This window comes from Dipodomys spectabilis, unplaced genomic scaffold (assembly GCF_019054845.1).
Source record: "Dipodomys spectabilis isolate Male_0828 unplaced genomic scaffold, ASM1905484v1 ptg000017l, whole genome shotgun sequence".
In the NCBI taxonomy this organism is placed as follows: Eukaryota; Metazoa; Chordata; class Mammalia; order Rodentia; family Heteromyidae; genus Dipodomys; species Dipodomys spectabilis.
Genome location: NW_024870694.1, coordinates 1,115,786 through 2,269,218, shown reverse-complemented (window position 1 = coordinate 2,269,218; position 1,153,433 = coordinate 1,115,786). Strand labels below are relative to the sequence as shown.

Sequence of the window (1,153,433 nt, the reverse complement as noted above, 5' to 3'; positions counted from 1 at the left end):
ATGTCAAAAAACGAACTTTACAACTTTGATGGGGGGGGGTAGGAGGTAGAGGGGGAGGGAGTGTAGTCATGGAGATGGGAGGGCAGGGATGGTAGGGGAAAAACAAAGGAGGAGGCAACAATGCTTGATTTAAAAAAATGTACTTGTTACCTTGCTCATGTAATTGTAGCCCCTCTGTATGGTATTTTCACAATAAAAGTATTAAAAATTTTTTAAAACGATTGCAACACATGGTCACAAACGTGTTCATGGGAAATGATTTGGATTTTCCTTCTGTCACTAACTCAAAGTATGTTCACATGGAGACAAGAGAGTAAGGGAGGAGGAAGGATAAACTTAGCTTCTTAAAATTACATTAGCTTCTAGCTTCTCGTGAATGAGAGTACACTCCATGTCACAAACACAAACTACAGCTTTGTTTTATTTCTCTTCCTTTTCCTAACAGCTGTGAGGCTCTCAAGTCCACTGGCTTCTGTCTGCTTTGAGAGGCTTGAATGTAGCAGGCAGGGCATCCATTGCTGGATGTTTATCCCCCTTTCCTTCATGCTTGCCATGCATACTCTGTTTTTCTCAAATGCTGATGAGGACAAAACTCAGGGGAACTTTCTGTAAGTCTGATGTGGAAATAGGTTGAGTTAGTCTTTGGCCACTGTACTTACTCATTCAGGGAGAATCCTTACCTTCCCTCTGTATTTTTTTTTAACCTATAAAAGTCAGTGTGTGCTAGACAATATTTACAGGTGTGTCTCTTGCAATTACTGTGATAGCAATAGTCCCAACTGGCCTGTGAGTTATAAATTCTTAAGATAATAAGGTGAATTTTGCCTTCAAGACAGGAAGCTGTCAAAGTGTTATTTCTTCTCTTATCAGAAAATTCCCCAGAGTTCCCTCTTTATCAATATTTAGTTTAGATTCTAAGATTTAATTACACAAGGGACATGTGAAATCATAATGTGGCAGTCTATGACCAACTTAATCACAACAGCAAAACCCTACTCCTCGTTGTTTATTTTTATGTCACCAGTTAGATACGGGAAATATTGAGCCACTGTGCCTGGATAAACATAGGTTAGCTGTGGCACGTGTCTGATCACATTTTTGAAGCTGATTGTATATAATTATTTTATACATGTTTCTGTTTCAAGCTAATTTATTCAAAATCAATTATTGATTCATAAACACTAAAATTCCAACATAAGTACAGCTGTGAGGCATGAACAAAATCTTTCCTTCCTCCCTCCTTCCCTCCCTCTTCCTTCCCTCTCTCCTTCCTGCCTTCCTGCCTTCCTGCCTGCCTGCCTGCCTGCCTGCCTACCTGCCTGCCTTCCTTCTTTCTGCCTGCCTTCTTTTCTCCCTTCTTTCCTCACTCCTTCCCTTCATCCATCTCTCCTTTTCTTTCTTCTCTTTTTTTATCTAGTATGGGGATTGGAACTTAGGCCTTTAATCTTGCTAGCTGGTACTCTTGTCATTTGAACCATACCGCAAGTACTCAAATGAAGCTTTCTAGCACTCATACATTTTCTAGAAGGCACAACATAGCATTTTTGTGATCAGAAATGTGAGATAGCACTTCAGTACTATGCTCCTGAGCCATTTTAAAAAGTGAAATCACTGATGCAAACCACAAGCAGTTGAAAAAATGTGACACTAAATAGACTACAGTCAGGAGTGTGCTTTGCAATAGTAGAGCTGAATCTAGAATTATTCTCAGCTGAGCTTGGGCATGTGCACAAAATGTCCATGAGTGTGCAGTGGGTCTAATTTGGTAATTACAAATAAATTCTAGCATGTAGCATTTGGAAGTGTATATGCCAGGAATGATACTAAAGTTTAATTTGTAATTTAAACTGAAGGACTAAACAATACAGACTCCAAAACAAAGAAATAAAGAAACAACAGACAATTCCTACACCATTGGCCTCAATGAACTAGTAAACGGCTTTCCTTCTGGAAAACCCTAAGTGGCAGAAGCTTCTTCAACTAGCTCTGGGCTAATAAAGTTTACTTAGCATTACAGACAGCAGTGTCCATCCTTGTCTCATTGCCTTTGCTTTAGACAGGTTCTTGTAATGGTCAGTTTTAGATTAATCAGCCAAACATTTGGAAGAAGCTCTCTGATTCAGTTGTGTGCACACTTTATTAATTTTTCTGCATTGTGGTTTGAACCTAGGGCATTGAATATGCTAGGTAAGTACTCTACTACTGAGAGCCAGCTCCTCTCTCAGCCCAAATGTGTTTATTTTTTTAATATGTGTCCATTTTATGACTCAGCATGTCCATGGGCTTTCAGCCAGAGGTGAAAATAATTAAGAGGTGGCATCGTTCTTCATAAATGCCAGGTTTCCAGTAACTATGGTCATTTTTATCACCACCTCTGCACCAGAGTACAGGAGGGAGTTGAATCTGAGAATGAAAGAAGTCTTGAATGAACTGGATGACTACTGACATCCTGCACAGAGTCTGAGATTCTCCTGTAAGAAAGAAGTCTGGCAAATAAATATTTCAAATGTTTTACATTACAAAGTTATGTGGTGAGATCTAGAAGCTGCTGCTTTGAATTATATATAGTCAAGGTGAACATTGCAAATGGGAAATTAGGTGAACTCTAATAGGATTTTTTTCTTTCATAGTGTTGTTATGGCTAAAGTTCTGAATGCCATAGTCTCTGATAGTATGTCATTAGTCTGAGAAACTCAAAGTCAGCCTTTTTTTTTTTTTTTTTTTTGGTTGGTCATGGGGCTTGAAATCTGGGCCTGGGCACTGTCCCTCAGCTCTTCAGCTGAAGGCAAGTGCTCTACCATTTGAGCCACTGAGCCACTTCCTCTTTTTCTGGTGGTTTATTGGACATAAGAGTCTCATGGACTTTCCTGCCTGGGCTGGCTTTGAACCACGATCCTTAGATCTCAGCTTCCTGAGATCTGAGCTAGGATTACAGGCATGAGCTACCTGTACCTAGCAAAGTTAGCCTTTTTTAACCATAAGGATTTAGGGAAGTTTGCTAGATATTAAAAATAATGTTTATGAAACCCACCCCTACATATTAACAAAATCAGAAAGTCATCCATTTCTTCTATAAACTAATATATTCCACCATATGACAGTTCTAGACAGTTATGCATGAAATGTCATTTTCTTTGCCCCTTTCACAGAACTCTTTGTTCTGCATTGCATCTTTTAGATTTTCCTGTCCATTCACCCTGTTTTTGTTTTTTTCTCTATGTTTTTTTTTTTTTTGTTTTTCCTTAACTGCCTGCCTCCTCTCTGCTGATAGCAGGGTAGTCTCTGATTTTCAAAGGCTTTAGTGGGCTAAAATGTGCAGAAAGCAGAGCAAGTTCTCCCTCTGCTGACCAAAGAAGTGATTGCATGCATGAGTCCTTGAGTTTGAGCCCAGAAAACAAGAGACTGACCCAGTCTCGTCCCAGATGAAAAGCTATGCTTGCTTGTGAAAGCTAAAGTTTAGCCTTTTCCCGAGGTACCCTCATTATTGTAGACATTATTACAACTTCCATGGTGTCTCTGGTATTATCAAGTACCAGAGACAAATACATGCTGAGCTCCTCATGGAATACTACTCACCATTGGCCTTTTCCAAATTGCTTGCTAAATGGAGTCAACAAAAGGATTCCCTAATAGGCACAATGCAGGTCTGTGATTAAAAAAAAAAATCTCTGTGAAGGACAAATGAATGACTCATAACTATGTTTCATTTGACTCTCTAAATCACCTGTTTGCATTATTTTTTTAGGAGAAAAATCAGCATTAAACTGAGCACTTTCTAAATCCAGAGAGGGCTCCTTGAGCAGAAAGGAAATAATTTCTCACAAGGTAGGGGAGATACTAAGCACACTGACAGTGGAGACTGAGGAAACAGAACTATAGTTCCATATAGTTCCTCCTACAGCTGAAGGGATACCATCCAGCCATGTCAGTTTCCTCATTGAAGACAGACACTGCTTTTACTAAGAAGGACTCAGCAGCCAAAGCCACAGTGCCAGAGAACAGATCTGCCTGTAGATTTAAGCTTTGGGAATGGAATGGTGGGCATTTTCTTTATTGGCTTAACTGGGTATAACAGGGGCAATCATTAAGAGCATGCAGGAGTGGTGGTTATGCAAATCAAGTAAATCTATCACTTGCTTAAAAAAAATGAAAGCTTTTCACAATGTTACTTTTCAAATGGTTACCCTGAATACTTTAATTCAGACTGCGGAAGTAGCACATGCAGAGTTGGACTTTTAATGCTTTCAGTAACTTAAGCAAAAAAATTTAAGGGCCAGGGGAGGAAAATGAGGTGGCAGATATGAGGGAATGGGACATTCGATCCTCAATTAGATGTTCCTCCGGCAAGACATATACTTCATTCCTGGTGCATGGTGCAGCTGGTGCAGCTGGTCCTGGGGTTGTGATACCAGTGAACTATCAGAAATCTCAAACAATGAATTCAAGCAGCCTTTTTCCATTCCTGAATTGTAGACTCAGAACTAGCTTCCAAATAAGCATATTTTTGCTTGATCACATGTCATCTGAAACTCAGCATCCCCCCACAAATAGCGAACAAAAATCTAACAATTTTAACATTCTTTGTAATGAATCCAGTTCCCCTCTTGATTTGACTCTCTCTCTCTCTCTCTCTCTCTCTCTCTCTCTCTCTCTCTCTCTCTCTCAGCAACAGAATCATTTTCTTAGAAATTTGGCTTCAGCTGTCACTATTCTCTCATGCTTTTCAAAATAGATTTACCAACGGCATCGTCACTTCTCCAAATTGTCCTCACCACCTTTCCTTCTCATCATCCTTCCTTTCACATGACCACCAAACACCCTGATTCCATCCTGACTGATAACAGAGTAACAGCCCCACAGCCTCCTGACTCAACTTCCTGTTTCGTCAGTGGATGCTCACTGGGTACTGAATGGAAGTCACAATCCTTCTTCTCTCTCTTCGTGTAGTCTAAGGTCTTGAGCGTGGTCTCTGTTGTTGAAGCTCCCGTGGCTGTGATTCCAGCCAACATGCGTAGCTTATTCCTTACGCCTGTTCTGTGAGAGCAAAATACTAAATAGTCGTGGTGTAATTCTTGTTAAGTCCATCTTTCTAGGACAAGCTTGCATCTACTTCATTTGTTGTTAACTTCTCTAGTGGTCAGGTCAAGGAAAGAAAATCTCATGTCCCCTTCATCCAGCTTTCTACACGCAAAGCCATAATATTTTTGCATACTATATAAAAGACACATTTTTTAGCCCAGTGCCTGTGGCTCATACCTAGTTACTTAGGAAACAGATATGAGGATCATGTTTTGAAGACAGCCAGATAGAACAGTCTGCAAGATTATTTTCTCTAATTAACCAGCAAAAATCTGGAAGTAGAACAGTGGCTCAAATGATAGAACACTATCGTGCAGTGAAAAAGCTAAGGAACAGCACCCAGGCCCTATGTTCAAGCCCCAGTACCAGTAAAACAAAAAGATACATTTTTACCCTTGAGCATATTTGTTATTAATTTTACTAGATTGTATGGCGTTCTATGCAGTAGACAGTAAGTAATTCATTCATCATTATGCTTTATCATGCACCTCAACAATTAGCTCTTTATATTTCTATAAAAGCTGTTTCTATTCGTCCTTTGAGCAGACATTTGTTAAAGAAAAATGCATTTGTAAAGAAAAGTAGTCATATTTTATCCTTGGTAAAACTCAAGTTTCTTCTAAACATCTTGCTTAAAGAAAAATACACTCGGATCTTAAATGGAAACAGATTTTAAAGAGTACGAAGGCAATTGTCCAGGTGATTGCTTTCAGGAACAGGTTAAAAATCAAATGTAATTAATGTATTGATTGCTTATAAGTAATTAGGTACTTTAAAAACAACAGCTGAAGGTTTTATTCCTTGATTGTTTTTAAATTTGCATTCTGAAACTTACTAAGAGCAGCAAAACAAGCTTCAAGGTTTGTTCTTTATATACCATCTAGCCCAAATCCAATCAAATCCACGTGTTTTTCAAAATTAGAGATCAGATTAATCAAATTCTTGTATCTTAGTGATCTTAATGTAACTGTGGTCTGTGGTTTCCCTGATAATTTTGAAAAGAATATCAATTGAATGAATATTCACTGATTATGTGAATACAACACAGGGGAAAGAAAAGTTAGGAAAATACAAAAGATCTTTTCCTCATTCTTGAGTTTGATGGTAGGGATTTGCTTTTGTTCCTATACATTTTCAGTTAAAAAAAATAATAACACCATTCCAGTATCCTGAGTACTTATTTTACACAAGAACTGAGGAACATAAACTGTCAGGCAACAATTCCTTCACTGATTACTTCCTTCTAAACTTACACAATGACAGAAAACCTGTTTTTATTTTGCCTCACAGATGGCAAACATAGCTGAAAAAATAAAAGAAGCTCATCATTAATGATACCAACAGATGTGCAAAGTACATTCTGGTTGAGTTCATGTATCTTTTTTTTTTTTTTTTTTTTTTTTTTTTTTTTTTTTTTAATTTAATTTTATTTTATTTGAGAACATACTGTACAGAGGGGTTACAATTACATGGGCAGGATAATGCATACATTTCTTACCAAGCATTGCAGCCTCCTCCTTTGTTTACCCTTCACCTCCCTTCCCAGCCTCCCCCCTCCCTCCCACCCAATCATACCCCCCCTCCCCCCCCCCCCGACATTGTAAAGCTGGTTTTGACATGACATTTTGTACTTCTCATTGTTGCAACAGGTCCACCTGAATCCTTAAACGACTTGTTTGTCCCCATCTCCTCCACATGTTATACTGACTTCAAATATAGTGAAAGCGGGGGTTACACTGTGGGGGAGGGACATACAAAGCAACAAAGAGATAATATTATAAATGCGTTAGAAACACATGCATGAAAGAAACAAAAACATTAAAATACATATTTGAGGTTTCGTTTTCCTAACATCACATTATTTGACTTTTTCCGCTTGACTCATACCTATACTAGATATTGCAAATAAGGGAAACCATGGGACCTATGTTTCTTTGGGCCTGGCTTACTTCACTTAATATAATTTTTTCCAAGCCTTTCCATTTCCTAACAAATGGGGAAATGTCATTCTTTCTGATGGAGGCATAGAATTCCATTGTGTATATATACCACATCTTCTTGATCCATTCATCTACTGAGGGGCATCTGGGTTGGTTCCATGTCTTAGCTATGGTAAATAATGCTGCAATAAACATAGTTGTGCTGGTAGCTTTAGTGTGGCCTTGTTTGTGATCATTTGGGTAAATGCCCAAAAGTGGGATTGCTGGGTCATTGGGGAGCTCTATGTGGAGTCTTTTGAGGAACCTCCATACTGCTTTCCAAAGTGGTTGAACAAGTTTACATTCCCACCAACAATGAAGTAAGGTTCCTTTCTGTCCACATCCCCTCCAGCATCTGTTGTTGTTAGAGTTCTTGATTTTTGCTGTTCTAACTGGAGTGAGGTGATATCTCAATGTTGTTTTGATTTGCATTTCTTTTATGGCTAGGGATGTTGAACATTTCTTCATGTGTCTATTGGCCATCCTTCTTTCTTCTTCAGAGAAGCTTCTCTTTAAGTCTTTCGCCCACTTACTTATTGGGCAGTTGTTTCTTTGAGGATTTGTTGTTGGGTGGTTTAATTTTTTGAGTTCCAAGTATATTTTAGATATGAGACCCTTGTCCGTTGTATGGCTAGTAAAGATCTTCTCCCAGTCCGTGGGCTTTCTATTGATCTTGCTAGCTATGTCATTTGCCCTGCAGAAGCTCTGCAACCTTATACAATCCCATTTGTCCAGCCTTTCTTTGATTTGTTGTGTTTCCGGGTCTTTATTCAGAAAATTTCGGCCTGTGCCAAGGAGACCCAGGGTTTCTCCTATTCCATCCTGTAGTGTTTTCAGAGTGTCTGCTTTGAGTTCAAGGTCTTTGATCCATTTGGAGTTGATTCTGGTGCAGGGTGATATATAAGGATCTAGCTTTAGTTTTCTACATGTAGTTAACCAGTTTTGCCAGCACCATTTACTGAAGAGGCTGTCTGTCTTCCATTCTATTGTTTTAGCTCCCTTATCGAAGATTAGATGGCTATAGGTCTGTAGGTTCATTTCTGGGTTTTCAATTCTATTCCATTGGTCCTGAGGTCTGTTCTTATGCCAATACCAAGCTGTTTTGATTACTATGGCTTTATAGTAGAGTTTGAAATTTGGTACTGATATTCCTCCAGCAGTGTTCTTTCCGTTGAGGAGCGTTTTTGCTATTCGGGGTCTTTTATTGTTCCATATGAATTTTTGGATTGCCTCTTCTATTTCCTTGAAGAATGAGGGTGGAATTTTGATAGGTATTGCGTTGAATTTGTAGATAGCCTTGGGGAGTATTGCCATTTTCACAATGTTAATCTTTCCAATCCAGGAGCATGGGAGGTTTTGCCATTTTTTAAGTTCTGTGTTGATTTCCTTTTTCAAGATTTTAAAGTTTTCATCATAGAGGTCCTTCACTTCTTTAGTTAAGTTAATTCCTAGGTATTTTATTTTTTGTGGGGCTATTACAAATGGAGTTGCTTTCCTAATTTCAGCCACACTTTTCTCATTGTTGGCATACAGAAAAGCCATTGATTTTTGGGGGTTAATTTTATAACCTGCTACTTTGCCAAAGTTTTGAATCAGCTTGAGTAATTTGGGAGTGGAGTCTATGGGATTCTTTAAATACAAGATCATGTCATCTGCAAAGAGGGAGAGTTTTATTTCTTCTTTCCCTATTTGGATCCCCTTTATGTCTGCATCTTGTCTTATTGCTGTAGCTAGGCATTCTAATACTAGATTGAAGAGAAGTGGAGAGAGTGGGCATCCTTGTCTTGTTCCTGAGTTAAGAGGAAATGGCTTTAGTTTTTCACCATTGAGTATAATGCTGGCTGTAGGTTTGTCATATACAGCCTTTATTGTATTGAGGAATGTTCCATGGATTCCTAGTTTTTTCAAAACCTTCATCATAAAGGGGTGTTGGATCTTGTCGAATGCTTTTTCTGCGTCTATTGAGATAACCATGTGGTTCTTATTCTTGCTCCTGTTGATGTGATGAATAATATTAATTGATTTGCGTATATTGAACCAGCTTTGCATCCCTGAAATGAATCCTGTTTGATCGTGGTGTATGATTTTTTGGATGAATTGTTGAAGTCGGTTGGCCAAAATTTTGTTGAGAAGTTTTGCATCAATGTTCATCAAAGAAATGGGTCTATAGTTCTCTTTCTTTGATGAGTCCCTGCCTGGTTTTGGGATGAGGGTTATGATGGCTTCATAGAATGTGTTCGGTAGTGAGCTTTCTCTTTCAATTTCATTGAAGAGTTGGAGGAGAATTGGTGTGAGCTCTGCTTTGAAGGCCTTGTAAAATTCCGCTGTAAAACCATCTGGTCCTGGACTTTTCTTAGCTGGGAGGTCTCTTATTGCTGTTTCTATTTCAATGCTTGATATGGGCCTGTTAAGATAGTTTACCTCATCTTGGTTTAGTTTTGGCATGTCAATATTTGCTAGGAAGAGGTCCATTTCTGTCAAGTTCTCAAACTTATTAGCATAAAGTTTTGAGAAGTATTCCCTTATAATGTTCTGAATCTTGGTTGTTTCCGTGGTGATGTTTCCATTCTCATCTCTGAGTTTATTAATTTGGGTGTGTTCTCTTCTTTTTCTGATAAGATTTGCTAAGGGTCTGTCAATTTTGTTGAGTTTTTCGAAGAACCAACTCTTTGTTTTGTTGATTCTTTCTATAGTTTTTTTGGATTCTAATTCATTTAATTCTGATTTAATTTTGATTATTTCTTTCCGTCTACTGGATTGGGGTTTATCTTGCTGCTCTTTTTCAAGGAGGTTTAGATGTGTCATTAAATTGTTAGTTTCAGATCTTTCCAATTTGTTGATGTAGGAGCTCAGAGCTATAAACTTGCCTCTGAGTACTGCCTTTGCTGTGTCCCAGAGGAGCTGGTATTTTGTGTGTTCATTTTTGTTGAATAGCATGAACATTTGAATTTCCTTTCTAATCTCTTCCATGACCCACTCATGATTCAGCAGTGTGTTGTTCAGCCTCCATGTGATACCGGACTTTCTTTGGTGGCTTTTGGTGTTGAGTTCTAACTTTATTCCCTTGTGGTCAGAGAGAATGCAAGGTATAACTTCAATGTTTCTGAATTTAGACAAGTTTGCTTTGTGGCCTAAAATGTGGTCTATTTTAGAAAACGTTCCATGTGCTGCTGAGAAAAACGTGTATTCTGATGCTGCTGGGTGAAATGTTCGGTAAATGTCTGTTAAGTCTAGTTGATCTATGCAGCTGTTTACATCTGCGGTTTCTCTGTTGAGTTTTTGCCGAGTTGATCTATCTAGTGGGGAGAGTGGTGTGTTAAAATCCCCAACGATTAATGTCTTTGGATCTATATGGGATTTGAGGGAAAGTAGTGTTTCTTTGATAAATTTGGGTGCTCCATTGTTTGGCGAATAGATATTTAGAATTGTAATATCCTCCTGAAGGAGAGATCCTTTAATTAGTATGTAGCGACCTTCTTTATCTCTTTTCACGAATTTTAATTTGAAGTCTATTTTATCTGATATTAGGATTGCAACTCCCGCCTGTTTATGCGGTCCGTTTGCTTGGTAGATTTTGTTCCAGCCTTTAACATTGAAAATGTGTTTGTTTTTACGGGCAAGATGTGACTCCTGCAGGCAGCAGATAGAAGGGTCTTGTTTTTTAATCCAACTAGACAGTCTATGTCGCTTAATTGGAGAGTTCAGTCCGTTAACATTAAGAGATAGGACTGAGAGGTATTTGGGAGTTCCTGCCATGTTATCTACCTTCTTGGGGGCTCCGAAAACTGGGTTCTTCCTATGGTTCTTGGATTCTCAGTTTGGGTGCAGTTTCTTGGCCTTTATTGCGGTCTTGTTGGTTTTCTATGTGTAGGACATCTTTAAGAATCTTTTGTAGGGCTGGTTTGGTGGAGATGTATTGTTTCAATTTTTCTTTGCTATGGAAGGTTTTTATTTGGCCTTCAGTTATGAAGGAGAGTTTAGCTGGGTACAGTATTCTTGGTTGATAGTTGTTTGTTTTTAGGGCATGGCATACATCATTCCAGGCTCTTCTTGCTTTGATTGTCTCTGCTGAGAAATCTGAGGTGATTCTAATTGGTTTCCCTTTATAAGTGATTACCCTTTTCTCTCTGACAGCTTTAAGGATCTTTTCCTTGTTCTGAGTTGATCCTGTGTGGATTATAATGTGACGGTGGGATGTCCTATTCTGGTCTGGTCTATTTGGGGTTCTAAAGGCTTCTTGTATCTGGACAGGCCTATCTTTTTGCATGTTTGGGAAGTTCTCTGCTAGGATCCTGTTAAACAGATTTCCTAGACCATTAACTTCTGTTTCTAGGTGCTCCTCTACACCCATTATCCTTAGATTAGGCCTTCTGATGGTGTCTTCCAGGTGTTGGATAGATCTATCATATTTCTTGGACTTGTCTTGGATGGTTGTATGTTCTTTCTCTATAATATCTAGGCTGTCTTCAATCCCTGAGATTCGATCTTCTGCATGTTCTAACCTGCTGTCAAGACTCTCTACTTTGTTTTTTATCTCTTTTCCTTCTAGTTGGTCAGCTTTGATGGCTTCAAGTTCTTTGTTGAAGCTCTGTTTTAGGTCTTGTATGAATTTCTTTACTTCCTTAATTTGGTGTTCAGTGTTTGTCCTCAAATCACTTAGTTGATTGGTTATGGTTTCTTTGGGCTCCCATTCCTTCTGTTGGGTTCCATTCAGCATTCCCTTTGTGGTCTCCCTGACTTCCTTCATCTCTTTGTTAATGGATTCCATGAATGCCTTTAGTGATCTTTGTGTGTTCTCTACCTGGTCTCTCAATTCCTGTATTACTCTTTGATTAGCTTCCTCCCGTTCGCGGGATTCCTGCAGATCTCTTTGAGTGTTCTCAGCCTGCTCATGCCATTCCTCCCTTTCTCTTTGAGTATTCTCAAGTTGTTCACGCAAATCCTGTATCAGTTTTTGAGTAGCTTCCTCACGCTTATGATATTCCTGTATAAACTTCTGGGATGCCTCCTCTCTCTCCCTATCACGCTCATACAGAGTCCTTTGTACGTTGTCAAACTTTTCATTTATCATGTTTGCCAGCAGTGTTTGTAGAGCTGTTTGGGAACTCTCCTCTGGATTATTCATTATCTGTTCTAACCCCTGATTATCAGGATTGGGAATTGAGATACCCGAATTTGCCATTTTTCTTGTGTTTTTCCGGCTTACTCTGCCCATTTGAGATGAAGATAGCACCAGTTTTGTGCTAGAACACTATCTTAAGGCAACCATCAACCAAAGTTTGCATTTGTACAGTCAATAGTCTACAGATACAATCTAGTTCAACAGATACATCTATTCGACATCAAACAACTATATGTTAAAGGACTTTGAACCGCAGAGAAGAATTTGGAAAACCAGAAATTATTAGGGTTAGGGAGAGATGTGGGTAAAAAAATAGGAATAGATTGGTGTGGGAAGGCACAGGGAGAGTTAACTATGTCCTAATCACAATGCAGGAAATAGGTTGGGTAGGACGTAAGTAGAGAGAGAGAGAAAAGGGAAGAAAGGGAAAGGGGAATGAAAAGAGACCAAAAAAAAATAGAGACGTAAAAATTAATGTTATTTTAGAGATTAAAAGACCATCTATTTATAGAGGGATATGAATATGTTGAGAGAAAGGGAGGGACATAGAGGAGATGAGAAAAACTTTTAAAAAATGCTTAAAATATTATATAGGTATAAAGAGGTAGTACTGTTATTAATGAATTTAAGTCTCAGAGGTTTTGAATTGAGTAATAAGTTTGTGGATTAAGTGTGTACACAATGGGGGATAGGGTCTACTGGTTAACTACGGGTTTATCTGAGGATGTGCAGGACAAGAGTTAAGTCACATAAAGGTGAACAAAGAGGAAAAGTTGGAAAGGATAGGAAAGTGAGAAGAAAAGATCAGAAGTTCAGTAGAGCTAGAAAAAAAAACAAAAACAAAAAGATAATTAAGAATGAATGAAAAAGAGAAAGAAGACAAGAAAAGAAAAGAAAACACACATTCACGTATTCCTAAAATAAAAATTATAAGAGGAGAAAAAAAAATTAATGGAAAACAATTATTTTTTCAGAAGAGGCAAAAATTAAAGATTAATAAAAGTTTTAGAAAAGCAAAAAAAAAAATTTTATATATATATATAAGTTAACAAAAAACGAAAAAAAAACAAAACAAGAAAAAGAAAAAAAGAAAAGAAGAAGAAGAAAAAAAAAAAGTTCTTTGATTTTTTTTTTTTTTTTGGGGGGAGGGGTGGGAAGAGTCCTGTATCTCCCTTTTGTCTGTAACCAGAGTCTGGTTGGAGTCTCTGGTCAGCTTGAGGTCCTGTGGCTTGATTGGTTTCTTAAGTCAGTTTGTTGGAACAGGCAGAAAAATGCTCTGCTTTACCCAAGATTTTGAGATCCCCCTCCCAGGTTAGTTTACTGGGAGGGTGATCTGCTTTGAGAATCACAAAAGAGGGGGATGCAGTGATGAGGCTAGGTTCTGGGTAGAGTTGAGGTCTTTCAAGGAACAGTAGCTTTTCCCTGGGGCTATTTTGTGAAAAAAAAACTCACAGCACCCAGCCTGGAGCCATTCTCAGGGTTTCTGTTTTTCAATTGATTGTGGTGGCTGCTAGAGGGAGGGGCAGCCTCTGGCTCTGGCCACCCAGCGAGGAGAGCCACTCCAATGGCTGGTGCCTGAGCTGGGCGACCCCTCCCTGGATGGAACTGAGTCTGTGAGGTCACCTCGCCGCCAAGTTCCCGTGAACTGCCAAATGACTAGCTCTATTCCAAGGCCTGAGCTGGAGCTAGCCGCTCCTCCGAGCTTTGTCGGTATCCAAGATGGAGATCACCGGTGCTGGGGGGGGGAGGGGTGGCCTTCCCTCCTCTGCTCCCAGAGAAGGAGTGAGGAAGCGGGGCTTCTACTCACGGGGAGTCTTGGATCCCGGGTCGTCTCTGGTCTGCAAAGTGCAGGATGAAGTTGTCCGCTCCTTGTCGGTTCTTGCTGGTGTTGAGTAGAATCCGCTCGTCTGCTGCGTCTGGCTCCTTTGTCCCGGACTGCGTCTCAGGTATGCCTCCGCGGCGGTGGTCGCCGCTGCGACCCTGCCGCCGCAGCGGCAGCTGCTCAGATGTGTCTGCTTGGCTTCCCCTCTCTTGACTAACTCTCTGTCCTGTGATGGCACACTTGGTGTGATTCTCTGGCTTGGGACTGTTCACTGGAACTCTGAAACTGTTTTCTATGCAAGAGCTTGTTCAGATTCCAGCTTCTCCTCCGCCATCTTCCCGGAACTCCGGAATGTATTAGTTCGAGTTCATGTATCTTTAACCTTTGTGTTCCTCTCTCTCCTCATTCTGAAGTACCAATAATGAATATGATAGACAAGTAAAGAAACTAAGCAGCAAGCTGGATGAAAATGGAACTTGAGAGTTGAGAGGAATTTTTTAGAACAATCTGGTACAACCACCTCTCATGTCTTCTACAAAAAAGAAAAGAAAACTTAGAAACTGAAAATGACCCTCACAAGACTTTTCAGAGAATAAATAATAGATTCTAGATGAGAAAAAATGTCTCTGACAACATTTCTGTTCTTTATTTCTTTAAACGAGAATGTTCCTAACAGCTGAATTTTCATCCATTTGTTCATTCATCTCTGTTTTCTACAGTAGGGGCCTGGAAAAATCTTCTAGAAAGAGATGAAACCCTGTCTGAGATTTCTACAACAGACAGATAATAATGACTCACGTGAGAATCAAGCCAAAACATTCTCTTCCGGGGAGAAGAGAAAAGGTCCAAATCTTGGAGCGTGAGACTGGGTGGCCCTGGTATGATACACAGAATCTTCTGGGCACAGTGAAAGACAAGGCTGTGAATGGGGGAGAAGACAGATCTTCAAGCGTCTTGGATGCTATGCAAAAGAGTTTGGGTTTTTTCCTATCCATGATGAAGACTCATGGGTGGATATATGTATTAAGTGATCGAATCTCAGTTTGAGAATCTTAGTTTGAGAGACATCATTACGCTAAGAGTATAGATGTCCAGGGTTGATGGAACCAGATAGTAGATAGCCGTAGTGATTTTAAGAGGTGGTGATGAATATTCCATCTAAACCTCCCCCCTATTGACTCATGCTGAATCCCAGAAGGAAAACAACTTCTCTGGGTATGTGTATCTCTAGGGAGGTAGTTGCGTCAAAATCGCACTGAAAATTTCTAACAGCTATTGAGGCAAAGGTATGAAAGAGTGGGGCACTGTTTGCAGAGTCTAGCTCTCGAGCTAGGAAACTCTCTTTGGCTGGATAATTGCCTTCGTGTTTCATATGGAAGAGGAATGGCTTTTTTCAGACGTGTATCTTTTGGCTGAAATCGATGTCGTAGATTTGTAACTCCGCAGAAGCAGTGGTAATTATCACGATTCTTCCCAGAAGAATTTGAGTAGCAATTTATAAAATTTTAGAGAAATAATCTCTCGGTGGTAGAGGTGAGGAAGTGTTAAAAATGAATATTTCCTTCCCCCCACCTTGGTCCAATCAGAAATTGCAGGAGTTTCTGAGCCACAATCAAGTAATAGAGTTCACTGTATCTGAACTTCCAAGTTATTGGGATATATAGTCTTCTGTTTCACTAACTTGTTAATTGGGAGAGCACAGGGTGACACATGTTTATAAAATAGCCTCAAAACTATGACTGTTAGATAGTATGTCTGCACCCAGTGGCTTACAATATAAACGAGAGGAATATTCAACATCTAGATTGTCTGATCTTTGATTAGAAAACCAATGTCATGTTGATTTCTTTGACACAGGCGTGTGGCACTGAGTGTTAAATATGATACATGAAGACATGTAAAAAGAGATGTAAATTTCCTGATACTAAATGCAAAGTGGGGCATAAATGCTCCCTTACAGATGTTATGTGCTTATTGTTTGCTTCCTATGCAATAAATCCTCCATTACTGAGAATTATGACTATAGTCCTTTAAACACAAATGTTGAGAAGCCAATGCTTATGAATTTTGTGGTTTTACTTAATTTCATTCATTTTTTGCTTAAATAATTTATATGTACATAGATATTTATGTAACACACATATAAAATGTCATATAAGTTACAAAAGGAAGTCTGTAGTGAATATACAACCCAAGGACTAGATAGGGTAGTGCCCCAAATTCACCTTATTCCCATTTCTCTGAAGAGGAAGGATATTTCTCTAAATTTTCTTCTCGTTGTTTGCTTGCTTCTAAATAAAACATTTTTGTCACAGGTTGAAATAATATAATACTTTTCTTTTATTGTTTTTAAGCTTTGTAAAATCATATTAACTATATATATATATATATATATATATATATATATATATATATATATAAAATTACCTGATGCTTTCTCTTCACTGACCATTATGTGTACTTACTTATTATTGATTAGTGTGTAGCATTCCACTTGGTGCACATTCCACCTTGTCACCATTCATTCTTTTGTAGGTGGATAATCAAATTATTTTATTATTATATATTTTTCATTGTAAAGATACTCTACAAAGGGGTTACAATTACGTGAGTAAGGTAATGAGTACATTTCCTATCAAGCATTGTTACTTCCTCCTTTGTTTTTCCATTACCATCCCTTCCCCACCCCAAGTTGTAAAGTTCATTTTTGACATAGTATCTTGTACATCTTGTTGTTTAATGGCTCAATATGTATCCTTGTTTCAGTATTTTGTTATTTCCCTTCCCCTCCCCAAATTAGAAAAATGTATATACAGGATGCAGGATAATCAAATTCTTGTTCCCAGGACAGATTTTTTTTAAATCCCTTAAAATTTAGCATTTGCAAACAATTTATTTATTTATTTTATTTTGTCGGTCGTGGGGCTTGAACTCTGGGCTTGGGCACTGTCCCTCAGCTCTTCAGCTCAAGGCGAGCACTCTACCACTTGAGCCACTGCACCACTTCCAGTTTTCTAGTGGTTTATTGGAGATAAGAGTTTCATGGACTTTCCAGCCCGGGCTGGCTTTGAATTGTGATCATCAGATCTCAGACTCCTGAGTAGGATTACAGGTGTGAGCCACCGGCACTGGGCCAAACAATTTATTTTTATTTTCATCATGTAAAAATTATAATCTAGACTGAAATGGGTACTGCTTGTCTAAGAACTGGTCGAAAATGGTGTACTGTTTTCTTTCCTGAAAATATTCAACCTGTCAGCTAACTTTTGAATCAGCTACATTTTGCTGGGTAAAGATACCCTTCTAGTGCATGTATTAAATCACATGACAAAACAGCTTTCTTTCAAGAGATACTCTTATGATCTAGAAAGATATCATCTTTATTGGGCCAGCAATGGTCATCTGTCACCAATATGAAAATATTTATATTTTCTGTAAGTCTCCAATACTTTTTCTCTATTACTTCCTTGGAGATTTTAGATTACATATGAAGCAAAAGCAAACACATTTGTTTGGTTTACTTGTGTGTTTGTTCATGCTTGTATGGAGGCTTGAACGTAGGCCTCATGTTCTCATTTGGCTTTTTCACTTGAGGTTAGAACTGTACTACTTGATCCACATCTCAACATCCAGTTTTTTGCTGGTAAATTGGAGATGAGTCTCTTGGATTTGTCAGCCTGGATTGGCTTCAAATCAGGATCTCCTCAGACCTCAGTTTCGTGAGTAGCTAGAATTAAACATGAGCAATTGGTGCCTGGCTTGTGTTGTATCTTTTGATAGCACTGGAAAGCATCAAAATTCTAATTACATGCATCAGGCAGTGAAAACTCCCAATAAGTTTATTTTGTTTATCCTTGGGTTATTTTAACATACACCAGAGGTATCCACAAATGCTTCCAAGGGAAAATACTTCAAGCAGCTTTCTCCATAAGAAACATACAGCCTAGGACAGCTGTCTTGTCTGCCTTCCCATCATCTAATAAATCTACCTTCATTGAGGACTGTGGTGATTCTTTTCCCCAGTCACTCTAGAGGAGGTATCCTTCCTTCCAAAGATACATCCCTCCTAAACATCTGTTTCTTAACCCCTCATCTACAGAGCCATGGTCCCCTCTGTTACTGGACATGTATACAGTCTACATCTTCTGTTGTTCTCCTTTCACAGCAAGCACACAGCCCTGATTCTGCAATGTCCTTAATGCTAGACCCTAACTTATATTTTCCTCTACAAAACAACCAGAGCTGCCACAAACTCTCTTCAGTTCCCATTAGTGTTGTTCATGTTCCTTTTCGTTATTTGAAATTTGAATTATAAAAGACTTCCTCCCTTCCATTTTTTGTTCAACTTGGCTGATACCCATGACCACTAGCCTGGTGATTTGCTAAATTCACCAGTGATGAGCATCTTGTCCAACTCAAGAAATTCATTCCAATCCTCATTTTATTGCCACTAAAAATTTCAGTGCAGTTGTTTTTTGCTATCTTCTTACTACACTCTCCTTACTCCCTTCCATGCATGACTCCACCCTTAGGACTTTATTCACCTTTATTCCTCAGCTTCGTTTGCCCATTTCTCCATCTCCTGCTCACTCTTTTTTGTTTGATTTTGTCCTGGTTCTAGGACTTGAACTCGGAGTCTGGGCACTAGCCATTAACTTTTTCACTTAAAGCTGGTACTCTACCACTTGATCTACGACTCTACTTCCAGCTTTTTGGTGGTTGATGGAAATGAGAATTACATGGATTTTCCTGCTCAAGCTGGCTTTGAATTGCAATCTAAGATCTCAGCAACCAGAGTAACTAAGATTGCAGGCATGAGCCACTAATGCCCAGCTCCTGCTAACTTTTATGTTAAGCTCTTTGGGCTTAACATTAATTTAGGGTGTGTGTGTGTGTGTGTGTGTGTGTGTGTGTGTGTGTGTGTGTGCACTTACAAATCCTGAGACCTGAACTCAGGGTATGGGCACTGTCCCTTTGCTTTTTGCTCAAGGCTGGCACTCTACCATTTGAACCACAGGTTCACTTCTGGCTTTTTGGTGGTAAATGAGAGATTAGAGTGTTAGGGACTTTTCCTGTCCAGGATGTCATCAAACTATGTGCCTCTAATCTCAGCTTTGGGTTGGCTAGGATTTTTTCCTATTATTGTAAATAAACTTTATTATTGTGGGTATAATGAATATATTTATGAATGCCTCCATTAATATATGAAAAAATGTACCTGTTTAGCAATAGTGATTTGATTTGAAGCATAATACAACTGGGCATAGAATTCAAATTTGGGAACTGGATTAAAACCATATTATGAAATTAGAAGTGGCATTACGAAGAAAAATATTTGGAGCAGACAAGAATCATAGAGAAACACTACAACGTGAAGAGGGAGTAATTACTGACAATACTAAAAATCTCGTAACTTTTTTTCAGAAGATGGATATTGAACTGACCATTTCACTTTTTTGGAGGCATTATTGGAACATGATTGCATCTCCAGTTCCAGCTTGGGATGTCCTTCTGGGAATAAGGACAGGACGTTTTCACTTAACCTTTTCTGTTCATTTTAACTGGAAAAGGAAAACCATTCCTTGCCAGATTTTTTTAACCCCATCTAAGTAATAAACTTGGTTTCTAGCTAGGATTTTCATGGACCAATGGTAATTCTCATGTGTCTTCATTTCTTATGCAAAATAGAAAATATATTGGAAAGATTGAAAATAAATGCCTCCTTCACAAAACAATAAAGAGACAAAGACAAAGACGGGGGCCGGGGGGAGTGTGATAGAGAGGAGGAAGAGGAAGAAGAAAAAGAAGAAGGAGGAGGAGGGAGGAGGAGGAGGGAGGAAGAAGGAGGAAGAAGAAGGAGGAGGAGGAGGGAGGAGGGAGGAGGGAGGAGGAGGGAAGAGGGAGGAGGAAGAGGAAGAGGAGGAGGAGGAGGGAGGAGAAGGAGGTGGGGCGGGAGTATTTTAAAAAATGAGGTGTGGAAGTAGAAACCAGAGAATTAAATGTACAATATCAGTGGAAAAACAAATAGAATAACTATTAATAGGAATCAGAAATGACTGTAAGACTCTATTTTATAATTCCAACCCCACCCTTTTTTTTTTCCTGGACCTAAGCCCAGGTCTTTTCAGATTTCCTGCTGTGTGGTGGCCAACATGTAATGATTTATTAGTACTAATCTTGGTTCTTGGTAGGGAGGTCAATCTGACTGTGGGCTTCTGTATGTCAACATTCCTTTATCCTCAACTCTGCATGTCTTTGCTGTGTCTCAGCGCCCACAGAGGCTCCTATCTTCCCTCATTGTTCTGGTTCCACGTTTTATCCTCCTTCTGGGAGGGGAGTAGGAAAGACTGTGACTTGTGTGCACTGCTGAGACGTGAGGAAATATAATGGTTTCCAGGCAGGCAAGGTTACAAGGCAGATACATCAGAAGAGACACATAGTCAATCTGCAGCAGTATAACTCATTGAAGACCTGGATGGAAATGAAGGGTGACGGTGGGACCAACTTGTCTCATTGTTTATTGGGATCCATATACAAAGCACGTCTGCACTGAAGTTCTGACAGCAACAGAGGATGTCCGCCTCAATTACTCACTTTCAGGTATTATAGGTGACTAAGAGAAACAAGTATAAAAACAGAAAGAGCTAGAAAGAGAGAGAAACGTTAGGAAGAAAGTGACAGAAAATCATTGCTATAGTGAGTTCCTCTCTACCCCGTCTGGCCACTGCCATTTTAAAACCAAACTTAAGGAACTTTTCATACATTCAAAGGACATTAAAGCTCTTTAGAGGCGTTGGCCTAGTTTTGGCTTTGGTTTTAACATGAAGGTTGTCATCTCATAATGAAAAGATAGGTTAAAGGAAGAGAGAGAGGAGAGAGAGAGAGAGAGAAAGAGAGAGAGAGAGAGAGAGAGAGAGGAAAAAAGAAAAAAGAAAACCTCTTTGGTAAGGGCTTCTGTGAACCAGGAATTTTTTTCCCCCTGACAATCACATGTTATTTATTTCTGGTTTTGCAACTCATTGGTACAGTATGTAATTTCAGGGTTTGGGCTGTGATTTCAAGAAAGATACCAGGAAATACAATGTGCGTCAGACTCCCGTACGGTACTGTGGATCACCCCAGATCCTGCACACTCCTGAGTTCAAGTGGAAACTCACTAAGCCAGTCACTTCCTCCAGGACTTAGCTGTGTCTTCTGGCTATTTTTTTTCAAGACAAGTTAAGAGAAGGTACGTTGTCCTCTAGGTTCAAATGAGTTGAGCTCATGTTTCTATCTCTGTGTTTATATGTGGTTGTCATTGTTGTGGAAAGAAGAGAAATCATAAAGATTATTGACGAGAATGTATGAATTACACAAAGCAAGATATTTGCATTATCTCACACATGAAGCTCCCAGCATGAAAGGTAGCAAGTTAGAAAAGTAGACCATCACAGTCTATCCCCAGATTTGAGAGAAGACAATAGGAGAGAGAGAGAGATGGTACAGAAAAGCAAAGAGGAGTTAACTGACAGGCTGCCCAGGATGCACTGGAAAACAAGAGAAATGGCAAAAGGTTATTTCAATAAGAATATATCAAGCAATTATGAGCAGTGCTGGGGATATCAAAAACAAGAGCTTGAGAAAACATGGGACATACCTTATCTGTTCTCAGTGTTCCCAGAGAGAGAGAAATGTCATCAATGCTCTCCTGGTCACTTTTACAGCCTATTCTCTTGGCATATCGCCTAGTCAGAGAATATACTAGAAACAAATTTCTTTATTAAGGAGATGAGTTTATTTAATTAAAATAATTTCATCTCTCCCTGTTTTGGTTATTTTTCTAAGTTTCATATTTTTAGTTAATTTCATTAATCTAGCCACAGGAAAGGTGAGGAATGAGACAAAAATGGTAATTTATTGACCAGTTAGAAAATCATATTCAATATTTTCTATTTAGGTTCTCACAATATTATTTCCTTCACTTCTCCAAATCAAAAGTCCAATATTCTGAGCAATTAATTAACTCACCCAAGGTAATATAAATTATGCTTTCAGTAGGTGACTGCAAAAGAAACTAACTCAAATTTGAGTATGATATAAAGGTTTATTTCTTAGATTTTACTCTGTGGAAATAAGGAATTAAAAAAAAAAACAATCCTACACATCTCCAGTGATTAAGCACAACAATAAACAAATAAACACTAACATTTATAATAGTCTAGTGCACTATAGGTGTTGGAAGAGTGGTGTGTGTGTGTGTGTGTGTATTTTAATTAGGTATTATCCTTGGATCTTACCTCATTAGCCCTATTCATACATTAGTCACACACACAAAAATATTGAAACTAAAAGCAGTTTAAATTCATATACTGCAATAAATGAAGTGGCCAGCAGAGGGAGGCTTCACCTCGCAATTGAGGCCACTACCAAAGAATGCAAAATCACAGTTTCCAAGACTGCCCTGAGGCCCAGGGAAACAATCACCAAGTATAGCATGAGGAAGAAGTGTTCATCTCTGAAAGCATTTCCCTGCCTATGTGCAATGAGGAATTCTTGAAGTTAGTTGCCCATTATCTAATTAAAATTACAGAAATCCCAAAGAGCTTTAAATGTCCCCCTCCCCCCCCCCCCCCCCCCCCGCCCCAATACATGGTCTTTTTCAAAGGCAAGAAATGGCCAGTATTGTCCTGGCCACTATTGGAGCATTTTGTTCCCCTGGGCAGTGCTGTGGTATTCCCTGGCCTCATTAATATCATGACAAATGTTACACAGTGACCTTCAGTGGGTGTCCTTCTCTGCTGCTCTCATTTCATCAGATTTCTGAAGCAGAGGGGGAATAGATCATGGATCTGGATAAGAAGAAATAGCAGATATGCATAGTTATGTAGTTATACCTCTAGTCTGGAAATCTGGAAATAAAGTAGTATCTCAAGGTCAGGTAGAAAGTATAAACCTTAACTTATTGTTTAGATGCATTTTTATCTAAGAAAGTTTCTGATGAGTAAAAATAAGGAACGAGAGGTCATTCTTTCTAGCCTACGTGGAAAGGAATTCATTACTATGCTCATAAAATCTATATCCTTTCTTCAAGATCCTGTTTTTTTTTTTAATTTCCCTCCGAATATTATGGTTTCCCCTCATTCCTATATCCCACATTTTTTTTTCTTCTTCCATATTCTTCGAAGGCAATCATTATATTTTAGTCTCTACTTTTGCTTCCTAGGTTGATGCTCTACCACTTGAGCCATATACCCCAATCATGTTTTTGCTAATTATTTTTTAAAATAATTTTTTATTGTGAAAATACCATACAGAGGGGTTACAGTTACATGAGTACATTTCTTATCAAACATTGTTGCCTCCTCTGTTTCCCCTTCCCATCCCTTCCCATCCCGCCCCCCCCCACACACACCCCTTAAGATAAGGTCTTATAATGTTTTCCTGCTTGGGCTGGTCAGGAATCACAATCCCTTTGCTCTCAATCTCTGGAGGAGTGCAGTTACCTGTGTTTCTTTTCTTTTAACTGCAGTATATTGTCCAGGACATCTTGCTTTTTGTGTAGGCAAAGTCAGAGTCAGCTCTTTCAGGCTAGTTGCTCATCTTGTTTCCTGAAGGCATCTTCCCTGCGTTGCATAGCACTTGACACGGTGCCAGGAAGGGTGTGGCTCAGGTGCTGCTCCTTGATGTCTCTAAGAAAAATAAAGGAGCCCAGAGACCTCTGGCTAATGGGCTTGGGGAACACATTATGACTGTGTTGTTCCTCTTGCTTCTGATGGTACAAAATTGGAAAAAAAAAAAAAACCCCACATTGTGGCTGGGATTTCAGTGCATGAACTAGGGCAGAAAGGAAGCCAAAACAACTAAAGAGAAAAAGGAAATATAAATGTAGTTCTGGAATGTATTGGGAAAAAATAGTGCTGAGAGTAGTGTCAAAGTGATTAAAAGAATACTATTGACTATACTTGCGGTGTTAGGTAGTTTAGATCTCATATTCTCTAAGGCCAATTCTTTATCTATACAATGCGGGAAAGATCCTCACCCCCATGAGAATTAAATGAACACTGCATCTAGAAATGATTATTAGAACACTTGGCTGGATGTAGTAGCCCAGGCCTCTAGTCCTAAACCCTGTAGCGGATGGAGGTATAGAGGAATGGGATCATAATTCATAACTGGAACAGGCACAAGTATGGGTCCTCATCTGAAAAAAAAAAGAAACAAGAAAAAACCTGAAAGCAAAAACAGGCTTACGGGTATGACTCATAACGTGCTTGCCTACCCTTCCTGAGGCCCTGTGTTCAGACTCCAGTACAGTAAAACCTAATAAAATGAAGAAGAACTTCTGTACAGATATTCTGTTTAAAATGTGCTTTCTATGCTCGGGTGGAAAGCGCAGAGGGCACAGGATCTTTAATGAGAGGTTCTGGTTCCTATTTTACGAGCACTTACCAGACTCTTGATCTCTAACAGAACGCAGAGGGCGCTGCCAGGCTTTCAAACCCATCTGCATGATCTGGAGGAAGATATGTAAGCTTCTGCATTTCTGTTTCTGCATTGGGAAAACGTACATGAAGTCAGCAAGGCGCAATGTGATGATGTAGGTGGAAAAGTGCTGCTGTGGACAGAGCAGACACGTTGTCTCCCCTGCCTTCTCCCACCACCCTAACGTCTTCCCCAGCCCCCTGGAGGACAGCAGTGGCTGTATCTTGTCTTACTTCTGCTGATCACCTGTCCTGCCATTGTCATCTTAGGACCTCTCCAGAATCTAGTTCTTGTCTTGGCCTCCGCTTCATGTACTTTCATTGAACTTCTGCTGTATACAATATTCTGGTGCCTGTCAGGTACCCGTGGTCTGGTTCCTGGTGGGAAAATAAGCAGAGACAGTAACACTCTCAGCTCACCTCAGAATCACTCCAGTTCTCTTGTCAAAGGACCTGTCTTATTTTATCTCAAATAGATGCTCGAAAACTTTGTCTGCAAAGACCACGGTGGAACAATTTTCTCCATGTCTCAAACACATTCCACTTTTAACTAATGTTGCCTTTCGCGTTATTGAAACAATACAAGCCTTCTCACACTTTTTAAAACCTCCCCTTTCATTGCCGAAAATATACTCTTTTCTCTTCTTGTCCTGATAGCTGACATTTCTTCTTTGTCATCTTTGTCATAGGGCTGTTCTTTAAGACTTAGTCACAGAAACATCTAGTTCTCTTGCTCCGCAGTCTCTGTTTTTAATAGGTGTCCTATCCTCTGAGTGACAAACACTTTTGTCCAGCTAATTAGGGTCAGTACCTTTGCTTTGTTGGTTTTTTAAAAAATGTTTTTATTGATATTGTAAAGGTGATGCACAGTGGGGTTACAGTCACTAAAGTCTGGTAGTGAATTCATTTTAAACAGTGTAGCCTCTTCCCTTCTTTCCTCCCAGTTTTTCCCTCCTGACCCAGAAGTTGTATAGTTCATTTTCAACATAGTGTCTAGTGACTATCACTGCTGCATTTGTTCTGTTTTTCTTTGTTTATTTGGGAGGGAAGGTGGTCTTTTTTTAACTCAGGATCTGGGTGTTGTCCCTTATCTTTATTGTTCAAAGATACCACACTACCACTTCTGGCTTTCAGGTAGTGCATTGGATTTCCCTGCATAAGCTGGCTTCAAATAGTGATCCTCAGATCTTCCTCACCAGAGTAGCTAGTATTATAATGCACAGTATTTCACCTGTGCTCTGCTTTACTATGTCCAGCTGTTCTCTAGGTATTTCTAGATTACTCTGGTATGGTACAGAAAGCAAGAAATGTATTGCTTGGTTCTTACAGAGTAGATTATTTTTCCAGTGCTGCTATAACAAACTTAGAAGCTTACAACAACACAAATGTATTATGTCACAGTTCTGTAGGTAAGAAATTCAGCACAGCATGCCTGAATTCTCCGCTGAGATTTTTCCTAGTGTCTAATCAAGCTTTTGTTTGGCTGTAGTTCTCATCCAGAGCCCTGAGATCACTCTCTCTGTGAGAATTCATTTCCTCTCCTATCTTCCACGTCTCCCTCTCCATGTGAAAGTCAGCAATGGCACACAGCTCGCCTCCTCTTCCAGTCTGAGTTATGTTTTGCTTATAAAGATTCACGTGGTTAGGTGGGTCCTGGACAGATAATTCAGGAAAATATGTTTTATTGTAGTAAGGTCATTTTTCGTGCAATGCTAATTACCTTTTCCAAGTTCTTTTGGCCATGTAAAGTGATTCAACAACATTGCTGGAGATTAGAATGTGGAGTCTTATTGAAGGCTATTATTTTCCTACAAGTAATGCACAGGTGCTAAAAAGGATATTAGGGATTGTGTAGCCCAATAGAGTTATTTTCCAGACAAAGGAAATTAAGGTCCGATTAAATAGACTTGCCACCATCACATGCTGCTTAGTGATCACTGTTAACTTTTTCCAGGACTTACCACATGCAAACTCGCATAGATCTTCATTCATTTCATCTCTTGAAAACCTTGCCATTCTTTCATCCTGCTAAAACCACATTCTATCATGAGTCTGTCATCTAAGTTACAAACTACCTTTCCCATCATTGACGTTTTATTGAATGGAAATTTAAAATGTTAACATTTGTGAAAGATTAAAAGAAATGAACACCTGGATAGATAATGCACCAAAAGAAACATTACAATGTAACATGGAGGCAGAGGAATGGGGAGGGGGGAAGCGGGTTCTGTGTATATACAATTACCCATAAATACAGGGATGGGGATTGTGGAACCAATATCTAGTTGGGTCAGCAAAATGTCTGTGGACATGCGTTTTGACAAAAGATAAAATTACATTGGCTTTAGTATGGTCTTGTTTGTGATCATTTGGGCAAATGACCAAAAGTGGGATTGCTGGGTCATAGGGGAGCTCTATGTGGAGTCTTTTGAGGAACCTCCATACTGCTTTCCAAAGTGGCTGGACAAGTTTACACTCGCACCAACAATGCAGTAAGGTTCTCTTCTGTCCACATCCCCTTCAGCATCTGTTGTTGTTAGAGTTCTTGATTATAGCCATTCTAACTGGAGTGAGGTGGTATCTCAATGTTGTTTTGATTTGCATTTTTTTTATGGCTAGGGATGTTGAACATTTTAAAAAAAAAAGTGAAAGGGGCTGAGAAAGTGGCTAAGTGTAGAGCACTTGACTTGCATGCATGAGGCCCTGGGTTCGATTCCTCAGCACCACATAAGCAAAAAGAAAAAAGCCGGAAGTGGCGCTGTGGCTCAAGTGGTAGAGCGCTAGCCTTGAGCTGACGAGCTGAGGGACAGCGCCCAGGCCCAGAGTTCAGGCCCCACTACTGGACCCTCCCCCCAAAAAAATGAAAAAAAAAATTAAGAGAAGTGAGGGATGAGGTGGGAGGGGAGGGGTAGGATGGGGGAGAATGTTGAAAGAGGCAACACTGATCCAGGTCCATTGTATTCATAAGCTATGTCGCCAAAGAACACCTCCTTTGTACAACTACTTAATGATAATAAAATATTTTTAAAAAGAAAAAAATTTACATTGGCTAAAAGTCAAGAAGGTGCTGTCCAGAAATGGGAAAGTACGAATGTGTGAGCTGACAACTCAGCATCACCAAGAAGACAGAAATGTGACGATCCGGATAGGAAGGAGCCTTTTGAGAAGTGAGCCAGGGTGCTGTTGTACACACACTGAAGAATCATTTGTGAAAAGGTCTTGGATCTGAGTCCAAGGAAAGGCACAGAGTTTGGTATATGGAAAAACGGGCTAACTGGTGCAGAGCATATTCTGCTTCTCCATTTGTTTCTTTGAGGGTCAGATGGAAAGAGACCCGAGGGAACACAAACCGGAAAAAAGTTGCAAAAAGCCAGATGGGAATTCTGAAATGAAGGAAGGTTATGGTAATCAGAAATAATGGGGAAACGGGAGGAAAAACCTGGAGGGATTTGTAAGCTGATCGAAGGAGGTGTGTGTAAGAAAGGAAAGATTTCAAATATGTGCAGGATTCTATACCCAGAAGGATGGATATGTCCATCAGAGATGAAGGAGTTTGAACAACTGTTATTTTCCTTTTGTGTGGGTGGGAATTCATTCCAAGGCTGTCAGATATAAATGTGAAAGGCATTAATAAGTGTGGGTAATTATAAAGTTACTAAATTTTCTTATTTTATTCATTTTGTTTTTCATATTAAGACTTTTAACTTTTTTTTTAAATTTGGAAGCTATTAGGCTGAAGTTGTTCTACATCTTGAACTTTACATAATCAAACTAACTTGGGACCTCTCTCATTTAACCACTGAAATACATTTTTCTGGTTTGCTTCCACAAACACCCTGACTACCTTTCTCCCTTGTGTAGCTCTCAGAGACTTTCCAGTTGGTTGGTTGGTACTCAATTTATGAGGCCATGAATGTTCAAGTAAACTGATTAATATTTCAAAGTGCCTTTTAAGAAGAGCAGCTGTTTGTATTTTTTTAATTAAAGGAGAAAATGAGTACTTGGGTTTTGTATTAGTTTAAATGATTTATATATGTGTGTGTATATATATATATATATATAAATGCTTGAAATTTTAAAGCAAAAATAGAAATTTTATTTAAAGGCAGAGAACAAAATTTGCTATTTCTGCATTCTATCTGTAGAAATGTTGGCTACTTTTCTTTTTCATCACTTGCTTGCCACTCTGTTGTTCCAAACAATGCCTACCTGGTCCTCTTTATATCACCATGGCTGCATTTCTATAGAGGTAAATAGTGGTTTAGATTCACTGACTTTGTCTTACTCTTCTTAATCAGGCCAAAGCTATAACATTGTGAGTGGTTAAAGACACAACTTCCTACACAGTAGGACAGGGATTAGCAAATGTGAACTTAGTTTTCCATCTATCCATTAATTGTAATATATTAGAGTCTTAAAACTCCAGTTTCTACTTCTTCCAATCCTTTAAGCCAATTTTCGTAAACCTCCACTTCAATAATACAACTTAAACTATCAAGTAAGCATCAGAAGTTGTTGGTCATGAAGTCCATAATTCCAATTCTTCATGGGGCCAGTTTTGTGTGGTATTATTATTTTTCCACAATATTTACTCCATATCATCTTTGAAGCAAGTGACCAGATTTGTCTCAAGAGAGATCTGTAGTAGAGAAGCAATTAGAAGTCATCCTCAAAATACAATTTTCCCTGATTTCTGTTTTCTAAATATCAGAGAAATTTTGGATAAATGTCTTTAAAAAAAAAAAGGAAGTAGAGGTATAGTTCAAGTGGTCAAGCACTAGCCTTGAGCAGACAGAGTTCAGGGGCAGCACCCAAGCCCTGAGTTCAAACCCTACAATGGACACAGAAAAGAAAAGGAGGAAAGGAAAAGAAAAGAAAGTGAAGGAAACAAAGAAGGAAGGAAGGATCGGGAGGAGGAGGAAAAGGAAAGAACCTCAATATCACTGTTAACATATGATGTTGAGAAAATTGCTTTTTCCAAAGTAACTGATATCCAGCTTAATTCTCTTATAAATTATAACTTTTGATTTCCAAGCTGCCTGTGGATGGCAATAATTTTAACTTAAACTTCTCTTCTTCCTCTTCTGCTTCATTTTTTTCCCTCTTACTTCCTTTGTAGATCCCTTTGACCTGCTTTATAAAGGAAGTTCCTTTCTAACTTGCAATTTTTTCAATGAGTACTTAATTTCTACCATAAAACTATTACCAGATTTAATTTCAAATTTATTTGCATGAAGTTGTACATATACTTTTGTTGTTATGTTAATCCTGGACTTCTGTTGTATGTATGGTTCTTGAATATTTCTGGCAGTTTTGTCCATTTTAAGATCTTTCACAAGAATGTATTTTTGCCTTTATCATTAATGTCCCTTTTTTTTCTTCTGTGATTTTAATAATTTATTTTAACTATCTTTGGGATTATTCTGACTTTTTTTTTCTCTAATCTTTAAAGGTGAACTTTCAGAGTCTGGTCTTTCATATTACCCAAATTAAAGTAGTACAAATAATATTTCTTAGGAAAAAAGATAAAAGGATAGCTCTATTTCAATGACTCTAACCACGCATGAAGTATTACTTGCAGTTCCGTTTATGTCATTTAAAAATGACTAACAAATGTAAGACATACACAGCTAAAAAGTAATATGATGACAAGTTGTTAGAAATTAATGATCTATAAGAAAATACTGAAAAAACTGTTGATTCCTTATCATAAAAATTAGAATTAGAGATGAGACATGGGTTAAAAACTTTAAAGATTTGGAATGATGTGAAATAAGAGTTTGAATTTACATTTAAAAAAATTCTAAGTTGGCAAAAAATTAGATGATGTGATAAAATTTAGAAATGACATTTTTATTTCAGAAATAAATACTGATCATCTACCAACTTGTAGAAAACTCATTCTCATAGGAATTGTCCAAGACTGCTCTACCCCATAACTGAATATTGTGATGGACTGCATGTGATATCTCTACCTCTATGTTATTTTTTTCGATTTTGTGATTTTTTTTTAAGTTCAAAGGTTCTTTAAAAGAGACTTGCTAAAAGAGACTACTTGCTTTTGTTTTTGTTTTGTGTTGATCACCATTATCTGCCCAACTGGGTTCTATGGACAGTGAAAATCAATGTATAAATGAATGAATGTTTAAATAAATTAGTGATAAAAGCAGCAACTATGCTCTCAAAGGTGTCTTGCCTGATGCACTGTCTCTATAATTAATGCAGTGGTGTATTTGTAAAGGGGTGTGTGCTTATGCATATGTGTTGTAGAAAGGTGGGAGAAGATCATTTGTCAGACTTCAAGCCCTGGAAGTGATTTCTTATTCAGAGTATGTAAAATCCTCCATCACCTCCATTCAGTGACACCCTGGGAATGTTTTATGGATCCAGTCTCATCACCTGTTAGCTGTGGGACTGGAAGGCTGAGCTACTTTTGATGGATGAGTTTCCAGAGTCGATCTTAAAACAGCACCCTTGCCTCACTCCTTAACCATTCCTTTTGTGCAGCCTTCTGATTATCTTCCTTCTGCTGGTTCCCAAATCAGTTTAAAACATCTGCTTCCTTTAGTAAATCTTCCCCACTTGACTATAAATTGTCTACCCAACCTATAATTCTGTCCACTTCTTAATCTGTGAATGTTTGTCAAATAAGTTTTGTCACATGCACTATAATTCCAGTCATCAACTTTCCATCTCTGGATTACTCCAGTCACCTCCTAAATAGCTTTGGTTACTTAATGATAGGCTATGTTTACCAGTGTCTTATAGTGCAAGGCCTAGCTTTGATTATAAGCTCAAGGCTGGATCAGAGCAGAAGTGATGTGAAAGTCAAGACAGTTCCCAAGTATAGAGACCCTACTCTTCAATCTAGTCCTTGTTTACCTCTCCACACCATTACCTTCCTGAAACTTCACACTATAGTCATACTTAGTATTTTTACTGTATTGTGTTTATGATTGTATTCTTAATGATGGTTCATTTTTCTTCACATGATATTAATTAGCCTTTGTGATTTTCTTCATCTTCAATTTTTCAAACTTCATCTCTCCTAACAAGTCTGCCTTGTCTTCCTCTACATTTGTTTTGTAGTCTGTATTAGATGCTACCCCTGTGCGTTTCCATCATAAAAAGTATATTGACATATAATATAATATAATACAATATAAAGTTTTTCTTCAGTTAGGCTGAATGGTCACCAGGAAAGTAACCGCATTGTGTCTATACATGTAACATTAATGCTTAGAAAGTTGCTTTTCATTTACTCCATGCTAACAGAACTGCCTCTTTCATTGATTTGTGTAGTGTGAAGACTCAGTTTTAGAGGGCAGGAATATTGTGATTGGTTCAATGCACATGATAGGAAGCTGGACAGTGAACTGGCCAAAAAGGCTTCAGTTATATAGGTAACTAGGAGACCTAAGAATAAATTCTATTCCATGGTAAGGGAAACTAGCCTTTGAATATGTATTTCTATTTGCCTCTATATTTGACTTCCCTAGTTGCCTTTGTCAACAATTCCTTATTTCTCTTTTTGTCTCCATTCCCTTACTCCATTCTATCTTTTCTTCTGCTGTCCTTCTCCAAACCTAGATAATTAAATTATGGCTTTTCATAATGATTTCACCAAGCCAGAGAAGGCAACATAATTTTAATTTCTTATTGCTACAGGTAGAGCAGAATGATGGGACTTGTTAGTACAAGAGTAATTGGAGACAAAGAAGAAGAAATATTTTGTGAAAATGCTACCAAATCATAATATCATCTGTCATATTTGTCAGATGACAGTTGCCACTTGCTTTTACATCTTATGCTTAATAAATCAGTGTCATGAGTGATTCATTGGTGATAGATCCATCCTCCTGCTTATTGAATTAAGATTACAGTTCAAAGGTTCTCCTCCAATTTTCCCCTCAGAGACAAAGGAGTTTTGTTGTTGCTGTTGTTGTTTGCTTGTTTGTTTTAATGCTGGTACTGGAGCTGGAACTCAGGACCTCTTGCTCTCCTTTTGATTTTTTGCTCAAGGCTGGTATTCACCCTACCATTTGAGCCACACCTTTGCTTCTGAAGGCTTTTTACTGGATTAATTTGAGACTCACAGTTCTCTATCTGGACTGGCCTTGAAGGACAATCTTCAGATCTGAGCTTCTGAGCAGAGTAGCTAGAATTACAAGTGTGAGCCACCAATGCCCAGCAACAAGGAAGTGTTAATCCTAATTTGTCATCTTCATAGATACAACTGGTGGTTTCATAGTTGTGATGCTAAATTCAGTAGAGTTTTGATCTGAAGCATATCTACTTTATCTTCAAACACTAGAGTATAAAAATTTCATTTTCCAATGTAAACATTTTGGTGAGAAAGATATTCACCCAACATATGAAATGAATATGTCATACATTTGTGCCATGAGTTATATCTTAGGTTATTATTTATTTCTTCTTCCTGATTTTCTTTTCAAATCATTCTTATTTGAGACTCTACCCCTTCCTCGGAGTCCCTACTAAACTCCCTCCATGCCTTTTTCCTCATACTTACAAGGGAAGGGTTGTTTGTTGTGATTTGCTGGTACTAGAGTTTGAACTCAGGACTTCCTTTGCTTAGCTGGTACTCTATCACTTGACCCATAAATACAGCATGGCTTTTTTGCTGATTATTATGAAGATGGAATCTCATGGATTTTTCTGCTTAAGCTGATTTCAAATCATGATCCTCCAGAGTTCAATATCCTGAGTAAACAGGGTTAGTCATCAGACTCTGCGGCCAGATTATGGGGTCTTCACTTTTGACTTGACCACCTTCAGCTCTGTTTTGCTGTACTTGCATTGCACTCCTAAGACTTCAGGGCATCTCCCCCACCCCCACCGCATCCCGTCCTGGGGGAAAACACAGAGGTCTATTCCTGCTCTTCACACTTTGATTTAACTTATAGGTTTGGATATTTGCCTTTCAAAGGCAAACATGGCCTTGAAGTCATAACAGGGCCTATAGTGCCTATCTGGCTCTTAGCCTACACAGAGCATTTCCCTCCTTCCTGCATGCCTTGAGATAAAACTCCCTCTGTCCTTTTATTTCATTGCCTTCCCCCTTGTGAGGATCTGAAATGATTGCTGGAGTGCTGGAAATTCATGCTAATAATGAATTCTCAAGAGCAACTTTCCTTTTCTCTCTCTCTCTCTCTCTTTCTCTCTCTCCTCTCCCTCTCTCCTCTTTCTCTTCTGAGTGGTGAGCCCTGAAAAGAATAATTTATCAAATCATTTTTATTCAACTTTACAGGAAGAAGAAAGAGGAATGGGAGGAGAGAAGCCCTTTTGCAGTTTTAATTGCTTTGCAGCACACGCGTGGCACTCTGGCTGAGCTTATCAAAGCTCGTACAGCTGAGGCCCTATGCTCGCAGCTCTGAGCTGCTGCTTCACGGCAGCTGGGCTCTACTGATGGTCCAGATAGAGCCTCAGCTATCTGATGGCTTCAGTACTTAGGAGGTTAATTCAAGTGATGAATTAAAAAAAAAATTGGAAGGTAGAAAAAAAATGGAAGGTAGAAGGAGGAAGGGGATGGGGCTACATTGTAGAATATGTTTAAAATCATGGAGATTTTTAAACATTAAGTTTTATTCCATCCTCCCCCTTTGGAGGGCTCTAACCCATATGCACTCATAGATTTTGTATAGTTAAGGAGGGGGGCAGAAATAGTCTTTGTCAGTTCTAAAATAATAATGTGAATTAGAACGTATCAGTTGATTTATTTACTCTTCTTTTCTAGTTCCTGAAGTGGTCTGCAGAACAGATAACAGAAGTTAGATTTAATGTTCCAAGTAAAGTATTTTATAGGGTGTATCAAGGAGAAGAGACAACATGGTCTCATGGTAGAAGAAGGGATAGTCAAGTTCACTGTGGGAGATGTAGGCAAGTAGTCAGACACAAGATGGAAATAAGTGGTTAAAATGGTATAGGAGCAGCTTGTGGGATCACCAACAATGGAAGCACTTAGACACAGAAGTTTAAAATATTGAATCTTATAGGTGAGTACAAGTCAAATTTAGCCTGTCTCTTCTCTCTCTTCTCTCTCTGTCCTCTTTCTTCTGTCTTCTCTCCTCTCTCCCATATTTCTTATCCCCTGCCAGTATTGCAGCTTGAACTCAGGGCCTGAATGCTGTCCCTTAGCTATTTCACTCAAGGAGGTATTCTACCACTTGAGCCGCAGCTCCACACTGAGCATTTTTTGGTGGTTAATTGGAGATAGGAGTCCCATGGTCTTTCCTGCATGGGCTAACTTAGTATCACAATCCTCGAATCGCAGCCTCCTGAGTAGCTAGAATTATGGTCATGAGCTACAAGAGCCTGGCTATTTTTCTTTTTCTTTCTTTCTTTCCTTCTTTCCTTCCTTCCTTCTTTCTTTCTTTCTTTTTCTTTCTTCCTTTCTCACTTTTTTGGTTCATTTTAATGAACTTGGGTTATCTTGATTAGGCTTAAGATTTGTTTTCAAGCAAAGATATGTACAAATTAGCAAAGCCAGAGGAAAGATGAATACTAGTCTATGGGCGATCATCTCTTTATGCTCTACACTTACTTTTTTCCACAGTGAGTAAGAGCATCCATCTGGATGTTAAACAGCCCAGATCAATCCCACTTTCACCACATAATAGCAAAGGTGACTTAGGCATGTTACAAAATTTCTCTGTGCTTCAGAGTTCTAGTCTTTAAGTCATAAAAATTATAATAACTGTATCACCATGTTGCAATGCAAATCAAATGCAGTGATATTTAAAAATCAAAATCAAAACCACTTTATAGCAACAAGGAATCAACTGAGATGCCTGTGAGTTAGGTGGGCTATTGTAAGCCATTGTCATCGTACCAAGTAGTCTAGCCTTTCCTCAGTACAAATAAACTTCAGTTCAGAGTTTCAACCACCTTCAGATGTGCTAAAGCTGAGTAGGATACAGTATGATACAGAGGAGGATCATAGTTACTATGATCTTTGCTGGATGGTTGTAGATAACTGAGTCAGGCCACATGTAGCAGGGCAAGCCAGGAGCCATAGGATATAACAGAAAATAGTAGTGCTTTGGGGGTCCTACAGAGCTGGCTGGCTTCTTTCCCAGCTATTGTTCGCTGTAAGCAGTGTACTTAAGTTTTGTGCAACTATTTCCTCAACTTAGAACCCCTAGGTTGAGGGACAAGAAGAAAATGGTGGTGATTAGAAATGCAGTCAATATTCACAGCAGATTGTGATCTAATTCTTGAATTCGGAGAATCAGGCAATGCCTGCTTATTGCTGCAGAGGCTGGTATAATGGGTAGCCATCCGGGAAAAGGGTTTTGAATGAAAATACTTAAAAAAATAAAATATGCTTTAAAATACCTTATGAATAAGATAATTTATAGGTGTTACATCTGTCAACCCACTTAATATATATTCCACATTTAAAAAATTAAGATACCTTTAACTACTGTTTCCATTAAATTGTTTAATTGGAGGCAGAATGTGGGCTTATTGCTTGTCACTTATATCTGATAAAGAACCTGTGTTTTCTGGTTAATTCAATTTAAATTAAATCCCATCACTTTCAATATATTACAGGAAGGGGGGAGGCGTTCTCTCTCAAAAGCAACAATGGAACAATCTATTATTAAATGTGGAAAATGACGCTAATGCAACCTGATGGCTGAGATTTTACAACAACAAAAAAAAATCAGAAAATTCAGAGTTCTGTATCCCACAGCAACCGAAACACTTCTCCCCATGAGCATGTGTAGCGTTTCACATTACCAAATATGCACTTAACTCTAGATTATTACATATGCACAATGGGGCCGAATTATAGTCACCATGGGCACCAGAAATTTGAAATTCCTGACATCTGTGCACATTGAGTTTAAATTTCAGTAATGCTTCTTTTCTCTTCTCTTCTCTTATTTTATTTTATATTATCATTTAGCATTCACTTTAGAAATGTGGGAAAATGTTGATAATGCTTTCATCCTCCAGTTTCTATATACGTTGTAATCAGTATTTTCAAAAGGCCACAAGGATGATTTCCATCTATATACATACAAGACCCAACTCTATGCTCTGCATTGGAAATGTATGCCCAGAACTTACATCCTTCAGTTTTAAGTTTTATTTTTGACCCTAGGAGCTGTCAAGTATGACTGACAAAGTTCAGCATCCTACTAGATAATTTTTGTGTTTGATAGTAGCATCTAGAAGAATTCACCCTGAAATTACCTATCATTAATATTCCAAGTTTGTTCTCTATCACAATGTATTTATTTTATTAAGTGAGAAAGACACAGCTAAACTTTCACTATTGAGTTTTATGAGAAAACTCTTCATTCTGGTATTAAATGTGCTAAAATTAATAGTATTAGTCAGTAAGAATATCTTCTTTAAGATACTATTCTAGATAAGGACTAGAGAACAGTTTAGAGGGATGCTAGAAAGGGACCTAGGAGGAAAATGAGCTTATTGAAAGCAGGCAGTTAACAGTCTAAAAATTGTATGGATCAGTGGATTACAAGTTTTGCTTCATGGAATTTGTCTAAAGCATCCCATCAGAAGAGACATCAAGATATATTTGTGGAAACAAACATCATAATGTATATAGTGTGAGCATATGTGTGTGTGTGTGTGTGTGTGAGAGAGAGAGAGAGAGAGAGAGACAGTGGGAGAGAGAGAAAGAGGGAGAGAGAGAGACCAACAAAATATTAAGTTATTGGGCACTGGAAGAATAAATATTGACATAATACCATGCTAAACAGCAGAACTATGTGAAATACAAAGAGCTCAATTATACATTATTAAATAAAAATATAAATTTTGAAGCCTTTGGGATATGAAGATATATATGAATATTACATATACACTAGTATATATTACATATATGCGAATATGTGAAATTTATAGTAGTTCATATGTTACATGTGATGTCATATATTATGTCAATATTTCATATATAAAAGCATTTGACATACAGTGCATATAACCTATATTTATATACAATTTTATAATACATGATTGAAATATACAAAATACAATGTATGTAATATATAAAATATACACAACTATATAATCACATTATGTAGAACTTGAGCAAAAATCTGGTTAGATGCATATACAATGTTGACAATAATTCTATCTCAGTGATATCATTCTAGCTTTTAAAAAAAATTTTACTTCATCTGCCAAGTTTGATTTTTCCTAGTAATTATCAGTTTCAGTATTATAAAAATACATAGCTATTTAAAAATAATTATATGTGTTCATGTATATTCTTAAATATAGAGATATTTATGAATATCCATGAAAGGTCATAAATATGTAAATATTAAATATATTTAATTATATGTATAAATCTACATACTTAAATATAGATATCTCATTTGATGCCTTTTCCTACACTAGAGAAAATATTCAACAATAAAAAATTCTGTCATGGACAAAGCCCAAAAAATTCAACACTGGAGCCTTTGCTTCCTAACCAAGTCATTAGCCTTGGTTCTCAAATGAAAATAGAAGTCTATGTGTTCATGGTAAGCTGTGTTATTAGAGGAAGATGAGTAAAAGAAGATTGTCAGAATTAATTCACAGTCTGAGGGAAAGGACCCTGTTCAGGATGTGTGCTGATATTAAAGAGTATTGGCTTGAGTTAGAGATGAGCAGGAGGAAGTATTTTAGAGGAACATGGATATGGAGGGAGTGAAGTTTTGATTTTAAGGATATAATTTTGGATTGATTAGCAGGCAGAGTGGCTGTCAAAGCCTAGCTTTAGAATATCATTCAGTCAGAATTTATGAATGCTTATTTACCAAAAAGCCAGCCAAGCACTGAAAAAGAGATTTAGTAATCAATAGCAAGGAAAAGGAAGACAGCTTAATAAAATGAAGAGATAGCATGCAATGAATGAGTACTGAGACCTGACCTAGAGCATGCTGAAATTTTACACTGACTTTAAGTTTAATACCATTACCATAATCTGAACAGAGTGTTTTGTTTGTTGTCATTGTTGTTGTCTATCTGTTTGCTTTACTCATTCATGCAAAGGTTGGGTGTGTCTGCCATGGTTCAACACTGTGACAATCATTTGCATAGTCTATAGCCCTTTCTTTGAAGATTATAGTTTGATGGGGAAGTTGGGAAAGTAGATGGAAGGTCTCCCAGCATTTTAAATCCAGTGTAACAGAGGCATGAAATGGGTGAGATGCAATGGGAACAACAAATTCAGAAAGGTTGACTGGAATGGTTGATGGTTTCTATTTCTATTGTACTTTTCATTTTTTTCCATATGCTTCTTAATTGCTAGACCACCCTCCTGTCCTTTTATAGCATCATTATACTGATATTTGATATAAGTAAGACAGAAAAGCTTCTTCTGTTCTCCATTCTCACTGTTTTACATTTCTGCCCAATCTCATAGTTAATCATTAATTCATTTAGGTGTTTATGTTTCTTACTATGAAGTACCCTGAGGTGGTTTGCTGGATGCCAGTGGCTCAGGCCTGTAATCTGAGCTACTCAGGAGGCTGAAATCTGAGGATCAACAAAAGCTACACAGACAGGAAAGTCCTGCAGAAGCTTATTTCCACTAACCATTGGAAAACTGGAAGTTGGCACTGTGGCTCAAGTGGTAGAGGGCTAGCCTTGAGCACAACGAGGCTCATTCAGAGCATCCAGGTTCTGAGTTCAAGCCCCACAACTGACAAAAAAGGAGAGGGATTTATGAATATGGGTACCATGAATATATAGTGTTATTGTGGCATGGATAAAAGACATAGGATAAATAAAAGCTATAACATCATCTGCACCAAGTAGTATAACTATGAAAACAGAGGTTGAGCTAAGTCTTGAGAAACAAGTAGATACTTGGAAGTTGAAAAACAGCTTTCTTTGCTATTGAGCTCAAAATGCCTGGCAAGATTAGGGGATACAGACCTATAGAGGCTGAATCATAACAGGCTCTCTTTCGTAACATAACTAGTTTGCAGACATGGATTCCACTGGCTATCTCTCTAGGACAGGAAAAAGAAGAAGGGGGTTCAAGTTCAGTGAAGAATGATTTTAAACTTGGGAAAGAGATCTATGCTAGGGAAACAAATTTGCAAATCATATCAAAATTGCAATTGTAATTACTGGAGTGAAACCATTTGTCCAACAAATACTTAGTGGAAGCTACCTATTTGTCATAGTCTCCTACATGCTGAAGATTAAGAAGTGAGTAACAACAAAAATGACTTCCAGAACTTGCATTTCTATGAAAGAGTCTGAATATAAATAATTAAATAGATAGCTAAGTATAACACAAACAACTAGAGCATAAGCAACTAATGACAAATACTGTACAGAAGAGGACTACAAGTGGAAAAATTACAATAGGGAAAGGGTTGGCATGGGTTTCAATAGCTTCTACAGTCCTAGATGGAAAGGGTAAGGTTGACAATATTAGAGAAAATGTGGATAAGAGTTCTAAGTCTCCTTTGAGCTAAAAATTCAAAAAAGAACTTTGACAGTTTTAATGTAGTTATAACATATTTTGGTGGTATTTTAATCTTAGAACATCATCTGAGCCAAACACTGGGGTAATTTGTACCTGTAACCTGTGGATTGGCAGATCATGGTTTAAGCCAGTCCAGGTAGAAAAGTTCACTAGAGTCTAAGTCCAAAATAACCAGCCAATAAGGGAAACCATGAGACCTATGTTTCCTCACTTAATATAATTTTTTCCAAGCCTTTCCATTTCCTAACAAATGGGCAATGTCATTCTTTCTGATGGAGACATAGAATTCCATTGTGTATATATACCACATTTTCTTGATCCATTCATCTACTGAGGGGCATCTGGGTTGGTTCCATATCTTAGCTATGGTAAATAATGCTGCAATAAACATAGTCGTGCTGGTAGCTTTAGGTTTCATGGTTTCCCTTATTTGCAATATCTAGTATATGTCTGAGTCAAGCAGAAAAGGTCAGATAAGGTGATGTTAGGGAAATGAACCCTAAGATACCCTAAGATCAAATGTTTTTTTTTTCTTCTTTCATGCGATTGTTTCTAACACATTTATAAGATTATTTCTTTGTTGCTTTGTATGTCCCTCCCCCACAGCATAACCCCTGCTTTTTTTATATTGGTATAATTTGTGGAGGGGAAGGGGAAAAACAAATCGTTTAAATAGGGATACAGGTGGACTCGTTGCAACAATGAGATGTACAAGTCGTTATGTCGGAAACAAACTTTACAACTTTGGTGCAGGGGAGCGGGGAGGATTGGGTAGGGTGGCCGGGGGAGGATGAGAAGGGATGGGAAGGGGAAACAAAGGAGGAGGCTACAATGCTTGATAAGAAATGTACTCATTATCTTGCCCATGTAATTGTAACCCCTTTTTACAGTATTTTCACAATTAAAGAAAATTAAAAAAAAATAACCAGCAAATTACTAGGGCTGGAGGTGTGGTTCAAATAATAGAGTGCTAGCTAAATGAGTAAGTGAAAAGCTTAGCAAGTATAAAGCCATTGGTTTAGATCTCAGTATCACTTAAAAATAAAGAATGGAAAAAATTGTCATCTGAATAGTATGTTTATGTCTTTAGATGAAATATAGATTGATTTGTGGAATAATAGGCGGAAATATGGCTTACGCAACATGGAGAAAACAGATTTTAAATTTAGCTTATTTGTTGCTTTTCATATGTTCAAATATATAACTGTCACTCTGGTACATCTTCAAGTAATTTTGAACAATGTCTGACTGTTGACTGCTTTATTATGGGGTACTGGTAATTAAACTCATAGCCCCAGTTGGGTGCCAGTTTTGTAGCTGAGAGGAATAAGGTTCAAAGCAATGTAGGAAATGCCAGACAAGAGACAAAGCTCAAATGGGAGAGAGCTTCTTGTGATAAAGTCAGTGAGCACATGAGGCGTGAGTGTAAGCCACACTACCAGAAAAACAAATGAACAACAATTTAAAAACACCAAGCAAACAAACAAACACCACACCCTCAGGGTCTCATGCATAGTAGGCAATTATTGATCTATCACTGAACGTTACCCACGTCTCTGAATAATATCTTCAAGTTGAATCTCAGAACAAATCTACAATAACACTTTATTAATAATTAAGCGTGGTAGTATGTATCTGTTATTTCAGATATGGAGTAAATAGGAGGCTCACAGTCCAGACCGCAAGAGCAAGATGTGAAAAACTGTCTTACACATAAGCAGTGCATGGCTCAAGCTGTCAGGCACTAGCCTAACCAGCTTTAAAACCATGAGGTCAAGCCCTAGTACCTTCAAAACCCTAAAAATCTCTTTCTCATCTCTATACTGAACTAGATACACAATAAGGACTGTGCTAGAAATATTATTAGAGAATTAGGATGTGTACAATATATCATCTCCCACAATTTAATTACTTGTATGTGCCATTTTTATAGTGAGCCTCACCTGTTACAGATTTTGTTATTTACTAAAAATTATTCAGACATAGTTTTATTTTCCTTGTGTTGACAAAGTAAAATAAAAATTTTGATTATTGGTGATTCATTGTCATATTTCTTTATTTTGGCCCTCCTGACAAAATGTAATTTCTACAACAGAAGACTTTGTATTTTGCTCATTTTCAAGTCTTCAGCATGTACAAGATGATAAGAAATAATCCTTATTTGTTAGACAAAGGGCTACACTACAGTAATTTTAATTGCCATTATTATATGGTTTATAACCTTGTTTCCCTAGTCTAAATCTCTTTCCTTGATTTAAAATCCATATATTCAACTGACCTGGAATCACTCCAAACCACCTCTAAACTCAGACACACAAGAATGAACTCTTTATCTTGTTCCCTAACATCTCTGCTTCACCCCCTATAGCTTCTGTGACCTCATCTAATCTCTGTGGTAAATAATAAGGATCTATCCAGACAGCAAGTGAAAAGGCTTGGATTTATGTCATAAATTTTGGTCTCTGGATCTTTATCTTCCCTTGCAACACTTTCTTCCTTCCTGTAACTTCCCTGGAAGCAAGTGTCAGTAGTTTTACTTCTCTTTCTTATTTTTTTATTAACATATTTCTAACTAATCAAAATGATTGAATGCCCCAATGGTATTATTTTAATATGTCTAGATATGTCCTGTCATAAATTCACTCTCTCAATGAAAGAGAAATCTGTCTAGATATCTTTTCTTTGTTATAAAATATTTATTATATATTATTTATTACTATTAACTTCATTCTTACCTACTAACATTTAGAATATTGTTTGGGCACCCAATTCACTCATTAATAGTACTCAATAAAATTAGCATAAACTATAGATATATGCATTATCTTGAATGGCTTATCTAGTTTTAAACATATTACAAAAGTTAATATTTCTTTCATGTTCATTATTTTCTAGGTTTCAGAGAGTAACATACAGAACCAGATTCTTTCATGTCTACTCTGCTATGTAAGGTCCAACACATTTTTACTCCATTTATGCTTGTTAGGGAACTGTCATTATTATGGACGTTTAAAGATCTCAATTTTTTTTTACATCAGATACAAATTTCATACTGAGCTGTACGTTTCTTTCCATTAAGTAAGTTAGTTGGGTATGGATCTCAGTTATTATTGCTCATTAATTTCAACTAAACCAAGCTTAAATCCTCACTTGACGCTGTTTATACATTTAATCTAAATTATTGTGTTCACTGTCTCAACATACACACTTGCATTTTATGGTGCTCTCTGTGTTGTTGAAATAGACACTTGTAGAGAGTTGTGTAGCCATCAGTTTAAAGGTGTGACTAAATCCATTAATATGTTCATGCCATATAGAGAAAAGCTTTAAAAAATTTTATTTTCCCTTTCAGTTTTTTCTGTACATTGTATTATTGTCTACATTATATTTATATATGCATATTAATGTAAATATAAATGTTCATCATGGGGAAAGTATCTTGTCGATAGTCCACATAATGAGTCTAATGTGAGCTATGATTTGAGTTATACCAAACACAGTTTTGAATGACTATTATTAGCTAGACTAAGGCAGCCCTTCATTGTTGTAGGAAAATATCAAGTGTTAGTATATTTGCTTTTGAATATTGTTGTCATAAATCTCTCCATATTCTTGACCTTTCTAAATATTGTAGAATGAATCATCTGCCAAGGTAATTGTGGCTTTCCCCTTTATTAAAGACTTCTTGAGTTTGGATGCGAAGGAAACAATGATAGTAACATGTAGGCTTAGGATAGACTACATCATATACGCAGAGTAAATATCTCACAAAGATACAGTAATTACACAACAAAAACCTCTTTGCTAAGCAATGAATTATAGAGCCCAATATCCTGTAATTACAAACCATTTATATATCTGTTTAAATTACTGTGGATGCCACTTAGTGTAATCACTTTGATGATTAATCAAACATTATGTGTGGTATGGAATGCTTCAGAGTTCACAGGTGTGCTTGCTTTTTCAAATGCTTCCCATAATGTGTCGAACTGCAGAGTTGCTAGCATTCTATTTGCCTCATATTTTACAGAACAAACAAACAAACAAAAAAACAATACCACCAAGAACACTTCGAGAAATGACACATTTTTCCTTCCACTGCCGTTGCTTTATGCTTGCTTTGGAAATTCCATCCTGGTTTCAATGCTTTAAAAGCCAGATTTCAATAGCTCCAATTTTAACATTCATGCTCCCTGGGGTTACAGCAGAAATAAACTCATCTTGCCAAATATTTGTTTGTAGTGAAGCTTTAGTGCCATGTTCAACTCCTGTCTTCCTAAAGCAAGACCTTTAACAGTACTGCCAGGGAGCATGCAATGAATTAGGCCCAATGCCCACCAAGGTGTTCCTTGGGCACAATACAGATCTGTCCTAAGACTGTGAATGACAAGGATTAGTGCAGGACTACTGATCTGAGCGCTTGCATTTTTGGCTGCCAAAGACATTAATCTTCCTGGCAACAGTAAATAAGGGTCAAATCGGATTATTCTAAACCAATATGATAAAAATGTGAGAACAATAGCTGGCTAGGGAGCAAATATCACGCAACTGAATTACAGTAAATTATAGAGTCTTATCTTGGAAGAAATAATTTGATCACAAGATCTTCATGAAAAAATTATTACTGATTGCAGGAAGCATCCCTCAATGGCTCATATGGAAACCACCTCAGGCAATGAACTACCTGCTCCAGTTCCTCTGTACATTAAGTAATGTGGATGTGCAGATGTTCAGATTACAGAATATTTGCTGAACACTTCTAAGTGTTTTGATTGTATTAACTGTCTATCTTTACTATAATCCCCTCACTACTACATTTCAGAGCTAAGAATACTGAACACAAAATGTTTAAGTAACTGGATCATGACTACTAAATGTCAAAGCTGAATTTAAACCAAGGAAACATGGCTTCTAAGATTTTATTTCTAAATACTGTACTGCCAAAACCTTTCTATAGCATTTAAAAGTGAACCCTGGTTGAAGTTATAGTGGAGCTTTTTTATAAAACCATGTGTTGCACCTAAACTTCATTTAATTTCAGATATCATATTCTTTCTCCGAAAGTAGCCTGGGAAACTTTATTTTTGCAACAGAGCAGAAGTGCCTTCAAGCTCCCAAATTTTATTTCATAGTAACTTGAATCTAACTTACCTGTTGTGTACTATGGCAGAGCAGACCCAGATGGCTAGCTAGAATACAGGCTGTCAGAAAGCTTACTGGAAATGTGGATCTCTAAATTAGGCTCTGTCAATTGTCACTCTTTTCTTTTTTTTTCTGTTTTTTTTTTAAATAAGTTTTTTATTGTGAAAATACTGTACAGAGGGGTTACAGTTACATGAGCAAGGTAATGAGTACATTTTTTATCAAGCATTGTAGTCTCCTCCTTTGTTTGTCCCCTACCATCTCTTCCCTCCCACTTCACAACTACACTCCCCACACCTTGCTTAAATTGTAAAGTTCACCATTCAACAGTGTCTTGTACATCTCAGTGTTACAATGGGTCAACCTGTATCCCTATTTAAACATTTTTTTCCTTCCCCTCCCCAAATTATACAGATATCAAATACATTGAAAACAGGGGTTATACTGTGGGGGAGCAACATACAAAGCAACAAAATAATCACATGGTACCTTATAAATACGTTAGAAACAATAGCAAGAAAGACAAAACCACTTGTGTCCCTTGGTCCTTCTCAGTTCTTTTCCTTTTATATTTTCCCTTTAAAAAATAAAGTAAGTCAGGCACTGGTGGCTCATGCCTATAATCCTACTCAGGCTGAGAGCTGAAATCATGGTTCAAAGCCACCCCAAGCAACAAAGTCTGTGAGAGTCTTATCACCAATAAACTACCAGAAGTGGCTCAAGTGGTAGAACACTAGCCTTGAGGTGAAGAGCTCAGGAACAGTGCCTAGGCCCAGAGTTCAAGCCCTATGACTGACCAAAAAAAAAAAAAAACTTGAACTCCAAACTTCAGATATTTTCTTCCACAGCCATGCCAGGCAGCAATCCTGAGCTGAAAAAGTTACCAACTGTTTTTTTTTTTAATGCTTGAGAATAAACTTCATATAGAAGTGTTTCAGAAATCCCATAATATGATTGTAAAGTTTAGATTGCAAACATTTGTAAATACTTAAAAGAAAAATTTAAACTTATTATGGTCTACTAAGAAACTTCTGACATCATTTGCACATGGCTGTGTGTGTTGTGTGTGTGTATGTGTGTGTGTGTGTGTGTTACTGGGGATTTAACTCAAGGCCTTTTGTCTGCTAAGCATCTCTCTTCTTGGAACCACACTGCTCCAGTGTTAATTTTTCCATTTTATTGTTCAAATGCAGTCTTGTGCCATTTTCTACACTGACTCTAAAATTCTTTAAATTACAATCCTCCTACCTTCCTCAAGAATCTTGGGCCACCACACCCAGTTCATTTTGAAGTTTGTAGAACAAAGGTACAGCCATTTAAATGGTCCATTAATTCACTCAAAACATTACTGGTAATTGATATGAGGCAAAATACAATGCTAAACTTTACTCCTACTTTCAAAGATCAGAGTTGACAGATTACAAGAGACATGTCTTTGTCTAGGAGTAACTGAAATGGCCATATGGTTTTAAAGGATTCCATGTATTGTTGTGACAGATACTGGAACTAATAAGCAAATAATTACACTAACAGATAAGCTTGATAAACGTAGCCTGAAAAGATCATTTGGGAAGGGCAACCACTACTTACAGGTAACATTTAAACAAGGCGTATGCTGTTGAGAGGAAGTTTGGCAAGTGAAGGAAGATACTCCAGGGTGAGAGAATATCATGAAGGAACCTAATACCATTTTGCAAACCACGTCAACAACTTCCATTGTTGGTATTTTTCCCTATGGTTTGGTTCCTAAAGTTGAATGTCTGTGAGAAGAAATTATGTTCATTGCTCCTGTCTTTGTTGAATCTTTTTGCCTCCGTTGGAAAATAGTATATCAGCAATAAGTCTCTGATTGCAATCTGCATCATATAGTCTAATTGTATTACCTTACATCTCAATAAACTCTAATTTTTTATTATTTAAGACAATAGTTCATATATCTTATGTTACACGCCCCATCAATTTAGGTGAATATTGAACTTTGCTTTTTAGTCTGTTCTTTGAGCTGTGAGAATGCATCACAATTAGAGGTGGAGAAACAGAGATGGTATAATTGTATTATGTACTGGTACGCTTTACAACATTTTACTATGGAAAAATTTAAGCATACATAAAACCTGATAGAATAGTTCGTTGAAAACCCTTCATCAATAAATCGAATCATCAATCAAGATTTATTTTATTTCATGTAAAAACCTTATGTCTCTTTCAATCACGTTGAAATACATTTAAGCTTCAATTATATCATCTAAAGAATTTTTATAAAAATATCCTTAAAAGATACAACTATCTTAAAACACAGCCAGAATGCTATTGTTATTTTAAGACAGAGTAAGTTTTAATATCAAATACTCAGCAACAAATTTCTGTAATTCTTAGACTGATAAATAAGCAAGAGTATCTGTTCGATTCAAATTCTGTATTATTTCAATTCCACAGTGAATGGTACATACTATCTTTTCAGTATCATTTAGTCAGGAGCAGGGGTCAGCAGATCATAACCCATGGACCAAATATATATCATAGCCTGATTTTGCTCTTCCATTTATAAGGCCTTCATGACTGCAGCTGGTGGTTATAATGAAGATTATATGAGTTAAAAACTGAAAATATTTACTAACTTGTCAGGTATAGAAAAAGTATGCTGACTTCTAATCTGTAAATTCCATCACACACACACACACACACACACACACACACACACACACACACACACACACACACACACACACACACTCACACACCTGATTCAAAGGGGCAAAATCCTTCCTGCATAGTTGACACAAATCCTGACCATAAAAGAATTTCACCTTTTCCCTAACACATCCAATTTGGTTAACAAAATGATATCCTCCATCTTCCAAAGTTGTTTGGAGAGAGACAGATACAAACAGATGAGGGAGACTACAGACCACCGGTTTGGACTTCATAAAGTGGAAGTAACTTACAAAAGTTTGTACTTTGGGTCCCTCAATTTCTATTTGCCTCTCTCTCAGGCACAGTCAAGCTGTAAAATGAATACCTATCTCTCTAACTTAGATTTTGTTTTCCCCAGTACAATAATTTGCAACAACTGTGATGAGATTTAACAAATGATTGAAACTGGAGTGTATTTCTTCTCTCAAAACTTCATGTGTATTAATTTATTCAATTCACACACACAAACACACACACACACACACACACACACACACACACACACACACACACACACACACACACACACACACTGTTATTAGCTCCTTTTTGTCAATATGGAAACTAAGTCACACAGATGTTCACAGAAGTCCCAGGCTGAATCCTTGTAAGCTTGCTAATCTAGTTTCTATTCTGGTAAAAAAAAAAATCTTCCATGAGGATCCAGTTAGCCTTGACCAAGAGCAATACAGTATATGTCCACCTCCATGGTGGTGAAGTATATTGAGATACAGAGATATAATCTACACTTATTCCTGTCAGTGGACATAAATATGCGAGGAACCCTCTACATTGTAGTATGCTGACATTACAGTGACAATTTCTTTACCTCCTTGGCTTCCTTTATGAGCCAATGTAAACTCTTCTGCTTCTTCAGTTTGGTTAAAATAAGATGAGTGATGGATTTTAAGCTTTCCTTTTCTAAGTTCTGTAATTTTTTTTCTAAGTCATCTTACTTAAACTTGGATATTTCCAAATCTGCTTAGCTTCATGTTTTATGAAATCCCCTTGGAACCTCTGTAGATGACTAATCTTCTCAAGTCTGTGTTGCTTCTTGCTAATTTCACTCTCAGTGGGTAAACTAATTTCCATATTCTAAGAGGCATTTTACATTATCTCTCCCTATTCGCCAAGCTCTTGTGAAGATCAGCTCTGTCAGAAGGACTTCTAAAGATAATTTATTCAATTTTTGAATCCAAAATAGTACACATCAGTATAGACAGAATTGGTCTTCTATTGTCTGCTCCAGAATAAGAAGACAGGAGTTGCCTTAAAAATTCATAGATACAGGCTGGGAAGGTGGCTCAGTGGTAGAGTGCTTGTCTTGCATGCATGAGGCACTGGGTTGGATTCCTCAGTACCACATAAGCAGAAAAAGCCAGAAATGGCATTGTAGCTCAAGGTGTAGAGCACTAGTCTTGAGCAAAGCAGCCCAAGGATAGTGCCCAGGCCTTGAGTTCAAGCTGCAGGACTGGGCAAAAAAAAAAAAAAAAATCATAGATACTCTTAATTCTTAGCATTTCCAAAACCAGGCGTATCAAAGGTGCAGAAAGATACCTGATCCTGACAGAATTGTTATGCAACCACACAGAAAAGATGGCTGCCTTCACATCTATCTGTTCACCCAATCTTCAGTGGGTATAATTGCCAGGAAAAAAAACACAGGAATTTAGTGGTACATGTGGTCCACTCAGACAAGCTGTGTAATCCTTTCTACTTTTCTAAAGTGAATCAAGAAGGAAAGGTCAAGGACAAAAACTGAGGAGAAAAGCTGACCAGTGAGAAATGAAATATGGTGACTGTCATCAAGAAGCACATTGCAAAGAGAGAAGGTACACAGAAAATGGACATTTCCCAAGATAATTTGTTTCCCATGGATCTAGAAACTTACCATTTCAGGAGAGTCCTGTGCAGGCTATCTTTGAAAAACTTTGATTTTCCATATTTAATTTTATGTGGAAAAGGAAAGAAAGAATAAGTAAAAAGGCATGATGAATCTGAGCCTAAGAAAGCAGGACATAAAATGGGCAAGATCTGATTTTGAGAATACAAATCCCATGGTTTTACACAGGTTTTAGAGAATATCAATGGAACTGTGAATTCAACACAGGATTATCTGAAAAAATCATGAAAAATAAACTACAATTTTGATTATATATTTTCCTAATCCCTGTCCTTGGTTTATTTTCCCCTCTTCTATGTTCATTTTGTGTTTGTGTGTGTGTGTGTGTAGTAATTTTTTTTAGTCTGGCTTATTTTTCTTAACATAATGATCTCTAGTTCTATCTGTCTTGTTGCAAATTATGTGATTTTTGTTTGTATTCATGGCTGAGTAGCCCTTCTGTGTGTGTGTGTGTGTGTGTGTGTGTGTGTGTGTGTGTGTGGTGCATGCACATGTGCACTCGACCTTTTTCTTTATCCATTTATTTGTTGATGGATACCAAGTTTGCTTCTGTAACTGGGCTATTGTGCATACTGTGCCACAAATAATGATATCCGTATGATATTCTGATTTAGATTGTTTGGGATATACACCTAGGAATGCTATAGCTAGATCATGTAATAACTATTTTAGCTTTCCCTAGATTTTGAAAAACATTTCTTCTCTAATGTAATTGAAATCAAGTGATCTTGTAGACCTGAATTCAGAGCTCTCAGTTTTACCTGGCAAAAAAAAAAAAAAAAAAATCACACTCATAAGGAGACAGGGCAGTCCACAGGTTCAGGCTTGGAGATCTGAGTTTCTTCAGTAATCTTCACTCAGATGATGGCCCTCATCCTCATCACCTAGGGCAGGATTATCCACCCTTCTACCCCTTCTACCTCCATATCCAGACCATCCTGCATCTTAAGCATCTCAGTAAGTCTGTGTCTGATCTTTCTTTCTGTAACTGCCTTTCATAACATTCTTCCACTTAGATACTGTGGTAGGTTGTTCCCATTCTCCCTGACTTGTGACTGTAATTCTGTGCCTTTAGTCTACATTTCCATTCCCTCTTCTATGAAGATTTGTAAGTTCTTTGGTCTCTAAATCATGTTCTAAAGATTTTAGATGTTGTAGTCATAATTGCTATTTTTTATTGCTATCCAGATATAATGATTCTCTAAGTTTGTCTTTAGTCCCTGACCTTTTGTTTTGTGCTGCTTGGTTTAATCTTCTGTTAATTCTTTCCACTGAGATGTTTCATGTATTGAACTTTTACTTTTGAAGATTTTCTTTAGGCTTCATTTAAAAATCTCTATATTTCTTTTCTTAATTTCTTATCCAAATTGTTAATTGTTTTGTACAGATTGTTGACTTAGTCCTCCTATTTTGAGTTGACTTCATTCAAAATGAGAAGTTTGAATTCTTTTTTAATTTCAGTCATTTTAATATCTTTGGATTCAATTATTACAGAGTTGGAAGAGTCATCTCACTTTGATTTTTGTGTATCTACTGTCTTTGAGTTGAGATTTGTGCCTCTGTTGGGATAGATATATTTTTCAGATATATTCAGGGGTGTTCTAAGTGACCAGCCATCTACTGTAATTAACAGTAACAATATCAAAACAAACCAGTTATGACGTGCAATGAAACTAAATTAAAAACCAATCACTATACTACAAATAGCCAGAGAAAAGAAATATGTAGAAAATAAGCTATGCAATTAAAATGAATGAAGGTAAAAGTAATAGTAAATGAATAAAATTGAGGGGTAGGGAAAAAATGAAAGAAACAATGTTAAGTGAAAGAAAAGGAGAATGTGGATGGAAAAGAGGAGGAGAAAAAAAAGGAAAATATAACCAAGAAAAGAGATTTGAAACTCTGATCACAAAATAAATACGATAAAATTAGATCAAGGGGAAGCATAAAATGAAAACAATTGAGGGAAAGCAATACTAAGATATACTAAAATTTAAAAAGAAATAAAACACAAAAGTAAATTATAATTGACAAAGATTTAAAGATGCTTCTTTCTGGGTCCTCAGACGTACAGGTTTGCCAAGTGAATGGTGAGTGGCAAGTTGACACTTTTGTAGTTCCTGCTCGAGATTTATATTGTGTGTGGTCTGGAGCAGATCAGCCAAGGGTCAGTTGTCAGGCTCAGGGCTGCATTCACTTTAGGAAATTCTGCTCTGGGTATTCATGGTGTGGTAGCCCCAATGAACTCTGTAGTCTCTGGACAGAGCTGTTCCTATTGACTCCGGGTTGTGCCTTCCAGGGGTGACAAATATCCAAAGCTGCATGTATCCCACAAGTGCATGAGAGAGTAGGGTATACAGACAGAGTTCTGAGATCCGTACTTGAATGGGAGACCTCAGGGAGTCCCACCACTTCCTCATCCCACTCAGCAATAAATGCCCTGATTTTGGGGAAATCAAGTGTTCTGCTGGACTTGGATTCAGAGCTCTCTCAAAAATCGCACTCACAAGGAGGCTGGCCACAGGTTTAGTCTCTTTCTTCAGTTATCCTCACTCAGGTGATGTGTCACCATGCTACCTTCCATACCCAGAGCATCCTGCATCTTAAGCATCTCAGTAGGTCTATGTCTGATCACCCTCTCCGTAACTGAGACACTGTGGCAGGGTAACCCCAGTCTCCCTGACCTGTGACTGTGGCTTTTTTTCAGATCCCCAGGTGTTCAAGTCTCAAACAGTAGATGCTCTCTCAAGTTGGCACCTGGTTTCAATTCTCTGAAATTCCAGGGACTGACAAAATGGACTCATTCTCCAGTGCTGACCTGTGGTACAAGAGAAGCCACAGTCACAACAAATTTCCCACCTGGATTTACATATTATGAGAACTGTGGGTCTATCCTGTGGCTAGTACTGCCAGCATATTGTTACTAGGGCTTCAGCGCCCCCTCTTCCTTAGGGGGCCACCGTTGGAACTGTGGACTTCCATTTTTCTCTGTTCAGTAATTTGATTCATCCACAATATACCTATGAAAAAAGGTGTCATATGAAAAATTCCTCTCTTTTCAATGTAGTCTGAGTAAAATACTCTGACTCTTCTAATTTATGAATTTGCAAGGAAGAAGCTTGTAATCAGCCATTTTATCTCAGAAGCCTTGTTTACTTTCCTCTAAAGATTCCTAGCAACCTTTATTCTGACTTTCCATCTGTGTTTGTATCTTGGTGAAACACTCATTCTCCCCAAAAGCAAAAACAAACAAGCAACATGAAGAAGCCATTCATTTCTTAACTGGAGCGCAAAGTGAACACTGTACCTTCCACTCTACCCTCTCACCTCCCCACACCAAGGAAAATGGATGTTAAGGATGTTTCCTGTGTTAAATCTGTGTTATTCTCCCATTGAAGGTAAGTGATTTATAATTTCATGCTCAATTTTGAGTTTTTATCTTCATGATGGCCTACTGGGTAATCAGGGGCTTTGAGAACTGTTTTGTATGGGGGCAAAAAATGATCACAACTTTTAGTTGTGTCTAAAATATTCTTATCCTTTTTCTGAGTAGCTGTCAGATGCCATAATAAAACTTCTACTTTTCACAGTTGCCACAGAAATGACCACTTCCTTCTGGAAGACTTTTTAAAACCAGTGTGGGTATCTAGGTATCTGTTTATGGGTTTTTGTGAAGGCATAGTTGTTTAAACAACCTACTAAAGTATGTGTGTGTGCGTGTGTATATGTGTGTGTGTATGTGTATGTGTGTGTGTGTCTATATCTTTGTTGTGCGTGTGTGAGGGTAAGGATGGTAGAGCTAGTCTATAAAGATAGGTAGAGATGAGTCTCCATGGAAGTTTCTCCATGGTGTTTCTTATAGTTGAGAGCTAATACGAAAAGAAATGGTTGCCTGTTTCCTTAACAACCAGCGTTGCTTGTGACCTTCACTAAATTCCTCTGCATTTTTTAGCAACAGTGCTGAGTAGGAGGAAGGCATGGATTAAGGAAGCATATTCTTGGTGACTATTGTGAATAGCCTAAATAACCATCATAATGCATAAATGTGGGGAAAAAAACACAAAGCTGCCTAATTGTAAGACTTGAATTGAAAGAGAAATCTGGTGGCATCCACTGGGGCCTTTGGCTGTAGGGTTGTTGAAAAGGTTTTGTGTAAGAAGCACTGATTGGTGTGATTATGGGTCCAGAAAGCAAGCTGCCAGCTGTGGCTTTGGATATGTAGTGCTTCAGCCATGTTACCTGGACCCTCAGAGAAGGGACTGAGAAATGCAATTAGCTTTATAGCCAATAAAGCAGAACAGGAAGATATATAAGCCAAAAAGTTCTTGGCTGAAATGCCGTCCTTGTGTCTGTCTGGAATCCTGCTGCTTCCCCTCTCTGTGTCCCTTGCCAGTTAGGTGGCTGATGAAAAAGCATGGTATCCCTGTCACTAAACAGTCTGACCTGGGACTGTTGCATCTAGCAAGCCAGTTCCTTTATTCTTTTTCTTTCACTTGGCAATGCTTCGACCTCTTCATAGATGGCATCTCAAAATGATTTCTAAGCTAAACCAGATAATCCTGTCAATGGAAGAAAAAGAAGCAAACACATTAGCTTGCTTTCTCCTTTTGTTTCCCTCACTCATTTCATGAAAAATGATGGCAAAGTTATTATAAAAGATGACCCCACATATATTACTTACCTGAAGCATATCTGTTTGTTTGTTTTAAGAATGTCAATGTGTACAAAAATTGTTAACTTATTTTCTGCCGTGGAGAACATCTACTTGTGAAATATTGGAGCTCATACAAAAATATTTCTATTTTCATGATAGTTCCCTAGGTAAATAGATATTTCAGTTGAAATGAAACTGAAATGCATAAAAGCATGTGTGCAGTAAGAAGAAAACACAGGGACTGATCTTTGCATATACAGCAATACACAGAGCCACAAATTTCCTTTTGGGCTGATTGAACGAGGCTTTTCCCTCACTATTCTATGTATTAACACTCTTGGTTTGCTATGGGTTTTAGACAGCAAAAATAAATTTGTGATGCTATTCTATATGTTCTATACAATATTGTTTTTAAGTAATTAAATATTTTATAACTATCATAAATACTCTTCATATGACACTTCTCTGTTTTGATTTGTTTCAATATCCTCCAACATTGTGGGACACAACTCCTGATGAATAAATGAGTAGTAAAAGTCATTCATTGTAATGTTGTTTGTGAGTTCATTTATTCAACAAATAAACATTTTGATTATAAAGAGCATTCCAAAATGGTTAGCAAAAGAGAAATAAAATCTGCCCTCTTGGAAGGGATAAGTATTGAACAAAGCAATACATAAAATGAACATATTGTTATTAGTTGTATCAACTAAGCATACAAACCATTTGCATTAGTTGAAAAATAATGTTATTTTTAAGGTGCTATAGTAAAATTATAGGATTATGTTTCAGAGTCAATGAATATATATACTACTAGCTGCTAGGTCTCAAGGTCTATTTTCTTCCTCTTTGTTCAATATAATTCAGCATGTGCTTCCCAGATTTAAAATACATACACAAAAATATACACACACATTTCCAACCTTATGTAGAACAAAGGATTGACTCATTGACAAGTGTAAGCAGAAACATTATATTAAGTTTATGGATTAAAAAAACCCAAAAGGATATGTCCTTCCCTTTCTCATCTTTCATCCTTCCTTCTGGATGAAAGTGTTAATAAATATACTGGTTCCATATCTTAGCTATGGTAAATAATGCTGCAATAAACATAGTTGTGCTGGTAGCTTTAGTATGGTCTTGTTTGTGATTATTTGGGTAATGCCCAAAAGTGGGATTGTTCATAGGGGAGCTCTATGTGGAGTCTTTTGAGGAACCTCCATTCTACTGTCCAAAGTGGTTGAACAAGTTTACATTCCCACCAACAATGCAGTAGGGTTCCCTTCTGTCCGCATCCCCTCCAGCATCTGTTGTTATTAGAGTTCTTGCTTATAGCCATTCTAACTGGGGTGAGGTGGTATCTCAATGTTGTTTTGATTTGCATTTCTTTTATGGCTAGAGAGGTTGAGCATTTCTTCATGTGCCATTGGCCATCCTTGGAACCAACCCAGATGCCCCTCCGTAGATGAATGGATCAAGAAAATGTGGTATATATACACAATGGAATTCTATGCCTCCATCAGAAAGAATGACATTGCCCCATTTGTTAGGCAAAGACTTGGAAAAAATTATATTAAGTGAAGTAAGCCATGCCCATAGAAACATAGGTCCCATGGTTTCCCTTCTTTGCAATAGCTAGCATATGTCTGAGACAAGCAGAAAAGGTCAGATAAGTTGATGTTAGGGAAATGAACCCCAAGATAAGTATTCAAATGTTTTTTCTTTCTTGTGATTGTTTCTAACATATTTATGAGATGATTTCTTTGTTGCTTTGTATGTCCCTCCCCACAATATAACCCCTGCTTTCACTGTATTTGATTTTGGTATAATTTGTGGAGGGGAAGGGAAAAAACAAACCGTTAAATAGGGATACAGGTTGACCCATAGCAACAATGAGATGTACAAGTTGTTATGTCGAAAAACGAACTTTACAACTTTGGCAAGGGGAGAAGGGGAGTGGGTAGGGGATGGGTGGAGATGGGAAGGTGGGAAGGAATAGGAAGGGAAGGGGAAACAAAGGAGGAGGCTACAATGCTTGATAAGAAATTTACTCATTACCTTGCCCATGTAATTGTAACCCCTCTGTACAGTATTTTCACAATAAAAAATATGTAAAAAAAAAGAAATCTATTGGGCCATCACAGAAATCATGACAACATACTAATAAGACCTAAACCATCAACTAGGACCTTTATATAAGGGAAAAATGTACCTCTCTGTTGTTCATATCTTTATAAGTTTGTACTTCTTTTCTAGAGCAATCTTACCTGTGTCCTGACAATATGATATGTGTCTTCTCCTAGTATTAATTAAGCTAGATTTTAGTTAAAAAATTTTCTATTGCAACAAAACAAAGTGCCATTATTTTGTATTATTTTTTCCAAATGAGATTTGGCTGGAATACTTTCATAAATTCTAATTGATATTCTTCAGCACAGTAATAATGTTCTGCTAAATAATATGCATAAACATATGTGATTTATTTGGTACAATGTTTAAAAAAGGCAAAATAAACCTAATGCTAGGGATAATAACAAGAAAATAATTGTCAAAGCATTAAAGTAATTAAATTAGTAATACTGAAGTAATTATCCAAATGATGATGATCATAGAGAGCAGGACTCACTTTTTTTTTACTTGAAAAGAGCTGAGAAATTAAGGAGATAAGGGAATGGATGGAAGAAATATGAATTTATAACTCTTTAAATCTGACTCTTTAGGGCTTTTAGTAGGAGATAGAATGAACCTTAAGTAAATCTTGATAACCAAGAATTAAAAATCTCAGAGAATGTGTCATCACTTTTATCTCCTTCTAGAGTTAGCTTTACTAGATGAATTTAGAAGCATTAAGTCAAGTTAAACCTTGTAGAAGCTGCATTCTAGAATAAATACTAAAAGAACAAATAACTTTCTAATTGAAGCGATACTTTTAATGCTTGAAATCCACTACAATAAAAAATGCAGTTATATAACCTTTGGAAAGGTCTCTACTTATATCATGAATGATAATTACTTTAAAGTTCCATTTGTCAATGTTATATACATTTAATGCTCTTGGTCTCATAGTCTTGTTATCTTTAATCACTGATGGTCTAATCTTCAGGTCAAGTTTCTTCTCTATTGATTTCAATCTTATCCTGATGAGCAAATTTCTCTCACTTACCTATTTTACTGTAATTCTCAGCTTTTTCTTCTGTGTATTCTGGAAAGTCTGACCAATGGCAATATAGCTCTTGCAAATTCTTCACATTTTCTCTCTGCCACTTACCTTAATTGAATCCTGATTCATCCCCAAGCATAATACTTATTAGAAACCTCTTCAAGAAGCAGAAAATGATAATTTTATAAATGTATTCATATTTTTTCCGATCACCATTTCTTATTCCAGAATACTTTTCTTGTGAACTCAAAAAAGCAAACAAAACATCATTTTCCATGGCTCATACCATCTATTTATTTATTTATTTTTGCCATTCTTTGTTTTTTATTTTTTATTAGTTTCTTTTACAATGTTGAACCCCAATTCTTATTACAATTCCACTAGACTTCAGGCTCCATGTGGATGATCATCAGAATGTTTTGATTTTGTAATATTTGTCTTCTTTGACATTTGCAAGTTTCAACTCAATATTAGTTTCAGTGCCCATATTAACAATGGATTCAATTTGACTGTCTCTTAAAATGTTCCTTTCTTACATATGTTTATATTAAGCACCAAAATAACATTCTATAAACAAAATAGCAATTAAAATCCTTTAACTTTCCATCTCGTTACTCCTACCTCATTATCCTGGATCTTATTTCACTTGCTCGATTATTAATTTCTTTGTTTTTCTTTTTATTTCTCTTCTACTTTTGGAGAAACAGGAAAGGAAGGAGGAAATCACCAGTCTCAATGTGAATGAACAATACTGAGACATTTCTGGTGGAAATACACATATACATACTCATAGTACTGAATAGAAATGTAGGCTGGAAACACAATTTGGGAAGAGTTAGCAGAGATATGCTATCTAAAGGCATAAGAATGGATGACATCAACAGACAGAAGTTAATGATAGGGTAGACCTGGAAAGTATTAATTACTTTTCTATCACTTTGACCCAATGCTGTAAGAACACAACTTAATAGGAGGAAATATGTATTTAGGCTCACAATTGCAGAGGGTATAATCTGTGGTTGTTTGTCCCCAATCCCTTGGACAGAACTTCATGGCAGAGGAAGCATGTAGAAGAAGAGGATGCTCACCCATGATGGACAAGAAGTAGAGAATAAAGAAGTTATTGGTATTTGGGCTCACCATCCTGTCAATGACCTGATTCCGCCGCAAAAGCTCTACCTCTATAAATTTTTAGAACTTCTAAAAATAATCCCACCAAGTAGGAATTAAGCATTTAACACATGAATTTCTGTAGATACATTTCAGATTCAAATCATAGAAGAAAAAGTACTAAAATACTTTTCATACATGTAAGTATAGAGGAGAATTAACTAACATGAGACTCTGAGAGAGTAAATCATGGGTTAGAGAGAAAAACTGAAGGTGAAGGGTATCATGGAAGTCAGTAGAAGATAGTATTTGAGGATACAGAATGCAGTGTACTTGGCAGAGTGGTATTCATCGTAGACTAGGAAGAGGTAGCAGGACATTCTTTTAGGGATACAACTTTGGTAGAATGTCAAGCTGAAACAAATATAAAGTGACCCAAAGAAGTGATTAAAGACTGATGAAATTAAGTCATAAAGGAGAACAGAAAAACAGTGAAAGAACCCAAAGAGATAGTAGATTAGATGAGGGTCTTATTTTGCCTTCCTTCTTTCCTTTTATCCTTTTTTCCTTCCTTCCCTCCTTCCTCATTTGTATCTTCTCTCTTTCCATCCCTTCTTCAACTCTCTTCCTCTTACCCTCCTTTTTCCTTTCCTTCCTTCTTCCCTCCTTCCCTCTCTTTTTTCCCTTCTTACCCCCACTGCTATCTTTTCTTCCTTTCCTTCCTTTCATATTTACTCACTTCCTCTTTCCTTCCTCTCTCCTTTCATCCCTCCTCATTTTCTGTTTCCTTTCCTTTCTCTCTCTCCCTTATTTCCTCTTTCTTTCCTCTCCTTTTATCTTTTTTAAGGATTGGAGTTATACAATAGGCTCAATTGATTTTATGGGATTGTTGCCAATGTCTACTGGTGAATGTTTTATCATAAATTAGAGAGAAGGGAAACTTGAAGGACCAAATTCCCTAAATAAGGGTGAACCTTATTACACAGATACAGGGATATTTTTACCAGGAATAAAGTTTTTATACTTAATTTGGCAGGCTAGAGACACAAGTTGCTTTCCCTAAAAGTATAACCAAGAGTATAAAAGAATCCTCTCTATAGTTCATTCTATTAACATAGAATAAAGCAGATATCAACTTACAATAAGGAAAGGAATAGGAATGGGAGAGTGCAGGATAGATAAATGTTATGAAATATTCTATCCAGATTTGGAAAAGGCAAATTTACTGAAGAAAATTATTAACAAAATTTTGACAGTGGCCATGGTCCAAATGACTTTATGATCACAAATGAAAGTGAAAACAATCAGGGTGGTTATCTTTTGCACACTCTCCCTTGCTGTAGGGTGCTATTATTTCTCTTCTCCATAGCCAGGCAAGACAGGAGGGAAGGATGTAGGATAAGTATGATTAAAAAAATAAAAAGAAAGAGAGTTTAAGGCTTTGTGGATCATCATAATGATGACCCATGGGATTCAAGACAGATAGCTAAGAGAGCCACACATAATACCCAGCTCATCTTCCCAAAGTAAAAGTTTTAATTGGCAATTTTAGGCCAGTACTATAATTTACTGTTTGGGTACTCTTTTATAACTTTAAGACTTATTTCTTTGAACAGTTCTCCTCCTTAAGATATCACATTAGTTCCAATTCATTATGAGAGCAGGCATACTGTTGATGCTTGATAAGAGCACTGAATCAATAAAAATGGGGAGGGTTATTAAAGATGATCTTCTTCAAAAGTTTTAGGTGAAAAGTATTATCCTACTGCCAGAAACTTATCCCAAGGAATATTTGTATAGTGTGAGTATTTACAGATATAGTGCAGTAATTTTAGTAGGATTTTAATTTAGGCTTCATGTAGTATTCCCAATCCATCTGTTAATTGCACTGATTACATCCTCTGGCTGATTACACTGAAAATTGCTATCCATGCCTCAGGTCAGGCAATGAGAAAGTTGTAGGCTGAGTTGTGAGGGACGATAAATCTGTGTAAATTGAGTAACAAGCAATGAAAATAAAGACCGGGGATGTTTGGAGAATGTGCTGATTAGTTTCCATGCTGAGCATTTTGCCTTTAACAATGTTAAACTCTGTGGACAGAATGAAAGACTGAACTGCTTACTTATTATGATGCTATATTTTCCCATAAAGTTACCAACTCTCTAAGTTTGATTTGATTTGATTTTCATTTAGCTCAAGAAAACTACCTGAAAGTCCATCCATGAGAATATATTTTTTCCCTGAGATAGCTGGTCCTAAGACTCACAGCGTGAGTCTTGAGCTTTTTTTATTTGACCTTGCCTATCCAGTGGAATTCTCCATAGCTAAGACAGCCAAGAGTATAGTCCTTGAAGCCAGGCATTTAGAGCCTAAGTCCCACTTAGGCTCAATTCTAAGGTTATTTGAGAATTATTTTGAGCCTTGAGTATGCTTACTTATAGGAAGAAGAGAACTGAAAGGAAATGTGATAAACAAATAGTCAGATAAGAAAGTTCCTTTAGGTCTGGTGTATTCTCCCAGACATAGCCTGGCTTTATAAGCCCCATAAATTGAAGAGGAGAGGAGAGGAGAGGAGAAATGATTCGGCATTTAAGCAAATCTGTACTTAGCTGATTAAATCCACTGAAAGCCTCTTTTTAAGCAGTATTGATATTTGCTCTGGGCCATACTCTATTTGCTATTTTTAGCATTGACATGGATAATAAAATAGAGGTTCCTAGTTATCAAATTTTCAAGTCTATCTTGTAGGGAATATCTAATATTCTGAATAGCAAAATGAAAACTCAAGAGTGTCAGCTTAAACAGTGAGCTGACGTTAACAAACCAAAAATCAATGTGGATAAATGTGAAGTTTCACACTTAGATTAAAACATCCATTGCACTGGACAGGTTGGAGGAAGTGTAACTTAATTGCCATTTATGTAAGAACAAACATCGATTGTTGGTATGATTTATGAAAAAACATGGAGTGATCTTATTCAGGTTTAATAGAAATATAGCCTCCAGATTGTAGAAGGTAAAAATCTAAACATTCTCTCAAGTGATTAGATTACACCTGGAGTCTTATGTTTAGCAATAGCCAATATATTTTAATAGAAACATTGAAAACTAGAGACTAATGGGATGGTGCCAACATCTGTACACTAACAGGGAATATGATTCAACTGGGAAAAGAGGGAATGTTTCACAGGAATATAATAGCTTCTTTTTGTTTAACGGTTTGCTATGCAGGAGTAAAACTTGATTTATTCTCCAAAGGTCAAAACTTCTTTCATAAATTTGACCTAAAGTTAGAGTTAAAGGAAATATTTTCTAACACTTAAAGCTTTCCAAGAACTAAGGTTGCTTCATGTAACAAGGAGTGTCTTGCTCTAAGCAGGTCTTGGAGGCTGGAGGACCAGCTGATATGATGGATACTAGAGGCACAGTGGCCTTCAACAGAGCAGGTCCAATATTTATTCTTGATTTCTACTCTTCTCTAACCCTGGGACTCCACATGAGGAATGGATTTGGAATGCTAAATCTGTAGAGTAGCAATGCATTACTCACTATTAGCTCCCCCAGGCAGCTCAGTTATGCACATATGCACTGGTTTTTCTTTGATTAGCTCATTCTTGTCTGATAGACAGGTGTTGTTCCAAAGCTGGCTCAGCTTTCTTTGTTTTGGTTACTTTGAAGCAAAGGGATTAATCCCCTCTGGAGATATTTGCTTGTTTTTGCTGTCAGAGCAGTCACACTTTTCCCTTTGTATCTCTTAGCTTGTTTTTTTTTGAAGTTGAGCTTCACAGAGAAACAGGCCTCATATTTCCTTGGTGATTCACTGCATCTGGAGAGTCCCTTCTCCATCTTAAAAACAGCCACTGAGGGTTTCTGCTTCCTGGTTTGCAATTTTCAAAAAAAAAGACTTTTTTTGGTCCCCCAACTTAAATATTTCTTGCAGAAAATACGCCTCTGGTTTAAACAGGCCTGAGGCAGCCAGGCCCCAGTGGCTTTCACTTGTAATCCTAGCTACTCAGGAGGATCAGATTCAAGGCCAGTCCAGGCAGAAAAGACAGTGATCCTATCTGCAATTAACTAGCAAAAGTCAGGCTGAAGGCATGGCTTAAGTTGTAGTGCCAGCCCATGAACCAGTAAGCCATGTGAGCCAGTGAGACAAGGAGTTCAAATCCTAGTGCCAGCACAACAGCAACAGCAACAACAGAACAGGGAAGAAGTGATTTTCCTTTTGTATGTTATCTATGCAAATGAATATTAAGTTTATAGCTTAGAAATCATTGCATTTGTTACAAATATGCTCTCCAAGAACCTTTGAAACCACAATGACAGAAAATAAGAAAATAAGAAATTGTCTCATCTAGGCAAAATTTACTTCTGCACAAAAGGGAGCACCATCAGCCAACAACAAGCAAGCACACAGAGCAGGCAGGCTTACTCCCTTATTTATCCCTAACACAGCAGACCCTGCCCCTCTGATCAGATTGGTTGAGTTCAGGTTCACAATCTGAACAGGGTAAAATTAAATGAGGTAAAATTGAATAGAGGACAATGTATTTAAATTTAGGTGACTTTGAAATAAGGTAAACAGTATAAAATAGTCTCATATTATACCCACACACTACAATTTCTTTTTTTTCCAGGATATGAAAACAATGATTTTATTATTAATAAGTTTTTTATTGTGAAAATACTGTACAGAAGGGTTACAATTACATGAGAAAGGTAATGAGTACATTTCTTATCAAACATTGTTGCCTCTTCCTTTGTTTCCCCTTACCATCCCTGCCCTCCCATCTTCCCCCCCCCAACCAAAGTTGTAAAGTTCATTTGTCAACATAGCATCTTGTACATTTCATTGTTGCAATGGGTCCACCTGTATCTCTATTTAAACAATCTTTTCATCTGGAAAAAAAGCCAGTTTAAGATAAAATCTTACATTTCAAAAATCCTTCCTTATCCTAAAGCAGTTCCTCTTTTACTTAACAAGAGCCAATCCAGCAGGTCAAAGCAGGAACTTCTAAGCAACAGACTTTAAGAGAAAAGACAGTTTTCCTCATATTCTGATGGGTAATAAATGCTGAAACTTTACATCGACTTAGCTTGCTAATATCATTAATAACTACATTTGTGAACATTGCTATTTTAGAGTCATGGCATATTATCACTTTGGGTTACACCTCCAAGAGGCTCTTTTTTAAAACAGGATTATTGTAAAACAGGGCGTAGAATGAGAAACACATTGATAAGAGTTGAACTTCAGTTAAATGAAGGAAAATGTCACAAAATCTCAATGTAAATAAAACTACAAATATGTGTCTGCTTTATTACTTAAGTTTATTCTCCTGAGGCCATATAAAATGGAGAATTTTAAACAAATTCCAACATTTTCTGAAACGTATCTGTCTAATAAGAATGAGAACATCAGGTACAGACTGAGAGAAAATATTTGCAGATAATACATATGATAGAAGATTGTTATTCAAAGTAAACAAAGAGTAGTTGAAACTCAGTGTTAAGAAGCAATATCTCACTGAAGAAAATACACAGATGGCAAATAATATACTATGAGGCAAATGCATACTAAAATAGCAATCTGATGCTATCACATGTATTTGAGTGATGGATATCCAAAACACTGACACCACCAAATGCTAGAGATATTGCAGAGCAATGGGGAAAACTGGTAATTGCTGGTTATCTTGCACATTTGTATAGCTACTTTCAAAGACATTTTGGCTTTTTCTAATAGAACTAAGTTTGTTATTCCATTCTGTTCATTCGTCCCATTTATTGGTATCTACTGAAAGGGATGGAAATTGTGTGCTCAGACAAAAACCTGCACAAAGATGTTCATAGTAGCCTTACTAATTATTGCCAGTAAGTATCCTTCAAACAGTTGATAGATGAATAAATTACTTCCTGCTTAGGTAAAGGATTATTTATTACTAAAGTAAATGAATGAGCTTTGAGGACAAAAACAAGTATGGAAAAATCTCAAACACATGCTACTATGTAAACACAGACCACTTGAAAGAACCTGCATACTAAATCAATTCTATGAATTTAGGCCTAAACCTAATTAGAAAAAAAAAAGTGTTTATTCCTCCTTCTTTTCTCAATGTTATTATACATTGGAAACATAACATGGAGTTAGTTCCTCAGTAAATTCAGAAGTCAAAAACCTGGCAACAATACACAAATGAAACCTCTTAGCACATTTGAGACCTGTCTCTTATGATTTAGGTTGTAGAGTAAATATCCTTGTAAAAGACAAGGTACCATAGTAAGTGGATGTCAATGGTTTCAGTGGTAAGAGATGTGATATGAAGGCTTCTGTTAGAAATTAGAAGTAGAGACAGGATGGAACTCATCATTCCAAAGAGTGTAGTAACAGAGATCTGAAGAAGGAATCTTTCTCACCTTGAGTCACTTTCAGAATTTTACCCTGAAAGCATTTTTTGTCTAAGGTGCTCCAGGAGAAACAATTGGGAATGAAAAGGAAGAATAAAAACACTACTGTTTAAATCATAACCCTAAATTCCTTATTCATCTAGTGAGTAAATACTATCAAAGTTGAATGCAAATTCTGGAGTATCAATTACTGCAAGAACAAAGGATTTATAAACTCAGGGTACAAGAAGTTTTCCTGATGTTCTTCCTATTTGCATCAATTCTTTTGTTTCAGCTTCTTTTTCACTGTTTATCATCAACTGACAATGGCATAAGATCTTTATATAATTTGATTATGTAATGTATGCAAAAGTGCTGAGAAAGAGCTCCAATATTGTATTGCGCAAATATGACTAATTCCTTCACTTGATGTTTTCTCGCTGCAGGTCAATTCTGACTGTAATGTAAAAGCATGAGATGCAACTTGTCTTTGTACCTCATTCTGTTATTTACCAGAATTTACAGCAGAAAAGCAAACATCCTCTCTCCTCCCCCATCTTCCATCTCATCCTCTGCTCTACTTATTTCCTAGACCTTTCTGAACAGTTCTCTCTCTCCTCTCAGTGTTTACATTCTTCAAACGTTTGTAGACAGTTATCATACGCTGTCTCGGTTGCTGCTTTGCCAAGCTCTACAGATTTGGTCCTTTTCATCTTTTTTCATAAGCGACTGCCTCCATCTCTTTAATCATTTTTTTCTTGCTGTTCTCCAAATTCTATCCAATTTGTAGATATCTTCCTGGATGGAGGTGCCAAGAACAGAATGTACAGTGTGATTAAGAAGCCGTGTCCATCACTTCTCAGCCAGATGGGACAGTTGTTATTGCAGAGGGCACTTCTATAGACTGAGCGCAGAGATAAAGGGAAAGGAAGTAGTAAATCTTGAGAAAGGGATTCTACAATTCATTGTCCCTAGGGAAAATAAAATAAGCATTTAATTAACAGATCTGTTTCTAGCTTTGTGGTTGGCAAGCAGATGCTACTGGGGTGGGGAAGGTAGGAATGCACTATTTTATAAGATAAGGAAACAGAAGCATCAGAAGCATAATAGCACAAGTCAGACCCTTTCTTGTGTTTTGAGAAAACAGTGGTAAACTATGAATACAATTATGCTTAAAATGCTTTCAGCAACTTTACTCCATAGGAAAGCAGAAGGGAAATTTAGATTGACTAATTTAAATCCTTTAACATATTCCTTATACCATTTTAATATATGTAATATACAGTTCATAAAATATGTCCCCCAAAAGAGGTGAAATCTATACATTCATATTAATGTATAGTTTCCATTAAATTTTTTTAGGTTATGTTTTAAGATTTAGGCATAGGCTTACATGCAGAATGAATGACAGATGAAACTATGAATATTTGTTATTTAGGGTGTCCGTAATTAATACACAGAAGCCAGTGTTTTCTAGTGTGTTAGACTGAAGCTGAATATAGATGTTTCAGCCAGATGCTTTATTAAAACTGAGTTTCATTGCAGCCCTAATTTATCTCTAGTGTTTTTCTTTATGCTTATGCTTAAAGTTTTACTGTACTCATTGAACTGTGTTTGATCATTAATAATGGCAGCTATCTTTAATGAGATGCTTGTCACCCTCTAGCAGGTGGTATGGTCTAGTAGTCTGAGCATTGAATTATGAGTCAGAAAGAACATATTTCTTACTACATTCTTGAACAAGAAAACTACAAATATCTTTAAAATGAAGTATCATTTGAAAGGAGAGAATGAAGAAAAACAAAAATCAGGGTGTTGCTTTTGTCTTTTGTTTTCGGAATAATAATCATATCCTGTTCATCCCTGAAAGGAGAACTCATAATTCACATGTTGCTATTATGGAATCGAGCAGAAGCTGGGTCAATAAATGCTGACATTTTTAGTTGAGATAGCCCATCTGTTACTTTGTGTTCTAAAGAGGGAAGAGGGGAGAAGTAAGAAAGGAAGGGGGAAAGGGAGACGGGAGAGGGAGAGGAAGAAAGCAGAAGGGAGAGGGAGAGAGAAATATCAGAGAAGAGAGAGAAAGAGTGTAATACATAGAATGCATGTGGGTTTTCTAATCTTAAATAAAATGAGAAAATAAGTACACATGTCCTTCCCTCCTAAAACCCCATGCACATCTCTAAGGTTGTGTTGGTCTACATATTACCCATATTTACCCAGATGGGAATTCTTGGATAACGGCTCAATAAGAGTGCTGTGTTTAATTACAAATTTGTATCTTCCCTTTGATGCCTTTATCCTAATACATAGTTTGAAAATGAGGAAGCAAGGTTCATATTTATATGCAAAAATTCTAAAGCTACATAATTAGATTCATGGGAATGAAGTTTGGGGTTACAACTGATGCAGTAATGATGCCTTAGGAACTTACCTTTGAGTCTGTAAGTGGAGTAACTACTAGCCATCTTCTACTGCTCAGGGGAGTTGGGACTATGCCAGAGGATAATAATAGGAGATGTTAGGGGAGGTACTGTAGAGAAGAGAACAATAGTTTCTTACTGTTTTTCATTATATAGTAAAAATAATCATAGTGAGATACCAGTGTACCTGTAATCCTAGCTACTCAGGAGGCTGAGATCTGAGGATGGACTTTTCAACCCAGCCCAGGCAGGAAAGTCCTTAAGAGTCTCATCTCCAATAAACTACTAAGAAAAAACGGGAAGTGGCGCTGTGGTTCAAGTGGTAAAGCATTTAGCCTTGAGCACAAAGATTTTCAGGATGGCAGCTAGGCCTTGAGTTCCAGTCCCAGAACCAAAAAAAAAAAAAGTGTCTCTTTGTATTCCTTTCCTCTGTGTTAACAGGTTCACTTTTAAAAGAATATTAGGTTAGAAAAGATTTAACCCTACAAAGAGTTTTGTAGTAAGTTTTGCTAGTAAGACTACAGAATATGAAAATAACTTGCATTGCACGAAAAGCAATGCTTCTATTTGGAATTTTTTTTTCGTGTTAAATGTCATATTTAGGGTTTAAAAAAAATCTTTAGTGGAGGAATGAGAAACAGGAAATTATTCCAGTTTCAGCTAAGACTGCTATTTTCTTATATGGTAAAACCCATGGGTATGGGTGGTCATCACTTTTCTTGGTACTTTCCTTAAAGTATTTTGGATATGAAGAAATTTGTCCCACATCCACTTTCAAATCCTCATTTTAACTGTCTCTTCTGCTCAGGCAAATTCTTCTCTGTCATTCTTGGCTTTACAGTGTGCTATTGCACGCTAGTTGCTGGTGTGTCCATGTGGTTTGTGGTAGAGCTAAGACCCTCCAAAAGCCTCCTACAGGAGGAGAATTCAAGATGTTTCTTCATTCAGTTTGCCCTTGTGGGAAGAGTACTCCAAAAAGTTACATGACCGTCTATACCATACTTCTATGAAAACTTAAAATTAGGAATCTGTAGAAAATTATAGTCCTCAGAGGGAAGTTTACTGCTTAAGGAAAATTTGCGTGAGAATTTAGAGTCTGCTTAGGCATGATCTGCTCCTTCAGACTTGCTTATAACATTGATCTTCCCATTAGCAGAAGATTTTGTGGTTGTTGTTGTTGCTGTGGTTTAAAGCATTGTCAAACATAGCTTATCTACTTTTCTGGAACACATCATTTCCTACTTGCAGGAATTTCCACCTACTCAGTTTATGACTGCTACTAGTCCAAGTGTTTAATTTGGAGCAATCTGGAGTCTATTTCTAAAAGATCAACTCACAGGGGACTTTTTGGTACCTTTGTCTAATAGAATAATCCAAAGTGTCATGGAGTATCTAGAATGTTGTCTTTTTATTTTACCCCAAGAAATCATAGTTTATTCATCAACATGTTTCTAGTGTTTTGTTTTGTTTTTACCAGATTGTATTTAATTACTATATCTCATATACAGGAAAATATATACAACATAAATACACAGTCTGCTTGCTGGAAAAAGAAACATTAATTCTCAAAGACAGATCTTTCTAAGAGAGCTGTCTAATGCATAATACCCTAGCCAAATTCAGCCTACAGACACATTCTATTTGGCCCATACAGTTTTGTTTATTCTTAATATAACATTAAAAACTGGCATCTGGGCTGAGAATGTGGGTTAATGGTAGAATGCTTGCCTAGCATACACAAAGCCTGGGTTTGATTCCTCATAAACACATAAACCAAATAAAAAGAAAAAGCTAGAAGTGTGCTGTGGCTCAAGTAGTAGAGTGCTATCCTTGAGCAAAAGAAGCTCAAGAAAAGTGTCCAGTCCTTGAGGTCAAGCCCCACGGCTGGCAAAAAAAAGGCCCCATTAATATAAAAAATATATACTTGTTGTATTTCTTTAAAACATAGTAAGATACAGATAAAAATGGCCAAAAGACACATAAAGAAATGCTCAACTTCTCTGGCCATAAAAGAAATGCAAATCAAAACAACACTGAGATTCCACCTCACCCCAGTTGGCTATAATCAAGAAATCTAATAACAACAGATGTTGGAAGGGATGTGGCCAAAAGGGAACCCTACTGCACTGTTGGTGGCATTGTAAACTTGTTCATCCGCTCTGGAAAGCAGTGAATGAAAGTAGTCTTTTGAGGTTTCTCAAAAGACTATACGCATGAAGCTCCCCTATGACCCAGCAATGCTGCTTCTGGGTATTTACCCAAATTATCACAAAGAAGATCATACTAAAGCTATCAGCACAACTATGTTGATCGCAGCATTATTCACCATAGCTAAGATGGAGCCAACCCTCAGTAGATGAATGGATCAAGAATATATGGTATATAAATACAATGGAATTCTATACTTCCATCAGAAAAAACGATACTGCTCCATTTGTTAGGAAATGGGAAGATGTAAAAAAAATCATATTATGTGAAATAAGCCAGACCCAAAGAAATATAGGTTCCATGGTTTCCCTTATTTGCAATAATTAGTAGATATCTAGGATAATCTTATCAGAGGAGCAGAAAAGCTCAAAAGCTATGTACACATGACCATGTAAGGTAATGTTTAGTGAAATGAATACCAAGATATGGATGGAAGAGGTTTTTCTTCGTTGATGTTTTTAATGTACTATATGATTTTTTGTTTCTTTTGTTGTATGTTCTACTATGGTATATCCCTGTTGTCAGTGTATTTTTTCTTTTTTTTTTGTTGGTCGTGGGGCTTGAACTCTGGGCCTGGGCACTGTCCCTCAGCTCTTCAGCTCAAGGCTAGTGCTCTACCACTTGAGCCACAGTGCCACTTCCGATTTTCTGGTGGTTAATTGGAGATAAGAGTCTCACAGACTTTTGTGTCCCAGCTGGCTTTGAACGGAGATCCTCAGATCTCAGCCTCCTGAGTAGCTAGGATTAAGACGTGAACCACCAGCACGTATTTTGGTACCTTGCATCTTCTATATACATTTATCTAATTTGGGGAAGGGAAAGGGAATAAAAATGGTGAAAGAAAGACACATGATGACCCATTGCAACAATGATATTCATAAGACACTGTTGGAAATGAACTTTACAACTTGTTTTGGGGGGGGAGTGAGGAAAGTGGGGGAGGAAAGGGATAGTAGGAGAAAAAAGGAGGCGGTAACAATGCAAGACAAGAAATGTACTTATTACCTTAGTGATGTAACTGTAACCCTTCTGTATACTATCTTTACAAGAAAATAAAATTTAATAAAAAAAATTGGCACCCTTAATATAATATATATATATATATATATATATACTTATTATTTTTCTTTAAAACATAGTAAGATACAGGCACACTGCAACTATAATGCTGCATGGCAAAATTAGGCAGGCTAAATTGTGTAGACACTGCTCCTTTTAGACAGTGGCTATGGTTTTCCTTGGACCATAGTCTCTATAGGCCCTTTTATTTTCTTACCATGGAGGTCAGGCAGTCATAAGTCATCACAACACATTTTTTAAAATTCTTAACCTATTTGTTTATTAACTCTGTCTCTCTTTTCCTTTCACACTTGCAACAAAACTCCTAATGCTGTATATAAAAGAGCCAAAGAAATGTTTTGATTTCTTGCTAAACCTATCCAACAGCAGTAGATAATCATGACCAACACAAAGTAGATGCACAGAACAGTTTCACTTTAGCAAAGCACTGTATGAATATAGTGCATATTGATCACTGTCACCCTTTTTAACATTCCCAACCCACCCCTACCCTCACTTTTCTTAATTCTGTGGTATACACAATGAATTACTGACTACACTCTTCCCCCTTTTCCCTTTTTCTCCTTTTCCCCCTTTATCTGTCCACCCCTCTTCCCTTAACTCCACTTCCATCTCTTGCACGTACCCATTTCCTGGTTTTGATGTTATTGGTCTTAGACCTAGTCTTTCTAAAAGGTTATACTATTTGAGCTCTTCATAGAGTCTACTAAACTTCCATTAGTTCATGTATAACCACTTTCATACTGCCCAGCCTATTTATTTATATACATCTAGGTACATTCTATCCAACAAAAATGAAGGAAATCATGCAACCTTTGTTTCTCTGGGTCTGGATTATTTAACTTGTTATAATGTTTTCCAAGCCTTTCCATTTCCTTATGAATGGCACAATATCACTTTTGATAGAAACACAGAATTCCATTGTATATATATATATATATATATATATATATATGTATATATACATATATATGTGTATATATACATTTATATGTGTATATATACATACATATGTGTGTGTGTATATATATATATATATATATATATATATACCACATTTTTCTGATCCATTCATCAATTGAGGAGCATCTGGACTGATTCTATATCTTGGCTATGGTGAATGGTGCTACAATGGACATGATTGTGCTGGTGGCTTTACTGTAATCTTGTTTGTGTTCTAGTGGATAGATGTCCAGGAGTGGGATTGCTGAGTCAGAGGGTAGTTCTATGTATAGTTTTTTTGAGGAACCTCCATACTTTCCAGAGTAGTTAACAAGATTTCATTTCCACCAACAGTGTTCTATTGCACTGTTGGCACCATCTTTGTGAGCATTTGTTATTTGTTTTCTTGAAAGTGGTCATTTTAACTGGGGTGAGGTGGAATCTCAATGTTGTTTTGATTTTCATTTTATGTCCAGAGATGTTGAGAATTTCTTCGTGTGTCTATTAGCCATTTTTTTTTACTTCTTTTGAGAAGTCTCTCTTTAAATCATTAGCATATTTATTGAATGGATCATTGTTTCTTCCAGAGTTTAATCTCTGATGATTTAATTTTTTGAGCTCTAACTATATTCTGGATATTCTGTCTTGGTCTGATGTATAGCTGGTAAAAATCTTCTCCCATTCTGTGGGCTATTTCAGAAAAAAATTTAACAATTCATATGCCAAAATAAGGGGAAAATAAAATCATATTTGCTTCCCAGTTCCTAATATGTCCATTAGGAAATATATGTAGCCAAATATAAGTTTTAAGTTATAAAAATGGAGGTGGAGTCTTTGAGAAGATAGACTACAAAGCAAAATCCATGTTTCCTAATTCTTAAAATGTCAGAGCTTGAAAGGAGTAAACACAGAATATGAGACATAATGTGACAAATGCTTGACTTCCCAGCCAATACTTACATGAGATATATGTGAGGAGCTATTATCTGTGTCACTGGTCCATCACCATCATATTAATCTATTGCAAAGACTGAAACCCAGTATCATCAGCCAAACGATAGTGCTGCCCTTGATACCTAGAAATTATCTCAGGATATAGAATTGGCATTGATCTTTTATGTTCTCAGGCTTCAAGCTGTACCTTCATTATCTTTCAATAAGTCTTAAGTTGGTCAGTGGGAGGAAAAATCATGCCTTGGGCTAGGGAGAATTAAGAGTCTGTCGTTTTCATTTCTGTAGAATGGTTCAACTCTGTGCCTGAAGGTAAGAGACTTCATGAACAGACTGTAATTCAGTGCTCTTCAACCAATCAAAATACTAGAGAGAACAGAGCCCTGAAAGTGAAAGTTGACTGATTTGCAGTTTGGTGCTAAATACTACAACCAGGAAATTTAATCTTTCTGACCCTCATCTTGGTGAGCAAAACAATGGCAATAATGCTATCCAGGTTGAGAGGTGTTCATTTGCTTCCTGAATATGTTCTTATGAAATCCCTACAATCTGTGATATATTGTTGAGGGTTCTAACAAAGAGTCAGAAGATAACCATTCTACATTGTTGTCAGGATTACATGAATTTGGTCCCTGACACAGAGGGCATGCTCAAAAATATCCACTTTCATTTTCTATCCTATTCTTTTCCAAAATTAAGTCTTATTGCAATGAGAATCATAGCTATGAAATTTTAGTATAGGCCATGAGATGACATAAATTGTAAAACAGGACCTTGAGAAGTTTCAAATAATGACTCTAAATATTTTTTTATAATATGAGATTCAGTGATATACCAAAAAAGGTGAATACACAGCATCTTACACACTTTCCTTGAATATCAGATACAAACTACTTTTGGTAAAGAAAAAAAATAACAGCAACCTTGGATTATTATATCAGAATTTGGATTATTATATCAGATACTCCTGAAGCAGTATCATAAACACTTGCTTTATCTTTATGTCTTTACATAAGGCAGAATAATAATCTCACTCTTCTCAATTCCTGCAAACTAGGAGTGGGGGGTGGAAGTGGGTGATTAATTAAGAGAAAAATTCTTACATCTTCTTTTGATCATCATCCCTGAAAGAGAGGAGAAAGTTGAAGCAGAAGCAGGCTGCTGTGAGATCTTGAAGGCATTCAGAAAGACTAAAAAGAGAATTGCTTATATCACCCTTCACCCCTCCCTATCCCCACCAAAGACAAAGATCTGTTCACAACTGAAGGGAGGAATCAGAAGGTACCCTCTGCTGTGCCTCTTGCATATGTTATTTATTTCCAACAACAGCCAATCCAACAATACAAAATATAAATAATATGAATTTTAAAAATCATATAAACTAAAGTTTATGCATATGCATATGTTTCATTATTTTACTTTATGTCCTAGTCTGAGTTTCTTCCACTATTAAGAAAAAATCATTCTATCACAATAGCTATTGTTATATGGCTTTGAAAATGTTGCCTGACCTTTTTGTTATTTCAGCCTAAAGTCTAATCTGTGTGGTATTATGCAGAACGATTTGATGTGGTGACACTTCCCATGTAGCATTTATTTTTATTTTTATTATGACTAGTAAGTAGTAGTAAACAGGGTTTACAACTGCATGAGTCAGGTTAGGAGCAGAATGCTTTTGGTCAATGTCATCTCTTAGTTCTCCACCATTTTGTACTCCCATTCCTAACCTCAAGTTACATAGTTCATTTTTCATATAATATACATTGAATATAATGACTACATTTCTCCCTCCATTCCTGGGCACTCCTCCACAAAGCATTTTAGAGAAATCAAGAGGATATTAGGGAATATCATCAAGTATTTCTTTCAGATCTACCACTTACTGGCTACTGGACATGAGTTGAGTGAGACACATGATCTCTTAGATCTTGCTTTCCTTGTCTATAAAATGGGCTGACATTGAACTATACAACTAGTGATGCCCTTGTAGCTCAAGAAGCCACATCTTCTAGATATATGGAAGTGTGTTAAGTACTTTTACTGTATGATATCTGGTTGTCCTCCACTTTCATAACACTGAAAACTTTTGATTCATCAAAAAAGTAAAGTTTTATTCTGGCTCCTGCACTGATCCTACCCCTTCTCAGAACAGACTCCAGAACAGAATTCAGAATAGACTCAATTAGGTCATATTATACTTATCATTTTTGTATCAAAATAGTAGAAAGTGACTTTCAATTGAGATCAACTTTTGATTGCAGATTTTAGGAGAAAATTTTGTGAGAAAGACAGGAGATAATTTCAGGAATTGAAACTTTCTGAGAAGCCTATATCTTACTGGTGATAGTAGTAAATAAACATAGATAGAGTTGGCAATTGCAAATCTCCAGATAATGTCTAGCAAGAATAGAAATTTAATACATTGTACAACTTAGCATTGTTATTTTGCAATTCAGACTTGCATGTTAGATAATCTATTCTTTTTTTAAATTTTATTCTCTTATAAAAAATCCCTTTGAAGTCTTTGAAACCTGGGAGACTGTTTAGGAGTTTAACTTAATGTATCAGTTCTACAAATAAAACATTTCCCTTGCCCTTTCCTCTATCTTCCTTTGGTTGGCATTTATTTTATTCTTCATTTCTTTATATTCTCGCATTCTTTCCTTTAACTGTACTTTTTACATCTTCAGAATCACCATCCCCTAATATCCAGTGTTACCAGCCCACCTTGCTTGTAGTCAAGTTTATTCCCTGATTTAAGAGAAAGCTTGATGATGTGCAGAAACCACCATACCTGACGCAAGGTGAGGATTTCATACATTTTCTAATTTCTTTTTCGCCATTACCCCTCCTCTGCTTTTGCCTACATCAGAAAACTAACTCAGGCAACCTTTTTTCACTCCACGGTTGTCTTTTCCTCCTAATTTGTTTCCTTTGTTTGATTTCTTTCAGCTTGTGGAAGGCTAAGAACCAGGGGTGTAAGATGAGGAGGAATGTTAGTATGAAAGTGGGGAAAGGAAGGAGGCTTAAGCAAGGGTGAAGGAGACTTGTCAGCCATTTACACACTTCAGCAAGTCAAACGTTACTGTATTCATTTTTCCTTGAAATAAAGACATCTACCTGTGTTTAATTGCTCTCCTCTCTAGATCATTTTCTTCCTGACATCAAATGCTCATTCCCCACCTCTACTATTTTTCTCACATGGTTTCTCTTTCCTAGATAATTACCTTTCTTTTTTTTCTACTTTGTACTTCTTTCAAAAGCTGTGACTATTTCTCTTGCTTCATATATATCACTAATCAACAACACTAATAAAACAGGAATTGTGTATAGCTTTTCAGGGTAAAAAATGTTTTATCCAATTCTTTGGGTTTGCATATGTGGGAGAGGGGATACTGGGGCTTGAACTCAGGGTGTCAGCTATCACTTGGCTTTTTTGCTTAAGACTGGCACATGAGGCACACCTCACTTCTGACTTTTTGTTGACTGATTGGAGGTAAGGTCTCATAGACTGTTTTACAGCCTCCTGACTAGCTAGAATTATAGGTACCCAACTACTGAGTTTGTGAAATAAGCTTATAAGATAACATTTATTGTCCATTCCATTTCATGGACAGAACACCAAGCCAGAGCCCTCCATTGCATGAAACAAGTCTTTGTTCTGAGTCCTGAGACTATGCCTTCTCTGAATGACTGAGCAGTCTTTCCATTTCAATCCTCATCATTCTGATTTACTTCAGCCCTTACTGTCTCTATGTGATATTTAATTATATACTATTCAGGGCTATTCTATTATTCTAAAATTACTTCCTAAGTGTCTCTCTCTCCATATATATATATATATATATATATATATATATATACACACACACATATGTATATATATTAATTTTCTATACTCTAACAAGATTGGTGACCACATAGAAATGGGGGTTTTGTTTTTACCCTTACCTTGTTTCTGGTTGAGTTTCTGATACTTCAAATTATACATACTAAACACGTATTTTGTTTAACTGAATTGAGAAGAAGAACATCCTTTTCAATAAATTGTGCACCTTTATATAACTATAAAATGAACTGATGCTATTTGCAATGATATCAGTAAAAACACTGTAGTTGTCCATAAACTGTTGTCTAAATTCTGAATTCTATATGGGGATTATGGATTGTTTCCTATTGGAATTCCCATTTCACAGATGTGGACTCATGGACAGACAGTGACAAAAATACTCCTTGTCTCATTGAAGACAATGACAGCGGATTTCCTTTACAGTGTATTTCTCTCTGTATTTTGTGAGTGTGGATTAGTCCTGTGTATATAAGAGGAATAAAACCTTTCAATTGAAGTCAAATATGCAGGTTATTGCTGGATGAAGGTGGCTCACTCTTGTAATGCTCATTACTCAAGAGGTTAAGATCTGAGGATCACAATTCAAAGCCAGCCTGGGCAGGCTGTGAGACTCTTATCTCTAATTAAGCATTCCTCGAAAACTATAAATGGTGCTGAAGCTCAAATTGTAGAATACTTGCCTTTAGCAGAAAAGCTAAGAGACAGTACTCAGGCCCTGAGTTCAAGCTCCAGTATTATTAGTGTGCACATGTGTACATGCCTGTACACACACACACACACACACACACATACACACACACACACACACACACACACACACACACAATGGGCAGGTGGTTTATGCCATTGTGTTAACACTACTCTTACTATTAGTCAATACATTTTTATAATTCAATTGTGTGTGTGTGTGTGTGTGTGTGTGTGTGTGTGTGTCTGATGTGATATAGGTGTATGTGTGTGTTAAAATGTCTATGTTTTTCTGACAGAGGTGCTTTAAAGGGAAAGAGCTTCCTTGGATGTTTTCTTCCAGTAGGAAGAATACCTCTTAAAGAAGAAAACTGGTGTTAAGGTGCCTCTTCTCTATCTTATCCCTTACCCTCTTCCTTATATTTTTCCTCCTGTCTTTCTAGTTGGCAAGAGAGTCTTGCTTTTATACACAAGATTTACAGGAAATGTTTCCTCCTCGGCTGAAGAAATATTTAGACAGCAGCAGAGACAGACTTGAATCCCCACCCACACCAGACCTTCTGCTCTCATCCAGGCTTTCATATGAGAACTGAAGCATGAAGAGAGTTTTTTCAAAAGTTTAAAAATTATATTTTTTTAATAATCATAGTATTCTCTTCCTTGGAGACTGGCAGCCTGGAGATTTATCTTACTTTCCTTTTCTCTCTTTCCTCACCAGTTTGAATTTTCCAGATTTCTGCCTTTTTTTCCTCTTCCCTTCCTCTCTGAGGTGAAATAGAAAATCCTACTGTAGATGGCCATGCAAGGTGTCTTTTAGAAAAAAAAAAGCAGTAAAGAGATGAAATACCTGTTCCTCAGTGTTCAAAAAAGAGAAGCTTTCTTGGCGAGAGTTCAGTCTTTGTCCCAAACTGAGATCTCTATGTAATACAACAGACATAAAACGGGGACTGTAAACAGAGCAAACGAATTAACAATAGGGAGAAACAAGACAATAGCCTATAAAAGTTAACACAAAGGAAATCTCAGGTGTACATGCCACTTAGGGATCATGTTGGCAGCTAGAGTTTTCTTCAATGAAGTGCTAACTGGGTGCCTTTCTTAATCTTTGGTACTCCGGTTTTCCGTGATGAAAAGCATACCCTAAATACTTGACACAAATGCAAGATGCAGAATGTTCCCTCCTGCCCTCTGGCCCCCTTGTCCCACAGTTCTACTGAATCATAAAATCTGCATTTGACAAGATGCCAGGTGACACAGGGCACTGCCAAAGGCAATTGGTACTTCCTCTGCTTCCTGTTTCTGCTTTTTCTTCCTCTGCCCTTTGCCTCTGTCTGTCTTTTTATTTCAGCAGGTCTTTTACTGAGGACTCTGATCTGACTTCTCAGCAGCCGGAGCAACGCAGCCTGCTTGTAATAAATTGTATAGCGGAGATTTGTATTTAGCAAAACACAATCCTGATATTGTGGTAACTATCCCTAGGGGCACAGGGGTTGGGTGGTGAGGCAGAGCAGGCTGCACATGCTGCTGGGTGCTCCATAGTTAATAAAGAATTGTATTTTTGTGAGGTGAAATTAGATCAATGTTTCTTTATTTCCTCAAGTATAAGAGTAACACATGTCAGGATTAAAACCTCTCGCTCTGTCTCTCTGTCTCTCTGTCTCTCTCTCTGTCTCTCTCTCTGTCTCTCTCTCTGTCTGTCTCTGTCTGTCTGACTCTCTCTCTCTCTCTTAAAATGCTAAACTCTGTTCTATGTTGTCGGAACAAAAAATAAGTTTACTCTGAGTTCTTTATGGTCAAGTGAAACAATTACTGACTTTGGTCACAAGATTAAATCCTGGAAATTGTATTTTACTGGGAATATAATAATTTTCTTTGCCAGCTACCATGGGTTAATAATGAACCCCCTACAATCTGACCTATTGTTTGTTCTTGATTTTTGCCAAGAAAACACCATGAAATCATCCAGAAAATGCTCACCAGCTGTTTTGCTCAAGTGCCACAGTACTGGTTTGTTCTACATGTGACCATATAATTAAGGCTCAAACCTGTTTGGGCCCCTTATAGAGTTGCAATACTGCAAGGTCTTGCTAGTGAAATTCTTGCTATATTCCTTCATCGGGGCTTGTTTGTTGAGGGCCTGACCTCCATTTTATATTGAAACAGTACTACATGCTGTACTTTTTCTCCCTGTGGCTGACTATAGAAAAGAAATAATATATATTAACTGAATTAGAACAGTATATTATTCAGATCAAAATGAAAATCCATTTTGGCTGAGTTGAGACAACTTTGGAAGCAGTAACATTTCTCTCATCTTGTTATGTCTATCACTGTGACTAAATTAGCTGTGATTTCCCTAATTCAGTATTTTTAACTTTTCGTCATTAATTCTCCAGCAATTCGATCAACTTTGTAGAAATTTCAATCTTTTTTTGTAAATTTTTTTTCTTTTTGTTTTTCTTTCTTTCTTTCTTTCTTTCTTTCTTTCTTTCTTTCTTTCTTTCTTTCTTTCTTTCTTTCTCTCTTTCTTTCTTTCTTTCTTTCTTTCTTTCTTTCTTTCTTTCTTTCTTTCTTTCTTTCTTTCTTTCCTTTCTTTTTTCAATGCTGGGGATGTAACTTAGGGCCTTGTGCATGCTGCAAGCATTCTATCATTCCCATCCTTAAATCTGTTTTTAATGGGGCCTGGAGATAGAGGAAACCTTAGAACCCTATTTTTTGTGACAGGCAAACTCCATGAATACAGTAGGCATTCAAAAACCCTTGTCTAGTTATTAGATTATCAATAAAGATCATGAATTACCACCCTGTTAGCTGTTATGCCTAAAATCAAAGAAACACAATGCAAAGGAATTTGTATCTTCTCTCTATTATTGCAGGTAATATATCATGCTAGAAGAAAAATTCTAACATCAATTGTTCTTTAATCCATTTCTAAGAGATATGCCTTTGCCCAGAGCTATGTTGATTGACCTGCAGGGTAAGTTTAAACCCCAAGCTCCATATCTGAATTAGAATTGAATTACACATCTTTCTTGTTGAGCACAATATTCTTTTCAATTCAACAGGAATTTATCATGTATATAGCATTGTTATAGGACAGCATAGTGGTAAAGATATGGAGGATACAGTCCTTTCTCTCTAGAAAACATATATATTTTATTTTAGGGATCTGTAGCTTGAGTCTTAGTATTCAACAACCTGTATCTCCTCCTCTAGAAAACAGCATATTTGCCACCCAACCCTCAACTCAAATTCATACAGACTCTTCAGTTCTTCTCCACATGGTAGGAAGTCAAGCTGATTCTACTTTTCTCATATGTCCTGACATCCATCGCTCTACCTCTGTGCTGTTTCTTTAAATTGATCTTCATTACCCTTGGCTTGGCAATATCCTTCCCCACTCTGGCATTCTACATAGCCAGCTCCTTGAAATGCAGTTATATTTTTATCACTCACAAGATAAAGTCCAGACCCCATCTTTCTGACCTATATCTTCAGTTTTGTGTCTGACTGTTGTCCTATGCTTAGAAAAGAAGAGATCCAGATGTTTCAGCATCTGGAGTTTTTCTTACACAACTGCCCACTTTTATCTACTTGACAACCAGAAAAACTCTTACCAATGTTCCCTTTAAAGAAATTTATTATGATCATCCTAAGTAAGACTTACTTTGATGTACCTTGGCTCACATCCTGCAAAGTAGCCACTTGACTATTCTAATAATCACAATATTTTAGCTACTCTCATTCAATCATCAGCTCTTCAAAGACAGGAGTCCATATAAGTATTCTCTTTGTCTCCTCAAAGTGTAAGCATAATATGGTGTGTGTCCCAAGATGAATGAGAGATTGTATGAACAAATGAGTATGAAGGAAATTATGGTCAAATGTGGTACTTCTATAAAGGCTCACCTAATGTATTAGTTTTCCTTTGTTGCTGTAATAACTAACCATGAACCTTAGGACTTCAGATATTACAAATTTATTATCTTACACTCCAGGTCAGAAATGTAAAATTGATCAAGAACCTCGTGAAAGTTCTCTACTAGTGATTCTATAGTTGCCTTTCCAACTTTTGGTGGCTTCCTGCTTTCATTGGCCAATAGCTCATCACTTTCACCTCTAGTTCCCTTACCTGTCTTTTGATGTCTACTTTTCACTTTATGATTATATTGGGTACACAGATGTAGTTCTAGATAAACTAGAATAATATGTTTGTCCTTACCCTTAACTAATTACACTTGTGAACTCTTTGTTGTTAGTAAAGTTACACAGCCACAGTTTCCAAGGATTGGTCTGAGATATCTCTTTAAGGTAATATTTTAGGCCATTTCTTACATACATCAACCAGTTCTATGGCACTGAAAGGAAGATGAAAAGTAACATAGCACTGAGGTGATGCGAAACATTGAACAGTTTTGCTGTTGATGATGATAATGATGATGATACTGGGGTTTGATACTGGGCATTGTTCATATTTGTTTTACTCAAGGCTAGTGCTCTACCACTTGAGCCACAGCTCCACTTCCAGCTTTTTGATGGTTAATTGGAGATAAGAGTCACTTGGACATACCCAAGGTGATCCCCAGATCTCAGCCTCTTGAATGGCTAGGAGCCACCAGCACCCATTATTGAACAGTTTTTAAGGTGCACATAAACATTTACTCAAATGGTTTTTACATAGAGCAAGAATCAAGTTAACAATAGACAGAGTAGAAAAGAGAGGGGAGAATAGAGAAAGAAAAAGGGTGAATACCAATAACATATTTCACATGTATATGGGGGGATCACAGAGAAGCTCAACAAAAGCTGAAGATCACTAGGCGGATGGGAGAGAAAGAAATAGACTATGTAGGTGGGCAGGGACTAGTGGGAGTAGGCTGTGCTGGTAATAGAGGATAAAGAAGATTAAATATTGTCAAAAGAGACTATAGACAACTAACAAAGTGTAACAAGAAAATGCACTGGGACTTTTATTTTCGGGGAGGAAAGGGTCAGGAATATGATAGTGGAGGTAAGGTTAATTGTAATGCAGTGTAAGCCTGTAACAATGAAACCTCCTCATATAATTAACATAAGCCAATCAAAGGAGAATAAACAAAATCAAAATTAAAAACCTTTCCTAAGTGTTTAGTCTATTTCCTAGGCTGATATATAGGTCCCACAGACTATGTCTACATGATTGCATTCACACATAGCGTCTTTACTGATCCATCTCAAGGTGAAGGATTTTTTTTTCATCCTTCTTTGACTCTACATGTCTTTGTAATAACTTTATTCTTTTACCGTTCTAGGATTTGAACTCAGATCTTCATGCTTTCTAGATTGCCACTATAATGCTAAGCCATACTTCCAGCCCTTTGATGTACTGGTCACTTTTGAGATAGGATCTGCTTCCTTCCTGAGCATGTGCCTGGACTGTAATCTCCCTATTTTGGCCTTCCCATTTTAGCTAAGATGACAAGCCCACACCATCATACCTATCTTCTTCCATAAAGATGGTCCCTTGTCTGATGTGCTTTTCTGCTAAGACTGTTCTAAAACCACGATCCTATTGATCTCTACCTTCCATGTAGCTAGTGTGACAGGTGTGCACCATTGCAACCAAATTGTGAGTTTAGAAGGGGTCTCCCAAATGTTTATACCTGTTTATATCTGTTTGAATCATGACCCTCTCATTCTCAGTCTTGCAAGTAACAAGGGTTATAAGTATGAGCCACTAGATTTTGGCTCCCCTTGCACTTTTTTTCCGGCAAATAAACTGGCATCATTTCAGGTGTGAAGGTGCCCATGTGACGCAGAGTGGTTTGATTCTTAGCCAAAAACAAAAAAAAGACCTGAGAGGGTAAAAGGCTTTGTTTCTGCATGTTCACATCAGTCTTCAAGGCATGACAAGTGACATCAGATTTCTACTATGGAAAATCCCCTTCAGATACTGGTTGCAGCACTTGAGGAAGGGATATGACAATCCTTAGTGGTTTTAGGTGGTTGTGATTTTCCACAGAATTGCTTGATTTGTTATTCCTTTGAAAAGCCTCAGGGGAAAAGAAAATCTGTCAGATTGATTCCAAGCAACAACTAAGCCTGAAATTCAATTATTTCAATGATATTGACTATTTTTTTAAGATTCCCCATCTCTGCTCTAAAGTCATATGGTGTTTGGAATCATTCTAAATACAGTATTGTTTGTATGGGACTAAAAGGTCCTTCAAATCTGTAGCAGAACTTCCTCATCTTGAATTATTGATACTTGTGAATCAGTCCAATCACAATTTAGTTATTCTGATTCTATTTTCTTCAGATATAAGGACCTACTTAACAATTATTCATCAGTTCCACTCTATGTCCTCACTGTAAATTCTATAAGGATGTACATGCATTGTGTGTGTGTGTGTGTATGCGTATGTGTGTCTGTATGTGTGTTCATGTGTTGGTATAATAAGGACTAAATATCTTCTGTCACTATACACTCAGATTCAGGATGTGCTGATTTTTGAAATATCATTATGAATTCTCTTGCCCTGGAGTGAATGATGTTACGAATCTTGAAATTCCTTCAGCAGACTAAACTCTCTTTCTCTCTAACTATAGTCCTCCTTATATCATAAATAGTTGTCATGCAAATGTCTTCAAGTGACAAGATAATACCCTATCAATCATAAATTTTCCAAGTTATGCAGATGTGTCCTTCTACTCCATTTGTAGTGTCATTTATGAATGGTAAAAGAAGAAAAAGGTCTAATACATCAAAGGGGAATATTATTGTTTATCACCTCTCCACACTTGAATATCAAAGGCATTTTCTCAGTGTTTTTAGCAATTGGATGTTTCTCCTGCAAAAATCTGTTAATAATAATTATTCTCTGGGACCATTGGATGAGAAGAAGAAAATAGCATGAGGTAACTTCTGGCAAACTCCTCTTCTGAACTGTTGACTGAATGTGATTTTTGTAGAATGGCTAACAACTCAAGGGCATTCTCCAGAACTGACAGTTATAGATCAGGGAGTTCTCTGCATTTGGCTAAGCTTATTAGGGACAGGATTACCATTTATAAGAAAATTCTGAAGGTTTTTTTTAAAGTACACAAAGTCCTCAAACACACACACACACATGCATATACACACACACACAGTATGAGAGGGGCAGTCTCAATCCCTGGAGAATGACAGGTTGTCTTGACCCAGGCTGGTTTTGTAACAGAGGCTTGAGATATTGAAGAGCTAAGTTTTAGATCACAATGTAATCCCCTCTGGCTCATCTACTCTACTTAGTCGGTGTCAATTTTTTTAAGGTAGCTGAATTTCATTTTTATGTTGTTCTATAAATAAAGCAAATGTGACATTTTTAATACACTTACAGTTCCTGTAAGTCATTGCTCCTTTCACTTAATTGAAAGGAGGGGGCATGCTTTGAATCTGGTAACACAGTAAAAAAATGAATTTCAAATCTAATTCAGAAATAAGCAAGCATCTTAAAATTTCGGTACAAATAAAGAATCAGTTATGGTCAATATTCAAATTACATCTCAAAATCATCTTAATTCAAGAAACTTACACATTTTACATAAGTGATGATATGTAAATTGATGAATATACCGTGTTCTGATAGAAGACAGAAAGTAATCACCTCATTTCCTTTTCCTTTTACTCTATATCATTTTTCTTTTCTTTCTTATTTTCTCTCTTCTCTCTCTCTCTCTCTCTCTCTCTCTCTCTCTCTCTCTCTCTCTCTCTCTCTCTCTGTCAGTCATGGGACCTGAACTCTAGATCTGGGAGCTGTTCCTCAGCTCTTCAGCTCAAGGCTAGTGCTCTACCACTTGAGCCACAGTGCCACTTCTGGCTTTTTCTGTTTCTGTGATGCTGAGGAACCGAACCTAGGGCCTCATGCATGCAAGGTAAGCACTCTACCACTGAGCCACCTTCCCAGCCCCTATATCATTTTTTATTATCCAGTTGTCTCACAAGCATTTATATATTTTTATAACAAACATCAATATATGGCCACTATGCTCCAGAACTATTCTAGTGGCAGAAAGTTCTATGAACAACATAAGACAGTGACTACTCTAATGAATGACAAAGAGTCTTCTAGAAAAATTCTTAAATTTTGAAGGTTAGGGAGGTCCTAACTTTAGGGGATAGCTATTATAAATGAGAAAGCTTAACAATAATGGGTTGTTTGTTATATGGAACGGAACTGGTAAAAGTTGATTTTTAAGGTACAAAGTTAGAACAATCCAGAAAAGTTTGAGAGCCGGGCGCGGGTGGCTCACGCCTGTAATCCTAGCTACTCAGGAGGCTGAGATCTGAGGATCGTGGTTCAAAGCCCGTCCGGGCAGGAAAGTCCATGAGAAGTGTCACTGTGGCTCAAGCAGTAGAGCACTCACCTTGAGCTGAAGAGCGCAGGGACAGCGCCCAAGCCCAGAGTTCAAGCTCCACAACCGACCAAAAAAAAAAAAAAAAAAAGAAAGAAAAAAGAAAGAAAGAAAAGTTTGATATATCACACCAGAAGTCAAGAATGCTTAATACCAAATTCATAGCCATAGGAAGAGTTTGAAGGACAAGTAGAATATCATCTCACTGGGATTTAAAAAGATGAATCAGAAATAATAGAAAATAAATTGGTGGGGGTGGGGAGGACTGGGAATGTGGCTTAATGGTAGAGTGCTTGCCTAGCATGCATGAAGCCCTGGGTTCAATTCATCATTACCATAAAAGCAGGAAGTGGCACTGTGGCTCAAGTGATAGAGTGATAGTCTGAAGCAAAAGAAGCTCAAAGACAGTGCCCAGGCCCTGAGTTCAAGTGCCAGGAATGGCAAAAAAAAAAGAAAAAGAAGAAGAAAAAAGAAAAAAAGAAGAAAACAAAGAAAAGGGATAGTGGTGTATGATTTTTTAGATGAAGTTGATTGGTCAAAATTTTGTTGAGAAGGTTTGCATCAATGTTCATCAAAGAAATGGGTCTATTGTTCTATTTCTTTGATGAGTCCCTGCCTGGTTTTGGGATGAGGGTTATGATAGCTTCATAGAATGTGTTTGGTAGTGAACTTTCTCTTTCAATTTCATTGAAGATTTGGAGGAGTATTGGTGTGAGCTCTGCTTTGAAGGCCTTGTAGAATTCTGCTGTAAAACCATCTGGTCCTGGACTTTTCTTAGATGAGAGGTCTCTTATTGATGTTTCTATTTCAATGCTTGATATGGGCCTGTAAAGCTAGATCCTTATATATCACCCTGCACCAGAATCAACTCCAAATGGATCAAAGACCTCGGAGTCAAAGCAGACACACTGAAAACATTACAGGATGGAATAGGAGAAACCCTAGGTCTCCTTGGCGCAGGCCAAAATTTTCTTAATAGAGACCCAGAAACACAACAAATCAAAGAAAGTTTGGACAAATGGGATTGCATGAAGTTTAGAGCTTCTGCATGGCAAAGGACATAGCTAGCAAGATCAATAGAAAGCCTACGGATTGGGAGAAGATCTTCACTAGCCATACAATGGACAAGGGTCTCATATCTAAAATATACCTGGAACTCCAAAAATTAAATTCCCCAACAATAAATCCTCAAAGAAACAACTGCCCAATAAATAAGTGGGCTAAAGACTTAAGGAGAATCTGAACAGGAAAGAAGGATGGCCAATAGACACATGAAGAAATGCTCAACCTCCCTAGCCATAAAAGAAATGGAAATCAAAACAACATTGAGATATCACCTCACCCCAGTTAGAATGGCAAAAATCAAGAACTCTAATAACAATAGATGCTGGAGGGGATGTGGACAGAAGGGAACCTTACTGCATTGTTGATGGGAGTGTAAACTTGTTCAACCACTTTGGAAAGCAGTATGGAGGTTCCTCAAAAGACTCCACATAGAGCTCCCTATGACCCAGCAATCCCACTTTTGGGCATTTACCCAAATATTTACAAACAAGACAACACTAATGCTACCAGCACAACTATGTTTATTGCAGCATTTTTTACTATAGCTAAGATATGGAACCAACCCAGATGCCCCTCAGTAGATGAATGGATCAAGAAAATGTGGTATATATACTCAATGGAATTCTATGCCTCTATCAGAAAGAATGACATTGCCCCATTTGTTAGGAAATGAGAAGGCTTGGAAAAAATTATATTAAGTGAAGTAAGCCAAGCCCAAAGAAATATTGTTCTCATGGTTTCCCTTATTTGCAATATCTAGTATATGTCTGAGTCAAGCAGAAAAGGTCAGATAAGGTGATGTCAGGGAAATGAACCCTAAGATATATATTCAAATGTTTTTTTTTCTTGCATGCGATTGTTTCTAATGCATTTATAAGATTATATCTTTGTTGCTTTGTATGTCCCTCCCCCACAGTATAACCCCTGCTTTCACTGTATTTGATGTCGGTATAATTTGTGGAGGGGAAGGGGAAGAACAAGTCGTTTAAATAAGGATACAGGTGGACCTGTTACAACAATGAGATGTACAAGTCATTATGTTGAAAACGAACTTTACAACTTTGGTGGGGAGGGTGGGGAGGTTTGGGTGGTGGGTGGGGGGATGAGAAGGGGGAACAAAGCAGGAGGCTACAATGCTTGATAAGAAATGTACTCATTATCTTGCTCATGTAATTGTAACCCCTCTGTACAGTATTTTCACAATAAAAATAAATATTTTTTTTAAAAAAGAAAAAGAAAAAATAAGGATACATGAATTAGGGAAAAAAAGAAAATGAAAAAAAAAGAAAAAAAAATAGATTAGCCCTGGGAAATGTTCAGAACTAGAAGGAAAAGTATTAAACCTATTTCAAAATCCCACAGATGGGTGCCTAATCTAGAGGGGGATTTTTGAAAATGTAGGATGCCAGGAAAAAGGAAATGAAACAGTTTTAACTTGTGGCTTGGACAGTTGGGTAGATACAATGTGTTTGGTAGGAGGAAATAGAACAGGAATAAGGCTTGGAGAAGAGAAGAAGTTGAGAGAAAAAGAATGTCATTGAGATCAGGATTATGGTGCATAGTAATAACTTCATAAAGAGAACATTCTTGAACAGTAAGTTGCCTTTTCCTTTCAGCAAAATACTTGTTTGAGTTATTTCTCTCTTACTAAAATCTATTTTAAAGCCAGGCACCAGTGGCTCATTCCTGTAATCCTAGTTCCTGAGGAGGCTGAAATCTGAGGATCAAGGTTGAAAGCCAGCCTGGACAGGAAAGTCCGTGAGACTCTTCTCTCCAATTAACCACCAGAAAACTGGAAGTGGCGCTGTAACTCAAGTTGTAGAGGGCTTGCTTTGAACTGAAGAGCTCAAGGACAGCACCCAAGCCAAGAGTTCAAGACTCTTGAGAAAAATAAATAAATAAATAGATTAATTAATATATAATTGAGATCTACTTTATTTGAACTACTCTAATGTCATCAATTACTATGGCTTTCATTTTTTTGCAGTTCATTTCATTGAAACATTTACGACATTCCATCTTTTTGTTATGCCCACAGTTTGACTTTACTTTCTAGTTTAATTTTCACATTTTACTTAATTCTCATTTCTTATTGTCCCTATTATGTATCAGGATTATATCTTAGTATTAGTGATGCCTTACAATAGAAATGGTCAGTCCTTCTGTGAATCTTAGAGAGGCCAAGCAACTTCCCTACATCTTCTTTTTACTAATGATTTGCTATGCCTTGGCTAGTATCAAGTTGGTTTTTGGAAGGGTTTCACTTGGGGCCCTTTAAGCTTGATCAAATTGCCCAAAGTTAGCCCTGAATTTGAGCTCCATATTTTCTGTACAGTTGCAAACTGAGTAGACTTAAGGAAATAAAGAGCGACTGAGGTTCAGACTTACCACTTGATTCAGGATCCTGAGAAATTTGATCATTTTCAGTTGCGATGAAATCCATACTTTTTAACATAATTATACAACATATGCCCTGGTCATTGCACTGGGGAAAGAATTTTATGATAGATATATCCAAAAGTTTTAACTCTTCCATTAGATTAAAATATATAGTAATGGAAATTAAGAAAATGATAATGAGTTTGAAAGGCCAAGGTGAACTTGAATAGAACAATTTATGATCTTAAGGTGGATATTTGAATTCCTCCATCAAAAACAATTCTGCAAAGATCACTTTGGCCTAAGAGTTCCAGATCAGACTGGACCACACTGTGAGACCCTATGTCTGTAAAAGAAAATAAATGGACCCTTATACAAATTATACAGCTTGTATAGACATACTTTTATAAGTGCTCTAATGGAGTCAGAGATGGGCTAAAGAACCTGAGTCTGAGGCTGGGAAGGTGGCTCAGTGGTAGAGTGCTTGCCTTGCATGCCTGAGGCCCTGGGTTTGATTCCTCAGCACCACATAAGCCAAAAAGAAAAAAAAGCCGGAAGTGGCGCTGTGGCTCAAGTGGTAGAGCGCTAGCCTTGAGCTGAAGAGCTGAGGGACAGCGCCCAGGCCCAGAGTTCAGGCCCCACGACCGGACACCCCCCCACCAAAAAAAGAACCTGAGTCTGTCTTCCACATATCTACTTGACTTACTCTCACACCTCTTTGCAATTTTTTAAATTCTTTTTACATAATATGTTTGTAGTAATGTTTTCCTGGTCACTTTATTCAGAACTTGTTTTAGCTCCCATTCATTACACTCTATCTTGTTTCCATGCTTTATTTAACTCTCTGGCACTTAAATTCATTTAACCCACCATATGTTTAACTTTCTTTTTTTTTTTTTTTGGTTGTGTGTCTTGAACTCTTGGCCTGGGCGCTGTCCCTCAGCTCTTCAGCTCAAGACTAGCACTCCACCATTATGAGTCACAGGGCCACTTCTGGTTTTCTGGTGGTTAATTGTAGATAAGAGTCTCACAGACTTTCCTGTCAGGGCTGGCTTTGAACTGTGATTCTCAGATCACAGCCTTCTGAGTAGCTAGGATTACAAGTGTGAGCCACCAGTGCCTGGCATGTTTAACTTTGAAAAAATCAATTTTCTATTCAAGCTCCATTGCTGAACCTATACTGTTTATGTAATGGCATGTTGGAGTTGTATACTTGTGGACAGAACAAGGCATGTATATATTTCTTTCCCACTGCTATCTGCAGCCCCTAAAATAGTGCTGAACAGTCAATAAATATTGATGTACATGAAAACAGTGGTCAATTGTTTTAGGTCTACTTGAAAGTTAAAAAATAATAAATCTCCCGAGAAATTTAATCTTCATCAAATTTTATTCACTTTCAAAATGTACTGGGCAGATGTCATGGCTCATGCCTATAATTTCAGCTGCTTGGGAGGCAGAGGCAGGATGATTATGAGGGTGACTTTCAAAAACAAAGCAAAAATGAAAAGGACTAGTGTTGTGGCTCAAGTGGTAGAATACTTGTTAGGACCTTGGGTTGGACTCGTAATACTTCCTTACCAAACAATTGAACAGAAATCAAAGCACCCTAAAAATGGTGTCTCTCCCTAAAGTGGTGAGCAGGATGATTATCACTGTAACTAGAATGAGAAATAAGCAGTTGCTGCTGGAAGATCTCCTGGGGTACTTCAAATAAAAGAGGAGAAGTCTGTTGTCAATTGCACAGATTTAAGATAACTCATGATTTTTGGCTTAAGAAATTATTTTACAGGATTTTCATCAAGTGTCTTATTTTGCTTGCTTGTGAATTACTCTGTGGATACACACACACACACACACACACACACACACACACATTGGTAGAAGACAGGGAGAGAATATGGGTGAATATTTTACTCATGTTTTTGGAAGCTTTTTGTTCTCATTTTAATGGTTCAGATAACAGTCTCACTGTTATTCCTAATTATCTGATAGATTCAGAGATTTTGGAGGAACTCCAGAAAAAATGAGTTAGTAGACAGAGTGATAATTGATTTTGCAAACAAGTAGAATAACATCAATTTATTATTTTCTGGCACATGGCAGTAATTTTAAGGAGTGGCAATAAAGGAATGCTCTAACCAGGATGAGCTCGTTTAAAAAGAAGTCAACAAAAACATTCATTAAAAACAAACAAACATACCCCCGTACTCTGTGCTTTCCCAGTTCATGCCTACTTCATCTTATTCAACATGGATACTCATATGATTTTCTTTTATCATTGACTATACACCTGTACATCTGAATGAGGAAAAGAGAGAAAGAGCAGAGATTTAGAGATCCAAAGGAAAGCTTCGACTTCCTCACCAAGCTGAAATCTTTTAAACATGTTTTCAATTTTATTATGTTTTACATTCATTCTCTTACACAAACAAACAATTTTTATTTGCTTGTATCCTGCCAGCCACTGTGATCTACCCAGGCGATAGAGGGATTTGCTAGTTATTATTTACTGAATATACATACATATATACACATATAGGCATATACATGTATATATATATTCATATATATATAGACATATATTACACCCTTCCCTAAGTGTCCCAGGGTTTTGTTCTAAGAACTAATGATGGAGAAATGAAGACATCAAGGTCTCTGATTGCCATGAACTCTCAGTACTTGTAAAGAAGAATGACAAAAGCAAGGAAATCACAACCAAAACAAACATGCAAAGAAATATTACCAGGTACAGGCATGCACTATGATGGAAAATATAGCCAAATGAGTGGAAGCAAAATAGGCATGAAGTCCCAGAGATGAATCTGAGGATAAAACAAATATTAATATGAGTCTGAGTGGTTTTGAACTAGGGAATAATTCTTAAAGACTCAGTGTGGGTAGCAGGAAGACTGGGGCCTGACGTTACACATGGCAGTAATGGCGATAACTAGGCTAAGGCAATAGAAGCGGGTAGAGAAGAATATAAGTATATATGCATAAATACATATAAGCATGCATAATTAGGTTTTCTGTAGCTAGATCATATACATAGGATTTTGTACATCATATAAATATATGACAGAAAAAGAATGAGAGAGAATGAGGAGGGAAAGAGAGATGGGATAGAAAAGGAAGAAGGAAGGAGACAGGAAGAAAGGCTGGAAGAATAGAAAGAAGAACGTAAAGGAAAAGTAAAGGGAAAGAAGAAAAAAATATAATTATAAACTACATTTTAAAAAAGCAGAATAGACATAAATACTAAAATGTGGAGCAAGAAGGCACTCAGTCATTCTTCAAATATTTTTTGAGCAGATGTTCAATTCAGGCAATAGATGGATGCTCAGGCCTACAGTATATGTATGTAGGTGCACAGCAGTTCACACAGGAAGGTCTGTTTGCTCTGAAACAGCATGGACTTGCTGTGCTGCAGAGAATACTTAGCAAATTCATGAATTGCGCCTTCCACATTTTATGCATCTTCTCAAAAAAAAAAGATAATTACTTTTTAGAGTGTGTTAGCAAAGGAAAATGTGTTTTTATTTTAGAGTCATGTTTGTATTACATAAGTTAGTTTTCTATTCCCTATAGGCCACCAAGTCTGGTCTGCCTTACTTGTTCTGAAGGCGGTAATAAAGCCATCAGCCTTCCAGTAAAGAAACAATTGCCTTGAGGATGAAAGTGTGAGCTTATATATAATTCAAAAATTTACTGATTGCATTCCACCTACACTACTCCTCCAAGAATGTAGCCACCGATTGAATATACATGTGCACACACATGCACATACCCATAAGCACTAATTTTTACCAACTATTCTTGGGTACTGATGAGAGTCGTTTCCAAATGCTTTCTCTTCTCATTAGATTGAATTACAGAGCCATAGAGTGAATGGTTTGTCCCTTTCTGACCAGGACACTGATGAGCCTCATGAATTAAAATTTATGTCTTTCCTTGTTCCTGATGCACCACCTGGCTCTTTTGAATTATTGCAGGCACCAAATGAATTTTATAGTCCATTGGGGGCTGTCCATGCTTGTTAAGGTGATATTTCCATCTTTGGCATAGCATGGAATCTCATCTCCTACTTAGTGAATAATCACAGAAGCTGAATCCCCCATCTTTTGTTTCTTAATATAATCTTTAAGTTTTGTATCCTCTATGTCTTAGAAAGCCAGTCAAAAATTGGCAGAACGGCCCAACCTTTTGTTGACTTGGTTGTCTCTTCTGAGTAACATCTTCCTATAATAGAAACTCTGTTTTTGTTTTTTGTTGTTTTGTTATTGTTGTTGTTGTTGGTGGTGGTGTTTTTTTATTACATTATTCTCTCAATGGGTTTATTCTATTACCAACAAACTTTCCAATTATTCCTAACTCCTTTCTTCTCTTACTAGTTTCTATGATTTTCCACCTCTTTCTTCTCCTATTAAAGTCACTTGGGTACACTCTACTAGGAGAATTATTTATGTCATCCCACATATATTTTTTTGCCAGTCTTGGGGCTTGAACTCAGGGCCTCGGCACTGTCCCTGAGCTTCTTTGGCTCAAGGCTAGTGCTCTATGACTTGAACCACAGTGCCACTTTCAGCCTTTTCTGACTAGTTTATTGGAGATAAGAGTCTCATGGAATTTTCTGCTTCAACTAGCTTGATCTCAGCTTCCTGAGTAGCTAGGATTATAGGCATGAGCCATTGAGACCCTGCCCATATAATTTTTAACTCTATAGTTCTACACTTACAAATGTAAGAAGATTCCCCAAAGTCATGTACAAAGAGCCAGAATTCAATTTCAGATTATAGTATCCCAAAGACCATATTTAGTTATACCAATACTGTTCCTTAAAAAGCCATACAAATTTCTGTATATATTCTTCTGAATCTTAACCTGCTATTTTCACTATCTCCTAGAAATCTATCTTGGGAAAAGAGAGCAGTACTACAATATTCACTTTACTGGCTTGCTAGAAGTTTTCTTCTAAGTCATGAGAAAATATAAAATGTAAAATCTGGACTACAGAGTTTTGGGAGGCTTTTTGTTGTTGTTGTTATGATGATGATGATGATTATGTTTTCTGTTGCTTTGTTCAGTACTCATGGCTGAACCCAGGGCCTTACATATGCTAGTGCTTTACCATCTGAGCTAGTCTACTGGCCATTACAAAATATCTATCTATCATCTATCTATCATCTATCTATCTATCTATCTATCTATCTATCTATCTGTCTGTCTGTCTGTCTGTCTGTCTGTCTGTCTGTCTGTCTGTCTGTCTGTCTGTCTGTCTGTCTATCTATCTATCTATCTATCTATCTATCTATCTATCTATCTATCAATCTATCTATCTATCTAAAATCTATCTATCTATAATCTATCATCTATTGGTTTAGATGTTAATTAAGAAAGGGTCTTCCTAAGCAGGTCTCCTAGGCAGGCCTTGAACTCAAGATCCTACTGCCTTCTAGTTTAGATTACAGGGATGTTGGGGTTGATTTCTGTTATTGTTTTGTTTGCTTTTTGTGCTGGTATTGGAGCTTGAACTGAGGGCCTTGCTTACTGCTTACCTTTCTTGATCAAGGATGAGCCACAGCTCCACTTTTGCCCTTTGCTGGCTAATTGGAGATAGGAATATTGTGACTTTCTCTGCTTGGGTGATTTGGAACCATGACAGGTATGAGCACGGTGGTTATTTGTTTGTTTGTTTGTTTGTTTTTTCTTTAGTTCTGACACCATCTAGTCAAGTGATTTTAGTAAATCTCATTCAAGTTCAAAGTAGAAAAAATACATAGTATATTTGGGCTGTGTGGACATTAAAGTAAGACTGCTCATAGGTATAGTTTTCTGATGTCACAGGGAATTTGATTGATGCAGCAGCAAACAACGACTAAAGGTCAATGGTCTTAATGACAAAGTCCTGATGACATTGACTGAAAGTGCCTTAAGACCAAATCCCAAGAATGTCTATGTTTTTGGCTTCTCTGAATAACTTTTGCTATTTCTCCTTACAGTACACCCAAAGAAGCTGCTTATTGTAATCTGACTACTATAATAATCAATTCCCAACCCCTCAGGATTCTAATTCCTACGGGACCTTAGTGAAAAAAATATTTAATATATCTGCTCTATGGGGCTGAAATGGCAAATTTGGATACAGGTAGGCAAAGGCTCACTCCTAAGGCCATAGGCAGTGTGTATACAGGGAGAGGCGGGGGAGGGGTAACTCCTGAAGCTAGAATAATTGCATCTGCTCTCCTTTAGAAGCCTACTATTCAAACATGAAGATGACAGATTAACAGGAACCCCTGAGTCACATGTCATTAGACCTATTTTATATGATTACCATTCTTCCTGAATTTTCTTTCTCTTTTCTCTTTTCTCCTTTCTTCTTTCTTCCTTCTTCTTCTTCTTTTTTTTTTTTTTTGGTCATGGAGCTTGAACTCAGGGCCTGGGAGCTGCCCCTGAGCTTTTTTACTCAAGGCAACTGTTCTACCACATTGAGCCACAGCTCCGTTACTCGTTTTGGTGTAGCTAATTGGAGATAAGAGTTTAAGGGATTTTTTGGCATCAGATAGCTTCCAACCATGATCCTTAGATCTCAGCCTCCTAAGTAGACAGGATTATAAGCATGAGCCATGAGTGCCCAGCTCTCTCTGAGTTTTCTAACCCTACTAGGTGCCAATATCTCAGTAACGTGAGAAGACAGTGAGTTTTGAGATAAATTGTTAACTGAATGTTGCCTGCTAGCCTGGGTTGGCTCTTTATGCTTTAAAGAGGAAACAAAAAGGTAGCAGATAATGCCATGGTAAAGGAAGTTATGTGTACCTCCCTTTTAATACACAGATTATGTGGTTCTGTAAGTAAAACTTTAACTCTTTATCCTTGAAAAGAATTACCTACCTTTCTTCCTTGCTTGCTTGCTTTTGTTTGCAATTTACCTCATTAAGATTTGAGTGTAGCATGTGATACAGCATTCCTGAGGGAATCTATTCTTACTTTACATACATTAGGTTACTTGGCTTTATACTTTGAATGAATGAAATTATGCACTAAATATTCTGTGTATCTACAAGTAAAATTGTTGAATCATAATATGTGTTTATACAGGCACTGAAAAGAGTTTTCCAAATGTTATACTAATTTATATTGTTACCAGCTGTTTGGGAGCTCTGATTTCTCCAGTTCCTTATCAAACCTGGTAATTTTACCTTTCTTTTAACTTTTCAATGTTGTATTGAGTGTATAGTGCTATACGGTGAGGCTTCAATTTACAATTTTGGCATAACTAATGAAATTGAACATGTTTTAATTCATATATTGGTCATTTGAATAGCATTTTTTGTGAAGCTCAATTAAAACATTATGTTCCCATTAGATTTTCTTTTCCAAGTTTTGGTTATGATTTCTGAGCATTTGTTATACATTCATTTCAATTATATTCTCCTGGTCGATGGATTGTCATTTTATCTTGGTTTTGGTGGCACCACGTATCAGCTTTTCCTTTTAGCTATTGCTTTTATGCTAATTTAGATTTGCATTGCATCTAAGGTTTGCAAACATTAATGTCGATTTAGGCAAAAACATCTCTTATTATGCCTCTCATACAATTTTAGTGATAATAGAGCCATGTTTTCATTTTGAATTTTGAGTTTTATATTTTCTCTTATTTTACTGGCTATGTTTAGTAACATTTTAATGATTCTTCCTCCCTCTCCACACCGCCCCCAACAAAAAAACAAGCGTTTGGATTTGCTTTGCAATTTTTAGTATATTAATCTTGGCTTTTATTTTTATAAATTCATTCCTTTTGTTTCCTTTAGGTGTATTTTGTTGCTGTAATTTCTTCAGTTGAATTATTAATACATGCATTTTATTAATTCTTTTGGAAAGATGGAAATGTTAATTATATAAGTTTCTCTCTCTCTTTTTTTTTTTTTTTGCTTGGTCTTGGGGCTTGAACTCTGGGCTTGGGTGCTGTCCCTGTGCTCTTCAGCTCAAGGCGAGTGCTCTACCACTTAAGCCACAGCACCACTTCCAATTATATAAATTTCAAGCACAGCTTTCTTTATATGCTTTAGATATAACACATGATATTTTTATAATTATTATCTTATAAAGTAGATACCTGTATAAACATTAGAATGGGAAGAGTGACTTAGCAAAACAAAGTCTTCCTCCCAGATAGATTATCTAGTGAGATCTTTCTCATTAAATTTATGAAATCTTCAGTCACTAGAGCATGTCTTCTTTCATTTAGTTTTGCCTCTTTTGATCAGCAAGAAATAAATGTAGCTTTCAATTAAGCTTGGCAAATGCACAGTCATTCTGTGTAGTGATTAGGTATTTACCCACCTGTCTTTTGTTGCCTCACATCCATTTTTTTGTTGTTTGCTCACTTTTAACCCAGATGCTTTCTGCATCTGCCTCTCGAAAAGTCGGGATATTCCAGTCACCAGAGTGGTGCCTATCTTCCTGTTACTTTCCTCACCCCCAGGAAAAGGAGTCCTGAGTCAGTTTCCCAAATGTCAGTCTCCAAGTCAGAGATTTCTGTTTCATATTCAGCATGATGGCATTCACTTTTGATGTATGGTGTATACCATGGGGAATCTGTCAAGGACAGCTGTGGCCAACCTTTCTTGGCTTTCCACATCTGTTTGTATTGTATCCTGTAACCGACTCTCATATGCTGCACAATTTATAAATTAAAAAAAAGTGTTCCTACAAGCTCAGACTTAAATCTAAGGTCAAGACAGGAAAAGTTTCAATTTTCTAGAGTGTAATGCTTTCTCCTAACAAGTCGGTGCTTTGGGTTTTGTGTTCTCCCAAACAAAGCTAGAAGGCAGGCTGGAGGAAGCAAGCAGTAGAGGGGCTACTTTTGTGTACTGTAGAGTATAAAGTGGGTTGAAGAAGAGCAAGACCAGTAATCAGGAGACTAAGTTAGAGGGAATTGTACTGCCCTTGGAGAAAATCAAGGTTGCCTCCAAGGACAGCAATGATACTGGAGAAAAGGTTTGGTTTAAGGAACTAGACTTCACAGGAGTCAGTTATGGTTTGGAGTGATGGAGTTTCAGAGTAAGTTGAAGCAAGAGTAACAAGTCAGTTGTTGGGTTGGTGATACATAATTGTACATTGTTAAGGGAAACAATGTTAGTTTTGCTTTTGTTCTTTTTCAGAATTTCCCATATGCTTTTAATTAGGCAGTTGGACGATTATGACTGAAGCTGGGGAAATGTGTGTGTTCATGTGCATGTATGTGATAGATAGATAGATAGATAGATAGATAGATAGATAGATAGATAGATAGATAGATGCAGTTGATGCCATAGGATTAAAAGTAACTGTCCTGTGGAGTTTATAAGAGTGAACAAACAACAGAAGAAGCAAGAGAAACACCTATATTTAAAGGATAAACACAAGAAACTGAGGACATATTATTACAGGAAAGCAGAATAACAGGCAGTGTTAGGGATGCATAAGTCAGATTTGGTATTAGTTGTGAAGCCAGGAAAGAATATAGAATACTGTAAGATCAGTAGAAAGCTCCAAGGATATTGAAGACCTTTCCTTCTGCTTCTTTTTCTATGTTTCCATGAGCATCTATAACACTTCTTGGATATCCTTTCCTTTTCTTTCTTTCTTTTAATTTTCCTTCCTTCCTTCCTTCCTTCCTTCCTTCCTTCCTTCCTTCCTTCCTTCCTTCCTTCCTTTCCTTCTTTCTTTCTTTCTTTCTTTTTTTCTTTCTTTCTTCTTCATCCATGGGGCTTGAACTCTGGGTTTGGACGCTGTCCCTGAGTCTATGAACTCAAGGCTAACAACCCTGGGCCACAGCGTCATTGGATCTCCTTTTCTACTTCAACACCATTCCATCTTTTCCTTACATATTTTGTTCCTATCATATGTTCTGCCAGTAGGTATGGGCTCCATCCAACAAAGTACAGCCCAATGTTTTTTAAATGATGAGATCTTTGTAGAGATTGGGAGTCTTCATTGTACATCTTTGAGCGATGGTCTGCAAGATGTAATCTTCAGAACAGTGCATCTATAGGAATAAACATTACTTTTTTCTTGTTAATTTCTTATTAATATTAGTGAATTCTTATGGCATAGCTTTGATGTGTTATGTTTTGCCAAAAAATATGTAAGTTTTTGCTTTACCAAATATATTTTCTGTCCCAGGAAGGAAATAGGAAGATTAAAAGGAAATTTATAAAATAAAATAGTCATAATCTGAATATTTATGGGGAGACTATACAAACAAATGGACATTGTGAATAGATGTGACTATTTTAGAACACAATGCACACACACACACACACACACACACACACACACACACACACACACACACACACACACCAGTTCACAAATGCTATCACATTCTTAACTAATCTCATTTAATTTCCAGCTGCTTGTTTCAAATTCTGCCTTCAAATAACCATTAAATTTATGTTACATTTTTAAATTAAAGGAAATATTATAATATTTGCATTAGGAAATTTTGCTCCCCAAAGGCAGATTTTGTAACTTTCAGCTCAACTTTATATGCACTCAAGTTTATAAATCTTTTACACGGTGATGATTTTAACTACAGCAATGGGACTGTTGATATTTTATCTTTCCAGATCTATGCTCTCTGATTTTTTTCCTATTTTTATTTCATCTAACTTCAAGCTCCTAATTCATTCTGATAATTTGAGTAGATGCAGAAGGAAGTGGAGGTGGCTGGTATTATTACTTTTCTTTTCTATGGAATCTAATTAATTCTTATTTTATTTTTCCATTTCATTTCCATGTTTTCCCTCCTCCTACTCAATGCCAAAAAAAAGAAGATATAGAGCATTTTAATGTTAAAAAGTCCTTAGAAATGATACCTTCTTTGTCACTTTACTCTCACTTTTTAAATTATAAACTAAAATAAAATTTGGCATATTGATAAAAGCTTCCAAGGCTGCTGCCTGCTGCTTCCTGGTGATTAGGTGTGAGAAGGTGGCCATTCTCAGGTTCAGATAAAAAATATGCAAATGATGATATTTAAATCAAAATGACAGTGCAGTGGAGGAGGGAGGGGCACATTTCCTTTCTTCACCACCTATGACTATCTAAGGAGCAGTTTATAATTCCTTGGATGAGAAGCTGAAGATAAAGGAAGCATTCACACACACCTACAAATTACTTCTCCACCTTGAAGAGAGAAAACAGTCCTGACCTTGGTTCAAGTTCTCTAGACTGTTTCCTCTTTGTTCAGACAATACATTAAGGTTGTGATTTTTCTACATGGAGAGAAACTACAGAGCGTTTGAGAACTTGGTATGGGAAAAACTTTGTGCCAGGCTTTCAAATTTGGTCTTGTTTACATCTATCAATTAATTCTCCAAAGCCAGAATAATCCTTATTCTCATTTTCATATACATGAAATAATCCAATAGGTGTGGATAGATTTCCGAAGCTACATCCCAGACCACTTACTGGAAAGTGAGGATGGCAGAAATGGATCCATTTGATTCTAAATTTTGTAAAATTGTCACCAAGAAAGAAGACAGATGTACCAGTAGAGTGGCCATTGTCCTTTGCACACAGAGTCTGTTTCTTACTATACATCAATTTTTCAAGTCTATTTTAGTGATTCCCAGTAACCAACAAGAATGTTGCCTAGAAGGTGAACAAATAATTTACAGATACTAAAGGGAATGTGAAGAAAACTTCTCCCTGGCCTACAGACAAATGCCATGGAATTTCAGTATGAACTTGTAGTCTCTCCCTTGTGTATCTCATGTACTCTAACATATTAAGAGTTGCAGTCAATTTAATTTGTCACCCAATAACTTGATGCAGTCATAACCTTTAATATGAATATATACCACAAATTGCAGTTTTCCAGTGTAAATAAGATCTAGGAAGTGTGACTTCACATATGCAGTGAAACTTAATAGGTAAAGGAGTAGAGTATGACTGTAGTTTACTGCAGACCCTGGCTGGATGCGATGTGTGAACCTGCATGTCTCTAGAAGTATGTTTCTCTACATTAAAATAAATAAACAAATAAACAGATAAATGGTGAAGAAAGAACTAGAGACTTGAAAAGGTTAATGTCTTTTTCCAAATAATAGCTATATTTGTGGAGTGAACGTCAGCCTGACTACTCAAATGCTAAATTCCCATTTCAGGAAGCAAGTAACACTCCCAATAATGCTAACTGGGATTTCAGGAACAGTTCAGTTCCAGCATACAAGCACATGTCCCTGTGAAGCCCCACAGCCATGTGGAAAATCATCCCTATGTTATATCTCGTGTGATGGATCACAGACAATACACGGCTGCACCAAAAATTCTGTAGGAAATTAATTTATGCATACAGTTAAGATGAAGCATAAACAAATTTCACACTTAAGACTTAGGTTTCATCATCAATATATGTCACAAGACATAGGCAAATATTCCAGAAACAATCCGATATTGAAAATATTTTTGTGTCCCAAGCATTTCAGCTTAAGTGCTTTGTCTATATAAACTGACCTAAGCTTCTGATACTGTCACGTGATGGGAGTTGATGTTTGTGAAGTTTCCCTTGAAATAAGGATCTCTTCAAGTAGGGTCCTTGATGTCGATCTCAGAATAGGAATTTCTGGACAAGTTCTAATGGTAAGAAAACTTGGCAGAGCTTTATTGAGTAAGTAAACAAGGAGGCAAACAAACAGGCAAAAAGCAGACAGGCAAGCAGAAGGTCATGGCCACACTCTAACAGTCTGTGGGTGATCTCACAAGGAGAGAGAGACACACACAGACACAGATACAGACAGATACAAGAAGAGAGAAACCAAGAGACAGGCATGCAGCTCTTGGGCTGTTGTAGGTTTTTATATGGTAAAAGCAGGGGTTCTGGCTTCAAAGTTAGGTAAAGATTGGTGCTTTGTCTTTTCTCTAATCTCATCTGGTGTTACTTTCCAGGTCAGAATGCATCCTGGCATAAACAGATCCTCATCCTTGAGATAAGGGGGTACCCTGATATCAGGGGACAGGAGATGGCTTAAGTTTGGGGAATCATTTTTCTCAGGAAGGCATACATCCTGTCAGACAAGTGTTAATGATTGGGTAAGGAATGCATTTCCCAGGAAGGAATGCATCCTGTTGTCTCTCTTTGAAGAAAAATGACACATCTATATTTCTAAATACCATATTTCTGAATTGCCTTCACCTGGCCTCAGTTTCCTTAAGTTATCCTGTTTCATTTTCCCCTAAATGACTTTGTTCCTTTTGTTCTTACGGGAAAAACATGTAGGAATATCTCCCGTATTTGCTGTAAGTTTACCACACCCCATCCACCCACCCACCCCAGTCTATCTGGCTTTAATACCACCTAAAGACTAAATAAAATGAATGAACATAGTATAGCTGAAGAATCTGGGATTTGCCCTTTTCAGCAATGATTCTGATAATAATATTTAAAGGGTTGTACTTCACTCTCATAGCTTCATTATGCAGCTTCTGATGAAACTTTTGTCTATCTCTTTTTCTCACACATGTTCAGTCCTTCAAGTAGGGAGACAAAGTAGTCGATCTCTCTAGTTTAAAGAAACTATTGGACATCTGTGTCTTTCATTTGAGTCACATGGAAGGGAAGAAGCAAGGAGGAGACAGGAGATATGGAGTGCTGGCACTTTGCCTGTTGTGAAGACCATGGGAACCCCAGCAGCTTCCTCTAGAGACAACACATCTCTTTATTCTTTTATCAAAGAGAATTCATCATGTTGAAAGTCTAAATTCCTTTAGTAAGAGACAGACCTGATGGCATTTTTTTTTGTCTCTCATCATTCACTACTGTTTGATCTGTGAGGCTTTTGAGAGGTAGGAAGCATGAGACCAGGAACCTAATACTACCCCCCTCCTCCGTATTTCTCCACCCCCTCCCCGTTCTTTCCCTTCCTCCCCCTAAATACTCTGAGAAGAATGAGAATGAGGCCTTGTGAAGTTGGAATGTTTTTAGCAGGTTTCACATTAGGGAGTTGATCACAGTAGACATCAATCAGATAATAAGCACTATTTCAAGTCTCTGTGAGACACAAATGAAATAGTATATTGAGCATGCTCTGACTCAGAATCTACTCAGTACATTTCTAATGTTCATCCTAAAGACAGGTGATTGTCTGAAGGACTGTGAAAGTAAAAGGTTTCAAGGCTTCTGTAATATTCCTTGTCCATAAACTTCAGTTGAGATCAGCAAAATCACTACATTTACAGGTAGATAGACTTTTAACCCTAACTTGATAGCAATTGGCAGGTTTGTTTCAACCGTAGCTCCCTTTCAAGACTATGTGTTAAAAGTGAAATGCAAGAATGGTCTCGTCTTTCCTGGCTCCTTCTTGGCTTTAATTATTTCTCATTTTGCAATGAAAATTGTATTTATTATGACAACAACTATTATACCACAATTTGATACTGTCACTAAACTGAGTTATCAGTAGACTCCGATGTAAGGATGTGCTCACTTAATAGCTTTTCTTTATTTTAGATATAGATGACCATTCAGAGGCTATGGGCCACTCACATCTCTGATTAGAAATGTTGGACTTCCTAGCACCCATTAAATTTCAACAATTCACTATAACAACGAAAGTCAGGAAAATGCTATACTTAGACGTTTATTGTAAAGTACACATATCAAGATCAGACAAATAAAGAGGCACATAGGGCAATGATTAGAAGGGTATCAAATTCAGAGCTTTTGTTTCCTTACTTTGTAGACATCTACATTTGTAAAACCATATTGTAGATCCATATTGAGGATTGATATTTTATTATGAGGGCATGATTAATCCATCTCAATCTCCAGTTCCTTTCCCTACCCAGAGATAAAGTTGGCTCCAAAATTCTAACTCCAATTAAATAGTTTGTCTTCATGTTCACCAGGTCCTATCCTGAATCTTTGTAGGGGCTTACCTGCCAGGAAATTTCTTACTCTGGTGGGAGCCAAAGGCTTTGAAAATAAGTCAGATTCTTTGATCACACAAGTAATTGAAAGGTGGTGTAAGTTCTATGCTAAGAACCCATAATACCATCTTTATTACACTAGAATGTTAGAGGTAGGGGAATAGGAAGTGTTGTACTGTTACAAAAGTGTTATTGTTTTAAGCGAGATGCTCCTTAGCTTACCTTTGGTGAAAATCTCACACAGCAGAATATAAGTCACACGGTGGCCTGCCTGTGTCCTGTTCTTTTGTCTCTGGCCACTTTTGCTTACAGTGCAATGCCCTTCTGGAGCATTGTGAGATGACACATTTGAAATTAAACACAAAATAATTCAACATGAGGCAAGTCCTTCTCTTTTCTCCCTCTTTCTTTGCAGTGACACATAGCTTTTACCTCACCAGAATGGAGACATAGCTTCTACAGGATAAACATTTTCAGTGCAGTAGAGTGTTTGAAGCAATATGTAATACATGATATTTTGAAAAACAATATCCAACTTCTTGCAGAGAAAAGTTAAAAATTTTAATGAACCTTGACAGTTGTTGCCATTCTCATTCTATACTGTGTGTATTCAAACCAGTAATTCTTATGAACAATCCTGCATAATGGTTTGATTTTCAAGTGGATATATGGAAAATGGCTTTTCCTTGATGATGTACTATTCAGAGCCATTTCTTCTTCTGTTCATTCTTCTAGATAGAAAGACCAATATTGTTCCATTTTCTGAGAATTCATCAATCTACAATCCAAATGCCTAAATAGAAATGTTACTTAGCTTGCCCTTTAGGGACTTATCTCTCTTGTTCTAAATCAGAAAATTTTTCTTTTTCTCTCTGGTGACTCAATTCCAAGGGAAATTTATGAGCCTGTATGCTTTCACAAACACATATGGCCATATCCCCACATTAGCGAGATTATAAAGTTCCTCTTGATCATTTGTGCTTACAGATAATTGTGGCTTATATTCCAAGTCTATTTTGGTTTGATTTCAATTGTTTCTATTTGCCTAGACTCATTTAGACAGCAACTCTCTTGTTTCTCTTCTATCATCTCAGATACTTAGTATAGTGAGAGAATTTAGTTTTTTAACATTATTTAGACATCAAAATATTCATTCTTATTCTACATAATGGCGTTAACTTAATTTTCATAAGCACAATAAATCATGTCATCTCGTTCAAATATTTTATGATCTGTCATTGCCCTCTATTAGCTTGAAATGCAAATTTGGTTTGGCTTTTAAAGTCCTTCATAAAATTTTCTTCCTAATATCATTGTATATTATTCTTTTCACATGTATTTGATCTGCTTTCAGGCATATAGTGTTTCCCCTAAATCCTGAGAATGTTTTGCCAATTGATTTTTATTCTTTTTACTGTTGAAAATAATTGAAAATATTTGGCCGTCTTTAACATGTAGCTCATATACCACCCCCACCAGAAAAGGATTCATTCTGTTTGTATGACCTTGCTTTCCAGGGGTAGTAGATTTCTACTGATAAATCACTACATTCTAGGCACAGCTAGAATACAATGGTGAATTCTATAGCAAGAAGAGCTTGTTACCTTTTACTACTATCATGGAGGATACTACCATGGAGGAGGTCTGAGTTTCTATGGGGACTCACAAAAAGGGGACTTAGCAATGAAATAGGGATATCTAAGGAAGGATATCTAAGGATATCTAAGATTTCAAAGCTGGAATAAGAATTTCTTCAGTATGAAGAATTAAGAAGAGGGTTCCATGCTTTGCTGGTCAAAGCAAGAGGGGGAGTTGGCATAAGAATTTTCCTAAAAACATTTTCTTTAAAACCGTGGTCAGACTAGCCTTAAAATGTGCTATCCCCTACAAAATAATCATATACATGTGGTTTATCTAATTTTAACTGATTTTAACATCACTCTGTACATATTCTCCTTATATTTTATATGGTCTTGAAGCATAGACATATCTGTTTCATATAAAATCTATAATATATAATATAAAATAGATAATATCCCTTTAATATAAAAATATCCCCACTATATATGGTTTTCTTTGTCATATCCTGCCACTGGATTCCCAGCCTAATTCCTGAGTCATTAAGATTCAGGCCTGGTGGTATATTAGAAACTAATTCTCCACCAGCAGGAATAAGAAAATTAGTTTGTAGCCCTATGCAGGTGTCACTATCTTCCAACAACTGCTTCAGCATCCAACTGAGATTTCTTTTTCTAACCACTCTCTTCCCTCTTTCCTCTGAATTTTCACTCATTCTGCTGAGCTTGCTGCCCTCCTGAGCCCTTTGCAACAAACCTTAACACCAAAATTCATCTGTGTAAGGCTATAAACCTCCTTCTCACTCCTACAGGTCCCTTCCTATATCTTATTCTCTGAGATATTAGTACTGCCTTCTCCATGCCCAAAGCACAGTAGATAGCAGTGACTCCATTGCTCACTTTTCTTACCCAATGTCAGATGACAAACCAACAACTCTGAGCCTGCCCCATTTCTCTTAGAAACCTGACCCAAATCCGGAGGAGCTATTATCTCCGAGACTTGGACTTTAGATCCTTTTCTCATGGTATTATCACATCTATCCTAGGATGAATGATTTTTCTCATCCTTGAATTCTTTGTCTCTAGACAGCTTCCACTCTCCACTCCTCTTCCTCAGAGAAAAGTGAACTCAAGTTAAAGTTATACAGAGTACCAGACTCTGGCTGAAGTTATTCAGATTATTAGAATCTTGCCATTGTTCAGAAACAGAATAAGAAATGCTTGTACTCTAATATACCATCCCATTTCAATGGACCCTGGAAGTCTTTCTGCAAAGTTATTAGGATTTTAGTATCTTTGATGTATGCCTCAAAATAAATTTAATCATCTGCACCTAATTTTAAATATCTAGCTACTTTTTGAAACATTGGCTATGTTAAACTCTCACAAAAACGAGAAAAAATATTTTAATGTTGTTGAATCTTATGAATGTAGAAAAGATTTTTCTCTATTGTCAGGTGCTCAGAATTGAACCCAAGGTTCTCAAATTGCTAGACAAGCATTCTGAGCCAGACTTCTAACTCTGTTTTCTTTTTTGCTCCTTTTCTTCTTCTTTCCCTTCTCTTCTCCTCCTTCTCCTCTTGTACCTTCTCTTCATCCTTCTTCCTTTTTGGCACTTTTCATGGCAAAAAAATCTATATAAACTCCAAACAGATTTTGTAGCTATAGAAATCTCTATTATAAGGACCCAACACATTAGAATACATCCTGGCTCCATCTATTAGCCTGCAGAGATTTCATCATATATTAAGCTGAAGCTGAAAATAAAATGTGTTTATATAGCTATTTGAAAATTGTCAGACAATATATCATTTGAAGGCTGTCATATAAAGTAAAACATTAAGAAGAATATTTATGGCTTTTTTTGCACTATCATAACATTGCGATTTTAATAAATCATTTTTGCAGCATGTACCCCCTCTTTCTTTGGCTTTCTGTCAAAGTTGTGAAGCGACATAGATGTCTAGAACTTAGACAGTTGCAAGCCTGGGAAAATCCTAAGTTGGTAGGTAGTGAGTGAAACTGTTATTTGGTGGAATAAACCTCACTAACCCAGTTGCACAAAACCAAAAATATCCCCTGTGCATATGTTGTATACGCTTTGCATGCAATTATAATGAGTTTGTCGTGGGAAAGTGGCTAAATAATTTTAACAGGCACTCCAAATTCCCACATTGCACCAGAAATCTGTAAATTAAAATTAATATCAAGCAAGAGAAGTAATTTTCATATGACCATATAAGATGATGCTAAATAAAATAGACCCCAAAATAGGGGCACAAGAGGTTTTATCTTTCTTGCTATTGTTTTTTAACGTACTTATAATAGACTTTGCAATTTTTTTTGTTTCTCTTGCATGTTCTTCCCCCATGTTATAACACCTATTTTCACTGTATTTGATTCTGATGCCCTGCATCTTGTATATACATTTTTCTAATTTGGGGAGGGGAAGGGAAATAACAAAATGCTGAAATAAGGATACAGGATGACCCATTGTAACAAGGAAATGTACAAGATACTATGCTGAAAACAAACTTTACAACTTTGGGGACATGGAGGAGTTGGAGAGGTGGGGAGGAAAGGGATGGTAGGGGAAACCAAAGGAGGGAGAAACAATGCTTGATAGGAAATGACTCATTACCTTGCTCCTATAACTGTAACCCCTCGGTACAGTATCTTTACAATAAAAATATATTTTAAAAAAGAGCAGTAATTTTGACAGTTTGATCCACTACACTAGCAGTTTGAGTTTAAGAAGTGCTGTTCATGAGTAGAGTTTTCCTACTGTTGCTAGTACAACGGTACTGTCTACATCTGTATTTGTCCAGGTGCAGACTCCATGCAGTTCTTGTTGAGAAATAAAACATCAAAATAAAACACAGCAGCTGAATTGGTTACATGCCTGCCATCCTTGCTAATCAGAAGGCCTAAATCTGGAAGATAGTAATTCAAGATCAGCTTTGGCAGAAAAGGTTCTAGAGATTCCATCTCCAAAATAATCAGCAAAAAGTGAGGCTGGAGGTATAGCACAAGGGGTAGAGCACTAGCCAAATAAAATTCAGACCAAGCATGAGGCCTTGAAGTGTCTTTCCTTCTGGTAGATGTTACAGTTTAAGAAGTATGAAATGGTAAAATGTATTTCTAGGTGTGATTTCTAATGGTTAAAAAAATGCCACAATGTTGGCATATCTTTCAATGTGTGTGTGTGTGTGTGTGTGTGTGTTGTGTGTGTGTGTGTATGTGTGTTTTAACCTTTACATTAGGTCCGTGATAAAAGGGCTGCTAGGTACAAGTCAAATGAAGGCACTAATGTATTCACAATTGAAAAAAGGAAAAGCAAAGGAAATACACTTAGGTTTTGAATGCCATTAATATTCAATCCAGAGTTGTCATGGTGGGACCCCTGGTCAACATGACAGACAGATGTGGGGGGCATCTTTGAATTCAGGAGAAGTGAGTGGCACCCAGGCCCCTGCCTTCATTTATATTTCATCTTTGTCCATTAGCTCTTGTGAAAGAGAAACTGGGAAGAAATCCACACTGCTAATAGCTGAGTCTTTTTCATTGTTCAGTTGTACATTTATACAGAAGTAGAAATGGATGTCCTTCCCTTGTCAGAAAGTTTCACATCTCCTCAAAGTTGTTAAGATAGAAGACACAAAATGCAACAAGGAACATAATAATAGCAATGAATTAAAGCAACCAAAAGAAATAAATTAACACCAAATGTGAAAGGCAGCTACATGTGATCCAAATATTAATTTTTTCAGCTTTACTGTTTTGTGAAGCCACCCTGATTGGTTTGTTTTGTCCTGTTAGGAATATTGTAAAATCCAGGCAACAAGTTTTCCATTAGGGCATATTCTTTGTGTGTGTGTGTGTGTGTGTGTGTGTGTGCGTGTGTATGCGTGTGTGTGTGTGTGTGTGTGTGTGTGTGTGTGTGTGTGTGTCAAGCTCCAGTCTTGGAGCTTGAACTCAGGGCCTGGTCTCTGCTCCTAAGATTCTTTTGGTCAAGGCTAGCACTCTCCTACTTGAGCCACAATTGCACTTTGGTGCTCCTGCTGCTGCTGCTGCTGCTCTCCCTCCTCCCCCCTCCTCCTCCTCCTCCTCCTTCCTCCTCCTCCTCTTGCTCCTCCTCCTCTTCCTCCCTCCTTCTCCTCCTCCCTCCTTCTCCTCCCCCTCCTCTTCCTCCTTCCTTCTCCTCCTCCTCCTCCCCCTCCTTCACCTCCTCCTCCTCCTCCTCCTCCTTCACCTCCTCCTCCTCTTCCTCCCTCCTCCTCCTCTTCCTCCTTCTCCTCCTCCTTCTCCTCCTCCATCCTTCTCCTCCTCCTCCTCCATCCTTCTCCTCCTCCTCCTTCTTCTCCTCCTCCTCCTTCTCCTCCCTCCTTCTCCTCCTCCTCCTCCTCCTCCTTCACCTCCTCCTCCTCCTCCTTCACCTCCTCCTCCTCCTCCTCCTCCTCCTTCACCTCCTCCTCCTCTTCCTCCCTCCTCCTCCTCTTCCTCCTTCTCCTCCTCCTTCTCCTCCTCCATCCTTCTCCTCCTCCTCCTCCATCCTTCTCCTCCTCCTCCTTCTTCTCCTCCTCCTCCTTCTCCTCCCTCCTTCTCCTCTTCCTCTTCTTCTTCCTTCTCCTCCTCCTCTTCCTTCCCCTCCTCTTCCTCCTCCCTCCTCCTCCTTCGCCTCCTCCCTCCTCCTCCTCCTCCTCCTCCTCCTCCTCCTCCTCCTCCTCCTCCTCCTTCTCCTCCTCCTCCTCCTTCTGCTCCCTCCTTCTCCTTCCCCTCCTCTTTCTCCTCCCTCCTCCTTCTCCCTCCTCTTTCTCCTCCTCCTTCCTCTTCCTCCTCCTCCTCCTCCTCCTCCTCCTTTTTCTTCTCCTTCTGTTACTTTTTAAGTAGTTTTATAGTAGTAGAAAATAAGGCTTTTATGAACTATGTTTCCCTGACTGGCTTTGAACTGTGATCCTCAGATTTCAACCTCCTGAGTAGCTGGGTTTACAAGTGTGATCCACTGCCTTCTAGCAAGGATGTATTCTTACTAGTTCATGATAGTGAGCAGAACTCATTTTGCTGTGACCCTACAAGAAAATCATGTATATTTCAACTGCACATTAATATGTTTACTTCCTCAGTTAAAATGTGTTTCTTGGATCTCTAGATTTTTCCTAAGATCTTTTTTTGAACCAATCCTAAATCTTCTGAATTTAGAGAAGTGTAGTTTAATATAAAATAGGTCAACATTTGCCTTAAAGCTCTAAATTGGTGTAACATAATTTTCATATGCAATATAGAAGTGTTCAAATATTCTGGGCATTGGTACATTTGCTAATTTGTATATTACTCACAAATGGCACTGAAATGGAATGTTACCAAAGAATAGTGCTAAAGATGAAAGGTAGCAAAACAGGATTTTCCATCCCAGAGCCAGATACGTAAATTCTGTAAGATCTCTGGTCTTACAGAGTTCTCTAATTTTCTCAGCACAAATATTTGTAAATTAAATATCTGATAACAACACAAATGCTATTACAGGTGGATGATAGAAAATTGACCAAAGAAGCTGGTGAAATTATTGCCCTGGATATTGCCCTGTGAATCTTTTGAAAATAAATAACATAGCAATGTGATCTTTGACCTAGCATAGTGATTGGGAAACAGTAAACATTTGATAAGGATTATTAAATTAATGAATGAAAAAGCTTTTAGCTTTGTAGTCTTAGAGCTCTCCAAACAGAAAATGCTTGGATCACATAGAATTCAGTGCTCCCTTGGTGGACATTGGTTTCAGAGAGAGAGAGAGACAGACAGACAGACAGACAGACTGACTGACTGACCTACAGACAGACAAACAGACACACACAGAAAAAGAAGAAAGGCATAAAAAGGAAAACTATGTCTTAGGGAAATTGTGAGTTTTTAATAAAAAAAGGTGTACATCAAAAATATTGGTATATTGTAGATTCTTTCCTTATTGCCTATACTCTGTATTATTGGAATACAAATTGGAATTCAAATTCTAAGAGATACTTGCTAATATATGTCTTTGCAATTTTTCCAAATAGTCTGTCTTTTCTTTGATATAAAACTATAAGGAGAATTTGCCTGGGAGCAGGTACAGTGAGTAGCCAGAGAAAGACAATTATGAAATGAGGGGAAATGTTAATTTGGCATTTGGAAATTCCATTAAAGTGGGAGGTCCATGCATTAATGCCAAAGATAAGCTCTGTGTGTGGATCAGACAACACTCAATTCCCTGATATCTGTCTCTTTTTTTGTTACTCTGCTCTTTCTGGCACTTCCAGTTTTTCCATCTTTATTCTTCTAGCCCTCGACTGGTCAATGAAACCGCAAGCTGTTTCTAGAACACTCTCATGAAGCTCCCTGCCTAGCTCTTCTTTTTTCCCTCGAAATCCCTTTTATAAGCTATTCACTACTTCAGGTCTTTACTCTTTCTTTGCTAATCTGATGAATAACTCTGGGAAGACTTCCTAAGGAGAAAATGGTTTAATCAAATTGTTCTTCTTTTAATATTAGTGTTTCTAGAAAATATAACAAACTTAAAAAAATTCTTATTATGGCTGCAGGCTGTTGGTTCACACCTATAATCTTAGCTACCCAGGAGTTTGAGATCTGAGGATTGAGTTCAAAGCCAACCTGGGTAGGAAAGTCCATGAGATACTTGTCTCCAATAAACTCAGAAAAAGGCAGAAGTGGCCCTGTGGCTTCAGTGGTAGAATGCAAGCCTTGAGCAAAAGAAGCTCAGGGACAATACTGGGCCCTGAGTTCAAGGCCCTGGCCAGCAAACACACACACACACACACACACACACACACACACACACACACACAAACACACACACATATTATGATGCTATTTGGATTTGAACTCTAGGTCTTATGCCTGCTAGCTAAGTACTTTACTACTTGAGCTACTTTACCCCAATTATACCAAATCTTTTCATGAAGAGTTTTGGCTAGTGTTTCTCAGTTCTTATAAAACTTCCATTTGGGACTTATTTGTGCTGACATTGTTAAGTGTTAATGAGGTTGGTGGGAGCTGTTGGGGCACTTGAGAGAAAAGTTCTACTGAGGACATTCTTTTCTCATTTAAAATGAAGATAGTCCTATTCATACTTATTAAATCAATCTATAAATTGTATGCCAGCATGGATAAGGTACAGAAAGGAATTATTTATAAGAACCCATCCTCTCTAACATTGCAGAATGTGTATTTTCTCAGTATGTTTCCTTTGTAACTAAAGCAAAGAGATCATATGATTTTGTTCTCTCTTTTTTCAATAAACAATATAATATGTAGAGGTTTCTATGTCAATAAAGTTAGGCTTAAGTAATCATTTTTAATGGCTGCATAGAATTCTATTGAACACGGTCTTATTCTTTTTGACAGCTACAGAAACAAATTCTATCAACTGCCTGGCTTCTAAACCACAGAAAATTATGACCCACAATTTGACAGACTCAGTGCAGTCTCTGGTTCACAGAGAGCACTTTCTTGTTGTGTTCTCGGTTGAGTTTCTCAGCAACCTCTTTCAGAGCAGCATTATTCTTATTTATGAATACTCCATCTTCATTAATATGTCCCTTCCTAACACCATTACTTTCAGACAAAAGTTTCAATAAATGATTTTGAGGGGACCATAGCATATGTTAACATAAAAAATGTTTAACCTTTTCTTATTAACAAGCACTATGGTTTGTTTGGGTTTTTCACATGAACTCCCTGAAAATATGACTTTGATATTGGTCTGATTATGCACAATTCTTTGCTGATTTGTAGAGTCTAGAGGACTTCTCATAGGTAACTATTATCCATTTTTCAAGATTGTTCTTTCATGTCTTGGAGTCAATTTTTTCTTTCCAGTAGAAGAACAGATTCACTCATTATCATGACCTCATATATTACCCAGTGTATGTATGTGTGTATGTTACAGTTTGGAGGATCTGGAATGACTCTCAAGGCTTATATGTTGAAGCCTTGGTCCCTAGCTGGAAGCACTGTAGAAAGACAATGGATGGTTTAGAGGTAGAACCTGGTTGGAGGAAGTAGGTAATTGGAGGAATACCCTTGAAAAGTATATTGAGACTTCAGTCCCTTGTTCCTATTCTCTTGTTTTCCACTGCCATATGATGAACAACTTTGCCTTTCCACATGCTCCTCCAGCCCAAACATTGTGTTTTGATTCACTGCAGGCCCAGAAAGAATGTAACCAGGTGACCATAGAGTGAAACCAAAAACCACACACCAAAATAAAACTTTTTTCCCTAAGTTGGCTTCCTCAGGTGTCTGGTCACAGTTATTAAATTAAAAAAAAAAAAAGAGCTGTAGAATAACCAAGCATGGTTTGGTATTTATGAAATGCTTCCTCTTTTATTGAACTATTTGGTGCTTATAACCATTCTGGGAAGTAGGTAGGGAATGAAAAATAACCAGTATTTACACTAGAGTAAACCAAAGCATATGCTCTTTGCAGTGATCTTACATTATCATCTCTTCATAAAGTGGTTAAGGCTCAGTCTGTGTTATGCTGCTGTATCAGACCACAGAGACAGCAATGGATAAAGAATTGAAATTTCTTAGTTATAGTTCTAGAGGCTGAGAAGCCCAAGACTGGGGTTCTGGTATTCAGTGATATTTTTCTTGCTGTGGAGTTCTGGTATCCAGTGATCTTTTTCTTGCAGTCATGACAGGAGAGAATGAGAGTGAGGCACCTGGAGAAAGGGGAGAGAAGAGGGTCAATTTCCCTTTTTAATGACAAACTCACTCTTGCAATAATGACTAATTCCCAAGAAAGTAGCGTTAATTAATTCACACCCCTTCTATATTCTAATCATCTTTCATTAAACCCTACCTCACAATACACTTTTGCATTGTGATTAAGTTTCCCATGAATCATTTTTATTTGGTACTTTCAACTATAGCATGGAGGTGTAGCAATATTATAATTACAGTGTAGATATATTATTTTAAAAATCTGTGTTCTCTGCTAAAGGAAAATAGTAAGTGCTAGTTGACCTTCATTTGCATATCATTTGCATCTAAGTCCTTGGGTGTTGTTTTGTATAGAAATTCTCTTAGCCACTTATTTATAAAAGCCACCTTTTTTTTTTTTTAAAGTAACATTCAAATTACTAAGACTGGCTCTGTTAAAATGAACTAGAACACAAAATCTGAACTATACAATAATATCCTTGTGCCTTGAATGGCCACCTTCCAGTAGATTTTCTAACTCAGAATTCTGCCATTTCAATAATATGTATGATATTTGATTTCTTCCTTAATAACTTAGCCATCACCTCGATAAAGAACCCTTCATTAAATACCTATAGTATAGCTGCGACAAGTCTGGAATATTTAAGCATGACTCTATTAAAAGAAATCAACGGGAGACACATGCCATGTGGTCCTTTTCCTGTTACAGACACTTGAGAAACTAATGTAAACGGTAGATTCTCTTAATGATTAAATTACATAAAAACATTCACGCAGAAATCTTTCCATATTGACAAAATTCATGAACTCCCTAGAGTTCACATATGGATTACAAATATCAATCTTAGAATCTCTGCTGGAGATAAACCTGATTTGGAAAACTAATGGACTCTTTTGGGTTACTGTTGACTTCTTAAAAATGTGAAAAATATAAAATATTTCTTCTTCTTAATAGCTAGTATCTCACCCTATACCAGCGTTTACCTCAGTTCTGTAAAGTACAGATCAAGAAAGTCCCATGGTTGGGCTGAGAAGGTGGCTCAGTGGTAGAGCACTTGCCTTGCATGCATGAGGCCCTGGGTTCAATTCCTCAGCACCACATAAGCAGAAAAAGCCAGAAGTGGCAGTGTGGTTCAAGTGGTAGAGCGCTAGCCTTCAGCTGAAGAGCTGAGGGACAGTGCCCAGGCCCAGAGTTCAGGCCTCATGACCAACAACAACAACAAAAGAAGAAGAAGAAAGTCCCATGGTTATTTAATTAATGCCCCTGTTCAAGCATTTACAGTTTCTTCCCTGCCTCACCTATCAACTAGTTACCTGGTTTTCCACAAACATCAAGAAAATAGCTAGGTTTCTATGTCACTCAGCCATTAATAATGCATACAACAAAAAGAGACACTTGGAGAGATTAGGTGAGGAAGACCTTCCATCTCTACTCTTTCTGTTTCCTTCAGCCCTTTCATTTTATTTTTACACTTGGACTCCAGGCCTCATGTTCTTGTTTGGATTTTTTTTTTTTTTACTCAAGGCTGGCTCTTTACCACTTTAACCCTATCTCCATTTCTTGCTTTTTGCTGTTTAATTGGAGATAAGAGAATCAAGAATTTTTTCTGCCTGGGCCCATTTCAAGCAGTGATCATCAGATCTCAGCTTCCTGAGTATCTAGGATTACAGGCATGAGCCACAACCAAACTGGCTCCTTCAGCTCTTTCCTAATATATATGGTCTTTTCTTTTCCTTTCCTGAAAGAATGTGGAGTTCTATGTTATTTGTGTTTTGAGATACTATAACTTGGAAACCCTTTTTCATTGTATCTTATAGCAGTTGCTAGGAGACACTGGCTAACCAACTATAAGTCAATAAACCTATGGTTTCCTGTTCCCTGGATGTGGAGGGATAGTGTGTCCTTCTGCAGCAGTGAATAGACCTGAGAGAACTGAGCAAACTACTCACAGGCAAGATCTTTGAGTTCTTACTAGACGATGAGAGATAGAATAACAACAGAAAAATTATCTTAAGAGATAATATTGGAAGCTATGATTTGATATTGAACTTGAAAGTTGATATTAACAGGTAAAAAATGATTCTGTATAAAACCAAGAAAAACCTTTCACCAGAAGATAAATGAGGTTTTTTTATGTTTTGTTTTGTTTTTTGTTTTTTGCTGTCGTGGGGCCTGAACTCTGGGCCTGGGCGCTATAGCGCTATAGCTCAGCTCTTCAGCTCAAGGCTAGCACTCTACCACTTGAGCCACAGTGCCACTTCCAGCTTTTTCTGCTTATGTGGTGCTGAGGAATCAAACCCAGGGCCTCATTGCATGCAAGGCAAGCACTCTACCACTGAGCCACCTTCCCAGCCCGATAAATGAGGTTTTTGATTTAGACATTTTCCACCATGCTTTCTACTTCACACTTTGCTGCCATAAGGAATCCAATGCAGGCCAGGTGCTGATGGCTCAGTCCTGTAATCCTAGCTACTCAGGAAGTTGAGAACTGAGTATCCCAGTTCAAAGCCAGCCTGGGCAGGAAAGTAATCTCCAATTAACCACCAAAAAGTTGTGGAACTATAGCTCAAAGTGGAAGAGCACTAGCTTTGAGCAGAAAAATTCATGGACAGCACCCAGGCCCTGAGTTCAAGCACCAGGACCAAAAATATAATAAAGTGCTTCTTTTAGTAGACTATTTTCCCAATTTCTTCTTTTTAAGGATTTTTAATGACCCTTTGTTCATCCATATCTTCCCACCAAGTCATTAGATTATAAATTTCCCTTTCAGTAAACCATACTTTTACTGTAGTTTGTTTGTCTTAAGTTTTACAGTACTGGAGTTTGAATTCAAAGCCTTTCAATTGCTAGGTAAGTACTATACTATTGAGGCACACCTGCAGCCTTTTCTCTTTTAGGTTATTTATCACATATGTTTTTTTAATTTTAATTTTTGTTTTTGATTTTGCTTAGGGCTGGCTTTAAACCCTGATCATTTTATTAATGCCTTCCAAGTAGCTGGGATTATGGGTCTGAGTCACCGTACCTGGCCTAAATTTAGGTTTTTGAATAATGTCTTTCCCAAATATATGGATAGGAAACCCCACCAGTATTGTATTCAAATATGATGAGTAAAGTCCTTATTTCAGATCATCCAGATATAGAAGGCAAAAGCTTTGTTTTTGATGTACCTTCATGGTAAGTTTGTAAAAACCTGCCTGGATTTGCGGATGCCCAGGGATCTCAGACTCAAGGCTTTGCTAATCCCCAAGATCTCTACATTGCTCTCAGGATCACGCAGAAGAATAGTTCCCCATACATTATCTTTGAGAGAAAGCTGAATTCCAACACTGCTGATCTAACATTTTAACTTTGGTAGGTCATTCCTCTTGTGTAGGACTCAATTCCCCATTCATAGAGGGAGTATTTATTTAGTCCGATCAAGCAATAGCTCCCAGCAGTTTTTCTCCTGTGTACAGGGCACACTGTTAATGTGGATAGATAATTCTCAATTCTTACTAATTTGTAATCTTCTGGCTTTATTAGTACTACCCCAGGGTATGGTTCTATGAATCCAATTGGCTGCTTATTCTCATTCTATGTTCTCTGTGTCCAGACAAACCATTCCTTATTTCCCAGAGATTATTAGAGGTTCTATCTTCAACCTTCTCAAGAGACCATATTTCCTCTTTATGATTGCCATTATCCCTATGATTGACATTATTTTAGCCCTACTTTCCAGCTGCTGTTGGAAATTCTTGCTTGATATTGTTTTCCTGTCTAATAAGATTTGTTTCACCTGCATTCTAGTTTTGGGTTTTCAGGGTCTAATCCTGCTTTCTTTTGTCTGATGAAGGTCTTCATCTCTGAATAACTATCCTTTCCCTGATCAACTAATTTTTCTCTTCAGGATACAGATAGGCTCGATTGGGCATAATAATGTTTTGCCACATTTTACTCCCAGGTCTGACAAAATGCTGATTAAATACAAAATCCAAAATAACAATATGGGCTGGGGAGGTGTCTCATTGGTAGAGTGCTTGCCTTGCATGCATGAGGCCCTGGGTTTGATTCCTCAGCACCACATAAGCAGAAAAGGCTGGAAGTGGTGCTGAGGCTCTAGTGGTAGAGTGCTAGCCTTGAGCTGAAGAGCTGAGGGACAGCACCCAGGCCCAGAGTTCAGGCCCCACAACCAACCAAAAATAAATAACTAACTAAATAAAAATAACAGACTATGTCTGTGGCAAATTTTAAGGCAAAATACAGCACACTAGATTTGGTTTATTGCTGCCTACCTAAGGTAGAAATGCCACAGTACAAGATTTCTTCTTCTATTTGGTAATGAACCAAAAGGGGAACTCAGAGCCTCATGTCTGCTGTCTCATCATCCCCTTTTCTCTGTTTTCCTTTGCTTCTTTTGATTCTGTGTCAAATACCTGCCTGAGCAGTGCCTTTCTGCCTCCCAAGCATAGGCTGTCTTTAGAGCTTTGGTTTCAGAAACATGCACACAGATATATGCAATTAAATGCAGGCTTTGACTTTTCGCCTGGGAAGCTGGAAGGATAAGGTGAACTAAGCTTTTAATTACAAGTACCCATTCTGGGAGGCAGGGAGTTTGAGCTTCTGACAGCTACTGCTGCTCAGCCTAATCCTATCTTTCAGGGAAGAAAACACAAAGCTGACATGTATCTATCTACAAAATGTTGACTCAATAGATTTGGCTTTTTTAACGTATATGTACATCTACTAAAGCAAACTCTGTTTTTAAAAACCAGAAAAAAATATCGTTGTTGTTAAGGTAGAAAGGCTTGTATTCTTCTGATTTTTTTTTTAACTCATTTTACATTATTCTCTCTGTCTTTTGTTTAAGGTTGCTATGTGATATAAGAAAGTGCAAGTATTCTGCACTTTACTCTCATCCAGGGCCCCAAATCTCTTTACAAACATTAATTACTGTGGTCTAATGTCACTGAAAATCATTAAATATGGCCCAAAGAGGTCTAACACATTAAATCCCAATTTAAAAATTAAAAGCAAGGATGTGGAGAAGCAAAGCTTCACGTGGGCATTTAAATAAGATTTTTGGTTGAAACAATTAGAAATGACAGCTGTCAACACTGTCTGCTAGTCCTTGAACTCCATGTGATATCCTGTACTTCTTTAGTTATCATACATGCAGAAAGACAGGTTGGCACTGAGAATTCAGACACTGAAGATCTCTTCTCCTCCAAATAATATATAGCATCTAAAAATACCACTGTAAGATAGTGATATCTTTTCAGTCAAACTTAATTTTTTTTTTAAATTGAAGTGATTCTTTTGAACCAGGAATTGCAATCAGTGAATCATATTACCTTTCTTTGGCACTTTCTAGATAGCCACTAGGTTTAGTTTAATGAGTTAAAAAAGAGAGATTCACATATCTATTTTATCTTCTCAAATTCACATGCATGGACACACATGTGTGTAACTCAATATGATGACATATGCAAATGTGGGAACACAACATGAAACAAGATAAACAGAAATCATTACCTTGAAGACCTTGATATTAAGGACCAAGGAGATGAGAGTTTCCTGTGTGCTATGCAAACGCATGTCAGTATATTCCCAGAATTGCTTTTCAGTCTCCAAAGTCTTGTCTTTATCTATAACTTGTCTAAAGGGCAGAACTCTCTCTCCCTCTCTCATTCTCTTTCTCTCTCTCTCTCATTTTCTCTCTCTCTCTCTCTCTCTCTCTCACACACACACACACACACACACACACACACACACACACACACACACACAAACTATTTTTGGCATATTTGAAAAAGTTGATTAAAGACAAAGTATACAATACAAAGTAGCAAGCCTTCAGTTGTCACAAAACTGGGCCCTTCTGGAAAAAGACACCAATAGAATCTATATTCACAAAAATGGAAGGTAGTCACCTAGATACAAAAAATGTTAGGCCAGTGCTATACTGTACTATGGAGCTACACTCCAGCCACAGAGCATAGAAGAATAGATTAACCTAAGGACAGTAGAGCAATGCTATAGGAACATCATGTTGGGTAGAAAAACACTTTTCTGAGTAAGAAATGAGGTGGTTAGCACTTCTATTTTGTAGACTCATCACTCCTCATTAGCACCCCCCCCACCCAAGCAAAACTATCTGTGTCTACTGTACTTATTTAATGGTGAATAAAAACAATGATGAAAATATAAATGTCTGCTTTCCAAATACTAATCATTACTCACCAAAAGTTTTTTTTTACTTTTAAAGACACACAAAAAAATGAAAGGATGCAATTCTTTGTGCTCAAACACATAATTTCTAAGAGTATTGCAAAAGGTAGCATGGTTATGTTAGACTTAGAGAAGAGATTAGCGGGACTCCATTCTGGGAAAAATCGTTATAGTGATAACTTGTCATTTGTCAATACACTTAAGTACTGTTGGTCTTGCTTCTGTTTCAGCTTTGACTTAACCGATATTTAAGAAGTCACCCTTTATCTTCTTCTCTTATTCCAGAATTTGTTGTAAATTGACTTACTGTCAATTTACCTTGACTATTCTATTACTCACCTATAGGGTCCTTTTTTGTTCTGTTTCCTAAAACCAAAAGAAATAATAGCCTAATATTTGTAAGAACCAGTAGTGTCTATGCAGTTTTTTTGGAACAGGATGCCGCAAATGATGCAATATTTGAACAAGGTACACTAGACAGCACCGAACGAATAAAATATTATTGACGAATACCTAAAATATTTGTGTCGGTAGATTATTTAAATGCACCATAAGCAGTTAAATCCATCATTTCTGAATATTATAGTTGGATTTTCTTTTCTTAGGAAATGAATATTACTCTATATTAGTCATTGTTCTCCAGAGAAATAAAACCATATAGCAGACACATAGGTAGTTAAATCGACAGATAGATCATAGATAGACAAATGATAGATAGGTAGATGATAGATATGATAATCAGATAGACAGGTAATAAAGGGTTACTTATGTGATTACAGAGTCTGAGAATTACCAAGATTTGTCATCTGCAACCTGGAGGCCTTAGACTGCTGGTGGCATAGATTCAGTCTATGCCTGAAGGCCAGAGAAAAAAGAAAGCCATAGTCTAAGTCCTAGTATAGAGAAAAGCAGGATCTCAGTAGAGAAAACCCTCATTTCTCTACCTTTTATCTTATAAGGAGGCTGGATAGGTTGAATAATGGACACCCACATTATTGAGGGTGATCTACTCTAGTTAGTCTAAAAGTTTAAATGCTGACTTTTTTGGGAAATACTATCAAAGGCACAGGAAGAAGCAGTTTCTACCCGATATGAGTATCCTTTATTTCATCAAATTGACAGGCAAAAGTAACATTTCAACCCAGAAATTGTTATAAAATTTCACTACAATATAGGTATGAAAATGACAGGTATTTAGTTAGTCTCTAGTTTGTTAGGCAATTCTTCATTAGCTACACTCCTATGTGACTATACATGTATGTGACTGTACATGTATTCAGCCCTTAATGGATCTATGGTTTTAAACTTAGCTCCAGTTTAAACAAATCTCTATTGTTGACCAACCTTGCAGTGTTAGACATATAATGAAATCTCAGTGTCCATTGAACAAGTAGGTGAACAAATGGAAATGCATAGTTATATATATCAGATGTAAGAAAAAGAAAAAAAATAACTTCTCTACTCCTACTTTACACTTTGTACACACTATAAAGCAATAACTTAAATGTCTTAAATGAAATGTAAAAAATTATGTTGTTTAATAGGTTAGTAAATTAGCTGCTATAAGGCATTGGAAGAAACTCCTTATTTCAATTCCAATATGGTTAAACCACTAATAACTACTGAATTTATTTTAAAATTAATTAACATATTTTCTCATACCAACATAATACTGTAACTTTCTCTACTCTGTAAAAATACTCCATGCCCAATTATTTTAAACTGGATTATTTTTCCTTTTTTGTTGTACTTAAGTAGCCCCCTTTCAAGAAAGTATCCATTTCTAAAGTTCTGCAACAAAATTTATTCACACTAATCTGACACAGATAGCTATAAATCTACCTTTTAGTCTTGCCTGGATCTATTCATTGCAATCTAGGATTTTCTTTATGTTAGTGGAGAAAGGAGGTATAAATTGCAGTGAGTTGACATGAAAACATAAGTTAAAAGTTATGTATCTAATGAAACAGGTAGGTGTATTAGATATGGTGGCAAGCCATAAGCAAAATCAGAGCTGACTCGAATGAGATGCAGGAATTGGTGAACTAAGGGTAAAGAAGGCACCAGAAGGCTGGTTCAAACATAAAGGTAGTGATGAGCACACACATTTTGTCAGGCACAGGACATAAACAATTTAGTAAGGTGAATTACAAGGTACTGTGCGTATTAATAAGATAAATATGTTCTCACCTGCAATTGATAGCTTGCTGGAAATGAATAATACCTTCTTCTTGGCAGTAATTTCTACTGATTTACTATTAAGACAGCAATTCTGAGTAATCATGATTTGTATCAAACATGACAGATAATCTTTTCTTTCTGTCTCTAAGACTATACATAGAACTCTATAATAATACAGTCAAATACAGCCGGACTGACTTCTGAGATCTTTGAGCTCTATGTTTCCCAAATTGAAATTCACTTTGCACTATTTTCAACTCATGTGTTTTTTCCCTTAACACTTTCCACCAACCCTCAAACAAGAAACCTTATAATATATGTAGGAAGAATAATTTTATTCTCTTATGAAACTTTTGTCATAACCTGAATTTGAAATGACACATCTATCTGTTCAGCGTCTAGTATGTGTCTCAGCACTGATTAAACCACAAGACTTTATAACTTACCTGCTTTTGGTTGGTAAAAAGGAAATACCAGAGACTAACCTATTTATCTTACAGTATTCAGTATAAGAAGCATTTCCTTTCCTCTGTGTTGTCTCTTTCACTTGTTCATTTATTTAATTTGGTTTCTTTGTGGTGAACAGGTGTGGCTCTATGAGATACACTCCCAGCCTCAGTAATTCCGCTTTAAAGTATAAATGACCACCTTTTATAATGCTGTGATCCTGGCTTGACCATTTGGAGAGTAGCAGAGATTTACTTTAATTCAGGGCAGTTGTATGGAAGTAGCTTATACTTTGTGGTTCAGCAATCACATTCTACTTGTGTCCTAAGAGTTTTCAGTACAGTGAAGTACACACTGGGCTCTGCATAGCCCGATTGTTATCATTCTGACTTTCCCCAACTTTTCCTCTCTCCTTCACCAGCCCTGCAACTTGAATTCAGTATCATTTTGTTTTCCTCATAACCAGACATGTGGCTTTTCCTCAAACCTATTTACATCTTCTCTGGCTAATTTTCTCAAGTCTCTCTCTTCCCACCACTGGTGGGACTCAGATGCCTGCAAAGTCAGTCCAACCCCTTTTATTCAGATTGAAAGGTGCTTTTCTCAATTATTTTAAATAAAATTTCTTTTCAGACATAGATTCCTCTACTTCCTATAGCTATAATCTACACCTTCTCTGAGATCCATAATCGTAGAATAAGTTATTTGTTTAGTGGTTCTGGCAGAAAGGCCAGGAAAGTCCAAAGCTACTCACCAGAGTATGTACCTGTGCTACGCTTTCATTGATGAAGAAGAATGAATCCTAGCTAAGATATTGGCATTATAGTTGTCTGGTACCTAAATAGTACTGTTCGTAAGAATAAAGGTTTATATAAAGAATGTGTTTTTCTTAGATGAAAATACCACACTAAATGATTTTTAAAAATTTTAAGTGTATGGATTTTTAATTTTTCCTTTTTATTATTATACATGTGATGTCCAAATGTAAGTTAGGTAAAGAATGATTTTTCTTGGATAATGTCACCCTTTCCCTTGCTCTCTCCCAGTTTTTCCCCTCCTGTTATCCCCTAGATACTTTTTTGAGTGTGTTTTTGTGTTGTCTAAATGCATGTACTAGAACCTTTTTCTATCACAGTATTCAACACAAATAATTTACATTAAATAATTAAATGCCTTGCACTAAAGAAATCTATGACTCAAGCTACAGTAGACTATATATATATATATATATATATATATATATATATATGAAGAATAACTCAAGAGAAGATTATTTCCTTGGTAAGGATCTCAGAGAGCCTTAGGTTAATCCTAGGAGATACTGCAACTATAGAACAGTGCCAATGACATAAAAGACACTCAGTAGTCAGAAGATGGTGGCTTAAGCCTGTAATACTAACTACATAGAATTCAGAGAACAGGAAGTGTTGTTGTTTAGCTCAGCCTGAGAAAAGTTTTCAAAATCCCCATCTCAACAGAAACAGCTAGTCGGTAGTCGTAGTGGTGTGTGCCTGTCATCCAAGGAAATATAAATAGGAAGATTAAGTCCATGCAAACCTGGAGACCTTATCTCAAAAATAACCAGAACAAGAAGGGCTGGAGTCATGGCTCAAGCGGTAGAGTGCTTGCCTAGCAAATGTGAGTCCTAAGCTCAAACCCTGGTATTGAGGGGAAAAAAATCTCATTTCATGTTAGTCATGATTGTTTTATAATTTCTTCTCATTACCTCTGTAGATACTTTAACAAACTGAATATTTGTGCTAAGATAGCATAAATATTTCTCTTTAAAATCTGAGAAGATTTAATGACTTACATATGGAAATTAGACCTGGCTTTCTGAATTTCAAGTTCAGAAATGATCCAAATCACAAGATGAAATTAGGTAATGGGAAGCAGGAGATTTCCTGCATTCAGGTCCAATGATGCACAATAATTTCTAATAATTCTACCTTCAGCAATAGTAGATGAAGGCCATTGCTCTATCTGTGTTTTGGCTTTAGAATTAAAGAGAACCACAACAGAGTTTAGTTACCTCTTGGCAGCACACACATCCTTCTTTTCTGGTAAACATCCTTCTAATTTTAAACATCTCAAAATAGTGTTTCCGTGACTACCTCTTGCCTCCTACTCTTTCTGCAAGGTTTCTAATTCAATCTCCCAATTTTAATTTTGGTGGTTGAATTACGAGGGTATGAAAAAATGATTTTATTGAGGTGATTTAGTAGAATTTGCATAAAATACTTTTACAACATCCTTCACCTTCTTTGTAAAGTCCTAGTTTCATATCTTTGATACCTATGATCTTATTTTGTCTTAATATTTGTGTTGTTTGGGCCCATTGTTTTACCCATTATGAAATATCACTACACAAAAGAAGCACACTTCCTGCTGAATTATGAAAGCAAAAAAACAAAGACTGCTATCTTCTAGCAGTTGTAATTTGGATTGTTAAAACAATGCACAATTATGTATGAAATAAAGGTCTAAACAGATTTACAGGTAGTCTCTATCAAAATCCAAAATGCTTGATTTCACTAAAACGAGCATAATGATATTATCATTTTATGACCTTGAGTAAAACTTTATGAATTAAAAAAAAAACCTCCTCTCCATAGTCTCTGCTTTACCTATCCACTCAAAAGGACAGAACTCCAGGGTCTTTTCAGTACTTCTGACGTAATCACATACATGGTCTCAATAGAGAAATATATTCTTCCTAATAAACCATTGCAAAAATGTATGAGATCCACTTACTTCAACTTTTGAATTTTGATCACTACCAGAGTCTCAAAATTTTACTTTTCCTATCACTGTCAATTATATTTTTAGTTCTGTTCAGTCTTGTTCCTGACTTCTGTTTTTTTTTTTTTTTTCTAGGCATTGTGACTCAGTTAAGACTTATAGGAGTTATGTATATTGAAATGAAATTCACTCCACAAGTACATGTCAAGAGCTTTTTACATACATGTCTTTTCAGTTCACACTGGTAACAACAAAGTACCATGAAATGAATGGCTTCTAAATAATGTACTTCAATTCGTTTCTCACTGTTTGGAGGCTAAGAGGCCTAAAATCATGATGCCAGTAAATCCAGTGTCCAGTTAGGGCCCACATTAGTTTGTAGAGAACTAACTTCTCTTTGATTCTCTTTATTTCTTTTTTTTAAAATTGAAAACATAGTACAAAACCTTTTCTCCCTCACCAGAAATGCATTTCTAAAATAAAGCCAAATGAACAAGGCTTGGCAAATATGAGAGTGGACAAAATTCTCTTTGAGTCTCTTTCTAGGGGCATCAGTTCCATTCCTTGGGCTTTTATGATCTAGTTATCTCACAAAAGCACCATCTAATGTCATCTGGTTGGGGGTTAGAAGAATTGTAGAGGGACACAAACATTCCTTAACATTAGGGTATTGATTTAGACTCGGAAACAAGTAATACAAAGACTTCAGCTCAATAAACACTCATTCTCCCTTAGGTTGGTTTTTTTTTTTGGGGGGGGGGGGTATGAATACAGGAACAAAAACAAGAAAGGAAACAGGTAAATTTTACAGTAAATGAAATGGCATTAAGCATCATAAAAACAAAGTATGTAAGGAGGAATAAAGTGTGTAAGCAAGTATGTAGTTACCTGTGTTCCCAGGCACATCTGTGTGGATGGGTAGGGTTAAACAGGAGTTGTAGTCGGGTAAACAGGAAAGGAGTTATGACAGATGACATCAGAGTAGATGTCAAACTGAAATAAGGGGGTTATGTATCGCTGGTGCCATATTGGCAACATGGTAGATGGTAGGGACTGACATCTTGTCTTCATGCTGGGGAAGGAAACTCCGCCTCCCAGGTGATGGGCATGCCAAGATTCCTGGAGGCAGGGGCAGGCACTTGACTGATAGGTTACTGAATCTGTCAGTCCTGTGCCTGTGCCTGGGAATTTCCTGTTGATGTGCCACTGCACTGACCTATTTAGGCCCAGACCAGCACAGGCGCCATTACACCATGACACCTGTGTCTCCATGATTGTTACCATTGTGTTCTGTCTCCTGGTTCGTCTCCAGTCATCATGGCCTCCCAATTCAGTTCTCCATCAGAGCTGAATTGGTTTGTCGGTATTTCCTTTCTTTCCTCTCTGGCCTGTTCCTAGCTGGGTTATGTGTATTTGCATGCTGTAGGCCTTTGTAACAACTGCAGCCTGCAGCCTGCTAACTGTATAATAAAGACTCCAATATTCCATCTTTCAAAATGTGGCTTCTGGGATAATTCACCTTACAACAAAAGGACTTAGTAAAGTGTATTGTTAGGCTCTCAAGAAGAGCTTTCCAGGGGAAGATGACAGCAAGTATGAAGAGCAAAAGGAGGGACTGACATCAAGGGACACAAAGAAGGCTTCCTTAGCTGAAATAGAATGAAGGACCTGTGTGTGAAAGGAAATGAGACCCTTAAGCAGAACTATGCACTAGGTGAAGGAGTAAAGATCACAATCATAGTTTGAAAGTCTTTTGTAAAGTTGTTGCTTTACTGATAAAGAGGAAACCGAGACTGGATGGATTTTTTTCCTTTTTTATTTTGACGTATAACATAAATAACAAAACAAACTTGTCTTAAGTTTCTAGCTCTAGGTCTCTTGACAATTATGTATTTAGATCTAAAACCCATGCGACCATCAGCCAGAACATATAACACATTTCCCTCATGCCAGAAAATTCTTCTTTCTCATGGTACTCTACTATATTTCTCTTAAAATTTATTATCTTTAAGTAGTTGTACAAAGGAGATGCCATTTAACAAAGCAGTTTCTGAATACAATCCATCTGATCAATCTTACCCCTTTCAACATTCTCACCCATCCTCCCTTCCTTCACTGTTCCTAATTTTGTAGTACATGTATCATACTCTTGACTGCATTCTTTCTTCTCTTTTTTCATTGACTACCTTTTCCTCCCTTGATTCCACTCAATCCCTTTCAAGTATCCACTTCCTGATGTTTATTTTGCTGAACTTTGCTTTTCTAAGGACCTACATCATTTGAGTTTTCCCTTGTCCCTACCATACTTTAGTCAATACATTTACAGACACTTGCATATCACCCAGAATATTCACTTGTAAGTTTATAAGCTAATCTAGTTTCCACATATAAGAGAAAACATCTATCTTTTGTGAATCAGGGCCTGATTTTACTTCTCTAGGTCTTTCTACTTCTTTACAAACGGGACAATATTATTCTCTCCAATTGAAAAGTGAAATTCCATTCCACATTTTCTTACTCCATTTTTTCCATTGAGGGGCATCTGTATACCTTGGATACCTTGCATATTTTGTGTATCTTGGCAAAGGTGGTCGAACCATGTAGTATGGGCATACTCTTTTGTATTTGGCATCTACCTTAATGTTTGTCTCAGAGATTCATCCTTATTACATGTATTAATAATTAATACTTTTTATTGCATTTATAGCATTCTAGCATTTCTGTAAATTGTTTATGAGTTGGTTTCCTTATGAATACTTGGATTGTCTCCAATTTGTGGTATTACAAATAAGATTGCCACAAATTCTTTTTGAGGATAAATGCTTTTAATTACAATTAGTACTCACCTAACTGTTAAGCCATGTCATAAGTCCATGATTTATTGAACTTTACAGTATGTGTGAAACACTTTAAATTGGTTGGACCATTTTGGTCATCCCTCAGGATTGTATCAGAGTTGTGACTATTACAGTATCTTCTTTGGTATATGCCTATTCATATTTTTTGTCTAATTGTATTAGTAAGTTAGCAGATAGTCATAGTATTATTGATTTATGAAATTTTACAGATGTTTGCACGGCACATATATTTCCCAGTGTTTAGTTTGCCTGTTGTATTTTCTTAATAGAGTCTTGATAAACAGGACTGTTGGCTTTGAATGAAATCTACTGTATGATGTTTGCTCTTTTCAGGTCAGTACTCACATGTTCTGTTTAATAAACATTCACAAGTGTTCAAACCTTTCCTTTCTATTTCTTACCAGAAGTATTATAGTATTGGTTTGCATCTAGTTTTTTTTATCTTGGATAATTCTTGTGTCCAATAAGGTAGTAGTGAGAAATTCTACTCTCTTTATAGATTCATGTGTTAAAAAGACCTTGTCTTCTCCGTTGTATTGGTTTAGTATGTGGTTGACATCAACTGTCCATATATGCATTACATATTAAAGATATATCTTTGTCTGCTCTGTTGTCAGTAAATAATCATAAGCACACCAAAGGATAAAACCAGATGTCACTGTTAAACGACTATTGAAATGTTTTTCTAAGCCAAGTGATAAAACTTAGAAAACAATGCAGAAACTCTAGTTTTGGACACCTCAAGGTAAATAAAAAAGATGTCCTAATAGATTACATGGGGTTTTTGAAAGGAAAAGCAACAACTAGGTTGTAGATAACAGATGGCAGAAAAGAGTAGGGATGAATTGTTTTCTATTGTGCACTCAATTGTATATATTTTTGAGACAAGAAGAAAAAGTTTTGAAGTCTATGTAGCTTGAAATCAATCATTAGTGAAAGAACAAGGGAAGCTACATAATTGTCCTCTTTGTTCTCAATTAAGTCAGGACACAGACCAAAGGAAAGCAAGCCACACATACTGTAAGCACTTTTAAAACTTACATATTTTTATTCTGATGCTTCGGTTAAATGTTTTCTACTTTTTGAGTTTTTGTTTGTTTGCTTGTTTGTTTTATGTCAGTCCTGGGGCTTGAACTCAGGGCTTTGGGCGCTATCCCTGAACTCTTTTGCTCAAGGCTAACGCTGTACCACTTGAGCCACAGCTCCACTTCTGGTGGTTAATTGGAGACAAGAGTTTCACAGACATTTCTCCCTGGGCTGGCTTTCATCTACCATCCTCATATCTTAGCCTCTTGAGTAGCTAGGATTACAGGGGTGAGCCACTGTTGCTTAACCTAAAGTTTTCTATTTTTGGATTCTTGTGGAGTAGGATTTTAAGGGCAAGAGACATAATACCTGGAGGTGTTAACTATATGTAAGCATTTACTTTTTGCTCCAAAAACCTCAAACTTCTCCTCCAATTGGAATATAACATCCCTCCCATACTGGAAACAGATGCTCTGGTAGAGCCCTACTTCTGAAACAGGAAAGAAAGGCATCATCCTCACCCAAGAATGCCAATCGTAAGACTGATTCACTTTCCAAATTGAGTTGTTTTGCCTTCCTTAGATTTCCGTTGAATCTGTTTCTAAGCTATAATCTGTAGACAAGGGTTCGCCCACGTACCTGTGGTTAGGGCATGGTGAGACAGCTTTGCTTTTATTTCATATTAAATGCAAAAATTACTTTAATGTAGCACTGAAGTAAAAATGCTGTAGGCACTCTAGAAAAAATAAAAGCTAGAGATTTCTAGCATAATGGTCCTGCAAAAGAAAAACCTCAGCTTCATTGTGTATCCTATGCATATCACAATGTGCATTTGACAGAAAGCTGAAAGATAAATAAGATAAGCCACTTTCACCCTACTACTTATTATGAAGGATTAGAAAAACATATCCAGGGCAAGTTGGATCTTTATTGTTTCTCCTGTTTTCTCGTACATATTTCTCTGCGTGGGGGAGTTCTTAAGTCAGATATCTGATAGGAACACAGAAGCAGGGCAGAAAGAGAATAGGCTCAAATACACCACATGGCTGAATATGTATCTTTTTGGTAATAGAAAATATCAACTTATGTTGATAGTTTAGAAGATTTTTCATTGAATCAAGAGTGTTTCTTCAAAATTTCCTTTGGTAATAGAATACTGAGATATCAGATTCTCAGGTAATAGATATGATTCATTATCTATTTGAAGAAAATAGACTCAGAAGACATTGGCAAGACTGCATAAAATTAAGTACTGGATAAGTCATAATCAGTTGTTTACACAAATGAGTACTGATGGCATTTTGTATTATTCAATAGAATCTTCTAGAACTACTGGTTCTTGTACCTCAATCATAATCTAAATCCTGTGCAAGGCAGTGCAAATATGCACCATAGTAATCATACACATATACACAAAGCAGTGCCAAGTGTGCAAAGAATATTACAATGAATTATATGAAAATGCTTTGGCTCTGAGGAATTTGAGGATTAGGATGAATAAGTAGAAGACAATAAAAAGATAGCTTTAATGTCTCAATCTTTGACAAGGGAAAACAATAATAGATAAACAGAAGGAAGGAGAAAGGTTTTGTTTGGGGACATTAACTTTTAATACAATACATTAATCACTTTCAGTTGGACACTGGAAGAGTCATTGTAAGGCTTGGTTAATGGCCAATGATATATGAATAAGTATATTATTATCCATATCAACACAGAAGTGATGGTAAAATAATTGGATGAATTATCCTTGACAGAGGATGGACAGATAAGCACAGGGTGGAGTTTTGATCATTAAAGTATGATCATTGGAAGAATAAAACATGGGAAAGGAACAGCGAAAGATAAAGAAAGAGCGAAAGACAGAATGGTCCAGTAGCTGGATGATGGTGGAGAAGGCAGTGTTATATGTCATAAAGGGAGAAGTAGGAAAGTATCTACAAGCAATTTCCTGGGATTTTTTTTTTAATCAAGAGCAACTGAAAAGAGAAATTAAAAGTAATGTTTGATTGGAACAACAATAATAAACAAAAGAGGCTGGCAGGACAGTCATGTTGAAGAGGAGTCTGGAAAGATTAGGGAAATAACAGGAATCATAGCAACTGGATCTAATTGCTCCAAACCATCACTTGCAAGGTCTTTTCATTGGATCAATGGGAAAAAAATATCTAAGCAAGAAGTTTTTCATGATTTGGATCCTCAACCAAGCTTACCTTCCTCACACGCCCACCACTCTATTGGAAAGAAAGTAACTGCATATGTGAAGACAGAAGATAAATAAAAAAAAATCTGACTTTGGCATTGTCACAAGCAGAGTCAACATTTCCTTTATTAATTTTGTCCTCACTTTCTGCTTTTGAAAATGACCAAAAAAGTTTTATTTCCTAGTGTCGGATATGTATCCAATGTTTTTTCAAATGAACATTCATTACCTATTAGTCACAAAGTTGATAAAAGGGATGGAACTACAAGGGATTCAGGGGTCTACAATGGACTACAAGAAACTACAATGACTCATGATACATCCTAAACAGAGTCCCCCTATTTTGTGCAGCACAAATATATCTTAAGTGCATCAGTGTGCAGCAATTCAGAGTGTTAAGGAATCAATGTTTGAATTAGATATTTTCAAGTGAGGAGGAATTATAGGTAGAACCCAAACCTACAAACATCATCAAAAGCACAAATATTATTTTACAGAAAGATGGGGCAGGAATATCAGTGAGTAGAGATTTATGGGGAGATTATGAAAAGTTAGGTTTTATGTTTTTAAAAGTAAGTACAATGGCCTGACATCATTGGCTCATACATATAATCCTAGATACTAAGGAGGCTGAGATTTGAGGATCATAGTTCAAAGCCGGCCTGAGCAGGACAGTCCTAATAACCCTTTTCTCAAAATAACTACATAACAAAAAGTCAGAAGTGGAGCTGTGGCTCAAATAATAGGTGAAAAAGGTCAGAGTCCAGGCCATGAGTTCAAGCCTGTGGTGGGGTAGGGGTAGGGGGAGTAAGAAAGTAGCAGAGAGCCTTTTCTCAAGAAGAATTTATGTTTTATGTTAGTGAGAAGGAGATGAAAAGCTGAGATAAACAAATATATGGGTCTCCAAATGCCAGATAAAATAGTTGCAATTTCATTCATGGGCTGTGTAGAAACTGAGAAGTAGTGACATGTTTAGGAGAATTTAGAAGAGTAGACAAAGGCACTGAGATGCTTTCAGGAAGAATAATTACCTCTATTTTCTTTTAATTTTAAGAGTTATATAGATGTAAAATAGCCTAAATTCCTATAATCTGCTTAGCCAATGTAAATAATTTTATTGCAAACTTGAAATGAAGTAAATCTGTGTGATGCGTCCTTCAGATTTATTTGATAATTTATTTCTGGATTCCTAGGGACATTTTGTAAATTGGATACTTTTCACATGAATCCCTGCTTTTTCATCCTTGTAATGTAAGAAAACTCAAGTACACACACTGCATAAAAGTCAACAGTTATTAAAATGAATTTATAGTGATCATTGCTAAGTATATTGTCCTAGTATGTTCCTACTCCACTACTTGAAATTAAGTGATGTTAAGACTGTCATAATCATATAGGCTTGTTTAATTTGAGAAGCTGGGTTGTCACTGAATGATATGAACAAATCAGTGGCTAATCAGTTTAAATAGCAAATCACTACTGAATATATTTATGGGAGCTTAATTACTGTACAGTTGTGCCATATCAAGTGTGAAAATGCATTAAAATATACTGGGATGTGTCAACAGGCAATGTCAGAAAGTGCATTGGACTACGAACACATTAAAGTTGTATGTTTTTAAGCTCTTCAGTTGGGCAAATCATCTAATCTCAGTGATAACCTGCAAAATATGCAAATTAGTAATATTTCACTTCCTGGCAAGCTACAACACATTCTAAGCCTATTCTGTATACACTCACAATAGTCAACATAAGTTACCATTTGAGCTGTTTTTTTAGTATAAATTATAAGATTGTTGAAATTCTGATGATGATATGGGTAGGTTGTAGAAAAATTACATTTAAGCAAGTCTGTCTAGAGCTGAATAATTCCCTTACGATGTTGGGTAGTTTATAATCCAGCTTAGTTTATTGGCTAGATTTGCCTTAAAAATAGAAGGACATCATGTAGGAAACAGTGGAGAGGCAAATTATACGGAGAAGGTTCCATGACAGATTTTCACATGGCCAGGAAAGACTGCCTCTGAATCAGAGCCTCTAGGATAATGAAGAGCAGAAGAAAGTGCTTATAGAGGTATAAGAATAATGCAAGGAGGGGCTGGGGGTTTAGCCCAGCGGAAGGGGGCCCGCCCGGTGTGCGCAAGGCCCTGGGTTCAGTCCTCAGTCCTGGGGGGGGAAAAAAAAGAATAATGCAAGGAGGAATACACCTACTTCAAAATCCTGGAATCCTTTTGCAATCAGAGACCACAGATGCATTCTTAGTAGGACGGCCACATGAATTGAGAATGGTTTTTATAGCTATTAGTTCTGTGCATCCCTCTTTCTGTGTCTCATAAATAAGCACACAAATGTCATATGCATGTGCACATACACAGACACTGGATATACACAGGCCTGTTTCCTTTTATGGCTAGATAGTCTTAGTTCCCTTCTCCTTACCCTACTCCTTTTCCCATATTATTCAGCTGAGGTTTTATTATAATGTCTATTCCAAAAGATATCTTATCAATTGAGGGGAGAAATTTTGCTATTAAATAGAACTCCTTTTCTCCTATTTTAAGTCACAGAAGAAGGAAGTAATAAATGCAACATTTTTCTTTCAGTTATTTTTTTCTTGACAGTTTCTGGAACTTATTAACAAGAATACTCATATCTTGAGGGCTTTTCATTTTTCATCTGTTTCTTAAAATGTTTCTATAACTGGTACACAATCTCTCTATATTTTAATCTTAATTAAAATAGTGGTTGGAAAATGAGAAGAGGAGTAAGGAAAAAGTAAGAAGAATTTATTTTATCCAGAAATAGATTAAAAGAGAGAGAGAAACAAATGATTGATAGGAGAGGCAAAAGTTAGAACGGAAGGTGACTGGGAAAGCCAAAGGAAATATAGTACAAAGTTTCATAAGCTTTGCCTGATAGTTATAAGACACATTTGATACAAGTTTTCTATTTCCAAGTCTAGCCTGCTCCTGCCTTCACACAGTTTTTACACCCTTCTTACTCCACTAAAGGAAAAGAATAACCTCTTGATGGACTGTTATTGTAATATTTGGACTCCAAATAAAGCTCTTCTTTCTCAAGTTGAGGCTCAAGTCATGATCATTAAGGTATTTTGAAGATTGCTGGTTCCTGGTCAATGTTAAACACCTCTCACTCCATCCTGACAAATGGAAGATTATGCCATCTCTTACATGTGTAATCACTTTTCAGTTATATGATGATGTGGTTGCATGATAACTCATGGTTTTCACTTAACACAGATTATCTTCCTGAACATTTTTGAGAGTCAAGCCTTAGAGTAACACTGTTGGAGACCACAACATAGTAGTCAATTCTACCAAATTGCAAATTAACACTTAAAAGTAAATAAAAAATAAAGCCAAGAAAAGACAGGGGAGAGAGTGAAATCAAACCAGTGTATTACTGAAAAAAAGAAAAAAAACTTGACTTCTAGAATTTGCAGTTTGAACACAAAAAAGTAATGACACCTACAAAATTTTGTTCATCATCTAAATATATTTATATTTATATCATACTAATATTATGATTGAAATATATGATTAGACAGATGAAAAGAGAAAATGGAAAGCATTCTCTTAAGCTCAAAGTAAGTTCTGGAAACTGCAGAATGATTGCAAGTCATATTACTTCCAATATTTTAAACAGGCAATGGAGAAGAGCTGAACCAGCTAGATACTGAAAGCTGTTGATTAAAAAAAAAACATCAAACTTTGACTTATACAAGCTAACGTTCTAATAAATCAGGCTCCTTGAAATTTTTTTTCCTTCTCTCGCCTTTACGCTAAAGACCTGAATTCTTGTGATTTGCCCATTTAGTAAGAGTCCCATGCAAAGAGAAACACTCTGAAATTAAATTTTCAGTCTCGTTGAAATCAATCTCTCCTGAAAGGAGCTACTGCTGTCTCTCAGACCAAAAGTAAAACATGAAATCCATACTTGCTCATTAAAATACTAGTCTTCTCTAGGCCATCTGTAATCATGACAAGGAGTAATCAATGTGATTGCAATGTGTAGTTAATTCTTTCATATATCAGCGCATGCATGCATGTAGCATGGTTTGGAGATATTGGAAATATTTCAGGGTTGTTTTTGAGTTCGAGGATTTCAGACTGTTTCCTGGTTTCTATTATTAACTATAATTGAAATAGGTGATGATCTAGGTCCAAGAAGAGAAGCTAGTAATATAATGTTTCCCTGTTGTGGGCTTTTTTTAGGTTCTGGCAGCCCAACACTCTCAAGCCCCAAGGTGAAACCCAAAGATACACAACATAAGCCACCTGCTAGCTAGTGATAGCGCTCATAGATGATATACTAGTAAATGCTTCTTTTCCAGAAGCCTCTGAGGATCCCAATTACTCTGAATCAAGAGAGAAGTCAGTCAGGCTTGAAGTTAGGGGCTTGCATTTCAAATCAACAATGATGGAAAAGTGTGATGAACAGATGAAGTTCTGTAGCTTGTCAGAGCTGCTGAAAACGATTACTGTCAAATTTACCACCTCCCTCTCTGCTGCTTCTCCTTTATGGTATCGATAGGAAATGCAATCAAATACATTCATCTTCATCTTCCTGCAAGAGCATGAGGTTACTTATTGACATTCTCTAAATTTCAGTCTAAGAAATTATTTTTTTCAGGACAGGATCCTGGAGAAGGCCTCTAAATCTCTTCTCTTTAGAAAGAAAACTGAGGAGGTTCTTCTCAGGAGCAAGAAAAGAAATGTCTATAACTGTATTTGATGCCAAATTGCTAAATGAAAGATTGCAGGTGCCACATCCTCTCTAATTGAGTCTCATCTTGTTTCACACAGGGAAGTCCAGTTGTCACATGGGAATTATAAACAGACACTTTGCCCTTCATAGTGGTGCTCTTCATGGCTATGAAGACCACCAGAGTTAAGAGGAAAAAAGCATTAATCAGGGAGATTTTCTATGACACCTTCAAAGGAGACAGATGACAGGAGGCCTTGAAGGTGACCTTGGAAATCTGCTTGTAGGACGCAGTTGACCCCAGTCTAACCAGCCAAGGGCTACTCATGTTTTAGATGCTGCATTATTGAAGTATCATTATTCAAGTAAATTACATTCTGTTCTTTTTTAATTTTTACATGTTTATTTTAAATGAGAGATAGCTGTAAATCATTATATGTGATATTTCCAGTCCACAGTGATTATATCAGTGTAATTAGGTTTTTCATCTTAAACATCCATCATTTTTTTAATGTGTGTGTGTGTGTGTGTGTGTGTGTGTGTGTACAGGGTTTGAACTCAGGGCCCTCTGCTCGGGCTTGGTGTTTTCCCTTACAACTGGTGATCTCCCATGTGAGCCACATCTCCAGTCCTGCTAGGTAATTGGAGGCCATTTGTTGGAAGCTAATCATAGACTTTTCTGCCCAGGACTGACTTTGTACCAAGATCCTCAGATCTCTCTCTCCTGCATAGCTAGGATTATAGGCATGAGGCCACTGGCACCTGGTTTATTATTTCTTTAGGCGAGTGCTTGGATATGATGTTATGTCAGGCATTTTGTGCATCTTGGGCTAGAGATTTAAAACAACAAGTAAACTATAACTTAAGCAATGTTTCCAAACCTCAGTTGAAAAACAAAAGAAGTTTCTTTATTTTAAATGCACTAAATTGTACAATTGAGAATCTTCCATCCAGTCATTAATTGGAAGTAATTATACTACAGTATAATAATAGCATGTTAAAAGGTAATTCTAAGCTGAATGCCAGTGGTTTCTACCTGTAATCCTAGCTAGGAGACTGAGATCAAATCCAAGAGCATCTTACTCTCAATTAACTAATTAAAAGAAAGCCTGAAACTGGAGCTGTGGTTCAAGTGGTAGACTCCAGCCTCTGCACCCAAACCAAGCAAGAGTGTGAAGACTGGAGTTAAAGTCCCAACATTGGCACAAATGTGTGTGTGTGTGTGTGTATAATTTCCAATGTGATATTTGCAAGTCACTTGGTAATTTGGTTTGGTGGGGGAGCGGGGAGGAATGGGTTGGGGAAGACTCCCAGTGACAAGCCTGTTCACTTGTAGAATGCCTTTCTATATTGTATATAAGTGCAAATGAAGGAAACATGTCTACCAAGCTAACCACCATGTGTCCAGTTTTCCTAAAATATTGCCTGCAACATGATATATGTTCAATAAATATAAAATGAGTGAAAGGAAAAGTGAATGATTGAACTTCAGGAACGTAGCGATTGTCTGCCGGCTGGTGATTTGTCTTCTCCATTTCTCATTCCTTGAAGACATCATTAGACTGCAAAGGGTTAGTAATTAGGATTAATTTGCATGCTTCTTGCCATAATTATTGCCTTGTAAAGGAAAAAAATGGTTTTGAGGCACCTTTCTGTAAAATTCAGTCTTTGCCTATATTTTGCATTTCCATGATGTGGCCTGTTTTCTGCATTCTGAGATGGGCTGACATATACCTCACCTGGTGATGCACACCTGGACATATCCCCACAAAGGTTCATCTAGACCCAGGGCTGCTGTTAGCAAACGGTAGTTTTCTTGTAGAGCTGCCACCCATAATCCAATGTATAATTTCACTCTCTGCTTGGGTGATGGAGTGGTACAGAAGAGATATATAATTGTGAATTAAACATATACTGGATTATTTTTTATTTAGTAATTACTTCAGGGTAGCAAACAGAACTGGATATCTGTGAATGTTGACATCTAATTTTCAGGTTTTGAATTGCTTGGAAAAGAAGCAAATCTCTTTGTTTGCATCTACTAGCTTTTCATTGCCAGGTAATTATGCAGAGCATGGTGTGGTCTTAGGTCATGTTTAATACAGGCAGGTTATAACTAGACAGTGAATAGACCCTTGCTTTAAGTATGGGAATAATTAAAGGCCTATTATCTTGGAAGAGCAGAGGTGATGTCATTTAATAGACACACTTACAGGGAACTGCCTGCTGGAAAGGCATATTTTTTTGCTATTCTGGTTTATTCGTAAATTGACAACACAATTTGGGAGCCAAATCCCTTTTGCCTAACTCTTTATCTCATTGCTGGTGTATGTTTGTATCTTTATGAGCAAATTTATGCTTTATGGCATTCATATGTCTTTGTTTACTTGCAAATGTATGTATGTATTCATTCCAATATGTTGTTTCCCTTGGCTTATGAATGAATCAAGAAATCAAGAGAATGGGAATATAAATAGAAAGTGGCATAGAATGACACAGTTATGAGATTTCCCTACTATAAAGAGCTTTAGTGGTCATATTTTTAATTCATTTTTATGCATTACAAAAGGGAAGACTGTCCAGACTCTACTGCCATCTCTTATGACATCAGTTACAAATTTATGTGGTTTTTGTGTCACTCTTCTTTCAGATTAGCTAATGATTAGTTTCATCACTTAAAAATCATTGCATCATCATAGGATATCTTTTATCTTATTCACAAGTAGCTGACTACAAATGTATATGAATATTATTTGCTAAATAACTTATCACAATAAAGAATAAATAAGAAAATATTGTTGATTTTTTAACCAATGAAATATAGTAGCTATAATGAAATAAATGAAGGAACTATGTATATATATATATATATATATATATATATATATATATATATAAGCAAATGACAGAAGGAACAAAATTTAGGAGATAAGGAAGAAGGTAATAATTCTCTTAGCTTAGATTGGAAATCTTTTGCAACCATTATAGAACAAGTATTTTTATACAAGAATCATCAATGGATACTACATCTAAAAGGTTGATAGGAAACAGGCTATTTGCATAATCTCAAACTGTTTTCTCACAGACTGCTTATTAGCGGCAAGGGGGAAAAATAGTTACTATAGAGTGTAAAAATTAGACAAGACTTTAAATTGACAATCCAAATTAATGTCATCACTGAGAGACCGATGTTAGGTAGGACGTCCTAAGAAGGACACATCACTCATGTCAATTCTGACCAGGAATACATTATCTGAGTGGAATTTAGGAAACAACTTAATGTAATTATGGTCAGATACCACTGAATTTGTGGTGAGACTGATAGAGGAGTTAAGAATGATTGGGATAGAGTGTATACAAGTGCGTAAATGTCACAATGAAATCCCTTTGTACAACTACTATGTAACTAATATATCCTAATTTCAAAAATACCTACTGAATATTATAATGGAGGAAATATATTTTATAAAATGACATAGCTGTGTTATTGGACAAAATTGGAATATGGGCAATAGATTAACCATCACTGTATCAATATTGAATTTCCTTAATAACACAGGCAGCTTATTAACTATCATTGTATCATTGTTGAATTTCCTGAATTTGAAATATATATGTATCTATAAGAATATGCATATATCTATGATTATATATATATGTGTATATATATATATATATACGATGCTAGGAAAATATTGAATTATGTATTTTACTGAGAAAGAGAAGAGAAGTAGCAAAGTAGTATGTTAGTAGAACCAGTAACAACATTCAGTACTTGCTAATTTAGCACTCTTAAAAGTTTGAAATTATTTCCAAATTGGAATTGAAAAGGAATACATTTTTAAGAGAGGTATCTCTATATTCCGACAAGGCGATAGATTTTTATTTTTATTTGAATACATTAAAAATCCCTGTTTGATAGTTTAACAAAGTAAACATCAGGAAACCAAATCATGCCTTACCTCAGAAGATAAATGGGAATGGAAGGAAACTAACAGGAGGAGAACAGACAAATGGAAATTGTAAACATGGGTAATTGTAGTCATTTTACTCAATGTACCTACATGAGACTAGAACCAAAAATCAACAAGACTGATAGAAGGAAGCAGCAGGAAGGAGGAGGGAAAAATCATGGAAGGGGTGACCCCAACCAAGATGCATTGTACACATGAATAGGTAAGTTAAATTGAACACCTTTTGTACAATTATTTGAAAGGAGTAAGAATACTGGAAGCATTAAAAAGACTGAAAGTATAAAATTCCCTTTAAAACCTTTCATTTTCTTATCGAAAGCTACCTTTTGTACATCTTGTCTCAATTCTTTCTTTCTTCATACTGTATTGATCCCATGGGTAATGTGGGATTCTTCATTTGCTTCCTCTTGCATTGTTGCATTCCAGAGGATGCTCTCAGAGGAGTACAACCTACAGATGCCTCACAGGCTTGGGCAGATTCCCAGGTCATTCCCTCCTCTGGGGACCCTTTTCCCTTTCAGCTCCACATCCAATTTTTCCTGAAGGTAAGCAACCAGATGGCTCTCTGAGCCTCCAAGGGACCTCCAGTGTAATGAGAACTCATTTTACATCTTGTAGAGCTGATGAGAATTAACCATCCTAACAGGCCAACTCACATTTTTTCCTCCTCACATCTGCGATGTTTCCAGATAACTAGAGAGAACTTTAGGGACTTCATTTGCTCTCTCATGGTCTTTGAGAAGTAGATAAGGAACAAGTATCACAAACCTCATCTTTCAAAACAACTGAAGCCTGGATGTATGACAGATACTATTCACAGATCAAGCTAAGCTTTCTTTTTAGAAAAGGAATATCCTGACAATAATATATTACTTTAAAATAGCCTTTGAAGTTTTAAAACAAACCCACAAAGATTATTAGTGTGTCTGCATCTTAGGACATCAACTAAAGTATGTTCTGGAGTCTTCATCTATACAGATGATTTCCAGAGTATGATTCCATGTGTGAGGATAGTTGCATACAGATTTCTAGTTTAACTGGCCCACTAGTAATTTTAGTGTGACTCCATTTTGAGAGAGATGATCAAACAGCAACAAATAAAAAATATCATATATAACTCTGGGTTATCGATTATATTATTTGGCATCAGATTAAATCTGTCATCTTTTAGTGGCAGTATAAAACTAACCAAATTGTTTAACCTCCCTATATCTCATTTTCCTTTTCTGGATAAATAGGATAATAATAGTACTCATCTAAAAGGATTGTTGTTCGAATTACATTAAACAAGTTAATATATGCAAAGTACTCGGCACGTTGCTTGTTACCTAATGACCACTCCATACAGTTACAGAAGTCAGCAACAATAATAACCACTCACATTTGCATAATGATTCCATTTTACAAAGCACCTCACGTACATGATGCCATTTAAAGCTTAAAGTAATTGGAGAGGCTGCATTAGTTGCATAATTTCATGTGGCTCAAAGAAGTCAAGACTGATTTAAAAAATATTTCTACACCTAAAAAGCAGGATATATTAGAAGGAAGAAGATAAGGAAGTCAAGATCAATGGTTTAGGGACCAACTAAGAAGTAGGAGGATTCCATCTAGAGTTATTGTTTTTAAATAACCTATCTAAAATGTTTCATTTATGGTGAATAGATTGAGCAATCAATTTTGTATATTAATTAAAATTATGATTAATGCACTAACTTTCATTTGATTAAAGAGAACTCATGCTGAAGATTCATAGGCAAGCTGAATTTCAACCTAGATCCCTTCACCTTCACAGATCTATTCTAGAATATATTAGAAGTTTATATTTCTATTTATTTCTTCAGCCTATAGCTACTGAGAGGCAACATGACCTCTTCATCAGATACGTAACTACATAAATGCTTCCCATAGAAATGGAAGAAGAGTGTCCTATTTATTTAAAATGACAGGGACATTCGGGATGATATCACTAACAGAAATGTATGATGTGCTTCTTTGCACGACATTCAATATTGTGAATAAACTCGATAAGTAGTAAAGTATTCCAACTAGGCTTTGAGTAATGAATGCTCTAGAAAGCTTCTTCTCTTCCTGCAAGCACATTCTTTAAGTGGGACTAGAGGCAAGGGTAATTGAAGTGTAACTAACTAGGTTGATAGAGTATCTCCTGCCATCAAAATATTTTCCCCAAATATTTCCCCTGTATTGGAACTGTATTCTCTTCATTCTCATCACCTTACCTTCAGACATTCTCCATATTTTTTGCTCTAAGAATATGACTGCAAGAAACGTGCCTTCCTCGACAGCTTTGTTATGCCTTCAGGTCACTGCTAGACACACAGAGGTCATTGGCATACAAAGGGAAAACTATATCTTGCTCTGCCTCGGGCAAAATACAGGACTGAACAGCTCAGTGAACTGCCTTTATGTGTTTTCTTTTTCTTTCTCTTTTTTTCTTAGCTTGAGTTCACCTTAGGCAAAACTGTAAAAGAGTTGAAGTCCATAGTCGATATTTGGTTTCTACCTCTCTAGATTTCAGTTTTCTTCTTTGGACTTCTTGCTATTGCTTAAGATCTCCATTTTACAAGACACTGTGGGGAAGGTGATATCATAATACAGAGAGTTATAAGAGGGCAGCGTCTGTCTTCACAGAAAGAAGGTGACACATGAGAAGCCAAGTACCTAATGTTAATATTTTGGGCACAATAGCACCTGCTTGGGGGGGGCTGATTTGGGATAGAAGGGTTTCCTCCAATTTATATTCAGCAGAGAGCCACTAAACCTGCCTCCAAGTGAGAGAAGCAAAGGGAAATTAAGAAATTGCTATAAATGACATGGCCTCTAATGATTTGTTTAGAGAAGAGCCATTGGGTTGACATACATATTGCTACTTAAACCATCTCCTGTCTCTGGGGAGAGTACAGATATTTTAAATCAGATATCATGATTTAAACACCTTCAAGGCATGACAGTAGTTTTAGTTTATAACACTGGACTGCTGCTCACATGGTAAGTACTGTCTAATATTTGCTGATTATTTTGAACACAACTACTAGAAAATGCCATCTGTTTCTTAAAAGCCAATAATATACTTAACAGATAGTACCCAAAAAGAAAAGAACGAGAATCTGACATAAATAGTATAAAAATATAAAACCTATTTTCAACTAAAGTTATAAATGAGATAGTCAAGAGGTTTTATTCGTAGATCTAGTCTGTTATCTTGAAATAGTTACACAGAGGGGTTTCCATTCAGCATACCAATTTACGCATACAGTGGGTCTGGATCAGTGCCACTCTTCCCATCATTGTCCTCTCTCATTTGCCCCAAACCCACCCAGCCTCACAAGTTTTCTTATTCCAACTTTACGTCTCTACATTGAATGTTATCACTATATTTTCACACCATTCCTCTCTCCACTGGTCTGCCTCTTTTCCCTTAAGCCTTACCCTTTTCTTTTTTTTTTCTTTTTTTTTTTTAAATTTAATTTAATTTTATTTGTGAACATACTGTACAGAGGAGTTACAGTTACATGGGCAGGATAATGCGTACATTTCTTACCAAGCATTGCAGCCTCCTCCTTTGTTTATCCTTCACATCCCTTCCCAGCCTCCCCCCTACCCCCCTAATCCCAATCCTTTCCCCCCCCCCCCCCCGCACCAACGTTGTAAAGCTCGTTTTGGACATGACAACTTGTACTTCTCATTGTTGCAACAGGTCCACCTGTATCCTTAAACAACTGGTTTTTCCCCATCTCTTCCACAAGTTATACTGACATCAAATATAGTGAAAGCAGGGGTTATACTGTGGAGGAGGGACATACAAAGCAACAAAGAGATAATCTTATAAATGTGTTAGAAACAAATGCAGGAAAGAAAAAAACATTAAAATACACATCTAAGGGTTCATTTTCGTGACATCACATTATCTGACCTTTTCCGCTTGACTCATACATATACTAGATATTACAAATAAGGGAAACCATGGGACCTATGTTTCTTTGGGCCTGGCTTACTTCACTTAATATAATTTTTTCCAAGTTTTTCCATTTCCTAACAAATGGGGCAATGTCATTCTTTCTGATGGAGGCATAGAATTCCATTGTGTATATATACCACATTTTCTTGATCCATTCATCTACTGAGGGGCATCTGGGTTGGTTCCATATCTTAGCTATGGTAAATAATGCTGCAATAAACATAGTTGTGCTGGTAGCTTTAGTGTGGTCTTGTTTGTGAACATTAGGGTAAATGCCCAAAAGTGGGATTGCTGGGTCATAGGGGAGCTCTATGTGAAGTCTTTTGAGGAACCTCCATACTGCTTTCCAAAGTGGTTGAACAAGTTTACATTCCCACCAACAATGAAGTAAGGTTCCTTTCTGTCCACATCCCCTCCAGCATCTGTTGTTGTTAGAGTTCTTGATTTTTGCCGTTCTAACTGGAGTGAGGTGATATCTCAATGTTGTTTTGATTTGCATTTCTTTTATGGCTAGGGATGTTGAACATTTCTTCATGTGTCTATTGGCCATCCTTCTTTCTTCTTCAGAGAAGCTTCTCTTTAAGTCTTTCGCCCACTTACTTATTGGGCAGTTGTTTCTTTGAGGATTTGTTGTTGGGTGGTTTAATTTTTTGAGTTCCAATTATATTTTAGATATGAGACCCTTGTCCGTTGTATGGCTAGTAAAGATCTTCTCCCAGTCCGTGGGCTTTCTATTGATCTTGCTAGCTATGTCATTTGCCCTGCAGAAGCTCTGCAACCTTATACAATCCCATTTGTCCAACCTTTCTTTGATTTGTTGTGTTTCCGGGTCTCTATTCAGAAAATTTCGGCCTGAGCCAAGGAGACCCAGGGTTTCTCCTATTCCATCCTGTAATGTTTTCAGAGTGTCTGCTTTGAGTTCAAGGTCTTTGATCCATTTGGAGTTGATTCTGGTGCAGGGTGATATATAAGGATCTAGCTTTAGTTTTCTACATGTAGTTAACCAGTTTTGCCAGCACCATTTACTGAAGAGGCTGTCTGTCTTCCATTCTATTGTTTTAGCTCCCTTATCGAAGATTAGATGGCTATAGGTCTGTAGGTTCATTTCTGGGTTTTCAATTCTATTCCATTGGTCCTGAGGTCTGTTCTTATGCCAATACCAAGCTGTTTTGATTACTATGGCTTTATAGTAGAGTTTGAAATTTGGTATTGATATTCCTCCAGCAGTGTTCTTTCCGTTGAGGAGCGTTTTTGCTATTCGGGGTCTTTTATTGTTCCATATGAATTTTTGGATTGCCTCTTCTATTTCCTTGAAGAATGAGGGTGGAATTTTGATAGGTATTGCGTTGAATTTGTAGATAGCCTTGGGAAGTATTGCCATTTTCACGATGTTAATCTTTCCAATCCAGGAGCATGGGAGGTTTTGCCATTTTTTAAGTTCTGTGTGGATTTCCTTTTTCAAGGTTTTAAAGTTTTCATCATAGAGGTCCTTCACTTCTTTAGTTAAGTTAATTCCGAGGTATTTTATTTTTTGTGGGGCTCTTACAAATGGAGTTGCTTTCCTAATTTCAGCCACACTTTTCTCATTGTTGGCATACAGAAAAGCCATTGATTTTTGGGGGTTAATTTTATAACCTGCTACTTTGCCAAAGTTTTGAATCAGCTTGAGTAATTTGGGAGTGGAGTCTATGGGATTCTTTAAATACAAGATCATGTCATCTGCAAAGAGGGAGAGTTTTATTTCTTCTTTCCCTATTTGGATCCCCTTTATGTCTGCATCTTGTCTTATTGCTGTAGATAGGCATTCTAATACTAGATTGAAGAGAAGTGGAGAGAGTGGGCATCCTTGTCTTGTTCCTGAGTTAAGAGGAAATGGCTTTAGTTTTTCACCATTGAGTATAATGCTGGCTGTAGGTTTGTCATATACAGCCTTTATTGTATTGAGGAATGTTCCATGGATTCCTAATTTTTCCAAAACCTTCAGCAGGAAGGGGTGTTGGATCTTGTCGAATGCTTTTTCTGCGTCTATTGAGATAACCATGTGGTTCTTATTCTTGCTCCTGTTGATGTGATGAATAATATTAATTGATTTGCGTATATTGAACCAGCTTTGCATCCCTGAAATGAATCCTGTTTGATCGTGGTGTATGATTTTTTGGATGAATTGTTGAAGTCGATTGGCCAAAATTTTGTTGAGAAGTTTTGCATCACTGTTCATCAAAGAAATGGGTCTATAATTCTCTTTCTTTGATGAGTCCCTGCCTGGTTTTGGGATGAGGGTTATGATGGCTTCATAGAATGTGTTCGGTAGTGAGCTTTCTCTTTCAATTTCATTGAAGAGTTGGAGGAGTATTGGTGTGAGCTCTGCTTTGAAGGCCTTGTAAAATTCCGCTGTAAAACCATCTGGTCCTGGACTTTTCTTAGCTGGGAGGTCTCTTATTGCTGTTTCTATTTCAATGCTTGATATGGGCCTTTTAAGCTGGTTTAACTCATCTTGGTTTAGTTTTGGCATGTCAATATTTGCTAGGAAAAGGTTCATTTCTGTCAAGTTCTCAAACTTATTAGCATAAAGTTTTGAGAAGTATTAAGCCTTACCCTTTTCAAACAAGAAAATTTTCAGCTTCCTTATATTCATTTTGATAAACTGTCTGTTCATTGTTGAAAGGAATTACACCATAGGAGAGCACTCCATTGTCTACCATACCTATGCCAGTCATATACATATAACTCTGAAAATGTTTTCATATTGATAATATTTGGGTCTAACTTATAGGAGAGAAAATGAGCTCTGTTTCTCACTGAACTTGACTTACGACACTTAAAAATAATGCTTTCTGGTTCCCTCCCTGAAAAATGACATTATGGTCTTATTATTATTAATGGATGAATAAAATTTCATCGTATCTATGCATATATACACACATGGATATATAAACATTTTTTATCCATCCATTGGTTAAAACCCATCTTGAACTGTTTTAATCACTTAGCTATGTTGAACAATACAACAATGTACATGCAAGTGTAGTTGTCTTTATTATATTCTAATTTGTAATCTTTTAGATAAATACCCAAGAATGACATGGGTCATAGGGTAGTTACAGCAGATTTCTTCTAGAAGATTTCTCAGAATAACCTATAAAAAACTAGAACTTTGCATGATGAATTTCAATTTCATCAATTCAATTATGTATTACTTAAACAATCGCCAATCCAGAATACTCTACCCAGTGAAGTTTTCATTCATATTAATAGTTAAATAAAAACTTTCTTATGTTAATGGTAAAACAATTTATCAACACTAAACAAGCACTAAAAAAGATACTCAAGGACATCTTGCATGCAGAAGATCATCATGAACATGAAAATAATAGAGAATGCAGATCCTACCAGTTGACCAGGTAAACATAAGAGGAACAAGAAGAGATTAAAAAAAACTAAATTTTTCAGGGAAAAATACAGAAATGACCACATATTTCTCAATTCATTAATGCTTTTAGTAGTATTCTAATGATCATGAAGTTTACACATAGAGGAGGACAGACTTTTGAAAAGTTAGAGCATAAAATAACCAAGATTTGCAGGACACCAGTGGCTCATGACTGTAATACCAGCTTCTCAGGAGGCTGAGATCTGAGGATCATGGTTCAAAGCCAGCCTAGGCAAAAAGTCCCTGTGAGACTCTTATCTCTAATTAACTACTCAAAAATAAAAAATAAAAAAACAGAAGTGGAACTGTGTCTCAAAGTGGAGCATTTATCTTGAGCAAAAGAGCTCAGAGATAGCACCCAGCCCTGAGTTCAAACCCCACTACCAACAAAACAAAACAAAACAAAATAAAAATACAACCATATTTACAGTAAGTTTCCAGGGCTCTATTTTAAGCCATTTTTGCAGTGGCCAAATTTTTCTACTTTCATTCCTGAAGTCTGTGAATATACTTGCTATTACTCTTGAAAGGCCCCAGGAGCAGTATATTTATATTTCTGGCTTCAGAAAATTTGAGCTTGCATTTTGATTAGACATTTATTAGCTTTGTCCTTTAAATAATTTGCTGTCCTCTCTGACAGTCTGTTTCACGTAGAAAGAGAGGTTAATTGTAGCTTAACATTATTAAATAAACAATCTAAAATTATGCCATGTATGCAATAAGCCTCACTCCAAAATTAGAAGTTGGATGTTTTGTGATTGTATTGGGTCTAAGTTGAGTGGAATTCAGAGGCTATTATTGTGGTTATCCTGACTGTTTTTGACACCTTTCACCTGGTGATTAGAGACATTAGAACACTATGGATGAATGTCAAATTCATGTGTCAGTTCACTAAGTTCATTTGCAAATAATGGAACACTTATTTTGTGATGACTTATAAAATGAGGTTTGATTTCTCTCATAAATAGGGAGGGATGGTTGTGGGATGTAGGAGCTGCTATTCTTGCTTGAGTATCTCCTTGCAGCAGGTCCAATACATCTGCAATATTTTGGAGGTTTCCTGTGTGATTGAGCATGCTGGCCTGAGCATGAAATACTGTTTCAGTGAGGAAGAAAAGAGGGTGGATAATGACAGCTACAAGATCTTCTTTCACCATATGCAATACAAAGTGGTGCTCTGACAAACTTTACATAAAGAGGACTGAACATAATCAAATGTTTACCTAACCAAAATACCATTTCAAACATAATGTGAACCTTTTCACACAGAAGAGGCAGGAAAAGAAAACTGGGCCGTGGATTCAGTTTCTGCCATAAACTAAAGCCTCAATGAATTAATTTAAAAGTGAGTTTATTTGCCCTAAACAAGGAACCAATATTTTATTACCGTGAGACTAATGTAGGGGCATAAATATAGATGTATACAACAATTCTATTTATTCTATACTGGTTCTAAAGATAGCTGCTTTTGTTGCTCAACTGGTTTTTACATTATTTAATCTACTTGAGGAACATTTGTCTTCTTGGAAGATTTAAGCTGTGTGTGTGTGTGTGTGTGTGTGTGTGTGTGTGTGTGTTTTCTGATATATCTGTAATTGTGGAAGTGATCAAATTAAAAGAACCAAACCAGCAAGGAACTGCCTTGTACACGTATATGAGTTTATTAACACTTCCTAATATTACTTGTAGCTAGATGAATAGAAATGGTGAAAACAATACAAATTAGCAACTCTGAGTCATACATAGTCAGCTGAACTTGTTGCATTTATGAATGTGACAAGAACAAGTATATTACTTCTCATGGGACAAGAACAAGTATATTACTTCTTATGGGTTTATAAGGAAGCATTCATGGTTTCTGCTTTGCATATCTTACTCTATTGCTTCATTAGTGAAGAAATTTCTATCTGTATCCATAGAAGTAAATGCTACAGTATTCTGTGTGATCAGTAGATAATGTTTCAGAATAAGAAGTTCACTGTTTCAAAGATGAGCTTGAAGAAGAGCTCGTGTGCAAAGGAGAATATATCCTAGAGGAAAGTGGTGTGTATCGCGAGAGATGCTTGTGACAAGAACAAGAAATATATGACCCTGGCCTAGAACATATTTTTTCTTAAAAAAATTCTTTGAGTAGTTACCAAGGGGTTTAAACTTTTGATGACAATTTATGATAAATACAACTCATCTTGATTAATATTATCCCTTCCAATCACCTTCCCCCACCATCCCAACCCCACCAAATATATTTCTTTCATTTCCTAGCTTATCATTTTTCTTGGGCACAAGTGTAGACAAAGAGTAACATGAATGCAGCTTCAGTTTGTGGGTGAACAAGAAGTTTAACTATAGCGTGGACACTTTTGGAGTTCTTGAAAAAGCAAAAATATGCATAGCCCTAATTACGTTAAAAATGTTTAGTTTTTTTGAAAGTTAAACTGTTTTTGAGCAATTTGATTCACAAAGAGGAAAAATTAGAGGTTGAAGTTTTTAATATTAGAACAACTTTATATTTCATTTAAATTACTAGCACTCAATCATCATCTGATTATCTTCATTTCATATATTGATTTGATTGAAATCATGCCTGCATAAAATAGAATAGTGGAGAAACTTTGGTTAGTATCCTGGTAGAAATTTTCTGAACATCATCAATAATAAGCCCATGATCAATAAGACATCCTTGGGAATAAAAGAATAGTTGACTATAATTTATTATGTGATTTTTGTCATAAGTTCAAATTACATAAAAATGAAAGACTAATTCACTCTGCTAACTTTTAAAAGAGGAGAACTTTATAGACCTAGATGTAGGTTTGTTTCCCAAAACTCACCAAAGCCATTTTATGGATTTTCCTAGCTCAGCGTGCCCTCATAATTAGTGAAGTGGCCCTGTTAGTATGCCAGGACCCATTGCACATTGCTTGTCTGGTCAGAAACTTTTTAGTCCAAAAAATGGGAAGAATATTATACACACTAGAGATATTTTACCAGGTGTATCCATTGCCAAAGGGTGTCCTTGGTAATATTCATACCGCATAGCATGAAAAAAACTTCTTCAGTGTATAACAGAAGAACATGGAAGTTAGACATTAACCTGTATAAGAGAAAATCTACACACAGTGTAGCTTCCTTTCAGGATGTGAAATCAGGCTGAGACTCAAACAATGACAAACTGATTGACTATGGCCTATAAAGTCAAATATAATTGTTTTGATGGTCAACCTTTCCTTTCTTTGGGTAGTCATTCTCTTACAATCCAACCCTTGCTTATGCATATCTGTCTCAAACTGAGTGTTTATCTCAAAAGAATCCAATTAGAACCTGTCACTCAGATGTCAATTGTAAAGTAATCCTTGCTATGCTATTTATGAAAACTGTAGGGAAAAATGCTTCCTGAAACTGCCGGTGACAATTTTTCCCTCTCTATGGAAAGAAAGTATGTTACAATATGAAGCCAGAGGAGAAAAACAAGTTTGAGAGATGAAGGAAGAAAAAAGAGAAGGAGAGAGGGAAAGGTCATTGAGAGATAGATACAAAGACAACAAGAAGAAAAACTAATTGCCAATAGGTACTCAGCCATATCTGATACTGATTAGCATGTTAAGGTATTTTGACTTGAGTTTCCCTTCACTTAGTATTTTGAGTACACTGTTAAACAAAATTGGCCGTACAATGAATTCTAGAAATGGACATTTTTTTTTTTGGTCGGTCATGGGGCTTGAACTCTGGGCCTTGGCACTGTTCTTCAGCTCTTCAGCTCAAGGCTAGCGTTCTACCACTTGAGCCACAATTCCACTTCCGACTTTTTCTGCTTATATGATGCTGAGGAATCGAACCCAGGGCCTCATGCATGTAAGGTAAGGACTCTACCACTGAGCTACCTTCCCAGCCCCGGGCATATCTTCTATAAGGTTTTGAGCCGAATCAAATAATAAGTGAACCAGAAACTGACTTCATTATTGCTAAAGAAATGAACATGCCTGATTCCTTAATCTCTTCATTGTTATGCCATACCTCCAATAGTGTCCAATCCGTTCACACTATGTTCTAAGAAAACAGAACAACATTTTGCTTAATGATTTCAATGCAGATCCCCCCCCCCCATAGGAATGAACAGGACAATGTTTATAACTTCAGACTGGAATTATTGTTGCTAGAAATACTGAAAACTGAAGTTACTCTTGTAGAAACACTTTAGTAAACTTGGTTTAGTGCTCACAATCTCTGTGGTGTGATGAAATTGTGCAATGCCATCTGTGCCAAGGCAGAAAATGATTATATCCATCCAGAGCACTGTACGGTTTCAAGAATTGGACCCTCTGCCCACCAATGCTTTATGGGGGTCCTAAAATTGAACCTTACATAATTGTTTCTGTAAGCAGCATAGAGTACAAAGATGCATGTAAATATAGCAAGCAAAAGATGGTAATTCTGAAGCATGACTATAAAACAAAGCCTACGGAAAAACACAACCATCTACTTAGTAGAGAAAAGGATAGGTAACAGTGCTTATGTGTCAAAACTTTTAATAAGAGAGCCACAGGACAAAAGGGAAAGACACACTTTAGATCACAGGTTAAAACCTTTTCTAAATCTACTTTCCTTTGCATCTATCCACTCGAGGACATTAGTCTATTGATTTTTTTAAACTAAATAAGCATGTTGTGTGGCTCATCAAGAAACAAGAGTCTTGCACACATTGGCTTTTTAACAGCTCCATGAGGGAATTGATTAGAGATACTCTCTAGTTTTAACCTCAGAGCATGGGGTGAGCCTAGTTAAATGTACTCTGTCAATATTTTTTCTCCATACATAATGCAGGCCAACCACTCCAAGGCCTAACTGGGCAATTCAGAGTGATTTCTTAAGATAGGGGAAGAAGGAAACACTCATGTTATGCTTTTTAAACACTGTCATTTAACACTTAGATTGAAAGCTTTACCATGATCACACCTTGGGTGCATTCTACTTACACGGAAGTGACTAGAGGTGATTTATTTCCATTCTGTCCCATTCTCCATGGAAAAGACAGTAGATGTGACTGGCCAACGCATTAACACATTTCATCCTCTGCATAGTTGTCACAAGGCTTGTGACGAGGCAAAGACAGGGTGTTAGTCTATGCCATGCTAAGTCACCTCTGGCTATAGGACTATACATTCTAGTTTGGATAAACAGATAATACCTCCACTTTTTCTTTTTCATCACAGATGTGTATGTATGTGTAAAGAGCTATATGAGCTGGAGCTTTAGGAATATATTGCTAGGAATACATTGCTCTTACTTCATACCTGGAAGTCCTGCTCTTCCTCCATTCTCACAGGTCTCCTGTTGTTCCTTGACTATTCTAAACAACTATTGTACCAGGTCTCCTCCCAGATGTTACTGCCTCTTCTATGGATCTCTTCTGTTCGAATCCTTCTTAGTTCTGTACTTATTTGAAGCTTAGCAAAAGGTTTTGCATGTTTAGTATGTAAAGAGTGATTGGAATTCCCCATGTATTTCTTTTTTGGGTTAACATATTCACATTTTAAGAGAGATTGACTGTCACTTATGTCTTTATATCAGATACAGTGATAAACCTAAAGAGGGAAGGAGATAAAGGGAAATCCTGAAGTTAGCTGGTTCTATAAATTTCACATGGAGAAGTCAGCTCTCTGATCAGGGCCTCTCTGGGTCTGGTTTATGTATCACTCATCTTACTAGATCCCTCAAACATGGAAGAACAAATTCAAACGCCTAGGTCCCAGTTAATCTAAAATAATTTGTGGTTGAAATTTAAGGCCAACATTTTGATGCTCATTGCTCTAGAGTTAATTCTAAGTCTCTTTATAATCTCTCGCAGACAAGTTAATGTAATAATGTGTTAACATTTCTCATGAAGAATGTCAGGACCATCTTGCTCAGATGTATGTGGACCCTCAACTTCCAAAAACTTGTATGTCTCTTGCATAAAGTAGTAGATAAGTTTCAAGTGTATAGAGATGGCTTATTCTGCAAAATTTTCCATCCTAGTTGAGGTTTTAATGACATTTTTTCTCTTGGTCTTTGTAGAGCCTATTGTGGAATGAATCCATAAGGCTATCCCATTGCTGTTCTAACCTGTACTTTTAGAAGATGGCTAGTTGATTAATTTCTACTTTGTTTTAAATGTTGTTATTTTTTACTTTTGATGAAAAAAGCAAAGCTTAATAGAAACCTGGAGATAAGTTATTCATAAAGTAGGGATTTCCAGCGTCCTTTCTGTAAACCCTATGACAAGCAAAGAATGAAAGAAAGCTTCCTTTATATCTGACAAGTTTCCCAAGCAGTCAGTGAGCAGGTGGAAAGGGTTTATTGGTGCAGTGTTTTTCTGACATGGTACTGAACCTTCACATAGGAGCTTTTCCTGTGGCTGAGAGCACAGAAAACAACCAACCATCCTAGAAGCATTGAGGACTGCTGAACCATGCCCTCTAAGCAGCCAGAAAAATTGCAAGTATCTTACTTCAAAGGTGTTGGAAAACTTTCAAGTGTGAATGCCAGAATCCTAGGACCCTGAGTTGAAAGCACTGGTTTTGTTTGTATTTTTTTCCTTCGCAAAGGAGAATTGTATTTTCTGGAGTGACCATGAACACATTATTTAGAGTCAGGGTGACTTCCATTTTACTAGTTTCCAAAGCCAGGATAGAATATATAAAAATGATTGTGACACTAAAAAGCTATTCCATTCCCCAGGATCTATTACATTCCAAACCAATTAATTGTCTTCTGGCCCTAGGGTACAGGATTTGACACAAAACCCTTCAGTCCCAGAACATTTCTTTCAACTCAATTTCCCTTAAAGTTTGTCTTGGCTATTAAATTGGAGATAGAGTCTAAAACCTTACTGAAGGAGATCCATTCATAAGGACATCTGCCACTCCAAACAACTGTGCTTGTATTATTAAGTCTCTGGTCTATAAAGCACTAGAATGCCTATATTCACAGGAGAACACTTAAGCTTTAAACTTTGGACACTGCTCACAGGTGGATTCATATTTTCCAGAGAGCCCGTTGTTTTGAAGAAATTGGGAGCTGTTCCCTGAAGCCCCTTACTCATATAATTTTAAAGTTTCGGAGTTGCAAAAACAAAGTGAATGATGTCGTGGGTCAGTGGCTACACTGGTGAATCACTTATTTAAAGAGGCTTACTACAATAAAAACTCTTAGAGAGCTATGAAATATGAATAGAGGAAAGTGGTTCACACCTTTTAGAAGTTGGGGCATCGACGATTCTCTGCTAATGGATGTTCTCCGGTAGCTTCAGGTTTTAGCAACTCTCTTCCTTCCTCTGGCTGGAGGCACACACTAGGAAAAAACCCTTCTGTATTGTGGCTAGTGTCCTGGGTCATCTGGGAAAAGTTTCAGGAACACACTGAGAACAGATACATCACAAATTTGAGTGGATGGTTCATTTTCCAAATGAAAAACCTTAGAAAGAATTATTTAATCATGACTTGTTATGATCTGACAGAACCCCATGTCTGGTCGAGGTTCACCAACTAACAGTGTTATTGAGATTTTTCTGGTTTAATTACTTTCATTTGGGCTGTAGCAATATTTTGAGATTTTTTTTATCGACTTACAATATATTCCTGTGAGATTTCACTAGAAGATTAGTAGTTCCTTTCTCTGTTTTAGGTAGATAGATTTAGGGGAGTTCATATTCCCCAAGCTATGGTCTATGGGGCAGGGTCTGGTGCTTATTCATACCTTCAACGCGAAGAATGGTAGTGCTCATTTCCTACTGATATGTTAGAGAAGAATCTTTCATTTATTCATTCAACAAGTGTTTCATGATGTGTCTAATATATGCCACCAGTAATCCTCAACATTGTTGTATAATCACAGTCCTAAAATTTAAAAGTCCTTCCTCAAAGACACACATTCTAAGGTGCATCCTTTAGATACCCCTTAGAAGAGAAGCAATAGAAATTAATAGGTACATACTTAACTGTAGGGGAGTAAAACATTTTTCCCTTTATCTGCCTTAGTTATCTAGCTGGATCCGTAAAAATGAATTCAACTGAAAACACATTAGCAAAGAATATCAGGTTGGTACACGGGGTTACACTTGTAATCGCAGTATTTATTCAAAGAGAAATGATCCAAGGCCAGTCCAGGCAAAATGTTAGTGAGATTCTGTCATGACACATAAGCCAAGAGTGGTTGCAAATACCTGAGAGGTGTAGGTAGCAGCATCATGATCTGAAACTAGACAAGGCAGAAAGCAATGGACCTTATCAGGAAAAACAAAATGAAGCAACAACAACAAAAACTAAAAAAGGGATGGGGCTTAAGTTTAAACTTCACTACAAACTAAAACAAGAAAAGGAAGAAAGAGAAATGAAAAAAAGGAAAAGAAAGGAAAAACAAAAATGTATTAACTTGAATCTGTACACTTACAAATAGAAACCTCCAGATATGACTCCAAGAGATACTTACGACTTACAAGTTCAGATCCTCTTTGGCTAAAACAAAAACAAAAAACAGAGATGTTGAGACTTACGGTCTTGGAGTCAAGTTACAGGAAGGTGAAAAGGAAAGAGAATACAAGGATGTCTGATAAGATTTGTGACATGGATTTTTCTCCAGTGGAAACTAAGAGTCCTATTTTTGCTGGTATAGAGGAAGAAGACGTCTCTATAAACGGAAATTTTATTTGTAAATGCAGATTTCCTTTACAATGGGAAAAATCTCTGTTTCAGAGAATTCCCCCAGTCTCCTAGTTCTTGATGGCTTTAAGTTCAAAATCATTCGTATGCACAAGGGTGGCATACTGTGAGTCCTCCTAAACCATAGAGTGACATAAAAAATGGAAGGTGGATGGTGATAATGTAGAAAGCAGTCACTAGGGCTATACACATGCAACTATATTTATCATCTGAAAGGGAAGAAGGCTTACAATCATAATTAGAAGGTACAAGCCATTGTCAGATACATGCAACTCTTCAAGATGCTAAAAATGTACAAAAATAAGTTATATTAAAGTAGAAAATTAAATAATTATACCATGTAGTTGGTTGTCAGGAATATTTTAGTGATACAATGATATTTAAGTAGAACTCAAGAAGGACTGGAATAGGAGACGTGAATGGCTATTGGAGAAAAGTCTTTCAAACATAGAGGCCAGCAGGTGCATCATACTGGAAGTGGAAGTATAATTGTATAATTTGAATATTCATGTTAAAGAAATGGCAAACAAGTTCATGTGACTGGAAGAGAGTGGACAAGAAGACCCAGTTGAGCCTTCTAGGTCTTGGTAAAAAAAAAAAAATTAAGTTTTACTCCCTGGGGGTTGTAGGCCCAGTGGAGGCTTGGATTGGAAGAGAAACACAATCTGATTTAGTATGTCAAATCCTCCATGTAGCATAGACAGTACAAAAAAAAAGGTCAAATTAGAGGAAGAGTAAGCAGGATGTTATGGAAATAATCTGCATAAGACAGCATTATGCCTTTGAGTAATAGACTGGGTGCTACCAGGGAAATTAATAGATGATGGTTGGATTCTTGATGTATTTCAAAATGATCATCTTTGAGAAAGTACATACAATGGAGTATTTAAAAATACCTGTTCTGTACCTTGCCCAAGGCTTGGCAATAACTGAAAAGAAGAGATGATTACCTCTTCTTTTTTCCATTTACAGCTCTCAAAACCAAGAATTTCTGATCACCCATCTGCTTCTCCCAATAGTGTGCGAACTCCTTCAGAACAGGTTGTATCACATCAATTTTTGAAAACCCAGCAGGAAGCCTGGACACGTAATTAAAATGAATAAACAAAATGAATGAAATTGCTAAAAAGTCATAAGATCAAATAAAATAATAAAAAAGACTGTCTTAGCTTCCAGCGATACCAATCACATTTATTACACAATGAACAGTACTGGCATTCTTTAGAAAGGAAAGACAAAATTGGTTGTCAAAATTCTGAAGGAAGAGAACTTGAAAACAAGGAAATGTCAGTGTTCAGGACTTTGGGTGGAAGGCTCTGATGGATTCCCCATCTGGCATAGATACAGCTTGAAACTATGGATTGAGAAGCAACATTTTCTTAGAGAGAGGGAGAGAACAGATTGTATGCCTAAGTAGTTGACAGTACTGCAGAGAAATAAAATGAATTGAAACTGGGTGAGGAAAAGCCCTGAAAATCTGTGAACACAGCATCTTCATCTAGATCCTAGTTTACACTCTATTTTGATCAACTGTCTATCTGGTAAATTGACCAAATTATTTATTTTTGTAATTTCTGTAAAGACGATATTGCCTTGCTATCTCCCAATATTATTACAGAACAGTAGAGTGTGATACAAATTTCAGTGTAAGGATTTGCCTACTTGAAGGTGTTGGGCTACAACTTCTTGTTTACCTAGGCTTTGGAAATTGAGTGAACTACTCTGAACTCATCACCAACTATAATGAACTAATAGTAAATGAGCTAATAGTAGTATCTTCCTCTTGGGACCATTGCCAAATGAAAAGAGAAGCCAGAGGTGTTGGTATCTTTTGCAATAGGTGGTTTGTGGAAATTATAAACTACACATACATGATGACACACATAATACCCAGGGTGCCAAGATGATGGTAATACCCATATTCCAGTCTAAGAACTAAAGAAATCTACTGGTCTACCAACAGAAAGAGGTAAAAGAAGTTCACATCTTCAAAACACAGCTCTTTTCCCACCTGGGTTTCCTTCCCTCCACAACTCTGTATATGTTCTTAACATGAATGTCAATAGGATCTCCATCTAGTGTCTTTCTTGACCTTAATTTTTCATTAGAATTTCAGAGTTAGCCAATGAGATTCTGCTGAGTTAATTATGCAATCAGGTGAACAATCAGGTCTAATAATTAAGTGCTTTCTGTTGTGGGGTCCTGAGGAGATCACTTCATTTCTCACTTGTGGATCATTCTTTGTTATAATTGTGCAAGCTTGGTGGACATCGAGAGACCTTGCTGAATTGAACTGTATCATATTTATTGAGCTAAACTCTGAATTCAGCTTGGTGACTTGCCTATTCTGTCTTCAATGCTTGTTTCCTCCTTCTGTTTCCTGCATGAATCATTATCATAGTTTCCTTTCATGCCTTTCTCTCTTTCATTTTCCATCTGCTTGTCTCTCACTTTTCCACATACAATATTGCTTTGTGTCTACACATTCCTAAGGCAACTTCAGCAGAGATTCTGGGAGCTTAGTGCTTAGTATTCAGGGGGCTTCGAAAACACTCATCAGGGGTATTATTATCAAAGGACCAGTTATCTCCTAGCGACACTTCCCCAACCTGTGACACAGCTAACTCCATGCTGGTCCTGGTTAGTTGAAGGTAGCAGGGAGCAACTTGGAAAAGGTGAATTGGTCAACTCTTTATAGGATGGTCACAGGTTCATACCTTGCTGTTAAAAGAACCTATTTTTACTTACTTCATGGCTGATTACCACCCTGCCTGTAATCTACTCTTATGGCAAGAAAGATGCTGTCAAAGCAGCTCCAGGCAAAGTAAGATAATACAGTGTTTTGTGACACCTTTCAATGTAAGTTCTGGCTTCCTTAAGTAATGTAGACAGCCTGAATCATTATTTTTAAGGAGAAAGATGTCACTGTATGGCTTAGTTTGTGCTCACTAATGCACACATTTGGGAAGCCATCATTTTCTATTTTTCTCAGATGTGTTGTCAAGAGCTGGATAGAGAAGAGTGGGCCCTAATTTACATCTAATTGCTATAGACCATTGAAAATACAGGCATTCTCACAGAGGATATGATTTACACACAGTGTATTCACACTCACCTTTGCACTTGTTAGGCTATAAACACTAGCATTCACTGTGATATATATTAGACATATTCATAAAAATGCTAAGAATAGGCAACATAGATAGATATATACATACATGCATACATACATAGGTAGATACATATACATATATATTTAAACTCAAACTCAAGGCCTTGAGCATGCTAGGCAAGTGCTCAACCTCTGAGCTACATCCCTTACACCTTACATTCCTGATATCAGATACATTATTTTCTTTTTGGTTGGCCTGGGGACTTGAACTCAGGACCTGGGTTCTGTCCCCGAGCTCTCTTTGAGCCACAGCATCATTTCCATCATTCCTGATATTAGTAAGGAAAATATGCAGAGTAGCAATGTTATCTTATTCCAAAGAATCAAATTATTAACATTTGCAGGTTCTTCCTTTACAACACATATTATAAGATGCTATCAGCAAAGAGAATGACAGTTTTCTTTAACAAAATATACACTGTAGGTATAAAACAAATAATAAACAACTCTAACTGTAGTCATTGTAAGATAAGAGGAGATTTTGTAGAAATGATTAACTGATTTTAGTTATCAGGGACATGACGATTCCTTCTATCAAAACACAGATCGGTATTTCATGCATCCATGCACACATGCACACACACACACGTACAGGCACACATACATGTACACACACCTATACACACTTCTCTTCTTCCCCTAGCTCCTCCCAAATGTTCCTATATCTCCATCTCTGATAGCTGTCATTTTCTCTAACCTTTAGGAATAATTCAAAAGGTAACAAAAGTCTTTCCAACTTCTCATTAATCCTTCATTTCAACTAATTCTTTACAACTTTTAAACACGATTTCTAACTTTCACATCCTCCACCTGAGGTGGGCATTCATTCTGAGTTTTGGCCTGATCATAAACCTCCTTCTCATCTGGATAATCGTTATTTTTATCTCCAGCTCAACAGCAAGGTTCCTAAATGCCATAGGTCCAAGCCCAGACTTCAAGACGTTCCGTTAGCTACCTACCTCATCTTTCTCTGTGGTATCACTTGTTACCCTCAGTACCCATCTCTTCTGGCTACATCTGATAGCCTTCCACCCCCTCATCCTCTGACCCAAGTTTCCTTCCTGATGTAGCAGAACACGTTGCACAAAGCCTTGTGTCTGTTCTCAGATAATATATAAGCTTCATATTTAGATGAGTTGTTCAAGCCCCTCTACTTCCTGGAAGGGTGAGCACAAGGTTATCCGTGTGAAAAGTCATTATAAAATGATTATTCATCATTTTACCTTAGGAATAGATATCACCAGCAGCCAGCTTTCTTTTGTTTCTCTGTAACTCCATGATCTTTCTTAAGTACTTTTCTATGCCTAGCTTCTATTCAAATTATAACCAATGCTTATCATAGACCTCATTTACAATTTTTTTTTAGTTTTACTTTTCCTGGTATAGAATTGTACACATGAACTAATCATCAATAAATTCAACTTAACTGATACTTCTTTGACTTTGTGTCACTGTTCCTTCTCAGAGAGCTGGGAGAAATTCTCTTTAACCAGATGTCAAAAATGCTGAAACTATAAACTTTTTTAAATTTTTTTATTGTGAAAATACTGTACAGATGGGTTACAATTACTGAAACCATAAACTTTGTATAAAACTTTGTATCCAATGAGTAACCAAGTTTACCTTAATATACTGCAATAGGATAGTCAAATTAAATAATTTTCATTTTAATTTTTATTATTAGTAGAAATACATATATTTGTGGTACTGCTCCTACAGACAACCTTGATATACTTTCTAGTTGTTTGGCATACTAATAAAAACTGCTAGCTCCATTAGTGAAGGAATAGTACACGATTTCTGTATAGAACACAATACTGAAAAGATAATGAGCTGAAAAAGCAATACACTAAGTTGTATTTTTCTAGATACCTTTAAAGAATCAACACTGTCTTTTGTCCAGCAAACAACCTAATGCAGTTAGCAGAGATGAATACTGTTTTAGTCTATAGCACAACTGTATTCGCATTAACCTGGTCAAGTTATTGAACATTTTTGCCTTGAGTTATGCATTTATAATCACAATAATATGCACTTCCCAGAGATGACATGAAGATGAAATGGAGAAACCATGTGTCAAACACTTTTTAGAGAAAAATAAACATAGTGAGCAATAATTGCCAAGGTGTACTCACTGTCACATCTGTCCATACACACTATTGACAATGGGGTTACTAGTTTTCAATCTTATTTTACTCTTTGATAGCTAAAATAATCAGCTTCTGCTTTAAAAAAAATACCTGTTAAAACATGTGTTATGGCAAAGCAACCCTATGTTTTCCTTTAAAATGATGTTCAGGATTGATTATCTTAACATAAGCAGATCCAGAAATACTTGCTTACAGAATAACAATAAACAGAAAGTACAGTTAAATAATATCTCCAGAAAGCATTTAGAACATAGATCTTGAAAGTCCAATAATAACTAGTGTCCAAATTGCCACCAGAGTATTTTGAGATCTTGACAAGAAGGATGTATAAAAAGAGACAGTGGCATTTCAGGATGATGATCTTTAGAGAGGTGCTGGCTTTGAAGGGAATTATAATTTGGACCTACGCCCTATGTAGTTGTATCATGCATGATGTATTTGCCTGCAACCTTAGAATACCCTCCTTTTCCTATACTCTTCTTAAGCTTTTATTCCACCCACTAGTCAATTATTTTTCCATATTTCAAAACTTAACTTGGTGTCATTTTCTAATTCTTTGTTCCTCTACCTATAACTCCACCCTCTGAAAATAAATCAGTTCTCAAAGATACTTCTAGCACTTATTTATGTTCCTACCATTTTATTTACTACCTGTGCTCTAATTTATTTCTTTACTTGCCTGTCTCCTTTTGACTTAGTTATTTTATGGGTAAGTTCTCTTCCCTAAGTTCCCAGACTCATTTTGAGTATAGTTTAACTATCCAAAGTCTTTGTTTCATATTTTGTTTGTGTATTGAGTTTTTTTTTCAGAATTTCAATTCACTGGCAGAATAGTGGCAGCATTGTTAAATGAACAAGGAAATGAAGTATGAAGAGTATTAATATGGTATTTGCAACCAAAACTCACAATAAATAAGAAAAAATGAGAATTTACAAAGAAAAGATTCTTAAAATGAAGCTTCAAGAAGGGAATTCTTTGTGATATCTAGTACCTATGCATAGAGAATGGAGTAAGCCAGGAAAAACCATCTACAATTTTTTACAAATGGAAAAATAAGTGATTAAAACCAGAAATTGTAGGAAGGCATAGTAAAAATGGAAGGAATGTCAGATGTTGATTTTCAGTCATTTGTCATGCTACTTTCATTATATAACTCATCAATTTATTTTAATTAAATTTTCACTATCTTGAGATAGTTGCACAAAGGAATTGCCATTTGGGCTGGGAAGGTGGCTCAGTGGTAGAGTGCTGGCCTTGTATGCATGAGGCCCTGGGATCGATTCCTCAGCAACACATAAGAAGAAAACGCTGGAAGTGGCGCTGTGGCTCAAGTGCTAGGGCACTAGACTTGAGCTGAAGAGCTGAAGGACAGCACCCAGGCCCAGAGCTCAGGCCCCTTGATAGACCAAAATTAAAAAGGAGATGCCACTTAACATAGCAATTTTATAAATAAGTTTTTTTATTGTACGGAGAGGTTACAGTTACATGAGCAAGGTAATGACTACATTTCGTATTAAGCATTGTTGCCTCCCCCTTTGCTTTTCCCCTACCATCCCTTTCCTCCCACCTCCATGACTACACCCCCCCAAATTCTAAAGTTTGTTTTTCAACATAGCGTCCTGTATATCTCATTGTTACAATGGATCAACCTGTAACCCTATTTAAACATTTTGTTTTTCCCTCCCCTTCCCCAAATTAAACCAACGGGGGAGGAACATACAACAAAACAAAACAAAACAAAAATCACATGGTACATTATAAATACATTAGAAACAATAGCAAAAAAAATTGTATCCCTATCTTGGGGTTCATTTTGCTTAACATCATCTTATATGGTAAGACATACATAGCTTTTGAACTTTTCTACTTGTCCTATACATGCAATAGTTGTTGCAAATAAGGGAAACAATGGGACCTATGTTTCTTTGGGCCTGGCTTACTTCACTTAATATAATTTTTTCCAAGTCTTTCCATTTCCTAATAAATGGGGCAATGCCATTCTTTCTGATGGAGGCATAAAATTCCATTGTGTATATATATACCACATTTTCTTGATCCATTCATCTACTGAGGGGCATCTGGGTTGCTTCCATATCTTAGCTATAGTAAATAATGCTGCAATAAACATAGTTGTGCTGGTAGCTTTAGTATCGTGATCCTTAACAGAAAGAACAGTCCTGGAGGAATATCAATACCAAATTTCAAACTCTACTACAAAGCCATAGTAATCAAAACAGTTTGGTACTGTCTCAAAAACAGACCATGGGACCAATGGAATAGAATTGAAAACCCAGAAATGAACCTACAGACCAATAGCCATCTAATCTTCAATAAGGGAAATAAAAAAAATAGAATGGAAGAAAGACAGCCTCTTCAGAAAATGGTGCTGGCAAAATTGGTTAACTACTTGTAGAAAATTAAAACTTGATCCTTATATACATCACCCTGCACCAGAATCAACTCCAAATGGATCAAAGACCTCAGAGTCAAAGCAGACACTCTGAAAACATTACAGGATGGAATAGGAGAAACCCTAGGTCTTCTTGACACAGGTTGAAATTTGCTTAATAGAGACTCAGAAACACAAGAAATCAAAGAAAGGTTGGACAAATGGGATTGCATGAAACTGAAGAGTTTCTACATGGCAAAGGACATAGCTAGTAAGTTGGATAGAAAGCCCACGGATTGGGAGAAGATCTTCACTAACCATGCAACAGACAAGAGTCTTATAGTTAAAATACACCTGGAACTCAAAATATTAAATCCCCCAGCAACAAATCCCTAAAGAAACAACTGCTCCATAAATAAGTGGGCTAAAGACTTAAAGAGAAACTTCTCTGAAGAGGAAAGCAGGATGGCCAATAGACACATGAAGAAATGCTCAACCTCTCTAGCCATAAAAGAAATGCAAATCAAAACAACATTGAGATACCACCTCACCCCTGTTAGAATGGCTATAATCAAGAACTCTAATTAAACAACAGATGCTGGAGGGGATGTGAACAGAAGGGAACCTTACTGCATTGTTGGTGGGAGTGTAAACGTGTTCAGTCACTTTTGGAAAGTAGTATAGAGGTTCCTCAAAAGACTCCACATAGAGCTCCCCTATGACCCAGCAATCCCACTTTTGGGTATTTACCCCAATGATCACAAACAAGACCATACTAAAGCTACCAGGAAAAATATGTTTATTGCAGCATTATTTACCATAGCCAAGATATGGAAGCAACCCAGATGCCCCTCAGCAGATGAATGGATCAAGAAAATGTGCTATATGTATATGCCTCCATCAGAAAGAATGACATTGCCCCATTTGTTAGGAAATGTAAAGCCTTGGAAAAAATTATATTACTTGAAGTAAGCCAGGCCCAAAGAAACATAGGTCCCATGGTTTCCCTTATTTGCAATAACTAGTATATGTCTGAGACAAGCAGAAAAGGTCAGATAAGTTGATGTTAGGTGAAATGAACCCCAAGATAAGTATTCAAATGCTTTTTCTTTCATGTGATTATTTCTAACATATTTATAAGACGATTTCATTGTTGCTTTGTATGTTCCTCCCCCACGGTATCACCCCTGCTCTCACTGTATTTGATATTTTTATAATTTGTGGAGGGGAAGGTAAAAAACAAATCGTTTAAATAGGCATTCAGGTAGACCCATTGCTACAATGAGATATACAATTGAAAAACAAACTTTACAACTTTGGGGGGGGTGGGAAGGGATGGGAAGGAGAAACAAAGGAGGAAACAACAATGCTTGATAAGAAATGTACTCATTATCTTGCCCATGTAATTGTAACCCCTCTGTACGGTATTTTCACAATTAAAAAAAAGAAAGTAGCTTCTTGATTACAGGAAAAAATGGGGCTTAAACTCAGGACCTATGTGCTGTCCCTGAGCTCTTTTGCTAAAGACGAACACTCTAGCACTTCGAACTACAGCTCCATATTTGGGTTTTTAATGGCTATTTGGAGATATGAGTCTCATGTGGACCTTTGTGCTTGGTCTGGCTTTGAACTGTGATCCTCAGATCTCTTTTCTCTCTCTCTGGCTGCTCTTTGCTAGCTCTCTCTGCTCTCTCTCTGCTCTCTCTGTTCTTTTCTAGCTCTTTCCTCTCTCTTTCCTTTCTTTCCCAGCTCTCTCTCATTCCCAGGCCTTTCCCAGCCACGTGGAGTGCCAACCTTGCTGGTCCCAGCAGGTCTACTGAATAAAACTACCCCTTAAAATAAAATAAAAATTAAAAAAATAAGAAAATAAAAAATAAAACAAATTTGGTAACATTTCTAAGGTCCCAGGTGAACTATAGCAGAAATTTCCATAGGCAATGACACTATGTCAGAAAGAACACTGAACCATTCTGATTTCCTCATGATTCAGAGATCTAGGGAATTTATTCCTACATAGAGCAAGATCAGAATGTATTTCAGAAAGCTAAAAATTCTTGTCATAGTCAAGTTTTCTAACCATTTTCCATTTTTACTTTATCAGATAACTCCCTTCCCTATCTCCCATACAGTTTTCCTCATGAAAGAGGTGACCCATGCTTATCATACTCTTCACACGCTCATACCCAACCTTTTAGAGTTGGACAACTATAAATCAATTAATCATTACCTGGTACTGATCCTGGTGGCATTTCACTTGGAAGAAGGCATAAAATAATAATATGTAAGAAATGGAAAATATAAAACCTATTTTACTGATCAAGCCCTTACTTGTATCTACCATCTCCTTTCTTGCTTCTGAATAAGGATTTCTAACTAAAATGTCGAACTGACTTTGAGGTTCCAAAACTTCCATAGTATGACAGTAATAGAATAATAACATTTATTTTTATCTAATAAAATGCTCAAGTTGAAAAATCCGAATGAGTTTAACACTAAAACAGAATTAAACCCTAGTATTCCTCACCCCTCTTTTTCAACAGGATCTTAGTGTATATGATGACCTCTTAGAATTCTTAATTAGAACTTGTCCTTATTTTCCCTATTTTGGCACTCTGAAGGCTGATGCTATATCGCTTTAGAGCTTACCAGAGACAAGTTTCAATTCCTGGAAGTAGTAAAATAAATTCTCACTTGGGAATCTACTAAGGTGGAGCTTCCAACTTTCTTAAATATCTGGGACAGGTTCCTGAAAGCCTTCAAATGGTTAATGTACTTGCATTGTTGAACTGAAATTAACCTGTTAATAATGCTATTTGCTAAAGGCCACCATAAAGACAATCTTCATGATAGATGCGGTTATGTATGTACCTGGGTAGACCACTGGATTCAACATGAACTATACTCTCAAATCTAGTTAAAAATAAATATGACCTTTCACAGTTCTTCCTACATTTACAACTCTTCCACATTTTTACATTCTTGGTGGTCCAAAGTATATCAGAGTTCTTATAATGTCCTTGTTTATATAAACTACTTGTGAGGGAACAGAGATCTTAGAGATTACAGTTGTCAGAACACACGCTTGTCTTATTTTGGCATATACCAAATCCTTCCTTGAGTACAAGTATGTCTGATTCTCATTGTGGGTGCCCCGGGAACCTAAGACATGCACTTTATATCTCTGTCCATGGTTCTGAAGCAAACCATTTTAGATGCTAAGCAATTTAAGGTTCCATGATTGGGTAAGATACTTGACAACAATGACAACAACAGCAATTTCAAAACTGCATCTTTAGTAATAGGGTGCGAATTTCTCAGGTTAGCTTAAAGGTGTCTGAGAGAGAATGAGGAGGAAAGGTAAAGAGTAGGAGAAGTAAATTCAGCAGGCTAGTTTGACATGCAGTTGGAGCAGATGCTCAGTTGGATGCACTGCTAAGTGTCAGTGTCTAAAATTAAGAAGTATTTTTAAAGTGAAAAAATACAGAAGGTTGTATAAATATTGCCTAAATCCTTAAAAATTCAAAGTAGAATTAGAAAATTAAGACAAATTTACTCAGTGACATTTGTAGATTTTACCCTGTTTTTGTTTTTGTTTTTAAATTTTGAGCAGCAAAATAGAAAAAAAGAAACTGATATTTTTGTATTTGTGAAAATGTAATATTTGAATTATAGAACTTAATTCAAGATATTCCAGTGACCACAGCAAGTATGCCTGAAGTAAGGATTCATTGATTCTACAGTAGGCATGGATAATGTGTTGTCCGTTTTAATCGCTTCTGTCCTTTATGGGAAAAGCAAATAAAACTTTCTCCTAGGGTTCTACTAAAATAAAAAGTGCAACTTTCCACCCTCTGTCAGGTACTGCAATGATTGTACCAGCCTCCTCTTTAAGGGGCCACTGACCAAAATTGCAGTCCCCACGGTTGTAGCTTTGCAAGGCACTTCTTAAATTAAGTTTGTGCTCTCCTTTTGATATCTGCCTACTGTCCTTCCCCTTGCCACATCAAAGAAAACAGTGTGTACCAATACATCGGATGCATCTATGTAAAAAGAGAAAAAGGAGGTGAATGTCCCTCATGATATTTGTTTCTTTTTCCTCTTTCTCTTTTTATTTTCATTTAGTTTTTGTTTGTAGTTTTTGTGATGACTCCCTCTTAGTCATAGCTCTCTTCCATGGCTTCAGAGGTGGCATGTATTTGAACTGAGGCTTAAACATACATCTTAGTTCCTTGTTCATGGATGAAAGAAAAATGTTTCCAAAATGTTTCCAGACACTCTTTTCATATTGTGATTTTTTTTTTCAACTTTGGCATTTGAACTCAAAGTTTCATGCTTGGTATGGAGGTACTGTACCCTTTGGGTCACAAGATCATTCCTTTTTTGTGTTGGTTATTTTTTTTGTCAATCATGGGGCTTGGACGCTATCCCTCAGCTCTTCAACTCAAGATGGGCACTCAATCACTTGAGCCACAGTGCCACTTCTGATTTTCTAATGGTTTATTGGAGATAAGAGTCTCACAGACTTTCCTGCCAGGGCTGACTTTGAACCATGTTCCTCAGATCTCAACATCCTGAGTAGCTAGGAGTACAGGTGTGATCCACCAGTGCCTGGATTGTGTTGGTTATTTTCAAGATAGGATCTTACTTTATGTCTGGCCCAGCTTGGACCATGATTCTCCAATTTGTACATCCCTTTGTCATTGGGGTGACAGGTGCACATCATGGCACCCAGCTATTGTGCTTTCCTCTTACTTTGGATAACATGTGCTTAACATCACACCCAGCCATTGATATATATGAAATCTTGCTAAATTTTTATGCCTGGGTTGGCCTAGAACCATGATTTCTCAATTTCTGGCATCCAAAGTAGCTATAATGATGATAGGCTTGAGTGATCACATCGATCTCAAAATTATAGAAACATTTTCTAACTTTGAGGAGTATTTTCTATTACTTTCTGAATAATTTTAAAAGTAATTTGAATTTCTTTGTAGCTTTGTATGTCCCTCCCCCACGGTATAACCCCTGCTTTCACTGTATTTGATGCTGTTATAATTTGTGGAGGAGAAGGGAAAACACAAATAGTTTAAATAGGGATACAGGTGGACCCATTGGAACGTACAAGTCATATGTACAAGTCATTATGTTGAAAACGAACTTTACAACTTTGGTGTGGGGGGGAGGAGGGTTGGTTGGGGGATGGGGGAAGGATGGGATGGGAAGGGGAAACAAAGGAAGAGGCTACAGTGCTTGATAAGAAATGTACTCATTATCTTGCCCATGTAATTGTAACCCCACTGTACAGTATTTTCACAATAAAAATTAAATAAATAAAAGTAATTTGAAAAGGGGAAAAATCACAACCCTGACCACCAAAGGATTGTTAGGGAAGGTTGACATTATTCTAAGCACAGCCGTTAAGAACTATTATGTGACTTGTTCAAAGATTTCAGGACATTGAATCCATTATTTGCCAACATTTTAGAAAAATATAAAATATATTTTATGCATTCACAGTTTAAGAGGCAATTTGGCTTTTTTGCATGAAATTTTAATCTGGGTTATGTTTTATCCTATTTTTACTTTCTTGCCCTTTTGAGTTTATACATTCCAATCATAAATAGCAGAGAGATGTGTTTTAAAACTAATTTCCTATACTATTAGTTCACGAAACACTTTTATACTCATTTTATGTCTTTGGTGGCTTGTGATCAATTTTTTACCCATCTATAATACTTTCAAAATAACCAAAATACTGCTCATATTAATCATTATTGAAATTTGACTTATTTTTACTTCTCCTTATTTGGATCTACTCTGTCTAATCTTCCTAGTAACTATGCCTTTTTCTCTGTCTCCATAAAGCTTTTCATTCTATTCCTATAAAATAGATGCTTACTACCAGAGTCCTACATTATTGCAATGCACCCCTAAACTCTTGCCTGACTTTTTAAATGTGGATTTTCAATCAACCTTATTCCCCATTCTTAAATGACATTTACTAAAAACATTTTCCTAATAATTCTCAATCTCTTGAAACATTTTAAGAGATCTGCTCTTTTGGTAGAATGTTTTAACCTGACATTTAAGGTCCTAATTTATCTGATCTCGCTGTTTTCCCCAATATTCAATTGGGATAATTTTCCTCATGGATCCTTTTTCTCTGGAGAGAGTCCTCTACAGACTCTTTGCTGGCATTCCATTCTTACCCCCTAAATGTTTGGATTCAGTATGCCTTGTCTGCTTTCTCTGTTCACTTAGGAACATTAAGTACAAACCTATCTTCCTTTCCATTGTTTATTCAAAAACCAAAGTATGACTGAGTGTGGCTCAAGCCTTCTATCTCAGCTGCCTGAGAGTAGGAGATTAGAGGATAGAATTTAAAGGCCATCCCCCAAAGTTCTCAAGGCTCCATCTCAACAAATGTCTGGGTACAGTGGCACATGGCTGTCATCCTAGGTGTCACAGAAAACTCAAATAAGGAGATTCATATCTTAGGATGGCATACATAGCATAAAGCCAGAACCAACCTTGAAAATAACTAATGCAAAAGCAAGCCGGAAGTGTTGCTCAAGTGGTGGAGTACCTTCTTGGCAACCATGAAGTCCTGAGTTGAGTCTCCAGTACCAATAAAACAGAGAGAGAGAGACAGAGACAAAGAGACAAAGACAGAGACAGAGAGAATAAAAAACAAGAAAATATAAAGATGAATAAAGAACTTCACAGTTCAATCACATTGCTCATAACTTTATCATTCAGTGTGTATATTATTTTATCCTGTAGTGTTTCTTGTGACTAACATCAAAACTAACAATTCCTCAGCATTTCTTTCACATTCCTAAAATACCTAGAAAAATGCTGAGAAAGGCAATTTGTGCAGTTATATACATGGATGGAAAACTGATAATAAGATACTCTAATGTTTATTAATTCACAAAGTCCCAAGAAACTGCTTGACACAATGCATTAGCACTAGAGGTAGACATTTTTACCATTTGCAATTGTAAGATAGTAAAAACTTATATTATTTTTTTAGGGTGCTTTGCAATGGTCTTTATTCATGTGATCTAGGTCCAAGTCAGGAGATGCTTATATTATTTCCTTTTTTGGTATTCATTTCATAGAATATCATTTTATACGATCATCTGTCCATAGCTATTGAAGTCTTTGCCCACAACTCCTATACTTAGCCTCCTTTGGCATCTGTATGTTAATGACTAAGGTCCTATATAATCATATCTCAGTTTTATTTATTTGTTTTGATCGTTCAGTGTGTTTACTTGTAGATTTATAAGCACATTCTAGTACCGCAAGTGACAGAAACCATGCAGCCTATGGTTCAGGCTTACTTTGCTTAATATACTTTCCAAATCTAACCATTGCCTTACAAATTGTCAATATAAGGAGGGTACATAAAAGGCAGAACAAGGATGAACAAATACAACAGTGAAACTCACCAGACACTATGTAGAAAATGAACTATATATCTTATGGGTAGGGATGGAAGAGAACCATGTGATGGGAAAAATGGTTAAAAAAGAATTACACTGGTTGCACCTGATTCATCTAACTGTACCCCTCTGTATATCAACTACACAAAAACAATTTTAAAAAAGAACTAATAATGGCTACATAAAAATACCTGATATTGAGTCTTACATGGGTTTTTATTTGCTCTAAATTAAGAGCATTTAATAAATTCAACACTATTTATTCTCCCCATCGATGTATCTTCATAACAAACGTTTCCTTTTGTTTTCTTCATTCTATTTCTAGATCTTTTCAAGGTATGATAAATACTTTGTTGTGATCAGTTCATACTCCATTCAGAGCTAATTATTATGTATCCATTGCATTTTGACCTGTAAGATTTAAAAGCTCACCTGCTTCCAAAACCCATGATTTTAACTTTAAGGTAAAGACACCACGTTCCATGAATACCGCCCCTCCCTGCTTTTTAAACCAATGCCTAGATAAGAAAAAGGAAAGGCTGTTATTTTAATGTTACAGTCATTGATGTAAAGGCTAACTTTCTAGTTTCAAAATGGAGTTTATGCTGGGAATGTATAATGGCTATTAAAGACTGTTCAATGGTTCATCAAAATGTTGAACATAGAATTATATATAGCATTATGATTCCATTCCTAGGTGCCTTTTCAAAAGAATTGCAAATACTGAAACAGAAACTTGTTTATTCATGTTCAAGGAAGCATTATTCACTATATCCAAAATATAGAAACTGCTCAAATGTTCATTAATGGAGGAATAAACAAGATATGGTATTTCTATAAAATGTTGTATTATTTGTCCACTAAAAGGAAAAAATACTGATTCATATATGATATAATATGAATGGAAATTGAAATGTATTAAGCTCAGAGAAATAAGTCAATTACAAGATGCCCATATATTTTTTAATTTCTTTAAATGAAGTATTTTGAATAGGTATATATATCAAGCCAGGAAATAGATTAGTGTTTCATTAGAGGAAGATTAAAGTATTAGGAGACAGAGATGATATAGCTAAATAGTATAAGATTTTTTGTGGTGCCGGGCACCAGTTGCTCACACCTATAATCCTAGCTACTCAGGAGGCTGAGATCTGAGGATCACGGTTCAAAGCCAGCCCAGGCAGGAAAGTCCATGAGACACTCCTCTCCAATAAACCAATAGAAAACTGGAATTGGTGCTGTGGTTTAAATGGTAGAGTGCTCGCCTTGATCTGAAGAGCTGAGGGACAGTGTCCAGGCCCAGAGTTCAAGCCCCACAACCGACAAAAAAAAAAAAAAGATTTTTTTGTGTATAAAAAAGAAATTTTCAGGGCTTGGGAAGGTGGCTTAGTGGTAGAGTGCTTGTCTTGCATGTATGAGGCCCTGGGTTCGATTCCTCAGCAACACATGAGCAGAAAAAGCCAGAAGTGGCTTTTCCATAATAAAGAAGCAAAACAGCACAAACGTGTTTCTATGCTGCCTATCAACTTCTTATTTTATATTGTAAAGAAAAAAGAGAGTTGTTTGTAAAAGAGGGCAATCTATGAAATTTTATGAAAATTTTTTTGCAGTTGAGGGAATACATATTGATATTACCAAAAAAAATCCTCAAAAATAAACTTCCAGGAAGAATGTCATATACTAGCACCACAAAGGGCTCAAACCAATAATCCTAGCTACAATAGTGAAGAGTATGGTTTGAGGCTAGCCCAGGCAAAACATGTATGGGATTCTATCTCAACAAAAACAATTGATTATATGGTGACTTATACATATCTTCTCAGCTACATGGGGAGTAAAACTCAACAGGGATGGTCTGGGTTCATCAGGGTCAAAATAACAAATTCTACAAGGGCTGGAGAGGTTGTTCAGTTGGTACAGTGCTGAGCAATCCCAAAACACAGTACTGAAAAAAAAAGGAAGGAAGGAAGGAAAGAAGGGTGGGGCGAAGAAATGAAGGGAAAGAAGGAAGGAAGGAAGGAAGGAGATAAAGTAAGGAAGGAAAGGAAGGAAGGAAGGAAGAAAGAATGAATGTCATCTTAGTTTGGACTAGTTTCAATGAGTACTGAATAATACTGTGTTATTGCTCACATGTGTCTAGTTTCTGTCCCTGAAATACCTTGCTTTCCTGGTTTAGCACGATTGTTCTTCATACATATCTCATATTTTCAGCAAAGAGGCAATAAATGATATCCGGGGCTGCAACTGTTGCTCTATCCTTCTCCTTCTGAATCTATTCCCAAATAGAGAAAAAAAATCAGGAAATTTAAATGTAAACACCACCTGTCACCAGTTACAAATCATCCCCTCCCACTACCAGAGGCTTTCTCTGACAAAAATGAAAATCAAAAAAACACAAATTCTCCACATGACATTTTTTTTAAATTAAAAGAATCAGTGAAGGGAGATCTTTAACAGCTCCCAATTTTGATTAATTTTGCTCATTTCCACTATTGTTGAATAAATTGGATTATTAATGCAAAGGTTAATGAAATTTTCTGAGGATGACAGTAGAATATAGTCCACAAGTGACATAAGCCATCATTTCACCTACAAAATTTAAAATGAAAATATTAGGACACCACAGGAGAAACTTAAAAACCCATGCTTCATTTTCAGTTTAAAAACACATTGCTGGGTTTTTTTTTCAAAATAGTACAAGATTGGTCATGTACATCACTCAGAAAAGCAGTTTTCAATTGAAACTTTTAAATTCCATATACAGATACACAAACACACAGCATAAAGTGTTCAGATCTGTCTGTCCCTTTTTCTTGCCTGTTTCTACCACCCTTATTATTCTTGATCTATTAATATGTTGAAATGCTGTGTGTGTGTGTGTGTGTACAGGTACTAAGGCTTGAATACTCTCTATGTGTGTGTGTTTATGTGTGAGAGTGTGTGTATTACACATTGTAATTATCCATGGTTAGCTCACCAAGAAACATCCCAACAAGCTTAAAATTATTCAGCTTTTTTCATATTAAACTTTTCCACTTCTTTAGTTCTTTTTCCTGTTTTGAAAATTTATATATTTGAATATACTAGTCATTTTTATTGATATACAATAAAATTACACAGTTATGAGATATGATATGTCACATTCTATGTAAACATTGTATAATTATCAAATGAAGGTAACTAGCATTTGGTATTCCTTTAAGTTGAGAAACTCCAAACCCTGCTTGTACTCTGTAGTACTTTATAAAATTGTTAATACATTGTTGTAGCATTACTCTAGTGGGCTTCAGATCGTAAGAATTATTTATCCTATGTCCCTGCCTTTTTACACTGTTCCCAATAATTTTCTAACCATCCTGCCCTTAACCCTTCCAATCCTCTAATGACTATTACTCAAATCTGTACTTCTATGAAATCAGTGATTTTTTTAGCTCCGACATCAGAATGTGAACATATGGTATTTATCTTTCTGTGCTAGGTTTATTTTACTTAGCATAGTGTCTTCCAATTTCCTTCATATTCCCACAAATGACAGGGTTTTATTCTTTTATTATAACTGAATAATATTCCACTCTGTATGTATACTACACATTTAAAATCCATTCATCCATCAATGCACTAACCTTAGTGGATACCATATTGTGGCTATTGTTAGTAATGTTGCAATAAATGTGAATACATGTACCTAATTCATATACTGATATTATTTCCTTTGGGTATTTTCAAAATTCACAACATTTTTATGCTCAAATAACACATTTACTGCAAAAGGAAAAAAAAAAAAAAGAAAGCCATCACACCAGATGCTATGTCAAAAAACTTTACAATTTAGGCCAGTGGGCTTGGGGGACGGGGTGGGGGGTGTAGCTGAGGAGGTGGGAGGAAAGGGATGGTAGGGGAAAAACAAAGGAAGAGGCAACAATGCTGGATAAGAAATGTACTCATTACTTGCTCATGTAACTGTAACCCCTTTATACAGTATTTTCCAATAAAAAACTTAATTTTTTTAAAAAAGGAAACAAAACAACAACAGCAAAAAATCTAGGAATACTTTAGCCAAGGAAATAAATGATCTCTATGATTAAGTTTTTGTTTCAAGAAGTAATTAATTAATGGTGTGAAGGAAGAAATAAAAAAAAAAAACATGAAAACATCCCATTTTCATGTTTTGAAAGAACACTGTTAAAATGTTCATACCACAAAGTGATTTACAGATTAGTTTCTCATCAAAGAAGCCATGACATTCTAATAGAAATTTTGAAAAAAAAATTCTGTAATTCATATGGAGCCACAAATGATGGAAAATAGCCAAAGCAACACTGAGCAAAAACTACAAAGATAAATATATCACTACCTGACTTCAAAACACACTACAAAATTGTAATAATCAAACTACATTGTACTGGCATCAAAGTAGACATCAAGCCCAATGAAAAAAGTAGGGAAGCCAGAAATAAACCTGAACGCCTATTAAGAACTAGTCAACAAAAACATTGCAAAAGAATAGTCTCTTCAATTGAAACATATAGAAGAAACTGGGTGTACATATGCATAAAAACTGAAGTAGAATACCATCTCTTAACCTAGGCCACAGTAAATTCAAAATGAATCCAAGATATTAATATAGTATCTGAAACTATGAAGCCACTGATGATTCTTTTTCAGGAGTAAGAAACTCTCACAACTCCCTTATAATAACAGAAATTTATTATTCCTTGAATTTTAGTTCCTCATGTTCCTCATCCCATAACAATCTCAAAAGTTGAATGAATTCCCCACTCCTATTCATTGTAAACAAAGGCAGCACTCTACTCAGCTGTGTTTAACAAGAGAACAAGCTCTTTGGACAAAACCCTTCTCTATAGTGGTGGCCAACATGGCACTCTGAACCATACAGTTCTATTAAAAGGGGCATCCTAGGATGTGAACAGCATTAGCAGACCAGTCAGACAAATTAGGTGTTTATCATAAATGAGACCATATGGTGCCTTCCTGAGAAGATTATGTAAGTACTTAAAAAATGTATTTGATTCCATTTCTTGTTGCAGGAGAAATACTGAATCAACTTGATACTTCCACATACCCTATGACTGTACCTGTAAGCATCTTGTCCAGTGCCCTCAGTCACTCTAACATCCCCATTGAGAACATCGAAGCTCTGGAGAATGCTCAGGTCTAAGTGTCATTTTCTAGATTCCAGCCATCTATATATAGAGAGAGAATCATCCACTGTGAGTTGCAATCAAGTAACTTCCTGAGTAGAACAGATAAGGCCAGACACTTCCATTAGGTACCCAATGTTTGGCAATCTGGGAGCCATTTTTGTTTTCTCAGCATGCAGAATAGAAACATGTTCCTTGACTTTTAAAGTGATTTACTGAAATTGAAGGAAACTTAAGACATCTCTGTAATTACTTTCCTTTTCTTCCAGGTCAGGGTGAAATTCTATTGACATTCTGTGATGACAGTATGATTGGATGTTATGTAAACCTTATTGTTTCTCTTACCTGAAAAGTCTAGGTTAGTGCCATATACAAACATGATAGCTCACAATAAAGAATACAGAAAACAGGGCTGGGAAGGTGGCTCAGTGGTAGAGCGCTTGCCTTGCATGCATGAGGCCCTGGGTTCGATTCCTCAGCACCACATAAGCAAAAAGAAAAAAGCCAGAAGTGGTGCTGTGACTCAAGTGGTAGAGCGCTAGCCTTGAGCTGAAGAGCTGAGGGACAGCGCCCAGGCCCAGAGTTCAGACCCCATGACCGGACCAAAAAAAAAAAAAAAAAAAAAAATACAGAAAACAGAAACAATGATCAATGGTTCTTGCAGGAGGTTAAGGCAGGAAGCAGAGAAAAGTTTTGGTGAAAGTCTTGAGTGCTAGTGAATTCAAATCCTGGGGAGAAGAAAACAAGAAAACTAATGTGACAAATGTGGTATACTTATTAAGTCTATTAAGGTGGATGTAATTGGGATTTAGTTTTATAATTGTAAGAGTTTTCTCTGAGTCACTTTGTTTCCAAAATTTACTGTGAAAAACTTTATAACAAAAGATACAGGTTTCCAAATTTGTCCATACATTATATGACAAAGACACATTTAAATGATGTAAGTGGTTCAAAATATTTTTCTTTGAATAGGTGGAAATTTGGCTGTGAATGAATGATAATACAAAAAGAAACAATTCTTGATTAGAAAAGGATTTTCTATATATAAGCAAAATAACTCACAATCAGCAATCAAGTTCGGTCGTTTCAAGCCAGAAAATACATAAACATAGTTAAATAAACAAATCAATCAAGCCAAGAACTGTCTTTCATGATTGGAATTTGGAGAAAAAAGGTGATTCTTCAATAGCCCTTGAGATTTTCACATGCAAAGTTGTGTGTGTGTGTGAGAGAGAGACAGACAGACAGAGACAGGGAGACAGAGATAGAGAGACAGAGAGAGAGAGAAAGAAAAGAGAGAGATTGTATTTACTTGTTATCAGTTACAAAGACTTAGGCCTATTTGCACGTTGTTCATAGGATTATATATAGACTACATCTGTTCCACAAATATTTATTGAGTACCTACTTTGTGCAGAGCTGGCTGCTACACTCAATGAATTACAGAGTACTACTATGAGCCATGAGAACATCAATAATATTATACTATTTCACAGAGAAAAAAATTCATGTCCAAGTATTTGTCCACTATCACAATGATTTAGAGGTAGAAAGTGGCACTATGGCTCAAGTGCTAGAGCACTGGCCTTGTGCTGAAAAGCTCAGGGAGAGAGCCTAGGCCCAGAGTTCAAGCCCCAAGATCCACAACAAAAGAGGTAGATTCAAGATTTGCAGTTAAGCTCCTGCATTAATGATTTTAACCAAAATGTTATAAAGGAAAAACAAGGGCACAAAGAAGAAAAGTTGTAGGAGGAAAAAGATAGAATGAGATAAAACACAGCTTCTATTAAATGTAGAAATGAAGGTGAGAAAGTGAGAGAATGATCAGGGATGTATTTTCCTAGCTATCATTGTTGTTAATGAGGCTTCCATAAAATTGATTTGGCTAGTTCTGTTCAATCAACCATAATTCAATTAAGTAGAGATAAGCAAAGAGTATTCTTCATATATTATGCTAACATAAGTGGGTAAGTGTGATACAGTGAAGAAGGTAGTTACTTTGGTTGATCAATTTCTTGGGAGGGTGTCATTAATTTGATGCAATATAGTAAGTGATAAGAAAACATCTACATGATGTAAAATATTTCTGTCTGTAGCCTATTTAGGTTGTAATGTTACAGCATTGAAGGCAGTAGATATTATCTGCAAAGGATAAGCCCTCTGATGCTCATTATCATATTAGCTTGTATTATTTTATTGGGTCTCTAACAGACAACAAAGTAACTGAAAGCTAAGCTAATGAATCTTTGGGCACACTGGTTATTAAGGCTGCAATTCACAAAAAGAAAACTGTGAACACGGACCATGCCTTCAGGACAACCCCAGGCCTAATTAGGCTGGTCAGAGAGTGGGCAGGGCAATTTGTTGATCTCAGTTGCAGAGCCAAAGGTTGTACTTAAATACCCAGAGTGATGATGCTGTAAATATAGCACCAGGAGAAATGGAATATTTCTTGGGTGGTTTTCCCATGATGGAAGAACCAGCATATTCCTGTTTTCTGAAGAGGCAGGATGAAGAAGAAGCAGATTTTAATGTACAGATTCCTTATTTGATTGATTGTGTATATAGGAGGGAGAAGTTCAGGAAACATTAGGGAACTCCAATATCTGCTTGATTTAAGATCGGGATTACTTCTTCCAGTTCAGTTGTCCCTCCAATATATGGTTTAACTTCCATCTTTTTTTTTGTCCTTGGTGGAGCCAATTACCCCATCAGCTGCTAGATATTAAACCATTGTATAAGTACAGAAAATCCTGATCCTCCCCAAAGCACTATCCATTCTTCAGGAATGTGCCTACCGTGGGTGGGATAGAAGCCTCACTCAACTTTTTCTATTTTCCCTTTTATAGTTTTGCTCCTTCTCAGAAATAGACAGCTGGATCCAGAGAATATACATGGCAAAGGCTCCCAGATTTATCAAATCAAAAGAGAAGATGATCAGTTAGGTTTAAATCGCAGTAAAGAATAACACTTTGGTACTATAAGTATATCCCATGCAATATCTGGAACACAACTGATGTTAAATTATTTATAATTTACTTGCAATTCAAATTTAACTTGACGGCCTATATTTTATCTGACAGTCCTCTATAGGAAAAAGCATAGTGAACATAGACCTTGGTTGGTTTGTAGAACATGGATTCAAATCCCAGTTCAACTACCTAGAAGATGTGTGCCTTAAAGATATTGATCTCTCTTTTTAATAGTGTCTGACATGAGAGTGTGATGTGCAATAAGTAAGTCAACACTTGAACTGAGCAGTAGAACACCCACACATTGAAATATTTTATTAACTCATGGCGCTACCTGGAACATAGACATGAGCCTGATAAAAACAGATAACAATTATCATTGATGATACTTCCTCTAATCCATGAAAACTTTTCATAGTCTAGATTATGATTCATATTTAATATTCATGTAAAATTCAATATATTTTTTAACTCAGAACAAGATGGGGGTGTTTTCCTATGTGAAACATTTACTATTCTAATGGAACTCCCTCAGCATTGGCATTTCTCTGTGAATATAGCCTCAAAAATTTCTAGTTTGGGTCTGGGATGTAGCTCCATGGCAAAGAGCTTGCCTAGCAAGTACAATGTCCTGGGTTTCACCCCCAGCACCAAAAAAGAAAAGATAGAATAATACAGTTTTTTAAATGCTACTTTTGCTCAAGTTTGATTCCCAGTGCTGGGCACTGACTTTACCAATAGCCACACTCCTTTTACATACAGTGGCGCAACGAATTCTTCAATAATGCAAGTCCTCTCCCAGTGAGTTTTCTGTTTCTGTCTGTTTGCTTATCCCTCTTTACCTCAAACATCCATGTATAGATGCATACACACACATACTCAGTCACTCATCTGCCCTTGCCTAGGAAAAAAAAAAGAACTCATATGTCTGTCTCAAAGAGAGTTCGAGAGGCATTTAGCAATTTTTAAAATGTATTTTCTCTTTAGAGAGGAGAAGGCAAGAGAAAGAAGGAGGAGGAGAGATAACCCCCAAGAAAGTCAAACTATCTATTTATTTAGTTATGTGTTTTGGGTTGCATTTTGCATTAATCGCCGCCACACACAGAAGCCCTGCAATTTATTATTAGTGATAAGTGTGGACAGTAGCTATTATTTTCTCTCCCTGTTCTAAAATGTGGCATAGTGGGACACTTAGATTTATGGAACATGCATTATTCAAAACTCTAGTTCTGGGATGGCTCAGCAGGAAGATTCCCAGCTATTTCTTTAAGCTTTTTTTTTCCTTCAAGATTTTTTCTCCCTGGCTTTCTTCATTTCCATCTCATGGTGTTAGAAATCACTCCAAACTCAGAACTGGAGAATTGGTCATGGGAATATATCAGTACATCCAGTTTTTTTCACCAAGGATAATCAGTAAGAACCCTCTATTCTATAAAATCTAAAGAAAAGACCCAGCGAAAGCACATAGGAATTTCACTGAGAGCAGTACAAACCAATGAACACCTTAGTCTTTAGCAACTTCTTTAGGTGTTAAATATCCAATTATATATTTTCCCTTAAACTTGAGAAGGATAGTACTAGGAATTATTTATACCCAATCATTTTAAGATTTTTTAAAAAAATATTTTACTCAGCATCCCAGTTGTCATACATGTGCAAGTTATTTGAAGGGGAGAACCAATTGCGAATCAGCGAAGGATAGACATTAAAAAAATAAATCAAAGAACACAGACCACATCACTCTGTATATATAAACAAAGGTATAAGTCCAGTGAATGAATTGGCAAATATGAACCATTTGTAATTGCTGCTACAAGGAATCATCACTGTATGTGGATAATTTTTTTTGAGAGACTAAGTGTGAATTGAGCATAATTAAAGACTATTTGGCTTGTTTAGCTTCAGAAATCCATCTGACATGACTCTGAACTAATGAGAGAAGTACAAGCTGTAACAAGGGTGAGTTCAGATTCCTGGCAATGAGAAGAGATTGAAAATGACATTTCAATGTCGTGGTAACCTAAGAAGAATCAACAGGATAATGTAGTCCTTGGCAATAAACAACACAGAAGAGACAGATGATCTGAAGGTGTGGTTAATAGCCTGAGCTCAAGATAGTTGCTCAGTAATTTAAATACTATTTGATTATTATTTCTTTAGCTTTGAAAAGATTAGTTCTTCCTGGCTTTCTTCAGATTTGTGAGGCTATGAAATTCTTTTTGTAGTTGTTATTGTTTTAGTTGGCCGTGGGGCTTGAACTCAGGGCCTGGGCATTATCTCTAACATTTTTGCTCAAGGCTAGAGCTTCTACAACTTTGCGCCACAATGGCACTTTCAGCTTTTTCTGTGATTAATTGGAAAAAAGATTCTCCTGCACTTTTCTGCCAAGGCTGGCTTGGAACTGAGATCCTCAGATCTCAGCCTGCTTAGGAGCTAGGATTATAGGCCTGAGCCATCAGAACCTGGATTTAACTATGATTTTCTTAAGATCACAAGTTGTATCTCAACAGCACAGCTTTGAAGAGTCTGACTGTTCCCTTGACTACCTCCAGTTGTGTTTTTGTGTGATGATCATCAGCACATACGAATCACAGGCTAGCCTCATGCTGTGTGGGCACCTCAGTATTAAGATCTTTGTGAAGTTTTGTAACACCAAATAAGTTTTTATTAAAATCTTCACTGTAAATATGGAGAAAGATGGGAAGACATTTGACTGTCAAAATTTTAATATTCTCAATATTTTCTATCCCCCATGTTGAAATCTGTTTCTCATTATTGGTAAGAAGGTGTAAGATTTTGGTTTACAGAAAACAGAAATTGAGAATTAATGCTCCAATTTACTGTAATTCCCTGAGGTGGATTGGAGAATAAAAAAATAAGGAAAGCACTATTCACAGAGTTTAGGTTGGATCTTAATTCTGATATATAATTTGGAGACTTCTCCAGGTCCACGTCAGTACAATTAGTCAGGGCTGCAGGATTGTAAACAGACTGCTTTGAGTTGAATCCCAGTAATGACAATGCTTACACACACTACCCAGCTGGGAAGAAGCAGAGAAGCCATATGATTGGTTTGTTGTGTAGGTTCAATGACTGAACAGCTATCTATCACTTAAAATAGTGTTTGGAACCTAGTAAGTTCCTATGTAAATGTTAGTTATTTTTAATTACTTGGGCTGTTATGGTAGCCTGGGAAAATGGAGACTTCAAGAGGATTTTATTTATTGGGCTTAAGTATGGGACTTCACTCAAGAGCAGCAAAGGCTACCAAATTGACATAGAGGTTAACCTTGGACTGTCACACTTTTCTGCTTAGTCAATTCACAGTTTCATGGGAGAATTAGGAATGACAATTCAGACTATTTGAATACCTTATGATTCTAATTGGAGAAAAAGAGAACATGTGACCAATCAAATGTACAAAAAAATCAAATGTGACCCCTTTCATGGCATTTCTTCTGGAAGAATCTCTCCCCAAATTAGAAACTTTGTCCTTTCAAGAGTCTGTTCCACAGAGCAATAACCATCCTTAACACAGAAAAACTTTATATTACTGTTCAGTTGGGTGTGTGTTTCAGGGAAAACTGCATTTGTAGGAAATGAGAAGAAACAAAACAAATTAAAAGTATTTAGAAAATTCACCTCAGTTTTTGCATGGTCATGTTAGAAATCCAAGGGAAAGAAAAAATCTCAATATTGAGCTGAAGAAAAAAGGACTTTACTAATTTAGTGGGATGAGGAAACTGTTTTCATCAAACACAAGAGAAATTATCTTCATTTTTATATTTTTATTATAAAAATACTGTACAGAGGGGTGACAGTTACATGAGTAGAGTAATGAGTACATTTCCTATTGAGTATTGTTACCTCTCCTTTGTTTTTCCCCTACCATCCCATCCCTCCCCACCTCCTGAACTCCCCCCACCCCCCGCCGAACTTGTAAAGTTCGTTTTTAACGTAGTGTCTTGTACATCTCATTGTTACAATGGGTCAACCTGTATCTGTGTTTCAGCATTTTGTTATTTCCCTCCCCCTTCAATTTTAAAAATGTATATACAAGATGTAGGGCATCAGAATCAAATACAGTGAAAACAGGGATTATACTGTGGGGGGAAATCATAAAAATAAACAAAATAATCACATAGTATTATAAATATGTAAAAAAAAATAACAAGAAAAACAACACTTGTATCCCTATCTTGGGGTTCATTTTGCTTCACATCTTATATGGTCATATGTATGTAGCTTTTGACCTTTCCTGCTTGTCCTAGACATATAGTAGTTTTTGCAAATAAGGGAAACCATGGGACCTATGTTTCTTTGGAACTTACTTTGGGCTTACTTCACTTCATATATTTTTTTCCAAGTCTTTCCATTTCCTAACAAATTGGAAGGTGTCATTATTTCTGATGGAGGCATAGAATTCCTCTATCTATCTATCTATATCACATTTTCTTGATCTATTCATCTACTGAGGGGTATCTGGGTTGATTCCATATCTTAGCTATAGTAAATAATGTTGGAATAAACATAGTTGTGCTGGTAGCTTTAGTATAGCCTTGTTTGTGATCCCTTAGGTAAATGCCCAAGAGTGGGATTGCTGGGTCATAGGGGAGCATTATGTGGAGTCTTTTGAGGAACCTCCATACTGCTTTCCAAAGTGGTTGACCAAGTTTACACTCCCACCAACAATGCAGTAGGGTTCCCTTTGGCCACATCCCCTCCAGCATCTGTTGTTATTAGATTTCTTGATTTTAGCTTTCTAACTGGGGTGAGGTGGAATCTCAATGTTGTTTTGATTGGCATTTCTTTTATGGGAAGAGAAGTTGAACATTTCTTTATGTGTCTATTGTCCATTCTTATTTCCTCTTCAGAGAAGTTTCTTTTTAAGTCTTTAGCCCACTTATTTATTGGGCAGATGTTTCTTTAAGGATTTGTTGGGGGATTTAATTTTTTGAGTTCTAAGTACAACTTAGATATGAGACTCTTGTCTGTTGCATGGCTAGTGAAGATCTTCTCCCAATCCGTGGGCTTTCGATTGATCTTGCTATCTATGTCCTTTGCCATGTAGAAGCTCTGCAGTTTCATGCAATCCCATTTGTCAACCTTTCTTTGATTTGTTGTGTTTCTGGGTTTTTATTAAGAAAATTTCAGCTGGTGCAAAGGAGCCTTAGACCTTCCATGCTCCTGGATTGGGAGGATTAACATCATGATAACGGCAATTCTGCCGAAGTCTATCTACAAATTCAATACAATATCCATCAATATTCCAACCTCATTCTTCTATGAAAGAGAAGAAGCAACCCAAAACTTCATATGGAACAACAAATAGCAAAAACAATCCATAGCAAAAAACCAGTGCTGGAGGAATATTAAGACCAAATGTCAAACTCTACTTCAAAGCCATAGTAATCAAAACAGCTTGGTAATGGTATAAGAACAGACTTGAGGACCAATGGAATAGAACTGAAGACCCAGAAATGAACCTACAAACCTATAGCCACCCAATCTTCAATGAGGGAGCTAAAAAAATAGAATTTAAGAAAGACAACCTCTTCAGTAAATGGTGCTGGCAAAATTGGTTTAACACCTATAGAAAACTAAAGCTAGATCCTTATATATCACCCTGCACCAGAATCAACTCCAAATAGATGAAAGACCTCAAAATCAAAGCAGACACGCTGAAAACATTACAGGAAGGAATAGGAGAAATTATCTTCTATCTGATGAGCCACTTTAAAAATGTTTAAACAAATATTAGAAAACAAGTCTGAGTTTTAACTTACCAGTCAGACTGAAGCTATATTTTTAAAGAGGACCTGGTTTATTTTTTTTCACACTAATGGACACATGTTCATTGATGTGAGTATATAATATGTATCTATTTTACAATATGTGTCTATTTTACAATCTTAATATTTTTGCTAATGGGTTTTCATCTTGGGTCAACACATGTATGCAGTGGTACTATTCATATGATAGCAATTAATATAGCAATCACATTAATATATAAATCAGTATGCAAATCCAAAGTGTTTTAATGCCATCTCATTTTCCAAATATATTTATCCACACATTACAAATCTGTTTATTAAGCAATATGATTTCTAAATTGAGTTATTATTAGAGATAACTCAGGTCCACTGCTATCCTACTTGTGGGCTTTGATTTGATACCACAATAACAAGATAATGATGCTCCAATGTTTGTCATAATTTGCAATGGCAAACCCTGTCAAACATGCTGGTGATATTTCCATTAAAGTAATAGTACATCAGATGATCATGGCCCCAATTAGAGGATCTCTTAACATCAATTGCAATGTCAATTCACATAATCATATTTCAGTTACTTCTCAACTAATAGAAGTCATAATAAAAGTACTCCATTTTCAACATGTTGCTGATATATAAAATGTAGTATAAATATCTTTAGTATTGGTTCAATCCAAAATTCAATTCAATGGATAGGCATATGTCAATAGATGGAATCTGTCTTGATAATCTCAACAATCTGCTTTGAAAATCTCAAAGAGCAGTCTCAACTGAGACTCACTGTGTCTTGAAACACAATTATTTCTGTGCTATTTAAGTTTAAATAATCATATGTTCCTTGGATTCCTCATCTATGAATTGAGGTATATTGCTTATCACATGATCACTATATTTATGAGAGATTATATACATATATATGTGTATGGGTTATATGGATATTTCCACATGACACTTTCACTGGTTCTCAGTGGGAAAGACTGCCAAGTGTCTCATTTCTCCCTCTCAGCTTTTTCCCTAATATTCCCATGTTGTCCATTTTATCACAGTCTGAAATACCAAGTCAGTGTCTCCTATTATTCCTCTATTATTTACTTCCTTCCTTAGTTTCCCCAAGTCTTTTAAAAATTGAACAGGTAAGGCTGAGAAGGTGGCTCAGTGCCTTGCATGCTTGAAGCCCTGGGTTCAATTCCTCAGCACCACATAAGCAAAAAGAAAAAAGCCGGAAGTGGTGCTGTGGCTGAAGTGGTAGAGCGCTAGCCTTGAGCTGAAGAGCTGAGGGACAGCACCCAGGCCCAGAGTAAGGCCCCACGACCGGACCAAAAAAAAATAAAAAAAATGACCAGATAAGCATTAAACACTTGACTACTAGGGATGTTCTTTCTCCCACTAATAGCTGGCTGGCTGGTCGTCAGGAAGGAGTAGCAAGCAACAATATGGCTCTAGAAGTACACACTAGTGCTCCTGGACCTGGCTCTAGTGGTCTTTAAGGGATCAAAACAATGGTTATTTACTAAAATATAAGGGACTTCCACAATATAGTAACAACTGCTTGCACTGACAGCCCTGAAAATGTGTAAATTTAGGCTCCCATGATTCTATACGAGTTAACATTATATGATAAACTACATAACCCATTTTATATTAAGACTCCCATGATTCTATAAGAGTTAACATTATATGATAAACTATATAAACCATTTTATATTAAATAAGAAAGTAGCTTGGGTAAAATTGAGGTTTTCTCTGTCTTATTCTTCTTAGAGTGATGGGTTACATGAATTTGTATCTTCCATCTAAGTATAAAGGCTCTTTTATAAAAATATCAAGCACATATTTGAAACATGAACTTTATTAGAAGCTTCAATTATAAGTGCTATTAGAATTAACTAATTACTCTACTTGGAGGGACAGTTGAATATCTGACCATACAGCAAATACCACTATAAAGAAAAGACAATGGCAAAAATGCTGAAAATAGCTGGATACTAGGGCTCATACTTGTAATCCTAGCTGCTCTGTGTTCTGAGATATAAGGATCAGGAGTATGGCTCTCCAGCACAGGCAGAAAAGTTTATGAGACTCTTATCTCTAATAAACTACCAGAAAGCCAAAAGTAGAGCTATGACTCAAGTGTTAGAGTGTTAGCCTTGAGCAAAAAATAGATAGATAGATAGATAGATAGATAGATAGATAGATAGATAGATAGATAGATAGATAGATAGATAGATAGATAGATAGATAGATAGATAGATAGATAGATAAAACTCAGGGACAGTGCCCCGGCTCTCAGTTCAAGCTCCAAGAATGGCATGAAACAAAACAAACAAACAAAAAACCTGAAAATAAAATTCTGTGATCTCTCATTTAAAGATTTGACTTTTCATAGTTTCCTGGACTTGTATTTGTTTTTTAACTAGGGAGATATTGTTGTAGCCAGGACTTATGGTATGCAAATGTTGTTCTATATCATTTATTTGCTTCTACTTTTCTGGTCATGAATATGGATGCCACTTACTCCTGCAATTAAAATATAGTCTAGTAATTTACACCTGAATTCAATTATAGACTTAAAATAGGTTCTCCACCGAGACTTTAGAAATTGCTCTGAGTTATTTTATTTCTGTTCTCATGCTGAGTAATAATCCTGGCAAGTCTGGTCCACCATGAACCCCTTCTTTTTGTGATTGTGCTTACAGCCCCAGAAGCTCTTTATACAGTTCCGTCTCATCACTGTAATGGGTGGACATTCCATCTACTCGCAAACTCATAACACAAGTAAAAGACCATTCGTTTTCTATTTTGCCATTACATTTTCCAAATTTCTATGTTGAAACTTAGTGTTTGTATGTGTATTTTGTTCTCTCTGTGCTTGTTGTTTTTCTATTTTTAACCTTTCCTAAATTGTGTGGTTGTGGAGAATGGCTATCTATTCAGTTCACGTTGGCACCTCTGTGTTTGGCATGGTGGCTTATGTACAGACAGGATTTAAGGTGGCTTTGTGTCTGAGTAAACAAGCAAGGATTGCAATACAAGAAATACTACCCTGGATAAGCTATTGTTCTTTCAGTGCTTAATTTGAATTGTAGGTTTTAAAAGCAGGAATGGTGCTCTTAGGCAGAAGAATGTTATGATTGTGTCAGGCATATATATATATATATATATATATATGTATATATATACATATATATACATATATATATATATATATATATAATATCTGCAACTTCCTCCCCAAAAATACTATGAATACTATTCTTTCACAATTTTTCCTAAAGACTTCATATTATCTCTGCCTAGGTAGAACACTTGTAAAATAGCCCACTAGAAAAAATAGGTCAGGCTGATAATTCACAAATGATACAATTTAATTTTTTGAAAGTTATATAAGCTGCAAGGTCCCTGCATTTGGTACTGTTCCTAAAAACTAAATTTGCCTAGTGTTAACCTTATGTATTGCTTTTCATTTGTATAGGTTTTATCGATCAGAAGCCCTTTGCTGAGAAAGTGAATCCATGGACCACTCATTTTATAATGTTTGTATTTGTTTTATGATTAAGAATAAAAAGTGCTGGAATACCTACCTGTTTTCCTTGGTCTTAGTTTTCTTCATGAAGGATCTGTTTCCATTCAAGCCCAGGCTATCTATGTGGACATCACAATTCTGCCATGCTCCTCTGAGATTGAAAGGCTGTCATCATCATACTAACACTTGCATAATTACACATAATGTGTGTCCAATCTGCCAGTCTAAATGCAGAGAGCTGACATTCTGGCATGCTTGTACGTATATTCCAGCCAGTTCTCTCGACCCTGCAGCTCTTCTCAGAACAGCAATTGAGTAATCCATAGATCTAGGAATCAGAAGTGGGAAGGTAACAGAATAAAGAAATGGAAAAACAAAACAAAATTACTTAGCGACTTAGATCTGATGTTTAGGATACAAGTTTCAAGCAACTACAAAATATAGCCAGGTAAAGATTACATTTTTTCTAGTTCCATAAATTACACAGATATTTGGGTTGAAAAATTATAAAAATGGTTTGCTATCAGTATAAACATGATATTACTTGTCACAAAGCAAAATAAGAGAATGAAAAGTAATCATTTGTTCTACCATCATAATCCAAACAACTAACAAGGTATTATTGTAATATATAAAATTATAATATATATATTATGTAATAATAGATAATGTAAATAAAAATATAATTACATATTATATTATAACATATAATATAAGTAACAAGTACATTATAATATTTGACTCTCAAGATAATTTTTGTAGGCACACATAATTTGATCTAGCTTGGAAATGAAGAGTTCTACCTTAGAGATGTTAAGTGGATAGGCCAAATCTATATACTTGAAATTTGAAAAATAATACTTCTGTCCCTAAAGTCTTTGAGTGGTTTTTTTTAATTATAATGTTTGCTTGTTCTGGGGCTTGAATTCAGGGCCTGGGCACTGTCCACTGTCCCTAAGCTTATTTTTCTCAAGGCCAGTACTCTACCACTTAAGCCACAGTGCCACTTCTGGATTTTTCTGTTTATGTGGTACTGAGAAATCAAACTCAGGGCTTCATGCATGCTAGGCAAGCCTTCTACTACTCTCAGCCCTATGGGTGTTCCAAACATACAGTTCAGTCTCCCCAAGAATTTTGTAGATAAGGATGTATTCGTTTTAGGGATATAATCGAAGTGGCAGGGAATACACAAGTGAGAAAGTGGAAGGCTGGGAAGGTGGCTCAGTGGTAGAGTGCTTGCCTCGCATGCATGAGGCCCTGGGTTCAATTCCTCAGCACCACATAAGAAGAGAAAGCCAGACGTGGTGGTGTGGCTCAAGTGATAGCACGCTAACCTTGAGATGAAGAGCTGAGGGACAGCACCCAGGACCAGAGTTCAGTCCTCATGACTAAAAAAAAAAAAAAAAAGTAAGAAAGCAGAAATTTCTTTAGATAATTTCTAGCAGAATGATGTTACCATTGCGTTCCTCCCATAGTAGTCCTTGAGGAAGAAGGCTGTTCCATGAGTAATATTGAAAGGAAAAGGAAATGGTTGAGCAGTGGATAGGAAAGAAATTTGGTCCACTTGACCTTGTACTGAAAGTTCTCACCTTGAAGTTGTCCCAAGTCTGCCTGAATAATGAGGGCTGTCATGTAGGAGACTGATAAAGACTGAATGTCTGACACTGACAACAATAACATTTCATCATTGGTAAAAATGTTCCACAAGGGGCTGATAATATACCTAGGTATCATGCATGACTTATTCCCATAATGGCAGTGGCTCCCATTCAGAGCAGCTTCTAAAGACAGTGGAATATGGGCTGGCCAAGTGTTTCCGCTCCATCAGCAAAGACATCTTTGTCCAGCAGAAAAGCTGATGATATAACACTACTTGAATCCTTGAATCCTTTTGTGTGTGTGTGTGTGTGTGTGTGTGTGTGTGTGTGTGTGTGTGTGTGTGACAGAGAGAGAGAGAGAGAGAGAAGCTGGAAGATTAAAATTTTAAGGCAAGGTTTAATAGTCTCATGCATTTTTATGCAAAATTTGGAATCTGCTGGTTCTTCTTTATGTGGGAATCTGGAATATACTTTTTTAAATAAAGAAGTGAGAAGTAGATAAGGTAATTTGGTGTTCTAGAATTGTACCAAGATCCGCTTACATCTCAGGACAGTACAGTGTACTTTGAACATTAGCAACATAGCTACACATAGAGAGTGGAGTGTAAGTAGGTAGATAAAATGTCTTTTACCTAAAGAGTTTGCTTAGACTTTGAGGTAAAAGCAGACCAAAGACAGTAGTTTAGCTGTACTCAATCTATCTATCTGTCTATCTATCTATCTATCTATCTATCTATCTATCTATCTATATCTATCTATACCTACTGTTGTGGACAAATGGAAAGTTTCTTTTTCTGTGGGTAAAAATATAACTGGTTTAGTAGTTTTAAATCAATTAAGAAATAAAATGTGTTTTAATATAGGAATAATTTTTATAATAGTTATACAACTGAATGAAAATATGCATGTGTACGTATGTATAATTTCCTGTTTGTATAAGATAATATACATTTATATATATTTCTATGTATTTACATAAAGTATGTACATATGTACCCATGATTGCTATATATCTATATTGATATGTATCTGTACCTATATAGATATTTGCTACAACATTCATCACAATGTCTGAAAGATATTGTAAATATCCCCAATTAATAAGAATTAACTAGGTACAATTTGGAGGATTTATACAATAAACTACTAATTTACTCTTATAAAACATAAGGTAAAACTAGGCACCCATGTCTCACACTTTTAATATCCTTTTTAGAAAGCTCAGATCTGAAAGATAACTATTGGAGGCCACCCCAGGCAGAAAAGTTGCTAGATATCAGGTCCAAAATAAACAGCAGATATCAGGGCTGGAGGTGTGGCTCAAGTGGTAGTGTACCAACCTAACTCAAGGTGATCAAAGATGAGGACCTGAGTTCAAACCCCAATACCACCAAAAAAATAGATAATTTCCATATAACCAGATGCAAATGAACCTTCAAAATATATGAGTGAAAAAATGCTATGAAGAAATGTTAATAAGAAAAAAATCATAAGATAAATTATGTACATGCATATATACTATTTAACAAAAAAAAGGAAATTGAATTTGAAAAAATAAAGAGGTTATGCCAGATTATTTTATAAAATAATATATGATAGATTTTTAAATTTACTCTTAATATATTTTTATATTATATATCTTCAGAATCATAAAATATATAGACATCTGTAGATATATAAATTTTAGATTTTATATATAGCTAGATAGGCAGATATAGATTTATATATATCATATGTAAGATTTTAATATATGTACTTATATTACATGTATTAGATTTATATATATCTAAGGATATTGATATCTAGGTATAGATGTATTTATAGAATATTGATTATATTTATAGAAACAGTAAACCAAGAAGAAAAGAGTAGGAACTTTAACCTGTAAAAGCTTTTAAAGCGACTGTGTGTGTGTAGTGTTTGGTGATACTGTTCAGGTCTCTAGTGTGTATTAAAGAAAACACCATAAAACCCCAAAAGCACAGGTCAAAATTCCTAAGATTTAGAGTTGCTTGACATTTCTCAGCTCTCCCCAAATAACTTTTTGAGTGTCTTCATATTTTTCTATACTCTTTCTGTGTTTCTTGCTGACTGGCATTCTTACCAGGCTTTTGATGGATCAGAGGATAAGCAGAAAAAAAATCCCCCATAAGAACAAAGTAAAACTCAACAGTGGCAGAAAAGCCACTAAAGGTTTTAAGATATGTAGCCTAGAAGGTGTTGCGGCTGATGCTACTTCATATTTCTAGGTCATTTATAAAAGATACAACTCCACAATGTTGACCTCTATGAAAAAAAATGAATGGTCAAAATTGTCCCCCAAAATGTAAGAATTAGTGAAAAGTGGCCTGGGATCTCATTCAGTGTCAGATCTTTCCTAGCATGTGCAAACTTTGCATTTGGTTTGCAATATTGTAACTAAAAAGAAAATAATGAGAAGATGTACAGATCATTATTAATGTTTTTCTTTTTATTTTAATACTTTTTATTTTAAAATACTGTACAGAGGGGTTACAGTTACATGAGCAAGGTAATGAGTACATTTCCTATCAAGCATTGGCAGCTAATTATTCAGAATTATCTGGAAACCTGAATTTGGCCATCATTGTGTGTGTGTGTGTGTGTGTGTGTGTGTGTGTGTGTGTGTGTGTGTGTGTGTGTGTGTGTGTGCATGTGTGTGTACACACACACATGTGGGCTGGTCCTGGAACTAGAACTTGGCCTGGGTGCTGTCCCTGAGCTCTTTTGCAGAAGACTAGCACTGTACCACTTGAGCCGCAGCTTTACCTCTGCCTTTTGGATGGTTAATTGGAGATATGAGTCTTATAGATGTTTCTTCCCAGCTGGCTTCAAATAGCAAATTACAATCTTAAAATTCTGATATTGGTATCACCCACAAAAGCCAGTCCCCATAATTCTCCCTCTATCTGGGCCTTTCAGGATTTACTCATCTGCCTATTGTTACAGTAGATTAGCTTTTAGTTTTATAATTATTTCTCAAACATATGTTCTTTTTTGAGACTCTGGGGTTCAGTTTATTTTATTTTTTAAAATAAAAATAAAAATTGTACAGGTGATGAACACAGGGGTTACAGTCACATAAGTAAGGAAATGAGTACATTTCTTGTAGAACAGTGATACCATTTTTCTGTTTTTATACATTTGTTTTGTCTGATGTTCTCTACACACTATAAAGATTTTGAGATTCTCTGTATTTTGTGTATATCCCCTTACAATTGTGGAGCAATATAGTTACGTGGATATATTATAATCTGTTTACTCAATGGAAGTGTGGACTATTTCAAGTTTTAAGCTTTTACAAATAAAGCTGCTATTAACATATGAACATGTATTTTCATTTGTCTTGGGTAAATGCATAAATGTAGTTTCATTTCAAACTTCTACAGGTAAATGAAAATTTCAGTCCTCCAAATCTTGACCATTCTAATGAGTGTAGAATGGAATTCATACTGGTTATAATTTGCATTGCTCTTATGAATAATAATACTTAACAAATTCTTATGCGCCTAACGTCCATATGCATATCTTTTTTGTAAATTTTCTTGTTCAAATCTCTGACTTTTTTCCAAGCATGACTGTTCTTCATTTTCTTATTTTTAATAACATTTTTTCCAAGCATGATTGTTCTTAATTTTCTTATTTTCAAATGTGTGAATTATTTCTACATTTTGCATATGAGTTCTTTGATATGTGTGTTTCAATATTTCTTCTACTCTAGAAGTTGCTTTTCTTCTCATAATGGAATCTTCTGAAGAATAAAATTTTCTAACTTAGGGGAAGTCTAGGTTAGCAGAATTCACTTCATACTTTCATATTCCCTAAGATTATGAAATGTATCATCTATAATTTTCTGTGAAATATTAATGGTTTGGGATTTTTAATAAAACTCACTGTAATATGTAATAGGTCTCCTGTACTTAATCATCTTGTAAGCAAGGATTTAGATTCTTGATGAATATCTTCCCATTTCCCATATCACTAGTTCAAAACTCTGGTAATCATTTACTCTAACTTCTTGTTTTTGGATTCCACATATAAGTGACATCATAAAATATTAGTGTTTATGTATCTAACTCATTTCATTTAGTATAATCTGAAGGTTTATCCATGTTGCAAATTATACTTCTTTCTTCTTGAGGCAGAGTATGCATATACTGTTATCTATCTACCTAATCTCTTTATCTACACATTCTATATATAAATACTTGTATGTATATATTTTTGTTATCTATTCACTGACAGATAATCTAGATTTTCATATCATGGCAATTGTGAATAATTGTGAAATAAATGTGGAAGAATATATATCTCTTCAGAATAATGACTTTGAGATTGCTTGTGTTACATGAAATCTTCAGAACCTGTACTTTATCACTCAGGGAGTGACTTTATGACTTAGCCCAAACTCACAAACTGAAGAGTCTATACAATGTTTAGTCTTTACTTAGTACTGTATTTTATTCCTTTTAAACCTACTATTTATATACTCATTTTGAAGAAACATTTTCACTTCAGGAATGTAAAACTGTAAACTGCATCTTACTTAATTTTATCTGTGGATTCCAGAATTAAATCAATAGGATAAACAATCCCGTGTTGTACCTATGGTCAAATTCAAATTTTGCCACATAATCCCTGACAATAATGCCATAAAGGGAATTCATTTATTTATCTTAGAAGTATTCTAGTAAGAAGATACGTTTCATTTCTTGAAACATGGGAGGAATCCCTTTTGAAGGTAATGGAGGTTTGAATTCAGGGCCTTATGCTTGCTAGGCAGAAGCTCTACCACTTGAACCACACCTGTAGCCCCTTTTGGCATCGCTTATGTTATTCAAAATAGGGTCTTGCTTTATGCCTAGGATGACCTGGGCTATCCTGGCATAGCTTGGATTATATGATCCTCCTTTTTGTGCTTTCTTATATGTCCAAGAATGACAAGTGCCACTGTACCAAATTATTGTGCTTCCTCTGTAGTGGAGATAAAAGACATAGGCCACCGTGCCCAGCCATTGAGTGAGATGTTGAGTCCTGGCCAACTAGTATGCCTGGGCTGGCATCAAACTGCAGTCTCCCCCACAACTTCTTCCAACCCCCCCCCACTCTCTTCCACCCCCACTTTCTCCCACCCCCAAAATCCCCACCACCACCTCACATTCACATTTCCACCTTAGCTTCCAAGGTAGCTAATATTACAGGCTTAAACCACTATTCTCTATTTTGTGAGAAGGTCATAATGTCTTCCTAGATAACTCTCCTTGATGGAAAATTCCTTTGCATTAAAATGCTATACCAACATCAAATACAGTGAAAACAGAGGTTATACCATGGTAGAGGGACATGCAAAGCAACAAAGAAATATTTTATAAATATGTTAGAATCAATAGCAAGAAAGAAAAAAAAAACATTTGAGTATTTGATGTTGGTATAATTTGTGGTGGGGAAGGGGAAAAAACAAGCTGTTTAAATAGGGATGCAGGGGACCCATTGCAATAATGACTTGTACAAGATGTTATGTCGAAAAATGAACTTTAACAACTTTGGGGGGTGAGGGTTATGAGAAGGGATGGTAAGGAGAAACAAAGGAGGAGGTAACAATGCTTGATAAGAAATATACTCATTACCTTGCCCATGTAATTGTAACCCCTCTGTATGGTATTTTCACAATAAAAAAAAAATTGGAAAAAATGCTATGCTGTGATTTTTAATCTCTCTGATGATCTAAGACCAGATCTTAAAAATCTAATAATGATAGTAAATTGTTTTGACTGAATGCTAGCTAGCAGCTTTCATAACCCTTCTATTACTTCATGCCATTATCAAAATATTTAGGGGAAATGATACCTGCCTGTCTCTGCTTTTCATTCCTCTGGCTAGTTTGTAAACCTCTTGAGGGTCAGAACTATATATTGTTTATCTTTGACAATGTATAACTTTAAAGTTTTGTCAGATATACCCTCATATCTTTTGGGGGGGGGGGGGGGATCTGGTCGTGCGGCCTGAACTCTGGGCCTGCGCGCTGTCCTTCAGCTCTTCAGCTCAAGGCTAGCACTCTACCACTTGAGCCACAGCGCCACTTCTGGCTTTTTTTCTTTTTGCTTATGTTGTGCTGGGAAATCGAACCCAGGGCCTCATGCATGCAAGGCAAGCGCTTTACCACTGAGCCACCTTCCCAGCCATACCCTCATATTTTTAATTGTAATAGAAATCAATAGTAAATGGCTATACCAAAAATACAATTACCAGTTCATTTCAAATTCTGAATAAATTATGTATATCCTATCTATTCTTTAGATTTTTAAATCTCAATGTAATTCTATGTATCAAAGTAGCAAGAGCCATCAAGGAGAGAATAAAGAATTCTCATTTTGGGGAAATCTTGGAAATCTCATATAACTTTTTTGTAGAGTTTATATAATAGAGCAATGTCATTTCCTTGTAAACTTTGAGGAGTTCTTAACTGGACTGCTATCTAAGTAAATGTCAGTGTCATTTGACAGTCGTATTATCTTCAGTGCTAACAATGGTGTCTAATATATAATTGTGAATTATTTATTGAGCCTTTCTGCTGACTGTCATCCGTTCTCATTCTAATGATGATATGAAGAAACTTACATGATTAGATAAAATACAAAATAAATGTATTTTAAAATGAGGGAAGGGAAAAGTGGATACCAAATTGAAGCAAGAGGTACATAGTTTATAACATAGCATATATTTTATATGTATATTGAAATGGCATATTAGCACCTAAGTATTCAATAATCCAGCTACTGAGACAATCTTTATCTCATTGTTAGATAAGAGCTTGTTTTATTCTGTATTTTAAAGAGACGAAAACAAAATGGAAAAAAAAAGTCACACTAGCAGTGGCCATTAGTGTCCCTCCCTGATGTATAAAACTTTTGTTGTGTTCCAGGCTTCTGCTGACCTTACCTTCATCTGTGTCTTGGATTCTTTTCTTGGGAATTTATAACTACAGTGAAACCTCAATCTGATTGTATATATGCATATATCTGTGATATACATATTTACACAAACATGCATCTTTTATATATATATGTATTATTTGTATATGCTCACATATGTATCTTTGTGTTTGCATATATACAACATAAAGAATATATGAAGGATATATATACATATGTACATATACATATGCGTATATATATTCATATGTACATGTATATATCCTTCTACTATTTGTATCACTTATCCCTCCTAGACTAGTGTAACCTGTCCTTCCCAAATAAACTATCCTTATTGTGATTATTTTCTGTGAGCATCCTGTTGGGGGAACACTGAATTCAGATAATCATATAAGTAAAAAATGAAATTTCCAGATATGATAAATCAAACCACACTGACAAGAAGAAACTTTCTTGTCATAAGTACATGCTGGATGGTATACACAACATCTTTTATAGCATCGATAAAAAACTTTCTCTGTCTCATTTGGCTGTCTTCTGTGGCTGTGACTCTGAGAACAAGAGGAAAGAAAAGGTGACAGATCAGATATGGAAAGTTGAAAGGGACAAGCTTCCGTCTCTTAATCCTGGAGTCTTCCTAAGATAGAAATGAGGTTGTTCTGGATTGGTCGATGGGCTGCCATTCCATTTTCAGACTTATCGTGGTCTGACCTCATCACCTGAGATTCCCTCATTAGAAAGCTGCTGTTCATTACCACTTGGTTACAGCTTGGGTTGACAGGAGACTCGCTTGCCAAGTCCCTCCACATATTTGGTGTCATATATTTTCCCTGTAAATATACCTTTTCAAAGAAAATTTGTCAGGCATGATCTCTGAGATAAGCAGCCATTTCTTTGTTTTCTCCTAGAGAAGGAAAAGAAGTAATACAAGAAAGAACAGTATGCTGACACATCAAATCCTTAAGCCCGACAGTCCACTAATGAAATGGGAAGACTTTAATCATGGGTCTGATGGATGGGGCTAGCTGGTGCTTGTTTGTTTCTCTTGGGCACAATGAGTTGTCATGCCTCTTGAGCTCATCACATACCATGTTCGCCAGGAGTGGTGCTTATCTTTAAACAAAAAAAAAATTCTTTTTCTTTCACTATTGTCTAATTAACAAAAAAAAAAAAAAAAAATAGGAAAGCAAAGTTCCAGGAAAGGGAGAGTTAACAAAGAATTGAATGAAGTGAGAGATTCAGGCCATGCTTTGACACTGAAAATCAGCAGATTGTGCCATAGTTGGTCTACTTATTTTAGTTACTTTGACAGCTTGTTCCAAGCACTGTAGTCTGGCTGTGATTAATTGTTTGGCTATCACTTGCTAATATGGCAGGGTTTAAAAAAAAAAAACAGAAAGAATCAACTATGTTGCAGTAGATTAGGTATGTCATCTAGGCAGCAAAACTTGGATTTATAGGCTCAAAATGAAATATTTCCCTGAATAATTAAGGGGTGACTAATCATCGCAAAGCACCGGTGTGTAGAAAAATTGAACTGTCCTCACACCCCCTCTGCTCTGCCCTCCTCAGCAAGCCTTTTCACAGGCCAGAATTTGTGCTACCTTGGGTACATACTAAAGCTGTTGTCTTGTTTATAAATGGAAGATGATATATCTAAATGTTAATGGAGAAACAGCCATTGCCAATGCCATCTTGTTTATCAGAAAACAGTAGATTGAAGGAATACAAGTTTCAAGATGTATAGATCAGTAGTGGGTGGATAGTAAGAGACTGTTAGAGAATTTATTAATAAACATGGAAGACTCATGGGGTACTAACGTCACCATCAAGCCCACTTCATTCTTATTTAGTTATCACAATAATCCTAAAATAAGCACTATTATTGTCCTTCTTTAACAAATTAAAGAATTGAGCCAGAATGATCAGTTGCTCTGATAATAAAATTACAGACAGTAAATAGTAGAGTCGAGATATTCATCAGGTAGATTGATTCTAGAACAACATCTCTAAAGATCCCCAACATGCAGGTATCCAGGTAACTTTTCAAGTAAATATTTCATTAGAAAATAAGAGAAGAGTCTTTTGAGGAACCTCCATACTACTTTCCAAAGTGGTTGAACAAGTTTACACTCCCACCAACAATGCAGTAAGGTTCCCTTCTGTCCACATCCCCTCCAGCATCTGTTGTATGACCCAGCAATCCCACTTTTGGGCATTTACCCAAATGTTTACAAACAAGACCACACTAAAGCTACCAGCATGACTATGTTTGTTGCAGCATTATTTACTATAGGTAAGATATGGAACCAACCCAGATGCCCCTCAGTAGATGAATGGATCAAGAAAATGTGGTATATATACACAATGGAATTCTATGCCTCCATCAGAAAGAATGACATTGCCCCATTTGTTAGGAAATGGAAAGGCTTGGAAAAAATTATATTAAGTGAAGTAAGCCAGGCCCAAACAAACATAGGTCTCATGGTTTCCCTTATTTGCAATATCTAGGATATGTCTGAGTCAAGCAGAAAAGATCAGATAAGGTGATGTTAGGGAAATGAACCCTAAGATATGTATTCAAATATTTTTTTCTTTCATGCGATTGTTTCTAACACATTTTTAAGATTATTTCTTTGTTGCTTTGTATGTCCCTTCCCCACAGTATAACCCCTGCTTTCATTGTATTTGATGTCGGTATAATTTGTGGAGGGGAAGGGAAAAAACAAATTGTTTAAATAGGGATACAGGTGGACCCATTGCAACAATGAGATGTACAAGTCGTTATGTCAAAAACGAACTTTACAACTTTCGTGCGGGGGGGGGGGGGTCGGGGAGGATTGGGGGGACAGGGGGAAGATGAGAAGGGATGGGAAAGGGAAACAAAGGAGGAGACTACAATGCTTGATAAGAAATGTACCCATTATCTTGCCCATGTAATTGTAACTCTTCTGTACAGTTTTTTTCACAATAATAATAAAAAAAGATAGAAAAGAAAATAAGAGAAGAAAAATAAAAGAATATTTAATTCCATAGTGTTATAGTCTGAGGAATGATAAATACTACTTTATGTATCTAAGCAAGATTTCTTAGAAATTCGAGGTGGATATTAAAATATTGATGGTATGGGTCTGGACATCAATGTCAGATACTCAAGAAAATCTTATATATTAACTAAGTAAAAAAAATCTGTATGCATTTGTTTAGTTGGTTATGAATAGATTTCTGAGATGGCATTAACAATTTAAAATTAGCTCCTCCATTGAAGTTAGGTCTGTGGTTTTCTCTAGTCTGGCTTTTTTTCTGAGTTAGAGACTAAGTTTTAGGAAACCTATCCATCCTGACCATGTTTACGGACTATGGTACAGTGACTCCATTGCTTTTCATGAGATTTTCTATTAGACTCACTTTAATAAATGCTGTAGATCTCAACTTTCATCTATTCAAGTTTGTAGAAGCAGTCCAAGTTTTCTTTTGCTATGTACTCCCTGTATCTATAAAAATGAGAAGTATACATTGGTCTCATATAAATTGCTATGAGTACTTAAAGACAATAAAATGACTTAACATGTTTTTAAAAGTTGAGGAAGTATTTTTAAATATAGTAAGCTGTGTAGGGTGGTTCACACCTGTAATCCCACCCACTCAAGAGGCAAAAAGATTATGAATCAAATGCCAGCCTATGGAATGTTATTTATCTTAAAAATAAAATGCAAATGAAAGCACCAGGGACATGGCTCAAGTGGTAAAGCAATTGCCCAGCATGCTCTACACTCAATCCTTAATTCTGAACACATGCACAAATAGAGTGAGATTGAATAATTAGCAGAGTGGAAGTATAAGTTATTTTTGAAATGAATCATTGGATGAGAAAGAAGTTAATTTATGTATCATCATTTCTGCAGATTTATAGACAACAAAATTTGAAATATGTTACCTGTGTTTATATTCCTTTGGTTATGTATCATACACATTTATATATGGAATGCCTACTAATTTTAATTTATTTTTTCTAAACAAATTCAACTGTAGAACCTTCCCCCCCCCCCGAGAGAATTCTATTAATATCTGTCTCATGTTAGTCAGATTCCATTTTCAAGAAAACTTCTATGATTAAGTCACTATCTCAGAAAGAAGAAAGAAGTAATTCTGCCAAAGGTACTGCCTCTTAGTAATTCTAATGACTCGGGAAACAGAGACAGGGAAGGTGTGGTTCGAAGGCACCTCTGGCACAAAACTTAATAAGATGCCAATTCAGACCAAAAAAAGCTGGGTACAGCGGTACATATCTGTAAGCCCGGTTATATGGGGAGCATAATAGGAAGATTACTGTCCAGGCCAGCCTTGGCATAAATGCAGGACTCTATTTGAAAAGTAATAAAAGAAGAAAGGGCCAGGAAGAAAAAAAAAAAGAAATGGAAGAAAATAATAATAATAAGAGTACCCTGTATAGAAGAGCCAGGCCCTGAGTTCAAACTCAGTGCTACAAACAAAGAAGGAATTCACTGTAAGTATAAATGTGTACATAATGACATATACATCAAACCTTTAATTTGCCAGGATATATACACTTCTAGGACCTTGGTAATGACCAAGACCCTTTAGAGAGACTGAAGATCTCTGTGTTAAGTTGGCTTATTTTAGCCATTGTTGGCTGAAGTAAAGAACCTCATTGATAACCAAACGACTTCAGTCTGTGACTTTGATAGTCTTCCCAGAAATCAAACTGACATTTCAAAGAGATTAAAAAAACTGGAGGGAACATATGATATCCCTTCAAAGCCGTGACTTCAGATTTAATGAATCAGAATGAGATATGATTCAGATATCAAATTACATTTGTTTAGCCCAGCACAGCTTAATAAATCACAGCCACATTTAATAAATATTTATCTTGTTGTAATCACCATTTAGTGTGTTTCAATAGTCTCATCTTGCTAAATGGTTCACTTCAATATTTATTAAATACCATTTCCATTTCAAATATGATCTATACATCTTTATTTTATGTTCATGATTCAAATTCACTTCGCCCATTTCTGAGAGATTTAATTAAGATTAGGTTTTGATCTCTCATTTTTAAACATAAATTCCTCCATTTTCACAATTAAAACATTTCTTAAAATTTTTGGTATTGATATTCCATAGGGCAGTAATGAATAGAAGACATATCATTAATTATTGATGGTTTGGAAGTTCTTATTAAAGATGAGCTAACTTTGTCATCATTGTATTTCCAGATTTAAATATGCAAATATGTGGATAGATAGTAATGATTAAAGAAGTAATAAAATGATCAACAGTAATATTTTCTTTTATAGTTTTACTGAATTCCCATTTAATTAATAAATGTCAAAAGAAAATACTAAACCATTTCATGGGATGCTATCATACCAGGGGTCATTTGTTAAGCATTTTTTAAGATTTTATCTTTCATGTACTCTTAAAACCTAGTCTGGCTAAAGATTTCATTGTTTATTTATTTTTTTATTGTGAAAATACTGTACAGAGGGGTTACTATTACATTGGCAAAATAATGAGTACATTTCTTTTCAAGCATTGTAGCCTCCTCCTTTGTTTCATTGTTTATTATTTACCTTAAATTGAGATATATTGCTTTCACTATCTGTGGGTTCATGGAAATTTTATTAGTAATACCCAGAAGCTTAGAAGTTGTTACGATGTAAAACTAGATGATTGTAAAATGGTTGGAATGGTTTAGGGAGGGAACCAGTAGGAGTGGAGGGGGGCAGGAAGAGAGGGTAATGGAGGTGAATGTGGCTTTTGTGAGTTATAGATGTCTGTATGAATCATGAAACCCACTGAAAACTTTCTAATAGAGGGAGAAGGGAAGAGTGGCAAAGAAAGTAATAGAGGGGTGAATTTGATTCAGTACATTATATGTATGCATGGAAAAACATGAGAAAACCTTTTTATATAATTAATTTATACTAATTCAATGAGGAAAATTGTCTACACAGTAGCTAAATAAGATTACTGAGGGCATATCCTGAGTCATCATTATGTTCTTCCAGAGAATTTTGTTTGAAGAGATTTAATGAATGTTTGTGGACGCAATGAATGAATGGTCACAGACTACAACACAGAATCCTAACCACTTCCATAACTTCTCTCCCAACTTTCCTATATTCAGAATTGTAGGTGTACAATGTAAGGTAACTTGTTTATACCCCAAAAAGTAGATTTGATTTTGGAAATGCTTGCACATTATTTATCTGAAAATATTTCATTTTCATCTAGGTGCTCTAGCTAAAATATCTGGTAAACTACCATTTCATTCATTTGAGCATTGTTTTAGATCCTATGAATACGGTAGTAAATAATAATAATATGCTTGCTGTTAGTGAGGTTGTGGGAGTTGACATAACAACCAGCTAATAAAAATTGTTACATAAAACTGAAGTGGAATAAAGAACATAAAGAGTGAGCAAGCAGTATATCTAAAATAAGATCTTCAGGAAAGGTCTTTTGATAGGATTTGAATAGAATCCTCAAGACAGTCAAGAGCAGGCCATTCAAGAATCCTGGGGAAAGAGTATCCAAGGATAGAAGTGAATAAAAATGAAGTTGGCAAAGGCAGAAATTAGCAAAAAGGCCAAAGTGTCTAGGAAAGAGTAAGTGAAAAGAAGTTAATGGAAGATGAAGTCAGAGAAGTAGCCAGAAGCGGATAGATAAGGTGAGACTTTGACTGAAATTGGAAGCCAGTGAAAAGTTTAACTCAGGGTAGCAACTCTTAATGTAGTTTTTCATGAGTATTCTCATTGTTCGATAGAGACTAGAAAATATGGCAGGGGATTTAGTGGACAAGGATATATCCTATCTAGGATTGTTAAAATCATTCAGATGACTAAGAAACAGATAACATGTTGGGAACATGTTGGTAGTTATAGTGATTATAAGAAATGGTCAAGCCAGGTACCAGTGATTCACATCTGTAATTCTAGCTACACATGGGACAAAGATCCAAGGACCACAGTTAAAAGCCAGCCCAGGCACACACACACACACACACACACACACACACACACACACACACAAATCTGTGACTCCTTACTCCTTTATTTACAATTAACAACCAAAAGGCCATTGGTAGAGCTATGGCTCAATTGGTAGAGTGCCAGCCTTGAGCACCAAAGCTCAGGGACAGCACTAAGGCCCTGAGTTCAAGCCCTAGGACCAACAAATAGAAAAAGATGTTTATTTTACTTGGCACAACTGGGGTTTGAACTCTGGACCTCATGCTTTCCCAGCAGGCACTCTACTTGAATGTATAACCAGAGCACCTTTAGCTTTATTTCTTTTCATATGGAGATTTGTGAGTTTTGCCCAGTATTAGACTTGGACCATGTTCTTCCTGCCAAAAGCCTTTCAAGAAGCTGGGATTGAAGACATGAACCACCATGGCTAGCATGTTTGTGGAAATCGAGGTTTGCTAAATTTCTGACTGGGCTGGCTTGGTACTGTGATTCTCCTAATCTCCACCTGAGTTGGTAAGAATGCAGGCAAAAGATAACTGCTCCCAACCAGAAAATAATTATATCTAGATTAACTTGGGCTGAATAAATGAAAGTTTTCTTGATCATGGATTAAAAAACATTTTTTATTCATTTATGCGTCCTAGTCAACAATTAGCCGGAATTTTAGTCACATCTATAGACTACTTGTTTTCTGGGAAATAATGAGAAGCATCCTCCCTAGCTCACAAACTATACTTTGCACAGTCATGCCTAATCTGTCCATGGTTCTTTTTGGGCCACATTCATGTAGTATCCAGCAAATGCCTACATCCAGGCTCTTGGAGAACTGAGAGGTACTTGTGGTATAAGTAGAGCTATCTCCACTTTACATGAAAGTACATAGACTATTTGGACAGGGTCTTAGTTTCCTGTACTGAGCATACTTGTACTCTGCAGGCCTATACTCAGTAATTCATGAAAAAGACAAGCATGCCTCCTTACCAATATTTTTTTTTTTTTGGCCAGTTGTGGAGCTTGAACTCAGGGCCTGGGCACCGTCTCTGAGCCTCTTTGTGATCTAGCATTCTACTTCAGACATAGCACCACTTCTGGGTTTTGAGTGGTTAATTGCTGGTAAAAGTCTCATGGAGATTTTTCTGCCTTGGCTGGCTTCGAACTTCAATCTTTAGATCTCAGGCTCCTGAGTTACTAGGATTATAAGCTTATAGGCATGAGCCTCTGGCACCAGCTCCAAGAAAATTTAACTTTTCCTGATGGTTTCTCACAAATTCCTTCACAAAATATTCTGTTATTAATTAGAAATTCATAATATTTGGCCTCATGAAACCGTTAGTATTTTATGTATTTGTAGATATATATTATATACATATGTAATGTCAGGAATGCATAATTTGGGGTAGATTTGTTGAATTTTATGTTCATCATTAATTCTTGGAGAAGTAAGAAACAGTCAAAAGTTCCAATATCTTCAGGGCCTAGTGTTTAGGACTGTTCCTTGCAAAGGTTTTTTTCAGTTAACCAGTCATTACATGAGTATTAGTCATTTCAAGTGAATTCTTGAAAATGAGCTGTAAAACCCACACCATAATGCATTTCCTTTTGTAAGATGAACATATCTGAACTAGATTGGTTGTTCATTTATTATAAGGAAAGATATGTTTCACTGCTCCTGGAGTTTGTTAATACTGAAAATTAAATTACGTGTGATGCTGTTGCTAAAATTTCGTTCATTATGAATTCCTTGCTCATGACAAGGGGAAACAGACACTACAGCCCACAGGCTTGTCTACCTATGCCACTGGCTTTATAAATAGATACATTTTTGGAAGACAGCCCTATTTGTTCATTTATGTATGGTGCATGGCTGCCTGGATGCCTGAAAGCTAAATATTTAGCTTTCTGTCACAAAGTTTAAAATGTTTATCAAGTGAAACTTTACAAAAAAAATGTATCTTGTCACCTGACCTAGTAATGATTTAAAGGGAAGATAGATTCTGTATATCTTCCCAGTTTATTCTGGATTCATATCTTGGTCAAAAAATAACATTTTTAGTATTTAATGAACAGTGGAATTCTGAATCAAACTTTTGAACATTATGATGTAGAGAAATATGTCTTGATTCAAATGTTATTATTCTGCCAGCTTTTATATTTTTAAATGATATATTAATTCATCATTAATCTTTATTTCCATGAGGATATATAATTTACCTGTAACTCTTTTTTTCCATTCTCCTTTTCCTTCCTGTCATATCCTTTCAACAAATAATTTTTGCTTAGGAATGCACATGAGCTGTATTTTAACATGAGGAAAAAAAATCCCCACATTCTCTTTTATTAGTTTTTAATATAGTGCTCTCTTTGCCTTATCCTGAAAATTATCCCTATTTTTAATCCTTAGCAGGACACTTTAATTCAATATTTCACTGCTTTTATTATGTGTTATCACCCTCTATTTTACTAGTCTCTTCAATTCACAGCCCCTTTACTTTTCCATGTCATACTTGGTCTTCTCCAGTCCTGGGATGTACGTCCTTTGAATATATAATTCCATTTGAGTAGGAAAGATAAAGCACAGCAATCCAGGTCGGTGAGCAAAGTGTCCTTCAGTTCTCCTGGCCTTTAGAGACAGGTTTCTCTTAATTGGTCTCTGGAGCTTTGCATTTTATTAACTATTTTAAACAAACTTTCTCTTTTGGAAAGAGATCTAGAAGTCCAGTATTGGCTAAGTCTCTCATATTAATGACCCGCTCTAATGTCAAACCACTTCCAGTTGGACTTATCACTGAGTAACCTGCTGCTATTAGTAATGGACATAACAATGTGGGCAGTAGAGCATCATCACCTACCTTGAAAAAGTTCTGTTGGATGGTACATGAGCTGGAAAATCCACTAACAATAATTCAAGAAGCACACTTAGAAAAGTCGCAAACAGGGAACTGTAAGTTTCTTGAGGGCGTGGAGCTTGTATATAAATTTCCCAATTCACTAAATTAGAATGAAACAAACTTAAACTCAGGGCTTGCGTACTGTCCCTGAGCTCTTTTTCTCAAGGCTTAGTGATCTAACACTTTGAGCCAAAGTGGCATTTCTGTCTTTTGAGTGGTTAATTGAAAATAAGAGCCACAGGGACTTTTCTGCCTGGACTGGCTTTGAACCGTGATCCTCAGTCTCCTGAATAGCTAGGATTAAAGTTATGAGCCACTCTTGCCTGGCCGAAACAAGCATTTATGAGTTGATTCATGTGGCATGGAAATACCAAATTTAAATTAAATTAAATTTGGTATATTTAAATCAAAATTTAAATCTTTTCTTAGTTGTTTGTTTAACTACATTGAATCCTTTCTAAGGGTAACTAGCAAAGCAGCTGGCAGTGGAGCTGTGGCTCAAGAGCTCCAGCACTGAGCACAAGAGTTCCAGGACTGAGCACAAAGCTAAGGGACAGAGCCCAGTCTTTGAGGCCAAACCCCAGTATCAGTGCATACACACCCCCCCCACATACACACACACACACACACACACACACACACACACACACACACACACCCCACATACACACACACCCCCCCACACACACACCCACACACACACACCCACATACACACACACCCCACACACACACACAAAATTTGGATGAAAATTATTTTCTTATAAGACGTTAAAAAAGGTATATATGTCTATCTCACCCCAATAAGAATGACTGTTACTAGAAATACATTAGGGATCGTGAGAATGGAGAAGGAACCTAGGACATGTTTTGAGGGAATGTAAATCAGATCAACCACTGCCACATGGGAAACAGCCTGGTAGTTCCTAAAATCCTCATGTCCATATGTGTGTGTGTGTGTGTGTGTGTGTGTGTGTGTGTGTGTGTGTGTGGTGCCACATGATTCAGCAACCTTCACTACTGAATAAATTCCCCAAAGAAATGAAATTAATCTGTCAAAGTGACAACTGCTTTCCCATGACTATTGTAGCACCATTCACAGTATCCAAGAGACATAAATAAGGTAAGTCTCCATCAACCAATGAATGGACATAGAAAACATGGTTCATATCTACAATGAAATACTGTTCAGCCATACCAAAAAAAAAAAAAGTCCCATGACAACATGGATGAACTAGAAATCATTAAGCCAAATGAAATGAGCCGGGCACTGAAAGACAAGAATCACGTGATGATCTCACAGCTGTGTGGTTTTAATACCAAACAAGTTTATCTCATGGAAGCTGGGACCAGCATGGTGGCTGCTAAGGGCTGGGAACAATAGAAGGGAGAGGAAAAGTTGGTCAAAGCAGCTTAAGTTATAATTACCCAAGAGTAAGTGTTTTTTATTTTTTGTTTTTGTTTTGTTGTTTTGGTGCTATTTTTCAGTAGGGCCAGTGCAGATAGCAAAATATTTGAAAAAGCTAGCTAGATTTTAAATATTTTGACCTTAAACATATAATAAATGTTGGAGTAGAGAGATATGATTTACCTAGCTTAATTCCAACACTGAATACCTGGATCAAAACCTCACATAGAACCACATTAAAAATGTGTGTGTGTGTGTGTGTGTGTGTGTGTGTGTGGTGTATAATTGTATGTTTTATGTCTCAGTAAAACAGAAAAATAATTTAAAAGTAATCAAAACAAATATGATCACTTGTGCTTTGAATTAATAGAATTTTCTGGGTTTTTTTGACATTATTTTAAAATGACTAAATTCTGTTTACAAACTAATAGTGGTATACTTCCCAAATTAACTACAAGAGGTTAGTCCCCTCCACACTCTGTAATTGTTTTGCCATTTCATTGTAAGAAAATGTAAATAACAACAAAACATTCTGATTTTTAATAGTCCAAATATTTGCCTTCTTTAAAAAAAAAAAGTCACGCTGTCTTTATTAACTCTCTCCCCCTTTGATAATACAGTATTATTTTTAACTTTCAAAAATCATCTTTGAGTAGTTGTACAAATGTGGTACCATTTAACAAAGTGGTTTATGAATACAGGGCATCTTGAACATTGTCACTCTTTTCAACATTCTCACGCCCCCTCCCTTTCAACCCATCCTTTCCCTTACTTTTCTTAATATATCATAAACTCTTTTTTTTGTTTTTTGTTTTTTTTTGTCAGTCGTGGGGCTTGAACTCTGGGCCCGAGCACTGTCCCTTAGCTCTTCAGCTCAAGGCTAGCGCCCTACCACTTGAGCTACAGCACCACTTCCGGTTTTCTGGTGATTTATTGGAGATAAGAGTTTCACAGACTTTCCTGCCTGGGCTGGCTTTGAACTGTGATCCTCAGATCTCAGCCTCCTGAATAGCTAGGATTACAGGCATGAGCCACCGGCATCCGGCTATCATAAATTCTTGACTGTACTCTCCTCCTCTTCGCCCCCCTTCATTCTACATTAAGGTGTTAGAGTGTGTCATAATTGTTACATTTCCATACATGTTTATAAGTATTATAATTAATCTCACCTTCCCTCTTTCCTCTTTCCTCCATCAACACCAAAGTTTCTTTCTTCTATTTTCATAGTTGGAAACAACCAATTTCCACCATACTTAATCTCCTCCATTCTTTTTGTTAGACTAACACCCTTCCATTAGTATCCACCCTAAAATAGTCAATTTCTCTTTCCCCATGACCCCATCTCTATTGACCATCAATTTTTATTGAGATAACTTATGCTGTTTTCATAATATTCTTGAAATGTTTTCCAAAATTATTTCCCCCCTTTCCCTCTTCCCTTTCTCCTCTTAAGTAGCTATTCTAATGCAGAGTACAAAGTGAAAGTACAAATCCAGTCTCCAGGTTTTAATTTCAGACAAATAGAAATGGCTGCTCTTTCTTTGGGCTGCTACTCTCTGTACTATTTACCCTCTGTATTTGTGTGCCCTATCCAGTTAACTCAACCTTTCTTTTGAGTGACTCCTTGTTACCTACAGGAGGATTTTTTTTAAATAATACTTTATTCTATTTTATTGTAAAGATGATGAACAAAAGGGTTCCAGTTACATAAGTAAGGCAATGAGTATATTTCTTGTTGAACAGTGTTACCCCAGCCATTGTTTTCTCTCATTTTCCTGCCCCTCCTTAACTCCCCACCCCAGCCCCCCAGTTGTTAAGTTCACTTCCAACATAGTGTCTTAAGAGTATCACTGTTGCATTGGTTCACCCTTTGTTTTTCTTCTCACCATTTCATTATTCCCTTTCCCTTCCCCAAATCAGATAAACATATATACAACACACAGGCTATCAAATCAAAAAGAGGACAAAAAAGTGACAAAAGAGGATAAACCACAGGGGGAAAACAAAAGGAAAAAAAACTTTACACAATACATTTTAAAAAGTAAACAAAAACCTTTTTTGTTTCTGTATCTTAGAGTTACTTTCAATTAGCATCATTTTATATGATCATATTTACATAGTTGTTGAGCTATTGTGATCCTCTTTTAAGACTATTCTAGATATATACAAAGTATTACAAATGAAGGAAACTTTGGAGCCTATGTTTCTTTGGGTCTGACTTACTTCACTTAATATGATTTTTCCCAAGGCTTTCTATTTCCTTACAAATGGGATGATGTCAGTCTTTCTGATGGAAGCATAGAATTCCACTATGTATGTATAACACAGTTTCTTGATAAATTCATCTACTGAAGTGCATCTTGTTTGGTTCCCTATCTTAGTTATGGTAAATAATGCTGCAATGGACAGGAGGTTTGGAAAATATTCAAGCATCACTTTCCTTGATTCTCTAGATAAATCCTTTCCTTCCTTTGGACATGACCACATTACTCTTTGAGGGGCTCATTGTTCTTCCTATATGCCTAAAAAGTATGTGGGAAAAAAATAAAATTTTCTTAGCACTTAACTGAAATTAGATTAAACTATAGTTGAGTAGAAAATAAGTTTAAATACTCGCAAAAGTATAAAAGCAGTGAACATATTTAAAGAACAGAGCTTTCTGGTCTGAATGATTCGCTGCAAATGCATTAACTTGATTGCTTTATTATATGGTGATTTTTTTCCCCTCAAAGTGAATAAAATAGAATTTCATGTGAAGAAATACAAATTTTGCTGAGCCACTCAAGAAGCTATTTAAAAAAAAGACTCATTTAGTTTCACAGCAAGGATATGGGTCTGCAGACCCTCTCAAAAACTATTTTTATTTACAGTCAGGAATTCCAGGGATATTCCTTTCAGCTCATTGCCTGGCCTTGATCTGACTGTTCTTTATTTAGCACCAAAGATATATCTTCTCCCCTATGGTTCTTTATATTTAGAAACATTATCCAATTTCCTAACTCACTGCACTTTTTCCATTTGATGTACCTTCTAAAAAACATGTGTCCAAACAATTGCTACGACTGATCTTATTCTATGGGGTATTTACTTCAGGCTTATCTATAAAAGTCCTATGGCCTTCATGATGGAATAACTCCCTTTCTAGAGAGTGAGAAAATATGACATCACCTTCCTATAATTGTCTCCCTTTGCTCTCAGTTATCAGCTTCCCACTTAAAATTATAAAATTCCTAGTAAAAACCTTTTGTATGTAAGTTTATGTGATTTAGAGAGGAAAGGGAAGTACTTTACAACTTGTGGGGGGCGGTTGTGGGGGGGAAACTGGCAGAGTCTTGTACTTCTTTGTTTTAGAACAAAAATGATTTTCTATTTTAATAGCAATATTTTATTTCTGTTTAGTATTTGTACTGAAGAGACTTGAGACATCATCAACCTTTTTTGCAAATAAAAGGGAATGTACCAAGCATTAATTTGTTCTCACTCTTCCAAAGTTAACTCCTTGACTGGCTCCTGCAGGCTGTATCTCTTCTTTGGGAAAAAGAGCAGTTCTAATCTTTCTTTGCTCAAGAATGTATTTACCAATCTGAACCGTTTTCCAGAACACAGTATTGCACTTACAGTTTGGCATTTGCATTTTTGAAGACTTAGTGAGCCTCTGGTTACAATAGAGATTCAATGCTAGCATGTTCTGTAGATCCTTTGGTCAACCTACTGAATTTTACAGAAGTCCTCAGTGTATAGTTATTTTAACATCAAGCAGTATATTTACTATTTTTGTTCATTTTTAGATTTAATGTTTTTATGACAAATTCCCTATTTCCTTTTTGCACTCCTAACCAATGTTTTCTTCTATGTAAAGCACTTTATGGCCTATTTTTCTTACCAGTATGTAGATTTTTTGTTTTCTTGGCAATACTAAGATTTGAACTTAGTAATTTGAACACTTACTAGGCAGACACTGTACTACTTAAGCTTGAGCTTCACCTCTAGCACTCTTGCTTTGGTTGTTTTAAGAGACAGAGTCTTGTGTTATGCCTAGCCAGATTAGACTGTGATCCTGCTATTAATGATTTCTGCTGTAGCTGGGAATGGCAGGAGTTTATCACTATAAGTAGCTAGACTGCTTGAGACAATGTCTCCTGAAATTTTTTCTCAGACTGTCTAGAAACTGTGTCTTCCACTTTCTACCTCAAGTACCTAGAATTAAAAGTGCCAGTTACCAGTGATTGGCCAGAAAAATAAATCCTCTAGCTTATCAATATGTAATACTGCCCGGTAGTTAAGAACATAATTTTTGGAAACACTTAAATTGAACTCCGAGTCCCTCACTGCTTTTTATAATATATGTGACTATGGACAAGTTACTTAATCTCCAGCTTTTTGTTTAGTAGCATAAACTCGTAGGATTGTTGTTTATATTAAAGGAGAGTATACTTGTAAAATACTGCAGTGCATTGTCATCTTAGATACATCATCACTTGATTATATATTATAACTATTATCACTTCCCAGGCAGTTGTATATTTCATAAGCATGCTTCCAAAGCCCTTCTACATGAAATATCTCTGGTTTAAGGCACTGCCTCCAGAAAGTCATTGAATAGTTAGTACAACATCCCCCAATTACCATGATGGAACTTGTTATAGTAGCTGATTTACTTAGTTTCAAACAAGACTACTTAAAAAATAAAAACATGAGATTGAAGGGTATATAGAAATTCCAGCCCCTGGAATAAGAGTATAAGAGAATAATTTAGGGTAGAATAGCATTGTATTCTGGAATCCAGCAAGGCTAAGATATCTGAAGCCCAGAATTCTTATCCCTCACTGACCCTACCTCTTCTGTTAGCTAATGAGCATTGCTTGATGTAAACACTCTTATGTAAAACACAGAAGATCAGATGTTTCTAAATTACAGTGAAATTTACTCAATTCATGAACAAAAATAATCAGTTTAAATTTAACAAGTAAAAACATCTATTACTATGTTAACTTGAATAGCTATTGTCACTGTGTACAGAATAAAAGTTCAGAGTATTTATTCTTTATGGTTTAGCCAATAAACTCACTATATTTCCCTGAGATGTTGAAACGGAGATTCAGTAGCCTGAATATGAAAAGGTGATAGAGAATATTTTCCCTTGCAATAGTTTTTTTTTATATAGTTGTATCTATGAAAATCCAAGTTTCATTTATTCTTGCAAAGTCAGGAAAGTTCTGGCTTGCTTGCTGGTTTCATCTCTATATTGAATTATTCCCCTCCTTTTCTCTATTCTCCATCTGCCCATTCACTCATTTATTCACTAACTTGTAATTTACTGAATTCCCTTGCAATTTTCTCTTTTCAGTTTATTATCTCACTTTTTTGGGGTCAACATTAGACATTTCAATAAACATTTTGATAAATAGTTGACATTCTAATAAAACTAGTGATGAGCATGAAAAGATTCAGATTTTCCAAATCTTGAGACTTCCAATCCTGGCCACCATATTTGGCTGTTCTTGCTATCTGAAATATGGCTATTACAGATAGTCATTCTTGAAAATCTCTGAAAAAGGAGAAAATCAGCCAAAGAAGTATTTTCTATTTTTCTACAATTATGAACACAATACAATCAAAGAAGGGGATATATATATTTGAGAAGACACAATCAACTCTACTAGTCCACACTCAGTTTTCAATAGTTTAGCATAATAGCTATTTATCTCATGGATAATATTAAGGTCATCAGAAAAAAAAAAAAAGGTCTGCTCTAAGTTGTCATTAGGGACTCCAGTTCTTTCATCTACTTGATTAGATTAGACCATAGGGTCATGCCATCACAATAAGCAGCCAGAGGAAGAATAAAAAGCAATAATCGAGGAGATACAAATAGCCTTAACCCAGAAATGATCCATCTCACATGTGCTCACATTCATCAGAAAAACAAAGGGAAAACACAATCATATATGTATATATGTGTGTGTGTATACATACATATAAGTATATATATATATAGTTATAGTTATAGTTACATGTCTATACCTGACTATAGGCAAGTGGACCTGTTATGGCCTGTTATAGAAGGAGAAAGCATGACTGGGTTTAATATGTAATGACATAGCTCTGCCATAGAGTATGAAGGGAGAAGCTACATTTCAGTGGTCTTTTTGTTTACTCTCAAACAGTAACTTGCTGGTCTAGTGATACTTATTCCATTTTGCTGAAGAATCCTTCCCAAGGAACGGTAATTTAAATTCTGCCTCTTCCCAAATGGATAAGGTATTATGGTAGTATGATGACATTCATTCTAAAAGGTGGACGATCATTCTTAATGTAATTTTAAAATAACAGACCCGATTTAATGCAGCACCAGTAAAGTATTCAATTTAAATCACATTATTAAACTAAAATTAATGTTTTGTTGCTGAATTGCTTGGCTGAATGCACCAATTATAAGTTTTCTTATCTTCCTGACCTCTTCTCAATTCACTTCGTGAAAGACAAGACCCAAGTACACAAATGCACACAGAAGTATACAACTTCTTACTACATAAACTGAGTCTGACAATAAACTTAGTCCCAGACACATTGTAATTATACAAGTACCATTTTATAAGACATGTAGTGTGACAAGAAACATGAAAAGCACATGATGCAAGTACTTTATTAAAACATGTATGACACTGGGCTCCGGTGGCTTATGCTTGCAGTCTATTTTCTCAAGAGGCTGACATCTAAGGCTGACATTGCAGTTTGAAGCCACCCCAGGCAGGAAAGTCCATGAGATTCATCTCGAGAAGTGAAACTGTGGCTCAAGTTGTAAAGGGCTAGCCTTGAGCAAAAATGCTCAGGGATAGAGCCCAGGTCCTGATAGTGCCTAGGACTGAACCAAAAAATAAAAAGCAATGCGTGACTTCTGCATTCTTATACATCAACGTTGTTTTTTTTTTTTCTTTTAACTTATCTGTATATGCTACTTTTATTTCCCCTCTGGTTGTGGGGCTTGAAATCTGGGCCTGGGTGCTGTCCTGAGCTCTTCAGCTCAAGGCCACCACTTTACCATGTGAACCACAGCTCCACTTCTGGTTTTCTGAATGGTTTATTGGAGAGATGAGTCTCACAGACTTTCCTACCTGGGCTGGCTTTGAACCATGATCCTCAGATCTCAGCCTCCTAGCGCCCAGTTTAAATCCTACCTTTTAAAGCAGAATGTGATTTGGGCAATATATCTCCACATACAAGCTTTGCAGAGTGAATTTAATGGCTTTACAACACACCTAGGGAATGTTACTGTTATTCTTCTAAATATTGCTTTTCTCAGGAAAATAAGCCCTTTGGAATTCCAAAGTTATTTTTCAAAATATGTTTATCCTAATGTCTTCCTTCCTTTACCTGTCTTCACAAAATAACTTGGGTAGTCACTAACAAATAGATTGAAATCATTGACAATAAGAAACATATTTACACTGGGGTCGCTGATGATCAATTCAGCATTTATTCTCCTTTAAGTAGATGAGGAAAGACACCAAAGGACAGGAAAGACATTATCCTGTAACCATTCTATAAGCAAGTCTTAAGTCCTATATGTGCTGGATCAATCTTCCCTTCCCATTTGCCACATTCTTTGCAGCACATAGTATCCTCCAGATTTTATCTTATTATCCACTCTGCAAAATGTTTCTTGCCTTGAGTTCTTTGACATGATTCAAATGTAAATGTGCCGCTCCACCCCCCTCACCTCTGAGAGCCCTGTCACTGTGGGTCTCAATTAGCCTGCCTTTACCACCAGCAATTGCCTTCTCTTCCAGATCTCTTTGTGGATATAAGCAACACAGAATCTTCTTAAACTTTGTCTATTCCTGTTAGATCCAGCAGCCATTTTTCCTCTTTCTCTAGTCATTTGATCTTTCTGTAAGTTAGCTTTTTCTATTCTATTGGAAAAATCTGCAAGCTTCTATGTGAAGTTTCAGATGCAATTAAATATTGATTATACTCTCATTATTTTTCTAACACTCTTCCGGGCACTGAGGATACACAGATGACCACAGAAACTGCTGCCATGTCATGAATGGATTTCCACATACTCATTGATATGTGTTTTGTCATTTATATTGAAGTCAAATCTCTCTTCTTTTAGAAAAAAAAACACTCTCTCAATATATATATATATATATATATATATGTATATATATATATACATAAATACAAATGGCCAGAATATCAATCATTTGAAGTGTTTATAAAAGAAGCAAGTAGAGTTGCTACTAATCTCAATGTTTAAGTAAATCACTTTTGGTATGCCTGTTTAACTGCTGGATATTAAAAATGGAAAATAAAATTGCAGATGCAAACAGCTATCTGGAATGGTATTTGTCATATCAGAATCTAGAAACCAAAGCAGAAACTTCTGTCTGAAATGAGCACCAGTGATATTACCTCTGAACAAGAATGTATAACACATGCACAACACTGACTAGGACAAATCACATACCCATGCACTCCTATTAAAATGTTATTTGGGAATAAATAAGTTAAATAGAGGAAGAAGATTTATGGGTACTACTGAGGCCATATTCTAAAGACATCTATTAATAGTATCTTCTGGAAAATGGCTTTAAACAAGGCCACATCACAGAAAACATAGTCTATCACTGAAGGAAATGTGTACATTTGCTGAAGAAGTATGGTAATACTGAGAGGGAGAGAGAGACTTGATTGGATTATGACTTTTAAAATACCTGTAAGAAGCTGGGTGTCGGTGGCTCATGCCTGTAATCCTAGCTTCTCAGGTTGCTGAGATCTGAGGAGCACGGTTCAAATCTGGCCAGGCAGGAAAGTCCCTGAGACTCTTATCTCCAATAAACCACTCAGGAAACCAGAAGTAGCACTGTGGCTCAAGTGGTAGAGCACTGGCCTTGAGCTGAAGAGCTGAGGAACAGCACACAGGTCCAGAGTTCAAGCCCCATGACCTACAAAAAAGAAAAAACAAACAGGGCTGGGAAGGTGGCTCAGTGGTAGAGCGCTTGCCTTGCATGCCTGAGGCCCTGGGTTCGATTCCTCAGCACCACATAAGCAAAAAGAAAAAAGCCGGAAGTGGCACTGTGGCTCAAGTGGTAGAGCGCTAGCCTTGAGCTGAAGAGCTGAGGGACAGCGCCCAGGCCCAGAGTTCAGGCCCCACGACCTGACCCAAAAAAAAAAGAAAAAACAAACAAACAAACTGTAAGACAAAGTAATGTGGACAAAGTGTCCTGTCTTGAAAACTCAATAGATAGTCATTTCACCTGAAGACACACTTCCTGTCCAGTCCCTGGAAGGAATATGAATTTGTTTTTAGTGAATCTTAGCTCATATTCTTGTATGTTTATTGATGTGCTTATATGAATAAATTAGCTCAGATATAAAGGTGATTTATGGTGAAGTTCTTGTTCAGTCACTGTAGACAGGCACAGTTTCTGTTAAGAGAACCTATAAAGCTACTAGAGGCCTTGGAGAGACCACCTGGAGACACATCTCAATTCTTTTTTATTTTTTTTTTGCCAGTCATGGGGCCTGAACTCTGGGCCTGGGCACTGTCCCTCAGCTCTTCAGCTTAAGGCTAGTGCTCTACCGCTAGAGGCACAGTGCCACTTTTGGCTTTTGTTTTCTGATTAGAGGATACTGAGGAATACAACCCCGGCCTCATGCTTGCAAGGCAAGCACTCTACCACTGAGCCACCTTCTGAGCCCCACATCTCAATTCTTAAATATTTTCACTCAACCTCAGCAATTTTCATTCAACAGCATCTACTTTCTTCATTTGGCCGTGTGCAAATGATTAGGAACATAATGCCTTTCTCAGGCAGTGACTCAATTATTTTACTTAAAATTACTAAAATTACCTTAAATTAATGCAACTTACTTTTTCTACTTGAGGAAATTTAAAAAGAAACAAAAGACCTATAGGGCTTGATTTTAACATGCAGTTTTCAATGAGACTGTGAGTGGATAAATAATTGTTTAAGAAAAAAAATATTATGAACAGATTGGCCTCTCAGTAGGGATGAAATCCGAATATCAGGGAGAGAGATGACCTAGAATTTTGAAAAGCTAAAATGTTCCCAGGAGGAGGCTGCCTCTTAGGCATTTCTCTTCCATCCTTGTATAGCTTCTCCTCCCTGAGAAGTGCACAGTACATATGGAAATAGGTCAGCATGGAGAGACATTAAAGCGGTATTATCTGCCCTCCAAATCATGTCATTCCATGCTCTCCTTTACACCTAGAAATTGAAGGAAAAGGAAGACCTCATTAGAGCAAATCAGATTCAAATTTACAAGCATGCTTTGACTCTCTGGTGATGCATTCAGCCTCGAAAACTCAAATTCAGGTGAAAAGGGTGACAGAGGTGGACACTGAGGACAGCAAACGGAAATCAGAATGCACCTGCGCTCCTCTGTCATGTTTGTAGTTCCCCTAGGCCTCAGATATCTGTGTTTTCAATGCACATAATACTTGGTTAAATGTTGTCTGGGATAAAATAAATCATGAGTTACAAAAAATGCTTCTCATAAGTTTATAGTCAGAAAGGGCAAAGAGAATGCTAATGTCCACATTTAATTTGAAGGAAGAGGCCAATTGTACTTGTGTACATATCCAAACCAGCCTTTGACCTCAGGCCGTGGTGAATTATCTCATTTAATTTTCATAAAACTTAAGGTGATAATTATGTGCCTGGTGCTACTTTAAAGAGAACAAGCTGGCTGGGAAGTTGGCTCAGTGGTAGAGCGCTTGCCTTGCATGCATGAGGCCCTGGGTTCGATTCCTCAGCACCACATAAGCAGAAAAAGCCAGAAATGATGCTGTGGCTCAAGTGGAAGAGCGCTAGCCTTGCAGGCCCCACGACCAAAAACAAAACAAAACAAAGAGAACAAGTTAAACAAGGATCTCAATTTCTATCCCTAATATTTAAAAATTTCTCTGTTCTTTGTATACACTGCCTGAGATACATCCTTAAATATTTTGGTCATTATTTTATTTCTTACTGACTTATTTTTAATAGTCTCTACTGCCCCATCATCCTCATCCTCCTCATCCTCATCCTCATCCTCCAGTGATCAGTTTGAATTTCAGACCTTAAGAGTCACTGCCCTGTAATCACTTCAACTTTCCAAGCTATTCTCTCTAATTATGAACTGTCTAATTCCTCCACCATAGGATCTGATTTTCTCTGAATAAATAAAGAGAAACCAATCATATTGACCAGTTCAATGTCATGGCACCTGGACACTTTGCTTGCCTATACCCATATTACCTCCTCTTCTGGTAATCGTACATACCCCAATTATCTACAATCATCAACTTCAGCTTTCTTCCCATGTTGGCCTCCCAAATTGTAGTTACTTAAGTCGGCTATTTGTAAAATACCACAGATCGAATGCTTTCAAGAACAGAAATATATTGTCTTGGATTTCTGGAGTCTAAGGCCAAGGTGTTGGCAGGGTTGGTTTCTATTGACAGTTGTGAAGATGAATCTGTTCCATGCCTCTCCTTTCATAGTTTGCTGGTAATCTGTCATTCATCTTTCTAGTGAAATAGTGCCTTCATCATTGTCTTTGCCTTGAACTGGAATTTGTGAACATACCCCCCTTCATTTACAGATACCAGTCATTTTGGACCAGTGCTCAATCTCACCTTATCTTAATGTCTGCAATCACTCTATCACAAATAAAGTCCATCTAATGTGCTAGAGGGGAATGCTTCCTATGTGAATTTTAGAGGAGCACATTTCAACCCACAGCATTTTTCCATTGTTTATTGAGTGCTCCATTTGATTTATTTTTATTTCTAGTACTGGTAACTGAACTCAGGGAATCATATGCTTGCTTGTCAGGTGATCTACTATTTGAGCCACACTACCAATCCTTTTTTGTTGTTGTTATATTTCAGATAGATTTTCAAGTTTTCTCCTGGGACTAGTCATGTCATGTACAGCATACAGTGCTGTGATGATCTTCTCTGATTTCCTTAGCAACCAAATCTTATGCGTTTGTATAGGCAATATCTGGTAACCTCTGAATCTCAGCAAGATTTTGGAAAAAGGAAAGAAGTGAGAACAGATAGATCTGATAATAAAGCCTGATCATCTCCATCCAAGTGACTACTTCTCAGATTAAGAATCATCAGTAAGCAGAAGGGGTGTGTGTTCCCAATTATTGGGAAAGGGATACTTCACAAATTTCAGCTTTTTTTTTTAGTTTTAATCATGAATGTGATACATTAAGCACCATGACCTTGTTTGCAAAAGCACAGCCTAATCATATAGGATGAAGAACAGCTAAATAGGAAGAAATCAAAGGTCATCAAATCATTCTAAATACCATTTAAATGCACACCTTAGATCAAGTCAGTTTGATTTAAATGTTCTCTTTCTGCATAGGAAGAAAGTACAGAAATGTAGCTTATCAGTGTCTTTTCAGTTAATTTTCAAAATATTTTTATTGTAAAAATAGTGTACAGAGGGGTTACAGTACATGAGTAACGTAGTGAGTACATTTCCTATTGAGCATTGTTGTCTCCTCCTTTGTTTTTCCCCTACCATCCCTTACTTCCCACCTCCCCAACTCCCCTTCTAACCTCTCCCCCCAGTTTTAAAGTTCATTTTCAACATAGTGTCTTGCACATCTCATTGTTACAATGAGTCAACCTGCATCCTTGTTTCAGCATTTTTGTTACCTATACAACCCACCAATGGTTACTCACAATGACAGAATGGTGGCTACAAATCCAGCCCAATAAACCAATGAGATATTTTTAGCCTTTGGCAGTTGTCACTGTGACTGAGTTTAAGAATCACTTTGTCCTTTAACATTCAAACAATTTTTAAAGGTTAAGAACAAAGGTTCAAAAAGAATTTTAAAAGACTCTCTTGTGCTTTATAATGAAGATGTACAAATGTGCTATAATTCCAAAATGAATTCACTATTTACTAGTAATTAAAAGGAGAGTGAGAATACTCTAAAATGCCAAAGGAGCAAAGAAAAACAGAGAAGCATATGAGAATATTATCTCTGAACAGAGTACATCAATATTAGAGTAAAAGAAAGAAGTCTAAAGGTAACTTGTAGGGAATGAAGTAGATTTTTAATGATTTTTTAAACTCTAACCTTTTCTAATTTCTGACCCAGCTAGATAACTTGCCGTATCACTATGAAAAACACTTAACTTTCAGAAACTCCAGTCCACACCTATCTGCACCTTGTCATCCAAATTATTGATCAACTATAAAGATGAAAGTAACTTGTGAACATGATAGGTGAAAGTCAGGTCAATACTTTGAGATAACTAGTACCTTGGAGTCAAATCCCACCAATGCCTTCTACCCTACTAACACCAATTGTCTTATTCGAAGGTTTTCAGTGCTTTATTAAATACAGTCCACAATGCATTTTGGGAGATTCTGACATTTGCTGTCAGAGATTTAAGGTGTCACCATGACAGGGACATGAAAAGTTGGCGACACAGACAGAAATAGGTAGTGGCTTTTAAGCCTTTCTGTCAAAAGAAACCAGACTAATAATATTGAAAAAGAATGGGTGTATGAAGAGGATTAAGAGAAAGGAGTGCAGAGCCTAAGTAGATAAGGACACCGGGGGGATGACAAAAGGGCAGAGGAGCTCCACAGAGTCACACAGGACTAAAGTCTCAGAGAAGGGATACACAGCGAGACAAGGAGGGGTTTTATGGGGCATTAAATAAAACTGGAACCCTAGTGCTTTTAAAACTTCTTTATACATACTGTTAATAAAAATGTTAGCTATTACTTATAATCACAAAAATGCAAATGAGGGGTCTCTTCTTTTTTTTCTTCCCCCCAAAATACACTGTATATTATACAGAGGCAAAGGGATGGGTAAAAAAAGTGGTGTTTGCACTTTGGAAAGCAGTATGGAGGTTCCTCAAAAGGCTCTACATAGAGCTCCCCTATGACCCAGCAATCCCACTTTTGGACATTTACCCAAATGATCACAAACAAGACCACACTAAAGCTACCAGCACGACTATGTTTATTGCAGCACTATTTACTACAGCTAAGATATGGAACCAACCCAGATGCCCCTCAGTAGATGAATGCATGAAAAAAATGTGGTATATATACACAATGGAATTCTATGCCTTCATCAGAAAGAATGGCATTGCTCCATTTGATAGGAAATGGAAAGGCTTGGAAAAAATTATATTAAGTGAAGTAAGCCAGGCCCAAAGAAACATAGGTCCCATGGTTTCCCTTATTTGCAATATCTAGTATATGTCTGAGTCAAGCAGAAAAGGTCAGATAAGGTGATGTTAGGGAAATGAACCCCAAGTTAAGTATTCAAATGCTTTTTTTTTCTTTCATGCAATTGTTTCTAACATATTTATAAGATTATTTCTTTGTTGTTTTGTATGTCCCTCCACCATGGTATAACCCCTGCTTTCACTGTATTTGATGTTGGTATAATTTGTGGAGGAGAGGGGAAAAAACAAATAGTTTAAATAGGGGTACAAGTGGACCCATTGCAACAATGCGATGTACAAGTCATTATGTCAAAAAAGGAACTTTACAAGTTTGGTGGGGTGGGGAGAGGATTGGGTAGGGGAGGGTGGGGGAGGATGGAATGGGATGGAAAGGGGAAACATAGGAGGAGGCTACAATGCTTGATAAGAAATGTACTCATTATCTTGCCCATGTAATTGTAACCCCTCTGTAAAAATAAAAAAAAAAAATAAATTAAAAAACTGCTCTGTTAGTATACTCTTCTTACAACTATCATTTAAACCTTTTCATTCTCAAAGAGAAAAATGTAAAATGGAAGAAATTCAAAATTGGTATTTTCTTAATTTTAGAGGAAGATGTAGACAAGGACATAAATATTTCCCAAAAGCATGTTCAGACAGGAAAGTGCCATGCCCTTTAAACAGTTTTCCATAATTTTCTCTCCTCTATCAAATATTTTAAAAGATATCATAAATTATTAGGGCTCTTGGCAACTTTTTTTGCCTTTTCTATATGTTTTTTACTTATTATCTTGTGTAATATCTTGCACACATGACACAGTAAATAAAAAATGTTAACTTTTTTTCATCACGTTTCTTATCTCTACAATGTAGATAATAAAAATAACTAGTTCTCAGAATGTTAACCAAATAAGTTGTTACCTTAAAGGAACTTCAGACCTAGTGAGTAATTCTTAGGGATGGCTGTAATGATTTGTTGTAATAAAATAATAATATGAACTAATATATGAACTACTTTAAGAAAATACATCACCTTCTGATTCCAGGAAGCATGTGTGTACACAGACATATCATTTACATTTCTTTAGAGAATGTGCTGAAGATACTTTAAATCTGTTTGAAATATTTGACATGGTATCTTCCTAAATAATTTTACAATTATCATTTTTGATTTTTTGAGTTAAGCTAATATCAAAAGGAGTTTTCAAGGGGTCCTGTAAGAATATGATACTGCCAGAGTAAGAAGTATATATACATGTATGTACACATATTCACATTCTTATACTCATGTACACACTGAATACTATGTGGTAGGAGACCTTGCCATGAAAAAAATGTATTCTTTTATTTTTTAAGGCTGTATTTTTTTCTTTTTTTTATTGTGAAAATACTGTACAGAGGGGTTACAATTACATGGGCAACATAATGAATACATTTCTTATCAAGCATTGTAGCCTCCACCTTTGTTTGCCCTTCCCATCCCTTCCCATCCTCCCAGCCCAACCCTCCCTGCTCCTCCCTTCCCCACCCTCTCCCCTGCTGTGCACCAAAGTTGTAAAGTTCACTTTCAACATAACGACTTGTACATCTCATTGTTGCAATGGGTCTACCTGTATCCCTATTTAAACTATTTGTTTTTCCCCTTCCCCTCCACAAATTATACTGACATCAAATACAGTGAAAGCAGGGGTTATACCATGGGGAAGGACATACAAAGCAACAAAGAAATAATCTTATAAATATGATAGAAACAATTGCATGAAAGAAAAAAAAAACATTTGAATACATATCTTAGGGTTCATTTCCCTAACATCACCTTATCTGACCTTTTCTGCTTGACTCAGACATATACTAGATATTGCAAATAAGGGAAACCATGGGACCTATGTTTCTTTGGGCCTGGCTTACTTCACTTAATATAATTTTTTCCAAGCCTTTCCATTTCCTAACAAATGGGGCAATGTCATTCTTTCTGATGGAGGCATAGAATTCCATTGTGTATATATACCACATTTTTTTCATGCATTCATCTACTGAGGGGCATCTGGGTTGGTTCCATATCTTAGCTGTAGTAAATAGTGCTGCAATAAACATAGTCGTGCTGGTAGCTTTAGTGTGGTCTTGTTTGTGATTATTTGGGTAAATGCCCAAAAGTGGGATTGCTGGGTCATAGGGGAGCTCTATGTGGAGTCTTTTGAGGAACCTCCATACTACTTTCCAAAGTGGTTGAACAAGTTTACAATCCCACCAACAATGCAGTAGGGTTCCCTTCTGTCCACATCCCCTCCAGCATCTGTTGTTATTAGAGTTCTTGATTATAGCCATTCTAACTGGAGTGAGGTGATATCTCAATGTTGTTTTGATTTGCATTTCTTTTATGGCTAAGGAGGTTGAGCATTTCTTCATGTGCCTATTGGCGGTCCTTCTGTCCTCTTCAGAGAAGTTTCTCTTTAAGTCTTTAGTTGTTTCTTTGAGGATTTGTTATTGGGGGGAAAAATGTATTCTTTAAGCCTTTAAAGGTTTTCTTCTGTTTCCCCAAATCTAAATGGAGCGGGAAAAAAATCACTTTATGAATATAAGATAGCTCTTTATTCTAGGAAGAAAATGTTAATACAGCATTCTGATGCTGAGCTCCTCCAGGAGTTGGACCAGATGTTATTTACCCAGAAACTAGCTCAATACAAGCACTACATATCTATAAATAAATGAGTAAAACATTCAATCAGTCCATTAACCACATGAGTGGTAGAATGACAGGCACAAAGGTAGAAGTGGAGAACCACAGATGAACAAAGCATCGACTACTAGGCCTTTTCTTCTGGCCAGTGTTACTCCTTTTTCTGGGTTGCTAAGTTGATTCTGGGATAGAGAGAAACTTTGATAAGTAACCAAAATATATTGTATGTAGGTATTAATGTTTCATAGTGTTTTTTTTTAATTTCAAGAAAGATGCAAAGAGGGAAAGTATAGGAAAGAGTAATAGGGGGAGTGAACATGCATGAGCAAACATATCACAATGAAACGTATTGAACTGATAGTAAACATGTGCTAATAAGAATGTGGAGGAAGAAAACAACAAAAAACAAAATTTGGCTAGGTAATGTTGCCTCAGTCCTATAATCCTAGCTATTAAGGAAGCTGAGATCTGGGGATGATATTTGGAAGCCAAAGCAGGCAGGAAAATCCAAGAAATTCTTATGTCCAATTAAAGTAGCAGCAAGTCTCAAGTGGTAGGGTGCCAGCCATGAACCAAAAAGGTGATCGATACCTCAAGGCTCATAGTTCAAGCCCTGCTATCACCACAAAAAATACAGAGTGCAGAGAACATGTTTATCAAGGAAGACGTTTAATGTCAATCTGTTGGTTCTAGTGGTTCTTTACAATCTTTGGAGAGGCTCTGACTACATTAGTAAAATAAGCCCTCCTCATTTGGGAATCTAGGCATATAGTTTTGAATGATCCTAGTCAACAAAATAATAATGTACTTAAGGAATCAAAAAGTATTTTTACACAACAATTAAATTAAAAATATTTTAAGGGCAAAAACTTTAAATTCTCATACAGTCATGGCATAGCTCAGTACCTTGCTGAGAAGCTTTCACTGATTGGATTGTTGTGAGTTGTGTTAAAAATCACTGGGTGAGGGCTGGGAAAGTGGCTCAGTGGTAGAGCGCTTGCCTTGCATGCATGAGGCCCTTGGTTTGATTCCTCAGCACCACATAAGCAGAAAGAAAAAAGCCAGAAGTGGCGCTGTGGCTCAAATGGTAGAGCGCTAGCCTTGAGCTGAAGAGCTGAAGGACAGCACCCAGGCCCAGAGTTCAGGCCCCATGACCGGAACCGCCCCCCCCCCCAAAAAAATCACTGGGTCATCTGCTGGGGGTTTCCTTCCCTTAATTTGGTGAAAATACTCCTTCCAAAGCACCAAAGTGATGCTCCAAAAGCAAGGTGAAAGTTAATGTGCTTAATTTATGTCATAAAGTAGAATTTTTAAAAGGTAGCATGTCTTCAGCAGTAAGGTAGTATTTGAACAAGGCATATACAGTATTTGTGACAATGAGAATGAAATAGGACCTAGTACTTGCTGAGCAGTATAAATGTATACAACAACTAATCTTTTAATCTATTTATTGTTATCATACAAGCTGAAGGGTTACAGTTATATAAGTCAGGTAAAGTGTGCATTTCTTTTTGAACAATGTCAACCCTTCCATCGTTCTCTCCCAGAGTAACACTAATTTTTGTAAAAATAATGTAGCCTATTCTGTGAAGTTTCAACAAATGGGTGCTCAGACACTCTATGGATGGTATAGGCAGTTTGATTAATTTTTCTGGAACGCTGAACTCTGTGCATCTGAGCATTTGTGGTTTTGTTTTCCTCCAATAATGATCTAGGAACTATATGCCAGTGGAAGAAAAGGGGTCTCCTGTACCTTGAATGTGAAGGCCATAGAAAAACCAGACAAAGCACATACTCTAGATGTCAAAGTAGCAAAGGGTCTTAATGAAGATGTACAATCGCAGCTGTAATGCTCTCTTTTTAATGTCTCCAAAACTATTAGCTCCAGGTGGCAGGAAAATTCTTCACTGTATCCTTGGCCCCTAGCCAACACATTCCATATATGATTTGTAGTTCAGTTTTCAGTGATGAGTCTATGAATGAATTAATAATATTAGAAGGAGGAGCTGAGAATGAAGCAAAGGAGTCAGAGTCTATGCTGACAGGGGAAAAGGTTGATGAAAGTAAATTAAAGATTGTGTAGAAAGAAAAGAATGACATTGGATAGCTATGAAGGCAAGGTAAAAAGAACAGATTATACATTCCCAGGAAAAGTAAACAGCCTACGTTCAGGAAGTAGTCTTTTACAGCAAGCTTTCATATATTGAGTTAGTTTACAATTCTCTAACCAAATGGTGTTTAAGTAATTTGAGAAAGGCAAAATTCAAAAATCACAATAAAAGCAACTTAGGTATTATGTTTCTCTGCAGACCTCATAAAAGAACAATTTACTCCTGCATGTTCTCTAAATGTTTACAAGAGAGAATGTTTTATGGGCATACTGATTTTAAATTCCCTTCTCATCTTTGACTCCTACTTAACTAATTTATTTTAAAACAAATCTAGCCATCTTTGGAAAACTGAAAAAAAAATGGTCTTTTGGCAGCTAGAGTTTTGGATTCGAAGTTTTAGGATCTGAGTTGGTCATTCTGTGTTGAAATTAACATAGTAATAGCAAAAGTCATTAAAAAGCAATTAGATTTCCAATAAAAGCAACAGTAGTCAGACCCAGTATTTTCAAAATCTAATAACCATGTCAAACTCTTGGCTTATCCCACAGGAAGCACACAAGGAGAACCTTCCAGGATTTAGCGATAGTTGGTTATGTGAGACCCAATAATCAGGGTTATTTCCTTCCACAAACAGAGATCCATACTCCCCCACCCATCACATTCCTGGCTTCACAGTAAACATATGTTATTATCAGTATCTAAAAGAGTAAAAGCTTTCTAAGCATATAAATCTTGAAAGGTTATTGCACTAATGCTTTTGCTTTTCTAATAAGATATCATTTGCTACCTTGGTTCACAAAATTATTTCTAGACAGAAACATGACTCAAAGTCAGGATCCATATTTTCACTATATCATGTACTTAGAAAGAACACAATTGATGAAAGAACACAGTTGATGGTAAACAGAGAATAAAGTGCTTGCAGAGACTAACAATTACATTTGCTGCATATCCTAATTTTATGTGAAGCCACTCTTTCTTGTATTTCTATGTCTAGTTGGCATTTGGTAGTTGCTCAATACTTATGCATATATGTATATATATGTAAATTGAGGTATAATTTATATACAATACTATGTGAGAAATTTCAGAATTCAGTTGGATGAATTCTAGAGATTTTTTTTCTATTCATGTAGCCATGAACAGAATAGCAAACTCCTCTGTAAGATATATGATATGTTTGGGGTTTTTTGTTGGTCGTGGGGCCTGAACTCTGGGCCTGGGCACTGTCCCTCAGCAATTCTGCTCAAGGCTAGCGCTCTACCATTTGAGTTACAGTACCACTTCCGGCTTTTTCAGCTTATATGGTGTTGAGGAATCAAACCCAGGGCCTCATGCATGCAAGGCAAGCACTTTACCATTGAAACACCTTCCCAGACCATTTGTCAGATCTAAGTTTAATGAAAAGAATTCTCCTAGTCTGCTTATTACTGTATTTGCATCTCTCTGGAAAATCCCCCCATGGCCCTGTATGAGCGATACACCCTACCTAGAGAGGCAAATGCTTTCTGATTTCTATCATCATAGTTTGTCTAGTATTAGGATTAATCAATAAATATATTTTTGTGACTTATTTGGCTCATTCCTAAAATTTTGGAAACATTCATAAGAGTTTTGAAATTTATTCCTGTATCAGAAGTTCCTCTCTATTACACAGCGCCTCCTATTGCATGTATATAAGACATTTCTAAAATTTATTTTCCTACTGTACTATTACTCTTTGGGTTGATTGTCAATATTATTTTATATGTCTTTTATTATTTCAATGTCTTTTAGATTATTTTAAGTACATTTAACTACACACCTGTCATTTATACTTCTTCAGATGTGCCTAAGATTTTGGCTGATTGGGTAATTTGCCTTTTTATTTGTAAGAATTCTTCTCACTAGTCTGAGTATGACTTCTTTTCCAATATCTGTTCTTTGCTCAATTCATTCTTGCCTATTACTTTTCCTGATGAGGATGATTCTAGTGGACAGTAAAATTGAACAAATTTCCATTTATCATTATTTTCTTTAGATTTACTAACTCTGTCCTGGAGCTTTAAGGGCTTGGCCCCTGACCTTTTATTTTTTCCTCAAGGATAGCATTCTATCACTTCAGCACTGCTCTACTTTGGGATGTTGTTAGTTTGCTGGCGATAAGAATCCCACTCCAACTGGATTCAAACCATGATCTTTGCTTTCAGCCTCCTGAGTAACTAGAATTACAGATGTAAAAAACCAGTGCCCAGCAGATTTACTGACTTATTGAAATCAATTGCCATCTTCTAAGATTACAAGGATACTAATTTTAGCTGTTATATCATGCTTTTGAGTTTTAAATTCAGGACTAGGATTTATCTCAAATTATTTTCTGTTGTGTTTGGATAATACATTTCAAGTTATTGTCAACATTTAAGACTCTTTTCCCCATTAAATCAACTCTGTTCTTTTTCTGAAGATTGATGGCCGTCTTCATGAGTCGATTTCTATACTCTCTTGTGTTCCATTGGCTTATATCTTTAAGCCAGTTATTGTCTTGATGACTATACTGTCTTGAAGTTAGATGGTATCAAGTCTTCTAACTTTTCAAACTTATTATTTCCATGAGTTTTAGAAGAAGCTTGCTAATCTCTCAAAATGCCCTGCTAGCAAATGGATATTGAATTGAATCATTAGGGAAATGTGTGAATAACATATATGTTGAAAATATTAGATTGTTCTCAGTGAGCATAAATACAGCTTTCTCTTATTTAAGCCTTTTCAGTTTCTTGGCAATACTTTATAATTCTTCACATGGAAACCTTGCTTATTTAGTAAATTTTCAAGATTCAAAATCAGCTCTCAAAACTCAACCAAATTGTTATCTCTTTCCATTCAATAGGACAGTTTTGTTGGGGACAGTTTTGTTGGGTATAGTATTCTCACTTTGTGAGAATTTTGCTAGGTGAATTAAAATACCTTATGTGCTTTTTATTTCTTTCCTTGAGAATTTTTACCTTTTGAGAACTTTTCTCATTCTTTCTAACTCTGTTTCTTCTCCAAATGTGGACTTTTTTTCTCCTTCTCTTTCTCCTTCTCCTTCTTCCCCTTCTTCTTACACTACCTCTTTTTCTTCCTCCTCATCCTCATCCTCACTCTCTTCCTCCTCCTTTTTCTTTAATTTTTATTTTGAGGGAAGTACTTGGGTTTGAACTCAGGGCTTTATAGTTGCTTAGCATTCTTGCTCAGCTTGAGCTTCATTATTTAGCCACATCATCAACCTTGTTTTCTGCTGGTTATTTTAGATATGGGCTGGCCTCAAACTGTCATTCCTGTCACCCTGCATGCCACAACTTCCTGAGTAACTAAAATTTTAAGTGTGAGGAACTAAAACCCAGCAGTTACCTATATATTTTGAGTCATCTCGCAGGTCCTAACTTCTCTCTTCTGTTTAATATATTTTGATATCTATGTCTTATATTGGGTGAGGTTTTTTTTTTTTTTTTTTTTTTTTTTTTTTAGTATTTATCAATTTAAGGATTTCTGGGTTTTTAGTGCTTCCATTTCTCTGTTAGTTTGAACTATTAAAATATTTGATCATTTCTGTGTTATCAAGAATGTTTATTCTCCTTAAGTGCTTAAATGCTTAGAGCGTTAAGACACGACAGTTACTAACAATATGGTCAGTTCCTGGCAAATTATTCTAATGTCTAATTTCCTTTCAGTTCTTAGGATTTTTTGGTGTGCATCATCATCTTCACATTTAAGAGTTAGTTAGGTGTTCTAGTTTTGCAATCTGGCTTTGTTTTTGCCTATCTTCTAGAAATTAAAGCAGACTGCTTTCTTTTCTTGTGTGTGAGCCTGTCATCACTTCTACTATTTTGTATGACATGGTGTTACAAGCCTAGGTCTGCTACAGTCTGCTATTGCTATGTTGTCACTGCACCATAGCCATAGGGCAACCCTAGCCCAGGTTTGAACCAACTTTACAATCGGTATGCTCTTCAACATGAATTTGTCTCTGCCAGCCTATTTCTAGACGGTGGCTGTGGAAAGAACTGTGGAATTCTACTTAGCTCTGGATAAAGTCACAGTGAAAGAAATAACATCCATATCAACATATACAGGAACATATGCCAATGGAAAAGAATGAAAATCCAAGAAGTAAGCTCATACATCTATTGCCAACTGATTTTTTTTTTTGGGGGTCCGGTCATGGGGCCTGAACTCTGGGCCTGGGCGCTGTCCCTCAGCTCTTCAGCTCAAGGCTAGCGATCTACCACTTGAGCCACAGCACCACTTCCGGCTTTTTTCTTTTTGCTTATGTGGTGCTGAGGAATCGAACCCAGGGCCTCGAGCATGCAAGGCAAGCACTCTACCACTGAGCCACCTTCCCAGCCCCTGCCAACTGATTTTTTATGATGATGTTAAGAATATTCAGTGAAGAATGGACAGTCCTTCCAATAAATGGTGCATAGACAGAAGAAGGAAGGGACCCCTATATAACACCAGTTACTCAGATCAACTCAAAATGGATTGAAGATTAATAAGGGACAGGAAACAATGGAACATTAGAAAATAAATAGTGGAAGTGCTTAAAGGCAGTGGAATGGGCAAGTATTTTTCTTTGAGAAGATCCCAAAAGACACACAAATACACACAGAAACACAAATTAAATAATTGACACATTTCTCTGCAGAAACCTTATATAGGATTGCAGGTGTAAGCCACCAATTCATGTATACTTATTTATTTATTTATTGGTCATGAGGCTTGAACTCTGGGCCTGGACACTGCACTCTGGGACTGTCCCTGCACTCTTCAGCTCAAGGTGAGTGCTCTACCACTTGAGCCATAGCACCACTTCAGGTTTTCTAGTGGTTTATTGGAGTTAAGAATCTCATGAACTTTCCTGCCCAGGCTGTGTTTGAACCACGATCCTCAGATCTCTGCCTCCTGAGTAGCTAGAATTATAGGTGTGAGCCACTGGCACCCAGCCAATTCATGTGTTTTTAAGTTCATATCTATGGGCACATATAGACATATTGAATTCTTAAGACTATATGATGAATAAGTCTCTATTACTATAAAGAATTTTAGTTCAGAAACAGTCATTGTTTATAAATCATTTTATCCTAATATTAAAATAGCCACATCAAAGGGACTGGGAAGGTGGCTAAGTGGTAGAGTGCTTGCCTTGCAGGCATGAGGTCCTGGGGTCAATTCCTCAGCACCACATAAGCAGAAAAAAGCCGGAAGTGGTGTTGTGGTAGAGTGCTATCCGTGAGTTGAAGAGCTGAGGGACAGTGCCCAGGCCCAGAGTTCAGGCCCCACAACCAGAAAAAAAAAAGCCACATCCAAATTTTAATCTTGCCATTTAAATTATATATTTAGTATAGCAAATTTTAATTTGAACATTATGACTTATTCATCCTAGTGCTTTAGTAGTATATTGTTATATATTTACTTCTCATCTTTGTCTTTCAACATAAAATCTATCCTTTAAAATGGTATAGCATTGTATATCATATATATATGTTACATATGATATATCATATGTATATATCATATCACATAATATCATATCATTATGATATACATCATATCATATATGATACATATATGTATATATATGATATGAGCTATCATATGTATATATATGTATATATATGATATGAGCTATCATATGTATCATGTATATCATATGATATATTATATATGGTACACAAATATATACCCATCTGTTATTTGTTTTTCTGGATCTCTTTCTTGTTTTCTTTGAGAAAAATCATAGTCTTGCTTACAAGTCTAACTCCTATTTCTGATATTATATACATGCCTTTATTTAGTATTTTAGAAGGAAATCTAGGCAAGTGCTCTCCAAATGGAAATTTTTCAGTGATGAAAACTTTGTATCTGTTCAGTTCAATCTAGTCATTTTTAGCACTTACAAATATTTCTAGTACAACTGAGGAGCTCAATTTTTTTTATTGTGAACATACTGTACAGAGGGGTTACAATTACATGGGCAAGAAAATGAGTACATTTCCTATCAAGCATTGTAGCCTCCTCCTTTGTTTACCCTTCACATCCCTTCCCAGCATCCCCCTGCGGCCCCACCCAATTCTCCCCATCCAATCCTCCCCCCCCAACCAAAGTTGTAAAGTTTGTATTCAATATGACAACTTGTACTTCTCATTGCTGCAACGGGTCCACCTGTATCCTTATTTAAACGACTTGTTTTTCCCCTTCCCCTCCACAAATTATACCGACATCAAATACACTGAAAGCAGGAGTTATACTGTGGGGGAGGGACATACAAAACAACAAAGAAATAATCTTATAAATGTGTTAGAAACAAATGCATAAAAGAAAAAAACATTTAAATACATATCTTAGGGTTCATTTTCCTAACATCACCTTATCTGACCTTTTCTGCTTGATTCATACATATACTAGATATTGCAAATAAGGGAAACCATGGGACTTATGTTTCTTTGGGCTTGGCTTACTTCACTTAATATAATTTTTTCCAAGCCTTTCCATTTCCTAACAAATGGGGAAATGTCATTCTTTCTGATGGAGGCATAGAATTCCATTGTGTATATATATCACATTTTCTTGATCCATTCAGCTACTGAGGGGTATCTAGGTTGGTTCCATATCTTAGCTATGGTAAATAATGCTACAATAAACATAGTTGTGCTGGTAGCTTTAGTGTGGTCTTGTTTGTAAACATTTGGGTAAATGCCCAAAAGTGGGAATGCTGGGTCATAGGGGAGCTCTATGTGGAGTCTTTTGAGGAACCTCCATACCACTTTCCAAAGTGGTTGAACAAGTTTACACTCCCACCAACAATTCAGTAAGGTTCCCTTCTGTCCACATCTCCTCCAGCATCTGTTGTTATTAGAGTTCTTGATTTTTGCCATTCTAACTGGGGTGAGGTGGTATCTCAATGTTAAGCCAAAGTAATCAAAACAGCTTGGTACCGACACAAGAACAGACCTCAGGACCAATGGAATAGAATTGAAAACCCAGAAATCAACCTACAGACCTATAGCCATCTAATCTTCAATAAGGGAGCTAAAAAAATAGCATGGAAGAAAGACAGCCTCTTCAGTAAATGGTGCTGGCAAAATTGGTTAACTACTCGTAGAAAACTAAAGCTAGATCCTTATATATCACCCTGCACCAGAATCAACTCCAAATGGATCAAAGACCTCGAAGTCAAAGCAGACACTCTGAAAATATTACAGGATGGAATAAGAGAAACCCTAGGTCTCCTTGGAGCAGGCCGATATTTTCTTAATAGAGATCTGGAAACACAACAAATCAAAGAAAGTTTGGACAAATGGGATTGCATGAAGTTGCAGAGCTTCTGCATGGCAAAGGACATAGCTAGCAACATCAATAGAAAGCCTACAGATTGGGAGAAGATCTTCACTAGCCATACAACGGACAAGGGTCTCATATCTAAAATATACTTGGAACTCAAAAAATTAAATCCCCCAACAACAATTTTATTGCTATTTAATTTCAATTTTGCTTAAAGTTGAGTTGCAACAGATAGCTAGCAATGATTGGGATTTTTGTTTTGTTTTGTTTTGTTTTAGATTTTTCACTTCCTGGAGCCTGAACTTAGGGCCTGGGCATTGACCCTGAAATTTTTGGTGCAAGGCTAGTGTTCTACAACTTGAGCCACACTTTCAGATTCTTTTTATATTTGTTTGTTTTGATTTTGTGAGAGAGGAGTCTCCCAGATTTTTTTTTTTTTTTTTTGCCCTTACTGGCTTTAAACCTTAATCCTCCTATCTCTGCTTCCTGAGTAGCAAAGACCACAGGTGTAAGTCATGGGAGCCCAGTGCTAGCAATGATCTTAATAGCATGGTACACACTGAGAAATCACAATATGAGTCTTGCATTCATTTTAATCACCTTCAAATAAACTATGCTACTTTAACAACAAAATATATATGTATGTTTTTATATGTGTGGCATATTTTAATGGCATGTGTATATAATATGTTTATATATGATGTATATGATATATTGTATATGATATATGTGTGATATATCATGTATGTGACACAGATAGACAGATACAGATATTTAGTTGATTTTTTAAATGTGTGTGTGTGTGTGTGTGTGTGTGTGTGTGTGTGTGTGTGTGTGCATGTGTGTCAATACTGGGGCTTGAACTTGGGGCCTAAACTCTATCACTTACCTTTTTTGTGTTCAGTGCTAGCACTCCACCCCTTGAGGCCAGCATTCTACCCCTTGAGTATCAGATCCTCTTTAGGCTTTTGGCTGGTTAATTGGAGTCTCTCAGAGTTGTTTTTGTTGTTGTTGTTCTTGTTTGTTTGTTTTTTGAGGGGGAAGGGAAGCAGTATTTGAACTACAATACTCTTTCTTTTTCTGCTATCAGCAAGGAAGGAGAGGAACTTTGTGCATCTTTTCACTCTGGAAGTATCTTAAACTGGAGTTTTAGTTTATTCAAGTTTCTTTTGCATTTTGACTTTCTTATGAGTTCAGGAAAGCTGACTTTGTATCTCACTAGAGACCAAAGGGCATTTTTCACTGTCATATCTTAACATCATGGTTTGTCCTCAGCCCCTTGTTACAACTAGGAGCAGGCTTTTGTTTCCTTAAGTATATTTATGTTTCCTTAACTACAACATAGTGGTGATAATTGATTTACAAACTTTAAAATTAAATGAGTTATCATGTAATTTTCATAAAATGATAGTCTAACCCCAGTGAAAACAGTGTGCTCACTCTTTTTATTTTGCTTTCAAAAAGTTTTTCTTAAGAAAATACCGAATGTATTTTAAAAACAACCTTAGCAATTCAGCCTAAGATGAAGATAATTATCTTTGTGACACTGTAGAGGCTGAATCTGAAACCACTACCAATTATTAAAATAAAAGGTATTCCTTTAAATAGTACTGAATCAACATGTACACTTTCAAATTGCTATTGAGAACGGTGTTTCATCAGTAGAATTAGAGAAGGAAAATAAGGTGTTACATAAAATAAAGAAGCAAACAGCACCTCTGCCTGGGACATACATCACCACTGCTTATGTGTGTTACTCCTAGAACTTACAGGATGCCTATAAGTTGTCTCAGTTCTACTCATCTTTCTTTTGTGCCATCTCTTAAGAAGCTTTGGCTGACTATGACTGGTCACACACTCCTGAGACTCTCCACAAATGAAAGTAATGAACATCATTTATTTATTTATTTATTTATCTATATATTTATTTATTATTGGTGCTGGTCCTGAGTCCTAGGCATTGTCCTTGAGCTTTCTTGATCAAAGTTCAGTGGCTACCACTTGAGCCATAGTTCCACTTTTTTAAAACTTTGGAACATCTTTTTAACTTTATTTCTCCTTTTTTATTGACCTTTAAAAAAGTCTTTCTTCCAAAATCTCTCTCCTTACTTTTCACTGCTATTACAGTGTCTTCAAATTACCTTCTCATTGTTTCTCTTTCTCTTGTGTAGTAAGGCAATGATAATAATAATGATATAATAATAATAAAAATAGTATATTAACTATAGATTAATTAGATAAATTAATGGCATTCTTCACTGATTATATTCTATTTTTCTCTCCCTCTTCTTCTTCCTTTCCCTCTCCTCCCTCTTCCTCTTCTTCCTCTCTCTCTCTCTCTGTCTCTCTCTCTTTCTCTCTGTACCAGTCCTGAGACTTAAACTCAGGGCATGAACTCACTGCCATTTACTTCTTTTTATCAAGGCTAGCATTCTACCACTTGAGCCAATGCTCCACTTCTTGCTCATTGATGGTTAATTGAAGTCTGATGGACTTTCTTGCTTGAGGTGTCTTCAAACTACAATACTCAGATTTCAGCACCTAGAATTGATATTAATGCAGGCATGAACCACTTACACCTGGACTGATTACAATTTCTTAGCAACACAAAACTACCAAAACTATAGAAAGATATTACAATTGAAGAAGTTAACAAAAGTTATCAAAATAATGAAGAAGAAGAATTGTTGAATTAACAAGTTTGGTCTGTCACTCAAAATTATAAACTCAATAAATTGCTCCTGTAATACACATGCTCTTGGAACCTAGTCCAAAAACATTTTTTTTTTAATTTTAGTGAAAGCATAGATCAACAGTATGGTCATTGTGTCGTGTCTACACTATTGGGAGTATTGAACCAAACTATTTCTCTCTCAGCTTCATTCTTTCTCAGCATTTCTAACATCCTACTCAGATCTGCTTTTCTGTCTCTCTTTCTTTATTTCTTTCTCTATCTTCCTTACTATATATCTCTGTCTACTCTCTTTCTTTCTCTGCCTCCTACCCCTTTCACCAGGATAGGTAAATTGCATTATTTTCAGCTCATTTGTGCATCCTCTTTTCTGCTTCTGTGTGTGTGTGTGTGTGTGTGTGTGTGTGTGTGTGTGTGTGTGTGTGTGTGTGTGTGTGTGGTAAGAGAACACCTAAGCCAGCATTTGTTCTGATATTTTTGCAGGTTCTCTGGTTACTGGTTTGGGAGGTATTTTTTTATTCATGTTCTTTTTATTGTGAAAATACTGTACAAAGGGGTTACAATTACATGAGCAAAGTAATGAGTACATTTCTTATCAAGCATTGTTGCCTCCTCCTTAGTTTCCCTTTAACATCCCTTCCATCCCAGCTCCCCCCACCCACTCACCCACCACCACAAGCGGTTCTTCCAGCTTAAACCACCACTTAGGTGTAAGTTTGGCTCCTATCCTACTGAATTTGCCAAGAAACAAGGGTTTAGGAGATAGAGTGTATGCAGTTTTCTGAAAGGAAGATTGAAAGAATGAAACCTATACTCCCTCCCATCTGTTCTAGTAGCACTTTGCTAGGTGAAGGACCACTATGGGTCACACGCTCTGCTCCACCCAGCCCACTAATGGATTGTTTCCTGTTTGCCTTGTTTTCAAGGTTGATGCTCTCTGAGCCAGGCAGGCAGGCAGACAGGCAGCTGCAGAGGAGTGCAGCACAATTCTTGAATCCTGCAGATAATTGCCAAAGGCAACTGAGTTCAGAAGCCCCACCTGTTAATGAGCTGCCAATTATTTATATGCTTATAAATCACCTTTTAAACAGTAACAAGCACTAATAAGCCCTGGCTGCTAGTTACTATGGCAACTGTCAGTGGCCCTTAAAGGAGGAAGACTACTGACATATGGACTCTAGGTCAACGGTCCAGTATTTCTGGGCACTGTCATTTTTTTACTCCTACACATGAGATGATTCTGTCTAAGTATAACCTAAAATCACATGAAAAAGGAGATATGAGACATGATGAAATGTCTGTGTCCCCCCTCCCCCTGAATCCCATGGTGTCTGAAGGGAATAGAATTGTGTCCAACTCCCCATGAGCTACAGGAACAGGCTGCCCTAACTTGTTAAGTGGCCGTTCCTATGTACAACCACACAGCTGGTCTAGCCAGGCCACCTGCTGTCAGATATTTTATTCCCTAAAGCTTCCTGGGCCGCTAGGCTCCAGTGGTCTGAAGAGGTTTTCCTAATGTATTCAGTTTTCTATTGCAAATAGATATGATGATAAGCTACTTGTGGGATGCTCAGTAATATTTAGGGAGATACAAGTAATGGTTTCAGATGAAAAAGAACATATTTTTGCTCTTAGCAAACTGAAGGCATTTTCTCTCTTCTTTTAAAAGCTCAGTAAGAAAGCAACCACCCGTGACCCAAAAGCTCTTTTTATAGTAGATGAAGAAAACGACCCTTTGCCTTCAACTGGTTTTCCAAACTAGATATAAAGAAACTCACGGCAAGTGGTATCAGATAGGAAATGACAACTCAAAGAGGCTCCTGGGCACTGAACATGAGTGAACACTGACCTAATCTAGCAACAGAGGGATACGGTTGTGTCATTTTGCCATGACTGATCCAGAAATAGCTTCTGCCAGGCCTTCTGAAAGATCCTGGTTTTCAAAAGAAAATTGCTGATACCACAAAAAAAAGCTTCTACCACATTCCCACATATTCAAATGGATGCCTTTAATCTTCAACCTACCTTCAATGGGGAGAGACTGTAGCTATATACCAAAGGCAATTGATATAAGACATTAATGTTACCATTGTGTACATGTCTTCTTAAATGGCAAATAGAGGCAATGAATAAAACTTGTCATGTATTTTTGTGAAAATTATGCTAATGGTTGGGATCATAAGCTCCCTTTACCTTGACATCAATATATATTAATATATTACTTTCTCTGTGACTTTCTTTCCATCTATTTCCATCTATTCAAGTAGATACCTGTATATCTGAATACATACACACACACACACACACACACAAACACACACTGTTCTCTTAGAGTTATATTCTAGTGTTAGAGAATGAGTCCTCACACTGCCATTACTACTTTCTATGATGAGTAGCATTTTTTTTGTCTACTACCATTTCATTCATACCGTTACTTGCACTTATAGGTCTAAATATTCAAGTAAGTATTAAAAGTATCCAAATGGAGATCAGAATTTTAAGTGATACAATACTCAGTACTGACCCCCAAATGAGATAGCTGAGCATGTACAAATCCAGTGGCAGGGGGTGGCAGGCTTGTTTCTGGTGATAGAGTGTCAACCAATAAGCGAACATGCCAGATACTGTATTTGAGTCATGGTCTTGGAAAAAACAATCAGTGACAGTGAAGATGTAAGAATTGAATAGAAGGCAAAAGAAGATTGGTTGTATTCATAATCCATGAAAATGTAAATGCTACAAAAACATTGAAGCATAAACAATGGCAATGAAAGAGTCACCAAACTTGGATGGTTGAGGAAGGTTTACTCAGAGATCTTTGGTCTCACTCCAGCAGGTTGGTGTTAAGGATGGCAAGATGAATTAGTAATTCACTACTATATGTGTAACTAATTTAATAAGGAACCAAGTCATTTTGAAATGATAAAGAAAAGCAGATTCATCTCCTATGCCAATGGGAATATTATTTTGACTCTGATTACCTTCCTATCTACTCTAATTTTTCTTTTTGCTTTAAATGGTTAAGTGGATGCTGAGAAATAGGACCATAGCTTTCCATATGTTACAAATTTGTTGTACACTATTGTGAATGTTATTTCATGTTTCAGGGCATAGCTTTTTGTGCTGCCCTATGAACTTCATAAGATGTACAATGTAATAATTATTAGGTAAATTATATGAAAGATGAATATTCCTAAATATTGTTAATATGGAAGATGATACTATTAATATGATAATAATGAATCCTTCTCTCTTAGGAGAGTGGACTAATAGTTGTAAAACTTATTTGAAAAATACACTGAATAAAACAAGAAGCCTTATATGCAAATGTAAAGTAATGATGTAAGAGAGGCAAGTGCCCATGCTTTAAAAGGACAATAAGTATTTGCTAGAATGATGAAGAGGTATTACAAAGAATGGGGTAGAAAAAAATTCTTAGTTGATAAAGACCCAGGAGACCTAGTTACAGTCCCAAGTCTGTCACTAGGCACTTGAAACAAGTTACTCAATGTCTCTTGAGCTAGAATTTTTTGGCCACTGAAATTCAAACACTCCTAAACAAAACTTGAATTCTTCTGAAAAGAGAATTAATATGGAGGTTAAGAAGGACTCAGATTAAAAAATAGCTTATTATTGAACTAATTGATCCAAAAGAATTCATCTTGAAAGAATAATCACCAAAAAAGAAAGAAGAGTTCAATAAATCAATATTGTTATAAGAATATTTATACAAGCAGAATATAAAGAGAAGTCATGAAAATACAACAAAAATAACATGAACTGAAGCCATCAACTCTACAGTTGTTGCTATCAGTGTAGGCTGAAGAGTTTTGTAACCCAAATATAAGCACCCCATAAACACCCCCAATATACCCCAAGAAAGGGGCTCATGGGGATATAATTGCAGGTATTTCCCTTTTCCCTTCTCTTACAGGATACTATTAGCAGATGGACAGATTCTGGCTATATTCATCCAATACACTGTTTACCCCTCAAAGGATAGGACATCTTCGGGAATAGGACTTACTAACCTCAGCTTTCATTGTATGTCATCAGTCTACACAAAATGGCTTTATTCATTTATTTATTGTGCTAGCACTGGGTCTTGAACTTGGGATCTTGAGCTTTCCCTTGGCTTTTCTGCTCCAGCCTTGGTCTCTACCAGTTGAGCTACAGCTTCACTTCCAGCTATTTTATGGTTAACTGGAGATAAGAGTTTATTCCAATCTGTGTGCCTGGCCTGGCTTAAAACCAAGATCCTCATACTTCAGCCTCCCAAATCATTAGTATTACAGTATTATTGTTAATATCACTAACTATTCTGCTCAGCAATATCAAAGTTTTGCAAAATACTCCTCCACAATTGTTTTGATGAAGAGTTCCCTCAAGTCTTTCCTGAGCTTCAAAACACAGTAACTATTGTGTGGAGCTTCAAAGCTTTTGGGAAATCCTGAATCTTGTCACCTTTTCTTAAAGCTTGATATTTCAATTTCCAAGTTAGCATTCTCCCCATGGTCTGTACGTGCCCTACCACATGGGCAATGGTATCACCAGAGGAAATGGAGATGGGTGGGAAAACACATTTAACTAGGCCTCCTGACAGGACTCATCTGTATATAGTTGATGCAGAAAAAGCCACTGAAACTTTATATGAAAATATTGCTTTTAAATCTTAAAAGGAAATTTAAAATTTCTGAGAAAATTTTTGTTGTTGTTGTTATTATGGGGCTTGAACTCTGGGCCTGGGCGCTGTCCTTGAGCAATTCAGCTACAGGCTAGTGCTCTATCATTTTTAGCCACCCTGCAACTTTCCTTCCTCTGGTGATTAATTGGAGATAAGAGTGTCATGGATTTTCCTGCCTGGGCTGGCTTTGAACTGTGATCCTCAGATCTCAGCTTCCTGAATACTTAGGATTACAGGCATGAACTACCAGCACCCAGCTCATATGTAAATATATTAAGATTCTATAACATCCAGTTTTGTTCATTGTCAAGGCAACATACTAGGATTGTAACTCAGATATTTCATTGAAATCTCATTTTTCTGCAACTGGAAGTGCCTAGAAAGTAAACTTTCTATGGCTACTATCAGAAGGAATACAGGACGAATAAAAGAAGGTGGCATTTTGTTATAATTAGCTCCTTCTTTCCCAAGCAATTGAAAATCTCACATCTAGTCTCACTTCTCATTTTTCTTCAATTCCTCCATCTATTAATTTTTTATTTCTTTACAGGTTTCCATTGTCTTTCATATATCTTGTAAAGCATGAAATATGTGTGGGTATCTGTGGGTATGTGAGCTAGTTCAGAGAGATGGAAAATAGGTTCGAATCTCAGAATTTTCAAGAGAAAAGAGAAGGAAGGAAGCTTTAAAAACTATTTTCCAGGGGCTGGGAAAGTGGCTCAATGGTAGCGTGCTTGCCTCACATGCATGAGGCCCTGGGTTCAATTCTTCAGCACCACATAAGCAGAAAAAGCCAAAAGTGGCACTGGGCTCAAGTGGTAGAGCGCTAGCCTTGAGCTGAAGAGCTGAGGGACAGCACCCAGGCCCAGAGTTCAAGCCCCACAACTGGCCAAAAAGAAATATTTTCCATTATTTCAGGTCCTTTCTATGCTCAGATATGAGCCAGATTCTAAATATGGTATGTGTGTATGTGTGTGTGAGAGAAAAGTCTTTGTATGGCCACAAAGAAAGCATAACTCATATAATCCATATAACCCACACTCTTCTGGACTAGTTGTTAGAAAAGTAAGAGCAAACCCTGTGCAATTTGACTCCTGAGTATCACTACTTGCCCAACTTTAGACATCCTAAGGAGTATTGCTACGAACTGAGCCAGAACAATGTGACTTCCTATTTACTATTTCCTTTATCCATTTTTTTTGTTTGTTTGTCAGTCATGGGAGCTGAACTCTGGGCCTGGGCGCTGTCCCTCAGCTCTTCAGCTCAAGGCTCGTGCTCTACCACTAGAACCACAGCACCACTTCCGGTTTTTTTCTGCTTTTTCCAGGGTCTCATGTATGAGAGGCAAGCACTCTACCACTCTACCAACTTCCCAGCCCTCCTTTATCTATTTTTTGAAAAGATTTTTATTTAGTGTTCCATTTGCGATAAACCTTTCCTTTAAAAGTATCATTATTATTAATATTTTACTTGTGCTAGTACTGGGGAGACATGAACTGATGGCACAGTTTCCTGATCTCATGAGATCTTTCTGCTCATGGCTGAGGCTCTAGTACTTGAATACCTTCAGTTCTAGGCTTTGAATGGTTAATTGGAAATTAATGTCTCAAGGATTTGTCTACCTGGGATGGCTTGGAACCATGATTCTTTTTGTTGTTATTTTTGGTTGATCGTGGGGCCTGAACTCCTGGCCTGAGAGCTGTCAGCTCTTCTGCTCGAGGCTAGCACTCTAACACTTGAGCCACAGCACCACTTCTAGCTTTTTCTGCTTATGCGGTGCCGAGGAATAGAACCCAGAGCCTCATGCATGCAAGGTAAGGACTCTACCACTGAGCCATGGGTTCCCAGCCCCAGAACCATGGAATTGCAGGCATATGTATTGCTTCTTATAATTATTTACTCCTTTCTTCATCTTTGAAAACACGTCATCTAGCTTTTCTTGGTGGCTTTGCTCTTTCTAGTACAAATGCTTGTCCCAATATCTCAAAATTCTTTTTAGAAAAATATTCTCCCACAAAGAACCAGAAAAACTCTTAGTTAAAAAAAATATGTGACGTACAATAAAAATTACAAAATTAAACTACACAATTTACTAAGACTCAATATATACCCTGAATTCATCACCACAGTCAAGATAACAAAACACCTCGCATGCTAAATTGTTGGTTTACATATATTTCTTGTTTGACTGGATTATGGACATAGGAGTGTGTATCTATAATAAATATATTATACTACATTGATTTTGTAGTATTAAATATATATTATAGTAAGAAAGTCCAGTCTTGCAAAGGACTCAAAGCATCTGGTTACTTGCTAATTATTTGAGGTTTGCCACTGATTGGGGATTTTTATCTTTAGGATTAGATGCTGGGAAGATAGGTCAAAGCTAGGAGGGGATCCTGTAGTAAAGACCACTGGCCACACCCTAGTTCTGCTCAGAGGGAGTTAAAGATGAGGCCAGTGTGGACTTGTAGGAAGAGGGCTGGACATCAGTGATTCATGTCTGTAATCCTAGCTACTGAGGAGGCTAAGGATATCCAGCCCAGGCAGGAAAGTCTGTGAGACTCTTCTCTGCAATTAATCACCCCCCCCAAGAGCCAGTAGTGAAGCTGTGGGTCAAGTGTCTGAGTACTATCCTTGAACAGAAAAAGTCAGGCTCTGAGTTCAGGTCCTAGGCCTGGGGAGGAAGGGATGGGAAGGGATTGGGATTTATTGGACCAGTTAAAGGTTTGCCAAGAAAATGATGCTGTGCTTATCACATCAACTTTATACAATAATGTTCCTAAAATCTCTGGGCAGATTCTAACTTAATCCAGCAACAATATCTACTGGGCTCCAAACTGATGAGCATCTGTTAGTTTTTCTAACTGCTTTAATCATTTTGGGGGATGATGCTTTAGAACCTGTCCAACTCTCCCCCTTCTCACTAAAGTCTCAAGTCTTCAAAGCCTATGCCAATTTTAATGAAGGACTATGAAGATTACCTTATGCTCCTGGATTTAGTTTTCCTATTTAATATTCCATTCTTTGTCTGGCTTTAAATATTACAAGATGAAAAAGAGAGATCCTTGAATTTCCAGAAGCCAAAGACTTACAAAATAAAAATTTTGAATTCAATTTAGGTGACATATAAGCAGGAAGCAATTTGTGTGTGTGTGTGTGTCCTATGCAGTATAGGATGATATTGTTGAAGACAAGAGCTTAGACCCCTTTAGATTTTTTTTTCCCCAAGCTGTTACCACAATTTTCTCTTTTGATTTATTTTTTAGTTCCTTTTGTCAAAAGTTAATATTCAGGGTTATATTTTTATTTTCATATTGAAGCATTACTAATCAAGGGTGATTGGTACCTCAAAACAGAATTGGAAATTAAGAACAAAAAGCAGAAAATGTATTGATTATGCAATTAGATATTTAAACTTTTGGACTCTTTTTTTAATTGTCTAGATACAATATGGAGTCTTGAGGATGGGGAAAGGGAAGAAAATAATTTGATTTTTTTTCCAAAAAGATAAATGGGTGCAGAGAAGGAAAATTTTAGCTGTGGAAACAAGAATAAATAGGAGGTATAAGTGGAAAGAAAGATGGAGAAACACAGTGGCCACATAAATGTAGAGCAAAGACAGGGATGTGCACACTGAAACAGAGATCCTGTGTGAATGACCTCCTAAATCACTCCATTCATCAAAATCGATCAGATTTCTACATAGGGAGGTTTTGACATGCAGCTTGGTTTCAATGATTTTCCACTTAGCTGTCATTGGAGAAACAGTTGAACTAGATGGTTGGCCCTGCTTTGTCTTGCCCTCTAATGTCCATTCTGAAATGGTAGTTTTTCCTCTAACATATTTTTAGTCATATAGAAATAGATGAGATAGTTTAGAAATTCCCCAATAGCACATCTTCAGGCTAGCAAACAGATTGTTAACTAAAGCATTACCAGCTTAAAACGAGTGCCAAAATTCCAGGTTGTCTCCCAAGACATTAACAAAATAGCTATAAATGGATTGCAAAATATCATGCTCATGCAAGAATGAGGCAGAAGATTTCAATAGGTCATAGGAAGTTACAGGTGCTTCAGAATAAGATTTAAGGACAAATATAAGCATCAGTATTGCTTTACAAAAACAAACTTAACCCACCCTTAACATCCTACCAGAATTATCAATCTTGTATGCTTTCCAAACAGTCCACAAGAATGAAAACAATGTAAATTGCCATGTTTACAGAAAAAGGTATACTAATTACTACAAAGAATAACATTTTTTCCAGTTTGTCTTCATTAAATCAAATTATTTCTTCAATCTCCTGTGGAACATTCAGTATCTTTTGCCAACAGTGTGCAAGGCCCCATGATTTCAATGGCAGACAGACCACAGAACTTATTTTGTTATAGGGACAATAGAACACAATGTACTCGTAGTTAGGCATGTGTTGAAAGAATTCTCATGTATTTGACAGCCTTGTTTTCTAGGAGGGTGCAGCAAGAATTCTTGCTTTAGAAGAAGCAAGAAATCAAGAAGGGATAGTATTTGGCTATGAATAAGGAGCATGAATTTGCTACATAAAAGTTGGAGGCAAAGTATAGAGAGGAAGGTGAGGAGTTTCTACACAAGAAATGGAGTAAGCAAATCAGCACATAAGAAACACAGATAGGTGTGCACAGATAGTCATAGATAACTCCTTTCTGACTTCTGGCTTATTTCAATCATAATCTGGCACAAACAATAACAAGAAATGTGTTCTCATAGTGGCTTTTGGGATCTGTTTGTGCTATTAAGCTGGGCATCTGTTGCTCATGCTTATAATCCTAGCTATTCAGGAGGCTGAGATCTGAGGATTGCGGCTCAAAGCCAAGCCAGGTAAGAAGATCCTTGAGACCCTTATCTCCAATTAACCACTAGAAAACTGGAAGCAACACTATGGCTCAAGTGGTAGAACACTAGCCTTGAGCTGAAGAGCTCAGGAACAGTGGCCAGGCCCAGAATTCAAGCCCCACAACCAACAACAACAAAAGAAGACCTTTAAACTCTTTGGTTTGGTTGTAAAATGAAAAGAAATGGGTTTGATGATGTCTTCACCCTTATCCAAATAAATATTTGGGAGATACACGTTTCAGTTAAAATTAATGTTTAAGGCTTAAAATAATAGTTCATTCCATGTGCCAATGACTTGGAATAATCCTAGTTATTCAGGAGTCTGAAATCTGAAGAATCACAGGTTGATTTTAGCCTAGATAGTAAAGTCTGCAGGACTCTATCTCTAATTTAACTCTCCCCTCCAAACTGGAGTGGAGGCATGGCTCAAGTGGTAGAATACCAGTTGAGCAAGGAAAGCCAAATGAGTGTCAGACTGCATTCAAACACCAGCATAGGCAATACATAATTTATAAGAAGTTTCCTCAAATATCGTATTGGATTTTTCATATCAGGGAAACACTGTAAATTCTCATGAAGAGGGAAAAGGAGTCATAAATTAAATATCCCTTTAAATTCTTTTAGTTTGTGAATACAGACATCTATGGATATATATTTAATACTTTCCTATAAAAATTAAGGACACTTTTTCCTCTAAATTTCAGATAAGGAAAAGCAATGCTGAGAGTCAGGACATTGACATATAGTGCATTATAATACTCTATCTCGATCTGCCTAGGCAAGTAGAAATGATAAAGAATCAGTGTGGTAACATTGCACCAAGTTCCAGGTGACAGAGAGAATTGAATGGCTAGAAATGCAGTGAGGGTATACTAAATCTTCTGCTCATATCTGAATATCTGTAGGATTTTCATTTGTCAAATAGGAAAACTGGAGCTCAGAAGCTATACGTAATACTAAAGATAGCAGCAGACACATTTTCTCTTCTCAAACATCTCTCCAAGACTTAAGAGTACAAAGTTTCAGTCTTCAGAAGCTATGTGAGTACAACTAAGAAGTTAGTCTTGAAATTTACTCTCTTCCAGTGATGTAGTTGGGCTTTAGTTTAATTGACTATGAATCAACAGACAAATAACTAAGTGGCCAATTGGTTATCAAATACCCAATCATTGGAGTACATTTGGTGGGTATATATGGCATGTGTATCATTATATGTAGTTGATGATGTCTTGTTTCTTTTCAAATAGACTATAAAACATTTATATGATATTAGTGCTGATTACTAGAGGCTTTTTATTTTCCTTTGTAAAATACCTGGGTAACATCAATATCTCATATTGTATTGTAAGGAATACACTTTTTCAACCGGCTTTCAGAAAACAGTCAACCATATACTTAAAACTACTCCACTGATCTGCCATTTAACAGTAATGATGACTAAAGATGTCTCTTGGGAACAGGAAATTATACTGCAAATGTAGCAATCATCCCTAGGTTTATGATGGGCCCAATGGAACTTTGAATTAGAACACATTTGTATAAGGACCACTCTTCCTCTGAGGATACTTCACACCAGATTGCATACATAGGAATATCCTTGGCCTTCCCCACTTTCAGTTCTGATCATCTTTTGATATTGATCCAACCCACTGAGTGATGAATATGTGAGCTTCTTCTTTCTGTTTAACGATCTTGAGCATCTATTGTTGTTTTCATGTTTATTATCTTAATCCCTGATATTTATGACATCTTCCTTCCAAAGAGCTCTCTGGAGTGCTATAAGATGTCAACTGGAGATAAATGAACATGAAAACACTTTATGCTCTCTGGAGGACAGGAGACAGAGTCTGGCCTGCTGCTTTTCAGGAACAAAGTTCCCTGGTTCTTTCTTTCAACATGGCAATCCCCTATTCAAGACATAGTTCTTGAATGTAGTTCTAGAATCTATTCTTCTTGTTCTTTTCTGTGTAACATATTTACACAGCCACACATACACACACACACACATACACACACATACACACACACACATCAAGACACAAACCCCATCTCTAAATGCATTTACACATTCACCTGATGACTTCAAAACTTTCATGCTACTGAATGTCTTTTCTTAAATCTCAGATCCATATTCCTAAGTATCTTTTGTAAATTTCTTGTTTAATATTTAAAACAAATCTAATCTTAACATATAGCTCATTATTTATTTATCTTTAGAAAAACTATTTCATAACTTTAACATTCAAAATGCATTTTGAAGTGTACAGTTTTGGTTTTTATTTTAAGATCTGTCCCTCGTTCCCTCGTTTGAAATAGATTAGAATAAAGAAAGGTGTAAGACTCTCAAAAGCAGGGGATAATGATGTACAGTCAAATTCAGTGAACATAGCCTGGAATATTTTGGGCTACATAAGAGTTTGAGCACAAGATCTACTGAGACCTGGTAAATAAAATCAAGAATTATATAAAAATAATCAATGACGTCAAATGTGAGTAGCTAAGCCTAGGTACTATGTGTATTTCCAGTGTGTTCAAAAGTGTATATCACAGTTTTAGATGCTACAGAATAATGATAGTTTATTTATAAATTCTAACAAACATAAGCATCAGCAGCAAAAAGGATAATATGATTCCTTTTGTTCAGTTTTCCCTTTTGTAGTTATGCACAGCTGGGAAAGTCACACTGAATGACTAATGCAGCAAACCCACCATCCGCCACATCTCCATCTCACAGCAGAAGCTGGCCAAGGGCTGCCTGATGCAAATGAGGGAGGAGCCCTTCACCCCACCTGCATTCCATCCAGAATGTTCTCCTCTCCCTGATGGCTACCTGTGACAGTCCACTTTTCCAGAAACCTCAGAGCAGGGAAACAGGAGGATCCTTGAGACTCATCTTCCATACTGAACCTTTTTTCATTTGTTTACATTTAGTTACTCTTTAATCCCTGTTGATTCTTCCTTCATAATCTTGAATTTGTGTTGATCTTTCTCCACCCTCTCTGGTAGATACTTGAGTTATATATATTCTTACCTGAATCTTCATTTCATATGGTACTATTCCGAATGCTACTGTCAAGAACATGCCCAAGATAACAAATATTTGCCTCCTAAGGGCTTTAAACCTCTCCATTCTCCTTACCGAAATGCATTTCCTAGTACTTCCCTGTCAGGTTCTCCACTCTGGTTGGAGCACTTTCTTCTCTGCCCTATTGCCCAGAGTAACAACAGGCTGGTGAAGGACTCTGCTCCAGGTCCACTCACACAGCCTGAGGCTCTCTAACATCCCTGATACCATTTCAATCTTTGCCTAAAGCCAGAGAGCTCCAAGGTAGACAGACTGGTGGTCTATTCCATAGAGATTAACGATTGTCTTTGTTTAACTGGGATGCGTTCCTTTTGTATTCCTTTTGTTCTACCTTAGGTTTCTTAACTTGCTCACAAGTTTAACACAGCTGTGGGAGTCTGATGCAAAGTACATCTAGCTTCAGTGAAACAGGCATTTCCAATCTACAACTTAGACTACCCATAGATGTTTCAACTACATTGAAAAAGGATTAATATCCTAGAAAAAACATTAAGCAGTCTACATGGTACAATAGAAAGAACACTGCTTTTAGAGGTGAGGTCTATGAATATCAATTTCAACGTTCCCAAATAGCTGCAAAAACTCTAAGTTTCAGTATAGCAGCTCTAAAGGGAGACACTAAAAAAGATGACTTTTTTAATTTTTTTTTTTTTTGTCGGTCATGGGGCTTGAACTCTGGGCCTGAGTGCTGTCCCTCAGCTCTTCAGCTCAAGGCTACAGCCCCACTTCCAGTTTTCTGGTGGTTTATTGGAGATAAAGTTTTATGGACTTTCCTGCTGGGGCTGGCTTTGAACCACGATCCTCAGATCTCAGCCTCCTGAGTAGCTAGGATTATAGGCATGAGCCACCGGCACCTGGCAATTTTCTAGATCTCTTCCAGTTTTAGCACTGTATAATTTTTTTTCTCATTACATGTGCTTCCTGATTTTTCTTCTAAATTTTGTATGAGAATTTAGTAGTTTGGAGTTTCACAGTAATTTTCTAACAAATGGGGTGGTAATGTTGTACTGTTTATCTCAGAAAGTTGCAGTAGAGATAACATTTGAAATTATGGGTGGCAATATGCATTGTGAACTGCAAAGCCCTATCACTGTACCAAAAAGAAAAAGAAGAACCAATAAATCATTAGTGGGTATTTCTTCTATTCTTTTCCCCTATTTTTTCCACTATTACTCTGATTGAGCAAGCACAATGGTACCTCCATGTATAACCAGCAGAGGGAGACAAGTTCAGATTTTATTTTTCTCTGGAAACACAAAAATCAATCACTTGCTTTGTGGGCATATGCTTTTTTAAAAAAATCAAACTAAAATCCATTATTGGCAAATTAGATCAGTGCTCATATACTATATAAACATATTGTAGTTACACAAACATGTGAGAGATAAAAAAGAAAGCCAAGGGAAAATACAGAAGAAAAAAAAATCTGGCCTTCTGGGCTTAGTTTATCACAGAAGTCAGAGACAGCCCTTCTGTGAAAAAAAAAAAAATGTCATTTTCCTATGACAACTTCCTGAGCATGTCCATCTGGAAGTGCAGGCTATTTGGGTATGAATTTAGGAAGGAATCCAAAATTCTAAAAGTAGAGTTTCCAAATTCCCTCTGAAACTAGGTTTTATTCTACTTCCCATTTTTATCAGCCTGAACTTAAAGAAGACAAGGGAAAGAAAGACAAAATTTGCCCTTCCTATTTCTGTCACTTCCATATCCAACGGGTTGACAAGCCTCATCCATCTTTCTGTGAAAGTCTTCCAAAAGTTTTCACCGTTTTCTTCATGCCATCCATTGTTCTGGAGACTTTACAACTGGTGTTTCTTGACATTCCCTTGTCCTAATGTTTCTCTCTATTACCAGTTAGTTATTTTCTTAAAACACAAATGGTCCCTGCTTCATGTAGAATAAAAACCATAACTCATTAACATACCTGTCAAGCCCCACATGGACCCCAGATTAAAAACAGTCATTTCCTAAATGTTTTCCATCTCTACTCCTATACACTCCTTCCCACAATGCCCTCTTCTCTACATGAAAGGCTTTCTTCCTCCTTTATATTTCTTTGGAAGAGAAAAGGATACTACTGATAGTATTTATCTCATTCCTATTGTTTCTTCAACAACTTTATTAGGCTAGTTTATTAACTTTGTCCACATTACACCTGATTTTACATTGTCAATTTATTATCCTTAGATATCAACATCTCGCTTCACTTGTTCATATTCAAACTAGCCTTCCATTTGCTGAGGATAAAGTATGATTGTTTATTCAAGGCATTTGGGACTCTTCATTACAAAGACCCTTCTACCTGCAGTGAGACGAATCCTTGTGTCATTCCAATGGTTGTGTAGGGCTCTCCATTTCACAATTCTTTTTGAAGTTATAACTATCCCTCATTTTCAAACATCTTCCAAGAATTACTTAAAATGTGATCTTCCCCCTTCTGGACGATCTTTCCTGAACTCCTATTGTGTTTTGATTCCATCCACTTACAATAGTCCTTGCTTGCTCACTGGTAATTCTTCTTTGGTTCTTGAGAATTCCCCTTACTTCTATCTTGCTTGTGAGACCCTAGGTACCTGAGGATTTCTGAATTTTATTATTTTATAGCACTGAGAAGCACCAAAGAGCAGATGGGACATATGTTTTAGCCTTTGTGTTGGAGATCATGTTTGAAGGCCTCATTTATGATTGTATAAAAACAGCATTCAAACCCTCTCTGGAATGTCTCCCTCTTGTTAGGCTTGTACATCATTGTTTGTTCAGAGCTAAGCATAATGCCTGTTATATGGTAACTTTCAAAAGCTATGGATTACTTTAATGAATGTTCTCATATATGGCAATACGACTGATGAGACAAGCCTTGTGAATCTTCATTCTCTCATCTAGACAATGATCCTACATTCATTATTGAAAGCAGAGAAGGCTGAGAATGCAAATTACAATCTAAGCTAGACAGCAAAGGAAGAGTCTTTCAAGCAGGCAAACTTCTGGGACCCTTTGCATAATATAATGACCTAACACTAGACTTTCCCTGCAGCTCAATATTGTCAGTAAACTCTGGAGAAAACATATTAGTGCTATTTACATGACTTACAGCCTCAAGATATTTAGCTAGGCATTCTATTTAGATTTAGCTGGGTACCAATTGCCTGAAAAATAAATATAGATGTGTACAAAAACATTTAGTAAAGTTTAGCTACTAAATAACATCTGCTTATCCTGTTATGCATCTCTTAATCTTTAACAAAACACTTTTGATTATGCTGATATTTAATTACCATACTACCATATTAAAAAGTAAGTAGCATTTATACTGGAAGAAAAACAACAACTGGAACAATGTTTTTTTTTTTTTTCTGATCTCAATAATGAAAGCCTACATGGCTTCTGTTTCTTCTTCCTTGGTGAGTAGAGACCTTCAATAAGGGTATATAACAGTGTTGGATGAGTTCAATGAGATAAAATGCTAGCATTTGAAAAATAAACATCACTTTTAACAGAACATTGGTAATTGGAGGGGTCTTCCCAACATGAGTCTGTCTACTCATTTAATCTTCTTTTAATCTCTGCTGTTACCACTCCATATGACCCCATTATGATTGTATGAATAAGATCTCCTTCTAGTAGTTTCTTGTTTTGTTTTTGTTTTTGTCCGTCATGGGGCCTGAACTCTGGGCCTGGGCGCTGTCCCTCAGCACTTCAGCTCAAGGCTAGTGCTCTACCACTTGAGCCACAGCACCACTTCTGGCTTTTTCAGCTTATGTGGTGCTGAGGAATCAAACCCAGGGCCTCATGCATGCAAGGCAAGCACTCTACCACTGAGCCAACTTCCCAGCCCATTCTAGGAGTTTCTTTGCTTCCACTATTGTGTTCTGACAGTTCATAGACTCTATTGTATTCACCAAAATCTTAATAAAATATAAATCAGATAATGTAAGTTTCTTGGAAAACTTTCACCAAAATAATATTAGGCTAGTAGAATAAAATTTAACTTCTATAGCATGGAATCTTTTCAATTTGATTCCTTCTAAACGTGTAGTTCATCTACTTGTTTTCCAACTACCTACCACAGCAGACACACAAACTATATTTCATGTTTATAATTGTTGTTTTAATCCCCAGTGCATAACTTAAGCATTTTCTAACTAAGGGCCTTTGAAATGACATTTCTTCTATTTGGAAAGATCTTGATGATATTTTCATTACTTCTTTTCATATTTTAGGTTTTTGGCTTTAACATTACCTTTTCAAAGACATTTATGTTGACCCCTATTTTTTTTAATTCAGTAGTATACATTAATTGCACAGATGTGTTTCATTGAGATATTTCCATACATGCATATGTTGTATATTTATCAAGTATACTGTTTTTATTACTCTTTCTTATCTTCATTCTTCCTTCCTGCTTTTAAAATGTTTTTTGTGGATTTCATTCATCTATATTCATATAAAGACATAAAAACTTCTATATTATTCACCTCTGGGAGCTTCCCCTTTCCCCATCCCTCTCCCATCCTTTTCATACTTCTCCAAACAGTTCAACATTTGTATGAATATATATATATATATATATATATATATATATATATGTGTGTGTGTGTGTGTGTGTGTGTGTGTGTGTGTGTGTGTGTGTGTGTATATAACATACTAACATAGAATATTCCTTATATATTATATATTATGTAATATACAATACATATAATATGTAATATATTATAAATATAGATAATATACATGATGTAGAATCTACATATAATTAAAACCATGAAATAGATTTTTTTTTGTCAGTCATGGGCTTGAACTCGGGGCCTGGGTGCTATCCCTGTGCTCTTCAGCTCAAGGTAAGCGCTCTACCACTTGAGCCACAGCGTCACTTCTGGTTTTCTAGGGATTTATTGGCTATAAGAGTCTCATGTACTTTCTTGCCCAGGCTGGCTTTGACCCATGATCCTCAGATCTCAGCCTCCTGATTAGCTAGGATTAGAGTTGTGAGCCACTGGCGCCCAGTTGAAATAGTTTTATTAAGTCATTTTACTTTGTGTTTTTCTCAACCTATCTCCTTACATCTAGGCTATTTATTCTCTATCACATATTCTTTTTTCCATAGCATTTACTCTATAAAATAATAATCTTTTGTGTTCATTTACTTATATCTATTTTTATATCTAGGCTATGAATTCTACAACCACCTTAGTCTGCATTTACCCACTATTATATCAGTAGAAGAATATTCAGTAAATGAATGAATCATGAATATTTCACATTTCAAAGTGTTAGAACTATATTCCTGCCTCTACTCTTCTACCTTTCTTAGCCTATTTTGTGATTGTAGGCATCTAAATCACAAAAACCACCTCAAAGCTAGTGTAGATTGGTAGATTGCCTGCCTGATCTAACATCTTGCTATTCTAAAAATGCTGTTTCTGCCACCTTGCCAGGTGTGACAATGTTTTTCCTATATGTAGGGAGATCAAAAAGAGCAGTAGTGATGGTGATGAGGTATTATTTGGCCATTACGTTGTACATAGTGGCCATGGTTGCATTAGAAAACTTAGAAAATAGCTGGTTCCAAAGACCATTGTACACATTTCTGTGAAATAATATGGTATGCAAGAATAAGTATATTGTTATACCAGTATATCAGAAAATGTAAATACATGTAATCAGGAGCAAAAACAAGATGAGAGAATGCAAGTAACAGCTCAGGAATCTCTGTGTAAAAATTGGGACATATCAGAGCATTAATGCTAATAAAAATAAAATAAGTGAGCAAAATGTACTTAGAAGCAGAGGATTGATGTGATAACAATGAACTACAATGGCATGCACCAGAAGCAAACCAGATAGTGATTTTCATTGTGCAGAATTTGGGTCAAGTGTTTTGCATCACTGGAGGATCCATGAGAAGTATTTGAATGATATTTAACTGAATTGAAGGTTGAAGATTTTATTACACAGTGACATGTGTGAAAATGAAATTATGTGTGAGATATCCAAGTGATACTCACATGAGATTGAGCCACGCTTATAAGCATAAGCTAAAATATTCAAACATTGCTAAATTATGATGAAATCATTAGAATGTCTTAGTAGAAATCCTAAGGAGAAGTATTCACAACTCTGTATTTATAGTTCATATGGAAACACTAATTCTACTTATGAAAGTCCACTACAGGCATGACATTATTGTGATTAAGACTTTTCTATTATAGAAATGTAGAGTGGTGTATTAATAATGAGACAGTCATGTTTAGCATAAAATGCAAGCAATGTGGCTAAATTAGTTGTGCATTCCAGTCTACATCTGGATTTTATGTGAACCTATTACCGTAAAAAGCTAAGGGGAGGAATAAACCTTTCATGTTTCTCAGGCTACTCAAATGTTAGTCAGTTTTTGTTTTCTCTTGCAGTATTTGTCCCTGGAGAACACCAGAATCTCCTACAGCCTCTTTTAGAAAGGCAGTATGTTATTTTAAAGTAGTAGTTAACATCATCTTACTTGGGTGATGATGGCTGTTTCACATGGCTAACAGCCATACTTGCCTCACAAATAACCCAAAAGTATGTTCATTTTTGTCAACCTTTTGGGAAGAATGTATATAGTGGATTCTAGAAAAATAGCATTGTACATTTCAAAAACATATCTATTTATTTTCCTCTCTACAGTTCTAAGGAATGGAAGTAGAAAAGTTAATATCAGCATAGTTTGGGAAGAATGACTGTGAGGATTTGATACATTATCCAATTTTATGGACTATTGAATTTATTTAAAAAGGGAGACCATAAAAAAGGAGAAAAAACAGGATTATGAAAAAGTATAAAGAGAAAACTCTGAGAAGCCATACTGTTGAAAATGATGATAGTATACCCACTAATTGACTTAATGCTTTGTAAATGATGAGGTAATCACATAAGTTGACTTGGACATTCAATCATCTTTCCTCCATCCTCATATTGATCAATCAGAATCTTTTCCTTTTGGGCCAAGTTTTAGGTTAATGAGTGGTACCTGAAATGCTAGTTAGGTATAAACACTACTACATTAATAACATATGATAGACATCAAGAGCTTGAAATTGTGCAGGCATCTATTCTAATTTGATTAGACTGATTGACTAAGCAGCTTGAATTATTGCCCTTTTTAACGTTTGTTTATATGCTCATAGTAAGTCAAAAGTTGTCTAGAACTGGACTTGGTTTAATGAAGATATTGAAAATACCTTTAACTGATCTTTTTGATTATTTCTATACAAATACATACTTGTGATTTTCTCTTCTTAAGTAGGTTAAGCATTTCCATTACAATTCTGATTACAGTCTTGATTAACGAGATACTATGCTTTTTCTCATAGTGATTGTACAGACAAACTCTGGATGTGATTGATTTACTACAAATTCTTCATTCCAATGCCTCTGTTGTGAATTATTCTACTAGTAGCCTGAGAATATAGGTACAGGTATTAGTAAACAGTCATGTGTACATTTTCTGCAAATAATATACTATTACTCCATCCATACTTGTTTTTGCCTTGGATAAAACCTCCTTCTTTGTCCATCCAAGCCCTCTGGTATAAATGGGTGCTCACATTCTAGGTATGTCTAATCTTCTTTTCCCAATACCTAGGTTAACACTTAAGATCAAACTATCCATCTACTAGCATTAATGGAAAAACATCATCTAGTAGAACCCTAACTCTTCTATTATTTTTTCTGTCTCTTAGCACAATATAGGCTATAACTATGGCTTTGAATATGCAAAGCCTTCATATTTAAGACTTCAGAAGCCTAATAAGAATGGTAGCAGTTAATATAATATAGTGCTCACATATAATATAGCATGATAACATAATCATTGCAACCCTCTCCACCCTATACTATACCCCCCTTCCCCCCCACTGACATTAACATTCATTTACCCATCAAGATTGAGACTGTGTTGCAAATACCCACTTAATCTAATCATCTTTTCCTATGGCAAAATGGGCCACACATTTTAACTGCTTAGTTTAAGTTATGGTTTTGTAGTGGAACATCAGTGTCTTCTTAGCTGGCACTGCTGATTAGCCCTGACAGAGTACATCTTGATTTATATGAAATGAATTCACCATTCAAATAAAATTAATTGACTTTATAAACCTCACATTTGTGACAACTCAGATTCCAGTCCTTCAAAGTCTTTTCTTCAATGACAAAAGGTCTCCTTCTTCTCATCACATAATCTTTAAGATATCATCTACTTTTAAGCTGATAACAATTCTACAAAGAAATACTTTGAAGACTCTGGGGGACAAGGCAGGTGTCAGCACACTAAGTATTCCTTAGAGCTTGTGCTCTGCTCAGGTTTGACAAGGATTCCCAAGCACATTACTTTTATTCATTTTGAAAATACTTGGGCTAGTGACTTGTGTAACTAAGAAGAGTAACCATATTAGCTTTGTGTTAAATTTTGTGTACATCTATGTGTGTGGGTGTGGATGGGTGTGGGTGTAGTTTTTGAAAGTGCAATATTTTTAGTCAGAAAATTGCCCAGGAGAGAGGCAGAAAATAGATGCTTTACCTCTGGACTTCCCTCCATTCGTATTTGTAGAAGGGGATTCCAGGAGTCACTTAAAGTCTGGTTGAGTTTAAAGCTGTCTCTGCAAATTTTGGGGGCTTTCTTTGCTACCACTGAGGAAGCACTTTATTATTTTGTTTTATTTAAATTTTATTATCTTTAAGTAGTTGTACAAAGGAGTTGTCATTCCACAAAACATTTTATATGTCTCGATTTGTATTACCTGCTTTAACATTTTTATCCATCCCTCACTTTTCTAAATTTTGTAAGATATACATTATTTTTATTTATTTATTTTTGTCACTCATGGAGTCTGAACTCTGGGCCTGGGTGTTGTCCCTCAGCTCTTTTGTTCAAGGCTAGCTCTCTACCACTTGAGCCAGAGAGCCACTTCCTGTTTTCTGGTGGTTAATTGGAGATAAGAGTCTCACAGATTGTCCTGCCTGGGCTGGCTTTGAATCAGGATCCTCAGATCTCAGTCTCCTGAGTAGCTAGGTTTACAGGCATGAGCCACCAGCACCCGGCATATATTGAATTTTTTACTCTTTTCCACCATTTCTTATTTTCAACTCTACCCCACTCCTTGTAGGTACCCATTCCATTTTTTTATTTTTTTAAACTTTGATTTTTGCCTTTGTAAGGGATTGCAATGTTTGTGTCCTCTGAGTCTACCATATGTCAGTTAATACATTTGTTTACTTATGTGTTTATAAACTAATTCTAGCTTTCAGAAAACACTTTAAACCTTAATATTTGCTGGTGTCAAACCCAAAAGGAAAGCATGTGTGATTCTGTCTTAGGGTCTGAAGGCAGATTCTCTTGTTCAGAGCCTAAAGGAACTTCAGTTTCCCATTCCTTATGCTTCTTCCTTTGCCTTCTTATATGTATGAGAAATTAGCCATATTTGTTGTCTCCAGATTAGGAAAATGATTACCTAAAGATAGAAATAAGTAGATGACTGCAATTCATCCTACGGCATTCTGCACCATTTGCATCATGTATTATGTGAATATTTTCTCATATGAAGTCTTCAAGGAAAGGAAATTTAAAAGAAGGAAAGAGATGTTTTGGTCCAACTCTATCTCTTGTCCCCATTTCTGGTCATTTGGGTCTCTGACTGAAGAGGTTCATAACAGTACTAGCTCTTTTGGACCTCTTCGCTGACTTGGCTTATTGGAGCAATAGTGACAAATGATGGTAACTGTCTGGTATTCACTAGAGCACTGTAGAAAGCCTTGGGTCTCCCTAGAAATAACAAGCCTTCTGATCTACCAATCTACTTCCTTGCATAGGAACATTGTGAGAAGCAAATGCCAGTAGAAACTTGTGTAGAAGCAGCAATGTGTCAATTAAACAATCGTCCTTAATACCATTACTAATGTATGGGACTGAGGGTTTCCTGGAGAGTGAGGTTGATTTAGGGATTGGGGATCAGCTGCTGAGGCTGGCACTTGGAAAAGACAAGCCAAGCATTCACACCCAGACCACTCAATACCAGCATTGTATCCCATCCATCTTTCATAAGGGGGCTTCAAGAGGGGGAGGGGATGAAAGAGGGAGAGAAAATAAACCTTTTTTTTTTTTTAATTGTATAACAGAAAGTGCAAGAGGGAGAAAAAAAATAAACATGATGTGAGTTCTGGAAAGGAAGATTTCATTGGAATTCAACGTTGGCTTTTAATCACTACTCCACAGTCAAGTTTCTTGTGTTTCACACTCCTTCATCTTTCTGGGTCTGATTCCCGCCCTCCCTCCCCCCCCCTTGCCTTCCTCTCCTTTCTGTTTCACTCCCTCCATTTGTCAGTTTGCATTTCTCTTTCTCATTCCTTTTCCCTTCTTTTTCTCATCGATTCCTGGACTCTTTCTCCTGTCCTTTTATAACCAAAGTCCTTTTTCCCTTCGCCCTGGTCTTGAACAGTACCTCTGAGTTCCATTCCCTCTTCTTAAGGAAATCAGCCAGGCCTCAGATGGAGCTGTTGTCCTGACAACCCAAAGGCGCATCAGGCTTTCATTGAGCTGGCTGCTGTTGAAGGGGGCAGTTGTGCGAAGCAAGGGGCCACGCCAAGGGGAGGGAAGAGGGGGATGACGTGGTGGGGCTGTTGAAACCCAGCAGGGTAAGAGGGAGGGGGGGAGGTGCTGAGTGGAGAGAGAGTCAGAGACTGGAAGGAGAAGCAGAGAAGGGAGGAGGGGGAAAGAGCCGCTGGGTTGCTGCTGCTGCTGCTGCTGCTAGGCTGTTTCTTTACACTCACTGGCAGGCTCGGTGCTGGCTCGCTCGCTCACCAGCCTGGGAAGGAAAGTGGGTTACAGTGAGGCGCTCAGCTCACACACTGGCAGGGGAGCCTCAAGCTAGAGCGTCCAGGGGAATAACCTCTCTGCCTTGGACAGCCTTGTCTTCTTCACCTTTTCTAGAGGGGTTTTCTATTTTGTAACTCTCCCTTTTTATTTTTGTTTGGTTTTGTTTGTTTGTTGTTGTTCCTGCGACTTTTCCTCCTCGACCCCTGTGTGGGTTTTCTGAGGGCTTTTGTTAAGTCTTAGAAGGGAAAGAGACTGAGCGAAGGAAAGAAGAGTTCCACCAACGGGGCAGATCCGAGTTCCCTGGGCTGTGCATGCCAGCCCGGGGTTGGTAAAGCCTTCTCTCCAGCCAGCCGCGTGTGCACACACGCCCTCCGGAGTGCACCTCGGACCTGCAACTCGGCTTGGCCACGATGGTTGGGAGAGTTCAGCCTGATCGGAAACAGTTGCCGCTGGTCCTACTGAGATTGCTCTGCCTTCTTCCCACAGGACTGCCCGTTCGCAGCGTGGATTTTAACCGAGGCACCGACAACATCACCGTGAGACAGGGGGACACGGCCATCCTCAGGTAGGGGCTTTTCGGACAACTTTTCTGGTGTGTGCGTGTCTGTGTGTCTGTGGTCTGTGTGTGTGTGTGTGTGTAAGCTGAGATCCTTGAACTTCTGCTCCTTTGATATTGCTGCAGGGTGTGTGTGTGTGTGTGTGTGTGTGTGTGTGTGTGTGTGTGTGTGTGTGTTTGTGTTGCTTTTACTGAGTAGAACGCACAGCGTCCGACCAAATTGAAGGGAATTCTGGTCCTTTTCAATATCCTGGGATGCTAATGGAATGTTGTGTAGTTCTTTGCACACTGTTTTTCTTATCATGGATGCTGGACTTCACCCTTCCTCCCCCACTTCCCTTACCCCCCCTCCCCCCGCCACACACACACATTAGTAGCATTGGAGCAGTATTCTTGATTTTGTAATTGGTGATGCTTGACACTTCAGAGTTTTGTGGAGGCTTCTTAATCTAAGAAAAGAGTTGTTAAATGATGGCTCTCAAAGAGTGGTACACACTGATGTGTTCTTCCTGCCTCCGTGTGTGTGTATGTGTGTGTGTGTGTGTGTGTGTATATGTGTGTGTGTGTGTGTGATGTATGTACTAGGGCACTCTAGTACATCAAGGCTCTCAGTCAGCCCTAGTAATAGTTCTGATAGAGGACTGTCTGTAAAGATCTTCTAATTGACATCTAGGGCAATAAATCAATGTTAGAACTTTGGTTGGTGACTGAGCTTCTTCTGGACTGTGGATAGAAATCAACACAAGAATGAAGAGAGGAAGAGAAAAAGGATCTTTCTTGCCCACGAGCATTGAAGAATAGGACTATTAAGCACAGAGACTGGGAAAGAATTAACCTGACATAACATGGATATTTGAAATTGATTATTGACTTAAAAGTCGTATCTCTGTGTAGCTCTGCCAACCTCTGAAATATAATTTGGGGATAGAAATTTAGAAAAGGAGAGTCATAGTCCTTGGGAGTTTGACCCCTAGAAGGGACCCAAATGGCACCTAAGTATTATTTTATCTCTAAAAAGCTTCAAGCTTCTTTTCTTGTGTTTTCCTTCTCTCTTCCTCTTTTCTACCTTTGCCTTTTAGGATTTACTTGAAATTCTGCTAGTGATAAAAAAATAAATAAAAGAAAGAAAACACTGTCCCTAGAGATCTTTTAAAATCTCATTTCCTCCAAATAAAATAACCCAGTGTTGGGTCTGTCTATCTAGCTAATATTTCTGGTTATAGCAATAAAAAGAATAGTATGCAATAGAAAATAAACCTCTAATCTGTGTGGAAGGAGCTGATATTGCATAAACCCTGGGGCATCAGGGAGCTGTTCTGTAGCAGAGCTGCCGACAACAGCAAAGTTTTCTTTTCTGTTCTCAGAAATAAATTTGGTTGGCTGTCACAGAGTGTCCTGCTTTGGGATCTCTAGTCTTGTTAGGGAGGAGCATGTGTGTGTGGTGTCTTATGTGAATGTGGTGTGTGTGTGTGTGCTGAGTGTGTATTGCATGTATATATTTTTCCAGATAGTAAAAAGTAAGAGAATGTGAATGTCTAAGTAATTCTTTCTTCATTTCCTGAACACTGGGTGATTATGAATCCCAAAGACCCTACAATCCAAAGTAAATTTTCCCTTGTAGCTTTCCAATCTTGTAAACCTGTGTGGGTGATTTATCCACATGGAGCAATAAGATTTATAGAGTAATTTATCTGTTTGCAAGGGATTTAGATGTAATGCAGAAAATGTTTTTGCAAACACACAAGCATGCCACCTCATCTGCTAACATCCAGAACGCCTAAGATCATTAACCCTTTAATGAAGCAATCTATAGAAATTTATGTTATCCCTAGAAATACAATTTTCACCATAAGGCTGAATATGAAAGATGTGCACCGACTCTGTATCAGTTTCTATGTAAATGTTTATGAACTTTGTAAGATCTAAGTCAATATTGCCACTATCCTAATCTATAGGTATGAAAGAGTTAGATAAACTTATATGTTAATTCAGCACAATAATAGTATGCTTCTGCTTTCATGTATTCTGCGGGTATACTATACTTTCATGTAGCATACATGAAGACCTCTCTATGTAGGATATGTAGTCTGATTATATAAACGTCAATTTACAGTATACTTGTGTTTCTCTATGTTTGTGGCTTAAAAGAAATGGAGTAATTTTAATCCATTATACTTTATTATGGAAATGGGTTTATAAGCAAAAAGTCCAGTTCTTTCCTGGAAAAGAGACGATACACAAAGAAAGCATACAAATAGATCATCAACAGGAATCTATAGCCTCCCAGTCCTCACCTAACATGACCTCTTTTTAATTGTCTGCCTTGGACAAAACTTCATTTTTGAGTTGGTAGAGCTCTATCAGAAGTACTATGGTGAGAGTTGCTTTTGTTTCCTTAGCTGACCTTCTCTTAAATCTCTTTAACTGAATCCAGTAAGCTTTGTTGGTCAGTTTCCTGGTGAAGAATGGTCTTCTGACTTTCTGTTTGGAAGTCTAGCCTGGGAAAGGCATGCTTCCACTTTGTTTGTGACATTTTGCTGGGAGTGTGAGCTTCTAGGGGGAAGAGAGGAAGGAGAACTTGATTCATTGGAAGCCACAGTAGATGTTTGGCACTGAGAAAGTGAAATGGCAAGAAAAGAAAAAAAAAAGTCCTCTATTAGTCTGAAGCCCTGAATAATTTGAAATGGCAATAGGAGACAAGGGAGGCTTGTAATTCTGGTGGTCCAGTGACAGGAGTTTTGCCAACTTGTTCCCAAAACATTTACCTTCACTGCCTTACTTCCATGGAACAAGAGTGTCTTTAGACAATTGATGCTTATCTTTATCTAGTTATGAGTCTTGGTATACTAGTGGATCATGATAGGAGAGTACACATTAGTCTTGCCGACTTGCGCTGGAATCTCTATCTTTTTGGAAACAAAAAGAAAACTACAGATTTATAGTGGCAAAACTTGAGAGAAAGAGAAATGACCCACCTGAGGTATACATAGCTGACCATGTTGCTTTTTGGAAGCTCCAGAATCAAAGTGTGACACACAGATCACTAGCACCAGCAGCACCTAACAGTATTTATATTTGCATGTATAGAAAAGTGTGTGACACATTTATCCATAGACGTTCTTTCAGGATGCAACCTCAGATGGTTTTCTGAATAGAGTCTGCCTACCACAGTTCCACCCCAGTAAGAACAGGTTGTCCATCAACTACAGGGTGAGTTTCCAATATGACTTCTAGAAAGCTGCTAAACTTTCACACAGACACACCCAAAGGTACACTTCCTGCTGGATCTTCATGCATTGAAGCCATGTAGCTGTGATAAATCAAGATAAAATGAAAATACATAGTGTTCTAAACCAGAATTCAAAAATTTCTCTTTAATGGTACCATGGACCATATGTGTAATGTAAATAGTATGTGCAAGGAAAGATGAGTATGAAACACTTGATTCCATATAACTGTACAAGTTGTATGATGTATTATGTTATCATTTATCTGCTCATAAAGTTCCTTTGTGGATAGCATATGTACATGCATGTATGACCACACAGGCTAGATATAATAAAATGCAGAAGCTCCCCCAAATGTCACTCTAAATATTTTGAGTTGAACTTGTATTATTTCAAGATCCTAAACCTCCCTGGTGGTGGCAGGATATTATAATAGGTCATATGTTAATAACATTTTCCCATTTAAATGTAAAATATATGGAGTAAGTATCAAGAATTTCCAGAGACTAAGTATTTAAGTAAAGAATCTTTGATTCCAGATTCTAGATCTTCACTTCTCTGTTTCTACACCAAAGAGAAGAAGAAGAAGAAGAAAAAACCTATGACAGAGGATGTGATTACTTACTGATAATGTAAAGATTTTGTGCAAGTTTCAAGGAAAATGGTTTCTCTTACATGAGGCATCTGGAACGCCTACATTCAGGAAGAAAGCATCAACACTCAAACAAATTCCTTACACAACATGTGATTTTTCTCCTACTTATAATTCATTATTTGGAAACAAACTTTAGTGGTATATGGGGCGAGTTAGTAACAATTATGAGGCTTTCTTTCTTTGTAGCTATATCAACAGAGGTCTTCAAAATCTACTAATTACTACTAATACATTAAGGGTCATCCATTTCCAATGACATCGTTTATTATAGTATAACATACATATCATCTAGGAATATGACATTGTATATACACTTTGTCAAAGAATGCATGTGTTGTCATTTATGAACCAAGAAACATAGTCTACCAATCTGAGACAAATGAAAATTGTCCTTTGTGTTCATACATGTGTGTGTGTGTGTGTGTGTATGTGTGTGTGGTGCAGTAAGTATGGAATATATAAGTTCATATATACATATGTACATACAAATATGTACCATATATAGTGTACACACACACACACACACACACACACACACACACACACACACACACACACACACACACACATATATATGTACTGTGTGTTGCATATGTGCATATGTGTGTGTTTTCTGCTTTATATAATTGGACTTCAAATAAATAACTTGTAAAATGGAGAAGAGACTACCAAAAGGGATGATTCATCCCCTATGTCAGTTGGTGAAGGTTAAAATATGTGTTTCCTGAAGCTGATTCTTCATAACAGCAAACTCAGGCCAAAACAGATTAGTGCATTTTGCTGTGGTCTCTGAGAGTTCCAAGTACAAACAGCTGTGACTCACCTGATAGGAAGTGTGTGGATGCGTTGGTCCTCCTCCCTGTCATCACCTGAACTGTAAAGATACCTTTCCTTCAGGCCATTACTTATGGGTAATAGCCATTGGCCCTGTTCTTCGCAGAATGCCTAACATGTTAATTTGTGAAATTCAAAAGAGCTAAGTGCTAAAATTGGATCTATCCCTGTTCGCTATGACTTTGAGCAAATCCTCACATTATTTTGGGCTACAGTTTCATTTGCAAAATGCTGAAACTATTTTAGCTACTCTACAGTGTTATTTTAAGAAGCATGCTTGAGGTAAAGTTTGTTGAATTGTAAAGGGCTCGACAAACATTAAATATCAGTGGTTTTCCAACTACATGCAACCAGTTGTTTAGACTTTAAGAAACTTTTTGAAGGATGATTTTTCTTAAACTTAAGTGTGTGCCTAAATTACCTGGAAAAGCCAAGCACCAATGGCTCATATCTCTAATCCAAGTTACTGCAGAGAGTAAGAGCTGAGGATCACAGCAAAAGGAAAAATAATGTTATGAATTAAGCAGAAAAAAAAGCCCAGAAGGGGACATAGAACCCGAGTGGTACAATGCCAGCCTTGAGCAAAATAGCTAAGGGAGAGTACCCATGTCCTGAGTATTGAAAGAGAGAGAGAGAGAAAGAGAGAGAGAGAGAGAGAGAGAGAGAGAGAGAGAGAGAACATGGAAGACTTGTTAAAAGGTCCACTGGTGGGCCCCACTTTCAGAGTTTCTGAGAAGTCTCAATGCTAAACAATGTCTAACAAGTTCTCAGTTGATAATTCTACTTCAAGTGGGGCCCATGCTTTAATAACACTGACTCATGGTGGGGAGGGAAGGGGAGGCTTGAACTCTGGGCCTGGGCACTGTCCCTCAGCTCTTCAGTTCAAGGCTAGTGCTCTATTATTTGAGCCACAGTGCCACTTCTGGTTTTCTGGTAGTTTATTGGAGATAAGAGTCTCACAGCCTGGGCTGGCTTTGAACAGTGATCCTCAGGTCTCAGTCTCCTGAATTGCTAGGATTACAGGCATGAGCCACCAGTGCCCAGCTAAACACTGACTTTTACTATCATAAGCACTGGCTGTAGATGGGAACCTTAGGTAGCTTACAGTCATTTGTTTAAAAGTAAAATATCTGGCCAGGTGCCAGTGGCTAACACCTGTAATCCTAGCTGCTCAAGAGGCTGAGCTCTGAGGATCACAATTCAAAGCTAGCTTGGACAGAAAAAAAAGTGAGACTCTGATCTCCAATTAACTACAATAAAGCCAGAAGTGGGGCTGTGGCTCAATTAGTAAAACACTAGCCTAGACAAAGAAAAAGAAAAAGTGGGAAAAAAAACTAAGAAAAAATAAGAGAAAAATAAATAACCCTATCCCTCACAAAACAAGCACAGGGACAGTTCCTGGCACTAAGTTAAAGCCTCCAGACTGGTACACAAGAAGAGTGAAAAAGTCTCTGAGACTATCCCAGAGTGACTATATTGGATCTACACAAGAACTCTCATCAATTTCTAAGCAGATTCAAGTGAAAGTGGTGCTGCTTTGGATAGTTGCCACCAGGGCTATATATTATGAGTGGCCAGAGAGCTTTAGAAAAATACTAAAGCTGTATATTTCTTGTCCTCAGAAAATTTCATCTGATTAGTTGGGAGAAGAGCCTGGCCTAAAATTACTGCTTTTTATATTTTAGTGATCTTTGCTATGTACACAGAAGAGAAGACTAATATCTTACTGAATAAGTCTGTTTTACAGGCCATTTTCAGGATAATACTTAGTAGACTGGCAGTAAAAATGTATAATTTTATTGTATGTTTTGAGAAGCAAGGTTGTAGGCAAAGAAGTTCAAGTTCAGTGTGGATGGAAGAAAGAGATTGTCATGGATCCACTTCTTCTCTAAGTGATTCTGTCCTGGCAATATAATAGAAAATAGAACAACCTAATTTTAATGTGGATACAATTTTCACAGTAGATGTTGAAATAGGATTAAAATTTGACTTTTTATAAAGCTCATGCTTTCTCATTCTCCTTTCTCCTCTCTCTCCTTCTCCTCTTCCTTTTTCCATCTCTTCCTATCATGAGAATTATTAAAGATTGAACTCAGATCCTCACTGTTGTTCTTTACCATATAAACCAATCCCCAGTATTTTTTTTACTTTTAGTCTGTTCTTTTGATAATGCCTTCTATGTTTGCCTGGATAGATCTCAAACCATGACCCTCCTGCCTCCAACTTTCAAGAGCCTGAGACTATATAAGTATGTATCATCAAGTCCAGTTTTCATTAGTTTAGGTAAGACTCAAAGCAATTCTAAATTTGTCAGCTTTATTAAAATTTATGTTGTTTATAGTGCTTTAAGGAAAGCAAAGGGCAGGCCAATAATTAGACCAAGAGAATGTCCAGTGCTAACATATTCATACAGACTTTATTCTTTGCACTTATGTTGCCATATACATAAATAAATGGTTGCCAGAACAATGTATAATTCATCTCACTTTAATATCTCACTTTAACATGGTGATCAAGCTTTAGTTGAAACTTATGAACAAAAATGCTCAAGAAGAAGTCAAATGACTAAGATCTAATAGCATAAAATATTCTAACCTATTAGTGAGGATAACTGACAAGCTATTTTTAAGATCAAATAAGATAATTTATATCAAAGTGTTTTCAAATTATAAAATGGAATAAAGTATTAGCACTTAAAAAGAGTGTTGACATTATATTCATTATAGTTTCAATAGGAAATAACTTTTAGAAAATTAAGAAATTTAATGAAAGGATTTTATTCATAGTTCCATGGTCCATGTGGGTCATTTTCTCTAAAGTATTTCCATTATTTTGTTTCAAGTCATTTGAAGTCACAAGCATTTTAGAATATAGTTGCATTATTCCTTACACTGGTAGCATGAGTGAATGCATTTTTATAGTCACCTGTAATCAAAACATAATCTTAAGTTAATGTATGATTAACCTTTACAAAATAAAACCCTTCACTTCAGACTTTGTTAATTACTGCCTGAAAAACACATAGAAATTTTGAGTAAGAAAGACCTTGGAGATTAGACAGTCTACAGTCTCATTTTTAAAATAATGTAACTGAGAAGAGATAAATTTAGTTGGTTGCTTAAAAGCTTAAGTTATTATTTGAACCCTATAACTGCTGTCTCTTGATTCTAATTCCAAAGTACTATGGAGATAATCTTGATTTTTATTTTATGTCATGATATGCCACTTTTTATGCCCAAAATTTTGCTGAAAATATCCCTCCCTTTCTTTGTTTCCTTCAGCTGCCCATCTGTGCCCTCTCTTACTCTTTTTCTGACTTCTCCTTATTTCCTACCATCTGTCTCATCCTTGCAAATCAAATCTACATTTACTTCTGGAGGATCTTCCACCCAGGTCTGGTCAAGGAGGAATTCTTCACAAAATGCCCCTCTTTAACATTTCCACACTTTATCTCAACTGAGGGATTTTTCTATCCCTCAGGCAAACACACAGCCAAACCCAGAAACTTGATCAGCATGTAAAAGATAGAGACCCATTCACTAGAAGGAAGGCTTTAATAACTTTGGGGAGGGGTGGTTTGAAGGTGATTTTCATAGCTCTAAAGTCTATCTCTTAAAAACTCTTACTGTGTAATTTCAAAATTGTAAGACCTGGTTTAGCTCTATGGGGCAAAGATGACAACAGGATGTGAATGAAATAACAACTTCTACTATTTGCTTCTTCCTCCCCTAGCCAGATTTACCAATTACATCGTGTGTGTGTGTGTGTGTGTGTGTGTGTGTGTGTGTGTGTGTGTGTGTGTGTGTGTGTGTGTGTGTGTGTGTGTATCTGTCCTGGGACTTGAACTGAGGGGCCTGAGCGCTGACTCTGAGCTTTTGTGCCCATGACTAGCACTCTACTTCTTGAGCTACAGCTCCACTTCTACTTTTTGTTTTTAATTGGAGACAAGAGTCTTCTGACTTTCCTGCCTTTGAATCTTGATCCTTAGGTCTCAGCCTCCTAAGTAACAAGGATTACAGGCATGAGCTACCACTGCCTGACTTTGTATGTTTTGTCTACTTAGAATTCCTAGACTCCAAGTAGAGCCCTGATCTCAGCCATGTTTTTCAATTAGCTAAAAATGTCACTAGTCCCATTAAAGTTTACTCAGCATTGACGGCATCTTGGCTTGAATAACTCTGTAACCTGCATCTACCTCTGGACCACGCCTGTTCATAAGCAAGTGAGTGTGTCCCTGCACAGTATTGGTTCCTAGCTTTGTTCATGATACCTCTAGTTGGAGCCCCACCCCCTCCTGCTATCTCTGCTCCATCATACTTCTTCACCAGCTTGCTCCCTTATATCTTCTCTCAAGGCTAAATTCTGGTGTTGAACAGAATTTGGAAAATCTTTTCTAATTCCTCTAGGCTGAAGATGAATGCCCTTGTGTATTCTCACTGATAGATTCTCTTTATATCTTGTGTTTAGCATTTATTACACTTAAAAAAATAAAAATAAACATTCCGTTCATTTGTGCCTCTCTTCAAAGGAAGGCATCTCATCTGCTTTACCATCTCATCCCAGAATTTTGCTTTGTAACTACAAATGCTCAAATAAATATTTGCCTGCTAAATTGAACAAAGAGGGATGGTGGCACTATAAATCAAGCAGACAAGTTTGATTTACAAAAGAGGAAACAAATTAGAAAGAGACAAAGCTGAAGGAAGATATTTTGGTAGTGAAATCAACCACCACTAGATTAATTACGGTCATACTATTGAAAAAGGCGTAGTAGCAATATCATATATAAAATGTTCTCTTATTATTGGTGGGGTAGATTAAAAGTTTGGTAAAAACTAATACCTTCAATGTTTCTTATCACAACTATTCTGTCCAATAACAATTTTATGGAAAAAAATCAGAAGGGCAAATGGGGATTGTGATGGTTCAGTTAGAGATACAGGGTCCTAGACAGAGGCTCCTTTCTCTGCTAGAATACCAGCTTCTGCTGGAAAGAAGAATCACTTAAGGGCCATGAAGTGAAGAATATCCAGTCTTTGAAAAGCTCAGAATCCTAGGCTGTTCTAGGAGAGGCAGCATATCTTCCCAGAAACTCTAAGACTTTCTCCCTCTAGTGGTGGCTATGAACTTTCAGGAAGTTAAGGTAGCAAGATTGAGAGCAACACAGATTATATTTATGGCCAAACTTTCTACTTTCTTGTGAAATGAGGTAGGGTACGTATCACTCAAATTCATTTTCCTAAAAATAATTAATCATACTGAGTAATGGTAGCTACCAGTGTTTTTTTTTTTCATATTAGAGCTCATTTCTTATTCCTGGAGAAACCAAAACCTGAATGTACACTGGACTTTGTGATTGTCCTAAATTCTCTTCTGTGCATCTTACTATGACACAGAGAGATATTGTTTATATGAGGTCAGAAGGAAAGTCTGTGCCTTCAAGAAAAATGCAATAAGTATCTCATGCAATAATCGACTACCATTTATTTTATTGTGATATAGGATGACACATTTGTATATTAATTCTCTCACTAGTCTAAATGTAATTATATCATTTCTAAAGTTTTCCTTTAGTGAGGATGCTATTTCCCACACCTATTAGAATCAGAAGTTAAGAATGGAAAGAATATAGTCCAGTGGTAAATCATTTATAGCAAGTATCTACATGTAACAAGGTTGATGAGAGAAAAAAATAATTGGAATTCTGACTTGTGATCTTTGTGTTTTAGTGACACTTCAGTCTAGCATTAATATATATATATATATATATAAATATCCTTGACTGATTTTTGTCCTAAGATCAATAATCTGAAGATTGTTGTCATCTTTTGCATTTTGATAATATAATTATATGAGCATATGTTAATATCACCAGTTTATGTAACTGAGTCAGTAACCTAGCACCTAAATAAATTTTCTGCATTGACTTCTATTCTGACCTCTTTCTTTTTTAAATAAGTTTTTTATTGTGAAAATATTGTACAGAGGGGTTACAGTTACTTGAGCAAGGCAATGAATACATTTCTTATCGAGCATGGTTGCCTCCTCCTTTGTTTTTACCCTACCATCCCTTCCCTCCCACCTCCACAACTTGAGTGACTCTAGATGAAGAACTGATCAGTCCCACAATAAACTGCCCAAAGTGTATAGATACATTTAGGTTAAATAAAACCCTAGTTTAGCATCAAAGGACTTAAGGCTATTTTCTGCACAATGTAAACTTTGTGATTAATTTCTATTATTACACCTTCAAAGTAACTATAGCAGTTGGTCTAGTAAAATAGAATGTAGTTGAGCTAATTGGAAAAGCAAATGTACAATGTTGCAAGAGGGGCGATGGCTTATTCAAAATAAAATTTCCTTAATTGTGTGTGTGTGTGTGTGTGTGTGTGTGTATTGAGGAACAACAGAATGGTGAAATATAGAACAAAGGGCAAACCAATGCAACAGTGATACTCACAATATGTTGGAAGTGAACTGTACAACTTGGGGAGGGTTGGGGGAAAGTGGGAGAAAAATGAGGGAAAGGGTAACAAGTTCCACAAGATATATATTCACTACCTTACTTATATAACTGTAACCACGCTATATATCATCTTGACAATAAAATTAAATTAAAAAAAGAAATATAGGAACATTTTGCATGAATGCCTAATCCTTACATAAAAATAAAACAGAACTCAAAATGTAGGTCTTCTAAAATAAGACTATTATTTGTACAGAATTTATCATGAGGTATAATCAGTTTATGTCATGAATATGCATGCTTTATATTGTATAGATATATTTAAACAAGGTTTCATATTTGTCATATTTATAATTATGTATAAAAAGTACAAGCATATATGTGGTTTTATATGTACATAAAGTTTACATACACAAGATTGGAATGTGAATATTACCATGAATTGGGTTGCAGCACAATTTAATAGGAAAGTAATTAACTCGATGCACCAATGGTTGGAATTTTCTAGCCGAAAACCAAAATTTTCAGGTTATCAAGGATGTGAGCAATATATATAAAGCACTACAACAGCTGTCTGAATCTGTTTTGACTAATGTCTTATTTTTAGTTATTGTGCAAGATACTAAATTTATTTTGTCAATGAAGTGAAACTTCATGTTTTGTATTGTATAGTTTCTAGTGAGTAAAATAAAATCTTATATAGCTTTTTTCCTATTTTTATAGGACAGAAACTGTTTTAGCTAAAGGAAAAAATGACTATATTTTGTTCAATGTAATTTTAATGCTTTGCATCTCAAGTTCAGAGTAACTTTCTGTTTGCTTTCATTCTAAGTCATCTATTGATCTAGCAAACTTTTAACAAGCATATATAGTGAAGATGAGCCTGTCCACTGAAAGAATAAGAATTTATTGTTTATTTTAAATAGTTTTTTATTTTCTTTAAGTTGTTGTCAAAGGGCTTACTATTTAACAAATCAGTTTATAAGTGTAATGCATGTTGATCAATGTTACCATGTTCATCATTTTCTTCCATCCCTCCCAACATGACTCTTCCTTTAAACGTTCCTAGCTTCATAGGATATGCATTCAAAATTATGCCTAAACCCCCTCTTTATACAAAATTATCAAAATTATTATTATACAGTTTTAACATTCAAGACCTGTGTGAAAAAAAACTATTAGGATTATATAACAAATTCAGCTATAAGACCTACATATACTATGGTTAGAACGGTAAAGTAATTTAGAAACATAGTTGTGAAAACATTACTACTCACATTTGTAAACCAACAGAAAATAGAAATAGTTCTGTAATATTTGTGGCATACAATATTGGCCTAGCTATGAATGAAAAGTAAAATAATAAATAGACCAAAATAAAATCCCACATCATATGTTATAATGGAGGTTTTTAATTATGTAGTTGAATAAAGAAATTGCCATTTGAATGTAGTTTTAAACAGATTTTGAAAAAGAAGAAGTAATTTCTTGAAGCCAGCATGTGTTCTCTAGAAAAAAAATGAATATATAGTAAATTAGTAAATTGATTTCCTTAAAATGAACAAATAAAGTTGAAAACTGATTGATTGGGGAAATCCCATTTACTTTGAGGCTTTGCGTTTCAGAAAGTTCCTTCTATAGATGTGTAAACACATAATGGGTCCAAACTATGGTATTATTTTTGTCAGCTGCACCATCATGCCAAACAAATACTGATGGCTTGTGATAGAGAACTCTCTCATCCTGTCCTTGGTCATGTTCCATAGTTGTGTAAAAAGAGATCAGGCAGCCTTTCAAACATGTGAATGACATCTAGATTTGGGGATTCTTTTTTAAAATATTTTTTTAAATTTAAGTTTTTATTTTTTGTGAACATACTGTACAGAGGGGTTACAATTACATGGGCAAGATAATGAGTACATTTCTTATCAAGCATTGCAGCCTTCTCCTTTGTTTACCCTTCACATCCCTTCCCAACCTCCCCCCCGCCCCCCCACCCAATCCCCCCTCCCCTCCCGCACCAAAGTTGTAAAGTTCGTTTTTGACATGACAACTTGTACTTCTCATAGTTGCATCGGGTCCACCTGTATCCTTAAACGACTTGTTTTTCCCCATCTCCTCCACAAATTATACCGACATCAAATATAGTGAAAGCAGGGGTTATACTGTGGGGGAGGGACATACAAAGCTACAAAGAAATAATCTTATAAATGAGTTAGAAACAAATGCATGAAAGAAAAAAATATTTAAATACATATCTAAGGGTTCATTTTCCTAACATCACATTATCTGACCTTTCCTGTTTGACTCATTAATTTTTTGTCAGTAGTGGGGCTTGAACTTTGGGCCTGAGCCTTAGTCCCTGAGCTCTTCAGCTCAAAGCTAGAGCACTTCCACTTGAGCCACAGGGCCACTTCCGATTTTCTGGTGGTTTATTGTAGATAAGACTCTCACAGACTTCCCAGGCTGGCTTTGAACAACAATGCTATCTCAGCCTCCTGAGATAGACATGAGCCACCAGCACCTGACTAGATTTGAAGATTCTTAAGGTGTTTGTTCACAGAATCTTAGGTAGATATGGATGGAAATAAATTGTAAGAAAGTTGTAGCTTTTTAAAAAACAAAACAACTCACATACAACACACACACACACACACACAATGTATACATCTCAGAAAAAGAAGACACCGTTAGAAGAAAATACTGTTTGGTACTTTACAATTTAGGTAGAACATGATTTACTTCTTTCTGTAAGCATCTCGGGTGAATACATGTAGATGCCATAAGGAAGATTGGAGAGTTCTGTATCAAAAAGATGGAGCTGAGGTTTACCTATTAGCTCCTGGCTTTGTCAATATGCTGCAGTAGCTAGTGATCTTCTGATTCCTCTCTTTATAAGATGTAAATGACAATAATGATATTTTCCCTGTTGCCTTAAAAGGTGATTGATTATAAATAATGTGAAAAGTAAATCCACAATTACATTTATACACATGTTTGGGTATAATTATTACAAGTAAGTTTCCCTCTGCCAAAGGAAATGAGTAGGCAAATACATTTTCCATCATTTCAGTATTCAAGCAGAAGCTATACAACCATTATTAGGAAATATTACTACTTTTAAAAATAATCTTTTATGTAGGAGAAGTTGAAATGGGTGATTTCCCTGATACCCACTAGCACCAATATCCTACAAAAACATTCTGAAACTCTGCTCTGGTTTATTTTGTATGTGGTTCATTTCTTATTCTTGTTAGCATTTCATTATAGATTTGATTGTTTTTTGAAGAATTTCATTCAGAAATAGTTTAACTAATATTTTTTTTTGGTTTTAGTATTCAGGTTCTACTATTCTCTTTCTTTTTTTATTGTGAAAATACTGTACGGAGGCGTTACAATTACATGGGCAAGATAATGAGTACATTTCATATCAAACATTGTAGCTTCCTTCTTTGTTTCCCCTTCCCATCCCTTCCCAAACTTTCCCCGCCCCCCACCCAATCTTCATCCCCCCCTCCCCTCCACCCACTTGTACATCTCATTGTTGCAATGGGTCCACCTGTATCCCTATTTAAACGATTTGTTTTACTATTTTCGTCCCATTGGAAAATTTACAAACATTTCAAAACATAGTGACTGTATATCATTAAAATTAAAGATCTATTTAAGCCTATTATTTTTTTTACCTAGAATAATATTAAGACAAATATGATCTCATGAAGTTACTTTTTGTACTCTAGAAATAGATTAGTCAAATTGTGATTTCATCTCTTGAATGTTCTAACGGCCTCAATTACTTTGGCACACTTATTAATATAATTTTGCCTGAAGTCTACCCTGGAGTTCTGCATCCCACTATCTATCACATCTCTAACTGAATGTTTTTCAACCATCTGCATACATAAATTGTGAGAACAAGAATTCTTACATTAATCCTCAAATCTTCACTCTATATCAGCCTGTTGGTTAGTACGGCTTGGATTGTTTACTATTCCAAAGAGTAAAATATAGTACCTGGACCAAATTCATTATTCATCCTAGCTCATCTTTCTACTCAGAGACCTTAGGTATCCCAACCCTTGAACCTTGTCCTCGTTCCCCCAAGATTCCTGACGATATAGTCACCTTTAATTGTTTGATATAATCCTTTCCTCTGCTGGTTCCCAAAAGTATTAGAGCTGATCCTGACCTACTTCTGATAAGTAAATCTCCTTTACCTGAATTGCTCTTTTTTGTAACATCCCTTTTATTTTTTAATATTTATTTTTAAATTTTTTTTGTGTGCCAGTTCTGGGCTGGAACTCATGGCCCCTGAGCGTCTGTGCTCAAGGCTAGTGTTCTACCTCTTAAGCCACAGCTCTGCTTCTGGCTTTGTGGTGCTTGGTTAATTGGAGCTAAGAATCTCATGGACTTTATTGCCCAAGCTCCACTAATCATGATGCTCAGATTTCAGTCTCCTGAGTAGGTAAAATTTACAGGTATGAGCCACCAGTGCCCTGACACCCAGCTCTCATCCCCTTTTCTTTTTCTGTTAACTGTCCTCTTTCAAAATAATAAAGCAAACAAATCAAATATCAGATCAATTTAACAGATGATAACCATCCGTGTATCTAGACGAATCATATCTACCTCTTTAAGACCTGAATTCTTTGACAGAATCAGCCAGCATCTTTGCTTTCTAATTTTATATGTGTATGCTTCCTGATTTGATCTCTTTCTGTAAAGTAACTTTAGTTCACCTAAAAACCACAACTGTTAAAACCCGTAAACAGCAATCACCAGTGAATAAAATCAGTCTCTCCCTGTTGTGCTGACAGGTACTCAGCTAATTACTTCATCATTGTCTTAGTATTTAACAGTGAAAGAAACCTTGATACAGGACTTAATCAGGAGACTTGAAAGTTTATAATATGGAACTTGGGAAATAGTTCTGGAAGCAACTCAGAAAGTTCAAACAAAGAAAAGAATTAAAAAGAAGAATGAGAAGATAGAGACGGGTAAGAGTGAAATCAATTTAGGAAGGGTACAGTATGAGGATTTCACACACACACACACCAACCCATTCCAAAATGGGACATCTGTGTGTCAAGCAGAAAACGTTTCCAAGACATCACACTCTCTTAATGGAAAAAATATGTGGATATTAAAATTTTAAATGGGACTTGTTATAAGGGAGACAAAGAACTATCTGAAGAAGTCATAAAGCCAAGTCCTGAAGAATAAAATCTTAGTTTCTTTCAGTTTTAGTCCAAAGAATAAAGGCTTAAGTAGTCAGTTCCAAAAATATGGCCTCCTAGGGTAAAAAAGCCAAACTTCCTGACATACACTAAGCATTGTGTGTTTGTATCACATATCTCGTAATATATAAATTACGTTAAATATGTTTTTAGTGCCTAAATTGATTTCTGTTTTCCCAATCTGTGTGCTAGTCTCTGTTGTATTGAAATACACTATATTTTTTTCAGAATAAAGGTATTTCTTAAGGTTCTCATTTCTTTCCTTATAAAGAAGAAAGAATATGAGTTTGATGAGTGAAGATCTTCTTAGTCAAAATGTTTTCATACTGTTCTAATCCAGTAAATGTAGGTTCAGTGAAAACATAAGCAGAAAAAGAAAAGATTGACAGGACAGAGAGAATGGCTGAAGTGAGTAAGATATGGCATGAATGTAAATAGAGACCTAGGAAAGTTAGAGGAAACAAGATGCATAAAATGAAATAGTAGATTTTCAAAGCAAGACTATTTCATTAGCTGAATTGAGTTTGAAAGACTATCAAGTGTTCACGTAGAGTTGCTCATGTGTTAACTCAAGACCTGGCATTCAATGGAAGTTCTGAGTTACCTGGAACACAACCTGGATTGCTGTCAAAGGACAGTTTCAAGGTGTGGATTTACGTAAAATTACCAGGGAAAGAAGGATTACAGGAAATAAGAGTTTCAAGGACTTTCCTGCTTGTGCTGGCTTTGAACTGTGATCCTCAGGTCTCAGCCTCCTGAGTAGCAAAGATTAAAGGCCGGAGCCACTGGTGCGTGGCTTCCATCTTCCTCTTAAACAAAGGTTCTACACTGTATGAATTTCTGGCCCCACCAAAATGTGGATCCATCCTTGTGTAATCCCCCAATGAACTTGTCCAAATGAAAAATTAGTTAACAGTGAACACAGTATGTTCCTAATTGCGATTCAGATGGCTTTGTGAAAACTGTTGTGGGTTGATGTGTCACGATGGACATTTTCAGTGAAAGAACTGATCCTAAGGGGTACAGTAAAACCTGAATAGGGACAGAGAGAATGAATTGGGAGACAGACATTTCAATGTACAAGTGGGCTCAATAAACAGTAAACCAATCTCAAGTTGTCTGCTCACAGACAAACCCCAGGAGAGCTTTCTTTTCATATTCCTTGGCACACTTCTTTATCTGGTGGCACATTCGTAATAATCATTAACCCTTTCATACTGTAGAAGGCTGTGGTTTATAATTCTTTACAATGAAATACAGCCTGCTGACAGTACTGTTCTGTTTCAATGCTAGGAAATGTGGAAAGATGATGACCCCAGGGTTTGGGACCAAGAGAAGATACAGAAGATGTACTCACCTTTCAGATTTGTTTTTCCCAATTGTGCTGCAGTGCTGTTAGGCTTTTATTATTACTATTATTTTGCTTTTATTTTTCTTTATACTTGGTAAATTTAATGAGCTGTCTCTAAGTAATGGGACTTCTTTATTCCCACGGCTATCATTCTATTCCAAATCTTTATCAGTGCATGACAGTATTACTGACTTCGGTCTTTCCACATATTGAATTCTGACTTTTTATTAGGCTCTGAGTGGAGAGCTGGAAATGAACAGTGAATAAGATGAAGCTTATACTCTAGCCCTTTAGAGAGTCACCACTTTTTGAAGCCTTCTTCAACCAGCTTTTCAGCAGATATTATTTCTTTGCCCAAAAGATGAAAATTCGCCTCCAGTCTTATGTCATATGAGTCTCAATTCTAAAGCACCAACAGATTTTAGAGTATGTTTCTCTAATACTCAACCTCTCTATTTTATCTAGCATGGGATGTTCCTGTCAACCATTGTTTTTAAGTCAGCCTTCTACCTTAGCCTCCCAAGTAGTTAAGACTACAGGCATGTGCCATAACACCGAGCTTTATCCTCTATTTATGTCCATTTACTCATGGTATGTGTTTATCTTTCTGTGTATAGGAAGGTTTTAGTTTCTACCAGGCCTTGTGCTTGTATTTCCCCCTTCTATTTACCTAAATTTTACTTACTCTAAATCCAGCTTCTTCTAAGAAAGTATTATTTATAATTTAGTACATTACTTTTTGCTCTAAGTATATGTTTATTTATGCACTTAAGGATATAATTTAACACATATATGTTTGCTAATATTTTTCTGCAATTTCATTCTATGTACTCAGTAAAATAGCAAACTCTTTGCACCATAGGGTCAAGGAAAGCTAGAGATAATTGTGTTAAATATACACATCCAGGAAGGTCATCTTCCCTATAGTTTACAGTATAAGAAACAAAACTGTAGGAGAAATAAGCAATGTTCCACAATAGCCATTTGTTGCTGGAATCTGATTTAGATCAGTACTGTTTCCACTAAGCCTTATTTCCTATTGTCCTGCATGTTTCTTGAATTAGGGCCCAACTTCTAGCAGGTGCTCAATAATTTCCTTTAATGGGATATACAGAATGAAGTATAGTTGTAGTTATAGTTCATCCTATGGATCAGATATGGCCAAAGGTGAGTAATACAGCATTGATTTTTTTCCCTTATTGTAAGTAAATATGGAGTGGGAAACATTGTAAGGCCAATGAAAATATCAGAAGCAAATAGCTCTTTCGAAATTACTTTCATGTTGATTGTGGGTGATAATTGCATTCCCAGAGTTGATGGTGTGGCTAAATCTTTGTGATTCAGAAATTTAGAATCAACACCAGTTCTAAAGTCTCAGCCCTCCAACCACTCCAGAGAAGATTTATTTGGTTTGGCAAACTACTCTTTCCTTTATTAGAGAAGTTGGCCTCTTGCAGATGACATTTTCATGACTAATGGTGATCCTCTTTTCCTATCAATAAAGATGTGATTTACAATTTTTAATCCAGCTGAAAGGAATAGAAAATAGAAGTCTGTATAGAAGAGAAATGAAATTATAATAAAATGGCACACTCCCCAAGGTTTTTGTAATATGATGAGTATTAAGCTAGCACTCACCCTTATTTATGGCATACAAAGCTCCATCAATCAAAAGAATGGCAAACCAGGCTTTCTGAGACTCCTACTAGGGCATTTGACTTAGTAGGTTCTGAAGATGTCATTGAGTAGGAATCATGATATTTAATCTATACTAACTCTTCCATTGCCCGTATATGACCATTTATGTTAAACCTTAAAATACTGTTTATGATTTCTGCTCTACAATTACTTAAATTCCACTTTTAACTCATGTACTACTATACTTTATCTTGTCATATAAAGTTCTCATCTGGTTACACAACATTCAGCTTTCATTAATGAGAGTGTTCTCTGATGCTTTCTTTATAGATAACACTTTTTGAAGAAGGTAGACCTTCAGGAAATTAAGAATGTTTTCTCACTAGCTCAGGAATGCTGACATGAGATTTAAATCCTTTCCTGATGAACTAGAAACTCTTCCCCTTTGCTCAGCCTTAAAACTTGAGTAGGAGTTAATGTGCACTTAGCACTAACAATGTACATCCACTTTAGAAAAACGTTGTGTTTACATAGCGCTCTAAAAAGCTAAAGACATGTCATTGCCTAATTAGCCCTCATCAGAAGAAGGAATAGTGAAGAAGGAATGGAGGAGTTACCCATTATTCTCACTACAAACATTGGAGCCATAGCTTATGCTTCTCAACATGAAAAGTGGAACATAAATGAAACCTACCGTGATTCATTCTGAGCTAACACATCAAGGTCTTTACTTATCTCTATTCCTTCTCCTATCACCTATTTCATATACTTTTAAAATTAATTTTTTTGCTTACTGTTTATTTTGGAGACAGTATTTTACTCTCTACTAGAACATAACCAACCTTTCCATGCTCCTACCTCAACTTCCCAAGTACTAAGATTACAGGCCTGCATCTGATTTTTAACCTTATTTCATTCTTTTCTTGCATTTTTCAAAAAATCAAGCTTTTGCTTATGATTATGCTACCTTCTTCTTTTATCATGTAGAATATTGTTCAGTGATTCATACTCCTTCCGTGTGTGTGTGTGTGTGTGTGTGTGTGTGTGTGTGTGTGTGTTGGTTCTGGGACTTGAACTCAGGGCCTGGGCGCTGTCCCTGAGCTTTGTTTGCACAAGGTTAGCACTCTACCACTTGAGCCACAGCTCCATTTCCAGCTTTTATTTTTATGAGTAACAAGAGATAAGTATCTCACAGGTGTTTCAGCTGGGGCTGGTTCAAACTCTGATCCTCAAATCTCAGCCTCGTCAGTATGTTTCCAGGCATGAGCCATTGATGCTCAGCTTCCCTCTTTCCTTTTTCTTCTTACATTTACTATTATGTTAAGAGAAAGGTTATGAAGACATGACATTAAGATCCTCTCTCTCTCTCTCTGCCCTCTTTATTTTTGGTACTGTGTTCAGTGTACGCTCTCTCTTCTCACTGAGGCTGTAGTTTGTCTGCTGAATTACTGCTTTGTATTCAGCCTGGGACCATGGAGTATTTCCAGTGTATTTATTTTCTGTTCCTGAGCTGAATGCTGGGTGCTTCTTTGTCCTGATGTTTCAGCAAAGGATTTTAGAGTTAGGGGGAGGAGGGGGAGGGGAGGAATGCCAATAAAGCTTTCTGTATCCCCCAGAGGATGTGCATGAACGTCTTTACCACTGCTTCATTCTGGGTTCTCCTCTCTGCTGCCCTTGCTCTTAATTGGATCTTACCCTAGAGAAAACAACTTTGTTAATGGGATGGTTAAAGAAAATGAGAGGTGGAAGTTGGCTATGTTCAGTTCTGGCAACTTATCCTCCTTGGGAATAAAACGGTCTCAGATGCCTGATCTGGGAAGGGATTCCACTTTCTTAATCATGAGGAAATACCAATTCCTTTTTCACTACTTCCCCTCCTCCCACTGTCAAAAAATGGAAGGTTATACTTCATTTTTTTTCTTTCACAGGTATATGAACCTAGTTTTCTCAGTAACTATGAGTCATTAGTTTCTCAGCAATTTATTTATTCATTTATTTATTTTGACTTATATTTGGCAAATGTCTATTACACACAAATTTGTTCCCAGTGCTGTACACTTATTTCCATTTACTGATTTATTTTTGTTATTTTGTTATTTTTTGTTTTTTGTTATTTTTATTATGATTTTTTGTTTATTTTATTTTTGTTTATTTTTGTTATTTTATTTATGAGACTGTTAAATAGGACAAATAATATCTCTATTGAGGTCTGCACTCCCATTAAGGAAGTAAGACCATAATTGAGTATGTCAGCACACATAATAATAACAGTTTATGCTAAATGATAACATTTGAAAGACATGTCATAGAGTAATAAAAATTATAGAGGGAATACTTTGGATAAAGAATGCAGGTAAGCATGTTAAATTGGTAATATTTCATCTGAGACTTAAAACCTGCTTATAATAGCTTGTTAGTACTATTTGTCTTTGCAGTTTTAATGAAGTTAAGTATGTATAATTAAATTTCCATGTAAAATACTCATTACTGTGATTATTAGTAAAATGTATTGTATAATTGTTATAACAGTCCAGATTTAGAACATTCTCATTATCCCCTAAAAATCCTTTACGCCCATTTTTAGTCAGTTTGAAATTTTACCCAATCCTTGAACAACTATCAGCTAATCTACTTTCTGTGTTTTTATACATTTGCTATTTTCAAGTTTATTACAAGTTGAATTATAGAATACATGGGTATTTTATATTTGGCGTCTTCCATTTAACATAGTATTTTTCAGGTTCATCCATACTGTGGAATCATCGATCTTCAGTTTGCTGCCTTTTACCACTGAACAACTTTTCCATTTCTGGATATGTCCTGTAGTGTTTAATTACTTTCTAGTTACTCAACATGTCAGGTACCTCCAAAGTGTGGATGTTATAAACCAAGTTTGAATGGATATTTAGAGTCAGTTCTATATGTATATGCATATTTTATTCTCTTCTGTAGGTAAATAGAATTGGAATTTCTGAGTGATATTGTACATCTATTTGTACTTTAAAAGAAACTACCATACTGCTTTCCAAAGTAGTTGTACCATTTGACTTCCTTATCAGCAATATATAACAGTTATGGGTTGTCAATATCTTGGCCAAAATTTATTGACTGTTTTTTTTTGGTATAGCCAGCAATATTGTGTATATATTACCATGATACTGATTTTCATTTATATAATTTTGAGGGTTGAACATCCTCCCAATAGTCTTACTAGCCACTTCTATATAATTCTGAAAGTGGGTAATTCAGACATTTTTACTATTTTGAGTGGGATCTGGTCCTCTCTTGAAGTGGTAAGGTTAATTTTGAATCTCATGAAATCCAACTTATCAGGTTTCTGTAAAACAAATTATTTTTTTGGTACCTAAATCATTTTGTCTATCCATGAGTTAGCAAGATTTACCCATAAGATTTTTTTTCTCTCTCTCTGAAAGTTGTATAGCTTTAGCTTCTTATATTTAGGTCTATGATCTATTTTTCATCAGTTTCTATGCATGGTATGTAATAGGTATTAAATAACATTTTTTCAGTGTGGATTTCTAAATAGTCATATATCATTTGTTGAAAAGACTCTACATATAGAATATCTCAAGCACCATTCACAGGTTATTTATTTTTAATTAGTTTCTTAGATTTTGTTATAATATTTAAACAAAAGACACTCAAACAAATAACTTATTTGCCTTTATACCCACTTTGCTTTTCTTTTTATTTAGGTTTACTTTACCATTCTATGGACCTAAAACCTACAGCACTATAAAAGTTTCTTTTTTGTGGGCTGGGAAGTTGACTCAGTGGTAGAAAGCTTGACTTGCATGCATGAGGCCTTTGGTTTGATTCCTCAGCACCACATAAGCAGAAAAAGCCAGAAGTGGTGCTGTGGCTCAAGTGTTAGAGCACTATCCTTGAGCTGAAGAGCTGAGGGACAGTGCCCAGGCCCAGAGTTCAGGCCCATGACCAACCAAAGGAAAAAAAAAAGTTTCTTTTTTTGGGAGTGTAAATTTGTTCAACCACTTTGGAAAGTAGAATAGAGGTTCCTCAAAAGACTCCAGATAGAGTTCCCACTTTTGGGCATTTACCCAACTGATCACAAACAAGACCATACAAAGTTATCAGCACAACTATGTTTATTGCAGCATTATTCACCATAGCTAAGATATTAAACCAACCCAGATGCCCCTTAGTGGATGAATGGATCAAGAAAACATGGTATATATATATTTATATTTATATATTTATAAATATTTTATATTTATATATATTTATAAGTATATAAATATATATACACAATGGAATTCTATGCCTCCATCAGAAAGAATGGCATCACCCCATTTGTTGGGAAATGGAAAGACTTGGAAAAAATTATATTAAGTGAAGTAAAGCCAGCCCCAAAGAAACATAGGTCCCATGGTTTCCCTTATTTGCAATAACTAGTATATATTTAGGATAAGTAGAAAAGATCAAAAGCTATTTGCTTAACTTCATCTGGTCATATATATATATATATACTATATATATATATGTTTATATATATATTATACATATAATATATATATAACCAGATAAGATGAAGTTAAGCAAAATGTACCCCAAGATAGGGACACTTTGTTGTTGTTGTTGTTTTCTCCTTGCCATTGTTTCTAATGTATTTATAAGGTACCATGTGATTTTTTTGTTGCTCTGTATGTCCCTCCCCCATGGTATAACCCCTGTTTTCAACTGTATTTTGATGTTGGTATAATTTGGTGAGGGGAAGGGAAACAAATGTTTAAATAGGGATACAGGTTGACCCACTGCAACAATGAGATGTACAAGACACTATGTTGAAAAATGAACTGTACAATTTAGTCGGGGGAGGAGGGGAAGTGTAGTTGTGGAGGTGGGAGGGAAAGGATGGTAGAGGAAAAACAAAGGAGGAAGCAACAATGCTTGATAAGAAATGTATTCATTACTTTGCTCATGTAACTGTAAACCCTCTGTAAAGAATTTTTCACAATAAAAAATTTATTAAGAAAAGAAACATAAATATTTCTAAAAAGCAATATTCCTTAAAATTTCAGTACCTTTTCTCATAGTTTCCAGAAAGATGAGAAATGATTTAACTACTACAACTTCCAAATACAAACAGAAAATATGTTATTAAATAAACATGGAACTCATAGAGAAATCATTTTAGCTAGAATAATCAGAAGAGGATCCAGAGATATGGGGGTAGGCAAAAATTTTTAAAGGCATGTGAGATTAATCTTGCATAAATATGGCAACAATAGAAAAGAAGGAAACTTCAAGTAACAATTCATTTGCCCATTTGTTCACCTTCAGATACAATGATCTAGTAGGAAAAGAGTAGAGAATGCTTTGTGCCTCTCTTCTCTGAAGAGAGACTAAAGGATGTACTTCTAGAAAAAGAGATCAATACTGAGTATTCAACAGTCTAGCAAAGTTGGTTACAAGAAGAACGTATGTTTTTGGGAAGAAGAAATAAAATGCACAAAGGTAGAGAGAAATGTGGGTAAGTGGAAAGTTCAGGAAATTGAAGTTGAAATTTAAATTGGATTGCTATGATGAAAGTACCATGCATACTGTGCTTCCATCAGAAAGAATGACATTGCTTCATATAAGGAAATGAAAAGATTTGGAAAAAAATCATATTAAGTGAAGTAAGCCAGCCCCAAAGAAACATAGGTTCCATGTTTTCCCTCATTTGTAATAATTAGCATATGTCTAGAATAGTCCTAGCAGAGGATCACAATAGCTCAGTAGCTATGTACATAAGACCACATAAAATGATGCTAATTAAAATGAACTCCAAGATATGGAAACAAGATGGGTTTGTTTTGTTTTAAATGTACTCTGTGAAGTTCTTTCTTTTTTTCTTTCATATTTCCCCCTTTGGCTTATCCCCTGTTGTCACTGATTTTTTATTTTGGTATCCTGTGTCTTGTATATATGTTGGGGAAGGAAACTGGGATAACAAAATGGTGAGACAAAGGATAAAAGGTGAACCAATGCAACAGTGATACTCACAAGACACTATGCTAGAAATGAACTTTACAACTTGGTTGGGTGGGGCAGAGTCACGGGAAGGCAGAGTGGGAGAAAAATGAGGGAGGGAGTAACAATGTTTGACAAGGAACATACTCATCATATAAAAAATTACCATGCATGAATGTGAGCACAGGGGCTGTGTACTCCTGGAAAATGTCAGAGTCTTTTTAAGGAAAGGATAACACTTCACCTGTTACATATGATGATTGTAGAGAGAATCATGGTGCACAGATCTGGAAATGTCCTCACGGATTAGTTGTAAGATCTGGAAATATCCTCATGGATTAGTTGTAAGTCATTCAAACTGAAGTGATTGAATTAGACTTGATTAGGCGATATGATCTTATAACTCAAGAAGGTATGGTTCTACTCAATAGGACAGTTTTCAGGGGAGGAAAAAACTGAATTCAGAAGCATCATCTGAAAGCCTTTACCATTGTGTGTTAATTGACATGAAGCCAGAATAGTGAGTATACAACTGAAAAATTCTAAAGCAATGATCCACAAGGATTTGTGTCTGGTTGGCTTACTGTGGCAAGGATGAATAAGGAGTCAAAGATGCCACTGAAGTTTCAAGTTTGCAAATAACCAAGAATAAAGTGAAAATAAGAGATTTTTGTTGGTGAGGAAAAGATAATAAATTAGGTATATAGACATTTAAGGCTAAGTTGATATGAAATATCTAGCAAACATTTTCTGCTAGCAGGAATGTTAGATTCATCTCATGGGTAAGATCAGAACTAAACATTAGACTGTGAGCTTTTCTCAACAGTAGAAGAAAGAGCGGTACCTTACAATAGTCTAGGAGTGTCCAAAAAGTATAAAAATAGGTTGGTTTCACGGTGGTTGCATAGAGAAATGACCAAGTAGAAATCAGATCATGTGAGAGGCAAAGAGAGAATAGATTTATGAAACAAATGTACTGAGGATGTTATGACTTTTCAAGTTGCAGCAATGGTAACTCAAGGAAGCTTAGATTATTTAAGTAATTTGTGTTGAATCTGTAGCCTTATGTCTCTAGAGTAGTGAAGGTGGGACAGGCCCTTTCTTTAACCCTTCTAGTGAGACATTCACAGGATCTACAGGAATTGGGCTGCTGGTTCTTAGAGACAGAAAGTGAAACTTCCTTTGGCTAGTAGAGTTTTGAAATACAAAAGAGTTTTGTGCTACCCTCTTTTCATTTACTTATCATAATCAGTACTGACAAGTGAAACAAAGAGACTTATGTCCCTAAAGGGACAGAAAACAATGCCAGTTGATTTAAAGAGTGAAAAATTTAGTCAGGAATGATAGTCAAACTCTCTTCCCTTTCTTTCTCATCAACTTGTTCTATTTTTTGAGTTTTTTGTTTTTGTTTTTTTGTCAGCATTGCTCTCCATGAATTGATTCCTATTTATTAAGTTCTAGTGATTTTTTTTTTTTTTTTTTGCCATCCTGGGGTTTGAACTCAGCCCCTGGGCACTGTCCATGAGCTTCTTTTGCTCAAGGCTAGCTCTCTATCACTTGAGCCACAGAGCCACTTCTGGCTTTTTCTGTTTATGTGGTACTGAGGAATCAAACCCAGGGCTTCATGCATACTAGGTAGGTACTCTACCACTAAGCCACATTCTCAGCTTATTACCATTGATTTTTAAGCAGGTGAAAGACGATCACATTGAATATTACACAGCACCTGAAGTAAAAGCAGCTGATAGCAAGGCCCAGACTCAATATCCTGACAGATGTTGTCTTGGATTGATTGATCTGTCCACACACTCTGGTTATCCATCCTCTATTATGGACAGTGTGGTTCCTTGGCCCCATCCCAAATGGGGTTTCTGTGTGTCTGAGATCGGCCCGGAGAAACAACCCAGTTACATCTAAAACACAATTTATTTATGGAGGAGGAAATTAAAACCCAACTTTCCTACATTTCCTTTCATATTTACTACAGTAGACAAGATTCCAAGATTAGTTTATGATGTTCATCATAAAGATGTCTTTCCTCTGATCTCTTTTGGTTTTGCCAACAGGCACAGACAAAAATATCATGATATACACATGCACACTCACAATCATGTTTGTCTCTTGAACTTCAAGAATTAGAGATTACATATTTTTGTAATGGAGGAGGAAAACAAATCAAACTGTGAAAAGTGAAGAGAAAAATCAATACATTGTAAGACTGCATCCAAATGTGAAGAAAGAAAAACCATTACTTTTTCACTTATATACCTTGCCTTCTCTTCCTTCTTCCCTGGCTCTTCCTACACCTCCCTCTTCCAAATTCTTTCTTTCCCACTTTTATTCAGTTTACCAATATATGCATTATTGTTATTAAGATCTTTGTTATGGGAAGTGTGGGGGGAAAGAGGAAGAAAAATGAGGGAGGGGGTAACAAGTTAGACAAGAAATGTAATCACTACCTTACTTATATAACTATAACCCTCTGTATATCACCTTGACAAAATTAAATTAAAATTTTTTAAAAAAACTTTGCTACATGCTGAGGCTACACAAAGGACAAAGCAAAATGAAGTCTTTGACCTCTTATACATACCTTCTACTTAACAGAGCTCCCAGAAGGTGGAGAAATTACAAAATACAATGGAATAGGATATCCTCCACAACAGAGTGTTGTGTGCTTTTGGAACAGGAAGACCTAAAGGAAAGTTTGATTTGAGATATCAGGTTGGCCATAACCTTTCAAAGATAGTAGATATTCATCCAAAGGGCAAGGAGAAAGAATATAACATAGGGAACAGTGTCCTAGGTAGGATGCTAGCTCTATTCCAACATAAAACTACAGTGGGCTCTCCATGACTCACCTGGATACATTCAATCACTTACCAAGGCTAGCATATAGAGGTTACTAAGACCTACATAGTATCTTCTTCCTTTTACAATCATGGGACAACACACATGTAGGTATCCACTAAGGTGGGGTGAAGCATGGCTTGTAGAGTGAGGAGTTAAGTCTGGCTTAACTGGCACACAAAACTGCTCAATTGATATTGGTAAAATCATTTATTTCAATAATGCTGATTGAAGGCTAATGGCCTGGAACCATTTCCCACAGTACCTCAGTTTTGCAGAATCACATTTCAGAGCTACTGAAATAAAACCAATGTGAACTAAAACTCAGCTTCTTTGCATTTCTGTGGGATTTCGGTGTTAGAAACTGTAAGAATGTACAAGGAAGCCTTTGTGAGTGTCATTACTTTACGGTAGATGTTTGAAATGGAATAGACATTTTATTGTAAAATGTAGAGAACTTTGAAAATATGTTTGTGCAAACCTTGCTCCTTTTCTCTCACTCCCTAAATGCATCACATAGCTTCCCTCCTGGCATCTTCTCACTGAATCCTTTGTCCAAAGCCGTGTTGTCATATTCCAGTTCTTTCATTTGCATTCTCTGCAAGGGCCTAGGTTAATTCAATATCAGCAACATTACAATGCAGCATGAAGGGAAAAGCACTATTATTATTTATTATGATGTTTTGAGTTTACACATTATATGTGAGAGGTTCCAAATGCCAGCACCATTCCCGTGTGCAGTAATCATCCAGATACCTAACATAAGGGTATTTCAGGTCTCCAAGACAGAAAGAGAAAACCAAAACAGTCTGCCACAGCTCCAAAGAGAATAACCCCAATACTCCTGATCATTTTCTCATGAATATTTAAAAGCACCAAGGAATCTATTCTTGGTCTCATCCTTGTTCATTGAATGTGTATTAGAAAAGATGTATCACCATACTCTGATCTTTGTCATTTTGTGTTAGCATGTCTCTCGCCCGCTCACAACAATAATGTAATGCAGGTTAATTAATTAATTAATTTTTTACCAGTCTATCTACAAATTCCTTACTCTACCCATATAATCTCATCATTTCAGTCTTCCCCGTAGAAGAGTTTGATCTATAAAATGATCATAATAACAATGGTTTAAAAAACTTCCATTGGAGGGTGGGGTAGGGGGAAGAGGCTTTAGTCAGAAAGAAAGTCTATTACAATAAGAAGAATTTGCTGCTCTCACAATCTATAATTATCTCCAAATCAAAATGGTAAAGAAGTTTTGTGGTATAATGAAAGCACAACTAGAGATAGAATCTTTCCCTGGGAAGCTGGCCTAGCAAGGGGAAGTGACCAGAGGGATTTTAACATTGACATTAACAACTACAACAGCAGCTGGTTTTGCTCAGTGAGTTTTCTGAGAGAAGCTAATGGGGGATATTTTCCACATTTCAATGGTTGACCATTCTTAGGAACAAAAAGAGATAAAATATTTGTCTAAAAGTACGGTGGTACACACCTATAATTCCAGCTATGTTGGAGGCATAAGTGGGAAAAAAATCAGTATCCTAACCTAAAAATATCTAAAACAAAACAGGGTCAGGATATGGCTTGCCTGAGAGAGTACCTTTCCAAGCAAGGCTGAGAACCTGAGTTCAACCACCCTGTACCAAGAAAGAAAGAATCCTGAGTAAAGATGGTTAGGATAAATCAGAGATAAGAAATGGGTAGCTAGGACCATTTGATCTCTAGTGTTTATCATTCCTCTGAGAGTTAAATAACAATGCATTTGCAAAAAGCTCAGGCTGGTGAATGAAGAATGGAACTTACTGTGCTTGATAGAAAAAGAATTCAATGACACAAATTTAATTCCTCCTAGAGTCCAATTCCTTCTAACACTTCAAGGCACATGAAAGAACCTTGCCAGTCTTTCTTGTGAGTTAGATGAGTTTTAGCTGAAATATGATTCCCACAGAGATGAGAGAAACCTAAGGTTGGATAATTACTGTCTGCTTCAAGTTGGTGAGATATAAGATCAGTGAGGTCAGATCTATGTCTTTCTGTACATGTCTCATGAGGAATGAATTAACCAATGGAGGGATAGGAAAGAACAAACAGGAAGATATGGTCTGGGCAGGATAGTGTTGTGCTTTTCTGTTTTGTGTTTTGTTTTTTGTTTTTCCTGAAGTAAAGATTTCTAAAATGTCTTCTCTTATTGTGCTTAGGTCTCATGGTGATATTTGACCACCAGGTAAGGTGTAAAATTCACTCTCCAAAAGATATACATCCCCCAAATTACAGCTATATCAGGGATGGTATAACAAGTAAATTTAAGCAAAAGAAGTACTCTTAAACCTAATTACATTGTCACTGTTATCAGTTCCTTTCCCTGATACCTTTTTTCCTACATTTTAAAAATTATCAACCAGAAACGATTCCTAGAAAGCAGTTTTCTGTTTTGCTTGTGTGTGTGTGTGTGTATGTATGTGAGTGTATGTGAGTGTGTGTGTGTGTGTGTGTGTGTGTGTGTGTGTGTGTTTAAGTGCGTGTGTGCCAGTCCTGGAGCTTGAACTCAGTACCTGGGTATTTTCCCTGAGCTTTATGCTCAAACCTGACATACTACCATTTGACTCACACCTCTACTTCTACTCTTTGGTGGCTAATTTGACTTTCTTGCTGGGGTTGACTTTGAACTGTGACCCTCAGATCTTGGCCTCCTGAATAATTTAGCTAGAATTATAGGCATGAACCACCAGCTCTCAGCTAGATTTTTTTTTGTCGGTCATGGGCTTGAACTCTGGGCCTGGGCACTGTCCTTGAGCTCTTCAGCTCAAGACTAGCACTCTACCACCTGAGCCACAACACCACTTCAAGTTTTCTGGTGGTTAAGGAGATAAGAGTCTGATGAATTTTCCTGCTTGGGCTGACTTTGAACCCATGATCCTCAGATCTCAGCCTCCTGAGTAGCTAGGATTACAGGCATGAGCCACCAGCGCCCAGCATCTTTACAATTTTTATTTGGAGATTAATGGTAACCATCCCCAGTTTCACTGTCCCTTTAACAGGCCCACTGGAATACAGTTGACTAGGGATGGGTTTATCTCAATTATTGGACATTATTTCACATTATTTCATTTTAATTTTATTCTGAATTGACTGTACTCAGGATGCCTTGATATTTGAATCTTTTGTGGAATCTTTGTCCCAACACCCTTTGGTAAAATAAGGGCCTCCGTTTGTTACATGAGTTTTGGAATCAAAAGACAAGAAAGTGCAGGCACGGGCCATGTGATACTTCGAGAGTAACCAAATGGTGTTTCAAAAAGTTAAAGGATAATATTAAACATGCTTCATAAGCCCAAATTGCCATGTAATTAGTGATTTCTGAAGATGCTTCGAAGTAGGAACTGGTTGTCAGCACTTGTTTATTTCTTGCCGGTAGGAGGTTTATCTTCTCATTAAAAACTTGTTTCTCATTGATCTAGGTGTCTTAGTTTCTTAGAAAAAAATGTACCTGTAAGTGGAGGAAGAGAGTTCTAGTGAGTTTACACAGATGTGGAAACAGTCATCAGTAAAACAAGTATTGACAATCCTTGATGAGGGAATCTGCAATATTGGGACTGCACCTTCACAGAGTTCCAGGCTGGCAAAACCAAGAGCATAGTGTGTGTGTGTGTGTGTGTGTGTGTGTGTGTGTGTGTGTGTGTGTGTGTGTGTGTGTGTGTGTGTGTGTGTGTGTGTTTATTCCGCCTTGAACTGTCCCTTAGTTTTTTCACTAGGTCTAGTACTTTTATCGTTTGAGCTACAGCTCCACTTCTAGCTTTTTGGAGGTTAATTAGGAATGAGTCATCAGTCAAAATGTTTCCTGCCCAGACTGGCTTCAAATTATGATCTTTGAATCTCAGTGTCCCGAGTAGCTAATATGCAGATATGAGTGACAAGCTCCTGGCTTAACTAGAAGATCTTTGTAACTTAGTCTACAATCTCCTCACTTCCTTTCTCAATTATTTAATATATTACCATCTCCATTCTGGCTGTAGGGTAATACAATTATGTTTGAGCAATTAGGATTTCTAGTTGTGCCAAATCCCTTTGAGGGAATAGCTCTAAGGAGCAAACTTTGCAGTAATAATGGTTTCTGTAAAAATATAACCTTACAGAGAGCCGCCCATGGCTTGGGGAAGGAAGTAAAGCAGCTATAAAGAAGATGTGAACAAGAAAGAAAGCTTTGTGATAAAAGAAGTAATTATGAAATATTTGCTGCGAACGCTTTGAAAGCACAAGTTTGGCCAGTGAAGGCAAGGTTAGATGAAACATATTTCCACTAGAAAGGTTGATTGCAGATGGGGATGGAAACTTCCATATTCATATTCCAACTTCATATTCAATATGCTATGTGTTAAGAGTGCTGATTTTTATATTATATTATATATATTTATATCATATTATATTATGCTTTAGATGACATACAGAGATTTAGTAAGTGCAGCACCACTTCTGGTTTTCTGGTGGTTAATTGGAGATAAGAGTTTCAGAGACTTTCCTGCCTGAGCTGGTTTTGAACAGCATTCCTCAGATCTCAGACACCCAAGTAGCTAGTATAACATGTATAAGCCACTGGTGCTTGAGCCAGAGATTGTCTTAATGTGATGAAAATTGTATCCTAATAATGAAAAGTTAAGAAGATGATAGGAAGCAAGTTTCTCATGAGGTCCGCTAAGGGACTATTCTGAAAAATTCCACTTAAGGATTCTTGGAGTTCCCCTCACCTCACACCAGCCTTTGTGAGAAATACCCTGGCAGAGAAGACAAGGAGGGGTAGGAAACTGAGCAGAGACCTATTGGGGGAACTAACTTTAAACTTACCAGTGAGTCTCACTTTCCTTCTATAGCTCCATAAATAAGTGTCTTTCTCCTTCCATTCAGCACCTCTAAAGCATTTATAGCTCCTTAATTAGACATATGTCTGATATTTATTGCCATTTAAAAGGGCAAGTGGTTAATGTCCCACTGTTGAAAATGCCTAGTAATTAATTATTAACTAAATAAGCACAGCTCCTTCTCTACTTACCTCATCTTCTGTTGTGTCTCCGCATATTTGTACATTAAAATGGAGTAATTAAATGATAGCGGGAGAGCCAGGCGTAGCCACCAGCATCATAATAGATCTGTTGCTCATATTAGTGCTATTTCTAAAGGAAGAATGGAAGGGTCTGACTCTGCCAGTTTGTCCTAACTTCCTTAGGTCACCAGGGCAGGTTCCCACAGGTATAAATTGGAACCGATGATTTCAACTTTCATCTTTAAAAGGGAGGTGTGATGAGGGAAAACGACAGATCCCACCTTGCAAAACAGCCTCATATTGCTGATCAGAAAAAAAAAAAGGCTTTACATAAAGAGGTGTTTCATCTCCCCATGATGTCCCTCAGCTGTGAAGAGGAAGACAGCTGATATTATCCTAAAGTGCCTCTGTACCAAATTTGGCCCAAAAAGTATGCTTTGTCCATACCTGACTTAACATTGTGCCTGAGGGATCCAGAGGGAAAATGCTTAAATAAACAGCTGGTGGCTCAGCTTTTACTGTGTTTCCTAACAATGTCACCGAAACGCTTTGTACTTAAAAGCTATCACTCTTCCAAGAAACTTAAAGAGTCCTACATGTGATACTCATTAGAACTCTAAACATCCCTCCCAGGTAACCAAGAGACACATGTGGTCTCTGGTGTACAGATGAGATAATGAATGTTGACAAAGGGCAACTCTGTTTCTCCATTTCTGCACAATGACTCTGCAAAGGCCCTGGGAACAGAATATGTATCTCCTGACTGCAGTCCACCTGGCTAGGCCTCAGACCACATAGTTAATGAGAGATTCTCCATGACAAAGGCTCTAGGAACAACAAAGTAAAGAACTTGCGCTTTGTAGCTGTCTATCTGAGAATCCATAAGCTAATTCATTTCAAATTGCCAGTTGTTATGCTTTTATATCGTCTTTTATGCCTTGGTGACAGACATAGTTGGCCACTTAATTAGCTGTGAAATATTGCACATCTCTTCTTGAGCCCACAAACTTAGAGAAATAGTAACCATAGTGTATGATGGATAAGAAGATTACACAAGTACCTTTTTTTTTCACTTTGGTCATAATCAAGATTGGATATATCTTAATGTGTTAAACATAAATGGAAAGTTTGTGTCCACTATTCAGGTATAATTAAATTCTTGGACAGGAAAACTCAATGTAATACCCAGAGAGTCTTTCCAAAATAAAGTGCCTAAAGTGAAAGAGTTAAATATCTTCCTTCATTCAGGTTTTACGTTCAGAAAATTACACACTGCAATTTTTCCAACTTCAAATAAACCCTATTTTGGCAAAATTCTCTCAAGGAAAGAAAACACTTGTGCTATACTTGTAGACTAAACACATAGTATTGACAAATGACTCATTTATTAATTAATTTACTTACAGTAGCATTCACCACTTTATCCTCTAAATTTAAATCATATTTTATAACTGTAAGCAATATATGCTCCATATATAAAGTTTAAGTGACATAGATAGTTGTAAATAAAGAAAATAGTACCAGCTATAAACATATTTTTTTAGGTTATTTTAAGGTTATTGCTAAGAACATAATGCTCAGAGTCTCTCTTTTCTCTCTAACAAGAACCAGTGTAACAAGTTTGTGTGATGATCACCTCAAAGACTACTTGATAAATTTGCATCTGGTTCTGAAGTCCCTTTTTAATCCGTCATGGTTCATATACAGATTTTTTAATACTATATGAAATAGTGAAACTGGGGTCTAGTGTGCTCTTAGACGCTTTTATCTTAGCAGATTGTCAGTGGAATGGGCTACCATGCCCGTCTAGGCCCATAGTTGGGGGCGAGATATAAGAGTAAATACCATAAGTGGCCACCTGGGAATCTGAGTATGGTAAGCGTTGACCTATAGATTGTTCTAATTGTGCTCAATTTGCAAGCCCCAGCATGCTAATCTATCATTTTATGAGACAAGGAAAACTAGTCATGGAAATCATGCACCACAGTCACAGAATGTGCTATATAAACAATAAACAGCAAGATCTTAGGATCAGACAGCCAGAGCTTGCCTCCATAAGTTGTCATTTGCATTTGTGTAAATTCCTAGGTTATTTATTCTTGGACCTTTCTCTTAATATAAGCATCTGTTGAAAAGGCATGCAAATATGAAATACATTCTTGCATATGCTTACTGGAATGAGAGGGTGAGATAGAGGCTCTTCAAAGTCTTGCTGCTATTGAGAATCCAATATGTTCTAAGATACGTAATTATTGATATTGACAGTTAACTAAAGGTCATCAGTTGCTGCTCACTGATTTGACTTTTAATTTGACTTTTAATTATGCTGTATTTCTTCACCTCTTAGACATTCTATTTTGCTTTCTCCAAGAGTCATTTTTCCCTTTTCTGGGTATCTGCTTTACATGAGTGTTTGATGGATGTCGGATTGGAAAGACAAATACATAAATAATATGCAGGTTTGGACAAGTAGATGGAAGATAAATAGAGAAAGAAGGCTCCATGAATAGATGATGATCTGAGGAGAACGAATAGTATGTTCCCCTTCACAAACAGATACACTTGACTAGCTTTAAAAAAAATCGTTTAAATAGGGATACAGGTGGACCCATTGCAACAAGGAGATGTACAAATCGTTATGTCGAAAAATGAACTTAACAACTTTGTGGGGGGGAGGGTCAAATGGGGGGAGGTGGGGGGAGTATGAGAAGGGATGGAAAGGGGAAACAAAGAGGAGGCAACAATGCTTGATAAGAAATGTACTCATCTTGTCCATGTAATTGTAACCCCTCTGTACGGTATTTTCACAATAATAAATAAATAAATCAGTCTTAAATAATCTAAAATTTAAATAGAAAAATAAATTCAATTAGTGAAGGCAGAAAGTTACATTTTCTTCATACTCTCCTAGCAGATGCTTTGAGAATCAAAGACAGGTGGCTGAAGAATTACTGAAAAAAGTCATCATTTCTCATTTTCACTTTCTATATCCATTCCTAGCCATGATCTCTTTCTACATACTTCCCTTTTTGCCTCTTTCTTGAATTTATCTTCCTTTACTATACCCTTATACATTCTGTTGCTGTATTTATCATCTTTATTTATGATTTCCCTAATTTTCTATTGTGTCCAATTAAGTAATGCCAAAAATGACCAAATGTTTATTGCAGTTTTACCTGATCATTATTAGAGTATAAATGGACAAGGAAAACAGGAGAAAAGTTTCCCAAAAGAAATATGAGTGTCATTCTAGATTCTTCTAGTTGCATAAGTATCATTTCTCACCTAGGTATCTAATCAAGAAATGAGAGGAAGGTGCAAAGAAAATTGGAGGATATAGTGAAATTATATAATTTAAATATCATTTAAAAATAAGAAAGGCAAGAAGTAAATTTGTAGCCTTCAGGTAAAAATAAAGGTGTCACAAAGAGACATAATTCAGAAGTCACCAAAAAAAAAGGATTTCTAACATCAATATTCCTCCTGACAAAGAGCCATCTCCAAAATTTTTAATTCCAATAGTGATATTGGAATACCAGTTATTGATTGCTGGTTACATTTTATTTTAGAAACTTTAATCTTTATCTAGAGTATGTGGTTTCCAAAGGATAGAAGATTCAGTGTTTAAATAAATCTCTTTCTATGTTAATTTATTCAGTATTGGTATTTGTGGCTTGTACTGCTTCATGCAATATATCATCACAGTCCCCCAAGCCTCAAGAAAGTGATTATTCAAAGTAGAAAGGATTTGGGGGTACATGGTTGTTTGTTGACCTTTCCTTTTTTTCTTTTTTTTTTTGGGTGGGAGGGCAGATATAAACTTCCAGATTTTAGCCAGAGGTAAAAGAAAGTATAATAAAATATAGACATCTCGCTTCCATCAATTACATCATTTATATTTGAACACAAGATAAATGCAGAAATTTCTTGCCTAAGAGTTCAGATAATTTTCTAGGCTCAACAACAATGACAAAGTTGGCTCACCGTTTTCCAGTTTTTGTTTTTTGTTCTAGTTTCATGTAGTTCTTTCTTGTTCTTGCTGAAGTTCACTTATACATTCTTCCCAGCAGATCAGATGAGTAATTTCTATTCCCTATTTTAATTTAATTTTGAAAAAAATGTGGATTAATCTATACTAACTCTAATAAGACTTAGAGACCTAAATTTGTGAAAACTCATTAATATTTTTTTCTTTTTCTTATTTAGTAACTGGTTCTCCTGGTAATCACGTGCATGGAGTGTTGCATATTGTTTACTTCTTCATTTGAAGGCAGGATGTAACATCTCCTCTCTATTTATATATTAGAAATATTCATACTGCAAATACTATCAGTGTGTCAGACAGAGCCTCTTGAAGAATGGCATTTTTGAAACCCAGACAGAGAAGTCCCCACCCCTGTCTGTCTTCCAGACACTGCCCACCTGTCTTCTGTCCTTATCAGGAAGATAAAAGTAAGTAGCTCATGTTCTCCATACAAATAATTTAGTAGTTTGTCTGTCTAGATAGTAATGGCATAGTATCTGCAATTTCTGCAATTTTGATAGTGTAATTTAATAGGATATGAGGCATCCTCCAAGTGTAACTCAGACAGTCCTGTTGCTAAAGGTAAATTATTCTAGCTTACTGGTCACAGAAATGTTATGGTTGCTAACTCATCGATGGTTTTATTTGAGTCTTTCCAAGCCAAGCTTTTTTCCTCTAGGTAGCAAATATATTGTGTTTGCACTTATCTGCTATGTATTTGAATTTGAATGAAGACTCTAAAGTTCAATGATTTGGTGCTCTTTTTAAACCAACTCCGATGAACTCACATCCTTGTAATAAATACTATTGTTTTATACAATGTTAACATAAAATCTTAAATTATTACACCCAACCCAGGCACTAGAAAATGCAATATTTAGAAAAGAGAATTGCTGTACATTCAAGTACCAATATGGAAGACAAGAAAAAGAAAATTTCTTGAGAAATTGGCCGATATTTCTACAATATAATTTATGCATGACTTTTGATATGTACTCTAACAAACACAATTTGTTCCTTTGTTCCTTTATTTCACATGATATGTGTGAGGTCAGCTGACAAGAAACAAAAAAGCATCTAATTTATTTAATTGCAGTACTTTTGTGATCTGCAGAAATATTGAGTAGTTTCCATCATCGTAAACATCATCAAGGCGATTCTAATGAAAGCCTGACTCTATTGACTCAAACCCTTTTTTACATTCACCCAAGCATTTATGATTCCTCCTCCATTTGTCTGTGCATCCACCACATCCATTCATACACTCATGGATTTATTCATCCATTCATTCACATATTAATTTCACATATGCTTTCTGGTCATACAGTCCCTAAGGCCTTATACGGTGAATTAGCAAAGAACTAGAAACTGCCTTTAAGGAGTTTCCAGTTTCTATTTATTTAAGGCATATTTTTACTATGTTAGAAATTCCCTGAAGCAGACAGGAAGTAGCATTTTTGAAGCATTAAAAATAGAGAGAATTCCATCTTTCACCATTAGGGATCATAAGAACAAGACACTGAAAACTTGATTTTATATTTACAGCTGAATCTGAAACTTGCAATCAATGTAATCATGGAACAAATAGAATATTCATACCCACTCTTGCTATTAAAAATTCACTGTAATATTTCAAATAGTGTGGCCTTTCACCATGAATGTCTTTATCTTTTCTCTCATTAGCTACAAATTAAAACTTTGTGAGGGGGACTCTTTTTCTTAAATTTTTAATATGTAAAAGATTTTAAACTAAACTTAAATTTTATAACTTTACTATTCATCAGCCCATCTTTTCTGAGAGTCATTTGCAACATCAACAAATATGTAAAATAATAAACCCATATGGAATTCAAACTATAAGTTTTGAGAACACACAAAATCAATTCAATTAGACTTTTAGCTAACTTATATGAATGTGGACTAGGTTAATGCATGCTCTTTATCTGTCGATTGATTAGATTTGTATCAAGGGATCTTCTTTTGAATGGCCTTTAAAAGTAAACAAATATATCCCAGATTAATCTACCATCAGCTGTGGATATTTAAGTGATCAATAAACAGAAAATGTAATCGCAAACTATGTGATGCTTATCCAGGTATTTAAATGCGGTGATAGTCATTTAATTGAACTAGAAATCCATTGTTAATTGTTTCCTACTCTTTGACATCTTCTCCACTCACCCTAATTCCCCAAACTACTGTCCACTTACTAAGTGCTGGCCAATTTTTTTTGTTTAGACTTTTCTTTTTTAATATGTTTTTGTTGTAAAAATACTACACAGAGGGGTTACAGTTACATGAGTAAGAGGATGAATACATTTCCTATCCAGAATTGGTGCCTCCTCCTTTATTTTTCCCCTACCATCCCTTCCTTCCTCACCTCCCCAACTACTAACCCTCCCCCCTCGCCGAAGTTGTAGAGCTGATTTTCAACATAGCGTCTTGTACATCTCATTGTTACAATGCGTCAATCTCTCTCCCTATTTAAACATTTTGTTTAAATTAGACTTTTCAAATTTTACTTTATTTTTCATTTTCAGTCACCTGATTAACTTTCTTGGTATTCCTTGTTATCATTTGTATAAGGAGAGCTCTTCAGTTGCAGTTGGAATTTCAACCTTGCCTGAGAGCAGTAATAGGGATGGAATGGTGGCCCATCCTCTTGCAAATTTTAACCCATTGGCTATTTTAAATCACTAAAGCTTATGTGAGATTGCTATACTTTAGATAAAGATTATTTTTATTTATCAAATTGGTATCTTTACTTCTATGGAGACTGGTTATTCTTGTGATAGCTTCATAATCATTCGCCCATGCATATATTTAATAATTATAAAAGCAATGGTACTTAAATATATTAAATATTTTAAAATGGAAATATGCCCACTGATGTACAGTCATAGACATTGATGATTTTTTTCTGTCCACTTTTGTCCTTGTAAAGGAAATTTAGAGGCCGAAATTAGAGGCCAATCACAGATACTGAGTTCTACTTATCTGTTGTTAATTCTAGAAATAATTGTTACATTTTCATTTTGGCAAAGGACATGGTACTTAAATATAACAGCTCTATACATCACCTTGACAATAAAATTAACTTAAAAAAATGTTTTCCTTAGAAGGATGAACGTATTCATGATAGAAAGAACGGATCATGATTTAGAATAATACAAAAAACATTATGGCAGAGATAAATGGAAGGACAAAAACGTTTTGAGTTATTTGCCTATGTTGTCCATGTAATTGTAACCCCTCTGTATGGATGGGAAGGGGTGGGAAGGGAAACAAAGGAGGAGGCTACAATGCTTGATAAGAAATGTACTCACTATCTTGCCCATGTAATTATAAACCCTCTGTACAGTATTTTCACAATAAAAAAATAAAAAAGACAAAAAAATTTAAAAAAAGAAATATTTTTGAAATATTAGACAAGTCTTTTAACCTCTATATGCCTCAGTCTCCTTATTTTAAAATGAATGATTTGAACTACAGTGTCTACAATACATATTTTCTTCATAAGTTCTGCAGATTCTAAATCAGTTGTCTCTAAGGTTATGAATAAAAAATGGACTGGGTACAATGCAACCTGAAATTGTCTAGCTTATGTGCACCCTGTAAAAGACTATTCATCTCTGTTTTTTAACCAACACAATGTCTACAAGTCTCTTATCTGTAACTGTGCCCTTCATGCTCAACAATTGTACTTTGTAGAATGGATGATTTTGTCATGGTATCTTGAAAGAAAGTGATTCTTTGGGCTGAGATATGATGCCCTCGCTGGCCTAATTACTCTGATACAGTGATTGGTCATATTTTGATCATGTGCTAATATTTGAGGTCAAAGACTTGAGGGTCTCTGAAACACAGAAAGATGACAATGAAGATTTCCCAAAGAATTTTACAGACAAAAGTGTATCAATTTGCACTTACAGAACAGGTGAAGGCCACATTTGTCTGCTTATGAAATAATAGAGTACAAGATACATACAAGAAATATTCAGCAGCAAAACCATTGCATGACATCTTATACCATCTAGCCTACCACAGTAGCTTATCTTAAAATGGAAGACAGTAATAGTACATGCTGTGAATAAGCCAACTCAGTGTATTATGTATATGTGTATTTACACAAGTGAATGTTTCATAGTATATATCAGTATATAATATATGTAATATATAAATAAAATGTTTATATTAAATATATATAAGTATACATTTATGTATATATAAATATACATAATAAATGTTAATAAACATACAAATATTAAATTATAAATATAAAAACATATTATGTAAATTGTATTTAACATAATACAAATAAATGATATAGATAATATAGATATTCTATAATATATATGAATTGATTTGAGTTAATACAAATAAATAATGAAGAGGTCATTAGTAAACTAATATAGAGTTATGATTCTGTTTGCATTTGCTACTAAAATGACTTTATTTTGCTTAATGAAAGTGCCTAGGGCTTTTTTGTTTGTTTGTTTATTTTGCTTTTTTTCTGGTATTAGGGCTTGAACTTAGGGTCTGGGCCCTCTCCCTGGCCTCTTTTTTTTAATATGTTTTTTATTGTAAAATTACTGTACAGAGGGGTTAAAGTTACATGAGCAAGGTAACGAGTACATTTCCTATTAAGCATTGTTGCCTCCTCCTTTGTTTTTCCCGTACCATCCCTTCCCTCCCACTTCCACAACTAAACTGTTCAAGGCTAGTGTTCTACCACTCGAGCCACAGTGCCACTTCAGCTTTTTCTGTGCTTAATTGGACATAAGAGTCTCATGGACTTTCCTGCTTGGGCTGGCTTAGAACCAGATCCTCAGATCTCATGAGTACCTAGGGCTAGGATTACAGGTGTGAGCCTCAGGTACCCATATTTTTTCTTCACTTCTTGCAACTAGCCACATAGATATTTAGATAAATTATACATTACAGTGAAATAAGCAACATGTACACCACACATTTTGCTTTCCTAGTCAGCTCTGCAATAAGATAGTTTTCAGAAGAATCAACATTGTTCTTCAATGAAATGTGATCGTCATCATAAAAGATTTTCAAATAGCATCTCATTGAGTGGGGTTTCCTAATGTCAGTTTGATGTTTAGATAAAATTAGTCTGAATTCGGTCTTCAGCCCTACCATGTGATATCACAAATCTAATATAGCTTTATCACGTTAAGGTAGCATCGCATTAGCTGTCCACACTGTATTTAAGATGTGAGGCACCACATGTTTTCTACAATGGTATAGTGAAGAATGGCATTAAGAAATATCAGTGGTAAAATAACATAACAACTGTGGAGCAATGGAATCCCTAAATGTGATTCTTCATGAAATAGTAAGTGCTTTAATACTTGTCATTGAAAAATTATTTCATGGACAACCAGCTATTTATCAGTATGCTACAAGATAATAAAGAGGCCATCCTATTAAGGCCAAGACTTTGATTTCAAGAAGATCACCATTTCCAGAGTGAGCAAACCATTTAATAAATGTGCATATATTGCTATGTGTGCATAGTTGATGACACTATATAACATAACATGTTCTGCCTTCACTCCATCTCCAGTTACGGATAGTGAAATAATTATCAGAATGAGCTGCGGTGGGATGTGGAAAAAGGAAATAAATTCTGTACAGAGAAAATAGCCATGGCTGCTTGAGTATGAGGAGAGAGAAATTACATGCTAGTCTTGAAGGATTAGAAGGGGAGGGAAAGTCAACAAATCAGAGGAAGCAAGGTGAAAGAAACAAGTCACTCTTGACATGTAGTTGAGTCAGGCAACAGGCTTTTAGGTACCTATCTCTGCTAGATTTTGTATGGAAACTCTGAGATGTCAGTCATATGCTAGTGTGTAACTATATTATATAATGGATAATTTATTGTAAATCCTATTTCTAGCCTACTGTGGAGGTACCATGACCCCAGATCTCTTTTCTTTAGTTATTTTCCAGATAGAGTCTCACATTTTTGCCCCAGCTTGGCCTCCATTTGTGATACTCTTCCATCTGTTTCTAGCGTAGTGGGAATGTAAATGTGCTCACTACTTTCAGCTTATTTTGGGGGGTATGATCTTGCTATGTCCAGCTTATTTAAAAAATGTGTAGCTGTAGGTTGTTCTTGTAAAGATGATGTGCAGAAGGGATACAGTTAGGTAAGTCAGGTACTGAGTACATTTCTTTTTGAATAATGTCACCTCTTCTTCCCGCCTTCTCTCCCAGTTTTTCCTCCTACCCCCATTTACAAGTTATATAGTTCATCTTCAACTCAGCTTACTTTTTTGGGGGAAAGGTCTGGTTGTGGGGCCTGAACTCTGGGCCTGGGCGCTGTCTCTCAGCTCTTCAGCTCAAGGCTAGCTTGAGCCACAGCACCACTTCCGGCATTTTTCTTTTTGCTTATGTGGTGCTGAGGAATCGAACCCAGGGCCTCAGGCATGCAAGGCAAGCGCTCTACACTGAGCCACCTTCCCAGCCCCCTCAGCTTGTTTTTTGATATATAATTTTGCCAGATTACAGACAAAATGTTAGCAAGATAATATTCTCTCATCTCGTCCTCTTGCATAGCTGCCATTACATGGATGCATCATCTAACCCAACCCCTTTGCTCATGTCCTAGGTACCTTAGAGATCAAAGGTTTCCAAGGAATACACAAGGCTAAAGCAGCACAACGCCACCCCATGGGTGGGTCTCACCTTGTGGAAATCTGTACTAACACAAGTATTTTCCAAAGGCCAGAATAAAGAAATTGGACACTGTTTGCCATTGGGTTCATCTCACTGCACATGCGCAGGTGACTATATGACCAAACCATTGTAGAAAGGTAAAGAAAAGCATATGCTAAAGAAGAAATCAGAAGAAAAATAGAAGACAATGTGTTATAATAAAAGAGTTATGCCAAGAAGTAACAAGAGGAGAAATGGCTGCAAGCGATGATGATATGAGCAAGCCAGCCATGGAAGGCAGCTGACTTCCTTGATCTAAAGACACAGTGACAAATTAGGTGTATTAAAACTGCTTGAGAAAAGAAAATCTCATTGGAAATGCATACTAACAACAAAAGGAATTAGCCAACTAGTTAGTCACTCCAGAAATACAGGAGGAATGCAAAGAAATACAGGAAGTCTCTTGAAATCTGTTGGAAGTATCAGTTTACCTCGACACGTTGTAGATGTCCCTAAATAGTTTGGTCGGAATGAAGGGTAGAATGATAATTCAAGCCAGAATGTAGCTCCTTTATTTCAGTTTTACAAATTTTCTCTGCCATTTCCTTTCTTCACTTCTAACCATCACGCTGAGGACACACGTTCAATGATAACTCTTAGAGTTCAATCCATTTCCAGACCTGTGGATGGGAGTGTGCCAAGGATGGAGTTGGACATGTGAGTGCTTGTAGATATGCCATGGCATGTCATAGGTGGTGATTTGCATAGGCTGCGTACAGCTCAGCAGTAGCTTTTACACAATGAGGCAGAAACTTGTGGAGCAAAAGGATTTCTCTCTCTCTCCCTCTCTCCCTCTCTCCCTCTTTCCCTCTCTCCCTCTCTCTCTCTCTCTCTCTCTCTCTCCCTCCCTCTCTCTCTCTCTCTCTCTCTCTGCAGAGCATTTGAATTTAACCTGCACAGTCAAAAAAAGGAAAACTCAATATACCATTGGTTTCTTTTCTTTATTGCCTTTATTTTCATGTGTGTGGTGGTAGTGAGGATTTAATTCCAGCTAGAACGCTCACATGTTTCCTGTTCTTTCTCTCTTCTTGTTTTTCACATAGGGTCTCAACCTAAGTTTGCCTGGATTGGACAGTAGCCAACATTCTCCTAGCTCTCCTTCCCAAGTTAGTGGGACTACGGGCGTAAACAGTCACAATCAGCTTGTTTTTTGAGATCCTAACTTTTGTTTTTGAGATACTAACTTTTGAGCTGGCCTCAAATCACAGACCTCCCCCTACTTCTGCCTCCTGAGTTGCCACAGTACTTTCCCTCTTAGCTAGGCACCCATCAGGCTGCAATTGGAGGTTTCAGGACCACCCACTCCTGGCACTGGTACTCAGTTCAGTCCAGTCACCTGGAAATGTTACCTCCTTGTTTCCAGTTTTCTGTTATTTTTCTTGCAATTTCACTTAACTATTACTAAGTCTGTTCCCTTCTTCCCCTCTCCTGCCTACCTTAACTTAGGCCTACATTATTTCTCAAGTGGAGTTTTGACTGTGACTCCAGGTAGCTTCAGTGTTCTGTTTTGTCCTTCCAATCATAAGTTTAGGCAGAGACTTCCCAATGCTGGCTCTACCCTGGTTATTGTATAATAGCTTTTCTTGTGATTTTTTTTCCATTATTCTTACAAAATAATTAAAATTTCCTCCAAATTCAAACAAGTCCTTTGTAATGTCACACTTATCTACTTCCCCAATCTCCTTTAAAACCAGGCCTACCATCTTTTCCTACCTTCACAGTCCTCTTTCCATTTTTCTTGTAATGTCACCATATGAGACTTGTTCCATGCATCCTTCTATGAGAAGTCTCTTGAACACTTCTTCCTACCCTTCCTCTACTTGATCTAACATCTAAAAATAACTCAAACCTTTTGTATAGTTCTTCTGTTAACATTCTATTAGCCAAAGTAAGTCACCTGGTCAGGATGAAAATCAAGACTGTAAAACTATGTTCTACTCATCAGATAACATGACCAACTTGAATGCAGGAGGGTAGTGTATGAATCACAGATAAAATGTGTGTGTGTGTGTGTGTGTGTGTGTGTGTGTGTGTGTGTGTGTGTGTGAAAAAGAGAGAGAGAGAGAGAGAAAGAGAAAGATGGTACTGGGACTTCAACTCAGCCTTTGTACTCAAGGTTAGTATTCTACCACTTGAGCTACAGTTCCACTTAGGGTATTTTCCTTGTTAATTTGAAATAAGAGTCTAATGGTTTTTCCTGCCCAGTCTGTCTTTGAACCATAATCCTCATATCTCAGCTTCCTGAGTAGTTAGGATTACAGATGAGCCACTGACATCCAGCTAAAGTAAAATTTCTTAAAAGACTCATGTAACTTTTATCAGGCAATGAGTCAAGCTTGTTGAAATTACCCATTGACTCCCAAGTATTTGGATAGCAACTGAGAAAGAAGGGGGAATTAACAATAGAAGAGACAAAGTCTTTGTTCACAAGAAATTATCTGGTAGAATCTTTCTTCTCTTCATTTCTTTCTTGTTCAAAGATAAATCTCAATAGTAAGCTGTATATGTATTTTCCTATCTTTAATTCAAAATAATGTGAATGAATCATTATTACATATTTAGGATTGTGAAATTCATGATTATAATATTATATTACTATAAAGCCTAATTGAGTCTTTAATCTGTTTTAAATTTTTGGTTCAGAGTTCTTTATTTGATTTATAATCTTCTATTATATATCTATCACTGGATTCAAAACATTGAGTAAAAGTTACTTAATTCTATCTTGGAAGTTACATATTTACGTAGAAGACACCATGAAGAAAGTTATACAACACCATGTAAAGTACTCAAGTAGAAGACAAGTATCATAACAAATTTACAAATGAATGCCCAAGGCAAGAAGATTCATAACAGGTTCACAGGCCTATGCCCAAGGCAAGAAGAGTTTCAAGCGTTATCTGGAGCTTTGTATAAGTAACCAGTGGCTGAAATTGACATGGATCCTATTACCTCAGACTTGTGGGGACTCATACAACTATCTACGCAACAAAGAAAAATATGCTTTTTCCCATTTATTTTTCAACTACATTTACTTGTCTGCTTGTTTATGCGTTCACTCATACATTCATTCATTTGAAGAAAACAATGTTTTAACATGTACTGCTATGTTCATGTGCAAAACACACAGAAATTATTAGCTTCAAGGTTTACTTTTTAATGTAGATAAATTGGCAATAACAGAAAAGTAAAAGTAAATATTTTATGTGCTAGAGAGTAGAAGTAGCAGTAGTAGACATTTTGGTAGTTAGGTATTAGTATGGTGGACAAAAATTATGTGCGAATGCAGATAATTGCTAAGTGTGAGAGGCATACAGAAATTTTTAACATTAACAATTGAAAAGATGGACCTTATCAAACTGAAATAGAAAAAAAACAAATTTGAAAGAAAAAGATTAAGTGTTAGATTTTGGATACAGGAAGTTTGATGTGTCTATTAGCTTCAGAAAGATGATGTTTGGCAGATCAAAGGAAAAACAGGTCTAGAAACCAAAAGAAACATCAAGTGTAGACATATGATGGATTTTATGTCAAACCTTACAGGATATAGAAAACATTTCATCTCTTCTATTTTCTAGAAATATGTAATTATATTGCAATAATTATCAAGCAATGCAAAGAACTTAATGCAATAATTTTTACAAATGTGTACATACCAAAATGAACGTTGAGAAAGACAGATACCACGACAGCTCATAAAAACAAAAAATTCATTCAAGATGGGTCCGTACAAAAGACAGAATTTAATGTAGTCTAGTACTAATGATATGTTAAATTTCAGTAGGTATAAAAGAGAAATATCTAGCCCAGAAGATGGCATGAACAATAGATTAAACCTCTTTTGAAGTACAGTTTAGATCCTTCTACTTGTCTAAAAATAGATATATGGAACTCTTACAGTAGATTATTGAAAGTAGAATTCTATTAGAAGTGATAAAAGGTAATATTAGCAATTTCTGAGTTAGTGACTAACCCACTTATTACATTGTTTTCAATAAATGAATCTTGTGACCACATTGTATAAATTTAGTTTTGTAAATCCAGCTTTAGTACTTCCTACAAAACGTTGTCCTTTAGAGCCATGACCCCAATTAATTTTTTCAATGCTGATTTTATAGCATTTAAATACTTTCAGTTTGAAACATACAGGCAAACCTAACATGACATATAACTACTATTGATATTCAGTCCCTGTTGGGTTCCTATGCGGCCATGCTTGGGGTCCTTATGAAGCAGTTGTAGGAAATCGATGGATTTTGGTAATCTAGGGCAGTGCATATCTTTCTGTTCTGAACAGGCTGTCTGTTAACCCTCTAAGAAAACAATTTTCTTCTGACCAAGAAATGCCATCTTACAGAAGGAGAAATAACAATAAGAACTAAAGAGCTTGAAAATACTTTAAAAATCAAAACATGTTCCCCTTCCATAAAGTGGCTACACTTGCCCTGTTTCTAGGCATACCTTAGTTTTCCAAGCAGACTGTATAATCTGAGTCTTTCTCTAGAGATAATACAGGGTGCAAGCCTCTTCAAAGAAGGGATTTGTGCTTGCTGGCAGCTCCCACAGCTCTGTTCTGTCTAGCAGTTAAGATCTCTAGAGTGGCTTATGGGCTTTGTGTAATTTCTATCTGCACCCAGACAGCCGGACTTCATTTCATTTTATTTGCATTTAATAATAAGCTGCCTTTCCTTGGCTGTTAAATTGTGAATTATCAAACACTATCAAATCCTTCCTTCCCATATTCCAGCTACATTTCCTTTGAAATGGACCCATTGGTAACATGCTGGTTGTGCAGGAGAGCTGGGCTGTGTGCCATACATTGCAGGGTGGGAACTCTTCTGATACATATCTTTGGGGGCTACAAATGCCATTTTTGATCTAATGTGAACACTGGGAATGGCAGAGTGAGCTTTGTGGTGGATTCATCTTTAATTATTAAAACAAGAGAGATCATTCATGCCTCTTTGAAGTTCCTATTTTATTTTCAGTACAGGAAATGAATGTACAAGTAACTACATGTGGAGAAAGGTAGGTACTGAGGCTAAAAAGGAAAATAAAAAGAATGAGAGAGGGAATAGGAAATGAAGGTGAATAGTGATTGCAAGGTGGAAAGGTACTGTAAAAATAAGGATAAATGCTGGAGATTACCTACCTGGTAGGAAGCTGGTACAAAGGCACAACAATATTTATAAATAAGTGCATTTGAGATCACTTCACGAAGTAATTGTGAAGGGCTACAAATGCAACTGTATACAAGTAGCCACTGGGCTTAGAAGAGCTAATAGTCTAAGGAAAAGTGTGGGTGAGGAAGGAAGATTACATATTAAACCTTGTTGAGAGCATGCATCCTCATGTAATGGCTTCGGGAAGAAGAGCATGCATAATTCAGTATTTTGGAGAAGATGGGATGGGGAAGGGGAGCAGAAAAATCCACAACCAGAATTTTTCAAAAATCACTTGAAATTGAGCATCAAAGATCTCAATGTGTGTGTGTGTGTGTGTGTGTGTGTGTGTGTGTGTGTGTGTGTGTGTTTTCTTTCTGGCTAAATTTGTCCAATCCTAGTAATTAGAAAGTAAGCATAATGAAGGACCTGTTCTGAGTCATGCTTAAATGAGTCAAAAATTATAGCTGGCAGGCATCTGTTAAAAGGAAGAACTAGTATATATGAGTTAGGTTAAGGTGTCATTTTTCAGGAGAAAATATTATTGAAGGTTCTTTGGGGATCAAGGTGTATTGATAGAATTCTTTATGGATCTAGACTAGGAGTGGCAGAGAAGCCATTAGGGCACCATTTAGAACCCTTAAGTGCCTAATGAATTTAGTTTTTCTCAGTGTTATTATTAGAATCTGGATAGATAGATAGACAGATAGATAGATAGATAAATGATCAAAAGCTAATTACTTAGTTTCTTCCATTCCTGAAGAATCTGAGATTTCTGACTTAGAGTGAAATGCCCAAAAGCTAGAATTTTGGTTGGGTCTAGCAAGATGCTGCTGCTAGTTAGGTGCTAGTTCCTCATTTCTGTAATCCTAACTAATCTGGAAGCTGAGAGCTGAAGATTGTGGTTTGAAACCAGCCTGGCCAGGGAAGTTCGTGAGATTCTTACCTACTTCTTCCAATTATCCACCAAAAACCTGGAACTAGAGCTGTAGCTCAAGTGGTAGAGTGCTAGCCTTGAGCAATATATTCAGCATGAGTATCTAGGCCCTAGGTTCAAGAACCACACACACACACACACACACACACACACACACACACACTCACACACACACACACACACACACACACACATGCAGATGCTGCTGCTGGAGATAGAATTGTGATGTTTGCCAAGGAAATAAGGTTTCCATTATTTGATTTTCTTCTATCATGATATATAATAGTTTAAACTTTTCCCAATAAAAAGAGAAATAGGGAAAATAAAATGTATTTGTGTAATAGACAGCACCACATATGATAGATTAAATCAACTTTTCCCAGTTAAGAAAGAAGTAGGAGAAACAAAACACATTTTTGTAACAGCTACCTTAGTTATGTGGCTCAAGTCTGAAACACTAAAGGTAGAACACCGGATTCACTGGTCCTCTAGCTACAATCTAATCAGATCAGCCTAGGACAAGTTCATGTAACAGTGCAAACAATAAGCAAAAGCCACACTTTCTTACTGTTCTGCACAAATGTATAAATGTATAATCTCATCTATTCTTAATGTCACCACCCTTGCAGTATACCAGAACTAATTAAAAACATATTCCATTCTATCTTGGCTTTATATTTAGTTCATAAATAAAATATTAACTCTACAGTCTCACTTTGATAAGCCACCGGTATAAGTTCAAAAGATATCTTATTTAGACTGGGACCGCCCCCCCCCCAAAAAAAAAAGACTCTCAAGTGAGGGTTTATATTCCTAAAAAGCTACCAGTAGAACAATAGGAAAATAGTATTAAAGGGAAATATATCCACATGAGCTTACAATATCATGCAACATTTTATTACACATAACTTTGACTCAATCTCATGAGAAATCTGAAGGAAATATAAATCCTGGGCACTTCAAAAAGCTCCATATGTTAGCCACAACAAGCCACCATCCTAAGTACAGCCCACTGACAAAGATTTCAGGTGCTGCTGTTCTGAGTGAAGCTCCCTGGGAGACAATCAGTGATAACAGTTGAGGATTGGAGACAATCAGAAAAGACCTTGGACTATACCTAGTTTGGAAGGCAGGGTACTTTTGATACTACCTATTACTTATACAATATGAATAATGTTACTTTTTAGCAGTCTTTATTACCATTGTCCTCCCTCATCAATTCCAATTTTACAGAATTGCTTTCCTTATTTCAGCTGCACTGTACTGATACTTGTTTCTTTACCTTCCTATAAAACTTCCTCTCTGGAAAATGGCATGAAAGTGAGCCCTTTTCCTCTGACTGGTAAATTCTTGTTCCATCCATAAAACCCAATCAAAGCTTTGTTTTCTAGGTGACTTTTAATTGAAGTCTTTTCTAACTGTGGCAGGCCAAACATATTGACACTCATTTCATAATACAACTAGGGAACCTTCATTCTCCAATGTAAATCACGGCTCATAGCATTGTGATGATTTATTTGTATGTGTATTTACTTGGTTGTAGGGTCAGGTTTTTGTTTTTGAAAACCTTCAAACTATGTCTGACATATGGTTTGTATCAGTGAATATTCCTGAATGTAAATGTTTGAGTCTTTTAAAAAGTGAACGTAGTAGGCAAATTAAGTTTTACTTGGGTGGCGGCCTCCTTTTGAGGTAATTAAAATCTAGCTCTTTTCCAATGTAGAAATCTCTGTCCTTAACATCCACATGGAGTGAATATGACCCATTTCAACAATGAGATATACAAGTCGTTATGTCGAAAAATGAACTTTACAACTTTAGTGGGGGGAGGGGGATTTGAGGGGGGGAATTGGGGGTGGGAATGGGAAGGGATGGTAAGGGGAAACAAAGGAGGAGGCAACAATGCTTGATAAGAAGTGTACTCATTATCTTGCCCATGTAATTGTAACCCCTCTGTATGGTATTTTCACAATAAAAAAAAGAAATTTCCCAGGAAAACCTTTCATTTAACTAGACAGAATATAACAAAAAAATCCATTATGGGAGAACTTGCTCCTTGGATCAAAATATTTATATCATTCTCTTAATAATTAGATCCTAGTTATACTGATACTCTAAGTTTCCTATATTATAAAATTATGAAGAGAATTACAGCACAGATGTTTGAATTTCATGTTCAAAACTGGACAAATCAACACTGGACAATTCATGGGCATTCACTCACAAACCTGTGCTTTCCCTTCAATTTATACTCCAGAAAGTGTTTCTTCTTGTTGTCTTTTTCCATGATCCTGCTATGCATTAATAAACTACATGGTCAGATTGAGAACATACTTTTAAATAGTTCAATGTAAGGGGAAAAAAAGTTACATAATTGTTAAGTCATTTTGTCATCATCCAAGGAATAAAGTGTGTATAATCTGAATAAGATACAGGTCTGTTTCCAAGGATGAAATCATAAATAATCCAGGGGATTTAAAAAATAAAACTTTGCAGGGTACTGGTAGCACATGGCTGTAATCCTACTCAGATGGCTGAGATCTGAGGATCATGGTTCAAAACTAGCCCAGGCATATAAATTGGAGAGTCTCTACTTTCCAATTAACCAGTAAAAATCCAGAAATAGAGGTGTGGCTCAGGTAGTAGAGTGCCAACTTTAAGTGAAAAAAGCCAAGCAAGAGTGTAAGTCCCTGAGTTCAAGCCCTATTACCAGGACACACACAACAAAGATAAACCATACAAAAGTGATGGCAACGTAAACTTATCCATCAACACTTTAGCTAAATCTGTCCTCCTCTGCTTATTAGCTTATCTACCTACTAGAAAGTCTTGTTTCTGCTTTTATACATTTCCTCACACTGACTAGAACAAATTATTCCTTGCCCTTTTCTACCACAGTTGGAAGCTGGCTAACTTTTGGGAGATGCACTAGAGAGTCTGTGTTTGCATTTTTCCTTTGTGCCATCTGTTCACCTAATGGCTTACAGTTGCTCTCAGTTATAAAGCCAATTGTCTTGGCCCAAGGTCAGTGGAGAAGCTTCTATATTTTCTTCAAATGCTATGAACTATTGTATCCCTCCAAGACAGAAAAGTAACATCTGCAATTAGGATCTGGATCCCTTGGCCAGTTCCTTTTGGCTTTTGCTTAACAACTCTGTACTGGAAATTTTCAAAGGCCCCTCCTTTTTTGTCTGAGTTGGCCTCCAATTTCTTTATGTCAATGTATGTTCTCCTAAAAAAAAAAGTAAACAAAAAAAACAAAAGTAAAACAAATAAAAGTTGAAGCCAGCTGTCAACCTTGATTGCCTTGATTTACTTTGAAATTGTATTGTGCTCAGAACTAGGGTTTGAGTATATGTAGGGTTGGTGAAAAGAGTCTAATTGTCTTTTGTATTGGCATCATCTTCAAAGGATAATTTTGGATTTTCCAGTCTCTCTAGTTTGCCATTTGGGATGAGGTGAAAAGAATGATAGAAGACTGTGCAGTTAAAATTACAATCCTTTCCAAATTGTTGGGTGACCACTTTGGAAGACAGTTAAAGAAATATTGCTTGTAATCTATATGCCTTCTCTTCTCTAGAGCTTTCTAATGGCACTTAGTAAATGATATTTTTCTCTTTGTGTCTCTAAGAACCCTTACTTTTATTAAAACAAACTTTATAAAAGAAGAAAAGTCCTGGGACTGGGAAGGTGGCTTAGTGGTAGAATGCTTGCCTTACATGTATGAGGTCCTGGTTCGATTCCTCAGCACCACATAAGCAGAAAAGGCCAGAAGTAGTGCTGTGGCTCAAGTAGTAGGGCGCTAGCCTTGAGCTGAAGAGCTGAGTGACAGCACTCAGTCCCAGAGTTCAGGCCTGATGACCAACAAGAAGGAGGAGGAGGAAGGGGAGGAGGAGGGGGGGGAAGAAGGGGGGAAGTAGGGGGGGTAGGAGGGGGAGGGGGAGGGGGAGGAGGATCCTTTACTTGGCTTGAGCCAGTTGTAAAATTTTGAGTGAAACAGCTGTTGAGATAAATTGGCAGCAGCAATTGAGCATCAAAGGTTACGTGAAAAAAACAAAACAAAAACAAAAACAACATCTAAGTTTTCACCTTTATCTTCAGGTGAATTGACTAAAATTTTGAAAGATAAAGAGTCATTGCCTATGTCATCATATATTCCTCCTGAGGAGCTCCCAATTTCTTAGTCATGTGACTTTACACCAGCCTTCCCCTCCTCTATGCTTCTGCAGCGTTTGCTTCCATGCTTTGCTCTCCTTGACATGCCTCTTTCTCCTGTGCCTAAAAGTTCCTTTATCCCCTAGCCATTCATACCAACCCAAATATAGATATGTCATTGTGTTTTTCTATCTTTAGTTATATTTATTCGTTTGTTTCTTAATGTTTCTGGTTCTGGGCTTGAATTCAGGGCTTTGATGCCTTCCCTTAGCTTATTTTGCACAAGACTAGTGCTCTACCACTTGAGCCACCAGTTTTTTTGGGTGAGATAAGCATCTCACAAACTTTGCTGTGCTGTCTTTGAACTGCAATCCTCAGATATCAGCCTTAGAAGTAGCTAAAATTACAGGCATGAGCCACCAGTGACTGACTTATCTTTACCTTTTATTTTTACATCAAGTTACGAAGCACATCTAGCTTGCATCCCTATCTGTTTCTAGTCTATCTAAGTAAAATGTGACATTCAGTCTCAGTTTGGGTGTTACTTTTTTTTATTTCCATTCAGATTTCCATTGTTTGCATTCTCACTTAGATGCTCAAGTCACCAATTTACCAGCTTTTCTATGAAGAATTACAAATTGCTGCTTTTTCTGCCCTAATTTGTATATTTCATGTATGCAACTTTTGAACTATGGTTCTTGAATACCTGTTTACCTAGTTGACTCATTTACTCAGCCCACCAACTAAGTACTTCTGTGTAAGAATCATACTGTGGGACTCTGCTACCTAATTGTAGCAATTTCTATATTGGTAATGCCACTTGCCTCAAAAATCATTTCCTGTCCCTGTACCTATTCTTCTAAAACTTTCTCTGTGTACATTAAACAGTTGCTATGTCTTCAATATTTTGCCTTTGCATTCTTCTTGTTATTTCTCGATTAGGTGTTTTATGCTTGTTTGTCTTTTGAGGTTTTTTGGGGAGAGTAACCTAAATGTTACTGGATATTAATAATTCAGAATTGGAAATCTTCACTAATTATGTAATGTTGCAACAGACACCTAATGTACCTTAGCCTTGAATTCTCCATCATGTAATTCCATGTCCTTTTTAATTCTTTTTGTTACTAGTTTTTCATTCTGTTTTATATATCAGATAAATATGGTGTCCTGCTTGCTCTCTCTCTTAGCCTAAGGTTTATTTGACATGACAAATCTTCTTAGATGTTAACCTCTCTCCCAAAGTTTCAACCTCTGTTGAAACTGTCAACTTTATAGTCATCCTTCAAGATCCCATTTAAATATCACTTCTTCTATTAAGACTTCCCTGTCCATATTAGCCAGAGACTCCACGATGGAATGTAGCATAAAATTGAAAAGAATAAGTACAATATGGCAATGTACCACAGGGCCGTGTATTAGTGGATGGTGAACCAGTGGGTGGTAGCTAGAAACACCAGAACTTATTAATGTGCAGCAAGTTTGGTAATACAGATTATGAACAGATAATAGGTACCATCAATGTTTACATGGGAGAGTTGAACATAAAACGGAAAAGATATAAATGTACGGAAATTTTAAAGTTCAGATTGACAGTGCAAAACTAGCTTTGTGGCTAAGAATAAAAGATGAGTAATGACTGTAAACTTGGCCTTAACATGGAGGCTGGGCAGACTAAGTGTTCCCTATACAGCAACTTCTTCAGACTTGAGATTCAACTGGGACCTGGTGAAGTTACCACTTACTATCTGGTGAAACTTACTACTGACGGTATTCCTTCCATCATTATGAACGGCCAGAGGTACAGGTAATGTTGAAAATCATGACAATAATCTCTGTTATGATGCTGAATTCAACTTATATGTGTCTTACTCTTGTGTTCAATGAACTTGTCTCATTTAAACTGCAGAAAACCGAAAAGATTTTAACTTTTTCATGTGACAGATGTTGAAACTGAATCTAAAAGATGAGAAGAAATATCTTGGCTATGTTTGTGTAGCTAATTTTAATTCTTTCTGACTTCAAGCTTCGTTTTATAGACACATAGGAAAGAGTCATCAAAACATGGTTATGGTATTTCCCACTTAACTTCTTTCTCTTTGGTTTTGCCTTTTATCGTTCTTTCCCTTTTAGCTGTCTGTGGAAATAAAAGGAGCTAGATTTTGATCCTGTGACTAAGTGAAAATCAATCATTTACATGCTTGTCCTAAAATCCATTCTGCCTTGGTGACTATTTAGTGCTCTGAACCTCAGTGATTAAATTGCCATATTCTTTTTTTTTTATTATTATTTTAATTGAGAACATACTGTACAGAGGGGTTACAATTACATGGGCAGGAAAATGCATACATTTCTTACCAAGCATTGCAGCCTCCTCCTTTGTTTACCCTTCACCTCCCTTCCCAGCCTCCCCCCTCCCCCCCACCCAATCATACCCCCCCTCCTCCCCCCCAAACGACATTGTAAAGCTGGTTTTGACATGACATTTGTACTTCTCATTGTTGCAACAGGTCCACCTGAATCCTTAAACGACTTGTTTGTCCCCGTCTCCTCCACATGTTATACTGACATCAAATATAGTGAAAGCGGGGGTTACACTGTGGGGGAGGGACATACAAAGCAACAAAGAAATAATATTATAAATGCGTTAGAAACACATGCATGAAAGAAACAAAAACATTAAAATACATATTTGAGGGTTCGTTTTCCTAACATCACATTCTCTGACTTTTTCCGCTTGACTCATACCTATACTAGATATTGCAAATAAGGGAAACCATGGGACCTATGTTTCTTTGGGCCTGGCTTACTTCACTTAATATAATTTTTTCCAAGCCTTTCCATTTCCTAACAAATGGGGCAATGTCATTCTTTCTGATGGAGGCATAGAATTCCATTGTGTATATATACCACATCTTCTTGATCCATTCATCTACTGAGGGGCATCTGGGTTGGTTCCATATCTTAGCTATGGTAAATAATGCTGCAATAAACATAGTTGTGCTGGTAGCTTTAGTGTGGCCTTGTTTGTGGTCCTTTGGGTAAATAAATTGCCATATTCTAATTGGTGTTGTACAATGAATTTGAGAAAAAGAAAGTTAGAGCTTTTGCCCTGGCTCTTCAAGCTGGACTTCATTGGATTGGGATACATAATCACTCCTAAAACAGTCTGAGAGAATTGTATCTTCTAAATCATATGACTCAAAATTAGATGTGTTTTTGATGTGGGTGGACAGGTGGTGATATGTGAGAAAAGTGGAAAAAAATTACAAACCACCTCCTCTTTTACTCCACCATTTCTCTGCTTAAGAATTTTAGATTGTTCACGTGTACAGAGAACAATGTACCATCTGTCATCAATATCAGGAATAAACCAACTGATTTGTTAACTTTTACCACTGTCTGTATGTTACCTCGTTCTATTTCATAGGTTAATGCACTCCTCCTATTTCCAATGTGTTTCAGTTTCACCTTGGGAGCTAAAGACAAATAAACCAACACAGATGTCCAGATCCTACTATCAGACATTGTAATTCGATTGGATGGGATATGGACCATGTGTCATATAATTTTGGTGATCTTATTGTGCAGATTATTAAGAACAATTGTCTTCGTGATTTCCTAAGAGTGTATGAATACTCCCTAGAATAAAGGCATAAAGTGAGAGATAACCTTATTCTAAGTTGAGAGGTGTGATAGTAGTAGTCTAGGCATTAACTGACAAAAAAAAATCTAATGGATACTGCTGTGGTATATTCTTTTTGCTACTATTCTCTTTGCTCCATTGCTTACCGTATCATTCTAATCAATCTAATGCTGAATAGAGATGAGGCAAATACTTATCTGGTCTGAATAATGATTGTTTACTTAAACAAATGAGACAGATTTGAGCATAGATGGGTTAGCAAAATTCCTCTTCACGGCTTAGTCTGAGGTTAGCAGGTTCAGAACTGAGCCAAAAGAGCAAAGTGTTAGTTAGTGTGCAGCTATGAGACACCAATACACTAATGAGCCAGCTATGGCATCTAATCAATGTGTGAAAAATGGGTAATTCTCACTAATGCCCTGCTAATGTTCTCATAATGATCCATCAAAGTACTAGAGATAATTATTGTCATGGCAATTTGGCTCTGGTTCCCTGGGATAATCCAGCACTGGTGAAGAAGGAACTGCTTTGGCATTTTGTCACCCATTGCATATTCTTCCCAGGTTTTCCTCTCTTAGGGAACTTACCCGATATTTCCCATATACTTTTAAAGATCGGATCACCTCATTTTCTCATTTTCCAAGCATTTGCTGTATTTTTTTTCTATTTCGGGTTTATTTTTATTATTTCAAAAAAGGCAAGAATGAGACAGTGGATGGGACAGCTGGAGCCAGGGATACTGAGTCTAGGTTTTAGTATAAGGTCAAGTCATTTTCTCCCTCGGTGTCTATTTTCTTACAGGAATAAAGGAACTAGAGAAGAAATAATGCAATTTTTTCTTTAAAATAGCATAATCCTGCATTTCCCTTACATATCTGCTCTATTTGTGTACCCATTTATTCTCAAGTTTGTTTATCACTACAGCAAATTATTTTGGTCTTTGGGACATACAGCAAGTAAAAATAAGAAGCAAACTAAATGCCATGCTTATTATTTATCAATAGGACAGGCAATGTAGCTCAACTGCAACAGATTAGAAAGGGGAAAAGAAAATAGAGCCTTTACATTTGAGCAATTATGTTGAAGCTCGCACCAAGGTAACACAACCAACTCCAAACTCCCTTCTAAAGCAATTACTCCTACAGGAGATGTCTTCTTTTTAATCTCCTAATAAACTACCATAACATTGTTTTGGAACACTGTAACTTATAGCTAAAAGATCACAACCCTTCTTATCTCATCTAACATTCTTGTGAAAACTCAGGGGAAAACAATAATTATTCCCTTGCTTCTGATGGAAAGTAGGCAGAGAGACTAATATTTATAGACTGAGTGGATTTATATTGTGTATTTCTTTTTTGTAAGCAATCCTGTTAATATTATTCTTTTTGAATTTTTTTTATTGTGAAAATACCGTACAGAGGGGTTACAATTACATGGGCAAGGTAATGAGTACATTTCTTATCAAGCATTGTTGCCTCCTCCTTTGTTTCTCCTTTCCATCCCTTCCCATCTCCCATCCCCCTCCCCCCCCACCCCCGCACCCCCAACCAAAGTAATATTATTCGTTTGACTGTATCTAGTGTGTTCAATAAATGTAATCTAACATAGTTTTGGACTTAAAGCTTCATCTTGGTACCAAATGGAGAAAAAGAAAAGTCCCCTTTCCTGTCAAAATAAAATCTATACCAAATAACATAACTAAAGAATTAAAAACAATATTCAATCATGTCCTTAGCAAAACACTTATCACATTTTTTCTATGAGTGATTAAGTAGTATTTTTTTAAAGATAGGTCTTCTAGCATACATTCTTTTTTAAAAAGAAACTCCTTTTACAGATTTACAAATTTTAAAGCTAATTTTATTTCAAACTATACAAAATTGATCCCTTAGAATCAAGCCTATTCTTCATGTGCCTAGTATCCTGTACTAGTTAGTTTTGTATAGCTTTTGCCCAAATACCTGAGGGAATAACTTAAAGAAAAAAGTTACTGTATTTGGCTCACAGTTTCAGAAGTTGTCCTTCATGGTCATTTGGCTCCATATACTTAGGTAGAACAACACAGCTATAAGAATTTGTGGCAGAGGACTGCTGTTTACATCTGGCAGACAGGAAGAAAGCAGAAGTAATAGAAAGGAACCAGTGTAATATACAATCCCAAGGACACACCCCCATGACCTCCTTCTTCCAACCATGCAGGAAGTTCCACTATTTCCCAAGAATCTACCAAAATTTTGAATCCATCAGAGGAGTAGATACGTTTTCTGGGAGAAAACAAAAGCAAACCACTCTACTAAGTTGTAACATAGAATCTAGCCGGGTGCCAGTGTCTCACACTTGTAATTTAACTATGTAGAAGGCTGAGATCTGAGGATTGTTGTTTGAAGCTAGCCTCTAAGGTCAATAATTTGTACTTTATTGTCCATGTTACAGATTTACTTTTCTAGAATTGTCTATGCCTTGATTTCTTGTTGTTCTCATTTTTCTCAGGAAACCCAGTTACATAATTTTTCCCTCAGCAGCCTGTTTACTCAACCTGACACTTAGAACATATGAGGATACATTCTTTTTTTTTTTTTTTTGCTTAGCGTTTAAATAGATCAATTGTTTGCTTATTTGTACTTAACATAACAATAAAATTAATCATCAATAATATAATTAAATTGTTCACTGATAGTAACTTATATTTTTTAAATTGACCATAGTGGTCAGGAACATTCAAGAATGAGCTTTGTTTTAATTAAAATAGCTTTTTGTTCTTTAGAGCAATTACTAGTGGAACAAAATGAAGAGATTAAACATAAAGTATGAGAGTAACATGGTTCTTATACCATTTATCCTACACGTTTCACTTTTCAATAAGGTCCATTAACTTAATAAAGTTTAATTAGATTAGCTATACAATGAAATTGATACTGTTTAACTTATAAATATGTCTACAATATAAATTAGATAAATGGGTCTCTAAAAAGTAGGACTACACTATTGGCCAATATTACTGGATGAGCACAATGATAACCCATTAACCTGGCTATCCACCTGGAACTGAGTTTGAACAGCAGATTTCCATTTTTTCATAGCCATGAATGTTGAAGCTTTGGTAGACATCTGGTCAACCCCAAGCCAGCTCAAGTTCAGAGAGTATTGTGAAAGACAGAAAAATTGTGGCTGGTTTTAAACTCAAGGAGGAGATAGAAACTTTGAGAGTCTGTATTTGGAGTCTTTAGTAGACTGGCAGAAGAGATCCTGGGGGCAGGGTGGTGTTAGAAGGCTGTTTCAAATCATTTCCTAGTTCTAATTGCAGGTAATTAATTCTTAATTTTGAGGCCAACTGACTTCTCTGTCTGTTGATTGGCTAAAGGAGATTTTTCTAATTTAACTCAGTATTTTATGTATTTTTTGATAAAAATTCATTTATAATTATGCAAAATAACACATTCTATAGAATTTCAATGTCAGAAGTCCTAAAGAGCATAAAAATGGAAGAAATAGATAAATCATATTTCAAAAACAGTGTGCTGCTTTATAAAATGGCAACTCCTTTATATATCTACTTAATGATAATACATAAAAATACACCAAATGTAAATATTGGCAAATAAGTTTAATTGTGAGGACTTTTTTGTAGATTGAGAAATAATATTTGAATTGGAATAATTAAGAAGGAGAGCCGGGTACAGGTGGCACAAGCCTATAATCCTAGCTAGGAGGCTGAGATCTGAGGATCATGGTTCAAAGCCAGCCCGGGGACGGAAAGTCCATGAGACGCTTATCTCCAATTAAGCATGAAAACTGGAAGTGGTGGTGTGGCTCAAGTGGTAGAGTGTTTGCCTTGAGCTGAAGAGATCAGGGACAGCGCTCAGACCCAGAGCTCAAGCCCCATGACTGACCAAAAAAGAGGAATAAAAAGTAACATGCTTGAAATTTTTGTCTCAGTAGTTATATAAATAATATGACAAAATCTGCTGCTGCTGGTTTTAAAATAGATAGCTATAAAGAGTTGTGTTTTAGTTAATATCTAAAGAGAAGTTATTGACAATATCAAAAGGATCTTAGAAAAATTATTTTGGCAGTAAGTGACAGCTTATATAAATATTTATAGGTGTTAATTGACCCCACAGGGGTGTCTTAGTGAAATACATTTTTCTTCTTTAGCTTCTTTTAAGTTTTATTTTGGCATCAGTAAAATAGTTAACCTGGAGAAAGCCAGACATATATATCAAAATATTATTCTTGTTCGATGTAAAAATTACTCTAAGAAAAATCCTTAAGGATAGATAGGTTAATGCTGCAGAATTGTTTTTCTTTGGATGAACCCCAAATACAATCAACAGCAACTGTGGCTTTATTGACATGCTGGTGTGGTTTCAAGGATAAACCACAGTCCTACTATAAATCCTGTGATATAAGATGTACTATTTATTTGTGTTTCCTGTTTTTGAAACAATATGTCAAACAATGATCTGGCTTGTAAAAATACAATACATTATTATTGTAATAAGGAGACTCTTATCTTACACATTTCATCCAAGATAACAAGTAGAAAGTTTTGCATTTGAGATGTTGGTAATTAGATACAAAAATACCTGATCATCATTGTTTAACACCCAGTGGGTGTTGAACTTATTATGGTTGTACTTATCAGAATTCAAAGAATATTCCTTATAAGGAATTGATAAGATACACAACATTTAATTGTAGCACATCTCCAGCTTGGAAATAGATTGTATTCTAAAAGTTTGTTGGCAGGTATTATTCTAACTAATTATTCTAAAGTTCTGAAGAGTCAATCATTCTATATTATTAGCAAATCTCCCTGAATATTAATCAACTTATTCCATTGTTGAAGTCAAATAAAAATTATGAAAAAGGTAATTATATACATAGCAAAAATATGCACAATAGTTATTATTCTAGAAAGAAAGTTGTCATAAATGATAAGCTATTCATGTAAAAGTCTACATTGTGAAGTGCTTTTGTACAAAATGAGATTTTGCTGCATAAACGAGTGTGTTAGGATTTTAATCTTGAAAATGTAAAGATAATCAAAGTAATAATCCAAAATTATTCAAAGTAAATGTATTGATTATGATATACCTTTTCATCATATGTTAAATGATTTTATGACCCTCAACTGTAAATGTTAAGACGTTTTATGTATTACAAAAGATATCATACTTAAATGTTATTTTATGAGCAATAGCAGAAATACTTGTTTAAAAATTAAGATAAAATTAGTAAGAATTGAAGTTTTATGAATATTATGATACATATAGAATAGAAACTAAGAGATTTATGAATTGGAAAATAAACCTTCATAGAAATCAATGCTTTTTGTAGGTTTTTACTACTTTTGTATTTTAACTTCTATAAATTTCTTGCATTTAATACAGTAGCATTTAACACATTTTAAAACTGCTTATTTTTAATTTTTTTCCAATTACTGTCCCAATACCAAAGAATAGGCCAAATGTTGAGCATGCATCCAAAGTAGAGTACTTTTCCCTCAAAAGTGATGAAATAGCTGTCTTTCTTCTCTGGATAATAATACCATTATGATCATAATAATGATGATAGACCAAGAAAACAAAGTAGCAGGAGTTTGAAGAGCATCCCATGCATTTTAAAGCAATTTTCACACATGTTTACTCATTTGTACCTAATAATATCAATGTGATGAAGCTGATGTCATATTTACAAAATGGAATCAGCTCTTTTCTTTGTGGCTGTTTCTAAGAAGGATTAAAGGAGATGTGCAGCTGGCAGGCAAGACATTTGGAATCTTGACTAAACTCTTCTTTACTTACTTTGGGATATTCCATACCTCTGCCTTGTCCTAGTGGAGAGTTCAGCTCTAGATCTTTGAATCTTTCAGTTGAGTGTCCTTCATGATAATCTGATGCTTGGTTGTAGAGTTTAAGTGGCACCAAAAGTACACTTCTTGTCCACTTGGAAGAGAAATGAATGCTTACAAATGTGGAGTTTGGGGCCACTTTCCTTATGTTTTAATTTTTGATTGAAATTCTGTATAATTAAAAAATATAGAAATTACAACTAGACATCGAGTAGCTCAGGTACCAGTTAATGAGACCTTGGTTTTCATCATAGTAGTTGACTTGAGGTCAAACATAACCTTTTAGTTCTTCACTCAATCTCTAGGAAAATGTGCTCACGGCCTGAATAATACTTGTCAGGCTTATTAAACTCATAGAAGAGGTTTACAACTATTAGGTGCCATCATCCTCATGCAAGGATAAATACTACTATTTTCATAAAGCCTTTCATGAAAATTGAATGTGTCCAAGCAAAAAAATCAAGTCTTTCCTTGAATTCAGTGTGTGGCTAGCTTCTTGGATGAAATAATGCAGAAAAATGGATAGAATTACAGTTCATCGTGTTAAGAAAACTCAGCCAGATTCAGGGGGTGAGTGTCACAGTTTCTTTTATACATAAAATCTAGAATTTATAAAATAGATATGAATATAGAATGAGGACTTTAGAAGAAGAGGAAGGGAATTAGAGAAGAGAGGATAATAGGCAGTCATCTGGCCAAAATTGGTTGCTATAAAAACTATTATTTTATACAAGTAATGCACACATACAAAAATCACATTCTTTGTGTAGTGCAATCTACTATGTCTTTGTTAAAATGAATATTGTAGTTGTTGAAACACTGCAATCCCCAAGAAAATAGAGAAATTAATACCTACAAGGTATTATGCATGTTTATTTTTTTCCTATAAAGTAACAGCAAATGTATTCAACAATCCAATGTCTTTACTGCTAACCCTTCTCACCACATAATGTTAGCATTATATACAGGACTTTTTTTTTCATACAGAAAAATAACAATGAAGCACTCCTGGTCTGAAATGCCGGGTCCTCTAGAGGTGATAAACACTTTGGGATCATTAAGAGATTGGCAAATATTATTTTTTTGTTATCATGTTGGCCTGTTTCACCTAGAATGTTCTTCAATGTATTGATGTATAAGAAATCAACTTTAAACATGCTGTGTAATCCCTTAGAAATGCTAACTCCCACTCCAATAAAATAGAACAGTAGGAAACATGCACTGGAAAGATGGGTGTGAGATCACAGGGAGACATATGAAAAGAGAAGTAAGGATACTGCAGTCATAAAATTCAATGCATATGGGGCTGGGAATGTGGCTTACTGGTAGCATGCATGAAGCCCTGAGTTTGGTTCCTCAGAAGCACAGAAACAGAATAAGCCGGACGTGGTGCTGCAGCTCAAATGGTAGAGTGCTAGCCTTAAGCAAAAACAGTGCAGGGACAGCATCCAGGCCCTGAGTTTAAGCTATAGGACTGGAAAAAACATTCAATGCATATTCTACAAAGTTAAAAAATTGAGGAGAAGGCTTAGGCCTGGAAGAGATGGGGGAGAAAAAATGAAAAGAATGACATGATTGAGATGCATTGTACTCATAAACTACTGAGGTGAATTGTAATACCTTCATACAACTGTTTGAAGATAACAAAAATATATTTAAATTAAAAAAACTTCAGCTTGGTTTTACAACAATAGTTAACTCTCTCAGGAAAACTCAGCTTTGATTATAAAATCTTATTGTAGAATCCAAAGGCTACCAATTTACCTTGATTGTTGATTATTTTTCTTTATTTCTTCAAAATAAAAAGAAATTATCTCAGTCTGAACTCTATAGAATGGAAGGCATTCAGAATTTCTAACATTTCTGAAAATATCTAGACATGATATTTCTTGTAGGTATGGGTAGAACTGGAAGATAATTTTATCCCATCTTACATTAATGGTAGTACTAGCATGTAATACAATATTTATTATTTTAGCAATTTTGAATGTATCATTATGTAGTGTTAGATTAATTTTGCACAATCACCTCCATCACATCCATAAGTCTTTTTTATGTTCCAAGATTAAAAATTATATATATTAAACAATACTTCCTCATTCTTCTCTTCGGGTCCTAGGAACCACTAATTTGCTTTAGGCTTCTCTGATTTTGATTACATATTTCAGATTGAGTTATACATATTTGCTTTTTATAATTGTTTTATCTCCTTCAGCATAATGCCTTCTAGGTTCTCTACATTGTACTGTCAGAATTTTGATTTTATTTTATTTTTTGCTGGTCCCGTAGCTTGAACTCAAGGCCTGGGCACTGTCCTTGAGCCTGTCTGTGCTCAAGACTAGTGCTCTACCACTTGAGCCACAGAGTCACTTCCAGCTTTTTCTGTTTATGTGGTACAGAGGAATTGAACCCAGGGCTTCATGCATGCTAGGCAAGCACTCTACCACGAACCCATATTCCCAGCCCCAGAACTTCCTTTTTAAGGCTGAGTACTATTACTTAGAACATATATGCCACATTTTGTTTAGCCAATTATCTTTCCAAGCACACTTGGGTTGCTTCTTCGTTTTAGCAATTGTGAACAATACAATTGTGAATGTGGGTGTACACAAACCTCTGAGATGATGCTTTCAATTATTGTGCATATATATCTAAAGGGAGAACTGGTAGGTCAGATAGGAATTCTATTTTGGATGTTTGAGAATCGCCATGCTGATTGCATTTTCACCAATAGCACATAGGTTTCAATGTGTCTCCATCCTTACTAATGAATGTATCTTTTTTTCTATAGTCACTAGTCACTATAATATATATCATCATTATATCCTAGTGTGATTTTTATTTGCTTTTGCCTAGTTATTTTTCAACTATATTACAGTTTTAATAAAGGAGGAAAGTAACTTTTCTAGTATTCTTAAAGACAAATGTATTCAAATAGAATCTACAGCTTTAGTCATTCTGTACATAGATTCCCAAAACTCATTCATCCTATGACTTGAAGTTTACTTTGAGAAATACCTCACCATCCCCTTAACCATGATACCACAATTATCTCTGTTATTGGGAGAACAAATTTGTTAGCTACCAAACATTGTAATATCACGGAATTTCTCTCATTTTGTCTGAATAATATTCCAGTGATATTTTTGCCTAGTTATTTGTGGTGTTCAGTATGTAATGTTTTAGTAAATGCTTATTGGCCGTTTGAGTATCTTTTCTTATTTATTTATTTTATTTTTTATTTTTTTATTATTGTGAAAATACTGTACAGAGGGGTTACAATTACATGGGCAAGATGGTGAGTACATCTTATCAAGCATTGTAGCCTCCTCCTTTGGGGGGGGGGGTGGAGAGGGGAAGGATTGAGTATCTTTTCTTAAATTTCAGCTAGTCATTTGCTCATTTTTAATCGAGTTCTTTTTTTAATTTTCAATTTTTCTAAACTTTCTATAAGATATGATTTGAAAATGTTTTTACTAGTCTATGTGCTATAAGTTTACTCTGTTAATAATGTGTGTCCATGTGTATGTGTATGTCTGTGTGTGTGTCGGTGTTAATGTGTCTGTGTGTCTGTGTTTCTGGGTATTGAGTTCAGATTCTTTTTTCAGGGCTTGGGCACTCTCCCTGAGCATTTTTGCTCAAGACTAGTGTCTTACCACTTGAGTCACAGCTCTATTTCCAGTTTTTTGATGGCTAATTGGCTATAAGAAAAAACAAATCATTTAAATAGGGATACAGGTGGACCCATTGCAACAATGAGATGCACAAGTAGTTATGTTGAAAACTAACTTTACAACTTTGGGTGGGGGGTAGGAGGATTGGGTGGGGGGGAAGGGGGAGATGGGAAGGGATGGGAAGGGGAAGCAAAGGAGGGGGCTACAATGCTTGATAAGAAATGTACTAATTATCTTCCCCATGTAATTGTAACCCCTCTGTACAGTCTTTTCACAATAATAATAATAATAAAGAATCTCATAGACTTTCTTGCTGGGGCTGACTTTGAACTGCAATTCTCATAACTCAGCCTCCTGAGTAATCCTAGGATTACAGGATGTGCCCCTAGCGCCTGGCTGTTCAGATTCTTTTATATGCTATGTTAAATTAAGATGTCTATTACCAATTGTAGAGGTGGGAGGGAAGGCATGGTAGAGGAAAAACAAAGGAGGAGGCAACAATGCTTGATAGGAAATGTACTCATTACCTTGCTCATGTAACTGTAACTCCTCTGTACAGTATTTTTACAATAAAAAACTTATTTAAAAAGATATCTATTACTTGAACCATGTCCCTAGCCCTTTTGTTTCCTATTCTGTTTTTTAGATAGGGCTTCAATAATTTGAAACCCTATAATTTGCCTGGGATTGTGACACCAACCTTACAATCTTCATTTTTCATTTGACTGGTACTGGGAGGCACCATCCTTAACTATTAGTGATGTCTTGTGATGCACTATTTACGAATTTTTCACAAAATTCAAATTGTCTGTTTTGTCAGTTTATGTTACCTATGTTTTCAGTATTATATCCAAAACTTTTTGAAATTCAGTGTTGTGAAGATTTTTTTCCTGGTTTCTTTTAATGTTTAAGACATTTATATATTTAATTAAGACTGTACCCTTTTAAAGCCAGTTTGTGTCTATAATGCTAAGAGTCCAATTTTGCATTTTAGAATGTGGATATCCAGTTTTCTCAGCAACACTTTTGTTGAAGAAATTGTCTTTTCTACAATAAATTGTCCTGGCAGCCTTGTCAAAACAATTTGACCACATTTGTGATATTCCCTATCAGTTTTTCCCCCATTTCATTTGTCTTGATTTTTGCCTTTTTAAACCAGTAATGCACAAATTACTTCAGTTTTGTTGTAAGTTTTGAAATCAAGTAATGTGATTTCTTCAATTTTCAAGATTGATTTGTCTATTCAGGGTTCTTTGACATTCCATATGAATCCATAGTATAGACTATTGATTTATGCAGAAATTATCATTGGGAATTGAGTAAGGATTTTATTGATTCTAAATGTCACTTTTCATTACACTGACATATTAATCATATTAAGCCTTCTCATTCTTGTACATAGCATGTATTTCCATATATTCATGTCTAATTTCTGTCATCAATTTGCTAGTTTTAATCACACAATTCACACAATTAAGTTCTTAATTGTTTTATTCTTTGACACCATTGTAAATTGGATTATTTTCGTAATTTGTTTTTCGTATTCTCATTGTGAGCAAATCTTAGATTTTGATTTTGTATTCTGTGATTTGTATACATGTGAGTGGTTTATGTGTGTTTGTGTGTAACAGAAAAAGAGAAAGAACTTATTACCTCATATTTGTTCTAGAATTTATGAAACTGATTGACACATCAAAAACAAGTGCTTTGAGGCTGTAGATATATCATAGTGATAGAGTGCTTGTGCTTAGTATATATGTACCTTCTAGTTGATCCCCAGTTGATAGTATGATAAGACTCAGTGTTGTAGGTTTCTTATAATTATTAAATAAGCATATATGAAAAATAAAAAAGCAAACATCTCTGTAAAATATAAATAAATAAATAAAACCTTTTTCTTTTACTGAGGTACAATTCTATTTTCTTGGACATGAATTTATTTTCCATCTTTTAAAATGCTGCACATAACTGCAAACAGTACAATAAAAGACCTCTTGTTTCAATTTCTTGGAGTTCTATTCAATAAGCATCAAATCACAGAAATGATGAGACACAGGTTGAACCAATTCAGCAATGATTCTCACTAGACACCATGTTGAAAATTAACTTTATATCCTTCAGGGTTAGAGAGGTCAGAAGGGGAGATTGTAGGAGAAAATGAGGGAGAGGGTGGCACTGTTTAAAAATAAATGTTCTCATTACCTGACTTATGTAACTATAATCCCTCTGTATATCACCTTTATAATAAAATTTAAATGAACAAAATGCTGCTCATTTCATAAAATAGGAATAAACATTTACCAAAAAGAAAAAAAAAATCCCTGTTTGATATTTGTTGCTATTAAATCCTATCAGCTACAGAAGAGTGTGTATTAATACAGCATTCAGTCACTAATCATCCAACCATCTCAGCGTCAAAGAGAGTAAATCCCATGTAAAGTTCTAACATGGCAATAGGCATTGTATTGTTTTTTTTTTTTTTTTGAGTTTGAAGGCTCAGAAGCCTATGTGACAAGCATAACCTGTTATGCCTGACAATCTTTTTCAGGAAGCTTATAAAGTAGATTCAAAACCAGGCTTCATCCACAAAAATTCTTCATAAAATATTCATAAACTATTCATGTAGCTTCTGAATATTTTAGTAATTAAATGAATATGTTTAAATGATTTTTCTTTAGTTGATGCTTTTACTTTTTTTAGATGTTTTTCTAGTATTTAGACAATCATCATTGGTGGAGCAGATTTATTTGCTAGTGATTTTCCTCTTCTATATGTAATATGTGTGTGTGTATGTGTGTGTGTGTGTGTGTGTGTGTATTCATACATACAGATATATGTAGGTTATATAGATAATGGAAAGATTATTTGGCAGGCTTTTGATAATCGCCTGTAATGGAATGATCAGCTCAAGGCTACCATGAATCCCAAGTCACTGAATTATGGCTTAGTTTTTCTTTGTCTTTTTTTAAAGCAGTCTTGGAGTGTGTTCCTCCCCTGTAACCCACTGGAGAGCCCTTCCATAGGCTGCCCTCTGAGCCTTTCGCAGTGCTCTTCTCATGCTATTAATTAAATGAGAAATATTATTACAGCATTAAAAAATCTATCAAGCAGCTAACATTTTTCCGCCCACCTACACTTAACAGAAGCAATTTTTCTCCCACTCACCCACCTGCCACTCACATCTTTAGATTAAAGAATGCTCATTTGGCCTGCAGATCAGCACATTTAGAGATGGTACCAAGTCACATTCATTAAGCCTAGAAGGAATGTGTAGGGAAATGAAGATCACTGAAACTCTGAATAATTACTTTTACTTGTAAACTGTGGATTTTATGTCAAATAGGAAAAAGGAAGAAAAATGATAAATACAGGAATGAAAAGGAGGAAGACCTTAATAACAAGTGAAGAAATTAAGGTGAGGAAAGAAGTACAAGTGATAAGAAATGAGGAAATAGAATGGATATTTGGATATAAAATTTATGTAAGATTTACCCAATTATTGCTCTGTTTGTAATGGATGGTTTTTTTTCTTTTTATGCTTTATTAAGTATTCATCATACATATGCTCCATGGTGCAGCTTAGGAAATAGAACATTAAGATTATTTTGAAAATGATTTGTTGTGATTTCTTTAACTTAAGTTCTCATTCATATATTCAAGAAATGCAGGATCATATTGGGCTACATCTACAACTTGGACTCTTCCAGTGAAATGAATTATCTTAACATTAATCAATTGATATTGAAGAAGTTGTTAATCTGCTTATTATAATGTAATCTGCCAATTAGAAGTTTCTCAGTGATACATAGAAGTAGTTGTTTTAGGGATTATATATATTAGCTGTCTTATTCCTGAAGTCTTCAAATCCAATAAAATTTCCCCAGCCAAAACCCTTTCACCACAAATCATATTTAGGCAAGGTCTAGACAATGCAGATGGCTAAAAAAGTAGTTAAGGAAGACAAGGTGTGTATATATCATTAGAAGGACTTAGAAGGACTCCAAGTAGTTGTGACAGGGCAAAACAAATAGTCCTTTGGATTTTTGTGCTTAGAATCCTTCTCTGATCCTGGCCACCATTACAAAAGCAAAGCATCCAGGATGACCCTCAAGAGCATAGACACTGTGCTGTCCCAAGAGAAGCATAGAGAGCCACTTCACAACTGGTACTCCAAGTCCTCACTTCCCAGACTCTTCTTTCCATATCTTCTTAAAAACTATATGCCAGGGCTTTTTCAAAGTCCCCCCCCCCCCCCAGGCTTCTTGAGAACTTTTATTCTTTGTGTGATCCAATTTAATAACATAAAAATCAATGTGGAAATAATCCTGAATGACAGTTTTAGACAAATCAAGACAAATACACATGGCCATTGAAAGGACTAAACAGTGATAAATAAAGTGAGTAATCAATGTCAAAAGACTACATCTGCAGGTGGAAAAATACAGTGACTCTTAATGACTCTCATTCTTGATCTTCATCTTTATGAAATGCTGATGCATCTTAGAAAGAGACGCTGTTGATGAGAGTAAGTCAGACATTGACCCCAGGCAGTCTAATTGTTCCATGCATCTTCTACTAGGAAACCAAATAGAAAAGTTTACTTTGATTAAATATGAGTGAATTGTCGAGGATAACAAGTATTGATTTCCTAAGAATTTACTTATTAACCAAATAAGCACCATGGAACTAGAATTCTGACCCCCAGTCTCTTACCAAGATGATGTTAATTATTCTGAATGAGAGAAATTGAACAACACTGAGGGCAACTCTGGACACTTATTCTCATCTCCGTATGAAAAGTAGTATCTTGATCCCATTTGGAATTATTTTTGATTTGTGTCACACACAAAATTATTTTTTCAGTACCTGTATATTTTTGGGAAAATGATATTTTTACCTTGATTACTGGATAGCCTAATTAACCACAAATATGTTACTTGCATAAAGCTGCAGAGATAGCTCAATGTTAGACCATTTGCTGAGTATGCTGGGTATCTACCTATCCTACCTGTCTGTCTGCTTATCTAACTAATCATAAAGTACATAATATAAGAGTATGCCATTTTCAAAGGCAGATCAACCTAAAGTAATATATACATATATATATATATATATATATATATTATGCTTTCTATTCTCAGTAAATTTAACACATAGTTTGTAATATAATCATAGTAACGCTTTTTTTTTTCTGTTGGTTATGGGGCCTGGGAGCTGTCCCTGAGCAATTTTGCTCAAGGTTAATGGTCTACTATTTTGAGCCACAGAGCTGCTTCTGGTTTTCTGGTGGTTAATTGGCGATAATGAGATGTTCAAGACGTTATTTCGAAAAACAAACTTTACAACTTTGGTGGCGGGGGTGGGGGGCCATGGGAAGGAATGGGAAGGGGAAACAAAGGAGGAGGCAACAATTCTTGATAAGAAATGTACTCATTAGCTTGCCCATGTAATTGTAACCCCTCTGTATGGTATTTTCACAATAAAAAATACATAAATAAAAACATGCAAAAGAAAAAAAAAGAGTATCACGGACTTTCCTACTTGGACTACCTTTGAACCAGGATCCTCAGATCCCAACCTCATGAGTACTAGGATTGAAAGTGTAACCCTCCAGTACCCAGCCAGTAACAAATTTTAGATAATGAAAATGATCATTTTTTAATGGAAAGAAAATTTTTGTTGTTTTAGCTTAGTATGACCAAAAAAACTCACAGAATCTGAATGACTTTATATGTGCTGAAGAAATCAAATTCAGATAGTAGATATATAAATGTAAGCCTGTTTATTATTTATTTATAACCTTTATCATCCCCAAGTGTTTTTTGTTGGTGAAGAAAACATATCATGTACAATCATTTGCTTGTCCCTGAAAGTAACAGAAAGCTTGAATATTTTCAAATCCACATTTGCTTTATTAATAATTCTTATTTGCGGCTGGGTAGGTGGCTCAGTGGTAGAGCGCTTGCCTTGCATGCCTGAGGCCCTGGGTTCAATTCCTCAGCACCACATAAGCAAAAAGAAAAAAAGCCAAAAGTGGCGCTGTGGCTCAAGTGGTAGAGCGCTAGCCTTGAGCTGAAGAGCTGAGGGACAGCGCCCAGGCCCAGAGTTCAGGCCCCACGATTGGACCCCCCCCAAAAAAATAATAATTCTTATTTGCTTATAGTACTAATTCAAAATTTTCACAGAAATAATTTTCACTCTCATTAAGTTATATATGAGTGTGGAAGACATAATCCAGACACATATGCAATAGGATGGAAATTTTCCATCTAAAGTATCCCTCATCCAAGTTTGAAGGCATTTCAATTGGTAATAATTTATCCAATGAACTTCAGCGATTTTTATTTCTCCTCTCATATGTAACTTGTTATGACAAAGCTTTGTTTCTTCTTGTAAGGAAGGTTAGGCTTCCATGTATAGTGTAATCTCAGTTAAGTTAGTGGTATCATCCAGTAACTCTCTTATCTTCTTGTACCCACACACAGCTCAACTCCAACATCCAGCACATTGATGGAGAAGGATCAGAAATCCTTCCACTGAACTTCTGAGTTTCTTTTTTCTTTTTTTAAATAAGTTTTTTATTGTAAAAAATAGCATACAAATGGGGTTACAATTACACGAGCAAGGTAATGAATACATTTCTTGCCAGGCGTTGTTGCCTCCTCCTTTGCTTCCCCTTACCATCCCTGCCTTCCCATCTCCCCCACCCCCACCCCCCCTCGCCAAAGTTCGTGTTTCGACATAGCATCTAGTACATTTCATTGTTGCAATGGGCCCACCTGTATCCCTATTTAAACAATTTGTTTTTTCCCTTCCCATCCCCAAATTATACCAACATCAAATACAGTGAAAACGGGTTATACTGTGGGGGAGGGACTTACAAAGCAACAAAAAAAAAAAAATCACCTTATAAATATGTTAGAAAAAATAACAAGAAAGTAAAACCATTTGAGTCCTTATCATGGGGTCATTTCACAACATCAAATTATCTGACCGTTTCTGCTTGTCTCAAACATATACTAGTTATTGCAAATAAGGGAAACCATGGGACCTATGTTTTTTGGGCCTGCCTTACTTCACTTCTGAGTTTGTGAAAGGGCTTTAGATTGGTTCATTTGGTGAACGATCCTCTCATTTCTGTAAAATCAATTAGGTTTTCCTTTAGGGCGCTGCCACTCCCACCCATGTCATTAAGGCCGTCCACCACTACACATTCTCCACCCAATTAGGGTAGGGAGACTAAACACCTTTTTCCCAGCAGTCTGAGTATGGCATTCCCTCATGCAAGAATAGAAAGCAATTGGAACTCCTGTATCCTAATGAGGAAAACCACAGAAGCCCTCCAGGAGTTCTACCTGCAGATTCCTAGCAGCTTAGCTTCCTGAGGCCTAAATGGGCAACTCTTTAATTCATGTACAATTTATATATTCATTTTTCATTCTGCCTTACCTTGTGAAATCAGTCAGTGTGCTGTCATTGGCTCTTACACGAGCCTCAGTGGAAAATTTCTTTTGCTTTCGGTGAAGAGCAAACTGTTGTATTGTTGAGACTGTTTTATTTGGAGATGGGGAGGTTATTTCATTATTTATTTGTATCCATTTTGAACAAGATAATTGAACCCAGCAGTTATAAAGCTTAAAACCCATGTGACATATTTACAGAATTTAAGACACACCTTCCAGTCTCATACAAGACCATCACTTGGAGGAGTGTACTCCACATGTGAACATCTGGCAGTTGCCTGAAATATAACCGATCTGGGGACAATTTGGTTTGGATTTTAATTCAGGACTGCCCTGGAATGAATCAGGTCTGTATGTCTGGGGCAAAAAAGGGGCAGGACAGTATTGTAACTTTAGGATTTGGGTATGAAAGGAGAGCAAAGCCAGTTACTCTTTCAGCCCTCGATGCTCTCTGAACATCTGACTAAGATTAAAGGTAAATGTTGGCATTAAGTAGCTCCCAGCTTCAAGGGTGAAAAAGCCAGTATTGGGTAGATACTGGAAAACCTTGTCAATACTCTCTCAGTCAAATTCTACTTATTAGTGTACTCTGGCTGTCACGTTGAGACTAAAATTTTTTTAAGCATAGAATGAATATGCAATTGCGAAATTTTAGAACCCCTCCTATAATGATTTTCATGAATTTTCTCATCATTAAATCACTCACTTAATAGATTCAAATAATTATTTCCTGAAGCAGGCTCAATAATGTATAATTCAATGTTTATGTGAATATACTCACCTATGTAAACTTTTTAGTGGAAATTCATATAATCAATGAGCATTTTACTATGTTAATATGTGGGATGGAAAATTGATTATATGACTTTGCTTCTATAATATCCGTATGTACACATATTGCCTCTCCCCTCCATTCTTTTTTATTATTACTATAGAGATAGATAGTAGTGGAAAGAGATTTATATTATTTTCAGTTAAACTTTTTTGGGGGGGCCAGTCGTGGAGCTTGGGCCCTGTCCCTGTGCTGTTCAGTAAAGGCTAGCACTCTACCACTTGAGCCACAGCACCACTCCTGGTTTTCTAGTGGTTTATTGGAGATAAGAGTCTCACGGACTTTCCTGCCCATGCTGGCTTTGAACCCCGATCCTCAGATCTCAGCCTCCTGAGTAGGTAGGATTAGGCATGAGCCACTGGCTACTGGCTTATTTTTTCAGTTTAACTTTGAAGACCCCTGTGTAATGATTCCATTGGAATGGCCTCTGCATGCTGTAGGATTGTGTAGGGCTCTGTGGAGGGACTTACATCAAGTGAGCAAACATGAACTCTGAGTTCAAGGGGTCGCCAATCTTGCTAAGAATATAATGTATGCACATGAAGCAATTGAATTATTAAAATTAAATAACAAGACCAAGACAGTTTCTAATAAAGTGCTAAGCTAAATATTATCCATTACCATCATTATATATTTCAAATAGGTACTGCGAACAGAGCTTGTGAGTTAATTGATCATTTTTAATGAGTCACTAAAAGAGAAAAGGAATATAATGTATATCTCTGTCTATATTTGTTTCAGTTAGCTCACTAAACTTTTATAACTAAGTCACATTCCTCTTTGGGCAGGATTATTAACCCTCATTTCCTCTTGGCTTGTCTGCAGATGCAGCTAACTTAGGGTGTCTTTGCTTTTGTTTGGGTTTAACACTGTGCTTCACCTGAGGTCAGATGATCTCTAATCACCTCCATCTATACTATGTCTTACAACACAAGAACAAGTAAAGAAAACTGAGGGTGAAGAGTCTAGCAGCCTAGCTAAATGAGTAGTAGAAAAAGGCAACCTGAAAATGGGATCTTGAGAAGCTACCAAATCCTATAAAAACAAACCAGTTGTGTATGGGAGGGGAGGTAAGGGGAGAGATGTACATCTGCATGCCAGTACTGGGACTTGAACTGAGAGGGACTTTCCTGCCCTGGCTAGCTTTGAACCAAGGTCCTCATGTCTCAGCCTACTAAGTAACTAAGATTGCAGGCATGAGCCACGGGTGTCCAGCTTGGAGCTAGCTTTGCCTATACAGCCCCCTAATGAAAAGGAAAGATACCAAAAGGTTAAGAGATTTAAGGCAGCCTTTGCACTTTTCTCAATAACTCTAGGTATATACAATGAGAGACCCTAAGAAAATTCTTATCTAGAATTCAGTAAAACAGTGGTATTTGTAAGAATGGGATAGATAGTAATTAAAGTCAGTGACTGATATATTTCATAATTAGTTACAAGAAGAACTTAAGAGAGAAGCATGCGTTAGAGATCACCTCCTACTATTTGAATGTTTGATTTGGAGGCTCATTCATTCTCTGAAGCCATGGCAGAATACCTAAAAGAACATTTCCATAGAGCCTTGAACTTCAAAGGAGATTTATTTAATGACCCATCATCAGTCTCAAAACTTGCCCTGACTGACCCTTCCCTATAAACAAGGTGAGTTTGCCTCCCCAGTGCTTCCATGCCCATGATTGCTTTTGCTCCCCTCAGCTTCTCTGCCCTGCTCTCCCCTTGCTCCCCGTGGAGCACTATTCTCCAGGCCTGGTGAGCCCCACAGAGGATCTGTCCAGCCAGCTCCTTCACTGTACATGTACCAGAATACTGATCTCTGCAAACCATCACAATAAATTAATACCATGGTGATATTTAACAGATATTTACAGAAAGGCGCATGGATTTTAAAGGACCCCCTAAGGCTGGAAAGTGAGAGAAGTCAGTATTTTTAAGAAAGTGAAATTTTCTGTTTCCATATCTAGGCTAGGTTTCTTCTTCTTCTACTACTTATATTAGTAGTGAAGATTGGTTATTATATTTTTACCAGATTACAGAACTGATAAAGGATCATGCCACAGTTGTCTGAAGTAATCACTAGGGGGGGGGACTGGAGGGGTGGGCATGTGCACACACATACACACACACACACACACAAACACACACACACACACACCAGTACTGGAACTTGAACTGAGGACCTTGAGCTCTTGATTGGCGTTTTAACTCAAGGCTGGTGTTCTTAATACTTGAGCCACACTTTGGCTTCCTCCATCTGACATCCTTGTTAATGTCTTCCTCGCTCCGATACCTGAGAATGATAATCTCAGGGTGTAAAAGAAGGAAGTTGATGGTATTTGTCTCTGAGAGGAACTAGATATGACCTAGCTGGGCTTCTGATTGAAAATTTCCTTGAACTTTCTGGAACATTTGATGATCTCTGTATATATTTACTTATGTCAACCAGAGCAGCCAGCTTGAAATAAATGACACTGGAGAACAGAAAAATCTTTATGATTTTAGCAGCTACCCAGACATCAACACCTGGGGCTAGGACATCTAGTTAGTTGGAAAGTTAGTTAGTTTGTTATTGTCATTGGTTCTGAAGTTTCCAGTAGAATCTTCTTAGAATTATTGGTAACAGTATGCTTAGTCTAGGCAGATGAACTCTGATGGCCTTGAGAAGGAGGAGACTTAAGAATGGTAACATTTTGTGTGTGGGGTGTGTGTGTGTGTGTGTGTGTGTGTGTGTGTGTGTGTGTGTGTGTGTGTGTGTATGAATATTCTGCTAACTCCAGAAAGTTCTTCAGAATTCCTTGCCACCACAGTCCTAGCCAACGCTCTCATCATTTCCTTGTCAGGTGGGCAGCCACCTCTCCATTATTCAAGGACTAAGGTGTCCTCATTCTGTTTCATCTCCCTCCAGAAGACTAGCTTTTGATCATTTCCTGTTTAAAAGTGCCTCCACCAGAACATAGAAAGGAAACAAAGGCAAAATTGAAACAAATCATTTGCATTGTGTGTAGGCTATAGCAGGTGCTCTGCCTTCACTTTCACTAATGCAATTCAGCACTTCCTCTCCACTTTCTGTTCCCAAACTCGAACTTCAGAATTCCTCCCTCATTTATGCAAATGATTTCACCCAGCTCGAAGGCTGTGCAGAGCAGCAAAATGAAACTCCTTCACCCAAACTACTAAGGATATTTTATAGTAAATCCCAGGATATAAATTAATATGGTGAACTGGCTGTCCGCAATTAATATGTTGGTCCTCAAGCACCATTTTTACCTCCTTAGTCCTTGCTTGCCAAGAAATTTTGAATGATAAAAGGACACGTTGCAAATTTAGTATGAAGCCAGGAACCAGTGGCTCACACTGTAACCCTAGCCACTCAAAAGGCTAAGATCTACTTATGGGACAGTTAAGGCCTCTATAGAAATAAGGTAATGGTTAGTTGGTGACAAACATCGAAACCCATTATATTTCTTAGAGATAAGCCGGAAACAAGTGCCTATCAGGCGACCAGCTGGTGACCGCCCAAGAATGAAGCCCTGCAGCAAGATTATGTAACCTTTTGCCCTTTCTTATGGAGATTTTTGCTATAAAAGTTGGTTATCCTCTGCATTAAATCGCACTCAGCATCCAAAAAAAAAAAAAAAGGCTAAGATCTAAGGATCACTGCTTGAAGCCAGCCTCTTACAAATCAGTGTTTCTACCTCCAATAAATCAGCAAGAATGCTGAATTGGAGGTCTGACTCAAGTGGTAGAACATTTGCAGTGAGCAAAAAGGCTAAACAAGTATAAAGGGCTCAAGGTTCAAGTTCCAGTAGGGACACACACACACACACACACACACACACACACAAGTTACTTGAACCGGGACTTATTATCTACTATATGGTGTGAAAGGAAAATAATTATCCTAGTTTGTGGTTTAGTTCCCATCTTTCATTTTTGTTTTACTTTTTTGCACTAGTTTTATTGATCTTTCAAATATCATTAGGAATATTTAACTTTTAAAATGTATAAAGAAAACATTTAATAACCTCCTTTAGACTGACTCCCAGAGCTCCGCAATCTTCTTTGTTTTTGTTTTTGTTTTTTTTTGTCGGTCATGGGGCTTGAACTCTGGGCCTGGGCGCTGTCCCTCAGTTCTTCAGCTCAAGGCGAGCGCTCTACCACTTGAGTTACAGGGCCACTTCCGGTTTTCTGGTGGTTTATTGGAGATAGGAGTCTCACGGTCTCTCCTGCCCGGGCTGGCTTTGAACCGCGATCCTCAGATCTCAGCCTCCTGAGTAGCTAGGATTACAGGCGTGAGCCACCAGCGCCCGGCCTCTGCAATCTTCTTAAAGTAATGAAATGTAATATTTTTAATTGTTTGGTATATTCTTTTTATGTTTCCCTTTTTGTTCATTCAAGATATGCCCAAGGTCAGGGAACATAGCTCTTCAACTACTTAGGATTCTGTTTAAAGGGTTTTTTTTTGCTTTGTATTTTGTAGTGCTGGGGATTGAACTTCATGTCTCATGAATGCTAACTAGATGCAAAGCTACCCATTAGCCCTGCTTATCCATTCTTTCTACTCCATGAGACCTCTCTTTCCCCATTTAAAGTTAGGTTCACTAAACCAGTAATGTTTTAGTGGGAATTCTAGTTTATTTTTTTCTAGAAAGTAGTATGACAATGAGTAAGTAAGTCTATATGCTAAACAATCATCCAAAGAACAGAGTTGCATATCTAACTCCACTTTTAAAAATCAAAACATGTAGCTAGACATCCATGGCTCCAGCTGAAATCTGGAAGTTGCAGTTCAAAGTCCGTCAAGAAAGGAAATTCCATGAGGCTCTTATCTCCATTTAGTCAGCAAAATTCTTGAGTAGACCTGTGGTTCAAGTGATTGAGTACCATCCTTGAGTGAAAAAGCTAGGCGACAGTGCCCAGCCTCTAAGTTCTAGTCCCAGTATTAGCTCACCCACATACACAGAAAAAAATGTATATATGTTAACTATGAGTGTAGCCTAGTTGTACACCATCATATTTAATATGTACAAGGTCTTGGCTCACCAAAGAAGGAAAGAAAGAAAGGAAAGCAAGCAAGCAAGCAAGCAAGCAGGAAAGAAAGAAAGAAAGAAAGAGGGAAAGAGAGAGAGAAAGAAAGAAGAAAGAGAGAAAGAAAGGAAGGAAGAAAGGAAGAAAAGACAGAAAAAAATTAGTAAAATAAAGTAAAAAGGAAGGAAGGGAGGAAAGAAGGAAAAAGAGAGGGAGAGAGAAAGAAAGAAATACATTTTAGTAAAATAAAGTAAAAAGGAAGGAAGGAAAGAAAGAAGCATTCCACAGCTTAGATTTCATAGTAAATTTATACTTTCTGACATTTAATTGATATAATATTCCCTTTGACAAACAATATAAGGCATTAAAAATATCATCCTTATGTATGGGAGTTTTTGTTTTTGCAATGGAGTTATTATATCTTTGTTACTGATTGCAGTCAGCCCAGAAAGTTTCTAAGTATTTAATATCTATTAATTCATATTTCCTTTTGTCACTCATCTGCAGTATACATAATTCTTATCCTCCTCATTCAATGGTGGATTACAGCAAAAGCATGCTATGAAAGAACAGAAATTTTCCCTAAGTTACCGGTCTGCAAAGTGGTTAAGTCAAGATTCAAATTTTACCCAGTACATTCAAATGTATATACATGGCTCCAATCTATCTCCTTAAAGCTAGAGTAACCCCAATTACAACCAGGGTCATTTTGGCAGGGTTATCTGAGCACAGGTGCTTTTCAGATGTGACAATTGGAGGAGTGGACAAATGTAAAAGTAGGGGATATTTTTAGTTCAAAAAAGGGGGGAAGGAGTTGAATGTGGCAAAGTATTTCTTGTGGAAGGATTTCAGTAATATCTTTTCAAGTCTAGATATACTTCAGTTAGAATGTTCCCACCATTGCATACCTTCTCATTTTTGCCTGATAATCAGTTATTATGCTTTTAAATTTTTTCCCACCAGCCATGAATTATCAGGGCAACTGTAAGTTATTTGCATTTACAATTTCTTTCAGTTAGATATTTAAACATGTCTCTTGCATATATCTGTAAACTTAGAATCGAATCGGACTTTTGAAGCAAAAGCTAAGCACACTTGTGAGCTGTATAGCCAACTCATATAGCAGAGCCAGCCTGGCATTAGATGAGAGCTGTAGTGACACTGTTTATTGTGCTGTCAGAGGAACTGGTTGATTGCTTGTGGTAACCACATGATGAGCCTATCACTTAAAAGTAGGTGACCATTACCTCAAAATAGAAGCAAAGAGATTTTCACATACTATCTAGTCTTCATTCAGGAATAAGAATTTTATGGCCCTACTGTCTATAGAGTAAGGCCATGATTTGGTTTGTTCAAAGAAATTCAAGTGGCTGAAGAATCTCTCCTTGTCCATAACTGAAAGGAAACCATGATGTGCAGGCTGGATCATTTCACATATCTATGCAGTTCTGTAAGGTATGCATTCTGCCTTCAGCTTACGTTATGTTGACCCACACTGTGCCTTGAAGCTGAAGAAATTTTTTTATGAGATGTGGGTAAAATTGTTCCTATGCTTGGCCACTAATAATCAACACAGAGAGCCATACTATCAGTAAACCCCCAGTGACCTGAATCTATCATAAAGACTGCTTATAACCAAGAGTACAGGCTATTTTATACACAGTATGATGCATTTTAGTGACCATGTTTTGCTAAACTGCCTGCCTCAGGTAACTATCTTATTTCCATTAAAGCACTTGTATTAGGAAATTACCTGAAACCTAAGAAGCCATTTTCTTTACTATTAGAATATAAATAAGAAATGGACATTGGCAATAGTTATGTTGTTTTTACTTTCCCCACCAACCCCTGCAGGCCAGTCTGTGGTAGATCTAGTGGAAGCCTCTTCTTCTGTTTGCAAGGCTTATTTTCAGGGTCACAAACCTGTCCTGTCTGTAACTTAGGGGCTCTTCAGTGAACTATGTTTCACTGTGTTTGCTGTACAGCAGATGCCTGACTCTTTAAAGTTCCCCCTGAGCAAGATATCCTGTCTTTCCAAATACATCACCAGTAGGTGCAGGAATTTCATATTTTTCTCCTTCCACTCCAGGGATCAGTGATGAATGGTCAGTGTGGTGCTTTCTGTTTGGTGATTTTTTGTTTTTTGTTTTTTTTAAGATTTCTGCCTTTTATTCACTAATCCTTCATGCTCCATCATTCACATTGTTTCCAAATTGTATCTCCCTGGGATTGAAAAGACCTAATACATAATAACACAACTTTGCATCTCTTTTACTTTCTTGCTCACAGTGGCAAGGATTCATCAATAAAGGCTCCTGAATCATGAAAACGATTCAACAGGCACTGAGTTATAGAGTCATAGAATAGGAGAGCTAGAGAGGAGAGAAGTTATATTTCTCCTGCATTCTTGCTGCCACTAGAGCATGTCCTGGCTCATTGTCAATGTATGAGAATTTTCCCCATGCAGCTTCCTATGTTGTAAAGCATGTCACATGCTTTTGATATTTGGGATTTTAATGCAAAACTGAGCTCTTTTCATCTCTGAGAAAACACTGTATCTATTTTGGCATCTCTCAATGTTGCAAGAGGAATTTCTAAATATAGGTATTTTTCCTAAGTGAAAACTTAGGAATTGTGATGTGCAGACTATTTGGATGACCCTTAGCAATAAAAGTAACCAACCAAACAACAACAATAACAACCTTTCATCTATTAAGGTGAGCATCTCTCTCTCTCTCTCTCTCTCTCTCTCTCTCTCTCTCTTGGTCGGTCATGGGGTTTGAACTTAGCAATAAAAGTAACCAACCAAACAACAACAACAACAACCTTTCATCTATTAAGGTGAGCATCTCTCTCTCTCTCTCTCTCTCTCTCTCTCTCTCTCTCTTGGTCGGTCATGGGGTTTGAACTCTGGGCCTGGGCACTGTCCCTCAGCTCTTCAGCTCAAGGCTAGCACTTTACCACTTGAGCCACAGCACCACTTCCAGTTTTCTGAGTGGTTTATTGGAGATGAGTCTCACAGCCTTTCCTGCCAGCACTGGCTTTGAACCATAATCTTCAGATCTCAGCCTCCTGAGTAGTTAGGATTACAGGCATGAGACACCACACACTGCAGCATAAGCTGAGTTCTCTTGGTTGGTAGAAAAAGAGAAACTTCCCTTAAGCATATATTTGAGCAACTTATTAAAAGCGATCTTATATATTAACATCTCAGCATAAAGCATTTCAGATCCTCCATATTTTTACCTGCATTGTTTCCCTAAGAAGTATAAAACATGCCTACAGATTGATAATAAAAAAGATTTTATTCTGTACACAGAATGAGGAAATTAAATTTCAACTGGAGAGTAGAATAATAAAGTGAATTATTAAGAAAACATTGAAATGGGCCTTGGTTGGCTTATGCCTATAATCTTAACTACTCAGGGAGCCAAATTCTGATGATCACAGGGTTTGAAACCACCATGGCAGAAATGTCCCTGTGAGTTTTATCTCCACTACACCAGCAAAAGCCAGAAGACAAGATATATAGGGCTCAATTGATGGAGCACCAGTCTTGAACAAAACTTGAGTCAATTGAAAATTGGAAGCCATGAGTTCTAACCCAAGTATCACCACACAAAGAAAAGGAAAGGAAAAGAACAGAAGAAAATATTGAAACTACACTGTACTCAGTAGCTACTACCAATTGCTCAAGTTCCTTTACCTTGAGATTTAGTCTTAGACTTGTTTGATTCTATCCAATGACAATATAGTAAGTAAAATTGACTGCCAGGAGGGAGTTATGTAGGACTCTAACTATATTTGGTCCACTCCGTGCCCTCTCAGACACTTTCTTGTGCACTTTTAATACCGTTGTTACTGTTTGACATTCAGATAGCCCTTTCCTCTGGGGAAAATTATGCCTTCCAAATGTTGACTTAGTGTTCCCCTAGCCCTGTTTGTCATTGCTGGGCCATCCAACTCATATTTAGTGCTTTAATCTTCCCTCATAAATACATCATTCTATTTCTTTCATCATTTCAGAGCTGTTCTCTCTGTACTCAGTCCAATTTTACAACACATTTTGAGTGTCGAGGGACCAGCTGCTGTCCTCTACTCTAACCAGGAGTCAAGGAAAAGGAGTCATTTCTCTATATTATTCCTCTATTCCAACATAATGGATCATTGTATTTAGTTCAAAATAACGTCAGCCCTTTGGCAGCTGTATCACATTGCAAACTGCTATCTAATTTCTCCGCCATTATCCATCCCAGGTCTCCGTCCAGCATTACCACTCTCTAGGTTTCTTATGTCCATTGAATTAGTTTGCTCAAGATGTATTGGTTTTCATTTTTCTAAGCCAAAGCTCATTTCTCAGCTTATATCACTACTCTCTCAGTCCATTTATATGATGGCTTTGGAGCTTCAATGGTGTCTGCCATACATTTTTAAGTGAAGTTCATTAACAAGTTATTTCTACTTTTTTACTCCTGAAAGAAAAGCAAGACCAATAGAATCATGCAAGTAACAAGCAAGCACTTAACCCTTACCTATGTTCCCATCTCTTTTTTTGCATTCAAAGACCTCAACTCATAATCTTTCTGCTTCTACCTTCCAGAGTTGCTAGGATTATGGGAGTGTACCACCACACCTAGCTAATAATAATAATAATAATAATATTTTGTGTTTGCATTCAGGGACTTACATATATTAAGCAAATGCTATGTCACTTGAAGCATTCCTGAGTCCAGTTTGCTTTATTTAATTTTCAGGATAGAGTCTTAAATTTTTCCTAGGACCAACCTTGGATAATAATCTTTCAACAGCTATGTGTCCCATAGCTCTGACTGCAGGCCATCACTCTACTGTAAACAAGCTGAAATAGTTTTGCACTGTGGCCTGGGCTAGCCTTAAACTTCAGTCCTTCTGGTTTCTGCCTCCTGAGAAACTATTCCCTGGGATCACCATGTCTCTGTAAGACAGTATACCAGGCCCTTTAATTACTTTCTTAATGGTGGTTTTGAAAGCTTACAAATATTTACATATTTTTATAGAAACTCCATTTTACCTACACATGGCTTGGAGCTGTGAAAACAACATAGTTGAAAGTACTTAAATGTCATTATCTTAGTTACTCAGAGGCCATCTGGATCTCTAAAAGGATCATTTAGCTCCTCTTTCCTCCATATGCCACAGAAGTAATCACATCAACTCCGCTTACAGGACTGATAATATTGCATGCAGTGCTTATCGGAAACATTTTCCTTCTCCTAGGCGGAAGAACCAGACAAAAATCACAACGAATGTGTCTAATTGGGTTCACCTGTGTCACATCACTTTAAGACAGTCTAGACCTGAGGAACATTCACATTAACTTGGAAAGGGACATTAACTTGTCCTAGACGTTATGGACTCTGAGCAGTAATAGTGTCCAATCCATAAGAGCTTGTGATTTGAATATTTTCTGCAGCCTACATAACAGATTCTCCTTGCTATTTGTGTGTGTGTGTGTGTGTGTGTGTGTGTGTGTGTGTATAAGCTATTGTTAATAAGATGTTGTTTTCTAGCTTGAGACAATATGCTATCATATGAGTGTCCAGAAATGGATTTGAATGTTAAAAATAATAATAAAAGAAGTTTCTTATGAGCAATGTTGGGTTCCCTGTTCTGGAATAAATATTTCAATAAAGTATCTGCTCTGTATAAGGTAAAAAAGACAGGCTCTGGAATCCTCTTTTCCATCATAAAACGTATTTGACATGGTCAAGATGCATTCTGACTGATATCTTCAGTCATCGTGGTAATAATAACCGTTACCACAGAGATGTTTTAGGGACACTTGGCCTCGTTAGATTAGTGCCGGCAATAACATAGTCCATAGCAATGACACTTAGCTTTGTATTTGTTTCAGGCACTGTGCTGGGCATATGCTTAAATGTGGCCTCTTTTCATCTTTACCACAGTCTTTATCACATAAAAAGTTTTCTCTTTGTTTTATAGGTTAGAAAACGATTTTCTGAGATTTGAGGACTAAGGTATTAAAAGTGACGCAGGTTTTAATTCAGTGACAGGGAAAATTAAGTGACAAAACCACTGTCAGAATTTGGCTCAGATACTAAGCCTGGCAGGCTTGCTGGCTATTTTGCTACCTGTCCTATCCCACACCTTGGAGCCATAAAATAACCATGTTATTGTGCTCTACTCTCTGTGGGCTGGGAGTTTGGGCAGAGTCCTGTAAGCACAGCTTACGAGGCTCACTCTTCCACAGGATATAGGAATTCGGCTGGGAACATGCCTGAGTGGGAGCAACTTGAGGGCTTGAAGAAATTCAGCCTGCAGAGTCTAGTAATATCTGGAGGTGTCTTTACTGAGATGTATGTCAGGCAGTTGATTGCTGTTGGCAGAATCTCAACTTGGCATTTATATACCACATCCTAATATTAGACTTTTCTCTGGTGGCTCAAAATTCTGAAGACACCTTTCTTAAGGGAACTGTAGCTTTGGAAATAATGTAGGGTCATTTCCTTTGAATGCTATTGGCTATTCTCTATGTTTAGGATTCAGAGGAGTGGAGAGAAACCATAATTTTTTGTTTGTTTGTTTGTTTTGTTTGGGTTTGGGTGCTTGAACTCAGGGCCTGGACTTACTGAGTCCCTGAGCTTTTGTGTTCAAGGCAAGCACACTACCGTGAGCCACAGCCCCACCTCTGGCTTTTTGTGGTTAATTGGGGATAAAGGTCTCATGGACAGTTTTGTCTGGGCTGGCTTTGAACCTTGATCCTCAGATCTCAGCTTCCTGAGTAACTAGGATTACAGGTGTAAGCCACTAGCACCTAGCCAAACCACACTTCTTCATGAGAAGGTGTTAAACAGTTTTTGTATATGCTTAATACTACTATAATTCTGTATCATAGAACAAGTTAGTGTTGGACAATCAATACTGCTGATTGTTTTTAAATTTTGGTGTGTCTTTGCAGAACTTTGGTATAGTTTTGGATTATTTACTATGGTTCTTAATCATGGCTGTAAGTATGCATCACTCAATGGTTCTTAACCATGGCTGTAAGTATGCATCACTCAATGGTTCTTAACCATGGCTGTAAGTATTCATCACTCAAGAGGATGACAGACTGATCAAATCTATTCCTCTCTTTATTTACTGAAACAAAATCTATAGGAAGAAAACATGAGTTTCTATGGTTTTACCAAGCTCCTGGTGATTCTTAGCCTGCCATCAGTACTGGGTTCTACATAAACTTTTGCCAGGAGCCTGCCCTGGCCTCTACTCTTCAGGCTTTTGTGTCAGGAAGTGAACCTGATACTCTACAAAATTATCACCTCTATCCTGGCATGAGCAATCCTGAAAGGTCCTTTCCCATCTGATTAGGAATGGTTGAAAGGATTTTATGTATTTGCCACAACTAGTATATGTCTGAGACAAGCAGAAAAGGTCAGATAACATGATGTTAAGCCAAATGAACCCCAAGATAAGGAGACAAGTGTTTTTTTTTTCTTTCTTGTTATTGCCTCCAACGTATTTATAAGATACCACGTGATTTTTGTTGCTTTGTATGTCCCTCCCCCACTGTATAACCCCTGTTTTCACTGTATTTGATGTTGGTATAATTAGGGGGGGAAAAGGAAAAAACTAATTGTTTAAACAGGGATACAGGTGGACCCATTGCAACAATGAAATGTACAAGACGCTATGTAGAAAAACGAACTTTACAATTTAGGCGGGGGTGAGGGGTGAGGGGGAGTGTAGTTGTGGAGATGGAAGGGAAGAGATGGTAGAGGAAAAACAAAGGAGGAGACAACAATCCTGGATAAGAAATGTACTCATTACCTTGCTCTTGTAACTGCAACCCCTCCTCTGTACAGTATTTTCACAATAAAAAATAAATAAATAAATAAATATATATATATATATATATATATATATATATATATATATATAAAGCTAAGACTATGCTCAAACTATCATAGCAGGGAGCATACCACTCAAAGCTGTTGCTTGATAATCATTCTACTGTAAACAGTTGGGCTTGAAGCACCCGGTGTTTTCATTTCCATATTTATAATTTGATATGTGCACAGAATTGCCTTTGAGGGGTACTAGGCAGCGGCTCCAGTGAACACATCTTCAAAGGGGCCTTGTCAGCCTTCTTCTCAGGTTCAGGTCCAGAAGAGGGTGGCAGTCCATACCTCGGGAGGCACCGTGGTATAATAAATTAACTCCTTCTCCTCTTGACTCATTCTTGCTTTAGACTTTCCTGCCTTCGCTCAGGAACTGCCACAGCCAGTCTGTTCAGTGAAAATATGAGAGTAGTGCTTAAGTTGAAGAATACTTCTGCTGCTTCCTATTTGATTCCAGTCTTCAGATTACCATGAATTTCTCACAAATTGTATGTGGAGGTGTAAAGTGTTCACACATAGAGTGACAGAGGGGAGATGATCGGAGAGTTCCAACTGGGGAAGACAAAGAAATTCAAGGAGAGAGAAGCTTCAGGAGAGGCTGAAAGAGCACTTCATAGTTATTTCAAGTGAGGAGATTATAATACAATGCAATAGAGTGACTGTGAGGTGAACCCTACCTCATTTTTCCCTTAAAGGCAGATGTAGCTTGCAGAGATCACTGGCCCACAGTCCTCCGAAGCTTCAGCCAGATTCTCATACTACACTGGAAAAAGTCCAGAAGGTGAAGATTAGTAAGACATATGTCCCAAAAAATTGGGTCTTTGGAAAAGGTAGGATAAATGAAAAACTTAAAATAAAACTAATTCCAACATTTATAGACCTAAAATAAGGGTGTATGTGTGTTTGTCCATGCGTGTAGGGAGGGGAAGCCAATGAGTAGCATTTTCTCCTCCATTTTTTCTTCTTTCGTGATTTTGGACCAGGTCCAACTATCTAGCAGCTATACCCGAGCAATGGGGAAAATATAAAGGAAATCTAAAATGGAGGTTGAGTTCACAAGGTCGCTATCAGAACATTGTAATTAAGCTTCTTAACCAGCTTAGGTGGCTCAGTTAGGTCATGAGTACCTAAAGATTAATGATAGGCTACATTCCAGTCTAAGATGGGTCAATAAATAGTTCCTGAAACAACATATCTTTAACTTACCTTCTCAGGCCAAGAAACTGGGCCTAGATATCTAATGTAATTCAGTAAACTTTCCTTAGCCTTAGAATAGTGATTTTTACCCTGTGTGCTGGCCCTGAGAAGGACTTAATGATTCAAACACCTTACAGTTCAAGAAAAACTTGTGCTAGGATTTCTCTCTCACTCTACAAACACCTGCTTTCAATCTATCAATAGTATATTCCTTCCCTAATAAACATCTGATTTCACTCTATTCCTATGTTGCCTGAATTCTTCTTATGCTGAGACTGAGGCTGATTCCCTGTGCTAACTTTCCAGTAACTGTCATTATCATTGTTGGAATAGTTCCATGGAAATGAAGATGTGTAGAACGTACCTCTGGTGTGTAGGGTCCTGGTGGTAGAGGCCTGAACTGAGAATTGGTGGTAAGAAGCAGCTCAATGACTCACACATACTGGAAATGAAGACGCATTATCCTAGATCCTGTTATTGCTTGTGTTCAGGGAGAAGGGCTGGGGCTTACTAAAGGTTTCGATTAACATACATACTCCTTTTCACTGTCCTTGCCCCCAAGAGGACCCAGGAGCACTAAAAGGGTCATTTAAAGTTGCATGGTGTTAAGTGGTTGACCTTTATGAGGTAGAGTTTTCTTCGATATTAATTAGTCATTAGGTCAGCAAATATTCTAAAGGACAGAGCTACCTAAAGTGCAGGATATAGTAAAAATAAATACCTCTTTGCTCTATGCATAAATGTTAGAGAATTTATGCTTTATTTTAGTACAGGAAAATTGCTTATCCAAATAATGATTACATTTCTCTAGCATCAGAATAAGCAATGTCTCAAGACTGCAAGAACATTCTACTCTGGGTAGATTCCCAAAAGATACCACTTAACTCTATATCTTTTGTTTTTGTTTTGTTTTTCTTTGTGTTAAAATACACATAGCAAAAGTTACGATCTACTTTGTCTCTTTTTTTTCCCCTGGTCAGTCATGGGGCTTGAAGAGCTTTTCAGCTGAAGGCAAGCACTCTACCACTTGAGCCACAGCACCATTTCTGGTTTTCTGGTGGTTAATTGGAGATAAGAGTCTCACAGACTTTCCTTCTTGGCTGACTTTGAACTGCAGTCTTCAGATCTCAGCCTCCTGAGTAGCTAGGATCACAGGCATGAGCCACCTGTGCTCAGCCCAACTTAATCATTTTTAAAAGTCTAATGTGTTATATTAAGCAATACTAATATTGTGAAATTATCACAGCCAATCCTTTTGACATTTTCTAAAACTGAAATCTAGACTCACTGAACAGTAAGTCTCCATTTCTTTCTCCCCCCAAAACTTCTACCAGGCTGCTGTGTGTTTCTAGGATTTCAACTACCCCAAAGTATATTCATGGAATCCTATAGAATGTCTTATTTGGTACTGGCTTATTTCACCTACCATAAAAGCATCAAGGTTGAGCCTTGTCAAAGCTTGTCAGAATTTCCTTTTAAACCTAAATGATATTCCCTTGGATAGACAATATATTGCTTCTCCATTTGTCCATCAATGGGCATTGGGCTGTTTCCATATTTAATTGTGAATGATGAAAAAGTTATTTTTTTAATTTGAAGGATTAGCATACTGCGTTGGACAGTACTATCCTATTTTATGTTTTTTACCAACAGTGTACAGGGCTTCTAATGTTTATATTCTTACTGATCCTTACTGTCTTCTGGGGTTTTTATTTTTTAAATATGTATTTTGATTGTAAAGATACTGTACAGAGGGGTTACAGTTACATGAGCAAGGTAATGAGTCCTTTTCCTATCAAGCATTGTTATCCCCTCTCTTGTTTTTCCCCTACCATCCCTTTCTTCCCCACCTCCCCAACTTGTCTTCTGGTTTTTGATAGCAGTCATCATAGTGGGTATAAGGAACTATTTCTTGATAATTTTGGTTTGCTTTTGTTAATGATTAGTGATCACTTAGCATGTTTTGATATACATACTTATCATTTTTGTGTATCTTTCTCGTTTTGGTTATTGTTTGGCTGTGCTTGGGTCTTTAACTTTGAATTTTTGTTACTGTACTTTTCACCTCTAAACTTTTACATTTAAAAGGGTTTCTGCTTATTTATATTTAACTTACCATCAGACATCTTTTTCTTGATTTTCTTCATCTTCCTTTGGCTCTGTCAGCACCTGTAACATATTTTAAATATTTTTTTTCAATCCTTGTCTTGTAGATCTGTAGTTGAGTCATTTTCACAGATATTTTTGCTGGACTTTTTTTTTACCCTTTGAATTGCTATACTTTACTATTTTTCTATGTCTTGTGATTTTTCTTTTGTTTCATTTTTATCCAATCATCTGGTTACCCTGGAATATATAGTCTCCCTGCAACAAAATGACCACTTACCTCTATCTATATGTCTGTGCTCATCAAAAGCTTCACACTGGGATCAAGCTTCTAACGTCCCATATTTTTAGGACAGGATCTCTTTTGCCCACCCTGGCTCTCACAGCTGTGAGCAATCGGCTCAGGACTGCCTGCCTGCACAGCTGACTGCCATAGGCATAGGGGAGGATGGGTAGCTCTTACTATGCTAAGGACTAAAATTGGCTTAAATTAACCACCCTTTATAATCAAAGCTTTCCTCTGTACATACGAGCCTTCAATAAACTCTCGGGTTCCAAAATGTTTATATCGCGCAGATTCTGCCAGTGCAATCACTGCGGAGGTGGAGAAACGTTCCTATTTCACCATTCCCCTGATGTGTGTGATGGTTGATGTCCTGTCCTTTGTAGTTTGTCTTCATAACTGAGCACTGAGCAAAGGTCGTGTGAATCAACTGCTTTCTAAATTTCTTGGAAGGGTTCTTCAGAAACAAAATGGAAAGTAATGACGATTCAGAACTAGTATGTGCCAACCACTGTGTTAGGTTGTGGAAATATAAAACTTTTAGTATGATGCAAGTATGCTTAATTTTGTAAATCAAAATTTTCAGTTGACTACATTCATTTTGCTTATTCTGCATATCAGTAATTGGCTCACTTTTTCATATTTGAAAACGAAATGGGAGTAATTGGGAAATCATAGCTTACATACACTGTCATCTACCACTTGAAGTGTACTTAGGTGGTATGTTTGCTCTAATTCACTTACATTATATTGTGAAGTCATTGTACATACTATTTTGACCATGCATGAACACCTGGTATTGGCAGAATTACTCTTGAATATTGAAAATTTGGGCCCCACTCCATTTATGATATTTTTGGTAGCCTTATTTTTAACTAAGGAACTCTACTTTATTTTCAAAGCCTTTTTTAAGACCAAAAGCTAACAATTATTTGTACTCTGATGATTTATTTTGTGGAAAAAAAATGATTTTTCTAATGCATGTAGACTTCTCCACTTGGAGTTAAAATTGTTATGTAATTCTTGCTTTAGTTTTTTTTATGACAAAATGAGGTAAATGATGGATCAAGTTCACTAGGCTTTGGTAAGAACTAAATTAGAAAATGGATATTTAGTGTTTGGCACAGTGCTTATTAAATATCAACACATGTTTATAATTATTATTTAAACACGTTTTTATATAAAGTATATTAAATTCTACCTGTAGGCAGTTGACTATTTTTACTTAAAACCACACTATAATTTATATATTTGATTAAACAAAAGGTACTTAACCTTACATTATTCTGAACTATGTGATATTTTATGCTATTAACATTATGAACATATCTTGGTGACAATGAAATTATTCACTGTAAGGATTTAGAAATACAACTCCATTCATTTTTATTTTCTCATACATTAATCCATAGTCCTAAACTGTGGAATCACTGAGGATTTATTCCATATTATATAGTTAAGAATAATTTTCTCATGATCTATAATCAATCTATAGAAAGTAAATATGGAACCTCCAAAGAAAAGTTATAGTAGGAACTTCCCATGTTTGATGCATGATAATCATTTTTTTAGAACATTGGTCATGTAAAATAGTGCCAGCTTTTTCCACTTCAAGATGGCCTGGAAATCTTCAGAAGGGCATCTTTGTAGACAAAGATTCTAAGACTCAGCTCTTCTCATTAATTCTCAGCCCTTTCATTTATGACAACTGAGTATCCTTCATCATCAATATGTTAAATGTAAATAAATAGTTCTTCTTCCACATGACATTTATAATAATTAATGATTATAAAAGCAGATTATGTATATAATGAGAAACTATATTACATGTGATGATAAGTGGCAATTTCTTTGTTTCTTTATAATGAAATACAATATAATTCACAGTAAGAACACACTTGATTTCTCTACCTCTTCTATTCTGCTTATTACTTTAAGGAAGTGAAGAATCTTGAATCTTGATTTCCATTTTCACAGTCAGTCTTGCAGTAAAGATATCTGTGTCCCAGGAAAAAAGAAGTAGAGTTGAAATTCTTAAAAGAAAGAAAAGAAAAGCGATGAAGGGAGATATTTTTGATTCAGTGTCTCTTCAGTATATAAGTGACTAGGGGAAAAAATCATTTCTTTCTGTAATAGATTACAACATTTTTCTCTCTAGCTTTGGTAAAGGGGGGTGAAAGTAAGAGAATAAGCTTAAACACTAAAATACTCAGCCATCAAAAGTGTCAACGATAAAGTACTTGGAAGAAAAATGCAGGTAGAAAGAAGTTAAGGGACTTAGTGCCTCAGATATAAGAGGAAATATTGGAGGGAGTGATGAAGGTAGACCAGAAACTGTCCATCCTGTCCCAGTGCAATGTCCCTGCACAAGGAGGATGGATAAGACAAAGAATCACCAATGGCATAGAGCATATCACTTAGACTCGGCCTAATCTACTTTGCCTGCTATTTTTTAAAGATTAATTTTCTGTTTTTTTCTCTTTCTTTAATACCTTTCATAGTCACATCTCATTATTGAGTGGCATTTCTTAGTTATACATGTTATATGCCATTAGAGACTGACCTTCTGCCTGATTAATCAACTTTTCAGCTAGGGTTGGATGTAAAACTGAGTGTGCTCTTTTTATGTATTATTTACTTGTACAAACAACTGAAAGGTATTTTAATACACTCCTAAAGACCACCAGGAAACAAGGACATAGAAAAGCACTTAAGCCAGGTGCCGGTGACTCACGCCTGTAATCCTAGCTACTCAGGAGGCTGAGATCTGAGGATCATGGTTCAAAGTCAGTCTGGGCAGGAAAGTCCGTGAGACTCTTATCTCCAATAAACCACTGGAAAACCAGAAGTGGCACTGTGGCTCAAGCTGTAGAGCGCTTTCCATGAGCTGAAGAGTTCAGGGACAGCACCCAAGCCCAGAATTCAAGTCCCATGACCAACAAGAAAAAAAAGAAAGAAAGAAAAGAAAAGCACTTAAACCTTGACACTGAAATATACTATAGAAAAACGTTCATGGCACTACTCAAATTATTGAAGACAAAATTCCAATGATGCAAGATTTTGGTCTAGAAGGTAGGAAAAGTGTTACATACTTGGAGAATATTATGAGGCTAAATACACTAGACTCTTCTTGACAGCTGTGATTATATTGGTCTCCTCAGAAGATAAGAATCAGAAACATGAGTAGGACAGGTTCTAGGAATAATGGGTCACAGGTCCTGAGAAGGCTTACAGGTTCATGCTACTCAAAATATTAATCTGACTTGCTTGCACTGGCTTCTGCTTCATGTATTTGTTCATTTTCATTGCTACAGTGAAACACTTAAACCTGAGTTAACTTGATTAAAAATGAGATCTATTTAGCACAGAGTTCTAGAAATTCATAAGCAACATGCTGACATTGGGTTGGCCATGGAGAGAATCTCACCAGAGGTGGTGTCAGGGTTGGGGGGTGCATGTGTAAGATCACATCTCAAAGCAAACAAAACAAACAAAGATCAGTGTTCTCTTCAGAAGTCAGCACTGCCAATTAACTAAGGACTGACACTGGGCTCCACCTAATAAAATTCCATCAGCTCCCAGATTACTACACTGGGGACAAAGCTGCCAACACACAAACCTTTGAGATCCACTTCAACTATTTCCAAACCATACCTATCACTGAGCTTACTGAAAATGTACCTCTTCAGGTGAGGACTCATATAGCAAAAGCTATTTTTAACATGATACCCAAGTAATTCACTTTCACAGTAAACTCTGGAAAACACTGGTATGCTGGAATTGGTAAGTTCTAAGGAAACAGTTACTGCAAGCTTGGAAGCCCAAAAGCTTTCTCAGCCCCAATCTCCATCATTCTTCTTTCATTTCTGATCAAGATTGAGCTCCTGAAAATACTTTCAGACTTAACTAGGACCTCAAATTCCTGCATTCTGTCTGCTGTTTGCTTTCAGAACACCTAGCCACTAGAACACAAATAGTTTGGTGTAAGAACCTTAGATGTATGAGGTAGCAGATGGCATCAGGCATTGGCCTTAAAGGTTAACATTAACAATATTCTCCTGGTTCATGTTGATTGCCAATATCTTTCACATACTTGTTTTTCACATTAGCCTTGTGAAATCATTCTGCAGAGGAAGAAATTGAGAGAGATGTCAATTTTTTGGGAGAAACATGGCTATGGAAAAAACAAAATGAGAGAGATGTCAATTTTAGAAAGATACATGGCTATGGAAGAAGCAAAACAGAGTTGAAAAACAGCCTTTCTCATGTGAAGTAAACACTGTTTCCTTTCCCCTTAAGTAATCCTCCTAGCTCTCAAGTCTATCTATCTGTGGCTCAGCTGTTCCTCACTACTGTAATATGCTCCAGTGTTTACTGGAACTGAGGGTCCAAGGACATTGAAAATTGACAGTGACCCAGAGGAAAGGCCAATTAGAGTTAGAGGATGGTTGTGTTGAACCTTCTCAAAGGAATCAGGATTCAGTGAAGTGAGAAATTTCTTTGTCTTCCTTCCTTCCTTCCTTCCTTCCTTCCTTCCTTCCTTCCTTCCTTCCTTCCTTCCTTCCTTCCTTCCTTCCTTCCTTCTTTCCTTCCTTCCTTCCTTCCTTCCTTCCTTCCTTCCTTCCTTCCTTCCTCCCTTCCTTCCTCCCTCCCTCCCTCTCTTCCTTCCTTCCTTCCTTCCTTCCTTTCTCCCTCTCTCTCTTTCTTTCTTTGTCTCTTTCTTTCTCTTTCTCTTTCTTTCTTTCTCTCTCAATTTCTTTTTCTTCTTCTTCTAAAGGGAGAACAAACAGAGATGAGAAAAAAAAGGAAGAATTATTTTTGCTTAATTGTAATTGACAATAGGCATCAGATCCTTATGAAAGTTGCCTTGTGTTTCCTTTTCACCTCTCAGCAGTACAAAAGGCCATGCCTTCATAGACAAAAAGTACGCTACTAAAACACTGTCACAATAACTGGAACATTCAAGTTAATGATTGAATGGAAATATCTACATTGATGATTTGATTGACTACATTGGGAACAGTCATTACATAAGTAATTGATCTTCAGATGAGAATTTTACCAAGAAATGTGTGTATATATAAATGTGCATAGAATAAAAGTGCTTGTGCTGTAATCAATCAGGTTTTGGTCATCAGTTGAAGATGAACAAAAAAGAACTATGGAAAAATTAATGAATATATTTGGGTTTTCAGATACTCTCTTCATCCTATTTCTTCTGAGGGTTTTAGATCTTAAATATCTCTGTATGATAGAGAGAAAACAGATTTTTAATAATCAAAATAAGATGCTACTTTGAGTGGTGGTCCTGGAATAATACTTTGATTACTGAGGGTTTAATAAAGGTCTATGTATACTCAATTATATAGCAAACCTTCTCCTTAGAGATAAGTGGTATTAATTACACTTTAAAATTTTCCATGTGGTAGGCACAGGTAGCTCACTATTGTAGTCCTAATTACACAGGAGGTTAAGATTTGAAGATTGTGGTTTGAAGGCAGCTTGGGCAGGAAAGTCCCTGAAACTCATCTCTTCCAATTATCCACCAAAAAGCTAAGAGTAGAGCTGCAGTTCAAGTGGTAGAACTCTAGCTTTGAGCACAAAAGCTCAGGGCCCTGATTTAAAGCCCCAGAACCAGCACCTAAACAAAAAAAAAACCTCTATTTTAAATATGAATGAAGCCAAATATCTGCTGAAAATTCATAGAGCAGAAAGTGCAGAAGGAGAAGGAAAGGATCTGAGGGATGAGAGGAAATATGATGAGATCTGTTAGATATAATGTATCTTATAGCTTTAGAAATTCTAATTTCTAAGAGAAGTAAAATTTTCATTATCCCAAGACTTGAGAGATCTTTATGTCCTCACTGAAAAAAAAAAAAGAAATTAAGGATAGAAAATTGTTTTCTTTATATTTTTCAAAGAGAAAACCTTCTGGTTTTACAGGGAAATGCATATCTTTCCCTGTTTACTTTGTCATTCACTTTGTCATCACAGAAATATTACTAAGACAAGTGTAAGACTATAATAGATGAGATTGGATTAGGGCAGAGGAGGAATGCAGCAAGAGAAAAGCAGTACCCTAACAGTAAAGTCATCTGCAACCAAATCTTCTATAGATGACCAAGAAGCATAGAATTTTAAAAAATGTCAATCTGAGACAAAATCAGCAAGTATAGTTTTCAATGCTAGGCAAGCCTGAAAGTCTCTGGAGAAATGCAATTCCCACAAGGTGGAAGCTGAGTGACCCAATCTAACATAGAAATGGCTAAATGTAATGTGATACCTCATAGGCCATGCACACAAATAGAGTTGGGCGGGAAAACTGTTATCCACACTGAGGCCTGGACACCTAGAACACTTCAGCCAGAGAGAGAGAGAGAGAGAGAGAGAGAGAGAAGAGAGAGAGAGAGAGACAGACAGACATACAGACACAGAGAGACAGAGACAGAGAGAGACAGAGAGATAGAGAACAGACAGAGCAGAGACACAGAGACACAATGACACAGAGACACAGAGAGAGAGACCCAGAGAGAGACACAGAGACAGAGAGACAGAAAGAGAGATTCAAGGAAATCAAGAAATGAGCATCTAGGGGAAACTACAGTCTAAGAGCTTGGAACAAACAGTGTAATTTTAGTTTTAATGCAAAAGTTAACTGATCCCACAGTACTTGCGTGTGTCTACAAAATTTAGGAATGAGAATGGTATTCTTCCACTTCTTTGTTAACCATCACATGCACAATTCCTTCTTCTCTGATTTAGGCATTCAATAAGTGGATAACCTAAATATGTATAATTATACAAGATGGATTGGAAGATAAGAAATAGTATTACATATTCTATAATCAATGATACTGTAGAATATAAGGATTGCATTAGTTGTCATGACCTCTTCAAAATTGTTATTACTTCTAAGGCACTCTTATACTATCTCTTAAAGAAAATTATATTTTAAAAAACCTTCTGAAAAAGCCAAGCGTGGTGGCATATATTTATAATCCCAGAACCCAGAAGGCTGAATCATAAGTACCATGAGTTTTAGGCTAGCAAGACCTTGAAATATGAGTTCATTATTCAGTTTTGATACATAATAAGAGCCTGTTTCAGCACAAAGAATTTTGGAAGTTGCCAGTGTTAAACATTTACACTTTCCTATAGCAATTTCCAAGAGAAATACACAAAATAATGAATTTAAAAGTCTTCCCCAGTGTTATTTGTAGCAGTTAAGATCCCTTGGTTTTGGACTGGGAAGGTGTCTCAGTGGTAGAGTGCTTGCCTTGCATGCACGAGGCCTTGGGTTTAATTCCTCAGCATCACATAAGCAGAAAAAAGCCAGAAGTGTCACTGTGGCTCAAGTAGTGGAGCACTAGCCTTGAGCTGAAGAGCTGAGGAACTGTGCCCAAGCCCATAGTTCAGGCCCCATGACTGAGGGGTCGGGGGCAGGGGCAGGCGTCGGGAATCCTTGGTCTTATAAGGCTCAAGTCACCTCAAAGAGGAAAAAGACATATTTTTTATTGAACTGTGTTAGTGTTCTGAGAAAAGCAAAAGGTCTCAAACCAAATGCCCCTCAATGATTATCAGAACTACTGCAATTTAAGCCTGAGATGAAGGGTTGAACATCATTTTAGGTCTTCTCACATCTTCATCAGAAACAAGTACAGAGGCCTGGGGATGGTAATATCATGCTATTAACAAGGCACTAGAGTGGTTTATACCAGAAAGCAAGAAAGTAGCTGTTATAAACATTTCTGCAGACTGTGACCAGTCTGTATTTGAGAATGTATGCCTGTTAGATAATCAGCATCAGCATAAAGGAGAAGATAAAATTAGGTCATAGGTGGAAAAAAAAAGTCCTGTTTTTCTAGAGCCCTGTAAGTCTGAAATTTAAAAATAAAGCAAAATCTTTTCCTGAGGGTAGAAATAAGAAAGGTACTAAAGAAGAAGAGAATTCATCAAGATACAGAAATACTCAAATCAGATCATCTGAGGAATAAGAAGGTGGAAGAAAGCATTTTCTGTCCTTAGTTGTTTTGTAATGTTTCAGTTAGACATTTCAATCACAGTAACTACATTGGACACTACTCCAAAGAGAATTGTTCCAACTGGGAATTATCTAAACTACCAAGATTTACACTCAGTCTCCTCCTGTTTAACTATTCTCACCTCAGTTATACCACATTCTAGCATCTATTAATAGAGATGCTAATGTGTAAACATCTTCCAACTAATCAATAACCTAACTTAGGGTATAACCAATACAAAAAGATAAAAAAGAGATAAAGGAAATTTGCTCTGAACACTCATGGGAAGTATTAGCACAAAATGGCTTCATTAACAGAGGAAGCTCATTGTGGACATATGCAGAGTTGGAAATAAAACATATATAAAATAAGAAAGAATTATACTCATGATCTTCCCATGTAATTGTAATCCCTCTGTACAGTATTTTCAGAATAAAAAATAAAAAAAGAAAGAATGCAGGGCCTTTCAAAGCAAGAAGAAAAATGGACATTCAGAAATGAAGATGCATGGAGAACCAGATACCAAATTATTTCTGTTCATTCTGAATCCCTGATCTGGTATAAGTTTTCCCAAATGTAGAGTAAGAAATCACTTCTAAGCAGGTTTTGGTGGCACATACTTATAATTTTAGCACTTAAGAGGCTGGAGCAGAAAAATTGTAAGTTTTAGTCTGGTCTAGTTTACACAGAAAGTTCCAGGCTATCTGAGCAAAGGCTGGAGGCATTGGTACATTGTAGGGTTTGTGTAGGAAAAATATGATCAGTTAAGTAGTCAATAAACTCCTAAGTTTTGAGTTCAAGATTTGTTTACTTATAAAAAGCCTTTCAAAGTTCTTATCTGGCAAATATTTTGTGGGTATAAATGTGCAATATCTAAATCTAGGTAACCAACTTACCTTTGAGTATAACATACAATAAACATATTCAAGTTATTAATTTTTTAAATTTTCTGTCTTGAATACCATACAGAAGAGTTACAATTCATGGGCAAGATAACGAGTACATTTCTTATCAAACGTTGCCTCCTTTTTGTTTCCCCTTCCCATCCCTTCCCATACTTCCCCCCCGCACCCGAACCTTCCCCCCTCACCAAAGTTGTAAAGTTCGTTTTTCGACATAACGACTTGTACATCTCATTGTTGCAATGGGTCCACCTGTATCCCTAGTTAAACTATTTGTTTTTTTCTCCTCCCTTAACAAATTATACCAACATCAAACACAGTGAAAGCATGGGTTATACCATGGGGGAGAGATATATGAAGCAACATAGAAATCATCTTATAAATAGGTTAGGAACAATTGCATGAAAGGAAAAAAAAACATTTGAATACTTATCTTGGGGTTCATTCCCCTAACATCACCTTATCTGACCTTTTCTGCTGGACTCAGAGATATACTAGTTATTGCAAATAAGGGAAACCATGGGACTTATGTTTCTTTGGGCCTGGCTTACTTTACTTGATATAATTTTTTCCAAGTCTTTCCATTTCCTAACAAATGGGGCAATGCCAAATTATATAAAGAAGGGTAATATTTGTGAGTGGTATGTGTTTTAAGAATTTAACTATTGTTGATATTTTCTTTAGAAAAAGAAAGTTATAAAATTTACTTATAGAACTTTAAAATGCGTTAAAAAAAATGTCTTCATACTTCTGGTCAACCACATGTGAAAAAAAATGGCAGGCTTATTTCCATATAACAACTCAACGGAATAGTTACCGCTACTTCAATAATATAATGTAATAAACTTTATTTTATTATTCAAGTCATTAAATTACTATACCAGAAGTCCCCAACCATTTTTAGTTGTCTGAATGGTTAGTGTATGATGCTACTGAGAGAGATGTAAAATCCCTGGAATGTGTCTGATTATCCTAAGCTGAATTCATAAGGAACTAATTTTTGTGACCCTTTCTGTTGGCTAGTTTATGTCATAAACTAAACACAGTTCTGCTTCAGTGTGTAATGTGACCATAGATCAGTTTTATTGTTCTATAAATAGGATGCTTTTCCTTGGAGTAAAATTAAATGTATCATGTGTCATGATAATTATTTTCTAGTATTATTTCACATATCAGTTGAAAATCATTACATCATGTATGAAATGAGTGAATTATGGAGAAAAAAACTATTAAAAATAACACAATCTCCAAGGCAAGAGAGTCTCTTCACTGTAAGTAGGATCAAACTCAAAAATCCAAATTTTGCTCACCACACTAGCTCCAGACCTCATCGAGTTGTTTGAGATTGGAAAAGAAGGAAAAACCTACAAATTATTTTTTTCTTTGATTTTTTGCCCTTACAATAAGTGCATATGTATATGTATAAGACATACACCTGTCTGTATGTATGTATATGTATGTGTTTATGAGTGTATGAGCACGTGTATGCATGTGGTCACAGTGGATCTCTGAAATTTAGCATTGACAAAACAAAGTATTTAACACTGAACTTAGGTTTTATCACCTACTAACTAAATGATCTTTGGCAATTAATTCCTTTCAACTCAGTTTCACATGCAGTGAAACATTACTAGTACTTTGTAGATGTTGAGACCATTAAAGTAGCAACAGCCCTAGAAACCCTCAAGATCATACTTTGTACAAAGTAAACACCAGTGAATGTGAATCTCTTAAAAAAAAATCCTACCCCTCTTTGTATAGCCAAAGTGATCAAACCTGTTTATACAATAGTAAAAAAATTGACTTCATTTAAAAAAATATCTATTGTGTTAAGATACTGCCCACAAAGAAGTTATTGACATTGGGTCTGCAAGCTCTTGTATGGAAATAAGATGGAGAGAAAAAGCATCGTCTAAAAGCCATCATGATAATGATAGAAGACAAGATGAAGAAACTGAAGGCACATAGAGGAAAAAATGTCCCGAGTAAAGTTCTCAAGTATAGTATTCTTTTTGCTACTTTCTTTCAATGTGCCAGGTTTGATGCTGGTACTTCCCTAGAAGGAGGGTGGTAGAATTGTCATGTATATATACTCTTTATTGCACTGGAAGGTTTAACCATGTTACAGATTAATGCCTCACCAATGCTATTAATCATTGTCATTATTTCTCAGGATTGTGACATAGACATGTCATAGCACTGTTACCTGAAAGGCTATTCTCTGACATAATTTGAAGTGGGCCAGGAGTGAGTGCAGGAGGGGTTAGCCACCTATTATTTTTCTGATGTATGCAAACCTTCCAAATTTAAAGCAGAAAAAAAAGATCAGAGATTGTACTCAAAGAAAAAAAAACCTGTTGTTTAGTTTTTTCATCTCCCCTGGAGAACAGTTGCTGATTTCACTCTAATTTTAGCTGCTATTGCTTTGAGCTAAACATTCCATTTTTATTAAAACACACACACACACAGACATACTACGCACACAACTTTGAGTCTAGAGGATTACAAGGGCCTGTGCTTTTGATTTTTAATAAAAAGCAAGCATTTACCTCTGAACAGTAGCAGCAAGAAAGGGAATTAAACCTGAGGCTATGATCTGACCTTTAGAAGGGTGCCGATCCAAGAGGGAGATGAGGAATGTAACACATGTCCTTTCTTTCCTGATGTACACACTCCTGCTAATATGATTTTAATATACTTATTTAAATGGAAAAATTGTTTGATTTTTGAAAGGTTTTTGATTTATTAATGTTCATGTTCATGGATTGGCTACGTGTATTCAAACTCCTGAAGCTATTCCACAGCCTGAGATGCCTGGAATTGCATATGGTCTATGAGCAATGACGGTGGACTTAAGGTAAAAGCGATATCACATAGCCATCTCTATACCAGTTGATACTACATGCAGCATTAGAAGTGATGCCCAGTGATATTAATTACTCCAACATGGCTGATAAAATGCAAACTGCAACTAGAATTTGTATGCACTAATTGCAAGAATCATCTCATTCTTAATCTGCTTACTTATGTGTGTGTACAAACATGCGCGTTTGTACTGGGGCTTGAACTCAGGACCTGAGTAACTGTACAATACCTTTTCTCTCCAGGATAGCACTCTCTCATTTTATCCCCACCTCTGTCTCTGACTTTTTGGTGGCTAATTGGAGATAAGAGTTTCAGGCAGATGCCTTCTTGGGCCGGCTTCCAACCACCATTCTCAAATCTCATCCTCCCGAGTAGCTAGAATTACAGACATGAGCCACTGGCCTCTGATTTGTTTACATTTTCAGAGGGGAAAGAAAGCATAGTAAAGTTAGATTCATTTGCATATGACTTTTCTATAAAACTAGTGTGCTCTTGTGGTATTAAACGAACATCACTTTTTGAAGAAAAATGGTCTATGACCCATTAATTCTGTTTACTAATTATTGTTTGTACTAATCTCCTTTCCTACACACCACCCTAATTCTCTGTAGCATTATTTTGTCTCAGGAAAGGAACCTGACATAACTAGTTTAGAATATGAAATGTTGAGCTTCTCAAACTCGGCCCTGTACTCCTTTTATTTTCCCCATTCTTTACTCCTGCTTATCATGAACAGAGCATCAGGCTGATAGAATGAAGGAAGTTCATCCTTCTCTTAGAAATCATTCATAGTCTTAATTCCCACTGTCAAATGGATCACTACTCTTAGAACATTTAATTATCTTTATCATCTAAAAACGCTGTGCCTTCAGAGAAAATATTTAAAGAGGCTTTGGTAAGGGTATCCAAACATAATATGTTGTATTGAGTTTTTGTTTTCATGAATTTTGCTTTCTTGTGGGTATTGGCATTAATTAGATATGTACATGGAATGCTGACTGCCTTGTGTTTAATTACTTTTGTTATTTAACTTTTGTTGAAAATTTAAGCTAGTTAAAATTATAAGCAAGAGATAATAGAAACCTCTGTTGGAGCTAATTAAATGACTAAGGATATTTGGTAAAGATCAAACCCACAGTTGGCTTTGGGAGAACCAGGGGGTGTCCAAGTGAAGAATAGCAGATTGTATAGACCTGGAGAATGTCAGATATCCAGAACTTCAGAATTAAGCTAACCCCTTTCTCCTCTCATTGTAGACTCATGAAAGACTAGCTCCTGACACTATCAGTAATTTAGTACGAAACATTTCCATGAATAATTAAATGTCTCAATATCTAATCATATGTATAATCTACTACTAGAACTCCAACTGTGTATTAATACAATGGAAGCTGTCCAAAGGATTCAGGCCTAAGATCTTTTGCCACCACCAAAAATAAGAGTGAATATTTTATTACTGATCTTATAGAAGAGACATTGACAGGTTAAATAAAGATGTATTTGGCCTCTTAAAACAAATAGATTCATGATTCAATCACTTACATATAAGCCTCTTTTTGTGTTACTAATTAAAAACAAAATCACAGACTATATCTACTGCCTTCAGTTTCCTGCTTCACATCCATCAGGGTACACTGGCTTCTACATAAGGCTAGAATAGTACTCTAAGTATCTCCCACATGTCCCTGTGAACAAAGCAAATGACCCTTTCTTGGCCTTCATCCTGCTTATTTCATTTTGGCCTCGAGTCCTATACTTACCACTGCATTTTATAACCACACATACTTTCTTGCCTTTTTCACTGCCCTATTCTACTTTTTCCCAACCTTCTTTTCCTATGTACATTCATTCAACTACCATTTATGATCACCTTTACTATTTGCCAGTCACTTTGTAAGGCATGGAGAAGAACTTGATAAATAATAAATGACTCTTAAAACAACCTAAATAGCATACAAAGGACAGAACCCTGTGGCGATATAGGGTTCTATGAAATAATGTGAAATCCCACTCAGCAGTAATTCTAAATGATGAGTAGTTTCAATTCAACACCCAGCTGCCTCACTAGAGATTATAATGCTTCCTGGTCATTTGAGTTACTTCAGCGCACAGCTAAGGCCCTGTATCAAATGTCCTTTTTATTACCTATTAGTAATTTCTTACTAGGTCCTTCCACATAAATGGTCACTGTTCTCAACTCTGATCTTGTTGAATTTTCTTCCTCTGTTCCAAAATATCACACTGGATTTGTTTTAGCTCATTGAGCTGTATTTTTTTGGTTTTAATCGTCAGCACCTGAGTTTTTATTTGAATTAAGTGCATGACATTGGTTTCTGAGTATGTACTCGGAACCACAAAAAATTGATGTTTATTATGTAGCAAAGACAGTGCATTCAGAACATGAATTCTGCAGCCAACATCCACTGCTTCTCGGTTAAATGATTACATTAAGCTTCCCTGTTCTTCTGGGTAAAAAGGAGGTAACAATAGTACTCACCTCCTGGTGAGCAAGTTAACTGAGAGGGTAAAATGAAGTAGATAGATGAATGATGGATGGGCATGCTGCTTTATTACTTAGAATAATCACCAAAGCATAACAAACACTCAACAAAATATTTTACATTATTATTTTCATTTTTGTCAATTGTGGGGCTTGAACTCAGGGCCTGGGTACTGTTCCAGAGCCTCTTTATGCTCAAGGCTAGCACTCTACTACTTGAGCCACAGTACTACTTCAAGTTTTTGAGTGGTTAATTGGAGATAAGAGTCTCACAGGGACTGTTCTGCCCAGGCTGACTTCAAACTGCAATCCTGAGATCTCAGCCTCCTGAGTAGCTAGGATTACAGGCCTGAGCCACTGGCACCTGCCTGAAGCATAATTCTTTAAAGACATAGCTACTACCTTTGATCTTTACATATGGTTGTTGTAACATAAAGGATATTAATCTGACTGGTTAAAATGCTGTTTTTCTTCCATCAGACACTATGCCCACCATCACCAACATAGATGTGTGGTTTTCCCTGACCCACATTAAAACATTGTTGCACATTTAGCAACTGAGATAGTCTCAATTTAAGAAAATATCTATAACTGATCCAAGAGCAAAGGCGTTTGGGCAATAATCATGTAGATGAGAATGGTCTCCCATCATATCTGGGGAAATTTGCAGCCTCTTAAAGATACTTCAGGAAGGAGTAGGCCTCTGAGTGAATCTTGGAGGTTTAACAGGTAGATTTGAAAGATAAAGACTGGACTATGCATAGGGTTGATAAGAAAACATGAAGGAGGGAGTTACAGTTTGGAGGTTAGAAACCCTGAAAGAAAGCTTTGGGAAATGAAAAGTCATACAGTTTAATAAGAAGGTAATGATTACCATAGCAGAATGTTGAAGAGAAACCTGGAACATTAGGATGATAAACCAAATTGAGGAATATTCTATTTTTAAATGGAAAGTCATTCTATGTAAGGGCAAATTGTATTTGTATCCATTTGTGTTATTTAAATATCATCATGGCCTATTAGATCAAACAGTAGTAATAAAAAAGCAAAAATTGATATTGCTTACTGAGTTCTTTTGGAATTGTGGGTATCTTCCTTCCTCCCTTCCTTCTTTCCTCCCTTCCTTCCTTCCTTCCTTCCTTCCTCCCTTCCTTCCTTTATTTTCTCTCTTTCTTTCTTTTGTTTTTCTTTCTTTCCTCCTTTCTCTTTTCTCTTTCTCTCTTCCTCTCTTTTCTCTTTCTCTCTTTCTCTCTTCCTCTCTTTTTCTCTTTCTCTCTTTCTTTCTCTCTTTCTTTCCTTTCTTTCTTTCTTTCTTTCTCTCCCCTTAAAGGAGAGGCTCTATATATGGTATCATTGGATAAGTTCAGCTTTATATAAATGTTGACAGTTCTAAAAACAAGAGTACTAATGGTCAAGCATAGCCCTTGGAACATCACCCCAGAGAGCTTCCAAAACCAGGCAGAAGAGCTTGTAGTAAAAAATGGTTCCAGGAATTACCTTATCTGTCTTTACCAGTTAGACCCATAGCTGTCTACTGCCATAGTCAGTGAGTTTGGTTGTCCTTTCATTAATGAAGATCCTTATCCTATTTCACAGGGAGGTACTATTCAATAATCCCCCTCTGAGATCCCATACTATTTTCTTAGTATTGGCATGCTGTATTTTAATTTATCTGCTTAAGCATCTACTTTTCTCTAACCCATAAGCTCTACCAAAAGATAGTTTTAATTATTTTTAAAAATTGCTGTTTCTGGACTTTCCAGTGCTAAATTTGGTACTATTATTTAAACATTGTACAAATAATGAAATAAGGTATAGAGAAACAGAAACTATCCACATTAGATAACTAGGAAATATTAAAGTTATGATTTGAACTCAATCCAATTACATTGGATCAGAATATAAGAAATGAACATTGCCCCTTAGGATAGTTACAAATGTCAAGCCATTATATTCACTACTTACTTTTTCATTTCTTCAAGTGTAAAGGAGCAACTGTGAAACTTCTTTTACTATGTCTCAGTGAGACTTAAGCCATCCCATATGTGTACAAATGGTCAATGTAGGGATGGTAGGAGGAAAACAAAGGAGGGGGTAACAATGTTCAATAGGAAATGTACTCATTAACTCACTCATGTAACTGAAACCCCTCTGTACAGTATCTGCACTATTTATATATATGTGTCTATATATATATATATATATATATATATATATATATATGGTCAATTTAAAACCCTGGTGCTGTCTTGTTTTTAATTCATGTGAACTTTGTTTCTTTCTTATCCTTCTTTGTCCTAAAAGGCCTGTGAACCGACCTTCACTTTTCTAAAGCAAATGACATCCTGTTCCAATCTGTGCCCATCCTCCATAGGCCAGAAGGTGCTTGCTCTCACTTGAAGGAAGGAACATACAGGCTGTGCCCGATTATTACTAAGAGGCAGAGCTGGATGAGAGCTATTTCAGTTGCCACTTTGATGACCCATGGTGACAAGGGGCTGTCACATCAGTGCAGGGTCCCATGCGGCCATGCTGGGTGGTAGCAGCCTCAAGCTCTCTTTCTGTAGCTAATGTGAGTTACACATGTAATTATCCAGGCAGCAAGCTATACTATCTCCACAGACAGCAAAGTTTCATCAGCAGAAGGGCACATTTTGTTTCATGTGACTCCTGCAGAGTCCAGTCCAGTGTTACAAAGCTGTGGTGATTAATTGAAGGACAAGTTAGCAGGTCATGAAAGCTGTGCTGTCCCCACAGCGAGGCCTCCATGGGTAAAGCAAAGCAAGAGGTTGAAGAGTAAATATGAGACTGTCAGGAAAAAAAATACCCACCCAGGTGTCTCTAGCTGTGGGGTTCTCAGTACAATATGCTGTTCTTCAATAGGGTTGAAGGGCTGCATTTTTGTCACTGAGTCCTTAATATTGACTAAGACTGTCACTGTAAAATAAAGTGGGAACTCATCTTTCAGCCACCCATTTGTTGAACATACATAGATACATAGTTGTCATACATACATAATGTATCTTCTATGAGTTAGGTGTGTGTCTACAGATCAAGTTCACATTTGCACATGTGCAAAGACACAGTTGGATTTGTGTGGCTGCCTCCACCTCTGGTATTAGTCAGATTCATGTTCCTATAGTGAAATGTTTGAGGCAACTAACTTATAAGGAGAAAGATTTTATTTAGCATTCAGTATTGGAGGCTCAAAGCCATGGTGACTGCATGCACTCAGTTCTGGTGATGGTGGTGGATAGAGGCGCATTTTGGCAGCAGTGCATGTTGGGGTAATAGTATCTCTGGGTAGGAAGCAGAGAAAATAAAGGACAGGCAGTGTCCTGCACCCTAAAGACCTAATGATCCCCTAGTCAGCTCCTCTAGAGTTTCCATTACTTTCTAATAGTGTTACCCTCCCTGGTAGACAAGCCTTAACATAGGGACATTTAGGGTATATTCAACTGTGAATCATAGTACATTTCCAATTGACATTAGTTAACTGAGAGATTTCCTATGACATGTGTTCCAGGCCAGCAACCTATTCTTTTCTTTTCTATTTTTTTTAATTGTAAAAATACCATACAGAGAGGTTACAATTACATGGGCAAGCATTGTTGCCTCCTCCTTTGTTTCCCCTTCCCAACCCTTCCCATCTCCCACCCACACCCACAGTCACCCCCACCCCCTCAGCCAAAGTTGTAAAGTTCATTTTTCAACATAACGACTTGTACATCTCATTGTTGCAATGGGTCCACCTGTATCCTATTTAAACAATTTTTTTTTGCCCTTCCCCTCCACAAATTATACCAACATCAAGAAGAGCTATATAGGAGTCTTCTAAGTCCTATGTACTTTGATGTAACTAAGAAATGCTTCTGAGAATTATGAAGACATTAAAATTATAGCAAATCAAAGAAGAACATGAAAGACGGAAGAATGGGAGAGGAAGTAGTAGAAAGACAGGAAGAAGAAACGGGGTATGAGCTTGCCACTAGCAGCCATCTTCAACACTACACAGTGCTGAACCTGTGAATGTCTCACGAATGGACCTTGGACTACTGAAGCTCAGATGGTGTGTCATAGTCTCTAGTCAAGATTTCTAAGAGAAGCTCAGAGGTTGTCAGGGTTTCTGAACCAATATTTTTGAGGATCCTTTTTTCTTCTGTGTGATTTATCTCCTTCACAGGTATGTGTTCCCAGTCTCCACATAAAAAGGTCCACCTCGAGCAACTTCAGTGGCTCTTTCTTTTTCTTTTTAACCCTGCTTTCAAAAGGGGGAGAGTGAGAAAAGGGAAATATATATTTAGATGAGGGGCTAGGGACATGAAGGCAAAGGGTGTTGGTGTTGCACATCTACGCTTCTTTATTTATTGACAAAAATGACAAATGGAACTATGTTAGTTGATAAATTGGATGTGATTCTTTCCTCTTTTCTGAATGGCTTGAGACTCTGAGGTAAAGTTAAATTAATTTGGCATTGATCTTTTCCTTCTACAAGCATTTGTTTATTCAGGATCTCAATCCTACTAGATGATTGCAACAGATTCTCTTACTGATTATTTGAGTTTCTTCCTCAGTTAGATTGCTGTGAATGCTAACTGTCTCTATTACTGTAACTACTTGTTAAGATTTGTCAAATTTTATGAGGTTTTCTGTCTTCTTGGCACATCATTGTTTGATATTATGCAGCAAGCCTTTGAAGTATACACAATTATGTGAGCCGCTAGACTCAGAAGTTTTATAATTTCCTCCAGAGCTATATAGGAGTCCAGGTCATGTAGTTAGTAATGGTTGCAATGCAAACTGAGAGGCATCTGCCTGTCTGAATCTAAGCCTTCATACAAATTATTGCACAAAGAATAAGATGAATACTGAACCAAAATAAATTTTTAAAGAAATAAAATTAAACCTTGATGCAGTCATTCAAATCTCATAGATGAAAAGTTGAATGAATAAGTAACTATTAATTGTGTATAGATGGTATTGAACCATACCAACAGTGATTCTCGAAGGATGCAAGTGTGTTCATTTGGTGAGGAGTATTTAGACTATAATCAAGGAACTCTAGAATAAAATCTATATATCCATAATTCAAAAATAAGAATGTAAATTCTCCATTGAATCCATAGGCCAGCCACTTTCGATAACTGATATTAATCTTAATTGCCACAGTAATACATGAAGGGTTTGGGTTAGCGGTTTCAACCCCAGAGAATGATAAGTTTTAGACAATTGTATGTAATAACAATGCCTGTTTAGTCTATAAATAATTATCCTTAGTTTTTGGCGACTAGAATAGATTTTAGATTCAAAGCATCCTTACAATGATATCATACAAGGATCATCCCATTTTTCAGGTATATCATCTTACTATCCATGAAAGGAAAACCAATATGTCTTCATCATTGTTTCAAATTATAACCATCAATATTTTATTTAGACACTATTTTAATGTTGGTGGAAAAGTCACCTACAAGTCTGGATCCAAAATTTCCCATGTATATAATGAAAAGTTCTTGTTTTTTAATGTGCATCTTGCTTTTAATTTTTTTATATTTTCATTGAACATTGTTCAAATGTGTCACATATTCCAGAAACATTTCCCCCAGTGGATTCCTAAGGATATATTGCCATACATGTTAGCTAGAAGTAAAGTTTCTCAGAGATCAAAGTCTATTACAGAGCTAAAGTCTTTCAGATTTTGCCATTACTGATATTTTAAATATGAAAAACCTAGTCAGTGTTATGTTTATTTTTAAAACCTTTTTCTATTTTATACTGACAGTGAATGAAAATATTCAAATGGAGTGAGAAGGAAAAACAAAATAGTACAATATGAAAATAGGTTAGACCAAAAAAGACAATAGAGTCAGGAAAAATCCTTTTTTTTTTTGCTATCAATTTTCTGCAGGGAACTCTGAAGTTGAGCTGAAGATAATGAAAAGTTTTGACTAAATGACTTCAGTGTTATTAAATATCATGAGCTCACAAATTTAAGATCATCAGCCATGAAAGGTACTGGTGGCTCACACCTGTAATCCTAGCTACTCAGGAGGCTGAGATCTAAGGATTGCAGTTCAAGCCAGCCCAGGCAGGAAAGTCCATGAAACTCTTATATCCAATTAACCACCAGAAAACTGGAAGTGGTACTGTGGCTCAAATGGTAGAGTGCTCGCCCTGAGCTGAAGAGCTGAGGGACAGTTCACAGGCCAAGAGTTCAAGCCCCATGACCGACAAAAAAAAAAAAAAAAAAAAAAAAAGATCATTAGACATCATCCGTTAACATCATCCATTAGTGTCTCAATTGTCTTGAGACTTTTTAAAAATTGGGAAACTTCCTCATATTTAAGTATCTACACAATCACAACATGAAAGTCCAGTTCTGGAATAAATGGAATCTTGCTTGGCATATTGGAGGCTTGCACTGGAAAAGCTATATATACAGAATGCCTAGAGGATTGAAATAGTCCACAGCTTTTCAGAACTGGACAGCTGATGAGTGGGTAAAGGTTGTCTGTGCCTCACTCTGTCAGCTTGTCATTTTTAGGAAAATCAAAACCATCTTTATACCAAATTGGGACACTGAGGACCTCATCTTGACAGAGAATGAGCCCCTCCCTGAGGGTGGATGAAGTTTTATGAGTGCAGTCACAGTAGCTACTTTTAGTAACTAAAAGACTCATTCCCACCGGCTCACAAGGGCATAGAGTACCAGGATTCTGTGACTCCTTTTGTCCTTGATTAAAATATAGGTTAAAATGTCTTGAAAAGATAAAGGTATTTTACATGATTAAAGTCTGACCTTAAGATACTCTTGATAGAATGTCTGAAAGAAAAGAAGGGATGACTGTTCTAGACAGGCTGAATTCTTCCCTTATCAGAAGGGTTAAAATAAATATACCATTAGTTGTCTTTCCTAGCATTTTTCAAGATGATTAAAGGGGAGATATGTGTGTTGGGCTGAGAGTTAAGGGCAAGCAGACTCAAGGAGATGAAACCCAGTTTTCTTTGTGCCAATGTACATCAACTGTGAGTCTGAGGGGTCAGAAAAGGAGAGATGTGTTAGAAAAGGGGTTGGCCAGGCAAAAGGGGCCACCAAAGCAAGGGCAGCAGAGCCTGCTAAAGCAATGTCCAAGAAATCATGTGCTAATCATAGTACCAGTTCCTCACTTTGACCACCTTATTGTAACCCAATACTGTTAAACGTATGACTCATCCAATTATCTCCTCTGTTCTGTGTCTCTATAAGCATCTTCATAGGCAGGCCACAGTGTTCTTCTTATAGTACAGAGATATTGGTCTTACTCTCAGTATCTGTGGGGATTTTCGTGTACATTATGAAATAATAAAACTCACTCTTTTAAGCATAAATTTTGCTAAGAAGCAAATATAAAGTTTATATTTATATTGCATGTGTAGGGAAATCCTCATGCTAAATCTACTCACTGGTTACAAATATAGCTATTTAAATACATTAAATTTAAACTAAGTTAAACATTGATGTCTTCAGTCTGACAAACTTCAAGTACTAAAAATTCATACAAGGCTTACAGTTACTACATTGAACAGTGACAATTCTATAATCCCAGAAAGTTCTCAATTCCTTTTTACCAGATCATACTTGGTAATCTATAATCACAAACTGAGACCTAGCTGTGGCTCGGTATATCTGTAAAGTGAAAGAAACTGTCAGGAAAACTAGAATCATGTGGGCCTTTTAATATAACTACTAATTGATGCTTTATAAATAGAACAAAGAAGAGGGTTTGTATGTTTAAATATTAATGTGAATCGCATTCTTCATTTTTAGGGTGTTCTATAGTCACTTTACTTAATTTCAAACATCTCCTTCTTCCCCACAACCTCCCCGTAAAATGAGGCAAATGGCAATGGGGAAAGGATGACCGTAATCTTGTCAAAGAGTTATAGGTGCCTGTAAATTTGTCAGGTGTCTGTTATTAAATATGAACTTCCAAAGGAGGAAAAGCTTTTCAGCAAAGGAACAAATGGTGATATCTTACATCTGTGTGCTGTGTTTCTGAAATGCTCTCGCAGGCATTCTCTAATTTGATGCTTAAAATAACCCTGAGAAACAGGCAGAGGTGGAACGTGTGTTATCATCTCCATTTAGCATGTTCAAAGAAGTGAAGTACTTCTTCAAGGTCATAGTAGTAGTGTCAGCAATAGAGTGTGAGTTTGGGATCATGTGAAGAACCAGCATAACTATCATGCTTTAGGAAAGACCACAACAGAAAGAAAACTGGAATTTAAGTATGGAATGTAGATGCTAGGCCAAAGAAATACACCAGGGTATTTGTAAGTTGCAGAGAAAGGAAAGGCTACTTTCCTTTATACGTGCTTTACTCCTAGAGCTTAGTTTGCATTACATATTACTTATTCACCCAACATGGTCTATCAGAATGCTAGAGCAGCAACGACATATCTCCTGATCTTGAGAGCTTTACTTTCTTACAAGGAGACAAACCTTGATTAGCCTTCTATGCTAGTTCTATAAAACCCTGGGTCAGGTTAATTATGAAATGCTTTGACAACAAAAAGAAAGGGATGATTCTTTTTATCTAAAGGAGTATAGTCATGAGAAAAAGCTTCATAAACTGTGTTTCAGATATTAGAGTAAAATTAGTAGATTATGAGTATGTTCTTACAAGGGGGGATGATTTCTAGGGGGCAGAAACAGCAGTAGCAAAGTTACATTGATCTGAAACAAAAACAAATCATTTCTAGAGCATCTTATGTATACAATAAACATATCCTCATTCTCATAACAACAATTTGCGACAGATGTGGTTTTGATGTGTGTTTGCTAAGCAGAGAAACTGAGACTCTGAAAGGTATAGTAGATTACTCTAGATCAACTAATAAACAATCCCTATCCAAAGTTACACAGCCAAACTCCAACTATACTCTAAAACACATAGTAACATATACTCAGTTTTATAACCAGATTTGTTTCTTTTTTATGGTATATCATAAGCTGTTTCCCAAGTCATTAAAATTCTCTATAAATGCTATTTTAATAGTGCAAGAACCCATCATATTGATGTATTATAATTTAACTACCCTTTATTGTTAGATATTAAGTTGTCTCCAATTTTTACTAGTTTGAATAACACTACATGGCTACTTTCATGAGTCAAAACTTTCGTCATAAGTCCAATGTAAATCTCTGTGAGATTTCTCTGTTACTGTCACCAAGTTTAAGAGCAGGTCTAGTGGGATAAAACACATACTAAATACATTCTATTTTGGATGAATCATTTTGGGAATCATTTCAGCATATTGAGCAACCTGAACTGGCTCCTTACTAAAGGCCTAGATATTTCTAGTCTCTGCTACCTAGATACTATGTTCTGAAGGATTGCAATTTAGTTTTTAATATTAACCTAAGAAAAACTATAATTAAGAAAGTAAATCAGCTGAAAATGTTATTACAAATCCAAATAGGGATGATCTTTGGATTATCTGCTCTTCTGAATTACTTATTACATTGCTCTGTCCATTTAAAAGAATCCTAGCAGCTTTTGATTGCTTTGTTCTGAGTCAAATTTGGCAGAAGGAAATGCGGTTAAGATGTGAGATATTTAGTTCTATTTTTTCTAAATAAATGCAATTGAAATTATTAAGCTTCACTTGACCCATACTAATTGTACATCCCTTTGGATGATGGATCCATTTTAAAGGAGAAACCTAGCAATGCTGAGAGTGAAGAACACACACTCCTCATTTCAGAAAGGTTCATTTCCCACTGTTGCTTTGGATTGACAGTGAGTTGTAGTTCAAGGCTGCCCTGCAGGGAAGCTCATATACCCTACAATTTTAAAGGTCCTCAGATACCTCTTGGGAAACTTGGTAAAAACATTCTATTTAGAGACACACCTGCTGATATGAAATATATTTTTATAGTTCTACCTCTACTGCTTGGACATAAAACCTGTTTTTGCTCAAATTGTGCCTGCTTTCAGAAAATAGAACAAGAGGTACACAGAAAACAGTGATCATATTATTGTTGATTATTGGCTTTTATTGGTCTCTTTTTCAATGCATTTCTTTACCTTGTAGCTATTTATTTTGGACAGCAAAATGTTCCAGATGTTTCTTCTTCTAGGCCCAGGGATGACTCCCAGCTTACAGATCTAACCCTTCTGAATCTCTCATTAACTTTTTACTAGCATTGAGCCTAACATGGAAGAGCAAAGAATCCTTCATTCATCCTTTCATGCCTTGCTTCTCATTAAACATCACCTATGGAATAAAAAACCATCTCAGAAACAATAGATATAGAATTATACTAGATGCTGCAATAACATAGTCATGAAGGATAAATTCTGACCTTGTCCATTCCAATTTTCAACAAATGACCAATCTTTGTAGAGTCTTAAAGAATGGAGCACTCTTCATTCCCTGATTTTAAATATTCTAATCTGACTACAAACTTCACCATCCTTTTGTCTCTTTGCTTCTGGTAGAGTGCAAGGAGGGATGGTGGTCTACCTTATGCTGAAAGATAATCCTTTGTTGTATCCTTCCCCATGCATTTGAGGACAAGTCTTACACCTGCTTTCACACATCTTTCTTTTTGACGTCCAGTACAGTAACTGGTACATGTTCGCATTTCAATAAATACCTTCTGAGTATTTATTGAGTATTAATTTATTGAGTATTAATCAATAAAATAATACATTTTATTTGAAAGCACTATAGCCTTATACAAATGCTTAGAAATACACCTAATGAAGTAAAATTCCAAATATTACCTGAAGAAAAAAAATAAATCTAGGCACTGAAAGAAGTTAAGTTCTACTTAAAAGACACAGGAGAGATAATGTTCAGGGAAAAAGATTAAAATTCCTACTTATTTCACAGGAAAATAAGTTTTGTATTTGCATTATGCTCTAATCTACTCAAATTGTAATTTCCCTTAGGGAAGCATTTTCTCTTGTTATTGTGGCTAGGATAGAAATTTTCACTCTTCAATATACTCTTACAAAGTGAGTTTTATGAAGACATTTTGGAAATACATATTTTTATCAATACTCAGTAGTATAAGTTTTGTAAAATTATGCACTTGTTTATATCACATTTTGATACTTGTATTTTCTTATTAGTTTTCATTAGTTTTAAAGGGGGATATTTCATTGTTACATTTTCATACATGATGATTGAATGTTCATATTAATGTTGTCACCATTTCTCTTGGTCTCTGTCTTCCTGCCTTTCTCTCTCTGGCATCTTCATTGTTTACCTTGCAAACTGACCCATACTTCAGTTTAACCTAAGTTGAAAGATTGCCTTGGAGATAGGAAGTAAGACTAGAGGTGGACATTTCTGCTTGAGTCAGATTCTTTTTAATTCATCTCTTGCGTCAAGTTATAAGAGTTTCCAGGAATTCTTTATCTCAGAATGAAATGAGGCAGGGTAGAATAAACCACACAATGTTCTGGTCCAAGGTTTTAGATCAACAAGTTTCTGATTTTGCTCTCATTTTTCTACTCCCTCTTATTGACCCACTTGCAAAAATGTGCCAGTCCTCAAATAAATTCTGGTTGTTTTCCCAATGAGTACTATGACCTCTGAACAGGATGCAAGGATGCATTATGAGGAAAATATAGCACAATAATGTGCAAGACTGTATTACTATCTGTAATTCCTTGGTTCTGCCATAGGACCTGGGGAGGACATTGAAATTATGTACTTAAAAAAAGAAAAGGAGGCTGTCTTGTCCTTGATCTTTTTTTAAAAGACAAAGTTGTTATATCAAATTAATATTAGATATACGGCTTCATCCGTAAGTCCTAAAACCACCCTAAGTGGTATATTTAACTTCTTTCCCCTCTTATCCTGAAATCTATAATTCAGCTTGTCAATTTTCTTCTCTTCTGTGGAAAAAAAAATCATTCAGAATCAGAAAAGTGACACTTTGTTCTTTCCTTTAGATCCTACATCTTCCCAATCAATAGCATCCTCTCATAAATTACTGTGCATTCTACCTCAACATGTGTACCTATTTTAGACACCATTAACCCCACTGCCTTTGTGTAAGTCCTCAGAAGTCGTTAGGACTATCACTAATCTGGTTTATGATGTTCTGTATGCCTGAGGCTTACACCAAAATTCACTTTCCCTAACTTTTCCTTAAGAAATCTTGCTACTATATACCTCTGACCTTCTCATTGACCTGCTTAAAAATCTCCTGCTTTACCCTTAATTTTGATGGAGAATTGCGTGTAGCTCTGGCCCATATCTTTCTGCTGAGAATGCTTTCCCATTGCTCCTCATCATCTCCCTCACACTCATTTATCATACTTTCAACTCCAAGAAATCTACTCATTAGCTTTCTCATAAATGTCTTTTTGTTTCCCAACATAGTCCCTGTAGTTTCCATTGTGGGAAAAACAAAGGAAGTGTATCTATTTGGGTCTCCTCTGCTAAGCGAAACCTCCTTGACTGTGGGCTTCCAGTGCAGCCTCAAGTGCCACATCACTATGTAGTCTTTGTTCACCTCCGTATCCTTCCCATTTGTAATAGTTATAAGTGCGCTGGATTTATTTTTAACGGTGTGCTTTAACCTCAATTAAATCTTGGCTGTATTAGTGTGGTGCTAATCCTGAGAATGTAACACATAAACAGTAGCTCAAGTACTTTCCTTGAACTGCATAAGAACATTCTGTAGACAGGCCCAAGTTGATGTAGCATAGCTGATGAGAAAAATGTCTTATTATTAATTACATGACATTTGCCAAGAGAAAAATTCATTTATGACCTCTTCTTGTTTGGAGGAGGCTTTCTACTCGCTGAGACCTTTTCCTCATCATGCTCCTCTATTGGTGTTACTGAAGCGAGGTCATATAAGTGATGCCTTCCTTCAAATTCTTTTGGGTGTTTTTAACACTTCTCCCAGTTCACACTTGTTTCTCACAATGAGAGAAGGGATAACAGCCCAAATATCACACACCGTGTAAAAGATTGTTCTGTGCATCCAGTTGTTAAATCTGTTGTGCTCTGGCTATGCCCGTGCCAATCTGCACGTACAGATTATTCGCTCGCAGGGTTAGTGACTGAAACGTTTTTGATTAACCTTTCTGTAGACTTCACAAGCACTTACTTTAGGCCATGTCCAGATCACAAAGATGCCACGAATCACTGAGATGTTGCTGAATATCTGTTGACATAGTTTTTACCAATATGGAATAATTCAGTACTCTTCAAATTCAAGGGGAATCAAATAACATTTCTTTCCAGTTTCCTTTGTTTTTATATCAGACACAATGGTCACAGAATGACAAGCCAAAGAGTAATTGAGATTGCTTCTGTTATACCATCATGCCACAGCAAGTATATTAATAGCCACGTCTTCTGTTCTTTGGTACCAGGATAGCTACTCCTTTTTATATATTATTATCTTTAAGTAGTACAGAATGATTTCTTATTTTTAATTGTGAAAATACCATACAGAGGGGTTACAATTACATGGATAAGGTATTGAGTACATTTCTTATCAAACATTATTGCCTACTCCTTTGTTTCCCCTTCTACAGAAGGATTTCTAACCCTTTAAAGTATATTTTATAACTGTTTATAATATGAAATAATCAAAATGGCATTTGTTTTTAATGATAGATGGAAATTTTTATTTCTTCCAAATCTCTTCTACCAGAGGCATAAGTTTTGCAGTTTACTTACTTTAAGTCAGAGACAATTTGACATGTCAGTTTCTATTTACCCTTTGCCAAGTTGAAACTAGGCATCAATATGAGCTTCAGAAGAAACTATTTCTGATGGCTTCATTGTTCCATGATCATCAACACACCTTAACTCCAGAGTTCATGAAAAATAGAACTATATTCCAAACATACATAAGTTAAAACTTGCTCAAATTTCTAGAATATTAGGAAAGAGAATTCACTCACTTCAAAGGCTGGCAAAACCTATCTGACTAGCTTCTATCCTGATTCTTCCTATCTTGTATTTCCTAGTAGAAATGCTTCTAGATTTGCATTACTAAAATATTAGCTTTTACCCTAGAATGATATCAGCAATCCATCTAACTATGTATTTTTTACCCTACAACTATTTACTGACTCACACTGCATTCCATGCACAAAAGGAATTATAAAGGGGAAACCTTAAAAAGAAAAGAGGTTGTAAGATTGAATGGTTATTATGTTTTACCAAAGGAAATGAATGTTAAAACATCAGACATTCAGAATAAATCAATTACTATTCATTTGTTTGGTGAAAAGTACTTATTGAACAATCTACAAAAAAAAAAAAAAAAAACCCCAACAACAACAACTATAAAGTACCTCTTGTATGTCAGGCTCTACCTTAAGCATGTGTTATTCTTCCTGGTTGAAAATGTTAGCCAAAAAAAATAAAATAAAATACAAAGAGGCAATCATTGCCCAGATTATATTGTAGGGGAGGCATTAAGAAAGATGATTGTAATTATAAATAACAATTGGAAACATTATTCTAGGGGCTTAGAATGCTGGCAAGTGACAACAGAAGGACAACTAGGGAATAAAAAGAGAGATGGGTAAAAAAATAAAGTAGCATATTTACAGAAGAAGTGTGAGTCATATGGAGCAAAATATTACTTATAATTTTGCCTAAGGCACCCAGAAATACTTTATTTGGAAAGGAAACTTTTGTGAAAACGTTCTGCAATACACAAACAATACAATTTTAGAATGTCACTGGTGATTACCAAAAGAAGTGGGTCTTTTTTTTCTATTATTATTGGGTCACAATTATCAGTACTTTCATTTTAAAACACCTGCTTCCTTCTTGACAGATTGCCATGGCCTGTACCGTAAATGAGTATTGATTTAATATCTGTAGCCCTTAAGCAGTTTCTGTTACAAAAAAGGGGACCTTCGCTAAAGCATCTCCCTAGCCTTTGCCAACAGAGCTGCTCTGGGCAATGGAAACATGGGTGAAATTACACCATGGCCTTATAGCTCCAATCAACCATTTTTCTTTGGGTAGCTAGAAAGGAGAAAAGAACTACCAACTAAAATCAGATCCTAGGGCTGTCATGGTAGATTTGTATTAAGGAAATATCTTGTTTGCTATCTATCTTTAAATTTTCTAAGATCATTCTCTATATATTCTCCTATTTTTTTTCCTACTCACCTTCTAAACCACTAATTTTGTGAATTGCCCGGAGTAAATTTTTTCTGAAGAATATGTATGAAGAATCAGGCCCAGATATACCTCCACCTACTCATGTAATAAAATTCATAAATCTCAGATCTTTTTAATTTATATTTCTTCTTTGTATGTTGGGTATAAATGACCTGAAGACATTATGTCTCGATAGTAAGCACATTGTTTCCAGAAGTTAGAGTAGTCTTTTATCTGTGGCTATCATAGACATACATATGAAGAGATGAAGCATTATTATAGACATTTATTAATTCACAATTGAGGTTTCAAACTCAGGGCCTCATGATTGCAATGTGGGTGTTCTATTATTTGTGCTATGATATCACCCTTTCCTTGCAATAGTTATTTCTCAAGTACTATTGCATTAACTTTTTCCCTTTCTTAGTTTAGCAAAGTGGTTTTTCAATCTTTCCCTCCCTAGCACCTAGGATTACAGATATGTGCCACAATACCAAGCCCTTATTATCTTCACGAGAGATCATTATTACAAGTTCTGTGTAGATTCTATATATGTTACAAATTATGTCAATAGAAAGCAGAGAATAAATTCTAAGGCCTTTGAACAGTTGTCCAGTGCTTGTTCCATGCATTAACATGGTTTACATGTCCTATGGACTCTAGCTTCAAATTCTTAGGAAATAATAGCCAAGTTCTTCCTTTTTTTTTTCTTTTCATGGGCCTGAATTCTGGGCCTGTGTGCTCTTCAGCTCAAGGCTAGCGTTCTATAGCACCACTTCTGGCTTTTTCTGCTTATGTGGTGCTGAGGAATCGAACTCAGGGCCTCATGTATACAAGGCAAGCGCTCTACCACTGAGCCACCTTCCCTTTCCTTTTGCTCTGTTTCTGATATCTTTTTCTGCGTGAGGAGATGGAGGACTGAGTGCTGCGGCACAGCCAGCCTGGTTTCTTTCTTCACCTCTTTGCTAAATGGATGTGATCAAAATGTGCCTTGGACACAGGAACCTAAATAATGGGGCTGCATTTCCTCGTGGAGCTCAGTAATATTTACTGAGCCCAACAGCTTCATTTTCTTCCATCCCTGCTGCCTTAATGGCTGGCTTCGGGGTGGGAGGTGGGAAGGAAGGGAAAGAGGAATTGCTGAGAGGGTCTCAGGCGACACAGTTAACGGATGGCCTTATTAGAGACACTTTCCTTAGGCCTAAGTGAAGCCTTTTCATCTGAGTCGGCAAGAAGTGGGTCATTTTCCTCAGCTCTCATGCTCAGTGCTGTCTTGACTTGTGACTGTAGTTGCAGAAAGCTATTGGTTTCCCCAGGGGCTCTTGGGTCTCTGGGATATGCTAAGGGCCTTGTTTTTAAGGGCTTCTTCACAGACCATTTGTTTCTCTTCTGAGCTGTAGGCTACTCCTCGCACTACATGTCTCATGCACAACCAGCCACAGCTGGGAATCTCCAAATCTCTGCTTTTAAGCCGGATCCAATTCTGATCTGGTCCAGCAGTCCAGTCATTTTAAAATCTGGAGAGCCAGCAAAATACTTCAGAGTCTCCAAAACCTCATGCACATGCAGAAATAGCTATTCAGGATAAACAGCAGACCTAAATAATAGATGCATTGCAAAAATTAACCCATAATATGATAAGTAATATTCACATGCACTTAAAAATTATGAATTTACCTAGCTACTGATGGCTCACTCCTGTAATAATTATAGCTACTCAGGATTCTGAGAACTAAAGATGGTGGTTCAAAGACAGCCCGGTCAGGACAATCTATGAGATTCAGTTCTAATTAACCCCCAAAAATCTAGAAGAGGAGCTGTGACTAGCTCAAATGGTAAAGTATTGGTTTTGAATCAAAAAAGCTAAAAGACAGTGCCTAGGTTCTGAATTTAATCCCAGTATCAGTCCTGTCATGTGCATAAGCATGCACTTGTACACACACACACACACACACACACACACACACATCTGAATTTACAGGAACTTTCCACTATGTACTTTCTCAATCAGTACATTTAAAAATAATAGTCATGGCCCTGGGTGGTTCTGTGAGGTCCTTTCCCCATGTATTCATATTTTTTAGGGATTTGATCTCCATCTATCTCATTTCCAGTAGGTCAATGATACCTTCTACAGGCTGTAACCTAGATTATATATCAGTGACTTTTGCATACCAATTGTAATCTTCCCCTCAGCTGATATGTGAGAAGTTACTGTTTCTACTTCTCCCAATGACTTAGCTCAAGAATTTATGGGTGGTCATTTCCTAAGGATATGAAATGGACAGGAGCTTCAAATGGTGAAGATAAAGAGCAAGCCGCAGTCTCTTAGCAAGCATATGATCAGAGTCATTTCCATAAGGGCTGTCATGTGTCCTGTGTAATGTTAAGAAATAACACATAAAGGTTTGTTTTCCTTTTCTCCATTCCCATATCCTTACCTTCCAAGATCCTGAAGCAATTGATACATGTCCACATGTAAGAGTAACCACTGCTCATTGGGTTGCAAACCTCTCCAAAGATAGTCCGGGTCTGTTTTTCCCCCTTGCTGTTAGGGAAATCAAGTATTTCTGCTTACTACTCAAAACCCAGTACCCAGAAGATCAAAATAAATAATCAGGTTTATGTAGGAGTCACCACTCAGAAGAGATTGTCATAGCTATTGTCCTGAAAAAAAGACCACTTTGGTGAACTCCTGTATACTAAGGGATTTTAACGGGAGAGAAAGATGTACAAGAAGCAATAAGCAGAAAGACTTCATGTTAGATGTCTCTGGCTGGACCATCACTACTGACCTTGACCTCCTAGGAATAGTTCTTTAGTTTTGTTCTTGTTTTTGTTATTTACTGGCTTTTAACTCAACATCATGCTTGTTGGGGAGGTGCTCTACCACTCGAGTCATGCCATTAACATAATTTTTGTCTTACTAACATTTTAGGTAAGGATCTTGTGTTTCCACCAGGGACTGGTGTTAGGCTGTGATCCTTCTACCTGTGCTTTTCCCATAGCTGGGATGAGAAGTGTGTACCATCATACCCAGCTTATTTATTAAGATGAGTTCTTTTAAATTTTGTCTCCTGACTGGCTTGAATTGCAGTCCTACTGACCTTCATCTCTGAACTAATTGTGATGAGAGATACAGATCATGATATCAGGTTAGGCATTATAGTTCATTCTTTTTTTTAAATGATACTGAAGTTTGCAATTCTCATGTTTGCTGAGCTCCTCTTGATTACATGAACCCTACCTATAACCCTGCTTTCTGTTGGTATTTTGGAGAGGTAGTCGAGCAAGATTTTTTGCTCAAGCTGGCCCCAAACCAAGATTCTCCAGATCTCAACCTCCTGAGTAGTTGATCATGAGCCATTGATACCCAGCTCTTGTAATTTTTTGAAAGATTACTATTCTTAAAGTTAGAACTTGAAACAATTTTAATGCTTTATTGATTGATGTACAGGGCTAGAATAAGGAGAGGTAGAACATTCTGATGTTATTAGAGGGTCATCAAGATCCTGGAATGTATACATCTAAAGAAAGTTTATTATCAGCTCACATCTTAATCATTTTGTTGCAGCACTCATTTAAATTTAGAATGGCAGGAAAAAGAACTAGAAGTCAACCGAGTTTGGAGAGGGACTGTTACATTGCCACACAAACTGGCACAGGAGGGCCAACTAAATATACCACAAAGTGAAGTACTATCTTTGGATAGGCTTTTGTGGATTTAAAAATTCTAAGTGCTTAGGTATAAGTCTGATCTGAAAATTACTTCTTTCATCAACATGAAGAAGAATACAAAATAAACTGGAACTCTGACTGGAAAATACTTCTCAAAACATATATGCCATACTTTGATAGATGAGAAAATAATTTTGTGGAGTTGCTTTTTTTTCTCCCAGTACCACAGATTAATGGTTTTATTTTTGAAGACTGGGTGCACATGAATACTTTCCTATGGAACGACATTGCCCAAGATCCTTTGTGCTTCTCAGTTCTGCCCTCCCCCTCTCCAGCAAACTCTAGAAATCAGAGAAAAGCTCCTAAATCCCAATTCTTTCACTTCTGAACACACATCTCTCAAATATATTCAGACATGTTGGAACTAGCAGATGTAAAGCTGTTGGTTTTAAGTCCATGATTTATTTGCTAAAACGGCATGATTTTGGGCAGACAATCAGAGAGGGGAACAGAAGGAGGGTCTCTCCCTTCTGTCCCGTGGCTCTGCTGGGATTTCTGTTGGAACCAGAAAAGAAGAATGAGACAGAAGGCAGCTATAGCTTCCAAGAAATAGAAAGTCAATTGTTGAATTTTATTTTAGGTATCTCTGTCTGCAATAAGAGCACAATGGATAGCTAGATGGATTTATGGATAGATACCTAGGTAGATGATAAAGAGAAAGAGAACATTCCAAGAGGCAAGAAACATGTCTGTTGGAAGATTATTTGCTGCCAGCCATGTCACACATAAGGAAGATAAAGGAGAGTGAGCCAAGAAGAGAGAAATCTATTTTGACGGTGGAATAGTAGATTTTGGAAGAGGAGAAAGGGTGGTGGTTGGCCATGCATCATTGAAAAGAAATAATGCATTTAAAATTATAAAACACAAGCAGAACTGAAATATTGTACTGTTCAGCCCTCCTATATTCTCAAATGACCTGTAACTCTGAAAAAGTTATGTTCAATTATATTATTCTTATTGCACACAAAAAATATGTACAGAGAAGTTAGTTGAATTGTACCAATTTACATAAGTTTATTAAAATAGCCCATATTTTTTCACTCGGTTGAAAAATGTAGTTCTAGGAAAAGACTGAAAATAACAAGGCAAATAATTAAATAGCATGACAGTTGATCAAATCCTAAATTAGTATTTTGATTTTAAGTAAATTATCAAAACAAAATATATTGTGTCATGTGAGAAAAATTCTCACTTTTTCTTTTTCATGTTATTACAGAAAGCCTATATATACCAAACGTATGTATATATATTAAATACACATATATTTAAATTATCATACAATATGTTCTTTGGTTAACAGAAAATTTATATTTTATCTAATGACCTATAATTTGTTACCTAGGGAAAATATATTTTGACTATCCTAATAATATTGAATCATGGAGGAGATCATATTATCATCAATAGTTTAGTCAGCCTTGATAGAAGAAAATTAATTATATCTATGGACTTAGAATTTAAGATTTTTTTGTCTATAAATAGCTTTCTTTATTTATGTAACAGATCCATTTATTTCATTTTTCTTTAACCTATTTTTCATTTAGATAAAGGAATTTTCAATAAATTCATAAGAAATCCAGTCAAGGTATCTGAGATTTTTTTGGGGGGATAGACTTTGCAGAAAATGTTGAGATAGCATACTTCATACTATTCAGAATACTGCCATTTTTCTTGTCATGCTTTTCAAAAATTATCTTCAATTAGTGTATGAGGGGTTGCCATTTCACCCAGCAGTTTTTTAACTTTAATTTAAATTAATTGTGATGTACAGAGGGGTTAAAGTTACATAAGTAAGGTAATAAGTACATTTCTTGTTGAATATTTAACAAAACAGTTTATGAGTACTATACATGTTGATCAATGTCCCTCTTTTCAAAGTTCTTACCCATCCTTCCCAACCTATATCCCAACCTACCCACTCTTTGCTTTTCTTAATTTTGTAGGATATACTTTGAATCTTGACTGTATTCTCCCTCTCCCCCCCAACTTCTCCTCTTTACTTGCATATCTCCTAATGTATTTCTCATATTTTATAATCTAATTCTATCTGCTATGAAGGAAAACATGTAACCTTTGTTTCTCTGGGCCTGACTTACTTTACTTACAAAAAGAGACAACAGCTAGCTTTAAGAGAGTATCTCATGAAGTCTCAGGATCGCTGGCTTTCAGTAAGATGAAATTGTCATCTGGGCTTATCATTTAAGTTCTCAAGGACAGTTTTCTTAATTGATGAGAAGCTTTGATCACTTATTATGGTTTTCCTTAATTATAGAGTCTCCTAGAGTAAGAGCAACATCTCCAGATACTTTGAGTCATTCACAATGATTAATATGCTACCCCACCTACAGGGAAAGAACCTCAGTAGAAACATAAGTTTCTTTAAAAAAAAGTCTTTATTTTGGTATAGGCCTGACACCTGAAGAACCCTCAGGATATCACTTTTCTTGAACAAAGCAACCTCTACTTGGCTGCATTTCTCAAATACCTTTAGTATGGACTGATTTTGGATATTTTTTATGGTAGAGTATTCAGGGTTAAGATGATCCAGAAAATATAGCAGTGTTGTCTTATCTGATATGCCTAAGACAAAAATTCTCTATATTCCCATTTCAAAAGCCTAGCAGAGAATTAACTAAAGGAGTAGAGAGCGGCTATTACACTTGTTTGTTTGGGTCCCTTTGCAAATGTGTTTGGTTCATTCATACATGGTTTTATCTCTTATTCATAGCATTGCAATATTTGTCCTGGATTGTTTGGTTCCTCCTGCATACACAGCCATGGGTATTGTGAATTTAGTAGAAATGGGTACTTTATTCTAAAGTATACATGCCAGTATGTTGGTTTCCTAATGTGTTATTATCAAGATAACAAACATTGGTCTAGTCTTCTTGGAAATGATCTAGAACGTTGGCAGTATGTTTCTTCACACGGTGTCTCATTTCATTTATAAGCTATTTACATAGCAAAATATTTATTTTTAGGGGCTTGGAATGTTTCCTCTTGAATACAGATACAATTAAGAAATAAGATGTAGTGGAGGATACGTTCTGTGATATGATAAGGTAGTAATTTCAGTGTTACTAATGGAAAATAGAGCTCTGAACTGTGAGTGAAGGGCACTTTAAGTTTCTCTGTCCCTTCAAAAGCTTCCATTTCCAGACCTTGAGTTAGACCACATAAGAATAAGTTTAACTCTGTAGACAAGTTTCACTTGCCAAGAATTTTAGATCTATGCTATTTTTTGTGTTTTGTTCTTGAAGAAAAAAATAAACACTACTAGCTTGGAATTTTAAACTGTATTTGCTCTCTCCAGTCAGGATCCATGGATCCAGGCATGTCACCTGACACAGAAAGAACTCAGCTCAGATAGTCAGATTGCTAGGATGTTGTACAGGAAATTTTTCTAGGTGGGACATAGAAAACAGGGTAAGGAGGCTTCCTTAGCATTCTATCTGTTTGAAATTATAACTTCCCCTCATGTTAGCCAGGACTCTAGGAGGAGGCCAAAAGAACTGCATCAATCTGGTCACCTTTACCTTTCTCATCAGCCATCAAGATGTGACTTCTATAATGTCCTATTTTATCATTGTCTTTCTTCTAGCTTTCCCTTCTTTTAAATTCCATAAAGAAGATCTTATACTTCCTAAGGCTGAGAGACAAAAACTAGTTATATTAGCTCATTATTTCCTACCCTCTTTCCAATGAGTTTTTAGTGTTAAGAATGAAGACGAGAGAAAGAAGTATGCAGCTATAATAACTCCTCCACTGTGGTCTGTAATTGGTATACACACTATAAATCTACTGGCGACAAATTGAACTTTTATACCCTCGGTCACCCCCTTTCAGCGCCCCCCCATGCCCAGTCACGGCAGGCTTGAAAATTAAGTGTAGGTTACCTATATTACCTGATGTTAATAGTGAAATGGTTTCCCCTATAATACCTCACATCAGATATTACCCACAGAACATTTAAATTAACCTTTGATTCATTGCATTCCTTAATATTTAAATGTAAATGCCAGCCAAAGCTTGAACATTGTGTGTTACTTTTAATATCTTGAAACACAATTGGAAACACTGATTACTGTAATGCTGAAATCTCTATGAATGGTATTTAAAACTCATTCCCTCTATGGTAACCACAAAAATTCTCATTCTTTATTATCAGAGTCTGTTAAAGCATTTCTCTTTATCTTAGATCAGTTCTTCATGCGATTTTATTCATTTCTAATAAAATGTCTTTCAAAAATAGGTGTATTTATTATGCTTCTAGTTCTTGAGTCTGTGACTATTCAGATGCTTTAGTAAACTGTAGTGAGTCTTAGCAATCAACATGTGATATAATTATAATAAAATCAGTTTTCAAAATTTCATAGACATACTACCTGAACATTGTCATTTCCGCTGATTTTCTGAATAATTCACCATATTGATTGATTATAATCAGTTTTCGATGCCAAATGGTTTCACCTCAAATACCTACGTTTGTCATAGGTTTCTATCCCATGTTAATTAGGTATGTATGTAAGAAGTATAGATTCACAATCTTGATCACAAGCATGACCATTAGTTTTCATTTGATTGTGCATTTAATCCTTCCTCTGGGCAAACATTCAAAGAAATATTCAGCCAACATGTACATCAAATGCTGAGTATGGCTAACCTTATAGTATAGATTACCTGGGAAGAGGAAAATGAAGGTATATTTCCTCCTTTTTCCTCCTCCATTTCCTCCTCCTCCTCCTCCTCCTGCTCTTCCACTTCCTCCTTCTCCTCCTCCTCCTTCTTCTTCTTCTGTGTGTGTATTTAAAATAATTCATCAACACATCAACATATCCAAAATCACTGAAGTTTAGAACAATTGATAGATGTCTAACCTTCACTTTCAGGATCCTCTACATTTGTGTTTAATTTGTTGATTTGCTCAATATGTTTCCTATAATGTTTATATAATTGTTAATGTATTTATCAGCTTTAGAACCAACTGTTGATTTTCTATTGTAAGAGATAACAAGTTTGTTCTTCAAACTATCTCCTAATTTTCCAAACCAATTGGACAATAAATCTATTCTCTTACTATATGAGTAGCTCACAGCCACACTTCAGCTTTTATTATTCCATGAACCATAAGTGATATTTTAAAGTGTATATTTAAAGTAAGAACATTTGAATTTCTGCCTGTCCTTCTAACTTGTTTCCCACCTAATTTTTTTCTCCCCCACTGTATAACCCATGTTTTCACTGTATTTGATGTTGGTATAATTTGTGGAGGGAAAAAACAAATTGTTTAAATAGGGATGCAGGTGGACCCATTGCAACAGTGAAATGTAAAAGAGGCTATGTCAAAAAGTGAACTTTACTAGTAATTGCAAGTAAGGGAAACCATGGGACCTATGTTTCTTTGGGCCTGGCTTACTTCACTTAATATAATTTGTCAGAGACAAGCAGAAACGGTCAGATAAGTTCACGTTAGGCGAAATGAGCCCCAAGATAAGGATTCAAATGTTTTTTTCTTTCTTGTGATTGTTTCTAACATATTTATAAGATTATTTCTTTGTTGTTTTGTCTGTCCCTCCCCCACGATATAACCCCTGTTTTCACTGTATTTGATGTTGGTATAATTTGTGGAGGGGAAGGGAAAAAATTGTTTAAATAGGGATACAGGTGGACCCATTGCAACAATGAGATGCACAAGACATTATGTCAAAAAAACGAACTTTACAACTTTGGCCTGGGATGGGGAGGAGGGGAAAGGGGGGAAGGGAGGGGAGGGAGATGGGAAGGAATGGGAAGGGGAAACAAAGGAGGAGACAACAATGCTTGATAAGAAATGTACTCTACCTTGCTCATGCAATTGTAACCCCTCTGTTGGGTATTTTCACAATAAAAAAACTTATTAATAAAAAAAGAAAAGAAAGAAAAAACAAAAGAAGGAAGAAAGGAGGGAGGAAAGAAAGGAGAGAAAGACCAGAACCTTAGTATTCTAGATTAACCCTTAATAGTTGTAAAAAAATTAGTTGGAGATTAATTTTTAGCACTTCTAATGCTACCATTTGAATTTAAATCAAGGGAAGATTATTCACAGCTATCAGCTACATCGTTCATAAAGTTCCTTGAGATGAAGCATGGTCTAACAACAGTGCTCAGTATTAAGTCCATTTAAAAAATTGTCTGGGCAGCAGAGCTAGTAATAGTAGATGGCCAAAAGAGGTGTTCTTCCCACACAGAGATAAAGCAGAAATGTATAAATGAGCACACTAAAAAGAACGTGGTGGTGTCTTTATAGAGGTGTGAAGCTCTGACAAATCATGACCTCTAGACTGGTATTCATTCATGACAAAGAAAGAAATGGAGACAGAAGAACTGGTTGCTTCATTTTGTTAAGGGTGACATAAGAGAGTTCAAGAGGTAACCCCCCTATAAGGACATGAACTTAAAAAGGTTACTATGATAGCTTTCAGTTATTGCATATTTGTGTTATTCTGAGCTTTACCCTCACTTGCCTTTAGGTTCATTATATTTTGAATGAACACTTTGAAGGCAATAGATAACCTATGTGAGCAAAACATTTAACTTTGTGAGCTTCCATTATCTTCCCTGGAAAATGAAGGGTACACACACACACACACACACATACACACACACACACACACACACATATTCCAGTGTTAAATTTTTATACTGTGGATCAAAAGTCAGGAGGCAAAACCAAAAATACTCAAGTTGAATAAAATATCTATGAATGAAATCTTAAAACTCAAATGTCTCCTTTGCCCTATTGTTTTCTCAGAACAAGTCTGGAAAACATAATGGGAGCATGCCCAAAATTTGGTGCTTAGATAATAGATGGACTGTGTTAGAAACTTAATTTTCTCTTTCCTGGTAGGCATTTTTTTTCTCTTGCCATCTGAAGTTAGCCACACCCATGAACACAATGTCTTTTATTCCTATTAATGATTTATTTACATCTCATACACATTTGTGTCTTATAATCACCACTTGAGGTGTTATGGTTGGCATCATCTTATTTTCATTTTTATGTACTGCTATTGCATAGAGAGACCCAGGATTAAAGATGAAATGACTTGATGTACTGACTATTAATATCTTGGGGAGATTAGGAGCTTTTGTCAGTGTGATATTACTTCCTACTTGTATTTAATTATAAAGTGTACATTCCATCTAAACTGCAGAACTGAAATAAATAAAAGAAGCGGGGGAGATTATGAAAGATAAAATTTTAAATTAACTCTCTGCACTGCAGGTCAGGAGACAAAAGTACCTTCTCTCTGACATCTTTTGTGAATGATGTTATTTTATAAGGACAGTGCTCCCTGAAATGGTAATTTTTTCAAGTGACAAAGTATTTCTTTCCCAGAATTTATTTATCCATTTCTTTTAAAGAAAAGCAACAACAACAACAATAAAAAACTAGATTCCCTGTTACTCCTTTTCAAAGGGATGATGAACTTAAAGCCTTTAAATTTGTAGGGATAGGGAAGAGAATAGGAAAAACAATAAACAGCAATAGTCCAAAGAGTTATTGCTGCTACACTGTTGTATTCTGATGGGAACTCTGTCAGGTACTTTCATGTATGAGTTAAAGATTATTTCCCCCAATGGTGCTAGTGGTTTTCACCTATCATCCTAGCTACTCAGGAGGCTGAAATCTAAGGAAACTCCATGAGACTCATCTCCTATTAATCACCAAAAAACTAGAAGTTGCTTAACTGGTAAAATGCTACCCTTTAGCAAAAAAGTTCAGGGACAATGCTTAAGTCCTGAGTTCAAGCCCCAGTACTGGCAAACACATACAAAGAAGAATATTCCAATTAATTCAACTTCTGATGTGTACTCTGTAAAGAGATGTATATAGTTAAACCATGGAAGGTTTATTGCAGTTTTTCAGTTCCTGAGAATCTGTCTAAAGCCATAATGGGTGAGACATCAGAAGTACCCAAGCCATAATGGGTGAGACATCAGAAGTACCCAGCCCTGAAAGAGGATCCATCAGAGCTTGTTCATATACTTGAAAGGAACCTTTGCCTAGCTCGCCATATACAGCACAGGTCATTTCATAACCTAATGTTGGTTGTAGCAAACTCACAATGAGGACAAACATCTACTCCACTTATCTTCTAGGCAAAAGCATTTATTCTGCAAATGAAGGTCCAAACCCAGGAGGTTAAATGTCTTGCACAAGGTTAAATGGTTTGTTAGTAGCCACTCTGGGACTAGAGCCCAGCTTGTGTGACCACCAGGCCAATGCTTGGTCAAATTCAATACCGTGTGTGTCCATATGGCCCAAACATATGGCAGTATTCTCAAACATCTAGTCTTGCCCCGAGGGGAAAAAATCATTGTTGACTTTCAAATTATATTTCAGTCTACGTTTCCACACATACATATGTACATGGAAATTGATGATTTGGGACATTTTTGTAGAGAAAAGTGAGTAGGTTAGATTAGGGTACAAAGTGGACCATGCTTAGCAGAGGGACTTAAGTTGGAAAGGACATGAGAGTTTGGCAGGTATCCATAGCAACCAGGTAAAAAGAGTAACAGTTTCTTATTGGTCAGAATGGGCACATAAATATAGAGACACAAGCTGGGCACCAGTGGCTCACACCTGTAATCTTAGCTACTCAGGAGGCTGAGATCTGAGGATCATGGTTCAAAGCCAGCCCGGGCAGGAAAGTCCGTAAAACTCTTATCTCCAACAGACCACCAGAAAACTGGAAGAGGCACTGTAGCTCAAGTGGTAGAGGGCTAGCCTTGAGCTGAAGAGATGAGGGACAGCACTCAGGCCCAGAGTTCAACCCCCGTGACTGACAAAAAGAAATATTAGAGACACAGTTCAGAGTCAGGACAAGTCTTCAGTGGAATTTCAGAGTTTGGATGTACCCCTTGTTTGCAAGGGGAGACTTAAAGAGAGATGTGGCTTGTCCTAATCACAGTTAATTAGGTTAATGTAATAGCAGAAAATAGAATTGATTATATCACTGAGAATTTAGAGCTGTAAAAGCCAAGCAGAAAATTATTTTGCCTACATTATTTCACATATATCTTGGGGAAGATGGAAGGAATTCTTCACTTCAGTTTTCATTTGTGTATGTGTTTGCTGGTCCTGGGGCTTGGATTCCGGCCTTTGGGCACAAACGAGGACTCCATCACTTGAGCCTTGTCTGGAGAAAATAGGCCATTGGATTTGTTTGCTTGCTCTAATTTCTGATTTCAACTTCCTGAGAAAATAGGATTATAGGAGTGAGTTATTGTGTCTGGCTACACATTCCAATTTTAAGGTTCATGTATTCTTTTTTTATTCATTAATTTATTCACTTGGTGGTACTTGGGTTTGAACACTATGGCCAAGCACTTACTAGACAGTTATTTGGCCACTTGAACCAGGTGTCCAGCCTCTTTTTGCATTTGGTAGTCTTGCGGACATGTGCCATGTTAAGTTCTCAGCCTTGGCTAGTATTCTCCCACATGGGCTTTTGTATTTTCACTTGTGGATGGCAGGGGAATGGAATCTCTCTAACTTCTCTTTGCTGGTCTGATATCATGATCTGTCTCTCTCCCCCTCCCAAATAGCGTTTCAGGTGTTACTATACCCAGCTATTTCATCATGTTCTTGATTATGGTAAAACACAGGCAATAAAAATTAATATCTCTCCCATATTATTGCAACAAGACACGTACACAAGGACATGCCATTTTTAAAAACCTGGCACATAAACTATTTCTTACCACCTAGAATGCCTTTTCCTAATTATCTTCCTATGAATTCACCACAGTAGTAGTTTGAATAAAGGTCATTTTTGACTAAAATAGAAATATCCAACCTAAAGGGGGCATGCTGGAGTCCATGAGATTATTTGATACAAAAAACACTGCAGGATAGTATAATTAATGATTCAGTAATCAATGACTGCCTCTGGTATTGATCCTAAAGAACGTAAAAGGACAAGCCAGCAGATAATGATCATAGTAGATACAAGAAAAAGAGAGAGTATGTGTGTGAGAGAGAGGTAGAGAGAGAGAAAGAAAGGGACAAGTCATTTTTTGTATGGCTATCTTGTCATAGCTTTGGGGGCCAGAGTTAACTTCTGTGAAACTTATTTATGTTGGGAGAAATAGTTAACTGTATTGTTATTTTTAATATTGCTAATTGGATAACTTAAAATGATAAGTGAAGTTTGAGTCAGAGGGAGTTAGTTAAGATTTCTGTGCAAATGTGCCCCACGTGACTATGAGCTGGTGTATTTCACTTGTAGGATCTGATCATTGGGCCATTTTGACTTCAATAATTTTAAAGAGAAGACATTTCTGGACTTGCAATTAGAAAGTGAATGGATAAAAGCAATTGAGTAGGGAAAAATGATCATGAAGTGAGTGGGTCTATAGCGGTCTTTGCCTCATCATTTGCCTATTGACTGAAATGAACATGTTCTTAATTGTGTCATAACAAACTAGGGAATCCTTTATTTGCTATCAGGCATTCTTGTTTTCTGAAATGTAATACAATATAAATATGCTATAGTAAATATAAATAGAATATATATTTCAAGTTGAATACAAGTAGAAATTGTTTGGATTAGAAAGTACCTTTCATGCTTTGCTATGTTGTGAATATCTACAAAAATAGTAACATAGTCAGTGTTTTTCAAATGTTATACCAGGAAAAAAAATCAGACCCTCCAGTTTTGAGAAATGTTTATTCCAATCACAGAGAAGTACCAGACTTTTCTCTGTGCTCAAAAATTGGTATGTTTTCTTTTGTGCTGAGTCTCTCTGATTACTGAAGTAGCTGCTGATTTTTCTTCCCTCACTGAATCTTATAAAACAGATCAACAAATAAAAATCATGGTTCTGTGTGTTCAGATTCCACCTGTAAGTGCACACTGGATTTTAAAGTAAGTTGTTTCAACTCAACCTAATAAAACCATGGGGCTTACAACTGGGAAAGCAAGACTGGGTTTTACTGTGTGTGAAATGGTTTAAATGTTCATACAAAATTGAATTTCACTTCATTTATTCTCAAACGAATTGGCATACTGCTTATTTGTTTTCTGTTCCTGGTCTTGACAAGTTTAAGCACTAGGACATTTAATGGAAGAATGCAGCTATAGTTCAAGGTCTTCTTATAAAAATATTCTACCAGGTGGTTTGGGAGTAAAATAAATTTCTCACTATTTTATGCCAAGAAAATGAATCCTGCTTTACTGAAGACCCAAGAGATCAGAGCAGGTTGGAAAAAAATTTAGCTAATGCATGTTGTGGGAAGTTGGCAAATTGAAATTCTCAGTATCTTTAAGGCTTTGTTACAGAAAACCCTCTGACTTGGTAAGGGTGATCAGACTAGAGTGAAGTTCAGTCTCCTTTTTAAGTTTAAAGATTTGGAAGTTTTATAATCCTTCAGGTCCTCAGATAAGAATCAAGAGTCAGCATATGGGAAATGAGGAACATAGGTGTTTTGTTTTTGTTGGTTTTTTTTATTTTTAGGGGGGGGGGGTGTTACTGGTGCTTAAAATTAGGGCCTAGGTGCTGTCCTTCAGCTTTTGTTGCTCAAGGCTGGTGCTGGTGTTTTGGGTGGCTAGTTGGAGATAAGAGTCTCACAGACTTTGCTGCTCATAATAGGTTTGAAAGATGATCCTCAGATCTCAGCTTCCTGAATAGTTATGATTACTGATGTAGGATTACCAGCACTTGACTACAAATAGGTCTTAATCCACAGCAGTGGACCTTGGTGGGCACCATTGCAGTTTTGCAGTTTTTCTACCTATCGTTCATTCTGTGTTATCTGCAATTAAAAATACCTGCTGTTAGCCTGGTGCTGGTGACTCATGCCTGAAATCCTAGCTACTCAGGAGGCTGATTGAGGTTCGAAGCCAGCCCAAGCAAGAAAGTCTGTGAGAATCTTATCTCCAATAACTACCCGAAAACCAGAAGTGGTGCTGTGGCTCAAATAGTAGAGTGCTAGCCTTGAGCTGAAGAGCTCAGGGACAGAGCTAGGCCCAGAGTTCAAGCCCCACAAACAACAACAACAACAAAAGGCTCCTTTTGTTTCTCACTTCTCTGAGAAATCCATGCAGAGAGAAAAACTGAAGCAACAGATATGAAAAGATAGGCAGATTAAGATGGCTCATTTACTCCCAAGTGAACTTGTAGGACCTCTTCAGCATGGGTTTCTTTGCTTTTGTTCATACTGCTTTACCTATTACCTCTCAGTTACATAAACAAAAATCCTGGAACTACCAAGATCTTAGGGTCTACCTCTATCACATGGAAACAAAGGAAAGAAACATACCTGTTCCCTTTGCCTGATCAGAGTATTCTACTTGATTTTCTTGTCTCCTAGGGAGGCAATACTGCTTTCTCTTTCAAGTTCAAAGTTATTAGAAATGAGCAGGAAATATCATGCTTCTTATGTGTTGTCCACCAGGTTTGGAATTGCATGAAGTCTGAGGCTTATGTAGTTTTCTTAGCCAAGAGAGATGTCCATTAATATGGTCGAGGGCAAAGTAAGGGCAGGGTGAGAAATCTGCATAGAAAGGACAGTGACTGAACCATAAAACAAACCTGCCTGGAGGTAGAAGTCTGGGATGTACTAGTGATGAGAACTGGACAGTTAGATAAATGACCATTGTTTTGTTTTGTTTTTTTATTTCAACCCTTTTCATCTGATAAAGAAGGAATCTCAGAATGTCACCTGTTTACTATATTCATGTGGTTTTTTTTAAGTTTCTTTTTCTAGTGGATTTGCCTTTCAAAGTCCTTCATATTTTAGTTTTCGCCTTATTTTGTCTTTGGAAAATGTTAAATCCATCAAGTTGTAAGAATTGATAGAGCCCGCTATACTATACACAAAAAGTAGTAAACAGTTTTACAGGTGAGTAGCTGCACTTCACCAGTGCACCAGCCTGCTTACATGCAGGGATTGGCGTGAATTGCAAATGAAGGCTTCTTGCTTGGGAGTGCATCCTCTCTTATTACAGGGTCACTTGGTGAGAGCTAGAGGTGAGAAAATCACAGAGGAGTGCTAAGCATTTCTGACCTCACCTCCTGATGCAAACCATTCCTAACAACATGTTATCTGCAAACATGAATTTGTGTGTGTGTGTATGTGAGAGAGAGAGAGAGAGAGAGAAAGAGAGAGAGACGATCCTCCCTTTCTCTTTATATACCCAAACACTCACTACTCACAGAGCTTGACACTCATCATCCACAGCTGCCTTTCAAAAATCCTATGATACATAAATAAAATAATGTTTTTTCACTGAATTATTGTTCAATCTGTGAGTGACTATTATAAAGCAAGTATTGAGAAATTGGAATACTCTGGATATACATGAGATACACTAGAATGAGGGAATCACAGCTAATGATGGAAAATTTAAAAAGAAAAAAAAGAACATTTTAGGTTTTAATTACTTTGTATTTTCAGTTCAGAGATAATAGACAGGGTACTGTTTATGTAGGAGATAAAAAAAAAACTGGAGAAAAAATCTGGTATTAATATATAACTTGACTCTTATCTAGGTAGAAAGTGAAATGTGGAGGTATGTTCCTTTAATCCCAACTACTTAGGAGGTAGATGTAGGAGGATCATTATCTGAGGCCAGTCCTGAGCAAAAGCAGGAGACTCTACCAGATACACAAACTACAAAGCAGAAAGGCTGGGGGTATGGCTTACATTCTATTTATCTAGTAAGAGGTTTTTAGTTCACTACCTAGTGTTGCCAGAAAGAAAAAAAATAGCTAGATGCTAAACTTGTTAAAATAGTTGTAATTCTGATTCCTTGTTTTTTCATGGTACAGATGACTTATGTAACTTTTGATCTAGTTATTTTAAAAAACTCACTCATCTTTTTGAACACTGTGATATAAATTCATCTGTTAACCATTGTCATGGCTCATGGAAATACCACAAAATGAAAGAAAAAGAAAAACTGGGCTGGGGTGGGTTTAGAGGAACAGAAGTGATTACAACTGTAGAAACCTCATCTGAGGACATGAGCCTGGAAGCGAACAGCAGCACTAGCATCCTGAATTACTGTGAGGCTGTGCCTTTCCATCATTTTTAATGGGATGTTATTAAAGACAAGTCTCGAGTAGACAACCCTTCTGTGCTTCCTCTTAATTTATTTATTTTTGCAGAAGGAAACCCCGTTAACCCCCAGAAGATAATATATTCAACAGCTTGTATCCATGGCAAGGTTGTTTCCTAAAAATTTTATGGGATAAATTTAGTTCAACATTTGCACATATTTACACATGAGGTCTCCATTTCAAGGTCTTTGGCTTAAGTTAAGAAAGTCATTCCCAAGGCAGGATATCTGCCAGGGCCGCAGAGTGGATTCCATATGCATTGCAAAATTTCCCAGTCTCCCAGGACAAGATAAGGACATTGCCTCAAATGCCCCTCTTCCCCTCCTAGAATTTAAAGTTAGGTTAGGACTGCTGTGAGCCACAGGAAGCTTTCTATATAGCTAAGCCCTCTGGGTCAAGCCTCAGACCTAGACTGGCTCCCCCATGGTCTTTGCCCTCCTTTTTTAAGCCCTGGAGATGAAGCCTACTTTCCTTTCCTTTTTAAAACAAAACAAAACAAAACAAAACACTACCCTTCTAAGTCCTTTTCCCCAGTGGAACCACTCTTGGATAGCATGTAACCACTTTATCTACCAATTCCTACCATAGATGTCTCCCCCCACCCCAATTTGCATGGTTATTTCCTTGAGGCTTTTACAGCTAACACCTGTGTGCAGTTCAGGTAGGTATGAGAGGAAAGGAAGAAACTGAGGAGACATAGTTCCTTTCCGTTGATATCTAATAGAGAATTACTATGCACTTGGCCTGATTCTAAATACAGATCATGTCATGATATGGAAGTAAAATCCCTATTTTTGTGATTCATATATGCTAGAGAGACAACATTATGCATACTACCACCTGCCTTTTATATAAATGTTAGGAAGACAATTGAAGCCATGAAAGGGATTGAAAGATGGGAAATATTTCAGAAAGTGTATGTTATTCATTTCTCAGGAAGTTATATTAAAGCAGGCCTCTGAAAGAAGAGGGAATAGACCATGTAAAACATGGGAGAAAACATTTGAGGGGGAAGAAATGACAGTCATAGTCCAGAGGCACCAGTCAGCCTGAGCTGCCTATGGACTAGCAGACCCATTCCCAAGAAAGCTTGTGGCAGAGGCAGGTGGGTGATGAATTTTCCATGACAGTCTACCTTGGGTAGAGTCAGCCCTGTTGGAACTAGGATTTCATTCCATATGTGATGGAAACAGTTGCAGAGAGTGTGATGATTTGCATTTAGTAGGTCATTGTGGGCTAGTGGAGATGAGGACCATTTGACATCTGGTAATCAAGCTTCCAAACAACCCTACTAAGAATCCACAGTTTCAGTCTTGAGTCCTAGGGGATTGATGCCCTCTGGGAAAATGTGTGCATTTGCTCCACCCATTAAAGAACTAAAAGGTAGGAACGTTTTTAAAGTAAACAGAGTTAAGTTTATTTGAAAAAGAAAAGAAAACCATGAAAGGAAATTAGACAGGGTCTCCATTCTGAGAGAGGCTCCAAAGAGGAGACCAATCCATTATTCTTTTTCAGTGTGGTTATTATAGTTATTATCCTACAGGACTTTTCCATTTTTTCCCCATATCTCCTACTGAGCTTTGCACTGATCGTTTGATGGTGTGTGCATCAGCCATTCTTGTTCTTTTCATTGGTGGAGTAGGAACCCATGGCATTATGGGAAGAAGAAGCATTTGAAGAGGAGTTTGAGTCACTATGGGAACAAGAAGTTCCATGATGAGACACATGTGATCTAAAACCTCTGTTCACCATTTTCCATCCCTATCTACTTACCAGTTCCTCCTTCTCTCTCTGTCTCTCAAGATTAAGATTGCTACTTTCTTTATATCTTCTGGAATTATATTTGTAAAGTAGCTAAGTTACAATACCATTTAGTAGGCAATGTTATTTTACCCCAATATAAAGAATATTGGATATATATATATATATGCCCTAAATTAATGCATTATATGATTATATTATGCTTTATATTTCTTCAAATAATACTGATGAGCAGCACAACAATTAGGTATTCTGAATTGACCAGATTATTTTTTGAATCAAGTATTTGCATTTCAGATGGAACTGATTGTTTTAGAGGGATGGTGAAGCTTAGAAATGGTAGTTTGGGTTCTTTGAATAGAGATTCTGGGGAAAACAGGTGATGTCAATGGGCTCTTATATACAGAAAGGTGTTAGCCTCCCTAGATTCTTCCTTCCCTCAGTGCCAAGGTATGAATTCTCTCTGTAGTAGGGAATGCAGTGTAAAAATGTTACCTAGTGGAAAGAAGAAGAGAGGATGAATAGCTCAGGAAAGGCCCATGGCTTCTGAAATATGATGTTCTTGGAGAAGATAACATTTAATTTAAAACTAGACCTGATCCTATAAGTGTATCAATTACTAACAAATTGCCAAAATTTTGAAGTCTTCCTAAAGCCTACAGAATGTATATAGTTCTACTAGAGAAATGTGCTTAAAAAACTAAGAATCCCAAATAGATTTTCAAGACCGTGCTGATAGATGTTTGAGTTCAACATATTTTTTTAAATGGGTATCATTTTTTGGCACAGAACGCTGAATTAAATGACCCTGTAATAAATGAGTGTACAAGAAGAAACACAAGAGAAGCAATTTGGGGCCTGAAACTATTGACCTTTAGAATAGTGGGGCTGAACAATCAGCTTTCCAATCATCTTTTCTGTCTTCATGTTTGGAAAGTACAAATGTGATGAAAGATTTTTCTACACATTTGATCCATTCTTCTAATCTCTCTCTCTCTCTCTCAACACATATAATACAATCCTTTTCCCCCATACAGAAACACATCTTGAGTAACTGAGATTGTTGTGATGAGAAGAAAAACTAAATAAATAAAACCAAGGAAGGACTGACAAAGTTCTAGTTCTCACTGGGCACATATTTATCATCTAGCCCTTGAAAAAAAATAGGTTTATGTAAGTATCATTATAAGTCAATATAAGCTACTATAACTTTTTGAATCTCCAAATCTGTATGAAATATATTTACTGGGGTAATTTTTGTCTATCTCACCATTCAAAGTTTTCTTCTGTAGCTCAAGTAAAAGTCTACATCAGTCAGGGAAAAGATGGATACCCATGTCTTGTCTTTTCCATCTCCCATCCTTCCTACTCAATAAGTAAGCTACTTAAAAATATATATATAACAAGCTGGGCACCCGTGGCTCACGCCTATAATCCTACCTACTCAGGAGGCTAAGATCTGAAGATCTCGGTTCAAAGCCAGCCCGGGCAGGGAAGTCATATCTATCAATATTCTAACCTCATTTTCAAGGAAATAGAAGAGGCAATCCAAAAATTCATATGGAACAATAAAAGACCCCGAATAGCAAAAACGATCCTTAACAGAATGAACAGTGCTGAAGGAATATCAATACCAAATTTCAAACTCTACTACAAACCCATAGTAATCAAAACAGCTTGGTACTGGCACAAGAAGAAACCTATAGCCATCTAATCTTTGATATGGGAGCTAAAAAATAGAATGGAAGAAAGACAGCCTCTTCAGTAAATGGTGCTGGCAAAATTAGTTAATCACTTGTAGAAAACTAAAGGTACATCCTTACATATCACCCTGCACCAGAATCAACTACAAGTGGATCAAAGACCTTGAAGTCAAAGCAGACACTATTACAAGATGGAATAGGAGAAACCCTGTGTCTCCTTGGCACAGGCCGAAATTTTCTTAAAAGAGAACCAGAAACAATACAAATCAAAGAAAGGTTGGAGAAATGGGATTGCATGAAATTGCAGAGTTTCTGCATGGCAAAGGACATAGCTAGCAAGATCAATAGAAAGCCCACAGATTGGGAGAAGATCTTCACTAGCCATACAAGGACAAGTGTCTCATATCGAAAATATACCTGGAACGCAAAAAGTTAAATCCCCCAACAACGAATCCTCAAAGGAACAACTGCCCAATAAATAAGTGGACTAAAGACTTAAAGAGAAACTTCTCTGAAGAAGAAAGAAGGATGGCCAATAGACACATGAAGAAATGCACAACCTCTCTAGCTATAAAAGAAAGGCAAATCAAAACAACATTGAGATACCACCTCACCCCAGTTAGAATGGCAAAAATCAAAAACTCTAATAACAACAGATACTGGAGGGGATGTGAACAGAAGGGAACCTTACTGCATTGTTGGTGGGAGTGTAAACTTGTTCAACCACTTTGCAAGTAGTATGGAGGTTCCTCAAAAGACTCCACATAGAGCTCCCCTATAACCCCGCAATCCCACTTTGGGGCATTTACCCAAATGATCACAAACAAGACCATACTAAAGCTACCAGCACAACTATGTTTATTGCAGATTATTTACCATAGCTAGATATGGAACCAAACCAGATGCCCCTCAGTAAATGAATGGATCAAGAAAATGTGGTATATATACACAATGGAATTCTATGCCTCCATCAGAAAGAATGACACAGACCCATTTGTTAGGAAATGGAAAAACTTGGAAAAAATTATATTAAGTGAAGTAAGCCAAGCCCAAAGAAACATAGGTCCCATGGTTTCCCTTATTTGCAATATCTAGTGTATGTCTGAGTCAAGCAGAAAAGGTCAGATAAGTTGATGTTAGGGAAATGAACCCCAAGATAAGTATTCAAATGTTTTTTTCTTTCATGTTGTTGTTTCTAACATCTTAATAAGATGATTTCTTTGTTGCTTTGTATCTCCCTACCACACGGCATAACCCCTGTTTTCACTGTATTTGATGTTAGTATAATTTGTGGAGGGGAAGGGAAAAATCAAATTGTTTTTTTTTCTCTTTTTTTTTATTGTGAAGATGCCACACAGAGGAATTACAATTACATGGGCAAGGTAATGAGTACATTTCTTATCAAGCATTGTTGCCTCCTCGTTGTTTCACAAATCATTTAACTAGGGATACAGACGGACCCATTGCAACAATGAGATGTACAAGTCGTTATGTCAAAAAACGAACTTTACAACTTTGGGGGGAGAGAGCCGGGGGAAGAGGGAGATGAGGGGGGGAGGGAAAAGATGGGAAGGGATGGGAAGGGGAAACAAAGGAGGCAACAATGCTTGACAAGAAATGTACTCATTACCTTGTCTATGCAATTGTAACTCCTTCTGTTGGGTATTTTCACAATTCAACAACAACCAAAAAAAAACAAACAAAAAAAACTCGAAAACCGGTAGAGCGTTGGCCTTGAGCTAAAGAGCACAGGGACAGCACCCAAGCCCAGAGTTCAAGCCCCACCACCGGCCAAAAATAAAATCTATATCTATATCTATCTATCTTGCGGGGTGCAGGTGGCATACACTTGTAATCCTAGCTACTCAAGAGGCTAAGATCTGAAATGTCGGAAACTAGCCTGGTCAGAAAATCTGTGAGACTCTCCATACAATTAAGCACAAAAAACAAAACAAAAGAACAACAACAAAAAAAAAAAACAACTGTAAAGAGGGAAGTGGGACTGTGGCTCAAGAGGTAGAGTAAAACCTTGAGTAAAAGGAACTCAGAGACACCTACCAGCTCCCAGGCCCTGCAGTTGAGTTCTAAGACTCTGTGTGTGTGTGTGTGTGTGTGTGTGTGTGTGTGTGTGTGTGTGTGTGTGTGTGTGTGTGTATACAATTATTTTTTATCATTTGCTTTTCTATTTTAAATTTTGGCTGGGGAGAAAGGAATGAGGAGAAAACTGTGAAGTGAATCAAAAAGACCTGGGAAGTGAGGAACATATAACCAATTGCCTAGCTCCATCATGTCTTCTCTTTCTGAATATTCAGATAGGACACATGTACATGTCCTATGTGTCTCCTAATTGATTACTCTGAGATTCTTTTTTTTTTTTAAATTTTATTTTATTTTATTTGAGAACATACTGTACAGAGGGGTTACAATTACATGGGCAGGATAATGCATACATTTCTTACCAAGCATTGCAGCCTCCTCCTTTGTTTACCCTTCACCTCCCTTCCCAGCCTCCCCCCTCCCCCCACCCAATCATACCCTCCCCCCGCCCCACACCGACATTGTAAAGCTGGTTTTGACATGACATTTTGTACTTCTCATTGTTGCAACAGGTCCACCTGAATCCTTAAACGACTTGTTTGTCCCCATCTCCTCCACAAGTTATACTGACATCAGATATAGTGAAAGCGGGGGTTACACTGTGGGGGAGGGACTTACAAAGCAACAAAGAAATAATCTTATAAATGTGTTAGAAACACATGCATGAAAGAAAAAAACCATTAAAGTACATATTTAAGGGTTCCTTTTCCTAATATCACATTATCTGACCTTTTCCGCTTGACTCATACATATACTAGATATTGCAAATAAGGGAAACCATGGGACCTATGTTTCTTTGGGCCTGGCTTACTTCACTTAATATAATTTTTTCCAAGCCTTTCCATTTCCTAACAAATGGGGAAATGTCATTCTTTCTGATGGAGGCATAGAATTCCATTGTGTATATATACCACATTTTCTTGATCCATTCATCTACTGAGGGGCATCTGGGTTGGTTCCATATCTTAGCTATGGTACATAATGCTGCAGTAAACATAGTTGTGCTGGTAGCTTTAGTGTGGTCTTGTTTGTAAACATTTGGGTAAATGCCCAAAAGTGGGATTGCTGGGTCATAGGGGAGTTCTATGTGAAGTCTTTTGAGGAACCTCCATATTGCTTTCCAAAGTGGTTGAACAAGTTTACATTCCCACCAACAATGAAGTAAGGTTCCTTTCTGTCCACATCCCCTCCAGCATCTGTTGTTGTTAGAGCTCTTGATTTTTGCTGTTCTAACTGGAGTGAGGTGATATCTCAATGTTGTTTTGATTTGCATTTCTTTTATGGCTAGGGATGTTGAACATTTCTTCATGTGTCTATTGGCCATCCTTCTTTCTTCTTCAGAGAAGTTTCTCTTTAGGTCTTTCGCCCACTTACTTATTGGGCAGTTGTTTCTTTGAGGATTTGTTGTTGGGTGGTTTAATTTTTTGAGTTCCAAGTATATTTTTGATATGAGACCCTTGTCCATTGTATGGCTAGTAAAGATCTTCTCCCAATCCGTGGGCTTTCTATTGATCTTGCTAGCTATGTCATTTGCCCTGCAGAAGCTCTGCAACTTTATGCAATCCCATTTGTCCAACCTTTCTTTGATTTGTTGTGTTTCCGGGTCTCTATTCAAAAAATTTCGGCCTGAGCCAAGGAGACCTAGGGTTTCTCCTATTCCATCCTGTAATGTTTTCAGAGTGTCTGCTTTGACTTCAAGGTCTTTGATCCATTTAGAGTTGATTCTGGTGCAGGGTGATATATAAGGATCTAGCTTTAGTTTTCTACATGTAGTTAACCAATTTTGCCAGCACCATTTACTGAAGAGGCTGTCTGTCTTCCATTCCATTGTTTTAGCTCCCTCATCGAAGATTAGATGGCTATAGGTCTATAGGTTCATTTCTGGGTTTTCAATTCTATTCCATTGGTCCTGAGGTCTGTTCTTATGCCAATACCAAGCTGTTTTGATTACTATGTCTTTATAGTAGAGTTTGAAATTTGGTATTGATATTCCTCCAGCAGTGTTCTTTCCGTTGAGGAGCGTTTTTGCTATTCGGGGTCTTTTATTGTCCCATATGAATTTTTGTATTGCCTCTTCTATTTCCTTGAAGAATGAGGGTTGAATTTTGATAGGTATTGCGTTGAATTTGTAGATAGCCTTTGGAAGTATTGCCATTTTCACGATGTTAATCTTTCCAATCCAGGAGCATGGGAGGTTTTGCCATTTTTTAAGTTCTGTGTTGATTTCCTTTTTCAAGATTTTAAAGTTTTCATCATGGAGGTCCTTCACTTCTTTAGTTAAGTTAATTCCTAGGTATTTTATTTTTTGTGGGGCTATTACAAATGGAGTTGCTTTCCTACTCTGAGATTCTTAAAACCTGTCCTGGAAAGCAAACTTCATCTCCACTTGGAGCAGGAATTAAGGTACCCTAATTATCAGTTTTTGAAGCTTTTCATTTTTATTTTTTCATTAAGTTTTAAAAATGTTTAACTCATTTTAATTAGCATAAATCTTGGTATCATTTTTAATGTTTTTGAAATCTAATTGATTTATTTGGGAGGGGGACAGTAACTAGAGTTTGGACTTGGGTCACCATGCTTGCTAGATGGATGGTCTTACTGCTAAGCCACACCTCCAGTCCTGATTTTGCTGGTTATTTTTCCAGTGGATTCTTATTTTCTGACTGGACACGCAAATGGGCCTGCTTATGTTAGGAGCTGCTTATTTTAGGCTTCTCATTGTAGCTATTAGAAAGGCATATGCTACTGGATCAAAAATGAACCACATGAACTTTGGCCCACGGTGGCCTTGACCTGTGGGTAAGCAATACCAGTCACCTAGCAAAGGCTGTCACTTGTCCTCTGCAAATAAAACACACTATCAAAGATGTTTATTTGCAAGTCCATTCAAGTTGTTTAGCTGTCCTAAGTCCTAAGCATGATCCAGTGGCATATCATTAAAAAAACATAAATAAAACTTCCTGGTCAGCATCAGGGTAATTGGAGCCTATACTGGGTTTTTGTTTAGTTGATTGAATCCTGACCCACAGCCAAGTTACTCCAAGAAAGAACAACATGATGCTTCCTAATGGAAACATTTAGTCACTAGGTCATGAACTATCCCTCCTTCTTACTTGAACACAAGTAGAAGTAGAAGACCAGGGCTAATTACCTGGGTCCACTTCCCATCATGTTCAACCCTGGACAGTGTGGTCATCTGATACATTACTTTTCTACATCTTTAGCCCTAAATAAAGATGCCTGCTGTACTTTCCATGTGTGTTGTCATGTAAGAAACTGTAAGATTTAAGTGATAGATGATAGTAAGTACAGGTATGTATTATTATTATCACTGTCCTATTAACTCCCTGGTATGAATGTTTCTAATTTGATGATGTTTTCTCTTCAGTTACACTAAGGCAAAAGCGTACAAGGATGATCATTAATTGACACCACCAGTGTTTCTTCTTTAAATATGAAGAATCCTATATGAATGAATGGCTATATTCATGGTCTCACCCTGAGCTCCAACTCAAATTCCTGGGCTATCATTTTCTAACTAGGATAGGCCTTAAATAGTAGTAAATGTTCAGAACACATTCCTGATATTAGTGAAATGACATTAGAAAGTGGGTAAGTGCAGCTAATCTGTCATAGTACCATCAGAAATCATTTGTAGTGCCATCCAATAATCATTACTTTTGGAATGAATTTGGAGAAAAATGCTTACCATTTTAGATGAAATGTTCATGTGCCATATAAAAACAGATTTCCAAAATTCAATACAGATAATATGCACTCACAGTCAGCAATCTACACGTAAAAGAATTATTGAACATAATTTTATTTCTACAGTAATTACAAGCGATAAAATACAATAACCAAGATTCTTGTTACTTTAGGAGAGCACATAATTCTTTTGTAAAACATGGAAAATTTATGACACTTTCTAAGATTTGAGACTAGAAGAAGTAAAAAAAAATCACTCCTGGGAATCTTTTATAGGAGACATGTGTGATTACTAATAGACATCCTGTTTCTTTCTACCTGGTTTTAGTCAGAGTATAGTGAAAGTAAGGTGTGGAGTTTGTATGAAGAAAGAAGCAGACCGTCTGGGCAGCCAAGGAAGATAGTAGCTGGACATCTTATCTTCTAAGAAAGAATTAGATGTAAATCAGTTCGCTTAATGGAAAGTAGATCATTCTGCACTGTTTTGTTGTGATTTTATTTCTACATAGCAAGAGAGATGTCTGTGAACAGCAATTGATTAGCGATGAATATTTTTGGTGGACAATGTTAAGGCTCTCACTCAGTGATTCTTCTCAATCTCTTATTTCGAGGATCACAAAGAACTCAATATAATTTAAAATCCAGATGAAAATATGGGTGAATGTATCCATTTAAATGATTTGTGTCCCAGTTCTATTCAACTGGCAAGCACAAGCAAAAAAAGAATCTAAATGAAAATTCTTCTGTGATAAAAATAAAACTCCCAGTATCAAAATTTGCTGAGAGTTTTGTCAGATGAAGTTTCAACATACATTCTCCCAAAACACTGGCAGAGTCATGAGCTTCCAACACGGTCCCTGGAGTAGATTAACTTCAGGCTGAAACAGACAGCTATATTCTTTGAGAGTTAATACAAAAGTATAAACTGAACATTCAAGGTGACTCTGGTCTATCTTAATGTAATAAGTTGTATTGATCATTAGTTATTCAACAACAATGAAAATTCAATTATATAATAGTCATGAGCTAACCTTGCTGGCAGGTTCTGAGTTTTTCATCAGAAAACCTCACTTGTGAGTTCTTATGGCAGGAAGAACTCTTAACACAATTTAGATTTCATCCAGTTTATTTTTTATTCTTCGGACATCATCTCATTTCTGGCAAATATCCTGTTAAACTCTCCTAAAATTCATTTATTTATTCATTCACTCATACACAATCATACAGTGTAACCCATGACACCTTCTAGCTCTTAATCCTTTTGGCTTAGTCTGAGAGTTGGAATGAGGAGTTCAGGACCATAACTAGCTGCAAGTGTTGTTTAACTTGTTCCAAATCTAATGTTAATAAAATTATCTTTAAGGGAGCTAATTTTGGGAGATATTTGTGCAATAGAAAATTAGTTACTTTCTTTATCTATGGCCACAATTATAAAACAGTGGAAGTAACTGTTAGTCATCAAACCCAGATAAAGTAAAAATCTGCATCTTAAAGGGGAAAACAGCTTGGAGTGTGTCCATGCCTCCCCAGGGAATTCTCTGTTACTGGCTCTTTCTGTTTTACAAATCTTTTGGTTCCTCATGTTTAGTTCCTCCATCTGAGTCTATGTTCCTGTCCGGCTGTTTTGCAGATAAGTATGAGATTATGAATTGAGGATAATGACTTCAGGTAGAGAAAAATTGTTAAAAGAAATCAGCTAATAGTTTCATTTAAATGTCCTTAGTAGTAAAGAGCTGGGAGAAAAAAACCTAGACAATATATAACCCAAGAGTTGAATCACTTTCAAATGGAATAATTTTCAGAGTTCCACAGAGTGACAATAGCTCTCAAATCACACAAAAGGAAAAGCTTATTTGAGCTTCAGGGTGTGTTTGTGACATTTATTTTTCTCTCTCTCATGCTAGAATTGCTCTGATAATCAGCACACAGAAGGGCCGTCCTACTGGGACTAAATTATAAATAAGAGAAACATTCAGAACTCTCCAAGGACTTTCTTTTTTAACCTGTGGTAATAGTGCTTTCCATCTTTAATACACTTCACTTTTATTATAGGATTATTGCATTTTAGGCCTTCTCTCTAAATATGCAGTTTTGTCAGCACAGTATCTCATGCAGATAAGTAACATTAACGAGGATTACAGTGATTGTTAGACATTGCAATGACATCTTGTACATCATAGAACCAATATTGTGCAGATGGCCAAAAAGTAGGACAATGTCTTATGTTATCAAGCAGTAAACATAATTTTCTTCTTCCATCCCACGAAAATAAGAATAATCTGAGGCCATCATATTTACCTACAATTAACTAAATCCTTGATACCAGGTGACTTACATCTCTGACATAAGATGATTAGGAATCTGTGGTTAACTTTTGTATACCTTTTAGCATGTGTACAAAAACAAGAAGAGAGCATGAATTGTTTTGTCAAAAACAAGTAACAGCACACAGAATCCACATAAATTCTTATGTAAAGTAATGCATATACTTGTAAAGTGCATTGTCTTATTTGAATTAAGATACATTTGCCTACGTTTTTAGCACTTGGGAGGCTAACCAGGAAGAACATGAGAATGAGTCCATTCTGGTGATTTCCATTAGACTTTGTCTCAATAATAATAATAATAAAAGATATACTGATGGTAATTGTGAGCATCAGCCCATATTAGCAATATAAACTCCCTATTGAAGCATTATAATTCATTTCTGTTTACAGATCTAATATCGTCTGACCTCTATTAGCAGGAGCCATTTTGTTGATCTTTACAGTGTTCATCAATGCATAAATTAAGTGACTCAAACTCCAAACCCTATTGCTACCACTGCCTGAACTAAAGATTTTTCTAATTCAGTATCTTAGATAGGAACTATCATAACTATGACTATCAACAAACATGAAAAACGTAAGTGTATTGGAATTCAATTATTTCCAGAGCCCCTCTTTGGCCACCATTGAAGAGCAAGCTATTCAGTAGTACACATTCTACCTGGCTTCCTCTCTTTTTAGGCTAATAATCCCAACAAGAATTGTCCTACTAAGTCAGCTCCAATTGATCAATTTTATCCTCTGTTTCTTGTAGATCTCCTGTACTGATTTCAGCCTTTATATTTAAACATCTACCACAAAGCCCTGTTGTTTAGTAACAGCATTCTCTGTTATTTGTGAAATTTCTAGCTTTTTAATATATATCTACTTTCAACATAAGCTATCCAAAAAGTAATATTTTAGTTCTATGTGTAAAAATTTTAGTATCTACATGTGCATGTTCTACCATGCAGAAAAGCAGTTGTTTATTATGTTTTATTTTTATGGTTTTTAGAGGTATAGCCAATTGTAACATAAATAAAACAAGGTCAGGCATTTTCCTTCTTTCTAATTCAGATACTTACTAATTATAGGTCATTTGTTCTTTGTATAAAATACATCAAAATCAAAAGTCTTAGAACTATAAAATATTTTGCATATAAAGATACCAGTTAGGCCTGGGAAGGTGGCTCAGTGGTAGAGTGCTTGCCTCCCATGCATGAGGCCCTGGTTTCGATTCCTCAGCACCACATAAGCAAAAAAAAGCAAGAAGTGGCACTGTGGCTCAAGTGGTAGAATGCTAGCCTTGAGCTAAAGAGCTGACGGACAGCGCCCAGGCCCAGAGTTCAGACCCCACAACCAGACCCCCCCCCAAAAATAAAGATACCAGTTGTTTAATGGTAATCAAAGGAAAAAGCCTCTTGAATCCATGAAATTGATGAGTTCTAATATGAAGATTTCCCATTCTAAGACTGGTTATCCATCATATATGCAGATCTTCAAGGATGTTTTTATCACACCATTGTGTGGTTCAAGAACTGAAATTCATATAACCTTACCCACTGTATCCATTCTCTGATTTAGTTTCATTCAGTCAAGTAGAGGATGATCCTGCCAATTACTATAGCTTTCGCCAGTTATACATTATAGAAACAGTATTAAATCCTAATTTGGAAGAAAGGAGGCAAGAATGGCAGATAGGATGGACTATGTTATCAGCCTCATTATTGTCAAGGACTGTATATGACTTAAAGTTAAAATGTAGATGTTGGAACTATTACTCACAATCCCATTTCTCAAATGGAAGATTATTATTCTGCCTTGATGTGTATCACTTTTTCTAGGAAACTATTGCTTTGCCTGGTTATTTATACATTGGTCTATAAAAAAAAAACCTAAAAAATGATTTTAAATAAAAGGAAGAACTGACATGCTTATGATTTTTCTTTAATACTCATGCTTAATAATTATCTAAGTAATATTTCTCATAAATTGTATTTTTGTCCACCCACACTAGCACACACTGATTTATTTACTAAAATGACTGGTATGGTTAAATGCATATTTATTTCCAATATTACATTAAAGAGAATAGAAACAAAACTTTTTTGTGTCCAAGTTCTGATGACAGTGAAGAAATATTTTAAGTAGTTAAGAAAGAAAAGTCTGTGTTATGAGAAACAGTTTCTTGGCTGTTTCTACTTGATAAAATTTCTATAAATTATCAAATACATTGCACAGACTGTGCTTGATGAAATTAACTAACTTTTGCACATTTAATTTGTTAATAATGAGAAAAAATTACAACATACAGAGACTGCATCTTTGTATCTTTGTATCTTTTCTGAATCTTACTTTTTTATTGTCAAGGTAATGTACAGAAAGGTTACAGTTACATAAGTAAGATAATAAATACATTTCTTGTCAAACTTGTTACCCCTTCTCTCATTTTTTTCCTACTTTCCCTCTCCCTCCAAAGATATTTTTACTGCATGTAAACAAAAAGAAAATTGGCTGGAAAATTATATTAAAGAATTACAAACATAAAAAATAATCACTTTTATCTACCCTAACCCTTTGTTACCAAGTCTTGAGCTGAGAGCCTCTTCTTCAGTACTTCATCATTTATATATCTTGTATATCATGGCTTCCAGTGGCCTGTGAGTTTAGGAAAATCTATTCAGCTTCCAATATGGTTTCAGTATGTGTGTTTCAAATGATTTGCTGAAATTATCATAGATATGTAGGATGTTTATTTTTGTGCACCTAGAGTTTAGACGAAAAAGAAATAATAAAAATAAGTAAAATGTAAACAAACAATATAGTGGTTTGGTGTAATCAAGTAGTATTCGATATATAAAAGAGCAATAGTTTCATCATTGTCATTCACTTGTTAATCTCAGTTATAGAAAGTTTCTGTCATTTATCAATTGTCCAGTATGAGCATTTTAGTAACAAGTCACCACATAATAATAATAATAATAATCACATAAGTACAAACTACACAATATAATGCCAATTATTTTCAACATATTAAAATGAAAACAAAGTATTTCAAATTCTGCCATGTAAATGAAGTGTGGAGATTTGGAGAGATGCTCAAAGGCAGTCAGGAGGTGGAAATGAAAATTTTGAAAATGACACCCCAGATATGAGACAGAACAGGAGAAAATTATCTTCTGAAGTGATTTATAATGAAGAGGTGATGTTTATTAAATAACACAGAGAAAGTAGAGAGAAAATAACATCTATGACCTATAGGAGAATATTAAACTTGGAATCTGCCTGACTCTTCTTGCCCTTCTTCAAAGAACTTATATAAATCCACAATAAGCAATCATCAAGACTCGTTTGGAAAGAAGGGAAGAAAGAATGAGAAAGATGCATATTTATGAATATTCAAAATAAGATAAAAATTCTACATTCTAAAATAGATTGTCCCAAGAAAGTAGCAACATCCTTTTTTCTTCTTGAACTGTATTTGTATAGTTAGTATTTCCTGTCTTATAAATGAGCATCCACCATCTCTGCTTAAGTGCATCTTGCAACAGTATTTAACTTTTCTCAGCCTTCTTTTCTGTTAACATGGAGGTGGGCTTTCTCCACTCCACAGGAGAAAGGAAAGCTGAATAGTGCCTAAGACTGGCCATAAGTTGCTTAGCAAATCAATTGAGAAGCCAGGATGAGAATGGGAAATCATGGCTCTCCTTATCCAAGCTGCTTTAGTCAAGGGTAAAGGCAGGTAGAGATAAGATTGATAGGGAGAGTGACTTGGCTTCTAGAGAAACTTTACATAGGAACTCACATTTGATATACAGATATGGTTTTCTGTCCTGCTTATCTCTTTCTTAAATTATTAAATATCTAATGACCTTTAGGATGAGAGTGAAACTTTCTAAGTAGTTCTCAAGCAATAAATGACAATGTTTAATAGCACCAGAAAACCTCTAGAACTCCAAAAGAACACATCAGCACGACATAAAAGCCTAAAAATAATTTACCAAACACTGTAAGATTCTGTGTTTTATTTGGGATAGATTGCTCACACACATAGGTTGACATTATTTGTGTGCACTGAATCAATTGGGCTCCAAATAATGGAGAAAACAAAGAATTATCTAAGAGATGTATGGTTATTTCTGTTGTCTTAAAAAAACTAACAAAACATTAGAAGACATTATGACCCACAACACCATAAAATGCCAATTTAGTTCAAGAATTTTGTTTAATTTTTTCACCATTTCCTTAAATTATCAACAAATTATACAATAATGTTTTGTTTTGACATGTCTATATATACATACAATGTACCTTGATCAGATTCAATCCCTGCCTTCTTTCCCTCATTCTTTGTGCCCTTATTTAAACCAATTGCAATGAGCTTCGTTAGTACACTTTTACAAGTGAATATAAAATATTTCTACCTTATTCATTTCCTTCCCCTTTTCTGTTTACCTTTCCCCTCCCACTACTAACCAAACCAGAACTTGACTTATTTTACATTCCTGTGATTCATTCATTACATGAATGTCAATGATTCAAAAAGCATTCATCTTTGCTCAAAAACTATAGAGTCAAAGCAAATTAAGTCATTTTTAAGTAAGATTTTATTTTATAGTAACTCTTAAAGTAAGAACAAATAAAGAGAAACAGTCCTGCTGGTAATATAGGCAGTGAGAGTTAAAGACTCAAAATAGTGTTTCTTATTATTTACATATTTCATACTTTTTGAGCTACTTTAACACAAGTGATCTTGTCAGTCTAATGGCTCCTAATCTTTAAATATTTTGGGGCAGGTAAAATGGATGAGGCAAGGCCTACTCAAAATCCAGGTAGCCTTTAGAATTTCAAATTAACTCAATTTTTTAAATCAAGAAATTGTATTTCCCCATTAGATAATAGGTATTATATAAGAAACATAAATATTTGTAATAAAGTCTCATCTATATAGACATTGTTAAGGAACCATTTAATGAGAATAATATGATTCCAGATTGTGTCCTATCAAACAATGAGGCATGGGTTACTCAGTGATAGAACACCAACTCAAAATCTTGATGTTATAGGGCTATTGTTAATATTAATAATATTATTATTATTACTTTGTTTATAGTGTTGATTTTTCCTTTCTCAAAATACTGAACTATTGATCTCAGCTACATGAGATCAATAATAAATTTTGTCTACACATATATTACTAGGCAGAAGGGTTATTCACACATGTGATTCCTATATTTGTTTATATACACACAGTAGGAGACACTGTGACTTATTGAGACATATGTAAAACTAAGTAATTAACATTTCCATAGACAAAGAGAGAAAAAGGGCATTTGTAACTCCTTTCTTATTACATCCATCCCTTCTTTCATTCCTCTTGCTTTGCTAAAATCCAATCTCGGTTTCATCATTTTTTTTTCACTTTACAATTGCATACCAGCCTGTACTTTTTTTTTTTTTCTGTATTCAATTCAGACAGAATACATAAATACTCCATTTTACTTTCTTAACTTCTGTCCTTATTTTCTAGCTGTCCTTCTCTAAAAGACCAAGAATAAAAGCAGAAAGAAGCTCAAGAATAAATTTGCATATCATTGGAATAGTCTTGTAACAGAACAGCAATGAAACTTCAGCTCTTTTTAGACTAAGTACAACTTGCCACATTCTCCCCTCACAAGCTATATTCTGTCTTTCTCTACAGAATAGATTACAAGGATAAAGGTAGGTTTCAACCTGAGTGTAAAGTAGAATGTTTTTCTTCACTATTCTTAAGCATCAACTATTATCAACTACCATCAACCACTTGTGTTGTTAATTTCTAGCTAAACAAAACTAAAACTTGAAACAAGCTAGTAAGGGCATCTGAATCATTTCAATCCTAGCAATCTTAAAGAAAACATTTAGCCTCTCTAAGTCTGTTTCTTCTGAAAGATGAGAAAGGAGCATAATTAATTCATATATTAAAATATAATTTTGAGCCAAAAATAATCATGGAAGTATGAACATGATACCTTGTATTACTACAACTAATCTATGTGACGTATCAGAATAGCTGAATTCCATGGTTTTATTCTCCTAAATATTAGCATAATTTCTTTCTTTGTTATGCATTGTCTCCAGTGTAGGTTTCTTGCCATTCTTTTCTTTTGGGGGCATATGTAAACTATGTTTCTGTCTTGAAAGAATGCAAAATGAGAGGAAAATAAGATGGCAACAAAGCAATAGAGGATCACCCTAGCTCTCTCTGATTAGAGATTTAGTGTCTTAATATATACTTCACCCTAAGAGATCAACAACGAGGAAAATATAAATATAAATGGCAGCCCAAAGTGGCCTAGGACAAAACTGGGAGAAAATATCTTAAATACATAAATAAATAAATAATACCAAAAAAGGGTAGCACATGGCTCAAATGTTAATGTCCCCAGTTAGCAAGTGGAAGGTCTTAAGTTCAAATTCTCGGATGTTAGTTATAAAATACATGTGTAGTATATTTAGTCAAGCCATCTTAGTTTCAGTTTGAAGAAATTAAAGTGTAGAAAAGTAAGCAGGCTTTATCATGCTCTCAGAACTTGTGACTAACATTGCTTGAATGGTTATTTTAAATCTTCCTGAAATTATTAGCTATTTACTGCTTGCAATGTACAGTGATTAAAGAAGGATATTTGGCTGCATGTGGAAGAGCTGGTTTACCTTTAACATCAGGTATGTAGTGACTTTGTGCATGCTCATCTTGAACAAGATAATCAGGGGGCCATCATAAAGTCACAGTTCAAAGATCCCCTAAGCACCCCAAAACACGTTAAAGATTATACCCCTTTAACCCTTCAATCACAGGTTTAACAGGTATGCAGGATTAACAATTGCACAGTGCCCTGGTGTTTCCAGGAATTCATTAATCTTGGACTTCATTGAGATCAACTTAACCTATGTTGATTCCAATTATTCAGAAAACAAGCCATTGCAGGATGTGAAGTATACTTGTAAAATATTTGGGCAGTTCCTTTGGCTTAAAAATTGAGGGAATTGAACCTGAGCATCTATACTAGTTGTTCTGTAATAATTAATGTTAGTTAATTAATAACGCTGCTCCATATTCTCAAAAGAGTTCTGGCTTAAATGATAAATTACATGATCACCTTATTGATACGGTTACTGCACAATGCAATAAGCTCTGTGTTAGCTTGAGTGTCGAGTGGAATTACACAAATTAAATTCAGGCAGCACTGACAACAGAACCATTAGGGTTAGTGTCGTGCAGTCATTAGATCATTACGCAGCATTCAAACTTCAGCACATATTGATTGCATATAGTGTGCAAGGCATTATGTAGGGTGATAAAGCTCAAACTAAGGGTTGACTATTAAGTGCTTTCTCGTGAATGGTATTTTGTCAATGTGAACCTTGGGGTAAGTATGCTGAAAATTGGACTTGAGGTCTAATAAGAGAGACTGTCATTAGCATTATATCAATGAGAGAAGGGGCTTGCAGATGTTTCATACCTTGCTTGTGATCACGTAGCCCAAAGAAAGAATCAGTGAAACCCAAGCCACTTGTTATTAAAGTTGTATACATATGCCTCCAGTATTTTATTTCAAAGTCATTACAGAGAAGCAGTAAAACACCTTGTGCATTCTATGATGTAAAAGGAAAAGGGGCCTACAGCCTACTTACCAAAGTTTTTCAGCTATTAGGACCGCACAACAGGAGGGTGGTCCTGAGAATTACTCCTGCAGGTATTTGAGCAGAAGTGTGCCATGATGACTGGGCCTACAAAGTGATCTTTTGTTACATTCTCCATGTTCTTGGATTTCCTTTTCCCTTCTTATTTAAGCCCCAAGGAAGATCCTTCCTATTTCTATTCTCCATGGGAATTCCTGTCTTCCTACTAACTATGTTCCTCCTTCAAGAGGATACTATTTCCTTAAAAACAATTTCTAGTAACTAGAGGAAGAAAAATGAAAAGCAAAAATGAAGCAAAGTACACAGAAGGAAAAAAATTAAAGAACTTTAGAAATTCTGAAGTATATACAAGATACTGAGATCAAACCAAAACGGAGAGATTCTATATTTGCACTTTTCCAAAATACAATGAGTATTTCTGATGTCTTTGAAAGTTTCGGATGTCTTTGAAAAGCTCTCAGGTTGTTAAGAAGTTACATGAGAGCTAGATGTGTTAGTGTTTGCCTGTAAATCCAGACAATTGAGTGATGGAAAAAGGGATTATTGTGATTCAAAGACAGCTAGTCACAATGCTAGTAAAACCTGAATCCCCCCAAATTAGTATTTCATGCCTGTGATGGGAAGCATGGGAAGAGGGAGGATCATGGTCCCAGAATTTGCCTCTGCCAAAAACATGAGACCCTATCTGAATAATAACTGATCAGAAAAGGCTGAGTGAGTGACTCAGGAGGTACAGCATGCCTAGTCAGCATAGACATACACTGTGAATTCAAACTTCAGTACTACAAAGAGAGTAGAGGAGAAGAACAAGGAGTGGGAGAGGAAGGAAGGAAGGGAGGGGAGAGAAAGAGAAGAAGAGGGAGAATGGGACAGTGAGGTAGGGGAAAGGAGAAGAGAGGACAGGTGTAGAGGATGAGAAGAAGGAGGAGGAGGAAGGAGGAGGAGGAAGAGGAGGAGGGGGAGGAGAAGGAGGAGGAGGAATACTAAGTATAGTATAGTAAAGAGGTATAGTAAAGCTCCAAACTTTCCCCACCTTCCACTTCATTCTATTTATAACTAAGAAAGAATAAAACACAATGACAGCAATTAAGACATGCCTCATGTGAAGGAGAGGGTATGGATTATACCCATTCTGGAAATCAAATCATGGAAACGGACTTTAGCTTGGCCAGGCTCAGGAAGATATTTGTAAAGCTCATCACCTTTAAGCTGGTCAAAAGTGGACAGGTTCTTAGTTTTGACTCCCTGGTTGGAAATAATGGTTAGACACACTTGTTAGAAGCTTACATTTATCTTTTTATAGTGCCCGCTAGGATAGAATGTTATAAAGAGTCAGTGGATAACACAGGTAAGTAAAGTATTTCTGGAGAGTTGGTGCGTGAGAAACAGAAAAAAAGAGCCTTTGTGAAGTGCTGGCTATCACTTTGGTTGGCATCTATGTTGGCTATTATTGTCATAAGCGTTAGTGTTGCCATCCTCTGGTCTCCTCCTAATATTCCTGTTTACTGCCATCTTTTTTCTCACAATCAAATGAATGCAACTATATATATATATATATATATATATATATAACTACTTTTCCCTTTTTTCCTCTCTATATACTTATTTGCATGACCCTGACCCCACTTCTGCATGAAATGTCAAATTTTGAAAGTCTGTATTTAAGGACTTCTAAACAAATAACTGCAAATCTAGGCAGTGGCATGATTATAAGTAGCTGATCAATAGTTCACTTCCAGTATCCTAATCTTCCATCACTGTGCCCAACAGAAAGATTAACAAAAGTCCTCTACTTATTGCCCACTCTGATATATACTCTTACTCTCCGTAAGTTTTACTCCTGTAAATCATATACTCAGATAATATTTTGGCTTCAGCTTGACTGTTGCTATCTCTGTGTGAATGCCTTGTTTGGCCTTTCTGCCCTCTTTCAAAGTCTGTGGCTCTCTAGCAGCATACGAAATTCTCCATCGTATCATCATTAACTGTCAACTGGCAATGCAGAGCCAAGAAAAGGGTAGGATAGGTAACCATGCCTTTGTCACTAAAGCATGCTGGATCTCTAAGAGCTCATTAGCATACCATACACAAGCATCCTGCTTTTAATTAGTTACGTGGTGTGATGATTAAGTAGTGTTTCTCTGCAGTTTCCCCTTGTGTGGGGAAAAGGGGGAGGGAAAGGGTTGACTGGAGAGGTCAACGGGTGTTAAAGCTAAGTATGAAGTTTTAGTAATTGTGTCCCTGGGGATAACACTTTTTTTCAAAGGGAGAAGATAAAATAGTTTGGAATGTTTAAAAGAAATCATGGAGACAAGATGCTACCTCTCTCTATATTCTGATTGATAGTTATTTGAATTGAAATAAGTTTTTTTTGGTGCCAATTCTTGGGCTTGAACTCAGGGCCAGAGAAGTCCCTGAGCTTTTTTGCTCAAGGCTAGAGCTGTACCACTTAATTAAAAAAAATATACTCTGGACCTTTGTTTAGTAGTTTCTTAGAGATAAGAGTTTCATAGACTTTCCTGCCTAAGCTGGCTTAGAACTGCCATCCTTAACTCTCAGCCTCCTGAGTAGTTAGGATTACAGGCATTTGAGCCACTGGTGCCTGGCTCAAATTTTAAAATTTAAATCAATAAAGAGAATGTACAAATAAGAAAAAAAAGTGCTTTCTTTCAAGCCAAGACTTTTGTCTTGGTAGAAGAGCAGAAATTAGGCCATGGGGCTAGTCCATCTCAAGAGAATCAGGAGACAAGAACTTCCAACCCTGTAAGTTGACTAAGGAACCTGAATGGGTGTTGAGGTCCGACAGATAATTTTTTTAGGAATCACGTCAGCCCCTAGGTCTACCAGCATGGCTAAATCACAGTTAAATCACATGTTTTCTTCTCACCTTTGAGAATAACATATCTGGATGGATGTCATCATCAGTATAAGACAAGCCTCTAGAGGAGAAATTGCCCTACTTGTGAAGTTCATATCCCTGGCCAAACATGTTCCTAGCAATAGAACATATAAAGAAAAGCCATGCTCATGTTGATCAGATTTCTTCTGATAAGGAAGCAGATGGCAGGTTATGAGCCTTCTATGGGCAGCTTTGAAAGTTGCCACATCATCAAAAGGACAGGTGTAAATCTATTATGAAATAAAACACCAAATGTAGTCACATATTGAGTCTTAATAGTGAATTATCTTCTGCTCTCTCAGAAAACTGTCTTTACTTCAAACAAGGGCAAAGTTTTCAGTTTAAAAAAAAATCCAACATGCACCTTGGCCTTTCCCTAAGTAACTCTTCCTCAGAAGAGCAGTGGACCTCTCCTGTGCTGTTGAGTGTATGTTCTTTCATGATAGTATAAGGTAAAATACATTTTGTCTCAGTCTTCCTTGATCCGTCCAAGCCTCTGGAGCTTCCTGAGTGACAGGAGTGTCTTTTTTTGATTCATAACTATCCCCCTTTGATCCCCGTAGAAATCTCAGGATGGGCCTGCTCATCAGAAAGGCCAAATGATTAAACAATTTTGACCTTCTAGATTTGCATGCCAACTTTAGGGAAAATGGTGGTGCTGAAAACTAAGCTTTATAAACATCTTGAACTTCAGATTTGATGAGATTCTCAGTCAGCAAACATTCTGAGTTACTGGGAGTGTGGTCCATGTAGAGAGGAGGACATACAAGCTCCATGCACTTGCTCCTTGTACATTGTCCTGTGAGTCATCTCTGTCTGCTTGTTTCTGAGATGTATCCTATGATGTAATTGCCTGTAAATGAGAGTAAAGCATTTACCTGATTTAGATGAGCCATTGTAGTAAATGATCAAACCTGAAGAGGGTACATGATTTTTTAAATGATGAATTTGAAGTATAGGAGGAAGTCCATTCTTACAAATTTGTATCTGAGATGGGGGAAATCTTGTGAGACTGAGCCTTTCACTTGTTAAGGATCTAATGCTAACTCCAGATAGACAATGGCAGAATAGATTGAATGGATCCCTAGCTTGTGTATAGAGAGTTGGAGAATAGCTTGGTGAGGAAAATAATTCCATGTATCTGGTGCCAGAGGCATTATAGGAGGACAAAAGCAGAAGAATATGTTTTATCAAACATATCCGAACTGTTTTTTTAGTAAAATAGGTACAACATAATGAATCTGTATACAATGACTATACTTATGCCAACCATTAGCTGAAATCAATATAAAAGTAGCCTATGAACAATATAAAATAACTGTCAAATCACTAGGCATATTGCCAAAGAAACAGGTGATTCTAACCTACAGACTTGGAAAATGAATGAGTTGATAATGGAGTAGGGCTAAGGGAGTCTTTTTCCTAACCCATCACTGCACCATCTTCTAAGCAGAAACTCTAAACAATCCCTCTTAGTTCCTGGGAGCCTCCCAGAGGCCCTAAATGAGCTCAGCAACAATCAATGGGGCTACACCAGAGACGTGACTAGGCGGCTTGGATGCTGCTCCTAGCATATGAAAAAATGGCACCAGGCCATTTCTTAGCTCAAGTTTGGCTAGCAATCAAATCCAGACAATTCTCTCTAAGTTGGAACAAGATTATGTCCAGGTTAAAAATATAATGCAAAAGGAGAGCTTTCTTATTTCCTTGTTCTAGGAAATGGAGTTTGTTGGATTCTACCAGAGATGAAGCAACCAGAGAGAAAGCCACTATACTATGATTCTTGCACATCAATTTGAGGAGCTAGTACACCTCATTAGTATTCTGCTAAACTAGCAGACAGCATCATATTAAAAGGTTATAATTGTCTTATACTTTTTTAAGGGGCAGACAGTTGGTAACTGCCAACTAGAAGCTGATATGAATACCTGTTGCACTGCCAGCAATCCTGGTACTAGCATACCATTTTTTTGACTGAGTCACCTGGAGAATGCTAGGTACTTTATTCTGTTCTTCATCATCCTTCCTGGAAGAAGCCAAGTGTGTATCATTATTCTCTGAGTAAAGAAGCTAGAGAATATTACCTAAGATTATTTATTACAAACTTTTAGCCTTAAAACCATGGTACCAAATTTCCTTAGAACACAAAGAGAGCAACAAACAATGCATATCAGTAATACTAGTGGGAACAACCGCAGTTTGAACTTTAGCCTTATAAGTACAAGGTCATATTTCTAGACCTCTGCTTTATCAAATAAAATGGGTATTCTAATGAGAATCAAAATAAAAGCAGAGTAATCTTGGTCCATACTTGTAGTAAAGCTGAAAACACTATGGATGTGTATCTCTCAACATGTAGTCTCTTACCAAACAGATGCTATTATAATAATGTCCATTTTTTCCATGTAGGTTAATCCATTTCTACAATTGGTAGTGGCAAATGTGGTTCATGAGAATCATTAAAATCAGCTTCCTTTTGCTGTACTGATGACAACCTTTGTTACCTTTGTTATTTGTAATTTAAACAAATGACCTTACACAAATATTTTTTCCTACTCTCCTATATAGTATCATCTCTCTTTGGTCATTACAGAGCAGACAGACTTTCCAGTGAGCATCAGTAGAGTGATCTAGATGGAATTATAGGATTTTGTCCTAATGCCTGTAATAACATACATTCACACCTACATTATTGTCATCCCCTCTCCCCAACAGTTTTGTTTTCTTGATGATAGCCATACTGGGAAGAGATGAAATCTCAAAGTAGTTTTGATTTGCATCTTCCTTGGTGGCTAAAGATGTCAGACATTTTTTTAAATTAACTCAGAGATTAGATTGTTGCTCTCTGAGTGATTAAGCATTTGGATTCTTTATATATTGGAGATATTAATCCTTTATTGTATGAGTAGTTGTTAAAGATTTTTTATCACATCTTTATTCTGCTAATTGTCTCCTTTGCTGTGCAGAACCTTTCTAATTTAATTCAATTTCGTTTGTGGATTTTTATTGTTGCTTCCTGAGCAAATGAAGCCCTATTTAGAAAGTTGTTGCCTATATCTAAATATTTCTCTTATCTTTTACTGTAATAGTTTCAAAGGTTTGTGCCTTGAAGCCTTTGATTCATTTTGTATTTTTATTTTTGTATAGCATGAAAGATAGAGATCTAGTTTCAGACTTCTACATGTGGATGTCCACATTAGACATGGGTGAGGGGAAAATAAAAGGGCAACCTAAAAGGTAATTAAATTTCCAGCTCAGAGATAACTTCAGCTATCCAGATTGGACCTAATGATGGGAAAAAAGGAAGAGAAGAGAACATAGAAAAATAGAAGGAGAAGGAGGAAGCAGGGAGGAGGAGAGATCTTTTGCAATGGAATTATTAAATAAAATAAGTTATTAAAAACTAATTTATTAAGCAAAATAAATAGTAACTTACTAAGTAAAATAAGTCATGCCCGGAAAGACAAGAATTGCATCTTTTCTCTCATATGTAGAATCTAGAAATGAAGGCATAAAAGGGAGACCATTAGGGATGAGCCAGGGGGAGGGAAAACAAATGGGTGGAGCATATAGGAGAGCAAAGTACAAATCAAAGTACGTTATATTCAATTATGAAAACAAGTCTTTAAGACACTAGGAAAGAAGATCATCTTATAAATACGTTAGAAACAATAGCAAGAAAGAATAAAACATTTGAGTCCTTATCTTGGGGTTCATTTCACCTAACATCAACTTATCTGACCATTATTTATAAGATGATTTTTTTGTTGCTTTGTATGTCCCTCCACCATGGTACAACCCCTGTTTTCACTGTGTTTGATGTTGGTATACTTTGTGGAGGGGAAGGGAAAAAACAAGTTGTTTAAATAGGGATACAGGTGGCCCCATTGCAACAAGGAGTTGTACAAGACGTTATGTCAAAAAACAAACTTTACAACTTTGGTGCGAGATGGGGGGGGGGGCGGATGGAAAGGGATGGTAAGGGGAAACAAAGGAGGAGGCAACAATGCTTGATAAGAAATGTACTCATTATCTTGCTCATGTAATTGTAACCCCGCTGCACAGTATTTTCGCAATTAAAAAGAAAAGATCATTGGGCCTTCTTTTTCACTGGGCACTCATGAAAGCGGTTTCCATGAATGTATCTGAAGCCCTCCATCCCTGCACCTGCCCAGTGAGGGTAGTATTCCAGACACAGGAATCTCCAAGTATTGTGACTTGATTCAGTTTGAAGGATTTTCTATTTCCCTATTTCCTATTTCCTATTTCCTATTTCCTATTCTCTCTGTCCTCTGAAGCACTTTATAACCCCCTGAACTCTGTCCTTGTACCCCTCCCAAGAGTTACTGAATGATTGATTACTTGATGTGTTCTGCATTGTTAGCTGTGGAATGGTAGCTTTCCTTTCAAAGAATCTAAAAGAGTTTACTAGCTTCATTTTGCACACATACCAAAAGATCTTCCATCGATCTGGTGTTCACTAACAACATCAGAATGAAGTGAGAGTCATATGCTACCATCCCAAAACCCCACAGTCCCTGACAAATGCTTAAAAATCTTGTACAGAAAACAAAAGTCAATATAGACATATGTATTCATAGAAGGATCCAAGACTATGATACATATTCAAGGAAGAATGCATCGCAATTTGTATCACTTACTCTCTGAAATCTAAAATCCCTGCTAGCCCCAATATAATCTAGGATCTATGATTTTTATTTCTCCTACATCCCTGATATTTAAAATTAGTGTCAATATCACCAAGTCACTGATAGCTACAGCACAACAGTTGTTAATCATTTATTCTGTTTATATAGGAGATAGAAGAAATGCTAAAATGTCTTTCTATTTAGTGCAATAGCAAAGCCTAGAAAAGCAACTATTTCAGATTTTTTTGCCTGAATTTGGATTAAAAAACTGATAAAGATAATTGTGAATATGGTGATCCATTAGATCATGAAGTAAGTGCTTCAATATTTATTGCATTCTGAAGTTATTCTTTTATATATCAACCACATAGAGTATTAAAATATTTTTGTCTCTTTCATTTAGAAAAAAAAATATTTATCTCTATAATCATATAAAATCTGTGTGTGTCCAGATGGAAAAAAGGATTAGCCACATTTTGTGAATGTCTTCACCATTGTCTTAAGGATTTTCTGAAGAACATAGTTTTCAGAAAGGTTGTATCTAATTTCCTAGATAAATAATTGTTTCCTAAATAGAAAATGGTGCAAATCACAGATAACTGAGCAAAGCCAAGTTGAACAGCATGAGGATGCAAAGCTCTGAGAAAAGACTGAGATAAGGGAGAAGGATGCCAGGAACAAGAGAGCATCAGGTGACAGTTTTCTAAGTAGTAAAGTGGCATGCTGATAATTCAGTGTGATGCAAAGATAATAAAAATGCAGAAGAGTGCCGGCCTCATAAACAGACACCTGCTATCACCAGACAGCGAAGCTGTAGCCCATAGCTCCTATTTATACAGTAATGCGAGACATTATCTGGCAGTCCCCCTTCTAGGTGTGAGTGCCCCAGGATCAGGAAGATGCTGATAACTGGAAATGGAAAGAAAAAAAAAAAAAACACCCACCAACAAAAAATGATTAAAGAACTTTAGGACACAGACAGCAAGATTAGAAGAACAAAATAGCTGGAGTTTCCCTGTGATAACTAGGAAGGGATATGCGCCATCACTATCGGCAGGTGCTGCCTCAGAAAGTTGTAAACACTAAGGAGGCAAAGGAATAATTTACAGTGCTGTGATACAAGATATATAAGCTAAGGGTAATAGGATAGAATTACACTGCACAGAATATCATATGAAATCTTTGGAATATATTGTTGCAAAATTAATTGTATACAAACTGTTTTACATACCCAGAATGATCAAAAGCAGCATCTTCCTCCAGGTGAGGCATTATCTTTGCTCCTTCCTCTACCCCCATCAACACACATTTCACTATTGCCTCTCAGGAAGCCAGGGAAGGGATGCTTAGTTCTGGAGTCTTGAGACCCAGGGTGTCCTTCTCCCTCTCCATGGCACAGATTATTAGGAATTATCATCACCTCTGAAAGCAACACAATGATCACAGTTAGGAGCCTAAGATTTACATTGCGATAGCAATGAAAATACCCTACTCCACCCATGTTTTCAGTTCATATATCCTGTCAAGTGTTTGTAGTTCCCAGTAGGTTGTAAATACGCTGGGCTAATGGCCTGGTAGATAATAGAGTGATTTTAAAGATGATCCTAGGACTATGTCCTGAGACCTTAAAGAAATTACCAGAAAGCCCAGCACTGGTAGCTTGCACCAATAATCTTAGATACATGGAAGACTAAATTTATTTTTATTTTATTTTTTTATTTTGAGAATACTGTACAGAGGAGTTACAATTACATGGGCAAGATAACGAGTACATTTCTTATCAAGCATTGTTGCCTCTTCATTGTTTCCCCTTCCCATACTCTTCCCCCCCCCCCCCGCCCCCCGCACCTGATCTTCCCTCCACCCCTCACCAAAGTTGTTAAGTTCCTTTTTGCAATGGATCCACCTGTATCCCTAATTAAACGATTTGTTTTGGAAGACTAAAATTTGAGGATCATAGCTCAGAGTCAGCCTTGTCAGGAAAGTCTGTGAGACTCATTTCCAATTATTTACTAGAAAGTACGAAGCAGAGCTGTGGCTCAATTGGTAGACTGCTAGCTTTGAGTTTAAAAGCTAAAGGACTGCTTTGAGGCACTGAGTTCAAGCTCTAGTATATGTATCTTCTCTCCATTTTAATTCTATCCTATGAATTTCATATTTATTGAGTACTAGCCTACAGTACTATGTATTAAGGTGACAATAAATCATCATTTGATGTTAAACTAGAAGGCCTATATGAGGAGACCCTGTGCTCAAAACATTATTTTTATTTTTTTCTCTTACTATAAAGGAGGAAAGACTCATAAAAACCCAGGAGTTCTTGCTGTCACCAAATGGTCTTTGGTCAATACCAAAAGACATATAGTGTGTGTGCATAAACGCTTTGAAAGTGACCTGTTCTAGATGAGATAAGGAAGGATCCTTATTAAAAATACTAAAAGGAAGGAATGTTAAGTTCTTTTCACAGAGCAAGAATCACCTAAGACCATCTGCCTTGAGTCCAAATGGTAGGTTTGACCTTGTATTTGAGAAAACAAACAAACAAAAAAAAACAAAACAAATCAAAACAAAATTTAGTACTGAATCCTGGAAATGAAACTTTTTACATAATAATTCTGAACTGGGAGATTGCAGGTGGAAATCTGAAAAGGAAGAATATACATAGAAAAGAGAGAAAAAATGCTGAAAATGCTTGCATGGGATGCAAGGCATTTTTAAATGAAGTAAACATAGATGCCAGATAAGAGAGCTAGTGGTAATGATGATGAAGAGGGTAAAGTTTGTTATTATAAGCAGACAGCTTCCAGAATGGGTAAGAGACTCAAGCATTCATTTTCCTCTTTTTTTTTTCTTCATGGTGGCAGTACTGGGATTTGAATTCAGGGTATTGTGTTTGTTATGTGAGCATTGTACTACTTTAGCTATCCATGCCTCCAGCCATGTCTTTGCTTTCATTATTTTTCGTAGGGGTCTTGCTTTTCTTGCACAAGACAGAAATCTTCCTATTGAAGTTTCCTGGAAATGTGGGATGGTAGATGTGTACTACTGTTCTCAGCTTTTTATTGCTTGAGATAATGAAGTCTTTGGAATTTTTGCCTGGGCTGGACTTAACTGTGATTCTCTGATCTCAGCCTACTGAGTAGCTCAGATTTCAGGTGCTGGCCACCATACCTTGATGAAATACTATTTTTATCAAGAATATTTGTTACCAAAGACACTCTCCTGCAATCTACATACTTTACAAATGGAAGATAAAAATATTCTTGCAAGCAACTGTGGCACATCACTGCAAACCAATACCACTGAAACACCAACTCCATATATTCACATAGTATTTTCTAAGTTAACCAAATTTATGCAAATTGCTGTTATACTGACTGGATAGAAGTAATCTGTTCAAGTATTATAAACTTTTAAGTAAGAAATCACACATAAAATCATAGTAACAATGAACATAAGAAAAAGCCTTAGTGAAATTTTCTGGTTTTAATTTTGTCTTAAAATCTGTTGAAACAGAAAATGATTCACTCTAAAAACTATTATGAACAAAATATTGTAATTGAACTGTTTTATATTTTAGAGCACTATTACAATACAGTAAACATGCCATGAGTGTTATTTTTAGCTGCTAACACTGACCCACTGTCTCTAAAACAAGCAAAAAATGAATTCAGTTGAGACATGTGCTTGGCTGCTAAGGTGGGGCTAGTATTTTCTATATAACATACTTTAAATACGTAAATATCTGGTGTTGTTAAAATCTTCATTGTACTGCAGAGTGAACATTTTTGCAGGATTTGTTGTAATTTCTGAATATATTGAATAGCATCCAACCCCAGTGAATGGATATATGTTAGTGAAAACAAAATTACAACCAAATTCTAGTATCTACGCATTTCAGAAATAAGGAGAGAAGACCTACATTGTTATTTGGAGAATATCTTTAAAAACTAACCAAAAGAATCAGAATTTTTATTAATGGGAAACAGTAAAGAGCACATAAATCTTTGGCTTAGAAAAGACAAGCTTTATGCAAAGATATTTCCTTCCTTCCTTCCTTCCTTCCTTCCTTCCTTCCTTCCCTCCTTCCCTCCCTTCCTCCTTCCCTCCTTCCTTCCTTCCATCCTTCCTTCCTTCCTTCCTTCCTTTCTTTTTTACTTTCTTTCTTCTTTTCCTTTCTCTGACCTCTCTTGAGTGGTATCTTTGATTATTACCCATGCAACCCACCAAGACAAGATCATTCAGATGCATATAGTCAACTCAAAACCCTGAAAAAAAGCGATTTTATTTTTATCATTGGGCAATTGTTTTCCTTCAGGAAATAGAGTTGATATGATATTTTGTATAATTTTCCTATATGTCATTATTACTTCATTGATTCAAACAATGAATCTAGCTCTTACTTAGAAAATGATAAATATATGTATATGTATATATTATATATTTGTATTGACCAATCATAGTCCATAATTATAAAATATAATTGTAAATGCTTTCTTCTATAATTCTATTAAAGACACTTAATAATTAAGCTATATGGAAAATTAAGCTAACATTCTATTTAGTGTCTTCAAGATTATTATATATACTAGTTTTGTATCAATTTTTTAACTGCAGAAAATTTTTATCCATTTACTAAATGAGAGTAGAATGAAGCTTTCATATTTAAATAAATTGTTTGTAAAAATCAGATCATAAAAGATATTTTGAAAGCTACTGGAAATTCAAAACAGACTGATACAAATGGCAAAAAGAAAGATTATAATGAGGGTTGGAAAACAATTTTAGAGAAGATGAATTCATTCCTAGACTCACTCATTAATTTTGTAGAAAGGCAGCTATGTTAAATTTAGTTCAGAAGGCCACAGAATGGAACATTTTTCATTCTTTTTCTAGAATAAGATAAAGGGCAAGAAAACAGGCTGGAACCAAAGAATCAGAAAGCAGCAAGTACAGTGTAAAGATAGAGACAATGAAGGTTAACTTTAGCTCCTCCCATTTTTACCTGAGAATTAGCAAGTTATTAATTTTATAATTGAGATTAGTTATACTTAAGAAGGCACTATGAAGCCAAGAGCCAGTGGCTCACACCTGTAATCCTAGCTACTCAGGAGGCTGAGATCTGAAGATCGTGGTTCAAAGACATCCCAGAAAGGAAAATTCAGTGAGACTCTTAACCCTAATAAATCACTAGAAAACCGGAAGTGGCTCTGTGGCTCAAGCAGTAGATCACTCACCTGAGCTGAAGAGTACAGGGACAGTGCACAGACCAAGTTCAAGCCCCACAACCAATAAAAAAAAAAAAATAGAAAGAAGAAAAAAGGCACAATGAGATTGTGAATCATTAAAGAGGAAGTATATTCATTCCTATGTTTACTGAGGAGGCAGAAAATTCTTTATGAAAATTTCCATAGTAAAAGCATTGGCTGAGCCTTTCACTAATTAAACTAATATGCCTGGAATGCATATTACTGCCTATCAGAAATTCTGTGAGTAATGATATTATGGGGATATAAAAAGACAAAATATTTTCTCTGGAGTTTGTGAAGCTTAAATTCAACCAGCCAAAAAAAAAAATCTGTTGCTTATTACAATTCTCAACCAGATATCTAAGATAGCATTGTTACTTGTGTTTGTTTTATCATTGCCAGCTAATATTGCAAACACATCTGTGATTTTATAAAGGAAAATAGAGATAACACTATTGTTTCCTGTAATTGAAATATCTCATATAATAACATTGTCATAAAGAACCACTCTGTGAATGTTTCTTCTTGAGCTCTGTATGATTACTTAAGAAAATGATCCCAAGAAATATGGAAAACAGAAAAGTCAGAGAGAAGGGTAGCAATTCAAAGGAAAATAGAAGACTAAGAGTCCATAATAGAAAGCAATGTTACATTGCATATTTGAGACCTCTCGTTCACTCCCTTACTTCCCACTGTTTGGAGGCAAACACTGAATCAACTCCATCAGGTAATTTCCTTGAACTCCACTGCTACGCTCTGCTGAATAGATTAGAAAGAGGGTTAAAGACTTTAATTGGAGGGTGAACTGTACTTGTGAGTTCCTATCCTAACTTTAGATCTTGGGGCTTACACAGAATGTAGATTCTTTGTAGAATGTAATCTTCCTATGAAGACCACACCCTTGGCCTTGTCCAGAAATGCCTCTAACATAGGGTTTCCAGGACAACCATCCGTAGCACAGGATGCCCTGATGTAACCAACATGGAAAAATGGTTTGCTGTTGCTCCAACAGAAGCTGAAAAACAACAACAAAAAAAAACCAATCAATCATGTTAGGGGAATAAACCCCAAGATAAGTATTCAAATGTTTTTTTTCTTTCATGTAATTGTTTCTAACATATTTATTTTTTTTCTTTTTTTCTTGTGAAAATACTGTACAGAAGGGTTACAATTACATGGGCAAGATAATGAGTACATTTCTTATCAAGCATTGTAGCCTCCTCCTTTGTTTCCCCTTCCCATCCCTTCCCATCCTCCCCCCGCCCCCCACCCGGTCCTCCCCGCTCCCCCCCCTAACATATTTATAAGATGATTTCTATGTTGCTTTGTATGTCCTCCCCCCTACGGTATAACCTCTTTCATTGTATTTGAGGTTGGTATAATTTGTGGAAGAGAAGGCCAAAAACAAACAGTTTAACAAGGGATACAGGTGGACCCATTGTAACAATGAGATGTACAAGTCCTTATGTCGAAAAATGAACTTCACAATTTTGGTGGGGGGGAGGGGAGGACTGGGTGGGGGGAGGGTGGGGAGAGCATAGGAAGGGATGGGAAGGGGAAACAAAGGAGGAGGCTGCAATGCTTGATAAGAAATGTACTCATTATCTTGTCCATGTAATTGTAACTCCTCTGTACAGTATTCTCACAATAAAAAAATAAAAATAAATAAATAAATATACCAACAACAACAAAAATCAATCATATAACTGTGTCCTGCTTCTGGTAAAAGTAGCTTGTGCCACTCATGAACATGACTCAGTGGATGTGAGAACCAGAGCTTTTGGCTTTTCTTTTCTCTCCTTTCCCCATTGGACTGGAAAAAGTAATGGGATGAAATTGACTGAATTAATTATTGTAGTATAGAGAAAAGCAAGGTGACACACAAAAGGGAGACAGGAGACTATCAGACAAGGGAGAAATGGGCAAGAGTGGTCTTTAGATTCTTAACTTTCTTTTCTCTCTCTCCCTCTCTCCTCTCTCTCCTTCCTTCCTTCTTTCCTTCTGTCTTTCTTTTCTTGTTCCTGTATTGTTACTGAGGCATGAACTCAGGGCCTCTCACCTGGCTTTGTTTTGTTCAAGGCTGGCACTGTACCACTTGAGCCACAAATCCACTTCTTGCTTTTTGTTAGTTAATTAGAGATAAGACATTCTCAGATTTGTCTACCTAGGATGGCTTCAAATTTTGATTCTCAGATCTCAGCCTTTTAGCTAAGATTACAGGCATGAGTCACCTCTGCCTGATTCAATTCTGAACAGTCTACCTTTTCCATACCCTCTATGGTTATCAATTGCAGACTTATTATATTATATATTAATAATAATCTAAGGACATGTTCATTTACTACCCCCATCTAATCCTTTAATTTTACTCTATCTGCAAGTCATACTATCAAAACTTAAAGATGGGAAGTACAGTTGTAGCTCAAGTGGCATTGTGCCAGCCCTGAGCAAAATAGCTTAGAGATAGTGCTCAGGCCATGAGCTTAAGCCACATGACTAACAGAGAGAGAGAGAAGCAGGGAGGGGAATCTCTGTGGTTCAGAGTGGAGATGCCAGTGTTTTGCTGAGTATTTTGTTAAAGCCATGTTCTATCTGTCCATGCTGGTGTGCACAAAGTTCCGTCCCTCTATGATTGCCTTGCTGGTGGATTTTTCACAGACAGGTTTTAAATGCACTAGGGGAAAGCAGCTTTTGCTAAATGTTTTATAACGTGTCAAGAAACCTTTATCGAACATTTAATCCAAAACCTGGCTTTGAACCAGGGAGGCATACAATTCCGTAATTAATTTTTTTTACCTTCTTTTGCTAATCGCTGATAAAAAGCTTAATTCTATTAACAACTCGACTTGACAAATTGCACCGCTCAACGGAAGCGTTTAGAAATTAATTACGCATTTTATTGCATTAGATCGGATAAACAGAGAAAGACCCGCAAGAAGAAAAAAATGAAAAGACAAGGTGGAAAGAAGGAAATGGTCAACTATAAACAAACCATTTGATATTTGACTATTTCCATGATGATTTGAGGTGTCATCTAAATAAATAAATAAACATATAAACTTCAAACCTCATGGGTCTTGGCACCTTCTATTCAAATGCAGGATTGCCTGTAGGCTTTATGAAAAATACCCAGCCCCCACTCCTATCCCTGGAAGCATATAGTTTTTCTTAAGCTCAAATTGATTTGGATTCCTAGAAAAATTTCTTGTCTAATTGTCATAGAAGCTGAAACGATTCCCTTCTCACATCCTCCAGCATCTAGTCTTTGGAATTTCAGTGTGTGGCCTTCGGGGATTTAACGAAGAGTAGAAAATTGCTATAGTAGATATAATATTGTGTCACCCAAGTATAAAAAGATAGGAGGAAAAGACAGATTAAATTGGCTTCCACTTCACTTCTCTAGTTAAAGTTAAGTGCTCAAGGGTCAGAGACCATATGCAAATTTTATGACATTCTTTGTCTCTAAATGTACATATTTCTCAAAATTGCTGTAGAAAGAGATCCCTGGCACATAATCAAACCATTCTACCTTGCAGACTCCTAAACTTAGAGTCGGCTCTAAGTGAAAACTTTTATGCTGTAAAAAACTCAACAATAAACTCATGCTTATTTTCTTTCTTATACACTTTGCACTCTTCTGTCCTATAGTATTTAACTAAAATACAAATTTTCTTCTATGGGTACTAGTGTACTCACTGCTGCACAGATCTTTTTCACTTTGAAAATTGCCATGTCAGGGCTGGGATAGTGGCTCAGTGGTAGAGCGCTTGCCTTGCATGCCTGAGGCCCTGGGTTCGATTCTTCAGCACCACATAAGCAAAAAGAAAAAAGCCAGAAGTGGCGCTGGGGCTCAAGTGGTAGATTGCTAGCCTTGAGCTGAAGAGCTGAGGGACAGCGCCCAGGCCCAGAGTTCAGGCCCCACAACTGGACCCCCCCCAAAAAAAATTGCCATGTCCATTGATATGCATGTTATAGAAACAAACATCAGCATTGCACAGTTGGGTTATGAGGGAATAGATTAAAGAGAAAAGGATCTGGCTTTCAAAAATCCAGAATAAAATGATTCTGTGAAATGACAGAAGGAAGAAATGCAGTCTTATAGCTTAGATATAGAAAGAATGCAGAACAAAACAAAAAGACCATTTCCTGATATCCTTGCCACAGTCATGGGTGAGCAGTGTTTTTTCTATCTCTAGAAGCAAATGGATAGGTTTCCTAGCAGAAGTCCATTTAAAAAAACTCACAAAGTAGAGCTCTGAGAGCCTTGAAAACAGTTACTGTAAAAATCAATATTTTTGGCAAAATTATAAGTCATTTTAAAGGGAATATTTTGGAAAAGTATATCATAGGATCATTTGGGATTCTGAGAAGTTTCTTAGGAAATAATTCCAATTTTTAGAGTTTTCTCTAAAAAAAAACCAAAACAAACAAAAACAACAGAAATAAAACCCCAAACACAAAAACTAAGAAATAAATCATCTAATCAAACATAGTAGGATTTGGATCAAGCCACGGGTAGAAATATTTGGATGAAGTTGAAGGTACTGACTGAAAACTCTATCAGAATAATGCCATGATATAAGGAAGGAAATGGAGTTGGTTTGTTTTTAACCTAGGAGAAGCAGAAATGGAGTACAACCTCCTTAAAGTCCATCTTTACCATAGTGAGTTTAGCTACTTTTTCCTGCTCTATTTTCTGTTCTCTGGTTTTCTTTGGTACCTCCTATTTCTGCAGTTTCTCCTCTGATCCTCTTCCTCCCCTCTTTGTTCTTCTGTTCTCTCTAATATATTTTCCCTATCCTGTTCTTATTCTCATTTCACCATGCTGAAACATCTTGAAAAACAAATCGGCAATGATGAGATAATTCTATAGAATGTACATGTTGCACAAATGAGTATATAAAGTTTAATACACCTCCTACCTACAGTCAGATATTAGGTATTATTATTAATAGATCACTTTTTACCCCTTCTGTGTTGGACACTATGGGAAATTAAGTTGTCATATCATATCATATCATCATAGGGATTATTAGGGACTATTCAATGAACCTTCAGAGTATGTTAAAATATAAATTACCTGGAAGTTTATCATAATTCAGCTCCCATGAGAGATGTGCCGGACTTTATAACGTGGAGCACCTTTTGAAAAGCTACATGATATTTAAGTCAAGAAAATTTTCTGATCTGAAAATTCAGGTGAATTTCATAGAATGTATTAAGGATTATGAATGACCTTTCTGGACCCTTTTGAGAAACTCTTGTAGCAGACTGAATCGTACTTTTTACTCTGTGGTCCTATCTGTCTGTCTGTCTGTCTATCCATCTATCTATCTATCTATCTATCTATCTATCTATCTATCTATCTATCTATCTATCTATCTATCTATCTACCTATCTATTTTTTTTTTTTTTTGGCCAGTACTGAGATTTGTACTCAGAACCTAGTTTCTGTCCTTTAGCTTCTTCACTCAATGTTAGTGCTCTAGCATTTGAGCCACAACCTCACTTCTGACTTTTGCTGGTTAATTAGAGATAACAGTTTCTTTAACTTTTCAGACAGGCTGTCCTCGATGATTTGATCCCCAGATCTCATCCTCCTGACTAGGATGACTAGGGATCAGCCTCTAGCACCCAGCTTTGTTTATCCTACTTACACCTTCTAAGGTAACTGAAAAAGGGCAACTACTGATTTCCAAAATAAAAGAACAAATCAGAAGTTCTCACACCTGTAAAAGAACACAAATGGACTCTCTTGCAAACCAGATTCTGCCATGTGAACAAGTGAGAGAGAGTTATGAAGGTGTGCTACACTTAAAATTATCAAAGGCTCTTTCCTTTGCCTCTGCATTCTTATTTTGGGTTGCTCAGAATTGTCATCTGCAAGGGTATGTGAGCAATAAAAGACAAATCACAGTAATAAAACCATGCTGTATGTATCACATATATGCAATGTTCTAGAAAAATGTGTTTCTCCTGGGAGTTTAGCTGCTATTTGCAAGCACCACAGAACTCTTTGTTGAAGGATTGGATGTTGCTAATGGAAAATACCACCTCCCAATTTATGTATTTATTTGGGTGACAACTGATTACTGCAAATCACGTTATATGGCTGGTTGGTATGTACAGATGGTGAAGAGTGTTTTATTTCTGTATTTATTCAATTTGCAAGACATATTCATTTCTTAGACACCTTTTCAATAGTAGTATATCTCTAGCTGTCCTTTAGCAAGAAGGAGGGAGGAAGGTTGCAGGGTATGCAGTACTCTGGTAACTCTACAAGGTAGAAACAGCTTTAGGACTGCTAGTTAGCTCAAGGTCATATTGGTCGAAGTACTCTAGAAGGGAATAAAGAGATTCAGTATTTAAGGTATCTTTCTTCAGATGGTCAAGGCATGTAGACAAAACAGACCTTTTCCTTTGTTGACCAGGGCCTAAGCCTCCAACATCCTCTAGTGTCTTCCCCTAATCTTTAACAACATATTCCCTAAAATTGGATTTTGTGGTGTTGAAAAGTAGGATAAAAATTCCTTAATGTTAAGTTCTTTGTGAGGACTGCTGAATCTACACTATTTATAGAAGTGTAGAATTGAATGCCTGATAAATAGACGCCTTTACTGTAGTTTTCCTTGAGTTATTCCTTTTCATAATGATAAAAATGTTTCCTTCTCTGAAAGCATCCAAGTTATTTATTTAAAATGTCTAGTCACTTACAATCATAGGAATGCACAAGATTGCAAGAACATTTAGAGATATTTCAAAATGAAAAAAACCTAAAATAACATTTTCCATAGAATTGGAGTTTGAACTAAGGACGCTGTGCTTGCTACAAGATACTCTACTCTTTGAGCCTCCATAGTAGCCATTTTTGGTTTGGTTATTTTGAGACAGGTCTCATTTTCCCCCAGTCCAGCCTGTACCACAATCCTCTGATTTATGCTTCTTCCATAGTTCACTTACAAGTGTACACCAACACACCAAGATTTTTCTATTGGACTGGGTCCTGTGAGATTTTGTTGCTTTTGTTTTTGCCCTAACTGGCCTTGAACATCATTCTAGCTGTGATGAAAGGCATATGCCACTCACTGCCATCTGCAATTTGTTTTTCCCTCATAAAAATTGAATAACACTGCACAAGAAAAAAAATGATGATGAAATTTCTCTACTTCAAAGGCTAGATCAGCTTCTGTCTTTCAGGTCACCAGCTATCTAAAGCCAATTCTCTAGGGTCAGGATTTAAATGGGTGGCTTGAAAGGCCTGTCTTTTCTACACAATTGATTTCCTAACATTTCCTTCTTGGTGTGAGATTACTGGGTTCCTTCTGTGGTGCATCTGAGTGGTACCCAGCAGTGGCATAACCACCCTGCTCTCCTAAGCAGGTACCATGGGTATAGCCCTCACATTAGCTTCTTTGTGCTTCCAGACTGGGTGTACATTTGTAGGCATATGGCACAGTGCTAGCTGTATCTACAGGACCCCCTCCCCCTTAGCCCCCATGTGTTTAAGAACAATGAATGTTAATGTCATTCCTAGCTAGCAGCAAGAGGAACAGAGAAGCTCCTAACAAGAGCTGACACAGGGAGAAATACTGGCTTTTTGTCTTTCTTATATGTTAAACAATTCATGAGGTTTGGGGTTGAGTGAGACGTTCAATAAACATTGGCCGCTTGGGCCGCCTAGAGCTGGTGATTTGTCACTATTGGTCAAATATATGAGAATCAGAATGAGTTTTTTAGCTTTGAGGACTTAAGGCTTAACAAATAACACTATTTATCATTCATTTAAATTTAAAGGAACTGCATGTGTCAACTGAGAAGTACTGTATTTGGGGATGTACAAAAAAAGCAAGACACCCCTAAGATGAAATTAAAATCTTTGTAAAAGTTGAAATCTTTCATAGAGGCCCTGAAATTCTTCCTAGATGTCAGTCAGCTAATTGCCACTCCTTGTAAGAATTCCTCCTGCAAAGAGTATCATTTTCTATTGTTGCTTGAGCATTTTTTCCTAACTACCTTAGTTCCTTTTATAAAAGCCCCTCTACCATATTGAATACAATGAATGGCCAAACTACTCATTCAAATATGGTTTGAGTAGGTATTTTATGCCTAGAGTTGATGTATTGAAATATCATCACCAATGTGAAATATGAAGCATAAGGAAGCTTAATCCCACTACGGTGTTTAGAGAGGAGGACTTTGGGAAGTAATTTGGAATAGCTAAATTGTCAGGCTAGACCCTACCACCCTCCCATGATGGAAGTAGTTGTGGCTTTATGAAAAGAGGTAAAGACTAGAAGATAGATACATATGCAAGTTGACATCTGCTCCCTTGCCTTGTGATGTTTGAGCCATCTTGGGACTATGACAGGGAGAAAGCCATTACCAAATTTGGCCCCTAGTTCTTGGACCTCAGGGACTGGGAGCCAAAATAAACCTTGCCTCTCAATCTGTCTGTCTGTCCTGTCTGTCTGTCTGTCTGTCTGTCTGTCTCTCTGTGTGTTTGTCTCTTTCTGTCTGTCTGTCTGTCCTCTTTCTCTCTCTCTCTCTCTCTCTCTCTCTCTCTCTCTCTCTCTCTCTCTCTCTCTCTCTCTCTCTCTCTCTCTCTCTCATAGCCAGCCTCACATATTTCCAAGGAAGAATGAAAAATGGAGTAATACAGCACCCAATCTCCACTGTCTTTTCTTATCTGCCTATACCTCTGTTCATGGTCTTTTTCTTGTTGTTATTGTTAATAAATTCACCTGCTTTCAGTGTGATTCTCTTCATGGGTAAAGTTTTCCCTGAGTAGCTTCTTCTTAATCAACTTTTGTTTAAGTCTACTTAGTACTAACATGTATTCTCTATGTCTTTGTACTAACCAAGGCCTCCTTAAAAAATTGACACAAAACTTGATAGATGAATTAGCAATTCTGATTTCAGAGTTTATGAAAATTGAATGGGAATCTCATCAGAGAAATCATAAGTTAAATTGATGTTCAAGTCATATTTTTCTACCTTAAATCAACAATAATTTATTCCAACCATTTATTGTTCGGCTTATCTCAGAAAATAGCAAAGATATGCTTTGTGAAAAGTAAAAGATATTGCTTCAAACTGCACATGTTAATAAGGAAGAATCTTAACTAACTGAACTCAGGGCAACCTATGTGGACACATAGCTAACTTTCTATGCCTTCAATGAGTCTCAGCCAAAGAATGAACCAATCCAGCCATTCCCTGAACATTTTATCCTACAGGCTTAGTGTTTTCCTTTCCTTTTTCTTACCACTTTTTTTATATAAAAATATTTTTTAAGGTATGTTCTTTTAAGTCACAAGTGTAAGCATCAGAAAGAGATGGTAGTAAAAGAGGATTAAAGAATAACTTTTGTATTACTGGTAATAATTTATGCTTAATTTCTACACCGAAATCCTTCTTTCTTAGAGTATTGTGGCATGAAATGAAAATGAGTGGAAATTAGTGCTTTGGTGACAACCCTCTAGTAAGGTGCACATAACCAAACATATAGTCAATATTATACTACTTTGTAAGTGCAGATAGAAAGCCCCAGAAACTCCTAATATCATCATATATCAAGCAACCAACATTCCCAGAGAATATAACTATATTATAATGATCTCTATTTCTACTAAGACTAGTGAGAAAATATGTTAGATTAGCACACACTCTGTTATTAGTTTTATTGGATCTGATTCTCTATGATATAATTCGGGACAATAAAAGTCCCATACATTAAAAGAAGATCTGGGTTTTTCTGTGTACTACTATTAAACAGGTGAGTGAACGTCTGCAAGTTAGTTATCTCCCTGGAACTTGGGTCCCTTATTTATAGCATGAGTTCATTGTAATGGCCATCTAAGGGCTAATGGGAGAATTAAATATAATAATGCACTTTGTAAGTTAAAAATGAGAATTCTGATGGCAAAAGCCATTAATTGGCTGATACTATCATCGTAATACCTATGACATTACCAATAAATTTGTACTACAGGGATGTACTTGTTCAAAGTGCGATTCAAGGGGTCATGTTGTTGATTTTACTGAAAACATTGAGTTTCTGGGAATCATGTGGGTATGCTCGGAAAGCTAAGTATTAAAGAATCTACTAGTTTTTAGGAGCTTCTGAGAACTCTCAAGAGTAGGTAGAAAATTTGCCTTGCCTTGTTGCAACCAAGGTAAAAAGTTGATTAGTTAAAGAGACACAAGTAAAATATCAGTCCTGAAATAATGGCAGGTTATTTTGGATACGCCATACATAGCCTGACCCTTTCAGAATCAAGTGAGTCATTAAACATTTAGTCCATTTTTAAGATCTGATGGATACTGCATCTGGCCATATGCTGAATAAGTCAACACAGACAGGTGGGTATGTTGATGCCTGTGTTCATGTGCATGGTTTGTTGCTCAAAGAGCTGAGAGTAAGCACTGGTAGGACAGGAGAGGACAAGAGGCTAACAGGGTCTAAAGCAACAGGCCTGGGAAAAGTCCAGATGGGCCACCACACAGAAAGTAACCATGTTATCATTTGCCTGACCTTTTGTCAACTCAAGCTGATGTTTTGCAAGCTAGCGGACACAGTCTGAGGAATTGAATCTCACCCATCGAACTGCATATCATATTCTGTGTCGCTTTCTAGCTGTGCCTTCATCCTGAAAACAGACATGGTATTTCATTTCTAAAGCCATTTCTAATTTTCCCCAGACAAATCGCTCTCATTTTATTTTAGCTACACATACTTAAGTTACATGTGGTCTAGTTTATGGTGGTACCTATCTATAGGTTCATCATAGCATCTGCAGTATGTAATGTACAACCGACCAAGAATTTGACATCTGCCACCAATAATATCACCTGAAACCAAGCTGATGAAGTCACCACGCTCTCTTATTGTCCAGTGACTTCTCTGTTGTCCTAATTGGACTCATCCACCTTAGACAGTTGCCTTCTACACATACCATATTCCATTACATTACAGAACCAAATAGGTCACATTAAATCTCTCAGTGGTGTCAACATGTCCCAACAATGATCTCTACTGGCACTGGTCACAGACAAACAGCAGCCAACCCAGCGACAAGAATGGGGCATAAAAGGCTCCCAAACTTACAACCCTCCCAATTTTCATATTACTTTGTCAATATTAGAGTTTCATGATTTCCTCTTTATGTCAAACTGAAAATGATATGAAAGCCCCGAGTGAACTGGTAGTACTGTTCTGTCCTACATGATTCCACTCAATTATGGTCTATACACAGGTTCAGTTTTTGAGCACTGCTTTATTTGCTGGAAGATGATCACAATCACAAAATGTGGGAATATAAAAGCTGTTAGGAATCTTAAAAATGCCCTGAAATGAACATCTTCTTCTTGTTCTTTGTTACATCTGTTTCCTGTTCTGTTGTGAGCACTACCAGGATATTTGAAAATTTAAAGGAAATCTTTCTGTCCTGTGGATGTTTCGGACTTTTAGAACTGCTCTCCCGTTAATCATTGGTTCAAGTATTCACTTAATTTCTCCCTCATCCCTACCCTTCCATATGTATCACTTTGGGGGTGATTAGCATGGGGTGCACCTTCCTTCCTCTCTTGCCCTGTGGTGTTTGTAGAACTCAGAGAATTATGTGCCTTGTAGTTGTTTATCACGAGCCGGAGAAATGGAAGGATGGCATGACTACAAGAGCAGATGGCACTGCATGCTTGGCATAATTTTCTCAGACAAACTAGGACTAAGGCTGTGAATACTGGCATTTGCCTGCTATAGTCATTCACAGCAAAACATAACAATGAAAATAGGATGTTTCTGCAGAAGAGGTATGGTGGTTTTAAATTACATGCATTTAAGACTTGTAGCCTCTTGTTTTGTGCATAGAATGTGGTTTTGTTCCTGAAATTGTTTGTGTGTGTGTGTGTATGTAAATGTTTTTCTAAATATAGAAATTTATGTTCTATGCATTCCCATAATTGCATAATGGCATATCAGAAAATTGCATTTGGGCCCATATAGATTGTGTAAAACAACAACAACAACAACCAGAAAATTGAGCCAAATGCCAGTGGCTTAACCATGTAAGTCTTGATATTCAGGGGGCTGAGATTTGATGATCACAGTTCTAAGCCAAACCCTCCAATTATCCACTATAAAACCAGATATGAATCTGTAAATCACTTAGCAGAGTGCCAGTTGTGAATGGAGAAAGCTAAGGGACAATGAGCAGGTCCACGGTTCAAGCCCCAGTACTGTTATATACATGTGTCCTTGCTCACGCACATGTGTGAGTGCATACACAGACAAAATAGTAAAAAAAAATAAGGATGTTTTAAATTCTAAAATCCAAAACCATGGTGGGATGAAGCAGCACTGCCTGGCTTTGTTTAGAAAACTTTTAAGTTTCTACTATATATTACCTAGGTGATTTAAGGAAAGTAGACATTTGACTTAGAAGTTTGCTCATGAGGAAGAGAAGAATTTGAATTGAATGACTGCTGACTTTTCTCTAATACTAATTCTCTTTCCATGAGAACTATTAAAGCAACAGTGCAGGGCTCCTACATTTGGCTTACATTCTTTTTTTTTTTCAATGTGAATAATCATAGAGGAAATGAAAACGAACACATGGAAAAGGTCCAGAGAACTCAGTATGTATCATTTCTGGATACATTCCATTTTTGTTCCCTTTTTTGGTAGACTCTTCCCTCAGAATCAATACTTATATTCCTCACTTTTGATTTCCTTTGAGAAAATGGGACACCTTCCAGGAGAATGATTATGATCTTTCAAGTGTTTGGATTAACTAATTCATTTTTTTTCATTCATTCAACAAGTTTTGTTCTAGGGAGGTAGTGGGCTGTAGGGATATAATGATGGATAGGGCATGTTTTCCTGTCCTAGAAAATTGATAGTCCAGCAGGAAACATACAGGCTGCTTATATGACACATTTGATGCAGTAGTGTTATAATAAAGTACAGGAGATGGATCAGTTTTGTTAAGAAGATATGGGAAAGCTGTTACAGAAGAAGTTATACTGGCTTTTGTTTTAGAGGAATCACTAAAGTTTCTGTAATGAAGAAAGGACAAACACTTTTCTTTCCAGAAAGACTAACATACTAAGACTGGAGATCATAGAATGGGTCATATTTAGGAAAACATATGAAAGTTTATAGGACTTGAATATAGGGTAGAGATGAAAAAGGAAGGAATTATTGACTAACAGGAAAATAAAGTCCAGATTGTAAAGGCTATGTAGTTGGTCATTTGGATTTTTCTTTTTTTTATTTTGAAAATACCGTACAGAGGGGTTACAATTACATGGGCAAGGAAATGAGTACATTTCTTACCAAGCATTGTTGCCTCCTCCTTTGTTTCCCCTTCCCATCCAGTTGTTTTGTTCTTAAGCATGATAATTCTTCAGCCTTTACTGTCAGAGTAGCTAGTCAGAGTGGCTAGTTCAAAGATAAAATATTCAATGATTAAGATTTTTAGAGCTCAGAAATGTCCAAACATTTAAGATTTTTGTATCTCACATAGATATTGGAGTTCTACCTCAACACAGGCATTGAAAATTTGTTAAAATATGGGATGTGGCAGATGACGAACAATAGTCAAGTTTTGCTTCTCCCAATGCTATAAATGCTAGACCTAGGATAGTGGGTCTCAGTTTTGGTCCTCGTTATATTGCTGCTCTCCTTGGGGTAGGTGCTTGACCTTATCAGGCTTTGATTCCCAGGCTTCTCTGTTAAGCTGGTCCCTTGCTGGGTTCATCCAGTGGAAGTCATGATGGAAGGGAACTGCTGGAGAATGTCTCTTCCTTTTCTTTGTCTAATGGGGTATCTTGGACAATAGCTACAGATCCCTAGGACAGGCCTGTAAGGTCCCAGCTTTGCCTTTGGTTTCAGGCAATGCCATCTCCTCTGTGCCTCCAACTAGGGAGTGGGAGACTTCTAGCTGTAGCTATTCATTTCGTTTCCTCTTCTTCTTCCATCATCTATTTGTCAAGTTCTGACATTAGTTTCTTTTTGTTTTCGAAATGCAAAAGACATTATGCTTTCTTCACTCTACTTTGATGAACTCAATTAAATCCAGAGCTTCCTTCAATGTAAAGGACCTTGATATATTTTAAGCCACGTTGGAATGGAATTCAATAACCATTTAGAAGATTTTTTTTTCCTACCTATGATTCAGGGAAGAATGAAAGTGCTCAAAATATTCCCTAGAAGCCAATCTTAAGAGATTTTCTTTCTTCAGGTTAAAATTCAAGTTAGGTATGTTGAACATGTTTGGACTGTAGAAAGCTGTGAGACAAGGAAAACAGAATGGAGGAAATTGTACTTGGGAAGAACATATGAAATATGATTAAGAGATGGTAGAGAAAAAAATAACATGAAAGGAAGGAGGAATCGTTGTAAAGCAAAGAACCTGGCAAAGAGAAGGTGAGTCTTTTGTAGCAGAAACATTGCTACCCAGCATGCCAATATGGCTGCTGTTCTACTTGATCAGGACCACTGGACCTGCCTAGAGCATTCGAAAAGCTTTTTAATTTCAGTTCATGACCAGCCTTTTTCTTCCCCCACCATCAACCTGCTAATGCTTTTCTAATAATTACCATTTTTGAAACCATTTTGGCTGTTAAAAATGTTTCTTTTAATAAGCTGATTAAAAGAGGCTGCTTATTAGCATAAGCTCTTTGCTGTTCAACCCTCTTCCTAATTAAAAGCACTCATCTGTGGAGACCTCGATTTTTCCCTTCTTTCGATGATAGGTTTTTTGGATATTTTTCCTTGGAAAATTTGTTTTTCTTCTTGCTTTACTCTTCTTTCTTTGGGTTAGTGTTTTGCTTCTGGGTTGTTCAGAGATAGGGGTAACAGCAAAATGACACCTCTGAAGGAATCTACAGTCTGAATAGCATGAAATGGAAGTGCTACACATATTGTTTAGTTGAGTATAAAGAGAAAAACCTATTTTTATGATAATCAAAAATTATCCAAAATGATACACAACAGTGGCAGATAATAGACACAAATCTTATATTTTCTTTTTTTTGGGGGGGGGGGGGATCCGATCATGGGGCCTGAACTCTGGGCCTGGGCGTTGTCCCTCAGCTCTTCAGCTCAAGGCTAGCACTCTACCACTTAAGCCACAGCGCCACTTCTGGCTTTTTCTTCTGCTTATGTGGTGCTGAGGAATCGAACCCAGGGCCTCAGGCATGCAAGGCAAGTGCTCTACCACTGAGCCACCTTCCCAGCCCAGATCTTGTATTTTCTGCATGGGATTTTTATCCTTGGTTAGTGGATATGCCTTGGGAAATGCCACTTCCCTAACAGAGAAAGTGCTGACGACACATCTATGAATGCCTCTTATGATGCCCCTAGAGCCACGGATGTGTAGCAGATGATACTGGCTCAATTTAGATGGACGTAATCTTCAGAAATTGTCCTTATGTATAGACAAATTAATTCTATTATTTTTCCTTTTTTGTTAATAAATTTCATATGTTCTGGATAGTAAACCCTAGGATATTTAAACTCAAGTTTTAATTCTAAAGTCTTTATTATTATTATGATTAGCAGCATCCATCATCATCATCATCATCATCATCATCTTTAAGTAGTCATACAAAGGGACTTTAATTCAACATGTCAGTTTATAAGTACAGTACCTCTTGGTCAATGTCACCCCTTTTCTCCCTTACTTCTCCCAACCCCACAATTTTCCTAGTTTTATTTTATACAAACACACACACACACACACACACACACACACACACACACACACGCACGCACCCTGAATATAAGCATTCTCCCACCCCACCCTTCTTCTCTTCACTTATCTACGGTCTTATTAACCATAAAGTCATCATGGTTTTTTTTTAATAGTTTAATGTGAAACTTCTGACTACAGAGGCAAGTGGCTGTCTGTGTGTACGTGTATTTGTGCATGGGTGCATCGCTTAGCAACATATACCGAAAGGGCTTCAATTTCTCCACTTTTACTGTCCCCATGGAGGAGTCTATGTATTTCACAATCCTATGGTGAGATCAGCAACCCATGGAGGAAAAGCTGGAATTGATTTTCTTTATGCAAGACTTAGGCTATCCAGGTGACATGCATTGGTAGCATGTCATAAAATCTGAAAGCATCGCTATGCCTAGCTACTTAGGGTCAAGTAAGCTGAATTCAGTCTCACCATGTGAATCATCTAAACATTGTCAATTGGGTTGTGTTAAGAGGAAAAATAGAGGCCAGAAGCTAGTTTGTTTTTTACATTGCATATGGGGTGAATGCAATTTTAAGAAAAAAGACTGTTCTATTCTTTTATATTAAGCACATGTCCTCCTGAAGTCAGAAAATACTAATATTGCAGTGCTTTTTTTTACAGGATCTTCTTAATTAATTTTAGAAAAAGATTAGGTGAAATTGAATTCCGTGAATTGCTTTCATAGGCAAAGAGTTAATAAACTTACATGACCATATAGGTGAGAATAACGAAGTTGGCTTCTTCCTCTTCTTCATGGGTTCTCTTCATGAATATAATGCAGCTAAATTGTGTGCAACAGATCAAGTTCTCCAGACATGTGACTCAGTAAATGATGTCTCCTAGGCTAAGGATGGTAATCCTGTAATCTCAGCTATATAGAAGAGTTAGAACAACCACTGTTAGAGTCCAGTCCAGGCAAACACAATACGCTCCCAAAACAACTAAGGAATAAAGGGCTCACAGCGTGACTGATATAGAAGAGCACCTACAAACCCTAGTTCAAACCCTAGTACCACCAAAATAAACAGAGAAAGAAAAAGGAAAATGATATCTCCCTAGCCCTGGTCCCATTTCAGTAGCACTCTGAAGCAATCAAGATGAGTATTTAAGTGAATTGCAATTTATGCAGGAATATTAAAAAGGTCAGAAAAAATTTTCCAAAATTACAGCTGTTTTATGTTCTTGTTCTAGAATCTCAACCGTTTATCAAAAATGTCAGGCAGGGTCAAAATGAGGATGAAATGAATGGAAAAGATTGATTAGCCCTGTTGAAAGCCAAAATGTTTTGTGAATCTTTGAAGGGCCCGTGATTTAGTGGGAGTAAACCAGGGAAGTGAGTACTCAGGAAGGCCTGGAGATAAAATTTAGGGATCCTAGCCATATTGATCACTTAGGTGGCCATAGTCAATACATCATTTCACTAGGTCCTTACGCTGGGGTGACTTTAGCCTGAAGAAATATTTGGAAATGTTGAGATACATTTGTGGTTATCACACCTTATTGGGGGAAGTAGTACATGCTACCCTCATCCAGGGAGCAAAAGCCAAAGACATTGCTTAATATCCTGCCTCATATGAGACTACTGCTCCCAAAAGAGTTATTCATCCAGAAATAGCCATAGCCTCGAGACTAAGAAGCTCTGCTTGAGAGATTTATTTTGAATGGCCTTTGGATATCTGCCTCTCCTAACACTCCATCCCTTGATCACACAAAATGCATTGATTGGGTCTATTGTTGAATGATGGAAAGTTAGAACATGAGTTTCATAGTTGAATAGCTTGGGTTTGGTTTGCATCCAGTCAAAAAGAGGTGTGACCTCTGGTCACTTACTATAGACTCCAAATCTTAGCTTTTCAATATATGAAAGTGTGAACCGTATATCTAAATTTTGTATTGAAGATTCAGCCAGGAGACTATTTAATCATGTGGTGGGAAATGAAGAAATGGAAGTCACTAACATAATAATAGTACCCCTGTGTTATTGGACCAACAGACATGATAAAATCATGTGTTGGATAGTGCTGGCTATTCTACTCCATATTTCATTCTATTAAAATAGCTTCATGAACATCTTAAAAAGGGAGAAAGAGTAACTAAAGCAAACATTTACTAAATCACTACTGACTTAAATGTTGTACTTAGGTTTTATCACATAGAACAAAGCATTGTGTATCTTTGATTTAAAAAAAGAACACTCTACTTGTAGGAACTATATGTGTTATTGTTCATACCAATATGAGGATCACACTTATACTGCTTGAGTCTGCAAGGAGGAATGAGAGTGAAGAGTGGATTATATTAACATGTAAAGATGGGGTAGGCTTTGTCTTCCAACTAAACTATGCTATTATGAGCAAGGTTTCAATGTTGCCATCAGTAAATTATCTGTGTGTATGTATTCAGTGTCATTTTCCAGACTTTGATATAGCTCATTTCAAACATTATCTCTGGAAAAAGTATCTATTGTTTAAGTAATAAAGGCATAGCCCTTTTGGAGTAAGAAATGATCATATAACTCATTTAGTGTAGCTCTTTTGTTTTATACAAGTTAAGACTCATAAAGAGAAAGTCATATGTTCACACTCTTGCTCAAAGGAAAATATATCTATACATTGCTTGACATCATCTATTGCATTTAATTCCAATTATCTCAAGATAAAGAACTTTAAACAGTAGACCTTTTCCAAAGGTCATAATGTTAAAAGCAATACATAGCTACAAAGCTGTTTACTAAACATTACATTGTGTAAATAACTATTCAATTATAATCTCCTATTTACTATCCTCTATAATCCCAGATGATACATTTTGTCATACTCAGTGTGAAGCCTGGGTTTGGGAAGAAGTCATGACTGTGCTATGGTTGAGCCTTTCAGGATAGAAATGAAGGTAGACAGCAGCCATGAGTAAGAGTAAAAGCGAAGGTCAGCCTGAGCCCAGAAAATCATCTCTGTCTTCTCTCCCCCATCGCTTATTATTTCATATTTATTTTTCTTTTAGATACAATAAGAATCTCAAAACAGAAGTTTAAAATAAGATATTTCACCCTTTACATGATACATTGTTGGGTGGAAATAAATCTTTTGCCCAAATTTATGACAAGTATAATTTGGGTCACTTATTTTTATGGTTTAAAGAAAAGATCCAGCATTTTAAAATTTCAAAAAAGTATCTGCTTTGACTCTGAGGTCTTTAATCCATTGAAGAAAATATCTTGCTAAACAAGTGCAAGGAGAAAAATGCAGCCCATAGTCTGTCTAAGGCTGGGAAATCATTTGGTACATGATGATACAAACACGGCTGTTTCCCAGTGGCTGCCCAGGCCAGTCTGCCTGTATTGATAATTTTGTATGTCTTGCAAATGACATTATAAATATCCAACTGGCCCTTGGTAGAAAAATATTCTGCCAAGTTTAGACAGAAGGATAATGATTTTTTTAAATGTTTCATTACAAAGAAAGATTTTCATTTTTTTCTAGTTGCCATTGAATCATACTTCTTTATGTTTTACCTTTGGCTTTGTGACAAAAATCAATACATCATGAAGCATAGGAGTGTACCGTACATTATCAATCTTAATAAAATAAAGTATAAACAAAACCATTTACTAAGTACTTCAATGTCTATGAAGGTGTTTCCTATGTGTTAACAAAAGTGCAAAAGTGTAGACAGACCTTATAAGTGACAGTGAAAGTCCGGAAAGTAAGACTCTTCTCTCCTAATTCCAGTAGAGTTATATGGAGTAACATATGTAGGCAAGATTTATGCTTCAGTGTTTATTTAAACCAAATGTATAGCTAGAGTATGAAAGTCACAGGAATTCCCTATATATACTATTTCCTCTGAATGGTAAGGTCTTTTCTGGATCTTCTCTTCTAGAAAAACATGCATTGTTTTGATAACTTTGCTAACTTCATGAAATCACATATAATGCACCTAAAATTGATTGACACAGAACACGTATTTAAGTGATATTTTCAATTTTTCATTAATGCTTTTTGGTATTTTTTTATACTAAGAAACATAACCTGAAGGTTATTTAACATTGAGAGAATAGGAACAGTGTTTCCTTCTTTCCTTCCTTCTAGTCTTCTTTTTCTTCCTTCCTTCTTCTCTTTATTCTTCCAACTCTCCCTTTTGTGTACACTCATGCTATATAATCATGTATGATTCTTAACAAGGATACACTTTAGCAAGAAAACAAGAATTGGAATGTCGATCTCAGTGTCATTCTGGTGTTTGTTTGTTGTAAAGGTATTTACCGAATTATATCTCTTAACATGTTTGTTCAGTAGAAATACATTTTGATATATTAAAACTTTTATCTCCATTGTAAAAAAGTTTTGGCAGATACTACTATTTTTTACATGGTTTCTTAGAGACTTTAGTTATCTATCTGGGCTATAAATTCCCTCACAGTGTGTAGTTTAAAACCATCTTAAACTTATTTCCTAAAGAATCTACATATGCCATGAAGGAAAATTTTGCTTCAATCGTAGAATTTAAACTAATTTTAAAAGCAAAACAAAACACTAAAAATCTTTGTACCTGGGGACCAATGGCTTACACCTATAATCCTAGCTACTTAGGAGGCTGATATCTAAGGATCCCAGTTCATCTTCAGCCCAAGCAAGAAAGTCTATAAAACTCTTGCTCCAGTAATCTACTCAGAAAAAGCTGTAAGTGGCACTATGGTTCAAATGGTAGGGCATTATTCTTAAGCAAACAAGCTCAGGGACATACAGTATCCAGGCCCAGAGTTCAAGCCTCAGGACCAGCAAAAAATAAAAAAATAATAATAACACCAACAATAAAACTCACAATATCAAGAAATCCGGTAACATATGGAACAGTAAGCTAAATTTGATTTTTCTGGGGAGTCTTTGGTCAGTTAAAATTTTTAAAACAAAGTTTCTTTCTTTTTGAATGGACCTACTTTATCCGGTTCTGATTAGCTTTGATGCTAATTTTATGGCTGAATTTTAAAGAATACTTTTTCTTTAGTAACAACAGCACTTCCTATTTCAATAACTAAAGATTTGAACCAATAAAGGAATAGAGTCTCCAGGCTGTCTCCCCCATCCTTCACTGCTTTTGCCAAGTTCCACGTCTTATCTCTTAGGCAGCATTTGGTCACTTCATGAATTATTCTCTGTGTATGTCCCTTCATTCTTTTTTCCTTTTTCTGACATTCATATCCCAAGAGAAATAAAAATGAAAAATGAATGAGCTTGTGTTCTCCAATCCATGGGATCTGTGATCAGATATATAATAACTTAAGAAAAAAACCTATTTAACACACAGGCACACACACACACACACACACACACACACACACACACACACCAGAAAAGGTCTGAACTATCACAGGGGAGAATGCACAACAAGATGAGCTGTCTCCTTTGCAAGCAACTCCACATCTAAGATCCCTGATACCACTGCATTTCTTTCTAAGAGCCAAGCTATGCTGTGTGTGAGCCAGAAGCAGTGCAGGTGCCAGCTGCTAGTCAGCAGTTCTTTGCCTGAACCAGATTGTAAGTCCAGCACTTCAGTGGAGACTCTATGATCCAGTCAGCAGGAGAATTTTCTGCTGCTCACAGAGCATGTTGTGATGCCTTCTGGAAGGATAGAGGAAAATCAAGTAAACCTGTGACCATTAAACATTGAATGGCAATGGGAATTCACAGAGGTCACAGAATATCAGTTATTCATTTTAAACTGGTAATTTACTATTATTTTTATTGTGGCTCATTACGTTCCCTACATCGTCTCATTATTTCAAGGCCATCTTTTCTTACAGGATAAGTATAATCTGGTCCATCATTTCTTAATTAAAATGTGTCTGCACATATTTTTCCCTACCAACACTCAGATGTTTTTAATGATAGCTTGCTTTCTTTTCTATAAAGTCTTAAGGAATGATTAAAAGTGACTAGAAAAACAATCAACTGTATGCTCTTCTGCCACAAAATACGGCAGTACATTGATAAAGGCAGGTGGAGGGATTAAATAATTTTCCCTTGCTTGTTAATTTCTCACTAAAGTAGCAAAAGATTGCTTGCAATCGGTAGGGGCCACTGTCTAGTTTAAGCATTTAACAGCTGCTCACAACAGCTAGCTGACATCCATCAAAACCCAGCTAGGTCCATTTAACCTAATAGCTCTACTTTCTCCGTGTTTAAGGCCTGTGTTCATCTGAGACTAGGTAGTTCCTTGCCTCTGGCAGCAAATCTACCCCTGTTGCTTATTGAGAGAGAGAGAGAGAGAGAGAGAGAGAGAGAGAGAGAGAGAGAGAGAGAGAGAGAGAGAGAGAGAGAGAGAAAACAAAAAGCTCTTCAAACTGTCCCCTTTCTCAGTTTGAACTAGCTGGAGCAAAGATTGATTTTCTTCATTTGGAAAATGCAGAAGCTATAAGCCTAACAAGACCTTGCCAAAACTTCTGGGCAAACTCTATAGACCTGAATTGACCATCCAGAGGCTTTCCATCTAAATTTTACATGGATCAAATACTTTGTTGTCTTAGGTTGAAGAGATTTCTACAAATTCCTCTCATACAATACCAACATTCTCTTTCCATTCACAGGAAATACGTTCTAAAACACCCATAGATGCCTGAAATTTTGGATAGTACAAAACTCTAATTGTATATTGCTTTTCTTAGATACACCTAGGATATACTCTACAAATTAGGTACAGGAAGAGATTAACAAGACCTGAAAGAGAAAATAGAAGAACTCAACAATCTCTTGGCACTGGTTATGTGAGGGTGATCTTCATCTCTCAACATGTCTTTTTTATTTTTTCTGTGACTATGTGAACTTTGGTGAGACCTCTAGGTGTTGGTGCAGGTGAATGATGTGGGAACTGTGACATGAAGTTAGATTACTGGTAAGGGTGACTCAAACACAAGCACTACATTGCTGTAGCAGTTGATCTCCTAGTGGAGAAGACTCCTAGGACACTTAAGAGTGAGAGGTATTTGTAATATGGATCAATCAGGGCTGACCACAGGAACTGAAACCACAAGAAGAGGAACTGCAGATGGGGGTAGAAGGTCCATTTTGTGGTTAAATCTAAGGAAGCTAATTTTATGATCTGTGCGGTTGATAGGAAAGGACAAGATACAGCCATATGGTGAACTGACGACCAGTTTCCTAGGAAAGCTGATACCTAGGAAGGCCGGGGAAATGATCCCCAAATATGGTATGGGTATGAAATTTGGGGAACACTTTTTAGCATTTTCAGAGATCATTCGAAGGCTTTCCAGCAGTCTCTCTTCAGTATTATCCTCAAAATCTGTGCAGAGAATTGTTTTCATATGTTTGTCTCCAAATTTGCTTACTTGATGAACCAAGACCAGAGAGAAAGGAGATATTATTTTGAAAGAAGAAACATACAATGATTCTTTTTTTTATCAACCATGGAAATATTTTCTTTCTGGTCAAGAATGTACTGAAGGCCTTTATGAGACAGTGAAAAATCTATAGAGTAATAAAGGATGTTGCTAGAATTCAAAAGTACTACAAGAATTGCCACAATTACTTACATGCTCACAGTATTTTCTACCCCCTTGAATGGTAACTGAAGAATATTTTCTTCTGCCCCTTTCCTCTGGTTCATTCTCTCCATGTAATCATTCCTAATTTCTCTGGTCTATAATGTCCTTTCTCTTTAACAAACCTCATTTCACTAAGAATACACCTGATACTGTTGGTCCTGAGTTGCTGTGGTTTATACAAGTAAAATGTAACAATTCTTTGAAGACTAAGGTTATGTTTTCTGCTGTTTTCTGTGCCCTCTTTGAAGCACATCAGAGTTCTAAGGTGCCTAGCAGGATTAACCACCTTATTGATTGTTACTATTCCTTGATGAGCACAGTTCTAAGATGGATACAAGGATTAATCACATGTTTATTGATTGTTACTATTCCTTTGTGAGCATTAGGACACTGGCATAGTACGTGGTTTAAAAAAAAAAAAAAAGCTGTGACTGTCAGAGAGTAGAAGCTAAATTCAGGAAAATCAGATTGCAGTATGATGATCTAGTCTTCATTAGGCCTTTGCATGGGGATAGGAAGGAACAAGGAGTATGACTGGCTCACTCAAGCTATGTTATAAGTAATGATTGAATTTTTCAGAACTGTGTCCTGTATAATGATGGTCTTGTTGCATGCAATGTACAAAAAAATCAGACATTAGATCTAATTAATAATAATAGAAAAACCAATTTCATAGCCCATTAATCCAAGCAATCTAAAACATGAAAATTAGAGGGGGAGGGGTTAAACAAACATGGGAGTTCACATTTGTGGTCTTCATAGTGACCCATCGTGAAACTGAGGGAAAGTCCCTTCACTGTTACTTCACCAGCTGATCATTTGTGGCTCCATTAACCCAGACTCTCACACCACACCACGCTGAGTCAAAAGAACTTTGAATCCTTCCACCCTCCCTTGTTTACTTCATTAATAAGGCTGCAAACTCCTCGGGTTACTCTTCCCTCTACCCCTCCCTCTCTTTCCCGTTTCGTTTAACTGGAGGCAATTCATCTCATTTTAATTAATTTTTACTTGCAGCATTATCACCCTGAGTATAAAGGCAAAAAGTTTTTTTTTTAATTACAAAGCTAACAGCATTAATTACTAGTACAGTAAATGCATCAGCTCAAGAAAGCCACGTATGTGTTCCAAGAAGCTGAAGCAGCAATTGGTGAACATCTCAACAGCTGGAGAAAGGCTTAGTGGCAAAGGAGAAACCTTTCTATGGTAACAATATGAAGGCTGTCTTCACACTGATTGAGCCACTGTTTAATTGAAGGCGACATAGCCTACAGCCTAGGGACAGCATGACTGCATTACAAGGAAAAGGTTATTCTGAGAGAGTCTCTCTGGACTTCCTGCTGGATCTGTTGTCATATTGGAACCAAGAAATCTCTCAAGCTTTCAAACATGAAAACAGCAGCAATAGCACAGCACCGAAGTATGTCAGAATATAATGTCAAATTCTTTTATACCATCCATTAGTGTGTTTTCCCACCTCTGTGTATTAGGAAACAGTTTCATGATATATTAAAATCAAAGCTAAAATCCAATGCCAAATGTATGGCTAGAGAGACCTGGCCAATGTGGAGAGCTTCTGACATGGGAAAGTTCACATCAGACAAAGGCAAATAGAAACCATTCTATCTATGAGCAAGACAGGCTTAGTAATAATACCCCAATAGAAACTCCTGTCCAACCACATTTTTACAACTTGGATTAGGCAACCAAAATGCCAAGAGGAAACATTCCTGCTACTTTATAGTCAGCTAATGAAATAAGTGGATCTCTGTTTCTACCCCAACAATATACATATGCATATATATATATATATATATATATATACACAATATATATAGTATATATATATAGGGTATATACTCATATTAGGCTTTTGTTTTAAGATTGATTTATATATTGTTGTTGAATGTATATTAATTTCCAAAAGTTGTAATATCTTCATAAATCCAAAAAGTTTCTTTGTTCAACTCTCACCTGTAAGCCTCTGTAAAATTAAGAGCAAGTTACATATTTCTCAGATCCAATGGCTCAGAGTAAACATTCTCACTGCAAGAAAAAAAAAAAAAGGTTAGAAAAATAGCAAGAAGGGACTGTGTTACCAGGTTGTGGTGTCTGGGAATGTGGGTCATCTCTCTCATGAGCAATGTCCAGGTTCTTTCATGCCCCCAAAGAATCGAGCAACACACAAAGGAATCTTAACAAAAGAGCAGGGAAGGTTATGTAAGTGGAAGTCAGATATACTGCAAGAGAGCAGCAGGCTCCAGCAAGTCCATTTGAGGGCCCTGATGCTTTGGTTGGCTGAGGCTTTATTTAGGTCAAGGTTAAGTATAGGCAGACTTCTGAGGGATGTCTGTGCTGGTTCTATCTCTTGTGTATGGCACAAATGACTAATTCTTCGATTTTCAATCCTATGCCTGAGAAGAAGCCCATGTGTATGAAGTCCTTAGTATGGGTTGTAACCCTTCAAAGGTCATTTTAATAGGACAGTTCTCCTTTCCTTCTGGGTTTGGTTGCCTCTGTTTTAGAAGAAGCTATCGCTCTCCATAGAGCAAAGCAAAGCTTGAGTCATGAGCAGTTTCTCCGGTAGCTCCTTTTCTATTATTCCTGAGTCCCTTGAACCGAAATCCAGCAGAGCAAATATCAAATCCTGTATCTCCATATCCAGCAGTCCGTGCACACAGTAGCTGGCTTTGAGTTCTGAGGTCTTGGGTAGCCCTATCCATGAAACCTTCCTAGTTGTGTCACAAGGCCTCTTTCTCATGCTGGCTCTGCTCTCTGCCTGCACTTTTCATCAGCAGATATTCACAGTTTCTGCTATCTCAAATTTCCCGAGGACTCCACTGAAGCTTAGACTTCACCCTGGCCATTTCACATTCCACACTCCCAAAGAATGTCTGCAGTCCTGTGTACCCAGCATGCCACACATCACTTCAGGTCTTCCTCTGAAATCTCAGTGGAAGCTTCTACAACATTTTGACTTTTGCATTCTCTTTACCTGTGAAACCAACATCATGTGGATGACACTGGGGATTGCTGGCCAACTCAATCACTGTGCTGTGGCTGGCACAGATGGCTATTCTAGCTTCTGAATGCCTGGCAACAGAGCACGCTGAGAAGAATTCTGTTTTCTTTTTTTTTTTTGGGTCCGGTCGTGGGGCCTGAACTCTGGCCTGGGCGCTGTCCCTCAGCTCTTCAGCTCAAGGCTAGCACTCTACCACTTGAGCCACAGCGCCACTTCTGGCTTTTCTCTTTTTGCTTATGTGGTGCTGAGGAATCGAACCCAGGGCCTCGAGCATGCAAGGCAAGTGCTCTACCACTGAGCCACCTTCCCAGCCCCAACTGAGAGGAATTCTGATGGAAAGAAAGTTCCTAGGCAACCCCAGGTAATCAGGATGCCCCAAAGCTCCCTTCTGGAAGCAAATTCTTTGAAATGAGTTGACAATCTTTTGCTTTTGAGTCTTCTCCAAGTAAAGAGTGATCGATTCTTGAGATGCTCTCAAGCCATTTTTCCTATTGATTAGTTGTAAAATATAAGGATCCATTTTGTAGCACTAAACTTTTGCAGCAGCCACACCTTCTTTAGATACAACTTTAAATTCTTTTTCTCTTTTTCTAGCCAAACTGAAACTTTATTTTCAATCCTTCCCCTCTGCTTTTAAGTCTGTGTAAAATAAAGCAAGCCAGTAATACCCACGCCTTGGCTCGAATGTCGTATTGCCTTCAAACTTCCTCTGCCAGATTAATTACTCTGTCACTATTAAATTCAGCCACACACAAAGTCTCACTGCAGGGACAAAACGTAGATAAACCCTTTGCCAGAACTTATATGAATGGGCTCTTTTCAAATTCCCAGAATTTCCTCATTTCCATTAGAATCCACATGAGAGCTGACCCTGCTTTATACATCCCACCAGCTCACATATGACAGTCTAAGCTTTTTCTAATCAACTTCTCCAAATTTTTCTGTACTTTTTCAAAGCCAGTTCTAAAAGTTTTTGACCCACATGATGAGGTAGCCACGGTTATGGCTCCATTCCTGTTACCAGCTGTCTGTATAAGTTTTTGTTTGTTTTGTTTGGCCATGTGATAAAATATCTGAGAAGACAATGTAAGGAAGGAATCATCTATCAGTTTCAGTCCATGTTCACTGGCTTCATTGCTGGCAGGCCTATCCATTGCAAAGCACAACATCATGGCTGGCGGTTGAGAAAAAAAGAAAAAGTTCACCCACAGAGAACAGAAGATAGAAAGAGACAGGGAATACCTCTATAAATACATACCCCCCCCCCCCAAGGATATACTCCCAGTGACCTATTTCTTCTAACTAGGCCCTACTTCTGAAAGTTTCCACCCAGGTAAAGCCATACATTTATGAATCTATCAGTGAATTAATCAATCATTTCTCCAAAGCTAGAACAAAGCTAGACTTGGGACAAAGTCTTCAACACATAATCCTTTGAGGATATTTTATATACAAAGCCATATTATTTCAATGGATATAAAATATGTCATATGAGGGTTTTTTTGTAGAATAAGCATTTGTGGTCTGTCAAATGAACTCAACTATGAAAAATAAAAGAAATAGGAAATAATAAGAAAAAAATCTATGGCCGGTTCTAAATTAGATTATACATTTTAAAATTTTACAGTTAGAATTTTATTTTGCATAATTACCTATACATATATAATCTTCAGAAATGCAAATAATGATGTCCAGTAGTAAATTTTTCTCTAGCCTATCAAAATGTTATCGTAAGCAGGGAGGTTCTACTAACTTTTGCTCCATGATTTTTTATATTTTTCTGAATTTGAGATTTTTTTCATATGTACTTTATGAGCATATTATGATTTCTACATTGCTCTTTGTTTTTCTTAAATAAGGAAATGAATCTTCCATTCTTCTTGAGGGATTTGAGAGAAAGACAAGAAGTTCTGTTCATTTTTCTCTGAATATCTTAATTTGGTGGAATAAGAGTGTAATTCTCCCCGAAGAAACACTTTGAAGAGAAGTTGTGCTGTCTTTTGTTTGGTAAAATTCCCATGAAAAGGCTTATAAACTGTGATGAAAAACAATCAGAGAAAATTAATTGCTGAATTAATCTCATTTTATGAAAGATGACAATTACTTGAACTAGAATTTGGCAAATGTCATTGCATTTCTTAAATCCAAGTGGGATCAGTGATCTCAGTGATCCCTGGGGCAATGTGACAGAGTGGAGATTTCCCAAAAGCTACCTCAAGGTATTATTTGAAAGTGCTGCAGAAAATGCTGGATAAGATATTGAATACACCATCTACTTTCTCTAATGCCTTTAGGTTCCTTCATGAGTCTAGAGGGGATTAATGCTAATCTCCCTTTGAAAGTTCAAGGTAGTTTTTTGTGGTACCCATATTCGATTTACCCACATGATGGTATTTAGAATCAGCCTTTATTATCTGACCATTGTTTTGTGTATTTAGTAAGAACAACTTGACTACCACTAGACCCACAGTGACGATGTAAAAATAATGATGTATCCCATGGTATCATAGCAATGATAACAAAAGCTATCATTTACTGAGAGATTTCTCTAAATACTTAATATTGTATTACACCAATCAGGTAGACCCACTTAACAGGTAGACGTTATTATTATACTCATTTCACACATAAGATGACTGAGGTACACATAATTAGTGCTTTGTTCAAGGTGACAAGATCAGTAAAGGAGAAACCTGAATACAAACCTAGTCTTTCTCAGATTCTAAACTATGTATTACAATGATTATAAGGATGTTAATAATGACATTGTGTATTGGGGGCTCTCTACCTCACGTGTGTCATGAGAAAATGAATAATGAAATGCTTAGTCTTGGTACTACTGGATAATCATTAACTACTCTTGCAGGAGGCCTTATGAGGGATACATTTTCTAATAGTTATAAACAAAGAATAGTTTTTATGAGTTTAGTTAAAAACTCTGAATTACATACAACAAGAAGAACTTATTAAGTTTAGGATATTATCTTCTCAAAAGATAATATACCAGCTTGTACTCACTACATACAAACATATATTAACATTAAGTATATTTGAATATAGGTGTACATATTATAGGAATATTTTGTTACATTTAAATGCACTTTTAAACTGGTATGGATCAGTCAAATGGATAATGTTTCCTTGTGGTATCCACCATAAAATTCAGCAAGACAGTGACAGAGTAGAGACAAAAGTAGAGGAAAGAAGAGGTAAGACAATATTAAAAGGAAAGAAAGAAGACAAAAAAAAAAAAAACAGAAAAAAGACAGGAAGAAAATTCCATTCTTAGCAGAAAAATAAGTTATTCAGAGAAGTATTTATCAGTGCTCAATGAAGCAAGGTAAGCCTGTAGTAGTTCAGATGTTGTCTATCCTCCTTCATTTAACTAGTATATTGGAACCAAATGACATGTGTCTGGTGCCCTGCTAGGAATATAGTAATGGAAGCAAGGCGCATATAACTTGGAGCCAATTGAGGAAAACAAATTTCAGGCCATGAATATTGTGTCAAATATATTTTGATAAGAATGGTGGTAAGAATATAACCAGGAGATATGCCTAAGATTATTTGGCTCAGTAAATACTACTCTAAGGAATCAGCACATTGATACCAAAAGATGGAAAGACTCTCACTCAGGGCAGGACAAGGGAAGCCAATAGGTAACTCTTACAAGCTTATGCCTAGTTATACTTGGCAATGTTCATCATGTGCCAGTATTATTGTGAAGGGTGATTACTTTGGGAGAAATTTGAGGCATAGTAAAACCATGGCATGAAGGTTCAAAAACCCTTTTGATTCCTTGTATGGTTGTGAGAGAACCGGGACAAATCACTAGTTGCATATTTCTCGAAAAAGTCCCCTAACTTTCAGCTCATCACAGAGTGTTAGGAAAAGGAAAGGAAACAATGCAGAAGGTAATTCAGTGACTGTGAGTGTGGAAATGTCACGGCACAGGGAATTTCTCGAGCTTAGTTCTTTTGACTCCATTGCAGGAGACATTGGAACATATGAGCTTTCTAATTATAACAATGATAGACACAAATATTATGAAGACTATCTGTAACATGTCAATCTTTCCATATACGATAAAAGAGAGAAAAGTAACCCTTTAAGGGATTAAATAGATATATAATTTGTGTGTGTGTGTGTGAGAGTGAGTGTGTGTGTGTGAGTGTGAGTGTGTGTGTGAGTGTGAGTGTGTGTGTGTGCTGGTATCAAGGTTTATGCTCAGCGCCTTGCACTCTCACTTGGCTTTTTAGCTCATGCCTGAAACTCTACCAGCCAGACCTCCACCCCAGTGACAGCTTCTCAGATTTCTCTGCCCAGGTTAACTTCAAACTTCAGTCCTCAGACTTCAACCTCTTGAGTAGCTGGGGTGATAGGCATGAGCTACCAATAACCCAGCCAAAACACACACACACACACACACACACACACACACACACACACACACACACATATATATATATATATATAATTAAAATTTGAATAAAAACAAATTTAAAATATCAGTGACATTGGTATCCATAAACCTGGGGTCTTGAGTGATACTTTATGCTTAACAGGTATGTTCTGCACCAAGGAGATGGTGTTGTAACAATTATGAGTAAAGCTTCTGGTAATAGAGTAAATAAACTGCTTTTTCCCTCTTGCAAAGATCAGTAAGGGGATGCAAAGGAAATAAGAATTATCAGAAAATAACTTTATTTCTTGGTATCACCTTCCACTAGAAGAGAAACAAATGGCCATTTCTCAAAACTTTGATCTTGCCCTGGTAAGAGACTATGTGTTATGTTCAGAAGCCAAGCAGGCAGACTGTCTTGTAAGGACATGACTATGAAGCATGAGAATGACCAAGAATGACACAACTAGAAGCTATAGTCCAGAGCACAGAGACGGGTACGGGATAGAAGATGTCATTCTGTTTACACTAACTGGGGGAGAATTTGAGCTAGCATTTTAGGGAAACCTAGTGATTTTTCACTGACTAAATCAAATAACTTTAACCTGACATAAAGGAAATTATGAAGCGATATGATGAATAGTTTTCAAGTATAAGAACCACCCAGAGAGATGCTTGGATGATAATCATAGGGCTGGATGTAGCATGGCCACATGACTTTCCAGTTATGCTCTGAGCTGAAGGAGCTCAAAGACTGTGGTTCTGGTGTAAAGATAAAAGATTGTAGTCATTGTCTCTGTTGACTTGTTTGAGGTTAAGAAGTCTGAAAATTTTTGGCTACATGATTATTCATTGGTGACACATTTATAAACACTTTGTAGACCTCAGTGATGACTAATATATTATAAAGTAAAGAAACTGTGAAGATACTCAGAGGAAAGAGAAAACATTTTACAGCATGAAAAATATATCCCTTTATCTGTTTGCCTTTATTATTTTTTAACAAAGTATTGTATTGCTTAGTTTGGGACTCTTCTATCCCCTGTCTCTGGTATCTGCCAGTGAATTGAAAGCAGGAAAAGAAGCTGAAGACAACATGTAATTTTTATTTAAAACTGACAAGTCCTCAGAAATATGTATTTTAGTATTGCTCAATTGTTTTTCCAACGTGCTATGCATATGACTGAGTGAAGAAATGCTTGTGGACTTTGGGTGAAAGGTCTAATTAAGTGAACATTACAATTTTTTATTATTTTATGGATACCGTGTAAAATAATTATGGCCAGATAACATGAATAGTTGTTCCTTGAAATAACTAACTGGGCAGCCTACTAGAAAGGTTATGATCTTGGACTTGTAAGCCTAGTTGAGTCATTAAGTAACAGAGAGCACAATCTAATTAAATTTGACATACCTGCACAGGGAATCATACCCACAGGTCTTCCTACACTGGCCTGGAACTGAGGGAGGATTTTTTTTTAAGAAAGTTCATTAGAAAGAAACTGAAGGGAAAAGTTTGAAAATGAAAATTTATGAAATCAACGAAGAAGCCAATTTAAAATATTCCCCTAGAGGAAGAATTAGAGCCGTGAAAGTATCCAGAATTTCCAAAAGGTTATACAATCTTCTGTAGAGTTTGTATTCACAAAGGTTCAACCCTTAGGCAGTAACAGTGGGAGACTACAACTATCATGAAACTAAAGAAAACTCTCCATGTTTAAATGTTGTCACACTCAAACAATTGTCAGGAAGGAACTTAGCTCTTTCTAGTATCAAATAAATTTAGCCCAGTGTTAGCAGTAAATACCATCTTGAAAAGAAGCCCCCAAAATGCCAGCACTGTTTAGTTCACTCATATCTATTTCACATTTATGTGTATATTTATATATATTTTACATGTTTGAATACTAACATGAAAATGATTTGGTAGTCTAATTTTCTACTTAAAATGATATTCTAAATATTTTAAATACTTTCTCATATCCTCAGCTATTTTAAAAGTGGTTTTTGTACTGTTTGAATTAATGGATGTCATATTGGATCAATGATAACAGTTAGATTGGCTCCAATTTACTGTAGACAAATTTGAAATTGATTTTAAATTTCAGGTGTTAATATAATGGAAAGGGCCCCAAAAATATACGATAAAAGAATTGATAGAGTTACTTTTATTTTCCTTGGATAATGTTACCAGAAATACCATTCTGATTTCAGAATTTCTATTACTTATTCAAAAGATCTACACTGTTAAAATGTTAACACATTTTATGAATATAATTTAGTCACAACCAAATTCAGTATTCATTCATCACAAGCTAAACATTTTTAACTGAATCTAGACTAATAGTGTCTTTAGTTTGCTCTGTTTGCATTGTATCTATGATAGTAGAGAAGAATGTTTTGCACTTTATGAAATTAGCATATTTTGAAGATAGGATTTTTAAGGAAAAACTACAGATAGTTGAGTGGTGTTTAAAAGGATGAGAATATGAAGAGTTGGATAAAAGAACATTCCATGCAAGAAGATGCTAAATTCTTCCAACGAGCCTACTCCTGGTTTCTATGAAGAACTATATCTTTCTTTTATTTTATTCTCGTGCCCTGCTTTCCACTCCAAATTCACAGCATAGAACTCTCAGCCACAGCTCTTATTTAACAGACTTCACACCCAGACCAAATGTGCAACCAGCAAATTTAGAATGGAAAGTTATATTTGAGCTTTTCCCTACTTATATTTAAATAGTTAGCTATAGGAATGCATTTATGCCCTGGAGGGGAATCTTAAGAAATTCTAAATGAGTATCCAATAAGTAGTTATTAAAAGGCCATTTTATCCAGAGTGGGTCACTTTGATATTTAAACCAAAAGCAGAATACCAAAATCGAATGTCAAAGCAGGAAGAAGGCTTAGGGATCACCCTCAATTACCATGCCAGAGAATGAACAGGATTCCAAGATCATATTGTGCTGTCTGTTAGTATTGGAGTCAAGACTGGAACCCAGAGCCAAGGGTGAGTGTTGTAAAACCCTATATTGAGGTGGCTTTTTTTTTTATTTTTGGCCAGTGCTGGGGCTTGAACACAGGGCCTGGTCACTGTCCCTGAGCTTCTTTTGCTCAAGGCTAGCACTGTACCACTAGAGCTACAGCTCCATTTCTGGCTTTTTTTGTTTATGTGGTACTGAGGAATCCACCCAGAGCTTCATACATGCTAGGCAAGCACTCTATCACTAAGTCACATTCCCAGCCCTTTTGGGGGGTGGGGGAGGGTGTGGCTCTTTACATCTGGAAAGAGAAGCAATACCCAGTAACAAGTGTTGATGCTGAGCTCCATGCGGTTAGGCTATTAGGTCAGACTCAAGGCATAGCTAATACTTAACAGTTGTCTCTACACAGTGAAGATGCCATGAGGAAGTCCCCGGAAGATCACTAGAGACCTTGTCAATGTGTTTCTCTTACCCACGAAACTCTCCAGGGTCAATGTGGGCATGGAAAAAGTGACAACCAGGGTTTCAGGTATCTTGGTCACCAGCTGCACTATGTATCTCTCTATCAAAAATCTGTTAGGTTTGTTTCCATGATGTTTCTGCCTTTCTTACAAGCACTCTCTCTCTCTGCCTCTCTGTCTCTCTTTCTCTCTGTCTCTCTTTCTCTCTGTCTCTGTCTCTGTCTCTCTCTCTCTCTCCCTCCTCCTTCCCTCCCTCCCTTTTCCTCTCCCCCACCTCTCTCTCACACACACACACATATACAGGAATGAACCTTTATATACATGTTTGTAAATTACTGATGAATCAGCTATTGCATTTTCCAGAAAAGCATATGGAAATTCAAAGCATCATCTAGCTAGACAGGAGGTAAGATAGGAGGGAATGAGGAGGGCTCTAATTTTGAATTCTCAACTTTCTTGTCCAAAACCTGCCACCATTCATTTATCAGATGTGTTGACTTGGGGATAATTTTACTGGCAGAATCGCCATTGTCTTGCTTGTAAAGTGGAGTTGATTACATTTTGATATAGGCCAGTATTATGATAAAATGATGTGGCGTCTGTAAACAAGGAGCTTGTGTATTTGAAATAACTGTTTGGATTATTGTCATTGGGTCCCTTTTCCTTAGGTCCCAGCCTTCCTGAATCCCATTTAATGCTCTTTGGACTGCAGAATGGCTGCTTATTCTGACTATGTCAGAATTGTTTTCCCATCCATCGTGCTTGATTACAGCAGTAGATAAGTGGCCCCTAAATCCCTTATCTCATTCCCCGGTTCCAGTTTGATAAATACAAATCCTGAAGCTCCTAAAGGTATGATGCTCGAGAATCCATAATAGCTGCTCCCATAATAGAACAAATTCTGACACGTGATCGGATAAGAAATTGGTGTCTCCAACTGCCTACCTTCTCTATTGCTTGGCAACACAACATGTCCCCAGGTCCCAATACTCAGTTTTACAATGATGGATACATTATCCTCTTATTTATCTTCCCACCCTTAGCTTCTGTTTCAATCTGTTTCAGTCACTTTTCACTCGTCCTTTTTTCTGTCCTTTTCAGAAGTACCTTTTCACTATGTGTGTTTGTCTATGTGTGTGTGATGTCTGAATTGTTTACATATAGTGCACATATATTGAGTATAACCACACACCTATATAGTATATAAAGATATATGTCTATATACATATGCAAAACATGCATATACATGCAAATGTAAGGGCAAAATGGCAAGACTCTTAATTAAGTGTACGTTACTCTAATTTCTCCTTCAATACTCTTGTCTTTGCCTTATAATAATAGTGAGTGAAAAGTAAACCACAGTTTAGTTTGATTTGCATTTCTCTAATGATTAGTGGTATTGAGCATTTTTCATAGATCTATTGGCCATTTATATATCTTCTTTGGAGAAACACCTATCCAAACATTTTGACCATTTAAAAAGCCATACTTAGCATATATATATATATATATATATATATAAATTTTTTAAATGTATGCCTTACACACACACACACACACACACACACACACACACACACACATATATACATCTTCCTTTAGAGATTAGCCCCTTCTTAGATGCACCATTTTCAGATATTTTCTCCCACTCCATATGCTGCCTTTTAGTTTTGTTGATTGTTCTCCTTGCTGTGCAGAGATTTTTAGCTTGATATAGGTGCTCTCTCTCTCTCTCTCTCTCTCTCTCTCTCTCTCTCTGTTTTGTTGCTTGGAATCCTTTACATTTTGGGAGTACAAAATGGTATGGCTTTTATGGGAGACAGTATTGAAATTCTTTAAAAACATGAAAAATAAGAAGGGACCAGTGGCTCATACCTGTAATCCTAACTACTCAAGAGAGTGAGATCTAAGGATCATAGTTCAAAGCAAGGCAGGAAAATCCATAAGATTCTTGTCCCCAATAAACTACCAAAAAGCTGGAAGTGCTAGAACTCTAGCGTTCAGCAAACTCGGAGAGAATACTCAGGTCCTGAGACTAAGCCCCAGGACAGGCATGCGTGCGCATGCGCATGCACGCACACGAGCGCGCGCGCTGCGCGCGCGCGCGCGCTCACACACACACACACACATACTATGCAATGTAGTAATTGCACTTCTGTGTACCACTCTAAAAGAACTTAAATAATGAAATTTCTCTGATATTAGCATTTCCTAATTCTTAATGGTATTATCAGTATTTTTTAATGAGTCATGGGGCTTGAACTCTGGGCTTGGACACTGTGCCTGCACTCTTCAGCTCAAGGCAAGCGTTCTACCGCTTAAGCCACAGCACCACTTCCAGGTTTAATTGGTTTATTGGAGATAAGAGTCTTATGGCTTTTCCTGCCTGGGCTGGCTTTGAACGGTGATCCTTAGATCTCAGCCTCCTGACTAGCTAGGATTACAGGCATGAGCCACTGGCACCCCACATGCATATCCAGAACAGAATACTACCCAACCTTTAAAACAATGGAAATTCTGCAATTCACCATGGTACTCATAGACCTTAAGAATTTTCTGTGAAGTGAAATAAGCCCATTACAGAAAGGCAAATGGTCTAATGTTGCATGAGTCCATGAGGTATCTAAAATATTCACATTCATAAAGCATGCAACGTGTTTTCCAAGGGCTGGGGTATTGGTAAAAATGGGGTTACTAATTAGTGAGAATAAAATTTCAGTGAAGCAGGATGAGTGAGCATGAGAACTCAATGCACCACTTTTTACTTACAGTCAACCGCAATGCAATGCATACTTAAAACATGTTAAAAGACAGAACCCACGTTCAGGGTTCCTAGCATGATTGAAGTTTGGGAAAATGTCATTTTGTGGGATTTTTGTCTGTTATTTATTTATTTATGTATTTATTTATTGTACTTATTTTGGAACTCAAAGGACAGCATACACTTTCACTGGTAGAAAAAATTTAGCCTACTCAAGAGAAGGAGAAAAGCTGAGGGCAGACTACCCAGCATGAACCTGAAAGCATGGTGCACCCTCCAGAGTTCATCACCAGAGTCAGACTCAGTCACTGCTGTATGCCAGGAGTTGGCTTTCCCAAATCTCTATCAAAACTGTTGATAAGCAGAGAGAAAGGATGAGAGATGGATGTGGCAAAGAGTGTTTAAAGTTATACAGATTAAGTATCATTAACATGTACCCACATTTATCACCCTGAACCATGTGATTTGCAACCCGTTCTCCGTAACATACACTGCTTAGTAGTAACACTTCCCATGCTGAAAGGGTTTCAAGTTAGTCATGCTCTGCACCCAGATGGAATAGGCACTGTCCCTTCACCTGAACTTCACTTGAAACCAAAGCCTCCTGGAAGCCATGTGTTTAGGCCTGAGGTAGGATCCCTTGAGGAGTCCCTGTGGCCCATCCCTTAGCACCCTTATCCCTACAATTATGCAGATATAAACAATGTGGTATAGAGGTTAGGAACAAAAGCATCAGGATTGTAAACATTAACTTGGGCAAGTTCATCTGAGAACTCCTCAGGTTTCTCATTTATAATCGATTCATAATACCTTCACAGAATTTTGTATTGAAGAAATCATCAAATACTGTGGAAAGTGTTCAGTACTGTGTTTGGCACATTGCAATACTTCGTAATAAGTAAAGGGAAAAAATGCAATCCAGTGTACTAATCCCATGGATATAAACTCTTTGAGATAGGAGCTATGGCTTTCTACCTTCCTGAAGCATAGTAGACATTTACTTAACTTGCAAGAAATAAATATCTTTCATGCCTTTGTGAGCACGGTAAATCAAACAGGGGCTCTGTCAATTAAATAATGTGTCCTAAGTCAATCATTGTGAGAAAAGCTAGAAATGGAGACCTGAAGAAATATTTTTCAGCCTTTACCCATCACTCATTTATAACATGAATGTTTTCTTTAGTTTCTTTTGTTTGTGAATGGTTAGTTTTTGCTTTGTCAAGCATGATTTCTTGAGCTCTACAGGTTTGATGATGAAAGCAGCCATCAGTCCTTAGGACTTGATATTAAAATGTTTTGGCACAATTACCTGCATGAATTTATCTGTTTGGTGAAGGTGTGGGCTCTTACCATAACAGCTGCCAGCCGTGAGAATTAATCTCCTGAGTCTTAATTAAAACAGTCTTTGGAGACTACAACTGCCTCAGGAAGTGCCAGAAAATTCATTTGAAAGCTTCCTGATTGTGCTATTTCCAATGTCATATTGCAGATTCAAGAAACTTGGGTGTTTGGAATGAGCTGAGGATGAGAACAGCCTCACTTCAAGTGCTTATCTTAACCACCAAACCATCTGTTCTCCTTGATCATGGTTCTGAACAGTACATAAGAACAGGCATTCCTCTTCCTGTCCCATTTTGCATCTGAAAATGATCTATTTCCACAGTAGTTTATTTCTCTCCCTTTTCCATCAAGTAAAGCAGAAAGTAGCTGTGAATATTTCAAGAGAATTGAAATAATTTCCACTCTTTCTAATATCGCCTCTCACACACGTCTTAAATTTCCTGTTTTAAACCCATAGTTATTTCAGTGAAGTGTTTTCTTTTTCCTACTATTCACATCTAACACATTACTACTCCTGTTAGATTTTTTTTTTCCTAAACAGTATTATAGCTTTTCCTTTCTCTTCACTCTATGGATTATATTATTACAGAATTGTTTTTATCATTGCTTCTAGATTCTTCTATTCCCATATCACTTCATAAAAGAAATAAAATTATTCTCAATTATTCTTCTTTGCCCTCATCTGAACCTACCTGAGTAGTAGGTCCAATTCTGAGCAAAAAAAAAAAAAACCCAAGCTGAAGAATTTCCAGTATAGACTAATCCAAATAGAGATGGACCTGGAAAATGTAGGCGATCAGGAAGGGGATTAGTTAGATAGATATATAGACAGACAGATAGACAGACAGAAGACTTGAAAACATTTAGTTGAAAATTAAAAAGCTAAAGGAAAACATGACTAGAATAAATTTATTTTTTGTCAATTCCATGAATAAAACTTGACTCACTGTGTGAAAGAGCAATGGAAAGGTGATTTTAGATTTATCTCAGGAAGAATTTACCCATGTTTAGTGTTATGCAACACTTTGTGAACTAGTAACTTTCCTGTATAAGCTGCTGCTATATTGTTATTCCAAATTTCATAGGCTGAGAGAAGGGAAATAAACCACAACACCTTTGGGGTGCTTTGCAATTCTGAATAACTGATTCTACAACTATTTTAATAATCCCAATTTATTTATAGATACATACATACAGATAGATAGATAGATAGATAGATAGATAGATAGATAGATAGATAGATAGATATGGGCTGGTACTGGAGCTTGAACTGACTTACTTTTGCACTCAACGCTGGCACTCTACCAACTGAGCCACACCTCCACTTCTAATTTTTTGGTAGTTAACTGAAGACAACAATCTCAGGTGATTGTTTTGATATGATCCTCAGATCTTTATCCTCAGATTAGTTAGGATATCTTCTGATTAGTTAGGATTACAAACATGAGCTTTCAGTAGCCAGCAACTCACCACTTCCTTAGTAAAGTTTCTTATATTTTGGAAAGGAATTGGTCCTCTAAAAGCCATATGCTGAAGTCATGATGGATTTAATAAGATGATTGATTTATAAAGCCTCTGACCTGATCAGTAGTTGGAATCAAAATTTAATGGGATTACTGGGAGGAAGTAGAAACTAAGAGGTAGGGCTTGGTTGGGCAAAAGTAGATCATTGGTTGGTGTGTGTGGTGTGTATGGTGTGGTGTGTGTATGTGTAGCATGGTATGTGTGTATTTGTATGTGCGGTATGGTGCATGTAGTGTGGTATGTGTGGCGTGTGTTTGTATTCGGGTGTGGTGTGACTTTAAAGAGTGTACCTTGTGTATGGCCCTTTCCTAGAGCAATTGTTCATGAACTGAAACCTCTGAAACTGTTAGTCAAAGTAAATTTTTCCTCAGGTATATTGTCACAGCAATGAAAAGCTGAGTTTTTACATTAATCAACTCAGTTATCTCCACTTGCCATCCTTCATCACAATTACTGTGCTATTCTATGTTGTCTTCCTCAAGGTCAGTTCAAGGAATCCTTTCCAATTCACTCACATCTGTGAATCCTTGGCAATCAAATCTACCACATCAATAAACAACAGAACAAACAAAAACAATGGATGAAATACAATATATGTGTTTTTCTCTAAACCCATGGTGGAGAATGAAGCTGTCTTGACTAAAGTATATTTGAATCTTCACTAAATGGCCTCCATCTCTCCTCCCTCATAGCAATAGGCTATAGAAATATAGCAAGGAAGTGAATCTTTGAAATGCACAAATCACTTCTGCTTGCATTGAATTTATCAGAAGTGGCCTCAGTTTATGGTCAGCTACAAGGTAGACAGAAGATAAGGGAGAATAGATGTTAGAGACTATCTCAACAGTTGACCAGAGTCATTTCCATTGTTCACATCTCCAGCATTTATTTATTTATGCTATTTTTTTGTAAATTAAATCTTGGCTTCTTAAGGCCACATTGTTCTCTCTTCTTGATCCATCCACCCCAGTGTATGCAGCATAGTAGTTTGTACATGCTGAGTTGTTAGTGTTGACCAAATGAACAGATGAGCAAATGAGATGACCCACAGTATCATTATGAAGTCCCATTAGTATTTCTTGGAGAGTCTGGTTATTTTTATTACCTCCTAGTTCTTCCAAGACTTTAAGAAATAGTTAGTCACAGTCTGTTGAGATGTAATATTTCTCTTCTTTTCATTACTCTTCCTTCCTCATGGAGATAACACCGCCATGCTTCTTTCCCGCTAACTCCTTCATATATTTTTTAAGGCACATGCTCAAACAAAGGCACTGATTCTGGATGGAAAACATAGGGAGGGGGACTGGTTCCCCTTAATATAACTTGACTCCTAGCTTTTCAGCAGAAGTACATTTTCTCATAGAGATCAGCAAGGCACTTTGCTCTGAGTTGAAATTGAGTTATAGGGCATTTTGTCATAAGACCTGACCTACAGACTGAGCATAATTTATACGTTAGCTAAGATAGGATAAGCTTTTTAGAGAGAAAACAGCTTTATTTTGAATCATAATTTGCCATCCATTAAAAGATTAGGGATGAATTTACATGTTTCAAAATTTTGGTTCTTGATCTATCAATAATATTAGCATTCTCTTATTTTTCAATACATAGCCTCTATGCTTTTAAATATCCCATCATCTTATTTAAAAAATGTTTTATATCGTTATGTCAAAAAACGAACTTTACAACTTTGGAGGGGGAGGGAGGGGGGAGGAGGATTCGGTGGTGGACCTGGAAGGAGGATGGGAAGGGATGGGAAGGGTAAACAAAGGAGGAGGCTACAATGCTTGATATGAAATGTACTTATTATCTTGCCCATGTAATTGTAACCCCTCTGTACAGTTTTTTCACAATAAAAAAAAAGCAGGGAAGAACCTGTGATCTTTATATATATATATATAATATATATATATATATATATATATTATATATATAATAGTAGTAGGAACCCTTAATTTTAAATGTGCCTCTAAAATTTTAAATGTGCCATTCATCATTGCTAGCAGTACCATGATAAACAGAAGCTAACTAGATAGTCTTCATCCTTCTTAAATGATACTTTACACCTTTTGATGAGAAACTTCCTGTCTTTCTATACGATGAATGCGTGAGACCACCATTTAACTCTTTGATTCCACAAGTTTGATTAATTTAGATGTTTCTTCTAGGTCGTACAGTACTTGTCTTTCATGACTAGCTTATTTCACACACTAATATGCCCTTCATGTTTATCCATGGTGTCCTATATGACAGATTCTTCTTTATATAGGCTGGCTAATACCCAAGTGTATACACATACCATATTTTCTTGATTGATCATCCGTCAGTGGGCACTCAGTTTATTCCTGTGTATTGGCTATGATGAATAGTGCTGTAGTACACATGGTAGTTGTACTATCTCTTTGAGATCTTGATTTCAATTCAAAATGATGCAACTCCAACAGAAAACAATATGAGGTTTTTACAAACACAAAACAATTAATAGTACAACCATATGATTCAGCAATCTCACTTTTGGGTATTTATCCATAAGTCTTCTAAAAGGAGACTTAAGAATAAAAAGTAACTGATAAAACTCAATGCATAGTGTATGAAGTTAAGACAATTGAGGGAAGGGGTGGGGTGAGAAGGGATGAGGAAAATGATTAAAGGGGAGACATTGATCAAAGTTCATTGTATTAATATATTATGTCGAATAGCAACTCCTTTATACAAATACTTAAGGATAAAAATGAAATGTTAAGAAAAGAGTAAATGAAACATCAGGATCATTAAAATAGTTTATAAAAGTACCAATCACAGAGTAATCCATTGCAATTTCTCAGCTGACAGGAACTTCTTGCTTAGTGACAAGACTAACAGTCTCCACATTCTTTACCTTGACTGCAGTAAAGTGCAATAAACTTGCTCCTGAAAGAGGGAAATAAATCCCCAATACATGGCACAGAAGATTGTACTCAATGAGATAGACTGGGGAGGATACCAGGAAGCACAAGCACTTACATAAACTTACTACTAAAAACATGGGTTGATGATTTTTATCAGCCTTCAACATTAGTTAGATGGTCATTAAATGCTTAAGTAAACACTTGTAGTATCTAATCAACCCAAAATGGCGTCTTTGAAGCTCATTTTACATCTGTAGTTTCTTTGAAGTTTTATTGTGCCTCTAAACTAGTCTTTAAATGAAATCTTTGCCTTAATAAATAGTGAAAGTGAAATTGCAAAGTAAATATGATCAGAAGAATGTCATGCTATACAGATAAATTTCTCAATTAATTCCTTCCCTATTCCTTTTAGAATTGCCTTTCCCCTTTTATTCTGATCTTTATCAGCAACTATTATAGGATTGGCATAAATAAAAGAAAAAAAAAGCACCTGTCCAATTTATCATTTTTAAAATGTGTTTGGAGTAACTCTCATCATTCCTTGAATCGTTTCACACCTAAGACTGAACTTTGTACTTTTTTCCAATTGGGTGATCATAAGCATTCTCTCAATTCCAACTCCATTTATTTGATATCACAGCACACATGGTTCATTATTTTCCAGAAGTACTAGACTGTGAATTGCCTCATGGTTGCTCAACAAACTGTGTCAAGCAATAAAATCCTGTGTCACTGGATTGGGTAAACACTTTCTTCTTTAGCATTCTTTTCATAGTCTTTATCACAATAAGAAGCTGATTGTAACCTGACTTCTCTCTTCTATTACACGTAAGGTAGCACAACCAGAATACTGACACAAACTTTAACCCTGTGGAACCAGTGCCACCTCCTCATTTCTTGGTGCTGCCTGTCTATCCTATTTTGTGTATTTCTGAAAATAAATATGGGAACATGGGGGAGGAGGGGAGTGATATCTATCAGGATACATCATAATGACAAACTGATTTGTTGAATGGTAGCCCGTGTGTACAACTACTTAAGGATAATAAAAATATAATCTTAAAAAGATGGAAAAAATGGCAAAGCTCTCATTAGACAAGAAGTAAGAATAGATTCTTCCTCTGAGATGAATTTTGACACCATATGACTTAACTTATACATAGTAATATGTGTATTTAGGGGGAATTGTGTGCCAATCCCATAAGCATAAACGATGTGGAACACTCAAATCAGAGCAATCTGCAGTTCCTTGGCCTTAAAAATTCATAAATTTTGGGTTGAGAAGTTCCTTTGTAAAATATATAAATAAGTTACTGTATTCATCCTATTTGGCTATATAATATTTGAGTATATTACTCTGATATAACTATAATTTGGTAGCTATTATCCAATCTCTTCTATCCCTCTTTCCCCTTCACTCCCTAACCTCTGGTGATGACTATTCTAGTCTCTATTCCTGAGATTCCTTTCTTTCAAAGTTTTTGATATATGTCTGATATTATGTGGTATTTCTTTTTCTGTGAGAAAAGCATGTACCACTTTAAATACATATACATACAAATACACACATAACTTTTAAAATTTCAGCCTGTTGAATGACACAACTTGGGCTGATTTTGTATTTTCATAACATATGTCTGTTATAAATAATTCTATGATGAATGCAAGAATGTGGGTAGCTCTGATAAATAATTTTCTAGTGCCTGTTGTTTTTATTTTTTATTGTGTTTTTTTGTGTTTCATTCAGCCAGTCATTACTAGCAATTGGACCTTTGGACTATAATACTGTTTGTGTCCCAAATCATGAGATTCTGAAGCTAAGTGCATAATATTTATTTTAAAATAATTTCCTATTAGGTCAATATGTGTTTTTTCAAATCCCAGAAAGTACTTTTTTAGTTTGGAACTTGACAGTAAGGACAAAATTCCAATCAAATTTTTGAGCATTTACTGTTATTCTTGGAGCTCTGCTTTAATACTTCTTCTTTCTTCTTGTACATATAAATATGGGACTCACAAACTGAATGCTCAATGTAAATAAAATCCATACTTTTTTGAGCCTTATTGGCTTAAGTAATCAGACATATTCAGTCTGATTGAAAACCTATTTGCATAAGAAGAAAAATTTAGAAATAATACATACTGTAAGAATGAAGTTGAAATGTGTGTATTTACATAAAATAATTAAGGAAATTCATTTGTTAAACTGTTATTATTGATTCATGATACAAGCATTTCATAAATTGGAATTGAAGATTATTTCCTGATTCCATAGAGAAGGTCTATGATAAACAACAGCAGAATACTTAAGTATGTATTCACTCAGGAATGAAACTAAGATTTTCTAAACCACAGCATCTCAATGATGCTTTATAGCCAATACAGGAAGACAAGAGAAAGAAATAAAATTTAGAAAGCAAAAAGTAAAGCTAATTCTTATTTTTAGAAAGCTGTTCTTATTTTTTTTCATAAAATTAGGGGATTTGTGTGTCATTAGAACCCATAAAATAGTTTAGAAGAGTAGAAGTGATTGGATATGGAAATCAAATAAACAAAATCAAGATTACAGGCCAGTGTGTCTAATCTTTCAGAAACTTGAGTGGCAGCTAGCTATAATTGCTGGAAATTTAACTATTCCCCATACAGAGAAATGAGATCATCCAGGCCAGAGAAAAAAAATGCCACAGGATCCTGAAGAAACTTACTAGCTAGTAGGAGAAACTTTCCAGGGTAGGAATTATTGGCATTCCTTTCGAATATGTGTAGGGATGAGTCAAATACAGCATGTGGCTGAGGAAGGGACAAGGTTAGTCTTGACCACACACAATAGAATCAAGAGATGGGAACAAGGGCAAGTATGGAGTTTTAATTGTTAAGGAATAAATAAGACCTCTAAAAAGGAGAGGAGTTCATGGCTTGCAAATCCATACCACTGAGTAGAACTGTTAACATTTTCTAAGTACGGAATGGAAAGCATTAGAGGCATTTATGCTAAAGGTGAAAAAGCCAGCAGCTAGGACAGAGCAGAATGAATCCAATGGCTTCTCCACAATTGATTAAAGCAAGTTCCCCTTTTCCCTGGTGAGGAAAGTCTTCAGTTAAGTCTAACCAAGACTGGGTTTTTGAGGGATTATAGAAGCCACTCCAGACACAGAACTTTTAACAGCTTGGGCTGCTGAGCTGAAAAGCACTGACACAGAGCAATCAGTTGCTCTATCTCCTGGGTGAGTGCCTTAGTAAAGGAAACACTTTCCTTTTCCAGTAATAAGGCAGAGAGACTGGATGTAGATCAGAGACCCTTGACCTGTAGTGTGAAGTACTCCAGGAAAGAAAGTCACAGACATGAGGGGCACTCTGTCAGGCAAGCACAGGACCTATCTGATGAGCATCACAGAGATTATGGAACAATCCATGAGTCTTCCGGAAAAGAAGCTGTTTTTGTTGTTGTTGTTGTTTTTTTAATGAAAAGACACTGAAGATGAGTAAGACACCATCCCCTGCCTTCCCCAGAAGTGTTAACATTTAGACTGTGTTTGGATGCACTCTGTAGAAAGAAGCAAAGGCTGTTTTTAAATCTGTACTGGCTGGGGCTGCCGGAGCATTCCCAGGGCCTTGAGGGAGGCTCTGTTAGGAATGACAATTAACAGTCTGGGCACAAGCTAGGAGCTAATGCATGCAAATGAAAAACAAACAAAGCTGAAGGTAGGCTGGAGAGGGGGAGGAACAGGGGGGAGGGACTGAGAGCAGAGGAAACAGCAAGCCCACCCATCCGGCGAATTCTTCCCTGCTCTCATTTTCAAACTGCACAAGGTTGGCTAAGCAGTGCACCTCACTTGTTAATCTCCTTTTTGCATCCCTGTTTTTGTGGCTGTCAAAGCTCTATATTATGCAAATTGGGCTTTAGCAATTAAGGCAATAATGTTTCCCTTGAAGAGTTTGACAAGGTGGTGGGAGCTTGGGCTGAATTTCACAGACAGGAGCTTGGATGCTTATTTACCTACAAATACAAGAGTAAAAGAAAAGGGAAAACACAGCAGCAGCAGGCTTACCTGAGTTGGGCTGATGCTTTCCCTTGCTTTTCCTCCAGTTGTTTCAGAATAGGACAAAAGGTCACTCCATGGCATTAGTGGGTGGTAAGTGTAGCACAAATGAACACTTTTCACAAGCTGTAGCTTTAACCTGTTGAATTCACAGTCACAGAGGCCACTGAATCAATTCTCTGACCGGATTTTAGAAAGGGGACTGGCTGATTTTATGGCAAATAACATTTGAAGCCACTGGGGCTGTGTGTCCCTTGTTTGGGGTCATGAGCTGACTGTCTGGAAGCTAGAGAGAAGCAAGTCTAAGATGAAACCAGACTCTGTCTGCAATAAACAGGACCTAGTGCACAATAGATGAGAGTATCATGAGCACCTGCTTCCAAATCCTCCACTGCCATTAGGAAACCAGATAAAGGCTCTTATTTGTGTCTGTCATATTTTGTGTTTCTGTGCTAACATCCAGATAATGTTTTCCTCAATTTTGGCATGTGATTGAAAAAAAGAAAATTCTTTTTCACTTGACAGACTTCAATCTCCTTCTCCAATCATGTGGGTGAAACTTTCAGAAATGTCAGAATTTTAGAAAATGGTGCCTTCCCTCCTGTCCAGCATTTTATACTAATTGTTTAACCTCTCATTAGCTGATCGATAAGCAGATATGAATTTTTGTGAATGCAAAATGTGCCTGTGTGTGTGTGTGTGTCTGTCTGTCTGTCTGAAAGGGGACTGGGGAGAAGCAAGACTGTGAAGAGCAGTAAATGTAAGGTGTCTCTCTCCTATTCACAGTCATTTAGTACAGAACCTTCATTACTGGTCTCTTATACATTGTTTTTCAGTTTCCTTAGATGCACCTCATATTTTTCAAGTATATTCAAATTCCTCCCTTCCAAATCTCACCCAATATCAATGACTTTGCATCCACTTTCCCTTAATCTTCTGCATTTATCTAAATATAAGCAATGGTTACTAAAATGTCTTTCTCCATAGATTCATGGAAACAAATTTTGATCCATGTCCCCTAAAATGAGTTTTAATATAAACAATGCCCAATTCAATGTGAGGTCTAATGTGAAATCATAACAGTTCTTAGGTTCTAAGTCTACTTGACTAATATTGTTAAGGTTGAAACTTTTCCTCCATTTTACCTCTGGAATGCCTTTGTGATAATGTTATCTCATTGCTCTCATTCTGTTAACCCATCTACTTTGTTTCATCATTTTTTTTCCTTAGGAGATAGGCATTAAACTTCTGTGCTAAGAACAGTAATGTGTATGGAGATCACAAAATTAAATAGGACAGAATGCCACGTTCAGGGAGAATTAACTTCAGGAGAGCTAAAATAAATTGACATAATACAGGCTAATAAAAATGGGATATTGTTAAAGGTAGGGGGTGAACGGCCCATAATTGGTGAAATGCCCATCAAGGAAGGCTACCTCAAGGTAACCACTGACCCAGGTTTTAAAATTTAAAGAATAAATGTAGCCAAGCACTGGTGGCTCACACCTGTAATCCTAGCTATTCAGGAGGCTGAGAGCTGAGGATCACAGTTAAAGCCAGCCCAGGTAGGAAAGTCCATGAGACTCTTATCTCCAATTAACCACCAGAAAACCAGTGCTGTGGCTCAAGTGGTAGAGCTCTAGCCTTGAGCTGAAGAGCTGAGAGACAGTGCCTAGGCCCAGAGTTCAAGCCCCAGGACCAACCAAATAAATAAATAAATAAATGTGTCATTTATCACTTAAAAGTAGGCAATGCCCGAGTTTTCCTGCAAGTTTTTTCTCTTAGCTTTACCCTTCCTTTGGTTTTTACTCTAAAATAATTTTTGTAGATTTTTGATTCAATTTTTATTAGCACGAACTAAGTGCACAAGGGTGTTTCATTACACTATTACAAGTTACATACTATGTTCTTTGATCAAATTTAACTTGTCTATATTATTCTTTCTTAGCCCTCCTCTCTTCTCACTCCTTTTAAGTTTTATCATTCAATTCACTTCCTGCCAATAACATAATTCTATTCTTTTTATAACATTATTTACAGTAGCCAAGTTCTAGAACCAGGCTAGACGACAAACAGCCAACGACTGGATAAAACTAATATGGTACATTTTATTCCTAGTCTAATGTGTTCAACCTCAACTTTGCTTATTCTTCGTTTCTTTCTTATACTTCATCTACACTGAAAGGCTAGCTCCTCCTTACCCGAAGAAGGCACTTCTGTTTGTTTCTCCACAATGATTCTCATTATTCCAACCCCCCCTTGTGGTATAATGTTCCCTCCTTTTTCTGATTGGTGAAAGTTAAATTATCCTTCTATTCTAGTGATTTCCATATGTACCTACATATGCCTATCTAAGTCTATAAACACAGTTCTGTGCTATTATCTTAAAACTGGTGATTCATGTGCTTTCCCACTAAGCTGACTATTATTGCTAATGACAACTAGGTCTTCTATAAGTGTTTAGTTAATGCCCAGAAAACACATCTGTAGAGTATTAATTTGTGTGGGTATGCTATTTCTCTGCTTCTTGCTATTCTTCTGAAAAAAAAATCAGAAGTTTATAGTATGATAAATAAACCAAGAGATAGAAATTGAAATATAGGAATTAAGATTATGATAACAGAAAAAGATAATCTAAAAGATAGGGTTGCAAAGTCTGCTGCCCTACACATAAATTATGTAACAGGGAAACTGAGAAAAGTTGGCAAAGTGCTTTCAGGAATTTTTAACTTAATATGCTGAGTCTGTAGAGTTGTTGTAACTTATCTGATCCAGCTGAGTAAGGTGAGTTTATATTCTTCAAACAAGTTTGTAAACTAGGATTGCTCGGCACAATAGCCTTTAAAAATGATGCTGTCTGCATCTTGAAGCATCTGGCTCCATGTGAGTTTTGGAAGTAGGACATTTGGGAGGAGTGACAAGGACAGAGTTATAAATTCCTTGTCAAATTGAATTCATACAGTCTGCTCCTTACCCCATTTTTTGTGCCAGACCTGGAGCTTGAACTCAGGGCCTGGGCATTTTCCCTGAGGTCTTTTCAGTGCTAGTGCTCTACCTACAACTTGTGCCAAAAGCTGTGTTTCCAGACATACGGGGGTTAATTGAAGGTAAGAGTCTCATGGACTTTCTTGTCCTGGGTGGCTTCAAATAGATCTCAGCCTCCTGAGTAGTCATACAGCCTTTTTACTTCCTTCCCAAACCTATCCTGGAAAGATGGAGAATAGAGAGAACTGTACCAAAAACAGGAATTAATGCATAAAACCAAATTGGAATATGCTAGTATATGTGTCTGTGTGTCTGTGTCTGTGTCTGTGTATGTCATTCATTTTGGAGCTAGGAAGGGGAAATCATTGTATGTGACTATAAATACTGTTTATTACTTAGAAGAGAAACCCGTATTGGTCTGTGTTCTCCCTTTTAGTCTATTGGACAACTTAGGATGCACACAGATTCTTCCTAGAGAGAAGGAGAAAAATAGGATGCAAGATAATGTCTGGGAAGCCCTCATGATGGGATGCTTTCAGGAGTTTATCAATAAAGCAGAGGTCTGTCCAGGGAGGACGTGAGATGAACGAGAGAGATTCTGCGAAGTGGGTGATCCAAAGGAGAAAGCTTCTAAGAACACGAAATGGGATGAGGAGCAAGGTGACACCGCAAATGAAAGAGATCCTTTACCTCTTCGAACTTTTACCCAGGGCAAGCACTAGCTTTATATTTTGATGGATGATGTACAATAAGACAGATTTTTAGAAGAGAAAAATTCTTATTGTGTTTTGTTTTCTGAAAATTTTTCTCTTCCAACCTCATCACTACCATTTCCATAGAAAATTGAATATATTTTAAGCACCAAATACTTAAAAAGAAAAAAAAAACAGAGCCCATGGAAATGAGTGATATACCTTAGATAGTAAATTGGGAGGAAATAAAATTAATATATTCTTTATCATGAGGTACTTGGAGTAAGATCCTTGAATGTTTGCATCAGACCACTGGTAAATTTGAATGCAATGACTAGATCTACTGTAATTTCCATCACTTCAATTGTTATTGACAAATTATGTATCAATAGCTGGGCACTGTATAGAGTTCTGTTTATAAAGTGTTGAATAAGGCAATTGATAGTATTTGCAAAGGATATACTAGATCTATGAATTATTATATGAAGCCTAACTCCAACATTACTAAACAAAGTCTGTTCCCTTGGGTAGTTCCTATTAGTCTCAGTCAAAATCATGCATAACTTTAGCTAACGATCTCTGGATACAAACGTTAGCTGACAATTTTCTGGCAGTCCTTGGAAGGTCAGGGAAAGGATCTAATCCATAAAACTGTGCATCATGAAAAAAATTTACAATTTTACAATTGCAAAATGATGACTTTGTTCCAACTACCAAGCTGTACTTATTTTCATTATTTCTATGCCAAATAGTATTGTTTTCATTTTTAAGACAACAATTCTTCAAAGTTAATGTATATAAAATAGGTAAGTATATTTGTAAATAAGACAGATATTCCAACTATCAAACTCTCTTTGGTTCCATCATTTCTAAAGGCCAATAGTATTATATTTTCCTTTTTAGGGCAAAGACTCTTCAAACTTAATATATATAAAAAATAACTAAATATTTTGGTAAATAGCATATTCCTGGAATTAGATACCAAAGATTCTAACTCCATAGCTAGAATAGGAACAAAGGAACAAGCAACCTGAATGTTTTTGATATAACTGGTCTATGAATAATACCTAGAAAAGCACTGTTTATGGAGAAATTTTCCTTTGAATGTGTTCATTTTTCTTAAAGACTTCTCTCCTAGAACATTTTTTAATCCATTCATTTATTTTGGAGCATTCATTTTTAGTATAAAGGAATAAGCATCATTTAAATGTGGTACATTTCAACTTTCTTCTATTAATTTAGTTCCTTTTATAAGTTCTATATATATTAATTAAGGTAGATTACATAGATATGTTGGCTTATTGACATACCAATTTAGATAAAATTAAACCAAATTATTTAGAGATATGATTGGAAATTATACATATATATACACATATGTATTGGAAAATACATAGTTGTGAATATATAATATACTCATATGTTGTGTATATATGTATGCAGATAAGTGGCAAAAATATTTAAACAACAATGTTTAAAAAGAAATGATAAAATTCCTGAAGAAAAGGATTATAGATTAGTGAAATTAATTGCAAAGATTTTGCTATATGGGAGATGGAGTTTGAGAGGACAAGCAGAGATTACTCAAGCAACCAAGGAAGTAGCATCATCTGCAAAGACCATGACAAAGGTTAGGATTAATGGGGCCAAGTCACTGTTCTGAAGAGGAGATACACCTACTGCCAAAGACAGTGGCCAGCTGAGAAAAAGGAAAAGAAATTCACTGTCTCTAATTTTCTGTCACTGCTTCTCATTGAATGAATTCAGTTGACAGGGACCTTGAGAGTAACAGCCACTACTTGTCAGCTTTACAATAGTTCAGAAGAAGAGATTCAGGAGAATTGACTTTTAAAACAATAGGCCAAGAACCAAATGCAGGTACATACTTCTCAAATCTACTTTAATGATTTCCCTAAAATGATTTCCCTACTTTAATACTAGAACATTAATTGCACTTAATAATCTTACAAACCCTCGCTCCATGTTTAATTCTATCAAGCATGTATCTTGAACAAATATTTAATTGAAGCCTAAATCAGAGAGTAGAGAGGCTAAGAAAGGGACAGTATGAGGTCATCTCTTAGAAAGACCCACAATCATACACCAGTTTGACACTGAAGAGTATAATAGGCTTGACTCCACAGAGGAAATGAAAAAAATATAGATTTCTTTAAATTAGTTCCTCTGTTTATATCATCTCAAGTTTTCTTTGGATTTCTTTCTAGGTCAAATATGGTAGCCATATACATATGATTATCTGTGCAACTTACCATATCTTAAATGATACAAGATCTTGTATCCATTTTCTAGTGACTATCAAACTTCTCCCCTCCTACCTCTCTTATGCTTACCATCCCACGCTAATGAGATGGTTTTATCCTAACCTACTTGTGTCCTGTCCTGTAGGAGGAGGATTGACTTAACAAAGGTGTTTTAGAATGGCCAGCTCCAATTGCACTGTGACTGGAGATACAAGAGTTTCAGCCTTCTATTGAAACTCGGCATGACTTCACTGACACACTGCAGGACTATCAAAGTGGATGTGTGATTGGATTAAAGTCAACAGAGAGAAAATAACTGTAGAGCTGGAGGGAATGTGAATCCAATTCTAAGTCTTGCAGTTGTTATTTAGTTGTTTTAGCTACAGATTTAATGTTTGCTTTCACGGTTTTATACCTGTCATATCACCTCAATATATTAATTAGATTTTTGTGGGGAAAAGGATATGAAGGTTTAGTTATTATAGTTTGCATTTTCGGAACAGGTTCTCAGGTCTTCTCTCTAGTTTATTTTTATTATGAATGTGTACTTGTTCTAAGTCTAAAATGAGGCCAATCTTTAGAATAGTATCCTCCATTGTCTAGTAATGCATATTAAATTTTTATATAAGTATGCTTCTTTTTAGAAGTCTCTCTGAATATTCAGAAGCATTTTATTTAAATAAACCTGAGATCACTAGATTTCACAAATCCAAGAAAAGCAAATGTGACCCTACTTTTTGTTTAAAAAAAAAAAAAAAAAAGCAGTGCTCTTGATGAACTTCCCTACCAGGAATTAATGATTCCATGGCTTAAGTTTCAAGTTGTTTGAAAACTTTGAAAAGTTTGAAAACTTTGCAAAAGAATTTTCCTGGATCAAGTTCTCCAGTTGAAAACTAAACAAAACAAAGAAGCAGGAGCAGTTGAGATAATCAGTAGTAGATCTATATTCATTTTGGGGAAACAGAGCCTCCCTTACTGTCCCTGTTTAACCTTCAGCCAATCAGATAATTGCAAGTTCAGCACTCTCATTTGCACAATGTACAAAAAGTGCATATTAGTTCATGATTTCAGTGAGCACCTAATGAGTTCATTTATGAGAAAGTTAAACAATGAAACACTTCTATAAATAAAGAATGTGAACATTCTCCTCATCCTCATTTTTAATTGCAGAAGAAACTCTTTATCTACCATGGGATCATTCTATCACAGTGCAGTGGTTGGCATCTCCTTGCTAACATTATCTAATTAAGTGGTAGTTGAAACACCTCTTGGTACCAGTAATCCAATTACATTTACCAAGTTAAGGAAATTAGCATAGAAATCTAGTCTTTGCCATGGACAGCTCCCTGCTCATCAGCCAGGATTTCAGAGCTGAAAAGGTCCTTAGAGATCATTGATTCCAATATCTTAATTGCTTCACAAGAAAAAAGCCTTAGAAACCAAGAGAGAATAGCATTACCCAACAATTAACAAGGTTGCAGCAGAAGTGAGTTGCAGAAACTATCCATTTGCTGAGTTCTCTACCTAATTCTTTCTTATATTTCTATCTCTTTTTTTAATTTTTTTGCCAGTCATGGGGCCTGAACTCTAGGCTTGGGCGCTGTCCCTCAGCTCTTCAGCTCAAGGCTGGCACTCTACCACTTGAGCCACAGCACTACTTCCAGCTTTTTCTGCTTATGTGGTACTGAGGAATTGAACCCAGGGCCTCATGCAAGCAAGGCAAGCATTCTACCACTGAGCCACCTTCCTAACCCTTATATTTCTATCTTTTCAGGTGTCACTTATTAATAATATTTTCATAAGCCCTCACCTTTTCCAACTCATTCTCTCAGATCTTATTTCCTTAGCATATGGGTAAAAAGATAAAATAGATATAAATGAAAAAGAAAAATGTCTTGGCAGAAAAAGATTAACAGGAAGGAAAGAAAGGATCACTTGAAACAGGTGGAGAAGTTTAGGCAGGAATGGGATACAAAAGTTGTTGAACATAGTGAGGGGCCAATGATTAAGATAAAAGACGGTCAGGAACTTCGCTAATATCCTTCTTGCAACTCTGCTTTTGTTCTACTCTCTTCCAAGTCTCATGTTTTCCCCTATGCCACCTGCACAGCAAGAGGCAATTCCCGAGCTACCTTTCACAGACAGGAGCAATTAGAATGCCAGTGTGAGTCTCTGCCTCCTGAATTACTGCATTAATATCCAATGGCATGTATTCTCAAATTTAACAATAATCAAGCCACACTCATGTTTAATGACAAAAATAATACATTGTAAGTAGCAGAATATTTTCAACTGTTTTCAAAGCTCAGTTTATGTTCTTATAATTCATATTTTACTGTCTATAATTCTATTATTAAAACATATCTTGGTATCTCTCACTGATGGAGAAGCTGTGGCGACTATGTAATTGACTGGCAATTTTACTTCAAGTTAATAATGCTTATCTAACTGATGCAGGAGTTTGATGTAACCCTTCATACTAACAATCAGAATATGGTTGAACAGGACACATGAATGTCATTTGTACATTTTAATATTTTTTCTAGTGTTTGTGTGTGTGTGTGTGTGTGTGTGTGTGTGTGTGCCACTCCTAGGGCTTGAATTTAGGGCCTAGGCACTGACAGCTGAGCTTTTCTCCTTAAATCTAGCACTCTACCCCCTGAGCCAAAGATCTACTTCAGATTGGTGGTTATCTGGAGATAAGTGTCTCATGGCCTTTAGGGCCTAGTCTGGCTTTGAACCACGGTTCTCAGATCTCAGTCTCGCTGAATAGCTAGGATTCCAGATGTGAGCCACTGTGCTCAGCCATTATCAACATTTTTACACAGTAATCATAAAGTTTTCACAGTTCAGAATACATTAGGTCTTAAAGGACCATTTACATTTTGTTTTTGATAGACTTTTATTCATTAAATGTATTAACAAGATTTCACATGACTTTTCTACACATGTAGATAGTTTGCACTGATCAAACCTAGCATTTCCAGCCAGGCACCAGTGGCTCGGGCCTGTAATCATAGCTACTCAGGATGCTAAGATTTGAAGATTGCAGTTTAAGGCCAGCTGGAGAAGGAAAAGTGCCTGTGGACTTTTATCTCCAATTAACCACTCCCCAAAACTGGAAGTTTGACACTGTGGCTCAAAGTTGTAGAGGGCAAGCCTTGAGCAAAATTGCTCAGGACAGCATTCAGATCCTGAGTTCAAGCCCCCAGACTGACAAAAAAAGAAAGAGAGAAAGAAAGAAAGAAGAAGGAAGGAAGGAAGGAAGGAAGGAAGGAAGGAAGGAAGGAAGGAAGGAAGGAAGGAAGGAAGGAGAGAGAGAGAGAGAAAGAAAGAAAGAAAGAAAGAAAGAAAGAAAGAAAGAAAGAAAGAAAGAAAGAAAGAAAGAAAGAAAGAAAGAAAGAAAGAAAGGAAAGAAAGAAGGAAGGAAGGAAGGAAGGAGAGAGAGAGAGAGAAAGAAAGAAAGAAAGAAAGAAAGAAAGAAAGAAAGAAAGAAAGAAAGAAAGAAAGAAAGAAAGAAAGAAAGAAAGAAAGAAAGAAAGAAAAGAAAGAAGGGGCTAGGAAGGTGGCTCAGTGGTAGAGCGCTTGCCTTGCATGTCTGAGGCCCTGGGTTCGATTCCTCAGCACCACATAAGAAAAAAGAAAAAAAGCCAGAAGTGGCGCTGTGGCTCAAGTGGTAGAGCGCTAGCCTTGAGCTGAAGAGCTGAGGGACAGCGCCCAGGCCCAGAGTTCAGGCCCCAAGACCAGACCCCCCAAAAAAAAAGAAGGAAGGAGAGAGAGAGAGAGAGAGAGAGAGAAGAAAGAAAGAAAGAAAAAGAAACATATTCCTGCCACTCCCATCACTAGTAATCAATATTTTTTACATATAAGTCGACTTCTTTTCTTTTATACCTCAAAATAGAAGAGAAAACATAATGTGCTTGTCTTTCTGTGCCTGTTTATATAATTTAACTCAAGACCCATCCATTAATGTCTAAGCAATATTCCCTTGTAAAAACATGGAATATCTGCATTCACACATCTAGATTAATATTCACACACCTAGATTAATATTGTAACTTATCTACTGTCAATTGTGTGCAAGAACTATGTGTGTCCAGTTACCTTTTTGCTATACTGATTTCCCTTTTGACATATTTTTAGATTTTGTGTGACAACAGCCCATTCTGCGCTGGAGTTGCCTCAATATTCTGACATAAGAAGATTTCCTTTAAGATTTTGACATGAAGTTGTAGAAATCCCACACAGAAGTGTAGAGAAAATGGGATGGCACAGGAAATTAGATTCAAGCTAGAGGAGCTAAACCAGGAAACCAAAAAGACCATACAAATGACTGATGTTTTCCTCAGCCAAAATGTCGAGCTGCCCTAGAAGTCAAAAAGCCACAGGCTTGATTGAGTTCCATTCAAGCCAAAACTTGAATGGAATTCTCAAATGCCCCCAAATTTTCTTCTCCCTTTGCAATGTTGTAAACATTCCTTAGATGGCAAGACCCATTTAACATTTTCAAGAAATCTAGCAGTCACAACTAAAACAATGAATATTCCATTCAAAAGCAGGAAATCATACACTTCTTTTGAATTCATACTGATGTTGGGACCCCCTAATTGTACAGATCATTTCCAACATATTGTCTTGTGAGTATCACTGTTGCATTGGTTCACCCTTGTCTTTTGTCTCACCTTCTCTTCCCTAATTCAGACAAACATAGATACAATACCAGCTTGTGGGGTTTTACCCAATCTAGCTGCCCAAGAAAGGAGAGCCTCTGATTTAACATAAAACACCAAAAGGTAGCTCTTCATTTCCTAGCATAATCCTAAAGCAATATGTTAGCCTTCTACAGAAGTCTCGTTAATGGAAGTTATAATCCTGTTTATTACAAAGTTCTGTCCATAAAATTAACTCCCAGATAGCTATCTGCAGTTCATGACACATGGAGTTTTCACTCTCTCCTGCTGACTTGGAAATAGGAAGCAAATGTGGTAAAAAAGTAAGGTCCGTTTACCCCCATTAAAATGCAGGTACACTGTTTGTTTATCTCCCTCTGGGAAGAAGCTGAGAAACTGTTACTGTGGAGAAAATAATACTAAAAAAGTCTTAAGTGTTGATGCTACATTTCAGGACTGGATAAGTCCTTTGGAGTGTAGCACTCCAACACTTTTCTCAGTGGGGAATAATTACTCATAACTTGAAGGTTTTATCTCTAGGCTGCTTCTAATAAAATGTAAGGGGAAGGTGAATGTATCACTCACTGGAAGTATAGATTATTAATTAAGTGCTATATATAATAGTTTAGACCCTTGTGTGCCAATTGCACAGGCCAGGAATTTGGAGTTGATATGGGGAAGGGGGATCATCAGCAAATTTATAAAGGATTAAGGATTTATACGTGTAGGGATATTTTAGTGCATCTCTGACTCTCTCTCCCTCTCTCTTTCTCTCTCTTTCAGTGCTCAGTATGTAGACTTACTGCTACTATTCCTCAAGGTCATCTTAGTTCCTATTGCTTTATGTTTTTATGTCTGTTTTATATTGATAAATCTTATCTATTTTACATTAATAAATAAAATATATATTCATGTACAATGTTAGATATTGTAATAACTAAATCTAAATTCCTTCTTTTTGAATATCACATTGCTTACGAAAGACAGGAAACTTCCTAAGCATTCTTAAGCTACATAAGTCTCTTAAGCATCACCTGTTTCTCCCCTCCCCTCCCTTACACTCGCCTCCCCTCCCATCCCCTCCCCTTTTCTCCCCTCCCTTGTCTTCTCCTCTCCTCTCCTTTCCTCTTTCTTACCAATCCTCCTCTCCCCTCCCCTTCTCTTCCCTTCCACTCCCTTCCCTTCCCTTTTCTCCCTTTCTTTCCCTTCCCTTCCCTTATTTTTATTATTTTTCTTTATTGTTTACCTTTCCCCCCATTTCCATTCTCTTTCCTTCTTTTCTTTCTTTTTACTGTTTTTTTTTTTCAAAACAAGTTCTTACTATGTAGCTCAGGCTGACCTTGAACTGAACCTCCTACCATGTTTCTTGAGTACTTTTCACGTATCACCAGTAGTGGTTTTTATTTGTCCATTTTAATAGTTTTTTCCTAGAAATAACTTGAAATACTTCCTCAAGTTAAAATGGAAGGAATTGAGGAGTGTGTGCGAAGGCCAGTGAGAACTTGAAAGCAGGTAGGGACTATATTTTACCCCACAAACAGGCCAGAGGGAGATAAAAAGCTAGGAAACAGAATTTCAACAGTTGCAAAGAGAAGCAGTTGAAATCCCTGAAGTTTTAGGACAATGAGGAGGAAGTCCTGAAGCTGAATCGATTAGTTCCCACTGGACATTCCCAAGATGCATGGTCTTACCAGGTATTCCTTTGTTGTTGTTGTTGTTTTGGATTGGTTTTGGTTTTGGTTTTGGTCAGCCCTGGGGCTTGAATTCTGGGCCTGGGTACAGTCCTTCAGCTCTTCAGCTCCAGGCTAGCATTCTACCACGAGAGCCACAGCACCACTTGCGGTGATTTAATTGGAGATTAGAGTCTCACAGACTTTCCTGCCTGGGCTGGCATTGTACTGCAAGTCTCAGATCTCAGCTTCCTGAATAGCTAGGATTGCAGGCATGAGCCACTGGCACTCAGTATATCTGTCATTCCTAAAAACACTGTAAGGTGTCATGTTAGACCTCTAAACCAAGTGAGCTTTCGGCTAGAGTCTTACAGGCAGCTTCTTGTAAAAAGCCTGATGAGAAACTTTCTAAGGCAACAGATCTTCTGTGTATGCTTTTGCTTGTAGATGGCAAGACCAGAAAAAGAGGCAAAGAACTCCCACTAATTGTTCATGATAGGAAAGGGTATCTGAAGTCATGGAGATATGCTGTGGGACATCACCAAGGAATGCTTAAAAATCTTTAAAAAAAACAAAGTTTTATAATATTTTGTGTGTTAAGTTCATTTTCATGGAAAAGTGTGTAACAAGGTAAGAGTGTGCCTTCAGAATTATGTAACAAATTCTGGGTGCCGTGTAACTTTGATGTGGGAAAAGTGTGAGGGAAGGATTCTCTAAAGGAGGCAAAGGGAAGCAACTCACTAACTTGTGTGACATCTATGAAGGAAGAGATTTCTCTCCCAAGAGGGAAAAGAACAGGAAGAATGTAAACCTTTCATGTTTTCTTGAGGCCTTGATACTTCGAAAACACAGCATGGTTGACATTTAAAGGCAATAGAAAGATCACTAATGGAGAAAGAGAGGCACAAAGTGGAAATCAGGAAATAAAGGAAGAAAATGCAATATATATATTCATATATATATATCACATTTATATATAAGTGTATATATATGTGTATATATATGTATGTTAACCTTTTTATTTTTTTTCTTGTTCTTGAAGAAAGTTGGTATTGTAAACCTCTTCAAAACTATGAAATCTAGTACCTTAACTTTATTTTGTTGGGCCAAGTTTCTGTTAATGATTTACTAAGTTTGCCTAAATGGATACTGAAAGATTGGGGTTCAATCCATGATGTCTTTGATTTCCCCTGAAGCCAGACTATTCTGTATTGCCCTCCACTAAGATATTCAGACTAATTAGTGTGGTCCTAGCTACATATATGCCATTGGGGCAAAAAGTGATCTAGAACTTTGAAATAAGATAGATGAACATATTTAACAGCTATGAACATAAGAGATGTCATAGTAAGGCACAATATACTCTTTGTCTGTGGCTTTTATTGTCCTAGAAGATATTATTGTTATTATTTACAGTTCTCCATATTCCTTACATTCCCCTTTCATGCCTAGCATGCATAGCAGTCTTTCTTCTAGGCTAACCCAGCTATATACAAAATCACAGGTTTGAAGACATTAAAGGTATTTCCAGCTGGTATAAACTCTTCTGGTCATAATTTCTCCAGACAGAGTGATGGAATCAATAAAGGAAAGCAGAGATGGTAATTTAAGTGTTCTGTAAATATATAGAGAGATTATATTCTGAAAGAAATAAGGCAGTCTTTTATTTTCATTGAAGTAATTGTGAGTCCTTCAAGCTTGTTTTCCTGTTACAGAATGAGGGGATTTGTCCTGATGTCCTAATGGTGCCAATGTGATGTAATTAAGTCTATTCAAGAAATAATCCTTATCTTGATTAGGTAAATAGGACTTGATTAATTCCACTCTGATTAACCACTGCCTCTCAAAATGTCCTAGAGGTTTCTACCAGCAATTCACCATTTTCTTCCAGCAGACAGTAAAAAAAATAGGCACCAATATCTCTCAAGACAGAGATCAAGCCAAGATCCAAATGCTGTAAAATATAAAACACTTTTACAGATGGTTGTGGTTTGTCTTGTGAGTGAGGTGGCATTGGTTAGGACAAGATGATGGAGGGAAAAGGAAGGGGCTCTAAAGGAGAAATTGCTTTGAAACATCAAAAAGACTTCATATATCTTTTCTGCCCTTTTATAAAGACTTCATCTGGCAGCCAGATTGCCTTAATGGCCTGCCTAAAAAGGCCCACCCTGGCCTGACATAGCCAGATACATTCTCCCAGCTTTCCTCTTCCTCTTTGATGCTGTCACATGTCCTTCATTTTCCACATCTCATTCATTCTTTGCCTTTAAGCTACAAGGATAAAAGTGCTTGGCATTAAAAAAAATCAGCTTACATTTTTTAAAGGGGCAGACATTTCATGCAGTCTTTGATTTCCTTCCAGGAGAAAATCATTACTTTTCTTTAAAGGAGAAACTAACGAGATTTTTTTTTCTTCTTCTTCCTTTTCTTCCTTCTTACCCTTCACCCCAGCTCCCTCATTTTCAACAGTAATAACACCAAGTGTGGAGCAGGAAAGAGCTAGAAAAATAATTGTCTCTTAGAACACTCTTCTGCCACTAGTGAATAAAAAAGCCTGAACATTCATTTACTGCTAAACAATGACAATAGATAATTAGAATGCTTTAAAGCACTGCACTACATTCAACATCTGTTAAGCATTGTTTGGGATAGCTGTTTTTAAAAACGAGGTGATTTTAAGGAGGAAAGGCAATGAAATAATGTATAATGTGGATAGCCAGCAGAATCTACAAGGATACACAAGAGAGAGATTTGTAGCAGTGTATGTGAAGGATACAAATAAAAAGAGCAAACATCTTATATAATATGGAACACCTTTCATGATAGAAATAATCTGTATGGGAATATATGGTATGATGTGGCCATTAGATGCACTGCTTTCCAAAAGGAACTTGGTCTTAAATGCCAAGGACCATGGAGGATCTACATAAAAGAAAGTTAAGAAGCAATAAATAGAGAAACAAAAAGAAATAATGTTGTTACCAGGTGAGATTAGTAGCTACATCCTACAACAAGTGTTTAGAACTCAAGGGAAAAAGAAATATTTGAACTGAACCAGAGATAATGCTGGGGATTGTGTAAATACACTAGGAAAAAAAAATTACAAACATCTTGAGAGATGGAGGAAACAATAAAGAAATCTATCACCCAGCAATTGAAATATGACTCCAAAATATTACACCAGATTGTAGAAATTTGAAGGAAGAATCAGCAAAATTAAATAAACCTCAAAAATCTGGAAACATTTAGAATACCCGATTGGAACTTTAGGATACATATATTCTGAGGTTCAAATAGACACTGGGATGGTAAAAACAAAACAAAAATGTCTGAATCACCTGGAAAATCAAAGAACCTCTTGTTGAAATGAGAACAACAACAACAACAACAGAAACAGACCAGAAATCTAGAACATTCTTACACGCAGTAATAGCCCATAAGAAACATTCAAGTTATAGTGCTAAAATTGTTGTTAATCCTCTACTTGAATCTATGAGGAATCAGTTGTATCTGAAGATCTAGAAGACCCATACTTCAAAGAACAAAATTATTTGGGAAGATTAAAGAACCATTCCATGGCCAGTAAGTTCAGAAATAAAGGGAAAAATCAGTGAAGGTAATTGGAGAATTGTCTTCCTGTATTAAATAAGCCAATAATTTTCTGAGCAGCACCATTGGAATGTTTTCTGAATGATTAGATAAATAGTGACAAAGTCCCTGACTGTCCCATTATGTCACATATACTGAAGAGAACTCAATAAGACAAAGCAACACAGCTTCTGCACATGGAAATGATTTCCATTTCAAATGATCATTTTAAATAAATCCTTAAAAACTGATACTAGAATATGTTGATGTTTTATTATGGAACTGAATCTTAAAAATAGGAAAGACAACCCATTGGTGGTGCATACCTGTAATCCTAGCTACTCAGGAGGCTGAGATAAGAGTATCACAGTTGGAAGCCAGCCCAGGCTAGAAACTCCAAGAGATTCATCTCCACTCCATCTAATAAATTATTAAGAAAAAGCCAGACATGGCACTGTGGCTCCAATGGTAGAGCACTAGCCTTGAGCAAAAGGAAAGTCTCAGACAGCACCCAGGCCTTTAGTTCAAGCACGATGACCCACAGAGACAGAAAGAGAGACAGAGAGAGAGAGACAGAGAGACAAAGAGAGAGAGAGAGAGAGAGAGAGAGAGAGAGAGAGAGAGAGAGAGGACTGAGTTAGTACAAATATGTATACATTAGCCTATCTGTGAAAAAATCTACAAAATAAAAGAGTAGTAACAACTAGTAATGTTGTTCCCCCAATGGTACTATTCTTTCCTGAGTTATAAATGTTATCTTGATGGGAATAAAAGAAACAATGTTCTCAAGTACAAGCCATGACTGGTCAGGGAAAGGACATGTGAGACCCAAGTAGGGGCAAATATGAGGAATACACCAAAGTATTTTAGGGGAAATTCAAGCTACTCTACCGATAGCATCTAAGTTTAATTATCCAAAGTTAGACTTCATCAGATGGGAATTCAAAATTAAATACTACGTAGAAATGCTTTTGCTCTTCTGAAATGTTTGTAACAAAATTGAGCTATGGAAAACAGTAGATAATTTAAAGAAAAAGAGAGATGGGAGCCTGTAAAGCATGGAGCTTGTGTTTGAGCAGGAGAAGCTGACTGGGGAGAAATCTATAAAGAACATGTTTCTTGGGAATACAATTTCTTAATTGAGATTGATATAAAAACAACATGATGAAGTATTTATGCAAATAAGGAAGAGATTTTTAGGACAAATAAAAAGAAGCTCCATTTTGTATAATAGATTTAAAATTTGTAGAACATTTTAATATGGAGGTGGTAGATACTAAAATATGAATAAAATAACAAAATGTTGTAGTATGTGTTTAAATATGCAAGAAGCAAAATCGGGTTTTAGAGGTAAGCAAGAAAAATGTGATTGTACAAACTTCAGCATGAGGTTAAAAATTATGCTCTTTCACATTTAATTCTTTAGTACTTCTGTCAAATGATTATTGTTTGTTCGCTTTGGATCTTTACCTTTATTTCTGGTGAGGACTTGAATCCTCAAAGGAATAGAGAACACATCAAGAGATCAGATCACCAACACTACGAAGCCTCAGAAATACTATTTATGAAAATAATTGGTGTCTCCATTAGCAAATGAAAATACTTGATATATAAATCTTTACTAGTCACAGACTTTAAATTATACCATGCAGTACAAAGTTAGTAATTTTGGTAATCCGCTAGGTAGTCTCTTAGTAATCTCTGAATGACTGGATAGCCTATCAAAACATTAAAAGCTAATATGGGGGTTTTCATACAATAAATACAATATGTATAGTACAACTATATATCACAGTATATTTGGTAGTAGAAAATAGATGATTGGACAATAAAACTTGATAGGCAGGTAAGTAGATAATTAATAAATAAATAATAGATAATTGATAGATGATAGTTAATAGATACATTGATGCATATACATATACATACATACATACACATATACATAAAGTTACATGATTAAAAATTGTTTTCCAGGTAATATAGATGACAAATAGAGAAACCATAATAGAATAGAGTAATATGAACATTAAATATGATCAAGATTCATTTCATACATTTTTGGTAATAGCATGATGAAAGCCCCTACTATGTATAATTAATATAGTTTATTCAATTTAGATCACAAATATTTTAAAAGCATTTGGAGCCAGGGGTGTATTGGTTCAACTTTACAAGTTTAGTTTGTAATTTCTAGTATCTGTCTCCTCTTTATCTTGTATCTTTGTTTCTCTCTCTCGCTCTTCCTTTGTTTATCTCTCTTTCCCAACTTGCCTGTCCTTCCTCCCTTCCTCTGTTTCCAAATGTTCCACTTTTACAACTACAAAGATGCTCCTATAGATATCTCAAAATAATCCCCAAATATTTATGCTAATAAATAAACATTATTTTCTCACAGACTTTTTTAAAAAATATGAAGCAATTTTTTAAAAATACAGTCCCTTTTGATCAAAATGTTAGATTCTTCAGGTCATTTCCCACTTTCTATTCTTCCAAGTTTAATTTTTGTGCTTCTACTAAAATTGACATGGTACAACATATCTACTACTACTTTCCCTCCTCAAAAATAGGTTTACTGCTTACAGAATGGCTCCCAGGACCATGAAGATGGTATTTAAGAGCCTGCATTAATGGGATTTCCATCAAACCTGCCTTCTGCTTATATGCCCATTTACTTCTCCATCTCCATGGATTCTGATAGTTCTCTCCAATTGTTTCCTAGATTCTGCTATTTCTTTACTTTTATCCTGGCTATTCTTATTGCTATCAATGCCTTTCCATTTGGTTTTTGTCTATGATAATCCTTTGTTAGGTTGCCTGGATAGAAACATGATCTATTCACTAAAAGATAAAGGAAGTCCCAATATTTATATCAAAATTATCAGCTGACATTAATTTGAATAATAAGTTTTTCATAAATTCTATTCTATGAGGAGAACATGGTCAATATCTCCAGCTGAATGATCAAGAAAGTTATACTGTAAAATCACTCAATCAGAAAGTTAGGACTTACATCCAGATCCAATTCTGTCTCTTTCCAGAGCCTCTGTTTTCTCATTCAATAACCCTTGTCAGTTCCCATCACCTTGGTATATGTTGATTTCTCTTCCAATAGTCTTCTCCATTCCCACAAACTAAAACTCTTCAAGGCCAATGTTGTTTCTGCATTCATCTTTTAAAACTCACTACTGTACCTTCCATTGCAGGAAGCATGCAACAGTTGGATTGAGCTCTGCCAAAAATAAAAATAAAAAAAGAAAGACTACTCTAGCTTGTTTTATTTCTTTGATCTTAAATTTAGGAGGCTCCTTAAGGAGGGAATCATCACCAAGTTGAATTTACTTAATTTCTCCCCCTAGGGATTATGCACACATCATCTCCTATATGAGTATGTATTAAGGAGGGAATCATCACCAAGTTGAATTTACTTAATTTCTCCCCCTAGGGATTATGCACACATAATCTCCTATATGAGTATGTATGTATATATATATGTATATATATATACATATATATATATATATATATATATATATAAACTGAACCCCATATCTATCTCCATTTAAAATCCATTACTACAGCCAAAGTTGGATATCCAAGTGATATCACAACATGTTATGTTTTGTTCAGGTATAAATTTGCAGAAGTCAGTCATTAGATCTGTGCTCTGACTCTAGTCATTTCTGTGTTTATAACTCAGTATATCAACAACAGTCATTATAAGATAAGATATGGACTTTTCTTCTCTGTACATCAATGTATTGCATTGTGCCTAACATTTTAAAATACAACTCAGGGAAAGTACATAATTATTATTTAGTATTTTTAATATAGTTTATTTATATATTACAATATATAAAATTATGTGTTACTGGGCCCAATCATTCTCCCAAAATTCAGATTCAATCAACCAAGATTGAAACTCTACTGAAAAACAAATAGCTCACAAAATGCCAGATAAACCTTGAGCATATTCATCCCCATTTTGTTTAAAAGTATTATTAGAGCTAGGCACATTGATGCGTGCTCTACTGCTAGCATCTCAGGAGGCTGAGACAAGAGGATCTTGAGCCCAAGAGTGTAGAGTCCAGTGTGGGCAACAGTGAGACTTGACTTTAAAGGAATAAAGGAAATTTTAGGAAAAGTTTGTTTTTTCCCCCCCCTAGACACCCTTCTTATCTTCTTAACCTCCCACTCCCTCATGATCCACAAATACTGACAAGTTCTGGTGTCTTCCAAAGGCTTTTGCATAGCATCACTGCATAGCAATTTTCCTTTTATTGTTTATTCTGATACCCATATTCTTTTATTAGATGGAGAGTTTTAGGATAGACTAGTCTTGTCTTGCTTGCTACTGTAGTCCTTGTGCCTGCCTAAATGTATGTAGTCCAATATATGGCCAATAAAGAAAGGAATCTTTTAATGAACAAATAAAGGAGGTCGTTAATTACCATTATGTGGTTTTATTTACCCACAAGGAAATACTTTATGCAAAGAATTTAGGAAGAACTGAAGTATTGTCTCATGAAGGAGCATTTGTGGCATCGGTTGCTTCATGAGTTTCATGTATTTTGGACTCAGCCACTATCTACCATTCCATGAGAGAATGATTTCTACTTCCTTTAATTTAAAATAACTTTTCAAACATAGCACTTTGGGGCCTACTTGTACAGATCAGGGCAACAATTCCAAGTGAAGCTGAACATAACATGTTCTATTCATTTATAATAAAAGATGTTTCTTTTCACCCTTACATGTTCTTCTGCAATTGCTCAACAACAACCATGTCTCAGTGCAGTCATTGGTAGATGGAAGTGCAGTCACTTGGGGAAACTTATAAAAAAAACTACAGAATCCTGGAAGGGTTCCCCCCACCTTCCAGGGATATTTTCATTCCAAATGTCTGTGTTAGGATCTGTAAATCTAAAGTTTAGGCCCTTCTCTAAGGAAATGTGATGCATAATAAGTTAAGAAATCAGTCTTAGGCCAAGGGCTATGAGGATATACATGCCAGGGTTTTGGCGGGTGCTAAGTATACAGGTGTCACCATTAAGGAACATTTGCAGGGATTTCTAATCCTGTGAAGGATGGGCATATTGAGGGAGCTGAGGTTCATTTTTGACACCCTAAGTCATTTCATACATAAACTGTACTTAGCTTTAGATTCAAATATTTTTAAAATAATTGCTCTAGTCCAAAACTGATCATTAGTGTGAAATTTGGAGTAAGAACTGAAGAATTACAGATTCAATAGCATCTTGCCCTTTCCTGTGCTTTGTTAGTGTATTAGCACAACTCTAGTAAAGAGAGGAGCAAAGATGCTTAAATATAGTGACTCCAGTAAGATGTTTGAAATATTATAGGGCATTATTCTCATTTTTACTGATAAGTTGTAGCTGGATGGAGTGGGATAACTAGCAAAATCCTACAGCAATAGCAAACTAATGTTTAAGAGAATTACTAAAATACACAACAGTAGGAAAATTATTATGAAATGTTCTTGGCTGATAGTTAAAATTTCATTTTTTATTTGAATGGATACTACTAAATCTATGGATCATAGCCACAAATCACTTCATCCATCTTAAAGATACAACTCTCTTTGTAGTAAAACATAATAACTGTGCAACATAGCAGCTGCCTATAAAAATCACATTAAAACAATCATCTTCTTTTCAAATGTTTAGGTGAATTCTATAATAATAATCATCATAACAGCTATGTATTTTATTATACAAGTTACATTATGTTAGTTATAGACTATAGGTAAGATTCAATAAAGAAAACATGACTTTTATAATGAAGAAAAATAATTAGCCCATAAAACCATCAGTCATCAAAGGCAGTTGCTTCATATTTTCTGCTTCTCCTTCCTCATGAAGATTAGCAAAATACTGCATTATAAAATGTTTCACATGACCCTCTTCTTCCTTTTTTATTTTTAAAAGAATCCAACTTTTCCTTTAAATAAAAAGTAAACAGGAAAAATATGATGCATTAATCATGTACACTATTATCTGTTCAAGTACGTATATATATAATGATATGGTTACATATGTTACTTACATGATTTGTTGTTGATGATGTTGTGGGTCCTGCCATTTGAACTCTGGGCCTAGGCAATGCCCTGAGCTTCTTTTGCTCAAAGCTAGTGCTCTACTACTTGAGCCACAGCATCACTTCTGGCTTTTACTGAGTAGTGTATTGGAGATCAGCATTTCATAGACTTTCTTTCCCTGGATTCAAACCATGATCCTCAGATCTTAGCCTCCTGAGTAGCTAGGATTCCAGGTATGAGCCATCAGCACCTAGCTCTACATGTCTTATTCTACTCTGTTTCACCTTAGCATAGTCTTCTTTCTAGTCTCTCTTTTCTACTCTCTACCTCTCTCCAAGTTAGATAACAAGACCTAAATTCATCATTGGCTTCTAAATGATCTCACTGCTTTAAATCTCTTTTCATGTATAGGTAGGCATATATGTTCATACACACTGACATACACAAACACAGCAGGCTATCACAATGATTGTCCCTATAGAGAGAGAGATATCGCCATATACTTATTTACTCACCCTGCAGTATATTCTCCTATACAATTTAAATTCTTTTTAACGTTCAATACTGGCCATTGATTTGACTCTATTTCCTCTGGTAATTGAACACTATTTGCTGTACATCCCAGAAGCTAGTTATAGAAGCATGATCATCTCCATCTGGATTTTAAACTTCACAAATCAGAAACAAGTTTTCATTCATTGGGGCAACCTCATAATAACTGTGAGGCTAGATTCACGTAATAGATACTCAACAGATACCTGCTAAAAGAAAAGGTAACTATGTAATTTTAAACAGTCTATTTTTTTTAACTCTTCTTCGTCTTTTTTCCCTTGTGAGATGAAATTGTTCATAAACTTTCCATGTGATTTAATACTCCTCATCCTCCTGGATAGTTCAGAAGGAATTATAAGAAGTTACTTTTTTTTTTCATTTTCATTTTTCCATGATTTTATCTACACCCTAATCTTTTACTTTGTTAAATGCTAACAACATCCTTCTGCCCACACTCTTCTTATTTTATGTTTATCAAGTCTCAAGAGAGGCTCCTATCATGCTTTCCTTTGGAGGACTGTGTTTTTATTCCCTATTTTTTTCTTTTTCTTTTTCTTTTGTTGGTCGTAGGGCTTGAACTCGGGGCCTTGGCGCTGCCCCTTAGATCTATTTTGCTGAAGGCTAGCGCTCTACCACTTTGAGTTCATAGCCCTATTTCCAGGTTTTTAGTGGTTGATTGGAGATAAGAGACCCACAGGGACTTTTCCGTCCTGACTGGCTTTGAACCATGATCAGATCTCAGCCTCCTGTGTAGCTAAGATTATAATAGGCATGTGCTACTGGCCCCCAGCTTGTGGGAAACTTTTTATATAGAGAATTCATTTCCCTTATAGACAGATTCTTAATAACTAGCATAACGGTAACATCTCTCTCTTATGGCATCTTTCTCCTATGATTTTAGTCTTGTTCCTCTTGCTACTTATGAAGTATGAAATCTAAATATAATTAAATCTTTAGGACATATTCATATTTATTTTAAATCATTGGCATATTCAGAAGTATCAGCCTTATTTTTCTGTCTATAGTCAGGGTTACACACTAACCCACACACAGGAGCAAAAATAGTGAACTTTGGAACTATGTCACACTATTTACTTCATCAGCACAATGATTTTTCAACTGTCATGAGAATTTTTAAGATGTTTCTTATGAAAAACACTAAAACTTTTTTCAACTTTCATGTTTTCTATTTTATATAACTTGGGCTCCATGTAGGATTTTGCTTGCTAAAATATCATTTATGGTGACCAGATTCCCAAATAATAGGGGGACTGTTTGACTATGGTATAAAACACAAGGTCTGGATATATGACACTAACATTTGTGTGTGTTTGTGTGTTGATCCTGGGGCAGGGCCTAGGCACTGTCCCTAAGCTTTAAAAAAATTTTTATTTAGTTATTATTTTGGCTAGCACTCTAGAACTTGTGCTATAGCTCTAATTGAGTCAAGAGTCTCACAGACTTTCCTGCCTAGGCTGGCTTCAAACTAAGATCTTCCTAATCTTAGCCTCATGAGTAACTAGGATTACAGGCATGAGCCACCATACCCAGTGACACTTAACTTTTAACTGTTAATGGAATATTGGAAGATTTTTAACTTATTTCTCATTTATCTAAGTGTCCATACTATCTGTATGTGACTTTTGGAAAAAAATGATGCTAATTTTGGTTTGATTGGTATAATCATCACACATATTTCCCTGTAATAAGGACTCAAAGTCTATTGTTCCTCTTTGTATCCACCAATTTTCTCAATATACTTATGATTAAATATAGCCACATAGTAGTTGTTATAAAAGCTACTTAAAATAAACATTTAGATATGCTTACTAATATCTACTAGATATCTTAATATGTAGTACTTATTATTTATTGATAACCATCACTGGTGATGGTTAAAACTTTTTGGTGGCTTAATTGATTGGTTAGTAATTTGCTTTTCTAAGGTCAGATAAGTTGATGTTAGGGAAATGAGCCCTATGTATTTAGATGTTTTTTTTCTTTCAGGTGATTGTTTCTAACACATTTATAAGATTATTTCTTTGTTGCTTTGTATGTCCCTCCCCCATGGTATAAACCCTGCTTTCACTGTATTTGAGGTTGGTATAATTTGTGGAAGGGAAGGGAAAAAACAAATCATTTAAATAGGGATACAGGTGGATCCATTGCAACAATGAGATGTACAAGTCATTATGTGGAAAAACGAACTTTACAACTTTGGTTGGGGAGGGGAGGATTGGGTGGAAGAGTGGAAGAGGATGGGAAGGGATGGGAAGGGGAAACAAAGGAGAAGGCTACAATGCTTGATAAGAAATGGACTCATTATCGTGCCCATGTAAACAGTATTTCCACAATAAAAAAAATTAAAATAGAAAAAAAAATAATTTGCTTTTCTAGTTGTTTGGCTCAACCTTTTATTATTTTGACAAAGGAAATCATTACAGTAGTTGAACCTGCATACGATAATGAAATGAATTTAATTGTTTATTGATATGCAATGAAGAATTGAATAATAAATAATAACAATTATTTAATATTAGTTTTCAATTATGCATTATTCTCCAATTTTAACCAAGGAATGGCCACTTCTATATTATATTGTTGTAAACTTTTACCTTTCATTTTTCTTCTTATATTTTTTCTGAAGACTAATAACTTTTTCCATCTTTTGAGGGCTGAGTTTATATCTTATCCAACTGTGCACTGTTCTGTGATCTCCTGCTTCTAATGCAATTCTTTGTACATACAATATACTCAAGATAATGCCTTTAAAGATCAGTTATTATATTTCTATATTTTTGGATCAACTGTTTTTTGGAGTCATTCAAGTTCAGATGCTTAAGATGAGTCCATATATGTGTGTATGTGGTTCTATATGAATTTGCACAGTTCTGTTTCCTTTTCTTTTTCTTTGGCTAGTCCAACTAATACACTCATCTGTTCAATATTTATTGATCACTTCCTGGCCTCTCAGCTCTAAATGCTTCCATAGAGTCAAAAGATGACTGAATACGTACTTGATCTTACAGAAAACAGCCTAAATGAGGAAATACTAATAGGAACAATAATCTCAGCTGTCTTGGGACTAGTGTGATATATTAAGAGAAGGTTAAATGACACTTGCAGTGGAGAACACATTATTAAGAAGAATTTTGGTGTTTAGTCTTGTCTTTATGTTTGTGGAAAGGGCATTTGAGAATGGAAATAGTAAAGAAGATAGCATAAGTCAAGTCAAAAAGGAGATTCCTACAAGCTAAGGCCAGGTGGTGAGAAATTGTTTGAGACAATGAGTAACATGCCCATAATTAATTGTAAAATCAAGGATGGAAATGAGAGTGGTGGATGGACAAGGAGAGCTGATTTCAGAAGGATATCAGAGGAACTTATAAGTGACTTGATAAACCGTGCAGTCACTATACATGATACAGATCGAGTGGATAATGTTTTGAGTAGACTTAGCTATATTTGAGGAGAGCCCAGAACTAAGAAAATTATCTGAAATAAGATTGCTGAGATCCCTTTATAGTGTGATGGCTTACTCATTATTATGTTTGTGTATCATATGACTGAACTTGATGACCAATAGTTTTCTATGGTAGTTCCTTGGATGCTATTTCAGTGAAGTTTTTGTGTTTTCTTTACTGTATGGTGCATTTGGCCCATGAATAGGGCAAAAGAGTGAGCACAGTAAAAGACAAAATATTGTGATTGCTTTTATTATAATATCCCTTTTGAGATTTAGAGAGCAATAATCTTAATGCAATGTTTGTCAACCAGTGCTGGGTCAAGTCATTATTACTTTTTACCCTTAGGTTGCTACATTCCAAAGATGGGTGCAGTGATACCCAAGAATATGGCTTGTAAAATATTTTGTTTCAATTCAAATAAAAGACACCGTATAAATACGAGGAGAAATTATCAGTAGTCATAACAGTATTGATTATTATTATTGTCTTAGGATATTTACAAGAACTAATTGCAGTTGTAACTCATACTGAAACCATAAGCTGTAGGAAGAAATGTTTTGAGTCATAACATTAAAAATGCCCCAAGGCAGCTAAGCAGCCTTTGGAAATAAACGAGACTGCTTTCATTTTTTTAAACCTGTGACAATGCACAAATCTGGCATTTTCTGATTTGGTAAAGTTCTGAGTCTGGAAATTAAACTGTCAGAGTTGAAAAGTATGGGAATGTGAGGACCAAAAACTGTTTAATCAAAGTGCTGGATATTCTTTCAAAAGGGGTAGGAAATAGATTGTCCAATAACAATGTAACTGTGTGAAATGCATCTTCGGAACAAGGCAAAATAGAAGAGGAGGTAGGCAACTGAAACTGGTGATTGCTTCTCCTATCGTAAACCAAAAGAAAATACTTTTTTGTCTCCTTCATTTTTTAATACCAGAAAAACATCAACTATTAGTCCTTGCCTTTACTTTCAATTAAAACATTTGTTTTTCATATTCTTCTGATTCAAATTTCTCGTGTTTCTAAACATTTGGTTTCAAAATGTACACATCCCAGAAATTGTACCAACATACATACACGTGCACACGTTTGGGTTTAAATATTTCCATCCTGGATGAAAAGACATGTTAACAGAGAATGACATCAAACCATGTACACAACTTTTAACTACTGAATTATTAGTGGATATTTGCATTGCATTAGTACTTATATTTTTCTAATGAATCTTAATTATCTACAAATTCTTCAGTGTTCAGCCATTTAACTGACCAACTCAAAAGGCCATGACATTATGGCATTATATATATGGCATTATACTCCATTGTGCTAGGGTTTGGGAGAAACTTTTAAGAGGATGTAGTAAAATTTACTAGATAGAGCTTTGCTGTGTCTTCAGATTTCTATACTTTTCCCCAGAACAGCTAAACTGTCCCTACACTCCTTTTCATTTGTTTATCTAATGTTTATTGAATGTCAGTTCTGTATCCAGCTCTATTTTTCTTCTAGAACTATGGTGCTGATGCTGGTAACCTTAAAGAACTTTCATCATAGAAAGAAAACTCATCTTTTAGATAATAGGAACTTAATTAATATTGAAAGACATAGATCTCAAGACTTGGGACAAGTTAGTGGATGGCATTCTTTACGATTTATTTGATTGTTCCTGTGTTATGTCAGAAGGGAAAGCCCTTTCCCTTCTTTCCACCATTATTTTCCCTGTCTTTCAGTCATCATTGTAGCTGTGGAGCCTTTACTTTGTTTCCTGTCATGAAGAGGGAGAAGAAACACTTCACTCAGCAATGTCAATTTAAGTAAACCAATCCTCACTCTCAGGTTATTGAGCAAAACTTGAATCATGACACAGAACATCGATAACACTGATGATTCTGAAAGCAAAGCCTTCTTGAGAGAATCATTGAGAGCAGCTAGGTGCTTACATTTCTATCCCAGATCCTCTCAACCATACTGTTCCCATCTTCCTTGGGAGGTTTTAAATGTGCTTAAACCTAGGTTTGAAGTTGACTTTATCCTTACTATTTTTTTTCATATCATCAGGCTGAAGCAAAACATATCAGTTGTTTGGAAAGCCTCAGTAACAAATTCCAGATATTTGCATTCATTTTTTATGGATATACTTATCACTAGCTGAAGTCAAAGACATGGTAATTAGGTTCAAAGAAACTTAAGAACTTTCAACTAGAAAACAAAACTTGAAAGGAGAGCTTTAAAATGCTAAAATTACTAAGCATCAATTTTACTTCTGATCAAGTTTCCCTGATATATTTTAACCCTTCATGTGTAAAATTATTAAACACACTTTTCCAATCCTTGACATGATACAACACATCAAAAATATTCATTGAATATGCTCCACAAAAAGGTATAATAAAAATAGGCTATCTTTAATGGATTGGTGTTTTTGTAACTGACTATATACATTACTCAAAACTAACAGGAATGTGTGCTAAAAATCCTGTTTATAAAGAAAAACATTTCATTCATTTGTATTCATCCTGCCCTTTATCCATCAATCATTTCTGAGAAAACACAATGAACTAGGTACTGTGTTGAAGTTCAGAGACACATTGCTCAATCTCTTCTATAAGATGGTTTTCTTTAACCCTGTCCTAGATTCTCATCTTCTAACGAAAAGGAATTACGGGAGATAATGCTGCAATAAACAAAGTTGTGCTGGTAGCTTTAGTATGGTCTTGTTTGATCATTTGGAATAAATAAGTGGGCTAAAGACTTAAAGAGAAACTTCTCTGAAGAGGAAAGAAGGATGGCCAATAGACACATGAAGAAATGCTCAAAGTCTCTAGCCATAAAAGAAATGAAAATTAAAACAACATTGAGATACCACTTCACCCCAGTTAGAATAGCTATAATCAAGAACTCTAATAACAACAGATGCTGAAGGGGATGTGGACAGTAGGGAACCCTACTGCATTGTTGGTGGGAATATAAACTTGTTCAACCATTTTGGAAAGTAGTATGGAGGTTCCTCAAAAGACTCCACATAGAGCTCCCCTATAACCCAGCAATCCCACTTTTGGGCTTTTACTCAAATGATCACAAACAAGACCATACTAAAGCTACCAGCACAACTTGTTTATTGCAGCATTATTTCCCATAATTCCTTTTTATTAGAACTGTTTTATGAATCATGGTTCTTCAGAGGACAGAAAGTTCCAGAGGTTCTAACACCTTTGTGTTCAGAGTGGACATAAAAAAAAAAATTCCATTTCATTGATAGCATAGGTGTCAAGAAGTTTTGCAAATATGCATAGGTAAACTTACTGTTAGTAATGTCTTCCCAGTTCAAATGAAAAAAAATTATAAGTAAATAGAACCATCAGGTACAGTTCATCTATTATTTAATCATTTCATTTACATTTGGGAAGAAAAGTAATATGCTGTTATTATTAAAATAATAGGACCAATAGTAAAAGTAATAATATCTTGAGTGTAATGATCAGACTTGTTCCCTTACTTAATATAACTGAGTTTCATTACAAGGTTTCTATCCTCCCATATGAGACAATGAAAATGTGATCCTATCTCCAGTTAATATAGTCTGATTAATAAAAGCCAAAGCATTTTCTGTTACATTTTTCTTGCTTTTTATGCATATTTTAAAAGTTTCAAACGAGTTTTGTATTTGGATACGTCCTTGTTTTTTTTTTTCTTTTTGCAGTACTGAGATTTGATTTTAGGATCTTGCACTTGCTAGGAAGGTACTCTACCACTGAGCCACAGCTCAAGCTCTAGTTATATCTGATTTTAATTGTATACATACTTTCATTACACTGCTAAATCTGGTTTCTTCAAAACCTAAACCCTATAGCTAAGCACAGACACAAATACATACACATACACACACAAACACACACACACACACACACACATAAATGGATGAAAGATTATACAGAGAGCTAGTGCTCTATGATTTGCCATAGATGGGGTTTAATCCTATTAATTATGGATGGCTGCGGGCTTGGCTAGAAAATAGTGTCTGCCATTGGTGTTCACAGCCTGTGACAAGAGGCACAAGCTTTACTCACACTCAGGCCCATTTATTTTAAAAGTGCCTCGAATGGTAGACATTAAAAATGGATGAGTGTAGTTTCACAAGACTCACTGTCAATAATCAATAGCCTGAGTGGGGAGAAAAATAAATTAGATTTTTAAAGTCTTTTCAGCTGAGAACTTCAGAGACTTTTCTGATTCCAAACAAAAAGTTTAAGATTAAGGAAATAGAACTGCCTTCACAGGATGTTTTTAAAATTAAGAAGAAGGTTGTAAAAATAAGTGTAGGAAATGGTGCTGTAGAGCACTAGCCTTGAGCTGAAGAGCTAAAGGATAGTGTTCAAGCCCAGAGTTCAAGCCCCATGACCAAAGAAAAAAAAAATGAGTGTAAATTTTGAAAACTCTTCCTCATAAACAGAGTTGTACATGAAGAAGAGGGGTTGGTCTGTTGGCATTTTTGGCTCCAGGGCTTCCTGATCATAGTTATAGGCCTGCATGCTCTTCACAGATATACATACCTCTCCCTATGGGAATAAGAGAGGGAGAATGAAAGAAAGCATGCTTGAGAAACTTAACCCATGATGAACACCTTAGGCCTCTTGCTCACTGTCGTCTATGCTTGTCTTTTTCATGTTGTTTTCTGGTCAGAAATACATTGGAACATGAATCATGTTTTTAGAAATATTTTCCACTGCTAGGTACACTAGAGGCAGTTAGGGAGAAAAGAAATTTTATGTTTTGATGTTTTCTGCTTTTCCCTCTTTTCTTGCTTTCCTTATCTCATATCAAAGAACAGGGAATAAATTTATTTGACTAAAAAAGACTTACATCTCTCTGATTTCCCAAATATTTTCCATTTTTATAAAAGGTTGACAAGGAGACAGCAGAAGTAAAATTAGTGTTGAGAAAAATATATAGAATACATTGTAGTATGCTTTGGGGTAAATAAATTCAGAAATTGCATCCACCAATACCAACTTCATACTAGCACTTCCATTTCTTCAAAGTGTCAATTACTAATGGGTGAATTTTATGATTTATTTTATTGTGAAAATACTGTACAGAGGCGTTACAATTACATGGGCAAGATAATGAGTACATTTCTTATCAAGCATTGTTGCCTCCTCCTTTGTTTCCCCTTCCATCTCCTCCCCCCCTCGTTCCCCATCGCCTTCTCCCCCGCCCCCGCGAAAGTTGTAAAGTTAGTTTTTCAACATAACAACTTGTACACCTCGTTGTTGTAATGGGTCCTCCTGTATCCCTATTTAAATGATTTGTTTTTTCCCTTCCCCTTCACAAATTATACCAACATCAAATACAGTGAAAGCAGGGGTTATATCATGGGGGAGGGACATACAAGGCAACAAAGAAATCATCTTATAAATATGTTAGAAACTATCACATGAAAGAAAAAACATTTGAATCCTTATCTTGGGGTTAATTTTGCCTAACATCAACTTATCTGACCTTTTCTGCTTGTCTCAGACATATGCTAGTTATTGCAAATAAGGGAAACCATGGAGCCAAATTGGTGAATTTTATACATCAGATGGAGAGATGTACAAATCACTAAAGCTGTTCTGCAGAATCCCAATATATTCCACAGGACAAAGCCAGGGATATTCCTCTCAATCTATGTTAGTACACAGTATGTTAAAATGCTCAGAGGTCAGATATGTGAAAAAAAAAAAATACAACAAACAGCAGAAGCAAATGCCTTTTTCCATAAGACTTCTGGGGGACATGCCTAGAGGTTGCAAACATCAAAATAATCTCATTAAAATTTTATATCTAATCTCTGGGATGAATGTCTATCAAAGGATGACTTGGCAGTCCTGGTGAGGGGGTGGATTGGTTGGAACATAACTGACATGAAATGATGGTGTTTTATTTTCCCCTCTCATTTCAAATGTAAATGAAGACTCTTGATTCTCAGGAAATGCAGCAAATAGTTCTGCTTCCCACAATGTCACAGGGAGCTACCACTACGTTTTGTACCAATGGTTCTCTCAGGTAGAAGTGATGGGCTTGTGGAGATGACTGTATTCATTTCAATAGGTACAATCACATCCTGAAGTACTTCTTAACTTGAGCATGAACAGTCTTACCTGTACTAGGAACATAGATATCCTGCTGGGACTACAGGGGCAAAGTTTCACTCTTTCTTTGCTTCTACCCCTCCATAGGCCTCTTGCTTTCATCTCCAAATTTGTATTTGCTCTTTCCCTCTCTCTTCTTCTCCCATGACCTTGTACATCTTGTCTTGATGACTTTACCTCAGTTCTCACTCTTTCTTTTGTCTTCATATTTGCACAGCGATTTCTCTCTGCACAGTTTAGGAATTGGGTCTACATAGTAAGTATATCAGTGATATGGCCTGGGGAATGCTGAGAACAAAAGATGCCAATAGTACTTCAAAGGGTGTCTGTCTTAGTCACTGATTACATTCTCTTCTATCATTTACACAATTATTGGCTCTTCGCAGCCATTCAGTGGATTTGTGGATACACAAGGGTATAGACAGATGGATAAAATGTAGAGATACATGGGTAGGATATGAAAGGCATGCATTCTTCATTAGATAGTAGATCTACTTGCGCTGATTTTCTTATTTCTATTTGTGTGATTGGATATGCATGTCAAATCACTGCATGTCTCTGTGCTTTCGTTTTCTCTCTCTCTCTTTTTTTTTTTTTTTGGTGGGTCATGGGGCTTGAATTCTGGGCTTGGGCGTTGTCCCTGTGCTCTTCAGCTCAAAGCTAGCACTCTACCACTTGAGCCACAGCGCCACTTCTGGTTTTCTAGTGTTTTATTGGAGATAAGAGTCTCACGGACTTTCCTGCCATGGCTGGCTTTGAACTGTGATCCTCAAATCTCAGCCTCCTGAGTAGCTAGGATTATAGGCGTGAGCCGCCGGTGCCCGGCTGGTTTTCTCATTTAAAATATAGGAATAATGAAAATAATTTCTTTCTATATTTTTGTAAGTGTTAAAGAATATTAGTTTGCAAAAACTGGGAACAGTCCCTGGCACATATACAGAGAGAAGTTGGGACAACACACACACACACACACACACATACACAAAACAAAAACTGGATTATTGTTCTAATAGTAGAAGAATATAGGAAGTATTTTTGGTTTGTTTGCTAGGTGTTAGCTTTTTTTGCTTGTTTTTGCATGAGTTAGTTTATGGCTACTCCAATAGCTCATTCACAATGACATGTGTTAGGAGCGGTGAGAGTCACTGTACCTGAATAGACAGCAGAACTGATGCTCTGCCCTCATCAAACTTACCATCTGTTGGTATATACATATGCTCAGAGCAGGCTCTGAGTTGGCAGTAAGGGCTCCCAAGATTATACAATGGTGTTATCGGGATCCAGAAAACTGGAGGGGGAGTGTGAGTACTCAATGACGAAGAGAACCCATTCATGTTCACAATCTGGGGAAGATATTCCAAAATTAGTTGTATAGAAACCTTGAATGCTTGTACTATACAAGCCAAGGGCCAATGCCAGAAGATGAAATCCAGGGGGTAGAGCAGAAACAGTCGACTGCAACCAGCCTTCTCAGGCCACATTTCCCTCATAAGTAAATACAGCCTGTCTGTACTACTCTCAATATGCTTTGCAATAGATGGAGTCTAAGTTTTCTTTATTATCTCCTCTTTAGTGGATTTCTGAACACACACACACACACACACACACACATACACACACACACACACATGACTTTGTCCTATCTTTAGCTGAGCTTCTGATTAATCCAGTTTAATCCATCTACCTAATTGTGTTAGGCCATTTTCCCTTTCTTTGTCCTCCGATTGCTCTACTGGGTGGGGGTTCTAGAGGGCAAACACATTCATTATGTTGCTAGCAAACAAGATAGGAATTGCACTGCAGGGGACAAAATTAAATTTACAGCTTTCCCTTGTACATGTCATAAACTATTGATTTAACACAAGAGGAGAAAGCTGAAATGATGGGACACCACTGAAGTGGAGAACTGAGTTACTGCAGACAACCCCCACCCCAAGCATCGAAGACCAGCCCCTGCTCCAGAGACTGAGGGAGTAAAGACTTGATTAATAAATGTAATGTGCGAAATTTCAAGGACCATCTTCTGCTAAGACATGCTGAGTTTTTGCGGGGGTAAAAGATTTGAGTGGTCAATAAGGGGAAGGTAGATTCAGTGATTGTCTACCTCTAATATCCTTGGGCTCTTAGAGCTGCATGGGTTTTTACAGAGTCATAAATGAGGAGTCAGGCTTAGAATGGCAGATAGGCCAAGTGATTTGTACATAATAGGATTCTTTCCCTTTGGTATAGGGATCGCTTCCTGATACCTCATTACCAGTTATGGAGAGGCCCTGCTAGCTTTCCTAACACCATGTTCTGGAATGCTGTTCTCTGGTATTACCTTCACAGGGCTAGATACGCTTTGCAACCAGAGAATTCATCACATTTATACTTGTATCTGCAATGACATAGAGAAGATCTGACACATGAAAGTACTCCGTGTATATATAGATGGATATTTGTTAAAGTAGTAATTCCATGTCCATTTCATAGGACAAAGTTATTGACAAATGTGTCTTCTCCACACCCAGATCTCACCTCCAAACCTCTTCTTTGCCTTTATTTATGCTAATTTAGTATTCTGCACCACTCTGATGTGACAGAGTCAAGAAGGAAAGGGAAAGAAAATGAAACAGAACTACAAAGGCTTGAAGCAGATTCTTGATCTACCCATCCTCTGAGTGCATTACTAAGTCTTAAATAATCTGACTATGGAAAACAGGTGCTACTTGTTAACTGCATTTTGAGTCAGTAAATTGGACAGGGATTTTAGAAGCACAATGCATATTTGCGTTTAAAAAAACACTATTATTCCAACTTTCTCGTAAATATTTGACATACAATTCAAAGGATCCAAGTCAAGCTGAGAATTTCACAAGCATAATGATAAAATAGAAAGAAAATACTTAGGAAGCTTTTCTAACAAACTTTATCCTTAGCTAAAAGTCTGTCTAGATAATACAGTGACTCCCGGTGATGGATATGAGATTATAATTTTCAAAAGTGAAAGCAGGCTAAAGACTGTAGAGCATATATACTTAGTTTTCTTCTTGGCTTTCCATTGTACTTTGTTCTTGTGCCGCCTCCCCAAGCTCTATCTTTTCTTTTCCTTTTATTCAATTTTCTTTTTTCACAGACTCAAACTTCGAGTCGTCTGGTATACCCAAGGATAGCGAAACCATGTAGACTGGCAGATAATCTATAGCAGGCACAACTAATCCTGTCTAGGGATCTCCTCAAGTGGGAAAACAAAGCCTAGAATTCCTGCCAGAACTGGAGGACACAGATTTACCAAGATCACAACCCTTACCAAAATCATAGCCACCTTATACAGTAGATGCACATGTATGTATATGTGTGTCATATTTATGTATATGTGTGCATACAAGAAGATACACAATATTACATATGTAAAAGTTACAAACAGAAAAAAATGACAATTTTTCTGGAACAAAAGCAGATCAGCCTCTCTTGAAAATTCTTTTGGTTGTTGGTGGTGGTGGTGGTTGTGGAGCTTAAACTCTGGGCTTAAGCACTGTCCCTGATAATTTTTTGCTAAATGGTAGAGCTCTACCACTTTGATCCTCAGTGCTGCTTCTAGTTTTCTGAGGATTAATTGGAAATGAGAGCTACCCTGCTGGGGTAGTCGATCCTGAGACATCAGTCTCCCGAATAGTTAGGATTACAGATGTGAGCTGCTAAAATCTTTCTTTCTCTTTTATTTCTCCAGAGTGAAGGACCAGACACAGGGGCTTGCACTTGCTAGGCAAGTGCTCTTCCATTGAACTAAATCCCCAAACTTTTTTTGCCCATTCTAGTGCTTGAACTCAAGACCTGGGTGCTAACTCCTGGAGCTTCTGTGCTCAAGGCTAGATCTCTACCACTTGAGCCAAGCACCACTTCCCTCTCTTGAAAATTCTTTAGAAATATGGTGCTAAGTTATGAGTTACAGTGATAATCCAAAAATGTTCCTGGGATTATTCATTAGAAAAGACACAGTTTTAATCCCAAATCTACCATTTATTTCTTATAGGACCCCAGCAGTAGGAGCTCTGATCTTTATACCAATAAAATGATGGAAATCTAAAAGTTTGAGGTTATACAAGATTGTAAATTGAAGCAGGTTGTAGAGATGACAGCTCTATGAAACAAGATAATAAGGAATATTTTCCAAACTCTATTGAAAATGAGGAAGATCCAACTCAGCCCTTATGATAGTCTAACATCATTAGGGAAAGATTTTGAGTTGTTGATGCAGAATCCCCACATCCCTTTGTGTTCTAGTCAGGACTCATTTTCTAGGAGAGGTTCTCCCTTAATCCAGGGAATTTCAATGTGCACCCATCAAGAAGTATTGCCACTACCAACCTATGTACAAGATTTGTATAGAGCTAGTCACAAAATTTCTGAAACAATTCTCTAAGACCACTTATTACCAGCCACAGGAGGTTGTCTAAGATTTTAGTTAGCAGAGCTGTAATTTATTACAGACTAGCACTCAAATTCATTTTCATATGCCAAAATGCTAATGTGAATCTGCAGAAAGAACTTTTGTCTCTGGGGGCAAAGGAGGCAGCAGATCCATTAATGTTCTCTCCTTTCTGCCCTACTTCCCCTCCATTTCTTTTCTGCTTGGGGGTGAGTTATTTTGACATGATTATGCATACTCAGTCTTCCATTCAAATCCACTATTCCCAACTCTGGCCTGTCAATCTCCATCTATTTAGTCTCTGCATGTGGTGTGTGTGTGTGTGTGTGTGTGTGTAATTGTGTATGCGTGTGCATGTGTGTGTGCATGTACGTACACACATTTGTTTATTGGTGTGTATATTTCTTGGTTTGGGGGGTAGGTATTCACACTGTAATTTTTCTATCTAAATGTTTCTTGGAACAGTAAAGACAGGCTGAGGAAGGAATCCAACTAATTTTTGAAAAGGAACTCCCATATTATCTCTTTTTGGTGATACTGTCCACTCTTTTCCTAAGAATACTTTTGTTATTAATACTCTCCATGAGACAAGTTGGAATGCCAAGTTATTCTAGTGTAAACTTGGTCGTTGGCATTCATGGATTAGATGGGAATAGTCGGATAAAAATGCTACTCATAAAAATGCTACTCTTAATGAGATATGTTTAGTATTTATTATCTTGTCCTGTTAGAGACACAGTGCCAAGGAAAACCTTGCATATTCCCTGTCTCAAAACAAAATATTCTAAAGTGAACTCTAATATGGCTGCCTTGAGACCCATGGGACTAAACTTAAAATAATTAGAACGGAATAAAACGCAAATTCAATTGCTTATCCATCAAGTACTCAGTAATCAAACATGCCTGCTGACTTCCTCCCTGAACATCACTCATAACACTATATCCGTCAGCTCAGCTAACTCCTAGTGTAGAGGGCTGGGAAGGAGGATTTCTCTAAATGTGGCTTGTAGAGCTGCTCCTTCTGCTTATTAAATATGCAAGTTTCTGGCCTCATGTGAGACCTACTAAATCAGAATCTCTGGGCTGTGGCCTTGAAATATGCATGTTAGCAAACCTCTCAAATGTCCTTTATGTGCAGTGAGGTTTCAGAGTGTTTCCTGAAGTGTATCTTCACATGCATTACACATGCCAGTCACCAAGTATGTTTAACATCAAGTAGTTCTTCCCTTGCTGTATTTCTATTTTGCAATTTTTTATTCCTACATTTTTTTTCTATTTGAGATAGGTTTTCCTTATTTTGGAAGTGGGGAGGAATCATGAAGTAATATCTATAAGGAGAATAATTACTAAACAGTTTGGTTAAAGGAACTAGCAATAATTTTTAATCCCTCCCTAAGGCCAATGACTTTGGCATTTGCAACCATAACCAGATAATAAAGTACAGAACATCTGAAGAAAAAAGTTTCACTCTTAGTAAGATTGATAGATAGACAGACAGACAGATAGATAGATATTTCAATTTCCACTGAAAACTTCATGAAACCCTTCTGATCTTCATTACTCTTCTTCCTATCTTCATTTCTCTGTTATTGTCAGTTGAAGTTCTAAGAAAGGTAGAATCACAATCATGGCTGAAAGAACTCTGAGAAATCACCTCAGCCATCCTGTGAGAATTTTGTCTTTACTATCACAGAATGATCATCTGAACCTGGACTAACACAGGGTATATAGTCATAAGAATCACCTTGGAACACAAGAAAAACTCCCTAGATAATTCTGATAAAGGTAAAGATAAATGGAAGCTATGATTTGAAGCTAAATATAATAGAAGCTATGGGCTATGGTTAATTACTTCCAGTAGTCCACAGTTAGCGTTTTGTCTGAGACTACCTGCCCAATCACCATAGTGTGTGAAGAATACCCTCCTTCCTTACATGCACTTGAGCTTGTCTTTGAAGCATCCATTCCCAGGTCCTAGTGCTACCCTATAAGACTCCACAGGAGTCCTATTTCTCCACCTGATAATAGTCTTTCACTCAACACATTTTCTACCTGAAACTATTGCATGAATTTCTTGGGAGCCTCTTCCTTGCTACACACTGATAATCAGGAGTGGTATAACAATTTTATTTTAGAAGTGGAATTATATTATCCTATTATACTCATTTCTCTTTTCTCCAAAATTTCTGTCTTGCTGTGTCATTTTATTTTTTATTTATTTATTTATTGTTAATTTTTGCCAGTCCTGGGCTTGAACTCTGGGCATGAACACTGTCCCTCAGCTCTTCAGCTCAAGGCTAGCACTCTACCACTTGAGCCACAGCACCACTTCTGGCTTTTTTCTGCTTATGTGGTGCTGAGGAAGTGAACCCAGGGCCTCAGGCATGCAAGGCAAGCACTCTACCACTGAGCCACCTTCCCAGCCCCTTTTTTGTTTGTCATTTTAAAATATAACATGTTGTGTCACTTGTGTTTCTATCAGTAAAGCCTGACTTAATTTATAAAATATTGGGCAGCAATATCCACATGACACCATATTTCCTGTTGTTTCCCAATGTACCCCCCAACTCCAAGGCTGTTTTACCATGTCATTCTCTTCTAAGACCAAAAATGTCTTTTGCTAATTTCACTGTTGGTTATTTGTTTCCATAAAATGTTCAAATTAGAATAACCAGCGTTCTTTCCTCCCATTCTACCCCAAACTAGAAGAGTTTCATGTGACTTTTTGCATTCTTTTACTCAACTTTCAGGATGACAGCAGTGGTGGCTGTTCCTTTCTGTGTGACAAGTAGTACAGACTGGTCTGATCAGCACAACTCTAAGTCAGTCCTGCAGGTTTCTTTTCCCTTCTTTCATTTTCTTTCCTGCAGTGTGGGATTATAGGTTTCCCATCCCCTGCCTGGGTATTCTGAATGAGACCTAACGAGAACTGGAATTTTCAACAGTGTCCTAAATCACCATGATTAAGTCCAAAGAGCACATCCTGTACAGGGGAATTGCAGCAGCATATGGGCAGCCCTCTGCACTTCATATGTTATCCATCACATTACGGAGCCCTGCCACATGTTCCTGACGCAACCAGGGAAGAACTTGGCACAGTGCTTGCTGAGTAGGCCCTCTTAATCTGTTTTACAGCAAACAGTTTTGCAATTACTGTGGGCATCATGAGCTCAGCTGATATTTGAGGTTTGTCCTGACAAGTCTGCAGCAAATAAACATATGACACAGAGATAGTTGACTTAAAAAAAAAATCAGTGCAAAAGGAGCTGTTTAAATGACAGTTCACTGGCTGCAAATATAGAAGGGAAAAATATCATAGCTTCCCATTTGTGTGGCTTATTTGTATATGTATGTGTTTGTATCTTTGTTTCAAATATATAGATATAAAGGTCTGTGTTTATATATGTATATGTATAGTCATTAAATATTTATCAAGTGCTACTGTATGTAGGTATACCATGTTTACCATTATTATTGTAATAAAAAAATCAGTTCTGACCCCTTTTTGGAGTCTATTGACAGTGAGAATAGATAGTAATCAAGTAGCTTCAGAAATAAGTGTAAAATCTGGGATGTTGTACTTGTTAGATTGGTGCAGTACCACTGAGCAATGGCCCTAGTACTGTTTTTACATTGGTTATTATTAGAGTAATATCTTGTTTCCCTCCTGTATTTGTGTCTGAGCCTTGATCCACCTTCTTTCAGTCGTTCTATTGTCTCTGGAATCACAGGCACATTTCACCTCGATCAGCTTCACTCCATGAAGAGAAACAATCAAATCCTTGTACTAAACCCCTCACCAAAAAAAAAGGCAAATAAAGTATCTTGTCACTTTTGGACTCTTGGAGAGCCCTCCATTGAGTTCAGATTGTGTTGCAGTGACTTTGCAGATGGTACAACTGGCTTTCTGTCAATAAATTCAGCTTCAAGAGAAAAAGGAAAGAAAGAAAGAAAGAGAGGAAGGGAGGGAGGGAAGAAGGGAAGAAGGAAGAACAGAAGGAAGGAAGGAAGGAAGGAAGGAGAAGAAAGAAAGAAAGAGAGAAAGAGGGAGGGAGGGAGGGAAGAAGGAAGAACAGAAGGAAGGAAGGAAGGAAGGAAGGAAGGAAGGAAGGAAGGAAGGAAGGAAGGAAGGAAGGAAGGAAGGAAGGAAGGAAAAATGATAACTACCATAATGCTTCCAGAAGTATTTGGTGCTATGAGGATCAACAGAGTTATTTATGCTTTCTTATGATTGATAAAGAAAAGATAAAGAAGCCATGGTTCTGAAATCTGAGAGTACAGACAGCAACTATTTCTATGCGACAGACTCAAATATTCTTATGTTTGTATATAATTTGCCTATACTCCTTCTTAGGGATACTTCAATATTTTAAAGTATAATTTACTTTGAAGTTTAAGCAAAGAAAGTAAAAATCAAAGCTCTGATTTTTTTCCTTCCTCAGGCCCCAAAAGACTGCCTTCATACTTCTAAACAGGCTCCTTTGAAGGCTATGTTAATGATGTGATTGCTGACTAAATAAAATTAGTAGAGACAGGGAAGGTCATGGCCAAGAGCTTGAAGAAGGAGAGAACAAGGTATGTTAGAGGAGGTGACATAAGCCACTGAGGCTGAGTGTTGATGAGGATTCCCACTGGATGAGCTTGAACACCTTAAGCTCCAGAGCAGTTAGGGCATCTTGAAATCTACTGTACCCATTAACGTGGAAACAGTGTAAAGCCAAGAAAATTGTAATCAGTGAATGAGAGGAGTGTCTCTGAGTTTTAACGGATCCTTATTTTAAAAAAAAAGATCATCTCAGTTAACTGCATAGAATGTAGTCTTAACTGTGTGTATTAAGCCTTGGATAACTGATTGTGGCAGTGAATGGGTTGCTTAGGATAAATTTTAAATTATGAGAATTACTTTCTATGTTCCTAACTTTCTATTAAAAATGTCTTTCAAACATAGTTTATAATGTACCAAAGAGTATAATTGAATCTCTGAACTTGTAGTTCCTTGACTTGGGTCAGTGTGTGTGTGTGTGTGTGTGTGTGTGTGTGTGTGTGTGTGTATTTATGATTGATAATTATCCTGACAGTGTGCACTCTTGTCGTCATTCTCCATCACACTGCTATTGGCACATCACCTTATTGTCTAATATCCAATAAACCAATAAATAAATACTTTACTTACAATAATTCTATTAATCCTCAAGAAAATCTCTTGTCTGCTTATGTAATAGGCCATTATTATAGGTTATTCCACATGACCTATTTGTGGAAAATTGTCAATTTATTTGAATACATGAATACAGATTTAAAATGTATCGTTGACAAGAGCTCTAGTTATCTGGATGGGTTTAAGGTGCTAAAGTAAATTTTACAAGAATTATTTTTAAAACATTTTACATAAAATGTATCTCATTTGTTTTTCATCATGCTTATATGCAAATAGATATGTTAACTGTGGTAGAATTTTCATAGTTGCTAACTGTTTTAGATTTAATACTTTAAACAATGATTTATTAAAACCAGATTACAAGCAATCTGGGAAAATTGTTTGAAAGAGTATAATAAGAAGTTTTTAGATAGAGAGCTCCTGAAACTAGTTTTCAGCCCACAAAGCAAGTTAAAACAGAGACTATTTGACTCAATGTTTATTTTCCATTAAATAACATAATAGTGCAGTTTTCTATGATTTGTAAACACACTAGTTGTCATACTACAAAAGATTTTCTTCTTCTAGATTCAAGCCATTATTTAGTTTTATATATATATATATATATATATATATATATATATATTATTCTACACAAAGATGACAAGATAATAATACATGCTACTGCACTGGAAATGCAGTGCGATGTTAAAGAAAATTAGACTTTGGGGGTCTTCTGGTTAGTCCAATTCATTCTTTTCTATCACTGGAATCATACTTGGGAGTTGTGTGTGGACTTCTCAGTACCAAGGCTATTTCCATCTTTGTTGAGTTCTTCTGCCCAGTCAATTTAATAAGATAGCACAGTTTGATATGTTATCTTTTCTTAGGAAACAAGCTCTCCATAGCATGTGGCATAATTTAGAGCCATTATCCAAGAGAAACCCTGCAGAGCCACACTCCTAAATACGGAATTTCTCTCATCTTCGTTCAGTTGGGTTGGATCATTAGCTGAACCATGCACTTATAGTCTGAGGAATCCCTTTGCAGTTCTCAAATGGCCTGAGTGGACTGAATGAGAACAGGGGCTTCCACTTTGGAGAAACTTAAGACCAGCATGAACTCCAACATGAAAGAATTTCTCATAGCATTTAGAAGGGCTCTAAATCAGTTAATTAATTTGTTATGGTAGAAGTGAAATACCATTCCTGCAAATGCTCTTATTGCTGAGCAATATTCACACCTTTTGTTAAATTGTCTTGGATGGAACAATTCTTTTTCATTTTAAGTATTTTTGGGTGATGAATATATCATTGAAGTAGATTATATGTAAAACAGAAAAGATAGCTTTTGTTGTTGTTTTTGTTTGTTTGTTTGTTTTGGTCAGTCATGGGGCCTGAACTCAGGGCCTAGATGATACCTCTGAGCTCTTTGCTCAAGGCTAGTGCTCTAGTACTTGAGGTTCACACTACTTCTGGTTTTCTGTTGGTTAATTGGAGATAAGAGTCTCATGGACTATCTTGATTGTACTGGCTACTCATGCTATTCAGATATTAGCCTCCTGAGTAGCTAGAATTATAGGCATGAATCGGTAGAACCTGCCCAGAAAAGACAGTTTTATAAAGAGTCCACAATATCAAAGGAAATGAAATGTGGAGCTGGGATTTCTGGATTTCAGTGTTTTCTTTTGACTGGTACATTTAGAACTTTAGATAGGTGATGTGTATACCAATTTATAATAAATTTTATTTTGAGTCTTCTTATCCTGCTTTGTTAAATGCGTCCATTGGACTTGATGATCTTTGTACATCAGATTACATGATCTTGATTACATGAGGACTCAGATTACATGATCTTGCTTCCCTTCATAGAAATTATCCCCATAGGCTTATAGACCCTTGTATATACAAATGTGTAAAATAATAGTCCTGACACATAGAAGTTGTTCATTAACTGCCTGTTGATCAATTATTTATTACAATAAGTAACAATTTAGCTAAGTAGCACACCAGTCAATAAATTTTCTAAATGATATCATCTCCATTTATTGCAACTAAAACTACAGAAATGTGTCTGAGGTGATTTAGTATCATACTGAGAAGTAAATTCATATTGCTTTGTTCCATATATAATTGTTGGTCTTTGGCTAGTCTTATGTCACTTTGGGGTATCTTAATTAAGAGAGAATCTTTATTAAATAAATATTCATTGAATAAATAAACGATATTAATCTCTGATCTTAGATAAAAGAATTCAGATACAGACATTTGCACAAAATAACATACCTTTAAATACACAGAACCTTTAAATATACAAGAACATCATAAAAGCTGTCAAATGAACATAATAAAAAAACAGCCCTATTGCAAACTAAAAATAAATAAAAGAAGCAGCAGTACAGTCCCAAGTATAGTGTCTTTCTTACCTCCAAAAAGAAGAAGAGAAAAATAAAGCCAGAAGTGGAACTATGGCTCAAGTGGTAGAGTGTTAGCCTTGAGCTATAAAACTCAGGGACAATGTCCTGGCTGGATTTCAAGGCCCAGGAGCAGCACAATGAAAGAGAGAGAGAGACAGACAGACAGACAGACAGACAGACACTGACAGACAGACAGAGAGAAAGAGACAGAGAGAGACAGAGAGAGAGAGAGAAGTGTTTTGCTTAACTTCCTTCTTCTGTCTATTCAGAAAGACATGGCACATTGATCTTATGGTTAGCAGGAGTCAGAATGCAACAACCAATAATGATACCTCAAGTTATGGAACAGGGACCCGGTCATATACTCATATCATACTTGTTGCTGAGGCACTGAATACAACATAAGATTAAAAATCAGGAAAGATAATTGAGAGAACCGTTTCTTCAAAGGAGGACTTGATTTGCCTTCCTGGGCAGGTTCTTGGAAATTCTATTAGGGATGGAAAACACCTAGACCCATGAGCCCATTCTCAACTAAAAGTCTCATCCTCTCCACAGAACAACTAAAAGTCTCATCCTCTCCAGAAGAACTCTAGTGTTGCTAGTAAAGACAGATTGGTACAAATGTGAACATAGTAAAATTACATATCTCTAAGTGTATTTTACAATTTAGATTTTACCTATTCATTAGATTTTCCCCCAAATTTGTAGGTTTTATTTGGATTTTTTTCTATGTTACTGGGTTTTAGATTTAGGGCCCCAAACTTTCTAGGCAGGCAATTCACCACTTGGGCAATATATCTGGCCCTTTGTGCTTTAATTATTCTTTAAATAATGCATTGTATTTATGATCATGTTGGTCTGGACTACAGTCTTCCTATTTATTCTTTTCACAGAGCTGGAATGATAGCTGTGCACTGTCATGCTTCTACTTTTTATTGGTTCAGATGGTGTCTTATAAACGTTTTGTTCAAGCTTGTCTTGAAGACTCTCCTCTGGTCTCGTTCTTGAGTAGCCAAGATTTCAGCTATGAACCACCACACTCAGCTAATAGATTTTATTATCATACCATTGTTTCCTCATTTATTTCCTTTTGTATTTTTAAACTTGACTCTACTACTCGTGAGTCAAATTAAAACTTCTTGATCTTATCCTAAAGACAATCCCTATCTTGTAAGTAGACAGATAACTGTCTTTTTTGTTGCAATGCATTTTTAATAATTCTTATGCCTGTTAATATTTATTATTATTGAACCTCATGAAGTCTTTGATTCTTTTTTTTCCATTTCTGGATATTCTTTGGGCAATGTTTTTATTGCTAATAGAAATGCCACTTTTATGTTTCATTCTGCTATTACATAATTGCTTGTGAAGTATTTCCTCTAAAACATTCATAGTAGAAATTCTATAATAGTAATACTCAAAAGTAACTTCCTATTCTGAAGCTTTAAAATAGTTCCTTAAATCTGAGAGATGCCAGTGGTTCAGGCCTATAATCCTAGCTAGTCAGAAGATTAAGATCTGAGAATCAGCTCATAGTCAGCCTGGGCAAGAAAGTTCATGACACTCTTATCTCCAATTTTCCTGTAGAAAGCCAAACACGGACCTGTGACTCAAGTGGTAGAATGCTAGCCTTGAGTGAGAAAATTCAGGGACATCACCCAGGTCCTGAGTTCAAGTCTAGTACTTGCACAAAAAAAGTTAAATCAAATGCCTATGGTGTTGAAGACAACAAGTACAGGGGTTTGAATCAAGAATGTAATAATAGCTCAGAACAATTATAGAGGAATTGTTGGCTGTTTTATGAATAGAGATCTATTTATACTTGTGGATTTGAAGCAAACATAATTTGTTTACTTAAGTAAACTCTAGGTCTTGGTTTCTTGTTCATTTAATCATAACTGATGACTAAACTCATGTCCCTGCTGTGAAAAGCAAGTATGTGAAATTCTAACACACTCATGAGGTCAGAAGAGTGTGATTTACTAATTAAAACAGACTAAATGTCTTTAATGAAGTCTAATTACTTTCAAATCAGCTTTGTACATGTAGTTCATTCTAAGTCATCTAATGACTGACCATGTTAATTGAGATCAGATTAATGAGTGTAGCTACTACTTTTTACTTACACAAACTAAGTAATGCTGAACCAAGGTAGATATGTGATGTTTTAACAATCTATGCATTTTGGTTGGTATGTGAACATGCAAGGGATTTTCACATATTTCTCAGCTACTGAAGTTTGTATGTGTCCATGAAATGTTTCTAGTTACTCAGAGATCCTTTATTTTTTTTCTTAAAAGGGATGTTTATTCAAGAGCCCCATCAAAAAAGAAGTACATCACCATTACGACAAAGTCTCCTTCCTAAACCTTGCTAAGTAACAGTACCTATTCAGATAAATGAACCACTGAATACTGTCTGTAATAGCAACAGCTGGTACCAGTCAGATAACGCTGAGCTGCCCACCGCCCCCCACCCCAAGATCAGAAAATAGGCAACAACTAAGTAGAATTTTTATAGATCTGAAATCTGCTGAATACCCATTGAAAGAGAGCAAAATGTGCATTAGGCCTCACTGACAAATACCCAAGGTTCAATCTCTCAAATGGTTTTGCAGACCAACAAAAAGAGGAGTGAAAAGGATTATCTCCATCCTCAAATTTTCAGCACAGTCAAAGGGACTGTAAAATCCTTCTGGTGAGCAAGCTAGGTTTAATGGTCAGGAACAAATGCTGCTTTAGTCACAGGGCAAGCCTTTTGGATTTGTTGTAATTTCCTGTTAGGGGACAGCAAAGGCAGAATGCACCCATCACTTCTAACCTACTCTGCTTCCCAAACTCTTTTCCCCAAACTGTTTTCCCTTCTTTTCTTTCCCTTTTCTTCCAACGGAGAAATTTCACTTTACTGCAGGGTGTCCTGGAGTCTGCACATGGAGGGCAGGAGGGTCATGCTGTGATCAGTTTGCTACAATTCTGCACAGGAGCTCAGTTCTCCAGAGAAGTAAATATGTACTTAACTGTGAGCTGTACATCTAATTGGTGCCTAGCGGAAGGTTGGACTGAGGGAGCACTAAGGACAGCTCATTAAGGGCTGAATAGATGATCTTATGCAATCAGTTGCCCTGTGGCTGAGCCCCAGCATAGCAGTAGGTCTCCCATTATAGCTAGTCTTTTCATAGCCTGTGCCATTTTCTCTATTGACTTCTGTGATTGCAGATACTAGAGTAGGTGCTGTTGTCTAAAATCAGTAGTTTGCTGTACATTCTTTGGAAACATAGTGGGGACTATTGTCCAATACCATTACTCGTTTATTTTGAGTCCGGAATAGACCTCTCTCTGTTTACAGAGCAATCACATGTTACATTACTTTGACAGAAGCATTTTTTTAAAGTCAAGTAAATTTAGTCTTTGGGATTACATGGAACAAAGATGTTGGATGGTTTATCATTAGCTTCTGTTTCATTAACTCTCTGGGGTTTTGATACCACAGATCTCCTACAAGGCTAGAAACTGCCTAGGATTTATTAAAGGCTCAATATCTACTTTTTGCTCTACCCCAAACAACTTCTTTTGTCTGGAATTAGATATGGCTATAAAAGCAATATGACCAATAACCTTTATTGGACAACATGGAGGGTAGCAACATGTAGGGATTTTGCTTATCAAATGAGGAAAATAAAGGTATTTTACCAGCCACACAGTCTACTAACTAGAGCTTTTTGCTAGTCATAATCCAGAGAAAGTAAATAGGAATTGCTCATATGAAGTTATCTAATAAGCATAATTCGAGGTCTGAAAACAGATGGCTTGTTCTATTCTAAGGGACATGGAATTGAATTGTGTGAATGATCAATGGATCGAACAAATTTTCCTGTACCTTTTAAGCTATCCTTAGATGTAGCATATATTTTTATTGAAAAGTATATCAAGAGTTAAAAATGATAAAGGGCAAATTGTTGGAGCATGAAAGAAATATCCTGAATAATATTTGAAAATCTTAAAATCAGAGCAAAATAAATTCTGGGGAAAAATTGTAAGAAAAAAGTGGTTTTTTTCCAAACACACTACTTTTTATTAAAATTAAGTATAAGAAAAAAAGAATATATATGTTTTGACAACAAGGCACAAGAAAGAATACTGTTTTCCCTATTTGAAATTGTCATCTGAGTAAAGATGAAACACTAAATTTGGAAAAGATTAAGTTCAAAACATAGAGAAGTGGTGGAAATATCTCATTACCTTATATGACTTCAATTACACTTGTCTAGGATAAATATGCTCTCATGTCTACCCCAAAAAAAAACTCATACAGACTTATTTGGAAATTCAGAAAAATCAAGGTACATTGACTAGGAAATTAAAGGAGACAAAAACTGGTCATTGATGTTTTTAAAGGAGATGGATTCCTGGTCATATAACATAGAATTTCTCATTAATTTTTTATTTCTGTGTGTGTGTGTGTGTGTGTGTGTGTGTGTATTCCTAGGAATTAACAGAGCATTCTGTGTGCTAAGAAGTCACTCTATCACTTGATTCGTATCCCCAAACCTTTTTTGGGGGGGAGGGGCGGGTGGTCCGGTCGTGGGGCCTGAACTCTGGGCCTGGGCACTGTCCCTCAGCTCTTCAACTCAAGGCTAGCGCTCTACCACTTGAGCCACAGCGCAATTTCTGGCTTTTTTTTCTGCTTATGTGGTGCTGAGGAATCGAACCCAGAGCCTCATGCATGCAGGCAAGCGCTCTACCACTGAGCCACCTTCCCAGCCCACCTTTTTTTTAAGATGAAATATTACTAACATTTTCTAGGATGACCTTAGTCTTACATTCCTCCTGCCTCTGCTTCCCAAATAAAGTAGCTGGACTGACAGGCCTGTGTCACAATATCTAACTCTAATTTGATTATGAGAATAGGCAATGGCTATCAATAAATCTTAGAATAGAGTCACATTCATTAAGTTCAGTAGATTGAACCCTTGCGCCTCTTACTGTCTTATAACCTATTGATTGGAAGAACAGAGTATATGCAGCTGAGGTAAATAGCAAAGAAACATTGAAGAGTAACTCATGGCACTAGTAGTGACAAAATAAGGGAAATTACTATTGTAATAAACCTCAATTCACCTGGAGAAAATTTCTCCCAGCCTGTTATAGTAGTTAATGTTTCTGTCAATGGATTCTGTAAAACTATGAAACACACAGATGGAGTATATACCAGGAGTATGCACGAGCAAATATGTAGAAAATACCAGACCTGGAATTTCAGGCATCTAGTATAATGACAGAAATCTAAGAAACATAGCACAGTAAGAAATATGTCAAATTTGTTATGTAAATATGTGTAACATGTTGTATGTTCAGTGGGTACAATTTCAATTCAAATCAATAAACTGAAACAGATATAAAAAAACAAACAAAGCAAAAATGGGACCTTAAATTTTGTTAGAAGTGAGGGAGATAATGATTCAAGCTGGCACTTCTTTATCTTGAAATCCTGGCATCCTTAGTTTGAAAGTGCCCTTGTTGAAATATTTCATGAATTTATACATGTAGCAATACTTCAGATATGTACTGTTTCAGCCTGTAGAATACCTGAAAACCAAATCATTCCATTTTCATGTTATAAAAATTCTGCAAAATAACTTCCTTTAGGACAAAGTTAGTTTTCCTGTAACCTTTGCTAATTGGATATATGATTTCTCCCACTTCAATACATAGGAAAGCCCTACAATATGTAGAAAAATCCATGTTCCATTTGACCACTCTCTGGGTAGATAGTAGCTATTTTGATGACTTTTGTTAGATTATTTCCCTAAGAAATATGTACTTTAAATCAATATCTTCTCCTTAGCTAGTATTACCAAACACTTATACCACACAAAGATCCAATTAATATGTCAGTGTTGACTAGTGAGAAAAATCAGGTCTTTTCCAAAAGAGCCAATTTGTCCCAAAGGGAACAACAAAGTTTATTAACTTATACTGAGCTTTTTGTTAACTGAAATGTCTCAGGCCCTTTTCACTTGGCAAAGCATACTAGATTTTCCCCCATTTCATTTCCATTTTACCCATGCACGTAGGTCAGTTCTAAGCCAAAATTTAAGAGTAACAAAGAGCTAAAGGAAAAACTGAGAAGCATCAGGTGACAGAAATAGAGAGACTCTGTCAAGCCTGAGGACACTGTCAGCTAAGACCATGAAATGACAAGGGATATCTGACAGATATATTGTTTGCAGGGTTCTTGCACACAGTCTTGCTTTATGGTGGGATGTAAATTGACCAGCAGGAAGAATCACTACTAAATAGAAATGGGACATTAAGAAGTCTGCTCTCTGTGAAAAGGGCTATAAAACCTCAGCTACCTACATACCAAAGCAACACAAAAGCTTACCACCTAGTCAGGTCTCTGAAAAATTCTGCTATGAGAATATTGAACCCAACAGTGAGTCAAATAAAATAATTCATAGTAAAGGTTGTAAAGGATATAAAGATCAAAAGAGTACAAATATTTTAAATGATTTTGATGATGTAAAAAACAATAGACATCAAAGTAAGCTATTTATATGAAAAAGTTACAGTTGTAATTTTTAAAATAAAAGCTATACTCAAAACTGTTGAAAAAATCAATGTAGACATAAAAGATTAGATGAACAGTTACAGATAGAATTAATGAAATAGAACTTATATCTGACAAAATAGGATAAAAATCACTTACATCTAGAAAGTCAAGCAAATATCTTACATACTTAAGATTTCTATACATTTTTATACATGATGTAAAGAGTGGGCCATGTGATTATTTTATGGTATCAACTTGTCTAGGCTACCATGGCTTATTGAAAGTTTAAACCATTCTAAATATTGTTGTGAATTTTTTAGATATGATTAACATCAAAATCAATATATTTGTAATAAAACATATGACTGTTCATGATACGCTTGTGTTTCATTCAACTAATGGAGACCTTAGAGAATATACTGAGATTGCTCACAATGGAAGGAATTCTGCTTTCAGAATGCCTTTGGAATTATTATTGTGACATTGATGCCTGCTGGGATGTCTAGATCATGATCCAGCCTGTAACCTGCAAATCTCAAAGTTGCCAATCTTCCCCTTCAGAACATGAGCCCCCCTTCTCTCTTCTCTTTCTTTCTCTCTCTCTCTCCCTCTCTCTTTCTCTCTCTCTTCTCTCTCTCACTCGCTCTCTCTCTCTCCTCTCCCTCTCTGGCTCTTTCTCTCTCTCTCTTTTCTCTCTCTCTTCCCCTCTCTCTCCTCTTTCTCTCTCTCCCTCTCTCTTTCTCTCTCTTTTCTCTCTCTCTCTCTCTCGTTCCTTCTATCCTTCCCTCCCTACTCTTCTCCTTCCATCCTTTACTCCCTTCCTCCCTCTCTTTCTGGAGAATGTAAGCACATGGATAATTCTAAAATTAGGCTAATAGGTGCCTCAAAAAAAGTAAATAAAATGGAAATAAAACAAAGAGAAGGAAACAATGTTTGATAAGAAATGTACTCGTTATCTTGCCCATGTTATTGTAACTACTCTGTATGGTATTTTCACAATAAAAAAAAATAAAAATAAGAGTAAAAAAACACATTCAAAAGGATAATGGAGAAGAGGATCTTAAGATTTAAAAATAGCAAATATCTAAGCAGATTCAACAAAACTAAGCTCTCACAAAGCTATCTCCTAGTGAAGCTAAATAGTAGCAAAGGAAAAGAGATCATCTTTTAAGCAGCCAGCCAAAATAAGAATATTTAAAATGAAACATGAGTTCAGTTGAAGCAGACAGTTTCTGCAACAATTTAATCCAGAAGACAAGAGATGACGATTTTCAAATTGACTAAAGAAAATGCTCGTTTTTCTATTGTTTGATACCCAACTATTTGTGTATATTTAGTTCTACCAACTAAATTTATTTGTTTGCTTTATAGACACAGATTAAAACAAACAAACAACATTGGATGAACCTATCCAGAACACTGAAAGTTTCAAAGCAAAACTGAAAGATGATAAAAGCTGAAATAAAAAGAAAGATGACATAGTACATATAATACATTAACATAATAGACTCATCCACAGAATATAATAAATCTGAACTACTGTGAACCCAAATGGAAACTTTAGATTAAAGTCAGATAAATTTGACCACATTACTACAAAATAACTGGCAAATATTAATTTAGTAGGAAATTTAATACTCTCATTTAAAACATATTTATGTAAAAGGCAAAATATTGATGATATAGAGGATTTGAATAACATAATTAATCAGCTTAAGTATAAGAATGCAAATAGCCCTGCACAAAGCAATTGGAAAATATGTAGTCTTTTGAACCATAAAAGGTTCATTTAAAAACCTGGTCACATAATAAATCTTAAAGTGGTCCACCAACAGTGCAAATGACTTCCCCACTTCTAAATTCAATTCTCATGGAGATTAAAAAACACATTTCTAAATAAATGGTGCATCTGAGCAAAGTTCCTAATGGAAATTCCAGTGTCTTTAGAACTTGATGAAAAGACTAGATATCAAATATTTTAAGGTTCAGCTATAGTGATTTTTGAAGGAAGTCCTGGAATATAGTATAAATAAGAGTAAAAATTCAAGATTTACTTATTAAGTTATAAAAAGTAAAGATGGAGAAATAACACTAAGTCATCAAATTTATGAAATAATAATATAAAGAAATAATAGAGGAATTCAGAAAATTTAACAGCTTCTTCCTTTAACAAATCTACTACAATAGAAGATGTGTATAATGTTGATCAAACAAAAAACAGTGTGAGAATAAAATCACTGATCATTAAAAAGAAGCATAATTAAAATACAGTAGAACATTTTAAACTTGAACATCAAATAAATGATTTCATGCCAATAGATTTGAAAAGTGACAAGAAATAATAAGATGACAAATCTGATTTTATTTAAACTGCCAGATTATTGTTTTTGTGGGGGGGGGGGGAGGGGAGTGGGGGGGATGGATTGGATTGGGGATTGGCAGTCCTTGCTCATGGGAGACAAGAGCTCCTACTTCTTTAGTTTCAATTCCACTCTTCTGGCCTTCTTTTCAAAGCAGAGTCTTGTTTTATTCCTGGTGAGCTGGAGCTGACATCCTTTTACTTAGGCTTTTCAGTATGTTGCTGGAGATAACAGGTGTGAGCTACCACATTGAGCCATTGTTTAGATGGAAGTCTGAAAATTAAATGCACAGGCTAGCCTTGCACTATGATCACCCTGATATAAATATGCTCTTAAAGAGCCACTGGAGTCACAACAATAAACACAAAAATAAAGAATTAGCAAGGCAAATTTTACTTTGCACAGAAAGGTGTGTCATCGGCCAAATATTTGGCAAGAAAGCACACTGAGCAGGCAGTCAGTCTGCTCAGGTACTTATTCCTAAGGCAGCAGGCCCTGCCCCTCTGCTCAGATTGGTTGAGCTCAGGTTCACAATCTCCTCACGATTGGCTAGCTTGAATAGGGTAAAAGGTAATTGCAGAAGATGATTTTGAAATAAGATTGACATTACACAACTAATCTCAAAACATACCCATACCTTCTGCTATTTCTGGAACACTCTGGGCTATGTTGCAATTCCATCTTAAAAAGAAACCATTTTAAGATAAAAACCTTACATTTTACAAATCCTTTCTTATCCCAAAGCAGTTCTTTCTTTAACAAGAGCCAAGCCACCAGGCCAAAGCAGGAACTTTTTTTTGTGTGTGAAAATGCTGTGCAGAAGGGTTATACAGTTACATGAGTAAGGTAATGAATACATTTCTTGTTGTCATCCCCTCCTTTTTTTTTTTTGCTACTATCCCTTGCCTTCCCTACCTACACCCCCCCCAGACCTAAGTTGTAAAGTTCACTTTCAACATAGTGTCTTGTAAGTATCATTGTTGCAATGGGTCATCCTGTACCCAAGTTTCAGCATTTTGTTATTCCCCTTTCCCTCCCCAAATTAGATAAATGTGTATACATGATGCAGAGTAGCAAAATCAAATACAGCAACAATAGGGGATATACTATAGGGGGAAGAACATATAAAAGAAACCAAAAAATTCACATAGTGTTTTAAAAACAACAAAGAAACCCGCTTGTGTCCATATCTTGGAGTTCATTTCACTTAGCATCATCTTATATGGTCATATATACATAGCTTTTGAGATTTTCTGTGCATCTAATAAGATTTTCCTACATGTATACTAATTATTGTAAATAAGGGAAAACATGGGAACTCTATTACTTTGGGTCTGGCTTACTTCACTTAATATGATTTTTTTCTAAGTCTTTCTATTGCCTAACAAATGGGAAGCATTTGAATTGCATTATATATACCACACTTTCTTGATCCATTCATCTACTGAGGTCAGCTGGGTTGGATCCATATCTTAGTTATGGTGAATAATAGTGTGCTGGTAGCTTTAGTATGGCCTTCTTTGTGATCATTTGGGAAGATCCCAGAAGTGAGATTGCTGGGTCATAGGGAGCTCTATATGGAGTCTTTTGAGTAATCGCCATACTGCTTTCCAGAGTGGTTGAACAAGTTTACACTCCAACCAACAGTGTACTATGGCTCCCTTTTGGCCAAACCCCCTCCAGCATCTGTTGTTATTAGATTTCTTGATTATAGCCATTCTAACTGGGGTGAGGTGGAATCTCAATGTTGTTTTCATTTGCATTTCTTTCACGGACAGAGAAGTTGAGCATTTCTTCATGTGTCGATTGGCCATTCTTATTTCCTTTTTGGAGAAGTTTCTCTTTAAGTCTTTTTTTTAAAATATATTTTATTGTAAAAATAGTGTACAGAGAGGTTATAGTTACATGAGTAAGGTAATGAGTACATTTCCTATCAAGCATTGTTACCTTCCACTTTGATTTCCCTCTACCATCCCTCCCTCCCCACCTCCAAAACTTCTCCCTCCCTCCCCCCACAAGTTGTAAAGTTTGTTTTTCAACATAGTATCTTGTACATTTAATTTTTACAATGAGTCAACTTGTATCCCTATTAAGGATTTTGTTTTTTCCCTTCCTCTCCCCAAATTAAAAAAGTGTATATATAAGATGTAGGGCAAATAAGAGAAACCAGGGGACCTATGTTTCTTTGGGCCTGGCTTACTTCACTTAATATAATTTTTCCAAGTCTTTCCATTTCCTAACAAATGGGGTATTGTTATTCTTTCTGATGGAGGCATAGAATTCCATTGTGTAGGCCGGATGCTGGTGGCTCACACCTGTAATCCTAGCTACTCAGGAGGCTGAGATCTGAGGATCACGGTTCAAAGCCAGCCCGGGCAGGAGAGACTGTGAGACTCCTATCTCCAATAAACCACCAGAAAACCAGAAGTGGCGCTGTAGCTCAAGTGGTAGAGCGCTCGCCTTGAGCTGAAGAGCTGAGGGACAGTGCCCAGGCCCAGAGTTCAAGGCCCCATGGCCGACAAAAAAAAAAAAAAAAAAGAATTCCATTGTGTATATATACCACATTTTCTCGACCAGAATCAAATACAGTGAAAACAGGTGATTTACCATGAGGGAAGAACATACAAAAGAAACAAAAAAAATCACATAGTATATTATAAGTACATTAAAAACAATAGCAAGAAAGAAAAAAACACTTGTGTCCCTGTCTTGGGGTTCATTTCACTTAACATGATCCTATATGGTCATATGTACATAACTTTTGACCTTTTCTGCTGATCCTACATATACGAGTTATTGCAAATAAGGGTAACCATGGGACCTGTGTTTCTTTGGGCCTGGCTTACTTCACTTAATATAATTTTTTCCAAGTCTTTCCATTTCCTGACAAATGGGGCAATGTCATTCTTTCTGCTGGAGACATAGAATTCCATTATATATAGTGTATATATAGATATAGATATATATATGTATATATATATATATATATATATATATCACGTTTTCTTGATCCATTCATCTACTGAGGGGCATCTGGGTTGGTTCCATATCTTAGCTATGATAAATACTGCTGTGGTGAACATAGTTGTGCTGGTAGTTTTAGTATGGCCTTGTTTATGATCCCTTGGGTAAATGCCCAAAAGTGGGATTTCTGGGTCATAAGGGAGCTCTATATGGAGTCTTTTGAGGAATCTCTATACTGCTTTCCAAAGTGGTTGAACTAGTTTACATTCCTACCAACAATGCAGTAGGGTTCCCTTTTGGCCACGTCCCCTCCATCATCTGTTGTTATGAGATTTATTGATCATAGCCATTCTAATTGGGGTGAGGTGGAATCTCATTGTTGTTTTGATCTGCATTTCTTTTATGGCTAGAGAAGTTGAGCATTTCTCTATGTGTCTATTGGCCATTCTTATTTCCTCTCCAGACAAGTTTCTCTTTAAGTCTTTAGCCCACTTATTTATCGGGTAGTTGTTTCTTTGAGCATTTTTGGGGGGTTTAAATTTTTGAGTTCTAAGTATATTTTAGGTATGAGACCTTTGTCTGTTGTATTGTTAGTGAAGATCTTCTCTAAATCTGTTGGCTTTCTATTGATCTTGCTAGCTATGTCCTTTGCCATGCAGAAGCTCTGCAGCTTCATATAATCCCATTTGTCCAACATTTCTTTGATGTTTTGTGTTTCTAGGTCTTTATTAAGAAAATTTTGGCCTGTGCCAAGGAGACCTAGGGTTTCTCCTATTCCTTCCTGTAATGTTTTCAGGGTGTCTGCTTTGACTTTGGGCTCTTTGATCCTTTTGGAGTTGATTCTGATGCAGGGTGATATATGGGGTTCTAGCTTTAGTTTTCTACAGGTGTTTAATCAATTTTGCCAGCACCATTTACTGAAGAGGCTGTCTTTCTTCCATTCTATATTTTTAGCTCCCTTATCGAAGATTAGGTGGCTATAGGTCTGTGGGTTCATTTCTGGGTCTTCAGTTCTATTCCATTGGCCCACCTGTGCCAGTACCAAGTTGTTTTGATTACTATATAGTAGAGTTTGCAGTTTGGTATTGCTATTCCTCCAGCACTGTTCTTTCTGCTAAGGATTGTCTTTGCTATTTGGGGTCTTTTATTGTTCCACATGAATTTTTGGTTTGCTTTCTTCTATTTCATTGAAGAATGAGGTTGGGATATTGATAAGTATCACATTGAATTTGTAGATACCTTTGGCAGTATATCCATTTTCACCATGTTAATCCTCCCAATCCAGGAGGAGGTTTTCCCACTTTGTTAGTTCTGCTTTAATTTCCTTTTTCAGGTTTTTAAAATATTCACCGTAGAGGTCCTTTACTTCTTTAGTTAAATTAATTCTAAGGTATTTTATTTTTCAGGAGGCTATTACAAAGGGAGTTGTTTTCCTGATTTCAGCCACACTTGTCTCATTATTGGCATAGAGAAAAACCATTGATTTTTGAAGATTAATTTTATACACTGCTACTTTTCCAAAGCTTTTGATCAGCTCTAGTAACTTGGGAGTGGACTCCATGGGGTTTTTTCCATATAAGATCTGCAAAGAGGGAGAGTTTTACTTCATCTTTCCCTATCTGGATCCCCTTTATGTTTGCATCTTGCCTTATTGCTCCAGATAGGCATTTTAATATTAAATTGAGAGAGTAGACATCCTTGCCTTGTTCCTGAATTTAGAGGAAATGGCTTTAGCTTTTTGCCATTAAACATAATGCTAGAAGAATGTTCCATGGATCCCTAGTTTGTCCAGAACTTTCATCATAAAGGGGTGCTGGATCTTGTCAAATGCTATCTATGTTTATTGAGATAAGCATGTGGTTCTCATCCTTGCTCTTGTTGATGTGATGAATTACCTTAATTGAGTTGCTTTTATTGAGCCAGCTTTGCATTCCTGACATGAATCCTGTTTGTTCATAGTATATGATTTTTTTGATGAATTGTTGAAATTGATTGGCCAGAATTTTGTGGAAGTTTTGCATCTATGTTCATCAAAGAAATGGGTCTATAGTTCTCTTTCTTTGATGAGTCCCTATCTGGTTTTGGGATGGGGGTTATGATGTCCTCATAGAAAGAGTTTGAAAGTGAACTTTTACTTTCATGGAAGAGTTGGAGGACGATTGGTGTAAGTTCTGCTTTGAAGGGCTTGTAGAATTCAGCTGCAAAGCAGGAATTTTTAAGCAATACATTTTGGTAGATAAAACAGTGGCCCTAAGTAACAAGGATTACAAGTTGGAGCCACATTCATGACTATTTTTTCCTTTCCTTTCTTTTTTTAATCTTTCCCCCACCCCACCCCCAAAATACAAAACACTGGATTCCATGTGTTCAACAGAGCTGTGCCTGCAAGAAGTTTATCTCTTATTCCAAAGGGAATTTTAAAAAATCATAGGGAGGAAATAACCATGCTATCTCATGAAGCTATGCTGAAATACTACATCATGCCAGACAAGTAATACATGCCTTTTATAGACTATAATTATAAGACATTAAAACTTAGAAAAATAAAAGAATCACCTTGCCAGGTAAATTCCATCCTTCATGAACAGCAGAAGGGTGTTATGGAAGACACAACTCCTATGAGGAGACTGTACATCTCCCATCATGGTACAGCAGCCCACAGGGCTGACATCACCTTGAAGCTACCTTCAGATAAGAATGATATTTGAATTTGATGTCATTCAGATGGAACCTGGTGTTTTAATTTATGGTATCTCAGAGGCCCTTGTCAAACTGGAATATAGTCTAAAGGGAATTACTAAGATGATGATGAGACTTTAAATCATGTTGGAAATCACCAACTGTCTTCAAGTATCTTAAGGAAAAATGTGCAGAATGAGTTAAATATTAGTCTTGTGGTTCCTAAAAAGAGATCACTGTACAAATATGCATGTGGAGAGATAATCTGTTTATTTAGCTAATATTCTAATGACTGTATCCATCACAAATTAGATTGAGCAGTTTATTGATAGGGACTCTGAACATTTGTTTGGAGAATCTGGATGGTCACTTAGGCTGTGGTAGAGATACAAGAGCATTGAAGGAAATGCTAAACAGAATGTCTATGGAGACTTACTTTTATGATGCTGAAGTCTACAGATGGATTCATCCAAAGAAGAACATTCCTGGGAAGAGCTTTTAATCTATCACATGCCAATTTATGATTTGCTGAAATATAAATGTAAAATAAATCTTCAGCTACAATCAGATGAACAACTTTTATCAGCTGAACAACTTTTAAACATCTAGAATGGATGCACTGAACTTTGATAGGCATTAGTGTTCTTGTGAAGGGTGTTCAAATCCCAAGTCATCCCTTCAGTCAGCACCAGTCCTTCAGCTACCATGCCAGGTAGGGTGACTCTCCTCTCTGAGGGAGCCCAGGTTACAGTGTTGGTGTGGTGGAGCGCTATCATATTTTCTGTGTATACACACCGTCCCAGCTATTGCATAGCATAAGGACTTGTGATTCTCTACTGGTTCCTTCTTTGGGAATTACTTTTAACCAAAGATCACCATTTGCCATATCCTCTCCAAAAGGCTGTCCTATCCAATAACTGATTAATTAAAGATAATGAAAGTTTATTTTCTGGAGGTTTGTACAACTCTAAAATGGCATTCAGGCTCCAGAGTAGTTTTTGTTTGTTTAATTTTGTTTTACAAAGAATAGTAGACTATATCTTGGTTAGTTAGAATAAAATATGGATAGATTTCCTCCTTGTTAAGAGTCCATCTAGGATAATCTTACCAGACAAACAGAAAAGGTCAAAAGTTATGTATATATAACCATATAAGATGATGCAAAGCAAAATGAACCCCAAGATAGGGACACAAGGTTTTTCTGTTTGTTTGTTTTTGTTTTTTTTTCTGTGTTGTTTTTAATGTACTATGTGATTTTTTTTTTGTATCTTTTGTATGTTCTTCCCCCATGGTAGAATCCCTGTTATCACTGTATTTAATTCCAGTGCCCTAATTTGGGGAGAGAAAGAGAAATAACAAAATGCTGAAACAAGGATACAGGTTGACGCACTGTAACAATGAGACCTGCAAGACACTATGTTGAAAACGAACTACTTTACAACTGGAGGGCGCGGAGGGAGGGTTGGGGAGGTGGGGAGAGAAGGGATAGTAGGGGAAAAATAAAAGAGTGGGTAACAATGCTCTATAGGAAATGTACTCATTACCTTACTCATGTAACTGTAACCCCTCTGTACAGTATCTTTACAATAAAAACTATTTAAAAAAAGAATACATGATAAAGGGGGGAAAGTTCCCTTTTTGATGCAATGAACTATGTTTTCTGTCATGATCACAGTAAGACTACTAGGTGACATGCTTATATTGCAGTAGTCATTCAGCCATATTAGGGAGCTACTTCCTTTCTTGCCATACTTTTTAGGTTGAGATTCCAGGAAGAAAATAATAGTGAAATGAGGAGAGTGTGGCCAAAATGTAGAGAGACAGTGAAAGTAAAATAGAGGACTAAAACGTATTACTACTTCTCCATCGCTAATTATATTTTCAACTTTCTTTATTAATGCACTTTTCTAAAGACCCTGTTCACTGTATCTTCTCACTTTTCTTCCTACCTCTTCTACTTTTCTGTCTTAAATATCTGAATATGCATCTCAGCTCTGCCGGCTACTCTAAATGTACTGTCATATGAGATAGTAATGACTCAGTCCTGTTGGCAGCTAATGTAGATAAGACATTTTAGTGGAAGTGAGTAGTACTTATTGCCTAGTATGACTTTAATTCAGGCCCAGGTAAATTCTCTGTATGTTCAAACGCTAAAGAAAATTCCTAATCAATTTTCCTTCCTCTCTCCTTTGTTTCTTTATTTCCATGTATCTCAATTTTTTTCTTCATTTGAGATCATTAAAATAATTCTCCTCTCATTTTACTTTCTTCACATTACAACCCTTTTAGAAAATGAGTCTCAAGTAGTCATATTATCTACAGTAGTTAATATATGCCCTTTGAGTACTCACATCTTCTGGACAAAATTTTACCAACATTAATTTTGTTATGATTGGTCATTGCCTAATGCTTTAAAACCTCACTACTGTTTTTGTTGGCTTCCAATAAAACATATCAATTATGTTTTTTACTTTCTGAAATTGAATTTAGCTGATCATGAAAATCAGAGAAACTGCTGAATTTCATCTTTTCAATCTGCTTAGCCATTTCTCCATGGTGATCCGGTCACTCCTGCCAATTCAGTGCATGATTAACCTTCTCCTTTGTGACTTGGGATTGTGATCTCATCTCTTTTGAATAATTGCAACCACGAAGAAGAAATTCAGTTAACAGCTTGATTTACTATTTAAAAGCAATTGGATGATTGTCCATTCACCTGTCTGTTAACAAGTGGCCATAGCCAGGAGTTGGTGACTTTAACCTGTCAGGAAGCTGAGATCTGAGGATCATAGTTCAAAACCAGCCAGGGTAGGGAAGTCCATGAGACTCATGTCTCCAATTAACCACCCCAAAAATTGAAAGTGGAGCTGTGGCTTAAGTGTTAGAGAGCTAGCCTTGAGTAAAGAAGCTCACAGAAAGGCCCCAGGACCTGAAAGAAAAAAGAAAAAAAAAAAAAAAAGGCCTAAATACAAAAGTAAATCTGAGTCCTCAAAAACCAAAGATTAGTTTTAGAAATACTGTCACCTGGTGGCACATTAGAATTATTGCACTTGGCCTTGCCTTAAGATGTTTAAATATCAGCGTCCAGAAAGAGAAATGAATCAATCTCCAAGCCATTAAAGAGCACATTTTAATATACCAAATGTAGTTCAGAATCAGAATCACCCAAACCTTCTCGATGGTTTCATAATCGCTTAAGACTTCAATGTCTAAGACCATTTTTTTTATTCTGAGAAGTTCACAGATCTCTCTTTGGCGTTCATCCCCATGTCTTTGTAACTTTAAGTAACTTGAGAGAATCTTGGTGATATTCCACACTGATAAAGCCACATGGCTGTTACTGTTTCCTTCAGCTACTTTGTGAAAAGTAGGACACAGACTCTATGAGAACCACAAGCAAGAGACAATATCCCCAGAGAAACTCTGTCTGCAGAGACATTGTTTCCCTCTTTATACTGAAATGAGTCATAGAATGCCTGGCTGGAGGGTGAACAGAAAGCAGTTTGTTGTCTCTTGCTATGTCTTTCTCATTCTCCAGTGCAGGAACCATGAGCAACATTATAGATCTAAAAATAGATCCCATATGTGCTGTAATATATTGATTTGAATATGCCTTTAAGGAGGAAAATAAAAGCCTGCATATTGGTAATGAATAACTTCAGCAAGGCCGTTATTCAAGACATGTGCATTAAATCCTGCAGCATCTCTTTGGCAGCTAGCTAGCTCATTTGATCAATGAAGATATAGCAGATCCAACATAAAAGAATACTGTGTCTGCCCTTTGGGTGAAGGAATACAGTTGAAAAGTTGAAGATGGAGATTAGTTTATGCATGATGGCATATGATTGGGTTATGGCAACACAGATAGTCACTTGCTCTCTTCACCGATGTCATGACTAGGGACTCCAGTTTGGCTTTAGAACCTCAGTCCACTAGAGTCATGTGGAGTGTTAGATTGAAGATGTTGTGGTCTTGAATGCTTCTGATCATATAAATCTGAGCAGCATAAAGAGTCACCCTTTCAAAATGACCCGTTTGTATTGGGGACTACACTTGCCATGATGTACAATAGTTGCCCTTTGTTAGAATTTACTGTGTAAGTATCATGAGACTACAACCTCCTTTGAAACTTCAGAAGTATCAGCATTGTAGGACATGTTTCTAGTATTTTTAAAGACTGTCCTCACAATGTATATTACATATGTGTGTGTTACGTATGTCTGTATGATGCTCAGTGCATACTTAAAGTGCAAACATATGAATCACTGTCAGAATCAGATCTCTCGTGGATTCTCGTTGAAGGTTACTCAAGGGCAACCATTTAACAGCACACCCTAAGTCACATAAACCCTTTCCATCCTCTCAGGAAACCTTAAGCATTTAATACTTCAGTCAACTTCTTCTTCTGAAAAGTACAACCTTGTAGGCTTTTTGTTTTGTTTTCCTCTCTCTCTCTTTCAGTATTTCTTCACTTTGACTAAGACCTGTGCAGGAACTCTCCCATCTTTAACCTAAACAACAAACAAAACAAAACATCCAAACAAATACATACACACTCACACACATACCACAAGAGAAAGAAGCAGCAATTATATAAGTAGACTTCAGTATTTAGAGTCATTACTATTGCATATTTCTATGACAATACTTGCCGTTAAAGTGAATGGTTTTTTTCCCCTATAAATCCAATACATTCTTTTGTAAAGACTCTACATTTCCTTCCTGAGTCAGAACATCTGCTGAGATTTCTGGGCTAGAACCCACAGCACCACTCTGCTGCTTGCAAGAGTGGAATTGCCATAACATGTCAGAGGAGTCCAGGAGAACAGTCACTGCTGGGCGGCTGCACCCTTGAGCATAGAGACAACTGCATCATTTTTAGGAAACTACTAAGTCTAGATTAATTTTTCCTACTTACAACACGTTGCACTTAAATTATTTTCACCACGGGCTGAGCAACACTGGAACATGTGAACTATGTGTCCTTATTTATAATAGTTACTACAAAGACTGTTAGAGTGTAGGCTCAGTGAATGTCTGTTGAAAATTTGCAAGTCATGTAATCTTTAGCCTGTGTGACTTAACAATTATTGTCCAGCCCTCTTGATTCTCTACGTTTTTTTGCTACTCAAGGTGCAATCCTTCATCATTATTTGTTAGAAATAAGGAATCTCAGGACCTACCACTGACCTACTGCAGTGAATCTGCTTTTTAACAAGATCCCCAGGTGATTCCCCAGGTGCCCAAGTCATTAGAATGGGCAACCTTTGTTTTTCAGTGTTACTGCTATAGGAATGGATGTCTTAGTATCTTTGTGTCTTAGCTATCTTCATTCTTTTAAGATGCTTGGTTAATTGCTGCATTTGTTTATGTTCATTGCTGATAAGTAAAAGTGTTGAATTTTTATTATCCTTTGATAAGGACATCATTATCTAGGTTAATATCAGCTTGGTCTTTTTCTAATACAAATTACAATGGTTCCCTTTCTAATATCTAGAATATTTTATGTGTATTTAAGATTTGTCTGACCTTAGTCACATTCTACTAAACATCAACCAATAATTTCAGAATAAATTGATAACCTAGGACAGCATAAAAATCAATTTTAACCTTCACATTTTTTTCAGCTTGGAGAGATCATTTTGACTATTCTTAAAGAATAGCGTGGGGGCAGGTGGGAGAGGGGGTGTGGTGGTAGATGGGAAGGGATGGGAAGGGGAAACAAAGGAGGAGGCAACAATGCTTGATAATAAATGTACTCATTACCTTGCCCATGTAATTGTTGCCCCTCCATACAGTATTTTCACAATAAAAAAGAATAATTATTCCATCCCCAGAAATATATCAGACAAGGGGTTAATATCCAGTAAATACAGGGAACTCAAGAAGCTAATCACTTCCAAACCTAACAAACCAATTACTAAATGGGCAAGGGAACTAAAGAGAGACTTCTCAGAAGAAGAGATAAAAATGGCAAAGAAACACATGAAGAAATATTCACCATCCCTGGTTGTGAAGGAAATGCAAATAAAAGCAACCCTGAGATTCCACCTTATCCCAGTCAGAATGGCCCACATCCTAAAGTCAGCCAACAACAAATGCTTGGAGAGGATGCAGAGAAAAGGGAACCCTATTACACTGCTGGTGGGAATGTACACTTATACAACCACTTTGGAAAGCAGTCTGGAGGGTCCTCAGAAAGCTAAATGTTGACCCTCCTTATGACCCAGCCATACCACTTCTAGGCATCTATCCTGAACAACAGGAACCAGGATACAAGGACACATGCACCCCCATGTTTATTGCAGCACTGTTCACAATAGCCAGGATATAGAAACAACCCAGATGTCCCATCACAGATGAATGGATCCAAAATTTGTGGTATCTATACACAATGGAATGTTATGCAGCCATTAGAAAGGACAAAATAGTAGTATTTGCAGGGAAATGCAGGAAATTCGCTAGAAGAAATGTTGAGTGAGGTAGGCCAAGAGCAAAGAGACAAATGGCACATGGTCTCCCCGATAAGTGGATGTTAAATCCAAAACATAAGGTAATACAACAAAATTAACAAGGCTTAAGAAACAAAGGACTTCTACTCATCTGGTCGAATAACCCCATGCTGCTGATCACATACATGGTATATATGTGTACACCAGAGGGGAACCAGGAGGAGGATACAGAACTAAAGGGAATCAGGGAAAACATACAACAGCGGGACCCATCAGCTGCACTGGACATTGATCAAAATGAACTAAGTAACTCAATGGCAGTGATGGGAGGAAGGGAACCGGTGGGGAAAAGGGATCAGCTGATGCTATACAAAACAAAAGAAATGTACATATCACCCAATATGGAAGAAATAACTGTGTCAAAGCTCATAGAACTCATAAATGTTATAAACCACAATAGACAATTTGCCCCATGAAGTTAGAATGTGTTTGTGACTTTAACTAAGAATCACTATCCCACGATACTGGGAAATTTGGGAAATTATGCAATCACTTAATCACAATAAAGAATTTGCAAAAAAAGAGAATATTTATGCCACATAAAACTTCACTGGAAGACTATTGTTCTAAAAGTAACTAGTGATTTCCATGTCAGTAGCTAAACCTTTATACTTCTTTCAGTCCTAATATCAATATCACTACTAAATAGAATGTTTGATACTACTTTTTAAAAAATACTCTAAAAATAATTTTAATTGAAATTGCACTGATTGCTTATAAATGGGTACAGTGAATTGAATGATAACATTCCAAGAGACCCAAAAAGCATCTACCTGGACACTAAAAGTATAAAGGTATTTGGAAAATCTTTTCTTCTCTAATCTGATTAAGATAGGAATCTTATCTAATCAAGATCTGTCTTGATTAGAATACTCCCTAAGTCCAATGACAAATATCCCTGTGTGAATCAGAAAAAAAAAAAAAAAAAAGATAAGGCCTTGAAGAGATCATGTGGAAAGACAAAGAAGAAGGAAGCAGACATTATGGGAGTGTCAGTCAACAAACAGGAAGGAATAATGGCAGCTTCAGAAAGCTGGAAATGCAAGCAGTGTTTCTTCCCTGGCCCTTAGAGAGCCTTGTTTACAACATTTGATTTTGGATTACTGTCCTTCAAATCATTGAGAGAACACATTTCTGTTGTGAGAATACCATATTTATGGTCATTTCTTCAGGAAAGCCCTAGGAAACTACTGCTAATTTGTTCAGAAAAATCCTAAACTGTTCCTGCAAGACAGAGACACATGAATGTAAGGCATACAACACACAAGTGCATGAAGACTGATAATCAGCCACAGTAGACAAGTGAATAGGAAGAGCTGGTTCTGTCTAAATTGTGAAACATTGCCAGAAAGTGAAAGTAAAATAAGATTTTTCTAGTAAGAAGGGCTAGAGGCTTAAGATAATCAAATACTTAGAATAGATACATATTTTTATCAAGAGCCACCATCTTGGGTTTGTGATGTTCTTAATATGCAAATAAATCTACACATTTAGTTGAAAAATTAATTGGACCTAGAGTGCTTCAAATCATTAGAGCTGAACTGACCTCCTCCATTGTGTGTGGGTTTGTGAGTATGTGCGCATGTGCTCAAAGGAAGGGCTTCAAAGCACACATTTAGCTCCTCGGAAAGGTATGCCATATTCTGTTATAGTGATGAAAGTGTGGGTGAAGAAAGAGGCATTGGTCTGATTAAATGAAATTTGTGTGATTTGTTCTGTATGTTCCATTCCCTTGCCAGAGCTGTTTGATCCAGCAAGGTACTAAAAGTATTGATATATTAGGCATATGAAAGAAATGTGTGGTTTTAAAACAGTTTTCTGCATCTATGTCACTAATGTGGTTCTTGCCACCTTGTAACCCCACAAATCAATATCCAAATTCAATGACAAAGTTTTTCAAACACATATCTCATTAAGCTTTAGTGCTATTCAAGACAAGGACCTTGCTTGTGTGCGGCCATCAAGCATGGATATTGACTCCCTAGGACATTTTTAAGGGTATTTATATCACAATAAAGGCGCTTTATTAGTCTCATCAATCAAGAGAGCGCAAATTTCCCCATGAAATCAGTCTGCCTGAGCCTGTGGAACAGGGAATGGTGAGAAATTATGGAATGCATTATCTTCAATCTCATTTGAAACTTCCTCAATGAAACAACAGACAAGCACAGTTTATTGCTTATAAAATAAACGAAGGAGGTGCCACTAATGTAATCATGAAGGTGTAGATTTCTGCTTTTCTGTTTTGTTTTGTTTTGTTTTTCCCTCCCTACTTGACAAAGAATTGGTGGTCAGCCAGCAGAATGATTCCTGGGTTCCATAGTTAAAGACACAATTCATCTGTCATTTGGCCAAGATGAATGTGCAGGCCATGCAGTAGGGCTGCATTGAGCTTGTAGCAGAGGCCCAGGGAAACTGCTAGCTCCTGTCATCTGTGTCTTGGCATGGAATCCTGTCTTTCACTGGATGAGGGAAATGTAGTTAACAGCTCAGTCTCTAGAGTCAGAGCAGATTCAGTTCAAAATTCCATCTGACTTCTTTCAGCTAAAGAGACCCATATCACAGCCCTGCTTTGAAAAATCAACCATGTTTTGTACAAGTTTAAGCACAAAATAAATGCCCTCTCAAGATTATTAGCTAATCTAGGGTTATATTTCTAGCCAAGTGTCTACTAATGATATGAAACAATGTTGATGTTGATGGTATTTATCCAATGAAGAACTCTGATGGAACATCAGAGTTAGTTTTGAAACTTGTCTCTGATGTTTATGACCTGTTGAGTTGTAAGTTCTTATTTTACATTATTTTATTAACACTTATTTTTTAACAATGGGGTTTCATTGATATAGCCTCATATATGAGCCATGTACCTCCAACAAAATCAACCCCTTATCACTCTTCATTATCCCTGAATCTCACTTCTTAAAAACAATCTTGACAGGTTTCATTGTTCTCTTTTTAAACATGCATATAATGTAATTTAACTTTATTCTCCCTACCTCATGTTTCTATTTGCCTTCTCCACTCCCATTTATATCCACACCACGGAGCTATAAATTCTTGAACATTTACCTTAGTTTTAATTTTCTAAGCCATGAACAATTTTTAATATAAGAATGCTACCCATTCAAATGGTTTTGTAGGCCAAATGGAACATTTTTTTGGTGATGTATGTTGTGTTTTCTATACATCTATAGTTCCACGTACACCATAATTGTGTAATTATTGAGTGTCCAGCAAGATTGTAGAAAGAAATAACAATGTGTACTCATAAGAAATTACCAATTTTGTGGAATTTATACAATTACCATATACAATGGCTCTCCTAATATTACCTGGAAGAGGATAAGCAGTGAAGAGCAGGATGATGAGTTTTCTGTTCATTGAGCTTATGATCACGATGGGGAAGATGGATGAGTTTCATCATAAAGGAATGAAAACAGGATGGCAACAAAGAAGGTAAATGGAGATAGGAAGAAACCCCTCTGAAATGACTGGGATTTGAACTTTTACAGAACAAACAATGAAAATATAAAGGGCATGGCTAAACCCATACAGCAAAGAAGCTGCAAGTTACTTCCAAATAAGGAAGGCCAAGGTGCCGGGAGCATAGTGAATGATAGATATACTGGCAGATAAGATCTCAGAAGCAAGGTCGCATAAGGGTTTTATAGATCCCATAAGACTTTTATAGATCATGGTGAGAATGTAGAGCTTATTCTAAGTACACTGGATAGTCATTTGGAAAATTTTTAGAGCTGGGGAAAATTCGGGTGCATGGTTTGGCTTCCGTTTTTGACAAGGTAACTGACTGACTGTAGCCTTCCACAAAGTGTACAGAAATGTTTCCAAAAGGCAGTGAGATGAATTAAGTGGATGGATATAAGAATTTGCTTCAGTTGTTGGATGTACTAATGATTTTTAACATACACATTAAAAAAGAGGATTCAGGTCGGCTTGTAAATAGTTTATTTAAGAAATATTTTTTAAAGAAATATGGCCCCACTCAATTTACTTTGAATCACATCAACTCCAATTAGCTTCGCTCTCTCAATCTAGGTAATGTTCTGCTTTGTTTAGATTATACTGTGACTCATTGCAAATCCTACTCATCCAATTTTCAAAAGCCACTAACATACTGATTTTTTTAACAAGAAAAAAAAAAACTAAGAATGCTCTAATTGGGAAAGTGAGCCTACCATGAATACTGCATATGGGATTTTCCTGTGTGCTTGTTCTTCTAGTCTGGATTTACTTAAATGAGTTAATTGGTTTAACTGCATTTCAATGATGCAGTTAAGTATTGTAGACACTTTACAGAAATATTGTACACTTTGTTTCAATCAAAAATGTACCATGGACTCCCAGAATAATGCTTCATTTGATTCAATATGTTTAATTAATTAGGTAGCTTTTTTTAATTAAATGAGGAAGCAGACCCACTGAGTTTGAGCCAAGTGCTCCAGATCTCACAGATTGTAGGATTCCGTCAGAATCTGAACTTATCTTCTATTCTAGCTGCAGCTGATTGGACAAGAAGGCATGGGCCAGTCTTTCAAATGATCATTCTAAAGCTTTCTCCTGTGAAAATGTCTCTGCTTTACTCACACATAGAGAAGAGGCATGACTATGTCACATAACTTTTGTTTACTGATTTAACTTTATCATGAAGATCACATTCTACTTTGTCAGACTCTTTCTTCCAGCACATCAATAGCGTGAAGTTGTACAAGAAAGTCTACAGGAGAAATAGGAAAAAAGGTGGTCAGGAACAGTGTAAATTTGCTTAGGTGAACTTTACAAGGTAATGTAAATGGAGTATTTAGGTAGACTGATATACTAATGACAACATAAATTACGAAGTCATTTACCAAACCACACCAAGGCATTACTAACTCACTATAAACTTTTAGTGTTCCAGTTAAAGAGAAGTAAATGTGTTAAACTAATTCAGGAAATGTAAAAAGGCAACTACAAAGAGGAAGAAACAAAGAAATAGGGACATTTATAAAGAAGCAAGCTCATAGGAATATAGCCTGATCAACATCTCCGCTCCTAACCCACTCCCTGCCTAAGACTTGAAAAGCACATCCTATTATATGTTGGATGATGATACATTCTATTTGTCCTCAAGTCCACTGAGTCCCTATTTCTGAAAGAAAGGTATAGAGCCATGTCTTAACACATTTGTGAAGTCGTAGAGTGAAGGCAGCCTCTTCTTCCCCATCCCTACTTGCCAAGAAGTGCTGGTCCCGGTTTGTAGTAGCCACGAAGTGGCCTGTGGGAAATGACATGTGATACCAGGTTAAAGATGCTCATCTTTCAAGGCCCCAAGAGATATTGATGTCCAGGTGTTTGTACTACTTTCAGCCACTGGGCGACAATGTAGGGCACTGTTTCATATATTGAAATAGAGGTTGTCCCTTTTCTGCTTCATTCATTTTGTTTCTCAATTGACTTTATTCCCAATGGACTCTACTTGTAGTCATAAAAGGGTTGCAGGAGGTCCAGATCTTTCATATTTTAGAACTTATCTCCTTTGAGGAAGAGAAAGCAACTCTTTCTCAGAAAAGTTTCAAACCCCCTTGTTTGACTTCCACATCTCTGATTGAGTTTCATGCTGGGGGATGAATCCATAAAGTACAGCTATTGCTTGGAAGGGGAGGACAGAGAAGTAGAGGATATGAAGAATTGAGAGATAGAAATTATTAGAGAAGGGGGTGAAAATATTTGCACAAACATCATCTAAATCCAGAATATATTTATAATTTCTGGATGAGTATATGGCTATTTATACAGAAACATGTATAATTACATATTAAAAAACTCTAGTTTCTATAATGCACTAAAAGTTATATTAACTAAATGCTTTAAAAGGATGGCAAGAATAAAAATCAGAATAAAATCAAATTTTCTTGACTCTCTGCATTATCATCAAAGAGATACCCCAAATCAGATAATATTTTCCAAGTGTTCAGCAATGTGCAGATAAATTATAATCCTCTTGTGTTGCAGCTCTCAAGGATTATCCTTGAAAGGGCAACATTTGTAGTTACATTTTTAATTAAATGCTCATTAGTTTTTCTAAACAAGTGTTAAAAAATTGGAAAGGAAAAGCCATCTCATGCAAGAAATTCTGTTACCTACATGTGCATATGTTCATTTTTAAAATATGTTGTTATTGTAAAAATACTGTACAGAGGGGTTACAGTTACATGAGCAAGGTAATGAGTACATTTCCTATCAAGCATTATTACCTCCTCCTTTGTTTTTCCCCTACCCTCCCTTTCCTCCCACCTCCACAACTACACCCCCCCTAAATTGTAAAGTTCATTTTTCAACACAGTGTCTTATACATATCATTGTTACAATGGGTCAACCTGTATCCCTATTTATGTATTTTGTTTTTCCCTCCCCCTTCCCAAGCTAGAGAAGTGTATATACAAGATGCAGGGTACCGACATCAAATATCGTGAAAACAGGAGTTATACCATGGGGGAGGAACATACAAAGAAACAAAAAAAAATCACATGGTACATTATAAGTACCTTATGAACAATAGCAAGAAAGAAAAAAACACTTGTGTCCCTATCTTGAGGTTCATTTTGCTTAACATCATTTGATAATCAATTTAAGTGTTTTACTAACTTGCTTTGAATCTTGACCCTTGAATACTAAATACCCCACTAGCTATTTTGATGACCTTCTAAAAGATTCCAGGGAATATGTAATGGGGAAATACAGGAGTTTGAGAAAGGCAGTGGCAGATATATGAAGTAAAAGAAAAGAGAAAATCAGCTAGGTAGGGCAGCCATGAAATGGGCTAGAAAGCATAGTTTTCAGCACAATTACCCAGAACATTTGTCTCTTTAAAATATTGTCCTTGAAACTACTGAGAGTTGTTCCCTGATATGCTTGGAAAAGCTTGTCATCTTTAAGTTTGGACACTGCAATAAAAGTATCACCAGGCTGATGTTTCTGGAGTGGGTATCCAGCATACAATAAAATTCAAAAGGAGATGATTAAAATAGTCCTTGAAATCCTCCTCTGAAGAACACATAGAATCGGAGGCTAGTGTGGGTCTTTAGGGCTTACTTTCTACTGGGCTAGAAAGGATGGCATGTCCCAAAAGGATTGGGAGGATCCCCATGGTCTTTTAAACAGAACAAGTGGCATTTCCATGGAAACTCTAAAGATGCTTATGTGTGCCTGGACCCACCTAGCGTTTGTTTTTTATAGAAACCAAGCCCAGTGTATGCTGATGTACTTTGTTCTATGACTACTGGAAACAGGGCTCATTGCAGTATTAATGCCTCATCTTGCTAACAGAATTATAGGGGAAAAGGTGTAGCTTTCCTTTAGGGAAAGTGCTTTCCTATTGGGTCCTTGTCAAAGGTCACACTGACAATGTTTTAAGACAAGCTGGGCCATACCCTTCACATACTGATGTGTATTTTGTGACCAGAATTCCTTTTTGTAAATAAAATCTAATATAGCAGAGACCTACTTACCTTAGGAGTGGGGAATGCTATTTACCCAAGATAGGAAATTGGCAGTGTATTATCAAAGGGTATTGAGTTCTGAGCAAATATTTAATCAAAATCCTTCTTATTTGTCTTCTTTGGCCCGAGGATGTTCTATGAAGTACAAAGCAGACCCATTCTTATGATTTACCCAGAGCTTTGATACAGCCTGTTGTATATACAAAAGAAAGTTCAGCCTACTTAACAGTCCTTTGTATCAGCTGACACATTTTTATCAACACATCCCATTGCCAAATATCAGAGTCCATGAATTCACATTTTGTTAAGGCTTTCAGAGGAGCATGGATCGATATCATTAGAGTTACATAATTTTGCACGCTTTTGCTATAACCTATACATCTAGGAACCTACCAAATCCAATCTATGTATGACTTTATATTTTTCAGTAGCTGGAACATTTACTTTTGACAAATACCCAGGAATGTTGTCACATTGCTGAAAGGTTTTTAGTTAACTCAAGTGACATATGAATGGCATTGAGCAAAAATATTGGTGACATGTTGTTCTAATGTTCTTGTTTTTCTTTGCAGAGGTCACATGAAAGTGAAAATTAAAATTTTCCCTTTTTCTGCATTGAATTTTTTGTCTACTTCTTGCTCATACTTGAAAAACAGGTTGTCTGAAGCCTTCCTATGCTTACATAGCACACAGTGGGGAAAATGCCAAATGCAATTAGAATGATGGCAAATATCACAGGAATGGTAAAAACTCAAACTTAAATTACATTGTTCTTTGGAATACTGTAGTGATATCCTACCATGTAATCAAAACAGGCAGTAGAACACTTGTTTCTTAAACTTAGATCAGGTGGTACACAACACAATGCAATTTGAGGAACCATGGTCAGGAGAATTTATTTTGAGGCTGAAAAATAAGAACAAATAGAATTAACCTCTCTCTCACAGACATGTTGGGGATGTGTGAATTTACTAGGTACAAAACTAGCAATTTGTAAATGTCTTCCCAGAAATATTTAGGCCAGAGAAAGTCTGGGCTTTGGGAGTCCACAGGTCAGGTGTTTGAATCTAACTTTTTTCTAACTAGTCATGTAGAATTGGCTACATTATTTGAGTATCTTCATTGTTTTCTTGAAAGAAGTAAAGTCTAGAAAAATGATTGAATATCAGACCTGCTCAGTCAATATAACTATCTTCGTATTACACTTTTATCACAGTAAGGTAACAATTTTCTCTTTCTTTTTGGTATTCCCCCAATTTAGGACATTTTCTGAAACACAGAAAACCATCTTTAAATGTTAATTAAATGAATGAGTGATTATTAGAATTAGACAGAAAACAACAGTGGAGACTAAAATTAAAACTAAATAAACAATAAAAACTGTCCAAGGGTCTGGACAACCTCAATAGGCCAAATTGTGACAATGAAATTAAAATTAAGAGTAGAGGAAACTAAAGGACAATTAACAGTGTAAATTTGGAAACATCTATTAGACATGCTAAATGACATGATGTATGGAGTTAATCTTTGTAAAAATCACATTTTTAGAGGAACTGCATGTTGTTTATAATTAAATAAACTTTCCTCGTGAGTTAAAAAGCAGAAATACTGCTTCAAAAATATGTCTACTTCAAAAATATGTCTCTGTTATAAATAAAAATTAAAGGTTTCAGTTTTTGCTTTATGAGCCAATATCTCTATAAGAAACCTCTACACACTCTGAAAGGAAACATTTGCCTACTCAGCTTGTTTGCCTTTCTAGAGACACTAATTTCCACCAAAAAAGAAGATATATTTAAAAGGAACTTTCTGTCTCAGCTTTTATTTTTAAATGTGAGTATTTTTGTACTTGTAAATTTGCACCTATCCTGAAAATGATTTAAAACTTGTGCAGGTACTCTGGTAGTATTAATTTGAGCATGTGTCTCTCTCCTTTCCCTTACCTTCTCTCATGCCTGTTGGGCATTCTTTCATTTCAAATAGAATGTCTTTATTCCTCTAAAGAAAGAATATTCATTGAGTCCTTAAATTTGACAGTGGTCAAGGTAGGGGGGTAAAAATGAAGATGGGTTTGGAACAGTAGATCCATTTGTCTTTACCAAGACACACATAAGCTGTTTGGATGTGATGATCATTGTCCACTGAAAATAATCATATAAACAGCTATATATTTCAGCATATAAATTCAACTTGCTTGATATCCAAGTTCATTGAACTTTCATGTGATAACTTAGATTACAAAATACTAATTACACATTGTATATTTTATTAGCCCACAATTCTTAGTAAATTCTGGAGATGTTTTCTATATCATTTGGATCAGTCCCTGTAAATAAATCACAGTAAATCATTCCAGACATCTGAGAAATTTGAAGAAATAAATAATTAAGATCTAAACCAGTGATTCTCATTCTAGCTAGAGTTCTATTTTACAAAATGCTTTAAATATCCCAGAGCATAAAAAGATTCAGAAACTAGACATATATCATGTGCAAGTGGTATAATTTATTGGCATACTTTCTCCTCTCCAGCTAGATTTTTTAAGCCCTTTTAGGATCAAACTTCTACTACTATCTGCAAATGTCAGGAGTAGTGCACTGACTGTGGTTGGGTGTACATAACACACATAAATGAAGGACATTGCTCATGGTGCTGTTTCCTATTACCCTCACAATTGAACCAACCCTTCCTCTCTGCAAGAGAAATTTGGCAAGAGGATATCCTTTGGGCAAATGCCACCGATAATGCTTTGTAGCTCATCTTCTGCTCTATTTGTTTCTATGTACTCTCAAATCTCCCTACCCATCTACATCATAGCAGCAACAGAGGATCATGATTTATATTGATATGGCTGAGATTCAGGTTCAATTTTCACATTGCCAAACAGGAAAACAATAACAGCAACAACTGTCTGGATTCCATTATCTGTGAGAGGCATGTTGAGCTTGTCCATTTATGATTTTTCTTCTTCATGTAAACAAGCATGGGGAAACTAAATCAATAGATATGGGGTCCAAAGTCATGTTTGCTCCAAACTCACAAAAGAAAATAATATCTTTACCCTCATCCTTGAGGGTAATAGAAGCACCCTGTCTACAAAAGGATATGAAATGCTGTGACATGGATGTAGAATAGAAGCACAGTGGTTCTTTCTTACTGCATGACCTACATCTTCTCCATACTTGTGTGTTCATTAGTGTATGAGAGATTTTGTACTCTAAGCAATGAGCAATTAGGCCACTCTCAACCACAGATTCTCAATTCCCTGGCCCTTATCATCTTCTTTCTTCTTGTTACTAATTATACTGCATTTCTAGTTTCCATTGTTCCCAGAGAAAATCCCATCAAATACAGCTGGTCAAGTTGTTTCTTTTCATTACTATTTATTGAATGTCCCTACTTTAAAAACTTCATTGTGCATAGTGAAGGCAAATTCAGAACAGAACTAGTAACTAGTGTGCAAAATGATTATTCAAAACAGTCTATCTGGATTACAAATGGGAACAATTAACTTACAGTAGGTTAATCCTTATTTTCTTCTTAAAACTTCATTATATCAGAGTTGACTTTATTTTATTTTTATTTTAGGTGGAAGTAGCGTTTTAGCCTTAGGACCTGTGCTTGTTGGCTAAGTGCTCTACTACTTGACTCACTTCTCCAGTCCTTTTTTTACTTTAGTTATTTTTCAGATAAAAGTCTTGTGCTTTTTGCAGAGTGCTAGCTTGGGTCATCATCCTGCTATCTATGACTCACATACAGCTTAGTTTTTTGTTTGTTGGTTGGTTGGTTATAAGGCTTGAACTTTGGGCCTAGACGCTGTCCCTCAGCTCTTCAGCTCAAGACTAGCACTTTACCACTTTAAGCCACAGTGTCACTTCAAGTTTTCTGGTGGTTAATTGAAGATAAGAGTCTCATGGACTTTTCTGGTTTTGAACAGTGAACCTCAGATCTCAGCCTCCTGAGTAGCTAGGATTACAGGCATGAGCCAACAATGCTTGGCCTATAGCTTAGATTTTAAGCATTCACTATAATTTCTAGTTTGTTCTTTGAAATAGGGTTTTGTTAACTTTTATGATGAGGCTGGTCCTGAACCATAATCCTCCGAACTTTGCTTTCCATGTATCTGAGATTGCAGTTGGGCACAAGCCAGGCTCTAATATGACTTTACATATGAAAATGCATGTTTCACTGTTTTTCAATCATAGTAGAGCCATTCTTCACTATCAATGGGAAAAGTAACAACAGGGGTTAGAACATCACATTAAATAGAAGCACAAGAGGTTGAGCTGATATTCCTTAGAAAAAGAAGACCCTAAATTGCTGCAGAGATAAATTTCTTTTTAACATCCTCCCTTCCAAATCCCAAATTTCAGCATCCTTCCAGACACTACTATTTCATTAGTCCATCCTAAATCAGGAAAAGCCAATCCGTTGTTTACTGGACAAGACAGAGTGGTGGAATTTTGAAATAAAAACAGTGACCTTCACTTGTGTCAAATAAATAAACCACCTAGAATTTATGACCACTATCATTTTCTGCTTTGAACATGTCTATATGACCCCATCCTTGCCTATTGCAGCCTAGGACTTCTATAAACAATTTCATTTCTTTACATGGGCTCATAACCCCATGTAGTCTGCAGTTATTATGCTTACTAAAGAACATTTCATTTCTTACACCTTTTTGCATTTTCATTTTGTGTTTTTAATTCTCTCCTGGCCAGAAACCTGTTCCCAGTTGTAATTTATTTTTACAAATATGGTTGGTGGTAAGATCAGTCTCTAAAATACTTGCAAAGTTATTTACATTTTAACAAATTTAAAATGCTTACATGCTAAAGATATATATTTAGATATTTTTATCCCAAACAATTTAATGCAAATAAACTTTATAAGGCTTGAAACACAAAACCACAATTTATCAAAGACTGGATCAATCAAAAACAGAAATGTGATGTATGCATGACTCTGAGAAAGTTAGAAGGTCTCAGAGCCCCAAAATAATGTTCACGAGTGAGAATTGGTGATTTAGTTGGTTCTCTGAGGATATGGGAGTAGTGGGATATGGAAGAATTTTAAAAAAATCCAAAACAATAACTAAAACTAAAAAGGTCTGCAGACAAAGCTCAAGTGATGGAGCCCAGAAGTCAAAACTCCAAACCCCCTTTCCACCATTTTTTAAACTGCCAGAATCCAAAGATACTTGTATAAAGTGATATATATATATATATATATATATATATATATATATAGTGATATCGAAATCTTTAGAGAGAGTCATTTTCCTCTAAGATTTGACTATGTCTGATTTAGAATCATGGGTATAATTACACATTTAAAATTTTAAGAAAATATACTTCTTCATTATAAAATATAACTCAGAGCCAGGCGCTGGTAGCTCATACCTGTAATCCTAGCTACTCAGCATGCTGAGATCTGAAGATCATGGTTCAAAGCCAGCCCTGGTAGGAAAGGCTGTGAGACTCTTATCTCCAATAAAACCACTCAGAAATCTGGAAGTAGCAATGTGGCTCAAGTGTAGAGAGCTAGCCTTGAGCTGAAGAGTTGAGGGACAGCACACAGGCCCAAAGTTCAAGCCCCTGATGGTGTGGGTGTGGGTGGGAAGACACATAACTCAGATTCTGGGGATAAGGATCTGTTGTAAAATGCTTGCTTAGCAGGTGTGAGGTTCTGAGTTCAATTCCTAGCACAAAGAGAGAAAGAAAGAAAGAAAGAAGGAAGGGAGGGAGGAAAGAAGGGAGGGAGGGAGGAAAGAAGGGAGGGAGGGAGAGAGAGAAAAAGAAAGAAAGAGAGATAAGGGAGGAAGGAAGGGAGGAAGGGAAGGAAGAAGGAAGGAAGGAAAAAAAGAAAGAAGGAAGGTAGGAAGAGAGAGAAAGAAGGAAAGAGAGGAGTGAGGGAGGAAGACAATAATCCAATGTGAAAGTCGTTTAAACTTACTTATGATGTGATATTTTGGCATATTCTATATTGGTAAAATTTACCTCACGTTAAGATCATCTCTATCCCCAAACATTTATCATTTGTTTATGGGGAAAACTTCAAAATCCTTTCTTCTAGATTTTTTGGAATATAGAATATGTAACCATCATCTCTAATCATTGCACTCTATAGTAGACCTCTTTGGATTCACAATGGTTTTAATGAAAGCAATTTTTAAAAAGATGTAGCAAGTAAATGAGGGTAGGCTCCCTACATGTTTCTAGTCAATTATTTTGAATCTTCTGATTTTCACTCAACATTGTGTTGCCCATGGGGCATGGCTTTGCCTCTTGTTAGAATGTGAACTAACAACAACAACAAAAAGAATGTGAACTAAACAATGGCAAATGGAAAAACTAAAATTATCTTGCTGTTTCATGTTGTATATCCAAGCAAAAAACATGAATTGAATTGGGAATGTGCAGGGAATAAACTTCCTCTCTGAGGAAGAAGGGCTGTAGCTATGGCGTATGACTTGGGAGGTAATCTGGAAGCCACTCTCCAGCCCTATCCTTCTCTAGCTGTGTTATATTGAGTGAATTGCTGAACCCACCCCTGCTTTCATCATCTCTATAATGGAAATACCAATAGACATATGACGGAGCCTTCTCAGAACACTTCTTTGCCTTAATAGGATACTTGCTGCCACCTGGGCATCTCACATAATGTGACCTGTAATTTGTAGGTTCTAGAGAACTTAGTAGATTGGGGAATTTATTTTACCAACCAATTGTAGCCAATTATGCTCCTAAGGATTGGACCATTTTATGAATTCTTTTTAAAACTCTATCACAATGTTTAGATGAAGTTAAAAATCGTGTGAATTAAACAGAGCCTATTCTACCTTAGGGTCTACCATGAGAATAAGAATACTTTATGATCTGTGTATAGTTTGGTCTTGTTTTGTGTGTGTTTTGTTTTGTTTTGTTTTAGAAAAGGAAGGTCAGGAAAGCTACAAATATTGCAGAGTCCAGTAGTGTACACTGATACGATAGTATGCTTATCTCATGTTCACTGAAGTCTCAGTGCCAAGCAACAGTGCAGTTTTCAGATTTTAGTTTGAAGTCTTGCAGTAAGCAACTATTACTGGGTGAAAAGGTCTGCAGGAAAGTCAGTGAGTTCAAGTAATAAAAAAGTGCACACAACTGCATTGTGACTAGGAATAAAATATTGAAGATGTTGTGACCTCCTCATATTGCCTGTAGTGTTCCTAGCCACAGCTTCCCTTAACAGTCTCCACCGAGTCTTCAGTTCACCTTTGGACCCTCAACATTCTGAAATCAGAAGTTCCTCTGATGAGCCTCAAACTAAAGGAATGCTGGGAAGAATAGCTAAATGGCTTCCGGTCTCAAGTTACATCCATCTCATGTAGTTCATTTTACTCAGAGTTTATGGAACTATTTTAACCATCTCTGATAGCCTTTAAAAGGCTGAGCCCCACTCCAAAGTTTCTGTGTGTGTATTTAGATCCCCAATGTTCACAGCCTGAGTTATATTTTCAAAGGTATCGAAGAACCAACACAAGGTTCTGTCTGACTTCCACCTTGTGGGGCCACCATTCTGTCATCTTTGCTTTTGAGATTGTCCTCAAACTGTCACCAGAAGGCCATTTTCTGATATCCATGGCTGGTAAATAAGGGTCAGCCTTGTAGTGTTTGAGGCCTCCTTTCTTGAGCATTTTCTGAAACACAGAATGACTGGTTCTACACATTGGTTGCCAAATTTCTAATTCCTGTTTCTTTTTTCTTCACTTTTTCCTTACCTTTTTTTCATTCCTCCTTTTATTCTTTTCATACTTCCTTTCTCTCTTTCCCTTTTTCCTTTCCCTCCCTCCTTCCCCTGTCCCTTCTTCTCTCCCTTCTTTCCTCCCCTTTATTTTTCTTTTACTGATCTCAATTCAGCAACCACTTAGATGAAGACCTTGTATCATTTGTGGAAAGATATAAATATTTGATCAGTTATGGGTTTATTTCTAATTCCAGAAATCGGTTCCTACTTATTTCTTCTTCATTTAAACCACCAATATAATTTATATGTCTATTTTAATATAACTTCTGTTGTTGTTGTTGTTGTTGTGCAAGAGATAGACCTCAAATTTATTTGTTCCATATATCCATAGATAGAATTCTAAGCGTCTTAAAAAGGTTGTCTCTCAGATTGGGAATGTGGCTTAGTGGTAGAATGCTTGCCTAGCATGCATGAAGCCCTGGGTTCGATTTCTCAGCTCCACATAAACAGAAGAAACAGAAGTGGAGCTGTGGCTCTAGTGGTAGAGCACTAGCCTTGAACAGAGGAAGCTCAGGGACAGTGCCCAGGTCCTGAGTTCAAACCCCAGGACTGGCCAAAAAAAAAAAAGCTTGTCTCTTTATTTCTCCATTACCAGAAACTCAATTTATACACGAACAAATAAATATATTCAATCTGAGTTGACTTATAAGACTCTTATTTTAAGGTTGTCCTTGAAAGCCCTATGGAACAGTACATGTACTCCACTCTGAAAACTAAAGCAGTTATCTTTTTAGCTTTAGTGACTCACTTAGGTAACTGATTGAGTATTCATTTTTGCACTGTACTCATTGCTGTATTTATAGTATCCCTACCATTAACTGTAGAAAATATAATAGGGTTTTGGTATACTAAACTTAATAATTGTTTTATTGTGTCTTTCTTCAGGTAATATCCTTTTATTTTATTTTGTTTGTTCTTCTTTTAATAAATACTGTTTAGGTGCATAATTAAGTTATCTTAAATCAATTTGGTATAAATTATAATATAAAAACAATATAAATCCACACGTATATCATCATATATTAATTCTTTGTCCCAGATTTATCTATATAGATAGTACTCATGGATTAAAATGTCTTAATTTCACTAGAATTATGTATGTATATGTATGTTTATATACTATATATTATATAAAATGTGTAACATACATGAAAATCTATACAGCTTTCTAGCTAGCTATCTACTTTAAAGTTCGCTATATTCTGACATTTTTATCTCTATATCTTAATAAACTTATAGGTTGACTTGAACCCCAACCCTAGCCTTTCCTTTCTCTGAGACAACTCAATCTGTAGCTATCTAAGTCTTGATTTTGACAATTTCTTATACAAATACCACCTCTTCAACACAAATCAAATATGAAATGGCATTTTATAATACTAGAAAATACAATCTTGTCAACTCATTACTAAATGTCTTAGTGATCTACACTTACAAATAGATTTGTAATTTTTGGACCAAGGGAGTCTCATCCCTACCACACTTACTGAATAATAATCTGCATTTTATGAAGTCTCTAAGGTATTTGTATGCACATAAAATATTTGAAAGCACTGATCTGCATTATCTCATGGATGATAAGTTCCATTTTAGATGTTCAAAATAAAAACTAATAATTGATGAGGTGTAGAAGTTTAGTGTAATATGAAAAGCAAAAATTATCTTGGGCTTAAAGTTGTATTACTCCTGATTCAGCTCCTTATTTTCATTTAAATGGGATTCAATTAGTAATTAGCTATTATTCTTTACCAATTATGTGTGGGTGATGGGTATACAAAGAGAGAGGCTCCGGTTTCCTGGAGTAAAAATCTGTAATCCTAAGCAAATCTGTGAAAAGACTATGGATCAAACACACATTTAGTTTTACTTCCCCAAATTCTACTCACCCTGCTATAAAAGGATTTCTCCCTTTAAAGACATGTATACAAGGATAAAGAGAATAAGCAAGAACATGGCAAAAACAATTTTGGAAGCTATAAAGCACCTTGGCAAATGAAATAGATTTAGCAGATATGGAAGTGCTTGAAGCCTAATTCAGTAATGGGTAGAACAGAGAACCAAAATTCTAATACACAAAAAAAAAAAAAAAACCCTAAATCAGCAAACAGATAATGGCAACTTGAAGAAAAGAGATTAACCATAGTCTTAGACAAGAGAAGTCTTAGAATGGTATCCCTGCACAGATAGAGAGCAAACAGTTCAGAGTGAACTATTCAGTGGTGCTATTTATTAACTAGTATTCCTTGCCCAATGCAATTGACCTGTGACTTACTTTTCTCTCCTGGAACATGGGGGTAGTCAGAAAAGCACCTACCTTGGACAGCTTGTTTGAGAATGAAATCTGGTCATCCATGTACATATATCTGAGCAGGATCTGACACAAAATTGGTACTAGATCCCAAATAGTGAGCATTATAAAGAAATACAGTTGATTATTAGGATCCTGACTGCTTGCTATGCACTCAGTCTACATTTAAAGTAATTCAAGCATATAAGCTTATTTAAAACAAATAAACAAAAAAAAACCCCAGGATCCTCAAATGCAAGCCACACTTCGATCATTTCAGAAAATCTGAGCTAGACTTAACAATTCTATTTAAAGTGTTTCCAAAATCCTACAAACTCCACAATTATAAAAGAGATGAATAATAAGCAAAACAGTTCCTTCCACTTCATAAAATCCTGTTGAAAAGCCTCTACATTTGCATGTTATCCTAGACACTACAAGCTGTGATATTTGACTGTTAACCCAGTGGCATAAAATAAAATGAAAACATAATAAAACGTAGGGGACTCTGCATCCTGCTGATATCATAACTAAACTGAATAGACAAGAAATGTGAATTTTCCTAACTTTATGATCCACAAGGAAGAATGATCCACAGTGTAGGCAAATGTATTAGAGTCTTAAAAAAATCTACCCAAGGGGTTCACTTTCAGTATTTTCATTTTCTGATTTATTTGGTGGGAGCCACAAGATTATAAATGTTCAGAGTATTATTTTTAGTGTTTATCAGAGCAAAGCTGCTATTCTGTGAAGGTAAAAAGCAGTACTACTGCTTTAAGTGTGTAATTTTATTGCATCTCAGGACTTTATTGTACCCAAGAATCTCTGGCTTTCTAATAGCTGTCCCTAAGGCACCAAAAAATGCATTTTTGGAACACATATACTTTATGTGTGAAAGAAGAGATAATATCAGGAACAAGGCCTTATTCAGAAAAGAATGAAAAAGTCCTTTCTTCTATGTTCCTTCTCCTAACCCATGCATTGCCTAAGATTAATCTGGACATAGCTCCTAGCACAGGGTTCCCAAAGTATTGTGACATATAGAGAGAATTTTGTAATATTATTGATTTTTTAAAGGCACTAGATACAAAGGATATTTCATAGGTTCTTGCAATGAAAAGAATGTTTTTTAATGAGTAACACTCCACTGTACAGAAAGGGAGCCTAGGAGCTCTGGTACAAGAAGCCATCTAGGTCTATGGTGTCTTGAGAAAGGATGGAGGTGAGTACTAAATTATAAGAGAGCACCAGGGTCCTGTATGGTTAAGGCTTCCCTGAAACAGAAAAGGGTAGGGGAGTTTCTTAACCACCTATGCTTTCTGCGAGCATACTACTCAGTTAAAGCTTCACATTGTCCCTGTGGTGATATATTTCTTCTTTCCCATTTAGAAGTACAATTCAGAAAATTGTACTTCAATTGGTTTTCTTGAGTGAACATTCCCAAGATTCTCCTTCCCATTGCTTCTAGCATCTTACAATTAGTGTCTCACTTGTTTCAGAGAAGAATAAAGAAGTCACATCCTAACCTCCATTATTCTATTTTTATGACCAGTAAATATAATAATGATAATAAAAAGAACAGTATCTATGCCAGTGTCAGCAATAATTGTTTCCCATACTCCAGGTAACATAAGATCTTTAGATGTTAGACCATATTAGATCTTGAAGGATAATTATTTAGTAACTCCCCCCAAACAATCCACAGAAATGTCAAGTTGAAACAGAGATGAAATAGTTTGCCTGCATTAATATAGGTGATATGTAGCTGAGGTTTGAATTTCCTGAATTAACTATTGTTGTTGTTTTGTGCTAGTACTAGGGCTTGAACTCGGGCCAGGGAACTTTCCATTAGCTTTTTTTTTTTTTTTTTTTGCTCAGGGCTTATGCTTACCCTTTGAGCCATGCCTCCACTTCTGGCATTTTGCTGATTAAATGGAAGTAAGAGTCTAGGATGGTTTTGAACCACAGTCCTCAGATCTCAGCCTCCTAAGTGGTTAGGATTACAGGTAAAAGCCACCAGTGTTCAGCTATTAGTTTACTTAGGACTTTTTATTTTTGTTTTTATTTGTTTTGGTGCTGGCCCTATGGTTTTAACTCAGGACCTGGGTTCTGTCCTTTACTTTTTTGGATCAAGACTAGTACCCTACATCTTGAGCCACGGCTCCACATCCAATTTGTTGGTAGTTAGTTGGAGATAAGAGTCTCAGACTTTCCTGGCTGGGCTTGCTTTAAATCTTGATCTTCAAATCTCAGCCTCCTGAGTATCTAGGGATGCACATGTGATCTACCTGCATCCAACGTTCTTAATATACTTTTGCCCATTATACTACTGAAATAAGTGTTTCTTAGAAACAAGAATCACTTACAAATACTGAGAACAGCTGGGCACAAATGGTTCATGCCTGTAATCCTAGCTACTCTGGAGGCTGAGATCTTAGGATCCCACTTAGAGCCTACCAAAACAGGAAAGTCTGTGAGGCTAAACAGCCAAAAAGAGGATGTGTAGCTTAAGTGGTAGAGAACTACACTTGTGCACTAAGGGAAAATCCCCAAGCCTGAGTTGAGGCCCCAGTACTAGCATACACACACACACACACACACACACGGCTAGCTTAAGGAAACACCAAGTAAATTTATTTTCCTGAGTATGGTGAGTTATTATCAAAGTATACTCTTGTCCTTAGTTCCTGACCTGCGTCCTCCCAAATTGTCTTTGATGGCAATTCTGTTAAGAGTTAATGGTAAGTGGATAAGAGGAAAATGAAATTATTCTGTATTGAACATGCCTTACTTTTAAAAGCAGAGTTCATGGATATTAATTGACATGTCAGTGTGATTTCAATGAAATGTAAATATGACTATAATGATATATTAAACATAAGTCACCAAAGTAAGCATTGTTAGCTCAATGATTGGTTTTATCTATATTTTTTCTCTGAATTTTTTATGCAGAGTAAATATTATACCTAGAATGGAAACTTTCCCGTCTCCTCACACCTCTGCTTTTTATCATTAGTAATCCTGAAGTTTCTTGTTTTATGGAGGGCTGGAGAAAGAAACTGGCTTGAGGTGAAGGAAAAAAAGAGAGAGAGAAAGAGAGAGCAAACATGACATTCTAGTTCTCTGAGTCTCTCTCTCTGTCTTTGTCTCTGTTCACTTCCTTTTTTCATTCTCTTTCTCTCTTTGAGTTTCTCTGTGCATCTTTATCTCCGTCCCACATTTTCTCTTTCAATTTCTTGACATATTATTTGCTGTAGATGTATTTTTGTCTTTCTCTATTTGCCTGAATCATTTACTGATATTTAAAAAAAGAGGAAGGAGGAAAAAATATCTGCATACTGGATTTCTAGAAACTTAAACTCACAGATGCCTATGGATATATTCTGGAATTTCCTCTCAGAATCACAGAATTTTCAGGGATATATATCTATATACATATATATAAACATATGACCCATATTTAATATGTCAAACTAAATCCATGGTAGCTATAATCCCCCAGGTATTGCTGAGAAGTTTTTCAGGAGAGACAATGTAACTTAACTCCTTAATTGTTCACTTTCAAACCAAACTTTTCCTTCCTTCCTTGTCTAATTACTATGGATTCCCAGAAGATCCCAAATCTATCTATGCCTTCTTCTAGATTCAGTCTTTCTAATCGCAAAACTTCCTGAGATCATTTCCTTTTCTTCCTTTGCCACTAAAACCTTGAAGCTACCATTGAGGTATGATGTTAAGAACCATCTATTAAAATTCAAAACAGAACAGGTATAATAATTATTTAAAAAATGAATTTGTAGGGCTGGGAAAGTGGCTCAGTGGTAGAGCACTTACCTTGCATGCCTGAGGCCCTGGGTTCCATTCCTCAGCACCACATAAGCAAAAAGAAAAAAGCCAGAAGTGGCGCTGTGGCTCAAGTGGTAGAGCGTTAGCCTTGAGCTGAAGAGCTGAGGGACAGCGCCCAGGCCCAGAGTTCAGGCCCCACGACCGGACCCAAAAAAAAAAATGAATTTGTAAAGATTTGTCTAATTCTTAGCCATTTCATAAGTCTTATTATTAAAATTATAAATAACCTGACAGTCTATACACCCTTCCTTTGAGTTCTGAGGAAAGGAAGTATAAGTAAGTATTTTGAGTATGAGAAATATGAATAAAGAAAAAAGCAGAGGGGCTGGGAAGGTGGCTCAGTGGTAGAGCGCTTGCCTTGCATGCATGAGGCCCTGGGTTCGATTCCTCAGCACCACATAAGCAAAAAGAAAAAAGCCGGAAGTGGCACTGTGGCTCAAGTGGTAGAGCGCTAGCCTTGAGCTGAGGAGCTGAGGGACAGCGCCCAGGCCCAGAGTTCAGGCCCCATGACCGGACCAAAAAAAAATAATAAATAAATAAAGAAAAAAGAAAAAAGCAGAAAGGTGAACTCAACAGACCAACAGGTCTTGATCAGAAAGAAAACCTGGGGAGGGTAACCTAGTCACCTTCAACCAGGCTGAAGAGGAAATGGTGCTCCACCCCTATCCCCAGCCCTCAACCTCCTCATCCTCCAGTTATAACCAGGGGCCCTTATTATTAGGCAGAAAACATGAAGTAAAGCAGGGCACATAAGACCAAGGCAGGGGCAGATGAAGGCAGGGTGGAAGAGTAATCTGATCTTGAGTAAGGGCTTTCAAACTTTTGCCAGCAACTGTGTTGGCAGATATGGCAGCACTAAATATGACCTTGGTCACAGGCTACCTTCTCCTAAGGGTATGTTTGACCTGGGAGAAGCGGGTCAGGGGAGAGATGCTTCAACGAGGTTGGTAGCTGAGGCAGTTCTTGGATGTGGCTATTAATGGGGGAGTTCTTTTAGTTCCACTTTTTTCCCCATCAGGAAGTACTATACTAGCTGGCTAAGAACTCTGACTATAGATCCATCTATGTATATTCTGTGTAGCTCCTTCCAATTCCATCAATCTCTTCTCTATCCTGCCCTCCATCCTATCTATCACATATGTATATCTTTTAAGCAAGTTTTATTGCATACTCTCTAGCAATTAAACAGTGGTTTCTTTTGATCCATTGTGGTTCTAGGATTTTTATTTCTAAGGGGAATCCCTGGTCTAGTCTTGAACTCTCCAATTAAAAGTATCTGGTTTTATTTTCTCTCAGAACTTTAATTTTTCTGTCACAGTTATGCAGCACTCCAGGTTAAAATGGTTGCTCAGCTAGGTAGCCATATCCCTTGAAGAAAGCAGGATCATTGAGAGCAGATGGCTTGTGTCCAGGTAGATCCCATTGAGTAATTATCTTTCCCATACTAGAGGAGGAGCTGTCCTCTGTTATCTAAATTCTTCCATTTTTCTCTCTGCCTTTGCCTCAGAAAAGTCAGTGCTAGCTAGCAAAAGCAGAATTGTGTTCACTTGCTACCAGCTAGTTGCTAGGGTCCCCTTGATTTTCTGCCAACATTCATTATGGGGATCACCATAGCTTCACTGAAACACATTTTAAAACAGCCAACTCATATATCTTTTTCATTAGAAAACTCTTATCAGGTGTACAGTGAAAGGGTGCCAGTGTCATTAACAAAATTAATTGATAAATTAGCAGAATTAATGATACAGAAAAGAAACAGTCTTCAAATGTGTACTGTAATATACTAAACAAATTTTTCATAATCTGTGACAAAAATGAGTGCTAAAAGAGGAAGAAGAAAAGGAAAAAATAGGAAAAGAACTGGTTGTTAAGATGATAAACTATATTGTGTTTAAAAATTCTACTTTCATATAGTGTTAGAGACCCAATTTTTAAAATAGGGACATTTCGAAATTAACATTTACTAAGTAATTCTAAATCAACCTTTTGAACACTCTGAAGGCTTTGATGGAAATGAAGAATTAGCTTCTGTCTTAGTGAAAATTCATGAACCTATAAGTACCGGGAAATGCCTTCTGTTAGGTACCAGTCAGAAGGAATAAAACTTCCTATTGATTAAAGGAAGGCACTTCCTACTTACACTACCATTTCTCAGTGACAGTCAGTACCTGCTTGACTTGTATCAGAGGACTCAGCCAAATGTCCTGGAGTTTACTCCAAAACTGTTTCTGCAGTCTTTCTGACAGCTACACCTTCAAAACAGGCTTCTATTGTGGCTGGAAGAGTCTCAAAAGATTTGGTGGCAATATTTTTTTATTGTTCCTTTACTCTGGATGAATAACCATCAGCTGTGGCCCTTGATTTTATTTTTCATTTATTTTTGGCAGTCATGGGGTTTGAACTCAGGGCCTGGGAACTGTCCCTGAGCTCTTTTGCTCAAGGCTAGCACTCTACCATTTTGAGCCACAGCGCCACTTCCAGTTTTCTGGTGGTTACTTGGATGTAAGTGGCTCATGGCACTTTTCTTACTTGGCTAGTGTTGAAACATGAGCCTCATGAGATCTCAGCCTCATAAATAGCTAGGATTGCCCGAATGAGCCACCAGCACTTGGTTTGGCCCATGATTTTATAGGGCAAATTGAAAATTACCTCTTCGGAAAACAAGAAACCTATAAATGACTTTATCTTACTCTTTTGTATTCCAGTCTACCATTTGAAATGCTTTCAGAGTATAACAGGCTTTTCTAGACTAGAGCCTGCTGAAGGTCAAGCAACTCTTTCTGGATCAGCCCTATTAAAAAGCTGGTTTGTTTTATGAACGTGCCTAGAGCAACCCCAGGTAACAAGCTCCTTTCTAATGCTATGTCCCCGCTATACCTAAAATATATTGATGAGGAAGACCATAAGTGAAACTATGATTGATAAATCAAGGATGATGTTGACCTATAGTCCTCTTAGATTTTCATCGTTCATTTAGCAGGAATGGTACAACTGTGAGGATTTGGCATGCCACATGCCAGCACCACCTTAAAAGAGGAATGGAGAATGAATTTAGAATTGTGAAGTGATGTAAGAGAGTTAATAAGTTTTCTCCCTTTAGAGAAATGTAGAAAAGTGCACTTGTGGGTGGTTTGCAAAGGATTACACTACAATAACTTTATTGATTCCTACAAAATCTTTGTCCTATGCAACAGTAGTAGCTGACTTTCCTCTGTTATTAAATGAATTTTAAGGACAAAAATAATACCATAGAAGGGGTTAATATCTAATATAAATTTGTTGACACCTTCTTACTTCATTTTAGAATTCTTCTATCACAGTCAAAGTCTAGGTAAGCTGCACACAAGAACATAATAAGAAAACATTTTTTATGTTTCTGTTGTTTGCATTTGCAGTTTTTTTTGTAACATTGCCTTGGGCAGATTTGCACCCAACATTAGCCTCCCAGAAACACACTTTAGTTCACAATAGAGACTGTCCTTCACTTATTTGTTGCTTGGGGCAAGTAGACTGAACTGTTTTGCACTGGATGTGTATCTTTGATCTCACTGTCTGTTCCTCTTATCATTTTGTGGCTAAAAGGCTGCAATTAGGAGAAATAAGCAAGTGAAAACTGCCAAAATGTTTGGAAACACTAAGATTAGATTCACCACTAAGTTCTGGGGGACTCTTAGGCTCTACTTACTTAGATCTCAGCAATTGAGAAAGAAATCCACTGTGGCTTATTTAGAACTGCATTGTATCTAATGAGCACTGTACATATCTTCTTTGACCTCTTGTGCTCAGCTGTCAACCTCAGAACAGATTTACTGAGTTGATATTTATTGTGTTAAATCTCCACAATCTGTGATTCATCTGTATACATAGAAGCATAGTGTTTTTAAAAAATGCATTATTATCTTGATTTGCTGACACCTTAGGAATCAGAAACTCTTGGCTCCCTTAACTTTATAGTCTACAGATATTTAACTTCAAATGTGAAGCATAGCGTGACAACAGCATGTGGTTTCCAAGTACATGGTGTTTGTCCCCACCACATAAGAACAAAGAGGAAAATTTTACAAAGAGATTGTTTTTCTTTTTTCTTTTTCCGGGTCCTGGGGCTTGAACTCAGGGCATGGACATTCCATCTTTGCCTCTTTGTGCTCAAGGCTAGCACTCTACACTTGAGCCACAGCACCACTTCCAGTTTTCTGGTGGTTTACTGGAGATAAGAGTCTCACAGCCTTTCCTGCCCAGGCTGGCTTTGAACTGTGATCCTCAGATCTCAGCCTCCTGAGTAGGTAGGATTATAGGCGTGAGCCACTGGTGCCCAGCACATTATGTTAAAAAATGAAGTATTTAACTTGATAGTAGAGAAAGAGAGGAAAACCAGGGGAAAATGAAGGAAGGGGTGACGCTGATCAAGAAGTATTATATTCATAACCTGACTTAGGGAATTATAACTTTATTGTACAACTGCTTAATTAGTTTTTTTTTTGTCTGTTGTAGGGCTTGAACTCGGCACCTGGGTGCTACCCCTGAGCCTATGCACTCAAGGCTAGTGCTCTACCACTTTGAGCCACAGTGTCAAATATTTTTGAGAAATAGCTTTTTCACAGAATGCAATCCTTGAAACGGCACAGTACCATTCTTATCTAAGATGTCTTTGGATAACTATTCAGTTGAAATGAATCTCTAAAAGTTACATATAATCTCCCTGTTCCTTTGAACTGAACAAAAGTACAAACAGCTGAAATTTCCAGTCTTCAAAGCCCACTGAAAAGAAAAGGGCTCTGTCCAGGATCTGTCTCAGAAAAGGTTAGAAATACCTGGAGGCATCAAAGAACTTGAGCTCAAATTGTGGTCAAATTACATATATCCTATGACACTTAATGAAGGAAAGAAAAGCAGGTGGGAGTTGTAGTATAACCTCCAAATTAGATGTTTTATATAAAACGTCTCCATATTAAGAGTTATTTGAAAAATAATGAAAAAAATAATATGACTGTTTTATAATGAGGTTATTACATACCCTAAGAGTAAATGCTGATTAATACAAAAAAATACCGCTGCTTTGACTAAAGCAATATACACCAATATTTCTGATGTTTAAGTATTAGGACATACCTTGATTAGCCACAGTAACGACTTCCTTTCCTTAAGTAGAAAGAGTATTATAAAGCCCATTTTCCTTGGAAAACACTGTGATTGACAGTTAAAACATGCTGACTGATATGAATGATTAAAATACATTGGTCTTGGAAGTTAAAAATTCCCATCCTCTATACTCTGTAAGTGGGAAACCCAGCAATAAAGACGGTATAATAGTTGTAGGTTTAGTCTGAAGTCCTGACAACCAGAAAAGCCAAAGAAGGAAATGCTAACTCAAGACTAAGTTAGAAGGTATGAGAAGATAATCCTTGTCCAAAGAAGTCTTTCTTAGCATTTAAGTCAATGAAGGCCTTAATAAGACTGAATGAAAGCTATGCATACTGAAGAGAGAAGTCTGATTTATTCAGGCTAAAAGTTCAAACATCAATTTCCTTCAGAAAGACCTACAAAGACACAAATAGAAATAATGACTAATGTCAAATATCTAGACACTGGCTAGCCCAGTTTGGGTGCACATAAAATTAATCCCATTCTGAGTTTTTCTTTTTTTTGGGGGGGAAGGGTTGCTCAATTCTTATTATAAATGCAGATATTGATATTGTGATCTGAATGAAGATTTCAGAATGCTAAATGTATACTATAACAGTGAAGGACAAAAAGTAGGAAAAATTCCCCAATACTAAAGAATAAAACCATTTTATCCGAATAACTACAGTACCTCCTATTGAGTGGAAAACTCCAGAACGCACCAATTTCAGTTACCTCCAGACTAAAAAGGATCAATAGAGAATCTCTCTGCTGATGAACTCTTTATCACCTTTTCTGATTTTCTTCTTGATTTTAATATTATCTTAGAAGAAAAAAATCCCAGTTTCACAGTAAAATGAAGAAGACAAAAACATTTTTAAGTGTAATGTGGACCAAAGTAGCCTAACTCATTAGACATGAGTTGAGAAAATTATTTATGGCCTAGTTTCAAAGCCTTTGTAAATTCACAAAGCAAGTTATGTAGTGGAAGGTGGTTAATCCTCAGTGTGACATTGAAGTATACATTAGAACTATTCATTTGAACCCTGAAATAACAGTGATTAGGACAAGTGACCTAGTTGTATGGGAATTCTGTCCTGAGAAACAGAGAAGCCACATTTTGAGAGATTGGATTGGGAGTCTTTATTAGAAAGCTGGCTCTTGAAGGTTGACTCCTGTCCCAAAGACCTTCAGTACTTAACACTTAACACTGTTGGAAGGTCCCAAAGACCTTCAACACTCAACACTTAACACTGTTGGAAAACTGAGTCATTAGAGTACAAGAGGAAATCAAGAGCAGAAAGACAATACCAACAAACCAGATTAAGTTCAATGGAGAGCTGAAGTGGCATACATGGTGACTAGAGAGAGCCTGGAGACATAACAGATGGTGTAATGGCGCCTGAGCTGGTCCAGGCCTAAATAGGATCAGGTCAGGAGGCAGGGCCATAGGGAGCTTAAGCATTCATGACCCAAACTGTCAGGTCCAATAACCTATTGTCCAAGTCTGCCTCTGGAAATTCAAACATGCCCATCACCTGGGAGGAGGGACCTCACCTTCTTCCACCATAGGACAAGATGGTGCCAGTAAAACCTAATTATCATCCCCCAGATGGCCAAGATGGCACCAGTTAGACCCAGTACCCTTATTTCAACATCAACTAAAAATAAAATATCAAGGTTCTTAGTAAAGTCTACTAAACAGAAGTAGAAGAACTGTTATAATAGGAAACAATATCATTTTTCACTCTCCTGCATATTTTCACATATTATTTATGTTTAGGAATTTCAACTGTAGTTTGTCCTCTTTTCAAATTTACTTTCTTTTTTGTATTTTTATTGTTATTAATCAGAGTATTAGCAAAGATATATCATTTTTTCCAGACAACATTAGAATTGATGGTAGCAGCAAGTAAAATGTGATTCTTTGGCTTAAATAAGAAAAAATCCATCATAATTTCTACACTTTCTAAACTGCTTGGAGTAGTAACTTACTTCTATGTTGAAGATTATAGTAGGAAGAGGACTTCTTAGGAGAGATGAGGCAAAAGGTCCTTTTTTTCTTTTTATCAACTGAATGATTATTGATGAAGTTTTAATGTTGACATTTTATCAGGCAAAAGACTGGGAAGCCATGGGCTTGGGTCTTACGTAAAAGAGTGATGAAAAGCAGAAAAGCAAATATGTAAAATGTTATTGTAAGCTGTACACAACAATGGAACTTGGGAACTTAGAGAATTCTTCACAAGGGGCGTGGCACATCTGAGGTGGTGTTTTGTATCATAAGGAAGGATCTACAAAAGATACTTCAGAGAAAAGGGAAAAAACAAAAATGGGAGCACTGAGCTCTGAAGCTGCAAAAAGAATAAATTTCAAGCTAGAGCATAAGGTCAAGAGATCAGGCTCAATGGGAAGATGGGCTGAGCTGATTTATGTTTTGTTGGTCTATTTTGACTTTCAAAGATAAAACAAAAACTATGAGCAGTTAAGAGGGTTATGTGATCAACTTCATGAAGGTTCTGTTTACTATAAAAGGTTGATGAAATAGCCGTGTGTTGAGGGATACAATATCACAGGCGAGAACATCTTGTGGAATGTCATGCAGTGATGTTGGCAAAAGACAGCAAGTCAGTGATCAACACTAGGAGAATGGTGGTGGAGATCAGAGGTCAGTTCTGAGGCCAAAAATGAAAATAATATTGGATCACATAAGTGACATGAAGAACAAGGAACTATTCTGTGACAATTAAGTTCATAGATGAATGATTGCTTTATTTACTGAAAAATAGGAAGCTAGAAAAAGAAGATTAAAGAATACACAGTAAAAGGAAAGCTCAAAACATTTAATTGGAGGGGCCATCTGACATCTATAAGGAACAACTAGCTGAGAATGCTGTTTGAAATTCCAATCATACCATTTAAGGCCTAAATACTGAAGAAAACTGGGAAAACTCCATGAGTTCAGAAGGAAAGACAGCACAATCCTGGAGGCCAACATACTAAACAGCAGTCAAGAATAAGCTATCAGCTATGGAAATCAAGGGGATGGAGGAGGGACAAGAAAATGAGGACTAGGTGATGAATGATGTTGGAAGCTTTTAAGGGAATAAATAGGGCACATACATCAGACTATCTCATTGCGTCTGGCAATGAGCTGTTCCCTCTAAGAGTAGTCTTGATACAGCCAGGCATAGATGACTTGCCCATGAAGGAGAGTAAATATTCTGAATTGGTCAAGGTAATTCATTTTGCTAGACAAGTCACATGCCTTGAGCACATAGTGACATTTCCACAGTATTCCCAGTGCCATGTGAATAGATTTTGATCACAGAATTACACAGCAATGCCTTAGTAATCTCCACTTAGATTCGGGTGTTTTTTTTTTTCCCTCTCACTCTCCCTAACTTTTCATTTAACAGTCATGTTTTAGGAGTTACAGTAAGAAGAGATGCCTTTCTGTAATACGGACTCAAAGGTAGCATGGTCCAGGGGTCAGAAGAGGGGATAGAAAGGCCCTCACATTAAAAAGCTGGTTCTTTTGAGTCATGGAGTTCTTTTTAGGACTCATAGAGCAACCTTAACCTTGAGTATCCATGACTCTCTCTTGAACTCAGACTGGCTGTGATATTTCAGAGTTAACTTATTTGGTAGATGTAGCAGAACCAGGGGCCATGGCCTCTGACTGCCTCTTCCTCTTTCTCTCCACCTCCCCTCTCCCCCCACCCTCTCTTCCAAATACCAGGTCCCTCCCTTCCCCTCCATCACCCTAGCAATCTCAGGCTTTAGGTCCGTTGGACACTATAGTGCTTTTTATTAGTCTCTGGCTAGAGCAGGCTGAGTTCATTACAAGAACTCTCCTAGATGGAATTGCATTCAAACTCAATAGCTTTTGCTTTGATTTCAACTCTTTCAGTCACTTCTAAAGCTTTTTTTTTTCTTGAATCACCTGGCTCCAGCTCCATTCACAACCTGATTGTTGATCTGTGCAAGAGTGACAAGCTTTCAAGAGAGGTTTAGGAGAGGGGAAAAAAATAAAGAAACATGATGGGAAGAGAAACGGAGCAAAAACACCAAAAATAAGTTGTCACACAAGGGTAAAAAGTCCTCATCCCACTGTCCTTTAGAAGGTGATGCTGATAAGTTTTGTTTTTTAAGATTGGAGCTAGGAAATACAGGAGAGGAGATAGAGTGGAATGTGGATGATGGAAAATCAAACACAGAAGTCAGAAAAATCCTTACGTTTATGATTCTCCATGTGAGAAGTGTCCTTGTGATTTATATGCGCTCAGCTCATCAGTAATCTATCAGCTCCCTGTCAGCTGGGGGAGGGGGCCACTACATTTCCTTCACCTGTGATGGATCTGTTTGATAATATCATCAGCGGTGTGCAGCTGCCGGAGTCCCCATTTCACACTTGTACCCATGAAATACATTTTAACAAGGAAAGACTTCCTTTGCTCTTTATATTTATCTGCTTCGGTCTTTCTTTTAACTCTATCTCTACCAGGGAAGGTAAACTAAACAGAAGAGGCCTTTTTTACTAGTAGTCCTGCAGGTAGTCTAATTTCAGATTCATTTATTGACATACATCTTTTCTATATTTTAACTTGGCAATGGCACACATTTGGGATTCATTAATTGTTGCATCTTGAAACTACTTGATCTGAATTATATCTAAATGCATGTAATTCAGTGATGAACCTTATTATAATATGTTACTGCTCCAGTGACAGTATTTGCATAATTCTATCTCTAAGAAGACTGAAGAAATGAGCTGGGTTTTCCAGTAAGACTTCTGGAAAACAGTCTTCTGACTGTACATCTATGCCTCATACATCAGAATGCTAGTCCTAAATGCTTTGTAATTTATTGTAACCACCTTTATTTCTTCTTACTGCTGGAAGGAGATAAAGACCAAACTCTTTATGGTGTAGACTACTTCCCCCCTCCCCTTCTAGAACTTAGCATACTTTTGATATTTACTTTGTAATGACTCGGTAGGTAACAGAAATTTTCCTCAAATAGCTATAGATTTATTTTCAGTTGCATAGTGAGTGAGAATGTTAACTACACTTCTGAGCCAGGATCCCAAGACTAATTTATTCTTTCAAAGATTCAACTAAAAGCAGTTTTTTTCTGCATGCAAGTGTGAGTTTTTTTTTTCTTTACAGTGAATACAGACTCATAGAATCCAAACAAAGGCAAGATATAAAATTGCTATTCATCTTCCCCAACCTGTATGGAAAGGAAAGAGGAAAACCTGTAGTTCAAAGGAGAGGAAAGGACTGAAGTTTCTTGCTATTTCAGTGAAAGCATAATCATCACTTACTCACTGGCAAGAAAGAGCCCTGTTCTTGCAGCCTGAAGGTTCACAAAAGACACAAAGTATATAGCATGTGCCTCATTCAATCCAGGAGGAGCCCTGATTCTGACAGGTGATCTCAGTGTGGGCCAGCTTTTGCCTTCTATTCAGATTATCCTCCAGGAAGAGGAGAGATCAGCATGTGGCTCTAACATTTTTTTTTTTTTTTTTTGGTCAGTAATGGGGCTTTAACTCTGGGCCTGGGCACTATCCCTCAGCAATTCAGCTCAAGGCGAGCGCTCTACCATTTGAGCCACAGTGCAACTTACGGTTTTCTAGTGGTTTATTGGAGATAAGAGTCTCATGGACTTTCCTGCCCGGGCTGGCTTTGAACCGTGCTCCTCAGATCTCAGCTTCCTGAGTAGCTAGGATTACAGGCGTGAGCCACCAGCACCTGGCTGGCTCTAACGTTTATGGAAATAACTAGATCTAAAACAAATAAATGAACATTTAAGACCTGGGTTATTCATGTGCAAGAATATTAAAGTCCTTATAAAATGTTCTACATGTGCTATTAGAGCCTCCATTGACAATTCCATACTAAAACATTCTTTATCATCTTGTTTCCATTTTATATCCCATGGCCTTAAGGAATCTCTGCTGACTGAAGGAGGCTGAGGTCAAGGATAAATCAAAAGCAAGAGAACCTCGTCTCCTAAAACGTATATCCATGCACATGCCTAATAAATAGTTCCGTTTCCTAATGCATATGAATGTCCTGTTTGCACTACATCATGTAGTACAGTCCACTTTTTTATGTATAGAAAGTAATCAATATCCATAGCTTAATTTAAAATGTCTTATTCGTGAAGCGGAAAGGAATGAGCTTGAGAATAAAAGTTTCTTTCTCTTCTCCATCTCCTCCTCCCCCTGTCCCTCCTCATCTTGCTCTTCCCCCTTTCATCCTCCTCTTTCTCCTCCTTTTCCTCTTCAGTCACCTTCTTCAACACTAGTGAAGTTTGAACTAGGGCCTCATACTTGCTTTCTCACTGGAGTCCTTTTTTTTTTCAGAATAAGTCAATCTCTTGAGGATCAGGTCAGCATAGAACCCCATATATTTTTTAAAATTCCTTATTGGATCTAATCTTAGAACATGATAAAAGGATCAAAATGACTGATGACTCAAAATTCCTTAAACTTGGCATTCAAACTCATTTGCTATTTTTAAGTGTGTTTGCCTATTTCTTGGAATTCATTATACATAAAATAATGCCATAAAGCCAGACTCAGGACTTCCGATTCAGAAGAGTCTGGGATATTTTCATGATAGTTTATTCTCTCTTCTGTTTAGAAAAGTTCCTGATTCTACACTATAATAGTTGTAATATATAGCATCACTTCCCAGACCAATTATCTCTTCTTTTAGAGTGAAATGATTCTATAATGGTTTTGCTGATTCATTAAGGGTTTTATTTGTAGGATAGAAGTTACAAAGCAAACAGTTCCAAAATACAGTGCCATCTCATTCTTGAAGAGTTCCTTCCCATCTACATATTCAATCTTTTTGCATCTCAGAAAAAGAGGGAGATTCACAAATGAGGAAAATAGAAGTTGAATTTTAAAAAAAAACTTCTTTTCTGATGAACAAAAGTTAATAATTCCCTTAAAAAATAAAGTTTCCCCAACGGAGTTGAATTTTCTCTTATTTGTCCTCTCTCTGAATGAGTAGGGAGTGAGGAAACACCTAAGGTTGAGTGATGTCTCCAACATGAAATTAGAAAACAAGTTAGAGCATTCCCTTTCCATGTTAATGTTTAATGACATTTCTTTATATAACTTTGATACTAACATAGTACAGCAAAGAGGAATGATTTGTTAACTATTAAATGACTTTCAGTACATTTTTATTTCTAATTTCTAATTGACATAATAATTGTATATATTTGTGGGATACAGTGAGTGATATAAACACATGTACAATATGCAATAATTAGATCACGATAATGTTTCACACATCTTTTTGTGCATGTTTGGAATATTTAAAATGATCATTATTAAGTTTTTGTTTGTTTATTTGTTTTGCTTCAAGAGCTAGTGTTGGATCCAGGGCCTGTGTGTGCCAGATAATTACCCTATCATTGAGCTAAGGATGTACCCCTTAGCCTTTTTAAATTTTTATTATTTATTTTCATTTTTTTTATTGTGAAAATACTGTACAGAGGGGTTACAATTACATGAGCAAGGTAATGAGTCTATTTCTTATCAAAATTGTTGCCTCCTCTGTTTCTCCTTCCCAACTCCCCCCCACCCTCCTCCCCCCAGCCAAAGTTGTAAGGTTCGTTTTTCGACATAATGTCTTGTACACATCCCATTGTTGCAATGAGTCCACCTGTATCCCTATTTAAACAATTTGTTTTGAAACAGAGTCTGGTTAAATTGCCCTAGCCTAGCCTTGAACTTGCAGACTTCTTGCCTCAGCCTCCTGATTAATTAGGATTATAGGCATGTACCAACCACTGTGTCAAGCTTCTATCACTTTTTAAACATGTTTAAATACTAACTACAAGCAAAGTATCTCATGAACTTTACTTATAGTTCAGAGACTGCTGGTTGCAATTATGTGCCTATAAATTAAGAAGCATAGTACTTACAACAAAACACCATTGCAGGCCAGGGGTCGGTGGCTCAAGCATGTAATCCTAGCTACTCAGGAGCCTGAGATCTGAGGATCATGGCTCAAAGCAAGCCTGGGTAGGAAAGTCCATGAGACTCTTATCTCCAATAAACCACTCAGAAAAATGGAAGTGGCACTGTGGCTCAAGTGGTAGAGAGCTTGCCTTGAGCTGAAGAGCTGAGGGACAGTGCCCAGGCCCAGAGTTCAGGCCCCATGACCCACAAAAACAAACAAACAAAAACCCCACAATTGCACTGTAGATGTTTGCCCTGTTATTCTAGATATTTAGCTGAAGATATCTAGACCTAATAGAAAGTTTGTAAACCTTTGCCTTGTCAACATTTTGGTTGGAATTCATTATTTCTGTGTAGTATATAATGTGTATTGTAGTATGATTAACAACATCTTGGCGCATATCTGCTAGATACCTGTAGCCTTGCCTCCTTCTCCAGTTAGCTCAAAAAAAAGTGTGTGTGGAAGTGGCGCTGTAGCTCAAGTGGTAGAGCGCTAGCCTTGAGCTGAAGAGCTGAGGGACAGCGCCCAGGCCCAGAGTTCAAGCCCTACAACTGACAAAAAAAAAAAAGTGTGTGTGTAGGGGGGGAAGGAGTGTTGGGGAGGCCCAGACATTATCAATGGCATTTAAGGGTACAAATTGTCTCCACTTGAAATCTATTGTCTGTTTTTTTTTTTTTCTTTCTTTCTTCAATTAAAAAAGAAAAAAAATGTCCCCTATGCATCCAGTTAAAATGTCCCCATGGACAATAGGTTGTAATGTAGATAACTATTAAATAAAATGTACTTATTTTATTTGTTATCAAATATCCTTTTAAGAAACGGAGATTTACGCTGGGGATATAGCTCAGTGGGAAAGCATTCTTGCCTGGACTACCAGAGGCTCTGGGTTTGATCTCAACCACATAAAATACAAAAACTGGGAAAGCTTATATTAAGCTACATTTAGATATGCACTAATGCTAAGTTGGTGATTTTAAAAAAACTAATAAACATTGTTAAATGATTACATATATATGAAATGTATGTATCATTTACATTATAGATATCATTTTATTATGTTATCAAATTATTAGTACACACTGAATTGAGCATTTCTCTTCTGTCTCTAATTGAAATTCATTGTTTTCAGAGCATAAGTCTTAGCCTTGCATACTATAAGGGGAATTGTCAGCATACCTGTCCATATCAATAGTGTGCATAATACATCTTACATTTGCATAGATTCAATGCTTGAGAGCTTTATGAGTACATTGATTTTCCTATCATTTGTGTAGATTCAGATATACTGAACAGTGGAAATAAAATGTGTTTTCTAATCTTTGTTATTGTTATTATTGTTGTTGTTTGTTTGTGTTGTCAATCCTGGGGTTTGAACTCTGGGCCTAGGCACTATCCCTGAGCTTCTTTTGTTCCAGGTTAGCTCTACCTCTTGAGCCACAGTGCCACTTCTGGCTTTTTTTAGTAGCTTATTGGAGATAAGAGTCTCATAGACTTTCCTGCTTCAAACTGTGATCCTCGGATCTTGGATTCTTGAGTAGCTAGTATTATAGGTGTGAGCCACCTGAGCCTAGCGTAATTCTTATTATTTAAAGCTGATTAAAAAATCAATTTCATGTTTAGAATAGATAACTCATCTGATGTATGAGAGTCCATGTTTAAAGTGGATAACCTACTAAACATTTATGTAATGCTTTATATTTGTTTTCATCATTTTCTTTATAGGCAATGTATATTACTTGGCTCCCAGACATAATCTTTCTTTATAGTGGAAATGGGGAATACATTTTTCTCTCTTTCACTTTCCTTTTAATACTACCTTTAATAATTCTCCTTCAGGAAAATTATAACCATTTCTTAAGAAATGTTACGTTGTTACACACTATTCTTCATCCATTAAATGATTAATAAATATCTGAGAGATGACCTAAGCAAGTTGTTAAATTCAGTCTATTTATTCCACACCTCAGCAAGCATCTACTGAGCAGATGATGTTTATGCTAGAGGGCTCGGTGGGGACTCTACAGGTGAATTATAAAAGTTTCCTGTCTTTGATGAGTAAAGGTAAATGCAAACCAGTGAAATTTAACATACAGGATAATAACGTCACCGGGAAGGGACAGAACACTGATATGAAAAGATTTCACAATGACTTTGTTGTGTTCCTAGGTCCTCAGATGCCTGAAATATACCCAACCCAAATGTGGAAAGGTATTCTCCTGTCGTTTCTTTGTGGCATGAATGTCCATTCTCTGAGGGTCACTGTCTTTTCTAAATCCCAGAAGTAACATACATGTAAACCCCTTGAAAAATATCCATTAAATCAAGTAACTCATAATACATAACCTACTTAAAAATACATCTTTATAGTTCTGCTGTAGCCCTGTCTGGTTTTTGAGATGAAGTTATCAAACATACCCTATTGAACTATACTGTCCAGTACTGAAGCAATATGTTGTTAGTCAATAATTCATTTGTATCATAATACATAGACATGACTCTACAATCGACTTTTACTCTACAGACTGTCTATCCTGTGGTTAGGTCAACTTCCCAGGAGAGTTTCTGCCTAGTCAGTGAATGCTGGGCACCAGGATCTGTGTCAACACCAACATTTCTCATTTCTGTATAGCCAGATGGTCTGTGGTCCTTCTTGGTGACCAATTGATTATTTTCCTTTAGAAAACACATCCTGGTACAAAATTAGGTTAATGTGTTGACTTTTGGCTCCTTTTCCTTGTGTTTACTCTTTACAGTTTAAAATTGTTAAAAATCATTAAAATCATTTTAGAATTTTAAAAAGTTCTGAAATTATACTGTATCTTTCCATTTTCAATAGGAAAATTTCAGCTGCATTGCGGCACAATTATTTTCCATATTTTAGGTTTTAATAAATTTACTTTGGAACTTTGATCCTATAAAGAAGAACTCTTAAAGATGTAGGAATACACTTTCCTTTTTAAAAATTCTGTGTTGTACTCTGGTACTTGGAGTTTAGTTAACCCTCTGAATTAATAAAATGTGTGTTGGTGTTCTGATACACCTTTCACTTGTTTGTAAGTAAAAGATAAATTTACAAACCAAATAAGACTGAGACCTGAACTAAAAATAAGATGTATAGTTTGTCAAGGCAAAGTTTCCACAAAAAGCATTTTATGGGTCTAGCAATTTTTCTGAAATAGTCAATTACTTCTTTAGGTAAGATAGATCTGAATACTCCCAGAGAATAATTTGAAATAATGACGTGTATGATTTTTAACTTTTCAATGGATAAAATTACTAAAATGCCAAAGGACCCTAAAGACCTGACTTAGCACTTCTTTCTTATGCTGATAAGAAGATTTGCCAATTTTATCTGTCAATTATTTAGAGCTTGGAAATAGGGCAAGGAATGTAGGCAGCCATATGTTCCTTCTGTGTCTGCCTTGTGTGACCCTATTAGTCTACATTACAGCACATGCACCAAGGGTCTGTTTTATTCTAGTACAGCTTTTGGAAATAACCAAATGAGCAATCTTTTCTGGTTAATCTTGTAGATCATACCTATAGAACATATACTGGTATTTGTTCGTTAAGGGCATTCAGAGTAGTTCTTTGTGATATAGCAGGTTTGCTCATTGCTGTGTTGAACTGTTCAGGTGAGACAGTTGAAAAGAAAGAAGCATCCAGTGCTGCAAGGTGAAGGGGGATGGCATGGTGTGAGAAAGAAGGAAAGAAAGAAAGAAAGAAAGAAAGAAAGAAAGAAAGAAAGAAAGAAAGAAAGAAAGAAAGAAAGAAAGAAAGAAAGAAAGAAACAAAGAAAGAAACAAAGAAACAAAGAAAGAAACAAAGAAAGAAGCAAAGAAAGAAAGAATGGCACAGAGATCACCTCAGGAATCAAAGCAGGGAGACCAGGGAATACATCTCAGGGAACAAAGGTCCCTAGTTCATCTCCCAAGCAGTTTTTATTATCCAGCATGACAGTAATAGGAAAGCAGTAAACTTTATACATAATTAGTGATGAGTAAATAAGTTTCTTCTGTATCACAAAGCAGTATCATTCTGGTAGAAAAGTAACCCTGAGCTAAACAAGAACTTAAGCTAGGATCCTTGAGTCAACTAGCTACTTTCTTATCTTGATCTGGTAGACGAGATGGGGAGCCAAGCTGAGTGCAAACTCTTTAGCTAACATTCTTGAGAAAATTTATCTTGGTTTGTGACCAGGGTCAGGAAGAGGGGGCCAGGGCCACTGTTTTCCCATGCATGCCCCTGCACTGTGCTTAAGTGGCCCTTGCCACTTAGGCCTGGTGCTTTGCCTTAGGGTGCCTTCAGCCTTGATTAGGGAGGTCAGTGGTCCCTGAGAGAAAAACACTAATATATTTATGTTACATTTGCATAGATATATTTTCATCCCTCCTAGTACAAAACAAAATAAGTCTATGTTCTACATTACCCACCCCCAGAGATGGAAAATATATCGGGTCTGCAGACTGCATAAGGCTTTTGAAATCATTTGTTGCATGATGGGATAGAAGCATACCTTTTTCATCCTCTGCATCCTGGCCATCTGTCCATACTGACAATTTTGTATGACCTGCAAATGATACTATAAATATCCAAATGACCCTTGACAGCAAAAAGATTCACCATCCTTGGAAGAAGGCAGCAAATAGCCTATTAATTAGCTCTATATTACTCTAAGTTTAACAGTGCTGTGCACCACCAAGGACATAGAAGTGGATGCCACAAAATTATGGGAGAGACATGTGAAGTCCAGAAAGACACAGCCAGTGTCCACAAAATGCCTTTCAGAGGAGCTCTGGATTGTCAAACACAAGGAAGATTTCTAGTAAGGTCTACATAGAGCCAAAGAAATTGGAAACAGAGATGCTTTCTGGCAATTAAATCTAACTATAATTATGAAAATAAATAGGTAAAGAAGAAAAGGAAACCCAAACCCTGTGTGTCTTGTTTCCCATTAGCTGAAGTTACTCAGAATAAAACATAAAACTTACCTAATAACTATGGGATAAGGATTATTTATATTACAACATTTTTGTGCTTGTTTATGAGAGATACAAGTTGGCATATAAATCTATGTGTATGCTCTCTATGTATGTGTTTGTTTTGTTTTGTTTCTATTCCTTTTAGTTTGCTTGTTTTGTGCCAGTCCTGTAGCTTGAACTTAGACCCTGGGTGCTAGACTTGACCTTTTGTGCTCAAAGCTAGTACTTTACCACTTGAAACACTGTTCCACTTCTGGCTTTTGGGGTAGTTTATTGGAGATAAGAGTCTCATGGGCTTTCCAGCCTGGCTTGAAACCACAATCTTCAGATCTTAGCTTCCTGAGTAGCTAGGATTACAGGTATGAGCCACCAGCACTTGACTCTATTCCTGTTTTTGACCCAAAAGAGACTTGGATTTGACACATCATAATAGATATGGTGTTTTAACTTGTTCTCCTATCTATGGTCTTGCTATTTTCGTTCTGCTATACCCCAGAGTTTTGTACAGCTGACTCTGAGTTGTGAACAGGTCTGGGATTATCTTTCTATAGGGAAGATCTCAATCTTACCAGAGAGGAACAATTGGAAGGTGGTTCTTGTTTTCTTGATTTCTTGTTGTTCATTGCTAGGTTTTTGCTTTGGTTAGAAAATTGAAGGAAATAACTTCATTTGCCAGCTGGGTTTACCTCTTCTCTTTTCCAGTAATGCATTTTCTTTACCCCTTTTTTCTGAGCTTCATGTTAGGTTTCTAAAACATTTATCTTTTACCTTTATTGTAATGAAAAGTGAAAAAACATTTCCCTTCATCTCCTATGAAAGATGGCAATTATATAACGTGGCCCAAAATGCTAGTAGCCTGCTATCTTGCTATCAATTGACCTGGTATCCTCTGCAGAGGGAGTGAGGCTTAAGCCCAATGATGTTTGCTTTGATTTACTTGATATAACATCTATCCACTTACTCTCAGGACTGCTTGCACATATGTCATTCCAATCTCTTAAGGTTCACAGTGAACCCTAAAATCTGCACTAATTCCTAACAGTGGAACCAAGCTTGAACCTACCATCAGGCAAGACTATAGGATACACACATGAAATAATAAATACAGCTTGAGATGGAGTAAAGCCACCATAATATCAATTATATCACTCTCAAAGCACTAAAGCAGATGGAGTTTTATCTGAATGACATTTCCCTAAACAATGAGAAGATAATCCTGTGGGAAGTCAGTATTCATTTAACTTTATTGGCCTGAATTTCTCATATCCGGTTGTTTATTGCCGAACTGAATCTAATATAATGACATTTGTCCGTTGGATGGTAATTAGATCTTAAAGGAAACAGAAGAAATACTTAAGACTTGGAAGAAATGTCATGGCAATGATTTATAATGCATATAATTGTCTTTCTTTGATTGGTCATGTTGAGTCCAGTCATGCAGAGAATGAGAACAGATGCAGTTATGGTTAGGGTACTAATATTATTGTTCTGCTTTGTCAGATGTGTTGTAGAAGACAAGAACTCGAAGGTGGCTTGGTTGAACCGTTCTGGCATCATTTTTGCTGGACATGACAAGTGGTCTCTGGATCCCCGGGTTGAGCTGGAGAAACGCCATTCTCTGGAATACAGCCTCCGAATCCAGAAGGTGGATGTCTACGATGAGGGTTCCTACACATGCTCAGTTCAGACACAGCATGAGCCCAAGACCTCCCAAGTTTACTTGATCGTTCAAGGTAAGAAAGATATGGGATGGGAGGTTAAAAGGTGAAAAAGAAAGGGAAATGTGGATATGGGAACAAGTGTGATGGGCAAAATGGGTTTTTAAAAGATTTATGATTGTACTTATATATATATTTTTCCTTCTAGAAGTCTAAAATAGACTTAAACTGAGACTACAGAGAATATCCATGACACTGTAAGCCAGTAGCTTAATATCTTTGGTAAGACTATTTTCTCTTAGACACAAGGAAAATGCAAACAAAATAATACAGAACACACATATAACATTAAAAAAAAAACAGTGAATGCTTAGAACCCCAAAGAGTTCACTTTATTATACTGCCAGGGAACTGATGGTTTGGTTGATTTAAGAAAGATTGTTACCAGGCACTGGTGGCTTATGCCTATGATCCTAGCTACTCAGGAGGCTGAGATCTGAGGATTGTTGTTCGAAGCCAGTCTGGGCAGAAAAGTCCCTGTGAGACTTTTATCTCCAATTAACCACTCAAAAACTAGCTCAAAGTGGTAACCTTGAGGAAAAGAGGGACAGTACCCAGGCCCTGAGTTCAAGCCTCATGACCAACAAAAAAGCAAAAAAACAAAGCTTGTCACTGGACATGATGATGTACACTTGTAAACCCAACTTCCCAGGAGACAGAGACAGGAGGACCAAGTTCAGAACAGCCACTACAAAGTTTGTGAGACCTCATTTCAAAAAATACACTATATACAGGACTGGGGTTATGTCTCAAGAGATAGAACTTGCCTAACCTTTGGGTTAAATCCAAGTTTGTTTTTACCTATTTTTGTGGCAACAATTGTCCTTAATTATCTGTTTTTACGATGGTAAATTCTTTTGGAATGCATTAAAGTTCCCAGAGGTCTTAACACATTCTCATCTGTTCAGCTTTCTCTATAAATTTTATCTTATCTTGAGTACCAAGTTACTTGCGAGCAAGGATCTAATGACAAAGATCTACAAAGTCATTGGGAATAATTTGCTTTTAGATTTTTGGGGTTTCAAAGTTATATCTGAGCCATGGTTTTATAGAGTGAAAATGGCATACACATGTCTCAAACTATAGTTCTCTTTGTCCTTTTCTCTGTAATTACAGAATGAAAACAAAGCTGATCAACCACACAATTTTATTGTTGAAAAGTCAAACCACCAACAGTTTATCTATCTATCAGGGAAGATACTACTAACAAATACTAATAAATATTAAGACTGTGTTCATGTGGTCTTGATTTCCAATTTCATGTATATTATTGCAAATTAATCATGGCCCTAGGGCTCCTGTCTTGATTTCAGTGTAGTCAGTGGTGTGATATAGTTTGAATGTAGCTTCTGTTAATGTGTTATGGAATTGATTATTGCAGCATTTTAATTTTCACTCTTCCATATCCTCTGATTAATAGATCAAAGCTGGAATAAAATACATGAGAGACTTCCTCATGCAAGAGTAGTTTAGTCATGTGACCTCTATCTTGGTCCATTTGCAATGGCTGACAAGTTTATTTTATTCCCTGTGAAAACCATGTCTCCCTTTGCAAAGTTGTAATCACAGGATGCCTTCCTTATAGTCTAGAGGGAAGTATTTGAGCTATGAGACATTGGGTTTCAGATCTCAGGAAATTTATTTAATGTGTAAGTATCACTACAGATATGCAAATGTATTCATGGGCTAACATACCAGTGCCCTCAAACACAAAGAACAGTCATATACTGTTGGGTCTTCCTCCTTCCCACAAAAGACGGACAGGGTCCGAGGAAAGCTAAGTGCGGCGCTTGCCCGTTCCCTAGCCTCCCTCAGCCCAGGAGACAATCAGACACAGCGGGGAGCCAAATCCAGCAGGTAGAAAAACTCATTTATTAACAGAGAGCAGCCCCTTTTAAAGACAACAAGGGTGGGTGGTATGGTAAGGGAGGAAGAGGAACCAATCACTGCCAAGGTCACACCCTATCATTCACCTGAGCCTTCACGGGCTGGTTAGGCACTGATCAGAAGATCAATTGGGGTCTGCCCACTCAACCCCCTCCCAGCGCCATCTTTGCTGCCCATGTGCTCCACAATATACTACTCTCTCAACACAAAAGGTGAATTTCTACCTGACTCAGTGGCAGAGGGAGGAATGCTTGCTGGCTTGCTTAAGGCTCTAATGACCCATATTGAGATTAGATCATATTTATTGAATTGTTTCATCAGTATATTTCTTTAAAATGGATTGTGTTTTTAAAATCTTGCGTAAGATATTTCCACACAATTTTATTACTTTTACAGCTTTTACTGTCACTAAAAACCTGATAGAGAGCAAGATTAGTATTTTGTGTTTCACTAGCTGGGTGTCAGTGGCTCATGCCTGTAATCCTAGCTACTCAGGAGGCTGAGATCTGAGGATTGAGGTTCAAAGCCAGCCCAGGCAGGAAAGTCCGTGAGACTCTTATCTCCAATAAACCACTAGAAAACCGGAAGTGGCGCTGTGGCTCAAGCAGTAGAGTGCTCACCTTGAGCCATGGTGCAAGGACAGTTTCTAAGCCCAGAGTTCAAATCCCATGACCAACAAAAACAAAAACAAGTGTGAGCCATCGGTGCCCAGCTTAGATGCTTTTCTTTCTTTCTTTTCTTTCTTTCTTTCTCTCTTTCTTTCTCTCTCTCTCTTTCTTCCTTCCTTCCTTCCTTCTTTTCTTTCTTTCTTTCTTTTCTTTCTTTCCTTCTTTTCTTTCTTTCCTTCTTTCTTCCTCTTTCTTTCTCCTTCCTTCCTTCCTTCCTTCCTTCCTTTCTTTCTTTCTTTCTTTCTTTCCTTCCTTCCTTCCTTCTTTCTTTCTTTCTTTCTTTCTTTCCTTCTTTCCTTTCTTTCCTTCTTTCTTCCTCTTTCTTTCTTTCTTCCTCTTCCTTCCTTTCTTCCTCTTCCTTCCTTTCTTTCTTTCCTTCCTTCCTTCCTTCCTCCCTTCTTTCTTTCTTTCTTTTTTCTTTCTTTCTTTCTTTTGTTGTTGGTCATGGGGCTTGAACTCCAGGCCTGAGTACTGTCCCTCAGCTCTTCAGCTCAAGGTGAGCCCTCTACAACATGAGCCACAGCTACACTTGTATCTCCAATAAACCAATCAGAAAATTGAAAGTGGCACTGTAGCTCAAGTAGTAGAGTGTTAGCCTTGATCTGAAGAGCTGAGGGATAGCACCCAGGCCCAGAGTTCAAGCCCCACCACTGAAAAAAATAATATGATTCATTAAACTAATGGTAACAGGACAGTGAGTATTATGTTTCTTGGTTTCTACATGAGGAAACATGGTCATTAAATTTAGTTGCTTCTTCAAGGTCACACAGAGTTTAAGGAACAACTGAGAGATATGTGGACCTAGGATGAGATCTAAAATGTTTTGCTATAACTTTAAGGACATTAAAGATTCATGTTAAAGTCTGGGCTTGACTCCTCTCCATATTTTTTCTTATCTTATTTTTTCTGTGTTCTTTTGAACTACCAACATGCCCATTCCACAAAGATTAGAACAAAATCTCAGACTGTGTGTTACATTCCGGCCATAGCAGTACTAGTGAAACTAAACAACTAAACAGTACTAAAGGATGAAAAATGACTAATTGTCAAATGTTGTTTATTTACTAGCTCATTTCATTTCTATATTGTTAATTCATAGATGCTAACAATTTGCTAAATCACACATAGAGACATACCTATGGGCTGAAGTTTATAGTAGGAAAGGTCAAGGGGAGGAGGGTAGATGAATAATGAGAGGATGTAGGAGGATAATGCAGTCATAATATTCAATGCATACCCTATGACTTTAAGAAAAATAGAAGGGAGTGGTTAGGTTGGGTGGCATCAGGGAGAATGATGAAGGGCTGACACCAATCAAGATGCCTTGTATTCATAAACTGATTTGTTGAATGGAAACTCCTTTGTACAGCCACTTAAAGATAATAAAAAATACAATTTGAAAAGATCAGAAATGATAAGGTACCTGTTCAAGGTTCCCTGTTGATTTGGGACATGGTTTGAAATCTATATCTGTTGGATTCAAAAGTTATTGTATTTCCTGACTTGAAAGAGGAATTGAGCAACAAGGGTGATAGTCCTAAGAGGAATGAAGAAAGGATTGTCTATTTCTTGAGTCTGCCTTCCAGAAGAATTTCTGGAGGAATGTATGCATGTTGTGATTTGATCTCAAGCACCAGATGACTGTATTACTTCCTTTTAAAACATTCAACTTAGTTGTTGTCAGGCGATCCAGCCATACATAGTCACTCACTGATTCTTGCCCAGTGTCTGAACTCGACAAATTATGTTTGCTGGTTCCTTTTCAACCACATCAAAGTGTCTCTTTCTAACAATGGTCACATTCCTCTTTTCCCTAGCCTCTCCAGAATACAAGGCCTTTTGTGTCCTGTATGATTACCCTCCATAATTTCTGCAAACTCATTTTGACTAGTCACTCAACAAATATTCTGTTCCTTTTCCTTAACTGTAATGAGGCTACTCTTAGCTCAGAGCTGTGATGAAATAAGAATAAAGAATATCAGTTGACATATACTAGATATTGCAAATAAGGGAAAACATGGGATCTATGTTTCTTTGGGCCTGGCTTACTTCACTTAATATAATTTTTTCCAAGTTTTTCCATTTCCTAACAAATGGGGCAATGTCATTGTTTCTGATGGAGGCACAGAATTCCATTGTGTATATATACCACATTTTCTTGATCCATTCATTTACTGAGAGGCATCTGGATTGGTTCCATATCTTAGCTATGGTAAGTAATGCTGCAATAAACATAGTTGTGCTGATAGCTTTAGTGTGGTCTTGTTTGTGAACATTTGGGTAAATGCCCAAAAGTGGGATTGCTGGGTCATAGGGAAATGAACCCTAAGATATGTATTCAAATGTTTTTTTTTCTTTCATGCGATTGTTTCTAACACATTTATAAGTTGATTTCTTTGTTGCTTTGTATGTCCCTCCCCCACAGTATAACCCCTGTTTTCACTGTATTTGATGTCGGTATAATTTGTGGAGGGGAAAGGGAAAAACAAATCGCTTAAATAGGGATACAGGTGGACCTATTGCAACAATGAGATGTACAAGTTGTTATGTTGAAAACAAACTTTACAACTTTTGTAGGGGGGGAGGAGGATTGGATGGGGGGGCAAGGGGAGAATGGGAAGGGATGAGAAGCAGAAACAAAGGAGGAGGCTACAATGCTTGATAAGAAATGTACTCATTATCTTGCCCATCTAATTGTAACTCCTCTGTACAGTATTTTCACAATAAAAAAAAAAGAACTCATCAAAAAAAAAAAGAATATCAGTTGAGAAAATTAGTTGTACAGTCACAGGGCCTACCTAATGCAAATCTCAGTTTTCCTTTATGCTATGTAAGGAAAAAACATGGCTGGAGAACCACTTAATTTCCTTAAAGCTCAGTTTTGTCATTGTGGAAATTTAGATAAAACAAACATTTTTAATTCTTCCTTGTTTATTATAAGGATTAAATTATGCCATCTCCTAGTCTGATGTCTGGAGATCATGTGTTCTTACCCATAAATCAAGAAGAACCCTGCCCACATGCTAACAGTTGCTTTAACACAGTTTCCTTGTAGTAGGCTAGGTCAGTTTTAGGTTCTGGCATGTGTTTCTTCAGCTGTTCTTATCCTTAGGATTTAACCTTTTTTTCTTTTCTTTTGTTTTCTTTTCTTTTCTTTCTTCTTTCTTTCTTTTATTTTTTTTACTTCTTTAGGGTTCTAGAAGGCTATTGTAGCAACATTGCTTTTAAGTTCTTCATCTGTATTTCTTTTTTAATGTTGAGTCAAAAATTCAGTCTACAAATCAGCACCTACATGGTTTGGCAAATTTCTAACTTGTGGGATCTGTCCAGGATTTCTGATTGAGCAGAAATCTGGGTGGTATCTGAGAATATCTATTTGTAACAAATTCCTAGGTGATCCTGACACTCCTGGTATAGGGACAGTGATGTGGGAAACGACATCCCCAAAAGGAGTGCATAATTTGTAGATTATATGAGAAAGAAACACTGCATAATTTCCATGGACGACAATTATTTTCTGCTCCCAAACATTCCTACCACTTATCTTGCAGGATAGGAGATAAAGAACAGATGGGATGATGAGCATCTTAACTTTGGCATCCTATTTTAAGCCCTTAAATGCTGCTTTCTTAGCTCCTCTTTGTGAAAACTCTCTCCCTAAACTGTCCATTTTCAGTTTCAAAGGAATAGTTGTAGCACACTGGCCTAGACATATAATAATCTCATTTTTATATTTTATATTTATATTTTAGTGTTTAGAAGCTATTACATTCCCGTTGCCTCCCCCCACCATACCCCCTTAGAAGTATTTCACACACACACACACACACACACACACACACACACACACACACACACACACTCCTACCACTTTAGACTTTTCAGTATCTTCAGTAATTTCTCTCTAAGTCTGATGATTATTTTTCACAGCCAAGGTGAGTTCTTGAGGGTGATTCCACACAAAATAACTTGTATTGAGATAAATACGTGGTATAGTTCGATAACTATCTTCGTCTAAATGACAGCTACTCACAACTTCCTCATGAAGTCTACAGGTTGACAGTCTTGCATCAGCAAATGTGCAGATCAATGGTAACCTTTGAGGTCACTGGTAATTACCTGACAGTAAATACTCTTGTCTGTGGATCTCAATGCCACACACGTGTAAGGACACATTTTTTTTCAGTATTGAAGGATCTAAAGCCAGATTTTTTGAGGGGTTCCTTTTCAAGATACTTCATAGAGTCCAAGATCAGCACTTAGAAGAAAAAAAATCACCCTTAAAATGAGTAAAATGAACAGACTGTATTAATAGAAACTTTTCTACCCATAACACCTTTATTTTCTCCAAAGGTATCCCACCAATGATTTCATCTTTTTAGTCGTCTGACCTATATAAGCACATGCTTTAAGACACTGTACCTCAATATGAAATCCTTACATAACCTGCAGAACATTCAACATTTTAGTTTATTATTCTTGTTGAAATGCAGGTGCTTGAAAATCACATCCAGACAATTGAATCTGAAACCCTGGGGTGGGTCAAAACTTTCAAATGCCTTATACTCTGCAGGTGATTCAGATGCACACACAAAAAAAATCAAGGACTAGTATTCTAAGGATCTAAGCAATCAATGAGGGGTATTTGTGCTGCCTACCTGCTTATTTTCCTGAATGACATTGCATCAAATTATATCTAAAACTCTACACAGAAGGTACTAGAGGATTGTCAAAGCAAAATCCAAAACTATATTGATGAGCACTCATCAAGTATAGTTATTAACCAGGGTACTTGAGCTCTGGGAATAATGGTCCTCAAAATTGAGCTATTTGTTTACAAGGTCTGCATATATGTGAATACAAAGGAAATCTGATCAATATTTTTATAATATGAATGGTATTTTTACATGTATGCATGCAATGTATGCATGCATATACTTATGCATAATGCATGCATGCAAGCATGACAGTACTAGGGCTTGAATTTATGGCCTGGGCAATGTCTATTAGCTTTATCTCTCAAGGTTAATTATCTGCTACTTGACCACAACTCCATTTCCAGCTTTTTGCTATTTAATAAGAGATGAGAGGAGAGTCGTACAGAAGTTCCTGTCTAGGCTGGTTTTGAACCTCAATTGTCAGATTTCAGTTTTTTGAGAAGCCAGAATTACAATAGTGAGCCACCAGTGCCCAGTGTGAATGGCATTTTTTTTTTAAAGACATAGTGTACTTTTTATGTGTGTGGTTGGGAAACTGAAGCCCCCAGATGGAAAACTGGTCACCAAAGGCCATACAGCACATTGGGACACAATCAAACTCAGATCCTTTGACTCCAACCGAATGTACATTTTCTTGAAAGGCTGGGCACTGCCTTGATTTTCCTAGGTCACACCCGTGGCTCGCCCTTTCCCATGGTTGCTCTTTTTTTTTTTATTGTGAAAATACTGTATAGAGGGGTTACAATTACATGGGCAAGATAATGATTACATTTCTTATCAAGCATTGTAGCCTCCTCCTTTGTTTCCCCTTCCCATCCCTTCCCAGCCTCCCCTCGCCCCCCCCACCCAATCCTCCCCTCCCCCCCCCAAGCCCCACCAAAGTTGTAAAGTTTGTTTTCCATGTGACAACATGTACTTCTCATTGTTGCAACAAATACTGCTATTTAGCATGTGTTGCAACTTTTATAATTCCTAAATCAGCCTTATACTTGCTTGATCATGCCGGGATTGGGTCTTTTGTTCTCTTTAACATTCTATTTTGGTTAATATTTCCTTAAGAATAGCCTAATTAGCCAGGCACTGGTGGTTCCTGCCTGCAATCCTAGTTACTCAGGAGGCTGAGATCTGAGGATTGCGGTTCAAAGCCAGCCTAGGCAGGAAAGTCCTTGAGAAGACCCTTATCTTCAATTAATCACAGAAAACGCTGAAAGTGGCACTGTGGCTCAAGTAGTAGAGTACTAGCCTTAAGGTAAAGGAGCACCCAGGCCCAGAGTTCAAGCCCAAGGAATGGTACAAAAAAATAGCTTAATTTACAAATATAGTATAGTTGGTGGTTTTTTAATTAATAGTTTAGAGTTTTTAAATGTATTCCAAAGTATCTTTTACTACAGTATCAAATAGAAACCAGAAATTTTCTCAGCACTGTGACTCAAATCACACACTTGTTTGATGGAAATATATATGTATGTATGTATGTATATATAGAGAGAGAAATATGTAAGAAATATGACTGAAATTCCCTCTATGACCTCAATGTTCTATTTCTATTCTTAAAAAAGCCACATTTCTTTTTTTAATTATATTTTATTTTATTGTAAAGGTGATAAATAGAGGGGTTACAGAGTACATTTCTTGTTGAATGTAAAATGTCACATTTCTTGTACCTCATTAATTCTATAATATTCATTGATACACAGTTATTGTGTCTGTAGATATCTGCTTAGTTCTAACACAAATGGAAGGAAAAGAAACAACAAAATTCTAAATGCAAATGGAAGGAAAAGAAACAACTTTTTTTCCATGAAGAATACCTGCAACTTAATATTTCTTGGGCTTAAATTCTAGAAGCCACTTTTGCAATTCTTAATGCTGTTCAAAAATCTATTATCTAGAACTTCTCTCTGACCCTCTTTTCTTCTGCTTCTTCCTCTTATATCCCGCCCATGCCATTTTTCTTCCCTTCCTTAATAAACTTTGTTTTTTGGTTATTTTGGACAACATCAATAATTGCCTACAAAACTTATTAAGAAGTTTTGCCAGCCCACTGTAATTGAATTTGCCCTGTAATTCTTCTCACTTTTCAGGAATCCTAATAAAATTAGAATTCAAAATGTTCATTAGTTCGATTTGCTTTGAGGGTTAATTCTGTTGATTATTGAGATTCTTAATGATCAGCTAGCATTATCATTTGGGTTTCTTATACTCAGATCTACTAATTTTCTTACTCTTCAGCTTAATTTTCAGACAATAGTCTCCTGATTGGCTGTGAGGTCCAGTTTGTACTTAAAAGACATCACCAGCTACCTCAACAATGAGGCAATTAATGTAGAGTGGAAATGATATTTGATGGGAGAAAATATTTGAGAATATCCTTTTGTCTGCCTTAAGCTTGGTATTCATTCCTCTTGTAGCAAGGATTTCAGGGTTCATTCAACTTTTTCTCAGCCATCCATAAACATTTACAATGATCTTCCTATATATGTCCATAGCTTACCCATAATTTATTAATTGAAATAAACACTCAACATTGTCTGATCCAAACTATATTGGTCCTTTTTGAAGATGAGAGGAAATAGTGAAGAGAGATCAGGCTATTGCAGTAGCAGTAGATTTGTCACTGGATTTGGCTCCGCTGGGAAACATAGACTTCACGTAAATAAGGAAGTTATGTGAAGGAAGAGACAAATAAAAGTCCAGCTACTACCACACATTCACTCGTTTCACCAATAAGGGTTTTAAGGCCTTATAGTATGTTTGGGGAATCATTAGGAAAATTAGAGAGTGAGATTTATTAGATACTAGATTTGCATCAATGAGATATCGTAACTACATTCAATCTGATAACAAAATATTTTTACTTGTATTTGATACATGACTCCTCACAGATCTGCTGGTTTTTATACTGTTGATGTTAACCATTGACTAAGGATTCTTATAAAGGATATCTTCTTAATAACTATTATTGTAGCATGATTTCCATATATGACCTGATAAAGCTACACTCTAAAAACTCTTTGAATTTAAACATGCAAGGACCTTTCCCACTGAAAAAAAAAAAAAACTGTCATTATTTATCCAGGTTTTTTGTGTGTTTTTTTCCCCCATCTTGTGGTTTTGCAGATTAAACACTAGGCCTCACGCATGCTAGACAAGTTCTCTACACAGAGCAACATCGCAAACACTCTTAGCAAGTAGTTAGAATAAACTAATGAAAGAAAACTCCATTTATCTTTATTATTTATTTTGTTTTTAACTGAATGACCATTTGTGAAAACAAACATATCTCTTATATATTTAAAAGAGAATTAAAAAGATAAAATAATCAATAAATATATCCATCAATAGAGTAAGATTGACTTTCTTAGCATGTGAAAGAAAATGCAACAGGGTGAATGCAGCCAAAAAGTTCAGTGCATACTCCACAAAATTAAGAAAATTGAGGGAAGAAGTGGGGTTGGGAGGCATGGGGAGAATGGTAAAAGAGGTGACATTGATCAAGATTCATTATATTCATATACTATGATGTTGAATGGCAACAACTACTTAAAAATAAAAGTAAAAATTTTTAACAATGAATAAATTTGAATCTATATCTACCTACATATAAATCTATAAAGCAAATAAGTATGGGAATGTATTGAAACATAAAATGGGTAGGAGATGAGGCTTTAATACTAGTTATATATGAACAGATTCTAAGAGATCAATCAAGGAAATATAGAAAAATCAATAAATAAAATATTTATTTTAAAATATATCAAAGGGCACAAATTGTTCATTAATTTTTTAAATGGTACATGGACATAGCATAGAAAATTATTAAAATCTCGCTAATAATCAAGGAACTGCAAAACAAAAGAGTAATAAAATGTTACTTTTAAACCAGTGGCATGAAAGAGTTAATAAATTTAGAGCAGCCAGAATTGGCAAGTCAGTTGGAAAACTGACACTTTTATGTCTCCCTGTTGAGAGTGTAAATTAATGGAAGCTTTCCCTGGGGTAAAGTAGGCATGTCTATCAAAGTTTTAAAATATATTTCTATCATTTGACCTAGTAATTCCACTTCCATGAATGTATAAAAAGAAAATCATCTGAAATGCAAATGCAGAGTTTTGTACAAAGTGGTCATCAATGAATTCTTTTTCAAGAAAATTATGGAAAATGTTCCAAGTACTCAGAATAAGAAATTGGGAAGGAACATGGGATCTACTTCATAAGAAATGCTATTAAACATGGACATTTTACTGGCCGTCAATCATTCAAACCTCATCCTGGTGTTTGGAAATTTTCATCGTCTTCAATGCAGACAATACCACTCAACATAAAATCTGAAATAAAGCCCAGTTATCATTGAAACTAGGAATGAGTATGAGATCCACTTGCTAAAATTCCAATGAAGTTGTTCTAGGCTCAGAATTATGTCAGAATTATTAATAGACACTACCGATATAAGAAACTTGGCATCAAGGAGAATCAGGCACTTCGTATGTGGGTTTCTATGGGAGGCATTGTGTCACTAAGGTCTGTCACTAGGGCTGTGCTGATGGTAATAATAACTTGGCATCTCCTGTCCAAACTCACCAGTTTTTATGCCCTCCTATTTTTTTTTATTTTGTGCAGGTATAGAATACAAAATTGCTTTAACTCAGGGCCTTGAACTCTGGCTCTGCTTTTTCACTTATAGATGGTGCTCTACCACTTGAGCAATACTTCCATTTCTAGATTTTTGTTGGTGAATTTGAGATTAGAGTCTTCTGGATTTGTTTGCCTAGGCTGGCAAAGAACCCAAATCCTCAGATCTCAGCCTCCTGTCTATCTAGGCCTACAGGCATGAGCCACTGGTACCCAATAGCTGTGTACTTCTTGCATGATATTTTGATGTAATTCTTGACACAAAGCATCCCCTCCCCCAACCAGGATGTGAGATGCAATGAATCCTTCTTACATGAGACCATACAGGCAATGGTGCTTCCTAAACAGTGCACACTATGACCTCAATTTTCTAAACAAGAGTTTAGAATGTAATCGTATATATCATGTTTAATATACATGACATCATATGTACTCATACATCTATTAAGGCAAAAAAAAGATAAATTGGACATGGTGGCACATTTCTGTAATTCCAGCATTCAGAAGACACGTGTGGGAAGAAGGATGATGGGTTCAAGGACAATTGACTTGTATTGCAAGACATTCTCTCAAAAACACCTGACCACAAAATGAAAACGAAAAAAATACAAAAGATAAAATACAAACTACTAAAATAAGTTCAAAAATTTTTGAAGAGCTTAGAAGATCTTTTTGTTCACTACTTAGTATCTAATGTTATTTGTGTCATAGCTTATGAATAATAGCTCAATAAAAGTATTAACAAATTCATTATTTCAAAGGATGAACACAAATTTAATATTCATATTAAAATTCAGAAAAGTTTTACAGCTAAGCTTTTCTTTGCCTTTTTAAAAGTTTACTTGCTATTTATTTTTTCTCCTTAACTCTCCCTAACTCTCTTATTCTCTTCTCTGAACATTATTGTTACTGTGCCTTACAAATACACTGCTTTTTTTTTAAATAAAACATATAAAAAGGTACTGGTTCATACACACATATACACAGAAATACACACCTATACACACACACTACAAGAGAAGAAGACAGATTTTTGTGGAAGCAGGACTATGCCCATCTCAATTCAAGTAAAACTGCAGAATAAGCATTTTTTACACAAAATTTCAGATTCAACTTTATGTTTAAATAAACCTTTCAGTCAGGATCTTATGAATACTCTTATCACCATGTACTGAATTTCTTTGCCTGTCCACTAAGCTTGAGCTCATAGTCTTAAGTTTCAGTGGCTGCATTCCTGCACCCAAAGTTTTGACCTCTCCAGATTCTATCCATAAAGATGCTTATGATTCCCTTTCTTTTCTTATCTGAAAACCATTAGATGTTACTAGCAAATAGGGTATCATAATTTGTCCTGAGTAACCTACATGCTGAAACTAAGGTTTCAGTTCCAGTTCTTGTGGTATCTGTGAATCTCTTCCTTCATCCCTTGTTTATTTTCAATTGCCTGGAGTAATTTTTTCTTAGACTTTTCCATATTCCTTATTTGGAACTTCGTGTGTGTGTGTGTGTGTGTGTGTGTGTGTGTGTGTGTGTGTGTGTGTGTGTGTGTGTGAGTTTGTGTGTGTTTACTGGGGCTTGAACTCAGGACCTGGACACTGTGTCAAAACGTTTTCTCTCAAGGGGCTATCTCTTAAGCCACTTATCTACTTCTGGCTTTCTGGTGGGTAATTGTAGTAATGGTAACATGGACTTTTCTACCTAGGCTGGCTTTGAACAGGATTCTTCATATCTCAGCCTCCTGAGAAGCTAGGATTACAGGTATTAGCCACCAGCAACTGTTTGAATCCTCTTTGTTTAAAAAGAAAAAAAAAAGAGCCATCTTATGTATTCTCTCTGACCTCTATTTAAGCACATTTATTATTAAGTTCTTTTTCCATTGAGATCTCCTTTCCTTGCATTTTCTGAAATAATGTACTATCTTAAGGTTCCTTTCATCTCTCAAACTATATTAAATTGGTTTTCTTTATTTGTGTGATCTGTGAGTTGCTATTTTTCATCAGAGCTGTTCTTGCATCTCTGCCTTTCCAGATTTGCTCATCCATGACCTCTTCATTAACTATAACATCTAAATAGTTTGATCCCAAATCTCTACTGCCAGTCTTGCCCTTCATTTTTCTGAATACTAGCCCAGAAATACCTTATAAGCATTCTGTTCTATCAGCTACTTCACGTTTATTGTACTCAGGTCAAAACTAATTTTTGCCTTCAAAGCATCTCTTCTTTTTCCTTCTTATGACATTTGTTCTCATAATGGCATAATTTACCTCCCTAAAAGCAGAGTTATTCTAACTTCTTCATTTTACTTATCTTGGTTTGTTTCTATCCGTGATATTATTGGTAAACTCTGCGTACCTTCTCTGTTAGCTCTTGCTCAGATAGATAATTTTTCCCACCAAAAAAAACAGTGCTGTTGCTTGCTTCTGTTTTTTTCTAACCTACCCTGAACATAGCTTTTAGATAGGTATGATATATAGTTCTGATGTCACTGTCTTTGTCTTGAATCTTACCACAGAGAGATATTTTCCCCAAAATATTGCCCTAAACTTACTTCTATGTGCATATACCAGATCCTGGATGATTAAACTTTTCCCCTAAATTGTGACAGTCGAATTAGACAGGCACGGAGTGTGAGACAGTGGGTTGCTGGCAGAACAGGAGTATGTGGATAGGCCTGGCAGTAAGCTGGGACACGGTGAGCAAGAAAACAAGAGAAGCCTGCTGTGGTACACACAACCCTGCCAGCTTGCTACAGGGATTGGGTTAGCTTTCTTTTTCAGGATAGGTGAGGATTCCAAATAAGGAGAGAAATTGAACACAGACTTTATAGCAGGAAAGTAACAATGGGTTCCCAGTGGAATTATTATCTAGTGATTTAAATTTGGGTTATCATGTATTAGTTGTACATATTAACAATTTCAGTATGATATTGCCAGACATATATGTCGGGTATTGATGAATCCCATCTCCCTTATCCACTCTCCCCACCTCTCCAGCCTTCCCAACCTCCACTAATCTTCTAGATTACAGCTGATGTTTTCTCACGTTCTACATATGAGAGCGCATGGAGAGAAAGAGGAATTCCTATGCACGGTTAGGAATGCAAATGAACACAGCCATTATGGAGAACACTGTGAGTGGTCCTCAAAATCTTAAAAATAGAACTGCCCTATGATCCATCTATCCCACTTGTGGGAATTTAGACAAAAACAAAAATCACAAAACAAGGCCCTCATACCAAAGATATATCTTCTGTCTTTGTTTATCAGTGCTGTTCACAAATACCTAAAACAGTGGAATCTGCTCTTTGAATGAGTGGCTAAAGAAACATTGGAATATTATTCATTCATAAGCAGAATGGAATTGTGTCATTGCACCAGATCAGATTTAATTGTAGAGCTTTAGGTTAAGGAGCTTAAGCAGGTTAAGCAGGACACAGACAAATATCCATTTGAATTTAAGTGTCACTTTTATATTTTATGTCAGATGGCCTCTCTATCATGGCTTACTTGATCATACAGTCTAAAGGCAAATTATTTCTCTACCATGACAAACACATTCATCTCTCTCAATCATATCACACTCTATAAAATATCTATGTGATTACACATATTATCTCTTCCACTACCACAATAACTAGGATACCCCCTTGTTTTTCCTTGAAATTCCACAAAACTTTGGAACATGAAAAGTTCTAAAAATTCTTGGTAATGGATGAAGATTCATGCTTTCTAAGAGTGCAGGCTCAAAAGATATGGCGGGACGACATATACAAGAATGATATTTTGTCTTTATTCATCATCATTCTTCACCTGTCAGTGGTGAAAATATTTGCAATGTCTATACCTTTTCTCTGTGTCACTTGAAACAGCAATACCTAATTATTTACAAGATCTTAATGAACCTCACCAAACTAGCGATCATTGAGTACTATGAATTTTCTAAAGAGAATATATCACTGTTTTTCCTCCTAGCCTTTGCTATATCAAATCTGAAAGGAAAGCTATTGTTTTCTACCATGTATCCAGTCAGAAGAGCTGTTACCAGGCAGGCCTCCGAGTTAGCAAAATGAGCGCATTACGGAGTGTGCCAAGGAAGAAGAATGGACAAAGAGGGTACAACTTCCCTGAATTTTGATTGGTTTCTGAACAAATAATGATTTATGGCACATTTTAAATTACTCTTCTGGATGAAATGGTTTATGGAGGGGGGAAATGGGATTGTTCTTTAATATCCTGAAGCTTCTGAAAACCTATGCAACTTTCATTGATCTGTTCTCTGCTGGATAATACTGCTATTTAAAATCAATGACATATTTACTTTTCTCAGAAAGCCTCCATGGTAGTAAACCATTCTTTGTTGTTTGTTCAGAAGTAAATTCTTATTCATTCCCTGTTAAACTAGAGTTTCCATAGCTGTTGGTGTGCTTCATGTTTGTCAGTATTCAGTCTGTCTTTCCTTCCCTTCCTTGATTTATTTTCATCTTCACAATCTCTTGTGATAACTTAAGGGTTAACAGTCATCGGTAATCTCTGAAAGCCAATTAACAAATTACTAAATTTTGCACAGTTCATCACTTACAGCTTATTGCAGTACAATCTTCATAATAGTTATATGATAATGAGAAACATTACCTTGATGCTTTTGTTTTATTTGAAAACATCGTGTTGTTATTATTATTATTATTATTACACAATGTCAAGAAAAGCCAGATGCCAGTGGCTCATGCCTATAATCCTAGCTACTTAGGAGGCTAAGATCTGAGGATTGCAGTTCAAAGGCACCTCCCAAAAGCCAGAAATAGAGGCTCAAGTGATAGAGTGAGCAATAGAGCTTAGGGATAGCTTCCAGGCCCTGAGTTCAAGACCCTAGACTGGCACAAAAAATGTTAAAACATGATTAGACACCACAAAATATTCTCAAGACTAACAATAAGATCCCTATACTAGATTCTCAGATCAAGTTGTAAACCAGCTTAATTTTATTACCTTAGAAGAAGTCTTTTGACTGAGTTAAAAAGTGGGAGAAAACATGCTGAAGAATGCTGGCCTGCCAAATGGGCCATGATTAATGGGACCACAATAACCAGGGGATATTTGCCAATTCATCAATGTCAGGTCCTCAGAGTGATTTTGTTGTGTCTGACAACTGGTATTCTCCATTGGAGTTCTGTTTCTGTATACATCTATGATTTGCATATTTTTATACTTCACTGCTATATGAGGTCTCCATTTCACAGCAGGGTATGGAGGCTGGGCAGCCTTGTTGCTTGAGTGCCTCTGGGCATGGGATGTTAGAATTGATGCTGGTAAAATGAAAATTGTATGTTTCTCTGTTTTGCAGGTTAGCCTGTAATATCATGGTTTTTGTCTGTTGTTATCTTCCTCAATTTCAGAAGTATTTCTGAAGCATTGGCTACTATTTGAGGCAGATACATTGCATGCTGTCTGGAAATGTACAAGGTTTGGCATTAAGGTATCAGATAACAATAGAAAGGAAGGCATTAAAGAAGTAGATGTAGTTAAGTTAAAGCCTGATGTGTGAATTGTAGGATTTGCACATGGAAGTAAGTTACTGATACTTCTCTTCTCTCAGGAGAAGACCTAAGAGGGGAAGAATTGCTGTGATAAATCAGCTAAATAAAATTCTCAGCTGTAGCTTCTGGACCAAGCAATCAGATCACAGGGATCCTGGAACTGGTGGGATTTTCACAATTAGATGATTGAGCAACTATAGAATGCATATTGCATAGAAAAAATGTAGGGAGTGATTTGGATGAAAAGAATGTGCAGAATGTCCTTTGAAAAGAAATGTTAGTTGGATAAACTACTAATAACTAAGAGAAAATGAAGTGGTCTTAGGAACAGAGACTGATGAGTGATTAAGAGTGATACTTTAAGGTACACATTTCAGTTAAGTAAAGCTGAGGTAACTGAAAGTCTTTTGCATCATTTGCTATAAAAATGAAGCCACTTACAGGTTACTTGAGTTTATTAACTTGATAAAAATGAAAGGCATGATCTTTGATGGAAAAGGAAACTTGTAAGTAGGATGTTTTCAACAGCAGTGTTTGAAAAAGTGTGGTATCTGAAGAAAAGTAACTGTACCAGAATTATACTGGGTGAATTGATTGGGCATTTTTTTCTGTTCTAATTTTATTTCAGTAGTACAAATTTTCTTTTTCTTTTTTTTTTTGGGTCCAGTCGTGGGGCCTGAACTCTGGGCCTGGGCGCTGTCCTTCAGCTCTTCAGCTCAAGGCTAGCGCTCTACCACTTGAGCTACAGCGCCACTTCCGGCTTTTTTCTTTTTGCATATGTGGTGCTGAGGAATCGAACCCAGGGCCTCATGCATGCAAGGCAAGCTCTCTACCACTGAGCCACCTTCCCAGCCCCAGTAGTACAAATTTTCATCAGAAGAATTCTTTTTAAAGAAAAAAACCCTTTATATATAAAGGATAAATAATTCTTCCTTCAGTAAGACATTTCCTATTATAGTTATGGAATAACAATTTGCTGCTAGGATACTGTTTTTTTTTAATTAATAAGTTTTTTTATTGTGAAAATACCATACAGAGGGGTTACAATTACATGAGCAAGATAATGAGTACATTTCTTATCAAGCATTGTTGCCTTCTCCTTTGTTTCCCCTTAACATCCTGCCCTCCCATCCCCCATCCCTCCCATCCCCCCCACCAAATTTGTAAGTTCGTTTTTCGACATAAGGTCTTGTACATCTCATTGTTGTAATGGGTCCACCTGTATCCCTATTTAAATGATTTGTCTTTTCCCTTCCTCTCCACAAATTATACCAACATCAAATACAATAAAAACAGGGGTTATACCGTGGGGGAGGGACATACAAAGCAACAAAGAAATGTCTTATAATATGTTAGAAACAATCACATAAAAGAAAAATCATTTGAGTCCTTATCTTGGGGTTCATTTCACCTAACATAAACTTATCTGAAAGTTTCTGCTTGTCTCAGACATATACTAGTTATTGCAAATGAGGGAAAACATGGGACCTATGTTTCTTTGGGCCTGGATTACTTCACTTAAAATAATTTTTCCAAGTCTTTCCAATTCCTAACAAATGGGGTAATGTTATTCTTTCTGATGGAGGCATAGAATTCCATTGTTTATATATTCATTTCAGGGATGCTAAGCTGGTTCAATATACGCAATTCAATTAATATAATTCAGCAAGTCAAAAGGAGCAAGGATAAGAACCACATGGTTATCTAAATAGATGCAGAAAAAGCATTTGACAAGATCCAACACCCCTTTATGATGAAGGCCCTGGAAAAACTAGGAATCCATGGAACATTCCTCAATATAATAAAGGCTGTATAAAACAAACCTGCAGCCAGCACTATATTTAATGGTAAAAATCTAAAGCCATTTCCTCTTAACTCAGGAACGAGACAAGGATGTCCACTCTCTCCACTTCTCTTCAATTTAGTATTAGAATGCCTCGCTACAGCAATAAGACAAGATGCAAACATAAAAGAGATGCAAATAGGGAAAGATGAAGTAAAACTCTCCCTCTTTGCAGATGAATGGGCATTTTTAAGGGATAAATGCCATGTTATCTGACCAAATATTAAAATTCTTTCTAAAATAGCCAGGCACCAGTGGCTCACGCCTGTAATCCTAGCTACTGAGGAGGCTGAGATCTGAAGATCACGGTTCAAAGCCAAGTGGTTTATCTCCAATAAACCAGTTGAAAACCAGAAGTGGCACTGTGGCTCAGGTGGTAGAGCACTCACCTTGAGTTGAAGAGCACAGGGACAGTGCCCAGGCCCAGAGTTCAGGTCCCATGACCAGAAACCCCGCCCCCCCCCAAAAAAAAGAGTCTCACAGACTTTCCTGCCTCAGCTGTCCTCAAACCATGATCTTCAGACTTCAGCCTCCTGAGTAGTTAAGATTACAGACATGAGCCACCAAAGCCCAGATACAGCTCTAATTTCTTTTTAAAGAAACTACATAGATAGATCCAATGTTTGGGTTATCTCTAAATTCATATCCCGATGGGTCAGTATTTGGAGATAGAGACTAATCTCCAGTATGAAAGTATCTAGACCTGGAGTCTGTGGAAAGTGATTAGGAAATACCCTTCCTAAAAAGGAAACCCAAATAATCTCTTCCTTATGCCATGTGATAATACAGTGAAGAATCAGCCATTTGTGAACCAGCAAGCAAGTCTTCTTGGACTTCTCATTCTCCATACAGGTGTGTGAAGTAAATTTCTATTGTCTGTAAGTTACCCAGTCTATGGCATTTGTGTGGTATCCTGAGCAGAGTAAGACTCTCATATATATATACCAGATATTCATTGTTTGTAAACCACATCGAGCCTCTTACAGGGGAGAAAACAAAGGCAAATAAGAATAAATATTTATACAATCGATGCATGTAAAGTGTGTGATGGAAACTTGGGTCTGTCTCTCTCCAAAAGTCATTAGCACTTATTTGTTTGCTTGTTTTACCTAATATGTCACTTCCTGGGACACAGTGGAATATTAATAAAAAGTGGCGAACAGTTCTCTGGGGTGTATTTAATTTGAGTTGGCAGGAAAATAAGCATCTAGAGATGTTGCTTTGACAAAGTACTTGCTGGGCCTGCTCTCTACATACCTGTGATATGTGTGATGTTAGGTTCTACAGGTGCTGCTTTATAATTTAAAATAGCATGGATGAATGACTTGAGGATAGCAAAACCAGTCAGCTAAAAACTAGTCAGCTAAAAACTAGTCAGCTAAAAGTTCTGAAAGTGAGGTTTTTCACCATGTCGTGTATATTTACTTCAAGAAGAACTCAGTGAATGAATGCATGGTTCTAGTGAACTATATATCATAGTTCATGGGAAGTATTTTGATTACCTAAACAGCTCTAGAGAATATTTATTAAACATAGAAAACAAAACTAAATATATAGTTGTAAAAATAACTATATAACTGTCTTTGAATGTTACAATCTCAAGAAATGATGAGAATCAAAAATGATACCTAAATCTAATTACTTTAAAATCAATATTGCTACTAAGTCTTGGCAGGCTCTTTTCAAAAAGTATTCCTTTAACATATTGTTCATATAGCCTGAATAAAGAGTTGTTTACAGAACCTTCTGTTGTCTCAGTCACAAAATCTATTGAATGATTTCTGCATGTATATAGAAGACTTTTCTTTTTAGGCAGTCTTCTGCATAATAATTTGTAAAATTATAACTAATAAAGTTATATGCTAAATTTCAATCTTAGAGGTCAGGTAAATTGTCCATCTTAAAAAAACAGTTTATTTTTGGTAAATAATTTTTAAAGCACTATTATTATTTTATTTAAATTGACCTTTGAAACTTTAGGACTATGGTTCCAGAAACATCATAAATCTAGACATAAGGTTCAGGACATAATGACTGAACCATAGCTTCTGAGGTCAGAATAAGTTTTATTCAAATCTGATGCTTTGCTAGCCATATAATTCACCATATATTATGTCACCTTTTGTACTTAAATTTCCTTTTCCATAAAAGCAAGATATGATAGCAAGATTTCTACAGTTCTCAGTGTATAGGTATGAGATACTGAAAAGAACAATATAACCTAAAGTATATATTACATAGCATGACATAGATGCATAATAAATATTAATATTGGGTATTATTTCATTTTATTTCATAAATTGATTTCAAGTGTATCCTGGGATATCTGCTTCCCTGCTTTTATTCTCAGTAAGAAAAAATATTTCCTATAATTTATAATATGAACTCTGCATAGCGGGAAGAAAAGCACAGATTTGTTCTCAATATTTCTGCAAGTTTTCTTATTTAGGTTATGTAGAAAGAAAGTACATTTAGGAATTATTAAGAATGTTTGCCTTAAGAAAAGACTGATTTTCACTAGAACTTTCTTCCCCTGAGACTAAACCTCCCAGAAGAAAAAAAATGACTACTGAACATTAATTCACCACTATACATCTCCACTCACTTATTGTGTTTATCTAGAATTTGGCCAGAAACATCAAAAAGCAAGGCAAATAACAGCAGATTAAAGGACACTTCAAAGTGCACAGGATAAAAAAAAAGATGCTTAGATGGAAAGGGAGTTATAAGTATCAATTTTGATAGGATGTCAGATCTTTTTGAAGAAAAATGTTTTGCAACAGACACCTACTTGAAGGAAGGTCTATATGTAAGATGATTTTTTTCACAAACTGAAATGATTATCTTATTTTTTGATTTCTTAATTGATATTAATTTGACAGTAAAACAACAATCATTGTACTTGATCATCAGGAGCAAATAGCTAACAATTGTAAATACATAATACAATTTTCAAAATTTGCAAATTCTGCTGACAAGTATCTGTAAACACAAACATTTATTTTTAAGCCTTAATATAACTGTATATGCTCATATATTTCAAGGCAGTGTTGAGCTTTCTTGGAGATGGATAGACAACTATTTTATCTTTTCTATTGAATTATTTGATCTTTTGAAAACATGATATGAATTGAGTTGTCTTTGATAGTGGATGAGAACAGTTCCTTTTTATTTCATTAAAAAAAATGAATCAGGCTGGATTTTGTGTGTTTTAATTCCTCAGTGTGTTTCAACAGCTTAATTGCCAAACTACCTCAAGAATTTCAGTGTCTAATTCAGAAGGAGTTCTAAAAATTGTGCAGCAAATTTAGTCATAAAATACTTAATGAATTTTGTCACATCTAAAGTTTGAGGCAACATAAACAATTATCCAATTCAGTGTTTTCATTAAATTGGACAGACAAACATACTCTCTGAACCTGGTGATGCACACATATACATGCTCACATATATTACTGGATAGTAGGAATGATAATGAGTAACAGAATGAATTCATAAATAATAGGGCTGTTGTGAATTTTAAAATATTTTTATCTTTCAAAAGAATTCAAACTACGTGAATGGAATATTATTCTTTCAATTGTGTAGATTTTTTTAACCGCTTTGTAAAACTACTCATTTTCTTCAAGTTTATGTACAATAAAATAATTTTTAAGGTTTTTGTGACTTTAGCTTTGCTTTTTTCACTGAAAAAAGTGCTACCTCTCTTAACTTCAGACTTCTGTTAGTGTTATCTGAAAAAAGCATAGTGAATAAATATTTATTACCTTGGTGCCACAGCTTTAGACTCAGTTCTGAAAATAGTTTCTAGAAATAATTAGAACAATGATTATAATACTAAAATAAGTGCCCTTTTTCTGAAATAAGTTTTCTAAAATTTCTATAGTTATATTATGTAGCTGAAGACAGACAAAGTCTGTGTAAAGAAAGAAGATGAAAGAAGAGAGAAGGAAGAGGGAGAGGCCATATTGGCTACAGGGTGGATAGTAGGGTCTGGCATCTTGTCTTCGTGCTAAAGGAATTAATGCCGCACCTCCCAAGTGATGGGCCTGCACATATCCCTAAGCAGGCTCTTGGGTGATAGGTTGCTTACTCTGTCAGTCCAGTGCCTGGGACTGGGAATTTCCTGTGGACCTGCCCTCTGCTGGGACCCTATTTAGGCCTGGACCAGCCCCGTGCCGTGAAGTCATGCCACGTGTATCTCAGTGATTCTGTCCTGTATCCTTGCTTGTCTCCAGTCATCATGGTTGGATTGGTTTTGTTGGTATTATTTTTGTTCTTTCTTTTCTCTCTGGCCTGTTTACTAATCATGTTACGTGTATTTGGGGGCTGCAGCCTGCTAACTGTATAATAAAGACTCTATTATTCCAAAATGTGGCTTCTGGAATAATGCACCTTACAACAATCCATTGTATATAAGATTTGCAAAGCACTTGCTCTTAGAGTTGGCAGTTGGTATTATTACTCTTCCCCTAATTATTGTATTATTATCCCCTAGAAAGGAAAAAGCTTTTACTATATTTTAGGCCTTTGAGGAATCAATATAATTTTATTTTTATCATTTGAATTTCAGGAAAGGACATATTAAAATGTCAATAATTTATTCAATTCCCATATATCTCTCATACTAATGTTTTTGCTCTGTTTTTAATCATAATGTAGTTTTATGCTTGCCATGCCACTCTTGTTTATTGGCTGAAGAAAGCCACATACTTATTTATTAACTAAGTGTCAATCATATGCTAAGAGTATTAGAAGTTTCTATGCAAATTTCCTTAGGGAAATTGGGAGTAACAACAATATAATAAAGTTATTTCATCGTATTGCCTTATTTGCAAATATTTTATTTTTAATTGTATAAAGAGATTGTGGACTATTTTTTTGTATTCAAACAATACTTACAAACTGGAAACTATCTTACTTCCATTTCTAGTCCCAAGTTCCTTCTCAGGAAGCAATGAGATCAACAATTCTGACTCAGTGTCCCTCTTTTACAGTCACATTACCTCTCAGAAGCAATTCAGATAGATCACAGAAATAGGCATAATATTCTTGAACTTTTCTCACATTATTTTCTATCAATTTGGGACCTTCAATTGGGTCTCTGGCTGTAGCTAGCCTTTCTTGTTCATGTCTAGTCCTCTATTACATCTTTACTTCTGGATCTTTGCTGGTTTATTGGAATTAGGAATCTCAAAGCCCAGATGGCTTTGAACCCTGATCTTCAGCTCTGAACATCTAGAATATGTAGGATTATATTTCATTTTATTTCATAAATTGATTTCAAGTGTATTTTTTTTCCCATGTACAGTTTATTCATGCTTTTTCAATAGTCTCTTGGCCAATGTTTAGTATAATTTTCACAAATACATAGCAGCTCAAACACAAATGCAGGAGCACAACAGCAAAGTTTGGCAACTATTTTAAGTTTGGGATTCATTATGAGTATGAAAGAAACTCTTGTATATAGTACACTTGCATATTCGTAAAACCCTTATACATAGTTATACTTGCATATTTGTGTAATATGCATGAATCTTTAAATGTACTGACACTGAAATTAAGAATGTTAAAAGTATTTGTTGCATTATAGTTGGATGGTAAGATAAAGAAAAAATGAAAACCCTTTAAAATGTTCTGAAATATGTCCACATGACCAGGAATAAAACAACTCCCATTAAATTAATCCAAATGTAATTGGAGATTAAGTCTATAGTGCCTCAATTATTCATATCAAGTGTCTAAAGGACAGAATCTACTCTTAAGTAATCTTTCTGTTCACTAGCTATACACTGATTAAAAACCAAAACAGAAAATTGATCACTTATACCTTAGTATCTAGCCAAAGAGCGAAGAGCACCAATGACAAGTGACAGGGAGCATGCATGTTTCTACATTTGCTGGCACTTATTTGACCTGTTACAGGACAAAGACTGCCTTTTATTACTGTACTAAATTAATTAAGGATAATAGTGCTATATGTAGGATTATATCAGCACTTAAACTCTTTCTATTTATATCTGACTACCTAAAATTTAGTAAAGATTAGTACATCGAATAGACATTGGTTTAACTTTTTTTGTATACCTTCTGGCTGTTAGGTGCAGAGCACTAAATATAAGTGAATAAGGAGAAAGTCAAAACCAAAAATTGTCCCTCCATGGGGATAGACAATGGGAGTCAACACATAAAGATATACAAAAGAAAAAAAAAAGACAACATTTGTAATGGCCACAATGTTGCACAGAAAACAAGAAAGACAGAGGATGATAAGTGTTGGAGCTTGGGGTAGGGGTCTTTTGCAAATTTCAACAGTTGAAAGAAGTCCTCTCTGTTACGATGCTATTTAAGCAAAGACCTGAAGGATATTAGGATGAATACTGATGGACTTACCACTACTACCCAGTCCAGCCTGCTTCTCATTGTATCAGACTCAGCTGTATCTCAGAGACCAAATCCAGGAATGCAGGATACTTAAAAGACCAAAGCAATGTATAGTAGTTAATGACACAATCTCATTAAAAAATATCTCTTTAAGTGACTTGTGCAGAATCCTCTTTCTTATATGCTATGCTAAAACATGGGCTTTGGAACTATAAGATCTGGATTCAAATCATGTCTCTGCTAATTACTAACTCTATATGTAATACAGAATAGCTTTTTTGGAAGCTCATGTGTAACATAGAACTATTGGTATTTAAAAAGTTATTGTGATGGGGCTGGAAACTGGCTCAGTGATAGAGTGCTTGTCTTGCATGCATGAGGCCCTGGGTTCGATTCCTCAGCACCACATAAGCAGAAAAAGCCAGAAGTGGTGCTGTGGCTCAAGTGGTAGAGCACTAGCCTTGAGCTGAAGACCTGAGGGACAGTGCCCAGGCCCAGAGTTCAGGCCCCACGACCGACCAAAAAAAAAAAGACTACATTCTTCTGATACTCCATGGAATCATCGAAGAGTTTTAAATTTCAAATCCTTAGCTATACCCCCACCATAGAGTAAGGAATAGGGCCTGAAAGCAAGAATTTTTTTAATGAGCATCCACATCTGATTCAGAATTGAGGTCACAATATATTAAGTGAATTATTGTAGCCCATGCATGGTGGTTCATGACTGTTATCCTAGCACGCTGGAAAATAAATTATGAGGAGTGTGAATTCCAGACTAGCCCCAGTTATAAAGCAAGACCCTGTCTCAAAATTAAAAATAAAGTTTTTGTGAGCACATAATAATGCATCCAAATGGAAAATGATCAACTGTGTTAAGAGTTCTTCCTATACATGTACATTTCTCTGAAAATTCAAAGCTGAGTAATCACATGCCTCCAAATATACTTCTGTTTACTTGAAAGTAAACCTTTATGTGTTGGGAAGCTACTGTATTTTTAATTTCCCACTAAATTATCTTAAAATGTATATATCTCTAACAAATCAATGTCTTGAACAATAGACAAATTTTGTGCAATAACAATTGTGAGTTTTTGTTTCTTTTTAAGAAATCTCTCCTTCGTAGAGAGTCCTTTTCTTATATTTTAACCTACCTATTCATTAACACTTGAATTTTCTTAGTGATTAAAATGTCACTGCGTATGTGTTTTAGTTCTTCAAAGATTCCACATATTTGTGTATTTTTTCCAGCTCTTTAGTTTGACTTGTACAAAAGAAGAAAATTTTACAATCAGCTTTTATTTGGCTATCCTTACAACTCTGTGAATAAAAAGTACATTGCTGTAAAATTTTAGACAAGCAAGAATTGGAAGGAAGGGGAGGGAGTTAAGGAAAGGAAGGAAGAGAGAACAGGAAAGAGAGAAGAAGAGAAGCAAAGCCAAACCCAAACAAAGACTTTGCATCTCCCCAGTCCTCCATAGCAAATAATCATTGGCAGCATTTTCTGCCTAGAGACATTGCCATATAACATAAATCACAGAATGGCTCTGCTCAGGCAGGAACTGAGGGACTCTGGGGAAGTGAGAGAGCTTTGCATGGTAGTGACAAGCCAGCCATTCTTCCAGCAGGAGGGCTGCAAGCTCTGCTAGATGGGTGAGGCCTCTTATTACCCTTCCTGGTTATTCACAAAAGCACCAACATGCCAGGGCAAGGGGCACTTCATTAGAGAGAGTTCTGGTGATTTTTCATCATTTAAAGCTGAGCTAGAGCCAAGTCAGCTGATAGGAATCCAGACACCAAGTCAAAAGACCTCATTTAACTAAATGTGTGTACAGGACCTTGATGTCTGAGATTCCTGAGGACAGCTACAGCTATGTTTTAAGACACCAGCTGTTCCTAGTGGAAGAGTCCCAGCCCATGACCTCTCTGATGGAGATAGGCATTACCTTTTACCCCAGTGAATTGTGGCCTGTGCTGTGGGAAATGCTGAAGGAAGAAGAAAGATAGCTCAAAGAAATTGAACAAAGGTGATAATTATGTCATCTTCAGAATTCTCAGGAGCTGGATATCTTTTCTCACAACTCTTCCAATTTGATAAGCAAAATACCAAGAGGGTTACAAATGAAGCAGAGTTAAGGGAACATAGCTTTTCCTAATTACATTTTTTTTCTTGCTTTAATTCATTCAAGAGTGTGAATAGCTAGAGAGAGTTGGGAAAGGCAAAAGCTTTGAGATGCTTTATCTCTTCAGCATGCTTAACAGCTTCTAATGAAACATAATTTACCCCTCCCATCCCACCGAAAAAGTAGAATATAATGTAAGGATGAAACTTCAAATGGCCAGTTCCTAAATGAGTTGCCTTCTTGATTGTACACAGAGATGTTACTTGTGGAGATGCCATCTATAGCTGTGCAGGGAGATTCACGTTTCAATTCATGCTTGTTCTAAAATAAAGAGGGGATATGACATAGATCTTTAGATACCACAGGTATCTCCCTTGGCACCAGCAAAGAATGGGCATTCAGCCCAGGTGATCTGCAAATGATGGCAATACAAACAAATACAAAAGTTTTTTACTTTTTAGATCAATATTTGCCTGTGCTTAATTTTTTTCCTTGTGGAAACAAAGCTAAAAACTTATATTTAAAAAAATCATAAATCATTCATCTGTTTTTTAAAAATTATATTTCTATTATTTTAATTAACTTGTAAAAAGAGTTACATTAAACAAATCAGTTTGTAAGCACAGTACATCTAGGTCAATATTACCCTTTTTTCATCATTCTTCTGTCTTCTTCCCAACTAAATAATTGTTCTTTAATTTATCTTTATCATGCCTCTCAGTTTATCTTTTATGTTATAGGGATATAGGTTGTTTTGTGCTCTCTTCCTTAAATGTTCTGTACAGGACAATCTAATACATCAACATGAATCGTCCAACTAAGTTTTCTTATTTAAGTTTTATACAGAATACTTCACAAAGATAAAGATTCTCAATGTTCAAATGTGATCAACAGGCTTGGATTAAGTAAAAGCAATCACAGAAGGTAGTTATTTTCTCTAAGTTACTGTATTTCTGGTAGAAAATTTGATTCGTGGATTAACTTCAAAGACTGTTAAAACCAAAAGAGACTCAGGGAATCATCAAGTCCAGTGTTTTTAAACTTTTATTTTCCTAAAATTTTCACTAGAGATAACCCTCAGTTGGAAGCTGTCACTCAAGCTCAAAAGATAAAACAGATATATTATAACCTTCTCTGGTTTAGACAAAAGGGATGGAGAATTGAAGACCTTTCTTTTTTATTCCTCTTACATTTCACCCCTCAAAGTGCTCCACAAAATACCTAGAGGATCATCAAGGTCTAATGAAAGCCACTGCTCTAGCCCCTCATTTTACAAAGGAGGAGACCAGAACCAAAAAGTTAGAATGACTGACCTATAATCAAATTCCTCCTTCTGGAGGAATTCAAGCTAAGCTGTATCTTAAATCCTATGTATACCATATTTGTTGTATATCCTTTAGCACATGATTTCCCATCTCATATGTAATAAGGTACTCTTCCTATGTAAGAATAAATCCAATTGTCTCTCAAATATCTGTGCTGACACATGGTTGCAAAGACCTAGATATAGTACATGCACACAGTATTCCTATCCAGAATTAGCTTTGCCAAACCAATTAAATTTCACTTATTTGGGTTCATTACATATATAATGCAATGTAATATATAATATATATCAAATATATGTATGTATATAAATACATACACACATATGTATGTATATGTGTATATAAACTGGTATTTATATATATATGCTCTATGTACACAAATTGTGTGTGTGTTCTGAGTAGTGATAAACTTTAAAGAGCATTCAAACCACAAGCCTTAACATTTTATTTTTAGTAAGTAAATCAATCTAAAACTCAGTTAAAATATTTTAAGTAGAAAAGGGAAAGAATGTCTCGTGTAATTGTAAAATAGAAGTACAAATTCACACAAAATAATAAAAATTCCATTTCTTTTTGTACCTCTTCATGGTGTTTGCTTGTGTGTTAATCTTATTCTCTATCAGAGTTCCTACATACATTGGGAGAGGAGGTGACCCTGGCCATTCCAGATGGCATGTATTTGAGACCTCTAAAAGAGTTAGCTAAAAGGGCCAGAGTTCTCTTACCTGCAATCCAGTACTTGATTACATGGTTTGAATTTCTTTACTGTTTCATCTTTAACTTATTTGTAAAAATGACCAGTAAACCCAGTGAGGGTTCCTAGGGACAAGTGGCTTTGTACAAAACACAAGTAAAATGGTGGGTCAATAACCTAGAGAGATTCTAAAGACAGAGTCAACTTTGGTTCTGACGATGTACTGATGTGTTCTAACTTCATACAGGTCACACTGACTTTTATGGCTCACCTTGTTGTGCATTCTTTTTACAACATATCAAAGTATGTCTATATCATTCCTTTTATAACTGCTATATCTGTCATAAAGTCCAGACCATAGTCACTAAACATTTTCTTACACATTAAAATATTAATGAATAGCCGGGTACTGGTGGCCCACATCTATAATCCAAGCTACTCAGAAGGCTGAGATCTGAAGATCATAGTTCAAAGCTAGCCTGAGCAAGAAAGTCTATGCTATGAGATTCTTTTCTCCAATTAATCACAGAAAAAGCCAGAAGTGGTAATGTGGCTCAAGAAGTAGAGTGCTAAGCCTGGAGCAAAAGTTGCTCAGAGATAATGCCCAGGCCTAGAGTGAATAAAAATGCCACAAGGAACATTGTATCTATATTGACATGCAATGAGGGTTTGTTTCCTGATTGCCTTTCCTCTCAGAGCAGAAAAGAAAGGTCAATGGTGAGCACTCCAAAACTCTGGGATTTGCAAGAGCAGTGACACAGACAAAGCAACAGGAATACAGACAGTACTTAGAGGCAAGAGGTTACTAAAACATACTTCAATCAAAGAGTTAATTAGAACTAATCTTCAGAGAACATCTCCTTCTAACCATATCATTGTATAATTCACTGTGCTTTCTAGTTTTTATTAATAGTAAATATAATTATGACATATCTGAGTTAATTAGTACTGCTTATCTAGCTGACTCATATTTTCTAGTTAAGGGTACTATTCCTAAATATAGGTACTATTTTCATGTCATGTTAGACCAAATTAGTTTAACATGCACATTTATAGAATAGGAAGGAGTGAAAGTGATACAGTTTTAATTACTCCTAATATGAAAAGGACATGTTCTCGTCAGTATATTTTAACCCAATAGACCATTTGTGTGTTAATATGGAAAAAATGTTGTTATTACAAGCCAATGCAATACAACCACTATTGTGGTTTTTTGTGATATATATTTATATATGAGATAAAATATAAAAGAAAATCAGTATCAGAGTAAGGAGTGAGAATCTTTATAGTCACGGAACAAGAAATATTATCTTATAAACGTCAAGTCTCTAAGCGTCAGGAAGCTGCTTCCCCAACAGTGCTATTGCATCAAAATAGCCATGGAAACACAAAAGCAAGTGAGGGCCCTTTTCTAGCATCTTTAGCCTACTTTCAATGTGAGTTATACTCCAATTGCAAGCTCTTTCAAAAAAGTGATGATGTAAGACAGGCAGAATTTATTTTCATAAACTACATGAAATTTGCAACCTTAGCTCAAAAGAACTCCTCTTTTGACATATAGAGTAAGCAGATTTGCTACCCAAGTTATTTAGAAAGGAAGCATATGGAATCTTTTCTCCAATCACTCTTTGCTTCTTCCATATGCATTGGAAGAATGACAAACATGGCATCCTGGCAGAGATGAGTAGAAAGATGACTGCTAAATGTTATCATTTTCATGTTGGTGAATCTTCTATAGCTAAGTGTCTTTCAGAGACTGAGAGGAGGACTTTACCTCTCAAGACTGACATCTAGAGAAAAGTTGCTTCCAGTTTTATAAGTAGACCTCTCAATTTACCCCACTCATCTAAAATCACTCAGCTACTAAGTAAGTTTAAGTGAATGTGCCAGATAGACAGACAGACAGACAGACAGATAGATAGATAGAGAGAGAGAGAGAGAGAAAGAGAGAGAGGAGAGAGAGAGAGAGAATCTTACAAGTCACCACACATGGGTGACTTTCATCCACTCTTGGCTAAAGTTCACCTATATCACTGTATTACCCCTGTGTCATCGTGATGGCCACATAGCATATGGTCAATGAATGAGAATAACTTCCATCATTTTTTTTGTTTTGTGTTTTTGTTTTTATTTGTTTTTGCTTTTCCCGGTTGTGGTGCTTGAACTCTTGGCATGGGTGCTGCCTCTCAGCTCTTCAGCTCAAGGCTAGTGCTCTACCACTTGAGCCACAATGCCACTTCCAGTTTTCTGGTGGTTTATTGGAGATAAGAGTCTCACTGACTTTCCTGTCTAGGCTGGCTTTAAGCCACGACAATCAGATCTCAGCCTCTTAAGTAGCTAGGATTACAGGTGTGAGCCGCCAGTGGCCAGCTCCCCTCCATCAGCTTTGAACTACAATCAAGGACAGAAGAATTATATAACTATCGTTTAAATCATTCATGTGCTTTCTTTTCATGCTATATCATCTCCTTGGCATTTGTAGCATGGCTACTTTCTCACAGGAAAACGGAGGTCTGGCAATGTGAATATAAATGTCAGAGCACATATTGGCTATGGTTTTTTTCAGTTAAAATCAGAAGAGTTATCTAACTTCCCCCTTTCCCCCTCACTCCCGATTGTGGGCCTGGGCGCTGTCCCTCAGCTCTTCAGCTCAAGGCTAGTGCTCTACCACTCAAGCCACAGCGCCACTCCTGGCTTTTTTTTCTGCTTATATGGTGCTGAGGAATCGAACCCAGAGCCTCATGCATGCAAGGCAAGCACTTTACCATTGAGCCACCTTCCCAGCCCAAATTATCTACCTTTTTAAAAATATTTAGACTACTTTCATATGGAATTATTATTCACTTTTCCTTTCACACTAGGTTCTTATGACCTTTAATATTCTTGTTAAATTTTTATTCAATGCTAATCATAGGTAATACAAAATGGTTTTTGAGTTTATGGGTAAGGCAGTAGAAGTCCCCAATTAAAGCTTTTTCCTTCTTGAAGGTTTTGAGTCACCCCTGAGAGATGGTGAATATAGCCAGCTTTACTGGTAGAAATCTAGGACACATTTCCAGGAGTACCATACCCGGAATTCCCACTAACCCCTGTGTATTCAGACTTTACTTTCTGACCTAAGTATGTCTGTAGTAGACAGAATAATGTCCTCATACTGAAGATATTCATGCACTAATCTTAAGCACTTAAGAGTATGTTAATCTAGATGGCAGAAAAGACAGCATTTGTGACTAAATTAATGACTGTTAGATGTGTAGATTATCCTAAGTGGGACTACTTTAATCAGAAGGGTCATTAAAAGAATCCAAAAGGAAATTATATGACAAAAACAGTGATAGAGTCAGAGAGTTATTTTATGGTGCCACATTTCCAGCTGAGGGAGTAGCAAGTGGGGCAGGAACTCAGGAATGTGACATATCAACAGATGGAAAATGCAAAGAATAGAATCTCCTTAGAGCACTGGAGAAGATTGCATACATGCCAGTACCTTGATTTTAGCACATTGAGTCCCATTTTGAACTTCTTAATGCTGAAACCATTGGACATTTAGTTGTGTGCTTTAAGTCACCAGGTCTGCTATCAATATGTTATAGAATAATAGGAAACATCCAGTGTTCAAAGGTGAAACATTCAATGGTAGAATTAAAAGATTAACCAATTCCCTTTCATCTACAATGCTAAAATCCATCTATTACTCCATTGTCCTAGTTTGACTTTCAGAAACAACAGACTGTTGCTTTCCTGTACAATACACATGGAAGCATTTTGTGTGGACTCCTCTTTACCTTCTTAATACAGGAGTCTTTACCTTCACATTCATCTTCCCCACAAACATACAAGCTTGCCTTCTAGCTATGCCTCCCATTATACTTATTCTCATCCTTTGTGCTTCAGTTATATACATGTATATATAACACATGGTATTTCTTGGATTTCTTCTCCAGCACCTTGGTTATCCCTAAAAAAAATTTTACACAACCAAGAGTTACATCTTCTTCTTGTAAAATCTTATGAAACATCATCTGTATTCCATAATATTGCTTATTTCACCATGCTATGGTTGTCTATAAACCATCCTTGCCTGACTTGTAAGAACACTAAAAGATACCATGAGTAAATTACATGTATCTTTGCCCCTCATCCCTACTGTTTTAATTTAGGACTTCAACCCTCATCATCAAACTAAATTAAAGCTAACCTTTGCCGTCATGGCTTCAGATCTAGGACTGGGACATGTAGCTCTCAAACACAAGGTAGAAATCAGTACTTCAAGTGTGAATTGAGATTATCTACTGTTTTGACAATTACCAAGAAATGTTGACCAGTGCCATGTGCTTAGGAGTGACTGTCATGCTTTCTCCTCCACCAACTCAGAGCTGGACTGACTTGTAAACACAGATCCTCTACCCTGATTTTGTTTCCAGTCTTTTGACTCTACATTCCACTCTGTTTCTTTCAATAAAACTAAGTTTTGCTTCAGAATTGGTTGATTCTGTGCACCAGGTGAGCGAGACCAGAGAGCATATACAATCAAATCTCATCCAGCTAAGCAATGAGATGTGAAATAGGTTTGGGAGCACATGAGCACCTTGAATGACATCACACTTTCTTGTTTGCCCCCTGAATTTTTGACTGTGGACTTCTCTCCCCACCCCCCGCAAAGATGTTTCCTGGGTAATTGGGCTCAATTGTGTGGGGACTAATAGCTACCAGGTGAATAATTTATTCTTAATGATGGTTAAATGCAAGAATGTCTTGCCTTACTCCCCATCATCCTTTAACTTTGAAGTTCTTGTCCTCGTTGGGACAATGTCTACCTACTGGAATGGACTTAGAAATATAAAATCAGCTAGGCATTTTTTTTGTTTGTTTGCTTGTTTTGTTTTGTACATGATCTTGAGAGGGAGAAAACATTATAGGACATTTACATAGAATAAGTTAATTATATATGATGTAAAATACCTATTTTTAAAAGATACCGTAAAAGGAAAATAAAAGTCATATGCAGTGCTTCTTCTGAAATCTTCCCTCTATGTTTCAATGGTATGTTTATCCTCTTACCCTTCTCAGTATTTCTCTCTGATGCTCCTTCTCATTATTGTTATTATTAGCAGTAATAGTATCATCATCATTATTATTATCATTGCTTTTCCTCTTCCTCCTCCTGGTTTTTTTTTCCTTCTCCTTCTCCTTCCTCTTTCTTTTCCTTATTTCTTCTCTCTTCCTCCCTCTGCTCCTCCTCCTCCTCCTTCTTCTTTCTTTTTCCCTATCTTTTACCTTCTTTCTCTTCATTGCTGACTCTAGGAATAGAGGCTTTTGTCCATACCCACATGTTATCAATCAGGAAGTCCTTGTGAAGCATTATTTGTGTTCTCTTCAGTGCTGAAGAATTTTGATCACTCAGTGGCAAATTCAGCTCAAGGCTCCTCTTCCTACTGCTCATTTGTCTTTTAAAAAATGACTTTCTCTCACTTCACATCTTAGTGCTTCCCTTTGTTCCATTCAACATTTAAAGAATAACACTGGGTTCAGAGAAGATCTGAATCAGCTGGTGGTGATGTAACAGCTGTTCCACTTCTCTTCCCCCAGGGAACAATTCTACTCCAACAGGAGAGGAAAACTGCATTTCCCTTTCCCCAATGCTCTGCACCAATTTCCATGGTCACTACCTGCCAGTGCTCCCAGTGGGCAATGGTAACAGGAATAGGGCCTGTGGTTACCCAAGCTGGAAGTGACACCTCGCTAATGACTGCTGGCAGTTACAGTAGGTGGTCAAGAAGTCATTGATCAATTTCTTTTTTCCTGTTTTCTGTGAGGGTGCCAGCTTCTTTTTGCCCAAGGCCAACAGGAAAGACTAGAGTGATGGCTTTAAAGAGAAATTGTCCTTTGAAAACTTAGTTCCTATTATCTCCCCCAAAGCAAAGATTGTGGGAGCTTAGAAAAATAAAATTTTTTAATGAAAAATTAAAATGATCTATACAAGAATTGCCAAGCAAAATCCATGTATTTAAAGTGGGGGGAGGGGTTGCTAATGGCTCTCCCAGAACATTCTGTATTGTCAAAAGATTTGTGCTGCAAAAAGCAGCTTTTGGAAGTCATCTCAGGAGAAAAGCCTTTCGTTCTTTCTTTTTTCCCCCTCACTAATCAGCCCTTTTGTGTTGTCTAGGTCCAGTGACAAGTCACATGGAACCTGCAGGAAAGCTATTTTAAACCCCTGTTTTCCGGGCCAAATGTATAGGAGGCTAAAACCTGACGTGGGAGGTCACTGTCGTTCACCTTGATGTCCCTGGCTTGGCTGGTCTGAAAGATTCACAGGCCTTCTCTGGAACATGTACCAAACTGTTTGCTTGCTTGCTTGCTTGATTTATTTATGTTAAATTGCAAATTCTACTACCTTTGGAGGGGAAAATAAAGTTCCCAAATATATCCCTTACTGCTACTACTGCAGGGTGTCTGCTGGAGGCACACCCGGAAGAAGCTCTCATTATATCACAATTTCAATTACTTTGAGCTGGTTTTTATTTTTATTTTTTAATTATTTAATGCTTTCTTGAGATTGGGGAGTTGTAGCTGGAAGTCTTTTTGGACTCCCAGATGCCAGCCAGCCCTGCGCGATGGCCTTATGTAACACAATTCATCTTTCACAAGATGTCATTACCTCACCACTGTTGATTCAAATAAATTTTATGGTTGTTGGAGAAATGACAGCATTTCATAGCAATGCAGATTTGGGATCTTAAAAAAAAGAAGTCATTTAGAAGTAACTGGGAAATATGCCCTTGGCCTGGGGAGAGGAAAGCTAACTCCAAACCTTTTATTTTTCTATTAAAACTTTGGCTGGAAAGCATGCTTTAGTTGGGGAATGTGAGCCACAACGGCCAGTATCTAGCATGGGGAAACTCATAGAGTTTGTGATTTTCAAAGGCTAAACCAACTCAAGCTTGACTTGGTATAACATTTTCTTTCTATCCTCAAGGATCATATTCAGGCTTCAGAATACAGGTGAATTTGAGTTATAAGATTTTATTGTTTTGATTTGCTTTTCTTTTATGGGTAGGGAGGTTGAGCATTTCTTCATGTGTCTATTGGCCATCCTTCTTTCCTCTTCAGAGAAGTTTCTCTTTAAGTCTTTAGCCCACTTATTTTTTGGGCAGCTGTTTCTTTGAGTATTTGTTGTTGGGGGATTTAATTTTTTGAGTACCAGGTATATTTTAGATATGAGACCCTTGTCCGTTGTATGGCTAGTGAAGATCTTCCCCTAATCTGTGGACTTTCGGTTGATCTTGTTCAAGATTAGGACTCAAATATCTTTTCTTTCTTGTTATTGTTTCTAACATATTTATAAGATATTTCTTTGTCGCTTTATATGTCCCTGCCCCATGGTATAACCCCTGTTTTCACTGTATTTAATGTTAGTATAATTTGTGGAGGGGAAGGGAAAAAACAAATTGTTTAAATAGGGATACAAGTGGACCCATTGCCACAATGGGTTATGTTATATCAAAAAATGAACTTTACAACTTTGATGGGGTGGGGTTGGGGGAGTTGGGAAGGCAGAGATGGGAAGGGGAAACAAAGGAGGAGGCAACAATGTTTGATAAGAAATGTACTCATTACCTTGCTCATGGAATTGTAACCCCTCTGTACGGTATTTTCACAATAAAATAAATCAATAAATAAAGTTACTCCGTGTATACACAATATATTATTTTAAAAAAAAAGATTTTATTATGCCAGGTGCTGGTGACTCATGTCTGTAATCCTAGCTACTCAGGGGGCTGAGATTTGAGGATCATGGTTCAAAGCCAGCCCGGGCAAGAAAGGCTGTGAGTAAACTGCCAAGAAAATTGGAAGCGGCACTGTGGTTCAAGCGGTAGAATGCTAGCCTTGAGCTCAAGAGCTGAGGGACAGGTGCCCAGGCCCAAAGTTCAAGTCCCACGACTGATTAAAAAAATATATATTTTATTACAGGAGACAGATGCCAAACATAAATTGGGTAATTTCAAAGAGGTTTAGTGGAGAATATTTTTTGAATATTTTTTTAAATATTTGAGCAGGAGTCAGGGGATAAGGAAATGACAAGGGATGGTACAGTGCTCTGGGGCTAGCAAGAAGAAGAGGCTGTTAATATTTCTAGATCTAAAGTGGAGATCTAAAGGAGAAGGAACAATTACTAAAGTTAAACAGCAGGGAGCTGTGTGCAAATGAATGCTCTGACAGTATCTCAGGCTAGTAGTAGAAGACCACAGCTGTCTACAGAGACACTATGGTATGAGATAAAGAAATAAATTTCCTGATTTTACCCTCTGTCCCCTTTCAGATCTTTTAGCATTGCTCCTCATTGGAAGATGTCAACTAAAAGCCAGAGGTACAGGTACCATTCATATTCACAGGATGGGCACTCAGGAGCTCAGCCCAGCTGGGAAATGGAGGGTGGGGTGCAGTGTGCCAATCAAAGGAACCCAGCCAAGGAAGCATCCTCTTCTAGAGGATTCGTGGAGCCTTTAATTTTCCTTTAAAGAGACAGATTTTCTTGACTGTGTTAAACAGCAATGATCAGGACCTTCGTCTTTTCTTTAACAAACAAACACCACACAGTACCTAATTCAGTCTTGCTATGTGTGCTTGGTAAGTGCAAAAGAAATATAAAGGACAAATACTAGTAATTTTATCTAATTGTTGAAGGCTGGAAATAGATTTTACACGTGGACTTTGATGTACCTAGAAATCTCTTTCTTCAGGAAAAGAAAAAGTAGTTAATGGATCCAGGAAGATAAAAGTTGGGTCATGCACAAGGCAGCTAGAGACCTTTCTTATCCATTCAACCAAAGTAATGAAAAACTAAAGTATCAGTGTTTCGAGTGATAAGTGCTACCCTATTACCACTCAATTGTAACCTCCTGCACCATCACCAGACACCTGTTCTACCAGAGAACCACGTGTTTGGTGAGAGTAGAGAGGATGGGTGGCAAGATGCCATCTAACAATTTGCTATAAATTACAGGAATGTTTCAGCTTCTTTCCTTCCCAACTAATAGTCTCTGGGAGAAGAAAGAAGCACTTTAAACCAGAGAGGCTACTGAAGATGAACTGCCTGCTCCCTGGTTTTGCTACAGTCTGGCCCTGAATCAAGCTTTACTATCCATAAATTCTCCTAACAGCCACTTATGTAGCCAAAAACTGCTCCCAGATTACTAACACTGATGCCTTCTGATTCTGTTTGGCAGAAAGCAGAGATAGCAAAGCCTGATCAATCTCATTAAAGCTAGGACAGATGGACACCCTTGGCTTCAAACTCTAGTGAGGCATTGCCGTCCTCATAACACAGTGACTATATTTACAGTCTCTTAATCATTGTCTGTGAGTGAACCAAGAGAATGTTCTGTGCTCTGCTAAACTTCTTAGCATTAGCTTCTCTCATAAAATAGTTACAAGAGTAAACCTCGACTTATTCATTCCTGCACTGCTTTTCACAATCTCCTCTCTGGTAGTGCATAGGCTCCTTTAATTTTTCTTCCATTTGATTTCTTTAAAGTGTTATTATAGGGCTGGGAATGTGGCTCAGTGGTGGAGTGATTGCCTTGCATGCATGAGGCCCTGGGTTTGATTTCTCAACATCACATAAGCAGAAAAAGCCTGACATGGTGCTGTGGCTCAAGTGGTAGAGTGGCTGGGACAGTGCTCAGGTCCAGAGTTCAAGCACCACAACTGGTAAAAATAGTTACAGACAGGTTACAGTTTCATAAGTCAGGTTCTGAGTGCATTTCTTTTTGGACAATGTCACCTCTTTTCTTAATTTTTAATTTCTATATTGTCTCTAAATGATATAGCACTTCATATCACAATGGAGCAAAGAAACAGAAAGCCATTATATAGTGAAAGGAGTAATGACTTTGAAATTAGAGCACTAGTTTGATTCTAGTACTGAACTTTCAGCTCTGTGAATAGGATGACTTCTATCAACTCTATGGATCTCCATTGCTATGATCTTTAAAATACAAGTGATGGCAATGCCTTATTAAAAATACATGAGCTGGGTGCCTGTGTCTCACACCTGTAATCCTAGCTACTTGAGAACCTGAAACCTGAGATCCACAATTCAAAGCCAGTTTAGTTAGGAAAATCTATGACACTTTTTCTCCAATTATTCACCAAAATCTTAGAAGAGGAGCTGTGGTTCACTATACTCATAACTTAAGCCATATGACCATTTGTGTTTCTCAGGTGATTCTAATGCATACATAGCCATAGTTAAGTCACATTATTTAGAGATGTGCTTTTGGAAATCCACTTGGATCAATCATTTTTCAAGGTCTGGGATATTATTTACCATAATGTAACCCACACAACTGAATTACACAGAATATTCCCTCCTTGGTAGCTGGTGATCTTCCAAGACATTATATTTGTTGATTCTTTGTCATCTTATATAAAGAATGAGCGCACACAACCAAGTTTTCCAAGATGTATGTATTTGTCAACTTTACTGAATGGTTAAAAGATACATGATCATTCTAAATCCTATCACTGATCCTCTTCTTTAAAAATGAATCACTCCATCATTGGCTACTGAGATACTTATAGTCAGTGGAAAATTTATTCATAAATTCTTCCCTTCACAGATATTTATTAAGGGCCTGCCATATGCCAAGTACTATGACAGGTTTGAGAAATTCAAAGAGGAATAAAAACATCAGTGACTCAATGTACATGGATGCCAAGGAAGCAAGTTGAGGGAAAGGAAGAACAAAATTGTAATGAGTTAGGCACTGGTGGCTTATGCCCATAACTCAAGCTACTCCAGAAGGTAAGATCTGAGGATCTAAGTTCAGAGCCAGCTTGGGCAAACAAATTCTCAAAATGATTACCTTCAATTATCCAGCAAAAAGTCATAAGTGGAGGTATGGCACAAATGGCAGAGCACCAGGTGTGTGAAAAACATGAGCAAGAGCATGAGATAATTCCAGCTCTGGTACTCTCTCTCTCTCTCTTTCTCCCCCCTCTCTCTCTTTTCTCTCTCTCTTCTCTCTCTCTCTCTCTCTCTCTCTCACACACACACACACACACACATACACACACACAAACACACGCATTTAATTTCAACACAAAAAATATGACATTTAATTTCAACTATGGAAATAGAAGCAAAGTCCAGTTGACACACAGAAAGGGAGTGGTATCCCACTGGGATGTGAAGTATTTCACTGAGAAGATATGGGATAGGACCTTGCAGAATAAGATTCCTGTGCAGAAAGGCTAAAAGAACAAAAGAGAGATGTATACAGTACAGAGGTGCTTAGAATTTCAAGCTAGAAAACATGGTCCCTTGCAAATGGAATAAAAGGAACATGGGGAGGAATTTGGAGAGAGAGAGAATCAACCTAGAATAAGTAATCAAGAACAGAATGATGAGCTTTGAACACCCTGACAAAGATGTTTGACTTCACTTTGCAGACGAGGGTAAGTAAGGACTTTTGAAAGGCTGTGAAGTGGGGGAGAGGCAGATTTTATGAAGGATGCTCAGACCCGCAAGAGAAAGATTCTGTATCACTTACAGAAATATTTGCTTAAATGTAGGATTTTTCTGTTTTGGACTGACACAGCCTTTGCTTTGTCCAACTGATTTGCAATGCAAACATTTTACGGCTCTGAAGGGGAATCATAATCTTTTAAATGTATTCGTTGAGAGGAATCATCAGGATAGACCAGCTCGTGCGAGATTTCCTTGAGGGCATCTGATGATTTTTCTGACTTACTCAACTGAAAAAAAAAAAAGAACGAAAGAAAACATGTCCCAAAGGATAGGAACAGCCTACCAGCATTAGTTAAGTATCAGAGCATGGCTGCATAAAAAAGAATAAATAAAACAGGAGCTATGTCTCGGCTATTTGCAATGGGAGATGATTTGAACAATTCTGACCTAACCAACCATTTGATCAACTGTCTGACTTATGTTATGAGTGAGAACTACAATAGCAACTGCAAGACTGTGTACTACTCAGCAATAGTTGCTATATTAGGGAAGAGGGGGAAAATGGGCATTGCTAATACTAATCTTCATTTGGCTATATTGCTATCTCAGCACCCAATTTTGCCCTCAAAGCAAAAGCATACTTATTATTTGTACTCCAAAAGCACTTCATATTTGAGCAAATTCATGAAGTGATTAAACTGTTACAATTGCCATGGCTTCCTAGACATTACTATTTCCTTTCAGGGTTGCTTCCCACAGAACTATCGAATGCTGCCTAGGTGCTGGCAGCCTTGGTCTTGTTGTCATTCTTCCGTCTGTTCCAGCTTCCCAAACCAGGGCCTTTGAGCTCTGCTCCCCATCTAATCTGTGCCTCCCTACCTAACGACACCCACTAATGTGTGCTAACAGATGTCTGAGCAAAAATTAGCAGTGGTGTCCAAATCAATTAGACCAGAGTTCTGTGCAGGAACAATTGCTCTGTAGTCTGTATGGGCTATATTTTTTTTTGGTTTCTTTCTTTTTATTTTCCTAAAGGTATAGTCATATAGCTCAGGCTGTGCTTCCCCATTCCAGATTTTCTACTTGCAAGCAGTCTCCGTCTGTGCTTAATGAACTCTGATTGGACCACCAGATGGAGAGGCTTCTACCAGGCATATTCCCAGTAACCAAGTTAAGAAGAGAGGGCTACATCACCCCAAGGCAATGTGGCCAAGAATAAAATTCATGTCAGTTTCAAATGATAGATTTGGTATATGCTTTAAATTCTGAGGGACTGTTTGGTTAACAGAGTTGCCTGATAAGGATTTTTAGCAAAAGACTGACAACTAATTGGATAGAGAATGGCTTGAATCGCCAGCATGATTCTTTATTTTGTTCATACAAGGGAATTTTTGATTTCCTATGTTTGAAAACAAGGGCCAAAATAAAAGATATTATGAACAAATAGGTAACCTCTGAAAGTAGGCAGACTTAGATCTTTGACCCTACAGGCTTTGGATTCTGGTAGAACCCTAAATGTAAACCTGGGCTTTACCTTAAGGGAAATGCTACTTACCTTAGAATTTAAATTTTTGCACCCTGAGTTTGCATGTAAAGTGGGCATAATAGTATAAACATCACAAGGATAATTAAGTGTATTCTTAAAACAAGTCCTGTCACACAGTACATGTTCAAAAGGAATAGCTTAATAAAAACAGATTTCATTTTGCTTCTCAGAAACACTTAGGTAACAACCAATCTATGAAGAATTCACATACACTTTGTTCTATATTTTTTACCACCCCTATCCTAGGAAAGGTTTTTTGAGCTGTGAGTGATTTTATACTTTTTACTCTATTATTATCTTTGCCAGATTTTGTAAATTTCTTTCCCAAATATGATAGCCAAACCTCCAACCACTACCTCTACCAATTTCCACTTGCTTCTCTCCATGTTCTCTTCAAAGATAGTTGCTGTGGTTTCCAAAGTAGTTTTGTATTCAGAAAATGAATACTTGTTCCCCAAATAGGACCAACACTCATAAAAAAATTAATAAAGAAATACTACAGGGAATAAACAGCAATATTTAGAGGCAGCTGTAAAAAGTTAATCTGTTTCTCATTTATTGTATTCTCCCATATTCTGCATTTTATCTTGCTTATGGTAGACAATTCTTTTGAACATTTAGAATAACTTCTTTATGCGGTGCATAGTCCTTCAATACCTTGCTGCCTATTTATGTATTCCATTTTAGAGCTAACTCCCTTCATGAAAGCCACCTCAGGCAACCCATGTATATGGAATGATCCTATTTTAAAGAACTTCTGACACTTGTTATAAAGCTTTTGCAGAAATGGCAGCCTGCCTTTTTTTTCCTTCTGTCTTTTATTTTTTTCATTTTGGAAATTTAATCACTACCTTAAGGCATCTAGTCTTTTAGGTACAACTTCCATACCTAAGAGCAGACAGGAGAGGGTGAAATGGAAGTACTGAATACAGCTGAGGCCCTTACCCTCAAATACTTCTCCTCCTATAAGCACAGGTTTGTTCTCATTACCCTCCTGGGCAGTCTTCTAGTCTGGCCAATTGGGGCTGTAAGAGCTGAGGATTGTCATGGGTGAATAAGTTCCCAATGAAGAACTGGTGAGGTTAGTTTTATTATCTTGCGAAGGATCAGCCATTTTGTTTAGTTTTGCATTTTTTAAGTACAATTACATTTGTACTTAAATTTGTACATTTTGCAGCTCAAAAGTAGAAACCTGCCTGACTCCAGGTTTCAATCTGTCCCCCTTTTGTGGGTAAAGCGGTTCCCCATGAACACACAAACATCACACTCAGCTCCGTCAGATCAGCTTCATAGCCACATTTATCAAAATTATCCCAGAGTCCCTTGCAGAGACGAATATTAATAGGGTTCATTTAAAACCAAGAGTGTTACTAATGCTTTTTTTTTCTATGTGCTAAATGGGAGGAAACAAGAATTACACAAACAACAACAAAAAGAAACCCAGGGTTGTTAGAATAGTTAATAAGGCGAGGTGAAATCTTTGGGCAAGGGGAAATAATGCTGAGCTTTCAGAAATCTTGATACATCAATTTACATATTATTATTCCCATTGCTTTCCATCCAGAAAGCAAAGCATTTCTCTCTCTTGTACACAACACACTGCCAGGTAAGCATTCTAATCATTCTAAGTACATTCTATCTGCCTATCTAGCTATAGCATTCGTACTAGGAAATACTTCAGTTAATAGAGTAGTAATTTCAGCTTTCCCATAAGTTTGCACAGAAGACTCGAGGAGAATGAGTAGAGGAACCTTTGAAAACAAAGATGAAAATGCGTTGAATGGGTTATTTCCATTTCCCTTCCAATCATATAGAGCCATTTGCACACAACAGCCCAGGTGCCATTGGCACCTCTGCTTCACAGAGCAGCAAGTTGGCATAGTGGTGTTTCTGATTAGTTTTGTTGGCTAGTATTTCACACCATGATGCCACATTCCTAAGAAGGGCCATTTTGTTGCCTTATGCTGAGGTGATATCTGCTTTGAGTTAGGTAGAAAGAACCATCTCTCCTTCTTCAAGCAAAGGAGAGTTAGTAGCCTCTTTTGGCATTCTTGGCATTAAGCTAACTTTAATAATTATGTATTCTCCTGCCAGAACCCCCATGTTTCACATTCTACATGACAAAAGTTAAATAGAATGCATGTCTGAGAACCCCCTTTAGGCACAGAAATTAGAAAGTTTTCAATTAATTGATTACTTTGTTTTTTTAATAAAAGAACAGTGACCAGAAATGAATGTTTAACAAGTAAAAAATAAGAGTAATAGTTGAAACTGTCCTTTATCATTTTTTTTTAATTATGTGAAGCAGCATTGCAAGGAATGAATTTAATATGCTTTTTTGGTGCTTAAAAATGTGGCTTTTTATAGTTAATTTTAGTCTTGGACCAGATACACATGAGTAATTAGATTTTAGGGTCAAGCACGCTATTGTGGGAATAGCCATTGTCCTTGAGAAAGAGAGATCATAACTTCACCAACTCACTAAAGCCAGACAAATCAACACAGAGCCCTAGATCACTAATTCTAAAACAAGCACAACTTTGGGTGATTTCTCAAGACATTTTTGCTTGTCCCAACTTGGGCTGCTACTAATATCTAATGAGCTGATGATAATTCTTTGCATCCTATAAATGTATAGGACAGTTCTCACAATTAAGAATTATCCAGCACAAGGATCAACAGTGACAAGGTTGAGATGCCCTGCCTTAAAGACATGTAGAAAGGTGTAAACTTTCCAACAAAATCATGGGTAGGTTGAAAGGGGGAAAAGCATTGAATTCTAGAAATTTTAGCAGAGGAATATGAAAGTTACATAATTTTCACTATCAGTAAACAGCGTATACAGACAGAAAGGAAGTAGCAAACCTGAGATTTTTTTAACCCATACTATTTTCTCATCTTACATAGAAATACTAGTTGTACTTATCTCTTAGAGTCATAAAGAGAATTAAATTGATTAATATGTACAAAAATAGTAAGTGTTCAATAAGCATTGGGACTAATATACTATTATATCTTTATCATGCTGGGAACTCGAGAATGCTAAATGTAGTAGAGCCACACATGCTTCAGAGTCATAGATAAAATTTTCATTCAGAAAAAGTCCTGTTTATCACTTAATGTTATCCATGAATGTAACATGCAATTAGCTTCTATCTCAGGGGAATTGAATAAGATGTTTAACTACTGGTTGTTTGTAGCTGTATGTTGAAGACTATGTTAAGAAAAAAGTATGTAAGGAAATACACTTACTGCATGCATAAATTAATCCCCATGATGCACTGCATGCATAAATTAATCCCCATCATGCACTTAAATACATTTATCATAGAGAAACTGATCCCACATTAAAGCAAGGTTTAAAACGGGTCATGATGTAGAATAACGTGTTTCTAGTTAAAAGTCAAGATTTACCTTTGTACAACACATCATACATGACTTTGCTCCCTTCAGGCTGTATGCAAATGAAATAATATTTAGGAAACTATCTCCTGAGAAGAACAAGTTTTTAGTTAGAACCAAGTGTTAACTTCTATTTCTATTTTTGCTTCCATTCGTATGGTACATATCACCATGGCATGACCAATTATCATTTTAAAAGTACAAACTGTATAAACAAGCATCAGAGGTCTTCGTGTTGATGAGCATGCAAAGTTCCGTTCCTCACTTGCAAAAAGATTTAATTTTGATTATGGATCATATTCATCTGCCTTCACCCAATGGATTTGATTCCCTGTCAATGCAAGGCCTATTCCATCTGATCCTGTGATCAGATGTGTTTCATCCATCTTCCACCACGTCTTGGATATAATATTTGTTAAATTGACATTCATTATCAAGGAGCTATACAATTCAGAAATCACTTATTTGTTCCATACTCTGTAGATCCTGTTGATCCTATGCATTGCTTTTTGGTAGAAGGGAAAGGATTTTATTTTTCTTTTGTCCAATGAGCTGTACCCAGATTGCAATCATTTCTCCTTGCTTATCTGAGACAGAGAGTTGGACAACTATCATCTCCCTCCATCTCCTTTCAATGAAGACAGATTACTCTCATCAGCCTTTCCATTCTGAAATCTTCTCTCACAACCTGCATCTGTTTAGCTCTATCCTGGCTATAGGGGGAAAGAAAACATTTTGATTTCTCTACTATCTATAGAAATGTTGGAGTGAGAACAGATCATATTGTATTTCCTGTGAGTTTCCTTCTCTTTAGTTTTGTTTACTAAGTTAGAACAAAACCTTTTTGTGCACAAGACACATTTTCTTTCTCTTTGGCCAGGTTGTTCCACTGTTCAGCAAGTTTCCTCTCTCCTGCTTTTGAATTTCACTCCCAGCACATAGAGAAGGGGTTGAGGCCCTTTATTCCAAAAAGAATCGAGTAAAGAGTCGCTGTTACCTGGAGCGTGAGGACACAAGATGAGACAGGGCTTTGGTGATGTAAGTTGAGGGCTAAAGGGAGGACTTTGAAAGGTGAACCTTAGAGAGACAAGCTGGCCATTGAAAACTAAATTGCCAACTTGCCTCCAGTGAACAAATGCACCTGCCATTCGCATTGCAGCCAATTTGCTGTTTCTACTTTTATCTCTCTCACGCAGCAGGCTCCAAACTCTCAAAGGTTTTCCTGTGCCTCCTTTTTGTGATGCCCAAACTAGCAGGACTGTTAGAGACTTCTGTATGTGCACTTTATTCCCATTTTCTCTCCCACTCATTACGCTAAGATAAATTGAGACAATAATATTCATAAGAGAAGTTCTTAGGAGCTACAACTCTTCCTCCAGACCCCAGTGTTACTGGAAGTGGTTCAACATTTTAAGATGGTGCCTGGCATCTCTATGAAATGCAGGCACTGGAGCCTAGCCACCAAGGGTGAGACACTCTGTGCTGTGAACACATTACTGAGGTGTGAATTAATACTTCTAAGCCTCCTCTCCAAGAGTGAATAATAGCTTCTGGAAGAAGGATTCCTTTGAAGGATGAAATTTTGTAAGGAGAGTCTCAACCCCCAAACCTTTTTTTTCCCCCATGTGCAAAAATGTTTGGTAATGAATGATCATCAAGTGATTACTTTTAATTACCTAAACAGGAGGGAGAAACATCTTTCCGTTAAAAGAATTCTGAATGACAAATGTAGATTTGCTTATATGAAAACATCCAGTACAACCATTTCCTAAAGATTGAATTATTTTTTTAAAGTATTGTTGAGTTTTCACAATAGCTTACATTTCTCAGCCCCCAAATATGCTTCCACTCACAGACTTGTAATTCTCCATGCCTACGATTCCCTGAAGACACCGCTATACATTTAAATATACGCTGCTTCAAACACTGGCAGGAAAGAAAGACCTTGGAATAGAATCAAATGCAGCTCTTCCTGCCCACCTCTTGAAAACCTAAAATGTTATGCAAAATATTCTAATGCTGCTTTAAGGTTGCATTTTAATTGCACAAAAGAGAAATTATTCATTGTGGTTTTCCAATCAACTGTAGCTCTTGCCCAGAGTAAGGGAAGATTTCTGTCTTTCCTCTTATGATAGGAGAAAATGACAGGCTTTTGAGCAGCATTTCAAATCTGCTGTCCTTTGCTTTTCTGACTTGCATTTCTCTGTTACTTTAGGCCTGCCTAATGAATAGCCTTCAATTAACAGTGGAAGTGCTAAGAAAGCGTAGTATTTATCTCAGAAAAGGGGAGCCAGGCTGAGAGCAAATGAACTTGAAATAGAAAGAAAGCATTCAAGGTATATCACTAGCGAAGAGTATGTTTTAGATATTTCAGGCCACCCTATAGAGATGTCAGTGATTAAATAGAATTGTCTACTCACCCTTTATCTCCCCAAAGGGTCTCTTTGGAGACCCTTCTGACTTTCATTGTTTCTTTCATCTACTTTTTTTTCCTTCTTCTCTTACAAAAGAATGTTTTATTTTTTAATTTAAATTTATTTTATTTTAAAGGTTATACAGAGGGGTTACAGTTAAATCAATAAGGTAATGAATACATTTCTTGTGGAACAGTATTACTCCCTCTCTTCTTTATAAAAGAATATTTTAAATGACAGTCTCTGAAAGTCTAAATCAGGTAACACTGGTATGTTCTGAGATCACATTTATTATAAATGAATCATGTGAATTAGTTCATATGCATTGTCTTATTTTGTTATTTTTTACCTCTAAAATCCTATGAGGTTAATTTTTGCATTATTCAGATAAGAAAACTAAGCCAAATAAAGATTAAGTAGCTAGTAAGTTGACAGATGGAAGCCTGGCTCTGAAGCCCAGTATCTAACTACTAAGTTATAGTCTAAAATGATTGAAAGTGATGATTCTCAACCTGTATATCCTCAGACATTTCTGAGATTTTCCTTTGCTTAAACATTCATCACATTCACATGACCTCTAATGTTCATGGATACAGGGTTCTGTCACCCATCAGGCTTTGGGGACCTAGGTCAAGGAAAATCCTGGTTGATTTCTCAATCAAATTAGCATGTTCTATTGAGGTTAAGCAGAATCTTATCACATAGAACTTTACTGACATGTATTTAATCACTAAGTCCTTAACTAGTATTAAAATATATGCTAAGGTTATGAATCACATTCCATTAACCCCAGTATATTCCCACAAAATTCTGATATTATTTTATCTTCCTCTATGTACACACACACACACACACATATGTATTATTGTTATTGTAAAGGTGATATACAGAAAGGTTTTAGTTGCATATGCCATGTAATGAGTACATATCTTTTTGAACAATAACTCCTAGGATTTCCCTGCTAGCCCTACCCATAAGTTTGATTGTTCATTTTCAACATAATGTCTAGTGAGCATCACTGCTGTGTTTGTTCACCCTTTGTCCCACTCAAAAACATATAAACTTACAAACAAGACAAAAGATATAGAAAATAAAAACAGCAACAAAGGAAAAAAAGGGTTGTTTCCATGGGTTGGAGTTCATTTCAATAAATATTATTATATATGATCATATGGTTAGAGCTATTGAGTCTTTGTGATCCATGCTTCTGTGCTTTCTGAGACAAGAGTTATTTGAAAAGATACTCTAAGTATATAAATCTAATATTCTTTTACTAAATTATTTAATATTTTATCCATCCATTTAGAAAATTGGTGTATATTATATTGATCTTTGTGAAGGTGAAGACACTGTGTTATGGGGGAAAATTTTGGCATAAAAGAAACCTACTAAAAGTCAGAGATGCTCAAAATCTAGGTCTCCTGATGCCTTGTATTAGTGAATGGGACTGCTCTTAGATAACTCTGTGTACTTATGTGGGTCAGACCTTATTTTCTATTCAGAGTCGTACATTTTCACTTTTTCCCCCACAGTATTATCCCAAGTCTCCCCAAAATAACTCCTGTACTAGAAATATATTCAGTGAACTTCTTTTATGTTTTTCTTATGAAGACATGATAGTGTAATAACGAGACCTGGAAAATGCCAAATATAGTACCACAGTTCACTACAGGAAACCTGAAGATATTCTCAACTCATGCTAGAAATATTATTTGTTTTGATAAAGTGTAATTTTGCCTTGCACTAAAGGAGAACAATACAAAGGTCTCTGAGTCTTTTTATTATGTAACATAGTTTCCTTAAATAGTCCTGGAGGCATTGTCCTTCTCTTTAAGCTAGAGGGAGAGGAGAAAGAAAAACCAAGATAGAGGTAAAGCCAAAAATACATCCTGGAACCCATTTATTCTAGCAGCTGTGCTGTGCTATTTACTAGCAAGCATTTGCATTGTAGAAAAACTTAGTTACAGTACCTGGACTATAAAATAAGCATTTTAGTACAGCATTTCTTCAGGCAATTTCTAGAAATATCCAGGAGTTTTATGATTTGTGTGGTTTTGAATGTAGGTTATGACTTTCTTGATGAGGAAATACTATTTTGCTCATTCAAATTATATACTTCCATACTACTACCTTTGACTGGATTTTACAGAGTGCTCTCTTTTACACTATGCGCTCAAAAAAATTAGGAAATTCACATTTGGGAATGCCAACTTCCTAAGATATGAGATCCAAAATGGGCACTGACTTCCAGCTTCTTAATACCAAAGGCCAGCCATATGAGTGGGAAAGTTCCAACAGTTTGGCAAGACAAAAGAGCTGGCATGAGACTAAGATATCCATATCTGCTTCTAAACAGTGGCTTCAGTACAATAAAAAAGATAGAGATGTTCCTCTGACTCTTCTGGATGATGGTCAATGTGAGACAGGAAGCTACAACTCACCAGGATAAAACTAATGGCTAAAAATATGGAAACATGAGTTGTGTTTCATTACCAAACACCCATCAAAATCTCCAATGAATGGACAATAAGATCTTCTTTCAACACTCTGTCATGAAGCTTAAGGGATTTTTGAAAGGACATCTAGTCCTGTTTTCAACTTTCAGCAAGTGAACTTTAAATATAAGTTGAACAATCTATTTTTTCATGATGTTTGTCTGGAATAATTAATGGTGGTTGCCTTACAGACAATGCTGAGCTCTCACCACTTTTTAAGCTCAAGCCAGGTCAGGCATAACTGAGTAAAGTAGCAACTATGCCATAGCATTACACACCCACTGTAACTTTGTCATGACAAAGTAGAATTTTTTTTTCTTTTTTACTGAAGGGATACATTTGTATTTGGCTTACCTCAATATGTTATTGACCAGAATCCAATTGTATGATCCCAAAGTATCTCCAAGAAGATGGGCAAAGCATAGGAAAAGCACATAGATGATTGGTGAAATGTAAGCCTGGATATAACCTCCAAGTACATAAATTGGAAATACCAACTGCACTGTCTTGAAAGTGAAGAGCACACACATTCGCTCTTTCAGGAAGCAGATGGAGTAAAGGACAAGGTTCATAATTTTTATACAGAGCATACACAGGACAAATGCAAGAAATATGTCACTAGACAACCAGTCTGGAAGCCACGGATTAAATGTCAAGGATTAAATTGTCATTAGCATTGCATTAATTTGGACAGTGTGAGGTACTTGAAATATTTTAATGAAGGATGTGAGAAAGAAGAGGTTACATCTGCACTCAGGAAATACACAGAGCCAGGTGCAGTGTCATATTTTCACTTTCCCATCCCCTGTTCATCCTCTTGGCCTATTTCCATTTCAGTTCATCCATTGGAAATCTCTGTCTCTAGTGTAAGTGAAATGTTGTTCTGTTCCCAAAAAGACCTATAAACCCTAGTGTACTTTGGATCAAATAGTTTAGTGTCTGATTGAGGGTAAGAGAGAGGCTATAAAGTTTTTTAATGTATGAATGCTGGAATCAGCTATCAGGAATAGCCATGACAAATAACACTGACATTCCCAAATCCCGAATAATGTCACCAGCATATCAGATTTCTGTTTGGTTGATAGTTTTTCTTTTTTTTTTTTTACAATATTTTAAGACACTTTAAAAGGCATTTATAATAATTTAATCTACTTTGTAATTAAACTTAGTGATTAGACTCTTAGTCACTTACATAACTGTTTTCCTTTAAATGGCTGGTACCAGCTGGCTTATAGCTGAAACCTGATCTGACTCTCAAGGCTGTCAGAAGGGCCAACATAAGGCAGAGCTTAATGTGCTGTGCAACTTTATGAAAAGGTAACACATCCATAAAGTTTTACATTTTTAAAAATATTTCTTCAATAACACTGTATCAACATTAACTACATTGGAGAATATCTTCATTGTAATTGAAATCTTAGCTACTCTGGGCACCCATTTGATTTTCATGACCTGGAAAGAAGCTGATATCTTCTCTCAGCCTCCAGTCATTAGAGGAAGGACAAATAGCTAAAAATCTGCAGCTTGGAGTTGAGCCACTTGGGGTATTTTATCACCAGGAGAATGTGATGGCTGTATAATTAATGGAAGAAAGCATTAGCAGAAGGCTAAGAGCAAAGCAATCACAAGTGGTTCTCTCTATTGTTTCTGTGTCGTTTTACCAAGGGTGCTGAAGATTCAGTAAGTTATTCGTTCACTCCCTTATCACATAGGTAATGCAAAAAAAACTTCTATCAAGTTAGGCAGAGCCCTTTTGTACTGGTTGGACAGATGTGATCAAATCTGACTCAAATCAAAGGCCTTCAGGGGCCAAAGACTCACACGGCCCAGTCATTTTCTATAGGTAAGATGCAGTGACCTTCTCTAGGTCAGAAGGAAAAGTGGGTAAAATAACAGATCACTTACTTTGCTCTTTCCCCTGGATGCTAAAGGAAGGGGTGTGGGCTGAGAATGAAAAACTCTTCTTGTGGTCATGAGGCATGCTTCTCAGTCCATCTGGAGCTGGCTGGAATGGAAAAAAGAAACACAGACATCTTGCTCATTGCTATAGCATGTGTCTCAATCTTATGTGGTCTGGGGCTCAGGGAGAACGAATGAACCATCATGGCAGATGCCTTCAGTTACTTGACATCAGGGACACAGGAGGGCTGACTGTGCTACTGTGCCTGCATTTGGGCGACTTCCCTCACTGCCTCTTTCTGTTTCCTGTCCTACCCACTACCTCACGTGCCTGTGACAGAAGAGCACAGTCAATAGACACAGACTATAGGTACAGCTCACTGTCCACTCGGGCTCAGTTTCCATGTGGGAATTCTGTAGAATTCTCCCAAAGCCCTAGAGACAACATACTCTTCCCTGCCAACCACCAGTTTGGAAACAAACACATGGCTGCTGCAGAGCCTGACAAGAGAAACTCCTTTCTCCCTCCTGCAATGGTTGCTGATTCTGACCCATACCCAGTGACATCTGCATTATCTCCTTCCAAATCCAGCTCTGTTTTCCCAATAGTCACGCCATCTCTCACAGGAGCGCAGAGTCCCAGTGGTAGTTAAAATCATCTCTTGCTGGAAGGGTCAGTGAACACATCGTGTTGGATAAGCACCAGCATTGTGAGATGGATACAAACACAGTCACCAAGGGTCACGATTGCATCAGAAATCATTTGCTAGAGTGCTCCAGCCCCTCAGCAGGCTGCCGAGAGGCTGCTTTTTGCAAGAATTGATCAGTTCTCCTAAACACAGGTGCTGTGCATGTTTATGTGTGAGACTGGGAGCCAGGTGGGTGAGATTTTGATAGGCAGTGTTTGTTTCCGTAGGACATGGAGGCTTGAATAAAACATAGCAGGGGTGCAGAAGCAAGAGAAATCTTTGACATTTTCTCCATAACATGCCCAGGGCTTGGGGAAAAAAAAAACCAACAGGTGGGATTCAAGGCTCCCCAATGTCCAAATTCACATTTAGCTCAAGATTACTGAAAGATTCAACCCTTTAGGATTCAATAGTAGAAGGAGAGAGAGAGAGGAAAAGGGAGAAGGAGAAGGAGAGTCTCACACACACACACACACACACACACACACACACACACACACGGGGGGGGGGGGGGAAGGGAGGGGGAAGGAGAGAAAGTGAAAGAGAGGGAGAGAGGTTTCCTCTCACTGTCCTATCCAAGCATCCTTTTGAATTTCAAAGAGGAGGGAGGAGGAAAAGAAATCTTATTTCATGATGACCAAATTGAAGGAAAGGAAATGTGATGCAAAGAGGAGAGGTGGATCTGGTTTCCACTGGAAAAGTGTCCAAGTGTTTCAGGTTATATATAGCAATATTTCCACCTTGAGTCGGGCACCGGTGGCTCACGCCTGTAATCCAAGCTACTCAGGAGGCTGAGATCTGAGGATCTCGGTTCAAAGCCAGCTTGGGCAGAAAAGTCTGTGAGACTCTTATCTCCAATAAACCACTCGAAAACTGGAACTGGTGCTGTGTCTCAAGGGGTAGAGTGCTCGCCTTGAGCTGAAAAGCTTAGGGACAGTGCCCAAGGGCTTGACTTTGAAAAAAATTCTTAAAACTAAAAAGCCAAACATCATTGGGTTGGGAAGATGGCTCAGTGGTAGATTGCTTGCCTAGCATGCATGAGGACCTGGGTTTGCTTCCTCAGAACCAGATAATCAGAAAAGGCCAGAAGTGGCACTGTGGCTCAAGTGTAGATTGCTCGCCTTGAGCTGAAGAGCTCAGGGACAGGGCCCCAGGCCTAGAGTTCAAGCCCCACGACTGACCAAAACAACAACAACAACAGAAGAAGAAAGCCAAACATCATAAACTATATATATACTGTGAGGGACTATTGAGGAAAAAAGTTTCCTTCAGGAAGTCCAACTCCCATAGACTCTACACAACCAATGGCATTTGTACCACTGTATTCACTACAACTACCCAACTACCCAGACTTTCTTGTCTCTAGCTGTACTCTGGTCAAACTGGCAGCTGTTTAATTCAGTACATATGGCAGCATCCTTCATATCAGTGATAGATGATTTAGTGTGGGAAGTATTAATGTCTTTTTAAAATCTTCTGACATATAGAATTGGTTATGGACTCAGTGATATCAACCAACAGAATGAACCTCAAAGAATGACTGGGTAGCCTGTTATCCAACCAATGAATGGGTGGCAGGGGTGGGAATAATACCCTGTTATCACACAGGGTTATAATAGGGACCAAATAAGGAAAGACATATACTACTGCTTTTAAACTATGTAGTGTTATGCTATATAGACAGCATTGTTATTGTTAACTATCGGCATTATTTCATCTTACATTTTCATCTTATTATACCTATGCATTATGTGTGTGTGTATGTATACAAATTTGCATGTGCTAGTATTTGAACTCAGGGCCTTGTGCATTCTAGCACTTGAGCCATACCTCCACTTAGAGGTTTTTTGCTAGTTAATCATAGATACAAGTTTCATATCCGTGTCTGCCTTGGCTGTCCAAACTGAGATCCTCAGCCCTCAGCAGGCATGAAATACCAGCATTCAGCATTGTGTCATCTTTCATTCTTGAGTGTTCATTTGCTCATAATGGAAGGTAAACTAAAAGGGAGAAGTATAAATCATACTTACAATTCACAATCTTCTTTTTGATTTCTGCTCTTACTCCAAACCCTTCCCAAACTTATTTACTTCCTTGCAATTTCCAAATCTATTTAGAATTACAGGAAGCATTCTGTCTCCCTTAGCTACCTTTAACCATTGGGCCATCTGATATGTTTTCTTCCATTAAAAATAGAAATATTGCCAGACACCAGTGGCTCACACCTGTAATCCTAGCTACTCAGGAAGCTGAGATCTGAGGATCATAATTCAAAGCCAGCCCAGGCAGGAAAGTAGTCAGTGAGCCTCTTATCTCCAATTCATCACAAGAAAACTGGAAGTGGTGCTGTGGCTCAAATGGTAGAGCGATCACCTTGAGCTGAAGAGCTCAGGGACAGTGCCCAGGCCCAGAATTCGAGCCCCCTCCCCCCATCCCCCACCCAGAGCTCAAGCCTACCCCCGAACAACAGGGAAAAAAAAAGGAAAGAAAGAAATATTGTACTGGCCCTATCTGGTGGTATGTAACTGTAATCCTAGCACTTAAGCAGCTGAGGCAGAAGATCCTCAGTTTGAGGTCAGCCTGGGCTACACAGTAAGACACTACCTAATCAAACAAACAAACACATCCTTTGGAAAAATTACAATTGATATGAATGTTATTTAATTCATGATGGATGATAACTCTACTTGTTTAAGAGGAAATAATATGAAGGTTCAATGTTCTGTTGAAATGGGTCATGGTAAACTTTGAACAGGCTCAATGCAAAGAAAGAAATTCTAAAAGCCTCCTGTCAATCTCATTCTTTGTCTAACTATTGTATCCTTCGGGCCCTTGAGCATTGGCAGGAAAGAACTTCTATTATTTTCATTATATTCTAGGCAGCCTTTAGTTCACTCTGGTTGGTTTCTATTGGAATCTACCTCCTTCCCCATACACAAAGAAAACTGTGCCTTAAGCAACTGGAAAAATAGAATTTAGGTTAGTAATGTGGACATGAAATCATTAAGTTTAAAGAGCTCTTACAAACAGCATAGTGATCTTACATATTTCTGATTCCCAAAATGAACTGAAGGAATGAGATGAATAGTAAGCCATTTCAGGAAATGTTAAAATAACTATTATTTTCATGGTAACCTCCCAGTGGCACTTTTGTTGAGACAATAAAAAGTAGCTGATCTAACTCAAAATTGTCATTTTTCTACCTCCTCCTTAGGTGCCCAGGTCTAATGCAGTCCCTTTATATAGGTGCTCAGAATTATAATAATAATTTTACTGACTTGCAAACATAAACAAGATATTGTCTCAGAAACTTTATGCATTTTTCTATTTTCTTATAATTCCTTTCTTATTGATTTAAAAGTCTTTTCTGCTTTTGGTAGAAGGCGCTTCTCATGCCTAACATTCTCTTTATAACTAAAGGGTTCATCTGTAGAGTTTAGTTAATATTTTCTGGTACATTCAGTATTTTGAAAAAAGTTAGTGGAACAGAGAAAGATATTTTCACTGCCTATGAATTATTTTATAGTCTTTATAGGCAATGCTATAATATAGAGCTAAATTCTATAAGCTTATCATAGAAAAAGAGTAAGTTTTTAGTAGATTCTAGGAATGCAAGCTGAATTTCCATTTATTCTAAGAGTTGTATCAAACAACTTCCTTTAACATAGCAAATAAATAAAAATAAAAATAGTCTCTTTTAGAATACAAAAAGAGGAAAAGATACTCTCCTCTCTGATAAAGGCCTAGAGAACTACTTTCAGAGACCTTGGAATTCACCCAGTTGCTATTTACTACCTACTCAAGGTAACCTGATATTTTTGAGCCTCCCTCTGCTAGATACCCTTGATTCTGCCAAATATAACCATCTGCTCTGGTTGGACATCATCTAAACTCTGTTCTGCAAGTATAAGAAATGAGAGAGATATTTTTGGCTTCCATAAAGGAAAGATAGCCATTTTATTTCTTCTTGTCTATTGATTACAACAACATCTGGAAGTTTACCCAAATTAACGAAAACAAATACCCCAAACAGCTGGAATAAGGGTCTGGGAATATGAGATTTTTAAAGAAGCTGCTGACTTGCTAAGGAACTGCAGCCTCAATGAACAGTCAGAACACTCCATTTGCACTTATTTAGAAAAGCAATGACCCATCCATGAAAATGGCCAGTTCACATTCCAGTGTACCTATTGCTGAAACAGCAATAATGAACACCTTCAGCTGGTCGTGAATGTCCAGCTGCTGCCAGAGTAATTTGTCCTCTTTCTAAACGTGCTCTCACACTTCGATCTTAGGAAGATTGTGGATTTGTAATAGATAGACATAAGCTCTCATTGAATGTACTTTCTTTTATAAGTAGAGCAATTCCCTCCCTCCTACTACACATGTATTACCATCCAACAGCAAGGTATACATGTGAACCTTATAACATTTCTTTGTCCAATGCCTGCTGTGTTTAGGTTATTTAGAATAGTCTAACCAAACGAACTCCCCTTTTTGATTATAACAATTGTCTACTTAAAATTCTAGGGCTACTGTGTTGTATAAATCTGACATCCTAGGAAAATGGCCCAGATGAGAATGTGGTAAAAGAAGACCAAAGGTCCCCAAAAGTATGTCTATTCATCTTACACCTTTGACCCACACAGTAAACTATCAGCTACATCTCAGAGGACTGTGGTGAAGCTTAAGACACTAACTTTTAGTTTCATAGATAGGCTAGAAATTTCTCCTGTCTGATGAAAAGAAAATGACTATTTTCTGACCATACAATGGTTTGAACAGATCACTTTTATGAGCTTCTCTGCTTCCATCTTTCTGGCTTTACCACATTACTACATGCATGGCATCTAGCATTGCCTTGATTTACACATATCTTTTATCTCTTCTTCTAACTAATTAGCATATAATCTTTCTTACTTTAAGTTACTTGGCTCTTCTTTAATGTATGCATAAGTACCGCTCTGATAATCCTTCAAGTTGGAGAAATTTAACAGACACTCACAATGAGTTTTTTCTACCCTCAGATTTCCTTGATACACACACACAAGCCTGTAGTTTCCATACTTTCCCTACTCACCCACAAAATTGTGAACTGTGTCTCTATAAAACAAACCTAAATTGAATACCAACTTTCTGAGGTTGATGTTTCTTGCTTTATAAATGGTCCCTAATGATAATGATAACTGGTACTGGTGGAAAGACATGGTTACCACTGCTTGTTTTATTCTGCTACAAGTCTAAAGCTTCATAGTCTGAAACTATGACCACAAAACACCTAGCATCATTTTGTAAGGTCCCCTCCTGGATGTAGGACAGACTTCTCCCTCCAGTCTCCACCCAGTACCTTTATTACCTAGGCAAATGGCCCCTGGAAGAGGTCTCATCTGCATCCTCTGAGGTCACACCCAGATCCGATGTGGCACACCCTTCTCCCACCTGATCCCACCTCCCTTTACCTGGTCCCACCTTTCTTTACCTGGCCACACTTTCTCCTCCCTCCCCACCCCAAATAAGGCAGGACCCAGGGCCAGACTTTCCTTTTCCCAGCCTGGAAGAGTGCCAACCTGACCTGTGGCCAGCCTATCTGGTGAATAAATCTATCCCTGGCCTGAATACCATGAATGTGGTATAATCCCTACTGGTCAGCCTCTTTAACTACCTAACACATCTGTTATTGAACTCCAGTGTTACCAAGACAAAAAGTTATTTACAGAAGATTTTCCAGGATGCTAAAGAGTTAGTTGTTTCTAACAATGTTGGTAAAACTTATTTTGCTCATGGTTGCACATTCTCACTCACTGTATCTATCACTTTTTAATAGGGATATAAGGTGTCTAGACATTGACTAAAAGATTGAATATATATTGTTAATAAAGAACTCAGTGAAGTCTCTTTGTTTAATATGCTAAAAAATGTTTATAAAAGTAAAGAACTTGGAGCTGAGAATGTGGCTCAGTGGTGGACAGCTTGCCTTGATTCAGGAGGCCCTGGGTTGATTCCTCAACACCACATACACAGAAAAAGCCAGAAGTGGCACTGTGGCTCAAGTGGTAGAGTGCTAGCCTTGAGCCAAAGCAGCTCAGGGACAGAGCCTAGGCTCTGAGTTCAAGCCCAGGCAGGACTGGCAAAAATAGTAAAGAACTTAATCTTGTAAATGCCAACACTAATGATTAATTATTTTAGCAATCTTGGCATCTGCAGAAATATAACTAGAATTCCACAAATATAAAAAATGCATGAAATATTGTCTTATGTTACATCAGAAAGAGTTCAACACTATTTTATTAATTTTGGCATGCAATAGTTAATAGCTACACTTTCAGAACTTCTTAAGTGTATATTGGTCATGTTCACATGTACTATGTATTAAACTCTCATATCAATCCTGTAATATTGCCTGCTATCAACTTTGCACATTATCTACCTTCAATTGCCAGATGAGTAAACTGAGTCTCAGAGATTAAATGAGTTGTTTGTAATTTGTTTATTTAAAATTGACTGAGTACTTACAATGTCCTAAATGATGAAAGGTCAAAAGCAAATCTCAAATCTTGGCATTAGGAGCCAAGATCAAAATTACCTGGTATTCAGACATGTGTATTTTGTTACATTTCTGATCCTGTAAAATAGGATTTCATGAATGTGTCAGAAGCAAAATGGTCACATGGAAGTTTGATGTTTAACAAGATAACATTTATGTGTTACATTATATGTTTTATTGTGCTTTTGTTGAATCCTAAGAACATGCTCAATAAACATCCTACTAAACCTAGTTTACAGTGACCCATAGCCTAGGATTTGAGCTTCTCTTGCTCTACCAAAGAAGAGCTAGACACTCAGGAGCTGATAGTGATAATTATTTATTTTTAATACCCCACCACCACAACTTTCACAAATAAATACCTCTTGTCTCAACTTCAAATGTACAGGAAATAATGAGACCAATTTGTTGCTAATGTATAGCATTAAGATGAACGTTTTAAGGGTTAGAGATATAGCTCAGTGGTATAGAATTTATACAAAACCTTTGATTTGCTCCCTGGCACTGGATAAAATAAAACTTTAAATTTAATAGAAGTTATAGTTTGTATTACTTGAGGTTAGAAAAATAAGCCACCTGACCACTCTTATTTTCCTACTGTAGAACTGATTTATTTTCCTTCTATTAGTCCATCATTTTGTTACCAAGGAAAAAGAAATTAAACCATTCACACCTGGTTTCATAGGCCTAGATGACTTTAAAGAAGCATATATGGACAAAAGAAAATAAAAACTAAGCTTGTAAGGATATGAGCGATGTGTGGGCCCAATGGCAATAATTTACTTCTAGAGAAAGGCTAATTTTCTCAAATTTTCTCCTGATGACTACTTTCTAATTTGCTTCTTTGTTTTAAACAACAGAAATGGACTAATTTGATGTAAAAAAAATAGGTGAAGAATTGGAAGTATAAGAAATTTGGCTCATAAAAGCAAAGGAAGAATAGAAAAGTTTTGTCTTGAAAACCACAGCAATCCACATCAGCAGAAATCCAGGTTGCAACCACCTTCGCCTCATTTTGAGGCGTATCAACTAATGATTGCTGCAGAATAAATCACATTGAAATTCAAGGGCATAAAGTACTTTTTCCTTATGACTACTTTGGATATAGCAAAGAATATAGAATTGAAGCCACTAGCATTCTGCTAGTGAATCTGTCAATCTCTTTCTTGTTCTACAAGGGAGAAATCTGAATGGGCCAGCTTAGGCATTGCATCTACTCCTTGGCCAAAGGGATAACCAATCATTTGATTAACAGTCTTATCTAATGAGTGTTGGTTTTCCCAAAGGCAAACTAAGTTGTATTGCCAGCAAAAAGAGTCGTATTGGCTAACAATAGATATCTACTATACTATTTTCTTCAGGATGGATTTTGAACTCCACACCTTTTGTTTCTAGGCTTTATTCTATGCCTTGCGGCACACCTTCAGTCCCCACCACTCTTTTTGTTTTAGTTTTGTTTTCACATGGATTCTTCTGCTATTGCTAGAATTAGTCTTGAACCTGGATCCTCCTAAGGAACTAGAATTGCAGGTGATCACTATCACACTAGCCCTTACTTCACTTTTAACTTTGATGTTGCCTACATTTTATCTTTTGTCAGAAGTAAAACCAGAGATGAAAAGAAGAGATGTTTTCCCTCCTAGAAAAACATGTAAGGAAGCTCTGTGTTCACAAATGTTAATGAAGACCATAAAATTTAATCTGGGATGGATAAAAAATATTACAGAGAGACAGAGACAGAGAAACAGCACACTCATTATGTCAAAGCCAGAGTGCCAATGTGTTATTATCTTATTTACAGGCTGATCCATTGACTAGGCAAAGGAATCTATATAGTTAAGTTCATGTAATTTTTAGAAGCCCAAATTAAATTTGTGCTGAGCAGAAAAAGTGAACATTTTAAACACAAAATTTACATGCATTTCAATAAAAGAAGATCATCTATAATGATTCAGATTTTTAGATTAATATATAATACTACTATAGTACATAAAAGATTCATGACTTATGTTTTCGAATATCTTAATAAGATCACTTGTCCATATTAGTTGAGATTTATATTTACATCTTCCTCAGAAATATTAGACTGGCTAATTGGCAGCACTTTTATAGTGATTATGAAAAACAAGCTAGTGTCTTTATTATTCAACAAATGGTATTAGAGATATTGGCTAAAATTTATGTGGTGAGGGAAATGTATCTCTCATAATACAAATAAAATCCGAATTCAACATATATACAGCAATTGAAGATAAAAAGATGGTAAGTATTTAACTGATTTGTATGTTGTGAAAAGATCGTCTATGTACAAAAAAATCACAAAAGAAAGATTAGCGGGTATAGAAACAATGATGTTTAAATTCCTACAAAGCAAAAATAATCACAAAGAATTAATTGTGGGAAATCGCGTTCTGACCACAAAAGGTCAAATCCGTACAATATTCATAGCTTTCATTAGTCACTAAGAAAAACAAATCCAGACAAATTGGAGAGATAGCTGAAACTGAATAGGTTGAAGACATTAAGTAAATGGTTCATGGCATTTCATGTAGAAAAATACAATAAATCACACTAATATCTTATGACTAGGAATTGTTAAGGGGTATCCCAGAAAGAAACAAACTACTGAGAGCATTGAAATGAACCCAGAAATGAGCATCAATCAATACTGCAGTGAATTTGAAAAGTAAAGTATTTGTATTTGTTGTTACAGATGATATTATCATGTTATCCAGTACTTCCAATGCAGTCATCCCTACTAATAATTAAAATAAAGTGAAAAAATACTCAAGTCATTTTTTACAGAAGAGTGATCTAGAGGAAGAGTAGTTTTAGAAAATATATAAAGTATAGAATGTGTTCTTAGCTTTCATTATCTATGTGATTTTTTTTTAATATTGGGGATAATTGGTCCTTTAAGGCTGCATGTGAGACTTGTCAGTAAGAGTAAAGTTTTGTTTCTCAGAAGTTGTATATAGACTTTTGGAAGAAATAAGACAGTTTTTGAATTGCCATCTATATGTTATCAGTGATACTCTGAATTTCAATTTCAGAAATTGCTATAGGATACTAAGAATTAACTAGTAAACCATTACACTAAAAAGTTAAACTTAGACTTCAACAAAAGATAAAAAGTAAAGATTGGGAGAAATCTGTATTTGAAGATGCTAGACTCTAAGCTTTCCTTTGTTGCTGAAATATGTACTTACTTGACTCATGAGTTCTTTTATTCTTTCATTAAAAGACAAAAAGGATAGGCATTGTTGCCTATAATCCCAGCTTCTCAAGAGGCTGAGACCTGGAGGATCATGGTTCAAAGTCAACTCAGGCAAAAAAGTTCTCAAAGAATCAATCTCCAAGCTAATTAGCAAAAAGCAACACTGTCGGTGTGGCTCACATCCAAGGGAGGAAATTCTCAAGTGCAAAGCCAGTGTGCACTACATAGTAAGACCCTGCTTTAAGAACAAGAAAAAGGGGAGTCAAATAAGTTGATGGTGACATAGATAATGAAAGATGACTGACTGTGGAAATACTGATAGTTATGTTTAACTGAGCAAAGTACAGCTTCATCTTCCATAGCAAAAATTCAATAAAATACCTTCTTTAAGTAAACACTTCGGATAATGGAGGAGAACTTAGGTGATATTTTTTTTCCATTCCCTCATTTTTCTCTACTGTGTTCCAAGTACTACATTAGATAAGATTCAATGGTCAAGAAAACAAGAACCCTACATCTGCCTCTTAAAATTTATTAAGAACATCAGTTAGTTGATTGCAGTTATGATAACACACGAAGGCAGTTTAGATTTCATCTAAAAAGTACTGAGAGCCAGGCGCCCGTGACTCATACCTGTAATTCTAGCTACTCAAGGGGCTGAGATCTGAGGATCACCATTCAAAGCCATCCCAGGCTGGAAAGTCCATGGGACTCTTATCTCTAATTAACCACCAGAAAACCAGAAGTGGCACTGTGGCTCAAGTGGTAGAGCTCTAGCCTTGAACTGAAGAGTTCAGGAACAGCAAGCATCCAGGTCCAGAGTTCAAGGCCCACAACCCACCAAAAAAAAAATGCAATGAGATAAATCAAGGTATAATATATTCACATTTACAGATTAGGAGATATTCTTGATGATAGTGAGAATGCATCATGATGCATTCTTAAAGGCAAATGAGCTAGTTTAAATTCTCACTATATATATATATATATATATATACACTATACACTATATATATACACTATACACTATATATATACATATATATATATAAAACAAAGAAATGTTATTTGAAAGAAGGTTGAGTGGGACTGGGGGCTTGGGAATAATGAATGAATCTGAGAGACATTTAACATAGAGAAGACATAAAAATTTTATATGGGGACAATAAAGGAGAGAAACTGTCCCAATAATTCACTAAAATAATCAGACTGTGGTGTTTCATAAGAGGTAGATGGTGTTAGGTAAATTAAATTGGCAGCTGAGAAAAGAGAGCAGCACGTGGTATTCAGGCAAGAAAAAGGTTTATTTGTAGACCACCTCTAGTCAAGTTGGAAGCCCACGCAGCAGGAATAAAGTGTCGAACCACAGCCTGGACACGACTTATCAAGGCCAGGGGTGGACGAAGTTGTGGCCACCCTGGATGCGATGTGACTTCAGGGAGGAGGGGTGACTGCCTCCAAGTGTGTAGGTTACCTAGGTGACACAGGTACTGGGCAGAGACTTAACCAAGAGGAGGGAGGAATCTGCTCTGCCTTCCCAGGGTGTACCTTACAAATACTTGCGAGTATTCGTAAAACATGCACTAAAAATAGGCAACAGTCAAGTGGACATGTAAGATGACAGAAGTGAGAAGAAAAGTGTGAGTTAGCAATACTGCTTTGGAAGTAATCAAAGCATGTTATTAGCAGGTCCTGTTAGGACACACCTTTAGTTCCAGCGTTCCCAAAGGAGAAGCAGGAGAATGGTGACTTTAAAGCCAGCCTGATTACCTAATGCAAACAAACAAAAGCATGGCATTAGCTTCTGAAGCTACAATGTGGGTAATAACACTCAAATGGGTAAATTGTAGTAAAGAGAAAAAGACAGTTATCAAACTCTTAAATACAGACTTTTAATGAACAAGGTAAATCCAAAAGTTAATCTGAGAAAAATTAACTAAAGGGTAAAAGGAGAAATCATTTTGTTATCCTAGAAATAAAGACAAGCAAGGACTAGAAGAAAAGTTGTGATCAGTAGAGTTAAAGTCTCCAGTGGAAAGTAAGATAATGACGAAAGTAGCTTACAGCTCTAGAAATAGTAACTGTTTCTTTGGAGCAGTTTCTTTGGAGACTGAGGAAGGAATCCACTTGGCACTGAACGTGTGAAGTGTTGCTCAGGCAGCAAAGATGTAGCACAGCACAGTTGTGTCCAGAAATTTAAAAAGAGAAGTCAAAAGTTATCAGTACAGCATGAGCCTTGAGAAGTAATTTCTTTTTTTCTTTTTTGGGTCCGGTCGTGGGGCCTGAACTCTGGGCTTGGGCGCTGTCCCTCAGCTCTTCAGCTCAAGGCTAGTGCTCTACCACTTGAGCCACAGAGCCACTTCCGACTTTTTTCCTTTTTGCTTATGTGGTGCTGGGGAATCGAACCCAGGGCCTCACGCATGCAAGGCAAGCGCTCTACCACTGAGCCACCTTCCCAGCCCCGAGAAGTAATTTCTTATGAGAGCAAAAAGCATATGTCATCTCATATAAATTCTCTGTGAAAAAGCTAGTACAAATGAATGAACAGAGAAAATGAATGGAGGCATGTGAGTAGTGATACCTATACCAGTGGTAGGGTACCATATGGTTCCATTCTTGACTACTCAGCATAGATGTTTCTGCATGTCTCTTTGCTAGGAACAAGGTCCTGACTATATTGCCCTCAATTAAGAGAATCAGTGAACTTAAGCCTGTAATCAATTACTCTACATATAATTTCTAATTTTATGAACACTTGCCTATGTAGGGTTGATCCGTAGCTTCCCACCATGACATGAAAATGCAAAATGTCTGTATGTTCTCTCTTTACACCATGGCCCGCATTACAATTCAGAGGTAACTACAACTTGAATAATGTGAGCTCTTATAATTACCACAGAGCTTCTTCTTACAGTGTCGGATTGTTGAGAAAGACACCTGAGATGTTTATAGCTTGTTCTTTCAAATGATTTATTGTCATTTATTTGGAGATGTTCAGAACACTAGCTTACTCAGCTAGAAGTTAGAAACTGTAAGTATCAATCTATAGAACATCTGGACACTTAGGAATTCTGAATCATAAGTCCAGCCATAGTGGTTGATGGGATCATTCTTGACAAGCCATTAATCTCTTTTCCTCAAGTTCTTTCCAATAAAATGAGTATGACCTTTCAGGTCTTTGTTCTAAAAGTCTGGGAGAAACACATTGCAAGTCAATGTATGAAGACAGGAAAATAACCCTTAACCCCTATAGCTAAAGGAGGAATGGAAACTCTATAAATACCATAGAGATTGCTAAGTTATGAGAATTAACTATGATGTGCCTCTACCATTGGGCTAGATTTGGAGTCATCACTCTGTACCCAGAGGTCCTCAAAAATGTCCTTGTGAGAGGAACACTGAGGTCATGGATGTCTTCCATTTGCTTCCTTCAAGAGATAGTCTGGATTTTGGGGAAATTAATCATTTTCAGGCAATTGTTTTTTTAAAAAATGTTTTATTGTGATTAAGTGTTTACATAATTTCCGAAGTTTCACAGTATTGTGGGATAGTGATGCTCAGTTAAAGTCACAAACACATTCTAACTTTCCTGGAGCAAATTGTCTATCACGGTCTATAACATTTATGAGTTCTATGAGCTTTGCAATACAGTTATTTCTTCCACATTGGGTGGTATGTACATTTCTTTTGTTTTGCATAGCATCAGCTGTTCCCTCCTTCCCATTTGTTCCCTCCCTCCCATCACTGCCATTGAGTTGCTTAGTTCATTTTGGTCAATGTCCTGTGCAGCTAATGGATCCCGCTGTTGTATGTTTTTCCTCCTGGTTCCCCTCTGGTGTACACATATATACCATACATGTGATCAGCAGCATGAGGTTATTTAGAAGTGGTTCGACCAGATGTGTGGAAGTTCTTTGTTTCTTAAGTACTGTTAATTTTGTCATATCACCTAACATTTTGGATTTAACATCCACTTATCAGAGAGACCATGAACCATTTGTCTCTTTGCTCTTGGCTTACCTCGCTCAACATGATTTCTTCTAGCTCCATCCATTTCCCTGCAAATGTCATTATTTTGTCCTTTCTAATGGCTGCATAATATCCCATTGTGTATAGATACCACAACTTTTGGATCCATTCATCTGTGGTGGGACATCTGGGTTGTTTCCATACCCTGGTTATTGAGAACAGTGCTGCAGTAAACATGGAGGTGTACGTGTCCTTGTATACTGGTTCCTGTTGTAGGCAATTGTTTCTTTAAGCAGAAAATGTCCCTGTTGGGAAGGTACAGTCTCTAATGAGCAAAAAAAAAAAAAGAGGGGGGGAGATTTCTTCTTGAAGTCCTTTGTGCTTTCTTGTCTTCCCTCAGACACATACTTTCTCCATGATAGCATAGTCACTGAGTTATGAAAACTATGAAAGGAAAAAGAAAAATCACAAGCATCCATAAACCTTGCTATTTGTAATCAGCGCATAACCTCCATCATGAAATCTGTGAGTAATTCACTCCCCACGCTTTCCACTTCAGCCTACCAATATGGGCACTCATGCTGCCACCCCGAACATTAATGAAGGAAGTCAGGCGGCATACAGCTTGCCCTTGGGGACTCATTTTTCACATCACCAAAAAGTAATTTCTGTCATTTTTGGCCATCTGGTAGCCTGGATTGTGAAGATGAAATTTCACTCAAGAATTACTTAAGAGAGTGGGCCTTGCAGTCTCCCTGACTGCCCAGTTCGAAATTCTATCTGCGTTTCACATATAACCCCATAGATGCCCTTAGTCTCCAGCCAGCAAATAAGATTCTCAAAGCATAGTTGTAAGCTGCTACTGAAATGGTCTGTTTCTTTTATTGTCTTTAAGTAGTTGTACAAAGATGTTTAAATTCAGCATGTCAGTGTTTGCATCTTTATCAATATTATCCCTTACTTTGTCTGAGACGATACTTGGTACATACCCTACACAGTATCTTAGGTATTATAAGGGTGTAATGAAAGGTATGTTTAACTAAAGTTAACTATCATTACATTGTAAGTAGTAGTGATGACAGTAGTCTTTAGAATAATAGTAGGGTAGTAGTTTTACAATGTCTATATCTCTTTAAATGAGCCTTATTAATTCCATCATATACATTTTCAAGTACACTATCTGACCTTTTATACCTTATGATACTATTTAGAGGCTTTCTATTATAGTTATTATAGTGTGGTTTATTTAAGTAGATGCATAAATCCTGCATCTTACTAACACAATGATGCAATCTTATACTAAACTATATTTTTATTGTCTTAGCATATGGAGAAGACTACATTATATATTATATACCTGATGTGATATACATCATATATATGATACATGGTCATGGTATAATAGTAGGTATAATAATATATATGTGGTTATCATATATAAAAATTTGAGTGACTGTGATGAGAAAAATTTGTTATTAATTTATGTAAATGTACAGACCATCTCATATGTAAATAAAATTTATCTTGGTAGGAATCAGGGTAAAGATTTTTCATTATAAGATGACAGATACTTTGTAAAACACTCAGATGTCCCTAGTGGGAAGTATTTTCACCTTGAGACTCGGTGAGCAGATAACAAGATAACAAGAAGAGATCTTAAAAGTACCCTGGCCACTTAATACAAAATTTCAAATTAATCAGGAAAAAATTAAATTTCCTATCTCCAGTTATATGGATCATTGCTACAAGCCTGCTTTAACGACATTAACGACATGGTTACATATTCCATTTATTGTCTTTACAGTTCCACCAAAGATCTCCAACATCTCCTCAGATGTCACTGTGAATGAGGGCAGCAATGTGACCCTGGTCTGTATGGCCAATGGCCGCCCTGAACCCGTTATCACCTGGAGACACCTTACACCAACTGGTAAGCAGCCCTCTAGTTTGCAAGATGTCACATGTTAGTTAAGATTGTGTTGTCAAATGGTGAGAACACTTCATGTTTTTAAGACACTAAGATGCTTACCATATGACCAGACAGGTCTGTTATAGTATTCTTGCAATCTTCAGAAATGTGTTCATTTCTATGAAGTTCATAGCTATAATATTAAGTGCATATACACATTATATTTCACTTGCAATATTACACCCACAAGGCAACACATATAGGAACATTGAATGACTTGGTATTTCATCTAATACGTATGCTGATTTGGTAGTTGAATTACTTGGGACAATGTATTGAATTGAACTTACATCTTTTTGTAAGTTTGTTTTGCTTCGATTTTAGACAACTATTAGTTTTCTAGTATGTACCAATTTGTGAAGAAACTAGTCAGGAACAGTACAATATTGTCTGTGGCTTCTCCTCTCTATGACTTGGCATCTAATTCTGTGACGGACAGAAGTTATGGAGATGGGGGTGAAAGAAGCTACATGAGTTTATCATCCATCTCAGATTTTGGCTTTATTCAGTACAAATCTGAATATCCCAGGAATATTCTTTGCATCTGCTTTTCCATATTCTTATCACCTTCATTGTAACTCGATTCCAATCCCCCCTAACATTATATTTCCAGCATTATTTAAATATTCTAACAAAAGAGATAGAATTAACTGAATGCATATTCCCCTGCACTACCAATTGATTCACTCAGTTGTGTTTGACAATGGAGCCTGCTATTCAATTGTTCCAGAAGATCTGTGGATCAATATTCTTATAAGATAGATTTTAGCTTAGTAGAGAGGAATTTTTTTTGTTTGATAAATGTGTTGATTTAAATATTTGAAAACATAAATGTATTAACATGGTAAGTGATTTGAAAACTATATAGAATCTTCAACTTTTACCTGGCGTATGTCTGATATTTTCTTTTTTTCTTTTCCTTTTTGTCAGTTATGAGGATTGAACTCTGGGCCTGGGCACTGTCCCTGAGCTCTTCAGCTCAAGAACAGCACTCTACCTCTTGAGCCACAGTGCCACTTCTGGTTTTCTAATGGTTTATTGGAGATAAGAGTTTCTTGGAATTTCCTGAACTGTGATCCTCAGATCTTAGCCTCCTGAGTAGCTAGGATTACAGGCGGGAGCCACCAGCACATGTCTTGATATTTTCTTAAATATTCATAAAGTGTTTAGAAATTAATTTATAATGTATTCATGTGATAATGAACTCCATTAAAAACATGCCAAGCTAAGCATACAGAAAGAGGTATCCTGATATATTTCTTAAAGGGTCCCAGTAATGTTTGGTTACAGTGGCCTAAAAAACCCTCTGTATTTTGTGATGTGAGATCATGGGGCCACCATTTAACCTTATACTCCAAATTAATTTCCAAGTAAAGTTTGGACAAACCTATGACATGGTCTAATATTTAGCACGATATTCTTATCAGATATCTCTATTTTATTTAAAAGATGTTCTTATTAATGTTTGCATTGCCACTTATTGGTAACATATACAATCAATACAGTGTAAGCTTATTTGGGGAATCAATTTCAAATTTATTGTCTCATAAGATCATATAGAAGATTGTCTTCAGTATGAATCTGAAGATGTCTGTCTTTCCCCTGAACTAAAACTTCAGAGCATATTCAACTTTGATGGTATTCTATTAACTCCTGACCTACACACCTACCACTGTACCAAGTGGCCATTATTTTATTGGCTGGCCATTTAGTATAAAAATAAGAGGCCTATTTTATCAAAACAACTTCTAAAATCATTGTGTTTCTGTATTGTTATTGAGAAATGATCAAAATCCTAGCATACATTTATTTTGAAGAATCTTTTAAAGGAAATTCTTTCTTTCCAATATTTCTGTTATTTTTCTAAATAATTTTGTGTTTGTAAATGCAGTCAGTGAATTTGTATAAATAATCTTGAATTCTTCATTCTACTGACTGTTAATAAATATAGAGACATTTTTCTGGCCCATGTATATATATACTTTATGTTTATATATATGCATATATGCATATATAAATATACATATATAAATTACATATCAATAATATTACAAATAAAATCTTGAAGAAATTACTTAGGAGTTAGGAATAGCAGTTGATTTACAGACTATTCTCTTGTTTTCTTACCATTATTTTATACTTTTGTCCTTTTTAATCTTTAATTTAGGAGTTTACATGAACATACTATTTTTAATCTCTTAATCTTAATCATAAGATAAAATAGGTAATCAAAGGTAAAATAGATAATGAAATAAAAACACCTTAATGTTATGGTCAATTAATAGATATATTAATAGAAGGACATTATTTCCTTTGGTAGAATACTGGCTAGTAAAATAGTATTTTCATGAGGAAATGCAATTGCTGAGTAGAGCCTAAAGATGGATTATTTTTTTGTCCTTTGTGTTTAGAAAAGTTCTGGGAACCAAAGCTTCAAGGCTGTTTGTCTGTTGGTTTAGAGCTTCATGACTAACTCTAATACAAACATCTTCATGATAATGAACATCTGATTTGAAACTTAAAGTACACTGCTTTCTATGCTTCATGTCAATGAAAGTCCAAGGGAACAACCATTATCTTTCAGATAAAGAATATTTTCATATACTGAGAGAACTCTAGAGTTTTAAAATAACCTACAAAATTTTATATACTCACTAGGATCCCCAATAATCAATATCAGGGGCATCAAGCTAAGCCTATGGGCCAAATCCAGTATGCTTTATTTATGTAATTATGTAATACCTTAGCAAGAATACCTTCTTATTTTAGCATGGATAAGTGGAATTTTATATTTAGAGCACCAAGCTTGCTAGACAGGTGCTCTACCTCTTAAGCCATATCCCCCACCTAATAATATTTTTGGAATAGCTACATAGTAGAAAAAAGTAAAAAAGAAGTCTACTTTTTGCTAGTAAAAGATATATGAAATCCAAATTTCAGTGTGCATACACAATGTTACCTTGAAATATAGCCGTACTCTTATATTTGCATATTGTTTATGGCTGCTTTCACTCTAAAACAGCAGACAAACATTTGCAACAACAACAAAAACTTCCCAGCCCACAAAGACTAAAAAAAATATATTTTATCTGGTCTTTTAGAAAAATGTTCATAGATTGCTGCTCAAGACTTAGGACATAGGACAAGGATTTTCTATTCTCATCCATGCCCTTCAGACATTTCAAGAAAACTTTATTTTTCTAGTCATCTATCCAGGCCTTCTCTGTGGGTCAGAATCTATTCCTGTACATGCAAAAGGAGCTCTCTCATATATTTGCAGAGTGAAAGACAACCACCATCCACCCTTACAATGTCTATTGATTGCCAAGCTTACGCTTTTCATCTCTTTCACAATTGACCTACATAAACACCGGATCAAAATGATATTCCAAGTGACAGAAGAGAAAAACTTGCCTTAGCTATTTTATAAAGACAACTAGGATTCTGTGTATGTGCCTGAGTGTGTGTGTGTGTGTGTGTGTGTGTGTGTGTGGTTATTCCTTTCAAATTATGGAAACAGGGTAATTGTTTTTAGCCTATCATGCAAGTCTTTCTTAGAGACACTGGAGGAAGAGACTAACTCCTTGTGTGACAGCAAAGCCATGTGAAGGAAAATAAAATTCAACTAGCTTTGTTCCATTATTAATCATGGCTTCCACAGTGGAGAGTGTGACTGTCTTCTAGAGGAAATGTGCCTGTAATTAGCTCGACCCCACAGGAACATGGAAGCCTGAAAGGGGGAAGATTTCATGTAGGGATCACTAGTATGGGATGACCTTACATTTGATAACATGACATAGAGAAAGAAATAGACACATGGCACATTTTTATGAGAAAACTGTTTGTTACCTCAGTTTGGTTCTTTTGTTCTTTTTTAATTTTTTTTGTGTAGGTTATTTCATTTTTCTTTCTTTTATCATTACAAATTGCTTTCTAAAATATATTACCATTGTTTTCAAAGAGGAAAATTAGAAGAATAGTGAATTTTCATTATGCACACTAAAACAAACATTTACCTGACTCAGAGACTGATGTATTCCACTAATGTCTTTCTTATATTTCTGATTTCTTCTATCATTTTCTTTTTTCACTTTTTCTATGTAGTCAAAGTGGTGTGTCACATATGTGGTTATTAAATGTGACCTATTTTTTTCCCCTTAATTAAGTTAGACTTTCATAATACTGTGACTCCCAGAGGGCAATTGCACTGTAACATATATTTCTATGGAGTGTTTGATCTCCCTTCTGTGAGCAAAAGAGGCTCCTATCTTCATTTAACTTTATTTCTAAATCTTTCTTCTTATGGCCGTAAGGAGATTTCTTTGTGAAGTGTGCATTATGGGGTGTCAGGATTACTCAGGGTTACAGAACGAGTTTCTGTGCATTTTGTTTCTACAGGGTTTTCGCAACCTTAGTACTGTTAGATACCTAGAAAACTCAAAAGGTACACTGAGCATTTCTTTCACCCCTTAGGCTAAGATCAACTCAGAAGTTACTGTGTAATTTTCTTGTCCAGCCAGAAGCCAGATTTGACATCAACAGAGAGTTTAGAAATCCTACTTAAGAATTATTTTCTGTTTTGTTGGACTGAGTGGGAAAATATTGTTCAAGAAGGTTCAATAGGACTTTCAGGCAGCAGAAACTCATTATACCCTGGTTAATCACTTGGTCTTAGATACCCCTTCCAATATGGTTCCAGCTCTAAACTTACTGATCTTTTCTTGAATGCTGTTAATACAACACTTTCATCTCCCTAGTTTTTAATTGTATAACTCACTTTGTATCACCAGCATAAACTCTTGACTTATTGAAGTCATTTTTAAAGTCAAATTCTATATGTCCATGTTTCTAGGGACAATCATCTGGTATTCTGAGTGAGTGTGGTAGAATTAGCATGATGTTATATTCATTGCAGGTAACATATCATGTACAGTTTGAGTCCAGGGAAGTGATTTCCCTTAAATTTTCTTTTATAGACCCTATTGATGGTTCTGTGAGTTGTTGTCTATAGTATATGAATATGGAAGTCAAACCCATATACTTTTACCATAAAGACTGTTGACCACATCATAATAATTCAATTCAGAGCGCTAGTTCAACTTATACTAGGAAGTATTTTCATTTATGCTTTGTAGAGAAAAATAATGAATTTTTGGTATAATTTCTCAGTGTCACACTTGTACATTGATGTCAAGATGTTATACACTGATACAGAATTATATTCATATTAATTTCACTCTCCATCTAATGAAATTTATCTGGTCAAGATTATTTGTAGGGTACCCACTCTATAAAAAAGACAAAATGAAGAGTAAGACAGACATGGTTCCTGCACAAATGGAGCTTATAGTTCAACAAGAGAGCTGAGCATGAAAATAATAATTGCATGAATAACCCTTTAATTAGATTCATACATTATAAAGCAAAATTACAGCATTCAATAAGACTATAAAACAGGCCCATATAGTGAAATCTGCAAAGCCAGCAGACTTCTCTGAAGGGACATTATGCTGAGACCTCAAAACTGAGTAGTACCTGGACAAGAAGATAGGAAGAAAGAGTATTTTAGACATAAAAGACAGTCTATACCAACACCTGGAGTGATAAGGCTTTTAAGAAGTTGGGTGAATATTATTATGTGAAACCATCATGTTTGTTACTGTATTGTTATGCTACTTTTCATATTCAAACTCATATTTTAGACACAATTTAAGTTTACCTCTTAATGTTTCCATTTTCTTTTCCAAAAAGCAGAAAAAAAATTAAAAGTTGTACTATACTTTTTTGTGCCTTACTTGTGTGTTGATTTTTATATCAATAAATATCACTATATATTCATGTACACACACACACATATATATCAGCAAGTATTTTGTGCACAAATATCTTAAATATAGGTCAGAAATGTCTGTTTAGTACGGCATAGTGATACACAACTGTAATACCAGTTGGGAGAGTGAGGCAGGCTGATCATGAGTTTGAGGATAGTTTGAACTATGTAGAGAGACTCTGTGTCCACACAAATATCAAACAAACCAAAAACTTCTTCCTTTCTATTGATAGCTCCATAAAACCTAACCAAGTACATACAATTCCTTTTTAAACCTTCATATCATTAAAATAAATAGGTGATTTAGAAAATAAAGAACACAAAATCTAACTACATGATTACTGGAATCTTCTACCAACAACTTAAAAATCCTGGCAATACAAAATAAGTGACCTTGGGAATTGTTAAACCACAGAGAAACGATTCCTAATTAAACCTTACTTGGTACACACTGAGAAATGTCCTCATGCCCCACTTGTACATCCAGATGTGTTGAAGGCCCTAAGGAGACTTTGCCAGATAAGACATGAATTAGTCCATAATTGCTTTGGAGTGACTACCTTAGACTTCAGTGCACCTGCATGCTGGGCAACTTTGGGTTGGGATGAGGCAATATCTCAATCAGAAACTCTCACAGGACCTATTGAGAATAGAATTCCATACTCCACCTCTATTCTAATCATCTTAGTATTCACCCATCACTATTTTACCTTTTGCCATCATTCCAAATAACACACACACACACACACACACACACACACACACACACACACACACACGCATTCATTTATGTGAGAGGCTAATATGTATTTAAAAGATGAAGGGGTTTCATTGGGATATATCCACATATGCACACAGTGTACTTAAAACAAATTAAACCTCTCTGAAATATTCCCTTTCCTCCTTCTATCTTCAACATTTTGTCAAATAGCAATTTGTGGATTTTAGTGTGTTGTATTCATGTATATATATATATATATATATATATATATATATATATACACACACACACATATATGTGATCTCCTTTAATCTCTTCACCCCTCCATATTCCCTCCTTTATCCCTACTCCTGCTCATGAACAATCCACATTTTCCACTCAAATCTCATTACCATTAGTATAACCATCATCATTACTTTAGGTCTACAATACACATATGAGCATGAACCTTGATCTGTGGTTTGGTATATCATCCTTAACATAATGACCTCCAGATACATCCATTTTTTGGCAAATGATATAATTTTACCTTTCTTTATGGATGAATAATATTCTCCGATGTGCATCTAATATACTTTTATATAGAAACATGCATATATTATAGAAAATATTTTCTTTGTGCATTTGTCATTTGTTGCACACATCAGCTTATTCTACCATCTGCCTATTATGAACAGAACTGCAATAAATATGGACATGTAGGTAAAACTTTTAAATTATGTGCTTAAATTTTCCTTTGTTAAGTGTGTGAGATTTATACAAGTTTGGAAATTATACTCTATCTATATGTACATTTTGCATTTGTAAGTACTCAATTGAATGAGTTACTTAAGGACTTGACAAAAAGGAGAAGTATTACTGAGAAATAATTCATAAAGTATAAACTAAATACACACTGATGAATAATTAAAGCATGTGTGAATAGAAAATAAACTACAAATGATATAACAAGATTATAGAACTAAGTCTAGGTAACAGGTTTTGAAACCTTCAGGGAATTCCCTGCCTTGCTTTTATTTAGAACTTTTCTTCTTGAGTTGCCCTATTGTCTATCTGATTTGCATCATCCCCTACTATGCTGTGGAGAAAGTGGTGAAATCTTTACATTCATACATCTGATTTTTTTTAATACTCTTATCACTCTTCCACTATCAGTAATTGTTATTTTACTTTTCAGTGCTTATTACACTCAATAATTATCTTAAACATTCCTTTACTTTTTCATTGCCTATTTTCCTCATGAAAGCAAATGCTTTGATGACCTTAGTTCCTGTTATAGTACCTGGCATAGTAAATATTTGTTGAATACGTAAGTGCATTACTTACTGCAGAGAAATGTCAGGCTTTAGGTTGCTCTCTGCTTAAAGTAAAGATTAAAGAAGAGTCCTCATAAAATTCTATTTTGCATGCATCTCTATCATATCATATACATCTTTAAAAGATAAGATTTTTTTCACTTAAGGCACTGTGACATTCTACGCGTTTCTCTATCTATATAATGTATGTTTTTCTTTATGTATTTTAACAGAGATTGAACTCCATTGAACTCGTGTTGTTGTGTGGTGGTAATATTGTGGGAGAGAATCTTTAAGAACATTAGAGTTGGGCAATAGATAACAGTCCCAAGGCTGAGTCAACCTAAACACAGAAACTCCCACTGAGGAGTTGTTTCACAATACTTCCTATGATACATTACAATGTAGCTTTCTGGTTGTATCAAATGGTAGTATAAGATTTCCAAGTCTGGCAATCATCACAATTACCCCGAGTAGAAGAAAATCAGATATAGCATTCAAGTTCTAGTATCCAACCACAAACAAAAACAAAAAAGAAAAGAAAAGAAACACCTTAGTTACATTCTATAATATATGCAAAATTCACCAAATTTCATTAAGATTTAAAAAAAAATCTGTGACAACCAGGAGACTGGGAGGTAATTCACAGAATACTTTGTAAAATATGATATAGAGAATAGCATCATTTCTGCCTATTAAATCTGGACTCTCCTCATCAGAATTTGTGAGGGCTTTAAAAGAAAGTTAAAATTTTGAGTCCTAGCACATATCCACAAGTTGAGAAACTACTGTCCATCAAGATCCCCAGGTGGTGTGTATGCTTGTTAAATTTGAAAAGCTATCAGCCAGAGGTGAAGTCTCCAAATTCAGAGAAAGCTGTGTTCTTAGCATTTGAATTACAGAAATTAAAAACCTTTCCACATTTATTTTTACCAAGGGGCAATCTTAAACTGTAATTCCTTCCTTCCGTCTTTCTTTCAAAATACATTCCTACCAAGAAAAGAGTAAAGAAAATGGTGTACGATAGGGGTGGAGTACAATACTGTGTCATTGAATATTTATCAAGGATAAAAGAATACCTAATGTACTTCCTACTATATAAGTTGCTGCTGTTAAGTATTGCCAGAAAAAGAAAATAAGCTACTTTATGAAGAGATGCATTCTAGATGACAGTAGCCACTTTTCTCATCATTGTTTATAATAAGTTTATCACAAATTGTAGGCAATAATATGTGGCCTGTCTGCCTCACACTGGTGCTTCGAGAGCTCAAATGAGATAATGAATAGGAAAGTCACTTGAAAACTGGAAGGCTCTCTACAAATGCAAAGCACTGGTAGAAAGAATACAGTATTTGGAGTTAGAAAGCAAGGGTTTGAGTTTCTGCTCTCTATAATTTACTCTTTTTTGGGGTATGAGGATTGGATAAGTTCTGTGAGCACTGGCTTATCATCATCATTCTATGAATGATAGAATGACTGCTCACCTAATAGGTGAACTCTATGAATGATAGAATGACTGCTCACCTAATAGGTGAACTAATGTATATGAAAGCAATGTATTTTTGATGACAAAGAATTACTCAGCTGCTGTGTGTTATAGTTGTCATAGATTCTGTAAAGCAAAATAGGCTTAAATCATGGCAGGTATTCTGGATAAATTGCAGAAAGAACTAATTTCAAGACTGTGAAGCACTCTCCAAAATCTCCCAATACTACAATACAGTGATTCTTAAGAACATGTCAACTGGGCAATTATTAGGCTTCACACCACACTTACTTAAATTAAAAAAAAAAACCTCTAGGCATGTGGACTGAATATTCATTATTTTAACAAAATCTCAAAGTGATTTGGATGCATAATTCTTAGACAAGTCTTACACTGAAGAAATGTATCTTTGTCCAATAATCAGGGTTGAATGATCATGAGTGTAAGAACACTTTGGATAGCTCCTATTTTGGATGTTCATGTAACTATTCTATAATATAAATGAACTATCTGATTTTTTGGCTAGAATAACTATCCATTTAGATGGAGAAGTTTGGAAGTAGCAACAGCACAGAAATCCCAAATTTGTTTTCTGTCCACATTCTAATGATATTTGAAGGTAACACATTGCTTAAAATGTGCACATATTTCTGAAATTCTCATTATTCTCCTGAAATATACATTTGCAAACTTCCTTGTACACAAACTGTGATTCATCTGAATAGATGTGGCCACCCAGTCTATAAAAGACATGTCAATAAAATCACCCCCATGTCACTAAGGAACTCTGTGAAAATGAACTTTACAACTTGGCTAGAGAGGAAGTCATGGAGGAGGGATAGTGGGAAAAAAATGAAAGATTGGGTAAGAATGTTCAATAGAAATGTACTCATTACCTTACTTATGTAACTGTAACCTCTCTGTACATCATGTTTATAACAAAATAAATAAGAATTTAAAAAAAGAAAAGCAAATGAAAAATCCAGACAAAAAAAGAGAAACTATGAAAAGCAGATTTCTTATTTTCTTTAAAAAGATAAATAAAAAGGAAGAAAATGAAATTCTTGTCATTTCCTTTATGTGTCATATACTTTTGTTTCATGGATCAAATCCAGTATTATTCTCAAATTGGTCAACAATTCAAAAGCACAGTAGACTCTGGGAAATCATATCATTGCTAAATTGTGACCTTCTGCTGTTGACTGAAGTGTTAAAATCTGGTGAAGGGAAAAAAGAAAAAGAAAAAAAATATTTAATAATTCAATAGGCAAATATGCAAATCAGATCTAATTCTTCAAGGTATTCTAGCAATAAAAACCGAAATGTCAGTCTTTGAATGACATCAGTCTCTCTGTTCTAATTTTATTTTTGGGGTGGTCACTGAGACTTGATGATATTTTGACTGTGGAAGTAAGATCCAGATCAGGGAATAACAGATTTCAAAGGCAGATGAAAACTCTCCCAGCCACTTCCTCTGCAGAGGACTACACAGGAGACATGTTACATTTGTAAACATTCCACTCCCCCTTGCAAGGAAAACAAAAATTGCAAAGTTGGTTGAAATTGTAGGAAAGGAAGATAGTCCTGGATATCATCTTAGAGCAAAAGTCTTTTCAGCGATAATGCATGGAACTGAAGATACAGCTGCCCCTCATTTATGGGCCACTTTCTATGGACACAGAATCAAGCAGTGGGCAATGCATAAATAAACACTGTGTATTCCCAGTAAAACAGTTAAATGTGAAAAATTATGATGGTTGCACACATCTATAGCCTGCTTATTTAAAACAATTATAAAAATGAAGTCATGATAATACGTTATCAGCTGGACCTGCCATAATAAAATAGCGCAGAGGTTTAAACAACAGACCTTCATTTCCTCCATAGTTCTGGAGGCTAGAAGTCCGTGATGAGTGATGTGGTGAGGGTTTCCGTGGCTTGTATATTTTGGTCACCTTCTTGCATGCCTTGTGAATCCTTCTTTCTGTTTGTGTTGAACATAAACACATTCTCTAGTATTCCTTCTTAAAAGGTCACTAATTATGCTATAGGGATCTCACCATTATGTCAGCATACAAATGTAATTACCTCAAAAAGACTCCATCTCAGAATTTTACTACATTGTCACCTCAGGGTTCTATATATTGATTAGTGGAGGATAAAGTAGAGTCTATTGCATGTGTCTATCTGCCTGCCTACAAGTGAACTTTTGACTCTCTTGAAGCAGTGCTCCAACAGATTTGAATTTATTCTGTGGTCATGTTCCTTAAGGACTGTGTATATCCTGGAGTTGAATCGTCTCTTCAATTCGGGATTAGGAAAAAAAAGAAAAAAGAAAGGCAAATGAAAAACTCCAAATATGCAGTCTTAATATAGAAATCAAGTGATGATGACATTAGCAGCCTAGTGCTAGCTGCCTTCCCCAGATCCAAATGTCCTGTCAGTTAGCGACCACCCTGAACTTATATAATTCCAGCAGGAGAAGCAAAGCACATCCAATGGAGTTATTCCTGTAACACATCAAGGCCAGGCTGAAAGAAAAATTTGTCTTATGCATGTGTAACTAGCTGTAACTCTCTCTCTTCTTGGCAGTGCTGTTACTGATTACTGCTAGAGAAGATAATTCCCCCAGGAACATTTAAGCATTCTAAGCTCTCCACAGCAGGCTGACTCAGCTGCTGTGTGTCAGAGTGGATCAGGAGCTCTGCTGAGCCAGTGTGCAATGCCGCTAAGCCTTTGAGAATGCGTGTGAATCTTCACTCTGCTCTGTTCCTTGTCAAAGGTGTAGTTCTGCCAAGGAGCTGTCTGGCCGCAGGGATGACCCATAATCCCATTCTCTCCCACTGGGTAAGAGTGGGTGATGATGATTGGGTTGGGGTAAATGGCCGGCTGTGAGGACTGTGGCCCGCTTCTCACCTGATTATGGTACAGATGGAGGCTAAGAGGTATTTTAGCAGATCCAAAAGAAAAACTCTATTTTTTACCTTAGCTATCTGAGGCAGTATCTTTCTGAATTAAGAGTCTCAATATGTAATGTAACACTAAGATTAATAAAAAAGAGGAAGGGGAAACAAGGAGGAGGCAACAATGCTTGATAAGAAATGTACTCGTGGAAGTGGCACTGTGGCTCAAGCAGTAGAGTGCTCATCCTTGAGCTGAAGAGCACAGGGCCAGCGCCCAAGTCCAGAGTTCAAGCCCCACAACCGACAAAAACAAACAAATAAACAAACAAAAACAAAACAAAAGACTCAAAAAAGAAAACTTTAAAAAAAAAAAAAAAAGAAATGTACTCGTTATCTTGCCCATGTAATTGTAATTCCTCTGTACGGTATTTTCACAATAAAAAAAAAAGAACTAGCTGCCTTTTGAAGGGGTTCTCTGTTCTATGGGAGACATCCATGCGGTCTGGAAAAACTAGGATGATTATTCTTCATGGTTACACTTATCACCAATATTGCTGTTACTATGATCATTCTTATCATTACCATTAGCATGATTGCTAGAAACAACTATGATAATTTCCACTTCTTCTACCCAGGATGGAAAGATACTCAACACTGAGAATTCCCCATGTCTGTAAGAGCCTCATCACCACAGGGACTCCCTAAATATTTAGGAGGTATCCCAGTACAGACTCAGTGAATCACATATTAGAGCCAGACAGCTTTTCCAAAAGTAAACTTCTGAGTTTGATAGAGGGAAAATACCAGATACTAGAAGGAACTTTATATGTATTTTTCTTCTGTTGATATTTCAAAAAAATAACAAACATACCACAGGTGGGATATATATATATATATATATAGAGAGAGAGAGAGAGAGAGAGAGAGCGCGTACACACATACACACACATTCACACACACACATACATTCACAGCCACACACACGCAAAACACAGACTCTTGCACATTCCCTTCCCACACACTCCACAACTCACACAAAGAAACACACAATTCTCTCACACATGTCCTCATATAAACACATAAACATAAACATATACATATTGTCACATATACACTCTTCCACAAACACACATGGACTCACATACACTTGCCCTTACACACACACACACACACACACACACACACACACACTTGCTTAAATTGTACAAACTCGAAAATATGTTATTACTAATTTTAATGCAAGTTGCTCTTCTATCACTATAATGTGAATTTCAATAAAGCAATATTGTCTGATTTTCACCCCCAAAGGGAATGTTTCACCTCAAAACCAATAACTGAGTGTTCTACATCCCAGAAGCTGAAAAACAAAGCCAGCTGTACATTGCATTGAAACCTTGAATATAAATTGGACTTGTAGGATTTTCTTTTCACTATTGTAAAACCTTACAATTTCTCCATTTGTAGCAGTAAGATACTGAAGTCCAAAACTGTATCCCTGAGACCCATTAGTTATCACCTTGTTGTCAAGCTATTTGGATATCTGTACCATCCGAATAACATCTCTGTTATTAGCTTCCTATAGCTACCACAACAAATTATCACAGGCTTGGTGGCTGAAAACAGTAAAAATGTCTTCTACAGTTGTGAAGGCCTTGGAATGCGTAGTATAGGAGTTGTGGGCCAGGCGCCCTCTGCTGGTTATAATGAGCAATTGACTTCAATGGCTCCAGGTTTTCCTTAGGTTTTAGTACTTTTATCTCCTGGCCTCTTCCTACTTTCTCATGCTTCTTCCCTGTCTTTGTGCCTCTGTGTCTCAGTTCTTCCTTATTCCTCTTTTTTTTTTTAACAGTCATTGATCTTCGGGGTCATCTAGAGATCTTTAATTACCTCTGCAAACATCTTTATTTCCAAATAAGGTCACATTCCCTAGTACTGGGGCTAAGGACTGAGAAATACTATTTTTATACAGAGAAGAAAGAATAAAATGAGATTTGAGTAGAATAAACCTAAATGATGTTTGAAAGACAAAATATGAGTGCATGGGAGGATGTCAACTATTATCATATGATAATAAATTATACCATTATAATATAGTATATTTTATATTATATGTTATATTATTTATATAATATATTACACAAATTAATATATTGTAGCTATAACATACCTTAATACTAAATATTCTGTGGAGAAGGAATATCCCATTCTGAGTTTACCTATACAAATGAAATATTTTGTAAGCATAAAAGAAATATGCATAACGGCCAAGAGGACAAAATTATAAAGTTAGTTAACTGGGTTTAAATTTTAGACAGATATTGCCAGACTGGGATGATGCTACATATTTATAATCCCAGCAGCTCGGGTTAAGGTAAAAAGGTCATGAATTTGACATCACACTGGTTATAATAGTAACATCTTTTAAAAAAAAATCTAAGAGGTAATTTTCTGACTATATGAGCATAGTTGAATGACTTCATCAGCCAAATAAGTACACACACACACACACACACACACACCATGGAGTCATAGTAGGATTTTCTAATTCCTGTTGTATGCTTTAAAGAGATGCTACTTATGAAAAATGCGACATAGTATCTGACCTGGAAAATTCTTAACAAACATAAGCTATTGTCACTATCATTCTGCTACTAAAACTGACATTCCACTAAAATTTCTAAAAGAAAAAATTTGGTGTAGTCTATTGCCAAGGTGCTAACCCAAGTAGGTAGGCCTGCTAAGAAGAACTAAAAATAAGTACTCAGAATGATGATGGCAACTTCACATCTTCCCTTTGCATGTAGCCATTAGTTGCAGGGAAGGGGTGTGTGTGTATGTGTGTGTGTGTGTGTGTGTGTGTGTGTGTGTGTGTGTGTGTGTGTGTGTGTGTGTGTGTGTGTGTGTGTGTGTGTGTGTGTCTGCTGATATTGGGACTTGAATCCAGCATTTTAACATCTCTCTAGGGCTTTTTCAAGTGGTGTTCTACCCCTTGAACCACAGCTCCTCTTCTGGCTTTTTAACTGCTTCATTGGAGATAAGAGTCTCACAGGCTTGCTTTGAATTGCAGTCCTCAGATTTCAGCTTCCTGAGTAGCTGAGATTACAGAAAAGATGTGTGACTAGTGCCTGGCTTGGCAAGTTTGTTCAGTCTTGACCAGGCTTGAACACAGCAAAACGATTCATCTTATTCCTTCAAATATTTCTTATACCATAGTTTTCAGGTATTTTAGTCTAGAATGTGTAGCAAATAGCAAGTCATTTGAGGCACCCAAAAGTGAACTAAAAAGAATAAATAAAAAAACAATCCAATGTCATTCAGAGGCAAGCAGCCAAAGTGAACTGAAGGCAAAGGTTTAGCAGAAAGGACATCTATCTACATAAAAAAAAAAAAAAAAATGAATCCCAGTCTGGCTTGACCTGCATGTATTTTCTTCCGTCCTGGACTTTGTTGTTGTTGTTGGATTTTCCCCATGCAGCTGTAACCTCTACCTCCCTTTGGCCAGCTTCTCTCTCATCACCTCAGCCATGACTTTCCCTTATTCTAAGGGAACACTGGGATATTGTTTGCAAAGGGATAAGCGCCAGATCCTCTTGCAGTGCCCAGGGATGTGTGGCTGCACCGGCACAGCTGGAAAAGTGACCTGGTCACATCCCAAAGCCTATCAGATGGCATCCAACATTCTATTCAATTCTGCCTTCTCATTTCTCCTGCCCAATGTTTGTGTGGTTTCTCCAGTGTCTCATACCAAGAAAATGTTCCCCATTGTTTTCTTTCCTTTTCTTTCATATTCTCCATATTCTTCTAAACTTTCAAGTCAAAACTCTGTACAACTGAAGCAGCTCCCCTCAAGGTAAGAATTTGACAGATGCCAGTATAGAGTTTTGTATGAACTTGATTCCTTTGACCTTCTGGAATCCCAGAATCTGTATTTCTGACTCACCCTGTCCATCAGCTGTAGCATTGGGCCAAAGTTTCAAGAAAAATACAAAAGTCAAAATCAAAGAGGAAAGGAGAACATTTTTGATGAAAAAGATATTAGTAAAGGAAATGCGGCACACAATAGAGAGATGACTACAATCTTTAGAACCTGTGAAGGTGTCACTTGGAGGGCAAAACATATTTGGGGATGTAATGGAGTACTCTACACAGAGAGACTACTTCTAGAGTCCTTGGATAGGCCCAGTGTAATCACAGGTATTCATACCAGAGGGAAAGGCCAGTCAGGTCAAGGGAGAAAATGAGAAGTAAGTCAGCGAGAGAATGATTTGGAGATTCTACACTTCTGGCATTGTGAGGGAGAAATTCAGAGGCCAATGACTGCAGGTTGGAAAAGAAAAGGAAACAGAGTTTCTCCTTAAAACCTCCAGAAGGGGCTTGGCTCTGTGGACACTTTCATTTTAGTCCAAAAGGAGCCGTTTGGAGGCTTATAAGGTATTAAACTCATATTCTTGTAGCCCACTGAATTTGTGGCAATTTGTAAGAGTGATAACAGGAAACTAATATATGAAATGAATCCCACAAGTTGTTCTTAACCAGAGTTAGGTTAAAATCGGTCTAAGCTTTTGTAATGGGACACAAAAATCAAAAGATTCTGAACATGTGTTTGCACAGGATTATTTGATTATGCATAATGAGGAGTGATGGGAAAATGAGGCGTCTGATCAACAATATCAGCACAGCTATTAAAAGAATTATATTATGGACAAATGTCATGGGAAAAAAATGTGGTGCCAAAGGAAGCTATCCTCCCTTTGCTTTTCCTTTTCTTTTTTCCTTTTCCTTTGGTTTTTATGATCTACAAAGCACTTGAGGAACTTGTACTGCCTCCGGGTGATCGTTGTGAATATCAATTACCGTCGTACCATGGAAGCATGGAGCAGCACCGGTGGTAGCATTGCCGGGTGATGAGCACTTAGATAAACTACCATTTAACATGATGTATTGCCTACACCAGAACTGTCAAATAGCAACTCTGGGAAAACTGCATAATGGTTTCAGAATTAAAACATACTCATTGGGTACATTTGCTTTGAAATTTCATGGAGAAAAAGACGGGATGGGAGCGAAAAGATCTGGTAGCTAATCTTAAGTACGCCTATTAACTACTGCTGTAAAATCACCATGAGTGGCCTCCAGAAATCAGGGTTAGATAGGTAGTTGTTTGAGTATCATTTGGTAAGCTCTGCCTCAACCTTAGTCTTAGGAGCCAGAAAAGGATACAATATTTTTCTTTCCATCACAGGGCATCCTGCAAGTTACTTACAAGAAGAACAAGTACCTTTCTTTTTCCTCACTATCCTTACCCTTACGGTATAAGTCACTTTTCTTGACAGACTAGAGCTAGTTCCAGAGCTAGCAAGTATCTGGTAGATAAATAACCTAACTACCAGTTTGCCATACAACAGCATCTGATAGGGCTGCAGTGCTCTGTTTACAATATGAGTTCCCACAGGTCACCTTGGCTGACCAGGCATGCGTAGGATAGAGTGGCCATCCCTCACCTTTTGTGTAGAATGAGTATAGTGTCTCACGGCCTGGGGTAGACTGCCAGCTCCAAAACCTTCCCTCCCACCACCCCCCTCCTCGCCTGTCTTACCTTTACCAGTTATAAGTCTCCCAAGCTGCAAAATACAAAACAAAAATTCAAAATAGCAATAAAGAAAAAACCATTTGTGTCCTTATCTTGGGGTTCATTCCGCTTAATATCATCTTATCTGACCTTTTCTGCTTGTCTCAGACATATACTAGTTATTGCAAATAAGGGAAACCATGGGACCTATGTTCCTTTGGGCCTGGCTTACTTCACTTATTATAATTTTTTCCAAGTCTTTCTATTTCTTAACAAATGGGGCAATGTCATTTTTTCTGATGGAGGCATAGAATTCCATTGTGTATATATACCACATTTTCTTGATCCGGGCATCTGGATTGGTTCCATATCTTAGCTATAGTAAATAATGCTGCAATAAACATAGTTGTGCTGGTAGCTTTAGTGTGGTCTTGTTTGTGGTCATTTGGGTAAATGCCCAAAAGTGGGATTGCTGGGTCATAGGTGAGCTCTATGTGTAGTCTTTTGAGGAACCTCCATACTACCTTCCAAAATGGTTGAACAAGTTTACACTCCCACCAACCATGCAGTAGGGCTCCCTTCTGTCCACATCCCCTCCAGCATCTGCTATTAGAATTCTTGCCTATAGCCATTCTAACTGGGGTGAGGTAGTATCTCAATAAGGTACCACATGATTTTCTATTGCTTTGTATGTCCTCCCCCATGGTAAAACCCCTGTTTTCAATGTATCTGATGTTGGTATAACTTGGAGAGGGGAAGGGAAAAAACAAATTGTTTAAATAGGGATACAGGTTGACCCATTGCAACAATGAGATGTACAAAATGCTATATCGAAAACAAACTTTATAATTTAGGCAGGGGGGAGTGTAGTTGTGGAGATGAGAGGGAAGAGATGGGTAGGGGAAAAACAAAGGAGGAGGCAACAATGCTTGATAAGAAATGTACTCATTACCTTGCCCATGTAATTGTAACCCCTCTGTACAGTATTTTCACAACAAAAAACTTATTTAAAAAAATTCAAAATAGTCCTTGTTTCATCTAGTTGTAAAGATTATGGGAGATAGGTCCCCACAATGTGCATTTACATTGGGCCTGGCACTTACCAAACCTTCTATAAGTCATGACCTTTTTGCTGTTTGCAGCTGGTGGAGAATGAAAAATGAAAGACCTGAGACACAAAAGGACTAATCCATAGCCCCTAAAACCAAGAAGGGGGAAACTGGGCTTAAAATCATGCTTTCTTTTTCTATTCTCTGTAAATACCTGAATTTGGAATGTTATTACTTCTTATTTTCTTTGTTCTCTCTCTCTCTCTCTCTCTCTCTCTCTCTCTCTCTCTCTCTCTCTCTCTCTCTCTCTCTCTCTCTCTCTTTCTCTCTCTCTCTCTCTCTCTCTCTCTCTCCACACACACACACACACACACACACACACACACACACACATCCCTTGCATCGCTGCCTGGCTTCAGTTGCTGGGGAGAATCACCGGAGAACTCCACATGTTCCTGTCAGGAACCTGCTAATGGCAGATGACAGCTGTGCAGTGACAGAAGCTGTGTGAGCTGTGTGCTTCCGGGGGCCAGCCCCCTGTAGAGAGGAGCATCCGTTTCTGAACCAGCCCTGAAAAGACATCCAGCTTTACCCTGCTCCTTCCTTTTCCAGCCTGTGGTGGTGGTCCCCAGCCCACCAACCACAGTGCTTATACAGCACTTGGTTGATCTGCCCTTGATAAACCTGCTACTTCATAAAATTGGGAACCTGCAACAGATGCGGGCTCACCAAATCATTTGCAGGCTTCTAAGAAAACAGGGCTGCCTGTCACTTCTAAGGCTTAGAGATAGAGATGGGTATCTTGTCATATGAAGGATTGCCTTGAGGATTTGATCATGTTGCTTATTCTCCCTTCCTCTTGAGCTTTTCCTCAATCCGTGCTTTCTAGCTTATGATACAATGGCATCCACATATTAGGCTAAGCACAGCATATTCCCACCACAAGAGCAGCCGTGGGGACAGTAACTATTCTGTGTTTGAGGAGTGGAAGTGGAGATAATTTAGCAAATGGTCCCTGTGCCTAGGGGAGGAGGAAACAGAGAGTCTGGGCTCAGGGAAGATGAGGTGGAAGGAAACAAGGAAGATACAGGCTCCGCATGGTTTTCTAAAATCTCTCTTTACATGGAGGCAAAAAGTTATGAAATGTAAAACCAAAATACTATGCAACTTGCAAATCTTGCTGCTTGTGATCCAGAAGGTTCCTGTCATGGAATGGCAGCTAAACAGCTCTCTAAGCAGGGGATGATCATTCTTGCCCACACCCCAATCCTGGAATCATTGTTGAAGAGCTTGGCTCTGTGTTGCCAGTGTTCACACACTGAGTGGGAAAAGATGCCAGCCCTATCTATGCACCGCAGCAGCTATGCAGTTTGGTAATTGGTATTTAAATATCCTTTTGCTTTAAATTGATATCATGGGTCTTCATTCTTCTTCCCTGGAGGAATGTCAATCTTTTTGCTTTTCAAAGGGTGACTTTTCCTCATCCCAGGAGAATTAAGGGACAAATGTACAATTCCTAATGCTCTCATTAAGGAGTCTAAAAAGAGATACTTATTATCCTTTCCAATGAGGCTGTTGGAAAGGATTCTGAAACCGGAGATGGGAGAATTGGGTTCCATTCTGACTCTGTCCCTGATTATCTTTGTGACTTATGACAGATGGCTCTTCCTCTCAAAGCGTCACTTCTTATAAGTAAAAAAGGAAATGTGCTGGAGAATGGAGCTCCAGTGATAGAGCATTCGCCTAGCCAGAGCAAGGCCCTTAGTTCATTCCCATCACTGTGGGGGGTTGTAAGACTTAACGCTGGACCTTGGTGGCTCATGCCTTTAATCCTTGCTACTCAGTAGGCTAAGATAGGAGGTTTGTGGTTTGAAGCCAGCCAGGGCAGGGAAGTCCATGAGACTCTTACCCCCGAATTAACCACCAGAAAATAATGGAAGTGGAGCTGTAGCTCAAAGTGGTAGCGTGCTAGCTTTGAACGATTAAACACTCAGAGACAGTTCCCAGGCTGTCCAAGCCCCACAACTGACAAAGAGAATGGGAGTATGGGAGGAGGGGGAGACTTAAACTTTACATATACTAGCAATATAAGTAAAATTCAGATTTGGTTCAGCCTCTCTGGCCCTATGGGATGGGGTATCTAGCTTCCAGGAAATGACATTGTTGCTGGTCCCTAGATCACTTTTATGTAGCAAGGGTCAAGAATGTTATTGTGGGGTCGAGGGTCATCTTGTGATCCGTGTAAGTCTTGCCAAGGTTGCTCCCATTGCATTTGCTAAATCTACTACAACCCCTCCATCCTCAAAGTTCATCCCACAATGCCATCTTCTGCTTGATGACTTCCACGGTCCACAGCCAGCTCCCTGCTTCCACATTCTACTCCCTCCCCCTCCCTTGAGCCACCAGAATATTCTTTAGAAACAGAACATAGTACTTCCAAACCCAATTGACATACTTTGGTAGCCTCCAAAATCTCATGGTATAAGAGTTCCAGGGATTATTATGGTCTATGTAATTTAGCCACTCTATTTTATCCCCACAAGCCCTATCATTCTTGTTCATTGTGCTACAATTAAGTGATTCTCAACTAAGCTGATGTTTCTTTCCAAGAGATTTTGCCAATGGCTAGTGACATTTTGGGCTCTCCCAACTGGGGAAATACAGATCACATCTGTATGTTGAGGTAGGAATGTAGAAATTCTGCAATGCAGAGAGAATATGCCGCATGTAAAGAATGTTTTAGCCTCAAATGTCTATAGTTATGCTGTACTATTCTACCTTGTGTTACTCCAGATCACCACATACCTTCCTAGCTGATGTCCTTTTTCCTCGCAACATTGGCCTCCTCTACTGTGTCCTCTCATTTGCCTCAATCCATTTGATTTAGACACACTCGCCCACACATATACGCATATAGTCACACATGCATATACAAGCGCATCATAAAAGCCACAACTAGAATGTGATGTCTCAAAGCCATTCCAGATCCAATCTGGTCACACAGTCCCTAATACGTGCCCTATTTTATTTTTTTTCCTTATAACAGTGCCATTAGGAAGTTTATCATTTATTTTTTTATCACCTGTATATCTTCAGTCTCACAGGAAAATGAATGTCCCCTAGTCCCATGAGAGAATGTCCTTTCGATTACATTCACTGTTCTTCTCTCAAGGACCCTGCTCTCTCCTCCAAAGGTGACCAGGACATAACCAATATATATTGAATTAATTCACTAATACAACAGATTTCATTGTGTGTGTGTTTGTGTATGTCAGTGTACACTGGTCAATTTATGTGTATTTCAAGCTTCCTAAAACATAATCTCTTAGGTGTAGGGGTCTAAGAGTCCACATATTCACATGCTTCCTTATTATTTCTATATACTTTGGGTTACTGGACTACATGACACATATCTAACCCCCAAGATGTACACTGCATGAGTCATGTACTCATTGCTCTTCCGACACATGACAACATATTGACTTGTCTCCTGATAAGTAGAAAAGACTAAGACTCCTGGCTTTGGTTTTATCTCTGGGAGAAAAGGAAGGAGAGTGTAAAGAGGACTCAGTCCTTTCTTCCCTTGACATTGCCTTACACCAGTGTTTCATTGAAGGAGCTGAGGAGAGGAGAAGAAATGACCTTTTTTGAGCAAATAGTAATAAGGTGAGAAATTTAAGGAAGGATTAGCCAGAAATTATGTTAATTTAATCTCAGATAATGAGCTTTATGAGAATTTTTACAAATTGTTGGGTCCCGTTACAACCACTAGCACGGACCTACTGCTGTCTTATGAAGCCCAAGCAATCAAAACTTGTGAGTGATTTCACATACACACACTTAACACTAATGAACCATGTATTTCCTATTTTGAATTGACAGCATTATTGTCTTATTCTTGTTTCTTTAAATGTAAATGACTTTATATTTATCTCCATTACATACAATCTTTGTAGATTTATTTTATTGTTGACATTTTATAACAAGGCAATCAGCTTCACATTCTTATTATAACAATGTGAACAGTATGCCAATTCCCAGAAGACCTTGTTGAATTAGAAAATGGTAGGGGATTAACTGCATATTTCAATTCAGAATAGAGTTTACCTATTGGATGCTATCTACGATCTAAAAATCCCTAGCATGTTGTAGGTGTTAAACTATGATTGTTGGTATTCTGTGCTTTGGAGATTTTTATGGTTAGTGTGGTTGTTATTTGTAAAGTTGATAATCATGCTCTTTTCTAGGTCCTTTAAATTACCTTCAATTCTTACATCAATATTGTTTAGGAAAACTTCTCAATCACTTCTCAATACAAAGTTTTGATCTGGGATCCAGATCCATGTTACTTACAAAACCTGCTTAGGATAAATGTGTAAAATCAAATATATTTTATAGTATTCCATTAATCAATTGGTAATAGTAGTAAAAATGATCTTGAATATTTGTTCAGTTTAGGTTTCTAGTTGTTATTATTCTATCTCAACTATACTTTCTTTGGTGATTTTTCTTATATTTCCAGAGATAAGTCATTATATTGACAGGGGTCAGGGGTGAGGTGTGAGGTGTGAGATATGTGTGTGTGTGTGTGTGTGTGTGTGTGTGTGTGTGTGTGTAGCTTTCTCTATTAGCTCCTAATGAGTATCTGTGAAACTTTAGTCTTGAGAGTAAAACAATAGGAATCAATTATGATTTTTAGATTTTTTTTCAATTTGTATATTAGTTTCTCCACTACTAGAAACATTTAAAGTGGACTAAAATACCTAACTTCTTAATCTATTGTAGATTTATTGTCCAAACTTGGTATAAAACTGTTTGGATCTGGGATTATTTCCAGATTTTTGAATTGATGCATGTACATAAAGCAGATATATGGGGATGAGACTCAAATACAAGCAAGAAATTATTTATATTTCAAACATTTAATAATAGTTCTATATAACATTTTTAGTACTCTTGAGTTCTGACTGTGACCTGTCATATTACATTAAGTGTGGAATTTTTCCCTATCAGTATTCTGAATTTCAGATTTTAAAATATCTTAGATTTCAGACTGTTGGACTAAAATGCTCAACATGCATGTTTTTCCCACTTCCATAACACTACTGTCACATTAGTTATTGAATGGATGTTTTGGAAGAGAAAAGCCTACAACTAATTACCTTTCTTCTGGAAACACTTTGAAATTTCTATAACTCCTTTAAAATTCACTCAACCAAAACTTAAAGCCAATAAGAATGTGATATTTCTTAATCAGAACAGGCAGTAGTAATCTGTGGCCTGGGAACATTATCACCATCATCATCAACAGATCCTCCCCACGAGGTTCCATCACGGGAAAAACAGTAAATTAAGTCCTGAGTATTAAGGAGGAGGAAGTGCAATAAAGAAAACAAATGAAGGAAGGGCCCTGTTGACCACCATGAACAGGCAAACAGGCACTTTTAATAGCAGCTATAACACGATTAGAAGAAGTGTATGTATTGATCATGTCTACATTTAATTACCAGGATATTGACAAATATAATAGTGGCATCACACAACTGATAGCCTTGAGCACTAGACAAACTGATTTCCATCTCTTTAAAAATAATACTATATGGACTGGAAAGGTGGTTCGGTGGTAGAGTGCTCACTTTGCATGCATGAGACCCTGAGTTCGATTCCCCAACACCATATAAGCAGAAAAAGCCAGAAGTGGTGCTGTGGTTCAAGTAGTAGAGCACTAGCCTTGAGCTGAAGAGCTGAGAGACAGCGCCCTGGCCCAGAGTTCAGGCCCCCATGACTGACCAAAATAATGATAATAATAATAATAATAATAATAATGCTACATCAAAGTCCCTTAATACCTTCTACCTGAGGAAAATTAACAGGTTTAAACCAACAAGAGCCAATGGTAGGTACATGATACAAGGAAGTGTCAAGGACTATTACATATGGACCTTTATTTCTACCTGTTCTGAAAATACGGACATATTTCCATGTCCACGCATCTACATTCTCATTTCCTTCCATATCAAACTTGAGGGAAAAGTCATCCCTTAGCTTGTCAGCATCTTAGCGTCAACAACAATAAGTTCCTGTTATCAAACAGATCTCAATCCATGTGAAAATGCTAAAATAACTGCTAAAAATATCTGTAGTTCCTTTCAGAACCAAAGACTGAAACTAAGGGAAGACTGGGGTCACCTCTAGTCAAATTTCATTTTAAATTCTAGTATAAAACCTACCTCTCAAAGGGAGGATTCAATCTTAATGACTCTGCATGGAAATTGTTTCTCTAATCCATTGAAATCCCAAGGCATTCTGCTAATGACTTCATGCTGAAATGAGGCCACCTTTGCATGGGTAAGCACGGATGCTGTAATGATTAGCCAACCACACAATGCCTCAGTGGTAGACGCTAAAAAATAAATATTAGGACAAAGTAAGCCTTGTAACAGAAACAGAAGGATCTTGAATTTTTTATAATTAAACAATTTTACAGCTGATCTGACCCATTCCTCAAACTGCATTTCCAAATAAAGTTGTATTTTAGAGAGTGGTGGTTGCTTTATCATGATTACTAACACCTCCCCCCTTGACCTTAGTGAGATGAGCCTTTTCTAGTCCTTAAAGTCAATCTTCACCAATGTCAAGACAGTAGACTCATCAAATTCCATCTTCCTCATTTCCTCCAGAACTGACCTTCTGTTTTTTCACGATGGTGCCACCAACGAGAGCAGATGATGTGGGGCTACAATGTCATGCTGCCATCCCCATGTCAGCACGCCCCTGTTACTGCCATTGTCAATGCTCATTACTCAAAATCTAAGCTTCAGTGGGAGGGATGGGTTAAAAACTAAGGCAACACATTGTATTGCCCCAATTACTACTGCACTGAAGCTCTGTAATTTGAACCATTCGTTTTTACCCTCTCAAAAACTAGGCTTTCCCTCTCAAAACAGAGTTCAAACTTGAAGTATATCTTTGTATCATCTTCAAAGAGTATACCTTTGTATCATCTTCAAAGAGTATACCTCGATATGACCAAACAGCATCATTGAGTTTGCAAATGAGATAAACAAACTTTCTTTCTTCCTTCCTTTTCTTTCTTCTTTTTCTTTCTTCCTTTTCTTTCTTCCTTTTCTTACTTCCTTTTCTTTCTTTCTTCCTTTTCTTTCTTTCTTACTTTCTTTTTTCTTTCCTTCCTTCTTTCTTTTCCTTCCTTCCTTCCTTCCTTCCTTCCTTCCTTCCTTCCTTTCTTTCTTTCTTTCTTTCTTTCTTTCTTTCTTTCTTTCTTTCTTTCTTTCTTTCTTTCTTTCTTTTTTGTTCTGGGGCTTGAACTCAGGGCCTGGGCACTGTCCCTGAGCTGCTTTTGCTAAAGGCTAGTGCCACTTGAGCTGCAGCACCACTTCCACCTTTTCCTGAGGAGTTTTTATTGGAGATAAGACTCTCATGGACTTTCCTTCTCAGGCTAGCTTCAAACTGCAATCCTTAAATCTCAGCTTCTTGAGAAACTGGGATTACAGACAGGCATGACCACGGGTGCCCAGCTATAAATCATTTATATCCTGATTTACTTGTCTGTGGTGAGTGAATATACTGTATGCTGATAAAATAAGGAAAAAAGAGTAGGACTATAAAGAGATGGAAAAACATCAGCATTTTAGATTTTATACAGATATTTCACTTCTACAACATTTTTTTAAAATAGCATTTCAGAATTACCATAATTTTCAGGGCAAAAGGTATAACATATATTCTCATCTCTCTAATAAGAAATGAGAACAATGCAGTTAAGAACAGAGGAAAAAGAACAAAAACAAAATATCAAATCAGTGTGAATTGTCTTGACTTAGGAAACTTTCAAGAGGAAAAAAAATAGTTTATAACCAAATTTCCAAAGAGGAATAGAGGGAATATAGTTTACCTAGTCATTAAAGGTTAGTAAGATGATGGGTACAAAAGAAAAAATGATGATCAATCCACAAACTTAAAATTGTCAGAAATGTTGGAGAATTGATTCCTTGATGAAATACTAAATTTTGTTTCTCTCCTGTGCAGAAAAGATCAGAGAGAAGTCACCACCACAGAAAACACAGCAGTAGGAATGAAAAACAATGGAGGAATGTTTCCTAACATTCTCAAGTTTGTCAAGAGGAGGTCTTACATTTTTCAGAGTTCAGGATTTGTCATATACAGAGACCATCAGTGAGAAAAATTAGGACAGTTGTTGTTTGCTTCTCTTTCCAGGTGATTTTTTATCATGTTCTTTCAAGGATCCCTGTTGTTCATAGACACATGACATACAAATAGTATGACTAGCATACAGAGGAAATAGAAAATGATGCCTAAAACATCAAGGCACCCACAGATTTGAAGTCAGATATGTATCTGTAGACATCAGGCGTTAGAAACCTGAGCATAAACGCAGGGAAAATTACCACTCTCTATATCTAGTATCAACCAGGTAGAGAGAGGAAAATAATTAGAAAAGACGGATATCCTAAACTTCAAAGTCCTTTTGGTATGGGCAGAGAGCTGGATGCCTGAGGGAGACCATTGCTACTGAGACATTCATTAGAGCAATAGATGTATGAACGAGCACACATCGAGCAACTGCTTAACTTTCCTTCTCAAGATTGCTTTGTTCTTCTTATTGTGAGCTGACGTTTGTTCTTCTTATTGTGAGCTGACTTTTCTTCATCCACTCAAACCCTACCCTTTCATTATCTTTATAAACTATGCCAACATTATCTGTCATCTTCCATGGGGAGTGGGGCGTCTACTCAGGGAATTAAAAACAAAAATACTAATTTTCAGCTAAATATTTTGCTAGGGACTCATAACAAATTGTGTGTAACACATATTTTTCTCATATACTGAAGGGAAAGAAAATAACTTTGTTCCCACAGCCATGTTCTTCTACCTCTTTCTCTTTCAGGAAAGTACTCTAGGATAGTTGTTTGGGGGGTGGAATTCAGGCTGCATATACAATAGTAAACATGGGTTGAGAAAAGAAGACATTTCCAGATGATGTGTTTTACTTTAGATCATGGTACTGACTTGTTCTGGCCAAATGAGTTTGCACTAATATTGCCAGCTCATTTAGCCACACTCAATGGAAATTTGTGGCACATCCTGCCTTGTCTTTAGGTGGTACTTTCCCCTTCAGTTTACAATTAATTTTACTCAACCTGGAAAAGAAGTCTATGTTAAAGAGATTGGTTATAAGCTACATTTCCTTGTTTCCAATAAAGATGCAGCGTTACTCTTGGAGAGGTACTTTGTTAAGGCACAGGTAGACATGCTCATGTACACATACATGTGTCGTGTGTGTAATGACATTTAGGGAGTTCTACAAGATATGCATTACTATCCCTGTTTTACAGATGAGAATGCTGCTGTGGATTAGAGGCCTAAATGAGTAAAACCTAAAGTCACTGTGAAGAAACCCTTCCTTACATAGTGATCTTGTATGCAAACTATGGTACCTACTCCTAGACCACCGAGTTTATTTTTTAATGAGCATTTTACTCTTGACTGTGTAGCAGGTGGTACTAAGTACTAGCAATGGTATTTGAACATACATCTCATGTTCAAATTCTAATATTGTGACTCACAACCTCAGCACAGCTTTTCAAATTTCAATCTCAATTCATTATTAAAGTCATGCTATATAAACAACAAAGGTTCAGTGTTTTATATCTTTTCTCCCAAGTAAATAAATGCATTCATATAATTTATAAACAAAATGCCCTTTAAAAATTAATCATTTTATTTAGAGGAAATGAAGCTATTGATAGATAAAGGAAACAAAAAGAAAACCATTTTATCAATGCATTTAGATGAAACACTAGGATATATTTGTCCTCAATAGCTAATCCACCAGTGATTAGCTATATACAATGCTTCTCAAAATTGATTGAGAGCTACTTGCTTCAAAATAACGGATGTGCTTGTTAAACAAGAGCCTTTGAGGATAAGCCTAGGAATCATACTGTTCTTGTAATCCCCATGTCCACTAAAAACTGAGAACTAATGCCCTAAGATATTGTGCTATTTCTCATCATGTTAGTGTGACACTTTACTGAGCAATGCAGCAGCTGATGATAGAAAAATGCCATATGTTAGATAACCAGAGACCTTCTCAAAGTCATTCAATGACAATAGCAAAGCTAGTTTTGGAAGTTCAGATGATTATCAGCAATTAGAACCTAGTTAGATTTAGAAGCGGATTCATGTATATACACTGTTTTAGTGGATGACTAGGAAGAGCATATGCATTGTGAAGGAAAAGTTTTCTTAAATGATGACCTTGTATGTAAACTAAGATATTTTCTATTAGGTCACAGAGTTTATTTAAAAGAAATAAGCATTTTACCAAATGTTTGCAAGGTGGGCTAATCAGAGGCTGCCTGTTAAATTGAAGTAGGATCAAGAGGCTAAGAATAAGGGCTCTTGGGCACTAGATGGTTTCTATCAAATACCAAATCCATTATCATGATTGGCTGTTATAGCCCTCCAAATGGTAAAGTGATTAAATTGGTCATTATGAAAGCCTAAAGATGCATAATGATGACAAATAAGACTCAAGTGCAGGGAGATTTCTGTCTTTCTGACTGGATTACATTTCAAGGAGGAATTGATGAAGGCATATTTTTCAGACCACTGCCAGCTATGTGGAGGCTGGTTAAGAACTGGATTCTCTTGATCCTCACTCAAATTTCTTGTGGGTATTGTCTGAACACACTCAACTCAGAAGCCTCTCCAGACTAGAACGCTCATCTTAAATGTCAATCTGGTACAACAACTCTTCCTTCACATGGAATGTTCTATTTGATCATTTCCCAAATATTGGGTGCCTCGTCCTCTTCTGAGTCACTCTAACTTGCTCAATATGAAGGTCTCGTCTGGATAGACTCAGTGATTCACTTATCAAGACCAAGAGTAATAGTTAAAAAAAAGAGTCCTACAGCATAAACTGGTCTCATCCAGACTATTCTTCATCTAAGAACTGAAAAAAAAGAATAATTCTGGACCAAATATTTTGTCAAAAGAACAATGGCCCCCTAGTGGAAATACAACAAAAACTACAAATATTTATTATATATGTATGGGTTCACAAAAAGGATACAACAAGCATCATACAGCCAAACATTTAGCAATTGGGGAAAATACTGGAAGAGGTGACATTGATGAGTATGCATTGTTCTCACAAGCAAACAAGTTGAACTGAAACCCCTTTGTGATACTATTCAAAGATAAAGAGAAATTAAAAATTAAGAAAATTAACAGATATACATCACATGAGTTCTGCTTAATTTATAGAGCACTTTTTAATTATTGCAGATTGATAAAGATAATTCAACAAAGCCTTGTTTTTTTCCCTTGTAGACATTAGCAGCCAAGATATAATATTTCCATGATTTCTATTATAAGCCTTATCCTTCAGTACAACGCTTTGTCATTAGTACAAACTAATGTACTGTTTATTGACTTCTGGTATTTGTCTAATTACAAATATGCTCTTGGAAAGACATTCCAGGAATGTGTTTTGAGAAATAATATAAACTATAACTGTTGTTGATGTTTTCATGAAACAGAAAATCATCAGGAATTTAGTTAGCATTTATTTTTCTCTTTGCTGTGTGTGGACCATAAACTATTAGCTTATTTCTTTTCCTTTTTCCTTTCTTCTCTCCTTATGAATTTCTTTACTTTCTTCTATTGTATTTACCACATAGCTTGAACTACACTCTCATGCTCCAGACAACTCATTTAATGTGAAAATTGTATGCCCTTTAAGAAATGAATTGTCAGTGGTTGGTAGCAGTGTACTCTTCTCAGTTAGAAAAATGCTACAGTTTTATTGTTGAGAAGGGAATATAACAAGAGAAAGGGACTCAAAACATCCTGAAGGATGAAAAGCGGTTTAATTGGTTTCAAGTACACTCTGAGAGTATCAGAATAACATAGAAAGAACAAAATAGATGATCGGATGGAAATAAAGGAGGGCACCCAGATCACTTTTCCCTAGCTTGCCTTCAATATCACTTACCAATGTATGACTTAGAAAATACCAGCCATGTTGAACACTGAAAATACTGTTTAGCTAATTAAAATGAAGGCAGATGTTAAAGTATATGAAGAAATCCATGATTGCCTAAATTTGTAGTTCTCTAACTTTTAGGATTATACTGTCTCTGAAGGAGTCAAATTGTAGTCATCCACAATGAACTCTCATGAAGACTAGCTACCCCGGGAGCATTCTTCTCTGTGCCTGAAGAGACTGCATTTAAATTCTGTTTCAAAAGCAAGCTTGAAAAAAATGCCCTATGTCTTGATGTTACTACTTATAGGTATGCTTCTTGTGTCCGTTTGGACACTGAAACAAATTGAACACCATGTAAGGAGAGTTCATTGTGTAATTTTAAGTGAATATAGTGCATCTGAAGGAAACTGCATTACCTATATAATATGTGGAGGAATATGTAATGTTTTTTTTTTTTTCTGAGATAGTATCTCACTCTGAAGCCCAGAATGGTCTCAAACTCTAGATCCTCCTGCCTCAGATGCTTAAGAGCTGGGATTACAGTCTTGCACTCCACACCAAAGGCCTCATATTATTTCTTTTTTATCATTAAAATTAAGGAATAAGGGATTTACCCACTGCAGTGGGTTTACTTTTATCTGATTTCCTTGGGGTTAGAAAGCTTTGGAAAGGTAAATCTTCTTATATTTGCAGAGAAGAAAAAGAAAAGGAAAGGCATTACTAGAGAAGAAATTAATCCCATTACAGAATGATTAGAGAATGTATTTATATTTAGCCTCAAACAAATCTTTCATATACTTATTATAGTTGTTGTGTTTTCTTAATTTTTGTTTTATTTGTTAGGCTTTTTTTTATTTCAAATTCCCTGTATGGACAGTAAAGTTTGATAGGAAAGTAATAATTCAGGATGGTTTTTCAGAGTTTAAAGTAAAAGTGTATAATATAGAGAAACTTCTATGTAGTTTTTGAAGTAAAAGGAAGTTCTGGCTCTGCTTGATGGTTCAAGCTTGAAATCTGACTTACTTGACAGGTAGAGACTGGAAGATTATGGTTTAAGGCCAAACCCACACACAAAGAAATTCGAGAAGTGTCTCTCACAATGGCTGGGTACCTCCTAACCTAGCACAATGGCTGGGGCTCAGTGGCACACACCTATCATCCCCAGTGATACAGGACAGCACAAGGAAGTTTGCAGCTCAGGCTGGCCTGGGCATAAAGCAAGGCTCTACTTCAAAAAATAACAAAGGTAAAATAAGATGGCTAAAGTCATAGATTAAGTGGTAAAGTACCTGATTAGCAAAGCCAAGGTCAAGTTTAATCCCAATACTACCAAAAATGAAATGGGCTGTTTTTCAGCAAGGTCACTGTGATGGGAAAAGGGAAAAGGGAAGGGAAGTCACTAGTTCCTAACTGCTTTAGCCCAAAAATGATCTACAATGATGCATAATTTATTGGCTAAAATTCATTCTTAACAGCATCATGTAAGAACTCAGAGGAGGTTCAGAAATGAAATGATTAGTGGAAAATTCAAAGCATTTCCTCTGGTAAGGTCAGCCTTATATTTATTTGTTGGTTTTGTTTAAAATAGAATGTCATAACCTTCTCACTGGAGGAAGAAATCTACTATTCATACACCTCCAATTTCAGTCATACTCAATGTGTACACTTTACTCATGAGATCCAGATGTAATTTCTCCTGGTTCAACACAAATGGAATTAAAAGGATGTGTTAGCTGTTTCCTCCCTTCCTCATACACATATACTGAGTACACACTGATGATAGGATTGTTTCAGTAGACTAATTCACTAGGAAAGGAATCAATGGGAAATATATATTGGTCTTTGACCCAATACTATTCCAGAATTCCACTGGATATCATAAAATTCCAACCTCTTCCTTCTAGACTCCAAGAAATTACCTGATTTTGCTTTCTTCACCATTTTTTAGCCCAATGTCTCCAAGGTCTGCACTCTAGAAGTTAGAAAAAGTATTATCAAGCATCTACAACTTCCTTGATTACATTTTAAGTGGGAATTAGGAAAAATGTTCTTTTTACTTAAAAGAGTACACTTTCTTTTTTGGTTCAGAATTTTCTCATGGTGGTCCAAGATATTAAAAAAAAAAAAATGTCTAACAATGGAATTTTTTAGCCAATTTCTCACTTAAATACAAATTTTAAAAAAGTGATCATTTTTCCCTAATGTTCTCGCTATTTTAGCTTAAGGTCATGATTTCCTTGGCAATGTATCCCACTAACATCATGGAGTAGACTTCCACCTGTTTGCATGCAGTCAGCAACAGATGCTATGAACTCCACTAAATGTTCCTTTTGAAAATTGTTCTCAAGCGTGTTTTACTTCTGTTGCATTCTAAATTCTCATTCTTTCTCCATCAACTTAAATGCTGTCTTGAGCCCCTGCCAAGAACAGGATTTCCCACCCCCCCTTGGATTTCTTTAATCAGCAAGTAGTCTTTTGTTGTCTCTTTGTCATTCTAAGTCTCACCATTTGGAATCAAAATGCAGTTGGCTCTTTTTTTTTTTTTTTTAACCATAGAAGCTTCAAATTCCTGGACACTATTTTCTTGACAATTGACAATTCTCTCAGCTCTTGGAAAGGTAATCATATTAGTTCTATATTGCTGAGTAGCAAAGTGACCCATAATTTAGCAGCTTAAAATAAAAAAAATGATGTATTATCTCCTTGTCTATGGACTCAGAATCTTGAACAGTTTAGCTAAGTGGTTCTCTCAGAGCCTCTCATGAGTTGAAAATTAGGGCTAGAGCTTCTGAAAACCTGATGGAAGCTTTGGAATCTATTGAACTTATCTACATGCTTGTCAAGAATCTTCCTGTTTTTACTACCTGAGCCTTTCTATTGAAAAAGTCATTTCATGACTACCTTGGTCTTATATGCTCTGAAATAAAACAGAATAAAGGAGCAAGACAGCATCTAGGGGAGAAGCTAAAGTCTTCATCTTGGCAGTACCTTACCATATTTTCAGCCATGCACTATTGCTCACATATAACAGCCCTTGTTCAACATGGCTACCTGTTAAGAAAATCAGGTCCTGGGCCAGTCCAGCTGTCATTGAGACTGATAAACACAGGGTCTAAACGTAGTACCAAACATAAACATTTTAAATTTCTTTACAATCTTTGCCTAATAAACACATACCACATAAAGTCAGATGATACAAAAGTATGCAGATAGACTGCCTTTAGGATGGTATCCTCCTAAGACCAATGTCTTATATCATATTTGCTTAAGTTATATCATATATATATATCATATATCATATATCACATTTGCCTAAGTTTGTCTAAGTACTTTCTCTGATGTTGGAAAAATGTCAAATCACCCAACAATACGTAGTAACCACTAGCCCACTACTGCAGTTCACATTCTTGTGATAGCAGCATTCTAAATGAATTCTAAATAACCTTACATATTACTAATTTCCAGGTTCTCTATAATCAAGCTTTCCTGCATAAAGTAACCAGAGTTAATCCATGAATGAAAGATCTTTGATTCTAATGTCTCCAGGACAATGTTCTTTACCTGACTGTTGCTTACAAAGCCATATATGATCTGAGCCTAGTTTGTACTTTTAGCTTATTTCCAAATACTCTCATATATAACCCTAGCCTGAATCACAGAACTGCTCTTTTCATAAGTTTATTTTAGATGCTGTACAGAGGGGTTACAGTTACATGAGTAAGATAATGAGTACATTTCTTGTCAAACATTGTTACCCCCTCTTTTGTTTTATCCCCTACTACTATCCCTTCCCTCCCCACCTTCCCCATTCCTTCTCCCACCACTGAAGTTGTAAAGATCATTTCCAACATAATGTCTGTATCATTGTTGCAATGGGTCATCCTGTGTCCTTGTTTCAGTCTGCTTTTTGTCTATTGAAAACAAAACAAAACACTTGTATCATTGCATTTCCACATGCTGATCACTTTACCTAAGTCACATGACTCTTTCTTAAACCTGTACAAAGCCTGGTGTCTCTGCTTCAGTCATGCTAGCCCTGAAGGGCTGCATACCTTTACCCATAGCATGCCTTACTGCGAATTATGTCTCCCTCGCTCCAGTGTTTACTCCACAAAGCATCAGGCTATAAACTAGAAATTACTTTCCATTACTACAGGTGCTCTTTCAGCCTTTCTAACATAATGGAGTTAGCAATCGTACAATAAATATTTATTGAATGCATAAGAAAACACACGAGCAAATCACAAGGATTTTCTTTTCTCCTACTCTATACATATAACTCAACTCCCTAATTTTCTTGTACCTATAGTAAATTCTTCAAATATGTTAAACAATTGTGAAGTAGATGCAATTAACTGATTCTTCTTAATGTAGCTATTCTCCTTGGATGGTTGCATTTAAACATATCTCCAGCTCAGAACTACACTCTGATAAAGATACCACAGGATACCTCTTTGATGGAAATCTCTATTTATAGTCCCTAAATGAAATTTACATGAGATATGTACAAAATTGAAGTTATCATGTTACCCATTCACACTCATTTTTCTCTTGAATTTTCTTTCTTTGTGAATGACACCCTGATTCACACAAACCAGAAGTGTGAGTCTCATCCCAGACTCTTCCTATTTACTTACTCCCCTTTACCCAATTTGTCTCAACTTGTGATTCAAATGTCTGTTGAACTGTTTTTATTTCTCAGCTTGTTTTAAACTTCTTCTCATGTCTTGCCTAGGTGACTGCCAGCGCCTCCTAACTGGTCTCCCTTCCTCCTGTCTGATATTCCTTCTGTTTATTTTCTACACTGCTGTCAAATGATTGTTCTACAACACAGGCTTGCCATCTGTCTTTTCTATTTAAACACTGTTCACAGTTTCCCATTGCCTGTATGTTAATAATACTGCTTTTGTACCAACCCAGAGAGGATGTCCTGGTTTTGCCCTTATGATTCCTATCTGCCTCACTTCTCCCTGAAAATTCCAAATATGAAGAGCCATATCTACCTGAACAATTTGCTGTTCCCACAAGGCACTGTCCTTTTTATATGCACATCCCCACTAAGGGGTGTGTGTGTGTGTGTGTGTGTGTGTGTGTGTGTGTGTTTCTCTGCCTACAGGTTAACTTCTCTTGGAGAAGAGATTCCTTATGGGTAGCCCTGTCAGTATATAGCTGTTGCCTACATGCACAATTTCCAAAAATATTAACACCACCCTAAAACCTAAAAACAGCATACTCTTAATAGCTTAGCTACTTCTTTATAGATTCTGCTTAATATCCTCTTAGGTGTTGTGATGCTTCTAGTAGTAATTCAGATGACCCCATCCCTGGCTTTTGTATCTCAAAAGCCAGGTTTTAATTAGTATTTTATGGTTATATTTTTATGCTGGAGGAAGTATCGAAAGGTTGAATATAGAAAACAGAACACATGTAGATTTTTCATAGTAACGCTTTTACTTAGTATCTCAGGTGACCTCTCTGGCAAGCTCTTCATATTTCTCCTTAGACTGGGTTTCTAAAGAAAGAAAAAAGAAACATGTTTCCATGGACAATGATTGGTTAAGACAGCGAGAACGATAACGATGAACCCACAGGAGGAGGCTGAGGCAAAGACAGTGACAGGCAGATAAACAGAAAAGGAGGAAGCAGTTAAAAATAATAAAATCTCAGGTACCCAAGAAACCCCAGCTGGGACAGCGAGGGAGACAAAATGTGAACAAGGAGAAATACAATCAGTACTGCTGATAATTGGGGCAGCTAAAGGAATGAAGAATGGAAACTCAGAAGAGGAAAGAAAACAGAGAATCCATGTAGAAAAGTGAGGGAAAGAAACACAAGAAGAACATTTTGAAAATGGGTTTGTAAAATGTAGAAAATAGGGACATGAGTTGAAAAATCTCTTAGGTCTTACTTTTGTGCTATTTCACCAATTTTCCCCAAAGTACTAAGTCTTGAACTTGGGGCTTTTTTTTTTTTTGCTCAAGGCTGACACTCAATCACTTGAGCTGTAACTGTACTTCCAACTTTTTGGACGTTAATTGGAGATCAGACTCTCATGGACTTTCCTGCCTGGGCTAGCTTTAAACCATAGTCCTCAGGTCTCAGCCTCCTAAAGAGCTGGGATTACAGGTGTGAGCTACCAGCATCCAGCTCACTAAATTCTTCACCAGAAAAAAAAATCATGAAAAATGTATTATTTCAAACTAATATACTGTTGTTTCACATAAATATACATATGCACAAATACTCTCTATTTTGGGAGACAACATTCAAAATCAGTGCAGGCTAATAATAGACACCTGGATGGTTTGGGAACTCCAGATGCTAAACAAGGAAGTTAGAAAATTTATTAAACATATCTCCTGTGGATTTCTTGCACTTGTTTCACATTCCTGTCACACTCCTACCTAATTTTTTTTCTTGCCTCTGCTTGTTTAGTAATAGTGAACACCATCAATCCTACTATCCTTTCTCTATGTGCAAATTGGACTGACATTGTTGACTTGAATTTTATTCTGTGGCTTCTCCTTCTTTTAAAGATGAATAAAATGTGGAAGCACTGCTGTCTCCAAATTGCCTTTCATTTATAAGGAAGAAAATGTTTGACCAATAACGTGAAAGTAGTTGTAATAGGGCACTTCAGAACTGCAGTTCACACTTTTCCCTCATTAGTGATTCTTTCACCTTTGTTATCTGGCACCTTACTCACATTTAGGTGGGCTATATCTTTTGATAGCTGACTTGAGCTAAGGTGTACTTGAGAATCCATTCAAAGGAAGGTGCTGTAGAAAGAAGAATGTAATTTTCATAGCGGGAGTTTCTGCATTGGAAGCTAGAAAGAAACAAGTTCTTTTAGTTAGAATGCTGATGTGTAGATTTGTTTTATGTGTTCTGATTTTGTTGTCTTGGTGTGGTTAAATAATGCTCTCAGAAATCAGTTCTGCAAAAGAATATGGGAAAATATTGACTAAGGCACCAAACAATTCAAGTGACCTTCATGCAGCTGAACAACTAGCCAGTCAGAATTCATAACAAGTTGAAACTGTCCAACTTCACATGACTAGCAACCTGTTGCTGTCAGAGAATGGATGAAAGGCAGCATTGAAGTATGTAATATGATTATAGAATAATGGGTCAGTGATAATTCTACAAAAATATGCATGAGTAGTGGGGTTAGAACAAGTATTTCATTGGTTCAGGGGAAACAATTTTAAGATCACACAGCCTACAGTGGAACAAAATCGGAAGTTCAGAATAAACAGGAATTTATGACAGTACCCATTGCCTTCTTCATATTACAAAAGGTCCAGCTTTACATAGGAGTATCTAATGACTTAAGTGAAAAAGAGCTTCCACAAACATTAGTTCCCTTGCCATGTTTCTGAAAATTCTCCCTTAGAAGGCCGAACCTCCCAAACACGTTATCCTAATTGTCATTATATTTCACCACAAAGCTTGCTTCATTTCTTCTCTTTTTATGTTTACCATAATGCAGCAATTGTTCCTAGGCACAACATGAATTTCATACCAAGAAAGCCATGAAGTTGTTGGGTTAGAGTTTGTGGATTTAAAACGGGTAGGGAGCTCAGCCTGGGACTCTGGCATTGTTGCCTGGGATTGAAAACAGCTATGAAGGAACTCCTCAAAGCCCTGATAATCACTAGTGAAATAACAATTCACCTCTCTGTTTTCTTTTACTAAAGCTGACACTGTAAGTAACAAAATGTAGGGAGGTTTCAAAGAAAGGAAAAATGACCTTTAAGTTTTCTGAAGCATAAAGGCCACTTCATGAAACAGAATGCAGCAAGAAAAAGAAAAAAATCTGTGGCCTTAGGAGATGAGTGAGATGATTCAGATTAGGGAATAAAAAAGGAAACACAGCTGGGACCTTGGGGCTTGTCCTTTCTGAAGTCACAAGGACGTAGGTCTCCTTTAAATGGAAAATAGAGGTGAGGGAGCCTCAAAAGTCTTGGTACAGATAATGACCCAAAGATCACAACAATTATGTAGCTAGAGTCCAAATGGCTCGATCTGCTTCTGATATTCATTATGGCACTATAAACCCAAATTAAAGAGAAGATGTATGAAAAATTAATGAAGAAATATGTCCTACTACCTGTAGTCTAAAAGTAGAAATTAAACCTGTTTTTTTCTACACTAATAGAAAGACTCCAAACTAAGAAATTACTTTTGGGCTTATTTTTCTTTTATAACAAAATAGAAGTTGGGGAGCTTCAAAAGTATGGAATGTATTTACCAGTTTTTAAAACTATGGGAAATTTCAAAATTATGAACATATTTCAATTTAATAGAGAAAAACTAAAAATTTACTCTTTTAACTTTTTTTAAAGTCTGTAAATGATAAAATATTTACAGTTTAAAAAAACTGGATTGTTTTAAAGGAAAATGAATTAGTGAAAGGGATTAATAGTCTAAAACCCAAAATAAATATATTTCTACATGCCCAAACATCTCTTAAGCCTTGGGAAAATGCTTAGTTTTTACTCTTTCACAAAATATGTAAGAGTACAACAAGCTTAAGAAGAAGTAGCATGAATTATCTCTGCCTCTGATCCGTCAGAAAAGCCTGATATGTGATTATCAGAATTATTACTCATGAAATCACAGCAGTTAAAGGGATTTCATTGTTTATTCTATCCTGAGAATTTTAGGGAATAAAGAGTCATCTATCTTTCTAGGAAGCTCATTCCAAGGTTATATCAAGAAAGTAAGTTCTAAACTCCCACTCTGGGTAATACTTACTATCTAGCTGGTTTTGTTTTATTTACCTTTGGAAGTAAGAAAATCAAAGCACCATCAGAGCTGTGATTTGTAATATCTGAATAATCACTTCTACGAGGAAACACTTGCATGTACCTTTCTGAATATCTCAGATACATTTCTTGTTGGATAGTACAGGTATCTTCCATTCTCTTTAAGTTCCTGTCTTACAATGTTCTTGGATTCTTCTCACCTCCTTTTGCCATATATGCTAGAACTGCTAGACATTTTAGCATTTTTTACCTTCCCTTTTTCTCTTCTTTGAAAAGTACATCCTGAAACAAATTACTAGCTTCCGCAAAGCACTGTTACAGGAATGAGGGAGAAGTTCCAGTTGGACCAACCTAGTCTGTTTATTTCTTTCTCTTCTCTTTGCTCTTCTTATCTATGTTTAATCTCATAATCTGTGTGTGTGTGTGTGTGTGTGTGTGTGTGTGTGTGTGTGTGTGTGTGTGTTTTCCTTTTTGCAGGGAGAGAGGAGGTAGTCAGGGAGGGAAATATAGCCCAACATGGACTAGAAGATATAATACTTTTGCCTTGATCTCCCAAGTAGTGGGATTACAGGCAGCATTTACCACCAGACTATACCCAGCTCATTTAGAATATAGAATATTTTTTAAACATTTTACTTCCTCAGTTCCCATTTATTTATTTCCTTTGCCTGTTCAGTCTCTCTACTGGTGTTTAGTTCTTTGCTTCAAATGCATAAATCTTGATTTTATTGATTTTCCTACTTTAAAGTATAGCCCTTCCTACCAATAAATGGATTTCTAATTTTATTTGTGCCAGAATTTTTCAAAACGGTTGACTACCTCTCCTTACTCACCTCTTTTTAGTTAATTGAATTTGGCCATCTTCGGTGTCTTCCTAATTGCAAACATCAGAATAATCTTGGCACCATCTTTATTGTCTTTGTAACATGGCAACAACTCAACTTCTGACATCTCAAGTCTCCGTCAGCAAGTCCAGTATGCGGCCACTTGGGGAAACTTGGCTGACTCCTTTTTCTTCTTGTATAACCTTTTCCTTTATGCTTCCTCCTTGGCTTTTTCCTCCCTAGGTTGTTTTCACCCTCTTATCTGCATTTAGCTTGTTTGTTACTTTGGAAATGTTCCCCCAAATGAGTATGTTTACATACAATAAATAATCCTGCATTCTTGGGTTGATTTTCTTCTTGTAATTTGCACGATTATAAAAGAAGCAGTTGTAGGGAGGGTGCCACAATTGTTTTTCAAAAATGTATAGTAAAGTATGAACGAATCGTTTTTTGTTATAATGGGAAGACCAGTGAATCAGCATGGTAAAGATTTTGGTGAAGGATGGCAACTCTCTCAGCCTCTCTAACCCTGATTCTTTATCTTCAAATGAGGATTATAGTATTTGCTTCCCTCACTCTTGTGATTATCAGATGATATCTTATCCAGGAACACATCTTGAAAATGTTAAAGCACTATTTCAGCCTATCATAACTTCTTATGGATAACCTATTTTCTCAAAGTTATTCTTTACTTTTCTATAGCGGGCATAACTTTTGCCTCTGCTTAAGAAGGACAGAACTCTAACTTCTTTGCATTAAGAAAGAAGTCCATGCCCCTTTATTCCCAGAGCCATGCCTTTGGGAATTCCATTTTCACAATTACTTTAAAATGATGGCTGTTGGGGTCTGTCATGACATCTACTAATTTCTTCCATAGCCTAAGATAAATTTAATTCATTGAGATTTTGAATGATTTCTTCCTATTTTTGTTTGGTCTTTTTCCTTCCTTTATAACTGGAAGCACTGGAACTTGTCCCATACTCATATTTAAATTTTTTTTAAAAAGGACAGGACAAAATATGAGCAAAGAAATTGACTTGGGGAGATGCAGAATGAGTAGTCATTCCAGGCAGGAACCTATGGTAAAATTAAAGCAGGGTTGACTGTCTTAGAAAGTGATTTTATGTTTAAAGAACATAAATCACTAATGTTTGGAAGACATCATAGATTTTCAGCACATGAACACTATTAGGATACTCAAACCTTTTGTGAACCATGGTACCATCATTGGATAGCTTGATTATAAAAAGCTTCATTTGTTCTTTAAGTGTAAACTTATCTTCTTTCCACTTATTTGTCTTAATGCTCTTACTTGGGCCACACTGAGCAAGTTAAAAATCATTCTTCTTTCTTTATGCATTTAAACAACACCTCAGGCCATCTTAAATCTTCTAATTTTCAAGCAAAATACCTTTGGTCTTATCAATATTATTTCATATACTATGAAATGGTTTCCATTCCCTTACTCAACTTTAGGTCACCTCTTCTGAGAACAACATCTAATTTTTAGACCTATTTTCACTAATGAAATACTATGAATCTTGACCAAGTAGGATAAAACAATATTGAATTATTTATCTCCTACAGATTATATTTTCCTATTTCCTTCTGAATTTTTTTCTTCAAATAGAAATCTATTCAGTGGTGTTGACCTTTTGTTTTGTTCCTGCTAGGGTAGTTTTCTTCTTCTGTTTTAGTTTTAGTTTTCTTTTTTTTTTTTTCTATTCAAAATGGCTCCAGCCCAGAATCTTGCACATTCTAGATAACTTCTCAGCCACTGAACTACATTCTGCACCACTGGATTTCTGAGACAGAATCTAGATATGTAGCTTATTCTGAGAATGTAGGAATATGCCCAGTTTGTGCACATGTACTTTTTAATTATCTAGCAGTCACAAATAGAGTGGACTGAAATGGGGAAAGACAGGCATGCAGTCTGGAGAGACTTCAATCGCCCCTTATAATAATATCAAAGAAAATGACAGACAGCCAAATATGGCAACAGAAGCTGCAAAATTCACTAACTATTGATGTCAAAGATGGGAGAGATCAGTTTTGTGCTGAAGGGAATGGGAGAATAATGAAATAATAAAACCAAAGAGAGAAGCTACTGGATAGAAGAAATTATTGCAACATGTCAAGTTTGCATGTCAGATAAGTAGGTTTGTAGAGAAGGCTGTGTAGGTATTTCTATATGATAGGCTAGAACTCAAAGAAATAAAGATTAGAAATATAAATTTGTGTTTTTCATACATGGAAGATATTTTTTGTATTTGCTTATTTTATTTATTTTATTTTTAACATATACTTCTCATTGTAAAGATACTGTACAGAGAGGTTACAGTTACATAAGCAAAGTAATGAGTCCATTTCCTATTGAGCATTGTTAGCTCCTCCTTTGTTTTTCCCTACCATCCTTCCCCTCCCCACCTCCCTAACTCCTCTCCCCCACAAAGTTGCATCCTTATCTCAGCATTTTGTTATTTCCCTTCCCCTCCCCAAATCAGAAAAATGTATATACAAGATGCAGGACACCAGAATCAAATACAGTGAAAACAGGGATTATACAATGGGGAAAAAACATATAAAAACAAAAAAACAAAAACAAAAACAAATCACATAGTACATTATAAGTATATTAAAAATAATAGCAAGAAATATAAAATCTCTTGGAGATTATTTTGCTTAGCATCAGCTTATATGGTCATATGTACATAGCTTTTGACTTCTGCTTATCCTAGACATATACTAGTTATTGCAGATAAGGGAAACCATGGGACCTATGTTTGTTCTTATCTGGCTTACTTCATTTAATATAATTTTTTCCAAGTCTTTCCATTTCTTTTTTTTTTTTTTGGAGGGGGGGTCTGGTCGTGGGGACTGAACTCTGGGCCTGGGCACTGTCCCTCAGCTCTTCAGCTCAAGGCTAGCACTCTACCACTTGAGCCACAGCGCCACTTCCGGCGTTTTTCTTTTTGCTTATGTGGTGCTGAGGAATCGAACCCAGGGCCTCAGGCATGCAAGGCAAATGCTCTACCACTGAGCCACCTTTCCAGCCCGTCTTTCCATTTCTTAACAAATGGGACGGTATCATTCTTTCTGATGGAGGCATAGAATTCATAGATAGATAGATAGATAGATAGATAGATAGATAGATAGATAGATAGATAGATAGATAGATAGATAGATAGATAGATAGATCACAGTTTCTTGATCCATTCTCTACTGAGGGGCATCTGGGTTGGTTCTATATCTTAGCTATGGTAAATAATGCTGTGATAAACATAGTTGTGCTGGTAGCTTTAGTATGGTCTTGTTTGTGATTATTTGGGTAAACGCTCAAAAGTAGGATTGCTGGGTCATAGGGGAGCTCTATGTACAGTCTTTTGAGGAACCTCCATACTGCTTTCCAAAGTGGTTGAACAAGTTTACATTCCCACCAACAATGCAGTAGGATTTCCTTTTGACCACATCCCCTCCAGCAGCTGTTGTTATTAGAGTTCTTGATTATAGCCATTCTAATTCAGGTGAGGTGGAATCTCAATGTTGTTTTGATTTGCATTTCTTTTATGGCTAGACAAGTTGAGCATTTCTTCATGTGTCTATTGGCCATTCTTATTTCCTCTTCAGAGAACTTTCTCTTTAAGTCTTTAGCCCACTTATTAATCAGGTGGTTGTTTCTTTGAGGATTTGTTGTTGGGTGATTTAATTTTTTGAGTTCTAAGTATAGTTTAGATAGGAGGCTCTTATCCATTGTATGGCTAATGAAGATCTTCTCCCAATCTGTAGGCTTTCTATTGATCTTGCTAGCTATGTCCTTTACATGCAGAAGCTTTGCAGTTTCATGAAGTCCCATTTATCCAACCTTTCTTTGATTTGTTGTGCTTCTGGGTCTTTATTAAGAAAGTTTTGGCCTGTGGCAAGGAGCCCTAGAGTTTCTCCTATTCCTTCCTGTAATGTTTTCAGCTTGTCTGCTTTGACTTTGACCTCTTTGATCATTTGGAGTTGATTCTGATGCAGGGTGATATATGGGATTCTAGCTTTAGTTTTCTACAGGTGTTTAACCCATTTTGCCAGCACCATTTACTGAAGAGCCTGTCTTTCTTCCATTCTATTTTTTTTTTTAGCTCCCTTATCAAAGAAGGTGGGTATAGGTCTGTGGTTTCATTTCTGGGTCTTCAGTCCTATTCCATTGGTCCTCAGATCTGCTCTTGTGCCAGTGCCAAACTGTTTTGATTACTATGGCCTTGGAGTAGAATTTGCACTTTGGTATTGATATTCTTCAAGCGCTGTTTTTTCTGCTAAGGATTTTTTTTTTGCCATTTGTAATCTTTTATTGTTCCATATGAATTTTTGGAATGTTTTTTCTATTTCCTTGAAGAATGGGGTTAGGATACTGATAGGTATCTCACTGAATTTGTAGATAGCTTTGGCAGTATTGCAATTTTCATCATGTTAATCCTCCCAATCCAGGAGCATGGGAGGTTTTCCCACTGTGGAAGATATTTTCAAGAGATCAAAACTCTAGAGTATTTATGCCATATTTTCTTCATCTATTTGTCTGTTGAGGGGCCTCTGGACTGTTTTCATGCCTTGGTTATGGTGACTAGTACTGCAATGAATATCGTTGTGCAAGTGGTTTTACTGTAAGGATACAGTTTGTTTTCCATCTATTAGGAAGAAAAATACTATATCTTTAGATGGATTTAGAAAAAAATCACATTAAGTGAAGTAACTCCCACACAGAGCAACAAAGAATAAATGTTTTCCTTCATATGCACAAACTAGAACTAATTTATAAAAGTATAAGTAAACACTTCAGGGTGGTATGCAAGCATATGCACAAATGTATGAACTGAAACATGGTTGTCAGGGGAGAATGCAAATGGTGTAAAAAGCTAAATCACAGTTCAGCAGAATAAAGTCAGGCAACTAATACTAGAAATCTGGAGATAGGGTCAAGCCTCATACTGTCTATATTGTTTTCTCCTTATATTTTCTAAATTTAAGAGTCCTTCAGAGTTCTCCCCTGTCTATTCCATCAGTTATGTACATAAATCAGAAAAACATACAACTATATCCCTCTATATATGCTTTGGCTATGCTGTCTTCTTAGATTTCTCTCATGTTTATACCCTAAATAGAACCCATAACCTTTATAATGATTCAGAAACAGGAAATAGGTTTTCAAAACAGTTTCAACTTGTTTTTCTTTCTGGTCTTTTACTATTGTCCATTTCCAGGGAAAAAATCCTACCAACTGCACACATTCTGAATCCACGCTTCCTACATTATCCCTTTCACTACCACCACTAACCTAATTCAAGAACTTATCATTCCTCTATGTGTGGTATTATTTTCCTAGATGGACTCGCCACACATAGTCCTTCTCATACTTAATTTGTCCTTATAGATTGCTGCCAAATTAATCTTCTTAAAGTATAATTTAAATCATGTCATTCTACTACTCCAAAATGTTTAATTGCTTTTTATTATCCATTGAATAAGATCCAAACTCCTTAAAATAACATTTAACACTATCTACCATCTGGTGATGGCCCACATTTCTAGATGAATCTCCTATTTCTCTTTTTCAAAGATCTAATACAGTATTCAAACTACATCCTGTCCTTATCCTGTATTTCTCAATGCCTTTATTCAGTCTGTACTGTTTGCTAGTAATATTCTTTCTTTTCACCCTTATTTGTGAAGCTTGTATTGATTGCCTAAGCAGAAAACAACATATAATTCAAACTGTATTGCACCATACAAGTGTGTTACAGTGAGTTATTATAGTAAACTCACTCAATAATCCAATCACATTATTTTTGAAACTGTATCAATAAATAAGCTCTTGTTTATGTGTGCTTCTTAATTCCCACAAAGTAACATAATAGCTTCACAAGTCTGCCTGATCTCAAAGTGAGTCGTCTTAACCTTAATCCTTTTTAAGTTTTATCATGTAAAATAATATACTCTATGATTTCAGTTAATACATAATAACGAGGAAAAGTTTAACAATACCACCTGCATTAATTTATAAATTATTTTTAGTCTATTGATTCAAGTATAATTTACCCACACCAAAATCTACTCTTCTGGATGGCATTATTAATTTGGCACTTCTGATTTAGTTTTCTTTTTTTCTGACTTAGTTTTTTTATGTGTTTCTTTTTTAGTCAGATAATTTATTTCTGCAATTCCCCTACGTAGTATGATCCAGTTTCAATAATTTTCACTTTCCTTTTCACTTCTCCTTTCTTGGGAAGTGCTGAATGACATCCACATTGTTTTGTAAGTCTTTCACCTTGAATTTTTTCATAAAATATATTTGGAATTGTTCAAAGAATGAGAATTTAAGTCTATGCTTACAAACAGAAATCATGGAATATCCTGCCAATGAGATCTTTCCTATTGTATGTTAAATAGAATAAAATCTTTAATCTTGCAAGTAAATTTCGTTTTACTTAATGGATGTATAAAATTTATAAGGTACATATTGCCATACACTTTCCAGAAAATGCGAGTTGAATGCAATTCCAAATGCAAACATAGATAAAAATGTAGGAGTGGAATCCATTTTCTCCAGAGGCATGTTTTGAATAAATTTATGCAATAATTTGTTAAGTTCTTCAATGACTAAGCATTTATTGAGAACATACTGTGAAATAGTCTTAAACTTTCCCTAAGCAATTTGGTATGTAATCGGTATTCTAATTGACTAACTGTGTATATATAATGGGTACAGGAGGTTTCAGCATGATAAGCACTGCAACAGAGTTAATAGTCAAGTTAATTAAGTGTTGGACTCACAAAAGGGTAGAGAGGATTTTTTTTAAACTTTTAGGAAGAGCTAACAAGATAATATCTAGTATATTATTGAAGTTCAACAGCAATGAAACCCAGTAATTAGGAGGACGAGATTTAAAGTCAAAGTAGCTTCAAAGCTTCAATGTATTAGGTCAATCATTGCATTAGAAATAAGAGGACTACTTTTCATATAAAAGCTAAAGCCTTTTGAGTATCTTGAAAGCGAAAGGGAAAGCATTCCCCTTGAGGGCTTTTGAAGCTAAAGTCCTTTTAAAATGGTTTATCATAAAGTGCTAACAATTGGTTTTTTTTTCCTACCATTATTGTATAAATATGTCATCTTCTTTTTGACCTCTCTTTATTGTGAAGTTTTTGAGAAAACAAAAATATGTACAGGCATTTATTCTCATAATATATTCCTTATTAGCTGCATAGGCACAATTTTGAACTTTTCAATGGAAGAGTAAGAAAGCTTTTCATAGCCTTTCTCACTGCAGGATTTCTGTTCTACAACTTCTCCTCCAGCTTCAAGTGAATTATCTATCCATGGGAGAACTAATTTTCATGACTCCCAAAGATCTGAAAAGCTACAGGAATTTTCTGGCCTTTGCGTGCCTTGGAGGGCTAAGTGGTGCTATGTCTGTCTCCATCCTTAATTCTTTTGTCCATTACATCCTTAACTCTTCCTGTTATGTGGTCTGTTTTCTTTCATAACTTTCACAATACATCATTAAAATTAGCAGGATAAAATGAATTAATTATAAGGCTCAGGAATTACTATAAGAATCATATTCTACACATAAATAATAGATCTCATGACAACACATACATCACTGATTTCAGAGGAAGAGAATTCTCTCACTCACCCAGCTTGCTAACCTGCAATACCAAAATTATCTCTTTTAATAGGTTGATAAATATCCTATTTTTAAGGATTGTTTGCAAGTATAGTGTCATGTTCCCACCTTAACAATCTGAGTCTTCACACCTCATGGCATTTTCTACATATATCTGTGATATATACATCCAGATACACAGTTTAAATATTCAAATATACAGTAGTCAAACCAAGAACTTCTTTGTTCTGACCTTATTAACGGAAATGTCTAAGAGAGACATCCTCAAATATACTAAAGTCCAAAGGCATGAAAAGGAGTCTTTACTTTTGTAGACTAACAAATGGATTTCTATAAATAAGTGTGTGATCTTGAAGGTATTATCATGGCAAGTTGATTTGTACAGACATAATGCCAACAGGAAAATACCAGCTAGGCAATATTATTATCATTATGTAATTCTTGCCCAAACCATGAGACACTAAAGCTTACTGGATGAAAGACTTGCAAAGGAAAAACATTCTCTCCCACGGTATGTACTGTGGACTTGAAATTACTTTTCAATCTTTTCTTCTTATTTATCCAACTCATTTCAAAAGATGAAACACCTATTCCAAGGTGAGGAAAGAGCCTTCTGGGGAAAAGAAAAAAAATAAATTCTTTAGGATGGTCTTATTCTTTCCTGTTCATTCTTCCTGGCCTTCCTTCCCCTTCTTGCCTATTTAATTTGTCTTTTTCCATTTCTATCCTTTCACCCTCAATCTTTCACCATCCTACATCTTTGCTCTATGTATCATCTTCCAACCACTCACTTTATTCTTCCCTTCTCTGTTACTCCTTTTTAAACCATGCCTTTGAGAAGCCATGATACCCATTATTATAACTGAATGGGTGGCAGTAATATTAGACATATTTGAAATTCGGGCCATAAAAGAATCAGATGTAGAGGTTGCAAAGTTGCATTTTAGAAACAGAAGAATTTACATTTGAACCTGGCACTGACTGCCACTTACTAGCTGTAACAAATCCAATTCATTCACCTTGCTGAGCCTCAATTCTGACAGATCTTACAAGGGACTAATATAATACCTAGCTCACTGGGTGGTTGGGATTGTATGAGCAAATGTTATAAAACACCTAGCAAATTTTCAGGACCATAAAGCACTTAACACAAACTAATGATAGAAGATGGTAGGGAAGACATAGCAATTGCAGATGGAGTTAGAAAGCTGGCAACTACAGACATGAACTTGTAAGCATTATTGTTGACAGTAAGGTTGCATGAGTCTTTCCATTTGGGTTGAAAGTTCCTGATAGTCACTCATATATTTAAAAGCTATACTCATGTACAAATATTATATTTCAATCTCTTGCTGTCCCCAGAGAGAGATTTACTCCACAAACACCAAATTCTATTCACTGTTTTGTCCTATTTACTGTTTTTCCTAGAATTGTCTGAAATTTTTCATACAATGAAATGAACAGATAAAACCTATTACACAAGTTAAAAATAAAAAGTAATGCATGCTTAAGTGGCTCATGCCTGTCATCGTAGCTACTCAGAGGCCGAAATCTGCTAGACTAGACAGAAAAGTCCATGAGGCTCTTATCTCCAATTAACCAGAAAAAGCTGGAAGTAGGGTTATAGCTTAAATGGTAGAGCAATAGCTTTAAGTAGGAAAGCCAAGGGACAGTTCTCAGGTCCCAAGTTCAAGCCCCAGTACTGGCAATAAATAAATAAATGAGGCAATAAATAAATAAATGTTGCAATAAATATTTCTGTAACTGGTGACTGCATTTAAAAACTAAGATCTTCCAGATAAGTTTGAAGCTCACATTATGAACTCCATGGCTTAGCCACTCCCCTCTCTCCCACTGTATGGACTCACTATTTTGAAATTTTGGTTCTATATTATATTACTACTACTAATAAATTACATACATATTTATATATATATGTTTCTCCAAATAGAGTTTCTTCTTATTGAATTCTTACTCAACAACATGTTTTAATATTATTCTTATAGATTCTTTGATAATTAGATTAAATTCACAGTTCATGAAATGAGAACATTGTAATAAAACTATATACTCTTTCAATTGTGGGCTTTAGGATTATTTCCAGTATTTTGCTTTGAACTATGTTATTTTGAGTAATTTAGTACACTCTGCTAGATACATACTACTTGAACTATGTTATTTTGAACACTTTAGTACACACTGTTTGATATGTATAAATTCTTTTGCCAGATACCAATGTCTCACATCTAAGTGATTCTTCAATTAATAGGCAAAAAGTCCAGCTTAAGTAGTAGAGCATTAGTCATGAGCAAAAAGATCAAGAAAGAGAAACCCTGAGATAAAGCCCCACTACCAGCATATAAAAAGGAAGAAAAGAAAAAAGACAAATAAAATAATGCATGTAATTTGCTGGAAAAATAATGCATGTAATTTGCTGGAAAATGAGTGGAACTGAAGATCATTATCTTAAGTGAAATAAGTAAGACACAGGAAAACAAGTATCACATATTTTCACTCCTTTGTGGAAGCTATAGAAAACCTAAACCAAACAACACACACACACACACACACACACACACACACACACACACACACACACACACACACACACAAAACTGCAGGGACAGAGTGGAAGGGAAAAATGAAGGAAGAGGTGAGATAAGAAATAATAATAAAAGGAAGTAAACATCATCACAGTATACAATATATATGCATGGAAATGTCATAATGAAACCCCTTACTATGTACAGTTTAATATTTGCCAATAAAAATAAAATTTAAAAGTTGTTTGATGAAAAGTTTTAAGTTTTCCATTTTTATTATAATTTAAAATTCTTACTTCCTATTTACAAAATTCTTTCTCACTCTCACTTTATGGTTATAAGAAATTCCCATTTATTTTTTTCTAATTTTAAAAGACTTGTATATATGTGCATTTCAGAGTGAGAGTTGATAGTATTGGTATTTCCTGCATAAGAATACAATTCCATTTACTTCTTTCTATTAGTAGTCTCAGCACAATTATAATATATAATTTAACCTTTACAAACTGATCTGAAATGCCAGTTCTGTCATGTGCAATTTTCCTTACATGTAAAGACCTGTTTCTGAGAACTTGTTATCTCTTCCTAAGTCCATCTATATGGCTCTATATATGTTAAATACATACCTGCCTGATATTTTTAAGTCATCCTGCTATCAAATAAATTTGGTCTTTTCTTACATTTATTGTTTTCGATCAGGTAGGTATTTCTTAGCTTAGGCCTTTGTTCTTGTATGTAAATTCTAAAATAAATTTTTCAAGCTCAAGAACAAAGTCATATTAAATCTATTGCTTTAGATAAGAATTAAAACATATACACAATATACACGCATATAATTGATATTATTAATGACTGTGGCATGATTTTTATTTGTATCTTGTTTAACATGTTTCATTAATATTTTATGGTTTTAAGCTATAAAGTTTTAACACATAATGTTTTGGGTTTATTTCCACATATATTTATAGGATGGTTACTATGGTTAATAATATCAATTTACCCATATTTTTGTCAAGGTGATGTTTAGGTACTGCACAAAAGTAATATTACTTTTGTTTTTATTTTCCATCTCTCCAGTTTTATACGTTCCTTGTAGTCTACACATTTTTCAGATTGGATTTTCATATGGATAATTTTACAATCTCTCCACAATGAATAGTTTGTTCCATTCCTTCTAGTACTTACAGTTCTTTCTATTCCTGCTCTAGGATACTGATTAGGACCTTCAACATAATGTCAAAATTGGCATGGTGATAGAGGGCATTCTTATATTGTTTTAATTACACAGGAAATGCTTCTCCACTGACTGTGATAGTTTATATAAGTAAGTTTGGTTCTTACTTGGATATCCTTCTTTTATATAATCATTGTGGTGTTTCCCTAATTACAATGGGCTGTTCCATAACTTATTAATGCAATGAATTTAAATTAAGTAGTTATAATATCCAATGGCAATTGTACTTGATAGGTGAGAGTTGATGATGATCCAGGCCCAGATTTTACCGCCAAATAGTTTGCTACCTATAAGAAGTGATTAGAACTGCATAAAACCTACACAACAAAACCCAGAAAATAATTAGTACCATAAAAGGATGTCAAATAGGGTATAATGAAGTTCAAAAAGTATGTCACACGTTATCAATTGGAGTTGTCAGTAAAATATTTGCAATTGAGGTTACTTTGGCCTGTCATAATGGCCTATGACTCTATTCTTAGCAATCAGGAGGCATTGGCAGGAGGAATGGAAATTTGAGGCTAGACTGGGACAAATATCAGATCCCTATCTCAAAAAACAATGTCATTTAAAATGGTATTAAATAGCATTAAATTTTCTGTATGCTGTCTTGTATATAAATTTATCTGATTTGGGGAAGGGAAAGAGAATCACAGAAATGGTGGGACAAAGGGTGAACCAATTCAACAGTGGATATTCACTAGACACTGTGTTGGAAATGAACTTCGCAACTTGGACAACTTGCGGGGAGGGGGTTAGGAGGAGAAAAAGTGGGAGAAAATGAGGAAGGGGTTAATATTGTTCAAAAAGAAATGTACTCATTACCTGACTTATATAACTGTAACCCTCTGTACATCACTTTTTTTTTCTGGGTCCTGGGGCTTGCACTGTGGGCCTAGGCGCTGTCCCTCGGCTCTTCAGTTCAAGGCCAGTGCTCTACCACTTGACCCAGAGCGCCACTTCCAGTTTTCTGTTGGTTAATTGGAGATAATAGTCTCACGAACTTTCCTGCCCAGGCTGGCTTTCAAACATAATCCTCAGCCTCCTAAGTAGCTAGGATTACAGGCATAAGCCACCAACGCCTGGCTTGTATATCAGTTTTATAATAACATCTAAATTTAAAAAAATAAATAAATGAAATAGCATTAAAGAATGGGTATATTATTACTAGAACAAAGTGACTGTTTTGAAGCAAGCAACTATTGGGATGTATTAATTCTGTTTTATTTGCTAAAAATCTAATCACATTATTTAACAGTTGCAGTTGGACCTTTGTAATAGTGGTTCATAGGAATTCTGTGATCTTACAATAAAGATATTCAGATTTTTTTTTGGTCAGCTCTTCATCTTAAGGCTAGCGCTCTACCACTTGAGCCACAGCACTGCTTCTGGCTTTTTTCTGCTTATGTGGTGCTGAGGAATCAAACTCAGGGCCTCATTCATCAAGGCAAGCACTCTACCACTGAACCAATTTCCCAGCCTGATACTCAAGAATTTTAAAGATAAGAAATAATAAGAAAATACTAAAACCTTTATGGAAAGATAGAGTTCTCTCATTTGCTTGGTAATTTTGTCCCTGGCTAATGTATTACTCATAATTTATTGCAAATTTATTAAACCTCAGTAGCTTAGAAACCCAATAGCTTATGGATGATCCTCTAATTAGTGGAATTAGAGGATGATACTGTTTCCTTTGATTAATTGGCACATGTGGAGACTGGTTGCCCTCGGAGGCCTGTCATTTACATATTAAGTTACCACATATCAGTGTGCTGAAATCCAAAGGGCTGGCGCCCTATCAGCCCATGTGAAGGCAAATGTCCTGTGGATCTAATTAAATTCCTATGCCCTTGTCCATTTTCCTTTTCTATCCACTTTGGTACCGTTTTCCAAGGAGTAACCTAAAAGTTAAAAAAAATGAATAAACAATGTATGTACATGTAACAACGTACTACTTACAAATTCTTTTCATACACATCCTATTTAACTCTCTCACAGCCCTCTTGAGTACATACAGCTTTATTCCCATCTTGCCAATAGATCTGGAGATTGATAGGCCTCCCAATTAACAAGGTGGTAATTGATGAAGCTGGGATTCACATCTGGATCTCACACCAAGGTCACAGCTTTCTCTACTCTATCATGCAGACTTTAGAGAATTATCCCAAATTGTGCAATTAAAGACATGAAAGAAATATTACTCTTGCTGTACTGACCATGTTCCATGCAAACTAGTATTATACTGTTTGTTTTTCTGTTTTATGGGTTTTTTTTGGGTCTGGTTGTGGGGCTGAACTCTGGGCCTGGGCACTGTCCCTCAGCTCTTCAGCTCAAGGCTAGCGCTCTACCACTTGAGCCACAGCGCTACTTCCGGCTTTTTTCTTTTTTGCTTATGTGGTGCTGAGGAATCTAACCCAGGGCCTCATGCATGCAAGGCACGCACTCTACCACTGAGCCACCTTCCCAGCCCTATACTGTTTTTGAGGGAAGGGTAGACTAAATGGAATTAGTAGTAAGAGAGCTTTATTTAGCATACAAAGGGAAAGCACAGTTAATATGTAATTGAGCAACTTCTGTAATTCTTCCTCCCAGGATTTCATACCAGGACTAGGCAACCACTTGGTGATAATCTGAATGCAAATGTCAGTTATGTGGAAGAGTAAATCCATGATTAAAGTCTGTTTGTCAGAGTTTATGTGATGAAAGAAAGAAAGAAAGAGAGAGAGAGAGAGAAAGAAAGAAAGAAAGAAAGAAAGAAAAAAGAAAGAAAGAAAGAAAGAGAGAAGGAGCAAATCACTTTGTTGTACCAAAGAACTTTGCAGGCCAACCAATGTGTTTCCCGGGCATTTGTCAGAGTCCAGACATGAATAAAGGGAGTCATTTTAGACAACAGGTGATTTCACTAGCCAAAAGCTATCCAGTCATCTTCTAGGCACTTGTCACAATGCATATTATCTTTGCTCTATGGAAGCAAGAAAGTATAGCTGAAAGGATTTAATAAAGGTTCTGAAGGAGTCTTTGGGTATAAATACCTATTATTGTTGTCAGAGTTACTTAAGAGCAGCAGGGGGAGGCATTCTAAATGGAAGCTCAGCATCTATTCCCAGAAGCCACACTAGACCCAGAACTGCCAAGGTCTCTAAGCAATCTGTGAAACTGGCCTGGAGGAAGGGAGAGAAGGAAAAGGCTGAGCAGTCTCATGCTCAGCTCTTCTTGGTAACTTGGGATACGAGGAAGATTTATTTGGGAACTGTTGTTTTTTGTTTGTTTGTTTTAGGTTTAGTTGCTCAATTACTTCTCAATCCAGTCCAAATGTCAGCTGCTAAGTTCCTAGTCCTCCATAGGAAGTGTGAAGAAGAAAGCTGTATTTCCTTTGGGGTCACCAGATGGTACTAGATGAAGTTGTCCCAAGCCAGACTTAAGTGAAAGACAAACAAACAAACAAACAGCACCTCCAAACTTGTGCTTTCTGTATTTCTTACCATGATTTCTAAAGGAAGCCCCAAACTGAAGCCATTACTCCTCCTCTAGGAGTTGTAATGAGAGGAGGGAGAATTAGAATAGTGTGCTCTGTGAAGTCCTGAATGGAGGCTGGCCGACTGGCCGCAATTTGCTGCTTCCTCCCCCCACTGTCCATTGCCTGTCTGACTTTAAGAGGTTGGAAAACATATCTACATAGAAATAACAATGGAAGATCTTATGAGAAATAAATAAATAAATAAATAAAATAAACCCTGTTGCTTAATGGCCTATATCTTGCTTTTCTTCACCACGACTCAGTTCTGAGCTTCCCCCTTCCCTTTAAAGTAGCATTTGCCTCTTGGTGATACCAGCTCCCTCACCTCGTTAAGCTGCTGCAGCCAAGGAAATCCAAGGAATGGATGGCAGACAAGTGTAATGTGGCTCACACAGAGTAGTCAAGTTTAGCGTCTGCATGGAAGGCTGCTGGGGAGAAACTCCAGCTGTTTGAAGTGGCTGTGAACTTAAAGATGATGAAGGAGCCTACTTTGATATCTTTCATTTGGGGTGCAATTATTATTTTTAATTCCCCGTGAGGAAAATAATGATTTTTGCTTATTTGCCTTTCAGTAGCAACTGGCTTTAGGGTATTCCAGAAATACTATGTTGGCAGGCACTCTTTTGCTTGCTATTGACAAGTCTCTAAATCTTTCCTCTAGGTGGTGAATGGTGGTTAGCACAGGAAATGCCATTAAAATCATTCAGAAAGGGTAGGAGTGGGGCCACCATCCAAGTGAAGGCTGGCTAAATGATGTCAGCTGACAAAATGAGCGCTCTGCCTTGGGGAGATGTGGAAGAAGAGATCCCCACATAAGCCAGAAGCCTTTCACTTAGGGAGAAGCAGGAGTTAGTTGTGAAAGTCCAGGGCGATGCCAGGTTTGTGTTTGTTTCGCTTCATTTGGATTGGTAAGGCTGCCTGTTCAAAATCGAACTAAAATAGGAATGTTTGTAAGGGCTGCTGTAAGAGATTACCAGTGGCAGGGCTGTGAAAACAATAGAAATGCATTTCCTCACAGTTTTGGAGACTAAGCCTGCTCTGGTGCTGACTCGACCTCTTTCCCTTGTACCTGTAGGCATCTGTGTCCAAATATCCTCCAATGAGGACACCAGTTGCAGCTAATTAGGACTCAACCCAATGACTTCATTTCAACTTAATTACTTCTTTTTTTACTTTCTTTTTTTTTTTTTTACCCTGTCTTGAGGCTTGAACTTGGGGCCTAGGTGCTATCTCTGAGCCTCTTTATGCTCAAGGCTAGTACTCTTCTACTTGAGCCACAGTGCCCTTCCAGCTTTCTCTGAATAGTTTATTGGAGATAAGAGTCTCGCAGACTTTCCTACCCTGGTTGGTTTCGAACCACAATCCTCAGATCTCAGCCTCTTGAGTAATGTGGATTACAGGCGTAAGCCACTGGCGCCCAGCTACTTACTTCTTAAAAGACATTATGTCTACCAAGAACGGTTACTTACACCTGTAATCCTAGCTAGTCAGGAAGCTGAGATCTGAAAGATCAAGGTTCCAATCCAACCCAATTAGAAAACTTTGTGAGCCTCTATCTCACAACTATTAACTCATAACTATCTCACAACTATCTATTAACTAGAGAAAGGTCAAACTGAATGTGTAGTAAAGCACCAGTCACAAGCAAAACACCAAGAGACAGAGACAGACAGAGACAGAGAGTATGAGTTCAAGCTCCAGTAGACACACATATGTGCAGACACACAGACACAGACACACACACACACAATTTCCAAATACAGTCATAATCTACAGTATTGAGAGTAATAGTAATTAGGGGGAAGAGGGTACAGTTCAACCCATAGCAGGAATTAGACATAAATCTGCAGGTAGTCATCGGCTGTGTTCAACCAATGAGCATGGCTCAGATTGTAAAATTCTATCTACCCTTTAACTCTCTATTTCCATTGACAACAGAAGACTTTGGACTTTCTCTGCAGGACTAAGGGCCTTACCATTGGTTTCACAATCCATCCTGTTGGAAGAGCTCCGATAATAATAGCGAAAATAAGAGTGACAATAACATTATGACAGCTATGTTTTACTCTCTAATGCAAAGCACATTGCTGTACCAGCTGGGTTAAACTGTGTTTAGGTCTGACTTAAACCTACAAGGACAGCTACAATTATTGCCTTACTATTATATATGCACAAGCTTAAGGCCCAAGGAAGCTAACTGGTTGGTCACAGTATGATTGAGAGACAGAGACATACTCTGCAGAGCCAATACATGTGATCTGAAGTATGACAACCATTGTTCAAAAATCAGGATTTAAAACTTGCTTTTAGTTAAGAAAACCCTCTAAATTTTCAAGCAAACCCTTACATTGGACTCCAAAATAACAACACAATTCTCACGTTGTAGTTATAAGAAAGAGCATGGAACGCTGCCATTTCCTTTTCTTGGCTGACCCACCAATTATAAAAAAAAAAACACAGCCCTAAATCATGCCTAAAATCTTGCACATTCCGATAACATGCTTTGGATGCTTTGAACATGGTCCAACACGCTCTTATTTTCTTTTCCTCGCAACACACACTCTGCCTTATTGCTGCCTCTCACAAGAAAGAACCTGTATTAAATTCCATGTCTTTGCCAGTGCATCCTCTGAAGCCCTTGGACTTGATTCTTCATGACATCCTAGTAATAGTGACACAGGAAGTAAGTAGAAAATAGTAAGGGCATAGTATATTACAGCATATAGCTAAGGAGCATGCAAGCCTCTAGATTGGAATACCACGTTAGAATGTGTTCTAAGTTTTAAGGTGTGGTTTGCTGAAGCAGGAGAGAGATCTGACAGGCATCAGGCATCTCTCCAGCTACTCTGTTGGGTGCCCTGCATGGGCCTTATTTATTCCACCCTACAGCCTATAGGGAAGCCTGTACTCTCTGGCCTCACTTCCAACAGCTTTCTCTGACAATAGGGATGCTCACAAATTGATCTCATTCAAGGGGAAAAGTTGTATCATTTGGAGACAAAAAAAGAAAATACTCTTAACGCTTCGCTTGCTGAATCCCATGCAGAAAATCAGCGTTTGCAGCCACCCGGCTGCAGCAACAAATCTGCCACTGAATATTATCTTCTCATTCTCTCTACCATATGTTCAAGCAATCTGTGTTCCACAGTCTATATTAATATACTGAGTCAGAGGCAGTGGGGTTCAGTGGGCTAAGCAGCAGCCTGGAAAATTGAGGGGTGTGAGTTCTAATTCTGTCCTTCCCTCCAGCTTTGCTGGCTGACCTTCAGGGAAGTTATATCCATCTCAGTTCGCCCTCCCTTTCCACCCTCCACTTCTCATTGAGGGTGCACAGTACTTGAACAAATTGAAGAGAGACACTGACAATGTCAGCAGAGAGTCACAAACACCTGAAGCTATCAAATACCTGCCATTCCAACTATTCAGTCATTTGCAATCTTGTCAGAAAATTAAACATTCTTGAAGTTGGTTGATGTCAACATCATATTCTGTTATTAACATTTCCCCCTTAAAGTTTGTTATATTGTTCTTACATAATTAAAGAAGTATCAAAAGAAGCACTTCAAAAATCCTAGAATAATGTATGTATGAGCCTCAGTCTCCAAAACCAAGCCTAAATATGTGTGCATATATATATGATTAAGTAGATATGTACATATTAGAAATACATTAATAAATAAAAGTATAACTAATCTCACGCGTAAGAACTGGTGATTGCCACATTCCTGGCCAAAGCAGAATTTTTCCTCTCTTCTTCAATTCAGTAAGCAGAGCAGCTACTCCTTCTTTCAGTCCACTTCTGAGAAGCAGAGCATTACACACTTGAAAATGTTGGACAAAATATAGAGGTGGCATAAGAAAAATAGAGCCCTGTCTAATCACATGATGATTTAGTTTCAATGGAAATCATGCTGTTGAGGTGAACATGTTCTTGAAAGTTTTTCTTAATAAGGTGGTAACCATATCTTTCAGAAAATGGCACACCATGACTTTTTTAAAATAAGTTTTTTATTGTGAAAATACTGTACAGAGGGGTTACAATCACATGAGCAAGGTAATGAGTACATTTCTTATCAAGAATTGTTGCCTCCTCCTTTTTTTCCCCTACCATTTCTTCCCTTCCACCTCCTCAGCTACGCCCCCCACCCCCTACAGCCCTCCCTCTGCCCCCCTAGTAGTAAAGTTTGTTTTTCAACATAGCATTTTATACATCTCATAGTTGCAATGGATCAACCTATACCCAAATTTACACAATTTGTTTTGTCCTTCCTCTCCCCAAATTATACCAATATCAAATATAGTGACTATACCGTGGACGAGGTACATACAAAGCAACAAAAAAATCACATGGTACCTTATAAATATGTTAGAAACAATAGCAAGAAAGAAAAAAACACTTGTGTCCAAAACTACAAGAATGGCACCTAGGCTTTGCAATGAAGCAAGAGTACCATTACATTAATTGAAATTGTATTACACAGATTTTGGAGGATGATAGGTAAAGCAGAAATTGCCTGGATGTTTTGACTTGATGTAGAACTCAAGAGTAGTGATATATTTGTCATATAATGAAAATAAAACTGATTTTTTTCCTCCCAGAAATTTTAATCTGATCACACACACACACACACACACACACACACACACACACACACACACACACATGCACTACCCCAAATAACTACGTTCTGATTTAGTACCACTTCTTTCTTTACTGGAAGTTAATACAATGGTTTGTTTAAATATCTGTCAATCATAATCACCTCTAAATCATCTGACAGAAAGTACTATAATAAATTTGCTTAAGCCTGCATCCCTTTATTCAATAAAGCATCTTTATGTAGTAATATTTGATAATTTATCGAATTGATAAATTTGATCCTAACATAATTTTCATGAGATGAAAATAAAATGGGTTGGGATGTTTTGTTTGTCTTGCCTTTTCCTTTGGTCTTTAATTTGCGTTACTAAGGGATAAACCAGGAAGTTAGGTAGAATAGATTATTATAACTTTAGACTGAGATAATCCAATTTAGACACCAGAGAAATCCTATTCAAGATACAAAGCCTGGGCACAAGGTCAAGTTTTACTACCAAATGACAAGATAAAACATGAAAATAATAGGAAGAGAAAAGGTGAAAGGATAATACCAAAGTCAAGTACAGAAGGCCTGGCGTAAGTTACTGGGACTAAGTGGAACCATAGGGTCAGAAATCCCAAAAGCCAGTCTGCTAACAGGATTTCATGCATTGAGGAGAAAATAATTATGGAGCTATTTTAAAAGGCTGGGTCAGTGTCTTCCTCTTTGATCAAAGACTATCATAAAGGTAACATTTAATAAATACTGGTTTCCAGAAAGAGAATGCCTTTTATTTGCCAGTCATCATAAAATCATATGTTTGGTTAAAAACACATTGCCCTTTTATTCTAATCTATATTTGGCCCAACTCTGAAAGAGCTTGGCTTTAGTACAAATGAGTGCTCTATCTCAGTGCTGCAGCTGATGTATCCAAGAGGAATGTACCAGACCCTTGCATTTTTCACAGAACTGTGTTTATATTCATTTGCCGTATCTATTTCAACTTCTCTATCTTCTCACTAAAATGCTCTCTGCAGATTCAGGGTATGTCCCATGGTGTATCCCTGGGTTGGCCCATAAAGTGAGAAAGCATGCCATCTATTCCTCCCATCAGCAGGCCTCACGTAGCTAAATACACGAATGCCTGAGGGTGAGATATTGGACGAAGCATGCAGTCCATCAAATAGCACATCCAATGTGAGCAGTCCTAGTTGATCTGTGTCCCAGGCTGGCTGGTCCCATGGCAACCCAGATGCCAGAGGCCGATGAGGGAAAGTTGCAGATATGTACAGTCAAACAATAAAGTAAAAGAAAAGAAAGAAAGGGACATTCAACAAATATTCATCAAGAATCCAATAGCTAGAACATGCCAGCTGGGAATTGGAAAAGAGGTTCTGATGAATAAAGCAGAAAATAAAGTTAACAAAGGAAATGAATATCATCTTCTTAGGCTCATATAGGATACAGAAGCCTAATGACTAGGGTGATGTAAGATGTGGTCAAGGACATAGTTGTGTTTGCTTTAGATGAAGAGATCAGAGATGGCCTCTCACAGAGAAAATATTAGACATGAGATCCAAAAGGTCAAACTGAACCAATCATAGAAGAAAGTACCAGATCAGGGATTCTAGGCACGGGAATCAGAGGTCAAAATGCAGTAAGGGAACCAACAAGTTGCTCATATCTGTAATCCCAACTACTAAAGTGGATGAGACCAGAGAATCATGGTTCACAGTCAGCAAAGGTAGAAAAGTCTGTGAGAATCTTACCTCCAATTAACAAGGCAAAAGCTGGAAGAACTGTGGCTCAAGTGGTAAAATGCCAGCAAGAAAAGCAAAGCCAAACCAAGCAGTGAAGTACTAAAATAGAGAGAGCAGGCTGATGTGGTTAAGCTCAGTGGGAATCTCTGCTGTTAGAGATGTAAGAAGGGTAGGCAGGATACTTGTAGACCAAGGGTAGAGAATTTTCCACATTTCAAGGTCTTCTTATTTTAAGATCCCTTACACTCTTACCCTTCTAACCTTTCAGTTTTCTTAAGATCATGTTTATTTTCCTCCTAGTTACCACCATTTTGCTCAATAGATCACTTTGTTTAGTTTTCCTGATGAGGGAGAAGGCAGAAGGGAAATTGCTGATTCAAAAGGAATTTGTATTTGTCTTATTATAGATCCATACATTTTAAGTATATATGTATATACATAATTGTATGTGTGTAGATACACACACATGTACATATACACTATACATATCCCTATGATTGTTTTATGACATTTGTATCATCATCAATTTTACTGTGTAACATTGTTCTTATTTTACTTTATACAAATATACATACATGAGATAAATTTTTATTTTGATGAAATGTATTTCTTGACCTCTGAATATAACCCTGGCCTTTTGGTTTTAATTCCAGCTGCATGAAATTTCTGTTATTTAACAGTTGTGCATGGACACATTCAATCATTTTTGTGGCTTCATATTTACATCATATTGTATTGTATTTGGTAATCAGACTAACAATTGATCTTTGGTCACATTAGTTCATGCATTTATATTTATAAACGCTGGCATTAGCATGTCACTTGCCAGTTTTATCTATGCTTATCTATATTTTTTATTCTTTGTTTTCCTAATTCTTATCAAGTACCATTTCACAAGTTCCCTTATCAAACTTTACTTTGGTTTCATTTCTCAGCACCCTGAATCTGGCAAAATCGTTGTTTAGATTTTCCAGACTCTTAGCAGCTGTTTCCTGCTTGGTTACTTGGCATCTTGCCCACATACTTATACCTTAGAAATTGGCACCACATGCAAAGGAAATTTTTTGCCTAGGGTAGGGTGACCCCTCAGACCTTAGCAGTTCTACGTTCTGGTTCTGGTGCCAGGGCTGCCTCTCACCCTCTTTTCCTCATAGTGTGAACAAACCACTGTATAATCCACTTTTTCTTTCTCTTTTGCTATTCCCTCTTCCTCATGTCTGGTGCTGTCTTATGTAAGAGTTCCATAGGTTTCCTTTTTTACTCATCTTTTTAATTTTCTATCATTATTATTATAAAGGTGGTGTACAGAGGGGTGACAGTTATAGAAGCCAGGTAAAGAGTACATTATTTTTTTTGGACAATGTCACCCCTTGCCTTGCTCTTTCCCAGTTTTTCCCTCCAATCCCTACCCACAAGTTGTATAGACCATTTCCAACGTAGTGTCTAGGGAGTACTGCATATGGTTACTCTGTGACAGGCTTTTTTAACTCTTAAAAAAACAATGTATTTGTACATATTTATGGGATGCAACATGATACTTTTATATTTAATATATTATCTGAATCACATAAATTGTGCCCATTACCTCATGCACCTATTTATACGATAAAAATATTAAAAATCTACTCTCAGTAATTATAAGTATGCTTTTTGTTAATCACATAGTTAATGTTTCAACACTAGAGTGTTTTTTTTTAATTTGGTCCTCTCACTTAACTGAATTTTGTACACTGAATAAACATCACCTCATTTCTTCTCTTACTGTCTCCATTGAGTCCCTGTCACCTATCTTAATACCTCTTGCCTATATGTCTTCAGACTTTTTATATACCCCATACAAGTGAGATCATACGGCATTGATGATTTCCTCAACAGGATAGTTACTTTAATGCCAATTACTTTGCCAGGTACAGAAGTGGAAAGTCTCCTTATGAAATTGATTTTTGTATCAACTATGATCCTACATTCCATCAAAGTGTGTTAACTATGTACGCAGCTTTCAGAGGAAATTCTGTGTAAGAATTATTTTCCCTTTCAAACTCTTATTATATTTTAAAACTATAGAAGACAATTCCACTAAAGTTGCATTCACAATCATTTCCCTAAACTAAATAGGTAGTAATATCAGTAGGAACTGAAAAGCAAATATTACCTTGATGAAGCACAAGTGAATAATTAAGAGGGTCTAATTGAGCTGAGTCCCTGTAGTAGTGCAAACGCTATTAAATAGAAACTATTTTTAAAAAGCTGTTAAGTAACTATTTCTTAACAATAGGGTCTGAAATGTTCTAAATTTTGTAGTCACACTGCAGTAGAAAATTTGTTGGACACTAGGATCATCAAAGTTGATGACAAGATACTTTAAATGTCACTAGTCACTCTTTATGTCAGCATGATAGCAGGTAAAAGAATATTGAACTGGTGTCATGGCGGTCAGAATCACAGATCAGTGGCTCTGAATCTTCAAAGTTCTGTGACCTTTGATAACTAACTTTTTCCTACCTGCCATCTTTCCCAACTTTATTATATCTGAAGTCTTGTAGAGACCAGAAACTCATAATAATTCTCCACCATTCACAGGGGAGAAGTGGCCCATGAGCCCGAATGTGAATACTGTGTGGATATCACTGTGGATATTTATTTTGGACCAGTCCTTAATCGGACCTCTGACCCAGATTAATCCTAGGAAATATTTTCTCAAATTATATTAAAGAGATATTTGCTGAGAACCCACCATATGGGAAACATTCAGAAGTCTTTTCAGAGTTTACATTGCCAAGCAGAGAAAGTAAAATATGTAAGAACCAAACAAGTTGTAAGGAGGAGCTGACAATTCTCAGAGTGGATGAAAGATACTTGGGATTTCTCTGTATTTTTTCCATGTATACAATCCTCAAGGAAAAAAGAAAGAAAGAAAAGAAGAAAAGGAGGAAAGGAAAAGGAAGAAGGAAGGAACAGGAAGAAGGAAGGAAGGAAGGAAGGAAGGAAGGAAGGAAGGAAGGAAGGAAGGAAGGAAGGAAGGAAGGAAGGAAGGAAAGGAAGGAAGGAAGGAAGAAAGGAAGGAGAAAGAAGGAAGGAACTCATATCTGGCTTAAACAATGAAGGGAAGGGAAAATCAGGATCCTTTCCTGAAAATAGTACTTAAGACCAGTCTTGCAGAAATTTGTAGATTTCTATCAGGCAGATAAAGGTGTCACAAATAATTTGATAAATGCACAGGGGAAAGGAACGGAAACAGGTTTAGTAGACCATAGAGAGAACTATGATCTGAAGATTAAAGAGCTAGTTAGTTATTCTTGGGTTCAAAATCTAGCCCTGACTGGTATAAGAAGGGTAACTCTGAATATTGCCATAAACTTTTTTTGTAAAATGTAGATAATTATAGTTAACACAAAGATCAACTGCAACTAAAAGGGAGATACTTTCTAAAGTATTTGTCTCAATAATAAGCACTACTAAAATGGCAGCCAAGATTTCTTCAGAATTGGCAAGAAAAAGTACGCTCAAAACTCAAAGACTTTCAAATCCACCTTTTTCTCCCCAATCAGTAACAATGAAATTCTAAGAGGATGGAGTTAAAAAGAGCTGAATATATAGCTGATGAAGTCCCCTTTAAAGTTCTGACTTGACAATCACCCAAGGGTTCAGTGTGAAACATGAGGCTGAATTTCAAATGGGCAAAACCGTCGAGTTATTGATAACAATGCAAGTATCCAAAAAGATTGTCTTTAATTGCCTAAGGTCGATATGTTCTTACTTTCAATGAGAGCTAATACCTCATTCTCAGCCCTTCATCTCCTCAGCAGCACAAGCAAGGACATTCCCACTGATAAAAGAGTGTAACACAGATTCTAAATGTCTCAGTCAGCAGCAGCCTTCTTCCCCAGAGGGGCACTTGCAAGAGTGTGCAGTTAAAAAGTTATCATCACGCCAACCATCGTTAACTGTGGGAAAATTAAACTAATTGTTTTCAATGGCATGCTACAAAGCTGTAGCTTTATAGAAGTATGTGTTATTTTATTTATTTATTTGTGTGTTATGTATCATTTTCTCCTTAAGGAAACCATGGATTTTGAGCGATCAGTAGTAATTCTGGAACTTTGTTTTAAAATAAGTCTGATACAAGAACACATTTATTCTCTTAAGGAGAAAGAGAAGCTGTTAGAAGGCATTTGATAATAACCTCCCCCTCTTCCCAGCCGAAGATTAGAGTATAGCTCAGATATTCTTGGTGAAGTGGGACCTTCCATGAGCTACCCACAGTTCCCTGTGAGCCAAAGGCTCATTGAAGCACTGGTCAGAGCAGACAGAGATCAGGAAGCTCCACTTCTCCATCTATGAAGTTTACTTCCAGGTTCCCATTAGAACTGAGAAAATGAAATTGTATCTGGGGTATGCAGCCTCAGTAAGAGCAGCAGATCTTTGTGGGATATGCAAATATCTGACAGTTAAAGAATTTCTGTAGCAAGTCTTAATCTTAAGATTTCAGGGAGTTTAAAGTAGATACACTGGCAGCTCAAGTTCTCACTGATTTTGGGGAATGGCCATCAGTCTAACCCAGAGCAGTAGAAATCAGCATCCAGCTTTTTCTCTAATTGAAGATGGATGACTCATTTAATGGGAACAAAGGTTTGTCTTGACTTCCTTTAAAAGGAGGATACATACAGTGAAAACAAGGGTTATACCGTGGGGGAGGGACATACAAAGCAACAAAGAAATCATGTTATAAATATGTTAGAAACAGCAGCAAGAAAGAAAAACCATTTGAGTCCTTTGATGTTGGTATAATTTGGGGAGGGGAAGGGAAAAAAACAAATTGTTTAGGGATACAGGTTGACCCATTGCAACAATGAGATGTACAAGACTATGTCAAAAAATGAACTGTACAACTTTCGGGGGAGGGGGAGATAGGAAGGGGAAACAAAGGAGGAGGCAACAATGCTTGATAAGAAATGTACTCATTACGTTGTTCATGACATTGTTACCCCTCTGTATGGTATTTTCACAATAAATTTTGTTTTGTTTTGTTTTGTTTTGGGTCCGGTCGTGGGGCCTGAACTCTGGGCCTGGGCGCTGTCCCTCAGCTCTTCAGCTCAAGGCTAGCACTCTACCACTAGAGCTACAGCACCACTTCCGGCTTTTTGCTTATGTGGTGCTGAGAAATCGAACCCAGGGCCTCGAGCATGCAAGGCAAGTGCTCTACCACTGAGCCACTTTCCCAGCCCAATAAATTTTTTTTTAAAAAAGAAAAATGCACAGAAAAGTAGAATCTTAAAAAAGGAACTCGTTGTTTTACATTTGCACTGCCTCATTCAAAAATAAAGGACTTTGATTTTTATGTTTTTAAAAAAGAGGATAAAGAACAAACTTTTAACTCCCAAGAAAATGGGTTTATGAAGCAGTCTGGATGACATAGTATCTGAGAAATCAGTGCCAAATTAAGGAAGAATGAAAGAAGTCTGTGAGCCATCTCTGCATAGTAGATCTCCCCAGATTCTCTTTACAAGAGTCTCACATGGATCCAGTGTTCCTATTTACTAGCTCAACTGCTATACTACAGGTGGAAACTCCTTCCAGGTGTTTCTCTTCCAAATTTCTCATACTGAAATTCTTGGCCCTTCAATAAATTCTCCTTTCAAATATCATTCCAAATAAATTTTTCCCTAGACCTTAGAATATCACTTTTCCTTCTTCTCTTCTTAAGTTACCTTGTTCACACTTGCCATTCACGGAGAATTTACTTACTGATCTGTTATTTTTTTCTATGTGCCTCTCATCTCATCAGACTAAAGTTAATGTAATAAAGCACTAATGTGGGCAGTTATATTTGGGTTATCGGTTTAAAAAGTCCTGAATGCTTTGTGATTTTATTTTTTTCTTTAACATAAAACTTAACATCTAAGATAGATCTTTACTCAGGTTAGGGAAACTTGACCCTATGCAGAAAATATAGTGTCACAGAGAGATTATTTGCATGAAAATTTATTGGAAACTCCAAGGCCTTCACCCAGATATATCAAATCAGAAGCTCTGAACATAGGACCTAAAAATACACATGGTAATAAAGTTAGCATAGAAAGAATTTCTAAAACACAGTCAAGTTTGAAACAATGGAATTAATCAACATGTTTATAGTTGCAAAATGCAGCAAGAAATAAACAACATCCTTATGACATAGTGTCATAGTGTATGGATAGTGTCATCTTTAATATATAGAGTCCAGTTCAACTTTTTTCTGTCTTGTTTCTCTTCAAGTATGTATTTATTTCATTTTTGTTGTATCAGCTTATAGAAAAGAAACTGACTCACTCTTCGTCCTCCAAATTTAATGATAAAGTTTTTTCAGGTAGATACCTTGTGCTTCTTTGATTACTGATGGAATTCTGATCCCTGATAGTAGGGTCTAGATTTTCACAAAAAGAAAAAAGTAAAGAAGGCATGCTTGAAGATAAACAATATTTGTGTTGGAACTCAGAAGAGATATCAAATTTGTTTGTGAAAGTACTTATTTCTTTATTTTCTTTTTATCTCTTTCTTTCAAATTGTACCTATATTTTTTCTTTTATCAACTAGGTTGATCTTATTTAAAATACCTTACCAAACATCTGTTGTTTTTATGCACTAGGAAAAATATAACAGAATAATTTTAGAATATTTAATTAGCAAATAGAACTTGTACATATTCAAGATGCACTGAGTGATCATTTAAAATACATTTGTGTTATGGGGATTCTCACAAATTAACACAACCATCACAATGTATACAAATACACACATACATACACATGTTGTTTTCATTTCTCAGCTAGTGTAAATAATGCTATAATGACCATAGAGGTACCTCTTCAAGAGAAGAACTTCATTTCATTTGGAAATGCACAGATATAAGGAATTATGGATTCTTATTGTAGACTTTTTTTAATTTCCTAAAAATCACCACACTGTTTTCCATGATGGCAATACTGACTTACATTCCCACCACAACTTATTCAGGTTTTCTTTTTAGGACGTACTTTCCAATATTTGCTTCTTTTCTTTTTTTTATGATAGCCTCTGTAGTAGAGGTGAGAAATGACAGACCTTAGTATTTTTTATTTGCATTTCCATGATGATTAGTGATGCTGACCCTGTTTTTAATATAATTGCTGTCCACTTGAATGCCTTGAAAAAAAAAAGTATTATGATCCATTGGCCATATTTTAACCCAATTATTTCATTTTTTCTTACGTTATGGCAGACGTTTTTTAAAAATTCTTTAGTGAATTTCTCGTTTTGTTGATTCTTTCCTTTGATATACTGAAAGATTTTAGGAAAAAACTCATTCTAAAATGCCTATGAAGTCATAGCAGTTGAGTTTAGAAATATGGTTACTCTAGGCTGAGGAAAGGGAATGTTTGCAGAGAACAAAATTAAGGAAAGTTTGAACAATGGGTTCTAAGTTATAATTACACAGTAGTAAGAAATTTACACTATTTTACAGTAGAATGACCACAGATAACAATAAAGAACTGCATATTTCAAAAAGCTAGAAGATAGCCACGTGTGTTCATAAACGTGACATGTGAAAGTCATTGAAGCAGACAAAATAAAAATGATTTGGGGTTGTGGACCTATAGTATATTAATATTTACTGGAGATTTTTTCTTCTATTGCTAGGAGGATGCTTAAATAAACAAAATAGCCATTTTTGTTTAAATGGAGACTTGTATATTTTGGCTTATTTTGGTGGCTTTATATGACTACAATTGTTAAGATACTGAAATTCACCACTAATATTTTTTGTTTCTCTTTGAAGTTTAATTTTATTGTCAAGGTGATGTACAGAGGGGTTACAATTACGTATGTAAGGTCATGAGTACATTTATTGTTGAATTTGTTATGCCCTCCCTCATTTTCCTCCTACTTTCTCTCCTCCAATCTCCCCCAAGTTGTACAATTCATTTCCAACTTTTGTTTGTTTCACTAGCTACCTTTAATAAGATAATAGAGACAAATTTTGTATATGCTGTCTATTTTCTTTTATACATGTATTTTGTGTATAGGAACTCCTCAAACTTTATTTTTATTTTATTTATTTATTTATTTATGTCAGTCATGGGGCTTGAACTCTGCGCCTAGGCACTGTCCTGAGCTCTTCAGCTCAAGGCAAGTGCTCGGTCACTTAAGCCGCAGAGCCACTTCTGGTTTTCTGATGGATAATTGGAGATAAGAGTCTCACGGACTTTTCTGCCTGGGCTGACTTTGAACTGTGATCCTCAGGTCTCAGCCTCCTGAGTAGCTAAGACTACAGGCGTGAGCCACCAGCGCCCATCACTTCAAACTTTCTGTAGTTCTAATCTAATGTTATTCAGGACTAATTATACCAAAAGTGGAGTGGATTGGTATATATAGATATATAGATATATTCCCCCAAATGATATTGTCATGTGATATGAGTCTCGACAGAGTTTATCATTTATTTAACACGTATTCTCCAGGAAATGTGATCTTTGATAGTTGCTTAAATAGTTTGGGAGTACTCACTTTAAAATAGAACTCATGGAGGTACAATAAAAGATCCAAATAGCTAGCTATTTTAAAAGTTAGTACAAATATGGAATGAGAAAATATTCCATAAGTATCTCATTTTTTTTTTTTTTTTTGGTCAGTCATGGGACTTGAACTCTGGGCCTGGGTGCTGTCCCTCAGTTCTTCAGATCAAGGCTAGCACTCTACCACTTGAACCACAGTGCCACTTCCAGTTTTCTGAGTGGTTTTTTGGAGATAAGAGTCTCACAGTCTCTCCTGCCTGGACTGGCTTTGAGCGGCGATCCTCAGATCTCAGCCTCTTGAGTAGCTAGGATTTAGGCATGAGCCAGCAGTGCCCCCACTTACATCTCAATTCTTTTTAGCATAAGCAAATGTTTATTTTGTAAAGCAGTACTAAAGAAAAAAAGAGACTGAGGAGCCCTGCCCTCCACCCATTTAATGGGAACGTAAAAAAGTCAAATAGTGACCTTTAACTCAGGGTATTTGTATCCAGACTAGGGCAATTCCAGTCTGACCCACATTTAGATACTTGGTCAAACCACCTAGTCACTGTCAATATGTTTTGTAAAGTTTCTGTTCTTGTTATTTGAATATACAGAAAAGAGGTGTAGCATAGGTTTTATTATTCAAAGACTGGAGCAAAGCATATGCAGGGAGTCTTTTACTTCTCAAAACCTAGAGGCAAGCCGGGCACCTGTGGCTCACACCTGTCATCTTAGCTACTCAGGAGGCTGAGATCTGAGGATCATGGTTCACAGCCAGCGTGGGCAGGAAAGTCTGTGAGACTCTTATCTCCAATAAACCACTAGAAAAACAGAAGTAGCACTGTGGCTCAAGCGGTAGAGCGCTCACCTTGAGCTGAAGAGCTGAGGGACAGCACCCAAGCCCAGAGTTCAAGCCCCAGGACCGACCAAAACAAACAAACAAAAACCCCTAGAAACACTTAGCATAATATTGAGGGCATCTTTTTGCCAGACATGTGAACATGATTTTTATTCTGTCTCTACTCTTTCTGGTAAGATTGTAGGAAGAAGTTTGCTTCCTTAGCCTTTATGACTTTATGGTTCTGTTTTAGTTCCAGAATCCACCCAGTGTTAAATTAATTATTTTATTTTTAATTTCTCTGTCACCTTAATTATCTATATTGCCTCAATTATCGCCTCAATTACGCTGTTAGAAAGTGTGCCAGATCTTGATAAGTGGAGAGTGTATGACCTTTACTTTAATATTTGTTGCCGGTGTGGGCCATCAGGAGTTTTATAGCCTGCAGCATTACTTTGTCCCTATTCATGCTTACCTACATTAACATTATCTCTCCCCAGGTCTTAGAACCTTGGATGCTTTCTAGGGTATGGACAGCTAGAGATTGATCTGGCTGCTTCCTATGGATGAATGGGCAAGAGGTACTCAAACTTCCAACGTTTGGCTCTCTGTCAGGACTCTAGAAGGCCAATTAGGCTCCAATAGTGAGAGCTACTCAGAACATATTTCCATTGATGGACCAGCAGAACTACAGTTGTCCTAAGTGAATCAGCCACCATGTTCAAGGACAAAAAGTATCTTAGAATGTCTAGTGGATATAAATCACAACACCCTCATCTTATTGGTTAGTAGGATGGTTCAGATGTTTCTCGATTCTTGGGTACAAGATGGAAGATTAGGACACTGCTTCAAAAAGTAAGAACAGAGTAAAGAATGATTTATTAGAAAAGCAGCATTACATCTCAAGAAGCGAAGTAGACAGTTCAAGGACTGGCTGCCAACATTTCAGTTTCTCAAACAAATTAGTGTTCACTCACACCCTTTCTTCTTGATTTAGAAACATAGTAATTTGGGCTAGGAATGTGGCTTAGTGACAAGAATGCTTGAATTACGTTGGGTTCAATTCCCAGTACCACATAAACAAAAAAAGCCAGAAGTGGCACTGTGGCTCAAGTGCTAAAATGCTAGCCTTAAGCTTAGTGACAGTGCCCAGGCCCTGAGTTCAAGCCTCAGAACTGGCACAAAAAAAAAAAAAATAGGATTTGTATAATATAGGTCTCTGTACTAGAACTCTCTGTAACTTTCCTCTCATAATCTATACCTACAATAAATTATTTACATTTCCTGTTTTGGATTCTTTTAATTATAGTGAAAACTTAGAGACATTTGTAAAGTAATGTAAATGTAGTTTGCTTTTTCTCTGTTTTACTTGCTTTCATGTTTTTTTCTGCAGCTGTCTTGTTCACTTTTAATACAAAAGTACTTTTTAAGCATTTTCTTTAATGAAAACTCTCAAAGGATCGAATATAGTTTAAGTAGAAACCTATCACTTATGTTTCAGAAATTTCTATAATATAAATTAAATTATTAATTATCCTCAAGAGTAAAACTGTAAGCAAGTGGTTTGGTAATAAATACAGTCACATCATAGTAGGCATACAAATTGACTGGAAGAAGTAGGGAAAGCTCAGCACTGGTGGCTCATGCCTGTAATCCTAGCTACTCAGGAGGCTGGGATCTGAGGATTGCAGTTCAAAGCCAGATCAGGCAGAAAGTTCATGAGCCTCTTATCTCCAATCAACCACCCCATCATAAAACAGGAAGTGGTGCTGTGGTTCAACCCTGAGATCAATCCCTATGACCAAAAAGAAAAAAGACATAGGGAGCTATTCAATACCGACCAATACCATTGAGCATGAAATAGGAGGTCTTTCTAACAGAGAGAGCATGTACAAAACCTAGATTTACAATTTTGCCACTATATTTTAAAATATGCAAGCTATGTAAGACATTTGGTTCTATGTCACCGTGGTTCAATTTTTTAACTACTAATGATATAAAATACTATTGTGTTGAATATACTCTTTGTTCACTGTTCCTGAAGTTTGAAAAGCTGTTAATAATATGATAGATATAATAGTAGGCTTTTTCAAAGATAAATTTTGTATACAAAATATACAAAATAGTTACATTACTAGACAGAACCACAGACAGGTGATACATGGAATAATAATACATTTTCAGATTATATCATTCTTTATGATCTAAAATGATCTTAAAGATGAACACTATTTTAATGGCATCCTTAGTATAGCTCATGAATACATCAAAGCAAGAAAAGCTTGAACCAATTTAACTAGTGAATGTGGTTTATGCACTTAATTAAATAATAACTACCATATTACTGCAGCTTGAATTTCTGAGGTTATCTAGATCTAATGTGCCCATTCCCCTAAACTTTTTTATGGAGTCAAAATGACCTTAGTGTGGTTCTGCATTTGTGTTCAGTTATAGGTATTTCTAACACCTACAGTTGTGTCCCAGAAGAGTTTTAGAGCTGTCCCCTAACAAATTTTAATACATGAATTAGAAAACTAACATCGACTTCTTCTCTGGCTTAAAATGTCCTTTCAGACTGTAAAAGGCTAATATTTTTAGCTTGCTGATTTCTTTATCATACAAGGGTCTCATTTTGCCTCCTTAGCTCTAGAGGATAGTGGTACTCTGAAAGGCTAGGGCAAAAATGAACCTCTGCCATTGCTTCCTGTCTCTGTCAAGGAGATTAGCAAATATATCATCTGTGTTATTCCCTACCATCATTCTCAATCAGGAAAATATTTTATTCTAGTAATATTATTATAGTGATGACACTGCTAAATTACTATTTCAAGCAAAACATATTTTAATAGACAGATCAAACATACTTCTTAACGGTTAAGGATTTTTTTTTCCATAACATACAAGTCATCATTTAGGACCAATGAAAAACTATCTCAGGAAGAATTGATTGTTGTACATGCTGGGGCTTATATGACAGGTGCCAGTTTCTACCAGAGTAAGGAAGTCATATAACATCAACGAATTAGTCCAGAATCCACAACCATTAATTACATGGATGATCTGGAACTCTTCCTTTGACACCTCACACCTCTACATTTTCAGACTCGATTAACAAACAGTAAGGGAAAATAAGCCATATCAAATTAGTGAAGTCATGAAGTTCTCAAACTGAGTATACATCTTGTGTTGATTTTCTGAAGTGTCAGTAGCACAACCTAAATCTTTGTCCATGCTTGTCTTTACTTAGCCATTTAATTATGACCTGTAGAATTGTTAGCAGGATACTCCTTCCCAATTCAATTAAAGAGCCAACTGCTGGTTTGGCAGGCATCTCCACTACCAAATAATACTAGCTCATGGGAAGTAAACCTGAAGTGTTTTAAGTAGCAAAACACAGAATGTACTGGAAGTGTTATTTTTTTTAAAAAAAAATGTGGTCATCTCAGACTTTCAGCCCAATTTGCTTGTTGGGAAAGGCTTTGATGTGACTTAGAGTGAAGGTTAAAGCCTTGTCTTGTGGGTGTCCAATAAATGTTAATTGAACTGAATAGAGTGGAGACCCAAGTTCAAATCCAATTTCATGCCAAAATAGTGAACGTTTGGTCAGATCACAAAGTCACAGATGACAGGATTGTTGGGGACAGGAATTACAGCATGTGTGGTAGGGAGGAAAAAGGGGAGATTGGCAGGACACCTCAAATTACGTTCCAGGTTCTGAAAGAGTGCTATTTACAGCCAAGAAGTGTCATGACACTTTACTAGCTTTTACAGACAGTAAAGCATTTTGCTATTTTTTCAAACTGTCATCATGTGAAAAATCTTCTTCTCTTCCTTTTTTACTCTCCAAAAAGATATGCCACCACCTTGCCACACTGAGAGAGTTCTCATCGAAAATACAGTAGATGCAGAGCTATGTCTCAAAACTAGAAAGATATAAAATGGCAACAGTCCAATCAACTGCCATAAGATAAAACTTCTAAAACCATTTCCCAGGGTCAGTAGAAAGAGAGCTAACTTGACAGAAAACAGCAGGGCCACCTGTGTATCAGGTACTCATTTTTGTGAGACCCACGGGGTAAAATATTGGCACATGTGCTTTCCCTATTGTACTTGAGGACCACAAAGGCAGGATTGCAGTTTTCATTGTTGGAGGTTCTTTCCAATTGAGTTTCTCAAGAGGCTCATTATTCTACACCACTCTCTTAGGAAGCAAGGAAGTCATCCATTCCTCAGGGCTCATCCTCACTTCAGTTCATCCATCATCCTCAGAGTCAAGCCTTTCTTCCATTTGAAATGGAGAATAGTACAAGGGTACATATATAAAATGAGCCTGACTTATGTTTCCTGCCTCCTCTTTCTTCTTCTATTCCACTTTCCATATGGCATACAGCCACTGAGAGTGTAAAATATCTTGCAAAATGATGATGAGTTGAAAGACTACTGTAGGGATTTTTATTCAGTAAACCAAAAGAAAATCAGGGCTGAGAGTACAGTATGACCGCATAAAATGTGATGCTTAATTTCTTCATCATCAGATTATTTTCCCTCTTTTTATTATTTTTCAAGATTATATATAAAACATTCTGATGCCAGACTCTGGTGGCTTCATGCCTGTAATCCTCACTAGGCAAGAGGCTGAGAACTGAAGATGATGATGTGTCAAAGCCAGCCCAGGCAAGGAAGTCCATGAGACTTTTGTCTCCAATTAAGTACCAAAAAAGCTCGAAGTGGAGCTGTGGCTCTAGTGGTAGAATGGTAACCTTGAGAAAATAAAAAGCTCAGGGACAGCATGCCTAAGCCCTGAGTTCAATCCCCAGGACTGGCCCAAACGTAAAATAAAATAAAAACACTCCAGAAACTTTCATTCACTGTTTTTCTCATTTAGTAAGTTTTACATATTTGATCTCATCCAGGTATCTCCCTACTTCCCCTAAATAATAGAAGGCACAGTCCTTGGAACCATGTTCCATATGTTTAACCAATATTCCAATGAATTTTTGGTTTCTGGGTTTTTGTTGGTGGTGGTGGTGGTGGTGGTAGTGGTGGTTTTTGTCAGTTGTGGGGCTTGAACTCTGGGTGCTACCCCTGAGCTCTTCAGCTCAAGGCTAGTGCTTTATCACTTTGAGCATCACTTCCAGTTTTCTGGTGGTTAATTGGAGATAAGAGTCTCATAGACTTTCCTGCCCCGGCTGGCTATGAACTGCGATCCTCAGATCTCAGCCTCCTGAGTAGCTAGGATTACAGGTGTAAGCCACCAGCTCCCGGCTTCAATATTCTAATCTTATCAATCATATATCCACAATGATTTCAAAACTTTTTCCAAAATAAAGTTTGAACAAGAAAGGCAAAATATTTAACACTTTCTGGCCACAATATACCTAAGAAGTTGTCAAGCCAGAAACCTTAATTTTCAGAAAATGGCCCAGAGAAGTATAATTTGCTTCTTGCTTCAAATCTGATCAGCGACCAACCCAAGACTATTACCTACACAATCCTCCACGTGGAAGCAGAATCAGACATAAGCAATCCAGGCAGAAAAGAACCCCCAAATTCCTGACTTCATATCCAAACACATAGTCTATTTGCTCAAACCATTACTTCATCATGACCTGCTGTCCTGCACAATACAGTATCCAATTTCTCATGGCAAAGAGGTTCACATAAAATATGGTACATACTTGTGTTTTGTTCAATACGTAAAATGCAGCATATGCTATACATTTGAGGAAAGCATTTCAGAAATAAATTTGTGCTTTTGATTTGCAGATCCATACCCAAAAGACACTGATAGAATTATATTTTCCCTGGTGAAAACTTCCTTTAACAGTTCTTAAAGCCTCTGCTCCATCCTTCTCCTTTGCTTCTGATACCGATTTTGTCAAAAGAATGAATTACATTTATTGCCTCTCCTGCCCTGGCTCACATTCATTCTATAGGCTGATTCCTGTCCCGGATACTCTACTATTTTCTCCCCAGATTACCAAACACCAAATGGTACATCCTTGTTCATCATCTGAAGCTTAGTCCGTGTAACTTCTCCTCTTATGGCTCCCTTAACGTAAAGTTCTTACTGTCACTTTAGATAACTGTTATGTCTTTGTCATTTGGTATAGATTCTTATATCACCACCACAGACCTCTTCCCAGCCCTTCCAGGTATGTTCCTGTGCCTGGGCCACATTCTAAAAGCAGGCTGTTTTGATCTCTAGATCTGATTTTTTTTCAGCTCATAGATCATGTTATTTGGCTCTCTTACAGGCACTTCAATATAGCTCTTTATGTTTTTCCCCTAACAAGTGGTCATTGTTGATGTTAGGAATTCTTTTCTACTCAGGAGACCTGTACACAGAATTTGTTGTCAGGTTTCAAATAGCATAATAAATGGCAGCTACTTCATTATCATCTTGGTTCTGCCATCCTCTTACTACGCATTTTCTATGTAGCCCAATTCAAATGCACAATACATTTTCACATTCTTCCCATTTGTATTGGAGGTTCATGTTTGTCTCAACAGCAATGCTGTAAACTACTTAAAACCCTTGATCCTGTCCTGTTTCACCTCTTCCACCCCTGCAATGCTCAGCACCACACCAACCATCTATCAGTTGCCATATCAAAGAGTATGAGCTCATACATTTTAGAGACAGATAAAACTAGATTTAAAACAAAAAACAAAACTCCATTCTTCTCTATACTACCACAATTTGGGAGCAAATTGTTCAACAGTTCTGTGCCTCAGTTTTCCTCTGTAATAAACATGAATCGTTTGCCCCATGGGACTGTTGTCAAGTTAGGAAATAAGTTTGGATGACTGATATAGGAATGCATGCATGTAGAATGAGCAAAGCATTCAAAATAGATATATGCTAGATATTCCATCCATATTTCTCGAACTCAATTCCAGTATCCGCAAAGAAAAACCCCGTCCAGAATTTTACAGGTGGGTTGTGACTAGAAGACAACAGACCTCTCTCTGGTTGGGGCCTCATTTGTACCTGCAGTCTGACCCTGCGCCTCACAGCACAAGAATCACTTTGATCCAACCCCCTGACACATGATTGCATTCTTCTCTTTGTGAAACAATCTCATTAGAGAACTTGTGCTGCTGAGAAAGCAGGTCACTCAGCTGGGGGCAGGCAAAGCCTTGCTCGGCTGAGTCATGACCTCTCTATGAAGAGTGAAAGGGACTCTGGGGTTTTTGTGGCATGCTGTGGCGTCCATGTTCACCAGAGGCTTCTGGGAGTTTGAGCAGAAGAAAGAGTGATGAAGGGGTTGACGAAAGTGCTGCTGTGGGTGTTAGCCTCAGTTCTCCCCTCTGGGTTAATAATGAGCTCCCTGTCCTGTCTGGAGGGGAATCCCAAGTGGAAGAAGGAAGGAGGGTGCAGTTGTTTCAACTTATCATGTGACCTTATCACATGTCCTGTTGAAACCAGAAGTGTTCATGAAGGAGCAGAGAACTGGCTTCATTAAAAGGCTAATTCTATTCAGGTCATTTATATAAAATGTGTCATATTGCTTTTAGAGAAGCATAGCAAAACAAAACAGACGGTGCCATTAAGATTGTCAAGTTTGCCTCTTATCCTATGTGCATAGCCATGAAGGGTGAGGTGACCTTTCTGAAACAAGACAAACAAAGCTCCATGATATCAGAGTGTTAGGCGGAAACACTTCCTTAAGCTGAGGTCCCCATCAATCCCCATCATCTGTGGAAATTGTAGGTTAACATCTAGTTAGCTAAAGACATATTTTGCTGCCCCTTAAAGCTATTTGCTTTTAAATTTAATGTTATTGTTATTATAAAGGTGATGTGCAGAGGGATTTCAGTAACATAAGTCAGGTCAGGAGTACATTTCTTTTTGGACAATGTCACCCCTCTCCTCTCCCAGTTTTTCTCTCCAATCCCACCTAGAAGTCGCATAACATTTTCAACCCTTTGTCCTTCCATTTCTGTGCCCTCCTCTTACCCTCTTAAATACATATAAATGAACAAACAAGATGAAAAGAAAAGAAAGCAAGAGCAATAAAAAAGAAATGAAAGCTATTTAAAGCTAACTGTAAAGCAGTTTAAACCTAAAGATGTATGCACTTAGGTGGTAAACTACTGGGTGACAGAAAGTTAAGAGAAAAGATAATGAATGCTAGTCCCATTTGATTGTCGTGGCTTTTCTTCCTTTTTGCTTAGCTTGGGTCTCTCAAACCTATCTCCCTTACAAATATACTGACTAGGAGAATATCCTAACAGAAAATGCTACTTTACCTTAGTAGAAAACTAGCCTCATTCCCAGTGTTCCTCTATAGGATAAATGGAGAAAAAGGAGGTAAGTGCACTGAGCCTGGTCCATAATACATACTTACTAGTTTTCTTGACTATTGTTACTGTTTTAGCTGTAGTCTCACAGGTAAAACGGCTACATTACAACTCTGAAACCTAAATCTGTAATTTTGATGGAATGAAGTTATTTCCTTATTTCACCATGCAAAAAAGGAACTACCATTGCCTTTTATACAATATTAGATCAAGCTGTAAAATGGATGGTACTACGAAGGTCCACACAAAGCTGTGGAGGAGTTAGCTAATCCTTCCCCATGCTAGTCAAGCTTTGTGACCTCCTCCTGTAATCCCAGCTCTTGACAAACTGAAGCAGGAGGATTACAAGTTTGAAGCCAGCATGAACTACATGCTGAGGCCCAGACATCAAACACACAGATAAGGAAACAAGCAAAAACCCTTCTAAGTACTCACAGGTCCCAGTACACCACACAACTCACTTTATGAGTCATTGGATAAAAGAAACTGATAAACGTATAGCTCTAGATAATAAAAAAAAATTGGGGTGTACACCTATTATGAGTTGAATACCCTCCTTTCCAGAAATTTCCAGTGTTCTTAAAAAATGACCACTAGAATAGAATAACACTTCATCAAAAAAAGACAAAACGGCAGAATGTAGAGGAAATAGAGGGTATGAAGGGAACCTCTAGTCCTCACAAATTAACTTTGTTTTAATTATCCTTCTGTAGCTCAGAAAATGTTCTTTTTCACCTTCATGACATTTTATTTTAAAACATTTTATTATAAAACAAATAAGAATCCCATATCATTTTTAGGAGGGAAATAATTTATAGTCTACCCAACAGGTGAAAATTATTTATGTACAGTTATACAGCTGAGAGTCTATAGAACAACAGGTTATCTGGCTCTCCACCAAGACCTTTTATGAATTATTCCATGTCTTATTGTATGTGGATTTGCCCCTGCCTTCTTGGTAGATTCATGACTATTTTTCTTTTCAGAGTTGCCATAAGAAAGTAATGGAGAGGTTTTCTCTATGTTCTCCACTTCTATTCAGAGTATACAATTTGTCCAACGATCTCCTGTCTGAGGATGGATGATTGTCATAATGTCACAAATGTTTCCATGCAACCTTCTTAGCATATCCTGAATTTATACATCTCGCCCAACCCTTTATCGCTTTTGAAATTTTTGTACTGATCTTGCCTCTTTAGAATTAAGTTAATTAGATTTGGTGATTTGGGCTTGGTTTTGAAGAGGCTTCCCTGCATTTTACTTTTCATTCATGAATTAATTGATTTATATTTATTTCTCTAAGTATTGAATTAGGTGCCTAAGATTCTTTCTTGGCCATTTCTAGGGATAATCCCTTCTCTAGGTGTATGTAGTACCCAAATAGTTGGTCAAAGCTCATTAGAATATTGTTACCTCCAAAGAGCTACCTACTTAGCTAGTTCAACTTCCTGTAGTCTACAAATATGGAGATACCTATCTATCTACCTATCTATATATTTATAGATAGATTATATAGATATGATTATATACATATGTATATATTCTATGTTCTTCAACTTGTTCTTAATACCTTAAACAAAAACAAATGTATGATTGCCCTCCTTTGTAGTACTTAAGAGTATGCCTGTAAATCTACAAGTAAACACAATGGATGGTAAAAGACCAAAATTACACTTGGACACGCTAAATTAAACAGGACTCCCAGTGAAACCAAAAAAAAAGGTATTCTTGGTGAGGATCACAAAAGCTCAATTGTTATTTGTATATAACCATATAAAATGATGTTCATTGAAATGAACTTCAAGAAACAGAAACAAGACATTTTTTGTTTTAGATTTTGCTTTTTGTTGCATTTTATGTTTTTTATCATTTTATCGCTGTTTAATGATTTCTGTACTTAATGTCTTATATGTAAGTCTGTCTGTTTGGGGTAGGGGAAGGGGAAACACAGAAATCGTGGGACAAAGGGTGAACTAATTCAGCAGTGATACTCACTAGAGGCTATGTTGAAAATGAACTATACAACTTGGGGAGAGGGTGTTCAAGAGGGAAAAATATGGGAGAAAACTAGGGAAGAGATGACACTGTTCAAAAAAAATGTATTGAATACCTGCCCTGTGTAACTGTAACGCCTCTATAGATCACCTTTACAATAAAAATAAATTTAAAATAAATTCTATCAGAATCTTTCACGGGTCCATGACTGGAATGCAGGGTTAAAAAAGATATTTGTGCATATCCCTAACATAAAGTTTCCTATTTCATATTTGTACCCCTCTTTCCCTCATCCTTTTCCTGTGTACTCTCTTCTTCTATCTACCTGTACGCTGCAGAACTCTGAGACCCTTTTACTAGGCATCTTCTGAGTTGAGTGTAAGCCCACACATCCTGGAAATGTATAAAGTTTCACAATAGACCGTGAACATTTTTAAAGGCAGTTTCTCATCTTCTTTCCTGTGCCTGATTTCCATGAAGTATGTAAAGCTAGTTTATCTCTCACAATTACATCTTAGAAAGGAAATTCAGTGCAGGTCCTTTTCATCAGCCACAATCTTTGGGAAACAAGATGTTTTCATTAATGTGTTTTCTACATAGCCACACTGTGAGCTACATGGGACTGTCTTCATTCCCTTCCATTAAGAATGCAATAATCTGTTGTATATCCATTTAGATATTATCTTAATGATTAGTGAATAGATAATTATTGAAGAAAAACAAACATGAATGCAAGATAAAAGTGAAAGTCAAAAGGACAAGGAATTCCAAGATTCTTTTTTTGAAATGAGAGTTGTTTAATGAATTCTTAATTATTGAATTGTTAATTAATTCTTAATTATCGAATGAATGTGGAGATGGACTTTCACACTTTTCTGCCAAGACTGGCTTTGAATTGTGAGATTATAGGCAGAAGGCTCCTTCCCCCAACACACCCAGCTGGCTTTATTTAATCTTGATAGTCATTTAATTTTTTATCATGGAGTGATACTATATAAATGACACTTTTCTGTACATGAGACTACAACATCAAATAAAACAGAGTACCTTAATTCTGAGGCATAATGCTTTCCTGAGCATTCTACTTGAAAGAAGTATTTTGTCAAAGACAGATACTCATCAAATAGACACAATAAATAAAATTTAAATGCATATTTTCAAGTAATAAGTATATCAGAAGAATTAAAAGCATAGAGCAGGACATATGGAAAGGAACATATGGAAAGAGTAAATAGCTTATCAAAAACCAGATATTCTGAGAGGGTAAAATGTGGCTAAAGACTTGAAGTAGAACAGGTAAGAGCAAGTGGTCTCCAGGAGGAAGTTCTTCCCTAGCTGACTGTGACATCTGTGTGTTGGGGGAAAAAGGGGGAAATGTGAAGGTTTCGAGAAGACCAGGAAGTCCAATGTGGCGAAGCAAATGGAGACAGAACAAATTCATTAGGGGAGGAGATAAGCCTTTTGATTTTCACCTAAATGAAGAATTAAGATGAAGAATTGTAGGTTCTCTCCATCAGTATTGGGATAAGAAACAGCTAGTCTTCTCTTCAGGAAAGAAGAAAGGCTATCTCAATGTGGATAGCCAGTAGCAAGCTGCTATGTATGGGAGGCAGGTAATAGGAGACTACAAATGCTCACACAGATCCCTCAATGCGCATCTGTTATTTCAGAGCATGGTGAACATTTCAAGAAGTCAGCTGCCAGAGCTGGCTTCTCAGCAGGCAGCCGGCTGTTTCACTCCACTGATCTCTAGTTCCTTTTTCATTCTCTTGTCTTTTATGAAATTCTTCTCCCCATCTTCTCCACCATGACCTCATCTCACCTAACCTTTATGGCTAGGCAGAAACTTTGGAGATAAATCCTTTATAGGATGCATATTTTCACCTAAAGTATCACATTAAAAAGTGATTATTAGTCCTGGGTTTGGGCATCTTTGCCCAAATACTTATTACTTGAAATACTTATTACTTGAAAATAAACATTCACCACTCAACCTGTCATTCACACACTAACCTAACAAGAAAGCACTCATTCATGCATTTGTCTGTTTATTAATTTAACACATATGTGTTACACACTTCTGATTTCCCGTACTTCATTTTAAGCTGATATTCAGCAGAGAATAACACTAAATCACTATCCTCATAGAACTTAGGTTCTAGTGGCAAAAAGCAACAACAAATAGATAACTATATTTTCAGGTAAATGCTAAGGTGAAAACAGAATCAAGACTAGAAGTAACAAGAAATGGACCTATTTAAGATTTGAGTGAAGGGAGAGATGAAAATTTCCAGAAGTATGGAAAATAGTGGTTTAAGCAGAGAGAACAGAAAATTCAAAGCTTCAGAGTCAAGAATAAATCTGCCTTTAACATATGCCAGAGCTTTTATTTCCTAGTAGAACTGTATTTTTCAATTCCTGATGAGAATCAACATCCTTGCAGAATCCTTCAAGACTCCAGAGGAACACAAAATACTTTCTACAGCCCTCCTAAATCCAAATCTCTGGGGTTGCAAGCTAAGGATGCTTATTTTCTCACAAGGCTCCATGAGATGTTCATCAAGGTTTGAAAATTACTACATTAGCAATCCAGCTGTAAACACACAGCTGTGTTTTTCTGCTCTTATGGGACATTGCAAGTGAACTCTCAAGGCTAGATACTTATTTAAGTATATGTTGGTCCAAAACCATTTCCCTGTACCTTCCTGACCTTTGTTCTTAATGGCCTCCACTACTAAGTTTATTTCTACTTTCATGTGGCATCTCATGGGGCATTTTGGACAGTGATCATGAGTGCTATTAGATCCTATGCAGCTATACCTCTGCATGAGAACTCTTGGACCCTTTGCCATCCTGCTCACTTGCATCAAGATGTGCTTCAAGAGCCCACATTCCCTCTTACGTTTGCCACTAAGAAGTAGTTTACCACATTTTCCACAAGCATCTGCTTATGTGCAGGCACCGGTTCTCCACATTTCCTCATACTTCTCACATAGTAGTCAGCACAGTCCCTCACAGGTGTTTCTTCTCAATGAGCTCTAGGATATCATCATCCTTCTCTCATATAATACCATTTATACTGTTCAGTCTTGTTCACAGTTTTTACCTTTGGATCCAAAGTTTTCTCTAAAGAGAGCAGTTAAATGCACTTGATTTGTCTTTATCTTCTTCCTATCTTCCAGCACTAGACTTGTCAATATCTTCAATCCATCCATTCATGAATAATATTATTTTTAAATTTTCATTTGACCTAATTTACTGGAACCTCAATCACTAGCATTCCACAATTAGAATACAAAAGGAAAATTTAAACAAGTGAATTAATAACTGAGAGAATTTCATTGAAAAGAACATTTAAGATATGTTCCAAGGTTTGCTCATAGTAGATACACTCCAGAATTTTTTTTGCAGTGTATCTGATTGTCATTCTCAAATGCCTTCATTGTTATACTTATTGCATGCATCAAAGCAAACTTAATCTTTTTCATAATACTTAATACTTACCATAGCAGGTTGGGCCCTCTCTTAACATTCATAAGTCTTTCAGCAAAAAAAAAGAACTATAACCTAACAGCTATATACTTAAAATCTGCAAATCAAGTTAAAAATAGTCTATCCTCTAACTTCCATTTTTTTTTCAGAATCGCATAGAAGCTAGGCCTAAATTTAGAATTATTGGATACATCCATGTTCACTACCAGAATGTGTTAGTGTCAATAGAAGAATTCTGGACTGTATCTCATAGATTGATCATTCTCCTCTCTTTCTACACTTTTTTCCCCCAAAGTATAATTATCTTACAAACACATGTACGGACACACTAGCCCATCTGTCTAAATTCTACCCACATATTCCTGAACCAGCTGCCTTGTCTTTACCCCAAGAGTCTAGGACTGCAGAGACCAAGGAACTGATCCAGGCTAGTCATGATTTAGATGAGGATTTTGGAATTCTCATGTACCAACATGATGGCCCAGAAGATTAATTAGGTACCTAATGACTATGAGAAGGCATGTTTCATGTGTTACTTTTCTCATGAGAAGGAGCATGACAAAAGACCTGCTGAATTGTAGAAGAACTTCTAGCTTTAAGTACAGCACAGTACTAAGGAAGAAGTAGAACTTTGTGTTATAAGGATTTTGATTGAAATGAATAAAACAAAATAGATGTCTTATTAACATCAATTTATCCAACATTTATTTAAGCATAATTTATTATTGGATATTTTTTAAAGTACTGTACTTCCCCATAGAACTTTACAAAGACTCAATGAAGAATTCTGTGGGACAAATTACTTGTTCTACTTCGCCAGTCTATGTTATGGGAATTGGTTTAACCTCAAAAATGCTTTCCACCCAAATCCACAATAGATACTGTCTTTTCTGTCCTTAAGTGACTAAACAATGGTAGACAAGTTGTTTTACCTTTCTAGTATTTATAAAGGCCGCATTTGTAAAGTCTCTTCTGACATTCTCTCTTCTAACAATGCTCACTGTTCCATAAGTCTACAAAACACATCTATTGACAGTTATCAAACTTGATGAAAGGTACATGCAGAAGGAATAGGGAAGAAAATGAAGAGATAGAAAGTTATCTGTATTGATGAAATTCTGACCCAAACTGGTATTACATGACAGGAAGAGGAGCCCAAGATCCTTAGAACTAAGATTGTACAAACTGTAATGCAGTCAAAGAAATTACCATTTCATTCCCCATGAAAACTGTAGTCAAGGCCAGAAAGTACAGGTTAGAAAATAAACAATACCACACTTGAGGTTTGCTCATGTGAATCTGGATCAGAATTCTAGAAATTCATATTAAAGCAGCTTGGCCACTCTATATAACTCAAATTGTTAAACATTTAGAAAATACTTCTTGCTGGTCATCTTTCTAGGTCATGGACAAAAGGAAAAAAAAAGATAAGTAATAATATATCAAAATATATTGCTAAGGAGTTTGAATTTTTAAGAATTATTGTACCTTTAGATTAAAGCAAATAAATATATACATGTGTATGTGTATATGTCTACATATCTATGCTCATAGTCTTTTATATACTTATACACAGAGTATATAGATATATGTCTTTCACATATTAATCCTTTATATATATGTATATATACATACATATACATATATATATGTATATGCATGTATATGTGTTTATATATGTATAAAAGAAACAAATTCAATTCATATCAGAACCAACTTCTTGCAAGCAAGGTTTCCATATAAATCAAGAGAATGAAGAAAGATAGCAAAAACTGTAGCACTTTCAGGTACAACAAAAAGAAAAAGGAAAAGAAATAAAGGAAATGCTAAATGTTCCTGGTTTCCCATTTACACTTATTCACACATACACACCACATATGATTCCTGATGCACGTACTCAATCTAAAACCCTCCAGAATTGAAGTGGAAAACAAAGTTTCAGCCAACAGAACTCTGGGCCTGTTGTGAGGCACTTATATCTTTCTTTCCCTCTCAGTTGGTGTGTTTGAGATGCCAGAAGTGTAGACTATGTATTTACAAATCTAACTAGCACAAAAAAAGAAAGGTCACCTGGAACTTTTTCCCTCAGGGCTAAACAAGCTCAGGTGTATAAAGTCCAAGTGGATCATGTTGGCATTTAATTTCTAGATTCAGAAAGCTAAATATAGAATGCCCTATTGACAATTCGGGCATGCAGCAGGACAGGGAGAGGGGAGAGAATTCTTCAAGTGCTGTGTGGTCTACCCTCCAGGGAGCAGGGAATGCTACTCTCCTAGAGTGAGTAATTCAGGTCTCCCCTTCTATGTTGTAGATAGTGTTAAGATTAGAGGATATCAGATCTGAGATATCCTTGTGTTTTACAGCCTCAGACAACATTTAAACTCCACTTCATTGGACTGTTATGATATTACATGAGGTAATGCATGTAAAGTCTAGCACAAAAGCTGGCACATGGGAAACACTCATTAAATGATAGCTATAATTTAATCTGGTCAAGTTTACCTATTCCATGGTGTTTTGAGGGTATTTAAAGGTGGCTTCTTCTCTCTAAGCTATAAGCACTATAGGAGAAGGGACAAACTCTCTTTTAGAATCTTGTCTCTAATTTAAAAATAAAATTGACTGAGAACAGCAGCTGCTGAGAGTCACAGTTCATCATCACTCAACCAAAGCCATGGCTGAGCCGACTGGGGGACTGGTTGCCTTGCTGGGACCTTCCATCAGGGCTGTGCTAATAGGAAACTAATGAAGGCAGAGCTCTTGGCCACAGAGAAAATAAAAAATCCCCTCCCCCTCAAAATTTAACAGGCTTATCTAAGACGTTATCGTGACTTCCAAAAGTCTTGTTTGAATGATTGAATCTGGATTTATTTTGCTGGAAACATGTAATACCATACCAGATAACATCATTCATTTCTCAGCTTTGGGAGAAATCCATGCACACTTGATTATACTTCTCTGTGTTCTACCATAGCCAGGAAGAATAATCTGTAACCTTTGCATTGCTTGGAATAATGTGCTCTTATCCTAGAAGTGAGCTAGTAATCTCCCTAGGTAAGAATCTACCAGTCAACCTAGGGTTTTAATGGTACTCAAAGAATAAAAATTCTCTGTCCCTTGCTAAGAGTCAATGAACACAGAATTGAATCATCAGAGACTCAGAGAGATCAACAAATAGAAATATGCAGTTGACCCTTCCCCACAACTGCAGTATTGGTCTTGCATTCTTCTCTGCATTTCATGCAGCTTTTATTAAGGAATACTTGTATTTTGATAACTGCTTAAATTTAGCAAGAGATGCTTTTAGAAAATAATATGTAATTAAAATCTCTGATGAACAGAGATAATTTTTATATTCAAGGAAGTTGCCAAGTCAGTAAATTTTTAGTCATTTGCATATTTTAAGGTAAATGTACTATGTTAACAAAGTAAATAATGTGGTTTATAATTTCCTAGGAAAATTGTACAAAAATGAAAGTGAAAAAAATCCCATTCCATTTTTGGAATGGAATTAATTTGTTTGTGACAAATTACCTGTGTCAATACTGGCTGTGGTATCTTCCCCCAAAATAACCATTCAGATATTTAATGGTAACCATGAACTTGAAAAAAATAATTCATTAATTTATCATAATGCAATAGAAAATGAATTAATTAGCTTTCCAGAACTGTAACAAATACTAGAGTAATCAACCTACAAAGGATAGAGGCTTATTATGACCCATGGTTTTAGACCTGTTTACTCACGGACTCATGAGTCCATTTTGGCAGATTACATAGAAGAGGAAATTGGAGGAGACAGTGGAGAGTGAGAGACAGAGAGAGACAGAAAAAAGAAGGAGAAGGAGGAGGAAGGGAGTGATGGATGGCAGGGAGGGAAGAAGGGAGGGAAGGAGATGGAAAGAGGGAATGGACAAGAGTTTCAATATAGCCCTAAAAGTTTCCAAAGCACCATAGACTGGGAACCAAATGTTCAGCACATAGATGCACATTCAAGATCTAAATTATAGCAAAGAGTAATAGAATAAATGGATTGGAGAATATGTGAAAATGTAGTCACTTTTAGGGATGGAACAAAAAAAGACATGGATTATATGTTATTTTGAGAATGGGCAAAATTAAAGGGAAATAAGCTTGCTAAATTTCAGGAAGAAAGACAGTGTGGTTAATAGCAATACTTGGGAAATACTTCTAGAAAAGTGATCAAAAGAAAATTACTGAGCAATGGTTCTCACTGCTACAGAGGGTCTAAACTGTCTGAATTGAAGCATTTTATTTCAGAAAGCAGCAAAATATAGTAGCAAAGGCAAGTAATAAACAATCATCTAAAATAGTAGAAAGGAAAGGCTGGTTTCAAGTCAGAAGTATTGAAGCAAGGGCTTGTGGATTGCTCAAGGCTATTGAGCATTTTTTAATGTCCTACTTCAACCCTTACCTTAATATTTTATTTTCCCTTAAGTTTCTCAACCTAGGAAATAGCTGAAAGGATCTGCAGTAAGTCACTATGTGCCTTGAAATGTAATCATTTCCTTCTTCTCAGCTGCAGGCCCTAGGCAAGTTTCAGAAAAAAATCATTAACAGAGACCTTTGTTCCTCTACCTGGTATTTTGCAAAACCATTTGCTCTCTTACTTGAGTTTTTAATAACATACACAATGGAGATCTTATTCCTAGAAAAGCAATGCTACCTTGTATAAGAAACTTACTTTCTACCGTAATACAGTTTATCCTTATTTCCTCACTTATCTAGAAATATAAAGGCATGAATGCATTTTTCATACTATGTATATGACAGACAAATAGACTCTGATGTAATTTTTGACCTTAGGCTAGTTTCATAGCTTTAGATTTCCCATTTACAAATTTAGAATGATTATTATATTGTTGTTCTAAGAAATAAATGAAATTTCATTTATCCATTCCTTACCTTAGAATTACTTTCAGGTTTCTATAGGTTACAATATCTAGGAAGTCAGATTTCAAAGTTGCATTATTTTTTCAATGAATGAAGGAATAAATACAATAAATGTAAGAGAAGATAAAAAGGAGATTCTCCACACCAGATTGATTTCCTTTAGTTTGGTATGTCTTTAGACCAATATTATTAGATGACTGAAAGCTTTTATTTATTATCTTGATCTGAGGAAATTAAAATGTTAGATGAGAGAAATTTACACTTGAGATAGAGATGGTATTAGACAGACATGTTATAAAAAGTTAAAATTTTCTGCTTGCTTATTGTACATTTTGGCTACAGAGTCCCTTGCTACTTTCAGTTGTTTATTTGTTTCGTTTTTTTTATTTGGAATTCTTCAACTGTTCACACCCACACTAAGCAAGAAGAAGTGTGTTGAAGACACCCCGAAAGTAGGAGCAGATATCCCTGTGATCTCCTTTGTCTGTTTGCATTTACTTTTCTACTGGATAGTTGTTGACCCTTTAGGGCTTATGTTCTATACGGTAGCTTACCATTCTGCTAGATGCATTTCATTAATCTCAAAGGTGACGATGACCTCATTCATACATACCGTGTAAAATGAGGCTGATTTGAAGCAGTGTGGTCTTTGTAAGTTGTGCTTTTCTGGTGACATGTTAGTTTACTACCTTCCATTCTTGGCCAAGATTAGCTTAATAGTCTAAGAATTGTGCTGATTATATATCATTCCAAGATCACTTCCCAAGATGAACTTTAAAAGGCTCCAGCAAATAAACACAGGAGTTTTATACTCAGTACTGGTTAAGGAAGATCTAGGAGTGTGAAGAGACAGGTTCACAATCTCCCTCAACCATTAATTAGTGGAGTGATCTAAGTCATGCTTTCACCTCTCTAAAAGTTATTTTTTTCCTACTCAGAAAACAAGGGAGGAGTTGACCTAGTTGATCTCTAAGGTGTCTCCAGCAGTAAAACTCTGTAGTCAGCAAAAACCTTTTTACAACTAGGCAGGCAGAGATACTATAGAAACCCAATCTCATTTCACCACTTCTAAATTTATCACTCCAGTCATCAACAAGACATCGTCCAATATAAGCGAGCTGAGTTAGCCATATTTAATAGCAAGTTGTGTTGTCCCCGCCAAGTTAGGAATGTCAAACTTCATTGGAGGGTTTGGTCACAGTCAAGGGAAATCAGAGTATGTGGAAGAGTTCAGCAAATCCCAGGTGGCCCAGTTCCAGTTACCTTACATAACACTTAGCGAGGAATGGGTTAGAGGACATCCCTTTCAGCTGGTTTCTATGTCACAGCAAGGCTCCAGCCTTTCACTGTCTTCTGCCTACCTGGTAAATAAAAGAAGTAAATAACCCCCACCTTCCTTCCATACCCCTCCCTACCCTGCCCCTTTCAAAGTTTGTTCTCTCACCTTCTGTAGAGCCCATCTCAGAATACAAGCCTTTTAAGTATAAAAATGCACTTCCTAAGACCATGGTCCTAGTGTCCTAAACCTTTAGAAAGAAAGAAAGAAGCCTCTGAAATCTATGTGCCTGTGAGTACTTAGCACCCCATTCTTCCTGGCACAATAGGCAGGTTTTATGTGGTATGCAGCTAAAAAAGATAGATCTGAGGGTTGCAATGAACCTGTGAGAAAGATGCTTCATCTTTTTTAGTTTGCTAACTCTTAGAAGCAAAAGAAAGAGATACAATAAAAGAGAGAAGGAGAAGCTTTCATTCTAGTCTTCTAGACTTAGATTCTGTTAAGTATGGGTACTTCTTAACCCATCGGCAAAACTATTGCAGTCCGGGAAAGAGTCAGCTCCCAAGATGAAAACAAGTGTGGGTGTACAGCTAAGGACAAAGATGGAGCAAGCTAAGAGGAAAATTGGGGTGAACAGAAAATTCCTAAGAGGAGATGTTAAGGATCTTGAAAAGTGACCTAAGAGGATTTTTATTAAATCCAGATAAAAGGTAAATAAATACCAGGGGTGAGACAGTGATGCGTGGCAAATACAAGCAAGACTCATTAAAACTGGAAAGGACAAACTCAGAAATGTGGAGGAAAAAAAAAGTGCCAGAGTGTGGAGAAGCAAGGTCAAAGATAGAGGGGCTTAACTAACATTTGCTTGAAGGAGGGTTCTTTGTCCATGACTGCCTCTTCAAGGTCTCCGGAGGCTCTATTGCTTGATTGATTGATTTTGAAAAGCTACTCTCTTGTATCTGCTGTGCTACCACCTCAGGTGAGTAGGTCAGAAAACTTATCAGTCTTTGGTCTTTGTATCTTCTTTGTGGGCAAATAATTTTAACTATGCTCTTGTTTTTGCCAAAATTTAGTTCCATGCTCATCCTCTTTTGACAATCTACGTAAGAGTTCAAACATGATTCTGGCTTCGTGCACATAGGAAACAAGTATGAAATGGCCATAGCTCCTGTCCTAAAAGAAAAAAAAATAATGATAATAAATAATAATAATAATAATGTTTGCACTGGAGCAGAGGCCACACAGATTATACATTGTTCTATTGTCTCTTCAGTTTATGTACAAGAGAGATTCTTCTTCAAAAGAAAGGCGTATTTCATTGTCTTTTCTTTTAATATGATACTCAGAGCAAGCAGCAAAAAAGCTTTTTTTTTTTTTTGAAAGAAGGCATTTCTAGGCCATTTTTTAAAACCCTGAAACACCTGTGCACCTTCAGCCATCTGACATTCCTTGCCCTAGGGAGGCCTGAGTACACAGGTTGCTGCTAGTCTGCTAAGCACTCAGCACAAGTCTTCACCCTTGCGGGAATTCAATAAATAATTGTAGACTGACAGAAGCCTGCAGGTCAGAAAGCCTGTGGCTTTGTCCTGCAGCCAGATGAGCTAGAGATGTCAATATAACCAATGGAGTGAGATAGAGAAGTAACACAGGAACACAAGTTCCTACCATCTTAAGGACTAACTTTGAAGTTAAGAAAAGAAAATAGCATCAATTATATTTTCCCCACGAGGGGTCATCATGTGCACAGATTACACAATTGATGAAGATTAGGTTTGTTTTTTTTTCTTTCTTTCTTTCCTTTTTTTAATCAGCAACATGAAAATCCTGAAATATGTTCAAGCATCTGTCCTGTCTGTACCCTTATGCTGTGGACTTTGAAGAACAGATTAAAATAGCATAGTTTACTTGCCAGAATAAACAGGACATATTTTCTAGCTCATCAGGTTTTACTTAAAAATGAAATTTAGGGGGATTTATGTCTGTGAAAATGGAGTAGGCATATTTGTCTCTATTCTTTCACACTACAGCTGAAAATCCTGCTTATTTCTAATGGAACAAACATGTTTAAAGTTGTACTTAAAAAAAAAGCTGGAGAGAAGAGTAGAGTAGGGAATGAGTAACATTGGGATGTGGGGAACAATGTGATCACAAGTTCCCTAGGTGTCTTGTGCTGTGTTGTGTTGTTTGCTATGTCTGAAACATCCTAGGACTGGAGACAAAGAAACCAGCCCTTGGAAATGCCAATGAACATAGCCAAAAGAAGCCCTGTCCAAAAGCTGCCCTCTTAAAAAAGAACTGAGACAGAAGCAGAAGAGTAAGAGAGCAAATTGAGATAGTAACCACTCTATGCTAGCCAAATACCTCAGAAAAACTTAGCAGCCTCCGGGACTCATTCCTGCAAGCAGGGTGGGTACACAACCTAAAGGCTATAAAAAAGCACCACTCTTGCCAAGATGGCATAAGAATAGGCTACTACATAAGGAGCTAAGATTTTCATTCTCTCAGTAATGATGCCCTATACACCCTCATGTTAGTGTGGAGAGCCTGAATGCCTGCCATACACAGCAGTAACAAATTTTCCTTCCCTCACTTGAGTGGATATCAAACAAGGGATAACAGTGAAGGAGGAGAGGGAATATTGATTTAAGTCTGACATCTTGTACAAAATTTAACTCAAAGTGGATCACAGTAATAAATATAAAAGCCAAAACTATAAAACTTTTATATAAAAAGTTCCAGGCTTTGTAGCCAGTATAGTCTCTAGGCTAAATCCCAAAGGATGATCCATAAAAGGTAAAAACCAGTAAGTTAAATATCACTAAAATTAAAAGCATCAAATGTATGTAATGTCATAATGAAACCCATTATTTTGTATAATTAGTATATAATAATATTATTTATAATAATAATGATAATGTTACTTGTAAAAGAAAATTGAAATTGCTTTGCCAAAAACCATTTGTGAAAAGTAAGAAAAGACAAGAATGAGAAAAACTATTTATATTAGGCAAAATTGGTTTCTGGTCTGTATAAAGGATTTTCTACACTCAACAGCAAAAAAAAAAAAAAAAAAAATCAAAAGCTGGGCGCTGGTGGCTCACGCCTGTAATCCTAGCTACTCAGGAGGCTGAGATCTGAGGATCGCGGTTCAAAGCCAGCCCGGGCAGGAGAGACCGTGAGACTCCTATCTCCAATAAACCACCACAAAACCGGAAGTGGCGCTGTAGCTCAAGTGGTAGAGCACTCGCCTTGAGCTGAAGAGCTGAGGGACAGCGCCCAGGCCCAGAGTTCAAGCCCCACGACCGACCAAAAAAAAAAAAATCAAACATAATCCAGTTAGAAAATGGACAAAATGCTGAAGAAGCATTTTACAAACAATGACATATAGATGATAAATAAGCTACCTAAAAGATGTTCAACATTACTAGCCATTAAGGAAATCAAAATTAAAACAACAATGAGATATCATTACACAATCATCAAAATGAGCAAAATAAAATACATTACAACTTCAAATGATGGCAAGGATGTGGAGAAATAGAATCAAACAAACACTCATTGCTTGTCGGAATGTAAAATGACTTAGCCAAAAAGAAGGGAAAAAAAAGGTTTGACATTTGTTTAAAAAATTAAACATATGCTCTAGCAATTGTATTCCTGGGCACTTATCCCAGAAAAATGAAAGAGTTATGTTCATATAAAAATCCATATGCAAGTGTTTACAGAAGCTCTATTCATAATAGATGAAAAGCAGCAACACCCAGGTGTACAACGGATGAACTGTGGCACATCCGTTCACTAGAATACTACTCAACAATAACAAAGAATAAATGATTGATACGTGCTCCAAACTGGATGATTCCTGTTATATACTGAATAAGAAAAAAAAAAGACAAGCAGTTACATATTCTAGAATTCCATTTATATAACACTTTTGAAAGGACAGGAAAAAAAAGAAACAAAAAAAAACAGGTTAGGATGGATGTGGTGGTGGACATCTCAATCTCTGTTTGAGAGGCTGAGATATGAGCAGCCATTGAACCCAGGAATTCAGATCAGTCTGTGCTATACAGAAAGACCCCCGTGTCAGAAACTCTCTCTCTCTCTATCTCCCTCTCTCTCTATATCTCCCTTTGTCTCTCTCTCTCTCTCTCTCTCTCTCTCTCTCTCTCTCTCTCTCTCTCTCTCACACACACACACACACACAGACACACACACACACGCACACGCACACACATAACATAATCAAACTTAAAATGCACCATTAGGAACATGTTAGTTCTAGGATAAAGGCAGAAATGGGGAAGGGAAATAGTTTGATTGCTAAACACGTGAATCTGCATAATGATGGAAATTGGAGGGGGCAGGATGTCTGTGTGTGCTCATGCATGTGTTCAACTGTGCTAGGGCTTGAACTCAGGGCCTGGGTGCTGTCTCTGAGTTTTGGGTTTTTGTTGTTGTTGTTGTTTGTTTGTTTGCTCAAGGCTAGTTCACTAGCACTTAAGCTACACCACTTCACTTTTTGCTTTCTGATGGTTAATTGGAGATGAGCGTCTCATGACTTTAGTGCCCAGGGTGGCTTTGAACCATGATTTTCCAATCTCAGGCTCCAAAGTAGCTAGCAAGGAGGTATAAGACATCAGCAGCTAGCCGTGTGCCGGTGTCTCATGCCTGTAATCCTAACTACTCAGGAGGCTGAGACCTAAGAATATCAAAGTCCGTGATACTCTTACCTCCAATTAACCAAAGAGTGGTGCTGTAGCTCAAGTGGTAGAACGCTAGGCTTGAGCTGAAGAGCTGAGGGAACAGTGCCCAGGCCCAGAGTTCAAGCCCCACGACCAACAACAACAACAACAAAAAGGACACCAGCACCTGGGTAGGGATTTCTGTATTTTTTTACAGCGTATATGACTCTGTCTCCTTTTTGATATCTTGATCTTTTAAAAATAATTTTAAAAAATCAAAAGGAAGGAAGAATAGTAGCTTCAGGATATATTATTTACATAACAAAAAATACTGATTGATACAAGTAAAGTACACATCATGACATTTCCACCATCTCTATTGTATTATGTTATGATCCATCAATGAGAGGATCCACTCAAATCCTCACTTCTGAACAGTTGCATTGGGGATGCAAGCCTTCAACACATGTATTTAAAGGACAATTGAAATTCAAACACGACCGTAATTTAATAACAGCAACAAGGCAGTGTAACATACTCATGTCCACAGCAGGACTGGATGTGATCACTTTCAAGTATTTTTGGCAGATCTATCAATTAGCAACAGTCAATAATATTTCATTTCTATTTACTTCAGTAACTTATGACTTTATTTTTTTAAACTATACCATTTTGTTTGAAAGTTTAAAAATCTTAGGTAAGACTGCATTTACTGCCACAGTCCTTTAGATTTTCAAGGGCTTTTTAGACCTACAGGTCTAGCAGAGAATCATAGTCAAGGACCAGGTGTGGGACTCCCATTCTAATTCTTCTCACTCTTCCAGTGGAATGAATAAGGGTTTTTCATTTCGCTAGCTTGCAGAAGTGGTGTGACATGCAACTTTCTTTGTGACTGAGATGAGAAAATTCAGTGAGACAAAAATATTTATATGCTTGACATAGTGCTTTAACACTCACAAATCTTCTTAAAGTGTTAATCATCATGAGCCCTTTTTTAAGTTAATAAAGTTCTCTTTCTCCTGGAGAGAATTTTTTTAAACCTGAAAAGAAGAAATGAAAGGAAAAAAAAAGACATGAATATGGGCAGAATAAAAGTTTTCTGATTTTTTATAATGCAAAATATTAAAGAAATCTCACATTTGCAACATTCCTTTCAAACTGTACCCATAATTTCAAACTGTATACAGATTTGCATGAGTCTGTGTCCTAGATACACTTGGATGAAAAACTCTGAGGCATGCTCAAAAGAAAGAAAAGATAATTATGTGAACTACCTCTATTTTACTTCATACTAACTTGGGGCTTTAAACATTTTTATTTAATTTTTCTGATCTCCAGATCCTCCATTTTAACTGGGAATAAAAGCTAAACATTCTTAACTACTCCCTGAGGATATTATAGGTATCAAATAAGAAAAAAATGTAATCTGAGAAGGACTGCTATTACTAAGAACACTAATTATAGCAAGGATGTAGATGTACCTTAATACGCAAAAGATGATTAGCATGAAGAGATCTATGCAAACAGGACAAATATACAATTTTTTTGCTGTTTAGAAGAGTAAAACATAGGTCTTATAAACAATGTTAAAGGGAGAGCTAGACTAGAGCAAAATTACCCTTTAATAAGAAAGCACATTTCTTATTAGACTATCTTTACCTTGACTGGCCTTTTAACTACTTTCCTCCAGCCCTGAGGGATGGAACACACTAGCTTTGAGGAACATTTTCATGTTTAATGTTATCTTTGCAGCACCATCCTTTAAAACTCAGATAGGACAAGGAATTCAAACTACAGAATGATGCCACCTATTGAAAATGATGCATTACTTGCTTTAAAAGAATAAAGGACTGGCAATGTGGTTCAAGCATGCCTATATGCATGCGACCCCGAGTTCAAACTAACCCCAGCACTGCCAAAACAAATAACAAACAGATTAAACTAAACTAAATATTATGAAAATAAGCCCACAGATGAAGCTAGTGTCTAGGAATGAGTTACCAGATCAAGATGTATTAAAAGGTGGTCATCTTAAATTACAACTTAAAAAAAGACAAGTGCTAATACGAGCTAGATAGATAACTTCCCCAGGGGAACAAACCTAAACCCCTAGACATGTGGTAATTTACTTGGAGGTCTTTCAATTTATGCTAATGGAATCTAATCCTTATTCGTGTCTCATGACAAGCATGAGGACCACTTGCAGGATGGTGCTGACTCAGAGGTCATAGGTATAACAGCAGACATGTAGTATATCAAGAGGTAACACAACACTGGGACTCTAGAGCCAAACAGTATTTCTGAAGACCTTTCACCCCAGAAATCTGAGGCATTTGAATGGCCATAGAGAGATTAAGGCTTAGGAGGGATAGAGGAGAGTTTAAAATGAAGACATTTCCCAGCCCTAGGTATACACTGAACCTGAACTGGCTGTTAGGACAGCAAAGGTGGTATACAGCAACAACAGAGGATTTAAATTATTTTAGAAATTCAAGTCTGAAACTTTGAGAAAAAGATGGTCATGTTATTTAAATTTAAGAACAGGGTCATCCATCACAAGACAAACAGGATTCTCTAAGAATCCTAAAGAGCAAACTAGAACACCTTCTTTCCCACTTGACTAAGGACAGGAGGGATTCAGTGCCCCAAGATCAGGGTGATCTTTAGGTAGATTTGAGATGAAGAGAGAAGAGTAGCAGGGAAGAGATTTTTTAGAAAGACAGCAGTAAAGGCCCTGACACAGATACATTATTCCTACAAGTTCCATGTCTAAGATGACACAAAAATAGTGTGGGTTTTTTTTTTCACTAAAAGAGATAAAATATTAACAGCAACCAGAATGATAATGCTACCTCTTGTGCTTTTCCTCCCACATTCTTCTTTTGTTCTCTGATCTCGGTAGAGATAAGTTTTATATAAATATCAGAGACTGCATATCTGAAAAATCATGGGGAAGAAAGGTCAGGCTATAAGCAACTTCAGAATCAGGCTTTTGGATTCTCTGTGAAGGTTCCAACTTACGTTTTTCTTTGCTAAATACCATGGTAGGTTCTTGTGTTCTACTTTCTGCAAACCTGGCTATCTGCAATGGTTTATCTTGAGCCTTGCAGGAAGCTAGACATACTAGAGGTATTAGCAAGATAACAGCAAGATAAGAAAGGATAGGTCTACAACTGTATATGCTTTTATTCTACATAATTTATTTGAGGTGAGGTGAACTAAAAATGTTCAGTTAGCGAGTTGAAGTAGGTTTTGGATACTATTTAAGCAATCTCTTCCCTGAGAAAATATTGTCAAGAGTTTTCCTATCTTCTTTGGACTGAACACCAGGATTTCACATATTGGGCCAAAATCTCCCTATGAATTAAGGTTAAGTCCTTAGTGCTCTTTAACATTAAAGATTCATCTATGTACAGTTGGAGCTAGCCATGATTAAGACAGCCTTTTTGAAAACTATCTAGTAAGTATCATGGTGATTTTTAGGATAAGAAGGCTCTGAGAAGCTCTATTGATGTTTTACTCAACAGCAGCTGATACTTATACCTTTCTTTCTCTTCAACAAGATGCTTCACATAATATTTGTGATTTTGCTATTATTAAGCTAAATCGTTTCAATGAAAACTTCCTTGTGTGTCTGTGCCAGTGCTAGCATTTGAACCTAAGACCTCTCATTCTCATTCAGCCTTTTAACTCATGGCTGGAGCTCTACAATTTGATCCATACCTCAATCTATTTTTATTGTCTCATTTTATTTTGGGTTTTCTGGTCAATTAGAGAGAGTCTTGCTGGCTTTTCTGCCTGGGAATGGCTTAGAATTTTAATCTTCAGATCTCAGCTTCCTAAGTAGCTACAACTACGAGCATGAGCCATCGGCACATAGCTGAATACTTCTATAACTGAATTTAAAGTATTTTTTTTTCTTGCTATTTTGCTCTTACTCAGTGAATTTCCTCTTAGGTCTGACTGAGAACGTAGCCTACAGGTAGACTGAGGAAGAGCAAAAGATCAGAAGATTAATGTCTCAGGCTATTTCTGCTACAATGACAACATACCTCATGCTGAACAAAAAACTTGTAAATAACAAAAGTTTATTTCTCATAATTCTGGAGTCTACAAAGTCCAAGATTAAGGTCCTTGAGATCCCATTGGCTCAATCTCTAGTACATGAAGGCTCCCTGCCTGCTACATCCTTATATGAAGGAAAAGAAATATTCCCAGGAATCTTTTACCAAGGCATTAAGGGCATTTGAGAGAGTTGGTCACTTCCTAGAGGCCCTTTTCTTTCCTACCACCACAAATTAAGTGTGGATAGTAATTTGCAGGAGCTGAAAATTCTCAGGTTTTGGCAATGGATGAGTTAATTCAAGAAGAAAAACAGTTGAAAGTATCAGAGACTAGGCAGGAAATACATTGAAATGGGGACAGCCTAGAAATAAACACTAGGCTTGGGGATGCCTGTTAATAAAGCACACTGGATGTGGTTTATCAGCACAGGACTGAGATAGGAAGCCAACTGACTTACATATTTTCAAAGAAAATGTAATCTGTTTCCTCATATTCAGTTTGGATTATGAGTTCTACTGTATACATCTTTCTTTGGATTGTCTTTGTAGGACCTGACAAGAAATTCAAATAAACCCCAAACATTATGTGGCTCACTCTTTCAAATCAAAACTAGCAAAAAGTGTGTTTAGATCCTCTTAATTCAGTTTAATTCATAATGCCTGGTTGTTGGACCACATCTTATCTTAAAGTTCTCTTAGAAAATCTGTCTACATAGTGAAGAATAGGAATTACCATGAACTGGGTACCTGCTATGTGCCAAAAATTGTGTTGAAATCTCTGTAAATAGTAATTTATTTAAAGCCTTCAGCAAACAAAGTTATGAGCTTTGTTTTACAGATGAATAAAGTAAATCTTTGATGGTTGAAGTGACTTGCTCCTAGGTATTCAGCTAGTAGAAGAAAAATATGGAATTCCAAAGCTAATGTCTTCTCTGCTCTTCCATATGGCATCCCATTTTTGGATTTCAGATTGCAACCTGTTCCTTGAAGCCTAGACTTCAGGAAGCTAGATGTTGCAATAACCATAATAACAACTAATAATAAAGTTGGTCTCGCAGCAATACCCACACTCAGACAACAACTGATTCATTTAAGCCATTTTCTCTCCAGAGCAATATTATTTTCCCCAAGACTAACATGCAACAAACAATAAACGAAAACTAAGGGGAAATCAACTGTAATCTCAGTACCATGCTTAATAAATGCTGGTCTTGTATAGATAAAATGGCATAAATCAAAGGAACTTCGCTTAGTTAGCTCTGCTCTCCTAACGACAAGGTGGCACATGTTGTAAATGGCAGAACTCCATCACTGAATGCATTTCTGACATAATACTGAAGGAGGGAGCTATGTGAAAATTCTCTGGGCTAGTAACCTCATCTCCTTCTCTTTCTGTTTCTCTCTCTTTCTTTCTCTCTTTCATTCATTCGTCCTTCCTTCCTTCTTTCTTTCCTTTCTTCCTTCCTTCCTTCCTTCTGTCTTTCTTTCTTTCTTCCTTTCTTCCTTTCTTCCTTTCTTTCTTTCTTTCGATATTGGCAAAAGTCTGTAGTGTGGATCGGAGCTCTAATTGCTTTCCGTAAGGTTCTAGCACCTTTTTCAAGGCTCTGGTAGTCAGATGAACAGACTAAATGCCAAAAGTGGTTTGTTATTTCCAGTTCTGTTCCAGCTCATGACCTTGGCATTCTGACAATCTGACTTCACCTCTTCTCCTAGGTATTTTACAAAAGCACGCCTATCTGTTCATGTCCCACTAGCAAAATGTCCACAGTTCTTGAGTTCTTGCTATTCAAGAATGGGAGATGCTTCTGGGGAGAAGCCAGTCTGAGATCTTATTTTTGTTTTCTTGAGAACTGCAAGGGTTAATGCAGGTGAGGGGGGTGAACGTCTTCCTTTGTTCCTCCCATGCTGGGCCCCCGTGTATTGTGCATATTGTATGTAAGTAACTTCTCTGTTTAAGTCTGTGTTTTCTACAGCACAAGTTCCCAAGTAGGCCCTAGGTAGCTGAGAAGCCTGTGAATTTAATAAGTCTCAAAGCCTTTTTCTGGTTCTGTGTTACTGATTCAATAGTAAAGGATCAATTTATATTAAAGGCCAAATATTAAAAATTCCACAGAAGACTCTGGGGTTTCCATTTTGGAATTTAATTGAAATCAGTGTTATGTTGTTCACAGATGAAAAAGTGAACAGGTACATTTGAGGGGCATATAGTGATAGGTCTATACTGTGAAATGAAACTCAGCAGGGAAGAAGGCAAAACATTGATTTTTCTCAAGGTATGTGTGTATGAGTGTGTGTGTGTGTGTGTGTGTGCACGCGCATGCACACATGCATACTAAAGAATGCTTCTAAGTATCATCAGTATCTCATAATAGAGAAATACAGAGCTTCCTGTCTTTTGAAGAACTAGAAATGACAGGTGATTCTTTCACTGGCTGTTATATCCCAACCATGTGAGAAACTTTGCATAACAAATAAAGACAGAACTGAACCTAGAAATGGGCTATATTCCAGATGTGTAATTTTGGCTGTTCTATGTAACTTGGAATGTGTTTTCCTCTTAGAAATTGAATTCTATTGCATAATGAGTTTACTGACAAGCTGCACAAAAGATATTTCATCCATAATATGTTTTGAAATAGGGTATACACACCCTGTAATGCACTAGGCATGTACAGGGTCCTAAAGACCCAGAGATAAATCCTTTCAAGGAATTCACATTATCATGAGAAAGACAAAGTATTATCATAGTTAGAGCTCATTGTGGAATGGTATAATTAAACAAAAGTTCTCTTATAGATTCAAAGGGATAAATTAAACCTATTTTTGAATGAAAAGATGGTAAAATTAGGGAACGGCAGGGTCATCATTGCAAAGATGCCATAGTGTCATAGCAGGATGTAGAATGAGATCAGAAAGACAGGAACATAATGAGATGAGGTTACTAGCAATTCCTGGTTTTGCTTATTTTTTTTTATAAATTTAGGAATAGTATAATGCACTTAGATTTTTTTAATTACTAATTTTCCTTAGTATTGAGCAAAATTCTTTTATTATGGATATATTTCTTAAATGGCTATAAAACCTTGAATATATTATATTGCTTTTAAAATCAATGTTTCTAAAATTTATCATTTTAAGAATTTGAATATTTCTTCTAAATTTTTAGAAATACTTGACATAAATAACTAACTTCCAAAGATATATATATATATATCTTTAGATTTTAATCTATGATGAGATCCAATATATATTTTGAGTTTAGTATAGAAAAATAATATATAGCATTATGCATTTTACAAATCACTGGTTTTTATAACTTTTAGAAATACATGCTAAACTCATTAATGGAAATGGAAATAAATGGGAAAGCATTTATTTCTTTATAAAGTAAGACATTTTTTATATATTACCAACCAAGAATTACTTCATTTGAAGCCTACAAGAGATTTATAGCTTTTTTAAGTATCTGTCATTCCCATTTTATTATGATATTTTTTCCTGTTAAGTATTTAGAATTTCTAAATGGACTGGATTTTTTTCCTAGTGAAATTTTGTTACAAATTTATAATTTATTGCATATGAATAGAAATGAATATACATACATAACAATCTTATGTGTTGAGTTTTGTTTTTCTGCTTCTAAACTGTGATTAATTCTTGGCAAACCATTCATAAATGACTTATGAAATTGGGAGAAATTTTATCCTCTACTTGGAAAGGTATGATATCTTGCATATAATCATTAAATTATATTGCCTCTGATATTAGATAAAATGATGAACTAAATCCATGGCAATGAAAAAATGGAAGAGGAAGATGAATTTTAGAGATAGAGGATCTTACTGGGTAATTAATTGGTTGCTAGATATTATGGAAATTAAAATCTAGATGTAACAGTCTTCTCACATGCATCATTGCATGGACTTTGGTGTTTATACTGAAGTGGGAAATACAGGGGTGAAGTTAGTTTGTAAAAGTAGACTGAAAAGTTGGGTTTTGAAATGTTGCTTTTGAAATGCTGGTGTGACATTGGGTTAATATTCATAGGAGGCAGTCGAAAATATGTATGTGTAGCTCAGCAAAGAGACCTAGCTTGGAAACTCTATTTTAGGAAGGCATCCACATCAAGGGAGTAATTGCAGCCCAAGTAAAGTAGATAGAATGAGAAGAGAAGGCAGCCAAGGACACACTTTGAAACCTATTAAAATGCATTATTATATGTATTACTTCCTCACATGCCTTCCTATTGAGTATTTTGCTGCTAAATTGGCAAAAGGCAGTGGTTACGTAAGTTATTCTTGGCTGCCATAACTGACAGGTTAAGCCCAGACACTCAGACCTGGAATGTTTCTAGTGGCAGAGCCTCCAGGGCTTGTCCAGAGAAGCTGGACAGAGTATATATCCATAATCATGTTCCTGCTGATTTAGCTCCCCTTACTAAACTTGTGGGCACGCCTGATAAAGTACCATTAAAGCAAAGTTGAATAGAGGAAGGAGTAGGGAGCATATAATGTATATGAGTAGAACAAATAGCAGACTTTATTTATTTAATCTCTTTTCATTTTTATTTTCTGATCATGTCAAAATTGAGGGAGGAGGCACTGGTGGCTCACACCTGTATTCCTGGTTACTCAGGAGACTGAGATCTGAGGATCACAGTTTAAGGCCAGCCTGGGTAGGAAAGTGCATGAAACTCTTATTAACTAACCAAAATGCAAGAAGCCAGAAGTGGAGCTGTGGTTCAAATGATAGAGTACCAACCTTGATAGCACTCAAGCTTCAGAACTGGCAGAGAGCAGCATACAGAGAGATCAAGAAAAAACAGAGAGATAGACAGAGAGAGAGGGATGGGGAAAAAGGAGAGGAGAGGAGAGGGGAAGAGTGGGGAGGGGAGGAGAGGGGAGAGAGAGACAGATAGGTAAAACTTCAGCTAGAAATATTTCCAAGTAAATAAAGAAAAAGTTCATATTGCCCCAGACAGTTAAATTCCAACGTAAATGTGCATCTCAGCTGTTTCTATCCTAGTACCATGGCCCAGGAAGACATCTGGAAGAGGATAACAATTCAACCAACTCACTATAATTCTTTGGCTTCCTGCTACTCCTTTCAGGCTAAAGACAAAAGGCAAGAATCAAATAAATGGGAGAGTCAGCTTCTCTTCTTTGAATTGTATCGATACTCATTTGCCTTCCTATCCATCATACCATGATGCAAACCAGTAACTAATGTATTTAATTTAGACAGTCTAAGGTCTTTAAGCCTTGCATCAAGCCTGTGGGGATAATATGGCTGGATTATGGAATAGCAATTTGAGCTTTGTGAAGCTTTACCTCCATTTCTTCATTGGTAGAAGCTGAGCTTCGAAAGTAGCATCTTTAAGGTAATTACCTTTACTGAAACTCTGATGAGTTTAGGAAAATAAGGAAACAAAAACAAAAACAGGGATTGGGTTGTAGCTCAAGTAGTAGAGCACCTGCCTGGTGAGTGAAAAGCACCAATTTCAAACCCTAGTACTGCTATAAATAAATAAAAAAAGAAACAAACCTCCTGGGTCTTAAGGTTAAGTAGAATTGCACATCCAGATTATTTATCATGCTTAGAGCACCACAGTGAAGATGGGAAGATTGTAAGACACTGAGGCCATTCATCTCCTCAGGCTCATGTCTTAAGAAAGCAGGCCATTCCTAATGGTCATCAGCAAGACCATCTTTCAGTTTGGAAACTGGGTCTGTCCCTCTGAAATAAATCAGAAGTGAATAAATATAGACGGTGATGCCATTTTTAGAGAGTTCTGTTGTCGACAGTAAGCACAATTTAAAGTACAGCCAGATGCCACGTCCCCTTCTCAGGATATTTAAGAATCTAGATTGTTGCTGAGTGGGCAAAGTTGATATTTGGACTATGTATAGAGACAGATACAAAATCATTCTAATCAACAGAATAAACAGCCTCGCGTTTAGATTTCATGGCAATTTGACACATAAGATTTAGGAGATTTGCAGGATTGAGGTTATTAGAAGAGTGCAGTCTACATCTTTTATTGAATATGCATCGCATGTCCAAGGCTGAGGTTTAAAAATAGGTGTCAGGCAGTTACACATACAAAGGTAATCACAGCTCTCATAGTAATAATTTTTGTAAGTACCTTTCTCTTATTCACCCAGGCAGGCAGACTTGGTGATTTATAGAGATTGTGAATGTTCTCTGCTACTGCTTTCTAAGACAGGGCATCTTGTCTTGTAATTCCTTCACTGGAGTGTGTCATAGGAAGGCAATGCCCTCTGAGACAAACAAACATATTTTAGAAAAGAAATTGGATGCAGAAGCCACATGCTTTCTAACTATATAAATACATTTCTCAGAGGGCTCAATGGTAAGAAAAACTGAAAGGAACCAAGCTAACTAAAAATGTTCCTTGTAGCTCGAGTATATCTGGTTATGTGCATATGTATACCAGCTTGTGTATGCATATTAAACATATTAAAATAAAGCTAATTTATCCTTTTCCTTGATTTCAGCACAGTACTCTCCTTGGGCTGGGAAGGTAGCTCAGTGGTAGAGCGCTTGCCTTGCATGCATGAGGCCCTGGGTTCCATTCCTCAGCACCACATAAGCAAAAAAGAATAAAGCCGGAAGTGGTGCTGTGGCTCAAGTGGTAGAGCACTAGCCTTGAGCTGAAGAGCTGAGGGACAGCGCCCAGGCCCAGAGTTCAGGCCCCACAACGGACCCAAAAAAAAAAAGAAAAAAAAAACCAATCAGATGGATTTGGGATACTAAATGATTTGCTTGTATTTATATTGTAATGTCATGTGAGAAGCCATTACTGTATGTATCAACATATAACTTCAAATGATCATTGCCTGAAATCATCTTGACTGTTGTAGCCCATAATTGAAATGTTCTCAGAGTGGGAAAAAAAGAAAAAGAAAGAAAGAAAGAAAACCTTTCCATGCTCTTATACCTTACTTGCCTTGCTCTAGCTTCATTTAATGCTATTTAGTAGGGTCAATCCCACAGCAGATTCTCTACAACCTTCAAACAAAGCATTGAACTTATTATCCCTACCCTCTTTTTAAGTCTTCTGGTAAGTGAGATCTTCCTGATTTGGGAAAAGAGGATTGCCATTAGCTGAGCAGTCTAACTGAATAATATTAAGCCCAAAGATGATATCCTTTTGGGTACTGCATGTGTATTTCTGTATTCTGTCCTTGGAACAAATTTAGAGAATTGTATTACTGTTAATGTCATCTGATGGGCAACCCAAATAGCTCATTAAGACATCAACTGAATCCCCAAGTTTGCTTCTCAAATTCAGCTCTCTTTATAAAATCTGTAGAAGTCTGAGTTAAAAAAAGAAAATGGCTCCCAACCAGTATTTCCCAAAGTGTGTCTATGACTTGTCCTGCTAAAATCTCAAACATAATGCTTTATCTTTTGGAAATACACATATATCAACAATTTAAAATTTTTAGAAACTACTATAGTTTAAAAATTATCAGAGCTGGGCACTGGTAACTCAAGTCTATAATCCTAGATACTCAGGAGGCTGATATCTGATGTCTCAGTTTGAAGCCAGCCCAGGCAGGAAAGTCTGTGAAACTCTTATCTCCATATAACTACCAAAAAAAAAATCTAGAAGTGGTGCTTTGGCTCCAGTGGTAGAGCACTAGCCTTAAGCAAAAATAAAAAAAGAAGGTCAGGGATAGAGCTCTGAATTCAAGCCCCAAGACTGACAAGAAAAAAAAAAGCAACACCTTATTACATTTTCAATCTAGTGTTTCCCAAGCTTATTTTGCTATGGGAATTATTAATACATAGTACTTATCATTATATAGAATATGGAGAAACACTAAACCCTATATATGTAGAGAAAAAGCCAACCATAATTAGCTCCTTGTCACAGACTACTGAATGTGAATCCTTTAGCTAGTGACGCTCCTCTTCCTTGAGCTTATTTTGACCCCTGGGACTCCTTCAGGGAATATTATGGACTAGCCTCTTGGATATGGAGTGGGATTTGAATTCAGAGTGGAAGGCTGAGTTGACCAGAGCTCATAAATTGTTCCTGAATGAAGTAGCACTTTGCCTGCCAGCCTGGATTCCTAATGTTGTTCCTCTCATACATCAAACTTGCCCTCCCAATTTAATTAACATGAGAGACTGAAGGTGAGAGCCAGTGATTTTTGCCAGAGGCACTTCTAGGTCTATTCTAGCAAGCAAGGAGTCAGTGCTCATCTTTTCATTTTAAAGAAAGTCCAGACATTCTTAAAGTGTGTTCTATTTTTAACAAAACACTATTAAACTGTCACATCCCTTCTTTTCTGTTTTCTTCTCCGTTGCTGCTGATGGTGACCAAGATATTTGTACAAGAATAAAAGCTGTCTCCTTTATATTCAACTGACGTCTCTACTTCCTTGATTTTATTATTTTGCATTTCTATAGACTTTATCTTTGCAAAAGGCTTTTACAATCCTTTATTAGTTATCCTCCCCAGCTTCCCTATTAGGCAGAACACTGATTTACCACCTCTGCCATTTTATCCCCTTCTACTCAGTTCCTCCCCTTTCTCTTTTCATGGAGAGAACAGAGAAGTAAATAAATAATGATGGCCTACTGTGTGTCAAGCTTTTTCTTTTAAATCATGTAATTACCATAATCCTTCAAGAGTAATAAGGTTTCTGGATAGGATTTAGTGGAGTTCATGCTGCTCTGCCTCCCTCCCTCCCAGTTTGCTACAGAGAAAATTATATACAACAATAACAACTGGCCGAATGGCGGGGAGAGGGGGTGATCAGCTTTGATAATAGCCAGGCAAACATCAGAGGAATATCCTTTCCCACTCCAGTGCACACAGATGCACACCATAGCCCAACCCCATCCAGTTTAGTCTCCGATAAAAGGCACCAGTGGAAGCTAGACTTGGAATCCTCCATCACAAGCAAGATTTTTAATGCCTCCTCATCCTACCTTCCACATTTAAATGCCTAGGTCTGTACTTAATCTACCCATTAGAAGCAGAGACAAGAAGTGGCCATAGAAACAGACATAGAGGTCCAGCCCCAAGGGTAGGCCTCACTTAAGAAATTTCCAGGTGATATTAGAGATCTCATATGCTTGAGCACTGAAAGTGTCCTGTGTTAGTAGAATTTAACAACCCAATTTTCAGGCACAGATACTCTGTACTTAACCATTAAAAGTGAGATTCTATTCCATCAGATTAGAGTGTACTTCCATGGACAGTAACAAGGTATAAACAACATGGAGAAACTGTGGTAGCTACTTCACATATGTTTAGAAAAATAAGGAGAGAAGCAGTGATTTTCTTTCCTAGTATTGATGAACAGCCCCCTGTTTTTTTGTTGATGTTGTTTTTTGGTTGTGGGGCTTGAACTCTGGACTTAGGCTCAGTCCCTGCACTCTTCATCTCAAGGCGAGCACTCTACTGCTTGAGCCACAGTATCATTTCCAGTTTTCTGAGTGGCTGGCTTTGAACCATGATCCTCAGATCTCAGCCTCCTGAATAGCTAGGATTACAGGTATGAGCCACTGGTGCCCAGCTAGTTAGTCTTTGGTTAGTCTTTGGGTCATATAAGCATATGTAACCAGATGAACTCTCTATATATTTTCTTTCTATTAGCACTGGGGTTTGAATTTAAGGATCTTACACTTGCCAGGCAAGCATTCTACCATTTGAGTCATGTCTGCAGTCCTTTCTGTTACCAGAAATTTAGGGTAGCTACATTGACCTCAGTCCTTATGTTTGGCAAGAGAATTCAAGCAAGATACAAATATAGTAATGATGATAGGAAAGCTTCGAAAAGAAATATGACAGAGAAAAACATAATATGACATAGATATGCCATGGGAAAACAGCAATTCCACCCACCTCAGCCTCTTCCTTACATAGCTCAGCCTTGGGATAAGTAATGAGGATTGCACTCCTTGACAATGGGTTTCATCAAATTGGCCAGTTGCCTTTCTGTGAGCTGTAAGGGCAAAGATTTACTCTCCCATCCTTATTTCCTCATTCTTTTGTGCTTCTTACTTACTAATTCTTTTGTAGCCTTACCATTTCTATGTCAGGCAGGTTTTGGTTAATCTATTTATTCCAACATCCATCTGTAAATTCTGCTGGCCAAAATTCCCAGATTGACTGCTTTTCCAGTACCTCATGTCATTCTCATACACTGTTTCTGGCAGTGTAGGATTACCCATATTTTTTTCTCGTTTAGCCCCAGAGACACTATCCTTCCAACTACTACTCCCATCTTATTCTAGTTTAATTATGTTTTTTTTTATATCTTAGAGACAACTCTGTGCTATCAGAAGAATATGTTGGATTTTACCTGAGTATTTGGCACCTACCTAGAAGTAGGTAGCAGTCAGTTTCGGTAGAATACTAGTGTGACAACTATCTTGACAGCTGAAGGTCATTATTTTTAGCTACTGGTGTACTTTCTTCTTAAGAGACTTTAATATGAGGCTCTTTAAGATTTCACATAGTCCTGAGAATTGGATTTAATGCTTTACTATCTTAGCAGATAGAGAGAAATAAATTAAAAGAGTGAAGAATTATAGAAAAACTGGTAAAGAGGAAGAATGATAATCCATAGCCCTATTAAAGAGAACAGAGAAAAATGAAAACAAATGCAAATATTTAAACCTCACAACACTGTATGTACATTAAGTAAGAAGAAACTAGCCCAAGAGATCTTTCAACGAGTTTTAAACTTATCAGTTATTGTAGTAAAAAATTGTTACAATAATAAATGATCACAAATAATAAATGATCACAATAATCCTGCTCTTCACAAAAAGAATTTGAACTAATAATAATGTTTTTACATTTGAAAGATTATATATGTGGTACATGCAAGCAGAAGTTTCTGTCCCAACAAATCTTTTTCTCTTATTACTTACTACAGTTATTTTAAAACAAACAAAAAATTTGACTTTCCAGAATGTATCACTACCAACTCTCCTCAATAAAAGTGGTTATACATATATACATATGTGTGTGTGTATATAGATATATAGTATTCTGCCAAGAATAAGGACACTGAAAGGTAATTACCAATATACCACATATTCCTAAATACTAAACCCTCCTCCACTCCCCCACATCCCATAGATCTACTCTGATGAATACATTCCCTTCTTCATACTCTTGAAAAAGAGACGCAATATTAAAAATTATTTGTTGTTCATCTAAGCTTCAGAGTTAGCTGGTGAACCCTATATTTTTGTTTGCTAATTCTAGAAATCGTTCTCAATCAGTTCTAGTGATGAGCTAACTTGTATAACTGGTGAAATTCTGCTATCTTGTGCAGGCCTTTGCTCTCAGTATCTGAAACTTAGCAGACATCTGACTCCATCTACTGGGTCTATTAATGAGCAATTAGTCTGTATCGGGCTTTGACGATACCAAACTATTCATTCCTAAACTCCTTAGTGATTTATCTGCCAAATCCCCAAAGCCTCATCATTCATAGTCAAGAGATTGGACTGCACAGATGATAAGAGCTGTGACTGGCAAAACAGAACAAAGAATCATAGAACAATCAGATAGTTAAAGGACATATTGTACATTTATACCTGACGATTCCAGAAACTGTCAAGGAGAAGGAAGCATAAGGCAAACTTTACATAGGCTATGAATAAATACTGTTCTACATTTTTTCATATTCATCTAAGACATGTTAACCCTTAATATGCCCTTTTGCATTTTCCTGATTTATTCATCTGTGTTTGATTCTCTCAGGAATAATGAAAGAAAGTCAAAGTGCTTTTGTGAGTCTTGACAGTCAACTGCAAACAGATAGATTAAAAACATGATGCTTCTTTTGTAATTTAAATAAAAGAGAGATTTGTGGGTAATATGTATAATATGTGTTCAATAGTAATGAGTTAGCAGCAGGAAGAGGGAGGAAATATGGATGCATCATCAGAGTTGTTCTGCTTTTAAGCATGAGATTGATTTTAAATTTTTCATATGTGTCAGTTTCATTACAGGCAAATTAATCCTTCTTTCCATGGGTTAACACCTCACAGAAAATATATGTATCAATTTTTTTTCTTTTTTATTCCTCATGAGCAGAGAATTAAGTCTGAATACTAAGTTAGCAGTCCTAACTCAGAGAAAGATGGTAGTTTTAAATAAGATGATGTGACAAAGAAGGGCTTTGCTTTTTACTCAATGTACATTGTCCCCAGAAATTTGAGGATGCTTACCCAGAAGGCAGTGAGGGACTTAGATAAGCTCATGTACGCTCAGTATATATTTCATTTCTTAGCTTCTCATCTTTTGTCAATAAGGGTAAAAAGGGGGAACCAAGGGTGTATTAAGAAAGGAATTTACAAAGGAAAGGGAACACTAGGGTCCTACTATATGAGACAGAAATCTACACAAGTTACACGTTTGTCTCTCTAAAGTTAAGTGAGATAGCACAGTGAAAAGTAAGTAGCTTCCTATTGGGTGCTAATAATAAATCAGCTATTCAGTGAATCAGCCACAGACCTCGTAATCATATTCTGTTCTCTCTAACTGTATGCAGCAGCAGCTCAGCTTCTAATTAGCAGAATTCCCACAGCCTACCGGACGTGCTGCTCATGATGAGGACAAACGGCGTAAGTCTCTCACGTCTGAGTAGCTCAGGATTTCCGTGAACCTAGACATGTCTGCCATATCTCTGTGACTCCACACACTAGTTTGGAAATTCTTCTTTTAAAGATTAGGGCTGTGCATCCTTTAACTACTAGATAGTCATACCTTGAGAATATCAAATGCTTTCCTTATAGAAGACCTTTTGGAATAATGCAGTATGACTCCCAACAGTCATTTGTATGTGAATACATAAAGGCTGGCAAGTTCTCTCTTTTACTGTGGATAGGTTTTTTGTTTTATTTTGTTTGATTTTCTGGGAAAAAGAAAAGAGTATCAAGAAGATGTAATCAGGAAAAAGTAGGAAAAGATGGGCTTTGGAAATTCAGAAAGAAAAGAGTCAACAGAAAATGAAAGAAGGCAAATTTACTGGTAGAGTGAGGTGTATACACCTATAATATCAACTACTTGGGAGACACAGATCATTAGGATAGCAGTTTCAGGCCAGCCCATACAAAATGTTAGAGAGATTCTCATCTCCACCAACAAGTTGGGTGTAATGGGAACATGCTATAATCCCATCTATATGGAAGGCAAAAAAATATATAGGAGGAAAATTATCTGAGATTGGCCTTAGGCAAAATCACAAGATCCTATCTGAAAAAAATAACTAAAGTATAAAGAGTTTTGAGACCATTCCTCAAATGCTTGCGTAGAAAGTGTGAAAATCTGAGTTTCAACCTTAATACCATACACATGAGAGAAAGCAAGAAAGAAAGAAGAGGGAAAAAAAGGAAGGAAGAAAGGAGGGAAGGAAGGAGGGAAGGAAGGAAGGAAGGAAGGAAGGAAAAAGAAGGAAGAGGGGAGGGAAGGAAAGGGAGGGAGGAAGGGAAGGAAAGACAGAAAGAACAAGAAAGGAAAAAAGTAGGCAAATTTCCTTTCTAATTGAGGTTTATCTCTACTGGTGGGAAAAGTGAGGGATATCTAATTGATGATGTCTAAATGAGCTACTGTTGCCATATTGTTGTTCTTGTTGGATTATTATGTAGCATTACATGACTATTAATCTTTTGGTATTTGATAACTTTGGCCAGGTGATATTCCAATACCCTTTATTCAAGTTTAAGAAATAGTTTTTTAAAATATCCTAGAGAGAACACACATTAACGTATTCTATATTGAGCTTGTGTGCAGTTACAGGTGCTTCAGAGATTTAAGAATTCAGGTAAAATCTTATTTTATCCAACTTGAAGAGAAATCAAGTTTGCTGTATTGAATTGAAATCTCATTAAAACAGAAGTTTACTGCTGTAGAATATGAAGTAATATATTGTTTATTGAGTTTTTTATTTGTTTACATAAAACAAGTGTTAGGTATGCAGTATGTCTGCAAACAGTAACAAATGGGAGAGAAGCAAGAGAGTATGTTTCTGCCAGTTCTGAGTGAGTGTCTAAAATTATTCTCCCACCATAACTATATTTAAATGCTACATAAGATACTCTTACTATGAATTGTGTGTTTTTCACGTTAGGTTAGAAGTGATGGCAGTATGGACAGGTTTTCTTTCACATTGTTAAATTTTGAGGGCTAATTTTTAAGCAGTACTCTGGTAAAGATGCCCAAACAGAATTACTGTTGCCTATTGTTCATGGAGACTTCATATTTAGTAAGGAAGCAAATTATTCTTGTAGGATCATCATATACTTATAGACTATTCATCTCTAAGGCCATTCCCAGTTTTCATTCTCTAGATTTCACTCTCTGAGGTCATTTCATGGATAATCCAATGCCACTGCATTCATTTATAATATATTATGTTCAGGGCAAATTAACCCATGGAAAAACCAAATCTTTGGAGATTTAACCAGTTAACTATTCATTTAGAAATACCACATTTTCCTGGACTCAGATTTACCTGGACTTTATAATTTGATCCCCTCTTATACTCTTACCCCCTTTCTAAATATAAATCTGAGTTTCATTCTTCTTTGAACCTTACAATAGGTACACAACACACACACACACACACACACACACACACACACACACACACACACACACACACACACACACACACACACACTCCTACTGTGAAAAATCATCAAGGCCAATATTAGATGTGTTTAGATTTTACAGATATTCAACCTCAGATTTTTCATTAAGTAGGATGACAGCTTACTAAGAAACATAAGAAACATTGTCAATCCTCAGTCTCAGCCTCTCAGGTTCTGTTGCTGTGTCCAGAGTAGATGAGAAGGGCACTAAATATCCATCCTCCCTGAATGTGGGTGGTGTGGGATTGCTTCAGGGAAATGAGAATATTCACAGAAGCCAATGTCTCAACAGAAGATGTAAGCAAAACATAGGGATTTTTGTTACCCTCTTCCCTCTTTATTTGTTCTCTCTGTAGAAGAAAGAGACCTTGAAAGAGAATAAGACATTTAGTGTCCTGATGTCTACTATAGGTTTTGTCTCTCCTCAAAATTATTTTCTAACCATGGCATAGAATAGACAAGGATTTCTTTCTACACAGTCTCACTCATCCAATTTTGCTGTAAAATTGATTTTCATCTTTTCTACATTTATCATACTTCAAAATAGTTTGCAATCAGAGTGACAGGGAAGGGACAATTAAGAAAAAGAAATGTGCCAGTGGTTCCCACCTGTAATCCTAGCTACTCTGAGGCTGATATCTGAGGATTGCACTTCAAAGCCAGCCCAACCAGAAAAGTTCATGAGATTCTTATGTTCAATAAGCCACTAGAAAGCTGGAAGTAGCGCTGTGGCTCAAAAGGTAGATAGAGAACTAGCCCTGAGCTGAAGAACTGAGAGACAGCACCCAGGCCTGGAGTTGAAACCCCATGACCGACAAAAAGACAAGAAAAAAAAAAAGAAAGAAAAAGAAAAACATTGGAATCTGCTCATCCTATTTATTCTTTATGTGAATTTTTTGTGCACCAGTACTGGAGTTGGAACTCAGAGCTTTGGATACCATCCCTGAGCTTTGTAGCTCAAGACTAGCACACTACCATTTGAGCCACAGTTCCATTTGTAGCTTTTTGGTGGTTAATTGGGTATAAAACTCTCACAGACTTTCCTGACTGGGCTGGCTTCAAACTGTTATCTTCAGATCTCAACCTCTTGAGTAGCAAGAATTACAGGTATGAGTCACATGGCTACCAAGAAACTGATCAGTAAGCAAGGATGTCTGGTTCTCAGAAGCAATTTGAAATTTGAAGTGGATTAGGGTCAGGTTGAATGTATTTTCAAATCATGCAGAAAAATACTAATTTGAGGGGGAAAATAAGGATAGTTGTAATTCAATAGAAAGAATGGCTTATACCAGAAGACAGTATTACATGAGGTCAGATGCATAGCAGATGTTAAAGAGGTAATTCACTAAGTTTTGGAGAAGATGAGAATTAGAAACAGCCCAAAAGGATGAGGATAATAACAGTAATATAAACATGAAATGGGCTAAGTGAAGGGGCTCCTCATACAGTCAAGTCATTGACCAAAGAATTCACTGGCACTTAAAAGCTTCTTGCTTCCTGCAATCTTGCTGTTATCTTACATGGCTTATGAGAAGAACATGGAATAGTGACTTTTATGGTGCCTTCTATATCAACAGAATTGTGTAGGAGCTAACCCTCACATGACCATGTATTTTGAGTGAACAAATGAAGAACAAATCCTTGCTTTCTAATTCATCACTGCTTAACCTAAATCTATTTAAATGACAAGACTTCTCTTTCCCCTTATAATGTCCATGACTTAACCAATGAATGATTCTGGAAATTCAGGTTTCATATATGTGTGAAGCCACAGTACTATATAACAACCTCCAAAACTCTGTACTTTCAAAATTATGTCTTCACTTTGCCATTCATCTACTTGCAAGTCAATCATGTGTATGATGATATAGGCAAGGCCTAGATGTGTGGCTGTATTGCAGGTTGTACACCTAGCAGGCTTGATCCATGCCGTAGTTTGGATCAAGACAGCTTCACATATATTTGTTACAGAGCCTGGGTTTCAGACCCAAATGGAAGCTCCATAGAGTGAACTGAAATACATAGGAATCCATGAATAAAGCTCTAGAGTAAATAAAGCAGAGCAATGACTATGTGCTTAGTACTTCTTAGATTCTTAATAGGATTGACATATATTTCATGCTTATGCTTTTCAATCTAAATAAACGATGTCTGGCTCCTTAATCCCACAAACTATCTATAGTCATATTTTTAATATCCCATCTGGTAGTCTTCTGGGGGCTTGTACAGTCAACTTGCAAATCATTCATCAGACTCATGGTCCTTCATCTAACACAAATTTGTCAGCAATAATGAAGAAATGTCACTCTTTTTTTTTTTTTTTTGCCAGTCTTGGGGCTTGAACTCTGGGTCTGTGTGTTCTCCCCGAGCCTCTTTGTGTTCAAGGCTAGTGCTCTATCACTTGAGCCACAGTGCCACTTCCTGCTTTTTCAGAGTAGTTTATTGGAGATAAGAATTCCTCTGATTTCTCTGCCCCTCTGGCTTCAAATCGTGATCCTCAGAGCTTAGCCTTCTGAGTAGCTAGGATTGCAGATGTGATTAAGTCATTCTCTTTTATCTCAGGGAAACACTTAGCCTTAGATGGTTACCATCTATTTAAAAACATAATAATAATGTCACTAGAAAAAACCTACTCCCAATTCCTGCCCATTTCTATCCATCCATTTTGCCACTTAAAATATTTGGACATGTCAATCTGAAGTATCAACATATATACATACACAGTGAAGAAGAAAAAAGAGGGACAGAGAGAAAGGTAAGTGCTTGTTGAACTGATAACTCATTAAATGACGTGGCTTCAGTTTCTACTCAAGGAAAAAATAATCCCACCTTCCAGAAAAAGTTTAATCTGTATTCTAGCCTCACCCTTCAAAATGTATTGTAATTTGAAGAAATGGACTATATGTATTTGAAATGTGTATCTTCCAACAGTGAGAGACCCAATATAATTAATTGTTCTACTTAGTATAAAACCAAAAGAACAATATCTGAGTTAAGTGAAATTGTTAAATTATAGACACATTAAAGTATTTCATTCATCTTATCAAGCCCAGTGGTAGAACTCAGACTCTTCTCTTTATTAAAATAAAATATAGTCAGGTGCAGGTGGTTCATGCCTGTAATCTAGCTACTCGGGAGGCTGATATCTGAGGATCATGGTTCAAAGCCAGCCCTGGCAAGAAAATATGTGAGACTCCAATTAACTACCAGAAAACTGGAGTGGTACTGTGTCTCAAAGTGGTAATATACTACCCTTAAGCAAAAGAGCTCTGGAACAATGCCAGGACCTGAGTTCAAACCCCACAACTCTCAAAATAAATAAATAAAATATATCTTTATTCAGATTTTATATTTTAAAATAAAAATCACAAGTGTTCTTTTTTCAATGTTTTTTGTCGGTTCTTGGGCCTGAACTCTGGGCCTGGGCGCTGTCCCTCAGCTCTTCAGCTCAAGGCTAGCGCTCTACCACTTGAGCCATAGCGCCACTTCTGGCTTTTTCTGCTTATATGTTACTGAGGAACTGAACCCAGGGCCTCTTGCATGCCAGACAAGCACTAGACTACTGAGCCACCTTCCCAGCCCACAAGTTGTTCGTATATTTTCTGTTTGTATAAATATGAAGATACAATTAAAATTATTGAAAAAAATCATATATAATAAGAAAACAGAAAGTAGCACTTATATAGTCCTGCCTCTGGCTCTAATCTGTTCAACCATAATCTGTTTACATAATATTAGAAAGTATTAATTAGTTGAATTTGTAAATGTTTAATGAAAAACTTGTGGGGGCTTTTATGATGGTCATTTCTGTTCCTTAAACTATTCCTTTGTGACATGTTTTAAGGTTAAGCTGGTTCAAAGAAAACCTGTTGTTCTAATATCAAGAACATCTAGCATGCCTTGTATGTTAACTTTTGGTGATGCTAGCATTGCATTTCCATTGGACCTTTGTCACAGGAGAATTTGTTGTTGTTGTTGTAAACTCTATGTTTGTTTTATTTTACATAACATTGATTTTATTTTGTTTTAAAAAATAGTGTTTCAACAATGTTTCTACACAGTATTCTCTATAATCCAACTTTAGCTTAACTCTCTAGCATGATTTTCTTTGTGGCAGAGAAGGTTCAAGTAGGAGAATGTTTTTTTTTTTAATATAATTAAAGCTGAGCATATTTATTCAAGAAAACATTATGGCTGAACTTTATTTACATAGGCAACAATAAGCCATACAAGTATTTGTTATTTTTCGAAATATAGATGAAAATATAGCTCATTTTTAACCTTCAAATGATGCTTTATCCTGAGATATAACTACTCCATTTCAACTTGAATCATAAGTGAATGCTTCTTTAGAGTCAGTCATGGTGATTTACTACTATTAATCCCAGCTACTTCAGAGGTAGCTATTGGGAAGATCATGGTTTGAGACCAGCCCAGACAAAAAGTTGGCATGATCTCATCTCAATCAACAAGCAAGGTATAAAGACTACATGGGAGATGTAGGTTAAAAAGGTCATGATCTGAGGGCACACTGAGGGAAAAATATCACAAGATTCTAGCAGAAAAATTAACTAAAGCAAAAAAAGGCCTGGGACCGTGCTTCAAGAGGTGGAGCTCCCGCATAGCAAGTGGGAGGCTCTGAGTTCAAACTCTAGTGCTCCCAAACAAATAAGGAAAAAAACGTATTGGGTGCTGGTGAATTATATGTGTAATTCTACCTACTCAGGAGGATGAGATCTGAGAATCATGATTCAAAGACAGCTCAAGAAGATACATTTGTGAGACATTGATCTCCAGTTAACAAGCCAAATCCTGTAAGTGGAAATGTAGCTCAAATAGCAGAGCACCAGACGTGAAGAGAAAAAAAAAGCCAAGTGAAAGTGCCAAGGTCCTGAGTTCAAACTCCAGTAGTAGCTCATGCACATGCTTGCAAAAGTATACCCACACACACACACACACACACACACACACAGAATAAGAAAAGCAAATGCTTCCTTACCACTAATGTCATTTTCTCCCTTTGTTTCTGAAACTCAAAGGAAGATTAAGACTAGATTATTTTCAGGCAATAATGGTCAAAACTGAAAAAAAAATTTGTTTCCTAAGCAATTTTGCTTAAGAAAACTCCAGAAAGGAAAATGCTACCAACATTTCAAATGAGAGGATAAAGGGGAGGATTTATAAATTTTGGAACTTAACTTACTTGTCTATGACATCCTCTTGTTCCATGGCCATCTTTGATTTTTCTAATTTTAAATGGTACCCGGTGTCAATGACATTCTTGCAACTCTAAGGGTGGTCCGCACCAGTTCGTAAACTTTTTTTTGATGTTGTTGGTAAACCTTTAATGATCCACAATGGGATAAATGTAGAAACTGAGAATAAATGTTGAGATAATATTTATCTAGTAAATGATTAATTTTATGCATCAATATGACTTGACTAAGGAATACCCAGATAGCTGGTGAAACATTTTTATATGTCTGTGAGAATACTTCTAGAAGATATTGACAGTTAAATCAAAAGACTGAGTAATAAAAATAAGACTGAGGTCCACTAATAGAGGGCCTCATCCAATGAATTGAAGACTCAACTAGAATAACCGGCAGAAGATGGGCCAATGATCTCTTTGTGAGCTAGGACAGGGAACATAGTTGCTGATACTCCAAACCACAGAAAGATTTAAATTATTAATACGTTCTAAAGACCCTAAAAAAAGCAAAAAAAAAAAAACCCAGAAAATTGCTGTTGCAGTAGATATAGTTACCCTTTGCAGGGTATGAGCTGTCGCGGGCATGGAGGTGGAGGGGTTATGTTAACACCTCACACTGGCTGTACACAGGTGGCTCACACCAGCAATCCTAGCTACTCAGGAGGCTGAGATTTGAGGATCACTGTTCAAAGCCATTTTGGGCAGGAAAATTCTGTGAGAATCTTATCTCCAATAAACCACTCAGAAAACCAGAAGTGGTGCGGTGGCTCAAGTGGTAGAGCTCTAGGCTTGAGCTGAAGGTCTGAGGGACAGCACCCAGGCCCAGAGTTCAAGTCCCATGATCGATCCCCCCCCCAAAAAAAACCCTCACACTCTTATTTTCTGATTGTTGGACCGAGGAAAAGCAGGTCTCTTCTATCTCCACCATCATTGGAGCTCTTCACAATTCTGATTCACATCCAGGCATCAGCTTTCAGGCTTCCTGATTCTGTTTCAAGCCCTGCTTTTCTAAGTTCCTTCCAATGTCTATTTGATATTTAAAGTGTCTAAATTAGATAAATAAATGTTTTTCATTATGTAGCCAGTAGATATATCTATAGAAAAAATATATTTGTCTTCCTGATTGATCTCTGCTAATTGATGGATTCTGACTAGCTACCTAATTGTAGAACTAATGTTAAACTTACATCCTTCAATCTATTCTTTCCATTTCTTTCCCTGGTCATCATAACCTGGGTCAATGTGATCTCACTTCTCATCTCGTAGTAGTTCTACAGAACTGAAAAACATGGAATGGAAATATAATGAAATAAATTCAGATTATATTTCAAGCATAATATATCTCATAATCATAATAAACCTTGGATCTTTGCTCACTCCATTGTTCCTGCCACATTGCTCTATTTACAACTTTAAGCACTCCTGAACATCAGCCAGATTCTGTTGTGTATCAATTTCTCATCCAAAGGGTTTTAACCCTGAAAGATAGTAAAGGACAAATGTAAACTCTGATGTTCCAGGAGAATCTGGAACATCAACCACATTTCATTATACATTGCAGGTATTAAATTTAAGTACTCGCTGAGTGCATTTGCACTACTCTTGCATTCTCCTCATTAGTTTTTGCCCTTCTCTATAAATTTCCTCACTTTTAAAAAATATTTAAGGCATAAACACATTTAATTAAATTTTATATATTTAGTGTATTTTCTTCTGCCATTGCCTTGCTTACTATTTTCTACATGTTAGCTGTTAAATAACATTTCTCTTTAAAATCAATTTCTATGACCTTTGCAGTTTCCTCATACTTAGCATCAAGGAGCAGCACTTCATTTTACATCAGCTCTGTGCAGAATATATCTGTGCTTATTGTCATCCGTGCCTTATCAACATTGTTTATCTCTTGTTTCATCATCTTAGTGAGTATAAGTGTCTATTAGATTGTTTTATGTTATGCTAAGACATGTATTTTTTCCCAAACTCCATTTTATGCTCAGTGTTTTCTGCTCACCTTTGTAAATGTGGTGGTGATCCTTGCATTATTTTCTGTTGACTGACATGTCCAATATCTTTAAATCTAGCATCATCTCCAGCCTCTCTAGAATCATTGACTAGGTGATGATGAACCTTGTAATGGCTCCCTAACAAGTTCACCAGAAATAGCTATCTCATCATTAACCATCAGTCTTTACTAATCGTCAAGCCCACAGCAGTAATTTTAGATTGACATAGGATTTTTACTGTCTTTTGAATTTTCTGAAACCCGCTCGATCAGTTGTTGCCCTCTGTTGCTTTTTATTACTTGCTTATAACTTTGCCTACTATAAACCCATCAGAAATAATGTCCACTATTTGTTCTTGAGATAATATTGCTCCCTTGTCATACTGATGTTAAGGATCGTTCTCTAAAAGCATCTGTTCTTTTAAAAAATCTGCTTACAGCAGCCCCCTAAATCATTCTCTTTACCTGGTGTGAAGATTAGTTCCATTCACTTATTATTACTGCATCTTTTAGACATTCATAGAACTCTCCTTTCTCTTCATAAGTTTTCAAAAAAAATCAAATCCAATCACTATGCTACCCAACTATCAACTCAGCTGTGGGCATCATCTACCCAGATCCAGTGATTTGTGGATGTTCAGATCTTCCAATTGTTCTATCCTCTGCCTTTTGAATCTTTTCCACAGTCTCAATCATAATGCAATCATACAAAATAACTTTATTTTTATTAAAGTAAAATGTAGGAAATTAACTAAATCACTTAGCCATTTGGACTTGTGAATGTCAGTCCCTCACTTTTTTATACCATTCACTCAGTTCTTTTCTCTCCCACTATCTTCCCAGGAAGTCATAAAAAAAATACTTTTTACTTTTAATCATTTGTGCCAACACTGACTGACTCATTCTTTTGTAGTGGCTTTTTCTTTTTCATGGCTAACTAAAAGTGGCCTACCATTGCTTTGTGTAAAAGGCAGCTATAACAGTAAATAAATAGAAAACAGGATTATTTCTCTATGCTAGATTCAGACCCAGGGCTTCTGCAAAGCAGCAGATAGATCTCTGGTTATGTGGAACTCAGCCATCTGCACTTTGATCTTAATTTTCATCTAGCCGCTGTTTACAAACACTGCAACAATCATCCACACTGTTAGACCCACTGTGATAACCCTCCTCTCAAAACCACAGCGTACCCACACATTCAACCTAATTGGTAGCTATTTCCCAGCTGTGTCTCCATAGCCTAAATTCACATAAGGATAATGATTTTACCTCCTCGGGGACCATCTCAAGCCATGGCAGATTCACATTAAAGTATCCTACAATGTCTGATGAGGGCTCCTTTGTATCTATATTACTATTGATTTGCATTCCATTCCAAATTACATTTTTGCTTTTATGAACCTTTCTGCTTCTCCTCTTGCCACCCCACTCTCATATTTCTCATCCTCTTTAGACACTTGGCTATATTTTAACCCAAATGTGTTTTAACAGATCACAGTCCAATGATACCTTCTATTTATTTGGGATTTTCCCGAGCCTTAGCTAGTTGCCTGTACATCTCCAGTGGCTATTGGAAATTGGAAGGAAACGTTTAGGAACTAAAAAATAGACTATAAATGACTCTTTGGAGTTTTAGTGTAATAGGAATTGTTCTCTAGTTTGCTTTCTCATTCATTCTCTCTGCACAAATTTTTCCTCATAGCTATCCACCCACATGCTCAGCATAAGGAAATAAACAGAAAGAGCTGAGTTTTGGTCAGCATGAAGTAGACTCAGCATGATGGGAGCATTAGGGTCAGAAGGTTACATGGTAAAAACAGATGCAGCAATCTAAAGTAAGAATAGAGGAAGCAAAGGAGGCCTCCAGGTGTTCCATTGATATCAGTGCATTCCTTAGTAAACCAGTGCCTTCTTTTGTGTTATTGTGACTTATAGACATACATATTTCAAAAAGATGAGCTGAGTTACTAATTATTCTGCACTAAAATTAGTGTTTTTAGCAGCATAGTCCTTTATTCCTTTTCAGGTGTGACTCGATTTACAAAAAAAAATCTTATTACTTAATTTTAGGGGGAAAATAGTTTTTCTTAATAAATGCAAGGTATGTAGAGAATATGGAGGTTCAGAGAAATGGAAAATGGTGAATAAGAAATAATCTATTCCTAAGCAAATAATGAATTACAATCTACTTGGAGAAACAGAGAAAGGAAAGAAGTCTTGAGCCCTTGGGTGAAGAAGAGACAGTATCTTCATCAATGGCAAAGGGATCTGGCAAGTACAAAGTACATAATTGTCATAGGTACAATTTCTTAGCGCACAGAGCATGGAATGAAAATTTAGGTGTATTGATTTACTGAGGAGGAATGCTCAGGAAAATTCTGTAATAAAAGGATAAAACAGGTAAGGGCCGATGAAGAATACTGCCTCAGAGAAATCCTCTGCTTGTTCTGGTTAATGGCAAAACTCAGGATTTTAACAGTTACTGCAGAGTTGCCCTACCCAAAGACAAAAGGGCTGGACTTCTTAAAACCCTGAATCAGTCAATCATGAATCACTTGCGGGCAGGAAAATTGTAACCAGTCACAGATTCCTGGATATCTTTGCTGCTATCTACTTATAGTTCTCCAGAGATTATTATAGGAACCACATTGCTCAGAACAGAAGAGATGGACATGGTAGATGCCACCATTCCAAAAAGGGAATCTGGAGTGTGACATCTACTAAGGCAATAAAATACATATTTATTAGGAGATGGAAGTGATGGCTATGATACAATCTGTCTGGAAACCAACTTTGCATTTATAGGAAGTGAGATTCTTTCCAATTTTTCTTTGTAGCCGTGAATTTTATTCAACATACTACACATGTCCTGTCTGGCTTCATCGGTGCCATTTTAGAACCCACACTTAAATTTCAAGGGAATATAAACAACTGCTGAGTCCAAAAGCACAACCAGCCAAGAAGCAATCGAAGAATTATTATATTTCTTATTGATAGAGGACAGACTGCAGGATTCACAAGCAACTGAATGAGTTGAGATTATGAAGGTAGTCGGAAGAAATACTAGCAAAGCACATTAAAGCAGGGCCCAAAACAATGCAGAAGGGTGACATAATGTTCAGCAAAATAGGCTATTTAGAAACAGAGTGTAGACAAGTGCCACCCAAATATGGATTGCTCTTTCTAAATAGAATCAGATGTCTGAAATTGAAGAAGGCACCAGAGTGACAACTTTATTTAGCACATGTAGCAGCAGCAATTATGACTGCAAGTAGTAAGACTTATAATGCCATAGTTCCAGTCTGACATTAATAATGGGTATAAGAGTATAGAGTCCATCAGGAAATGGTACATAGAAGACCATTAACATAACTTTAATATAGTGGATTTCAAATTGTTGGGCTTCAATATAACCATGATCTTTCAATTTGGTGTTCCAATTCATGGAAAATATTCTCCACTAATTCATAAATGGCTACACACAATTTTTGCATTTATTGACCTTACATTTTTACAACTCACATAGGCATTTTAAATGTAAATACAACCTTCACTGAAATCCTTATCAAAATAGAGAATAAAGATGCTAAAGACCTTCTTTAAAACATCCCAGAAGAAACCAAGCACCAATAGCTCACTCCTATAACCCTAGCTACTCAGGATGTTGAGCTCTGAGGATCATAGTTGGAAGCCAGCCTGGACAGTATAGTCTATTAGACTCTTATCTTCAATTAATCACAGAAAAAGCTAGAAGTGGTGCTGTGGCTTAAGTAGTAGAGTGCTAACTTGAGCAAAAGGAGCTCAGGGACAGTGCCCAGGCCCAGAGTTCAAGCCCCAGGACCAGCAAAAAAGAAAGAAAGAAAGAAAGAAAGAAAGAAAGAAAGAAAGAAAGAAAGAAAGAAAGAAAGAAAGAAAGAAAGAAAGAAAGAAAGAAAGAAAGAAAGAAAGAAAGAAAGAAAGAAAGAAAGGAAGGAAGGAGGAAGCAAGCAAGCAAGCAAGAAAACAGTAGTTGTTAACTAGTATATGTCTAGGACATACAGAAGAGATCTGCTAGGTGAAATGAACCCCAAGATAGGGACACAAGAGATTTATCTTTCTTGTTCTTTTTAATATACTTATAATGGACTATGTGATTCTTTTTGTTTCTTTGCATGTTCTTCCCCCATGGTACAACCCCTGTTGTCACTGTATTTGATTCCAGTGTCTTGCATCTTGTAATATTTTTTTAATTTGGGGAGGGGAAGGAAAATAACAAAATGCTGAAATAAGGATACAGGATGACCCATTGTATCAATGAGATGTACAAGACAGTATGTTGAAAACGAACTTTAGGAGGATTGGTTGTAGCTTTTCCCCATTAAGTATAATATTGGCTATTGGTCTGTCATAAATGGCTTTTATTGTTTTTAGAAATGCTCCTTCTATTCCTATTTTCTCCAGAGCTTTTAGCATGAATGAATGTTGAATTTTATCAAAGGCCTTTTCTGCATCTGTGGCGATAATCATGTGATTCTTGACCTTGGCTCTGTTGATATGCTGGATTACATTTATTGACTTACGTATGTTAAACCATCCCTGTGTCTCTGGGATGAAGCCTACCTGATCATAGTGTATTATTTTTTTTATGTGTTTCTGGATTCTGTTAGCTAGAATCTTGTTAAGGATCTTTGCATCTGTGTTCATCAAGGAGATTGGCCTGTAATTCTCCTTTTTGGTTGGGTCTTTGCCTGGTTTGGGGATGAGTGTGATATTGGCTTCGTAGAATGAGTTTGGGATAGCTCCCTCCTTCTCTGTTTCTCTGAAGAGCTTGAGGAGTATGGGTATTAGTTCTTCTTTAAAGGTCTTATAGAATTCTGCTGTGAATCCATCTGGTCCTGGGCTTTTTTTTGTTGGAAGACTTTTGATAGCTTCCTGTATCTCATTATAGGATATCTCCACTCCTCTTCAACATAGTCCTAGAACCCTTAGCCAGGGCAATAAGGCAAGAAAAAGACATTAAAGGGATCCGCATAGGGAAAGAAGAAGTGAAACTATCCCTTTTTGCAGACGACATGATACTATACCTCCACGATCCCAAAAACTCCATCCCCAAACTTTTAGAAATCATAAGTCACTTCGGCAAAATAGCAGGATACAAAATAAACCCACAAAAATCAGTTGCCTTCCTATACACTGATAACGCACAGGAAGAGAGGGAAATAAAGGGAGCAACCCCATTCACAATAACCTCCCAAAAAATAAAATATTTAGGAATTAACCTAACCAAAGATGTAAAAGAACTATTTAATGAGAACTATAAAAAGTTAAAGAAAGAAATTGCAGAAGACACTGGGAAATAGAAAGACCTCCCATGCTCCTGGATAGGCAGACTTAATATAGTAAAGATGGTGATACTTCCAAAACTAATATACAAATTCAATGCAATTCCTATTAAAATCCCAATGACGTACATCACTGAAATACAGAAAACAGTCCAAAAATTTATATGGAACAACAAAAGACCTAGAATAGCCAAAACAATTCTAGGGGATAAAGACAATATGGGAGGGCTATCCATGCCGAACTTCAAACTCTACTACAGAGCTATAATCACAAAGACAGCATGGTACTGGCACAAAAACAGACCCGAAGACCAATGGAACAGAATAGAAGATCCAGATATAAATCCACAGGCCTACAGCCAGCTGATATTCGACAAAGGAGCCAAAGACATACAATGGAAGAAACACAGCCTCTTCAACCGCTGGTGCTGGGAAAACTGGGCAGCCACATGCAGAAAACTAAAAGTGGACCCCAGCCTATCACCATGCACCAACATCAACTCAAAATGGATTAAAGACCTTAACATTAAACCTGAATCTCTGAAACTACTACAGGACAGAGTAGGAGAGACACTTGAACTAATAGGCACAGGAAGGAACTTCCTGAACAGAGTCCCAGGGTCACAACAAGTTGGAGAGAGACTCGACAAATGGGACTACCTTAAAATAAAAAGCTTCTGCACAGCTAAATCTATCGCAACTAAGCTAGAAAGACAACCAACTAATTGGGAAAAAATATTTACCAGCAATATATCAGACAAGGGGTTAACATCCTGTATATACAGGGAACTCAAGAAACTAATCCCTCCCAAACCTAACAAACCAATTACTAAATGGGCAAGGGAACTAAAGAGGGACTTCTCAAATGAAGAAATAAAAATGGCAAAGAAACACATGAGGAAATGTTCATCATCCCTGGTGGTGAAGGAAATGCAAATAAAGACAACCCTGAGATACCACCTTACCCCAGTCAGAATGTCCCACATCCACAAATCAGCCAACGACAAATGCTGGAGGGGATGTGGAGAAAGAGGAACCCTATTACACTGCTGGTGGGAATGTACACTTATACAACCACTTTGGAAAGCAGTCTGGAGGGTCCTTAGAAAGCTAAAGATTGACCTCCCTTACGGCCCAGTCATACCACTTCTAGGCATCTACCCTGAACAACAGGAACCAATATACAAGGACACGTGCACCTCCATGTTTATTGCAGCACTGTTCGCAATAGCTAGGATATGGAAACAACCTAGGTGCCCCACCACAGATGAATGGATCCAAAAATTGTGGTATCTATACACAATGGAATATTATGCAGCCATTAGAAATGACAAAATAATGGCATTTGCAGGGAAATGGATGGAGCTAGAAGGAATCATGTTGAGCGAGGTAAGCCAAGAACGAAGAGACAAACGGTACATGGTCTCCCTGATAAGTGGATGCTAAATCCAAAAGGTTAGGTGATACGACAAAACTAACAGGACTTAAGAAACAAAGAACTCCCGCTCATCTGGTTGAACCACTACTAAATATCCTCATGCTGCTGATCACAAATATGGTATATAACATGTGAACACTGTTATATATTACAGACTGTGGTAGACAATTTGCTCCAGGGAAGTTAGAATGAACTTGTGACTTTGAAATTATGTAATCATTTAATCACAACCAAAAAAAAAAAGAAAAAGAACCTCGGGGAAGGGAGGGACGGAGGGGATGGTAGGGGGAAAACAATGGAGGGGGTAACAATGTTCAAGAGGAAGTGTACTCATAACCTCACTCATGTAACTGTAACCCTCTGTATAGTAGCTTTACAATAAAAAAAAAAAAAAGAAAACGAACTTTACAACTTTGTTGGGAGGCTACTGGGGAGAAGGAAGGAGTCGGGAAGGTGGGGAAGAAAGGGATGGTAGGGGAAAAACAAAGGAGGGGGTAACAAAGCTTGATAGGAAATGGACTCATCACCTTGTTCATATAACTGTAACCCTCTATACAGTATCTTTACAATAAGAATATATATTAAAAATAAAAATAAAAACATTAGTTGTCAGATGTTTATCTCTCAATGTCCTATTTCTGTAAGCAGTATAAATAAGAGGGAAGCAGAAAAATTATTGAAGTTTTGCAGGAATAAATCACAGACCTGAAGGTAAAGCTGAACAATATGGCAGGCATTTCTCTGTACATGATACTGTTAATGAGACATTACATTCTTTTACTCGCCATTCAAGTTTTACATGTCCAGGAAAGAGTTGTATTAGCATATTCTACATCATTTTCCTCTTGAATCAATCAACTTGTGCAGAAAACTATGACACAGAAATGATTACCAGAGAAATCTGTGATATCTATGCAGTCATCCAAGATTAGGTGAGTTTAGCTTTAGCGTTAAAGTCTGTAACTAACTCCATAGGAGCTATTAAAGTAACTTGCATTTATGTGTTTATTTAGTGGCTTAATTTAATATGAAATTCAAGCCAGGCTCTAGTGGCTCACACCTGTAATCTTAGCTCCCCAGGAGGCTGAGATCTGAGGATCATGTGGGGAAGCTAGCACAGGCATAAAAGTGTATGAGACTCTTATCACCAGTTAACCACCAAAAGCTAGGAATGGAGCTGTGTCTCAAGTGTTTGGGCTCCAGCTTTAAGCAATAAATCTGAAGGACAGAGCTCAGACCCTGAGTTCAAGCCCCAAGACTGGAACAAAAAAGAAAGAAAGAAAGAAAGAAAGAAAGAAAGAAAGAAAGAAAGAAAGAAAGAAAGAAAGAAAGAAAGAAAGAAAGAAAGAAAGAAAGAAAGAAAGAAAGAAAGAAAGAAAGGAAGGAAGAGAAAGAGAGAAAGAAAGAAAGAGAAAGAAAGAAAAGAAAGAAAGAAAGAGAAAAAAGAAAAGAAAAGGAAAGAAAAGAAAAGAAAGAAAAAAGGAAAAGAGATTGATTTCAGAGGCAGCCAGTTTATGTTTTATGCTAGTATTTTTTGGGGGAGGGGGGTCCAGTTGTGGGGCCTGAACTCTGGGCCTGGGAGCTGTCCTCAACTCTTCAGCTCAAGGGTAGCACTCTACCACTTGAGCCACAGCGCCACTTCTGGCTTTTTTCTTTTTTTGCTTATGTGGTGCTGAGGAATTGAACCCAGGGCCTCATGCATGCAAGGCAAGCGCTCTACCACTGAGCCACCTTCCCAGCCCTATGGGACATGGATCAGCATAAAAATAAATATTTATGTAAAAAGCACAAAAGAAAGATTTGAATTTGTGATACAGAGTGCTTACAGTCCATAAAATTTTTATTTTGCCCTGGTTTTCTTTGTGAAAAGTTATCTTCTTCTTTCCTAAAATGTCATTCGTTCTCACTTGAACATTGGTTTAACCAATCATCCAATTTTCAATTGTTCAGAAATTTCTTTCTAGTCCTCAAATTGTCACTCAGATGTGAGCCCAGTGAAAGGCAGGAAATCTGCCTTCCATTTGTGTAACCTATGCTTAGTGGAGCATATTATAGGGGCTGATAACATGTTTGTTGAATAGGTGAGTGGATGTCATTTGTGTATTTATGCTATTCCCAGTATCCAGTGGCTTGAATAATTTAAAATTGACATTTTCCATTAATTTTGTTACATGCACATATTTTTAGCTCTGTATCTTGAGCAACAAAAATGTTGCCCAAAATAAATAGATAAGTGTACCTTCTCAATAAATCTGAACCCACTTACCTGCTTGGCTGGATTTGTACTTCTTGGGTCATAAAATTTGCCCTCTGTAAGCCCAAGGAATGGTATAATGACACAAACTTGAATGAACTTACAGTCCCCCAAAGCATGAAAGTGATTCTGCAGTGCCTATCATAAATTTTCTGTCATGTAACTTTCATCAAATGTTAAGCTACAGATACTGAAGACTATTCACTTTGTTGGAGATGCAAATTCCAAGACTTCAGGAACATCAGTTTCAGTTACTCAAGCTGGCTCATAAATCACTCAAACTAAAGGAACTCACCAGATGCTTTCCTCACTGAAATACATATAGGTTCATAGAAGTAATTCTTACTTCTAAAATTGGTGATATATGTGATGGTTGTTATTGTTCTTATCATATTGGAATAATACGTTATCAAAGTACCAAGAAAATCTTTTATTGGTTAATATTATCTAAGATCTGAGATAGATGGATTATTTTGCCCCTCCCTTACTTGTTAATTTTTATAATCAGAACAAAAACACTGATCATTTTTTTCTATAACCAATGTTATCTCCCATGCCCAACAATAATACATGTAATGCCAAGAGCCTTCTTTACCTTTCCTTTTCTCCCTTTCCATCTATACTCTTCCATGTTGAGACATAGAACACTTCCTCCTCCCAGAGGATACTCAGTGGGAGTCTCACATTCATGTAAGAGTATCTCTTCTGATTATCTTTGGATATTGCAAATCATCAGCATTGACACTCACACACACAGAACAATTTGCCTCTGGTATGGCTCAAGGAGATGAAGTTCATTACCCTAAGGCATACATCTTTCCCATTGATTTAAAAACCTCCAGTTGGTGTTGGAGGTGTGTCTCAATGATAGAATGCCTACTGAGTGAGTAGGAGGCCCTCATTCAAGCACATACACTACCAAACTAAATAAAAATAAAACCTAAAATTGTAGATGAAGTTCAAAACACCTGCTAAAGTACGTATCACTGCACGTCATTATTGGTTCATCTAGTAAATCTTCAGTAGCTGCCAATAAACTTACAGATTGAAGGATGGGGCCACATTTTCTTTATACATCACCTTTCCCTGTAAATATCATTTATCTGGCTAGTTACTAACATTCTCTTTGATCAAATAATTCCTTTACTGAAGTTCGCATGCAGAACATGCCCACACATTTGGATGCATGGCTAGAATGTCCCACTTTTGTGACAGGGAAATGAAATTAGGGCAAACTTTCAAAACTGGAGAAAGGGGAAGGTATTGAAAAAAAAATCCAGACACTTACATCTGCTACTAGTCAGGTAATGCATTTTATGGAACAAAATACTACACTCTGGGCTCACGTTCTTCACGAGATCAGCACATAATGCTAGGATCTGAGCTACGTTGTCATTCTGTGTTTATTTTTTATAAGTACTGCATTGATGTATAAATGTTTGAAAGAAGAAAAAAACCTACTCATTTTGAAATGTTATGTCTGTGAATAAAATATGTACATGTATTTGAGACTGGGTTTGACACTACAACAGTATATTTAAGATAAACTATTTATCTTTCACAAACACATTTCTCTGTTTTAACACATCCATTTGTTTCTGGAATGAAGGCAGAGACAGGAGGGTGGGAGGGAGGAAAGGAGGCAGGAAGGAGAAGGAAACAGTCAGGGAGCTTTGTGTTGTGATATTTCAGCTTCCCTCTTGATGGCAGAAATCCGAACTGGAATACTGTTTTGTTATTCTGCACGTCAGTTCACAAATCATGAATTAAGCAGCTCAAGCCAAGTGGCACCTAACAGTAAAACTGGCATTTCTCAAAATATTGGCAGATCGAGCAAGCAACTGTTGATTTTAAATGTTTAATGAGCAATATGTTACTTATTCCAGTAATATTGTTGTGTTTGCCTAACCTTACTCAGACTGCCTCCTTCTGCTTTATTTCTGGAAGCCTTCCAAATCAGAAGAGTAGGTGAGGAAAGAGAGACCATGTAGACAGTTCTTATGAGGAAGAACTATTTAAAAATAATTAATTAACTAATTAATTAAAATAACTTTTCTGGCCAGGCACTTGTGGCTCACTCCTGTAATCCTAGCTACTCAGGAGGCTGAAATCTGAGGATTGTGGTTCAAAGCCAGCCTGGAAAGAAAAGTCCCTGACACTATAATTTCCAATGAATTGGCAAAAGCTGAAAAGAGAGCTGTGGCTCAACTGTTAGAGCACCAGCCTTGAGGAAAAAAGTTAAGCAAAAGCATGAGTCTATGAATTCAAACCCTAGGACAAGTATCTGCATGCACATGCTTGCATGGGCGCGCGCGCGCACACACATACACACACACACACACACACACACACACACACACACACACACGGTCTTATGATGATGAAGATTTATGCCTTTTATCACTGAAGCAAATGTCAGGGATTTATCTGGTGTTGCAGAGTCCCAGTATCTGCTAACTCACACATGTATCATCATAATGGCCGTAAGAAAATGTAGGAGGGAAGAAGGGGACAACAAACTTGCTGAGGAATGATTGAGATAAGATAAGACATACATAATAATGGTGGTGATGGTTAAGGAGACTGTGACCCTGGATTAAGAACCATATTGTGATCACAGACACATGGGTGAAGTCAGCACCCTGGGTTATAATGGAAGAGTCTTGATCCAGAAAAAGAACATGAGTTCAACAAAGTCAAATCAACAGCACAAAGGAGTGAGAAAGAAATTATTAGAAATTCCATACATAACAGATTTCCATTCCATAACAGAATTGCTTGGCTTTTTGGTCCCCTTACACTAAAACACTACTGACACATACTTATCTCTTAGCCATACTGGTTGAGAAGTCCAAATTATCTCTGGTCAATATGTGTAAAATAATGGAAAGAAATTCAATCTCAATCAAGGTAAAGTTAATGAGCCCTATGCAAACCATCATTATCACTTGTTGCCTAAAAAAAATTAATTAGCTCTCTATCAGACCGATTTCATCTAGCCAAAGCGAATGAGTGAACTTGAGGCATTACTGAGTGCGTTTGAAATCCTCCACAGGACTAATACAGATAATTCATGCAAAAGATCTGGAGCAATAGGAGTGTTAAGATGGAGATAACCATATGACTGATTAGCATAAAAAATCAGCTACAGAGGAAAATCTTCCAAACAGAGCTTTTATTATATTTGGGAACAAAAAAAAAAAATTCCTCAGTGCTCTGAGAATTGAAATGCTAGAAATAAAGATTGAATTATCTGTTTGTAGAAGTTAGGGAAGGATTATTATCTTTATATAAATATGCTCTCAACCTGCTGCTATTCATGAGTAGAAAAGTAACTGGTGTGTAAAGGTCACATTTTGTAAAGTTACTTCAAACTGCAGATATCTTTGCACTTTTTCGTGTTTGTTTTTATGTAGGATGGAACTATGGTTTTTCTTAATGCAGTTAGAAAATCTATTTTTGGTGTTGACATTAAAAATAATAGTAAACTCTGAAAATGGTGCTAATGGGGTCAGAACAAAAAAGGCCCCATACTCTGGCAAGTCTGCTTTTGTCTTTGGTTACAAACTTTAACCCTGGCACTGACCCCTCAAATGAATATTCAGTCACAACAGCAGCAGCTTGTCAAGGAAAACTCATTTGAGATTCATCATTAAAAAGCGATCATTTATTGAGTATCTACTATGAGGCAGGCAGAGTGCAGAGTGTATTTGGGATAATATTACAATTATTCTCTACCCTGAAGTAATAGGTTCCTATATATAGACACAGGGTTACAGTGCAGTGATTTTGATAACCTACCACATGGAGAAAATGAAATGTAGCAATCACTTATGAAACCCCAATTCTTATGTCAGACAACTAAAGATCTCAGGATTGAAATGAGTAAAGATACAAAAAAAATCTTATTTGAGATATGAAGATAAGGAGGAATGCAGTTGAAACAAATGAATTCAAATGTTAGATTAAGGTGAATTGGCTTGTTCCTGTTGAAAGTAGTACACAGTTTGTGTTACCTTTTACTCACAATTCCTAATCTAACCTTTATGCAGTAATAAACAGCAGTTCCTCATGAACTTGTATTACCTAAATCGATAAAGATATATGTAGAAATGTGCCTATTTCTACCCTTAAGTTAAATGAAAACAAATAGCTAGCCTACTGCCAGATACATGTAGCTCACCTATCTACTAGTAAACCTAAGTACCCAAAAGACAGATCTGAGGATTATGGTTTGAAGCCAGCCCAAGCAGGAAAATCCATGAGATTTTTATCTCAACTTGATCACCAAAAAGCCAGAAGTAGAGCCAAGGCTCAAGTGGTAGAGTACTAGTTTTGAGCAAAAAAAAAGCTAGGTGACAATGCCCAGGCCCTGAACCGCAGTACCAGTATGGAAGGAAGGAAGGAAGGAAGAAAGAAAGAAGGACGGAAGGAAGGAAGTTACTAAATTTATGGTATATCTGAAGAGGACCTTTTTTTTTTTTGTCAGTCATGGGCTTTGAACTCTGGCCTGGGCACTGTCCCTCAGCTCTTCAGCTCAAGGCAAGCGCTCTACCACTTGAGCCACAAGCATCACTTCTGGTTTTCTGGTGGTTTATTGGAGATAATAGTTTAATGGCTTTTCCTTCCAGGGCTGGCTCTGAACCATAATTCTCAGATCTCAGCCTCCTGAGTAGCTAGGATTATAGGTGTGAGTCACCGGCGCTTGGCTAGACCCTTTATTTTTTTAAGCACCTACTATGTGCTAAGTATTCCTTCTCCAGAAACAAACTACTTTATCCTTCAGCTCTAAAAGTAAGTGACTTTTTCTCAGATGATCTTTATTAACTTCCCCAACTCTCTGTTAAGGCCAAATGTCTCTGTTTTCAGATACCTTGCCTTGTATGGAAGGGATAGTAGGGGAACAACAAAAGGGGGAAACAATGCTCAATAGGAAATGTACTCATTGCCTGACTAATGTAACTGTAAACCTTCTGTTCAGTATCTTTACAATAAAAAATATTTGAAAAAATTTAACTCAGATAGCTTGCCTCATTAGCACTCAACAGAGTTGTAACATACTTACTCAAATGATAATACATATACATGCATGAGATGAAATGTCATCCAAAAAAAAAAAACCCAAAACCATGGGCTGTTCCATTCACCACGGTTTCCTCACTCAGCCCCTAGGCTTTCATTCAGTATTAAATTGAATGTATAAATAAATGTGAAAGTCAATGAGTGAACAGGGGAATATAAAGAGATCTCTTGTGATGAACTTCTTTGTGTAGCAATGTGTATAAATGTATTCAAATAATGACAGGCAAAATGGAGCTAGACCATAGTCACTATATGAATGAACTCCTCTGAGTGTACAGAAAGACCGAAACTGGAGGTTAGGAAAATGGGTAGTTTCACAAAGAGATAAGGAACAAGAAGAACAGAGGATGACATAAAAGAGATGACACTTGTGTTGGTTAATCTTAAAGCATGATTTGAAGAAGCCCCAACAGACAAGACGAAAGTCTTTCTTGGGAAAGAGGTACTGTTTTTCATCAATGTATACACTGGAATCTTAAAGTACAAACTCAATCATGGCAAATAAAATCAATCTTTTGCAATATTCCAAACCTGATTACATTTAAATATACAATAAAAAATGATGAGAAAGCTCCAAAAGGAGTCTAACAATATTGCCAAGTTGCAGATCCCTACAAAACATACAGAACTGCAGAAGTTCAGCATGGAAAATATTTCTAAGGACCTGGAGGCTATGGAGTCTCGCCACAGGGTGAGGGTTAGCTCCTTCAGACATGGACCTTCGTTGTCCTCTGATTCCTGAGAGTAAAAGGTCATTTCCTAAAAGCACCTTCAGGAGGGACCAAGGAAAGTACGCTGGAGGCTCTCCAACAACCTAAGAGAACTGTTACATTTAACTATGAACATTTCCTTACATATGTATCGTGTTTCTTAATTTGCATTTACTTTTGCTTTTGAACTTCTTTGAATCTTATATGGTCATCAAGACAAGTACTACATCCATAACCATACTTCTTCTCTCATTATTAAAAGAAAATAAAGTAGAGGTGGGGGTATGGATCAGCATAGAAGAGCATGATGCACTCACCATATGCAGGATCCTAGTTTGAATTCCCAGCACCAGCAAACAAATAAGTAACTCCATAGACTTTAGGCAGAGCTAACTTCAATTGTTCACTGCCCCACTACCTAGCATTATAAACTTAGAAAACTATTCAGATCTCATTATCTACACTCAGAAATAGGAATAATTCTATAGGTATCATATATATGTGTATATTTATATACATATATGTTGTATTTCCTAAATCAAGTAAAGTAGCCTGTGTGGAATTGCTAAGCACATTCCTGGTTCACAGTAAGCTCTCAATAAGTATTTATTCAGTTGATGAGTATTAGTGAATTCTCTTCTTCTGTTCTACTATATAGGTGATCTTAGATAAGAACCTAATCATTCTGACCCTTGCTTACCTCATCTGTTGGGATTTTTTAAAATACTGCTTTTACTGAATTTTCTAGATGGTTAAATAATATAATAGCTTTTTAATTTAAAAAAAAAGTACATACGTCTTTTCCTCTTCCTCTTAATTTCATCGTCCACGCCAGTCAGACTCTGCTTTCTACTCTTCTATTCTTAGGAATCTCAATTCTGTTTTCTATTCCTCCTCTTGCTTCAGCCCTTCTCTTGGGAACTGCACCTCTCTTTTCTAGATTCCTACTTCTTAGTTCCTCCTGTCCTCCCTCTGTGCCTTCCCTTCTTTGGCAGCTCTGGAATAGTGCTCTGATCAACGAGCCTAAGAGTCATGGATGCCTCCATGTTAGGAACTGTTCATGGGTGAGATGTGGGGCAGCCCTGCACTGCAGAACAGCTGTCTGCCTGCCAAAGGGGCTCAGATGTCCCATCACGGGGATGTCCTGAGGTAGATGCTTCACTCTGAGCACCTGCTGGGCTGAAGGCAGACTTTACACCTGGCCAAGAAACAAAAGCCTCGGGCCAGGTGTAAAGAGTTGCTTTGATTACAACTTAGTAAGTAGATAGGGGAGGGGAGGCAGGTCACAGATGTGATGTACCTCTGCCTGCGAAAGCTCTCAAATGACAGTGATGAAGCCTCTCAGCTTGCACAGCTGGTAACATGTGCAATAGGAATGGAGGGAAAAGGAGACAGAGATGGGTGGAAGTTGGAGCTGTGTTGCTCCTCCCACGAATAGGAAGAAGTCAGGCACCTCTAAATCTGGGATTGTCTCAACCCACATCTTGCCTATGCAGGACTCAGGTTCTGCAGGTCTTGGTAGCCCAGTTTGAGGTAAAGAGTCCTTTTTGCATTAGATTAATTCCAAAAGGATTTTTTTCATGCGTGCAGTGAAATCCTTGATGACCATCCCTGATAGCATAGGAGCAAGGAAGCTATGTAGGGAAGAACGTGAAGCATTAGGGTGACCCGTGCCTGATGCCTTGTGCCTGATGTTCCGTGCCTAGGTGATCTCATTCAGACCCTGGGTCAGCACTGAAGAAAGAACCATCCACAAGGCATTCTTGGGGACAGTAGGAAGTTATGGGCAGGGCAACACAACTTAGTGGAAGCCCAATGTGCCCAATCCAGGGCTTTGTCCCTTGGCTTCCTTCGACATCTACTTTCCTACACTCCTGGAAGGGGTCAAGTGGTAAGGACCAAAGAAAGATTCCAGGGACAGGATGCCCTAGGTCTTGCTTCAGCCTGGGATGGTGCTGAAGGTCAAATACACTGCTACCTTTCCTCTTGCCTTTGCTAATTCTTAGAAAACTGGCATAAAGACAAGATGGTTTTGGAGAATGAGTATGTAGAGATGTCCCACCTGCTCTCAAGACTCTTGAAGCTGTTCTAAATGCATTATTTCTATCCAAATGAACAAATAAGTTCCAATGTCAGTAATATAGATGTAGTTTTTTGTAAAATGTCAGACCAAACTAGTAAACTGGACACAGTAATCCAAAGTTGATGGCATAGCTACAGTTCCTGAAATCTTAAATTTTATGTGTGTAAAAGTTTGTAATAGACCTAGAAATTTATACTTATAGATCTATATAAAGACCAGTAATATCAGTACGCTATGTATCAATAGCTTCAACAATTTTGACATGGTCTTCAGTCATCCAACAAAATTATAGAGATATCCTGCATATTTCATTAAAAAATCCTCTCAAAACAAGAAAAGTTCTGTTATTGTTATGGTACTTGGCATCATTTTAAAAATTAACTTCTCATTCATTATCTGGAAGGAAATGATTCCAAAGTCACATCATTAAAAACACCTCTGATAAAGCATGAACACCATTACTACATTATTATAGCACAGGTACAACATATTTTACCATCAAAGAGGTATGCATCTATAATATTATATCTATAAGAAGGGAAGGGGGCTGGGAAGGTGGCTCAGTGGTAGAGCGCTTGCCTTGCAAGCATGAGGCCCTGGGTTCGATTCCTCAGCACCACATAAGCAAAAAGAAAAAAGCCGGAAGTGGCGCTGTAGCTCAAGTGGTAGAGCACTAGCCTTGAGCTGAAGAGCTGAGGGACAGCCCCCAGGCCCAGAGTTCAGGCTCCATGACCGGACCCCTCCCCCCCAAAAAAAGAATGGAAGATACAATTTGTAAAAAGCATGACATGAGTCTTGCTTGTAATTTGTCAGGAAAGAGAGTCCCAGGATGGTATGTCACAGCTCTATAAAGAAATGCACTTTCTTAGATGGAAATTTCTTCTATTCATGACATAATTCTAAGTACTTTTTCATGAATATTGGCTGAAAACCATTTTTTTAATCTGGGAAATTTTCCCATAACTACTGTGTTCACAGAAAAACCAAATGGAATCAAGAAAGAGTCAACCAAACTAGTATTTTACCAAATCTGTCATGTCTGAATGGTGAGAGCTTTACAGAATAAAGAAGACATCAAGTACCACTTAAAGCTTAGGGCCACATCTAAAACAGCATCATTTCATGCAGCAATAGCCAAATTCTGTTCAATTGCATATGTCCAAGGACATCAACAATAAGAAAATATATTTAATATATTTATACTTGTATATATATATACTAGTACATATTTATGTTTTTTATTTGTCACCTTGCTCATTTGTCTGTTTGTACTGGCACAAACATACATGTATGTGCCATTGCAGTCCTACCCAAGACTCATGCAGCTGATCATTTCTTCACCCATTGTTCTCATACTTTCATTTTTAATTTTCTTTTATTGATTTTCAGAACATCAAAAACAATTGAGTCTGCAAATCAAGGACAATCCAAGAGAGAACAAATACATAGAAGGAAGATGCTCAGCTACAAATGACAACTAGATGTGAACACGTTAATACTCTTACAACTAGTATCTCTTAACCATACTGGCCAAGCTTCATGCTTGTTCTAATCAGTTCGTAACACTCTACTTTCCCACAAGTCCTTGTGCTGCATTGTGTAGAGGTTTCTGAGTCCAGCTGGTGATTGCTTTATATCCTGAGGCAAAACGATTGATGGGGTATGCTGTACTTTTCCTAGCTTGTATAATGCAGATGCTATTCCTGTTCTGCTCACTCACATAAATGTTTAATTCTTCCTAGAATTTTATAAAGCTTCAACAGTACCCCAGGAAAGGCAGGCAATAGGGAACCCGCAGGTTACAGAAAAACATAAAAGAAAGTTGGAGGCATATTCTCTCTCTTTCTGTCTCTCTCTGTCTCTCTCTCTTTCTCTCTCTCATCCACTCTCCTTTTCTCTTTCTCTCTCTCTTACTCTCCTTCCCCCTCCTCTTGTTCTTCCTCTCCCTCTCCCTCTCTCTTTCATATACATACATAGACACACACACACACACACACACACACACACACACACACACACACACACACACACTGCCCATTTTGGAGGGTGGAATTTTTCTGTCTAAACTGGAGCAATTTCAAAGATTTTTTTTATCTCTTTACCATTCATTTTCACACTACACTGGTAACATAGGTTTCCTTTGAATCTTTGCTTTTCTAAAGACCTTCTAGAACCTTCCATGGCAAGGTTCATTTCCCAGGACTACACCATTGTAAGGATGATGCTGATTTGCCGCAGTCAATTTTTTTTTCTGGCCTTGTGGAATAGACTTAATCTCAATCTTTAGCCTTGACCAACACAAAGAACACAATTTAAAAAGATGAGAAAATGAGGTCTCCTTGCTTCAGGGTCTCAACCACATGGCCATTCCAGGCTTCCAAACTCCATATAGTGCCATTTCTTCTATGGTCCAGTTTTAAGAACTCCTTACCAGCATAAAATGAGAAATAGCTTTATTGTGGATTTGGGACTCAGAGGGGAAACATACCAGCTATTGGAAATATAATTTCTAGTTTCTTAATTTGATAGCTCCATGACTGATTCTTATGTATTTCTATCTCATCTTGTTGGGCATTTATGTGTGGTTTCACATAATGGCTTTTTTTCTGCTTAGGGACCCCAAAACACTATGCACCTTACAGGTTTGTGATCAGCAACTCTCCAGGAGGCAAAGCAAATGCCTGGGGCCTTTTCAGTTTTCTTAGAAAGAAACCAGTGTTAAGGCTGTTAGTCTGATTCTAACTTTTACTGCATTTCTCCTGAGAATAACTCTGCAGCAAGTGCAGCAATCTCTTCTCTAGAGAGTCTCAGGATACACAATAAAGTGTTCAGCTCATACCCTCAGCCAGAGCTTTTAAAGCTTCCTTACAGCATGGCTAGTTTGTAGAGGCCATGGCAAAGGACACAGAGAAGCAGGCTGCCTTTGTGAAGCTCCAGCATGAGTGGATGTGAGAATGACCACAGGAGTGTTGAAGTGCAGAATCCTGGGGCTTAACCCTGACCTCCTGCTTTAGGACTTCTGGAGCTGGGCCTGACGAATATCCTTTGAAGGAGTTCCATAACTTATTCTTGCTTTTTGAAACTTCATCTTGAGGAAGGTATTTGGATGACCTAGAAAGCTAAGTGGACAGAAAGGTGTCAAAATCAGAACTACTTCAAGTAATAGAATATACCCAAGATCATAAAATTCTGCTTCTGAAACACTTTGGTTTTCATTCTGTGTAATCCTCAATTTAAAAAGCAAAAATGGTAGACACAATAGCTCAATGAAAAATGAAATTCATCAGACTTGTATGTTACAACTTTTTAAACATGACTATATTGGGTAGCACATATTTTCAGCTTTTACAATCCATGTTATCTCTGCTGTGATTAAACTCTGCCATGATAAACACAGACAAAAAGTAAATGCTTGGACATGAGTCCAAACTAAATGTTATTTATGAATAGTGAAATTTGGATTTCCTATCACTTTCATGTATCATACAATACTGCTTTTGTAATTCTTTCTAAACATTTAAAAGCTTGTAATCTGAATGAGAATAAGATTATAATTTGAGGTCAACTGAGTCAGAAGATCTCATGAGACCTCTTTTCTACCCATAGCTGAGTGAATAGGGGAAAAAAAGGAGAGAGGGGGAGGAAGGGAATGAGGGAGAGAGAAGAGAGGAGAGGAGAGAGAGAAGAAGAGAGAAAGACAGAAGGAGAGAAGAGAGATTGATTGAGACTGCCTACAAATATAGGAAGGTTTTTCCTTCATAATTGTCTACTTACTTTATACCAACTCCTGTGAGGTAGCAGGTCAATACTGGCCCATGGGGTATAGCTTAGCCAACCCTCTTTTGCAACTCTATGGGTTCCAACTTAAATTTGGAAAAAATAAACAATAATCTTGGAATAATTAAATATGCATATATGTATGCATATTTATGTATATGTACACATGTATGGATATAAAATTTTCTAAATGCCTATGCCCAGAAATCCAAGATGTTTTGTTCAGAAAAGACATTTATATCAAATAGCCAAACTTACATTTTACAAGTGATGTGCTAGAATTTGAAGGTTGTTCAGAATCTAAGAGGTAAAACTCTTTGATGGAAGTGTACCAGAAAAGATAAAGAGTAAAGCAAGTAACATTTAACAAATGCATATTCTTTTTAATTTTTTTTAATTTTTAGTTTTTTGATGAGTCTGTCTTCTTTATGTATGGTGTGTTCACAATGTATGTCTTAAGGAAGATATAAGAGGCACACACACAATGCACACTTTGGAAGGTGGAATTGTTCTTTCTAGACTGGAACAATTTCAACAAAGATATTTCATCTCTGTACCCTTCTTCATTTTTAGCACTACACTACTAAAATAGTTTTCCTTTGAGGGAAGACAGGATAGAGGGACTGGAAGAGAGTAAAGGAATCGAAGGCACTGTATGAAAGGAAATGTACTCATTACCTGATTCATGTAATTGTAATTCCTATGTACATCACCGCTAAAAATACATATTGCATCTGGGCCTGGTTGATCATTTTTAAAAATAGAGAAGTAAACTATGCAAATAATACCTATTAACAAGTTAGCAGGGCACCAGAGGCTCATACCTGTAATTCTAGTTGTTCTAGTGGCAGAGATCGGAAGATCCCAAGGCAGGAAAGCCTGCAAGTGTGACTCTTTATCTCCAATTATTCACCCGAAAGCTGGGTAAGGAACTGTGACTCCAGTGGTAGAGCACTAGCTTTGAGCATAAAGGTTTACAGGCAGCAAATTCAAGTGTAAGACTGGCTTGACTGAAAAAAAAAGCAATTTTAGTCATTATGAATTTTTTTCTAATATAGTTGTTTCCTAAATGTTTACCTCCTCTTTAATTTTTAGTATTATATTGGTCTACGTTGTTACATCTCTCACACACAAAGCTGAATATATAATTATCAAATTTAATATGACTCTCTACTCAAAGGTAGATGTAGAGATTTACAACTTGAGAATATCCTTCCAAAATCTGTAGATATTCCCTCTCCCTCTCCCTTTCCCTCTCTCTTTTCTCCCTCTCTTCCTCTCTCTCTCTTCCCTTTCTTTCCCTCTCCCTCTCTCCCTTCTTCCCCTCTCTCCCTCTTCCCCTCCCCCCTCCCTTTCTCTTTCTAACTCTCTCTCTCTGGCTCTATATGAAGAACCCAAAGTATTTCAGATGACCACCTACTTTAGCATTTGGCTTCTCACTTGTAACTATCCACAATTGGATAATTGACACTTGATCTTCAGTCACTACCACATTCCTTAACATCCCTTTAAATTATTTAATTTCAGTTAATCCCTGAGTGCTAAGGACCCTTGCTGTTCCTGAACCTGGACTGTTTATGCTGCTAACATATAATAGTGATATTCTTTCCCTGGCTTAGAAGGGATATTCTAGGTAGAATTTTGTTGTTTAACTTTGTCTTTTAGTGTCTGTACCATTTTTTCTGATTTAAATATTTACAACCAAATGCAAGATAAGCACAAATTCACATAATGAAGTATTGTGCTTCTTGTATTTGGATCTGCCACTTGAAAATTTTGAGTATCTCTATCCTGGATTGTAATTGGAAAATTTGGTAGTGTTTTTGGGGTTTGGGGGGGTGGTTTGCTTTGTTTTGTTTTTTAGAAATGAGAGACTAAATCTTTATGATTCTGATTAAGTCTGATGAAATTACTTTAAAACTTTCCTCCAAACGAATCTTATTTCTTTTATTTATTTTATGATTTCTTTTTGTACTCCTATGTGGCTTGTACTCAGAGTTCTCTCAGCATGCTAGCTTACTTGCTCACCGCTGGCTTGCTACCATTTGAGCCAGGCCTTCAGCCTGGCTTTTTTTTAACTGATTAATTGGAGATATAGTCTTTTGGACTTTTCTGCCCAGTCTGGTTTCAAACCGCCATCTTCTGATCTCAGCCTCCTGAGTAACTAGGATTTTATGTCAAGCCATTGTTGTCCAGAACAAATCTTACTTTAAATGTATGTCTCAAGTTTCTTGTGAACGCTACAGAAAAATTCATTTCTGCTATTTTAGAGAATAATTCTATACTCCTTCTAACCTGAAACTTGTCCAAATGTCTCTGGACATATTTACACAGAGACTCATTCCCATATGTGCACGCATGTGTGCGTGCACACACACACACACACACACACACACACACACACACACATTGACACAAAGAGTTTTCTTTCATATGCTTTTAATTTTTACCTTGCTTAAAGATACTTGTGTAGAGAGGGACACATTTCTCAATAGCCAGTGTTTGTATTGAGGAGGTCAAGTCTCTGATCCCTGGGGAATTCTATCATTTTTTATTAGTATAGATCCAGTCTAGCACTGCCCTAACTAATATTTATTATTTCCAAAAGCAATGGCAAATTGTTCTTATCCTTTATAACCTACATATTTTCTAGGTAGACACTGCATTAAGTGTGTGTTAAGAATAGAGATGTTTCATTACCACTGATGCCCATAAACCACCTTAATAATTTGTCCATATCTGAATGTAAAGTCCTTAGACTACATGGAACCATATATCAAAGCCAGTAATAATTGACTTAAAAACAATACTCAAACAAGATTTGGGTCTTCAGTTCTTTAAATTGTACTAAAGCTATTTGCTACCTTGTCAAGAATTCCCACTCAACCTTTTGTGAATTTTAAGCTTTTCCACCTCTGCAATCATATGCTCATGTATTCACTTTTCCTCAGATACACAGAGTGGCAGGTGGCTACTTCTTAGCATAATTACAGCTCATGACAAAATAAAGTTTTAAGCTGGGCACTGGTGGCTCACACCTATAATCATAGCTAACCAAAAGGCTGAGACCTGAGAATCATGGTTCAAAGCCAGCTTGGGCAGTAACATGCTTGAGACTTAGCTTCAATTAACCACCAAAAAGCCATAAGTGGAGCTATTGTAGAATACTAGCTTTAAGAGACAAAGCTAAGAGACAGTACTCTGGCCTTGAATTCAAGCCCTCAGTATCAATACCATTTAAAATAATAATAATAATAATGTCTTTAATGAATATACTTCAGAATCAACAAACCCAAGCAACTTTGTTAGTTCTGTCTGCCAACAATAACCTTAATATCTCCTTTCCTGAGGAGCTTGTGACTCTGCTGTAGGTTGTTGGAATCCCAGCATTTTCTCCCTGCCGTTATTGCTTCTCTTGGTATGATTTGCTTGATGTCTTCTGTGATCTCCCTGTGTCACACTCTAGTACTGTCTTCTTTAGTACCCCTTCCTCATGCCACCCTGCCTTCACGCCTTTCCTATGCCCTCCTCCGGCTCTCAACATATCCAGTCAGGGTTACCTGAGACATCCTGAGAAGTTTGTCTTTAGATGAAGTTGTCTGTCAAAAACTATGGTTTAAGGTGCTTATCTTTATTTACTCTGAAACTGAACGCTTGTAAGACCAGGAACCTAAGACTGCACCAATCTATGATATGTTAATTAGGCATAATTAGGTTTAACCTTCCAGAAAATGATATTATTTTAAATTAGTAAACAAAGAAGGGCAGAGTAAGGAGATGTTGAACATATTCCAAGCCCTCCTGCTTAGAACTTTCCCAATTATGGACTACAAAATTGAGTCATTATTGTCCTCATCAAAGTATGGATCAGCAAGCTTAAAGGTTCAATTAGCATTACATCAAATGAACTCAACGGCTTTACTGTGCCTCATCTCTGTTCCCGGGCGTGTGTGTGTGTGTGTGTGTGTGTGTGTGTGTGTGTGTGTGTGTGTGTGTGTGTGTGTGTGTGTGAAGTCATCTTTTTATCTACATCTGCCTCTAATTTTTAATTTCACATCAATACTTACATATTGAATATGAGAACGATTTGCTGCCTCAGTATTTACATAACTTCCTACTTACTCCAAACATTAGATAAGGTAGAGTAGTGTTACATGTGATCTCTGGATTTATGACCTCCCTCTACCCCTGGCAGTGTCTTCTTCCTCCATCTGTACCTTTCTGTTCTCTAGAACTTATCCTTACAAGTTCCCATCCTGGTTGCTGCAGGCTGAGAAATCCCTTAGGTGTTAATTGAGAATTAAGACATTAGCTGATAAAAGGTATAACCACTTGCATTAATATTTGCATTGCAAAAGGAGTCTTAATGGGAAAATAATTAAGCTTTAAAGATTGATATCTTTGAAGCAATTTATCCTGCCTGGCAACTTGTCAAATCTCCCCCACACAGCCGGCAGCCTGTCTCTCCTTTGCATCACCTTCCCAGCCTGGCTACATGAAGTCTCAGTGTAACTCTGCAAGTATCAGCGTGTGTGTGTGTGTGTGTGTGTGTGTGTGTGTGTGTGTGTGTGTCTGTGTGTCTGTGTGTGTGTCTGTGCGTGTCTGTGTCTGTGTGTGTGTCATGTGTCTGTGTCTGTGTGGCTTATGCAGTACATAGGTACTCTTGAGGGAAGAAGACGGTGAGTTCTAGAGTCTATGTAACACATTCTAAAGAATATTTTTAATTCTCTCATCTATTTTCAAGTTAATTTACTCTTAGGGACTCTTCAGCACTTGAAAAGATCAGCAGCCATCCATCACTATCCAAGTTCACCAACAGCTTGTCCATCCGTCAAAGGATGTTCTGTGACAAAATTCACACAAAGTGGAGCAAGGAAACATTATGTGTGTTTTCTTGTCCTATTAGCAGTGACTTTTCACAATATGAAAAATCTAGTGATCACATGACACAGCACAGAGCTAACTATGGGAAGAAGGTAAGGGGCAAATGATGATTGAGAGAGGCATTGTTTGGAATTCCAGGCAGGTGAGAATACAGTTAGTGCTGGCATTTATCAGGAACCTAGTGTCTACAGCAAGTTGGAGATCAATCACAGAAAAGTATTAGCAACATGATATAATGAAAACATTAAAATGTGAGCATCTTCTATCTATATGGTGTTGGGAAAGATGCTTAACTTTACTAAACTTTATTTTACACACACACACACGTGTGTGTGTGTGTGTGAGAGAGAGAGAGAGAGAGAGAGAAATAAACTAGTATAGGTATGCAGCTCATGTGGTACAAAGTGCTACCCAGCAAATGTAGTTGAATTGTTATCTTAGAAAAGGAATTGAGTTCAATAAAAAGTATTGGTTCCCCTTGGACAGTCTGTGGTTGCCAGGGCAACAGGTGGAGCATACCTTTGTTGGTTGCCAGGGAAACAGGCAGAGCATAGTTTTCATGGTTGCTAGAGCCACTTGAAAAAGCGAACCCATGAATCCACTTCATAAAATAACTCCCTGAGACCACCAAAAGGTGCCAATCAAGGTTCTAACCAAATCCTGGGGATTAGACAAATAGATATTACATACTGATAACCAAGGATTGTTTGCCCAGAAAAGCTGAAACTTTTATCTTATGTGCATATGGGACAGGGATGATGCTCCTACAAAGACCTGTTGCCAAGGACCTCAATACAGGACTATGCAGTATCTAGGAAGAGCGTGCACACAGTCACTCTAGCAAGTCCACAAAGCTATGCACATGAACAAGGAACTGTCTGTTATATAAAATTCACCTGCCCATCAATCTCTCCATTAGAATTTATGCTAAGCAAAGGACCACCCTGTCTCCACCCAAGACTCGTCTGTGGTCCTGATCCCATGAAGGCAGGAAAGCATATTATCCTTGAATTCTTCTGGGAGGCATACTTTTTTTTTCTTTCTTGGGCTTTGCTGCTGCCTGTCTGTGTTCTGCTCAGTTTCTTTTTTCTTTTCTTTTTTTTTTTTCAAAATGCAAAGATCTGGAACTGGTCCTAATGAGAGACCACTTTCCTGAGATTCTAACCTGATAACACTAATGCTCTTGCGTGTACCCCTAAAGACAGCTTAAAATAAAGTGTCAGGTAATGATCTCATTTCTCAGCCATATTTCTTCTCTAATAAACTTTCTTATCACTTTCACTGCACTTCATATCTTGCCTAAATTATTCTTTAGATGGACACAAGTGAGTTTCTAGAATGAATTCCCAGTGACACACTCATTATAATTTAATTTTTTCTCCTTTCAAATCCTTTCTAAGCTAGCTGGGTACTGGTGCTCATGCCAACTCTGCAGCAAGCAGGCTGATAGCTGAGGATCAAGAGTTGAAGCCAACATAGGCAGAAAAGTCCATGAGACTCTTATGATCAATTAACCTGCAAAATGCTAGAGATGGATATATGGCTCAAATGGTAGATTACCAGCCTTGAATGAAGGGTCAAAGTGAAGTCATAAGGCCCTCAGTTCAAGTCCTAATACCAGCACGCATGCATACACACACACACACACACACACACACACACACAATTCCATTGAGTTAAAGAAGCTACTGATCCCTGATTCCAGAGCAAGATAAATTCTGAGAGCTGCAGATAATTTCACTTGAGAAAAAGATGGGGAGGAGTGGTTTGTTTGAATGTCAGACTACTACGATCACTCAGGAATGAGAAATATTTGTTTTCTGCTAAGAGCTACTTGTATATTTGTAATATCAGGAGACATAAAAAATTATCAATACAGCTGGGCACTAACCAATGGCTCATGCCTGTAAACTTAGCTACTCAAGAGGCTGAGATCTGAGGACTGTAGTTCAAAGCAAGACAGGAAAATCTGTAAAACTCTTATCTCCAATAAACCACCAAAAAGAGACAAAACTGGATCAGTGGCTCAAGTGGTCAAGTACTAATGTTGAGCACAAAAGCTCAAGGACAGTGCCCAGGCCCTGAGTTCATGCCTCAGTACCATCACAAAAAATAAAATAATAAAATTGTCAATACAGATAGATAGGCATAGAGCAGACAATTAGAAGCACATATCTTCCCTATTAGGTACCGAATGATTTAAGAGGCCTTATATGCTCCATGGGTTTTTCCACTTATGAATGATTATCAAAGGTACTAGTGTCTGAGTATCAAATGGAATTCCATAAATTCATGAATTCTTGGGCCTCACTCCTAGAGACCAATTCAGGAAGTCTATAAAGAGCCCAGTGATCTACATATGTAAGTAGCACCTGTGTGGATGGCTCTTGGATCCCACATTAAGAAATATTAAAAACATACCGACAGGAACCTGAGGTATGCTGATCATTACATCTGGGAAGCATATTTGCATAAGGTCTCTGAAGTTAAAATAAAAGGAAAAGTATGTTGAGTCACATTGCATTTTTTCTTAATTAAAAAATGGTAAGAGTTTTAAAAGCCATCTAAATAGACAGTTTTTCTGGGAACTATTTGATGCAAAGAACTTTTAATAAAAGACATTCTGTAATGCACTAGACAATATATTTGAGTGAAACATAAAAAGTAGTAAAAATACGTTCAAAAGGGTAATGCTTTAAGTAGTCTTTATTGAGAAGGTGTAGTCTTACTTCAATGAAGACATTTCAAAGAAGGGTCAACTAATTATGCTCCAAATTGCTTGCATTTTAAATATTTGGTACTTGGAGAGAACCCAGATGATCTTTCAATAAATGGATAGTAACATACAAGAAGATGTGTCTTGCAATGACCAAGTGTCTTAAAAAAGCATTTGACAGTTCCAAGCCTGAGTTCTATTAGTGATTGAATTTCTGGACAGTTACTCTATTATGGTCGCAAGTGAGTTCCTACATGATAGGAATGAGAAGCAAGGAAAAAAATCTCCGTCCAAGCAGGCTGACCAATATTAGATGAGTAAAATGAAATGGCTTCAGCATAGGGCTGAGAAGTTACGTAACATTTTTCTCTGATATAAATAAATGATTGAATACATTTAAGTGCATGGTTGAGATCCAAAGTTCTAAGCTGTATAACAAGGATTTAAAAAAACAAGCCTGATATTTTTCTATGGCAGGTGTTAGTTATCACCTGCTTTTCCCATCTATAAAAGTTCTCCATATAGTCTATTAATTACATACCTTTGAAGGAATGGTTTCATGATTCATGCCTGTTAGTACCTCCTGCTGAGGTAGGAGGAGCTAAGTACACCACTGGGGAATTTAAAGTTCGCAATGAGAAAGGAAGATATTTTTCTTGGGCTAAAAGAGTACCAAAAAAAAAAAGAACTAAGACAGGTCATGAATTATTTCTACAATACCTCAGACCTCCTCTCCATTTCCTGTAAAACTCATGGATGGTAGCATTAAGAAAATTCTCATTGAGATCATTCTCAAAATATTGAGATTCAGCCAGGCAATGGTGGATCCTATAATGCTAGCTACTTAAGAGGCTTATTGATAGCTGAGGATCTTGCCTCAAAACCAGCTCATGTGGAAAAGTCCATGAGACTCTGATCTTCGATTCTCCAGTAGAAAAGCAAGAAGTTAAGCTGTGGCTTAAGCAACAGCCTTAAGTGTAGAAAGCTAAGCAACAGCTCCTAGACCCTGAGTTCAAGCCCCTGTACACACACACACACACACACACACACACACACACACACACACACACACACATTCAGATTCAATGGTATATTACAATTACAGGGCATAGAGATTTTTTTTTATCTCTCTCTCTCTCTCTCTTTTTTTTTTTTGCCAGTCATGGGGCCTGAACTCGGCCTGGGCGCTGTCCCTCAGCTCTTCAGCTCAAGGCTAGCACTCTACCACTGGAGCCACAGGGCCACTTCTGGCTTTTTCTGCTTATGTGGTGCTGAGAAATTGAACCCAGGGCCTCATGCATATGAGGCAAGCACTCTACTACTGAGCCACCTTCCCAGCCTGAGATTTCTTGATAATGGTACTACATCAAGACTAATAGCTTTCAATCAGGAATACATATACAATAAATAGGATCCAGTCTTATAGAGAAGGTGATGGTGAAAACTTGATATGATCATCAAATTTATGGATTAATCTACTTTTAGACCTTGTAAGAAACAGACTACAACCTGTCAGTAACCAAGACCAAAGAAATGTCAATCAAAATGATGTCATAAATTAGAGAATACATAGGAAGAAAGCATGTGAGTGAGCATACAGAGATTGTCACTTTCAAGGTTCAAAGCCCTCTAAATCATGGAGAAAGAGCTTCTGACAAACAGCCAGGTTTGGACTCACTGCCTAGGGGCTGAGTGGACAGGGCCTGCAGTTCTAATTCTTCAAGAACTTCGGTTGGACAGGCAAGAGAGGTTGGAAGTGACAATGTCTATGTGCAGTCATCGAGACCCCTTTATCAGCCACTTCATTAGAAAATTGTCCTAATTTTATATAGCATCAGCTTTCTTGCTGCTACTCTTCTTGTCATTTGGAATTTCTGTCTTATTTCCCCATTAATGTGTCCTTTCTTTTGCCAGAAATAGAAAAATCTCAGAGATTTTCTTTTTCATTATGAGAAACATGCCCTGAGGATACCTTGTCAACTGTGTGGACAAGGGTGGGTGTGTCTTTGCCTTGGACTGAAATTATTAAATCCAATTCCATTTTTCAAAAATATTTTACTATATAAGTAGGACTGGGAATGTGGCTTAGTGGTAGAGTGCTTGTGTAGCATGCATGAAGCCCTGAGTTTGATTCCTTAGTACCACATAAACATAAAAGGCCGGAAGTGGTACTGTGGCTCAAGTGGTAGAGCACTAGCCTAGAGCACAGAGAGGCTCAGGGACAGTGCCCAAGCCCTGAGTTCAAGCCCCAGGACAGACAGAAAAAACTAATAGATGATCTACAGCAAAAATGCAAGCAAGGTAGAGTAGTATCATCCGGAAAAAGTCCCTGACTGCACATGTATGGCACGCTAGATGATTAATAACAGTTGTTTAATAACATATATAAGCAAATACACTTAGCATCACATATATAAACATACATATTTATGTATTTACATAACTTTTCTAACACAAATTATATATGTATTTGTAATCAGCATATCTTCTTATGACTAGATAGCATGACATTACATGAATTAAATTTTTTGTCGGTTTAGAGTCTTTAACTCAGAGACTAGGTGCTATCCCTGAGCTTTTCTAATCAAAGCTAGCACTGTACCACTTTGAGCCACAGCTCCACTTCCAGTTTTCTGGTGGTTAATTGGAGATAAGAGTCTAATGGACTTTTTTGTCTGGGCTGTCTATGAGCTGCGGTCCTCAGATCTCAGCCTCCTGAGTAACGAGGATTACAGGCATAAACCAGTAGCACCCAGCATGAATTAAATTTTACATAAACTAACAAACATGTACAGTATTACACATAGTCATAACTTAATGAATCCTGGGTGAAGCCATGCTAAATATTTTGTAATATTCCTTTCCTTGGTTTCCTTCATGATTTCCTAAACATATTGCATAATATGGAAAATCTGGATTTGTTCTTGTCCATTTGTAATTTTCATCTGACCACATTCATACTGCATTATGTTTTGGAGATTATTTATATTGCTACTTACACTCGTTGTATGTTCATTTCCTTTGCAGTGTCTATATCTGAATGTGCAACAACATATTTATTCTATTGACAATGTGGTGGCTTCTGGTGCTGCCACAAACAGCAGTGCACACAGTGGGTGAATTGTTATATCACATAAGTGTCTTTATCTCTGGTAGACAAGGCTAAAATGGTTTCCAAGATGGGAAATATCCTATTATTTTAAGGAATCTGATGCTATTGTGTTATATGTACTATTGATACTTTTTTTAATCTTGTCATTTGTATAGTAACTGTGTTGATCAAAGTTTTGTTCTGTGGTGACCTTTGTATATTTCATGGATCCAAAATAATACATTTTTTCTCATTCTTATTTCATATCTTGCTCAGAGACACATTTTCTTCTTCAATATTTACAAAAAATTGCTTTGTTTTTTCTTTTAGTACTATTATAGTTTAATTTATAATTTTGCACCTTTTGGTTTACTGAATGTGCTTTGGTGAATAATGAGAAGGTAATTGTTTGTTGTTTTATTTTTTGAGATGGGTAGCCAATTATTCCATTGTCATCACAGCAACAATAGGAAGAAAAGATAACTCAATCAACAGCTCATCACAGTGTTGTGTGAGTCAGTTTCCCATCTCTGACAAAATGCTTGGTGAAAATGGAATAAAAAGAAGAAAGATTACATTTTGATTCCCAGATTAAGGAGTTTCAGCTTGATGTCACTTGGTTCTAGTGTTTCTGGGCCTACAAGTAAGGTAGAACATTGTAGAAGGGATCACATGGCAGCGCAAAGCTGCTAACTCATGGAAGTCAGAAGTTGTGAGAGAGAGAGAGAGAGAGAAAGGAAGGGCAGAGGACAAAACATTTCTTTCAAGGATATAGCCCTCAGTGCCCTACTTCTTCCAATCTGGTCCTACCTCCTAAAGATTCTACCACCATCCAAAAGTCTATTAAACTATGAGCCCATGAGTAGATTAACCCACTGATGAAGTTAGCACCCTCATGATAGATTCACCTCTCAAAGACTCCGAACATGAACCTTCACTTCTGAACATGACTCGGGTACTAAGCCTTCAACACATGAGCTTTGAGGTTCATTTCAGATTCAACCTAAAATATTAACACACAACTATTGTTTTCCTGCATGAGACTAAGTCAGTTAGATTATGATAGAAAGAACCTTACAAACCGTAAATAATGAAATATAAAATATCTCTGATAAGTTAAACACAAAATTCTAAGGAGTTACAAAGAAAAATAACTAAGGGATGATTAAATGAGACTTAATGTGTGGTAAGTTATCCCTGGATAGAATAAATTGAGATTGTAAAAAATGAATGCTCTCTCTCACACAATTCCAATATAAGCACAAAATAACAAATATTTTTGTTTGGCTTATGAAATAATTTTAAAGTTCACTGAAAATAAAGATGTAGAAGCATGAAAAAAAATTCTAAGAAATGGCTGTTCATGACAACAATACATTATAATATTATGATAATTATAATAGTAACATACTGACACAAGAGCAGAAAAACAATTTTTCAGAGGCCAGAAAACAAAACAGAATTTGGAAGCAGATCAAGTTGTAAATAGGAGAAACATTTCAAATCTCTTAGGAAAATATGATTAATAATGTTAAAACAATTAGGCAAATTTCAAATATTATTCTCAAATCCTTTAATCCATTTCCTTTATTTTCATGTGAAATAAAGCCAAGGCCTCCCAGAGCTGTTGATTTCATTTATATTCTATGGAAATGTCAGATCCCTGATAGTGAGGAATAATATCCTCCTACTTACTTGTCAAATTACTGTTTATGTTACAAGGATATGCTCCCTTATTCTGATCAAAATTAACTTTTATATACATTGTTAAGTATGTAGGCCTTTTTATACTAAATATTTCTAATGTGAGTTGAGACTCTTGTTCGGCATTCAGAAATTTACTCTTCATCCTTTTCACCCTCTTAGGGTGGCTAATTTCTCCTCTGAACCTTAATTATTATCCTTCCATGATTTAAAATTACTTCAGAAGATGAATTAGTGAGATGGCACACGCCTGTAATCCCAGAACGTGAGAGACAAAAGTAGGAGTGGGAGGCTCCTAAGCAGATCTGGGGACAATCAATTAAAAGACCCTGTTTGAAAAATAAAGCAAAAAGGTATAGGCGTAATTCAAGGAGTAGAGAACCTGCCTTGCAGGTACAAGACCCTGAGATCAAGGCCCAGTACTGCCCCCAAAAATTAAGAAATAAAGCATAAAAATTAGTTTTACTCCTCATTTGAATCCCATTGTGTAGAAGGATTCTGATTTGAATATTCTCCAAGAATTCAAGTTCAAGGAATCAAAGACTCTGTCACCACCTTTCCCCCATGACAAAATCATCTCATCCACAGGTCAGACAGACTGAAAACATTATCCCATCCCTCCTTCACTGGTGATATTCATCAGAGAGGAGTCTCTGAAAGCAGAGCCAGCCTTCTAATAGTGACTGGCCAGCTGAGACAGTCTTATGAACTTTGTTTATTTCAACCATTTAAACCTTTATCTTGGCCTTTTCTTCTCCTGTTTTGCTTTAGAAAGGAGAGGAAATATCCCCATGCGGTGCTTTTTAAATGAAGTGACTTGTCACTTCAGAGAGACTGTAGCAGTAATCTGAAAGGCAGTAAATTTAGCGACCCTCACTCACACTGACAGTCTGTCCAGGACTTGAAACATAAATAGCAGTGGAGACAAATCACCACTGTTTTCCTATTAAGTTTAGGCCCACTGGCCCCTTAGCCTTTCAGGATTGCCTGGGCCCAGCCTGGGAGAGCAACTGCATTCAAGAGCAGGCAGGAGCTCTCCTGTTCATTTCCACCCCTCCTAGATCCTAAAGGTATGCTCCTGATACTGACACTGCAGCTGCATGGGGGTGGGTCCCTTCCACCCCCATGACAGTCATCCCTCTGCTTCACAGAAAGCTAAACGATGGAAGGATGCTGTTTAAGCCTAGGCCTGCTATCTAAAATGAATGCTGATAGATTAGTTCCCAACCATACATTTTGGTCTCAAATCAAGAAGCTAATTTGCAAGAGTCCCTATTATGACTGCATTGACCACTGAGCTGCAAAGGCTGTCCACCTTATATTAGCTGGAAATATTGCAAGAGCATTGCTTTAGTTTATGCTTAAGCCATTTCCTTCTCCACCTTCCTCCCAACTCTCACCTCACTTTTCCCTCATAACTTAATATATTCACTATAAGCAAAATCACTTCTCTAAACTTCATCTAACAGCTCAATTCAGCCCTGAGACTCTCTGAAGAACAAGGCCTGGGATTCCGGGGTGAACCTGAAGTTTTTTTCAATAGCAGGACCTGAAAAGAAAGAGTAAAGGGCCAGATGAGGTTTAGCATCTTCTGTTGTGTTTTAATTCCATTTGCAGAGCTGCTCTGGCAGCAGCAAAACTCTGCCTCATGGTCTTGTCCACAGTGCCATTACCCCCACTGAGTTTAACACAGTCACTTACAAAATGCCAATTGATTTATGGGACTCTTGAAAACAGCAACCGCTGCTCTCATCTCTCTTGATATTTAATCCTCAGCCATGGCAGAATGGCTAATGACAGGTCAGGTTGTACCCCTGCAGTTCTGATGACAATAGTGCATGCTCTTGGTTGTTACTGCCTCTATCCAGCAGGTCAAATCTTTGCCTTATCTCGCCTATTAGGAAATAGTCTTTAAAAAAAAATTGACATTGGCAGGAATTCTTTATTTTGTTCCAAAAGAATTCTTGGTGTTTTTTTTTTACTCTTTTCATTTTGGTTTTTGTCTCTTCTACCTTAATAAAGGTAGTGAAAGTAGTAAGATGCTTGGAATCATTCCATGGCTACAACAAAATACACAGGGCTGGCTTATGTGTAAAACAAAAGGTTTATTTCACATTGCAGTTTTGCTATTGAGAATCCAAACCATGGCAATGGTTTGGGTAAAGCTTCCTCCCAAGTTCTATCAGTTTGTCCTAGCTGGCATTATGGTAGGAGCATATTTGAAACAGAGAGATCATATAACAAGAAAAAAAAGCAAAAGAAAAAGAGAGGACAGGCCAAGATCCTGGCCAGGGTATCAAAGGAATACAGAAATACTCATAAGGGTACCACCTCCAGTGACCCCAATCCTGTGACACCAGGAACCATCTCTAAATGTTCCCCACTTTCCAACATTAACACACAGGAGACCCTAATTTCAGGCCATGGATCCATAGGAGGCACACTCAAACCATACCCACACTGTAGAATGGTGTAGTATGGTGTAGAATGATGCAGCAAACCAGTGGTGTGAATGGCCATCAGAGTATAGATTCTACATTTAAGTCCACAGTCATATGTGAACTTCATACTGATCAGTCTCTTCAAACAATGTCCCAAGAATGTTCATAGAATGTCTCAAGAAAGTCAGCTGCTAACCACCATCACCATATCAAGAATGGACATCGTCACACCACTTTAAAAAGCACTTCTTAATTTTTTTTCTTTCTTTTTTTTCTGTGCTGGTCTTTGGACATACACTCAGGACCTTCATGATATTCCCAAGTTTTCTGTGTTGTGGTTATTCAGGCCAGTGCTCTACCACTTGAGCAATACCTTCACTTCTGGGTTTTCAGTGGTTACTTAGAGATATAAGTCTCACAGACTTTTCTGCCTGGCCTGGCTTTGAACCATGATTCTTAGATCTCAGCCTCCTGAGTAGTTAGGATTATAGGTATGAGCCATGGTGCCTGGCTAGTTTTCCAAGTAGTACTAACTATATCTACATCCAGAAAGTTGCCAACACATCGCATTCAAATACATCTCTTCATACTTAAGAAAACCCCACCACCAATAAGGGTGCACACATCCGATCCCCTGTTCACATAGAAGACACTGTCATCTCTCTGCCAACCCAGTTTCTGCCCCCAGAATCATTCTCAATAGGAAGACCTAAAAGACCTAAGTAGTCACTGTCAATAAAATAATGGTGATGGTGATTTGAAGAACCCATTTCCAATTTCCTAGAAATCAGGAGAAGGCTTATCACACATTACAACTCGTATTTGTTGAAGGTTAGAGTTCAGTGGCAATCAATTAATACTATAAGGAAACATTTTTAAGGGTTATGTAAAGGGCTTCAAATGAATAGAATGTTCATGGGAGTCCATGCCTAGATAGCATTGTTTTGTTTTTTTTTTCAGGAAAAAAAAATCAGAATTGGAAAAGAGAGGGAAGGAAGAAAGGAGAGGGTTGTGAAATAATGCCATTGTATTCAATACCTTGTGGATGCAAGAATGAGTCAATATAGAGAGATAAAGAGGTACCTAGTAAATCAAACCCAGAGCTGTGCGCCCTGTCGCCAGCGACAGCCCTCTCATCGCTCCTGTGTCCGGATCTCTGTTTCAGGCAGGCTAGCAGGACTGCTACTTCCTTTCACAATCTGCCTGCTTTCATTCTCCCACTTTTGTTCACAATGATCTGAGACTTCATTCCATCCAAGGACCACTTTGCTGGATGTTGGCACTTTTACTGCATCAATGGGTTTATATTTCTAATGGAGGAGCTTCTAAAAGTAAATGAGTAGAGGCTGGATTTTTCAAATACCAATTTTTCTTGTTTATTGCCGCATTTGATTCTCTCAATAAGGAAGTGAAGTGAAGTGGAGAAAGATGAAGTCTGTCTGTTTATTCCCTCCCCGCTTAATCTGAAACTGGGTTGCATTGCCTTTGTTCCACCCCCCCCCCCCACCCCCCCACACCGTGTCCTATTCTCAACCTCCCATTTTATGCTTGGAAGAAAGGCAGAACAGATTCAAAGCACTAGGAATTCAGTAAACTCTAGCATCTCCCAACATCCTGATGATAAAAGAAATTTGACTCATTAGGAACATTACTTCCAAAGGGCTTATTTAAACCTCAGCTGTCTCTTACTGACATTATAAGCCTGGGAAAGTTTCTGGTCCACTGGAAACATGAGTTTCCATGTCGGTAAGAAAACTTACCAATGTTGTAAGTTAAGACAAAATATCTTGAGTGTCACTGATACCATCAGCACAGTGCCTAGCAATTTATTTTTTTAGTAATAGCTCATTCAACAGTCACTCTTCACCATTTCTTGAACTTGGAGTAAAATCCCTCATTGTGCTACATACTGGGGGTACAGTCAGGGACAAAACCAGATGTGGTTAATCTTTGCAATGTAACTAGCTATTCTGAGTATAATTCCCTTCAAAGAACTAACTATAGGATATCCAAACTTGAAGCATAACACTTAGAGGACTAGACAATTTCTAAACACTGGAGTAATGGTGTAGTATGACTAATTCATGGTCCAGGACTAAAAAGGAAGATTGTATGGATGACAGCCATAGATGGACTGCTGAGCTCAAACTATGTCAGCTGGCTGAGCTTGGTATGTGGAAGCAAGTATGTAAATCACAATGAATTGGCTTTCTCTGGATGCCTGGGAAAAATAATGCCAGGATGTTCTTATTTTGGTTGGTGCTTATTGATTGAGCCTAAACTAGTTGTGAAATCTTTCCTGGAATTGTATTTTCATTGGTTACCAAGTATGAACTATACCCTTTGAGGCTGCAGAAGGTAAAGGGACAATCTGTATAATCCATACCTTATGACATCTTTCTATTCAAATAGTAAAGATTACTATATTAGTCTAATCCACTCAGCCTTCCCTTTTTCTTTTCTCCTTTCTCCTTTTGTCTCTAGTCCTCTCACTCTTCCTTAGAACATCCTGTTGTATTACTTGGAAGTTGTTGTTTGCTTTTCCTTGACTCCCTTCAATATATTGCTCTTCCCCATTTCTCTTTATCCTCCCATGAGTGCTGCTTCTGAAAACAGTGTCTGCTCCCTCCTCTCCCCTACCTTCTTTCAATCATAAATCATGTACTATTCCTGACCCCTCCCTATCTGTGATGAAAAGTGGGGAATGAGAAGTAGCTTCCACTTTGGAGAGCAGCATTGTCAAACACTAAGGGATCTCTCAGGTGGAACTTGAAGCGGAGAAACAAAAACTTCAAAGGATCTGGGGAGAGACACCCCTAGAAGTGTAAACAGAGCTCTAGTGAAACCTCCTTTCTAGATTCATTGTGTTATTTCCCTCTTCCTTTTTCTTCTCCTTTTTTGTGTAGATCGTGCTGAGCAAAAATGTAGGGAAAGAAGCACATCCAGGAATAGGTGTCCTTAGGAAGGAAGGAAAAAAGTAAAGAAAACACAAAATGTACTGTAAGAACAGACACTTGTTACAGCATTTGAAGTTCGCCTAGGAAACTTCAAATGGCATGGTTGATTTGCCATCTCTTTTAGTTTTAGTTTTAGAGGTAGAAGTTCATAGCTTGTTTGTGCTCACCTTCTTCACTCACCTTTCCAAACACAGACTCATACAAACACACACAGACACACAAATACAGTGCAAGGGAAGTTCCATTTCTTTGCTTGTTGTTAAGCCATATGTGCATTTGTGTTTATAGCTAATGTGTTTACATCCACTTAAGCATAAATATTCAAACTTCGTTAAGTAAAGGAAATGTCAAAGCCATTTCAAACACATCTTCCCTCTAGCAAAAGATTGATCTGCAGAAATGTTACATTTTTAAGACTCTTTTCAAAACAGTAGGGAAGAAAATGATGTGCCTGTTTTTAAATGTGTAAGGGTCCTTAGACTCCGACACTTTAAAATTTCATGAAGTACATCAAATTAACAAGTTGCCTAAACTGCATCTCTTACATATCAAAGAAAGCAAAAGAAAACATATCTTGCCATTATTATTGGGATAGTAGACTGTTTTAAATTTCATTCTGTGCCAAAAAGAGGGTAAGTTGTCATATGCTAGAAAACTTGTTTCAGTAGCCCACTCTTTGTAGCTAGCAGATAGGAGAGAATAAGTTTATATGGTGCTTCCTAAAAGTTGCAATTGGAAGCTTATATAAAAAAATAGCTATGTGAGAGAGAGGCAGAGACAGAGACACTGAGACCCAGAGACAGAGACATAGCAGACTGATGGAGAGAGACAGACAGAGACAGATGGAGAAAGAGAGGTTGAAAGGAAAAGAAGAGGAGCACCATGGAAATTTCCAGTTCTAAATCACTGCTTGCTGACGAATGCAAGACCTTGGAAATCTAAATAAATCGACATTTTTGGATATGAAGTACTGATTTCACCAAAGTAAGCTGCTCTGAAGGCACAGTACTCTGAAGGCAGCACCTGGCACGCTTTAATTGGAGATGTTCCTCACTGATTTACCTCCACATTGGAAAACACCAAAGAGAACACTTTTCTCTTGCCATTAGCTCCAGGGTCTCCCTTCTGATTTATGAAAAAATATGAGAGCCACTAATACATATAACTTGAGTAAACAGCGACTAAAAGGGGATATGCTAATTACACGCAGGAGTTTCAAAGGGGCAGACACTGAGGAGAAAGAGAGTTATTTATCCTGGAAGCTGAATTATTGCCGGAGACACAAAATTACATTAAGCAAAGCAAAATTTAAACTGAACACCACATACCAGGATAAATATAACATGCAGCAATATAAGTAGGTTTGTGGAATCTGGTTGGGATATTTTAAATATCAACATATTAAAATTTGCCTTTCAACTAAATATTTATACAAGGGCAGAAAATAATAGAAATAAGAGAAGGGCTAGAGGAAGTCAGAGAACTTAAACAATTACAAAGTCACTTTCTAACCTGTGAATTTTCTTAAGCTTGAGGAAACAGGAAATGATGATTGAGTCAGCTAGTCAGAGTAACTGAGGGAAAAAGTAATTCGCTGTCCACTTGGGGACAGATACGCTAGAGCAAAAGGAAGAGCAAGAGAATCTCCATGCCATCTAGAACTTTTGACTCACAATTCTTGTGGTCTATTTCATGTTCCTGTTGCTGAAACAAACAAAAAAAGATGACCAGTGCCTAGTCTATATTCACCAGGCACTATGTTGCAGATTTTTCCTCAGGACCTGGCCAGAGATGCCCCTGTCAGCCTGTTCTCTGCAGAGTTCTCTGTGCATTCTTGCTTCTCCATCAAATGGTACCCTGTTAAACATGAGTCATTTAAGTGGGTCAGTACTAAGGTTTTGAACTTAGAGACTCACACTTGCCAGGCAACTGCTCTACCTCTGAGCCCTGCCTCCAGGCTTTCTTGTATGCTGGTTATTTGGAGATAGAGTCTTCTGTGTTGCCCAGAGCACATATGTAAACTCCAATCTCCTTATGTTACATTTTCCATCCTGGCTGAAATGATGCTCATACCACCACACTCAACTTTCTTCTTTTGAAATGGAGTCTTACCAACATACCCAGGCTGGGCTGAAATCGTGGTTCTCTTGATCTTATCACCCCATGTAGCTAGGATGATAGGCACAAGACACAGCATCCTGTTGTTTGCTAAAAAAGAGGTCTCAAATGTATGCTTGAGCTGCCCAGAACTGCAGTTCTCCAGCTTCCAGCCTCCCAAGTGCTAGGATTACAAGTGGGAGCCACCAGCAGCTTTATGACAGTTAACTTTCAACACTTAGCTCTCTTTCTTTATGAAACTATATAAACTGTGACAAGCCAGAACTATATAAACTACATGCAAAGTTGAAAATACCTCTCTATCTGTTTCTTACGTCTGTTCAGCTGTTTCTCGTCCATTCAAGTTGTTATAATCAAAATAGCTGGGGTCAGGCACTTATAAACCACACGAGCTCTTTTCCTACAATTTTGGAGGTGCCAGCAAGTTCAGTGTCTGGTGAGGCCCCACCTTTTGGTCCACAGTTAGCCATCTTTTCTGTGTGTCTTCAAATGGCCAAAAGGACAAAGTAACTCTCTGGAGTCTCTTTTAGAAGGGCACTAACTTCTTTGATAAGGATCCCATTCTGATATTCTAATAACCTCCCAAGTACCATTTTATTTCAACGTGTAAATTGTGGGATGCAACAATTCAGTCCATGACAAGCTAAATCAACAGACATTTACTAATGTTACCTAATCTTGCCAAGTCCTCTGAAAGTTCATGGGGATATGAGTTCATGAGTAAGACCTGGTCCCTAAGGATCAAACAATCTGGAGCCTTGGCTTTCTAGTAAAATGAATGCTGAGGTTTCCTACCAAATGACTCCAGCTCTTCTCAAGTGAAGTAATAGGTATGCTACATTGTGGCTTTGACTAAACCAGAGTAGCCAGAAATGCCAGGGAATACAAGAGTTTCTACTGGAGGATTCCAGGAGCAAAGAAGGGGAAAGTGACAAGGACAGTCCAGAGGCCTTGTTCTATATTTTTTTGGGGGGGTCCTGTTGTGGGCCTGAACTCTGGACCTGGGCGCTGTCCCTTAGCTCTTCAGCTCAAGGCTAGCACTTTACCACTTGAGCCACAGCGCCACTTCCGGGTTTTTTCTTTTTGCTTATGTGGTGCTGAGGAATCGAACCCAGGGCCTCAGGCATGCAAGGCAAGCGCTCTACCACTGAGCCACCTTCCCAGTCCTTGTTCTATATTTTAAAATGCTCATCTGGCTGACTAGATACAGGGAGCTCATGCAGTTGTGCTTACCTGTTGTTTATTTTGCACACTGAAGTCCCCTCCACTCTAGCAAGATTCCAATGTGAACTTCTGTGCTGGAGACAGCAGAAGCTGTGAGAGTGGAGGAGAGCTATCACAAATGAGGGAAAAACAGTTGTCTTGCATGTGAGTCGCGTCAAAGAGAACTTTCCTTTCATCCTCAGGTAGTACTGGAGAAATCCTTCATAGAGACATGAGATTAAAATTTTATCTGATGGGAATCTGCTTTACTAGCTACTTACCTTCATTTATCTGGGAAAATGCCATTATTAATATGTACATTGGCATATAAGAAGCTCAAGCCCCAAATCCAATACATATTGCTATATTTTCTTTCATCTATTCTAATATTTGCCCTCAGAAATGACATCTTCCCAAACTAGTAAGGGGCCTCAACTGATGATGCTAAAATCACCCTTCCTTCTCTTGCAATTGGTTTTATTCTTCAAGAAATTAGAAATGGGTGGATTGGAACAAGGTTTAAGTAGTAGAATGACTAGAAAACATGAAGTCTCGAGCTCACTTCCCAGTACTGGCAGAAGAAAGGGAAGGAGAGAAAAAGAGGTGAAGGAGGAGAAGGAGAAAGAGAAAAATGAGGAGGAGAGAGGGAGAAGGAAGAGAAAGAAAGAGGAAGAGGAGGGGAAAAAACAAAGAGATCCATGACTCACCAGTTCAAGACATTCTATGGAAATGTAAAAGGATTCAGTATTTCAACCACCTCTATATTTATTTTTTTCCTCTTTTTCTTCTAGTGGAAACTGTGTAGTCACTTAGGAATGAAGTTTATGGATATGGTGAGGGGGGCAAGGAAGATTTTCTATAACACTAGAATCATCTTTAACTTTTCTCATTGTAATCCTCCATTACTCTCAGAATCAGAAATGCTAGCTGTGTACCCTATGGTTCACATCTGCAACCCTAGCTAGTCAAGACACTAAGGCTTAGAGGACCACCATTCAAAATCAGTCCAGGCAGGATAGTCTGTGAGATTTTGAAAAAAGCTGTATTGAAGGTATAGCCAAAGTGGTAGAACCCCAGTACTGCACACACACACACACACACACACACACACACACACACACACACACACACAATTAGTAATTCTATCTTTCCATCTTTTCCACCTCTGCATGCCAGATTTTTTTTTTTTTTGGTCAGTCATGGAGCTTGAACTCTGGGCCTGAATGCTGTCCCTCAGCTCTTCAGCTCAAGGCTAGTGCTCTAACACTTGAGCCACTGTGCCACTTCCAGTTTTCTGAATGGTTTATTGGAGATAAGAGTCTCATGGACTTTCTTGCCTGGGCTGGCTTTGAACTGCAATCCTCATATCTCAGCCTCCTGTGTAGCTAGGATTACAGGCGTGAGCCACTGGAGCCTATGCATGCCAGATTTTTAATTAACTTACACTTACTTCATCACACTAAATAAAAACTAATTGTCCTAATTGCTAATAGTCTTCAGAGTACTTGTTTTTATCTAGAAGGTATGTGGCCCTGAATAGATGACACAATTCTCAGTTTGGAAATGCAGATACATACAAAAGAATTTTCCCCTCCAAGTCCAAATCCTGCTCAGCTCATCCCACAAAGTGATACTGTGATAATTCTGTTTTCTCCCTCCCTGTATTGCCCTTCTGTAATATAAATCTGACTACTTGCTCAAATATGAGGAAGGAAGAAGGGATAAATTAACTTTCTGTAAATAATATCCAACTAGATAACCACAGACCCAACTTCTAAAACATTTTCAGTAGCACATGTGCCAGATAATGTGTGGAATGTCAGAATCAAATAACTTTAGATTACTATTGACTCTCTGTTGATGGCATTACAAAGTTTCTTCAAAACTAGTAATCCTGACAGTTGGCAGAGGTTTGAGGCTTTGAGCATGTCTGACAGTTGTGTTACAGAATGCTATGAAAGATGTCCCATGTTCTATTGGGAGCCTAGTTAGCAGATTTAGCTGACACATTTGGAGAGCGGATTCATGTCCATGCTGACTGGCTGTGATGTTGATGTAGCCATCAGGGAATTTCCAGAAAAGGAAAACAGCTTGTGGCATTTGAGCAGAGCTATTAATTGGTACCATTTAGCATGGGATGACCAGGAGCAAGGTTTCATCATGGTGGCAGAACTGTGTTCTTTAACACCTTTCAGCTGTTCTATCCCACCCAATCAGCAGTGGAGTTTTTAAATTTTAAGAGTGAGTAGTATCCCATATAACTATCACTAAAGTCCATTGGCCTTTCTTGCCAGGTTCTAGCTAAATTCTTCCTGCTGATCAACTTCTTGTTTCTTTCTACTATCTCTTTCCTCTTATTCTCCTTCCTCCCTCCCATGTTTTTATTCATTTCAATTTCTTTAAGAGAAAGGTCATTTACTTAGTTACACTCCACATAAGAAGAGGTTAAGTAAGCATGCCTGTCTTAATATTTCTTTACTAGAATAGACATATCCAACTTGCTATAAATGGCCTCTATGTCTAATCCCAGAGCATCCTACTTGTAGCTCTGGGATCCATGGTCTGTAACAAAGCTCACCATGCATCTACAGCACATTCTCATAGATCTACATAGTGACCTGAAGGCCTCAATGATGACAGAAACTACAGCTGAAAAGAATCCCATCCAATCTGAACATGCATGATGCTTTCAAAAAGGAAGCCATTTCTCTCCTCATAACCACCTTAGTGTAAGGTCAAACTGGTGATGCCAGTTCTTTCAATCACATCCCCTCCGAGTACCCTTCCCTCCTCCTAGACTTTGTTCTAAGCCTTCCACCAATAACCAACATGTATGCTTGTATAAACACTCTTGTGATCAGTACAGCCTTGAAGTGAGACTTGTGAAAGCCCCCCAGCTCCCTGAAAGATGGAGGCAGAGGTGTTTTCCATGGGATTTACTTAGGTATCATAGCGTTATGCAGCTCCTTTCTCTTCCAGCTCCATTTTCCAGTCTTTTACCAGTGTTTTCTGGGAACACTTGATTACTTTCACATATTTTTGGTTGTTGTTGTTGTTGTTGGGTTGGGTTTTTGTCTTGAGGTCTACTTTTATGGACTCTGACCAGCTAGCAAAGCACATTGTCAAATTATTGAAAAAGCACGTGGGTTTATTTCTTTAAAAAGGAGAAATGAAGCAATCTGCTGAATATATTAGATGTCAACGAAACAATGGTGAGAACTCTTTTTCTTTCTTTTTTCAGGAAGAGAATTTGAAGGAGAAGAAGAATATCTGGAGATTCTGGGCATCACCAGGGAGCAGTCAGGCAAATATGAGTGCAAAGCTGCCAACGAAGTCTCCTCGGCGGATGTCAAACAAGTCAAGGTCACTGTGAACTGTGAGTATGGCAGCAGATTGTCCATGCCCGGGGCATACCTCCACCTCCAGAGAGCTCGCAGATTCCATTAGCAAAAGAGCATCGCATAACAAGCAGATGTTCTTCTGGTCAGGGCTGCTCATTTATACCTTGCACACCTCCAAGGGCAGGACTTGGCCTTTGAATTTGATAAATCAACTCTACCAATTCTAAATATAACCCATAATCCATTTAACAATAGCCTCTGTCTTTTTACCCCAGCTGCAAAAATTAAGAGAAGAGATCAGACAGCGTTAGCACTTGTGCAGTCATTGTTGTTGTAAGGGGAGATGGGGGGCGGGGGGGGGGGGGGGCGGGAGGAACCAAGGTCATATTACTTTGGGAAAAGCACCAACTCATAGAGGCATTGGCTGGGATTTCTATCTTAATGCACTGCTTGTCAGCCGGTAATATCCCAAGATTGTATTTTATCAGCTGCTATTTAACTAATTGGCTTTGGGAACAAATTCAAACCCTTGGGGGTCAGATAACATGATGGCTACAGAGGATGCCTGATAAGTTAATTTTAGCTATCTGTTTGTCCTAAGTTTGGGCATCAGAAAGGAAGATTTCACTAAGATGCATCGTAAGCGGGCATACTTTGAACTTGTCAGATGAAAGGATCCTTAGATGTAGTTCAAAACTGGGAGGGAGGAAGGATCTATAAGATGTATGTCACCCAGCAAAGGAATAAAGAGAATTTTGTTTACCTTAGTCAGTTAGGAGTATCTTTCTATGTCATTCAAATTCTCCTTACCAGGGTACACAACCTTGGTCAGTGACAGGGTTAAGTGGATATCCTAGCCATTCTTATCCGTTCTATGCACTTCATATGTATGCATACCACACCAAATACACATGCACACATATCCTACAAATACAAGCATACACATGTACGTGTATACCCACAGGCACAAATATCTTATGCTACATTTGAAAGGAAGTGTTAGGCCATGATGTGTTTTATGTCCTACATTTACTGAGCTAGAGAATATATACACACACTCTTCTCAACAAACTGGGCAAGGCAGATAAAATCAGCTTCATTTCAACGTTTGAGAAAGGGAACCTCAAGGAATAAAAATTGCCTATCCTAAAGCAACACAGAAATGTAATGCAAGAAAAGGGCTTAATCCAGATCTATTTGATTCTAAAGCCCAGGCACTCAGGAGAAGGAAGGAATTTTTCAATTCTTTGTACCTACTGTGTGAAACATTCAATTGACATTCACACATGTTATTTATAGGCATAAGTTATAGCTCAAATGGTAAAGTACCTGCCTAGCAAATATGGGCCCTTCGGTTCAAACTATTGTACTACCAAAAACCAAACCAAACAACTTTAAAACAAAACTATATATATATATATATATATATATATATGTGTATATGTATATGTATACATATATGTATACATATATATATACATATATATATACATATATATGTGTGTGTATATACGTATACATATACATATATATATGTGAGTGATATTTAGTCACCACAGTAAACCTATAAGATAAATAGGCATCACTAGTCTTTAATTGAAAAATTAAGAAGTAATGCTGTAATGTTTTAGTTAGGAATCTTGCCTAAGGTGGCTCCACTTAAGTTGGAAAACCCCATTCCCTGGCACATGCCCAGCATTCTGCCTCCTAAAACAGGAAAAGTGAAATTTCCTTCATCTGAGAAATCCAACAGACATGGCTGTACACGTTGATGAGCCACATTTCCAAGAGCAAGAGGCTGAATTTGATGAGCTGTGGACTGCTTTTATCCCTAGCTGTCTCCACATTTTTTTTTTAGTAATAGAATTTTGAAATGTCAGTATTACTATTCTTTTCCAGTACTGGGTGTGTTTCAAAGACACATTAATGATCTCAATGTTATAAAATGCTTTAGGTCCTTTTTTTCACATGAAAGGCAGTTTCTCTGGCTGTTTATATAAGTTTATAATTAGGTTAGTTAGCTCCTTTTATGTACACATAACCAGGCCCTCATCTTCCACCTCTTTTCCTGGCTTTTGGAGTCAAGATTTAATTTTCTCTTAATTGACCTTCAACTTAATTAGATTTTTGAAAGTCCAATCATGTAGTAAATAGAAAATATTTATGCTTCCATTGTATGAAACTTCAAAGTGGTCTGGATTGCAGATGGCTCCCAAGATCAAAGCTAGCTGCCTGGGCCCTATTATTATTGGAGCAATTAGTCTGACATTGCTCCTTCTTCAATGTCCCCAAAGTGTAATTTAGAATAGAGAAAATACTGATAATTTTTTTAAAAGACTTTCATGAAAATGTGAATTTTTGCTAGTGAGGAGTGAATCACAGAATAATACAGACAGAACCTGAAGATTCTATAAAAGACATCTTGTGGCAAATTATATAGAAGCTGTAATAAAAGTTAATCAAACACTCAGTATGTCCTGAGCACTAGGACTTAGAAATATCTAGTGTTCCAAAAATTGCTCAGCAAATGTTTACTCTAGGAAGAGGTAGAAATACGCAGATAAACTTGGTCCTTCAAACTTTTAAAATGGTACTGGTTACAAATCAGGAAGCATGTTCTAATAGCAATTTCCTTTAGAATGGTCTTTTATTTATCTCAAACTGCATAAACTATGTTTATGCTTCTCAACACAATTACTCTGTTCAAAAAAGTCATCTTTCCTAAATCTAGTCATACTGAGTAAATGATGTCCCCCAAAATGATTTAAGAAAGTAAGTCTGCCTTGTAAGATCTGAGACACAGAGAAATATTCAAGATCATTTTTATGACTTTATTTAATCTTATGGACTAGATGAATGCTCTGTTGTCTAACCTGATTTCTCTTCATTTTCAAAAGAGAAGCTTTAGAGTTAAATAAGGGGGAACAGACCTAAGGATCTCTCAAGAGAGAAATACTAAAGCTAGAAACCAGTGATTCACACCTCTAATTCTGGCTATTCCTCAAGGGGCTGAGGTCTGAGGATTGAGATTTGAAGCCAGAGCTGGACAGGAAAGTTTGTGAGACTCTTACCTCCAATTAACCACTGAAAACAAAAACAAAACAAAACTGTGGCTCAAGTTTTAGAGCACCAGCCTTGAGCAAAAATACCTAAGGCAAAAAAGCTAACCATTCAGGCCCTGAGTTCAAGCTCTAGTACAAGTAATACTAATGATAATAATAAATATTAAAAATAGAAATCCTAGCACAAGTATCTGCCCACCACTGAATTAATTCAGTTACCCAGTTGCTACTAGATGTTTGCTACAGGACACAGAGAGGCTAGCTTGGGAAGGAAGAGAGATATAACAATTTCTCCACCCGAGCTTGCAAGCTGGGTTCTACATCCTCTCCTTAGAACTTCTCTTGCATAACACATTTCTATGGCAGGTCTACAGCATTCTATGTTGCCACTTTATTTGCAAAAATCTATTTTCTACATGGTAGAAATGATAGTAGGGAGCTTCAGATTTTTATAGAAAGCTAAAATAATAGTGGCTCAAAATATTTTCCATTGAATCAGCTTAGTGAATTTATGAAATTGGACTTTTCACTTCCTGTATCTTCTCCACAACTGCAGCTTCTAAGTTCCTGTGGAAAGGAGCCCTAGGTCCCTCCCAGGCAGCTCCCCAGTATAATCCTCAGCTCCAGGTCCCCAAGTGTATTCAAAATGTCTATTCAAGAGTTTGCTTTCCTTCAGTGTCCATAATCCCCAAGTTCATATCTAGCATGCAGTAACCACTAAATAAACGCAGGTTATTTTATTTCTCTTCCTTGATTGAACTTTTTTTTCTCCTATTGCTGGAAAATTTCTCCTTAGAAGCTGCCTTCAGCACTCAAGCCTACCCCATCTTGAGTGGACAAGCTAATCTGTCTACTTTCTCATAACTACTTCTCCAAATAGGCTTTGTTGCTGTCATGCTTTTACAACTTTTTCTTCCTCTCCTTATCTCCCTTTGCACTCAACTCTGAGTTCACAGTAATGGATGCAGACAACAGAGCCAGCAGAAGTAGTCAGGGGAGGGGGGCATTTCTACAGCCCAGCCTTGTATGGCTAGTCCCTGAGTCAGGGGAAGCGGAGATCACTGTGGCATGTTCACCTGGGACTGGGGGCACAGGTAATCGCCATGATACACCTGCATTTTAACTGCACTCTTCAGAGCTTTCATTCAAAATCATCTCATGGGGAAGCTTTAGGAAAACAGCCGCTCAATATGGAATGAGGCTGAAGAGTAAACACCCTGTCTGTGGATTCATGGCTCTGCAGCTCCATCCCCATGCTGACCATAGGTTATCCTTGCATTTGGGAAGGGATCAGGAAACACACAAGAAATACACACAGTAAAACCTGGAGGTTAAAGAGCTATTGTGCCAGCTTTGGGAACATGAATCAGAGTACCCACATTTCCTGTGACAATTTTTCCATGATTTTCTGAATGCCATGTCTACCCCCAGAGATTTCACAATCACTTAGTCCTTACTTTAACGGTGGTCCACCAATCGGTCTTCTCTAAACAAGGTCAGCCTCAAACTGTTTAATAATTTAGTGTGGCATTGCTAGTACCTCTTCCTATGTCTTGAAACTCTCTGGGAACAATGCCTTTTATGGTGTCTGCACCCACTGCCTCTGCTTCCTTGGTACACCACTACTCCCTAATCCTGGAAGAAAATTGATATTACTTCAATACAGAGAAGTAAAGCACTTTCTGTGGGCACTATCCACCACAAAGTCAAATAATCTGTGAGTGGAAGACTCAGGACTCTAACCCAGGTCTAACTCCAAAGCCCTCTTTATTTTTTATGTGAATGATAGGGGATTTTTTTAAGAAAGAGAACAAGTGTGAAGGCATACTACTGTAATCCTACTACATGGGAGGTGAAGATGAGGAAGATTGAGTTTGAGGTCAGATTGAGCCAAGAATTTAGAAAGAAACCCCCCACACTTCAACCAACAAGCTAAGTGCAGTTGAAGACTATTTGTAACACAAATAATGAAAAGCATACATAAATGGATTTCAGTATAAGGATAGCCATGGATGAAAACTTGGGACCATATCTGAAAAAAGTAACAAAAGCAAAGTTAGGGCTGGAATCATAGAACAAGTAATGGAAAGTGTTCCAAATAAGCATGAAGTCCTGAGTTCAAACCAGTACCATCAAATTAAATGAATATGTAAAGGAATATGCAAGTATAGTCATGTTAGGTATTGAAAGTACTCTCAAAAGTATGCTTTCATTTGCAAAGCTCTATTTTGCTAGGTAGGCAGATGCTATCATCTACACTCACGTGAGCTGCTGCAGGAGAGCATGTCTAGATTACACAACTCTAACACATCTTAGATGCAAGATGGAAGCAGCCTGCATCTGCTCACTCCTAATGTAGAATTCTATCCACTATGTCATTTCATGTTGTGAAGTATTGGTACCTTGCAAAGAACAGGGATCCATCACGTCTGACCATTCACGCTATCAATCACACTTTCCTTTATTGTAATCCACTGCTGTCTAAAAGAATTCTTTCAAATGGAATTATCAGAGCACAGAGATTCAATAGATAACTTGGTAAATCTGGGTACAAATTTACTCTCCCTCCCCATCGAGGTCAGGGTCATTTGGACAAATCACTACCCCTCTGCATAGCTGTCTTCTCATTCATGAGATAAAGTTAAAACTTTATCTTCCAGGGATATTACTTTGTAAAGAGAATACCTCACCCTCAGAGAATGCTAACACATGCCTACAATGCCTATAAACTGCATCATTTGTTCAAATTTTATTCTTTGGAACAATTACTTCCAATATGAGGAAGATTAAATGCATAACATTTTGTTTCCTAGGTCACTTCTATTGTTAGCCTAGCCATTCTAATGGAAAGTCTTGTAATTGCAATGTAAGAATAAGAAAGCCCCTTATTAATATTTTCAGAACCTGGAACTTTGAAGTAATAAAATCTCAAAGAGTCCTTTGACAATTAGAAGGTTTTCCAAAGTCATATACAGCATAACAATGGATCTGTCTATGCAGTATTCTTTTTAATAAGGTGATGCTTTTATTATAATCATATTGTGAGCAAGGACATGTATTATTTTAACTACAGTAGGCATACTGCCTTTTGAGTTGTAATAATCTTTTCTAGTTTCACCTATACAGAATTCATTAAGAGGGATTTGGATATTCATTCCAAATAAGCCACGAATGAACAGACCTGCACCATGGAGTGATTTGAGAAATATTAGGAACATTCAACTCTTCCGACACTTGTTAGCACCTATGAATTTACTTTGGCACAAGAAACTTCCTAGATTGTGAAAGAGAGAAGCAAATGGTTGGCCTTGGTAATTGACCAATGGTATCCTTTCTTGAGATGAAAGCACTGGAAAGCGCTCAACCCCAGTCTCTTGCCAACTGGTCCCCGAGGAGGCCCCTGGTCCACTAATGAATAGCTTGTTCTTACACAGTCGGTTTCCAAACAAATTTAGAAAGAAGTCAAGGAGTAGCCTGGGAGACAGGATCCTGCCATGATTAGAGATGGCACCACAAGGTGTCCAATTCATCTTCCAGAACTTGGCTAATTTGGGATGGGGAACTGCTCCCATGAGAGCTAAGGGAAAGCTCAAATCAGATTGTCAGCACAGAGAACTAGAGAAGAATTTAGGATCTCTTCCTGAAACTTGGTCTCAAAAGAACAAAAGGGACCAGCCAGATGTGGTATTATCTTCTTAATACTTTTAAAAATTTTGAGCCATACTTGTGTTTGGGCCTTGTTCTTGCTAGGCTAGCGCTCCACCACTTGAGCCACACTTCCAACTGTGTTTTTCACAAGTTATTTTTCAGATTAGACTTTACTTCCCACCTAGGCACCTGCCTGAGCTACTATTCACCTTCTTTTTAGGCCTCCCTTCACCTCTGGAGTCACAGATTCCTGAAACACTACCCAGCCCCTCTCTGTGGAGATGGAATCTTGAGGACTTTTCTTCCCAACCTCAAACCTCCCCTGTAGCTTGAAGCATCCAGTGTATACCACTACTGTACTGCCAATTATGGGTTGAGAAGACTCCTGTTGAACTTTTAGAAACAGATTGGCCTTAAACCATGATTCTCTGGATCTCAGCCTCTCAAGCTGCTAGCATTACAACCATGAACCACCCAGCACCAAGCTTTCATAAAAATATTTTATTTTAAATTTTGAGGGAGTCATACTGAGGTTTGAACTCAAGGCCTCATGCCTGGGCAGGTACACTACCATGTAAGCCAATCCACCAACGAAACTTTTTCTTTACCTCTCCTTCACATTAAATTTATTGCTGCTTTGATCATTTCTAAGGCCATGTATATGTCAAATCTTCCCCGCTTTCCAGATCTTTTATGTCAAACTCAGTGTAGAATATCTATAAAGTTCCTTCACCAGCTCCCTAATGATCCTCCCTGCCACTGGCTCCAGATTTTATTCAAGAAGAAATTGAGCAGTGTGAATCTGAGCAAAGTACTAAAACCTCTAATGAGGAAGAACAATGGGGGACAGGCAGAGGGAGGATTCAAGCTGAAGCCCATCAAGTTTAAATCTAAGTTCACAACCTGTAATGTGTGCTTCATCCCCAGACCAAGACTTCACCTACCAGCTCAAATGAATCTCGTTCTTGTGTCATCCTTTAAAATGATGTGCTCTCATGGCCTAGACAGCCAGTTCTTTTTTCAGAGTGATTTTAAAATAGAGCTTTGGTGATCATTTTAAGCTAGCTCCTTTTAAAAGATAAATGGGGGAGGAGGCTCAACTGGTACAGCTATTCACTCAGAATATACTTATGACTAATAGTACAATCAAGAAAATCAGATTTTACATTTCCTTGACTGTAAATTCTAACTCCTAACATATATAGTCCAAAAGTGAAATGAATTAAGAGTACAAAAACTAAAAACCATAGGCTACAATGATACTACCTATTTGTAAAGAATGTTTATAGATAATTAAAAGGTCTACATGGGAAGTCTACATAGACAAACTGAAGTCCTGTGTTCCAGTCTAGAGTTCTTTCATTACATCATACATAGTAGATATGTCTAAAAAATAACTACAGAAAATCCCTGCTATGACTGCCTATTTACTTACAGGCTGCTGATGGTTTCCAAAAGTATTCTCACTCCTCTTCCCTGACCCCCAAGTGACAAAGATTTAGATGCTAATAGGAAAATGAAATGGGGAAGGAAATTGCAGACTAGCTTGATGTTGTACATCCTGGTAAGCTCAGGTAATCTGAATCTTCTATAGATGAAAAACTTGAGAAAACAGTTTTGTAAAACTGAATAAATCATTCAAAATCCACATGCAGAAGAGTAATAGAATTGGGTAGATTTTTATTATTTGTTAATAAATAATAATGTTTATCTTTTGCCAGACCTGGAGCTTGAACTCAAGGACTGGACATTGTTCCTGATCTTTTTTTTTTTACTTGAGGCTAGCACTCTACCACTTGAGACACAGTTCTACTTCTGGCCTTTTTGGTGATTAATTGAAGATAATGCCTCACAGGCTTTCCTGACCAGGCTGGAATCAAACCACATTCCTCAAATCTCAGCCTCATGAGTGGCTAGGATTACAGGTATGAGCTACCTGCACCTGGCTTTTAGGTGAATTTTTGCACTTGAAAATCCACTTTAGCCAGGTGCCAGAAGGTCATGCCTGTAATCCTAGCTACTGAGGGTATCGGAAGTCTGAGGATTGGGAATCAAAATAGAATATCAGAAATATTTCTCAGCTCATTTCAAGCCTGCTATATAAACTTGCAGGCCCTATCCTAGGCAGGGAACATGGAGTGTACAAGGGACAGTAAGAGAAGGGAAGGGATGCATTAGGAAGTCTTGTTTGCACTAGGAGAGACAACAAACTGTACCTCCCACCTGGATCATAGAAAAAGTAGATCATTTGTAGGAGAAGGGAGGTGAAGTCATCACCTAATATTAGGTTTTTGCTTGTGTTGCTGAATCCCTTTGACATTACCAGGCTAGACTTGAAAAGACTATTGTTTTCATTAAGCTGTTCTAAGCCATCTAGTATTGAGAATGAAAAAAAATAGAAAGAACAAAAGAAAAAATAACCAAATTATTCATTTAAAAATCCAAGTCTTTTGATATCATCACTTAGTCTCTGAAAATAAAAATGGTAAATATTACAATTTACTATTGCGGACTTATTGGAGAAGGTAAAAACAGACCCTAGGTTCCATGTCCACATCATACTGTTCAGTCTCTCATTTAGGTGAACGAGTCCACATTTCATTATTCAGCTCTCCTTTCTGTTTAGTTTGTGCTGCTCAATCCCATTTAGCCAATCACAAGTCGCAAAAGTGTGGACGGTGCAGATGACTCTTTTCTTGCCTCTCTCCAAGCAGATTCTCCTTCTTAATTCCTTTCTGAGTGCAAGGTCTGGCCAGACCTCTGGCTCTCCTATAACCCCATGTGCCTGTCCTCCCTACAGATCCTCCCACCATCACAGAGTCCAAGAGCAACGAGGCTACCACGGGGCGACAAGCTTCACTCAAATGCGAGGCTTCGGCGGTGCCTGCACCTGACTTTGAGTGGTACCGGGATGACACCAGGTATGTGTCAAACCCACCATGCCTCAACTCTCAACTTCCCCCTACCATACTGGGGATCCAAAGAGAGCCAATGAAAACCAAGCTTAGTTGTAATTGTGCAGCCCTACACTATACAAGTTTTCCTATTCAGTCTTTCTCTCTCTATTCTCTCTCTCTCTCTCTCTCTCTCTCTCTCTCTCTCTCTCTCTCTCTCTCTCTCTCTCTCTCTCTCTCTTTAATCTCTCTCTGTTCTGTCTATAGTCAGTGTTCCATACAAAGCCCCAACAGAAGAACAAAAACAATAAACTTTGGAACTGTGTCACCCTATTGATATTTTTTTTTCAAGATAATGGTTTTTGAAATGTATCCCAAGGACTTTGAGCCTTCATGAGACTTTTCAGAATGCTTCTTATGAAAAATGCTACAACTTTTTTTCAACATTGTTTTTATCTATTTTATATAACTTGGGCTCCAAGTAGTTTACTTGCAAAAACATCATCCATTATAACCAGTTTTACAAATAGTAGGAGATCAATTGTGTTGGTTATAAATATAAGAACTAGATATATGCTACCGTTTATTTGTGCCAGTCCTGAGGTAGATCTTGGGACCTGGATGCTGCTCTTGAGCATTTTTGCTCAAGGCTAGTGCTCTACTGCTATAACAACAGCTTCACTTCTGACTTTTGCGTGGTTAATTGGATATAAGAATCTCATGGACATTCCTCTCTGAACTGGCACTGAACCATAATCCTCAGATCTCAGCCTACCGACTGGTAGGATTACAAGCAAGAGCCACCAGCACCTGCTCAATATAGGGCCTATAACGCTTAGACTAAAGCTCAAAAATAATAGAAACTGATGAATGTGATGCCATGGGTACTTTCTGCCAGCATGTCTGTCTCATATAGCAAAACCCAGGGCAAATGGAACACATCCATTCCTAAATCATCTCTATTAATGGACATCAGTTCCAATCCTAGGAATTCTGCAGCAACAATGGGGAATTTGCCAGGGAAATCAGTCTCTAATTGATTTCTCTCTCTTTCCCCCCACCCCAGGTAAAAAGATAGGGAAGGAATTACTAAGGTAAAACCTTCATCTATGTTTCTTTTAACTCTTCTGTTTTACCTTCTTAGGATAAACAGTGCCAATGGCCTTGAGATTAAGAGCACGGAGGGCCAGTCCTCCCTGACAGTGACCAACGTCACTGAGGAGCACTATGGCAACTACACCTGCGTGGCTGCCAACAAGCTGGGGGTCACCAATGCCAGCCTAGTCCTTTTCAGTAAGTATGCCAAGGCAGGGCCTAACTCAGCACAATTAAACTGGTAAAGTTCTTGTGAAAACATGAAAATCATTTCCTCATCTATAAAAGGTAAACTTACACTTACAAAAGTAAGAATATACACACTGAAAGAAATCCTTAAGAATTTCAGTCCTGAGGCCTATGGAAGGATTTACAAATGGAAGAACTTTTCTGTGACCTCTTACCTGTTGGTGTGAGTGTTTTTGTTTGTTTCATATAGGCAAATGACTCATATGGCCTTCGTATATGCAAAGGACACATGTGGTGCCCTCTTTAAGAAGCAGAGATGATGTAAGAATCTGTTACTGATGCCTATTAGAAAATACAGTAATGGGAGTGAAATATATATATACATATACATGTATATATGTATATGTATATCTACAGGTATATATACATGTATATACATGTACATGTAGATATATATGTATATCTACATGTAGATACACATGTAGATATACATACACACACACATATATATATATATATATATATATATATATATATATATATATATATATATATATATATATATAATGAGAATGGATAGAAGAGAGTGTTGGGAGAGTTTTGAAAAGAGAATATGATGAGGCACCAGTGGCTCACACCTGTAATCCTAGCTACTCAGGAGGCTGAGATCTGAGAATCATAGTTCAAAACCAGCTGGGGCAGGAAAGACTGTGAGACTCTTATCTCCAACAAACCATCAGAAAACCAGAAGTGGTGCTGTGGCTCAAGTGGTAGAGTGCTAGCCTTGAGCTGAAGAACTGAGGGACAGCACCCAGGCCCAGAGTTCAAGCCCAATGACCAACAAGAGAGGGAGAGAGAGAGAGAAAGGGAGGGAGAGAGAGAGAGAGGATAGAGTGAATGATTATAACATAAAATCTAAATGAGGGGGCCATGGCTACAGAAGGCTTCTATTTAACAGAAGGAAACACTACTTCTCCAGTGTCCTTTTTTGCAGTGGGGATGGATTGGTAGGAAAAACAGCCTGATTGAAGATCAGAGAAGACCCTGAAAGTTGACTCAAAAGTGGTCAGTCATTTCAAAGTGAGATGTTAGTAGTAGACCTCACCTAGAAGTCTTGCTCTTAAACAGAATGTTACACTCAGGACTCAGCCTTCTGCCTTATCAAGCAGCTAGGAGTATAGACATAAACATCTCCTGAGAGATAGAAGAGGAAAATGATAAGACTTGGAATAGCAACTCATTTGTTGAGTTAAAAACAAAAAACAAAAAAACCCCAAAAAGTTAGCAAATGCTGAGTCCCAACATTCATTTAAACCAAATGGCAATGTCTACAAAAATGCACTGTTCTTATTTTGCAATACTATTTTTCTGCACAAGCTCAGTTGGAAAAACTATGGCCAGGATAATATCTTTATCTTGTCTTATTCTGTTTAGATGAAACTTTAAGAACAAAAGATTCTTAGAATAAAAATCAATTTAACAGAGATTGCTCTTAAAATACAATATGAAAATCACTTTAAAACTACTCAAGCTCCAAGAAAAAAAAAATATATATATATATATATATATGTGCACACACACATATAACCAGCACAAACTACCCTAAATTTGGCCTTTAGACTCTCATTCATAACTCTTACTGGCATCAGTCTATGACAAATTGATAGAATGCCTAATGCCAAATGCCAAATCAATATGAAGTTTAAAATGCATATTCCTGTCTGTCTCATAAGGCCAGACATCAGTGCTCTTTGCTTCAGCCAAAGCAATAACCATAGACACTTGGGATCATATATATTAAAATATGTAGCACAATTGATCCCTCACAGTAAGGATTTGACAAGTATGGACAAAAACCAGCCTCAAATATGAATTCAAGATTCTGACAAAGCTAAGAGAACTTAGATAGAACAGCTTACACCTAACAAGAAGGTTTTAAAATGACTGAAGAATAGAAGAAGTGGCTAAACATACAATTGCATTGAATGTGTTTTCCTCATCACATGGAAAATAAGATATATGCTAAGGATAAATAAAATGGTGCCTCTAGACTGAGAAAGATGAAGAGAAAGGAGAGTAGAAAGATGGAAGACTTGGAATCGAGAGAGCAGAGCTTGGACTGGGTGAAAGATAATGACGATAGATGACTGAGGTAGTGAAAGTCAGTCTTGAGACTTATAATGCCACTGTCTTGTCACTAAAGGACTTAATGAAATTATGAAAACATCAAGCTGGATGGGTGCTGGTGGCTCACACCTGTAATACTAGATATTTAAGAGGCTGAGATTTGAGAAGCATGGTTCAAAAGCAACCAATAACCCAAACCATGAAACTCTTATCTCCAATTCACCAGCCAAAAGTCAGAAGTGGAAGTGTCGCTTAAGGGATAAAGTACAAGCTTTGGGCAAAATAGCTTTGCAACATCTCTAGGCCATGAGTTTAAACTTCAGTACTGGCACATCCATACAGGAAGAATTCTGTTAAATTTCTTTTGTAAACTAATAGTCGGGGAACTAGAATGCCCTTGACAATTTGGAAGAAGTCATTCTTAATTATGTATTTCATGGTGCAGTGATTAATGACATGCTATCCCTCAGCGGTCCCACACTGCCCTCTCCACAGCAGCCCTCTCAGGCATTCGTTCCTCATTTAGCTGCATAAATATGCAGCCACATTGGGCTTGGAATTGCATTCCTACCTTCTGGTAAAGTTAATAGATGCTATAGTTACCGAAGACTACAATATAAAAGGTCATTAGGCAAGGAACTATTAAAATATAGAAAAATAATGGGTCAACTGTCCTGTTCATAATTAGACACTAAGCTTAATTTTGAACATTCTAGAGGCAAGGAGAGGGGAAACTTTTGTTCTTTCGCAATAAGAATGGTACCCATGCATCCCAGATGTGGGAGGCACGTCATTCCAACCTCCAGAGCTGAAACCCTAAAGATGAAGCTTTATGGTAGCACAGCTCATTCAGGACCCTAGGGCAGGTGGGGGACAGGGAGAGGAAGAAGGAGAGGAAGTCAGAGATAAAGAAGGGAGGAAGGAAGGAAGGAAGGAAGTTAGGAAGGAAGGAAGGAAGGAAGGAAGGAAGGAAGGAAGGAAGGAAGGAAGGAAGGAAGGAAGGAAGGAAGGAAGGAAGAGAGAAAAGAAAAAGAAAGAGATGGAGAGAGGAAAGGAGAAAATGGAAAGCAAAGGAAAAAGAAAGTGCATATATGGAATGGATTGCCCATTGCTTAGATTCAAGGTAAATGGTGCTGAGGGGAAGAAGGAATCTCCATGCAAGTGTTGTTGGTGGCCCTCTCCCACAGCGCAGTGTCGAGAGGGGGTGTCTGCAGCCTGAGGCCCTGAAGGAGCAGTGTGCTTCAGCAGGGTGCTCTGCTGACCAAGCCAGTTCAGAGTAGATGTGGCAGCTGGTAAGCCACCGCTGCCAGACAGAAGCAGCAGCAGGACCGGACCAGAGCCAGAGCCCCTGAAGAGTTCACGATTATTCAATTATTCATCCTTGGTGGGTCAGCACTTTTTCAGTCAGGCCTACCACGGTGACATGCTGACTGTTTTGCAGTGTTAATTTAAGATCACTTGTCCTTAGCAACGTAATTCATACATACACTTCTCCACTCTCTATTCAAATATTGATCTCCAAAGGGTAGGAGGGGGGGTCAAAATAATTGACCAAGAGTGCAAGAACACATCCTATTGATAATCATTTATTCTTCAGCTACTAGAAGCATTTCTTCCTCATTTTCTTTTTTGTTGGATGTTCTAACACTCTGCCAAGCACTACTTAAGTCTGTGGAGTCAAGTAATGCTTTGTATATATTTTCCTTCATCACTGGGCTCGGTATTACGTTACATATTTTTTCTTAATGTGTCAGCCCACAGTGATAGTATTTTTGGGCAGGGTTTTATCTCCTTAGTCTTTGTCAGACAGGGGAGTGAGTGTGTGTGTGTGTGTGACACAAATGGAGACTTGGATTTCTGGTGATGTCCAGAGAAGATCCATTATCAGATATAACAAAATTTATTTACACCCTGGTGACTGAGGAGTAATCACAAAGGTGTAGGTTCTTCTTGTTTGGGTGCTTATGTTGAGTCAGTGTTAGTGAGAGGGAAAGGGGGAAGAAAAGAGGAGTGATAAGTCATTCTACCAATTGAGTGCTCGCAGCACATTCCATAGTATGTACATATACTTAATGCTTTCCATACACAAACTCATGAAGTCATCATGACAAGCTTGCTGTGTACCCATGACTCCGACATTATAGAACTAGTTCACCTAAGAAAGACAGTGCTTGGGTAGTCTAATTCCAGCGAGAAGGTAAAAATATCAGGAGATATAGCTTGCAGACATTTCATTCCTTTCTTTTCATTTTATGAGGTTTAAAAACTACTGGCTTAAAACTGTTCTTTTCCTTTAGAGCCAAGAGCATTACCTCTGCTACCACCTTCTTCCCTTCTTGTTACCTACCATTAGAATTCTTGGGTCTACTGAATGACTAAAGATTCTCAACTAGTATTTTAGATGAGTAGCTTGAGGGTTCTTTGCACATGGTAAAGAATAGTCTAATCAGGTCCCTCCTCTTTAGAGAAATGTATGGATTAGTAAGGTATTTTCAAGCTCTTCAATACAAAGGGAAGAAATATTTTAAAAAACCTACACTTGACCATGCCATATATAGGAGCTAGGGTTTTTATGAATTTCTTTTTTAATTGTAAAAGATTTCTAACTTATAAACCTATAATTGAGTACATTTTAAATACAATCTAAGCAACTTAACAGTATGAGATTTTATCATAAGAACACACCCTCCCTGGAAATGGTGCTGTAGCTCAAATGGTAGAGCGCTAACCTTGGGCTGAAGAGCTAAGGGACAGCATCAGGCCCAGAGTTCAAGCCCCACGACCAACCAAAAAAAAAAAGAAAGAAAGAAAGGAAGGAAGGAGGAAGGAAGGAAGGACCCCCCCCTGCTTCTTTAGAAATAATTTTAAGTGATTATTTTAGGAACATGAGGTTAAACACACAGCACTAAGCAATACTAGATAACACTTGGAAGAGCTCTAAAACAAATTCTTGTAGTGCCATTTAAGGGCTTGGTGTGGATTCAAAAGAAATAGGTGAGCACTTGGACTACTTTGCATTTCAAGCGTTGGCATCAAAGAGACTGACTTGCAGAAAGACCATTGGACTTTTCTGCAGTACCCATTTGGGAAATAAATCATAAATATGTCAATATATTCATTACGTCTCAATTTAAACAACCTACACTCAACTCCAGCCTTCATCATAAAGTGTCTTTAGTTCAAATGCCTCCTCTTGAAATCTTGATGCTCATTGAGTTGTTTCTCCTGTTACCCAGAACCATCAGCCAATAACATCCCACCCCACACTCCAACCATTCATTTAGCCAAAAAACAAACCAACAAAAAAATTGGGCTCAGAGATAAGGGCATAACTAACGGCCACAGTTGAAATGCTGGAGTCAACAGTGATATTCTGTTTTCACACCTCCCTATCAGGTGCTGAACAAACTTGATCTCCACAATAAAAGTTGACCCACCCAGTCAAAAGACAAGCATCTTTGCCCAAAGTTCTTACCCTCCCTTCCTTTTAAAAAACAAAACTACGGGCTGGGAAGGTGGCCCAGTGGTAGAGCGCTTGCCTTGCATGTATGAGGCCCTGGGTTCGATTCCTTAGCACCACATAAGCAAAAAGAAAAAAAGCCGGAAGTGGTGCTGTGACTCAAGTGGTAGAGAGCTGAAGAGCTGAGGGACAGCGCCCAGGCCCAGAGTTCAGGCCCCATGACCAGACCCAAAAAATAAATAAATAAAAATAAATAAAAAGAAAAGTTGAATTTTTGTTTTTATCATTTTCCATGGTATTTACATTATTTTACACACCATTTTTATTGGAACCCATAAACTCTGGCATCCATTCTAAAAGAGCAGCAGAATATTGGTGGAAAAATTAGGATAAAAAGCCGCACAAGGGAAGCATCTATGGAAGGAAACGACAAAGGAAAAGAAATGAAATTTAGACAATGGCACTAACTAATGGAGTGTGATAAGCCTAAAATGAGGATAACAGGGTGGAGCTAAGCCCATAATAACAAGCTGAGAAGCAGATGAAAAAGGCCAGCAAGTGTGGTTTAACAATATGTAAGTTGTCTTGTGAAAATGAGGGCAAAGTGCATTTCGCCAGCTGTGAACAGTGTGATGGGAAAATAATAAGCTGAGTCATTTAAACAGTCTGAATAATACTAGTAATAATAAAATTCAGTAGAAAGAGCATCGCATGGGACAGTGGTCTCCAACTGCTACATAAATGCTCCAAGTAGCTCTGCTATTTATTTTCAAAGCTGGAAACTTGATACCAAATAACCAGTGAAGGTTCAAACCATTTTTCCACATGACACTTGTGTAACAGTTGTTCACTGGGTTGTTATTGACCTGCTTTGTCTTAGGGCACTTAGGAAACTTTGAGCTAAGCTAAAGAGTTCACTCTGCGTGGAGTCTGGGTTTCTTCAGTGGTCAAATGTATTGAAAAAGATCAGTTAAAATCTACTTTTCCATATGGTGTAAGAGGGAAGGAAGATAAGATTTGAATATGTATGTATGCTTTCCTCTATGGTTTTGGTTTTTCCTAATCTTCATTTAACCTTTTTTTTGTTTTTTGTTTTTTGTTTTTTGAACTCTGGGCTTGGGCGCTGTCCCTGCACTCTTCAGTTCAAGGCCACCACTCTACCCCGTGAGCCACTGTGCCACTTCCGGTTTTCTAGTGGTTTATTGGAGATGAGTCTCATGGACTTTCCTGCCTGGGCTGGCTTTGAACTGTGATCCTCAGGTCTCAGCCTCCCGAGTAGCTAGGATTACAGGCGTGAGCCACCGTGCCACCCAGCTCCTTGGTCATTTTTTAAGCATGATTACGCATGTGCAAAAATATGTGCTAATTGTGTTACATTATGATGTTCAGAGGTAGGTAGCAAATAATGCATCATTCTACTTGCTGAAAGTGTCAGGGGAGAATTTAGAGCTAAATCTAGGTTTTCAATAAGAAATATGAAGGGTACCTTATAACTTAAGTTCCATTAACATATTCAATTTGTAGTCAGTAGCCCTGCTTTAGAACTGTGACAGACTTGAAAGCATAAAACCTCAGAGCTCAAAAGGGAAGTTCTTTTTACAATTCAGCAGGAAGGATCAAGAAGCAAGTTTGATTGGCTATCAAATTTCACACAAGATTGTATTATATCAAAAGGGTGTTTACAAGGAACAGATTAAAAATAAAACTGTAATGATTGCAAGAAATGAATTACCTGCGCATGACTCCTACAGGAGCCTCACTAATATGGAAACAAAAACCTAACAGAGATGTAGAGTTAGTTTTTCCAAAAATAAATTTTAAAGATACTTGGCTAATGATGATGAGCTGTGTGGCTGAGGGAGAAAAAGTAGCTGTCAGTAGCCACAGTTTCCATCTGTCATGAGCAAAAGGATCAAGTTGCATCACCTGGATTTCAGTATTTTCTACAAACAGCCTCTACTCTGTATAAGTTCTAAAGTCCTGGCAGTAGATGGTTCCAGTGGAGAGAGAAAGGGCCTGGAAGGTTACCACAAAAAGGTTACCACCTTTTTCAAAAGGTGTTGTGGTTTTAATTACTTGACAACCTCTCTTTGAAGCTTTTGTATTAACAGAAAGAACAAATAATCACCTTATGAGAAACAGGATCCTAGAGGCATGGGAATTCGTCTGTTTTGTAATTGTGTGAGTGGCTGAACAACAGAAACATTTATATGTGTATATTGAAACTCTCCATGTTGTTTACCATTTTTCCCCTTTAGAGCGTGTTTTACCCACAATCCCCCACCCCATTCAAGGTCAGTATGATTTCTGTCACTGTAGATCTATTGCTGGGTCATTCTCCAACATCAATAACACAACACAACAGTCACAAAGAGTAGAATTTTTTTTGTTTTTCGTTTGTTTTTGCTGTTGAACAGACAAAAAACAGTGTGCTACCCCTATTACACATGTGAGTTACCTGAACGAATTTCAGGCTGGTCAGCAGCTAGGCAATGCTGTACCTGAGAGCAATTCTTTGTATTTAATCAGTATTTATCATAGCTAACTATAAACTACTCACATATGTGGAAAACATCTGCTTACATTTTCTAGCTTTTTGACACCATAAACTACAAATGCATCCACTCACCGCCTTCCAGGTGGAAAATTATACTATTTGAATTTGAAGTCCAAGGTTAAACTCAACCAAATTACAAGGATACTACTTTGCCTTAAATTCTTGGCCAACTTACAGATTTTTTTTTCTTTTTAACATAACTACTTTAGAAAAAAGATTTTTAAGTAGTTGTTCTGTATTCTTTTTCATAAAACCTTCTACATTTCCAAATTGAATTGTGCCTCCTACTTCACATTTAGATGCAAGTCGCAGCCAAGACTCTCTAGCTTAAGGCTATTTAAAGGCAAATTGGCAAATAAAATTAAAATAATACAAAAAAAATCTGAAATGAAACTAACCTACCATTGAAATTAAATTCCAGAAAAGTGATTTGCAAATAGCACTCAAAGACCTGAGGAAAAAAAATGGAAACTAGGCTATGCAGGGCCTAGTGTGGAAAAAATAAATCCAATTAAATGAGATTATCATCCACACTATAAAGAAAATGTGCTCAGAATTAACGGTGGAAAGCTGCTGTTTCATAAGTTTGAAGAACTTGTCCAAGCTAAAAATTAGACCAAAATTGAGTATGGATATTCAGAATGTCAATAATACAATGTTTTGCATAAATATGCTATCACATATATGCAAACTTACTTTAATTACATTTGAAATGGGTACTGCAAGGTTTCCCGGAACAATAAGACAGCTTAGTAAAAGAGTTTATTATTATATTTTAAGAAGTATCCAAATATTTTAATATAAAAATTTAGAACTCTGTTGAGTAAAAAAAAAACTTCCTAAAACATTAATGAAATCTGTTTCATATCCCAGCCACTAAAAATAAAACTGTTAAAATGTGCCTGATTCTTTTAAAACTTGACACAAAATTTAGTGTTCATGGAAAATATCCCTATCTTGAATTCCTGACATGCCACAATTATTTTAAGACATTTATCTTCTAGTGTTGCTACAAAGATTGACACTATTTTATCGTGTTGCCATCTTGAAAATATCTTAATATGGAAAGCACGTACATACACAGTTATCCCAGTGGACGTACATACACAGTTATCCCAGTGGATAGCACTTTCAAAGAGGTCGTGTCCCATCCAAGATGAGCATGGCACAGTATCATGATGTCTCTAGCTATCCTCTGTGAGGGGAGTTCTGCAGCCACAAGCTCAAATATTTATCTGATTGCATGTTGTAACATAGGTAACATGGAACAAAGTGAAGCCAGACACTGTTCACAAAAGACAGCTGTCAGATATGGAAACGCATGCTTGCCTAGCGATGGAGCATGTTCAACTTTCCATTGCCCACAAACTGAATTGTTGATTGGAGAATGACCCTCATTTGATTCTATGTTATAGGTAGACTGTAGTTAGCTTTCTTAGATCCAATAGATTTAGAGAATATAGTTTCTCTTACTACTAATACTTTGGGCTTCTGCTAGTGGAAATTGAAAAGCTGTTCATGGGGATTTGGGATAGCTGGTGTGAGAGGCTGCCCCCTCTTAAATTCCGTGCTCTTCACAAGACTCTAACCCCCTAGGGATTTAGTCCCTGTTTTTCCTTCTCCTCTGTCTAATCAAGATGACCAATCCTGTGAGATACACTTTCCCTTGGTTGCCAATTTAGTATCTAAATAGTTATCTAAAGTCTGTCTTTATAAGTATAATGTAAGACTCTCTCATTTCATCAAATTCATATTTTGTTCCTAATTTATTCCCAAAATGTTAACATGTCCATCAGCAATTGTTTGTAATAAACAGTCAGAAGAATTTTGGACCAACTAATGTCCCTAAGATTTTTTTTAAGTATTTTTTATTATCCTTGAGTAGTTGTACAAAGGGATTTCCATTTAACAGAACAATTCATGGGTATAATGTATCTTCATCAGTGCCACCCGTTCATCATTCTCTCCATCTCTCCAAATCCCACTCATCTGCCCAAGTTACCTGGTTCCATTTTACAGGCGTACACTGAATATCATAACCCTATTTTCCCTTAAGGTGTCTTGACAGCAGAAAGTCATAAAGATTCCTTTCTGCCCTCCCATGATTAAAAAAAAAGAACTTCCTCTTCTCCTAACATTCAGATTTCACTTTGGCTCCTTCTTTGTCAACACCTCTCACTGAAGGGTTGTCTTTCTTCTCAATGCTCCATACCCATCAGGCCAACAGAGGATGCACTGCTGAGCATCAGCAAGAAGGTAGCCCTAAACCCCCTTAAGCTGTGATTAAGCCAAAACAAGGCTCAATAAATCAAATGCATTTCCCTAGGGTTTCCATCATCATATTGCTTGATTTTCTGCAGTGATGATAATAATGTTGGAATCACACCAAAGAGTAATATGTATTGGATGTGGCCAATTAGAAATTGTCCCAAATGTCCTTTGCTCCTGTGCCAGACACACACACACACACACACACACACACACACACACACACACACACACACACTTCCTTATTCCATACTTTAAAAGATACATAGAAAAAAAAAATAAGGAAAATAAGTAGTATTCCAGCCTTGATCTGTTTCTGATAGAAGTTTTTATCCCATTAATTTTAAATTAGGTTTATTCATTTGGAAAATGATTCCCAAATTGCATATATTTGCATAAATACACTCTCCTCCAACCCCCTCCCCTCCCCTCCCCACCCCCAACTCTACTGCTGCAGAAAGTCCACTGAATTGTAAAATGAGTAAAGAGCCATCTCGAAATGTCTGAGGAAACTTTTCTAGCTTGTTATTTCCTCACGCCCTCAGAAGTCTGGGCATTGATAAAAGTCTCCCCATCCGCTTCCTTGTGCATGGGCCTTCTTCATAATTCACATGCCCCTAGAGAGGCCTTCACATTGAGAAGGGTTATAAGTTCAGGATGAGGCGATGAAACCAGTCTCAGAAAGCTAAGAATCAAGTGAGAGAAGGGAAAAAGACAAGGACAAACCGCCATTGTTTTGTTTTAACAGCTCTCCAGCCAAAAGTTCCCTTGAGCGTCTGGCTCTCTAGGCTCCATCACTGCTTCTTAAAAACAAAAACAAAACCCAACACCAACAAAAAACAACTCCCTGAACTCTGTCTCACTTATTTGCCTCCCATCTGATTATTTCCCCCAAGTGAACAGCCTTTCCAATCACTAACCCCGTGTGGCTAGTGGGTTTGGGAAATGTGGAGATTATCTTCCAGGTTCAGGCATTGCACTGGGTCTGTGCACAGCTGTTTGCCAATCAGTTGCTGTTTTTCCATTGATAAAACACATTGCACATGGCTGGGTTTGCATGATTAATACAGCTGTCTAAAGCTCTCTCAAAACAAAACAACCACCACCCCAGAATTAAACTTGGGAAAGAATTAGAATCCAACCAACAAACAAACCAAGCTTGCATACATTTGAAGTCAGCCTGGTATATTTTCTCTTATAGGGAGATTGGTGTTCTTATAGGCAGGCCTACCATCAGTAAAGGAGCAGATAGCCCTGCTCCTAGGAATGGGAAAATAGGAAAACCCTCAATCTATTCCATGCTATAAAGATCACTGGATAATCCCTAGAATTTCATTTACTTTTTATAGGATATCATCCTGGAAATCATAGAAAATGCTCCTTTATAGCTCCTTAAATAACAACAATGTCATTAATATAATAACCACTGCTAACATCTTTAATAGGTTGCTCTTTTACCGAGAGTTATAAGATCTTTGACTTATATTAACTCAATCAATCCCCATAACCCTAAGAAAGCAGTATGCACTTTCTCCCATCCTTTTTCTCATACATTTTGATTAGCAACAGTTAGTTGTACAAGGTGATTTCATTTTGACATTTTCATATATGTGTGCAATGTACCTTGATCAGATTCATCCCTTCTGTCATTGTTCTTCACCGACTTCCTCCTTCCTAAACCAATCTCCACAAGCTTCATTGTTCCATTTTCAGTCATGTACATATTCACCCTACTCCTCCCACATGGTTTAATGATCAAGCAACTACTTGGAATACAATCCCATGAGTATGGTATATTACCTCTGCACTCATGATATTCCTTAGATATACACCTGTCTGACGAATTTTTTAATTTTTGAACATATTACCAGACTTAAAATTCATGATAGTTTAGTATCCACATGTATTTTCTAAGTTCATTTTCAAATATACCAAGCACAGAGAGAGAGAGAGGGGTAGAAGAGAGAGAGAGTGAGAGAGATGTTTGCTTGACTCACACAGATTTATTTGAAAGCATTCATCCTCTTTTTTTTAAAAAAAAAAAAAGGCATGGAGGAAGAACTATCTGGCATCAGCACATTTAATTTCACACACTTATTCAGACTGATTTACATACACACCTCCATTAATCATGGATAATTACTGGCATTGTTCTCTGTAATTCAGTTTTTCCAACTGTGAAATGGGAAAGAAATTATATTTTTCATGCCTGTAAGTTCAAAGTAGTATCTTCAATAACTTATTAAAAAAGAGCTTTAAGTTCATAGAAAGAAAGCATACTGAATTTAAAATACTCATATTCAAATGCATATATTTTCTATGCTTTTGTATAAAGTACTTTCTTTAAAAGGTACACTTGTGTCATTTTGCATGGATATCCAAGGAGTTGTGAATTCATTATGGTTTTGTTATCATCTGAAGTGTTATAGATTCTAAGGATATCTTAAATGTTCGTACTGTTGAGAAGTTTAGAAGTAGAACCATCTCAAGGCCAAATATAAGATATGTTTCATTTTTGTATTGTGGTTTTTTTTTTTTTACCACTGTCATAATATTGCACTTTAGAGACACTGATCATGATCATACACTATGTGACATGTATTAAAGTAATCCACAGCCATCAATCTAAAGATTCTACCCCTCAGGTAGGCAGACTCTTCCTAGTGGCTAACAGGATACAACCATCTTATTTTTAATGATGGAACTTAAATATCCATGTCAAAACAAAGTTACAGCAAATATCATGGGCCATGATTAAGCAAATGAAAATAATTAAAAATTGACCATAATACTTGATGCTATGAATCTTTTACTGGAAATAAGAGTCTGACTTTCTCACAATTTTTTTAACTTCTGAGGAACCAAGTGAAAGTCATACCCAGTGTTTCACTGAAACCAATAATTCACTTGTCAACATCCAGTAATTTAGAGCCAGCTGTAATAGTGAGATCCTATCTCCATTTTAGCCTTACCCCTCTCCCCTCACCCTCCTGTTCTTTCTCTGCTACTTCCTCAACTGTTCCTGTCAAACTTTGCTACCAAGACTCAACCTGAAACTTATTGACAGCCTTCTTTAAATGGGTAATTTCTCTTTGAATTTACATTTAGCTTCAAGCCAAATGCCTAAAAACTCCTATAGCATCAGTTTATTGATCAGAAAATTCTAAAGACCCCTCTAAGGCCTCTTCCTGTTTTCCAAGCTGGGGTTGGGCAATGCTAGTCAACCTTTACCTGGTGATCTCCCTTGCTAGGCTATTTGGATTTCTAGAGGCAGCAGGGATTTGAAAATGAATATATTTTTGAAAATCCATGCTTCCACTAAATTTTAATTTGATGGAAATATTGCTCTTAGATGAGCTTGATGAAGGAAAAAAAATCTTTCAAAGTAACAATTACATTTGGGGATTAAGTTTAAGTAATTGGCAGCCTTGTCTTTTTAATTAAAAGGAATAAAACTGCCTCAGAAGAGCTCCATGAGACTTGCAATGAAAATTATTGGCGGTCTGCCCCAAAGACTGAGAAGACGGGATGTTGAAGGGACAGAAGCTGACAGGCAGACTCTCCAGTTTCTTGAGTGCATCCCTAACAAAGCTTACCTTGGTGTTTTTCTCCTGGGACATTTAGCAAGAGAGAAGTATTACTGGGTACAACCATCAAATATCTTTTCTTCGGAAGCTTAGCTTTAGGGTCCAGAACAGAGTATAGAATCCTTAAAGGAAGTAGCACTAATTACAAATAAGAAGAAGAAAGGAGACTAAGAATCTACTCCATGGAAGAGTATTTGACATGCAAAAGGCCCTGAGCTACCTCTTCGACACCCCTCCCCCCACAGACGAAATGCATAGTCTTCTAAGCATTAAAATGATTAGTTCAATCCCAGTCCATGACAAATGTGATACCTTAGAAACCCAAACATAAAACTTAATTTTAGTCTGTCCTTAGTCCCCTTCTGTGTCATCTCTAACTCTTATTCCTTATATCTGTTTCTGGATTTTTTTTTTTCTTTCTCTACAACTCTTTTCAAGAGTCACTTTGTACTCTATATTCTTTCTTGACATCATTCAAACAAAACCAAAGAGAAAGTTTAGACAATACTAACATTCACTTCCAGATATTGGTTAGCAACCATGCAAACACCACAAAGACACTGTCTCTCATGGAAATGGAGTCTGTGCGGCTTCGCCCAGTCTTCACCATGCTCTTTCATCACCACAACATCTTCCTAGGAGTTAAACTAGGCGAGCACGGCTATGGAGAAAGCTCCGCGTCATCCATCCCACCTTACATCTCCCCTTGTACACTGCTGTGCAGAAACACACCTGCCAAGTAAGAACACAGCATGGCATAATGAGATTGGAATTCCAATTTAAGGTGTTCACTTGTGCCAGGTGTAGGAGAGGAGCCTGCGGACTCCTCACGGGGACTCCGCTGAGAGTTGTCAGCTCATATCCTCCACAAACCAGTGGGGGGAGCGACCTTACAAGTCATTTATCATGCTTCCTAATTGGACACTGGAGAGCCTAGGCCGCCACTGTTGACTGCACTCTTTTGCTTGTTTTTCTTTTTGGTTTTTTATTTTGTTTTGCTTTGTTTATTGTCCAAGAAAGTGCCCCCCCCCCCCGCATGTCTGTAACACACATTTAACACCTAGACATTACCACTAACGTAGTCTCTTTCCTAGAAATATAGCCTCAGTCCATCTGACTTTTTCTCTAACCCATACTCATGATAAAGATTCTGACTTAACCATCCACCTTGTAAACCTTTTATTGCCAGTTGTGTGATTTATAATTACCCAAGAGCGATTGCTTGGGGTAATGGTAACTTGGTAGATTCATGTGATTGGGGGTATAGAATTTGTATATATTCAATAGATGATAGATAGATAGATAGATAGGTAGATAGGTAGATAGATAGATAGATAGGAGTGTGGGAGAGCAGTAAAAAGCAGTGGAAGGGCCTTAGCTGCTCATCCTGTTTACCTTGCATGCTCTTTAGCCCACACAGCTCCCAGCATCCCCAGCCATGTTCTCTGTGAGGAAGTTGCTAGCTGTTCAATAATGCTCTCTCAATTCTATGTGTGGTTTGTGCATGACTTGGACCTCGGGGGTGTGTGGAGAACAGAAACGAAACAGTAACTTACACTATTCTGTTGAATCACCAGTTAGAATAATTTGGGAAATTTACTTTTTTTTTCTACCTGGAGTTCTGGAATACAGGTAAGTTCCTCATCGACAGTGCTGGAAAAGACAATGATTTTGTTTGCTGTGTTGGTTCCCCATTGGGGGCTGGAGCCTCCCATCCTAACTCACTAACAGAATGACCTCTTAGGTGTGTTTAGGTGTACTCTCCACATCCTTTTGCCTTTGCTTGGTAGAATTTCTTTTAGCATTCATGTCCTCTTTTCTTTGTGATTTCTAATCATTAGCAACATAAGAAAGAGACTTCGGCTCAATGGGCAGTTTGCAATTAGTTTGAGGGCACAGGTTAACTTCATTTGGCAATAAACAACATTGCCTATTCATTTCCTAAAAAAGTAAAGTCTCATTAGAATTGACTCAGAGTTGAATTTTGGGGTGACTATGGAGAACCAGATAGAACAGAGTTTATAGGGCAGATGGAAAAGTAGATAATGGAAAGGATTAAAACAACGACCAATCAGCTCTGTTAAATGCACACTGGGATGCCTGTGAGGTATTTGAGGGAAAACAGAGCAGGTGCACTGCAGCTAGACTGGGCAGTGATGGATTCTGGGGACACGTGGGGTAGACAGAAAGGAGAGAAGGAACAGAATATTCCAGTGGATACTGATTTCTAGAATCCAGAAAGCAATTAACTGATAGGGATTTATGTCTTTAAAAGCTAGGGGGGGAAATGTCTCTAATTTTCTTATTTTTGTTCTTTTGCATTTGGTGTGAAGAAAGAAAAAAAAAGGAGAGAACGGGAAAGAGGAAGAGAAGGAAGGAAAGAAAAGAGAGGGAAGAAAGAAGAAAGGAGGAAGGGAGGGAAAATGAAGGAAAGAAGGAGGGAGAGAGGGAGGGAAGAAGGAAGGAAGGGAAGGAAGGAAGGAAGGAAGGAAGAGAAATTAGGGAAATACTGTGCATTTCCACATCTATTATAAGACAGAGCATGTCAAACTCGTACTACACACATGTACCAATACTCCCTTCTGGGTGGTAAGAGATATCCCTTAGGATTGACTCAAGCATATTGAGAGTCCATTTTCTAGTAGAAGATCTAGAGAAAACATACAGCCTTTCAACAAGAAGCATTCATAGGAATGGTTGTAGCAATGGTCAGGTCATAAAGAGCTACCAGTATTTTCAGGGACTTGCCAGAAGCTGGCTGGTTGCTCTCTTGGGATCTGTGACATAGCAGGAGTTGCAGAGAAGCTAGGCTTGTCCTTGGGACAGCCAACAACTCAGAGGGAGGATGTCACTGAAGGAGCTTAAGTAAGTAAGAACTGACCTTCACCAAGTCACCTGTGGAGTTAGTGCCCTGAAGATTGGTGGCTTTTAATTTTTGTTTTGTTTTGTTTTGTTGGTTGGTCTTGGGGCTTGAACTCAGGGCCTGGGTGCTGTCCCTGAGCTTCTTTGCTCAAGGCTAGCTCTTTACCATGTTGATCTACAGTTCCACTTCCAGTTTTCTGATAGTTAATTGGAGATAAGAGTCTCATGGACTTTCTTGCCCAAGCTGGCTTTGAACTGCAATCCTCAGATCTCACCCTCTTGAGTAGCTAGGATTACAGGCATGAGCTATCAGTGCCCAGCTAGCACACTGATGGTTTTAATCCCTTATCTTCTCATTTCCAGGAGCTTTCCGACCCTAGGACACCTCACAAATTCCCTCTTATCTCTGTACTCAAATTCTGCAGGGCAGTTCCCTGGTCTCGTGTTATTTGGATATTGTTGGTTATGAAACATGCAAAATGAAAATTCACATCACATGGATTAAAGACAGCCTTGATTCTGAATCTAAAATGTATTTTAAATTGATCTTATATCTGCAAGTTAGAGCTGTGAAAAAATAATCAATAGAAAACCAAAATGACAAATGTCTCTAGAGAACTATCTACACCTGTGTTCTTAATCCATTTTATAGCAAATCCATGAAGATACAAAAGGCTTTAAAATACACATGCCATGTATATTTTACATGAAATATAAAATCCATTCTGTACATGTAAGTATAGAAAATACACTCTGTTTCTGTTTTGACAGCTAAGAGGGTTTGGGTGGAGGAAGCAGTTGTGAATTAACTGGTCTTTTAATAGTGCAAGGATTGTACCCAGAGAGGCAGAGGGTCTGCTCAAGGCATGAGGGAAGAAACACTGGCTTTTTCATGAAGGCGGAAACTCCATGTTTTGTCTCAGGTATCTTACTGAAAATCCTTCAAGTGAATTTACTGCTAGAGGTTTTAGAATCTTATACATACTTCTAGTCTGCATCACCCATGGAAATCTCTTTATGAAACCTAAGCTCTTGGGCATTTTTGAACATTTTAATTCATTGATTATTAAAAATTAAACCTGTCAAGCTGAAGAGGAAACACTCAGGATTTGAGAAAGCTGGCTTGATGTGAGAGACTTAATGAAGTCTTCTCTTTAGGTGGAGTCTGCTTCTAGAGACTGCTTTTTCTTTAATGATCCATACACTGAGGAGAAGAGCTGTTAGCAACGAGTCAAATCATGTATCTATACACACTGGATGAGACGATTAGCCAGTCCATCAAGCTTATGGTCAGGAAAAACCTCATAAACCTGTAGGAGACATTTCTATTGCATTGCCATCCCATGCTCTTAAAAACATATTCCTAAACTGGGCGCTGGTAGCTCATGCCTATAATCCTCGCCACTCAGGAGACTAAGATCTGAGGATCACTGTTCAAAGCCAGCCCAGGCAAGAAAATCCATGGGACTCTTATCTGCAATAAATTCCTCAGGAAAAGGCAGAAGTGGTGCTGTGGCTCAAGCAGTAGTGCTAGCATTGAGCAAAAGGAAGCGTAAGGAGAGTGTGCAGGTCTTGAGTTCAAGCCCCAAGACCAGCAAATAAATTAATTAAATTGATTTTTTTGAAAACATATTTCTTATAGAAATTAGATTTCCTTCTGCTTAACTTAGTCTTCATGACATCAGCCAACTCCCAACTCTCAACAGCCAACTCCAAGAAAATACACTCTCCTTACAGTATTGTCACCCTGATGCCAAGTAATCACAAAGTGATCATTTAGAGGGTTATCATTTTTCCAATACCTGGATTTGTTTTCATAATTTTGTATTCTGATAATAGAATGTATTCTCCTGGTGGAAGAATACAAAACAATAGTTGATACTATATAAAAGAAAATAAAGATCATATATAATCCTGCTCCCCAGAGACAGCATCATTCACATGATGCAAATGAATGCTTTGAATGTATTGCAGTTTGGTGTAGTATAGAATATTTAATTCCCTCTTCTGCTCCAAGGCTGGGCATGTTTCTTGGAATTGCTTGAGGCTGTGGCAGACAGAGGTGCAGAAGGAGGCTTCCTTCCTGCCCTAAGCTCTGTACATGGAGACAAGAAAATCCCAGCTCTTTCATGACTTAGGTCAAGTTCATAGGCCTTACAAGGAGCCTGGTTTTATGCTGCTCCCACAATTCCTAGTCAGAGACTCCCCTCTTCCTTCAGATGTGGGACTCCTTACATTCTTCTCTAAATTAGAATGGTAATATTTCCCCCCATTTATCTCATTCTGCTTGAATAAAATTAAGAAATTAATCAAGATATCTCATCTTTTTTGTTTTGAAACTATTTTTTGTTTTTTTGTTTTCCTTCTCAGGATAGAACATTGGGTTTACAGAAGGTTGGCCAGCCAAATGATTAGAGTGAATGAGGCGCAAACATTTTGTTCACATGTAATAGCATTGTGCCAGCATGAATTTTAGTTTGAGTTCATGCCTGTGCTCATTCATTCATTCGTTTGGGATGCTCTGTGAGTCTGCATTGTGACTGGCTCCTGGTCACATCAAACAGCAGAATTTGCATCTAGTCGCAGAGAGCTGTAAATAGATAAGCCCTGCCACAGGCTGGCACTGTAGCTCAGTGGCAAAGTGCTTGCCTAGTGAGTCCAATGTCCTGTGTTCAACCCCCAGTACCAAAAGAGAAAAGACAAAAATACAGTCAAAATAAGAAACAGAACAAAGAAGCTAAATAAAACAAACAAACAGAAAAGCCCTGCCAATTCCTTAGGTGTGTGAGCCACTGTGTTTGAGTCCCAGCAGCACAACATGAATGAATGATAGAATGAATGAATGAGCTTAAGGTTGAGGTTCATTTCTGCTTCTGTATTTGGACTTTTTCTCCCCTAATGAGATGCAGAATCAGTTCTATGATGCTCAGAGAAAACATTATCCCAGAAATATGAGGCATGAGGATTTATACAAAATGAATGTCGTCCGTGGAAGAAAACCCAAAACTCTAACAATACAAATAAAGAATCACAGGGCAGATCTTCTTCCATGATGAAAGATGGAAGAAGAAAAAATGGGGAAAAAAATCACACTTGTACGTAGAAGCTGCTAATCCCTAAGGCTCTGAGTCGAGGAGAGAGACCCAAGAGAAAGAATGAATAACTTTCAAAGTATGATTTGGAAATTTGAATTAATAAAAAATGTTCCTCTTGAAAGCCACTATAATAATAAAGGTTTTATTTGTCAAAACTTTGATGAAAAAAGTCAGATGACAAATAAAATAAAATAAAATCTCCAAAGAAGGATTTTACAAATGTTACCCGCCAGGACTTGGCACTGGTGAGGAAGGGAAAGGCAGATCGCCGTTTGCTGCCTCACCTCTGATTAGAAGTCTTGGCAATGTGAATCCAGTCCACACAAGTTCCTGGCATGAGGAGAATAGCATTTTCAGGTTGGACCCTTCTTTGTCCTGTAAACACACAGCCTATTAATTTTTTTGGCCCAGAACAAAGAAAAAGTGCCATTAAATATATTAAATCCCCTACTAAGTGTCATTTTGAACCTGTAGGGCAACAGGAGATTGCCTTGTCACACACAAAGCAAGAATGATTCCTTATTCAAATGCCTATGCCGGATCAAGACACTTAGGCGCAAGTGAACACCCTGGAATTAGAACAAGTGTACAAACAACATAAATCCCACCCTGTCCAGATAACATGAATGATGGTTAATTGGAGATAAGAGTCTCACAGACTTTCCTGCCCAGGCTGGCTTTGAACCACAATCCTCAGATCTCAGCCTCCTGAGTAGCTAGAATTACAGGCATAAGCCAGAGGTGCCCGGCTATCACTGAAATTTTGAGAGAGAAAAAGGGAAAGGAAAAAGAGAGAGCGAAGAGAGAAGAAAGAGAGAGAGAGAGAGCAAAGAAGGAGAAGAAGCAGGAGAAATTTTCTGTCCTTTGAACTTAAGGTAGCTCAAGTATTTTTTTTTCATTTTCCATGTGGATATTTTTAAATAATATTCAGTCTTTCATAAATTCATCTACTGTCTAGGATTAGAGACCTATGATCTCCTGGTACCATATGGCTCATCAAATGACTAAATTCCCAGAAATACTCTTGCTTGGGGATTAAGGCATTACAGTCTCCCCAAAAATGAATGTAATTTTTCATTGCAACTAGGGTAACTCTGAGATATTGATTTGTTCACATTCATGCATGCACTCAGGCATTCATTTATTTATGCACTCAGATGTCTATGCAACAAAGTTACTGGATTTTCTTGTGGATTTTCCACAAGAAAAATAGCAAACTAAGGATATAGTAGTCCACAATAGAGGACTAATTTCTATGCAAATAAAAAAGTCTGAATGAAGTTCTTTTAATAGTGGTTTTGTCTAATAGAGCTTGATTAAAGGGTCTTGAAAGTTGGGGTGATAAGAAAGCATGATAGAGAGAGTGGAACACAATCAGTGTACATTTTATTCATGACTGATGTGTCATGGTAGAAACCCTTAAGATGTTCAATTTAAAATGTCATCTCAAAAAAAAAAGAGAGATTCTGATCGTCAAATGTCAAAGATAGATAAATATAAATAAATTGGTCCCTGGGCACTGGTGTCTCACAGCTTTAATCTTAGCTACTTAGGAGGCTGAGACCTGAGGATCATGGTTGGAAGTCAGCCCAGGCAGAAAAGTCTGTGAGACTCTAATCTCCAATTAACCAGCAAAAAACAAAAAACAAAAAACAAAAACCAAAACAAAAAACCCTGACAATGGAGGTATGACTCAAGTGGTAGAACATCAGCTTGGAGTCAAAAGGCCCTGAGTTCAAGCCCCTGTACTTGTACTAAATGAATATGTCTGTCAAGGTTTTTGCCATTCCTTATGTTGAATTATTTTCCTGTTGCCACCTCATCAGAAGCTAAGATCTAAACATCTGACAGTGCTTTGAGGAAACATCTAGAATCTTCTCTCTATGAACTAGAATCTCCAGTGCTTTGCCCATTGTATCAGATTTGGCTTTTTATACCATGTTACCTTCCATACTTACTCACCTAGGTATATTTGCCCAGGCAAGATCAATGTGTTGAAGGAAAGTTTTTGTGAAAAGCCTCAAAGTCATTCTGATGAGCGTCTTGAGGAAACTCTACAACAATAATATTCCTGGCAGTACAGTTTATTTTCAAGAACATCAATCACCTTTTTCACTAGAAAAAGAACAAGTTTCAGTTAAAGTTAAAAAAACTGAAAAAGAAAAAATAATATGAAAGACTCTCTTCTCAAGAAGTAGCAGCATTTCATTTCTGCTCTTAAGCAGAGAAAAATAAAACTGCTCTCACTATTGCCACCTTGTGGACAGAGGTGCTCTCTCTAGCCAGCACATAGGAACATGTGTGCATATGGCCACAGGATGGCAGCATCCAACCAGAATTTCCAAGAAGGCTCCAAAATACAGTTTTGTGCTTCAAATACTCTTGCTACAAAAGGGAAGTAGGGATATATAGGTTTAGACAAGCAATCTATTCTCTTTTCCTAAAGGAAAATGTGATTCTGAGTTCTAAGATAATTTCACAGACACCTTGACTCATTTCAGGAAAAGGAGGCACAGTGAAAGTTTAACTGATCTATTTGTAGGCTTTTGAAAAAAACATTTCAATTACTGTTTAAGTTGTTCTGATATTTTCTTCATTGGGTGTTTTTTTACCCATTCTTTTAATAAGCTCTCTTTACTTGACTAGTAGGAAGTGTTTTCTTAATGTATTGATTAGACATATAGACTCAAGCCAGGCTCTGTGGGCTCATGCCTGTAGATCCCAGCTACTCAAGAAACTGAGATCTGGAAGACTGTGGTTTGAAGCCAGGCCAATTAGAAAACTTTTCAAGAGTCCATCTCCAAACTAACCAGCCAAGTTCTGCTAGGGGAGAATTTACTTCACCCTGTGATACAGACCTGTGGTGTGTTACAGTTACCTCTAATATCTGCAGTTAATCACTTCCAGGTCAGAAGGGCATCCTCAGAAGTGCAACATGAGCTCCATTCCGGCTGCCACAGTATAAGAAAATGTTCAGACTGGGCTTCTCTTCCACATGTGACCAGTGTAGGGAGACTCTCCTTACCAGTAGATGTGACTAGCTCACAAGTGAGTCTTCAGTGGACCTACTTATACTAAGGCTGAATAGTAGCCAAATATGTTTCAATTTCAGACACTGGGATCAATTATATTCTCCTGTATAACCATGACCATAATGCCAAAAAATATACTGTTTGAGAGCTTTTTAGGTGGATAAATGAAAATTCCACAAGGGAGGGGATTAAAGGGTTGCCCTTGGATACTCTACAGACTTGATTTTAAAAATAGGATCCCTTTCTTGCTAACTAAGAGAATCAACTACTCCGATTCCCATTTTCCAAAGTTAGTGGGATGTGAGCATCTATTTACTTTCACTGACTGTGAGTGTTCTCTTTGGAGCCATTGGGCATGCACAGTGGCTACCAGGCATGGCTGAGCTCCAAGAGCCAGGCTGCAGTAGCTGACCCAGCTACTGTGACTCAGAGATCACACAAACACAATTGAAGTCGACAGAGATGAAGAATCATCTCGAGTCATCTCAAGTTATCTTGAAGGAAAGCAGAGTTTAACATTCAGAGACTTCACTGGTTCAAGGAGCTAAGGCAGAACTTCCCTGTGGAAATTGACATCCAAATGCTGAGTGAGTGAGTGAGTGAGTAAGATTTTTAGTAGCACTATCATTGGGCCATGAGCCATAGAGCAGACAAAACTTGGTGCGGAAATTCATAGAGGAAATCTGGTGAAATGACAGATAGCAAAGAGCCCCCAAGAGCCAAACTAAGGCTTTGTGTCTTAAGCCATCAGAACTCATGAGTAAATCTCAGACAGGATTAGAAGGAGACAGAGGGTCTGTTTAAAAAACTGAGGCTGAAAAGTCTTGTCACATCACGTCTTCATTTCAATCATGGTGCTCAGAAATGTAGGGCTGTGTGCTGAGGGCCAGAGAAAAGAGTATATCATAGAGACTCCTAACGCATTAATCTGGTTCGAAGATTCAACATGGTGTCTGATAGAAATCTTACATATTTATTTCTAAAGATACAAGTGTCTTGTGGCTTATTTGATAAGGACAATTAAAATGAAACACCTGTGATCACTTCCAACCTTGGCATTTATTTATATGCACAATAATTAGCAAACCTACTACCTCTCAGGGCCTGAGGATCTCATCTGAGGTTGACAAGATGTACAATGTGCTGCCTTCATGGAACATATATTCTAATGGAGGAGATAAACTGGAAATTTCTAAGTATGCAACAGGGAAGCATGTGGAGATTAAGTTGCTATTTAGATTATAATACTCAGTAAAGATGAGTGACTCTGATCAATATCATGGTACACATAAATGGACAAGTTAAACTGAAATCCTTTGTCCAGAAGTTTGAAGGTTTAAAACTAAGTAGAGAAGATAATAGAGTGTATTTTTTTAAATATTGGGGAGAATTTCATGGTTTGGGGACATTGCTGTAAAAATCAGGATAAAGTGATCTGGTTAGCAAGACAGAGATGTGGGAAATGAACATTTCACGCAAGTGGAAGAGAGTGCAAGAAGGTTTTCAAGTTTGTATGGATTTGTCTGTTAGAAGAAGAGCAAGAAGTCAATTTGCTTGAGTGGAGTGAACTGGGGATAAAATGGCGAGATGTCCTTGGGGATGAGACACAAACATACTTCTATATGTTCTGGGTTCACAGTCCTCACACACTTGTCTCCCAAAACAAGTAGCACCTGTTACGTTTTTACTGTCTCCAACTGCACATTTCTCCAACACAATCTCCTTCCATTTGTCCTTCATTCCATCTCTGTCAATCTCTGTCCTACTAAAGTCTTCTTTCCTCCTTTCCTCTCATTCTCCTTTCAGTGGAGAGTACCAGACAACATCCATGTTTGTTCTAAAGTGATTAAGAATTATTTTTTTTGTTTTGCTGATGTTTCTTTTGTAGAAATTGGCACCACCGTGCACTTCAAGCAAAAAGGTATGGCTCTTCCTTCTTATCTTCAATGTGTGACTGACCATCTCCAAGCCAGCTCGTAGTCTATAGTCTTCTATTCTTGAGTTTATTTCAATTCAGTCATTTGTAGTGATGTTTCCATAACAAACGTGGGGCTATTTTGCAAGTTGTAAACTTTCTCATTTCCTAAAAATCAAAAATCATCTTGTCCAACTTACCCGCTCTGTGTGTGTGTGTGTGTGTTGTGTGTGTGTGTGTGTGTGTGTGTATACACTGGTACTGGGGCTTGAACTCAAAGCCTAGGTGCTGTCCTCTTAGGTATTTTTTTTGCTCCAGGCTACTGATCTTCCAGTTGAACTACAGTGCCACATCTGGAAATGGTGTTTAATTGGAGATAAAATATCTCATGAACTTCTCTGCCAGGGACTGGCTTCCACCTGTGATTTGCCAAGCTCAGCCTCCTGAGTAGCTAGAATGACAGGTGTGGGCTACCAGCACCTGGCTTCTATTTTACTTTGGACCATTTTTATACCCCTCAACCTTTAAATGGAGTAAGTTATTTTCAAGCACACCATGTTCTCCCTCACCACCTCCATTCTTCATCTTCTGGGGTCCATTTTTAGTTCTCACAAAGCAGCGTTTTTAGGAGAGCCGCCTCCTGCTACCAGGCCCCGCAAAGACACACGGGGCATGCTCTGCAGACATTTTTGGGTTTTGAAGCAAACACACTGCGAGATGATGTGTAGACCTAGCAAATGGGGCAGGGGCTCTTAAAAATGAAGGCTCGTTGCAGTTACTATTTCCTCCTGCCCCATCATTCCCCGGATCCTCCTTGAGCCTCACGTCCTGCTGGACCCTCCCAGGTACTGAGGCTTCATGTCCTCCATGACCTTCCGTCAGCCAAGTCCCCATGCTCTGCATTCCTGTCTCCACAGGACAGTGCAGCCATCCCAAAAGCTCACTGCACACACCCTAAAATTCAAACAACTTCTAATTCTGAGTTGCCTTCTCCACAAGCCAAATAGATAATATTTATGGCACACTAGAGCCACTGCAGGCTGGACACCACCACCTTTAAGTCTTTGTGGTCACCCACTTGGATTGGTGATTTTCTCATAGGAAGGTGTGTTCTTCTCTGAATTCCAAAGAACATGTGACATCCAAGATCATTATCAAGAGTCAACACCTATTCTGTGGGACTTAGGCTCTCCCAGAATCTAGGAGCCCCAAAGATGATGAGTACCTGGTTGCTGGCTTCCAGTAAAGGTTCATTCGCTTGTTTACAGTCTGCTAACAGGCCCACACACAAGGCAGCAGGAAAGAGGCAGTCCAGAAGATGAATTTGGAAGTAGGGTCATTGGAGACAAAAAAACGAAAACAAAAACAAAACCATAAAACAGCCCATATCTCCTAATGCTAGCTATGATCCTCAAATTACCTATTACATTTAATTATATATAGATACACACACACACACACACACACACACACACACACACAGAGCCTGGCATTGGTGGCTCACACCTGTAATCCTAACTACTCAGGAGGCTGAGATCTGAGGATCAAAGTTCAAAGCCAGACTAAGTAGGAAAGTCTGTGAGATCTTAACTACAATAAATCACCAGAAAACTGGAGGTGGCGCTGTGGCTCAAGTGGTAGAGTGCCAGCCTTGAGCTGAAGAGCTGAGGGACAGAGCCCAGGCCCAGAGTTTAATCCCCATGGCCAAAATAATAATAATAATATACCTATTACATGTTATCTTAATTGACAAGTGTTAAATGTGATGCTTAGGGCTTTGATATGGATGATGAAATGTTGTTGTTGTTGTTTTTTGTAAATTCAAAGACCATTAAGGTAAACATCCACAAGAAATCACTAAAATTTTAAAGGATTGGGGGTTAAAATTCATGCAATGACCCTAGTTTATCTGTACAAATATTTCAGCCTACCTTAATCTCACTTTGTAGAGGTTGAAAACAATGAACACAGACTAATATAAGAAGAACCCACATTTAGTGCTAAATCCATTACTAAGAGAAAACATCAATACTTGTCTTCCTCTTGCCTGTACATTGCGGGCTTGAATCTCCAATTCATTCATGCAGACAAAGCTGTAGTAGTGGCAAATGGATGGCAGGGGGCGCCAAAGTCAATCTTATCACTCTTCCCTGTCAACATGGCTTCCCCAGACACTACAACCACAGGCTTTTGCCTAAACATTTAGGTATCAAAGAGAGCTATGTAGGAAACTCTAGATTGTGGTTCTCCTCTGATTAACATTTTTTCACAAATCGTTTAGTTGTTTTTTTTTTTTAATTTTAGTCACTCCACCAGCCCCCGACAATTCTAAAGACTTTAAACTTAGTTCCTCTGACTGGTTCTGATTCATTCATGTCTCAAAAGAGTATCCAGGGGTCCCTAGGGCAAGATTAAGGATGGTATGGAATAAATCCATTCCCCAATCCAGAAAATGGACCCAGAGAAATCAGATGAAACAACACAAACCTGTTGGCCTGATCTGAATTACAAAGTATCTGAAAGTACAGGCTCATTTAAAACAGGTGTTAAAATCAACAACACATTGTTCTTTCTTTGACATTTTAGTGAAATGCCAATGGATCTGGAACCTGTAACAGAGTTTCCAGTATAGAGACTTGCTTACAAAGGGTGGAGGGAAGGAAACAAGGAAAGAATAAAGGAAGGATGGGGAATACTCGTATTCTTCAACTTCAGAAAATTTATCAATAATTGTACCTTATTTTATTTTATTAATGAATTAATTAATTTTTGGTTATGGGGCTTGAACTCAGGGCCTGGGCATTATCCCTGAGCTTTTCTTCTCAAGACTAGCATTCTATCACTTTGAGCAATGGCAGCACTTCCTGTTTTCTGGTGGATAATTGAAGGTAAGAGTCTTATAGATTTTTCCGCCTGGGCTGACTTTGAACTGCAATCCTCAGATCTCAGCCTCCTGAGTAACTAGGATTACAGGGAAAAGCCACCGGCACTTAGCTAAGTGCACCTTCTATAAGCATTGTTACCCCAAGGTACCACACAGTTTTCACCCAATATCTCAATTACTCTACCCTGCTTTGTCTCTGGATGTTGACTCACCGACTTGTAGTCGTACCACTGAGTTTTTCTCCTTAGTGTTCAACATGAAAAGCTTTGATCTAATTAAAAAATGAATATATTGGATTCAGGTTAGTATTTCATTTATTTCTGCAATCCAAATTTCTATGTTAATAATGATGCCATTATTTACTAACTACCATATACCATATGTATATATATATATATATATATATCTATGCCTATATGTATATATGTTCACAGAATGTGGTTATATACAAAGATAGGATTGTTGTTTGTTAGATGGAAAACATGTCTCAAGTTTTTGCATTGTATGTCTATTTGCCCATCTATTCTTAAGACTAATTTATGTTTGCAGACTCTTGCTTTCATTATATCTGTCAGTATATGAAAGCACGTGCTGAGCCCGGCCATCTGGCATGGGAAATAAGATTTTATCATTTGCATTTCCACAAATAAGCAGAAATTTCATAACTATGAACTAGAACATAATTAATGATTTTGCTGATTATTCTTCCCTGAAATAGCCATTAGCTGAAGTAGTCTCCTACGCAGTCACATATATCTGTAATTGTGTGAACACTTGTGATGTTTCTCCAGCTATCACCCGTTAGCCTGGCATTTCTCAAGTCTGTTTATTTACTCTCAAAATCAATTATGACAAGAGCAAGTCACAGAAGCACATGGAATAGCTATCTGAGAGCACTTGATAAGTAATATTCGGTAGAAATGGAGATAAGATATATTTAACAGATACATACAATACATTTCAAATATAAAATTGTACTATTAGGGATAAAATGAAAGCTGATCAGCATAGGCCTTTCTCCATACCACAGAATAAAATGAGGAAGCAGCAATTAACTGTATTATGTGTACTTAAAAAGCCAAAAATATGTCTGTATATCATATGTGTACGGATGAATATATCTACAGCATATGCACTTACTATTATTTACAGATATAAACATAGAGTTATACAAATGCATTAGCAAGAATATTATATTAAACATATTTTTCTATGCCTATATAATGTATGTTATATTTTTCAATGATAGGATTTTGCTTTATGTATTAAAATTTTTATGTATTTACTAAATTTCATAACTCTTTTAGCCTTTCACAAATGCCACTCAGTTCCAGGGTGTCAAGATTGTATAACATCCTAATGATGACATGAGATTACAGAGATAATCACAATGTGATATGTATTTTTTCAACTGAACACCCATTTCATAATATTCCAGGGGCAAAACATGAATCAATTTTTTAACTCCACAGGTCCTAAGTTGTAGGTAGACTTTCCCTAATGTCTCACCAATATATTCATATTTACTCAAATGTACTCATGAGCTCAGGCTATCTAATGTAGAGAGAAGAACTAAAAGGGTAAGGAAGTAAAATAGTATCACTGGACTAGAAGCTCAGAAAATGTCAAATGAAAGAACTTTGCTGCTAAAACTGAAAAACCTGTGGGACAAAACACATGGAAAGGGTAGATTAGGAAGGACATAAGCGAAGCCTAAATCCCTTGGACTCTAGTGCCTACTCATCAAGAGTTTACTTCAGAATGCTGAATTTCTTTTGAGTCTGACTTCCTCATGAGGCAGATGTTTCATGGTAGCAAAAGTGCCTTTTCTTAGGAGCCCACAGTCATTCCAAAAAGCAGAGAATTAATTGGGCTAGTTATTTAATTTGTTCATTTGTTTCCATAGCTCTATTCATATAGAGCACAAAACTGAAGTGAGTAAGACCATGTCTTCATATTTTATAGTAAATAATATTCTTTATATTGTCAAGAAGGCACACAGTCATAATTGTGTCTATGCTGGCAATCCTAAGGCATCATCAGGGAAGAGAAGCCATGCTAGGTTCAATTCTCAGGTTCAGAGCTCAGGCTGCTCCAGGCTTTAACTGCCTTTTAACTTCCCAACTGGACACGCTTGTTGTTGATGTTGTCCTTAGTGTTTTGATTTTGGAGTTTTTTTGTTTCTGTTGTTTTGTTTTTTAATTTAAAAAAATGGCAAATGAGGAGCTTGGGGAAAAACAGGTCCCTAGTTCCTTGGTGAGTTGTTATTGTTTTTGTTTTTGTTTTATGCTGGTCCTGGGGCTTGAACTCAGGGCCTGGTGCCATCCCTGAGCTTTTTGTGCTCAAGGCTAGCACTCTATCACTTGAACCACAGATCCACTTCAGTCTATTTGGTAGTCAATGGAAGAAAAGGATCTCTTGCAGACTTTCCTGCCCAGGCTGGCTTTGAACCCCAATCCTCTGAGATCCCAGCATCCTGAGTAGCTAGGATTGAGCCCGCGGTGGGCAGCTCAATTTCCTCTTAAGACTACAATGTGTTGATTTATTTTCTTCTTTGCTCAAGTGTTACCCATTCATAACTGTTACTTTGTAACAATTTCTCTCCCAAATTAAGAAATAAATAATTATCATTTCTCTCCTAAGACACAAAGGAGTCATGGACTGGCTCCATGTTTTATTGATGGAGCTGTTTTGCCCAATGGACAACACACTGTGGGGTTGCTTGGAACTTCAATCTGGAACAATCAACTCTGGCCTCATGGTGCTTTGTGGGAAAGAACATCGGAGAGGAACAGGGTGGCCAAGGGGCTGCAGGGTCACCAGACAGCCATGATAGCCTGTGTAGAGTTTTTCCAGCAATAGTTTTGGACTTAAGTGTTTCAGCAACAGATTTCCCTTTAAGATGCTTGTACCTCACCGTGGACAAGAGCTTAGGGAAATTGCAAGCCCTTCCTAAGCACTGGTATAAAGGTATCAATAGCTAGCCTACCTTTTCCTGACAGCAGTCAGCTGTCCCTTAGAATGGCAGTCTATAATTTCTCTTTTCTCTCTCTCTCCCTTTTGTTTTCTCTGCAGGACCTGGATCGGTGAGAGGAATCAATGGATCCATCAGTCTGGCTGTACCACTGTGGCTGCTGGCAGCATCTCTGCTCTGCCTTCTCAGCAAATGTTAATAGAATAAAAATTTAAGAATAATTAAACATACACACACACACACAAAAATGTCACACAGGATACAGAGAGAGAGAGAGAGAAAGAGAGAGTGTGCAAGATTGGGGGGGAGAACATTTATTTCACAGTTTTGTGTGTTTATAAATGAGGGAGAAATAATGCAAACGAAGAAACAGATACAACATTTTAAACAATGTTAAAGTCCATCAATAAAAATATACCTATACTTCAGAGTGGGGAAACAAAATGCTACCAGGATGTGTGTGTATCTACTAAGCAAATGAAGGCTTGTGTAAAGACTCTATCATGCTAAAGACATCTGATGTTGTAAAAAAAATAATAATAATAATTAATAATAAGACAAGAAATACCAGTTGGAAATTAAGCAAATCCCCACACACACTTTATTCTTCCTTCCTTCATCCTTTTTCACTTGTGGGGAAAAAAAGAAATCAAGATCTTACCTTCGGTGTTTATATTGCCATGATCTTTTACTTCTGTTTTTCATTTGAGCTGACCTGTAGCCATTTTGGACTATCAATGGAGTCCCTGTGTTGAGCTTTGGCCAGGCTCTCCTGCCTTCACGAACTCTCCAACTTTTGAGATCCTCCCTCCCCCCCCAGTGTGTTCGATCCTCCCCTAGGCCTCATTCCAAACAGTCCCTTTCTATCCACCCCTTCTCTTCACCCTCACTACTACCCCTTCCTCCCTCCTCCCCCTCCAGAGCACTCATCAGGCCGCAAATGCTAGGAAGTGCCATTTTAATTTCTCTCCACTGTGCGCGTGTGCCCAAGTCTCTCTATCTCAAGTGAGTGTACATGTGTATGAGCGTGTGTGTGTCTCTCTCTAAAGCATGCCAAGGGAATGGCCCGTGTGTACATAGACTCATTGTGCTGTAGATGCTGTCCTGCATTGTAATTGTGAGATGCGGCTGTCACTAGTTGCTCGGGGAGATGATGGGGTGGGGGAAGGAAGGGGAAGGGAGGGAGGCAAAGAGCAGAGTTCCCCCTCTCCTTCATGGCTGTCACGTGACATCAGTGTGTATTCAACCTGAGCTGTGCCCCTTCCAAGGCCAGCACCCCCATGTTCCTCCTAGTCTCATCATCAGAACCCAGTCGGGAGTCACCCAGAATATCACTGTCCGTGAACGTGCCTAAGACCCATTGGGGTGAGCGAACAGTGGGACAGACCCGCGATGCCGATGACCTAGGGGAGCAGAGTGTTCCATGTCACAAGTCAGAGGGATTCATAGAATTCCTGGCATGTTTGCAGCTGGGCCCAGTGCCGCTGGTAGAGCATGCAGCCTGAACTGAACAAACCCCCCCAGAGTCAGGAAAGTGTCCAAGTGGTATCTCCCGAGGGAAGATGGATGGACCACATGGAACTCCTAAGCAGCCCGGTTCTGCCTCCTTCCTAATCTTCGAATAACACTGCATCTACCCCATCAATTCCCCCGAGCAGCGATTGTTTCCTCTTTCAGATATAAAATTGTGAGAACGAGGGAGACAGGAAAAGTGAACAGATGCCCAAGTCCATTCCCACATTCTGGGGACACTGTGAGGCATTGCCTATAATTCCGTGTACTCCTTTGCAGATTTTTGCCCTGGTGTTCTAAGCTGATATTTTGTTTGGGTTACCCACTTTGTCTCCCTTCTCTTCTACCACTGATGTGTGTAGCACCAGTGTTCACAGTGGTTCATCATTATCCTAAGCCAGACCAATAAAAATTGCATTCTATTCACCTTTGCCGTTCTATTTAAATGGAAATCCATCTGGGTCATCTGGATACTAACACTAAAATATGAGCTAACCCTTTCACCAAATATCTCAGCAACTGGACATTACTTCCGATAGAAATTGTGTAAGCAATACAAAGCTTGACATCTCCACATCACCAAAAGAGTTTTCTTGAGTAAGGTCTTGCAGAGATTGCTGGCTGTCTGCAGATAGTTAGCTTTGCCAGATAACCAACCATTGCGTTTGCCTACACTATGGGCATGTTGGAAGTGGATCCCGTTGTGCAATGACAGGGGTTTATTGTTGAGGTCATAATAAAATGTAATCACCCAGAGCCAAATATGGTAGTTCATCTCGTTTTTGAACCTTGAAAACAGCTGTGATATTATATAAAACAAGAAAATTCACGAAAGAAAGAAGAAAGACAAAGAAGAAAGACAAAAAGAATGAGAAAGAAAAGGAAAGAACAAAGAGAAGGGGCTGGGAGGAAGTGTTTCAAAACTCTTCTAGGGAGTCTGTATTCTTAGGACACATTCTTCTCATGATTTTTCAACATAAAACAACAACTTGGGGATGAGTATATATGGCAGATCTTGAGATAGGACAAAGCTCTTGATCACAAAGGTAGACTAGTAAAATACACCAAAAACCCACGTTCCTTTGTAGCATTCATTTATTGACAGAAGTTTCTCTAACAATTTGGTCTTCTTAGTAGAAGAATAAAAGAATATGTGCTCCCCATATGTTGACCAGATATCCACATTGTTAAGTGGAAACTTTAGAAAAATGCATGCTAATTTAAAAATACAGAAAGGGAAAAGGAGCTGATGGTTCTGATGTCATTTAGTATTCATTTTAGGAACAGATGCTGGTGGACTGCCACAGGTTTTAGTCACACATCTGGTCTTACCGTCTCCACCTTACCACAAGGAAAAGGACTTGGTTTTATGGGAGGAGTTTCCCCATTGAAAACAACTTAACCATGACTGCACTATTTGTGTTCTTGGTTTTGCTATAATAAGCCATCTATTGAACATAAACCTAGGTCTTTTAAGTATGGTGATTTCCTGTATCTCTATATGATTCTGAGATTCTGAGATCTCTATATGATCCAGATTAAGAATATTTTCCTATTCCCATTTCAGAAAGAAATATTGGCCCTAGAGCACTCATAGTCTGAAAATGTCTTTAGACCATGTAGAGAATGGACAGCAGCATAGCTCAGAGAATAAGGCCGGACAAAGGACCCCAAGAAATCATGGAATCTTAACACAAGACTTTTTAGAATTTAATCACCTTACTATAAATCCGTCCAAGAATCTTGTTTGTGAGTAACCAATGCACTTAAAAACAACAGGGTGGAAATAATATACTGACAGAAATGAATGCATCAATTCATTTGAACACAATATACTTCATGTCTTTTACATACAAAATGCAACTTTATCATCCATAAAACAAAATCCTTCCCCTTGACTATTAAGAAAAGTAGAAGTGACCTTGCCCCTTTCTAAAGAATGAGAACCATCCTAGGTTTTATAACAAGATCACTGTAATTATAATCTGTGCAGTTGGTTATCCAAAAGATTTTGCCTCCTTAGATGAACATTTTTCTTGTTTTAAGACATAAAATCCTTTTGTACAAAAAGGAGCAAGTGTGATATAAAGGTAGATGGGAAGGGTTATCTCACTAGATTTTGCCTTTCTTCCAACTCAGACTGCTTTTCTTTTTTTCTCTTGCCTTGAGCATTTATTTTTTTCTGAAACTACATAGTCACTCAACTGGGGCTATTCCTAGAGACCTTGGAAAAATACTCGTGATTTCCATGTTCTTGGGGGAAAGAAGCACAAATCTGTTTCGCCTCCAAAGATGGACTTACCTCCTTTGCATACAGCACCTAAATTCCTTAGCATGAAATCGTTTTGAGATATTACCTACCAAGTTGTGACTTTCACACTCCAGACTCACAAATACATCCTTGAGTTGATTATGGTTTGACTCTTTCTACTGGCTAGTTTCCCTGAATTTCTCATTTTGTTCTTTGCAGGCTTTGAATTATTTGTAGAAACACTATATATATAAATATATGTATGTGTGTGTGGGTGTGTTTTTAATCTTATCTTTACAGATGCTATATTTACAATAATGTATGTATTATAAGAAAAATTAGAAGAATGGTTTAACCTTAAATGAAAGTATTGAATTTGGTTTATTAAAAAAGAAACTGCTTAATTTAGAAAGACATGGAGCCCCATTTTATAATTATATGTTTAAAAGAAATCTGCTTCTAGACAATGTATGCTAGGAATGACTATGTCTTCATTTAGTTCTTCATGTTTATAAACATTTAGCTTGAATTTAGTCTTGGTTCCCAAAAGCTATCCAGTTTTACAGCAATCTAATTGCAATGCTAGACCCAATTTTAAAAAGTTTTAAAAATCTGAGACAAACATATGTATTTTTTTTAAATGTTGAGATAAGACGCTGAGTTAAGAAACCCAAATCTAATTTATAAAGTCCCCTTTGCCCCAATGATGTGAATTTCCTATCACGGTTGGCATAATATCTGTAAACATTTCACTAAATGCAAAATGGAGTTTACATTTATATGCCTACAAGTGGGGAAAGAAGTAAACTGTGGGCATTTGCATTTGAGTTTGTTGTCCAAATGTTGCCAACTGAAATTCAAGAATTTGTTTTTATCGGCCATGTATATTATTTAACTCTTGGCAAGGAAGCTGGTGTTAATATTAGGTTTAGGTTTAACATTTACACCAGAGAAATGTTTATGGATATTGTGGAAACCTTATTTTCAAATCTTGATTTCTTCTCAGTGCATTTACATACTTTGTGTTGATTAATAAATTAGGCACTAATCATGTGTAAATCAATGTAAATCACTAGTTTATGTATATGATATAAACTATGTAAACTTCATTTTTCCACACAGGGCCAGAGTTCAGCTAAGCCTATAAATCTTAAAGAAAACAACAGCAACAACAGTGAATGAGATTAAGAAAAACCAAAGCATTGCATAAGTCAAATGGCAAGAAGTAGAATTAAAGGCCCAAATGTAAGATTTTTCTCACTAAAAACACCAGACCCAGGAAAACACCTTACAGATTTCAGTCCTGCCCCAGGTCATGAGTGAACCTTCTGGTTCTTACCAGGAATAAGTGGAGCTGCTCCTACCTGTTATACAGTGAACTCTCCTGGCCCAAACTAAGGGGCATAAAGAGAATTAGAGGAAGGATTCATGTGTCTGTGGTATCTACTCTCAGGTGTCCCTTCATTTCTTCTTCTTCATCTTAGTCATCTTATTTAAATTATTCCAGGAAAATTCCCCCTGATTTGAGGATCAGAATAGGATTGTTTCTGTTTTCCACACAACAACAGTGTTGGTAAGGTTCCTTAGTCATTTTAACTCTAATAAATAATGAGATATAGGAACAGGTTTCGTCCCTGAGAAATACCTTGCTAAGTCAGCGTAGAAAATAATGATTTTGCCTTATATAGTAGCCCCATGTTCCTCTACATGTATGTTGAATGTTACAAATAAGGGGGAGAATCACTATCAGCTGAGATGAAGTCTCTCTCAGGCTTTCTGAATTGCCTGATACATTTAACAGAAAGGTATTTATGTATTCTATTCAGTCTAAACACACTGAAGTTAAAGAGTCATCAAATAGATGACTGCAGGAACCACATGAATGTTCTTGGATTGCAAGAAATTTGCTTGTAGTACACTCCTTTCCCAACAGAAAAGACAGCTGTGAAGTGAAGTAGAAAGTGAATGGCATTGGGGGTCACAAAAATTGGACTGTAGCCCTGGGTCTGGCCACAAAAAAAAGAAAAGAAAAAAGAAAGAGAGAAAGAAAGAAAGAAAAAAGTGTGGCATCAGCAAGATCATTTACCTTCCCAACAGTTTTCTCATCCTGGAAAAGAAGTTTAAATGACATGTTTAAAATCTCTTCCAGTGCTACCCTGTCTCATTGTGAATAAGAATTTAATGCTCATTTTCTGCTCTTCCCACCTAATATAGCCAAGCAGCTGTTTGTCATCTCTACTTGAATCTCAAACCACTCATTCTACCATTTCCATAACAAAAGTCCAAGATGTCCTAGAAATCAGGGTCTCTGGACTGATTCCATAATTCTCTTGACAAAAATCTTCTTGACAACCTAGGAAAAGGACACCTTCAGACTGCACTGAGGGTGTTGGAATAGCTGAGGTGTTATCCCTGTTTATGATAATAGAAAATCTAACTGTTGAACTGAATTTTAATAACCTTTCTTAGGAGGGAAAATAGCCAGACTGAGTATTATGCATAAGACAACTGAGGAAGTTGTACATATGAAAGGAAACTATTTTCTTTCATCCTGGGCCAAAGGCCTCATTATAGTAAATGTGTGTCCTTGGAAACTCTTGGTTTGTGCTGATGGCAGAGAGCATGTGGTCCCAGGCAAGTTCAGAAGGCTGATCATGAAAAACAGCCAAGGCAGTATGTTTTGCTTGGGAGGGAAATTCTGCAGGGTTAAAGTTCCCTAAAGCTTAACCTGCAGACAAGGAAACCAAGAATGTGGACAAAGGAAAAACAATCCTCATTCTTAAAACTACTGAGTTCACACCATTTGAAGAAGAGAGACTGAAAATAGGGTAGAAATAAACATCTTTTAGGAGGCCACAGCTAGAGACAGTAAAATTTATCAAAGCCAAACAAAGGAAAATTGAGTTCTCTAAGAAGAGTTAGCTTAAGCAGAAAGGATGGTTTCTGGAGCAGTGAACCACGAATTCTCTTGTGCTGTGTTCTAGATGGATTGAGCGCTGGTCAGGTGTGCTATTCTGACCTCCAGGCTGAGTTTAGCATCTGCCCCAAATTATCTTTTCATTTATTGTCCGAAGGAGTAGAGGAAATTTGTCTCCAAGACACTGAAGAAAGGGGTTATTCATTACCCACCATTTCACTTTGTGTAGATCAGGACAAACAACAGACTTAGGCGTGTTTAGGAAGCTCTCTTTATGGTGGAGGGTAGTCTTCCTGTGAAACAACTCCCCAGTGCCATGACTATTTCAGAGGTCCCTCTTTGGGGGTATATTCCTGAATCTATTACTAGAGTTACATTCTTCTCTGTGCAAACCTTCTCTCTATAAAGCCAGGCACAGCAAAAATATGCTTTGCAAGTGAAGACAACACATGGAACTACTAGCTTTGTGGCACGCAGCAGCAACCCTGAGCTCTTGGGAGCCTTTTTAGTAACCCAACTTCCCTAACTCTTTGCTCTTCTCCAGAGACTGAAAATGGTTCATCCTGGTGACTTGTAGCCAAGATCTGCCCTCTTACGTTTTTTTCCTGGGAGGAGGGCTGCTAAAGGGAAAATACCAGGGGGAGCGAAGCACAGGAGACCTCCAACTCCCTACTGCACCCCAACCCCCGACTGCTTCACTCCTTCCTCTTCATTGTTCTACTGAAGAGTGTATAAATCCTGCTCTCGGTTAGAATTCTCCTTATTAACGGTGTTATATACATATAAATATATATATATATGAATATATTCCTTTTTTCAACCCTGTAGACATGAACTGATCTTCCCTTGATGATACAAACACCTGGCCATGTTTTTGTTTGAGTTTTTTGTTGCTCAAGGTATTTTATCTTTATGTTTATCAGGTGGATTTTTTTTTCCTCCTGGATACTAGCTCTGTGAAGGAAAATTAAAAGCGCAGTATGTGTAAAAAAAAAAAATCAAAATTCAAAAAAAGCTTTTTTTTCCTTTTTAAATGTATTTAAATTCTATTTCTCTCTTCTGTTACTTTACTCATATGAATGCTCTGCTCTTCTGTGATCTTACAACAAAATGAAATAAACGTGGAAAAGGAGACATGTGGTGGTCGACCTGAGTCATGTCATCTTGTGGTTGGTTTTTACAAGGGTTTGTGACTGAGTTAGGAAATGAAGATGATCATGAATATTGCGTGGGCAAGAGGTAGACAAAATACTTTTTAAAAATCACTTGAAGGCTTTCTAGCGATATCTGTTTTCCTGCAGAAGTGAATGTTCTATTCACAATCATTGTCTTCACTTAAGCGAAGAGATTGTCTGAAATTCTGCATTTCCCCTTCCCTTCTTCTTCCTTAAGGTATTATAAGAAATAAAAGAAAATGGCCACTGGACAGCTGCAGAAAAAGCATTGAAGAGTTCTTGAGTGAAAACTTGAGACCTTGGGATAGGAACATTAGGGATTATAGCCTTACTTTGAAGTCTCCATTTCAGTGGTTATCTTTAAGGGATCATTTTAATGAGATCCTGTGTGATATCAGTAGGAGAAACTGTGCTACCTCCCAAAGCCACCTATTATTTCTTCTTATGTAAATACAGTTTTCTATTCTTACTAAGAGCTATTATCTCCTCAAAACCTTTCCAGAATCTATATAGAATCCCTGTAGCATTGCCCTGGGCAGACAGGAGATGTCAAGAGACAATAAGAAACCAGAAATCTACACTTGGAAGGGGTGAAGGTGGCGAATTATTTATCAGAAGTGGCTGGGAGGGTCTGGAGTTTTACTCTTGGGATACAAATCAGATCTGAAGCACTTCCAAGAGGACTGATGGGAACTGAAAAGTGTATATAAGGGAGGAGAGAATAGAGTTTAAAGGGTTTAGCACTCCTGTTTGGCTTCTGAGGAAAGCATCTCAGACAGAACAAAACTCTTTCTCCCCTCCAGTTCTAGAGATAATATTCGAAAAAAAAATCAGAAAACACCTCTTTGCAATATATTTACCAAACTCAGACTTAAAGACAAAACTGCCCTGGGTTAGAATTTTCCTTATTAATTCTCCAGGTCTATGAAACTTAAGACACTAGCTGCAAGCACAGAACCTTCAGATAACCCTCATTACTGTTCAAATTTATTCTAACTACAACTCAGGGGTCTTAACTCCCCCTTCGGGTTCAACAGATTGCTGGAATGACTGACAAACTCAGAAAACATTATACTTAAAGAGTTTAGTTTTATAATAATTAAGAAATACCAATCAAAACCAGCTGAAGCCAGATGCTGGTGGCTAACACCTGTAATCCCAACTACTTAGGAACCTTATATCTGAAGATCCAAGCTCACACCAATCAGGGCACTGAAGTCCATGAGACTCTTACTTCCAATTAATCACTAGAAAACTGGAAATGGAGCTGTGGCTCTAAGTGGTAGAATATTAGTCTTGAACAAAAGAGCTCAGGAACAGCGCCCACACCCTGAATTCAAGCCTCTTGACTGACAAAGACAAAAGAAGATCAGTGGAAAGGAGAGACGCATAGGGCACAGTCTAGAATTCCAAATGTGAGATTTCCCTCAAGGTAGAATTAGGAAGTATTACACTTTTTTGTTTGTTTGTATGTTTGTTTTCATGGTCGTGGGGCTTGAACTCTGGACCTGGGCGCTGTCCCTCAGCTCTTCAGCTTAAGGTAAGCACTTTACCACTTGGGCCACAGCACCGCTTCTGGTTTGGGGGTGGTTAATTGGAGATTCAAGTATCTCACTGACTTTTCCTGCCCTGGATGGGTTTGACCTGGATCCTCAGAGCTCAGCCTCCTGAGTAGCTAGGATTGCAGACATGAGCCACTGCCCCCTCCCTCCACGCCAGCATGACTCTTCTACTACACTGATAAGTCACAAGAGAATATTATCAACAAGGGAATGTAACCTAAGCTCTGCTGTTCACAATTTTTGTTCCTTTTTAATTTTGTGTGGTGATTTTGTTTTGTTTTGTTTTTCTTTGAGGCCACAGGCCAAGCTCAGATCCCTGCACCTCTTCCCTGTCCAAAGGTCACATTGATACCTTGTGATTCGGAGGCCACATCCTCTATTTACCAGACTGATCTTTCTAGCAAGACCAGCTCCAGTCTAGCTTGCCTTATCAGCACAAAATATTAGGTGGCCATCATAAATAACAAAGAAAAGACTATGACTTGGAAAATTCCAAGCAATTAGAAATTATCTCCCAGGACCAGGGGACAAAGGCCAGTCAGAGACTTTATTTCAATATATTCCATTCCATTCCATTACCAGTCTTAGGAAATCAAGGTCTCTAAATTTTCTGAGATGACTTGAGATTTCATTTCCTTTAAGCAATAGAAACCAGTATTGGAAAGCCAGCCCTCTTTCAGGCTTCACAATGTTAAGTGCCTCTGAGAAAATTCTATTACAACTCATTTTCTTCTCACTTTACATCATTGGTTTGAAATAACTAATGAGAGCTAGAAAAAAAGATGAGTTTGTGATCCTGATCTCTTAAGGAAAGGACCCAGTGTTTATATATATATAATTTTTTTGTAAAAATACTGTTCAGAGGGGTTACAGTTATGTGAGTAGGGTAATGAGTACATTTCCTATTAAGCATTGTTACCTACTCCTTTGTTTTTTTCCCCTAACAACCCTTCCCTCCCTAACTCCTCCCTGAAATTGTAAAGTTCCTTTTCAACATAGTGTCTTGTACATCTCACTGTTATAATGGGCCAGTGGTTTTTGCACTTCCAATCATCCCATTTGCCTAGCATGCTGCTGTCCAACAGCTCACAAATATTTGTCACAATGGGATTAAGCTGTGTTCTATTTCCCCAATAAATCTGCTACATGAAGAATTTTTCCATGTCAGTGACTATAGTTTCATGGTTGCTCTAGAAGATTTCTGAATCCAAATCTATGAAACAAAACATAAATCCTTCCGGTATGCAAAACCATTGTTTTTATTATATACAAACATGGAAGATTTGCCAAAGTCCCTACATAGATAAGTAAATGGCAAAAGCACAGACTTTCCCTAGGATTTTGAACAATATAGAAAAAAATGAAGATCTCTAATGGTTCATACTTTCTAAGAAGAGTCACATATGGGCATAAGAAAACTTTCTTCCATAGTCACTTGCCCCATTCAATACTTGGGCAGACATGAGCCATCAGGCCATCAATATAATGTACAAAGAAAAGCCATCATGTTTTCCTTTGCTTCCTTCTTCCTGATAGATTTCTATTTGGGTAAATTCCTATAGGAAGAGAAAACAAGCAAAAATAAAGGTCTCAGAAATAAGAGGACACAACAGGAAAAGGACTGAGAATGACTTCTAGATTGGACATTTCTGAGCAATTCAAAGCTTTAAAAACTTGAGTTGTGAGTGTAATAAATGTTGCTTATAAACATGCTTCTCAGGTCTGCTCAGTCCCTTCACACTCAGACCTTTCTAACACCAGCTAGCAAGACTGGGCTAAACCTATTAACCATGTCTGGAGCCCAGCTAACAAAGTAATTGCCCAAAAGGAAGAAGGGAGTCCAGCTGTTGAATATCCAGAGATCTGTCAAGGCACAAGGGCTCCTCCACATTGTTACATGGTAAAAAAACAAACAAGCAAATAAGCCACACCCCAATTGGGATTCTTTATAAGGAAGCCAGTGAGTGCATGTGGACTCTTGTTGCAAAGACCAGTAGCCCTGTAGTTATACTTAACACTGTCAGAAAACTGAGCCATGGGAGCAGGAAAGGAGAGAAAGAGTAGAGAAATAATACCAACAAACCAGATCAACTCCAATGGAGAGCTGAAGTGTGATCCCATGGTGATCCAAGAAGAGCCAACAGACAAGACATAGGATAGACAAGACAGGACATGAGGCATGGCATTCCAGTGCCTGAGCTGGTCTGTGCCTAAAGAGGTCAGGTCAAGGGGCAGGGTCACAGGGAGCTTGAGACTTCATAACCCAAGACTGGCAGATCTAGTAATCTATTGTCCAAGTCCCTGTCCCTGCCTCTAGGAATTCAGGTACACCCATCATCTGGAAGGTGGTACTTCCCTGCCTTCACCAAAGACAAGATGGTCCAGTTAAACCCAATACCCTATCATCCACCGTGTGGCCAAGATGGTGCTGGTTAGATTCAGCATCCTTCCTTCAACATTTCCCTAACACCACCATCCATGTGAATCTGTCTCAGTATCACTAATGGAATAGCCTAGAATGACACAGAATTCGTTTATCTATTATCAATTCTTTGTCTTACAAATTGCATTTGCCAGTGAGAATTCAAATCTAAGCTAGGCTTTTTGCCGTGTGGAAGGAGATTTCATAGTCATAAATAGTAACATCCAGACATTTTCCCCACTTTTGAACCTAATTTGTGGCAGAAAATGGGGTACTATCAAGAAAACACAATCGTGGCTTATCAGCTAGTTGGACTACTGAGGATCCTAATTACACAATGCTGTCTTACAGCTTAAATGCTTCTTGAGGAAAAATAAAAGACAAATAATGAAGGAGAGTTAATCTCTAACTATAGCTAGTGTTACAATGCAGGCCTGATATCTCTGTGTTGCTATGAACAGAATTTAGATCACCTTTCCTGGTTTGAAGCATCATCCAGGCAAATATGTCCTCACCTTCCCAAAGATCATTTGAAAACAAGAAATAATAAAGCAGAAACTGAAACAAAATTTTCTGATGGCTACAGTCACAGTTTTCATTACCATTTTAAATGGTTATCTTTAATGGTACATTTAACTAAAGCTAACTTATCCATGGGAAGAGAATGTGGCCATTAAGATCGGCATGTGTTGAACCAAACTGAGGTTCGACATGCAGCGATGTGTGATTATAACACCAAGAATTCCGCATGCTAACAGCAGACTTATTAGCATTAATTGCCACATTTAGTCCCACTGAAAGCCTCCTGTATCAGTAACATTTTCTAAATATATTTTCCTTTTGCAACTTCAATATTCTAAAATATCATCCATAACTAACAATGGAACTAACTTACGTGTGCATAGTAAGAGAAGGGAAGAGCATGCTGTTGAACACCTAGGTTGACATTTTGACAATAGAATGGCACCACTTGTTGACACAGTGTGAAAATCAGCTTGGATGAGAGGGATTACCCAGAAGTGTGTGGCAGATGGACACAGAGATTAACATTGCACTCAGAAACAAGTTTTGCATTTAGAGTAGTGGTAAAGACTAGAGAGGTGTACCTACATGATGCCAATCATAGTATTATTCATTCATTGTCTCCTTCTTTCTCAAAGTTTCAAGATGATACCAGGCTAGTCCATTTGCTGGCTGGGAGCAAGCCCCTGTCCTTATGGAACTGGGAAGATGTTTATAATTAACATACAAGTTGTTCCCCTTAGGATGTAAATAAAATACTTTAACAATCATTTCATTGTCCTGCTTAGAATATGCCTAGAACTGGAATTACATGGAGTTCAGGTCATTGAAACAAGATTCTGTGAACATAGAAAAATAGAAAAACCAATAGAGAAACATGGCTCCTCGGTACTTAAGCAATATCCTAATGGCCATTTCTCTTTCTGATTTCTATTTCTTGCCCCTATGTCTTGGAGAATATCCCTCTCTCTCTCTCTCTCTCTCTCTCTCTCTGTCTCTCTCTTTCTCTCTCTCTCTCTCTCTCTCATACACACACACACACACACACACACACACACACACACACACACACACACACACACACACACACACACACACACCACTTTTCTATCAGTAGTTTTTCTGGGGGGTTATTATTAATTAATTTATTTTTTGTCAGTCGTGGGGCTTGAACTCAAGTCCTGGGCCCTGTCCCTGAGCATCTCTGCTCAGGGCTGGCGCTCTGCAACTTTGAGCCAGAGTGTCACTTCTAGTTTTCTGGTGGTTAATTGGAGATAAGAGTCTCGTGGACTTTCTTGCCCTGTCTGACTTTGAACCATGATCCTCAGATCTCAGCCCCGTGAATAGGTAGGATTACTGGAGTGAGCCACCAGCACCGGGCACTAGTTCTTGTTTTTTGTTTTTTTTAATTTTTAATCCTTCATCACTATCCCCATTGAAATTTTCTCCCACTTATTTCCTGTCACTGAAAATGGGCTTAGTCCTTTAGCTGTTATCTTGTTAACACATACTTATTCAGTCATCCATTGACCACACATTTCTGGGTTGACATTTTTGCCAGGTACTCTTAGCTGTTGGGATACTGTGGTGAATACTAGTTTATTCAAAGTTCAGGTGAGAAGAAAATATAAGAGAGACAAAATCATGGCAGCCAACTGGCATTTCCTTCTGAAAAACCTATGGCTTTTCTGTGATATGCCAAGAGACTGCTCTAATGGAGAGGAGAGGATATCTGCAAAGATTGTGAATATCTTCTCTATCTTCACAAAGGTATAGATCTACAACCTTCAAAATCTGGTCAGAAAACAGGAAGAAAATGCAAAAAGATGTACCGAAGAGTAAATTGTTTCTATTAGCATAAACTAATATCACAAAGATCATGTGGTATGTAGCCTAATTATCAGTTGAGATGAATTCAGCTTTGAGGTCAAGGTGTGTGGAATTATTTTGCAGAAGTACATTAACAATGACAATGCTGACGATTGCAAGCAATTTTAAGCCCTCACACATTGTAAGTACAATTTTCTTTCATTTTCATATGAGTTTTATGTGGCTATGTGTATTATTTGCCATATTTTGTAGAACAGGAAACAATCTTTCAAAATTAAAAAATGAAACAGAAGTTCTATGATTAACTGTGTCCTTCCAAAACTATGAGTTGGAAGCCTAACTCCTAAGGCAATAATAATGGAAGTGTGACATAACCAGAGATGATGAAGTCATGAGAGTAGAATGAATGGCTTTGTGATGCTATTGTGGGAATGGATTCCTTGTGAACATAGCTGAAACAGCAAGAAGGCCAGGTGCTGGTAGCTCACACCACTCAGGAGGCTGAGATCTGAGAACTTCATTTCAAAGCCAGCCTGGGCAGGAAACTCCATGAGACTATCATCACCAATAAGCTACCCAGAAAAGGCTGGAAATGTCGCTGTGGTTCAAGTGGTAGAGCACTAGCCTTGAGCAGAAGAAGCTCAGGGAAAATACCCAGGCCCTGAGTACAGCAAAAAACAAAACAAAAACAAACAAGCAAACAACAAAACACACACACACACACACACACACAAACAGCAAGAAAACCTGTGCTAGAGGCTAACTCTTGGCCTTGACTGTTCCAGTGTCCAGAATCATGTACCAAAAATATTGTTTATTATCAAATCTGCACTGTGCGATTGTAGAAGCACAAAATGAACTAAGAATGGATTTAAAACTCATATTTTTTTGTACTTTCATAGACCTTGTTCTTAACTACTATAGTCATCTCCCAACACTAAGAAAAAGTTACCTCTTTCAGAAACACCATGCGCCAAAGCAGTACAGATAACTCTATAGAACTTCTTTAGACACTTAATAGTTACATATGCACTGGTAATCAATAGTAGAATACCAATAGTCCATATTTCACAGAAAAGGAAATAAAGTCTCAGGAAAATTATCTGACTTACTTAAGGTCAGCTGAATAGTAGAACCCCAAACCCACTAGCCCATTTGGGGCTAACATGATGGTTGTTTCCACTACATATCTATGCCTGTGGAGCCTGGAAAGAGAACTCCAGGTAGCTTTTGTGGTAATGCTTGGAAAGTGTTCAAGATTAAATTGTCTCTTACAATTTAGATATCAAAACCCTAATCCCCAGTACCTTAGAACACATGGAACTATTTTTGGAGGTGGTCATTGGCCAATGGAATAAAAGGGTCAGTGAGTTGTAAGCGTGAGACAGATACTCTTTTAATAATACAAAGAGATATAGGAGGTATACATGCAGAGGAGAGGCCAAGGGAAGACAGAATGTGAAGGTAGCAATTTTCAAGCCAAGGAGAGAGGCCTTAGGAGAAACTACCCACTAACATCTTGCTTTCAACTTTCAGACTCTGCAAATGTGGTATTTTGTTCTGGCAGCCCTGGAAACCTAATATATAAAGAGCATTTTCAGTATTCCATGTGAGGTATTTCTAAATGTTCTTCCTTTTCAACCCTATGGTGACTGTTACTATAGAGACCTGTTTTTCTACTCTTACTCCAAATAGGAAGCATAGTCACTGAGTTGAAACATTACATTGCTATTCTCAGTACTGAACACAGTTAGAGAGGCAGTAAGACATGGTCTCCTAGAATCTCTGAGTGCTTGTGGTGAGCCCTCTTCATGGTTCCATGACTGAGCATGGATGGCTCAGGGCTAGTGAGCGTGGCTGTAAGTAGCACTCACTATTATAGACCACATTAGGACACAGCTTCCCTAAAACCCAACCTAAGAGAATGGATTCCTTGGCTGAAACTCTGAACAGAGATTTTAAACAAATGCACTAAACAGATTCATGAAGACAGGGATAGAATAAAGGAATAAAAAGGAATTAGGAGTAAAATCTAAATGCTCACATACATGTAAAAGAGATAAATATTTTAAAAATCTTTTGAAGTGCTACAGGTTGAATCCAAGGTCTTAATGCAAACCAGCCAAGTGTTCTAACACTGAGCTCTAATCCAAGCCCTGTAATCAACTATTTACTGATTAGGACATACATAGTTAGCTGATTAACAGCTGATTCCAGGCTTTTTTCTCTCCAGCATTGTTTCGTTTAAGCTCTCAGAAAACACCCATCCCCTTTTGCATTCCAATAAATAGGCCACTGGTCCTCAATATGGCAAAACAAGCTATATTAACCAAAACATTTTTATGAAACCATTTGTTGTGGTAAATGAATTGAGACATTACTGCCCACACCCATTTGCAGTGATTTATCTCCTGCCAAAACATTTTTTTGTGTGTCATCCTGTCCAAGCTTTTAAGTGTGACCCTGCCTACCAAAATCTGGAACAAAACTAGGTACAGTTGGCAAAACAATGACTAAGGCTGGGGCATAGAAATTCCTTTCAACCTTTCCTAACTTATAGCTCAAGCGAACACAGACAACAAAATCTCCCACCTCTTTTTGTTCTTTTAGGGATGATGAAAGAGATGAAGTCAGGAGTTCCAGAAGGGATTCTAAAGGACCCCTTTGGGGAGGGGGGAAGGGGAGGGGATTTTGTGGTTGAAGCTTTGTTTTGTTTGTGTTGATGAGTAGGTGACAGAAGGTTTTGCAAGGTTTATCACATACATTTGGATTCTGAGCAGCAACCAGGTCTATTTCCCAAATGACAAGCAAGCCCACAGAGGTCACAGAGGAGGAGAAGGGGGGGGGGGGTGAAGAGAGGGGAGGAGGGAAAGAGACTGAGAGCTAGGGGTTCGCAAATGCAAATAACAGAAGCAGTTGTAGCTGCTGGTGGCCGGGGCCAGGCAGGAGTTAATAAGTCAGCCTGCACTGAGGGTTCTGTCAGGCTCAGGGAATGTATGGCATAATTGTTTCTGCCTCTAATGATCTTGGTGATGTGGGAGACAAGAGTTAAAACAAGACAGAAAAACGCAAACTCATTTCTAGCAGCTGCCAAACAAAATGGGAATGTAAAAGAGGAGAGGGGTAGGCCAGAAACGCGCGCAAGGTTCACTTCCCCAGAATGAAACTTTCCCTCTCACAAATGTCAAACCCTCCTCCTCCCCCCTCCACGCCCCCCCCTCTGGCTGGCCTAAGTCCCCTCCCTCCCTCTCCCCATCAAACTGTTGCTCCCTGCATTCTCCCGGCATCCTGGGCTGTCACTCTAGGCCCTCATCACTGTCATTCCCCCCTCCTCTTGTTTCAAATTCTCTCTCTCTCTCTCTCTCTCTCTCTCTCTCTCTCTCTCTCTCTCTCTCTCTCTCTCTCTCTCTCCCCTCTCCTTTATCCTGTCACCACAAACACCATGCTTTTTTTTCTTTCTACAAGATCTCCCTCTCTCTAGCCCTCCCTCTCCCTCCCTCCCCCCCTCCCTCTTGCTCTCTCTTACACACACACACACTTTCTCCTTCATTAGTAAGATGCTTGGGAACCCCATCTCCTAGCTGAAATATCCCCCCAGAAGTGGTAACCCTGCCGGGGGCGGGGGGGGGGGGGGAGGTGCGGGGAGGTGCGGGGTGATGCTGGGAGGCGCGGGGCGGCTCAGGGTGGCGCGGGGTGGGCGTGGTGCTGCGTTGCTGGCACCCACCACCAGGGGGCCGGGGTGGCGCGAGCCGCCGCCGGGCCCCGCGCCTCCGCAGTGCGCCCCCGGGGGATGCGCGGGGAGGGCGGCGCGGGGAGGGCGGCGCGGGCGGCGGCTCCCGCCCGGCCCCCCCCCCGGCCCCGCGGATGACAGCCTGCGGGAGGATTCTGCCCGCGCGCGTCGCCGTCCCGGGCGGCCGTGGACGGGAGCGGCCGAAGCACAGACAATATTCTTCCAGACGAGTGTGGGAAGGGCGGGGAGGGGGCGGAGGCGGCGAGCGCGGCCCGGGGCTAGGTCGCACGGATCCCTGCCAGAAACAAAGGGATGAGTCACGCCGCGGCCTCGGATTAAAGACGGAGGAGGCGAAAGTGACCGGGCCCTTTGGAGCCGGGGAGACGTGCGCCTCCTCTCGCCCTGACCGGTCACTGGGGAATCCAAAAGGAAGTGGGGGGGGGGGGGTAGGCGGTGATGGAGGCCAGCCCGCACATCTGTGTACGTGGGGGATAGAGGATACATCAGCACCCCTCCCCCGAGGGCGCCGATCCCACCCTGGACACTCTGCGGAACTCCACGGCAGGTGGCGGTAATGCTTCTGTTAACCTGCAGCCTCTGCGGGACTGGGGCAACCAGCTGTGCAAAGGTGTTTGTCAATTCACGCACACACACGCGCACACACACACACAGGCACACCGGTCCTACTGTTAACATCCTGCAAAGCGAAGTGATGACATTCATCATACGCATCATCATAGTCATCATATTTATTTATGTATTGAAGGCTATATGCCCGGCATGGGCAGCGAAATAATGAGCATCAACAACAATGTGATAAAAGAATGATGTCTGCCAGATTGATTATCTCTTATTTCCTTGGGAGAAGGCAGAGGTATGCCTTCCTTTCCATGAAGGTAACTCGATCTAGCTCTCTCCATGAGAAATAGCATGAGCTTATTTGTTTATTTGGTCTAGAAAAGCTACAATTATTCAGTTACCTACAGGCAGGATTCAGGTTGTGGATAGTATTTTCTTTGAATGGAGATATTTGTGGTACTGTCGAAAATTTGCAGCTTCCCTTGAACCAGTAGAATATCTACAGATCCTGGATCTAAATGGCAACCATGTAAGTCAGGAATGGAGGAGCCATTGCTACCTATCAGAGGGGTAAATGTCAGCACAGGTGGTTCATGCCTGTACTCTTACATACTCAGGAGGCTGAGGTCTGAGGATCACTGTTGGAAGGCAGTTCAGACTGGGTGGTTTGGGAAATGCTTATCTCCATAACCACCGAAAAGGGGAGGTGTGACACAAGCAGTGGAGCGCCAACCTCCAGTGAAGAAGCTAAGGGACAGTCCCAAAACCCTGCGCAAACCACTGGTGTACCGGTAACCCCTAAGGAGGAGGAACTGGGAAACAATCAGAGAAGAGGGAAGTTGGGGGAGGACTGGGAAGGAAGATGGTCACTGTTCTAAGATGGGACTTAGACTAACTAGAGATGATTGGATCAATAAAGCCTAAGACTTACATGCTTATTCCACCCAGTTCCTCCAGGGCAGGGAAGTGTTCTATGACCTGGGATGCCAGCTAGCTATGGGTGCTGTGGTGGAGGGCCCATGGCCAAGTGTGACAATAAAGGGGACTGCCACCAGCAGAGCTTCCTGTCTTGGGCTAGGCCCAGTGTGCTTGTTCAAAAAGGAAATCTTGGATCACCCACATAACCAAACTGAAGACATTGAGCCCCTGGGAAGAAGGGAACTCTAAGAAGTGACTGAGATAAATTTATCTCTAAATCTTAACAGGTGGGACCAAAACCATCATACCATCTTCCCCTCCCCACCCGCAGTCCTGGGGCTCGAACTCTTGGCTTAGGTGCTGTCCCTGTGCTCTTCAGCTCAAGGCTAACACTCTACCGCTTGAGCCACAGTGTCACTTCCAGTTTTCTGAGTGGGTCATTGGAGATAAGAGTCTCAGGGACTTTCCTGCCCAGGCTGTCTTTGAACCATGATCCTTAGATCTCAGCCTCCTAAGTAGCTAGGATTACAGGCGTGAGCCACCAGTGCCCGGCTCAGACCATCATTCTTAATGGACCAAGAAACCTTTTGTTCCGCCTCCAAATATTTGAAAATATTTTCCACGAGTTTCTTATGCTAACTTTAATTTTTGCAATAAATACTTAAAGTGGGTATCATTCTTATTCTCATTTTATAGCTCAGGAACATAAACTTACAGAAAATACTCATGATCACACAGTAAAGTCAATTGCTGCAAACTTTTCCTGGAATGATTCAGATAATACATCTTTTAAGCCTTATAGACCATAGATTCTCTGTTTGTAGGACATAGCCTTAGTCAAGGGATCACAGTGAACAACACTATTAATGAATGGAACAAATCAATATCATGGTCCACTTGCTAGGATGTAGTGAAAGGAGACAGTGGCACTCCTGTGACACGCACAATCCATCCATAACCATGAAGAAATGAAGATAAAGCTAAGTCAAGGAAGATTCTACACAACAGCCTATGATCTTTAGAATTGTCAAGATCACAAACCAGGAAAACTGAAGAATGACTCAAGATTGGAAGAAATTTTAAAAAGATGGACAGTTGGGTGCCAGTTGCTCACCTATAATCTTAATGACTCTAGAGGCTGAGATCTGAGGATTGCAGTTTGAAACCAGGCAGAAAAGTCTGTGAGACTCTCTCCAATGAACTAGCCAACATAAAAGCCAGAAGTAGCACTGTGGCTCAAGTCACAGAGTGCTAGCCTTGAGCACAAAGAGCTCAGGGACACCACCTAGGCCCTGAGTTCAAACCCCAGGACTGGCCAAGAAATAAAAAAGACGACATGGTTAAAAAAATGTAACAAACTGCATGAAATGTAAACTGCCTCTTTTTGCTATGAAGTCAACATTAGGACAATTGGTAGAATTGTATTGGGAATATCAAATATGAAATAAGACTGAAATGATACATTAATGTTAGTTCCTAATTTTGATGGTTATGTAGAACTTCTCTCTCTCCCTCCCCCCTCTCTCTCCATCTCCCTATGTGTTCTTTCTCAGAAATACAAATGACTCAGAGATGATAAACAACTTTATCTCATATAGCTTAGGTGGGGCTGGGGTGAAGTGGTGAATGGTGAGTGATCAGGAAGGAAAAATAACTCCAAGTAACTTTAGAGTGTGAATTTCAGAGGTATTTACAAGCCAACAGAGTCAGCGTCTTAAGTGCTAATCACTAGGGTCTTACAAAGTAGCTAGAATGACAGCTTCAGTCCTTTCAAACAAAAACGACACACCTACACACATACACAAGAAACAACCCACCTATTTCCAACTCTGGCGTAAATGGCAAATATGGAAATGACTAGCCAACAATACTTCTTTCCAGCAAGTACTAATAGGTTGGTTAGCATGATGTGTAATATGTTGAAAACTGATGCTTAACTTGTTGAGAACTTATCCTTCTGTCCTTCAACAGAATACCATACCCCTGCCTCCCCTTCCAGGTACCTCCATCTCTAAAGCTTATCCACTATCCACCCAATTGCTCAGACTAACAATCAGAGTCAATTTTGTCCTCTTGTTCTTTTATTCCATCAACCAACTTCATCAGCTCTACCACCAAAATAGACCTGGAATATTTTAAACTTTCTTACAACTACACCAGGAGTCTGATCTACTGTTACAACTTTCTAACTGATTTCCCTCTTTTTTCCTTCTTCAAACTTATTCTCCAAGAGTAGCCAGAATGCTAGTAAAATGATGATACCCAGCTCACAGGATATGCTCAAAAAAAAAAAAAAAATGCCGAATGACTGGATACTTGCTTTATGCCATCCAATATGAGCTAAAAAGTCAGAAACTCTAGCCTGGACTAATTTTCACACCTCCAGCGCTATATCTTGATCCCATAATTCCATGTAGGCTGAATTACCAGAGGGAAAATGCCATGGTGGCAAGTTCGTGTTCTTTGAATCAGTCATAAGTTTAAACCCTAATCTACACTGTGTCCCCTCATGGATGGAAATTATGAAATGACTTGTATTTGGAACAATAACACCCATTCAAAAGTATATTTGTAAGAATGAACTGTAAAATGTCCCCCTAAACACCAATACCCTTTCCCTTTTTAGCAAGCCCTCCAGCCTCTACTACCCTTAACAGTTAACACCTGCATTCCTCTTGGATCTTCAACCTCTTCGGGTCAGTAACAACTAACCATATACCAGGAACAGAATTGTGCCACACGTGAAGATCCTCAATAGCAGGAGGGACATGTCATTGAATGGAGTGTCTGTAGAAACAACTCTGCTTTTCTGATTTACTCTTCAAACTTCATTTCTTTTACAAGTATTGCATAGTATTCTGTAAACTGGTATACACTGATTCTAAAAGATTGGATATCACTCTGTGATGATCATAAACATGTTCTTTCATTCTTTCTGATTCCAGGATAAACACATAAATAAATTACCATAATCCAATCTGTGTTCCAGTGTCCCCAATGAAATAAATATTTAAAATAAAAGGTGAGCGGTTTGCAAGCCTAATGTGCTGAATAATGTAATGTGTTATGGAAGCAGACATTGTGAGGAAGAGTCAGAATAGGCTGCAGGCCCCAAAGGGAAATGTTAAATGTTAGCATATAAAAATATAAAGAAGATGACTAATTCAGTGAAATGTCAGTGACAGAAACTCAAATTTTGACCATGAAACCGAGCCAAGAAAAGAAAAAAAATCACTTGAGCATGTACCTTCAAACTGCTATATTTATTTGTAAAGATATAGCTGTATTTATATATTAATAAGCTATATAAAATTAAAATATGTACAAATAGTACACCTTTTTAAAAGCTGAAATATATATTAATTGAAATATTTCATTTTCTATTAGATAAAGTATGGGGTAATTGAAACATTTGAGGGTAATTTTAACTAAAGGGGGAAAGAATGATAAGATAAATTCTTTTTTGTTCCCAAGAGACTGTACTGCATTGGTTTGTTCAACTTGCTTTATCTAGAAGACATCCTGAACATCCAAACAGTCAGGTGTTTTGTTTTGTTTTGCCAGTCCTGGGGCTGGAACTCTGGGCCTCAGAGCTGTCCGTGAGCTTCTTTGTGCTCAAGGCTAGCACTCTACCAACTGAACCCACAGCACCACTTCTGGCTTTTGAGTAGTTAATAGGAGATAAGAGTCTCATGGACCTTCCTGCCCAGGCTGGCTTCAAATTGTGATCCTCAAATCTCAGCCTCCTAAGTAGCTAGGATTACAGGTGTGAGCCACCAGCACCCAGCTCAAACAGTCAGTTTTAAGTTGTATTTTAAAGATGTGAGCTCACTTGGTAGCCTGCCACATTCGGGATTATAGTCTGCTCACCTTTGGGATCTCCCTCTTTGTACTGAAGGATCAATCTGAGTCTGACACCAAGTGTTCCTACTTTCCAACACTGTGGACCAAAGAACACCTTATTCAAAGATCATCCTTCCCTCTCTGGACAGCTACCCATGGAGGGTCAAAGAAGAACTGGACCATTTTCTGGGATTTGGATTTGAACAACTAAACAAAAAAATATTTATTATGTGTAGGTGCTGGATTTGTCAGTTCTGAGATCTTCAGGGACTTATTACTTCTCTAAGAGAAGAAAATGTATCAAGCATCAAGAGAGGAGTAGAAATGGCTGGATAGGTCCAGAGAGAGAAAGAGACAGACAGGCAGACAGACAGGCAGACAGACAAACAGACAAAGTATTTGCTTTGTTTCATTTTAGGGGCCCCACACATATTTCCCATGAGATTATATTTGAATAGTACACATTTCTCTGTCTCTGCATCATTTCCTTGCACCAAAGTATGTAGATCTATGTTATTTCCAACCAAAAATGTCTCTGATTAAAGCATTATTGCTACCTAGTATCTATCAGAAAAACAGGTGAAATCCTTCTCTCCAGAACTATAAAAATCTATCTTTAGATAAAGTCAAACCAGTAGAAAGCAGCAAGTAGATTTTGTGTTGTCAATCTCTTTCCTAGGTCCTTCTACATTATCTGATATGTTAGCATTGGCCTGCATTTCTTTAAGAAATAGACTTATGAAATACATTGACTCAACTATAAAAATATTTTGGAGGCATTTACCGTGACAGTGTGGTGTCCTTTTTTAATAATACTCCCTAAGATAAATGTCTACTTCATTTAAGAAGTAAACATATTCCTTACTGAGAAAGCAAAATCTTCATTTTTGCCAAGATCTTATAGTCCTAGAATTTATATAAATGCATACTAAAATGCTCAAAATAAAGAGACTATTTTTGCATTAGCTCAATTTCTGATTCTAATTTATGTTCTGACCCACAGTTTAACATTTTCCATTCTCATTTCCTCCTAATTTATGTTACCTTGCTGTATGACATATATCCTTGATACCATCTTAAATTCTTTTTGAAGTAATGCAGATTCAGTATAAAATAGTCCCAATATCAATAGCCCAGAGGACAGAAAACAGCTGACATTATTTATGATGAGATTTTTTAAGTCAAAAGGGCTAAAGTTACACAAATTATTAACTGGGTTTTTTAAACAAGCCTCCTAAGGAAATGAGTTCAGCCATTTAGGTAGGTTTCAATATTATTATGTATTTCTCTATATCTGAGCTATTAAATACATAGGAGCTATCAAAGACAGACAGGCAGACAAAGAAGAAGGGAGGGAGAGATCAAGAAACTACTGACACTCCATCATAGTTTTTCTTGCATTGATCCAAAATTTTAACATTCTAGGACTTTTATAAAGTCTAATGGCATTCAGCATAAAAAAGAAGGCAATTATTTTAAAAGTAATTTTATCAGTGTGATCTGCCTACAAAACCGTGTTTGCTAATAAAATTGAATGAATTTAGGAAGTCCTGTTTGCTGCTGTTTGAGCCTTAATTTTTCTTCCCGATGCCTCAGGGAAGGGTCAAGCTGATTTTTTTAGACTCTAAATTCATGGCTGAAAAAGTGTTCTTATATATTTTTCCTATGACCTGCTATGGCCCCTTCCATGAATATACAATTTTCATCTGAAAGTCTTTCCTACTTTTCCTTTCTTCCCTCCTTTCTCAATCTAGTATCATCTTTGAATGGTGTAAATTCATAGTACAAGGAAAATGAAGTTGTTCTAGGTCTTTGTAGTTTGTCTATAGCAGTTGATAACAGAATGCTTCATAGAGTAAAGTGATTGGATTCTCACATTTAATATCACATTTTGTATCTGATTAAAGAAACCTAACTTTCAGAAAAAGCCATCATTTAGAATTTCTTTTATTTTCCATAGAAGACACTGATGGGCGCCTGTAGGTGTAACTAATCAAGCAGGTCAGATTATGATTATACTTAATATACCCAATTGGGTATTTAATATACCCAATTTATACATCAACATATACATCTGGGAAGACAAACACTCCCTATAGGCCACATAGTAAAAATGCATAAGCTTTGAATCATTATGACAAAATATCAGACAGGGGAAAATTGCAACACATTTCACATAGTAACTGACCGACAATCTTCTAAAAGTTTCAAGTCCGTGAAATCTAGGGAAAGGGTATCTGTCAGATTGGAGGAAATGAAAAAGACACAAAAACATAGAATCCTAGATTTGACCCAGGACCAGACAAAAAGGCAGCAAATAATCTTTTATCCATATCCATTGCTTGGATGGATTAAGTGAACAATGATTATGCATTATGTTAACATTAGGGGAAGCCATGTAAAAGGAATATGGGAAAAGCATTTCCTCTATAACCACTTGTCCTACATTTAAGTTTTGCTTCACTACTTTTGTATTATTTGGGGTGAATTGGACTTCTGTGTCTCCATCTTTGCATCTCTAAAAAGGAAGTAATAATAATTGTACCATTAAGTGATTGTAAGTATGAAATCACTTAGAACACATTTGCACCAGAATACAGAGCCTAATGCTTAATGAGATCGATATATAGGTTATTTTTTAAATCATTTCTTCTTCCTATTATTCATCTCTTCTTCTATGTTTCCATAATGTTTTGTCTTTATCATATCATTTAACTCATAGTCAGCATTATTTTGTAGGCTTTCCCAGGCTTTGGGTCAAAAGTTAACCCAAGCTCAGATTACTGTTAGGACTTGAGCTTGAACAAATTACTTAAATTTGCTAAGCCAATTTTCACATACAAAGATGAATATTAATATATCATGCCTATATGGCTTTTGAGACTGAGAGATATAATGTATGTGTCATGCATAGCAAAGCTTAATGACTCATAGTAGGCACTGAATAAATATTATCTGTGTTTCTGCTTCCCCTCAGTTGAGGAAGCTATGTACACATAGTGCTCCTTTTAGTAGACATCACTCTTCCTATAGCACCTTCACTTTTATATACACACACACAATATACACTATCTATACCTCATTAATATTACACACACGGATTGCACATGAGGATTAGCACAATGCTATATATATGTGTGTGTATATATAGTTCAGGGTAAATAAGTATATGTTAAGATGAATAGGCATATTTCAATTTATATTTGCACTATCACTGATCCTACACTTTGTTATCAGAAACAAGGCCCACATTTACTCCCAGAAATCTGTGCTTTACTGATTATTTGCTTAAGTTGAGTGAGCTTTAGTTCTTTCTAACATAGCATCTCAGATGAAGATTAAAGCAAGAGAGGTACCATTCCCTAGATATCCAGCTTTCAATTGACCACAGTGCTTCAACTTATTTTTAGACTGGATCCACTTTTACTCAAATACAGGAAGGTCATACACTATTTTTATGAAAACCAAGTAAATGTGGACAAATTTCAGTTTTATGATCCATGAATGACACAGAACTCTCAAAGGTCCAGTGCTATGCACAGTGACACTCAATGGAACCATTCCTTTAACTCCACAAGCCTTATAAAATGGTGTAGACTTTTACTTTATTTTTTATATAAGCAGTTGAGGGATTTTATGTAATGATGTGACCATTTATAATCCATTGTCCAAATTAGAATGCTCTAGAAAGGGAGAGATGTCTCTTACAAAATCATATTGAACCAACCCATAAACCAAAGTTAAACCAGGCAACCCCTGATAGATGATCATCCTAATTTTGTTATTCAATATTTACACCCCTCTTACATATTCTAATCTGTGTTTTCCCTTTCCCCCCAAATCCTGATGCACAGTTGCCTGTAAATAGATCTCTTACTCCTTTCCAAAAAGCTACCTGTACCACACTACCTGTTCCATTCTCTTTGATTTTATGCTCCACATGACTACAACATATTCCTGCTGCAATTCACTAAAAGGACTTTTATTCCCTCCTGAACTAAGACAGTTCAGCAAGATTGGAGTACATAATTCTTCCATGCAACCATTCTGGCTTTGAGAGAATGGCAACTAGGACACTTGGTTTCTCTGTATTGTTTACTTACTGATAAGAAAATATCTAACAAATAACATTCTCAACTTCATTATATTTTTCTTCAACTTAACATTTACATGTCTTTACAGCAAGGACAATAGCATATGCTTGAATCCCCTAAGAGTCTTAGATCAAGTATCATATCCAAAGAGTCCTATCTTGACTTCCCTTTGACCACCAAATCATTCTACTTCATTTACTTCATTACAATCTGAAATTTTCATAATTTTTGTGTTTCACTTTTTGATTTCTTGTCTCTCTCTATAAAAATGTAAGGTATGTGTGAAGGTAATGATAGTGCCCGCCTTAGTCCTATTCTGGAGCTCAGGAGATTGGCTGTATGTTAGGTCTGAGCCTATGACTTCTTGGACCTTTACGTCCATATCGAATGAAAAAAGACTTTTGTTTAGTGTTATACTCAGCTTCCCAAGAATTACTTCATTCATCAACAGGGCTCATGCTTGGGCATATATACTCAGAGACATATTTCTACCAGTGATCAATCATGAATCAGAATCGCAGATCTAAATACATCATCCCTATGCCTTCTACCCCAACTGTAATGTCAGGAAAGGAATTATGAATTGATATTGAGCTTATATCCCTTGTACTCATTGTCATGAGAGCCTCAAAATCATATTGCCTTTGACTTCACAAAGCAAGATGCCGGTCGGGACTAGAATTAATCACTTGAATGGTTCACCTCTCTTAGATCAGTCCTCATCTCCGAAGCACTAATTCATATAAAGCCTGTGTGTGTGTGTGTGTGTGTGTGTGTGCGACTGGGTTTTGACCTTAGGATATTTTACTTGCTAAGTAGGTGTTTCATCACTGAGTCATACCTCTCATCCTCACATAGTTTCTTTAAGTCTCCTACCTAGTCCTTTTCCCTCCATCCTTCTGTGTCTTGTTCATGATTCTTCAGAGCCAATAGGACAACCCAACACACATACACAAATAACATACATACACATTGCCATCCTCCTATATGTGGTACTTAGGATTCAGCTAATACCTGATTTTTTTTGGGGGGGGGGGGTCCGGTCGTGGGGCCTGAACTCTGGGCCTGGGCGCTGTCCCTCAGCTCTTCAGCTCAAGGCTAGCGCTCTACTATTTGAGCCACAGCGCCACTTCCGGCTTTTTTCTTTTTGCTTATGTGGTGCTGAGGAATCGAACCCATGGCCTCAGGCATGCAAGGCAAGTGCTCTACCACTGAGCCACCTTCCCAGCCCCATATCTGATTTTTTTTTTTTTAAAGTATTCTAGAAAAAAGTTGCATCAACACTAAACATTCACAGCTCTTTTTTTGTCATTTCCTTAACCATGTAGTATAATGATCATTTATATAATATTTATACTATATTAGGTAAGTCATCTGAGATGACTTAAAGTATAAAGATGATGTATGTGGGTTATATGTGAATTCTATGCCATTTTTAAGGGACTCGTGTCCACTGATTTTATTCTATGTTGGGGCAGAGAACAAGAATAATCTCCCACAAATACAGAGGGACAATTATATATGTGAAGAGATCTTCCAGGTTCTCACTAGGTTTCCACACTCACTTGATCTTGTGAGGACTTCAGCTGAGAGGAATTCTACCTAGCTCTATCTGCCACCCACTCATACTAGATGTGTGGTGGATGATGCAACTGAAAGAATAGCCCTCAGCAGTGGCCCATTCCCAGACATATATAACTTAAAGATTGTCAGAGATTATATTCCTGGGGAGCCTGCCCACAGTCCCAGCAAGACGAATAACATAGATTTTCTGTCCTGCACTTAAACAGAGCCCTTGTATCATATAGTCTCTAAACTAGTCTTTTCATACACTTGGTATGAGTTACCCCTGGGGGTGGGTATGATTCTGACCCCGAGTCTTCCCATAAAAATTGTTCACCTACACTTGTGTTTAATCATAAGACAATTGCTTCAGGCCATTCAATAATCCTAGAGCAGTACAAGACGTGCTTTTAAGTAACACAAACAATCTCATCGGTATCTGGAAAAATTTCCATCACCCAATAGAGGCCAGAACTACCACTGTACGGGGTGCAGCAGCTGCCTGAACTGCACTGTCCCTGTTCTTATTGACTCATCTATGAATACTCTTTTCTTCTTTCCTTTTGTTGTCTCTTTCAATAAACCAAGTTCTTTATCTACTTACACTTTCTTCATTTTCCTCCACCTGCATTTGGGAGGTTGAGGCAGGAGGATCTTGAATTCAAGGTCAATCTGAGCTAAACCCTGTCTCTATCGACTATAATAAACAAACAAGCAAACAAACAAATACAAATAGTCATTTCAGAGCCCTGTTGTAGCTCAGTTCTTCTTTCCTCCTTCCTATGGGAAAGAAATAATAAATATATGCTATTTTAAAAATTAATTTTCAATTGTAGTGAATCTCAAAGTCAAGATAATATATGTACCAAATGAGATATGGGTATACCTCACATTGGATAGCACTATTGCAGGGTGATGGAATATAGAAATTAGGGACAAGTTGGAAGAAATAGATCACTAGGGGCATAATCTGGAAGGGAATATCTTATAGTTAGCATTGATCACCATCCCTCTCCCTCTTCCTCTTCCTTGCATTCCCTTTTTCCTCCATCTCCCCTTTCCTCTCTCTCTCTCCTCTGTTTTTTTTTCCTTCTCTTCTTCTCTTTTTTTTTTTTTTTTTTTTTTTGTGGGTCATGGGGCTTGAATGCTGGGCCTGAGCGCTCTTCAACTCAAGGCTAGAGCTCTACCACTTCCCATCTTCTGGTGGTTTGTTGGAGATAAGGGTTTCACGGACTTTCCTGCCCGGGCTGGCTTTGAACTGCCATCCTCAGATCTCAGCCTCCTGAGTAGCTAGGATTACAGGCGTGAGCCACTGGCCCCCAGCTTCCTTCTCATTCTTTCTTGGCTCTCCTCTTTCTTCCTCCTCATCAGGAGAGCAACTTCTCTCCACCACACGTTCTGCCAGATGATCTTGCCTTGTCTCAAACCTAAAAGCCATAGAACCGGCTGACCATGGATGAAAATGTCTAAACCGGTGAGCTAAAGGAAATCTTTCCATCATTAAGTTGGTTTCCTCAGATAATGAAACAAAAAGTGACTAACGCAGCCTTTGGTGAAGGAGAAGTAGCAACGTTCAAAACTGGTTCATAAATAACTGCAGGATTCTCAAAGCAAAGTCAGGGTCAAAGAGTGGAAGCACATAATTCTGCTGGCTTTTCCAGCATACAAGAGAAAATAGAAAAACAGCTTGTTCTTCAACAGGAAACAAGATGAGTGAAAATAGGGGAGAAGTGAGCTTTAGCCGGAATCACTGCAAATTAAATCATCTGGGGGAAAAATTCTATAGCACCACAGTTCCAATGAGCAGAAGCACTCCAGACACTAATGACAGATAACAAACAGTGAGGTGATTGTGAGCAGCAAATTCAGCATTCAGAGGTGGCCATTTGGGGAATGTGACGCAGGAAGTGAGGGATCATGGTAGTGCCTCCCAAGGTTCTCTAGACCTTTAGCATCACTACAAGGTGGACAGGGGATTGCTTCAAAAATAACCTGAAAGTCAGGCTGTGATAGAGGGGCAGGGAGAATGACAAGGAACTGCCCAATGGGGTCTAGAGACTAAACATTGAACTCAATACCTCCAAACTCTTTTTTTACTTGAGTTGTTTTGCACCAATGCACAGGTGGGAGAAAGTGTTTTCTTAAACAAATCTTGTCCCTGTTCTGAACAGTTTATGCAGAAATCCAGTAGAAATCCTCCTTGTGCTTCCAGATTGTAGAATGAGAGAATGAAGTGAATCCTCAAGAATATGTATAAAAAAAATGAAAGTTGAGAGCTTTTCTGATACATGGTGTGAGAAATGGGAAGATGCATTTCAGGCCTGGCATCAGTGCTGATCTGGCTGTCCCAAAGGAGGTTGTCGTAGCCAGAAGTTGCTTAGTGGTAAGGAGCAGAAATCCACTTGAAACACTCCTAAGTTAATGGGAATTTTTTTTTTTTTAATGAACTAGACTAGTGACTCAAAGAGTTTCAGAACAGAAAGGCCAGCTGGGCCTCATAATGGTAGAATTGAAAACAGACCTGCCTTTAAGAACCTCCCATCCACGTTCTATCTCACTAGTTGTTTGTTGTTTTTTTTTTAACTAAACATATTTTTTGTCTTTTCTCTTGTACTGGGGATCAAAACCCAGGACGTTGTACTTGCTCAGTGCTTTGCCACTCAGCTACATCCTAGACCAGTGCTCTCTGTCTCTTGATTTGGGCCTTAACTTGTTGTTCTTTTCTATATTTTGGCTCCTTATACATATATATGTATATATAATATGTATATATGCATAGATTTATACACATATACATTTGGGCTCCATATATAGCTAGATAGATAGAGGCAGACAGACAGACAGGCAGACAGACAGATTGAGATACTTTGGATATAGAGACTTTGGTTAGATAGAGATATTTTGGATTTAAAGAACATCCATGTGATAAAGTTTGTCAAAGTAGTTGTAAGTCAGTTGAGGAGCGCATATAGAAGAGGACAAGGATGCAGGACACTTTTCTTACACTTGAATCTTGATGATAAAAGGAAAGTTGGAAGATTCTCTTTTAAAACATCTGATAGAGGACATAGGAATGTTTAAGATGATCTTCATTGACTTAAAAATAATTTTTAATAATAAGATTGTTTCCATTTAATTTCTCTTCCAGAAGAATTTAAGATATCTTTCCTAGTTTGACCATTCAATTTCAACGATGGTGCTGAAGCAAAGAATTTATCTTGTTGGCCTAAAGTGATCCTCTTGCTGCCTGCCTGCCGAAGAAGAAAACAGGACCTCACATATCTGTCTTGCATGATTCTTGGCTAAATTTTTGATTGTATAATTTTCCTATTTCCAGATGATTATGCATGGAAGGCTGATTCCAAAGCCATGAAGCTATTGTCTCTTTTGAATGAACCCCTAGGGTGCACTAATGGGATTTTATGCCATTAATGCTGAATAGAGTGGGATGAGAAATCACATTTCTGATCCATCTGTTCCTTGGTCTCAGCATTCAGTGAGACCACAAGTGGCTGCTGTACGAAAAAGGACTCACCAGATCCTGACTCTGATCAGCCTTTGTCTAAGACTCTGCAGCAAGTGAACAGGGCCTTGGTTTCCTATCTTCATATCATTCTATTTCAGTTGAAGATTTTCAAAGCCTGAGCTGAAGCTCAGGGCAGACTCACTTGTCAGGGCAGGTGGGTCATCTGTTACTCTCTATAGCCCTCTTCATCCGAAATAAAAGGCTGTGTTCAAGTGTGCAATCTGATGTCTGGATAGTCAGTTTTGTAGATTGAGCCCTATAAACAAATTTCTTCAAATTCCTTTGCAGGTTTTTCCTTCTCTGCTTTTTCTAGCTTTTAACAATCCAGCTGCTTTGGAACCTTGGGGGAAGGAGGAAAGAAGAGCTGAGCCACAACTGGGCTGTTTTTACTTTTGTTTTATTATTACCATGTAAATCACCTTCCAACTGTATTCTACAAGAATAAAACAAGAAGGGTTAGAGGCTCACCACTGGGACTGGATGCCTCCCTCTCTGCAGGACAGCTTTTAGTTATACCTTTGCACCTGGGATCTAAACCTCTTATTTTCTCTCTTCTTTCTGGAGTCTAAGAACAATGTTTGTTTCTACTGTATTCACAGTGATAAGATTCTTATATATTGGTTTTGTCTTTCTCATCTTCCTTCTCTGGAGTGTGGAATAGGGATAAAGTGTGTGTGTGTGTGAGAGAGAGAGAGAGAGAGAGAAAGAGAGAGAGAGGGAGTGGGGGGGAGAAAGAGAAAGATATGATTGGGATTCTGCACACTGACCCATAGATGTTTGTGAAAATTAGTTATTCACTGAATTCAGAGAGAAGTGGGGAACAAAGGAGTCAGAAGGTTGTGAGGGTTTCAGAGATAGATTAGAAAATGGGAAATTCCAAGTGTCTGTTACTACTGTTTCAAGTAAACACTAGTAGAGTCCCTGCTGCAGCAGCAAGAAGACCATCTCTGCCTCTTGGCTTCTCACTGCTACATTACCCAGGCTTCACTTCCCTGTTCCTGCTGTGTCCCACATGGGGGGAGGGAGGGTGACAGGCACGGAACTGACTTCCAGGAAGTGGCTAACTTAAACCTGGCAGCAAGCTTGAATGAGAGATATGCTGTTCTCACTTTACAAACAGAAAAACTAAAAGTTAAAAGAAGGCTAAGGTCACTAAATGCTCAAGAAGTTTAAAATACACTCTGACTCGAACGCTTTGAGTTCAATCTTTGAAATTAATGAAAACTTCTACATAGAAATGGAAAACTGAATGAATCTATACTTTATTTTTATGCAGATAACCAATGCTAATTCTGAGAGATATCTAATTATTGGACTTATATGTGCACTTCTTGAATTTCATTAAATTCTGGTAATAATTAAGCATTCAGTTGCATAAACAATAATCCTTAGAAGGATTCACTTTTTAAAGGAAGATTTATTTGACACGTTTTGCTTAGCATAATACATCTGGAAGGAAACTACAACACAGTGAAATATTTAAACCACGACCTCAGAATTTCAAACACCAGAACCAAAATCCTAAAATATTGGTATTGCATCTCTATTTCATTACTTTGAAAAAAAGCTTAAACTTCCATGCCTTAAAGGTTATCAAATGAAACTAGGTTTAATGGGTATGCTTAATGTTTGATTTTTAATTGTAAACACAGCTCCTATACTGAATCTTACCAAAAAATCCCAAAAACCATGCCTTTCCATATGCATATAAACATTTTGTTCAAGCTAATGTGGTATAAGAGCAACATTTAACATAATTCAGTCGCTTTAACCTAATACATTTATTGCTTAAATATACCCTACAATATAACTCACTTGAGAAAAGGTGAAAATTATTTAGTAGTTAATAGTCTACTGAACTTTGCTGTGTTTTAAGTTAGGGCAATAAATAGATACATTGAGGTAGCATGTAGAAATAAAAATCATTCTACCTCTTGTATATATATGAAGAGATGGTAAAACAACAGTGATGTATTTGGTGCCTATAAGAAATTAAATTAGGACATATTGCACTTCCACAGAAGGACAATGATGACAAATCCTACTCTCATAAAACATAAAACACAATCTATTTCTTGGGCATATCCTGGAGAGGATTTCCATCCACCAAGTAACTCTCTAAGAGCAGCTAGCTGGGCCACGGAAGTTCACTCCGTCTTCACCAGGAAATTGCATCCTACTTGCTTTCTACTGACCTAGAGATGATTTAGCTAAAGTGAGTTGGATTTAGCATGCCTTTGTATCTCTGGAAGGCATGAGGAGGGAAAGAACCACCATCTCTTCATGCCAAGCCCTTGTAGAAGGATTATGGGAAGTTTCTGAATACCTGATCATTGGAAGGATTTGGGTGCAAGAAGTTGATTTTGCAGCAGGACAGGACACTGTGCCAAGGCTCTGATAAACATATTATTCTTGAGAGTGTGGAAGCAGATAAGTAGTCTCATGTCATGAGTAATACATAAATGCTGTATCTCACCCCCACTCAACCTCACTACCTTCCAAGTGAGGTGGTGTGTGTCTATAATCCCAGCAATTGAAAGGCTAAAGTGAGAAAGTCATGAGTTGGAGGCCATTCTGAGCACCATAGTAAGATCCTTTCTTGTAGTAGCAGCAGCAGCCACAAAATTAAAAAAAAAGTTATCTTTTCATAGATGAGAAGCAATCTGGGGAAATCAAGATGAAAAAGGTATACTGGACAATCTTCTAAATAGCAAGAATATTCTAAATAGCAAGACAAAGAATTCTAGCAAAATATCACTATTGTTGTAGTGCCCACTGTATATCAAATAGAGTTAATTATTTTACGTACAATTCCTGGATTTGGGTTTTATGAGTAATAATTTAAGATTTGTTGCTGGTTCTCAGGCTTGAACTCAGTTTCTGGGTGCTTTTCTTGAGCTTTTGTACTCAAGGCTAGCACTCTACCAATTGAGCCACAGCTCCAATTCCCACTTTTGAGTTGTTAGGTGGAAATAAGAATTTCATGGACTTCCCTCCCTGGGCTGGCTTCCAACTGTGATCTTCAGATCTCAGCCTTTTGAGTAATTAGGATTTTAGATATGAGCCACCAGCGCCCAACAAGATTTAAGCTTTTTATATTTTTGCTTTAATTTATAACATGTACATCACTTTACAATAAAATAAAAAAATTTTAAATGCTAACAGATGAAATTATATCTACCTATTCTTATTCTGTGCAACATAATTACCATAATTTATTTTCTGAAATCTGAAACCTTAAAAAAAAGAATTCCTACTATGAATACATACCTAAGGATATTCAATTCAAATTGATTCAGTCTTCAGCATTATCAGGCTACTTTTTTGTAATGTAAGACAAAATACAAGCTTAGGGTTTATTTTAACAGAAATTCTCTAGATTCCTCATGAATTTTTATAAACTATCAAGCAAAATGTGCTTTTTTAAATCTTCTTGGTTCAAAATATGATTTATGTTGAAAATTAGAGAATGTTTTTAAAGAGTTTTCCACAAGAGTATTCATTTCAAAGTAAAGTACTTTATGGTTAGTATGTAAAGATTTATCTTTTCAAAAGTCATCTTGAGTTTAAATCGTATCCACATATATTCAAATGAAACTGGATATGTATGTCATGTATTCTTTGGTATGTGTATTTTTTTTTCATACAAGCAGCATGTAGTTTAAAGTAATAAGAAGTAGTAAATGGAAATATTAGTCTTGACAGTTAACCTGGAAAGTTTAAATTTCTTTTGTTTGAATTGTTTCTAATTTGTTAAATTGTTACATTAAAATTATACCGATAAACATATCTGCCAGGTGATGTTTATAAATATATATGCATATACAAGGTAATATTCAATTAGAATAAGTGTGTTTATTTTCCCCAGCATTCATTTCATTTAAAATCTCCTCTTTTATCTTTTTTGAAATATGGATTATTAATATGTATAGCGATCTTCAATAGAGCAGCAGAATTTAACTTAGTATTATTAGTACTATAATTATTACTCACTGACCTACCTTTCTCCATTTCTCTGGTGAATTTTCTGAGGAATCCTGGTTCCTGGCTTTATCATTATCAGATAAATTTACAAAGTAACTGGGAACAAAATATTTCGTCTTTCCAGAATTTAGTTTTCTCATTCATAGAAAATATGAGACAGAATTTTGAAAACTTCCAAGTCTCTAAGTACTCATTCCAGGAAGTGCCTTTATAATATATTATGTTAAATAAAGTAATGTGGTGTAGTGGTGACAAAAATATCTCCAGACAATCAGCCAAGAATCCACTACTAAACTCATTGTGTTTGTTTATTTAATTGTTGAGGGACCGTCTAGAAGGTTTTCAGCTTTCCACAGTACATTAACGCCTTAGATTCCTTATGTAGGGATACAGATATTTCTAAAGCAATTCAAAGAACTAAATTGCATAAGCTTATTTTTAGGAAAACCTTAGTACAGTTCTAAGAACACAGTAAATGCTCAAAAATTGTTTTGTACTTGATGGTGGTGATGTTATTGGTGAAGTTGTTATATTGATCCAGGTAATTCAATTAATAATGGGGATTGATATCTTTATTTTTTTTGGTCTGGTCATGGGGCCTGAACTCTGGGCCTGGGCGCTGTCCCTCAGCTCTTCAGCTCAAGGCTAGTGTTCTACCACTTGAGCCACAGTGTCACTTCCAGCTTTTTTTTTTTTTCTGCTTATGTGGTGCTGAGGAATCGAACCCAGGGCTTCATGCATGCAAGGCAAGCGCTCTACCACTGAGCCACCTTCCCAGCCCTGATATCTTTATTTTTAATAAGATTTTTATTGTGAAAATACTGTACAGAGGGGTTACAATCACATGAGCAAGGTAATGAGTACATTTCTTATCAAGCATTGTTGCCTCCTCCTTTGTTTTTCCCTAACCATCCCTTCCTTCTAATCTCCACAACTATATCCCCCCCACCCCAACTATCCCCCACCCTCTCCTAAATTGAAAAGTTCATTTTTCGAAATAGCATCCTGTACATCTCATTGTTACAATAGGTTAACCTGTATCCCTATTTAAACAATTTGTTTTTTCCCTTGCCCTCCGCAAATTATACCAACATCAAATATAGTGAAAACAAGGGTTATATCATGCGGGAGGAACATACAAAGCAAAAAAAAAATTACATGGTACCTTATAAATACATTAGAAACAATAGAAAGAAAGAAAAAACCACTTGTGTCTTTATCTTGGGGCTCATTTTGCTTAACATCATCTTATCTAACCTTTTCTGCTTGTCTCAGATATATACTAGTTATTGCAAATAAGGGAAAGTATGGGATCTATATTTCTTTGTGCCTGGCTTATTTTACTTAATATATTTTTTTCCCAAGTCTTTCCATTTCCTAACAAATGGGGCAATGTCATTCTTTCTGATGGAGGCATAAAATTCCATTGTGTATATATACCACATTTTCTTGATCCATTCATCTACTGAGGGGTATCTGGGTTGGCTCCATATCTTAGCTATGGCAAATAATGCTGCAATAAACATAGTTGTATTGGTAGCTTTAGTATGGTCTTGTTTGTGATCATTTGGGTCAATGCTAAAATTGGGATTGCTGGATCATAGGGGAGCTCTATGTGGAGTCTTTTGAGGAACCTCCATACTACTTTCCAAAGTGGTTGAACAAGTTTATACTCCCACCAACAATGCAGTAGGGTTCCCTTCTGTCCACATCCCCTCCAGCATCTGTTGCTATAAGAGTTCTTGATGATAGCCATTCTAACTGGGGGAAGCTGGAATCTGAATATTGTTTTGATTTGCATTTATTTTATGGCTAGAGAGGTTGAGCATTTCTTCATGTATCTGTTGGTCATTCTTATTTCCTCTTCAGAGAAGTTTCTTTTTAAGTCTTTAGCCCCCTTATTTATTGTGCAGTTGTTTCACTGAGGATTTGTTGTTGGGGAATTTAATTTTTTGAGTTCCAGGTATATTTTATATATGAGACTCTTGTCCACTGTATGGATAGTGAAGATCTTCCCCCAATCTGTGGGCTTTCTACTGATCTTGCTAGCTATGTCCTTTGCCGTGCAGAAGCTCTGCGACTTCATGCAATCCCAATTATCCAACCTTTCTTTGACTTGTGGTGTTTCTGGGAAACACCACAAGGAAATTTGGCCTGTGCCAAGGAGATGTAAGGTTTCTCCTATTGTGTTCTGTAACATTTTCAGAGTGTCTGCTTTTACTCCGAGGTCTTTGATCCATTTGGAGTTGATTCTGGTGCAGGGTGATAGATAAAGATCTAGCTTTAGTTTTCTACAAATGATTAACCAATTTTGCCAGCACCATTTACCAAAGAGGCTGTCTTTCTTCCGTTCTATGGTTTTAACTCCCTTATTGAAGATTAGATGGCTATAGGTCTGTGGGTTCATTTCTGGGTTTTCAATCCTATTCCACTGGTCCTGACGTCTCTTCTTATGCCAGTACCAAGCTCTTTGGATTACTATGGCTTTGTAGTAGAGTTTGAAATTTGGTATTGATATTCCTCTAGCACTGTTCTTTCTTTTTTTTTTTTTTTTTGGGTCCGGTCATGGGGCCTGAACTCTGGGCCTGGGCACTGTCCCTCAGCTCTTCAGCTCAAGGCTAGCGCTCTACCACTTGATCCACAGTGTCACTTCCGGCTTTTTTTCTTTTTGCTTATGTGGTGCTGGGAATCAAACCCAGGGCCTCAGGCATGCAAGGCAAGCACTCTACCACTGAGCCACCTTCCCAGCCCCTCTAGCACTGTTCTTTCTGCTAAGGATCATTTTTGCTATTTGGGGTCTTTTATTGTTCCATATGAATTTTTGGATTGCCTCTTCTATTTCCTTGAAGAATGATGTAGGAATATCAATAGGTATTGCATTGAATTTTCAGATACTTTTGGGAAATATTGCCATTTTCACTATGTTGATCCTTCCAATCTAGGAGTGTGGGAGGTTTTTGCCATTTTCTAAGTTTTGCTTTGATTTCCTTTTTCAGGTTTTTAAAGTTTTCATCATAGAGGTCCTTCACTTCTTTGGTTAAGTTAATTCTTAGGTATTTTATTTTTCGTGGGGCTCTTACGAATGGAGTAGCTTCCCTGATTTCAGCAAGCTCTTCTCATTGTTGGCATACAGAAAAGCCACTGATTTTTGAGGGTTAATTTTATACCTTGTTACTTTACCAAAGTTTTGAATCAGCTCGAGTAATTTGGGAGCGGAGTCCATGGGATTCTTTAAATACAAGATCATGTCATCTGCAAAGAGGGAGTGTTTTACTTCATCTTTCCCTATTTGGATACCGTTGATGTTTGCATCTTGTCTTATTGCTGTAGCCAGGCATTCTAATACTAAATTGAAGAGAAGTAGAGAGAGTGGACATCCTTGTCTCATTCCTGAGTTAAGAGGAAATGGTTTTAGTTTTTCACCAATAAGTACAATGCTGGCTGTAGGTTTGTCATATACAGCCTTTATTGTATTGAGGAATGTTCCATGTATCCCTAATTTTTTCAGAGCCTTCATCATAAAGAGGTGTTGGAGCTTGTCAAATGCTTTTTCTGCATCTATTTAGATAACCATGTGGTTCTTATACTTGCTCCTTTTGACTTGCTGAATTATATTGATTTGCGTATATTGAACCAGCTATGCATTCCTGAAATGAATTTGGTGTTCATTGTTTACTCTCAAATCACTTAATTGAATAGTTATGGTTTCCTTTGACTCCCTTTCCTTCTGACAAGCTCCAGTCAGCATTCCCTTTGTGGTCTCCCTGGATTCTTTCAGCTGTCTGTTTTTGGATTCCATGAATGCCTCCACTGATCTTTGTCTATTGCCATCCTGTTCATGCAATTCCTGTATTACTCTTTGATTAGCTGCCTCATGCTCACGCAATTCCTGTATTTCTCTGCCTGTTCTCAGCCTGCTCACACAATTCCAGTGTTTCTCTTTGACTGTTCTCAGCCTGCTCACGCAATTCCTATATTTATCATTGTGTACCTTCCTCATTCTCACAAGATTCCTGTAGTAATTTTTTTTGGTTAGCTTCAACATGCTCATGAAGTTTCTGTATTAAACTTTGGTTAGCCTCATCTCATTCCCTATCAAGCTCACACTGAATCCTTTGCAGGTTTTCAATATTTCATTCACCATGCTTATCAATAGTGTTTTTAGAGCTTTTTAGGAACTCTCCTCTAGATTAGTCATTAATTGTTCTGTCACTTGATTATCCTGAGTGGGAGCTGAGATACCTGGACTTGTCATTTTTCTTGTGTTTCTCTGGCTTGTTCTGCCCATTTGGTATGAAAGCAACACCAATTTTGCGCTAGAACACTATTTTAAGGCCAGCATCAACCAGAGTCTTGTAGTTACACAGTCAAAATGGCTGCAGATACAATCTAGTTCAACAGATACAATCTATTCAATATCAAACAACTGTGGATTAATGGGCTAAGAATATCAAAAAGAAATTCTGCAAACCAGAAATTATTAGGTTTAGGGAGAAATGTGGGGGAAAATAGGATTAAAGGGATGTGGAGAGGTAAAAGGGGAGTGAATTTAACTAAGTCCTAATCTCAGAGAGGGATATGAATAGGACAGAATGATAGGAGAGAGATTAAAAAAAGAAAAAAGAAAAATGGAATAACAAAAATTTAAATTTAAAAAAAGAAACATTTAAAATTATGTAAGTATAAAGAAATGATATTGAGAGAAGAAAAAGATAGGATGAGAGGAGGGGAAAGATAAAAGGAAAAATGAAAAAATAAAAATTCTTAAAATTGGAATATTTGAAAGTTATATAAGTATAAAGAAATAATACTACTATTAAAGAAGCCTAAGAGGTTGTGAATTGAGTAATAAATTTCTAGATTAAGTATGTACACAATGAGGGATGAAGTCTAATAAACAATAACAGGTATGTATCTGGTGATGAGCAGAACAGCAATTAAGTCATGCAAAAACGAAAGAGAAAAGAAAAAAAGAAAAAGAAAAAACAAAAAAGGACCAAAAGGTCATAAGAGATTTTTAAAAAAGCACACATACATATACACTACTAAAATAAAAATTATGAAAGAAAAAAATAGAAAACAATTAAAAATAATAAGCAAAAATAAGTAGAAAAAAGTGTTCTTTGATTTTGTTTGTTTTATTTTATTTTTTTTGCAGGGGAGAGAAAGATCTTGTATCGCCCCTGTGTCCATAACCAGTCTCTTGGTGGAGTTTCTGGTCTGCTTGTGGTGTTTGGTTTTCCTATGGTTTGATTGGTTTTTAAAGTCGGTTTGTTTGAGCAGGCAGACAGCTCTGCCTTACCCAGGACTTTGTGATCCTCCTCCCAGGCTAGTTCAGTGGGAGGAAGATCTGCTTTGAGTATCACAAAGGAGATGGCTGTTTCCACTAGTTTGGAGATGCTGTGATGAGGCTGGGTTCTGAGTAGGGTTGAGGCCTTTCAGCAAACAGTAGCTTTTCCCTGAGAGGCTAGCTCCTGAGAAATCACAGAGCCCAGCCTGGAGCCATTCTCAGGGTTTATGTTTACTGAGTTTCAATTGTTTGTCTAGGCTTCTGTAAGGAGTGGCAGCCTCTGGCTCTGTTTACCCAGTGAAGAAAGTCACTCCTCCCACCCAGAGCTTCCTATTCTTGTGCAAGGAACTTTCCCTGGGTAGAGCTGAGTCAGATCAGGTTCCTGTGACCTGCTAATGGCTCCAAGTGTTTCCTTCCAAGACCTAGGTTAGAGCTAGCTGCTCAGCCAGCCTTTGTCAGGATCAAAGATGGAGATCTTCTCCGGTGGTGGGGGAGGGGCTGGCTTCCCACTGCTGCTCCAAGAGAAGGAGTGAGGGTGTCAGGGTTCTACTCACACCAGACTCTTGGTTCCTGGGCCATCCCTGGTCTGTGATCAGCAGGATGAAGATTTCTACTACTTGTCAGTGCTTGCTGGTAGTGAGTAGAATCTGCTTGCATGCCATGTCTGGTGCCTTTGTTCTGGACTTTTTCTGTTGGTATGGGGACCACAGCCTCCACCGCCATAGCTACCAGCAAGTGCTAAGATCTGTCTCCTTGACCAAGCTGCCTGGATTTTCCCTCTCTGTCCAAAATCTCTGTATTGTGATAGCACACTTGGTGTGATTCTCTGGCTTAGGACTGTTCACAGGAACACTGAAACTGCTTTCTGTGTGAGAGCTTCTCCTCTGCCATCTTCCTCCGGTCTGCATTTATATCTTTAAATACTTATTCCATAGTCAAAACTAAGAAAGAAATAACCAATCTAGTAGAAGTATTGTTTCAGATTGGGCTTCATGAATCAAAATCATAGTTTTATAAATATGTGGAGCTAGGACTATGGAGGATTGAGAGTTTGAGGCCAGCCTGGGCTATTTAACAAAAATGTGCTTCAAAAAACCAAAAGTAAGTGGTTTTTTTCTTTCTTGCTATTGTTTCTAACGTATTTATAAGGTACCATGTTATTTTTTTTGGTTACTTTGTATGTCCCCCCCACACACACAGTATAACCCCTGTTTTCACTGTATTTGATATTGGTTTAATTTGGGGAGGGGAAGGGAAAAAACGAAATATTTAAATAGGGATACAGGTGTACGTACCCATTGTAACAATGCTATGTACAAGTCATTAGGTCAAAACAAACTTCACAATTTAAGGCACTGGTGGGGGGTAGAGTGTAGTTGTGAAGGTAGAAAGGAAAGGATGATAGGGGAAAAACAAAGGAGGAGGCAACAATGCTTGATAAAAAGTGTACTCATTACCTTGCTCATGTAACTGTAACCCCTCTGTACAGTATTTTCACAATAAAATAAAAAGTAAGGCTGGGCAACAGTGGCTTATGTCTGTAATCCTAGCATGATCTGAGGATCATGATTGGAAGCTAGCCCAGTCAGGAAACTCTGTGAGGCTCTTATCTCCAATAAGCTACTTAAAAAAGCTGGAAGTAGTGCACTGGCTCAAGTGATAATGTGCTAGCCTTGAACAAAAGAACCTCAGAGACAAAGCTCAAGCAAGCCCAGAATTCAAGCCCCAGGACCAACAAAAAATAAGAAAGGAAGAAAGAAAGAAAGAAAGAGAGAGAGAGAGAGAGAAAGAAAGAAAGAAAAAGAGGAAGGAAGGAAGGAAGAAAGAGAGAGAGAGAAAGAAAGGAAACAAACAACAAAAAAAACCTGTAAGTACTTGATTAATAGACAAAGAGTCAGTAAGAAGAGTAAAGATCAAATTTTTCTGCTATACTATTTCTCTTCTCATTTCTACTTATATTGGGAAATTATATTATTTAGATTTCAAAATAATAAATGGAAGGGGATTTGGGGGGCTCATGTAGCACAGTAACACAGTAGTACATTGATGTTATTTTTATCAATTTATTCTTGGTTTCTACTAATGATGTTTACAAAGATGGACTATAGTCAACCAGACTATAACCAATGAAGGCCATGGCAGGATTATTCTTCACTTAATCAAACTAACATTTGTCATTAAATCTGTCCTCTAGTCACATTTTATTTTCTAGTACATTAAACCGGAATCTATACTGTGAAATGAATTCACAATATAGGTAAATATGGAGTTCATCTGCAAACAAACTATAGGCAAATTGAATGCACTTGCAATGTCAACAAGATTTGTCCAAATTTGTGTGTCTCATGAGTCTGCCAATTTGAAATCTAAATTTAAAAATTAAGTCTAGGGATGGGAACGTGGCTTAGTGGTAGAGTGCATACCTACTATGCATAAATCCCTAGGTTCTATTCCTCAGTACCACATAAACAGAAAAAAGCTGGAAGTGGTGCTGTGGCTCAAGTGGTAGAATGCTAGCCTTGAGCAAAAAGAAGCTCAGGGACAGTGCCTAGGCCCTGAGTTCAAGCCCTAAACCTTGAAGTTCAATTTATACCAATTATAAATTCATATCAATTATAAATGGAAATACAGGGCTTCCTAATTTGGACTATCACAGAGAATCTTAATGATTGTGTCACACATACCTGTTCAGTTGAACATTTTCCCTTTGCTTAACTGGAAATGGTGTTATAGATAGAAATTTAGACTTAAGGTTCTCAAGCTTGGCTATGTGGTAGAATTTGGGGAGACTTTTTAAAAAATTCCAATGCCCATCTTGTACCATACACTGTTTCATGAGTGAGTCTGGGGTTTGGACTCAGTCAGTAATTCTAAGGCCCCGAGGTTGTTCCAATATTCAACCATCCTAGAGACTGGAGCTTTAGAACCTTGACAAAATTTGATTCATGGTTTTATAAATATGAAAATATGCATTTGAAACTTTTACATGGTTTTATACATTAAGATTTTCCTTCCAAATTCTATAGAAAGGGACTCTACTTTTCCATTTTAAGGTCTAAGTTCCATGATCATAATTAAGTAGAAATAAATTCAAAGGTGTACTTTGAAGGTTGAATGTGGATTTGTAAAGTAAGAATGTTGGTTTTTAATCTGCAGTTGAGAAAAACTTTATGGCTGGGATGTAGCTCAGTGGCAAAAACACTTGCCTAGCAAGAGCAATGTCCTGCATTCAATCCCTAGTGCCCAAAAAGAAAAGACAAAAAAAATACAGTTAAAAAAGAATAACTTCATAAACCTATTAATTATGCAAATTCAAGGTACTTTAATTCCTGATTTAATAAGATTTGAGAAATGTGCATTATTTTAAACTTACATTTCAGGTTTGGGTTGGAATATTGTGACATTACAGAAGTTTGGTTCAACCTTTTTTTTTTTTTTGAAATAAGTAAGACTTTATTTTTACAACACATAGAGATATACACTGCATAAGAATTTCACTAAATAAATTTTAAGTTTTTAAAATATTATCTATAAATAGTTGTACAAAGGAGTTGCCATTTAAGCAGTTTATGAATACCATGCATCTGGATCAGTGTCACCTTTTCAACAGTCTTACCCATCCCTCCCCTACCAATCCTTCCCTTACCCTTCCTAACTTTCTATCAATGTATACTTTAGGCTTTTTAAAGCCTGGCTTTATGTTTATGAAGTTATTGAACACAACTAGGAGTAAGGCTTGAGACAGGAATCCCTAGACAGCATAACACCTCTCCTTGTGTTACCCATCCCCCCTCCCCCGCAAACATTTGATTTAAACACAGAGAACTGTAAGGATAATATTAGTAAGGATCATATTGGCTCAACCTTTTGATCTTAAATATCAATAAGTATGTTTCCTAAAGAATCACTCAAAATTTAAATTTAATTACTTAATATAGGAATGATTTACTATTGCTGAAAGTCTGTGGGTGGGTCTTCTGTTCTCAACTGGCTCAATTCACATAGGTATAGTGACATGAGTACTAGCATTGCTCAAGTGGCCTGCATTCGCTCACATTTTGGGGACTGGCACCCAAGAAAACAAGGTTCTACGAGAAACAGCATCCTTTCTGCCATATTTTATTGGCCAAAGCAAGTACAAAGCTATTCCAGGTCCTTAGTTTGGGAAAGAGACTGAATCATTAAGGGATAAATCTCAAAGTTATACTATCAAGAACGGAACACAACACAGAGTTCAAGCACTACAGCCATTTTTGCAGTAAGTATACTGCATCTAGGCAAGTATTTTACAAAGCACATTTGAACATAAATCTTTTCATGCCATCTTCACAATAGTGCGATGTGGTAAGCAGTATTATACAGGGATCCCAGAAGATGTAAAATAGTTGCTAATGATTGTGACAAATAGACTTCGGGTTTTCTTGGTAGATATGTATTTTTACCTAAATGGGCAGCAGAAGATGAGGTCATTACATTTTGGCAGTCAGGGTATATTACAAGTGTAAATGTGCTGATTATGTGAGATGAAAGTATCTTATGAAAGAAGAAATGACATTTAAGAATCGGCTCCATTTAGATCTCACAGCTGTCTTTCAACATCTAATCCCGATTTATTTTATCTGACTCTGACATCGTGGGGTATATGCAGTTGATATATCTGGTGCTTGTATTACTTCCATTGCAGACTTCAGGGATGGGAAATGGGAGGATTCTATTTGTTTGACCTAAAGCGAGAAATTGCCTGGTGATGTAGTTAATTGAGCTGCAAGGAAGACTGCCAAACTTCTATTACAGCCAGAATGATTTTTGTCAAATCACTTAATGTTTTAAAGCTTCTACAAGAAAAAATAACTTTTATAAAGAGGGGGAAAAGTACATAGAGTAGGAACTGTGATTCTAACCCTGCACCAGCCCATTTAATTTGCTGAGCCATTTTTCATCTCTGTCTCTCTTACCTTAGTAGTTGACACAGAGGCCCACCTACCCCAGATAGAACTGAATGAGAACAGCTATTTTTATATGATCAGAAAGAATTTTTATTCACTGTATTGGGGCAAGTGAACCAAATGGTTATTTCAGATAAGATCAGACCTCATGTTGATTTGTACTTTTCTGTAGGAACTGTGTCATAAAATAGCATGTACATATACTACCATGACATTTTATATTTATTTGACATCTTTTTTATTTTTTTTAATTCTGAATTAGCAAACATCAGTAACACAAGAGGGTTCTTTGTGATAATTCCATCCATGCATACAGTTACTTCAGACATACTGTATTGTGTCCCAAAGCTTCCGTTTTCAAAGTGCATGTGGTAAGTTTTGTTCCACCATCTTCATATATATGTGCACATATACACATATGCATACACATATATTAAAACATATGAGTATATATGCATGTAACATACTTCAGAATCTCTTTTCTCCCATTCCATCCCTCTTCGTCCCTCTCTCAAACAGATTCTCTTTTACATTCATGTCCTGTTGTTACTATGATTATTGTTCTCATCATTATTTGAGATATTTGATATCTTTAGCTAGTAATCCTGTAGCAATTTGGTATTATCCCCAATACTGTATGTGTTTATTTTTCTGAACTTCTGGAGACTATCTTCATTGTAAAATCAACATTACCCTGGATATTTTGTAGGCTTGAATCAGAACTCACAGGAAAGGTGTTAGCTAGCTGGTCCTGCAGGGACCATTTTCTTGAGACTGTGAGAACCTTAGGATAATGTGGTTTGCATCTTTGGCATCCTGTGGACTAGCTCTTGGTCTGACACTATGCAGAAACCGTGTAATGCAGATTACAGACTGGAACCCGAATTTCTGAGTTGCCGTTCTACTTCTATCATTTGATAATTGAACTTAGGAAAGTTATGTGCTCTTATATGCTTATCTATAAATAGTAATAAAATAATAACTGTTTCATATATTTCTGAAGACTAAATATAACAATGTAAATAAAATATTTAAATCAGTACCTGGAATATAATATATACTTCATGAATGGGAGTTGCTCAATAAATACACATTCAGTGAAAAGAAATAAATGTCATATTAATATTCTATAACTTGACTAAAGATTTTTTCATTATTAGATGAAAAAAATCCTAGAAGTGAAGACAATTTTTATGGCTGAAATAATCAGCATTAATGACTATCCTCATTTTTTAATGTACTCTTTTCTTTTCCCACTGGCTTATTGCATCTCTAAGTTTTGTTGAGCTTTTTTTATTGTACTTATAACAGCAGTTTCATAGTTACTTCCCCGAGGAAACCTTCTATTTAATGTGATTAATGGTCCAATTGTATGCTAGACTATTTATATAAGCATACAAGAAATAATTATTATGGATTTTTCAGCTTATGCTTTTAGTTTATATTAGTTTATTCATCTAATTTAGATTATTTTAGGGTTAGCCATATTTTTACATTAGAATAACTATTGTTCTTTTTAAAAACAAATTTTTATTTATTTTAAAATGTATTAAGGTTTGGAATTATCAAACTTCCTTTAATAACAGAAGAAAGATAAGAAAGAGAATTTGGGCTTTGAAATCAGAGTGTCTAACATAGGTTTGAAGTAATTTGATATGTCCTAGACTCTGTTCTTTATTTTTCCTAGATGCTTATATTTGCTTAATTAATATGATGCTAACAGTATAAGTATTCAATAAATTGCAGCTATTCAATGACACAGACAATGCTAGAAATGGATTCATTCTGGGTAAGAAGTTGTTATGAATGTTGTTAGTTGAATCATCTGCATGTGGATCCCAACTAGGATAAAAAATGCTTAAAAAATATTATCGATCAGGGATAAGCCTTTGATCCTTGTTATTGTTCCCTAAACAATACAGTGTACTATTCATATAACATTTACATTATTTTGTGATAGTATAAAACACAAAATGCTTTGTATACAAATGCTATGCCATTTTATGTGACTTGAATATGTATGCACATATAAGTGCATCTATATATTGTAATAGATAGGTGTATATATCATACACGTGTGTGTGTTTTCATTTTAGTAAACAAGTATTCAAGTCACTGAAGCAATTACAGTCACTGCTATGACTGAGAAGGGACAGCTAGATGGAAGTCTAGAAAGGAGGCGGGTGAATGCTCTAAAAGTGGATCAAGACCTCAAAGGAGGCCATGAGAAGGTGCTATTTTGAGAAGTGTGAGATTAGTTAATGCTGTGTTCTCATTACCTGACCTTTAACCAAGCCTTTCCATGGAGGCCATTTCTCATTATTCTTTTGAGGCTGGCTAGCCTCTTATCTAATGGAACAAGCAGACACAGGCTGAGAAATGACATAGTGAAATCCCTTTTTCCCAGAATGTATCCTTTCCACACTCCATTTCTTTCAGATCTAAGGAAAGGAGACATGATCCTTGGGGAATGAACACCCCTATCCAGCTGAGAATAAGCATCTCCACCTCTATCTGCTGTGCTGGCTTCTTGCCTCTAGCTCTTCCATGGTTTCTTCGCTTAATGGAAGAGGAGGCAAGCATGAAAGAAGCTGCTAAAGGCCATGAATATTTCAAAGGGAAAAAAGCCAAGGGACTCCATTAAACCTCCATACACTGTCTGTCAATGGAGAAGGAAGCTGAATAATGAAATGCTCAGAGGTACGGAGGTGATTTCAGAGCAAAACAGGCAGATATAAAATAAAATGCCTCTCGCCACAAAGAAATCTTAAATTTCCTCCCCAGCCTTCTTTACTGGCCGGTTCTTTCTAGCACTCTAACCTCCTTGTAACTACTACCTCACAAGGCTCAAGAGAATAAATAACATTGTGGTAAAAGGCAAGGCATTTCCAATCTATGAGTTCTAGTTGAAATCTGTTTTCTCACACTGACTACACTGAATTTACATTGGGTTCCCTTAGATAAAATCTGGATGTGACAACCACATAAATCTCCTACTGTAGACTAGTTGTTAACATTTCTTATTAAGATTATTACTATATATTCCTCCTTCACGTGTTTTCTACCTTCATAGACATCCTCCTCTTTGCTTCTCTTCATTTGATACTACAGTTGTGCAATGCCCCCACTCCATCCAGTCGGGTCAGTGGCCAGTCATGGCATTTTCAGTGGTAATCAACCAAACTCTGCCCAACAGACACAGATGTTGCAGCAGACCTAGTCTTCCCCCTAATGGTCCTTTGGGAATAAGGCTTTTAAGCCTTCACATACATGTGAGTGGCTTGAAGCCTCATTAATGGCCCATGCACTGTCAGGACCTGTTACATCAGTTGGTGTAGAAGAGGCAATACCTTCTGCTTTCTAGCCTGGCAATGTATATGCCTGCTTTCTATCCCTCTGTTTCACTACCTTCAGAAAATACTAAACGGTCACTTTTGAGATTCAGCTCATCCATGTTCTTCATAATTAACTCAAAGCTTGACTTAGAATTTTTTTGTTTTTGTCAGTCGTGAGGATTGAACTCTGGGCTTTAGCACTGTCCCTCAGCTCTTCAGCTCAAGGCTAGCGTTCTACCACTTGAGCCACAGCGCCACTTCCATTTTATTGGAGATAAGAGTTTCAAGGACTTTCCTGCCCAGGCCAGCTTTGAATCACGATCCTCAGATCTCAACCTCCTGAGTAACCAGGATTACAGGCATGAGCCACCGGCTCCCGGCCCTTGACTCAGAATGTTTTGAATGGTCCCTTTCCTGGAGTCAGAAAAGTAAGAAATATTTCTCTTGATTTCATCTCAGTGACTTAAATCATCTAGGCATTCAACTATTTATTTATTTACTTATTTATTTATTTGTGTGTGTTGGGGGCTGGGGGTGGTTCTACTATGTAATCTAGGTGGGCCTTGAAATTGTGATCCTTCTATCTCTGCCTCCAGAGTGCTAGGATTACAAGCATGTGCCCCATGCCTGGCTCATGTTTTAAAAATTGACTTGTCCCTTCTAGAATATGGGTAAGGAATCAGATATTTGCTCAAATCATATTGACTAACTACTACCCTCAGTTCTGCCAGCTACACTGACAAAACAAATGAGAATTTGAGGGTCTTACATGGACACCTACATGCTCAAGTGAGGAAATCACTGCTACTTACAGTGTTATACCTAGAACAAGCTTCATAATTCTACACAAACCATGAGAACAAGTACAACCCTATCATGTGTCAGAGTCACACAAAGTTAAATAGTAGGAGTGCTCTGGTAGTACAATGAACTGTCCATTTCCTTTGAGTAGCTCACAACCTAATGTAGGAGATGGTCAAATAAAGACCACACAATGAAGGTAACATGGAATGGCTTCATGGAACTAAGGGATATATGTGACTAATCATACACTAAAGAGTATTTGTTGAGTACCTGCACAGTGCCTTGATTAAACACGTGATCTTCACAAGATACAGAAAAAGAGGCACATGAACTAAGTGCTGCTGTGTGCCAAGCTCTTGAGTATGCTTCTGATGTCATTCCTGACACAATCCTATATAATTGCTATTGTACTTTGTATTACCTGTAACCTCATCATTTCTAAAGTCCTTGAGTTATGGTGACAGAACTGGAAATACAATCAGGCTTACTTCAAAAGCAGTGCTCTTTTTACCCCATGGATCCATTGGTCAAAGAGAGAGAGAGTAGATAAGCAGCAAATTACAGTATGGGAAATATTATCATAGCAGCATGAAAAGTGTATGCATTGTGTACTCTGTGGGCCCTGGAGAGGCAACTTAATGCCTGGGGAGTGCCTGAAAGGCTTCTCCACAGAGGTGACATTTTAGCAGGGGCTTTTGAAAGATGAGTCAATATTTGCCATGCAGACATCAATTTATTCTAGTAGTAATAAATGGAACTTAAAGAGGCAAACAGCCAAGCTGTTTATCTAATGTCAAATATTTCTGCAATCACACATTCTCATCCATCTTTCTTGACACTGGCATCCTTCTAAATTCTCAGACTTTTAACCTCACAGCAATTTCCTCTCCTTTTCACTCTCTGTATCCACATCACCAAGTTCTGACAAACTCCTTGCTCCATCATTTCTCAGATGTTCCACTACATAAGCACATCCTCAAAAAGTAGAGCCGGAAGAGAGATACATTTCCTGATGTAACCAAGAATCCTTCTATCTCCCTACACTTTCTTATCATCAGCAGTGCTGCAGTCAACACCAACTAGTCAGCAAAGATACTTTTCCTCAACTCATCGCTTTAGCATGACTTGGTGATGGCAAAGAGAGGAAAAGAAAATGTGACTGTTTCCAATGGAGTAGGGTTGAACTTGGAATAATAGGAAAGGGAAACGTAACCAAAAAAATGATTTTTCAGTTGGGCACAGGTGGCTCATGCCTATAATCCTAGCTACTCAGGAGACTGAGATTTAAGGATCTTGGTTCAAAGCCAGCCTGGGCAGGAAAGTCCATAAGCTTCTTGTGTCCAATTAACCACCAGAAAACCAGAAGTGGAGTTGTCCCTCAAAGTGGTAGAGCACTAGCCTTTAGAGAAAAAGCTCAGTGACAGCATCCAGGCCCTGAGTTTAAGCTCCACAACTGACAAAAAAGAAGAAAAAAAGATTTTTCATGAGCTGCTCCCTTATTTTAGCTCCTTATAGAAATGAAAGAAAGATTTTTGTCTCTTAATACTTTTCACCTGCTAAGTAATCCAACTTAACTTACTAAAAACAAATTAAAAAGAGAATATACACTAATAAAAAGAATAAATATAAAATATTAATAATATTCTGTATATAATCTCTAGTCACACTCAGCATGATCTTACCAATCAAAACATACTCTTTTTCCCCCTTTGGTGAACACCATTGATTTTCACTTATCAATGGAAAATCAGGCCTTTCTTTCTTTTATTTGTGATAAAGTGTGAAATAATGATCAAGCAATTAGAAGTAATCCAAAAATGTTGCTGATAATACATGATTCCGCTTCCTATTACTTTGTCTAACTTTGAATGTTCTCAATGAAAAAGCTAACCCATGTTAAGGAAGATTTAACAGCCAAGAGCCAAAGACATGATGCAGATAGAATTTTATCTGCATAAATTAAACAAATGCATTATAACTGTTGTGACAATAAATCTGAATCATAACTTCTATACTACATTGGAGATGTTTAAAACATTCTCCAATGACAGACACAGTAGTTTAACTAGTGAATGCCAAAGGTTCCTATGTAAGATTGATCACCAGCCTGAGCTACTATTGGGAGATTGTGAAATTTCGGGGCATACAGGAAGGAAATTAGGTCACTGGGTTAGGTCATTTGAATCTCAGCCCCTTTCCTCCCTGTCTTCGCTTCTTGTCATGAGGTCAAGGGCTTTGCCCCTTATTGTAACAATCTTCCTTACAACAAGCCCAACATGAACGCAGTTGGCTGATCATGGACTGAAATCTCTGAAATTATGAGCTAAGATAAATCTCATCTCTAAGCTGTTTGTTTCATGTATTTATTACAGTGATGAGAAGCTAACACCCAAGATTTCTGAGACTTAAGCAATGGGAAGAACAGTGTATATTCTGAATCCACAGAGTATGAAAAAATAGATGCTCTCCAATGTTTCTGGGAAAGATTTATGGAAGAAGGTTTGGTCAGGACTCATTAAGTAATAGGATAATGGCAGTGTAGTGAGCAGGAAGATGGGTCTTTCTAATGGGACTATCTATAGTTCCCATTTGCATTATCTCCATTAATTTTATATAATTGTATCCAAATAAAATGCAAAATTATGTTTATATATTTAAATATCCTATACATTTTTTATACTATACATATATGTAGGATACCTATATTATATATAGAATGCCAGAATATATTCTATATAGGATATATAAATATTTAAAATATATAGGATATATATTTATAATATATCTTACATATTATATATGTATACCACACAATATGTATACCTATACATGTTACCCATACATGTATATTTACTGGACTCATTTTGAATGTTTATCTATCTAATGTGGTATCTTCTTTTATATTAGTTTTTTCTAAAATAAATTGTAATTTAGAAACAAGTTGACACTTTGTGTGAAATGTCTCTTAAAAATTTTAGCTCTTTTTTTTTTTTACTTTTTCTATTTGTTTTTGTGATGGTACTGGCTTCAACTCAGAATCTTGTGCACTCACTTAGATTTTTTTTTTTATCTGAAGCTGGTACTCTATCACTTGAACCACACCATGAGTTCTCATTTTTTTGCTGGTTAGTTTGAGATGAGTCTAGCAAATTTGTCTTCCTGGGCTTTCTTCAAATCAGATCTCAGCCCCCTAAGTAGCTAAGATTATAGGTGTGAACTACTGGTGTCTGGCTTAGCTTTTAGTCTTCCTAGTATTAAATAATCTTTTTACATTTTGTATAAAATCATGTAGTATCTGTATCTTCAGAATAGTACAAGAAAATATATGTGTATATAAGATATGTGTATTATATGTGTATATATATAATATATGTATATATGTAATATTTTCTCTCAGCCTCAGGATTTACTATGCATTTTCCTTCAAGTGTCTTTAATAGATCAGAAGTTTAGGTTTGTTTTTTTTTTTAATTTTATTTTATTTTATTTGAGAGCATACTGTACAGAGGGGTTACAATTACATGGGCAGGATAATGCATACATTTCTTACCAAGCATTGCAGCCTCCTCCTTTGTTTACCCTTCACCTCCCTTCCCAGCCTCTCCGCTCCCCCCCACCCAATCCTTCCCCCCCCCACACCGACATTGTAAAGCTCGTTTTTGACATGACATTTTGTACTTCTCATTGTTGCAACAGGTCCACCTGAATCCTTAAACAACTTGTCTGTCCCCATCTGCTCCACAAGTTATACTGACATCAAATATAGTGAAAGCGGGGGTTACACTGTGGGGGAGGGACATACAAAGCAACAAAGAAATAATCTTATAAATGCATTAGAAACACATGCATGAAAGAAAAAAAAAAACATTTAAGGGATCGTATTCCTAACATCACATTATCTGACCTTTTCCGCTTGACTCATACATATACTAGATATTGCATATAAGGGAAACCATGGGACCTATGTTTCTTTGGGCCTGGCTTACTTCACTTAATATAATTTTTTCCAAGCCTTTCCATTTCCTAACAAATGGGGAAATGTCATTCTTTCTGATGGAGGCATAGAATTCCATTGTGTATATATACCACATTTTCTTGATCCATTCATCTACTGAGGGGCATCTGGTTTGGTTCCATATGTTAGCTATGGTAAATAATGCTGCAATAAACATAGTTGTGCTGGTAGCTTTAGTGTGGTCTTGTTTGTAAACATTTGGGTAAATGCCCAAAAGTGGGATTGCTGGGTCATAGGGGAGTTCTATGTGTAGTCTTTTGAGGAACCTCCATACTGCTTTCCAAAGTGGTTGAACAAGTTTACATTCCCACCAACAATGAAGTAAGGTTCCTTTCTGTCCACATCCCCTCCAGCATCTGTTGTTGTTAGAGTTCTTGATTTTTGCCGTTCTAACTGCAGTGAGGTGATATCTCAATGTTGTTTTGATTTGCATTTCTTTTATGGCTAGGGATGTTGAACATTTTTTCATGTGTCTATTGGCCATCCTTCTTTCTTCTTCAGAGAAGTTTCTCTTTAAGTCTTTCGCCCACTTATTTATTGGGCAGTTGTTTCTTTGAGGATTTGTTGTTGGGTGGTTTAATTTTTTGAGTTCCAAGTATATTTTAGATATGAGACCCTTGTCCGTTGTATGGCTAGTAAAGATCTTCTCCCAATCCGTGGGCTTTCTATTGATCTTGCTAGCTATGTCATTTGCCCTGCAGAAGCTCTGCAACTTTATGCAATCCCATTTGTCCAACCTTTCTTTGATTTGTTGTGTTTCCGGGTCTCTATTCAGAAAATTTCAGCCTGAGCCAAGGAGACCTAGGGTTTCTCCTATTCCATCCTGTAATGTTTTCAGAGTGTCTGCTTTGACTTCAAGGTCTTTGATCCATTTGGAGTTGATTCTGGTGCAGGGTGATATATAAGGATCTAGCTTGAGTTTTCTACATGTAGTTAACCAATTTTGCCAGCACCATTTACTGAAGAGGCTGTCTTTCTTCCATTCTATTGTTTTAGCTCCCTTATCGAAGATTAGATGGCTGTAGGTCTGTAGGTTCACTTCTGGGTTTTCAATTCTATTCCATTGGTCCTGAGGTCTGTTCTTATGCCAATACCAAGCTGTTTTGATTACTATGGCTTTATAGTAGAGTTTGAAATTTGGTATTGATATTCCTCCAGCAGTGTTCTTTCCGTTGAGGAGCGTTTTTGCTATTCGGGGTCTTTTATTGTTCCATATGAATTTTTGGATTGCCTCTTCTATTTCCTTGAAGAATGAGGGTGGAATTTTGATAGGTATTGTGTTGAAGTTGTAGATAGCCTTGGGAAGTATTGCCATTTTCACGATGTTAATCTTTCCAATCCAGGAGCATGGGAGGTTTTGCCATTTTTTAAGTTCTGTGTTGATTTCCTTTTTCAAGATTTTAAAGTTTTCATCGTAGAGGTCCTTCACTTCTTTAGTTAAGTTAATTCCTAGGTATTTTATTTTTTGTGGGGCTATTACAAATGGGGTTGCTTTTCTAATTTCAGCCACACTTTTCTCATTGTTGACATACAGAAAAGCCATTGATTTTTGGGGGTTAATTTTATAACCTGCTACTTTGCCAAAGTTTTGAATCAGCTTGAGTAATTTGGGAGTGGAGTCTATGGGATTCTTTAAATACAAGATCATGTCATCTGCAAAGAGGGAGAGTTTTATTTCTTCTTTCCCTATTTGGATCCCCTTTATGTCTGCATCTTGTCTTATTGCTGTAGCTAGGCATTCTAATACTAGATTGAAGAGAAGTGGAGAGAGTGGGCATCCTTGTCTTGTTCCTGAGTTAAGAGGAAATGGCCTTAGTTTTTCACCATTGAGTATAATGCTGGCTGTAGGTTTGTCATATACAGCCTTTATTGTATTGAGGAATGTTCCATGGATTCCTAATTTTTCCAAAACCTTCATCATAAAGGGGTGTTGGATCTTGTCGAATGCTTTTTCTGCGTCTATTGAGATAACCATGTGGTTCTTATTCTTGCTCCTGTTGATGTGATGAATAATAGTAATTGATTTGCGTATATTGAACCAGCTTTGCATCCCTGAAATGAATCCTGTTTGATCATGGTGTATGATTTTTTGGATGAATTGTTGAAGTCTATTGGCCAAAATTTTGTTGAGAAGTTTTGCATCAATATTCATCAAAGAAATGGGTCTATAGCTCTCTTTCTTTGATGAGTCCCTGCCTGGTTTTGGGATGAGGGTTATGATGGCTTCATAGAATGTGTTCGGTAGTGAGCTTTCTTTTTCAATTTCATTGAAGAGTTGGAGGAGAATTGGTGTGAGCTCTGTTTTGAAGGCTTTGTAAAATTCCGCTGTAAAACCATCTGGTTCTGGACTTTTCTTAGCTGGGAGGTCTCTTATTGCTGTTTCTATTTCAATGCTTGATATGGGCCTGTTAAGATAGTTTAACTCATCTTGGTTTAGTTTTGGCATGTCAATATTTGCTAGGAAAAGGTCCATTTTTGCCAAGTTCTCAAACTTATTAGCATAAAGTTTTGAGAAGTATTCCCTTATAATGTTCTGAATCTTGGTTGTTTCCGTGGTGATGTTTCCATTCTCATCTCTGAGTTTATTAATTTGGGTGTGTTCTCTTCTTTTTCTGATAAGATTTGCTAAGGGTCTCTCAATTTTGTTAAGTTTTTCGAAGAACCAACTCTTTGTTTTGTTGATTCTTTCTATAGTTTTATTGGATTCTAATTCATTTAATTCTGATTTAATTTTCATTATTTCTTTCCGTCTACTGGATTGGGGTTTATCTTGCTGCTCTTTTTCAAGGAGGTTTAGATGTGTCATTAAATTGTTAGTTTCAGATCTCTCCAATTTGTTGATGTAGGAGCTCAGAGCTATAAACTTGCCTCTGAGTACTGCCTTTGCTGTGTCCCAGAGGAGCTGGTAATTTGTGTGTTCATTTTCATTGAATAGCATGAACATTTTAATTTCCTTTCTAATCTCTTCCATGACCCACTCATGATTCAGCAGTGTGTTGTTCAGCCTCCATGTGATACCGGACTTTCTTTGGTGGCTTTTGGTGTTGAGTTCTAATTTTATTCCCTTGTGGTCAGAGAGAATGCAAGGTATAACTTCAATGTTTCTGAATTTAGACAAGTTTGCTTAGTGGCCTAAAATGTAGTCTATTTTAGAAAACGTTCCATGTGCTGCTGAGAAAAACGTGTATTCTGATGCTGCTGGGTGAAATGTTCGGTAGATGTCTGTTAAGTCTAGTTGATCTATGCAGCTGTTTAGATCTGCGGTTTCTTTGTTGAGTTTTTGCCGAGTTGATCTATCTAGTGGGGAGAGTGGTGTGTTAAAATCCCCAACAATTAATGTCTTTGGATCTATATGGGATTTGAGGGAAAGTAGTGTTTCTTTGATAAATTTGGGTGCTCCATTGTTTGGCGAATAGATATTTAGAATTGTAATATCCTCCTGAAGGAGAGATCCTTTAATTAGTATGTAGAGACCTTCTTTATCTCTTCTCACGAATTTTAATTTGAAGTCTATTTTATCTGATATTAGGATTGCAACTCCCGCCTGTTTATGGGGTCCGTTTGCTTGGTAGATTTTGTTCCAGCCTTTAACATTGAAAATGTGTTTGTTTTTACGGGCAAGATGTGACTCCTGCAGGCAGCAGATAGAAGGGTCTTGTTTTTTAATCCAATTAGACAGTCTATGTCGCTTAATTGGAGAGTTCAGTCCGTTAACATTAAGAGATAGGACTGAGAGGTATTTGGGATTTCCTGCCATGTTATCCACCTTCTTGGGGTCTGCGAAAACTGGGTTCTTCCTATGGTTCTGGGATTCTCAGTTTGGGTGCAGTTTCTTGGCCTTTATTGCGGTCTTGTTGGTTTTCTATGTGTAGGACATCTTTAAGAATCTTTTGTAGGGCTGGTTTGGTGGAGATGTATTGTTTCAATTTTTCTTTGCTATGGAAGGTTTTTATTTGGCCTTCAGTTATGAAGGACAGTTTAGCTGGGTACAGTATTCTTGGTTGATAGTTGTTTGTTTTTAGGGCATGGCATACATCGTTCCAGGCTCTTCTTGCTTTGATTGTCTCTGCTGAGAAATCTGAGGTGATTCTAATTGGTTTCCCTTTATAGGTGATTAACCTTTTCTCCTTGACAGCTTTATGGATCTTTTCCTTGGTCTGAGTTGATCCAGTGTGGATTATAATGTGACTGTGGGATGTCCTATTCTCGTCTGGTCTATTTGGGGTTCTAAAGGCTTCTTGTATCTGAATAGGCCTACCTTTTTGTATGTTTGGGAAGTTCTCTGCTAGGATCCTGTTAAACAAATTTCCTAGACCATTAACTTCTGTTTCTAGATGCTCCTCTACACCCATTATCCTTAGATTAGGCCTTCTGATGGTGTCTTCCAGGTGTTGGATAGATCTATCATATTTCTTGGACTTGTCTTGGATGGTTGTATGTTCTTTCTCTGTAATATCTAGGCTGTCTTCAATCCCTGAGATTCGATCTTCTGCATGGTCTAACCTGCTGTCAAGACTCTCTAGTTTGTTTTTTATCTCTTTTCCTTCTAATTGGTCAACTTGATGGCTTCAAGTTCTTTGTTGAAGCTCTGTTTTAGGTCTTGTATGGATTTCTTTACTTCCTTAATTTGGTGTTCAGTGTTTGTTCTCAAATCACTTAGTTCATTGGTTATGATTTCTTTGGACTCCCATTTCTTCTGTTGGGTTCCATTCAGCATTCCCTTTGTGGTCTCCCTGACTTCCTTCAGCTCTTTGTTAATGGATTCCATGAATGCCTTTAGTGATCTTTGTGTGTTCTCTACCTGGTCTCTCAATTCCTGTATTACTCTTTGATTAGCTTCCTCCCATTTGTGGGATTCCTGCAGTTCTCTTTCCTGCCGTTCGTGGGATTCCTGCAGTTCTCTTTGAGTGTTCTCAGCCTGCTCACACCATTCCTCCCTTTCTCTTTGAGTATTCTCAAGTTGTTCACGCAAATCCTGTATCAGTTTTGTGAGTAGCTTCCTCACGCTTATGATATTCCTGTATAAACTTCTGGGATGCCTCCTCTCTCTCCCTATCATGCTCATACAGAGTCCTTTGTAAGTTGTCAAACTTCTCATTTATCATGTTTGCCAGTAATGTTTGTAGAGCTATTTGGGGACTCTCCTCTGGATTATTCATTATCTGATCTGACCCCTGATTATCAAGATTGGGAATTGAGATACCTGAATTTGCCATTTTTCTTGTTTTTTTCTGGCTTACTCTGCCCATTTGAGATGAAGATAGCACCAGTTTTATGCTAGAACACTATCTTAAGGCAACCATCAACCAAAGTTTGCATTTGTACAGTCAATAGTCTACAGATACAATCTAGTTCAACAGATACATCTATTCTACATCAAACAACTATATGTTAATGGACTTCGAACCGCAGAGAAGAATTTGGAAAACCAGAAATTATTAGGGTTAGGGAGAGATGTGCGTAAAAAATAGGGATAGATTGGTGTGGGGAGGCACAGGGAGAGTTAACTATGTCCTAATCACAATGCAGGAAATAGGTTGGGTAGGATGCAAGTAGAGAGAGAGAGGAAAAGAAGAAAGGGAAAGGGGAATGAAAAGAGACCAGAAAAAAAAATAGAAACGTAAAAATTAATGTTATTATATAGATTAAAAGACCATCTATTTAGAGAGGAATGTGAATATTTTGAGAGAAGGTGAGGGACATAGAGTAGATGTGAAAAACTTAAAAAAATGCTTAAAATATTATATAGGTATAAAGGGGTAGTACAGCTATTAAGGAATTTAAGTCTCAGAGGTTTTGAATTGAGTAATAAATTTGTGGATTAAGTGTGTACACAATGGGGGATAGGGTCTACTAGTTAACCACGGGTTTATCTGAGGATGTGCAGGACAAGAGTTACGTCACATAAGGAAGAACAAAAGAGAGGAAAAGGTGAAATGGATAGGAAAGGGAGAAGAAAAGATCAGAAGTTCAGTAGAGCTAGACAAAAAAACAAAAAGATAATTAAGAAAGAAAAAGAGAAAGAAGACAAGAAAAGAAAGGAAAACATACATTCACGTATTCCTAAAATAAGAATTATAAGAAGAAAAAAAAAAGTTACTGGAAAACAATTATTTTTTCAAAAGAGGCAAAAATTAAAGATTAATAAAAGTTTTAGAAAAGGAAAAAAATTTTTTTATATATATAAGGTACCAAAAAAAAAAAAAGAGAAGAAAAAAAAAAAGTTGTTTGGTTTTTTTGGAAGGGGTGGGAAAAATCCTGTATCTCCCTTGTGTCTGTAGCCAGTCTCTTGTTGGAGTCTCTGGTCTGCTTGAGGTCCTGTGGCTTGATTGGTTTCTTAAGTCAGATTGTACGAACAGGTAGAAAAATGCTCTGCTTTACCCAAGATTTTGAGATCCCCTTCCAAGGTTAGTTTAATGGGAGGGTGATCTGGTTTGAGAATCACAAAAGAGGGGAATGCAGTGATGAGGCTAGGTTCTGGGTAGAGTTGAGGCCTTTCAATAAATAGTAGCTTTTCCTTGGGGCTATTTTGTGAAAACCTCACAGAGCCCAGCCTGGAGCCATTCTCAGGGTTTCTGTTTTTCAATTGATTGTGGAGGCTGCTAGAGGGAGGGGCAGCCTCTGGCTCTGGTTACCCAGTGCGGAAAGCCACTCCTATGGCTGGCGCCCGAGCTGGGTGACTTTTCCCTGGATGGAGCTGAGTCTGGCAGGTCACTTCGTCGTTAAGTTCTTGTGATCTGCTAAATGACTCGTTTTATTCCAAGGCCTGAGCTGGCGCTCGCAGCTCCGCCGAGCTTTGTCGGTATCCAAGATGGAGATCACCGGTGCTAGGGGGGAGGGGTGGCCTTCCCTCCTCTGCTCCCTGAGAAGGAGTGAGGAAGTCGGGCTTCTACTCACGCCGAGTCTTGGTTCCTGGGTCGGTCTCTGGTCCGCAAACTGCAGGATGAAGTTGTCCGCTCCTTGTCAGTTCTTGCTGGTGTTGAGTAGAATCCGCTGGCCCGCCGCATCTGGCTCCTTTGTCCCGGACTCTGTGGCTCAGTTATGGTGCCCTGAAGTTGCCACCACGACCGCTGTCGCCGCTGCGGCAGCTGCTGGTAAGCGCTCAGATGTGTCTTTTTGCCTTGATTTCCCCTCTCTTGCCTAAACCTCTGTCCTGTGATGGCACAGTTGGTGTGGTTCTCTGGCTTAGGGCTGTTCACTGGAACTCCGAAATTGCTTTCTATGCGAGAGCTTGTTCAGATTCCAGCTTCTCCTCCGCCATTTTCCAAGTTTAGGTTTTTTATAACATTTATTTTGTCAGTTTTCCATAAATCATGCTTTCTGTGTCTTTGTAGTGTTTTGGAAACTAAAAACCAATAAATTACATTTTAGTTTGGATAAAATTGACCCTATTTCTTGAAAAATTTTTCTCAAAAATTTAATACTTTCATGACTTTTTTCTTTCATTTCTGATGACTGCTTATGAGTTTGCCTTCTTCCGAACTAGAAATGTTCCATGGTTTGGTGGAACAATCCCCTCTGTACTGTCTTGAGATCAATTTAAATACACACACACACACACACACACACCACACACACACATCAATGCCTATCAACTTTTATAGCAACTATTCAGACCTTTCTTGCATGTTAAAGATCCCCAAAATCATTCCTAGCAATAATCACCAATTATATGTTTAATAGAGACACAATTTATAATTTGAAGCAGAACTTAAAGATTTGAACATCTCTCAGCCTGCCATGCTGTAAAAGAAAAAAGAAGAAAAAGGAGGAGGAGGAGGAGGAGGAGGAGGAGGAGGAGGAGGAGGAGGAGGAGGAGGAGGAGGAGGAGGAGGAGGAGGAGGAGGAGGAGGAGGAGGAGGAGGAGGAGGAGGAGGAAGGAGGAGGAGGAGGAGGAGGAGGAGGAAGGAGGAGGAGGAGGAGGAGGAGGAGGAAGGAGAAGGAGAAGGAGAAGGAGAAGGAGAAGGAGAAGGAGAAGAAGAAGAAGAAGAAGAAGAAGAAGAAGAAGAAGAAGAAGAAGAAGAAGAAGAAGAAGAAGAAGAAGAAGAAGAAGAAGAAGAAGAAGAAGAAGAAGAAGAAAGAAAGAAAGAAAGAAAATGCATTTTCCTATAGGACATCAATGAGTAGCCAAGCAAACACCTTTGGTGCCCATTACCTCGTGTGAAGATCTCTGCGTGGATGCCGATGGCATATGGCAAGCGCTCATGTGAAAGGGAGAGATAACAGGGTAAGGTAGGAGGCAAAAGAAAAGGAAGGGCCAGTCTTGGTCCTGGGCAACTCACTCTTTGAAGAGCTATCTGGGATCCCTTAGACTTGTATAGAACCATCAGAGAACAGGCCCCTCAATGATCGCTCTCTAAGATCCACCTGTGAAAAGCCTTACCACAAAACTACTACAACTCAGAAATCCAAACTGTAGGAGACAACCCTCACGTAAACCATGAAGGAAGACAATCTGTTTATAGAGTCCATGCATTGGAATGTTAGTTTCCATCGCAAACACTCTTGGAACAACACCTAGCATAATGTTTGAACAATGATCGGCATACCGTAGACTCCGAAAATGAACCATTATACTCTATGTACCCTGTGTCTCCCATTAAGGTCACCAGCAGCATCTGGCAGAGGTCCTTCCTCTTTCCCGCTGTTGTTCCCTCAATCCTTTCTTTATCCAACAATATGCAGATAATTATTCAAAATGAATAAAATCGCCTTGCCGTAAAAATCTTGTGTTCTCCCCTCTCCCTCTCCCTCTCCCCCTCCACCTCCCCCTTCTCCCTCTCCCTTTCCCTCTCCCCTTCCCCTCCACCCCTCCCCTCTTTCTCTCTCCTTCTCTCCTTCTCTCCCTCTCCCTCTCCCTCTCCCTCTCTCTCTCTCTCTCCCTCTCTCTCTCTCTCTTTCTCTCTGTTTTTTTTGGGGGGGAGGAGGATGCCATCTTCTTGTCAAGGCTCCCAATGACCTCCCAGTCCTTTCTTTTCTTGTGTGTACATGTGTATGTGTGTTTGTATTGTGTGTTGTATGTATGTATGTGTGTATATGCAGGTCACTGTGTGTACTGAGGCTTGAATTCAGGGACTGGGTATGCTGGCACTGTTCCACTTGTGCCACAGCATCACATGGAATGTTTTAATGGTTAATTGGAAGTAAGAGTCTCAGGGACTTCCCTGGCCACGCTGGCTTGGAAATGTGATCCTCAGATCTCAGCCTCAGGAGCCCAGCACACCCAGTTCTTCCTACCCTGGCAGGCTCACACTGCCCCAATTTCCCATTACTAGCCACCTTCCAGCCTCACTGCCTTGCTTTTGTTTCCTAGTCCACACTAGTTCAGGCTTAGTACCTGCTGGTTCTATTCCCTCTGCTTGTCTTTCCCACACAGCTTTCTGCTTCTTAACTCCCATTTCCAAAGTTTCTATTCAGTTTCCAACAGCTCTCAGCTAAACAATGACTTCAGTCTTCTGACTAAAGTCTTCATCTTCAAAACGCCTTTGTACCCTGCAGTTTTGCAAGACTTTTTTTTTCCCCAAAATGACAATACAGTCTCTAAAGTTAACTGCAATACAACTCTTAACCTTTTAAAACCATTGCTTCCTTTATAGTTGAAATAGGATATACACTCTTCTCAGAATATGACTTTAAAATAAAAATGAATATTGTACATCATATAAACACATTCATGTAACTGTAACCTCTCTATACAGTATTTTTACAATAACAAATGTATTTAAAAAATAAATAAAAATTTATTCCAAAAAAAAAAAAGAAAGCCCACAGATTGGGAGAAGATCTTCATTAGCCATACAACAGACAAGGGTCTCATATCTAAAATATACTTAGAACTCAAAAAATTAAATCCCTGGGGCTGGCTCAGTGGTAGAGCGCTTGCCTTGCATGCATGAGGCCCTGGGTTCAATTCCTCAGCACCACATAAGCAAAAAGAAAAAAGCCAGAAGTGGTGCTTTGGCTCAAGTGATAGAGCGCTAGCCTTGAGATGAAGAGCTGAGGGACAGCGCCCAAGCCCAGAGTTCAGGTCCAACGACTGGACCAAAAAAAAAAATTTAAATCCCTCAACAACAAATCCTCAAAGAACCAACCACCTGATTAAGTGGGCTAAAGACTTAAAGAGTGACTTCTCTGAAGAGGAAAGAAGGATGGCCAATAGACACATGAAGAAATACTCAACTTCTCTAGCCATAAAAGAAATGCAAATCAAAACAACATTGAGATTCCACCTCACCCCAGTTAGAATGGCTATAATCAAGAACTCTAATAGCAACAGATGCTGGAGGGGATGTGGCCAAAAGGAAATCCTACTGCATTATTGGTGGAAATGTAAACTTGTTTAATCACTTTGGAAAGCAGTATGGAGGTTCCTCGAAAGGCTCCACATAGAGCTCCCTTGTGACCCAGTAATCCCACTTTTGGGCATTTACCCAAAGAATCACAAAGGCTACACACAAGCTACAGGTACAACTATGTTTATCACAGCATTATTCACCATAGCTAAGATATGGAACCAACTCAGATGCCCCTCAGTAGATGAATGGATTAACAAAGTGTGTTATATATACACAATGGAATTCTATGTTTCCATCAGAAAGAATGACATTGCCCCATTTGCTAGGAAATGGAAAGACTTGGAAAAAAATGCTATTAAGAGAAGTAAGCCAGGCGCAAAGAAATATAGGTCCCATGGTTTCCCTTATTTGCAATAACTAGTATATGTCTAGGACAAGCCAAAAAGCTCAAAGGCTATGTACATAATCATATAAGTTGATGTTAAACAGAATGAACCCCAAGAAAAGGACACAGAGGTTTTATCTTTGTTGCTGTTGTCTTCAATGTACTTATCAAGTGCAATGTGATTTTTTTTTTTGTTTCTTTTGTATTTTCTTCTGCCATGGTACAACCCCTGTTTTCACTCTATTTGATGTTGGTGTCCTGAACCTTGTATATACACTTTTCTAATTTTGGGAGGTGAAGGGAAAAAACACAATGCTGAAATAAGGATACAAGTTGACCCACTGTAACCATGAGATGTAAAGACACTATGTTGAAAAAGAACTTTACAACTTGTGAAGGGGGAGGGAGGGAGTTGGGGAGGTTGGAGGGAAAGGATGGTAGGGGAAAAACAAAGGAGGAGGTAACAATGCTCTATAGGAAATGCACTCATTACCTTTCTCATGTAACTGTACTCCACTGTACAGAATCTTTCACAATAAAAAATATATATTAAAGAAAAAGAAAAGTAGTGGCTAGGAGGTGGCTTAGTGGTAGAGCGCTTGCCTCACATGCGTGAGGCCTTAGGTTCGATTCCTCAGCACCACATAAACAAAAAAAGCTGGAAGTGGTGCCGTGACTCAAGTGGTAGAGTGCTAGCCTTGAGCTGAAGACCTGAGGAACAGCGCCTAGGCCAAGAGGTCAAGCCTTATGACTGACAAAAAATAAAAATAAAAAAAATAAGAAAAATAAGCCTGAGTTGCTCAGGTCATAGCTTGCAAGTAGGATGCAGTAGCTCCTACAGAGACCTCATAAAGACAACTTAGAGAAAATGTAAGCAAAAGAGAAAATACGACATTACCTGTCCTATTCAGAAACACAACAAAGCCCCTTTCTAGGACAGATCTTAATGGTGTCTAATAATCCTTATTTTAAGAAATAGGAAAAATGATATTTGTTTGTGTGTTTTAGATTTTACTTCATTTTATTTTTTTTTGGGGGGGGGGGGGTCTGGTCATGGGGCCTGAACTCTGGGCCTGGGTGCTGTCCCTCAGCTCTTCAGCTCAAGGCTAGCACGCTACCACTTGAGCCACAGCGCCACTTCCGGCTTTTTTCTTTTTTCTTATGTGGTTCTGAGGAATCGAACCCAGGGCCTCATGCATGCAAGGCAAGCGCTCTACCACTGAGCCACCTTCCCAGCCCCAGATTTTACTTCATTTTAAATTCGATGTTTCTTATTTCACTTTCTACAGCTTATCAAATTATTATATGTTAAATTTCAATTTATTATATACATGCAAATGCATCTGCATTCACATCCTTGTAAGTACATTGTATGCACATGGCTTTATCTGTCTGTGTATATATATATATATATATATATATGTGTATGTCAAAGAAAGATGTATATATAGATATATTATTGCCAACTGTAGCAACAAAACTATACTCATTTCCAACTTGTTAAACACCCACTCTCTTGTGTCATAACAGTACCAAAACTGGAGTAAATATTTTAAAATATTTGCTCAACATAGCTTGTTAATAGGAAAGGAATCATGTTCATTATAATGTATAATTACTTTCAAACCATATGCTGTTCTGATGTAAAGTAAGTTTAGGTTTTTGTAGGAGATACCTATAATTTCAAGAATAGATCATATCCAATATCACATACTTCTCAGCACAAAATGTGCTTTGCAACTTTGGCTCTGAATTTGGAAATGGAAAAGTGTTGTTGGTGATACTTAACTTTAGTTCCAAAATAGACTCTATAATATTGTGTGTTCCCTCCTTTGTGGACTTTATGCTGTTCCTCAGCATTTTCCATTTGTGGTTTAATCTTGAAAATATCTTATTATCCAATGGGGGTGAGGATGATGATTCACTATACACTTTACATCGAATCATCTTGTTTGTGCCACAAATACAATGACCGTGTTCAAGATCCAAGGAACCAAAGCCAGCCCTGTAGGATCATCACCCCAAGGATGACATAAGTGTGGGAGGTTATTAGGGTTGGGTCAAGCATAGAAGAGCTTATAATAAGTGAAAGGTTTTTTAAGTTGTGCATTGCAGAAGTACAGCTCAAACAAGCTTAAGCAAACACAATAATTAAAAGATACTATTGAGAAGTTCAAGAATATACTTGCCAGGTGCCAGTGGCTCACTCCTGTAATTCTAGCTACTCAGGAGGCTGAGATCTTAGGATCACAGTTGGAAGCCAGCCCAGGCAGGAAAGTCCATAACAATCTTATCTCCAATAAATTATTCAGAGAAAGCCAGAGTGGTTTTGTGGTTCAAATGGTAGAACACTAGCCTTGAGTGAAAGAAGCTCAGAGACAGAACCCAGGCCCAGAGTTCAAGTCATAGGAACAGGGAAAAACAAAACAAAACAAAACAAATAGTATACTTGCTTTAGACATTATTAAATCTATAGCTTTAAACAATGCCACCAGTTTTTCATCATTCCTTCCTGTGTCTTGGCTATCTATGTCACACACAATTACCATCTATAGATTAACATGTACATATTTAGAAATTATACCAGCAGAGCTGAGGATCATAGCACACATTTATAATCTCAGCACTCAGGAGGCTGGGCAGGAAGATTGTTAGCTCAAGATCAGCCAAAGTATGCTAGTGAGTTTGAGGCAATGTTGGGACCATAATGTGTGACACTGTCTCCAAGAGAAAGGAGGAGCAGGAGAAAGAGGAAGGAATAAGAAGTCCTTTCAGGATGAACCTTTTTTTCCTTGTTTCTTGCTATCTCTGGCAGAAACTCCAGAGGCAGTCATGTGTCCATGCAGGAGTCAATCATCAGGCCACGAAATGTGATCATCCATTTGGTGAGACCTAGTTCTTGAATCTGTACTGTCTGAATGTTAAGATTAAATGGAATAGGAAAGGAGTTTCTCTATTACCATAGGAAGGTAGAAAGAACTGGGTGAGCAAGAATGGTAGGGGCTGGAGGTGTGGCTGGAGGTTTGTAGAAAACAAGGTTCTGACAAAAAAAAATAGTCCTAAGTGTAAAAAGGAAAACCTCATCTTCTTATACGCAGTTTAAACATAGATTTGCACCCATAGTGAGTTAATATTTAGTCCCTACACACTTTCTAATGCTCCAGCTGGCATGGAAAAGAGGTTCTATTTAATCAGCTTCTTCAGAAACATAATTTTAGGTGACTGACTCCAGTTTCACCTCTGTATTTTCCAAGACAGATGTAGTGCTAAGGATTGCTGGATATATCAGGTCATTTCAAAGATTAATTTCAAATGTTATTGGTAAATAGATTTCAGCATATGAGTTGTGGGAGGACCTAAAGCTATTCTCTATTTCCTGTGGAAAACAGGAAAAATTCTTAGCTACTCTATTAAATTTCAAGAGGTATCAGACATTTAATCCATACATCCTGACATCCTCATCCTCAAGCCTTATTGTTTCTGGATGTCATTGAGAATTCACATCATTACAGCTGCCTACTAACCATCAGAAAATACTGAGATGTTTGTTTGTTTTTTGGTTTTTTTTTTTTGGTGTAGTAGTCAGCTTTTCATCTCTTTTACAGGGATGAGACAGGTCTCTTTCAAAGAGACAGGTCTCTTTGAAGTAGGGAGATTTATTTCGTTCAGAGTTTTGAAGACTGGTGGTGCAAATGATATGGTGCAGGTTCTATGCATCCTCTCAGAAAATTGGGAGCAATGATGGGAACAAGTGAGTGGTTTTATCTTGAATCAGGAGCAGAGGGAGCTGGACAGGGCGTGACTTATTCCTTTTATAACAACACAAACTTGCCTGAACTCAGAGAATCAGACAACTACCAAACAGTCCCACAAGAATGATCTCATACCCAAAATGAACCTAGCAACTTCAAAGCGCAAAATTTAGGGTTATATGAGAAAAAAGTCGTAATCAAGAGAGTATTTACATGCAATATTTTAAAATCAAGATTAATGTTAAATGGTGCATAAGAAAGCAAAACAATATTTCATTTAGTTTGTTTATTAATTCATTAAGCAGTGCTGGGAACTGAGCTTAGGACCTCTTGCCTACTAGGCAAATGCTCTATCACTGAGCAACACTCCCAGTTTTCAGGTCCTTTTAAGTAAAGATGGGCTGCTTTTTGTTCATGAGTGCTTTATTCTGCATTATGGAACAACAGAATCTGTCTCTTCCAACCAGCCCTCAGTTCCTGAGCCTAGTGAAACCATGAAGCCTCATGTCAATAGCAGAGAGATTTGAGGGAGATGACGATGACTTGTAGATAGATTAAGCAACACAAGGCTTTACATGACCCAGCTCCAAAAATCCTAGAGGTGAAATAGGTCATTCTTTTCTTTTCTTTTTTTTTCTTTTTTGCTAGTCCTGGGGCTTGAACTCAGGGCCTGGGCACTGTCCACTTCTGGTTTTTTCTGTGTTTGTGGTACTGAGGAATTGAACCTAGGGCTTCATATATGCTATCCAAGCACTCTACCACGGAGTCACCTTCCCAGCCTGAGTAGGCCATTTCTTTGAATCTGGCTTAATTCACTTAATATAATTTTTCCAAGTCTTTCTTTGCATTTCCTAACAAATGGGGCTGTGTCATTCTTTCTAGTGGAAGCATAGGATTCCATTATATATATATATATATATATATATATATATATATATATATATATATATATATATATCACATTTTCTTGATCCATTTATAACCTGATGCTAAGTGAAATGAGCTCTAAGATAGGGACACAAGAGATTTTATCTTTCTTGTTGTTCTTTTTAATGTGCTTATAATGTACTATGTGATTTTTTTTGTTTCTTTTGTATGTTCTTCCCCCATGGTACAACCCCTGTTGTCACTGTATTTGATTCTGGTGTTCTGCATCTGTATATACATTTTTCTAATTTGGGGAGGGGAAGGGAAATAACAAAATGTTGAAATAAGGATACAGGATGACCCATTGTAACAAGGAGATGTACAAGACACTATGTTGCAAACAAACTTTACAACTTTGAGGGGTGGGGAAGGGAGGACTTGGGGAGGTAAGGAGGAAAGGGATGGTAGGGGGAAAACAAAGGAGGGGATAACAATGCTGGATAAGAAATGGACTCATTATCTTGCTCGTGTAACTGTAACCCCTTTGTACAGTATCTTTACAATAAAGAAAAACATTTTTAAAGGAAAAAAACCCCGCAGGTATATCATTATATTTAGCCCCAGAGAATGCTTACTCCTAGTACTCCCCTAGATGGTTTGCTTTTGTTGGTCTTGAGTCTCCACCCTAAACATGTGGATTTTGCCTTAAAATTTTGTGCAAGCTACTTTGGGGACTGCAGGTCTTTGGGACAGGAGTCCACCTGCACTTGCCAGCTTTCCAATAAGGACTTCTGATTCTACTTCTAAAAATTTGCCTTCTCTGTTTCTCCCAATTGAATTCCCGTATAACAATTCCCTTGTGGCTCTAATATGGGACAGTACTTTGATAAATGTGTATTGGGTTATATAGATTTCATTTATTTCAGGCCTTAGTATAGCTCCACAGCAACTAGGAAGCAGCAAGAACAATCATGAATTGTAAAATCCTCTGTCTCTAAGACAACAAGTTGTATCAATATCCATTAAATATTCAGGTCCTATGACCTAAGTTTCCTTTTTTTGGTCCCGTCAAGTAAATTCCTTGGGAACACATAATAAAATGTGTAACTTTTAAAGCACATTGTTGTAAATATGCATTTGTCATCAGGAAAATATTCTGCATTTTGCTGTTGAATGTCTAAAGCAATTTATAAACAATATTTTTTATCTTTTTGCCTATTTTTTCTTTATATCATTTACTTTTTATTTTTGTAGAGTAATTGTACAAAGGGCTTTCATTCTTACATTTACATACATGCCTATAACATACTTTAATCATATTCACCCTTTTCACCCTTTTTTCCTTCTCTCAATTTTATGCTGTTTCTCCATCAAACAATGCCCCTTTTAACAATCAGGTCTTATTATTTCAGTTATTTTTGTTTCTTTTTTTTGGGGGGGGGGGAGGTCCAGTCATGGGGCCTGAACTCTGGGCCTGGGTGCTGTCCCTCAGCTCTTCAGCTCAAGGCTAGCGCTCTACCACTTGAGCCACAACACCACTTCTGGCTTTTTTCTTTTTTTGTTTATATGGTGCTTAGGAGTCAAAGCCAGGGCCTCATGCATGCAAGGCAAGCTCTCTACCACTGAGCCACCTTCCCAGCCTCTATTTCAGTTATTTTAAGTCTAGCAAAAATGCATGATTCTTGTCACTGAGTTTGGTTTAATCTTGCTCAACATAATGTGTTTCAATTCCATCAATTTTCTGGCAAACTATAATTTCATTCTTCTTTATTGCTGAACTCATCCATTATATATATGAGGCACAGTTTCACTATCTTTTCATTGGTTGATGGGTACCTAGGCCAATTGCAAACTTTGTCTATTATGGATAGTGTGACAATAAACATGAGTATGCAGGCATCTCTCTTGTCTTAACTTAGACTCCTTAGAATATACAAACTATGGATAATTTGTTATCTTACATTTTTACAACAAAATGTGTTTTGTGGGCAATAAAACTGTTTCAGGATTTTTGTGAGTTGGTTGGTTGCTTTTTGGGTTTTATTGTGCTTTTTTTTGGGGGGGGGGGCAATGGTATTGAACCCAAGGTCATACGTAGACATCCTAGGCAAATGCTCTATCATTTTACCTGCACCATTAGCCCATTTTATATTTTGTTTCCAAGACAGATCCCATCAATTTTACTTGGGCTAGCCTCAAATTCATTATCCTGTAACCTATTCTACCAGAGAAACTGAAATTATAGGCATACCACCATTCTCAGAAAAACTATTCAAAATTTCTTGTGACAATTCTATGTGCTTCCTTCCATGAATACAAGATTAACCAGCAACAGTTATAGTTCCTATATGGAGGTATCTCACTCCGTTGAAAATGTATGTGGGAAGTTAACACCTGTGACATTAAACATGCTGTAATTACAAGAATGCTCACCTTTAAGAAAACAAATCAGACAACCAATGTGCTGGAAAATATGCATCTGGAATGTCCTCGCTACTTTGGTAGTATTTACGGACTCATCATTTTCATAGCTATAATCTTGTATACATTCCTTTTGATTGAATTGAGAAAGGACAAATTTTAATCATGGAGGAAATTAAGATGTAGCTGAAAGTGGTGGTAAGTATGGATGTAGGGCTTGCCTACATGAACCCAGATAGAGCCTTACATTTCCAGGGAAAAGAGGCAAGTTCTATTTAAAATTAAAGATGCCTACATTTCCAGTGTTATCTTCATTAGCTGACATTTAGCTGGCTGGGTCACCAGTCAAGTTGTTTTTATAATCAATTAAATAGTAGCTATGCTTCCATTGCAATGAGCAGTGTGTGGGAAACTTTGATGGTCTTTAGAATAATCTATTAAAAATTATTGACCAATTTGGTTTTTCTATTATCCAGAATTCTGTGCCAACTTCAGTTCAGGCTTTCATGGGGCCGGCTAATGTTGAGAATAATTCATTTCAGAGGCCTCCTGCTGTCTTTTAACACAAGATATTTGAGAGAAGAGGGTTAATATGTCCTCCTTGATTGCCTCTAGGGTCTGAATATGGAAATGAACTCTGTAAAAGAACCCTAGATCGCGTCAACTGACCAAGGAGATACAGGATTGGTCACAGAAGTAAGCACAACTTTCATCCCCATATAGAAGCCCTGACAGCGGGTTCGTTCAGTAATTTAATGTTATGTAAAGAAAGGAGACATCAGACAGTTTTCTACGTTTCTGACCTAAGAATGGTAAAAATGATTGGAAGATCGGAAAAGTGTGGATAGAATCAAGGGGATAAAGAGTTTTATTTTAGAAATCCTTTTATTTTTAGATAGACCCAGATTGTATTATATCATGAACATTTTGGACCCAATAGTGCAGCTTGGACCACAAAAAGTCACATTTGATAGAAAAGGCAAGGGTTTTGCTACCAATGAGATATATTACCTCTGGTACCCAGAGTATGATCTCACTACTACCTAGATCACCTATTTATACCGGAGTCTTCTGTACTTGTTTTCGACCTTGTTTTTATTTTTCCAAGTAATGTAGATATAGATATTTTAATGTGAACAATTTACATATTGTATTATATTAATTTCGGAACTATGTTTCTAAGTCTTGAATGGTCCATGCTTTTCTTTTCTTTTCTTTTCTTTTTTTGTCCATTGTGGGGCTTGAACTCTGGGCTTGGGCACTGTCTGTGAGCTCTTCATCTCAAGGTGAGCACTCTACCGCTTGAGCCACAGCACTACTTCCAGTTTTCTAGTGGTTTTTATTGGAGATAAGAACCTTACAGACTTTCCTGCCCAGGCTGGCTTTGAACCATGATCCTCAGATATCAGCCTCCTGAGTAGCTAGGATTACAGGCATGAGCCACTGGCACCCGGCCTGGTCCAGGTTTTTCAATATTACCCTTACTTTGTGTGTGTTGTGTATGTTTGAGTGACATTTTTTGTAGGAAAGGGAAAATTGTAATCATCTTGAATAAACATTTTTAAATTTCTCAGGAGCCTATTCAGATCTTTCCCATCTTTAAAGTTATATTAATAAATCAAGGGTTTATAAAGCAAATAAAAACAATTCCCATAAGTAAAAATAAAATTCCAACTCTGACCCAAGATTAAAAACAAAAACCCACCACACAGTGTCTATTGGTATGAATTTTGAAAATCCAGTGGTATGGCTTTAGTATGAATATGGACAGAGTAGTAGACATTTAGAATTGTGTTTGAAAAATATTAAATGGTTCCAATTCATAGCAACATTTCTTCAAGGTATAGACTTTGGAGAGAAATCAAACCATTATCTTACTGGGGGGGAGGGAAGCATTAAAGGAGAATTCTTAAAGCAAAAGAGGCCAAGTGCCGGTGGCTCATGCCTGTAATCCTAACTACCCAAGAGGTTGAGATCTGAGGATCTTGGTTCAAAGCCAACCCAGGAAGGAAAGTCTGTGAGACTCTTATCTCCAATAAAGCACCAGAAAACTGGAAGTTGCACTGTGGCTCAAGTGGTAGAGTGCTAGCCTTGAGCTGAAAAGCTGAGAGACAGTGCCCAGGCCCAGAGTTCAAGCTCCATGACTGACAAAAAAAAAGCGAAAAGATACTTGTCGGCCACACTATGTGAGTTGGTTCTGATTCATAATAACCTTGTCTGAGCCAAGGGTATATATTCCCCAACTCCTTCAGAGAAATCATACCAACTCAGAATGAAATAAAAGTTATGTTGCTTTGCTTTGTTTTGCTTTTTGAATTAGTGTACATTTGAAGTCTGAAGGGATTTCACTGTGGTATTCTCATACATGCACACAGTGCAGCTGGAACAAATTCATCCCCCTTCACCATATTTACATTGCTTTTCTCCTTCTTTCCTATGAAGTCAGAATCTGTTTTTGTTGTTGTTGTTGTTTGGGAGGGGGTTGGTACTGGTTCTGTGGCTTGAACTCAAAGCCTGGACACTGTCTCTGAGCTTTTTTTTTTTCCCCTCAAGGCTGGTTCCCTAACACTAGAGCCACAACTCTATTTCTGGCTTTCTTTGTGGCTAATTATAGATAAAAGTCTCACAGACTTCCCTGCCTGGGCTGGCTTCCAACTACGAGCTTCAAATCTCAGCCTCTTGAGTAGCAAGGATTACAGTCATAAGCTACCAACACCTGACAAAATCAGATTCTTAAGTTTCCTTAATGTATGATATTGGTGCTTTCTGGTCTCTCTGAAGTTCACTTCTCAATAAAAATTTTATTTAGTGTCATTGACCAAAGAAGACTCTCAGCTCCTTGATTCAGGAAGGAATCATTTTGTGTATGACATCAGTTTTCTTTGAAGCATTAAGCAAGCACAGGGGTACCAAGGTATAGATTCTACCTACAAACATGATATTTTTCATGATCTCTATCAGTTTGATGACTTCATCTTTAATTCCGTTTTCCTTTCCAAACTTAGAAAAGCTATACACAAGTAAGTACGAAAATCTGAACAGTCAGCTAACCTGGCTGAGGCCCTTTCAGAATATGACTGCTTTTGAATTCTCCTCAAGATTAATTTAGCAAATTTAAGAAGGAAAACAAGTATAGATTTCTTGAAGACTTAGAACCACTGTTTTGTTTCTCATAGGAACTCTCCATTCTAACAGAAGTTACTTGAAAAACTGAAGCTGGAAGGAAATTTGAAGATGACTAACAATGGAAGTACCAAGGTACTTTTTCTTTATAGACTACCACCATCAGCAGGTGCAATGGTTATAACTAATCAACTGTCTTACACCTGACTTAGTGAGGATTACAATCCCAACAGAAGTTCATAAGCTGAAGAAGATAAATAGCCCAACATTTGTGTTAAAATAAATTAACTAAACAAAAGCTTTGGAGTCTTGAAGAGATATGGACAGCTCTGTAATAATTAACCCAGTAAAACCTGGAATAAGTGTCCACTGAATAAACCAAACTTCTCCTAAATCATGAAATTATTGGAGGTTATTTTAGTAAAAGCAAGTCTTAATGTCTATAGTGACCTGAACTTTGTATACACCTGCTTCAAGGTAGGGCATTTGGAAGCCTAGTGGCTTAAGCTTGTGATTCTGTGTTATTTTGCATGATATTAGGAAGATTGCAGTTCATAATCAGTCTTGGCAAAAAGTTTGTGAGACTCCACCAAAACCAATAAAAGCTGCGTATGGTAGTTCATACCTGTCATCCTAGCTACATGGGAAGCAAGATTTACCCGGGCATAAATGGAAAACCATATTCAAAAATTATCTAAAGCAGTTGGGCACTGGTGGTTCACACCTGTAAACCTAGCAACTCAGGAGGCTGAGATCTGAGGATTACAATTTGAAGCCAGGAAAGTCTGTGGGCCTCTGATCTCCAAATAACCACTAGAAAACCAAAAGTGGTGCTCTGGCTCAAAGTGGTAGAGTGCTAGCCTGAGCAAAACAGCTCAGGGATAGCACCCAGACCTTGAGTTAAAGGCCCACAACCAACCAAAGCAAAATCTAAAGCAAAAAGAGCTTGGGGAATGGCTCAAGTCATAGAGTACCTGTTTAGCAAGCCCAAGGCCCTTAGGACAGGGGCTTAATCCCATATGACTACTATCCTTAGAGCAAGGAGAATATTAACACGAAGGGGAAAATATGAAGAGATAGACGGAGAATTCAGCCACCTGCAAGCCACAGAAAGGCCTGCAACTTATTTTGATTTTTACCATTTCCTTAAGTTCTTCAGAAGGAATCAGCACTAGCACTTTCAGACTTCTAGCTCCCCTTACTATGCAATAATAACTATCTATTGTTTACACCACCCATTTCATGGTACTTTGTATAGTAGCAAGCCATTCCAATACCAGCTATCCTCTCGAAGACCAGAGCTGTTAATCCTGACTAGTCCATATTTTGGTTATCAGGGTTGTTGGTGACAAGCTGAAGAGCCAGGTCAGAGATGAAACAGAAGATTTACTACATCAACTCAACTAACAGGAGGGTAGAAAAACAAACACAGAGCCAGTGGAGTTTGCTTACTCTCATGATTTATTAATATTCAGATTGAAAAAGGAGCCTTAGAGCCGCAAGTTACGCTAATTGGCACATTTGCTTTATTTATTTATTTTTAAAACAAACTGGGTTTTTGCCTTTTTTTTCTTTTCCTTTTTGTTCATTCCATCACATTGAAAAGGAGGAAACAAAAATGGTTTTTTAATTCACTCAATATTTTGGACTCCTCAGCTGAACGGAACATTGCACACACACTTGGAACAGAGAGAGATAGATAGGAAAGTGGACTCCCACAGGGCCACACGCACCAGATCAAAAAAAGAAAAAGAAAACCGGGATACAGTGCAAGAATTTCCCAAAACGATTGGATCATCATTACCAAAACTCGCCATAACAACACCAAGAAACAAAATGTTTAAGCCACACTGTTTGACTTGGGATCTTTCCTGCTTTTTTTTTTTTTAAATGTTTGCCACACAGAGAGAAAAGAGGGCTCGTGGGGGAAGAGGACAGACTCACAGACGTGAGCAGGACAGGAAGGGGAACTTTAGAGTGGAGTTAGAGAGGGTAGGAGAGACAGGTTTCAGGAGAGGGGTAGTTGGGGACGTGGAAAGCCATTTCTTAAAGTTCAGGCATGTTCTTGGTCAGCCTCACGTTCTTCTTCTTTACCCTCATCCTGCCGGGCACTTTCCTTAGGTTTGGTTTCATCTACAGCTTCTGAGAAGAAAACAAGACAAGGGAGAAAGAGGGAGAGTTAGTATTTTGTCTCATCAATATGAAAATATAATGCATTTGTTCTTTTCACAGCTTTCAGGTAAGAGTAATTCATTAATACAATTCATGTTTTTATCAACACAATAAATCAATATAATTTCACAACTTTAAGACAAAAAGGATACCATTAATATCATTTCCAAGTTCAGAAGAGTTTTCCTCAAGGAAAAGCTACAAATGGACAACCTCAGGAACAAAGTATGAGGTTAGGAGCAAGTTGGCCACTCAATAGCAATGACTGAGTTCTTTAGCCACTCATTCACAGTGAAGTATCATTATATAGAATAATGTATGTATCACATAAAGAATCAGGTAAATGAGGTTGATAGGTGATAGAAACACCAATTTTATAAACAGACCCTTCTAAGATTAGTGATACCATATCTACTGTGTTAACTTTTTCTGCAAACTTCCTCATGTTGGAAATACAACAGCGATACTCACAAGACAATATGTTGGAAATTAACTTTACAACCTGGGGGGGTGGAATAGGAGAAAAATGAGAGAGGGGGTAACAATATTCTACAAGAAATGGACTCATTACCTACATGACTATAACCCCTCTGTATATCATATTGAAAATAAAATAAAATTAAAAAAAAGAAAATACTTGTATCTTTTAAAGTAAAACTTTTGCTATTGTCTTTTCTTCTCTTAATGTCTACCAGCTGTTAGGATTTTTTTCTTAGAAAGATAAACTGCAGTCAATGGGATTTTATTAGGTTAATACTTTTTATTCAATTTAAAGGTAATGGATAGGCTGTGAAATCACTGGGGCAAAGAAATATAACTGTGTTAAGGAGATTAAACTGGCAATACTGAATAAAAGGTATTTGGTGTTGGGAGGCAACGTTGAGATTAGAGAAATAGAGCCTATTTAGAAGACCAGAAGAACTCATAAAAAAGTATGTGCTTTTCAAATCACTCCAATATATTTATATTCAAATTAAAGATCCAGAATCACAACAAACCAAAGAAAGATTGGATAAATAGGATTGCATCAAACTGAAATGTTTCTGCATGGTAAAGGACATAGATAGCAAGATGAATTTGAAAGTGCACAGAATGGGAGAATATTTTTACTAGCTATATATCAGGCAAGGGCCTCAGATCTAAAATATACTTAGAGCTGAAAAAAAAAGTAAACCACCCAAAATAAATCCTCAAAGAAAAACAACTCAATTAATAAATGAGATAAAGATTTAAAGAAAGACTTCTCAGAAGAAGTAAGAATGGCCAATATCTCTGGTTATAAAAAGAAATGCAAATCAAAACAATATTGAGATTCCATTTCACTCTAGTTAGAATAGCCAGTATCAAGAAATAACTAACAATAACAGATGTTGGTAGGGATATGGCCAAAAGGGAACACTGCTACACTGTTGGTGAGAATATAAACTTGTTCAACCACTCTGGAAAGTAGTACGGAGGTTCTTCAAAAAAATAAACATAGAGCTTCTCTATGACCCACCAATTCCATTTCTGGGCATTTATCCAATAGGCCACAAACAAGGCCACACTAAAGCTACCAGCACAACCATGTTCACTGCACCATTGTTTACCAGGGTCAAGATATGGAGTCAATCAGATGCCCTTCAGAGGACGAATGGATCAAGAAATCGTGGTACTTGTACAGAATGGAATTCTATGCTTCCATCAGAGAGAATGATATTGTACTATTTATAAGTAAATGGAAAGTTAAAAAAATTATATAAAGTGAAGTAAGCCAGAACCAAAGAAATATAGGCTATATGCTTTCCCTCATTTATAGTAATTAGAATGTGCTTATAAATCTACAAGTAAACACAATGGTTGGTAAAAGACAAAAAAATTACACTTGGACATGATGAATTAAACAGGACTCCAAACATTCACACACTGATACCAAAGGAGGATATTCTCATGAGAGGATCACAAAGGCTCAATAACTATAAGCATATGATCTTATAAAATGATTTTTATCAAAATGAACTTCAAGAAATGGAAATAAGAAATTTTTTTGTTATTTTGCTTCTGGGGGGGGTATTATTTTCCTTCCTTTTCTACTTTGTCACTGTTTTTATTTCTGGGCTTTTTATCTTATGTGTAAGTTTATCTGATTGTGGGAGGGTCAGAGGGAGTACAGAAATGGTGAGACCAAAGGTGAACAAATGCAGCAATGATACTCACTGGATACCATGTTGCAAATCACTATACAGCTTGTCAGAGAGAATTAGGAGGGAAAAACTGGGAGAAAACAAGGGAAGAAGTGACACTGTTCAAAAAGAAAATGTACTCATTACCTGACTTATGTAACTGTAACCCCTCTGTACATCACCTTTACAATAAAAAAAATTTAAAGGCATTGATTTTCAAGCTGGCAGTTGAAAATCAACTGCCCACTAACTGCCAATTAATTCTTGAAGAGCAGTGCTCTAATTCAAGTTCTTAGATGAAAGGAACTCTCAGTTCTGATCATTATGCTGTGTACCTACCAACATTTCTTAGAGATTTTATATTTTTTAGTGTGCTAATGAACCATTTAATTTTCTGCCATAAGAAAGCTTCTAGATCTATTTCAGTGAGGTCCTTCCTTGGCAACCTGCAGTTTCTAGACTGTCTAAACCTTTGGATACCACAAGTTTTGCCCGAGGTAGTTTAAGATCCTTAGGAGCTACATGAAACAAAATTGTAATGCATTTTTCAAACTACAAAAGCAAGATAATATTGTTTTCAATTATGCAGAAGCATATAGAAGGATCATTTGGAGTAGAAGATTTCACATTGTTTTTACTAAAATAAAAATTTGGAAAATAAAATGTATGATTTGAAGGAAATTAGGAAACTCAAGCAAAAAGAGGAAGGAGGGTGGGTAAGGTGAGAAATTTACAACTGTGAGTTAAAAGGAAGGAAATTTGAAGGGGAGAATCAAAACAGCAAAAAACAATTCCAAAAATGTAAAACCAAAAAAAATAAATAAAAGAATAAAGTCAGTGGGGTTGTTAGATAATTACAAAAGGAAATGTCAATAATTTAGCTGAAACTCAATTCAGCAGAACATGTGCAATTAATTATGCATACATTTTATCTTGTATAAGATAGTAATTTTTTCATCTGATTATTTAACATTAAGCAAATTCATTTAGATGAAGGACTAGTTAGCAAAAACAAATGTGTCTACTCTATGGGTTCAGAATAATTTTTATAGGCCACTAAGAATCTACATGGAAACCAACAAAGGGCAGAAACAGTGTAAAGTTCCACTCTTTCACAGTCGGAAAGTGAGACCAGCTAAGAACATTTTTTAAGAAATCCTACATTTAAATGAGAGACATGTGTGTTTAAACTTATTATGTCAGCTCTGAGCTTACCTGCTGTAGCTAGATTCATTTGATGAGACGCTAAATATGAGTTTAAGAAAGGATTTTATCTATAAACAGGAATGAAAACAGGAAAGAACTCCATATTGCCTTTTTTTTTTTTAAGGTTGTGGCACTTGCACTTGGGTCCTGGGCACTATCTTTTAAGCTCTTTTGCTCAAGGCTAGCACCCTACCACTGTGAGCCACAGTGCCACTTCTGATTGTCTGGTGGTAAGAGATAAGAATCTAATAGACTTTCCTGTCTAGCCTGGCTTTGAACCATGATCCTCAGCTCTCAGCCTCTTGTGGAGCTAGGATTACAACTGTAAGACACCAGCACCCAACCAATATCACTTTCTTATTCCTTCTCCTCTGATGTCAACCTAGAAACAAGTCATTGTAGCAAACAAATCATATTGATTATATAGCTGCATAATTAACCAGTTTTATTCAATAACTTGAAATAAACTAAGATACTCCAGATATTTTGTATCAATTATTTAGCTAAAGGTAATACTTAAAATATGATTTTTTATACTTGTAAGCATTCCCTTTTGTCCTCACAGACACTTGAATCACTTTGTTTTGTAGATGTACATATTGAGGCACAAGAAGATTAAATAATTTCCCTCAACTCATGCACATTGATCCTCAATGGCAGCAAATTCCATTTTAGGATTGAACCATCCATCTGGGCAGCTGTTAGTCTAGATTTCTTTCCCTGCACCATATGAGAAGGATGGATGGACCCCAGGTACAAACAAGGGAAGGAGTCAACAGGTATATAGGCCTGGAATCTCTAAAGTCTGGAATTACTCTTGTTAAAAGCAGCTCAAAATGGTGGGAAGAATCCTGATGAGTCTTTTATAATAGCAAATCTCATCTTGGCACATTCTGGCACTAATTACATAATTTGTAAATGCTAGCAGTGAGTTCGTATGATATATAATCTTCAGTACTTGTACAAAAAACTTTGATCCTCATGGTGAGTGTCAGAAACAGATGAATGGCTGAGGGCAGCTGGTCACTCCAATTACCATAGTCCAATTAGGGTAAATAACCATATTTCTCATCTAGAGACCCAACCTCCCTCCTGGTGACAGTTGCTACTTCAGAAACTGTAGAAGAAAAAGAAAACCAATGTGAGACTGATGTGATTTGCCAAGTGACATGGAACAAGGAGTAAAAATAATGAGGTCCGGAGATGGCAAGGAAGCCCAACTCAGAGTTGCAGATATAAGAGCAGAAATCCAGAAAGCTAAAGGGCAGAACATTATTCTCCTTATTTAGCTCACCTCTGAACAGTAATTTACTCAGGCTACACATAGAAAAGCTAATCTTGTCACTGTTATTTTGATAACTTTGCTGTTATCTGTTTTGTGACAAAAGAATGTTATGCTAAAAGTTAAATTCCTGAGATGGTGGTACTAGAGGTGTGGTCTCTAGGAAGTAGCTGGAGTAGGAGGGTGGGCCAGCTGTGATTGGCACAGATGTCCTTAGACAAGAGACCAAGAGAGAGCCAGCTTGTTCCTTCTACCATGCTTCATGCAAGAGACAGCAGGTCTGCACCTCAAACCGAACTTCTTCCCTGACTTTAGACTTTCCAAACACCACAACTATGAGAAATAAATTTCGGCTGTCTAATGCCCCCTACATTGCTGTATTTTGTGATAGTAGCCAGGCTAAGATCCACTGTGTGTGTGCGTATGTGTGTGTGTGTGTGTGTGTGCGTGTGTGTGCGTGAGTGTGCACACACGCGTATGTGCATGTGTGTGTATTGGGTGTATTGTGTGTACATGTTGTGTTTGTGTGTGTGTGTGTGTGTGTGTGCAGGTCTGGGGCTTAAATTCAGAGCCTAGGCACTATCCTTGAGCTTTTTTGCTCAAGGCTAGCATTCTACAACTTGAGCCACAGCTCTAGTTCCAGTGTTTTTGGTTGGTTAATTGGTGATAAGAGTCTCATAGACTTTCTTGCCCAGGCTGGCTTTGAATCATGATCTTCAGATCTCAGCCTCCTGAGCAGCTAGGATTACAGGTGTGAGCCCCCAGCACCTGGCAAACTTGACTATTTTTAATGAATCTATGAAATTCATTTTATTTATGTGTTTGGTTTTTTTTGAGACAAGGTCTTATTACCAGATCCAAGCTGGCTTTGAACTGAAATGTTCCTGTTTCAGCCTACCAAGGGCTGGAATTACAAGCTTGTGCCATCAGACCCAGAAACTGCATATATTTTGAACAAATGTTTAGTTTTCACATTTTGATCCAAAATTACTATTCTTAAGAAAGATCCTGATCACACTAAGATAAGGATGTAATGAGAATATGAGTTATTTCTGTTCTCATTTGAAGCCTTGTGATAGTAGTTTTAAAAGACAAGGAGATTCAGCGAGACAACATCACAGTGGTCTTTAAAAACTGTTTGTCCGAAGGGTGAACAAATGCAGCAGTGGTAATCACTGCACAGGATGTTGAAAATGAACTACACAACTTGTGGGAGAGAATAGGAGGGAAAAACTATGAGAAAACAAAGGAAAGGGTGACATTATCCAAAAAGAAAAATGTGCTCATTTCCTGATACATGAAATGGTAACTCCTCTCTACATCACTTTTATAATAACCATTTTTTTTTTATAGAAGTGTATGCCAACCTGGCTCCCTGAACTTTTCTGAAATAGATTCTGGAAGTAGCTCTTGCTTGTGTGCATTCCATTCATTTCCTCGAAAGGGTGAGACTTAGCAAGAGTGTGCATTCTGTTGGTGAGCAAACACCAGCAACAGCAACTGCTTGTGCACTCAGCCAGGCAACCGGGTTGCAATGTTGCCTGAGAGATGGCGGTGCTCCCAGCTGTCATCGCCCACATGGAGTTCTAATGGCCCTGTTTCCTGGCTGTAGTCCAGGCCCCTCCACAGCCCTACATTACTGAAATTAGGTTGAGTGGATTTCCGAGTAAAACATTACCTCTTGGGACCTGCCCAGCAATCCCCAGCCTTGTCAACATTGATTAAATAGAAGCTGCTATCATCCTGGGGCCATGCCCACAATTACTCTACCAGACACCACTGAGCTGGGATGTGTGTTTCCTTTTCCTTTTTATTTCCATCTTTCTCGAATAATAAGCATCATCACTTCAAGATCTCAGAAAAAAAGCAATAATAATAATAAAAGTTGTGTAGCTAAGACAAATACGGACCTTTTGTTACTTGCATGGTCCTTCTCTTGAGCTGAGTACCAAGCGTCGATCTGAAACCCAGAACCATAGCTTTGGATGGTCACTGGGATACATACTTTATTCGTGTCATCACTATTGTTTCATATTTAAACCTTATTCAAGATATTGAACATATATGAATATGTGTGTGTCAGGATAAGGGTTCAAATAACACCTGTTTTTCCACCTTTTACTTTCTGCATATTAGAAAGAGATAGTAATACTTCCTTTATAACTATGCCCTTCACATTTTTCAGTGAGTATCATAGAGAATGTAATCAAGAAGAAAACCTGTGGGCAGCACAGTGGAGTCCAGAGACACCTCAAACAGAGCATATACCATTCTTATTTCTCTCAGAAAGAACTTAGGACCAAGATAACCTATATTGCCGCTTGATTGCCATCAATTCATTTTATGAACTCAGACAACTTAGTTTTCTTTTCTTTGCTTCAGTTCCTAATCTAGAAATAATATTGATAATGGTGCTTACCCCATCTTATTGCGAGCAAATTGCAAGTTGTAAAGTTATGGGAAAATTTTTTATAAAATTAAGTGCACAATGTAGTATGTTGAACTTTAATTTGACCAGATGATTTGAGAAATTCGTTCAACTTTATTTCAGCCATCAGGTTGAACATTTTCATTCCAGGAAGGGAAAAGCAATTTCCTAAATGAAACAAACAAAAAATTTCTTTCTCGCACACATGGTTAAGAGATTCTCTGCCAGAATGTTTCTGTAAAATGACTGACTCTTAAAAATAAGGGGATGAATGGTTTATTAATTAAACAATTACTCAGAAAATGAGATATGACTGGTTGCTAATTAAAGAAAGACATTTTTATAGGTGCTAAGATAGAATACAGGATTTCTAGTCTATAAAAGAAAGTCATTGTTCCTGTTTGAAAGGAGAAAAGATCTAAAGATTTTTACTAAAAAGAAAATATTGAGGGGAGAGATTGGGCTGAGAAGGATGAGGGAAAATGATGAAAGGAATGACATGGATCAAGATGTGTTGTACTTATAACCTGGTTTGTTGGGTGGTAACTACTTTGTACAACTACTTAAAGATTTAAAAAATATAATAATAATAATAAAAGAAAATACACAAAACACAATAAAAGCCACAGAAGGTATAATTTCAGTAGCCTTGAAAAAGTGTTAAAGATATTTATATGGTGTATAAAATCATCAGAAATTAGTATCCTGTAATTTAAATTTACATATTTTCATAGTTGCTATTGACCATTTCTGGAATATGATAAAAATAAATCTATAAAATTAAATTGTGTTAGCCATTTTCTTTTTGTGTATGTAGGCATATATTATGCTACTTGTGGAACCCAGGGCCTCTCAAATATGCTAGGCCAGCATTCTGCCAACTCAGATACATCCTTAGCCAGTTCACTTTATTTTTCCCATGATCACAGTCAAGTATAACAGTCAAGTAGGCTTCTTTCCTCATTCCTTCTCCTAGATAAATTACAACTAGAGCTGGCAGTTGAATCAAGTTCTAAGGAGATATTGCTTCTGTTAGTTCATGGGAGGAAAGGAAAAATGTAGAGTCAGCAAAAGGATAAACAATTCCCATATGACAGTGATATGGCAATTTGGGGAAATATCTCTCAAGGATGGAATGTCACATTGTTTCACTGAGTGATGGTAAGAAACAACACAGCCTAGAGATCTGAGTTCTCCTCTTTGCTGTGTATATGTGTGTATGTATAAAATACACGTGTTAATATGTATGCATGCATATATATATATTTACACACATACATACTATTCTTACAAAATAATAAAATATGATTTTCAAATATATGTACAGTATTTTTAAGTTTGAGAGAAAGAACAATATCTGTTGGGCACTATGCATTCCATTCTTTAGCCCCAACTACACAATAAACAGAACTATTATTTCCTTTCACTTACGGGTGCCATAAAACAAATTGCTTAGCTATGTATTGCAAGAGTTCAGAAACCTCTACTTAAAATTAATGCATAAATCAATTGCTGAGATATATATGTTCACTCTACTTAGCAAATACTGTAAATACTGAGAATTCCATTTGGGCCTTCAGTTTTTGTAAAGGAGAATAATAATATAGCAGGTTACTCAGTAACACTTTTTTTTTCTTCAGTAGCATTTTGTTGAATGAATAATAAAATTAATGGTTCTGTGAGGGAGGGAGAGCTTATTCTCCAGCACTCACTCCAGAATAGAATGTTGGAGGTGTCTTAGTGGCACCTTTTTCTGGCCCCCAGTGGCAGGAGTGGTTCTATTCTCCTGGATCCTTTCTCCTTGGGCTCCTCTCCTCTCTCCTCTGGCATCTTGAGCCAGAGAACAAGACAGGTCTCTACCAAGGGGTCAGGTACCTGGAAATGGAAGTGCCATCCTAAGAAAGGGAGAACCTTGCCTTTTTCGCTCTTCCAGAATCATGGAGCCTGTTTAGCAAGAGTCACACGTGGGCAGCTCTGTCTCACATCCTTTTGTGTGTGTCACATTTGTGTTGAAAAGGTTAATTAATGTCTGTTCATCACCTTGAACATGAAAAAGAATTTTGTGGTTTGATTTATTGCCGTGTATTCTTTGAAATAGGCCTTCAGGTGAAATCATCAAATTGTATAGTCCATTTATGTTTCTGTTTCAGAACGCAGTTCATTTGCCAATGTTTAATTCTGGAAGGTCAGGGTCAAGTCTACATATTTCAATACAATGAACATTTAGAAACCATGCTCACAATGAGCACTTTGGTAATTTCAAATCTGTACCCAGCCCATTTTGCTTCATTAGATTCCAGATGAGAATCCTAGCTAAGAGGAAAATCTTATCTGTGTCTCCAACTTTACAAATTCAATGATCTAGGAGGACAGACACAAAATAGTCATGGATATTCATGGCCATGGATAAAATTGAAGGTGGGATCTATGGGGAACTTAACATCATAGATTTTTGCCTAGAGGTTTGAAAAAATTATGAAGAATTGTTACAGGAAAAAATAAATAAAAGGAACTAGGGTGTCTAGAGTGCCTCTCCATGCTTTAGTTGTTATTTAGCTAAGATCCTGTATAGGTGGAATTACAGGCAGACACTGTCAGGTCTTTTTTGTTTTTTTCTTTGCCAGTCCTGGGGCTTGAACTCAGGGTTTTGGCACTGTCCCTGAGCTTCTTTTGCTCAAGGCTACCACTCTACCATTTGAGCCACAGCACCACTTCCAGCTTTTTCTGTTTGTGGTACTGAGGAATCAGACCCAGGCTTCATGCATGTAGGCAAGCACTCTACATAAGCCACATTCCCAGCCCCTAACATTTTTTGAGAGGGCTTCACACTTTTTGCCTAAGCTGACTCTGGACCATCTGATCTCCGCTTCCTATGTAACTTGGCTTACAGCCTATTAAAAATTAGTCTTATATATGCCTTCAAGAATTAACTTCAACACAAAGACTCCTTTTTACACTGATAGATTTTCTATGTTTATTAAATGTAAATAATGTACATCAAGATATTTAATGAGTAAAAAATAACCATTTCAGATTTTATAAGTGTTTACCAAAACAAAAAGGTATTTATAAAATCAATTATTGAGAGGAAGAAGAGGGAGAGAGGAAGGGATGCAGCCATAAAATTCAATGATAAAATTGAGGGGAGTAGGAGGAGACGAGGGGGCCTACGTCAAATGATGTTTCCAACCTTCAAACCTACTCTAAGAATAAATAATCACTGCACTCTCTTCCTAAGGGAATTCTCTATCTTGCATTATATACTAATTTATAGTATCCTTTCTACTCTTCTTTAGTTGACCATGAACTCAAAAGTAAAGGATGCATTTGCTAGAATTTAAATTCCACAGAGGCAGAGATTTTTAAATTATGCTCGTCGATGAATTCTAAGTATCTAAGTCATACCTGAAAAAATATATATGTGTAGAATATATATAATATTTAGGGTTATAAAAATAGTGAAAATGGAAAAACCCTAAGAATGCCTTTGATATATGAATTAAACCTTAATATATTTAAGAATATAGACTTGTCATGCTACTATAATCAAAGGAAATAGCAAATACTATGAATTCTAATATATTTGGTGAGAAAAATGAACTCCAGTTTTACTCTGGTTTATGACTGTGGGAAGCATGATCCCATCAACCTTCATTTCCTCATTTCATTGTTGATGGTCTTTTCTTATTATTTTAATTTTATAATTGATAACTTTTACTAAATTATTTGGACATAAAAGAAGGTAAAAGTACATAATATACTTAATCATAGGTGGGTTTAGAGGACATTAAATAGTAGTGAAATGAAGTGATCAAGAGCAATTTGTTGGCATTTGAATTCTCTCTGATACTTTGCAAGGCTTCAGTTACTTAATTTCTAATTCCCTCATTTTCCTTATCTATTATTGGTAGTAATAGTTAATACCCACCTCCTGGGATTGTTATAAGAACTGAATGTGTTGATTTAAATCTAGAAAGGCATGGTAGGACACACCTGTAATCCCAGCACTTCGGAGGCTGGGATTGAGTTGGAGGCCAGCCTGGAATACAAAATAAGGCTCTTTCTTAGAAATTCAAAAAGAATAATAAGAAAGAGAATCTAACAATAAGTGGCATGTTTAAGCAAATTCCCAGGTTTTGATTTTCATCATTAGTTTCTATAAGGGACTGACTTTGGCTTAGTGTTTATAACATGCTCATTATTATACTAAAGAATTACACAGTGTACGCCTTCCTGCTTTTCCAATTCTTTTAAAGTAGGAGTAATAATAGCTACCTCATAAATGTGTGGCTAATGAAAGAAATGAAATTTAAATCAAGTAAAGGACCCCCTGAATCTAACACAATAGCTTATGGGGATACCTAATGTATGAGTTTTCATCTTCCTTTTCCCCCTAATTCATGCTCATTTAATCTTAGCAGACAAGAGAAAGAAACTTTCTTCAAGTATCCTGACAAATGAAAAGAAATGTCCATGACAAAGAAGTTTTTGCTTGTAGGTTTAAAAAAAAAAGGCAAGGAAAGGAAAGGGAAAAAGCAATCGTTCTTTGAAAAAGGCTTTGAAGTCAGGGGCTAACGTCCAGAAGTGATTTCAAAGGGCAAAGTGAACCACTGACCAACTTGAAGGGCAGCAAAGAAGAAAAGTCAGGCGTATTGTGGTTTGAGAATACAGGCTTTTGGAATAGGAATGTAAGAAAAGTAGACATCTCTGCTCTTGCCTCTACTTTAAACACAGAACAATCTTTATTTCACACCTAAACAATAAGAGCCAATGATTTCAAAAGAAAATGTCTTTATCTTTGGGCTTTGCTCCACTTGTTAAAAAATAAAAAAGAAAGAAAAGAAAAGAAAAACATTTAAAAATGTATGCTTACCATACTAAGGGGTCAAGAGCCAAGTGAACTGGCTGCTTCCAGCTGTGTAGTGAATCTTGCTCCCCATAGTTGGTATGCAAGGAATACCTATTCTCCAGGCTTAGGAGAAAAATTTATTTTCTCTAAGAGGAAAATTTATTTTATTTGACCATAATTTCAGAATTCTAGACTTGAAAAAGACATAAGATCATTTGTCTTTGAAGCTTAAGAAAATACCACATGCAGTGAGGTTTTTCAACTTCTTTCTTTTACTTTTTTAATTTCCAAAATGGTGTGCAGATATCCAGGAATAGCATATGTTGACTGCTACTTGCACACAGCACTCCCCTGTTTGCGGACATTATCAAGTAAGGAATCTCTCTCTACTTCATCCTCCAAAAGCATTTTCTATAATTACTCCTCATGCATTTTGGAGGAAGTATCAAGTCTATTAGGCATCATGTATTTGATATATGCTTGATCATGTATGTTGGTCATTAGTCACAGAAAGGGACTTGTCCCAAATTGCGTAGCAAATGAATTCAAGAATCCTCCCATAAGAACATGGTTCCTTCCCATCTTTGGGGACAAGTGGATTATAACATTTCTTACAACGTGCACACTCCCAGACACACACTCTCAGCAGTCTTACGTTTATTGTATATCTCTACTCCACTGGCCTTTCCCCTTTTTCTTCCCTCCACTCATATTTTTGCATGTGAAAGACAGGTCATTCAAAATCATTTTGCTTTACTGGCTACAAAAAGTAATTTTAGATACTCTTTAGGCTTTGCAAAGTCAGGACAGTCAACAAGGATTTTTGTTTTATCTAATCTCAGCAGATTATGGGAAATAAACTAGACATTGTTACACAGAAAAGAGAAAAACAAGAACCTCAAGAATGAGTAACGTGTTAAGAAGTGAAGATTTATTCTAATAAACACCATTAGTTAAATGACGAAAGAGTTACCAAGTAATCCATGTCCATTGTAGTAGTTTACTACAATGCTGTCATATCTAGGAATTCGTAGGAGATGACCTCCACATCTCTTTCTTGAAGTAAAGGAAGTAAAAGCACTTATCATTCAAGTTCCTTTCCCCATGTTTCAGTGCTTTTAAAATGCTAAAAAGCCAACTGTGAAGGTTTAACTCAGTTTTGAAGTTAATTTAGAAAGTATTACAAGAAGTCCTATAGAGGGCATTTGTATTTTAGGCTTGCACATGGGTAAATAGATGCAAATTCCATCTCTACTGGATGATCCATTTTACACTCATCGTGTGTCTGGGCTTCCAGGGGTCTGTCAAATTATGCTGCTGACTTTGAGTAAAAAAATATAATAATAATTGCTTGAAGAATCAATAGCACTCACTGAAACACAACCAGAACTATATTGGAAAAGTAATACTAGTATATTTTACTGATTTTTCTCTTTTTAATCAAGACCTCCAGGCTTCTTATATTTAGTAGCAAAGAATGTTAATTTGATTATTTGGGGGCATTGGAACCATAATCAGGGAAAGACTAAAGATTCATAGCAAGTCTGTATCTCCGCCACAGTAGAACTACAGATTCATTATATACAAATGCTTTTTGAAAACCGTCTTATCTTCATTTTCACTAACCAAGATTTTTCTCCAAAGAAAGCATTTTCCAAGACACACCTAAGTCTAGAAACTACTTTCTATCCACTCCTTGCTATCAACTCTCTCTATCCCTTTCAAAGAAATCAGAACATATACAGGAATCTTGGTGCAAATAGGGGCCACATAGAACTTCCTGCACGCACCATTTTAGTGCAGGAATCCCCTGTGATGCCCTCAGCAAATAGACAGTGTCCTCAACAGGCTGTTCTAGCTTGAACTGAATTATTCCTAAAATCTCATGTATATCCTCTGCACCTTATAAATCTCTGACTTCTGGAAAAATGTAAGACACATATGTCAATATATTCTTATATAGCACAGCCTTTAAAAAATATAGAGAGAGCTTCTTTCCTCATGGAGTTGACAAATGTGTTCTTTTCCTTTTCAACCAAGAAACTTCATGAAAAAAAGAAACCATTAATTTTACCATCTTTCTCTCTCCTCTCCTCTTACTTCTTTATGTGCTGAGTTTAAACCATAACTTTTTTTTTCTTATTATGTTCTTCTTATAGTCACCAAAGCAAAATTTGAAACAAAATATCACGGATTCTTTTCCCATCTACTATTGTTCTCAACCTTCCATTGACTGCTTGTTTGAGTATTGAGTATTGATCTTTATCTGAGTACTATGCTTCAGAAAACAGTGAATAAGAAATTCACCCTTTTTTTTAATTCTTTTTTTTAATTCTGAAAATACCATACAGAGGGGTTACAACTACATAAGCAAGGTAATGAGTACATTTCTTACCAAGCATTGTTGCCTCCTCCTTTGTTTCCCCTTGCCATCCCTTGCCATCCTCTCCCATCCCTCCCCTTGCTCTCTCCTTCCCCCACACCAAAGTTGTACAGTTCGTTTTTCAATGTAACGTCTTGTACATCTCATTGTTGCTTTTGAAGTTCGGAGGAAGATGGCAGAAGAGAAGCTGGAGGCTAAACAAGCGGAGGAAGATGGCAGAAGAGAAGCTGGAGGCTAAACAAGCTCTCGCATAGAAAGCAGTTTTAGGGTTCCAGTGAACAGTCCTAGGCTAGAGAATCACTCTAAATTTGCCATCACCCTTTTTTTTTCTTTTTTGGTCAGTCATGGGGCTTGAACTCTGGGCCTGGGCACTGTCCCTCAGCTCTTCAGCTCAAGACAAGCACTCTACCACTTGAGCAACAGTGCCATTTCCAGTTTTCTGGTAGGTAATTGGAGATAAGAGTCTCACAGACTTTCTTGCCTGGGCTGGCTTTGAACTGAAATCCTCAGATCTTAGCCTCCTGAGTAGCTAGGATTACAGGCGTGAGACACTAGCACCCAGCTCATTTCTTTTGCTTCTTGAAATCCCCACATCCTTCTGTACTTCATGAAGCAGCTTACCACAAAAACAATCTTCACATAATTTTCTGTCTTCTCTTTCTTGAGACTCCCTTAAGACACAGAAGTAAAAACCTAATTTACCTATAACAAGGCCAAACATTGACCTTTCTATTTTTTGCCTGTACTTTTTGACAAAACTAGAAGTTGAGCCTTCAAGTTCTCATTCTCTATCTCCAGCATGTTTCGCTGAGATGAGCATTGTTTGTCCCTTAGAAATGTACTACACAAACACACACACATACACACACACACACACACACACACACACACACACACACACACACACACATACAAATCTTGTTTTCTTAACTAGACTTATCCTGATTCCAAAACAAGCACAGGTATAAATCATCCCACAAGTAATTTGTCTTTTTTCCCCTATGTATACCTTCTAGAAAACTACTTTTCCAAGTGCAATAATGTTGGGCCCTGCAGTTTCTATTACTATCTCCTTAACTGAGACCCTATTATGACTTTGATTTCTTCTTAAAATAGTCTTCTGTCTTAACTTCAGTGAAGACTATGGTATTTGTCTTGTTTCTAGATTTTTTTTTGTTCATTCTGAAATTAGTTTTCTTCTCCTGTCCCCTCAAATGACCATAGAGATTCATTTCTAGGTTATCAACAACTGATTCTAATATACTTCTAAATGCAACAACTGAGCCTTACTCAGATAACCACTAAATTTTATTTTACTATTATAATATTCTTAAATCTTAAAGTCCTCTGTAACCATATTGCTTTCTTTACCAAAAGATGTTAACAACTCCCTGTATCATATCCATCAGATTCCAGATTTCAACGACAAATATTTCTCTGCCCAGTTTCAAGCCTGTATTGTATATTCAATGTCACCTGACCACTACCATTACAAATATAACCAGATTTGCCTTCTCACTATCTCAGCGATCCAAGTTTAAAATCTCCTTTCTATATATTCATGTATGTCAGCTGTTTTTTCTTTCAGAGACATACTTCCCTGAGTCCAAAAAAAAAAAATGGAAACAAAGTAAGAACTTAAACTGTCAGAGTTAAGTGAAAAACATAATAAGTTCAAAGATAACAGAGAATTAACACATCATTATTGCTTGGGCTGGAGTCAGTAGTAAGTAATGAGATAAGGTGAAATTGGATGAAAGTAACATGATATCTAAAGTACCTGGTTCAGGGGAATTGTCCAATAGCGGGTAAATTTCAGAGAGTAGGCAGCAAACATGGAAGGCTGGTGGATCAGAGCCTCCAGAGAAGAAGCCAATACAGATAGATGATGATCATTTAGGAAAATCTATTATTAGGCAAACAATATGACTCTCTAATCACAAGTTTAAGATGAACGTTTCCAGCTCTGAGACTATGGGTGAAAATAAGGATGGGCTTTAGATTCAGAGAAACCAGAATCTTAGAAAAAGAGTAAGATGGGGAAGTAGGTAACACAAACTCTGCAGAAGTTAATGGAACTATTCCCACACAAGGGATCAGTTAAGTTGCTGCTGAGCCAGTAGTAAGAAAGATGAGTGCGGCTCTTTCAACGATCCTAGCTTAAGAATAAGAATGATATGGGTTCCAAAGACAGGTTTAGAATGCAACCTGATTGAGAATAGCATCATCGTTGTGGCTTAGAGGGGTACATAACAGGATATCATGCTAGCATTTCAGGGATTGGTGGAGAAGACACTAATATCTGAACCAGTACAGTCATTTCTTAAAATGTCTTTTCCTTCACAGAAGCTCCCAGATGGGCTTTCTTCAAAGTTTCATCTCTGTCTTGGAAAGCAATAGTAAAAATAGCCATCTAACGCTGAAAATGAAAATATATAGGCACTGTTGACACTAAAAGAAGGGACACTATTTGCTTTGTGACTTCAATAAAACTGAACAAAATTTTTAAAAGATGATCTTGGCCATGTTTGAGATCTGCTTACTTTCTTGTCCTGCTTTTGTTATTCTTACTGCTGTCCCAGGCCTCACAAGATTCATAAAGAAGCTCAAATTCATTCAGTGTCCTGATGTCTAAATACTAAAGTGGAAGAATAAAAATATAATAGACATAGGAGAAAACACTTGAACTTTGCTTTTTAAATTAAGTTTTTATGAAATCTTAGAATTCATGGCTATAACTTTGGGGATAAAGGTAACAAAACATTTGAATGGAGGAGGAAAAAAAAAACAGAGATTTTGTCAAAGATTGCCAGGGTAAAATAAGAACTTGAACATGGTTACATGTTGTGACCATAGATAACATATACTTGGAAGAACCATGTAACTTCTTAGAAGGGATTAAAAAAGTTATTTACATATTTTGTTTGGTAGAAGCAGAATACTATTCATTTTTTGTTATTTTTGTTGTTATTGTTTTTGTCAGTTGTGGGGCCTGAACTCTGGGCCTAGGCACTATCCCTCAGCTCTTCAGCTCTACCATTTGAGCCACAGCACCACTTCTGGCTTTTTCTGCTTATGTGGTGCTGAAGAATCAAACCCAGGGCCTCATGCATGCAAGGCAAGCACTCTACTACTGAGCCACCTTCCCAACGCAGAATACTATTCTTTTTTTTGGGGGGGGGGGCCTGGTCGTGGAGCCTGAACTCTGGGCCTGGGTGCTGTCCCTCAGCTCTTCAGCTCAAGGCTAGCACGCTACCACTTGAGCCACAGTGCCACTTCCGGCTTTTTCCTTTGTGCTTATGTGGCGCTGAGGAATCTGAACCCAGGGCCTCATGCATGCAAGGCAAGCCCTCTACCACTGAGCCACCTTCCCAGCCCAGAATACTACTCTTTATTGGAACACCCTGGGTAATTTTCTAATTAGGTATGTTCATAAATATCATCTAGGAAAAAAAAGATGAATGAAGCCATTATCATTATTTATATCAACCATGCTGTGGGAACATTTGCCTATCTCATGAGTTGGACAAGGCTCATATTTAGTCTGTGTCTTGTTTTGTCATGATGTGTCACACAAAGTACTCTTGCATGGTGTTGGTATTCTGTAAGATGTTTCATGCTTATGGGAAACTCTAAAGCAAACACGGGAGCACCAGGCTAGGTTCTGACTGTTAAGGGCAATTTTTTCTCTTTCTTGGGGGAAATAAGGGAGAGGTATCACTTAAGGCCCTTTCTTATATTGTCCTACATTCCACTTCATAGCTTTCCATCCAGTACTACCAAAGACATGTAATTTTCCTGAGCATTATATAGAGAGAAATCACATTGATTGCCTGGAGACTGAAAAAAATTCTACGCCAACCCAGAGCTATCAGCCGAAAGAGCTTTATCCTGAAAATGCTTTGGCTGGCTTTTAAAGATGCTTACGACTCCCAGTGGACTAGTGGCAATGCTTTCTAATTTAAAATACTTTAATTAAATAAAATCCTTCACGAGGAAGAAAGAACAAATCAGATCAGAGTCTGTCACTCCGTTTGTCTTCTTACCACACAGATATGACAAGACAGTAAGTTGGGGTTTCTCACCCTCTTTCTTCCCCTCCTTCCTTTAATGGCCTGTCAAAAGGAAACCCCATCCAGGGTTGACATTAATGCTGGCTGTAAATAAAAAGGAAATGGGAGGAAAGAGGAGGAGGGAAGAGATGGGTGTGCGTTAGAAACTAGATTTGCAGTTCAATTGCAAGGCATCTCTCAGTGTCTAGACACCAGCTGCCTCGTTACCATGGAAACTCACTAACTTTGGCTGATGGGCTGAGTAGCAATGACTCTCAGGAGATCTGGGTGGGAAGCATGGCGATGGGGGAAGCGAAAGGGAGGTTGGGAATGATGACATAGGGGATGCTAATGTGAGAGACAATAAGAGAAAACAAAATTCCCTTTGTGAAAGAGTGGCATTAACCCTGGTGCTGTTCCTCTCACACATATCACACACAGGATGACATGGTACAAATTTACAGTACCCAGCAGGTGTCAGGATACAGGTTGCTAAAGATGAATAGCTGAGCTGGAATGATTCTATTACCATCAACCTCCTGCCAGCGACACAGGACATTCTTAGTAAACCCAAGCTTTCCATGGTAAACAGACATGATCAAGAATTTCCTGCCCAAATCTCAGAAATAGGAAATTCTAGTCCCCAAGAATGGGTGTCACTTTACTAAGCACTGAGCAATGAAGATTAATCACAACTCTTTCCCCCTTCTTATGTCTCCCAATTTTCTATGTCACATGTTGGGGCTGGGCAGCTGCTCAAATAAAGGAGGATGTTGATGATGTTGGCAGGATTAGTAAGAAATGAGGGACAAATCATTAAGCATACAGGCACACGCTGTTCTTATATTCATATACAGAACAGGTTCTTATCAGAGGTTTACAACCCATAGATTTTAGAGCTGTATAGTTGCTTGCTTTTATTTTGGTCCTTTCTGATCAGTTTCCTTTTGGATTTGAATTCTCCAGAGCTCATTGACATCCTCATTCTTTGCTTTTCTCATTACCCAAATTTGTATCTATCACCACGCCTGACCCACATCTCTCACTCTCCTTCCTGAATGCCACCACATACAGACATACCCCATAAGACACCCATTAGGAACCTCCAGACTCCTTGGGAATAAAGAATACAGTTTTCTCATTAGCATATGGACTAGATTTACTGTTTGTCTTACAGTATTTTGCCTTAATTCAGGCAAACTTACCCATTATTGTTAAAACTAAAAGAAGTCCCATAAGCTCACTAATTGTTTTCCAAATGGGAAAATCTAATAGATGACATGAGATTTAAGCTTTGATCTCTCATTATGATTAACAGACTTGTCTGGTGATAGATAGATAGATAGATAGATAGATAGATAGATAGATAGATAGATAGATAGATGTGTGTATGCTTGGATATATATATATATATATATACATATACATGTGGATATTTATATATATATATGTGTATCTAGCTATATATAAACAGAAATAGACACATGTGCTTTTATTTTGCTTATATATGTGTGCTCACATGTTGATTTAGCCTAGTATATTATATACTCTAGATTTTAGCACAGTAGTTCCTTTGTAGAAATGCTTACTTATGGAAAAAAAACACTCTAATCAAACTGAGCTATAAGCAACATGCAAAAAAAAGTTCAACATACAAAAAATGGACTACTGATAGGTATAATTTATGATACGTAGAAATTTTCTTTTTGTGTATGTGTGTGCCGTTAGGTATTTAAAGAGGCTGCCGAGTAAGAACAACACCACACACATGGTATTCAGGTAAAGAATAGGTTTATTCAGAGGACTGGCTGGCACCAGGCCAGGTTGGCACTGGAAAAGGGCAGTCTGGCCCCAGACCAAGACTTATTTAGGGTAGGGGCCAGAGGGGGGTTGGGGAAGAGGTGTGACCAGGGAAAGGGAGGTGGGCCCAGGTAAGGGGAGGTGGGACCAGGTGGGAGAGAAAGGATGGAACCAGATGTGACCTCAGTGGATGTGGATGTGACCTCCTACAGGTGTGCCAGTTGCCTAGGTAATGCATGTACTGGGCAGAGACTTAGCCACAAGGAGGGAGGAGTCTGCCAGCCATCCAGGAGAACATGTGCCAGACCTGGGGCCTGAACTCAGGCCTGAGTGCCCTCCCTGAGATTTTTGCTCAAGGCTAATACTCTGCCAGTTGAGCCACAGCTCCACTTCCAGCTTTCATGGTTAACTGGAAATGAGAGTCTCATGGACTTTCCTGCCCAGGTTGGCTTTGAATGACTATCCTCAGGTCTCAGACTCCTGAATAGCTAGGATTACAGGCGTGAGCTACTGGCACCTGGCAAAAGAAAATTTTAATTCACAAAGATTCTTTATTAAGTGTAAAAGCTTCCATGATCTATGGCTCTAATTTCATGATTAAACAAGAGAGAAAGATCACGCCTAAGCAAAGGTGAGTTTAGCCATCGATTTTCCATCAGGGAGAAAATCAAGCAGATTGAGATTTGCTAAAAGGGTTGTCTTCTTTTAGAGATCCTTTGCAGAGGAAGATGAAAACGTGTTCCTCCCTGAGGCCAATCTCTCAGGTAGGAAGCTACTGTGAAACAACAAAGCTAGGCCAGACAGGATCCCATGCCCTGCAGCCACAGCCCGCAGTTCAGCTACAGTCACTGGCCACTGCTAACATCTCCCAGTCACTGGGTCGATGGCACTGTATGTGACAATCACGAGAAGCCAAAGTGCTTCCTAGAGCAGACAGAAATGAAGGAGCATCTGCTTACATGAAGGGCTGAGGTTACTTCTGTTCGGATATGAAGTCCCACTGAGTGGAATTTGGGGTCATCTTTGTTGTCTATGTGCTCATCATCAGAACTGGTTTGGAATTGAGCTATTTTTCATATTTCTAATTCAGATAATCTTCTGTGTTTATTGAAGGAACCAATGTCTACTGATTCTTGCTACCTGTTCTTGTTACTAGACCTACAAATGTACAAAACAACAACAAGAAGCACCCTGTCTTTATGGAGCTTATAGAACACTGTCAATATATAGCTAAAATGTATGCTATGTGAGATGATGGAAAGCCATGCAAAATGAAGTTGGAGGAGAGAGCAGAGGCTTCTGGGATGAGGGCAGAGTGATGGTATCCGTGAGGAAGTTTCTCTGGGAAGCTGACTTTGGAACGGAGAGCTGAAGAAGCTAAAATAGTAAACTATATGAGTATGTAGAGGACAGTTTTAGAGGCAGATGGAACAGGAAGCACTAACACCCTAGATATACATAATATCCCCATGGTAAAGTAGAAGCCAGGAAACCTGAATTGTTAACATGGACTGCAAAGGGAGAAGTAAAAGCAGATGAAATCAGCAGTGACCCAGGTGTAAGGCTAGTCTATAGGGCTCTGAGGCCATGGTAAGAGCTTTGTTTTTATTTTTTTCCTCACTAGAGAAAGTGATATATGCTGAGAATCTAGATATATTTTGAGGAAAGGGCAAGTAAGATTTGCTCATAGATTTAATATTGTCAAAGAAAAATTGAGATAATCCCTTGACATACGGTGTCAGCATCAGGAAAATGTTTTCCTAAGATGAGGAAAAGTGAACGATCAGTATGTTCAGGGAGAAAGAAGGTAGAGGGGAAGGCTTGGTTTAAGTGTATATCTTGAGATATCTATCAAAAATCATGTAGAGATGCAAATTAAATAGTTATCTAGAGTCAGAGACATAGTCTGGGATATACACAGAAGAGTGGGTTTTGTCACATTTAAAGTTCTGAACTGCAGGGCTGGGAAGGTGGCTCAATGATAAAGTGCTTGCCTTACTTGCATGAGGCCCTGGGTTCAATTCCTCAGCACCACATAAGCAGAAAAAGCCGGACGTGGTGCTGTGTCTCCTGTGATAGAGTGCTAGCCTTGAGCTGAAGAGCTGAGGGACAGCACCCAGGCCCAGAGTTCAGGTCCCATGACCAACAATAAATAAATAAATAAATAAATAAATTTCTGAATTGCGGTGATCACCTAAGACTTAAACAGAAAAGAAAAGAATTCCAAAAACTGAGCAGTGAGGTGAGCCAACACTTAAGCAAATTAAGAAATATAGACGGAAAGAAAAGAAAAAAAAATAGATTAGCCAGTGGGTTGGGGGAGGGGAGGCAAGAATGGGTATTCTGCAAAAGAAGTAACAAAACTGTCTCACAGAGTAGAAAGCAATCCATTATCTAATGCTGGATGGGAAGAAAAGGCCTTAGAATTTAGCCATTGGATCTTGGCAATGTGAGGTCATTTGTAATTAGGATGGAATGATATCAGTTCAAGAGATAATTAAAAGAAGTTAGACACTGAGCGCAAACAATCCTGGGAGAGCTAGACAGAGTCTGAAGTAGAATCTGAAATCCATCACTGCCACCAGAGAGTAAAGTAAGCTCTCTGTAGTGTGGTTTCTCAGACTATCGTCTATAGCTGGAGAATGTTGCTTTGCAAGGTAGCACACATGCAAAATTGCCTAAGTGATAGGTTTAATTACTATAATGAAACAATCCTTATACTCTTATCTTAAGCCTCAAAAGGCAGGGTCCCTTATCAACAAGTTCTGTTGTCAGTTCTGGAGACCAAAATCAGAGAAAGTTGTTTTAGCAATTGATGACAGATTTAGATGGAATCACCTCCAGGGAGTGTCATAGTTTCTTTTTCCACAGTATAAATTTCAGGTTTTAAAAAGCACAGTGATTCAGAATGTTTAATGAATTCGATGTTCCCACAGCTGTAATATTCTCTATTTCTGAAAGACCCCAAAAGATTTCTTTTCCGATCATATTAAACTTCAGTGGTAGTCTATATAAAGTACTTTGAAATATATAATATTCAAAATGTTAGGGCAGATATTTCCATGGTACAAAAGCAGTTCATCTGGCATTCTGTCAAACAGAAGTCTTTATCAACTAACACTTCTGCATTACAATAAAAATTGACATTTGTATAATAGTCCTGATGTGTTTTATGACTATGATTACTCTATTGCTAATGTTGTATAAGTTTTATTATATCCCATCCTTTCCCAATTGAAAATCCAATAGTGACATTAATGGCAATTATTAATCAAACATCAGATTAACCAGGATGTTCCCTTTTCCCCAGTCACATCGAATAGCATAGGGTTTGCCACAAATTTGTTGAACTTTTCCTCTTGCTCTATTTTTCCCCCTTTTAAAAATTCTTTTCCTTAGGATCAAACCCAAGGCTTTACTCATGCTGGGCAAACACTCTACCACTGGGCTATATCTCCACCCTGATGTCATTCTTTCTCATTTTGAGGGTATCCAAACGGAATAATAAGAACATCAAATTAGTTATGTAGAGCAATACATTGATATCCTGACCATATCCTCATTAGGCCCACATACATTCTCTTGCTATCTACCTATCTATGCAAAGAAGGACCATAATATTCTTACCACAGAACCATTGCAAGGCTGCAACAAGATAATCCATGTAGAGCATTTAGTAGCAATCTGACAAATAAATATTACCTATGCTTTTTTATCATCATCAGAATTATTCGTTGCTATGTAAAAACCTAATACCCCAACAGCAGACCAACGACTTAGTAATTCAAAGCTAGCCAAATATGTATGACATTGGGTTCATATTTTAATTAAATTAATATTAGAAACAGGGAGCCGCCCATCTTTTGTGAAGAGTCTCCATTCCTTACAGGAGCCCGATTTGATCCCTTGGTCCCGGTGGATGGCTGTCGGGGTGGGGCTGGAAGAGCCATCTCTACTTCAGGTTTGAAGTGCAACAGCGCCACAGTCGCCAAAGGCTTCAGATGTTCCCTGAGTGACCGCACTCCGCCCCCCCCCCCCCCCAGTGACAGGAGGACAAATGAATGCTGTCCCACCACCCAGCTCCCCTCGCCCCGACCCTCCTGCCAGCCCACCAGGCACGTGCCAACAATGAGCTGCCGGCCTCGCTGGGATCCTCAGCTCCATTAATAAGCCCTGGAAGGCTGATAATTGGGGATTTGTGGAGCCTGCCGTCTTTCAGTAAGCCAGGTTGTTATGGAAACCAAAAACAGACCTCTGCGTCCCTATTATGGATCCCTCCCCCGAATATTTAAAAGTAATAATAATAAAAATAAAAGTGGAGAAGTGGAAAGGATGTTTTCCATCCATCATCTTTCCCGCCCCATGGCCACACCCATCATTGTATTTTAGAAGTTTGTCACTAATTCGCACGCGTGTGAATTCACAATTCTCTTTAGCTTCTTTCCCACCCTCCTCTCCCCACCCCCAACACACACACACACACACACACACACACACACACACACACACACACACTCACGTTCTTCATGACAACCAAATGTTTTTTCACCTCCAGCAGGAGAATCAGCTGAGCAGGGAGCGAAAGGAACACCCGAGTAGACACTCTAAATCTAATTTAACACCAGAGCATTAATTCTGATTATCTGAGCCAAGAAAATCAGCAATGAATATCAATGTGCTTTCCTCCCGATTAAAAAAAGAAAGCAAGCCACCACCAGTAATTGGACAACATTTTTTTTAAATGACCTCAGAATCCGCTCCCCTCCCCCGCCCGTGCCTTGTTCAGTAACAAGATGAGTCACATTCAGTGTTCAAAGAAAGCAGCCTCCAGGACTCCAACAGCAAGAGGAGAGAGGGGCCAGGGAGCCATTTTCTGGGACCATTTTTAAAAATCAGCTGACAACCTTCTTACAATAAAAACCCAATTAATTATTTTAATGACTTCAGGCAAGGTGCCAGAGCATACCTGAATAAGAGGCCTGTAAATAGTATTAAATCATTCCTGTCTACCGCTGCTGAGGTCCTTAGAATCACCTAACCCAGGTTTGAAAAGACCAGGACACCATTGTTTCCTGGTAAACTTCCTAATGTAGCCCAGCAGAGGGCACCAGCGTAATTCTGTTCCCAGCTTCGGGCCTTGCAGAACCGTCAGGAATTAGGAAATCTCTATCCAGGAAGAATGAATGACTCAAGGCAACTAACTCATAGGATGATGTAATACAGTAGAAAGAACCTATTGAGACTGGGGCCTTACTTTTATTTTTAAATCATTTTTATTGTTATTTTTGAGGAGTGGTACAAAGGAGTTACAATTGCACAAATCAGGTTATAAATAACCATGCTTCTTGGGCATTTTCACCCCCTCCTTTCTCTTTCCCACATTTCCCTCTCTCATCTTAGCGGCAAGTTACATAGTACATTTTTAATCCTAGTGTATATTGGATGCAATGACTGCATTTTCTCACCCTTCTTCCCTTCATTCCTGTGACTCCCTCTATTCACCCACTCTCAAAAGAAAAATAAAACCAAGCAAATTAAAGCTGAAAAAAAAACAACACATTTTTTTTAAAGCCCATGTTTCCATTTCCTAGAATTCATTTTAATAAATAGTACTTTAGGTGTTCCGAGGAGTTACCCATTTGGGTTCCTTCCCCTTCTATGCCCTCCTTTATTCAGTTTGTTTGTGTGTTTATACATAAAGCCCTGTATACGTTATCATGTTTAGTTGTATTTTAGATCTAGCCTCCACATATGAGAGAAAATATGGTCATTTGTCTTTCAGAGCTTGGATTACTTCACTTAAAATGGTTTGTTCTAAGTTCATTCATTTCCCTGAAAATGACATAACATAATATTACATAGTATATTATTCATCCCAATGGATGAGTACATTTTTGTGTGTATATATATATATATCACTTTTTTTTCTTTTTGATCCACTTATCTATGACCAGGCATCTGGGCTGTTTCTATAACTTGCCTATGGTGAATAGTGCAGCAATGAACATGAATGTGCAAGTGTCCTGACTTGTAACGTACACTAACTTGTAATGTCCTGGGTTGATGCCCAAGAGTGGTATGGCTGGATCATAGGATAGTTCTATGTATTATTTTTTTTTTAAAGGACTCTCCAAATATCTTCCAAGTGGTTTGCTAGTTTATATTCCTACTAACAAAGCAGTGTGGTTCTTCTTTCCCTGCATCCCCACCAGCATTAGTTATTGCTTAAGTTCTCAATGTTGGCTAATCTTATTGGGGTGAGATGGCATCTCAATGTTGTATTGATTTTTAAGCTGTCCTGAAATCAATTTTTTTTATTTCTCTAAAGTTTAGTTTAGAAATGCTATTCATTAAAGTTGTTTGCATGAACAAAATTATCATTAGTCTTTGAGCTAGATTGTTGTGCTTTGTGCAGCCATTGTAGAAACATCAGAATCATTCTTGAACAAAAATATAGTAAAGCAAATTTCAAGCAATCTGTATATGAAGCCTCCAATACTTCAGCTTCTGAAACTTCTAAGTCCAATACACCTTCCTTGCCCACCTGACTCAGCTTACTGCTGGCAGTTGGCTCACCAATCAATGTTCCATAAGGATATTCATCACTCCTCCTTTCCCTCAAGCCTCACCCACCATCTCCACCTATGAATTCCTACTCTGTAACTATTGACTGCAGTTTCAAGAAAGCATGTACTTAACATTCTGTTTCTCATCAGCCTTATGATTTTACTTTTTATCCATACTGGACTGAAACTTCATGACTAGAGATAATCACTTTTATGTATCTACATCCTTTATCATTGCTAGTGCACTATGAGAATTATACACATTAATAAGTAGCAGGCACTAGTATGGATGTGGGCAAAAAAGGCACCCCAATACACTGATGGTAGAGATATAAATGTGTTCAACCCTTTGGAAAGCAGTATGGAGGTTCCTCAAAAAACTAAACATAAAACTACCTTATGATCCAGCAATTTCACTCCTGGGCATTTACAAACCCAGGATACCAGTACAACCATGATCATGCAGCACTCTTCGTCATAGTAAGGTATGGAATCAGACCACATGTCCCTCGATGGATGATTTGATCAAGAAATTTTGGTATATATACACAATGAAATTTTACTCATCAATTAGAAAAAATGATATGGCATCATTTGGAAAAAAGAAAAGAAAGGCAGAGGAGGACCTGCAAAATATTGTTAAGACAAATAAGTCATGTCCAGAGAGACAAAGATTGCATGCTTTCTCTTATATATGGAAGCTAGAACTAGTTTATTAACACTTAAGTAAGTAAATTGGGTGGTATGCAATGTTTATAAATGTATTAACTGGAATATGGTACATTCAAGGGGGAACTAAAACACTGTCATTTATTGGAAAGGAGAAAGTACTTGAAAAGGGCGGGATGGTCCCAAAGGGAGAGTGTTAGGATAATGAAGACAGGAAAGAGGGGAGAATGAAATAAAAAATCAGTGTGTATCATACAAAATTCAGGAAGTTGAGGGAAGGGGAGGAGTGGGAAGGATGGGTAAGAATGATGAAAGGGAGAAATGGAAAGACTTGGAAAAAATTATAATAAGTGAAGCAAGCCAGACCCAAAGAAACATAGGCTGCATAGTCTCCCTCATTTGTCATAACTAGAATACGTCTAGGATGTTCTTAGTAGAGGATCGCGATAGCTCAATAGTTATGCGTATATGACCATATAAAATGATGCTTATCAAAATGAACTCCAAGAAATGGAAAAAATAAGTTTTTTTAAGTATACTATTTACAGTTATTTATTTGTTCTTTCTTTTTTCCTCCTTTGGTTTATTCCATGTTATTTTTTTAAGTCTCTTTACCTTTTATCTTATGTATAAGTTTATCTGATTTGGGGAAGAGAAGGAGAATCACAGAAACGGTGAGACAAAGGGTGAACTAATGCAAGAGTGATACTCACTAGACACTGTTGGAAATGGACTTTACAACTTAGGGGGAGGGGAGTCAGAGGTGGGAAGGAGGGGGTAGGACTGTTCAAAAGAAATATACTCATTATGTTACTTATGTAAATGTACATCTGTACATTTACTTCTGTAAATGTACATTTACCTCTGTGCATTTACCTCTGTACATCACCTTTACAATAAAATTTTTACAAAAAAGAATGATGAAAAGGGTGATAATGATCAAGATGAACTCAATTCATAAAATGCTTTGTTCAATGGCAACTCTTTTGTACAACCACTTAAATATTATATATTATATATGTGTGTATATATGTTTATATACATTTATATGTAGACATATGTATATATACACACATATATGTACATCTATAATGACAGGTACATATATATATATGTATAAAGTGACGGGGAAATGCAGTCCTTGGGGCATCTAGATTTATCTCCTCTACTCTGCTCCTAACTTGTTATGTGACCATAATCTGGACATGAAACCTGAATCCTAGAACATAGGTCATCTTTCATTAAAATTCACACTTTTAAAACCCCTCCTAGACATATTCCAAGCGTGGTGCACTGAACTTTTTTGTTGTTGCTTGAACTCTGGGCCTGGGCACTGTCCCCGAGTTCTTCAACTCAAGGCAAGGGCTCTACTGCTTGCGCCACAGCTCCACTTCTGGTTTTCTGGTGATTAATTGGAAACAAGAGTCTCACGGACTTTCCTGCCCGGGATGGCTTTGAACCAGTATACTAAGATCTCAACTTTATGAATACCTAGGTTTATAGGCATGAGCCACCAGTGCCCGGCTGCACTAAATATTTTTGAGTAGTGGTCCCAGCTAAGTATCTAATAAAAGAGAAGGGCACTTCCTCAAGAATTTCATCCATATGCATGTGTTATATAGCATATTTCATATCATTTTAGAAGATTAAAGGATTCTCCTAAAACTCTCCAATTTCCAGGTTTAAGTGATTACTAACTTTCCCTTTAGGTGTAACACAGCCAGATTAAAATCTAAGATGTGATGGCTTATACTGGTATCAACCTAGAAAGAATATATTAGCCTTTTCCCTGAAGGGTTCCCAACACTTTCTATCAAATCTCTAGATTGCAGTTTCTGAGGGACCAATTACCTGAAGCCTAAATTAATCCTATTGTTACTACCTGGTGGCCTTGGCTAACTTCCAGGCTCAATCATTACAGATAATGTAAGGACTTGGTAATATTGCTGAGTTACAAACTAGGCCAAACAGAACCGGTCTCTAACTCCCCAAAGAGACTGCAAATCATTCTGTGTCTCTCTTGCTGACTATAAATTAAGTCATATTTGCACCTTAATTTCCTTGATAAAATCAAAGGATTAAAACCAAGAAGGAAAAAGACACGTTTTCCAATTGCTTCAGTTGGAAGGAACAGAAACAATGTTGATTTCCTACTAGGCATGTACTATGTGTTCAATAAAGTACCATGATAGTCATTTTACATGGCGCCCATCCACAAGTTCAGTGATGAGGTCATTAATTTCACCATGATGAAACTGATGTTAAGTGTAATAATAGAGATGTGGTTAGGGACCGAGTCTTTGCTTCACACCTGAACACTCACTTCTAAGATCTGTGATCTTTCTCCTACACCAGAGCCAAAAGAAGAGATTTGGGTATGCCCAGGACTGTCCCAATCCTGTTTACTGTTGCAACATCCATTGGAAATACCTTTTTCTTTTACCAAAAACTAAGTACTTTGTTTTATTTGAAATAGTTTGCTTTAGAAACACTGTTCTCTCTATTTACTATGAAATTATCTGCCCCACCATATTACCTATATGATGATGATGACAGATGATCCTTGTTTTTACTATCTCTAGGTTGAAGACCTTACCAGAAGGTTCCCTTATGGGAATGGAAGACCATGAGTCTGAGAAGCAAGTATTTCAGATTATCCAAAGAAATGAAGAGCCAAATCACCTTACTGAAGGGCCTTTTTTGCAGTTCTTTAAACATATCTCATTATTAATCTCTCCTAATAACATTCTAAGGGTAGTATTCTTATTTCCATTTTATAGAGTAAGGAAATGGGAGTTAAACATCAAAACCATTCAGTGAGATACCTAGAGTTGAACTCAGGACTGACTAATTCCAAGTCCATGTTTCCTAAAACATGCCTCAAAATCTACAGCATATTTGTAAACACCTGCATTAAAACTCCTAAGATAATGAAGCTCATCACCTCTTTTCTGCTCCTGCCTGAAAGCAAATAGGCAGGAGCTCTTGGTTGGCTGAGACAGGGTGCCTGGGCTGAGATGCTGCAGAAAGACTCAGATAATAGTGGGAGAGGGGGATTCTTTCCCCTTGGGGAGCTGGGCCCCATCTGTCATTTGGATCTGATCAAAGATGAAAATCCATTTGTCAAGGAGCCCTTTAAGCCCTGCTGTTTGTAAAGCCAAGAACAGAGAGTGCCAGGGAAAGATAATACCTTAAAAATCATCCCCTATTAGTAGCAAGCAAAGATTTTTACCCTGTCCGTGCATGGCCAGTGAGTTCATTAGCAGCTGGAGGACCTAAGGACACCCCTGCATCTCTTGGTGTGGGACTGTCTCTTTGGTGCCTTTTATCCAATTCTCTGAACCTGCTTCTCCCATACTTTCTTTTATTTCTTCCGATATTCGAATTTTTAGTTCTCTCACACATTTTATTCCTTCTCTCTCCCATGTTGCTCCCCTCTGCTTTTTTTTTTTTTACTTTCTTTTAGTAAAGTGAAATGTGCACATCCCACCCCACTCTTCCTGGGGATCCACACCTAATTCCTTATTCGGGCTCATTTTTCTCCCACTTCAGATATCCTTCTCCAGATTCAAATGGTCTGAGTCCTGGAAAAAGGTCCCTGGAAAGAGAAGTCGCTGATGATTAACATTTGAAGGAGATAAGCTGAATATAACGAGAATGGACACTAGCCTGAGAATTCTTAGCTCTTGATTTTTCTCTTCCTCCTTCTCCTTTTTTTTTTTTGTGGGGGCCTCAAATTTTAAAACTCACAATGTTCTTTCCCTTTCAAGCTATTTATGAAATCTCTCCATGAGTGGCATCATGTTATTAGTCAATCAGTGATGCCCAGGGAGGACCTTCTATTTATTGGACTCTTCCCTGAGTCCTGGGATACTGACTGAATTGCTAAGAGATGACAAGTCTTTGCCTTGGTAGGGAATGGAACAGAAAGCCTAGTTGCAGACAGACAATAAACACATCACAGACACTTAAGTAGAGTCATTTTAAGCACCAAATACTGGAACAAAAATCAAGTGGTAATGTGGTAGAGCTAATTGGATGGCAGATAAAGTGCTATGCTGACCAAAAGATTAAAGAAGACTTTACAGAGCAAGTGATATTCAAATGGGGTCCAAGAACTGAGATCAAGAGAGAAAGCAAGTGCTAAGGTCCTGTGATAGAAATAAGCCAAATTGATTAGAGACATTAGTAAGGCTAGAGAAGAGTGAAAAAGGGGGAGGGCAGAGTAGAAACAAATATGATCAGAGACAAGCATAAGTCAGGTCTCTGGAGGCTTTATAGGTCTGAGTTCATAAAATGAATTGATGGCAATCAAGCGGCAATATAGGTTATCTTGGTCCTAAGTTCTTTCTGAGAGAAATAAGAATGGTATATGCTGTGTTTGAGGTGTCTCTGGACTCCACTGTGCTGCCCACAGGTTTTCTTCTTGATTACATTCTCTATGATACTCACTGAAAAATGTGAAGGGCGTAGTTATAAAGGAAGTATTACTATCTCTTTCTAATCTGCAGAAAGTATAGGTCATGATTATAACTTTAATTTCATTCAAGCTATAAAATTAAAAAATAGAAAGGTTTTCTGAAGGGTATCAATACGGACAAGTATAAATTTAAAGCTCTGAATGAGATAAAGCCCCTCAGATCATAAGCCTAAAATGACTGAACCTACTACTTCCTTATAATACAAGTTAGAATGCATAACATTGTGATGTGTATCACTGATGTGACATGAAGATGTCAACCCCAAGAGTAAAATAGGAATTGGACCCACTTCTCATGAGGATTCTCCTCCAGGGCATCATTTTAGAGAGAGACATAAACAGTTATTATATGTTGGGTCTCAGGAGTGGAAGAGAGAAAGGTGATTTTATATATATATATATGTATGTATAGTATGTATATACATATATATATAGTTTGTTTTTAGAGACTTATTTTGTTGTTAAACTTCTAGAACTCTTACGTTTGTGTATATTTCTAAATTACACAGAATTCTTTAGTATCTCATCAGAAAGAAAGCTTTGCTTATTTCATTGTGTTGCAAACCAGAGTATGTTTGAAAAAAATATTATTGCATCATTTGTCTGTTTCTTTTCCTTAAAGACCCATTGGTCATGGCTGTAGTACTTTTATTTAGCATCGGTTCATAACCCTAGGCGAGTCACTTAAATTCCCATTGTTTATGATTTTTCACTATAAGTCAAATTTTAGAATCTGAACAGCTTCTCTACTAGATATAGGGAGATCATCTGTTTGGAATATAAACAATTCAAGCTAAGTACAAAATGGATGCCTACATGGAAAAGATTAGTTTTGAATGTGCCAGCTTTCCAAATTACAAGATCTTTTGAAAATGTTCTTAAGTTTTAAATGGTCATTTCAAATTATTACTGGTTATAACTTCAGTTTACCAAGATGCATAAATAGTTTGTAGGTGGTAAAGGAGATAGCTTGTAAGATGATGGAAGACTCAGATCTCTTGCCAATCTAGTTTTACCAAAACAATTCCATTTCCTAAAGCGACTTTGAAGGGGGTACTCCATGAAATTCTCAGGCTCCAGCAACACAATACAAACTTCACTAATTTAGGATCTAACAATAAGGTTGGAGAAGGTAAACTGTCCTTAGATATATTACTTGTAAAATACAATTTAGAAAATAAGAATTTCATGGCTTTAATATTGCTAGAGTTAAAATAAAATAGAACACTATCATATTACCTAATATAATCTCTAGAGGTGACTCAGAAGACCAACCCTATCTGACTAGTCAATGAATGTATATATATTGATTATATTATATATAATATTATATATATAATCTTGTATAATCAGCTTGGCTGCTATTATCCATACACACTGTGATAATTGGCTTATGTTAAATAGGATTGATTGACATTGACCCTTTCTCTGACACGGGTAGACAGATAATAGCAGAGAGATTTCTTGAATCTCTCTTCTTCAAAATACACTTTCAAGCTCAGGGATGATCCATGGAGGAGAGATTCACAGGACACTGAAAAGAGGCCCTGTGCACATCCAGGCAACTGCATTCCCATACCAGCTTCTACTACAGCAGCTCTGCTTTGGGGCTTAGTACACATATCTTAAACTCAGTCTAGGTGCTAGGCTAACAATTGGAAACACTTCTGCCTTCAATAATTATTCATGAATCTTATCTGATCCTTTGTGAATACATTATTTTACAATGTTCCTCCTAGCACTAAAATTATTGAGGAAAGGAGGAAGTTCACTCTTCATTAGAGGTTAGAGAAGCCAGCAATCAATGCAATTCAATCTCAACCCTGAAATTCATCTCTGAGAAGATAAAAAAGCTTTTGATTAATTCAAAAGATACAGCTCAGATCACACTTTTGAGGACAATGTATCCATTCCCTCCAAAGCAATTATTTTTCTAATTTAAATTTTACCTGTTCCTTTAACCATGTTCATACATATACAATGATCATCAGAAATCTTTCTAAACATTAAAATTCATTTTCATGGCATCACAGAAATTCGTACATAATTGATATGCCGTTATCTATGTGTTACTATACTGAAACATTATTTGGAAGTGGATAATTACTGCTTTAGTGTTTTTGAGATACTCAAAGTAAAATTAATTAAATTATTAAAATATATTGAATTGCAATATGGTATAGCTGGCTCACATTGTCTACTAAGAGACAGTATTTAAATCAATCCCCAAATGTTTGCTCATTACCATCACTTTGGTATCTTGAAATCAACCATAATGGGAATATTTATCCCTTAGAAATGGGCAAACTTTACAATTAGGAGCTTTGTAAATTTGGTCTTGTGTTTTGAAGAACCAGTTTACCAGTATGTCTCTGCAGATAGCGGATAAGATTATCATGAATAATCTTGTCTTTCTAAGTTTCTTTTTTGACATAACAGCATATGCTCATTTGAGACCATCATGCATCTCAAGGAAAATTGGACACACCTAAAATAAAAGCACAACAAGAGTAGGGAAAAGAAATATATTTACTAAACCTCAAAATTTTGTAACACATCATCCTAACTTGTATTTCAAAAGAATTCAATCGAGAAGACTTTTGATGTGATAAACATGTCATATAAATCCCAGATTAATCAGACCACAATCAATAAAGTATAAATGCAGTCAAATGAATGATCTACTTGTCTATGAGATTAAAAAACATGTCAATTTACAGAAAGTAGCAAAGTTGTGTTTCCCTTTTTACCATTTGTGGTCTCCTTTTTTTTAAAATTAGCAAAAATAAAGAAAAAGGAAGGAAAGGGAAGAGAGTAGAAATGAGGAAGGGAGAGGCCAGAGAGAGGGAGGGAGAAAGAGAGAGACAAAGAAGAAGACAGAGGAAGGGGCGGAGAAAGGAAGGGAGGGAAGAAGGATGAAGTATCTTTCCAAGTGGTCAGATTCTCCTATAGTAAAACCATGAGTATGATGGAAGAGGAGGAAGAAAGAAAACAAAGATAGACCATGGCTGCTGCTTAAAAAAAATGCCACTGAGCTGAGCACCGATGTCTCATGCCTATAATCCTAGCTACTTGGGAGGTTGAGATCTGAGGGTCATGATTCAAATTCAGCCCAGGCAGAAATGTTCTTGAGACTCTTATCTGATATTAACTACTCAAAAACCAGAAGTGGCACTATGGCTCAAAGTGGCAGCAGCATTATCCTTGAGCAAAAGAGCACAGAGACAGTGCTCAGGCCCTGAGTTCAAGCCTTGCAACTGGAAAAACAAAACAAAACAAAAACACTGTACCAATGGAGAGAATGCTGCAACCACACTGATAGATGCTTCCTTTCTTAGCCCTTTAAATTAAGATAGTTTTATTTCTTTCTGTCTTCATGCCAGATACATGAGTCTCACTTCCAATGTCCATTTGGGTGTGTGGAAAAATTTGTTCTTCTCTACAGCTGACCCCTTTCAATAATTTATATCTGAATGATGCTCAAGCTGTGAACCTAGTGTTGGTATTAGGCAGGAAAGCAGAACAGGCAATAGGTGGGCAGAAGCCTGTTTTCTGGTCTCTGTCCCAGCACTCCTGGCTTGGGAAGGCATAGACAATTCATCCTATAGTGAAGCAGCAGGTCTGGTGGACTCTTAGACACCTTGTGAAGATTACTTAAATTTGTCAGATGAGGGAAAGGAGCCAAGGAACCTGGCAGAACCTTCCTTCCCTGGGTATACCTGTCACACTCTGCCAAGAGTCACCTACAGGTCACCCGTGGGGCTGCAATGAAATTAATCACCTGCTTTCAGAAGGGAGCAGCCTTGCTTTCCTCTAGTTCTCAATATGTTTCTTGACACCATGCAAAATGCTCACCTTGGTTTGTGAAGCCCTTAATGGTTTGAATTCTGGCAACCCACAGGGAAGACTTGTGGCCCTGAGTAACAGGACTTCCCAGGGACCTTCTGTGATCGGCTTCCACATTAGCAGAAAGTTGGTGACACCACAGATTTTTGTTTGAGCAAGTGTCTGCCTCCTTTGGTTATTTAGAATCTGTATATATAATAGGAATTTGTCATTAACATGGCTATTGTCAGGCTGTTTTAGAAAGAGTGGTACTTCGTTGATCCTGTGGCCAATATTTTTGTTTTATGAAAGAATAAGCTCACTCTCCAAGAAGCTAAGGAATTTGTCTGCCTAATATTTTAAGGTTAGAATCTAGTCTCCTGGGTCAATGTAAGATTTTCTATATCATGTAATATGATTCAAATTATACTGACTGCAGCCTCTCTAAATCATTGATACGGATGGAGGAAATTCAACATTCAACACAGATCAGGAAGTTACATTTAGCACTAAGGGTTGATTTTTAAATCATTGCTTCTGAATTATGATTTCAATCACTGAATTGTCCAAGTATCAACAGGGTCCATCTCAAATTAATCAAGACTCTGTCTCAAATTAATCAGTGCAAAAAAAAAGTACTTGGGGTACGGTTTGTAGCAATCCTAGTAATTTTGAGGTCCTAATTTCAAGCCCAACTACAACCAAAAGAAAGGAAAGAAAGAATAATCAATTTCAACTGATCTTTATAGCTCTCCTAAGTCCAATAAAAAGAGTGCTCAAAGTATTTTTGAAATGAGGACCTGGGGATTAGATTTAATTTAATATTCCTTCTATGTCAGGGTGGATGGAACTGTAAGAAAATTATGATCATGGATCTTGATAAGTTACTGGATGACCATCTATAAGTATTATCACTAATAATTCCCAGGTAGGAGTCTAGAGTACTCAACTCTATAAAAGAGAGAAACATCTTAGATTAAAACATGATATCATGTTCCCTAGAAAACATGAATTTCCTTGTTTCTTCTAGAATAGAATTTGTCTGGTATCAGGGTTTGGCATGTGACCTCTGCAGTCAGCCTCTCTAAGTGGAGTGTGGCTTGCAGTTCAAATCTTGCTAGCCACTGACAGTGATTAAGTGCCATAATCTCTAAACCTCAGCTTCCTCATCTGCCAGAGGGTTAAAGGGAAATTACCCTATTTATGCCACAGTATGGCTGTGATGATTGATTTGGGATAAAATAGAGGAAAGAGAGGTAACAGAAAATGGCACAAAGCCCTTGGCACAGGGGCTGCCACTTCATCAATGCTTACTTATTAAGCTGACTTTTCAATTTTAATCCTTAAAAAAAAAACAAACTGAGATCATTTTAAAGGTGAGACCACTGAAGTCCAGAACATGAGTAAATTGTCTAAGATCTCATAGCTAGTTGACAGGAATATGGAGACTATACAAGCTCAAGTCTCCTTATTTCCATTCCACACTCTTTTTTCTACATATCTTACATAGAAGGCATAGGATAGAAAATGCCTTTTAAGGGCTCAGAAGGTGGCTCAGTGGTAGAATGCTTGCCTTGCATGCATGACACCCTGGGTTCGATTCCTCAGCAACATATAAGCAGAAAAAGCCAGAAGTGGCACTGTGGCTCAAGTGGTAAAGCACTAGCCTTGTGCTGAAGAGCTGAGGGACAGCGCCCAGGCCCAGAGTTAATTAATTAATTAATAATTAAATAAAAATAAAAATGCCTTATGAATGCTCTGGTTAGTATTTTCATGCAAGTAACTGGAAATTGATAAGAAAGAGAAATATCAAAATTTAGATAAAACTTAGCATTTAAGAGAAGTAAAAATCCTCTGGCTAAAGTGAAAGATTTAGTGGTATATCAATTTAATGTTTTGTTTGTCAATAAATGTGTCTGTGGGCAGAATATGCATTTGCTCTACCATCACAAAGTAAAAATAGTAAAATATTACCAAATGCAACTGAATTGTTGTCAGGAAAAGCCAATAAAAATGATTACTCTAGCAACATAAAGTGCTACATAAAAGCTTAATAATCAACGGTATTTAAGCAGCCTACTGCTGAGGGTCTGACAGGGTGCCATGTTTTATAAACAGCATTTATGGACTTTCACAACTCAAATTTTCACTCTTTATGAGTTGTATATAAATTTGGGAAGTGGTTGAAACCACATTTCAAATCAAAACCGCTTCTGAGGCACCCTGCCAAATAAGTGTAAATATCCTTAGAAAATCTCACATCTAAAACACAGTTTGGTGAAAGCGGATCTGTCTTTTGGAGAATTAAAAAGTAGATGGTTCCCTTGGGACTCAGAAAAACTTGTCCTGGGGAAATATAAAGAATTTCTCTAAATCTAGAAATACATTCTTGGTGTTCCACTTTCTTACACGTATATTTTTATTCTTTTTGACAATAGTTTATCTACTGAGATACACATTTTATAAAATTATTTTATAGAATGAGTCAAAAGTGTGTTTGCCGTTTGAAACAATCTCATTCATATTTTGTTCCAAAGTCTATTAGCGTACAGACATATTCCAGAGTTAACATTTGAGATTGGGAATGTGACCATTTTAAATGCCACTCCTTGAATTTCATCACACCCTTATTGCCAAAGGAGAACTCCCTAAAATGAAAAGATTGTATCTTCCTTATCCATAGAAGAATGTGACTATAAATAGGATTTGAAAGGATGTCAGAACAAAAGAAAAGAACAGAGGGAAAGAAGAAAAGATAAAATACAATCATAAATGGAAAACTTTCTCCTTCCTAAATTATTATTGGTGATTCCAATTTGAAAGCAGTAATGAGACAGGAGTAAGTAGAGGATAACTAAATGCACTCAAGGTTAACTTAGAGCACATCTAGGACGACTCAGGGGTATACTTCTTACTGACCTGTGAGCTACCTGTGCCAGCCACCCAGTCATCTCCCCTGTTTGATAGACACTTAGATAGGTGGCCTTGTTAATACTATATCACAGAGAGCTGCAGCAGGTTTCTGGAGTCCCCTAATGAGCAAAGTTCATAGCAATGTTGGAAAAGAGAATATTGGCGCAGAGAATTCCTTTACTCAGGACCAGTAAATGCACTTCCCAGGAGTCTCCAAACAAGCACATAAAAGGGCTTGAAATTCTTCTCCCATGGATGGAAAGTGCAGTGTACTACAGATGCTTCAAATATTCCTTTTCTTAAAAGGAACTGCCATCAGAAGCCCACTGATATCTCTCGGTTATAGACACTCTGAGCACTCAACAGGCAGAATGGTAAAACAGGAAGAGAAAATATAGTTGAAGGACTTTTTTCAAAAAAGAAGTAGTATCAAAGGTCTCAATGCAAATGGCACCCATCGAGCATAACAAAATCATATAACTCCGAATAGTAGTTTAAAAATAGCCAACTTATAATTGATAAATAATTTCTGGCTCTATAAGTATTAGAGAAGTGATTCAATCTGAAAATTTTGACGTTCTTACTGACAGAAATCATTTTCTTGGAGTCTTTCTCTTTTCACTTATTTTGCCCCTACCTTTACTGTATCTTCTTAGTTTGTTTCTCTATGCCCCTCTAGGCAAGCCACTGAATCCTAAATCGACCTTGTTTTTCATCCATCACCAAAGAGTACAACCTTATCCAAAAAATTGCTGTATTAACCTGAGTTAGAATGAAAGCCAATGGGAGCTGGAAGAAATGTGATACAGAGCCGCTGGGAATTGTGGCCTGATATGATATGATAGATTTCCTTGTCAGCTTTAGTTTCTGGGATTTCAGGAGATTCATCACAACTGAGTAATTTGTGCTTGTCACATTCAGCAAGCAAGGATGACAGATAACTCAGTCCAGAGAGAAACTAGAGGCAGCATTTCAGAATTTAACCAAGAGGACAATATCTACTCAAAGCTAAGAGATAATGTAAAATAAACTCTCTTTGGTGATTGATTACCTTCAAGTTAGATTTCGTCTACACTTTCAATAACACTTGGATGTACATTATGCAATCTCATTAGCTGAGACTTAACTTTTAAGTTGGAATTTGTAAAATTTAGGGAAGAATACAATCTCAATTTACCTTAAGTGGTAAGATAAATATTTAATCAAGTAAATGAGCAGAACTGGCAAATTGGGAGAGAAATATGTGAATGGGTGGAAGAATTATAATCTGTAAATTAAATATGGTCAAATTTTTCATTGTTTCAACATTTAACATTTATTGAGCATTGCCACCTAAAATATTTTAATGGTTTATTTAGAACTGTGATCACTTGAAAAATAACATAAAGGAATTTTCATATATATATATCTTTGTATAAGGTAAGTCCTTTTTATTAATCAAAATTACAAATATATACCTAAAATCATGTCTCTGTGCCTATACTCAAAACATTAAAAACCTCAGTTTAAAATACATGGTCCAAGCAAAGTCAAATGTTTCTATCTTTAAAAGCACGATGTCCAAGACTTATAGAATGATATATTAATGCCATGCAAGATGATTTTCAGACATCTTATCTGATACTAAAACCTTAAACCTAAAGAAAAGCAATTAACATGGCTAATTCTATTAAGCAAATAAACAGCAACACCCCATTCTTTATCAGATACCTTACCTTCTTTGGTGGGAAACCTTCCCATCTTCTTGACCTCATGGTTAGGTCTCTGGGGCAGGAATGTAGTTAAAATAAATATTTTGATTAAATGACTGGTAGAAAGAAGTATGATTTATTTGGAGCTAGGGTATGAAAATAAGGTAATACTAATTATAATTAATGCAGATTCTCCCAAGTGACAAAAAGCAGACCTGTTAGGTCTTAATTATCAGGAGCAATCATCTTCCATCCTGTAGCACTGAATTTAAAGAAACGATCATCAAGAAACATGTAATGATTATTTTCTCAATCTCATGGTCAATTGCCCAAACATATCCCAGATCAATCTCATGGAGTAAATTCTTTCCTAAGGCTGCACTGTGGCCTAGTCTGTATTTGAACTTTGGGTCACGTTTCCGAGTAAATCCACAAGGCTTTAGAGAGGCAAACGCAGCCTGTTAAATTGGCATGGAGGCACCTTAATCTCAAAGGATCTTTGGAGCTGGAAGGTGCAATGGTTTGTCTACACTGTCAGCTTTACTAGATGGGAGATGCCTAGAAGATTAGCAGACACGTCTGGGTGTGCCTAGGAAGGCATTTTCAAAGATGGTTAGGTTCAGGAGGGATTGAGCTAATCAATGATTTAACCCACTGATTGATTCAAAATTTGAATACACTAATATAATATAAAGTTCTACTGTGGTATAACTTTGGAAGATAGGACTACTTGGAGAAAGTGGATCTAGGGGGGTCTTTCAAGAATATTTCTTAACCTTGATCCTCTCTCTCTCTCTTTCTCTCCTGCCTCTATCTCAATCTGTTTTGATTCCCATGAAGTAAGCAACTTGCTCCGTCATACCACTCTTGGCCCCATGACATTCTTCCTCACCACAGACAGACACACATCAATGGAGTCAACCAACTCTTGAAATAATGACTCAAGCCTCTGAAACCATGCTCCAAACAAAGCATTCTTTCCTCTCTTATATTGTTTTTCTCAAGTATTTGTTACAGTGAAGGAAAGTCTGACAACAGAGAAGGGTTTGTGGGTCATATTTGACTAAAGAAAGACTTTGGAGATAGTTGGCCTATTTCATCATTGTGTAGTGTGATGATCTAGTAGACTTGTTTTGCTCTGGGGATGTTTTCTAATTCTGCATTAGCTGTTTGGAAACAATAGTGAAGACATTCCAACTTTCAAGTTACAGCTCTAAACTGGAGAAACCAGTACCTTGTTTGTACTCAACTGTCAATTATTTATGAATGTAGGGGAGTAGTGGTGTCTTCAGTAATAAAATGATAATTTATGTATTTGGAAAGTTTCCTTTTGTGTTTGGCAACATCAACACTTATTTTGTTAATTATGTTTAACCCCAATTAGTATCACTATTAGCATTTTCTGAGCATTCACACACAAACACACATGACTCATCAGTTGATGGTCGGTAGAATGCCCAGAAACATTGTGGGAGAGAAAAAGGTGCTCTGAGATTATGGGTTAAAAAAAAAAAACCCATTTGGACTGTCAATTCACACATTAATAATCTGGATCAATAAAGAGTTGTCTCAATTTTTACCAAGTTTTTCCAAAACCAAATAATCACATCCAGAAAATACATGTAATGTCAACTAAGTCTATCAGCACCCACAATATTGTCTCCTAACTAGGATTATCTAGTTTGACTAGACTGACCATTATAATCACAAAGGCTCAGTAGCTATGTGCATATGATCATATAAAAGGATGCTTATCAACATGAACTCCAGAAAATGGAAACAAGCGGTTTTTTTTAAATTTTATGTTTTGCGGTTCTTTTCTTCTTCTTCTTCTTTCTGTTTTTCCCCTTTTGTTTCTGTTTTTAAGTTCTATAAGTTTATCTGATTTGGGGAGGGGAAAGGGAAGCACAGAGATGACAGAAATGGTGGGACAAAGAATGAACCAATTCGGGCTGGGAAGGTGGCTCAGTGGTAGAGCACTTGCTTTGCATGCCTGAGGCCCTGGGTTCCATTCCTCAGCACCACATAAGCAAGAAGAAAAAAGCCGGAAGTGGCGCTGTGGCTCAAGTGGTAGAGCGCTAGCCTTGAGCTGAAGAGCTGAGGGACAGCGCCCAGGCCCAGAGTTCAGGCCCCACGACCGGACTCCCCGCCCCCCCCCCCCAAAAAAAAAGAATGAACCAATTCATCAGTGATACTCACTAGATACCAGGTTGGCAATGAACTGTACAACTTTGGGAGGTTTGGGAGGGGGAAAAAAATGGGAGGAAATGAGGGAGGGGGTAACACTGTTCAAGAAGAAATGTATGCAGTATCTGACTTATGTAACTGTAACCCCTCTGTACATCACCTTTCCCATGCAAAAACATTTTTAAAAGACCATGGTATACATCTCTCTCTATCTTTTTGGCTGCCTGCTACCCAGACTTTGCTGAGTGCTCTCCCAGTCTTGGAGATAGAGAATTCCGCAGATTTCCAGTAAACATGCTTCCAGACTCCTCCTGCTCTTCTTCCTCCTCCTCCTCCCTCCTCCTGAATGGTTCTGACCCTCCCTGTTTAGACTGGGTCTAGTCTCCCTTTTTGCCTCAGGACAGGACCTCTGCCTCCTCCCCCCCACACACCCCTTCACTCCCCGGATCTCACCCTCAACCAGAGGCGCTCACCTAGCTTCTCTTCGGCTTGGCTGCTTTCCGCAGTCTCCGTTGGAGGCTGGGCTGTCGCCTTGGCGGCAGCTTCCTCTGCAGCAGGGGTGGTGGCAGCAGCAGGCACATCGGCTTGTTTTGGCTCCTCCTTGGCTGGGGCATCTTCGGCCTTGGAGGACGGCGAGTTGTCAGTGGAAGCTTTAGTGGCACTTTCTGTCTCCGCAGAGCCAGCCTTCTTCTCCTCGGAGGGCGCAGCATCCTGCAGGGCCACCTGCTCGGGAGCAGCGTCGGAGGTGTCTTCTCCCTTCTTCTCCTCCGAAGCGGCGTCTCCTGCCTTGCCGGTGTCATCGGGCTTGGAGCCGGTGGCCGGGGTCCCATCAGTGGTGGCTGTGCCTTCTCCCTCTTTCTTCTCCACGCCATCAGCCACGGGGGTGTCTTCCTTCTTCTCCTTCGCTTCGGCCTCAGCAGCATCTCCCTTCTTCTCGCCTTTGAGCTTTTTCCTTGTTATGTGTCCACGGAAGCTAGCCTGGATTTTGGTGGCGGCCTTATGAGCTTTGTCTTCGGGTTTGATGCCATCTTGTTCAATCTTTTGGTCCTCATCATTTTTTTCAACCTTTGTGGAGGAAAAGACAAGAGAAGGAGAGCTCAAAGGGCTGTTTGACAGAGCTGCGTATTGGACAGCCATGTAATTTGTCATGTACCCGGCGCCCTAGTTGGGAGTTTGGGCTCCACAGCGCTTTAGGAATTCAAGTTAAGGCTGTGGGACCCTCTCAAGTCCTTCCCGAATTTGTGGCATTATTTTCTATGTATTTCCACTTTGCCCAGCTCAAGGTTGCTCTACTACCAAACTTCAATTAGCATTTACTTCCAGCTTTGTCATGACAGTTCAAATCACATTCACTCTGTTTTTTTGTTTTTTGTTTTTTGAGTTTTTTTTTTTTTTTTTTTTTTTTTTGATTGTGGGGCTTGAACTCTGGGCCTGGGCGCTGTTCCTCAGCTCTTCAGCTCAAGGCTAGTGCTCTACCACTTGAGCAACAGCGCTACTTCTGGCTTTTTCTGCTTATGTGGTGCTGAGGAATGGAACCCAGGGCCTCTTGCATTCAAGGCATGCGCTCTACCACTGAGCCACCTTCCCAGCCCCACTCTAAGTTTTAATCGAAGAGTTCTGAAAAATACTTGGGTTTGAGGGATTTCAGAGAGTTTGTAAAATTTTATGTTTTTTGAAAACATTATGCAAGCCCGGCACCTTTGGTCATGCCTGTAATCCTTGCTACTTAGAAGGCAGAAATCTGAGGACTGAGGGTTGAAGCCAACCAGGGCAGGAAAGTGCATAAAAGTCTTATCAATTAATAACTAAAAACAGCCAGAAGTTGAGGTGAAGTGAGGCTCAAATGGTAGGATACCATCTTCAAACCCACCCCCGGGGGGCTGGGAAGGTAGCTCAGTGGTAGAGCGCTTGCCTTGCACGCCTGAGGCGTTCGATTCCTCAGCACCACATAAGCAGAAAAAGAAAGTGGCAGAAGTAGCGCTGTGGCTCAAGTGGTAGAGCGCTAGCCTTGAGCTGAAGAGCTGAGGGACAGTGCCCAGGCCCAAAGTTCAGGCCCCACGACTGGACCCAAAAAAAAAAACCCAAAAACAAACTCTAGTACCACCAAACCCACCCCCCCCCCAAAAAAAAACCCTAAGGAACAATGGCCAGGACCTGAGGTCAAGCCCCAGTACTGGGACCATAAAAATTAATTAATTAATTAGCTAATTAATTAACTAAAATTCACTATGCGAGTCTACCTCACACACACATTTTCAAGCTTGACTAAGAAATTAATATTTTCAAGTTATAAGTATGGTAATGGTATATACAACAAATCCTATCAAGATTTTATGCAAAAACATGAATAAATCTGAGAGCTTTGTAAAGACTATGACAATTCAGAATGCTAGTCACAAAATGATGTCTAACTTTCTCCAATGTGTGATCAAATGGCAGTAATAGACACCCCACTTTCAAAATTTGAATGCAGAAAATAGTCATTAGAGTTTTTTGAAACTGAGAAGTGTTTCATCAAAATAATAAAACATTTCACTGTCACAAATTCTTATTCCCAAAGCAATTTAAAATTCAAACTAGTTTTGTATTATCATCACAAAAGTTTTAGCTTTTAATGATATCTGTAGGCTTAAAAGTGCTACAAATGATCTTTTTTCCCCACTTGGAAATTAAATCAGAGGATGGGGAGAAAAGATACAGTCATGGGAAAACATGTATAAAAAGTACACAAAATTCTACACAGTTCCATTGCTCACCATGCTGCCCTCCTAACCACTGAGAGTCTCCATTTTTTCCTTAGCTTTCCTTTAGCTTGTGCTTGATTTATGAGCCTTGTTTGTTCTAGACATTGTGGAAAAAAACAGTATTTTCCCTCAAAACTTTCCCCAAAATATTATTAAATTAATGAGTGTGTGTGTGTGTGTGTGTGTGTGTGTGTGTGTGTGTGTGTGTGTACTGAGCATTGCCTTATGCCTGATCCCTGTCTGGCTTTGAGCTTGACCTTGGCCTTCATTCCAATTTTGAAAGTAAACTACAGCAGCCAACATACAGTATGTTTTCCACCTGTCATACCAGCTCTGCCCCAGTGACCCAGATCCTGCCAATCATTAGCTAGTCTCATTTGACATTCTTTGGACAAGCACACAGACCTGTCATTGCTCAGCTCCATCAGCATACTAAAGGACAGATAATTTTTTTTTTTTTACTATAAGATTCATGTGAAAGTAGGAGGAGAATTGGCATTTTTTTTTTCAGTAAAATTCAAGAGGGCTTTCCCCTCCTAAAATTAGCCATCGGTGTATTCCTACAAAGAAGAAAGGAGTGATTATGAGCGAGGAGAGAGGCCCATCATGCTCCCTCCTCCCAGTGCCATGTTGCAACTGCTTGTCTCTCTGCTGCACCACCACTTTCCTGCCATCCTGCTGCTCATGATGACTCCTACTGGGATGCACACAGCACAATCTGGGGCACAGGAGCAGCTGTCCCTGCCAGGAACTCTCTGATCAGAGATTGAATCATAACCCTGTAAAATTAACAGTTGTGAATGGAGCAGAGAGCCAAGATGTTATTTTACTCAGTCTTAAGTTTTCTGAATGAGGCGCTGTCTTACATGATAGGGCATCTGCACATGGGTACTAACGTCAAGTAGTTCTTTAATACATAATCTGATCGTTGTAAAAGTGAGCAAGCCGATTATTTCAGAGGAAACAGATTGCATAAAAGAATATCTACTAGGTGAACAAAGCTACAGTTTTAAAGTCTTCCCTGTTCCTTTTTTAAGGACACAGTATATGGGGGCAAGAATTCTTTAAAAGCTGGACTATACTAGAATAAGAAAGTTGAAGGTCTATTGGATGTGAAGAAAAACTATGTGGACAAAAGTTCTTCCCAATTCCACCCTATTTTTTGTCTCCCTCTTCCTCACACCTTGATTTTCCAAAGAGCAGGATTTCAACTTTGGTACATAGCATCTGTGTTAAAATGACTATCTACAAAGATTCAGATTAGACTCCCATCCCTAAATTGCGGGATCCGCCTCAACTGAACAATCAAAGAGAATAACGAAGAAGGAAGAAGGAAGAAGGAGTTGGCAAGACAGAGAGAACCAGGAAAGAATGGAGTCAGGAGAGAGAAAGAGAATTGAGGTCAATGCCATAAGAGACAGACAGGCACCCAAACAGGTAGATACATTCAAAGAGATACTGTCAGTATCCTCACAGACATACAGCTAGCTCTGGAGGAACTGCTGACCTCTTAGCACCATTAGAGATTCTGAAGATGTTTAGTCTTTCTCCCTCCCCCTCCCCCAATATAGGGATTTGAATTGAGGGCCTTGAACTTGCTAGATAAGCACTCTTGCACTAATTCTCAGATTGCCCAATACAGTGATTGTCCTTTTTGTGCTTCCCCCATGTCATTGAAATGATGAGCCCATGCCACTACCAACCACCACTACCAACCATCACAAAAACAGTCTTACAATTTTTTTGGGGGGGGGGCACAAGGGGTGGCAGTAATACTCCAAATATGATTTCCTGATCTCCATCTCCTAAGTAACTGGATTACATGTTTGAACCTGTATACCAGAAGAGATTAGAGATATTAGTAGCTGGTTGGAGAAAAAAACAATCCACACTGCAAAGATACATTAAATAAGAGGGAAATGACAGAATAGAAAGAAGAAAGGAAGGAGAAAATGGAAAGGAAGAAAGAGAGGAGAAGGAAGCAGAGGAATATAAAAATTTTAAGTGAGACATTGCTGGATTGGGTGTATCTCACTTTTATACTTTTAATTTTATATGCTATTATACTATTAATATGGCTTAAAGTTTATTTTACTTTCTGCAGTATTAGTGTAACTAGACAGTGTTTCTTTTGTTATTAATGTGTATCAATTGTTTAAAAAGGTGGCCTTGGTTCAAATGTACTTTTCTCTCTCAACCAAGTAGATTATATGCATTTCTATACAACTGAAACTTCTATCTGAAATGTCCATAATAGACTCTGATCATATTCATCTTTTCTATTACTCCTGCTTATTTCCATTTTCATATAGAAGTTATATAGAAATGCATATAATCTACTTTGTTGAGAAAGGAAAAATAGAGTAGAAAAATAACACTGCTCCAAACTGGCTGCTAAAGGTGTAGTCCTTAAGGTACTGGACCACTTAGAACTTTTCCTACCTGGAAATAGAAAGCTTACATAAAACAAAGTACATTTGAACCTGGAGAAACCAGAGATCACTCAATCACTCAGTGCATTTAGCACAATGTTTTCAGTTTCTAAAACGAAAACCGTGATAAAATTAAGCAACTTGCTTATATATCCATGGAGTAAGTAAGCCAGTGACCCATTTGAACTCAGATTTCTTCTCCAAGTACATCTGTCTTCCAGATCCATTTTTATTGTATTACGGACCCGGAGTAACATAGTAGATATAATATGTATGTTAAGCGTTGCACACACACACACACACACACACACACACACACACTCAAAGGAAGGAAAAGGTATAATAAGTTCCATGAATACCTAACCTTCAGAATAAAAAAAAAATCTCCCATTTTTCTGGGACACCTCAGTGTATTTAACTTTTTTGAGTTATTTAACCTTCTAAGCAAGGAAAAACGGCTCAGTATCTACTTCTGCCAGCTATAAATAGTACTATTGTAATTCTTCAAAGTTTCTATTTAACAGGACTGATTTCTAAGTATGTTAAAAGTCATTTTATATACCAATTCTTTTTAAAGAACATCTTTAGTAAAGCAGAATCAATTTGATTGATTAAAAGTTTTTTTGAATAGAAATTCTAAGGGCCCTATATATATATCAATGGTTTCTTTAGCATACTATAGTTTTCATGCATATCAAAATCTTACAGAGCCTGAATAAAAAGTTAATGGGTTGTGTTAAATCAGGTAGGATCCCATTTATGGCTTGTTTTCTTTTTATTTCTAATTTATTCAAGTGAAATTCACATAACAAATTTTTACTCTATTTTTTAGCATCACTGGTACTTTTTCAATATACTTTGGAGAAAATATCTAGGTATTTAATTAGTTTACAATTGGGCATCTATACATTTTTCAAACCTAATCAAAGATCAGAAATATAGTGAAATATCTTATAAGTTAAAGAAAAGAGATGGAAAAACTTCCTCTAGTTCTATGGGTAAAATGTCTGCATTTTCTGTGCAGATGTCAAAAGCTTATTTAAAAGACAAGCAGTCATATTTGTAGCATACATAGTTCCTCAATTTTAGCCTGAATTGCAGATCTTACAAAGACTATGAAGGGATGAAGAGCTGAAAGTAGATAAAAGCAATGGAATTGTTATGCATTTGTCAACAATTATCATGACTTGGTCAAACTGGTTTTCAATCCAGTAAAAATTCCTTTCTTAGTTTCTGTATGGGTGAGACTCCAAATATTATAATTTCTGAATGTGAGGTACAGAAAGGAATGTTGAAAATCCTTGTATTCTGTAGTGAGGGAAATTCTTTACTCTTCAAAGACACAGCATATTCTACAGCTGCAGACTCATAATAAGTGGTGAAGAAAAGGTTGTGGATGGAATACGTAACAGAACTGAATGTCTTCTGTTGGAAACTATAACAGGAATCTTAGCTTTTGAAAAAATAGTTGGTGGGCTGGGAAGGTGGCTCAGTGGTAGAGCACTTGCCTTGCATGCATGAGGCCCTGGGTTCGATTCCTCAGCACCACATAAGCAAAAAAAAAGCCAGAAGTGGTGTTGCGGCTCAAGAGGTAGAGCACTAGCCTTGAGCTGAAGAGCTGAGGGACAGTGCCCAGTGCCAGAGTTCAGACCCCACAACTGGACCCAAAAATAAAAAATAGTTGTTAATCAATAGATGGGGCTTTGGTCTATTTTCACATATTATTAACTTAATTGTACATCCCACTTCCAAAATAATCAGTTTCAAAACAGTATAAAATACTATTGGGGGTGAAATTTGGGTTCCATTCAATAGAGTTATCTTTTGTTTTGTGTAATTTATTGTTATCTTATTTGCCATACAAAGATAGAGAAGAAACAAAGAGTACATTATAATGACTATCTCCTAAGAAATGAAATTGCACATGTGACACTATGGTTACTGCTGTAGTCCCAAATCTGAAAAGTACCTGACATGAGTTGATGAATCCAAAATTTCAGCAGTTCAAATAGTACCATTTCTGGAAGATGATAGAAAAAGAAGTTGAAATTGTATTTTGTCAACTTTTGTTAAAATCTTGCATGTCCTGGGGATGAATTTCAAGAGCATCTGATTAAGACAGATAATTTCTCCAGCTACAGAAATGAATATCATGAGCCTAACAAACAGAGAAATACCTTAACTATAGAACTTCCATTAATAGTACTAAGGATAAAAATAAGACAATCACTTAAAATAACAAAGATATATCTATGATAAAGACAATTGACTTATATTCATTTTATCCATAGTTTAACAAGAGTTATATTGATAAGACTACTTTTTTAAAAAACATCTATTACAACTTCATTGGGGAAAACATTCAAAAAGATTGTTAAAGAATCTGTCTTCCCGCCAGGCACCGGTGGCTCATGCTTGTAATCCTAGCTACTCAGGAGGCTGAGATCTGAGGATCACAGTTCAAAGCCAGCCCAGATAGGAAAGTCGGTGAGACTCTTATCTCCACTAAACCACTAGAAAACCGGAAGAGGTGCTGTGGCTCAAGTGGTGAAGCACTCGCCTTGAGCTGAAGAGCTGAGGGACAGTGCCCAAGCCCAGAGTTCAAGCCCCACGACCGATCCATTAAAAAAAAAAAGACTCTGTCTAACCTTCTGCTGACAATCTGGATATTTCTCTACAACTCCTTGAAAAGACTACTCCATTGGCTAGAAAGGAAGACTCCTTCCTCAAATCAAGGTTGGAAAGAAAAGGTACAGATTTGTACTGACCATCTTCCAGGGAACATGCTGGACAGAATTTGATTAAACTCGTCTGGAAATCTTTTGGCTGCATCAAACATACATGTAAAGTTGCTTAATTGAATCAAGGATCAAAGTCACTGACACTTAAGCAAATACCTAGGGAGATCAGCCTGGTGAGAAAGGGACTCCACTCCAGAGCAAAGAGAGCAGGCCCCCTGATGAACACAGCCTGCTACAGAAGCTTCAGTTGACAACCTCTAGAAGTAACATGCTCAAAGGAGAAAGGGAGGGAAAGGCAAGGGAGATGTTCAACTCTGCTTTCAGAGAGGTTCTACTGAACTGGACACAAAAGGGAGGGATATATCCCATCAGGCCTCTGAAAAGACAGATATCAAACTAGTCATAAAGAGGGACTGTGAGGCTTCTAATACCTGTAGTGAAAGGACCCAATACATTTGGGAAATGATCTAAACAACACATGGGAAGACAGCCCCTAGGCCACCACTACAAGTGAATCTTTCCCGGTTGAGAGGCCCTACAAGCAAACTACATCTTCAGGTTCTGGAGAAGATGGTCAGAGATAAGCAGCTGGAAGGGAAATCCTCAGCCCATGAAGGCTGGCATAAAATGAACTTCTTCCCAAGTAAGGCACTGCAAAGTGTCTGTTGTTAGACACACAACAGATTGTTGGACACCCATAATGTAAAACACAATGCCATGAATATTCATTGTAATTATTATATATTTCTTACCATACAACACAATGATTATTGATTGATCTCTTTGTTATTTAAGCCCTTTCCCCACTATGTTCTGAATCAATAAGGACTCGATACATTTTGCCCAGTGAATAACTGCAGCAATGAGACCTACCTTATCTGCTGTAACATGCATCCTTCTTAAAATATTGTCACTCTGGGCCTATTTAATTTGCTTCTTCTTCTTACTATTTAAAGTCAGCTGACATAGGTTTCCAAGTCATTATGAACTGAATTTTCCCTTGAACTCTGAGAGGAGAATCTCGTCAGTTTTGTCCAATACTCAAACATGGGGTGGTTAAAAATAATGGTAATACATAGCGAATCCTTGAAAATATGTATTGATAGTTGCTAAGTGACCATATGCCAGCCTGTGTGGGTTATCACAGAACATGGGTGGTTCTCCACCCATTGGCTGGGTGTCCTTACTGTGCTGTGGAGAAGTTCCTGGCTGCAAATGCTGGGACCCTCATTAAACCATTCTCCATTAAGCCCTTTCTTCTGTCCTCTTACATGTACAATGAGTAGGCTGTTAACACTTACTATTTTAGTTCTGTCCTCATCATATCTATGTGATACACATATCAATGTGCTTGTGTTATAATTCACACAACTGTGAAAACAGAAAAAAGGACCTGGTATTATCCAGATTCTACAAAGTATAATCCATCCTCACTAACAGACCTTGTCCAGTGCTTTGTAAAGTAAGAGAAAGAAAGCCAGTATTCCTTGGACTTCAATTAGGAGCTGTGAAATTAGACATGTGTAAGTTTGAAACCCAGCTCTGCCATAGTATTTGCCAGGTCTTGACCTTAGGCAAGCCAGCTTCAGTTTCCTTATCTTTAAGGAATAACAGGACTATCCCACTGGATATTGTTGTACCTAAAGTTCTTAGCACGTTTCCTGACACCGTTGATAGACTCACAAATGGGTAACTGCTACTCACACTTCTTCTTCACCATCTTCAGGGCCATTATCATTATCATGTCAGAGTAATTTTTGTACCATCATGTCAATAAGATAAATACCTCATTCCTCCACCTGATTGCTGGCATTCTCATCCAGGGAGAGGAGAAGCCATTCCTTAGCTTCTCAGTGGCACTTAGCTCTATCTTCAAAGTGATAAGCAGAAACTATCTAAAACATGCCACAATATTCAATTCTTTTCTATCCGTAGGAAGGGAGATCTGTCTACAGATCTGTTTACAAGGCTACATCAGTCTTACTTTTTTACCACCTGACACTCACCCACTGATTATCTTCTCTTTTTGTTTCTCAGACCTCTACACGGTTCATCAGTAAGGTGATATAATCTGTTTTCAAAATATACGGCCCTTCATCACATTACATAAAATCTCATGTAAGAACTATTTTGTTTATTTATCTCACCAATTCAACCACATTCCTTACATAGCCAGTAAAACCATTGCCTGTACAAATTATGAGTGTTTTTCTTTATGTCTAGTCACACCCCAACCTAGTAAAAGTCGTTTGTGTAGTATTAGACTTTTTGTGGGGACTCGCTTAGTTCTCTTCCTGAGGATAATGGCTCATTTTAATTTTAGATTTCCAGCTCTATCCAACATATCCCATTGGAAAATCAATAATACTTCAATGTCACGTACCTGATATACAGTGAGAGTTGATATTATCTGTCTTCAGAGAATACCTTATTATAAAGTCTGTTTGGTGGGAGATGGAAAAGGACTAGAAATTCCATTTGCAAAAAATCAAAATGACAATGACTTGATTTTTTTGTATGATACATTATGAAGTACTCTCAACTTAAGAAACTTATTCCTAAAGGAATTATAATGAAATACACTGAGCAAACAATGAAGTAGACTGAACAAACAAAAGTAGACAAACTTTACAAAAGGAAGAAATAGATAGCAAGCCCATAACTAGTAAAAAAAAAAAAAAAAAGGGCCTTTGAGCTATTACACTTTAAATCTAATAAACTCAAGCTAAGAAATCAACACTAAACAATCAAGAAGTATCATTTAATAAGTAGTAATCTTACTGACTGCCCCAAGACTGATGGAAGTACTTTTTGATGGGCAGGATTGTTCTATATTTCAGATTTTCTGAAAGCAGCAGTTTATATAGGAGATATTAGATATTAGAGGGAAAAAAACATGTTTCAAAGGAGATGCTAAGTTATTTACACAATAAACATTCTAATTTCTCTCTCTTAGTTTTTTTTTTCTCTTTTTTTGTGATACTGGGGTTTGAAACCATGGCCTATATGTGCTAGGCAAGTGCTCTATGAATTGAGCTATGCTATCAGCCCTTTTTGCTTTACATTATTTTCTTTTTTCCTGGTGATACTTGTATCCATGCCACCCATGTAGGTGGGCATACAAATATGAACTACAATGCCTAGCTTGTTTGTTGAGCTGAGAGTTTGTTCACTTTTTGTCCAGGCTAGCCTCAGACTGTATTCTTCTCTGTCTCTATTTCCTGAAGATCTTAGATTACAGGAATGAACTACACCATGCTTAAGCTGTACATATTAATTTTTAAAGTATGTATTTAAGGTGGCTGGTAGGATGGTTTTACAGGACAACTGTTACCTATCATCAGCAATTATAAGCATGCCTCAATGCATATACCTGTATTCATTACAAGGTAACTGTCCTTTTAGAACCATATTTAAGATATCTACAAAGGGTAAAAGCACATATGCTTCTCTCTGATTATAGGCAATAGGTCATTGTATTATTTCATATGTGGATAAAGAATTGAGTTCTTCCTTGTGAAGCTGGGGAGGTAGTGGTTGATGGGGTAGGGTTTTAGATGCAGAATATGAATAAACTTCGATTTTAATTGAATTTCTAATCCCCCAAAATGATATCATTTCGGAACAAATACACAAGACCCTAGGGGAAAAAAAATCTGTAAACTAAGTCCGTTATAGTTCCTTTCTGCCACCCTCTTTATTTCTAGAAGCTGTTTGTGTCTGGGTCATCAGTCACTGGCACTGGGCGATCACACGTTCCCTGGATTCAACAATTCAAGTTTGAATCTAGGCTCAGCCACTATTAAATATAAACCCGGAAGCAAATGACTTAATTTCCTCAGAACTCAGTTTCTTCATCCCTTACATTATAATACAATGACCTCTTCTGCAGACTTTTCTTGAAGATGAGAGAAAATAGTGTTTGTGCAATGCCTGAAGAATGACAATACAAGGGATATTTTAAAATTTGCTGGTTTCTGGAGATAAGGGAATAGGCGAATGATTTGATCAATATTTTATGCTTTTCCGTGTTTCACAATTCTTTTTTTCTTGCTATATTTCTTTTTCTTATTGTGAAAATACTGTACAGAGGGGTTACAATTACATGGACAAGATAATGAGTACATTTCTTATCAAGCATTGCAGCCTCCTCCTTTGTTTCCCCTTCCCATCCCATCCTTGCCCCGCCCCTCTAACTCTCCTCCCCCCCCCCCCCCCCACCAAAGTTGTAAAGTTCGTTTTCGACATAATGACTTGTACATCTCATTGTTGCAATGGGTCCACCCTATTTAAACGATTTGTTTTTTCCCTTCCCCTCCACAAATTATAACATCAAATACAGTGAAAGCAAATTCTACAGATCTATATAGCAAGGCTAGGTACTCTTAAAAAACTAATATTTGACCCCCCCCCACACACACACACAAATTTGGAAGGCAAAGGTTGTAAACTACTACCATATCCTTGGGGAATATAATACTAAAAGCAAATTGAAAACTAAGTAGTACTATACATCAAACCGTCTTCTTAGTACTTCAGGAGATACATCAAACATATCTAAGAAATGCATTTTATATAGTAAGTAATTTAATTTTAACAATTGTACTATGTAATAGGTACTATTATTTTACAGAGAAAAGGAGTAAGGCAGAAGAATATTAAGTAGCTTGCTTAAAATGCATTAACTAGTATGTGGCCAGGCTCAGAGATGAAAGCGTATGTATGCAGGCTCCACATGAGGTAGAAGGAAGTCAGGAAGTCAGGAAGCTAAGGTGCCAAATGAGGGCAGTGCACATCTACTCTCTGTAAATATCCCCCCTCAGTTCTCAGACAAGGTGTAAACCAGAGTTGAAAGTAGGACAATTCAGAGCTGGACTTTGTCACTGCTGGTGCCTGCCAGTGCTGGGCTGATTCAGTGTCTAATGGAGTAGGAGTCAGTGCTATCACCTCTATTCTATCCTCCCCCTTTCAAGATCTCTTTGCAATAGAAAAGAAGAAATTGATTTTCAAAGCAGGGGCTGTGGGCTGTGGCATCATGACCTCATCACTCTGGTGATGACTCATTTTCCCTGTGAAGGGAAGATTCACACTTCAGATGAGAAAAACAGCCCCGTGTCCACCTTTCCTATTAATTCTGAAAGCAGAAGAGAGATATGATCAGATATCAGAGGAAGCAATACTGGAAGGAAAGGGACCTCAAGTGAGGAATTATGGCTGTTTAATTAAATGAGAAAAGAAAACGGATTAACTAAATTCACCCTTGTGCATTTTTATCAGAAGAAAAGCATCAATAATCCTAGCTCCCCAGGAGGCCGAGAACCAGAGCATTGTGGGTGTATCAGTGCAGAAAAGTCTGTGAGACTGTGTCTCCAAAATAACCAGCAAATGGCAGGGTTGGGGGCATGGCTCAAGTGGTAGGGCACCAGGTAAGCAATCAAGCTAAGCAAATATGAAGCCCTGAGCTGGGAAGATTGCTCAGTGGTTAGTGCTTGCCTTGCATGCATGAGGCCCTAGGTTCGATTCTTCAGCACCACATAAGCAGAAAATGCCAGAAGTGACGCTGTGTGTGGCTCAAGTGGTAGAGCGCTAGCCTTGAGCTGAAGAGCTGAGGAACAGCGCCCAGGCCTAGAGTTCAGGCTCCACGACCTACAAAAAAAAATATGAGGCCCTGACTTCAAACTCCAGTACTGTAGAAGGAGGAGGAAGGGGAGGAGAGAGAGGAGGAGAAAGAGGAGGAAAAAGGTTAGTAGGTGGTAAAGTGATTTGTTCCTGAGTCTTAAATCCAACCTATGTTTCTGAAGTAAATATTAGCTTTTCCTTGAACTAACTACTTCTGTTCTGTCATAATTGTAGTAGGGCACATAGGAAAATCTATCCAGAATTATTTTATGGATGTCATACCAGCTGATTTAATAGTATCAGGACAGGTTTCTCGCAGATGCCCTTGGTCCTTGGAGGACTGCATTGCCCATGTAGTCACTATTCATTGTGGCATCCATTTGAAGCCATGCAGAAGATAGAAATTTCCTCTCCTCTGTTTATGAGACTGTGCAAGCAAATTTTATAACCTTTGAATTCATTCATATGAATCTGTTGACCAGGGATTTTATAATAATATGGGTATTCAGTATATCAGGCTGAATTGGGTCAAATTGGAAGATACCATCTAGGGTCTTAAGATCAATGAAAGTTAATTTCCTTTCTACATGATGTATAAACAATGATAAGATATGCAATAGCTTCTCATAGACAATGTCACAGGATGCAAAGAAATATACTAGGCACCAAGACTGTCTGGCACAGGGACATTCCAGTAACTTTACAGATGTGTCATCGTGTACAGAAAGCATGGAGACTCTCCTGAGGCCCATGAACGATGTCATCTCTCTCCTCACAGTTCTGAGTCACTCATCAGAAACTCATCTAGACCCAAGGGTAGGAATGAATGATTTTAAGGGATAACTATCCCTTCCCATGGCTAAGGCAACAAAATGATTACTACCTACAATAGTTCCCCATTTTGCCCTCAAGCCAAACTCATGATTAAAAGTTGTTAGGCCTGTGGCTCACACCACAACTGTAATCCTAGCTATTCTGGAGGCTGAGATCTGAGGATTGCAGTTTAAAGCCAACCAAGGCAGTAGACTCCATGGGACTCTTATCCCCACTTAGCCACCAAAAAACTAGAAGTGGAGCTGTGGCCTAAGTGGTAGAGTGCTAGCCTTAGTGAAAAACAAGTAAGGGACAGTGCCTATACCCTGAGTTCAAGCATCTGCCTAAATGCATGCGTGTGCACGTGTGCGCCTGTGTGCACGCACACCCGCACAGAGTCATCTCAAAGACCATTGAGTTTTAACACAGAGAAAAAGCCCTGCAACCTCTAACAAATGGCTTCAACAGTGACTTAGAATGGTTTCAACTGTGTCACAATGCAGAAGCCCTCCAGAAACACACAGCTGAAGTTCTGAATCACAGTGACAGTAGTGGCATCGGAGAGAACCTACAAGGATTCTCCTTTTACTAAATATCAGAAATTCTACCTTGGAACATTATTGCCATGCATTAAAGTTTAAAATTGACAAAGGCACCAAAAAATTAACACTATAACGTTAAGCTGTTAAGAAGCTTAATATTGACCTTATTTGATCATTTATTTGACCTACCTTCAACTCACCAGAGTAAATAAAAATAGAATTGCAGCTTATCATGAATACCATTTCCTCCCTCATAGTCCCATGTGTATCAAGTCAAGATGATATGCATTGCTTTTTGAGAAGTTCTGGGATGGTCTCAATCTTTCTTTCCCACTTCTGAGTGTGCCCCAAACTTCAGCCAAATGAAAGCACATACTGTTCGCATGTTATGCACTAGCCAGGATCTGTGAGCTCACAGACAGTATCCCTTCCTCAAACATCTGTGTCTTGTGTGTCTGCTGAAGTTCTACACATTCTTCATGACTCATCTTAATCCCTAGCTCCTTCATTCATTTTCTTGCTTTGTCTCGGTGAGGTAGACTGGGGGCCAGCCCCATTCTTCTTCAAAGGATCATTGCGTTAACATTGTGTTAACACTGTGTTAATATTCATCTCAAATAATCAACTCTGTCACAGTGGTGTGAAATAAGCAATAGACAACACACTGAAAGAGCATGGTCATGTTCCACTGGAAGTTTAATAATGAACAGTCAATTTTTCACACAATTTTCAGGTGTCATAAAATATTATTATTCTTTTTATTTTCTTTCAAGCCTACTTAAAACTGCAAAACCTTTCATAGTTTGCAGGCCATATTTTGCCAACCTCTAGAACAGAGTACAGTTTTGCGTGAAATTTTCACTGCATGCTTAGTTGTAGTTCCTTCTGTGTTATAGATATTGTATTATTATACTTATTTCCCTAATGTTCTAATATACTACAAATTTTTGAGGAAAGGAAAACTGTCTTATTATTACTATTATTAATAGTTATTCTTATTACAAGAAGTATAATAGAAAGCCACATTCGGTGGTCATGTTGAGCAAGGCAGCAAGGTAAGGATTTAGCATGGGAAAATCTTATAACAAAGTTATGACATTCATACTAATATAATTATATAATTAGGGAAAAAAAACACTTAGGGAGAGTCTGTATTTAATAGGAAAATAATAGAATTTCCCTGTCTCAAAGCCTGAATTGTGAGCCCAAACTCTCTATCCCTTTTCACATATGATGGCCTGAGAAGATTCCTGAAGAATGGATTCAATACTGCTTCTTTCCTGATAATAGTGTATAAGAAGAAAGACAGAGGCTGAGCTTTCAGGACAACTTAAAGAGCCTTGGCAGAGTCACTTCCAAGGCAGAAAAGCTTCAGAGAAATGGGTTACAATGAAGCTTGGCTGCCTTAAAAGAGCCTTTGCCCTGTGATCTTCTAGCCCTGTTCAGCTCAGATCAAGCACACAAGCACATGGACAGAAGTGCAGACAGCAATGACTGGTGAGAAAAGGCACAAATATTCACTTAACTGCAGTGGAAGGGCCAGGCCTGAGAACTGACAGCATATCAGCTGCATGCCCAGAAGGAAAGAAATGAGCTGTAGCTGAGGACACTTGGGCACTAGAAAAAAAAAGATTTTTTTTTAACCATTAGAGTTGAACAAATTGCTTACGTGTGAAAGGTTTGTGGAACCAAGTTAAATGGTGCTAAGTCACTAGACAAAAGATCACACCCTCCAGCTCAAGACACCTGCCTCTAGAGACTATTTCAAACAATCACAAGTCTAGCTGAGGATGAGGCAGTGAAAGGCATCCAAATTAGCCAAGGAAGCACAGTGACCTGGCAACTGTAACAAAAAAAAAAAAGATTCTTGAATCCCCAGGGCAGTTCAATCAGTGAGTAGAAAAAGTCAAAAAGAAAGATGCTGACTGCAGCCTTCCTGCTTCTCATGGGGCCCACCAGCATCTGCACCACCAAGGGCAACTCTGAGTACAGACTCTCCGACCAGCCTAGGACTACGGAACCAGCATCTACATTTTAACAAACATTACGCACTCTGATGTATTCAATGTATTGACTACACCACTCATACGACAAACATCTGTTCTGGAAAACCATACCTATTCCTTTTGAATAACTCTTTAACTAAAGGGATAATTCCAGAAGTGTAACTCAAGAGGGCAATTCCAGAAATAAGAACCCTCAGGTAAGAAGTAAAAGCTCTGGCTCAGTAATAAGGAGGCCAGCGCTGTAGATTTCACACATCCCAACCTGACTGCAACCTACAGAAGTTTCCTTACTTTTCTCTGCACGTTGGGTTTTTCTTATTTGTGTTAGTATACGGTATTAGTATATTAATACTAATGTAATTATAAGGCATAAGGTTTTTGTTTGTATATTAACAGAGTTGTCCATAAGATTTAAGACTCAAACATTCAGACGAGATCGGGCGCGTTCAGGGTGGTATGGCCGTAGACAAGACTCAAACATTCAAATCATCAAGTTATAATTGTGTAAAAATTGATATATGTTCCAATTTCCTATTTCTCTAGAAAAGAAGGCATCAAAGAAGTTACCCATGACCTAATCATACAGTCTAGAATGGGCAAGGTCTCTTCCATAGACAGTGGCCTCTATTGCCATTTGCCTACTAGCACGTTTTTTTATGAACCCTTCTTCTCTTTACCCTCCTCCATTACATAAAGGAAGATAATGTGCTTATCTCAAATTGACCATCCCTTGCGGTAAGACACTTGACTCTGTACAGTTCAGGTTGTCTTTCTTCATTTGTTCCTATGAACAAATGACTGAGCTCATCAGAAGAGCCAACACTACCATTCTTTTTTTTTTTTGGCCAGTCATGGTGCCTGAACTCTGGGCCTGGGCGCTGTCCCTCAGCTCTTCAGCTCAAGGCTAGTGCTTTACCACTTGAGCCACAGCACCACTTTCAGCTTTTTCCGCTTATGTGGTGCTGAGGAATCGAACCCAGGGCCTCAGGCATGCAAGGCAAGCGCTCTACCACTGAGCCACCTTCCCAGCCCCAACACTACCATTTTTAGATTCAAACTTTCTCCAAGATCAGGATCACATCATTAATTACTCAGCAATATATATATATATATATATATATACATATATGTATATATATATATATATATATATATACACACACACACACACACATTTTCCCCAAGCCTCCATAATGCCAGAGAAGGATTCTAAAGAATTCCTTACTTAACCATTTTTAAAGCCCCATTGCCAGTCTGTCTGGATAATCTGAATGAAATCAACGGTTCTAGTTGGAAGGGAGGAGGAGAAGACTGCTAAAAATAAATAAATAAATAAGATATGGACATCAATGTTATCCTCTCCTACAATTGGTTTCAACCTAACGAAGTAAGAAAACGAGGTCAGAAAATAGAAATAAAATCTAACTCCCATCAGTATGCTACAATGCAGCATTAGTGAATGTACTTGTTTTCTCTCACTGTTCCTGTCGGGTCCCGGATCCCTGCAGTCATCAGCTTCCAGAACTGGATATCCATCCAAGCTTGCTGCCTGACACCCTAGCTCTCTCCTTTTCTTTTCTGGATCCAAACTCAGTTGCAGCCTGTGACAAAGCCCATCGACACGTGCTCAATCTCAAAGTGCTCAGTGTTCATTCATATTATTGAATGAATGAACAAAACGCGCGCTGGTGCCATGCAGTTTCCAGGCTAGAAGGAAATCTCACACCAAGTCTGAATTAGGCTCCACCTACAATAATACCGCTTCCTCCCACTTGCCTCATGTACTGTCCTCCTCCAAGCAGTATGGAGAGAAAGACAGACAAGAAAGTGAGTTTGGAATGTCTATGGAGACTGCATCCCATTGTGGGTAAGGGGCAACTTGAATGAAGAAGCCCTCGAAAATTTCTTTTTAATAATCATTAGGAAGGGTTATTAAGTTCCAGCTGGAGCCTCTGGCCTAGACTTTCTCCACTGGTTTTCTCTCCCGGGCTGTCCTCTCTGACAAGGCATTCTGGTTGCGTCTTCAAAGGTGTGTGCCTGCTGACATAAACAGTCTTAGCCTGGGCTTTGGTCTCCCTAGGCCATGCTAAAGAAAAAAGATGAGGGATGATAATGTGCTCTTTGTAGCCTCCAAAGCTGGGGCGCGGGGGGGGGGGGGGGGGGGGAGGGGGGTTAGGCGGGACAAGAGAGCTTTCAGTGGGCCCAGGGTCCCCCCCACTTTTCACGCCCCCCCTCCCCCCGCTGTGGAGCCTCAGCCCCCGCGCGCTTGGGGAGCAGGTTAGGGCCGCTGCAGGCAGGAGGTGGAGCTGACTAATGAAGGACCCAAGAAGGGAGGCCTGCGCCCGGGCCACTGGCCGCTGCTCTCCCGCCACCGAGGGGCCTGCGGCATGGCCGCTGCCTTTGTTCTCCAAGCCCCTGGAAGAGGCAATTAGCTCCCACACTCGACTTCGTGGAGGTTCGTTAAGAAAACAAATGAATCCAAACTCCCCAGTGCTCTGGGCCTTGGGAAATGCGAGCAGGGGCTGGAGGGAGCGGGGAGGGTGGCAGGCGCGCGGGGTCGCTGCCTCTGGGTGGCACTAGAGGGGGTCGGTGGGCAGAGCGCGGTCCCCCGGTGCGCGCGCGCCGGGCGCCACGCCCCGCAGCCCCCCAGCAGGCCCCGGCCCTCCCCAGCCACGCCCTGCAGCCGCGGGTGGGGCAGTGCGCGCCAGGTGGGGGCGCGGGGAGCCGCGGATGCCGCGGAGGAGACAAAGGGATGAGGTCACCGTGAACAGAGGCAGGAGCGAATGCCTCCTGGGGAAGGAAAACCAAGGGCCTGGAGGGCCTGGTGGAGTGGAACCCGAGTCCAAATGCAGGGCTCGCGGGGAGGGAGAGGGGACCGGAACCCCAAAGCCAGCGCCGACTTGGGGGAAGGGGGGACGGTTGGGGAGCCTGGGAGAAGAAAGTGTGCTCAAGTCCGGGTCTCCTCTGCTCCCCAATCCTGTCAAGCCCACCCCTGCCTCCCCCCCCCCCCCCCCATGCACGCACACGTCCCAACGGCCCGGATTTGTGTCCATTCTTCATAGACTTGATGTTGTGCAGTTCTGGGGTGGAAGGTGGGCTTTGGGGCGTCTCTCCTCTTGAAATAACACAGCACACGTTCAGCTGTTACTTTTCTTTTTTGGGGGGGGGGGGGGTCCGGTCGTGGGGCCTGAACTCTGGGCCTGGGCGCTGTCCCTCAGCTCTTCAGCTCAAGGCTAGTGCTCTACCACTTGAGCCACAGCGCCACTTCCGGCTTTTTTCTTTTTGCTTATGGGGTGCTGAGGAATCGATCCCAGGGCCTCATGCATGCAAGGCAAGCGCTCTACCACTGAGCCACCTTCCCAGCCCCAGCTGTTACTTTTCTATGGAAGTTCCTAACTTTGCTGAGAATGTTGGAAGTGCCTGTTACCCATCCCCGCTCCCCTCAGGTTAAAAGTTACTAGGTCAAGTAGCCAGCATTGTGGGAAGGATGCAGTGGCAAAGCAAAATAAATAAACAAATGAGTAAATCAATGATAAGCCATACCTAAAATGCAAATAACACCCGGGCGAGGTATTTCATGATTTCACCACACCTTCTCAGAGGATAGCAGTCTGCTAGTCCCCGCCAGCATGGGAAACGTTTTTAAGGCAAGAGGCAGAAAGCAAGTGCTTTTTTTTTTTTTTCATCTGGGGGTAGATGGAAAAGTGAATCAGGGAAGACCAGGAAGCCGGTTGGAGACTGTCTTCCAGACATGCCACATGGGAGGGGGCAGGGTGGTAGAAAAGGCTGCCCCCTGGAGCTCTCTTGGGGTATACCTGGGTCTAGGGTTAAGGCAAGTAAACAAAGGAATGTTACAGTGCCTCTAGGTATGAAGTAGCATGATGAAGCACACTAAAATAGTTTAAAAGGAGGGGAAGAGACAGAGGGGGGAAATAAAGGAGCAGCAGAGGTGTTTAAGGATAACATATGCACGTCTGGAAACACCACTATGAAAGCTCTTTGTATAATTAATATACGCTGGTTTAACAACAGCAACTAAAGACAGCACTGAGGGAACCTCACTACATAAGAATATTAACTATATGCAGATTTTGATTCAGGTCTAGGGTCATTCTTGTACCTGTGAGGATCTTACTCAACTGTAAGTTGGTTGAAGACAGGGACTTGGTCTGGCTTGCCATAACATCAGTTCTTTGCATGGCTTGTGGGATTACAGTGTTCAGTTAATATTTGTGGGAGAAGGGAATCAATTGCCAAGTAATTCACAAATTCTTTTCCCATCCTGTCCGCAAAGTGACCAGCAACCAAAAGGCCTTGGATCAATATTACCAATTGATGGTACTATTAACCACTGGAAATTCTCTTACCATTGGGCCTTTTTTCTTCATGGAGGTGAATACTCAGGAAATCTCTCTCCTGGGACTTACCTTTGACCACCTCTCCTACTTTCCATTTGCCTCTCCTGCCCTCATCATTCCCTGTTTCATCCTCTTTTTGATTCCTGTCTTCTACTCTCTCCCTCTTCACACAAAAGTTTTGCTTCTAACTTTTGCCTGAGCAGGAAGGGAAATTTCTTTTTTGTTGTTGTTGTTTGTCATGAGGCCTGAACTCTGGGCCTGGGGGCTGTCCCTCAGCTCTTCAGGTCAAGGCTAGTGCTCTACCACTTAAGCCACAGCTTTTTCTGCTTATATAGTGCTGAGGAATTGAACCCAGGGCCTCGTGCATGCAAGGCAAGCATCTACCACTGAGCCACCTTCACAGCCCGGGGAAATTTCCTTTTTATATATGCCTCTTTTAGTTCCATTTAAAAAATTACTTTTGACAATGGCACTTAATAAATAAGAATTTTATTATAATTTTCTTTCTCTTTACTGTTGCGTAAGGATATTATATCACTTACAGATCTGAAAAGGGAAGGGTAGGGGCTGGGGTGTACTTTTTTTTCTGAATGAAATTAGATGTAAAGAAATAACTCTATTACCAAAACCCAATAATATCATTTCCTCCTATGTTTCCATGACCAATTACAGATCTTAAGTTAAATTTTGGATCAAGTTGAGTTGTATAGACAAGTTTAGAAATGTAACACATTCTCCTAAGTCAGTGGGGAAATCATTTTAAGTTTTAACATTTTTTTAAAATAAAATGCATTTGTAAGTAGGAAATAGCTTGTTTTTCTATGAAGTTTGTTTAAGAGTCTTTTCCAAGATAGGTGATGGTGGATCATGCCTGTTATCCTAGCTACTCTGGAAGCTGAGATCTGAGGATCACAGTTCAAAGCCAGCCTGGGCTGGAAAATCCATGAGACTCCTCTCCAATTAACCACCAGAAAACCAGAAGTAAAACTGTGGCTTACAGTGATAGAGCACTAGCCTTGAGCAAAACAGCTCAAGGACAGCATCCGGGCCCGGAGTTCAAGCCCCATGATTGACAGAGAGAGAGAGAAAAGAGAGAAAGAGGCTTTTCCACTTTGCTTTTGGGAAATGGAGGGAAAAGGATAACATTTCCATTGTTCACACACACACACACATGTGCACACACATGTGCACACACATGCACACACATTTGATGATTATGATTTTCTCCCAATCAAACTTTAGATTAACAAGAAAAATGATTTTTCCTCTGGATCAGGAGTTTATAACCCTCAGTGTACTTATTTGTCACCTGGCATGCTTATTTCAAAGAGATTCATGGCCCATCTCCAAGAGTGCTGAGGAGGGAACTTGGTGTGAAGCACCCATAATGATTTTCTTTCTTTCTTTCCTCCTTTCCTTTTTCTTTCTTCTTTTTTTTCTTTCTTTCTCTCACTATCTTTTTTTCTCTCCTCCTTCCTTCCTTCCTTTCTTTCTTTCTTTCTTTCCTTCCTTCCTTCCTTCCTTCTTTCTTTTCTTTCTTGCGAGTACTCAGGTCCTAGGCACATTGCCTTCTTGCTTTTGGCATCTTATCTTCATGCTGGGGGAAGGTGATGCCCCCTACTCCCAGGTGATAGGTGTGCCTGAATCCCTGGAGGCAGCAGAGGGCACTTGGCTGATAGGTTACTGAACCTATCTGTCTAGTGCCTGGGACTAGGAATTTCCTGTGACCCTGCCCCCTGCCCTGACCCTATTTAGGCTAGGAACAATATAGGCGCCATTACGCCATGCCATGTGTCTCCATGTTTGCCTTCTGGGTCCTGTCTCTTGGCCTCCTCTCTGGTCACCATGGAGTCTCAATTCAGCTCTCCATCGGAGCTGAATTGGTTTATTGGTATTGTTTTGTTCTTTCTCTCCTGCCTGTTTTCTAGCTGTGTGAAGTATATTTGTAGGCTGCAGGCCTTTGTTACAATGGGCTGCCTGCACACTGCTAGTTTTCTAGTAAAGACTCCAGAATTTGAACCTTCAAAATGTGGCTTCTCTGGTAACTTACCTACAAACTACCGATGCCATGTAATTTTAATTGGTGCTACCTGGAGTACTGTTATAAGTGGTCCCACCCTACAATGAAGACTACACTCTGAATGGATCTGCTTCTGCTTGCAAACAGCTTCCTTGGTTTTATTGAAAAATGGTTTATGTTGGGCAAATGAGAGTGTTTTTACTCTTATTTTCTTGTCCCCTTAAGTTTACAACCATTGAGTAGACAGTGGCAGCTATCTGACCCAAATAACCAAGAAGGATTATTTTCAGTTCCTGCATCTCCTGATCACTGAATGTAAGTCACGAGTCTTAGAGGAAAGAGACATATAATGGTTTTTCATAGACATGGAAACAGGCCTGAAGAGGGAATCAATCAGGAATAGAGCTGTGGCTAGCTCTAGTCACCTCTTATGTTTTCCCCTGAGTCCTCCAGGCCAGAGAGAATAAGAAGACTGAATGTAGGGCAAAGTATAAACTGAATTAGATCATTAGTGTCAATAGTATGCCTTAGCTTAAGGCATTTAGCAGGTCTCAATTTATTGCCCTTGTGTTCTGTATCTGAAAGGATCCAGATGATCAGACTAGCTTATTCTTGTTACATTTCAATCATAAAGACATGGTTTGGTATTTCTGTGACGTTAGTATGGAATCAAAGGAGTATAGCCTATAAAAAGTAGATTGTCCATTGAGGCACATCCAGGCTGCTTCTGTACATCGGCTATGGTGAATATTGCTGTAATGAACAGAATTGTGCTGGTGGCTCACTGTATCCTGGTTTGCTTTTCTGACTCAGAAACAAAGCTCTCAAGTTTTGTGTAATACTATTGAATATTATAATAAGAAGTGTAAATGCAAATTGACTTTTGCCCTACCTAGCATCTGCTAAGTTACAGGACACATACTGGTCTTCTGTAAAGTTTCAGTATATATGAAGAAATAGATAGCTCCCAACCAGGAGATTATCCTCAGGCACATTCTGGATCACTGTATAACATTTTTCATTCACTATTTGACAAAGTAGAAGAGGAATAGTGAATTTATCTAGAAAGAAGGTAAAGAAGCTTTAGGTAACATTTATACACATAAATATATATTTATATTATATAATATATATGGGTTTATATTATCTATGTTATGCATTATATAGTATTACATATGTTTATATTATATGTTATATATAAATGTATATTTATGCTAATTGGATTGATCAGTAAAGTATTCTCTTATAATAAGCTGGTTGATATTGTTTTATTTTGATTTTCACAGATAATATTGACTACTATGTTGTAATATAAACATATATCCTGGAAAATAAATATCTGCAAAAAAAATTAGTAGAAGTATTAGTAGAAGTGATTTCACCTAATTATTGCTATTGTCTCCAAAGTAATGTAGGCTTGTATAAAAGGAGCCATTGCATTCTAGTTTTTAGAACCTGCAATTCCTGCCAGGTCCTTTAGTGGTAAATGGCCTCATGGAAGTCTTGTTTATGGCTGAAATGCACTGGCCTCAGAAGGGTAGGAGCATCAGAGATTCCTGGAAAACTTCAAAAATCAAAGATTTGCTACCATATTCTTTGGCTGCAACTTGTTAAGTTACCACCACAATTTCAAAACTCATGCAGTCAGCTCAGTCATTTTCTAATGTCCCTAGACTTCCTTGCTGGATGCACCACTGAATTTCCATCTTCTTTAAATGTAAGCACATGCAGTTATAGCACTAAAGAGACCTCTGCACAGAGCATTACAGCTGTACTGCACTGTGTACATTTCTGGAAAGTGGACTTGGTATTATTTTTCCCCAAGAAACTACCAATTTACACATCTGTTCTTCACAGCAATGGATATAATTAGCATGATGCTGTTTGTAGTCATATGACCCTCGGAAAGGTCACTGGTTAAACATCTGTAAACAGGGATAAACATCATATTGTGCCTCTTTCTCAAGCAATTTGAGCATTTCTTGCTGGAGTGGGAAAAAAAGAAAAAAGCTTCAACATCTTTTGTCCCATTAATGTGGAGCAGTATCTGCCTTTTTCAAAGTGTGACTATATGAGATTGGTTTTGCCTCAGGGAAGGCAGATTTTGCTGAAGTACTCTTTAACTTAGGAACACAGAGACTCAGTCAAACAGAGCTTTGTGAAAGCAGACTGTAGAAGTATGTTGCTTTTAAACTAGGTTTTCTCATCATTTCCTGGATCTATCTGGAAAGAGCTGGGCTCTTCAGGAAAGAGAGTTTGTATTTCTTAAGTATCTTTCTCTAGAGAAGAACTTTTCAGAAAAACTCTTGCACTTCGGTATTTCATGTACTCCAGGTGGTTAAATAATCAAGTAGGCAACCTACTTAAGGTCACACTAAAAATGAATAATGATTACCAATATTTGAATCTATTAATATTTGAATCACTGCATTCTTCACTCTGAGCACCAACTCTTGTCTTATAGAGAGAGTGACCAACTGATAAAACACAGTGGAATATTTGAAATACAGATAAGCACACAGCAAGTGTCCAATATTTCTCCGTGATAATCCACAGAGATGATTTTTCCTGCCTTATCTAAAGAGAAGAATGCATAAGTGCCCATGAACAGTAGAATTACCATCAAATTGGATGGAAAGAGAATATAATTAATTTTTTTTCTCCTTTCGTTCCACAAGTCTCAGACAATAATCATCAGTATTGATTTTTAAATTTTTAAATACTATTTGAAAAGTTAGAGAATGCATCTATTTTTCGTGAGAAAATCCATTAAGGATGAGCAAGCCTAATGTCATTTTTAATATAGCAGCAATATTTACATGTAGGTGAAATTACCCTAATTCTAGGGCTAGTGAAGACCAGAACTTCAGGGACATTGTGGGAAAGCAACATAACCAGGATTAAGAAGGTATCCATCTTAAAAAAAAAAAAAAGAAAATGAAAAATGTGGTTTGAAGTAGGTAGTCAAATCTTTCCCAACTCTTTAATTCTAAGAACCTGGGAAAAACCACACTTTATCAGATAAAGGTTATCCTGGATGAATGAATGATATAAAACCCAATGTGGGAGTAGAAAACAATCCTCAAACTTTTTCTAGTATTGTTTGATACTGAGAAGCTGTCCTATATTTTGATATTCAGCACTGATGTTCAGTGCTCTCCCAAACAAGTCTAGAAATCTAGTATCAAACTGTTAACCTAGCCTTACCTCTTATTTATGTATCTGGTTAACCTAATCAGCTCTAGATTCTCAACTTGCTATGTAGTTTCCTCTTTCAGAAGTTTTGAATACTAGAATACAGTGCAAAATTGTGTGTAAAACTGTGAAGAATGTACTGTTAATAGAGTATCAACCATAAGTTGCACAAATTCTATCAGTAAATTTATTAACTACCATTTTGTCTCCAAAATGGTATTCTGAACTGAAATTGAGTCTTCACATAGTTTCATCAGAATCTTTCAACCATTTCAAATATTATCATTGAGAAAAAATATATGCAAAACCTTACTTAGTTAAAATGTCTTAATAAAAATCATTTCTTGAGCACCAAGTAGGAATTAAAAATACAAAGATATAGAAAATTGAATTCTTACTCTCAAAAGATTTAACATTTAGGTGTGCAAACCTTATTAAGCAAATCACTCATAGCAGCAGCATATACTCTGAATTAAGTGGGTAGTACAGTGCATATGTGGTTCAGGTATTTAAGAAAGACACTATTGAGAATGGAAGAAACCAAAGAAACAAGGGGAATTTACAGAAAGGCATTGGACTCATTTTCAACTAGGAGGAACAAGACATCCTAAGATTTGTGAAGATTCATATACAGTTAGCAATTACAAGCCTTTAATTTAGCAAATATATTTCTCAGAGTAGTTTAAAAATGTGAGAGTTGAAGCTATGAAAATGGATGAGACTTTTAATGAAGGTAAAGGAAATAAAAAGTCAAGTCTCATGCTTGTAACCCTACCTACTCAGGAAGCTGAGATCTAAGGATCAAACTCTGAAGCTAGCCCCAGTAGTAAAGTTCATGAGATTCTTATCTTCAGTTGATCACAGAAAATGCCAGAGTTGTGGCTCAAGTGGTAGATCACTAGCTTTGAACAAAAGCTCAGGGACAATGTCCAAGCCCTGAGTTCAAGCCTCAGAACCAGCAAAAAAAAAAAAAGAAAGAAAGAAAGAAAGAATAAGGAAGAAAAAAAATAAAAGGTCAGAAAGACAACAATCTTGTCTAGGAAGTATTTGTATTTAGAAGCCAAAAAAAGGAAATTGATCTAGTAGCAAAAGAGATTAAGAAGTTAAAGGGTCCAGAATGTGAGTCAAGAGAATCTACCCAAAAAGTGTGTATTGGGTCACATGTAGAAAATTTTAAGTTGGGGCTGAGAAAAATATCTTTGGAAATGAAAACGAAGAGGAAAACAGATTTAGAAAAACAGAGTAGGCAAAAAGGGACAGATGACATGCATTTAAGGAAAGCAAAAGCCAAAGAAGTGAAAGTTCGTAATACTTCTCTCAGATGTTGATCATGAACAGAAACTGAAGAAACTAAGATCTCTTCTTTTAGTTAACCTCTGTATTGGCAAGTACAATAAAATGCAGAGAAAAGGAAATGAGTTTAGGAATGTTTAATGTTTAAGTAACTCTATCTTAATGAAATGAGGTTCAGCTCAACATTTGGGCATTGATCCTTGGATTAGCCTTCTTTTTCTTCTTTCTGTTTCAAGCTTCTAGCATTGCTCTATAGGAGCTCTCTTAAAATTTAAACATTTGGACCTATCTCTTCTTTGAGTCATATTGACTTCTCCTCTAGCCTTTCCAATTTCTGTTCTCCTGTCTGCTTTAACACATAACTCTCCAAACTTGAAAAGTAGCACCCCTGTAGGAATTCAGCTTGACATGACTCCTGCCATCTTTAGTTGTAACCACCATGACTGCTTATGAATAGCTCTCATTGGTCACCAACCTCACTTACACAGTTTCCCAGCATAAAATAAACAAAGACTTTACAGTAGCCTGTGGAGCTCCTGGACCCTGGGGCCACAATGTGCCTCGTGTCCTGGATACCAGCCTAAGATAAAGCAGATACATTCTGTCTTGGATGAAGTCATTTTTGACCTGATTGCCTTGTAAGTCTCCTACTTCTGAAGCAAATCACGAGGACCCACTTGATCTTGCTAGCTCTGAGGACCATATTTCTATCAGGAAGTCTCCAATGAATTGTACTATATATAATCCTGGGTCTGTCTGCCTCTTTCTTCTGTTTCCTGGCATATTGGAGCCAGTATTCATATGCTGAGATCAGGTTTTTCAGGGAGAGGGGGTGAGAAACAACTTTTACTGCAGTTCATTTCTCTTCCTACATAAAACGCTGCTATAGTTTTAACATTTGTGCCTCTTCAAAATTCATATTGAAGTCTAATGTAAAAGAGGTGGGCCTTTAGGAGGTGACTAAACCATGAGAGTTCAGCCCTCACGAATGGGACTAGTACCCTTATGAAAAGGTTTGAATTTGTCCCTTTTTATAGATTAGTACACAGCAAGAAGGTACGTACATAGAACAGCATAACCCACCTAAATACCAAGTATATTGGTGCCTTAATATAGGGCTTTCCAAACTCCTGAACCACATGTGAGAAATACATTTAAAATTATTTCTAAATCACAGAATCTGTGGGATTTTATGAGCGCAATGACATCTTTACTAGCCAAAATTCTAAACCACACCATTTTCTGTATTTTCTCTACCTAACCATCCTTCTAAACCCCTAAAATCTGGCTCTTGTCCTCGCCAGTCTACTGAATTGGCCATGCAAAAGCTATGTGAGGCCTCCTCATTGCTATATTCAGGGATGTGTTCCCCATTCTCATCCTCCTTCATCCCTCAGGTTCAATAGTGTTTACGATTCTACTCTGAAGTTTCCTCTTCGCCAACTTCTTTAATTCCATGTGCTTAACCTTTTATTAACTACTCTTCCTGTTTTCTTTTAATGAAATATTTTCTGCCACTTGAAAGGAAGGTAGGTATTTCTCTCAGCTCTTCACATGTCCCTCAACTGAAGCCATGAATCTATTCTCAGTCACTCTTGGAATCATGAGTACTCTGTCCCTGGCCTTCACTTAGGATTCTTCCAGTAATCATTTCTTTCTGCATGCTTCACTCATACCGGCCATGACAGAAACAAAAATAATTGTCTTCCTTACCAAATCAACAATTCTTTTCAAATATCATTTCAGCCAATAGTACTTTCCCTCTCCGATATCTAAGCCAGAAGTCATAGCCACTTCTCTAGCTATCACAGAGAAAAAGTTCGGGAGACTGGTCTCACCTACAATGTTCAGTGGGTTGGAAAGAGCACATTGAATTCAGTGCTAGAGATGGTGTCCCAGGCTAGAGAATAAAACAAGAGTAGACCCCAATGGGCAGAGGATTCCCAATCTCAGTGTTCAAAAGGAATATCAGAGATGGTACTCCTGAAAGAGTTAGAAGAAGAAAATAAGACCAGGATATAGACATAGCAATCTAAGAATCAAAGAAATGGTAACAAAACAAAACTGAAACAGAAATATATTTGCAGAAGGCTGCAGCAAGGGCTGCCTGAAACAAGGACTACTTCTACAAGTTACCCATTCACAACACCATGTCTACATGTCAACAGGTCAGCTGACCTGGAAAGGCCACAGCCCAGGTGTATACACTAGCAGACACATTGTCACATCCCATAAGCACTGAAAATGGCCCACTTTTCCCCAGAAGATCTCTTCTTTGATTTACATCCAGATTCCGGTTATGAACATTTTAGTCTAAGGTTTCATTTATTCATCTATACACATATATACTTTAAAAAGTCACCTTTGAGTTTGCTTTATGCCTCTCCATGTGTCCTGTGCGGGTAACTACCAGAAATACTTCTTTGGTTGTGTCACTCTCTTAGCCAAAAGGAGGTGATGACACTCATTCTTTACTATGTACAGCTGAAAATTCTGGAAGTGGAGGCAGGCCTCATCTTACATACCTATTTGTGCTTGCTAGTCCTGACCATCAAACCCTCTTCAGAGTCCATGGTTGTCTTCTCATGTCTCCATCAACATGCCTTTGGTCATGCCCCATCATTGGAGTGCCTTCTCTTCTATCAAGCACTCTTCTAGTTTTCTCATCTTTACAGCCCAAAGGTCACTCTACTTCTTCCAGTAGGTCTTTACTTAGCCTGTATCCCTTTAATTACAGACAGCCTTATTTTGTTATGTTGTAAAGGTTATTTCTAATTTTGACATATTTCCAAATACCAGTTTTCCCTCCTTAGTCATTTTGTGCTGCAATAGCTAAAGAACTAAATAAACCAAGTAGATGATCAAGAACAACAATTTACTACAAGAACCTTACCTCACTAGGGCCACACCCTAGTCTTTTGTTGGTGGTGGTGGAGGTGGTGGTCTTTCTGATAATGTCTCCTTAACTTGTCCTGGCTAGCCTTGGACAATGACCATCTTATCTCCAGCTCCCAGGTAGCTAAGATTTCAAGCATGAAGCATCATACCTGGCTGTTTCTCACAGTTCTGGAGACTGAAATGTCCAAGATCAAACTGTTGGCAGATTCAGTATCTCATTGACAGAGACATCATTGTGTTCTCACAGGGTGGAAGGGACAGAGCAGCTCTGAGAGGTCTTTTTATTAGGCCACTAGTCTATTAATGAAAGCTCCCTTCCTATGACCTAATCACTTTCAAAGGGCCTTATCTCCACATACCATCATCATGGGAGTTAGAATTTCAAAAGAGGAATTTTGAGAGAGCATGCATGCACATAGCACTCTTATTGGTAATGGAGATTTATATCCCAATCACTTATATCCCACAGCATCTAAGAAATGAATGTTTAGTAATAGGAGTACAGGAAATCCAAACTGGCTGATTAGTTTCCTAGAAGGAAATGCTTAATATATAAAATAGGAAAATTATACACAAAATGACACATACTGTGTTCTCAAATTATGAGTCTCAATGGAGGATCTCTAGTTGTTGGGATCTATCTTAATTATGTATTCTCTACAGAGTTTGCAATCTATTAATTTAGAACACAGCAACTATTTCCGAAGTACTGTGTTTCATTCAAGATACCAGATGCTTTCCCTCATTTGGCTACCTATAACAACCATCCCAAGTCCTGGCTACTTCACCAAGGCATATTGTGCAAAGCTTGATTGCTCTAATCTTGGGAAGAAGAAGGAGAAAGGAGGAAGGGGTGGAGAAGAAAAAGGAGAAAGAGGAGGAGGAAAAGGAAAGAGAAGAAAAAAGAAGAGGAAGAAGAGAGAAAAAGGAAAGGAACAAGAGAGAGAGAGAAAGAAAGAGAGAGAAGAGTAGAAACAAGTTTCAGGCACAGTAGCACTAATTACTAATTAGTTGTATAACAAAACAAACCTGGGAAGTGACAGCTTTTGGAAGTTTCCACTATGCACGTAAAACAGTCGACACAAGCAGAGCTGCTTGCAGGAAAAATCTTTATAGGTCACAAATATTGGACAGATTGGTGGCCTAGGCCAGACAATCTGTTTATCTAAGGCTGACTTACCCTTGGCACCGAGTTTTTGGATTCTGACAGTGAGAGAATAATAGGAGATTCTTAGATCATGGTTTAAGAATAATCTTATCAAGAGGCATAACCCAATCTGTTTTGGCTTTTAATAACATAATGAAAAGTTAATCTAACATTCCTGTTTTAACAATTATTAAACTAGTATTCTAATAAATGCCAACTGACCGTGCTTTTAACTCACACTAGGAATTTCAAAATCTCCAGAATTCCATAGTTTGCATTTTATGTGTACATATCGTTGCAGGCCACTTTATTTCCTATTTTGTGAGACTTCAAAATGTCTTAAGTCTTGAGAAGGCCAATTCTGAGAATCTTCAAGAAGTACTTTTATTGAGAAAATTCTAAGCATTTTACAAATGTAGTCATTTCATTTTTAAGTTTCTAGATGCATTCCCAAGCTTGGAGGATTTTTCTATGCAAACAAAATTAAACTGTGTTGATGAGGTTTCATTTATCAATGAGGAAAAATGTTCTAGAATCTATTAAGAGGCTTTGGGATATTATTTACAGTATTAACATGCTGTAACTCATTGTGTAACAAAAATCTAAGTTTGGTATTCAGATATGATCTTTGAATGAATAGAGAATGGCTAGGTATAGTGAAATCCGAGATATAGAACAAAGGCAGTAAAGGTTAAAGAGTTCACTAAATTTTCTAACACTTTTATACCAATTTTATTTTGATGCCTATACCTGACTTTCTGAAAAATGAGAGGTAAACAAAAGTTGACTGGACTTCACTAATCTAAGTGAAGAGAAACCTGCTTTCCCTCAATTGAGGAAAAACAACTATGATATTTTGGACTTAGACTCATAATGAAGAAATTATAATGTACCTTGTAGATGAAATGACCATATTTATTTCATGTTTAACATCCTTTCTACCACATACACCATGAATATTTTAATGAATAATGACTATACCAGGCGATTTCTGAAATCTCTTCTAATTTGGAAATACTGTGAAAGTAATTTATGGATAAACCAAAGTAATGTTGGAACCAACTCTATATGTATACTTAAAAGATATCTCCATCTCCCCTTTTCTCTCATTCTTTCTCTCCCTTTTCCTCTCCCCCTTTCCCCTCTTTGTCCCCTCTTCTATTTCTTTCTTTTCTCTCTTTGGTTAAAGTCTATTTAACATGACTGTTGAATAGACCCTACATTCATCTGATTCTACCTGGACTCTCTGATGGAGATCAAACTTTCAAAATGGATGAACCATGGAGACTGACTTTTCATGTGAGAACAGGTTACAAGCAGACCAAGTGCCAATTGCCATAGTTGTTGTTGTTTTTAATGATTTAAGTACCACATTTTTTTTTTAAGTTTTAGAATATCTTTAAATATTCTAAAAGGAAAACTTTTTTAAAGTCTCCATTCCTAAATCACTAATGCTAGGAAATAGGAAGAAATTTAGGGGCAATCACAACACTAGATACCATAGAATTATTTTTCTTTTAAACCTAAATCTTTTCTAGAAGGGCTTACTAGTTTTACCCAGGAAAATTTTTGCCATGTTAGTTCTCTGAAGATTAACCTGGAATGCAAACAGAGCATGAAATGTGTGTTTCATCTCACTCGGTGTTTGAATGTCTCACAGTATCTAACTTATTGCAACAGATTTGTTATTCTTTCTTAGACAGTGTTTGAACTCCTCCTACTGTCACCCATTCATCACTCTGATAGTCTTGCCCAAAGACTATCAGGTAAAATACAATAATCAGTCAAAGCCAGATGGTGCCAGTGGCAAAAAGCAAGCAATTCCTCAGTAGCGCCTGCAATAAATAAATAAATAATATAGTCACATCTGACAATTTAATGAGTACAAATTTACCACAGCAGGAATATCCTCCCTAAACACTTAAACAATTAAACGTAAAAGGGGAAATAAAGAAGCATTTTCTTCTGGTAAGCAGGACTGAATTCTTCTTTCATTACTTTTCAAAAATTCATTCCATCGCATATCTGCATATCTTAACAATAACTGCTAGATTGGGAGAAATATATGAGATACTAGCTGTCAAGAAGAAGGAACAGATGTCAGGAAAGACATGGAGGAAAGACAGAAAAGATTCATTAGCTATAAAGTATCTTTAACTTGTTCTTAGTACACATGAACAGAGTCTAAATGCATACATTCAATTATTCAATAAATATTTATTGAGCATCTGATGTATGTAAGGCACTGTACTATGTTTTAGGAAATATATCACTGACATCAAGAGGTTAGAATAAAAAAAAGTGCCTAGAGTAGATACAAGTTCTAGACAGAAAAATCAAAGAACATAAAAGTGGACAAGTGAGAACAGTAGGGTACATCCATTTTATGTGTGTAATGAGAGAAAATCTCCTTGGTGAGATTTGATCAGATGAGATTTGAGTCCATCCTCGAGGAAAAGAGTAAAGAGTACTTGTTGCATACAGCATTTCAGGCAGAGGTAGCACCAAGAACAAAAGCCCAAAGACTAGAGCAATAATCCAGTCAGAAAAGAGTAGTATCCTGGACTTGATTTCTGGGTATATCGTTGTATCAGTAAGATTCTTGAGTTCAGGCAATAGTACTTGGTTTGGATTAAAATAATATCTGAGTTTGTATTATTAATGGAAAACCAGAGAGGTAGGTTAAAAAAATAGGCAGAGCCTGGCACCAATGTAATCCTAGCTACTCAGGAGGCTGAGATATGAGGATCCGGGTTCAAAGACGGCCCCAGCAGGAAAATCCATGAGACTCTTATCTCCAATTAACCACTAGAAAGCCAGAAGTGGTATTGTGGCTTAAGTGGTAGAGTCCAGGGACAGCGCTCAAGCCCAGAGTTCAAGCCCCACAACCAAAAAAAAAAAAGTGAAAATAAAGCAAAGCAGGCCCAGAAAATACAATCCAAGAAAAACCAATAACAGGTGAGGACAGAGGTGCATAGGTCCACAGTCACTGCATGTCATCACTACTGAGGGTAATTTGCAATTTTCATTTCATCTTTACATCATTCCTTGAAGTTCAAAATGGCTGAGTCTAGATCTTAAGATGCTCAAGATCTTTTCCAGCTCCCCAGAAGATAAGCTTCACCAGCTCTAAGCTCAGTCAAGCTCAATTTTCTATTTCTCTGTTATAGTCTACATCTATAATATATACTAATTATACCATATATGTATATATTTGTATTTCTAAAGACTTTAGAGGGTGTAAAGTTAACAGCATTAATGTGTGTGTGTGTGTGTGTGTGTGTGTGTGTGTGTGTGTGTGTGTATGAGTGGATGCATACCAGTCCTGGGGCTCAAACTCAGGGCCTGGGTGTGTCCTTGAGCTTTTTTGCTCAAAGCTAACTCTTGAGCCTTAGCCCTACTTCCTGCTTTTGGATAGTTAATTGGAGATAGCCTCATGGACCTTCCTGCCTGGGCTGTCTCTAAGCTGTGATCCTCAGATCTGAGCCTCCTGAGTAGCTAATATTACAGGCATGAGCCACTGGTACCTGGTTAATATCTTTTTTCTTAGTTAGCAAGCCATATACTTACTAGACTCCAGAGAAGTGAACAAAGTATATACACTATCCCATTCCAAAACAAGTACTTTAAGAATACCTATAAAAAGATAGTTGGTTGGCAAAGATGAAGGAGAATGATGGAAGGGACATTGATCAGGAGGCATTGCACTCATAACCTGATTTCTGGAATTCACATCCCTTTGGTACAACTGCTTAATGATATTTAATATAATTAATTCTGTGAAATAAAAATGCATTATACTCAATGCTGAAACAAGGATACAGGTTGACCCATTGTAACAATGAGATGTACAAAACACCATGTTGAAAATGAACTTTACAAGTTGGGGAGGGAAGGAATGGTAGGGAAAATCAAAGGCAGCAATAGCAATTGTACTCATTACCTTACTCATGTAACTGTAACCCCTCTGTACAGTATCTTTACAATGAATTATATATTATAAATGCATTATACTCGAAAATTAATATGTTAATTGCAACCCCTTTGTACAACTACTTAAAGGTAATATTAAAAATAAAAAGACAGATGTGATCTACTTAACATAAATATATCATTGTCACCAACAGCATTAGCCATAATAAACAATGACTAAATTATGTGTTTATCTAATACTAGATTTCGTTTTTAACATTGTATATGTAATATTTCACTTAATCCTTAAAATTTTTGTGGATCTTTAGATTTATGAATTCCGTTTTTATTTACAAAACTCATCCTCTAAACCCCCAAGACAAGTTGGACAATCACATAAGAAGAAATGCTAATATATTATTTCAGCATTGAGAAACAGCCTAAATAGTTAGAGAAATAATACCTGAAACTAATAAAATTATACTAGGAACATTCTAGAAGATAGGCTTTTAAGTTGATATACACAATCATACTATATTATGTTCTACTTTAGAGTAAAACTTTTTTTTCTTTTTAAAAATATACCATTCCTATATTTCTAGTACTTGGCATAGCCCTTGGCTCCTGGTAGTTGATTAATAAAGGTTTGATAAATGAACAAAATATATCGGTATAATATTTGAGAAAAATCTTTTCTCTAGATATTAGTCTTTTGGCAATATTTGGGGTTGAATTTAGGGCCTTGTATGTGCGAGGATAGAATAGGCCATCCTAACCAAACTCCACCCTTTATAGAAATTTTTCAGGTAGACTCTCTCTGAGGCCCCTCTGAGATGCAATGATCTTGGTCTTCTCCTCCTGAGTAGCTGGAATTATTATAGGCATGAGCCACTGTGCTGATCCCTAGAAATTAGTCTTGATAGATAAAGGCCAATATGCAAAAAAAAAAAAAAGAGAAAGAGAGAATGAGAACTTCTCTCTGAGAGACAATAAAAAGGTAAGTAGCTTTAACAGTAGACCTAGTATGTCTGAGCATTCAAAAGCAGGAATTCACCTTTAAGCCATCTCTCAGGGAACAAGAAAGTACAATGTATGTAAAAGTGTATATACTTATACAAATGTATGGGAAGAGACAGAGAGATAAACAATATGAAAGGTGAACATTCCTAAGGAAGTTTCAGTAAATGCTGTATGGATTTAGGAAATAGGGAGTAATAATATCTGGAGTGACATAAAAGAGGTGATTCGTTCAACCAAATTTTTGGAAGCAGAATTACTTAGCAGAATGGAGGAAACAAGCTCTGAGGAAATAATACCAGTTGGATGCAGTTGGATACTGCATCCCAGTGTTGGGATGCAGTATCCACTCACATATAGGGAAAATGGCTAAAAAATATTACCATCTCATTGTCTGATGTCTGACTTTGTTATACCAGCACAAGTCCAACTTGTTGACCCTTTATTGGCATCAAAAGAAAACTGCCGTCTTAATTCCAGAGAATTTGACTTAACATTGGCATATCACAGTCACTCAAACATGTTGACTGTTCTGGAGTATCATGTGATTATTGGCAACTAAAAATGTACAGTAGCTGACACCTCAGTATCTGTAGGTACACATCCAGTGAGGCCCCTAGAGCTTTGCTTTGAAAATGGTTTTCCCTTCTATCAAAGAGTTGTGGTGAGAAACTACCCTAGTGAAAAAGTCTGCAAGGACTTAGCAGCAAAGGTCATATATGGTTAGGTCAGAGAAATAATAAAATAGATGTTGTACCAATGGCTCCAACTGATTTTACCTATGACTGGTGGGTTTTTCAAAGTTCCACTATAACCAACACTATATCCAACAGTAAATATGTGCCTCTCTAATCTACTTTCTTAACAACCCAACTTAATCATGTATCTTCTCTACCACCCACATAATTACCAAAATTAAATATGTACAACTGAGAAAAGTGACTCATATTCAAGTCTGTTTCATCTTGCTTTTCTTATGATCATCTGTTCCCCAAATAGGAAAAATATATTCTTTTGGGCATTCCCAAATTTGATTTTGGTGTGAGAACTATTCCAACATATAAATGAGATGTATTTCCAAAGTTTGTTTTTATAGTTAACAGTCTGAGACTTACTTGATCATTTCCTGTAGGAAAAAAAAAATCTTAAATAAAGGTTTCTCATACAGACCCCCCAAAAAAACCCACCATTTTTAATCTCTATGTTATTTACTTTTTAGTTCAAAGAGACTTAGATACATTATAGTCATGGTGATAATCATACTCCCCCATAGCCCATTTGATTTCTATAGCTATTTTTTCAAAGGAAACAAATTAGGATATTTTTTGCTCACCGTAATTTCAATAAGGAGGCTTTCACTATGGTTAAGGGATACTAGTTCGATTTTGCCAACTCATCAATTTGTTGGCTTATGGTTCTTCCACTCCTCTCTAGAAAGTCTACTAATATATATATATATATATATATATATATATATATATATATATATATACATATAAATTTTTATCAGCCTATAGGGACTGGGAAAAGCAAAAACAACTGAGCAGTTTTGTTCATAATTTCACTAATTAGAAATAGAAATGTGTAAATCTGGTGAGAGTACACTTGGAACTAGAAGTCATGTTAAAGAGTGAATTGCATCAGGACTCCTATGGGAACGCCACAAAGCGAACAGTTTTAGGTATATGGAAAAGGCTAATTGTTCAGCATCTTGTTTAGGAGGCAGATTAATTGACTAAGAAGACAAAACTGTAGATTTCGAAGTTCTTATCCATAGGTAAGATAGCACTCTATAGAATCAAGTCTGAGTATCTTTTTGGCATGATAAAGCTTCCCTCTGTAAGATAGTAACATATCTGCTGAAGCAACCAGCTGACACTCGGGTGAAATCTTGTCTGTATGGTCTTTGCTGTGTGAGATATCTATGAGGTGTCCAGTTGCAGAGTGTTCCACAGGTGGGCAGTTTCATGACTGATCAGTGAAAGCTGGACATTTGATTTAGTCTTAGCCAAATTTTGCAGCACATACTACCTAATCCCTCCTTAATGACCTTTTCCAGTGTGTCAGACATTGAACTAGAACTCTGTCTATCTATCTATGATGAAAAGTAACTCTTACCTAAAAAGAGTTCTTGATGTATAAAATTATGTAGATGCATAAATGAATATTTATGATAAAGCCTGGTGGATGTGGCAGTAATTATAAACTAGATACAATGGTAGCACCAAGGAGAGGATAACTATACTGAACTAAAGGATCAGGGAAGATTCATAAAGAAGAAGACAACTCTAGGCATGTTATTGAAATGGCTGGAAATGAGTTAAGCTGAAAGGAGGGGAAAGAAGATTGCAATCAAGCAAAATAGATATGTTTAGAAAGGAAAGGAGGCAAAATAATGTGGCTCATTCCCTGAAGTAACAGAATTGCAATAAAGAATGGTATGTAAATAGAGGTAGGTTTTAAAGTTCGGAGAGATCGAGAGGGGCTAGAATATTGAAAAGTAAAAATTTTAAATCAGATGGCAAGCACTCTTGTTTTTCTTTTTTCTTCTTTTTTTGTTGGTTGTAGGACTTGAACTCTAGGCTTGGGTGCTGTCCCTTGAGCTCTTCAGCTCCAGGCAAGCACTCTACCGCATGAGCCACAGCATGAGCCACAGAACCACTTCCAGTTTTCTAGTGGTTTATTGGAGATGAGAGTTTCATGGATTTTCCTGCTGGGGCTAGCTTTGAACCATGATCCTCAGATCTCAGCCTCCTGAGTAGCTAGGATTATAGGCGTGAGCCACCAGCACCTGGCAAACACTCTTATTTTTCTTTTTAAAAGAATAAATAAGGGCTGGGAAGGTGGCTCAGTGGTAGAGCGCTTGCTTTGCATGCCTGAGGCCCTGCGTTCGATTCCTCAGCACCACATAAGCAAAAAGAAAAAAGCCAGAAGTGGCGCTGTGGCTCAAGTGGTAGAGCGCTAGCCTTGAGCTGAAGAGCTGAGGGACAGCGCCCATGCCCAGAGTTCAGGCCCCACGACCGGACCAAAAAAAAAAAAAGAATAAATAAAAGAAAGCCACGCATGGGTGGCTCAATCCTGTATCCTAGCTATTTAGGATGATGAGACCTGAAGAATAGTGGTTCAAAGTCAGCCCATACAGAAAAGTCTACAATGCTCTATCTCTAATTAACGGGTAAAATGTTGGATTGGCTCAAGTTGTAAAGCACCAGATAGGAACAAGAAGTAGGCCCTGAGTTCAAGCCTCAGTGGCACCAAGAAAAGAAAAGAAAGCAAAAGAATACAAAAGAAGAAAGAAAAACTGTGATTTATCAAAAAGTAACTCAGACAGTGCTCAGAAGAGCCAGGGAAATGTGTTTCTGGACATAGGAAGCAACCTGTGTAAAGGTCTTGGAGAAATTTTCATGATGTGTCTTACAAGCTGAAAAGGAGGCCTGTAGACTTAGTGACAAAGTCAGGGCATGTGTCTGAGAAGTTTAGAAAAGGAAGCCAGGCCTGGGTATGCAGAATTTACAGGCCTCTGTCATTATGATTTGGATTTATACTGATTAAACTGGAAAAGCACCAGAGACTTTTAAACATAGGAGATACAAGGTTTGATAGACAATTTTAATATGACCACTCTGGCTTCTGAGGAAAAAAAGGTATTTCAAATGAGTTTAGGGTAAAGAAAGGAAACTAAAAGGGAACCTTAGCTCCTTGATTGAATTGGAGATGACCAAAGAAGAGTGGACACCATTTTGAGGTATTGAGTGAAGGAGAGATTAGTTTTGGTTTGTTTTTAAATAGAAACTGGGTATACAGCATTGGAATCTAATGATAAAGAACATATAGGAGAAAAATTAAGGGTTCTGTTTCACAATTAGATGACTGCATGACCAATTGGGAGTGACTTGGAAATGAGAGATAGTTACTTATTTTTAGGACATTTTAAGATTGGAGTACCTGTTGGTCATAAGAAAGAGATTTTCAGCGGCCAGTTATATTCAAAGCCCTAGAACTCAGAGTAGGTTTAATTAGAGAGCCTGGAATTAATCCATGTGAGAAGGTAGCTATGAATTAGAATGTTCATGGATCTTAAGTTAAGTAAGTGCAGGTAATCAGAAAGGAGGAAAAAACATTGGTAATATCAAAATTTCAGAGATTGGTTGAATAATAAAGAAGCCAAGCCAGTATTAACTGGTGGTTCACACCTGTAATCTTAGCTACTCATTAGGCTGAGATCTGAAGATCATAGTTTAAAGCCAGCCTAAATAGGAAAGTCCATGAAATTCTTAGCTCCAATTAGCTAGCAAAAGGCTGGAAGTGGAGGTGTGACTCACATGGTAAAATACCAGCCTTGAGTGAAATATCTAACAGTATCCAGGCCCTGAGTTCAAACCCCAGGACTGACTACTTTAGAAAAACAAAATAAAAACCTCCTAATACTTAAATTCATAGATATTCCTGGGACTGAATTTCTAAGATAAAAATGAGCTTTGTTATAGAACATATTATGTTGAAACTTGGAAAGTCTTAGGGATAATTGTTTTATTACTTCTTCCATAAAAGGAGGTGATAAAAACTAAATTTTCTAGATCCTATAGAAGATAAGGCAGGAATGGGGGACTGATAAAGGATTCTAACGAACTTTAAAAATGATCCAGAGTAAATAAATTAGAATTAACTCTGTGGACAAAGAGAAAGCATTGAGATTGGGGAAAATGGGAATTAAATGTATGATTAACCAAAAGAAATTATGTAGAAGTGATGCTGAAAACAGAGAATTTGGGTGACTATCAACTTTTTTATACCTAGGGTTTCTTTCTGAACCTCAGAATACAAAAATAAGTATTTTATTCTTTCCCAAGAGAGATGTATAACTATTAACTATATGGATAGTTTCAGAGAAGGGTTAATTCATCACAGACAGTACTGCATTAGGGCCTTGCAGGTGCTTGGTTATCGTCTGGAATAATGACTGGGAAATACTTATAAAAGATGAAAAGAATAACTGTAAAACCTATCACAAATAGAATTTGGTGACTGAGTGCTTTTATAGAAGAGGGAAAATATTTAGTAGTTGCTATGCTAAGAGCTAATAATTATTTCTATAATAAGCATTCCATAGCATGGCATTTTCTGTGATGACTGTAAATAATAAGAGGAAGGTAATATTTTTGTTGTTGGTGGTGGTCATGGGACTTGAACTCAGGGCCTGGAAGCTGTCTCTGAACTTTTCTACTCAAGGCTATATTCTATCACTTTGAGCAATAGCGCCACTTCTGTTTTTTTGGTGGGGAATTGGAAATAAGAGTTTCAAAGACTTTCCTTCCTATGCTGGCTTTGAATCATGATCCTCAGATCTCAGCTTCTTGAGTAGCTACATATAGATATATAGATATATATATATATATATATATATATAGAGAGAGAGAGAGAGAGAGAGAGAGAGAGATCTATATTTATCTATCTATCTGTCTGTCTGTCTGTCTATCTATCTATCCTGCTAAATGACAATGGTACCTGAATTTAGTCCCAAGCATGATTAAGTATAGTTTACGTATGCTATCATTTAAACTTCTTGGGTTATTTTCTAGTATTATTTATCTCGACCTATTGTGTTTTCCAGATGCTGTTTAAAAGTGAGGTCTGAGCCAGGACCAGTGGCTCATGCTTATAATTCTAGCTACTTAGGAGACTGAAATCTGAAAATCTGAGGATTGTGGTTCAAAACCAATCCGGGCAGGAAAGTCCAAGACTCTTATCTTCAATAAATTACTCAGAAAAAGCCGGGTGGCACTATAGCTCAAGTGGTTGAGCCTTGAGCACAAAGTGGCTCAGGGGCAGTGCCCAGGCCCTGAATTCATGCCCCATGACCAACAGGAAAAAAAAAATAAGGGAGGGGGGAGGGCTGAACCATTTGTGATCATTAACGTTCCTATGACAATTTTCAGTTAAGGGTATGGTCCAATTCCAAACTGTGTGAGGTCTGAAAGTCAAAATGGAGAAAAGAATATGCAAGAAATTAAGTCTCGTCCTCAGATTGTCTGTAGAGCACTCTAGTTCACTGCTCAAAAACACAAATCTGGCTCAGTTATCAAGAAACCATCACATAGTCTTTCAATCAAAGGCAATCAAAGCCCCAAGGAACACTGAATTAAGATGAATATGAAAGACTTACTCATTATATGCAATACCAACCTGAGTTCTGAGAGCAGATTCCTCACATGATAAAGAAAATAATCCCTTCTCTTTCATTGGAGTTGCTCAAATCTTTGAGAGAAAAGGAAATATTGTAAATGATGTTCTTCAGGGGGGGAAAAAGGAAAAGGATATTTGAATATCTCAACCCCCAAACTTAACAACAGGTCAGTCTTTTTTGAATGAGACCATGCCATTTCCTCCCTTTTCTTGAAACAGAAAAGCTGAGGAATGTAATCCAATAAAAACTTGAATTTGAAGGAAGTTCTCAAATGTCTAGATGAAAATGAAATGAGGAAAAGTTTACAGTGAATCACTGTCCTTTTCCATCTCTCAAATAAATGTTACTTCCCTTAGGTACTGTCTACCCAGAGTATTCAGTGCCTATTCCTCTTTTCCCATTATGATCCTTCTCAGAGTCCAGACAACCACATTAAACTGCCTTGAACAAATAGCAAGAATGTGTGAGAGACAGAATTCCTATTCCATGCATGTATATGCCCCTAAGTTAACTGCAAATTAACTACTTAAAAACTGGGACCTTTTAAGACAAATCTTTCTTCTTTTCTCCTTCCATTCCTCTCTTCTTTCCTCTAAATAACTGAGAAATTTAGTGATACTATACAGTGCATCCTTTTGGAACAGCTCTTATAAGACCTAGCTTGTCCATGAAGACGTGCTTGATTCCTAAACCAGAGCAAAGTAAGAATGGACACTCTACCTGCTCCCAGTCAAGTCTAATGCCTAAGAGAATTGTGCTAAAAATCTCTAAAATCCCTTTAAAAACCAGCAAATTCCTGCATTTTCTTATCCTTTGAGGATCATTCCACTTATTATTTTTTGTCTGTGCTTTACTTAGCTCTTTTATATAGTCATTAATGGGAAGATAATGGGATTCTTTTCCCCATTTTTTATTTAATAACAACATTTTGAATAGTTGTTGGAATGGGGATTACAAACAATGAACATAAAGCTAATTATCAACCTTCTACATTTAAAGCAAGCAAGTGTGTATGGAGACAACAGTTAATATTTTAGAAAGTGCCAATTTGCTAAAAATAGATAAATATGGTGATGATTGCTAGAATTAATTCAAGAACATTCAAAAATGAGATGACTAATGGCCAGGAGTAAGTAGCATATCTCAGATATAAATTGAATGAAGTAATTTTACACCCATTAATGCCCAATCCTTTTGTGAAAATAGATTCTACAAATTAAAAAGAGCAAAGCTGTGTCATGGAAAATTAGCAAGAATATTTTCCAGCCAGAATTCTTCTAAGAAAGTATATTCCAGTCAGACTTCTGAAAGGCTGTGGACATCTAGCATTTCTTATAGCTGATTGTAATAAAAATTTGTACAAAATTTGTCCTAACCTTTCTTTTTTAAGTATATATCCTTGATTATCCATGAAACTACTGTTTTGTTTTAGAATCCTACCAATAACTAAAATTTGGAGTATAGACACATTGAAACTCAATGGGAACCGTTAGAGGTCCACCATATTTAATGTAATGTCCTCCTGATCTGAGCAGCTACCTTATGGATATGCACAAAAATGCAGGGTAGTTTTTCTCAGCCAATTGCCTCACCTCGCCTCACCCCTCCTTACCTTCTCCACTCCATCCACTCCCATCTTTTTTTCTCTCTCCCCCCACAGGGTACCCTCCTTCCACTTCTGTCTCTCTTATTTAGAATTTTGTACTTGAAAGGATCTGTCACATCCATCCCAGGGGACCATGCAGAGGCAGGCAGGCACAGGAGAAAGATTATTGCAAGGTTTATTAGAGGAGCCATATTTCTCTCTGAGAGAGAGAGTGCATGGTAGCCTCCACTATCTATGTAGCTTCAGGGTCTGGGATGTAGGAAGTGAGGTAGATGGGAGTTCAGGTGGGTCTGGGTGGAGAGAGGGCGGGGCCAGCTGTATGGCGGGAACTTTAGGGCAAGGGGGAGCTGAGGACCAAAGGTGGGCATAATGCTTACAGTATTGAGAGACAGAAAAGTTAGGGTAATTGGTACATGAGTATCTAAATGCCAAGGTATCAGAAAGAAACTTTATAAATTCCTGATGTTGGATTCCTGTATCTCTCTTGGTTTTCATAGACTGGGCTATTCAATTCTTAATTTCATAGGTTCTGTAGATTCTTTTAAATTGATTCTAATTATGGACACTTAAAGTCATTTTCTGTTGCTTGTACCCAACCAAAGGGCACATAAACAATGGCATTGTATGTTTGGATAGAGTGAAAGAAGGATTAGAATGAAGGATTTAAAGTAAGATTGACTATTACCAATTACAAATAAAATAAGTAAGTTATTATTTCTTTTAAATACAGGCTTACTCTCACATTTCTAGTTAGCATACTTTTCTATTACAAGGCCATACGAGCTCCCCATATAAAATTACTTTTTGTAACATATGAATGAGAATTTTTACTTTTTGGGGCGGTCGTGGGGCTTGAACTCTGGGCCTGAGTGCTATCCCTCAGCTCTTCAGCTCAAGACAAGCACTCTACCACTTGAGCTACAGCGCCCACTTCCGGTTTTCTGGTGGTTTATTGGAGAAAGGAGTCTCACAGTCTTTCCTGCCGGGGCTGGCTTTGAACCATGATCCTCAGATCTCAGCCTCCTGAGTAGCTAGGATTACAGGCCTGAGCCACTGGCACCTGGCTTGAGAATTTTTTTTTTAATGTTAGACATTTGGCTTCTGTGGAGAAAAAAAAATTCTAATCTTTGAACTTAGTTCATCCAATTGTTTTACATAAAAAAATTGTAAATAGTATCCATGTATTTAAAACTCAGTTTCTCTGGATTGCAACATCGCATTGCTTATATAAATAGTTGATAAATGTTATATTAAATTACTAGCTCAACCCAGTCATAAGCAGGGATGTGAACTGAAATGTTCTTTGTGAAAATCCTGAGGATTTAGAAGATTCTTTTTTGGCATTGAGAGTTGAATTTGTAAAGGTTTAGGACTGGATCCTCTTCTGATCAAGGTTTATTTCTGATGCCATGAGGATCCCTGATGTGAATGGAACTGGTACCAGGTGATGGTATTTGCAGGAGGCTTCCAACCAGGCTGCATATCCATTTTCAGGCTTTCAATCAGCTCCCCCTTTCCTCTCCACTCTTCTGCCTGACTGGGCCCTGGTATGATAGATGTGAGCACAGCAGGCCTGGTAATCTTAGTACTGAGAACCCAGTTTGGAAGTGAAGTGGGGGTGGGGATAGGGCCAAGCAGCAGATTTAGCCAATGTAGAAGAGATTGGAATATGCAGAAAAGACAAAGGCAGAAAAGGACAAAAAGGAAAACAGCACACATTCCCAGTAGCTGTGATACATAGGGCTTAGGACAGTTTGAATATTTACATATTTGATTTTAAGATGTGCTCATCTATTGGCAGGGTCCATATCTATTTTGTAGCAACTAGGAGAGGAGGAATGAGGATGGAAGAAATATATTTTCTATACAGACTGTTGACCTACAGTACTTTACAGATCAATATGTGAAATCCCTTAGTTAATAACAACTTACATTTGGAAAACACATTGTTTGAAAAACACTGATCTTTATCGCATTAATTGAGCCACCAGCCTAGTAAAAACAGAAAGTCAGGATTTGGAGGATTTTATTGTGCCCACTACACAGATGAGCAAACTGAGGCTCAGGATGATTAAGTTACTTACCCAAGATCACATGATAAGCAATTGGCAGAACCAGGTCTACAACCCAGGGGAAGGATTTATTCCACTACAAAGACATGAAACAGGATATTAAGCAAACAATAGCTAAGAAAATAAGGTCTGTAAATAATGAAGGATGGTAAACTTGGAAAAACAAATTCCCATATGAAACCAGAAATAACTGCAAGTATGCCACTCTGATCTAAATGCACACGTCTAAATGCATGTCTAACCATAACACTGGTGAGAATATGTATGGCTTCATACAAAACCTGCTTTGAATAGTTTATTGATATACCCGTAAGTCTTCTAATAGCCATCCTACAATACCTCCCTATCTACATTTATTCCCTTATATTCCCTTATATGATTTATTGATTATCTAGTATTTACTAGCAATAGCTTGAAGTATCTGTTTGGCCTAATCCCCTCACTTAGAAAGTAGTATAGAATATATTTTTATTTGAAGTTTATTTGTCAAGCACTAGCATGAGATGGTATTAATCAGAGAAATTTCCCTTGGATCTGAGAGGAGAGGAAAAGGAAAAGAAAACTTACAAAGACAATGGAAGAATTGAGGCAAGTTTAGAATGAAGGTAGAACAGTTGAAAACACTACTCACTCTTAGCAATTAACAACAGCCACCTGCCAGAAGGCTCGCTATTGTAATCCTATGTGCTCAGGAGGCTGAGATCTGAGGACCACAGTTCAAAGGCAACCAGGGCAGAAAGTCTGTGAGATTCTTATCTCTAATTAACCATCAGAAAACCAGAAGTGCTGCTGTGGCTCTAAGAGATAAGAGTGCTAGCTTTGAGCTGCTAAAGCTCAAGGACAGTGCCCAGGCCCAGAGTTCAAGCCCCACAAGTGAGATATATATGTATATGTATACAAACATACATACATACAAACGTCACCCCTAAATAATTTTGTAGGTAAAAGTTGTATTGTTCCTCTCAAAGACATGACAGTTCAGTTGAAGTAAACTACTTACAGTCTGGCAAAGAGTATTTTCATGGATTATTTGGCTCCACTCTGAGCAGAACAGGCCTCTTCAAACTCAAGGAAGGAAGATGGAAATTGATCTTATTTTCATACATTTAATATATTTTAAGGGCTACTTACTATTTACTGTTCCTTTACCTTTGTGTAAGATGTCTACTTGTGGGTATTATTATCAGTAGGAAGGAATAATCAGGGTAAAATTAATTCTTTGGAATAAACTCCTTAAGCAAAGCAGTAGGGGCACAAGTCTTAGGACTCCAAAAGAAGAGCTCATGAAGATCTAAGAATGTGGTAGTTAGGTGTCTAAGCCTTCACAGTGTTATCTTCAGAGGGGCAGCTGGCATGATGGTTGATGGATATGGAAGTGGAAGGAAGACTCTAGATAGACCAGACATGGCAGTTTGAAGAAATTAGCACTACACATGGGCACCTTTATTGTGCCTGCTTTCATTAAAAAACAGAACGAATGTCATATCTACAAGTAAGTAACTGGAGTCTGTGATGGTGAGATGCATTTAAAAAATTTTTGTAAATAGATTTGTTTTTTAAGCCTACTAGTGATGCTATTCAGTTCACTATGGAGAACTGGGGGAGGACTCTATCCTCCTTTAATAACTACATGATTCATTGTTAAAACCACTTACTTTATGCATCAGGCATTATCTTAGACACTAGAAATAGAATATCATAGGTGGAATTTAGATCAAAAATAGAAAAGGGTATGAAAGTAGACTATTGGAAAGTGGACTATTTGGATAGAGGGAAGGGACTAGAAGAAAAAAAGAAAAAAGAAAGGGAAATGTCTGGGCTGGCAGGGAAGCATTATGTGGGCAGAAAGCATAGTGTGAGCAAAGGCACCAAGGCCTAAAATATTGACATGGTATCATTGAGTGAAAAGAAGGAGTTGTTTGAAGATGGTTCTGGAAAAGTAGACAAGACAAATCAGATAAAAAGCAGGAGATACATCAAAGTCTTTTCATCTACTGGATATGAGACTCCTTCCAGGTTCTTAAGCCCTGGAGTTTAATGGGCAGTATTAAAGTAATAAGAGTGGGAAGAAAGGCCAAGAGTAGTATCAAACAGAGAACAAGTTTGATGTGCACTAGATTAATGGAAATACTTCAAGATGTCTATGACTCAGGAGATCAACTATCTGGTGTACAAATTTGGGAATCCTATTGGCCTGCCTGACTGAGGTCATCTAGGATTAGTAAATTGAATGAGATGAGGAATGGATCACAATTATAGTAAGAGGTTCAATCTTAATTTGGGAGGAAAGAAAAGTGAAAAAAAAAAACAACCAAAAAACCACTGGGTACTGGTTGTTCACACCTGTAATCCTAGCTACTCAGGAGGCTGAGATCTGAAGATCTTGGTTCAAAGCAAGCCTGGGCAGGAAAGTCCTTGAGACTCTTATCTCCAATTAACCACCAGAAAGCCAGAAGTGATGCTCTGGCTCAAGTGGTAGAGCACAAGCCTTGAGCTGAAGAGCTCAGAGACACCACCCAGGCCCAGAGTTCAAGCCCCACAACCGAAGAAAAAAGAAAAAGAAAAGAAAAAAGAAGAAAAGAAAAGAAAAAGCGAAAAAAGTCAAGCAAAGAAGATGGTGAAGGTCCTATCTGGACAGGAAGAGCACAAGAACTACTGAGGAATCCCAGTGAGGAGAGAGTTTGAGAGAAGAATGACAACAAGACAAAATGCAAAAGGAAAATCAAATAAGGTGCGTTGGACTGGAGGGTCACTGGATATGGCTACTCTTTTCCAAGTATGAGTTACTACAGTTTTAGAAACAGAAGTCTCTTTAAAACAGGTAGAAGAACTTACAGAGAGAAAAAGTAAGTGAACTTCTAGGAACTTTGTTCTGAAAAAGGATGAGACTGGGCGTTATAGAGACTGTGGTACAGAATCAGAGGACGATGTTTAAGACAGCAGAGATGAGGTATAATATTCATAGGAGGAAAGGATCTAATACAGAAAAAAGGAGGAAATCTCAAGAGAATGTGGCGCAACTGGGAGAGACATTGGAGAAAACACACGGGAGGGAGCAAGAGAGCAAGCAGGGTTGCTTGCATGATCAGAAGTAAGTAATCCCTAGGGAGGAGGGCAGACATTGTAGACACAAGACAGTTTTAAGAAGTCAGAGAGTCTTTCAGGTTTCACCTTGCACAAGTTAGAGAAATATATTTTTTGTGATTGTATTGATCCCTGTTTTTCCAACAATTATGTTTAATCCCTCCCAAAACCCTTTTAAGGTAAACAGGGTAGAGGTTTTGTTTGTATTATTTTGTTTCTCAGTGCCCATTGGACAATAGCAAAAGGACACCCAAGCAGATCTGATTCATTTGAGATCAGAGTGAGATCAGATCCCTAGGTGACAGCCACTAAGGAGTCTTTCCAACACTTCAGAAAATGTAAGAAGATTCAATTATACTGGCACAGAGGCAATCTGATGACAATTCAGAAATTCAAAAGGGAGAAATCTGACATCAATTTATTGGGTTTACAACAGACACCTCTTGGCTGCAAGAATGCCTCTGAATTTAATAGGAAAGAGAAGAGTTAAATGTTGGTGTACTATTTTTTGCGATGAACTGGCTATGTGTATTCTTTGAACTGTCAATAGAGGAAAATTTCAGCTTTATGAATATGAACAACAGGAACATTTAGTTAACATCTATGCCTAGTATTGCCTACAAGAGCTCCACCTCTTCTCTATGGACCAGGTAAAACTCTGGAGTCTGTGGATTAATTCAGCCCCAGGCATATTACTGTCAAATCCACTATGATGAGGAAGAGGAGACCCTGAGCCCTCACACCCCCACCCCCTTCTTGGCAAACAAGAGCACTGCCCTTTAGCTGGCAACATCAAAAGAGGTTTCTGTAATTTTGCCAGCTCAGCAAGAAAGAAAATTAACCCTGTGTTTTCTTATTCCAGTTGCCACAGCATGGCTTGGAGGTGGGGGGTAGGGCACCAAGTAACACAGACTCTCTCAGCATGAGAAATCAGAGCTCATTATGCATACCTCCTGACCGTAGGTTAGGAAGAATTGATCACCAGAAATGAGCACATTTCTAGATTCACTGTTAATTGTCTAAAAGGTTTGCAAAGTCATATTGTGGCAGAAAATTTAAAAGTCCTTCAAATAATTTCTTCTGTTCAAATTTGGAAATGTGTGATAGGTAGCACTATTTTCTTTTTAATGAGCAGCTGCAATTAAGTAGAATGCTGCTATCTGATTAATTCACTAAATCCCTGGATGACTCTGGGTGTGGCTCAGAGAGATTAGGGAGGAATCTTAGTTTCTCACTTGGAAGGGTACCCTGCATCTCGAAGCAAAGCTGAAACCTTCCATAACTTCCTGATGCTGCAAAAGGAAAGGTACTGCAAGGTTGCAATTCTAAACCACAGATCACACTCTTAAAGATAAGAATTATTTTTTGTATGGAGGAGAAAGGCAGATGTTAGTAAAGTAAGGGGGTGGAGGGGGTAAAAGGGCTACTTGCTTGCAAGATTAATTTTTACACTTCAACTACAAGCTAAAGTCATTATTTTTAAACAAAGGAAGCATCTCACAGTTGTCTTGCTTCTTGGACATCACACCTTGCAAGTTTTTAATCATCTGCCATATACTTGGTAATTGAGCTATTTAAAAATATTTGAAAATCATAAGCCAATTAAATCTCAGGGATCCTTTCAATGCATCCTTTGGTCATTCCTTTCTGTGTTCCCATCCCATTTTCTCTTCTTCCTGCTGTAATAATCTATAGTGCTAGCGAATGGCTAATATAGATCATTTATGCTTTCTTCCTTAGCTATTGGCAATGTATTACAACTTAGAAATCCGGGATTGCTTCTTTATGCGGCTCGAGTGGAAGAGGAAGGAAGTGCAAGTCCTCCAGCCCCCTCCCACATTTCTGCTGGATTTCATGGGTGTGGCAGAGTTTAGACCTTTTCGGGTCTGTGCCCTTGTTTTATTTTCAATTAAGAACTAGGATAATAAATACATATCAGAAGTATAGACACTAGTGGATTGTACTCTAATTGACCGATAATCATTTCACCCAAAAGCAAGAAACCTGTGTAGGACTTAAGTATTCACAGTATATAAATCCCAGTCAGGCTAGTGTGAGCCCACGCCCTGAGCCCTGAATATACCATCTCTTTCTGTTTGATTTAATAGTATCTTAAATACTGACAAACGTGAATGATTCATAACACTGTTATATAGGACACATAACCATTTCACACATAAGTACACACAAAATGTATGGGATAAAAAGGACCTTTGCTATATATTTCATTTTCTCTTTTGCATATGAATGATGCTAAACCACAGGGAAGGCGTGTGGGAGCATACAGAATACATGCATGACTGGTGCGTATGAAGTATGCAGAGGCTCTATGCGTCTACATGCAAACTCCCTAACACACAATTTCATCTCCATTACTTAGCACATCAGAGTTCATGCTGAAGGCTATCTGTGAGATACAACTGGAATCTAGGCAGCTGTCTGCATTTTGGAAAGGGAATTCCTCTAGCTCCAATTCCCTGTCAAAAAAGCAGGTTTAGTTTCCTTTATCAAAGGAGATGCATCTATACTTACATGTACATAAGGAGGGTGGGAATAAGTTGAAAACCAGTGTATTTTTCTTTCCAAAAATTGAAGCTTTTGAAAAGAATAGCATTGCATCCCTAGGGCTCCGCCTTCCTAAATTTTATTTCCCCAGTTCACCAGTGGGGTAACCTTAGGACCTTTCTTTGGCAGTGTACTTAACCCAAATACTTGTATATCTATTACATATATATATATATATATATATATATATATATATATATATATATATATATATATATATATAAAAGAAGGAAGGCAAGAAAAAAAGTCTCAGTTTTAAAAATGATCTAGTGGAAGTGCCAGTCTCTGGAACCAAAGAGCAGGTTAGAGAAATGCCTGCAAATAGCCCCTGCAGTCCCCCACCCCCACGTCTCCCAATGATCTCTCCCCACACAACCAAGGATGCCTACTACTTTCATTCAATCATTCATTCATCCACTCATTCATTCATTCGCTTAGTTTTGTCTTGCTTCTCCACCCACTGCTCTGATAGTCTGCTTCTGTGTCTTCCTCTTCCTCCACCTCCTCCTTCATCCTTATTCCCCACCCCCACTTCCAGGGCGCTGGCTCAATGTGCAAGGTTTGTAGACTCTCCACCTGAGAATATTACAAATTACCCAATTTCTAACACCTGCGTAAGAATAATACCCAAATCCACATTTTGTACCCCACCCAGCATAATGCAATCACTGCAGAGAGCTTCTTTGACCAAGACTGCCTGCTACCACCACTGACACATGCACACATTCACACACACACACACACACACACACACACACACACACACTCACACAGAGTTACCCATATCACACACCCATTTTTTCTCTTTAACCCTTGCCAAAAAATCACTTAAATGTCTTCCAAGAAATGTTTTAAAGCTTCTTTTTGGAGAATGTCACTGCCCTGTCACTGCGGAATACCGAACTCATTCCTCCCTCCCCCCCCCAACCCCCCCCCCCCCCCGTCAAGTTTCTCAAACGTCTTGCAAGAAATAAGTGAGCCATTGGAAATGTAATGGGGGGGGGGAATCTAGGCAGTGGGGGAGGGAGGGAGGGAGGGGATTCGGATTCTTGCTAATCTTGGATGTGTCTCTCTTCCTGATGAAAATTAGTCACCATCATTATTTTACAGGATGTGAACACGTCTCTGGTCACCGACCAAGCCAGGAAAGAAGCAAAGGAAGAGGGAAAGAGAAAGGATCTGATTTCCAACAGGTAATACTGGCTGGCCTTTCCCATCCCGTCGGAGCTCAAAGCTCCTAGGGGCGTGGTCCTCTCTTTCCTCCGACCAGCTGGTGCACAATCGGCTATGAATCTCAGAAAGGGGATTTTCCCCCATTCCACACTCTCAATCCACCCCCCCTCCAGCCCCAGATGTCTTTAGATTTCTCTTAAAATGAAGAAGAATTTTCCCCAAACCACAGTTTCATTCATTCATTGAAAAATAAATAAATAAATAAAACGTCCACATGTTCTTCCATCGATACCTGCGCCCTTTTGGAGCTCATGCATGTACGAAATAAGAGCACATGGGAGCTAACTACGACAGAGCAGGCAGTACTCAAGCCTGGATATTCGTCCCTCCACCACGCTTTTTGCACATAATATGAAGGCTCCTTTCTCGATCTTGTAGGTAAAGCCCACATCTTCCTCTTCACACCCCTTTCTACACCCACACCCTCAAAAGCAGAGACCTAAAACACTAAGCATTAACTGATAGGCAAAAAAAAAAAAAAAAAAAGGAAGAAGCAGCAGCAGCAACTGTATTTCTAGCCAAATGGGCATATTTTTCTACCCTCATCCTAATTAGGAGCAGCATTCCAAAACCAGAACACGAAAGACTGAAAAGAATAAAAGCTGGGATACGACCATCGGCTACCATATGTTAAGGAATCGCGAGCACCATGCCAGAGCAGAAGCAGTTAAAATATATTTTTTTTCCTGCTTTTACAAGGAAATATTGTACTATGGTAATTTCACAACAGCAAGAAGTTAAAAATCTTTAGCTCTACCTGTTTGGTTCTTCTCATACAGCACAGCATGGTTGTAGCGTCCTTGCCTTCTTCCTGCCTTCTCTCCTTTCCTCTCTCTTCCTATTCCCCCCCTCTCCACCTCTTTTCTGCTCGCTTGCTCACTCGCTCTCTCGCGCTAGCGCGCTCTCCCTCCCTCCCTCCCTTCCTCCCTCCCTCCCTCTCTCTCCTTTCCTCTCTCTCCCTCACACACACCAGGGCAGTTAGCTGCAACTGTAAGGTCCAGAGCTATTGCTCATCGCTCAATCTCTCTCTCTCTCTCTCTCTCTCTCTCTCTCTCTCTCTCTCTCTCTCTCTCTCTCTCTCTCTCTCCCTCCCCGACTCTCTTATCTCTCCCTGTCTCCCCTCTCCTCTTCTCTCCTTTCCTTTCCTCTTTTCTTCACCCACTCCACCCAATTTTTCAATTTTTATCTGTCCTTTTCTCCCCTCTCTCAGAATTGTTCACTAGCTTTCAATGACTAATCACTTCCCGCAGCCCCTACCCCCTTTCTAGACTGTCACCCCCTCCCAGTCCCCTGCCAGCCTCATGAATATTTAAACATCTCCAATCTGGACCCAATTACTTACTGACTTTGCCACTGCATTGGGAAGATGACTGGGTGGGGGCAGAGAAGGGATATTCTAGCTAGCTCAAGAGATTGGATAGAACGTGTTTGGGGAAAAGGGGCCTCAAGGATGCTAGTTTTTAAAAAGAAAAAAAGAAAAAAAAACCTCTTCTCTTTCCCCAATACCATAAAAACAAAACCAGACACTTTAAAGAGGAGCTGTATTCAAACCTTTATAAAGTTAGGTCTGCCATTTACATTTTATGCAGTTAATAATTGTAGAGGTGCAATTCCCTCAAGAATATACTTCATAGCTAATGTACTCAAGAGACATATAACTTTGCATAAATAAATGCATACAGTAAGTTTAGATATGCATGAACATATCTCATATACGCTCCAAAAGACTAGACAAATCAGCGTGAATATCCAGCATTTAAACATTCTAAGCATTTGAGTTGTAAAACAATAACAACTTTGGGGGGATTAGCAACCATATCTAAAATCATATGATAGCTTTTTTTTCTTGATGCACATATATTTGAAAGTTGTGGGGGGTTTTCCAGCTTTACTGAAAAAGCTGAATATGTGAACCACAGATTTGTGTCATATTGGTAGTAATATTTCATAATTTGGGAATGAAAGGTAAAAGCAATCTCATCTCTACTGAGAAGAATAGATACACACACAATGTCTATTTCATGTCCCTCTGTGGTCTTTCAGAATTTGGGAGAGGAACAGGTGGTTCAGAAAGTGGATATATCCTGAGTGTTGGATATGTAGTGACTGGAAGAGCTTGGGAAGCTCCATGCACCAAAGTTTCTCATCTGTGAAATAGGTCTGGTAATGTTGAGCTAGTGAATGTCTTACAGGATGAAATAAAATACAGACAAAGCCCAGCTCAGCCACTCTGAAGTTATCATTGCTTTCCCAGACTATACTTTGTTAAAATGTTGATGATAGTTTCAAGTGACTATATCACAGAACTTTCCAAACTATTTCTTATTGTGCATTAACTGCGACAAGCACCTCTAATGAAAGAGCTCTCTTATGTTCATTTCAGGACCACTGAAAATAGAATATGTGTTATACATTTTAACAAGTCAAAGCACGTTCTTGTCGGTTTGGACTCTCTTGGGAAAACACTCAGGGAAGATGGTGATTGGTGGAGAAATGGATGTAATTTACCTTAGGGGTCTCTCTGAGAATGACCTGCTTCAGATTCAGACCACTTGTTCTTTTCTAAGTTTCTGTGTTTTATGGATCATTTTTTTAAGAAATATATTCTAGATTCAGCATTTGTCTAAGTTTGCCATGAGCCCCCTCCAAGTTCAGCCTTCCATGAATTCAAGTTACAGACAAGGGCAAAGAATGAAGAAGAAATAGCTTATGTCAGAGATCTTCCTGTTCTGGATGAGGAAAATGATGAAGGGAGAAAGCTAGGGGGTAGTGATAAAGAGGGGAAAATAGCCTCTTTCCATTTAAGCAGATTTATAGTTTGATTGATAAGACCATTTGATTAACTGTTTGGCTAAATATCAGGCAAAATGTGAGACCAGTTTCTTTCTCTTTCACTGTACTAATCCCAACCCTCCCACTTGTCTTGACTTTTGATTGGAAGTACCTTTAGAAACAATATGGCATACAGACTAGGTCTCAAAATCAAGCCAGATGCTGACTGATTTTTGTGTTAAACTATCAGAACAACCATCAGCTCATATGAACTGTTTAGTCTAATACTCAATAAAGTAGGTACAAAATTCATTCAATTTGAGGGGGGCAGGAATAGTAAGCCAGAGAGAAACGAAGATCCTTGACCAGTTTAAACTAGTTTAAATCTGAAAAGGTGCTAAGCTACATCTTATGACAAGCCCCTACATATCATTACTTCTGGCATTTAAATGAGTAAAATACATCGTTTATATGCTGAAATGAAATAAATATTCTACAAGATCAACTTTTTAGGCCCAATCTTTATCTCAAGAGCCCTGAAGACAGAACTGATGTCTATATCCAACAGAATCTTGTCTATATTTCTAGTCAAATGTCAGCTCCACCAACTATCATTACTTGGTTCCATATGGGAATCCTCATCATTTTTCATGCCTTTCTCTGTACATCATACATTGTCAATGAGCTTTGAGAAATTACTTCCCAAGAAGATTCCAAACTGAATTTGAATAATATGGAATCAATTCCAATGCATTATTATTAATCTTTCCTCTAAGCAATGGAAGCTGTGGGATGGGAAAGAAAATGAAGAAGAGTAAAGTACACACTAATCTGATCTTACACACACACACACACACACACACACACACACACACACACACACACACAGCAGAGGAGTTGTCTTTAACCCTTTCTCAGCAACTACCCAGTGTATTCTGTAAGCTTCATGCCCTTATCACTAATACCCAAAAATGTAGATTTTTAGGTATCATAAGTAAACATCTTATTTTCAATTAGCAGATGAGTTTATGAATCTATTAACTTCCTTACTACAGTCAATATCATCCTAGAAAAAAAGATGAGGCATGCTGGAGATGAAGTTCTAGTTATTCTTTCAGCTCTCTAAGCCTTCAGACTAAAATGATACTGAGAAGTCTCTAGCCTTTGCTAAGGGATTTATCAAACAGTCATCATTTTAGAAATAAATTAAGAGAAGAGAGTATCCTCATGGAAAATATATTGTTTGTTCCCTTTCTCTTTTTTAAGGAGGAGTAGTACAAGCTTTCACCTGCTATAGTTGCTTTCTGTGGCTGCCCTAACCAAGTACACCAGAATGGGTACCTTAAAAAACAGACATGTAGTTCCCCACAGTTCTAGAGTTAGAAATCCAAGGTTAAAGTGCTACCAGACTTGGTTTTCACTGAGAGCCAGATGGGTCATTCTCTGTCCATGTATGTTCTTATTTTTTTCATTACAAACACACCAATACTCAACCCTTATTTAACCTCAATTACTTCTTTAAAGTCCCCATTCCAAAATGGTCACATTCTGAGGTTCTGGGAGTAAGGACTTCACTAGGCAAGTAGGAAGGGGCACAACACATTTTTGCCCATAACACTTGGCATTCTTTGTCAGGACTTGTGACTTTATTTACTTAATTCAACATTTTCTGAATTAGAAATATCATTCTTAAGGAACTAATATACATTCAAAAGGTAAAGCAAGGAACCAGGCATGGTGGTATAGGCCTGTAATCCTAGCTACTTGAGGAAGAGGAAGAGGAAATTATAAGTGAAAAATAACCAATAAAGCAGAAAGACTTGGGGCATGGTTTAAGCTATAAAGTACCTGCCCAAGAAGGACAAGGCCCTAAATTCAAGCCCCCAAAAAATAAAGGGAAAAAAAGAAGGAAAGAGGAAGGAAGAAAGAAAGGAAGGAAGGAAGGAAGGAAGGAAGGAAGGAAGGAGAAAGAAAGAAAGAAAAGAAAGAAGGAAAGAAAGAAAGAAAGAAAAAAAGAAAGAAGGAAGGAAGGAAAGAGAAAAGAAGGAAGGGCAGAGAAAGGGAAAGAAAAAAGGGAGAAAGGGAGGAAGAGAAGGAAAGAAATAGAAAGTGAAGGATAGAAAAAAAAAGTGAAGGAAAGTGAAGGGAAGGGAAGGGAAGAGAAGGAAAGGAAAGGAAAGGAGCAAAAGGCAGAAATATCATCTCCCTTTCTTCTTAAAATATATTTGTCATTGAATGTAGAGTTCATCCTAACTAGAAGGTGGTGTATCCTTGAGGTCCTTAAGTGAATTACATGTGAAAAGACATTTATTTTCTCTTTTTTTTATTGTGAACATACTATACAGAGGGGTTACAATTACATGGGCAAGATAATGAGTACATTTCTTATCAAGCATTGTAGCCTCCTCCTTTGTTTTCCCTTCCCAGCCTTTCCCATCCTCCTCCCGCCCCCCCACCAAACCCTCCTCCCCGCCCCCACCAAAGTTGTAAAGTTCGTTTTCAACATAACGACTTGTACATCTCATTGTTGCAATGGGTCCACCTGTATCCCTATTTAAACGATTTGTTTTTTCCCTTCCCCTCCACAAATTATAACAACATCAAATACAGTGAAAGCAGGGGTTATACTGTGGGGGAGGGACATACAAAGCAACAAAGAAATAATCTTAAAAGGTGTTAGAAACAATCGCATGAAAGAAAAAAAACCATTTGAATACATATCTTAGGGTTCATTTCCCTAACATCAACTTATCTGACCTTTTCTGCTTGACTCAGACATATACTAGTTATTGCAAATAAGGGAAACCATGGGACCTATGTTTCTTTGGGCCTGGTTTACTTCACTTAATATAATTTTTTCCAAGTCTTTCAATTTCCTAACAAATGGGGCAATGTCATTCTTTCTGATGGAGGCATAGAATTCCATTGTGTATATATACCACATTTTCTTGATCCATTCATCTACTGAGTGGCATCTGGGTTGGCTCCATATCTTAGCTATAGTAAATAATGCTGCAATAAACATAGTCATGCTGATAGCTTTAGTGTGTTTGTGAATGTTTGGGTAAATGCCCAAAAGTGGGATTGCTGGGTCATAGGGGAGCTCTATGTGGAGTCTTTTGAGGAACCTCCATACTACTTTCCAAAGTGGTTGTACAAGTTTACACTCCCACCAACAATGCAGTAAGGTTCCCTTTTGGCCACATCTCTTCCAGCATCTGTTGCTATTAGAGTTCTTGATGATGGCCATTCTAACTGGGGTGAGGTGGTATCTCAATGTTGTTTTGATTTACATTTCTTTTATGGCTAGAGAGGTTGAGCATTTCTTCAAGTGGCCATCCTTCTTTCTTCTTCAGAGAAGTTTCTCTTTAAGTCTTTAGCCCACTTATTTATTGGGCAGTTGTTTCTTTGAAGATTTGTTGTTAGGGGGTGAAAAGACATTTTTCAAATAAGGTTAAATTCACAGGTACTTGGACATAACTATTTGAGGTATACAAGTCAGTCTGCTATGAGGAATTAGACCTAATGCTTCTGAATGAGAGTCTTTTTAGGAAATACCTATAGCAATGGTGTACACCTAGGGCCCAGTGTGATATTTTTCATATGCTTAAATCTGGAAAGACAGGTGGCAAAACAGCAAACATCTGTTCTCTATCATCTACTGTGTTCCAAGTAGCACATAATTTGTACTTTGGGTTTTCTGATTCATTTGGTCCACAGGAGAATATTTAGGGACAGAGAAAAATGGAAGAATTAAATGTTATAAGAAGACAACCTAGATAGTCTAGAGAATGAGAAAACAAAATCAGATGTGAGCACCGGTGGCTCACGCCTGATATCCTAGCTACTCAGGAGGCTGAGATCTGAAGATTGCAGTTCAAAGCCAGCCCAGGCAGGAAAGTCCGTGAGACTATCTCCAATAAACTACTCAGAAAACCAGACGTGGTGCAGTGGCTCAAGTGGTAGAGCACGAACCTTGAGCTGAAGAGCTAAGGGACAGTGTTCAGGCCCAGAGTTCAAGCCCTATGACCAACCAAAAAAAAAAAAAATCAAATGTGAGCATATCTAGTAAGTGACATCATTTTGTGAGGAAGGTAAATTTGAAAGTATGCATTTTATGGAAGCATTGACACGTTCAAGTGCAATACAGGATTAAGTTATAAGAAACATGACTCAGAATTGTCTTTCTATGGGTGATGGTTGGATCAAAGGGAACCCATTTTCTGCCCTGAAATGGGCTATAGAAACCAGAGAAGCAAAGAACTAACTTGGCAAGAGGTACAGTGTTCAGGAACATCCAGACAGGGTCAAGCAAAGGAGTACACAGTCAATGAAATGAGATGTAAAAAATGCTTAAGAAAGTTTACTTGGTTTTATCCTCTGAAAATTCTATCTATAAATTCAATTGTACTTGCATAATTAAATACAACTATATGTGATTTTCTAAGTATCCACAGTTAAGCTATTCATGAAATGATATAGCCTCATTCTAGGGGAAGGGAACATTGTACACTGTGCTTTCTCATTTTGTTATTTCCAAACATCTGGAATGCAAATATTGAAACTAAAAGTTCATCATAAGGGTTAGTCAGAAAATTATATAACATCAAGACTCAAGATTTTGAGCAGGATGCTATGGAGGTGAATCAAGATAAAGCAAATCTTTTTTCTTTCAAAAAAAAAAGGACTAAAGTAGAAGAGAAAATTCTAAAATAATTTTTCCAAGTCTTTCCATTTCCTAACAAATGGGGCGATTTCATTCTTTCTGATGGAAGCATAGAATTCCACCATATATATATATATATATATATATATATATATATATATATATATATCACATTTTTTGATCCATTCATCTACTGAGGGGCATCTGGGTTGGGTCCATTATCTTAGCTACCGTGAATAATGCTTTGGCTTGACCAAAAGCTACCAGCTTTTGGAAAAAAGTATGCTAAGTGAAGTAAGCCAGGCCCAAAGAAACATAGGTCCCATGGTTTCCCTTATTTGCAATAACTAGAACATGTCTAGGACAAGCAAAAAAGGTCAAAAGCTATGTACATATGACCATATAAGATGGTGTTATGTGAAATGAACCCCAAGACAGGGGCACAAGTGGTTTTTTTCTTTCTTGCTATTGTTTTTAATGTACTTATAATGCACTATGTGATTCTCTTGTTTCTTTTGTATATTCTTCCCCCATGGTATAATCTCTGTTTTTACTGTATCTAATTCCAGTATCCTGCATCTTGTATATACATTTTTATAATTTGAGGAGGAGAAGGAATATAACAAAATGCTTAAATAAGGATACAGGTTGACCCATTGTAACAACAAAATGTACAAGACACTATGTTGAAAAAGAACTTTACAATTTCGGCGGGGGGGGGGGGGGGGGGGGGGAGGAGTTGGGGAGGTGGAGAGGGAAGGGATGGTAAGGGAAAAACAAAGGAGAAAGTAACAATGCTCGATAGGAAATGTACTCATTACCCTACTCATGTTACTGTAACCCTTCTGTACAGTATTTTTACAATAAAAATATATATGGAAAGAAAAAAACTCCAAAATGAGAATCCTTACTTTTCACTGGTTGAATTAATAAAGCATTTGATTCACACACCACTACAATGAGGTAGCATTTGCCTACCGGTGCTCTGGGAACTCTACAGATAAAGAAGCAATGGCAGCAGAAACCACAAACACAGATCATTACTGCGTACAAACTAAGATAGAACAAAATTATGTCTAAAAGGTACTGAGAAATCTTTAATTCTTGCGTGGATATATATATGATATATATTATACCATATATTATATATATATCTTATATATATACTATATATAACTATATGTAAAGTATATAGTATACTCTATGTCTAGTAAAACCCCAAATAAGAATCCTTACCTTTCAGTGGGTGAATTAATAAAGCATTTCTCATATATATATATATATATATATACATATATATATATATATACCTATTTGGGGGCATGTATATAGTATACAGAGTATATATAATATATATAGTCATCTATCTACATATATATGTATATATATATACTTTTAAACAACATTATTTGAGGCACATTTTTCTAGGTTCATTAGCATCGAACCACCCCTAAATATGGATTCTCATGGGTACCTCTTTGACAGTTTAGCAGAGGTCACTAAAATGGAAAATGAATTTCAAATTGAACTTTAGAACTGGATATTCAATTGCTTCAATTTGATGCAAGTATTAAATTGAAATACAATGAGATGTTCGATAGCACAATCTCAAACTGAAACTCAGCTTGCCGTCTTCGCTACCATCTTGCTCTTCTACCGATAGACTTAGAATTGAGGAGTAATCTATCATTCATCATTCATCCAAGCCATTATGACCTCCTCCATCACCACTGCCACCCCACTACCAGTGTTCACCCTCACTGAAACATTCTGCCCATCTTCACTTCTGCAATTTTTAAAAATAAAAATCTTATTCTATCCCTCTAGGTCAGTCTCTCAACATACTTTCCAAAACTAGTTCAGCAACATTATAAGAAGTTTTGCTATTTTTGTATTACTGGGCTCTTATGTTTCCTTTCCACGCTGTACACTCATAGAACATCTTACTCTTCCTAAATTCTCTCTATGGATTTTCATGTAATACTTGGTCATGTTCAAACTTTTGGTACATGTAAGGATTTCTTGAGAAATTGTTTAAAATGAAGATTCTTTAGACACCTCTAACAAATGGTGTTGTTAAAGATGATCCTTAGATCACTTTAAAAAACAAGAATGGCTGGGAATATTGGCTCATGGATATAATACCAGCTACTTAGGAGGCAGAGAATGGTAGAACCACAGTTCTAGGACGTCTGGAAAAAAATTTAGCTAGACTTTCATCTCAATCAATAAGCTAGGTATGCTGGTGCATGCCTATCATTTTAGATAGGCATGTGATGATTGTGGGCAGGAAGATTACTGTCTGAATCTGGCCCTGGACAAAAACACAAGACTATTCAAAAAAATAGCTGAAAAGGGCTGGGAAGGTGGCTCAGTGGTAGAGTGTTTGCCTTGCATGCCTGAGGTCCTGGGTTCGATTCCTCAGCACCATATAAGCAAAAAGAAAAAAGCCGGAAGTGGGCTCTGTGGCTCAAGTGGTAGAGCCCTAGCCTTGAGCTGAAGAGCTGAGGGACAGCGCCCAGGCCCAGAGTTCAGGCCCCACAACTGGACCAAAAAAAAAAAAAAATAGCTGAAGCAAAAAGATCTTAGGGGCATGGATCAAGTAGTAGAGTGCCTACTTTGCTTCAAACCGCAGTACTTCCACAAGGTAAGAAAAAGAGAAAGAAAAATAAGATGGTCTAAAAAATAAAGCCCCTCCCCCCAAAAGAATAAAATCTAAGCTCAGACTCATAGGGCTCCTTTCACTGTGCAGCTGCGTCTTCTACCTCTCTCCACTACATAGCGGATACTACAAAGGATTAGGAGTCCAATGAGCTTACCATCTTGTTTCCATTTGGTAAGTCCTTTTCTAAGGGTTCACATTCTATGATTATTAAAAACAAATAGTAAATGAGTAGCCTTCCCTGAACTTCAAGGAAAAGCTCTCTCTGCCTTCTCTAAGTCTCTGGACACCCAAACAGATACCCAGCACTCAAATGTAAATGCTTTGTTTTGAGGGAGGGTTCTTTTCTTATTTCTCTTTACACCTCTGGAATCTGGCCCAGTGGCTGGCACAAAATATCTACTTAATGAGTATTTTCTGGTGCACCTGGATTGCTAGCCTGAGAGGAAGCTGTCAGTCTGAGTCTACCAATGGCATCCAGGCAAGCACAGTTTCATTTGAATCCAAGGAACTGGCCTTGCCCCTAAGATATGCAGTCACATAGATGAATTAGTCTGATAGTCTGTCAATAGGTCCTCTCTGACACAGGATCCACTCAGCTTCCTGTAGGCAGACAGGATTTCTGCAGCCAGAAACTGGATGATTTTAAGACTTTCTAAATCTCCATTTATCTTTCCAGATTTACCTTAGCTACTGTCAGAGACGCCTTTCCAGCACACCCTAAAGGCTCTCTGACTCTCTGAGTGTCCAATGTTCCAGAACAAGGAAATCTCAGACAGGGCATCAGAAGAGAAGGGGAAAGTCATGTAGTCCATAAACTAAGACTCAGCTTGCCATTTAGCCCATAGGGGGTGTGATTGCCTGAGTGAACAAACAGCTCAGTGGCTTACTGAGCACATTATGCAGCTGATGTGGGAAAACATTCAGCATACAGCAGAAGCTGAAATCAGAGTATCATACTTGACTTGGTCAATGAAGCAACTGCAGAATTTTTCACGTGCCTCTTTTCTGTTCCCCACTCAGGATTGTATGAGTTTACCAGCCTATTGCTTCCTGGGACATGCATTTCTGAATGGCAAGTATCACAACCTAGTTCGTTTTTTTTTTGGTTGGTCGTGAGGCTTGAACTCTGGGCCTGGCACTGTCCCTCAGCTCTTCAGCTCACTTGAACCACTTGAACCACAGCATCACTCTGGTTTTCTAGTGGTTTATTGGCAATGTGTCTCACAGACTTTCCTACCCGGGCTGGCTCTGAACCACGATCCTCAGACTTCAGCCTCCTGAGTAGCTAGGATAAGAGGCATGAGCCACAAGCACCTGGCCACAGCCTAGTTTTTAAATTCCTTCTTGGTGCTTCGGTCTTGGATGTATTATAGGGCCTCAAACTTACATGAACTGAATGCCTTCTTTAAGAAAAAAAATACAACTTTGGCATGAAAAAAATCTTAGAATAGTAAAGAAATTTGTTTAAGGATTCAGGTGGACCTGTTGCAACAATGAGAAGTACAAAATATCATGTCAAAAACGAGCTTTACAATGTCGGTGTGGGGGGGGGAGGGGGGGGAAGGATTGGGTGGGGGGGAGGGGGGAGGCTGGGAATGGAGGTGAAGGGTAAACAAAGGAGGAGGCTGCAATGCTTGGTAAGAAATGTATGCATTATCCTGCCCATGTAATTGTAACCCCTCTGTACAGTATGTTCTCAAATAAAATAAAATTAATTTAAAAAAAATTTCTACATATACATAAATATGTGTGTATATATATGTAACTACAACATACATCATAATTTTCAGAATGTAACTTTTATAATATGTACCTGATTTTTTTATATTTTCCTAAATTTTTAGCTACATATTTTTGGATCATCTTTTTGTGTGGCATTGACTTTTTAATAGAAATTTTAAACAAAAATGACAAATAATATTGTATCTCATAACAGTAGATTAGTATGTTTTTATTATTTAGAGTTGGGAGACTTAACACATGAGGCTCCATGTAGATGTACTTTTATGTGTAGGGCAATAGTATCAGTACAAAATCTAAGAAATTCAATTTCAAGTAATTGTTATTAAAAGAGAAAATGTGTATGAAGTATTTATGATTTATATGCTGCATTAGCAGATTTATTCTTGACAGAAAGAACACTCATTTGCTAGAATTTCAGTGAGAACTGAGTCTCCACACACCATTATTGATTGAATGAATTACTCACTGATTAACTTCTTCATTCATACATTTCATACCTTACTTATTATCATCTCAATCATGTGATTCAGGTGCTGGATGATACAGACCTATTTATACTGTTACTCAACCTCTCTTCTTATGTTCTGGCTGAAATGTCCAATGAGTTGGCATACTGTTTCCTTAAAGCCATTCCTACTACAGGAAGGCTAGCAATAATTTAACTCTACCAAGAGGTCCCTTGAAGTAGCATAAGTACATTTCATTAAACCTCATCTACAGGAAACGCCAATATAAACTCTCATCTTAACTGATTTCTCAATTTGCCCGCAGCCATTCTATATAAGTTGACTTGAGAGAAAATGTTGCATTAAATGGATTGAATGGAAACAGTAATCTTAATGGCTTGCTATTAAAATACTTTATTATTTTAGGTTTTATACAGACGCACAACCTTGTAGCCCATGACCCATCCATGTGAGCAGCCCTGAAGCTTAAACTGCATTAGCTTCCCGGTTAATTTGCTTCTGGTTTCTGCATCAAGTACAGCGGCATTAAGTCTTCAATAAATAATTGTTAAAGAAGAAGGAAAGATGATGGAGCAAATGGTGAAATAAGGGAAAAGAAAAGGTGGAAACTATTTCAGCTTAATGTTAATTTTCAGGATATGGAATTGTTTCAATTGGCAAAACTTACTTTGTCCTACCTAACCAGATTTATATTTCTCCTCGTTACCTTTCTAAATTTCCTTCTGATATGTGCATGGCTTGGAGCTGTAACAAAACATGCCCTTTCCCTCCCGGGGCCTCTGAACATGAATCTCCTTATTTGTATTTCATTACGTGCTAACTGCCATCATAGGTGAATCAGAGAAGTGTCCGATCCAAAGACCTAACCCATCACCATTTATCTCCTTTCAGATCTTATGATATCTCTTTGACATTTCCTTCTAACATACATTATTTCCATGGGTGGGCGGACCTTTTATAGTATTTAATTGATAGTTGTACAATAAAAGGAAGTTCAGGCATATACTTCCATATTGATATGCTTGCATTGGCATGAAACACTGATACAGCAGTCACTGTTTCCAAGCATTATTCAAAAAGGGTAGTTCGTCCTAAAACTCATCTTTGGGTTATTTTCCCTCTTATTCTCTTACACCGCCTAACCGTAGTTCTACAGATCTAAAACTGGCCTTTTTTCCTCCAGCCTTTTAAGTCTGAAATCTAAGACTACCCTTGCTCTTTATATTGAAATGACCCATAGTGAAGGTATCTAAAGCACACTTAGAATGGCTAATGGACTGTGTTCATAGAACTTTCTTGAATGAGCTTACACAATCTTTGTCCTTTAGGCTCTAGGTTAATTATTCCAAATAAGTCTATTTGATTTTCTTTTCAACTGTTCTATTACCTATTACTTCTTTGAAATTATACTCTGCTGGTTTTCAGTTTTCTGCTTGTAAGGTCTCTATACCAAGTTATTTATTCCTCCTTCATCTCTAAAATTCCACTCCAAGAATTAGAACAAAAATTCTGAAACTTCTTTATTACCAAAAACTAGCCCTTTCTGAATTTCAAAGACAAAGTTGGTTGTAACAATTCTCCCAAGCTATCTACAGCTGTGTGACATTTTTTTCCCCACTACATAAACAGTGAGTTACTGGAAAGAGATATTATATTTCCATTAGTTTATATTTTATTTATTTCTTTGAGCTCCTCGATATTAGAAGATTAAATTATTTTAATTAGAATTTAAAAAGTCATCTTGTTTATCTCTAATTACTCTAAAGTTTTGCTATTTTTTTAAATCAAGGGAGTTCTCATAAGGTTTATCCACCTCATTCCTAATATCTGCTACATTAGAATCCTCCCTCATGTTAGAAAATTGTCATCTTCTGGGCTTCTATCAAAGTGGATGTGTCTAATGGTCTGAATGACAATGAAGATGTGAGCTGCTTCTTAACAAGCCATGAACTAATTAGCTTCATAGCAATTGATGTCTGCATATCTTCAGTCATTTGTGTTGCACACTGCTGAACTTCAAAGATTCCAGGTTAGACAACATGTATAAGATCCTAGAAGCAGCAACCCATTTGATGTTTACCAAACTTTAGAATATCTTGTACTAAGAAAACAATGTTACTTCCAACATTTTTTTTCACTTTTAACTTTGGATATCTATTGGATTACAATGTCTTATAAAAACTATATATCTCTCTATTTGATCCACCCATTATTTCTCTTTACATCCTTGGGCCCACTAAGAATAAAATATTTTTCACAAATTGTTTCAGTAAGTAGTTTAATATAGCTCACATATAATACCTGAAATGTTCTCATTCTAAGTCCTTGTAGAGTTTATTCTCTATGAGCTTTGGATAATGTTCCCTCTTTCAACTTACATTTATCTATCATCTCTTAAAATGCAGCACTCATAAATAGTAATTATTATGTTTGAAAGGATAAAAAGTTGGATGGGAAGAGTGAATAAGCCACTGTCATGATTTTAGATATTATCAGTACACCACAGAACTGCTAGAGCTATACGTGAGTGCACGAATGTGTGTGTCCCTCCAATCTACTAGTGGAATGTGAAAATATTCAGTGGTGTGCTGGCAAGTGTTTAACAACAGGCTCTCAGAAGGTGGTAAAACCCTCTGATTTCATGTCATTCACACATTTGATGAGAATTTCCCTATTTTAAAGATACAAACCCTCCCACCATGGGTGTATTTCAGGCTGTACACATGGTATCACCAAAGGCAGATCTTGGAAGAGATACAGAGCAAAAGAGGATAGAGTATTCCCATCATGTAGATATAATAAACATAGATAATCTCAAGCATAGAAAATTGTAAAATATAACAAATAATTAGAAATGGATATATGTTGTATGGTTATTACCTTTATTTTTAATGTTATTTATTCTTGAGTTTATACACTTCAATTTATAATCACAGTTAAGATTAACAACTGGTTCAAAATCTTAACAATTAGTTTATAAAAGTTAATATAGGTATGTTTAACATACCAGTAATTTACTCCAGTGAGGATTTTGACATATTTGTTCACATGTGACATTGATAGACTAAGGATCCTTTACAGCATCTTGAAGCTTGTCTTTCTGTTAAGATTTTTTTTCTTTCAACCTGTTAAATACTATATATGTAGTCCTCTTTATTTTTATCTTGTTAGATTCAGCCAGTCTTTTTACCTTGTCAATAATTCTTTAGATCCCAATTCTGTCATCCCACATCTCTGTCATCTTTTCCCTCCAGCTTCATGTCATCTACGCATTTGATGAGCAAGCCTATATTTTTCTCTCTGAGGCGCTGAATTTATAAAATGTTTGACAGGACAGAGCCAAGGACAGAATCTTTGGCCATGTAAATTGAATTTTCCCTCCATACAAGCATCAAAACAATGATCATTAATTCAAAAGTTACCTGGGTGCTGAATTGCCTTTGCACCCACCCCAGATTTCTCTACTTAGTAATATTTGGGAGAGATTATTAATGAAACATGTGACCAAACCTAGCAACTTCCCCTACTTCTTTCTTCCCCAATACAAAGCTGATGACTTTCCTTGGGATTCATCAATTATGCCTTCTATTTTTTTTCTTTATTGAAGTTACGTATTTGTCTTCCTCCACTTATTGGTTAATTTGCCAACTGTATGCTTAGGAGCATCAGAGCCTGGCCACATAGAGTAGAAATTTCTCCTCCATATCTGGAATTTCATCTTCTCAGAGGTTTTGGTTCAGTTTCTTCTCACAACATCAGCCTCTTCTTTTCAACTGAATCATTAGCCTTGTTTTTTAAGAGTCTGTAGCCTCTGGTACCTCTTCATTATGAAAATATTCCCTACAATCCTAGCTCTCTGTCTTACTGTGCTTCTCCTTCAATTCTCAGTTCACAGCAATCTGCCTTGTGCATTCACCACTTCCTTGGATGTAATTAGGTCACTAGTAACTTGCTAACACACACACACACACACACACACACACACAAACACACATATTTGCAAACTTTCCATTTCCTACCTTATAAGGTTTCTCTGCGGCTTTCAGGCTCACCATTCTTGTTCTATTTCTTTTTCCTTTGAGTTCTTTTTGTCAATTGTTTCGGTGACAGCTCAGTTTCCTGGTTTTGCTTCTTCATCTCTGACTGCCTTCTTCTTCTTGCAGGTTTCTTTTTCCCAGTCACTGATTGCTTGGACATTCTCAGCAATGCCCACAGCTTCCACCACCACATCTTTGTGGACGACTCTCTGTTCTCTATTTTCAGCCTAGACCTTATTGGAATGCGGCTTCCAATGCAGATCTCCAGATGCATGATTCATTCTCCCAAAATGAACATCCATCTTCTCCTGAGTTGGTTCACCAAAATATACACCTCTTCCTGTGATTCCTATTCTAGTTTATGGGACCACCGTCACTCACCCACTTGTCCCCACCAAAAATATCCTGAAAATCTTTCTCTTCTTCACCCACATTCACAACTCATGAAACTCTTTAGATGCAGATACTTAAAAGTTCTATATTTTAACCTATCTTAAAAGAGAAGTTTTCCAATTGCTTCCCCTTTGTAGCCTTTCACTTCTTTAATCTCCTTACTGACAAAAAAAAAAACAATCTTTCTACAGTGGAATTATCAGATCATGGATCTCCTCTATTTAAGTCAAGATAATGATTCACTCTACTGAAGGAAAATGTCCAAATGGCTCATTATTACCTAACTGGCCTACTTAGTTTTCTAATTGTCAACTCTGAATTTCTAATTTGCTCAATTTTCCAAAGATGTCCAACTTTAATTATCCCATACGTTTATGCATACTAGTTTCAATTTACAGAATAATTTTTTTTCAATGTGACAAGATTTTCATTGTGTCAAATAATACATAACATAGACTCTTTTCTGACACAGGACACATCTCCTGTCTTCGTGTCGCCATTCTTTCTGTCCAGGACTTACCATATGTTATTGAAAGTATTTATTTCTCTGGTGATTTCCATCAGTAGGCAGAATCTAAGAAACCAATATACTTAATAGAAAAAATGAAATTTATTTATTTATTTTTGTATTAGTATACCAAATAGCTCAGTAAATCTTCATTTAATGAATGACCTTCCCTGTTTATCCTTTTATGTCTCAAAGAAAGAAATGTGCAAACTAACCTCACCTTTTCTTGGTGGATAGATGATTTTTTTTTTTTGCAGGATTAGTAATTTTAACCTATTTGTTTTCACTATGGATTCCAATGTTAACTCAAAATTAGGGAACCAATATTAACCCATTTGTCTTAAGTGAGTTTAAACAAACAAACAAACAAACAAACAAATAAATAAATAAAATTGGCCTTAAATCCAGATGCCCTCCCCAGAAAGACTATCATAGAAGTAGGGACCAAAGATGCACTAGATTTCAGAAGTGAAATTAACTCAGTCTAATTGAAAAATATGAGCTAAATTTTATTGTATAGTAACAATATGATATTGGGTGACTTGTTGCAGTTGTTCATTTCATAGATGACATTATTAGGGACTCAGGTTCTTTAGGGATATTTTTGCCTCCTCCTACCTAATCCTATGGCTGTTGTCTTGATTGTAAAATTGCTGCAGCATCAGATATTATGATGTATTTCAGGTAGGTACAAAGCTAAAAGGCAGTATCAATATTTTTTTCCTAATAGAAGACAGTAATAACTTTCCCAGAATCTTTTCAGAATACTTTACCTTGTGTTGTTGCATTGGTTAGTACTGAGTCAAATGACCATTCCTAGAGATAAGGGAATCTGGAAACATAAATGTTGTTGTTGCCTTAGTTGAAAAAAGAAAAGTGTATGTGTGTGTGGGTGTGTGTGTGTGCATGCGTGCACATGCATGCACACGCAGTATGTGACATCAGCTCCTGTCTGCCTTATGGGCTATATCAGATGACTATATAACCACTGCTCTTTATTCCCAATTAGTATTGTCTATTAACTTATATTACTCCACTGCTTTCTTAACTCAAATTTTTTATAACATTGTCCCTGGATAGTTTGGACATAGTTTCTGCTGTCTTTCATTATTGTGTAGCATCTATTTTAAGTAATTGTTCCTCACCAATATTTTCAATGACATTTTTATGGCCAAAAATTTGGATCTTTTCCATTTATCTATCTAAACTCCTTAGGTCCACTTATATGATTTTGTCGTAAATGACTAAAAGTGAAATACAGTTATAATCCTTGCCAGTGGGGCACTTACTTCCTCTTCTACATCATAAATATAATACTAAGTAGAACCAAATCTGAAGTACTCTATTGCCCTTCAAGTCATCCGAGGGCAAACATTTCTAACCAACGGTGTGCCAGCTCATTCTATAATTTCTTCACATCTCTAAACCAAAGTTTAATTTTTTTAAGAATCAAAAATGATCAGAACCAAAAGAAGCTTCAAGCATTATGCTTCAACCCATTTCATTTTGTAGTTTACAGAAAGTAAATAAGACTAATTAGCGTTTGAAACAACTCTAGAACTCATAGCTTTCTGGAGCCCACCTTGATCTTGCTCTCATTAGACTGAAGTTTGAGTAGATTTTGCATAAGGAACATGCTATACATTAGCAGCATTGGACTAGTGGAACAGGAGCTTAGGAATTAGAACTATGCAGTTAGCCCAAGAAATGGCAAGGCAAGTCCAGCTGGAAACATGGATCAAGTCAAAGTCTGGTTCAGGCAATCTTGAGTGCCAGGTCCAATGCGGAAGAACAGAGCACAGCAGTGGGTGAAACTTGCTGAGGACAGCCCTGGGAGGTAGGCAGGTGGTGGTCATGATTCTGGGGTATGTGTCCATATGTTGCAGAAACCCTGCCAGAAATCTGAGTTTGGGTTCCTGGGGTGAAGTGTTGACAGGTGCCAGGTGGGGTCCAAGCCCTAGCCAGATATACGATAATACAGTTTGGGGCCTTGGACATAAAGAGGGGATGGCTGCCTCAGGATGACTGGTTACAAGCCAAGATGGAGGAAGTTAGGGGGAAAAATATAAAAAGCACAAAGCCAAGAACTGGGTGAGTACTATGATATGGGCTACACAGGCACCCAGAGTTTGCCCTTTAATTTCATTGTTTGGGACTGAACATCTGAAAACAAGGGTTTTTGTTGTTGTTGTTGCTGTTTTTCATTTTTAAAAATCTTTAAATAATTGTACAAAGGAATTGTTATTTAACAAAGCAGTTTATGAATACAATGCATTTTGATTAGTGTCATACCTCAGCTCTGTCACCATTCTCTCCCACCTCTGCCCCTTGAACTCATCCTTTTTTCTTTATTTTGTAGTATATACAATAAATTATTGACTGCATTTTCCCTTCCCCTTCAATCCTCCATCTTTCAAAATGTGGCTTCTGTGTTGATTCACCTTGCAACAACAACAACACACACTACATTTTCTTGATTTGTTATATGGAATCAGCCAGATGACTCTCAATGGATGAATGGAGCAAACAAGAGTTTGAAGATGTTGGGGAAATCTGCATCTACAGCTGACCTTCAGACTTCAGGACTTAGCTTTGTCTGGACTTATATTAAGGCCTTCCCAGCCTTCCTGAACACGGATTCTAGATGGAAATGAAGAGTTGATGTAGGCTTAAACCATGATTGGATGTAGTCAAGAGACAGGGCACTATACCCTATGCAGTCACTATAATGCAATTTATGATTAAAAATTAGGGGTTCATATTTCTAACGTATTTATAATATAACATGTGATGTTTTTTGTTGTTTTGTATGTTCCTTCCTCATGATATAAACCTTGTATTCACTGTATTTGATGTCGGTCTAATTTGGGAAGGGGAAGGGAAAAAACAAAATGTTTAAATAGATATACAGGTTGACCCATTGTAACAATGAGATGTACAAGACACTATGTTGAAAAACCAACTTTACAATTTAGGCAGGGGGAAAAGGGTGTGTGTTGTGGAGGTGGGAGGGAAGGGAGGGTAGGGGAAAAACAAAGGAGGAGGCAACAATGCTTAATAGGAAATGTCTCATTACCTTGCTCATGTAACTGTAACACCTCTGTACAATATTTTTACAATAAAAAACTTATTTTAAAAAATTGGGGGCTTGGGGCTGGGAAGGTGGCTCAGTGGTAGAGTGCTTGCCTTGCATGCCTGAGGCCCTGGGTTCGATTCCTCAGCACCACATAAGCAAAAAGATAAAAGCCGGAAGTGGCGCTGTGGCTCAAGTGGTAGCATGCTAGCCTTGAGCTGAGGAGCTGAGGGACAGCACCCAGGCCCAGAGTTCAAGCCCATGACCAGAACCCCCCAAAGAAATGGGGGTTTATTATAGAAGAAAGCCTGTCAAGCTCTAAAACCTTAATTTAATAATTCTATAGGAAAAGTTTGTCATGTAAGCTTTTTTATAAAAGGCATCTCAATTGTGGGTGCCATCCATGAATTCATTATCTACAATATGTTTACAGATTTGTGTATCCTAATATAGGTACATTGTCAGTCTGTATTAATTTATACCCTCTTTAGCAGTAACTTATTTCTCTGAGACATTTACAAAATAGAGTATAAGAATAGCTATAAGGACAATGAATCATTTATATGAATATATCAATGGAAGAGAAAGAGCATGCATGGCAATCAGGCATCTCCACGGTCAATACAATGGGTTATTAAGGTGACCAGAATCACCAGACCATGAAATACTTGGTCCAATCATTTCATCCATCTTAATGATCAAATCCAACCAACTGCACAATGATACAATCAATTGCTCAGTAATCATCCATTACAATGACAGAAAGCAAAACAATGCAAATTGGCAGTGTTTTGATCAGTTTAGTAAAGCTCTGGCCAACAACTTTGCCCAACACATGCTAGCTTTTCCGTTTTATCCATTTTGTGTTTCTGTTGCATTTCCTCCATTTTGATTGCCTAGAAACATTCAGCTCCTCAAGAGTTTTTCTCAAGACTTGTTCCTTACTGTTAGTTCTATCTACTTTCTTTATCTTATTTACATTCATTTTATATCCGTATTAATGATTTTGCCTTATCAAAAAGCCTATTTTCTCCCATGTTTCAGTTCTCTCTGCTATATTTACATGAGCCTTCCAATCTGCCTTCTCTTTGAAAGTAAAAAAACTGACATTAAGTTATGTTTTAAAAAAGCAAATATATTATAAATGTATTTGATATATTTTTACATTTACCTAAATAAATATTTAACTCAGATATATTTCTGGCTATGTATTTCTGGATTAGCTGTAATGCAGGTCCAAATGTTTTAGACAGCCAGTTCTAGACATCTCTCACTCATATTTTACAAATGGATTAATCTATTTTTTTACTCGATTTCTACCTAGCTGTATATAAGCCTTAATATTTCATGTCTTGATAGTGGTCACAATCCAGTGATTCATCACTCAGGTTTTAAGCTGCTACTCCACAACATTTTCTAAGCCAGAAATTAAGCAGTTAGATAAACTTGTAACTGTTGTGTGTGTGTGTGTGTGTGTGTGTGTGTGTGTGTGTGTGTGTGTGAACATGTGCTCACGTACACATGTACATTAGGAGAAAATTTTTTTACTAATTTCTTTAATTAAATTGCTAGAGTGGACTACGTGTTTTTATACATATAGCCAGATAAGTGTTTTTTTTTTTAACTTTTATTGATTTTTTTTTTTTTTAGTACTGAAGTCTGAATTCTGGATTTTCTACTTGCTGGCTGCTATGATAGTTCATAGCCTCCAGCTTGCTTTTCACTAGTTAGTTTGAAGATAGGTTATCGTCCTACCTGGACATAGGACTGAGCCACTATCACCTGTTTTAGGCATGCCATTGTTCTGGAACCACTGGCATGCACTGCTGTGTCCAGCTTCACTCCTTGGAGATGGACTATCTTGGATATTTTCTGCTTGGACAGGCCTTCCTGACCTCATCTTCCCAAGTAGCTAGAATTTTATGTGTGAGCCAGCAAAGCCTGGCACTGAAAATACTTTTGATTAAAGGGAATGTTTGGCATTCAAAATGCAGTCTTCTTTGTTTCCTTTCATTGTTTTTACAAACAGATCTGAAATTCTCTGTACTTGCTCGGTACTGAATTAGTGTTATAAAAACCTGGTAACATTTACACTATTTTATGTGCATTTATGTGTGTGTATTCATGTACATGAGTATGTGTATGTGATTAACTGTGGGTTTTTTTTTTGTTTCTTTGTTTTGCAACATCACTGTTGAATGGTAATCATGAAGCATTTGTTGTGTTCACTATAATAAATGTACAGTGTGCATTTACCTCATGCTCTGTTGTAGGAGCTGATGGTTGAGGTCAGAGAAGCCATAGAGAACCAGTTGGATTATGTAACTGATTATAAGGTTTAATGATGGACAGGTGATGATATGATAAGGATCAACATAGGCAGCTGCTTACAGAAATCAGAGACAATGTTTTAAGCAAGGCAGTCAGATGGGTAGGGATTCTGGATCTATAAAGGAGCACTTTAGGTAGAATCTATGCATGATTTGGACAGCTTTCTTTAAGTTGCTTTAACAAGGTTGATTGTCCAGAGAAGTCTTTTATTCCAGTCTCACATTGCTGAGTTGTCCCTTCTAGAGCGTAAACTTGCACTTAGCTTAGTTGACTCAAACTTTTGTCCTATGTATAAATTTCTGTTGATCCTATCTTCCTAAAGAACCATTTTCTTTATCTTAAAGGATGACAATTTTCATGTCAGACAGGACAGAAAAGCTGCATGTTTTACCATGAACTGGACTACTCAGAGATGTTGAAGACTAGAAAGCTTGATAAGAAGAGAATTTCACAAATGGCTGAGCTACATTTCAAGCAATCTATCTCTCAAGAATCCATCTCTCTAAGCATAGAGTCACTCAGCATTTTTCTCCATATAAAACGTCTCCCATCTTTCTAGAATGAAACTTGGATTCTATGGAAAAGCTATGATGAAATGTCAAACAAATAAGAAGATAAGATTTGAGTCCTAGTTGCTAGTACTCAAGGATTGTCTTCACAATTTAAAATTAGCCATCATGGCTTTCTTTTACAGGTATGTGAGAATCTGATGAAGTTAATAGTCATCTCATTAACTGCATGGGAAATGCTCTAATCTATTTTGTTTGCCATTGTTATGGTTACCTAACTGGAGAAAAAGAAGTGGTATAATAAGAAAAACATTTGATCTCCATACCATATTCTTAGTACAGAGCTCCTAAAACCCTTGGGATTTCTTGTGTGCTATAAATGTCTTTTTTTCTATGCATAAGGAGGTCCTTTGATCACATCTGAATATATGTTTGTAAAATGAAATAATTTGGGACTCTGGTAATTTAAGAATAAGGGCTGTTGCCCAGAAATAACAAACCTCTATGTAGACAATGGGAACTTTAGGGAAAAAGAGAGATTTGAAACTCTTATGAAAAAACAACTGAGCAAAGAGGGTTATAAAATTTCTTGGTCTGCTGGGAGAGAAGGTGTAGAGGTCTTATCCCCATTCCTTGTCCTATGCTTCTCTTGCACTTGTCTGTTCCTTAATGTCTTACTATATAATAAACCAGTAAATATAAGCACAGTGTTTTCTTTAGTTCACGAGCCACTCTACCAAGATATTAAGGTTTCACAGAGGGATGTGAAAACTCCAATTTATAGCTAATCAGTCAGAAATAGGAATGTCCCTGGAAATTTTTGAATGAAATGGGACAAGTCATAGGACTCAGTCTTTAACTTGTGAGTCCAAGGTCAGGACTGACTTGAACTGTTGGGTGCTATATGAATGTTAAAGTTGGAAAAATGGTTAGTGTCAGAGAAAACATCCTGGAGGAAAAGAGTGGTTTGAAATTCACTGCAAAATTCTATTGGTCAATTTATAGACTTTTTTCAAAAGGTAAAACAGACAAAAGGTTCTTGACTTAATGACTTTTTCTGTACCAAAACATGAAAAACCTCCCATCTCTCCTAGTGGTAGATAGTAAGACATGTATAATTGAGTGACAATTTCTGATGCTTTAGTTTAAACAATCTAACATAATTTTCCAACTTTCATTTCTGTACCTTACTCCTCAAAAGCCAACCTATCAGAAGAATATACTTATTCTTTATTGCTTATAAGATGGTTAAAAGCTTTTAATCAACATTAAATTACAGCTAGGAAGGAAAAGAAAGGAACATTCAAAGTTTAGTCTTCTTCACTTTTCAGTTTGCCAGCACTTTGAAGATTGGACTGTAAAAGCTCAGAAAAGACGAGCATGCTATTCATAACAGGTATCATTTATTTGTGCTTTAAATAGGCTAGAACAATGACATAAACACAGAAAAGACTCACTTTCTCACATAAGCATATACAGACAGGTCAGTCAAGCCACCCAAAGCTGCTTGTATGGCCTTACTGTCCTCCTCACCACACACCTTCGACCTTCATGGATACATTGCAGTTATAATCAACTGTTCATGTTCTAGACAGGAGAACAAGTGAAATGGTGAAAGGACCAAAGCAAGAAAAAAAGGAAGGGGAAAAATAACCCGCTATCTGTCCTCTTTTCAAAGTTTTCCCAAAGACCCTACCAGTACTTTCAACTTGTACCTTTGGCCAGAACTGAGACACTTGTCTACTCCTAGCTAAAGGTTATATGGGGTCTTTAGGAACTTATTTGAGCTCATTGTACAGGGAAAGATATTAGCAGCATAATTTTCAGTCTCAAAGTCAGGAAAATAGAAGTGCTAAAAAGTAGCACTGATGATTTTATTGATTAGTATGAACAATGGTGAGATGTAAGATTAAAACATAATGTTGTAGTGACTAACCAAACAAATCCTAAGACTCAGTCAATACTCTGGACTATAATACCCACTCCCTAAGATAAAGATTTATGGTCCTCTTTTCTATTCGTCGTCTTTCTATTCTATCATCCTTCTATTCTTGCTAACAAATCATTAAATATCATATCTCCTTGCTCAGCATTTGCCTTCTCTTCCATCCTTACTCTTCTCTTCCCATTTTTCTCCTTTCCTGTAATACTTGTTCATTTTTAGTCTCTAATCCATGGATTTTACTTATTTTCTCTTGTAGAACAAAATGGAGATAAGTAATTGACTGAAAATAGAGGTCAGCAAACTTAAAAAAAACATTGCATAGAAAATATTTTCAGCTCTGCCTTTGTATCGCAAAAGCAACATGGATGATCAGGAAACAATCGAGTATAACACTGTTTCAATGAAGCTTTACTCACAAACAAGTGGGAGGCCAAATTCAGTTCAAAGACAGTGGAGTGCAAATCCTTAGAAGAGGAATGATTTAGCATTTCTCACAATTTTCTGAGTTGATTGACTCCGCAGGTTAATTTTATTTTTCCATGTGCTATAGTGAGATCATTTCTTACTTGTTCAGGTGACTGAGACTACAGGTTGATAAATTCAATATTCTGCCTATAATCCTTACTTAAATTCTAAACTTCATTAACTATATTTTCTATTACCACCATTAATAGACTCCTTCATGTTTCTTTGATAAATAACACAAATCTCTTTCTCTAGCTTTCAACAGAAAGCTATATTCATGGTCACTCTTTAGGACTCCACATTTCATCAGATCTCCAATCCTGTATTGGTCATTATATTTTGTATCCTATAAAACCTTCATAACTTGGGTTTTTACTGACTTAGGAAAAAAACTGGCTTTTCCAGAGTCTAGAGGCTAACTCCCCAAAGCTCTTCAGGATGGGTAGAATTTTTTTTTTTAATGAAAACCAGCCTCCTTAGCCTAATCAGGCCATTATAAAAAAAAGTCACGGATTGATTGTCTTAGACAACCAACATTTCATATTTCTGGTGGCTCAAAAGTTTGTAATCGAAAAACGAACTTTACAACTTTGCCCAGGCGTGGGGGTGTTGGGTGGGAGGTGGGAAGGGATGGGAAGGGGAAACAAAGGAGGAGGCAACAATGCATGATAAGAAATGCACTCATTATCTTGCCCATGTAATTGTTACCCCTTCGTATGGTATTTTCACAATAAAAAAGGAAAAATTTAAGAAAAGAAAAAACGTTTGGAATCAAGGTGTCAGCATGATGCACTTCCTGGCATGGTTTGTCTTCTCGATTTTCACGGAAGATTCACATGTCATCTCTCCACATGTCATCACTTGGCAGAGCAAAGGTCTAAAAGGTCTAAACTCTAAATTCCATCAAGTTGGGGGTTAGGATGTCAACATAAAAATTTTGCAGAGATATAATGTTCAGACTGTAACATCAACCAATCTATAAACCAATACTTTCCTATCCTTCTTTTATCAAGTTCTCACCTGCCACCTAGTACCCTGATCAATCCAGGGACAAGTACCAGGCCTGGAGCCTACTACACTTGTCCAAACTAACCAATCCTAAATGAGTTTGGCATAATTAGCTCACCTCTCTCATTCTTTCCCATGAAAACCATAGTGAAGGCTTTTGCCAGGCTTTCCCTCCACTCCTTTGCCTGACAGATCCTTGAGTCTTTGTATAACAAACGGTTCTGCGTAGCGAGGCATCCATACGCTCATAAAACCATTAACTACAATATTATCTCTCCAGTGGCAGTTTATCTCCTCAACTGTTGACTTCATCATACTTCAATAAAAACAAAGCCCTGGTATCTTTTTAACTAACTCTAGTATAAAAAAAGTTGAAGTATAATTTTATATATTTAAAATCAGGCTGTGTGCATCACAATTTCTTATAGCAAAATCTCATTTCCAAGTACCAATGGCTATGTTAATATTTGTTGTTACACAGCAGTTACTTTTGAAACAACATATCAATAATTTATTTCTCATAATCCTGTGAGTTTCTTGGTTGTGGTAAGCATTCCCCTGTTCTACATGGTAGGGATGCTAAGAGTTTATTAAAGACTGGAATGCCTCATTCTTAAGAGCTTTTCTTTCTTCCTTTCCTTCTGTCCTCTCTTTCTTTCTTTTGTTCTTTCTTTCTTTCCTTCTCTCTCTCCTTCCTTCCTTCCTTCCTTCCTTCCTTCCTTCCTTCCTTCCTTCCGTCCTTCCTTCCTTCCTTCCTTTCTTTCTTTCTTTCTTTCTTTCTTTCTTTCTTTCTTTCTTTCTTTCTTTCTTTCTTTCTTTCTTTCTTTCTTTCTTTCTTTCTTTCTTTCTTTCTTTCTTTCTTTCTTTCATCAACAGTAGGGCTTGAACTTTGGTCCTGGGAGCTGTCCCTCAGCTCTTCAGCTCAAGGCAAGCACTCTGCCATTTGATCCATGGTGCCATTTCTGGTTTTCTGGTGGTTTATTGGAGATAAGAGTCTCATGGACTTTCCTGCCCAGGCTGGCTTTGAACCATGATCCTCAAATCTCAGCCTGCTGAGTACCTGGGATTAAAAGTATGAGCCACTGATGCCCAGCTTCTTAGAGCTTTTCTGTACTTATCTTCTCATTATTCCATTGTCAAAATTGAGTTTCTTTATGACTTGGCATTTAACGACCAAGAGTGAATTTTCCAAAAGACAGGTCCAATATGTAGGTCTCAAGTCTCAGCCAGAATTATTCTGGCTAGCAGTTCATGGTCATGTTACTAGCTGGCTTATCCTGTATGTGGCATGACACACACAGGACTGAGTATGTAAATGTAAGGGACTTAGGGACCAGTGTTGTTATACTGTATCACCATCATGCATATCACCATTTCAAGTTTCTTTTAGCTTTGGGGAATAGTCGTTGGAGAACAGCAGAAAAGGTATATATGTAGGGATATGTCTTTTTTAGAGACATAAGAAAGAAGGACATAAACAGAACCACATTTTTTTATGACTTAACTGGCCCTCCTGGCATTTCAGAGACACATTTATGTTTTGGAACCCATCACAACTTAGGATTCAGTGACTGAGCTTCTAGTAAATGTTTATTTAAAGGATAACCACATTACTTTTAAACAAGCCTTCTGTAGTTAACTCTCTCCAAGACTACAAGAGTTTCTTTCTACTTTAATATTTTTCATCATTGTCATTGTTTCTGTTCCTCTCTCCTATATAGATTCTTCTGGTTACATTGACATTCTGAGAAGAGACAGTCTCTAGCAAACATCCACATAAAACATGTCCTACTTATGACAGTCTGCTTTTGCTTGTTTCCTGTCTTGATAATTTTGTGAAATTGGTTATTTGTGAATAGGTACTTGATTGCTGAAATAACTTGTGTAAGCCTACAGTTGTGGTAAAGTCTTAGACAGTTGGGGTCATCTGCATGAGTATGAATCACTGAAATAAAAAAAGAAAAATCCAGGCTCCTACTTGACTGTAGCACATTAAAATATTTGGGAATATCATTGTGCTTTTAAAGCACATAGAGAAGGCCAAACTGAGATGTACTTTACTGAGAAGTTTAAAAAAAATAAAAGACCTCTGGCTATCAGACTATTCTCCATAGTTATGGTTTGGGGCATGGCCTCTCCCAAATAGCCATTACATAATATATGTAATATACATTATACATAGTCCTCTCTGGGCAACTTTTTATGGCACATTTATCACTTCTACATCCCAGACTCAGTTTTTTCAATCTTGGACTTGGGATACTCAGTATGATTTTCGAAGTAGGATCCACCTGTGATATGAATAAACATTACTTGAAGCAATGTTTAAAATATAGAATCTGGGCCTTCCCTGAGAGTCACTGCATCCGTGTCTCAGGTTGAATCTAGAAATCTGTATTATAAACAAGTGTCTATGTTTGCTGGCATGTTTTCTAAAATTCAAGAACCACTGTTTTTAAAGACAAAAGCACAGTCTGTGATTCAACCTGGGTGGAGTGACTACATTGGACCTCTAACGAGGAGAGTAAATTTTCTTGAAATTTGGACCTGACTTAATTGTGAGACTTTCTCATTGCAGCTCCCTCTTATTCTGCCATAGCTAGCCAATAATTGCCACTTGTCTCTCTTCCACCGTGTACACTCCAAATAATACCTCCCAATACTGTAGTAGCAGTACGAATATATCTCTGCTTTTGAAAGAGGGGCACAGAAGATTATTGAGGTGATGGAATGCTATGAAAGATAGTGCTGGGATATGATCTCATACCCGCTGTGTGGTAACCCAGTTAAGAATCTAATCCACTTAGGAACCTGATATGTGAGTGTCCCTCTAACTTCCCTCTGCCCATTTCCCATTTTCCACAATTGTTTCATGTCAGCAACTTTCTTTTTTCTTTCTAGGTCACTCTCCTGTTTTCTTTGTGTGTATCTCCTCTGATTCTTAATACCAAAGTGTCAATAATGATATTCAGGGCCCTCTAACCTCAGCCCTCTATGGAATGCTAAATATTAGGTAAAATGAAGTCTCTTTGGTTACACCATTAGCTAAACAATTTCCAAGAAAAAAAAGAAGGTTTTACTGCATAAGCCCTTTCTTTTTCCTGGATGACTCCACAGAGCATAAACCTCCTGTTTATTTTACTAGCACTGTTCCAGCTCTAGCATCTGGAAAATCATCTGGTGTTCCAAGACTCATGAAATAGTAACCCAGTAAGAGCAGACAAATCCCACATTGACCTCAGAAAGGTGCAAGCTATATCCAAGGCATGGCTAAAGAAAGGGAACTCAGTTGCTGCACTTAGAATATTTGGCCAATGGGGCTGGGAAGGTGGCTCCGTGGTAGAGCGCTTGCCTTGCATGCATGAGGCCCTGGGTTTGATTCCTCAGCACCACATAAGCAAAAAGAAAAAAGCCAGAGGTGGCTTTTTGGCTCAAGTGGTAGAGCGCTAGCCTTGAGCTGAAGAGCTGAGGGACAGTGCCCAGGCCCAGAGTTCAGGCTCCACAACCAGACCCCCCCCAAAAAAATATTTGGCCAAATGTTGATGGGTAATCTATAGACAGTAAAGCTACCTCCTTTTTGACAAGCCTATGCATTCCTATTATTCTCTCTTTTGTAAATTAAACAAATGTTTATTGGGTATCTATTATAGTCCAGGATGTCAATACATATAATAATAGAAATAATAATTCAAAGTCCTAGCAGTTTATTTTACTATAGATGATCAGTTTATTTTGTTGGGTGGGACAATAGTTATTAAAAAAGAAACAAGGAGTCTGACTGGGGCCATTTAACAGAAGAACACTTGATCTAACAGTAAAGGCACGTGGCTTAGAGTGTGAGTAGCGACCACTTGAGTGTGATACAGGAGGGAGTTGTAAAGTACACACCCTTTCTATATAATGCTATAGCTCTAGAAAGGGATGGGCTTGGTCTGGAGAAAAATGATGCCAAGAAAGAGGTTGCCATGGTGATATTCTCTGGCTTATTTCCTTTTCTCTCTCACCCCCCTTCTTTGCTGCCCAACTCTCTACACTACAAAGATGTAAAAGATAGGAAAACGTTTCTTGTTCACTATGAGGCTTGTAACACAGATTCTTCATATGTCATGGAAACAGTGGGCTTGTGAATCATGGGAGCTGACATAGAATGAGGAGATATGCAGACAGAGTCTCTGCCTGCTTACCCTGAGCTAGTGGCAACATGGGGTGATATTGGCAAGAAGAAGACTTCAAGTTTGCTGGCTCTCCCGGCCTGAGCTAGATCTCAATAACACAGAAGATTCCTTTTTCTTCATTTGTTTGCGACTTCAAATCGGCTTATTTGGGCAATGCCAATCATAGTCAGGATGGTTTCTCTTCCCTCCTCTAATGCATGCATGCGTTGGAGAATTTTAGTTTGAATGTTTGTGATTTTTTTTTTTCTATGACAGGGACTGAGATTCATAATCACCCAAATGTCACTGTTTTTGCTTTTCGTTTCAGGAAAACATATGAATCCACTTCTACTTGAAGGATTAGTGTACTTGTATCAGTGACTCACTCTATTTCCTCTTAAAATTCAAATTTTCAGGAGAGAAATTAAACTTCTAAGCTCCTAACACATGCCTGTGTAGCAAGGCAGGTGTCAAGAGAATTGAGAATAAGAAAACTGCAAGTGTAGGTAAAAGATGTACATAGGTGCAGAGAGGTAGGGGAGGGGGATGGTGTGGAAAGAAACTGACAGGGAACAAAATGGAGCATGCTTCCACCCAATGCCTCATTCACAGACAGAGAAGCTTCCAACCTGGGATTACCAACACCAAACCTCTCCTCTCCAAGTATTGCTTGCAAAGTGACCAGCATATGGAAGTCCATCAGTGAGCTGTAATGGTAAACACTCAAGCCTTGAAATGGGACCAGTGGGTTCCAACACCACTTCCATTCTGTACATCCACTGTGAGTTCCTGAAGTTCTGAGCCCCTATTTCCCATTTATCTATAGTTCCTTCTTAGGAGCTTCCTGAGAACACCTATGATGTTGTTGTTGAGTGGCATCTATCACATAATAAATCAAACTAATGGGTGTTGACCTTCAGGATATGTCTAGCAGGACTTCAGCTTTATAGAGGAGAAGATAGAGGACCGCAAGTCCCTTTTCTCATCTCTGTGCCCTGTTGCATGCAACTCCTCCAGAAGAGACCAGGAAGGAGGCAACATGGTAGAATAAGTGATATCTCGGCTATTCACACTGGCCATGCCAGAATCTGCAGAGATTTCTCCCACTGGGGCATTTATCTCATTGCACAGTGATTTTCATTTCCTCCCACAGCTTTTCCAGTTCATGTTTCAGCGTGTTGTTGGTTCTTCCTGGAGCCTAGCGTGACTAAATACGTTCCAGGTTACACACACAAGGTTGTTGTCAGAAGATCTTTCCAGAAAAGTCTTAGAGCAGGGAGGCACTGTCATTCCAGCAACAGATGGAAAGCCCCTCCCCCACAACCAGCTTGGGCTATGCTATCTCCTTCGTGCTTCTACATAGTATATGTGAACATTCACATGTGTGTTAAGGGTTCTATTTTTAAACCTCATTTTACCCTTAGTTCATAGCCTCGGGCTTTTGCAAGCAAGTATTAAAGAGTGGAAGTAGCATTCAGACTTGTTATAAAAAGAAGTCCAAATCTTCAGCATCAGCCGCCGTCTCAACTTACCCTAGCCTCAAATTTTGTCTTCAAGTGGCCTGGTTCATTGACTAAACACAGAGCAAGGAGAAAAACGTAGAACAGCCTCACTGGACTCCTGAGCAGGAAGAGAGCAACTGCAGTCATAATTCCTCAGCTTGTTACCAAGGGCAGCTAATGATTAATCAGGGCCATTATAGCAAGCTTTGAATATTAGTTTGAAATTAGGTTGGTTAAATATCCTGCCTGAAGTGTGCATGCCTGTGCATACATGAATGAGGCAAAGAATTCAGTGAGCTACTTGAAATGCTTTTATCTCCAAGGCTTACCTTCTTCATACATTTCCACACTGACTCTGAGATTGAGGCTGGTGTTATAGAAGGTTAAGCAGGATTTGCTCTGGCCCACATGTAGACAATGATCACTCTTACATTTGGCATCTCCTATGATATCTGATTATGTGAGGACTGTCAAATCAGGTTGCTCAAGCCTGAAGTCTCTCTTAGACTATAAACTCTATTATAACCCCATAAACTTCCATTTCTCCCTCTATAAAATGTTGAGAGCAGTATCTACTCCTGAGAGTTGCAAAAGGGTTAACTGAGCAATGAATTTAAGTGTCAACACAATGCCTGGCACATAATAAGTACTTAATAAAGGAGAGATACTAGGAATAATCCTTTACATTTTAATAGCACTTAATTATTTTCAAAGTGCTTGCACACAGTCTCACATGACTCTCCTAACCAACTGTCAGGTATAAGATGCAAAGCATGGAGTATTAAACTCATTTCTATAATTAGAAAATTGGGTTAGTAAAGGATTAAGTGTCATAGCTATAATTAATGAAAACCAAATTCTGGCAGCTTGTCCCACACTGTTTCTACCACTCTAAAGTTGCTTTAAGAAATAACTAGAAGCCAGGTGCCAGTGGCTCACACCTGTATTCTTAGCTACTCAGAAGGTTGAGATCTGAGAATTGAAGTTCAAAGCTAGCCAGGGCAGAAAAGTCCCAGAGACTTTTATCTCCAATTAACTACTCAAAAACTGGAAGTGGCACTGTGGCTCAAGTGGTGGGGCATTAGCCTTGAGTACACAGAGGCTCAGGGAGAACTGACCAAAAAGAAAAATGACTAGAAGAATTTTCCTATTCACAACAAGAAAAAAAAAGAAAGAAAGAAAGAAAGAAAAGAAAATAGGAGGGCTAGGAAGGTGGCTCAGTGGTATAGCGCTTGCCTTACATGCCTGAGGTCTTGGGTTCGATTCCTCAGCACCACATAAGCAAAAAGAAAAAAGCCGGAAGTGGCGCTGTGGCTCAAGTGGTAGAGTGCTAGCCTTGAGCTGAAGAGCTGAGGGACAGCGCCCAGGCCCAGAGTTCAGGCCCCAGGACCAGACCCAAAAAAGAAAAAGAAAAAAAACAAAGAAAAAGAAAACAGGAGACCTAAATCACAGGGAAATTGATGGTTTTCATCACATGATTTCTTTGATCTCTTTGTGTACTGGCAATTTTGGAGGATTTTCTCCAGGGCTGACAGTCTGTGGTCTTCAGCTCTCCTGTATTAGTGTGGCTGGGTTCAGAGACGTCAGAAAGAAATGACCCATTGCTCATTGGTCCTCATCTTCTGTTCTGCCATGATGCTCAGAACAGATGATCTGGATAGCAATTACTTCTGTGAATATGTTATCTTCCCAGGTAGAATTGAGCACAAGGAAAGCAAGGGAAGAATTCCTCCTCTCCTGGAGGTACGAGGCCAATACTTCCCACATAGTCCTTACCACGAAGTATGGTAACTACTCTGGGCTGATGATTCTCTAATATAAGCCACAGGAATCTCTCCAACTTCTATTTGCCTGGCTATCCTCTCATCCAAATCTGCTGTGCATCTCCTCCCAAGAATCTACGATTATAGTCATGAGCCATTGTGTTTGGCTAAGGATGGTGATTTTTTAAAAAGCTTGTCATTTTTGTGCATACAACATTCTACTATTTTGTGTCCTCTCTTATTATTCTGTTATTTCCTTATCAATAGGAACTCATGGGTTCTCATTTTATTCAATGGATTATAATTAATCACTGTAATAGTTCAATCACAACTTATCACATATTTGATGAAAGAGAGCCCTTTTAAGCTGGCTGCTGTGTCCTTTTGACAGGTTCCTATTATTTTTCTGATTTCTTCCTTACTTTGAAGTGCAGAAGGATGTTCTAAGCTCATTTTGTATTTTCTGTGCACCAACTCTGGAAACAGCCCTGTTCCTTTGCAGTGCTTGGAAACCTAAATCTAGCTATACAATTAGCTTTTAGAATATATATTATAAGGGATACTCAGTAATTCTGTTATGGATAAATAATGGTTTAGGCAAATCTAGTAGTCAAAACAGCATGCCATCTATATGGCAGACCTTAACAAAAACATAAAACCTAACAAAAACATAAACCTTAAAAAAATATAAAACACTATAACATTTCTTCTATTTTCGGATCCTCACAGGCCCCCAAATTTTGGTAATGGTTTCTTGTAGGTTGAAAACAGGGTAAAGAATTCTACATTAAATGCTCACATTGATTATAACTTTAGAAATCATCAAGATGTAAAAAAAATTACATCTTGAAATCAAGAAAATAAGCAGTTTGTCTCAAAGAAGATCATAACTTTATAATTTCATGCAGAATCATTCAAATGATTACAGGAAAATATAAACAAGTGTTTTTTTAAACTTATTCTCTCATAAATGTAGCTATACATTTGTTTATTTTCATTAAGTTGTAATAAAAGTTTAAAGGACAAGTTCACTTAGTCTATCTATATTGCTTGTTTTTTAATTTTTTTTTGTTTTTTGTTTTTGCCCTGCTTGGAATTGAACGTTGGACCTTACAAATACTAGGCAAGTGCTTTACCACTGAGCTGCACCTTCAGACAATATTTTATTTTTTTACAAATACATAATAAAATGAGAAGAAATCACAGCCAGATTTTCTGCTCTTCATTTCTCAGGCTCTCATTTCTCAGAAGATATACTCTCACTAAGAATACATTGATTTGTCTTACATTTTCTCATGTGTCTAAATTATAATACACTTCATTTCTGATTCAGAAATGTAAATGGTTTTAATAACAAGAATATTTGATGTATGACTATAGCTAACAAACAGTTTGAAAGGGTGATCTTACAGGTAGAAGAGAACTTGCCTGAGACAAATTCTTTGCTATTTATGTCATTTCTACTAAGAATCCACTTGACCTCTGTAGTTTTCTCATCCATCCACGAAAGATAATATCCAAAAGCAAAACCTAACCCAAAAGGTCCTTGTAATGATAGAACAAGACAATCCAAAGAAAACACCAAGATTAGTACTTTCTTTTCTGAAATTTGTTCAATTAATATTAGCTGATACAAAACAGTCAAAGGTAGAGATGAGTGTTTTTGCAGTACTCAAATTGGTATTTTTCTTTTTTTTTAATCTTTTTTTTTTTTGTAGGTCATGGGTGTGGGGCTTGAACTCTGGGCCTGGGTGCTGTCCCTCAGCTATTCAGCTCAAGGCTAGCATTCTACCACTTGAGCTACAGCGCCACTTCCTCAAATTGGTATTTTTCTTTGTACAACCCTCATGAGATAATACAGTGCTGCTTTCCTATTTAAGAAGTCAAATGATTCCAAAAGGAAGAGTTGTGTCAGTCTTCTTTTTTCTTTTTCCCTCCTTCCCTCCCTCTTCTTTCCTTCCTCCCTTCCTCCCTCCCTCCCTCCTTGTCTCCCTCCTTGTCTCCCTCCTTCCCTCTCTCTCTCTCTCTCTCTCTCTCTCTCTTTCTTTCTTTCTTTCTTTTTTTTCTTTTCTTTCTTTTTATGGCAGTCATGTTGCTTGAACTCAGGGCCTGGGCTCTGTCTCTGAGTTCATTTGCTCAAGGCTAGAGCTCTACCACTTTGAGCCACAGTACCAATTCCACCTCTTTCTGGTGGTTAATTGGACATACAAGTCTCACAGATTTCTCTTCCCTGGTTGGCTTCAAACTGAGAGCCTCAGATCCCAGCCTCTTGAGTAGCTAGGATTATAGGCCACTGGTACCCAGCTACTTGTTTCAATTCTAAGAGAGCAACATGAATTAGCAATGATATACCAAGGGGACCATGTACACCTGCCTATGCTGTTTGAACAGCCCAGCTCTTCATTGTATTCACAATCATCAGCATGTCATAGACTGTCAGACACACATTTTTTTTTAATCTACTCCCTTCCAATCTATTGGAAATCTGTGGTTTCCAGGAGCCATCAGATCGGAAGACTGAACATTTTAAATTTTTATCTTATTTTTATTATCTTTAGTAATTGAAAAAAAGATTTTAATTCAACATGTCAACTTATGTGTATCATACATCTTGATCAATATCACACCTTCCATCATCTCCCTCCCTTTCTCATCTATCCCATCCCTATCCATCTCAAGTTTCTTAGTTCTAGTTTCACACATGTACATCTAGTATTATGACTATTCCTCCACCCTTCTTCTCTCTCCTCTTACTCACCCCCCCCCCCATCCCTCAGACAAGATGTATTTTGTGTTCCTGGTATTCATTTTGTTAAATGTCCAGTTTAGGAACTTCCAGTTCGGAAGTTCAAAAGAGTTCAGAAGAATTATACCTTGGGAATCCATTCTTCATATACCATATTATACTCAGGTTTTTTTTGTTTTTGTTTTATTTTGTTTTTGGTTTTTGTCGGTCATGGGGCCTGAACTCTGGGCCTGGGCACTGTTGCTCAGCTCTTCAGTATAAGGCTAGTGTTCTACCACTTGAGCCACAGTGTCACTTCTGGCTTTTTCTGCTTATGTGATGCTGAGGAATCGAACCCAGGGCCTCATGCATGCAAGGCAAGCACTCTACCACTGAGCCACCTTCCCAGGCTATACTCAGTTTTAATTGTGTATGCATGCATGAGGTCCTGTATGTGTTTCTGAACATTGTTTGTGGCCTAGATAAACAGATGGAAGGAGAAAAGGTCACGCATTGCAAGGTTAGACCCCCCCAACTCACTGAGTTTTATCTGTCCCCAGATGACTCACTTTCATCCTTGAAGCCCAAAGGGTACGTACACTAAGACACTACAGGAGAGAAGATACTCTTCATCTTCCAAGATAACAGCTTCCCAATTCCCATTTAATTCTTCCATTGATTTCCTCTTAGAGAGATTCATTGTTTTCTCTAGTCATCTTTGGCTGTGATCTATGTGGTTTCTGGAAGATGAGGCCAGAATCTTTGCATCTGAAAGGAATTCTGGGGGCTCCCTACCCCTTTCTTTGTTTCGTTTTCGCTATTCCTGGGTTTAGACACTAAGGATTAAGGATAACACATGGTGTGCAGTCAGAAGCTGGGACTCTATCGCTTATTTCAGAGCCATTACATCACTCACTCTGTCATGGATGAAGCAATAGGTGTGATCAGATTGTCATGGGTCCCCTTGGAGAATCTCCTAAATTCTTACTAAATTGGTTTGTCCAAAGTTTCCACTTAAGCTGGAAAGGAAAGAAGAAGTTTGGAAAATATTAAAGCATATGGGCACATGTGAGTTGACAGCATGGGATCGAGTTCACTAGGAGTTACATACAATGTGGCATACACAGCTAATACTGTAATTACATGATCCTCATAAAAAGCAATGTATAACAATAAAGAACGCAGAGAAGTCCAATTCCATCTTGTCCAGAGGAAGTGTCAGGTGGTAGTTCAAAAAAAAAAACCCCAACAAATTTTAAGTCTTGTTAAAACCAGAGAGCCCAGAGAGCCAACTGTGTTTAGTTTTGTACTTTGATTGCTCCCGCAGTTCTGCTCCCCTACTGATCCCCATGACACCATCACCCTCCTTCCAATGTCCCTGTCACCACAGGTTCAGAACACTCAGAAGAGTCTCAAATTCCTATTTTCCTTCTCGTTCAGGATAGAGATTTAATACCTTTAGAAAGCAGGGCATACTGCAGCTTTCTCCTTTATCTTCTAGCTACTAGTTTACTGACTAGATCTCGTCTCTGACCTCTTGCTTTTGGCCTATATTCTTTCTGCCTTCAGGGTTTTCATAGCTTTTTCTGGTCTGTGATTTTCATCCTTGAGTGCAGTAGCTGACTGAAGATCTAATTCAGCTGACTGTCTAAGTATGACTCCTTAATTAGCTCCCAAGAGGGTTTTCTTTAAAGTGTTTCTAGATCACTTTGAAAGGGGTATTTCCTGTATATAAAGCTCTTCCCCCATCCAGAGATACAGCTTAAAGCTCTTGTTATTCAACCTATGCACAGTTTACCACCGCTTCTTATTATATAAATATCACTAGAAGGACCAGGGTTGAAGCCATTATTCTCTTAGGGCCTTTGGTTACATAACCAGTGTTGTTTGACCACCTGTTATATTTAATAAGTGGTCAATAACAGGTGGAATGCATTTCTATCCTGTCTTACTGTCCAGAGCAATAGTTCTTAACTTGCACTTTATCTAAGAATCACCAGGAGAGCTCATTAAAAACCAGATACAAATGTTCTATAGCTTACAAACTGGATCCTGAGACCTGAATTTTTGATAATCACTCCAGAAAGTGGTTTGAGAGATCCTGACCAATACTTTAAGAAACATGATTTAAAAGAGATATACTTCAAGGTCATATTAGCTCTTGTCAGGTACCTAGTTTGGGAAAACCTGGAGGAAAATTGTGGTCTATCTGTTTGATTATCTTAATTAAATGTGGAATTCATGTTCTGGTCTGTATTTGTTATTTTTTAAAAACTGCTCAAATTGCTTTATATGGTTCCTGCTTCCTGTCATTTGTTATAGGGATGACTTGCATGCATCTCTATTTTAGAGATAGATAAGTTACTATCACTTGATCTGCTACATATTCAACAGCCAGCTGAGTAGCAAATTCAAGTTTGGAACATGTAGATTCACAACCTTCAGAGCATAAAAAGACAGAATTCTTTTCGAATTGAGAGAATGTGATGACTTTCTCAGATTAATGTGTGCATTGATTACCCAATGATGGGTACATAAACAAAAAACAAAGCCAGGCACTGGTGGCCCATGCCTATAACCCTACTTACTCAGGAGACTGAAAGCTGAGGCTCATGATTCAAAGCCACCTCAGGCAGGAAAAGCCATGAGATTCTTACTTCCATTTGATTATCAAAGGTCAGAAGTAGAGCTGTGGCTCAAGTGGTACAGTGCCAGCTATGAGCAAAAGAGCTCAGGGACAGTGCCAATGTTCTGAGTTCTTTCCTAAGTACTGGCATAGTAACAAAAACAAACGTCTTTTGGGGGTATACCATGTTCTAGCTAGGGCCTAGGAATCTGACATTTTTACAAGGTTACTAGATGGTAATATTTTGAAGAGCCAATATAATGGGAAGAAATAGGTGCAACTTATATATTACTCTGCTGGGCTGAAGGTCAGCCTTCTTCCCCATTCTGCTTAAGTAGAGGTTATTAAATCCTGTGGTCATGTTTATTCTGATTATCCTCTAGAATTCTAACCCCAAACCTTACCATGTTTATATTTCCCCAAGAAAAAAAATACTCAGGGCTGTGAAGGTGACTCAGTGGTAGAGTGCTTGCCTCACATGCATGAGGCCCTGGGTTTGATTCCTCAGCATCACATAAGCAGAACAATCCTGAAGTGGCACTGTGGCTCCAGTGGTAGAGCTTGAGCTGAAGAGCTGAGAGACAGCACCCAGGCCCAGGGTTCAGGCCTCACAACCAAAAAAAAAATACTTAGGGCACAATTCAGTGCCCTTTTACCATCTGTGTTTGTCTAAGTCCAGTCATCTCCAGTGTAGGGCCCAGGATGCTCTGTTGTTAGGCTGATGGTAAGAGGCCTACATGGAAGAACAGAAAAAATCATAGGTTAAGACAACTGTGCATATAATAAATAGACATTGGGTATCTAAATGGAATTAGATACCCAAAACCTTGAAAGTACACTTACTATCAGTTCTTTTCTTCCTATTGCACCTACCACCCTCAACAATATATCAGGTTTACATGAAAACAATTTCTAGTGGCAACTATTAGAACTTACTTGCTAGCTGTCCTCCCCATAAGGTAAATGCTTTGTAGACATTGATAGAAAACTGTCGAGGATGACATCTTGAAACTCTGGAGAGAGGGGAAAAAATCCTTAAGTGTCCCAGTCAATATAGTTCTTGATCAGAACTAAACCACAAAGAGCATCAGTATTCTCCTGAGCTCCAGCTTCACCACTTCCTTTCAACACTGTGAATTGTTTTAATAATTTCTTTGATTTAGCTCAAAGAGCAGAAACCTCAACTCTGAAGAAAATGCAGATACTTCTTTTTCTTCTGTGAAAATTGGAACGTTCTTGATGTACTGCAGCAAGTGCAGTTTTATTTGTCTTCTCTTGTTATTTCTTCATTCAGATACTGCTTTTCTCCATTATTAACTCTTGGTGTTCAACTGCTAGTGTGAGCTCTCCTAACCTGTCTTTCCAGTTAAAAAATGAAATTAGTAATGGGGTATCCTTTGAAGAAGTAAACCAGAAAAGTCACACACAATGCTCAGCAGGGCACAGGGCCATAGAGGACATTCGCTAAAGGTAAATGATCATTTATTAGTCTTGGGTACATCTGCATGCTCATTGACATCAGATCATTAAGGAAAATGTCTTACTAAAAAATATCTACAAGCAAGTAAATGAGGGCTCGTGGGGTGCTCCATAAATGTTCTTGCCTTAAAGACAACTGCTGGCTGTTGATTGTCTGACTGCTGGATGCCTAGGGAAGTCCTTGTTTTCTTCAAATTTATTCATTCTGGTATCTCTGTATTTTGCATATATTATATGAATTATTCTCTCAATAAGTTAAACACAGGCATAACTGAAACATACAAGGGAAAAATAGTAGGACTTTAAGTTCTCTTTAGCTAGGATGATAGCCTTTTCAACAGAAAGGGAAGGCCCGGTAGTGCAGTGGTGGAAGGGAGTGGTCAGCTTAGGTTAGTTGAGAAGTATGTATCTACACCTGCTACACTGGAGGCATAACTAGGAGGACTGTGCTGTGAGGTCAGCTCTGGTGAAAACTGTGTGAAGACTTTGTGTTAAAAATAACTAATGTGAAAGAAAAGCTGAGGGTTGGAATGGTTTAAGTGACACCGTACTTGCCTAGCAAGTACAATGGCCTAAATTTAAACCTTAGCATTTTTAAAAATAAGAATAAATAAGACAGAATCTCTTTCATATTAGGAACTCTTTGAAGAGGGTAACGTAATAGCTGTAAGACCTCTTTGGATTAGCAGGTGGTTTTTCAAATCTCCTCTAAGTTATTAATGTGAAGTTATTACTGAATGCTGGGAACATACCTCTAAATCTAATTCTTGCTTTTTCAAACCCTAAGTCCAAATAATTCCTAAAACTGGCATTTTACTTCTTCCAGCCAGTTACTGTGTTTGGTGGCAAGCAAACCAAAGTTTTCATACAGTTACCATTACACTAAGAGGTATTATTTTTCCATTTTATAGATTAGAAAAATATTAGCTCAGTTGGACATAGTAGCTTGAGCTACTTGAGAAGCAGTAATTGGGAAGATCAAAGATTAGGCCAGCTTGAGTAAAAAGATAGCAAGACTTCTTCTCAACCATTAGCTGGAGGTGATGGTGTACACCTGTCATCCAAGCCAGGTGTGAGGCATAAGTAGGAGGATCCTATTATGCATAAGCCAGCTTGACAAAAGCATGAGACCCTATCTCCCAAATTTAAAAACCAAGATGAGCAGAGGGTGTGGCTTATGTGGCATAGTGCCTGCCTAAGCAAGCAGTAGTTCCTGAATTCAATTTTAATAATTCCCTTCCAGAAGGAAAGAAAAAGGGAGAAAGAGAGAGAGAGAAAGGAAGGCAGGTAGGCAGGCAAGAAGGAAGGAAGGAAGGGAAGAAGGAAGGAAGGAAGGAAGGAAGGAAGGAAGGAAGGAAGGAAGGAAGGAAGGAAGGAAGGAAGGAAGGAAGGAAGGAAGGAAGGAAGGAAGGAAGGAAAAAGAAGGAAAGAGGGACAGAGGAAAAAGAGAGGGGAGAGGATGAAAGAAAGAAAAAACTAAAGTATCATTCAAATGGAAACACAACTAGCATGTTTTTCTGCACATCCATGGCAGAATTGAGTCCAGGCTTTTCACTAAAGTTCTTTCTGGAAGAAGGGAATTACATATTACAGCTAATGCAGCTGTCTGGACATGTCCATTCTCTGACTTCAAGGGCCAGTTAGAGAACCTTTCCAAGTTTGTCAGATGGTTCCTAGTGAGCTATCTAACCCCCTGGCATTCTCCAAGCCTTTCTCTGAGGAACTCATGTTGAAACCAGAGATTTAGGCTTCAGGCCCAAACTACTGGTTTTCTACATGGCAGATCTTGCCTCTCTTCCCTATATGCCAGTTAAGGAGAGAGACATGGAGAAGAGTGAAGGCCTAGGCAGCTATATGGAAAAACCAAGTGACCACTTCAGCCCATCTTCAGTCATTTTTGGCCTATAGGCATTTGCCTTAGGCTAAAGAAGGAGGTTTGAGGACCAGAAATGAAAAAGTAATGTAGAGTCAAAACAGTCCCTGTCACAAGTTGTGCAGAGGTAATCAGAGGTAACCAGAAGTAATCAGAGGAGCCTGAAAGACCACCATCTTAGTATTAGTGAGGTGGGGCCCCAATACAAAAAGAAATGATGGCCGCTGGCCTTTTCCTTCCTATCTTCCAAGATGGCTTTGGAATGAATGGATTCCACAAGGACACTTTCAAAATGAAACAAAGATGCCACACCTTTTTCCTGCTTTTAATTATTTTACAGGCCCCAGTAAATAATCAGTGATTTTCAGCAAAAGCAGCTTTTAAGCATCTCTTCCAATATAAGCCTGTCAACTGGATTTTGTTCAAGTTAAGTCTATAATCCCTAGACTTCTAGTGTCAACAGCCACAAGGCTCAAAGAGAAGGAGCCAGGCATGGTAAGGTATTAATTATGTCCTACTTTCCCAGATCCGGTTACCTCTCCAGAGGTCAACAGCTTTGCCAAGATCACTGCCAAAGGCAATAACAACTTTATATAAGGGAATTATCACCTCCTACCCATTGGACTGTGTGACCTTGTTCTCAGATTGCAACAAGGTAACCTTTCAGTAAAGATGATAATGATAATAGTAAATATTTTTCTTAACTGTGCCAACTCAGTGTCAGGTAGTATTACCAGTACTTGCATGATTAATTCATCCTTAAGAAAGCTCTCATGAAGTGTATACAATTATTTTCTCTACTTATAGATGGGGAAATCAAAATACAGAGTATTGAAGAGATATTCCCTTACTCGCACATCGGTTAAGGGTAAGTGGTTGATATTTGGGTTCAGAAAGTCTGCTTTTTGAGTCAATACTTACTCAGCAGGCCTTACCTGCTCACATTTCCCAGAACTTGAGTCATTCCTTTTTCAAAAATTAGGATTGAATCTACATGTTCCATCATTATCTCATTAAAATGTACAGTATATTCTCCAAGTTGCAAGACCATTATCACAATCCAATTTTAGTATATTTTCATTATCTCCAAAAACCACCCTCTTCTTCATTAGCAGTTATAACCTATTCCTCCTGTACTCCCTAGGAGTTGCTACTCTGTCTTCATAGGTTTGTCCATTCTAGAAGGAAGTCTATTCTACTAAGTAAATAATTTGTGATCTTTTGTAACTGGTTTAGCATATTTAATATAGTATTTTCAAGGTTCACCCATGTCACAGCATATATCAGAATTTCATTATTTTTCATTGCCAAATTATATTCCATTCTCACTCTGTAGCTATGCCAGATTTTGTTTATGTATTAATAAACTAATGGACATTTGGATTGTTTCTACTATGAGATACTATAAATAATGTTGTTATAAATGAATATTCATGTACAAGATTTTGTGTGGTTGCATGTTTCATTTCGTTGGCATATGCGTAGTTGAAAGTTTCTGGTAACTATATCAGTTTCAAATTATTCAAATATGGTATTTAGGAGTAATTTCAATAAAATTTACACTATGTTGCTATCCTTATTGTTGTTGCTTATACTTAGTTACTCCCTTAAAATCATAGTTAGAAACCTTTTTACTATGGGAAGAAAATGCAGCCTGCAATTCTTGTCAACTAGAGCTCAGATTAATCTCCTGGAGATCTGAGCACACACACACACACACACACACACACACACACACACACACACTCATGAACATGCTTACATGACTAAATGTTCAACAGCAATATAAGCAATAATATACATATGGGAACTGGAGTCTAAATTCCTGTAGAGAAAATAAATGCATCCTCTTCATTCTCATCCCCGCCACACACACCCCAAACCTGGCCTTAGACCATCCCTTAGAAGCAATAGTTCTGCTGTTGGCTCACAGAATCACATTACAATTCACTCCTTAGCTTCTCACTGAGAAGCATCTGCATTTAGATAATGCTTTCTTTGCACATTTATTATTTTTTAAAGAACAATACAGAAATACTTATTTGGCATTTCTGCAACTGCAAAGTTATTTAGGTGCTTTTTGTTGACCAAGGGACAAATTTGTCTTCAAAGAGCAAGTCTCCTTGCTCTTTTAAGTCAAGAAATAATTTTAGCTTTTTCAAAGCTTGGAAACATATTATTTAATAATGGATCAGCTATATATGGTTGTTTCTGCCTTCCCAAGAACAATACTTCTTTAGATTAACATTTAAATTTGCATTAAGATAAAACTTCGTTTACCTAATTTAAAATGGAGCTAATTTATCAATCTGGACATATTGCAAATGTGCCAAAACCAACAAGTTTTGCTGCTTGAGTTTAAAGTGAGGTGTATTACCTCAAAAAACCCAAACACAATGGAAGTACTAACAAATTGACATACATAAAAATCAAACAAAATTCTGACGTGAGCAAGCCATTTACAACACCCCAAAATTGAACGCTTTCCATCTTTTTGCTCTATTTTTCCACTAATGAGAGGCGGGGCAGTTTTGCCTATGCTCTGTCCTATTCAGGAACCCTCCATGGGGTTCCTAAACACAGGATATGCTCATCTGTCTATTTAAAGTGCAAAGCTCGCTGCATTACAGGCTAAGGGAAGTTGGAACTGATAAGTAGATCTGGAGGAATAAGAAGTATCTAATCCTATCTTTAATGGAATTTATACCAGGAGCCTCCATATGACTTGGTTTGTTCCAGGTTTTCATACTCTGTGACTTGTGGCACCAGAGCCCCCTCTGCAGCTTTAGGTCAGGGTTACTGTCCAGAGCCATCTGAACGTGGCCCATATTGGCTTCTCAAAGTTCTAGTTGACTTCCCTTTTTCCTAGAGAGTTTTCTTAAAATGGACAATACAAGTTTGAAAATGACCATGTGCACCTATGAGAATTTCTTTTCCTTTGATCTGGAATCATGGATTATAAAGCAAACAAATCAAAACCCAGAAGTATTCCCTCAACAGTTATATTTTCAAGAGATAAGAAGCCCACTTTAGATATAAGTATAAGTCACAGTCCGTATTTATTGAATATTTTGGATGAATGCCATCCTATTTTGGTAATCTATCTCATTTAGTGTGACAAACAAGTTTTAGGTGCAGTTGTCTTAAACTATTACCTGGTCTTTCCTTTCCTTCTCTCCAGCCAGTTGACTGATCTCTCTCTTCAAATTTGGCAGTTCCAAAATGTTCCCACGTATTTTTTTTCCTCTTTTTTCCCCAGGAGGATTATTTATTTTTATTATCTTTAAATAGTTGCACAAAGGAATGACATGTAACAAAGCAGTTTATGAATCCTATGTATCTTGATCACTGTCATCTACAACCTCACCCATCCCTTCCTTACCTACCCCTTCCTTCACTCTTTTTAATTTCATAGAATTATACATCAAATTCTTGACTGCATTTTCCCCATGTTCTCTTTATCTGTCTTCCTCTTTCCCCTTGAGCCCACCCCATCTGTTTCAAGTACCAGCTTCCTGGCATTTATTTTGTTGAACTTTGAATTTGACTTTCTAGTATTTGAGTTCTCCCCTGAACCTACCATAGCTGTAAGAAATTCCTGAGTAGGACATTCTGGGTGGAAATTCTGCCACAGAATTCCCTGGAATAGTACTGGAACCCTATTTGCTCTGGCTCCTTGTCTACTTGGCTTCTTAACCCAAGAGTGACTGTCCCTTTTTGTCCCTATCTGGTTTCTGGTTAGGATCTATTTATTCATCTCATGAGTTATCTTTATGCTCTGCCCTTCCATTTGGGTAATCCAGTCCCTGCTGCTGTTTCCATTTCTCTTATCTCATAGAATGTCGCTACTCTTTTGGCTTGCTCTTTACCATGTGGGCTCTTCCTTCCTCTCCTGGTGTGAGTATTCTATTTGTAGTATTCTATATTGCTGCATAACTAAGAACCATTTCTCCTGTTTTATCAAGGTTCTGATCTCTGTTCTTCATTAAAAGATACTTGGCCAATGTAGTTAATCAAGGTATGTTGTGTGCATATGCAGACATATTAAAAAGAAAACTTCATGACAACTAATTCAAACTGATAAAGTATGAAATTATTAAAGGATACTTGACTGAGTATAGTTAGGTGTAGCATATAGTTGGGTGGAGAATGGAAGAGGAAAAGAGAGAGAGAGACTGAGAAAGATTGGGAGAGACAAAGGAAAAATATCACATCTTAAAATGGTGATGTTAAAGTTGCCAGTGAATTGGTATGAGGAACTATCTTTTGATTAAAAAGACAGAAGCGTTCCAAATCTAGCAGAACTTAAGTCATTGAATTAAGTAAATTCAAGTACTATTTTGGAAAGAAAAATATCCTAGGTAAAATGGAAGAAAAATAACTTACATCTATAATTGCCTTATATTTAAATAGTAATAAGAATAAGCTGACTGATTTGTAAAGATATCAGCAAGGCAAGTTTTACACAGAAGATAATATCAGATATACTATCAGTTAAAAAAAATTGGAATCAAGACATTTGCTAGGTTTTGCTCAGCATAGCTGCTTGAACCAGGTGTTAAACTAATGAATTTGGATTTTGAAATTAGATGCCTAGTCAAATGTGTTGACTGTAACAAAATGTTACAGTTAAGTTTCCATTTATGTGCCAAGAATTGTGTGGAAAGCTTTACATGTGTTTCCCAATCTAATGCTAAGAAGAACCTTTATAAGTAGTATGCTAGTTGGCTTTTTTTTTATCACTATAACCAAAAAATTGATAGAAACAATTTGAAAGAGAAAGGAATATTTGACTCCTGATTTCAGAGGCTTCCAATATGATGGTAGGAGGCACAGTGGAGCCTAGTAGCATCATGGTAGCCAAAAGTAGAAAGACAGACCACTTGCAGCAATTGTCTCCTTTGCCTGTTTTAATCCTTTGGGACTCCAGCCTATGGGATGGTGATGCCATTATTCAGGGCAGGTCTTACCCTCATACTTCATCCTCTTTGGCTCCATTCAGAAGTGTGATTTCTATTCTTGTAGGTACTTCTCAATCCAACCAACTGACAATCAAGATTTCCTGTGACAGGTAGGTATTTTTGTAAATGTAGTTGTAGACCTGATGTTCAACTATGAGGGGTTGTTACAAATCAGGTCTAGCTACTCACCTATGGAACAATAAATTTCTGCAAATTGCAGTTAGTTAGCACTGCTCTGTTGGGAAGATGGGATTCAAGCATTTCAGAACATCTTCAGGGCACTGGCATAAGCTTTAGGTTTAACTAGAGGAGGAACTGAGGTAGGAGAAAGATATGTATACTTAAGCAGCATTTGTGGTCTATTTGGTCATTATCTAAGTCCAGGTGAGTCTAGACAAGTCTTTTTTTTTTAATCACTTGAGGAGACAATTTGGTTCTTCTGAACTGATATTGCATGAGAGGGTCACCCCAAGTTTCTGTCAAGGGTAATTGCTCCCATTTAAGGAGTGAGTGAACTTGAGGTGATCTATTCTAAGGCTCTTTTTTTTTTGGAACCCAAGGTGATTACCTATTTCTTGCAATGGCTAGACAATTTCAGCCTTTTCTTTTCTAACACTGATAGAAAATTAGCTTGGTTATGATTTATCTCTGTGCCTTCTCCAGGCTATAAGGGGGATAATAGGGGTTAGGAATCACCAAGTTTTACACACAACCCTGGAATAATTAGTATGCCTATGTACAGAGTTGAGAAAAAACCTGATATAAAATACAGGAGCCAGATATGAAATGAAGACAGAGCTATGAGGAGTTTAACCTGCTTTTATATACCTTAAGGATGCAAGTAAGGAATAAGTATCTTTAAACAAAGACAGTTTTTAAGTCCCATTTAGATTATTCTGTTTCAGAGATAGTAATATTAATGTCTAGATAGATCATTTAGCTCTCTCAAGGTCACCTATATGTTAAAAGTTAAATGACTAATTTCAACTCAGGCTACCTTACTCAAAAGCCAGTCCATTTAACCAGTACATATATCCATGAGAGAATTCAGTGTTCCCTTTTGTTCTTTGTGTTCCTACACTGTGTGTTCTGGTGTTCACTTGAAGGAAAACTACCATTTTGATTCATTTGAGCAAATAGCTGTTGACGTCAATGGAAGGATCTAAAGGTTAGCTCAGTGAATGTAAAACATAATGTAAAAAAAAATGTTTTCTCTCAAGATATTTATTCCTTGTTGGTGAACAGACCACCAATCGAAGGATAAAAATCAGGTTAACTGAAATTTTTTTCTGGTCTTTACAGGAATTTAGCACCCAAAATATTCCAGATTATAAAACAGTCAGCAAAAGTTCATGGTTTTTCATAAGTTATTCAGCAGGCTTCATGATAGCTTACTATATATTTAATCTACATTTTTCTCAAATGGATTGGCATAATCTAAGCTTTTTTTCTTTGATAGTCCATGATAAGCATGCCTGTCCATTGACATCCTCATCTTTTCTTTTCAAGCATCCCTTTTACATAATCTTGTCCATCTATCTCTCAGACAACACCTAGCCCCTACCCTTTCTATTTCCTCAGAAATCTTTATCCATGCATACTCTTCAAACTAAACAGTAATTTTCTTGTTTTCTTTCTTTTTACTTCTGGATCTATTCTCAACCTAAATATAATAAATGGTTGTGTTCAATTATTGTTGTAAAAAAAGAAATTGATCCCATTCTAAAATGCAATTTTAGAACGCATCCAATTGGAAGTTTCCATTGTCTAAAATGGCCTCCTTGCTTACCAGTTGCATTAATCTCCTCAGAATCTCTGTTTGTTGAGCTTTTGTGAAGTCCGACGTATTAAATCCATCCCCATCTGTGGCAGTAGGTCCATCTGGAATCCAGTCTCCTTATCCATCTGTGACTCCAGAGCCATGCACGTCTGTCCCTCTAGATGTCTTGTTTCCCTAAGTGGTCCTCTCACCCCAGATGACCTTTCCCCAATAGTTGCAACCCACACGTTCCTTGTCTAACACAGGAGATCATTGGCAGATGAGATCCACTTACAGTCCTTCTCCATTTCCCTGCAGACTACAAGGATGATTTGTTTCAGAAGATGGGAGGGATGGAGAGTGCCCACGGAAGGTGTCTTCCCAAAGAGGACTATATACCTGACATAAATCTTTCGTCCCCTTCCCCTAGACTTTATAATCACACAAAATATTTTTTCAGTGTACTGCTCTGATACAGAATGGATGCATATAATTATCTGAAACATTACATTTTAAGATTCACTATTGAGTTACAAGTGCAAAAGGAAGCTATTTTAAAAAAGCTTGATGGAAACTTCCCACATTGATAATTATGTCAATAATTGTATTGTAAAGTCCTTCTGTTGTGTTTATCTCTTAGAATAATGCACTTACAAGTATTGAAATGAAAAGATTTGGGCAAGTTCAATATCTATTGAAGCCTTTACCAGTGGTTTGCCACCTGCCCACAGCAGCATCTCCACGGAGACAGTGGATTTCAGCTACTGCATCACCAACCTGTTGCCAAGGAAACAAGGGCAAAAAAATCCTCAATGACATTCAATTTCAAGGCAGTCAAGACACCCCTGAAAAGAATTTCAACAGTTCTATGAAGGAAGCTGAAATAGGCCTAATTATAAATTCTAAGCCATCTCCTGTTACACCAGGTATTCTGTCTGCTTAGATCTCAGTCTTTCAGTCATTCTCTGTTGAACAAGCATACCAACCAGGCATTTGAATAACAAGAGAGGTGTCCTGGAGTAAGAAAGTAGCAAGGGAAGAGAAGAAAGAGGGGATATTGAAAAAATGTGAAATAGTGAAGTAGTTAAAAAGTTGAACACATTCCTAAGACAAGTGAAATCAGAAGTCCTAGTTTAAATAGAGCTGACATAGACAAAACGGCATGTTAAGTATAGTTGTATGGGAATAGATTGAAAAATCCTAGACAGTATTGGCATATACATATATGTATGCACATGCTCACATGCTTGCCAGTACTGGAACTTGAACTCAGGGCCTCTTCCTCTTGCTGCACTTTTTTGCTCCATGTTAGCACTCTAGCATTTGATGCACACCTCCACCTTGGCTTTTTGCTGGCTTATTAGGGAGAAGTCTCATGGATTTGTATCCTGGGCTGGTTTTAGACCTGAGATCCTGAGATCCTTAGATTAATCTCAGCCTACTGAGTAGCTGGGATTGCAAGCATGAGCTCATGCAGTCAGGCTGTGCTTTTTGTTTTAACTCAGGTGTAAAATATATAAGAACCTTTTCCCAAAATTTCAGTACTTGATATTTAATTTTTTCACCAAATTAAGACTGACTAAAGCTCAATGGAGACACATGAATAGTTCACAAGTTAGTTTAAATTTACTTGTAATGTTTAAACTATGAATAGAGATACACCATATTTGTACAAACAGGTAAGGAAAGAACTTCTGAGTAACTACTTTTCACCAGTGAAGCCCTTTATAAAATAGTATATTTGACGTGTTAGTTTCATCAATACTTATAATTCTCAAGTGTGTAAAGGTGTGCTTATAATACATCTGAGTCCATACAAGTAAAGATGTGGAAGTGTGTAGCAATGTATCTTGGTGAAGACACGGTGAGTTTCTCAGTATGTGGGTGCTATTGATGCTGGCTCCAAAGTTGTAACTGGCTTATCATTAGTTGGAAAAAGCAAATTCCTTGATTCTCTTACTACAACCAATATAGAAGACTTCCATGGCCCCAAAAGATGTAGATATTTCTCTCTGCCAGCCAACCAGCAAGAAATTCTGCAATGGTCAATGCAGGGGACCCTCTAGCTCAGTTCTAGCTTGCTTAAAGATAGTATCAGGTACCACAGTTGAGGGATGAATCCTTAGTACTGCCCTCACTTAAGATCCAGTCCCAAATGAAGGCCTCTAGAACCTCTGATGGTCCAGCAACACACAAGGTGTCTTCTCCTCACATTCACTGCTTAGAGTTATTCACAGAACTCAGGGAAAAACTGTACTCAAATTTACTGATTTGTTATAAAGGATTATATTTACAGTACTGGGGATAAAATAAAGGATATTTTAACAGGGGAGGCCTGGAATCATCCTTTCTGAACACAGAAGCTTTGGTCTCTGTAGAGGTGGAATGTACTGCCCTTCTAGCTCATCTTCTTGTAAGCCAGTGGATGCTGAACTGTTCAGAAGCTCTCCAAAGATTGTCCTTTGTCCTTTTCTGGAGACTTCATTGTATAGCATTGCCAAGATGGAAGTATGGATGATATAATGCTGAGAAGACTCGGTAGGGAATCCAGCAAAGATGCAGCTTCAGCACTCTTCTTGGCCTCTTTCTGCTGTATTCCTCCCTAAAGAATGTAAAGTGAGAATCCGGTAGAAGGAGGAAAGTGTTATGACCTATTACTATAGCTTAGTTCAGGATTTTTTTTTTCCAGACCCAAGACAGAAAAGTGAGTGAGGATTACATGCTAATGGCTTACCTGCTCACTTTGGAAAAGAGTCACTCTGCTTTCTAGGATCTGCCTTAGTATGGGAAGTTGTAAGTCAGGACTCATAGTTATCTGTCTGTATGTCTATCATCTATCTGTCTGTCTGTCTATATTTCTTTCTATCTTTCTCTCTATTTATCTGGCTAGCTAGCTAGCTAGCTAGCTACTATCTCTAGCTCACCAGCCTCCTGTCCTCAGGCTCTCTTTCTTGTAGAACCTAAGTTTCTTTCAAACCCTGAGCCTCAGACCAATGTTCTTCTCCATAGTGAGCACCTATGAATATTCTGGGCTACTCTTCTCAAATACCCATATGCTTCTGAATAATGCATATCTCTCTACTGGTGTCAAAGTTATTGGTCCAAGATACAGAACTGTAAATTCCTGAGAAGAGCAGCAGATTCAGACTCACATGTAATATAGGGATTGGTGGGTTATATGTATTTAATATATTATTTTTACTTTACTTTGTACATTAAGCAATTAAAATTGTGACATGCCTACAGAAAGATTGTTTTTGAATTAGTAAATGAAGGTGTTATTAAAAACTGATTCATTTCAACTTATAGAGCTCCAGTTATAAATATGGTACTCTCCTGACCCATAAAAATAGAGAACTAGAGAAAGCTAATTGAATTGTGCTTAGACTTTGGTTTCTTTCTGTAAGGGACAGATGGTGATGAGTAGGAGGAGGGAAAAGTTGTGCTTCATAGGCATCTTTACCTTCATTCCATGGTGAGTGACCTCTCCATGACAGATTTGATTTCCATGCGAGATTTGATTGTACAGCATAATATAAGGGTGAATGAAAGTGTGGTGAGAGAGGAGTAGAAGATTCTGTGAAGGTGAATGGGCACTAAGCCCAGAATGAACAATTGTAATGTACGTAACTAGATTAAAGGGCAAGTATGGAAGTAAGCATGTACCTGAAGTATATATTAAGTGTTTCTATACATAGCTATATAGTCTACTTTGTATGGAGGTTTACTCTTTGTTACATTGGACTTATTACATTATCTATAATCTTTGCAACAATTCCTATGAAATAAACACAATCTTATTTTATCTTCAAAATTCTGTCTCAGAGAAAATAGATAAATTATCTGATGCTTTGAACTTTCAACCATCCCACTTCAAGGCTGCATTTTTTCTCTATCTCATTACATACTGCAGAAAAGGTATTTAGGGAGATGTTGTGACAAGTCAGGATCTGTGGTTTTGCAGGTGCTTTGTGGGTCTTCCTGAGCAGCCATACCAGAAGTGTGTATCGCTTTGATGCTCTTCCTCTCTTGGAGAAGCAGTCTGCTGGATATGTGAGATTCTTTATTGATGGATAGAGGGGCAAGGGGTTCTTCGTGGTTGCTGAATGGTTCTCAACAGTTGCTGAGACAGATGCAGTAAGAAAATCATTTGTTCCCTTCTCAGAGAGGCAAGTTAGAGATGTGATGGCTATTATCACATTGTAATTTGGACAAAGTATTAAGAATGAAAAACTTGTTTCTTGACCTTGAAACCTCTGCTTTTCCTCTGGGCTAATCCTTCTTGCACCTGGAAATGAGGGCCTGAACTTCTTATGACCTGTGTTAAGAAGCAGGCTACTAACCCTATTACATTCCGAGAAACTTTAAAACCTTTCATATTCCTTTGGGCTGATCTTTGAAACCACAACCTGAGTGGAAAATTCCTTAGTATATTTTCTAATAGAGCTAACTCTGTGTGTGTGTGTGTGTGTGTGTGTGTGTGTGTGTGTGTGTGTGTGTGTGTGTGTGTATGTGTGTGTTTAGGAAACTCAGGGAGTTTCCTAAATACAAAATTTAGTTTATTCTTTGAAAAGTCTATTTTTGACACTTATTTTCCAATGTGCATTGTAGGCTTCACCCTGATACTTAATCCACCTTTTTAAAGCAATAGTCTTTTCCCTCTTTCCCTCTTCTGATTGCAATATTCCTAGTTCATGTTACACTGTTATACATTTTTTTTTGCCAGTCCTAGGGCTTGAACTATGGGCCTGTGCTCTGTCCTTGAGCTTTTTGTTCAAAGCTAGCACCCTACCACTTGAGCCACAGCACCACTTCTGGTTTTTTCTGTTTATGTGGTACTGTGGAATCAAACCCGGGGCTCGTGCATGCTCGACAAGCACTCTACCACTAAGCCACATTCCCATCCCTGTTATACTTTTACTGTTCTCAAATTGTTTTAATTAATTAATTAATTAATTTTATTTATGTCAGTTATGGGCGGGGCTTGAACTTAGGGCCTGGGCTCTATCCTTGAGCTTTTTTGATCAGGATAGCACTCTAACACTTCGAGCCACAGTGACACTTTCTATTTTCTGGTGGTTAGTTGGAGATAAAAGTTACACAGGCTTTCCTGCTTAGGCTGGCTTCAAACGACCATCCTCAGATCTCAGCCTCCTGAGTAGCTAGGATTACAGATGTGAACCACCAGCGCCCAGCTTGTGAATGTAAATCATATTGGCCTAATTGTAAGGTATGAGAACATGTCTCAGCATGATACATAAACTTGAATAAACTTTTGTAAGTCAGTTGTGGGTCCCACAAGACATGCATATGTGCTAACTACTGATAAATATTTTGCAATATAATTTTCCCTTCTTTTGTAGCTCTGTATTGCCTGATATTGGCTAGGCCCATAGGAAAATATCTTTGTAAACATATTCTGCATATATACAAAGTCTAAATTATCCTTCGTTATTTCTTTAGCTCCTAGCATAGTGAAAGGCTCATGAAAACTATTCAACAATTACATATTTGAGGAAGTGGATGGATGTTATAAATACGGATTGCATGGCTTCCATATATTCCCCTTCCATTCCTCTGCACTTACAAAGGAAATTGCACAAACCAATGCTTCTCAAATTCTTATCAGCATGTGAATCTCTTAAGGATCTTGTTATCATGTAGATTCTATTTCAGTACATGTAGCATGGGGTCAGGTTCCATAAATGTGGGCAGAGTATTTCTAACTAGATCCTAGGTAATGTACGTATGGTCTCCATGGCAAGGGTATAGACAAGCCTATAAAAGAGGCACGTAGTTACTCTACCTTACTGAACCATGTCACTGAACACCATCATAAGACTGTCCTGATAGGTGTATTATTTTATTTTTACTATTTATTTATGAATGTTTTCCTTATCTTTAAGTAGCTGTGCCAAGGAGTTTCCATTCACCGAAGCAGATTATGAATACAGTGCACCTTGATCACGGTCACCCCTTTGACATTCTCACTCACCCCTCTCAATATGCCTCTTCTAACCTTAATTTAAAATTGAATTTTTTTGGCCATTTATCCAAGCAGTTTATGTGTCTGATTAATCTTTACCTATGTCACTACTTTAACATCTCCACCCCCTTCTATCCACCCCTTCCCTTCTATTTCTCAAGTCTGTGATATATACAATGAATTCTTGCCTTCATTCTCTCCTCTTTCCCCGTTCATTCTTCTACCCTTTTCCCTTCAGCCCCATCCTCCCCTCTTACAAGTACTCATTTCCTGATACTTATTTTGTTGAGCTTTGACTTAGTCTTTTAAAAGAATTACACCATGTGCACTCTCCACAGAGTCTATTACACCACAGTTAAATGAAGTGATCTGTGTTTTAATATCCTTATTTTTCAGTATCTTGGGAAAGAAGTCTTGGGCATTAAATATGTTTATATAAAGGTGAAAATTTTATAGTTATTGACTCAATGTCACCAATATCCAAACATCCACCTCTGACAAGTATTGATCAAATGTAACTTTGCTCACTATCATCTCTGATGAGAATATAGCCATAAAATAAGAGTGACATCCAGAAAGACTGACATTTACAGTCCAATTAGAGATATTGCCATGTTTTTTTTTAAAATTTGTGAGTTATGATAAATAGGCAATAACAGTGATGGAGAAATCACAGAGGATGATCATCATTGAGAATGAAGATTTGTAGCTATTGGGAAGGGTAGAGGATGACTTCAGTATCATGTGAGAGAGCCACTCATAATTCATTCTTGAATTTGTCTTAGTGCTGATTGCAAAGAATACCAAAGTGGCTGAATTGAGACAAAGGGAATTTTTAATTTAAATATTTAGCTAGAATCATGCTACAGAGATGACTATTTAAATATATACCTCATTTCTTTGGATATTTTTGGTTCAGATACTAAGAGCCACTGCTCACCATACTCAGCATTTATGTGAGTGTATGTATTAGCTGTCACTAATCACCTCCAGTCTCTTCTCATAAAACAATATTTTGCAATTAAAGTCACTGACTATACTCAAAGTATTTTCAGATGCTAATTGGCAAGCTCCATGCTATGCAAACCATGGGTAAGATGGATAATACTAAGCTTTACTGATTAAGTGTTTCAATATTATAGTCCAAAGTCCAAGGGCTCCATTCTGTCTGAAAGGAGCTGATTTTTCATTTGTTGTTACTTCAGTAGGTGCCATAGTAATCATCATTATTGCTGCTATTCTGCAGAAAGGCATCCATTTTAGAAGCTCTGAGCACATTTTTAGAATGTGTAATCAGATTCACTCTACCCATTTGCACGTATCATGGAATATTTTGCATTTATTCAGATAATGCTTGGATATTGAGTCTCAGGAGTGTAACTTTACACCATACCCTCGATGTAAACACATCAAGGCAAATTTGAAGACAGCTCAGTGGATAGCTGAATAGGACAGATTTCAGAAGATGATACAAATTAGATATATCAGACCCATTTTTTTCTCTGTTTCTGTTCCTAGCTGTCTTTCTGGTCCTGGTCATCCCAAACTTCACTTTCTTATTAGTCAGTCTTGAGATATAGGCAGAGGAATTATGAAAAGGAAAAAGAAAAGAGAACACTGGAGTGTTGAGAAGTGGTACTAAAGGAAAAAGAAAAAAGGAATCAGAACTAGCAACTGGAAATAAAGCAAAAAAAAAAAAAAAAAAAAAAAAAAAGACTGGAGAATTAAGGTACAGGAAAGAATAGCACTCAGATAAGGAAGATACATAAAATCTGTCTTAGTGTGTTTCAAAAGTTCCAAAACAGATTTAGATTTACAAAACCAAAACTAGAATGGCAATTTTCAGTCTCTCCCACCTACTTTTAACTTCCAAAACAAGCTTGATAGACATTTAGGTTCTTAGATTTACTGTCATTATCGTTGACATTATTCTTGTCATCATTCTTTATAATTTTGATACCCATATCAACAATCCTAAATCACTCATCTAGTTCCTTGCCATCCTTACAGTTTATAGTCATCATTTTCTTTTGTTTTTCTTTTTTTGGGGGGGGGGTCCAGTCGTGGGTCCTGAACTCTGGGCCTGGGCGCTGTCCCTCAGCTCTTCAGCTCAAGGCTAGCGCTCTACCACTTGAGCCACAGCGCCACTTCCTGCTTTTTTCTTTTTGCTTATGTGGTGCTGAGGAATTGAACCCAGGGCCTCAGGCTTGCAAGGCAAGCGCTCTACCACTGAGCCACCTTCCCAGCCCCTTTCTTTTGTTTTTTGTTTGCTAGTACTAGGACTTGAACTCAAGGCCTCAAGCTCTAGCTCTGCTTTTTCACTCTTGAGCCATACCTCCACTTCCAGCTTTTTGCTAGTTAATTGAACATAAGAGTTTTGCATATTCATCTACCTAGTCCCCCAATCCTCAGATTTCAACTTGTTGAGGTGTTACAATTACAGGTGAGAGATGCTGATATCCAGGACCATTATTGCAATAATTCTTGGTCAAGGTATCAAGCCACTTGGTCACTTTTCTTTACTTCTTTTAGGTCTTTATTCCCTCCTAACACACCTTAACTTCATTAACCATTGTTAAAATATATACACATATATTTTCAATTCATTTTCCTTTCCTTGTTATGATAGTAACTTAACAAAACTTCATCCTTAGTTAATTCTAACTCACCATTTATACCTTTCATGCATACAAAATACCCAAGTACAGTCTTAAACAGCCCCTATTTCTCTTTACAGTGAGGTTATATTCCAGGAAAACCAATGTAAATTGATATACATTGTAAGTAGATCCAGTATACTGAATTCATTATATAGAAACATAGCACACTGTAGACTATCTGCTGTTTTTCCTAATTATCTTCCAGATAATCAGGACCAATTGCTCACTGACCTTGCCTAGCATTGACATGTATCACTAGCTTGGAAAAAAGATTAAAATTCAATCTTCAAAATGTGGTTTCTCCTTAATGTATATTGCTCTCTTGACTGTAAAGTAGAAAACAAAAACAAAAGTCAATCTGTTATAAGTTGGGAACTGTCTATACACTCTTCTGTTTCTTCTGCTATTCCTAAAATCTCTACCACTTCCTTCACCATCTTCAGTCTCATTTTATGACCTTCCTTCCCAGTAACCTCTCTCTCACACACAATCTCTCTCTCTCTCTCTCTCTCTCTCTCTCTCTCTCTCTCTCTCTCTCACACACACACACACACACACACACACACACATATCAAATAAATAAATAAATCTCTACCACTTCCTTCACCATCTTCAGTCTCATTTTATGACCTTCCTTCCCAGTAACCTCTCTCTCACACACAATCTCTCTCTCTCTCTCTCTCTCTCTCTCTCTCTTTCTCTCTCTCTCTCTCACACACACACACACACACACACACACACACACACACACATATATCAAATAAACAAATAAATAAATTCCCAGAAGTAATCGGAAGCATCCACAAGCTTCCATTACTTCATGTATCTAGCTGAAAAGCCTGTGCCAGAAACACTGCAATTTGTTGTTGCTGGTCATTACGATGGTTCATGATACTAAAGGCAGTCTTATTTATACATTAGCTAAACATTTTCCCTCTATGGAAGGATCAACTTTTTCCTTGTTATTAGCTTATTTCTAGTATTTTACAAAAATGATGTTATTCTTCCCATGTTAAAACAAAACCCAAAACCCAAAAAGCCAGCATCAGCACTAAGACAAATTCAAGACTGAACAATTAGCTGATCTTTCACATGGCACAGGAAGTTTCTGGCCCTGCTTCCCTCTCTAGCTGCTTTTTTTAAAAAATGAATTCCCCACAGGAACAGTAATCCTGTAAGAGTCCTTGCTTCTTCCCCAAGGTAAGGTTTCAGAGAGAAGGTGGAAGAGCTGAACCAGGAAATGGACTCTCAACAGACACCAATATACTAATGCTTTTATCTTCGATTTCCCAGCCCCAAGAATTGTGAGAAATAAAATTGGATGTAAGCCTTGTGTTTTGTTATGGCAAGCTGGATAGATTAAGATAGTCTCTTAACTCCAATAGTCCTGCAACCCCCTTTTCCATGATGTTCTATTTTCAACAATCGAGTAATCACTTAAACATAGAAATCAGATCCTAGAACCCCGTTCATAACTCCTGGATTGTTTCTCATCTCATTCCAAATAATAGAGAAAGCCTACAGTGGCTCCAAGGGCCTCTTTGTTCATATTTTATTGTCATTCTATTTTCTACATTGCTTCATTTTACTGTTCCTGTACAGACCCATATCACCTCATTTTTTACTGTTGATTTCTTCTGCATGGAAAGATTTTCCTTTCACATGGCAACATGGTTTACTTCTTTATCTCGTTTTGAATTTGTTGTCCATGCCACCTCCTGAGGCCTTCTTTGAGCCTTTTCGATTGCACTCAAATCTTCTTTCCTTCTCCTATTTCTTTCTTTTTCTTCTTCATGATACAGTTTATTATAAGGTACTATTTATTCCTGTTTTATTTGTTATCCCTTCATTTGAGCATGAGTTCTATGGGAGGTGAGGAATTTTTTTCCTCTTTGTTCACTATTGTTTACTCAGGGCCACAATTCTACCCCTTTGATAATATATATGGAATGAATCAGTGAGGTAAAATATTGTTTTTTTTCTTTATTAGAATGTATTGTATAAAGAATATCTTAACCTCAGATACTTTTGCAAAAAGATTCTGAGGTCATTAATCTAACACTGAACAGTCATAATTAAATGAGAATTATCCAACTGATATCCAGATGTTTTATTTACCCCCAGTTATCCATGATTAAAAAAAACAACAACCTTCTTTTAGCAACAAAATAGTTTTAGCATACTAGGATTTCAGGTGATCAAGCCTGGGCTGTTGTTCTAATGTTTAGGCTGATAGTTATAAGGACAAATCTTTAACTTAAAGATAAGAATTTGTACTAAGCTGGGTGCTGATGGCTCACACCTATAATAATAGCTATTCTGGAGTCTGAGATCTGAGGGTGGAGGTTCAAAGCCAGCCCAGGCAGGAAAGTCAGTGAGACTCTAATCTCTAATAGATTACTCAGACAAAAAGTGGCTCTGTGGCTCAAAGTGGTAGAGTGCTATCCTTGAGCAAAAAATTGCTCAAGGACAGTGCCCAGGCCCAGAATGAAAGCCTAGGACTGCAAAATAAATACATGAATAAATAAATACAATATGAAAATATACTTTAAGTAGATTTAGTCAATTGTAATCAATTCTATAGTAGGCAATACAGTTGTCATTAATAATGAATTAATGACTATATTTATTCATTCTAGACAAGAGATATGTATCTGTCCAATAGCTATTTGAGTCTCACTTTATACTTTATAAAGTCAGTATAAATTATTGACATTGTATTTTTCTAACGATAATACATAGATAATTTAAGAGCATACCTAGCACACTGTCAAGATTTTAGCAGACTTATTTTCTTCTTTCCATAGTATTTTTATGTTCTGTAATGATTTAAATGTTATTAATGGAACAAAGAATTGTTTTCCATTAGTTTCAGGAGATAACAATCAGGTAGGAGAGACAGGCTGACTTTAATTTATATGTAACAATAATCGAGAGGTATAAGTGCAAGCTTTGTCTCCAGAGTAGGATTAACTATCAGTGACTTTTCTGGGACGTGTATTTATAAACATTTCAACTATTTTTATCTTTGTTGTCTGTGTATTTCTTGGCTAATTTTATAGAAAACACTGTAGATGTATTTTCTAGCTGTAGAGTGAGCCTTAAATTTCTTTTTCCTTTGTAGTTTTAAGATTTTGTGAAGATTTTTCTCTTGCAATGCTCTATCACATGTTAAAAAATCTACACATAACATGAATGAAAATCCAAAATGTTAAAAAAAAACTTCCTAATAACACAGCACTGTGAGAAAAACCATCTTTTCTATCAAAATCATATTAAATGAAGTAAGCCAGACCCAAAAAATATAGGTCCCATGGTTTCCCTTATTTGCAATAATTAGTATATGTTTAGGATAATCTTACCAGATGAGCAGAAAAGCTCAAAAGCTATGTACATATAACCATATAAGATGATACTAAGTGAAATGAACCCCAAGATATGGGCAGAAGAGGTTTTTCTTTTTTGGTTGATGTTTTTAATGTATGATGTTATTTTTTCTTTCTTTTGTATGCTCTTCTTCCTATGGTATATCCCTGTTGTCACTGTATTTGATTTGGGTACCTTGCATCTTGCATATACATTTCTAATTTGGGGAGGGGAAGGGAATAACAAAATGCTGAAACAAGGACACAGGACGACTCATTGCAACAATGATATTTACAAGACACTATGTTGGAAACGAACCTTACATCTTTGAGGGGGGGACGGGGAAGTAGAGAAGGGAAGGGATATTAGGAGAAAAACAAAAGAGGGGGTAAAAATGTCCGACAAGAAATGTATTCATTGCCTTACTGATGTAACTGTAACCTCTCTGTATAGCATCTCTACAAGCAAATAAAATTTTTGAAAAAGATTTTAAAAAGTGGGTTGCTTTCAAGTTCCTGCTTTGGCCTGGTGACTTGGCTTTTTGATTTTTCTGCCAAGACAATATCAGCAAATAAAAAGAGGAAAAGAGTAACTGCTTGGGGAAAAGGAAGGATTTTTGAAATGTAAAGTTTTGCCCTCTGTGGTTGCTCAAAGATGGAATTAAGACACACCTTACAAGACACACCTCACATTGTTCAGGAATTAGCAAAGGTTACCTTTTGAGATTATTTGTGTATGGCTACTCTTATTTCAAAGTCTTTTAATGGTCACCATTTGCAAATACATCTTACCCCATTCAAACAAGCCAGTTTGTGAACTTGAGCTCAACCAACCTGAGCAGAGGGTGTGGGGCCTGCTGTGTTAGGGATAAATTGGGGAGAGGACAGCCTGCTCTGTGTGCTTGGTTGCCAGATGACTGGCTGATGGTGTACCCTTCTGCAGAAGTAAATTTTTGCTTGCTGAGACAATTCTTTGTTTTTGTGTCTATCATCGTGACTCTGGTGGTTCTGGAGAGCATAATTATAATAGCACTAATAAAAGATAATTATATGTTGAATCAATAATAGTATGTTAGATAAGTAACATTCTAGTTTGGATTCAGTATCTATTTTAACAAGTTACGTTGAACATGCTCTGTGTATTAATTGGTGGATACAAGAAAAACATAAGATATGATCTTACCCTTAAGGAACTTTTGGCCTAGCACAATGATCTTTGAAATTATATGTTATTATTATTATTATTGAGTATGTAGTAAAATGGAGGCTCTCAGATTCTAGTAAGAAAGATTCTGAATCAAAGAGAATGAGATGGAGCCAGAAAGCTATGTTTTCTATTACTATATCTCAGAAGATTCTAGTGTATTGACCATGCTTTGGGACCATGCTTTGTCAAATGCAGATATATCAAGAGAAGTAAGTACATGAACTTTCTATTGATCTTGCTAGCTATGCCCTTTGCCATGCAGAACCTCTGCAGCTTCATGCAATCCCATTTGTTCAACCTTTCTTTGATTTGTTGTGTTTCTGGCTCTCAATTGAGAAAGTTTCGGCATGTGCCTAGGAGACCTAGGGTTTCTCACATTCCTTCCTGTAATGTTTTCAGGATGTCTGGTTTGACTTCAAGGTCTTTGATTCATTTACAGTTGATTCTGGTGCATGGTGATATATAAGGATCTAACTTGAGTTTTCTACAGGTATTTAACCAATTTTGCCAGCACCATTTACTGAAGAGGCTGTCTTTCTTCCATTCTACTTTTTTTTTAGCTCCCTTATCAAAGATTAGGTAGCTATAGGTCTGTGGGTTCATTCCTGGGTTTTCAATTCTATTCCATTGGTCCTGAAGTCTGTTCTTGTGCTAGTACCAAGCTGTTTTGATTACTATGGCTTTGTAGTAGAGTTTGAAATTTGGTATTGATATTCCTCCAGCACTATTCTTTCTGTTAAGGATCGGTTTTGCTATTTGGGGTCTTTTATTGTTACATATGAATTTTTGGATTGCTTCTCCTATTTCATTGAAGAATGGGGTTGGAATATTGATAGATATCGCATTGAATTTGTAGCTAGCAAGATCAATAGAAAGTCCACAGATTGGGAGAAGATCTTCACTAGCCATACAATGGATAAAGGTCTCATATCTAAAATATACCTGGAACTCAAAAAATTGAATCTCCCAACAACAAACCCTCAAAGAAACAACTGCCTGATAAACAAGTGGGCTAAAGATTTAAAGAGAAACTTCTCTGAAGAGGAAATAAGAATGGCCAATAGACACATGAAGAAATACTCAACCTCTCTAGCCATAAAAGAAATGCAAATCAAAAAAACATTGAGATTCTACCTCACCCCAGTTAGAATGGCTATAATTAAAAAATATAATAACAACAGATGTTGGAGGGGATGTGGACAGAAGGGAACCCTAGTGCATTGTTGATGGGAGTGTAAACTTGTTCAACCACTTTGGAAAGTAGTATGGAGGTTCCTCAAAAACTCCACATAGAGCTCCCGTGACCCAGTAATCCCACTTTTGGGCATTTACCCAAATGATCACAAACAAGAGCATACTAAAGCTACCAGCATAACTATGTTTATTGCAGCATTATTTACTATAGCTAAGATATAGAACCAACCCAGATGCCCCTCAGTAGATGAATGGATCAAGAAAATGTGATATGGAATTCTATGCCTCCATCAGAAAGAATGACATTGCCCCATTTGTTAGGAAATGGAAAGACTTGGAAAAATTATATGAAGTGAAGTAAGCCAGGCCCAAAGGAACATAGGTTCCATGGTTTCTCTTATTTGCAATAACTAGTTTATGCCTGGGACAAGCAGAAAAAGTCAAAAGCTATGTATATATGACCATATAAGATGATGCTAAGCAAAATGAACCCCAAGATAGGGACACAACTGGTTTTTTCTTTCTTGTTATTGTTCTTGTTATTGTTTCTTTCTTGTTATTGTATTTATAATGTTTCTTTGTATGTTCCTCCCTCATGGTATAACCCCTGTTTTCACTGTATTTAATGTCAGTGCCCTGCATCTTGTATATACACCTCTCTAGCTTGGGGAGCAGAAGGGAAAAAACAAAATGCTTAAATAAGGATACAGGTTGACCCATTGTAACAATGAGATATACAAGACACTATGTTGAAAAACCAACTTTACAATTTAGGTGGGAAGTGGGGGGAGGGAAAGAGAGGGGGAGTGTAGTTGTTGGAGGTGAGAGGGAAGGGAAGGTAGGGAAAAAACAAAGGAGGAGGTAACAATGTTTGCTCCTGTAACTGTAACCCCTCTGTACAGTATTTTTACAATCAAATGCATTAAAAAAAAGAAAATTGTCAAACCTAAATAACCAATGAGAGGTATTGACAATTCAAAGAAGAGAAAATAGAAAATGAATAAATCTATCAACTGGAGGATTAAAAAAAAAGAAGTAAGTACATTATAAAGTATAGTAAGCATTATAATAAGGAGATGATAACAGACACCCATCAAGTCCCACTGAGTAAGGAATTCAAGCAGACCTATTAAGTAGAAAATATTGGAGCAGGACTCTGAAAGGTGAATGTGAGTTTGCTCAATGGAGAAAAGAAAGACTCTAGATCTTGAGCAAAACAAAACAATAAAAAGCAAAATGTGATTTTAGAATCTATAGAATGCCATGTGATTCATTATGAAAATAACAACCTAGTGTGTGAAGGAGAATAAGGTTAGAAATTAGGTTGGGTTTTAATTTCAAGTGTGCATATTTTTAAACTGTATGCACTGGAAAACAAAGAAAATTTTAATTGGGAGAGAGAAATCATCAAATTAAATTTCTGAACCAAATGTTTCTATCCTCATGGCCCAGGATCAGTTCTAGAAAAATATTCTGGTAACAAGGAGAGATATATAGAACTGTGGCAATAATCCATGAAACAGATTAAAATACAACAGAACGATAGAAAAATTTTAGAGATATAAAAGACATCAACGTAGAATGGACAGGACATTGGGGAAAGGGAAGGGCCTGGAGAGAAAAATTGTTACAGATAACATCAATGTTTCTAGTGTAGACAAATATATGTCACCTTTAACTTGAAGCAGAAGAATGATGTTGAGAGTGAGTTCAGTTGAGAGAAATGATAAATTCTTTGTTTGGGGGGGGGTGTCTGGTCATGGGGTCTGAACTCTGGGTCTGGGTGCTGTCCCTCAGCTCTTCAGCTCAAAGCTAGCACGCTACCACTTGAGCCATAGCACCACTTCCGGCTTTTTTTTTTCTGCTTATGTGGTGCTGAGGAATTGAACCCAGGACCTCATGCATGCAAGGCAAGCTCTCTACCACTGAGCCACCTTCTCAGCCCCGAGAAATGATAAATTCTATTTCCATAGTTTGAGTTTGAATATTTGGAGGAAAATAGTGGTGGACAGGAAGTAATTAGCTTCTTGGATCTGAATATGTCGGTTTTATCTCCCAATCCTAAAATGATACCACCATCTATCCTTTGCTCAAGACAGAAAAGTTTTAATCATTCCTGATTCTTCTGTTTTCCTCATCTTGTACACACTACCTACCATCATCATAAGCAATACAAGGATTGCTTATACTCAAATTTATAGAGTTTGCCTTTGTTTTCCCTGGTTTCCTCTTTGTGGATTTAATCAGTTGTGGACTGACAATATTTAGTGGGAAAATAGCAAATGTACTGAATGTGTACTGACATTTTTTCTTGTCATTATTTCCTAGATAACACAGTATGCAGCTATTTATGTAATTTTTTAATTGTATTAAGTATTATAAATAACCTGGAGATGACTTACAGTATATGGAAGTATTTGTATAATATGCAGACATTTTATATGTGGTCCTTGAACATCTGAAGTTTTTGATATCCATGGATATCAAATCTAGCCAATCTAGCTTGTATACAGACAAATGTCTAAATATCAAATCAACTTACCTCCATCAACAACTGCTTTCATCAACAGGCTCACCTACCAACATCCTTCATTTGAACTCTCAACAGCTTCTTAATTCCATTTTCTTCTTAGTAGCAGAAGTAATAGAGGAAAGTAAATCAGATTACATCAATCCTCTGTAATCCTAGTGATTTGAGAGCAAGAGATAGGAGGATTGAAGTTCAAGGCCAGCCAAGGCAAAAGTGTTAGTGAGACACTATCTCAAAGAACAAGCTAACCATAGTGCTACTTGCCTCTGATCCCACCCACGTGGAAGTTGTAGGCAGGAGGATAACAGTTTGAAGGCCAAGATCCTATCTGACAAATAACTAAAGCAAAGGAAGAACCTGATATAAAGGGATTGGTAGACAGTAGTTTGAAAAGAGAGAGAACTGCTGAAGAAGAACAGAGCAGTTCAAACAGGCCAGGTGCTTTGTTGGATCCCCCAACCCAGCGCAATGCCAGGGGTTTGGCAGACATTCAGGAGACAATGTGGTTATCTATGTGATCAAAGATGAAAGAATAGGTTCAGCTGTACCCAGAGCTCTGAAGGAACCTAGAAGGAAAAGGAGGTTTTGTGAGAAAGAAGCTACAAGCCACCTTAACAGGGTCATGGACTTTCTAACAGATCATGCTGTAAGGAATTCATTTAATCTGTACATTCCTCTCTCTCCTGATAGAATGCATAACCAATAAAGGGAGGAAATTTTTTTCATGGTGAACTGATGTATTCTACACTCCCAGAAAAGTTCCTGAAAAGTCGTGGCAATGAGTATCATGTGTGTGTGTGTGTGTGTGTGTGTGTGTGTGTGTGTGTGTGTGTACGCATATATATGTATATAAAATCTCCTTTTTGTATACAAATCATATTTTGAAATGTTTAATTTGTCAGTGATCCTAGGCAATGAAACTGAGCTCACTAAAGAACCACTATGTCATCATATCAGGCCATTGTTCCCAATGAATCAGTTGGACATTAAGCAGTTCCAAGACTTCAGCGCAATCTTCCCTCAGATTTACTGTGTGATATGAAGATAGGTTTGACTGCCAGAAGCCATTATTTATTATTTAATCTACTCAAAAGAGCCAGTCCTTTAAATCTTGTTGTGCAGCAAGAGTAGCAAAGACCACAGGGCACAGGTGTGTCTTTATCATCACGGCACACAGCCTTTCCCACTAGTGAAGCTATTATGGAGACCTTCACTCTGTGAGGGATTCACTTAAGATTGAGAAGAGTCTGAGATCTTTGGTGGATCCTGGTTTTGCCACCTGAAACAAACGTATAAAACCTCTTCCCAGTCCATTGGGCAAATCTCGCCATTGGCCAATGATTGCAAAATAAAAACCATTCAATTTAATAATTTAGACCCTGTTTCCAAAGGTTCTAAATTCTTCTTTCATTTTTACCATCAAGGTTTCTTGAGAAACAGGTGGTTTTTTTGTTCTCTGAATACCAAAGGAGAACATGAAATCAGCTTTTTTTTACATTTCTTCAAAATGCAGTATATTTAGCATTTTATTGTTTCTAAAAGTGGGCAGAGCTTTACATTGACTCAATTTTATGTATTTCTTGGTGTTGTAGAAATTGCTGTATGCCAACTAGGCTAGGAAGTTTGGGAGTGTTGAGGAGGGGGATGGGGGAAGGAGCAGAGGGAGGCCAAATGACCTGGATAGTCAGAGGAAATGGCAAATAAAATAATCAAGAATGGAGGACGTGTGAGAAATTTAAGAATGAATTTGGAGGGAGGAATAACTGCCTGTCTTTGCTTGAAGGTTGAAAATTTTAAGACTGAACACTTACAAACAAACTTATTTAAATAAAAGGTGTGCCATATATTTCATTGTAGAAGAACTATCAATACAAGTGGCATCAGAGCTGAAAGGAATGGATTATCAAGACATCAGTTCATCAAGCCTGCAGAGAAGAGAAGGCATATGTTCTGACTTCTCTTCCATGATTGGTCAGTTGCTGTTTCCATAGCAATCCATGTACAGCTCAGACATTTTTTTCCTCTCTCTCCTATCCTGCATTACCTCCATTGCATAGCAAAGAACATGACATTTATAAACAGACATAGTCAGTGAATGTAATAGGATACTGCAGCCATTGTTGGGGCTGATTATTCCAATTGTATTACAGTTACTACCTATACCACACTCTCAAATACTGACAAAACAGCAACAGGACCTTATGTTTTTCCTATCACTGGGGAAAATGGTTTTATATAAATAGATTTTTATACATACTATAGAGGCTTAGGACAATAACAGCATTCATTTTAAGCCAGAATGAACTCACTAGGATTTCTTTATATTTTTTGACATGCATATTTGAATAAGCACGTTTATCTCAGATGTGGCTTGCATCTGAATAGTTCTTTTTAGACTAAAACTAATCCTGCACACTGTCAATGTTGAAACAGTAATCACTCATCAAAAACTTAAACCTGGATTTTTTTTTTTTTAATTACGTACAGCTTGGGTGGGCCCAATGTTTCCTTTGATAAATGCGACCACTAAAAGTGGTCCTCTGACTAGAATCGCTGCTGTTGGGAAATAGCTTATCTGCTTTTTATTCACTTTCCTGTGGAAAATAGTACCTAGTTTATTGTGGAGGTAATTATTCCATGTCCACCCACAGGCCGAGTCCCAGACATGACTAACTCCATTTCCAGCTGCAGAAGTGGATGGGACTGTAGCCTAGGTCTGACCAATCAGAGCTTTGTATCCACTGGTGAATGGCTCAGTGTTAAGAGTGATAAGAGCCAATTCTGCAGTAAAGGCCAAACAGTTAAAGCTGCAACTTCTGCCTGAGCAACCAGAAAAGAGGCAAGATTTGTGCTCCAGACTTGTACCTGAGACAATGAATCTGAGGACTGAGGAAAAAGGAGATAGAAAAGGGAACATGGAAGAGGTGTGAGGGGTGGTGGGAAAGGGGAGAAGGGAATGAGGAAAGGTATCCACTCTTGGAATGGGATGAGTCCACAGAGAAGGGGAGAGAAGAAACAAGATGGGATCTGTAAAATGAGAATCAAATTGTACTCTCTCTGCAGAACGTTGTGAGAGTGAAATTCATTAGCTATATGATGTACTTTAACACCATTCAATATCTAGCATGAACTCCGAAAAGGTTAGCTATTACTATTACAGTTAAAAGTGTAACCATATGTAAAGTTAGGTCTTACCCTTGGTCATTTTAATTATATGGACCTAAACTGCTCTTCTATAGCTAGTCCTAGTTTTAACTGGTTTTCCATCATTGTACCTGAGAAAGTTTCTCTTCCTTCCTATGAGTATAGTCACATATATGTCTATACACACGCATGTATATAAATATAATTTATATACAAATTTAAATTTTTTCAAAGGTAGTATGTGTACTCTAGAACTTGTTCTTTGCCTTGCTATTCTACTAATATGCATATGTCTGAAATATGGATGGATTTATGCACAAATATAAGTGATGGTAGTGTTATAATTGGGTGTGTGTATGTGTGTGTGTGTGTGTGTGTGTGATGTGTGTGTGTGTGTGGTGCAGGTACTGGGACTTTAACTCAGAACCTCTCACTCTCTTGGGTCTTTGCTCAATAATGGTGCTCTACCACATTAGCCATACCTTCACTTTTGGTTTTTTGCTGGTTAATTGGAGTCTCATAGTCTTATCTGCCTGGTCTGGCTTTAAACCTAATCCTCGTATAATACCTTGTAAGTAGCTAGGATTATAGGCATTAGCCACCAATGTCTACCTTATAAATCAACACTTAATTTGTTAAAACTAAAGAAGTAAAGCAAATAAGGTCAAGCAATTTAAGTCCTGTATATATTCATGTATCATGCTATTAATAAAATGGTGCTTATTTTAAAAACTAAATGTATTGGATTTTGGTATCTATATTTACACATATGTACACATAATATGATCTCAAATACATTAAGTAATTATATAAAAAGAAAAATACAAAGATATCAGTTGTCTCTGTCTCATGAATTATTGTCTTTTATTTTTCTATATTTTATGAACTATATATAATAAGCAGTTATTTTTAAAATATTATTTTCCATTATCTGTGTTTGTAGAACTTTATACACTCAAAAATAGGTTTGCTATTATTTTAGACACATACCTAGAAAAGGGAATTCAGAAAAATGAGGATATATATAGACTCTTAAGAATGTTCTCTAATACCTCCATCTTTGTGAATGTTAGTGGAAGCTGAGTATTCAACATATCAAAGTATTGGCAGATATTTCAAAGCTCAGGAGACATAAACATGAATCATATTTCAGTTCTTTCATTTCTTTCTATAGGCAGCACATGGTAGATGCAAAGATCTAAATTTGTGTCTGGTCTCCATAGTAACTGCTTTTGGAGTTTTAACATTAGGCACCTGTTGTTTTGTGGACCCACCTTCAAATAACACTGCAGCTTACAAAATGAATGCTCTGTCTTCTCTCTAATGAACTATTTCTCAATGATGTTTACCCACACACTCTCCTATACTTAAAACATCTAACTTATTATTGTGTGCCTCCTTACTCTATCTGCAAACATAGCAGCTGTGTTTCTTGACTTTAAAAATATTAAATCCTTACTTTCAAGCATTCCTCAAGTATGGAGCTTACAACCAGCCAAAATATTACAGCACAGAGACCTCTATCACTATGTTTGTACTGCATCCATTATTGGATGATTGTGAAAATTACAACACAGATTCTCTGATTTGCACCAGAGCATACATATACACAGTCGCATTTCTAAATATATTGAATTATTTTAGAAATAGTGCAACCCCTTTTCTCTAACTTCAATTTTTAGCTTTTCCTACTTGTAAGCAAGCCAGATGTTGGGGAAGACTCGGGGTTTTTCCTTAGTTCAAATGATTTCTCATTTCTCTGATTTACAGATTTCAAATTATAACAGGAAGTGAATCCTTTTGTAGAAGCACATCCTTTGCAAAGGAGAAAAGACTTTTCAGATACTAGTTTACTAAAGTTTTATCATTCCTTGGACATACATGTTTAAAATCTTAATGTGAATGAAGATTCCAATTTGTTTTAAAAAATGTAATTAGCTGCTCCCAAATGGTGTATACAATGCATTAAAAATAAAAAAGCCGGGTGCCAGTGGTTCATGCCTATAATTCTAGCTACTCAGGAGGCTGAGATCTGAGGATCTGAGGATCCCTGGCAGGAAAGTCCGTGAAACTCTTATCTCCAATAAACCACCAGAAAACTGGAAATGGTGCTGTAGCTCAAGTGGTAGAGTGCTAGCCTTGATCTGAAGAGCTGAGGGACATCGCTCAGGCCCAGAGTGCAGACCAAAAACAAAAGCAAAAAAACCCAAAAAACCAAGAAAACAAAAAACATGGCACACAATCTAAAACAATCCATTGAAACGGGAATGTTCCACAAGGAAATTGAGTTTTCATATTATTATTCAATTTGTCCTTTTGCTGTTTAACACTTAATTTCCTCATCAGACTGTCAGCCCATACTCCTGTCAGTCCTATATCTAAATCAGGACTTCTGCATAGCAGGTCATATTGTGTCTAATAGCCTTCAGTGTCTGTGTCCATGTGGCTTTTGTAAAGGCCCTATTATCCTTTCCTCTGTCCCTTTCTCCTCTTGCCTCTCTTCTTTGTGAGGTAATGGAATAGGATCACCACTGAAGACAAACAGGCCAAGTTAGAACCTCAGCTACACACACATTAACATGTAACCTGTCTGAGCCTCATGGCTTTCCACAAAGGGAGGTAGTATTACCCATTCTACATGGGGGAATAAGGTGATGCAGGAAAACATGTCTCTCTACACATTAGAGTTAATAGTACTTATAAATTGTATTTCCTTGTTTCTTTCCCCCTTACAAATTTCTTCAGTATCCTTAGATGGAGGTTAAGGAAGTCCCCTCCTCAGAGCACTCAGAAACACTGCCTTCCACACAGCTGGTACCAGGCCATCATCCTTACTTCCATTTTCTTTCTGACCAGAGATGTACAGTTGTAGCAACTGGGGTGAGCCCAAGGTCTCAGGAAAATGAAATGCCTACCTGTTGCAAAGTTACGACTTGTTGGAGTTATAAGAACATGGCAAATCAGAATTCTACTCCCTGGTTTCTGAGAAAAAGCAATCAAAACTGGATTGCAGGAGATAGTATTTGTAAAGTCTTGGTATGATGCCCAGTACACAGTAAATGTTCAGTGAGTGTGACCCACTTCCATAAATTATTATTTTTTGAATGAATGGCTAAACAATTATTTCAAGATGCTTAGTTGAGCAATAATGATGATAACCATGAACAACATAAAACCAGTGTCTGGTGAAATAGGAATGTGCATAGATAAAAGTTCAGATGAAGACTGAAGTATAGACCATCACTTTCCTCAAGACAAAGTGGAAGTTTAAATTAAGTGGAGATATAAACCCTAAGACATTCATTTCACTCTCAGCTGTAGTCAGTATATAATGGCTCCCCCAAATCGTTCACCTTGGAATTTAGAAAAACTATTGTTGAACATAAAAATCTCTAATAGGAACAAGAGAGGGGTGAAATCATTCTGAACTTTTCATGGTAGCTACAAGGCTGTCAGCTCTACCATTAAAACTGTGGAAAAATAGATCAAAAGAAAATCTTATGTTTCTGGTTGTTCTGAAAGGTATAAAGATGAAAGTTGCTCATTCCTCCCACTGTATTCTGAAGGAAAATGATGAGAAAATGCTTTGCTAGAGTAATAAAGTTTAGAGGTCAGAAACATCAGCAAGGAACTTTTGCTTTGGAATACCTGGAATGAATTTGAGGACTATGTCTTACAAACCCTCTGAAATTATTTGGTCAGGTGAACGTGTGTGTGTGTGTGTGTGTGTGTGTGTGTGTGTGTGTGTGTGTGTGTGTGTGTGTGTGTGTGTGTGTGTGTGTGTGTGTGTGTGTGTGTGTAATGAATCAACCTATGGAGAAAAAACAGGGCATTGATGAACACATAAATTAGAAAGAAAACTTAGCTTTCAAAGGAGCTGAACTTGTGTGGTTACATCTTGTGTATCATGCAAAATTCTATGGAGAGAAATAGGTTTTTCAAATGACATTCTCATAGAATACTTGACCCAAAAGGCATCAGAATCACTCAGCTAGATAAAAGAAATAATTTCACAGGTAGGTAAAGTGGATTGTGGGAGATGATAAGGGATTTATTCGAGGACCACTGGCGGGCACATCACTACAAAACACACTTCTATCCATTTTTAGTTTGTCACTTTCCCCCGTAAACTCTGGCAGAAATTAAAGATGTTGAGAGCCTGAGGGATGATGGCATGAATGAATGTCATTATGATGTTATTCATCACTCAAGAGCAGGAATCAAAAGTTATTCCACTGTTTGTGTCTCCCCTTTTCCTTAACACTGATGTTCAAGAGATCATCATAAATGAAGGCAACTAGATGACAGGATGGCATAGATAAGGTGCCAAGGACCCATAGAATTTTAGACAAATGAGTAAGTAGATGGATATCATTGGAGATATTTGTTAATACTCCATTAATGTTCGATAGGCACAAAAACTAGCATATAATTTCATTTACAAGATTCCTCCCTGAAGAAAACTACCCAGATTTTTGCCTCCATTCACTTCAGCTTTCCCATTTATTTCTGACACTATTTACATATGAGACTGCTTCTGAAAATATTCCAGGGAAAGCCACATAGCACCATGATAGAACCTTTTCAGCGAGCACCAACTCCACTTTTGCTTCTTTCTGGTCTCTCCTAATTTCCTGCTCTTGGTCTTGGTTCTCTCTATAAATGTTTTCTCTCCTCTGATACCATTTCCTTTTCTTTCATGAGCTCATCTTTCTTGCCTCCTCTGGTTATATATTTATATGTAGCCAAAGATTAAATATGTATCTAACTAGGATAATCAAATAACATAGTTTGGTAAAGAACTCCTTGTATTCATTAGCATAGCATCAATCAGGCTTTTCTGGGATGTAAGAATACGAGACAGGTTATCCTAAATTCAGGCAAATGGATACATTTGTGCAATGCTTTAATCTTATAGTGACAGCATGATGTTTATAGAAACACAAGTCAGTTCTTGATGCAATCAAATCCTAATGGGCAAAGTATTACAAGCACTGCAAATTTTCTCCTTATAACCCATTCTGTCCTTAACAACATATAATATTTACTGAGTTCCTACTATATGCAAGATGAATTTTCTTGTTTTATTATCATAGTTAAGTATCACAAGTAACATAATCATTTTCATTTTACAGATGTAGAAATCTATTCAGAGTTTAAATAGGTAGAAAAAAGTAGGGCTGAACTTTTACACAGATTAATCTGTTTCCACAATTGACTTAATTCTTGTGAATATCACACAAATACAGTAAACATCCTTAAACCAGGGATGGAGATGTAGCTTAGAAGGGAGCTTGTCCAGCATCACAAACAAGATCTCAAGTTCCATTCCCAATACCAGGAAACTAACAAGAAGTCCTACACCTATCAGTAGTTTCCCTTTCAACCACCTCTTGATGTAAACAACTTTAGGTTATTACTATAGGATGTGCGGTTTCTATGTATTTTATATTTAGGCATTTAATTTATCTAGGTGACTAAATGTTAAGATCTCTTTTGTCCCTGTGACAAAATATGTGCCCTAAACAACTTGAAAGACTGATTTTGGTTCACAGTTTTAAGGTTTCAGTTGATCAGGATGAGGAGCAGAGCTGTTCACATCGTGGTGGCCAGACAGTGAAGAGATTGACTTCTCTAGCTACCCTTTTGCCTTGTCTCTCACATGCTGTCCAGATCCCCAGCCTATAGCATTGTGCCATCCACGTTCAGGGCAGGTCCTCCCACCCCCTTAGTTAATTCTCTCTAAAGGCACCTCACAGACACACCCAGAGGTGTGCTTCACTTCATCTCCTAGGCACTTCTCAATTCAATCAAATTGGTAGTCAAAATTACCTATCACAATTCCACATTCATGATTTACAACAGACTCAAAATCTAATCAGTAAGAGTCCAAGACAGGAATTTTTTAAAAGATGATAAAGAGCTACTTCTCAAAGAAGCAATGTCAGAATAGTTTCTAAAACAAAGAGTGTTGTCTCAGTCTCCATAAATTTCCAGCACACCAATAGAAGAGAAGATACTTCCATTATGGAAATTCTACAAAGTCACTAAGTGTGGAATCATAGTACAATTAGGAAATAGGCAAGAGTTGAATGAAAAAAGACAAAGAACCTTATTCACAAAGTATATGAAGACTTGAATAAAGAATAAGTAGGCCAGGTTCTTTTATAATTAGATTTCATAAAGATGACAAATTCTCAAAATGAATCTACAAGTACAATGTCATCCTATTCTAAACAAAATGCTGAAGTAGTTATTTAAATTCCAAAAGATAAATATCTAAGAATTGCAATTAGTATGCCTACTACCAGATACAAAAATTTATCATAACGTTTCAGTGATTCTGGCATCACCCCAAGACAGATCAAGGGTCAGAAATATGATTAAATGTCTTATAACCACAAAACTTTAATGCAGTAGGAACATAAAAATTATCAAAAACCAAATGTTTAACAACAAACTGATTAGTGAATAACTAATGCAAATCTGGAGAAATATGCAAATGTGCATATTTAGTATTCTCAGATTTACTGGTTAGACTGAAGGTGTTGAAACTTGATAAAGTCTAACAAATTCCATGTAATTACCCTTTGCCTTGTAATATCATTTGTTGGTATTATTGCTGAAAATATAGTATGTACAAGAATATTTGTAAAAAGGTTGTTTTTTAATTTTTTTGTTACAGCAAATATATCTATAATTGTTACTATGACTCAAACTAAACTCCTACTTGCTGGGCTTGCTGCTCCACTGGTGATCTACCACATGAGCCATTAACTCAGCTTCTTTTTTTTTTTTTTTTTCTCAAGGCTAGTGTGCCCTACTACTTTGAGCCACAGCACCACTTCCACACACAGCATTTGTGAGTTATTTTGGAGATGGAATCTTGAGGGTTTTTCTGTACAGACTAGCTTCAAACAATGATCCTCTGGATCTCAGCCTCATGAGTAGCTCAGAATACAGGCATGAGTCATTGACATTTAGCTTCTAATAAAATTTTTGTGGGCCCAAAGTAAAGAATAATAGATATGGTATTTTTAAAATCTAATTACTTGTAGAAAAATGTGGACCATTTTGAGTGGACATAGACATACATTTGGAAATGTACACACATATTATATACAAAAATGACACTTAAGGCTGGGTGCAGGTGGCTCATGTCTGTAATCCTGCTACTCAGGAAGTTAAGATCTGAGGCTCATGATTCAAAACCAGCCAGGGCAGGAAAAGTCCCTGAGATTCTTATCTCCAATAAACCACCAGAAAACCAGAAGTGGCGCTGTAGCTCAAGTGGCAGAGCACTAGCCTTGAGCTGAAAAGCTGAGGGACAGTGCCCAGGCCCAGAGTTCAAGCTCCACGACTGACACACACGCAACAAAAGACAATTACATGGCTATCACATATATTAACCCCTTGGTGCTGCTGCTGGTATTGGAATAGCTATAGTAAAAGGAATAGATATACTGCTGAACTGTTAGATGTCAGAAAGTTCAGACAGGAACTTTCATGCAAGCCCTTTTGTAGTTTGAGCCATAATGCTGTAAACAAACTAAATTTATATACTTTAGCAATCTAGTTAAGTATTAACAGTAGAAATTATTCCCTCACATAGCTATCAAGTAATGCTAATATCTGGACTTCCTTGATACTATGAACTTCTTTCTGTAACAGCATTTATCATATTGCATTATACTTAGCTATCTATATTATCTAAATTTCTATCTACCATACTGCCATACAAGGACCACTATAGGACAGTAAATATTCATAGATTCATTTCATTGATGCATTCACTCATTCTTCAGTGCTAGACAAGATGTTTATTCAACCATGAATGGCTGGTACCTGGCCTGAAGACTGACATAGAAGAACTCAGTATACTACATTTTAATGTATGCATGAATAAATAAATAAGGCAAGTTCACAATTCATCATAGGATTCAAGATGACAGTTCTTTAAAATCTGTATTATCCTTTTTTCTCAGGACACACAGAAATTCTAATTTTTCTTGCCTCAACAGGAAAGTTGCACTCATGTTGAATATACATTCTCAATCCTTTTTTTTACAGTTAAATTATCTTTAAGTGGTTGTACAAAGGAGTTACCATTTAAGAAAGCAGTCTGTGAACTGAATAAAATGCATCTTAATCAATGCCATCCTTTTTAACATTCTCACTCATCCCTCCCCTATTGATCTCTTCCTGCACTGTTTTTTTTTTTGGGGGGGGGGGTCTGGCCATGGGGCCTGAACTCTGGGTCTGGGCACTGTCCTTCAGCTCTTCAGCTCAAGGCTAGCGCTCTACCACTTGAGCCATAGCGCCACTTCCGGCTTTTTTCTTTTTGCTTATATGGTGCTGAGGAATCGAACCCAGGGCCTCATGCATGCAAGGCAAGCGCTCTACCACTGAGCCACCTTCCCAGCCCCCCTGCACGCTTTTTATTTCTGTAGGATCTATATTTAATTCTTAAAGTACAAGAACCTGCTTCCTGATGCTTACTTGCTGAACTCTGACTTTGCTTTTCTATGGAATTGCACTATTTGAGTTCTCCCTTGAATCTGTCTCATTTCAGATGCTGACAGGTATGCAGCTAAAAGGGAATCCTAATACACTGTTGGTGGGAATGTAAATTTGTTCAACCATTCTGGAAAGCAGTGTGGAAGTTCCTCAAAAAACTAAACATAGAACTACCCTATGGTCCAGCAATTCCACTCCTGGGTATTTATCCAAAAGGTTACAAACCAGGATACAAGAGAGCCACCTGCACAAGCATGTTCACCAAAGCCAAGGTATGGAATCAGCCTTGGAGCTCCTGGGTGGAAAATGGAACAAGGAAATGTCATATATATATATAAATGTCATATATATATATACATATATATATATATATATGACATTTCCTTGTTCCTTGTTCCATATATATATATGCACATATATATCCAATGGAATTTTACTTATCTATTAGAAAGAACGATAATGTACCATTTGTAAATAAATGGAAAAGCCTGGAAAAATTAAGTGAAGTCAGGCCCAGAGAAATAAAGGATGTACATTTTCTCTTACATGTAGAAGCTAGATTTACTTTGTAAAGTTATAAGTAAGTACATTGGGTGGTATATAAGTGTAGACAAATGCATTCTGAATCTTTTATGGAGAAAACTTGATACACATACAGAAAGATTAAATATATTCATCCCAACACCAATGAAAAGTTAAAGTTCCTCTTGTTTTGCTACTTTCCTTTTTAGTAAATTCACATATTTTCAAAAACTATAATTATTGCAGGTAGAATAGACACAAAATATTTCATAAATTCAAGCATCATATATACTGGGACAAAAATCTTTCCCTCAATAGCCCTAGGAGGATAGGAGAGTTTGATAGAAATCAGTAGATAAAAGCAGCATGAACAAGTGATTCCCACAAAGTCATAAAACCTTTCAATACAACAATTTGATTTAACTCTAATAGAACTGTGTTCTAAGCCACTATTTTACCATTTCTTCTCTAAGATAAGAACCATATCTCTGCTGAAAGCAAAGAAGTCAGAAAATACAGCAGCATTGAGCAGACTTTTTGCTGAATGGCACACATATGCAGAGGTAGAGTCTGGCTACTTGTGGATTTTGCTTTAAAACAATTCCTGAAATCTATAAGAAAGAAGACTAGCTAGAACTTAGAATTTCCAAGGGAGTCAAGTTGTCTGACAGCTGCCTTTGTGTACCTCTGCATTAACCACTATACTTCGTTCCAATTTGATGGGCTTATAGCTTTATGTCCTCTTGCCACTGCCTTGTAAGTAATTCCCAAGCAATATCATTTTTGCTTTTGATCCCTGGGCTTAACCTAGTGCTAAGCATATAATAATACCTGATAAGTATATGCACCAAAGAACACAGGTCATGTTCTCAGTGTGACATGTTGGAAAGCGATTCTATTCTTGGTGCTGCATTCTGAAGAGCATATTTAATTGATCCATGTGACAATAAACCAGGTTTCTACTTACTTTTTGGAAAAGTGAGGAGATATCTTGTAATAACATTTTCAATGTGAAAGTTTTATAATTTTATGTAAGGGTGAAGTATTGGAGCTGAAGAGAAGCAAGGTGGTGACAGATCAAAAGGAAACTAAACATAACAAAACAGTCAGCATGTATCCAAATCTTACCACACATATACTAAGTAGGGACTGAAGGAGTTCAGGAAAGGCCATCACATCTTGGATTTCAGAGGACTTTTAGGCAACAGTAATTTCAGGAGTGAAAGTCTTTCTCTGAATTCATCTTACATACCAAAAGACAGATCCTCCACAATGAGTTGAATTGTCTAAATCTCTTCTGCAGAAATTTCATCATGGGAGTAAATACATCCACAAGCTATCCAGTGTCGTTCAGAGGGTCCATTTATCTTTCCTTCAAGTCAGTAACTCTTCCTGAAATTGTCTCTATCTTCCTTCCTTCTCCTTAGGAAGAGCATATACAAGCTTCTAAATCTTACTGGGCTTAGTGGGTCTTTGCTTATATTTTATGTGATGCTTCCATGCATGTAATAGGCTTATATACACCTTTTCTCCTATCAATCCGTTTTTCATTTATTTATAACCTCAATTATCAAGCCCTCAGAGGGGAAAGAGAAATTTTACTTCTCCCATAAAGGTCTTTCCATTTATTTTTTTCATTTAATCTTTACAATTTAGAAACTATTGATGTTCCCATTTCATGCATGAATAATAAATGTACAGAGAGGTGAGTAACTTGGACAAGTTCAGAGACGTAATCTTACTAAGGAACTTAGGCTTATCTGATCTGTACTTGCTACCAATAGAAATATAAGTGGTTATAAGTATGCACAGATAGCTCAAGCCAGGATGAAAGTGTTCAATATAATTCCTTCCATTAGGCACAACTTTAAAAAAAATTATCAACATAGTTTTACTGAACTTTGTGACAAACCTTGATGTAATCTTTGAATAATCACAGCAGTTATAGATTCTTCTAATCCATTAATTCACTGTTTTGGGAAGCTTAATTGACTGTTTGGGAAGGACATGCAGGAAGTCTTCATCAATGAATTTATATTCTGGGTAGCTTACACAGAGTATGCAAGCAACCTATGTACATTGATCAGGAGATTAGTCTATAAAATGGTAGTACTTCAGTGACAATGGGTTACTAGTAGCTCTAATGTAGAATTTTGAATACTTAGATACTGCTATATGTATTTTCTCTATATAGCTGCCTGATTGACAAGTTCTTTGATAGTAAGGCCTTGGTCATGTGCTTTGCTATATCCAGAGAAGAACTCAATAAGCATTGTTGAAAGTAGTATGGAATCAGGAATCAAATTATGGAGAAATACTAAGGAGAGGTAATATTCTTTTATGTGACTTGCTGAGAAAACTAGAGCATTGTTTCTGTAGAACTCCTGCAAAGAAAGCATAACTCAGAACTGAACATGATGCTGAGCAAGGATGATGATCAATCTGAATACAACCACTAACCAATAGAATTTTCTGTAATGATGGAAACATTCTATATTTGAGTTTTTCCATCAAATTCAACAACTACGTAGCTGGTAAACACAAAAATAGAACTGAAAAATAGGAATAAAAATAGACTGAAAAATAGAATTAAAAATTTTACTTTCATTTCAGTTAATGTTACTTTCATTTCAGTTAATGTTAAATCAAAATAGTAACATGCAACTATTGACTACCATATTAGGGAGCCCAGCTGTAGATGCTCAACTTTCTTGAAAACATGCAAGATAAGAGCTAATAACTGCTCATAGACTATAAAAGACAAAGAGAAATGAAAATTAAAGATAATGATACTCTGGATGCTACACTAGACCAGGAAAATAAAACTCATTATCGGGACAGTTTGTAACACTCAATAGACTATGTGTTTTAGGCAGGTGTATGTATGAAGCATGACTTTTTCTTGACTGCAAGGGAGAAGAATACACCTGACTTTGGTAAATTAGAAAATTTAGGAGTAATTTGGAATACGATCCTCAAGTTATTCCCAAGGTGTTCACAAAGACTGCTATTAAAGGATAATATATTCAATATGAGTTTATATTACATAGAGTGATTCATAATTTTTATGTAGACAAAGATTTCTTAGAGGATTTTTATCCTTGTCTCAAATGATAAGCAATTTTTCTGGAAGTGAAGTAGTATAAGATGTAATTCTCGTCAGTAAAAATAGTATTTCTAACAACATTTCTGGAACCTAAGACCTCCAAAGATCACAATAGCTCAGATTCTGCCTCTGGTGATCCTACAAATAGTCATGCATCCTGACCAGTTGAGCATTTCTAGAAACAGTGAATCTGTTACCATCTTTGAGGTAGCTTGTGTCATCAGTCAGCCTTAGCCTTTATAAACTACTTTTTATTCTAAACAAAAATCTATCCACATGCATTTTCCCATCTCTATCTGTTCATCATTCTGCTTTATTAAAGACCAGAAAGAATAAGCCTGACCTTTACTTCCTGCTCTTTCTGCATATATATCCTCCGCATTTTTTTTAATTTTTATTTTTTTCATTGTGAAAATACTGTACAGAGGGGTTACAATTACATGGGCAAGATAGTGAGTACATTTCTTTTTTTTTATTGTGAAAATACTGTACAGAGGGGTTACAATTACATGGGCAAGATAGTGAGTACATTTCTTATCAAGCATTGTAGCCTCCTCCTTTGTTTACCCTTCCCATCCCTTCCAGTCCTCCCTCCCCCGCCAATCCTCCCCCCAAGTTGTAAAGTTCGTTTTTGACATGACAACTTGTACTTCTCATTGTTGCAATGGGTCCACCAGTATCCTTATTTAAACGACTTGTTTTTCCCCTTCCCCTCCACAAATTATACAGACATCAAATACAGTGAAAGCATGGGTTATACTGTGGGGGAGGGACATACAAAGCAACAAAGAAATAATCTTGTAATTGCGTTAGAAACAAATGCATGAAAGAAAAAAAAACATTTAAAATACATATCTTAGGGTTCATTTTCCTAACATCACAATATCTGACCTTTTCTGCTTGACTCAGACATATACTAGATATTGCAAATAAGGGAAATCATGGGACCTATGTTTCTTTGGGCTTGGCTTACTTCACTTAATATAATTTTTTCCAAGTCTTTCCATTTCCTAACAAATGGGGCAATGTCATTCTTTCTGATGGAGGCATAGAATTCCATTGTGTATATATACCACATTTTCTTGATCCATTCATCTACTGAGGGGCATCTGGGTTGGTTCCAGATCTTAGCTATGGTAAATAATGCTGCAATAAACATATTTGTGCAGGTAGCTGTAGTGTGGTCTTGTTTGTAAACATTTGGGTAAATGCCCAAAAGTGGGACTGCTGGGTCATAATAGACACATGAAGAAATGCTCAACCTCCATAGCCATAAAAGAAATGCAAATCAAAACAACATTGAGCTACCACCTCACCCCAGTTAGAATGGCAAAAATCAAGAACTCTAATAACAACAGATGCTGGAGGGGATGTGGACAGAAGGGAACCTTACTGCATTGTTGGTGGGAGTGTAAACTTGTTCAACCACTTTGGAAAGCAGTATGGAGGTTCCGCATTTTTTTTTGTCGTATGTGGGGTTTGACCTCTGGGCTTGGGCACTGTCCCTGAGCCCTTCAGCTCAAGGCAAGCACTCTACCACTTGAGCCATAGCACCATTTCTGGTCTTCTGGTGGTTTATTGGAGATAAGAGTCTTACAGACTTCCCTGCCTGGGCTGGCTTTGAACAGCGATCCTCAGATCTCAGCCTCCCAAATAGCTAGGATTATAGACGTGAGCCACCAGTGCCAGGCTGTCCTCTGCATATTTGTTTAAACAGTTGGATCTTTTTGAAGCAAACTATTGTAAATCCATACTTTTTTCGCTCATCTCAGTTATAATTTCCATTACATGCCAACATTTTCTATATCTTCCTTAAAGTGTGGTGAGTCTAAACATCCTGTTTTTCATATCCTCTTCTAAGAAACAAGAACAGTAGGATTATTGGATCCTGTTTTTCAGACAATTACACGTCCATTAAAGAGTTTCAAAACCATAATCAAGAGGAAGGTCACAGAATTTTGCTCTCATTGACTTTAGAGAAACTATAAGCTCTCCTCAGTAGGTTGTATTTTCCGTTATTGTATGGAGTTTGATTTGTGAGATTCAAGTGTGGAAATCTGCATTTATCATTATTTTCTATATTTTCTTAGAGCTCACAATTTACTCTGTGGAGATCTTTTGGGCCCTAACTTATTATTCAAATTATTTTAGATCCCTTCCAGACATACATCAATTTTAATTGCAGTGAGATTAGATGTTCTGTAGTTACTATTAAAGCTTAATCATAATAATTAGTATAAAATAAGTTAAGAAAAGATTTATATTAAGAGATAAATCACAAAAGATATTAAAATGTGGAATTATGACCATCATCAAAAAGGTGTGAATGTGCATAAAAAGAAAGAAGGAAAGAGAATGTGAAAGCAATAGGGAAAATATAGGATAGCAATAATGCTTATGTACCAAAGGTGATGCCTCAATAAAAAATGGTCATAATTTTACCTGAATCCTAAGTATTTTAACAAGACATTTTTGTTTGCTTGCCCTACATATAAGATATTGTAATATACCATCCGAATGGTTGTAATACAACAGGTCTTAAAACTGGTGCTCAGGGCTGGGAAGGTGGCTCAGTGGTAGAGTGCTTGCCTTGTATGCATGAGGCCCTGGATTCGATTTCTCAGCACCACATAAGCAGAAAAGGCCAGATGTGGCGCTGTGGCTCAAGTGGTAGAGTTCTACCCTTGAGCTGAAGAGCTGAGGGACAGTGCCCAGACCCAGAGTTCAGGCCCCACAACCTACAAACAACAACAACAACAACAAAACTGGTGCTCAAAAATTTCAAGGATTACTCTGTTCCCTAAAGAGAAAAATCAATGGTATGGCAAATGAAATTATCTGCATCAGACCCAGGCATTAAAATCTTTCCACCTGTTTCTGCACAAAGAAATCTAACATATATAGTGTATTATACACATACTTGCTTGAAGATTCTAAATATATCATCCCTTTACATACATGGCTCCTGCTGCCTGGGTACCCTCTCTTCTGTCATTTGGCAAAACTCTGATTCAGGTTAGCTTGGGCATCATTTCCTTTCAGAATGACTAGATTTCTTTCCCTCATCCTTCATTTATCTACCTTGTGTATCTGCTGTGTGCATAGGCCCAACAGCAGACATCCCATACTGTAATTACCTCTCTGCTTCCCTTTATAAGTTAAAAAGAAGCTAATAGAGGAGAATCTGGCATATAATAGATAGATGTGTTGAGGTGCCTTCAATGAATGGAAACCCTTTATACAATAAAATACAATCTGGTTGTTTTCTCTTTCTAAAAAGGGAATATTCAACCTGGGATTGGGTTATTGCCTTAAGTAGGACTCTTTGTTTGCCAGAATGAAATTCCAACTCAACTTGATTTAAGAATAAAAATGTGGAAAAGGCCCAGCTTCATAGTAATAAAAGACTACCTTTCAGAGAATTGAAGAAAAGAAAGGAATTGAACTTCTGGACACTCTTCAGTGTATATGAAAGAAACTAGAAAGTGTCAAGAATTGTTATTGGAGAAAGGGTCTAAATGGAACTATATTTTAAGATAGCTATGGAAATGGAATAAAGAATAAGTTATAATAGAAAACTGAGTTAGGAAGCTGTTGCATTTTCAGTCTGCTACTATATAATAGCAGAAGAGAAGTAAAGGAATAATTGTGGTGTACAGCCTTTGTGTATGACTCATTTAAGAATTTATGTGAATTATGTGCTCATTCTCCTCATAGACTAATAGTTCACAGATTTCTTTATAGCCCATCCTTGACCTTCCTCTAGGAATAATAGGTAAGAAAGACACTGGAAAGAAAAAATACATAAGTATTTGAATTAGATGCAAGGTGGAGATAAGGGAGTTTGAGCCAAAGATTATATGCGGGGTTTTGAACGTAATGACTAGAAAAGAAATGTGGCCATAAACTGAAAGAGGAAGAAATTAGAAATCAGACAAACAAGTATATTGTATAGGAAGTAAATAGAAGATGATATGCCTAGTTTCAAATTCCCGTCTCTGATATTGTAGAGAAAACAGTCATGTGGAAGTAAATCATTTATTTTCTTTTAAAATTTTATTTGTAAAGATGCTGCACAGAGGGTTTGCAGTTACATGAGTAAGGTAAAGGGTACTTTTTTTTTGTAGAGCACTGTTACCCCCTCCTTTGTTTTTCCCCTACCATCTCTCCCCACCTCCCCAACTCCTCCCTCCACCCTCCCCGAAGTTGTAAAGTTTGTTATCAACATAGTGTCTTGTGCATCTCATTGTTACAATGGGTCAACCTATATCCTTATTTCAGCATTTTGTTATTTCCCTTCCCCTCCCCAAATTAGAAAATTGTATATACAAGATGCAGGGCACAACAGGAATCAACTACAATGAAAACAGGGGTTATACCATGGGAGAAGAACATACAAAAGAAGCAAAAAATTAACATAGTACATATAAGTACATTAAAAAAAAACAACAGCAACAAAGATAAAACCTCTTCTCCAATTAACCACCAGAAAACTGGAAGTGGTGCTGAGGCTCAAGTGGTAGAGTGCTTCCTTGCCTTAAGCTGAAGAGCTCAGAAACAGTGCCCAGGTGCAGAGTCCATGACCAACATTAAAAAATTAATTATAATCCCACAGAAAATGACCATTTTTACCTTTAAAAAGAGAATTGTCATTCTAGGTATGATAAGATGAATAGAGAAAAATAATCTTAGACAAAATTGTTATGGATCATGCATATGTAATCACTAGGCAAAATGAGAAGAGACAAGATGATTTTAATTTATATGTAACAATAATCAATAGGTATAAGTGCAAGCTTTGCCTCCAGGGGAGGGTTAACCATTAAGTGACTTTTCTGGGACGTGTATTTATACACATTTCAACTATTTCTATCTTTGTTGTTTGTGTATTTCTTGGCTAATTTTATAGAAAGTACTATAGATGTAATTTCTAGCTGGAGAGTGAACTTTTCTTTTTCCTTTGTAGTTTTAAGATTTTATGAAGATTTTCTCTTGCAATGCTCTATCACGTTTTAAAAAATCTACAACCTTGCTAGTAACAAAGCACTGTGAGAAAAATTTTTTTCTATCAAAATCATATTAAATGAAGTAAGCCAGACGCAAAGATATATATAGATATATATCCATTCCCACTCCTACCTCTCCCGTTCCTCCTCCTCCCAAAGTTGTAAAGTCCATTCCAACATAGTGTCTTGTGAGTATCATTGTTGCAGTGGGTCATCCTGTGTCCTTGTTTCAGCATTTTATTACCCTTCCCCTCCCCAAATAAGATAAACATATATACAAGATGTACAGTACCAAAATCAAATGCAATGAAAACAGGAATATGCCATAGGAAGAAGAACATACAAAAGAAACAAGTTGAACAAGTTGAACAGTGCAGTGGGGTTCCTTTTTGGCCACATCCCCTCCAGCATTGGCTGTTACTAGATTTCTTGATTATAGCCGTGTGAGGTGGAATCTCAATGTTGTTTTGATTTGCATTTCTTTTGTGACTAGAGAGGTTAAGCATTTCTTCATGTGTCTATTGACCATTCTTATTTCCTTTTCAGAAAAGTCTCTCTTTAAGTCTTTAGACCACTTACTAATGGGGTGGTTGTTTCTTTGAGGGGATTTTTTGGGGGGATTTAATTTTTTTGAGTTCTAAGTATATTTTAGATATGAGGTCCTTGTCCGTTGTATGGTTAGTGACGATCTTCTCCCGATCTGTGGGTTTTTCTATTGATCTTGCTAGCTATGTCCTTTGCCATGCAGAAGCTCTGCAGTGTTATGCAGTCCCATTTGTTTAACCTTTCTTTGATTTGTTGTGTTTCTGGATCTCTATTAAGAAAATTTGGGCCTGTGCCAAGGAGACCTAGGGTTTTTCCTATTCCTTCCTGTAATCTTTTTAGGGTGTCTGCTTTGACTTCGAGGTCTTTGATCCATTTAGAGTTGATTTTGGTGCAGGGTGATATATGAGGATTTAACTTTAGTTTTCTACAGGTGTTTAACCAGTGTTGCCAGAACCATTTACTGAAGGGGCTGTCTTTCTTCCATTCTATTTTTTGGCTCCTCAAAGATTAGGTCTGCAGGTTCATTTCTGAGGAAATTAAAGCAGAACTAAGGAAGTAGAAAAACCTCCCATGCTTCTGGATTAGGAGGATTAACATCATGAAAATGGCAATACTAACAAAGGCTATCTACAAATTCAACGCAATACCTATCAATGTTCCAACCTCATTCCTCAATGAAATAGAAGATGCAATCCAAAAATTCATATGAAACAATAGAAGACCCAAAATAGCAAAAAAACAATCCTTAGCAGAAAGAATGGTACTGGAGGAATATCAATACCAAACTTCAAACTCTACTACAAAGCCATAGTAATTTAAACAGCTTGGTACTGGCACAAGAACAGACCTGAGGACCAATAGAATAGAACTGAAGACTGAGAAATAAATCATTTCTATATCCTGATAACCTTCTATATCTGAGTAGTTGATATCTTTTAGCTTACTGACTGATCACTTACCTCCAATAGAAAGCTGAGGCTTCCAAAACCTTGAAACAAATACAAGCTCTTATAGTTCATTAAGCACTACAGAGCGAATCTGAATCCACGTCTTCTTGGTCTTACAACCATATAGTCCTCTACTCTCCCATAATACCTTTCTGAAGTCAGCCAGGAGACGAGACTACAGCTTGCCTTATCATTCTCATCAGTGCCAGTTTAGAGTTAAACTGTTCTGTAAATTTGTAGTTTGTGTTTATCTTGTCTCCACATGGAGGTTATAAATCCTTTAACAAAAGAGACAGCATTGTAAATTTTCTTATCCCCTTGTGCAACACCTCTTGCAGGTCTTAACACAGAAAAAGACTCCACTGAACGGTAGAATGATCAATAGTCCAGGTCTCTGGTGAAAATTACATCGCTTCTTCACAAGTTGGAATCATCATGAATCATTTATCTGAGACTTCCCTTTCCTTGAATAGATTGGCAGATATAACATATGGGAAGATGTAATAGGTGGAAATTAAAACACACACACACACACACACACACACACACACACACACACCAGTCAGCTTCATTCTCCAAACTTCCCATCTCCATATCTCTGAAGCTTTGTTCTCTTCCATGTTGTTCAGGTCACTAAGGACGAGGCTGAAGAGCAGGACTTGCTATGCTTGCCAGGGGCCAGGGGCATCCCTGTACAATGTTGTCACCAATCCTACCACAGATGCCCATTCCCACACAGTTCATAAAAATAACTCAGCCATAACAAAGCTGCATTGTGACACTTCACCAAGTCAAGTCTACTGATCTCATGCCAATGAGAAGAAACTGATGACTACTGCTTGATGTAAGCTATTAGAAGGGAGTTTGAAAAGATCAACTGAAACACTTGAACTTCTTTTCCAAAAATTAAAAAAAACAGTCAAAGTTGACAGCTGTATCAATTCCCCCATCTCCCCAGAATGTCCTAAAGAACATCATGCTGCCATTACCAATAGCTACAATTTAATTATCTTATCTGATATTTTGAAGTTGGTTATATACTTTAAATATGTTGACTTCTTTCAAAACAAATACGGTTTCCTCAGGAAAAAAATAATTCTCTGTATTACTCTAAACACTATGTAATGAAGTACTGAGGTTTCAAAGGAGGAAAAGAGAAATAACCTGTCATTTAGAGATGGAAATGTTCAAAAGCACCCAATAATACACATATCCATGACACACTGTTCATTTCATTGAGATCCAGGACTTCCTGTTGATAATATCAACATAAAAGCTAGGACTGTATTAGATTCATTAATTCATTTATGTTTCCTGTATCTGAAATACAGTATGTTCCCCAAAGTATGTGTTGATATGCTCATTGAAGCATTATTTACCATAGCTAAGATATGGATCTAACCCAGATCCCCCTCAGTAGATGAATGGATCAAGAAAATATGATATATATGTATATATATGCATCAGAAAGAATGGCACCAGAAAGAATGACACCAACTCATTTGTTAGGAATGGAAAGATATGGAAAAATCATATTAAGTGAAGTAAACTAGACCTAAATAAACACAGGCTCCATGGTTTCTCTAATTTGTAATAATTAGTGTATGTCTAGGTCTAGTAGAGGGTCACAATAGCTCAATGGCTATGTACATATGATCATATAAAATGATACTAATCAAAATGAACTCCAATATATGGAAACAAGAGGTTTTTCTTTGTTGTTGTTTTTAATGTACTCAATAAGTTATTTCTTTTTTCTTTCATTTTTTTTCTCCTTGGTTTATTTCCTGTTGTCACTGTTTTATTTTGATACCCTGTGTCTTGTATATACATTTATCTGATATGGGGAAGGGAAGGGGGATAACAAAATGATGAGACAAAGGACAAAGGGTGAGCCAATGCAACAGCAATATTCACAAGACAGTATGTTGGAAATATGCTTTACAACTTAGGGGGTGGCTCTGGGGGAAGGGAAAGTAGGACAACAACCTGGGAGGGAAATACAATATTTGGCAATAAATGTACTCATTATCTTACTTATGCAACTGTAACCTCTCTATACATCACCTTTACAAGAAACTTAAAACAAAAGTATGTGTTGAATGGATTAACACACCACTAAATGAATGACTATGAGCAAGGACCTTCACACAATTAGGAAACATAAGTGGTATCCAAATCTATTGATCTGAATAAAGATTAATGAATTTTTTTCCCAATTAGAGAATACTATCCATCTTTTCCATTGTCTCATTCTCATCATTAGAGAGCATCTGTTTTTAAACAGAAAAATGGTTCTCTTACTAACAAAATCATATAAAACTTACACACACACACACACACACACACACACACACAAATGTGGCTATCAATTTCCTTTCTGCTCAGTTATTGTAAGCCTAGGCATGACTAGCAACAGAGAGTTCAAAGGAGCTGATAGACCTAAAATTCTGTAATTAGAAGAACCGGGGGCAGATGTTCTATGTGGACTGTTATATTGTTGTTCACCAAAGTATGGCCCTAAGCTGTCCTGGGAGAATCTGAAAGCCCAGAGGCCATGAGTTGGTCTTTAAGACGCAGAGCTGAAATCCTAACCCTGAGCTATCCCACTGCTTAGTGATCTCAGGTCAAAAGGGACTGATTCAAAAGGAGCTTCTGCCAAGTGTCGCTGTCAGAGTAGCATTAAGAAGTCACAGAGAGGTCATCTGGGAAAGAATGGTTGAAGTCATTCATTTTATATCAGAGTTATCAATCCTCTTCTTAACTATCACTCTAGAGAAAATTAGAGATGATTAATCAACTTCAGACTCTTCAACCAAAAAGATAATGACAATTACCTGCCAAATAAATTAGTGAAACCAGGGGAAAGAATCTCACACTTAGAATACTTCTTTGTAACTCTACTCAGGTTCCAACATCTTTAACAAAAAGTAAGATACACTGAGAGAGAGAGAGAGAGACAGACAGACAGACAGACAGACAGACAGACAGACAGACACACAGAGAGAGAGGAGTCTGCACATAACTGAAAGCAAGGATGATAACTGTTCACTGAGTTTTTATTTTCCTTTTGATTTTGTCCGACAGATAGTCTAAAATGTGGTTAACCGTGAAGCATGTGTACCCTCTCCCATCTGTATTCGGATGGCAGTACCTTAGAGGATGGCAGAGCCACAATATGGAAGAAACCTGTGTTCCTCATCTCTGCCCGGAGAAAGCTATGTACTACTAATAAATATAGCCCTTGAACTGCTAGGTAAACAGGGAATTACATTCCATGTGCAGATTGGATATATTTATCAGATTCACTTCATTCAGATGTGTTCCAAAAAAATATTCCACAGACTTATGACAATAAATAATTGAGCAAAGGTCAATAAGATAAAACACCTTGAGGAGGAAGATCTAGCTCCTATGATTGCATTTAAGAAGACTGTCATCACCAAGAAACATTTTCTTTTTTTTAATCTAATTCTATTGTCAAGGTGATGTACAGAGGGGTTACAGTTACATATGTAAGATAGTGAGTACATTTCTTGTTGAACACTGTTACCCCCTCCAGATTTTTCTTGGTGGTTGTTGTTTTTAATGTACTATGTGGAGTTATTTTTCTTTCATTCTTTTTATTTCCTATGGTCTATCCCCTGTTGTCACTGTATTTGATTTTGGTATCCTGTGCATTGTATATATGATTATCTAAATTAGGGAAGGGAAGGGGAAACAACAAAATAGTGAGACAAAGGACAAAGGGTGAACCAATGCAACAGCGATACTCACAAGACACTATATTGGAGAAAAACAAGACATTTTCTCAAGTCACCATCCCTTCTCAGGAGGGACTGTCACTATTAGGGCTGTAGAAGTTAATGCAACAAAGAAAATACTCAAGAATGCAAAAATGCATAGGAATATTTTCATTTACCAAAACATACTTGCTCAAAAATTGAGGAGTAGAAACACTGAGTTTCTATATCTATACCCCTGAGAAGCAGACTCAAAAGTTTGGAAAGCAAAACATGGAAAACTGTTTTCTTGCCATCCTATTTCCAGCTCTTTGGTCATATGGTGTTATGAAAAAGCAAACAAACAAAAAACCCTTAAAGTAGAAAATTTCATTGCTTGCTATTAGTCAGCTTCTGGTCTATCTATGTAATTTCGATAGGGATATTAATTTCAGTTAAATGTCACATGCTCCCAGTAAAATCAGAAAAGGAATTCACTTAGGGTTTTAGAACTTAAATTTAGGATTCAGGGCTGGACTCCAGAAATTGGTAAAGTAATAACACAATTGTCATATCATTGATGAGACATTCTCAGTTTGGAATTCCTATTGCCATAACAAAACCTCAATTGTATAAATAGATAGGAAAACTGATGAGCTACTTTCAGAATTTCAAAACACTTTAGCAGCATCATATATTTATATGTGACCATGAAGAACTATTTAAATTATACATGTTCTTGATTTGACTGGAAATATATTATTAAGCATTATAATAATGTAGGTAATATTGACCAGAAAATCTGGTTGACCAATTTTAAGTATAATTTAAACTATACTAGAAAAACATCAAGTATTATGTAAGAAATATTATATGAAACCTTTGAAAATATAAGACCATTGTTAAAATAACAAAGGGTTGGTTTTTTTTTAGTTGAGAAAAAGGTTAACTAAAGTAAACATTCAGGATAGGATTGAGTCATTCAAGAATCTCTTTAGTCTAAAGGAAATTGATAAAATTATTTTCTGATCACAATTTTATTTATCTCTGACATGGAAGAAATAGCTTTCTTGTCATTTATCTTTTTCCTGGACTTTCTAAGAAGACTGGCAAGAAAGTTTTTATAAAGTATAGAAAGAGACTGAGATGTTGTTCAAGTGGTAGATTGCTCTGAGTTGAAACTATAATATAAGCATTGCGCGTGGGTGCGCGCGCGCTCGCGTGCGCATACACACACACATAAAACAACCACCTCAAAAAGTTAGACAATGGAAGGGAATGAGAAGGAAAGGTGGATATAAGAAAAAATGAACTCAGAGAGTTCCGGGAAGATGGCGGAGGAGAAGCTGGAATCTGAACAAGCTCTCGCATAGAAAGCAGTTTTAGAGTTCCAGTGAACAGTCCTAAGCCAGAGAATCACACCAAGTGAGCCATCACAGGACAGAGAGTTAAACAAGAGAGGGGAAGCCAAGACAAGGAGACACATCTGAGCGCCTGCCAGCAGCCGCCGCGGCAGCGGCAGGGTCGCAGCGGAGACCGCAGCCACGGCCATACCTGAGCGCTCACACAGAGAGTCCGGGACGAAGGAGCCAGACGCAGCGGGCGAGAGGATTCTACTCAACACCAGCAAGAACCGACAAGGAGCGGACATCTTCATCCTGCAGTTTGCAGACCAGAGACGACCCAGGATCCAAGGCTCGGCGTGAGTAGAAGCCCGACGTCCTCACTCCTTCTCAGGGAGCAGAGGAGGGAAGGCCACCCCTTCCCCCCCCCAGCACCGGTGATCTCCATCTTGGATACCGACAAAGCTCGGAGGAGCTGCTAGCTCCAACTCAGGCCTTGGAATAAAACGAGTCATTTAACAGGTCACAAGAACTTAACGGCGAAGTGACCTCACAGACTCAGCTCCATCCAGGGAAAAGTCACCCAGCTCAGGCACCAGCCATTGGAGTGGCTCTCCTCACTGGGTAACCAGAGCCAGAGGCTGCCCCTCCCTCTAGCAGCCTCCACAATCAATTGAAAAACAGAACCCCTGAGAATGGCTCCAGGGTGGGCTCTGTGAATTTTTCACAAAATAGCCCCAGGGAAAAGCTACTGTTTGTTGAAAGGCCTCAACTCTACCAGAACCTAGCCTCATCACCCCTCTTTTGTGATTCTCAAAGCAGATCACCCTCCCATTAAACTAACCTGGGAGGGGGATCTCAAAATCTTGGGTAAAGCAGAGCATTTTTCTGCCTGTTCGAACAAACTGACTTAAGAAACCAATCAAGCCACAGGACCTCAAGCTGACCAGAGACTCCAACAAGAGGCTGGTTACAGACAAAAGGGAGATACAGGATTCTTCCCACCCCTCCCAAAAAAATCAAAAAAAAAAAAAAAATCAAAGAACTTTTTTTTTTCTTCTTTTCTTTTTTCTTTTCTTTTTTTTTTTTTGGTACCTTATATATATAAAAAAAATTTTTTTCCTTTTCTAAAACTTTCATTAATCTTTAATTTTTGCCTTTTTTGAAAAATAATTGTTTTCCAGTAACTTTTTTTTCCCTCTTATAATTTTTATTTTAGGAATACGTGAATGTACATTTTCCTTTCTTTTCTTGTCTTCTCTCTCTTTTTCTTTCTTTCTTAATTATCTTTTTGTTTTTTGTCTAGCTCTACTGAACTTCTGATCTTTTTTTTTCTCCCTTTCTTATCCTTTTCACCTTTTCCTTTCTTTTGTTCTTCTGTATGTGATTTAACTCTTGTCCTGCACATCCTCAGATAAACCCATAGTTAACTAGTAGACCCTATCCCCCATTGTGTACACACTTAATCCACAAATTTATTACTCAATCCGAAACCTCTGAGACTTAAATTCCTTAATAGCAGTACTACCTCTTTATACATATATAATATTTTAAGCATTTTTTAAGTTTTTCACATCTCCTCTATCTCCTTCCTGTTTTCTCATTATATTCACATTCCTCTCTAAATAGATGGTCTTTCAATCTCCATAACTATATTAATTTTTACGTTTCTAATTTTTTTTTCTGGTCTCTTTTCATTTCCCTTTTCCTTTCTTCTTTTTCTCTCCCTCTCTACTTGCATCCTACCCAACCTATTTCCTGCATTGAGATTAGGACATAGTTAACTCTCCCTGTGCCTCCCCACACCAATCTATTCCTAAGTTTTACCCACATCTCTCCCTAACCCTAAAAATTTCTGGTTTTCCAAATTCTTCTCTGCGGTTCGAAGCCCATTAACATATAGTTGTTTGATGTTGAATAGTTGTATCTGTTGAACTAGATTGTATCTGTAGACTATTGACTGTATAAATGCAAACGTTGGTTGATGGTTGCCTTAAGATAGTGTTCTAGCACAAAACTGGTGCTATTTTCATCTCAAATGGACAGAGTAAGCCGGAAAAACACAAGAAAAATGGCAAATCCGGGTATCTCAATTCCCAATCTTGATAATCAGGGGTCAGATCAGATAATGAACAATCCAGAGGAGAGTCCCCAAATAGCTCTACAAACACTGGTGGCAAACATGATAAATGAGAAGTTTGACAACTTACAAAGGACTCTGTATGAGCGTGATAGGGAGAGAGAGGAGGCATCCCAAAAGTTTATACAGGAATATCATAAGCGTGAGGAAGCTACTCAAAAACTGATACAGGATTTGCGTGAACAACTTGAGAATACTCAAAGAGAAAGGGAGGAATGGCGTGAGCAGGCTGAGAACACTCAAAGAGAACTGCAGGAATCCCACGAACGGGAGGAAAGAGAACTGCAGGAATCCCACAAACGGGAGGAAGCTAATCAAAGAGTAATTCAGGAATTGAGAGACCAGGTAGAGAACACACAAAGATCACTAAAGGCATTCATGGAATCCATTAACAAAGAGCTGAAGGAAGTCAGGGAGACCACAAAGGGAATGCTGAATGGAACCCAACAGAAGGAATGGGAGTCCAAAGAAACCATAACCAATCAATTAAGTGATTTGAGAACAAACACTGAACACCAAATTAAGGAAGTAAAGAAATTCATACAAGACCTAAAACAGAGCTTCAACAAAGAACTTGAAGCCATCAAAGCTGACCAATTAGAAGGAAAAGAGATAAAAAACAAAGTAGAGAGTTTTGACAGCAGATTAGACCAAGCAGAAGATCGAATCTCAGGGATTGAAGACAGCCTAGATATTATAGAGAAAGAACATACAACCATCCAAGACAAGTCCAAGAAGTATGATAGATCTATCCAACACCTGGAAGACACCATCAGAAGGCCTAATCTAAGGATAATGGGTGTAGAGGAGCACCTAGAAACAGAAGTTAATGGTCTAGGAAATTTGTTCAACAGGATCCTAGCAGAGAACTTCCCAAACATACAAAAAGATAGGCCTATTCAGATACAAGAAGCTTTTAGAACCCCAAATAGACCAGACCAGAATAGGACATCCCACCGTCACATTATAATCCACACAGGATCAACTCAGACCAAGGAAAAGATCCTTAAAGCTGTCAAGGAGAAAAGGTTAATCACCTATAAAGGGAAACCAATTAGAATCACCTCAGATTTCTCAGCAGAGACAATCAAAGCAAGAAGAGCCTGGAATGAGGTATGCCATGCCCTAAAAACAAACAACTATCAACCAAGAATACTGTACCCAGCTAAACTCTCCTTCATAACTGAAGGCCAAATAAAAACCTTCCATAGCAAAGAAAAATTGAAACAATACATCTCCACCATACCAGCCCTACAAAAGATTCTTAAAGATGTCCTACACATAGAAAACCAACAAGACCGCAACGAAGGCCAAGAAACTGCACCCAAACTGAGAATCCAAGAACCATAGGAAGAACCCAGTTTTCACAGCCCCCAAGAAGGTGGATAACATGGCAGGAACTCCCAAATACCTCTCAGTCCTATCTCTTAACGTTAACGGACTGAACTCTCCAATTAAGCGACATAGACTGTCTAGTTGGATTAAAAAAAAAGACCCTTCTATCTGCTGCCTGCAGGAGTCACATCTTGCCCGTAAAAACAAACACATTTTCAATGTTAAAGGCTGGAACAAAATCTACCAAGCAAATGGCCCCCATAAACAGGTGGGAGTTGCAACCTTAATATCAGATAAAATAGACTTCAAATTAAAATTCGTGAGAAGAGATAAAGAAGGCCACTACATACTAATTAAAGGATCTCTCCTCCAGGAGGATATTACAATTCTAAATATCTATTCACCAAACAATGGAGCACCCAAATTTATCAAAGAAACACTACTTTCCCTCAAATCTCATATAGATCCAAAGACGTTAATTGTTGGGGATTTTAACACACCACTCTCCCCACTAGATAGATCAACTCGGCAAAAACTCAACAGAGAAACCGCAGATCTAAACAGCTGCATAGATCAACTAGACTTAACAGACATCTACCGAACATTTCACCCAGCAGCATCAGAATACACATTTTCCTCAGCAGCACATGGAACTTTTTCTAAAATAGACCACATTTTAGGCCACAAAGCAAACTTGTCTAAATTCAGAAACATTGAAGTTACACCTTGCATTCTCTCTGACCACAAGGGAATAAAATTAGAACTCAACACCAAAAGCCACCAAAGAAAGTCCGGTATCACATGGAGGCTGAACAACACACTGTTGAATCAAGAGTGGGTCATGGAAGAGATTAGAAAGGAAATTCAAATGTTCATGCTATTCAACAAAAATGAACACACAAATTACCAGCTCCTCTGGGACACAGCAAAGGCAGTACTCAGAGGCAAGTTTATAGCTCTGAGCTCCTACATCAACAAATTGGAGAGATCTGAAACTAGCAATTTAATGACACACCTAAACCTCCTTGAAAAAGAGCAGCAAGATAAACCCCAATCCAGTAGATGGAAAGAAATAATCAAAATTAAATCAGAATTAAATGAATTAGAATCCAAAAAAACTATAGAAAGAATCAACAAAACAAAGAGTTGGTTCTTCGAAAAACTTAACAAAATTGAGAGACCCTTAGCAAATCTTATCAGAAAAAGAAGAGAACACACCCAAATTAATAAACTCAGAGATGAGAATGGAAACATCACCACGGAGACAACCAAGATTCAGAACATTATAAGGGAATACTTCTCAAAACTTTATGCTAACAAGTTTGAGAACTTGACAGAAATGGACCTCTTCCTAGCAAATATTGACATGCCAAAACTAAACCAAGATGAGTTAAACCAGCTTAACAGGCCCATATCAAGCATTGAAATAGAAACAGCAATAAGAGACCTCCCAGCTAAGAAAAGTCCAGGACCAGATGGTTTTACAGCGGAATTTTACAAGGCCTTCAAAGCATAGCTCACACCAATACTCCTCCAACTCTTCAATGAAATTGAAAGAGAAAGCTCACTACCGAACACATTCTATGAAGCCATCATAACCCTCATCCCAAAACCAGGCAGGGACTCATCAAAGAAAGAGAACTATAGACCCATTTCTTTGATGAACATTGATGCAAAACTTCTCAACAAAATTTTGGCCAATCGACTTCAACAATTCATCCAAAAAAAATCATCCACCACAATCAAACAGGATTCATTTCAGGGATGCAAAGCTGGATCAATATACGCAAATCAATTAATATTATTCATCACATCAACAGGAGCAAGAATAAGAACCACATGGTTATCTCAATAGATGCAGAAAAAGCATTCGACAAGATCCAACACCCCTTTATGATGAAGGTTTTGGAAAAATTAGGAATCCATGGAACATTCCTCAATACAATAAAGGCTGTATACGACAAACCTACAGCCAGCACTATACTCAATGGTGAAAAACTAAAGCCATTTCCTCTTAACTCAGGAACAAGACAAGGATGCCCACTCTCTCCACTTCTCTTCAATCTAGTATTAGAATGCCTAGCTACAGCAATAAGACAAGATGCAGACATAAAGGGGATCCAAATAGGGAAAGAAGAAATAAAACTCTCCCTCTTTGCAGATGACATGATCTTGTATTTAAAGAATCCCATAGACTCCACTCCCAAATTACTCAAGCTGATTCAAAACTTTGGCAAAGTAGCAGGTTATAAAATTAACCCCCCAAAATCAATGGCTTTTCTGTATGCCAACAATGAGAAAAGTGTGGCTGAAATTAGGAAAGCAACTCCATTTGTAATAGCCCCACAAAAAATAAAATACCTAGGAATTAACTTAACTAAAGAAGTGAAGGACCTATATGATGAAAACTTTAAAATCTTGAAAAAGGAAATCAACACAGAACTTAAAAAAATGGCAAAACCTCCCATGCTCCTGGATTGGAAAGATTAACATCGTGAAAATGGCAATACTTCCCAAGGCTATCTACAAATTCAACGCAATACCTATCCAAATTCCAACCTCATTCTTCAAGGAAATAGAAGAGGCAATCCAAAAATTCATATGGAACAATAAAAGACCCCGAATAGCAAAAACGCTCCTGAATGGAAAGAACACTGCTGGAGGAATATCAATACCAAACTTCAAACTCTACTATAAAGCCATAGTAATCAAAACAGCTTGGTATTGGCATAAGAACAGACCTCAGGACCAGTGGAATAGAATTGAAAACCCAGAAATGAACCTACAGACCTATAGCCATCTAATCTTCGATAAGGGAGCTAAAACAATAGGATGGAAGAAAGACAACCTCTTCAGTAAATGGTGCTGGCAAAATTGGTTAACAACATGTAGAAAACTTAAGCTAGATCCGTATATATCACCCTGCACCAGAATCAACTCCAAATGGATCAAAGACCTTGAACTCAAAGCGGACACTCTGAAAACATTACAGGATGGAATAGGAGAAACCCTAGGTCTCCTTGGCTCAGGCCGAAATTTTCTGAATAGAGACCCGGAAACACAACAAATCAAAGAAAGGTTGGACAAATGGGATTGCATAAGGTTGCAGAGCTTCTGCAGGGCAAATGACATAGCTAGCAAGATCAATAGAAAGCCCACGGATTGGGAGAAGATCTTTACTAGCCATACAACGGACAAGGGTCTCATATCTAAAATATACTTGGAACTCAAAAAATTAAACCCCCCAACAACAAATCCTCAAAGAAACAACTGCCCAATAAATAAGTGGGCGAAAGACTTAAAGAGAAACTTCTCTGAAGAAGAAAGAAGGATTGCCAATAGACACATGAAGAAATGTTCAACATCCCTAGCCATAAAAGAAATGCAAATCAAAACAACATTGAGATATCACCTCACTCCAGTTAGAATGGCAAAAATCAAGAACTCTAACAACAACAGATGCTGGAGGGGATGTGGACAGAAAGGAACCTTACTTCATTGTTGGTGGGAATGTAAACTTGTTCAACCACTTTGGAAAGCAGTATGGAGGTTCCTCAAAAGACTTCACATAGAGCTCCCCTATGACCCAGCAATCCCACTTTTGGGCATTTACCCTAATGTTTACAAACAAGACCACACTAAAGCTACCAGCACAAATATGTTTATTGCAGCATTATTTACCATAGCTAAGATATTGAACCAACCCAGATGCCCCTCAGTAGATGAATGGATCAAGAAAATGTGGTATATATATACAATGGAATTCTATGCCTCCATCAGAAAGAATGACATTGCCCCATTTGTTAGGAAATGGAAAAACTTGGAAAAAATTATATTAAGTGAAGTAAGCCAGGCCCAAAGAAACGTAGGTCCCATGGTTTTCCTTATTTGTAATATCTAGTATATGTATGAGTCAAGCGGAAAAGGTCAGATAATGTGATGTCAGGAAAATGAACCCTTAGATGTGTATTTTAATGTTTTTTTCTTTCATGCATGTGTTTCTAACCCATTTATAAGATTATCTCTTTGTTGCTTTGTATGTCCCTCCCCCACAGTATAACCCCTGCTTTCACTATATTTGATGTCAGTATAACTTGTGGAGGAGATGGGGAAAAACCAGTTGTTTAAGGATACAGGTGGACCTGTTGCAACAATGAGAAGTACAAGTTGTCATGTCCAAAACGATCTTTACAACGTTGGTGCGGGGGGGGGGGGGGGGGGGGAGGGGGGGAAGGAGAAGGATTGGGATTAGGGGGGGAGGGGGGAGGCTGGGAAGGGATGTGAAGGGTAAACAAAGGAGGAGGCTGCAATGCTTGGTAAGAAATGTACGCATTATCCTGCCCATGTAACTGTAACTCCTCTGTACAGTATGTTCACAAATAAAATTAAATTAAATTAAAAAAAAAAAAGAAAAAAAAAAGAAAAAATGAACTCAAATGTGTTTGTGTGTGAGAGAGAGGGGGGGGAGAGAGGGAGGGAGGGAGGGAGGGAGAGAGAGAGAGAGAGAGAGAGAGAGAGAGAGAGAGAGAGAAAGAGAGGCTTAATTATGGGTGTGCTCCTTTTCCACCGTGGAATTAAATGAAGACCACCCAGAAGAGGATAGACAGGCATTTGCTCACAGTACGCACCATAGCAAGAGATCTAGCCACTGTCACTTGTGTTTGGTAGATACTCAAAGGCCAGCAAGGAAGTAAGAAAGCATCATAGGAACATACATTCTGATTGGAAGGTGTTGGCATGAGAAGGCGGGTATAGTCTAACCAAAGACCCAGAGGTATTTTGTATGGTTGGCATATGAGTTTTTCTTGTTGGTCTTGTGTTGGAAGTGGTGAGAGTAGGGTGGAGAGGTAAAAATTAGAGAAGCAGGTGGTCATTAACCAAGTATTTACTATTCTGCACTGATGGCTGCAGAGATTGTGTGGTCTGGTTTCCTGAGATGATAGTCACAGAAATTGTAGGCCAGAATTCTGTTGTGATATGTCATGTGGCCACTGTTTATCTATATATAACTTTTCATTCTTCCTCCTGACTCCTCTTGTCCATCACTCTACATATACTAGGATCAACTTTCATAGGAGTGGTTACTATTATTTGAACTGGAGACTTTATTTTAAGTGCTCTACAATTGAACTACGTATGCCCTATTTGTTTTAGTAAATTCTACAAATAGACTCTTGTGCTTCTGGCTGGACTGGCTTTATACTGTGATCGTGATCTCCCAAACTCTACCTCCTGAGTGTGATTTTACTAGAATGTACCATCATACCCACCCTAGGGTCTCAATTTTAAGCTAGAATTCTTTTCTTTCTTTTCTCTTCACTTTCTACCACTTTGTTTCTACTGACTCTTACTTCTTGCCAGAAGTTTTTGAAATTGTGTATAGATAAGCCTTCTAAGTGAAGTTCCCCAGGCTGGTCCTGACTGGTGCCCTACCTGACTATGGGAAGACCTGTCTCATGCCAAGAGCAGCATGTTTGCTTGAACACTACTTGCTTTGAATAACTTGTTATTTAAATGTTGACTCGTGTAGAATTTGGCCCACTTCATTAAACACAATTATAGAAAATTATAACTGAATCTCATTAATCCATGCACGTTTGTCTTATTTTCCCAACCTGATTATATATAATATATATAACATAATATATATTATATACAATATAATATAATTTTCACAATAATTTACAGTGCCAAGTTAGATGGACTCTGTAGATGGTACATGGGAGACTGAACATTCAGATGTTCATTGAACATTGTTTTACAGATGCTATTCAGTGAAGGGGACACAATGAATCTGGCTCATCATTTTATCCATCAGCCACAAATATTTTCTTAGAACTGGAAGACCTTGCCCATTAAAGCTGTAGGATCCAGGAGAAGGGTTTCTGTCACATCAAGTGAATAGGTGAGGGGAAACAAGGATTCTGGTGCTTTGTTTTCACTTGCCAGCCCTTTGTGGCAGTGAACCTTCTGAACAATTCATGAAGTACATATTGAACAGGAAGTACTTGGGTCAGAAGAAAGTAGAAGAACCCATTGATTCCCTGAGCACCTCTGAGAACAGTCATATCCATGGCAGCAATAATGGGAATGTATTTGAAGAGCTATATGAGTCTAGACCTTTAAAAATGAGAGTTCACCATGCATTTCTTTCTATCTAACATCAAAACAAGGATATATGGAAATACATCTGAAAATACCTGTGTGTAGGGTTTATATTATATAAATATTTATATATATATGTGTGTATATACATGGTTTGTATTATAGTGTGTGGATTAAGCAGTTATGGAGTGCTTTCTAGTTGGTGAGAGCCAGTGGCAGCAGAGAGGCTCATAGCAGCTCCTTAGACCAATTGTTCAATTTTCCTAAATTTTGCTGGTTGGTGTTAAATCAGTGGTAACTTGAAATCAGCTGTGATGAGTATATTTACACAAAAGGAAATCAATAGATGCTCCCAATCAGGGCTTTTCTTTTCAGAGCATGCTAGTGGCTCAAAGGACGAGCAATTCATCTTTTTTTGTAGAGTACTATCAAGGAACAGCCATTGACCTGACCAATCCTATGTATTCTATCCAGTGATAAAGCTTGCATGAGCTTTTGGAGGAACTGAATTCCTGAAATAATCAATGGCTTGCCCAAGATCATATCTGATCAGATCATATAGACAGTCTGCAGAGACACCCAGGTTTACTTACCTTCTTCCATTGCTTTCTGGAAATGGAGTGTCTGATTGCTAGCAGCAGTATCTTCTCCTCCCTCTTTCCCCTCACATCAAGGAAAGCTTCTGCTGGTAAAGCCAGATCACTCTCTTGTGTCAGAGCCCAGCTCATAAAATGCTATTAAGTGAATTACTGATGACCTAATTCCCAGCTGCAGGACACATTCCATTAGAGGCAGGCTGGCTGCCAAGACATGTCAGCGATGGCTGGATGGCAGAGTGATTGAAAACCATCCTGCCTGGGATGGCTGCTCCTCTGAAAGTGAATTCATAGGAGGAGGGAGGAGGAGCTGCCCCTTTCCCCAACATCTGACCCAGGTCTTTTTCTGGGAACCGAATTCATCAGTTTTAAAGAAAACTTGCCTGAAGTAACCAGGATCATCTCTGCAGAAAGCAATGTGTTTTCTATCCTATCTAGAGTCATGAGAACTTGTCATTCATGACACCAACTTGCAAATTTGTCTTTATCCATTCCTTCTTCCTGGCTTACCTGTATTATAAGGCTGTACCTCCTTTTCCTTTTACAAGTTTTATCTTAGCAAAGTTCAATGAGTTCTTACTTATTTTAGAATAAGATCAAGATGGTCTTTTTATATTGAATTTAACTCATTCACATAAATAATCATTGCGTTTGTGAGGAAGAACACATAATAAATTAGATAAATTCCAGGTAAGCTATTTTTTAAAATTTTATTTTAGTGTAAAGATGCTGTACAGCCGGGCACTAGTGGATCACGCCTAGAATCCTAGCTACTTAGGAGGCTGAGATCTGAGGTTCACAGTTCAAAGCCAGCCTGGGCAGAAAAGTCCATGAGACTCTTAACTCCAATAAACCACTGGAAAACCAGAAGTGGCGCTGTGGCTCAAGAGGTAGAGAGCTCATCTTGAGCTGAAGAGCTGAAGGACAGCACCGAGGCCCAGAGTTCAAGCCCCACGATAGACCAAAAAAAAAAAAAAAAAAAAAGCAAGCAACACAATAAAAGATGCTGTACAGAGAGGTTACAGTTACATGAGTAATGAGTACATTTCTTGTTAAACATTGTTACTTCTCTTAGAACAGGTGCAAGGCTTAAGTAAAATATATCATTTTGTAAGCCATACAAACTAAAGGTAAATGTAAAAATTATAGTAGATGTTAAAGGAACAATGGAAAAGCATTTTAAACCCATAGGAATGTATAATTTGCACTAGCTTTTGAAGGCAGAAGAAACAATGTAGTAGAACTACCCAGGAAACCTGAGTTCTAAGGTGAGCTTCATCTCTAGTCAACTCTCATATGAGAGAAGCCACTCATCTCCGGACACCTGCTTTCTCATCTGTGAGCTGAAAACGTAGACAAGAATCCCTCTGACCTCTGAAAAGGAAGATCTTAAAAATCCAGAGTTGAACAAACTCAAAGGTCAAATGTTTAAGATAACCTGTTCTATTTGTTTTTCTCTTGATCTCTTTCTCCACTTCTTTTCTCTTCTTCTCCATTTTTCTGTTCTTTGGGACTTATTTTTGCTTTTATATTTTTAATGTTCCCTCTGTCTCCTCTTCAAGATATTGACATTGTTAAGTGTATGTCTAGGAATCATCATACAGCATTGACTGCAGAAATGCACTAAATAATACACTTAACAGTTTGAGGATAAGGGATGGATGATATGCCTATAAGTGGTGGCATTTATTTGAGGTTATGAAGCCAGAGGGGTTCAATCAATTATTTAGAAGCTTGGCAGAATGGCTCTAAAGGAAGTAAATTAAAAGTCCAGAGAATCTGCAGTAAGCCACAAGACTAAGCATGGAATTATAAGAAGAGTGAAAATGAGTTGATTTTTTGAATTTATGTGCATTCAAGATTTCTTATCTACAGTTGCTAATGCTCTGCTGCATTGCAGTAACTCTGGGGAGATGTAGCTTTATAGGTGAATTCTTTAGCAAGCTGAGGGTTAAAATGAAAATGATATGTTAGTCACACAGAAAGCTATGTGACCAGTTTGACACATGTCCTTTTCTCCTACTTTCTAGAAATAACTGCTCTCTTTTAATGTTCTTTCTTCTGCATATTTTCTACCCATAAGCCAAAAGCCAAGAATTAGGTTTTAGCTCCTTTTCTCCTGAACTTCACTTAATTTTGGAATGTAAATTAGAAGGCTTGTGATTGATTAGCAAGCTGACAACTTGGACCACAAATGACATGTAGATAGGCAGACAGGTAGACAGAAGACCTGTGATGCATTCCTATATGCCAAGTCCTTGAAAGTGAGCTTCAACTGGAAATACTACCTCCTTTATTTCAGTCCTGTAACAGGTGCAACAAATTTGCATTGCCCTTCATGCTCATTTAATGAAGCTACAAGCCTTTATAAACATTCTTGAGCACGATTCTAGCTTCTGGATTTATTTTAAAATGAGGCAACCAAGCCTTAAATCTCCAATATCAAAAAGTAGTCTATTACATAAATGGTTAAAAATGAAATAAAGGTGAGGCCGAAGTCCCTTCTAAGTCAGCAAGAAAGGTGTATCATCAGAAACAATAACAAAAATCAGAAAGTTAGTTTAAGATGACACTCCACAGAGAATTATAAGCATGATCATGTCATACCAAACATCTTTTTTTTTTTTTTTTTTAAAATGGATCTCTGTGGAATTTTTCTCTGTACTTTTTTTCCTTCTGCATCTCTTATAAAAGCTAGGCTTCAGGGGCATTTAATACAACAACTTTTACAAATAATATTTCACTAATTTGATGTCCCTTGGAGTTCCCACGGTAATGGTATTTATGACTGCTGTCTGGTACTGTGGTGTCCCCCTGCTGAGTGGAGACACCCTGCAGGAAAGACCATCTCTCATTCGTTTTGCATACACTGGTTTGTAATAGGTCTCAGAAAGCGTTTATTGAATTGAATTGACTTCACATTGTAAGATTGGCAGACACTTGGATAGCTTATAATGGCTTTTATTTATTTTTTTTCAAAGATTTCCTGTTTTGGTGCAAGCTGTGCGTGACCAGCAGTTATCTAGAGCAGGAAGTAACATTCAAGTGATTATAGCCAAGAGCTCCGGGAGTCTCAGTCAGAGATCAGCAGAGCCACATGCTTAAAATGTTAAAGAAGTCGCACAGTCTTTTTCCTGGAGGTTTCTGCCACTGATCTGCTCTGAGGATGAGATCATTCAGCCACATTTGCATTCTTTGGTTCAGACCTCGATCTAAGCTGATGTCATCTGAACATTCCTGCAATTCAATTTTAGCATAGATTCTGCCTTAAACACCTCCTCCTCCCCATCCTCTTTCTAGGGAGTCAGCTGGTAAATAGCCTTTAATCGAGAGCCCAAAGCTTTGGAATTGTCCTTCCAGGGCTTTCATTTAGTGGCTTTGTAGGGGGAGGGGTTGCAAATGAAAAATAGAGGTGTGGCCTGGTCTCCAGCAGCCATAAGCCTGTAAGATTCAGGGCATCCTGGAAACTCTCCTCAGATGCCTGGAAAAGAAAGCAAGTAGCACTACTAGCTAGAGCCACCCACAAGGAATCCCCCCTCCCCCCAGCATGCCTGGTATCAGAAGTGAGTCTTTGGAAGATATTGCTCACACATGAAACATACACATCTTTTCTTCTTCTTCTTTTCTTTCTCTTGCAAGTGTGAGATGAGGGAACACTCCAACTGCATTTTTTACACCCTACCCACTTGAGTCTTTGGACATCCACAGCTTTACCCTACCATTCTGTTTGCTTCTGATGCTCTCCTCTTCTTTTAGTCTCTTCTCCCTCCTTTAGATAAAAATGTTCAGGTTTCCCCTCCTTCCCAGAAGCCGCCATTGACATCAAATAGGGTCTCCATGGAAACCAGAGGCATGCAGTCTCCTCTCCTGAATCTGGAAACCAGATTCTCCTGTATAGGTGAGAGGGGTGGGGGTGGGGGACAATGAGAGGAGGGAGTAGCAAGGAACTCATCCCCTAATTAATGTGCACAGGATGAGGAGGAGATAGCAATTAGACAAGATACTTTGAGATAGAGAGGTGGGGTGGGGTGAGGTGGTGTGTGAGAGAGAACAGATTATTTCTCAGATTATTTTGATTTCAGCCAAGAAACCGATGAGCAAAGAAAAATAAAAGAAATTTCAAGGTTATGATACTACCACCCTCAACCTAACCAAAAGAGCTCAGAATTGCGGGATTAGTTAAGGACACCTGTTTCTGCCTTTAGTTATACTGCAGCCATTGTCACACCCTATTCCAGCAAAGCATTCTCTCCGAAAGCACTTAAAATGGGTAAAAGAATAACCTCATTCTGGGTTCCGACATATTCTACAGATATTGCCTCACTTCATCTTTACCAAAATGGCATTTTGACCCCCATTCCACAAAGATTACAGACAAGAGAAGGTAGTACACAGTTACTCTGTCTGTAATCCTCCACATGATATGAAGAAAATGGTTTGCATTTTCAGACCCCTACCTTCCCTTTGAGAGACATCTTCGTTCTCATCTGGGCCTGCTAGGATGCAGATAGAAGAGGCTCCCCCTCCAAAAAAAACAAGGTTGGTATTATTGCCTTTCTAACCTGAAGCATAGCTATGAAATCTCTGATCTACCTCCGAAAGTGGCTCATAAGGTCTTTATACCACAGGGATCCTACACTAGACCTGAACACCAGTAATAATGTAAGTTGGCTGAGCTCTGCATCTGTTACTCTTAAAACATGTCCCTTTGTCTTTCGTTCACACCTCTGAGCCAGTGTCCATTAAAATCCAGTTTTCTCTAGATCTTAGGATCTTCATTGATGAAGCCTCCCATTCACATAAACCCTTAATTACATGAATTTCTTATGCTTTCCTCTTGTCCATCCTCTTGTTACAGAGATATGAGCCTTGAACACAGCTACAAAAAGATGTGTCCTCGGATCCTTGCACTGTTTTTCTATGCTGCTACAACAAATTACCACAAATTTATTGGCTGAAACCAGCACAGATTTATTACCTTCCAGTTCTGGAAAGATGTTAGAAGTCTCCGTGGACTAAAACCAAAGTATCTACAGTGCTGTGTTTCTTCTAGAAGTTCTAGACAAAAAAGAGCCCCCTGTCCTGCCTTTTCCAGCTCTTACAGGCTGCTCACACTTTTCAGCTCTCACCCTCTTTATCGTTTATTCCTCAAAACCAGCAGTGGTCTTGCTTTTATGTGAAATCTCCTTTTCTGGCCCTGACTCTCAGACCCTTCTGATGGCTTTTTTAAAAGTTTTTGCAACTTTTGGTGCTGGGAAGGTGGCTCAGTGGTAGAGTGCTTGCCTTGCATGCATGAGGCCCTGGGTTGGATTCCTCAGCACCACAAAAGCAGAAAAAGCCGGAAGTGGCACTGTGTGGCTCATCAAGTAGTAGAACTCTAACCCTGAGCTGAAGAGCTGAGGGACAGTACCCAGGCCCAGAGTTCAGGCCCCACGACTGACAAAAAAAAAAAAGTTTTTGCAACTTTAAAAACAAACACAATTGGCTATTTCTCTTCTTTGTTTCGAATTACTTGTCTTCCTCCCCACAGAACGACAGATTCTTGACACATCTAGTGACAGGAAGCAGTCAAATCCTGGTTTTAACAACAGAATTAGAGATTCCTCAGTGATTTCAGCTGAATGTAGTCCATTGGTGTATTTTTATTTCTTCCTATATCAGGAATGCATAAATAGATTTTTATTCAAATTACAAAATGAATTATCTGTGGACATGGACAATGATAACAGTAAACTATTATATATTACCAAAGCCACTAACTTATGAGAATGGTGGAGTGTGTGCATGTGTGTGCATACATGTCTATACATGCATGCATGTGCCAGTTCTGGAGCTTGAACTCAGGACCTGGCCACTGCCCTGACCATTTTTGCTCAAGGCTAGTGCTCTACCACTCCAACTATATCTCCACTTTCAGCTTTTGGTGGTTCATTAGAGATAAGAGTCTCATAGACTTCGCTGCCTGGGATGGATTTGAACCACAATCCTCATATCTCATATTACCTCTTCAGTAGCTAGGATTACAAGTGTGAGCTAATTAACACCAGGCTGGAATGGTGGATTATTTTTTAATAACATCAGCCAATCTCTTACTTGATCCTTTTCTTCAGTTGAGATCTTTGAAGTTATTAGGGACCTGAAGTTATTATGACCCTGCTATTATAAGTTATTAATAAAGGTAAAGCCCTGTTCTAAGAATTAGAACATGTTACTTGACAGATTATTATACCTGTTGTACATGCATTACACCCACTGAGTGCCTCCAGGATCATCCTTTTCAGGAATTACTGCAGTTACAACTTGACAACAGTAGCACCCAATAAAGACAATTCTTACAGTATATGTTCAATCAATGATTCCTTCCACCATACTCATAAAATCTCTAAGCATAACATCATAATCAACTTCTGAGCAACTTCTGAAGCATCTTCTGAGCAACTCTGAAGGATTATCCCACTGATCAATGATCCATAAACACCTGAATTCTTTGCAATGTCATTTTAAGAATTTTGAATGTTCTCTTAATAATTTTTTTCACAAACTTTTGGTCATCATTAGCAAAGGTGAATGAGTCTAGGGCTGGAATGCATGGAAGTAGAAGACCACCCCCTGCTAGATCAATGCATTTTTCTATTCTTTTAAAAAGTGTTAAGTGGTTGGTTGTACAAGGGTTACTATTCCCTCAGTCCGGTTGCGAGTACAATGCTTCTGCGTCAATGTCACCCCCTCCATTGGTCTCACCCACTTTCTCCTCCCATCCTTATCATCAAGTTACATAGTTCAATTTTTACACAATGCACTTTTAGCACTCTTGTGGCATTGAGGGAACCTCTAAATTTTCATTGACTTCAACACCATTTGTTCTACCAAACTTTAGCAAAGCTACATCATCTGAATGTCTTGCCAGTTGTTCAATCGGTTTTTCCTTCTCATATTCATTAGATGTGTTATTCATTTGCCTAATGCTTTACTGAGTTTTTGATTTGAGCTTTGTTAGGTAACAATAATCATAATATTTAATAATCATAACATTTATAATCGTAACGTTAACTGAGTTCCAAACGATCCCTTCCATTTTTGTTTCATCATGAAGCTATTTGGGGTCAACCCTTCCTCCCACACATACAACTCTACTAATAGTAAGCTAGTACTTTCTATCATCACCAAAGCCTGGAGACTTGAAGTCTACAACATGAAGACCAACTTTTAGCCTATTCAGAAGAAGTACGCTCAGAGTTTTTCTATCAATATCTTCTGTTATCATGACCAAAGGCTTACAGTAAGCCCAGGCAATTTCAAAAGCAGGTACCATGGGCTGGATTCTAGGAATGTTCTTTTCACTCAGACAAACAGAAACATCCTGGAATTCATGTTTTGACCTTTTGGTATATTAACAAAATATAGTGAAATATATCCTCGATCAGATATCATGACCTCAATGATTTCTAATTCATTATTCAATACTTACCCATTCTTTACATTGATGGCAGTCTTTATTCCAAACTTGCTCATTATATTAGAAATGCATCAGTTTCTTTGTGTCGATTTGCAGAAGTCTAGCAATCTGAAGAATTTCTTCAGGGGTTGTCACAGGTTTAGTCGACCTTTTAAGTTAAGCAATTATAACATCAACAGCATTGCACCCTTCCTGATTTCCATCAGATTATCACCTTTGCTAATTTTCTCAAACCCTTCCTTTGCAACAGAGTAGGCCAGTACACAGTATGGTGCCATGCCCTGCCTCCATTTGTGTTGTTGGCAAAAATTAAACAAGCGGATCCCTTAATTTTGCATCTGTCCTTTGCATCAATAGACTTTGCAGCAGGCACACATTCTTTGGTTACTCTGTGACTTCCCCAGTTCTCTTGTGGACCTCTATAATCACCTTTCTTCCCTTTGGTTGTAACAGTTACAGCATCCACTAAAATGTGCACATCTTACAGCCTTAAGGCTCATGAATCCTCACCAAATTCTACATCTTTGTTTTAAGCCTGAATGAGCTGAGGAACCAATTCCCTGGACATTGATTTGATCTGGAAAAGGACTATAGGTAATTGAAGCATTTCTTCAAGGAATTGATAGGGAATGTACTCCTCAAGGCCATTCATTTTCAGTGAGTAAGAGTAATAACTCTTATGGTTATGTTTGAAATACCTTGAAGATCAAGGATAATCCATCTCAAAATTCTTACTCACACTTGTTGAGTTCCTTTGGGAGTTATGCTGCCTATCAGAAACTTCATGCCATTTATATCCTAAGAATGATGATACCATTCAATCTTTGGTCTTTAAGTTTTCAACCTTTTTTTTTCTTTCTCATGACATCCAACTTCTGTTTGGTTTTGTTTACAAAAGTTAGTCCACACTATTTCTATTTCCTCACCTACCATGTACGTAGCTCCTCACTACAATTTGTTTCTGTTTAGTCCATGGTACAAAAATTAATCTTGTCAGCTGGGTGCCAGTGGCTCACACCTGTAATCCTCGCTACTGAGGAGGCTGAGATCTGAGGATCATGGTTCAAAACCAGCCTGGGCAAGAAACTCTGTGAGATTCTTATCTCCAATAAACCACTAGAAAACCGGACGTGGTGCTGTGGCTCAAGTGGCCTTGAGCTGAAGAGCGCTGGGACAGCACCCAAACCCAGAGTTCAAGCCCCATGACCGAGGGGGAAAATAGTTAATCTTGTCAAAGTTCAAAATTACCTTCAAATTGACAAATTTAGTGGCACTTTCCAGTCCATTCTCATTTGCCAAGTCAATAGCCTCGACGCTGTTGAACATTTTCTTCTTTAGGAGTTTCTGCCCTTTGTTTTCTTGACAATACTTCTCTGCTTTTCCTCCTTTTCCTCTTCATTCTATTCTTACATTGCTCACTTCTTCTCCTTGGTGCTTTTATGGATTTTTCTTCATCTATTTGTCCTTAAACACTAATGTTTCCTTGAGACTTGCTACTCAACATGTGTCTGCATATTTATGGAATTAGTATTCCTGAATTCTTGCTAGAAATCATGAATAACAGAACTCACTGTAAGGTACCAAAGCAAAATCTGTATTCTAACAGAATCCTTCAGTGACATGAAAGTTTGCCAAATACCAATCTAGAATTTTGTACTTGACCATTTAATATACTTCCTGCAATATCTGTTATGCTATTCCATCTCTAACACTGAATCCCATAGTCATAGGCCTATAATCTACATCACTTTTTGAGGCTTGACTCACGCAGAGACATACCAATTTGAAAATTCAAAACACAGTAGTAGAGTACTTGCATAGTATGTGCAAAACCTTGGTTTCAATCCCCAACACTACAAAACAGGGAGGAAAAGGCTACCAATTGGACAACTTTTTCTAGATATTAAAGAAGCACTTCAACACTTTCAATTCACCTTGTTCAATTCCCCGTATTCTGTTTTGGTGAACAGAACTTCCCTACCAAATTATGCCCAGCCAGAACACACATACACACACACACACACACACACACACACACACACACACACACACACACACCTTTTCTCATTCTTATATTTATGCAATCTTTTTGACATGTCAATTTTCAGAAACCTTTGATCCTAACATGAAGCAATGATAGTGTTATATATCACTTCTTAATTGCTGTTTTTAAATATACTAGAATCCCTGAATTACTACCACTGCCATTCTTTGAAAGGTTTCTGGAAGCATAACTACACAGAGAGACTGATTTTTCAACTGTCCTGTGCAGAACAGTGTTTCAGTTCTTTAGCATGGGATGAAGGCCTTTTGATTTAGTCCTTTAGAATCTCTTTTTGGTTTATTTTTCACAAATAGTTTTCCCTGCAAACACCGCATTCTGAGATATGGGCATCATTTGTAGCATATAGTCTTATACTTTTTGCTTGACACAAGATAATTAACATTCTTTGAAACTCTTAAAAACTCATCTCAGACACCTTATTTTTTCCCTAATTCTAATTTAACTCCCATATTCCACAGCTATGAGTATTCCCTCCCTATATATGTATCCATTTCTTCTATGATGATTATTTACACTTAGTATCATGTTTTGAAATTATAACTACAAGAGCTAAGCAGCACTACTTACAAAAGTACTACATGTTGGTTCAGTTTTGAGTTTTCAATAACATTTCTCTTATGTTTCAGCATCCTAAATTATATAGCCTATAATTCTGAGAATCAATTTTAATTGATAATAAAGTATGCTATCTATATGTCTAATTTGCACCTGAACTCTGCCCAGTACTCTGATTACGTGCCCACTGTATGAAAAAGAATCAATATACAATCAACACACATTAAGGTCATCAAGTATTTGGGACAGTAACTGGTATAGAATAAATACTCAATGAATATTAACTGCTATTTTTTAAAAAATTGGAATTCATACCACTATCTATCTACATCAAAACTCAGTGAGATGGTGACTTTTTTCTGAATATTTATTTCCATATCTATACACTGTTCCATGTTAAGTAGCTGGTAAAAGGCACTTACTCAATCAATATTTTATGAGTTAATTAATGAAATAAGCTAATCAATTGGTCAAGCAGCCATCCTCAGGTCTCAGGTAACAGCACTACAGTGGCAGAAATCCCTGCAGACACTCAACCAACACAGGACTTCACTAATGGCAAAGGGATCCTCTAACCAATGATTTAAATGGTACCTGAATATCAAATTCAATTCCACTGTCTAATGACTACTTTCTCTGGTTTGGGGATCATAACTTAAATTATCTAGAAGACTAAGTGGCTTATATATGAATCTGACCACTCTACCTATAATTCAGTTGTTACTATTCCATGTAAAAATGTTTGATATATTTATTTGAGTAGCTGATTAATACAATGTACTTGTCAAGAAAGTGATGATTTTCTTGTGCTCCAGAATCTTGGTCACCAGATACCTAGTCATACCTACTGGGAAGGTGGTGATTCCTATATAAACAAAGAGGGTCATCTCTACAACTAGGAGAGTGGTACATCACTAGTCTATAAAACCAAAATCACATTCTGCCGAGACTCACTGAAAATGGGGTTCTTCCTACCATCACTAAACAAGATAGGTCTCCATTTCTGGGGTGTGCTTCAGGCTGTCATAACAACTCACAATCCATTCTCAACTCTATGTGACGTTTTACCAGGTGAAATAGAAAACTACAATCTTCTTTCTCCTCTTCCACTGGATCTAAGATGGACAATGGTCAGCACTAAATCTTGATAGCGATTATGCATTCCTAATAAGTCTATTCCACTAAGAGAAACACAAAACACCTAGATCTTAGTTCTGTCCTTGAAACTATGATGTTAACTCTTAATTAAGATGACAGAATTCCTAGCTAGGACTCCTCTATTCTCCAGGAAGTGAAAAGGAAAAATAAGAGAAAAAGAATCTATGTGAAGGTAGAGAGAAACTAACTGGGAAAGTGACAGGCATTCAGATGTGTTGACACACCCACATCTGG

General features: G+C 37.2%; 2 protein-coding genes across 2 annotated transcripts; one reads left to right on the top strand and one right to left on the bottom strand.

Moving 5' to 3' along the window:
- Positions 1 to 261,530: 261,530 nt before the first annotated feature.
- Positions 261,531 to 865,900, top strand: LOC122097905 (limbic system associated membrane protein). Its single transcript, XM_042668487.1, has 7 exons — positions 261,531 to 262,153; positions 586,614 to 586,846; positions 656,091 to 656,216; positions 823,015 to 823,149; positions 832,625 to 832,745; positions 833,863 to 834,011; positions 864,865 to 865,900. Exons 1-7 carry the CDS (start codon positions 261,999 to 262,001, stop codon positions 864,960 to 864,962), a joined length of 1,017 nt encoding a protein of 338 aa, XP_042524421.1. The 5' UTR covers positions 261,531 to 261,998; the 3' UTR covers positions 864,963 to 865,900.
- A 76,026-nt stretch (positions 865,901 to 941,926) lies between these two features.
- Positions 941,927 to 1,039,378, bottom strand: Gap43 (growth associated protein 43). Its single transcript, XM_042669594.1, has 3 exons — positions 1,039,328 to 1,039,378; positions 985,563 to 986,154; positions 941,927 to 942,566 (listed from the first exon to the last, which is right to left on the bottom strand). Exons 1-3 carry the CDS (start codon positions 1,039,355 to 1,039,357, stop codon positions 942,478 to 942,480), a joined length of 711 nt encoding a protein of 236 aa, XP_042525528.1. The 5' UTR covers positions 1,039,358 to 1,039,378; the 3' UTR covers positions 941,927 to 942,477.
- Positions 1,039,379 to 1,153,433: the final 114,055 nt, after the last annotated feature.

Excerpts from the sequence above, each read along its gene's own strand:
- LOC122097905 (XM_042668487.1), top strand. The coding sequence starts at position 261,999 with ATGGTTGGGAGAGTTCAGCCTGATCGGAAACAGTTGCCGCTGGTCCTA. Across the intron at positions 262,154-586,613 it reads GGGGACACGGCCATCCTCAG|ATGTGTTGTAGAAGACAAGA; the intron begins GTAGGGGCTTTT and ends CTGCTTTGTCAG. Across the intron at positions 586,847-656,090 it reads AGTTTACTTGATCGTTCAAG|TTCCACCAAAGATCTCCAAC; the intron begins GTAAGAAAGATA and ends TTGTCTTTACAG.
- Gap43 (XM_042669594.1), bottom strand. The coding sequence starts at position 1,039,357 with ATGCTGTGCTGTATGAGAAGAACCAAACAG. Across the intron at positions 986,155-1,039,327 it reads GTATGAGAAGAACCAAACAG|GTTGAAAAAAATGATGAGGA; the intron begins GTAGAGCTAAAG and ends TCCTCCACAAAG. Across the intron at positions 942,567-985,562 it reads CCAAGCCGAAGAGAAGCTAG|AAGCTGTAGATGAAACCAAA; the intron begins GTGAGCGCCTCT and ends TTTTCTTCTCAG.